The 1,012,865-nt window shown below is 40.1% G+C and overlaps 1 protein-coding gene and 1 long non-coding RNA gene across 11 annotated transcripts; both read right to left on the bottom strand.

Annotated features, from left to right (window-relative positions):
• Positions 1–94,795: 94,795 nt before the first annotated feature.
• On the bottom strand, positions 94,796–585,132 carry ADGRL3 (adhesion G protein-coupled receptor L3). 7 transcript variants are annotated; one of them, XM_085222629.1, is made up of 24 exons: positions 584,174–585,132; positions 492,759–492,824; positions 407,551–407,799; positions 358,485–358,698; positions 307,630–307,739; positions 270,383–271,183; positions 239,683–239,763; positions 200,283–200,588; positions 198,199–198,302; positions 191,244–191,429; positions 187,508–187,546; positions 173,719–173,902; positions 172,805–172,927; positions 170,522–170,730; positions 169,638–169,814; positions 158,764–158,973; positions 157,430–157,650; positions 149,605–149,671; positions 148,116–148,207; positions 131,471–131,639; positions 128,994–129,119; positions 126,361–126,457; positions 110,830–110,958; positions 99,246–105,284 (listed from the first exon to the last, which is right to left on the bottom strand). In XM_085222629.1, exons 3-24 carry the CDS (start codon positions 407,603–407,605, stop codon positions 104,485–104,487), a joined length of 4,500 nt encoding a protein of 1,499 aa, XP_085078755.1. In that variant the 5' UTR covers positions 407,606–407,799; positions 492,759–492,824; positions 584,174–585,132; the 3' UTR covers positions 99,246–104,484. The 7 variants fall into 7 exon arrangements, with proteins under 7 accessions (XP_085078753.1, XP_085078755.1, XP_085078749.1 ...); XM_085222627.1 differs by lacking the exons at positions 99,246–105,284; positions 110,830–110,958 and adding an exon at positions 94,796–97,148; XM_085222623.1 differs by lacking the exon at positions 110,830–110,958 and having other exon boundaries at positions 584,174–585,131.
• A 231-nt stretch (positions 585,133–585,363) lies between these two features.
• On the bottom strand, positions 585,364–812,407 carry LOC146544454 (uncharacterized). 4 transcript variants are annotated; one of them, XR_014882964.1, is made up of 8 exons: positions 812,208–812,407; positions 728,145–728,264; positions 664,128–664,224; positions 625,777–625,989; positions 603,271–603,532; positions 601,642–601,674; positions 587,289–595,454; positions 585,371–586,947 (listed from the first exon to the last, which is right to left on the bottom strand). It is a non-coding gene; the product is annotated as an uncharacterized LOC146544454 (long non-coding RNA). The 4 variants fall into 4 exon arrangements; XR_014882963.1 differs by lacking the exons at positions 728,145–728,264; positions 812,208–812,407 and adding exons at positions 602,300–602,350; positions 689,981–690,124; XR_014882962.1 differs by lacking the exons at positions 728,145–728,264; positions 812,208–812,407 and adding exons at positions 602,300–602,350; positions 689,981–690,124 and having other exon boundaries at positions 585,364–586,947; positions 587,289–601,674.
• Positions 812,408–1,012,865: the final 200,458 nt, after the last annotated feature.

Here is a 1,012,865-nt window from a genome sequence, read left to right as displayed (position 1 = left end):
TGGCAATACAACTCCTTGTCATTTCAGTGTAACAAAGCAGTCACTAAAATATTATTATTTCAGGAGGAAAACAAACCTTTTTATGAATACAGTATTTTCTATAATGTTAATAGACATTAGTACATCATGGTTTTACCTCTTACACCTCTTACAATAATTAACACTATTTACTTTCTGGCCACCATAAGTTCAGTTACAAAATCTAATTTCATTAAACAAAAATTTGCACAAGAAGAAAAACGGAGCCATTTTACATTATAAGTGTCCCACAAAGGAAGATTGCTGTTGTGCTTTTAACAACAAACACTCCAAAAAGATATTTTTCAAGTGGTGGGGGGAGGGGGAACAAACCAGAAACACCACACTGAAAGACCAACCAACATTTCATTAGAAATAAGTACTGCTAGTCAAAACTCCTCAACTCCTCTGCTAGTCAAAGAATCCTCAAAGAAAAAAAAAAAACTCTGAAGGGAAAAATCAAAATAATTCTGCTTGCACTTTGTATAATCAATGAATATAAAGATGTTATAATTAAGAAATAAACAAGAGAGTTTGGCAAAGCAGATTATAACAACAACAACAATAAAAAACAATACATAGAATGCTTACCCACATCCTGGGCTCACTGCAAAACTCCAGAGGAGGAATCTCCAGAAGAGATCTTTTCCCACTGGTAGTCAGCACTTAAATGGGGTCTAGGAGAGGTGGAGCCAGGCTCCACCCCTTCTGGCAGCACAGGTGAATTGCCTTCACCTGTGCTCCCAGGGCTGACTCATTGCTCAGCTGAGGTGATCAATCAGAGGTTCAGGCCATGATTCAGCAGTTCCCATACACATATACATTTGTATAAGTGAGCTCTGACTCAAGGGAGAGGAAATAGTGGGATTTTCTGGGAGGTTTACCATAGATCTGAACAGAAAAAGAGTTTTAAGCCAGCACCCTCATATTACACACATCACCAGTAGTAATTGTAAAGTCTAGCAGTGCTAAAGTCAAAATAGCTCAATAAAGATCAAGAAAATAAGATTAAAATAAATTACCAGAAAAAAAATCAGCTGTTCATGGTGTCAGTTCTTCAAAGAGTCTACTAAACCTGAAGGGAAGCGTGCATTCTAAAGCCTCCTTAAAAAAAAAAAAGCTAGAGCAGCAGATTCTGGGAATTTCTCACATATGTTATCAAATGGTTAGCAGTATGTCTCAGAGTTGACTCATGACTACAAGGAAATGACAGCAAATCTCACACAGCAGGTTTCGCTCTTGCATCATCATCAAATCTCTTCTGGTTCAAGTGCAAAGTCTGGGTCCAGGAGCCTTCATCATTCAGATGAGGTCCTTCCTCCAAAAAGTAGATGCCTTGCCTATTTAACACAACCACATTCTGTGGAGTGGGAGGATGGCGCCCCTTGTACATAAGGGAAAAAGAAAAAGAAGGATGGCAAAAGTACTTCACTTTCTAATTAAATGTTCTTGGAAACACATTTGAAGGTGTAGAATGAGCTTTAGTACATACATCCTTCTCCTCATTAAGGATAAAGCAAAATAAAGGTTGATCTTATGAAACCAACATACGGAGAAAGATCATCTTGCATCAAGGGCAGTCCTGCAACTGCACGCCCAAGGGGAAAGGTGCTCAGGTCCAGCTCTTCAACTTCACCACACCCAATGGTGTGTTGCCACAATGCCCATTGCATCTATTCAAAATTGCTTTGTGAACTGCTCCAGCGTTTAAGTGCTTTTGTTCAGCCCACCAGCTTTCTCTTCTAACATGGCTTTTGACAAATCTCTCACCTGCATTTTAAATTGATAAAGCAGTTCCTTCTCTATGGCTCTTCACTGTGGCTCATGGGCATTCAAGATTAGTTTACAGTAAGTAGAAATTAAAAATTAGCTCTCAGTCAAAAATAGTGGTTCACAGTTCTACACACAGCTTGCAAACATACTCTGGAAATGTAAGACCCTAAATAACAGATGATATTGCAAAACGAGTGGATGCCACATGGCGAGATACAAAGCCGTCAAGGAAAGACAACATTTTGTAAAAAGTAAATAAAAATGTAGTACCAAAAAGTGACTATATTTATTTCATACCCCCGTAGGATTTGGTTTCATTCCCAAATATTGCTATACCAATAAATCCTCCTTCCCTTCAAAGTTACAGCAACACAAAGGATAGAGGAAATGACACATAAACAATCTGTGTGTTGACAAGAAGGCAATTTTGTAATATGTTGTTATTTATGGGCAACACTTAAGCAGATGGAAGATGCGTCAAAATGAGTTTCATTTAGAACATGCAGATCATGAAGTCTGCAGGAGTGGTGCATCATGGGAAAATACAAGGAACTTCACGACTAGAACTGCATGACTACATCTAAAAGAAAAAAAAAGATACAGCACAGAAAGGATCTCTGAATTAAAAGGAGTATGGAGTGAGGCCTCTCCCAGAGGTGCACCTAACTGTGAAAAGCCTTCTCACTTTCTGAAGAAGCAACTGGCAGATAGGGCAATCAGTAATGCTGGAACACTCACCAGTATCAAGCCCACAGCCTAGCTTCTAGAGATGGACAGCCTTCCCTCTTCCTTCCCCCTGTACAGGTAACAACCTTCACCTTTCCAACTGCAGGCCCTGAATCACAGTCACAATAGCGAATGTGACCTTTACTACATGCACTAGCAGACTGAAATTATATTCATTACTCTGCTTTGTGAGATTCCAGAGCCTATAGGAGGGGGAAAGAACAGACTGACCTAACAAGCCAATGAGCAATTTCCACCCAAACTCTGAGCAAAACAGCACAAAGCTCCTCGTGAATACACTCACTTTAGCTGCATTGCTCTCCACCGCATTAGCTCATGCATGAAAAGGGGAAATAAATTAGCAAGGGAAAAAATATTTATGCCTCCTCCTCTCCCTCCCTTCTATTTCATTTGATTCTAAATCAATTTGGAAGCCTTGCTGGCATCAGAGCCCTGAAGTGCTGACAGCCACAGGGAACTTATAATAACTGAGAGTCCAGCTCTCTATTTTCCTCTCTATTGGTATGGCCCCTTAGTCATATCATGGGACACAAGAGGGAGCAAAGCAGTTTCAGAATCACAGTCTTCTTCTAATAACCAATTTCGTTTCCTGATCAAAGCTGAATTTTAAGAGTTTCCCACACATTAATGAGGCATCTACACACAGCGCTTGGATAATAATCATCTCACCCCCCCTCCTCCCACACCCTCAGGCGATCTACCTCCCTACCTCATATGATCACGTTTACCAACGGCTTGGTTTGTAGCTCAATATTCCAGTTATATGTTGTGAATGTGCTTTTCTGTCTCCTTTTACTAGTTATGGGCTCATTAGACTATCTTGACTGCATTTGGCGAGATGGAGGAGGCCTCAAAAAGTCTATGCTTTTTGCAGTAATCAGTTGCAAAGAGAGTTTAGGACGCTGACTTCGGAAAAGGCTGTACCATGTGTGCTCCACCTGACTAGGCCTCAGAGAACCCACATGGGTATCTATCAAGAAACAAACCCATAAGAAACATGTTCATTAGCTCTGCCTCTAAGCCATTCCTCCTTTTTCTAGTCTTCCTTCAGTTTCATTCAAGTTCTATGGTACTAAGCACAAACTTAGCCTGCAATATTTTGCAATATTCTCCACCTGGCAAAGCACTTCATGCACTGTTAGTAGGGTGTGGAAAGCAATGGCAGGAAGCCAAGAACATCGTGCCTGCAACATGCAGCATCACAGAAAGAGTCAAGCTCCTTTCCACCTCATGCAACAAACATCAGAACGTGTAATAAAGCAGTACCAATAAAGCAAAGAAGCCTGTGGCACTCTCCTGCCCCAGCAACTCACTCTTGTTCCTGAAGCATGCTGCTATAAGCACCCACTTTCCTGCAAGGCTGCTTGTAACAGGAAACAATAGGGCAAAAGAACAGGCCTGCCCATTGTGTCCGAAACATTCACAATTAAAAGGTTGGGGAATAAGCCACGATGAGGATCCCTCCTTGCAGCAATGCAGATGGCTCAAATGCAGAGCAAGTTTCAGTTTCAGAACATATTTCTGGAGGTGCTGTGAGCTCTGTCACACTGGTAACTGCCAGACAACACTATCCATGTGGCCACAAAATCAATTACCAAGAAATACAGGCTTAAAATACAGTGTTTGTCTGTTCTTAAAAGTTCAAGTTAAATTCAGCCGATAGGTACAGCTGGGGGTTAAAAGTCAGTAGAAATGAAAATAGTCAAATGAAGTAATTTAAAACATACTATTTTGACCCTTCTTCTTAAAGTGTTTTTCTCTCTTCCGAAGTCTCTTTATTTTGCAAAAACCGTTATTTTCTTTCACCTTCCACCCACTGAAACATTGTTTCACCTATTCTATAAGTTTCGATGAGGGGGGTGCCTACAATTTCAGCTTCACAAAAACTCAGCAATGTGCACGCACACAGTGCAAGAAGAAGAGTTCTCCCTTTCAGATCAATAGGAGAAAGGGTAAGTTTCTGGAAAAAAAGAAATCTGAAACTCCCCGAGAGTTTCTTTTCTACGGCTCTTCACAGCTTTGCATAGTTAAACTGCAGATCAGGCTTGAAAGTTATGACCTACGCTTCATAAAAATGCAAGTTGTAGACTTTTGGGTCTGAAGCCTGTGAAAGCTTTCTATGGCTTAACAGAGCCAGCTGAGCACAGTACTGAGACTACAGATATATACGTACCTATACATTAATTCCGGTTGTTCTAACCCGTGTGTCTAAGATTAAATAAAAAAATTAAAAAAAAAAAAAAAAAAAAAAAGCAATGCTAACTTACTTCTTCCATAGTTTTGCTCGTCCAAAGAATGAAGAACAGAGCTACATCTCCATGGTGAGAACACCGTAAAATACGCCGTTTGCATTAGAAAAGGCGGATTCGTGCCCCCTCCCCCAGCTTCTGGGAGCACGCGCAACGAACGTTAGGGGCACGCGAGGCACCGACCTTCCCTTCACAAAGGGCCGGCAGCTGCCGCGGGCTGGGAGGGGCCGGGAAGCTTCGAGAAACGAGTTGCGTTTCTCTTCCCCACTGCGAATGCCGACGCAAACCATTCAGATGCAAAAATTGAAGGGAGGAGAGGAGCTCTTTGCTCTTCCCATCCACTCGACCGCAAGCCTGGCTGTTTCCTTCCCTTGTTTCAGATGCCATTAAGTACCTTTCTGGCTAGTTACACTAGGGCAGCTGCCTTAGCTTCCAAAATACATACGCAGCTGTAACACAATGGAAAGTGCAGCACTGCCAGCAGAGTAACAAGGTCCCAGGCTGCAGAAAGCGAGGACTTGCTCAAATGCAGCAGACACAGAAACAAAGGAAAGAATCTGCTTACCTTAAGAAAGACTCGGTACATAGAAATCCTTGCTTCCACGGCCAAGCCTTAAATGAGGTCTGGGAAAGGGTGGATCCTGGCTCAATCCCTTCTGGTCACTCAGCTGCACTGCATGCACCTGAGCTCCTTTGGGTTGGCCCTGCCTTCCCACCAGGTGCTCAATCACTTCTTCAAGCCATGACTCAGCATTTCTGCTACAACAGCTCACTGGAAGCATTTGTGCCCTTGCTATACGTTAAGTCCTTGTTGGTCCACCTCTAGTGCCTTCCTTATCCATGCCAACGTGGGTAACAGAACATTACACATTTGCTGGGTCCTGCTATGAACGTGCTCATTTTAGTAGCAAGCACTAAAGCAAAATGCCAAAAGGGTCCACACCAAGTGGTTTGCTGCACAGTTTCAACCATTGTCACCATTGATGATAACGGAGAATTCAGTAGGTTCACTGACCCTCAGCTGATTGCCTTGAGATCTAAGATCATAGGGACAGAAGAGGCATTTGCAGCTCTAGAGGATCATCCTAGGTCTTTCACAGTTCCTCAATCATCCTCTAAACCTTTTTCTTCTTACACTGACCTAGCCTGTGCTTCCTGACCCAATCGTACCCACAACAGCACACATAAATGTAATGAAAGAAGTCTCACTAGAAGAGCTCCGGAAGCAGCAGAGAAGAGAAAGATTTAAAGAACTAGAAATTCAAGGACATAAAGAGAAAAAAAAAAAAAAAAGATTGGTAAGAAATGGTGCAAGGAAAGCAAAGTTGGGAAGGTCATGTACGGTTTTATAATGAAACAGAAGAAGGAAATGAAAGGTGGATTGCCAAAAGCTCTGAACTGGTCTGCCTCTGCTGTTTATCTTAGTGATAACACTCTAACTGTTATCAACACTTAGGTCAGCGTTAAATAGATTAGGAACTCCCCACAGGGAATGTACAACACAGATGCATACAGAAATTGAGGAAAAGGGGCTCAAGATGAGAACAAAAAAGAGGAAGAATAGGATCCCAGTGTGTTAGCAGTCATGGGTTCCTTTGTGACTATACATGCTCGGTAAAGTGCTGTTAACTTTCTTTTCGGCTTTGGAGAGTGGGAAAGTCCATACCTACGCAACCATGACAACAGCACACAAATAAAGACTGTCTGCACAGTAAAATAAGTCTGCACCTTAGTAACCAACAAAAGGCCAAAAAATAAAAGATAAAATAATCCTGTAAGTTTACAGCATGCAACTCTTCAGCCACTGGACCACCAGTATGAAGCTGGCCACCACTATCGATTTGGGAAAACCTCAGAGGTTAGTACACATTTTTAGGAACATCTTGCCAATTTTGGTGCATCTAAAGAAAGTAAACAACAACACAGTAAGACTAAGCAGTAATTTCTCTCTGAGCTTTAGAACTATTGATGTCTTTTTGTATTATGATTGTAGCTTCAGACTGACGTAACCCTTAGCATCTGAAAGAACTGCATTTATCCATTCACCACCATCTGCTGCCAGAAGAAGAGTGACAAATAACCACTAATGCCACTCAGCTTCATTTGAATGCTGTTGGAAAAGTAAGAGCCACCTTTCCCAGGGTAGTGACACCACACTGACTGCATCCCCTCAGGCTACTAAAGAGCATCTGTGAAGCCTCGGACTCATAGTCCCAGTACTAATGTCTGCTCAAATCCAGCAGAACCCAGTGCATCAGGCTGTGAAAACAGCTTGGCACTAGGGAGAGGTCTATAAACCTGGTCAAATACGTATCAGAAGTAGTTTCATGTACAGTTCTGTTGGAACAACTTTGCTGTTCTGTCTGTAATGACTAATTATTACAAATATTTCTACTGTGTTAGCATCTAGAAGCTCCAGGCAAAATTAGGTCCACAGTAAAATTTTATCACACTGAGACAGAATCCCTCCTACAAACCTCTCTAGTTGAAAGCCTGGCCTATTTCAGCAGAGCCAGGATACAATCCTGAGCCAAACAGGTGGCAGAAAGCCACACAACACAGTAAGTCTCCAGGGGAATTCAGTGCTGGACTACAGATTCGCACTTTGATACACCCCCTGGCAGACCACCTTCCTCTACAAGTCATAGTTGTTATGTCAATAGGCTGATCTTCAGCTTTACAGAAGGGCAGCACTGTGGCAATACAGGTAATTCTCACGAGCATGTGCAGAGAGGTAGCTAATTCCATATACCTGAACAATCTTTCACATCACAAGAGCTTCTCAGCAGGGCAGCTCCAGTGTCACTGTACATATCCTCCATTCTCTTGGTTTGTCTGAAAGCTGATGGTACTAACCTTCAGAGCCCTGTGTGAGGACCCTTACAGCTTGGAAGTGAGGAAAAGAAACAATCTTCAGGCCATCAGTCATGGATCAGCTGCGAGAGAGCCTACCATTTCCACTCTTCTCAGAGAGCTGCAATCTGTGGCCACTTTAGATGTGTAACCTTCTGATCCTGTTCTAAGTGGGGCTTGCCTTTACTGGGCCACATGCAAAGGCTGATGCTTTGGCTTGTGTACAGAACAGTTATTTCAGCTGAAGATGTAACTTTTACAGATCAATCCCTGTTGTCAGCAATCCACCACAAGATGCTTTAGTTTATAGCATCCCTGAACAGTAAGGGTTACCATGGCTTCCAGTCTTCTATATTATTACTATTAAAAATCAGTGCCCACTAAAGATCTACCATCAGTTTCTGTGCTTCTCAAGGGATTGGAAGTTCATGCTTTATGGCAGCAATTATGTATTTTTTTTCCTACCATTGGTATAATATGCAAACCAGAAAAGGTACCATGCACAAAACTGCACTTACAGTTTTTCAAGTCACCATGATTCATTCTCATGCTTTGTAATCCTTCCAGATAAAAAAAATGTGACATCCTTTTCTATAAAGTAAAGCTAAGCACATAGTGATCATTACTGACTACATGAAGGGCAGATTGTTGTTACTATGACAATACAGTGAAAAAATCAAAGGGTGACTCCTCGATCTGTTCATCACCACTTCACATTTGAGGCACAAGCTTACTCAAAAGGATCACATCTTTTAAAGAAAGAGAAGGGTTGAAGGGCTATACAAGGCATTACTTGCAAGACCAGGAGATTAAAGTTTGGGAGCTCAAGGAGGGATTTTCAAAACAGCTTAGCTTTGGCACAACTATGCTTTTAACACATCAGTGATAAAACTTCCATTGTCTACAAAGTATGAAACGCTGCCATTTTCCTTGGCGAAAGAGAATAGGAGCACTGGATTTAAAAAATGCCAAGCAGTTTTGAGGTTGTTTGGCACAAAATAAAACCCCATGTTTTAGCACTTCTTACACATTTTAATCACAAAAGCTCGGAGTCTATCACCTGTCTTAAGACAGGACACTGACTGCTATATATGTATGATAGTCTTCAACTGAGACCTCAAAACCCTGAGAGCCAGTGACCCTAAGTGAGGACTGTAGCAGTTCTCAGCAGCTTATCTTCTTCTTTTCCCCTCAGTTTCTCAAGACTAGTGCCTGTTCCCACACTTCAGAAGAAATCTCTGAATGGGAACAGAAGTGACGCTACCATGTAGATGGCAAAGGACAAAACAGAGACAGATTAAGTGAACAACTTGGAAACAAATTTCTTTATCCTCTGTGTCCCTGTAAAGTGCTCCCTCTTGCTTTCCAATTCCAGGGCTGAACAAACTGTACCCAGTGCTGAGTTTGTTTTTTTTTTTTGAAAAAAAATGCAGATCTCCAAGATGCAAAAAATACCACCAAAAAACACTAAACCGAACCAAACAAACAAACCAAAAATACCCACACAACTAGGAAAAAAACAGCAAAGCACTGTCAATGGCAAGTAGCCAATTGAATGGTTGGTAAAAGTCTTTTAATGGCAATGTGGTAGAGAGAAGATCAAATACAAATTGATTGGAACAAGGCTCCTCTGTTCCCAGTTCTACGTTCTACTACACCAAGATGGGAAACGTCAACCAGCATAAAAAGATATAGCAACTGGGAATTTTCTGCTCCTGGAATACCAAGACATTTTTGCCAGTTGCAAATAAATTTATGCTCAAGCAGCTCTAACAACTGCAGCAAGGCTTCTTTACTTGCACTCAGGTTCACACATACAGGTAGATTTCAAAAAGCACAGCCTAAGTGAATGGCTCTGGTGCTCTGCAGCCTCAAAAACAGAGGCCACTACTGAGGATGATCCATAAGCTTGGGTCAAGCAATACCTGTGATCTGTTGCTGCCTAAAAGGTTACTTTTGCACAGTGCAAAATTCTTAAGCAAAGGCCTCTTTTTCTTCCTCTCTGCAGTTTTTCCTCATGCAATTTCCAGCTTCCTGATCAGCCCTTACTGTTTTTTATTTGTTTGTTTAAAATGAAATGAGCCTAAGGCTGTGCTCGGTTTCTGCATATTTCATTTGATCATGCTGCACTTCAAGTATTACATCCCTTCAGTGATGTCAGGTCTCGGCAGCTCTGCTGGAGCTCTAACACACAGAGAGTATAGATTCATCACTTCATGTATTTTCAAAGGAATTTTTCTCTTCTTTCATCGAGAATTATGCAGGAAGCTCAAGCAGAACCTTCATATATTCTGTGGAGACCTTTAATTATAAGTTTCTAGGATGTATCCGGCTACTATATTGTACCATCCAAAGTCAAAGTAGGAGAACTTGGTGCTCCCTTGGTTCTGCCACTTATACAGTAAATTTGCATTGGATGCCTACTCTAAAGGAATGCACCATCTTTAACCATGTGGTATGCATTTTTCCAGACTCATCCACGCAGGTCTCTTGTTCTCCTTAACCACAGCCTTAGGTTTTCCAGTGAAATTAATTAGACCTCATCTACATGTGATATGAGATTGTTTTAGCTTGCCCCTAGTGGGAAGAAAGAAGTTTACCTCACACTGCACAAACTCAGAGGACAAATTTGGCTTTGATACTTCCCTGTACAAAATCAAGAGCCATTCCTGACATCAGTCATTGTGAATTTACTGCTCAGGCTAAATCCTCTTCCTGCCTCGCAATTCATATGGATAGAAAGAACACAGCAAACATAGCTGCCCTTGCTTTGGTGGTCCTCAGCTCCAGGTCTGGCTGGCAATGCCACATCCACTTTGCACATAAACTCCAACAGCAAGCTGAAAATTCATCTACTTTAGAGAAGGGGAACTGAAGAAGGGTTTTAACCTTCAGGCCCAAGGGGATCAAGCAAGGTCTCACTTGTTTATTGCTACCTGAACACACTTCTCCACCAAAAACAGTCCTCATATGGGTGCACTGTTATAAAATTTCAGACCATTAGATTTGTGCTTCCCTGATATACTACAGAACGTAGAATACAGGTATAGATAAATTGACTATGCTGGTTTAGGCAATATCCAACATATTGCTGAAAATATCCTATGACAAAGCCAATTGCAAGAAACACAAGATGAAAGAAAGGCAAAATGATGTGTTCAAGTAGTTCAGCACCAAAAGTAAAACAAGACTTGAATTCTCAAATCTCATAATGGTATCTTCCTATTGCATATTGTCATCTCCCCATTTAAGCTCTGCTCCAGAAGTGAAAAGAATTTTGCCTCTTCTCTGGTGTTCAGGTCTTTCCTTTGAGGTGAGATTCTCACATAAGCAGAGGTCAGAAATACCTTCTTTCCATTCAGATAGTATTGGTAAGTTCAGGTAGTGCTTACAAACAAAACTGTCACAATAACAGATCAGGAAAAAAGCACATTTGGAATGAAGTTAATCTCAGGCTGCAGGCACATTTATCTCCTTTTAAACTCAATAGCCTTTACCTTTCACTCTGTAAAACACACAGAGCTAAAGCCTATGGCTGTTACCTTCACTTAATCACTAGATCATACAGCTTGTGAAGAGGAATGAGTCAACAAATCACAAACACAGCCAGCACCAAGAAACAAAAGTAGTTTTAACTGCCAAGGCAAACTTCTGTTAAGTTTCGGGTAGTTGGGATGAAGAAAGCTGCAATTCTGGGAGAAGGGATGCAGCACCTGCAGTTTTCTAGCAAAACAACAGGACATTCAAAATACAGTGAAGACTGAGCAAAGACATGAAGAATAATTTTTTTCTGGGGGGGGGGCGAGAGGGGGAGGAGGGGCGGTGAGGATCTAGGAACAAAGCAAAATAAAGAGAATAGCTGTTCTCCACCTTTAAAGTTTCAGCTCCAGTGAGAAGCTGCTTCAACTTTGGAGGCAGCAGCAGTCATTTCAACAGCAAGCTGCAGAGAGGCTAATATTAAAGCAACACAAGTTAAGCCAAACTTCCAGGAGTTCTATCATTCAAACACACCTACATTTGTATCAAAAACAAATCTATATATGTATTTCAGTTACCTAGTGGCATCAGTCGAAAAGAAGAAAGCTTTGTTCATTCTGATCATCTGAAACTACACGGGAGGCACAGAGATACTTAGGAAGCTGAATCTCATATTTTAGAGACTGAAGAGCTTTTTCCTTTTGAAAACTTTGGCCTCAGCTTTAGAACGCATTGTATGCTTTGCGTGAGGTGTGAGGTGTGAGGTGGTGGACATTCAGTATTTTCTCCTGCTATTGGGATAACCACAAACACCTTATTTGTGTGCTTTCAAACTAGCATTGCTTCTGAAACCACCCAATCCATCTCACCCAGTACTACTGCTGAATTTCTAAAAGGATAAAGGGAGTGACAACATGAGGTAAGCCCAGCATTCCTAGATTTCACTAGAAATAGCTATATGGTGCTCTCTCTGAAGAGAGGAACATTCAGCTGTTTTGCATCATGCTTGACATTAGCTGACCACCAGCAAGATGAGGTGAAGTAATTAGTACAGTCAATTCTCTAGCTACATCATAGACTTTGCCATTTCTAGCATCACTTGGCAGTAAAAAGTCTGGAAGGAAACTTAACTTGTTTATATTGCAGGACAGCCTGAGAAGAGGTTAAAAAAAAAAAAAAAAAAAACACAAAAAACAGCATAGGAAATAGAGTTTCATCACTTCTGCTACTTACAAAACTGTTTATTCCAAGTTGCACATCCACAAATAAGATTTCAGTGAAAAGTTTGATGAGCTGTTTTATTTGGATAATTCTAAGCAAATAGTGTACTGCTAGAAATACCCAATTCCTTACAGGCTCAATTCATTTGGTTGTGAGTTGAAATGACCTAAAATTAATTTCCTTTTTACATTATTGAAAAAATTCATTCTGTATTTTAAGAGGAAGTACTGTCGATATGGGAATGAGATTCTGCATCTTACAAGCATAACAAAAAGATGAGCTGTAGCCTTTGGGAACTGAGCACATCTGCAAAAGTAGAATTCACAGCGTTCCCCCATCCACTCACCCACACTTTGCTCATAGCTCCACTGAGAAGCTTCCTACATCCTCACAACCACCTCAAATAAAAGTTTTTCTTCCACCTTACTCTGAATTCATTAATTTGTCTTATTTTGCTTCATGTGGTTTCTTCATTTCAATCCTGCCTCTACTTGTTGGGTGAATTTCTTCCAAAAGTTTAGCATTAGCAGTGTTTCCTTAGGAATGGGAAATTTCATCTGCTTTTGCATAGGTTCCCAGACCTTACTGCTCAAAAGCTAGAAGCAGTATTTTTATTAAGAAAAACAAAACTCAGTTGGAAAGTCAGCTGTTTCATTAATAGAAATAAAAATACCATGGGTTTTGGCAGCATTAGAAATGAACTGGGTCTAGAAAGCTTATCTATATAAAGAGTGGGAATGTTATGGAATTACATTGTTGCCATTACTGAGTCAAATTTCACACAATGTTGGCTGCTGCATCCAGAGATTAACTGTTTTCTCATTTTATGTATTTTATGGAGACTCAAGCTGCACCTCTTAGGGGTTTTACTATGAAATACAAGAAACCTTTATTTCCAGTTTATTAGAAAACGTGAATAAATCTAGTTGCAACAATAAACACAGGGAGAAATAATACTGGTTGCTGAGAGCTAGACATGGCTAAATTTCTGGATAAGAAGTAAAATATTACTTATTCTTGATATCTGAGATAAAACTAAATTTCAGCATGATATGCTGTAGGTTAATCTGCAAGAACTGCCAGACTAAGCTTTCCCTGATTCAGTTACTGATGCTTATATGTGAAGTGGCATCTCATCACATCTAGCTGTGGGTTGTTCCACTAGTGGATGAAAAATATAAAATCCTGAGCTGGATCTGAACTTAGCCTCATAGTCTTGAAATTCCTTTGGGAGTCCAAAACTACCTGATAAAGTCTCTAACTTTCCCTCAGCTTCAGTTGTAGCCAGCTGAATATACAGAGATTCAATGCCAATGCAAGTCTACGTTACCTGAAGGCAGTGAAAGCAACTTTTTTTGTTTGGTTGATCGTAGCTTTTAGCACTCTAGAGATTTTGTGCTTGCCTGCATCTGCAAGGTACACTTTAGCATACCTATTTCAGAGATGATAAGTAGGGAAATAATTATTTTACTACTTACAAATTAAGATTGAATGATTTTGACTTCAGGGAGAAAAATATGACCATAAGAGAAAACATGGTTACAAATGCTGTGATGTAACAACAATCTCAGAGGGCACAATGTCCTTTCCCAGAATAATTACCTCCCATTCTCGTCTGGAGGAAAAAATAATTGATTTATGGTGCTTGATTAATAGGCTTCTACCATACATGCTATTTCATATTATGAATACTTAGCAAAACTTTATGACAAGTCTGTGCTCATTGGTAAACCTCTCTTCACCCATCCATGAAAAAACAGCCCCATTAGCTACCAGGTAAAGCATGGGAGATGCTATTAGTTTTTATGATAGAAAAACCCTTTCTCTCCACCAGTACATTTGATTTTTCTATTAAGATTTGAAATTTCTCATTGGAAACCATTTCTGCCAGTACTGTTTTAATTAAGCAATATCCAGAATCCCATAATTTCTGTGTTCTGCACATTAAATCAACTGTGCACTTATGTATTTTGTTTATTTCATATTTTCACTTTACGGGCAGGCGCTTCAGAAGAATTAAAATGTGCAGAGCACCACCATAAGAAAAGACAGATGATGCTTTAAGGTTGGTCCTCTAAACCAGAATATGGAATTAATTTGACATCAACTGTGTCAAAAGAGGTCTGCATTTTATCTGTATTATGAGATGGATGTATGCTATTTTATTACTAGATGAGACTACTGATTTTATGAGGATCATTTTGCAGGTTTTCAGAGAGGATTGCTCTTTTTCCAGTATTATTGTTCAGTGCCTTCTGGAAGCTGGTAGGGGGAGCTATAATCACAAAATGACAAATGTCAATAATGCAGAGACATATTTTTCAGACACATACGCTGCAGGACAGAGGTAGATTCAACAAATTTGGTGCCCAGTCAGTACTGGGACATTCTGACATTCATTGCAGAGAAGGCAGTAGTGAGACTGCAATGATGAGAGGGAAGTTTTTCAGTGAAGTGGAGCAGGCTGAATTGATGTTCAGAAACCCTGACAAGTATTTCATCTAATTAGTGTGGCTGTGCAAATGATGTAATGAGGCATTTGAGAATGAAACTAATAGCAGCTGGATAAAAGATTATTAATCAGCATGTCTGCCATCTATCAGAGTCCCAAAAGAGGGCTGCACAAGACACTTCTCTTGTTGTACGTATCAGAAATATCCAGATATAGAAACACACACTGAGATAAGATGGTACAAATAGATGTCAGAATAACCAGTTAAAGGGAGTAGATGAGCAGCTGCAGAGTGGAAAGCTGAAAACAGAAAAGTCCTTATATCTCTGCTTCACTTTGGACCATGCTGCTTGTGGCTAGGAAAGCCAGCTGCCACTTTGGCATCAGCCTGCCTGGTGTCCATTGGCTTGAGTATAATCTCTTATTTGCCTAAATAAGTATTACCATAGGAGGCAATAAGGAAAACGCCTTGTCCTCTCTTTTTCCTTCTCCAACATATCACCATTGTCTTTTTGAAATGCTATTAAAAACACAGAGGGAGATTTTCACTTTCAGAGTTATGGTTTCAGGTTGTCTGCAATTTTGGGAAGAAATCTTAGACATAGCACATATTGATTTTTTTTGTTGTTGTTTTTAGGCTTCCATCACAGACTTGGGAGCTGTACCACCTCATGGTGGTACAGAAACAGTAGTGTAATCCCGTAACTCCAGAAGCTGGAATCAAACTTGAGCCTGACCATTGGGATGTAAGCATGTCTAAGGATTCAATTTTTCACATATTATTTTACAGCAATTATTTTCACAATTAAAGAAAGTAGAGGATAAAGGATGAACTTTGCACATAAGTCAGTTCAGTGAGGAAAGTGTAATCTGCTGTTTTGTCAGAAATTTCAAAGCAGCAACAGTGTCAGTATTTACTCACTCGTCACAGGAGATGGCCAAAAGCTTCAACAACATCTCATTGCTCCATGAGTCTAAACAGATCCTAAGTTATTTGGTGAGGGAGGAAATATCTTGTGAATATTAAAGAAATTAGACTAACTTCTATTAAAATTGGCTCAGTGGGCAATGACTAGACCTAGCAACAGTCATTTAAGGACCTCGTTCATATCTAATGATCACAGAGAATAACCATCTCATTGTAAGAGGCAATCAGACACTTGTCTTATCTTTTCTGCACATTTGTAGTTACCAAGGAAGGACCTGCCTTTGATCATTTTTCCTGTGCTGCCCTTTAAGTCATTTCATTAAAAGACCAGAGAGTTTCCTGGATTAATGGCCATTTGTCATTTCCCCAAATCAATTTTGCCTCCAGTCTGTTGAGACTTCACAAACAATTCCATAAATGCTTTTCAGAATTACAGTAGTTAGGAAGGCTTGCTTAGAAGAGGTTTTGTCTTAAAACAACAACAATAAAACACCAGAACAGCTGCTGCTGCTATTTTTTTTTTTAAAGTTGTATCTTAATTGAATTTTTCATTTTAAAAATGAAAGAAAAATATTGATTGACTTTAGTTCTGTCTGCATCTCTGAGAAGTCTTCATTAGTTTAATTTTTCTACTTGAATATTTCTGTTGAATTGTCTCCAGAGCCTGGACTCAGCCCATGTGGTACTGTTGAGCTCTTTACTAGTTCTGTTTCATTTATCTGTCTCCAACAACTGCTTTTCAGGTTAAATCCTGACCTGTGGACTTTTTTGGAAAGCGCACTGTATTTCAATAAAATCAGTGCCACACTAAAAACTCCTTCTTCATAGGGAAGACTTTGCCACCTGCAATGGTCTCAAAGAAGCACAGCTATTCTAGGTGTACGTGAACTAAATTCTTTCCTTCATATTACCAAAGGGCTGAAGTTTAGCAGCCATGCCTTTGTTCAGCATTAGCAGTTATCTAGCAATGGTATTAAAGCCACATTAGGAATTAGCATGAACTTCAGTATTCAGCAGGGATATATATATATATTTTTTTTCCAAACGGAAGAAACATTTTAGTTCTTCAGGTGAGGGAACTCCATTCCCATTCTATGCCAAGGCTGCTTCTTGCAATTCTAGAACAATTACTAAGAGGTACAACAAATTTAACACAAACCTTTACACAGAGATTTCATACCATTTTAAACCAAGCAATACATCCTCATCCAGTGGTGTAATTTACTTCACTTTTACACTGCTGGTACAGAGATAGAGACACTAAACTTTCACTAATGGTCATTACAGTAACTAGGGTAACACAAGAGACCTCTCTGAGACTTCCGTATGTTAATGCTACTTCTAACAAGTTGTAGTGGGACATCACAAGTTGCCCCACTAGTAGCCCTTTTTAGTGAGTCCATGCTAGAACTGAACCTACACACTCATTACATTCTATATGAATTGACCCTGTTGAATAATGAGGCTGTCAGGGGTTTGCACAGGGTCAGTCACAGCAGTTTGTAAGCCACAATACTGCATTCTGGTCATCTCATTAGATTCCTCCATCCAGTACAACCCAATTTGTAAATGTTGTTGTATTGCTTTGATTTTTAATCTTTTTTAATAGTAATTCACCTAAGTGTCTCCTATCCAATTGACAGGCGTACGCAGGTCTCGCTTCATTCAACTCGGGCACTTCCGTTCAATCAGCATTCCATTCTTTTTAATGAAACCTTCCAGAAGTGGGCTGCCTAAGACCTTTGTGATGAAACTGTGATAATAAATGCCAGTCTTTTTGAAAGAGATCTGAAATGCTTGAATGGCAAGACAGAAGACAGCAAAGAGCTGCCTTCATAAGAGCCCTCCTCAGACCCAAAGTTGTCTAGCTACCAAACTTCTCAATGAAACAATAAATACTACTTTACACACATCCAAAAAAATAGGCGATTCAATGAAATGTTCCTCTCAGCTGAATGGGCATTTCCCAGGACTTGTTGATTTTATGACCTCATCTGTGCCCTTAGCTCTCAGCAAAAGAGTGCTGAAAGCTCCTCATTTAAAGCAGGCCATAGCAAACAGAGATTTACCATCTATCCAAAGCTTGTATAAATTTACTGCGGGCAAAAGCTCAACAAAAGCTTATAAAAGTGGGACCTGTGGCTTCCAAATTAAGCCCATTTTCTCTAATTAGCCTCCTTTTTCACAGCTTTCCTTTTTCCTCCTCTTAAAAAAAAAAAAAAAAAAAAAAAAAAAAGCAATAGCAATACTATGGAGGCCATAAAAGCCATCTGCTTTTACTGAGCAGGGACCTGACAAATTAAAATCTTGCTGGAAGAGAAGTAGAAACTTCTAGCTCAACTACAAAGCAGACAAGGGAAAGCAAGAATTCTGGTTGACTTGGATGTAGTTATCAGAAACCTTATAAATTTGCCTAGCATTAATTTCCATCTGGTTATATTCCGATAGAATCTATCCTCTCCTTGGACATTAATTCCCAGCATAATTTTTCATTGTTTACAAACCAGTTTCTCTGTTCTTCCAACTTACAGAGTAAAACTTAATTTCTTCAGATAGAAGTGAATGGTTCTAGTCATTAGCAACAGACTAACAGACTAAAGAGCGAGGTGTTCAAGCATTCTGTACCAGACTCAGCTTGAAATCTTGGCTCTGCAAAAGCTCAGTTCATCTAACGTAGTTTTAACTTCTGCCTGAGGCACTGAAAGAGGCATATACAGAGAACACAAAGTGAAAACCCACTGTTAATTTTGGCACTCCAGTTGAGTGCATCTGGTTCCAAGAGCACCTTATCTCACCCAACTTTACTGTCCATCACACAAGGCAAGTGATACCTGCAGCAGCTTTCCATAGCAGCATGAAGCATGGCCAGAAAGCCATAGCCTGTGCCCAGCAGCAGAGCTAGCCCTTCCTCATTTTCAGCAACTTCACATTTCAACCAGTTCTGCCTTGCACTGTTTTTTTTTACCTTAATAGATAGATAAACATTACTCAGAGCAGCAGAGTTTGATTGCATGTCTCTTCCCAGCAGCAGTTCTACTATCTGAAGAGATTCTGACCCTCACCTACCCTCTGGCTCTCCATCAGAGTGGCCACTTCTGCTCCCTGCTGTGGACTACCCACCTCCAGATCTTCCCACTCACATAAGTACTTCACGTCATTTTTCAGCCAGAGTCAAAAGTGTAGTTAAGCCGTTTGAATAACTGCTCTTTGCTAACCATGTTTCTCTTGGCTGAAGCAGATCTGAGGAAACAGGGACATCTAGATGGGAGAAAGCAGTGAACAGGGTGGACAGTGGTCTCTGCAGCATTTGCAGCCCGAGGATGCTATCTAAACATGCCCTCATTTAACTTACATTTATCTGTCTCCACAAAGCAGTGAAAAATGACTGTGCTTCCAAGCAGTTCTTTACCCTGACTTAATTGCAAGAAGAGAAAAATAAGTTGAACCACCAGGACTGGTAGCTGAATCACTCACAACTTAGCCTGCAGGAATGAGGCTGGATAAGCAGAGAGGCTCTTTCTGCTCCTAATACACATTGATCTATTCACTGCCTGCTGAAAACCTTCAGGCTTTCATTCTGTACCAACAAACAGTGCAGTCATTTAGTTGTACCAGATATTTACCCCCTCCCTGTCTCTCCTCACAGACATGAATACTGTTATGAACACAAAGAAAGTACATGTGAAAAATAAAGAGTCTCACAATCAGTGAAACCCAAAGTGAGTTTAATAGAGCAGGCCTGGAAAATCTTCAATAACAAGTTATTCGTAAATGTATCATGTGGAGGCAATGTGCATGTAATATAAAACGATGAGTTGGCTTGCTTGTTTGTTTTAGCAAAGCAAGTTGTTATCAAACTACTTAAAATGTTTACACTGAAGATCGAATTTTCTCTGTTCATTGACTACAAAAAATAGTTATCTTTTCACACAGAGAATTGGGTTTGTACTTGTATCCAAACCTAGTGATGATGACCCAAAAATAATTCATTGAAGCTGATTAACAGGACAGTAACAATCATTTCCTTTAGAAAAGGTGGAGAAATTAAGGACTAATAAACTGAAGAAATGATAGATCAGAGAGGGCTTGAACAATCGACTAGTAGTTGCTAAGCCTAATTTAAATACTGGAAGAATATCACATTTCATCATCTTCGATCTTCAGATTTAAGAGCTTCTCAAGTCCCTCACTTACACTTGAAGTGTCACCAGCATATACATTAATGCTGACAAAATCAATTTACTACAGGCAAGGTGTTCATCTCCCTGTTTTCCCCAATTACATTAATTTCCCTCAGTGTTCTTTGTTTTTAGTAAAGAAATAAACAAGCACTTTGTGTTCATTAGTCTGAAGTTCTTCCACAGTCATTTATGTGCATTTCGGAACTGTACTTATGAGCATCGCTTGCACATCATCTAAATGTGTTTTGAAATCCCTAGTATGTTTCTGCCTTTGTATGTTGCTCCTTCATATCTCCCTACAGTAAAATATAAAACAACCTGGCCTACATAAACACATTGCCTAAGAGGGTGCTCAAATCTTCCAAAATATGAAGCCATTCAAATTTTAAATAGTAGTTAAAATAAAAAATAATTGAAAACTTTGTTAGAGGCTCCCAGGTATTAACGTTCAAGGAATGCCATGCATCCTTTCCCACGCTCCCTCAGCCATGAAGAGAAACTGTGGGAAAGATGACTCACCACTTTTCCAGCATTCTAATTTGTATCATGACCTTCTTCCACTTGTGTCTGGTGAGGAGAAACAGGAGGAATTTACTTTATAATATGATTCTTTAGTATTTGATAGGGCACGTGCTGCAAAGAAAGCTCTGCCTGGGCCACAAGTCTCATGGAACCAAGATCGTAAGGCATCTGGCACCTCACTCACCTGTATCTGAAATTGGCTTATTTGGTCAGATATTCTTGAAGAAGGACAGGAAGGAGTTAATAATTTCACAGCAGCCTCATATCCTTAATGAACAGGCTTAAATAATAATAATAAAAAAGTATTTTTACAGATTGCTTCTCTTTAAGGAAAGATTACTTCCTCCCCCTACATAGGCATAGCCTCTTATATGCAGCCATTTACTCTTCAGAGAACCTGTTAGATGAGTCACACAAGTGACTTTCTTACAAAAGATGTTGTAAGAAAAGCAAAGAAACATAAAATAGTGTCAATTCATCACCAAGTTTCAAGCTCTCTGACTAGAACAACCGTAGCACCTTGGAACAGCTGACAAACTGAACTAAGTCCTTCACTGATGTTAATTAGTTGCTCTCAGTTGCTATATACTTGCTGTCATCTGCCCCATTCTAGCTGTATTTTCAGTGCTGCTAAGAACATACATACCACTAGTGACAATTCCTCCTCTGTTCAGCTAGCGTATCTGCAGATATAAACTCCAGTGTTTCTGCACCAGCACTCATCCCTGGCAGGCCAGTACTTCAGTCTCATTCTAGGAGGTAGAGAGAGGCTGCTCACTTCCTACTGGTTCCTGCTCCCTTGTACATCACAACTTTTGCCCAAACTGACTTTACCTCAGCAGATGTTTCAAAACCTACAGGGGACTTCAAGAATGGGCATTCTTCCACCCATGCCTCACACCAAGCATGACTTTGATTACAGCCCTGGTAGTAAAGCCTTAAGTTAGATGCCCTGACCTGTTAGTTATGCCCATAAGTTGCTTTGGTTCAAAGCCTTGGTGCATTCTCATCTTCTCTAAGACCTCTTCACTGCTCCTCCTTTTCCATTGTAGACCACAGTTCTCTAAAACATCAATTCCTTGCTCAAGGCAGAGCTCAACTTGCTCCTTCCCTTCATTGAGCAAGAGTTGTTAGGACCTTCCTCGATCACATATGTAGTCAGATGACAGCATACCTGCACAGCTCCATGCAGATGGCCTGCCTATGAATTCTGGACAAGTCCCAAAGAAGTGAGAGAATGCAGAGAACACAGCTTGTTTGCAATTTTTTAGTGACAGTAGAGGCCGATACATTCAATTAAACTGGGAAAAAAAAATACTAAGATATTTTCACTCTTAGTGGTTCTGGGTTTTGTTGTGGTTTATTATTATTATTATTATTATTATTTGTTTGTTTTTTCAAACTGTCATATTCCTGCTTTCTTCTCCATTTTTATCTGTTTAGCCTTTATTCAGAGCTGTTTTCCTCCTGCTGTTACAGGAACTGAAGCAAATTGTCTTCAGTGGATCTATCTACATGTCTGAAGATAGGCACAAACAGAACTGCTCATAAAATCAGCACTCTAAAGAGATGAGATCATTTCACACATGCTGTTTGTTTCCTGTTATACTGGAGAATTTATAGTGGCTGCTGGCCACTATAAATACTGAACTGGTATGAGGTGTTTCTCGTATATTTTATCGCAATGTTCACTGCTGCATTTTTGTTCTAAGAGTCATTTGCTTTGTTGTAATTTATTTGGGTGGCTTTTCATTTCTAATTAACTGTTGTTATGATGGAATGATGCAATCTTTGTTCACAAACCAGAGCTCAGAAATGAAATTTGGAACAGAATAATAGCAGGAGGTTGGAGAAGAGCCCTACCTACAAAGAAGGCCTAACAATGGACTGGGAATCCAGTTAGCCATGGCGTTGATTGATGCTGTTCTCATTAGCGGTGCGAGTGGACACATTCAGTTTTCCCACGCTTGTGTTCAGAACCCTGCAAAAAAATTTCTTCTTAAGACTTGCTAAAAAGGACATACCTCACGAAGAGCTCCTGAGTAATATGGTAGAACTTGCATTTTTGCTAGTGGTTGCCCATCCCTGGCTCTGCTACATGAAGGGTGAGGCCATGGATCTCTGCAGAAGCATGCTCTGCCATGGTCCCTCCATCTGCACACAGGCACAAGCACAACAGAAAGAAAGATCAGATCAGGCTTGTAGAGAGAAAGAACATCCTGGCTGCACCCTCAACAGTCTTGATTAACTTTTGGTTGCTGAAGTCCAGGAACATATGCAAAAACACAGGCTAGAAGTGAAATCATTTTTCACCATTTATATGTCAGGCCAATGCATTTAGTTTTGCTTAACTGGAATGCCTGCTGATATTTCTATGCTTGCTTATTTTCACCAGACAGTTGAGAATACTAATAATTTATGACAAACACTGATGATACCACATCCTTATCTCCAAATTGGAGGCATGTGGATTTGATGGGTGGACCACTCGATGGATAAGAAACTGGTTGAAAGGCTGCAGACAGAGGGTGGTCATCAATGGTTCTACGTCCAGGTAGAGGCCAGTAATGAGCGGCGTCCCCCAGGGGTCTGTCTTGGGACCGGTGCTCTTTAACATCTTTATCAATGACATTGATGACAGAATCGAGTGCACCCTCAGCAAGTTTGCTGACGACACCGAGCTGAGCAGTGTAGTTGACACGGTTAAAGGAAGGGATGCCGTTCAGAGGGACCTCGAGATGCTGGAAAGGTGGGCCTGAGTGAACCTGATGAGGTTCAACACGGCAAAGTGCAGAGTTTTGCACTTGGGCCGGAGGAATCCCAGGCATCCATACAGACTGAAAGGAGCGGTCCTTGAGAGCAGCCCTGTGGAGAAGGATCTGGGGGTCTTGATAGATGAAAAACTTAACATGAGCCAGCCGTTTGACCTTGCAGCTCGGAAGGCAAATGGTATCCTGGGCTCCATCAAAAGAGGGGTGGCCAGCAGGGACAGGGAGGTGATTGTCCCCCTCTACTCTGCTCTTGTGAGGCCCCATCTGGAATACTGCATCCAAGTGTGGAGCCCCCAGTACAAAAAAGATAGGGAGCTGTTGGAGAGGGTCCAGAGGAGGGCCACAAAGATGATCAGGGGACTGGAGCACCTCCCCCATGAAGACAGGCTGAGGGAGCTGAGCTTGTTCAGCCTGGAGAAAAGAAGGCTGCGGGGTGACCTCATTGCAGCCTTTCAGTACCTAAAGGGAGCCTGCAAACAGGAGGGGAATCAACTCTTTGAAAGGGTTGATAACTGCAGGACAAGGGGAAACGGCTTTAAGTTGAGGGAGGGGAGATTTAGGTTGGATGTCAGGGGGAAATTCTTTACAGAGAGAGTGGTGAGGTGCTGGAACAGGCTGCCCAGAGAGGTTGTGGATGCCTCGTCCCTGGAGATGTTCATGGCCTGATTGGATGGGGCCCTGGGCAGCCTGGTCTAGTGTTAAATGGGGAGATTGGTGGCCCTGCATGTGGCAGGGGTTTGGAGATTCATGATCCTTCAGGTCCCTTCCAACCCTGGACGTTCTGTGATTCTGTGCTTCTGTGATTTCTAAGATGGAATTCTTTTCAGTTAACTTCGATTCTGGGGGGGATTGAAAGCAGAACTTACAGAAATTATTCAAGAAAATTTGAATCTTGAGTCTTATTTTGCAGATATCTTTTGAGAAATTGTCATACAAGTCAGAAGATCTCTGTCAGCACAGGCTCAAGATGAAAACACTATTGTCTCAACACTAAAACTCTCCCCTGCTTTTGCAATACTGCTGTAGCTGCTACAGCACTGATACAAGGCATGTTCTGTTTCTTGCCTTGGTATTTCCACCTCGATCGGATAATATGAGATGTAAAAGCACCTATGTGTATCACTTGAAGAACTAAAGTGAACATTATCACTCACAAATAATAGCTAGTTCTGCCCAAATTTTTCATTTTCTTCATAGAGATGCCAAGCAGTGAAAACTATTTTTTTTTTTAATGAAACCATAAAACATCTGTATTTGACAACGATTTTGGTATGCTTTTTGGCACTCCAGGGCACAGAAACTACAGGGTATTATTCTCTTCTCTAGAAAAAAATTTAGTCTAGGTTTCACGAAATACCAAGGTCAGAATTCACATTGTGTCCCTGTCCTTCCAGGAGTCATTAAGGACAGTCTATGAAGATCAAGACAGGTTACTTGGGTACCTGATTTTTCTAACAAGGACATGATTACAACATCCATTAGCCAAAACAGAAGCATTTCTAAACTAAAGCCTTTCTGGATATAGGCAAAAAAAAAAAAAAAAAAAAAAAAAAAAGGTTTTCCAATAGAATATTCTAATACTTAAATTTCCACAGGGGAGAAAATATTCTCTGATGCGAAAACAAAATTTACTTTTTCAATCTTGAATGAAAGACATTACCAAAGTTCATATTCATTTAGTTTTAAAGTTGTTATCAAAGATAAGATAAAGGCAAACCTTCCTCAAATCACACCTTCTATATCATTATTCAATTTTTCCTTCTATAGAATTGTCCAAGTGGAAGACAAAAAAGACTTGGTTGTCTTTATCTGAAACGATAATGGAGTTACAAGGAAGAAGTAACATTAACAAACTGTTATAGCAATGTTTAGTAAGCTGTATAAATGATATTTCTTCTAGTCTTGGGTTTGAAGAAGCAGCATACTTGTGCAGGAGGCACATCATAAATGCAGATACACGTTTTGTTTCGGACCTGAAAAAACGTTGCTTAATTAAATAACATAACACAATTTTATCTTCTCCAAGAAGTTGATCCTCATTCTGTTTTGCTCTTTCCCATTTACTTTTGCCCTTTCAGTTCCTCAATAACAGATGGATGCACTGGTGTTAACAATATGCCCAGCAGGCCCAACGGCAACGCTGAAGAGATCTATATGCTGCTATTAACATTAATAGACAACATTGCTCATGATGGACAAGCTATTATCTTCCTAAGCTTTAGTTGTCCCAGTCTGAATACTTATCTTTATCCAACTGGTAAAGTCGAGGTCCCACTCTATTGTTTTTTCCCACAGAGGGTGATTTATTTGATAATACGGTTTCAAACACAATTTCTTCCTAAATTATACTATCCATTCCATTATTTCTTTTCTATTATCTTGAAACTCCAAAAGACTAGATAAAAAAATTAGGTACCAAATTCACTGGAAGTTTAGAAACTCAGAATGACATCTCTAAATTCCTTTGATGAGATTCTGTGATGGCCTTCTGTCTTTCCAATTAGCTTGGAGTGGTGCAGTAGTGATAAAAAAGATCTGGTCAGTATTTGTCTTCCAGATATGTAAATAAAACTATCTGTATTTCATCTACACTTAATCGTTGTTACAGTAGCAATGTACGTTTTTTATTTTATAAAGGTCATACATACTTCCTTTCCATGCCACAGACACATCCTGCTTGTGCACAGTGTCATGATTAAACAAAAATTAAAATAGATGAGAACGGGTACTGTTCAAAGATGTTCTTGGGGAAAGCGGCGACGTTTATCTTATTAGGACAGCTGAGTCTTTAATGCTGTGATACTGTCATAGCAATTCAAGGCTAAACCACTTTATAAAAGTTAAATTTCTCAGAAAATGGAAATTCACGGTGTACTAGTTTCAGAATGATACTTCCGCCTGTCACTTAGATCCTGAATGTGTAGTCCCTGTACAGCAAAGGATATTTCCAATATGAAGATGTAGGTGTCAAGATTTTTCTTGTAGATGTTCTTTAGATTTGTATGAAAAGCTCAATTTTTCTTGCTCTGTGTTTTTATTTTTATTTTTTCCTGAAAATTATGTAAACTACTTTCTTCACAGTATTGCCTTCAGTTCACTAGCAGAGATTTGGGCTCCAGTGCTGTTAATGCATAGCTTAATTAACACCTAGACCCAAGCGGTGCTAGACAAAAAGAAACAAGAAACATCTCCCTGTTACCCAAGGGAATAGCTATTTGAGGCCAACACTGTCTGTTGACCAAAACTCATCATCTTACAACAAGACCAAATGGCATATTAGTTTTGTCAGGCTGACACAGTAGCAAACAGGCTGAAGCACGGGTCCAGACACTCAGCTTCCTTAGCCCCATTCACTCAACTTTGCTCAAGACAAGCAATTAGAGAACAGGCATAAAAACTAGTAAATTGGCTGCTCAAGACCTCTGCAAAAATACCTAAGGCACTATCTCAGAAACAGGAAAAAAGAGTAGTTCTATAGAAAATTCCATTTAGCCTTCATATGCATAGTTTCTCATAAGTGATCTCTGACTTTCTGACCTGTGCAAAAGCACCTGCCCAAAAGGCAGATCTTAAAAGACTTACAGCAGACACGTTTTTCACTAACAACCCCTGTGTGTAGCTAGTTTGCTCATATTCACCCTGAAGCACCACGTCTATTTAGCTAGGTAGGGCTGAGCGGAACTCAGTTTCTTTGTTACCATCTTAAAAACTCTGTAATAGTGCCTCACCATTTCTTCTACCACAGGGTGGGAGCCCTTCTCAACTTTCAGGGAACATCTTGCAGATAGTCAAGAAGAAATCCACGAGTTCTGCTTCTTGTAATAACTTGAAATCTTTGCTTTGCTTCAAACTCACAGCTTTCTCAAGAGCAGGGTCATTGTACTGAAACAGAAGAGAGCAAAGCTCCAAGCTATCAAGCAGAGTACAAGCAGATTATGAAGAAATGAAATTCATCAATACAGTGCCCTCTTGGTCAAAAGTTCACTAAGAGAGAAGGGAGCTGTGTGATGCACGCATATCCTTTTAATTGGCTTGGAGCTGTTTCTGGCCATGCTCAAGCAGACATGGTGTCAGTAGAAGTCATGCAAAAGCAGAAACTTTTAATTATTTTAAAATAACCTGCTTTATCTTGGGGAACTGTGCTTAAGACCTGTATAGGAGAGAGGAAAAAAAAATGAAAAAAAGAGAATGAACTAATATTTGCTGGACTAAATGTCAGAATTTACTTCAAAACATTTGTGCCCACAGTTTATTAAAGCAAGAGTTGAACTGTTCAGCAACACAAAAGAAAAAATAAAAATGCTTTAAGCATTTTTGCAAACATGAGTATTCGTGGCAGAAGCATTGTGCAAATATGTGGGATTTATTTAAATCCTTTTCTTAACTCAAAAAATTACATCAGCCTGGGGAGGGAAGAAAAGCATCACATGCAACCTACTGCAAAGCACAAAACAGCTAGCTGTGTATTACATTTCTGAAACTTCATGTAGAAGAAGAAAATTAGATAGAAATACCTTAACCACAGTACAGGAAAAACCATGTTTGAAATACAGCCACAATGAAACTGACCACAACTTCATGATAAGGCTGTATAGCAAGTATGAAACCTTGTGTATGATGAGTTCATGTAAAGATGATCTTCTGGGGAGGAATATCCCCAAGCACCAGTAGAGGTTAGGGGCTGACCTACTGGGAAGCAGCCCTGCAGAGAAGGACCTCGATGTCCCAGTGGACAACCAGTTGGCCATGAGTCAGCAGTGCGCCCTCATTGCCAAGAAAGCCAATGGGATCCTAAGGTACATTAAGAAGAGTGTGGCAGCAAATTGAAGTCAAAGGAGGAGATCTTCCCCCTCTACTCTGCCCTGGTGAGGGCACATCTGGAGTACCATATCCAGTTCTGAGCTCCCCAATTCAAGAAAGACAGGGATCCCTTGGAAAGAATTCAGCGAAGGGTCACAAAGAAGAAAAAAAGCCTGGAGCATCTCCTGTATGAGTAAAAGCTGAGTGACCTGTGTCTGTTCAGTCTGCAGAAAAGAAAGCTGAATAGAGTTCTTACCAACGTAGGGAGAGTAGCAACTGGAGGGGCCCAGGCTCTTTTCTGTGGTGCCTGACAACAGGACAAGGAGCAATAGGTACAAACAGAAACATAGGAAATTCCATCTGCACATGAGAGCAAACTTCATTGTGAGGGTGACTGAGCACTGGAATAGGTTGCTTGGAGAGAAGGGAGTTGCAGAGACTCCTCCTCTGAAGATATTCAGAACCTGCCTGGATGTGATCCTGGACAATGTGCTAGGTCACCCTGCTAGGAGCAGGTGAGTTGGATAAAGTGATCCCAAGTGGTCCCTTCCAACCTCAACCTGTAATTTCTAGGTCTTTTCATGGACAAAAATGCACCGCAAATACATAATGAAATGTTATAAAAAGCAGAAAGTAACTTCAACTCTACTAAACTATTAGAAGTTCTTTCTAATGCTGGTTTAGCACTTCTCACAAATATTTTACCAATCCATCTTTCTTGGAATTGGGAAATAAAGCAACAACTGAAAACTTCCAGCAAAATCTAGCTACTGAGTTCCAACTCCTCCAACGTCCTAGTACCTTCTAACCAGTGGAAGTTTAAAATGTGCTTACTGTTGACATAACTTATTTCCCACTGGTGTTACACGGCACTTTACTACCAAGTTCAAAAAGAGATTAATGATACTATGGCATGCTTTGAAAAATCCCAACCTACCTTTGTTTTCTGTCTTATGAACCAAAAGGAAGTTCAGAAGTAATATTTGTTGCTGATCTAATGTTAATTTATTACAACAAAAACTCTGACCACTTATGATTATCTGCCTGCCGTGTTTTTGCAGGGCTGCTTTTGGTACCTGTGTCCCCTGGGACTCAGTTTAGCACATCAAAGTGTCTGTCAGCATCAGTATTTCTTCGTGGCACTAACAGGATGAGTTCAACAGTAATTTGAACATGAATATATAGAGCTGCTGAAAGTCATCCTAGCAAAAAAAAAAAAAAAAAAAAAAGACAAATTTATGCAGAAGGGGACAATAACACAAGAATAGGAAAAAAAAATTCTATGCTGGTGGTTATAATCTAACTAACATGGAAGAATCAATGAGCACTTGCTATGAAATCCTTATATTTTTTCTCATGACAAATATCCCCTTTTAAAAATCAGAAGTCACCTGTAACATTTTGCTTTTTGACAGCACAACATAGCCACACTGAGGTCTCATTTCTGCTAGTGTTCCTGCATGGAGACTTTCTGGCAACATGGGCAGTCCTGTAGTCCACAGGCAGCCTTATCTTCCCAGAACATATAGGTGGTGCTCTCCTCTCCTTATGGATTCTCCAGCTTGGCAGTGTATGGGGTTGTGATTTGTGGTGAGGCACCCAGATGTGTCTGGAGGTAAGCTCAGCAATGCACAAGCCCACGCTTACAGCTCACATATCTGTTCCGAGTACAAGCGTGCTTTTAAAGATGACCTTGATGCCATGCACCCCTCACCTAATGTGTCAAGTGCAGGGTACTTATGTGCTTGTAGAATTAGAGCCCTACTTGATTCAAAACATAACCATCCTGAAAGCTTAACTGCTTCATACTATAAATAATTGCTTTTCTTTTTTCCCAGTGACTGTTTTTTATTTTTTTTTTTTTGCATTTTCTTACGCTTCTCATTTTAGAATAAACACAGACAGAAACAATGCGTTAGAAGATGCCAAACTGTACATAAGGGAAAGGCATGTGGAAGAGTGCAAGCTATTTTTGAAAGGCTGACAGACTCATGCGATGTTTTTCTTCATTTAATAATAAATAATCATAACATTCAAAGCACATATATAGAATTAACAAGCACACGATGACACGAAGAAATGCTCAGGTTTTTGGCTGGTGGAACTCACTTGCACAAACTGTTTGGCAGAACTGACAGTTAGAAAGGAGATGGGGATGAATATCCTTGGATCATATGAGCCTTTCATCTAACTCCTAATTACTGTAGGTGCCTCTCATGATTCCCTTCTCTTGTTTTGATCCATTTCACTCGATACTACTTCTGGAGTTTTGCAATAAGGATCATCGTCAGCAAGTCATCGTGAAAAAAGGCCACTGACTGCAGCTAAATGAGGACTTCCTAACCCAAGGGGGAACCCAGTACCTTCATCAAGGTGCATCTGAGGCCAGGAGTCTGAGCAAGAAGGACAACCCAAAGATAGTCCAGTGGTCAGTCACACCCAACATCCATCAGAAGACGGACGAGACACTCAGAGGCAAGTCTAGATGAAAAGAAATCATGGAGACCATAAGCAGATGGGTTCTGGTCATTATCTGTAGCAGCAAAAGAACCTAGCCAGCAAGGCCAGACTCTGCTGCTCTGGTTGAATTTTGACCCACAGAATTACGTTGCTGTTCCTCACAGTTTTGACTGCAGGCAAACATGCCACAACATACTCTTATTCTGGTCTCACATCTTCTCACAGCCTTTCCCATCTGGAAGAGCTTGACAGCAGCCAGCAGCTGTTGCTCCCAGCTTACCTTCCTTCTTTTCTTCCCTTGGCTTTTTTCTTCCAACTCTGGAAATCAGCGAGGCCACTTGCTTCACTCCACACATACAGCCTTGCATTTTGCTGGGCAGCAAAACATGCTGGCATTCAAGTTGTGTTTGTTTTATTCAGCTGTTTCCCAGCCACACATGTATAAAAGCTGTTTTAAGCTCTCACCTCTCATTCAGATGTCATACACGCCTCCACGTTTCTGGGTCCTACTTGCTTTATAACCTGCTGCTCAGTCAGAAAGCTGGCAGGTGTTTGCTGCATACACATGGGAAATATTTCTCTTATCTTCAGCAAAATCATCTTGGAGATTTTTGTCTAGGTCACATCTTTTGTATGTTTTTAGATGTTGTTTGGGCCTAGCCAAGAAACCCAGATTATTAGCATGTAGCTCACATTATGTAGCAGTATTGTCAAAAAAGCGTGGGATACCTGTGGATGTGTCTCATTTTCCTGAATGCAAGAAGTATCATCCTGCCTTCTGAGTCGGGTTTTTTCACTGAGTTGGAGGAGCTGACAGATAATGATAGCTCTTTGATAACTCAAACAACAAAGCCCATTGGGTGTGGAAGGATAAGCTTTGGAGAGGCAGCAACATTTTATCTCCAGAAATAAACGCTCAGAGTGATGTCATACTCTGACAGTCTGGTGGCTGGAGCTGGAAAGCACTGTGCTGCTTTTTAAATGTGAATGTCATTGTATAGTTATATTTCATAATCATGCACACCTTACATCTTTAACATTGCCGGGAAGACTGTTTAAATATCTCAGTGCGAAGGGAGTGTTTGCAATAATCCTGTCTCCTGAAGAGGCACAGCCCATAGAACTAAGGATGGTCTTTGCTGCCAATTCTCCTTTTAGCAAATGAATTCCCATCTGTGGGGGGTGGAGGCTGCACTGCAGAAATTTCAGAGAGGGATAATAAGATATTTCTCCACTAGAATTACGATTAAATACAATTTGGCATAAACTCAGTCTAGTCTAACCTAACAAATACCAGCTCCTCAGATTTGTTAACTAGTTTGTCATAGTTATACACACACACCTCTATATATGCACATGGTGCTTAGTAGTACTTTTTTTTTTTTTTTTAAACATTTAAAATTACTGAGAACAGAAATAGTACACTGAAGTCCAGATTGTGCAATCAGGACCCTTTCCAGTAATGTTTTCCTCCTTGATTACCCATACTGATTTCATACTGTTAGCACTCAGTGGTGTCTTCCATCAGTTTATGAAAAAATGTACGTGCTTGATTTTACACTAGATTTAGATAACACATTGAATATAAAGCTGATCAGACAGCAAACCCATTTCTGTTCCATGGTAGCTCTGAAAGTTCTGAACCACAGTGCATAGAGAAACCAAACCCTACTTAGATGCTTTTTGTAAAACTGAATCTCATTTTATCCCGCTCTGGCCCCATTCTGCTGACCATGGATTAGAAGCTAAAGCTTTCCTGCCATAACCTTAAAGGCTACAGCATTCATCTAAGCTGCACAAAGTGCTCTTTCTATTCCTCAGTCTGAATGAAGGCATGATTTTTCACCCTGTTTGACTGCAGCACATAGAGTGCAAGAGTCTGAACTTAGCTTCTGAAAAATAAAAATAAAAAATAAAAAATAAATTAAAAAAAGAAAAAATTGAGACTAGCATGCTAAACTCCAGGAGTTTACGAAAACAGAAAGATGTAGGAATATCACCGAAAGCAATACTCAGCCCAGAAGTGCTATGGTGTGACATGACATCACACACTGATTGAGACTGGGTTTATGAGAAGTGTTCCTTCTGGTCCCTTTATGGTTTAGCTGAAGGCACCTCCTGTAAGTATCAAAGACGGTTATTGAATTGCAGACCATATTTTGCCTTGCTACTAGTGAAATGAAATCATTTCTAGGATAGAGTGCAGACGCCAGCTTTTCAGCTGCTGTAACTCAGCATAAACTCCATGCATTTAGACCAATCAAGTGTCCTACCTATGTTGTCCACGTGTTTTCCCTGTTTATTAACCCAAAAGAAGAAAGGCATTTTGAAGATAAGGGTATACATCCTATACCAAATGTCAACACTCCACATACTGCTTGTGTCCCTTACGCGTTCATTTGGTGGTAGATGTGCAGTGTATATATGGGACCAGACCCAAATTTGCCTGGACTCTTTGGTTCAGCATTTCAGTCAAAAGCAACTACACACCAAAACTTTCTGAAATTTGTTGAAGGAAAAGATTCTACCTACTACAGATGGAAAATCACAGCTTGAGGTTTTCAGAGTTTGTTCACCTTCTATGGATGAGAGTCCTTAGCACTGGACTCTGGAACAGTCCAGTTGGAACAGGGAAAAGAGCTTGTAGGGACATGGTTTTACAAAGTCAGAGTAAATTATAAAGAAAATAGATCAAATCCCCTCACAGTTCACTATTAAAGAAGAACCATACAGCATCTGCGTTCATGTTGGTAGCTGCATTACAATGAAGGACACAGTCTTTCAAACATATTGCTGGCGTGGCTTATCATCTCCTACCTCTCACCCTGATCCTTCTGCGTCAGTTAAGTATTTTTCCATTGACTTTTTCTGTTAATCTTCAATGCTGTATGAGCTTTTGATGACATTGGCTGTTATGAGACTTCTAAAACTCAGATCTTCTTTAATATGAGGACAATTTGATTTTTTTGTATCTTTTCTTTTGCACCTACCCTGAAATTGTGCAGCCTGCTTGAAAGGACTCAGACCCTTAACATGGAGAAGGATTTCTTTAGAGTTCTTTTTTCCTGTAGAACTCAGACAGCATGGGCAGGAGGGAAGAGGAATGCATTCCTCAATATGCACTGCTTCTGAAATTCATCTTCTCATTTACTTACACTGAGATGAGGATTTACTGCTAAAATCTTTTTAAAAATCTCACTGATTGAAAAGTTTACACTTTAATCTCATTTTAATGGACTCTTCTACCTGTGAAGAAACAGTAACCTTTCCTCCTAATGTAACCTTTTTTTTTTTTTACCTCATTTATTTATCTTCTTTCTTTCTTTCTTTTTTCCCCCTTTACATTTAGCTAGTAACTGGTTTCTTTTAAATGTCACCCGTTATGAGGAAGGTTGTTAACCTGTTACAGATCTCAGCTGGATCATTACATGCCCCCACCTGCTCTTGGTAATACTGCAACTCTGGAATTGGTAGTAAGTCATTACAGACTTCCCTTCCCTGATACTTGCTTCTTTCATGGTGCTGTTACAAAGCTGCTTTGAAGCTTTCAAACAGTCCTGGTTTATATAGATGTGTTGAGCCACAAAAACAAAAGACAGTTTCCATAGGAATGTCCTGCAGCTCCTAAATGTGACCAAGCCTACACCGAGTGGTGAAGAAAATCATCTCTCTCTAGCATTTGTGCAAAGCTGATTTAGTCAGAGAGAACAGACTGACTACTCCATGAACATGCATACAGATGTATGTATAGACCTACATATAAATCTATCAAGAGCTACCCCATTCCTTCTCTTTAGGTTCATGCTAGTAAAAAAGAGAAAAAAAGAAAAAGAAAAGAAAAACAACAACAACAAAAACGAAGGGATTCTGCAAGGCAGTTGTTTATGAGTGCAGAAGCTTGTACAGAGGTGACATTAGCAGTGAGGGTTAGCTGGTGCCCAGAGAGGGCAAGCACAGATCAGAGCTTGCATACTTGCTGCTCTGAAGCGCCACACCATTAAATCCCCCAAGTCATGGCATTTGCTGCCTTGTGAGATGCTTTCCCCTACAGTGCTTTAAGGTCACTGTCAGCAGACAGCAGGAATCACAGCTCCTTTAGCCTCAGGAATTATTCCCTTCCAATACATGATCTTGATGCATAACTGTGATTTAAGGCCACTGCCTGCTTCTTTGCTGATTGCAGCATTTGACAAAAGTCTTAAATTTTGTGTAATATCACCAGGATAAGTTTGGATGGTATTGCAGAGCAAATAAATACCATGGCAGAAAGCGCTGTGAATAAATCTTACACGGTTTTTGTATCTGCCATCACTAAAATATTTAAAGTGTTGACAAGGAGAAATCAAAAGGCTTTGATTCAGAGATGTGAAGCAGCCATTAAGAACATGCTTAAATGGAAACACAGTCGCAGAGAATCATAGAGGTTGGAAGAATCTCTGGAGATCTCCCAACCCAACCTCCTACTAAAGCAGTTCCCTACGGCAGGTCTCACAGAAAAGTGTTCGGGACTGTCCTGCATATCTCCAGAGATGGAGACTCCACAGCTTCTGGGCAGCCCGTGCTAGCAGCGCTCAGTTACCCTCACAGTAAAGAAGTTTCTCCTCGTGTTCTTATGGAACTTGCTATACTCCAGCTTGTGCCCCTTGCCACTCATCCTGTCACTGCACACCACCAAAAAGAGCCTGGCCTTATTCACTTGACTCTCACCCACTAGATATTGATAAGCACTGATCAGATCCTCTTTCAGTCTTCTTTTCCCCAGGATGAACAGCCCCAGCTCTCTCAGACTTTCTTCATACAGGAGATGCTCCAGGCTCCGATCATCTTTGTCCCCCTCTGTTGGACTCTCCCCAGCAATTCCCTCGTCTTCTTGAACCTGGGAGCAGAGAACTGGATGCAGTGCTCCAGATGCAGCCTAACCAGCCAGGGCAGAGTAGAGGGTGAGAATCACCTCACTCGACCTGCTGGCTATGCTCATTTCAATGCACCCCAGGACACCATTAGCTTTCTTGGCCACAAGGGCACACTGCTGCCTCACAGCCAACCTGTTGCTCACCAGGATCTCCAGATCCTTCTCCCCAGGGCTGCTCCCTAGTAGGTCTGCCCCTAATCTATATTGATTCATGCATGCTTAAATATCCTCCTGAATTTGGGCCTAAGTTTTTGCAGATTGAATCTGAACTGATTAGTATTGATAACTATGCTAAATTTTCACTGTGACAATAATAGTGTGGTAAGGGAGTAGTGTACACTCAACCTTATTCAAACACTTCTGAAATTATTTTGATTCCAGAACTAATTAACTGGACCGTATCTTAATCATTCCTACTAGTATCTTACAGAGTGTAAGCAAGCTATCATATGGTTCCCTACCAGCCTAATATATTTCAATTTAAATGTAACTTAATAATTGAAGTACCAATTAGTTAAAATGTAAGTACAAAAAAAAAAAAAAAAATTGGATGGAGACATCTTAATTTAAATATAATCCATTAAGTAAAAACTGCTATTCTAATTAGTGATAATGTTGCACAATTAGGAAATAAAATTTGATTGGTACACTGGAATTTAAACTCAATTACTAACTGCTATTCTAATTAGTAAATGCAATACGTTTCTTGCAGGGGTTTGTCAGGGGGAAGTGCACATACAGTAGAGATGACAGCAGGGGGAAAACATACAAAGACAGTTGAGGCAAGCAGTGCAGAGCAGAGGAGTTCAGCCAAACTCAAGCTCAATGCCCAGTTTCTGAATCAGCACTGACCTTGCAGGAGGAGTTCAGTTTCATCCAAAAAACTCAATGCGGAGGAGAATTCGCCACCACTTTCAGCTGGCCTGCTCCCGTGGTTTAACATTTTCAGCATCTTGATTGTTTCCCTTTGGCTTCTACAGTTTTCTGTTTCCAGATACGGATTGGCAGGGCAAATTTCGATAAACCAGGGAAAAATAACTGTAGAAGTCAGCTGCATCGGAGACTTCCGGTTTGAATTAGGAAGTGTTTAGGACAGTTTTACATTGGAAACACTGTAACTAAGACAGGTCTGCTCTTTTAGGAAGGGGAAACAATTGGAGAAAGGAGTTTGAAACCTAGCTAGATCAATAGCCTTCTCAAGAAAGATATTTCAAACTTTTTTTTTCAACATGGAGGGGATGGGGGGGGGAAGGAAGAAAGGCATTGCCCGTTTCTTTCTCATGGACTAACCACAATAGTTGCAGCATCTCTTTTCTGGAAAGCAGTTCATTTAAACCCCTCATTAGGCATGCATATTTAGCACTGTTCTTTATTGTATTACTTTGCATTAGTGATGCTGAATTTTGCCTGCTATTTTTCCAGCCAGTCACTTACTGGCTTCAACACTTTGTTGGCAATTTTAGATTTCTGTTTCTGAGACAGCACACTACTGCTGGGAAAATCCGTTGCTTTGTAATTACTCTTCTTCAAATCACCTGTGACTACAGAACAAACCAAATCCTGATACTGATCACTAAAGGATATCCCTTTATCCGCTATCCTTCCTTTCATTGCTTACCTTTTAACAGAGGAAAAACACTGCATAGGAATAAATTCATTACAAATAATTAATGTATAGGAATGGTACACATAAATTAATGAACCTTTTCCCTTATTACTGATAGCTTTAGGAGACAGTGGTGAAATAGTCTTTGTCAAATGACTTTCAATATCCAGTGTTTCGTATGGACAGGATTCTCCTTCTTAATGTATTTGATGCTACAGAGAACTTTAAGAATTTGTATGGCAATAACTTCCCTTCCTAAAATCTACATAGACATTTTTTTCCCACTGTATCAGATTTATCCAAATGTCTACTCCTTCCATTCTTAATTACAGTTTATACCAGATGCTCTCAGACTTCACTTCAAAAACATATGTTATATTTCCCATCTTCCACTCTCCTGGTACCACAGGCTATTTAAAGAGCACATGAAAGACACAGCTGGTAGGTCAGCACTTTCATACTCTAATTCCTTTACATCTCTTGTGAGAATTAGTTAGCCTTCACAACTGGTTAGTGCTCATCTTTTTAATTTACTTGGAAACCTTTCCTATCAGTAATTTAATTTCAGATAGTTCATCACAAAAGCACCCCAGAAAGAGATGTTGCAATGTGGAAAAACTCCCTTGGTTCCATCAGAATTAATTTTTTTATGACTTTTTATTTCATGGTCTGATCTTTCTTAGTGTCCCCAGTTGTGCCTCCATCATTTATTATCCCCACGAACTAGATGGCAATATCCCTACTTCCGATATGTTTGTGAAGTGAAAAATATTATCTTGCATTTAGCAAGCAGCATCTTTTGGGGCTCTTATTAGAGTTTAATATTTAACTTTATTATTTATTATACTATTTATTATTATTATATATATTTACTATTTATTTCTTCCTGATGGATAACACGTTTACTCTGAGTTTCTACTGTGCCATTCTCAAACTATTTATGCTGTAATCCAAGAATTTCACCCTTTCAGCTGCTCCTTTTATGTATTTACTCCTCTTTGTTTTAGCTAGATGGCTGGAAAGTAAGCTTTCTCATTCAATTCCCCCCCCCCCCCCCCCCCCCCTTTGGAAGTTAAAAATCAGGAAACGCATTTTTTATTCCTAGACATAGAAGTGGAGAAGCAAAACACCAGCATGCATCCCCCATGTGCGGGGTAGGGTTTCCACTGTCTTCATGAATGGAATAAGTACAGTGGAATATACATGGATGGAGTATACAAACACCAATCAGGAGCTCTATGGAAATGTCTATGTTGGCTTTGAGGCAAGGACAGAGACTAGATAATTGTAATTGCTCCTTGCAATGCTTTTTTACTCAGCAATTTTATAGAACATAAGAGTGTTACAAACAACAGTAAGAAAAAAAGGCCATCTCCTAAACTGAGGGATAAAGCTATTAGAAGACAAATGTATTTAAATAATTTGCAAATAAATTAAGGCTGACATTTAGAAAATGGTTCACAGCTATCAACAACAGATTTCCAGCCCAAATACTAGGTTAGAAAAACATTAATTGTTTTCAATATGAGGATTCCTGCACCTGTAGGAAAGATTACAACACTTGCTTTCAGTCATGGCAAGTCTCAATGTGCTGAGTAGATCTTCCCCAGGTCCTTCAGGATGCTTGTGCTCTTTTCTGTTGGATTAGAGAATTCTCCCTATGAATAACCTTCTGTGCTTGCTCCCTACCTTGAAAAGTGATTCAAGATGCTATTCTCCCTAAGATTGCCCAGCAAGGAGCTTAAGTTCCTCATCTAACACTTGCTTGTCCAATTTACCACTATATGTTTTAAATAGAAGAATACATGAGTCCTTCAGTGGCGATGTTTCACATCTCACTTAGGAAGCCTACCTGCATTTTGGCAAGGCAGTGTCAGATGGCTATACTGTCAGAGGTAGTCTATTAAATCCAATGCTGTATGAATTCAAGTAAACAAAGAACACAGTCTTTGGATGTATATAGATCTACTTCCCTGGCATAAGGGATTGCTTGAGTCAGAGGAGGTACAATCACATGAAACTATCCTCGATGGGGTTTTGCCCCCAAGAACTTGCCTAACCTCTTTTTGAAGTCAGATATCTTTCTAGGTGAGGCCACAGTTTTGCCAATGGCTTTGGCAGCATAATTCTCCACTGCGAGGGGAAAAAAGGGCTGCCTTTGTTTGTACCCAATCTGTTGCTTGATAATCCAAACTTATGTTCCTAGCTCCCAAACTATAAACACGATCAGCTTTCCCCTCTTCACCACACTCACATTTCTTTACGTTTCCCTTATTCATACCCCAGGCACCTCTTTTCTAAACCAAAGAGCCTTAGGCCACTTAGTCACCCTTTATATAAAGCCACTCCATACATCTGATAATCCTTATTGCCTTACTTTGGGCTTTGCCCAGCTCTACTAGATCATTTTTGAGCTAGACAAACTGAAATTGCACAGAGTGTAGCTCAGTCAAGATGTAAAAACACCATGCATTTAAACAGTAGCCTGAGGGTATTTTCTGTTCTCTTAATAATTTTTAGCATAGCTACTAACAAGGACTGAGCAGATGTTGGAGCTCCAAGACCTCTTTGCTTACTGGCAGCACTCACTTCAGAGCCCGTAACTACATGAGGAAAGATTAGAAGGTTTTTTACCCCGTGCAGGGCTGTTGTTCCTAATGCTTTTTTCACATCTTGCAGAAGAAAAAGGCTTTGAGTCACTCCAGTTGGCAAAATGTGACCTCCAGCACGTAATTTCTGGACTGATATGTACCAGAAGCCATTCACAAATAAACAGCTACATCCATGCAGTGCTCCAGACATTACGCAAACCTGAATTCTGGATGTCTCTCTCTTGCAATACCCTCTCAGGTCTCCATTAAGAAACTCACTTAAACATCTGCTTAATACTACCATGGTTTAAGCACATAGTTACCATTATACACCTACCAAATCCTTTCATCTTCAAGAACATTTCAGTATTCGCTTAAATTTAAGTACATACTTTGGTACTTTCTGAATTGAGATGCTACCTTGAACAACAAATCTTTTTCAACAAATTAACTAAACAAATCTACGCTTCCTAAATCCTTTCACTTTACTGGAAATGCACTGTGTGTGCACAGCTTAAGAAAGGAATTCATTGCTGAAATTACCCATCAGAATTATTTTAGACTAGCAAGTGTAAATGCTACCTGATTTGTCCTACACCATCTTAAGAAACGCAAGTCACATGCAAGCCAGATTTTGAGAAACAAGAGGGGGAACTTCTGAAGATAAAGGCAACAGAGACTGACCACCAGACACATACGCTGCCATTGCCAGATTTGAGTCAAGATAAACCAATTTGAAAAACTTCTCCGACCTTGGTTTAATGCCACAGAAGCCCCTTGATGAGCATGCACATCAGATCAACAGCACTTACTATTTAAAAAAAAAAAAAAAAAAAAAAGTTGAGCTTTAGATTGTCTCTGATAAGATAGTAATAGTAAGTAAAGGGATGCTGCCCTGCTTTTCTACCTGCCTTTTGTTCAGAGAAGCAAGAGACATCCAATTTGACCTTCTGTGCTCACTGGAGAAATATTTCTTTCCAGTTCTCTTCTACTGCCTAAGACTTAGAAAGCCATACTAACCAGGGTGCAGATCTGGCAGTTGGCACAGAGAGAATAAAAATCTTATGGAGGTAAAAGATCTTGCTATGACTGCCAGCCCACGTGGAGTTACAGGACTGTATGTATACCTGCTTTACAAATTTTGCAAAATGCCTTCATTTCCAAGGCTTCAAAAGCCTTCTCCAGCTTTTTAGAACAGCCTCTACCATTTTACTGCATGTTTCTACAGACTCTAACAAAACAAGCTCTGGGTCCATGACCTGAGCTCTTGGGTAAAAGCATGATTCCATGATCTGATCAGTAATCAACAGGTCCTTGCCAAGCTAGTGAAGGTTCTTCTGCAAAGAGCTATGGAAAATAAGGATGTAAAGGAATTAGTGTTTGAGAGAAGAACATTATCTTCCTGTTCTGTACAAATTATATTTAACCACCATCCACATGAGCTGAAATTACAGTTTACCTCACACAACAGACACAAAATAAGCACTGTGTTCAAATTGAAGGGCTTGTACCATTAGGCCTCAGTGCAGAAGCAATGTTTGTTCCTAGAAAACGATGGCAATATCCTGTAAGTCCCCTCTTACAGTGACGCACAAGGGCTGCTCTGAATGCAGTACTTTCTATTTTATGATGCGGGCCCACAACATCAGAGGCAGACGGTGGTACAGCAGTACACGTTGAACTTTCCCACCAGTATTCCATTATATGGTGTTGCCATGTGACAGATGACAGCAGAGGGATAGTCTAACAGAATGGCATCTGATGTGGCAGCACAGACAAAGTAATGGCATGTCACTGAATTCCTCCACGTGGAAAAAACTGCATCCACTGATATTCACTGATGTTTGCCGGTTGTTGATGGGGACCAAGCAGTGAATGTGAGCACTGTGAGGAGGTGGGTGGTGTGTTTCAGCAGTGGTGACAGTGACATGAAAGATGAGCCATATAGGTGGCCATGTAGGTATGTACAAGCACAGTATTTGTTCATCACTGGTGAAAATGCATAGCCACTGGCTGTGACAGTTGAAAAATAGTGTTTTGAAGCAGAGAATTTGCTTTATCAATGGCATTATTGCGCTCTTCATTTTTTCCATGGAAATAAATAGGAGGCATTACTTTCAGAGCAACATACATATTTTGATTAAGCATCCTAACAAGCCCCAGTGAAGAGTCAGTCGATGTGTCCTCACACCATGCAGAAAGAACTACAAGAACATCTCAGCTAGTTTCAGCTGTCTAAAGTCTAACAGCTTTGTCACAGCAGTCGCCTGGACACGTTGCATCTAGAAGAGGCTCCTGGTTCCAGAAAGCCCCACTGTCTCCAGAGCCACCTGCTGCTCTGTGGGAGAAGCCAATTCATCCTGCACTAGCATAGGCAGATAAGCCAGGGACTTACATCACCTTTTGCTCATGCTTCTCTCAGCCCTTGATGACTCTTAAGGGTGCCCAGATACACAGGACCAAGCCCAGGGCTAGGTGGCTAAAATAATTTAAGATTAAACTCTCACAGGAAGCCTCTTTTGGCCCCGAGCAGCAAGATGCCTAAATTGGGCAGATCCTCAGCAGTAAGCTGAGGCTGTCAAGCTTGCTCCTCTGTGCAAGACAAATGCCATTCTTGCTTAAAGATAGAGCTGGCACATAACTGCATTTCAGAGATTTTCTATCCTCATCCCCGCCGAGCCACACAGGGATGTTCTCATTTCAACATACGACTGAGCTTGGCTTTGGCGTGTTCCGTGCAGAATATATTTGACATTTTAATTGATGCCATTTGTTAATTAAGAAGGATAAATGATGACAGAGAGAAGGGAGGAGATCTTATAAAGAATGAATAATAACCTCATTCAAAAGCAGGTAATGAGGTACCGAGTTAAAAATATGTAAGAGCTTGCAAAACTGTCTAAATGTTTTTCAGAAATCCAGCGCTGCCTGTCTTGTCTTTTCCTTATCGCAGAAATGTCAGGGAGACAGATTCATCAGCCACTCGTGACGCATGCTCTTTGCTCAAGGATTTGCTATTAGGGAAGGCACACAGCCCTTAGTGGATCTCTCCAGCCTTTCTGTGGTTTACTGCTTGCCCTGGCCTCTCTCTCTCCTGGCTACTACTGCAATGGCCACCATACAGAGGAACTGGCCACAGCACCGGGGCTACATGAGAAGGAGGAGGGAAGTGGAGTCAGTGGCACGATGCTGAACACTGATCCCTTTTCAGATGCACCAGCAGCTGTGTTTGGGGCCCCTTAACAGTGACAAACAGAGCAGCTTCTGTTAACTAGGATGGCAGCTCTGCAGAAAAACAGCCAGAAATGCCTCACGTCTCAATGCTGTGCAAACTCACAAGAAATGGGAGGAAAGGCTAGGCAGAGGCTGGAGACGAGAGAAAGGCAATTTGTGCCAGCTGCCATGGGAAGAAAGATTGTCACATCCAAACTCCCCATAAAACCCCCAAACACTGCCTTAGCAACCATCAAGAGTCTGACTGCCCTTCCTCTCTAGCTTTACCTACTCTTTCCCACCCAGTTAAAACTGGCACTTCTGCCTCTCCCCCTTTCCCTCACATGGCCAGGCTTGGCCCAGGGATGCTCCCCAACCCATGAAGCATCAACCCCAGCTTCCTATCTTGCCCTCTTTCCTTTCTGCTCCTTGCATGCATCTGGAAAACCACCGATACCTATTTCTATCTCTGCACTGGTATAGCACTATGAGTTCTTGAATCTATCGTGGGTTAGAAAGGCTACACTTGTGTGGGATCTATTACCACAATCCATAACGAACATACAACTCATGCCTCTGAGGATAAAGGGTGAGTCTACAGGGCATCTCCACTCCAGGTGCACAGCAGCGATGGTGTATTTTTGGATGAAAAAGGAATGCACCCAGAAGATTCCAAACCTTTGCTCTAGCTCTTTTCAGCAGCCTGGATGACAAGCCTCCTGCTTTCATCAAGCCTACATTTCCTAAAGTAGAAGAAGGAAAAGCAAGGGTGAGCATTGCGGTGACCCTGCCTGGAGCTGGGTAGACAGTCCCAGTGCTGAGAAAGTAGCAGAGGTTTCCACACACAGGTATGCTGCAAAATTGCCAGAACAACTCATGTGAACTCCCATTTTAAATGAAAAAAAAAAAAAAAAAAGGAAAAGAAAAGTTTGAGGAGGGGATTAATCTCATTTCCAGATTAGTGCAGGCTGACTTTTTTTTTTGTTTGTTTGTTTAAGTATTCATTTTAGGTTGTTTGCTCAAAGTACTCATTTGTTTACCTTGTTGTTTTTCCACTCCCTGCATCTGTTCATTTGTTTAAGTATGAGTCTCCTCATTTTCCACTTCTGCTTCCTCTCATTACAGTGGAGCATCTGCTTAGCACTTAAAAAAATCAATCAAAAATAATCTTATACCATGGAGCAGAAAGTTTTCACGAAGTACAACTGAAGAATGATTATTGTCTGCATAATCCCTTTGATTATTACTATTTGTTTAGACTCCAGCTTGACAGCAACTCTAGATAACTTTGACAAACATTTTGTGAAGGGAAAAAAAAAAAACATGGGGAGAGGACAGTCTAAAAGAATATCAATGAAGAATATCAAAGAAACAAAACTATCACTTTTCTCTTCCTCCCATAAGTAATTTCAACATCCAGCTTAAAAGTGGGATATCTCGTAAATGTCTAGGTTCTTCTCCACTAGCTGGAAATCCTAAGTAAGGATGAGACTGGCTGTGACCTGACTGCAGAACCTCACCTGACCAGGTGACATTAAAAGAAACACATAGGATCTCAGGGAAAAAATGCTGGAAGTGCATAACATAACTTGAGGCCAAGTGTCCCCTTGCTGATTGCAGGTGAGTGTGATTCATTAATGTGATCAGGTCACATTAAATTCATGTGAATACTGGGGAGTTTGGGATTAGCGAGTGACAGGTAGATGAACCTCTGTCAATAAGGACTTGTGCTTTTCTAGTAAGAGTCCAGCCTGCCTCCAGGTCCAGCTTACATCTCGGAGCTGATACCATTGCCAGCACTCAGTCACAGTAACTCACCCCATCCATGGCTCAGCTCAACCCCCCAGCTTATACACTTTATTCTGCAGGCACTGCTTTCAAGGGGTTTAGAGCAGTGACTCATTAGATATATCCCCAGGCAAGTTAGTTATTGTTATTCTACAGTAATAAAAACAGAATACTGTATTTGCTCCCTAAGATGCAGTTAGAGACTGCACTAAGACCTTATTTCCAGATGGCACGGACAGGTCGTCTTCATCAATCATCCACATTTTTTGTACTTCAGTGCTCCATTTTGGGCATTAGATGGCTCTGAGTAGGGCAGCATCTCCAGCAGGACTGCTTTCCTCCAGTGCAAGCCAAAGCAGGACAAACAACAAAGAGCTTTAGGGCTGGGTTCAGGCACGTGAGTGTTGGTGTCCCTTCTGCCACAGAGGGAAAAGTTTGCTGTGGACATGGGCATGAATCCTCACATTGCCAATGTGGAGATGGCATCACCAGCTCCAATAGTGATTCACAGAAGGCTGTAAGGAGATTTAGAAGAATTTGCTCTGAATTTATGATTGTCTCTCAAAAGATGTCTGCCCTAAAATGTGCCCAGTGGGCTTACAACAGCAGGGCCTCAGCAGGGTATACAACTGCACTGCTATGACCTCGCAGCCCTTTGGATCATCACAAGCACATCTCTGGGCCTATCAGCTTCTGAGAGTTGCAACATACTCATCTGGGCTTCAGCAAGGCCTCAACAAACTTTAACATCAGCACAAGGTATCATCAGGCAACACTGGTCCTTGCCTTATTTCTGCATCTGCATGCTTTTTGTACCAAAGGGGACAGAAAAAACAAAACTCCTTCAGTTTTTGCATCCAGCCCTACACTACTTGGACACTGTGTCATTGGGAATCCCCAGTACCTACAGAAATTGACTATCCTTGTGGAGAGAAAGGATAGATCTACTCCATGGGAATAGAGAGAAACTGCAGCAGATCTTTCTTACTCCTTCTTGGGTGTTTACTCAGACACTTTTTCTTCTCTCACCAGACAAGACAGGGAAAGAGTTTCTACAATACAAGATAATACCTACTACATAAAAGTACTGTTCCTCTAATTAGCAGAGATATTCAAGGGAGTGAGTAGAGGAAAGCTTTTTTTTTCCTGCCTTATTCTACTGTAAAGATATGCTATCATTTAGAACAGCACTTAATTAAATACTAGAAATGAGGACACTTTGGAATTGAATAATTCTTTTCTCTAGCAATTCTTCCTAGTTTTCAAATACTGGTCAGGAAAAAAAAAAGAAATCTAGCCTTGTCATAGTCATCTGGTACTTAATTGTTTTTTTTTATTTTGCTCTATATTAAAGCACGAACTTTGAGGAAAAAATTAATTCATTGCTCTCCAGCATGAACAGCTCACAATGAGTAATTGTGCAGAAAGAAAGAAAACAACTCAAAGTCTTTATACAGCCCAACATCTGATCTCAGCATCATCTATCATCCTTTACAAAACTCCAACCGACACAGGATGTACATCTTTCCTATGATAGCATTATAAGGCAAACAGAAGACAGAATTTTCAAAGGCACTTGCTTCCTGCTGTTCTCTTTCTTGATTCCCATTGAAGCCACCGCTAAAGTCTTTACTTCCTTCCCAGAGACCAGGGCAAGCCAAACACATCCACATACATGAAAATCAATAAATATTTGTTCATATCATCCTGACTGTATTAGGCTCATGGTCTGGAGACCTAAAGGTCATTTGGACCAACCCAATTCACTGGGCTTACTCCTCCCTTCAAGTTGTCTCTTTAGCCCACAGCAAACCATTTCTCATGGTGCTGTTTGCTGCCTTTCTCTCCTTTTGGATTTGTCTCAGTGTAGACGACTATGGAAAAGGCAGCTAGGGCCACCAACAGCAGGAGAAAGAAGCAATGGGACTGCCTTGGGCTGCATAGAGTACTGCCAGCTTCTTACAGTGAGGGTTTGGCAACCCATGGGGCAATTCCTGCACTTTCTTCAACATCATGAACCAAATTTGTCAAAAAGCTATAACAGAACTTGTAACAGAACCAGTGGGAGCTACAGCAGGGCTTAATACATTCCTGGTACATCAGGAAAATGTGCAATAGGGGATGAAGAACAAGGAAAGGAGAGGGGAGAACAGGGCTCAGAAGGAAACTACAGAATCGGTGGAGACGTAACACACAAGGAGACTGCAGTCTTTTCATTAGCACTGAATAAGAGCAGTTTCAAACACATGAAATCCTTACAGAGCCTTTTGCTGCACCATCTGTTTTGTCCAGCTAAATTCTCATATTAATCATCTTTACTCCTTGTAATTCCCTTAGGAAAAATCTACAATGTTTAAATTTATTAAAACTATCACAGTTTATTAAGAGTCCATACCCAGCATCTTCTGCCTTATACACCAGATAGTGCAAACAGAAAAATGGTGCTAAGTCGCAGAACAGTTTCCTCTCATCTCTATAAATCCCACCACTGTTAGCAGCAGACATTGGCATTGCATTTGCTGTAACATCACAGCATGTCCACTGCAATGTATCAAACTTGTCACATCTCTCCAGAGACCTTACGTCAGAAGATTAAGGAAAAGAGCAGACAGTTACAGCCAGTCTAAGGAGAATAAGTATGTAAATGAACAGACGGTGTCCATGAAAGTGCTCAGCTGCTCTCCCATTAGCTACAGCAACATGTATGGGCCCGTACACTAAGAAAGATTACCAGTCAGCCTAGAGAAGCATCAGCCAGTTGATGATCCAGAGCTGACATCTCTTGAGAAGAGATGTCAGCCAAAGCCTATCTAATCTGCACACGTTGTCAGAAGAGCAGCTGCACTAGCCCATTAACCACTTCATTTACACAAATATACCTTACTGGGATGCTGGCTACTGCATCAGACCCTGGAGCAAGGACAACACAGGAATGTTGTCCATTGTACCCACTGTCCCCCAAGAGTGGTAACTTCTGGGGGCTGCTACGTCCCAAAGCCACCAGGTCTTGCCCACTATGTAACAAAGGCAAGAAGAACTGTCTCAATTCACACATGCCTTATCAGAGCTATGCCAGGCCTGGTTTACATGGGACAGAGCCATATGAAAGTTAAGCACAGCTGAATTTTCTATCTGACACCAAAACAGATAATTACCACTGCAAAACTACTTTTTACAAGCTTAACACACTCCATCCAGGCAACTGCTTTAATCTGTATTGACCAGTGACTCCTCAGTGAATTAGCTTACTTCTTGAGACGGATGCCAGCCTAACTTGACTCATGCCTACACTGGCAACCCAATGAAGCATAAATAGGCCATCTAGGCTTTTTCAGAAACTCATGCCTGTGTAATTGGTTTCCATAATGACTCACACACAGTCACCAAATATGGCAAAGCTTCCCGGTTGGATCTGCTCTGAGTACATACAGTTTTTCATCTGTAATGAATAACAACAACAAAAAGCTTACCCTCCCCCCCCTCCCCCCCCCCCAGGGTTTTCCTTCTGTTTTTTTTTTTTTTTTTTTTTTCCTGAATTAACCATGTGGGGAAAAAGGGGAATCTGGCTGAGTGCCATGGCTGAAGGATAGAAATCACACGTGGAAAGAGCAGGGACATGCCAAAATGCCATATGGAGAGTAAATAAGCTGTAGTGACCTTCTCAGGATCTATCAAATATTCATGGGAAGAAAGCTCATGGGAATACAACACTACTAATAATGAACCCACTATCATCTTGGCAAGCTCCAGTACTGCCTGCCTCTCACGCACCAGATGCCTGCCAGCTCACCAGTTTGGGCCAGACCTAAACTTAGCTGCCTGGTGGGCTGCAGCCCCTTGCTAATGCTTGGGACTAAAGGCAAAAAGAGAGGGGGCAATGCTGTGGGAAATTTCTTTACCTCTAGGACTTTTATATAGAAGAAAGTGGCTTCAAGAGCAATTCCAAAGGTGGAGGAAGAGAGTGGAGACATTTAGGGACACCTGGCAACCTGTGGACTACACTAAATTACAAGATTGAAGTGAATGTCTTGCAACAGCAGTGGAAAATCTTTTACACTGTACTTTAAAAAAAAAAAAAAAAAGACCTTGTTTTTTCTTTTTAAGCCTGCAAAACATGTTCAATGAGTACTTTCTAGGGATCAAGGAAGGCATGTGTTACCAAATTAGTGACCTTGAACATGAAAGAAGTCATCTTATTAGAAGCCAGCCATTCAGTCGTAGCAAGTTCCACTTCTTGAAGGATGACAGCCTTGAGTTTTCACTGTGCAATACATTTCAAAAGAAAAAAATAGGATCTCCACACAAAACACATAACTGAAAGACTAAACTACAGAAGATGAGATGGTTCTTCCAAAGGACAATGATCTATTTATAAGTAACAAGGATATAGTGAATGGAAATGAATCAAATTAGATTGACGTGAATACTTAGGAAAGTTAAACACGCGTAAGCCTTAGCATCCATGTCTTCAGCTTTAATCTCTTAAGAAGAAAGGCAAAAATGACAATGTTGTCATTGTTTGAAAGACAGTAACAATATCTTGATTTCAGTATTCTCTGCTTCTCTTTGAACTGTTTTCCTCTCTCCTACACACTTCAAAATTTAACAGGTATTTTAAATGTAGATGTTACTGCCTGGAGGTGAGATGGAAAAGAAGACTTGTATAAAGACAGAGGGTAAAAATAACTGGACAACATATATAAAAACCACCCGGTCCTCAATAAAAACAGATTTAGAAGCTCTGAAAAAAAGAGAAACGAGCTTAAATGTTACAGAAAGCAGCTTAGATTGTTTACAGTAAGTATCTGAAGATGAACGTTAAAGCTATTTGAAATACATCCCTTTATTTATCTTTACTTAGTAGAGCTGTAATTTTAACCACCTGCCTCATGCTTAACGCATTCATTCAGCATACATGGACCTACTTCTAATATCCCAGACCTTCAAACAAAATCCAGCTGCTAAAAAAATAAACAAAAATAAACAATGGAAAAACTCCACCACTCATGCACACAGGAAAAACAAACAAACAAACAAAAAAAACCACACAACAAAAAGCATAAAAGCAGAAAAGATATTTTCATTACTCTCCTGAAAATTTGATCCAAAAAATTGTTTTTACGTGTGGAGAAACTGGCACTAAAGTGTGGGGAAACAACAATGAAGGCTAAAGAGAATTCAAAGAAAAATCTGTTCTGAACTACCAGGGAAGGAAGGCTTGAGGTGGGAGAGAAAAGTAGTCAAGAAGATAATAGGAATGGATTGGGATGCATGATGTACCAGGAACGAACAGAAAGATGAGAGCAAGCAATAAACTGTACAAAAAGGCAGTGTGATAACACAATATTGTTGACCATGATGCTATTTTAACCCTCACTCATAATCCAGGCAGTTTTCCTCCTCGCAAGCAAGCACATGCACTGAGCCCTGCAAGCACGCATCCATCCCACACATCTTAGCTGACAAGCAACATCCACATCAGCAGTGGTCTTTGTCTTTGGGGCAGGACATCTGCAATTCTACAGGGAGTGTCTTTCTACAGTTCCTTATTTTGTCCTGTTCTCACAATACCAATGGATCCTGAGTGCAGCGGTGTACACCATCTGGCCTCTGGGAACAAGGCTCACTTTCGTTTCAAGTACAATCCATCCTTCCATTCACTTTGGTATTCTTTGCTCAATGTCACAGCAAGAACAGCTTCCTGATTACCTTGCTACATGTTTATAATTAATTTCTCTCAGGAGGATTACAGCCAATATTATTACCAAATGCATTTCCTGAGTATTGAATCAGCATTGGTTCCAAAAAATACATACAATTTATTTTCTCCCCAGGGAGTAGGTATTTGTAAGCAGCAGATTACTGACATGCTGCAACCAGAAAGCAAAACATATTAGCAATTAATACAACACAGTGAATGAAAGCCTGCTCACTGCAGAAATCTCTCAATGGCAGCAACTCTGTAGTGCCCTTGTCATGAAACCTGCCTCAGGACCCAAAATACCAAACACAATTAAGATTAAGAATGGGGGATTTAAACTCTCTGTGACAAAGACTATCTTTTTGTTTCTGAATGGCTCTTAGCAGACAAGGGTTCTGCCCTGCAACACAGCCGTTCTATGAAAGGAGTAGAGGAGTATTAAATACTCAGTGGCCCACAAGCCCACTTCACTGATGCTTGCTAAAAGCACCTTTGCCAGCACAGGGCAAGCCTTAATGTCACAGCAAAACTTTCTCTCCCCTTATGTCTCAAAAATGAGCTCTACTTTGCCTGTAGGCTCACACAAGCAAGACCAAACCCCTATTCACAGATGATTTGAAGATCAATTTCTAATTGCCAGTGTAGGTGTGACCTCAGTTGCTACTCTCACAAAAAAACTTGATATGTTGTACAAGAAAAACTCCTTCCACTGAGAAACCATCAGTGAGGGCTTTCAGCCCTTTCCAATTACACCTGGTCAGTAGGGCTGAAAAGGTTCATCCTTCTCCCTTATTTACTCACCTGTAAAACCAGCACCAAAATAATTTGCAAGTGTTGGTAAAACATTTTGCAAATCACAGGAGAGAGAGAGAAGGAAGGAGAGTTTGAAAAATGTGATTTTCTTTCTCCTGCTGTAGCTTTTACAGTTGTTCTAAAGGGCAGGGCCAGTGGTAATTGGTGCATAGGGGGAGCCTGAGCATTGCTGAGATCTCCCTCCCGGATATCCTGATTGATACAGCATCCCAGCTTTCATTTAAGGAAAGCATTTCTACCTACAAAGATCACTCAAATAACGTAAACTGCTGACCCAGAGTCCACAGGGGGCTGAAATAACCATGCCAAGTGAGATAGGAACATTCTATCTCCCTCCAACATAATGACAAGTTCTTAAAATATAATTAATAACTTTGAAGTGTCACAGACTTAACATTTTCACTACCATTTGCTTAAGCAAAACATCCAACTCCCATGCCCGCAATCTACGCTTGCCCCATTACTCCTCAATGCACCATGCATTTGAAAGGATGACATGTTACAATTAAATTTACAAGTCCAGGCCACAAAAAAAAAAGTGCTTAGATGACATGGGTAAGTGAGCTATTCTCCTCCAAACTAGACCAGCAGGGCTGATGACAGTAATGCCAATTTAAAAAAGCAACACTGAAATCCTTCCCTGACCCCAAAGCCTACATTGCTTCATGCTCTCTTTCTCTTGATAGCTATGAACTTGGAATCTGGCACTCAGCAAAATCTAAGTCCCTCGACAAAAAAAAAAATTAAAAAAATGCAGTAATGGAAGCTCCATGAAATACCATGCGTACAACAATCCAGCTTTTGTTACGTGGTGTTGACTACCATCAAATTACGGCTATTAAACCATGAGATCTTGACAAAACTTCTGGCTTTTGGTCTTAATTGTGAGTGTACTTGCAGGAACACATCACTGCGTGCAAGACTTCAACTTCCTTGCTCATCTCCTTCAAGTCATTGGCCAGATGGACCTGTGGTCTGTCTTAAAAGGGCTACTCTTACACTATTCCAGATATGCGTGACAAAAATCACTAGGCTGCTGATATAATGAAGTATTGTGCCAAAATGCTTCAAAGAAGTTTTGTTTTTGTTTTTCCCCTTGCTTTATTGAGCAGAACAGATTTTCCAATTCATGATGTCTTGGGTTACAGCACACGCATTCACTTTGTTATAACTGGTAATGCCTGCAGCTTAGCAGAAATGTACAAATGTAAATGTTTTTCACAGTATAACCTCCAAAGCAAAAGGAACCCGGAAGTCTGAAGAACAATTTAAACAGAAACAGATTTGTTAATAAACGATTTGGCTGCTTGCTTGAAAGTCTTAGCAGGATGGAATACTGGGTTGTTTGTTAAGGCAGAGCAAGAAGGTTTTGTTTGTTTTTCCCCCATAACAGTAGCTCTGAATACGTCCCTACAGCACAGCACATTCAGAACTTGGATGTGATGCTGTAAACTGCTGATGTTTGAAATGGTGAGCTAGTCCTCAGGGAATTGAGAGAACAGGACAAGAATGACACAATTACAGAAATAATGTTTTGGGTTCTGTGCATCTTTAGTCTTTGATGTTAACAGTTTGGAGTGATGTATTTTACTTTCCTTTCTGTGCTGTAAAAGCAAATTCCTGGCTGGGAGTACCCCAAATCCTGATTCTTCCTAGCTTCTGATTATGCTTGTTGCATACCTAGTTGAATGTAGAAATATGGAGGAGAATCCCTATGGGGAATGCAGGTTTCCAAAGGTTAACTCTGGTCTCTGCTTCCCAAGTGATATGCTTTTTCTGCATTAGGTTCCTCTGACTTGGATGGATCATAATTTTTTGTTTGTTTGTTTCTCTCCCCTGTAGCAAGCAGTTATGAGGCCAGGAGAATTAGTTATTTTTTAGGTATCTCAGGGAGGAGGAACACGTTCATTCTTGTTGTGACAAAGTCCGACCTCATCAACATTCAGGTTGTAACACTCAGTTAATTCACACTCTCGTGAGATCACATTTCTCCATGCATTCACTGGGAGTGGCATTGTATTGTATGAATTTGTAGATTATTCCATATACCAGCATCTAAAACTTGTTCTAATTAGTCTCAGCTTTAATAAGCAAATGAGTAAAAATTCAGCATACTTCAGATAGAGATACCTGGATCAGTTACAACCCATGTAACGAGCATGTAAATTACCCCACATAGCCCTGTCCTATAGTCATAACTGCATAATCTGATTGCTGGAGTCCAATTATTTTAGATACTTCCAGCAATCAATAGAGATTCATCCCCATAAACCTGTATGACCCCTTTTCTCATTGAGGCATGATTACACACGAAATAGTCCTCCATTAACCTTTGACTTCGATAGAAATTTGTGATGGGATCAGACATGCAGATGGAAAGTTGCCAAGCAGCCTCAAAAATCCATTGGTGGAATGAACCCAGTATTGCGGCCCTTTTAAGGAACAGAAATTCACCTGACAAGCTGGATATTAAAAGATAAAAGAGGCTTTATTGATCTTTCATTTCTTACTACCATACTATTGTTAATTGCAAATGTCACGAGGAAAAGTATTCAGAGTAAGCAAAGTTTTTCGATATTAACCTCAATAAGTGAATTAAGCAGCAATACTTTGCATAAAATTGGAGATCACTAATGGGTCAAAAAATGCCATTCATTATTGCTCTGGGCAATCAAGACTCTCGAATCATAGACCTCTGCAACTTACTGCAAGCCTGCTAATTGCTACCCATTACTGCGATAATCAAACTGACCCTAGGGATAAGCAAAACCAAAATCCTATTGGATTTCAATGGCACTGGGGCAGCAGCCTCCACCAACGGGCCCATGCTTTGAAAAGCCCAGCCAGCAACTCATCCTACATGCTTGAACAGTGCAATGCAATTTAAACTACTTCCAGAAGAGCAAGGGGTTAAAGCCATCCTGAGGCTATCCTACTGGAATCATGATAAATCTGGAGCAGTGTTAATTAACAACCACAAGAGAGTCTTTTCCTATTAGCAGTAAAAAACATCCGTGACCATTCACAGGCTGCATTTCACAAGTAAACGATTAACTGATACTGAGAGTTTCCAAGTTAACCTCTGAATAATTCCTTAGCATTGCAATGCTCAGACAAAACTCTGAATAATTCTCTTCCTACAGAGACAGGCATCAAGAGCAGCTGCACAGGAGACAGTGAAATAAAACTGAGAAGATGGGGATGATATGAAGTCTGGAATAGCACATACAATCTTTGCTCCTACTTTAGTAGGGCTTGCTTTCACGTCATGCAGAATTTGTCGTGCCTGGTTCAAAGATCCAACAACACCAGGACGCAGTCTCAACAAAAACCAGCCACAAAAGCTTTGAAAGAAGGTAGAAACACACAGAATCCAGTAAAGCATAAATAAATAGCTGTAATTCCCCAAATAAAGAGGAAAGTCAAATCTGCTACAATATATTGCAATACAAGAAGTTACCAATGCATCATCCTGCTACATCCTAGGTTAACAGTGCTAAGCACCAACTTGCTTGTACTCTCTGAGGAGTACTGTAGAGCCTAGGGCTATCTGCAGCACAAGTGTGGTACTCACCTTAGCAGAAGATAAACTCTGATCAATAGTTTCTGAAAGCAACTGATACTGCTACTGCAGTGCTTGTAATGGTTGAAGTTCCCTCCCAGTGCTTTTGTCTCTATAGCCGTGAAGGAGGTGATGGAAAAACAAGTGGATTTTATAATTAGCTTAGTGGTGACATCTGGAGAAGAACTTATGTGGCACACCTGGGATGAGTCTGGATTGATTTTGTGCTTGGCTTGTCTATCAGAGACAGATGAAAACTGGCAATGTATGTTCCAGTGAGTTTCAAATTTTGAAGATACCTATAAACAGTGACGCATTATGACACAAAATTAATAACGTCAGTTGTATGAAGGTAAACCATATGAAAAATGCTAACCTCTAAATTAAAAATATATATATACAACAGCAGGCACCTCATATCTGAGTACATATCTTAAATTTTGGTTTGAGCTACAAACAAAATTACTTTCTTCATTCTGAACATGGACAGAATCCTTAAACTTCTGCCCCAAAATCAGCTTGACAGCTCACAGATATGCCATGAGCTTGCTTTGTCCTTTCCTCAGCACCCTGCCTGAGCATCACCGCTCGTGCTGTGAAGCAGTGGAGATCTATCATTCCCTCATTGCACAGATGGACATGAACTTGTCAGCTGCTATCAGGCAGCAATTCCTTCTACTGTACTTCACTTTCTGAGAGTCAAAAGCCTACCCGCCTCCTTACTACACCTTTTCATCTTAGCAGCTTGTGAGCTTGGAGTCAGTTTGCACCTTGTGTCCTAAGAGCCAACACCTGACTACTTCCATCTGTTACTTGCAGCAGTGAGCCTACAAAGAGCACATTCCTATGTTCTAACCAATGATTCCAAGCTCTTGAAACAATCGAGACTACTGGAGGTCTGGGACATCCTGGAGTAGTTCATACCATCTCCAGTGGTCAGGAAAGAGGAAGATAATAAATCTCTGCCAGATCAGGAACACACTAAGCTTTTCCTCTGTGTTCTTTTAATTCAGCAGATATATTGCTTCCTTGAAGCTCTTGGTTAAAGCATGCAAATCTATGCTTAAAACACACATCCCCATGTTGTACTTGCAGCCTTTCTTAATAAAATTAGTGATGCTACTGTCATCAAAAATCACATCTAAAATTTCCTATCTTGCAGAATTTTCAAAAGAGAGTGGGATAATAATACTGGAATTCTGCTGTGAAACGTCTTATATCCTTTATCTTACTCTGGCACTGATCTTGCGGCTTCAATATATCGAAGTTCTCTGCAATTTGATGACATGAATGGATAAGCACCATTTCTATCCAGCTGCAGCCAGCTTGATCCTTCAGCTTGTGAGCCAACGGCAACCTACATTTGTGACAGCCATTGGTGAGCTTTGGTTATGGAGATATTCTTGCCGATGTTCAGAAAAGGTTTTGTTCCTTACAGGCATTTCAGTGAGCCATCTGGGAAATCAAAGAGCTGCTTTACATCTCTCAGTGCTGTTTCGGGTATGTGACTAACTCCCCTATTAATTTCTTATCTCCAGTGTCCCAGTTTCATCTCCCACTATTAAGTTGTTTCCCTGTCAGTCACTTGTGATTTAAAGGAAAAAAAAAAAAAAACACTTTCAAAGTAGTATTTGCTCTTTTGAGATCAACCCTTTTATGATGGATCAAGTGGGGAATGCAAGCACACAATGGCAGGAAGTATCAAGGAAAGAAGAGCTAAAAGAGCATGTTAAAAAGAGGTTGCTTATGTCATTCATTCATTTCATATCTAACTTCTTTTTTTCCAACAGGCAATCACACTGTGCTAGAGATCTGCAAAATTCTCATTAGGTAGCATAGCTCCTCAAAACAAACCCTGTGCAGGGTGGACATGACTCATAGAGGACTGCAAGGCAGCGCGAAACGTGTTGGCGCAACAGGATGCTTTGTAATACGTGTAGAAGCGCATGTAGAAATTATGACAAAAGCACATACTGAAACCCTTACCAAGTTATCAATTCCTTCCCTTCTGTGATAAATTCCTTCTGTGAAATCTGTGTTCCTGCCTCCCCACCTGCAGTGTCTGTAACGGTCTCTCTCCTATACTCCCAATTCCTTGCTGCTTCTCTTGGAAAGGATAGCAGTTCATCCCATACAGGCAAGAACAAAGATACCTTAGAAATCTGTTCTTTCACACATACTTGTGATATTTTATTTCTCCCAGTTCTGCATGTTTGTTTGCATTTTGCAGCTTTCAACAATTTCAGAGGGCTGCATTCATAGTTTATTTTTATCTTGTTTCCATGGCTCATAAAGAAAGGCACAGTATCTCATCCTCCCAGGTAACACAGAAACAATTTTTAATGCATTTTGCTTTAAAAAAAATGCTTTGTTCTTTCCTTGCCCTTCATCCCACAGCCCAGCAGCAGTGGATAGGCAATCAGACACAAGGATGGGGCAGCAGTGCCCACGATTTACACTTCTCATTCTGAACTCTCTGCAGCCTCTGATGCTGCGCAAAGGTGATGCACAGACCCAACTTAGCTATGTTATGTCACCCACAATTTGGCTCCATACCCATCTTTATTGACTTGCCTCCTTCCAGTCTCCATCAGCGTGGCTATACATGGGCACTGACTGAAGGGGTCATTCCCAATTTGCATCACTGCAAGGGAAAAGAGAATCAGACTCAAAATCCAAAAGGTGCCATGCTCTCTTGCAGAACACATTAAGTGCAAAGCAATTTTATTAGCATGTCAGTCACAAGAGTCTAACTGGTTTCCCTTTAAGTAGTTGTTTTAGTATGTTTTGGTCCATCTAAGTATGTCACATAATTAGGAGAGTTGATCAACTGAAGTGCAGGCACAGGTGTTTCTGCTTGTTATTATCTGTGCTGCATGACATTTAGATCAGAAACAGCAAATACCTGTGCAGTGCAGCTTGCAACAGATCCAGCCTCACGATGGAGGAAAACATTTGGCTCAAAAACAATGCGCAAGAGCTGTGTCACCCTCTGCAGCATCTGCTGCTGCCACAGGGACTCAATACCTCAAGGAAGACCCTTCGATCTCTCTCAGTACATGGACAAAACCAGATGCAACTATTTATTTCTGTATGTTAGAAATTTGTTTCTTGGGTCTTTTCCCTGTAAATCTTCAGGGGAGTCAATCAATCCCTTGCTGTGATTACCTCCTGGTCCACCTCATTTGGGAATAACTGGCTGCACTTGTGCTCATGAGGTTGCAGAAATGCCACTGCTGTGCCTTCCCGCAACTTCCAGAAGGTTGCATCCCGGACAACTTGGCCCCACCAGTTTCCTTCTGCTTTCTTCTCAGCCTCTTGTGCTACGAAAAAACAGGGCTTCCCTTGAGAACAGAGACAGAATTGCCCTTTATACTACATTGTAAAAGTGATCCCGAAATTAAAAAGCAGAATCTATTTACATTCTAATCCCAACAGAGTGGAATGTCATGCAAACTTGGTGTTTCTTAAATCCTGAAAGAAATTCCATTTAATCTTATGAAGTAATACTAAGTCACAGCTCATGACCTCTGACTCAAAGATGTAAACTAAGGTCCCTTAAACCTGCTAATAGGGAAAAGCAGGTGCAAGACGTAGACCGCTGTTGAAAATATTTTCCAATAATTTAATTTACTTGTTTACTCAATGACTCCCGTTCATGCCCATGAGTTAATTCCCATTTGCTGATGCCCTTTTCTGGAGTGGAAAAACTCAGGCTCCAAAATTTTGTTTTATTTGTATAAATGCAGAGAATATTCCAAGTAGCACTTGAGGTCTCCATAACTGCATGTAACCCTTTTAGTGGGATTTGCATTAGTTCCATGGAGGTTACATTACACTATAGTACTCAATAGTTCAAATCACATTTGTGAAAAAGATCACAATCAGAAAAAAGAAGCTGTTAAGTGGATTGCAGGAGAACACTTGCTCAGGAAAGAATAGACTAAACCTTCGAAAACCGGGCCCTGATATTTTCTACTGGCATTGCAAATGTGACTGTAATTGGAAGCTGTCAGCTCTTGGATAGCAGTAGCAAATTAAGGTGATGAGCCAAGGTAAGCGAGGGAGATGATAAAATAGAGACACACTTCTCTGTCTGCTGATATACACAGTCAGTCATATGTAAAAGCTGTAACACAGAGCGCTATTTACAACAACACTAATTTAGAAAAAGCTCCTAATACTATTCTAGGTAGCTATAGGTTTGAAAAAAGTAAAATAAATATATAATAATAAAAACGGTGGAAGTAGTGCAGAGTTTCAGAGTTGAAGAAAACAAGTTCCTTTCTCCCCAGCTTTAACAGTGCTGGATTTTCCCTGTGGCTCTGCACAGAGGGTACCAAACCTGTTTGTTCAATGCATTGTGCAGGCCCTACATTTTCTCTTTGCAAAGTCAACAAGAACTGCAACTGAAATTACTACTTATTTTCCTCCATAGCCTGTTTAAACTACAATCTCACATGTGTATAGAGGCATGTGGCTCTACACTAGTGTATATCACACAAAGATCCTGGTCATCTGGAGCATGTTTTGATGAGCCAAAATTCTCTAGAAATAAAAAAAATCATGCTGCTTCAAACATTTTCTCTCAGTACTTGGCCCAAAGGAAGTGTGTCCATTGCAATGTTAACTGCTATGGATAGATAATCTCCAATTTCTGCTGGAAGGGCAACATGAGTTAGTGACCTGAGTGGGCCAGTCACATTAGGACAGATGGTTCCAGCTGTTTTGGCCAGGTCCAAGTGCTCCTCAAGCCAAATGCTCTGCTGGCAGTTTGGGCTCAAACATGAGTGCAATAATGTTAGTTCAGCACCTGTTTTGCATTGTGGCAAGTGTTTATGGGAGGAATGAAACAAGAAATCAGGCTTTAACAGGGGAATTTGACAGCCTAGGCATAAATACTCTCCTCCTTGTATGATGGGACCTAATGTCTCACACAATGTGCTTTTTTATGTCTGGAAAAGCCTCCAAACATGGTAAGGCTATAATACCTATGTAGAAAAGCTAGTCACAAATTTTATAACACAATAGAGCACAATTACAGGGTATATTTTACTAGTGACAGTAATTACTAATCACCTCATTTGCTGTTTCAAAGTACAAGACCTGTATTCGCCAGCTTCTGTCAGCTCCTCCCTAAGATTGGCACAGGCCAAGGATGCAACTCTCACTTTACATACTGATACTCTGATACATTTCTCCTACTTAAGTGGATTATGGCTAATTAAAAACTTATGTTATAGGAAGACCAGATAAAAAGCACTTTAAGGCTATTCTAGAGCTCGTATCAGCAATAAAATAAATACCTTTCTTCCAGGACATAATTTAAATTCAGAGTGAAGATCATTTCCTGCTCTATGTTTTACTACACTGCATGTATTTTCAGGCTTTCTTGTTTTAAAGAAATTTATGAAGTTCAGGAAGATGTCCAGCACCAAGTCAGCTTTGGCAGGGTGGTTATACACAGCTAATGATGCAAAGTTGTTTGCAGAAGCACATGTCAGTGAAGTGGCTGTGCTTGCTTTCTCGCTGTGTTGTGATGCGTCAGCCAAAGATTTCTACCAACCACGGTTTGGAGTGCCCCACTGTGCTACATGCTCTTAATTTGAGAAAACAAATCTCCACTTTCCTCATTTGGAGGCTTCTTATCTCCTGCCCTTTAGACCAGATGTACCGCAGGAAGGTTTCCACAAGATGTTTTGCTTGTGTGATGTACGTATATAAAGCCATGGGCTGAAGGCATCTCAAACACCTGCTGTTACTGCTTTTTATCACTATATGCCGATTTTCTGTTTAATATAAAATGTATCTTCCTTACCATGTTTAACTTTGAAGATGACAGTCTTCCCATTATAGCGTGTGCTGACAGTGAATTAAATCAATAATTAAAATAAAGGAAAAACATCCCCTCAAGTGCATAAAACTGCAATAACTTCCACCAAAACATACTCTTAAAACTTACAGTTTTAGACATCAAAAGTTACACCTATTTCTGACAGCTTTCCTTGATTTACTGACAGTATTTAAGAAGTCTGCATTTCAAAGCATTGTATGGGATATTCCTGCTACCCATCTACAGAGACTCTAAAACTCTCAAGTTTTACATAAAATGGGACTGGGATGTCCATCCTGTTGGCTGTTGATCTGAAGATCACTGGGAAGTTTCATGGCATTCTCAGCAACGGCTCTTACAAACTACCATGCAGGAGAGGAACTTACTAAGTAAAACAACAACAAAAAGACCAATTCAAGCTACATAATCCCTACAGCTTCCATACCCTTATGATTCTATGATCCCACACCCAGGAGATCTGCCATGTGGATTCTGTGGATAGGAATAACCAGTGATGTTTTTTCTTGTTGTGATTTTTGTTTATTTAAACAAGAAGGATCTTTGTATTCCCCCTGTGCTTCAGTAGTTTGGTGGAGCAAGGCTCATATGCATCAATTCTCTAAAGCCATGCACTACTGCTACAACAGAGGCTATCAGGTTAGTGGGAGCGACATAAAGTGGTGGAAAGGTGCCTCTATTTATAGTGAAGAGAGAGTAGCTAGAATCAGCTTCTGAAGTGCCTTAAATCCATTTTTCTTGGTGTAATTGCAACACTTCCCAGAGTCTGCCCACCCTGGTATGAGAGATGGTAGCTGCAATAGCAGCTAGGAGCATGCCATCTCTCAGTGTTTCTGACAGCAAAGAGCAGTTGCTCTATCCCTCCTTTGTGACCTCCTGCAGAGCATTCTGCAGGGAAATATCATTAATGGAGCAGCTCTGCTGAGAGGGAAGCCAGCCCGTTTGCCTCCCTGGAACCCCAGGGTCGGACACTTTTGTCACTGCCTGCAACCACCCCCACCCTGCCCTGTTTTCCCACCCAAACATCTTTACTTAAAGACAACAGACAGATCTCTTGCAGGCATTTAGATCCTATGCATGTTTGATGAAGTTGGGCTGTATGCTGGGAAAAATTCCTCTCTCTCCTTAGCCTCTAGGGAAATATCTAATCAGGTATATTAAGCATTAACATATCTGCAAAGGAAAGAGGCAGTGGAAACCAGGCATCACCCCTTCACTGTCTCAAAGAAGCCTGGTTTAAAACACTGCAATATCTAGCTGAGCCAGCATCAACTGTGCACTAGGGGCCCACGAGGAATCATGAGAATGCTCTCCCTCGATGCACTGGAGATCCCTGATTTTTTTATGCCTTCATTTTCTTCATTCAAAACCAAGTGTCTGGGATTTACAGTCTAATGACAATGAAGAAATCCCTAATGCAACACACAACTTGTGTTTGTTTGTCCTGAGCCAGCAAAGGGCTTTACCTAGATAAGACTGATTGGGACAGATAGACCATCTGTGTAGTCTATCTAAATACAAATATGAATCCATGGTGGTTGTTCTGTACACAGGAAATGTCTGAGCACACTGAAACCCCCATGCTGCCTGCATTGGTACCATGCCTATGACTCCAGAAGATTAGACTGCTCGTCATACACAGGATATCCAAACACTGGGACATGACAATGGCTGGAGTGCAAGGCTGGGTTTATTAGAAGCCTATCATGGGCAGATGCTCAGCAGACTTCAACAAATACTTTGCATTTCAGTTCTTTTCAAATGGAGCTCTGTAAACAGTGAATAGTCCCACTGTTAATGACTGGTTTGCTGTATTTATAGAAAGCCAGATGTTATTTAGCTATAGTGGGATTTAACAAGCAGCCTAAGAACTGAGGACTTCTTTCCCCTTTTTTTCTTCTCTCTTTTTGGTCTTACTATTTATATTTTGTTTTTAATTTTCAGCAAGTGAACCATTAAAGTTTTGTTGCACCAGCAGCCCCTAATAAAAGGGCATCTACTCAAGGCTTAGCAGCACCAGCACAAGGCAGGACAAGGGTGTGATATTTTTTTCTAGAAAAAGTTACATAATTTGGAAAAGAGACCTGAGTCCAAATAGAAAGAAACACTCCAGCACTGCAGCAACTCTTTGTATGTAGTCTCTTGCCTCCTTTGAGCAAAAACTGAATAGAGGGAGAGTTCCCACAACTCATAACTAAAAACACTGAGCATATTGGAGCTCTCTTGCTGGGAAGGGCATTTTTTGACATTGCTAAGATACTGATAATAATCAAAGAACTCTTCTCATCAATTTTAAGTCTATTTTTTTGGTAAAAAATGTTGGTCTCCATCAGTTCTAGGTGCCTACTGCCCATGTCAGACTGTTTTTTTCCAAGTAGCTAAGGCCCAAATTGGAAGCAGAAGTCAGGAATGGACAAAGGAGTAGGGAAAAAGTGTATGGAAGAAGAATTGCTAAACAACTTGAAGGTCTGATGCACTAGATGTTTCTTTGTCCCTAATATACAGACCTGAAAAACAGGTATTGCTTCTTTTTATGTCAGCGTCTAGCTGAGTGCATGCAGAAATAAAGACTCCTTTCACAAACCCAGTCTGATTTCTTTATTCCACCTGAGGAACGCTCTAGAAGATACCAGCATGAGGCTGACAAGGAAACCTTTCTTTTGGGGTTTGCTGAGTAAGGCAATAACCCATACCTCAGCTCTGTGATACACGTGGCTTGCACTATCAGCCCGTCAGCCTGGATTTAAAGAAAATTAAATCACATGATCTCTGAGGGGATCTGGGGGCACAAACTAGAAATCATGGGCCATCTGTCCCCAGATAAGGGAAAAGGTTAACAACAGGAGCAGAGTTTGCCCTGCTTCCTTCAGTGCTCAGTCTTCCTATTATCTTTCAGGTTGTGGCATTGGGCCTTTGTTTTTTAGTAGGTAGAGACCATTGGGATCTCCTCACACACCCCACAGAAGAAGAGGATGTCAGGCAGTGGCAGACTCTTTAGGTCCAAAAAGTGCCACGGCACTAAATGACATGCTTGGTCTGCAGGTGAAGATGCTGGAAAACAGCTCAGAAATCAAAAGAAGCCAAAGTAGTGCAATGCTATAAACTGGGAGTTGAGAAGCCTCCTGCCCAATTCAGCAGAACAGCATTTTCCTTGTCAGGCAGCAAGTCATCATCTGACAGACTTATGTAGCAGCGATTAGCTGGTGCGTGCTCCTCATTTGTGCTCGGCTGACTTCACTGTGCAGTGCAGAGGAGCCACAAGCAAATGAACCTGTTGTTGTTAAGAGCCTGGTTTCCAATCTCAAAACCCTCTGTGCAAGCACCTACAGCTGCACTTAGACCTAAAATTGGCACTTGACACCCACTGATAAAGGTAGAGCACCGACAGGCTTTCTGAATCGCTAATCAATGCGCAGGTGTTTAATTACTGAATTAAGAACTTGATTTTGAAAACTGAACTCTAAGTGTCTGCATTTCTGTACCAGTTTTAATACCACCTTTGCAGTTATTCTAGAGGAAAAGAAGTGCATCTGCTTACATAGGACAGCTCCCACACTTTTTTTTTTTTTTTTTTTTACACACCATTTCCTTTGCTGTGCCTCTGCCTCTCATCAGCTTCCCACCCCATTTTCCCCAGGCAAAGAACACAGCAAAGAGCAAATTAAGCCTGTCGTAGCTTCAGTTCCTGAATATCTCCCCACAGGTTCCTGGGCTTCCCAGCCTTCGTGAAAGTTGGGGGAGATGTGAGAAGGCTTACTGTGGCTTATTATTTCAACGTGGCTCTGAGCAGCTCATTTTTGTTGAGATACTGAACAATTTTATTTTATTTTTTAATAATTCAAAGACAGGATATTGGAAATGCTCATGGTTGAAATAAAAGCTAGAAGAAAAACAAGGCGCAAGATCACTAACAGCAAGAACCAGTAAGATCCAACACGTCAGAAAATACTGCAACTTCTTTGAAATTCTTATAATCAAATCTCCAGCTTTTTGTGAAGATCAGGCTATAGGTAAAGAAGGTTCCCTATAAGAGTAACTAGATAAAATATTCTGCTCTTCTTCCTGTTTTGAAAGAGGGTCAGTGGAGAATACTAACTCCATTCTGGCTTTCAGATTCAACAGTTCAGCAGTCCCTTATGAAGGACAAAGGAGCATTGCCCAGACACGGTTAACAAGGAGCAAAGCCTATTTCACTAGCAAATAGCACAAAACTTCTGACAATGCTCTGGAACAAAATTTGATGATGCATCTATGAATATAAGTTTGCCCAGAAATAAACTGAAGACATACTGTTAATAGGAAGCTTTGAGAGGCACCTTCATTCAATTCACGAAACCCCATATCGAATATATATGAAGCAGGAGAAGGCAAAGAAGTTTTAGAGAAGAAGATGGTGATGTAGATGTGAGATAGCATGCTACATAAACTATACCGCTGAATGTTTTCTTGGGCAACATAAAGATTTTCATAAATATATATTCTTCTATTTCCTGTAAAATGAACCAGAACAGCTCTGCTGGCATAGAATAATCACATTCTAGGGGAAAACTAAAAGACTGAATGCTAGACGTAAGAGTTCAAAAATCCCCGAGCATCTTCTCTGCACGCTCCCACACCAGCAGTTTTATGCTTTGGATTTCGATCAGTATCCTAACTGTTCGAATTTTTGTTGTGTTTTGCATTCTAAGTACTGATATTGACTATTACTGTCCCATAATACCAACATCGACTGCTGAAAAACAGTACTATTCTATCTAATCTAAGGCTAATTTGTCTTTCCTCCCATGCACATAAGCCCAGTTTTGAAGTAAAGAGACAGACTTCAAAGGTTGTAGATTTGTTACTTCCACAGGCAGCTCAGTCCAGTGCACTTCAGGCCAGCAGTTAGAAACATTCTCTTTGTGACTAACCTGAATTTTGCTTGTGGCAGTATAAAACTATCATTCTATGTCTACCATACAGCAGATCTCCAGGCTCTAATCTCCCTCAGTTCCTTAGGCAAGGTAGCTCATACCTTCAAAGAACTACAGGTTAATTGTGAGTAGTAACAGCTGGTCTGTGCTCTGAATTCACATGTATGGTGCTGCCAATAGCAGAGTCTTTTCCCACCAACCCACTGCTCTCAGAGACCACTTCTGGTTCTGTATTTTTCTATACTGTGATTTTTATTTGCCCTCTTAAAAAAACATTTTAAGAGTATCTTTCCAATGCTATTCTATTATGCTTTACTGTTGTGTACAATTGCTTTCTTAAGGAACTGTCAATAAATCAACACCCTTCTTACAGGTAATTCTTTCCTCCATCAATAGATCTTCCACTGAACCCCAAAGGAGACGCTTGCCCCTACAGTTCAGCTTATCCTTTCAGCACACCACTGCTCTCCCTTTTTTTTAATTTTGAGACTGTATCCATTTTTTCTGGAATGACTTCCTGAGATCTCATGAATGGAACAGTTCTTCCCCCCGCCCCCCTCCCCACACACACTTCTTCATTCCCTTTTTCCTCAAAAGTATTGGCTGCATTGGCTGCATAGTTTCTACACTGCTGCATGCTCTTGGCAGTAGCTCAGCTCCCCAAGACAGACTTAAGAAAATGTTTGCCCCTTTGCTTTAAAGGTAACCAAAGATGATAATAACAATGACAGTAGAGCGTAGTCTTTACCTCATGGCTCCTTCCTTCTTTAGCATTGTTGTTTACAAATAGAAAGCATATTGCATTTAGTAACATATTTCCATTTGTTAGAATAATTTCACTATATATTTCAAGTTATTCTAGATCTTTATTGCTACTTATTTTCCAGCATTTTTTTCTATAAACTATAGAACTTCTCACTATTGCATCTAACTCACTTTCTGCGCAGTATTTCTTGTTCAAATTTAGCTCAGTCTTACCACTTAACTTTTCTGAAAGTTTCAGAGCAGAGATATCATCTATTCTCTTTATTTCTTACACAGATGCATCTCTTGCAGAGCAGCTTGGTGAAGACTCAGATAGTGGCTAATTCAGCCTTTTGGGCCTTCTGGAGCTTTGATGTGCCATCAGAGTAACAAGAAAACCATGGATAATCTGAATTTGGTAGGGGATTTAATATAAAACTCAGATGGAATAAATGAAATCAAAAAAAGACGGCATCAAACAGACAAGTTGGAGAGATCATGGGGGGTTAATTGGCAACCTTTCCCTTTGATCGTGGTCCAAGCAACTCTAAGCCTAAAAGCCTGACATTTGGTTTGCTACCTTGTAAAGGCAAAGGGTATACATGTTCATTAAAAAATAAATAAGGCACTATTTTTTAAAACACTACTTGTATGCATGAACTTCTAAAACTTTCTTTGTAGAAGTCTACTCAAAGACCTTTGAATTCAGACAGGTTGGCCACAGATAAGGCCCATTTAACAGATTATTTGGGTTGAATGTGACTTTTTTACATCAAAGTTCTTTAGATAATAATACATTAGCCAGTTTCGTTTTCTTTGGTTCTTATTTTTAAACTTAACTGCTATAACACCACCGACAATAGGAATTTCTAAGCACGGTTGTGGCAGCAAACACCTACACTCTGAGGACAGAATTAAAAAAAAAAATCTGTATTCTAGCCCATCAGCAGCATTTCTGTGCTGCACTCTATGCAGTATGATGGACTCTCTTTTAAATAACTCCTGCACTACTCAGTTCTCTTTTGCTGCTTTTTACACTTGACAAACTACTCAATCAGTAGCACAGTCACTTGCTATAGGAAAAATAGAATGTTTATGACAGTAGGACAGAATCTGACACACTGCTGCACATATCATCAGATCTAGACAGTGAATGAGATGTAAAGGAGCAGTGCAGAAGTATATTAGACATCCTACTATAGCTGCTCCAATTTGGAGATGCTTGGAAAAACCAAACACACCTGTCAGGCTAAATAAAGGCAGATGCACACAATTTAATCCTCTAGTTTTAGAAATATGATGTTAGCCTGTGGCAGATCACATATTACAGGTTCCAGCAGTTCCCTAAGCTCTGCAGCTGGAGATAGCAAACTGGCAATCAGTGCATCTTGTTCCAGCAGTGTCTCCAACGTTTTACTCTGAGAACATTTTACTCTGTTACTCCTTAACAGAAGATGGGGTGAAGCCAGGCCAGACTCTCAATCAAAGCATCATTTTAATTATTATTGTATTTTTAAATAGACAAGAAAAAAACACAAAAATAAATGATATGTGCTTGTTTTTCCTGGATGTTTTAGTTAAGAATGTTTATCTGAACCATCGGAAAAAATGAAATTATATACCGAACAATAGTTACAAGAAATATATGTGCTAATTCTGTCCTCAGAGTACAAAATAGAGGAACTGAAGCACTGGCTTAGATGGTAAATTCAACTCACCCCTTCTTTTGTATTACTGCCAACCTCCTCCCCTTTCTTTTGCCTGTTCCAGAGATCACTTTGAAAAAAAATTCAATCACTACCTAGAAAATTCAGAGCAAGCTTTCAACTTTGATAACCAATTGTAAATAAACTTGTGCAGTGCATTTCCAAAATTGAACAATTCTAAATCTTTTCATCAAATATTTACAAAACAGCTCATATTAGGCTGAAGACAAATGCTCATTTTTTCCGTGAAAGCCTCTCCCAGCACTTCCTAGGGGCCTGAGCACATCTAACTCAGAGCAGAAGCCTTCTCATGATTTGCAGCACCCAAAGGCTAGCTGTACGGTACAGCCAGACAGCTAGATGAGCTTGGGGAACAGACTGAGCTTCTGCTGCTCATTTGAACTGAAGCACCCAAACCCTTTGACATTTTCTCATCATTAATTATTTTAGCATCAGTGTTAATTGCCTACACAATGCATGGAATTGACAGTACATCGAGGACTCAGCCTGTCTGCTCTGTAGCCAACTAGCTGGGGACACAACTCTTTGCTGTTCTCATTACTATTCTCATCAGGCCAGACATGAAATGAAAGCAGTGACTATTTTTCTCCCAACACAGTCTGTTGAGGGTGCGAGTCAGATCAGATAGCTACCGACGAGAGAGAAAATGGGCTAAACTGGCGTCATGATAGAAGTCCACAGACAGCATTTTTCTCCTTTTAATTATTAGCTTCAAAAGATATATGCGGAGAAATAAAGGGTGGCTTAGAAGAGGCGGCATAATACCTTCATACATGCTCTTACCACAGGGACCAATTTGCAAAAATTAATACAAACTGGAGACAAAATATTCAACAGATGTAAAGCAAAACCATACTGAAACAAAAAAAAACAAACAAACAAAAAAAAGGACAATAGGATTCTTCCGTTTCTGCTGCAAAAGTGCATCATTAACATCATGAATCATACCAAAGTTAGTTCAGGCTCAAACAGCTGGGGCTGCTCAGCAGTAACCCAGTGTGCCCCATTCCTGTAATTACAGCCCAAGCTGCTCCCCCCTTTTCAGATGTGCATAACACACATGCTCAGAGAGATTATGGCATTTCAACTCCCAGCATGCAAAGGTAATCTCACGGTTTATGTCCCTCATGTGTCTTCCCTCTGATCCCAGTTCACCTGTTTTTGTTTTGTTAAACTGGACAGGGTACAATTACATTTTGGTTATGTTGGCTGTATGAAAATAATGATGGCCAGGAGCAAGAGGTAGACAGAGGCATGGGGGAGAGTGGCTTCCTCCATGATGCAGCTGGAGCAAGATGCACAAGCACAGCCTGCAAACCCCGTCCCAAGCCCTTCCCAACACAGTGCAGCAGATTAAGAAAGCTTAAAGTGCTCCCCTCAGCTAGGATTGCAGGAGGCAGTTCAGTTCTGTTCAAACAACCAGGTCAATATTTTGCAGAGGAAAGCAAGATTTCACCAAACTCCCTGGGACTTAGGAGGCCAAAATCCCATTAACGCGCATGTATCCCAGAGGCAGGGGAATAGAGTCCACAGGGGTAACCTTTACATGTCCCTTGGACTCACAGGAGGAATGTAGAGAAGACCTATAGCGTCACCACTCCCTGCCGCTAGGACCGGACATGCTGATCCACGACATCTAGAAGTCATCAGAAGGACAAGCTTCAGCAGCCAGAGAAGTCAGCAAGCAGCCCTTCTGGATTCTGCTTAAACATAGTCCAACAAGCTACAGCAGAAAGCGCAGGAGCCTCTCAAAGGCTCATTTTCCTGCAGAAAGGAAATGATTTGTTTAAACAGCTAGCAAGCCATCAGCACGGATCCCATGCTCCACAGCACTTGAAGGAAATGTTTGTTTGTACCCGCAGCACACATCAAATACCGACACAACCACCTCTGCACCAGCCCTCTCCCAGTTTGAGTTTGAGTTTATTTTTGAGTCTTCATGATAGGATCATCCTGTTTCAGCCCTCACATCCTCCTTAACACAGATGAGAAAAAGCAAATGCAGATGCCACAAGGGCTGTCTTCCACCACACAGTGCTTTCATGAGCCAGATTCAGACTGTTGCAAGCTGGCAAAGCAAATGCCACATGGCTGCTACTCATAGCACGACAATGTAACTGAGGGACCACAAGGATCTAGCACGCATATGTGGTCTGAGCACACTGACACAAACATCCTGTAGCTATATAAATAAAGTTTTGGGATGGCTTTGTGTCACTTGACCTATGTAACTAAATCAGGTTTCCTCAAAGTTTCCAGGTCATTGTGGCAGCTTCTATTTAGATGGCCACCATTTATCCACAGTTCATCTTACTTGCTGCAGTTTAAGAGCAAGCTGGCAGCAAAGTTTAGAGCCCCAAGGCTTGAATTTCTTTGAGTATCCTACCTATGATGATTCAACAAGAGGAAGCCATCTCCCTTCTAGCCAGACTGGGATAGCTCTCCGTTCCAGCTCCCTATGTATTATTAGCAGAGGTTTTAGGCATACCTCTTGTCTTACCTTGGTTCTGAGTGTTTAGCACCACAATGTCACTTAGTTCTTCTGCCAACTACTTGTGTCTTTTTGACAGCAAATAAGGAAGGTGATAATTTGAGATGTTTGCACCTAATTCGGCGCCTGTAACAGTGTTTATGTCACCGGGAGCCTGTGTCAGTGTGGTTCCTGTTTCTTCCCCTACAGTTGACAAAGGCTCCTTTGTTACATGCACACCTTTCCTAACAGCTCGCTCTTGGCAAATCTAAGCAACACTTTCACTGGAAAGAATGTTTATGAGTTTTAGCAGAAAATGGTATCAGTGCTTCGCTCAGTCTAAATCTTGCAGCATCTTCCAATCTAACACACACCAAGGGCAAACAAGAAGACTTTGCCCAAGCAGCATGACAGTCTGCCCCAGTCTTAGGTCAAAGTATAAAACATGCAATTTTTTGTATCTTACATAGAAGCCTCCTTTTCTCCCCCAGAAAAAGCAGGAAAACAACCCACAAACTCATACATGGATAGATCTGAACTAAACAACTATTTTCTGCATGAGAATCATAGAATCATTAAGTTTGGAAGAGTACTCTAAGATCATCAAGTTTAACTATCAACCCATCGCCACCATGCCCACTGACCATGTCCTTCAGCACCACATCTCCCTATTTCTTGAACATCTTCAGGGACAGCAACTGCACTACCTCCTCAAACAGCATGTGCCAATACCTTGCCAGCTGTCCTCATAAAAATAGCATTAACATGGCATCATGTTCCCCAGCTGATTTAAAGAAAATGTGTGTGCCAAGTAGTACACAGAATTTAGTTAGTGGGAATGATAGAATCACCACCATACTTATGAAGGCTCATAGTAGTCAAAAAGTGGTGGATGTCTTGGATCACCAGGAGGATGAATCTATGTCCTTGCTTGGTGGCAACATCATACCAAACACTACATATCAAAAGCCTGCATGCTGTGATTTGTCCCCTTTTGGGAAATGCTGTTCCTGACAAGTAGCTCTCACTGTCTGAAAAAAGATACAGGTAGGTGGAGAAGGTGGAACAGAAAGGTAAAATGCCCTCTGAGGCATCCAAGAAACTGGTCATTGTGCCAAGTGATTTGCCGGTCTTCTGTACTCCCTCATGCTGCTTTTCAGCAGGAACAAGCCATCTGGCTTTCCCTTTGCTCATGCTTTGCAATGCCAGGAAAGCTATATTTAGAGGGTAGGGACTTCAGCCACGACCAGCCAAACAGGTGGTGGAAGGGCTTCTGGAGGCATCCCTGCCACATCAGGGGATGGAGGAGGAAAAGCAGAGCAGATACCCTGCATCTGTGACCTGCAGCCATGCCAGTGCTGCACCTGTGCCATCATGGAAGGGAAAGCAATGTGTCACCTGATGCAAAAGCAAACCACACTGTGAAGCATGGGGGAAAAAAAAGAAAGTGGCAAAATAGGGCATCTGCTGTTGTATGCTCTGTTCTCCTGCATCTTCTACATACTAATGGGTAATGGGGTTGCAGCATTACTTCAGGAGCAGGTTTGGGGAAGGATAATGAAGCAGGCTCCTGCCAAGCCAAACACGATGCGAACAAAAGGAGGCATGTATATGGCAGAGTGCATCCGCAAGCCTCAGAGACTTGACAGTGAAATGCCTTTTCTTCTTCCGTGTTGTCTTCTCGTTACAGGGAAATAGCAACTGGAGAGGATTCTCCTGCAAGTTTTGTGCTGTCTTCCCTGACAGCTAGATATTACGCTGATTTTGAAACCCATAGCCTACATTAAAAACAAACAAACAAACAAACACGAAAGTCTTTTTCTCCCTCTATATGCAGCAATCTCTTTCAAAAAGATATGCAATCAGAAAGGAGTTGTCAGCAGGCACCAGTTCAAATGCTGAATTAGGGTCAGTGCCCCGTACCAGCTGTGTCCACGAATGGAGGGAACACAAGCAACATGACCATGGCTCACCCTCACTACCTCATAGAGCCCAAAGCCAAGGTCTCACTTGTGTCTTCGCAGAGTAAATTGCTAGGTTTGCAGGCACTAGAGCTGAAACAAGAGGAAAGTGGATGCCCAATCCCCAGAAGTGTTGGCCAGGTTGGACGGGGCCCTTGGCAGCCTAGTCTGGTGGGTGGTGATCAGCCCTCAGCAGGGAGGTGGAACTGAGTTGGCTTTAAAGTCCCTTCCAACCCAAGCTGTTCTGTGACTCCATGACTCCTCAGTATTAAAGGCGAGACAAGGAGCAGCACTGCTTGCAATTCAACTTCCCCATTTGGACCTAGAATTACCACAAACTGTTCCCCATACTATGCCTCTATCTCCCTGTTCTTCCTGCGGTAGTTTATCTATTTGGTCTGTAACAGCTATGGGACAGGCTAATAACCTTTCCTTGCTCAAGGATACTGACAGAAGACCGTCACACTGGGCAAGCAGTATCCAGTCCACCACACCCTGGGAGCAAGAGAGGCCATGTCTCAACAAAAGGAGCAATAAAATAAAACAATCTCCCTGACTCTCATTATTTTTCATGCAAGCTCTGGCCATCAAAACCTATTAATGTAAAGCGCATTATCTTCAGAAGTCACAGCAGCCCAAACAACGCAGATGGCCAGCGGTCTCCCCACACTAATTCAGCTTTGTCTAATGCTTGCCAAAGAATTGTCATGAAAAAAAAAAAAAAGAAAAGAAAAGCAAAATGCAAACACATACCAAAAATAATGAGTGCAAAGGGTTATTTATCTTTTTTAAGCACGTGAACCATCTTTTTCTCTCCCCTTTTAATCTCTCAAACTCATCTGACTGCAAAATTCTAAAGGCTACATTAGCCTCAACTGAGTAACTTTTATTATCTCTTCCCCTCCTCCCTTCAATCAGCAGACGTAACTTTCCTCTGGAGCAGCGAAGCTTTACAAAAATAATTCCAAATAAGGACAAATGAACAGGCTGCCTTTGCATTTTCCTCTAGAGCCTCCCAAGGCAGCTCCTGAGAGCACCCAAAGTGTGACTGCAGAGTATACCGAGCACCGCAGTGTCCATATCTCATCTCTAACCCACAAGGGCTCACCCCAAGTTCTTGCTGTCCACAGACTGCCTAATGAGAGTTGCTGGCTTCCTAAAGCACTTATTAATTTAAGTACTAATTACATTAAGGCAGTTTATAGGATTTATCTACTGAAAAATAAGGCTTTTTTTTTTTTTTAAAAAAAAGGATATTTAGATGATGAATGAATTTATTTTTTTAACAACGTACCCATTATCACAAAACACGATTACAAGTCTTAAGGTCAAAGGGCATTTGAAATCTAACTAACAAACCTGCACCTTCTCACTGGGCTGCAAGCTAGCAGTTACATTGTTCGTTGCACACTTGGATTGTGCCTTTCTTTCAGAAAAGAGAAGCGAGTGCAAAGAGGTCTCTGCCGATTTTTCTCCCCAAGCTATTTTCCTCCCCAAAAGTGCATTGCATCCAAAAAGTCCCACACAAAAGAGAAGTAAAATACTACTTTTGCTGACACGTATTAAAAAAAAACTCTGGAAAGATTCAAATTGTGATTATAGAGCTGAAATATTGCTAGCCCACAAGAAGTTGGGAAAAATACATATAAATTGCAGTTCAGTGTTTTACAACAATTATATTTTAGCTTTTAAACCGACTTGAAATCCTGACAGATTTACTGCGAATTCAAATTAACATACCATGGCTGAATCTTACTGTTGCCTTAAGTTTTATTCTAAGTCATATTTCCAGCAGCAGCAACTAGACTTTTACTGTTGAATAATTATCACTAAGTAAAATGAACACCCTCTGAGGGTCAGGCTTTAGCCTGAGGACATTGCCATTCTGCGCCCATGGCTCTTACTAAAGAGTAAAGGCAAAATGCATCACGTTGCATACAAGCTCTAAAAGTACAAGGTTCAATCAGGTTGATGGCCGTGGCACACCATACACTGCTGTTCATTTATTGTGTTCAAACGTTTGTCCATTCCTTTTTGTTTTCCTCTAAGCACCTTAGGATCTCACCCAGCTGCAATAAGTGCTGCTTGTTTTCTTTTCCTTCATGTCCCTGTTTCTGACAAAAAGTTTGGTTTAGGGATTTAGATGCTCCTTTAGAAGACAGACTAATACTTGGAGTTTGAGATAATCCCCCTGATAAAGACTTGCTGTAAGTGGTATTGAGATGTGATTCTATGACAACACCTACTTACTTTCAAAAGGAAAAACAAACTAAAAACATCACAACTTTCTTGCTAGAATTTGAAAGTCTGAGCTTATTCAGCACCAAGAGCAATTGGAAAGATCTGAATTTGTGTTAATTTGAATAAACTTTTCTTCTCGATAGGGATTGAGACAAGTAGCAGATCTGTACAGTCAGAAGCTCAGCAGTACTCTGTGCTTGTGAAGTTTGGTAGACAGTGCCCCTGGCTGTGCTGCTCCTTGCAGGCAGGGGTTGACCATGCTTGGTGCCACAGCAACTAACTCACCTGCTGCAGTAACACCACAGGATGGCATCTTTCCCAAGGGAAAAAATATTCTCTGTGTAATTGATCACACAAGACTTAATGCAAGATGAAAGGCACACTCATGGCTGCAGTTAGTGTCACCAATAGGTGCCCTCACCCAGCATAGTCACAGTGTAGGATAGCAAAATGCATTACACAAAGGCTGGCAGTCAGACATAAGATGCACTGAAGTCCTGGTTTGCATGGCAACTCCACTCTTCTCTTGGCAAATCAGCTCATTTACTCCTCACAATATTTACACTCCCACAAACCCAAACTGAAATTGGCCATTTTCAGGTCTCACTGCACACTCAAACCAAAATTCTCAGAAATCATCTGTTATTCACTGTGATTGATATGTTATGAATGAAGACTGTTGGCTTTGATTTTGGGAGGACAGGTTCAAATGCATTCAATTTCTTAATACAATATTGCTACTGAAATTTGACAGACAGTAGTTCAAGCCTGCAATTAAAACAGGCCTTTTTTCAGCTGTGAAGTCTTCCTCTGCCTTCACTGTTAAGATGCTTTACATCATTATCTTGGGCCACTGCTGACAAAGAGAAATTTTTGATTTAATTCAAGATGATTTCACTATAACCTTCTTGGGCTGTTGGTAGTTTATATGAAAGTTACCATACACATACATCAGCCAATTGTTACCATTTGTCAATTGGTACGTCCCATATATCAGTATAGATGGGAGAAAAAAGTTATTATGTCCAATGTCCCTTGCTTACACAAGAAGTTCATGCTGAATTTGATGTTTCAAATCACACACTTGACAATTTTATTGTTGTCAGTGATAAGAGAAAAAGCTCAAATGAAACCAACGTCCTTTGCTGTCAAAGACAAGGGTATCTCATGTCTTGAATGCCATCACAGGCAGGAAATTGCCTGCACTGGTTTCAAAGAGATTTCTGGAAAAAGAAGGGAACAACTTCTTGACAAACCACACTCTTTTTGAAAATTGCCTGTCAATCAAGGAAACCAAATCTGTGATTAGATGTTAACTCTTTCAAGGGGCTCATTGACCTAACATTGTCTGTAGGGCATCCTCAGGTACATACTTCAGGACAGCATTATTTGGAGGAGCACAGCTTACTCTGATTATCCAAGTTGTTGGATCAATGCTACTGATTTGCCAAAAAAAAAATATAATCTGTTTTAGTCACCATCTATTTATCACTCCTCAATCTGTATGTGGGTATTGCCTCGAGTAGTGGCTCTGCAAGTGCTCAAACAACACTTGTTTGATTCATAAGCCTGGACAGAGGCTACCATGTTGTTCAGAGCCTGCAAGAGATGTGTGGAAATAGGGGATGCAGAAGTAGAAAAGGGAAAACTTAATAGCACAAGTCTGGACAACAGGAGTTCTTATCTGGGAGGCTGAGTACTGGTATCTTTTAATAAGAAAAAAGCAGAGAAAACAAAGACAACGAAAAGGATCCCAGCATGGGAGAATCAGAGGATGTGTCTTTGTGCTTTGGAAGAGTACACATCAGACACCAACACCATCAGCACAGCCTTTCTGAAGATCTGACTCTCCTCTTTAGGAACCCCACAAATCTTATCCTCACAGACACTGGTTTTGCTACTTTGTGCCTTTGCTACTTTGTGCCTATGCAGTTCCTGCAGCAATGACGCCAAGACTTTGATAGGGGATGTATCTGGCTACAACTGCAAAATGAACATAAGCACTAAAGCTGAAAGTTCTGGAATTACAAAAAAGAATTAAAAATGGGCGTTCACAACAGCCCGTCCCTTCCACACATTGGCAAACAATTAAGACTAATGAAACTTTGCACAAGGGAAGTATCGAGCAAGATTTTTTCCAAAATTGCACAGAATTAGATAAAAAAAATGCTACAATTAAAAACAGTGCAAGAAAACACCACATTGTACAAAGCAAAATGCAAAGATACTGGTGATGGTAGGATGTTAACAAAGTCAAATCAAAATCAGTGAGTCCTAGGATCAGACACTCCAGAGATGCAACAGTAAATACTGCAGGGTTATATAATCCCTTGCTACAGGATTTAAAATAATCTCTAACTATGAAATAAAATTAATATGAAGATCAGATTATTCACTTTCTTCCCACTCTTCTTTCTCCCAAGACAGCTGGGTAAACTGTTCAGGAGACTTCAAATTGCTGGGAGGAAGCCCACTAAATCTTTCCCCAGCACGCTCTGGGTCTGATTGGAAATGAGATTTCAGCCCATGCATCATTTAGCTGCTTTTGCAATTTTTATCTCAGTTGCTCTCCACTCCGAGACCACATCTGGCAATATCTACAACCGTTCTCTACACATGAAAATGTGATGAATACCAGGGATTGCCCAGGAGATCCATATTAAATCTAACAGCTTTATAATAGTCAATAACTTACCTGTCAGGTCAAGGTGTTTTATTAAAGATCATACTAAATGCTTTTCACTGTTATTACATTATTGAATATATAGGTGGCCCACACAACAGAAGAAGAAAATATGTCACCTCTTCTAGCTTATTAGCTAAATAAATACACATATTTATGGGGAAAATCTGCATTAGTTAGCTGCTCATTTTCAAAACACCAAGCCCTTTCTGACATCCACATAAGCATATTTCCTCCCTTTCCCTTAGGGCAGGATTACTCTTGGCTAACTGTTGGCTGTGTGCTCCTCTGCAGCACCTCAGGCTGGTTGCAGTGGGTGAGGTGGGGATATGATCCAGTCCCGGTAGAGCAACATTAGGAGTTACAAGGGGGCTCACATAACCAAGCTTCACTACCAGGGGCTTTAATTTCTCTTCGCAGTAGTCATGTCAGCCCTCACCCTCAGGCATAAGCAAATCATGAGCCCCTCTTCTCCATTACTGTGGGAACCACCGGAGATGTTTCTCTCCACATGGCTTTTGAAACAGAAGTGCTCTGTTGCATGGGAGAGCAAACCTGAGCCCTGTGGGGCTCAAGTTTCCTCTGACAAGCACACCCAAGCACTGGACAAACACCTGCAAACAATTCACGGGTCACATAAACACCGTGATATGTCACATTGTGTTCAAAAACAAAAGAACTGCTCACCACAAACACAGAATGAAGAAGAAGTATCTTAAATCTCTGCTCATTTTGCAATCAGAGATCTCAGGCACCAGTCAGCTAGCACTGACGTACATGCTCTAGCTTCACCACAGGCAGGAGCAAATACTGCAGCTTTTTAAGCCCATTTAGCAACATTTAGGCTTACTTGCCTGTATAATATTCAGGGGAAATGAGAACCATCACACAGTTCTCTTTGCTATTAGTGCTCTTAACAGCATAAGCTGCTCCCCAGCACTCGCCAAAGAAAGACGAAACTTTACTTAGGGCTGGGGCTAAATGGCTGCTGTGGGCAGAGGCCTATTAGGGGAGCTCTCCTGTGCACTTTGCAGAAATTTTTATGGCTAGGACTAGGAGAAAGATGGGATGGCTTTATTGCAAGCTGCAGCTGGGTTCTGTTAAATAATGCAAGCAATGGCACCAAATCATCTCCCTGCCTGTGACCCTAAAGTGCTAGCTCTTCCGGTCCATGTAATACTGAGCATGAAGTGGCATGGGTCTCATTTGGAAATGCAGGTGTTGAAACCAGGCAGGAATGCAAAAGGCAGTGGTACCTGAGCCAATAAAGAGAAGAGAAAGTGCCCCTGACAGAGCTCCTCAGGATGCTACCACCTGCACGCCCCATTGCATGGTGAATGCATTCCTTATCCTCTCTCACTCCCCTGGCAATAGACCATGTGAAATTTCTTACTAATCAGCAAAAAGCCACTGGGAACTGCTAATGAACAGGGACCAGACACTTGGCACTAGCAGAAGAAAGCCTGCAAGTCTTCTGTAGGCATACATACATAGATTACTCCAAAAGTAACGCTTCCTACTTTTTTCCATGGAAGCCACAGCAGATACAAAGAGCACAATAATACTATTTTATAGAGCAAAATACTTTTTTTTCCAACACAGTCACCATTATTATCTCTGCATTTTTGCCAGTGATGAACAAGACCCTGCATGCAGTGCTCACAAAAATCTCTACCAGCGAAGGCAACCCACTGTCAGTGTCGCCTCTGTTGAAAAGTGCCACCCAGAGCCTCACTGTGCTCACATCGACTGTTTGGTCTCCATTAGCCTTCATCACAGTCAACAAATGTCAGTGGGTGCAATTATTCCCACGTAGAACAATTCAGTGACACACCTTTGCTCCACACACACTTCTGCATCAGATGCCATTTTGTCAGACTGCTCCTCTGTCAGCTGCCGTCTGTTGCATGGCAACAAAATGGCGGGAAGGTTCAACGTCTACTGCTGTACCAACACCTGCCTTTGATGTTGTGGGCCAACAACATAACACATCACTTTTAGAGAAGCTCTCATACATTGTCACAGAAGGTCATTTAGAGGACGTGGCCATCATTTTTAGGCACAAACACTACTTCTCCTCCGAGGCTTACCTCACACAACCAGAGCAGTGCTGTGCAGTAGTGCTTCTCCTGAGGACTGCTGGGTGCTACACTGCATAGGTGCGTGCCACAGAGAATAGAATCAGCGCTAAGGAGATAGCCAGGGCTGGGGAGGTGCAGGGGTCTGTAGGTAATTGCTATACTTACCTTACTGCCTCAGAGGGTGTAGGACAGAGCCAACCTCTGGGCAGCAGTCCTAGCTGCTGCTGGGCCTGCCCTGCACCTGGGGAGCAGTATGCTGGATCCTGCAGCAGGCCCAGAGAGGGAGAAATGGTAGGATTTGATTTCCTCATTTGTATTCCTGCTCAGAAGCAAGAAGCAAATCTGTTCTTCTGCATTCACATCATGTCTCTAGCCAAGCCGCCGCATGCCCTTTGGATGGATTAATCTACCTGCTTGCAGCTTCGCTCTCCAATTCCCTCTGCCTCAGCTGCTACACAGTATTTGTCATAATGCCACAGGAGCTCTTGTCCAAACTCTTTCCTAGCGCTGCTGGACACGAGACACAAGTGCGAGGGGCTGTATGGCAGCTCTCCCCTTTTTGCCACCCAGACGTGCTCCCCACACGCCCTAGGACAACCAGCACAGTCTGCTCATTCCTTCTCCAGCCTCAAGCCAGCAATGCCAGATGAGCCACGGGAGCTTATGAGAAAATTACTATTTCAGTTCACCAGCAACTTCGTTTTTCCTTGTTACAACAGTGTAGATGGAGAGTAATTATTTCTGGAAAGCCTTTTCATACTCCATGGAGTATTAAATAGGCAATGCTGGATTCCCTTCGTTTAAATAGCTTCCACTGTCAAGGTAAATCCTGTGCTTGGCCTCCCTCTGTCTCTTGCTCACTTTGCTGGCTTTAGCAGCTCAAGTCCCCTAATTGACCAATTATGACCACTGTAACTAAATCAACCATCCTTCTAGAGGCAGTTGCCTGCATTTATTTGTCTGGATCAGGAATAGTGTAGATAACGCGTCATTGAAAACTACACTTTCCATACCACAGATATCATCAGACCTACAGGCAAAGAATGAGCTTTCAGATAAGTAGGAATGCTTAAAAGGGTCAACTAGGTTACAGTTGACTTGGATCACTGCCCTCTCATACACCAGCTTTATTAAAACCCTATAGCTGGAAACAATATCTTGTCTTTTCCTCATCACAATTATTTTTAAAGTGGGGCTGCACAATTTGTGGGTTGCAGCACCTGATATCCATTACTGACAAGTCTAAGATTATCAAATGCTTGGGGTGATCAGACTGTGAAGTCAAAGGTCATGCTGGGAAAAAGATGGAGAGGACGAAAGTGCTCTTCTTCTGAAGCCTTTGCAAAGCACAATTGACATCTGAAATAGATAACTACTGATCTGAGAGGAGTCAGCCTGTCCCAAGTCACAGAGCCCCACAGCTGAGGCATTCTTCTTGGTGTTCAGATGGGGTTTCCATAGCCTGGAAATATCTCCAGGAATAGCACAAAGCAATCCCCCATTATGAGCATTCACTACAGGAAAGGAGAGAGAAACCTCTTGGATGTCTTTCTCGAGCCTAATTTTTGCTTACAACTCAGCTGGGAAATGGTGAGGGCATTTCACAGCTCTCCTAACGGCAGTGGATTCTGTGTGGGGTCAGCCCTTAGGCATTTCAGATAATGGGAAACCAGATTGCTGAGAAGGAAGCATCCGGAATAACACCAGAATGAGCAAACAGCACCTGGTGATCATCATCAGGGTTTTTTAGTGTTGCGCTGCTGCTCTCACACCTCATCTTTGTATGACAGGACTCCGTGTGAAAGGCATGAGAACCGAGAGCTCTGGAATCCCAGCCTCATTTCTGCTCCTCGCTTGCCATTTGGCTCGGAGCAAGATATTCATAACCTTACATATCCACTTTGGAAGGTATCATGAGGACTAATCAGGCCCAGATTTATAAATAATGGCTTCTGCATGCAGTATTATGAGGCTTACAGTCAGCACAATGCTGGGCCTGGAGAGCAAAGGCAAAACAGGTGTCCTGAGGACTGTTACAGCACGGGCTTCTGAGACGACTGACAACTACCATACCTTCCAAATTAATCTTCCACTTAGAAATAAACTCTAAGGATGGACCCGGAGAGTTCTCCGTGTTGCTTTACCCATGAAATTCCTTCGTATCCCCCATTTTTTTCTGGCTGGACTCCCCTTCAAATACTAGGGAAAGGAAGGAGAAAAAGGTTGCAAATGCTTATAACTTATTAATCCCCAGAAAGTGCAAAAATACATTTAGATCTTGTCCCAGTTTCATTCACCCTGAACACCTACACTTGTCTTAATAATCAGAGTGGTGACAAAAGAATTTCCTCCTTTATAGGGCAAGCAGCATATTTTGATTAAGCATGCATTCATAGAATAAAATTTCTGTAATAAGCGTCTGCCTTTTTGACCATATATTATAAAAACTGTCACTTATAGCTTTCATGCATGTGCAACAGCTACATATTTAAAAAGAGAGAAAATGCATTCATTTTTTACCCACATTTAGCCTGAAGAGGCTTCATAATTTATGACCTCAGTTTGTTGCTGCTGTGACTGAGTGCTGGAGAACGGGAAGCCTCCTAGCAGGGATCATGGGAATATAAAGGGAATTGGCACTTGCAAGGAGATGAGAAAGTCTTGGGCTTGTGGCCTCATTTTGACTTCTATCAATGCCAAGTGTAAAATAATAGTCTGATTCAGAGCTAAATACCATCTAGATTTCCCGCTGAGTCCATTAATTCTCTTCTTTTATTGTGCTGGGAAATATTAAATACCTCACACTAGAATCAGGGTTTCATGCAGGATCTGTATTCTAATTAAGCAGCATCCTTTCCCAATTCAAGACATTGTATTGATTTCTTTGGGGGGGATAGGGTGGAATTCTTCAGCCCTCCTAAAAAGAGCAATTTATCCATTCTTTATCCAGTAGTTCAAATCACAGATTCTTGGTCAAGCTGCTTCCCATCAGAGCCAGTGCATTAGTGAGGAGAATTGCCGCTCACAAAGAAATATATGAATATTGGACTTCCTTTGTATGGTCAGATCTCCTCTCTGCAATCTTCAGGGATTATCATCAACTATGAATTCCAAAGTGACACCTGCTAGAGACAGTCCAGTTAATTATTTGCAAGCTTCTCTGCTTCTGCTGAAGTTTTGGCAACTGGCCCATAAAGAATGACTCTGAGCTGTGTTTCTACAATAAAGCGCCTCTAGGAATGGCACAAACTGTTTTTCCCAGCCAATGCAAAAGACATTTGCCTCCCTATCACCACAAAAACAATTTTAAGCAGCTGCTCAGCAATCTTTCTGAAGGCACTTCTGTCACTGATCAGAAGAATTTAATAATGTCTAGATTTAATCCCACAGAACGAAGCTGGGCTCCCAGCAGAGACAGGGTGTACAGAGGCTGGGTATGAAGTTCAAGTTTTTTCAGTGGCAAGGGAGCAGCTGGAGATATTCTGCCTTGAAGCGTTTAGCAAGGGCCAAATGAACAGACTAGACAGGGCTCTGGCAAATTATACTTTAGAGTTCATTTTTCATTTATTGCTGGAATCACTCTCCCAAGGAACCTGGTAAGAGTTCTCTATGCACCCTTTCATTCTTCTTTTTTTTTTTTTAAATTTGGAAAATACTCTTTTGAGAAATGCAATGAAAAGGATTAATTAGGCTGGAATTACAAGCAGCCTACCTGATACCGAGGAAGTTAAGTAAAAGCATCTTTGTGGTACATACTATGAGATCCTATAATGTTGGGCAGTGGAACATGGGTCTGGAGTGTCAATGGACTTCCCAGTAGACAGACTCTGGGCTGCAAAAGAGAGCAGCCTCACCACTCCAGGCTTTGTGGTCCTTACACAGAGGCAACGACCCTCTGAAGGTCAGTGCACCTAGTGTTGTCCCCTACTTCTAAGTTGGATGCTTCCAGTCACTGCGATTTAGATAGCAATAACCCTTCATTTCTCTGCTCTTCTACCTCATCCTTCTCTGTTCATCTACAAAAAGGTCATCTTTCTACTAAGTTGGCAATCTTGACTCTACTCTTCAGAAAGTGTTTTTTGGCTAGTGGTGAAGGGTGCCTGGCAAGGTTCGCAGAAGCAAGTTGTCACAGTGAATGAAGCATTTGTAGAGGTTTGCACAAAGCCCAATCTCAGTAATGCCAGATGTTTATCCTGTGAAACATATATTCTCCCTGTTCCTATTTTATTATTTTGCCCTGTAACTCTAGAGGAAAGATCAAGTTAAAGATCACAAAGCCTGCATAGAAAAGAGGTTAAAAAAAAAGTCCAGAATGTCCAATTGGAGGGAGCAGGCTGTAGAGGAACACTGAGTATTTAGATAAAGAAATAGTCAAAATTGCTTGATCAAGATTCTTTTCACCACATCCCATACCCAGAGCACCCCCCTCTCCAGACTCTGTCTCAGGTTGAGGCTATCTAAGCCCTTCAGTAGTTGAAGTACTTCTCAGCCCGTACCTGTTGGCAAATAACAAAGCTCCTGCTAATCACTCCCAGCATTTGCCATCACCTCCCAGTTAGCTCTCCTCACTCAAATCATTTTCCACCTCTCCAGCTTTTCCAGCAACCGTGTTGTAGTCTTCTACCTATAGTCACCTTCCAGCAAGATGCAGCTTACCTCCTGCAGGGAAAAGAAGCACCTACCAAGTTTGGTGGGACATCACTGTACGCTGTGAATGTAATACTGGAAAAACAGCTCTTTACTTAAATGAATACATGAATACACATTCCAGTGAGCTTCTATCTCTGAGTTTATTTTACTAACAAAACAGTTGGCAAAATTGTCATTTTCAGCCAAAAAAATATTTGCTTCCTTCCACCCCTTATGCTGTAATAAATCCCCAGCTGGAAGCAACCCCAAACCTCATCCAGTCTACTACAGCATTTCATACCCTTCTTCCCTGCAGCTGAAGCTTGTTGGCCAGACTGAACTTTCCTTTTGGCTCAGAAAAAGGCACACCGCAGAGGTTGCCCACACCTCCCACAGGCTACTTTAATGGGAAGGAGATGTGGTGCTGGGAAAGAACAAGGCACAAAATCCCTAGGGTGGTACCACCAGAGGAAGATGCATTATAATCCTCCCCAAAACTGCAGATCAATCCTAACAGCCACTATTTTATACCTTTTTCCTTGTTTTGAGGCTCTTAAAGCCTATTCCTGGTACCTTGCCTTGACAGCAGTGGCCTGGCAAAGCTGTGTCAGAATCCAATCCAGAGGTGCTGAGATCCAGCCTCAGCTGTCCTTAACATTCCTAATTAAGGAAATCACTTATTCTTGGAAGATCGAGGTAAGCTCCCCATCACCAAGAAATAAGCAAGATTGTGGGTGTGACTGGTAAAACTTTTTTTTCCTTTGTCTCTAAAATGAAAAAGTAATTTTCCAAACTTTCTGTCTGGACAGTTCTGGCCAGAAGTTCAGCTCACAGAAGCCAACATAACTTTTCAGTATTCACTGTAGCTAGGACATCCCATCAGCTATTAAATGAATTGCTATAAACGAGGAGTGATCAGGATAACACTTATTTTCAGTAATGTGGGATTACAAATGAGGAATCTATACTTGTATTTTTTCCTTCTGGCCTCAGCCATGTAAATGCAGGGAGATTTATTAGAGATCACTGAGCTTTTGCAACAGTTCCTCCCCTCCCCCCAACCCTCACCCTATATAAGCCTGTGTTCAAGCCCATCCACAGATGATGGGCTCTAAAAATTCCCCTGCTCACCCTAAGAAATAATAAATTCACTTTTCAAAGTTATCTGAGCAGTAGGTGGCAGTGCTAGGACTGAAACCTGAAAGAGAGAAGCTAGATGCAAATTTCATTCTCAGAAAGGACTGTTGGGATTATAATTGCTATAAAATATCCCATACGTGTAGGTTGCCTTAATAACCACATATTGATTATAAATTGTTTCCATAATTGCATTTTTAATGCATGGAGCTTCTAAAAGGGATGTTGTGTGGCCACAAACAAACTGGCAGGCTGATAGCAATTACATTTTGGTTTGTGTATCACAACATACATCTTACAGTTAAGTTTTTTTTGGAGTGATTGTTTATCTGGTTTACAGGGTAGTGAAGAAGGTTTCTATTCTGGGAAGCATTTGATATATAGCCTGAAAGATATCCTTGCTGTTATTTAACAGGATTATGCAGAGTCTTTTCTAGGTCTAATGTTTATTAGATATTGTTATAAAATGTGGTCACACATCATTTAAGTCATGAACGTGCATAGTACTCAGATGGACTGAAGACGTTAAGTGAATGTATTTCATTTCTTAGAGAAAATCTGTGGGAATGTACAAGTCCCATGATCACTGCCAGCAGAAAATGAAATGACCGACTGGACTCCTTCCCAACTCTATCTCTCATTCAGGTGATTCACCATCCCTCATGACTTAGATCTAGAATCATTAAGGCTGGAAAAGATAACCAAGATCACCGAGTCCAACCAAGTTCACCAGTTCATCCCCACCATGCCCACTAACCATTCCCTTCAGTGCTACATCTTCATGCTTCCTGAACACCTCCAGGGATGGTGACTCCACTGCCTCCCTGGGCAGCCTGTCCCACTGCATCACCACTCTTTCTCAAGCAATTCTTCTTAATACCCAACTTGACCCTCCCCAGTGCAGCTTAAGGCTATTACCTCTTCTTAGTGGCTCAGCTCTAAGCCTACAGGGAGGCATTTTCATCAATACAGGTAATTTTGGGGCAATCCCATCCATATCCATGTCCTTGCTGATAGGCTCTGCATCCCACAAGAACATCTCCTGCCTCAGCACAACCTGAAGCAGAGAGCAAAGAACTGGATTCAGAGATTTCACACCACAGATGTCCAGACCTAAGGACCCCAAGGGTGAACTTCTACACTTCTATGGCTGAGGAAGTTTGGAAACCACAGCTGTTGTTAAGGAAATCACTCTGGCATGTCTCACTTTAAGAATGCTCTTCCATTCTTTTGATTTCTGTGGGACGGTCAACCAAGACCTCTATTTGCACATAAAAATCTCAAGCCCACAGAGGAACATGCATCTGCTTTGACAAAACCTGCGTCAAAGCAGGAGACAGTACGACTGGCTTTTCCTGTGGCAGTTTTTTATATGAATATCAGGTTGTGCAAGATCTTGGTAAACAACCATTTGCTTGAAAGGATGGTTGAAATTAAAAAAAAAAAAAATGAAAAAGCTGAGAGAATATTTCCTTACATAAAAAAAAAAATAGTGCAGAAACATCTCTTCCACAGCACAGTTCTGCCTGCATTCACAGCTGCAACTGACATGTGAAAGCAAGAAGTACCATTCAGGGCAAGCATTTCCAAAATAAGATATGCTCTTATAAATCTCATAAATTTTACACTGAACAAAGGGAATTAAAAGCAGGCACTCAGAGAAGCAACACATTCCAGCAGCTCTTCAGATGCTACATGCAGAGATCACTGGACAAGAAACCAAGAAGTGCTGTGACAGGGATTCATCCTGAGTGGATCAAGGTTTTAGATGGATATCCTATACTCACATCTTCACTGCAAGTACAGCTCTCAGTTTTGGGGCTGCAGGTCTCATACCTGCACCAATATTGTGACACCACTTCTGCTGCTCAAGGAAGCTAGGCATCCAAAACACTTAATTTTTCCAGTCTGTGACCTTCAGAATTAGAAAATAGGCTTTTTTTTTTTGTTGTTCCCAGACCTGCTCAGAATAATAAGATATCATTTTAAGTACCTGCTTCTGTTGCCATGCCAGTGCATTATTAAAAATACCCACAGAAATGACTTTTAAATTAACTTACCATTTCCCCCTTTTTTTCCCCCCTCAATCTCTTTTCACTTTGTTTTGGTTGAAAAGCAACAGTAGGAAGCCAGAAGTGGGAGGAAAGACATTTTTGTGACAAGACTGCAGAATATGCAGCAGCTCAGAGAAAAACACTTCTTGCCACTCATTTCTACTCAATATATTTTTTAAAATAAATGCATTAAAGATAAACAAACATACAGATACTGCCAGAATAATTCACCTTTGCTGTCACTGTTGTTTTTAAGTAATAAAAATTGTCCGAGAGTTTCATTTGAGAATCAGTTTGTGCTCTGACAGTACCTCATTTCCTGTGATCTTAAAAACCAAGATCTAAGTGCTCTGCTCTCCAATGGCATTTTTTGGGTTCTGAATTCCTCCCGCTTAAAGTAATAAAGAAACCAACACATTGAGGGGCTGAGTATCACAGAAGGGGCAGCTGTTTTTTGTAAATAACAAAGCCTTACTTACAAAAGACTTCAGTGAAGACTAATCACTTCATTCAGCCTTTCATTCTCCTACTCCTCTGGCAGTCCCAACATTTCAGTGGTATTTTAGGCAGAAAGTGTCACTAAATGGTGCTTATTTAGTTCAGAGTGGATAAACTAAAACTACTTCTGGATCAACATTTGGAGTTGTTACGTGTGGAAATTGAACCGCATCTTCTGTGGCCATTTATCAGACTAAAACCAAACTCAGGACCAGTTTGGTTCAAACTGAGATTCTCTTGACAAATGACTCCAGGTTGCTCTCCGTGCTTCAGAAGGCCATTTGGAAACATAACCCTACCTTAATGCCTGGCTCCAGAGCCCCCAGGCACGAAAGGGACCACTTTCACCAATTTCAGTGGGGTTTGGATTAGCAATCTGAGGAAAGTTGAGTTTTTTAAACAAAATTTTCAGCACTTGGTAGCTCCTACTGCAACTTGATAGAGGCCTCTGGAGACCCCAGCTGGCTCAGTCATTTGTAAATCATGACATTGAACTGGCTTCTAAAACATGAATTTGGGAGACTTTGTGTGTGTGTATATCTCTATGTAAACATACACTAAATACTAGACACAGCTTTAAGGTTAGCAGCATTTTAAATTCAAGGTGTCCATTTCATGGTGCTTTGGACACAAGAGAATGAGACTTGGCCACTTTTTTCCCCTCACAGTTTTACACTGTTGTGCCTCTCATAGTTACCACAGAGCAATTTCTGGTTTTCGGGAGGGAAGCAAAATGCTGATTTGTCACCTCGGCTGTTATTTTCCTTACTGTCCCTAGCATGATCTTGCAGAGCAATGGGAAGAAGAGAGTGAACTACTGAACATTTGGGGAAACAAATGTAGCTATGGACTTCCAGTGCGATGCTACGTATTGTGATCTCATCTCTACTTCTGATGATCCCTTCAGGCACCCCCCTTCTCACCAGTTATTGTGACACAGTGACTTCAACACACCTGCAGCATGGCTGGGGATCCCAGAAATGAGGAACCAGATGTTTCTATAGGTATGAGACTAATGGCTGTGAAATCTCTCAGTCTACCTGTCTAATCAGACAGGAACAACAGAAAAGCTTACATATTGCATTCTTGGCATGAGCACTAGGAAACTCAGACCAAAAGAGACATTATTCAACATTGCTCTGTCCCTAAGGCTCATCTTTTACCCCCTCCACCCTCGCAATGTTAACTATTCAAAAGGAGCCAAGACAGATGAACAGGATCTAACTCCTCGAAACAGATGTGCAAACACCTTCTAGCAGTGCTAAGTACTTCTTAGAGAGGCTCTTTTAGGTCCCACTTGAACAGTTACAACAGTGGAGGGGGGCAAGGTTAAGGACCAGCAGAGAGCAGCCAGGCCACAACCTGCTACTGGAAAATCAAGTTCTGAGACCGGCACACTCAAAGGTGCAGACCTTACTCGCACTGATCTCAGGCACAAACTCTTTCTGTCTTACTTGTACAAGCACCGAGAAGTGCTCATTTGAGCACTTTATCTATTTATTTATTTATTTTTACACATAATAGCAATTTAAGAGCCTCACCACCACGTTCACATAAGACTGAAGATGCAGTTTGGCAAAAGATGAATAAGAAAACATGGAGCCCTTGGCTTATCAGTCTGCGTTGTTTCCTCCAATCCCTGCATCCCATAACCCATAAGGCAACAACACACCTCCCTGCATCCATCACCTGCCTGCTCTGACAGCTCCTGCCCAGCCCATCTCATGATCCTGGCACCAGCTTCCCCTTCACTACAGTGTCCTCTTTTGTCACTTGTCAACTAATTAGACCTTGCAGGCACATTACCAGCACACACAGGCTGAAAACAATTATAGTTCTAAAACAAAAGAGGTACCAGATGTTGACTGCATCTTATCCAAAGGAATTTTATGGCAGCTTCGGTGCAATCCCAACAGAAGAGCATCTGCGAGTCTCCAAACTAAGAGATTTCATTAACTCCTCAATATTTCCACTGAGGCCTGGATTTTTCTCATTTTTCCCCCTAAGTGTGCAGCAGATCTCAGTGGAGCAGAATCACTGCCTGTGCCACATGCAGCATTTCCTGGCAAACAGGACAATATGAAAACTGGTGTGCCCCCAGTCCTCAGTATCAGCACATAAGCAAAGGAGACCGATGAATTTTAGGACTGGCAAAGCATCGCATTTCTATGAATTGCACCTACATGCCCTAATTTCTCTTGGATCTTACCTATGCAGTTTCCAGTATTTCATAGGCCACAGGAGACCACAAATACTATTTGTTCAAAGTCGTCGTAGACACAGTCTTCGCTAGTAAAGGAGAGACAACATAGCTGCTGGGGTTTGGCATGGTACATTTGCTGCTTTGCATGCTGGGCTCTATTTCCAAAGAGGAAAAAAAACAGATGATCCTATGGAGGTAGGTTCCTGAAGTACACCGTACTACCTGCTTCAGTTGGAATCTACACTGTGAAAAAGCCAGGGCCACACCACACATGGAGAACAACCAGCACCCAAAGGCAACTTTTTCCTCAGCAAATGCGCACTGTGGCAGATTCAAGCAGTACCCAGCTGTCTCCTGGAAAAGCTTAGGTGTGGTTTGGGGGTTGGCTTTCAGCACCTCATTTCACTTAAAAGATTCTTAAATGCTGCAGGCTCACCTCCTTTCCTTCTGAAGAGGGGGACAGCAGAGGAGCATCTTCCAGAACCCAAATTGCCTAGCAAAGGAGACAAAGCAATACTTCCTTTCTTGGTTCCTGGCTCTATACATTCTCTTCTGATTTCTTTTTCCTTTAAGTGAAACAGCACCAGACTCATTTGCTACATCTTAAAAGATCACAGTTCTTACAACCATTTCTCTTCAGCTCCCAACATAATCTCTTCAGCTGGTAGAATCAGGGTGAACAGAATTTCAGTCCTACTAAATGCACACCTGCTCCCTTGGAGACACTGAGATGTTTAAGGAGCCCTCATATCTTCTTTTACTGAAAATAGAGAGAATTGAACTTGTGGGACAGGAGAGCAGTGGGCAGGGGTCCAGTAGATTACTCCAGTAGCTACTGCTCATCAGGTGAGCTTCAGTATGAGAAATTCATGGAGGGAAAGCAAAAACTGAAACTAAAGCTAAATCCCACTCTCAGCTCAACCGTTGAGATACCGGTTTTCCTGCTCTTCTCTCATCACCAGTCTGCCTGGGAGGTTATCTGATGTCCTCAGCTGAGCTCAGGTCCTACTGCATGGACTCCAGCATGGGGGGGCCACCATGCTGCAATCCCACTCACACTGTCAGATATATTTTTTAAGTCCATAAAAAGCCTAAGGACCATCCATTCCATTCACACATCTCCTCATGTGGAGTTGAGCTGTTTAAGAGGACAGGGATGGGCAGTCAGTGCTTCTGTCAGGGGCACCTTCAGAAGGCACTTGACTGGGGACAAGTAGCTCACAGCTGTGATGGGACTGCGGGGTGCTGTAAGATCTTACTCTCACTCACCTGCAGAAGCAGCCAAGCTGAAAGCTTCAGTCTTCATGGTAAAGCAAGAAAACGCACAGTAAAATTGACAGCAATAGTAATTTTAGTGGAATTGTGTATTACCAGCAGTGTTATTGCATCCACCGCCTTTATTAGGGTGTGTGCACAGTATGCAATAATGTAATTAGATTTCACAATGTGTAATAATTACTTTCATGCAGCACAACAACTGCACATTAGGGAAGGAAATTGGTTCCCATTATGGAGCCAGAACAAACTATGTGCTATCAGGTGTGTAGAATCTGCCCATCTGTCAGCCACAGGCCTAGGCTGTGATGAGGACAGCCTGGAGGAGGGATTTCACCCTCTGCAGCTCCAGTGGTGCCTGACTACACCTCCTGCCCCACAGCACTGCCACAGCCGTCACCAGACTCCAAGGGATGATGGTGCACAGCACCAACAGAGAGCAAATGGTGACTACAAACGCATCATGATTCCAGGATAAATCATTTCAGTGCCCCTCCAACAGGGCTTCTTTCAAAGTCCACTTGCCCTGTCACCACTGTTAATGAGCACGAGCTGGCCCATTTATTTGCTACTGGACTTTCTGCAGCAAACATAGCCTTGCTGCAAAGGTACAGAATATGAGAGCCACAATTTCATGAGCAAGATTTTTGCTTGTGAACCCATTAGTATTTTCCCTGAACAGCTCCTCCCCCCACTCCCCGTCCCTCAATCTTGCTAGGATGGAGAATTGCTCTTTCACAGGTCTGATCTTGTTGTTATTCCCTTGGCTTCAGTGAAATATATATGAGATGACTCAGAGTTTGAACTCCCACTCCATGTTCCTAATACAAAGCTTCCACGTGTCTGGGGACCTCAGACAAGTATTTAATTTTAGATGAGATGTACCAGTGACATCACACTTTTGATTCCTGCGCTGGGTGCATGCAGCAAGCACATGGGGCAGTGGCTTGGCCTCACCTCATAGAAAAAGCCATTTGGTATTCAGTGCAGGCAGAACCATGAGCAGCACTGGTGCAAACCAACAGGAGCACAGCACAGCCCTTAACCCCGTGCAGCCACAGTGACATACTCTAGAGGATAAAAGACTCAGAAGGAAAAGGAATTTTTCCAGGTCCATTCAACACAGCTGCTGCAGCCCCTGGACACAAAGCTCTAATCAGGGCACATCAGCGGGTAGTTCACCTACCCCTACCCCACACTTCACAATGCAAGTGAGGATTTACACCCCTCACATGCTGAGGATGTTGCATTGAGCCTCATCATTGGTGACTTCAGCACTCCACAGCAGCAGACATCAGCAAATGCACCCAGTCTGAAGGGAGCACATCACAGATTCATTTTTAGCTTTTCAGCTAAAGAAAGAGACATGCCTCCTTTTGATTTTGAAACATGACTAACTAAAAGCTCAGATGCATGGAGAGAAGCTTGCAAAAAATACAGGCTCCTGCAGCACCACTTTTTAGATAAGACCATTTTAGAAACATTACATTGACAAATTTGCAGCCTTTCCTACAATTATATATCCCTCAGCACAGCAGGCATTATCCAGAAAGAACTGGAAGATATATTAGTATAGATAAACAGAGCATAAGGCAAGAAGTAAAACTGAGTTGCTCAAACAAGAGGCAAACTGCAGAACTTACACGTCAGCAGAGGGATGACTTACCAATGGGTCCAGCAGGCTCCTCCTCCCTTAAAAGTTGCAGTCACCCGAAGCATCATCTTACAGGATAGTCTGTGGCTCAGCTAAGATTAGCACATGGTACCAGCACCATCAGCTTAATTCCTTGGATCTGCACAGAGCATCAACACACCCTGAGCTTGTCCCCATCCTGCTGCTGCTACAGGGTAAGGACAGAGCTACCAACAAGAAAGAGCTGATGAAAACAGCCTTCAGCAAAAACACTTCTACCAGGTGGCAAAAGCCATCTTTATACAGACGAATCCTAGGGTATGCTGGGATTTTTTTCTTTTTTTCTTTTTTTTTTAAAGCCACTGCCAGATGCATCTCCTAATTGCCTTCAATTGATGACTAACAAACCAGCTGCAAAGCCTCTCACAGCTGCAGTGCTATTAGTACATCCCACAGCCCCAGGGACAAATCAAGCCCCGTGCAAATGAAGATACCAGTGGGTTTCATATTCATTCTAGACCACAAAAGTCACAAAATCAGTTAATTTCCCACTCCTAATGCTAAAAGGCCAAGAACTGCCTTCCATACAAAAAACTCATGAAGTAGCCCTAATGTTTCAGTTTGTACTGGTGGGTTTTGATCAGTTTTGCATCACTCATGCTTACAGGTTGTCCAAGAATAGCAATTCAAAACTTAGTTTTATGCTCCTAAAAGTTGTCCACTAGTCCTTGGTGAAATGAGTTTCCTGGAGTTCCTGCTGCATTTGCCCATTGCTGTATTTTCCAGGCACTTAGAGCCCCTCTGGTTTGCAGACTGCAGAGCATGGGGAGGCACAGGGATCCCATCATTGCGGGAGTATAAACTGTGTTGTTTATGGGCAGCATTTGCCGAGTTGAATGCTGACAAATAAAACATATTGAAGCTCCTTGTCCATCACCTTTCCGGTATAACGGGTTAGGGAGTCCATGGGCTAACGTGCTGGGTAATGAAGCAGAGCCTTTAAACACACCTGAGCCTCCCCCTCTTCATTTTCCTACACATTGCCACCTGCTGCATTACCTGAAGTTGACTTGGATTCTCAGTTCTGGAATTAGGGTCTTCTCTCAGGAGAAGTGTTCAGTGAATGCCTCATGCCCTAAGGGCAGCCAAGCTGGCAGTGGGGCACCACAGCAATCATAGAATCATGAAGGTTGGAAAAGACCATTAAGACCATCCAGTCCAACCCTAGCCCATCTCCACCACTCCCACTGACCACATCCTTCAGTGCCACATCTCCACGGTTCTTGAGCACCTCCCTGGGCAGCCTGTGCCAGTGCCTTATTGCTTTGAGAATTTCTTCCTAATATCCAACCTGAATCTCCTCTGGCACAACTTAAGGCCATTCCCTCTTGTCCAATCAATGTCTCTAAGCTGTGGTGCATGATGATGACTTAGGTACACTGCCACTCAGATCTCCTGTATGAGGGTCAAATGGGTTTTATGCAAAGTATTGCAGTTGCTAATTGCAATTACCAGAAAGCAAATACAAGAGAGCGTGTTGATTGCCGTTAAACAAAGGCACTTTGGAAATCTTGGATTTTCACTATAGATGGAAATCTATACATTTAAAAATAGACACCATGTTATCGTTTACAATTTCCATTTGCTAACAAATTCTGCTAAACAAAATCAGTGGCTAAGTAAACATTTATACATAAATAAAACAGTGAAGATCTCTTCAGTTACTGAGATGCGCCGGCTCAGTCTCTTGATAATAAATCAGCAATGAATTCTGTTCTTGCAGTGCATGTCAATCCTACCTTGCCTCCAAGTCTTTGCCACTCATCCATGAACCCATCAATGCATTTTGGTCACAGTGGCAATACAGAAATGTAAAATCAGCGCCTGATAGTGTTCCCGGATTGACCCCTCTTGGTGCTCTCCATCCAACAGGGATGCAAAGCTGTGGCACAAGCAGCTTGGATGAGGCATTTTAATAGTAAACACAAGGGCAGGCCTGTAATGAGCCAGTGTAGATGGTAAAACCGGGTGCACTACTCATTTTAGACGGTACCCAATTCTTTTTCATAATGTACATTTTATTAATGTTCTCCGTGATAGTTTTTCATACTGTTTCATCAACAGGAGTACAGTAATTACAATGTATTAAGATTCATTCCATGCCTGAGGAGTAAGGAAGTCCACTGAAGATACGCAAAGCGAGTGAAACGTAAATCACCATTGACTTGGGGCTGGCTTGAACGAAACCTCTGCCTGGGGAGCAGCATGACTTGGGGGTGCTAGTGGGATGTACTGGCTTTGTCAATTAAATCTTGGATCCCTCCAGCTGTGGCTGGTTGCATTATCCCATGTCATGGTGGTTCAAGTCTGTAGCCGCCAATCTGCGTGCCATCAGGGTGGAGGGGCTGGATGGGATTTGTCATTTTTGTTAGAACTTGGGCTGGGCTCTGAGCTGTCACCATCAGTGACAAAGTATCAAAGTGCGCCCATTGGCACTGCTGGCTATAACTCCTCTAGACACCGCGCTGAAAGCTTTGGGTGCAGGAGAACAAAGTTATCTGGGGAGAAAAACTCATAGGGAGGACTCCAATGAGAAAAAAAGCAACCCAGCTGCTTTCCAGTGATCTACTGGAAAAAACAAACAAATAAACAAACAAAAAAAAACCTGAAAAAAACCCCACGGGATTTCTGCTTTCAATCACAGCCAGCTTTCACCCTATGCAGCACCCCACATTTCCCCAGGCCAGGATTCAATTCTAAACTTCTGGGCTGTAGAATGCATAGGGTCATCTTCTTGGACTGAAATCTTTCATAACTCTTGGGAGGCTTTTTCTTTTCTTCTTAATTTATGGCTAGTTTCCAGAACCTTTCTGGCACAAAGCAGGGGGGTGTTTTTCCCGATTTTCATAGAATCGTAGAATCATTAAGGTTGGAAAAGACCTCTAGGATCATCAAGTACAACCACAAGTCCATCCCCATCATGCCCACTGACCATGTCCCTCAGTGCTCATCTCCACCACATCTCCTGAACACCTCCAGGGATGGTGATTCCACCACCAGCCTGAGCAACCTGTGTCAACATCTCATCACTCTTTCTGAGAAGAAATCTTTCCTATTTTTCTCCCTGGAGGAAAAAAAAAAAAAGAAGAAGAAGAAAAAAAAACAAAAACAGATGACAGCCTTTTATGTCTAGAGGAAGTTATTCTGGCTCATTTTTTCAGAATTTTTTTTTTTTTTCAGTCTGGTATTCATCTTCCATCTGCTGCATGAATCCATGCAGTCGGACTCAGAGTAAATAAGGAAGAAGAAGCCTTTGAGTTGTGCAGGGTGAAGTTGAAACCTCATGGCTTCTCCACTTTTGCCATACTCTTCAGAAACCTGTGCTGAAGCACAGCCCCGCTTGCTGCGTGGCATTGCAGCACTGAGCTGAAGAATTGGCCCATTGCCATTTAGGACCTGGTGTATTTTTTTCTTTTTTTTTTTTTTTCTCCTTAATTAATGTTAAAAGACTCATGGGAAACACACCAACACGGCTTGTATCCCTCATGATGATGCTGCCCATCCCACCCACACCTGCACCAAGGTACCCAAGCCTTCAGTGGGTGTAGCTCCATGGGGAGAACAAAGGCCAGAAAGTCCTCCCTGTTGGTAGGAGTGAAGGAGAAACTCCTACTGAGTCATCTGCCCTCATCCTCTGGCTGCTTCCCACGCTGCTGCAGTATGGCTGGGCTGCAGGACCCTTGCCAGGCTCCGTGTCCATCTATCCCCAGCTGAGCTGAGGGAGAATCGTGATCTGCGAGAAACTAAGGCTTATTTTTACAAAAAAATATCTCTATTTACACATGACAATAAAATCCAAGCGACATTCCCCAGAAGCCTTTGCTAGGTACGTGTGCTGGTCAATCCCTATTTACAAGTGATGGCAATTCACCTTCTTCTGGCACCAAGGTCATTTTTTTGTATATTTTTTCCTTCCCTCCTTGACTCCCTGTATTTACAGCAGGGATCTGATTGCAGCAGAGCAAGGTCCAGGAAGTGAGGCAAGCACGCTCATGTCTGTGTTTTCCAGTCAAGAAGCTAACATTAGGAGCAGACAGAACTGCAAAATATATATTTTTTTTTGCCAGTTCTGCTCATCTTAAAAAAAGCAACAAACCAGCCAAGGAAGAAGGTATGGTCCTCAGTGCAGCAGAAAGCCTGGCCAGGCTGGTTTCTCCGTGAGGATGAGAGGGTTTGCTGAGGATTCTCTCGAGGCTGGTGGCTGGGCCTCTCCTGTTGGGCCATCCCGTGGCAGGATGGGCAAACCGAGGCAGTGAGGAGCCAGGGTGGTGTGGTGCAGATGCTAGATGACGCTGTCTTCCATGGTGACCCTCCTGAAGACTGGCTCCTGCTTGGGCATCCGGCCACTCTCTGTGGAGAACAAGGGGAGAGAGGTAAACCCCAGAGCAACACCTCACAGCCAGCCAGGGGGCAAGCCAAGTGATAACCTCTGTGATCACAGAATCATAGAATAGTTTGGGTTGGAAGGGACTACAAAGATCATCTGGTTCCAGGCTCCCTGCCGTCGGCTGGTTGCATCACCACCAGATCAGGCTGCCCAGGACCCCATCCAACGTGGCCTTGAGTGCCTCCAAGGATGGGGCATCCATAGCCTCTCTGAGCAGCTGTGCCAGTGCCTCACTGCCCTCTCAGTGAAAAATGCACGCTCCTTTTAGGAGCATCTGAAACCAACTAAAGGGTCTGGAGGATCAGCTGTGCCCAGGTGCTCACTGTTCCCATGGTGAGCACAGCTCCAGAGACACAGCCCTGAGCTTGTACTAAGCTGTGGGGCTTGCTGGATCAAATGCCAATTTCTGTGGGTTCCCCACTTTTCAATCAGTAGGAATCACTGCAGAGTAAACAGATTTGTTTTGATATCAGACATTATCTGAAGGGTACTTCACAGGCTGTCTCTGAGAGCTCTACTGTACAGCTGTCTCTGCAATAATTGCAGCTCCAGGAGGAAAACTCCCGCTTGCAGGGGCACGGGTCAGGAGAGGCAGCCACATGCTGCTTGAGATGAAGCGGACACATGCAAGAACACTTGGAATGATTCAGGTAACAGACTCCCTTAATGCCCAGGGAGAGGCTAAGGTAGGCCAGACATACTCTGGAAGAGAATTACAGCCTTTATTTTAGGATAAATCACTTCACTCCATATCCTGTCCATCCAATGGCCAGCAAATCCCCGCTGCAGCAAATCTCATACAGAAAGTGCTACCAGGAAAGTGCTGGGGGTAGAACCAGAAGCTATTCACATTAATCCTTCAGCTTGTCTATTTTTGCTGCTCTTTGAAAAGGATGAAATTTCTTCCTTTCCTTGTAGCTCGTCACTTTGTTCCAGGCCGAGGGATGCACTTTCTCCTTTCATTTCTACGTTGCTCTGTATCGTAACAGCTAAAAATGCTTGGGTGTATACTGTACACTGGGGGAAAGAATCCAAAATCCCACCTATTGGACATGAAGCACTCTTTAAAACCACACTATCCTTTCACCTGCATGTATGAATGGCAGCAATCAGGAACCTGCTGAGATAGAGGCTGTGGGAAGGCAGAGCCCAGGTGTGTGCAGGGCTGGGAAGGCACAGCATCAATGTACTACGTCATTTATCTATCAGGGAGAGCCTTGCTAACAGGGCTGCCAAGCTTGAAAAATATACAGCCCTTGCTTTCCAGAGAGAAAACTAAGGGGAAAGCTCCTTTTAACCTCCATAAACTTGGCCCAGCTAATGAAGTTGTTGACCCCTCATCCCCCAAAACCCATTTATCAGTGGAGGTTAACAGAGACTTGTGTCTGCTGAAAGGCAAAGCCTTTGCTGCAACTAGGGCACAAAACCTCCAAAGCACAGGCTTTTTGCATTGAGCTTTCCTGCCATAGGGACCTAAATTCTGCATGAGGTGCCTTGGGGGGAGGTGGGACAAGTCAGTATGAAAACAGCTTTATTATAACCATAATGTACCCATGGAGCATCAAGCTGCTGGAAATAAGCTTTCTGAACTCGTAACAGTATATAAACTTGACTGTAAGCAGCAATGGAAGATACCGGGTCATCTGTATGTGTTCAGAGCAACGCAGCATTGCTTTTCTGCACCAGAACTCTATATTTAGTGTCCTATCCTGCCAGTGTGAGTGAGGTACGTATGGCATCGAGGGAAGCCATAAATATTCAATGCTTTAAGACCAAAAAGAAAGAAGAAAAAAGGAAAAGACAGCTGTAGGCTCTCAATATATTCATTCTTGTCACCAGGACACAACAATTTGCCCATTAAACAAAAGTGGATGCTTCTTCTCTTTGGGCATAAGATTACTTTTATGGGACATGGGATTCAGGCCTCATCCATAAAATGGCCATGCACACCAGCTGAGAGGCCATGCAGCTCTGCTCCTGCATTTCAGTTGCTGCTTTGGGTTTAAGCAGCACTGTCAAAAAGCAAGCGTTTGCTTCCAGCACATAATAACTGCTCTGGGTTTACCAATATATATATATTTTATTATTGAGGTTTTAGTTTGGGTTTTTACATGTGTACAGAATATTTAAGGAGTAGAAACATAAGAAAAAAAGTGAGGGAGAGGGGAAATCAAAAAGACAGCAAATAGTTAGGAAGCTGAGTTGTTTTGTTGGCATTGTGCTGGAGGAGACTATCACCATCTGGAGTACCAAATACAACAAACAGTAACCACCTGTTAAGAGCTATTCTAGTGTGGAAGGGGAAGATTTCCAAGTTCTGGCTATGCTGAATAGTCTCAATATTTCAGCGTTAATCAGACCATCTCCCCTGAACTAGGAAAACATGCCACCAGCTGTATGACCCCAAACATCCCCAAGACATGCTGACCCACTGAGTGCTCATACAGCCCCAGCTCAATGCCCAGCAGCAAAAACCAACTGCAAAAACCCCATCCTGGGCCCACAGCTCCACTTGCTTTTGCTTTTATCCCTGCCCAGGATGCCCACTGACAATGTGGCTGGTGCCTTCTCTGGCAGTATTAATCACTGATTTTATCTGCTTTCAGCTTTGTGCTGCAGGATGTTCTTAGCTTTGTTACCAGAGAACCTGTGCCGACACGATGCTTAGAGAATGTTCATGAGCTCAGACTATTTAAACCCTAAAATACTCATTGAACAAAATTTGCATAGAGTCTAGCTGAATGCTAGCAGGTAGCTAAAAATAAAGATCTTTTCAAATGGAAGGAGGAAATCAGAGTGAGACAGATGACCAAGACACTGCTCTTAGGCTCTCCTGAGACAGCTTTTAATAAGACGAGCTATCCTTTCAATCCTATTGTGCAGGCAAGTCTGCGGGGTATTATATTCTTTATGAACTGTCAGATCAAGAGTGTGTGAGGGCAACAGGGACACAGGCAGGGACATAAGGACCCTCATCACTCAGATTTCAGGGAATTAAATGCAATCACTACAAGGAAAAGAGTAGCACCATAGTAAGCAATATTGCCTATGTGGTGTTTACGAAGCTGTAACAAACACCCTAAACTTTCAGCCTACATAGTCTTGTAGTCTTTCTTGTCATGTCTTGTCTCTCTTTCAGAAGCTTTGGGGAGATCTTTACAGTCTCGTGCAGCTTCTCCCTTACGGCTCTTGCAGAAAATGAGCAGCACTGCCCTTCAGAGCCTAAGTGTCCTTAAGCAGTAGGAAATTTAGTGGTAGCCCAGCAAACTGGTGTATCATCCCAGTAGCTATGAGGCAATCTGGCATCTGGTATGAGATTACACAAAGAAAGTAACCTTGCCTATGTGTAGCTTAGAAGGAGCATGGGAAAAAGAGATTTGCTACTTGCAAAATGTCTCAGGATGATGGGACATTGCATGCAGTGCTCAGTCTTGTACTACTCCATTCCCCCTACCAACTTGCAAGCAAGACTTTCAAAAGAAAGGATGACTCAAGCTATGCACTGTCATTGGAAATTTTCACTCTGTACATGCCCAGCAACCAACATCTCCTTAAAGTAGTCCCATGTTTCCAACAGGGAAGGTCTGTAAATAAGATCAATCGTTCTGCAGGACCAAGCATTGCTTTTTTTCTCTACTCTGTTTTCCATGGAAAGTTGGATGCTTACTGCGGTCAAATGATGAAGCTTTAATATTCTATCTCTAAAGATAAATTATTATTATTTTTTCTTCTCCCTTTCTTTCTTTTAACAAATCTCTAAAAAAAAAAGATCCCTCTGATACAGGGATGTTTATCCACTTCAAACCATCTGGCAAAATTGTGTGCCCCAATCATACGTATGGGTTTAATACCATAATTGTTACTGTCTCTTCATCAAGCCATCATTTGAACCACACGCTGTTCTCTTGCATCTCCTTGCCTTTGCTCAGCATTAACAAATGCCTCAGTGGCTCTGCAGTTCTACCTCTCACTCTGACAGCATTTTAGGCTTCAAGGGCTTTAGCCGAGTTTCATGTGCTGCAGTCTGCACAAAAGACACCGCTGTGTTGTCAGTCACATAACACATCTACTGAGTTACTTATCAACAAGCAGAAATCTTCACCATGCCAATAATCAATTATCTGACATGATAAACTGTTTCAAAGAGGAAAAAATGAAAAAAAAATCACCTCCATCTTGTTCCCTTCTTCCCCAAACCAAATGACAGTCTTAAAACATATTTGGCTTGATGTAATTAATGATTTCTATTTCCTCTCTGTTTTGTGATTCAGCTGTTTCCAAATCTGTAAGAAGCACCAACAGTGAATCCTGTGGTGCCAGCTCAGTCTGGGGACGGAAATAATCAGCTTGAAAATAAACAGTGGTTTTTTTGCAATCAAAGTGCTAATAGGCATGGTAACTGGAGGACAGTAGCTCTTGCGGGAAGGGATGGAGAAGGGAAAAAAAGCCTGTTTCTTGCTGAATCAGAAATACACGGGAAGGGGCTAGGTGAGAATGACCATTTGGATTGAAGAAAGCCAAAAATATTTAATATGACACAGTCATCTCATAGCAAATCCACTACTGGTTTGTTCTTGCAGTTTCAGGCACATTGCACCAAATCACGTGCCTCTCTTTTTCTCATAGCAATATTTGCTACAGTGGATCTCAGGATCCACTCTGCAGGAGTTAATCCCACCAAATCCTTGGAAAATCACTTTTTGGAGACTAGTATGGTAGAACAGCTTTAACTTTCTCCAAAACAGAGATACTTCAAGGCCTCACAGCCTCAATTGGACTGAGCAAAGATTGGTTTGGCAATGGGATCTGAACAGTTGTGTGTATGAATTTACCACTTGCCTCCCAGCTCAGTCCCTGCTGGCACAGAAAATAAAACCACACAAGAAGGCAGCGAGTTAGAAGCCAGTGTGGCAGCAGTATCAAGAGCAAGGACACAGCCTATGGCTGTTTCGCTGTGATTCCCAAACTCCTGGTGGGAAAGACCAAGATCTAGATCTGGCAGGAGGCACAGGATGGTCAGAAATGAGATTTCCTTCTCAATGCATTTTGACCTGAGCCGTTGGCTGTATGAACACCTCAGGTGGCTCAGGATAGCCATTGCAGAGACTCAGTTGCTCTGGAGGGACCTGAAGAGGGGCCTGGGCCACTGGGAAGTACAGTGGGGTTTCTAGCACAATGTTGCCCGGGCTGGCAATAGAACTTTTGGCGAAGGATACCTCTGCATACATCTGGAGCAAGAATATAAAAAGACAGCAAACAACTGAGGCCTAACGGGAACTTGTTTTACTCTTTGACATGCTACCAGCGGTATTTATCTCAAAAGAATCAAACTTAAAAAATAAAAAATAATTAAAAAATCATTACAATGATTAAAAAGACACATGAAATACTATGCTCAAATCATCTGCATGTCATTGTCTGGTTTATACAGTAGGCACAAAACAGACCTAGGATAATCTGCAAGAAATGTGGGCCAGCTTTGTTCTCACCCAGATACAAGTGCTGCTAGCCTGATACTTCTACTTAGCTGTAGCTGGGTAATGTTTGTGCTTAAATTGCTCAGCCAGGCTTCCTCTCTTTGGCATTGCTCACCCATGCCCTAAAGGAGTTGGAAACTTGTACTGAAGACAGCAATGGAGAAAGGAACAACAGAGAAGAGCGATTAATTGTACAGTACATACATACAGTGTCTTCTAAATTGTGATCAGTTGTTTATTGGTTGGCAAACAAGCTTCACTTTTACAACAAATATTAGTAATGAGGTCATTCAACTGCTGAGACCATACAAAATGATCATAAATTAAAAATAAAAAGAAAAATAAAGAAAAAAGAAAAAAAAGAAGAAATTATACTCCGTGCTGCTAATTTACCTCAGGAAAGCCTATGTTACTTGAAATCATGTCAAATAAATAAATTTCCTGTTAGGCAAAAGAATGAACAGAAGACTTTTTTTTTTTTTCTTTAAAAATCACTGCAAAAGTACTTTTTAGATCACTACGCATCAATCAATTTTCTTCTTAACCACTGCATTACAAGTGCCTAAATGGGGACCGGACAGGGCCGTGAAGGCCCTTAGCTCCTATGGGGAAATCACCGTCTCATGCAGAAGCCCCGCTACGACTACAAAAACCGCTTGGCTTCTAGATGCGAACCTACGGCCTGGGTGAGGGGCTGCTTGCCAAAGATGCTTCACAGGATTCTTGTTACGATCGGTTGTGCACTGTAAACATAAAGTTTGCCCTGCTCTATTCTGCAAAAAGTCTGCCGGCCATGTGGCGGCTTGAGAAAGATACACGATGAGGAAAGAAAAGACTCGCTTGGTTGGAAAGAAACTGCCATCGCATTCCTAAAAATGGTCCTTAGAAAGTGGTGTTCGCTTTTCTGCCCAGTGAGACTTTTTACCAGGACGGGAGGGACGGAGGGGAGAGGCAAAAGGAAAGAAAAGAAAAACAGGAGTTATGAAAAACCTTGCTCCTACTGGTAGACAAACTTACAAGACCAGCACAACAGAAAAAGTTCTTATTTTTTTTCCACTACATTAACAGGGACGCAAGTTCTGGAGGAACAGAAAGCAGACTATATGTGCAATGCTAGTATCTGTACATTACATAGAAATTGTTTGATTCTCTTTTTCTGCCATTAGTTTTGATCGTCAGTTAATACAGCAAAACATAAAATATGCCTTTAGCATATAATTCTAGGATTCCCTTCTGTATCATTAATTTTTGTTTCGGTTGCTTCCACAGCGAAGGGCGCTGCGATCAAACCGAGTTGTGAGTGACCAAACCCCGCTGCATGATCCGGATTTGTAACAGACAGTTTGCTAGCTTGTTTGTTTTGTGCAGCACTCCCACCTAGATGCGTCATCGCTACTAGTTTCAAATACACATTTTTGGCCTTTTTTTTTTTTCTTTGCATTTTTTTTTCTTTCTTAAATCAGGTCCTCAGTATTAAGAGTAACACAGCATCAAGGATCGTTTAAACAAATACAGCATAACTTGAGAAGGCCACGAAGTGTGCCGTTATCTGTCCTATCTCTTTCATTAACATAATGAAGTCTGTCTGAAGGGAGGGAGGACAGGGTGGAAATGGGGGGAGGGAGGGGGCAGCAGTTCCTGTTCTCTCCGGGCTGGCCTAAAAATTCCAGTAAAAAAAGTCTGAGAGTTTCATTTCGCTTAGAACAGCATGAAGATTTAGGAGTACACACAATATTACCACTGCTTGTATTAACTCAGAACAGTAAACCGAGCGTTACGGAGGGGCTGTGGGTGTCCGTTTGCTTCATTTTTGCTTAACCTTCTATAGACTAGTGACCAAATGAGCGGGTCCTTTCGCACTGCCATCTGGGGAGGTTCCCTCTTTGTTCGGCGGGACTATAAAGCCGTCGCTGCTGCCTCGGCCTAGCTGGTAGTATGTGTGTAGCTGATGGACGTGGTTCCTGGAGCCGAGGTTGGGCATGCTCTTGTAATAAACATCATCGGCATCGCCACTTTTTGCTGGCGGGGGGTCGGTCTGGGTGCTGGCGGCAACGCTTTCCGCCACGGGCATGCCGGCCAGCGTGGGCATACTGGTGTACAGAGAATCCCTGTTGGGCGACTGGAGGTCGTCCGTGTGCTCGTTGGTCAGCAAGGGGAAAAAGCTCTCGCTGTTGTCCTGTGGGATGCGCCGCCGGCTGTAGAGGTGGGGCTGGGGGCCATCAGCCGAGTACACACGGGGGGGCAGCAGCGGAGCGTCTGACTCCTCGTGGATGAGCTCCAGGCCCAGGCTCTCCTCGTGGGTGAAGGAGGTGGCGTCGTCCAGCACGATGGCGTCGTCCTCGCTCCCGCCGCCCACGCTGTTGACGAGTTTGTTCATCAGGTTTCGGCTCTGCTCGCTGGAGCGCTCGTGGTTGTTCAGGTAGGAGGGGATGTAGTTGGAGGTGAGTTCCTTCAGGATCTTTTTCTCGAGGGCGTTCTCAGTGTGGTTGTACCCGCGGTCGAGGATTTGCACACAGTTGCTGAGGTACTCGCCGCTGGCGATGCTGTAGCTGTTGCCGTGATTACCATTCAGTGGTAGAGTATCCGTGACACTTGTATCCCTGGCATTGTTCAGAAGCCCCTCTGAAAAACATTACACAAGAGAGGGTGACTTGTACAAACAGGACACTCACGCGGGACGTGCACACTCACACCCTTCCTAGGCTGCCACAGGGCCGGGGGAAAGCGAGCGGCATGCCGTCTCAGCACTAGGGAGACTGCTTCGTCCCAGGTGTGAGGGTGCGGCTCCGCTTCGCTGGCTTAAGGCCTCGCCGCTGGTTTAAGGTCTTGCTGCTGGAAAATGGAGGACAATAGCTAGCAGGAGGGAATAACCTCTCCTTGCCAATATTTCCTCTTGCTGTTGTGCACTGCTGCTTCCAGAGGGTCTGGGATTTGCTCTGCATGTTCCCGGGAGCTGAGCGATACATGAGCCTTAGCTGGGCCGAAGTACCCTTGCTGCAGGGCTTTGGCAATTCACCCCAGCTGAGGAGAAGTATTTGCTGTGTAGGTTAATCATCAGCCAAACTTCACTTGGGAGTGTATCCTTACTAGCTTCAGAGGAGTGAAATAAATCTGCATTCCCTATCAGAGGAAAGGCACGAGTGTTCTGCTAAAGGCAAGATTCGTGATTAGCTCATGCAGCCAGCACAGGGCCACAAAGCACTTCCAGTCCAAAGCATTTTTGGAAAACTAAGTATCCTACCCCTCCTGGCCCAAGGGCATGGCCAAAATGATTTACTTGATCTTGGTCAGGTGGGAGTTTCCTAATGCCATTGGTACAAGGGACAGCTGTAACAGGGTCTTGCACAGCCTTTAAAAATACTTTCCATCTCCCTTTCCAAGTGAAAGCAGAGATCTCAGTGGACTGTAGAGCAAGTACTGTCACTGCCATAGTATGGCAGACATGGTGGGACACACACTCGGGTTGTTGGGACACTCCTGAGCCTTTCCTGCCAACCTTCTTCGCTGCCTGCTGTATTTGAACAGGCAGCCCAGGGAAACGCATATGCCTGGCTTGCACAAAGAATGTATATACGCACAGACAGCTGCATAAATGAGACCTCTGAATTTCAGCAATGAACTGTCCTGCTTGCTACTGTACCACTGACTGGTGTCTCATTTTTGCTGGCCTGTCAACACAGCCAGCACAAGGCTGGGGCTTGATGCCATCCTTACTCACTCTATGGGGTATGGTGGAGCAGGTAGGCAAGGGAGAAGTAACCCAGGCCACAGGCAGGTTAAGCTGCCACACACTGTTGGTTTTTTGTTGTTTTTTTTTTTTTTTGGATTATGGCCTCCCCAGAGCAAAGACAGATATGGGAAAGCACAAAATCCCATATCGACCTTTCAGCTAAGGGCTATGGGTGTTGCCGAAAAATCATAAGCAACTCCCAGCAAGCAGCAGTGGATTAGAGGAGCCATTAGCTGACAATTTAACAGTTGCTCTTACCATGCTTGGTACATGGCATGTGTACCTTCTGAAAATACAGGATTCGGTCTATATCTGTGATGTTGTAGTTGTGCATGACAACGGCTGGAAAGTGCTAGTGCAGGCTTTTATTCTTTCTTTTGAGTAAAATGCCCAAATATATCTGTTGTCTTTTAGGTTTCTGAAGCTTGGAAGGTGATGCCGTATCCCAGGTTTCCAAACAAGGGGTGCTATGCAAAAAGTCAACTAGCTATCACAGACATAGAGCAAAGCCGCTTATTTTCATGTTGGAAGCTCTCCAAATGAGCCATGATGCTTGGGAATAAATGGGAAGTGAGCATTTCAGGGGGAGGATCGTTTGCAATGGGTGACGGACACGACAGCATCTGTCTGATAGCTGAGTGCCGTATGCATTGAGGCACCAAGCAAAGCTTCCGCTGCCAATGCATAGAGCCAGAGGCTGTGAGGGTTCAGAGGGAATTAAATGAAGGCATCACATGTGAAAACAGAGTGGGGTCTGCAATGAAACGAGCCATATAAAAATGCCATGACCTTGCAAATCAAAAGATGAAGTTTAAAAGAATTGCACGCACAGCTAAATGAGAAACTAGTTTGGGTAAATGATATCACAAAAACGGGAAATAAAAAAGGAAAGCATCATCTAATCTTAACTATATATATATATGTACACACACATATATATATACACACACACATACACACGCATACACAGATATATACATATGTATATTCATATGCTTTAGATTCTTTTGATTTCAAAACTGTGAGATGAATTTCCTTTATTAACTACATCATCTATATGTGATGCAATAAAAGTGAACTAAAAAAAATTACATTTGATATGCAATGTTTAGCTTTACTCCCATACTTGTCTCTCTGTAGGGCTCTAAACGACAGCATGAAGAAAAGGAAAGAAAAAACAACAAGTAAGCTTACAGCGACAGTAGGAGAAACATGAGTAAAAAGCAAATTGATGATGTGCAGAAAAGAGAGTTAACGGAAATAATTTTCACTGCCCAGAGTACATGAATTTGTTACATGGTTTATTTCAGGTTAAAAATATTGACATTTTAGACAGAAAAGTATTTTACCCGCAATATCAATGCACTACAGTTTTATTGAAAATATAATCACATTTAAAACTTTATCCAATGCCATTATAAATGTTCAGCGTGCAATACATCAAGAAATAATCCCTGGAAATGTTAAGAGAAGTCTAAAGCTGGCAATGGTCATGCTTGAAAAGACAGGCACTGTCAATGTCATTTCCAGAGTCTTAAAATGAATGGCTTTACTTACTGTTAGTTCTAATAACCCCTGGCAGTTGAAACTGAAATCCATTTCCTTGCTAAACTGTTTTGCTGTCCATCCTTTGCAACAGCGCTTTGCAAGAGTATGACTTAGCTCATCATGGGGCTGTTGGCACTTAAAAAACTTTTGCAAGGAAGTGTTTCCTTTCTGTTCTTTTTATAACCAAACACATGGAAAATTACATGGACTTTGCAAGCAAATGTGAGAGAAATAGTAGTCTGAATAATGGCATCTCTAAATGAAGCTGTTGAGAAGGAAGGGTTAAAAAAAAAGCAGAGCCAGAGATGAAGATGAAGAGCCATTGTTAAGTGTCAGCTTCTCACTTTGCATTGGTCTGTGGGACACTGTTATTTAAGCAGAGCTTGTTACGTGATTTCCTTCTTCTCTTAAACTTATCAATCACAAAAGCAGTTAGGCCATTTTGAGACGCTTATGCATCCAAGAGACCGAGTGAGTACATATCCATCAGATGCAAAGGGTAGTGAGTGCTTCACACGTGCCGCGAGGTGCCAGGTTCCTCACCTACCATCTCCTCCTCCTTTTACACTCTGTCCTGTGAAGGAATTGGTTTTGTCACTAGTACATGTCCTCTGGCCTGTTGGGTTCTCATTCCCAGCTTCTTTGCAATGCTTTTTAGGGCTCCCAGCCCCTGCTGAGACAGGGCAGTTTCAGCTTGAATAGAGAAGGTATTTTAAAGCACGGAACTGGAGAGGAGAAAGGGGAGACCACCCCAGACTCCACATTTATCCTCTTTATAGAGTCCTGTCTCTGTCAATGGCCAACAACAGATGTGGCAGATGAAGGTGCAAGAAAATCATGTGGAATGAGTTAGTAGGGCAATGTTAGCTAGCATGCCTTCCCTGCACTCCAATCCTGGCCAAAGCACACTCGTAGATGGTGACAGCATCTACTTTTACAATGTGTTATCACTGCTGTAGCCAGGTTGCTGGTGCAGCGCCCTTAAAGCACAAAGAATCCAAATGGGTTTTGCTAAGTTTTCTTTCCACTGCTGGTTCTCCTAATATGCACACTTTGTAATGGAATGCTTTGTCCTAAGATAACAGCCAGTTTGAAAAGCAAAAGCTATCCCACTTTCTTTGGTCACTAATTAACTTGCAGCCTCCTGAATATAATGGGTTGCATTCTGCTGCCTCTGAAGTCAACGGCAAAGCTCCAGTGGCTCAAGTGGGATCAGTAATGGTCACACTTTCTTTAATCTCCTAGGGATGTAGACTGGGCAACTTTCTCTGTCATCCATCTGGCTGTGTTGCACTAAATAGCATGTTCAAATCAATAACACTATTTGTGGAATAATGTACTGTTAACTCAGGTAATTGTATCAGAATCCAGTCTCAGAAACTAGAAGAACATAAGATTATTAAAATGCATGTAAAGCCTTTTGTCACATTTCTGCTCACACTTTTGTCCATTTGAGGCACCCAGACCTGAACCTCAGGACTTGCCTTAAGTTAGATACTGACCCAGCATTACCTGCTGCCACTTGATTTAAAAGTCCCTCAAATCTCAATATTATCATGCAAGAAGACATACAGAATATCAAAGCTTGTTTTGACATTTGTGATACACTAAAGATCTTAAAATTCAGAGCATTTCATGCTTAACAGTAGCCCCTTTTTAGAAGACATTAGTGGAAGCAAATTTATTGCACAGTGTTAGCATAGCTTAAGAAATTTATGAACAACAAAAATGTCAAACACACGTGCTTCCTTGTGGACTGAACGAAAATACCCTAGTGATATAGTTCAATATCTATGTCTGTTATAAACAATACACTGCTATTTAGCACAATGGGAGTTTTACTACTTGCATTATAACCATCATTATTCTCCCTTCCTTAGGAATCCTTTATGGGAAATGGCTCCTTCATTGGAGGGAAGAGGTGAAAGAGTGCTAACCCCCAAAAGAAATGGTAGAGCAGGATGGAGCTGGAAAGCTCCACACCTCAGTTGCTCTTCTGTTCCAGTCAAACACCTCTGCCTGGCCTGGGCAGCAGAACCAAGACAGCAGCCTACAAATACCACCTGCCCCCACAGCTGGAGCAGAGACACATACACTGGCGACAAGAGAATGACCTCAGAGTGGGAGCCTCAGCTGAATACGACTGACTCTACCTGCGCACTTCTCATTGCCACAACAATGTGCCAAGAGCTCTGAGCTTCCCTCCACCTTTTTCCATTCTTTCTTTCTTTTTACTTTGTAATAGAATATACAAAATGTATTAATGCAAACGGCAAAACGTTTCCTCCAACATCTAAACTCTGCTCTTTGGAGCTGACCTATGCTCCTTCCTTCCGCTGTCATTTTTTCTTACAGATCAAGGGCATTTTTGCTTTGTTTGGCATTTTTTTTTCTTGTGTAAGCTCCAGCAGACATGCTGATGTGCTGCTGACCACATTTCTCTCTGCCATTTCAAACAAGAGCAGCTTTGGTGTCAAAGGCCATTTTAGCTTCACTTACCTTCAGAGGTGTTCCTGCTTCGAAATGAATGGTTTAACAAGGAAATGTGCTGACAACAGAGACATCTGACAAAACATACATAAGACCAAAACAATACAAAAGCAAGGGGATTAAAAAAAAAATCAAAATCAAAACCACTGTGAATGCTTTGAGTAGAACTGATGAGTGTCTCTCAAAGTGAACTTGATTGCTCATGGAAAAAAGCCTACACAAAATGGAAAAATGCACTGAAATGAAAGGAAAGGGAGGATCGTTTCTGTGTCCAGTTCCAAAAAACAAAGTGTGTGTGAGGGGGAAGGGGAAAGAAGAAAAAAAGAAAGAAATGGGCAAAAAATAAGCCACAGAAAATGGAATTCTCACTAGAAAAATTAGAGAGAAACTCCAGCACACCTTGTGCGTTGTACATGCTGACAGAAGGGTTGTTATAGACCGCCGATTCCCCGAGCAATGTATTATAAGGGTTGTTAGTGCCATGAGGACGAAGCAGAGCATTGGTTATAAGATGATTAGCCATGGCTCCTGGAGCAGCCCGATAGGAAGACAGAGAAAAAACAAAAAAGGTCAATCAGGCAAATGTGGCATAAAAAAAAGGGAAAAAGAACATTCAGAATGACAACAGTTGAATTAGTCCTGATTACAAGCAGCCAGCTAATTAGACTTGAGAACTGTATGCCACTAAAGCAGCACAGATGTTACTGACAATGCACAAATCCAAACTGATGCAAAAGAAAATGGATCAGAAAGCAGATAAGCTACATTTATGGTGGTTCCCCAGTTGCTCGGAGTGTAAGCAAGGCTATGCCCACATGCTTGCTACAAATAAACAAAGAAAGATGGCAGCCTACACAGTGGCGGGGAGGTGGGGGGAACTCTCCAAAAAGTGCCAAATGAAGAAGAAGAAACAAAAAGACTAACATAAAACAGCACATCCAGTTCCCACTATGGCCTAGGATCTGTCTTACTGGTCACTTGAAATGTATTTGAAACCAAAATAGTATAATTAAAAAGAAACGATGGAAAATGCAACCTCTTCAAAGGCTCTCAGCACTTATTGGAGAGCTCTGCTCTGGCCACCAGTTTCTTGTATCTAAGAGGATGAGTTTACTGCAGCTCCTGCTCTCAGAGGCTGTCCAGTGCCTCCTGGCAGGCCGGTCATGGGTGCACCTCAGCCTGGCAGGTGTTGCACTTGGGACTGAAAGCAGACCATGGGGACATATGTTTGGAGAGCCCCTGTTTTCCAAGCAAACATCTTTTAGCCTTCCTTCCTGACACTTCTGAGTATGCAGCCAGCAGTCAGCCTTCCCCTTAGATTCTCCCCTTGGAGCTGCAGGTTCTGGACTTCTGCTTTTCAGGATCATCACAGCTTAGTAGGTGGCTGCCAAGATCCACCTTGTTTCCCACCACAGGCATCAATTCCTGAAGCAAAGCCTCCCCCCTCCTCCTGATGACCTGCAGGACCAAAAAGCCATTAAACCCTTGTCCTGTTAAATCTCCCCTGGGATCCAGAGAGGCAGCTGACTCAAAAACTCACCCAAGACAATTTCCACTCTCATTGCAGGAATACTCAAGAGCATAAAGTAATTTTCACTTACTTCCTGGGCTAAAACATTAGAACAAATCCTTCCTACTAGAAAAACAAGTTTTAGATGGGGCAATTCCAAGGCTATGAGCAGGGAAAGAGAAAGGGAAGGAGCACAGAAAACAGACCACCACCTTTTCCCCAGCCCAATCCTCTTCCAGGGCACCAGAACTTCCAACCCAGACCCTCCCATCCCAGCTTGGCCCCTAGCTGGAGCGGGAAGGTTAACTGGCTTCACCAACATCTGCTGCCCAAACCCAAACAAGCGATTGGAAAGCAAATTGCTCAACACCAGCCACTCTTGCAGGGTCATCTTTGTCACCTATGGGGCGCAGAGTCCATCATCTGCCTCTCTTGGGGGTGAAGGTGGCCCTGTGGCGTGGTGGAGGCGGGCTTTGCAAGACGCTGGTGTTCTGGGTGCAAACTCTTCTCTGCAACTAATTACCTTCTAGTTTCTTTCCTCCTTTTTTTTTTTTTTTTTTTTTTGATGCCATTGCTGATAATATACAAACTCCAGGTCAGTTTCTCAGACGCAAGCTCTGTGAAAGCTCACACCAACAGAGCATTTCAAGAAAGCAAAATCTGTCCTGCCTCTCCTTTATGCTTCCCCAGCCCTTCCTGTCCTGAGGCGAATGGCATTAGCGGGTCACTTGGCCTTTTGAGCGCAGAACAAGGTAGAAGGTGGCGCTGTATGAGGGCTGCATGCCAGGGAGGTTCCTGCATGGATACATGCAGCTGCAAAAAACACTGGTTTCTCTCACCTGATGTTTTGGCTATACTGATGTAAAGCAAGATGAACTGTTGTGTTTGGAAATAAGGAAACAATGCTGTCTCCTGTAAAAAAACATTATATGAACACTTAACTAAGCAACCTTGAATATAACTCGTCAAATGAGTCAATCCTTTTGTTCTGGTGATGCATTTATCCATTACTATCACATGTTGGACTGAGGAAAAAGACTGTAGGAACAATTTCTCTTCTTGCACTTGTTTTATACCAGTGTGATTACTAAGGTCATTAAAGTAATCTCCGCTTTTATACCACTTCCAAACAAGCTGGGCCGGAAAAGATTCAAAGAGGGACTCATGTTTATACAAGTAACAGGAAAGTCCAGAGTTAATGGCAATCACAAATTCTGAAGTGATGTAATCCTTCCATTTGAGATTTAACCCAATCTCCAAGTTGGTTGCCATGAGATTTGATATGGAGAAGAAGGCTGTACCTGCCCCATGGCTTTGAACACTTTTGCTCAAGGTATCTTTTGATGGCAACTGCAGAAAGAAGCATCTCACACGATGTGTTGCTGGTCTGATCTTGTCTAACACTTCAGGTTCCCACAACAAAGGCAGTGATGCTTTTCCCATGTTTGTACCCCACCTGTTGCTACGCGTGAGCTGATCCCACTGCAGCTTGAGCTTGGAGCAGTGCACGGCAAGAGACAAAAAGGGACAGATCTGTGTCAGTACACAGTGCCTGGCTTGCCTACATGCACCGCAGGGGCACTCTGCTGCCTGGTGGGCTCTGAAACAAGCTAAATTCACATCAACCTGGTCCTTCTGGTCTGTATGAACTAGATAGTTCCTGGAAACTTTTAAAGCAGATCAGTGATTCTGACTACAAACACTACAAAAAGTGGAAAACTCAGAATAAATCAGTCATTTTCAATTTCGAATTCGTGTACAAGAGGAGGCTTTGTGTAATAAAACAGCCACCCATTCCTATATGCAGACACTAAACAAAAATACCACATCTTCTGCTTTTCTCTCCCTTTATTTGTGAGGGCGTTAAGATTTTTTAATTTACTGATCTAAATGTCACTTTTGAGTCAGTTTCTCCTGGTGCAAAGCCAAAGTAAATCCACTGATATCTCTTTCCGATACTTTTCAATATTTTGGGCACTGAGCAGCAAGTTCCCATCAGGGTGGGCTGCCCATAGTGAACTTCACTCTTTGTGTGTGTCATGGAAAATACAATCTCTGGCATCTTAAAAACAAAATTATATATGCCTTGTATTCATTAATCTGGGGTCTTGTTTCTCCTTAGCTGCTTTAAAGCTGCAACATTCCCTGCCTCAGAGGATTGAGGGAGGGAGGGATTGAAGTTAAAGCTTAAGATAAAACAATAATACAATAGCTGAATCCCCATTATTGAGTTTCTCCTTCCCAGGAGGGAGAAAGAAAAAGGTATCGCAAGCCATACATTTAAGTATCATCCTGCCATTTTCATAATACTTTATCATTGCTATAGCAACCATCACGGCTACTGGGAGAAGCAGATTAAATCTGCAGATGAGGTATGAGCAGAAGAAGCAGGTGGGCTACCCATGAAAATGGCCATGGTAATAAAGAGCTAGTGAAGTCCAACAAGGAAAGCCTGGGATCAAAACGCATGCCTTCTGAAAATGCTAAGAGAAGAAGCAAATAGGCCTATTTGGCACAACATGTCATAGCCTTCCATGTCATGACACCAATTACTCCCAGCAAATCACGCAGCCCAGCATCATCCTTGCTCTGCAGCAGTTCATTGGTAACATCCCCTATACAAATTCCTCCTCTGCCATCTCCTGAAGTACCTAAGCCCAGCACACAATCACCAAGCATGCTTTTCACTTCTTTATTTGCTTAGTTATGCTGGTTGGCTTCAGTTCAGCTGCACTGCAATACTACAGTTCTGCTAGCCAAAGGTACTCTACTGAAAGCAAACTCACCTCATTCCCAAACCCACCTTGTATTGTGTGCATATGGGCACATCTGCTCTTGGGAGTGGGAAAAAGATGAAGTTTTAAAGCCAAAGGCTCACATGGGCATTTCCTTTTTCACAGGGATGAGAAGTTCACAAACAGAGCCCGCATTTAAAAGCAGGAATTTGGTGCATGAGCATAACAGAAAGCTGTACCTTGTTAAACAGTTACCATTTAAACACTCAACTAAAAGCAAAGGGCAAAAAGAAATATGAGAAGCGAATGCCACCAGACTCTAGGTTGTATCGTTCAGGAACAAAATTCAACTAATTTCTTGTGGGCAGCTGGCTGACAAAGCCATATAAAGGCATCTAAGCTAACTTGAATCATCTGCGTGGTCTGCTCAACAGAAGGGAAAACATATCCAAGTATTCATCCAGCCTTTCTGAAAATTAATGTCATGCAGCGCGGCCTAAGCAGGCTGCCAATGGCTTGGGCAGCACTTTATTCAGGGTCATCTGCCCACGTAGGTAAGAACACCCTCACATATCTCTTTTGGCTTTGTATCTTTTCAGTGACTTGCCAAAACCAGCTCTCGCCTTGCTACCTGCATTTTAGCAGGCCGGAAACACACTGGGGAAGGGAACATTTCCTCACTGCCCAGAAGGCATGCCAAGAGTGCAGTTTTGCAGAGAAAGGAGACTAAAGCATTTAATAAATGTAAGCTGGTGAACTAGTGAATCAATCAATTGAACGTTTCAAAAACGCCCAGAGAAGCCCAGTATTTTCCAAATGAAATGCTTTTCTTTTTTGTTTCTCAAGACTGGTTTGTATGAAAGCTGACTTTGATTCTCTTATGATGTCATCTTTTCATTAGAGTAGAAACTAAAATAAATAGTTCAGAAAAGGCACATCTGAGTTGTAACAAAATATTTCATTGCCTCTGACCCAGGAGTCCAAAAATGTAATTGTTCCTGTTATTTTTTTTTGGTTGTTTCCTGAAAGAATGTACTGATGTGCTTCCGGTCAACCTTAATCTTTATGTTTTTTTCCCCATTTGCTGTTCACACAACTCTCACTGTTCCCATCCCATAAGACAGGGTAGGGAGCAGTGCCCCTGCCCACTCTGCCTCCTGAAAGCAGCCAACTTATCCTTCTGTCCAGAGACCCCATAAATCAAGACCGCTAGCTTCTCACACTTCATATATTGGACTTCAGACCACCCTGCAGAGAGTGCATGGCCCAGTCCCCAGAGTGACTGCAGCGCCTTGGCTACCAGCGAGACTGGTTTATCTCTATGTGGTTAGAGATGAATCTTTTCCTAAGTGTCCATTTAAAAACAAAGAAACAAACAAAAACATACTCCCTTACTCTAACCATAGTAACTCATCTCCTTAACTTGAACATTACTGAAATAACCTTGCTGCATTACTGTTTGTAAATTCCTGCTAGCTCTGTAGATCACTGAACATTAACTTATTCCATTTTACTCCCAGGCAAAGAAAATATATTCAAAGCAGGTTTGCATGAGTCAAAGCTCCAGTCATCTCCGTGACTTTTCTTATCAGCATTCAGTACTGCTCTTTATTGTGTTGTGGACAGATATTTGAAGTATTTTAAAAAATTCTGGTCTTTTGCATGTTCTCTTGTAAGTTATTCAAACAATTAATACAACTATGAAAAGTGAAATCACACACATTTGCTGAAGGACAACAGGTATCTTCAGCATTCTTCCTCGTTCCCTTCAACAAACGCACTGACGTTCAGATTTATTGACCTGTGTTCTTATAATAGCCAACAGGATTTAGTTAATAAACTTCAATAAACCTCCCTATTAAATTTCTCTCAAATAGGTTTGTTGTCACTTGCAGCATCTAATCTATTCATTGAGAAGCTATTAATACTGACTGCAGTGAAATGGAATTTCAGCAAATGAGATTGTTAAGCTCTGGGCCATCTTCTGTGAAATGAAACATTCCATGCTTTTATGCAGAGACAGGGCAGGGAAAGTAGCTCTTTTTCCCTTTTTCCTTCCTTTCTCATGGAATGGTTTCAGATGATAAGATTATAATCTGCTGGCCATGTTCAAAACACACCGCTAGTCCACATCAACTTATAAATGTTTGCCATGGGACAGAGGCCATCGTTTCACTGATTTCTTCTCAGCTGCATGGAGCAGAAGCACATTCCCTGGATGGGACATTTCTTTTTACCACTGCTGCTCCTTCAAAGAGTTTATGGTTCTCTACACCTTGAGTACACAAAGGTGCATTATGGCTCTTTGTTCCCCTTTATACTTACTGCTTGCCAGATGCAACTTCTTAATCAAGACACGTGTAAAGCCATGCCTATGGTGGAAACTGGTCTGTACTTGCAAGAGTCTGTATAAGCAGCCATGCTTTCTTCCTTCCTCCGCAGTCATCGTGCTAAGACTGCTCTGCAGCAATACTCTGCTGGATCTAATAGTCCCCAAAGCCTGCTCTGATTTCAGAAATTGCTTTGCCCTTACTTTTCCTCTTTAAATCTGATCCACCTAATGACTGAACTTCCAATTATATGGCTGTCAATCCTAAAATCAAAGCCAGTTCATAATATCTCCCAAAGGAAGAATGCCACGTCACTCACTGAAATCACTGCAACAAATCTCAGCTAACTCTGTCCCAGCCAGCAGAGAGGCAAAATAAACCAGAAGACAATCAGCAGAGGGATTCATTTCACACGTAGGCAGAAATATGAGTTAAATTTTCTAAGTTTTGATCCCTGATGCAGAAAATCATATTTTTCCTGGCATATGTATGGCTGATTGAAAAAAAAAAAAGCAACCACAAACCATGATTAGAAAAAAAGAAGTCAAGGCACTCGCTAGTCCAAAAGGATACTGCATTTTCCTTAAAATAGAAAATATTTATTTGCTTACAGCTACCTGGAATTCATCTCTATTTCATATATGATTATCAGAATGGTTCATTTTGAGGCCAGATGCTGACATTTAGTTAAACCAACAGCCACGTAGTAGGGCTGCAGAGGTTTATGTCTTGCAAACAGTAATCTCTCCGGGCTGACTCATGTGGACAACTCCATCCAAATTTGTGATCTATCTGGGTGTGGGACCCAGGCAGTGGTACTCATGGGGTCAGGGAGAATTAGGGGTTGATATATATGCTCTGTAATGGTTACAAAAAGGAAACATAGAAGCAGAGGACAAAACCAAAGACTTAAAACTTAGGCAGTTTCATCAGAAAAATGCCAGTGGCAGTGAGGAGGTAAAGAAACAGCCATGAACGCTGGGCAAAATGGAAATTTTAGAGTCCTGACATAAATTAACCTTCTGAAATTCCTGTGCTATTCCCCTTGTTGTGAGCACTGGCACACACACAGTATTTTGCAGTACTGGAACGGTAAGTGCTCTTGAGCATCGCCTTCCCCAGAGAGGGAGCAGAAGCCACAACACTTGAGAAACTGTGGCTAGATGAAATGCTAGAACAGAGCCTGCAGGCTTGCTCTGGATTAGTGGAGAGATGCCTCAGGGGACTCTCAACCTGCTTCTTGCCCTTTGACTTCCACCAAACATCCAAGGGACACATAAGCACCTCAGAAAAACACTACTCTGCTCTCAAGAGGCAGCCTCAACTGAAAAGAAACAGAAATGGAACTGCTAATCATACTCCCGAGGCCGGAGGAGAGCAGGTTCACATTGTTGTTGCTGTTTGCGGATAAATCAGCTTCCTCCAGGATTGCTGGCTGAACCCCCTGCAACAAAGCCTAACTTTCCCAAGGCTGGGAGCTTTGCTAGATGCTGTGAAGGAAAATGCTCAAAAACAGAGTCTGCTGAGTCCCTTGGGCTGGTGCAGCAGAACACACCTGCTGGCTCAGCAATGGTGAGCAAGGCCAGTATCAAGCACAGACACTGCAGAAATGCTAGGTGCTAGAGGAAAAGTGCCATGCCTTTGGTTTAAAGCAGTGATGATGATAAAGTGAGATTTGCACATTGGCAGATGATGGTCTCCAAATGGTCAATGAGACTGCAGCTTCTACCAGAGTCATCGTAGGCTCAGCTTTGAAAAGTCCTCCATGCTTCCCTCCAGAAGATCCTGACCGATAAATATGTAGTGCAGAAAAAGAAAACAAATGGAAAGAAAGCAATATTTATTCTCTAATACCTTTAAGCCTGAACAAGAGTCATTGGTGTTGCTCAGAGCAAGTAAGAGCTGTTTAGCCAGACTGTGACATATCAGTGGATGGCGCCCTCTGAATATCTGATTGAGATGAGTAGAGACATTCCTATCTCTCCCAGAGTTCAAGTGCTTGCTATTTGTTTTATACGCCATATAAATTCAGCAGAAATCTGTCTGTCATGCCAGTCACATAAATCCATCAAGGAGAGAACAAGCATCTTAAGATAGACTGACACATGACAACAAGAACGATCCTGCAATCCAAATTTCTACCCACCCTCTGCTTTCCCTAGGCACTGACAGCAAAGGGTCAGCTTTGCAAATGGGCTCAGATGAGCAAGTCATTCTTTAAAGTATATGGAGAAATTTCTCTTTATTTAAGCTCCTGAACAGGGGCTGACAGCTCAGAAAGAGCACAGCTCTGAAGCCAGAACTAGAAAAATGCTGAACTGGGTTAAGCCATTCCCGAGCAGTTTGTGTTGATTTTCCATTTTGCTCTTTCTTCCCCTCTGCTTGTCTCTCCTTTTAACCACACCAAAAGTCAGACTGTTTTCACTGCTGTATTTCCAAATTATGTCCTACCTACTACATGCCAATCCTATGCAGACAGCTAAACAGAAGCATCTTCATCTCACTATACAGAAGGGGAAAATCTGGGGACAGGAACCCAAACTAGTTTCACTTCAGTGCCACAGTGCAAACCTGCAGCTACCATCTTTTGGAGTGACAGACTTTGGCCAAGGCAGAATATCACCTTCTAATGTGTTTTATAAGGAAAAGCTTCCTAAAAATGCAGGCTGATATGGCCACCTGAAGATAATTTAAAACTTCCCCCTCTCCTCCCCTCCCCCCCAAAACACACACAGTCATCCCTGCTGAGTTAACAGTGCAGATACGGTTTCAGCATGGAAATCACAGCTTAATTATATTTTTGAGTGGGTGGTAGGAATTTGATGGGAGATTTCATTTAGGAAACAATCACGTCTTGGGTTAGAAATCAGGATATTAATGTTCTTCATTTTAATTTTCCTCTCTGACTCAGATTCCCACTGTTTGAATTTGAGCTCAATTTGTTCTGTTCATTATGAAGAAATCCACATGAATTTGACATTAAACTGATTATCTCTGAAAACAGTAGCAATAATTTCCCTTTTTCCTGTGTATGTTTCAGATTATGTCTTTGTGGTTGATATAAAAACGCAGGGGAGAAATAATAAAGCAAAGAGAAATCAAGTACTTATGCTGGAGCACTACTTACAATCTGAAACACGCAATGACACTTAGGCATTTGGGAGGAAAAGGCAAGGGACAAGGACAAAAGAATAACCTAATTTCCATTTCCCATTTCAGAGCATTTGCGTGGGAAAAAGAGGAGTGAATATGGCTTTCCTAGCCGGGAAAAATAACAAGTGCACTAATATTGGGGATCCTGGAGCTTCACAATGACTTTTTGATGTTTGTTTTTCTTTTTTTTTCTGGCCTTCATACACCCATCCAGCACCTAAGGTTTGGTAGTGGCTGCAAGTGTGCATCCACCCTAATAAACAGACTCCTAAGGCCAAAAGGAACAAATAAATATTTAGGACTTGCCACCTTGCAGCAGGTGTTGCTGTTGCCAGAGGTCCTGGATTCCAATCTGCACCAGCTTATAGGATCTCGATGGCACTGACTCAATTTAGTGGGCCCCATAAGTCTCACCTGTGTCCCATATCCCCTGCTCAACACTGGACTACCAGTCCTTTCCTTCTGTCTATCTCCTACAACCTTGGACTGTAGTTGTAGCCCAATTTCCAGCATTGTCTTTACCCCCATCCCCTGCCGTTCTGTGCTAGCCCCTGGACCTGGTTCATCCTCCCACCTTGTCCAGGGCTGTGGACAAACCCTGTTATCAGCATCCATTTCTGTCTGATGGGTTCAGGTTCTAGTGGACAATGCCCTATGCCTTTTATTTGGGTTCCTCTTGTCTCCCAGCTCTTCTCCCTCATGCAGCAGCTCTGTTCCATCTGCTTGCAGAGCTGCATTTGCCTGATGTTGCTGCAATCAAGGAAAAATGGAGCAACGTAGGCCACCAATAAAACTCTCCAGGAGACCTCTGTGGATAGGGTTAGCAGGGGCTGCGAGCACTGCCTTTGGGATGAGAGAGCATAGAGCCAAAAGACAAGGGATGCACATACTCATGTTTCTACAGGAAAATTGGGATTGGAGTATTAAGCTTTATTTTAAACTATTAAACCTGCTCCTTAGGTGCAACTTGCTGTCTAGCTTGGAAGCCAAGATTCAGGGCATTACAGTGAATGCAGGGCATTACAGTGGGGCCCAGCACAACAGACTGGCAATAGTTTCTATTTACAAAGAAATGTGGTGGCTCTGTCCCTAGTCCATTTATTTTTCCAGAGGGAAAAGCCATCTAGATATTCTAAGTGCTTGCCACCAGTGAAGATACAGTTCCTCTTATCTGCTAACTTCAATGGATATAAGCAGCTCCAACAGTATGTTTTCCTGTATGAAAACACTACCTCATACCATTGACAAAGCTTTCCTTTTTCTCTGCTTTTCTCAAGCATCACCTACACAAGAAACACTCCTTCCTTTAACAGATAACTCATTTTTCCTCTAGAAGAAAATATCAAATCTCCAACTTGAAAACCTGAAGGGTAACAAAGTACCATAGGGTTCATGATGTTTTTTTCCTCTCTCAGCTGCCTCATATCCAGAGAGAGACAGTAATTATTGTTTTACCTCTCACCTAAGACATAGATAAAAACAGGCTGGAGTTGCATTGCTGTTTTGCACTACAACTGCTTGTTTGCAAGGCTATCTGAGCTACTTGAGTGCTTTTTGACAGTAATGCTCCCCAGGTGCAAACAGACCTGTTCCTCATGCTTAGAAGGAGGCCACTTAGATGTCCTCAGAGCTTGGGTCCATGCCATACCAGCAGTGTTCCAACAGTGTTCACATTTGCAGTGGTCCCTCACAATCTGTTCCTCTTGCCATTAGCACAGTGCTGAGTGACATTCTCTTTACACCTGTGTGGACTGCACAGGTATATGACTAGATTTCAAAAGTACGAGTGTAACAGAATTGAAACAACAGTAATGACATTAATTGCTTTTAATCTCTGCTCTTTTTAACAACTGTCTTTATCCCAACCACCAAAGAATCTCCTGTTACAACCAAGTAGTTATCTACTGTCTTCTCCTGATGAACTTGTTGCTTTCTCTACCTTCTACTTTTCAGCCTTCAAGGAAACAAGTTCTAGCAAACATTCCACCCTACAGGCATCTCAACATAGCCTGTTGGTCCAGTTTTTCAGCATTTTGTCTGAGTGTCTACATCAAGACCTCCAAAACCTCCCAAATAACGTTTAGGCAAAGGAAGACTTCTTTTCTTTCCATTCACAAAGTCATCAGCTTGGTTCAGGTTTTACCCCGCTCACCTTTTGTAGCTCATTCTGAAACAGCTTGCAGTTATAAGTTCAACAATACTAGTTTACTCAACCCTTGCACTGTCTCTGGCTTGGGCAGGCTGTCCCCCAGATGCTCAACAACCACATCTGGGCTGCTAATTCAACACTTCTCTACAGCTCCAGCATTACTTTGCCATGTGGAACTTGTCTGAGCTGAGTACAGCTCTACAGACTTGGCTCAGGTGTTGCAAAGTTTAAATAACTCTGCATCAGACTTAGACTTGGGAGACCAAAGTCAGCTGGAAGCCATGGCATTCATACCACAGCTGCATCAATTCCTAGTCAGGCAAAGAGAGTAACAAAACACAGACTTGGGGACTTTGCAAACACACTGTTCCACAGTGAATTACAGTCTAGTCATGCCTAATGTAAATAAAATCCATGCTGTGTCACACATGAGATATAGCAGAAGAGAAATGCAGAAAAAAACAGACAACACTGAAAGGATCACAAGCACAGGGAGATGAAGAAATTCCCAAAGTAATGTCTGCATTTTTTATCCTGCAGAGATTGGAGTCACAGACAAGCTGGAGAACCACTGAGATGAAGACATCGAAGCAGTAGGTCCAGCTCAAATTTTCAGTGCTGAGAGAAGCACAAGATGGATGTAAAATAGATGGAAGGAGTACTCAGCCAGACCCATGATGGGAAAAATGGCAAAGTTGCAGAGTTGGAGTGTGAGGACCAGGAAGCCCCCTAAATCTTGAAACAGACTAGCATGTTCTTCCTCTGACAGTAGAAGTGGTAGAGTGATATAACCCCAAACACACTAAGCTATGATGAGCAGCAAGGGGGAATGGAGCCTAAAACAGTTTGAACTAGTCCGTAACTGGAAGTTGCGTTCAGTAGATACCTGAAATGATCATGTATGTCTTGGCAGACAAGAGTAAGTATTGGTTTCATTACAGAATGTGTTACATCAGGTGAGTTTGGGAATATGCTGGAAATTCCCAGTAGGATGAATGAGAATAACATCATGCAAAACAATATCATGGCACATGGCATTTGCAGGGGAAGAAGGTAGCAGACGAAAGAGGCGCTGGAGCTGAAAAAAAGCTGCAAGGAATGTGACATCTGCTAAATCAGATAAAGATACAGCTATGTGTCTAAAGGAAGGATAGTATTCCGGACTGACACCCATGATATTCATGGAAGAAGGAGAAAAGCATATGAAGTGGGACAGCAAATGCTAATCATAATACAGGAAAAAGGACAGCAAGGACAGACTTGCCTGGGACATCAGCTAGCAGTAGGGGGTTGTTAGTACTGTGAGTGTGACGAGGGAAAAAAGGCTTAGATGAGAAAGTACTCCAGTTAGAGGATGTGTCACTGCTGTCTGCTTTCACAACAGGAGCATGAAAAGTCACCAGCCTAGGAAATGGAGGAGTGGAGTCAGGCCAGGAGTTGGAGGACAGGATGATTCTCGGGAGAAAGGATCATTTTCTCTCTGCTTTAGAAACTGGACTGTTGACTGAAAGTTCTGGAAAAAATACCTGTGCATAAAGAATGTATAATTTGGGATAATACAGTTTCATGTAGAAGGTATTTAGGCTGGGGGGGCTGGAGAAGACTTCTGAAAGGGTATACAAGCCTGCTGTATCAACTTCAGGCCAAGAAAGATACCAACCATATAATTCAAAACTTGTACTTGATTCCTCTGAGCTTTAATTGCACACTTGTAAATAAAACATTAATGAAATGTCTCCTTTAAAGCTTGATATATATTAAAATATTAAGAGGAAGACAAGAACTGTGAAAACCACATTGCCCTACTGGTCTGTTCAGGCTTCAGCTCTCCTGAGGGAGAGACTGAAGAAACAACTTATACTTTATGCAAAGCCCTAGCACCACGAACATTTCTTTCCAGGCAGAATAAAAAGGATAAAGTGTGAAATATCTGGGGCACTCTGCAGCAGGATTTCTGTTGATGTCAGGTGTATTTTCCTAGCAGAACTGACCACCTGCTGCTTCAGAGACACTGACTCCCAAATAAATGTTTTAACCTCCATTTTGCAGAACTATCTACCTCCCCCCCCCCCAAAAAAAAAAAAAAACAACAAACCAACCCAACAAACAGAAACAATAAATTGCATGCCTGCTTGTGTGAAAAAGAGGAAGGGTGCCCCAGTATAATTGCACAACTTATTCAGGATGCTTAAGCATCCCACCACAAAGCATCCCTTTGAAGACAGTTACCAGGCTATTTCTGCAGACTGTGGAGATATGCAGGCCCTTTGGGTGATTCATCTCATGTGACAGCACACAACAGAAATAGCTGGATGAAATCCACTTTGAAAATGCCTCTCCCAGCAGTTCATTTCCCAACTGACCTTTAAATAACAGGTACATCTAACAGTGGGCTCTTGCCACACTGGAATGGAGACTACGCACTTAAAACCTCTTCACAGCTTTACAGCCATACTCCCATCTTTGCACAAAAAGAGCCAAAACTGAGAAAGGAGACACCTTCTGCCAACAAGCCCAAGATGCTGTTTGCTAATGCATTTCCCTCTGTAGCCTCAGCTGCACTGGAGAACAAGGAAAATTCTGCGCTAACTAAAGGAGTGAACAGTTCATGTATAACACATTCTGGTTTGCTGCTGAGACGGGTGGCAGAGGGAAATGGTGGTTCCCTCTGTAACCTTTGTACAACTGATCCCCCACTAAATTAGCCCCAGAGAAGCCTATTTGTAGCAAAGATGGAAAGAGATCCAAGGGCAATGCACACAGTTAAATCAATATGAACAGAGGCATTTGCAGTAATGGCATCTTATGGCCATCTTTATCAACAAATCTCCAGTGAAGAATGAAACTACACTAGCACAAACACCTTCGGAGTGGGTTGAGGTATGAAAGTACACCTCCATGTTAACTAGGTTGCCTTCCCCTTTGCACTGATTTGGGAATACATATATAGTGTTAAGAAAAATTAATCATATACACTTAGCTCCCCTGCACTCTGCAGTCAATGCTACTTACAGCACAGTCAAAATTCTCAAAGCCTATCCTTACACTATCACACAGGCAAAACTCATCCTAAAATCAGTGGGAAAAATGGGTGAATAAAAACTGGGGAAGAACCAAAATCCAATTCAACTCCCAGCTGATCTGTTCAGTGTGACCATCAGCAGTGGAAACACTTTCCATTTTCATCATCATGATTACAGTTGGGCTCAGTAATCCAAATTTTGCCTCCTCTTAATTCCAGCATAAACTGAGTAAAGACGCAAAACAGAATTTAGCATCTAATTTCTCAAGGTTAAGCCGTAAGGTAATGGTACTAAACTGGAAACAAATCAGTCTCTGAAGTTTTTTTTCCTCCTCTTACTGTCATTTTCCCATAACTGACTGAAAGGACTTTTTTTTTAAAAAAAGTTCATATTTCCTCTAGTGCCAGGCACCACATTGTGTTTGGCATGCCTCTATTTCTGTACATCTCTGATAGCCTTTCCTCCACAGATGTCTATATAAAGTTCACATTAGTCAGTTCCTCAAACTAGGTATGAACATCAATGCAGACGATTTTGTTCCAAGCACACAGCTTTTCTTACGTATGTGCTCCGCTGTTCATTTTTGCTTCCACAAAGACCACAGAATTGCTATGTACCCAGAGCAATCACAATGTCTGTGATGCTTAACGCAGGCAGTATGCTCTCATAACAGCCCATTTTCACCGTCAGCAATGAGGCCTGACACCACAGCAGCTTATGGCAGTTTGCTGGGGAAACATGGAGTTTTTTTTTTGACTACGGGGTTGTTGTTGTTTTTTTACCCCTTTTCCGAATTCCCTTCCAGAAATGACATTCCTTGAAAATGCATGTGTAAAAATAAATGAAGAAAAGAAAACAGGAAACAATCAGCACAAAACCTCCTCCCAGTTAATACTGTAACATTTCTTGTGTAAATGATTAGGGTCTGGCACCATCTGAAGTGAAGAGAAAAAGGGGCAATATATTTGACTCATTACAGCTATCACAAGAGTTAGAGATAAAAAAAAAAAAAAAAAAAGTTTATAATTACCTCTGTTGAGTGAAGCTGAACTGTTTATATCTCCAGTAATAAAGGAAGACTCGGACTGCTTTCGAACTGTGTCGTTCCACATCCTACGAATCCGGCTCTGAAGAGGGATTGAACCACAGCAGGTAATGAATTTTTAGCAGCTGCAGATAGGTTTCTTTCTGCCTCACTAAAGATGGGCTATTGGGGTGCTTAGCTCAGGATGAGACTTGTTTCTATCCAGCTGTAAGCAATCAGTTGCCGTTTGGTTATAACCATCTTGTGCATATCAGACACTGCCTGCCTAACTTCATAACACAAACGCCTCTCTCAAATAAGAAGTGCATAATAGGATTGCTCACTTTGCTTACATCTTAATTAAAAAAAAAACAAAAACAATAGAAATCACTTGTGAGAGGAACCCAAACCCATGTAAGCTCAAGATTTACCAGTATTGCACCAAATAACTGAAAAATAACTTACACACAGAAGCAGGCACATTTCCCATATTACCTAGGATAGTCTGTATCAATTTTCTGCAAAGCATAACAGAACAGTTGATTTGTTTCTTGGTGTCCCTGAATGCATGGAATTTTTTGTAGCTACTATCCATCTCGGGGAATGTAGGTTAAAAAAAAAACCCACAACAAATGAGTAATTTCTATTCCCCTACTGAAAAATCTGTAATGATTTTGCTATCAGTGTTATGGCTTCTGCTCCTGGGGAAGCAATGTCCCAAACATGTTGGCCTTCTGTTTTGTTTCTCAGACACAAAGTAGAGCATTTACTTCTGTGGCTTTTACACCATCGCCTTGCTCTTCCTCCACTAGGCCTTTCAAAAAAATCAAAAAGTCAGCTGTGCACATCTTGCGAACGTCCTGCTGCAGACCCACGCCTCAACTCATAGAGTCTGTTGGATGTGTCCTACAGCTACATGAAGAGGGTGCTAGGCCATCTTGGAGATTCAGAATGCTGTTTGCCACTGTGACAGACTATGTTTCTCCTAGTCACTGAAAAGCCAGTGCTCCCCATAGTGGGGTCTTAGCCATGTGAGATCTTCCAGGGCTCCCTTGGTCACAGCTTCTTCTCCAGCTATTAACCATGTACTAATGGCATCTCCTAAGCATGCATTAGCCCTCTACAAATTGAACCAGAATGTAACATGCGGCCCATGGACTTTTATAGTAGTTCTTTTTCACCTGGACATTTAATCTAATGCATTCCTCTGACATGATCCACATGGATTAACTATTCTTTTCCCTAAGTGCTTTTCAGAGGAAAAAACAAAAGAGATCTAATGAGTTGTGCTCCTCTTGGACTTTTCATAAGTCAGGAGTCAGATATATTCTACAGCGCAGATCTCCATCTACTCTCTTTCTCCCACAAGACGTTTCTCCTGCCTGTGATAGGGCTCAAACACTTCAATTCTTTCCAAGAACAAGTTTGTAACAGAAAATAACCAACCACAGTACTTCAAGCACTCCCTGTGAGGAGGGGACTGCCCTCAGGAGTCAGCACAGGCTGAGGTTGCCAAGGAGGAGGCCCACATCAATGTTACTGGATACAGTATCTTTGTATGTTATTGATTACTGTGGGATTTGATGGCCTACTGAGAAGAAGCTCCATATTCTATTGCTGTTATTTGCCCTGTATTACATCCACACCTAAGTAAATGCCAAAGTGGAGTTCTTGGATGACATTTTGGAAGCCATTGAAAATAAATAACAATTTGCTCCAAGACATAAATCACAAAATGTGTTTTCCTGGGAGGTTATAAACTGGTATTCACTGCATGTGTTTCATAGTTTAATGGCTGAACTGTCACATATAATTACTTCCATTAGTAATACTGAATAAATTTGTATTTAGTTTCTATTGATTAAGAAGTAAGCTTCTTCATTTTATATGAACCGTCCTTCCATAAATCTGTATCTGTACATACAAGTCAGCTTGAAAATGACTAAATGTACAAGCTACACAAAATATGAAACTTAGGTGACCAAAACATAACAAATCCTGTGATTAAATGAGATAATCTGGTCCCAGAGGATTACTTTAAGAGAGAAGCTGAGGAAAATCAAGTGAGGTAATGGAACTGATCAAACCACTGAATGTCAAAAAGTAAGCCTTTTTAGTACGAAGGCTATTGCAGCACTCTTGTAGCCTTTCTTTCTTTCTTTCTTTCTTTTTTTCTTTCTTTCTTTCTTAAGCAAGAAAAACAGTTGTTATTTTATGATTTCTGTATGTGGTGATCACAGTGACAACAACCTTGAGATGGCAATTAAAGGACATGCTGGGTTGCAGTACAGCCAACAAAATGCTCCTGATCTCCACGGACAGCAGGCAGAATAGCTCAGGCTATGAGCACTCACCTGCCTCTGAATGGCAAATGTGGATTTTTTGTGCTCATTGCAATTATTCAGAAGGTTCTTGGAGAGGCACTAATTGCAAACACATCCCAAGAGAAGCAACCATGTCAAATTCAGGTCTGGGAAAGGGGAAATCTCTGCAGCTGCAAAGGAGGTAGCTCTATGGCAGGTTCTTGGGCTCCTACCAAACTTGCTGGAGGGTGAGGCACGGAGGAGAGCTTCTCACCCAACATGGAAATTGATGCAGAAATGCCGAGCCTTGGGGCAAGGACAAGAAGCATGGGTTACCTGTGAGCCTGTGGAATATCTTCCAGGTGTCCGTGACCCCGAGGTTTTTCCTGAGCCAATAGAGCTCTCTGTACTTTTCCCACTACAGCAATGTGTGCGCAGGCATTTTCCATACTCTTTACGTACCTGGCCAAGAAAACAGTAATGGTGGTTAGTGGGTAGCTCCTCCTCCAACCCACAGCCTTAAAATTGTCAACATGGCTGCTGATTTTTCCTTGGTGGTTCATTAAAACGATAGCTATTGTGGGAAATGAGCCTATTACACCTTGCAGCTGACTGCTCCTGCAGTGTTAGCTCACCATTTATGAGGGCGTAAGGGACTGCTTTTATCTGGCAAAGCTGCTCATTGACACCAGTCAGTTGTAGCTACCTCTGAGGCACATCAAAGGAACACTGCAGAAACTACAGATACACTATTTATGACTGAAAATTAATATCCTCATAGATTTGATGTAAACTGGCATATTGGCTCATCAAGGTACTAAAAGTTATTGCTTCTGGCAGGGGACTAAAAAGAAAGATTCCAAAAGAAACATATAAGAGCTATTGATTTTTTTTCAAAAAAAAAAAAAATATATATATATATATATATATATATATATATATATATATATATTTCTTGCAGTTAAACTGAAATTTGAGGAAACCGTACAGCCAGTAGTCCTAGAGACTGTATTCTCAGTCTGTAGGGGCAGCTAGAGCCTGCTTCTCCACAGCACTGTGCCAGGCATGTTTTAAACATGCACCGCAGGCAAACCTGGCCACCTCTTCACCTGCAGGAAAGCAATGTCACCTTCATGGGAACTATGCTGAGCTGTGCCAGGGCAGGAACTGGGCTTTGACTGAGCTTCACGTCTGCGTAGGTGTGATTTTAATAGGCAACAACACCCAGAAAGTAAATGGGGCTAGGCTGAAAATGAACACGTTGCACTGAAAAACCAAAAGCAGGTCATGTTGCCCATTGATGAAAAAAAATAATAATGCACACATGACTAAAATACCAGTTGTGATTACTTGGAGCACACAGTTAGCTGCAAAATTTCTCTAGACCATATATGAGCATTTGAAAACTCTGCAGAACAACTGTTTAAACAGCAAATTACAGCTTTTTCATTAGGCTTTTCCTTAAGAGCCTGAGACAAACACAATACCACGAGTGCCCAATACGCTCGAGTGCCTAATCAATCCTTTGCTGAGGGAAAATAATTCAATTGCTTTAATTAGCCACCCACTGCTTGCCTCTCTGCAGCTTTCTGCTGATTTTCTAGTCCATGATAGATAGGATTTTTTTTTTCCCCTCTCAAACCATTCCTCTTTCAGCTCTCGGATTGGAGAGATGTATCCCCCCACAGCTAGGTACTGGCTATACTCTCCTCTCCTCTATGAAGTTGTAAATCAGGAGCAACCCCAATGGCATCAGTGGTGGTTTAAGAGCATAGACTGGCTTGAGGCAGAATGGCACAAGGGATTTGAATGCCTAGTGAGCACCCTGACAGCCAAGGAGGGTACAGTGCCATGATGGGATGCTGTGCTGGAGACTGAGGCAGCTTAGTTACATTGACAGATTGGGACTCAGATGTATCCACATGTAAACTCTTCTATATGCTTATCTTGGATATAGAGTTTGGCCTGTGAAACCAAGATGTACATCAACAATTATCAGTAGGTTTGCACAGACTGAGAGAGATATGCACTACTGAGTTCCAGTGGAGAATAAAATGGTTCTTAAAAATATTTATTACTGACTGTCAAAGTTTGTAAATTTGATCTACATATGCATGAAGAGATTTTTATTTCTCTTTTTCCAACTGGGGTTTACCTAAGTTATTCCACTGTTACCTCGCAATATTAATTGGGGCATATTTCAAGTTCCCCCAAGAAGTACTTACTGTGCATGGAAGATTTTCAAAAACCCACATTATGACCAAGCTATGCAAAAGCTAGCAAACTGTTGCAGAGCATGGGTCCTTCTGCTCTTAAAAAAGTGGGACAAGCAGCCCGCTACATACTTTCTCCAATACATACTGCTACAGAAAGGGGCTGTTTCCTGCAAGCACTGCAAATGAAGATGTATAGCCCCATTTTGCTGTGACACACAAGGACCCTCTGGATGCTCGTGGTGCCACTTATGCCTCACACTGGTGTAAGGAAAAGGAGAATCTGGCCAACAGCAGGCAGAGCCCTTTTGCAGGTTTGCTATCGCAAAGCCCTGCAAAGCACAAGTTGCCTGGTGTGCTGCCTCCAATGTGCTCACTGCTAGCACTCTGGCTGCTGAAATGCCATTGCCACATATCTTCGTTATCGCCTCATTCCCCTGCACCTGCCAGTTTCCACTCTAAATACCACCCCTATTAGGCACACAGGGACAAATCTGCTCAATCTGAATTCAGGGCACATGCACAACGCTATGCTGTGGTTGTTAGGCAACAAAACACACTGTTACCACTGCTTGTGCTGCTGAGAACTGTCTGTCTTACCTTTTTCTGGAGGACACAATGGAAAATGAATATAAACATTCCCTGCAGAGAATTGAATATGGTGAAGAGATAGGCCATGATGACTGTGCTTTCATTAATATACATGAGTCCAAATGCCCAGGTCAGTCCTAATAGGCAGAGCAGGGCTATCGCACCTATCACCCAGGACCTGTTAGAAGAAACAAAAAAAAGAAAAAGAAAGGGATTGGTCTTTCATCTATAAAACGTGGCACATGTCTGCAAACAGGGAGAGCTTTGGCCATGGTTTTGGCAAAAAGAAAACAGCACATCAAAATGAGCTGTAGGGATTTTTGTCTTCAGTTGGATGCAGATTACAAGTCTTCGAGCTTGAGTAAATATACGGAAATGGAAATGTTATGAAAATGGAAATTCATCATAACCAAAGCGTCTGCAGTGTTTCTGGCTTTTTTTCCCCATTTGTTTAATGTAAAAGCAATGTTTATGTATATGACACAATGTAGATGCCGTTTCTGTAAATGGCAGGAAAAAAGGAAAATAAACCAACCAAAACAACTCTGAATGTCACTTTTTTAACGGCCACTGGTTTGCCTGGGGCAGGAGCGCTAGCTAGATTAGCTTCTTTACACTACCACCAAGACACATTTACTGCTGCCCTTTAGCTGGTCTCCCATAAGAGAGCCAGCCAAACTACAACAAGCAGGTACTTGCCAGATTAGCTCCTTGCAAGGACGCTCTCTGACACTGCTTCACACTGCTCCACGGTGAAGGAAAATACAGACATGCGCATATGTGCCCACACACCATGTCTGCTCCAACAGCAAACTCTGTCCCAGCAAGCTTCTGCAAGGACAGACAGCATCCAACCCTCTTTCTGCTCAGGGTAATGGTGCCTCTCTACTCCTTGGAGAGGCCAAGGACAACCAGAGCACCTGGCCCATGAGATTGCTGTTGCATATCTTTTTTCAGTTGGATTTTAGGCAGGCTGGGAGGGCAGGGGAAACATTTCACATTTCCCCGCTAAATAACAGTTAATCATGTGCTAAATTGACTTCTCAGAGGCTGATCTTCCTATACCAGAAAAAGAGGTAGTGTGGAAAGCAGCACGGGGGCAGAGGGAGGACCGGCTCCTGCTCCTAACCACCAACCTCAGTTTGCAAGTGCTTAGTTATCTTCACTTCATGAGAATGGCTGCCGCATAGGGGAGAGAACCAGCTACCAGCTGGGAGACACAGCTGCACAGCAAGCAGCTCTGTGAGCATCTCTTTGACCTTTCCCTCATGATCTTGATTCTTTCCTCTTCCCTAGAAACAAGCAGGTAGTACTACATCATAAAAATGAACGTAATGATACCAATCAGTGATGCCCACTTCTGCACCCCTTCCTCACCATTAACCCTTTGGTTCTCCAAAGCAGATAAGCCTGCAGCCAGCCAATCTCTCTGCTTCTTTGACTGCCTGAAGCAGCTCCAGCTGCTACCAAAAGGCTCATGGAACAATCTGCCTATGTTTTGGTTAACTGGGATGCTCCAGCCCTGTAGAAACATGAATGGGGTCTGGGAATATCTGGGTTGCTCTCTCCTAGGCAGGGCATGGGGTAGGGGAGAGAAAGATGAAGCAGCAATAGCTCAGAGGAAAAAGAAGCTCAGTGCAGGGCAGACTGACAGTCTCCCCTGTTGAGACTCCACAGCAACTGCAGCTCTGAATCCCCTTGCTTTTAGCAGGGCTTGTTGCAAGCAGAAGCACACTGCTGTTCTATTAATGTTTACTGTTGTTTTTCTTTAGGTATTAGAATGAAAATAAAGCAATATTCCTTTCACTGGAGTTTATAAAATATGTATTTTCTGAGCACATGGCCAGAAGAGCTCCCCAAGGTAACTGCTTACTTAGGCAGTTCTTTAAAAATCACTATTATGTATCTATCAGACCAGAACAGTTCCTTTGAAGCATTTCCAGCCAATCCTGCTAATAAATATTTAGCATGATGCAAATTGAAAATGCATTCTCAAAATCCTTTGGAAAGGTAAACACTAGATAACGTTTACAGCATTCACCATTTGGTATATTTTTCTCCCTGTGATTCCACCATCAGTGAGAGCACATTATAATCTTAATAACATGCCAATTTTAAAAATACAAATCTTTTTATGTTCTTAATTAAAAAAAAAAAACACAAAACAAAAAACACCAAAAACAAATGAAGTGAAAAATACGTTATTTTTTTTCCTGTCCCTTCTCTTTCTCATCACAATTAAAAGGTTCCTCCATTTACAAAGACTTTTAAAAACGATCCACAGAATATCAGGAAACTATTCTGCCCTGCACTGCAGCCAACTCTTGAACCCAATTAAAGAGCCTTAGGCTGCAGATGTGTGAAACAATTATTGAGCAATGAGAGTGGAAATATGCTACCTTCAGTGATGGAAAGGAATCTTTGGGTTAGAAGACCCCCAACAGTGCAAACTGTACGAGATACAGGATTGTGCTTCAGAAAACAGACCTGGAGATAAAGAGGGCATGGAGATTACTTTGAATGGCTCCATCCCGTGCTTGCAGAAAAATAAGAATCAAGAAATGAAAAAGAATATGGGAATGGTGCTGCAGGAATGAACACAAAGGACTCTTCACCAGAAGAACAAACTGAAAGTCTACTGCAAGGTTGGTCAGCTTTTATTCTGTGTTACTGTGCTTTGCTTTTTGGTTGCAAGAGAGAAAGCACGGATGCCCTAAGGCATGTAATTTCTGAGAATTTTTGGCTTGCTTTGCAGGATTTTTTTCTGGTGTGGCTTGTTTGCGGTTTTTGTTTTTCTTTGTACAGACTTGCTGTTGGTTTTCCACAATTTCTCTTTTCCATAGTGCAATTTTGTAACAATAAAGAAACAAACATATAATGTTTTGGTATAATTGAAAATTAGAGATAATTGGGTACTCCACTGTGGAAGGAGATTATCCACTGAATACAGAGTAGTTTGCATTGCACCCATCAGCCAGAATGGGAATCACGTGGGTTATCGCTCATGCACTTTTCTGAAAATTTTCTTCTGTATTTACATTACCACAAAGCACTCTCAGTGCTGGAGCACAGTGGACCGGTAGGTTGCTATTGGTATAACAAGTCTGTATTAAACACCATTACTTCAGAATGTTCTCTTGAATTCAAGTAACGCCCAATCAAAGAATATACAGCCAATATAGTAGCAATTGGTTGGCAATACATATGCAGAATATTTACTCTGCACGTTAGCTGTATGCATGCCTGGCCATTTTTCTGCACAGTTTGCTCTTCTGCCTCAAATGTGAATGACAGAAGCTTTAATGATTTTTCAATATTGATCTGACAGCTGGTTCATGGGACCACACTGATAAATGAAATTTATCAGCCATTCAGGTCATTCTTACTTGATGAAGGGTCTGTTATCCTCATAGCTAAAGAATGCGTAGACATAAAGACAAGAACACCAAACTTAGAAATATAATGACATATAGAGAATATAGCTTGCTGCTCATCCCCCCTCCCTTCTCCCATCAGCCACCACCAAAACAAAAGCAAAGAGCATCACGTATCATCAGATATGCTTGGTACATGCGAGCCAGTCTGGCTCACTGCCCTGTGACCGAGTATGGCTTTGCACATGGAAGCGAGCATGACCAGCTGCGAGCTGCAGCCAGCCCTCCTTGACTTGGCTCTGACACTGGTCATGCAACTGTCAATTGACTTTGAAATCTCTGTTAAAAAGCCTGGTTCTCACTGAAGAAGACTATCTTTGGAATTCCAGTATAGCTACACAGAAAGCTTGCACACATCCAGAAGATAAAATCTCACTGGACTTCCAGTACTCTCCACCTGATACATTGCAGTGTGTTACTGGAACCTCCTGACTGCTCTTTTTCATAAGCGTAACTCCCAACACACTAGTCAAACTACAGCATTTCTTCCTTTTGAGAGAATGGCTTCAAGATCTGCCAGTCCCAGCCTCAACCTGGCATGGTCACCCACAGTCTTTGGGACAGGAAGGAAAATATCATTTTATGGGCTGATCCAGTCACTCTTTTATCACTTGCCCTAAACCCACGCTGAGCAGTGAGATACAAGTCGATGAGCAGTAGTCTTGTAGACTAAAAAAAAGCATTATGTAGGTTGTAAGGAGATCATAAGCAGCTTTCAGAGCTTTATGCATTAGCATGTGAGCAGACAGTTCTGCTGAAGTTGGCACATAAACCTATGTCTGGCCTCAACAGTGCCCATCTGCACCAGGAGGCCACACCATGGAGATAGGTGGTTGTCCCAGTGTCAATGACAGCACTACTCCAGCTTGAGCTGTAGCATCCTGGGCCTGAACTTGCCTCCATCCTTGTCAGTCACTGATGGAACCCCCAGCTCTGCTCCAGCATCTAGCCAGCTCCTTCAGCTTTCTGGGCTGCTGTCCCTGCAGGGTTTCCCCCTTGTTATCAGCTGTCACACTGAAAGCTGATTGCCTTACATCTTGTGTCACATCAGCTAGCTCTGAAAGAATATCCAAGCTGCCTCATGGCAATACATGCCATTTCAATATGTGGCCACCAAGATTATGGTCCTGCAGAGGATGACAAGGCACAACCAGCAGCATGGGGTAGCAGTTCCCTATTAGTTGCAACAATGCAACTAATCATCCCATCCCAGCTTGTTGTATGATGCTGTTCAAACCCCTCTGGTTTTTATGGTAAAGATTTTACTGTTGAAATGTTGCTGGTGATAGCTTTTAAGAAGAGAGAATTAGATAATGTTTTTTTGCCCTATTTTTGCTGTCCAGAGCCTCACCAAGTCTTCCCAGTGAACTGCAATAGCTTTTCTTCAAGACAACTCAGTAAACTCAGGTTGCTTTTTAGCTTGAGGTTAATGCTGGGGAGAACTGTCAAAAACACCCAAGCAGTTTGTGCCCCATTTCCAACCCATTTGGATGTGGTTGTGCCTAGGAAAATGCCTAAAGCAAGTGGGTGCTTGAAGAAGTGAGATATTCAAACACCCAACTCCTAAGCACTTCAAATCCCTACATGCATGGCCTGAAAGACTTAGTCTCTTACATCTCTCATGAAATACATATCTTTCCTTTTCACTTTACCAACTGAAGTGTTGTAAGAAGCTTAATTCTTGTGTTAGCAACAATTCCAGTCTCACAAAAATTACTCCAGAGTGTTTTTTTCCAGGTAAAGTCTGTGAAATCTATCAGTGCTGCATTAATACTGTGTCATTATCTGCAGTACATAAAAACCATCTCTTAGACAAGAAAAAGCCTTGGAACAGTCTTAGCTCAGGGGAAAATGTAGCTGCTTATTGAAAAACTGAGATTATATTTACAAACAGTGCACGCAAATAATAGCTGAAGCATAAATCCTTGGAAAACCTAAGCTAATGCAGCCAGAGAGGCTGGAGCTACAATGGGTTCTCCAGAACTGATTTGGATAAATTCTTCCCAATTCCTGGAAGTAACCAAGGGATTCAACCCATTTACTAGCAGCTCTGATTCCTGGAAACTGGGACCCACAAAAAGCAATTTGTCTCATATAAGAACAGGTACTTATAGCAGGTGAGTCTTTGTCACTCCCTGAAGAAACACATTTCTCTAATAATTATGGAAGAAATCCGAAGGATTGCTTAGGCGAGGACTTTACTTTCAAATGCCTGAAATTAAAAAGCTGATCTTTAGTGACTGTATTATTTCTGTAACCCTGAAAATCCTACTTTACCCCCTTGTGTTTCTTTGCAATCTAGATGATGGATAGTGGATGGTCTACCAAACCATATAAATACGGAATCCATTTTCTAATCTTAAAAAAGCCCTGACTTTACCTTGGGGAAAAGACTTCTTAGGGTTAATTACACATCATGTGAAATTCTTTCAAAATCTTATTTAAGTTAGATGTCTTTCAATTTCCCAAAGTACTTTCTGCTTTAATTATGAGAAAGGATTGTTTGTATTATCTTCTATTTTCTTTTTCTTTTTTTTCTTTTTTTTAAGTTGCTTAGATTATCTACTTATACGCTTGTTTAGATGCTTAAGGAATTTCAAAGATAATGCATCCTAAGCTGCTTTCTAAACTGCAAACTAAAAAGACAGAAGCTTGGAAATCTGTTTCACTGCCTATCTTTAAAAACACAACATGTACCTTATTGACACAAGGTGATCAAATTGCCAGAATATGTATAGGGGCAGAGAAAATCTGTGAATTATATATTACAGTGCAAGCCACTTCCATGTATGTAAATTAGCATCATCCTGGTTTATCAAGGCCTTCATTTTTTATTTTTATTTATTTATTTATTTATATTTATTTATTTTTTGCAGCAGGAACAGTAAGGCAAGAATTTATACACGTCTTAAAATGCTTCTGAATCAATGATGACTATTATCAGAAAGCAGCTATCCAACTCTCATTTAAAAAGAACATATGTTAATAAGAACAATACTTTCTTATTTTCAAAAGAGCTTTTTTAAATTTAACAAAGAATAGTATTTGAGCCAGATTTAGAGTAAAACAATGCATTTAATAAAGACCTATGTAACAATTCACACTTTCACACGCTATCATTTTACTCAACCCTTTATGGTTAAACTAACTCTAATTTATCACTCTTTTGAGAAGTTGAAGTATTTTCACATATCTCTGTTATCAGGAAAAGGACAGAATGGAGTAAGCATGTGGACTCAGAGCTCAGGCCACAAAATACATGCTTTGGCTAGTGAGTGAAAAATGCCAAAGTGATGGCATGGCGAACAGAACCTTTAGTAGCTGTTATGAGTGATGAAACACAAATAAAAATAGATGGATGATGCGCACCATCTAATGCATTCAGAAATGCCCACAGAATTCATTTAAGTATGGCATAAATAAAGTACAGAGACAGATGTTTCCTGAAGGCAAGCACCAGCGTGACACAAAATAAAGCATACTATTGTCTCCCCTCTGTCTACCAATATGAGGCAATAGGGATGTTTGTTTTCTTTGCCTTTTTTTTTTTTTTTTTAAGTTTCAAGGATTAGAAAAAATTGATTTATTGAACTGAAAATCTACAGGAAGTAGCTGGAAAGTCCAGAACTCCCCTCATAAAGCAGACGGGTTCACTGCTAATTAGTGAAGGAGCGTCTTCATGTGGAGAAAAATCAATAGCAAGCAGTAGAAGAGTGCTTAAAGGATTTGTCTTCACATTTTGTGACAAAGTTACCACATAAGTGGCACAAAGCCAAATCTTTTTCTAATCACCCTCCTCAGGCCACTGATGCTTGGCACAACAACATTCAAGCAATAATTCCCGGGTCTTGTCTTCTAGCTGCTTTGCTTTGATGATAGGCCTCCATTTCTCCCCAGCCCATTGGTGCTCATTTGTGGGGTCTTGTTTTGAAGGCAGACTGGCTTGCCCATATGCAAGGGGCTGTGTGCCTTTCAGTTTCCTTTGCAGAAGAAATCCCTAGCTTCACACCCTCTCTCAGCCCTGCGTGATGCCCCAGCCCATCAGGTGGGGTGGCCTACGTCTGTCTTCACTCATCAAAGGCAGGAGTACCATTCTTATCCCTCTAAACTTGCCCAGAGAAGTAATGGCTCGCTTTCTGAGATTTGCTCTTCATTATTGCAATTGGAAAGAGCAATTCTGTTGAGCTCGTCTAATTTTCTCTAAGTAATTAATTACCCTCTGAATTACTTAGCCTGCTTATTTCCTTTCTCCTAACTTTGCAAAGGTACGCCATGATTATTCAAAACACGCTAATGTGTAACCACATATCTGATTGTTTCCACACCATACAGATTCTGCAAAGCCTTTAGACACGTTTATATTTCACAATCAGCACAGGCAGGGCTTGCTGACAAAATACTTAAAATGTACGGCCTTTTAAAACAATAATCATGATTTATGGGTTCACAGAAAGACCTGAGGTATTTAATATCTTCCAGAACACTCTCTCAAATCAATAACCACTGATGGATTTTTTTCTCAACTTCTTAAAGGATGACACCTGTCAGTGGAAAGATTAGTGCTTTACAATCACCATCCGACATTAATACAGCCATCACAAAAGCCATAGACAAAGAGGCAAAACCCAAAGCCAAAACAGTCAGATATTAACCAAACAGTGCTGCAAAAAAACTCATGGAGCACTGGAAAGCAACAAACAGAATCTGATGCTGCAATCAACATCAGTGGGCAAGAAAGGCACGCAGATAGAAGTGCAATCTCTGATGTTTTTACAGCATAGCAGGATTTCTGTCTCTGGGGTGCACACAAACCCCACACCCTGACTAAATACAAATGTGCTATATCTTCTCTTGGCAGGAAGCTTGTAAGTACTTCATTCTGTGCAATGTGCAGCAACTTCAAGTGGTTCTGCTGGGTTTGCTTTAGGCTGCCTGCTAAAAGTTTGCTCATGCAGAGAGGTAGATGAAGGTTACATAGAAGCAGCACTGTGCTAACCACCAGGACTATGAAGCACAGCACTTTCTGGACAAGGTCCAGGAAGTTGTGAAGCCAACCACTGGGCTGATGAATGCATCATACTAATGGACTGCAGCTCTTGCAGCTCTCAAAGCCATATGGGACACAAAGATCATAGCCTGAGCTCCTAAACTTTGTGTGGTGGGAGATTTCCCAAGGGAGAGAAAAAGCTATGCCTCATTTTCAGAAGTATCCAGATCACTTGGCCATACTTACAAAAAAAAGAAAAAAAATCAAATCAAAAAACTGCTGAAGTCTTGCAGTGACAGAGAATGCTGTGCTAGTATTTACTAGGCCCAAGCAGTGGCTCAGGAGCTCTGGTTATTTCCTACTATCAGGTTTTCCTTTCCTGAACTGGGAATAAAAGGATGGTTCCTTTCTGAAAGGCATCTCTGGTGTTGATGTGTTCTCAGTCTGCTGTCCAGAAGTTAAAGGAGTCCAAAACTGCAGCATGCAGCACAGCTGGCTGGGAAGGAAAAGTTTCAATGTGCCATTCTTAGTTGCCCATTCAAGTTGTCTTGCTACTCTGTTAGCAGGGCCATAATGAAAATTTTAGCAGAAAGTCTGCTCTTTACAGCACTGCAATTTTATTTAACACTGAGCTGTAGGTAATGCACCAGTCAGGATTTCAGGTCATGTTTAACCGAGGCTCACTGTGGATCCTGTAACCTCCTTTGTACTCACTAACTTATGTTTCAAACTCCATGTACCTTTCTACCACTCAAGCCAACATACATACCCCATCTCACCTGCACAGAGTTCAGCATGGGTGCACATCAGCGCCTCTCCCTCCTTATTGCCCAATCTGCTGTTTTGCAGAAGGAAGGGATGCCATCCCACGAGGTAACACAGACCTTCAGCTCTTACTTCAGTGGCAATTGAGGATGCTGAAGGTACAGGATTGGGCCTTCTGCATCCACTGTCATACCCAGACGCTGGGCTGGGCAGGCTTCTAAGAGCTGGACCCCTACACTGTGCTGCATACTCTGTGTGCTCCTAGGCAGCTACAAAGCCAGAAGTAAAGAAGGATTAAAGTGCTTCTGCTCTGCAAGTCCAGTCCCCCATGTGAATCTAATGCGATTAGATTCCAAACCCTTCAGCGTCACAAACTATTTCCAAGTTGCAGTGTCTGAAAATCAAAGATCCAGAAGCCAGCAGATGAGTTGACCAAATCTCAGTACAAAAATATGAAGTAATCCTTGCTGTCCCTCTACATTCACTTATTTATTTATTTTTAACATCTAAAAGCACAAAAGAACCTCCTTTTAGCAAAAGGATACCCACTGTAAATTATTTGCCTGTATCAGTAAAGCAAGCACTTCCTGCTGCAGGAGAAGGCATCTTGCATTTTCAAAACCTAACTCGTTCCTCACTGCACCAAACCCAGGATGTTTACTTTTTCTGCATTTCAATCAGCTGAGTAAATAAAATGAGATTGGTAACCCTCTGTTCCTGCCAGCACAATACTGCTGTGTTAAATCAAGGATTTCATTTAAACAGTTCAGCAGATGATTTTTGGAAGTTCTATTTAACCTTTATTTTAAATTTCATACCTAACTCCTCATGAGGAGTTTTTTATGACTTAAGAAAGCCCACAGGACTTAAGAAACAAGCTAATCTGGAGGATGGAATTAGTCATGTCTCTTTAAATAAAATACATATGTTGAGAAGCAAGAAAATGAGCAGATAATCACTTACACCCATACAACATATGGGGAGAGAAGGATATGGAAATGTTTGTGAAGCTGAAAAGGAGGCACATCATGAAACAGGGGCTTCTCATCTTTGTGCCTGATGCTGTAGTACGCCTGACCCTAGTTCCCAGCATGACAAACTTTGTGTACAGCATGTAACTTCCCTTGTCTCTCCCTGCCTAGGCCAGACTCCCTGAAAAAGCCCAGATTCGGCTCTGTAAAGTTTTATACAGCAGTAATGAACATTGAGTTTTTTCATTTGGCTCCTGCTTTTTGCTTTTAGATCACACATTCTCAGATTTGTTTCTGTAAGCCCATGACCAAGAGACTCTTATGGAAAAAGAAAAAGAAAGAGGAGTATGGTGAGTCATGTTTAATTTGGGAGCTAAGGCTCCAAGAAACAAAAAAAAGAAAGGTTTACCAATGCAAGGCTTACTGTAAACTCCAAGTGGCATTGAGAGTGAAGTTCTTCATTGCCATTAGCTCTCCTTAGAACTCCATGATCTGAAAATCAGGCCTGAATTTGATGCAAAGGGGTGCCCTTTGGGAAGCTAAATGCCTGCTTAAGACACACTGCACAATGCCTGCAAGATACATTGGTGTCTTGCTATCAGAACAAGCATCCTCAACTAGGGTAGCGTTGCAGGTTAACCTGCTTCCTGGTGCTTGAGGACACGACAAATGGTATTTCCCCTCTCCCAGCACCTCTTCTTGAGCTTGGGTTTCAGTGGTGGAGTCTATGACAGCCCCCAGGACTACTGACTGTATTTCTTGGAGGGAAAATTATCAGATGAGAAATGCAGCTATTCACTGTGGAATAAATCCAAGTGAGAGAAAATAATTACTGAAGTCAGCTGAGACAAATCGGCTTTCTTCAATTCAAAAACTGAAGAGAACATATACTTTTTTAGTTATCCATTAAATCAGTACTGTGTGCCTTGAGCCTCAGCCCACATGAAGCTCCCGTGGCTGCCAGTGAACCCAGGGGGGCTCATTTTGGTCATCCAGGGACTAGGGAGTGGAATTGATTTCTGAAGTGTAGGACATTTCTGCATCATCCACGTTAATGGGATTTCAGCATGTGTTTCTGTGAATCCAGCTACAGTACCAAAAAAGATTCCTTCCTGCGTGTTTGGAATAAAAATGTTTTGAAGGGAATCTTACATTTTTGCTGGAGTACATATCCTTTTATTGAAGAAGAAGGGATGGGAGCATGTTTACACAAGAATGAAGAAAGCTGCAATAAAACCACAATGATCAGTGCCAGGATTAAACCATTGCAAGGTGCCCCTAATTAATACTGCCTCTTTAGAAACAAAAGGAGCTCCCCGCTAAGAGACTGCTTATCCCCGTCTGCAAGAAAGAAAACTGAATTTCTTGGATGACTTTTGGGCAGGTTTCAACTGCTCTGGATGAGGCTTTCCAGCAAACCCAGGACTACGGCCTGACACACTTCTTTTTGCAAGTGTCCCCACAAGCTGTGCTTTCCAAAGAGCACCCAGGTGGCCTTGGCATAAGCCAAGCTATGCCCTGGCTAAAGCAATAATGCACCTACATGGGACAAAAGAGGAGTGAAAAAGCCCTCCAACAGTGGACAAAGCCACTTTTTAGTGGGTATGTAGCTTAGCAGCTAAAGCTTCCATGTCACTCTTCCAAAGCAAATAAAATCAAATCTCCCTGCCACATAACTACAGTGCAGAAGAATGTCAGGAAGGCTGGTGCAGCTGCGGGAAACATAACAAATCTCAGCACTGCAAGATGCACCACACAGCAATGAGAGGACAGCAGATTTCAGTAGATCTGGTGAAGACCATGGCTGGATTACCATCAGTACAGCCCCTTCTTTCTTGTTCCTTTATTAATGCCCTGAGGTCTCTAATGAGGAACACTTAAATAGCTGCAGACTGAGGCTGTCACCTAAGTGCTGTGCACTGTCACACAACACAAAGGTGTTTTAGGAGGGGGCTCATCTGAAATCCTGCTTTTTGCACAGAGAATGAGGGTTAAGCACTAGGCAACACCTGGGTAATTTGTCATGCTGGAGCATCTGACAGAGGTCGGATGAAAGCCTGATGTGTGGTGACTCTGTCCAGCAAGCAGCCAGTCTACATGCCTGACCACCCAGGAAGGGTTTGATGGATGGAAAACTTCAGAACCACGCTGGACTAACTCACATATAGATGTATTTTCCTTTGTCACATAAGACTTCTTACAGGAATGTGAATATAAAAAAGATGCAGTGTACTCCTGTCTCCGACAGTGTGAGACATTTCACACATCTAACATCCACCCGGCACGATAGAAAAGCATGAATCAGAGGCTCAGAGCTGCTCAATTCCAGAAATCCTTCTACACAGCAGCAATCTCGGTAAAACAACCTCACAGCTGCTCTAAAGTATTCCAGCTGGTGTCATGTCTTCCTAAGGAGCCATCTGCTAGCAAGAGTGCATCAATACCATACTGATATGCTGACAGTCTCCACCTTCTAGGCTAGAGATGCAAGTGGCATAGCGCTTGTCATCCAGAAGCTGGCATTGTCCCTGGTGTAGAAGAACCACTTTCCTTCAGCAGCATGCTTTCCCAGTAGTTTCAGAAGAACTGCAGCAATTAATCCTTCAATACAAAGCTCTGCTGGGTCCATTTGTTGACAGTTGATCAGTTTGTGCTCATGAGCAACCTCCTGCACCATTCCAGCAATACCCCATTTACGCTCTCAGATAGGCAGCAAGTGAGATACAAAAGATACTGGCAAGGCTACCATAGACAATATGATCTTTCCTGCCACGCATCTCAGCTCACTTGTCCCTGCTGACAAGCCATGAAGAGATGAGAGCCACACTGGATTGCCCTGACATCACTGTGTGGGCTGAAGGAAGAATATTCCAGCCTACAAATGGCCACTGGAAAAGGCAGGAATGAAAAATCCCCTCTCACCCAGAATTTGGGGAGGCAGGGTCAAATACTAGACATATCACCCATGCACACAGAATTCTGGCATCCTTCTCTGCACTGCTTCATACTGAAGTGATCTTTAAAAGGCAGTAAAGATCCTCACCCAGGGCAAGCTCTTAACATTTCTGTTTAAATGTATTGAAGAGAGAAATCAAACTCATCTTTTTCAAAAGATCCTGTTGACAGTACCTGTCATTAAATGGCAGCTATTCTGCCCTCCTGTTGTCAGCAGCTGGCACAGAAACTCTTGCAGCTCTGAACAGCATATACCCACGTACACAAGCTCACATCTTTTCCTCACCATGCAGAAATGTTTGATATGGAAATAAAAGCCAAAGAAAGCTTCTCTCTCAGAAAGTGCAACCCCATCGTGAGAAACCACGCACCTCAACAGCAGGACTAGGGCACAAACCTCACTCTTTCAGTGGGTGCAGCCTACTGAACTGGCTCAGTACCAACCAGCCACACAGGGAGGATGCTCTCAGCATGGCAAAGGACCCATATAGTGGCTGCAGGTACTCAATGGATTTGCCCTTCTCCAAAGTGCTGGGTTAAGTTGGAAAAGATAATGTGGGTAAAAAGTAAACCAGCTATTTACTCTTTGAATCTCTCGCTGTGTAACTCTTGGGTACCCGGTGCTCCACTGAAGGAATGTCAGATTCTCCCATGCTGGCACAATAATACAGAGATTGTTTCTGAAGGTTAGGGAAGTTTATTTTTACAACTTTGCTCAATGCCTACAAATCTTTCAGCCACACAGCATCTGGTTCAGGCACTGCCCTTTGAATGGTTTTTCTGTTGATGCAGTAATTAAAGGTATCCCAGGTGACACCTGATCCCTTATCAAGTTCATTAATTTAAGTGGAGTTATTTGGCTCTCTATTTTCTATACTTCATAATGTATTTCTAACCTTTAAAGTGACACAGGCAAGCACCAGATTGCAGGAGCGCTTATTAACAGCCTATTAAAATATTTTATGGCCTTTATTTTTACGTTGCCATAGGGAATCAACTATTTTGCTGTTGTTGAACTGGTTCGGGATTTATGTTGCAACAGCTTCACCACAGCCTAACGTAGAACAGCGCTAGGAAATGAACTGGGAGAACAAACTCCCATTCAGCTCCTCATGTGCCATAAAGCTGTCAAATGCAGATCACAGCAAGGGGCCCACCAATCCACGTCTTCGGTTTTGTTTGTTTTTTAAATATAAGTTGACAAGACAAGATCCAGTGCTCTGGAACCATGCTGAGAGCCACCAAAGGCAATATTCTTGTAGAGAAACATACCTGGGTGTCTTTTTTTTTTACCAACCCTGTAAACCCAGAGAGGTAAACTCAGAAAGGATCTCTGTGGTCACCTCTAAACCAACATTACTTGTTCTTTATTCTAGAGCTGCTGTACCACACCCACATTTTGCAACAGCATTAGCACAGAATTAGGAAGACTATGATTCTTACCTAAAGTCCATGATCCCACCTAAAGGACTTCTGGAGATGATGAGTCCCTTGCAACCCTAGAAAAGCTTTCATAAAGTGAATTTTCCCCTCTGTTAAAACTCAAGTATATCTGATATTGAGAAAACAGGTACCTTTGATTTAGAAACTTAACTCTTTTCTGCTTAGGTTCTTACACATTGCAAATCAAAACACTTCTGAAAATCTTGTTTTGATAAGCTTAGTGGAGTGAGCCTCAGGATCCTCCTGAGTTTACATAATGTTTTCTCTCTCTATTTTAAAAAACACAAAAAGTTACTTGTAATGAAGAAACATATTTGGAAGGGTATCAGCAACATACTTAGAGTACTTTAATTGCTTGCGTTTTCCAAATGTTTTAATGAAGTCAAATCACGAATAGACACTCCTCTGCCAAAGAGCCCATAAAATATTTTACAATGACATGATAATTGATATAACTGGTTGTATAAATTCCTGGCATTTTAAACAAAGATACTACAGATTAGCACAAGCAACAATACTCAGTAGGCAATTATTATCTCTGCTTTAACTATAAAAGCTTTGGAGGCTTTTTTGTTGTTGTTTTCTTTTTTCCCAATTTTTAATTTAAATGTCATTCTGAAATGTTTTCTAGACAGATTTTGTGTGGGTAACCTTAGAAAGACTGTCTCAGCAAGCAATTCCATATCACTAACACATGACGAGTAGTCAGTCATATTGCAAGTCTCTAGTGCTATTAAATGTACCATTCCTTTAACGCCTCGACCAAGACCGTATGAAATGAATGAAAGACTACCACGCTGAGATTGGACCCGGACATCCAGGAGGGACTGCTCCTCCAATTTCATCTTACAGCTAAATGACGGCAGGAGAAACAATGAAACACCACATAGCAGTCTGTCCCCAACCCAGGCAAGGACAAACACAGCAGATGAATACCCTGCAGGTCCCTGAGCTCACAAAATCACGGCCTTACTCAGCTTTGCCTGCATGCACAAGGTTGAGCCTAAGAAATAAAAACTTCACCCCGTAGATTGATGCCATGGCATGCCAGTGGCACTGCAAGTTTTGCTTTTTGGGGAAGTTTTCAAAGAGGGACTGACCTACTTTAAATCGAAAGTACATCCGCAATTGCAGCTCAACATTATCAACAATAACCTTGCTGAGAACCATCTTGCAATGCAACCATTCAGCCATTCCTAACAAGCTCCCCTCTCGCCTCTTCTCCAGCTCCTGCCACAGAAGAGAATGGATACCAGCCTTGCAGTGGTGTCACACAACACTGTGCTTTCTTAGGTGTGCAGTAAAGCGCTGACACCAACAATTTCCTTCTGAAGTTCATTAGATTGTTTTATTAATTAGCAGGTTCCCCATCTTATCACATGCTGCACCTGAAATCCCACTTGTATTTCTGAACCAAGTAATTAAAGGCAGAGGTACTTGAATAAACAAGCAGTGACGGAGAATAATATTCCATCAATGTAATGAGGCAGCTTGCTAGACAGTGAGATGCCCTGGCTCAGGCATTATTATCTAAGTCCAAGGGTAAGCACAACTTGGATGGCGATTGTGTCCTCTGCTATAGGCACCCCCAGGTAAACCCCAGTAACTTGGATGAAACTAATCAGATTCCAGGGACAATTTGGGTCATTAAATCTGTCAGCGGCCAAAATAAACAGAAAAGAAGAAAGACTGCTGCACTCAGTGCATGGAGAAATAATAATGATCAACACTTTCAACACCTTCCCTGTAGAGAAGGCAGTAATTACGTGGTAATTATCGGGTGCAATTTCCTCTTATGTAAGAGGACTAGGTTACCTTCTTCAAGGATAGCAAACGTAACTTTGCTTCCTTCGTGCAAAATTGAATGGAAAATGCACTGACTGAACACTAACACAAGTTGAATCATTTAAAGATATTCTTTCAACAATAGCCACTTGTTGGTATCCATTAGAAACCGTTCTGCAGTGCTGTAATCCAGTGCCTTATTATCACCGCTGTCAGCAGAGTTGGTTCCCTTGCATGCCATCATAGAGGAACAGGGGCATGAACAGCAAAGGAAGAAAGAAGCAGAGAGAAAGAAAAAAACCACAACCACTTACTTGATATTGTCAAGACATCCAGATTCAGGTTTCAGTATGGCAGTATGATGAAACATTTTATAGAGAGCAATCCCAAGGAAGATTACATTAAGCTGCAAAAAGAGGGAGGAAAAAAAAAGGCAACATGACATGGCAGAACATGATAGGGAGAAATCAGCAACAGTTTCAGTTTCTGTAACAGATGAGTTGCTTTAGAAAATTAGCTCTCACTACAGTTTTATACAGACTGAGTAACAGAAAATTTCCAAGTATTTTATAAGGTGAGCGAGCCTGCAGGCTGTGGAGCAGGGATGCCACAGCATTACAAAGCTATGGAGCAGTGTATGTTACTGATATAGGACAGGTTCCAACATCAACTGTAGTGCTTCAAATGATGTCACAGAAAATTAAAAACACTTCTCTAATGGCTCATCTGTGTCTGAGAGGTATACGCTTGTGAAAAGTCTTTCAAAGCTTCTTGCTTAGCCAGTCTCATTGAAAGCAAATCAAAAAGCAACTTCTGCGAATTTACCTTTTAAATATGGTGCATTGGTGGAGATGGGCAGGGAAATTATTCTTGTTGAAGATGCTTAGCACAGTGCAAAGCAAACAAAAAGAGTCTGATGTATTCAGTAAGAGACATGATGGTGTTTCAACACTTCAGTGTTAGCAGGGTCACAAGTTCCTGGAAATCAGTTCCCAAAAGCCCAAGCCAGGGTTTCAGACATAATGAAAAGGGGAAGATATCTTTTCGTGAATGAATTGTTTGAGAGGAAAAACAAACACAACAGATCTGGCTGGTGATGCAGCTCCCTCCCTGGTGTGGAAGGCTGCTGAAATACTCCCCAGCAGCAGGAGAACCAGAGACAATGTCTGTATTGACGTGAGTGCCCGGTTTGCTGCATTAGCCAAACTCCAGTCTATTCAAAACAAAGGATGGTTTATTGAAGCCATATCGTAGTGATTAAAGTATCAGAAAACTCCAGCTGTCTCTAAAGTTGTGTTCTTTACCTTGTTGCTGTGGTAGCTGGCAACATGCTAACTGTAAAGTCACAGGAATTTCAACTTCTGCAGGTGAAGAGACCCTCCCCATAAAACCTCTCTTCCAGTTTTGACTTTATTACATCCCCTTCACCTCAGATCTCCCTTTCTGCATGATCCACGCAAAGGTTTGCTCGAGTTCCAAAGCAGGGACAGTAGGTGGTATCTATATGTATCCAATAGGTTGGTACTTCTGAGCATCTGACAGCACAACCAAGCTGTCTGCGCACCTGCTCCGAGGCAGTGCCCATAATATGTACTACATGCCCTCCCCTCCCTGATTTGATCGAGTATTTCACCACATAAAGAGCCTCCTGTAACGAGCCTCTAATTGCTTGTGCCAGGTGGGGTCACAGAAGAACATGCCTTTCTCAAACTAATCTGTGTAAATTAAAGATACAGAGTAAAGGGACAGCAAAAGTTTTATTTCTTGACCTGAGAGATGGAGTAGTTAATTAGGAGTTCTTACCATAATTATCAAGGTCGCTGGTCCTATAAAGCTCCAAATGAAGTAGGTGTCAAGTCGGAGCCAACATCTGTAATGAAACACAGGGGAGAGAAGGCATTCAAGGACTGCACCCAGGACATACATCAAGAGTGAGTAAGTGACAGAGAAGAATGTGAGCTGCAAAACACGCCGGTGGGAGACAGGAAATATTACATTGCTTGTTCATTTAAATGCTGAATTATGTGCCCAATTTCTGACAGTGCTATTGATGGAATAAGATAATTACCTCTGGAGGAAGCAGGGGGAAAATGGCACAAGGCCTATCTGCTAGGGCTTTCTGTGTCCATCGAAAAATACCTTAAAACATTTTATTTTAAGGAAGGGCTCTGATGAGTAGCTATGGAGTCTTTTTCGCTTTAACCCCAGCTTTCCTCTCCAGCTCTGATGCAACACATGCTGTCTGTCAACTGTCAAGTGAGATGACATTTTTCCATCAAGCTGATCAGAGCAAATTTGTTGCAAACAGGAAGCATGATTTTGATAACAGAAGGCTGAGGTTTAATTAGGTTCAGCAACTTCCCCTTTGGAGCGTTTTATTTCCCTGATCCTCCAGAGTGTTTTGTTTCTACTAATGTTTCGAGCATTGCATATGGTCTGTGTGATCCCATGAAGTTGATTCATGGCCTAAAACTAAATTATTAATTGCTTAATTTCAACTGCGTTTAATACTCCCCCCATTTTTTTCAGGCCCCCGGGAAATTATATTTCCTTTCCTAGTTCATTCCAGCGACAGGAAGATAAAATGGAAGTGACTGGTTACAAGACAGATGAATATAAATTCTAAGAAAGTTTCACATGATGTTTAAAATAATAATATCTTGTCGTGTTTGCAACGCTGCAAATCACAGCTCCATTTATACACAGAGGACTAAGAAAGCGTAAAAACACTCTTATAGTAAATGTCCGATGAAATTTCATAATTAGATAAGTGACAGGAACTGTATATATGAATTTATCATGGCGGAAAAGATGGCAATTCTCTCAAGTGACAGCTCTATGCACTCACTGAATTTTTCCCCTTCCAATGGAATTTAATAGGCAGAAAGGTCTGTGCCAGAAGCCCCACAGCAGAGATCAGCACAGTCTTCTGCTGAGAGAATAAAACATGCCCTGAACCTCAGCGACCGAGAAAAGTCAAGATATGAATAAATTCAAGGCTGTAGATAAAGCTTCCCACTTCCCTCCCTGACTGTATAAATTTCAGGTCTCCACAGTCTCAAAGATGTACCGATATTTATGGTCATGCCAGTATTTATCACAAATTAAAATACAGGCACTTCTGTGACTGTCAGTCTTGAATAAGCTCTGCAGCTTTTCACCAAAAATCTCAATGAGACTGCATCAATCATAAACATGCAAGGCAAATTGAGACATCTTCAGAGAGACTGCATGGAATTCTTGTTTCTTCTACATCAGCGGAAGTTCAAGGTGATTTAGACACAGCTCATGATGGAGCAACATGAGTGACTTCAAACTATTGAAGCCTGATTTCCTATAGGAAAGATTTTATGTGATCATGACATCTGTGTATCACTCATAATAACACCTGAAATGTCAGCCAATTGCAGGTAGATTTGACAGAGGAATAGAAGTTTCAGAATAATGAAGTACCTGTAAAGAGTCCCGTGACATCAAAAAGGGTATCTGCATAGCAGCAGTTCCCACATTTCAGGGCATTTAAGTATTAATACTTACCCCATCCTACTTGGGAAAAAAAAAGAAAAAAAAAAGTAACTGGTGCTTATGCCTCGGCTGCCTAATACAGATCAGGAGATAAGCAGCCTCACAGTTTTTTCTCACTGATACGCATGCTGAGTAGACTGTGTATGGCAGATGACTCTGAGGTGGTATGTTTTTCTTTTTAAATTACAATATTTTGAACTTTTTTGCATGTTCATCATCCAAAACATCTCCCAGCCCCTGCTGCACAGGCGTTGGGAACGTGGTGAACTGCAACCAAGCAACTTGGTTTTCCTTCAGCATGAAGTGCAAGCTGGTTTTCAGAAAGCCAAGGCAAGAAGAAAGACATAAAGGGCCTCTCTTCATTCCTTAGAATCGCAGAATTGTAAAGGTTGGAAGAGATCACTAAGATCATCTACTCCGGCTGTCAGACATCACCACCATGCCCACTAATCATGATCCTAAAACATCATATCTTTAAGTCACTCTCGCCAGCCATGTGGTCGTATTTGGTATAGCTGGTTCTTATCACACATAGACACGGGTAAAATCTGCATCCATTTGCTTAAATCTGAGTACTTTGGGAGAGACCCCACAACCCTGGGTTTCCCCACGGCTCCCAGGCTTGTTAGCTCCTGGCAACAACAAGGAGCTCAAAGATGATCCACTGAACTTTTGGGAGGTTGCTTTTGCACCCTTTCTTCCCTGCTATGTGAGTAATGACAGCTTCCTTATGTAGAGGTCTCCCACACCTCCAAGATTATTTTGTTCATTTGTCCCCATCATCCTGTTCATTAAGATATTGTCATAGCTTGGTGAAAGCTGAAATACAGCAAGACGAGGGAAAAGTTGGGCCAGCCTGAGCAAAGCAGTACAAAGCAACTAGTTTTTCTTCAGTGAGCCAAACGAAGTTTCTTGGTTTCCCCTAAAAATTGGTCCCTTTGGTTGTAGTGCACAATGTGGTGACGATGAAGGTGTCCTGTGGATGGGGAGCAGCACAGAAGCCAAGTCATTGATTTGTTCTGCAGGCAGGCAGAGGTCCTGCCCTCCAGCTATGCGGTGCAGATGCTAAGCACAGCAGTCCCCTTCCCGTGAGAGATGGCCTCATCTGAGCAAGAGCAAGACATGGCTTGCAAAAGCCAGAAAAGGCTTTCTTGCCTCTCCGCATGCTTCAAATGAGGTGGGGTGATTTTTTATTTTAATATAAAAAATTGCCTTTCAATGAAACTTCACATGACGCTCAGGCAGCTAAACTGAAAGCTGTAGGGTTACAGCTAACCTACATGTGAATTCTAAAAAGCCAGTCTTTTTGTGGTCATCGGCAAGTGATGTGGCTTCAAGCCCATTTAAGTCATACCTCATTAAAAATGCAAATTAAGAATGAAACATCCAAACACAGGCATCCCGCCAATTCTGTTGCAGAGATGTAAATTGCTAATCAAACAAGTACCACACTGAGCTTTTCTTCCCTTAAAGACAAAACCACGCACACAATGAGCTGCATAAATGAGCTCCTTGAAACAAGGAAGCAATCAGCCAACTCACTTCCAAAAGTTGCTAATCTTGGGCTGCCGGGTTACTTCTGACCCCCCATGCACAGCTGCACTGTGAACACGGACTTGCTTATTACAAGTTTATACTCTGCTGTCATTAAGCAAACAAGCTGCTTCAGGGCTCAGCAGAATGCAGAGCAGATTATCCACACATCCATGGATGTGGGAAATGCTCAAAACCCCATTACTGTCTCGAAGAGTCACACCAGCATGTTCAGTGCTGTGCTTGTAATGAGCTCCGTGCCATCGCTTTTCTTTACTTTTTAATTTCCTTCCTTTCCACAATGACAAGTCACTATATTCACCTAAAGCTTTTCCCAAGTAATAAAGACTACAAAGAGTTTACTCTGTTTTCTGCATGAAGAGAAATCAAATACTAAACTATCCCTGGTGTGTATTAAATATAACCAATAAACAATCATTAGCTGCCATTGGACCATAAAATTTGAAGAGCCCTAACATATCATGTTGTTCATGGGAGTTCAGTAGTTCGTTTCACATGGCCATGCAGCCTCCCTGTCTGTGTGCGGTAATGGGATATGTATGCGCAGGACGTGCCTTCCAAGGGTGCAATATATGTTCTGCTTAACACAGTCCAGCATTCACATTGCTCACGCTTCCTCCACCAAATACCCAGAGCAAACATTGAAAATAAAACAAGTTCACAGAGCCATCCAAGACGTACTGTATTGTTAGAAGCTATTTTCCAGCAACATTAGCATGTAAATAATGTTGGTGGCTGGCTGATGGAATTGGAGGCTGTGTACATACACCAGCCTTTCATTTCGCTTTATGACAGCTGGATTGCTTACCATGTATATCCTGCTTTATAGCATACCAAACTGTGTGGGGGGAGAGAAACTATAGAGAGATTCCTGGCACAATGAATTTGATCACCAGTGGATGAATATACCTACAAGTACGTTTTACAGAATATATTGAGCCATTCAAAGCATAGCTGCTCTCCTCTGAGATTCGTAATAGGCATTGATATAAAACCCAGGATAGTATGGGAATATGGAATAGCTTCTGACTATCAATTCAGGATGGCCTGCTACTTGAGCAAGTCTTCTCAAAGGGATGTTGCTGAAGTCCATTACTGAATTTTTAACACAAGTAATTTTTGCACACTAACAACTGCAAATGCCATTTTTCCTCTGCATTTTGCAGCACAGCCCAGTTCTTGACATCAGATCCAGGCAGGAGATGGATGGATTTGGTTAGCACACAGGACAAGGCAAATGGTGTAGCTTTATAGAACTGTAATCTCAGTATCTTATTTTCTGTAGCAAAACTGGAGACACGGACATTTAAGACTCAGCAGCTGATTTGTTACAGCCATTAGATTGTGATGTTTGCTTTCAGTTATTTTTAAGACCTCGGATTTTCTTGTGCTACCGAAAATAACTGGCCAGTGTAAGAAATGTCCACTTAGAAGTTAACATAAGCACTGCTGGAATTGCTTGTGGTCCCTCGACCACATTGCTTGCAGTGGAGTTTCCTTCTTTGCACCTTTGCTTTAGTCAGACAGTCAGACATGAGATGTAACACTGCTGAGTAATTTGGGCAAAAGGGACCACATAAACAGTCCCAACTGGCCCGAATGGGATGGTCTTTTAATGCAATCACTGTGCTACTGCCTAGCTATAGCATCAAACTAATTAGCCCTAAATCCCTAATATGGGTCATTTGAACTGCTCTTAAACAAACAAAAACAAACAAATAAAAAAAAGAACAAAGAAAAAAGGAAATAAAAGAAAAGGAAAGGAAAAGAGACAATGCCAATTCTTGGCATAATTAAGTGTGAGACTATATATTCAGAGGGCAGCTACTCCAAAGCATCAATACAAACACCAGGGCAGAAAATCACAAGAACCAACTGATGAAGAAAGAAACAGAGAGAGGAATAATTGCCTGCTTCTGGCTACATAATCTGGGCACAATGGCTGGGTTTAGAAAGGAAAATCAAATCAAGAAATCCTACACAGAGTGTCTAAGCAAATCTTTCCAAGATGTATGAAGGGTGGCACCAAATGCCAGGTGAAAAACAAATAACACTAACAGCTCCATAAGTCCTGCTTAAACAAATGCAATAAATAATGGAGAAAGGCAAGTAATATATTCCAGAGGATGTTTTACAAAAGCCGGCTAAACCAAGCAACTTCTTGCAATCAAATTATGTATGCCTGGCATATAGTTCACTACAAATTCTAATCAGTTCTACCCTTCTAATAACATTACACAGAAAAATACATCATCATCCATCAACCAGATGGAGCATGATAGTTATACAAAACATATTGTATATTTTTTATTTTCCACTATGAGAATGTGATAAAATTGTGCACACTAGAATTAGAGATTATAAATAAATATTTTAGGCTCTATAAATCTCTGTAAATATTTATTTGCAAAATATTGTATACATGTTTAATCATTAAAAATGCTACTTCTTGCTGTGGGGAGGGAAAGAGATTTTACTGGCACAGGCTTTTGACTGCTGCCTTGTCAACACAAAGAAAGTAAAGCTCTGTAGCTCATCTCCAGCAAATTTCAGCTTAACTTTCTGCTTGTACTACCTATGTATAGAAATATTTGGGCTAGAGAAAGACAGCATGTTCTATGGAGGCTGTTTATTCTGCTGTGCTACAAAAAGGAAAATTTGCACATGTAATGGGATTGGAAATGTTTCAGCAATGCAAAGCTGCTCTGGTGCTTTATAGGAGCTGTGGTTAGGTGCCATGTGTTCCCTCTCTACAGACAGGCCGCTGTATGCAGGTAACTGCCACTCATTTGTATGTGGTTTGTTCCTGCAGAGCATCAAGAGAGACTCTGCATAGATGGGAGAGATGCAAATCAATCAAATGCCACTGCAGAGCTACTGCCTCATGTCCTGGGGCATAGCCTGGATTTGGGCAAATTCTTTTACTATAAGAAATTTTCAACACCCATCAGCTACAGAGCATTGTAAAACAATGCGTTTGGTGTTAGTTTTCATCTCAAACCAGCAGGAGAATTGCTCTGCTGCTACAAGTCCTGCAACAGTACTGCTGCAGAAGACACAGGCAAACAGTGTTTCAAGGCAGCTGGGCAAGCAAACCTGTACTTCATCATCCCAGTCACAACCTGAAGGTGAACAACTAGGCTGCAAACCAGACTGGTGGAGAAAGCACATGCAAGGGAGCATTTCAGCTGACCTTGTAGGGATCTGGACTCACAGCCTAAAGTGAGCCCATAGGGGCCACTGTGAAGAGATGGGTCTTGGTAAAAAAACTACAGCAAAAATAAATTTGCCTTCTGCCTCAGCAGAATGTTTCAACACCTGATTTAGTGGGGGATTATATATCATTCAAGACAGGATGTGAATAGCAGAGTTGATTGGGGCAAAAAGCAGGAGGTGACTGATGGAAATACATCTACAACAGGAATTCCAGAAACTGTAATTGGATCTTCTGCTACCTTTTCTTTAACCCCTAGGCCTGTTAAGGTAGGTCACACTGCTGGGATAAATTGATAAAGTTCCCTGAAAATTTACTCCCCCTTCCCCTTATCTTCATGGGCTATTTCCTTTCCACAAAGTATGATGCATATAAATTCAGGTTGCTATTTTCCCACTTGTGGAAAGAGCATGATGCAAATATGCACCTGAGACGAAGCCTACCGGTTGGCACAGTAATGGATCATGAGCAGTTCCACTGCACTACAGACTTGTTTCTGCAAAGACTCAGGTTAGCGTACGCCAATAAGATTTTCAGGAGAAAATTTTGCAGTTGGTTTTAACGAAGTATCAACTACTCTGACCCAAGCTATGCTAAAATAGAGCTTTAGAAATGCCACTGGCTTTTTGCTATGTGTGCCTTCAGACTGAACATTTTAAAATGATAATGGAAGGGCAGCCTGACAAGAGAAATTAAAAAAAAAAAAAAAATCAATAAAAATGCACTGTGCTATTGTAACAAAGCTGGCAAAGAAAATCAAAGGCTGAATTTTCCCTCTGTTTTCTATTAGATGGTGTTGTACAAACATCTAAATTACGCTTTGATTCCAGTTTCAGCAACATTGAAAACATTTAAGAATATTCATAATGGTAAATGATGTAGCTGCTCTGATTCGCCAAGAGCATAATGCACTCGACAGTCACCATCTAGCTGTGCTTCCAAGCAAAATAATTTGATAGAACGCTTAATAAAGAAGAAAAAAAGCAATATTTCATTCGCGTAAATGAGAAACACCCTTTGGTTAGAGAAGAATGGTGGGTGACCTTGTTGATACAAAGATGAGACTTGGAAGAACTACCTCTGCTGATGTTATAAATGGTGCAATGAAATTTTCCGCAACAGAATTTTCCAGGAAAATACCTTTGCAAATCTCTACATGGTGGGGAATTTCTGCTGTATGATCATGCACTGCACTGGGAGAGAGAGCTGTGCCTTTCAGCTGACAACTGCCTGCACAGCATCCTTCACCTGCTGTGTCCCAGCCTCCTCACTTCCCTCTTTCCTCCTCTCTCCCATCCTCCTGCCCAGGCCCAAGTAGAGCCAAGCCCCACTCACACTTTGTCTGTGCCATAGCTCCGGTAGTCCACTGCTGCTGACACAGCCACGATCAGTGCAGGCATGCCGTAGCCAACCAAATAGAAGTACTTCCTCCGGGAGTGCTCACTCTCAAAAACCTCCACCAGCATGATGTAGAGCTGCACACCTTCCAAGAACATCCAGGTGAAAGCCGCCAGGAAGAAGAAGTGCAGGAGGGCAGCAAAAACAGCACAAGCAATCTGCAGACAGATTTAAAAAGAGCCAGAGAGGTATTTGTACCACACAAACTTAATGTAACACTCAAGTTTACACACAAACTTGTTCTCACTGGGAGGTTTAATAAGAATGAAGGAGTTCTTGTTTTACCATCTCCAGTGTAACAACATTTTTTTCACTTTGGAAACATATATATGAACTATTTTTAAACAGACACAACTGTACGTACAAATTATATTCAAAGATACAAAAGCAGGTATGTACATACTTTGGTAAATCAACACATAAAGATGTATATAGTATAAGCAGCATAATCACATTTGTACTACCTGCTGATTAAACATATGCATGCATACTATTTACAAACAAAACCCCTGCAGCTACTAAAATGAGAGCAGGTCTCTTCCATGGCTCCCATGATTTTCAAGTTAGACCCTCGATTTCAGTGTGACTCTCTGGCTGTTAACTCCAGGGTATGTGTGTTTGCGTAGACACAGATTTCTGTTTCTCACTGGTGTGTGTGTTGACAGACAGAGTTATGCAGGCATACATGCACACAAGTGTGCGGGATGGATGACTTAAGTGCTCCAGTGCACTGGGGTTTGTCTGTAGAGTCACAAAGGCCGTGTTTCTACTCCCAAAGTCTCTCCACAAACATTTTTGCCTAGGCGACTTTCCAAATGTCAACATGCCCTGTGAATATCCTTGGGTGCTGTGGACAGTCTGACACGCATCAGGGGCTTTCCAACACAGAAGTTATAGGCAGGGTATTATGGGAAGGGATATGAAAAACAGGAAATATCATGAAAATGCAGAATCCATTCCAGTGCTATGAAGAAGGCTTTTTCTTTTTTAAAACAGAATACCAACATACAATCTAGAATTAAATAAATGTGGAAAAGCATCGCTTAAGGAGTAGCTTTATTCATCTGTCTAGTGATCTCAAGGCAGCTAATACAAGCAAGTATCTTGACCTCCTTTCAGTAACCAGAATCTGACTTCCAGTTGATAACTTCGCCTTGCAAGGGCTCAACAGGGCTTAAAATAGCACTAGAATATATCCCACCCCATGGTAACATCCTATATGCAGTGAGGTGAGAGCCTCCAGTGGGAACAGAAAGCGTTTTGTGTCTTACCGGCTGGTCAGTCCGGTTGATGCCAATGAGGAAGAGAAGTTCTGCTACAAAAAGGCTGATGCACAAGTTCTTGTGAATTGTGTTGCGGTCACTCTGTAGCCCACGGAAGAAGCAGAAGGTGAAGATGCAGATCAGGAGGCAGACAAGTGACAGCAGGATGCCCACCCAGGTAATAAAGTCCAGAAGCAGGTCGTGCACTGCATCGCTGTGCTGGAGATAAAACAATAAAAAGATCATCAGCCACATACTGCATAATTTCTAATCTATCCCAGGCAAACAGTAAGGTTATCTGAGACTCTCAGACTCACCAAGTCCTGGCACGATGAACTAGTAACTAATGAAGGATATTAAGACTAAATGGACCTAGACTTGAATCCAGCAGCCTGAAACTCATACTGCAAAGTATCTGGCAAATTATGAGTGCTGAGACAGACTCAGACTTCAGAATATCCTAGAAATAATGATGTTGTTGCTGAAAACATTGAGACATCACAGCTAGTCTTGAGTGCAGCTCCACTTTTCATAAACATGGCAAAGAAGAGGATGTACTGTATAAAGAAGCATCAAACATTGTGATTCAGGTGTAAAAATGTTTCATACATTACATTGTGGAGTTGACAACCACAAGTCTGTTAAAACCATTTAGCAGTGAAAAAAGACTCTTTACTCATCCACAGACATATATGAGCTTGAAGGTTTTGGACAGAAAGAGAACACTTAAATGTCTTGTCTTTCTTTTCAACAGGGAACAAGAAAGAACATTTTTCTTTTTCAAGACCTGGAGCCATATTTTAAAACTCCTGGGAAGTCAAACTGAGCCCTGGAACACTCCTCAGGAAAAGAAAAAAAAAAAAGAAAGAAAGAAAAAGAAAAAAAGACATCTCTTTTCACATGACTTTTATTTTAAACTCTAACAAAACAATGGTGTTAAGAAAGCTGGGCAAGTGAGTGTTTCCCTCCCTTGTAACACACTTACCACAAACCATGCAAGCATGGCCATTGCAGTTAATCCAGCAACAATGTTTTGCAAAGCACAGCACAGGTGTGCTTTGGCTTGGCTGATCAACATCTCTGCACTGCTCCTGAACTTGCATTGCATTTGCTTAGCAGAAAAAAGAGGAGAGAGTTCTGAAACTCTAAGACTCTAATAGTGAGAGCATTCCACCACCTTACCAAGGCTGTAAAACTCACCAGTAATTCCACAGGTTTCCACCAGATGTGGTGAAATTAGAGATATTACTACTTAGTAAAATGTAAATAAGAAATGAGAAATACATGGCAAGTCACAAAGTGGCTGCTCAGGACTAAGTGGTTAGAGTCAAAGAGCCGAGGGAAAGACTGCCTGGAAGTCTCCAGGGCCTTTTCAAAAAGACCTGAGAGTCTTGAAATTCAGCTTTGTGGTCCACCAGGCTGTGTTATAAATGGTGTTCACATTTCCCTCCACTTCTGGCATTTTCATGACTTAGGCATTATTTAGACTGGCAAATACAATAGTGTCACACTTCAAAAAGCCAGGACAAACTGGAAACATTTTCCTCCCTGTGGGATAAAAACCTATGACAGATGGAGGGAAAAAGGTGATTAATTTATCCATTTTCTTTGCCTGCCTGCCAATGATAAAGCCACATCAAATGACAGGCCTTTCCTGATATACACTCTGCTATGTCAGCACCCGTGAGAAACAACTCAAATCTTTCAGCTCTTTGGCTTTATCAGCATGAGTGATAGGCATCAAATGATAATGAAAGATGGGGAGCGGATTTCCCCTCCATCTCTTCCATGCTGGAGGTTTTCTTTCGAAGGAGACTCTCTGAAGGAGGCAGAGAGATCAAGTCTCCTTTCCTCAAATGCTCTTTCAGAACTGTTTGAGCATTTCTGATATCACAGGAGCTAGGTGTATCAAGTACAGGAATGAGGCATGAAATCCTTGTGCGCTTAGTGCTGATCATGATAGAAATGCCTGTTCCATGCAGCTCCTCTAGCATCCAGCAAACCAAGAAGACTAAGTGCACATTGTTTTCCTGGTGGCCACACATTCTTCTATCTGTGTCATTTCAGCTCATCCATTCCTCTAAATTCAGTACAAAATCTGCTAATGCAAACCTTGAGCCTTTCAAATCATTCTCTTTTTCATCTGAATCTGCAGAGGAGCAGCAGATGAGGTCTCTCTGAACAGCCCTGCCAGCTCACCTAATCAAAGGGACATGCCAGACAAAAGTGACTGGGACTGGAAGAGCAGGACAATGCTGTTAACGCAGGTATATGTAAGGAGACAACAACCATGAGGGCTTTGGAAGAGTGGGTGACTTGAGGCCAGTGGCACAGACTTAAAAATTCAACAAGGCACAGTTAGTCTAGCAAAAGGAACACTCAGGGCTTCTTCCCATATATGAGACAAAGTTCAGAGAAAGGCTGCTTTTCAGCTTCTTGTCCTCCGGTTTGTACACATAACTAGACTTGCCCCCTCCCTGCTGCAGAATCCAGCACTAACTCTTGTTCATGTGGCTCAGCCCTCTAGTTTGTCAGGATCTCTCTGCAAGGCCTCTCTATCCTCCAGGGAGTCAAAAGTTCCTCACAGCTAAGTGTCATCTACAAGTATACCCAGTATACCCTCAAGTCCAGTATCCCGGTCAATGAGGAAAACATTAAAGAGAACTGGCCCTAAAATTACTACTTTGCTTTCTAAGAAGAGACCAAACCCTGCCACTAGCCATAGAGAGTGTGCTAGTCACAGGAATAATGTAGAAAAAGGAGGAATTGAGGTAATCACTCCTCAATACTCTGAGATTATCCTTGCTATCACTTGTGACGTTGCATAACAAATATGGCAGCAATGTTTGGTTCACCCAATTGGCACAAGACTTTGCAGGGGTAAGTATAATAAATAGTACACTAACATTTCGTGCCTGGGTTGCAATATCTAAGCTCATTCACTCAACCACTGAAACACACAAAATAAGCACATCTTCTCTTTACCCTGCTCCTCCCCAGCACAGTTCAAGCACTCCCTGACCAAGGACAAAATAGCTTTGACATATACACTAATGATATTCTTGTAGAACTCTGCAAGCCCTAAGGTCCCTAAAGCATGTGAAATACATCCAAAGCCATCAGAGTGCTGATAACAGTCAACTTGTTCTTTTCAATAATCTCCCGAAGATGCTGGCAACCAGAAGAACCCATGGGAGATCCCAGATGTCATGACAAGTATCAATTTCCTGACAGTATCAAACACCAACTTGCCCAAATGCATCATGACTGCCAAGACCTCTATATCAAGACTTTCATGGCCCCTTATGCATGCCACTGAGTTTTGTTACAGCTAAAGCCATGCTAGCTTTAAAGGTAAGTTGAGATATGGATTATTTTCAGCATAGGAGTAATTATTAAGTGAACTACACAATAACTTCCAGGTGGGTGTATTCCTTTGGATTCCAAAACTGCATTGCAGGCTTAAAAGCAGAAAAGTTTGCACTAACATTGTAAAAATATAGATGTAAAAATATTCTTTGTCAAGTAAGTTTTACATCTGCAACTTGGGGAAGAACCTGACCCCAAATTCAGTGAAGGAAATGCTCCCTGGCTTTGGAATAAAGCCTTTCTTTTGCTCAAGTGTGGCCAAGAGCTGGTGGAAAAGAGTGCTGACAGAAAACTGTGCAGAAGGAGCTGCAGGAACCCCGATAGCCACCACAGTGGATGAACAGTCAACCAAGCCATTATCCAGGCTGTGAAATCAATGAGCAGCTTTGGCAGAGCCGGCACAGCAGAGCTGAGCTAATAAAAACAAATCCCAGGGAATGTCAGCGTATGACAGAATGGCTCTCCCCAAGATGAACAGCCATTTCCTCCCTTATTAAAAACATCAGTAGAAGAAAACAGCAGCCAAACCAAGCTGCCAGCAGCAAAGGACACATTCCTTTACCTAATCTGTCCCTTCAGGAAAGGAAAGAGTAATATATTTGGAGGTGGAGGAATAAGCAAGCAGTAAATAACACAGTGTCATCGACTCTCTCAGATATGACCACTCGGTGCCCAGTGGGAGCTGGCAGTGCTGGGCTGGGCAGAGACCCAAGTGGGACAGATCTGAACTCCTGCGCACTGCTCCTTCTGCAGCTTCTCAGATTTGCAGCTCTCCAGAGCTGTTTAGGCTCTCTCTGCCCTCTTTCCCCATCACTGTGTCAAGAGAGGATTACTGCTATAGCCTAGCTGTAATGCTTCATGGCAAAGCACAAAGGACTTAACTTTACAAGCAAATGGTTTTGTAGATATGCCAGAAGTGTCAGCTGGGCTTCCTGAACTGAGAGGAAACCCCAAGGGCTCCTGGACTTCTTAACAACATTGCTTGCTGTGGCTATGCAGGCACGTTCCAATGGGGCTTTCCTTCCTCTGTGGCCAAACGGGACATGTGCTGGGGAGGGGAGCCCACTACTCTAGAAACCATCCTGTTCCTCCTTTCCAAAGATGCACCAAGAGAGGCAGCCAGTCCTATTCCACTGGAAAACAGTAGCCACGTAGGTGTGCATGCTCTTTGTGCTGTGCAAAGGCAGCATCTCTGCCCTGCTTTCATGGGCACTGTCAGAACCTAATCCAGGAATAGAGCCTGATGCCCTCCCCAAAGCCTCTGTGCAATGTCACTGGCTCCTCACTACCATCCTTTAAATAAGGCTCCAAATTCTGAGCACTCATGCAAAGTGGTTTAGCTGCCAGAACAATGTGACACAGGGGCATACACAAAGGGAAATGGGTACAGATCTCATCTCACCATGCACTATAAACCATGCTGTGGATACGGTGTGTGGCAAGAGCCCAGGATTTCCATCTAACTGCTGACAGTGCTGCAGCTTTCCTGTGGCCAAGTCACACTCTGTTATGCAGGTGAGAAGTGGTTTGGATCCGTAATAGCAACATCCTGGCCCTCTCCTATGCTGGCTGGAGTTGGTAAAGTGGCACAGGTCTACTTACTTATAAGGCATCTCTAACTCCAGAAACAAGTCATAGCGGTGATGCCAAGATCAAAGTGTAGATGTCTACACAGCCAAGCTGCTGGCTTATTAACTTGATTTCCCAGAAAAACCTGGTCACAGCATCATTAGCTCCTTCTGGCACACTGGATGGCCTTACCCAGCTCAGTTCCAGGAGAGCAGGGATAGGGCTACACCATACCACAGCCTTCCCTTCAGTCCTCATACATACAGCTACACCTTCCAAGATAAGGAACAGCACAAGCTATGAGGCATCTCATTCCCCTGTGCCCCTGCTTATTCTTTAAAGAGCCAAACCATAACCTTTTCCTCTCTTTCTTCATTCCATTCATCTCTTTCAAAAATGAGGTTTAAACTGGATGTCAAAGAGGCAATCCAAATGGTTGAGATACACAGCAACTCTGAAAAAATATGATCAAGGCACAACAGTCTCCCCAGTTTAAGGACTTTATTTAGGGGAGGGTAGGATGAAATGGACTCAGAGACATAAGGACCAAATAGATGTCCACGTAGTCAGAGATGAATAATGTGTTTAAAAGTCTAAAATCCAATCAAGGAGAAGCTTGCTTTAAACATTACTCTTAGTGAGAAAGGAAGGGGATGGCAATGAACAGGACAAGGCACATTGTTTGCGAATGAGAACTATTTCTATCCTAAATATTAGGATAGAGGATCAAGAAATCCTGTGGGGTGATGCTGTTCCCAATCTGTGGCAGAGTTTCTTACCATGGATCTAGACACAGCTCATGGACCAGAGAACCAAGAAGAATGATAGTAAGTAAATAAATACCTACTGAACTGGGAGGAGAAAAGAAGCTATGGCTAATGAGTTGCTGTGCTCTCAAATTTATGGCACTTGTAAGCAGAGAACTAAGAAACAAAGTTAAATATGCTGCAGCTTCCAGTATTCAGTCTCAATCTTTTTGAAGGCAGGCTCTAATTTTTTTTTTTCAGGCTGAACACCCTGAAGTTGTTAACTGAGCACATCTGGGCCAGCAGTTCAGGGAATGCACAGATGCAGGCCAGCAAGAAGTGGTGGCAAAACAAGGAATATTAAGACTGAGCTACAACTCACTTCAAAATGGTAAGTGTCAAACCAAGAGTTGGGAACACAAGGAACTTGCTGCAGTGATTTACTGTCCACCTAGACAAAAAGCTCAAGGATTACTACCAGATATACTGCTCTGAATTGACCCTGTAGGCACAGATTACTTGACCTAATAGGCTTCCTATAGGTAATTTCTGTGATTCATGATAGGTCAGTCAGAGAGTATGATAGATTTTCTTGCCAATAGGGCTTGTGTAGTTTTCTAGGGGAGGCTACACAAATGCTAACAGCATTTTGCAGGTAAGACATTCATAACAGCAGAAGCATGCAATATATAACCAGATGTGCATTTTACATCCCCTTATTCTTGGAGTTTGTTGGTGTCACAGATTCCATTTCATAACACAAGCTCAAATACAGCTGTATTTTGAATTTTAAAATCCCACTGAAGCCAAGTAGATTCAATAACTTTTCTGTTTAATTAAAACAGTTCTTATTTAATAACATTACAATAAGTTACTTTTTGCAATGTGTAATACACTTCTTTTTGAGAACTCTTTTAATGGTGCAAAATGATTTGTCTTGCAAAATTCATCACACATTAGTTCCAGTAATTTAATTCTGTATTTAAGTGTTTTTGCGATCCTGCACCCGCTTGTGCTTTCATTCATTGCTGCTTAATCCCACAAGTGCTAATATACAGTTAAGCCAGCACTGCAATAACTTCAGCTTGCTCTTTATATCTGAAATGGCTGTATTGCTTTAGGCAATAGACCACTGTATTCTATTTAGACTTCATATATTTTTATTCCTTTCTCTCCTTGTCTTGCTTTACAGTTCCATTCCCCAAATAATTAGCATGATGTAATGTGTCGTATAGAATAACATCTGAAAGCTTCAGACTAATTGCTACTGTTAAAACACCTTTATTTTTTGCCCTTTTTCTTCCTCTTTATTTATTTATATACTTAAAGAAGAGTAAGCTCTGGCACTCACTGCACACTGATAAGCAACATTTATCTACCCTAAGGTATCCTTGCTTATTCTGTTCTGGGTGTTTTTTTTTTAATTGCATTTTCCCACCAGCACTTAACTTGTTTTCTGGCTGCGTATTTTCCCATGGTACATTTAAGATGCAAGTGCTATAATTATTATGATGCAAAACACAAGCTTGATATGAAAAACATTTTGAAGAAAAACCATGCAGCAATTACATAGGAAGAATGACTTATTTAACTACTGGCTTTCCTCTCTTGGCATGGGAACTACAATGTTTTTATAGAATTTAAGGGCCATAATGATCATTTCACTGATGCAAACAATAGATAAGACATTTAACACAGACCTCATCTACATTTCATGATTTAACAAAATATCCACAAGGCTGCAATAATACAGGCCAAATGTACTTTCCAGCTGATGAAAAGAGTGATTTGCTTCCAAGTCTTAAATTTTCTATTCAAAGAGAGGTTCTCATTTTCCCTGAAAAATTGTCCGGAAGGGTAATTTGGACCACTGTAGGTACTGAAGGTCAACCCTCACTGGGAGGATGCACCGACAGGTACAGGCACATGGCTTTTCCTAGCAGCTCTAAGTCCTTCCTGCATGCATAGCAAGCTCTTGGGTTTGGGCACTCCTGTTTACCATACTTAAATACATTTGTCCCAGCCCTGGAAAAGAATATCTAGGGCAAGATTTTTCTAGACACGCCTTTTTCCACAGCCACCACACATTGTAGCCCAAAGTCACTTCCAGGGAAGCTTCCAAGTATGCCCAAATCCCTATGTAAATAAAGGGAGGCCTTCAGTTTAGGCACATAAACAAATCTGGGTCCAACTAATTTTAACAGTCAGAAGGTATCTTCAAAATAAAGTCTCCTCCTCTTAATTGGGAGTTCTATTAAGACTGGAACCGATCCCAGCAACTTCTCTTGAAGCACACCAATAAATCCCTGACGCCTGTGGTCAGCCAATGACATTCTCTGCTCCTTCGGACAAAGACATATTGCTGTTTCTAGTTGAGAGCCACATGGCCATCAATCATTTGCTCAGCGGTGCTACCTCCCAGCTCCGCCTTGCCATATACGCTCTGCTAATAATTAAATCCCAGTCCATAACTCCCAGAGCAGCCACCAAGGTCTCCTCTGCAGAACACGCTCTTTTGCCATGCAACCAGGGAGGGAGATCATTCATGAGCAAAACTGACATTTGTCAGATTGGTGCTGGCTTTTGATTAAGGAGCAGGACTCAGATGTCCACTTCCCATGATGCGCAGTGTTCAGTCTCATTAGGTAGGGTGTTGAGGATACTCATTACAGTAGAGGAAGCTCCTTTATGCTTCCAAAAATCCACCACCCTTAACTCAGTAAATCACAGATATTAATCACAGGAGAAAATTATTAATGTGGCAAAAATTTCAGAATATCATTAATAGTGCTTAGGACAGTTCCATTTAAGGATACTAGCCCATTGTCCCCAACACCACTGTGAGAGGTCCTGCATAAGCACAGAGCATCCTTTCCCCAGGGATTGTCCTATCTGAAAGACAACTGGAAGATTTCAGATGTACAAACTGCATTTTGTACAAGATGCAAGACAACAAAGAGACAATAAAGCATATCTGCAAGAGATGAGTGTAAGCGTATGGATGAAAACAATTCCCATTTATTTTTAAACCACTACCTCTCCAAACCAGCAGGTTTTAAGCTAGAAAATTTTTAAAACTCATTGCAGCAGGATAAGAAATGTGACACGTCACTTCCTAGATTTGCACTGAGATAGCCAGATGGCCAGTTTCACCAGCAGACTAGAGAAATATGGTAGGACAAGGAAGAGCAAGGTGACGAGCAGATAGAGAGAAGAGTTACAGATGTTTGCAGGATACCCACCTGCCCTCACCCTCAGACTGGCATGATCACTAAAACAAACATGCCAGGAAGCTGTCTGGTTGCATCAGAATCAGCAAAGTGAAGCCAATTTGGCTGTTAGAGCACTGATACTTTGGCTGCAGCCAAGCTATAAAACATGACCCAAAAGTCTTGAGAGCAAACATCCGGAAGCATCCACAGGCAGATAGCACACTGGCTTGGCACTCAGGAAGCTTCCAGCTGCAAGTCTTTCCAACCTGTTGGTTGAGCATGGGCAAGCAAGGGTCTTGCCTTCTCTTTCTGCAAGATGTGATAACACCGGTGCTAACAGCCTAATGAGGTTCATGTGAAATGCCATGCAGACAAGGCTGACCTAGCTGCAGTTTGAGAAGAGGCTTGTTCAGTGCCAACCTGTATCTGCACCATGCAGATCATGCTCGTTCACATCAGTGGAGTGGAAAGCTATCTGCATTTCCCAGGTGCAACCTCTGACTTCAGTGACTCAGGTATATCTGTTAACTCCAGGCAGGTGATAAGCAGCCAAACGTACATTTCTTGTGAATATTCAAGCAATTATGAGAAACTGGCAAAAACACTCTTAGACTGCAGAATACTGTTAACCTGTAAACACATGCTCTGAATTGACCGTTTATTTGAGCAACTCCTAGGATAATGCCATAGCTATTTAATGGCACAGCTCCTCGACTGGTAGTGACTCCCGCAGAATACAAAAGATACATAATCCTGCAGCAGCATATCTATCCTGTTCCTCTCAGCTGGACCCAGCTGTTGTGGCAAATGAGCTGCCAGGTTCTCATTTCTTTTTTGTTGAGCATTGGTCATGCATGACAGTGCTTTAATATATATTTTATTTTAGCTCTTCAAATTCCTCTTCAGATTACTAAGTGAAACAAATGTATACAAAGGAATGATAGCTGAAGACTATTTAAGAAAAGGTATTTTATAACCATAACAGCTTTTGTGGTAATGCAGTCATAGAAGTGACTGAAATGGTCTGCCCAAACAGAAGCCCCTAGGATCTAGCCCAGAATGGTCAATTTAGCTGCAGTGCAAGACACACAAAATGGAGACAGTGCAACAAGGAAAATCACGAGGCCAAAGTCCTTCAGGAATCAGGGCCTCCTTTCTACAGCAAGTGAAACTGTTTTCAACTAAAGACAGAAAAGACAGCTCAGGAAAGATAACTCAAACACTGTCTCATTATTGAAAAATATCCCAAATGTGCACTCCTCTCCCCACTACCACCATGAGGAATGTTTACTTTCAGGAACAAATTCATTAGCTACAATGGGGCTACTCATATGAGAAACCAGTATTACACCAAGAAGGAGGTGCAGGCAAAGGAACCAACGGGTACGTACCAACCTCAGGAGATGCAAAATCAAGACAGGATGATATAACGAGCTTTTTTTTTCTGTGTAGCTTGCTGTCACATTGTGAGACACAAAGAATATATCTTTCTCCCATAGCTGGTGGCTGGAAAATAGTTCTGACTCCACACATACACCTCACAAATATGTGCAGAGTGTATTTCCAGCTGCTGTAAGCAAGGCACTCAACTCACACCCAACAAGGCAGTCTTTGCTTGCTCCTGCTCCACCATGCAGGTGCTTGCTGCTCCCTGCTGGCACAGCTAGGTCCCTGAGAGCAAGGATCAAGCCAGAATACGTTATGGGCCAGTTATGCAAAGGATGTGTGGAATCAATGGCTAGTTTTGTTCACCAGTAATCTGGTGTTCTGAACTGCCCATGCCGGGAGATCAGTGCAGTCTTTGCACAGGTGTGGCTATCTACTTTTTCACTACATAGCAGAAAGAAGGTTTACATGAGATAGTTTCTTCCATTAGAGTTACCATGACATAGCAATTTCCCTGTTCAGCTGCCCTTTGCAGTAACAACATGGTGTTATATTGGCAACTGTTCAGTGCATTGGCAGCCTGTGAATTTGCAAAGCTTACCTTAACTTCCACATGTGCCATCAGGACTGCAAAGTTGGTTAGGTGATTGCAGGAGCATGTGGTGTGCGTCTTGTTAGTTGTCAGGAGGCGACATCCTTGGGTGGACCAATACCCTGTCATGGTACGTTTAGTATAGCTCCAGAATGAACAGTTTGGATTGAAATTTTCTTCTGACTGCTGCAGGAAAGCAATGAGTAAATGCAGTAAAATGATAGGGTTTCAGAGATTTCTAAACACATTATTATTATTTTTTTTTTCCCCCAGAGATACTTTGTAACTCTTACTCTTTAATTTTAGATAAACAATCAACAATGACTTCGAAGTCGAGTATTACTTGTCAGCACCAGAGAAAGTTAGGTTGTTGCTGCTCTCATTGCTAATACAAACCTAGTTCTTTATTCTTGATTAATTTCAGACATAGACTAAATTCAGCTCTTCAAAACCAGATTGCTTCATTTGCATTGCAGAGCAGAGAAATTAATTGCTTTAAGCAATCAACTTTAGCAGTGACTGTGCTTGGCTAACAGGAGTGCTAGCTGTCCTTTTTCACTGTAATTCCACTTTCCTCTAATATCCCCTGCCACCATGATAAAATAACATTATGGCCCATTCTAATATATTGTTGGTTTTTAATTACAGAATGACGTATGTCAGCAACTGAGCAATGGGCATCAGCTCAAAGGAGACTTTCTTTACTTTTATTAATGCAATACAAAAGAGATATTCTCCATAAACAACTCAAAGCACAGAGGAACAAATGTGTAATTCAAAATCTAATCAAGGACTGCTGGGGGCCTCAGATCAGCAAACTTTTGTGGCACTTAGTAATAGAAACAGAATTTAAAAAAAAAAAAAAAAAAAAAGTGGTTTTCAAACTTGCTCACCTTAATATGCTTGACTGTAAAGACCACAGGATCAGCTAGGTAAACCTTATTGCTGAACTCTTTGTTTATTGCTGCCGTGATGACAGGGGAGTTGACGATGACGGAGTGATTAGTAGACATTGCTTCAGTTCCTAATTTCATGCTAGCATTCTCCGTGGAGAGATAGGTGCCCAAGTTGTTGTACAGCACAAAGGCTACCCTGATTTCACCTAGGAGAGCAGTGTGAAGTTAGATATCCAGCTCAGTGTACTGGCTTTCATTTTTGATGACAAATTTCTTCTCTGAATGAACTTAAATTTTTTTGGGGGGGAAAGCATGAAAGAATCAAGATGTGGTGTATGAAAATTCACCTTCTCCTGCCTATTACCCGTGAGCACCATGAAATACACCGACTGGTCCAAGGATGAAAAGGCAAGAGCTGCCACTGCAAAACAAACTCTTATAAGCAAACACATTGGAGTAGACGGACAGCAAAGGTGAGCTTATTTTTGGAATCAGTAGAAAAACTGACTCCAGAGAAAAGAGGCCAGGTGACGCATTTCCCACCTGACTTAACACTATTCTCCAGGCAACGCTTGGGAAACATATTTCATTCTGGCCTGCCATAGAGTTGCAGTGTAAAACTATAATTTAGTCCAACACAACCCCCATTAATAAATCAGGACTACCTCAGAGAATGTGAGGTCAATTCTGGGAGAGGAAATCCAAAACTTTCCAATACAATTCCAACCTCACATAAAGAGCAAAACAAAAACAGTAGAAATTTGTCAATCAGATAACCCTTTTTCCATAAATACCCACCACTGGGGAACCTGCAGAAAAACACCACGCTACCAGTCAACTGCTTGTTTTGGTGGTTTTTTTTTAAGCTGAGATCATCCTGTTTGCTTCCTGTTTTAATTCACAGACTTCAAGTAAGAACCAAATGTGATTAGTTTGCCTTATAAATTAGTTGTGGAGAATATTTTTTGTTTCAATCCAGCTTCTGCAGAAGATGAAGCACTGATGACTCCAAAGGTCCTTCCCAAGCTTAATTTTTCTACAATAATTTCTTTCATAGCTGTTTGGAAACCTCTAGGTGAATGCCAAGCTGATAAAAATTGATGGGGTTCTCTCAATTTGACGAGAACTCCACTGATATGCTTAGAAATAAAGACTTTCCTTCCTTCTGCCAACACAATTCTCTTTCCCTACAAATCTTCTCCAAAGCTCCTGGTGAAATGCCTATCCCACTGGAATTCTGCTGCTCATTTTGGGTTTTACACCAACTCTAAAAGAAACACTGTTCTTTAAACCCTCCATTTCAAAGTATCAGAACCCACCAAGGAAGCCAATAGCAAAGCTCTCTTTCTGAGCCACTGAATCAAATTTTTCTCTCAGCAATTGTCTGAAATTTTGGCAGTTTTAATGCATCTAGTTCGGCTGTAATGCTGTCCTATTACTCCGTGTAGTGATCAAACTCTGCAACAGAGTGCTTTTCCCCTACATACAGCTTAATCTTGAAAAAACAGCCATCGCAAAATGCACACTCCTTGCAGAGCAGTAAAGTGACCGAATGAAGTATAAACTTTAAAGGAACTCATAAATAGGACCATGTTAGTCCCATCAGTAGAAAGCCTGGCAGTTTAAAGTTGGCCTACAATGAGGCTGGAGAGATCAACAAATGTATCTGCTCAAATTTCTGATCTGGAAATAAATAACTAGACAGCTTGAAGACTATTCATACACAGTATCATCTTAAATTTATGGTATATTAGTAGGTTCAAAACCTTCAGAGAGAAAGGCACTAAAGATGCAAACTCTTAACAGTTAATCAAGATTTTCTGCCACGTTGGCCCATTATTAAGATTTGCTGCCATTGTTTCTTCCCTTTCCTTTCAGAAACTTGCATAGTGCCCCACTGTAAAGCAGGTTATTCATACAAGGCTCTTATTCCATGTGAAGGCTCTCACAGCAGATAACAGTAGTTAAAAGTACTTCTCTGGACGCAGCACTGTGCCCCAACAAATACATTGTGTAAGGATCTGGTGTATTTCTACCACTATATGATGCTTTTGAAGGCTGTCAGTCACTTGGCAACATAATACATTCCTTGTGAACCAATGTAGCCTTCAGTCAAGGGCTTGGGCAACTGACATTAACATTAACGTAAATATTAACAGAGTGATTAATACTAAACCTATAACTGGTTAAAAACAAAACAATAATTGCAAGCCATTCACAAACAATGCCTGAAGCACAACTGATTTAGAAGGCCAGCATGGCCAGAGGTGCTGTACTTACCATTTCGACCATTTTGTTTCAAGGTATTTGCCGAAAGTTGAATGGCACTCCCATGGCCCGTGTTCTGGGGAAACTTCAGATCTTCTAGATTGCCATCTGTGCTTAGTCTTGCAACTTCCAGCTCTGTTTGCAAGAGAGACCAACAGTAAGAAAAATCACTACTGAAAATAATCACCTACACAATACTTGAAATTTAAAAAATGGTGTTCCATGGTGACCATCTAAAAGTAGAAGAATCAAGTTACAAGGTTTCACACTAGACTCTTTCTTTCTAAATCTTTGCCCTGAAGAAATTTCAGATTTAATTAAAAAATAAAAAATCAAATAAATTCAGTAATCTGTGGAAGACAAAACACAACTAGTTCTTGTAAACAAGAACCTCAGGATATTAAGGACAGTGGTTAAAATGAAAATCTGAAAATGCTAGTTCTTTGCCATTGGCAATTGGTACTTTCTGTAAATGTTATCAGTTCTTGGGATCTGTATTCATAGAAGAAGAAAGAAGAGTTGTTCTCATTTTACATATGCACAGTGGGAGTTCTGGTGCTTTCCATCATGCTTGTTTTTTAATTAAAATCAACAATCAGCCAAATAAAGACACGAATTTGTATGAAATGAAACACAATTGCATTTTGATGAACCATCTCCCTGTGAAGCAATACTCTCTGTGGTAGCACACATTTTGCACTTGAAGCCAGGAGTAATAAAGCCAGTTTAGGTTCTCTTTTCCCATGGGATTTCAAGGACAGGGAGCTATCTTATTCCCTTAGACTCTTTTGGAAACATTTCTAAGTTTTTCACACCAATGGCCAAGACACATCCAACGCTGATCTCCAGCTGAAGACTGAAGTCAGGTTTCACAACCCTTATTCTCCCCTTTGGTGCTCCCAGTATGTTTGGGCTCTGTCTCTTACGGATATTGTCGGTGTTTTCACGGACAATGTCAGTCTTCAGCAGGTTATCAGCCAGAACGAAGGCACTGTCCTCCACGGTGTCAAGCAATTTGGTGGCTGCACGTTGCTGTTCACTTGCATTCAGGTCCCTCCAGGCATTCAGAGCCTGTGGCTGCAGGAGGTTGTTCACCGTTTCCACCATGGCCTGCAAAGGAGAGGAACTGAGTAAGAAAGGGCGTGAGCAAACCTAGAGCACTTCTGAAACCTCTGACATATGCCCAGTTCTCTTCTCAACACACATAGTGACAGGACAGCACGTCTTTCCCCACCCACTGGGGCAGCCTACAATAAAGCTAGTCATCATTTACTGCATTAGATAAGAGTGGGAGGAAATCTTGATTTTACTTGATTTTCAGCTTCCACGACCATCAGTTCAGATTAAGAAGGAATTAAGAGTCAGGGATGGTGGAAGGGGGATGTGGAAATCCCTAAAGGAACATGCAGGAAAATATACTTCAAAAGCTATCTGTGAAGTAAGTTGCTGCTATCTGCTGCATTAAGATTCAGAAGCTGGGCTGGGACACTCATGGAAGTTCTCTAGTATCTATCCGCAAGGGCTAGGCTCCTTCCAGAGCACTTCCCACCACATAATCTCTAACAGGCACAGAGACATAGAAACAGTTAAGTTACATCCCTTCATCCAGAGAACAAGCAGGTGCCCATACAGATCTAGGTAAGATGTTCCATTTCAAATGTCTCAATCTGGGAAGGAGTCAGCCATCCAACAGGCCTGCCCCACAAAGAAACACTTCCATTGCCAGCTATCACTGACTGCATAAACCAACCATCCCTTTAAGATGAAGCTGTCACTTTCTGCATGCTGAAAGCATGGGCATCAAACCCATAGTTCTGTTCTTCAATACAGACAGTCCTGTGGGCTTTCTACATGCTGCAAGCCTAAAGGATACTCCGTGGCTCACCTTCATGGAAACACTTCAGTTTTTACTCCTGACTATCTCTAAACCCACCCTCAAGATGATGTATGAAAATAGATGTAGCATGGCCTGCTCTCTAGCAGAATCCTAAGGAAGAGCGTTACAATGGCAACACAAGGCACAATGAATTTAGGGCATCCTGACTCCCCCTCACCAGTCATGGTCAGATACAAACGTGCAAAGGAAGAATAAAATAGCACTGAATCAGAATAAAATTTTATTGTTGTATGCAGGTGACCTTCAGGAAGATTCAGCTACCACAATGTTCACAGAAAAGTGAAGGCAGCTGAGCATGCCACTCCTGGTGCTTTTGATTCCAAAAAAGACGATTAACGGAGACAACGTCATGAGCATCCTCATCCTAAATGTCCTTCAAGTTTAAAAGTTTCTCACACCACTGCAGCTCTTATTGGAAGACTGAACCAGAATTGCTTTGACAGTAAAAAGCCCATACTTTCCAACTTAACTCATGACAAAATAATTCATTTGTTCTTATGCCAAATCTCTCCTTTACCTTTAGTAGATCTTCCCCTACCTGGAGCTGCTGCCTTGGTTAAGAGGCATTTTTCCTGAGCGTCATAGCTTGGTTTCCAAAGGATAGAGCAGCCTGTGCTTCCACCACTGAAGCAAACTTAAATGGCTGAAAAGCTCTTCCTCTATTGCTACTGCAAAAAACTTTTTGTTGTGAAGCCTTTACAGTGCAAGACTGGAATCCCTTTCCCATTTGCTATTAAGCAGCACTCATTAGCCATAAATCAATTTCTTAAGTTGATTATTAAACACATATTCTTGAATAGTCTAAAAATCATCTTAACAAATGCGGTATGTACACAGGAAAAAATGGTTAACTTTAATTTAAATAAATACTAAAAATCCATAGCATTTCAGCATGCTTTTCTGGTGTTTTAAAATCTTGAAGTGTGATTGCTGCAGATCTTCATAAAATTCTGTGGTTTACTAAAGTAGCTTATCTCTTTGCATGCAGAAAGAAGGTGTTACTCTTTCACAGTGAGCAAAAACCTTGACTATTTTGCTGCGCAGGTTCTACACAACATGGTCTTTTCTTGCAAAGATCTTATAGTCCTGGAAAGCAGAATATGAGGATTTTTCTCCCCTTTCAATTTTACCATGCAGGCTACAATTTGCCTTACATCCATTCAGCTCAGCTACTAATGTTGTTTTAAAATCTCTATTAAAACAACATGCTAGATACTTTTATCAATGTCTGAACAGTGGAAATTGTCACTGCAGCAGATCTAGCTTCTGGCTCTGGATGGAAAGGTAATGTCTATTTGTCTAAACATGAAACAGATGCCAAGATATTTCTGCTATAGCGAAACACATGCTGCAAAGATTTTTCCTCAGAAAAGTAGTATATATACAATTTTTATTTTTTTTTAACAAAGTATGTGTGCATACGAAGCCTGATAGAGAACTTCACTTAGACCTTATGTGCCACCTTCTGCACAGTGTGTTGTGTTCTCCATCTAAGAAGCATCTTCAAGTGACAAGCCTGAAAACAGTCACTTCTTGTCACCCTGGATCCAGGGCCTAACTCTAAACCTCCTGAAGGATTTCCAAGGACTTCAGTTCAGGTCCCTAACACATATCTGAGCAAGTTGGTAGACTGTCATCATTGGCAATACATCCGAGATGAATTTAGTCCATTGCTTTTCCCAGAGGGTCAATCCCCTCACCTGCCTCAGTGCATTAATCAAGTGTTCCCCACATTATATTTCTGAGTGCAGCACTTCATTATGGCTGAGTGCTGTGAGCTGAAGCCAAGGAGATGAGGTGCTAATGAAATGTTTGCATTTTGGACAGGAGCTGAGGTAGGTGTTTAAATGAAACAAAACAGCTGTTAAAGCAACAGTGTCTCTTGAGAAACAGATGCCAACTGGGAAAAGTTGGATAGGAGAAAGGGAACTGTGGGAAAGCAGGCACATGGGACACAGACTGGCCTATGTCTTTGCATTTTGCTGAGATTTAGGTTGGTTTGCCACCAGCTTCAACGACTTTGTGGACTGATGAAGCTCTAGCAAAGAAGCAACAGTGCCAGTCTCTCAGTAAAGCCTCTCAGATACAAGCAGGATTAGCCCTGACAAAGGATCTTTGAAATGAGGAAGACATGAGATAGGTGCTCCTGGGAGCTAATGACTTGATGAGTGTCACCTGAGACCCTGGGTGACCTTGATGGAGCTGGGGGTTTTCAAAGGGAGCAAAGAAAGTTCTGATCTAGTTCTGCACATCTACCTCACTGAAGACCTTGTCTCTTTCCCATTCTAAAGCTTTTCTGCTGCTGTGGTTTTCTTCTCTTCCAAACACAGCTCAACAGGGTGAACAACTTTCAAGGGAACCATGGCATACTTGTGAGCCTCAGACAAAACAAAAGTATGGGCTCCAGCATATCTCAACGTCCCCTACAATACAGAAAAAAGGAAAAAAAACCTGCAAAACCCAATGCCACGGTTGCTGGGGTTTAAATAATGAAAAGCATAAGTAGTATGTATATACCCAGGGAGAACTATAAAAGTAACAGAAATTACAAGGAGGGAGATCTTGAGAAGTGTGAACAAATGAAGGAAGAAGAGCACTGCACAATGGAGACAGGAAAGAAGACTTTCCATCTGTCTTTTTATCCTGCGATGTGTAGGTGTGGCTCTATGCTAAGATATTAGGCTACCTATATATTAAATACTAAACTCCCTAAACACAAGCTCGTGAAGAACAAGCATCCTGGGTCAGATGAAAGGTCGAATGTGTCTAATACACTATCTCCAACAGTGACTACAATTGGACAAATCAAGTATAGAAGACAAAATCCATGGTGGAGAACTCTTTTACTATTAGATATATAGCACCAAAGAGTGTAATTTCAACATAAATAAATGTTATAAACTGCAGAGGGATTTTTTTTCCCCCAAAATAAGCACATATGGCTCATGATTTTTTGATTTTGTCCTGAGGTGACAAAACAGAAACAAAATGTAAAGCTACCTTCTCAGATACTTATAAAACGTTATTAAAAGATGTGTTGTTGAAAGGTAACTTAAAGTCTTCAGTAACTATGCATTCCTAAAGGGGATCACGTATATCCCACTGATTTCTTTTCTGACAGCTGCTTCATCCTGTAAAACTGAAGTTTGCTTTTCTACCTATTTTTATGTTCTGCCCCTCTAGAAATACTTGGTCAAAACACATGACTGTGTGACACACAATTTAAACCTAAGAGGGAGGATATATCCAGTGATTCCACACCCATTGGCTTATCTCTCATCATACAAAAACCCAAAGCATTACCCTTTGACAAAAATAGATTCTGTAATGTAAAATCTGTCTTTACATGGGAATTGAACCCGGAAATCACCTAAAGATGTTAGTCCTACTAATCTCATTGTCAAATTTGGGACTGGAGCTCATTGTGCCCTGTTGTTTAAGCACAGCAACCCTAACCTTAGAAGAACAGCAGCTCTCCTCCAGTCAAGTCCTAAGGGTGCTATATTCTAAATCTTTATAGTTTACTTTGTCCTCTTGCTGAGCAGTTGACAGAGGGGAAAAAAAAAAAAAACACAAAAAATACCCACCAATGAACTGAGTGTTAGAGCACGTTTTCAAGGGTATGTGAGAAAATACCTCTTTATGCCAAATGAATACCAGCAGGCCCCTCAGGGAATACTGGTTGAGTCCCTCTGCAGAGTAATTTTCAAATTCACAGTTCATCCTTCTTTGCAACACAGCACCTCCTTAAGAAAAGACTGAAAACGAACTATAAATTATTTTGCAAGTAACTTAGATCAAGGCCTCAGCTCCTATAGCAGCTCCGGCATTAAAGCACCACTTTTGCAATGACATCTCTAATTAAAAGAAATGCATTTTATAACTTTTAAAGTCCAATCTCACACTGCTAACACTAGTCTTCCTTGACCTGAAGGGAATATTTGATGCAATGCACTTTCAAAAATTAGTACAGAAGGAGCTACGTCAATAAAGCTGTGCTTTGCACTGGTATACTAAAGTCAAAACTGATGTGTGAAACAAGCAGTGCTTGTAAAATTACCCCTGTACAAAAACTGTTTGTTGGCATAGTTTGCTGAGAAAAGCCTTCTCACCCTTTCTTAGAACAGTGGTGCTAAGGCCACAGAGAGCAACCACAAAGTTACAGCCTTAGATTGTGCTTTGTCTGAAGTTCTGGTCCTGACTGATGCCTCTGGGTGCTACTCCAAAACAAGTGCATCATCATCTTTATTCAAAGCATGCACAAAACATTATTATCTCACCTTTTAATAGCAGCCTGAGGTTTTATGGTAAACTGGTGGAGGAAAAAAAGTATGAAAACCCTTTAAGGTCTAAAGTGCACAGTGAATATGAAAAATACTTCAGACAGTAGATGTTCTGAAATGTAGGTATGGTTCAGTGATCACAATATTATGCTCCTCTTTTTCCCTTTCCCTACTAGAAACAGGGAGTGCTTTAAAAGAGCTTACCTGCCTTCAAGAACAGCTAATTTTTCTCTGTATTCAAATGAAACACACAGTGCCAAAACAACCCCCTTTTTAAGCTATCAATATTTGCAAACCTCCAAAGTAATTGAGTTAAAGGCACAATCGATGCCGCTGATGACAAATTCTGCTGGAAGTTTGCAATTGTTGCCTCTGGCCAGAAAAAGCTCCAGTAAAAGAGGAGCTCCCATTAACTCTAAATATACCTGGTGCAGCCTAAATGGACACCCAGGTAAGAAGACCTGGATGAAAGCAGGTATTTGGGCACATAAGGAAAGCCAGCCTTGGCAAGGTTATTACACTGAGATGTTTGGTCTTAAAGTGACAAATGAATGACACCCTGATCCCTCTGCAGCAAGAAATGCACATGCTGAAGCAGTTATCTGTTATGTGGGGAAAAATAAGCGCACGTGTTACTTCTTCAGATCCCAAAACAAGGAAAATGTTGTCTTGGCTAAATAATGATATTACATCCTCTTTCTTAGCTGAGATGTGTATTCAAATCTGTCTGACAAGGCTCTCTGCTCTCCAATGGTTCTTCTTCCTGTCATTTGTTCTTCTATTTCCAAATTAAAATGTCTCCAGTCAAAGCACAAGAACACAGCTTACAGGGAAGCCCAGCCAGTCTAAGGCTTTTTCCAAAACAATTTGGTCATCGTAAAACATCTGTTATTCACTGAAATGGACAGGCACATATTTAAATTGAATCTAGCTTAACCACAACAAGAAGTTAAAAAAGAAACTAGATTATTAGCGTACATACTGCTAATCTCCACTTCTGCCTTCGGAACTAACCCAGAGGCACCAGTCTACACCTACTGCCAAAGTAGGTGACTGACAACCAATAGCATCAGTTTCAGTGAACTGAACCAAAACCTACAGTTACTACTCATGGTGAAAGCAAATGGAGATCTTCCTCTGACACTGCAGAGAAATTTCTAAAGTGATTCCATAGATTCAGGGGAAAAACTGTTTCTGCTGTCAGTGCAAGAACTATAGGAAATAGCCTGAATTTCAGTGGCACTGGGAACTCAATGCACTGAGAATAAAGGTACTGACCTTTATTAAAATCAGGTCATCTACAAAACGCTTAAGTATGGAATTAATGGTCTTGCACTAGGCATGCAAGGTTTGCAATCTTGGCCCTGAACTACTAATAATCTCCTAATGAGAGCACAGAAGAAAAAAAAAAAGAAAAAAAAAAAGGACATCAGAGAAATAAAAGAAGGTTACAAATTACAGGTTATGGCTTTGCTTTGCTTAGTATACGAGGAAGAATATTTTAAGGTCAGAAGGCTTTAGGTAGGACTGAAATAAAAGGAATTGATTGCCAAGAAGGAAATAACATACGATCTATTTCATCTAATGAGATCTTCCTTACAGAATAAGCTGAGAACTGCATTTATGAATCACCTGTTTTTGCTGCCCTACTGTTTGGGATGAGGGACCATACAAGCAACTGCTAGAATAATCACACAGGAGGAGTGAGCAAAGATGTAGAAAGAAAGGAAAATGCAAACGATAAACGCTTGTTTGATGAAATATCCATAGCCTTCAAGGGAACTCCTAGGGCATCTGCGAAATTCATCTTTTCTCCCTGTGGTCCAAATCAAAGGGACATCTCCCACTGGTCTCTACAGCAATTCACACTGAGACTTTCTGCTGTGCCTCCAGGCTTAAGGGCTGACTCAGCCTTAAGCAGAAAGCGAGTACACAGTAACACAGAAAATATTAGATTTTTTTTCAGTTTTGCTGTTACATGTGAGAGTATTACTGCACATGAAGCTTAGTTGTAGGTGGAGGAATCTGTGGTCACATTCCAATATCCACATGAAAAATTTTGGACTCCAGTGACAAACCAAAGGTTGCTGCTTTGAACCTCCTCTCCCCTAACAGGCTCAATGCAGCAGAAACACACAGGGTGGGGATTTATATTTTTGCTCTTACTGACATAAATCAAGTGCGGGTCTATCAAGCTGTGAAGTATATTAAGTTCACAGAGTTTTTACAAAGGGCTGCCCAAGCACTGAACCCTGCTGTGTGTCACACTTCTTTCAGATGTCCTTTTAATTACATTAAATGAAAGTCCGGAGCACTTTGATGCTTATAGCCAAACATCTAGATACCTTGAAAAAGCTGCTAAAAGTACTCCCCATAGCTACAGTTAATATACTACATTGTATGCACACTGCTAGCCAATTTATTCCAGCCACTTCAACAACGATACCTTTCCTGACAGGCTGTGCAGAATAGCATCAGGAGTCGAGCGAGGCACAAATCATTAGAGGACTCTGAAAGTTGTTTGACACGCACCGCAGAGCTCTTTGTCATACAGCCAATTAAGTGACCAAACAAGGAACTTGAAAATCCTCATTAATTTGCCCCTTTCTTTATAAATGGAGGTTAGAGTCTTTCTTGTTGCAGGCACAACAAGAACACAACTAAATGTGGCATAATTCAATTTATTCTCTGTCTCAAGAGCTTCTTTCGTTTAGTCTTCACAGAAGTTGAGGCCAGCTGGGCAAACAAGCAAGCAAGAAGTAGGAAAAACAGAATTAATCCACTTTAAATACTACTGGCAAAGTCCCAGACACACCTTTTATCTGCTAAGAGCTACTAAGTTTGCAAAGAAAAAAAAAAATCTCCTCTTTTCCTCAGCTCTAAACTTAATGCCTTTGAACTTTTTGGGGGAAAGCCTTTCATTTTTGCTTAGTACAGCAATTCAAACAGCCTATGATAGAAGTATGAAGCATACAGAAAACTTCCAAGAGAACAAGCACGATTCTGATGGCAGTCACCTGCCATCTGCCACCTTGACCCTGCCAGAGGCTCAGTGCTGGCCTGGTTGGTGGCTCTGATGATATCTGTACCCAGAAGTTTGTGGTCTTTCTGGATCAGGTGGCACCTCCACCAAAAAGAAGAATGGGAACCTCCTGGGAAGTTTCTGACTTCTGCAATGTCTCTCAAATGCAGCACACAGTTATGTACAGGAAGGGGTTGCTGGTTGGCACTGCAGTGAAAGACATCAGTTTCATGATGTCCCCAAGCTCCAGCCCAAAAATCCAAGAAAAGCAAGTAGGTGAGCTCAGACTGTAATCAAGTGCACATCTGTGCTTGAGAGAACTCCGCATGACTCTGCATGCTTGGTCTCCATGGTATGAGCCTTTATTAAGCTCTTGTTTCCACCTACTAAATCTTACAGCAAACTTCTATATTTTTTCCCATGTTAATAGGGCCTCATTTACTGTACTGAGTGTTCATATTTCTCTTTTCTTTACTGTCCTTCCTGTGTATCCAGAAGCCAAGGGAATTGGTTTGATTTGGGAAACTACAGGCCAGGCAGCCTCACATCTGTCTCTGGAAAGGTGATGGAACAGCTTGTTCTAGATGCCTTCTCCAAGCAATTGGAAGAGAAAAAGGTTACCAGGAATAGTCAGCATGGATTCACCAAGGGAAAATTGCACTCGATCAACCTCACAGCCTTCTACGATGGCATCACCAGATAAGTAGATGGGGGGAGAGCAATGGAAGTCATCTACCTTGACTTCAGCAAGGCTTTTGATACTGTCTCTCATGACATCCTGATAATGAAGCTGAGAAAGCGTGGGATAGATGATTGGATGGTGAGGTCTGCTGAGAACTGGCTGACTGGCTGAGCTCAGAGGGTTGTGATCAGTGGGGCAGAGTCTGGTTGGAGATCTTTAACTAGTGGTGCTCCCCAGGGGTTTGTGCTGGGTCCAGTCTTGTTCAACATCTTCATCAATGACCTTGATGAGGGGATAGTGGCCACCCTCAGTAAGTATGCTGATGATACAAAGCTGGGAGGAGTGGCTGACACACCTGAAGGCTGTGCTGCCATTCAGTGAGACCTGGACAGATTGGAGAGCTGAGCAGCAATAAATCAGATGAAGTTTAACAAGAGCAAGTGTAGAGTCTTGCTCCTGGGAAGGAATAACCATGAGTATAGGTTGGAGTATGACCTGCTGGAGAGGAGCTCTGTGGAGAAGGACTCAGGGGATCTTGGTGGATGATAGGTTGGCCATGAGCCAGCAGTGTTTCCTGGTAGCCAAGAAGGCCAATGGGATCCTGGGGTACATTAAAAGGAGCATGGCCTTCGGAGGCGATCCTCCCCCTCTACTCTGCCCTGGTCAGGCCTCACCTGGAGTACTGTATCCAGTTCTGGGCTCCCCAGTACAAAAATCACAGAATCACAGAATCACAGAATTGTAGGGGTTGGAAGGGACCTCTAGAGATCATCGAGACCAACCCCCCTGCCAAAGCAGCTTCCCTACATCAGGTCGCACAGGTAGGCGTCCAGGCGAGACTTGAATATCTCCAGAGAAGGAGACTCCACAACCTCCCTGGGCAGCCTGTTCCAGTGCTCCGTCACCCTCACCGTGAAGAAGTTCTTACGCACATTTGTGCGAAACTTCCTATGCTGCAGCTTATGTCCGTTTCCCCTCGTCCTGTCTCCACGTACCACTGAAAAGAGACTGGCCTCACCACTATGGCCGCCACATCTCAGATATTTATAAACCTGGATCAGGTCCCCTCTCAGTCTTCTTCAAAAAATGATAGGAGAGAGTCCAGCACAGGGCCACAAAGATGATAAAGGGCCTGGAATATATCCCCTACGAGGAAAGGCTGAGTGAACTGTTCAGCCTTGAGAAAAGAAGACTGAGAGGGGATCTTATTAATGTTTATAAATATGTTAAGCATGGGAGTCAATGGGACATGGCTAACCTCTTTTCAGTGGTTTGTAGGGACAGGTCAAAGGGAAACAGCCATTAACTTGAGCACAGGAAGTTCTGCACCAATATGTGAAGGAACTTCTTCATGGTAAGGGTAACAAAGCACTAGAAAAGGCTGCCCAGGGAAGTTGATTCACCCCATGGAGGGTGGATTCTCCTTCTCTGGAGATATTCAAGACGCGCCTGGATGCCTACCTGCGCAACCTGCTGTAGGGAGCCTGCTTTGCAGGGGAACTGAACTTGATGACCTCTGGAGGTCCTTTCCAGCCCTTACAATTCTGCGATTCTGCGAATGTGCCCAAAGCTTTCTAAGATGAGAAACTGAGAAACAGCACATTTGTGTCACTTGCTGATGAGCATGGAAGAAATCTCTGACACCAATTTCAATTTCACAGTCCTCAAAAGACAAATGCTGAGTGTTTTCTACTACTCCAAAGCCTCAATGTAAGGAGAAAGATCTTTGGAAAAATGAACAAACATCAACTCTAAAAGAAATTCAGAAAATTCTTATTGGTTTATGTCACATACCAGTCATCAAATGAGGCTACAGCCATCAAATGTGTCATCTGTTGTGACTCACTCTCTTGCACAATTATTTTGTCATTCCTTTCCCAAAATAGAGTGCCAAGAACAGTGTGTTGCATAAAGGTGGGCTTGATCATACAGGGAGACAGTTTCAAGAGGAATCTGTGCGCAGATCATTCTCAGCCACCGAAAAGTCAGACACCTGGCCTAAAACACTCCTTAGCCAATGGAACACCTTTCCAAGCTTGCTCCAACCATACCGGACATCCACCTCAGCAATATCACCTTCTCTAGTGTCTCTTAATATTCCAAGTTAAAGCTCCTGTGGAAGTTTTTTAAATGTCACTGAGATGGGCAAATCCCCAAGTGGCTGTCCTGTTATTCTATTAACATGCATTATTACATCACCCATTAGATTGGTTATTATTTTTTTGAGAGGAAAAACCATCATTTATCACATTTTCCACTAAAGGAGGGGGTTCTGTAAGCTCTGTCTTCAGTAAAAAAAAATTCCTGAGCTTATAACTCAAGAAATATTGTAGCACTGTTCAGACAAATCTAACTGATTATTTGTTTAAAATATGGTATTACCAAGAAAGATAAGGTGACAATCTGATACTGCATTCTCACAATCTAATCTTTGACTAACTCACAAGATTACCAGTTTATTTAAATTATTAATTTACTATGGGCTGAAGAGGGCTTTACAACTCAACCGCCACAAGTTTGTCAGCCCCAATAAACCATTAAGACAGATACTAGTAATTATTATCTTCTCAAGTTACTCTCTCTTTTCTCAAATCCACCTGTTTTTCAGTTGTACTTTTGATTTTACAGTTAGTGGGCATCTCTCATATAAACTTTGCACTGTGTTTTTCTTTGTCTAATGAGGACTGAACTACACATCAATACATACAACAGCCCTGTGTGTTGTATTCAGTCATCAACACTCTTCATGACAAAGGGATTAGCACAAGGAGATCATGTCAGAAAGGCTGAAAACTCAAGCTTAATCTCACTGGTGACATATTTCCAGGGACTTTCCACCTTCTATTAACTTCAAAAAGTCCAGGACTTCCCCATTTAAATTATTTTGAAAAAGCTCTGCAAAGCTGCCTTTGACAGTTGAGACATTTCACTGCCTGTGAAACATAAGTGGCATGTAACAGGAATATGTGCAGTCACATTCAGTTGTTATTACAGATAAACTCCCCCTCACAAGATTTTTTTGTGACTTTAGCTACATGGTTTGCAAATGGAAACATACTATAAGAAAATATGTCTAGATACATTATTTTACCCCCATATAATACAAAGTAGAGTCGAAAGGTTCAATTAGGTCATCCAATTCATTCTTCAAGTCTTCCATTACCAGACTGTCCTTTTCAATACATTTACCAGCTTTCTCCATATTTATACTAAACAGCTCAGGCAATGAGCTTTCATCAGCTTTGGTCTGCTAAAGTGGTAGGCAAATGATTAATGTTTAAACACACCAGTAGCCTTTCCAAGTGAAAGGCAAGGAGTCCTTGAAATTAAGGATAAGTTTAAGTTTGTGCAGAATTCAGATTGTATTCTATCAGTGCCAAGCTTTTGTAGAGTATATTATGTCCACTATTCACTACTGTTTGAAAGAAGACAAAAAGACCAGGAGCATGCATTGAGTCTGCAGAATGTTCCTGTGCAGCTAGGGCAGCACCCAAGATCCCTGACAGGGTTGCATGAACCATGGTCAAGCCAGCCTAACCACATTTACACTCTTACCAATAGACAAGACAGCTAGCTGGAGAGCAAGTAATGCAGTGCAAACGTTCCTTAAAATACTAGTTACCTTCTCAGGGATCTTAAGAAAGGCCAGACCAGCCACAATATGTATAATTTCACAATTCGTCTTTATCCATTAATGTATAAGGAAGGAAATAGATGAGAGATGGCTTTCTGGCACAACCATATCCAAAGGAAATACAGACAGGCTACCAGCACAGAGGTGTACTGTTATATTTAATGCCCTAGAAATCTAAACCACCTAATCCCACACACTAAATGAAGCATGTACTCATAAAATAAAGTCAATATGGGCTGTAGGAAGCTTGACTTTGCAGAAATAGAGCAGGTATAGGCAGTCCCTTCCAGAAATGTGGGTTTCACTTTCACACTTGTTTTGCATACACATATGAATAATGACCAACCATCCATAAGTACAACACTGAAGTCCATAAGCATAAGACAGAAATTAGGGGGTAAAACATTCACATTTCTTAAAGCAGTATTAACTCACCCATAGTATACAAACAGCTTTATATAAAAGTCACTGGAGCAAATGCTATAAAAGCCTAGGTGACAGGATAAATAATGTCATAAGCCAAGACCTCACTCTTGTAAAGACTACAAGTAGTCTTTCCAAGACACTGGGTCTTGACTTTATTCACGTTAAACACAATGCAAGCCTGCAAAATTCAGGCTGCAGCTGGGTGAACTTTATGGGACGTTATGTTCCTAATCCTATATTTAGTTTTCAGCACTCTCCTCCTTCTTACATCCCTCTGTGAGGGCACTGCATTTCATTATGATTCTACCTCCTCCCTTATGCCAAGTGCTGCAATTTTGAATTGTTTCTAAATTTGCAAGTGCAAGAGGAGAAGGAGGAAAACCAAGAATATGCATACAGCCATTATTTGAGTAACATGTTGCAAGTGAAATCCAACTGGTTTGGAAACATCTTTGTGAGCAGGACTTCAGCATTCTTTATGCACCCATATAGTTCTGCTTACTGCAATGGCTGAACGGGTCTCGGCAGAACTCTTTTTATTTTCTCCCACATTTTTCTTTTTTCCCCCCCAAGAGCTTTTTTCCCAAATTTAAGTCTGTGGAACTGGGCAAGTGTGGAGGGAAAATGAATAATTGACAGGTCATATTATCCTGTAACCTTAACCTTAAAGCTTGCTGCCACAAAGACAGTAAAAATCAGATTGACAGACAAGAACCACTTCACAGTCATTCAGTCAAACAACTGGACGTGTATTAAAAACACAAGAAATACCTGGACATAGGCCCTGCAAGAGCGCTCCCTTTTCTGAAGCTGAGTCCAAAAAGACAGCAGATTAAAGACGGAATAGAAAAAACAAGTTAGTGACAGAACAAGGGGAAAAAATTGAAGAAAATGCCTAAGCAAAACACCTCATTTCTCTTTTAAACAGCTCCTAAAACCAAACCAAACCAAAGGAAATGTGTGAGTTAGGCAGCGGTGGAAGGCAGGAAGGATGGGATCCAGAAATACAGGTTAGTCCTTTTTCAGTAAAGCCCACACATGCAACTTTGCAAGAGCAGCTGTTAGACAGTGGGAGAAGTAAGGTGGAGGTACTTGAGAGACCACCTTTCCTTGGAAAGCACGTGATATTCCCATGTCAAACAAGGCTAGAAAAGATGAGCTAACTAATGAGAGAGGTGTGGGTTCTGTGCAGTTGGAGAGTGCTGATGGCATGTTGAGATGTAGCAGAGCTTTGGACAAGCAGGGAGCAAGCTGTATGCAGGATGGTGGTGGGGACTCATCCTGACATGCCTGCTTTATTGTCTGGTTCCAGGCAGAGCCTCTCATGGCCTAGCTTTATGGTCATGCCTAGAACTGCAGGAGAGTGTATTGCCCAGAGATTCTGAATGCATAAAGGGCCACCTAAGAGGTTACAAAAGAATGAAATGCGGATCAGATTTAATGTTTCCAGTTGAGACCATTTTCTCCTCTTTAGATTAAACTGCTTCTTAAGGGCTAACCTTTCCAGTTTTCTTTCACATTGAGTTGTCCTTTCCTTTGTAATTACTGGGCCTAAACACTTCATATGCTGAATAGCTTTTCCATAAAGAATCCCACCTTTATAATAAGAGCCACATTTAAGACTGTACGTTGATATGTACCTGCATGCCTCCTACCAGATAACTGCACTTCAGCGTGCCGTGAAATTTAAACAGGCACTTATTTACCTCAATGGGACTTAGCAGGCTGTCTGCAACAATGAGCAAACATGAGACTGCTCTGCAACAGTGCAACTAAAGTCTGGCTGCTCAGAGCCACTGTCTTTGCTGGGTTGTGTTTTGCAGATCTACCTGGGTTGAAAATGGAAATGGAGAATCTCCAGGGAGATTAGGGGGTGACATGTGCTCTCAACTCATGGCACTGCCATCCCATTAGTACAACTGAGAGCCAGATTTGTCCCTGAGAGTTCTGAGGCTCCAAAACAAACAAAATACACTGAGGTATTGTGCAATGCCTAATTTCAATTTCTAATTCATCAATTTGTAACAGTGGAAATCTTCCCCTGGGTAAATGTGGCCCTATGAAGACTTTACAGACAAATGGAGATCAAAGAAAGCCATGCTGGAAATTACAGAGCTATCCACTTGGGGGTCTCACCAGTCTGCTATACAACAATTATTACCTTAATTAAGCCTGATCCAGTGAAAAGCATAAAGCTTTTAGTGACAAGAAAGTGGCTCCTGAAAGATGATGGCTTTTAAAAACTCTGATTATGCCAGTTTATTTCAATTCATTGTACATCAGCTTGTACAAAAAAAAAAAAAAAAAAAAGACAAAAGCAAAAGAGCACAGGTGACTACTTTCAGATGGAGCATGAAGGCAAATCCCCAGCACATTTCCTTTAATGATTGAAAGAATATTTAATGGCTAGTGCTCACTTTATTTCTCCTTTCTGACCAAACAACACTAACTAAAACTCCTTGCAAATGACTTTTTCCTTTTTTTTTTCTCTTTTTTTTTTTTTTTTTTGGAAATACTCTTGATCAGTGAAGGGGAAAATGGAGCAGTAACTCTGCTGCCTTTTGTTTGCCCAATACTACTTCCAAGTCCAATTCATGCATTCTTAAATGAACACAGAACAGTTGCTCTTCTAAAGAATTAAGTGGGGAATGAGAGCAAGTAAATTACCGAACTTGTCATTTGGATCACTGATTCGCGTCGCTGTTTTGCAGGACTCCACACGGTCCAGAATTTTAATGTGGAGTGCAATTGATTTGTATAAGCTGCTTGTGCAAAGCTGATGGTGAATGAAAAACCTGCAAAGGGAACCACAGGAGTGACAGCAGAGCTGAGTGGCTCTGCCTCACCGAACCTCTCAGTCCCCCTGGTAACTCCCACCCATCACCAAGACACAGCCATTTTGTGTAATCAGAATGAACAGTAGGAGGTGGGATTTAAAAGATGAAAAATATGTGCTTGCAAAGCTGAAGTGACAAAATGTTGGGTGTGGCTAGGGCATATTCAGAAGAGCAAGCAGACTACAATCATGAAACCTGTTAGTAGGTGACATTAATTGCTGGGTTTACCTGATATTGTCAGATATCACCATAATTTCAAACAAAACCATGGTTTGATTATAACTGAAATGTTATGCTGATGTAACAGTTAATACAATTATTTCTGACACAGTTATAAAATAGCTGGAAGCAGCACTAATTACAAGCATCAGAATAACCCAATTCACAGCACATGCAAAGCACATGATATGCAGGACGACTTCAGTTCCCACGCAGCTGTAATCTTAAACAATCCTGAAGCCCTTCACATTTAAAAGAGAATATGTCAACAGTAATATCTTACAACAAAAAGACAATGTTACTTCTCTGAAAAATATGTCTCTTCTGAAGACACGGAAGAAATTCCAAGCTTAGCTGGGATCGTTTTTTCCCTGTATAACCTCACAATAAAATTCTCTTTATACTTACAGGATGCCAGGACTGTCAGAGCCAGCTACATTGCTAACAGCAAAATTCAGGGTCTTTTTTTTAAGTAGGTGGCCAATAGAGCCGTATGCTGGTAGCCACAAGGTTCAGTTGGTCATTGTTCAGATGATCTGATGACAGGCCTGCACAGCACACTGCCTGAATTCCAAGTAAGTATTATCCCATGTGCTTACATGAGATTCTGCAATGAAGAGGGCCCTGGACCAAGGAAACCCTACATTTAAATATATTCCTGCAGACTCCACAGCCTGTATTTTCTCCCATGACTGGCAACTTTTAGCACCTTTAATATGTAGCGAGTACACTTAACTCTGGCAGAGGGCAAAGAAACCACAGAGTCATCATGTAGAAAACTGCATCTGGGTTACATGATAGGCAATCATTTCAAAGGCCCTCTAATACAGAGTCGTCTTCAGCACCTCAGATGTAAATATGCTGACATCTTATGTTTCTTTGATAAATGTATCTCAAGTGTAAATAAATTTTTGCTTGCTTTTATTTGTTTATATTTATGCATAGTAGTGCCCACTTGAACTTCACATTCAGCATTTTTTGATGTTACACAATGAAAAATCAAAAATCAAACTCTGCATTTTTGGGTTTTAAAAATTCAGATTTTCTGGTTTATATTACTCAGACAGATTCAGTACTGGAAATGCTACACAAAATTCTGGTCTCAGTCACACTGGCACAAATCCACAATAATTGCCATGGTATCACTTGACTTATTCTCATACTGAGCTATGAGAGCTGAGACCATGACGAAGTACCTGGAATTTATCTATCTACACATCTAAGGGTATACATTTCCCAGCACCAACAGTACACTCGGCATTTACAACTGTTTCATTTTTCAAAAGAATAAAATACACTGTAAACAAAAACTGCCAGGTACTCTTGTCTACTAAGAACAAAATCACTGCCTTCACATGGCACCCGTTCAGAAAGAGATTTCTAATAGCTTTCCAGGATCAGCCAAATCTTTCTCCAGCCTCTCGTCTCTTCCCCAGGACTTTTGTTCTTACCTTATTCAAGCTGCGTGCAGCACTGTCCTTCCCACCTGGCGTCAGGTTTCGGAGCTGCACATCAAGCAAGTTCACCAGTTGAACCATGGCAGACACAGAGTATGTGATGTCACCAGCATACAAGTGGTTTCTGGTGTGCTCTGCAAGCTCTCGGGCAATATTGGCAGCCATCTCTCCTGACTTCATCTGCAATGGAGAAAGCAGGATAAAAGGTTGACCCTTAGCACTTAGTCTGACATTAATCCAGTCCTCTCAGCCTCACAGGTTTAAGTGAGTCAGTTCCTTGCAAAGCAATGCTCTCAGGAAGGAAACACGTATATAGACTCTCCTGTCAAGAAAGAGCTGATTCTGATTCCAGAAGATTATTTGATAGTGAATAGGTGATTTCTGTTACAACTCCCGCACAAAAAAAGTTCCTTGCAAAAGGAACAAAAATAGATGACACAGCCCAGATGAACAAGAGAAAAAATACTGTCAATTCCCATTACATGGATTTATTAATTAGGCACTAGTTTAACACTTAGCACTTGCACACAGGAGATGTACTCCTCACCACAATGGCTGCTACTTCTGTAATAAGCCTAGTGATTCTTAGCTTAAAAGCAGACTAATTCAGGAACAAAAAGCTTAAGGCTTCAAACAAAGGCCTGGAGGAAGGGAAAATCAAGTATGCTGTTTGGCTGTATTTCCTACTAAAAGATTTTTATTGCCTAATTGAGTCATAAAATTAATGAATCACCTGTAGTGGAATTCATTGCATAATTATTTGGGAAGTTCTTTTTTTTTTTTTTTAATTCAAGGCTTTTCACTTTTTTATTGGCCCTGTATTGCTCTCCTATCCTTCTGCCCCGTTCCCTTCTTGTGACACAAGGACTCGGGGTAGGGCAGCTGGTCCGATGGCCTTTCTATAAGCAATTCACCACAGAAGTACTACCGCAACTTTCTGATCCTTCTTCATTATATACTATTCTGATCTGGAAACCATATCCATGGGGAATATGTCAGGTATAAAGAGAAGTTACACAGGATGACATTTAAATGAAACTCCCACTTCTTTGTCAGGCTCAATGACCAACTCTACTGCATTCTTCACATGAAATTTCCAACTGTTTCATCTTCCAACAGTTAGAAATCAGATATCTATCTTCCTCTCTCAATTTCTGGTGCTTATTATAAAAACAGAATTCAAGGGAAATAGTGCAGGCAGAGCTTCTACCTCTCAGTAAATCAATTAGCTCAGTTATAAATGAATGACTTACTTCCATCAATTTGACAGCAACAGCCCATCTGATTTAATGAGATCTAACTGAAGATGTTCATATGCTCATCTTCGGAGAATCAAACCATATGATGACATAGATAAGACAAATAAAGGAGATAATGTGGTTTTCTTCCCAATAGAGCAATGATAACATGTATTCAAAAACTGAATTATTTCTTTCTCATTACACTCAAAGCTAATGCCATAGAAACCAGATTGTATCCTTATAGCTACCTGTTTTCCTAAGCAGCTGAAGAAAGCCACGTGTCAGCATAGAGGCTAATTTTTTACCTCCTCTGTTGGTACCCAGGACATTAAAGAATGACTCTATCAAATTCCTTTATGTAAAGAAATCAACTTCAAGATTTTCCTGCAATCTGTCCCTGAAGCTTAACGTGTATCATGACAAACAATGTTTTTGTAAACCTTACAGTAAACTGCAGAAGTGCAAGTGTTTTTACTCAGAAAAAAAACCTGCTACTCACATTTGATGTTTACATTTTCTCTTGGATACATCTTTGCAGACTGGCCTATTCAAAAATAATTGCTCAGCTGCTACAAAGGCAAACCAAAGAGTATTCTTTTCTTGGAACAAGGCTCTTCTACTGAACTGCAAGTTATCATTGCTCCTACCTGCCTGCAAAAACAACGTGGGCTGATCATTAATAAATTCCTTTCCTTTTATCTTACACTGACCACCAGTTCTAAAAACAACTTTGAAGAATTCTTGTTTGACCAAATAAAAACCCCAAAACTGAAGAAAAGCCTGAGAAAAGGCACATTACTACTCAAGTCTTGGGTCACAAACTCATTTCAAGCACCCAAATTTCCTGATGCATCTTTTCTGAGGCATCACAGTGTGTCTGGTTGAGGGACTAATGACCTATATGCTAGCACCACCACTTATTTCCAGACTTCTTTCTTCAGTGTCACCCAGAAGCAGCAGCTACAACCCCCCACAACAGAGCTGAGACACTTTTTCCATCCTGCTTGTGAGCATATTGCAAAGAGTACCCAGTATGATGGCCATATGACATGGTAATGCCAGCTTCCCTCATTCTTTAGAGAGCCTCACGTGAAAGCTCTCTGTGCAGTGTTCTCCATGCAGTTTTGACACAGTCACCACGAACCACAGGAAGTGGAAACGATCTACAAGGTTGTCAGCGGGTCAAGTTGCCACTGCAAGGCAGGCAAGAAGTAGAGAAAAATGCACAAGTAACTGAGTTTTCTGCCGGAAGACAGAAGAAAAATAAATGAAGTAAAAATACTACATCTCCTTCTGACTTGAATCTTTTTTTTTTTTTCCTGCATAGACTGTTAAAAAATTAAAATTTGAAAAAAAAATAAAAATAAAAAACAAACAGCAAAAAGTAGATTGTGGGATAAAAGAAAGCATTCTGTTCAAACCAAATTTAATTTCTGGTTGTTCTGGGTGATTTTTAGCTTTTTTGCAAACTGCTTAAATCTCATCTTGGAATGCTAATTTGAAGGAAAGAGAATGCTTTTCCTGTCAAAATCCAAACAACAAAACAGATTCTTCTGTCTCTTTCGGAAACTGCTCCCCCTCTATTTGAGCATGCTGGCAAGCTTCCACCCAGACTTATAAATGAGCATTGACACACCTGAAACTGCGCTGTGCAACACTTCCTAACATTTCCTAGTCTGCATTACTATCTCTCTCATTCTTACAACTGAAATGACTGTGAAGTAATAGTTGATAGATAGGGCATAAATTCTTGCCCGCTTCACATACTCAAAGAAGAGAATTAGTAATAGTAGCAGCCATAAAGCAGTGGAACAGGCTGCCCAGAGATGTGGTGGAGACACTCAAAGTCAGGCTGGATGGGGCTCTGAGCACCCTGATGTAACTGTAGGTGTCCCTGTTTCCCAGACGCCCAGGCCTTTTAAGAGTCCCTTTCAACTGAAATAATTCTATGAATTATGGAGTTTTGTTTGAAAAGGCTAACAACTCTCCTGTAGCATGTTTGCTGCTTCATTCCTACCTTTCTCAGAGGCAATCAACTGCAGAAGAGGTCAATAGAATAAAAATGGGGGAAACTGCAAAGAACAATTTATGAAAGAAAATTTAGAGGAAATAAAAATGCTGGGGAAGAGAGCAAGTGTGCTGAAACATCAGTGGCAAAAATATTTTCCTGCAGCCTGGGGCTAACAGTGATATAAAAGGAGGATATGAAAGTCTGAATGAGGATTTTTAAACCAGTGGCTCACAGATGGATCAGTCAGCTCCAAAGACCACAGAGCTGATGTCATTTTCTGAAGGGACAAACATCTGACAGGTTTCATCGGGCACCACCAGCTGCCAGCATGGGACTATGGGACAGCTTTCAATACTGCAAAGACTTCATGGCCATTTTGTTTCCCTAGCAGAGGCTTCATCATGCACATGCTCATTCATGCAATACAGTCAGAGCACATCTACCATCCTTTTTCTGAAAAAGAAAATGCCGTTCCACTCAACTTTGCTTTTTTCCTTTTCTTGGATGATACCTAAGGATATAACTGACATGTTACAAATGCTGGCTGTTCAAGAAAGAGGTGTATGGCTGTTCTCTACAGAGCACAACAGACCTAGAGAACAGTGAAAAAGTGTATTTGAAACTATATTCAAACAACTTTGAGGAATCTGGATTTAACATCCCATTACTAGTCTGCCAGCTGCAGCATCTGCTGCTTCAAGTACACTATAACGCACTGAACACAAACTGGCAGAAGCTACCAGGATGTAGTATTGCACTGTGGTATCGTTAGGACTCTGCCTTCACCCTTAGGCCTGGATACTCCTGGAGGAGGTAACACTTTTTATTCTACTAGAGAGATTATTCTCTCTTTCAGAGCCTCAAAATTGAGCCTAGTGGGGCCTTTTCCCCCAGGAATCACCCTCAACTGAGAGCCGCAGCAAGGAAAAGACATTTTCAGGCATATCACATACTGTGCAAAGGCCAGTACTGATGAAAGCAAGAGGTAAAACAAACAGGCTAAGGCTGAACGTATGACCTCATGATTAGAACGATGCAATGTATCCAAAGCTGACCTTTTTGCTTCCTTTTACTGCTTCAGTCTAGAAATAACCCACACAGCAGTGCATAATTCAATAGCGCTGGCAAGTTTATTCTCCTGCTATGTTACGAGGGCATGGTAGGCACCAACAATAAAGTTAAAGTAAATGTCAAGGGGGCAATGAATTGCTGAAGCGGACATTTGTTCTGATCTTCCATCAAGCACAATAACTCTAATGGAAGCTAACAGAGAGTTGTAAAACCTAATACTATGATGCAAGCAGGCAAAAACCCAATGTACAGTCTGAACACAGCAGGAAAAAGAAAAGAAGCAAGTAACAATCCTTACTTCACTATAGATACATGAAAGCAAGTATGGCATTCCCCTGCCATTCCTTCTGGTTTGGCTGAAAGGGAATCCCATCATCCTTCTTCCTGAGCAGTTTGGACCCAGCAGGTTGCAGTAAGAATTTCTGAGGCATACAGCAGATGAGAATGAAGACACAGTGGGTAGGTATAAATCTTGACTGCCTAAGTGTTTCTCCTCATTTTGTATGCAGTGCTATGATTACAGAGGCAGTGGGATGGGTGACCAGGGAGGATCTGAGAGCTGGGGACAAAGGAGAGCTCAGCTGCAGGTGACAGAAATATCCTACCTCCATTGCATGGCTAGCTTACTGCTTCCTCCGGTTGGCCTCACAGCATCCAGAAGGGGAGCTGGCTTTGCCCTGGAGGAAGAAGGCTCTTTTATCAGCTTTAGAGAACTAAGGGAGCAGGATCAGAGCAGTGGTGTCCTGTCCACAATGGAGAAGTGTGAAACCAGTGACCAGTGTACGTATATACCGGTCCCTGACTCTAAGCATAGTGGTGATTTAAAGCTCCTCACTCAGGCAGGGATACTGTGTGTCTATTGGCTATTTCACAAGTAATTTGAAATCCAGCTTTCCATAGTGGTTAAGCCACACGGTCTCAAGATGCCAGACATTCAGGAACAAAAAGGTTAGACCTAGAGCTGTCTGTCAGACACCCCTTGTCTTCCCACCAACTTGTGAAAGGTTCCCAAAGTTGAACATAGCTAAATTCCTCCAGAAAAACAACACCTTCTTCCTCCTCCACTCCACTCCCCGCCTCCCCCCCCCCCCAAAAAAAAAAAACAACAAAAAACAGTCCCAGTTGTGGCCTGCTGGGCATCTCTGAAAACCTGGCCCTGGCTCTTCAATTTTAGCCTGCTTTGAAAGCGCATAACAAATTAAATGGGGCTCATTTGTTACGCAAATGATAGCTGTGGTTTCAAATAAAGTAAGCCTAACCTTGATGGAAATTTCATCAGTGCAGGCTATTATTTCCCTCTGCTAATGGCTAATGGCCTAGCCATCTTCACTGAGCAGCAAGAGGTCTCCCAGCCGCCTGGGTGAATTATGACTGGAGTAAGCAATATTAACCCCTCCAGGATAAGTACATGGGTCATAAAACAAGAACTGCACAGCTGCTAATGGCAACAAAGGCAGTCTTTATTAATCAGCTAGCCTGAGCATGTGGCAGGAAAGCTGCCCACTCTCCTGTGCGGGACAAAAGCACCAGGAAGGACCAGAGGCTTCCTAACAGCTGTTCCGTGTCACTGTAGCTTTGCCTTAATTTATGTCTCTCCCTAGTTTTGGGGAGCCATGGGTATAAACACAAACGAAGTGGGATAGGATTGACTGGGGGTGTAAATGCTAGTTATTCACAGGTTGTTGAGCATCAGCTAAGATGGGAGATGGGGAGGAGAAAGACAAACGGGCTCATCTGTAAGGTCACCTGTTCACCAGTGAGTTCACGAGTGCTCCTGAAGTGCAGTGTTGCTACCGTGCTGCAGCGCAGATAGCCTGCAACACTGGGACTTTCTTGCTCCTGCTAAAGAAGCAAATAAATCCACACAAATTGCTATAATAAGGATTCAGCCCACAGACTCTGTGGCGTAAACACACATCTGGTCTCTGTTTGTAATGAAATCAGCCGAAAGCACCACTGTGCATTAATAACAAAAATGTTCAACATATTGCTACCAAATAAGCTCTGCTTGTCTTGAACTTCCATTGTCACATGTTAATGCACTTTTAACAGTGATAAATGATGAAGTGCTACAAAACATTCATCAAGGGACTTAGGAGTAAAAAGTAACACATTACTGCAGTGTTATTTTCTATTCTACTAGTCCTTTTACAATTCGGGAAGAAGTTAAGAACAAAAAGTCAGTAGCACAATGCAAACATTTCATACTGAGCTTGCCTTTCTTCAGTACAGATTTCTCAGCTACAGGATTTATCCTGCACTGCACGGAAGGAGAAAATCCTTGGGGATGCATGCAAAGGAAAGTTTCCTTTTGCAATAAGTTGGCACTTTCATATGTCCACCCACCACCTCCTCCTCCCTCTTCCTCCTTTTCTTGCCACAAACAAGAACTGTCATTCATTCTACATTAATTCCACTCTCCAGCTCCTTTTCTTTGCCTTTCTCTCACCCTCTTTCCCTTAATTTCCATCAGGTTTTCACAGTCCTGCTTTCTCTTTGCAATTCTTAGCCACTACAGATTGCTCATGCTTTAGAGTGATTGTTGATCGCTTTGGGTTCTCTGCTGTGAAACAACAAAGGAGCTGAAGAAGGCCAACACACAGACTCGGTGTGGGGAAGGTTTTACCTTCTGAGTGATGTGGTTGATCCAGGGAGAAGAGCAGTTGCTGAGATCTGGTCCCTGGGGCTCCCAGATTCCATCTGGTGCAAGACACCGGAAAGTTGCAACACCTGGAAAAGGAAAGCCACTGTGTTCAGTGTTACCGGTCACATACTCCACTTCACCAGATAAAGACTATGGACAGAGGGCTTTGCCTTAGGTCAGGCAGGAAAAGTTCCCAGGCAGTAAGAAAGTGAAGCTGGATCTCAACCACTGAACCAGCACCCCAAGTGCTGGCCTAGCCATTTTGCCTGCTCTGCCCCACCACTAGTGTCTCAGATCAGATTACGAGCTTCTACTTTCTTGTCCCCTGATGTTTTATGAATATTTTCCTGCTCTGGATCTTCATTAAACCATTTGAGTGGAAAAAATAAAGAAGTTTAAATGCTATAAATGCTAAGATTAATGCTGAGTTTTATCATCCAACCCTGACCATCAAGACAGATGTTAGAAGAGACTTTTGTCTGGCATGAGCCTCCCAGATCCCAGCTGCAAAAGACAGTAAAGAGTCTCGGGACAAAGAGAAACACATCCAAAATGGTGCAGTTAAAGACTTCTAAAAAGCAAGAAAGCAGAAAGCCAGTACACAGATGAAAGACTCTGCATCCTGTAAAGCGCTCTGCCCTGCAGAGCCAAACTTTTCAACAGGGGAGTGAATTACATACTAGGTCTGATGGCAGTGCCGATTAAAACCAGTGAGGGTTTGCTGATGCCTTCAAAGGGAGTGGGAAGAGGCCCACTGCTAACGTACCACAGCTTTTAACAAATGACATGAATCACTGAAAACAGACATCAGAAAGCTCATTGCCTACTCCAGACCATCAACAAGCTGGGTCTGTTCTTTTTTATTTTCTTAGCTATTTTCATGCAGTTCTTTGCTCTTCTGCTCAGAAAATAGCTCTCTGCATTCAACCTTCATTTTCCCTTTCTATCATTTTCCCTTCTTGAAGTTTCACTTCAGACTACCTCTTCCTCTCTCTGGGAACCACACGATACCTTTTGCACACCTAGCGGGACTGAGTAAAAACATTCTTTACCTACTCTTACCACTGACGTCTTTCCATGCCTCTTATACTTGAGGTACATTTTATCACTCTGATCTCACTGAATTCAAGGGAGAGTCAGAATCTGAATACACAGGTGTGAATGGCTCTCTAGGGCAGCAGAGTGGAGAATTAATAGTCTCCTCCGCAAGCCAGATGCCTCCAGCCCTTATTTTTAGGCAATTTCCTCCATCTTCCAACTTCTTCCTGGCAAGTAGGTTTTCAGGGCATGACACCAAGACTAGCTTGAAAAATAAGTTCTTTTTGAAAACAGCATTTGTTAAAATAGGGTAAACTAAACCATATGCCAAAGCCCATTATTCAGTCAACTGTGTTCTGATTTGGACAGAAAATTTCCAAAAGCAAACTTTTGGGAGAAAACAACTGAGAGAAGAGAAGAAAAGAAGCAAGATGCAACAAGCTGCAAACCGTTTTGAAAGATTTGGCTTTGTTGCCACTCTGCTTTCCCTGCTGATGGCACCAGATACTGGCTGTTTGGAAAAATCATTCACACTGGTTGAGGAATCCAGTCAGGGAATACCGCTGCTCAGAAACGTTAGCCATAACCTTTGGAATGCAAACAGCGAGGTACAGAGTTTTGGTAAAATATGTGTTTTGTTGTTTTTTTTCTTCTCCAAACAAGTGAAGTGTCAGCCATCAGCATATCAGTCAGTGAGTCCAGAGGCTACAAATACAGGCAGAGCAGGGATAACAGGTACACTTCATACAGCTAATGGATACAAGATTTCCTAGAGTGCATCAAGCTCAACTTCACAAGTTGTTAGCTTCACCTCTCCTTCAGTGAAAGCCCGGAATGACAAGGATCCTGTGCAATGTGTTTAGCATATGAAGGCTTTGGTCAGGCCATAATCCACCAAAGTAACACAGAACTGACAAAAGGCAGCAACATAACTGCCACAGGAGCCCAGAGCCAACTTGATCACACACTTGCAGTATCCTACAGACAAATGCAGATGGCTCGCTGTGTCCCCTCAACCCTTCACTCACCAATCGAGCCCATAGGACACGGTTGCTTTGCCATCTGTCCCTGCCGGGTCCGAGACCACATAATATCACGGGCTTCCATAGGGTCGCAGCTCTCGGCACCAGCTGGGGGCAGCTGGGAGGAGGCGGGCAGGAGGTGTGTGGTCATCTCATCAGGGACATCAGCCATAGGCGAGGGCATGCTGGTGCTCCTGTTCCTCCTACCCAAAGCCGAGGTGGTGGTGGGGCGGCCAGTGCTGCTGGTGGCCATTCGTGGTGTGGTGCTGGCAGTGGTACTCACCGGGCCCAGTGCCCCTGATGTTGATACCCCTGAAACAGAGTCAGAGTGAATTAAAGGCAGGGAGAAGAAAAGGGAGATGGTGTGCACCCAAGCCTCGACCCAAGGACCCCATCTGCCTGCCACCCAGAGTGGCCTGCTGGCTATAGCAGGAGCTACAATTAGAGTGCTTGCTGCCTTTAAGAGGGACACAGCTAGGGAAGTACATAGGGGAGTAATGACCCCCAGTGCAAGAATGATTTTTCAAAAGCACTAGCACCTGATAAAAATAAAGCAGAATTTCATGCCCTCTCCATTTTTCTTTCTGGCATTTTAATGTAAAAATCTTATTTTCCATCTTTTAGGGAGCATCTAGCACAGAAGTGCTTTTAATTTTCTATTTTTGTTGCTGAAAGCCCAGCTGGTTTGATCAGGAAAATACAATAAAAAAGCTCTGCACTAAAAATCCATCTCCCAAAATACAAAGAATGGCAGCAGAGGGAAGGATAAATACAGGACGCTCTCTGGAGCAAGTTGCTCATTTTCTCCCTCATGCCTTGCTGCCTAGTTCTGACACCGTGCTCAGCCCCTCAAGCAGCAGGCTGTGTGGCAGCACAAAGGCACACAGCAACCCTGCCACATCCTCAGGGGTGTAATTCTCAGAGGCTATTTCATTTAAAATGGGCTGGGCATCCAGCAGCAAGAGGTGGAAAACTTGCTTTCGAAATGCATTAACCTGTCCTGCACCCTGCCACAGCTGTGCTAAGCTGAAGATTTTGTCTCCTAATTAGACCAAGGTCTTGGCACTGGTTGCAGATTTGGAAATCTTCATCTCTTGCTCTGAAATTTCAGGTGGGAAAACCAAGCCAGGCTCCCTCCAATTGTCCTACCATGTCCCCCCATACCCAGCTCGTACAGAATGCTGCTTCTCCCATCTCCCAGAGGCAAGTGTCCTCCCAGTTCTCTTAACATAATGCTTCTACTCCCACCATATGCTACGCTTTCACAACTGTCCCACCAATCTCCCCAGCAGTATAGGCACAGCAAGCCAAAGGAGGACCTATGGATAGCCGTCCTCTGTGTCTGATACCAGTCTCCCTCAAATTCCCATCTCACAACAGCTCATTAACATCCCATCTCTCCCAAAAAATCTTTCAGTGACACAAGTCGTTTCACATCCAGCAAAGGAATCTGAGTTTTTATATTAAAGACAGCCATGTGTGAATGCCAGCCTAGCCAGAAATTAAAATTAAATGTGAGAATCACCCTGTTGCCCTGAGCACCAACACCCCAGCTACTCAGCTGTGTGAGCAGGCTCCCGAGAGCCGAGACCTTTTATTTTAGCTCCATAGTGAAGCAGACCATGCTCACTATTAATGCTATATTAGTTATTAATGTATAATGATATTGCTGTCACTGGAGTTCAGGTAAACGTTCGTTCAAGTCAACCTATTTAAAGCACAGAGATGCCTGCCTCTAGAGTAGAACAGGAATTTTTTCATGCTGAAAGTATTTCTTTTTCTGTATGATTTAAGTAATTCGTCTGTACAAAGACCAGTTCTTCTACCCCAGGAGAATCAATAATGTGGCAGCTGAAGCACACGCTTCCTCTAGTTGTAGTTTCAGTCCAACTCCAAGAAATTCTCTACACAGTCTCTAAAACAAAGTCAGAAGCATAATAAAAGTAATTTTCTGATGGATCAGTATTTTTGCTCAAGAAAGCGTTCAATTTAAAAATTCCAGCTCTGTGATCGTTTTGGAAAATAAGATTAACTTCTTGCCCAGTTTCCAAAAAGGCAACCGGTAGCGCGATAGGCACTAAGTCAGCTGAAGATGAGGACACATGAGCCTGATCCAATTCCTAGATTCCCAAGCCTTGGGCTTTAGTGATGCTCTTTTTGTGCTGCCATAGCAGCATATCAGATGCCTGCGCACCAATTCCTTGTTCTTCACTTTCATGTTAGCAGTGCTCTTGGGGGATTGGCCTGGCTTGGGTTACGGGTCCTGGCAGTAGACTTGTGTCTGTCAGCACGGGAGACTGTGGTTTGTGCACATGCGTGCATATACGTGCACATGGCTTGCTCAAGGTTTTGGGAAATGTTGACATTTCAGCAGTCACAAAGCTCATTGATCAAAATTTCCAGCTTTCTCCTACCACCTCCTTTCTACCGGGTTTGAATGAATTCCAAAAAACACAAAGTAAAACCCTGCAGACATTGACAGATTTCTTCTAGTTTCTGCTCAAAGCTGTGCAGGATCACAAGCAGCACACAATTTCCATCTGACATTACAGGGAGGATCAAAATTTGTAGAGAACTTCAGCAAAAACGTATCTGTTTTTTTTTTTTTTTTTTTTACAGCAGGCCTTGCCCCGAGTATATATTTTATTTCTTCATAACAATGATTAGTTTGATAAATCACAACGTGCTGCAATTCACCCATTTAGTCACGTAATAACAAGGTATTTTCCATTTGCAAAATGAGCTACATCATGTGCTACAGGTGTAGAAGTACCAAATAGAAACAGCAGATGCAGTTTCAAGGGTAGAGCTGGTAAATCAGCCTTAAAATCATTTCTACAGCCATTTGCAAGCCGATGGAAACCTGATATGGAAGCATATAGGCATACGGCAGCCCATGGATCTTGAGTGGGCAATGCAGAAGAGAGATTAGTTGAAGCTTAAGAAACAACAGAAGTCCTAAAAATGAATTGTACAGAGTTCAGTTCAGGCCACAAAGAGGCAGCACAGGGCAAGAGGTAATGGCCTTAATCTGTGCAAGGGAAGACTCAGATTGGATATTAAGAAACATTTCTTCTCAGAAGGAGTGGTGATACACTGGAACAGACTGCCCAGGAAGGTGGTGCACTCACCATCCCTGACGGTATTCAAGAAACGTGGAGATGTAGCACTGAGGGACACAGTTTACTGGTATTGTGGCGATGAATTCATAGTTGGACTAGATGATCTTAGAGGCCTTTCCATCCTTAATGATCCTACGAGCACAGTGAGTGAACACCCAGGAGCTCCCCTCAACCTGCTTGCAGAGGTACTGCATTTTTGAATTTCCACTGACAATCACAGAACATGTTGCAGCAGGTTGGCTTTGGAATAGCTCTGCCGAGCTTCCTGTATCAGTTACACGCAAAGGACTTATTAGTGTTTTCTTTTCAATAAATAAGTAAGTATAATATTTTGTCCTTCAAAACCCCTTGGTGTTGCTGCCAAAACTTCTTGGAGGGCTTGTACTTCTGTCTTTTTTCTTATAATACTGGGCTTTTTCTCTGGTCTTAAAAATCACAGCTCTGCCATTTATGTAGCATAAATTATAGGAAGGTATAAAAGAGCTGACCTGACATGGCCTAAATACAGTGAGATACAAGGACGGCACTGAGTTCAGCTCAAAGTTCTGATCATTCAGTAGCTCGATTTGGAAATGAGCCCTAGTGAATATGACCACCATCACCACCAAGCTGCAGAAGCCCTGCCAGTTGCTCATTTTGCTCACACAACTGTGTGCTTTAAAACCAAGTTAATTGGTTAGAAGGGGCAGAACAAGAGATCAGCATCATTTACATATAAATGATTCTCAGATCCAAGCAAAACTGCAAATAGACTGCAACCTGTGCACAATTACCTAAGTTCTACAGCACAGAACAGAGATCAAAACTCCAAATTACCTAAGGCTGCCAATATACTGCAAATCTTTAACTCTGAGAAAAGCAGCTTTGCTTTAGAATACATTAATAGAAGTATTCTTCAGATAATATTTCATGATACAATTCTTGTTCACAGACAAGCAGTGTCCTTTAAAAATCAACAGCACTATTACAACCTGGAGCATATAATCTTGAATAATTTACTTTATTTAAAGCTTCCTTTAACCATGTTGTACCACATGAAGACTTTAAAAAGAAGTTTTAGGTAAGAAATCAGTTTTTACTCCTTAGCTTCCAATCCCAAATATTCACAAGATTTTACCAACTTCAGTTCCATGAAGCATGGCCACAGCATGGCGCTGGGATGAATATTTCCAGTGTTCCTAAGGTAGCAAGCTGCAGCCATGGAAACATCCCTTTCCTAGAAGAAACCCAAAGCAATACTTCATCTTTTTTCTCTGCTGCACTATTTATAGAGAAGGCAATACTGGCAGAAAACTAAGTTTTGCCATCAGTCAGACCAGAGCTGCATTTCCAATGTCCACGGGGGAGTAATTGCAACTCCCAGAGGAATCTCTCTCTGTTCCCAGAGCATTTACTAGCAAGAAAAAGAAACGGCCAATTTTTCCCTTCTTTCTTTTATTTCTCAGCCCTTACACAAAGGCTCATTCCCCTGGAGGGGGAATTATGCATGACCAATGGAAAATCATGGAAGGAATTTATACACTGATAAAAATATATATATATAAGCGAGAGGATCTTTCTTTTCCTTCCCTGTTTCCTTCTCTTCCTCTTTTTTGGTCTAAAATGACAATGCAGAATTGACCAGCACTCTCTATCAGCCACTGGGACAATCCAGCACAGATGTCCTCTTCCCTTCTGCTTTCTCCGCATCTTCTTGGTGCTCCCAGATACAGGAGACTGCTTTTTTCAGATGACTTAAAAGTGTTTTCCTATCACAAAAGTTTGTGCAAATCAGACCATATCAGGCAAGAGTATTTGAGATCATTTCCTATCTCCTTTTTCCCTGATGTTTTTTTTTTCTTTCTGCACCTAAGTATTCAGCCTATAACCCACCTCACTAAATAATGAACATGCTTTTTAAGAGAGACAGTGATTTTTCTGTCCCATGCATGCAGATAGATAGATGAGTAGCTTTCTCAAAGCAAGCCTGCCCTTGGAGCAGAATTCAAGGTACAACTAATCCAAAGGGTTCAGCTTCTGAAGGACTATACCATTCCATTTTTTATTTTTTTTTTCCATTTTTTCTTCTACTGAACAATAGTGGAAGTTGTATTTATATGGCAATGAGAAGGAATAGGCAATTCATGAAAGAAGCAGCAAAAACTCCTAAACTCTTCTTCCCTGTCACATAAATGCATCTTCTGGGAATTACTGTTCTACTGGCCTTTTCAAATGCACTTCAGAATATCTTCTGAAACTCACTGGAAAAAAATAATATTATTTGAAAAAATATATATTCCTGTTTTCTTTTGCCTATTTTTGTTTGGGGGGGGGGCAGCTTTCTTCCAAACTCTCTTTGAAGTCAGAGCAAAGGATGACTAAAGTCAAGGAGCACCAAGGTTGAACCTTGCATACACACTGCCATCCTTAAGAGCTCCAGAAGCAGGCATCATTAAGTCAGCTCAGAACACTGGTGCTCCACAACGTTACATCACGTAGAAAATACTCCCCTGTAAAACCACCTCATACTGGAAATGCACTGGAAGACCAAAGGCCCCACTCCAGTGCCACCCAGGAGTTGCAGCACAGAGAATCAACAAGGAGAGATTAAGTCCTAAATTACGTGCAGCTCCTTTCGTGTGTTTGAGAGAAACCACGATTTATTTTTATTGCAGGAGAAGGCCAAGAAGGCTTCACATCAAACATCTCAACAGCTCTTGCCTGTACTCACACATGCAATTATTTGTGGAAGCTGAGCCAGAATCCTATGTGAACATAACAGTTCACACGCTGTTTTTGTAGGGATTTGGTTTTGGGTTCTTTTGGTCATTGGGAGCTTTGTTGAAGAAGACTGACAAAATGCTCAGAAAAAGCATCCATAGGAAGAAAGAATAGATACGTGATAGCCCCAAAGTGTTCAGCACTGCATACCGTCTTGAGAAATGTGACTGTGTGCAGACCTGGGCTCCAGAAGAGTCATGTAAAGTATTAATGCATACTTACAGATAGGCAGCTTCCCTAATGTCTGAGACAGCAGAGGAGGAGAACACTGCATCTGAGAGACAAAAGGTCCATTCTCTTGTGGACTGCTGCCAAGTGGAAACACACTTTCAGGATTTTTTTTTTTTTCCTCTCTTCTAGCATGAGATTGTGAATCGTGCCCAAGGCTACTCTACCCACACATAACTATTCTACAGAGCCTGGATGGATGCTGCAATGCATATGGGGCAGATGTTGACTAAGTTCCCAGTATTAAGGACAAACTTTCAGCTGTGGTCCAAGATCTGGTGCAAACTCAGCTGTTTCACTGCACTTCAAGCTGGGTTCATTTAACACTCTTCCCCCCCCCCCCCCGAATCTTAGTTTAAGCATTTAAAATTAACTCAAAAGACAAAGAGTGAGAGTAAAATCATCTCAACAGGTTCAAATCTGGTCAACGTGCCCAAATTCATCCTTTCACACTGCACTACAAATCTCAGCAAGACAATTAATGCATTCAAAGCAACAATGACATTGGGCCAATTTCCAACAGGCAGAAACTATGTCTACTAAAGCCCATTTAAAATAAAAATTTCTGGTTATGACCATACATTCCTGATGATGACCAATTGTTCGTTATGCATGCGGAATTGATACGGAATAGTCAAGTGCTGTGAAAAGTATTCTAGCTATTATTGCAAACTTCCACACTGCCTGAAAAAACTAAGAACACAAAATCCAATTTATTTTTTTAATATTTGTTTTGGTGGGGATAAGGTATCAACTGTAATGCTTTCGTAGGGTTTTTTGTGCGTGAGTGAGTGCTTAACATCTTTCTGGCTCCCAGCAGCTCTTGGTGTCAGGCCCACAACTTACTCGTCATTTTTTTTTTTTTTTTTTTTTTTTTAATTTTCTCTCTCTTACTCAAGAAATTATGGGATCCTGCTTAAAACGTGTTGCTTCAGAGACATTAGACAACATTTTACCTATTATTTGTATGGGGCTAAAGCACACCAGCATACCTAGTAATGTCAGAAATTAAATTCTACAGCATATAGGCATCAGCTATTGTTTTTACCGTGGTCTTCTTAGTACCAAACTGCAGTGCCAAAGACTGCAGGTAGTTTTTGCTCTGTTTTTCTATCCACAATCTCCATCAAATCCAATACTGTGTACCTCTAAAATCCTTCAGTGTTCATCCAATGAAGGTATTAATGCCATACTGCTGCTTCTAGACTTTGCAACTCATCCTGAACATTCAGGACGAAATATAACTGGACAATCATATGTAAGACAACAAATTAGCATATTTTGTTTTAACATGATGCTGTAATGCTGTTAGAAATGCAGATAAACTATGCCCATAGAATGCCTGGTAAACAGGAAAAGATTACAGAAGAGCTGATCTAATAGACAGTACATCAGGATTTATTATAAATGGACTAATCTAATAGGTTTGAGAGTTCAGTTCAAGAGCTATTTTTAGGTAATCTAGCTTTAAATCGCTCTGGTTTTCATAAACACTGTCAGATGTGGTTGCATTTACTTTGAATTTATAGAGTTTAACGTATAAAATCTGACGAATATTTTTTTAATCCAAGTATTATTTCACACAAGGGGAGAAAAAAGGTATTCAATTCGCTTTAAGAGCATACCAGCTGCATATTATTACTGAACGTATGGAGTGAACTTCTAACCTCCTAAACAATCTCTGTCCCCTGGCATGATTCACAACCATCAGAGCCAATGGTGCAGATCTTATGCACTGTCTTCCAACCTGAATCCTTCAAACTCTATTAAAAAGAAATCCAGTAGGAATTCCTCACTATCCCATTGTTAGAGAAATCACTTTTGATTTCAATAACAGGTGCTGTCAGATTTTCATTCAGACCATGCTAGAGTAGACAGATGAGCACTATGCTTACAGATGCTAAAGATTTACTGGAGGCTAAGCTTTCCGGGTTTGTTTTTTTTTCCTTTTAATTAAACTACGTGTACATTTTATCCATGCAAGCTGAAACCTTTAGTTTCTATGCAAAATAAACATGTATGTAGTGACTAAGAGGGGAAAAACAGTTTTTCCCATCCATTTAGCAAAAGATGTAGCTTCATCTAATGTGTATTTCCTGCCTTTTACCTACACTCCTGCATCTTGAATCAAACAACTTTCATGTACTCTGCAGAGGCAGTGCCAGATGGAGCTGGTCCTTCTCCAGCAGTTCTCCACCTCTGCACTTGTGTTAGAAAAAAATAGAAAAAGGAGAAGTCACAAAGCGACTGTTTATGTCCCAGCATTTTCTGACCTACCCAATCAACGTGATGAGTGCTTCCAGGTGCCAAAGGCACTCTGCTTATAAGGCTAGCTAAGATGTTTCTGTAGTGCAAGCTACAAACATAACTTTAATATGAGAAAACTATCATCTTCAAGTAGTTTCTGTTCATCTGTGTGTGTAATAACTCCAATCTAGATGTTAGTCAGCGAGATGGCCAAATGCATTCAGATAAATGCCTTGGACTCTTTTAAACATATCAATCTGCCTGTGAAACGGCTGGATAGTTACTTTCCAATTTGTGAGATAGTTCAAAGGCTGTAAATAAAAAAGAAATTGGACAGCTTTCAAAAGTTCAGATTAGTTTTCAATTCTCAATGATTTGGAGCTTCCAAGCTACACTGCTGTGATCTGCATATGAATATTTAAAAACTGATTGTGCAGTGCTCTTATCTTGAAGAAGAAAGCAGAGTACGACCAAACCTGAGCAGACAACGTGCCATAGCTACAAGATGGTGAGTCCCCAGCCCCGCAGCACACGTGGGTGCAGAGATGAGTGAGCAGCTTCTGGCCCTGCTGCCTTCCATTTGATCTGGCAGATTACAGCGACAAAGGCTGCTTTGTGCATTTGCTCTGCATCTCATCTTACACCATGTCCTTCAATCCCAGCTGCACCAAGGCTCAGGATTTGAGATCTCTCTCAGTTCTGCATATCACTGGTAGGCTTACAAGTCAGCCCCAAAATCCAGCATTTTAAATGCAAACACGGTCCACAGGCTCACTGGTCAACTGAAATGAAAAAGAGGAAATGGAAGGAGCCCCAGAATGTAAAAGGTGGAACTGGGGGATTCTTACACCCATCCTTTCCTAGCCCCTTTCAGGACTGACTTCTTTAACATGCATGTCATGCTGCATTTCCAGACATGCACTGGAGATCTAGAAGCTAGACCTACTAGTTATATAGAAGATGTTAAACCCATACTTTTGAGCATCCTTTGGAGCAGCAAAGACAATAAGCCTGACAGCAAAAGATCACCTTTTGTCTTCCACCATAACTGTCTATTTTATCCTCTTGCTATACAACCCACTGGTTATTTCAAACCTCATTCAGAAAACCAAATCCTTCTCCAAAGCTGCCAAGTGATTTTTTTTTTTCCCCCCCTTTACAGGGCATTTGCTCTGCAGAGTCTTTGACAGCACTGGCCTCTATATTATTTATTTATTCAATGTACCCTTGCAAGAAAAAACAGCCTGAACTATGAGAAGAGCTGATAATTCAAACCAGTAAAAATCGGGAAATGCTGATAAAGGCTGCTTTGTCTTGTCCTGCAAAGATGCTCTCTTACACCTTGGTGTGGATACCGTGTTAAGATCTCTCCTGTAAATGAGTGCTTCTGAAGAGAGGGCTGCTACGGACTCATTCTCTTAGCCAGGTGTCATCTTGCATCCTGTCATTCGCATTCAGCTAATGCTCTCATCCAACTTGCCAGCGGTTGCCTGTGGCATAATGGATGGAAGGAAGAGAGGGAACAAGCTTGTGCTAAACAGAAAAAGTCTGTCATGAAAGCAAATTCTAAGAAGCTGACAAAACTCCATTGTGAGAATATCAATATTCAGCTACATTAAGAAATAAAGCAGTTTCCCTGACAAAACATAAAACACTGTTTAGCTTCCTTCCAAAACTCTTTAGTACTTGTGTAGAAATGTCAATATTTTGTAAAGCTCAATTCTAATAGCTGTATTCATGTTGGCTCAGGAATCTGCCTAAACAATGCTTAACTGGGGAACTAGCGTCTAAATTTGCTTTATAGCTATCTGATGTTCTGCAGAGGGCTTTAACAACAAGAGAGACATTAATATTGTGAAAAACACATCTGCTTTAGCAAAGCAGATTTATAACAAACAAACTGTATAATCTGCAAGTAATTTTAAGTTGAAGCAAAATGGGTAATGATTTCAATCAAGAATTTGATACTTATGGACACAGGCAACTTGGTACACTATGAAATCCACACTGATGCCCTAGTAAGCCTGCTACACAAGCACTGCTCACCTGCAGCCTGGGGGAAGAGAGGACCTGGGGGTGCGAGCGGTGATGCTGAATGTGCATTCATGTGTCCCATTATCTCAGGGAGATGCAAAATTTCCAGCCTGAAGGTTTCAGCACTGGAGTCACTGCCTGGGCTTGTTGTCTCTATTGGAAAGTCACAGCATAAGGCTGAGAGGAGCAAGGAACAACAACTAGAACCAGAGATAGAGGTTTAGCCCAACTTGTTTGACTTGGCACTGCTAAGAGCTACCAGCACTCAAGTAGTCAGATCTGGCCAAAGTTCAATCTGAAACTCTAACTCATATCAAGATGACAACGCATGAGAACTAAGTGGAAAAGCCTTCAATGAGGATTCCGAGCTTTACATCTGTCAGCTCTCAAAGCATTCCTGTTAGTGGCTAGTTCAGACCAGCACACTGAAATGTAAGTTTAACATTCTTGCAAAGAGGAGAAATACACCCATTGACCTTCCTGCACCTTGAACCAGTCCCAAAGAAGACAGACATAAAAAATCTACAAGTGAATGGTGGTGCTGAAATGCAGTTTATTTTAGGATGAAGCCACATGACTGTCTCCTTGGATTTGGCCTCTGGTTTTGCACACAGACAAGTGCTAAAGTTTAGGCAGTCAGAGGAATTACTGATTGAAACTGGAGCATCAAAAACACAGAGGAACATTCTAATGCTGCTGTGCCAGAAAAGGCATTTTCCATAACGTCCAGAATTCTGGCCTGGAAGCCTAAAATGCACCTGATCCACTTGGACTACCAAAAAAGAAGACGCTGTGGATCCCTCCAAGCCACAGTAGAAAGAGAAGAAGTTAGAACTGGCAAAGAAAAGCAGATAAGATGATACAAATGAAAAAAAAAAAAGTGATATCCTTTAGAGACTTTTGAAACATGTAAACTCCTTGCCATTGTGTAATATATATGCTAGTAGAATTAAGTACCTGGCATCACTACAGAGCAGAAATGTGATAGTTTGTGCAAAAGAATCAAAGGGAAGAAATCGAGGTGTATATATTCAACATGTGAAAAAAGAGAAGAGAAAGAAAAAGAAATCTGATCTGGTCCAGCGCATCTTAAAAATACATCTAGCACCTAGCTCAATGTGACTTCATTTTTATCTGACTAGAAGACTCAAAAGCATAACAGAAAGCCAGGGAAAAAAAAAAAAAGTAGTCCAGCAACTTGTATCAGATTCTGAAATACAGCAGAGATGCTTTGTTCAGATATTACTGTAAGCATAGGATAAAACTAATGGTACAGTAAAGGGAGAGCTGCTGTATGCTTCTAGCACAAAGCCTCAACCTCATTTATAGGTCTCACAGGTAATATGAAATAAATGCACCAATCTAAAGCATGATTATTATTTCCCTCCTTCTTCAGTGTCATATATATTGAAATGTTTTTGTTTAGTAAATATTTTACATCAAACTATTTAGTGCATGTATTGGTACCCGTAATGCTATTAGCCCTAAGCCTTTTGCATTCCATGCATGCACTGATAAAGTCCTGTCAATTTGCAGGGAAGTATATTAGTTTTTCTAGTCACTGTAGTGTTTCACAGGTACTAAAACCTCAAAATCCCTAATATTTCACATTATCCAGGCAGAACTCTCATTTTATAACAATGCTAACCCAAAATCTACCTCACTTATGTCATCAAAAGCAACTCTTCTTCCATTATCTTAAATGTAAATGAGAAAAAGCAGGCAGCTGAAGCAGACAGAATAATTCATAACAAAGAGGAAAACTGTCAGGCTAGGAATGCTAAAAACAGAGCATAAAACTGAACTTCTTTGGAAATGAATGAAATAACTGAATTCATGGCAATCAGACATACATGAGGTGCTCTTTGGAGGTGCCTCACTGCAGTGATGGTAACAGGAGCCTACAACATATGGTTCCTTCAATACCATCACTTTCATTGTATATTAAAATCTCCATACCTGAGCCAAGGATGGAAAGCAGTGCCACACAACACAATAGCAAGCAACTTACGACTCCATCACCTAAAAAGCATTGTGTCTTCTACAGCAAATCTCTGGGTCACAAAAGAAATGGCAAATGTCTCAACTATTTTCTCAGGTTGGCACTGGTTTAGTAAACCAAGGGTGATTACAAAATCCAGAATTGCAGTGTGGATGATGAGAACAGACTTATGGTGGGGAGAAGCAGGGCAAAACTCGTCCCAGACCAGACAATCCAATGGCTTCATTTCTTTCTCCTGCAGAGAACGTCATTCACCATAGTCCACAACTTGCTCCTGGCACAACTTGCTACTGAGATGTGCCAAGGATTATACGAAAGTAAGGAGGACAAGGAATGCTTTTGTTCCCCTGTGTTATGGCATGAGCAAATTACTAGCTAATACAATATAGGAACCCCCTTTATCGATTCAGGTTATTGCCCGAGCAATTTCCCTGTAAAAAGTCCAAAGCTCATACAAAATATTAGACTGAAGGGACCACTCTTCCCATTTGCACCAAGCTCAGCATGCCCACAGTACATTTCTGAGTCCAGCATACAACTATGTAACTCTCTTGGCAGCAGTCATTTGTTCAAGGTCAGACACTCTGGTCTACAAGATGCCTTTCCAAATTAAGCTGTTATTTTCCCTTATTAAACTTCATATTTGAGATAAAACAGTGACGCTGATTCAGTTAAACCAGCGCTGTCTCCAGCTCCTGTCAAGAGCAGAGGGCGCAGAAATCTCATAGACTCTGAGATGCTTGGTCAAACAGGCTCCAGTGAACAGTGGGCTGTCACTAAGGGAGATGCAACTTTATTCCAGCAACATGCATCACTTCCAGCTCCAGGGGCAGCAATGTGAAATTACGCTTCCCAGCTGATATTTTGTCTTCTGTAATAGCAGTGTATATCCCATACTGAAGAGATTCAAGAGCATGCCTAAGAGCAGCTTGCTAAGCGTGCCACAAGCTACCTGTACTTCACAAGGGAATGCTGATCCAATGTTAATTTGTCACACACGGCCTTCAGCCCTTCAGCACTGCTGCTCTTGATGGAGACAGCAATGTTTGTCCCTGCAAGGAGCTGGCATTCCCTGCTGGTCACCACCACAGAGGAAAAGGGGTGGATGTAAGGAGAAAAATTAGCCAGCTTTCAGACACAAGTGAATATTCGGTGAACAACAAATCTGACCAAGCAACTTTGGTTGAAGATGCTCTAATATAAAGGAAATCTTAAGCGTGTGCGAATAAACGCAAGTGAAACACACAAGGAAGGAGCTGAATCTAAAAGCATACATTAGATTTCTTTCCTCTGTTGCTCTCTGAGCAAATATTGTCCAAGAATATTTGACAATCTGTTTGCCAGCTGAAGTGTGCAGGACTCCGATAACAATATAACAGAAAATTACACATCCATTTTTGTCAAGTTGAGGCAAATCCAAGCTGTATTGTTTGGCTAAATGAAAAACAAAACCATGAAGAATTGACGTGGGACAGCACGAGATTGCAGTAGATGAATGCTGGAAAGCGGGAGCAAAGGGTGTAAAATGAGAATGAAGTGCAAGGACCCACTCAGCTTAACAATTCCTTCCTCCTGCAATTAATATCAAGTTGATCCTTTTGAGGTTGCTTATTTTCCTTTTTTCTAAACCCTAATACTCAGCCTGGCTGGATGAAAGCAGTGTGAGCTAGCCAGTATCACTGAACTTTTTTTTTTTTTTTTTGGTAACGATTTCCTTGCAGGGATCCTCCAAGTGTTAGATTGCCTTCATCAGCCAAAAGAAACATGGGATCAGCAAGGCTCAGCCCTCACAGATGATAGGATTCCTGCTGAAAGTTTAGTCTGAAGTTCAGAAATTCCCCAGTCTCCCTCTTACCCAGATTTCTCTTTCTGCATGTTGAATAAAATTTCATTCATGAAGAACCTGAATTACAGCTCTCTGGGCACACTGTTGGCTCACTTCCACTACAAGAGATCTTAAATCACTTTTTTTTTTTTAGATCTTTTCCTCATCCCAGGTCAGTTCCAAAACTTACCACTGCATGTCTCACCTGCCACTGCCTCCAAACCACTTCTCCATCTGCCTCTAGAGTAAAGAGTTGTGCCTTCCAATTTTATTTCTCCATTGCTTTCCAACTGCTTTTCTGTCTGAGAAGAGCCCCTACTGACAGACGTCCTGACCTGGTCCAGTCCTCAATTCCCCATTTCCTTAACTTCGAGACCAAAGGTGCTGCTAATGCCAACAAGTTTGGCTTTGATGCCAAATCTTCATGTCTGATCTCTCAAAAAAGTTCAGAAAACACAGTTTATGGTTCTGTGTCCAGGTGGAGGCTGGCAATGAGCAGTGTCCCACAGAGTTCTGCCTTGGGACCGGCGCTTTTTAACATCTTTATCAGTGATATCAATGACGAAATTGAGTGCATCCTCAGCAAGTTTGCTGATGACACCAAGTCACAGTTGACACAATGGAAGGAAGGGATGCCATTCAGAGGGACCTCAACAGACTTGAAAGGTGGGCCCTTTCAATCTAATGACATTCAACACAGCAAAGTGCCTGTGGCGGGGGGGTTGGAGATTCATGATCCTTGAGGCCCCTTCTAACCCAGGCCATTCTGTGACTCTGTGACTCTGCAAATTTATAGCCCAGAACAGGGCAGTGCCTTCAGTTCTCATTTATGCATTATTGTAAGGATTATCTTGGGTATTCTAAAGAAACAAGATGTCACCATTTACAGTTATCTTATTATCAGATAGAAGAAAAACAAGACCTGAGAAGAGTAGGAGATGACTCCTCAGTGACCCCACAGCGACTGTGTCCAGAGGACATGACAGTGATGGAGTACTGTTTTTCCCCATCATGGCAGGAGCTCACTGCCACTTGCCCACCAACTCAGCCCAGCACTGCAGCCCTAGAAACTGTGGCATCCATCATCTTCTGCTCAGTAAAGCCCTGGCTTTACTTTGGTAGTATTTGTGTCCTAATTGCTAGCCAGATCTCCTCCTTGCCTCTTTGCAGACCCCTAGGGAATGCTGAAGCTCAGCTGCTCCGATAGAGCCACAGAGTTTAAAAAATTGCTTTGCTTTTCCCTAAGTGCTCCTGCACAGAACAGAAATGCACAGGGCCCTCCTACCCAGGGCTTCAGATCCCCAGTGCATGCCTCAAATTCTCCTGACAAACCTTTTCATATTACAGGTAGGAGGCTAATGGACCAAAGGAAGCACACCCGAGAACTGAGGGCAAATTAAACTTCCCAGGCATTTGCTAACATTTATCAACATCTTTCCTTCAGCAAAACCCAGCACAGCAGGATACTGGAAAGGGAAAGAAAAAGCGTTCTTTCTGGCTGATGTTCTATGTCCCAGTGGTAATAGTTGCTGAATTACCACTTTCTCCACCTTTGGTGAGCCATAACCAGCAGGGTAGAGCTAAAGTCTGATTCCAAGGTGGAAACACCATTAATTCCCCCACCCCTGGAACTAGATGAACAGCGAGACGAACTATCGATGTTTGCTTGCATGTTCATATATTTCTATATACTCTGACCACAAAACAATTAGAGTTAACTGCGCCTGATGAAATGGCACATAAAAAAGGATGCGGCAGAAGATTTGCACTCACAACACCTGTCTAATTGGTATCCTTCAAAAGTGTTTTTTGTTTGATTGGTTGGTTTCTTGTTTGTTTGTTTTTAAAAGAGACAAGCTAGACAACAAATGATACCCATAAGAACTTCTGTGATTTGAGCTTCCTCAGGGTAGGCGTGCTCTATCGGAACTGTAGACAAAAGCCAATTTTGGCCAACATACCTGAGCCTATTGACAAAAAGTAAATGAAAAGTAAATTATAAGATACTTGATCCTCTAACAACTAAGTGTGAAGCCAAAGGTATCTTTCAAAGACCAGAATATATTTTGCAGAACCAAACTTTCCAATGTAACAGATGTGTCAGCAAAGTCTCCCACACTGTATGTCTCTGCCTGCCATACTGCCATGGGAGCACATTGAAGCCCTGTTTATACCTTCCTTCTTACAAGGCATCCCCATTTTTGCCTTTGGAATACTCCCATCACACTGTCCTTGGTGGGCAGGGTGAGGTGAAAGGCTTCCCTTAACCTTAATTTATGCTCACACTGTTGTTTCCGTATGAAAAGAAAACACAGACAATGAGTAAGACATTTAGGTCAAGGCTTTCATAAACAGTATCCTAATGGTAGTCTCTGAGCAAGTGGCCTGATTTTAAAAGTACTAAGAGAACAGTATCTCACACTGACTTCAGAAAGTATTGCTCTGTGCCCAGCTTTTTCATGTATCAGGTTGTTTAGAGCTCTCAGTCTTACTTGCCCTTTGAATTTCGTCTACGCATATCACAGGTTCAGTACTGGATCTTGTGTTCAAACTGACGAACTTGCACACATGAGGCTAGAGCTAAGAAAGCCCTAAAAAAGAAAAAAGGCAGGCATTTCACTCAGCCAAACAAGGAAACTGTGGCTACACCTTGAATGCTTTAATTATCCCTGAAATTCCTGTAAATTACTGGGAGGAAACCACAACTTCGGTTTCCTCCCAGTAATTTACGTGCTCTCCCAAATCTGAATCTAGAGGTATCCCTCTCCCTCAGTGAAGAGGGAAACCCAGTGAGTAGTCCAGTCCAGCTCAAGGTGGTTGAATACCTTCTATGGTTTGCTACCACTGCACGTCATATCTTTGCTTTCATAAGGCCAAAGTTCATTATGGGCAGATAAGATTAGTTCTGGTAGCTAGAGCAGTGTCTCAGGCTGAAAAGCTCAGATCCACTTTGCAGAGCCTGAAGAGAGGCTGTTTCTCTCCACTTGCTGGCAAAGAGCCCTTTGACAGCCTACATGTACCTTCTGCCTCCCACATCACTGGTAGAGCACCACATCAATTGCCTTTGGCAGCTGAAAAAAATCTCTTTTCTTACCAGCTTTTTAAGAAGTTTCACTGCTGGAAATAGCATTTCTATCCATGTATTCTGGAATTACGTTGCACAATGTACTCTACAGATCTTCAGAAAGTACAATGAAAAATGGAGCACGTTGCATCAGAAGTGAAAGAGATCGATAGCTTTGAAAAGCATTTAGATTTTTTAAAAACAAAAACTGAAATTATTAATAATAATGAGACATAGCTTAAATAAAAACTATGGTATGCTAACTCTGTTAAGATGGTAGTGCAGACAACATACAGTCCCCAGTTCAGCCTAGGCTGAAGGTTATTTAAGTCTACACTTCAGAGTTATAGCACAAGCTGAACTCCTTTCCTCCCATTCACTCCCACTCTCTCTGGAAGATGAAAACAAAAGGCAGATGAGCACCAAAGGACAGGACAGAATTAACCCGGAAACCAGAATCCCATCCAAGCAGCATCTACCTGGCAACTGAGATCTGCTGAGCCCAGGGCAGATTATAGAGAAGAAGAGCATACAAAATGCATTTTGCTAAAGACTAGAGAACAAATGAAATCATATATAAGGGATCAAATGCTTCAACAGCACAAGGCAGGCACCGTTCTATCTGCTCTGCCCATCAGCCCAGTCCCAACAACAGGTGAATCAGACTTAATCTTTCTCACAAACTCCACCAAACGCTGTTTCAATTGAAAAAGGCTTAAGGTGAGATTTACTTTTTTCCTCACAAACTCCTGCCACGAGCACTGTCAAGATACTTGCATGCATTAAAAGATGACAGACACGAAATCACAGAGTGTGTTATATTTAAACACAACCAGCCATTTCTTAGAAAAAGACCTGCACTGTTCCAAATTTTAATTCAGCTCCCGTTTATCTAAACCAAGTCTCCTTATTCTCTGCAGCCTCCCCGTGCTTCTGGGCTGCAGTCAGTTAGGCTGCCACATCACACTACATACCCACAGAGAAAGTGCCTTGTCATTACTCCGGATATACTTATTAAAAACAAACGGATGAAGGCTTCTCCAGCCTTGTTTGCTGCTTGTGTTTGTCCTCTCCTTGCACCAGGAGCACACACTGGTATCAAAGAGCAAGGCAGTGCTGAAGTTACAGTGTCATAGGCAGAGCTTGAGAAAAAAGGAACATGTAACAGAAATAAATTAGTCTCTTACTGAACAAGGACTTTGTTTCTGAATAAATATGTCCTCCTCAAGAGGATGGAAAATCTACGATGAAAACTTAAGATTTATAAAACATAGCTAATTTGCTAAATTGCCTCAGAACAGAACGTTGGCTTTTTTTTTGTTTTTTTTTTTGTTTTTTTTTTTATTTTTATTTTATTTTAAAGATTTCCAGGGAGATACCACTGCTCCTTATACAGAGCACTCTAAAAGCCAATAAAACAGTATCTGCTGCTTTGACACTTCACAGAGACACTCAAATGCTCAGTGCTCTGTTGACCTGTGCTGGTGCTCCAGGTGCTGGAGGTGACGATCCAACATTCTGGCTGCTTGATTAGAAGCGATCTCTGTCCAGCCATCGCTAGTTCCAGGTTTTCAATTTTCCTTTCAGCTGCCAACAAATTTTCAAACACATTATATGCCGCAGATCTTGTGGTTTGGATTGCCTCCAGCACTCCACTAACATCTGCCAAATTCCTGTTAAATCCAACACTAGTTGATGAGCACTTTCCGATGGTGTGAAACCTAATGCAAGAAACTAGTGGAAGCTTGGGAGCAATTAAATTTTAATCAGAGATAAGTTTAGTTTTCAGCATTGTGAGTTATCTCTAGTGTCTAAATACCTAATATATATAATAATCCTCTTCTCCCCTTGTAATCAGCAGTGTCGAGCCACAAAAAGAGAGAAAAGTAACAGCTTAAGACGTTCCACTCCCAAGAAAGTCACCCACCATATTAATAACTGACACAGCCTTCCTCTCTCTGACATGCCATCTGCAGCCCAAACACTCAGCTGTGTTTTCCAGGCAGATTCGAGCATCTGCCTCTCTCCTTGCTCTTCTGCCTGAGATTGCCCCTTGTCCCCCCGCCTGCTCTGCTGGCAGAGCTACTCATCTTGCTGCTCTCCAGTGCATATTAGGCAAAGGAAGCAAGACTAACACTTCTTTTTGAAATAACACAGTTTCATAGAATGACACAACGGCTTAGGTTGGAAGGCACCTTAAGGCCCACCCAGCCCCAACCTGCTGACATGGGTTTGTTGCCCCCCACCAGCTTAAGCTGCCCAGGATACCCATCCTGCTGGCATTGAGCACCTCCAGGGACAGCCTGTCTGGGCAGCAGTGCCAGGGCCTCACAGCCCTCTGAATAAAGAATTTATTCCTCCTTTCTTCCAGCACGCAGCAGGTCTCTGGGCATGAGTTTGCTTTTACTTAAGGTCCTGGCTTTTTTCTCTAGCTGTGCTTGGTGTGGAAGGACATCCCAGACCTCCTCCAAATTCCTTCTTCCCATGGGCTACAAATTTATGTTTGCCCCCTCTATATCTCTTGCCAATCCTCTGCCAAACCCCCTTCTTTACAGACATACATAACAAGAGTGATAGCTTATAAATAATAAAATAAATCAAACTTTTCTACCTCTCAGTGAGTGACAGATGGAAGTCACAATCCCTTTACTACACTACCATGGCAGGCTCAAAGCTTTCCCACTGCACTTCCATGTTCAAAAATCTCCTGTTGTCAACCTAGAGACTATTTTTACGTGTGCTCCAGCAAGGCTAATGCAGCAAGTGGAGCTCAGCAACTCCCAGGCTGTTTTTAATGGAAAATGTACCCCTACATAAAATAGTTGGCGGCTGAGGGCTGTGAACCATTTGGAGAGGAAGTGGAAAGATGCCTGCAAAAGCCGCTCTTTGGAATGAAATCTTTGTTAGAAGGAGGCCCCACAATCAGAGCCGAGCTTTGGGGAAGCTCAGAACACAGCAGTGTTCTCTTGCCTCAGCAGAGTACATAGGAAGTGAAAAGAGATAACAGAAACTGGATATTTTTTTACTTCTTTGCAAGGGAAAATATCCTAAACACCCACAGCATGTGCAGCTTGGGGAAGTTAGACTAACAGCTGCCTGGATCGCAGTACTAATTCATCCATTTTGCTTTCTGTTAATGAATACAGACAATGGAAAATCAGTAGATGCAGAAAACCCATGATCTTTATGGATTTACAGGCTGATTTCCTGTACCTCATCTAGTCATTTTATGCCTGTGCAAAGTGACAGCACAGTTGGTGTAAAATACTACCAAATCATCACAGAGATATTTTTACCTTCCGTTTCCACTGGTGCAGCTACAGGTGTCAAAAGCAAAGAAAATGTCTTCTAACATGAAGAAGGAGTATTCAGCAAAGCTAGAAGTGAAATGATTTTTGTTATCCCCACTACCACCTCCTGTTCAGATAATGTTCAAGGACATGTAAGATTCTGTCTCCAGTAAACCATGTTTCCCACATTTTTGCCACAGAGAGTGGTTTGCGACCACCAGGATCTCTTCAAGAAAGGCATGAAGAGCATCAGTCCCAGCTGCAGATCTATGCTAGAACAGCCTATTTCTCTCACATTTTTCGCCTGGTAAGAATCGTACTCCACTATACATTTCTCTTGGTATATTACAGCTTTCAGCTCAAATCCAGCTGGATTAGTGACAGACAGTGCTGGGCTCAAGGGGAGATGGAATGTGGAGTGAACAAACTCTACTGTGACTTGTACAGCCTCTCCTGGATCATAGCTGTAAGTTTTTTGTGCTTATTTTTTTCCCAAAACACAGGGTAGGGTGAGAGAAACGTTTTCATAAGATGCGTGTACAGCTATGAGACGATCTTTTTTTAGTTAATGGCAAATTTTAAGGTCACATTCATTATGACAAGACAGCTATTCCCATGCGCAAATGCAAAATCCCTTTGATGTTGAATATATCAAGAGTTTAAAAATGCACCACTGAGCAGAGAAAAGGGGAAATTTCATTTCCAACCAAACAGCAAGGATGGTACAGCCTAGCACAAGGCAATTACAGGATGCACATTTTAATAAACCACTGCTCTTCCAAAATACAAATTGATACTCTACTTCTCGCACTTCTCTGCAGACTTTAAGCAAGAAATCACTACAGCATCAGCCTGGGTACCTCTGTCCCAAATTCAGGCTCTGGCATTTGTATCACTATCAGAGTAGTCTTGCTGTGCAGTGTTGGATCTGCTGGATCTGCCTGCTGAGATAGTAATGGCTGTTAGCCAAAACTCTGTTGCCAGCCTTTATTTGTGATAAGGCATTAATGGCAAAGAGTTACTACAAAGCTAAACCCTCGCATCAGCAAGCAGAGCCCAAACAACTCACTATTGGTCTCAATGTTATTTTTGTGCGCACACACACAGACACACACACAAAAATATGTATTAAAAAGAAAAGCAAACCCCCCTGAAACAAACATATCCACTATAAACAACGGAGAAAATCCCATCACATTTTTCCAAATGAAATTAGCTATGTCTGTATTTGGTATCTAAAATGCAGTGAATACCACAATCCCCAAAAAACAGGCAGTCAGAAAATTTGAGCAATGCAATTATTTTTTCCAATAGTTCTTTTGAGACTCCTGCTTTGGTTTTTCAGATAAACCTGCAGTGGCTGGGAGCCTCCAACCTGCAGTGTGTCTGCTGGACATGCTGTGCAGTATTTCTGGGCTTTGCAAGATTGTGACCCTTGTTTCTGCAGCTTTTTGCAGAATCATAGAACGGTTTGGGTTGGAAGGGACCTTTAAGATCATCCAGTTCCAACCCCCTGCTATAGGCAGCGACGCCTCCTTCTTTTCATTCAATCACATTCAAGCAAAGACTTGAGCTCTCTCTCAACTCTCTGTCTGTGTACATCCACCTTAGGAAGGAGATTTTCTATCCAAGAAGTGGTTATATTCAAAAGGTACCACAACAAGGTATTTTTACAGAGACTCTTTCTTTCTTCACAATGCTATATGATGTCCTTTTCCCTTTAATTTTTTCCTTTTGTCCCTTAAAAAAAAAGTGAAATGCTATCAAGCAAAAGCAGAGCAACAACTCGTGTTAAGGCTTCCTCCCAGCCAAGAGAATAACAATTTACAGCTCTCTGCCTGCAGCAAGGGTAGAGATTACTGCCATTTAAACCCACTTCCACCTTGCAATTTCCACCATTTCCTGCTACTTTGCAGCCTGGCCTATTAAAACCAAGATACCAGAGCCAGATCTGAGTTGAAGAGAAGCCCTTCTGCTCAGGAATTACATCATATTTCAAGGCAAAACACATCTTTCTGTGGACAAAATTAAGTCCAATAAAACCAATTTCCGCTCTGACATTATTCAAACATGCCCACAATCAAATAGGGTAGAAAGCCAAATGAAAAACCCAAGCGCTAAAGTGATTTCATATATATGCAGGCTGAAAAGCTCCACAGCTTTGAGCCCTTCCTCCCAAAGAAGGATGTCCTGCACTATATTACGATCCTTGCACTGCAAAATTCTGAAGTCTTTTAGCTAGACTTATCATTTTAAATGGATCATGCACTATGCTTTCTTCTTCAACAGCTTAAATCCCACGATGTGATTATCTTTTCCTGCAATACATCCCTTTTCAGAATACCAGCTCATCAGTGCCAGGAACAATGCCTCGTAAAAGAAATACAAGGACAAAACAAGACCACGAGGGATACAGACCATGATCAATATCAGTAACTATGTTGTGGATGGCTGCAGTCACCTTGCGTGTGGTTGAAACGATGAGCAGTACCTTTGTCTTTTGAAAGCTGCTGGTCAGAAAGCTCTCAACTTTCCAGTCACAATATTAGTTTCTTCAAAAATTTACAATAGGTGCAACTATCTTTAAGTAGTGTGAGAGAGAAAATCTTCCTCTCTCCAGATACAATGAGTTCCCTGTGTTGTTTTTTTTTTTTTTAACTTTAGCTCATCATTTCTTCACCTGTGCAGCTTTATGCCAGCTGCCCACAGAAGTCCTACTCTACTTCCTGAGGCTGCAAAAATGGCAGAAGAGATTTTCTCTACATCCGTGTTGATATGACAGTGCCTGCAGTCCTCAGCTCAAACGCTCTCATGTAGCACGTTATCACAAAAATGCCTGTTAGCAACTCGCCCCAGCACCCCTGACACAGCTTCAGGAAACAAAGCACAGGAGCATATGTATCTGTGTCATTTAAATACAGGAATGCAGGTTAAAAGAAACCTCTAAGCAGCTAATTCAATGTACAACGTGCCTTCCCCTCTGCGCCAGCTGGCAAGGCAGGGAGAAGCAATAGCTGCACTACCACCCTGAGGACGCAAAGAGCAGAGCCAAGGCTGCATCACAGCCCTGCCTGCACATTGCAGCCCTTGTTTCCAATCTTCTTCCATTTTCTTTTTTCCTCTTCTATTTCCTTTTTTCGTGTGTGTATGTCTTTTTTGTTTTGTTTCTGTTTTTGTAAGCAAATAACTCTGAGATAACCAGAGAACAAAAGGAAGAACAAAGATTGCAGGTAGCTAGATCATTATGTATCCCAGCTGGGACAAGAGCATAAGCCTCCAGAACTTACTTGCCAAGTTATTTTTCAGTTATGCCAAGAGAACTGTGCCCTCTGAAGCTTTCTGGCATCAGAACTGTTGTGAGGTAAAGCAATGAGGTTTCCAGTGCTGCAGGAGTGCTGTCAGGCTGTAGGAGCCACCAACCACCCAGGCATCTAGTTAATTCAAGTGCAATTACAGTCAATAAAAGCTGCTTGTTACTTACATCTCTTCAGTACAGGACTTGGAGAGATGCTGGTTTATGTACTGGAGTTCTCCCTCAGAGTGGAGATTTGAGAGCAGAGGCAGGTGTGCTACACATCCAAGCCCCCAGTGGGACTGGCTCAGATGCAAAACTCAGGCCTGTACCCATAGCTCTGGTTCTATGCTCACAGCCCCTTAGGTTCTGCAGTTTCCAGCAAGCTGTAGATGGATGCTTGGTCTTATCCCATGTTGTTATCCTTGAACAGCTCAGAAATGCTCAAAGATATGCCTTGTCAGGACAGAAGAATGAGAACCCACATTGCTCAGCACTCACCTCTGTTCCTCCAACCCTATCATCTCAGCACCTCTTGCACAGCTGAATGCAATCTATACTAATTAGCTGTTTTATACAGCTCTTTGTTTTCTTCTGTTTTGCCTTTCCTCCCACATTTTTCTTCTTTTCCATTTCTATTGAATTTTTGCAAGACTTGTAGCCAGCAGTACAGGCTATGAATGGGGCTAAAACACTTTGTACTAATACATTTACCCCTATCCATGCCAATGTTCTCTTACAAAACACAAACATACCTCTGGGAGCATATTTTCTTGATCTAATTTGTAATTGCCTGTGCAAACAAAACAGAAAGAATATGCTAATTTCACTAGCTACTGATTGCAAAAGTCAGTGCTCCATGGGCTGCTTTTGCCATTTCTCTTGTGCCAAAACTTCCAAATAATAAATTGTCAGAAAGTGCAAAATATTTTACCCATGTGTGCAGGTCACAACCAACATTGATCAGAGAACACAAAAAAGAGAAATGTGTTCAAAACTTGTTTCTTTTTTTTTTCTTTTTCAAGCGTATTGAAGAGAACATGCAATTCTGTCATTATCTGCTCATTTAGGAAATATTAACAACTTAATTGTGCTATGTCAGCACTAACTGGCCAGCTCTATAATTGCCTTTTCCTTTTCTCCCAAACCAAAAAAGATCATAGGACATGAAATAAGTATTCACAGGGCAATAAAGTGCCACAGTGAAAAACCCCTCCATACAGCAACTAGATTTATTTGTGGAAGCATGAAATGACTAATTCCACAATGAGACCAATGAAGCAGAATAAAATCTGGTCTAGTATAACAAGCAGTGGCTTCTTGTTTATGCCCAGCCTTTCCTGTTGTTGGGATGGAGTGGTCGAGAGCAAAAATTCAACACCACTACCACAGTTCCCAGTGCCAGTTCAGGGTCTGTATGAGAATGAAGGGCTCCAACCACATTTGGTGAGCAGACAGTGTAGCAGTGATGCAGCACTAAAGAATCATAGAATGCTCTGAGTTGGAAGTAACCCACAAGGATCATCATGTCCAACTGCTGTTTCCTCACAGGACCATCGAAAAATCAAGCCATATTTCAAGCTTACTGCTGTGACTGCTGCCCTGGAGAGCCTGTTCCATGTTCATCATCCTCTGGTGAAGAGCCATTCCCCAACCCCTTCAACCCTCCCCTGACACAGCTACGTGCCATTCCCTCGGGCCCTGTCACTGTCAGAGACAGCAGAGCTCAGCGCTGCCCCTCTGCTCCCTATCAGCAGCTGTAGCCACCATGAGGCTTCCCCTCAGCCTCTTCTGCTCTGGGCTGAGCAAACCCAGGGACCTCAGCTGTTCCTCATACATCTTGCCCTCCTTCATCATCTGCATAGTCCTCCTTTGGACACTCTTTAATAGTTTTTTGTCTTTCTTATATTGTGGTGCACAAGCCTAAACACAATGCTTAAGGAGAGCACAGAGCAGACTGGGACAATCCCTTCCCTTGTCTGAGTAGAATATAAACTCCTTAAGAGAAGCCATGTCAATTGCGAGAATACAAGAAAAACTGTTCAGAGTAGCAGCTGTGGAGCAAGATAAACAGCATGAGAACCAAGGACTCCTCTAGAAGAAGAAAGAACATCTCACGGCTATGATTGGATAAGCGCCTGTGTGAACGGTTGAAGAGTGTTTCACAGAATGCTCTGTAACATGTAAACGTGGATGGGAAAGTTGAAGGGGTGGATGGGAAAGCTAGAAAAAGAAAACATGTGAAGGTATATAAGTGATGTGAAAACTTGTAATAAACAATTTGGATCGTTCACATCTGAGTCTGTGCATCAGACCCTGCAGTCAATGAAACCAGAAAGCCTTCAGAAAGGTAAGGAGCTGTCTGTGTGACCGTGCAGTGGCCCTACATCTAAAAACCAAGGCTTGGAGGTTGCGCTGTGAGCAGAAAGCCCCTACTGTTAACGGAGACTCAGCTCCTGCCATTCTCCACTCTCAGGCCTTCATTTGCTCCAGTAATAAACACCTCTGCAAAAATATCTGTAGATTAAAAAAGGAATTAACCTCCAAGCAAAGGAGAAGCTTAATTAAGCATTGCTCTAACAGAAAACTGAAGGGAAGTACAGGTTAAAAAAAAAAAAAAAAAAGACAAGAAAAGACAAGAGAAGACAAGACAGCTGCATAGACTTGATTCCAATTTCCCCTCTTGTAGGTCATTTTACCCAATGTAATTTCCTTTCTATATTTGGGCAGGTTTGTTTCTGAAGAACTGCCCATTAACAGAAGGGGTTTTGTTGCTTTCCATTCACTCATACATTTTTTTTAATGCTCTGCATTATGAGTCCTCCATCAAAAAAGCAAAACAGATTTAAATTAGACTTTGGGAGTATGCCATTTCATAAACTTCTCCCCAAAGAGCTTCAGCTAATTAAACAAATGATTGCAAAATACTCACAGTGTCAACCCTGTCAGCTTATATGCAAAATATCTACTCCAAGCTGCAGTTATTTAACCAAACACAATGTGGAGGAGTAATGTGCTTTAAAGATAAGCACAAGCCACTGGCCATAAGGGGGCACACACTTTGTAAAACCATGGGTGGATGATGGGGCCAAGGACTTTGGACATCCCAGTCCACGGCCTTGGGAGTCAGCATGCACATCTGCCTCAATCTGTCTAAAAGGTACAGGAGCAGAAGATACAGGGGGTCAGCTTGACAAGGAGACTTTGACAGACTGAAAAACGTTAGTGATCTGTTCCTCTCTCAACATTTGGGCTGAGTTCTGTATCACTGCCAAGAAAGCAGGCAAGGAGCAGTTAAGGATTCTCAAGGAGAATTCTAGATTTTTGCTGTTAAATTGAAGCGACTTGGTGTGAAAGCTGGGAAGAAGAGAATCAGTAGGAATGGCTGCTGAGGGTGGGAAAGCAGGAGGGTAGGTGTTGCGTTATTATCATGCACGTAGTTGATGGAGGTAGCAGTTCGGCAGCTGAAATTCCAAACTGTCCTAAGCTAAAGGGTTGGAGGAAGGCTATTTTAAACCTCTATATGTGTTACGTATAACGCAACGCAGGCATTTAATCCTTCCCCTTCCAGCTTATCTAGCTTTCCCACTCCCAGCTGCGTGGCTTGCTCAGGCAAGCCCTCTGCTCTCACCCTCTCCCAAACCCTGCAGTCTGCTGTTATCCTCTCATACCTCTCTCACTGGCTCCATCTCCAGTCCACGCCCTGGTAGCACGTAACCCCAGACAGGTCAGCTTTCCCTACATCTCTGTGTCTCAGTGTTCCTGCTATTTTCAGCACATGCTGCCTTTCCCTGAGAGCTTCTGCAGGGTCTTTTTCTCTTATCCAAATCTTTCCTCCTCACCTGCAGTGATGTTCCAGCTTCTGCTTCCCCTCCCAAATACTCTCTGAATGCAGAGTAATCTCTTTATCCATTCCATTTCCTACTTTACAACACGCTTCTAGCATGAAGTACCTACTGCCTCCCAGTACTGACTTCTACTTGCCTTCCCACTTCTCTATCTACTCTCCTCTCCTGTATTTATTTTCCAAGCGAGTGAAATTTTCCAAGCCAGGCACCTTACTTTCTATGCTCGGGTGTGCACAATGAGGTATAACGTGAATTATAACAGCTTTACTAGCAATATGCAATATTAACTTTACTGAAGCCCTGTTATGGGTCATAGAATCCACTGTGCAAGATTGGAGCAAAAAGCACTGTGTCCGTGGTCACCCAAGATGCTTCCAAGGACGCTGTTCTTGTTGCATCAGCTATGTGCTGTGCTCACGCTGCAGGGTATGTGAGCTCTCGGACAAGCTCCTACCCATTCAGCCCTCTGTCTGGCTCTTTCATGCCTTGGCAGCATTATTAATGAGAAAACAGTTTGGAAAGCAGAAACTTGGTTCAGAACGTTCCCTTAGGAAGAATGCCAAGATCCTTCCTTGTTTATTTTACTTGTTTTGTAAACATTCTTATAATACTCATCAATACAGTCTGTATAGCATATTTTTTTAAATCCCCAGCATGGACATTATTATCTTCCTTGTGACTCTGGCCTTTTCTTTGATACCACACACTGAAGTGAACGCATTATGTTGCCATTTTACTTTACGTATTGTGCTGTGTACTGCTTGATTGTAGGCTCTTAGTGAATCAACCTAACATTAAATGAATCAGAAGGTACTTAAATCACATAATAGACACCAGCACTGGAAATGGTCAGGAAACAGGGATTAAGGATGAATGTTTTGTTTACATGATCAGAACACATTAAGGCATGAAAAATGCTGAGAAATTCTTCACTGAACATGTCTGGTAAAAGCATTTAGTTTGGTTCTGCCAAGTTTTCTCTTAGCCGGGCTGGTTTCAGATCCCTACTGCTAAGCAAATTAGAAGTTCAGTAAATAAATTCTGTCAATTGTTTGATTTTCTCTTGAATTCTCAAATTCAAGCTTAATTTATGTCTTTAAATGTGGCCTACAATATATAGAGTCTCTAATCAAAATGGTGCATTAACCTCATTTTATTTTTTTTCTCCTTAACTTTATCAACCTACGGAACCTAGCTTGCATAGTTATTATCACAAGATATTAACATAATGTACCTTTTCCTTAGCAACAACTATAGTATCTGGGGAATGCAGCCCATAATAATGCAGCTTGATCCAGAAGCACAATAAAATATAAATAAGCTTGTTACACTTCAGTGGCACACAGGATTCCATTGCAAAGGGCCTTCATGAATTTAGAAACCTCATCTTCTTTCTACTCCCAAACACAGATTTTGTAAAGGAAGATTTATGAATACACATTTCCTTTTATTCCAGAAAATGAAATGTAATTGTTTACTCAGTATTATTTTGCTGCATGTCTACCGCTAAATTTGTGGTCATAATAGAAGCACATGCACATGCACACGTATCTGTGCAAAGCAGCACTCTTAATGAAATAAAGATGAAACCAGGATGTAGAGAAAAACAGCAAATCTAAAGGAGGGACTACCAGGATAGCATCCATAATTGTGGTCATTTTTTTAAGAAGAAAGCACTACCAATTTTCTCCAGGAAAAATAAAGCTGCAATGAAGCAAAGGATAAACTTGCTACAGATTAGCATATTTAATCTGGAGCTGTCCATTCATAAGACTCCCAGTGTACCACAGCTACAAAAGGAAAAAGGTGAGAGCCTGTTCGTCCCTCAGACCACACCCATATGAGAGGAGAATTTCATGTAAATTCATATCCTTACCTGGAGTCTGATACGTTTGGCTGCACTAAGAGTGTAGCCTAAACACAGAGCTAACATGTACAGGTGTCCTCATCTGAGTATGGGCAAAGTCTTCTCCTTGCCCCATGTCCATTTAGTTCTCCCCATCTCTGGCACCTCCCTGGCCAACAGCCCTATGGTCTGGATTGTGCCGTCACGTCCCTTGTACCTCTAACTCTTATAACTAATTTTACCAACCCAAATCTCTCTTTCTCAAAGACAGTTGAGATATTTTAAATACTGCTTCCTGAATGTTTTCAGGGAGAATGAACTCCATTGAGCCAATTTGAAGGCAGTAACAAACCATTAGGATCTAGAAGATAGCAGTTCTTGTCTTCTGAGCAAATATCATAGTTATCATGTCAAAATGAAAAGCTTAAATAACAAAACCTCTTAAGAGAGAGCCAAGACACAATCTTAACAACAAGGGTTCGTAATGCTTATCTGTTAATCAGAATTTAGCATGCATTTACTAAGACTAAGATTTCCAAAAGACCTTTTCAGGAGCTGGGTACCTAATTCATTGGAATAAATCTCTTTCTGAACAGATTGTAACACATCACTAGAATTCTCCTGTACAGAACAGTATAAAAAAGGAAGAATAAAAATTCAACAATTCATTTTCAGGAAATTCAAGGGCTGAACTGGACTCTAAAACCAAGCACATTAGAAGGAACTGGAAAACTACGTGCTGGAAGTATCTTTTTTCCAACAGTTTCTGATTCAACTCCAAACAATTCCAAGTGCCAAATGCTGTAGAAAACCACTACTGTTTAGCAATAGAAAATCCCACTGCATAGCTCCCCGAAGAGCCACCATATGAACACAAAAACTCATCTTTTGAGTCAGCGCTGTCAACAGCATGTGTGAATCTAACATGATTTGCTTGTATGGGAAATTGGTCGACTTTCTAGAAAAGCCCAGCATGAGTCTGATGAACTTCAGTGAGATTACATCAAACTTGATAATGACTATTAAGATACTTCAATGTTTTATTGGAAGGCAGCCAGACTCCACTAGAATAGCCCAAGTCTTAACCAGCTGACTTTCCTAGCTTATCTCATATTTACATCTAGGTGGCACAGCAACAGGGTAGCTTTGGATCATTTTTGTCAACTAATTTGCCACCAATGAATGCAGTGGGATATAATTTAGTAGAAGGATTGAGCATGCTTTTTCCTGACCTAATTCCATACCACAGATTTTATTGAAACTAACTCCAAACTTACATTTCTTACATTACTTTTGCAAAGGGAAAAAGATCTTCCAAGAGACACTGAATTTTCTAGAAGCTCTTGTTGGTGACTAAAAGCTCTAATATAACAGCAACATTAAAGAAAAAGTAGGAAAAAAAAAAAAAAACAAAAACATTTGCCAGTAGAAAATGCTATAGATGTAACACAATATTCCACCACTTCAAATATTTTAACATACGTGCCATTCAGAAATCCAAGTTACAAGTCCAGGAAGCATTAATATTTTGTTAGGTAAACATAGCATTTATTATCTACTCTAAAAATAATTTCGTTCTGGCAATGGAAAACTCTACCAGACACTAAGAAGTCATCTGCTACTATAAATAGTGTTAACTGGGTAATTTTTCATCCAGATTTATACTCAGTGAAGAATAAAACAAACACTACCTCTTGTAGCTGCAATGGAATAAAATCTCTTTTCTAATTCAGTAACTGCACCAAACTACTCCCACATTAGGAGTGGCTTCCTAACTGTACTGCTAACAAACTGTCTTCCAGATTCAGAGTATCAATTTGTTAACTCCTGGAATTCTCTACCACTCAAACAAGGCCGTATATTAAAAAAAAAGTCCTATAAATGTATAAAAGACCTTTTGTAATGAGATTCACATCTCTCTGATCCTCAGAATTTTAATTTCTTGTTAATATCCACAGGTCTTGTCCAGAACAATCCCATCATCCCCCTATATCCCTCTTTAGTTTTTCAGGTGATGATGACATACTTCATCATGTACATCATGGAGCGCTTCTACAAGTAGGCATCACATGATGTAAGAAGCAGAACCTGGCAAATGACGCAAACAGCATGGCAGATATAACCTTTCCTGGGCTACGCTCTTCAATGGTGGCAGCAAGTTCCTGTAGGAAATGTTACCTCAGATTGTGCACCTTTTAGCATCTCTGAATGGGCAAAATGAAAACCAGTTATGCCTTCCAGTCAAACTGCTACAGACTGACACCATTCTCCTCTAAATAGACAAGTGGTTTTGGAATTTGGTGGACCTGAAATTTGATCTCTTGTATGATTTATTTGCTATCTTCTCCCATTACACAAATATAAATATAACAGGCATGTTTTTCTGCAGCTCTGAAGTGATTCAGAATTAATACCAGATGACAAAATGGACTGTGTACCAGGAGGGGAAAAGTTACAGTAAAAGCTCCTTCCCATTAACGGGGCCATTCATTCATAAGGCCACTATTCCACAGGGAAGCTGGACATAAATTATGGATTTGACATCTAGTTATAGACGATTATATCTGACATAATGAAGTTATAATGGAAGGAGTTTGCACATTGTTTGGTTATTAAGTGCCCATTTCTTGTCCCTGCACCAGGTGCAACGGTGATAGGCCATACAAATCATCCAGAAGAAATGCCAAAATGGGCTCCCTTACTGATAAAGCACCACACATGTTTATTAATTTAACAGCTTGTCTTATGTCTCCCCCATCTGCTCATTTAAAACAGTTATTTGCCCTATAAATATTTCAGAAAAAGAAGTGTAGCCAAAAATTAGTCTGGCAGAACATGAAAAAAAAAAAAGTTTGAGAAGAGTCTCATGCTGTATGCAGTGTTGCATTCATTTTCCACATTGAATTAGTTCAACAGCTTTTTCTCAAGCTGGTAATAGGACATTCACTTTCGATTAGTGATGCTTGAGGGTGTACTGCCATGGCTGGCTCTGCTTTCCAGCTGTTACCACTGCTGGGCAGGTGAGAACCTCCCCCACTGATAGTGAGTGGCACGACTCAGTACACCGGAAAATGAAACCCATTGTCAAAACAATCTCCTGGGTAGGCATCTCTGTCCACTTTGTGCATATCAGATCATAATGTATCTTAAAAATAAAAACAAGGCATCTTTAAATCACATTTCATGCTAATCTCCGTAGAAAAGCTCCTATGCAAGGAGGCAGCTAGTTGGTTAAAAAAAAAAAAAAAAAGAAAAACAAGATAAAATGCATTTTTTTTTTAAGACTTGTAGGAATAACGTAAAAGGTGTTAAACATCACTCAGACTCCTTCTTCCCTTCAATTCTTTAAATATTTTCAAGTGTAAATACTTTGAACAGTTCCCACCAGCATACGCGATTTAGCACTCCTCCTTGAGAGACTTTGTTAGCTCCGGCTTTCTGCTGGAGAGAACGCTGTTATCTTATAAATAAACAGCAATGCCCTGAGGTCCTCCTCTGCTATGAAAACACACATTCCAAAGAAATAAGAGCAACAGTTCAACACCAGAGTAAAAAGAAATCGGTGAACAGCATGCAATTAACTTTCTCTGACTATGGATTAGCTATAGGACATAAAGAGGGCCTTGCTGATTGTAACAAGCCAACAGGAGGACTCTTGGCTTGCTGCAAGATTTCCAGGAGCTCTGACCACTCTGAATATGATGCCAGTTATCATCACTCAAGATACTTAGATGAGGAATTTATAAATACTAAGCACGGCCTATGTTCAAAGCACCTGCCTGCTTCAGGGAAATCAGAATACCCGGGAAGATGGACGTTTCAGAACAAATCTGAACTGTGACAATAGATTTTTGAAGAGCTGTGGATGAGACTGGAAAAAGCATCATATACTTTTATCAGAGCTCACTCTCCATTATTTTCACAACTCTCTGTCGGTACACTGAGCTGTTTAAAGACTCATCTCCAGTGCAGAAAGTGAAGCCTTTGAATGAGCTGCCCATCATGACAAAAAGTTAAGTTCAAGTGAAAAAAAAATAATCCAGCAAATGATTCTATACAGATGTCTTCAAAGTAAGGCAGCTCAAAATTCATTGCACATGTGATGCTCACAGTCACGGCCAAACCTTTCCAGTGACAGTGGCTTTATAGTGAGCTTACTGTGAATGGTCACCTTCAAATAACTGGTCAAACACCAGTTCTGAGATGAGAAAATTCTGCATATGTTTCTCTTGCCTGCTGCAATCAATGATATTTATTCCCCAGCTCAGGAGGAATGAGATCCTGTGGTGGCGTGTACATAGTGGTTGTAAAGGAAAAGCCCCAAGAGCAGTCATTGTTGGAGAAAAGGCTGAGCAAAAGCAAAGAAAACAGCAGGAGAGAGACAGTTGAAGAGTGGGACATTATATAGACACCCAGCATTGGATGGGGACAAGGGAATAAGCTCCCAAGATAGAAGACCCTGACCACCATCCACTGCATGGTGCCATCATGGCTCTAAAGTGGTGAAATAGCCTCTCGCTTGGACACTTCCTCCTGAAAGTAATTTTGCCTTAAGAATCTGAAAAATGTGTTGCTATAACTAACCCTAAAGGGAAGGAACAAGGTTAAGTACAATTGGAACCTGGAAGAAAAGCAGAGGGGCACCATAAAGAACTCAAAAGCTGAGTTAATTAAGGAGGTTTGAGAGAAACCAGAAAAATCCTGGAAGGAATTAGGAGGTATCTGGCCACCATCAGCTCTAAGTAGAAACATCCAAACAGCACATCTCTCTCGTAGCCTCGAAAATGGGAGAGGAAGGCAAGACAGTGGGTGTCTCAGGGCCTGGCAAGCATGAGACACGTGGCTCTGTGCGTCAGCTTCAATTATCACAGGAAGCGCCACAGGGCCACACTGCGCTGTGTCCCCCTTTCTGGGTTTGGGAAGGAGTGCTGGGCTGTGCAATCTGCTCTGCTGGTAACCGGCTGTCACATCCTCCCACATCATCTGCAAAACCAGCGACCTTCTCTGGGAACTTTGGGAGGAGGAAAAAAAAGGCCCAGAATGTGTGCAGCCCAAAACCCGATCTATTTTTGGTAATAAGATTTTGCAGTGCTTCTGATGCTCAGGAGTGGTTGACTATTCCTCAGACTTGCAAATGTAAAGAGGAAGAAAAATGATAAAGTGGGCCCAGCTTTTGAGGGAAGGATGCATAAAAGGGCACACTGCTGAGCTGGAGAGGAAAGAAGGAAAACAGCAAAACCTCTGCTTGTCTCCCTGATAGCAAATCCAACAGGGTATCCTATAGAAAGAGATTCTGTGCCTACGGAGGCTGAAATACGTAACTGAGATTTACAGGAAAACAGTCCCGATACTTGAACTGGGACCCGAACAACCTCCTTGCTTGAAAAATACACATGAAAGGGTGAGAATCTCCCATCTCTCCTTTATTTGCTATATATTAGTAGAGCTGGGGAGCAATAAATGGTGTTGCTAATAATTTCATGTTTTGGAAACACACTGACTTTAAGTGTATCAATCTCCAAGACAACTACTCCCCTTGAGTTTTGACTTTGAAGGAAATCTTTGCAAAATGCTAGCTCAATGGGGGAGGAGAGCTTCTTGGACTGCCTAGTTGTAAAAGCCAGACATATATTTTATGTTTAATATGACTCCATACATACACCCAAATCTGCTTCAATAAAGCTTTATAAATAGTTTTAGTGTGTGGACTCAGTAAGTTTAATTCACTCTATCTACTGTATTTTAGTACCTGGTGGAAACTCCGTCCAAATGCTAAATTTAATTTATTGCTATATATGATAATTCCATCAAATTCCTTTCTAAGGCAGTGTATCAGAATCATCCTTATCTGTGAAATTCCTTGCTATTATCAGTAACCAATGATCCATTTTTAAACATAGGTTTAATTCTCAGCCTATGAGGTCACAAGTATGACTACAAGAAAGAGTTTGGTGCCGTAGTACAATGATTGACAGCTACAGCTCAGTAAGCAGGACTGCCCAAGTGAAAGAAAGGTTCTTGGAACACTACTGACTACCCACGGAAGGCAGGGAAGACAGCTCACCAAGGTTAACAGATTCTCTTTATGTGCTAGCCTCAAGAGGTTGGAGAACAGCCCTCTGGAAAAGAGATCTGAGCATTCTTGTTGATGATAAGTTGGATCTGAGACAGCAGTGCACCCTGTAGCCAAATGACTAACCATACCCTGGGGTGCTCCAGACCCAGCACTGCCACTGAGCAAGGGGAGGGGTTGTTTCACTCTGCTCTGCACTGTGTAGCCTCACCTCCAGCACTGGGTACAGTTTTGGGCGCCACAGTATAAGGACAAAAAAACTATTAGGGATCATCCAAAGGAGGCCTACAAAGATGATCCTATGATTTCAAAATCCAGCCACCAGTCCTAGCTTGCATCATCATTGGGACCACGCATGATGAAGACACAACTGCCACTTTGGAAATCTCATGGCATTTTACTTATATTCGGTGGTCCAAGACCTTATCTACCCCTGGAATCATTCTGCATATGGACAGTGTAAACAGGTGAGTAAAAATAATGCATCTGAGTCACCAGACTGAGAGGAAGTATAAAAATAATAGTTAACATTGCTTCATATATGGAACTAATTTGAAAATATTCTCAAATTAAAAAGGGGGTGGATAAAAATCAGCGTCTTGTTTCAAATGCTGATACAGCACCTTATTTCTATTAAGTGATTTACGGTGTCATTACTGCATTACTATACAGAGCACTGGCTCAGAGTAATTACCCTGTAATGTATGATGACACTAATGTACTAGTAAACTACTGGAGTTTATACTCTATTCAGCACGAGCATCAGGACTCTGAAAGGCAGGTAAAAATGCACTGCATGCATAAACAATGTGGGTAAATGTCACCAGCGATAAAATTTTTAAAAAGGAGAAGGAAGAAGCAGTTACCAATAAATCTGCCAGCTGAGGATTGCAACTGCACAGACCCACAGCAGTACTCAATCTGTAGTTTTTAATACAGGAAGGAAAGATGTTTTTATATCCCTAACCTAGCCCAATTTCCATTTATTATAATTAAAACTGTAAGGTGGGTATCAGCTATGTTCTTTTTGTCACTTTAAGTGCAACACTAACCACTAACTGGTGTCCAGCTCAGTGCTAGGGAGAACATGCAAGGGAAATGAAGGGCATCAAAGCAACTAAAGCATTTAGTGGTTTATGTTCACTGTTGTAAACTGGTACTCTAAATTTAAAGTCCCAGCTATTGAAATAGTGGAGAATCTTTTTTTTTTAAATACACCTTGTGGCAATGGGATAAAGCTTGAAGCATAATCTGAGTGTGTCCCATAGTCTCAGAAAATGTAGCCCAAAAAAGCCACCTCATAACTGCTACGTACTTAGAAAAAAAAAAAAAAGAAAGAAAAAAAAAACAGAAAAAAAACCCACATGATTTTTAGAACGTCCTAATGGATTTTGGGCACTGAGGCTGGAAATGAGACAGCATATGCATAGCTAGATGTACATGTCCCAGGGCTAAAGGAAAGCCTTGCTCTTCCTCAGGAGATAGTACCAATTACCATATTTTTAACACCCCCCCAGATACCAGCTAATGGATTGGCTGCCTCCCTGGTTCTCTCCCATTAAATTACAAAAGGGATTCAAGTCCTTACCAGCATGTGGCACCAGCAATATAATTCCTTCCACCCTAAGCAGTCCTTTCTTTAAAATGTCTCAGCTGGGGGGTGGATGGCCCAGTGGAAGCAGTTAATGCAGCAGTTTATGTTTGAACAAACTCTATTTTACCTTCTCTGCAAGTGTTGCAACTGTTCTGCGTGATAGACATTGCCCTGCTCCTGTTGGCAGTGGCATTCATCTTGCAGAAGTAGCTATGCCCTCCCAAATAGCAGATTACTGAAGACTTTTGATAAACCTTAGCTCTTTTACCTTGGAGAAAGTAAGGCACAGCATCATCTTTGCTGTTGTTTCATTCTCCTTGCTGTTTCATTCCATATAGACTGCTTCAGACCCCATGACAAAGATGTACACTGACCTATTCTAATTAAGTTCTGAATCATTACGTTCAACATCAAAGTAAGATTTGAGTGAGAAGGTGCTGAAATTCCTATCTGTTTCTGCTTTATTGGAATGCTTTGCTAAAAAATCTGCTTCTGGCTGGCAAGTTTTATTATAAACCTTGAGGTTTTCACGTAGCTTAGAATAAGTTGACGATCTCATATGTGTCAAATCTCATCTTTGGGTGCACCTCACCCAAAAATGAATGGAAGCTGTAGACTGCCAGGAGACTGTACATGATTGATCTGACTCACAACAAGCCTAACTTTGGAGACAGCACTGTGAATCCAGCATCATCCGCCCTCCAGAACACAGTTCTACCTCATAGAGATGCAAGAGGAACTACCAATGAATAATTGTGCTGAGGCTGCTTTTATACAGCAAGAGTCAATTCCTTCATTTTCATTACTTCATCAGCTGAGAAAACACACATTCACACTTTCAAAGGCAAACAAACGTTTACTTGATCGAATTACAGATCAAGACACACGGATGGTGATGGAAAAGCTCACTCAAACTTAAGACAGCCTTTCATACTAAGTGCATTAATGGTATGCTTTCATTTAGTCTACAAAGTCCTTCGACTATTGGAGGTGTAGGGATATGTTTGCAGTTGCAGCTACAATTCACTGAGACAAAGGTTGTTCTGTCTCTGAGAATATTAGAAATGCACAAAGAATTGAAATTTAGAGGACAGATTTTTTCATATTATGTAATGACAGTGAGCTTATCCAGACTAATCTTTCATTAACGTATTTTTCAAGGACATACTTTTAGAGAAACATACCCACACAAACACGCTCTCAGCCTTACAGTACTGGGGCAGAACGGCATAATCACTACAAAGGACAAGCCCGTACCCTTCCTGCCACTGCAACACATTTTGAAGGGCAGGAGAAGGAAACAAAACAAAACAAACAAACAAAAAACCCTAATCTATAGTGTTATCTGCCTGCTAGCACGCTTTGGCTGCATTATTTTCCTCCCATTCCTTTCTTCCATAACACTCCTTGTGTTTGTTGTTCCTACACATTCCTGAAGCTGATCAAGAAATCTCTTTGTATGCTGCTTGATTTGTAGCAGTGAATGCATACTCTGGGTCTGAGCCCATTTCCCCAGGCCACGGGGAAAACAGTGAGGGTTCATCACAATGCAGCTAGGTGAAGATCCTCTAAATCAGGCTAAGAAATCAAAGGCTCACTTTCATATCACCTTATTTTCCCAATTCAACAGAGGCACATATCTTAGCAGAGCTACTCTGGGTTCAGTCCACATATATTAGCTACTAGTCAGGTAACCTAAAACTGGAGTCATCCTCTGGAGTTACCATGTCTCCCTACCAATTTTGAAAAAATTCTTGATAATAGTAACATGGATGGAATCCAGGACCAAACTGCTGCAAAATACCTATGTACCTTCACTCACCTGAAGGCAGCCGAAATATGCTTTTATGCATACTGCTACAAACCCCCCTTGCCTGTGCACTATAATTAGAAAGGAAATGTGGAATGCAGAGGGCAAGAGCTGAGGTGCACATATCCCAAAAGTGAACTAGTGGAGAAAGCAATATGACTTGTGAACAAAATGGTATACTCAAAGCTACGTAATGTGGCACATGGGACACAGTTCTCTCTCATACAATACTTCCAGAGGAAATTATTTGCTCCTGAGCACTTGGATGAAGAATGCTAACTGCAGCTACTCAATGAACAAATGAATGATATATACTCATGTACTTGGCCCTTTCACAACGCACATGCATGGAGACTGCACCTCTGACTCACCCTTAGATGGTGGTCGCTCCAGATCTGAATCGAGGTGGATCGGTGGGGCAATATAGGAAACCTGCCCATGGTGAGCCTGCCCTGTGGACAAATAAGTGTTTTAGTTGTGCTGTTTTCTACAGAAATCTATTAGGGTATAATTAAACATACAACATTTTTGTGGCCCAGGACTCAGAACAAGTTTGTATTTTTTCTAAAGCACATTTTTCACATACACCAATGTTCAAAAGGAAGATGAACTTCCATTTGGTAAAGGCATCTACTCAGAACTTATACCTGTTTTACCATGTACATTTTGCACAATGTTCTCTTAAGAGGCCATATGCCACAGAAGTCAACCAGTTTCACAAAAACCCATTCAATGTGTTAATTTCACTCAAAGAGGCAAACTAGTAGTTCTGCGTCACAAAAATTTCTGAAGGAAGTATGGTATGAAGTACAACTGCATCTGTTTGTCCCATCTGCAGAAGATACAGATTCTGCTTTGTGGAGCTTAGCATTGCTTTCACCTGAATGGAAGCTTTTCTGTTCTCAACACTGCCATGCAGTTTCCAGTAGGTAGAGACTCAATTCTTCTCCTGTAATTCGGAAGTAACTATATCAAGAAACTTTTATTTATAATAAAAAACATGTTGTTATAATTCATCTATTTACTGTAACAATTTACAGGGTTGTTAATCTCTTTTTCTAAACACGGAAAGTTAATGACACATAGATTACGATAACAGCTAGAGTAACCTTCCTGTTTCAAGTAATATTCGTGCTGCAATAAAAGCAGTTGATTCCTCTTATGAGGCACATTCCAAATAATTAATATGGCTCCCTGTTGACACTTGCTGTTGTTGCTCCAAGCAATTTCCAAGCTAGCATCACAAGCAGCAGAGCAGTGGTACACTCTTCAGGCTTCTTTGTAATGAAATCCAGGAATACCATGAGAACAGTATGCTAGTGCACATAATATGTTGAGAACGTCTCTTCAGGGGTATAAAATATTAATGGAAAAGGGGGAGGGGGGGAAAGCATGTTTGAGTGGACAGTATATATTTACTGCTTTACACTGAAGCTGACTTAGATAATTTGCATTATTAGCCATACAACAACTGGACATTATTTAGGTTTAAAATCTAATGACACACCATAAATTCTATATTTGCTTTTAAGTGTTTTAACATGGGAAATCTGCTTCAGGCAACCCCATAGCTAATAATGAGTTACCCTGCTTTCCTCTTCTCGTTTCCATGTTAAAAATCCATTTAATGTCATTAATGAATACAAAGTCATCATCTAATAGCTGATTGGTTCTGCAGTGGAAATAGGCAGCCTGCTCTACTTTATGCTGCTCAAAGTGCAGATCAGTGTCCTTATAACTATGCAACAGGCTCCTTACTTGCTGCATCCCAGACACTACCAAAATGCAAAATAACTGAGGTTGGAAGAGACTTGTGGAAATTGCTACTCCAGTCCAAGGACAGCAAAAGTTAATTGCTCAGAACTGCATCCATTTGGAGTTTGAAGATTTCCAAAAGGAGGGACTCCGCAGTCTCTCTGAGCAACCTGTACCAGTGCTCAGTTACTAGCACGGGGAAAAAAAAAAGAAAAAAAGAAAAAAAAAAGCAGCTTATTCTTATAGAATCACAAAGTTTGGAAAAGACTTCCAAGATCATCTAGTCCAAACGTCAATCGTGTTCAAATGGAATTTCTTGTTTTTCAGTCTGTGCCCACTGCCTCTTGTCCTATCACCGGATGCATATGAAAAGAGTTTGGTTTTGTATTCTTTATTCTCCACCTCTGCACTCCAATCAGGAACCTGGACACATCAATAAGATGCCCCTGGACCACACCTGCTCCAAGCATAACAGTCCCAACTCTCTCACAGTGAGATGCTTCAATCCCTTTATCTCACTGGACTGATGCCAGTAAGTCCTTGTCTCTCTTGTACTGAGAAACTCAGAGCCAGGCCCAGAATCCAGGTGCATCCCCACCAGTGCTGAGCAGAGGGGCAGGATCATTTCCCTCAATCTGCTGGCAATGCTCTGCCTAATGCAGTCCAGCATTCTGGTGGCCTTTTCTGTCCCATGGGCACATTGCTAGCACACCTTTTTCTTTCCCCTCATCAAGTCTTCTTGGGACCAAGTAATCCCTAATACAAAGAACGAATAATTCTACTGTTTTGAAGGGTTAGGTTGGAGTAAAGAAGACACGTGCACAATACAAAAGGCTGCTAAATATCTGTGAGTTTGCTTAGACATTCATTATGATTCAGTAGTAACTATAGAATTTATGAACATTTATGAATGTTTTATAAAAGCTTTTTTACCTAATACGGAGGAAGTAGTAGCATCAAATGCTCACTTGTGACAAATGAAACAAGTCGCTAAAAGCTTTTATCTACTTGCTGCTGATACAAAACATACCTCTTCCAAAAAATATCAAACTTGACTCCTGTCAGATAGTATGCTTTTCAAAATGTTAAAAAAATCAAATTTTGAGTGTTAATACTCTATATAAAAGCAGTGCATACAACACCTGTGCTACATTTTGTGGGCATGAATACCAACTTAGTTTTGAGACTCATCAGTCTTTCCATATGAGAAACAAAATCTCTCCAGCTCTCCACTGCTATCTGTGGCCCTCGTTATGCATTCATGATCAAGATCCCATGCAAACTTTCTTGTTAATCAAAAGAATAACATTTTTTCATTGATTTTACTATTACTGGCAATGGTGATATCTGAGGGCATGGAGGGAAGAGAGCCAAGGGGTGGTGACTGAAGAAGGCCTCAGAAGTAGGAATGTTGCACAGTACACAGAGGCAGCCCTTATGTCAGGGGACAAAACTTGATTATCAAAGTAATGAGTCCTTCCAGATTTAACAGTATTAAAAATTTTCCCAATGACTCATAGTGTCATAGGACTACAGAATATCCCAAGTTGGAAGGGAACCATTAGGATCACAGAGTCCAACTTTTGGCTCCACACAGGACCACCCAAAATTAAATAACATATTAAATAACACAACTCCATTGAATAACATAATTTTACCTAATGAAACGATGTAAGATCTTGAGGATGATGTCACTGGCACAGCTCAAGTCAGTCACAAAGACTGACAGAACAAGTTTTTTTCCAAATTATACCAATTCCTGTCCATTTTATATGAGTTTAGCAGTTTTGGATGCTTACCTCAAGCCTCAGCTCTAGGACTGAGCATCCCCAGGCAATCCCCCCTCTCCAGGTCCAGTTATCGCAAGGAAACACTTGGAAAGGAGTAGGCATAAATCTTATAAAAAGAAGGTAGAAACACTCAACCTCACCCTCTTCAAATCCCCTGGTCCTTTAGCTGTCTTCTATACATGCTGGGTTTGCACAGCAGACCTTGTACCACCGTAACGTGGGACACGGGCCTCCCGTGCTCACATGACTGTCTCTCAATCTATTAAGCTTTGATGTACACCTGCACATCTATTAGTTCAGAAGTTTATCTGATCTCACTCAAAAGCCTGAAGAGCTGCCCACTCAGGCTAGCCACTTCTGAGCTGTTGCTCGGGTATCTGTGCCTATGGGAAAGGAAATAGATGTTTTCAGGCCCTTCCCAAATTTTATGGAACACTCCAAAAATAATAGCACCTCTTCAAATTAGTGGCCCAATTTTAATAATTAAAAAATAAGAAGAAGAAGAAGAAAAAAAGTCTATTTCTAAAAAAATATGAAAGGTCAAGATGCCTCTCTTGCTGACGGAAAGCTGGGCTCGCCTTGTATTACAACAGCTTGCATGGCCCTCTCCAAATCCCACTCTGACTATAACCATCTGGTGTTTCAGCAGCCGGCTCTCAGGTAAAAAAGTAAACAGCAATCAAATGTAATCATCAAAGTAACACGTGATGAAGTTGCCAATTTTGTATCTAATTGCTTCAGTCAGGCTCCGTTTCCTTTACTCTTCTTGCCTGTGAGGAGCAGCCGCCATCATGGCCTGTTCAGTAGGGCAGAAAGGAATTGCTGACAGCACGGTGCCTCTCCTGTAAGCAGCAGGAGAGGGACAGAGAGACCCTTGTGCCATGTGATCGGCTGAAAAAAAAGAAGGGTTAATGCCAGAATGCCACCGTGGTTTGCTTCCTCTCTGCTGCTTTTTTCCATAGTGTGTTGCAAGGATTCAGGCCTGGCCAACACTGCATAAACATCAAAAATGCTGTTTTTGCTAGCGGATTTCATGCTCTCACCGGCATGTCCAGTCAGCCAGCACAGCTCGGCTCTACTCCTTCCTGCTGCAGCACAAACTCTCAGGTGAGGCAGAGCGAGCACCGAGCTCGGCATGGGCACCCTAAAGGCGCTGCCTTCTGAATGCGAGGTCTCTCTCTACACTCCGTAGCCGCCATTTTGCCAGTGAAGTACAGAGGCGGCTGGGTAAATCCATCTGGTGACATGGCCTCCCTCAGGAGGAGGAAACAGAAGAGATGTCTGCAGACTGAAGGAGCGCCTGGCTCGCCATTACGTTCAGGTCTGACATGTGAGAGATGCAGCATCTTGGAAAGCTGCTAAGTTACAAGAACAAAGATAGTGTTTTGTGAGGAATGCAGGAAATGTAATGGCATGGCCCGAGGGATAACTTTGTTAAGGGATCTGGATGCTTACAGATACAAAATAAACATTCACAGTCTTCAGAAATCTGCCCTTAAGTTATTTTAGTCATCTACAGATTCCATGATAATGAAACCACAGGAAAAAAAATACACGCACTAACAAAAAAATAGCAATACAGCAGTCTTACCTGTTTACACATAAAAATGCTTCCCCTGTTTCTTTTCGGAAACACACCTAGCACCTGTGCATATGACAGTGCAGACCTCCCTCCTGACCCTGTTCCAAGCATCCAGTGCCTGGTTTTCTCTGGGGGTGAAAGTTCCCTTTCTTGACTGTCCCCATCCATGGGAGATCACTACAACATGTTTTTTTTCTGTCATGTCAGATTGCATCACTTGCTCTGTTTTCTACCCATTTTCCAGCCTCCTTCGGTATGTTTTCACCTTCCACTGGCTCCCTTCTATTTTTGAGATCTTTCTAAGACTGCCTAGCTAGCATTTCACACAGAATATTTCATTTAATTTTGTGCCTGCAGCTCTCACGACCCGGAGTTCCCTTACACTGCCTCTGTCTCCTATATGCTTTCAGCACCTTTGAATACAGCCACCTCTATGGACTGAGTTCCTCATTCTGTTTATCCGTTCGCTTGGATTACTAATGAGTAAGTTAATAACCGTGAAACCGCACATTAATTCCTGAGATTTTGATTTCAGTTCTTCACCTCGTTTTTTTGTTTTTTAATAACAATGGACTGGACACACACCAGTTAATTTGAATACGCACGTTTTAAGAGAAAGTCTCAGAAAACGTATAAATAGTTTTACCAAAATAACTACATACAAAATTTCATTTCTACACTGCAGCTCTCCCCTCCCAGCTGAACAACTCAATTTTTAAAAGCAATCTAGTTTGTCTGGTATGAGCTGATCTGTAAAAGACAACATTACTTTTTGACCAAATTTCTGTAATCCTTCATTAACGGAATTTTTTAAAAAAATCTGATTTATTATTTAGCTGAAGACTGCACCCACTTTGTTGGATTGCAATTTCCAAGATAATCACTCTTACCCTTTTTAAATTCAAAAATTAGTACATTTTTCTTGCCCTTTTTTCTTCCACTTATGGGTCTTTTTGAACAACATAGCATGTAGGCATATATAAAAACATATGGAAAGAAAAATTAAAAAGCTGCAGGCTTGCTAACAAACTCTACTTACATGCCATTAAACAAATTTCATTTAGACCTATTACTCTGCATATATTCAAACTTCTCCCAGCAGCCTTTTTACTGCCTTTTATCGATGATTATCTTTGCTAAACATCATTTCCTCACTGCCCACCCTTTTCCATTTTGCATTAAAAGCTCTTTTTAAATAAAGCTTTTATAAAGCCATTCCCTACCTCAGACATGTTAGAGTTAGCACTGATTCTGTCCACTGCTTCATTTACTCACAGACTTCATTAGAGTTTCTTTCTTTTGTCTGTACATCACTCTTTCATCCTTTTAACTCCTTAGGGTTACTGTAGCTCATCACTCTCTCTTCTCTCCCCCTCAGGCTTAATTCCTTGTCCTTCACTCGAAGCCTCACACACTTCTGAATACAAGAAAACCCTCTTTTCCAAATGATGCTCTCTGAGTACATTAGCTCTGCACTTTTGCCATTTTGCCTCTCATACCTGAAATGATTGTGAGCTTAAAACAACTGCGGAGGGAAAAGTATGGTACCTGTGAGCAAAGCTGCACAATGTCTGTGGGCAGGGCAGGAATGCTAGGAGCAGCTCTAAAACAAGGAGGATGGGGTCCCTGGCACCATGACCATAGTGTGGGCAGGTGGTGGCTGCACGCAGACAGCTTCTTGATCACAGCTACTTTATGCAGTTAGAGGCTACCAAAACCAGAATTTTCTGGATAACCTACAAACTGTGCTGAAGAGAGTGCTCCTGCACAGTTAGCACAATAAGCAAATGTTTCTTCTCCCATTCCTTGCTTGACAGAAGTGAAGTTACAGCACTGCAACTTCATTCATTGCTTCTGAAGCTGTTTCCAAACTTATATAATTGCAGCTCTCTAAAATGTCTATATTGTGTAGATATATCTTAAGATACACATGTATTATGTATCTTAATTTCTACATATAATACAAAGCCTGAGTGTGGGAGATTCAGGACTGCACTTTTTACTTTTCTTTTGTTGCTTTTTGTTTTTGCCTGTTATTTTTATTTATTTATTTATTTTTAAATGAGAAATTTACTTTCATGTGTGAATTACACTACTATGCCTTCCAAAGATTTTCATGAGGAATCAATTTGCAGGAAAGAAGAAGGTGGGTTCTCACTTCCCTGTAGCAAGATGCAGCTGATTTTCCCAGTACCTACCAATGCAACACAGGGCTGTCAAATGCAAACCCTGGAGCTGAGGAAGAAACGTCTCTAAAGGAAGCAGGGAGAAAGGTGAATTGGGTGGATGTTTAGCTAAGACCCTGTCATGCATGCATCTCATGTTTTGAAGTAAATGCAAATCCACAAACAACGCCTGGCAGCATATGTGTGAGCAGAAAGCATGATAAAATAGGCTAATCTTTTCTGAGGATGTACTATTCTTGCTTTGAATCTGTCACAACAAACAGCAGCCTTAACCACGAGGGAAAGGAAATCAAAATGGCCTTTTTGGCCAATTTGACAGTCATTACTTGGGTGGCTCTAGGCTAGCTGAGTTTTTAGGTGTATTCTGCAACTGAGATTGGAACTATATACAAAAATGTTGGCAAGAACAATGCCAGAAGAATGGGTTAAAGACTGATTATTACAGCAGCTGAAGCAATTGGAGGCTTTTCACTACTGGCAGCTGCATACTTTCAAGAGAGCTTTTAGGAATCAGAAACTCAAGACACAGTTGAAGTCGGGGCAAGGAAGCTTCTTCAAACCACAATGAGATTCTTCCCTGTGCTGTGCAAATGTTGTAGTTTGAGTTCTGTGTTTATATGAACCTTACCCCTCTGTTAAAGACTTAAAACATTTGTTTTAGGAGGGCTTTAGCTCTGCAGACTCCAGTACGTGTCCTAGAATTTATCCTGCCTGGTATACAAGGTGGGAAAGAAGAAGAAAAAGAGTGAGGAAATACTCCACACATGCTGTTATAATTAAAAAATATTAAATATCTCCTATCTTCCCCACAGACAGCAGCAGGTGAGGGAAGGCCCCCTCCAGATCTAACTTTCTCCAGAGCCTGAGGCAGGGAGCTGACCTGCATTTTCTAAGATCTGCTCCCCAAAAGCTTGCCAGCAGGCTAAAAGAAAGACACACATCATATTACTCTTCTCTTGCCAGATGTGTTCATCATGTTATGAAATATGATTTATCTATCATCCGCACTGGAAACTGGGGAGGGGAGAGTGATTTTGGTGCAGTTGAAACCAAGGGGTTTGGAGCAAATATAATACTTAGAGCCCTGGTGGAGATGATAAATATCCATAAGCAAGAACTGCCCAGAGCGGGTTTAGCAATGACAAATACAGCTGCGCCTCAGAGGGTTTTCTTGGCCACCTCTCAAAGATTTAATCTGATACGAGGAGTGCTGTGCCAGCTCTTATTGTCCTTACTCTGTTCTTTTCCCAAAAGTCAACCAGGAAGTTTTCATCTGCCTTAATGGGCTGTGGATCAACTCCAGCAAACTCTGCCTCGTATGGGGCTGAAAAGACTTGATACAGAAAAATTTGGAAGGGCCAAAATTTTGGTTTTTAGGGAGAAACCTAGCCAAAGCCATCCAGTCCATCTCCGGCAGAGGCAAAATAGTTCCTTATGTTGTTTTGAAAGGTATCTCCTCAAGGCTGCCCACTGCTTCCTCCAAGGTACTAATCAACAGATCTTGCTGTCAAGATTTCATCTTTGTTTTTCCTTTCTTGGAGGAGGGATCCTAATGCCTTCCTGCCTGAGATGTTTCTGCCTTATTTTTTTTCCTCTTGCTTGTTCTTTTTCAACACTTCACTTTTTAGGGCCCTGCTCTTCTTTCCCATGCTCTCAATAGTGCTTGTATTTACTCTCCCCACTCCTACTATCAGCATTTATTAAAAAGGACGCAACTTCACATTATAGATAACTAATTTAACAGTGGTCTTCACAAGGCCACGGATTTCTATACCTTCCCTTGCAGCAGATCTGGGAATTAATGCAAGTACAGATCAAGCTAGAGCTGATCTGATGAAAAATGACCCACCAAAAACAGTAGTAATTAGTTTTCTGCTGGCTCAAAGAGCACATCCAATTCATCCTGCCATAGGAGTAGTGCCAGAGCTGATACAAAGGCAAGGGTAAGAACGAAAGAGCCAGAGTGAGGGTGGAATGGGGACAGCTAACAGTCTCAGTGTAACATAAAACCACACCTGTGAACAGTAGGAGCACTGTATCTAGATGCTCCCTCTGTTCTTACACAAGACTCCTTGCCCCAGAGATTCCCACCAGTTTCTTCCTTTCTTTGCCACCTTTCAGACAGCTTTTAAGCTACCTGCCAGTATAATTTAGAGCACTATATCTCACTGCTCCAGGTCAAAGGTTTTATTGAAAGCCATACATGTGACAGCATGCTTACTCCTCGCATATGAAGTCTACAACACAACCCTATCTTTCTGTTAATTCGGCTGCTGTTGTTAACACAGGAAGAGGAGCAGTGGGAAAGAGGAGAAATCAGGCAGTAGTTCTTGCAACACTGAGCTTAAAGTTCAGCAGCAAAGCATCCGGGCGGGTTGTCAGAGAAATCAGTGGAGATGCTGGACTATATGGCAGGAGACACGTTTGAAGCAGACAGGTAGATGTGTGACTCACCAGCACAGAGAGGGTAATTGAAGTGTCTTGTAGTTTCAAATATTGTGAGATGTGGTCCAAGAATTTGTCACTCTCACTTTCTTCCATTTGTGACAGCCTATAGCAGATGTCCACTTCAATATGCTTTTACTTTCCAGTCTACGTTTTTGCATGCTTAGCATGGTGTCCGTCCCCATATCACACCTCTCTAGTACTACCTATATCTCCACTGTGATCTTTTTTCCTGCACCATTCCCTGAGTAGGTAAGATCTCACCATCACTCACTTTCTGTGTCAGACACATCTTTCCCCAGGAATCCATGATAGCAAGCCTCCGAGAAACAGCTTCAGCATGCAGGGCTGCTTCTCCAGCCCCTCACATGCATCCACTCATCCTGCTTAATGACCTTCATCACTACACAACCACATACCACACTAACTTTAACTCTGCACTTGCTGTGACTCAAGAGTGACCGCAGCCCAAATGGGACTGCCAGACAATAAAGAATCTTCTTCATTACAGGTATTTTTATCCACTGTTGTCATTAATAAAGCGCAAGAAGTTGAGTAATTTGTTTTCAAAGAGGGTCAGCACACCCTAACTTCATTAATCACTTCTTTTGATCTATCACAGAAGCTCTGAGACAAGCAGTACAGCCTGCCTGGCTCTGCTTCCAACTTATTACCAAGCTTGAGCTAAACTGAGGTGCAGAGATGTTGCAAGAGGGATATACTTAATCCTACAGCAAGCGATCGAGCAAGAAAAGAGATTAACACTAAAGAAATTAAGTGACAGTGGGTATTTCTTCCATTAACTTAAAACAAAACAAAACAAAAGAACAACAACAAAAACAAACAACAATAATCTAAGACACCTCATTTTTTTTCCTTTATCTTTTTTTTATTTTTGAGATAATATAAGTTATGTCTCAGTGTGAAGGACATGGCTGCCTGTAGAGAGATTTTGACAACTCCCCTCTGAGTGCTAAAATGCTGTCAGCTGAAAAACCGAGCTGTTTGGGCAAATTGATCCAACTCTGACAGACTTCCTCTTTGTTTTTATGTTTTCTCTCTCAATCAAAAACCTTCTAAAGAAGTCAAGTTTGCAGATCCATTTGGAGAAGGGGAAAGGAGGGGAGATCACCTACCTTTGCAGCACAGCTCTTTAACCTAGATGTCAGGACAGACTTGCCACATGGAGGGGAAGGTCTCAAAAATCTCACTCAGCCTCCCAATTGATGTGCTATACACAAAAAGATGATTTCTCTAACTTGTGTATAGCAACCATATACGGCCTTTCTGAATACAGGGCAGAATCTATACATTTTGCAGTTAGACATTAACAGCATAGGGAGCTGAGATTTTAGGCCAGGGTGTATCTCTAATGCCAGTAACAGGCAAGCAGCTAGAGCAGGTGCCTAAGACAGCTTGAGGTTTCTTCAATAATCATTAGGAATCATCTCCCCCTTCCTCAGTCCTAAGAAAACGAAATCTGAGCATTTTTAAGCCTTGTCCCTAGCTGTGAATATATCTGTAGACTTTCCGCATCAGTGACAATTTTGAATACAATTTTTGATGGTCAAATCCTGGGAGTACTCTTACAACTTTATAGCAAAGATTAAGCACGCTGCTGTCACAGTCAGTAAAAGAACATCTTTTCATATTGCCTCAATTGGGTACTCCAGAAATCCCTAGTCCAGCACAGTGAAGCAGTGCCAAGTAACTTAAAAATGTTTTACAAAGTCAACTTGGGGCATTGTTTTTGCTTTCTTTTCACCTTTGGAATAACACAGCTTTACAACTTGACTGCTGTCCTGTTCACTGGGTGCTTCTCCACAGTTTTTCTAGCAAAGTCTCACAGAAAAGTGATTTTTATTTCTCTTTCCACTTCACCCATTTGTTGTCAGCTAGGGGAACCCAGGCTCAGTGTGACCAACTTTCAAAGACTACTTTTGAAGACTTGTGCTTATTTGTAAATTCAAAGAAATCTAAAATCTATAGTGTTAACAGTGACATTTTCAGTGAAGCTCACTACTGACTTCATAAACATAATTATGTCCCCTTCTATTGCCTCACAAAGCCAGAAACAACATGAGAGGTTTCAACATCTGTCTCTCTCATTCTGCCATCCTGCACTTGCTTCCTTACAAGGACAGGGACTGAGAAGTTTGCAGTGGATCAAAAACTGCACAAGCCCACTAACTTCTATGCACAGAGCATAGGTCCATATATCAAACATCGTTCTGCAGAGATGATGTTTGTTTCACACAAGGTCAAATAGCTTTTTTTATTATTATTATCAGATTTTTTATATTTGGAATTTAAGCTTCTTCAACCATGTGTCTAGATTATTCTTATCTTAGTTCCCACGATGTTATTGTAAGGCCTTTGGATGACAGTTTTGATTACAAGTCTGCACACTTCCTAGAAAAACACAATCCTGATTGGTACTTGTTGAATAATGCATACTAATTCCAGCCTGAGACTCCTTCGCACTGAATGAGTCATGGTGAATGTCTATCCTCGCAGAAGGCAGCAGCAGGCTCTACAAGGGCACTGCTCTGTGGTTTCAGCACTGGGACAAGGCACTTCAGGTTCCCAAATTTCCTGATACATCAGTTTGTCTGCATACATGCAAGGGGAAGAGCCATGCTACACTACAGTTTGTTGCATCTGTCTAGCTCAAAGAAGGATTACAGGAGGCATACAGCATAACTGGAAATCAAGTAATAGAGTCTGAAAAGTACATAAAAAAATGGCATTTCAACCCAACCAGAAACCTTTTCAGCTCCTTCTGCATTAGGTTCGTCATCTTTGAAAGAGTGAAAGAGAATGCTACAAAATTAATAGAAAGCTTCAGTTCTGAATATTTACCTTTGCAACAGACGATATTTGATTTGTACTCAGAGGTATATTCCACCACTTCCAAAACAGAATGACTGAACAGCTCAGTGCAAGAAAAAAGGATTTTGTTTTTCATTTAGAGGCTAAACTCTTCAGTTGCTTTAATGAATGTACACTTTTATATGCTCACATGCTTGTCATCGTAGTCCTGACCACTATCTCAAGCTAAGCTTCCTCATACATGCTAACCTTTAGCCTCGCATTTGAGTCTTTTAAGTAGTCTTTTGATCAAAGAACTGACAAATGCAAGCTTCAGTTCTCTGGCTGAACTGGCAGCTGTCAGTGATGAGATGCTCTTCATTCACCTCTCATGATCTGTGCAAAGAAGAAACACCAGTATTTCTGAATATTTGTGCAAACGATGTGGGATTCAAAACTTGCAATAAATTAGTTTCGCACTGCGCAATGATTATGACTTCTTCATTGCTGAGTATGGATACGTGCTTGTCTTCCCTGGATCAGGGAAAGAACAAAGCAACGTATTTAGTCGTTGTTTTGTATCTCATACCATTTGAGGTTATTCCAAATAACATTTAGATGGTTTGATGCTACTCAAAGGAAGGAATAATTTCTGGGTTTGCTCACTGGGACTGAATTCCCACTCTCAGTAATAATGGCCATTACAACTCTGATTGCCATAATAGTTTCAACTGAAGTAGCAGTGACTACTGAAGCAATGGTCCCTGCAGGTGCAGGGAAATGTCACTTAGGAAGGTGGCTTTGCAACTCCCTGTGTCTGTCTATCATTTCAAAGTGAGTTTAAGCTCATTCTCACAGGCGACCTTTTTGTGTAGGAGCTCAATCTTTCACTGTCCTTCCCAGCAGAGACAACTTAATTAGATATAGGGTTTCCTTCTCAAGTTACTGGATTTGAGGATTCACACTGTTGTTACTTCCAGGCAGTTCAAACAGAGGCAAAAATGGACAACAAATGGGGGGGGGGGAGGAAATCCTTAAAAAAACAAACAACAAAAAAACAAAGATAAAACCTGACACATCTCTGAGCAACACAAGACTTGCCTTCACAGTAGGATGAAGCCCTGGCATTCAGTCCCATAGTGATACATTGAGGGAGCAAGTCCTCTGAAAGTATTTTCCTATTCAAGAAGCCAGTCAAAAATTTCCAGTTACTTTCACGTGGATGAGAAGCCAGATTGCAAACTGCCCTTTACTTGAGACAAAGGTGGCTTTTTGCAAAGTTTAAACTATTGGGATATTTTATTAAGGAGTGAGACCAGGAGAAGGGATCAATTACAGGAAAAAGTGGAATGCAACAAAATATCTTTACTACTGATTGAGGGTAGATTCTACACTTTTTGCTTAACGAGCTGGATGAGCAGGGAAGCAGATTTTCCCCAGGTCCCTCAATCACACTGATTGTAAAGGTTACAAATGACCGGAACAAGCTTAGAGAGCTCCCAGAACAAACAGGGAAAAAAACAAACAAACAAAAACCAACCAACCAACCAACCAAACAAAAACTATGAAAAAGCCTTGGTTTGAAATGATATTGCTCCAAAGTTGGTGCTGGAAAGATACTTCACAATCAATCTCAAGACACACCCCAAATTCTGAGATTACATCCTAGTTCTTTTAATCCAAAAGCAAATAAAACCCACCAAAATAATTACTATTATGGATTTAGGCATTCCTTTATTGTGTCCCAGATCTTCACAAATTATATTTTAAAGCTTTTCTTTCCCTTTAGAAATGCAAGAATACCTTTGTACTTTTAAACAAAACTGAATATGCAATAATCATACAGACAAGCTCAACAATGCTGTCAGTAGAATTGACAGCCCTGAAATTTAACTTCAGAACAAAAATACAGAGCTCGTTCTCACAAAAATATGTGCACTTCTGCGGGGCACTGAGGAAATGAAGGGAGTACAGTGCCAGATGCCCAGCATCTTGGTGCGCTGATAGCAAAGTCAAGCTGCTGAGCTCTGCACAGGAACTCACATGCCTTTTTCGGCCAGATCCAGTGGGACAAACCATCACAGGGGGATAAGTTGGGAACTGGAATATCTCTAAACAGCCAAAATGTCTGGGCAGCCCCAGTCTGTTCAGATCCATGATAACATGAATTAGGGGATACGTTTTAGCTACTCAGTGTGTACACCAGAAACATGCATAGAAATACTGAGACAGCTAGAATTGTTAATGGGAGAATGGGAGGTGCTGGAGCAGGTCCAAAGAAAGGCAACAAGGCTTGTGAAGGGCTTGGAGAATATGCCCTATGAGGAGCGACTGAAGGAACTGGGGCTGTTTAGTCTGGGGAAAAGGAGGCGGAGGGGAGACCTTATTGCTCTCTTCCAATACCTGAAAAGAGAGAGTGGGATTGGTCTCTTCTGTCTCATCTGGTGATAGATGACATGACGACGGGAAACAGCCTCAAGTTGTGCCAGGGGAGGTTTAGGTTGGATATCAGGAAAATGTTCTTTACAGAAAGCGTTGTTAAGCAATCGAATAGGCTGCCCAGGGAGGTGGTTGAATCACCATTCCTGAATGTGTTTAGAAACTGTTTGTGATACTCAGGACATGATTTAGCAGAGGGTTGTTAGGGTAGTATGGCTAGGTTGTGGTTGGTCTCGATGATCTTGAAGATCTCTTCCAACCTGAGCAGTTCTATGATTCTCAATCATCTTTGAAATAGCAAGTCAGGTTTTGATTAAACTGGCAACTAGACAAGCAAGGAGCTGCATGCCCTGAGATTACAGAGACAGTAAGCCTCTTTCAAGACAAATGCCCTCATCTTCAGGTGGTGCAAACAGCTGCACTGTGATAAGCAGGGTTGCATCCTCCCACAGAAGCTGCAGATCCAGCCACTCTAGCTGAAAGATCTGTGGACCTTCAGAACCAGTGATACAAACAGCAACCAACTGCATTCAGCTGGGAAGAAGCTACCATTAAGGAAAGCAAAAATGGACACTTTTACAGTGATTTCTAATACAACACAGGAGCTTGTGATATAGAGACTGGCTGCCAACAAGAACCTTCATCTGTGTTGACCTCCTCTCTCAGTAGTCAGTAGGTTTCTTTACAAGGGGCAGGTGGGAAAAATAAAGTGATGGAGTGAGAAGCAGATATCTGGCTTTACCCTCTGACCATCAGAAGCTGGTATGGATCTTCAATCCCATTTATAAAGGTCGGCACCATTCAACAAACTGAGGCATCTTACATTTTCAATTGACAGAAGACAAAGGAAAACAGTCATTCTATCATAATCACCACAAGTTAATGATAATCTACTAAAATTTCACCAGTCTCATCTACAATGATCTCCTATTGAGTAGAAGGTTTCCCACATGAAGAAGTTAGGACCATCTGAGGTCAGCAGTCCTACCTCTCGTATTTAAGCTAAGACAATTGTTGTAGGCAAATGAAGGCATAGGAAACTTCAGAACTGATCAGTATATATAACAAGAGGACAGGCTGCTGTCAGGTAGAGATTGTGTAGATACACTTTGATGTCAGCAAACACTTTTTGATCTGGTTTGTGTCTCCCAATTTTAGACCAAAGGTCCAGGATTCAATTTTAACTACCATCAATACAGCTCTAACATGGACAGAAAAGATTACAAGATAAGTGCAGTATGGGGTGCAATGAAATGAGAAAATACAACAACCATCTGAGGATGCAAAATATGACTCAGCTAGAATTACAATGAACCTCAAAGTATTCAGGAGATGCGGTTGATTAAGGAGAGCCCTACAACATCAAGAGGAAGACTATGCCTACACTATTAGTCTTTTCGTATCAGTGCACTTTTCATATCAGTGAAACTTTCGTTCAGAAACCCTGGAAAGGCATAGAGCCTAATTTTTAACCGAAGTCATCTGTGCTTAGCTCTGCAACAACTGATGGCCTCATAAAAAAGACCATATTCACAGCTAGCTCTGCTGGCCAATTCTTACTCGCATCTCTACTTCTGGCATTTTCCACATTTTCAGCCACATTACGCACATCTCAGTTCCCCTTGCTGGTTTGTTGTTAGCACGAGGTACCCAACCATCACAAACTCTGGCACATGCTGTAGCCCCTGCTAAATGCCAATCCCTCTATATGAGCCTGAAGCTGAATCTCAGCCTTTGCATCTAGCAATAGAGATGCAATATGCAGATTTGTCTTAGTATGTAATTAAACACAGCACAATCCTGGTTAACTTGAAATTCCAAATGCATGGTAAAACACGAAGGTTTGCTCTCTGTACAGAGTTAAGGCGCTGATTTTTATATAGACAAACGTCGCCATTGGATGTAGTTAGAGTATCTTCCTAACATGAAATTTATGAAAATAAAAGATTCCACCCCAGAATTTCAAATGAATAAATCATCCAGTAATTCACTTGGTGTGCTTGCTCCTTTTGCTTCAAAATCAAAATACAGGGTACATGATTGATCTTACCCAGTGATCAACAAAATTCAAGCAAATGAAATTCTCTTGTCAGTCTAGCAAGGAGTGCTGGAATTTTCCAACATTTGCCACCAGCACAGGAAAGTTACGAGCTACAGAAGAAGGCCGAGTAAGAAAGAGTCACAAAATAGCCATAGGGTCAGACAGAAAGGTCAGGAAATATTCCTTGGTAGATCCTCTCTAGGCAGCTACAGTACACAGGTTCTCTCCTTGGACTAAAAATGAAATGAGTCCAGGGTATAAGACTCAAGTCAACAACAAGCACTTTAATCACTCCAGCAGGGCTGAAGGGCCAGCTGTCCAAACTAGTGCTGAGCAGAGAAACTTGCCCTCTGAAAAAAATTCTGACATGCAACATCCTTATTTTGTTATTACCTTGAATATAAAGCTAAAATTTCTAGAAGAGTGTGATTTTCAGAGAATGCTGACTCAAAGATAACCAAACCTCTTTTGTTTCCCAAGACTGACTTTTTTTTTTTTCCCTTGGATAATATTAAAACATTCCATGCTAAATGTAACATTAAAATTTAATAGTAACAATATTTTAACATTACTGATGGCAATAGTAGCATCCAAATTACTTGTTTTGATACTTTCTGCCAAAAAAAGTGCAAGTTCCTGCAAAAATCTTTTGATTTTATACCAGTGGGACATTTTCCAACATTAAAAACAAACAAACAAAAAAATCATTCTGATGACGATGCATTAGTGTGCTGAGGTCTAAATGTATAATTTCCTACATCTAAGTCCTAGGGCAACATAAAAAACCTTTAACCTTACTAGAGGAAGAAGCTGCAAGCAGTGGTGTCCCAGCCGTCTCTGTTTGCCAACTGGATGACTCCTTTCCTGTCTGAAAAATTTTGCTTCTGAACTTCCACCAAAGCTTGGTAACCTGTGTTGTCCTGCATAATGCGAGATAGCATTATGGTGTCAGAGCTTGGACTGCATCTTCACTTCATTAACTGCAGGGTGGTTCAGGAAATCTATCCATCCCTTCACAACTGCAGTACCAAGCCTTGCTTTACCACTGACTAGGCCTTTTCCCAGAGTATTTAATCTTGGTTCACCATCTGATATTATCCAACAGAGCCCACGACTGCTTCTACTTTTTCCCAGGTCTACTTCACACTACTCTCGCCTAAAGGACTCTACAGGCTCGAATAAAAGTAAAGTGATAGAAATGTATCAATTCTTCACATTGCATTTGGAGTGATGTGGGGAATCAAACAATTTGTTCTGCATAGCAACTTCATGTCTGACTAAAGTCAGGGAATCCTACCAAATGCTTGCATCTAGCAGAGCACATTCATTGCTTAGAAAAGATTCCACCAAGAAGAAAAAAAAACAACACACAAAATATAAAAATCTTCTGTCTGTAAAGCAGCAAGTACGTCCCTGCGTTCTGTGAGAACAAAAGTATATTTAGTTAAATCACCTTGGCAACTGAGCCAGCTTGCAAACTCTACTTTTTCAAATATATCTCATCAACATGTAAATCTCTCTCTCTACACAGACACACACATGCATATATATTTATATAAAATGTGTACAACTTACTGTTGATAGTACTTCCTCCAGCATTAGCTGCAGAGCAGTCCATGTCTGATTTCAGCTGCCAAAAGATGAAGTCTCAATACCAAACAGACCTAAATCAAAATCTCAAAGATGCAGGTACGGCTTTTTCCAAACAAGTCAAAGGGCCCTGCAGATGGCCCTCCAAGAGAACCACCCTACAGATGCAGGATGACATCTTTCTGGAGAAGAGCTGCTTCCATGACACAGCCATGGACTTCAAGGCAGGTACTATTTAGAAATGAAGATAACTCTGACCTTGAAACACTGTCCATAAAGAAAAAAGCACAATGTATATCAGTAGATAATGAATCAAGCTGTATAGAAATCTTGAAAGATGTATTTCTTTTCCCTAATGCTTTGAAATTGCCTGAAAAATTTCTTCTTTAATAATTGGATCTATTTTTCAGGCATTCAGTAGAATGATCTTTACGTTGTTAATAAACACGTTTGTCTAATGAATATCTTTTAGTAATCTTGCCTCTAATTCAGGAAACCCAAGTGCAGCTGAGACAAAAATATGCACATACTAAAAGCTCAAATTGAAGAAAAAAAATCAATTCCAAGTTAAATTACCCATCTTAAATTTCAGTATAAAGCCTACTAGAAATACTGAGTTCTTGAACTTCAATTAATCTTTAGCTCTTAAGCCAGAAGGGAAAAGGATTCTTCAGAGTATCAGAAGAGAAGCTGAAAGAGCTCAGGCCAGCTTGCCAATGGACGTCACTATCGCTTAAACTTTCATCCGTGGCTCTGCTGGGCTGTTTAACTCGTGCTCATCTCAGACTCCTTTGGGTTTCTTTTTCCAGGGTTTCTGTGTGTGACTGCCTGCATGTGTGTGGCATATATTTTCCAGTTCCACTTCTCAGGGATTAATTGGCAGAAGTGCTTGTCATGGTTAAATAATTTTATTTAATTTGCACCGTGTGAAGATATTTGGGCAAAAGGGAAAAATAATTAAAATTTAATTACTTTTTTTTCCCCCTTTATAATGAGAAACAGTTGCATCCCTTGGAGACTCAGCTAGGAATAGAACATCATTCATTTTTATTGTTAAATATGCAATTCAAGGGAAAAAAAAACTTAAAAAAAAAAACACCAAAGATCAATCTCTTGTAGTAGAAGAGTGACATGCAGCCAAGCCTAGAATAGGTAAACACATATCTCTAGAATCAATGACATTTGAACTTTACTAGGATGCTAAGAGAACAAGATAACGCCAGCATCCCCAACAGAAATATCCAGGGGACCTTCTCACAGGTTTCTACATAAATAGATACATGCACACAAGTACACTTTTACTGAAAGGCTCAGAGATGTCTCCTCCACAAGTCCTGCCAGCTCTGGGAAGCATCATCCTCAGAGGCTTCACCACACGCATTAAAGAATTACATAAAACTGAAAACCTCCCATCTCCATTTTTTTTTTTAGTTTTGGGCCCATCTCAAGTTGAAATATCAGCTTGCTTTCTGTAATTTCCAAGCAGGAAAAAAGACTGCCTAAACTCTCCTCTCCTTTTGATGTTCTCTCCTTTTATTTGACATCAGAAAAGGATTTCCCTTCATGTAAAACACCTAGAGATGGGCAGAGGAGGCAAATGGAGGACAAAGATTTATTATTGTTACAGATGGTCTTATGATACACAGAAAGAAGCGTTCCCCATAACTTCCTCCCATGTTCTCCCAGTCTAGAAGTAACCAGGAAGGCAAATTTATGGACATGCACAAGCCCATGAGCAAGATGATGGAGCATACGCTTTCTGCCTTCCACGTACAGATTTGTATGGAGATCAGCAGCACAAAACTCCCACTGTCATTACCTTGTACACCAGTTAGCCCCCACACCATTTCAGCATCATTTGGGCTTCTCACTGGCTACAGTTGATGCCTCTACTGCCAAATACATTAGGGTGATGATGTCCAAATGCGCTATGGTAACAAATTTCACTGACAAAGGAAGACAGGACTTCCACATTATAATAATTTGAATTAAGACTTTTTTTAGTGCCCCCAATTCATATTTGCGTATTAAGAAAATGGTAACCTCTTTCCACAAGAATATATGGATATATTTTGCTGTGAGAAACCTATTATGTCCATGTCCTTGATACAATTTAATGACTGTTTCCCAAAGTGCTTCTTCTATTCTCTATAGTTCACTTCCTTGCATCGCCATCTTTTACTCAGTGTAAATACAAACTCTTTAAAATAAATAAATAAATAAATAAAAATCATGAAAAACAAAAGGCAATAAAATCAAACCAACAATAAGAAAAAAACCATTTGGAAGTAAATCTTCCATTACCTTATGGAAAAACTGCTGGAACAAGCTTTTGCCCTTTCCAATGGACAGATGTTCTCATCAACGAGAAAATTAGAACTCGATGACAAATTCCAAGGTTTAAATGTCATTCCCTACCAACTCCGGTTCAAATGAAAATGGAAGTGGCATTAAGAGAGCAGTATGCGAGCGCTGCAGACTGGTAATTTCCTCTAATTAAAAAACAGAGTTTACAGAAGTACTTAGCAATGCTCGCGATAAAGTACAAATTTGAAAGGAAGGAGGCTCCTTCTCTGTTTTCAGTGCCCAGCAAGCTACTTTTCTGCCGCTAGTGAATTGTTTGTTTCCTCAGACTGCTCAGGAATTTTTCACTCTACATAACAATTTTCTAATGTCCTTAAAAAAAATATTCCGGACCTACCAATAACTCCTGTAGAAAGCACCCTCCTGAGCACTGGGTGAGTAAGGTATAAGCGTAATTCAAGCAGATGTGTGATTTTTTTTTTTACATACAATGTAAAGAGGCACAATAGAACTCAAAGGCTGGGCATACAACCTAGCATTTCTAATGCAAATATTATTTTACCTCAGTAGCACTGGGAGAGAATACCTATACAAGAAATGCATCATGAGAAGTGACACACTGATTGTCTCCTGGAGCCTGGGTGCCCTTCTGGAAGACACACTTTAGTTAAAGTCAAGTCATTAGGCTCACTACAAGAGGAAGCGGATGAAATCCAATCGAATGCATTACAGAGGTCAGACTAAATGAGCTAATGGTCCCTTCTGGTCTTAAAAAATCTATTAATCTAATTTAATTCTCTGTTCTACTCTTCATACCAGAGTCAATTTAAACTCATTTATATGAAAAGAACACATTACAGCAGCCTTGCACAACACACCACATTCTGACTATCCAGTTTTAGGCTATCCGAAAGCTTCATTTAGGAGCTCAGGAGGAGGTTTTTGTCATTTATCTGCAAAGAAAGTTTTTTGTTTACAAGCAAGGCACCAAGTAGAGGCACCTCTTCCAACTCAATATTGGATGAATCTGCATCTTAAACAGTGTGAATACATCAGGAACTTTCCCGAGCACTTTCCACCTTGGCTTGTATTTCAGTTGCTGGCATTCCTCACTTGTCCAGATCCCTGCTGTGCTGAGGACAACAGCACTTTTACCAATAAAGCCTTTCCAGGTGCTCCAAGGATATTCTTTGTGAATAGCTAGTAAAATAATACTGCAGTAATAAAATACTTGGCAGTCACTGTCCAGTGAGAAAATCATATGCTTAGATGGAGAGAGTCAAAAATATTCACTGCTGTTAGCAAGGGTCCCTGTACTGTGTACATATGCTACAGTTAAGCAAATACTATTTTACTACTTTTTTACTATTTAAAAAAAAATCCCCCCCATTTTCTTTTTTCATGCTGCCCTCCCTGCTGTAGCCTCAGCGCTCACAACACCATTACTGGTCCTTTGCTTAATTCAGCAGTATAAGAGCTCCAAACACCATGTGAGTTCAAGCTGACCCATCCTGGATATCCTCAGCATCCTTCATGCATGCTTGAGAGAGATGAAATAAGTTAATGCAGTCAGGGGGACAAATGAATGTGAGGCCAATACTTGGAAGCTCACAAAAGTTCTTCACACGGAATGTTGAGAAGGTGCTACAAACTCACAAAGAAGTTCCTCGTCCCTTCTGGCACATTTATACTTGTTGCCTTCTTTATATTTTCTCTTTCTCAGCACAACTAAACACTCCCTTGACCCTTTCCCTATGTCCATCTTAAACACCAACAGATGCAAAGCATTGCAGAGCTGCCCGATGCTTGGTATCTCCAGGGGCTGTGCTAATTCATTCCAGCTATTTGAAGCAAGCATGAATGGCACCCCATTAAGCGTGCTCGGACTGGGATAAAGGCAGCTGATTTTCCCATCTCCTGTCACGGCCAGTGTATAATTTCTGTAGTTTTCAGTTCTGATGTTTCTTTTCTTCCTTTCCCCCAACCTTTTCTCAGTCAGAAGCAGCCAGTACTGTGTGAGAATACAGAAACTAGCAGGTTTGTAACATGAAACACTCAGTTTGCTTATTCAGTGTCAGTCCTTTTAAACTGAATCCTATCTTTCAGTGAAATTTGCCTTAAGACCTGCTTCCTCTCAGCGCATTTTAATCAAGCAAAAATCCTGTTACAGTGAAGAAATCCTGTTATGGAGAACAATCGCTATGTTGTTTTAAACACGTCTCTTTCAGCTAAGCCTTCATCATCTGCTTTGCCCCCCAATCATGAGCATACTCTTGAAAAAAACCTTTTCAATGTAAAAATGTAGGACAGATACTGTGACTTCAATGTATATGGACAGCCACTGTTTGTTCCAGCTTACAATTTATATTATCCTCTTCTGGTGCTTTCAACACAAATCAGGAGGCTAAAAAGCCTTTCACTGACAAAGTGCAATTCCTTCTCGCTCCTGAAGCCCAAGCCCAGACTCACACCAGCTTCAGAGGATTTAACTGAATAGTGGCACTGCAAGAGCTTAGGGATTTTGTTCCAGAAACTTTTTTTTTTTTTTTTGTATTAACCTTTGCCCACACTCGCCTGGCAGATTGCTCACCCAAAACAAACGGACACTGTTTTACTCTTCCTTTCTTCATTATGAAGTCTCTTGACTTAATGTAGTCACTATGCCAAAATGCACTTCAAGAAGGTGTGTTTCAAAATGTATGTTATCTCTTTTTTCTAGGCTTTGCCAATCTTCCCATGTCAGGCTGTTGACAGCATCGCTGACTAGCATTTCACAGCCCTTCATTGCTGGTCCCATTTCTCCAAAAATGCAGAGATCTACAAACTACCTAACAAAACTTTTCCTGCGCGTTCAACCTAAATTCACTAATTTTTCTACAATCAAGCCAGCAATCCAACTCTACCATGAGAGTTCAGCCAGATTTCTGAGGGTAAGGCTGACTCCTTTCCACTCCTAACATACACTTTGGGTACTTCTTGTACCTACAATTATACTTTAAGTGTTTGGAAAATTAGTTGCTGTCACATCAGAAGGATGAGGAGTTGCACAGCTTCTTGGAGTCAAGGGACTCTGTAAAGCTGCTCGTAAAAGTTCAGTAATTTTGTGGTTTGCTCCTCTTTGAGTGCCAAGACAAGCAGTCTGAAGAACATCCAGTGCATTCTCTATTTGCTTTGACTCCAAACAGAAAAGATCAAGGTATCTATGAATAATGGGCACGTGGTGATGGGTTGATGGCTAAACTAGATGATCTTAGTGGTCTTTTCCAACTTAATGATTCTACGATCCCTTCCTCAGTCTGATTAGTGAAGAAGAGGAAAGAAAAGCTGGCATGGCAGCACTGCAGAACACTGGCAGCATCGAAGAAGTTAATTAGAAATGTTGAACGAACAAGGCTTCAAGAGATGAGTCTTAATAAGTGGCGCTAAAAATATTACAGTATTCATTTTCAGAACAAACACAATCAGTGCCAGACATGCAAGGAGAGCCATGGTGGAGGTATTTTCAGTGGGGAGCAGGAAAAAGGCTGATCATGGAAAAAAAAAAATAGTAACAAAACCCCAAGGTGCCACATAGAATCACAGAATCATTAAGGTTGGAAAAGTCCACTAAAATAATCTAGTCCAACCATGAAATAAGGGGCCACGTCCCCATGCCCTGAGCCAGGTTAGTGGCTCTATAGCCACACCAGAGCAGAGCTGCAGGGAGCACAGAATGTTTGCATGCCATGGTGCAAGCCATGAGGAATTAGATGCAAAAATATCATGTAGGTTGAGAGGGTATTACCTTGAGAAGAAGCCTGGAAGATTATAATCCTCTTTCAGAGAGGAGAGGAGATGGCAAATGTGGCAGCTCAAGAATGGATATCCTGGAATTTGAATCCTCCAACCATGCACAGATCTCCTTCCTCGCAGACAAACCAGAGAAACCTGCTGGCCAACGGCTACATCATACATTTGTTGCTAAAAACCCGATGTAAATCTCTAACTCTCCCAAAGTTTCTCTGGTACATGATGCAGTCCCTCACTTGTTTGCTCTATGTCACTTCTCGCACACAGCCCCAACCAACACTTGCCTCTGACATAACTGGGTTTGGTGCAGAGGATTTTCATCAGACAGAGAAGCTGTGGTGGATGGCAATGCGATAACCCGGTGGTCTCAAACTTAATGAAAGGACAATTAATTTCAGCTCCAGACTGAGTCCTGAAGCAGAACAGCTCACTACAGAAGAGGAAAGCTGCTATCCTTCATCCACAGTTAATGTCTCTTTCTCTCTGCTATCACCCCACTATCTGCCACAGTACATCCTATGCTTCCTGCCACAACAGCTGCTTCAGCTTCTCAGACATGTTCTTGGCAACATGCTTTTCCCCTCCTGGTGTTTGACAGGATTATGAAGTGCAAAAATCACCAGCCTCCTTTTGTTTTGAAGCTTGAAAGTGAAGTTTCGCTTCATCATTTGTCTCTCGCTGCCCTTCCCCTACATCAAGCCATCAGCCCAGCCACAAAGCCCCAGCTTGCATTCCTGTTTCCTGGCCTGTGGGGACTAAGAGGTGTGACTTGCCTGCAGATTTCATGAAAAATTCGCATTTGGTTTGCAACAGGGACGGCTGATCTCCAAAGAGGCACATCAGCAGCCCAGAACTGCTCCCTGATGGATTAAGCCTGCTGTACCATCTTTCCAGGCTGGTTTATATAGGAATACAAGGGCTGTTCTGGATGGCCACGCTCTCTCCGGTTCCACACCCACTGAGAGGAGTATAGCTTTTATTTAGGAGGAGAGAGCAACCACATATCTGTCTCTACTGGAGAGGCATTGAAGATACTCTCATTGTGCTAAACAAATAGCATTAATATTTATGAAAATTTTCCAGAAAGAGAAGGCTTTGAAGCTGAGAAATCTTGCCTTTTAGGGTGGTTTATTTTATTTTATTTTATTTTTTGTGAGAAGGTAAAGAATTCAGATTTTCTGGCCACGGGCAAACATCGCTTTTGGAAAAGCATCCAGTGGTATGATACTTTACTATTTTTTAATCAAGTGATGCTTTACAAAGGGGAAAAAATTAAACAGGACAAAAATGAACAGATAGCTCAGTCCTCAAACTGGTGAACAAATGTCATTCATGCCCTTCTGGATCCCCGTGTACCCCGGTTAGGTGAAACACCCTCCTCTCCTTCTAAGCCTAGGGTACTGGCTGGACAACTAACATAGGATGAGATGCCAGCTTTGTTAGAAAAGATGTAGTGTCCTCATGCTGCTTTCTTCTCTTCCATACTTAGCCACATCTTTTTATCATGAATAGCAAAAAGGAGACTGAAATATTTGTAGAAAAAATGTGACAGGCATATATGGGCAAATATTGGAAGATAAAAGCCAGGACTCCAGTTCACAATATGAGTTTGCAAAGGCTGCTGAAAGCAAGGGTTGATCTCTGCAAACTTCCAGCAACACTGTGCAGCCAGCAGCTGTCACTGTAAGCAACAAAGAGGAACAGGAGTGAGAGAGCTGGGGGATGCTCCTAGGTGGGAAGAAAGCAATTGGAAAATAAAAACACAGGAGAAGTTGCAATTAAACACTCAGCAGCTCCCCAAAACCGTCCCCTGTCTGCCAGGAGAAACTGCTCATCAAAAAGGCTCAGCTGGCCTTTTAAAATGCAGCCCGAATCTTCCGAGATGCTAAGCATGTCTTATCGCAACGGGATCACTGAGCAATAGCAATTCATATCCTGTACACAAGTGGGATTTAAGATTGGGCAGCCCTTATGATGCATTTCCCAGGCAGGCCTGAGCGGCATTAAAGGCAAGCAGCGCAGGAAGCCTCTTCCAGCTACCTATTAGCACGTGACAGCTTTGAAACGTTCAAGATCCTCTGCCCACTATCCACATTACTCAGCTGTCAAAGTAAAGGCCTCAGATTTATGATGTGAAAATTACATTTTAACGAGGTGTCATATGTGTTTAAAGTTCTTATTCATCACCATCCCGCCACATCTTTTACCCAAGACACAAATGCACTTAATTAGCATATTATAAGGACAGAGGGTTCACCTTATCTGCATTGTAAAACTGCTTTAGGAGAAGAAACCACCACCCTTACTGAATAAAATGGATGCAGTCACATGTCAAGAGAGCATCCTGAGAAGGCAAATGTAAAGGATGAAAGTTTGATGGGCATTCTCTGAGGTTTTTAAGTATCGCAGGTACGGATGGAAGCTTCGTATCACATTTCATCACCAGGCTGGCAGTTTGCAGGGTTAATATACAGTATACGAAAGCCATTTAAGTACAAAGAAGCTGCATTACAAGTCGTATATCAAGTCACTATCTTCCTTACAGATAGGACACATTTATTTATTAACATCATACATCCATTAGCAGCCAATAATGCATTTCCAGAGTCTCCTGAACAGAACTTACATGGGAAAAACAGAACAGATCTCTTCAAAAGCAGGATGTCTGTATTTTCCATCCTGCCACAGGGAACAGCCAGTAGCCTGGGCAGAGCTTAACCAGCAGCAAACAGCCATGGCCTTGCAGCACTTTTCTCCCCAAGGTTCCACCTCTGCTAGCTGCGTGCCTGCAAAGAGCTCTGTGTCATTGCATGTTGCTGCCAGAATGTGCAAGTGGTGTCCTCATCCTGGTGCCAATTTATGAAGAGACCTTACTGCAGCTGTCCAGGGAATGGAATGTGTGTGCCCTGCTGAGGGGGCTGATACCAAAGCTAAGCACAGAAACTCCAGATTTTGACACTCATTTACAGTGAGATGTAAAAGCCCATTTTTTGCAAACAATGGCCTGGGAAAGCTCTGTGACAGTGAAGATCTCAAGTGTGTACCAAACCTACCTGCACAAATAGGCCTTCAATTAAAACACACAGAAAATGTTTAATCACTGTGAAGAGTGAGAGGATACGATTCCTGCCTTTCCTATAAGGAAGAAGACTCCTGCCTCCTGTTTTCCCTGGATGGTCTTGGAAAAGACTGAAAATGTTTGAGTCTAACTGATCTGGAGCCTCTAGCACCTGTTTTTTATTTCCCATATCCTTGAAATGTATGATACCAGAGATTTCAAATATGTTTCAAATACGTTAACTGGCTATTTAGGTTGCTAAATATATTACTTTGCCTGTAACAATCAATTTTGGTTTTAAGAGCTCTGTTTTTAAAACTTCATCCGTAACTGCTATTTAACAACCAATTTCCTTGACCCATCAATTTTACAATCTTTTATTTTCTAATTAAGCAAATATTGTTTACATATTTTGCTACTCAAGCTGTAATGCTATAGAAAAGAGCTGCAAAATGCATTCTCTCTTTGAACGTCACCTTTCTACAGGAACTGAGAAGGTATTGCAATTTTAAAAGAGAAGGGAAAAATGTATCAACAATCTGCTCTTTGTGAAAATAAGTTAAAAAAGGAATCTAAAAATATTCCCTAGGTTTTCACTGCTTTCCCAATATTACACAGGCTCGTGTTCTGCTCTTTGTTGGAGGAGTCATGACGGGTTTAATCCAGCCACATACTTACATGTATATTGCTTATATGTAAAGAAATTCAGCATGAAATTTCACATTAGCCAAAAAATGTGTTTCATTGGATCCTCAAGGGGACGTTCAGACTGGATATTAGGAAAAAAATCTTCTCAGAAAGAATGTTGATGCATTGACAGAGGCTGCCCAGGGAGGTGGTGAAGTCACCAACCCTGGAGGTGTTGAGGAAACGTGGAGATGTGGGCATGGTGGGGATGGATTGGTGGTTCTTGTCCAACCTTAATGATTCTACGAGAAAGAGTCACACAGATCTTGTCTACTAGCTTCTCTCTTTTGAAAAGAATTAAATGTTGAGCAAGTGTTTGCTCCCCTATCCAACTCAAAACCATCCGACTAAGTAGTAAAATAATGTTCCCTCTAATCAGGCTGTGCAGGTAGGTAATGGAGCACTGAACTCCCTCTGCAAATGCATTCTCCTTTGCTTTGAAGTGCCTCAACCCCATTCGAGCTGTCAAATCAAGAATTTCACTTTCTGTCAGAGCAGCCTTCTTACAAAAGTCCTGCAAATCTATATAGCAGTGAGGTAAAGGGACACCAATGCAGTTCTACCAAACAGACAATTTCAGCAATTTTCAGAGAAAAGAAATGCATGTAAAATTCAGCTTCGCGTCCACGTTGCAAAGCTATAAAAAGTGTACAAAAGGAACATCAGAGACATCAACTTAACCCTCTTTTTCCAACATCCAAAGCCAAAACCTACTTCAGCTTTTCATTTTAGAGGATGGTGGGTTTTAAATTCCCACCCGAACACTGGTGAAATCAAAGGGACTTGAAATCCCAGCCAATCAGCATGACACGGGAATAACTCAAAGTCTTATGCTGACATTCCCAGCCCTCTACAAGATTTTCATCTGCTCTTCCATCTCATTAGCTTAGACTCTGCTAGGAAAATGGGATGGGAAGATACTTAATTTTTTTTACAAAAAAAAAAAAAAAAAAAGTGCAAAATTTGAGTTTTTTGTTAAAAATGGCTTTTTTTTTTTGTTAAAGATGGTATTACTGAAAACAGTCACTACATGAAAAAGAGGCAGTAGAGAGTCCACTGTAATGCCTACAAATGAATCATTGAAAAAGAGAAATCCTGTGAAATAGGAGGGATGGAATTGATTTTCACTCCTTGGGGATAACCAATAACTAACAAATTGCTCTGCTTCACTCCACTACTCAGAAAGTACATGCTCATCATTAAGTTGGGAGAATGAAAAGTGTTACTTCATTTCTTGCTCATTTTAGATCTTGCAGAGGTCAAAACCATTGAAAGGATCCCTGCTCTTCTCTTAACAGTCACTCAGGCTCATTCATTTGGTTCTTCAAGAAATCCTTCTTGTCCTCCTTACATTTTTGTATCAAAATTGGAAATTCGTTGCTCGATTACTACTTCTATTCCACCTATCCCCAGATTTTCATATCCTCAGTTTCTTTCAGCATCTTTTTAAAATGTGGATGATAGGATGTACATAGGAAAAGAAAAGCTCATCAACAATAACATCTCTGCTCCTCTTCTGGGAATCTGAATCCACTCTTAATCTTTGTCATCATCAAAAAAGAATAGTTTGGAAATAACAATGCTACTAATCATCTAGATTACTATCTGAATTATATTACTTCCATCTCTCTCATCCCTTTTTCAGCATCTCTAAAGACACGGTCCTTCACAGAAAATACCTAGTAGCTCTGACTAAAATAAGTTTATGTGCAGCAGTAACTGTTTGTAAAAGGTTTAGTGCAGTTTGGAAATTTTTGCACCATCAAACAAGTATGACTAAGTCTAAGTCATGTTACTAGCCAAGTGGCAATTGTGAATGCAATACTTGCAAAAAGATGAAGATGGTAATCTTAAGTGACTGCAACCCAGATGAGTAATTAACAGTGTAATTTCTGATACTAAAAAACATAGAAAAGCTGGACATCCTCTGAGGATGGATAGGGTGGATGTTCCTCTATTAGAGAAAGTATTCTATAATGTGGACCTGAATTAAATGCTTCGAAAAAAGAGCAACTTAAAAGAAACAAAAAAACCCCACAGTTTGGAAGATTTTGTTATCAGTTTCTCTCCTGATTCTAGACACACACTTGTGGGTGCTCACATTCACAATAATCACAAAATAATAAAATTCACAATGGCTTCTGTAAAAGGCCCACGCACCCTCATCTTAAAGGAACTAGCTCATCTAACCTGCAATTTGTCCCATGCTGTTTGCAGTGACAGCATCTTCCATGCTTTGTTTTGCCAAAATTCCTATAGAAGGGGTGATGATCTTATGTATGGAGCAAAATTCAATTAAGAAGAAAATAGCATTGCTAATCCTGTGATGTAAAGAAGAACACAGACATTTGGAGACTGTATCAGGTTAATTACAGGTAGCATACCTGTTTCTCTATTTCATTTTGGACTAAGATATTAAAAAAAAATATTCTGCATGTATTAATGTCTGAACATCCATCATAGGTATTGCAGTAGGGCTTAATTTACAAACACAGGCAGATCATTACCACAGGACCATATTTCAATTTCACACCCAATTTGTGAGAAAAATAGAAATCCCAGTTCAGATTTTGTCTCAGTATTAAAACCCTTACCTGTTCTGCTGTCCAGCGGGCCAAAATCCAAGGAATACTTCACTACGTGATAGTTGTTCCATACGTAGAGAAGGTTGTCCCGGGGATTATAATCCACAGCAGCAATGTACTGATAGGAGTTTGGAAAGGGCACATCCACCATGCTATCCTTGCTTTGGTCAGTGTTATATATGTAGTCTATTTTATTCCCTGTGGCTTCATTGTCATCATCTTCATAAACAGACTTTACCACATATAAAATCCCACAGATCATAAAAGCGTTAGAAGCTGACCTCTTGTCATAGGCAGTATCCCACGTCCCTTCAATCCTTAATGTATAAGGGTTTAACTGGCTAATGACTATTTTGCCATTATTTTGTTCTGTTGCATAGATTACCCATAGCCCATTCTCATCCACGGCCAGGTCTATATCAGACTTGCCTCCCCAGCGGTAGGGAGAGGTGTCATGGTAATTTGCATTAGCTATGATAGCCTCCCCGCTTTTTATCCTTGTCCGCAAGTCAAACTTGACTATATTTCGGGTTCGCTCCTTGTTGAAGAACAAAGCCCCGTCGTACACGACAAACCCTGTGCCATCCACTCGGTGTGGGAGTTTGTAGGTCGTGGTTGGCCTCCCAGCGATGAAGTCATCCTTGGAGGAGTACTCCGTCAGTGTGTCTGTCCGATAAGGCGTCCAAGGCATGTAGTAGATCTTGTCAGACGCCTGCAGCGGGTCTTTGCACCAGGCACCAGACTGGTGGTCGGATTCAAACAGGTGTTCGCTCTGGTATACTCCTTTTAGCAGTCCAGGGCAAAGGAAAACTGTTGGAGGGGGAAAGAATTTAAAACAAAAACCAAAGTTAATGAGACTCTGGAGGTGGTTGGACCAAACTTCAAAATAGTCTGCAGTTCTGCAGCAGAGGACACTCGAGGTCAAAGCAATGCCCTGTAACTGGAGACCAGCCATCCTGCTGGCCAAGCCTCTAGAACAAGACTTGCTCCACCAAATTTATTGTTTTTCTGCTTTTTCTATCAACTTTGGCTCATTTTCTTATTACTTTTCAAATCTATTTTTACAGGTGTACTTACTTGGACCGCTCGCCTTTGTAAACTCTGAAATGAGTATGTGCCCCCAAAGGATTTCTGGGTTTGTATTTCCAGATTACATTGCAGTGAATCTGTACCTACTAGGTGAAGGGGTAAACTCCGGGGGAATTGTTCCACATAGTTATTTTGAACAGCCCACTGCAGAGTGGCCTAGAAATGGAAATAAGAGAAAGAAATTCCCATCCTTACGGCCCAAGTGATATTAAATATTTAAAGGGTACCAATAGCAAAGCAGAGGAGAATCCCTTAGCAACTCAGAAGAGCATTTAAAGCAAAGGGAGCAGGAGAGGGAATACCCAGCTACAGACCAGTAGTGGAACTAGAAATGAGACTTCTGAAGCTGCTACAGGACACACGAAACATGCAGTCCACACAATTAAAAATGAATGATGTATGAAGGCTGAAAGGAAAAGGAAGGAAGGAAGGAAGGAAGAAAGAAAGGAGAGAAGGAAGGAAAAGAACTGGAGAGTTCCACTGAAAAGGAACCCGAGGTCTAGATTTTAATCAGTTAAAAAATGTCCTGTTAAATATAGTAGTAACTCGTAACTTAAAAACATATACCTTCTATTGTTACATGAGAGGAGCACAGAGGAGCGGTTTGACTAACTGGGGTGCTTTGCTGCTCAGACTTCTGGGGGGAAGAGCGGGGCCGGCTCGTGGCTGGGGCATGCCCAGGGCTCGGGAAGAGGTCAGTACTGCCCGGCTGATGCTGGCATCCCAGGAATGCCAACACCGAGAGTCTGGCCGGCTGCATGGGGAGACAAAAGGGGCACGGGAGGGATGCGCAGAGAGAATAAGGGTTGTCGGCCCTCGTTGTGCACCTCAGCATTCTCTGACCCGGAGGGCTGCACAGGCTTCAGGAGAAGAATATTTGCCGGTTATTTGCAATGCCGATCTTCAGGTACTCAAATAACCACCAGGATGAGAGATGCAGTGGGGAGCTGCAAAGAGGCATCCCACCCAAGTTTCTGGTAGCACAGAGCTGGCAGATGGGATCCTGCATTTGTGCTCCCCGCTTGGAGTGTAACCAATTATTTTCTAAAATTCAGAAATTGGTAATATCCTCTGGAGAGGGAAACAGGAGGAAAATCAGATTTAGCAGCTGGTGTGAAAGCATATTGCCTTACTGGAGTCTCAGAAACCACCGCAAGTAGCTGACAAAGGGGTGCCATTTCTAAAAAGCTTTTGTGGCATAATTAGATATACTTATGCACATACATACGTGCGTGTGCTTTCCAAATTCTTTGGGGCAGGAGAAAAGTGAATTATCTAAACCGTTGAATAGAAATTTGATGAAAGAAAGTGGTACCGGTAAAACTTTTCAGCAAAAATGAGTTATCTCATGAAGTTGAGCAGCAGAGAGACTAAATAAACTTTAACAAAAAAGTAGTGAGAATTAATGACAAAGTATTTCAACTAAAACGTTAAACTGTTAAATAACTTAGCCTACACATAAGTAATATATATATAATTTGAAAGGTATTTAATTACCTTTTTGCTCCACTTCTATTGTAGAGAGAGAAGTAAAGAGAGAAAGGAGAAAAGAGAATAGATTAATGGTACTGTATTGGCCAGGTACTTTTCTTTACCTCTTTCATACGAAAAGGAAGATTTTATAATTTACTTTAGATACTGCTACAGTATGTGAACATTTTTTATATATAGATATATTTAAAGCCTTCCCTCTCATATACACTGGATAACATGCAGACAAGCTGAAAAAAATACAGACATAATTTCACTTTATAAAAGCCTTTAAAAGGAAGAAAACCAACACTTGAGACATACCAAGCTCCCTAAGCACTCTGAGATACCTCAGTAGCAGCAGCTTTGGACTAAGTTCATGGAACACAATGAAATACCCGTACTCTGAAATATGACTGATCCAGATTTATGTAATAGAACGAACTCTTCCAGGGAAAAATTCTATGAAATATACATCATCATATATTTTGCCAAAATCCTGTAAGTTAGAGATGCCTACTTTATTGAGCAGGAGAACATTTCCTTATGAGACTTATAGAGAGCTTAGGTAGTCAAATGGAACACATTCATAGACATTTGCAGAATCTTGTCTTACGTCTCAGAAAAACAAGCTTCAGTACGAGACTCAGAGAAAAAAAAAATCACATTTTAAATATTGTAATACTTACATGACTGTCAATGAGAGTCCAAAAACTTATAAGGCTAATGAGTTAAAAATATCTAAGCATTCTTTAAAATGTCCAACCCACAACCTGCAGGATGTTTTTATGTGAATTATTAACCACTTATAAGAAGGCTGCTGACAAGGCTGTGTCCCTCCGGAGAAATCCCCTTGCAGACAGAATAAATAAATACAATGCATGTATTAATCACTAAATGCTCAGTTACAGCTTCTATAGCTGGGGGCCCTTATCCACAGGCCTCCTGTGGTTGTGGCACCAATTCCTTCTTTTCAAAGCCCACTGTGGCTGCAGCAGCAGCTGAGCACAGCTATTCAAGAAGGATCAGGGTTCTGTCTGCCTCTGCTCAGTGTCTGGCTGAGCCAATCAGGGCAGGATGCTGCTGTAGGGTCAGCAAGGAGCTGGTGCACTAGTTGGATCCCTGTAGCACAAGACTGTCCTATGCTAGCTCATGAACCATGCTGCCAATATGAACCATGCAGCCCTCTTTTCTGAGTGCCTGCCTCTCTTTCAAGGGACACACAGAAAACCACGTGCCAACATACTGAAACATCCAGATAGAGCTCCAATGTTTGCTGATTGTGATGTGTTTTGTGCAGAGAAGCTCAGGGCTTCTCTGAAAAGTCAGAATATGGCAGTAGGAAAGGAGGCCTCAAACACCTCCTGCACTTCCCACCCTCCGGTTTGCTGGTTCTGCAGGGCCTCTTCCCAGAAGGAATAGGAGAAGACAAGGCCCATGAAATATCACCAAGGGAGAAGTGAGAACTTGCCAGTAAAACAGTATGGTTTTGACAGCTGAGAGATCTCTGTTCAGAGAAGCGAGACAGGAATGCAAAGGTATGCACACGTGCTTTGCTTTTGCTTGCCCAGAGCTCACTCCATCCCTTTCCAGACTGAGACACTTGCCAAATGACTGTCCTCCGGTGCTGTGACTGCAAATCCCTCGTGTTCAAAAGTCTCATTCATTTGGATGGGAAACTGCAGTCTAAATGGAAGATCAACAGGCTGAATGATTCCAGGGTGAGACTGCAAATGCACTGGCTAGACATACGGGTCTGTACTTCTCCACGTGCAGAGATGCATGTCCAGAGCCAGCTATGTAACAGCAGCTCCCAGAACGAACATTTCCAAGCATAGACAGCCTTTTCACCTGGGCTTTGATTCAGGCTCTTTTCTATCTTACAGCAGGTTGAGGTTAAAGGTAAATGTTTTCACCATGTGGCTGCCAGGGCTCTAGCAAGCAGAGACAACACTTCACTGTAAGCACCTGATTTTGCAAGGGATAAAGCCAGCAAGACTAAAAGGCACCAGACCAAGCAACTGGAGAAACTCACACAGAAATTGCTCTCCATGTCCCAAGCTGTGGCTATAAGGTATTAATAAAAACATTAAATTTCCCTTGCAAAAGCAAGAAAGTATCAAGACAGCACTTCCAATATATGACTTCACACAAGAACACTGATTCTTCTGGTCTGATGTCCTACTGTACCTCTGGCAGCACAGAAGGCAGTAATTCAGGTTTCAAGATGAGCAAAAACTTTTGTAATGCACTCCAACAACTATGCAATGTTGTAAAGCAGGAAGAAGGAAGCTTTTGTAGGAGATAATGTATTCATGACCAGCTGAGCTGAGTGACCCAAAGCACTGATTACCTTTATCCTAAATAGCTTGCACATGTTATTAGTGACCAGTGCCATACCCAATTCTGTTATAAATCCAGACATTGTACATGTTCTAGTGAGTTCCTGCATGGTGCTCTTGATGCTTTCCATTGTATGCATTCCAAATACATACTTTCCTCCTGCTGACTGAAGACTTAATGCTTTTGAATTTCACTAATTCCACTACTTATACTAGGGACAACACTGTATTATTCAAACAGGTTGCAAGAGAAGCTTGAAGGGTTTAACATGTTGAATTGAATCAAAAAAGGGGTTGAACTGGGTCCAATTATCACATCAGTTATGCAAAACATCGCCGCAAATCTGTCTTCACACAGTAGTGACTGAATTTTGCTAGATTCCAGTTCATTTTACATCTCTACAGTGACAAAATACCTTAGAAGTGCCAGTTTGCAGCACTTAAAAGCTCCTTATAGCACAGGAGGCCACTTACCTTCCAAAGGGGTCTAAGATAAAAACATCTACATACAGTTCTTTCTTTAACAATGAGATCTTCTGCTCCTACTACTGATACAATATTCATTTGAACAGAACAAGGATATTTCACCTGATTTCCTATGTTGCTTGCAGACTGATGCCATTGGCTTCCAAAGCATGAAAGGCTGGAAGGAAATCAAGAGCCCCTCGGTGAGTTTGCAGGAAGTTACAAGACCTTCCATGCACCCTGACCATTTCCCATTTCTTCTGATGGAAGAAAACAGAGGTCCAGCATGTGACTATTGGCCACTAGAGCCTGCTGTGCCCAGAGCTGTGTGATCTGACAGGTTCCCTGCCACTCGTTTGGAGAAATCACACAAACAAATTAATTAAATGCTCTCAGCATCACTGGGTAGAGGCTCTGAAAACATACTCCTAATTTCCGGCACAATTAACACTTGAACAACATTAACTGCTCATTTTCTTATCACCACGTTGAGCTGCACTCAACTATTTAAAGCACAAGGATGCCATGGCAGTGGCAGAGTCCTGTAGAGAGCCCTCTCCCTGGCACCACTTCAAAACCACAATATGAGCAGAAAACTCCTGGATAAAAATGATCTGAGTAGGGGGGAAGTTCAAATACAATTGCAAAAGTAAATAAAAAGTTGTGCCCTGTGTTTTACCAGCTGTTGTTTTTCAGGACAGATGTTTAATGGCAGAGTAAGTGAAATCCAATCCCTGTTGTTGTCCTTCCCCAATCAAGCTTAATGTACAGAGACTCAGCATTAAATTCATAGTTAACAATGAAATTGAAGGACTTTGAAAGCAGGTTTTTGAGGTTGACGTTAGTATAAGATGCAGCGTTTCAGTCATGCTTAAAGTGCTTCTTGCCAGATGTGACTAACTGCTGCATCCTGCGTCCACCAACCATCTTGACCAGGTGCAGGTGGAGGTCAAATCAAAAAGTGTAATAGTAGGGAATAAACTGTGGAAAACCATCTCCAGAAGGCACAGTGCCTTGTCCCAAAGCACTACTACTACCATAGTAACTTTCCCATCATTTGTACCTGAGCCCTACTGAACCAGGCTCAAGTAGTGAGCTCATTCTAATGTGAAAAAGTGAAGTCTGGAAGCTCCCTCATGCCAGTGCTCCTCAGGACAATGGTCTTGGGTTTCTCTTCTCAGTCTCTAGAATTAATAAGAGTAGTTGAGGGAATGCAGCAGTAAACAGGCCAGATCAACATGTGAGGGACACGCAGACTACAACAGGGCCATCAGCTTCTTGTTTGTTCCTCTGGTCCCTCACCTCCGCACCCAGCCAGTGAAGCTGAAGAGAAGGGTACCAGTAGGTGTTTCTAGCAAAGGTTTCAGTGGGAAATGCTGTTACGTAGATTCTAACTGGGTATCAGAGTTATAGTAAAGTTGAACTTTGCAGCAGCTGCTCTAGAATAAATACATCTAAATCCAGAGAATGAAAACAAGTAATTTGTACTTAAGAACACACAACTCCCCACTCATTTTGTTTGCCAGAATAGTCAGACAGCTAGCTCAGATTGTACATGACACAAGCCATTTTGGCAACCTGAAGTTCAAAATGCTGTAGAAGAACAAGTCTCTGCTTCATTTTCTTCTCCCAACACATAATTAAAAGGGCAAAAGGAACCACACAGCCAAGCTCAGGACTCTGTGCAGCACAGATACACACAAAAGCAGGCAGGACCATTTATCTCACCCAGTCACTCCTTTCAAAAAAAGCCTAGCTGGGTGGCCCCTAGACCTTGATCTCCCTAATAACGGGCAGCATTAAAGCAACAAGTTAGAACGAGCAGAGGGTTGGATGACATTCTGACTTTCGGTAAAGGGAAAGCAATACAGTGCATGACAGGTTGGTCTTTGGTCTCTGTCCCTTTAGAGGATACGTTCCACAGCTACAGAAGACACAAGCCTTCATTCTCATCAAGTTGTCCTCAATACTATACTTAGCTCCTATTCTGTTTGCCCCAGTGCAGTACTTATTATACGAGCTTTTAATGTGAAAAGTTTTAATGTGCAACAGGAGAAACTCTCATGTGTCTTGGCTCAGGAGCAATCAGAGAGAATGGAAGAAGTAGGTTTTCTATTTTGCAAATACAATTGCTGTTATTACCTTCCCATTTTTGCCACTCTATTCTATTTTATCACTTTTTTTCTTCTTTTACTTTGCCCTCAACATGACAAATTTACTAGAAATCATTTCCCTTACTTTTCAGAGTAAGAACAATGTGAGTTTCCATTGGCAAGGTACAAAAATTTAATACAAAACAGATTGTGCTTTGTGCCCTGCCACTGTGTTACCTGGGGGATCTTCCCTTGGGGAGTAAGCCCTATTAATGTTACCTGGCTTAGCAGTCCAAGAGCAACTTGACACTTGAATATAAAGCACACAGACTTCCATTCTCTAGCCAGGGCAATGAATAGATTATTCTTATCAATTACTGCTGTTAATTAACTTTCTCACAGCTGCCAATTTCTGTTAAGAAAGAACCGCACACGACTTCCATCCTTCCTACTGTAGCTCTCCAGACCAAAACTGTTTTGCAAGCTAAGTTTTAAACTTTGTTTAGGTTTAGATAAAGGTAATGGTTGGTCTCACTTAGCCTATAACATTATCTATATTTCCAAGAAAATTTAAGGCTTCAGTAAACAGGCAACTTCCCTTTTCTTCAGTGTATGCAGCTGTGTGTGCACATTACACAATCACAGAGTCATTTGGTTTGGAAAAGACCCTTAAGACCACCAAGTCCAACCATTCACCTAGCCATTACAAAGTTTGCCACCAAACCACGTTCCCAAGCACAACATCAACACAGCTTTTAAACAGCTCCAGGGATGGTGACTCCACCAGTGCCCTGGACAGCCTGTTCCAATGTCTCACCAGCTTTTCTATGAAGAAATTCTCCCAGATATCCAATCTGACCCCCCTGCCCCCCCTGGAACAACTTGAGGCTGTTTCCTTTTGTCCTATTATTCGTCATCTGAGAAAAGAAACTGATATCCACCTCCCTGCAGACTCTCTTCAGGCTGTTATAGTGTGATGAAGTTTTTCTTCTGCCTCTTCTCCACTCTAAGCAAGCTCAGTTCCCTTAGTTGCTATTCATCTATCTTGTTCTCTCAACCCTTCTCTGGATACACTCCAGCACCTTGTTGCCTTTCTCGTTGTGAAGGGCCCAAAACTGAAAACAATATTCAAGGAGCAGCCTCACCAGAGCCAAGAAGGAAAAGCTTTACTAGAGTCTAGGCATACAACATGCACAGCTTTTCCCTCATCCAATAAACAAATCCCCTCATCACAGAAAGAGATCAGGTTAGTCAGGTAGGACTTACCTTTCATAAACCCATGCTGGCTGGGCCTGATCACCTGATTGTCCTATATATACGTGATTTCCAATAAGGCTGTGAAAAAATCATTATTCGTTGCACACCAGAAATTCTTGCAGTTTACAGCAAATGAAGTGCTAATTCTTTGTTTAATAAAAGGAGGAAATGCTTGCTTCACTTCCAAATTACGTTTTTGATATAATACCCAGGCATCGATGAAGAAAAGTGCTCTGTGGGCACCTTGTGTTACAAAGGCTTCACGTAACATGTTCCCAAAAATATCACATCCTAATTATTTTCGTTGTGAAGTACAGAGATTGGAAATGTCAATAATCCATAAACGCTTTCACATAACCACAACCTAAATTAGATCCTTAAATATGGTATCTATAGATTTACAGAAATCAAAGCTGTCGTTTTCCATAAATGGATATATGTATTTTTTCTTAGACTTTCATCCGATAAATTTGTGAAACCTTTCAAACCATTAATATGGGCTTCCTTAAAATGTCAGTGCTTTCAGTCTGCTTTTTAATACATAATAACTAAATTTAATGAATTTTCACTGAAATAATACTAAAGATTATTAATGTTAAAACACACGTCAGCATAACTAACAGTCTTTAGGACCCAGGAAACAACTAATGTACATTAACTCTTGTCCACCAGAGGTTTCCTTGAGATGAAAGAAACTATGGTTTCCTACAAAACTGCTTTGTGTATTATAGATCAAATTATGAACTTCTTGGGTAGAAGCCACCTTTTTGTTGGACGTCTGTATAATGAATGACAGGCATTGGAGGCCCTACTGCTCATATGGACTCTCCCCAAAACCCAAGAAATAACAAATGCTTTTTCATGGCACTAGCCCCTCAAGGACAATCTTTTAGAAATTCAAATATTATGACTTCCTCATTTTAGGTACCAAAACACACAAAAGGTTACACCTTTAAATATTTTTTAAGCCAAAAAAGAAAAAAAGAAAAAAGGAAAAAAAGAAAAAAAAAAAAAAGAATCAGTCTTGCAGAAAGCCAATGAAGCCTCTGGATTCTGAGCTTTAGGGTTAAACAGTAAAGCCACTGCTATGCATCCAGCCCTGCAGGTGCCTATGCTCTTTGGTAGAGCAGAGATCAGTAAGGTTCTCAATGGTATTGCAACACTCAGATTTTGTGAAGTTCTTTGAGTAATTTCTGCTCTTTCCTTGACTCTCTCCTCTCGTTATTATTCTAGGTGGAAGTCACAGTGACTGGCTCCCCTGAAGAAGCGGGCACTTCATCAGCTTCAGCAGATACTGAATGTGATTGCGCTGCACTTCTAAATGTATTATCCAAGAGGTAAATATTTTTTGCTCAAGGAAAGATAATTCACTTAAGGTATAATGAGTCCTGAAATATACTGCACTGAAGAAAAAAAATGCACCAAGTATTGCTGTATTCATGGTTCATCTTCGGAAGAAATATCTGATTTTTTAATGTGCATAAATCACTTCTGTGAATGAGATTTTATGGCTAGAGTGCCATTCTAGAGATAAAGCAATCTCAAAAACCAATTCATCCTTGCTAAGGCATTCAGGAAACAAAAAGGTTGCTTATGTTAGTCAATGTCTTCATCAGAGGTGAATCATTTAATTTTATCTGTGCTGTCTGAAGAGAAGACATAACAAGAGCAGGCTGCCTAGGGCAATGGTGCAGTCACTGTCCCTGGAGACATTCAAGAACCATGGAAAAGTGGCACTGAGGGACACAGTTAGTGGGCATGGTGGGGGTAGGCTGATGGATGGACTAGATGATCCTAGTGGTCGTTTCCAATCTTACTCATTCTGTAACCGCAAAATGGGTCAGGGCTCCACCATAAGCAATGGCCACTGCACATCACCAGAGGCAGAAAAGCCAGACTCATGATGTGACCCTCTGGCTGACTGTACAACTCACCATTGCCACCGGCTTACACAACAATGGGAAGTAACTTCTTAATTTACTGCAACTCTCTCAACTTGTTTTACATAAGGATTTTACTTTTAAATTCAGTAATTAAAAAGAAACAGCAAGATGAGATTAGTACAAGAGAAAGAAAGGACTGTACAAATCCTATGTGAAATTCAATTTTAGCTATGTGTCTTTCAGCCAAACTTCCATTGGCAGTTGGCCTCTTATTGTTTCCAGCATGACAGCAGATGAGTGAGTGGCCATTAAATTGCAGCAGAATCAGCCTCCTGGACATCGTTCTCCCGTAATCATAGTATCATACAATCATAGAATCATTAAGGTTGGAAAAGACCTCTAGAATCATCTAGCTCAACTGTCCACCTACCACCAATATATACATTAAAAAAAAAAAATGAAAAGGGAAAGGAAAAGTGATGAAAGCCCCGATCAAGAAAGGGATGTAAGTACTGCAAGGTGGACCCTCTGCAGCACTTTGCAGCAGCTGGCTGCTGCTATTGATTAAGAGCCTGATGCTAAGCACCCATCAGCCCCCTGCAATAACAGAAAAGGAAGAGGTGGAGAGATCAGGCCTCCGCAAGAGAGGCATGAGTTAAACCGCATTCAGGCTGTGAGCCTGTTTGTAAAAGGCATTACTGTGCATTACTTCCAGCTCCATGTTAAAAAATAAAAATAAAAAAATAAAAATAGTTTTCCAAGAGTGTTTTGTGTTCCTCCAGAAAAAGGTCAGAGCACAAAATGAGTAACAAAATCTTGCTCCCTTCCATCAACACAGGCTTCTGCACAAGGTGGAGAAAGAGCTGCTGGTAGCCCAGTTTTATAGCCCAGTTTTATCCTCCAAGGTTGCTGAATGCAACTTTTCAGGACAAGACCATACATTGCACCTCATTCTTGGTGCTGCCAGCTCAGCCCAGTGGAACTAAGAAATGGGGCACAGAGAGAATGACTGACAAAATGGTTAAAAACGCCACAGCAAAACAGTTTTCTCAAAAAATAATCTTGCGTGGTAAAATCTAACCCCTGGGAGCTCTTGTAAGGAATTTGGAGCCCAGGCCCCTTGGTCATCCAGTCCACCTGCAATTGAGTTGGATGAACAGAGCCAGATAATCATCCCATTTCTTCCTCCTCTTGCGATGTCAAAAGCACTGAAACATCACTTGGCAACCGGGCAAATGTAGCTAATTCAGAATAATTATTATTTGCATAGCTATTTATATCTTCTCTTTGCCAGATTAATTGTAAACCCTCCTCGTCTGACTTTAAAAGGAACAAAAGTCTGAAGTTCATTAAAGATTTGTTCTCATCCAGGAACGAGATAAATTTGGGATGTCAAGAGCTTGACAGAACCATCAAGGCAAACATTAGGTATCTTGCCTTAAGCAATGAGCGGGAAGGGAAAATGTCTTAGGTAGGGGAATGCTGAATTAAAGCTCTGTGTCTTTTGGTCAGATTTCTCTCCAAAGACGAATAAACTGTTTGTCATACTGCCAGCTCCGAGACTAGCTATAAAATAATGGATTCCACAGGCCCAAATGAGGCTAATCATGATTGCCAAGGCATGTCTGTACTGTGAGAAGTGAGTGAAATCTGATGCTCTTCAGAGAAAACATTTTTTGAAAAGCTCTTTGCTCTGCAATAAGCCTTGGCAGTTATCTCATGTCTTTGAGTATCTACCATATTTCTTGTTTGATTGTGAAGCATATTGCTGACTGGCTGCTATGGTTGAGTTTCCTTTAATAATGCTTGGTAGGTAAAACACCACTTCTTTCTAGCTATCGAGAAACCTGTAAGGATGGATTTTGCATCAACTGCCTCTCTCAATACTACTTATTCTTAAGTGTCTCCAACTGGATGCTGTAATAAAATGTCCATCAAAATCAAAACAGGATATCCACCAAGTGAAGCAATAAACCAACACATTTGTTTTCTCCTGTCTGAAGTGGGGAACACCTATGAAGTAGCTGGAGAGGTGGGATTTGCCACAGTTGCTTTGGAGAGTGAGTGAAGAGCTGAGAAAGGAGACACAGGACTTCCATGGGAATTGGTGCCATAGAAGAACAAGGATTTACCATCTGCCCAGCAAATTTTAACAACTTGTACCGTTAAAGAAAGAACCATCAGAAAAAGGAGCAAGGCATAACTTCTAGCATTTTCAAGTGGAGGTAATTAATCCAGGTTACACACATGCACACTTCAGCTCGTATGTGACTTCCAACATTTTAAAATTTAAATAATTAGCCAAAGCATGCCACATGCACATATACTCACTAAGGTGCTGGCATGGATTACACTACAAGGCATGCTCACAGAACACTGAAGAAACAATCCTGAGAGCTGTGATTAGTCTGATACCCACATCCCAGCACAAATTGCTAAGGCAAGTACTGCCGCTTAGGAGTCTTCATTTCATTTTCTTTTTTGCTGCAGCTCTTGGTACACAGAGTCAACAAAACTGAAGCCAGGATGTAGATGTTTTAGAGAAGATCATGTCCTAGTGAAGGCCAGGCTCCCATGGCTTTTCCCCAGCTCCCGCTCCAGATGTTCTGGCAAGATGGGGGAAGGCGTGTGTGTGCCTACATACGTGTGACACAGACAGCCGTAACTGTGTCATCCAGAGATGCTGGCTAGAAGGTAACACTACATGCGCTACTTCAGAGCAACTCTTCCACTGAATTTCAGGGTGTCCTCAAACCCCAGCTGAGCAAAACTCATTCCTTCTGTTGTGCACAAGCATCTTCCCCTCCTCTGCTTCGCTCATCTCCCTGCCACGCCAAGGACTCATAAATCACTACCTACCGACCCGTGCAGAAAGCCCTCGCATACTTGCAGAGCTGACGAAGGAGAAGAAATGAAGCCAAAGGCCAGTGGGGTCTCCGTAGTGCTCTCTGGAAGGCTGCAGCAGACAGACCTCCCCTGGCGAGGCTGCCACACAAGCAGACCTTTGACAGGCTGGTGTTTCAGTGTGTTGACTTAACGAAGCACACAGGTAAATGCATTAATGGAGAAGAGTTTGTAACAAACACGCGTTCTGAGCCCTAGCATGAAGTGAAAGCACTTTATGTGTTTCAGGATTTGGCTCCCTACTCTATGAACCTAGGACTAAGAAGGATGACATTATATTTTATACTTATTTTTTAATGAATAAGTACCGATATAAAGCAGGGACCTAGCTGGAATGAACTGTCACTTTAAAGGAATACATCTGAGACCTTTAACTTGCACTGCTATATTCAGTGAAGTAAAAATATTATTCTGCATGGGAGAACCACAAATTACAGCAATAAAATATATGCAGTGAATACATAGAAATTTGGTACTATTTGCAATGAACTGAATATTAGGCACCACTAAGACCTACCATTTTCCCCATTAATGAAAAAAGACTATTTTATTCCTAATTTAAAGCATACAAATTTATGAAGGTTCAGAAAAGTCTTTTGTGTGCTTTTGCAACAGCTTAACTTCTAATATATTATACATTCGAAAATTAGGATCCTTGAGTTCTTGCACAATATTTACTGGTGTACATTATTAGAGTGGTCAGTGTGTGGTGCCCTCTCTCTATTTCATATCCAATGCAGTATTTTCACCGTGGCAACAATAGATTAAAAAAATGTCTCGCTAGGGTAAAAAAAAATTATGTGACAATGAAACACGCTCATTTTGCTATGAGGTAATTCAATAAATCTGTCCGCTTTGCAAAGGCTTAGTTTTTATGTAAAACAACACTTACTTATCTTGCTAACTTCAAACTGGAAAAAGAATTAAGGGCGAGGTTCAATTTTCAGCCCAGCTTTTAGTAATCTGAAAATAGGAAACAGGGCTAAGAGAGACCCTGAGAGGTCAAGGGGACGCTGCCAGACGCCAAGGCTATGCATGTTTTAGGTAAATGCTCCCTCTCTTGAAATCTTTCTTTGGATAATTTAGATGAGGCAAAACCCAAAAATCAAATTGTCACAGTGCCAGACTTTCCCAAAGGAACACTGACGGGGCCATGCTGATACAATAGCAATGAGGACGTAGCCCTTTCATCTTACTGTAATCTCTCTCTTCTTTGTTGGTAGGTGGCCTCATCTAATAGATCTGATAGAAGAACGTTGTAGCCCAAGCCCATGAACAGCATAAGCTGGTCTCCTGGGTGAAGCTTTTGAAGATGCACCTTCCTATCAAAACACGAATTACACATGGAGGTGGGAGGGAAGGGGGCCAGGTTTTGGTCCAGCTCAAATGGTTCTGGCAACACTGTCCATTGCAGCGATGTGGAACAAGGTGATCTTTAAGGTCTCTTCCAACTTAAGCCATTCTATAATTCCATGAAAACTGAGTGCAATAAAGTGACCCATGGCTGGTGAAAAGATGCTGCACCAGGCTACAATTGTAAGGGAAACAGTTTAAGACGCATCATTGCTAAGACTGGTAAGAAACACAACTCAGAGACCATGCAACAACATGAATCTCAATCAGGAGCCACCACAGTTTGTTGCAAACCCAGCCTGTTTTTTCCATCCCTCAGAAAGACACAGCAGCTTCTGATGACCAGAAAAACAACAAAATGATAATGACACTTAGGGCTAAAAAAAGTGTATACTTCAGCAATTACTGTGCATTGTGAAATTCAAATCATACGTAGGCAAAACACAAAACAGGTGTAGTCAACTGCTTGGCGTCAACAAGCTTATGAAAGCCTAAGATACTGTGCATCTCCATTACAACCTGAAGGAAAGAGAAATACCTTGAGGTAGGGGTTGTGGGTAGCCTACCCTACTAGTAGAAGAAGCTCACATGGCTTGGTATTTCACAAATGCCTACTTTTATAAAAATGTCAAGAACTTTCAGCACGTTATCACGTTCTCTTTGAGATTAATGCACTGGATGGAAGAAACAAAGAAGTCTTTGGCCAACAAAGTCCAGGATGTCAGCTCTGGGGAGTCAAAAGGCCAGCACAGAAAATAAGTGTTGGCTCGGCACGTCTCCTTCAGTATCTGACCTTGGTAATTTTTACCTTATGCGCTGGATGCTCAAAGACTCTTCATAATACCAGACGGTGTGACCTGAGACATAGAGAAAGGATGAAGGCATGTGCGTAACTTAGAAAGGTTGAGAGACTGTCCCTCTCCAAAACCAAAATGAGTGAGTGATGGGAAGCAGGGAGGGGGCTCTTGGCAGCTGGTGCTGCCTGTTCTGGTGTCAAACTCCAAAACGGGAAGGAAAACAGGAAGATGAATGCTAGCTGCATTCAGCAAGCAGCTGGGAGACACAGCTGATACAGGAGGAGGAGAAAGACACAGTAGAGCCATCCTGACCTTCTGCACACAGGTCAGCAATGCAAAGCACTAAGTTTTCAATGACCCTGGGCCAGGCTCCCAGCAAAGGAGTCCATCATTGATGCAGCATTCAGGCCAGCTCATAGTCTAGGATCTTTCTCAGATTTATGAACTTACAATTTATTTTCTCATGCTTTCTTTAGGCCTTCTCAGACTCTTCACACAGCATTTCAGGGTGCAGTAGAACAAAGAAAAGACATCCTTACTCCAGCAGAAGTCCCCAGATCCCCCTTGCAAGAAGGCACACCCAGAAGAGCCTGAACCAACAGAAGTTTCTTGTCCCCTGCTCAGGTAACCAGACATCCATCCCTTCTAGCCAACGTATCTGCCGCTCTCACCCCCACAGCTGTGCAGAAACACAGAGTTTCCCACAACAGCTGCAAGATGTATAGGTAAAGACAGAACTGATCAACTTACAGGAATCCCCGCTGCTAAGCAGTTCATAACCCCAGCAGATGCCTCTGCTTTTAAGCCCTGGAGAAACTTCTGGGCAAGGCAGTGGCACCTCTCTCATCATGGCCTGCAGGCAAGAAAGGCAAACTGGAAACAGCTCACTTCTCTGGCTTGCAGCTCTTCCAGAAGACTTCTCTGGCAGTTTGCAAAATACATACCTTCAAACTGATGGCTTCTGGACTGGACTAGAATGCCACATACAATGCAAAGAGTAGATATTTTACAATTACTCCTTCCAAACTGAACCTGAATAAGTACTATTCACAAGCAAACACAAATGCCAGCACCCCAAAATCATGACAGAGCAAGGATCGATGACATGGCACAACTGGGCATTTGTCAGGTATCTAATCCACTGCTTACAGCAATTCGTTGTTCACAGATACTCTACTGCAGTTTTCTGCACAGCGAAAGAGAAAACAAATAAATGAACAAAAAAAAACAAACCATGACAATTTCAGTTTGCTCCAAATCATGCAACAAAGTCAGAGGAAAACTGGACCAGGTGCTTGCGGCACAATCTGTAGTGAATTAAATGAAGTAAAACTGTGTTTGACATATCAGAGCTGCGCATGAATGCAAGGACAGGAGAAGTATGTTCAGTGAAAAACTGAGATGACAGGTCCAGTAGATCAGAGGACTTCAGAGATCGAGATTTTCCACAGAAAACCTTCATTTACTAAACATGCATCGCTCCTTCCTGAATCCCAAGTGGAGCCAGAAGGCATTCACAGGATAAACAGCAGAAGCATGTTACAATCTCACCTTATCCTTTCTCTTTATGGAGGGAATGGGGGCTGTGGGAAAATTGCATGTAAGTTAAAAAGACACACATCTAAATATCTATGTTAAAATAACATGTAATTTACTTCCAAAGCCACGTGTCACTTTTTCTGGGGCTGCAATTTTAACACCTTCTCAGCAAACTTATTTCACTACTTACAATTCTGGTCGTCTCTGACTGCACCACAACCAAATACAGAGAGAAAGCACCAGACAAGAAGAACAAGGCTTATTTTCTTAAAGAAAAGGAATGAAACAATAGCTTCATACTTACATGTATGGGAAAAAAAATGCTGGTCTTAGAACTACATACATATTCTCAGCTTGTCATGCTGATTCCCTTACGCAAAGGCTTTCAGAGATAAAAGGTATTTTATTTTCACTTGGTAAATTTAGGAAAATAATACAAAAAGTAAAAATCCCTGAAACATTGGGTTATGCTGTGAAGAAAGATGGCTATTTCATGGATGTAGTTTGTTTTGTTCTTCTTAATCCTATTCTAAATGCAAGCCTCACAGATGTTGCAAAACTGCTTCTCTGAACATTCCTGTTATGTATACTGGGATTAAAAAATTCAGGACTGTCAATCAACAAGCCAGCAACCGTGGGTGTGACAACCACAACTGCAAAGGTAACAGGCAAGGAAATGTACTGTTAATTGTGATAGTACTTATACTATAGCAATACCCCAGGGCCAGAGAAGAAATAGGCAGTGGTCCACTTCTAATGCGAGAAAAGACTGCTCTCCCAACAGCTTGCAAGCTAAACAAACAAAATAGGCAGGGTTAATTAAAGACTGATTAAGATACCCATCTGGGAACAGCAGCAGGAAAACATTTCCTGCTTTGCCCAAAGAAGCCATGGCACAGACAGAAAATAGTGTCATATTTGGATTCCAAGGCTTTAATCACAGTCATAAATTGAGTAAAAAATACTGCAAGAGTAAGGAGTGACCATGGATGCGTTCCTCAAGAGATGACAACTATAAATGCAACTATTGGCAACCTTCCAGTGTGCTGTACACAAACTAGCAAGGACACCTTGCCAAGGGTCCTTTTAAGGCTGGTTACGGGATCACAGCAAGGTAAATTTCTTTTAAGAGATACTAAACACGTGTAACAGATAATTCTTCTGTTCCTCTATTCTTGCAGGTTGCAAATTCTCATGGATCATTTTTCCTCAGGGGGAGCATGGACTGGTCAGCTCTGGATGCAGTCATTCAGGCCTTTGATGCCTTTTCCCTGAATTGAACTAACTTCTCTCGTGACCTGCCTGGATGCCTTCTGGTTGCTATCAGCAAAGCCTAGGTAAGACAAGAGAATGACTGTGCATGGGAGAATCTGCTTTAGAACTAAACTGAAAACATTTGTTACCTTATAGCATTTTCAGCTATTGGCTTGCCAAATGCCCATGCACTTACAGTAACAGCCTTGTAGCACATTCAGCTGTGAAGGCTATATTCTTTGAGCAGCAGGAGAAAGAATAGCTTGCAAGGAATGTTCCTCTGTCTTCTTCAGCTTGTTGAAAGCCTGTTTCTCTCCTACTGAGAGCTGGGCCTGGGCTCAGTCATTACAAGGTTAAACTCCCAGAGTAGGCTGCGTTTTGGAAAATCACCAGGAGATTAGAGCTGGTGCTCAACACAGCTGCTCCCCTTTTCCACAAGCCAGATCCCAAGAGGAAGGCCATGGCCTGTGCTCTGGACAAAGTGCCAATTGCCTTCTGGATACACTTCAAGCCACCACAATGCTTGGCAAGATCATAGAAGCAGCTCCCCCTGGCACCCTGTTGTTGGGGCAGCTGTACACGCACAAATCTGCTGGCGGTACCATCCCAGCAGCAGGGATGGCCAAGGAGATGACAGCCTTCATCTCCAGCAAGAACAGCATGGTGACTGGTAGTGATGAATTGTGAAGACCGCCTAAGACAGCTGGGGCTGGGAAAGGGGATGTTGTTCAGTGGAGTTGGAGCCATGACCCAACTGAAAACCGGTCCAATTATGCCACTGTCCTTTCCATCTCTAGCATCAGAACATGTGTTTGTACTAGTTTTACGCTGGTACTCCTTCTCCCTCATTCCTGATGTCTACAGTGACAAACCCATTTCACTCTGGAAAAAGATATGTGCTTAATATTCGCCTCCAATTTGACACAAACAGGGCTGCATCAGTTTGCAGTAGTTTCCTGGTGATGGTAGGGGACGTGAAGGGTCACCAAGATGCTACCAATAAGATTACACCAAAAGTCTTTCAGAGTATGCATGCTGTGAGAACAGAGTAAAGGAAATACTAACCTCCACCCAAAAAAACCAGTATGACATACAGTTCTTTCCATGAAAGGGTTAAGTGGCTCTACAAAGCACATATTGCTCACACCAAAGATAAATGAAGAACACTAAGTGTTCAGAGGACCTCAAATCTGGGCAGTGAAGTCCTTAAGAAGGAACCCTGGGAGTGGCTCAGCATGCTTTTTGTTATTTCTTTGTTAATAAATCTAAAGGGGACTTTGGGCTTTGTCCACGTAACATGGACTTTATTTATAGAGCAGATCAGGGAAGACTCCAGCTCACCAAGTTGACAGAGGAAAATGGCATGCTGTACACAGTATCATCACACCAGGGACTGGAGAGTGCAGAATGTTGAGCTTGTAATCAGAGTTTCTGCTTTGTCTTTCAACCTTTAGTCACATAATGACTAAGTTTCACAAGTGGAAAATTGGAACGGAAAATAGTAACCAACAGGTTAGGGCATAACTGGGTTTCCTTCTGGACCATCAGAATTCATCCAAGTCACATCCAGTCAACACACCATTTACAATCATGACCTTCTTTGGCAATTACAGCTTCACTTTCCTTTTACATTTTTTTATCCGGCAATGATTTTGCAGCTCCACAAAGCATTCCTGATTAGATTTTCAACACTGTTACACATCAGGTCTCTTGTACAGAACAGTTTTCAGACAGAGAATGTAAGAATCACCGTTCAGCAGTTTTCAGTGCATTTTGGAAGGAAAATATAAAGAAAAAAAACCCACATTTTATGTTTCTTTTTTTACAAAACAATTTTAAAATGTTTGAAAATTCTTTAAAAACAACACTTTTTTTTTTCCCCACAGGTGCATTTATACAAGCACCTATACATAAATGAAGGTGTATTCAGAGCAAAAATTTAACAACTGATAGGATCACACACATTCAGAAATTGCCAAAATTAAAACCATCAATAGCATCCTCATAGACTGCACTGCAGTTTTGGGGCAAACAAAGGAAGAACAGAGAGCTTACAGCTTTTCCAAGATTAGTTCTATATACTGTGATTTGGGGATGGGAAGTACAGACAACTTTCCTTTCCCCAGCATGCTACGTGGCAAGCCAGAGCATCCCTTGAAGCACGCACTTCAAACAGCTTGCATTTTGCAGCCTCATTCTGCCACTAGAAGCCAGGAGAACAGAATGAACAAGCTGTAATTTTGGCTCTGCAGGGACATTCATGTGTTGGAATAATAGTTTCACTTCAGGAAAAGAGGTATCAACGAGAGATGGAGGAACAGTATTTTGTTCGCGTCAATATTGGCAACTTCAATGTTTTGCAAGGAGCCCAAAAGGAAGCAGAAAAAATGATGGGATGCAGACAAACAGCAATCAGATAGCATTTGGTTACTCTATTTCTATGTATCTCAGCTAGTATAATTCCAGCTCTCTACACTTATGTCAAGGATGCACAGATCTTGGGGATAGACTTCTTATACTTTATTTTGTCAATTTGCTTAAGCACTGCTGAAATCTTTACATCAATACATCTAGTAAGGTTCCACTAGTAACTAGTGACTAAACACAAGAGTTTCAAATGCTGCTCCATCAGCAGTGAAAGAGTCAAGAATTTGTTCCTCTGGACAAAAACATAAAGAGTGCCCAAAATTTCTAAATAATGATGAGTTCACACTAAATGGAAGAAGATTATATTTTCTATTATTTCACTTTAAGCGTTCACCTGCCAAGCTTGCTATTGTTCTCACTCATCCTTTTAAAATTACTCATTCACTTGAGCAGCCAGGAATAGCTCAGGCAATATGGAATGCCCACTGCAAAGCACCTTTAGCAGGACAACCATCAAACAAGGCAGCATTCATGACCTCCTGCCGACTAAACTTTACAGAGACACGATCAGTTTCTAAAAACACTTTCTTTCTGTGTGCCTATTACAAAACATTCAGAGCTCTTAGTTAAAATGTATGCTGTAGAGACACTCAGTGGCGTATTTACATTTTGGGAAGCCTCTTCCACTCAATTCTAGACTAGTAAAGAAGCTTTGCCTTGGCACAAGCATGACTGATCAAGTATCTCCCTGAGAAACTAGGACAATTTGTGTTTGGATTTAGAGTAAGAAGATGGCTTGAAGGTTTAAGCAGCAAAGCTGAAATTCTCTTCCCTGTTTAAACCCATCCCATGTTAGGCTAAAGCCTGCCCAGAAGGCCCTGTCCCTTCCAACTACAAAGATAAGTAAAGCTCGAGTTTTCCTCGCTTGCTACCCAGAGCATCACCAGCTTTGCTGTGAGTGTTTACAGAGCTGCCATGTACCACCACAAAAATATCTCTGATGCAGGACTAAGTGAAAAGAGACACTGGGGCACTGCTAGGTTTTAATTAACATGTAAAAGGAATTCTGGCTTTTCAAATAAAATGTGTTTTAGAGCAAGAGATATTTGCATATTTATTTTTTTAATAGAACTAACAAGCTACATAATAAAACCTAAAATCAAAGGGAAAAAAACACTATAACATTAATTTTCTCTTAGGTCTCTCCAGTTCACTACTTTCTGTAGCACACCTTTCTTTGGAGCTTTAAAGATCTATGCCTTTATAGACCTAAAACAATTCTTACTATTTTGTTTAAAAGAAAAGCTGCAGGCCGTGAAAAGGAGGCTCTAATTGACTTGTTTTATGAACAACTGTTGCCCCAATTCTTTACACAGTAAATTAAATTTTCAAACTTCTGTTTATCATATGCACAATTGTTTCCAGAAATGAATTTTTAAAACAGTGAGACTGGACAGGCCAGAGGGGTAAAGAGTTTGCCTGACGTTTTTGAAACTAATGGTTGCAGTGAAAACACCAGTCTGAAGAGGAAGTAACAATTTTGGCATCTACTGCTAATTTTGTAGGTTTCAAAATGGTATTAGGACATTCATTTATTGCCATTGTTAATCAGGAGACATACAGCTATAGGTCAGCACAGCTACATGCACTTATAAGCAAGCCCACCATTTTAGCATACAATTTTTCTTTGTAGGTTAAGAATAGTTTTACGATGAGTATATTCCACTAGTCTTCAATAAAGCATATTCCTCCTTATTTTTAGATCCGTTACACATACACAGTTCATTCTGGGAACTTCTGAAATTCAGAACGACGGGCTGTATTTAGAACAGAAGTTGTTCTCAGTTTGAGGTTTTCTTTCTGATCGTTAACTACCATGCAGCTTGGCAATGAAATCAACCTCACAATTGTCTTTTGAATGCGATAAACACGTAACTGGGTCATATTATTGCCATGAATCATCTGCAGCCACTTCTACATCGTGTAATTTAATATCCATTTGCAGAAGAGCTGACACTATCACTCTATTCTTGTTCAATATTGGAAAATTTAATTGGCTACCTATTTGACTTCGAGCAAATAGTGATATAAACCAGACAAACTCTCACCTCTTGACCCTATTGATTGACCAAAGTAAAACACACTACTGATACCACAAAATCCACATGAGCATGAAGTTAGGCTAATTCTGCATTCCTATGATTGAATTGACTTTTAGGACTCTGCCTGCACAGTAAGTTATTAAAAAAAGTTTGAGTTGAGTGATTAGTAGTAAATCCAACGCACTACAAGCTGACATCTTTCCGCAGTCCAGTCTTCCAAAAGACCCTCTGCTCCTGAAAGGCAAGGTCAACTGAGAAGAACGCTGGATTTAAAAGGCTGAATCTTGTAAAGCCACAGTCACAGCCATGCTGGTATATTTATGGTAGAGTAAGAATCTGAGAAATGAATTGGAAAGAGCACAGAAGGGGGAGAGGAAGGGTAAATTTTCAATAAAGCCTCCCTGAATTCAGGCAGAGAGAAAGAAAAGTGATAAATAATCTCTCTTCAGATAGATTGCATCTCCACACTGTTTAATGGTATTCATACACTCAATTTCCATGGACTCTGATATCGTAAGAAAAACAGCAAATCTTGGCTACCTGGGGCTCCTTCTGACACATCCTGCTTTGCGATGAGCCTGGCAGCCTGCTCAAATTTACTGTGCCTGCAGTCTGCACAACGCAGCTAACTGGCTTCAGATTAAACAGAGGAACTCATTGTTGGAATGAAAGCACCACAGGGAGGATGATCGCGAGAGAGGGAAGAAGAAGGAAGCGTGCATGTTTTATGCAGTTTCTTGCAGCTAGATTCGGCTGGTGGCAGGAGATGCAGGCTGATCTACTCTGGCCGAGATGGGAACCCACATCTAAGTCTGCCTCTTCTCACTCTCAAGATCAGGGAACACAAACCATTTGGGCCTCACACAGTTCCCACCATGCTCCTGCAGAGGATGAGGAAGACTCATAGAGCATCAAATCCCATCACAAAAAGACTAAATAGGCTTTTTCACTGGAAACCCTCCATATGCGGATCTGACAGAAAGCACGATACAAGTTTGTCCCATGGTTAGCAAAAAGCACTGCAGAATTCCTCCAATTTTCTCTGATAAAAGTGAAATAAAATGGATTTTTTTGCAATTAAAATAAATACCAAATACAGTACTTAAGAAACTTCTTGGTTACCTTCCGAGCTTTATTTTATTTTCTTTGCCTGAAGAGAGAGCTGCATAAATGCTGCACTGTTAAGGGAAAGAAGTTCGAACTTTATGTAAGGGCTTTTTGCCCAGTGTCTCTTGGCGTGCTTCCTTGGGTTTTAGATTGCTTTGTATGGTGAAGCATTACAGAATAAGATAACACTGTGTTATCTAGGCACTAAGGAAGGGCTTTGCGCTAAAGAAATTGAGCCAGAATTTCTTTTCAAGGAGAGCAGAGAGTGCATTTGAATAAGCACTAAATTCAGCAGGGGAATAACTAATATGATTGGTTTTAAAGATGCAGAAATGAATATTTTGCTGTATTATAAATATTGTGTGAATTTTAAAAAGCCAGGGGTAGAACATACACGCTTTCTACTCCCATTTTCAGTCAACACGCTGTAGCAATTTTATAAATCAGAAAGTAAGCAAATGCTTGTGATTTTATTTTTGAAAGGCTGCTATCACAAAATACCTTTGGCTCATTTGTTCTGGCAATATGTGCCTTAATGATCTATTTCGTATCATAGCAGCAAAGGTTTTTGCAACGTATTTTGCAGAAGCGATGAAGATTTTTAACAGCCTGTTCTCCACCAAATTAAGCACCGATCCTGTAAATGCTTACACAGTTTAATTCAGTTACACAGTTTCCAGATAAGGCATGTGCATAGATATTTGTGTCAGTAGTAAAAATAGGCACATACTTAGAAAATGTAGTCCCCAAGATGTTAGTCCAGCTTCTGAGGATTGCTGAGCTGCAATCATCTGAATGCAAATGAGTTCCAGCATTGCCATCAGCTAGATTGCTTTTTGAGAGCCATGCTTTTATCTTGTAACAATCTTTCATGTACTGTATTTAGAGAAATCATTTTATTTTTAAAACAAAGCTGTGCAACAGATATAGAATGAAAGTGAAATTGGCTTAATGAAGGAAAATGCAGAATTTTCTGCAAAACCACACACCTGACACAGTACTCATCAATGTCATGCATTGGTCTTTGATTATCAGATGACCCCCTGCTGTGGCACTGCACCAACTTCTTGAAACTTCAGGTAAGAAGTTGTGCAGGACACTCATTAACCGAGGCCCCCTGGGAAAGGCTGAGTGATACTTGCGCTGCAAACACAGATTTCACCCTTGCCAAGACAGGTGCAGCTCCCAGCAAACTGAGAAAGAGCAGGATCCTCTTACACCGGAATTGATGTTTGCTCACAGTTTTTTCATCATGCACTATTTCATGGTCTCCATTTTCGGGTTATTAAAATAGGATATTATCCAACAAGTGGAGGCGAAGAAGGGGTCAGGGAGTTGGTTCCTGTCTCAGGAGTGGCAGCTAAAGCTGCTGAGCAACATGTGTTTCTCATTTGAAATGTATCACTCATTCTTAAAAACAATAATACGTGCCATCTGTTGCAGCCATTCATAATTGATAAGATTTGGGCTGATTTTGACTGTGAAAACCCATTTTAACATGAGTATCAACGTGCATATGAAGAAGCGTTGCAAAGCAATTTGTTGTTCCTTTCCATACATTATAGGCAACGATGACCAACTGTCCCTGGGCACACACGCGGTTGTCTGAAAGCCCAATTTCTCGAGAAATTGCAAGTTGCAAGGAATCAGCATCTGCCCCCAGCAAAAACAGGCTAATAATTTGGCACCTTTGCTTCCAACAGTTAATAAGCAAATTGCTAAACGTTTGTATGACTGGATAGAGGGGTTGATTCTGAGTCAACAGAGCTATTGAAATGCAGGAGTACACTAAGGAAAGCATTATTTTTCTCAGATAAAGTGAAAAACTGAATTGTTGCCTTGTACACATTAGGCCTGGTTTGAGACTTTGATAGTCATTTAATTTTGTCTCTGCAAGGAGAAGGGAGGACGGAGTAGTCCCTTTTGAGAAAGAAAAATCTTTCCTTTGCACTGGAAATGTCTCTCCCTGTTAGCATCACTGCAGCTCAAATTTCTCAGCTCACAAATCTGAAGCCCCAGACTCATCCAGTTTATTAACCAAGACTATGTGGATCCTAATACTGCCCGATTTCACTCCACACATCTAAATTACCTTCCAAGTCAACAAGAAAACTCCCAGGTGTTTCTGTGGGCTCTCATCAAAAGCACGTGCTCAAGGACAGCTACAACTTAATATATCTTAAGTCCACTCTTCGATTATTTTTAAACTTAAGAAATTGATTTAAATTAAGCATTACAATTGAACCAGGATGTATTTTTAATAGGTTGAGTTTGAAACACTGACTTTTTGTTTTCAAAGCACCAGAACGCAGATTTGTCACTTTATGAAAATCACTGTCCCCCCCCACACCACAGTCATCTGGAACATATTTAATTATTGACTTCATTTAAAATGTACACAGCATGTGCTCACTCTTCTGAGTGAGTCTTTAAATGGACAAAGGCCAATTTGTTCATTCTTCAAAAAGCCAGTCTTAAATGTAAAATCACCTCTAAATACTTTTGTGTTATTTGTATATAGCATACATAAAACGTAAACATGCAGACTAACACTGGTCAAGCATTTGGTCCAAAGAAAAAGCCCTATTGAAACCAGCGCTACCACCATGGCTAGCACACACATTTGCCTGGCAAATTGATTCTCGCATTACCACTTGTGCCTCTGCATCCCACCTCCCAGCCCATATCCAAGCCAGCCCAGATGTGCCCATACAACCTACAGACTTCCCCTACATAACTCATCCCATGCAGCACAAACACACCATGCGAAACCTGCTGGCAGTGCTCAGATACCACAGCATTTTCACTGCTACATTTTAATATGGGGTGCTTCTATATTAGCTCCATACTGAATATCAACTAATAGTCTTTCCTTTTCCAGGTGCTGCCAACCTAAGTATAATACCTGGAGCAGCAACAGGATACAAATGGAATTATACTTGAAACAGGACTAATTTCAGTGTATGATAAGAGAAAGACCACCAGTAGTGATATAGTGTAATTTTACACCAGTGAGAGCCACAAACCACTCTTTTCTGCTCCCCTAAGCAAGACTAGAGTATCAGCCATTTGTCTCACAATTTCAGTGCTTTCTGCCAAACCTTACCAATAATGAAAAAAAACCTCCAACATAACTTACGTATCATTTCCTGAATTTTCATCTCCTAGGGGTCAAGTTTTCAAGTCTGAGTCTGCATTTACACACATACACAGCCCCTTTCTCATTCTGTTGCAGAAATATGGGACTGTCTGTTAAGGCTGCATGGAGAGTGGCACTTAAATGCACCTTTGGTTGCTTCAAATAGTAACAAGGGTGGAGTAACTCTGAGCGTTTTATATACAGACATTCAAGGCAGATTTCAAGGTAAACATAGCTTTCATTAGGGCACTGAAATGCAACAGTCTCATTTTCAAAATCCCACGGAGTGCAATATCTGCCATTCTCTACAGCAGAACCATTATTTTGCAGAACTGAACATCCGAGGCTTCTGAAGTTTTCAGGTGTGTGCGTGTCTGTGTGGTCCCACAAGCCTTAGCAAGGAGCTTAAATTGAAGAATGTGCAATTATTAAATTTTAAAGTAAAAGGACAAAAGCCTGACACTGCTTGTGCTGTGATAAAAGAGAAGAGATGGGTGGATTACACAGGGACGTATGAGCTCCAGCCTCTGCAGAACTAGCCTGTGCTCTAAGGGAAGGAAAAGACAATAGTTTCACTATGACAGACCATTCACCATGTGAGAGAGAAAAAGCAGAGAGTTAATGAGGCACTGCTGAATAATACCTTCAGAGAAGCAGAGAGAGAAACCAGGTAGATGTCATCTGCTGCAAGGTAAATTAAAATTATACATCTCTGAGGATTATCAGTGAAATTTGAGGTCTGGAAGGGAATTTGCTTTTGATATTGGAAGGGATAAATACTCCATGTAAATCCTTTTATGTGGGCCTGTAGAGCGGAACAGAGAAATTAAAGATAAATGAGATTAAGGCGTTTTTTAAAACTACATTAGACATATTTAAGTTACCCATGGAGGGAAAAAGACTTTGGGGGAGGAGATTAGTTTAGACCCTCAGCAGTACATTCATCTGGGAAATTAATTGGAATAAATCTCTTCTAATCTGAATTGCTTGTCATCGTCCCTCCACCCCCACCCCAAAAGCCAGACACACCTCAAAAAAAATCCTTCATGAGCAACCTGTAACAATCTTTCTAAAGCTAAGCAGTGTCTGGCTCTAGAGTTGAGGTCTTCGTCCCGGTCCTGAGAACAGGCCAGGAAGCTGGCATGAGCCCATCTGTAAGTCAACATTTCTGTATTGCCCAGCCATCAGCTCATGTCTATGACAAGCCATGTGGTTTGGGTGCCTTTTTTTTTTTTTTTTTTTTTTTTTTTGGTTACTTTGAGAAAAGAAAACTCATAGGGATAAGTTGCTTTGTTTCTTTTTTTCAAAAGGATGCCTTGGGGAGAGCATCTTTTCCTTAGACTCCAACAAATCCCAGCATTTAATTCCTCCTGAAAACAGAGAGAGAAGCTAACCAAAATCAAACGCTGTGCAGTCCATGTTTCTGTTTCCTTTGCCAGATTTTGAGGTATATGCGAGTACTACAGTTTTATGCAGACCTATATTGTTATTAAAAGTTGACTGGAAATGTTGTTAGCAAGGAAAGCAGAGGAAATGAGTAAAAAAAGTAATACATTCAGCTCCATTTGGCTCTCTTCCTGGGAGCCCTTTTAATATAAAGAAACTCAACAAAGTTGTATTTTTAGATCTGGAAAGATGCATTTCAGTATTTCGCACACTAAAGGGATTTACCTTAATACACTCAACATTCTCGCCCTCTCCTCCCTCATGTGTTAGAAGAAATGAACTTCAATCCTAAACCTAACCACTGGATACAGATATTCTGCTCTCCCCATTGGCCAGAATAAAAACCAATAAAAGTATTTCATTTCTTTTGTGGATTTATAATAGCACCTGGCAAGGATGGTCTTAATCTCCTTACACTACTTGCATCAATGAAAGAAGTCTTTGCAGTATTTATTGAGAGGGAGATGAAAGGATAATAGGAATAAAATCTGGAAATATAAGTATTATCTCCATGAAGATCTGTTATAAAATGTATGAAATCTATATCAGCGTCTCTGGAGGGTGCTTGGCATAATAGCGCAATTTAGACAATAGGTTATTAAAGATGGAAAGAAATATATTCCTCTTAAGGACAACAGAATTCTTCAGAGAAAATTGGGAGGTACTGGGTCATGTTTAGACAGCAAATTGGTGGCAAATAGCTAGTGGTATACTTGTCAGAAATAGAAGAGAAGCACTGGGTGGTACAAATGACCTAAAGCCAGTGGTTTTTTCCACAGATAAGCATGATTGCATGGGTCAAACTGCTATGTTTTCTCAACAGCTTTGCTAACCAAATACAAATATATTTCAAAAATTAGAAAGATGTTCCACTATTTGGATATGAAATTGTACATCACTTAGGTGGGGGAGAGAATGGATTATTAGTATATTTAGGAATTCAACCGGAATTTCATTCTTCTTTCTGCTCAGCATGGTTACAATTTCCATTATTAGCTGAGATAGTATCAGGTATTCACTATGCTGGAAATGGGTGCGACAAAGATGAATTTCATGAAAAAAATAATGATTTCAGAAAGCCTCAGGTTACTAGAAACCTGACCCAAAGATTGCTGATGTTGAAAGAAAGTTTCCCAGTGATTTAATGACCTTTGATTCAGGCCCAAAGGCAAAAGGCACTCAGACAATAGATTTAAAGATTTAAAGCAAATTTTAGTTTAAATGGCTAAACCCAGAGCAACAGTATACGCTTTCTCACCAAAAATTCAGCTGCTATGGGACAAGATTGGAAGGAATAAATAGTGCACTGAAGTCACATTAGGAATTAAGTTACTCCCTTAGATTCATAATCTTCATAAAATTAGATAAATCACACTATTCATCACAGTCTTCCATCTCCAGCTTCCATAATGGAAATCAATCACAGAGGCCTTAGGGAGAACTGACAACATTCTGCATCAAGAACCAACACTCAACGTGAGAAACACATGACATATCCATGGCAAAGTCTTCAACTTGTTTCAAGTCTCGGCCACTGCAATGCAAACTTTGTGAGCATTAAATGATGGCGGGGATATGGACATGAATGCACTCCCTCTTCCTCTACCACAGAAATCTTTTCACATTCTCCAAAGAAAGTAAGAAACCTTCTCCCAGGTGCACTTGCTAAAAACTGTAATCAATATTAAACTAGTGTCATGCTTTCCATGCTCCCCCATATTCCCTTCAATCTGTTCACAAATTTCTTTCTTGCAAACTTGTCACTGGTATCCATTTCACTTTACACCTACTTAGGTATTAATTGGAAAGGAAAAACCTAATTTCTTTTTAATTAAATCTGTCACTAGGATACTCAAACCTTCACAGCACAAGAAAGAAAAGATCCTCTGTATTTTCCAAACAAATGGAAAAAGCAGATCTGAATTTCTCTCAAAAAATAACTAAGCAGAAAGCCACTTTTCTTGCTTGAAGTCTGCTTTCATACCGTGGGTGTGGAATGTGTATGGCACGTAGCCCCACACGTAGCAGAGCCTGCTGCAGGCTGCTCCTCTCATAGCTCATCATGGAACAGGCTAGTTCAGCCTTGAGTTAGAAAAGCCATTTCATAATGCTGCAGCAAACAAGTATTTTTTCTTTGGATTGAAAAATGAAAAGCCTGGAAGTAACAAAATTCTTATACTAAGACTGACAAAAGGAATATACAGAGGTCTGTGGCATCCTTCTATTTATTTGTGGTTCAATTAAACTCTTCCCTCCTATCTTTTCTAATATTTTAGGTCTTCGGTGGGCTTGCGTGCAAAATCTTCAACAGCTACACAGCTTGTAGGTGTTCAGCTCCAGTATCAGACCTCATTTCAAGGCTTACCTCATTTCCATGATTAATTCGGAGTGCAATTTCAAAATAGGATGGCCAGAGAAGTGAGTCTGAAATATTCATGTGACTGAACGTGCACTTACTCACTGCAGTGACTCTTCCCTAACAATCTGTTCATCTGGTAAGCTCCAGAGCTATTTTTCTAAGTGGCATTAATACATGTCCATCAAATGGTGGCCCTACCAACTTTCACAGCAAATGTGCAATACAACACCAGCAATCAGCTGACAAGCTCATGGGTGCCCAAGCTATAACAGAGTCCAACTTTTTTTCTCCTGCAGCAATATAGATCTAATCCAGATAAGAGTGGCAGAAGCACCACGGTGACTTTTCAAATAAATAAGCATGAACGACTCAAAGATAGATGGGAACACACCCTGTTGGGCATGTGAAAATACAGAACTAACATGTGCTGTAAAGACAAAACACTTCAGGGAATGGAGGCTCTTTCAACACACTCAGCCTAGTGGGTGAGAGAAAGATGACTTTTCACAAAAGTACAAACTTTCTGGCACAAGTGGGGGACATGAAGAAGCCTCCAGTTTCTTCAATCTCTCAACCCAGAGAAAAGGACAGAGATGACCGGAGCAGGAGTGGCCTTTCACAGAAGCATGGGGAGCCATAAGAAAGAAGGGGTCAGTCTCTTAAGGAGGCTCTGTTGTGGCAGGACAAGGTGAAACGGTTTCAAACTAAAAGAGAGAAGATTTAGATTGGATGCAAGGAAAAAAAAAAATATACGATTAGGGTGGTGAGGCACTGGAAAACTTTGCATTCACCTATGCAGATAGCTCAGCCTCCAGGCTAACAGAGCCCAGGTTCCCAGAGCCCCATAATATCAGGTTATTTTAATTAAGGGCGCTTTCCAAGCAGTCATTGTTTGTGTGCAGTCTCCCCATAAGCAAGCAGTGAAAGGAGGCTGATAGGGGAAGCAGCAGGTCCTTTGTTTCTGCTTCCTCTGACAAAGAAGAGACAAGCAGAGCTGAGAATTTTAGCAAATACAAAAAAGGAGTTTTGGCTGCAATGCCTGTGAAATTGTATGCCTTGGAAGAAAGGCAATTTGTCAGCGGGATATAAAGTAAAGATTTTTTGCCCTGAAATATTCATAATGGGTGCTTAGTTATTTTTTTATTATTGTTATTGTTACTAGCCCACGCATGCAAATCAATTATTTAACTCACTAAAACAAAGGACGCCTGGCTTTAGAGGGGGGAATTCACTCTTCACTGACCAAAGTGCCAGGGGCTGTTCTTAACCTCCCAGTATTTTCTCCCGCAGGCTCTGGGAGAAGTTCTTTTGGGAAAAGCAAAAACAAAAATACAGCAAAATAAAACCGGAGAAGCCACAAGCCTGTTTGTTTAACAAAATAAGGCAATGTAGGCAAACACTGCTTCTCAACAACAGGAAAAGTGTCAATAAAATGCAAAAGGGAAAGCCTAGAGGCTGCCTAAGGGTCTTACAGCACCCCAGAAATAATTAAGAACAGTGTTCTTTGAAAAAAGTGGTCTCATTACATTGATTTCAGACTGTAATTTCCCCCCCCCCCCCTTTCCTTTTTCACCAGCAATCTTGCAGCAATGAAAATATCAGTTGCTTTCTACTGTTTGTATTCTCTTAAAAATGTCATTATTCAATTATCTGTCTATTCACTGGCCCTAAGGTCCAGCAGAGCAGATATTGTGAGCCTTCATTTAATGTTTTTAAATGCACTTCAGTCCACAATAAAACTTTATTGAATTCTGTTCCCACATCACACCATCCCTCACTTTTATTGATATGTGAGTCCATCTACTCCTCCGTCAGCAATAAAAGGAATATTTCTAGCAAAGAAATGACCTTTCCTTCTATCAATACAGCAACTGGGAAACGTGATTTCAGCTTCCATGTTTAAAACAAAGTCTTAAGAAAAAAAGGGGTGAACAACGCTCCAGAATTGTGTTCCTTCTCCTTGTTAGCACCAAGAAACTAGGAAACTGTCTGTAAGCCCCTAAGAAACTCGATCCCTCCCTAACATTTATTAGCCTGTTTACCCAGAGGAATGGAAAGGAAGGACAATTTATCCTTTCTCAGATGCCACAAACATTTTTCCCTTGCAGGAAATAGTCCTTGGAATAGATCTCTCCAATATTAAAACCCATTGGTAGACTTGCTGCCTGGAAGAGAGGTAAGTTATCAGTGTGATATGGTAGGTGAGTCCCTGCCATGCCCGGGGCATGACTCACGCTCCCTCCTTTCCATCACTGCAGCAAACAGGCTTGTCCCTGTGGAGCTCCCACCTTTTTTCCACTTTGTCCTGTTCTGTGCATCAAAATCTCTAATCTCCTGCATGCTTTCCTACTCCTTAGTAAAACAGCTCAGTTTTAAAGGACAATAGTGCACAAATTTCTCTGTTTAACTCCAGAACCTACAATCTAGGAGACTTAGGAACACAGGAAAAACTGAAGTGTCACCTAGCAAACAAAACTGCCTTTTCAACAACACATTGGGAGTCTGTGTGGTTGTCCATAGGTAAAAATGAACAGATAAAATACATCAACACTCCCAACTAGTACCATATTCCAAGCATAAATAGAATCCAAGTGCTGACAATCCCCGGTTTCAGTCAAAGCCAGTGGGAAACAACCATTCACAGATCAGAAAATCTCCCCAGTCTGACTTTAGGTTTGACCAACCCAGAACAGTTCTTTGGCCATGCCCCAGACTCTTTTAAATAATGTCACCATAGTAAGTAGCATCGGTACTCCAGAGAATGAAGGAAGGAGCTCAGTGAGCTTGAGGTGTGCTTCTTCCATCTCAGAGATTCAAACAGGACTACTGAGATACAGATGGCTTGAGCTGACAAGTATACAATACAAAAGCTATATTTGCATAGGCAAAGCCAGAACACTGTTTGGATTTATCAGATTATAAATCAAAAATGTAGCTACTTGCAATGACAACTGGCTCAGCAGCTCTCCCTATCAGCACTGATCATGCAAGACTTGCGTCTCTTGCTTGTCACCAGTCCCATGCATAGCAGTGGATAAACTGCTCATCTGTTTCCTGCACTGGCTCACAAGTAAAATGGGAAGTCCCTTAGAATATTACAAAGATGAAATAAGGAAAATTATACTCCTAGATGTACTATAGTGATGACAACAGGGCCATAAAAGCACCAGAAGAAGATACACACAAAGTATTCCTAGTGAGAGTAAGACCCAGCTTCACAAAGTCACCTCCGTCACGTTTCACATTTAACAGTTGTAAGAAAAGGGGAGAGGGATACGCTGAGAAATAACAGCAGAATACTGGGTCACAGGAACCCTTACAAAGTGGGCTTCTCAAACACACACACATTGTAATGTGCAGTTTCAGACATCCCTCTGCAGCATGTCATGTCTCCGCAACTGGCAATGGTGTCTACAATAGCACATATTTAATGGAAGACCATCGAGAAGCTGCCCTGGTCGATAACCATTACAATAAAATTCAATTGGAAGAAAACTGGATTTAGGATTTCGGTATTTCAGAAGAAAAGGAGTGGTACTTAAAAAAAAATTTGGTAACCGTTCCTGATACCAGAAAAATACGGTAACTCATGCCACTCAAGTCTATCAACATAAATCTGACTGGTGGTTCTTGCTGTGACATCCATTTTTGTAGGCAGCATCTGTCATCACATAAACTTACTGCAGGACCAGGAAAATGAGGAGAGGATGGAACTGTCTTTGTAGTCATCTCTATCTTCCCCACGTGCTGAGAGTAACTGCAGCCTCACAAAACTCTCCTTGTCAGGGGCATCTGTAGTGAGCACACAGGGATGCGATAGGGAGGGTAAAAAGGGCATTTTAAAATAGCTACTGAAGGTAAGAAAGGTCTTTCTCTCCTGAGAGGAAAAAGGATGTTTGATTCTTGAAAATGATCCACATTAGTGGAATAATAAAGAAAATTAAAAATAAATACATAAAACCACAAGAGAAATGAGTGACCCAAGCCAGAGTTTAAAGTTCCATCATTTTCTCCAAGGCAGTGTATACACTAGCACTTCATTGAGCTAAGCGTCTATGGTCAGTGCTAACATCTGCTAAAGATGACTCTTAAACGCTGCTCTGTCGAGAAGTATGCGAACTCCCCTCTGCTACTAAGCCAGCACTTGGCTAAACTACATCTCACCGTTTACTAAAACCTTAAGGAGTAAAGCATTCAACCTGATGGAGCAAGCTGAAATTGCACACAAATTTAAGTACCTGCTGAAATATTAATTCCTTTCATTAGGAGATGGCCATATGGTTGGTGCTGTTGCTCACCGAGGGCTTGGTGCATAGAGCTGTGGAGTCAACGCCAGTGGCTGAGGAAGGGAGACAACAGAGTCTGCTCCTCTCCCACAGCCGTGCACCCAAAGTTTGGCTTGGTGCAGGCAGCAGTGCCAAGGTAACTGCAAGGACTTCGGTTGTGACCAAAACTGGGCTACAGGAGGCTGAAGCGCCTGGGCTCAGTGATAAGAACCCAATAGGTTTCCAGTGCCCAGCTGAACCATGGTAAATGGGAGAGGCCTCACCAAGGCGGAAATAGATTTCATTCACCAGGAATAGCTTTGGTCCAGATATAGCCTTGCCGACCCCCTGTGCCAGGCCTTACCCTTCCCCATAAGAAGTGGAAGGCAGTAACAAAGTCAGGAAGAGTCTGGGCTATGAGAACATTTCACATTTCTCACTACATTGCTGCAGGTGAAAATGCATAGCTGCCACAAATGCAGTCCCACCAGCCAACTTCCATGGTGCTACACCGAGTAACAATTCATTAAGATTTGACTCAAAGTTTCCTAGGCAATGAAAGGTACAGAACAACAAACTCAATAGATAAGATCCCTATTTACAGCATGTTTGTCCCTTATTTTTCACCATAACTCTACTCTGATAGGCAGTACCTTGGACTCATAAACAAAGCAAGTGGTCATCAAAGCCACTAACTTAACTGCAGAGGTAGTTCAGCTTGTTGGTCTTGTTTTCCTCATTTCGTCCAGATCATTAAAACACATTCAGTCCCTGCTGTATGTTTTGTACTGAGCAACCTCTCACAAGAGTTACTTTACATCTTGTACACAAGGCCGATTAACACCTCAGGGCACAATATTCACATATTACCTTTCTCACAAGGCACCACTATTCCTCTTTGTTTATATGTAACAAAGGCTACAGAGGGGTACTACATAATGGCTATTACTTTACCAGCCCAGACTCAGGAGGGAACAGCATGCCTCATGCAGATCACAAATCATAAGAAAATACAACCTGCTACGATAAGCAGAAACCTATCCCCCTCCCCATCCTCCCCATACACAGTGCTGTTTGTACAATGAAAGGCCTCATTTAGAGCGGAATACCTCCAAATGGTCTGCCTGAGCTAGCTCACTTGGTATGAGCTTGCTGAGGCAGACCTTAAGCCCTTGATGTCACACTTTCCATGAGTTTAATAGCTCACCCCGTAAAAAAAAATCCCTTGCCACATTTAGAAGCTTCACATTTTTGTGTAGAAAAACACAATACAGACAAGTTGTGCCCCCATCCCTCAAAGGATGTGGACCCCTCTGCTTGGAGATGAGGGTTCAACTCTCTATGACCATAACTGGATCTAATAATTCAGTTCCCCCAGAAAGCAAGTTCTGAGATACACCTCAATTTTTCCAACTCTGACATTTCCCACTCAGCACATATTGCTGTAAACTTACATATCTGTCTTTTTACACTCCAAAATTCAGGCTAAATGGCAAGTACGCAATTTGCCTTCATATCTTTGGAAGCTTATAAATTAGCTGTTTCTACCATCAAACACCAAATTTCCCAAAACATTATCTTTCTGTCTCCTTAGTGACACAATACTGTATTTAAGGCACTTATCAAATGTCATCAGTTAAAAAGACACAGGTCAGTCCAAAGTGCATTGTCATTCAAGTACAAGCATAAAAGTCTGGAAAGCGAAGTTATAAGCTAGCAATAATACTTCATTTTTACAGTATGCTTTCACTAATGGGGCTTTTCCAGAAGGTGACTTGTAACTCTAACACTGCGCAGCTAGGCAAACGTGGGGTATTATTAGGATGTTTTTCAACGTAAGCACAAACCTTGCACAGAAGACAATTTTTCATATCTTATCAGCTCTGTCTCATATGATGCACACAGTTTGTCATCGAGTGTTCATTTGCCCTCAGGCAACAAGAGACAAGCTCAAGGCTGGATCATTCTCAACATTAAATCAATTCTCTGTTAAAGAAACAAATGCAAATATATCAAGATACATACTGTAAGGGACACATTCATACTGAACCTCCAGGTATTTGTACGTCCCAGGGCAAGGGTCTGGAAACACATCAGGGCCGGCCACAACAGCGCATTGGGTCCGATTACTGCATCTGAAAAGAAGAAAAAAAAAAAAAGGAAAAAAAAAAAAAAAAGGAGTCAGAAGACAGTCTGGCACAACTTCTGGCACAGCATCAACAGGAGAGAAGATACAGGAACTGCGTCTTCACCATCAGCTCTGGAAGCTCCCCAGGGGAGAGCGCACAGGCTGATGGAAACACTGACGCATCACATCAGCTTATTGCCACTGCTTTTTAGGCTGCCATTTTCTTGCATGCTAACTAAATTTCAGCTAATCCATACCCCTAGGATAACTCTTTGCCTGTGCACAAAATGTGCTCTGATTTCGGAAGTGACAATAAAGAGGCAGCTCTTTCGAAAGGGAAGAGATATGGTGGCACAACTCCTTCCCCTCCAAGCAGTTCTTACAGCACCAGGAGGCATTTCTGTAAAAGCAAACCAAAGAAGATTTACACAAAAATGAGTGTGTGGTCCTTTACTTCTTGAAAGTCAAACCCAATCACACTAACCCCAGCTAACCTCAAATATCAGCATCTCAATCAAATGAAATGCAAAAACTAAAGCAACAACATTTGTGGCAAAAGTAATCATAGTATGTTTTATGGCATGCATAAACAGCTTTTACAAAATATTTATGAAACGTTCCCACAAAAACAGTCATCTTGAATAACACTGTTTAGGGCTAAGCAGAGGCTGGAAACAGTAACACTGAGAGGAAAAGGAACAGTTCACCAAATATGCTGTCTAGAAAACAAAATAGTAGTTTTTCATACATTGTCAACATACTTGCATTAGTTATAAATGACTCAATGGAAAAAAAAATCTTCACTTTTTTTTTTTTTAAACAATCAAGAGAGAGAAAGAAATATAATTAGTCTTTGATATTTATCCTTCCTCATGCCAGAAGCAGATCTCCTAGGGGTTGGACCACTGCATTTACTTTCTCCAAGCTGCTGCCTCCTGCGACAAGACAAGGGACCTCTGACCCCTCTGCTCTGCTGGCAGAAGCCACAACATCCAGCACAGAGCTCATTTAGCTCTACAGTGGAAATACTTCGTGTTTACCTGAGGCTATAGTTTGTCAGGCTTAATGAGGATTTTATTTGAGCCCATAAATTAAAATTGATTCATTAGTCACTGCCTTAAGCTCCATAATTTCTTTAATTTCATGGAAAGATTAATAAGAGCTGATACGTTTGCTCATCAGACTCGTTTGCTGGATAACAGATAATCCAGAGGGCTGAGACATTTTCATGTTTTCTTGTTGAAAGAAGACAGTTATCACAGCAAGCGACTAGTTTTATCAGATACACAGAAAAATAATTTTATTAACAGAAAGGCTGGCTTTGTTGTCCTCAGCCTCACTGCTGGCAGGCAGGTGGCTTGGCGGGGACATCACAGGTAGCTAGGGCTGTGCGATCAGGCAGCCTTCCAGGAGAGGCACTGAACAGCATCCAGCACCTCACTTTCAACAAAAAGCCTTTACCGGGCTCAATGTGCCTTTCAACAAGCAGTCACACTGGCCTAATCAATAGTTTCTCTGGGTTTGGGGACAATCCTGGCCATGCTACATAGAGTGAGAGCAATGGAACAAAGAGGCATTTCAAAATTCTGAGTCAGGATCCAAAACGATCAGGATGTTTGAAACCAATGTTTGAAAATTTGGGTTAGAAGCCCAACTGCTTCAGGCTGCTAACAGCAGCTTCATTTTAGTGTAGTGCATTCTGGGATATCATCAAAGATACAAGCACCATGAGATAACAGGTGAGTGGGGAACGCAGCAGAAAACATACATTAGCACCCTAACTCCCAGCAAGTGCCACAGCCTCCTTAAACATTTGCAGTGCCCTGGATAGGGGATGGCAAAACACACATGATTACCCAGCACAGAAACTTCAAAAGAAGGTGAGAACAAATTGACAGTGCCACCTGGGAAAGGCAAGAAAAAACAAAATGAGAAACTCTACCCAAAATCTGAAATACAAAGTGGTGGCAGCACCCCATGTAATTTGCCAAGAAAAAAAAAAAAAAAGGGCTCAAAAAAAAAAAATCTTTCCCACATATATTTCAGCATATTTCATAGTGATAGCAAAACCATACCCTGTACTTGGCATTTTGAGTTTCTTTTTAAGGTCTCGAGATGAAATATGCCAGTTCTCATTCCAGTACACTTTAAAGGAAGAAGGCAATTTGGACTAAAAAGGTTAGAAACACTAACACCCATTCAACCATCTATTACTGTCAGACATCAGCCTACAAAAATTTTCAGGGGAGGAAAGGGTAAGAAACACTCATCAATACAACCCTGATTGCCATGGTTTTGTTCATAGTTTTTTCCACTTTTGTAACAGGTTCTCAGTCTCTTTGGCTTTATCATATTTCATTCCAGAAAGATTAAAGGCCCAGTTGACACTAAGTGACAAACAAGAAGTGACAGAGGAGATTCATAAAAGAAGATGCATCCAAAGCCTTGGAAAGGGAGAGAAAAACATGTAATCATGCCTTACTCCTTTCCCAGCAAACCAGCCCGTGAGCAGCATTGCTCTTCTTTCCAAATCAAGGGATTTTACACTGAATCTTGTGATTTCTTGGCACCAATGGCAAAGCAGGTTCTTCTAATATGTTGAGACAAATGAGGGCAACCGCAGGCCAGGACAAGACAACTGAGGGATATGGCAATTTTCACCCCTACCTCCAAATCCTGCCCAACACTCTAATTCCATAAAGTCATTACCACGGGAAGGGTGCTTGGCATTCTGTGCCTGCCATGTGCCTGATGAGCTGGGCTCCATCCAGTTCCTAGCAGGCATATGTCTATAACTCTTCTCATTTGCAAAATTACTACTTCTTTGGGGCACAGAAGGTCACCAAGAGGTCAGAAAATGAAGCATAATTGGAGATCTCCCTTTTATGTCCAAATTGAGAGACAGAAGGCTGTATGCTCAAGGAAGGAGAACACCCTAAATCCTCTCAAAAATCAGTGGGAGGTACTCAGCAGCCTTTAAGCACCCAGCATCCTAGAAACAGATCATTCACGTACATGCTTTAGAGAAAAAACCCTATCTCCTAGAAAGCATGTAAATTGTCCCACTCACTAGAAAAAAAAAAAAAAGGTGGTTATGTTGTCTTTCTAACTCCATTTAATCCCACTTAGCAAGGTGCCTGTTTTATCTCTCAAATATGAAAAAATGTTTATCTTAGAAGGTGTCAATGCAGTGTAACACATAGAGTGTAATAGAAAACAAGCATTATTTTTGCACAGTTTCTCCCTGCTCCAGTGAAAAGTGAATTTCAAGAGTTTAATGTGAGACAATAATAAGTCAGCAGTATTTGTTTTCCACTTGCAGCAGTGGCACTGAAGGAAACATTTGAGTTCAGTACCAGCTGCAGGGCTCAACTCTGTTTGCAACTCTAAACTCAAATTTAAAACAACAAGAGCAGAAAAAAAACAAAAAAGCAAAAACAAACTTCATTTCCCTTTAGTGCACTTCCATTCCTTCTCCCCAGCAATATTTTTATGATTTTTAAGTGACAAGGTCATCTTGTGCTAGCGAGGGAGAAGCACTTTCAGATATAAACAGCTGCTTATTCCTCCTCTGACATCTTTGATTTTTTCCAATGCTGACATTGTTGATATGTTTACCCAAAAGAGAAAGAAAGGAAGAAATAATAGTTTGGCAGGTGATGTTTATTTTAGGCCTTTCCAGAAACTTTAATAGCACAGACATGTCAGCAGCATCAGACTAGACATGTCTGGGGTGTTGTGTTTGCCAGAACAAAAACGCCAAGGCAGCAGAAAATAAAAGATTGATCCCAAACAAAAGCCCTTCAGCATGAATCACTGCAGGCACGAGCCCAGGTCCCCCCACCCAGGTGGAGACCATCTGCCCCAGACAAGGCGAACGGGTGCCAAAAATCACTACAGCAATGATCATGCTGGGGAGAGCAACCAGAAAACACTGAATGGGGCTGCAGAAAGCCTAGAGATCCAAATATCCATCTCACATCCCTCCCTGCTGCTACTTAGCCCTGATCACAACTTGTGCTAACTCACACAAGGGGGTTCTTCATGCTCACTGGATAAAAGAGATGCTCAACTGAGACAACTATTTTGCATGGGCTGTATTATTTTTGTAAAGGCAAGGCAATCATCACATGAATGGACACGATAATATAGCCAAGACATCAATATCCAAGACTGTTTCTCAAGGTCTATTATACTTTTCTAATGGTTTTACAGTAAGAGACAGATTTAATTCATTATCCTTCATGGCAACGCTGCAAGACATTCTTTTTCTTTTCTAAAACACAGAAATCTCCTCTCTGGATGATTGCTTTAAGAAAAAGCTTGTTGTGGTGAATAAGTCAGCCAGAAGTGTCTTCTTTCCTGTCAATATGCGGTATTTCCAAGTCAATTCTTTAGGAAGGGCCAAGATGAAAAAAATAATAATACCCTGGAGAAAACAGACAGGAAGTAAAGCGAAATTTTACTTTTAAGAGGAGTCTTCTGATGGATTGCAAATAAGGGGAAACAGTAATGAGATAAGAGGGAAAAGGAAGAAGGGAAAGGAAGAGGGAAGGGAAGTAGCAAGTAGAAGAGGGTGGAGGGAGAGAACAGAACCACAAGCTCTGGGTAAAACCTCTGGTTTACCACATTTGCTTTCAATAAAACACTGCACAAAAGCAAAGCTAAATCCTCAGCATGCTTGCCATTCAAAACCAAAGAATTCCTCAACAGAATCTTTTTTCTGCCTTTGCAAAACATTAAAAGCGAAGGATCTAATGACAGGGAGATGAAAATCCAGTTCCTGGACTATTTTCTTCATTACGAATTGGTCTGTTTTATTGATCTTTTGGAGCAGGTAGAAGCTGCCTTTCCAACCTCTGCTGCGATATAATTATCTGCGGTGTTTAATGCTATTGCAGGCGAGTCCCTCTGCACGCTGCATTTTGTTGTTTTATTGACGGATTTTAATTATCTATCCAGGTGCCAGAGCTGTCAGTGAGGCTGCTTCTTCCCTGGTCAAACTAAGAGAGAAAGAGGCACAGAGCACTCTAATTGTAGTCTCACTGAGCAGTTTGGTGGCAATGTGCCAACAAGATGCATTTAAACCGCTACGACTATTGTAAAAGCTTATGATGTTTTATTTGAAAAAGATTCCTCTTTCTATCGCTTCAAGCCGTTTCATTCCTCTGATTATTATTTTTATATTAAGTGAGGCACAACTGAAGAAAAGCAAACCACCAAAAGCCACACCAAAATCCAAACCAGCCAAAGAGCAGAAAAATCCGACCGAGCCCAATTGGAGCTGCAAAGGTCACCGAGGGGACTGCCTGCATGTGTCATGGAGAGCCTGTGAGAAGATGGAAAACAGGTCCTGGAAAGAATTTAAATACCAGTTTTACATAGGGAAAAAGTTTAAGAAGGGAATTAAGCTCTTGCAACTCATTGATAAGGCCCTTAAATTTTAACAAGAAGCATTTAACAGCGAATTGGCAAGATGTAACAGATTTAAGGGCAATTCGGGGCACCCTTCTGCACTGTGCCAGGGGCCTCAGCTTGGGGAGCTGATTACTGAGCAGGACCGGCAGTGGGACCGGTTTTTGTTATTCTCCAAGGACAGATAGGAGGATGAGCTGCCCAAGCCACTGGCTGTCTTTGGTCAAAAGGTTCAGGCTGCTCCAGCTTCAAGGAGCTGAGGGCATGCGCAAGGACACATTTGCAATGTGAGCCCTCACTTTCTGTTGGATGCCAATCTGTATGGCTGAAAACAAAACCAGGCAAGCCTTCAGGCTGTAAAAGCTCATCTTTTAAAGGACTGCATCTCCCCTTTTACAGGTACTTTACTTCTTCCAACTCCATAAACTTCTGTAGCACCCTAATAAAAATCCACTTTACGAAACACTGGCAGGATATCTGGAGAGGAGAGTAAACACCTAAAGCAAACGAAGCAATAAAAGGCTTGGTGGTTTAGGCAGAGTTAACACTAGTTAAAATAACTGTGAACAGAAAACAGTCTGGCTTTTAATTTGGGTTAGGAGGTCAAATTAAAGGCTCAAGGAGGTCTGGGCTGAATTTCAGCTGGCATTCCACCTTACTTTGTTTTCCTTGCTCTTTCAGCACAAGTCAGTGCAAGCTGAAGCCCATTCTTTTGGCTTCTTCAGTGCTGCCACTGGGAGCTGCAGTAGGCAGAGGAAACAGCTACCATTTTCTGATGGCTCTGAGGTGTGCTAAGAGGGCTGGAGGGTTGCCACAGCAAGACCCATCAGAGATCACACATTTCAGAGCGGACAGAAGTGGCAGCTCACATGAGGTGGGGACTTCTCTCTCCCAGGCACCAATGAAGAGATCTCATCTTCCCCTCCTATCATTCTCAAAAGCTGCTGCTACATTCCACCTTCTCTCCTCAGAGTCACTTATCCTTAAAGCAAACCTGAACGCAAACATTCAGACATCTTCTAAATATAATATTAATAAAAGTAAATACAAAAGATACTCTGGTCCTGCTGTTAAAAGAGAAAAGAGAATCTTGTATTGCTTTCACTGCATCCCCACTCAATAACTGTCATGCTTCCTTGGAGTACAAGGAATTGCACAGCTCATAACAACAGCAGTGCTGCTGCTTACTGTCTCTCCCAGCCAGAAATAGGTTCCTGTGAAAGGAAAAAGTGAGATTAGAGAATGTTGTCTCTAAATGAGTTCAAATAATCTGTATTCATGGGCTGGTGGGTTTAATGTAGTAGCCTTTCACCTCTGCCAATGGGGTTAAAGAAAGGTTTGGGGTCCAATCATTTGTACTGCCCTTCATCTCAAATTTGACATAATAATTGAATGTCTGAATGAAACAAAAATGAACATGTCCAAAAAGCAGGAGAGGTCAGCGCCGGGCACTTCCCCAATGAACTCAGGAGTGAACTGAACGCATTGAGGCAGTACTGCTTCCAAAGCCCAGAGCAACCCTCTCCTCACTGCTCCTGCCGATGGCCCAATGCCGAGGGGATCTTTAAGTGAAGGTCCATAGCATTCAGTTATGGAAGTAATGCCCCTCAGCCTTAGGCCAGCCAAATGAGCTGTAGGATCAACACGTGGCAGGTTATGCCTTTAGCGTCACGGCTAAATCTGTTCAGACAAAATAATAGTACTAATAATAGTATTAATGAACGAAGCAAATGGCCTGCCAGGGGCATGTGCCATTAACGCAGCATTGTTAACAGAGCTTGAGTTTGCGCAGCACCTTGGGCAAGGGAGTCTTGGCCCGCCTGTGGCAGTCTGGAGGTAAAAATAATAATGAGAAACAAACCAAACTTTCTCACAAGAGTCCTGAAATGAACCAAATATGTTTTTGATATTCAAAAGGGATTTTTTTTTTATTCAAATGTAGCCAACTCTGTCTCTTTGATCTTCAGCCCGAAGCTTGAAGAAAGGCAGCCTGCACTTTGATTCTAAGCTCAAGAGAAAGCACAACGTCACAAAACCTTCACGCTCTTTCCAACCCAGCACTGCCTCGCCAAAGTATATACGAAAGGAAATGTTTAAAGAAAAAAAATAGCCTAATCTTAGACGTATTACTCGAGACTGCCATCGTCAAGTTCCTCACATTGTCAAAAGATAGCGCCAAGCCTTCTGTGGGTGCATACACCACGTGGCATGTGGATGGGATGGAGGGATGATGTTCTGAGCACATCTGTCTAGCAGATCCACTGAGGCTTTCTCACACTGCGCTCAACAAAAAACCATGGCAAGTCGAGAATCACACATCCCTATCCTTCCCATCCAGTCCCACCACTCCCTCCTACTTCTCCGTCCTTCGTGGGGAAGTTTTTAGCACTCCAGCTCCTCACCCTGCCCAACTCTCACTGGTCATCCTCTGCTGTTTGCACATTACATACCTTATTTGCCCTTAATTAGAAAGCATACAGTTAAACTACTAGGAAGAGAATAACAGGGCTCCTGTAATTCTTTGTAAAGATGAGGGGAATGCTGTATTAGTGGGGTGCTGTCTATTTCACTGTACAGAGACTGTAACACTACTCTCATGGGATTAAGCTTGCTGTATTTAAGAAATCTTCTTTGGAGGAAGCTAAACACAAAGGCCAAGACTTCCAAAAAAGCTCTGCCTCCCACCACCAATGAATTTTTCCAAAGAGATTCATTCTTGGAGCAGCTACAAAAGGGCCTAGCTGTTTGAAAATGGCCCGAGACTCCTCGGTTCTCATGGAGAACGCAAAGCTGCTGGCTATTATACTCTACTCAGACAATGGGTATGTCATGGAGCACATAACCACTGGGTAATCCAACCCAGATAGCTCTGTGGAAACAAAAAAGCCCTGCCTGAGATTGCAGGGCAGCATTAGGTGGGGCAGAAACTGGGAAAACCACATTCCAGAGTACAGAGCATGTCTCCTGCAAGTCAACTTTAGAAAAATGTGACTGATGCAGCTCAGATATACTAGCTGAAGTTCAGGGAGACGGATGAAAGGGTAAAGATGCAGGATAAATTCATCAGATGTCTCCATAAATCATTCTTATAGTTCACATTTGTTCTCTGCCTGTCATTACTTACATTTCTAAAGCCACTGGGTGCCTTGGTACACTGGATCTAATAAAAAGGAAGATAAATTTTAACATCCCTTTTTGAAACATCTTAAAATGATCTAGCTTTCTTCTGAATGCTAATGGCAAGTGTTACGAGAAATGTGCTGTCTCAAACCAATTCACCAGAGCTAAATGGAGCCCAGCAGTAACCCAAAGTTTCACAGTTCTGGTTCATCTTCCTGATGCTTCCCTCGACTGGTATAAAAAATTTTATTCCTGGCCCTTATGTTCTGGCAGCCTTAACTTTGTCATCGAATCCCACCGCTGCTTCTCCCAAACCCTCTGACTCAGGGGCGAAATTCCATACTTGAGAGAAGGAGGAAATAGTTTGGCCATTGGTAGTTTGGAAAAGAATCTGAGCTGCCTGACAGCTGCTCAGAGACACAAGATGCCAGAGGGGTCCCAGTGGAGCACACACTACTATACAAGCACACACAAAATCATTCAAGTTTCTCTCTCTGAAGTTTCACATTTAATAAAAGAGAGCAAGCAGGATATGCAGAGAATTCTTGGGTTGTATCAGCAGCTAATGGCTCTCACTCTGCCCTGAGAACTCAGCAGCAATAGGGAACAGCATACGCAGGGACAGCCACCCCCCTCCTCCTGCAGCAGGTGAGGAGCATGCTGCTATATCGCTAGAGCTGCTCCACCACAGAAGCAAAGGCCCCCGTCAGAGAGCTTAATCCATCGCAGGTTATACAAAACAAATGACTGCACAAGTGAGCAATTAAGAGAGCATTCCACAGCCGGCCCTGGGACAGCCCGGCCTTGCTTTGATTAATTAGGTTCAAAGGGGCAAGGCTAACCTTCCAGTCCCCTGAGAAGGAGACCACTTAGCCCCTTTAAAAAATAAATAAATAAAAATCCAGCTTTCTAATTTAACACTTGAGCATCAGTTAAACAGCTGCTAAAACACTGAAACAATTACTTGAGACTGACCTACATTCAATTGTATCATTTTATTACATTCAGAAAAAAAACTTAATTAAGCTTCTGTTACTTAATAAAAGCAAATAAAATCCTCCATTTTATGACAAGGAGCTGCACTGTTGCAGCCACGTGAAGCTTTTGGATCTTGCAATGGGATTTCCCAAAAGAACGCACCTACCTCTACCACACCTCTCCCTACTGCACTCAAGGGCTAAGAAGATACAGGATATTTTGATGCTTTCTCCCTTCTCGTCTGATCCGTGTCCCAGTGGGAGAACACCATTTACAGGCCCTATGGAACATCAGCAGCATACAAGCTGGGAAGCAGGAGTGTACAACCAAGCATATGCCTCTATTAAAAAATGCACACAAGAAGAGTTTCATTAGTCCCCAAACCGTCTGCCTAAGACCTCTCTTGAATTGAGACATTTTTGCCTCTCTCTAATAAAAGGACCAGCCCCTGCACGCAAGCCATAAGGTTATGCATCTTGGAGCTCCTCTCCCCTCTACAGGCTGATCAGAAACACCTGGCTGCCAACGCACCCATTTGCCTGGCACTGTTGTTCTCCTTAGCTAACATGATTCATCTCAACAGTTCACCCAAATTAACCATGCTGCAACACCCTGCAGGCTTACAAATCACAGAAAGCTCTGAAGCCCCATAAGGACCATAAAGCTGAGCGTGCTGCTCTGACCTCACCTTGTCCCTCACACCTACTTTGTTCCTACTCTTTAGCAGTTTCACAGATGCATATTTCATTGAGGATCTGAAAGTAGGATTTAATTCTATATGTGGCCATCAGCCCTTTGTTTTATCTTCATAAGAACACCGTTATGGGGTAGGGGCTGATTTCTTCCCTTTGCAACGGGTTCCACTTTTTCTTGGTAATGGAGAAAGCACTTTGACAGGGGCTGAAAATGGCATCCTATCTTCCTGGTGAATGCTAGACTGCTAGAGTTAAGTACCAGGCAGACTCCGTTGTTATCTGGCTTGGAGATTTGACCCCATTTACGTGTAGGTGAGAGCAGCAATGGAAAAAAATGAGACATTCAGTTCCATGTAATGCCATTAAAATTGTGATGACTTCAAATCCTGAAGCACTTCAGTAGTCCATTTTGTAGCCTGGCTCTTTGAACTATTTTGACAGTAAAATAGAAGAATGGTGGTGAATGGTATCTCAGGTGCTGCAGTAAGCAGTCAAGGTGAGGATGTGTCAGCTTCAGGGTTAAAGAAACAATCCTTATACTCACTACTGCTAACCCTGACAAACTAAATATAATAGATGACAGTCAACATTTTATTTTCTTCAACTGACCAATTAAGAAATCTCCTTTGTCCCTACCAAGCCTCCTATCTGTCAGTTCCTGGAAGCACACAGCCCAGGAAGGAGATGCTTCAGCTCTGCAGCTAACAACTACCTCCCCTGCAAGTGCCAGGGACTCGGGCATCAACACTGCAGCCTCTGCCTTTACAAATATACTGAAACCTCACTCAAAAATCCAGGCTCATTTCACTTATTCCAACGTGATTGAGTAAATAAATAATGCTATGAATGCACTGCACACCATTTGTCAAACCATTTGTCATTTCTGATCTTTCACTGCTCATGCAGTAAAACTACGCAGGATTTTATTCCAACCTCCCTTGCAGGTATGATGAATGCTTTATTTATCCAGCAGCATTTCATCATGCAGAACTGTTACCATGCAAATATAGGCCTTTAGGTCTCCACGTGGCGTAAGCAGAAGGTGTAAAGAGAGGTGAAAATTAAGAGGCAGTGCCATAATTAAAGTCAATGGGGGAATACAGTTCAGCTAAAATTGGGAAAAGTATGCCAGAGAGAACATACTTCTCCAGAAAATGGGTCCACTCCCTGTCATAATGCAAGTTAGAAAACATGGGCCTGATCTCTAACACCATTTCAGAGCTCAATGTGACACTGTCGGGCCATGCTTAGCTTATCAATGCACTCATCACATTGGTACTCAATGTTTCTAGCAAGTGCATTATTCCCAGGCAGATCATCTCCTATTGACTCTCCCCAGTCAAAATTTTGGCTCAGAAATGAAAAACTCGGAAACAGGTGCTGCTCAAAATCACCACAGCTGAATGAGTGAGGTAGAAATTCCCTCAGGCAGCCTCTTCTAGTGGCTGGAAGACTGGGTGGGGAGCAGCAATGGGGCTCTCCTATGAGTTCTGCTATGAGGCAGTGAGCATCACTCTTATTTCTCCATCTGGAAAATAGGAAGCATTATGCTGTCCTCCCACAAAACCTTTTGTGATCCTTAGATGAAAAAACACTGTTACTTACTGAAGTAAATCTACCACCTAATGCTGCTGAGAGACCTGCAAGGACTCCTCTGGAAACCAAGCACTACTGAGATTAAGGGCATCAGAATATGCCCTCAGTTTCTACTTTGCATCACAGTTACCGCAGCGAGGCTCGGAGTGCACAGAATGTATGGAGTACACCAAATGCATCCCTGTATTACAGGAGCTTCACATTCGTTTGAAACAAGCCAGTATGTAGTAAAGGCACAAAAGAACAGCCCTGCACAAACTGCTCTGAAAATCACGGAAGCAAAATCTCATTGACATAATTTTCCTGGCAACTTCTGCTTGCCTTAGATGACCTGCAGCAAAGGCTCCCACCAGGTTTCATATCTTTGACCTAGTGGGAGAAAAAAAAGGTGAGTGAGTGAGAAACAGCTATAGGTTGATTTTGGATACCTCCATATCAAGTCACTGATTCCACCATTTCTTTTAATTTCAAGGGGGGGATGTTCAGAAAGAACTGTGTAAAGACATCAGAATCATGTTTATTGCTTAAGCAATAAAAGATTAGAATTGACAAATGGAGAGGTTTTTGGAGACACAGATGCTACAATCATTTTAATATAATTTGGATTTCCAAATCAGTAATTACTCTATCACATATTTATAATTTTGTAGATGCTACTAGAAATGCTGATGTCTTTTTCTATGCATAGTAATGAGCAACAACAAGGGCTGTTAATATAAAGCCTGTGATGTTTGTATTCATATGTAAATAGGTTATGTAAACGTTTTAGACATTTCTCACTAAAACGCTGAGTTCTACTCAAAGTGGCTCTATTCCTAAGCTAGAAAATTGCACTCTGTACAGAAACTGTTTGCTGGTCTGTCAGCAGAACTACCAAAGCAGCGCGCTGAACTTGTAGGAGGATTTACACCTCTCCATTAGTAATCTTATCAAAGCAATTGGCAACCTATGAGTACCCAGATAGGTATAAGTCAGGCTGATACATAGAAATTTGCTTGCATGTTGTTGCACACACATTCAGCATGCACACGTCTGAGTACACATGCACGAGCACAGGCATCTATTCTGGGAGTCTACTTGAAGAATGCAGTAGTTTTAACTTGTTTAATTAAGCCAATACAAACCCCTGGTTAAGAATAAAACAGTGTTTATTTTCTACTTGTTCCCACCTGACTTACGACAAAACTGAATAAAGCATATTAGAACAGCAACATTTCTCCTAGGAAGACTAAACTATGGGAACTCAAAACCAGAACTTTTTGCAACTCCAAACAGTGCTTTAGACTGGAAAAAAAAAAAAAGGAAAAAAAAAAAAGGAAAAAAAAAAAAAAGATGGGGTAGAATGCCCTAGGGCACCCTTTTACCATGGGATCTCTCAGCTTTTAATATCACATACGAGTAACTCCCATGAACTTTGGTGAGATTGGTTCTTACCTATGAAATACTGAGTACTGTATCAGCAGACTTTTTCTTTGGTTTAACAAATCAAATCCAACTTCATCACTTTCTCTTCATCTGGAAGGTATTAGCAAAGACTTTGGAAAAAAAAAACCTTGGAGAGCTCTCGGCTCTGCTAGAGCACACAAGTAACTCCCATTTGTACAAAAGAATAGCTGGCTTCTCTTCATCAGCAAAAACAAAATGGAGATGACAAGGAAGCAAATATCCTGCAGTTGCTCCAGCACCTTTCAGCATCTTCAACCATCTAGGAATATCTAAAGAGTACTTTCAAGATCTATTCAGTCCTTCACTTTTGAAGAGGTTGCAAAAAGCTGCTGGAGAAGTTTCCAGCATTTTGACCTTGCTCTCCCTACTCCTCCTTCCTCCTCAGTTTCTTCCTCTTCCACTTGGACGATCTCCTGCTCAGCTCCTAGAACTGCATTAATACATGAAGGTGCAGCACTGCACATTCTGCCCTCCTACCTGCTGCCTTGCACAGCACAGAAGCATAGTGCCATAAGAGAACAAGTAGATCACTTACTGCCATTTCACTGGTGGGATGCACTGATTGGGATGACCTATGACATACACAAGGCAATTTCTACTGGAAACAGAAGGAGGAATCAAGAAAGAAAAAAAAAACAAAATGACACAAGCAAACTAGGAAGATAGTTCTGCAGGAAAAGTATAATGAATGTATCCATTCAAGAATGTGGACTCTATTGTGTCCCCTCTAAGAACTCATATGAGTACAATTAAGAGGACTACTGACTAGGCGAGTAAATCCATGCCTGCTTTTTTTTTTTTTTGGAAGGAAAGAAGCTCACCCTGGAAAGACTCTAGTTGTACTGTGGTGTAGCAAACGGAGATTTCAGCAGTTATTGCAGGCCCTCAGCACAGAAGCTCTGAAGTGAATCAAACCCACGATGGTTTTGTACCTACAATTAAGTTTGGAGCACCATCATGCCAACTGCTAGATTTTGTCCCTTTTGAAGGGACACTTGTTGGATGTGATAAATGACCAGCAGTTTCTCATGATGATATAGGTGTTATAACTTGGTTGCATTTAGGAAAAAACAACAACAGAGCCATGAAAGTCATTTCCCCTGTTCACCTGGAACTTGTTACATCAAGTGAAATAATGGACAAGCATTCACAGCAAAATGAAAGCTTTTTGCTCCAGTTTCGTGAATCTTCACCTATAATTTTAAGAGGAAAAGGTAAATAATGGGACATAAGTCACATCTGTGCACCAGCTCTGGTGATCTGACATCACTATGCTACTTCATTACAGCTGTACACTTAACAAATCTGATCAGATTTATCATTGCTTGTTTCCAACGCGAACAATTATTTTTACTGCAACAGTCTGATGAGAGATTCCCATTAGGGGACCGAAGATCCATCTGATTTTGTAACCTGATGAGCTTGTACTATAGCCTGCAGGTGTAACCATATTAAAACTAAACCAACTCAACACCACCATGCATAAATGAGAGTGATAAAAGAGGGCTTTATCAGGTGGAGCTTTCCTCATCCTCTCTGCAACACTGCCTATCCTGGCAGAATAAATTATTTGCTAATAGAGCTGTCCTCAATTTATGAGCCCTAGAGGTGTGGCAGAACTTCCCCCTATGCTAAAGACCAGCATAACTGCAATGGCAGAACTGCCTAACGCAGGCCACAGATAGATGTCCTGTGATTGCTAAACGCTTCCCCAGATGTCAGGAAAACCCCACTCAGCTTGTGGCTCCTCTGGTGACAATGTACAGTTAAATATCCACTCTTAAGACAATCCCTCCGCATTACTTTGGAGCATAATTACAAGGGCAGAGAGCTGGAATCACCCTCTCCACCCACACCAAATCCTCTCCTACACTGCCTGCCCTTCCCGTAATGCCCTCCACTTCAGGCAGATGCAAACCTATTCCTATCTCACCAATAAAAAAATTACAATAGTCTGTGGAAAAGCTAAGAAATTACTTTCTCCCTTTCTTTCAGTTATAGCTGCTATATTTTCTTGAAAAAGAGATAACGTAAGAAAAGATATTTAAGTCTCAATTGATTCATCCTAAATCCACTTGGCTGGGGTGACATAGAAAGCAGGAAGGAAAGCTAAAGCAGGAGAAAGCTCATCATTTTGTACCACACTTCAGAGGGCTGCAAGGAACATCCGTCTTGTCAATTCATCTGTTTAATCAAAGAAGTTTAATCAAAGTGCAGTTCTAGAAACCAAAGGCTAACGTGAATAAATGATAATAATAATTAAACCGCTCAAATAATCTGTAGCTTGTCTGTCATCTGCTCCTAAATATGCTGGGGGTTTGAGATAGTTTTATCCATTTTTTCTTGCATATTTAGCCAGCTGGATCCTTAGAGATCCTTTGCAGCTACCACTGATCCTCAGTGCAGAGCTGTTCCCTACCACTGCACTGCTCCAGCCTCCACTCCTCTTCAGGCACCCATGTGCATGCACACCAACTGATGGCTGTGCTGTTCCTTATCAAAACAGGTGAATCAAAATTGTTGGCACAGTCCAAGATTTTTGATGGACTATTTTCCCATGGAACTACTGAACCAAAGTGGCGCATAGGAACCTAACAGTTGCATACTGTCATTTATGAAAACATTTTTCAGTTTAAAATGTATCTTATGTCGTCTTATTAAAATTAGTAATGTAGCTTTGAAAAGCAAAACATTCTGATTCAACAGACATATTTCTTTCAGTGAGAAATTAGTTTTATGGAAAATTTATAAGTGTTTGATCTTGAGCCAATTCAAATTTGTTGGACATTGTCATGCAATGGCAGAAACTCCTGCAGCACAGAACACTCAGTCTCCAGGCTACTCCAAGGATTGCTTCACTTTCTTCACATCTTTTAACTCAATATACAGTTGCGCTCCAGCAGCTGAGTGTTTTTGCAGCAAATGTCAAATGCAGCAGCTCTCTTTCATAGTACGTGGATATCTAAAACTGACCTGAGACCACCACAGGTTCTCTAAATATATATATAGTATATATTTTTGAGAGTAATAGTAGAGTCACTCATCCCTAGTACTTTGCTGACCAGTCATAAATCCTTCCTTGATTCCCAATTTTTTTTTAATCAGATTTCAAACACTTGGCTGAATAGGTCTGCAGGCATTAAAATGCAAAGGGAAGCACAGTTGTGATCATGAGAGCATCTCAGTCTTGGAGGAACAAGGCACAGTGACAGTGTCAGTCTTCTGCAGGAAGCAGGCTCAGAAAGGGGAAAATAAACTTTGAGTTGGTCCAACTACATCATAGCACCTTTTAACATGTATACCTCTGAGCATTCAGCTTTCATAACAGCACCCTCATTTTGAAACAAGGACTTGTATGGCTTTAAGTTGTATCAGGGCAGGTTTAGGTTTGATACTTGAAAAAATTTCTTCTCAGGAAGAGTGGTGATGCAGTGACACAGGATGCCCAGGGAGGCGGTGCAGTCACCGTCCCTGGAGGTGTTCAGGAGACATAGAGATGTGGAACTGAGGGACACGGTCAGTGAGTATGGTGGGGATGGGCTGGGGGTTGGACTGGATGATCTCAGTCGTCTTTTCCAACCTTAATGATTTTACGATACATATAATTTCTCCTCCCCTCAAAACTCTGCACTCCTCAGCTGCAGAAACACAAGGGCACACCCTACCACCACCACACAGTTGGCACTGCTGCTATGATTACCACCTCTGAGGATAACCCTGCTCCTGCCACAGCCTTTGAGTGTGGCTGACATTTGCTGGGCTTGTTTTGGAGGAAGGCCTCATCAACAGGATATAACTCTGGAGCTCTGTGGGGCTAAGGGGAGCTGAACACTGGTCAGAGAGCAGAGCAAGAAAACTGGGCACAGAAGGGATTCCTTTGGTGCCTCCAAATACCAACACTGAGAATCAGATGGGAAACCAAAGCACAGCCATAAGCCAGCCATGATCTTTTTAAGAGCATGCTCATACTATTTTGATGAAACCTGTTTTTTTCACGTTTTCTTCCAGATCCATACGTTTTTTATTTTAAACATTGCAACCTTGGTCACACTGGTAGACATTTTTGCATTTTTTTGCCTCCTGTTTATCCTTCAGTCATCCTTGTGAACTGGAAACGTGCTGGCAAGAACATATAATCTAGCATGTTGCAATGACAACTGCTAGTTATTATGAGCTGCTACAGCACCACTTACTCAAACATCCAAGAACAATTTCACTTCCCACCTTACATTGCTTCTTAGGGTACACACTGATAATCAATGCTATGCAATATCCAGTTAAAATCACACATTAGAAATATAAACTTCTACCTGCTTGACCCCTGGTTTTATCACTGACGAGCAGATAAATGAAAGTAATGATTTATTTATTATTATTATTTTTTTTAATATCTGCTTCTAAGCACATCCTACTGAATGTTGTTTTCACTTGGGTCGGGAGATGGCTATAAAATACATCAGACATTTGCTTTTGCAGACTTGGAAAGGGATTTAATCAGTACATGAATGAGGCTTAAAGAAACAGAAAGCTTCCTAATGCAAATGCAGCTGTGACTGATAAGAAGGACAATGGACAGAAATCCTTGACTTGATTAACTTATTGACCTAGAAAGAGGGATGTGTCTCATTCCAGCAGCGCAGAACAGAGAAACACTCATTAACTGTTCCATTCAGCTGAAAGGAGCCCCGCGCTCACTTCCGCACCCAAAGGAGCCATTCACCAGAAACTTGGACACACTAGGGAAGCCTTTCTTTCAGTTTCTGGCTGCACAATATCAAACAGGGGGACAGACCTCACATAAATAAGTGTCTTTCTCTCCCCCCCATCACTGCTTTGGCTTTTCAGAGGATTCAGCTGGTCCGAAACTCCATACAGTAAGAAAGATTATTTCAAAAGGGCTTAATTCACTTTGATGTGTTGTTTTGTTTTAATGGGATGGTTTTTCTGAAGGCACATGAGGCCTGTTAACTATTTCCACTCTGCATACATGTTGTGTATGTATGTATTGTCATTATTGTACAAGAAAAAGAAGAATTCAGCAAGCTAATCTTAGCAATGCTTTTAAAAATATTTCATACATACCTTGCACCTTCAAAGCCATGTGGACAGCTAATTAAATCTCTCAACTCTCTTCTGATACAGGTAGGTTAAGTGCAGTTATCTCCATTTTGCAGGTGGAAGGCGAAAAACAACACGGCACGTGCCAGAATTTGTAGAGGCTGCAGGCATTTGGTTCACCAGCTCCTGGCTCAGAGCACCCACCCCAATACCACGCAAAGCTGAGTGGGCAGAGGGGTCACAGCTTGTAACAGGGGGTCAGGCACTGTGAACGAACAATGACTGAGAGCCAGAAAACTGACCTCAAGGACACCCCCACAGAGTAATGCTGTAGGACTGCATGGTTTTATGCAGAAAGAAAAGCATGGTGGTTCATCAATTAGATAGCACAAGAGAATGCAAAAATAAAGGGGGGAGAAGGGGACAGACAATCGCATGGAGAGACCTAACATGGGAGTATTTTCTCCAGAGTGCCCAAGGGCTGGCTCACATCCCTGCCCTAGCTACTGTGGGGCTGATTGGCATGCAGGAGGCTGGGAAGCCAGAAGTGTAACAGATCTGGAAGAGAAGCCTGATCTTCCTTATCTCGTCACTGTGGTCCCATTCCTCCAAATAACAGGGGTTTTGAAAATTAATTAACATTCTGAAAGGAGAACCTGACTGTAAGAGCACGTTTCTAATTAGCTACAGCTTGTGCTGGCAGCCTGCTTAAGAGTCAAGGCTGATCCTGCTGACCGCACAGGGTGTGGGCCCTGGCCGAGCCTAAAGCAAACAAACCTGAGACTGCTTGCTTGTGATTCCTGGATAGCAGGACAAAAAGAGCACTCTAACATTGGCTGCTTCAGTTGTAGTGCATCTCCACGGATACAAGCAGTGCTTCCTACAAAATGACATGAACACTTCTGAATACCTATATGAGCCTCTTTGTCTCATCTCATAACAGAAGCATAAAAAAAAAAGCATAAACAGTCATAAGGCTTTACCTGAGCTTCAACTCTGTTTGGAGAACATCACTAAGCACAACTCATGCTGTGCCAAAGAAGCAGGAGGGATGGGATAAAGGTGTGGAAAGACAGTGGCAATGCCAGGACTCTTCAATGGATGGAGCTCTTCTGCAACCCTAGGCTGTACAGTACGAGTTCAGTATCTTTGATGGTCAAAGGAGCAACAGAGATTTTCAGGGGCACGTACAGTGGTGACAACATCTTTTGGAGGGCTCCAAATGTAGCCTTACCTGAGTCAGAATTACATTCAGAAAAAGCTGGAGCACAAGAGAGAGCTTATAGAGAACTAGAGCTGGTACTAGGAGCTAGGCAACACATAGGGAAAGGCACTGAGAAACAGGGAAGCTGAAGAGCACCTCAGTGTAGCTCAAGAATGCATGACTAGCTGCAGAGCATGACAGGACCACGAAGGCAGAATGAGGTGTGTGGGGAGCGGGCCAGCTTGAGAGCATGCAGCATTCAGAGGGCAGCAGCCAAGCTTCTGGCACAAGGAAAGCAGCAGGATAGGTGGGAACATTGGAGGTGTAGAGAGAAAAGGAACTATGGCTTGGGCTAGGTGGGAAGACGCTGGGCAAAAAGACTGTGGAAATGGAGATGGCAAGGAGAAACACACCATCTAGCTAAAATAAACCCAAAAAACTGAAAAAAGGTATAAGAAGAAAGGAGGTAGTCAAGGCAATTTGACCTAGAAACGGAATGGAGGACCTGACACAGATCTAAAAGGATAAGCTAGTTGGGGGCAAAGGAAAGGAGGAGGAGAGATTTAAAAGTTTGGAACAAGTCACTTAATTACAGATGGAACAAATAAAGCTTTCACCTAAACCCTACTTCTTACCACAGCTGCAGATAGTTTGGTGTGATAATGAGTCCATGGAGCTCACCCAGCAAATGTGACTGCAGCCAGCAAACCCAAACCACAGACTGTTAGCAGCCAGGAGAGGCAGGTTGGAACCCCAGGAGCACCAGGGCTCAGTGAAACAGTCACCATATGGGTACCTGGAGGCAAACATCCAAATAAACTGGACCTAAATGAGGGGCACAGATATAGTGAGAGAAGGAGTCTGTAACTACAGTCTAAAAAGGAGGAGGAAAAAAAAATAAATCATTATCACCCCCTAAAGAAAGCTCAAATGTTGTTTAATTCAAAGCAAAATGATTGAAACATTGCAGGAACCTCTCTAATCCCATCACTGACACCTTATTTTCCAGCCACCTTATCTAATCTTTTTTCAGCAGAGAGAGAAAAAAAGGTTTTATTAATTGAATTAATAAAATCCCTTGTTGACTCCAGTCCATCCTTGGTGATAATAAATCCTTTCCAGATGGATTGTAATTTCCATTTAATCTTTTATTCCTCTGCCAATCAGCAACCCACCCGGCATGAGAACTCCTTTCTGGCTATCACTGGCATGGTGTTAGATGCTCTTCAAAGGGCCTAAGAGCCCTTAAGGGGGCACTTGGGGAAGATAACACTAATTTAATAAAGGTGGGAATTTAAAGGTGATGAGTTAATACTGCATTAAGACAACACACGGATTCTCCCAGTCAGAATTAAAAAGGCCTTAATTGGGTTTAGAACGTTTTGGAAAAGAAGTGCTTGACATAAATTCTCCTCTTTACTGAGAAAATGAAACCAGCCACAAAGATTCAGAGGCGTTTCTTCATACTGATGGAGTCAGCCATAACAGCCCTTTAAGTTACTTTAATTAATCCACTTAAGAGCACATTAAAATCAGTTGCATTTAGCATCCGCACATAGATTATGCAGTGAATTGGGCCCCACCCCTCAACAGTATCTGAAAACTTCTCTTCCTAAAATTTATCCAAAGATAGCACAGTCTGCTAACATAAGCTCGATTCAAAGACTGAAGGCTTAAATTTCAAAACGTGTTCCGTGTTCACATTCAATCCCCAGCTCTTTACTATTACAAATCATGCTTATTGGGGTTGCTCAGTATTGTCACAAGCATGTGTCTGCGTTGCTAAATTACTTACTAAGGCTGCTTTCGCACATTCTTTAGAAAGCTGCATTAATAGCACGATCGAAGTTTTCAGGAAGCAAGTAAGAAATGCCATTCTTCTTATAATTTAACAAGAAGAGAGAGACTGTGGACAATAAAAAACAGAAAATCCTATTTCAGAGCTGCAGCTCTGGGTACGCAGATCATTAATGAAGCCCGTGTATGACACAGTTCAGTCCTCCAGTTGTGCCAGTTGCTGAGCACCACAAAGGATAGGATGCCAGCAGCTCCCTGCCCTCTTACTCCCCCCTACCTCACAGAGCAGCCCCCAGAAGATCCACACATTCAGGGAGAGAGTGAAAATAATTTTTTATCATTTTGTCATCACTAACGCTTCCCTGTGCCAACTCAAAAGAACAAGCTCCTTCCCTGTTCAAGGACAGTTAAGGGATTAACAAAAGGATTACCTCGCTGTGACTGTACTGCACAGTACCAACTCCTGAACCCAAAACACACCCAGAGCAAACATTTCTTTAAAAACAAAGGAGGGATAGAGAGAGGGGGAGATGACAAAAAATCCCTGTTAAAAAAAAAATAAGTAATAAAAAAAAATCTCAAAGCCACTTGCTTGCTGGGAAAAACATAAATAAATGCCGTAACTTATCATTTTCAAGAGGGAGCACACTGTTAGATTTTGACTCTTGTTGTCCCTCAGATGGGCTACTTTAGAAAAATAGCAGCAATGGGGTCTTTAGGGTTGATGCAAGCTGGCTCTGTAGCTGCACATTTTTCACAACAAACTCTCTATGGCAGAGGGGGCTGCAAAACTCAAAGGAACAGCTGGAACCAGGAATCAGCAGTAAGTTGGGCTTGGTTATAGACCAAAGCTTTAGATTTCCATCCTGAAGAGAAAAAAAACAATTCATGCAATTTGGGATAGAAACCATCTCTTTCTTCCTGGCTTAACAGTTTCAAAGCAACTCCAGTTCCATTAATTTACCTATATTTAACTGTCGGAGTCATATAAAAGCAAAAAAAGCAGCACTGAAAGCCATAATGAACTAGCGTGCTAAATGAGATCTGACTCCTCTCTTTAGTGGTCACTTAACTCTGCATTGAGCCAATGAAAATAATGTTTATTTAAAGGACTAATAAAGAACAGCCTTAATAAAATAAATCATGTTTATTTTGCCTAATTATTTTTCCCGTTTCCTTGAATGATTTGCCTCTGCTTATTGAAATGCCATTACTGAGTACCTGTAGGTAGACAGCTAATGATTTTAATAGGGACAGTATTTTAAGCATTGTGTTCAGATGTTAATCAGATCTGTACAAAATCACATTCCTAATAATAGAATTTAATTCTGTACATATTTGTATAAAGCAGTTACATACAGGGCTGTACTAATACCGGCTACCTAGTTTAAAACAGTTTTATTTATCCTGTAGGTGTATGCATACAAACACACACATTTCTGTTTCTGAAAGCACATATATAAAATGCATACACATGTAATACAAAGGTATGACATTTTCAAGAAGATGCCATTCAACAAACTAAAGAAGTGAGGATTCAGAGTGTGACTGGCTATAATACAATAGCACGTGTAAGACTGCTGCCTATACAGATTTCCTAGAAATTCTGTCTGGATGACTCTGAGGGCTGCGTGTGCATCCACAATCTGAATGTGGGGATGTCTGGACAGCTGGTGGTCCAGCTGGAGCTACCGCGTGTCCAGTAATCTCAGCTGTGCACACTGTATAGGCACCAATGAAACCACATAGCAACAGACAACAGGTCTGCTTGTTTAGAGAAATAGTGGGCTTAAGGCACATGCATGAGGAAATTCATATACATCCAAATGCACACTTACAGGTAGCATTCAGCTGACTTTCCGAGAAGGAGAGATCAAGCAGAAAGCCATGGACACAAAGCTGAGAGCTTCCTGTACTGCATCACCAAATCAGAACTTCACAGACACCTGGGGCAGAGTTACAGTACCTCTAAGAGTCAGGGCAAGGAAATCCTCAATGCTACGGACACTAACATTTTTCTTCATTTTCATTCAATTAAGACAATACATATCTGGTTAAATGCAAACCCCCAATTCTAACACACAATTTCCATTTAAAAAATTTGAAATAAAAACCAATGATTTATTAAGCTAAACTAGAATCAAACATGGTACACTAGGATGCTTCTGATTTAAAGCATCTGAGGGGAAAGTATGACGACAAAAATCTATCACACATTTCTCAAGTGCAGAAAAAGACAGCTGAGAAAATCTGACACACTTGCCATATTGGGAGTTCTGTGCAAAATAGTTCTCATTTCCCTCTCCTCCTCTAGCTGTCAGAATGAAAAACTGGGAAGCATTTACCCAAAGACTGGCAGAGTCTGTCAAAGATTTAGCAGTATAATTGATGGGAAATCTAGTGTGTTTAGACAGCACTGCCTGAAATTAGCCTCTACACCACAGCATGCCAAAATTCTTATGCCATTACAAAACATGTCCAAGGAAAGTGGTCCAAGTTCTGGCAGCTTGCAACGGCAGCTTGTTTGGATATGACCAAAGCAACTTCATCCAAATACAGAACACAGATTCACTCCACAAATGATTAAAACTGGATGTGTGGCCAGTGACATGTAAATGATATGCCATTAAACAAGAGGCATAAGGCAGGTGATATCATTCAATAATAAATTTGTGTATATTATGATGGTATTCATGTGAAAGGAAACCAACAAGGACTTTGAATAAACAACATAGCTACCTAAGAAGCCTTCCAACTGCTACTGATATTAAGACCAGTAATATTCTTGACTTCATATTTGATGGCAGGGAGAAGTCCTGGAAGCTGAGTGCAGTGCCATGAGCAGTAGAAGGGGATCAGCCTCAACCTGCAAGGTGAGCTTAAGTGTCATTTTACCCCAGTGAAAGTTTGGCCAAGTAATACCAAATGCATCTGAAATCTTTAGCAAATAGCTTGTAGTCATCACAAAGCCACCTGCATGCTGCTCTTCTGCATTGTATTAATAACTTGAGCTACTCAAAATGCTGTTACTTACTCCATCAACAAGTCCATGCAGACATTGCTCAATCCTCAGTGGATCTACCAAAATACAGCAGTTTAATAACAAGCACGGATTACCACTACCACAAACTAGTAAGAAGGTTTCGGAATAAAGACACTATTCATTAAGACAAGAGTTTCCTGCCATGGAAGATCTCAATATATCAAACATGCTCTCAACAAATGCTCGTGATTTAAGTGTCTGAAAATTTTTACATTACATTTCTTGCAAGGCACATTTTGTGTGATACATGCAGGTTTATTTAACGTGACCGTTCAATTTATGTATACTAAACTATATTACATCTTTGTGGGGTGTTTTTTAACTTTATTTCTTTTGAAGACATCTGTAGGCAGACAGAAGATACACAACTCTTAGAATACCTATTGGGAGAAAAGCTTTCAAAGATCAAAGAAATGTCTTTGCCTGAAATACAGAAATGATCATGGTCATGGTCACCTGAACAATATCTTTTTTTTTTTTGTCGTCCTTAAAAAACACAATTGCAACCAAATTCCTCTGTCTGTCTGTCAGCTTGTCAACCAGAACCAAAGCTGTGTCATGTCAATGCAAGCTTCTTGTGCAATGATACCCTAAGACTTAATGGTTTATGGATACAAAGCAAGGCAAGGTTTCTTACTACATATCCTGAGCTATATTAGGCTAGCTTCTCAAACATATTTTTATATATATAAAGAGAGGATGTGTGCTTAAAAGTTAACAGAGTCTAAAAAGTACAAAAGGAAACTGCAAAGGCATTTGAAATGTTGGTCTCAAAGACATGAAAGTACACACTTACTAAAATTAGTACTGTGATGTGATAAACAACCTCAGATTAACATGTGAGAATTTTTTTTTTCCAGTGTCTCCCATGCCTTAAAGAAGGCTCTGATATGAAAACAAACTCTGCATTAGCATCCAAGCTTCATAGTATTCGTATTTAAGAAGCATTTCCTGCTATTCAATTTTGCATTATTTTCATGGTAACAAATGATAGAAACCAACCAAAAATAGGGAATTCTAAAGTGGGAAATGGGGCATGCCCTTATTCCTAGCTAACACTAAGGTGGCAATGTTTTCTTTATATACAATTTTTGCTGGGCTATTTATTCATTGTAATAATAATTGTTTCTTCATTATGTAACACAGCAAAGAAACACAGGGGGAAGATAGGAAGTATTTTAAATACTTCCTATTTAAGGATAAAGAGTACAGGCAGTAGCTCTCTATATCAGCACTCTGACAGAAATTCTTTTTATGAAATGGCTGAAATGGAAACAAGATTCACCTGAATCATGTTTTCATTAGGAAGAACCTATGCCAATTGCTAACTGAGCAGTACTGCCAGACACAAGTGCTCAAACATCATGAGTTAATCCCCTTAAAATTACAGAATTGGTTTAAGAAACAAACTCTGAACAAGCAGAGACATTTGCCTTGTATCTTGGAGCACAAACCCTTCTCTGAAAGAACATACTTCTGAATAGCTGAAGTGTAAAAATATTGTTTTAAAAATCAAAATGCTCAAATACTACACGCCTTCATCAGACTGAGGAGTAAAAACATTCAGTTTGCCAAAGGTGAGGACAAAATCACTAGCACTGATATTTCAGAAGGCTGTTCTTTAGTTTCTTCCCTCCTTGCAAAGCTGAGATATTATTAAAGTTGGCCAGTTTCTCTTACAGAAGCAACGAAGGTCCTGAACGTGCAAAGAGATTGCATGTGTTTCCAGGACCAGAGTGAATGAACTGAAATCAATGCCTTTTTACCTCTTGCAAGAGCAGAATCATCTGTATTCTCCACAGAATAGAACCCATTGCAGGCAGACGAGCAAATTAAATATTCTTTGGGTTTGCAAGCTGAGCCTGTTATTCATCATTAACAACTGCAGTAATTATGCTGCAAATAGCCACCTGTTTAAATTACTCAGGTATTTGTACTGCAGTCAGACCGCTGGCAAATCTGGGCACTTGGGGTTTCAAGGAAGGAAATCCATAGCTCAGTAATTGAGACAAATCTTACTGAAAACAGAGGGATCCTCAGAGAAACTGTAAACACGTGCAGATTGGGGAGCAACTGTGCACACACTGCTCCACACACACAGCTTTGTAGAAGATGGATGTGGCCTACCTTCTTGATTGAGTGACTTTATTCCTGATTTTCCTTCTGCCTTGAGTTCCCAAGCCCAGTGCAACCGCTTTAATGCAGAGCTGCTCCTTGACATGCTCTGGCTTCCCAGCCTAAATTTAAACGTTTCCATTTTGCTCCACGTTTCCTTGTCGCAACGCATTTGGTGTTTTCCCATCCCAACCACTGTTCCCGAAAAGACACTGTCAGATTTTGTGCAGAAGAAATCTGCACACAAGTTACTTAGACCACGCATCATCTCTGCCCAGAGAGCACAGCTCTGGAAGGGGATTACATGGCCCTTGCAGAAGGCTGATAGAAAGCAACTCAAAGGGTTTAATTGCACTCTTTTTAAATGGCTATTTTGGAAACTTCAGCTTTGTTTGGATGAATGTATCTTGTAGCTTATACTTTGTGTGTTGTGATCAAAATACTGCAATGATTTCAAAGCCTTCATGTGCATGTGACAGTGTCAGTACTCAACAGGAGTTTGGTCATTAAATGAGCTACATTACATTCACTATGCAACTCAGGGAAAGAAACTAGGAAGCCAAACTGACTTGCAAAAAGAGAGGCAAGGATAGCTGTTGGCACCAAATGCATCCTGATAGACTACTAATAGGAAATGCCTTTAACAAATATTTATGGGTTCCAAATAAGATGTGAAGAGCTTCTTGGCATCATAGTAACAACTTCCATTTTCTTAGGATAACGCCGTGCTATACCCAAACAAGTTCTTGGATACGGAACAGAAATGCTAAGACTTAGCTCCAGCTACCACTAGCCAGTTTTCCTAGACAAAAGCTTTCGGGCTCCTTCCCACTGCTGGAAAATACCCCTGTTTTACTCAAAGGGTTAGTGATTTTATGGCATGTATTTGTTGTCAACTCTCCATCAATTTATCTTCCAACTAATTTAACACATCTTGACTCTGACGTGTTTTTTATTTTCTCCCCTGCTGATATCACAATGTCAGAGATCAAAGGCTGCTTCCTATCTTCCAGCTCGTGCTACATTGAAGCAAATTACCAGATACGTTTCAGAAAATTCACAGCACTCACCTAAACATGGTCACGAACAACCCAGCAAAGCCTTGAAGACGTGGCAAAGGCAGGGGCACTGAGAGGCTGGAGCTGGCCAAGCAGGCCAATGAACTACAAAAACGTGTCTCCTGTACCAAAGAGGCACTTACACATGTCAGGGCTGGAAAGAAAAACTTAAAATCCTATTGAGGAAAAGATAAAAGAAGAGAAAAAGATACAGCAGGTTTCTTTTAGCTTGTTTTAATATAGCTAGTAAAGAGATTTGTAAAGCTTTGGCAGGTCTACACATGTTGTTTTGTGGGTTTTTTTGTTTTTTGTTTTTAACCTGTTCTTGCCCATATGTGTAAAGACAGACTTGCAGAATGGTCTAAGGAAAATAATGAGTAAACGTCTATTAAAGACCAGGTCAAGCATTTCAAGCTCACCTCTCCCCCTTTCAGCACGAGCTAATCCTCCTTTGGCACTGAAATAAAGAAATACAAACAGAAATCCCTTCTGCGTTGGCTGCCTGCCTGAACTATAGTGTCTGTAAACTTTCATTGAAAGTCACGTTGGAGTGAAAATGAATTCAATGAAGACAATTCATCGCTACAATAAGTGGCCCTTTCATAACAAAACATACCTGACAGTTTGGTTTTATGACCTACATCGGAGGAAAAGACATATGTATACACAACACATGGCAAGCAGGCACAGAAAAATCATGAATAGATGGCTTCTGGCTAAGTTTGGAAGAACACTTCAAAGTAAAAGACCTCTCTCTGATAGCAGCGATATTGCACATGGAAAAGGAAAGTGGGGAGAATCTTTCTCATTCTATTTTAAGCACTCTCTTGCTCACAGCAACCCCTCCCACCCTGCCAGAGAAGTAATTATCTCTGATACTCCCAAAACAGTAACTAAAAGACAAATTAACTGAGCAAAGGGATTAAATCAAGCCAACACCACTGGCTGCATCAGAACCATCTGCATCCCAGCTTCTTCTGCAGAGAAGCAACCTAACACTTTGCAACATGTATCTAAAAAACCCCACCACCACCAAAAAAAAAAAAAAACAAAAAAACAACTTAGCAGAAAAAGCATATGCTACCAGTTACAAGTATCAAAAAACAGTGAACCTACTGACTGAAAAAGCTTCAACATCAGTTTATTCGAATTTAAAACAATACAGAAGTGAAAATGTTGCTAGATTGAGATTTGTGTCATATTAAGTGCATATGGAAAGCCATTCAGGACCTTTCATGACTTTTTTTTCCCGTTAGTGCCTCAAAACAATTTCAGTAACGCTTTTGCATAAGCTCAAACTGGCTAATAAACAAGAAGGAAAGAAGCACTCCAAAATTACCTACGCAAACCTAAGTGGATTACACCCCTCCCCCACCCACAAAAAAAAAAAAAAAAAAAAAAAAAAAGGCTGGCAAACCTTTAATGACATTTTTGACCATGCCCTAGTGGGTTTTATGTCACAGACCTTCAAGCTATTCAGCTACATTACAGATCAAGTGAAATGCCTGGGATGGATGAGGGATCATGAGAGTCAGAAATTCCTGGTTAGATGCTGAAACTCCCATGCAAGAAAGAGGAAAAAGAAGCAGGACTGAAATAGCATGAATTATAAAGGGTGATTGATAATTCATTACAAAAGGACTTCTCCTGCTTCGTTGGGATGGGGCAGTTACAAGACCAGCAACAAGAGAAACGAGACAATCTCAACAGATTCTAGGGCTACAAAGGCAACAGCTTCCACAGGGAAAAAGCTGGCAAGTACAGCAGCCAAGCACGGAAGAGATGAAAATATTTAAATTAGATAGTTATGCAGTGATTTTTTTTTCCTTCTTTCTCAACCAACCAACCAACCTTCCAGAGTTGTAATCTTTTTCCTACTTGTCCCCAGTGAAAAAGCTGAAATTGACTGAAATTTCCCAAGCAACTGTGAGATATGCAGTTTTAACACCCAGTTACTTCCCTGATACAGTGGATATCAAAACCACAAACCCTCAAGCTCACAGCTCCCTGTGTGTTGACACAGCACTGACAGCATACCCCAAATGAACCCTACCCAAACTGCTCTTGAGCGTGTTGTCTGCAGCAAGCTCTCAGAAATCGACTGTCAGGCCAAAATTTAAGGCCTCTGGACTTTCTACTGAAGATTTTACATTATATGACATCCAGTGCAAGGTACAATGTTGTTCCAGTTTTAAATGAAATGTGCAGTGCCAAAGAAGCCTGAATGTAAGATGCCAAGTGAAGTGCCCTGATTCACATGTATCAGTGAAGTGGTAACCAGCATGCCCATCCAACAAACATGGAACAGCTTTCAAAACAGGTCATTTACAGAGTTTTCCTCTATAAAACATCCCACGCTTATTTTTCCACTTTTACTAGTATAACTCTTCTAACATCACTAACTATCCAACCCTCCAGTTACCATGCAGCAGACAGACCTACCATTTACGTGGAAATAGAAATGGTGACCAGAGGACATACGTTTCCAATTATTTATATGACTTTTTTTTTCAGTCCTCTTTTCCAGTAAATGGTAATTGCATGCATCTTGCCCCTGTAAACATGAAATATCCAGCAGCAGGTTATATAAATGACCACCACATTTACTCAAGCAGATTCTCCAAAGGGCTCAGCTCCTGTTTAGGCTTTTAAATGAACCAGCCCATATTTAAAGGGGTTGGCAGTCAGCGAAATAATCAGTCTCACTGCTATTCCTCAACAAAACAACTTTGCAAAAGTAAAGCCTTACCCCATTCAGCTGCCAAAACAGAGCATACAGCCATATCACCATGCTTTGTCTGGAGCAGAGATTGTACAGACAGTAAAAGCCAAATCCTTCCAAACACGAGATCCTCACACACATCCTCACTAGAAGCACATAGTTCACAAGGTTGTTTTCAGTTGGATTATTCATATACTCAGTGTCAATTAAAAACCAAACAAGCCTGTCTTCCAGCCGCGTTATTGAGCATGCATTTAATTTTAAGTGTAGATCCATTCTACAGCTAAATGCAATTCTAATTGCTTCTGGATTTTCCTAAGTCAGGTCATTCTGACACTGGGTCTACACAAGCAGGAATTAGCACTACTTTTGTTAAAAGAAGAGTCAGAATTAACCTCAGGAGCATGAAGGAAATACAAATACAGTTCTTAATGGTGAAGGGAGCTTGCTCACAGGGCAGGATGACTCAGGCTACAAACCCATCCGCAATTCTGCCCTCTGTGAAGCAGGGGGTTATTTTAACTCAGGTTGATGCTGCCTGTCCAGTTGTAATTGCCTTTTTTCTTTCATCTATTTACTGCCTTGATATTCCTCATTCTTTTAAATCCACACACAATCCTTCCACAGCTTCTAACTCAAGGCACTTCAAAGCCTCCTCCCTGAGCAGTTTACCACATGCCCTGGCTGGCTCCATGCATTTCAGCACAGAACGCTGATGCAATGAGAAAGGTTGTTTTACCCACAGCTCCTTGAGCACGCGAGGGAGCATTCCTGCACTGTGAACACTCTGTTGTCACCTCAGCTGTAATCCTCCATTAAAGGCACTTGGAGATGGTGCCAGGCCACAGCCCCTGCGCTGCAACTGCTTTTCTCCAGAGAATCGGGAGCTCGCCGTCTCGATAAAATGACATGGAATATCTTCCTCAAGAATGAAAGTGATTTTCTAGCCTTTGATTGCTGAAAGCACACTTGATAAATTGAATGGGAAGGCATAAAAAAAAAGGGGGTGACTGAGAACAAGAGATGATAACAATGAAGCTCTTACGTGAGGAGGATTCAGGTCATCAATTTTCCTTCAGTATGAATCAAATGCTGTTAGCAACATGGAAGCGGCTCCACGATAAGACACACAGAAGCGCTCAAGAAATTGAATGCTTTGCCCCTCACCACAGAATTTACAGCATTTAATCGACCAAATGGAAAGGCAGAGGCTCTCATCAACTGGAAAGTGGAAGGTATGACAAGAGAGCGAGCTGGGATAACGAATGCTCAGTGAAGTCATAGGACTGCTTGTAAAGCCACTCGGTGTCTCAGCCACGCTGAGGTTCTCACAGATAATTAAATTACATCTCCCCCATGGGCACAATCTAATTTGGGATGTGATGGAAGTAAGGGACAGCCTCTGTTCTCTTCCATGCCCCAGAGAACACAGAAAATTGCTGAGTTAGAGGCCTGATGATCCACATCAGGGTTTGCATCCCCATCAGCTAGCTCTTCTGCCTTCACCCACGAGATTCCCCCATTTTTCCTCTCAGCTCCTCTCTCCAGGTTCCCTTCCAGAACACTTCCCTTGAAAACTCTCTCAATCATTATGCAGACTTTCACCATGCTATCATCTCACTTAAATTTAGTAGTGACTACATTTGTCTGCCTCTCAGTTGTGCCCATTGCACGCCTTGCTCTCTTGCCATTCTCTAGATTCAGCTCCCTAGTACACAGCACATCACACAAAACAGCAGCAAAAAAAAAAAACAACAAAAAAAACCCACAACAACAAAGCCAGCACAACCTAAATACAGCAACAAAGCCAAAACCATCCAGAACTGTACAAGATCATGCAGTCCTTCATCAGACCTTCATGCACATCTCTTTTCCCCCAGAGGTGTTTACAGTAGCTTGGAGGCTTGTTTTGACCTAATATCCTCTAAGAGGCAGAAACACCTGTCAAGTGAAAGAACTGCTTGATACGGAGGCAAATCTTCGTATGCAGAGCAATCTTTATTAAACAGTGTAAAGGATGCAATGTTCCATTAGAATTAAAAATCTGTTAGTAAAGACATTGTTGTCCTTCCTTGCCTGTTACGCTTTTAATGGTAACTGAAAGAACACCATGCGAGCTTTACAGATCATCCAATATATTTTTGGCATCTATTGATGTAACCACGTATTTTAACGTAAAAGAATGTCACAGACACCAAGTTTTCTAACATCTCTTGGAAAAAGAATTTTAATTACTGTTTACAGGTTACCTGTTCCATATAAATTAATGTTAAAATTAATATGTAGCACTCATTTCCGTATCAAACAACCCAAAGGCAGAAAATTGAATAGAAACGGAAGGTTATTGGCAGCAATAGTTGCAAATGGCTATCCAGGAGAGTTCTCCTTGCTCACAACACTCATCTAAACAGTGATTCAGTACACAAAAGTCATCTTCAACAATTTGAATGGGATCTGCTAGTGTATTTATTTGTTTTATTTATTTATTTATTTTGTTAGTTGAATGAAATGGTCTTTTGGCTTCTGAAAAGCCAGGAGACAAATATATTCCTCCAGTAACTAAGGCATTGGTCTCCCCAGCACATTCTTCCCAGAATTTCTGTGTTAACAAGTGTTTTGTTCTTTCTATTGATTCAAAGCATGCTTTAAGATTGCTTGCAAAGGAGAATTGCTCTTTTCTTACTTTGTTCAATAATTGTCATTCCATAGTGTCCAAAACCTAGTGCCATTAAATTAAAAAGAGTATACAAGTTTCCATTCCATGTAAGCTGTGGCAAATCCCTGTTACAACCAGCTTTCCCATCCAGTCTGGTTTCAGTGCAGCAGGGCTCAGTAACCTTTTGTTCCATGAAGATATCAAACCTCCCATACTACCTTGATGCAGGACCTGCCATATGTCTGGGAGAAGCTCCACATGAGCTGTGCCATTTGTGAGCAGTGGCAGTCAACACTGCTGGTGCACCTCTCCTTGTAAACACCCAGTGCTGAGCCATCATCTCTGTATGGGAAAGACCCATGCTTCTCCTGGATGCACAAATTCACTTACAGATAAAGGACAACAGTGAACAAAATCTCAGCAAGTGCTTTTTAACCTTCATAGGTGTCACAGCAGTCATGGCAAAAGAAATACAGCTTTCTCATGGGAAATGTCCACAGGGCTGCAAACTCAACAAAGCCTTTGTCTCTTGATAAGCAACACGGAGGCTGAAAAAGCATTTTCCATGTAACAGTAACAGTCACGCAAAGCATGATTATTAAAGAATTATCATGCTGCATTCCCATTTCAATCCATTTTCTATATCTAAGCATAGTTGTGGACACACAATCATTTCAGCATGGGAAAGACTATCTGTATAGCACTGGTGCTTCTTTCAGAAAACAGAAACTACTGCAAACTTCAACTGAGAAGTCTGTTTTCTTTAAGTTGTTTCCAAGAAAGTACATAAGAGAGAAAATTATATGAACCTCTAGAAATGCCAGAAGCTTTGACCATGCAACTCAGCACCCACTGCCCTGCTGAAATTCTCACTTGTCTGTCACTAACACAGGCAACACAGGTGCACACAGCAATGAAATGCTGCTACTGCACCTCAGTTTTTGATGTGAGCAGGTATATGCCTTCCTTTTTAGAACAAAAGGGAACAGGCTGTATCACAGTGATCCATGTACTGCATGTTTCTGGGTAGAATCGGGATGAGAAGTGGAGAGTTTGGGAATGAGACCTTTTTCCTCTGTGTTGAACATATTAGTGGCATGTCTGCTCTGAAAAAGTGACCAGAGTTTCTCACATTAGCATTATATTGGATTATATGTCTAGCAAACCATGCACGTGCTCCATTTTACTGTGCAAGAGCAGTTTAGGAAAACAGAAAAAGAGGAAAATAGAAAATGAAGATTCTCAGTTTTGAATTCTCTGCAAGCGTGACACAACATATCTGCAAGTAAACCATGTTTTATGATTTTCATGACTGAAGTGACAAATTTCTGACCATATTATTGTGGATGTCATAGAGACAATTAAGTGATCACCCAGAGATGCAGACTATCACACAGTTTCCCTGTCAACAGCAATCAGGCATCAAGCACATCTGCAACAAAATGGATTGGCAGAAGCAGAAGGATCAGCAGCATCAATTCACTCTAAGCAACTTACAGAAAACTAAATGCCACAGATGGGCATAAAAACAGAGATCTCTCTACATTAAACCAGCGTATAATCATTAAAAGACCTAGAAGGTATTTGCACCAAGAAAAACAAAACATTTGCACCGTGCAAGACAACAGAAGCCTCTGCTACTTGCCCCAAAGGGTACTAAAGAGATGTAACACAATATTAGGAGGCCAGAAAAAAAGAGAACAGAGAATAACATGACATGTAATATTATATCTGGCGAAACCCAATAACTCAGTGAGAGCAGGGATCAGACAGGAGAGGAAGGAAGAATTTGCCCCGAAGGCAAATTACACCACAACTGCCTGCTTTAGGACTATTCCCATCTTAAGCACTGCTCTATTTAACTCCCCATGAAATCAGTAGAGGATGCTGAATATTCTGGGTTTCCAAAATCATGATAAGGATTAAAATTTATAGTGATAGCATGTATTTGCAAATACTGTAAGTGGAAAAGTCATTAGCAAATAGTACATGAGTTCTGACAAGACAGAAGAAATGACTCCTTCCTTCACTGCATAAATACTTGGTCCACAGCATGCTAGACACTGACAAAGCACTAACTATATGGTTTTAACCAGAGGATCTGTCATAGCCCAGCCAACTTGAAGACCTTTTCTGGAAACGGCTCACTTCCCCAACTCATTCCCCCACCACTGTAAATTAATACTTTTTTGCAGAGATTTTGACTTCATAGCAATGTTCCTGTGGCTTTAAATAGAAAGCTTTGCCATGCCTACAGCTTCGGCCTCCTTGAAGGTCTGAGTAATGAAAGATAGTCTCTGAGATACAGCCATTCAGGGTAAATTCATCCTCTCAGCAGAACCAAGTTAGAGAAGCCAGGAGTGTTTGCTTCCTTATATTGTTAACTCAATTAAGCATGCAGTAAAGATTGCTGGGTAAAACACAGCGTGTCTGTGTGCATGTAGAATGCAGACTGAAGAGTCTTAACGTGCCTTTATAAATAAAGCAAAAAATAGACCAATAAAATATTTTGTAATGACTATTTATGTGTATATAACAACTCATTATTTCAATTCTCTGCATCGGGGATTTCTTGCTTCTTTCCTCTATCCCTTAAATAAATCTAAATAAATTATACATTTAAAAACAGTCTATGCATCTGTAACAACAGAAACAAATTTCATTTAACATCCAGCTGTCAAAGCCAACCCTTCTGTCACTCTTTATTCAAGTCTGCTTTACATAATTCATGTCGTCTTAATTATTTCCTTCTCTTTCTGGTTAGGATGGCACTTAAGGACGAGTCACTTACAGCGCAGTCATTTTCTTTAGAGATGACATGACTGGGTGACATGGGTGGGGGAATTATGTATACACAGGGACCATCAAGATGGGACATCAGTAGATCTGCATACTACAGTAATAAAAACAGTAGTGCATACGCATAATACTGGGTTTTAATGCAGACTGAGCCATTAATAGGACCCCTTTCTCCTCCTTTATTTCCCTTACGAACAGAAGTTGATAAGAGTTTATGGGAAACAAAGGAACAAGATACTAGTTCAAATCAGATGGATTTTTTTTTCCCCAGGAAATCTCCCAGATTAAAAATTCTTACATCAGAGCCGAGGTCCTTTCTCAAACCTCCACCACTTCATGCCACTAGTCAGCTGGTAGAAATTACAAACAGAGCCTTAATCACATGTATACTAAACAATATCTACAGCAATACACACAACACTCCACAAATATCCTATTTCTACAGGATAATTAATTAAATTATTTTAAGTGATCTAATCTATTAATGCTTGGAGAGGCCTTCATTTCTGCTACTACATTTCAAGAAGCTATGTTCATCAGCTCAATACAGTTAACGATCATAAATCAACTTTGCTGTATATGATGAATGAATTTACTATATGATGAAAGAGCCAATTTCTCAAATGAAGGTTTTACTCTGAGATGTTCCTCATTTCTCTCTCCATTTCCATCCTCTCTTCTCTCCATGGGCTCCCAAAAATCTGCAGAAAGAGATCTTCAAAAGCAATAGGCTGGATCCTGCAAGTATTTTCTTACAACACTAACCATTGCCACTCAGGCAATAGTCTTGGTTAAACTGAACCACCGATGAGAAAAAGTTCTTTAAAATATCCCAGACCTGTCAGAATTGGAATCGGGCTCTTGATGCTCTAAAAGCATGGTTAGAAATTTTAGTGACCGCTGCAAACACTTCCCAGGCTATATGCTTAAGTGCTTTTCCTCCCTGTACATACACTCCAGTGCTTTCCATCCTGCTCTGCTGCCCTGATTACTTTTCACGTCATCTCAAATTATTCAGAGCCTCAATGAAGCATGACCACTTACTCAAAGCTGAACTGAAATGGCAGCAATGGCCCCCACCTCAAGCCTTTCAGTGCTTCATAGCACAGCCCAAGGCCAGGACTACAAAGGTGGATTTATCTACTGCTGCTGGCCATATAGGGCCACATGCATGACCCAGCAAAACTCAATGCTCCTGCTTCCCTAGGTGCTGGAAAGATCAAAGGGAGCAAATGCTGTCACAGAACAAAAGCCTTGTAAAATATTCATATGATTGCGTACCAGCTGGCCATGCAACTAATACCCCTCTTCTCCAGCTGTGTGTCATACCCACCAAGATAGAGATTGCCTGTATCATGCCAAATCTGGATTCAAAGATAGCCTACCTGTCCAATTTTCATTATAAGATTGGTAACAGGAAATTGCTGAAAATGGAAACTGACCTCCCTGGCACGTACAGAGCTAAACCTGCAGAATGCATTTGCTGTTGCAGCAGTACAAGGACTGTATTGAACAGTGTAGCTCCTCAGTGTTAGCAAATCAAAGTGCTCTAACTACAGCTGGCAAAGTGCAGCTCACCTGAAGCAGTTCAGGAGAAGCTTTCACACTGTCTAATGAAACTCCCTGAAACCACATAAAAAATATATAAGGATTAATCAGAAATTTGCAACACTTTCAAAGGAAACATGATCATCACCCGGGAGCAAAAGGACTCTCAGAAGCTCCTAGCAAGAAAGAAGGAATCTAGCAGACGTAAAGCCTGGAGAACATAGAAAACATTAAAGAAAGAGTTACAGCTTTCTCCAAGCCTGATAATAAGATAATAACAAAAAGCTTGTATAAGTTTAAAAACTTTAAGCTCTTTAAAGTCAAAGGCTAAATTCTTGAGTAAGTTATGAAGCCAATTTCCTTGAACCCCACTTGCAAACCACAGCCTTGAACAACGTAGGCAAAACAAGGATAGATGGTCACTGTGTCAATTTGTAGATTATTAGTCAGAAAAGTTTGGAGGTGGTGAGCTGAAAATCATGACACCTCTGTGTGATGTTTCGACAGCAGTTTTTCGCATTGCGTGTGATGAAGCAGCACAAGTCTCACAGACTTCCAGGGCACCTTTCTTGTTTCACGGTTTGGACAAAAAACAGATGACCAGCAAATCACTGAAAGATATCCAATATAGAACAATCTGGATTTGCCAGCATGTTGCAGCACCCTGAGGGTCTTCTGAATGTTGACACCAGTTTTAATTCTCCTCTAAAAAGACGTGCTGCTTCTGCTTTCCTTCCGGACTTCTAAACAGTTCTACTCTTTGTAGAAGGGAAAGGCTGTCATTTGCTATTTTTCTGTGCATACACTGCTGTACTTTTTTTTATACGTACATTCCTCTATACATATATGCAGTCATACTGGAAGTCTTTATATAAATATATTTAAAACATCATACTGTATACAGTCTATTTTGGCAACAGCCATCTGGAAAAGAAAAAAGCAGAGAAGAAATAATTAAATGCAACCAAACTAGATTTTGTATACTTTCGTCAGCCTAGAGAAAGAAAAATTACTCCCTACGCCGTAAGCAAATTTACCACTTCTGCACCAACAGTTCTATCCATATTGAGACACCCAGGCAAAACTGTATGGCAGGAAACTTCAGCAGAAGACCAGCTTGCATATAGGTACGCTTTTAACTGCCGCTGAGGAGAGGACTAGACTTTCATCACTGTGATAAAGGACATAATTCTGCTCCTTCTTATAACTTTGACAGGGATTTCAGTCACTCAAAATCTTCTATTTTGCTATGTGGTCAAAGCACCTCAGCATCATTTTGCTTCACTTAATTCCTCTCCTGAACCAGTTCAGGGTAACCAACAGCAGATAATGGCTGCTGCCACATGCAGGTATCTCAAAGATTACTCAACATTTACCTGAGGACCTTATGCTCAGGACTAAACACTCCAGACATTTTTGTTGCCAGTGTTAAGCATGCCTTTAAATTAGCACTGCAGCTATTGCTGCTTTGTTCCACTTCTAGCTGGGCAACACAGCTGTGAGCAAAGCCCTACCTCAGATCCTATAGATTGCCTCCTTCCTATAACACCCCTAATAAAATTTGTGATATTCTAAAAGTGACTGGCTCTTGATTTCACATTCCTCTTACACAGTTGCCTTATTCCTGCTGAAACAGTCAAATGAAATTATGCATGGAAACTCTGCTGAGAATTTCCTTCTTCATGAAAGAATAAAAAAACGACCGGCATGCTCAGAATTCAAATCAGGACCAAAAGGGCCCTAATTCCATGTAGGTGTTATCAATATGGTACACATTTGACAGACACGCAGCACTTGCCAAACTTGAGGGTATCCCTCTGAGAGAAGGGGATTAAGATGCAACCTTGGATCAAAATGGGTTACGCAATCAGGTCTTCCCATACCAACACTGAGGAAATGAAATTCATGGTGGAAAGGTTCAGTTCCTAAAATTCAAAGAAACACTGGAAGAAACTAACGTGATTAAGAAACACGAATTAATTCTTTTACACAGAAGAGCCCCAAACCCCAGACTTGGCAGGAATGCTCCACAGAATCACTTATTTATTCATTCACTTTAGTGGCTATGCTCTACTTTGTGAATTATTCCTGATAATTCAAGCGGACACATAAAAATGAACTCATTTTGCACATATTTTAATACATATTCTAGAGTCTCAAAAGTAAAGCCTTTGCACTACATAATGGTTTCTAAGTGTGCATATCTGTGTACATCTCTGAAGATGACAGATGAAAAAGGGTATATTTGTTTTTAATCACTTAATTATACTTTTTCCCCTCAGTGCATTAATTTGGCAATTAAAGGATTCTGCTCTCACCGAAGGGTGAGAAGACGGAGCCTCTCGGAGCCCTGATTTTTGGCACCACCTCACTCCCGCTTTATGCTTGAGGCTGCTTCTCCTCTGACTGATTCTTAATTTGAATGAGATTTCACCGAAGACTGTATCAGAATTGCAGCAGGCTAATCTTATTAAACCATACGAGTTTAACAACTCAGAGCTTGACGTCAGGCAGGCTGTTTCCAAATTGGTGTACTTAAGATCCAAATTAGATCATGAGTGAAATATTAAAAGGCAGTAGAGCCACTTAAGAGTGAACTTCCATTTCCAAAAGAAATTTCTGGACAGCGAGAAGCCGGGACTCATGCCAGTTCAGTGGGAGTCAGGCTCCTGGCTGCAATGGGTGCTTTAATGTGGTTTAACTCCTAAAACATAAGCTACTGAGAAAGACTGTTAAGACAAAAAAGAGTTCACTTCCTATTCCTAACACCAGCTCAAACACATGCATCCTCCCAAAGGTTCTCCTACTACAAGGCTCCTGAGAAAATACATCTTAGAGGCACACATGGGCTTCAGTTTCACTTCAGCCATTGCTGGGTATAGAAGGCTGCAGAGACTGAAAAAGAGGAAAAAGCTAACAGCAGGATGCAGTCCACCCAGGGCCTGCAAAGCTGCTCACAAAATTCGTGAAGAAATTAGTGGCTGCCTGATCACTCCTAGGTCTCCTCAGCCTTCAGGTACCATTGCTGCTTGGATGTCACTAGACAATGAAAATTAAGTTTGCAGAGCTTGCAGGGAACTCTTCTACCTCTGTACTGACTTCAGACAGCTCCTCGTACACACGGCTTTACACAAGCACCCAGCTGTTTGCTGGATTCCAATCCGACACAACCAGCATTAGTTTTCAATGTTAGGTGCCTGTCTTTAACTCTTTGCATCTGGCTACAACTACAGCTAATCAACTGAAATCGATTTTCCAGAGCTCAGTCTAATCTACTGCGTTGAAGGTGACCTATATTCTTTGTGTATACATAGTTGGGGTTTCTGGGTATTTCTGTTGAGGTGTCTTGAATATTAGATGCCTGTGTTCAGCTGTCTGCAATCTTGTCAGTAATTGAGAAGGGTGACAAGGAGAACTTGTGACACAGATGTTTTTCATAGCGATCTCAGAATATTTCTCCCCTGCTCCTGCAAATACCAGCAGAGAGAAGTCCAGCACTTGCTTTTGTACAACCAACCACGGGAAGATTGCTCCTTGGATTAGCTTGAGTGGGCTTCCCAGTCCACCAACATCCCTGCCAGCAGCACAGTGCTTTTATCTGCATAGCTCAGACTCCAAACACCTGCAGCAAGCACTGGTTTCCCTATACTAACCAATCTAATGGTTGCTTTTATATTTTACTCCAGTATTTGAACTGAGGTCTAGAGGTGTTTGTTTTGTTTCGGTTGGTTGGTTCCCCTTCTCACTTATCAGTGCTAGCTTGGCACCACTGTCACGGCTTAATTGAAACAATCTGTTCCAAGCGACCAAAAAGCTAACCATTTGTTAGGGCCAGAACAAGCATTTTGGGGAGAGATGTAATTTTATTTCTGGGATTTGTAATACGGAGTCAAATGGGACATTCTGTGTAATTCAAAGCCACCTGGGGAAAGGGAGAGAGGAAGCAGACCTTCCAAAGAGGCCCCTCCCTCTGTCCTTTAAGTTGCAATTAAAATAAAGAAAACCATCATCATTTGAGTATGCATCACAGGGGAAAATAAGTAAAAAGAGCACAGATAATAAAAATAACATTTTGCCTTTACATAGGTGGATGATGCAGCCTGAACTGGAACACTGTGTACGGTACAGCTCATCTTGTCTCACACTTGGCATTGAAGACTTAAAGGGCATTCAGAGATAAACAACGGCAACCTTCACATACTCTAACAAAACTCTGAACAGCTCCTATAAGAAGAAGGATGTGAGAGATCACAACTTTCTCCTTTGGAGAACTGATACATTAGAAGCAGTGTGACAAATACATAAGCTAATGAATGGAAAATAAAAAGTTGGCTTGGATCCCTCTGCCTTCACAGGCACGAGGACATGACATGAGGGGGACGATGATGATATTAAAATCTGACAAAAAGCAATCTTTTTTTCACACAATCAGTTGTTAGCCTGCTGGACTTTGAGCTTCGGGAAGTTAAGACCAAAGATTTAATGAGATTCAGAAAAGGTCTGGACATTTATATAGACATCAAGAATATCCAGCAATTAGAGTTAATGCTAACAAAGAAAACCTAGACAGAAGATGAAAAGGTCTTGGGCATTGGGGTTAGAGCTCCTGTCTAGTGACAAGGGATCGGGATTAAAGGAGGCTTGTGGGTGGCAAACACCTGCCTTGCCCACAAAGCAATACAGCATCCTGCCCCAAGAAAGCAGAACTTGGCTTTGCAGGATAGGGCAGCAGGACAGAGCAGCAACCGCAGGGGAAAACTTTCCATTCTGGCATACTTGCTTCCAGCCAGCTCCAAATCCCCCCCCCTTCTACCCTCGCATTAGTTTTATAGCTCTGTACATTTCTCTAGCCCATAACTCCATCTTCCATTCCTCACTGTGTCTCCGCAATAAAGTTCTTCCTTCTTTGTCACCAGTCCTACTCTGAGTAAAAGCACGTAATATACTGCCTACTACCAACTGCAACACTTGGTAACAGACTGAATGCTGTGGCCGTAATTCAGTCCAGAGGCTCTACTACTGCCCATAAACTACGTGCTGTCTCCTAGTTTACGATGTCAGCAGGACTCCAGCTGAATTAAGGCTTCTACTGTATATAACTGACACCAATGCATTATCTTATGCATAATGCATCGAAGATGGCTCCAATCATAAATCCCACAGCCTGCCCTTCTTTTCCATCACAGATGTGGCGTGGCACCTCATACGCTCTGCTTACTGATACATAAAAATCCTTCTCCTGAATCATAAAGGCAGCAAAACCTTTTCTTGGGTCACTGCTTCCAATAAAAGCCTTTCATTCCCTCTTTTCCCCAAAGAGATTGAAATAAACTTCAGTTCATCCCACTAGCAAAACTCACACTTAAATTTCAGAGCCACGCTGAACTGGTGATTCAGGGACCAGACCATATTTCTGACACCAGCAAGCGAGGGATCTCTTCTTAACACCCATCTTTTGCCTGTGTGGTTTCTCATCATCATGCAGCACCTGGAAGCCCAGGCAAACACGCTGAAGCTGCACAAGCATTTGGGATCAGCAGAGTGATCATACAAGATGTAAAGCCACATGGTGGCTGCCAAACTGCTGGTGTGTGAAGATGAGAATGAGGTCTGCAGAAAGCATCTGTAGTCCTGCAGAAGTCAAGAAATCCCAGGCATATACATATAGGGGGTGAGGTATTACTGGTTTCACACATTTGAGAATGGGATAGAGAGTTAAAGCTACGAACAGTCAATACATGATGCAGTCAAGACATCTACCGAATAAAAGCTGAATCCTGACTGAACTGCAATCCGTTCTGTATAAACTCAATTTTGACCTCCAGAATAAACTCACTGAGCTCTTTTGTACCAAAATAATAATAATAATAATAAAACACAACCCCTTCATCCCCCAACGCACACAGCCCCCCTACCCCACCAAAAAAAGAAACCACCAAAACCAAAACAACAACCATATCACCAAGCAAATCAAAATCTGACATTGATGTAGGTGCATTACTTGAAAGTCATCTTACCTCACAGCCATTTAGCCATTATTTCTAGCCAGAAGACTAAATGGAAAAGGAACACTCATACATTTTTCTACTCAAAATCATTTCTTTGTTATTTTAAGAAAGTGTAAGTTCATTTTGCCTGAATAAACCTTACACAATGTTGCGCAATGCTCTAAATCTATTTAATCTTTCTGATAAAAAGATCAAGCATTTGAAGACCAAGCCCTGTGACAGCCTCAGAAGGCCATCACACTGAGGAAGGCTGAACAGAACGCTGAGCAGAACATCTCAATGCTCATCATCTCAGTGACTTAGGGAACGTGCAGCAGGTGCCACAGTCAGGATGCAAACACCCGAATTCAGATTTTGCACTCTGGGCATCTCAGAGAACGGTACAAAATCTATTTCATGGAATACAAAATTTGTTTTAGCAATAGCAAAGAATATGTGAGGGCCTAAAGCAGCAGCATATTGCATCGCCCTCCTTGCAATGACGAGAAGGTTTTCTGTGTGCTCGTACCCACCTCCTGCAACATGGTAATGAATGCAATACACGTTTCAACTGGCAGACTCCACTGTCAGCAACATCTCCATCTCTGCTCAACAGTTCCTCCTTGGGTGCAAATTAGTAGCTGTTCTGAACAAGCCTCAAATGTTTAGAAAAAACAGATGACAGGAGTACATTTCATATAGGTCTTCTCCCACTGGTAAAAGGTACCCGCAGATGCCAGGAGATAACCAGTCCCTCCTCTCTGACAGGCTGGAGCTGGCCATTCTCAAACCAGCAAGGTAATGGATGGAATAACTACCACAGATTTCCTTGCATGGCTTCCAGCACCTCATGCATGTAGCAGTTCTGCGGCCACTTCACAACATGACTTATCCAAGAGATCATCCCATGCCTGCTATTTGTTGCTAAGACCAGCGGAAGGTGGGGGGAACAATCAGAAAATAAAAAAGCTGGCAAACTGAAACAGTCTTACAAGACAGCAATAACAAATTCTTCCAGCTTCCAGAAGGAAGCAACTGATAAGTTTCCGCAGAGAAAAGTGGCTTCTGGCCAGCGCTGCCAGAAATAGGTACACACAAAACCTTTTTAGAAGAGACTGCAGAGGGAGAACACCTACAGCCCACCACCCACTCCACACACATGCCCAGGGCTTGGGGATGTCTGGGTCAGGGGAGAGCCAGCAAGCTGAGTTCTATGTAGAATAAACCACAGAACGACAACAGAAGGAGGAAGCAAAACCAATCCAGAGCTTTCCTTCCAACTTGCACACCTCAAAGAGGCCTTTTTTTGGCCACAGAGACTGCCAGCCACCTGCTGTTTTCTCAGCCTGAGCCTGGATTTCCCCAAATGGGAGCATATTTGGTCTTAACAGTGACCAAAACCCAGCAGCTGCTGCAGAACACAACCATCTACTTTTTTTTTTTTATTTTTTAAGTAGGGTGTTTTATAGCTGGCCATGGCTACCAATTGGTATCTGGGGAAGCCAAGAGCATTAACTTTTGATCTACAGAGCCTTCCACAGTTTGGAACCTTATTACCTTCAGAAACTACTACCTTCTCCTCATCTGTTTCCATGGCAGCTGTAATCAGCCAAGATGCTGGGGCTGACAAACCCTGATTTAAAGGGGTACCAGGGCAATTCCAGGGGGCTGTCGTTTTCAGAATTTACTCCTGCTTGGTCTGACAGCATTTTCAGGAAAGGAAGAGGTAGGATAAATTAAGACTGTACAGACTGGGAAGTAGCGATCTTTTTTAGAGTGATTCAACAGTTCAGTGCACACTGTTCCACTAGCACTTGATTTTTTTTTTTTTTTCCCTCTTAGTAATGGTGTACGTGCCCTTGTCGCAGGGTCATGGTGCAGATGAGATTAGTAGACTTTGCTTCGTTTTAATCTATCTTTCTGCACAGCAAGAAAATAGATTGCTTAACCAAGGTTTGTTTTCTAGGATTTAAAGCAGAATCATCCGGGGAATGTGAGCTTCAGTATTCCCTGCTCATTTCTGCTGGTTACAGGAGCCACTGTTTAGCCGAAACATTAATATTTCTCCATATTAGTGCTTTTCATATCGTGATCTCAAAGCGCCAGACTTGTGTTTCCCAGAAAGAAAAGCCTAGCTTCCCACTGCAGCATCTCAGTTCTTCAGAAATGCACTTCCCAAGCCATCTGCGTGATACCAAATTTAGAAAAATGAGTAGTATCTTGGCAGTCTTCACAAAATGTACTCAGGATGCAGGGGAAAGCGGAGGGGTTCCCATCAAATGGGGCGCTTGGTATCTGATTCAGAGGTGACGACAATGTCTAAGCAGGGTGTTGTTTTCTGAGAAATATGCCCTTAATTTTTCAGGGCATGACACAAGTGTGCTACAATTCAAATGAAGGCTGTTTGCTCAGTCCTGCCTATGGCCTTGTAATTACAGCAGAAGGCAGAACCTCCAGGTCTGCAGCTCTTCTCTTTCACATATCTTCTCCGCATTCAACAGAACAAGCTACTTTACATAAAAGATTCCAGGAGAACAACCCCAAATTGGTATGATCAAAACCAGCAGACACTTTAAGAATGATTAACGTGAATTACCCTATCTGTAAAATACAGATAACCCAGCCTCTTTATTTCCTGACACAAGAACAGATCTCACTAGCATTTGAGATGTCTTGGAAATCACAGGTGCTGACAGCGTCAATAACAGCATGCTATGAGATGCAATATTATTACAATAATAATGACACTCGTTTCAGACTCCTGCATTTTTCAGGTCATCAACCAAAAACATTAACAAAACACAGCCCTTCAGGAGAAGAAAAATCTTTGCAACACGATGCAAGCTGTTTCATAGTTTCCTTCCTCTGCTCCACCCTGTACAAAGTGCCTGCCAGCATTCTTCCAGCTATCAGGGAAATTATTAATGTCCCTCCTTACATTCAAAATTACATACAAGAACCAGGCCATTGGACGGAGTCTAACAACACTCTTATGTTCTTAATATAACTTATATATATATTTTTTTAATTTTATTCTTTTTTTTTAAGGTCTTGACTTACAGGCTTCTTCATTGATGCCAACACCAAAACCCCAGGGACCAACCACGCAGAGCAGACCTGAACCTAAAAGAAACTAGTCTGAGTACCCAACTGCAGCCCAGCTACAAGAAATTCTCTCTTCTGCTCAGCCACCAGAGGAGATGAGCAAAATGCTATCCCAAGATACTGCTCCACATCAGAGTACATTGGTGGAAGGCAAAATGAGTCCAGTGCTTCCTTCAGGAGAGAAGAGGGAAGAGGAGCCAAGCAGTTTTCAGTCAGCATCTCTAAGCATGAAGTGCCAGCATTGGCATAGAAGAGTTCTGCAGCACTCTGCTTGGACAAAAGGCAGGACCTGTGCAAATTGGGCAAAGACTTGGGCAAGCGATCCCCATTGCATACAGAACTGAGTTTCCAAGAGATATGAGAGAGCTTCCCAGCAAGAGCTTTCCATATTTTCTACCTTCACATTTTTGAAAAGTCAGAAGGAATTTTGCTTTGATTTTGAGAGCAGATGTTAAGACCTGTGAACATTTCTCCCAACTGTTCCGTTACGCCTGCTGATTTTGTCTCATTATTCCCTCTTTCCTCTCCTTCCTCCAACTTAAGACCAACAGATAATTGCTGGGGTAGAGAAGGATTCTTTTACTCCCAGTATCTGGAAAGCAAAAGAAAGCCTTTATCTAGTCTTTAAGGCAAAAACTGCCGTTGTTTTGTGTGCGCATATGTCTGCATGTATATTCAGACTGTCTTCCTCATTCCAACATTCAAGGCTAAAACCTACAGGAAAGGATAATAAGCTCAGTAAAATGGTCTGTTTCAAATGATAAAGTTAAAAACAAAGGTGGTACCAACAGTGTGTGCTTCTGCAAACATACATGCAAGCCTGATCCATCCATCATCTTTGTTCCATCGGCTTTAACCCAGAAAGTACACAGGCAGATCTCTGTTCAACAAAATACTCTAGCATGTGCCTAAAAAGGAGCACATGCTGGCATGCATGTCTGAATGAAGGAGGCAAATGAATGCTTAAATCCCTTGCCTGAGTAGACACCTTCTACTTGTGTGCTAGCAGGTGATCACTTCCACCAACCACATGAAACCACCAGCGTGCACAAAGAGATACACAGCATTCGTATGGGTTTTTTTTGGGTTTTTGTTGTTGTTGTTGTTTAAACAGAGCAGACGGCAGTGTTAACATTTATAAACACAAAGACAATTCTCATGGGAATAGGAGTTTGCTTTTCCCTATTGTATGAGGAGGACTCAGGGTGCTTAAATGGATGATATGTTAACTTTGTGGCATGGTTGCTCAAGGGCAGGCATGGTGAAGTCTCCCACAGGACAGTACACTCAGCTTACAGTGGGTAGGGTTAAAATTTAATTGTTTGTTGCACCCCTCAAAAAGACATTTCTCCAAAGTAAACATGCTATGAAGTACATTTTTCCCTAATTATATTAGAAAAATCTTCAATCCATAAAGCACTCTTTCTGAGCTCTTATGGGCAGCTGCTGCTCTAATGCTGGAAGGAAGAGCCAGCAAGTTTGAAAACAAAATAGGCTACAAAGATTTAATTTCCTATAAAACAAGCTATTTAAACTTTCTTTACTTACAGCAATGTTCTGAAAATTTTAGAGATTTTTCAGGGCAACACTTGCAGTGAAAACTCCTTGTGTCCTAACCATTCAGGGGGCTCCACAAACACACCATCAGATTTATACTTTCCCCTTTCAAAATAACCCCGTGTATTCGTCTGCAAAATTAATTTAAATAAACATACAGAAGAAAGGAGCATGCCAGCTCAATTTTGGGAGGAGGGGGTGGTCCTTGGGGGAGCAGTCACTAATATCTGCCATAAATCTGCCCACTCACAGCCTTGGCTCACATACTAACATCTCTGTCTCTCTGACATGCTTCTCTCCCCACCTTTCAGTCTCCCCCTCACCGCAGCCATGCCATAATGCATATAAGTTGGCTGTACAGTGTTGCTGATCAAAAACTGCTAGCAGTTAGACAACTTATTATAAAGACTACAAGGAGACTGTATTTATGAATGTGAAAATTAATCAATGCATAATAAGCAAGCATTGTGCATACAGTCTTTCTTTCTGTACGCAGACAGCTCCGATTACTATGCAGGTTACACTGCCACGAGTAGCTGCTTCCACCACTCCACGGCATAAGCAAAGACAAGCTTATTGTAATAAAACCTGCATTCATCTGCAAAACCGCCCAAATAGTGCTGAACTGATTAATTGTGCAGGTAGAGGCTTTCAGAAGAAAATGCCATCGTTAGTGCCGCAATGCCTAGGTTGTCAGGATTTTCCTTTTACGCTGCTGTTTTCAGATGCTCAGCTATAAGGCAGCATCTGAGCTGTGAACCGGCAGGCTGGTTTGCATCTTAAGAATGCATTTCATTTTAATAGTTTTATTTTTAATTTTTATTCAACTCTTTGAATTGAGGGAGATTAAAAGAGAAAGGAGAATGACATAAAAATGCAAAGTGGAGTATTTTCCCCCTTTTTAACCTGCCTTTTAACTAGAATCAGGTCATATTTACTTTCAAGAAACTCAGAAGTACCCAATTAATAACACGATTGCACACTTCATGAAAACTGATCATCAAATAGCTTAAGCAAAAGGAGCTATCACCCTTTCCTGAGGCTCCTCACTGACACACAGAATCAAATATGGATTTTAATATTCAGTCAGCAGGGATTCCCATTTCCCTGACAAGAAACGTCCCCTCTCAGTGACCATCCTCCATAGTAATCCCTCTCTGCTCAGATGGGAAAAGAGATGCTTTGCCCTAGAGAAGTACTTCCCTGCTAACTCTCTGCAAAGCAGTTCAAGCCTGCAGTGACAGCATGAGAAGCTGAGTAACCAAAGTGAATTTTCATCACACAACATGATTACGTGCCCTCTCTGACCAAGAGGCTAATGCTTATTGTAGTCTTGCTACACCTGGGAACTGACCAGGAGATTGCAGAGCTCTTCACATGGCTAGGAAGGTAGCATCTGGAGAATGCTACCACATATATAAAAAAATATTAATACATTGTAATGGCTCACAAAGGGGATGACATGGTTTTATTCTGCCGATGCGAAGAGGATTAAGGGTTTCTGCTTGAAGCCACTAACAACTCGAACAGGAGAATTAAAGTAATTCCACTAAAACCATGCTGAATCCAAGGGACTCGATGATGTTACGTTGTTACCCTCACACTTATTTTGAAAAAGCAACCAGCATAACCCCACAAAAAAGACTTCAAGCAGCTAAGCAGGGAGGTCCGAGTTATAGAAGTGCCAAGCAGAGCTTGCTTATAGGAGCCTTTTGCAGCAACTCAGAATCCAAATCTTTGACATGGAACAACTCTGAAGGGACTTCACAAATATCCATTAGTATGTCAAATACAAATGAAATCTACACTTTCTTTTCTGCTGCTTACACAACTCCATTTTTAGGGCAAAGAGTCTTACAGCAAACAATAGCAAGAGACTCCATTAAAATCCTGTACAGCTTTAGCCATTAGGTCACCATACAAACACCACTGCCATGCCTTCAATTAGCAACACTTTGCCTATGTCGATACTATTATTAATATCCTAAAACACTCATTTATATTACTATTTAATTAATAGTAAAATGTACCAAGTAATTATTCATGTGTAGTTATATTAAGAGAAACACACTGAATGTGATTAAATGTCAAGAGCTGTGACTTACAAATCCTTCCCACGCCAATTCTTATGCCAAAAAAATATCTGGAAAAATTCAGCAACACTTAAAGTCGTTCCAGAACGAGGATACCTATAGGTTGAAATAATCTGTTTGGCCCTGGCTCTGCAGTACAAGAACCTGCCCACGTGCAATGCACCTCAGCTGCCATTTCCAGATGCAATGTTAGCACTTAACAGCAGTGGTGATTGTACAGGAAGTTAGCAAGTCATCTGCAAAAGCAACAATCCTGGAGGAGTTCCTGACTATGAATTCAGATCCTGTCCGACACTAAGCCTGGCAACTTGGAGAATGATAGGAACTTTTCTTTGTACTTTGAAAAATAAAAATGTTATTGAGAAAACACAGTGTTTATCGCCAAACGGAGATTACTGGTTATCTGTATAAGCAGAGCATCAAAGAAAGAGGGTGCATTTCAGAAAGGCTTCATTTATATATTCACATAAAGAACATTGATATTTAGGTATTGCAGAGGTAAAACTGAGACTCAGAGGGTATCAAGATAGCTGATTAGCAGTACTTATTGCAAATGTTATTTATATTGTGTGATCCTAGCTCACTCTGCTAAATCACAGTTTATCAACGACAGCTGTAATTCTGTGCACATTCATAGAGACTAAGTACCTGCATTTTCTCACGCAAACATACAAACAAACTGATGTGTACATACCGGATTAAAAAAAAAAAAAAAACAACAAAAAAACAGCTAGCAAACAAAGAATATTAAATACTATACCTTTGAGTCATAATCTTATAGGCATCTGGCAGATAACAGCGGATATTCTCCATCTGAGCAGGATCAGAGTCACAGATTTTATCATCAGTCCTCCCGTAGTTGGCACTTTCAATCATGATAACATCTGTTCCCGGGCAGCGAAGCTCTATGGGGTAACTCTCACAGGACAGTTCCCTTCGGACCACAGCCATGGGGACCGGGGCACGGCTGAAAGCTGCAAGGATTAACACAGAAACATAGTAAACATTTACTATTCCACAGTGAGACAAGGATTAAAAGCAGAATGATTTTAGCAGCAGTTTTTATCCATATGCCACATACTGAAATCTACTTTGGTATCCTTCAGATATGGCCTGCTGAAACAAAACCTGGAGAAACTGCTTCTCTGCTCAGCTACTTGATTTTCTCATCACTAAAACAGCAAATGATCCCTTTTGTAAAGGGCTGTAGAAATCCCCTATCGATGGAGGTAAATAGCAACTACAGTGTTGTTATTACTTCTGTTCTCCACGTGAAAAGCTAGGTGACTTTGATCCATAAAATTACAGCCCTGCATTGTAGCTGATCAGGCGGGAGAAACTTTCCACCAATGAGGCATCCAAGCACCAGGATCCCACCTGCTCAGTGTGACTGCATGTAATGACATCTGCATTGTCCCTAGTCCTTAGAAAGCACATGCCTAATGTCTTTCACCACAGTCTGCAGTGTGCCAGGGGCGGGCCTGTGGGTTCTGGCAACCATCCTGAAGTTTGAGCCCTGCAGTGATATTTTTCATGGAAATGCCAGTGCGTGTGAAACTCGGTGATTAAAGTTTCAGTCTTGGCTTTTCTTTGGATCTGTCTGAATGTTTGAGACTGCCACACACTTGTGAAGTTCATTCAAACAGCCTTCAGAAATCTTACTTGTTTTAAAAGAAATGTTGGCTACAGGTTGCTAATTAGAGAAGAAATATGCTTTGAGATACCTTGAAAACAAAGCCCAAAGAATTAGCAAGCAAACTCGCATGACAAGAAGAAATAATACTTCCCATCTCCACAGTCTCTTTGATCTAAAGATCACCAACATCCTAACATGAATACAAGAACCTGCCAAATACCTATTGTGAAGTAGCTACGTGTGGTTGCTCTTGTTTGGGCCATAGAAGGGTTACATGGCTTCAGAAGATCTCACAGGAAACCCACAGTGACATTAGGAGCCAACTATTTGTTTTCCAGCCGAGTGTATTCGCCACGAACTGAAACAAAAGCCAACTATGCTTCCTAATTCCTTGAGAATGAAAAACTTACAAAGGTTTCCAGCTGTAGGGACTATATGCTATTTTGGCTTGATACCGTACTACACTTGTTCCAATCACAAAACTCTGCATCACATATAAACCTGTATTCATGTAAAGGCCACAGAACAATCAAGGGGAAGGCATAACCCTGACTGTAACAGACCCAGGTGCCATCCAACACTAAACATCCTCAAACAACTCAATTGCACCTCAACCCTATTACAAAAACACCACAACACACTCCCAAAAGAAAAAATCCTTCCCAGGCGCAGCTGTCTTTTTCCATAAAGCTTCCACATGGTGCACACACTCCATATTTCCTCACGGAAAAAGAGCACACTGATGTTCCTCTGTATACCCCTCAGCAGTATCAAGGCTGCCTCTGTCTGTCTGTCTGCAGGCAGCAATCCAATACATTACATTAACTTCTGTACAGCATTCTATTATTGTCAATTGTCTCATTTAGATATGCATTACAGGACAGAGAAACATTTCCATTTCTGTAAATTTGCAGGGATAAACCAGTGATGTGCTAGGGTTGTGGACTAACTGCCAAACTCCTGAGACAGACATACATTTATTCTTCAATAATAGCTTCTCCAATTACCATAGCTTTAGGGTTTGTATCATGTAAGATGTGCTTCTTCCCTGCGATTAGACTAATAGTTTTGCCCTAGTCTCCTATTGCACCATACATCTGTTCAATGCAGTAAACTCTTCATGCAACCAGATTCTCTTGTTTCAGAAAGAGGGCAAGAGAATAAGCACAAGCCCCCAGGATGAAATACCTCATCTTTGCCCTTATGTTCCCAAATAGCTATGAGATGCACGGAAGAAGAATAGGACACGGAGGTATAGACAAGACTTGAACAAAGAAAAAAGCCCAATAAAGTCAAAGTTAGCAAAGCCCAGAGATTTTAGCCAGACATTCAAATAACACAATGAAGTTTCAAGTCTGCTGGAAAGGATCTGTTTGTAGAAATCCTTAGCAGCCCCCTGCTATGTGAAACATCAGGCTTGATGGCAACAGCGAAAAGTTTTATTTTCCTCTATTAGCTTCAGTGTTCACAGGTCCATCGCAGGCCAGAAAATTTCAGATGTGATGTTGGTTTTGGAAAGGGCTGCAGAGAGCTCTTTTTTCAAGAGTCTTCTGTACTAAACCTGGCAGATTGGCAGTATAGGAGACAGGTGGTTTCTAGCAGTTTTTGGCAGAATGCTGGAGCCAAGTGCACTCCCTCCTACTGCCATGTGCTTAGATGACTCTCATTAATTGCCAAAAAAATGGCAAAATGAGGTCTATGCAGTCAAAATTAGCTGTCTGGGGCTATACTCTGGTCAGTTTCTTGGGTAATTTGGATACTTTTCTCCAGTAGGACAACTGTCATTTATACTTTATGCAAAAGAAAAGGTTGGAAAACAGCCGCTTGCTTCAATGTTTGGATTGTGGATGTGTCTACAGACTACAGTAACTGCAAAGATAGATGCTAAAAATGTTTTACTTTTGCAGTTGTTGCTATATGAAACAAAACTCAAACCTCTGACCCATATGCTTCAGAAAATAAATTTTTGCTGCGAATTCCTATGCATTTTTTGCTATAACTGTTCTATATTGTCAAGGCAGGTAAGCACTAAACATGATGCCTGAGGAAAACCCTATTTAAAAGTCACAGAAATTAACTGACTGGGAATTAGCTTGTCGAAACCTGATGTATTTGTCAACAGAAATCCTGTAAATACGCAGCTAATCTTAATTCTCATGTTTTGTGGAAATAGGACATTAGAAGCTGCAACTAGAAATATGGTTTTATTAAAACAGAAGTTTTTCTGAGAATGAAGACAGCATCCTAATCACACAGCAAATCTATCAATAAGAAAGATGTAGTACTTCAGGCTCCAAGTGGAGGATTTTAGAGTTTATATGAAAGTACAGAGGTTAATAAATGCTGTTAGGCATGTTTCTCCGCCAGATGTGAGAGGACATTTCTTGCATATTCTATATATACATGAGACTTTATGGCATTGATCTACTGAAAAAGCATGAATAACAATCCCCAATGAACTATCTCATAGAATCACAGAATGGCCAGGGTTGGAAGGGACCTCATGGATAATGAATCTCCAACTCCCTTGCCACAGGCAGGGCCACCAACTTCCACATTTAATACTAGACCAGGCTGCCCAGGGCCCCACCCAATCTGGCCTTGTGACAAAAAAAAAACAAAAAAACAAAAAAACAAACAACTTCTTGCATTCTATTTTCCATTAAAGAATGCCTGAACTGATAAAAACACTTCTGGATTAATTCACTCTGTACTAGAATTCACCCTTTTGGTTCTTACTTTTGGTTCTTACAGTCACCTAGTCACTTGCCATCAGAAGGACAGCTTTCACTTACAGACACTTCACTGTGATACCATGGAGTCAACAGTTATTTCTTGGGCCTATGGCATAAAATAAATGCGACACCCTGGACAAACTGTTTGGATCAGGAATTAGGAATAACTGAAGAGCACAAAACATTATGATAGGAGAAAGCAATGGTGTGTGTTTTCCATCCTGCCACCCTCCATCAGTTGAGCTGCTCTACATGGCTTTTTTCTATCCTAATACCTGCAATAAACACTCCCAAAAGACATTAGAGATTGGCTGTTTATCTCCTTCATGAACACATTTGTCAACACTGTACCCCTATACAATAATCTTACTTTATCATTTTTACTGGTTTTCCTGAGAGGAGTAAATTATTATTATTTTTTGCTACTTGCTAAGAAATAAGATAGAGAAAAGCCCATCTGTGAAATACACAGCACAATTATATTAGTTCATTAATACACTTCTCTCTCCTTTGAGCAGCTCCCTATCTTTGCAGTCTCTCACTGAGCTCCTTATTTAATCTCCTAAATAAGTGACCTAATTGTTGGCTGGAAGTCAAGAAGAGCTGATGGCTGCCCACTACTTTGGAAACCAGGTGCCCTTCTGCAGTATCCTATGTGCAGATATATATCTAAATAAGGACAGCTGAACTTAAAAATTTTGAAAAACACTGTTTTTAACATTTAAACATGTGCCAACTCGATCTTTGCAAGTATGGTCATTCACTGGAAAACTCCACTCCAGAGCTTATAAAAGGTAAAATCAGATCAGAAGAAGAAACAGCCACAGAGAGCCACAGGATTTTATCTGGGCAATTTAGAACTTCTTTGTCTTTGCTAATTTCATGAGCTTGAGAATTAAGTCATCAAAATCTTGTGCTTCTTTCCCTCTTGCTTTTGACCTCAGAACATAATTGCCTCTTGTCATGCCTGCAGGGCATGGGCTTGCAGTTATCACTGTATGTTTAATCAAAATGCTGAAATAGCCTTTAAATTACGAGTCCCCTTGGCTGTCAAAGACTTGTTGAGCTATGTTGCATTTGGAAGCACGATGGTAGTAGGTCACTTTTAAAAGAAAACGGTGGGATGATGTTTTTAATTAGGTATTATATGCATTTTTCCCAAATAAATGTTTTTCTGGCTCAGAATTTTCAGAGTGAAATTTAAGTGTGTATTTAAGTTCTGCAAAACAAAAAGCTGAAAATGTAGAGATAATTATTTTTACAAGCACTGTGCAGGATTTGGTCTGCCTAGCAAAACACCTGACTTACTGCTCCCAAAGGCAAACGCAGCATGCCAAGGGAAAAGGTTTCCTACTGGTTTGGAGAAATGCCTCTGTGTCTGTAATTTCACAGTACTTAATATTCCCACCATTCATCTTGATTCTGCAGAAATAAATATATATAAACCTACCTCTGGAATGGGTACAGACTGAACCCATTCAAGTCAATAGGCCTTATATGACTGTTGCTCCCTAAAGAGAAGCACACTCTTAAATGTTCTTCTAAATCAGGGTGCCACTTTTTCTATTAAGACATAAAGCAGCATTACTGCATTCACTTGCAGCATGCAAACACAGCTCACTATTTCTTCTCTTCCTTAATCCAAATTACATCTGGCCTCTGATCTCAAGAACAACATTAGTAGCAAACAAAAACTCAGGTTGAGATAGTGACAACAAACATTTCTCCCATTAATACTGTGTTCATTCCTCTAATCTTTTCATGCTCACAAATATTAGTTTAGTTCTGACAAGCTTAAAAATACTGGTTGGTCCAAAGTTCTTGGAAAACTTGTGCTTGGAATACAAATACAGAAATACTCTTCTCTTTCTCTCACTTTTTCTGTGTCCAGCGACAACAAATTAAACAGCAAAGAGTTCTGCATCTTTTCTACAGGGATAGGGTAAGGACAGCCTTTCTTCCACTCCCAGCCTGCAGAGGGGTTAAAGGTGCATCCTACAGACAAAGCCTGGTGCCAACTCATCACAGCAAATGCTTCCAACATCCATTTCCAGCTTCTCCAGGGAGGAAAGGAAGACTGAGTACAGACAGCATGGCCAAATGGTTGGAGACACTGACTGTATAAGGCTGGAGCCTGACAGTCCCCCACTCTTTGTTGATTGCTGTCCAGTTTCTAAAAATGGGAAAACTACCTGAAATCCTCCATTAAGCACTTGAATACCTACTAGAAAAAGGAAGGGGAGAACTGGATATAATCCCCAGAAGGTGAAGAATGTAGCTTCAGTCTGTGTTTCCATCTACATATCAAATATCCCCAGGCTACTTGGGGCTTTCTTATTTCACAGAAGATATCAAGAACAGTTTACAACTTTCCTTTGTGCTTCTTTATCAGAAGTAGTGCCAACACACCACTCTGCAAACAATCAACTAGGAACAGCCCTTGCAAACTGCAAAAGCAAACCCTCAGCAGTGGAATGCAGCACACAAAACGAATGAAAGAGAAACGCAGTAGTGTAGAACAATCCAGCAGAGACAAATAAAAAAAACAAGAAAAAAAAAAAAACACATGCAAAAAACAACTCCCGTATATTCTATGTGGCATTTCAGGTCAAATATCTCATGGTTCCATAATTTACTTAATCTACCTTTACTGTAACATTCACGTGGCATCACTAGAGATTTGCTCCCAGGTTATATGAGTGAAATTACAGCAAGTGTTTGGCAGCAAGCTTACATTCGGCATACTCCCCCATGATGCAGAGGGGACACAGGAGAAAGGTGTAGTAAACATTTCTGCATGGGCTGCCAAAAACACAGAGTCCAACTTCCAGAGCGATGCAGCCATGGATATTGACAGGAGCACAATGAAAATTTGGCTAAGCCCAAACAGCCTTTGTCCCCAGGCAGGTATCCTTCATTTTCATGGGAACTCTGCCTGTATTTCTAGGTGCCCCAAGAGTCAGAATAGCCAGGACAGGCAGAATTTCTACTACCCATGGGATGCCCACAGACAGCAGCCTGAGAGTTAAGCACCAGACAAGATACATCCTGGGTTACTTCTGCTCATACTTCATATCACTGACTGTCCTTATCTCCTCTCTTTACTGGGCTCAACTGGTAAATACTCTGCTTCTCCCCTTTACTTTCCCACACCTCAGTTTGGGCAGAAGCTTTTCTCAAAAATGGAAAATTTGCACATCTTGGACAAAGAGGAATGGTGGAAGATCAGCAGAAAGAGGAAAGAACTGTGGATGAACTTGCAAGCGGGTGACATCTCAATAGCAGGCTAGGAATGAGAAGACCACAAAGGATGGATGTTCAAAAAGGAAAATTGCTGGCAATGCTGTGCATCATTATGAAGCATGATGAGGAAATGAGGTTAGGTGATGGAAAGCAAGATCACAGTCACCACATGGCAACTACACTGTGCTTCAGCTGCTGATACTTTGCCCAAACTGATGTTCACCGGGCCTTTTCATGAGGCAGGTCAGCTCAGTTTCATCAAGATACTAAACCAGCGTTTAAATTAATAAAAATAAAAATAAATTCCTGTCAGGCTATAGAATGTATCAGCTCACCAAAGGTTAGCTAAGGTCATAGAAAAGAATCAAAACATTTTAGGAGGAAGGAAACAAGGTTGAATTTAACGTGCTGTTCAAAAAAAGTGACAACCTACCTTCAAATCAGAGGTCAGAAGCACAGACCCAGCCTGAGTTAAAGGCCACTTAACTGAATTTAATTAAAGTAGAAACAACAAGTTGAGAACAACAGACAAAAGACATCCTGCCTTCAAGAGGATAGCCCAATGCAAGTATATTAATATTCAGGCCTCATAAATGGGAAAAATCTGTACCCAAGTACCTCCTCCCTTGCAGTGGATCGTCTCATTTGTATTAAAAGACACATACAAGAAGGCACTCCAATAAAATTGCTCTTTAAATGCACAGTCTTCCTTAGAGTTAATTAACTTTCAAATTTAAGAAAACTGTGAAATGGTAGGGTAAGAATCTGTGCCTAAAGTTCTGCACTGAAGTACAGAAGATGTATAAACAACTCTCATGCTACTTTCACCCTCCAGCCTAACAGGGACATCAGTTAAATATCAGGTTTTCACATCCTGCTAAACATTCAGACACTAGAGAACTCAATAACTTAAATAAAAGAAATTTTCAGTTCTGTGCAGCAGTAACCAGCCCCTTTTTTTGAAAGAAAAAAAAAATACCAAATCCACATGTCATAACCCACATTAGGGCCATCTACTACTTACTCAATTCAAAATTACTGCTGTTACAATAGACACTTAGCTGTCTCCAAAAAAGAGGGAAGCTTTGACTTTGACATTGCCAAACAACCTTGAAGTCTCTAAATTTAATGCAGCACAAATTAATGTGGTGAAGCCAGTAGAATTTGAGTAATAACAAAATTCACCTCATTTTAAATTACTCCACTGTAGCTTTTTATTATAGCCATTAGTAAGGTTAATTTTTTAATCTGAGATAAAAACTTTTATAAACCACCATGGAAAGTATCTCAAGGCAGTGAGATAAATGAGTACCAAGGGCTTACCCTCTCAAGAAAAATGAGTATGTTTATCATTTTCAGGCTTCCTATTAAATCCAAAGTTCATCTGACACCTTATTTTATTATTGTTTCTATTTAAAATACCAGCTGAAATTCTTACCCCTACTAAAATAATCTAAATCTGGAATAACTTCCATGAGCAAATAACTTTCAGTGATCAGGATAGAGATAAGGAGAAGGAGGCTCTCAAAACTGTCCTGGAGGTTGGCTGCGTGCAAAAGAGCTTACTTCTCATTTATATCCCATTGCAACGACAGAAAAAAAACAAGTCCCATATTCAGGAACAGATCCAGTGAAGTCATCAGGCAGAAATCCTTTTCAGGCAGAGGCAAATCAGATGGATTGGATGTATTTGGGGTTTTGCTGAAACAGTCTGACCTGCAAATAATATACTCCTACCAAGTAACATCTCAAAGTTAAAGTTTAATTTTGATTTACAGTTCCCTGAATAGTCTCTGAAGGGGAACGTTAAAGCTCTTGTAGAAATATCTGCATTATTAAAGAAACGATGAACAGCAGAGTGAGGACTACTTTGTGGTGTTTATGGACTTACTTACCAGTGCAGTAAATCTATTTTTAAGTTCGTATTGCCCAGAAAGGAGAGCTTTGTGAAATCTGAAGAGCTGTCTGGAAAGAAGGGATGGTATCTAAAGGGAAGAATTTCTCTGTGAGGATGGTATCTAAAGGGAAGAATTTCTCTGTGAGTAGAGAGACTGTCATTCAAATACCCATAAATTTGGGGTTTCAAACATTGAACAGTTAAACAATTACTTCACATCACAGAAGGTCATGAATGACTCCTGGAGAGTTAATTTTACAAGAAATTACCAAGAACTTGAAGGCTAGCCATCTCCAGCAAGTAATATTGATAAACTGTAGATTGTTAAATAAATGACATTTTTCTTCATGCTTTAGACTTCACAGCTCCTTAGAGCCTCTTCCATAAATAGCAACAGAGAATTCTTTTCCACTAGCCGTAACTCTGTAAAAGTTTTATAAAGTCTAAGACTGTTTTGAGATCTTGCCTTCTTCCAGAATCATAGTTCATCATAGGTTTCATATATGTATGTATATAAAATATGCACATACATGTAGAAATACATAAGCACACTTCTATAAATATGTGATTTATATATAACAGGCAAACTATAAAGCATAAATGGCAAGATGCAATTTGGGGTCCCCTATTCAGCACACCAAAAGGTCACTGGCTTTTAGAAACTATTGGGTACTTGTCAGCAAGTGCTGTGACTAATCTACAAAGGCAACCTGTCCTCAGCTGCTGGATAGGGATTTCCAAAGTATGACATCTATTAGCTCTGTCTCAGAAGGTAAGAGAGGCAGGAGATCCAAGATCCTTTTTACTGGTACACTAACGAGAATTAACAAGCAGGCTTTTTCAAGCCATTCTCCATGGCCCTCTCAATCTCGAAGTCTCACTTAATCAAGTCTGCAGCCTAACTCCCTTCTGACTTTCAAAGACCAAGGGTTTCACCCAAATATTTTAGCATCAAAAAAAAAAACTTTGAAGAAATGTACATATTTGTCTGAGTAGTGGCCATCTTTATCTGCTTCCATCAATCTTACAAATACAAAACAGAATTAAATCTGGGGAAACAGCTGAAACATACATGCTTGCTCCAGGTGGAAATATATTCCAAGTAAAAACAGATTTTCAGGGAAATCACATATTTTTACCCACAGATACACATTTTCCTCAATGGAAGATAGCAAAACATTAAAACTAATGAGTTATCTACACGAAATAGTTCACTTGCTAGGAAGCAAAACCAAAACCCTAAGTTAATAGGGTTTCCTACTGCACCCACCTGCTCACAGCAAATACTGTGGTTAAACACTTTTTCCCTAATGTATCCTGTGTGGATATTGGTCTGTAAGCACTGCATAAATACATATGTGTATGTACAGTACCTGTACACACAGTGTGCTCACCTCAGGATGAGCCAGAGAAAACTGAAATAATGCTTACCTGTAGACTCCCAAACTGCTCTGAACAGATCAACCGCTCCCAAAAGAGCGAGATGAACAGCTCTACAAAAAATCCAAGAGCCCCTAGGCAAGGAGGTGATGTCTGTCCTGCAGTACTGCCATGACTGCCAAGCATGAGTCAAGTCAGAGGCACTGTGCTCAGTAAGAAGCAATGCAGCACCAGTTAGAACTTGTGGAGTTTATGAGGCCCTGTTTTATGAAAGCCCCCACAGCTCTGGATATAATGATTTATGTCTCATCCTGTGGGAAAGCACGGGGCTCTGCCACAAGCCAAGACACTCGCACACAACTGAACCATAGCAGGACTGCACTACAAAAGGCATTTAATCTAAAATAAGAGAGGAGGATATACATGCAGATTAGAGACAGGAGCTACAGTAGCACAGAAAGGGATGACCATGCAGCACAGATAATGAACAGATGCAGATATTACACTTGAAGGCACAATGCTTACAAGTTCAATGAAAATATGGTTGAAGAAAATCTAACTTGGTTTAGGAAAAACACAGTGCAACCGGCTATGATGGATAGAAGACTTTTTCTCTAAACATATTCACTAATTGTGCTTCAAATTCTCATCCTCCAAGAGCTCTACCTTAAATTGTTCGCTGATCTCTCTGTCAATGAAAGAGGAAAGTAACTACCCAACAAAACAAGACAGATATCAGAGCTAGTGGCAAAGGATAGTTTTCAACAAGATAGCCAATGAATGATTCCATCCCTACAAATGAATCCATGCCCCTGCAAATACTGTGTCAGAAAAAAACAGGCTTTTTCAACCCCCTGATAAGATGAAGTCTCTGGGACAGAAAAGGGGATGCAAATGAGACTGGGATGTGGCCATCTATAGGGTGAGAGTTCCCAGGACTCGAGCCCAGGGTCAGAGGACGCTCCAGGAAAGTGAGGTGCAGGCACAACAATCAACTCGAAGCTAAGCTACCAAATATTTCTGCATTGTACATGTCAAGATTCCCTGAAGGATTCCTCTGAGCTGAAAAAGCACCATGGAAAAGTTTTCATCAAATTGTTTCTAGGAGATTATTAGTTAATTTACAATGTAATTATGTTACAGTACATTTAAGAGTACTTTCTAAATAGAAGAGGATTTTTATCTAACAAAGGATCCATTTCAAGCACTTTTTCCTGTACCTTTAATATCCATTTCCTTCTGTGCCTATTTCAAGCATTGTTCTTCTGGAGTTATTTATACTTAACATCCAGAAATTTCTTCGTCTTCTCTGAATAAAATTGTCGCATATTTCCATCAACTTGTTGTGTCAATCTTACTCAAGAAAAGCATTCTGCTATCACTGTCCTCCAAGTATACTGCTGGAGTACGAGGAAAATGAAACCAGACTTTTTTAGTTTTGGTTCTTCTGTGCCCCCTATTATTCCATAATAAAGCAACTTAAAAATGCTCCTGCAGCAACGCTCTGCAGAGGTATGGTTACAAAAATGTTTTGCAAGGGATGCAGGAAACTACCTGGGCAAAATACCACAGGGTCACAGAGGAAGTCTGCTGCTGAGCTCATTCTTTCTGAAGAACAGTTTTCAAAGCAGGGGAACATGGGCTCTATCTGCTTTTGGGTGAAGGTGTTAGCACAGAGGATGTTGTGCTGCGCATAACCCCCAGCTCAAATGAGGAATGGAGAAAAGCACCTCCTAAACCTGTCTCTAATTTTTTCATTGCATTACTATCAGATAAGTATATGCTGGAAGTTTCATATCATGACTGATAAAGCTAATAACGTATTGATGCCTATTTTTGCACTAAGAATGATAAGAAAATTTTACAGCAAGATTGTCTCAGGCTAATTTCGTACAGGATCCTGTTCCTATATTTAATGTTAGTTGAACATGAATAAAAGCAAACAAGAACTAAAAATAATAATAATAATAAATTATTATTATTATTTTTTTTAATCAAGATGCCTATGACCAAATAACCAAGAACCAATTTAACCAGGAAAGCAAAATTATCACAGTTCTGACTGGTAACATCTATATTTGGGGGATTTATCCAGAACAGCATCCCATAGATGAAAATATTTCAAGCAAAAATGAAGAAAAATTAAAATTTAACCATTCAAACTGTGGGCAGTAAATTGAGAAGTCCATTTCCTGGTGACACTCTACAATTATGAGAAAAAAACAACAACAACAAAAAAAAAAAAACAACTCTCCCCAAATCTATGGACAATCAGATTAGAAGAACTGTGCTTTTTAAACATTTTAAACAGCAGCAATATTTTTAAAACAATAAGGTGTATGTATCAAACACAGTCAGTTATCAAGAATGAAATCAACCCCCTAGAATTGTCCCATAACTCACTCAAATCTGTGTTTGGAAGGAAGCAAATAGATGTATTCATAACTCAAGAGCGATAAAGAAGTGCTTTTGGTGCTGATATTAGGAAAGATATAACAGCAAGTACTAAGACCAATATTTTTTTCATTTTACAGAATTAGATACCTTATATCGAAAAGTTTGTAGAAAAAAATAACACACGGACCTTTAGGAACCCCATGCTGGCTTTTCAACTTGATCTGGGATACTGGCACATTGCTGCTGGCAACCCTTAAAGAAATCAAGGTTATGAAAACAGAACATAGCTCCCAGCACACATAGAAAAAAATGCATTAGCTCTTGCTTCTCAAAAGGTAATGTGAACATAGAATTGTCATCCCAACTAAAGCTTTTCTGGAAGTTCAATAAGAACCTCATCACTCCAATATCATTCAACACGCTTCTTGATGATCTGAAAGAAAATAAACTCCAAGCTTGCCAAATTTGCAGTCAGCGCAAAAATTGATGAAATGCTAAGTAATGACATGGACCTTGTCGGTGGTGCAGACTGATCTGTATACTGTTTGAGCACATCGTGCTTTAACACAGACAAATACAAGCCCGTGTAGGAATACAAAAAGTGCTCATTATGTCAGACCACAGCCTAGCAAGCAGCCACTCTGAAACAAGACTGTTCTCGTGATTGATAAGCATTTGAACACCACAGAGCGGCTCCAAAGGGCAAACATGATCTCCGCAAGTATTAGGAGATGAATAACAAGGAGAAGTGGGAAGATGAAATTGCCATGCATGCAGTTGTAAGGAGACCAGTACTGGAACATGTACCTTGTGGTGTCTGTACTTCAAAAAGATTGTCAGAAAGTTTGACAGGGCATGTAAAAGAATTTAAAATACATATATATATATTTAAAAGTAGTGTCTAAAAAACAAGCTTTACAGTGAGACACCAAAGGAGCTCAGTCTGTTTGACTAGTCCGCAAAAGAATCCTTATAGCAGTGAGCCCTTCAGCAGAAAAAGGCAAGCAAGATGCAATAGATGGAAGCTGATGCTAGATAAATTCTGGTTAGAATTAATATTTTTAATAGTGTGAATAATTTAGCATGGAAGAGTTTACTTTGGTATTCAATGTATTTCTTATCAGCTAAAGCCGCTATAAACTGACTGGGCATTTTTCTGAAAGATACGTTACAGCTCAAGCAGAAGATGGGGGAGCCTGATTCACAAATCACTGGGTGAGATCTCTACTGTGCCAACAGCCTGGCTTGTTGATCATAATAGTCTCTTTGTATTTCAAAGATTTATGAAGATTTAGAAGAAAGAAAACAGGAAGAGAAAAGGACATGTGGCAGCATGGAACTCACTGAATTTATTATCTCAGTTTAAAAAAAATTAAAAATATCTCAGTCAGCTTTTATGCAGATACCTGCTGCGCTTATCCACGCAAAGAAGGTTTGTATCTTGCCTTTTTCTAAGGGTGGTGAATGGACAAAAACGTTCCAGGACAGCTTCTTTGAATTCCTAGGAATGAGAGACGCCAAGGAGGAGGAAGGGAATTGCTTAATGCAAACCAACAGATGGGATTTCAGTTAGAGGCTCCCTTTGTTTTCATAATGAACCATAATCTGTGTAATCTAAAACAGTTTTGATTTGTTGCAGTGAGACATAAAGACTAGCTATGGCACATGAATCCTTCTCTCAAGCATTCGTTTCCAAAGGTAGCTCTTTTCTGCTGAAGGCATACTGGACCCCAGACCAGGCAGCCAGAGTAAGTTCAAGATAGATGAAAGCATAGGTGAGGCACTAGTGCTTTCAGTAAGTCTGCCTGTGTTTGTTTTATTGGATGACCATATGGGAAGGCTAATTTAAATGTTATAGTATTGCAAAGCTCTCGGAGCTGGTCTCTAGGTTCTATAAGATAGATTAAATCTTAGAGATGAACATCATACAATATCAAATCAATGGCAGAGGACTCTATGGTCTTGGTACGGTGTTACTGGGATGGGCATTATTTCCAAAGTCCTACTGCCCAGGCCCCTTAAGTTCTCTCCGATGCAAAGGAAAGCAATTTAATGCTAAGGTAACAAAGCCAAAAAAAACTTCAGCTACCTGGAACCTGGAGATGCAGTGAGTGCTACATACATTGCTTACTATGTTGCCGTGGAGCAATATTTAGGTCTCAGCGATGTCAGACATCTACTTATATCCCCATAATGCTTTGCAATTTAAAACATTGACTCCTATTCATACATATTTCCCCATGTTATTTAAGTTTATCTTCATATTAAAAATAAATGGATTTAAAATGTAGGCAGCAATGCATATAAGCACTCTGCTTGAAAGACATACTTCACCTTTAAATAGCAGCAATCAATACACACAGTATATAACCTAAACAAATTTCTATTATGAATGCTTAATGGATATATGCTTTGGTCATTTTTATTACTAATATAGTATTGATTTACAGAATACATTACCACCTTAGGCACCGGGATCTGCTGGAGTCCTTGGACCCTGTGTACCATTTTAGTCAAAACAGGAGCTGAAAGTCAATAACCCATTTACCACCAGTGCAGACCCTCTATGGCGTTAGATATTTTAATGACAGCCTGACTCTCACAGAGCAATCATTTGTCTTACAGCGGCATTTATAAGTCATCATTATTAATGTAAAGTTATCCATGAGGTCTGTCTGCTTATCTTCCACACTTCTTCACTGCCAAAATGCTTTAGGAGTTGCAACAAGGAGGAGCACTTGCAGCCTAACCTTGTGGAACCCTCACTGGGCAGGGATGCTGTGAAATCAAAGCATCCACTTGGACTCTTTCACTCTGAATCAATGAGCAGTTTCTCTGCCTTTGTTGCCATTCACATCAGGGAGTGGTGACTGACTCCTGAAGCTGCCCAGGGGAAAGGGAACCAAGAAGCTTTCTTTGATACGAATGCTAATGACACCGGGCAGGGGAAAGATGATGTGCCACCACAAACAGACTGCAGAGAACTCACTGTTGCTACTTGGTTCATCTTCAGGGGTCTGCAGTAAGATAGGGACATAGTAAAATTGCCACACAAAATCCAACGTCTGTTTACTGCGTCAGGCAGAAAGAGCGGCAAGGAGGTAGTTACAGTTACCGTGGAGAAGCAATCCTATATTGTCAACTCACTGATGTATGTAACAAAAGCTGCAACAGCATCTCTGCATTCTTGGGATATTGTGCCCAGGGCAAATCAAGCTTGGTGCCAAAAGCCCAGCACTGAAATGGCAGAGATGCGGCATCACGAACATCGTGTGTCCTGCTGCTGTTCAGTGAGATTATTTCACAATCTAAAAATCAGCTGCTTCCAGAATAAATCGTAAGTAGTATATTGCTTTTCTGCTTTTAATATGTATTACGAGAGAGCTGAGAAACCTGCTGTTTGCAGAGAAAGGTCTGTGAGTGGAGACCCCACCCTGCCTCTCCCTATTTCTTCTTCTTTTTTTTTTTTTTTTTAATGGATAAGAGAACAAATCAATTAAATATATACAGAACAGGAATGCTTTGTCCCCCTTTTGGAGAAGAACAAACAACTGCCACAGAGACAAAGTAATCAGAAACACGCCTGAGAAAATAACAGCCGCAAAAGCAAAAGTCATATCAATTGCTTAGGCCTCTCTGCACACAGAAGTTAAGTGAGGTGAAGCGAAAAAGTTTAATTCACCGAACTGACTAAAATTAAACAAGCCATCAAAAAAGTGGGGATGAGCTCCTAAAAACCCAGTCGTAAAGCACAGTGAATACAGATTTCTCTCATCCTCTCTCCCTTTCCCTGCTCATTGCAAGGTTTTCACTCCACTCCTTGCTAAGCAGGGATGGTTCCCAAAAGGTGCCCTGCAGCAGCAGCCTCATCTGGAAGCTGGCACTTGCTGGCCCTTGCTCTAACAATGAGGCGACAACAGATCTCCAGTAGCCCACTGGGGGTCCCTGAGCACAACAGGAGCTTGAAGGCAAAACGCCGTGTTAGCAGCCATTTCTGCTTTTACCTTTTACCTTTATTTGTCAGTGACAAGAAAAAAAAAAAAAAAAGAAAAAAAAAGGCCAAATACAAAATTGTTTTGACAGACACCCATTAATGGATCTGCCACATGAAGTGGCAGCCTCCCCATGGCATGGTTTGAGTCCAGAACACTTATGATGGACAGTCACTCCCATTTTTGTGAACATGTTTACCAAACCACCATCTTTTCTCAGCGCAAGCAGAGCACAGCAAATCTGGTAAACTCAGAGTTTATTTCCATCTACCTTGTGTTGGGCAAGGATATGACAAAAAAACACGTTTCCAAAATTATAATCTCTCTATTAGTAGAATTATAAAAAAAAGTAGAATTATACAAAAAGCTGCCACAACTCCAGTAAACTTCAAAGCCGGAGGAAGAAGGCGCAGCGGTTGCTTTTATCAAATGTGTGATTCACCCAGATTCACACTGAACAAAGCAATCTGCAAGGCACACCAGAGCTGGAAAGTAATATTCAAGCCATATCTCCCTCTCTCATTTTTAAGTGCACAGACAAATCTGCTCCACTGTAGCATCTCCCAAACAAAACAAATACCTTGCAAAGATATTTCTGTATTTCTCCAAACGCTCTTAAAAACAACTAAACAAAATAAACAAACAAACAGAACCTTCAGGAGACATTTTCTTTTGGCCCAAGTGAAAAGCTTAGTTGGATCCCACACAGCAGAGGGCTTTTGTTTTTTGTTTCCTTCTCCTCAGTTGCTTTGGCAGAGAGATGCGGGGTAGAAATGAAAAGGGTGTAAGCTGTCAGTAGTCGGGCAAGCTCACCAAAGAGAATCAAGCCTAAGATTTGCATCATCCTTCCCTTTACGCGCACACAGACCTCTGCATTGCAATTCCTAGCGACTATCATCTGTGGCATCCTTGGGCTCCTGCCATGCAAATGCCTTCAACAAGAATCTCCTTCCTTGCCTGGAAGCCATTCCACCACAGACAAGTTCAGAAACACTGCAGTAACTTCCCAAGGTCAGAAAGCTGAGCAACTCACCCAGGTCAGCTTGCCATAGCCCAGAGCAATCGCTGGTTTTATCACCATTAAGGGAGCAGTGAATCTTTTCCCCTTGGCAACAACTTCTTTTCTGCATCCTCATTAGTCTTAGACTGGACCAACTCTTCAGTTTGCCAAAGGACTTTTGATGCTCTCTGGCACCCACCAAGGATGAGGTGGTTTCAAGAGATGCAATGCTCTTCACCAGCACTGGCATCACAAAAGTCACAGGAGCATAGCAAAGATGGAGAGAATAGGAGACAAGGCTGAGAGAAGGGGCTTATTTTTATCTTTATCATCTTCACCTTACCCTGCAGACATTCATTTCCTTCAGCTGCATCCTCATGTTACATTCAAATGCTGGACTGGGCCCAGATATCTGCTCTGCCTCCTTGCTCCAGGGTATCCTCCAGCATTGTCCTACAATTCCATCCATGCCCCGCCACAAATGGTATAGCTGTATGTCAGCTGCATGAACCTTCAGGCAAAAACCTCTCCTCTTGCATGGGCTTGTTATCACAACATGCTTGCATTGCCTGCTAACCACAGAGTGACTGCACTCTATCTCACCAACGCTAGGTCAGATTTCCCTGGGCTTATATTTTCCACTTAAATGTGTGGCTGGGATTACATAGCAGCTGGCTTGGCCACCCAGAACAAACTGAATGGGTTGCTGATTCACAACATAGCTGCAAATATGGCAGTCAGATGTTTGGCAATTTCTTCTAGCTCTGCGCATACACAGGGTAGATCTGTATCTCCTATGCTCTGAATTCCTGTAGTCTGTGTTTGCTCGTACCTTAGTCCTTCACTGGATCTTTTCTGTTCATCCATACTCTTCCCATTAACATACATGTAACATGTAGATTCCCTGCTAAAGGGTCTGCACCATCTCTAGAAATCCTGTGCCAGAGCTAGAGGGCTGACAGCTCTAACAGAATCAGCTCTGCCTTCTCTCTTAGTTCTGGAGTAAAAGAACTGCATGGCTCTGACTGGCATGAGGACACTTGTAAACCCCATTCAGCCTGGGGCAGCATCCCCAACAATAGCTTCCCTGTCATACACGAGAACAGAGGCCCTAGGGCAGGTTGGGAAGCAAATTTTATGGTTGCATCTTATCTTTACTTTCCAGAGAGTTCTGTGTACAGACTCGCATCTTCCTTTCCCTACTATTCCTTCCCTTGCAAGGGACTTTAGTTCAATGAGAAAGCTTTGCTGTGTGTTTGAAACTGTGCATAGAACTCTTTCATTTATTGTGATGGTGATAGTAGTTTTCTTTTCCTTTTAATTACACTCCCATGTCAATGCATGGTTGGCAAGCATCCTACTTTGAGCGGGAAATTGGGCTACAGATCTCCAGAAGTCCCTTCCAACCAGCACTGCTGTAATTCTTGCCTGCTGTAAGTCTCATTTGGCACCACCATATTTTACACTTCATAATCCTGAAAGTACCATATTCCTGAACTGTCGCTTTAAGAACAGAATTAACAAAGGTAGTTACAATACAGCGCATCCCTAGCCATGTTCACAGGCTGTCTCTCTCTTGCTTCTCCAGCGTGGTTTCCTTCCTCTCCACACCAAGGAGTTGCTATGGAGATTTCTTCAGAAACAATCAGAAAAACAGATACAAGAAATACAAAGCACTAAGGAGGGTATGGAAGAAACAGCTGTAAGGGCATAACATACCTTGCATCAAAAACGTATTTTCCCTAAATCTTCACCTAGTAATCTGCTGATAGAGAGCAGGTCCTTCAAACTTTCCTGCCCTGCAAGACCTGCCTTTGCTGTGAGATGGCAGCAGGGACCGATCTGCACTTCCCCATGCTGCTAAAAGCCAAACAGAACACCATCCTGTCTGCTCAAGCTGGGCAGAGCAGCCAGGCAGTGTATCCATGCACAGCTCCATGTTGTATAACGGAGATTGCTCCATTTACTATAGTCACACCAAGCTGGGGAAGCAGCCAGTGGCTAGGCGAACGTGTGGGTGGCACTACGCATGCCAGGCTGTTCTTTGTTAGGGCTTCTTCTGCATGGTAGCAAGTGTGTGATCACGTTCTAATGGTGAAAGCACTCCTATGTACTTACAGGAGCTGCCGTATGAATATGGCAAGTACAAAATGCTGGCACTCCTGTCAGAAGAGGCTGAAACACATCTTCCACAAATGTATGTGCTAGCTGGTTAATAGCTCTGGGTAGGCGTTCTTGTCATTTCGGTTTTAGATCTGTTTTGCTTCCAGCAAAGAGCTCCTGAAACCAACTGGTCACAACAATTAGACAGAAAAGGTCATAAGACCTTTTTTCCCCTTAGAGCAGTTGCAAATGCCTTTAGTCATCACTACTGGCTTTCAACACTTTCTCTGAGATGTCTATATAGTTCTCAATTGAAAAGAAACCTATGGGCAAGAGGGAAAGAATACAGCAAGAAAATAAAAGGAATAATGCAGAAAAAAACAACTTGGAACAAAATTTAGTGACAAATTACAACAGCAGACTCTGTTCTCAGCAGTACTGAGGGCTGCTAAATGATCCTGCAGTCATCTATCTCCAATACACTAAAAGGATGGAGAGAAACAAGGTCTAAAAAGAGATTAGAAAAAAATAAATGTACTTGTAACTACACAGACTGCTCCAGTTTTCCAGGTTATGCCTTATTTTAGCTCCTTAAAACAAATGACAGCACCTGATGGCTGTTCAGTGTTTTCAATTTCTCTCGATATTGACCTTGTTATCCTCACTTATTTCCAGTATATTTGTTTATAGAGCAACATAAGGACCTTAACCAGATTCTGAAGATGAATGCAGTCCCCGGTCAAGGCTATTTTACACACTTGTGTAGGCACAGTTTCCACACCGTTTGAGTGCATTTCTCAATTCCTTGCCTGTCATGTGATGGGAGGCAGAGTAGTGCTCTTGTCCTCACTTTATACATTAGGGCTGGAAGGGTGTATGGGCCAGACCATAAAGGAACAGTTGGAAGGACCAATACAAGCTAATGTATGACCAGTACAATGCTCACTCCCATCCTGCGCTTTCCTTCCAAGCCTTAGCTTTATGGTTCTATCAGCATCTCTGGTGGCTTCACCAGAGCAGCATGCAAGCTGCTACTCATTCCTACTCATCAACTACCCCATCAAGCTTCTCAACACATGGTAACAAGTCCTTGTAAAGAAAACCTGTGCAAGAGCAAGATTCTCAGCTAAATTGGTTTCACTAGCCAGTTTGGGCAAGAAAAGATAAAGCTGTACCTTCCCCTTGCCTCAAGACTGGTCAGAGCAAGGTTGCACTCTGCAGCAAGGTATGCTGACAAGGAGCCAACGTACATATGCTCCCAAGTGCAAACTCTTTTACTAAGCACTATCTCTCCCAAGCTTTCTCACACCAAGGAATTTCCTTGTTTTATGAAGCTTTATGGCTTTAACCCAGATCAGCTATTGACGTGCAGAAAGAGATGAGGCAATGCACCTCTGCAGAGGACACACAAGGCACAAAGAAACCTTCCTTGTTGCAGGAACAGCTGTATCCTGAGCTGAAGGTATAACAGCACACTTCATGTTTTCCTCAGTTGCAACAGGCCCATCCAAAAGTTCTCTTTTAGACTTCACTCGAAGGCTGCCTACTACAGAACACTCATTGGTGATAAGGATCAATGGAGAAGCTAAAGCCCTCCTTGTAATACACTGTGAAACGCTGAAGCAGCTTCTATCAGCTTGAAAATGAGACAGATATGTTTGAAATGTAAAACATCAGCAATGGTACAAAGAAGGCAGATAGGAAATGGTTGTTCAGTACTTCTCATACTACCATGCATAAGAGGCTCAAAATAAGGCTCAAATAAGCACAATGATGGTTTTCTGCATATAATAACCTTGTCAACTCACTGCCACAAGGCAATACAGAAGTCAAAGATGCTTAAGAAGAACCAGACAAACTCATGTAGCATAAGGTATGTCAGTGGCTTTAACACTGCAATCCATATGTTATCTCTGGATTAAGAAGTTTTTAAATCAGAAACAAGGACTGTATGCCACCACAGATGTGCTTTTATTCTGCTTTTCCTCTCACCTCCACCTACTGCTAACAACTGATGGAGCCAGTATCCATCTGAGCCACTGGGTTGAGAGGGCTTCAGCCTGACCCAGTATGGCTTTCTTTTGGTTCTCACTGCAGGAAAAAAAAAAGGAAGAGTAAGGCAGGAGGATACTAGAAATCACGCTAACATTTGTAAACAAAACCAAGTATGATTGTGAGAAAGAGGGGAAAATTAGAACTAATTAATGTAAGTCAAATTCCAGCCAGCTACTCAGCAGAGAAAAACCTTAAGTACATGTGTTCCCTTCCTCTTCTCTGCACCCCATTGCTCTATTAAACAAAGTATCATTATACCGATGTAAAAAGTTATTTTATACAGAAAAGATTTTCCAAGCTTCTGCTGGGTTAACACTGCTTTCCCTGAACTCTGTGTTAAAACTCCCATTGAGTTCAGTGATAGCACTGAAGGGAGGTAGCAACGGCAGCAGGGAAGAACACATCTTACATGCTAATGCCCCAACTAAATCTAAAAAACACTAAGGGAAACATTCATCAGGAGCCCAACACACATTTTCTGTCTATATCACCTAAAATTTAAGGATTGAAAGAAGACACAAAGTTCTCAGATACCAATGCAGCAAAGCCAAGTGCGATCACAGGAGCATGGCTTGGCTCATCACTTGCAGAACAGCAGTAGAAACAGGGACAGACTGAAGACCTCAACTCTTAACCTTTTACTCTGTGTAGTAACCTTTTAGTAACTTGAGTGTAACTTTATAGTCTGCTTGGGCTAACTGCTAATCCTATTTCAGAGGGGAACAAAAATCAGGGAATTCTGCTATGTACAGATCTGTATTTTTGCATCCCACCAAGCCACTGACATCACAGTCAACGAAAAGAGATTTCGCTCACGATCGACTTGTTATCTGTTTGATAGGACTGAGAAGCTAAGCAGATGAGATGAACCCTACCACCACAGGAAAAGCTGTAGTTTGAGCTCAGGTCATGCAACAAGAGAAAATCCAGTATACTCTGTACTGCCTTAACTGTCACTTATCACTCCCCAGGTAGAAGCATACAGTAGTGAGCAGTGCCCCGCTGACCTGAAGTCCACATTCAGGTCTCAGGGAATCCCACGCCAACTGAGGAGCTTTTCCACATAAGAGTTAGGTCTTGCTTTGCCTCTCAGGTATCAAAACACCTTTCCCAGTTCAGCCTCCTGCTTCCAATTGTGGACATTGATCTCCAAATCTATTTCTCTGGGGGAGAGCAACCTAGGAGTTAACTGTAAAATAAATATTGATCAAATTCAGTCTGCCCCACACCCAACCAGATGGTGCAGCTGTCAAACTGCTCTGTCAGTGTGTAAGAAGAATTAACTGTGCCCTACCAGTCCTACCTTAAGCTCCCAGCACAGTTATGTTTTAACAGTCAAATTAATTTCAAGATTTCACTTTGTTCTTATCTTTTAAAATCACCATAAAAAAGATACAATATTTCTGGAACATAATAAAACACTTTCCCGTGATCTCCAACATGGTTCTATTAATATACATCACTCAGCTTTTACAGTTTCTCCCAGCAAGCCTCACGTGACAGCCATGCAATAATTCAGGAGAGGTTCGCATTTGGCCTCATACATACCTGAGACACTTCTCCGCTGCATTTTAATCAAATCTATAGGCTGCATAAAACTAACAAGGTATTACTTTACACAGTACGCTGCTGCTCAAAATTCACCTACTGAAAAATTAAAAAAAAAAACAAAAACAAAAACTTACCAAGCAGTGTGTTTATAGTGCCATTCTATGTGTTTAAAATATTCATATAAAAATATGTAATACATTGAAAGTAAAGAGCTACTGTAAAATACAGTAAGAGCTTGGACAGGCAAAATCTCCAGGCCGCTTCAGAAAACTGCTGTCAATGTCCTCAAATAACAAAACCAATGGAGAACCATCACAGGAAGGAAGCTGCTGAAACAGTAAATTGTTGGACTACAAAGACACCACGGCAGTAAGGAAATAAAGTCAAGGAAACCTCAGAACACTCACTTTACTCAGCAGAACTCATGTGACACATGACAGCATCCAGTTGAAAAATCCTATCTAGACCTGAGCAACCGGCTACCATATTATTCTCTGTCACTCTTTTCTGTCATAAAGAACCATGGAGACTGCAGCTTTCAGGCTGCCTGAAGCATCTGTACCACTGTACGTTAGAGCTTTGAAAGATAGACACTTTGTGAACAATAACAGAGATGCTTTCTCTGAAAGTTAGTAGCATGGGTGAATGAGAAATAAAAATAGAAAAAAAAGTTTGAAAATGAAAAGCAAGAGAACCACTGCCTTCTAGCCTGGGTCAGGACAGTGTTCAGAGCCTGTGCACCAAGCAGGCCCCTCACGTTAGGTAGGACGGTTCAGTGAACAACTCCCCACCCTCTTGTTATCCGTAGGGCATGCGTGCAGGAGCCTTGTTTGCTGTATGGAGCAAAGGCAAAATTAACATCTGGGCTAAAACCCAATCTACAAGAAGTCAACCGAAGCTTTAGCAGCTAACCCACAGCTGTTCCAAGCCAGTAAATTGCTGATCTGCAGCCCAACAAGACTTGCAGGGTACACAAGGGCTGCGTAACAAAACAGCACAGATTGTCAGGGCAGGGTTATGGCCTGATCAGATAAAATAGAAGCAACACGTGTCTGAAGAAATAAATGTTTCTTCTTTCTTCTGTTTTCTACTCATAAAACTCAGTTATATCAGTGCACCAGAGACCTATGGGTTGCTGCGCATGGCTGGATGTCTGCTATCACCATCTGTACACAGTCATTCCCTTTGTGAAGCCTTTTCACTTTACTTAAAAGAATCATAAAAGAGTATTTACTAGGAAACATTTATATATCTATTTATGCAGGGAAAAAAAAAAAAAAAAGAAAAAGAAAAAAATAAAAACCAGACTATAAAGCCAGATTTTTAAATACTCTTCTCAAATCAGAGACAGTTCATTTTCACCCTAATGTAAGAACTGACTTCAAAAACAAGTAGGAAACATTCAGACTGTATCACTGATATTTCAGTTTCAAGGACATTGGCTTTTCTGCAAGCAATGTAAGCGTGCATCCTACAAGGCCTGCCATGCGTGCCAACGCCATCCCCACATTTTACTCATTTGCAAGGTACCCAATATAGTCTGCATATGTTCTGTGACAGAACAGTACAACTCACAAGTCTGCTACTACTTCAGTTTGCTACTGCATCACCTGATTTCATAGTTCTTTTTACCTCGCTACACAGAAGTACTTATAGAGTTTCTATAGAAAGTTTTATAAGCCACCACTGGGTAATTTCTAACTTACAATGATACTTGGTAATGCCAACATGTTTGAAGAAACAACAGAATCTGAATTGTCATTCTGGCATAATGTCCACCTGTTGTTATGCTTTGCTTGACGCACACGTGGATTAAGAAAGCACACTTGTCAGGCTGATGTTGTTCAGTACGTGTAGCACTCAGAAGAGCTAGCTGAATATTTCCTGACAAAGTTTCTTCTTCCATCACAGAATGATGATCTGTCAAAACTAAATCTGTCCACGGGAACAGGGGAAATTCTAACAAGTCTTATTTTGGGGGAAAAAAAAAGAAATATAAAAAGAAAACTTCACAGTTGTCAAAGTGTCCAACAATCATCTAAATAAAACGACTAATCTTGAATGCTTACGTATTTCCAAATTCATATTTCTTTTTACTCAAGTCTTTAAAAGTTGAAATTAAAACACAGTGCTTCCAAATACTATAAGCGCAATGTTTTCACTAATGAATTCTCACGCCCTCTACCCTGCTCCCAAGTGAACCACTGATTGATTGCATTTGATAGACTGCATTCCAGTTAGGATGAGAAAATGTTCCTTTCTTTCCCCTCAAAGTCTGGGCCATTTCGGCATGATCAAAAAAAGCCTTTTCTTCCACTGGCTCTCCTCAGCAGATAGGGGGCTTTGTACGTCACAGTCATGCATACAGCCACACTCCACTGAGTCCTTTCAGTATGAGAATTTTAGGGTACATATTGTATCTGATGAATGTTAAGTATGAGAAATAGAAGACACTGTGAGAAAACAACCATGTTTATCATAAAACTCCATTTCCTAGCAGAGAAGTCTCCCTTAACAACAACAAAATCTTGCTCGAGATCATGCACTTTAGGACAGAGCTGTGTAGGAAGAGGTCTATGATTCCTCCTCTACTTTCTGGTACAAGTAACCTGCCTGACAACAACTGCAACACAAATCCAGACTCAGGTGAAGTAGTTATGGCAGCAAATCCATCAAAACCTTTTTTCCTCGGAGCTAAAATTACCATTGCCATTTTCACTCCACACTTCTGACATCCAAGATGTCTGAAAAACCTTTCCTTTTCTAGCTCCTGTCAAAGTCTGACTCCGTTGGGAAGATCGGAAACAGGAACATCTACTTTGTGGCTTTTCATCAGGTCCATGGGGAGAAAAGACTGTGTTCACAGAGGTCCTTGCAGAATTTTGTTCTCTGATGTGAAACATGGGTTTGGTTTGGTTTTGGCTGATGCCAGAGAACCATAGCGCAGGATCAGTTCCCCACCCTGCTAGCAGCTCCAGAAGGGCACAGCTGCTTTGGGACCTGAAAACCTGTGGCCTCGGTTATTCTGAGGATGAGAAGTAACAACCTTACGTTACCAGGGGAGGCTTAGGTTGGACATTAGGAAAAATTTATTATGTAAAAGAGCAGTGATGCAGTGGCACAGGCTGCCCAGGGAGGTGGTGGAGTCACTGTCCCTTGAGATGTTAAAAAAAAAAAATGTTGAGATATAGCACTGAGGGACATGGTCACTGGGCACAGTGGGGATGGTTAGACTGGATGATCTGAGTGGTCTCTTCCAATCCTAATGATTCTGTGAGTCATGTTACTGCTGATCAGCTCACCTCTGTGCTTCCTGCACAACTGTCACCAGTTCTGTCATGTTCCCAAAGGTATGCTCAGCGCTATTCACCTGAGTGCTCTTAAAGGTACCTGGCTCAATATTCTTATATTCTGGCTCAATATTCTCCCTTAGGGCTCAGCCATGTCCCTTCAACTCTGGTCCCACTGCGAGCCTACAGTGCCAGCTGTACCACAAGCTAGCTTTTGGTTGGACCTATCTTCTCTATGGAAGCTATTCCCCTGCCTTCTATGAGGAAAGAAGATCAAACCTCAATTTCACCAGGGAAATGACATCACCATTACTTCAAGCTCCACCTCGTACATCTGCAGTGCCCACGCTGGCTTGCACAAAGCCTATGTCCAAGTCAAGATGCTTTCTGCTAGACCCACACAGAGCAGAACAACCAAAAACTTCTGTATTTATTGATAGTGACCTTTTAACTAAATAGTCACCATAAAATAAACAGATTTTAAACTCAATTCAAGGCCTCTTCAGCATGTAAAATCATCCAAAGCACAAATGTTAATTAAAATGAAAATATCCTGCCTGTCACTTGTGGCAAATTAGATAGGCCATAAGTGTCATTCACCTCCAAAAACTTTTATGTCCCCAGGAATTGCCCATTGGCATTTCAGCTCTTTTCCAATTCCACTCCCTGGCTGCAAGCAAAAAAAGCTGCAAGCATGATTCAGTTGTGATAAGCAGTGTGCTTAGCAAATAAATAAACAGCGGCACAGTGGCATGGCTCTGATTTTGTTGTTTCTCTGATTTCCATATTAAATGCGAGCAACGTACACTTGACTGCAGGTTTTCTGGGGTCTTTCAAACATGAAAACAGCACAGTGATGCCTCGCTGCCAGCGCCAACACAAACTGAGCTTGGAATGTGAAAAACAGTCTAAGATACGTTTTTTTTTTCTTCCCTCCGCACATTATCATAAGTAATAAAAGTTCTTCAGGCAAATTAAACCACAGTTGTCGCTGTGCAATTTGATGGAATTTACTGGAGCTGCACAAGTGTAACTAATTATCCATGAAGAAGAAATTTAGTAAGCCATGCTTTCTCCAGCAAGGCAGAGGAAGAATAACTAAGTTCCTTTACTCTAGTTTGCTAGGAGTCTTTAAAATACATATATGCAGCAATATCGTTGGCTACTGTGGCAAGCAGCAATGTTGAAGCAGAAAGGTAACATTATAGCACAGGAACTTAGACAAAGTGGGTTATCTCTCTACTATTAAAAAGTGTATTTCCATTCAACAACTGCCTGAGCAAACAAATGCTGCAGCCTGTAAGAATCAGGCAGCTGATGCAACGCGTGCAGTTTTGTCCTCTCTTCACTTTAGTATCGTGATTTCTTTAAGTTTGTGCTCTGGTGAGCACTGAATGCAACTTAAGTGCTTAACTACTTTTCTGAATCCAACCGTAGCTCCCTTAAACCTCCCAAACCTCCCAGCCTGAGCAGAAGCTGATCAGCAGGCAGTTCATACTGCCTGAGCACAGTTCCCCTCGTGTTAAGGGACTGCAGCTGAAAAAAACCAATAGAGCAGAGAGCCCATCTCCTTCCAAGCTATGTGCGTAGCATCTCAACTCCCTCTCCAGTAATGCAAGCTGTACAGAAAGAGCAATGCTTGTGATATAAGCATACTTAGCAATGAATATCAGAGCGCAGTAACTTTTCGTCACTTTTTCCCCCCTTTTCCCCCAAGTACACCTATAAAAACATTAAACTCTATTTGAGCCCAAATGTCTACCCAGCAAATGTAGGTGTCATTTATCTTGGCAATGTTGACATAAATCTTGCATTCCAGCATCCTGCTGGTGATATCATGCCAACAGAATCAGATCGTTAGGTAGGAATGTTTTCTGATTTTTTTTTTTTTTTAAATGACCTTCAGTTTTCCCTCCCAGCCCAGACTGTTTCACCTGAAGTATATAGGAAAAAAAAAAAAAAAGTTTCAGCAAGGGGAAGTCTAGGCACTCCTGTTCTTCCCCCGTTACCATCACAACAACTGCAGTGCCGTATATGTCCGTGGCACCTTCCCAAGCAAATAAAGATGACACAAATGACACACTGCGTGCCCCAGAGAACTTAATTTCTGACACATCTTGAGACAAAGCGCAGCAGTTCAAGCATGAGAGGGCAAGAGGTCACTCCGCAGACAAGGGAAGAGACTGACAGCAGAGCAAAGAGGTAGAGAGAAAAAAGTCATTCTTTTCTTTTTTTCGCACAAAAGGCAGCTGGAAAGAGGAGGGGAGTAGGTAAGGGAAAAGAAAGATTCAGTGAGTATAAAGCAGAAGGAAATACGAATCTCTACCAAGAGGCAGGAAGAAAAGCACAGAGAAGATTGATGGGAAGAAGCAAGTGTTGTGGACAGAGAGAGCATCCTCGTGCATCTCACTCAAAATGTCAAGGCAGTCTCAGAGCATCCATGGCACATTTAACTCCTGGCACAAAGGGTTTGCAGTGACCTTGAGAGCGGAGATCTGCTGAAAGGACCACGAGCTTCAAACATTTACGAAAAAGGTCTTTTGGCAAAACAATGCAGTGGAAGTCCACCGTGCTCCCTTCTGGTTGCCACCTCCCTGCCTCATTCCCGCAGCTCTTTCTTTACCAAATTATTTACTAAGTGCATTAACATAAATGGAACCAGAAGATTTATTTTTAATTAAAAGAAGAGAGAAAGAGACCTAAGTACACTGTTAATATTGCCAATGCCTTTCACGACTTCATTAAAAAATAAATTTTAAGATTCACCTTTAGTAGCTATTGTAATAGAGCTATTTTTCTTCAACTCAGTGAAATTCCTTCCGCGTTCCTTTTATTATGAGAATGAAATGTAAAAACAGATCCCGTTTTTTCTAAAGCAGATACTTCCTCCAATAAGGAAGCAAAACAACTAAATGATTTAACTGCCACGTATGGGAACAGTGAAAGGAAAATTAAATCATTAGCTTTCTTCAAAACAGGAAAAGAAAGCAATCTCTCATCAGGTACTTGCTTCTTCAGCTATGAATGTTGCACTAATTATATTCAGAAATGCACAGCAAGATTATTAGGAGACGAGGAGGCATTTTCTAGCACTTTCAAAATTGAACTTGTTTGATGTTTTCCTGTGCTTCCAACAGCTAGCAATCCTCCCGGCCCTTGAAGGATAGCCAACTGCTCCCATCCCTACCCACGGCCAAGAGAAGGAGGCACTACCATGGACACATGGGATGCCCAGCCAACATAACACCAGCTCTACCATGAAGCCAGAATCAACTGCAAATTTCAGAAAGTTGTTTCCCAGAAATCCAGGCTTTCCACTTTTCACTTTCCACTTTTCCACTTGCTGTGCATATAAACTGCTGTTTACAACTATTTAAAGCGTGTCCCAGTGTCCCAAAGTGCTCAGAGCCGAGACCTCTGAGCTAATCCAACATTTGCTGTACAAAGGATGGCTAAACTGTAAGCAACTGCAAAAATCCAAGCACAATTAATACTTTCCCTCTCCACAAAGAGCGAGTAGAAGAAACAAAGGGCTCATACACTTCAGATAAACGTGTGTGGGATTACGATTTCCTTCTAGATATCAAACAGAACAAAAACAATTTGTTTAAAGGACAAAAATTCAAATAAGCAAAATTAGAGATTCTGTTTCCTTTGATGTTTCTGTCTACATTTCACTGCAATCCATTAAGAGTGGAGTGGTAAAACCTTCTATTTTTCAAGGAAATGAAGTGTGAAAACACACAGTTATATCTCTATACAAACATTCCCTTGTTAGTACTTTTATTCCTCTTATCCTATCACCTACTCCATACTCCCCCGCAGCCGCACCACGGAACAACACCAGCTATTTAAACAGCAACCTGAGATTTTCACAGAAGCCCTCAGCAAATTCATCTGCGCACCGAGGTGTGCCGATGTGGAAGGCAGCAGGAGCTATGCTGCACAAACAGTTTTGCTGCTCACCCCAAATGGGATAGAGCCTTGCCAGAGGGTGACCCTTGGAAGAAGGGATGCCATAGCATTTGTAGCTCTGTAGGAGACACAACCTGGGAGACCAGCTGCTCTCCGGATCGCATTTCCTTATCTCCTTCAGGGGTTTTGGTTCAGTGCCACAAGATGCAGTCATCTGTCCCCAAGGCCCTAGAGCAGCTGCAGGGCACAGCTTCTGGATAGTGCTGCTCAAATGGCAAGTGGGTACTGCTCTGTAGGGTGTAACAAGCTATGAAATTCACCTGCACCCAGGCCCTCTAGTCACCACAGTGCATTTGGTAGGGAGCAAGAAAAGCACACTGGGCCCCTGTAACATAACTAAGTGTTGGGATGCTGCCTTTGCCAGGGTAGCCTGCCTGAGTCACACAGAATGGCTCCACTCTTGGTTGCCTTAGAGAAGGCTGCTTGAGTAGTAAGCTATTCCAGCAAGTAAAGAATCTGTGAGACACTGGTCTGGCTGAACACACTTTCCACTCAAAAATAGTAAAGCAACCTCAAGATCATAGCAGCATTTATATGCTGTTTACACATGAGAACCATTTTCAGCAGATCCCATTATTTAAAATCCTACAAACACCCCCACATATAAAGCAGATAGAATGGTTAAGGTTTCATTCCCGCTGGTGAACTCTCCACATAATCTGATGTGGGTAAAGCACTAGTTTTGTTGACCTGGTTCAGTACTGCTCGCAGCATATCACTGGAGGTGCTGGGTGCACCAGGCTCTCCACCAGCCCACTGCACACACCCTGGTATGAGCTGGCTTAGTGCATGCATATTTCTTATTGGAGATGATTTGCAAAAGCTTTTATGAAATGCTAACAGAGTTAATGTTTGTCTCTGTATCCTAAAGTACAAACTATACCCACATCCCCCATCACAAGTAAGTAATGTGACCCAGAACAATGCCTCAAAAATTTGGAATAATGGCTGTAATCCTCACATCCTGATCTTGTGAGACTTCTGCTGCCCAGAGCTCCCATCCCATATAAGCCATGCAGCAATGAGATTACTCTGCTTCTGGCAAAGGATGCTTTATAGCACCTCACAGGCCTGAGCTCTGCCTGGACTCTTGAATCCAGAAGCCACGTGATACAGCTTGTCTAAATCACTAACCAAAATCAAATCAGATCAAATCACACACTGTAAGAGTGACAACCAAACAGAGCCCTTAATCTCACATAATATGACAGCAGCACATGAAAGGCGGGAGTGCTAGTGCAGCTTTCAAATACATTTTTTCACTGTACAACAGCCCCAGGTTGGGAACCTATCACCGAGAGTTGAATCCTAAGACTTCTGCAGTATGCCATGCTTCCAGTAAGGAGGAAAGCGCACAACCCAGCTTGCCTGTTTTCCGACAACCTACACATGCATCTCCACAGATGCTGTGCATAGGGAGAGCTCCCTGCGCAGCCCTGAAAGCGATGTAACGCAGAAGAAAGGTCAGCATGTGGGCATTTCCCTTCATCCCGAGGTTTCAGCTTCTTTTGCCAAACCTTTGCTCTTAAATTGTCTGGAAAAACAAAGGCAGAGAGACAACAGCAACACTGAATTTTCAAAAGGCAACAGCAAACAGTCTGTGTCTGTAAAATGACAGGTGCAACAGAAACACTGCTTGGAACATACCATGCCTCAAACAGCATGTAAGGACAGCTTCAATCCAGCCAGCAGAGATTCAGGCTAGCGGCCATAAGCCTGAAGAAGCACGAGGCCTGGTCACCAGATCCCTAAGATACTACACCAGACATCTACCACTGCAGTTCCTTCCTTTCTGTCACTAATGTGACTCAGGAAGACGGGAACCAGAGCTCTGTGCTGTGTGCAAAATGCTTGGCAGGAATACGGACAGGTCTGACCAGTTCCTGTCTTTACTTGATATCAGAGATACTTATCTGTTACTTGGTATCAGAGATTCAAGGCCTAATGATGTGCCTTTCTGAACATCCACTCATATGTGATTCCAGTAACTGTGTAATCTTTCACAGTGAAGCAATATCCACAATCAGTGGTGGTGTTGATGTTAATTACTCATGTTTAAATACAAAACATAATGAGATGCTGTGATTCCATTTTCAGACAGTTTTAGCCTGAACGTTAAACAGAATTCCGTTTATAAAAAAATTCACTTTAGCATAGTCATCTTAAGGGACTTGCATGTTTTAATCATCACTTTTAATTAGGCTAAAAGTAGAGTAAAAATCAAGGCCTTTTTTGAGGCACTCTCAAAAGACACAAAAAAAGTTCCATTCTTTATTTGACTGAAGTGTGCATTATGCTAAAGTGTTAATGAGAGCAAATGAGTGTAACTGAAATCAGTCTCCTGTTAATTTTCATAATTTGTAGTGGAACACTTTTTCTAATTAATAGTAGACTTCTAGAGACATCTATGTTGACAAACATGCACACACACACATCACTTTTCTACCTTTCTAGCATCTCCCCTCAGAGGTGATGTACATATGAAGGTGATTTTCTTCCTACAAGTGAGTTAATATTGAGAACTTGCATTTCATAGAATGGCTTGGGTTGGAAGGGATCCCAAGGATCATGAAGTCCCAACTCCCCCGCTGCAGGCAGGGCTGCCATCCAACCCTACCTTAAACACCTGCAGGGACGAGCCCTTTGATAGCAATACCTTGCCCCACTCTTTGGGAGTCTATTTTCAAGCATAATGATGTTTTCCATGACTGAGAAACCTAGTCACAGCAACACAACTCTGCATTCTAAAAAAAAAGCACTAAAAAAAAGTGCTTTACAGCCTCATCATCCAACAGAATTTATAGGAAATTTTTTAAAAAATCTAAAAAAGATATTATTACTTAGGTTTGGATTTCTCTATCTTTTAAGTCTACAGCTAAATTACATTGCCTATATACCAGCAGCTGGCAGGTGACACACACTAGTCCAAGTTATCCCTACCTATTAAGTGCACCGTGGAACAATGCAGTCGCATGCCACTGGTACTCACAGATACTGGAGATTGTTACTTGGACACCACAGGCCATGAAAGTCTTTGAGGCTTCTTACTGCTTCCCATTCATTCTCCTGGCTAGGTTATTCTAAGCAGTTTTGTCCTTTAAGAGCGCTACGAAAATAACAGCAAATTGCTTTCGAAAATACAAACTCCTCAAAGATGAGATGCTACCTATACATCTTATACATCTCTGCGTGCCTTTGCTCTGGCTTCCTAGAAACTTCTGGACAATGAGAACAATAAATGGTGTCAAGCACTAGAGAAGGCAGTTCTTGCTTCCCAGCAGTACACATCGGCTGATTGCTTTCCTCAAGCGTTGCCCTCATTAACACTGCATTCAAGACCAAATTTGAAAGCATTTGCCTTGCTCACTTAAGACAGGCAATTTCATTTCAATCTCATTTGGTTTAAAACACTATAATCTTTCACCAAGTTCATCACTTGCCCAGTCCCTGCCTCCATGTGTACCAGCAGCACTTCTGAATGGCAAAGCAGAAAGCAGCTCAGAACTTGGGTTAGGGATGGTGCAAGCACCCACCTCCTTTGAACAGAGCACAAAGCCCAGCTTAGCACACAACCCTAACTTTTACCACGTTAAAGAGTAGGATAAGCACAGGCTTCACACAAAGCAAGCAAGAAAACGTAACCAAGATTCATGCAAGACACAGCTTCGTATACATACTTTACTGTTTGCAGTCAAACTCTTCTAGACAGCAACTATACATAATGTTTTTAAAAGGATCACACCACTGCACTGAAGGTGATCACAGAAACATACAATGGCTTGGGAGGGACCTTAAGGCTCAGAAGACAAGCTTTCTCTGCCTAACAAGTGATGAAAGATTTTCATTTAAATAGTCTGGTCACCACAAAGCATTTCTAAAGTTATTAAGTACCTCCTACCAGTTTATTTTGAAATAACATAAGAGAACATTATTTAAAAAAAAAAAAAATCTAAAAAGGATAAGTACAACATTTTGTTTGCAGTCATGATGGTGGTTTTGGTCAGTAGGTTTCCTCTTGGTTAGAAGTATCACCTTAGGAAATTGATCCCCCACCCCGAAGGATATATAAGAAAACTATTTTTCTTACTCTACTGCTCCAATTTCTGGCCCAGTCTTTAAAAAAAAAAAAAAAAAAAAAGTCATTTTTCATGTTTGCTTTTCTCCATCCAATGAAACGTAAGAGGTTTCCAAGAGGTTCACAATGATACAGAGTTTTCTTAACAAGCACATACTGAATATGCTTCACCAAAACTCAGCCAACAGCTGGCTCTGGTGGAAAAAAATCATGCTGCAATAGGAAAAATGTCAAACCTCAAAATAGGATTTTTTTTTTTTCTTTATAATCGTGAGTTGAGTAAATTATTCCCCCTTTGTGAAAGTTTCCATTTTTATAGAGTGCCTTTAATGTCAAGAGTTTCAGAAATTGTTTGTATCTTTGCAGGGATCTATGTGCATACACTGTTTCTTATGACAACCCTGCTTGTTATTAAAATAACTGGTCCTAAATTAGGAAAATATAGTTAATAAGAGCGATTAAGGATAGAATTCACATAAAGCAAATATTTTTCCTGGATGTTTTTCCTGGACTTACCCAACGCTCATTCTCCACAGAAGTGGGAGAGAAGCAGCTGTTAGCTTTGACTTCAGCAAGCACTGGGGTGCAGTGAACAACAAGGTGAGGTTTGGTGGTTTTACCTTGACTCCCGGGGGGAAGCATAGCCCCAGTGCTACATGGCTCTCCCATCTCTACTGAGGTACACAAAGACCAACTGGTGCTCTTCTTTACATAGCACTCCATAACTCTGTTGTTGGCATAGCAGAGCATCTATTGGTGGGTGGTGCTGCTGATCAGCATCTCCAAAGGCAAGAGTTAAATTATCACTGCAGCAATTCCTCAGTTCCTTCCCACAGCAGTCTAAGCTAAGTGACCTTTGGGAGAGATTGCAGTTGAAGGCACAGTTGTGAAAATTACCCAGTGCTATGAGTGTTAAGACACACAGATGCCTGTATGTTCCTCAGATTCTTTACTCTGACTGCTGCTTTTTTCTTACGGAAATACTACTTGCATCTACAAGACTCACCTCAGAGATTTCAGTACACTCCATGTAAGAATACTACACTGTTTCCAAAAAAGAAGAGCTGCCCACATTTCAAATGCTATCACACAGAAGCCTCACGTGAAGCCATCAAGTGGGAACCACAGCATCCAGAAAAATCTAACAAAGCAATGTTTGCAGGGAAGACAAAATAGTGATCACACCACCAGCAAGAAGCAGATGGAAATAGTAACAAATGACAGATAGGAATAGATGTTGGCATAAGGAGATGAAACAAAATGAAAAATGATACCTACTAAGACACTCCCTGGCTTGCAAAGACATTATGCTAGATGGTCTACAATTATAGAGCCAACGGACTATGGCTCCTAAGACTTCACACTTGTAGCAGCTCAGCAACACCCTACACCAAGGACACTTGGATTTTACCATTTCCAAATTTTTCATTGTTATCTTTATGAATATAAACTTGCATTAGTAGCAGAAATAAAGCCAAAGCAGTAGGATAAAAGCACATAATATGAATACAAGCAGCACCAAGTATATCTGTAAGGTACAGAGAGTACACAGAGCATCTTCACTGGAAATCAACAGCAATATGTTCTACATGCTGAAATTTGAGGGACTGAAATTATGTTCCATAAAGTACACAAAGCATTCTCAAAAAACATTATTCTGTTTCTAGGTTATGAGATTTTATTGAATTTTGTCAATTAGTCTGTGCAAGTTTCCATGTGATTTCTTTACAAGAAAATAGGATTTCGCTCAGGAAAAAATGCTTTGTATAAACACATTATGGTATTTAAAAGAAAAATAAATTCAAAGCCTGAGAGGAATTAATTTTTGCAAAACACAAGAAATAAAGTATCCATTTATCGCTAATTTGCTGTGCCACAAACGTCCACCCAAATGCAAATAAACTCTGTGTCCTTTAGGTCAGGTAAATGAAAATAGTCTTTACAACCTACAACCAGCAAAAGGCATCTGTCAAATTTGCAATACAGAGATGAAAAGCATTTGAAAGTTAAATTTGAAACCCTAGACTGAAACAACACTGAGCTTTAATTTAAACACATTACACTGCATGGTTATTATTAAGCTCTTCACTCAGAGTGTAATTTAAGTGCCATTTTGATATTCTGTTTGAACAAAGAGGTGTCAAATTAAGGAAACTGGTGTCAAGTCCAGAAGCTTTGGGAAAATGAAGCCCTATCTGTAATAGCATCCTATAGGGTTTCATTTCAACAGCACGGTCACGTAATTCCACCAGTGCCGTAGCATTTACCTCCTGTAGATCCCCACCTTTAAAAAGAGGCTTCCACAGCATCCTCATTCTGCTCAGCTTTGAGTGCTGCTGACAGATTATACACAAGCAGCAAGCACCTCACTCTGTACAACGAAGACTGTTATTTTCATGCAAAGCATGTGACTGCATACAGTGTCTGTACTGCTTGAATGAGAGCGCACAGCTACACCAACAGCCCATGTTGCCCTCCAGGCTTACTTCTGACATTCAGAGTTACAGAGGACTGTGACCCCCTACAGGGCTCCTCAGACGTGCAGTGCAGACAGGATGAAGATGCAGGGCTAGCAGATCCTGTCCACACAAGGAAGGTAGTGACCAACTGAAGGAATGAGGGTTCAACTTTGTCGTTGTAGTTTAAACTTGTTTTGGCTCATTCTACAAGGATAGCTAATGTGAGCCTGCAGATTGCATCTGTCAGTCAGTGTACCCCTAATATTTTTAGTTTGCTGTCCATTTGAAATCCAATCTGGCAAAAAGGACAGGGGGCATACATAATTTGATTTCTGCAAGTTTCGTGGACATGAGCAAACAGTGCAGACAGACCCTCTTAGGTTATCCAGCAAAGGAAAGAATTCAAAGTAAGAAACCAAGCTCTATTAATTCCTCTGCCCAAGAATCAGAATGCTTTCAGAATGACACAGCTTGTTGAAATTGCACCTCCTCTAAGGGCCACCATAGAAAACTTTCCAGGTGTCCTCCGAGAAATATAGGGACAGAAAAGTTACCTGACATTTTAGGTATTTCTGCACTGGACGCAGTTACGTGAAGGAAAGATTTTCCCAATACCGACGTATGGCCTACATTAAAGTTGCAAGAATAGAAAACAATGCTTTCTTACTTCCCTTTCTTCTTGCTAAAGGAATGCATTGCTATGCCAATAATTTCAGCCAGGGCTGCTGGTGTAATAAATTATTTACTGCAGCTCTGAATTTGAAAAGGAGTCAATTAGTTAACTGGTCATCAATACTGAGCAAGAAACAACGTGAAGAGCGAGAACATTTTGAAGAGCAGAGTTCTTGAAACAAAGAGCGCGCATTTAAACCAGATACTTCTGCATTCAAGCCAATAGCTCGCTTCACTGAACGTCTCTCTATTTTAACAGATAAGCGGTCACATTTACTAGACATCCCGTTGACACCTATTCAATCCTGCCCCACTTTGGCACGACAGTTTCCTGCATTCTGCAGGGTTCAAGTGAGTACTCAAATATATCCAAAGCATTATAATGCAATGTATTTGAGGGCAAAAAGGCAAAAGCTTTGTTTCTCAGAACAAAGCCTGAAGGGCAGCATCCCTCTGGGACCTCACAAACAAAGTTACCCTGGAGACAGTCTCTGAGGAACAGTCACAGTTCCCAGCAGACCAAATGATCTTCTGGGTTTAGTATTTTAAGGGAGTGGCTTCTCGCTCCTTGTCTCAGAAGCAGGAAGGGAATGAAAGTGAGGGAGAGAAAAGAAAAGTTGATTATAATTTCTATAAGTTGTTTAAGCATCTTTATAATGAGAAAAGTTCTTCACTCCCTCTAACTACACAAAAGAACCATTTTACTGGCGTGAAGCACATAGCATTCATAGTTGATTCACTTTCTTCACATGTTTTTGTCCTAAACATTCCTTTGAACTCTATCATCTCCTCTATTAAAAGCAGAACTTGATCAAAATCTCTGAGGAATGGAGGAATGCACACTGCCTGCATACACAACCTTCATATCCACAGCTTATTGAAAGGATCAAGTCCAAAAGATTAGCCACAGACATGGAGATCGTGTTTAAGCTTTCAGCAAAACATTTGATTTGCACAACACCTCGTACTTAATTTTGAGGTTTCACATAGCACAGTGCTGTAACTGCTATAATATCTTCCAAATCAATCTACTCCACGCATTGGCTGCATCCCACTCCACACCTCCTCTCTGGACCTGCAGAGAGAAGGCAGTTACCTCGGGAAACACATTTCAAACAAGGACCCCGACCAGGAGAAGGAAACACCCACAGAAAGCTACGGGATCTGTGACTCACCACAGACATCATAGCAAACTCTGCATCTAAATACATTCTGTATGTTGTCAAAGCCACCTATTCAGCTTTCTAAACAAATATTCCCTCCCCCACGCTTCCCCAGAAAGAATACATTTGCCATAACATTTCTGCACAGCTCTAGATAGCATTAACAACCTTCCCCACTGATGTATCTGGCTACTATTCATCTTTGTGCACTTTGCCTCACATATAGTGCTGGATTAGCATTATTACTGTATGACCGCCAATGAATATATTTAGAAAAACTAAGGAACATTTGACAGCTCTGCAGTTACCACCTTGGTGAGATTTTTCAAATTGCCATATCCCAGTGCAAACCATCAAAATCACAAGCTGTGGTGAAGTGTACTAAAACGGGCTTAGCATCTAACCTAGCTACAAGTCTTGCTTTTACAGAGGTCTGTGCCTCACTGCTCTCACCACCTCAAAGTTTACGATTTTTAATGTACAGCATTTTTATGAGTGCTAGCTAGACTGATCCCATCTCCTTGTATCAACTTTCTTGTGCCCTAAGCTTGTTCCTCTTTAAGCTTTTCATGCAATAGTATTCCAGAGTGATATTGGATACACCAGCTCTCCTCAAAAGTTATTCTTGATTGCACTTTGCCAGCTGGACAATGAGGGATAATGAAGTTCACCATCTCAGCACTCCCACAAGAGCTGGAGAATTTCACATCTGTCACATATTTACTACCCCAAAAGAAAGTGTCTGTATTTCTACAAGGGATAGGGCCCCAAGAAACAAGGCTGTCACCAGATGTTCCAGGGCTGAAAGTCTGCATAGCCTCAAGATGCAAGGCTAATCGGCACAGACCCCAAATAATTAAGTTATTGTGCTTTGTGAGATCTGCTGGCTGGCTAGAGGAGAAAGACCACAATTAAACACCATACTCAGAGATGGGTAGGAAGAGCTCAGATGTTATGTATGTGAATGGGGACACCCAGCACTATTGGGGCGGACAGAGCACAGAATATCAATCCACATCCAGCCAGGCATCAGAATAGACTAGCCCTGCCTCCAGAAGTCTGCTAGGAAGCTTTTGGCACTGCTACAAATCACGGCATATAGCAAGACAGCCTAAATCACTCGGGTTTCTTCTAAATGAGATCCCTGCCTCCATTTTTGATTCCATTCCCAAGGACGTCAAACAACAAATGAGTTCATCCATTTTGCTCCTCGTCGCCTCCATCTTACTCCTCTCCTCCCCTTTAATCCAACACTCCTGTGAATTCAAGCATTCTCTGACACAAGGACTGCAGCTATCGGAAAGTACAGACATGCTTCCAGGTCCTCATGATGACTGCTGTTTTCAGAGGCAGAAGTTAGGCAAGAGCATTATTTTTTGATGGCTGTCTAATACTGTAATGCATGGCTTCCAAGCACTCTCATCAGCAGGGCTTGCAGACTCACAGGTGTCTGCTGACGATACAAAGTCATTATGTATTTGGCTTCTGATCAACAGGCCCATTTATTTATTTATTTATTTCCCAATCAAATTAAGCAAAACAACCGAACATTATTAGATTTGTTAGATGTTCCTCTAGGGGAATTCTGAGGACTAATAGTAAGGTTTTTAAGTACACATGACTACAAGATTATAAACTTCAGTGTTAGTTAAGGACCAGATTTCAAGTCACGTAAGCAAAATGAAGGTTTGTTAAGAGCGCCTTGCTTTAATCCAAGTTTAGATGGATCACACCTTTATAGGTTTATTAGTACACGCAGTATGAAAAAAATATATAAACACAAAAATACATACAGTACACAAAAGTAAGTTCTATGACCTGAATTTTCTTGCAGCTACTCCAAGTAGGCATTTTTCCCTAATGCATGCTACAGATTATATATGCACAGAAGATACAGTTTTAAGTAATAAGTAAGACTTGGCCATGGATCTGTCTTGCAAAGAAGAGCCATGCTCTCACCAGAAGAGTAAAGAGTGTCCTTGATATCTTCCATGGGATTTGAATCAAGTCTTAAAACCTCTACATTAATACGTCACTTATTTTCAGCTTCGTGTTCTGGAAATTTCAGAACAAGGGATAATTTGACAGCGCTTCTGCAGTTCTTCAGGCACTCCAATTTCTACAGATTAGGGCATGTGAGGGAGTGACAGTACTCAAATTATGTACATCTATCCCATCCTTCTTATTCTGCCCAACCACTCTAATGCACAGACTGACCTGAGAGGATTTTTAGCATCATTTGAGCATCAATCTTAAAATCTGAATCTCACAGCTCAAGATCCATAACAAGGCACCCAATATTTAACCACTTCAGAATGCAGCACAACACGGCAAAGCTCAAGGAAGTAAAAAAAAAATGAAGGATATTGCACTATGACTACAAATCCTTGAGTTTAAGGTCTGCATTTGATATTGCGCTGTGACTACAAGCTCCTCAATCCAGTCCTACACACTTCATGATAGGCAGACTACAACAGCTGTGTGGTGCTGGCTGAAAACCCACCGAGCCTCCCTCAGCTTGGAGTAGATCCATGAAGGAAAGAGATGGTTCTGCCAGCACCAACAGTTTCCTGGAAACTGGGGAAATTCCAATTGGGGAAAAGCTTCTGAACTCTGACATGCTTTTCATTTCTTCCCAGAGTGTCTCTCCCAAATGAGTTGCTCATTGAGCAGCAGGAAATCTCTTCCAAATTCAAATGAAACCACATAACCAACCAACATAACCAATTCAAAAAATCATGATTACTAAAGGAACCAACTGAACACCAGTGAGTGTGCCCTAGGGTAATAAGCATCAGATGGCTCTAGAATTCACTTCACATGACTGCAGAGCTGATAAAATGGATGTTAAAGATTTCTTCTAGGGAATCGGCAGTTTCAGTTGCAATAAAGAGCTTCTGCTTGCTATTCGTGCTGGGCCAAAGGTGTTCTTTCTAGAAGAGGAAAACAGCAGATTGCTCCAGATCTCGTGGGAGCAGGTTAGCAGCAACTGAAGAAGTGTGAGAATGAAGGTGCCCATAACTCATTCTCCGTTCTCACTCTTTTCTCATTTCAGCTTCAAGTACTTCACCATGCCCAGCCTATATGGATGAGGGAACTAAGGGCACATCACCCTGAAAAGTAATATTTTTTCCCCTCTCAAGCTCTAGCAGTTTAAGCTTAGCTGTAGTTATTAGAGAAAGAAACATGAGTAACATCTCAATTGTGGTAGTTTTCACATCCAGAAAAAGATGTGGCACGGCTGCAAGCTTCTGTTCATTCAAATCCTATGCAATGCAAGTTTTAGCACTGTTGGAAAGAACGGCTCTGCTCCAGCGCTGCATAGCTACAATGACTGTGAAACTGTGATCAGGTCCTGCATTTCTCCAAGCACCAAGGCTAGGATCCTTTTGGCACAGCCTCATCCATCAAAAACCCCGCACACAGCCCAAAATAGCAAGCTCTCTTTATCCCCTGGTAGCTTCTTGTCATCCTTGCCACAGAAAAGCTTTATCAGGAAGTTTAGTAGTAGTGAAGTATTAGCTAGAACTAGCAATTAGCCAGATAGACTTCCATATTCCAGTTTAGGTAAAAATGCAATAGAGGGAAGCAAACAAGGAAAGGGTCAGTAACCACCTCCACTATTCATGCTGCACATGCTATAAGGAAAGAGAAGCTGCCCATTCCTACTTCTTTTTCTCCACCACTCCACTGTCCTGCAGGCAGCCCATCTTCCATTTGCTCAGTGCTTGCTGGGATCAAAACAAAGTGTGCCAGCAGGAACAGGAGCTTCTGACATGCACATTAGCACAGCCCAAACTGGAAAGGGATTAAATGGCTTAAGAGACTGATTGTGAGTTGAAGTTTCCAGATCAAATCAAGACCGAGTCAGAAACGAATAAACGTAGCCATTGCATAGCAACTGCTTGGCAGCTAATACAAAATGAATGGTCAGCATTAGGTCAGTTTTTAAGTCAGCAGACCTCTGCAGCACAACACCCATTTATTACCTAGGCCTAATAACTGCATAAATATGTCTAAACACCTACAGGTGCCGGGATTCAACAAAATTCCTTCCCACATCACTCAAAGCTCCTCATTGTGCTTGGTGACAAGAACTGTGCTGAACTTTTCAATATCGTGTTTTGAAAGATAACTTTTCTTAACGAAGCTCACTAACAAAAACAGCTTTCATAATCCCAGTAAAATATAATGGGAATTAAATTATGGTACAATAATTCACAGTTAGCTGCACAGAGGCCATTTGGCCTTCATCTTAGTGCCTGAATGTGCTGGGCGTGAATTACTGCGCTGTATTTCACATGCTGTCACATCTTATGGCTTAATTAACGTGACAAAAATCAGAGTGCAGAGTTATCACTAGCAATCAGAAGGCAGCCTTGTCAGGAAACAGTTAAAGCACCAGAGGTGACAGGTTTGCAGAACAATACCAAGCCCCACTTTTGCAGGAGCAAAAGCATTTCCTACTGCTGCCCACAAAGAAACGCACAGGTACTGCTCCATACTATGCATATTCAGAAGGTTACAGGAGAGGGTAACTTCTAAGCATTAAGTTGGAACTCTAGAGAAGGGCTAGGTGCTAGGACCCAATCCTGTAGCTCCAGCTTCATGTAGCCAGATTGATTTGGTGTGTGTGTGTGTATCAAGCACCGCAAACGGCAGCTGAGAGCAGGAAAAGATCTTGTTTCCTTCCCTAGAGCAGGAAGATGCTACAAGCAGTCACATCTGTCAAATATTGAAAAAAAAAATGGAGAGGAAAAAAAAAACATTATCAGAAAATCCCCTTAAAATCTCTTTCCTTATTTAGTGTGAAATTTAGACACAGGTGAAGTGGGTCTGCACACAGACCTCTGCACCGCTTAATGGCTTAAGTGGGAAATAAGTGGTGTACAGAGTCTTTACAAGGTTGAATTTCAGCCTCTATCAGCTTATAGATTGGTCAGTCATCAGATGGAGAACTTAAGTCCTGATTTTAGTACTTTGCTGCTAATGAAAGCATGCCATTACACACACAGAAAAGCCACCTCCTTTTATCAGGAAAAGCCTTCCAATACAGAAAAAGTGGCACTGCTGCAGGTAATGCAAATTGCCAGGAATAGCAAATATTATAAATATTTCAAGGATGATTAATCTTTTAAAACAATGAAGTTAGGCAGAAGCTTGGAAGTCAGCTTGGCTATTTCACAACTAATAAAACATGTCTCTTGTATTTCATTTTGACTAAATAGAGAGTATTGTAGTAAAAGGCAATTACCCACCATTCACTAGCTAGCATAACACTTGTACAAGTATAAAAGATACACAGTATGTATTTTAAGTAGTGACAGTATTTTCACTGTATTAAAATAGTAGTGAAGCAAATGTTCAGCTCACATTAAACAGCACTCTGTCACCAAGGACCAGCTTGCTAGCATCATATATTCCCGCAAGAAAGATAATGCTGCTCGCTTTAACAGAATCATTGTCACCAAGCAACAACAAGTGCTGCTCAGTAATAAATATTTTCACTGTTCCCACAGAAACCAGCTTGGCATCTCAACCTGCTAGTGCCTAGAGAGATCAGTTTGACCTTCCAGAGCCATTTCCTTGCAAAGACACAGCCATCCCTCACCATGAGCATCTCCAAGAAATATTAGGACAGTGCTGCACAAACACCCAGGGTCACAAAAGTACAGCAGACAAGGCCCTTTTCCTTTCAGCTACAATGGCTTGAGAAGATTCAAAAATTCATTTTTTTTTACTTTGCAAACAAATTATTTCAGTCCCATGTGAAATAGTTCTCCTACGAAGAGACAAGATGGCATCTATCCTAGATGCAGGAAGGTCACTTCATAGCTATGCTACAACTTCGCATAAAGAAAGTCTCAGAGGCAACTTGTTTTTGGAAATTCAGAGTTGGGCCAGCAGCAACTGTAGGCAAGCCAGTTGGGTGCTGTCAAGTGTTAACAGTAGGCCTGAGGCTTCCTAATGATACCAGGCTCTGAGACTTACCACACATTGTCCAAATTGAAAATACTTAAGCTTGAATTTAACTCCTTCTCCACAGTCACCTAAAAAACCTCAGCTACACCTGCATCTTGTTCCACAATCAGGAGACCGCTGCAGTGGCTATCCAGGTTGTAACAGCAAAAACACACCAGTGTCAGAGATATATTGATTGTTCTGCAAAGACATACTTGCATTTGGTTAGATTATCACCCAACTTTTCTCATTTCAGTCTCGTCTAGCTTTGGACAAGTGTATGGTTCTGTTCCTTCCCCCAAACCCAAGTTTTATATGGAGAAAGAGATTAATAACTAATTCTCTTTGGAGAGAAAAGCATGTAACTTGTTAACACAGTGTTAAAACAAAAAAGCTGAAGTCCCCACGGCTGACACTGAGTTTTGCCTATGCAGGAAACTGGAGGCTGATGGCTCTCTCTCATAAAGCACTGGCAGGAAAAGAGCTTAGGAGCAGAGGAAGTGGGCAGATAGTTGTGCCCATTGATTTTACTCCATTTGTAAGGACCCTCAAGAGAAGCCAAGTAATTTGAGTTATTCCTTCAATTGGAGTAATAAGTGGTAGTTCTATTTCAGATTAGACAGCTAAAGCATTTAGAGTGATCCCAAAAGTCATCCTTTGATCCTTACATACAGCATCTTGCACCTGTTCATCAAGAAACTACACACAATATAATCCCTAAAACTAACCAAAAAAATAAAACAATCCGATGGGAAGAAACCTTTGGACATAACAGGCCTTCAGTACTCTTTTAAATCCTAAAATAAGTTACTTGCTAGAAAACAAAACATTTCACCTCAAAGCCATCACTATAGTAACTTTTTTTGTCCAGCAGCCTGGAAGTTCTAAATCCCAGCTCTCAGTCACACGAGCATGAAAGCAATGTGACAGAGCAGGTGTACATCTCCCAAAGCTCTCAAGCTGAGCTGCTGCCTGTCATGTCTATTTCATTTTGGGTGAACTTTGACAACTCACATTTGTGGGTTAGAGAGAAACCTGCCCTGTTTGGGGTCAAAGTGAGGAAGGCTAAAGGAGATGAGAACAGCTGCTCATTCCAGAAAATGCCTGTGGGAAATCTACACATTGCAAGCAAAGAGGATGAGTGTGCTCAGGTGCGCATGAGAGGGATGCAAGCCAAGCAGAACTTTTGTGAGAGCCCAGGCTTTTGGATGCTTTAGAAACAGCCTTCAATTGGGCAGAAGGGAATTAGGGAGTGCAAAAGTTCAGCATTCTGCAGAGCCTTTTCTACTTGTTGGTTGTTTTTTTTTGTTGTTGTTGCTTCTGGTGCCAGTGGGCTGATTTTTATTTTTATTCCCTGGCTTTGTTGTTTTTAATCTTAGCTAATTATCTAGTTGTTTTGTTTTGTTTTTTTAATAACAGGTTTAATTTTATCCAACAGATGAGTTGACAGGCTTTGCTGGAGCTTAAAAGATGAATTCCTGGGGCCTTTGCACTGGCCCATCTACAAAAAGCTATTTTCAGTCAAAATGGGCAGTATGTAAAGGAAGCATGTGCTACTCCGCTACTGATCTTAAGTACACATGGACTCAGCTGTTTATTAACTACGATTCAGAGTAATCTGGGCACATCACAGCACCCACGCTTTTCAGATACAGCAGATTAACACCATCACCAAGAAACCACAAAAATTCAAGGCTTGTTCCTCTTTCATTGCCTCTGCAGAACAAGACAACAGTGAAGCAGGGCAGTATGCTTAAAAACTGCTTTTCCTCCAGATCACTTAAGTCTTCAATTCCATACTTTTCACTATAACCCAAGTCACAGTCCCAAAAAACTGTTGGCTAAAAAAGATACACAAACTCCCAAACAAAACAAAGCCCTAAATCAACAAATGTATGGGATCATCAGACTAAGAGATTGAGCGCATAACTACCATTACAGATGAACAGGCTGCACTGAGAAACTCAAACAGTGAAAGAGATGTAGTGAGCCATGAGCTACAAAAGCAGTTTGTATCTACTCTGGTAATCACTTCAGGAGAAGAACTGTTACAGTTCCTTTTAGAGTCCTGCTAAACAAAATACAAAACTTTCTATGTATAATGAGAGTGGATTATTAGAAGGGAAAAATTAAGCAATTAAAATTAATTAATATTAAGCAATTTTTGTGTGCAAGGTAAGTTGTGGCATGTGTTTAAACCCATGCATGCTGTCTGTGTCTAATTTCAAAGCCTTGGAAGTGCTGTCAGCCTATGTTTTCCAACCTTTAGTACCACTCTCATTGTAACACGCACATTCTTCATTCCTCATGAGAGACTGAATGGGTTTGACTGTTCAGTGAAGCTGATACCAAACATAATCTTACTACATGACACAGCTATACTGCAGTTTTCTCCCTTTGTTTAGCATCAGAAATGAACCATACCTAAATAATCAGATATTCTACACACTTCCTCCAAGAAAAGCAGCACGAAAAAGTTTAGAGATGGTAACCACATCTTGGTCAATAAAAGGAGAGACAGATTCAATTCTGAGAGCAAAGGTCTTCACTCTCAACTGCTCAAGAATTGCTGGAAGCCTCTACTACACTCTTACTAGCGATTTACAGGGATGAGATAACATAAGGGTCAGATTTACCATCACTGACTAAGAACACACATAGCAGCCACCCCAGGCACCTACTTTGTAAAAAAGCATAAAGGGTACCGCTGCCGACATTTTTTCAGGCACCTAGTTTCTACATCTGTAGTGTTTGCTTGCCTCTAGCACCATGTGACTCTTAAGATACTTGTGACATTTTTATTTACAGAGACTATCATGCAGGATTTTCCAGCTGCAGTGGCACCGTGAATTAAAAAGAGAACTGCCAGAGGCATATTCAAATTGTCAACTGTTCAACTGTTAATATTGTTTCATTATAAAGATTCACAAAATATTCACCAGTGAACTTTCCTAGAGAAGAATGGAGAGCACCTTTTCCTAACAGCTCTTTCCATTCCACCCCAATTGGTTTGCTCAGTTTAATTATTCATTCTAATTTTCAAGTTAGCGAGGAGTTTTGCTTAAGGAACGATAGTAGAGATAACCTTTGTGCACAAAAGTGTTATAAGTGATATGAGCAGACAGGTCATGCTCCAGAAATAGATACATTCATACATGCAATTTTTTCTTTTTTTCTTTGCTGTAAAATTTCACTTGAGTCTTAGCACACGTGCACTGTATGCTAAGCACAAAAAGACTGGAGTATTTTCAAAGCAGGGGTGCACAAGATCCATGAAGGGAGTCGTCTCATTTACAAACACGTTCCCACAGATCTGCAATTAAAACAGGATTCTCAAAGCTCATGTTTCATTGGGGCATCAGGGAGCAGCCAAATCTTTCAGAGCTCAGCCCTCATAATTTAACAGCCATTACTGAGAACAGGAGCTCCTGAACCCTTCCGCTCTTCAGAAATCTAGCAATTTACTTCTTGAAGTCTTATCCCTAAGAATTAAATGTGTCAGATTTCAATTTTCATGGCTAATAAAAAGACCAAATTTTTCCATTTAAGAAAACATAATGGACACTGTAGGCAATAGTGCGCTGCGCACAGCCTCTGAAGCTAATACATCCCCACAGCACAGCAGTGATGTCTGATAACATTAGCTCATCTCTCATGTACTGCCTACTTGCATCAGCATGGTGCTACAGCTGATGACCTCTTGTTGCCAGGTGGGTTACGCAGTGTGCCAAGCTAAAGACAAATATACTGGTTTGGGTACTTCTAGACTCAGGGTCACATTGGGTATAGGAGTGCATGAAAATGTGCACTGTGGTGCTTGAAATCATGATATATCATGACAGTGAATAAGATCCTATGTTCTATGGAGCTGTGGCTGAAGGAGGATACACAAAATTCTACTGAATAGCATTCACAAAACAAGTCATTTTCACATAAAGGCCAGGAGAGACAATCCCAGTGATATACAGCCAACAGAGTAGGCTTGGGCATTAGGATGAAAATCAGCCTTCACACGGTAACTAAATTTTGTAAGAGAAATATTTATGGGACCAAAGTTCTTTGTTTCATGACCTAATTAGTCACACACTAGCACAAGAACTCAAAGACCTGGGTGGGAAGCAGGGAAAGAAATCAAGACCCTGGAAAAAAAAAAACACAGACATTAGGTAGAAGAGACAACATCTTGACAATTTTCCATTCTCCTTCCCTTCCCACAGTCACGTTCCCCCATCCCTCACTCACCATGGGCTAACGGCGTTAAGAGCATTGTGAAGAACAGCAGCTGTGATGACCACATGACTGTGAAGGAGGGCTTGAAAGTATCCCAGCAAACAAGGGTTCAAACAAAACAAGGTGAGTGTCCTTCTGCACTGGTTTTCAACACTTCAGCTGTTGGCCTTCAACTCACATCCAAGAAGGGAGAAAAAGCCAATCAAAAATAATAAAAATAGTAATAAAAAAATCCCACAGCCAGTATCCAGAATCTGTGACCTAGAAACAAGAATGGAAAAAAAATGTAGTTAGTAAAACACTAAGATAGGTGTTTTCAATCAAGTCTTGCTGCATTTCTCTGCTGCCAACAGCTGCAAAGGCAAACATATCTGCCCCCCGGCCCTTCAGATGTTTTTTATGTACAACAGGAATTAAAACTTGTCTCCATGCAGAGTCAGTTTGTGCATCGCTAATGCTCCACTTCCTCTTTCAAAACAGGGATTAAGATAGAAGTCTTGAACACAATGCCCATGGGCCCAGGGAGTCCACAGACTTGAAAGGTGACTGGAAAAAGCAAGTCCATATGCTTTACACTAAAATCTACATACACAGGAGTTCTAAAACAGCCTGTAACTCCCTTGGAAACATTTGGGTATTTATACATCAGATGACAGAAATTCCATTGCTGAAATGGATTTAACCAGTGCCGAGGTTCTGTGCTGACCTTTTAAACAGAAATAAGTTTCTATTCCAGATACCTCTTTATCACTCCAAACCCTCAGGCTCAGGGCCTGTTAGTAGAAGTTAGCTCCTGAAAAAGCATATGGGCCAGTGTGATGACAAATCAACAAACTGCAGGTGCAAGTTCACTGTTTGGTCTCTGCCATATCTGCAAGAAAGCGTGAAAAGTGCAGTGCTTCCAATCATGCAACCACAGAATCACCTAGGTTGAAACAGACTATCAAGGTCATCAATTCCAACCACCAAGATGACCACCAAGTCCCATCACTAAACCATGTCCCCAGATGTCACATCCATGGGTATCTTAAATACCTCCAGGGACGGTGAATCTATCACTTCCCCAGCCAGTACTTTTCAGTACTTGATAACGTTCTTAGCATCAAATCTGGACCAGGCTTTGAACCCAAGCTGAAACTAAAGTCCCCCTTACCATGTAGCTCCCACCTGTGGTGACTGCCAGAGACTCAGTCACTTATGCCTACTCAAGCTCCACAGCTATTCATTGTAGAATTCAAAATAATGGTCTATCCATCCCACACTCTAATAGGGAAACGCGGGGAAATTGAAGTCCATGCTCAAACAGAAACATTCACTCCTATAATTGCAGAAATGATTCCATCTTTCCGTCATTTTAATCTCTCATGAAAGGGCTAGGTGGCCACAGTGACTCAAGCTTGGCAGGAATAAAACAACAACTATACAGAGTTAAGCCATAGCATCAGTTTGAGACTTAGCTCCCTGCTGACTTTGAAATGATGATAAAATATGAGGAACTGTAAAGTACTTTGCATATCTGTTTTGAACTCCCTTGGCTCTGCAGCCTTCACAGCACTGGTCTAATTAAAAATCTCTCCAAAAAATCTCTGATCAACAGAAGTTATTCTTCTCTGAGCAAAGAAGCTGTTTTTGCCAACTTGTGTTCCTACCCAAAACCCAGTTTGAGCCAAAAAAACATATGAAAAACTGCACTGCGTGCCATTGTGATGTGGATATATTTCTGAAATTCAGGCATGACAAAGTGGCCTTTGTTTGGCCTCCTCTCTTTGCTGATCAACTAAATCAAACCTCACATTGTTCAGAACCAAAGTCTATAAGGAAGCTGCATTTTTTTCTGATAAGTATATCTGCTTGCTCTGCCAAGATTTTGTTCTCTCACTCTTCTCTCTCACCAGTCTACCCCTGCAATTTGTTCGCTTAAATATAGCATTTAGGGTCTGAAGCTTTTTCTCGGCTCTAACTGTGGTGATTAAAAAGCCCAAGGGCAAGAGGAAGGCAAATGGCTTCTTTACATGCGAGTAAGAAATTAAATCATGGCTCAAGCTAGGATGCTAGCCACTAATAACATTTAAAGCCCGTTTTCCAAAAGGCTCACAAACATTTTAAATTCTATTTTTGAAATACTGATCAAGTTTCCCATTTGAATTTTAGAAAGCTACCAGGACACATCAAACTACCCTGCTGGCCTTCACGTGTGTCTTCTCTACAGCATCATAAAGATTTTATAAAAGGAAGAAGCTTTTTGTGCTACAAAAATTGAAAAGGTATACACAAAAATGGAGGAAGCAACCAGATATACTGCCATGAAAGAAAAAGCTCAGTCAGGGAGTGAAGGAATGGGGTTTGTTTTCTAATTTTTATTTGTTTAAACTGATTCAAATTCTGGAGAATCTAAACCTGTCAGAAAGAGATAACATTATAGTGCCCTAAAAACTTTTGGGGTATAAACTTAAAAAGTCGCAAATGATTTATGACACCTATCCCAGAGAAAGGATAATTGTTAATAAATATTTACACAGTAGCCTTTCAAATACTTTTTATCTGTCTGTCTGTATTCCCCTACATGATAGGATTTTTTTTTTCCTGTGGTCTCATGGGCTGAGGCTCAAGAAGCAAAATGATTCACGCATCATTGGTGGGCACAGCCTTGCCCTTAAGTCTGCTCCTGCAGAGACTTCTTCAAACTCTTCAGATTCTTGCATGATGTGGAGCCTAATGAACCCTCAGTGTGCATGGAGAAGTGCTGAAGTTGTTTAATAACACAGAATACTGCTACACAAACCAAACGCATAGCGCTACACAGCTCTGGCTGGTTTTGTACTTCGTTTGTATGATCAAATAATCATACTGTATCTGTGAGCTGGATGCCTGCAGAACAGCGAGATAAATGAGTGGAGCAATCCTTTTCTTAATGGTCACACAACCCTCTCAAGCAGCATCTATGAGATGCAGGAAGAGGCCTGCAAAACAAAATTCACTTCATCTTTGGATTACCTCCAGGTAAAAGTACAGCCAAAGAGAGAAACTAGAGCACACAGCTATGAACTTTTGAGTGCTGTTACATTTATTGATGCAAAAAGGGGATATACTATCACAGTGAGAAAGTTAAGGGTTACACTTGGCCTAAAGGATTTGGATTTGAATGATGAAGATGACATGGCATGCATTCATTTACAAGGAAGTTCCTCTGCTCAGTGACCTTCCTGCCCATAGGGCTGCCCCTGATAGCCTCATGGCCTGGGCTGCTGCCAAGCATCACCCAAGCCTTATCTGCTGGCAGTTCTTAAAATCCAACTCAAAGTGGTACTGACAAGACAGAAGAGAGCCAAAGGAAACTGCAGCCTTGTGGTGTAGATGTGCAATGAGGTATTTATGAAGGCATGCCTTCCTTAAAGGATATCATGTATACGCTAACTCAACATCTACTCAAAAGTCTCTGCTTTAACAGCTGATGTGAAGCAGCACACAGAACATTTTCTGAGCCCATCTCCTGATGGTGTGCAGACTGGTGAAAAAAGATACGGAAACCAGTTCATCTCCTGTGTGATGAAACAGCATGAAGTAGAATTTAGAGTGGCACAAGCCAAACCTGTCACAAGTCCACCTCATTATTGCCTTCAACCCAAACATGATCATTTGCGCCCATACCAAGCAGGATGCTCCCCTTCTCACCAGGCAAAGCCTGCCTGCCCTCCTCTGACACCTAGCATTTTCTCAACCACCATGGTGTGAATACTGTACAGGCACAAGTGTTTCCAATGACATTCAGTAGAAATGCCAGGCAGAAACATCCTGCTTTTCTTGCCTGGTTATGTTTCTCCACTATTTTCTCCCCTCCCCTGAAATTGCGTATAGTAAAACTAACTTGCAATTACAAGTCAGCAATACAAGGATTGCTTTATATTCCTTAATAGAAAAGATTCCTACACTTATCTCCTTCTTTAGCATAAGTTGCTTACTATGTAAAAAATAAGTATGATGTTCCAAACAAATATTGATTAAAACCACAAGAACAAAAGCTTGGAAGTAATAAACTCTTTGAAGCCAATGGGCCAAATTGGAACCAAAGATGCAATTCTCCCATTTCAGCATCAACTACTTGCACAGCAATTTGTATGAGAAATTATTTTCAGAATGAAAATATGCAATCTCTTCAAAAGTGAATACATTAAATGGAATTTAATGGTAAAAAAAAAATAATAAAAAAAAACAAGTGAAAGAATGTCCTGCGTTGCTGTTCCCATCGTGAATGACTGAACTAAAGAATTGCTGCAACACATTTAGCCATGAGTTATCAGAAAGCACCTCTCGAATTTTTTTATTTTTTTTTATTTTTTTATTTTTTGCATCACTACAAAAAAGAGAAGTTTTGCCCTGTCCATCTCTTTCCATTTTCATCCTATTTTCAACCCTTCTCTCAACTCAGCACATGGCTCCATGGTCACTCTGCAGTGACAGCAACACAGCCTATGAGGTAATGGTCATACAAGCACGGGTAAGGTACAAAGCCTTGGAAGCAGGGCAGCGGAAGGCTGCGTTGTGGCATTTCAATGGAACCACGAGCACTTGTGCTCCTCCTCCTTCTCTGGGAAGCCTGATCTAGTGGTTGGTGACCCTGCGCATAGCTGGGGGGTTGAAACTAGATAATCATTGTGGTCCTTTTCAACCCAGGTCATTCTAAGATTCTTTGATTCCTAGCCACTCCAAATTGTCTGAAAACCTCCATGAGTTTGTATTTGGCCAAAGAAGGAAAAACAAAACAAAACAAAACAAACAAACAAAAAAAAACAGGAGAAAGAAAACCTAAAGGCATTCTGCCCTTTACACCTCTGTTATACCTTATGTAGCACTTTGAAAAGTTACTTTAAAAACCTTAAAAGCAAGAATAGCACCAACATGTACTAACAGTTCCTATTCATTCTATATTCTGAAATATCACTGCAGCACTACTCACACACCCCAAGAAGAACTGCCCCCAACTCATATCCAGCTTCATCGACCACCTGTTGAGGCTATAATTCAAAGTCACAAAGAACTCTTTAGAAGTACTATGGGATGCACTGCAAAATAACTGAAGCATTGAATTAACAAATTTCAGATTAATCTAGCCTTTGGTAAGAGCACATCTAAATACAGACCAGCTAAATCTAGTAGTGGTGTGTTGTTGCTTTATTCTCCTCACATGTGGATGAAATGGAGGCTTTTGTTTCTCTTCCAAAGGTCAAAGGGGGATTTTCAGCTATCAGCTGCTTGTCAGTTTTCCCACTCAATTCAACACCAAAGCAGTTTCAGAAGAAAATGGTAATCAAACTATAAGCGAAGCTTCTCATCTGCCCTGTGACACAATACACTAAAAAGATATGGGGGAAGGAACAGAGAGAAAAATAAGTGTCTTGGAAACATGAAGCTTATAAAATTGTACTGAATTGTACATCCAAATGGCACAACTGCCGAGTACTTTCCCTATGTGCCTGCTGGTTATCCTCTGCAACATTCTTCATTGAAGACTTAGGAGAGGAAGGTACAATACTCACAGCATCCCCGCATGTTTGCAAATACACAACATCACTTACAAAATTTTAGAAGGTATAGAGCATCATTTGAGCAGGTGGTAAAACATGCAAGTATTTGTATTGCTTTACTGCCCCCAGACCAGCAGGTATTCCAAAAACGGATAAGAAAAAAGTTTTATAACTCTCCCTGGTTAAGCACTGCCTACAACAGCAGCTCATGGCTCGCAAGAAGCACATCAGCCCATCTACAACTCCATCAGCAAGGAACAAAAAAACATATCAGCTTTGAGAACAACCATGCAGTTTTTAACACAGGCTGCCCAGTATCATCAGCTTATGACTACCTGAAAAACTCAACTACGTTATTATACACCATTGTTATTACCAGTAGGACCCAAAAATGTCATTTTGGGGGGGAATTAAGATCCTTCCCAAAAATGTATCGTACCTATGTAATTTGCCATCTTAAACCTACAAGGCTGTAGTACATCTCCTTTTGAGAAAGGAAGCAATGCACAGCCAAACACTCCTTAAAGAGTTCCAAAAGTTACCAAATGGAAAGACTAACACAGTAGAAGGGCAATACAGGAGTGTAACAGCAAAGGGACTAGCACAAATGAAACTGTATTACAAAGGAAAAGGAAAAGGAAAGGTGCTCACCTGCCTCCAAAGATCTAAGCTCGCAGGAATGACTCCACAAGTGAGGGATCTCCAACCAGAAATCTTTCCCCTTTAAGGGCAGTCAGCCCTTAAATGAGGTCTAAGAGAGGTAGGCTGCACCCCTTCCAGTCACACAGCTGAATTCCCTTCACCTGTGCTCCCAGGATCCTTTCCCCAGGTGCTCAATCAGTGGTTCAAGCCATGACTCAACAATTACCATACACACTACACGACTGTATGTGAAAACTCCTTGGAACAATCAAAGTTTCAGCTCTTTTCAAGTAAGTTCCTCCTTATAGAGAAAAGCTGAAAAAGAGGACTCAAATGTAGCTAAGAGGTTCAGTAAACCAGACGTAAAAGAACACAGCTCAACATAATTGTTGGATTTAAAATTCATACAACTTTTAATCAAATATCTTTTTTTTTTTTTTTCCTATGAATGATTCATGACGTTGAAAGCTCTGATAAGACAACACTCTCCGTGTTTATTTGTACATCACAGAACTTCTGGCAATTCTTTCGTGACAAATAAAATATGCGTTGGGCATGCAATGCAAACAGACAAGCTTGCCTCCTGGGTCAGTGCAACTTTATCTTCCATTTGTTACCATCATCAGAGCTCTTTTTTTGAGGCAACACCCCTCTCATACATACTGGCCCGCTTTATTCAAGCATCTTATCAACACTAGAATTCTGATGGCACAGATTTTGCATAAAGTCTTGCTGTCTTGCTTTAAGCTGAGAAATTGATAGCCTCCCAGGAATAGATTAGCCAAAAGGAATTAGAGACTACATAAGAGTTTAAATAATGCATCTTTAAGTGAAGTGCTATACTGAGGCCAGAGAAAGTATACATCCCAATGCCTCTGGATGTAACCTTTAAAATAATTTTCAATATCCTTTTCTCCGTTCCACTGCGTATACTCCTTCTCTACCTCCATCATCTTATCTCTAACTTTCTCTTGTCCTCTTACTGAGGACAAGGGATCTCCCTAACTTGCACTGATCAAACCACCCAGCAGTTGCAACTATAATGAAAGAAGAAAGGGTTTAGTGCCACTCGCCACCACAGCTCTGAAGCTCCAAGATGACAGGGATTTTGGAGTAGGTTTTCATATCATGAGAAGGATGGGCAAGTGGGGGCCATTTCTCATTTTCCAGAATTCATAAGGAACCAACACAAAGGCAAGGGGCGTGGGTGGGTACTTACATCAGCTAGGATCCACAGGACGGTGCACACATATCATAGAATGGTCTGGACTGAAAAAGGCTAAAACGATCATTTAGTTTCAACCCCCCTGCTATATGTGGGGTCACCAACCACTAGACCAGGCTGCCCAGAGCCACATCCAGCCTGGTCTTGAATGCCTCCAGGGATGGGGCAAAGAAAGTGGCAAATACTAAAAACAGCTTCTTGCTCGAAATGACAGCAGCTGAACTTTTTTGTGGGATGTACAGTCTGGAAAAGGGGGAAAGAGCCTTGTGTCTACCTCTTGGCAGTTTCCTTCACAGTCCAGCTGGTCCCCTAACTCTTGTCTGGGGCATGAAGGTTAAACAGCAAAGTAAAGGCACTAACAACTACAGAGAACTGAGCAAAGCAGAGCTGCAACAGGCAGCCAGGCCCTGCAATGGCTAAGTGCATAGGGTCCACAGCAGCAAGGGCCAGCCAAGCCAGAAGGACATGAACCAAAATATCAGGCTTAAAACTGCATTTGTCACAGGAAGCAGAACTTCTGGCAGTGCTGCATTTACTGCGACTGACCCCAGCTCTGGCTACTACTTGCATTGTACAATTCCATTCAGTAACCAAATGGGAAGAGTAGCACTTGCCTGAGCAGCTGCTCCGAAAACAGCACCAAAGCTGTGATCCATCTCCTACACGTAATGCACATTTACTGTGCCTTCATGTTCTGCTCTGGCTTACTATTCCTTTCTCAAATGTATGGCAACAGATATTTCCTGTTTTGCACAAAGAAGATGTAATTTTCTTCACTTTTGTGCTGATTAGGAAATGAACAGGTGGTATAACCAAGGTTAATTGCTTTTCCCATTTAAAATGATACTGTTGTTGAAAGAATCAGAGCAACAATGAGATCACCTATACGTACAATTGTGTGCATGTGCACCTTATCAAATTAAAGGAAAAAATCACTGACGAATTAACGGCAAAAGCCAGATGAATAACACATTTTTTTAGGAGAAAGTTATCTAGGAAAAAGTTAAGTTTAATTGTCTTTCAGATCTGTTATGATGTAATAAATGTCTATTAATGTTTAGCAGCAAATTGGGTTTTAATGATCATTGCTATTTTTGGCTGGTGGGTGACACGTAGTTTAAATGTAAAACAGATTTATGTTTTACACCGGGATGACTTTCTCGGACGACTCTCCTTGACTTAACCTCTTCACACCCCACAAGACATTTAATATAATTTTATTTCTAATAGACTGTAAGCCAATAGGATCATATTTGCCACTACTGATGTTTTCAATGAGAAATAAAATCAATGAGCTTTATGTTGAAGGTAAGTGATTACTTAAATGTAAGTGGCTTGGAAAATATTAGGAGGGTTGTATTATTCAAGTAAATGATGCAAATTAAGGAAGAGCCTGGATAGGAGTAAGATCTACAAAATCTCCTGACCTTATCATATAGAAGAAGCCTCAGTTAGATTTTACTTCTTTACTCGTTTTTGGGGGGCACTCTCAAAAACAAGTATTAGTAAGGGAGAAACAATACTCGAAACAGGTGATCAACCGTAACCATTCATACCTTGTGGTGGAAAAAATAATAAAACAAAACTCTCTTCTTAGACCCCAAGACAATAGAACAGTCTGGTTGCTAGGAGAAAAATAAACAACACTCACTGCAGTAGAGAAGGACAGACACGCAAGGCAAAGGCAGCCCTTAGACTGATGGGGAGCAAGGCGGTAAGGCAGAAGAGCTCTGTGTCAGAAATAGTAAGGGAAAGAGATGTGTGCAGCAGAACAAATGTTGCACCTACATTTCTAGATGTGATATTTTCCAGTGAGCTACATACACAGGAATAATAGAAGGACAAATAGGCCAAATATCAGGACTAAAGGCATCTACAGCTCCCTAAACAAAAATTTATGTAGTAAAAACAAAGACGTTTTACCATGTTAATGACTTCTGTTACACATTAATCAACAGTCTAGCCCCTTTGATCTTTGAAAGAAAGAAAGAAAAGAAAAAGGTTCAATCATTGTACTCATTTGCCGCGCAGACATTTTTAAATTATTATTTGTATTTTGCTAACAGAGGTCACTATCTAAGCCAAAATCTAGTTTTGAAAGGTCCTGGGCATACTCACAGCAAAACACAGCTTTTGTCTTCCTTCCCCTTTCCTCCCTCGCATTACCCAATCAACAAAGGGTGGGAGAAACATATTACACTACCAATTTAGCAGAAAACAGAGGCATAGAGGTAAAGGCTGTGGTTGCCACGTGTACTGTTCTATAACTCTGAAGTCAAGCTAAGCAGACTATTTCAAGCAGACCTGGATAACACATGGTAAATATTTAGCATTTTTTTAGCTCCCGAAGAAATAGCTCTTCCCAATGACAGCTATCAAACCCAAACTTATCTCCAATTCAAAAATGTATTGCCAATGCTATACCAAATGTTGCTAACCTCAGCTGATGAAAGAGCAAGGGCTTGGCTGTGTGCAAAGGTCCTCCAGTGACACCCCAAGCCAGCAGTCCAGTCCCCACCCCAAACTCAGACTGCACCTTCTATGGCCCTTTTGTAATGGGAAGCATCACCTACCATCCTATGATGATGGTGATGTATAGTCACAAGGGGCCACTGTCCTACAGCTGAAAGCCCAAGTTTCTCTTGGTACTACAAAGGAAACATTTTATACCAGGAACTCTCAATGGATGAAGTATTTATATAATATGGATCACATACACTTCTCCTTCCCCTTTTGAAGTAAAACAAAGGCCAGATATTTCCAGCTGAAATTACAAGAGGGATCTTAACTAAACAGAATTTTTAAACATGGTTGGAACTTCACCAGAAACTTTCAGCTGAAGTCTCAGCTCTCGCATCGTGCCTTGCAGTTATGAGGAAGCATGTGGCGGCCAGTCCTGCTGCCGAAGGGGCGGCCCTCTCATTCCCACAAAAGGTATTTTTAGAGGCAACGCAGTTTCTTTTCTTTTGCAAGAAAGTACCTCTGGCATGCAGACATCCTTTTTAAAGGCTACTATAAAGTGTCCAAACAATTAAACGTTTGGGTGGGTGAAAGGCTAAAATTAATTAATTCCTTGAGTGCTTTCTTGCAGAAATTAACTGCTAGGACGATCAGGACGAACGTGCTTTTTTAGAGGAGAACTGTCCTGGGCAACAGTATACGGAATGTGAGACATTTGCCCTATTTTCATGCCTCACAGCTGAAGATCTGTAGGAACTGACCAAAAAGAGAAAATACACCTATTGGGAAATTGGTCGATCTGAAAATCTGCCTGCCTCAATAAACCTCAAATGAAACATATTTCTTAATGGCCTACTACAAAGTATCAGCCTCTAAGAGATTCAAGGGAGAACCTGAAGGTGGTTCTGACCACAGATGGTTGGGTTCCAGTCTCACCTTTTGTTGTTGTTTTTGCTTTGTGGTGGTGGTGGTTTTTTTTTGTTTTTTTGTTTGTTTGTTTGTTTTGGTTTTTTTATTTTGTTTTTTAATTGGTTTTTGTTTTTCAGAAAATGATATAAGAAAAAAAAAGAACAACAAGAAACTCACTAGTATACTTAGTATACTTTTGTTCTACAATACTTAGATTTACAGCACTACGTATATGAACAGAGCTGTAAAACCTACCATGTGATCCACAAAGTACATTTCCTTAACCTTTTATCATTTGTGTTCTTAGTTCTTAGAGGAAGATTTTTAACTGCAACTCTCTCCTTGCCTTTTTCCCCAGCAAATTCCAACTGCCCCTGAAATCCAAGTACTGAAATTAATCTTTTAGATGAATCATTGCAGAACTGGAGCGATTATATTCAACAACATTGGTCTCATTTGCAGGTCACCAAACTGAGGCAAGGATCTTCTACACCACTCCCTGCGTTTAAATATATTGAACTTAAAATAATCAAGAAAATGTAAGTAGGTAACTCCAAGGCATTTAGCAAAGTCAAACACCATCAGATACAATCAGACTGAAATGAAATGGCAGCACCACTGGGACTCTGCAATGAAGTTAATTACAAATTTCTATTATTTCCAAGAAAACTGTAAACAGTAACATTTCCAGATACTCTAAATATAACAGTTGTACAATTTACACTAACGCCTTTATTTATTGAATAGAACTAAGAAAGTCCAATTCTGATTTTACTCTTAATGTAGTGTTTCTACCCAGAAAAAAAAAAGTAACATGTCCCAGTCATCCAGGAGAAACATTTAATTGTAGATGTCACATTTGATTCCAACGACAAAATTAAATATCTATGGCAACTATAAGGGAAGGTAATTTACCTCATGTATGGGTCTGTCTCTTGTGATATTTTGTAAGGGACTCTATAAAGAACAAAACATGGTTATATAGCTATATTTGGTATGCAAGATGGGTTGGTGGCTGGGGAGCATAATTCTGGTGCTTCCTGAAATGCTCCCCATGCAAAGAAGCCCACATTTCTGATTCCTTGCAGGAGATGGTTTCAAAAGCGCTGCTCTGATACTAGAGCATCTGGGGTCACCAGGAAAATCATACTGATTTCTGCAGGAAGCATCACAACCAAGAGAGGGCCTTTGAAAATGCCACCCTAAGCAGAGCAGGCAGCAAGTAAAATCTTTGTTATTTAAGGTCATGGCTGGAAGAGGAACTGCAATGAAGTATTTCATTCAATTATCTAAAAAGCAATTCACAATTCACTACTTCTTTTTAATACATCCTTACTTTGACTTATTTTACTGTAAGAGGAGTAAGTACTCTAGTTTATAAAAACAAAGCAAAAACCGACAAAAAAATAATAAAATCAGCTCTAAACATTTTGCTAAAGCAATCGCTCCTTTGTTCATTTTGTTCTCCCTATAAGGGAGATTCACAAGGGCAAAGCAGGAACACCAGGCTTCAAAAGTAACCAAAATTGGCAAATTGTGCAGAAAGATATATAGTGTCATTGTTTAGCACTTGGCACCAGTGTAGATCTGAGCAAGTAAGAACACAGATCGCCTGTGATGAGAAATCTATCAGATGTAACAGAGCCAACTCATGGCAAAAAATCTAACATTAAGATCCTTTCATCCACTGCTTACCTTATATTTACATAAGCTTAACTTCCAAAGGAAAAAGACCCCAAAGATAAGTCTAAACTGAAAGAAAAGATCTTCTGTGATCCTAATTGACCATTAACAAACAAACAAAGAAACAAAAAAAAAAAAAAAAAAAGAGAATACCTAAAAGAAAACAATGTCTGACAAAGAGAGCTCCACTCTCCACTGAAGGCAGAGGTTGAATCTTCATCCATGACAAACCTATGCTGAAGTGTCAGTCCCACGTCAGCAGAAGGCAACAAAATATCTTTTACAGCAATCATGTGAGGAAACCTCTACGAATTTCTTTCCCTGTTCAACTACAGATTGCAATGACATGCAGGCTTCTTGTTCATTGCTGGTAAAAATGCACAGCTAATGGTCAACACAGTCACACATTGAAAAAGAGTGTTTTGTAGCTGAGAGTTTGCTCTATTAAATAGTATTACTGTGCTCTCTGTACCTGTTGTAGTTCCCACAGAAATAATTAGGAAGCGTTACTCCTGGAACAACCTCTGTAGATGCAGCCACAGACAACTCCTTTTCACTCAGCACAATTGAGGGAAGCCAAAAAGTTGGACATCCATGCACTAATACTTAACTTTCAAAGAAATACAATGTGAAACTTGTGTATTCTTACACTGATCTCTCTCTGATCTAATTTGGTTCTGGCTATTTTCATCTACAAAAGATTGGTATTGGAGAGAGACAGTGTTAGATTATTCCTCTATCGTGCACAGCAGCATCATCCAAGTGAACTGTGAAGATCTGTGCATGAAGTGCACGTTAGAAATAACTGAAATTAAAGCCTGTATCTCAGTGTTGTTTGTCAGAGGAAAAAAAAAAAAAAAAAAAAAGGAGAAGAGAAAGAAGGGTGAATCCTGAATTAGTTGGCATGGCACTTTTGATCCATAAAACTTCCTTGTGCCTTGTTCCCCACAGCACTACTTACCTCTGCTTGCAAAAACAGCCAGCACTTTGGATTTGTTTCCAAATACTAATCTTTCAGTCAGCAGTAGGATTTTATTCAGTTTAAGTGAGAATGTGAAACAGGCTGATTCACCTTACCTAATGAAGCCCTTGTCACATACATATTTTCAGGAAATACCTGCAGTCCATGCTCCAAGACTGTACAAGGACTAAGCCTTCCCTACAGCTCTTCAACATCTGTATATCTCACTGCTGTAAATTAAATTGGAGACATTCCCGTGAAACGCAGCAAGCTCCAACTGTTAAAACATGTCCCTCTGTCTTAACCAAATAACACCTGAAATAGGAATACCAGAAACACTGCAGTGTGCTTATCAGAGGCAGAAGTGAAATGATTGCAAGGATAACCAACAAAGTGAGAGCTCATCTTCACAAAACCAATAATTCCATCCATGAGACTGACAATTCCAAGGGGAGTCTGTATGAAAATCACTGCAAACTGGAACATGCAACTTTTATCTCTGTGATACAAAGCAAAGCTATTTTGTAGTGATAGTGTAAAAAACAAATCGATATTGTTCAGGGCCAATTCTGGTAAGCCGCTAACCAAAGAACAGTGATATGAACCTATTGATTCTGTAGAGGTATATTTGTACATTATTTTCTTCGCAGTCTGAAATATCTCCACCACTTTACAAAATGGAAACCTCTAATTAATACTTCCTAAAAAACTGAAGTTACACTTAGATAATTACAAAATCCTTGCCAGTATGTTCTACTTTATACATCTGTCAGAATGCCTTACACTGAGAGCAAAAATGTTAGGGGGGTTTTAACATTTATTTTTTAACGATTCAGCTACAGATTTATCAGGCTGAACACTTAGTTATGACAATCTCAGGCAGCTGACAATAGCTGCTTGGACTGGTTCATGACACACTACAGCTGACTGACAAATGCTGAGACTGTAAGAGTGTGGACAAGCAAATGCACAATACAGCTTAATATTTAAATTAGGGCATCAGTAGATCTTCAAACAGTTGTAATTAGGGTGCAGCCTGCTGAATTATGGTTAACTACTGTACTAGTTGCTAATAGATATTTACATATCTCTGCAAAAATTTATTCCCAGATCTCTCCAGAACATGTTTTTACTGTTAAATAGAGAAAAAAGTTAGGTCAAAAATTGATACGCCTTAACTCAATGTCACCATAAGACCCATTCAGGAAAGACAGATGACCAAAACTGTACACATCACTTTGTGGGGACAAAAACAGGTAAAAGTAACGCGTGGACTTGTTTAATATACATCTCGGAGAGAAAAGCACATCAACCACCAGAGAGACTTGGCTGGGAGCTTGCACATCCAGATCTTTCTTCCCACCCAGGTGAAAGACATGGAGATGCCCTTACCTTCCTGTCCCTCACCTCCTCTGTGCTGCTCCCCCCTGTTCCAGGGTGAAAATCAGGGCACGATTAGAAAAGAGCTCGGGGATAAACACATCTCTAAAACAATAAATACTAGTTAGACAGCTACGAAGGTCAAGAGATGTTTACGGAGATTACAAGTTCAAAGACCACAGTCACAGCATGTACTGACAGATAAAGCATACTTCTGCTTCTAAAAAAATACATGCAAGTTGCATACAGCTAAGATTTTTATTATTGTTGTTTGAATTAAAATAACAGTAACAAAAATTAAATGTAAGGCTGGTACATGAGGGGCTACTTCACTTACCACTGCTTTCCTACAGCCGTTCATATCTCCAAAGAGGGCTGTGCGAGGAGGAAAGCCTTCAACAAGGTATCAACAGCCTCCAAAGGGATTTCTTCAACAAGTCAGAGGTTGGGGTGTGTTTTGAAGTCAGCAGTGGAGACACAAAGCAGCTGCACGGGTCCGTGCACCTCCTGATCAACTTTCTCAGGGAAGGTGCTGCCCAGCCACCATGGCTGTCACTGCCAGCACTGCTCCCTCCCCTTATCAGGGACAGGGTTATGGCAGCACCATCTTGGAGTACTCAGCCTCACTCTGTACAGCCCTTCTAGCACCAGGTGGTATGCCTGCTCTACAGCCTCCTACCTGGGGCTGACCACCACAAGGTCTATGCCCCACAGGTCCCCTAGGCATCCTTGACAGAGTTCCTAGGGCTGAAAGCAAACCTCAGGCCTCACTTTGGTGGTCCCTGAACAACTCCCCTGCTTCTCATATCTCATAGCAATCCATTGGCCCCAGAGCACACTATGCCACTCACAGAGCTGCCTCTAGAGCCTGCTGTGAGCCCTGGTGACCACAGCCTCAAAATGGCCCCATGGTAGCCACTGAGGTGGTCTGGTGTGGGGACAGTCTTCTGTGCTGCAGGAGGCTCTGAGACCCCAGCACCCTTCTCCTCTTCCCCAGTCCATGCTTGCGCTGCTAACACTCATTTCCACTGATGTCCCTCAGTAGAAATAAGGGCTGAAGCTGCTGGGGGGCCCCAGCCATGCAGGAAAAGAGACTCAGTCGCTGCAATGTTTCTTTCAGATCTCGCTTCAGGAGTTATTTGATATAACAAGAGGCTGTTAAATTGACAACATGGCTCTTAGGCTAGTCAGGTCTGTGCGCATAAGCAAAGAGGAACAATGGTTTGCAAAAGACTCATCATCTACAGTTGAGTATCTTGAAGCCATTGGGGGACCATAAAGTGGCCCAGCAAGCCAAAAAACGTGGCAAGAACTTGGTCGCCACCATTCACCAAATAAAGAAAACATAAGTAATGAGCTAACAGCAACAAAAGTCCTCTAAAAACAATTAATCATTTGCAAAAGGTAGCCTAAAATCTATAACATTTCCCTGCCCCTCTCTCCTCCACAATAATCAAATTTTAAACATATCCTTTACAGAAATGGTTCGGCCATTAATAGTAACTGTTTCTTATGTGCATCAGTAAAAGATGTAGTGCTACAAAGACTAAATGAGACTTACAGAAAAGAAGCCATAAATCTTTGTCAGCCTCTCAGAAATGAACACTTAATACAACTAGCTTGGAGTACTTCACTTCTCCCTCAGCCGAGGTACCAATTATAGTACCACTATGATAAATTTTAATCATTGTTGTTAATGGCTCCCCCAATTTATTTTATCCCCTCTCTGCACTAATGAGCTGTACTTGAAGTCTCATGATTCAAATACTATTCCCTCCCCACATGTAAGTAGAATAAAGCAATCTTTTGGATTCTGAACTGTAATAATGCTGACCTATTCACTGACATATGAAAGGACTTCCAACATTTGGGAACACAAAGTTTGGTCATAAAGTATAGTTACAACACAGCCAGAAGCCATTCATTTCCACTTTCTCTCCCCTGTTTCTACTCCCATGCTTCCCTGCTTCCCCCTATTCTCTCTAGTGCTTTAATTTCCTCACCAGCAGGTAAATACTTTCTTTTCAAACTGTAAAAGTAAGTATATAACCAACACATTGTTTAGGGCCACAAACAGAGTTGCCTACTAAATCTCCACCACCCCTTTAGTTACTAGTTGGCACTAATTTAACAAGCAGTTTTACAGCCTCAAAAGGGGATGTGTGCTATAAGCTAGGGAGAAAGAAGCCTTACTGCTTCTATGAAAAGCAGTACAACTCCAATATTTTGTACAATTCCCAATGGCGCAAAGGAAACCAGTAATTCAGGCATGACAAAGCAGTGCCAACCAGATACTCCGTGTGCATATATTCTGTGTATGATGGAAGCACATCGCTTAAGGCACATCACTTTCAAAGCAATGTTGAAGAAACATTGTTACAACAGAGTGATTCAAGCAGCCCCGGCTCTGCTGCTCACCTTGCTAAAATATAACGGGATCAAGAGTCATGCAGTAACATTAAAAAGCAGCACATCAAAATGGCCCGAAGAAATTCCCCTCATCCCACCTAAGCCAGGGAATTCATTGCCACAAGAGGGTGATGAAGCCAACCCACAAAGCAGCAGATGTTTAAATCCCAGCCCTAATCCCCAAGAGCTCACAAAATCCTTGTGACCAGGTTATCCTGGAACCATTTATCAGACATTATTTCTACAAAGTGGAAAGTTCAATGTTGTTAACTACATTGTTAACAGAGGGGATGAGAGGGAGCTGGCACTTTCTGTGCTGCTCATGATCTAAGGAAATGAAAGAGAAAAATCAGTCATAAAAACTTTCAGATTTGTTGCAATAGCAAGCGGGTAAATTGGATGTTCTGACTAGTTTCTGACATCACCTCCAAAGAACTCATAACAAAAGTCATCCAAGCATGAGCACATCAAAAACAAGATCTCTTCTATATTAATGGTTAAAAATAAATAAATAAGCAAGCAAACTTTTTAAAAATACATATTTCTCTCTTCCCCTCACTCCAACCTATCCACTATGGTCTTTTCCAGCTACTTGTAAATTTTTAAACATCCTTACTGCTGTGTACCAAGAAAATGTGAATTTCAAGTAAAAGCCATTTAAGAATTGCTTTTCTTTTTTTTTTTTTCTTTCTTTTTCTTTTCTTTTCTTTTTTTTTTTCCCCCCATTTCTTTCCTGAAAATGTAGTGGGTTCAAGGCACAGACTATCACTTACAGTCCTTGAACTACCTGGCTGTCTAAGCTCAGAACTACAAGGAAAATACATTGCTAAATAACCCCAAGGCCCTTCTGCATGACAACGGCTCTCTCTGCACCCAGATGATCCTAGCACTCCCCCAGAACACACTGTCCCCTTCTCCATGGGTGGTAAAATCCTCTTTACAATAAGATTTAGCTCACGAGCTGTTTTATCTTCTGCAGAGCTGTGGATGCTGTAGATGCCTTCTGGGCACAGATGACCCTCAGTACTTCTATCCCCTCCTGCTGTATGTAAGGGGCCAAAATCAGGGTTTGATCATGGTGGTGGCTGGGTAGGGAATGATCCCACAAAACACAGCAACACATTTCATGGGGGACTTCCTCTTTGCTCTCAGCCTACAAACTACATGCCATATGGAGAGCTGGCAAAAGGGAGAGGACAGATGTCTGGAGACATTATAGTTACTATGTTAACTGCCTGCGAGTTTATTCATCAAAAGGTGATCACCCTTTGTTCTGGTAAGAATTTATTTTAACTTCCTCTGCAGCTTTGAAAGGTTGACAGCAAATCACTATTATACAGTTCTCAAAAAGTACCAATGATTTGCAGCCTGATTAAAAGGCACATTTCTTGGCCTGCAACACCAAACACATTAAGCGAAGCCTACAAATGCAGAAAACAATGAAGAGCTGACAGCAGCAAAAAGGAGGCAAATGGAAACCCTCACTATAGCTGGGCAGGCTGTCTAAAGGTTCACATGCCCATGTACAACACTTGGCTAGGCTGGATTCATAGGGATGCACAGCTATACCAGCATAAAAGCATTGCTACACCAAAGAGAAGCTTCCCTCTCGAAGGCAGAGAAGAGAAAGTTTGGAGCACTGGAACAAACAAACAAACAAAAAAACCTCTCTTCTTGAAAAAGGGACTTGCATGTGTATGCTTATAACAAGATTACAAAACCCACCACAAAAGCTGTTTACTTTCCAGCAGTGTCTCATAGACATCTCTCATGAGACATCCCTTTGATTCAACCTGGATTTAATTTCCTGTGGACTAGGGAGAGCATTAAATGCCCATGTGGTACTTGGACATAAAAAGCAAAATTGGAAGACTTGCTCATTTTGAAACCCTCTTTCAACAGTACATCTGCTTTTGGAATTTGCATCCCTTAAGCAATGTTTCCTGCAGAGCAGTAGCCGTTGGCCATACAAGTCTGCAGTCTCATGTGATGAAGGAAGTTTGAGAGAGAACTCAGCTCACAGATGAGCAGAAAGTGCCAAACTTCCCAAGCTGTCTGAAGGAGCAGAGATGTGCAATAAATTAGTTTCATCCAATTCCAACTGGTGAGAAGCTAAGAAGAGGCCACCTGGGCATCACCTTCACCTGAGAACTGAATGGACTGCAATGGTGAAATCACAGGTGTTCAGTCAGAGACAAGGCAGCAGGTAACTATTACTTCCTCCCAAGAAGTTGCATTTTGGAAAGAAACTCACAACATTGCTTGCAACAGAAATCTCAGTAAACAGGTGATGAAGTAATAAAGAAAAATGTGTGGGAGTTGGTGGCGTTTTCCTCATGTTTGCTACCATGATGCTGCTCCTCAGCATGACTATCTCAATCTTCGCCCAGTTTCAGGTAAAAGGTTATTAAATTTTACCCTGTCCAAGCATGTCTGTAGAAGAGCATGCAATAAAAAGGATGCCTCTATACAAAGCAGTCTTCATTAAGCCAGGGGAAAAATTAAAAAAAAAAAAAAAAAAAAAAAAAAAAGAAAAAAAAAAAAGAAAAAAGAAAAAGAAAAAGAAAAAGAAAAAGAAAAAGAAAAAGAAAAAGAAAAAGAAAAAGAAAAAGAAAAAGAAAAAGAAAAAGAAAAAGAAAAAGAAAAAGAAAAAGAAAAAGAAAAAGAAAAAGAAAAAGAAAAAGAAAAAGAAAAAGAAAAAGAAAAAGAAAAAGAAAAAGAAAAAGAAAAAGAAAAAGAAAGAAAATAGAATGAAGTATCCACTCTTTCTTTAAGTACCATTGTATCCTGGCACTTTCCTCAACACAAAAAATGGTTATGCTCCTCCTTGAAAGAGTTTACCTTTTACAATTGGAAGGGGGAAATGGCTGGAAACCACGCTAGCAGTTCAGAGATGAAGAGCTGTGCAGTTCTCTTGATATAACATTATTTGCCAGTCCATCATCTATTTCTTCTGGCACTTGATGAGACTGCCTGCCTGTTTTTTCCACCAAAATTCAGGTCAGTCACTGTCCCTCATTCACAGCAGCTCTGAGAATATACATCAGAGCATTAGCAGAAATTGAACTACCAAGCACCACTGCAATGCAGGTCGAACACATGAATATTTTTTCCTTCTTGAGCAAAAGGCCATGCTTTTTCCTCCCAGAACTCAAACCCCAGCCACCAGCAAGGCTGGTAATGGCTAAACCAACACTGCCATCCCTTTGCCTCACACTGTGATGCTTGTGGTTTAGCACTGCAGTGCTAGCAAGTAGGAAATAAGACATCACCTCCTGGAGACCTCACCTCAATGAGTGAAGTGCTGGGCAACCACATGCACTGGCAAATGCTGCCCACTCCTCTGACTGCCAGCCCACGCAGCCCAGAAACAAGCAAGGATCTTCCTAACGTCCTTGACACCAGAGGGTTTTTTAATAGGTGCTTCTCCAAAGGAAAGAACTAAAGAGCAAAACAGAAGCTTTGATAATTATCTGTTCACAAGGGCTTAATCTCTGCAGGGGACAGATTTGTTGGCTTTAAATTCTCAGCCAGCAGATGATGAAATTCTTCTCCCCGGAGTTTACTGACCGACAGTAAGCAGTATGCATGTATGCACATGATTTTTTAAAGCTCCTATTTCCTGTAGCATAAGTTCAAAAGAACCATATAGCATCTAGGCAGCGACAATTGCATAGCAAGCACAAGACCCAATTTTACGAGTTGCCTCTTGTTTTTTCACCTGCTGCAAAGCCTCCATTGACTGGCTGAGAGCAAATCAGCACGGAGAAATCAGCACAAGCACAGGACAGGAACAGAAAGCATTTGCAGTATCAAAGGAGTAGATGAGGTTCAGGAAACTGGAAACTGGGCCAAAAAAAAAAAAAACAAAAAACAAAAAACCAATCAGATAAAGAAAATTAAAAGATAGGACACAAAAGCAACCACTGAATTGTTCTCAGACATTGCTTTGTCTTGAAAATTGTAAATTAATTTTTAAAGGGGGAAAAAATACACATACATACAAGTATCTTAAGGACTGATTAGATTATTTTACCTTTTAGGTTCTTCAGTCGTGGTGGAAGAGAAAATCTCACTCTGCCTTACCAGAGAGCTACCTGATCTTTTTGGGTTCCTTCCACAGTTCAGAGATCAAACCTGAAGCTAACAAATCTGCTGCAATAACAGGACTGAAGGAGCCGAAGCTTCACGACGTACACCAAATACAGAAAGTTTCCCAACGAAACTGCTGGAAGAGACAGTTCTGAACAGTCATTCTCACCAGGTCGTGCTGCCAGAAGACAAAGGCACACCTGCCTTTTCCCAGCCAAGGTCCTCTCCTCTTAGAGCATGACAAAGGGAGCCCCTGTGCTTCCATAACGAAGGTAGAGGAACCCCATGCTCATAAGAAACAGCTCATTAAACCATACTCAAGGCCAAAACATCCCATAGAATGAAGTAGCACAAAACTGCATAGACAGGTGAGGATTTAGCCTGAGCAGACATTCTTTCATCATTTCTGAATGCTGTGTTATGGCCTCATCCAAACTGTACCCTGGAACAATATAGAAGTACTGATGGATATGAACAAGCTGGGAACTGATGCCTAGCTGAAAATACGGAACATTAACTTATCTTAGCCATCATTGTTTTTTCAATTAAAATAATAAATTTTAACAATAAAAAATCCTATTTCACAGAGAACCAATTGCTTCTACCATAATTAAAGGAAGATTGTGGGAATTGGGCCAAAGTAACACTATAAATGTCTTGCAAGCAAAGGGACAATTCTGCCAGTGAGAGCAACACACCCAGCTTTAGCAACGCACTATCCTAAGTATTATGTTCTGAAACAAGTTATCATAGATCACATTCCATAGTAAAATGGCACACACACTTATATTCCACAGTAAGTGTGAGGCAGCTCCCACAGAAGAGGAAGCTATCTCAAATTTTTTCATATTTACTGCAGGACAGCAGCAGATGTGTGCCCATGGACCATGAAATGCCAGCACAGAGTTTCTCACAGTCATCTGCTCATGAATGAGGTATTTAGCTATGGGTACAACCTTCATGAGGAAGCACATCTTATATCAAGAACTGCACTTGACACGAGTGGTGCCAAATCCTAAATCAGTCTGTTCTCTGCTCTGCAACACTACTACCTCCTCCACCTTGTGCTTATTTTGTTCCATGGATGAGAAGCAGACGGCATTTACATATCTGGCAATCAGTCAGCTGTCGCCTAAGCGTATATTAGTAACACTAAAAAAAACTTACAAAAATACTGTAGATTCACAACACAAAAATAAGCAGAGTTCTAAGTAGAAGCACCTTACCCCTTCTTTGCTTTATTCTAAAATCAGAATATTATCATATTTACAAGTCATCTGGAGAGAAAATATATACTCAAAGTGGGCAGGTACCACTGCCCTACATCCCACACACCCAAAATTCTGCACTTTCTTTAAGCACCTATAACCAGAAGTATCCTGGAGCAACTCTAGGACAAAGCACCTCAAATAAAGCACTGCTGTAGTGACACCAAAGATGAAGAGCAAAGGGAAAACAGTGATAAAAACCAATAAAATACCTCTGTATTGAGCTTACTTGTGAGAAAGTTCAAGTCTGATGGCCAGAGAAGCGAGAGCCTGACACTGTCTATACTGACATAGGGCTTCCAAAAGTCCCTGCTAGGAGGTAAGCAGGAAAGGAAGCCAGACACAGCTTTGCCCAGAGATCTCTAGAAGCTATAACAACATATTCTTGAGTACAAGCAAGGGTATGAATAACAACAGTACTTAACACCAACTAAAATTCTGGCTACAGGGACATAGAGAGGAGTACCTTGAAAAAAAAAAAATCTCACTTATGACACATCAGAGGTTAGAAATGGATGGCCTAATGGTCTATCCCAGTAGTAAAAACCTGTAATAGCTAAATCCAAAATGTCAAGCAAATACCTATCCATCAATTATGTATTATGAAACACTCCAGCAAGGCGCACAATGGTTCTGTAGATGAAAACATGGGAAAAGTTCAGGGACTTGTTGCAGGCAACAGAGGAAATTGCTGACCTCCAAGTAACCCAGAAGATTACAGATCCTCATGTTCTACAAGCATCCTTCATTTGCTTCACTCTTTGTTCAGGTTGCCTGACAGTATTTCTACCTTGTTTTTAAGCCACTCACCATATGTATTGCCAAGATCTTATCAATTAAAAAAAAAGAAAAACAAACAAACAAACAAACAAACAAAAAACAGCCAGTGAAGCAAGAAAGGCAGGTGGGTGCTGCTGGACCCCTGGCTTTGGGAACCTTCCATGGCGAAGCACAGCTACACAGATTTCTTCCTACTTGCATTGGTAGCGCTGCTAAAGGAATTGGCTGTGTTTGTGCCATGTTCTAAGGTCCCTCTGAGAGGGGGAAAGACAGGTCAACGGTATCGTTTAATTTGGACTCAATAGGTATGAAAGAGAGCGACCCTAGTTGGAACTGATTCATTCTTGGGGGCTGAGTTACGGTCACCATTATTTCAGCCCCCTGGAGAGCTCAGCAAGCCAGAATACAAATTAAAAGAATATAAATAGCACTGAGTGAGGTTTTGTTACCATCTCTGTGGCAGCACTACACTGACCTGCATTCAGGTTTTGCCACAAATCTGAAACTCAGCCCAAGCCTCCAGCAAAGTTCATGGCAGTGTCAGCACAACCTCAGCAAAGGCTGTGAGTCAGGATAACCCCTCGCTTTCTCTCACGGTGCCAGAGAAGTATTTACGACTTCAACTCAAAGCCAGACGTAAATGGGTGATTTTGCTCAGCCTTAGCCTAAGGCCTGACGCCCTCTCCAAGTATTCAGAGCAGCAATTCAGCATGCCCCAGGAGAAGAGAGACAGTGTGCAGACCCGGACCAGCAAGCAAACGCAAATTTCAAGCTTTCTCTTCAAGTCTTCTTCAATGAAAACAAAACACTCCTCTTCTTTTGCCCTGCTTAGTGATAAGCAGGATCATGGTCCACCAGGCAAGAATTTTCTTTTCTTTTTTTTTTTTTTTTGTTTGGGCTTCCAGTTGCAAATCAAAATGTTATTGTGGAGTAATTTCAGCAGAATGAAGATGTCAGTCCTGGCTCACAGCCCCACTGCCCCGAGTGGTATAAATTCAAGTAGGCAGAATGACACTACCTCACAAAATCTCACAATTTCCATATAAAACAAGTGACATCTGACAGAAAGATACCAAATAAGCTATAATGACCAGGTCCACCCATTGCATAAAAATCATTTTTCAGGACAGGGTTCTTCACATTCCCATCTCATTTCAATCATGGCAGTACAGCAGCCACAAATACATTGTAATGAATCCACCATTTTCTAGCAAAGAAGAGAGAAAAAGCAATGCTTGGATCACTTCAAACTCTCTAAGGCAACAGCCAAACCTACATATCTTTGAAGAAAGACAAATGCCAAATCAACCTCTCAATGTGATGTTTTCCATACAGAGAGAAGATTTCTTGCTCTCAACCCTCCCCTTCAAAGTTTTTCAGAAGTGCTGTGAAAAGTGACTGGTCCGAACAAAGGAATCCTTCATAACTATCAGGAAGCCTTTAGAACAGGCTGATGTTAAATGTCATGTCATATGCTGCTATCTCATGGGTCACAAGGAAGAATGGAGCTCGTGTCAGAATCAGTATTTCTTTTTCCTTCTGTGGAGATACACACTTCAGCATGAAGGCTTCTCTCAAAAAGACACATTAATTAAGAATGATAGCAATATGAAGAATACTTTGAGAATCCCTCTTCCCCCCTTTAATTACAGAGTTTTAATATAAGGCTTGTGGTAATAAGAACAGATTATTCTACCAGTGTTTGCCTTGAGCAGGGCTTAGCACACAAAAGCTCTCCCCAAAACACAGGGGGTTCATAAAACAAACCTGCTGTGAGCAAGCAGAATTGGCAAGATCTGGCTCCGAGAGAGAATTTGCAGGAATAACAGCCTCTCATCCCTACAGAGGTCCTTTAGTCACAACACAACCACCATGCAGCTGCAAGATGACCCATCTCTGCTCAGTACCATGCGTGCTGCGGGAGGCATCAGAATCCCCCAATTCCCTGACACTAGTTGTCTTGATCCCCGATCCCCCCAGCACCTAAGAGCCCTGTGTCTCTGCCTTTCCCCCAGGCTGCTGCTCTCCCACCTTGCAGGAAGGCCTGGTGACGAACAGCTGTTTGCAAACAGAACCAGACTCGCGGCTCTGCCCGCAGGCATTCACCAGCACGTTTTAGGAGACGGTTCGCACAGATGGCAGCAGGTTGCTGGAAAACTGTTTAATCCTCCTCCATGTGCTTTGAAGGCAGCATTATGCTCAGAGCAGGCAGCACTGCCTTGATCCACTGTACCAAACCACGGGTTTAACGGCATTGGTCTGATCAGACACCAGCAGCTTGTCCTGAAAAATCAGTGCCAAAGCACTTTTCCTACACATTGGTCAGTGCTAAACACTAAAAACAAACAAAAAAAACCTCACAGATTTCTTCCATACAGATCCTCCAGTTGCCTCACCTGGCCACAAACACCTGCAAACAGTCTGCCATAAAAAGATGAGAGTACTGGAAAGCAGCAGCACAAGGAAGCAGTTAGGACAGAACAAAGTATTGTGACATGAACCCTGGACATCTCTTAATGGCCATCTGGAAACAGCTCAGCTCAATTCATTTTTTTTATTTAACAAAACATCCTCCCTGCCGTAAAAGTCAATGGGCGCAGCTTATACACTAGGCACGCAGATGACTCAGACCAGATAAGCTAGCTTAAGGACACACGTATAGGAGTGCATCTGGCTGAGCTTCCCTCTAGAGACTGCACCCAAAAACCCTTTGTACAGCTCAGCACAATTACTGAACAAAAATGACAAAGGAGAAAACAGAGCAAAGGCTAAACTAAAAGCACTTCTTTAGAAGAAAGCCATTTTCTGTCTAGAGTCAGACTCGATCCTGCCACCAGCTGTTCTTAGTGAAGCATCCACATAGAATTTAGAATTGGGCACACACATTGAAATATTTTTGTCAATTTGTAAAGGGGAAAAAGATGCACACAACTTGTTTCAATTTCTAGGTTTAAAATAAATTGCAAACCTCCAAAGGCAGAAGACTCAGGGCACATTCGTATTTCTGCCAAAAGTGTGATCAACCTATGTCAACACACCTGACTCAAGGGCCAGGAGGAGTGACAAGAAAGCCTGTCCCATCATGGCTTTGCTACTGCTGGTATCACAGCAAGCCTGGTCAAAACTAGGTCTTATGCTGCCACTATAATCACAGTTTACAGTACTAGCATTTTGTACTTCATGGGCTTCCAGAACAATTTTAGCCGCCAAATGGACAAGTTTTTTTCAACTAATTCTACCTTTAAAGGTGCTCACATGATTGAAAAGCCTAAATTTCAAACATTTTTAGTGCAGCTACTGGTCCTGACCAGCATGGGGCTGCAAACTGAAGGTCTGAAGGGCTTCACTAGCACCAAAGGTCTCCCCTGAATCATCAGCAGGCACTGTAGCTTACTGCTCTGGGCTCCTAGATCACCTAGACAGTATGTAAGAAGCTAGCTCAATTACCCTGGAGATGCATCTTTGATGGCTAAGTACCTTCTCCAATTTATTGTCTCTTTAGTTAAAAGTGCTTTGGTTTGGGCTAACAATGTGCCGTTGATATTTATACTGAGATCTTCCTGTCTTGTAGCCAGCAGTGACAAATTTTAACACTACCACCCAGTACCTCTGCTCACATGTAGCACCTGCGGCTCATCTCTTTTGCTACCACATCCATTCTTTATTGGAAGCTTCTAGTATTTTTCTGTTGACGGTCTGGGACATAGCCAGACCACAGAGATTAATTCAATCATTCGATTTTCATGATTAATTATTTTCTGATAAACAGCTTCCCCCCCCACACACACCTTTTGCAAGAGTAGTTATTGCCCAGCCCTGCAATTCATCACATCAAATCTTATTTCTCATATCACGCTCTGATGAGCTGAGGACAAAGTCACGAATGAGCATTGCCTGGCTGTGAATTACCTAAGCTTGTTGACAGCCATTGAGATGGAGAACTGACAACCTGGCCTGAAATTAGCTCCAGAATCAGCCTATTGCCCCAGAAAGGCATCTCATGCCACAAGGAGACATTCACATACAACTCACTGTCACATGAGCTGGTTGTCCTGGTCCCCTTGTCTGTTAGTCACTTGTGAAAGGGCAATAAAAAGAAAAACAACATTCTTCTGTTCTCTAAATGAAGTCCTTTCCTTTCTCTTTCCATCACTGCACTTCAGGGCCGATTCACAGGGACCCCCATGCTACTTCACCCATCTCACAGTGCTGTGCCTTCAGACTGCCATGGAACCCTTGCTCTGGTGACAAAAGATGAAATTACCAGCAGGGATTATAAAGCAGGCAGTGGTGGCCACAAACAACCTAATTTTCCCCAGAGGCGGGCCGTGTATGCTTTTTGTTGTTCAGAGCCATCTGCAAGGAACTGGATATTTGCAAATAAAAGGAGATTAGGACAAGGCATTAATCCAGCGTCTGCTGCTCATTCATGCTGTCCCCTGAAAGAGAGCCCAGATAGAACATTTAAGTCGTAACATTCAGTTCTGAGCTGCTGGTAAATTAAAAGAAGAAGATAATTAAGAGACACCAAGTTGGGCTGTTACTTTTAATACCAACTAAGCCCCAGCAGGGCAGTAAGAGGTGGAGCTGCAAGGAAAGTAATGAGACAGCCTTTGGGGACCGGCAGCTCCCGTTGGCTGTGCCCATGTGCGGACCCAGCAGAGAAGCAACACGGCCAGGAGGAGGGTGGGAGCAGAAACGGAAAGAGCTTGTGGAGATACTTCACTCCAGAAAGGTCCAGCTTCTTGAAGCCTATCGAAATTACAGACCAGGGCTATCATTCCTGGAGCTCTTACCCTCGGCAATCATGCCTGCAGTTATCTCACTGTGTTGTGGGTCTGGAAGGATGACGCAGAAAACGGCATTCCTGCCTTTTACAAAGAGCTATGATCTGTAAACCACAATCTGAGACAGCAAAGGCATTAAAGTTCACTTTTACATTTTATTTGTGCTTCCTTCAGATCCACAGTAAATGTCAGTATCGTCAGAGCTGCTTTCCCCAAATCAATTAATGATAAACTAAGCTTGGGGAAAGCATCCAGTTCAGAAACACAAATGAAGAGCATCCATCTCTGCACCTTGCCTGTTTTTCCACCAGCAGCCATTTTCACAAAGAATTATGCCTGACAGAGCTGATGGGGGATCCTCATTGCTGAGGTTTGGAGTTTTCTACCTTTCAAATGGAGCCAGCATGCCCAGCATTCAGAGGCTTCGCATGCATGGTACCCCGTGTCCCTCACCTCAGGAATAGGGAGCACATTTTGCATTACAAACCTTGACTGTTTGCCACTGGTGTCTGATGCTTTCTGCTCCTGCTGTTTTTCCAGCTTCATTGTTTACTTTAAGATGAAAAAGGGCACTTCATTAAAGACTCTTCTTGCACCCTGCTAATAGCATAGATAAGCCAACATACATTTTCATCTGCCCCTGTCTCACTGCTGTACCTTGAGTAGCATGTCTTTAGCAGATACTAATAAATCAGCCCAGTAAGCACTACCTTACAATGTCTTCTGGATCATTCTTCACTCTAACCTGTGATAATTCTACCTTAGTAATGCAGAAATATCCAGAGCACAGCAAAACAAACTTTCCTCCACATCACAGAAAAACAGCAATAGTGATAGGACAAAAAGAAATGGCATAAAATGAAAGGAGGGGAGATTCAGATTAAATACTAGAAGAAAATTCTTTACTCAAAAGGTGGTGAAACCCCAGCACAGGTTGCCCACAGCAGCTGTGAAAACCCCATCCCTAGAAGCACTCAAGACCAGGTTGGATGGGGCCCTGGGCAGCCTGAGCTGGTGGGGACAACCCACCCATGGCAAGGGATTGGGGCTGGGTGGGCTTGAAGGACCATTCCAACCCAAACCAACCTGTGATTTTACGAAGTGAACGTTTGGGACCAACGAATGAGAACAGCCTATTTTATGAGCTGAAATGGGGTGCTATGTATCAACAGTAAAAGAAAAAAATAAATATTTATAGCAGAGCACATAATCTCTGTGAGATGCAAAAGCTGTATGGAGGTGAACTTACTACAGCCCAACATGGCCACATTCTCCAAGGTAGACACTGGATGGACCATCTGCAGCTCCTGACGAAGTAGTACACAAAAACATAGTGCATTTCTCACCTTCCTCCTCCCCAATTGTTTCTGAAACCAGTCCAGGCATCACTCAACAGAAGCAGTGTTTTGGTATCCATATGGTATTCAACCCCTGCACTGTCATGCCATTAGTTTAAAACCCTTTTACAGTCAGTTCCCCGATCAATAAAATGCAGAAACATGACTGGAGAAAGGAATTAGCATCTGTAATCCCATGATTACATAAATCCCTCTGGTCAATCAGTTATTAATGGTTGTTATATTTATTGGGGTTTATAGCAGGCCTACAAACCTGAGCCTTCAGAAGTAGACGCCGAAGGAGACACTGTAAAAAAGCTATTTGATTACTGACTCCTCGCAGCATGTGCTGACAGAATACAAATTTGGCTCACTCTCCCTCCTCTTAGCAAGCCTGCTAATGAGCTTGCCAATTAAGAGCCAATCTGAAGACCTTGGAGGGAAGTTGTTAAGAACATGAACTCCCAAGCCTTCAAGGAGCAGCTGTGGGACCAGTGATGAGGGCCACCTCCACCCCTCATCTCACACAGCTCATCCTCTCACCCAGGAAACACAAACTCCTTTCACATATGCATCATATGGCTTATAAGGCACAGCCCTTGAAAATAAACACATGCCAAGGCACAGCAAAACCTCCCCTGAGTCTTGACATTGCAGAGTGCTTACTAGGTCAAATGCTGGAAATACTGGAAAAGTGAACAAGCTTTAAAATGATAATAAAATCATCACTAATTACACATCATCACATCTATCTAATTATTTTGGGATAAGTTTTGCATTTTTGGATATGTGTGTTTCTATTTAAGGAAACGAGGACAGTTTGGGCAAGGGAATTTGTGCTCCTAACTCCCTTCGGGTACTTCTGTGCACGTAGCCCCCCTCACATCAGCAATTAACTTCATGCAGTTTATGAAATGAAAGACAAAAGTATAAATATTGTGCCAGTTCCAAGGACTGCAACCAGCACACTTTGCCCTTGACGTTCCCCCAGCAACTGCACATAGAGGCTGAATGCTCTTGGGATACTCACGTTGTCCAATAGATGTCAGGAACAGAATGGGAGCATAACTCCTGCTCTAGGTTCTCTTCCAGATTTATCAGTCCCCCATTTATTTCATCACACCACACAACATGTAACCCTCTGGAAATAACCTTTAGCAGAAAGCTCTGTTACCAAAATAAAGAAATGCCATAGTTTTTGTGAAACCGTATCCTTCTGCTGAAACTAATTATGAGAAAGCTGTTGCTTAATGAAAGTTTGCTTTAATATGACTTATACTATTCATACGTTTGCTTTGGACAGCATCCAGGTTTTTAAAATTAAATACTAGCAGTCTGTTAGCCTATCAAACAAACCTAAGCACATCAGGTTAGTATTTTAACGGTGTTTTTTTCTTTTCTTCTCTTCCCAGTCCCGGTTTGGCTTTCTAATTGACTTGCTGCTTTAAAGTCAGTAAACTCACAAGTCTGAGGAGAAGATGTCACACCTTAATGGTTTAGGAGTGCACACTTTGTCTGGGTGATTGATGGATCAAACGTGTGCCGTGGAATGCCGCAATGTTTCTTTCATCATTTCAGCTTCTCGTGGGGATGAGAGCTGGACTATCTCTAAACCTCTTTGCTGCTAGCAACAATAATCAAATTATCTCATTCATTATAAATGTAAAACGCATCTTACTGTCCTGAAGCGATGTTATTGAACTGACATTACTGCATGGCACTGACAAAGGTATACATGTGAATTTATCACCTATGATGCTGCTGAATCTATGTGCTGGGTCTAGTGCTCAGGCATGCTGGGCTCTCTCTGGCTCATTACACTCCTCTCTGGTTATTGCCAGCCCCAACCTGTTTGGCAAATGAGATGTGGAAGAGCTGCTCTGACACCGTGGTGACAGGTCTTTCAGAAACGCATGCAGTAAGTGGGGTAACATTCATAGCTGAATGGTAAGGGGAAGCTGACACGTTAATCAAGGGCTGCACATCTGACAAGAGACACAAATGTAGACAGAGAGCACTTATTAAAGCAATATTTAAAATTTTCAGAGTTCTTTTCTACTATAATTAATTATGTTCAGTGCTGCCCAACAGAGTGAAGGACTGCAGCATTTCTGATCTGGAGATGAGGGCTGAAAGGCAGAAAAGGTTTTAAAATAATATGTATGCTCTCCAAAGTGACTACTATAGGCTACATACAGATTTGCCTGCTTGTATCAGATTTGCTGGGCTTCTGACTGCAAGCTTTGCCAGTGGGATGTGAAAGTCAGGCAAGTTCCTCAAAGCGCTGACATCCCATTTATTAAAGGTTTTACATATAAAGCTTAGTTAACAAATCCGCTGACAGTGCACAAGCTGGAATAAAAGCCTGCTCTTTCTCAGGAGCAGGGATGTGCTCCCAAATTAAATATGAACGAAAATGGCATTGCAGCTCACTGGAGTCAGGTAAGGAGGCTGGCACAAACATAAGCATAATTAGGGTAAATTTGCTGAATGAGTCCTAGGAAGAGAGGACTGCAAGAAATCCCCTGGGACATGGAGTCCAATCCACCCAAGCGTAAGCAATCAGAGGAAGAATGAGGCACGAGGGATCAAGAGTACTGCCAATACCCTTGGGCCCTGAAATAGTAGAGGATTTGTTAAATCCTGGGGAGCGGCCCTGGCTCTGTTCAGCAAAGGAGGATAAAGCAAAGCCCCCGTGGTGATGGCAAGTGTGGAGGGGTCGGAACAGCCCTTCTGATCCCAGACCTGGGGAGTGCACCTCAAGCCGGTGAGCAGGACTCAACAGCCAGGCACCCGAAACATAGCCAAGCAGCTGCCAGTGCCTGCCATGCACCATGGCACACAGTTTTCAGCAGGACACGTTTCAGTCCCAGCACAAAGTGGCCTTTATTGAAGTTGGTCTGGCATTTGGCTTCACTTCTCAGCCTTACAGCTCTTTCTGAGGCTCAATTCATATGCCTGTGAGCCAAAAGGACGATGCCAGGTGCTTTACCCTACCAAATTCTCCCCATCTTCCCTCATATAGTTCCATCACAATGCTTAGCTATGACTCCAGCCTGCCTAGGTTCTCCATATCTTGTTCTAACCGTCCTGGTGCTTCCTTCTTCCTCCTCATGCTCTGGCAGGGATGCTGAATGCTGATAAGACAATACTTGATCCATCTTCAAGCACTTATTTTCGGGCAATTAACTTGGCATCATAGAAGCACTTAAGAAACCTGGCTTTCCGGAGTGGGAGACAACTGACTAAAAAGCTAAGCAAGATAGTAAATTACTGTCAAATGGCTAAAAAAGAACAGGAAAGGGAAAAAAAAATAAAAAGAAGCTAACACTTTGATTGAAGACAGTTGCGGATCAAGTCTGAGATGTGACAAAAAATCTGATCTAACCCTTTGAGCAGCCACTTGCAGGAGTCAAATACCAACCACTATCAATTGTGCCTATAATAATTACGCTTTGCCATTCAGGGGTGGATGCTTCTTTTCTGACATCTCCCGATTGTGTGTCATCAATTCATTCTTGCAATAGCTAGCTAAGGGAAATAATCTATCTAGATAACTCCCATTATTCTAATGTTCTTAGGCCTACCAATCACTAGTGGACTTCATCATTAACCATCTCTGCCACTAAACCTCTTGCCTTCTTCCAGTGGTGATAATTCACACATTATCAACAATGCACTTACTGACCGAGTCTTAATTTCAATTTAGGAAAGCAGAACCAGAAGCAAATAATTCCATAAAGCAAAATCCCAAACGTTTCCCATGATGTTATTTTCCTTTCCATAAAATGACTATTTCAAGATGCATTTGCTTTTCACACCCTGGATGCCAACCTCAGGGCTGGCTGTGGCACCTGGGAGCAGCACACGAGCAAAGCCAATCTGGGAGCTACCGAGCAGCCTGTCCCCACTGTACACCAGGCTGTTCCCTCCTATCCCATTGATAAAAATGTTGAAGAGCACTTTTATCAATGACATAGAGGGATCCAGTTCTTCAGCAAGTTTACTGATGACACCAAGCTGAGTGGTGCACTTGACACAATAGAAGGAAGGGATGCTGTTCAAAGGGACCTGGACAGGCTAGAAAAGCGGGCACATGAGAACCTAATGAGGTTCAACAAGGCCAAGTGCAAAGTGTTATACTTAGGTCGAGGCAACCTCAAGTATGTGTAAAGACAGAGAAAACTCATTGAGAGCAGCCCTACAGAGAAAGACCTGGGGGCCATGGTAGATTGAAAAATTTAACGTGAGCCAGCAGTGTGCACCTGCAGCCCAGAAGGCCAACAGTATCCTGGGCTGCATCAAAACAGGGGTGTCTAGCAGGGAGAGGAAGGTGATTGTCCCCGTCTACTCTGCTCCCATAAGGCCCCACCTGGAGTATTGTGTCCAGGTCTGGAGCTCCCAGTACAAAAGAGATGCAGAGCTCCTGGAGTGGGTCTAGAGGAGGGCCATGAAGATGATCAGAGAGCTGGAACAACTCTCCTATGAAGACAGGCTGAAGGAGCTGGGCTTGTTCCGTCTGCAGAAGAGAATGCTCCAGGGAGATCTACTTCCTGACTTCTGATATTTAAAAGGAGATTATATACAGGAGAGAAATCAACTTTTTATATAGTTAATGATAGGATAAGAAGGAATGGTTTTAAATTAAAGGAAGGGAAATTCAGTTTAGATGTCAAGAGAAAGTTCTCTAATGAAAGGGTGGTGAGACACTGGCACAGGCTGCCCAGAGAGGTTGTGGATGCCCCATCCCTGGAAGTGTTCAAGGCCAGGTTGGATGCGGCTCTGGGCAGATGGATCCATGGCATGATCTAGCAGTCAGCAATCCTGCCTGTGCATGTGGTTGGAACTAGATGATCTTTGAGGTCCCTTCCAATCCAAGTCATTTGGAAATGAAAATCCCCTGATCCCCTCCATGGCTTTGGCAGCAGTGGCAATGATCTGGAGATCAGAAGCATGCTCATTTTGCAGGTAGAGCATCAAAACTGAACTGAACGAATTCCAGCTACCTTTCACTATCTTATATGAGTCTCTTTGCAGACACCTACAGCCACAAGAAGCCCACACTTATCTTCATTACGAAGTGTCTTTTAAGAAAAACAAAAGTTCTTCAGCTTAAGAGGTACTTCGCTCTGTGCTGCACATTGCTTGCATGCAATTTCTCTTGTCAGCCTTTCCAGCTCCCTCCTCATCCTATCAGTGAATGATATCAGAGACGTAACCCCAGTGCAGCACTGTGCAGACAGGCATCAGGGCTGCCTTCAGAAACAAAGAGGTAGGAACAGGCAGACAGACATGGAAAGAAATTCCCATTCTCTTCCTGGTTAGCAAAACTGACAAACTTGAAACGTTTCCTTTTGTCTGACTGAATTGACATAATGATGTAAAACCAATGTATGAAAATCCACCAAGCGCACAAGAAATATAAGCTTGCCATCCTCCTATGCACCTATTTACACAGAGAAACAGGGATTTCAAACATCCAGTAAGCCTTATGCTACAATTTATGATTTATTCCCATTAACTATTCAGTGCTATAAATCAAGCCCTCTATGTTCTGATAATTTATTTAAATAAATCACAGCTCTTGCACAATAGCATCCTACTTGTATACATTTGCATTGTTCCTTCAAAATAAATGTATATAGAAAAAACTGTTTATTTCATGCAATACTATCCACGCAGTCATCTTCTAAGAGAGTTTAAAGAGAACAAAATCTAAAAACGAAGTCAGGCAGTACCTTTAAGAGGAAAAATCTTCAGGATAGAATGACCAAGTAGGGTGTACAGCCATTTCAGAGCACAGTGGATAACTCAAAATCACAGCAGTTCAGGTACTTGCACTCAGGTTGTGCAAGAGAGGGAGTAAAAAAAACCCTCCTTTCCCTGTCTGGTCCTCTTCACTCTACAGATACCCTACTGTTAACTGGGAGGAGCTTATAATGCTACAGAGATACAACAGGAATGACCTGAGAAAGAGAATTTGGCTTACTGTTTCCACAAAAAATAAAAAATAAAAAAAAAAACAGGGTAACTACAGACACTCCCATTATGGTGGAATTGTCAGCTGCACACTAAGCAGCTGAACTGCATTCAGGAAGGTTTGTTGCATCCCATGTCCCTCCGTCCCACCTCAAGCTCCACCACACAGACCTGCATACACTGGGCTTCAGGGCAGCAAAGCATGACATGACATGAAGGATTGGACGCTGCCCCAGTCCTGCTTCCCAGGACCAGTAGTTCTGCTGCCGTCAGCCCTTTCATGATCATGGAAACACGGTCAGTGTTGATCCTTCAGTTCTTGTGTTCTCACCGTCTTGGACACATTCTCATCCTTTCAGCTAGCTGAGAATGCTGCACACTCCAACCACAAGAGAAACAAAATCTGCTTCCAATCAAATAACTTCTCCTTAGTCAAACAGCCATCCTGGTCTAGACCAAAGGCCTAGATGTGCTGTTATCTTCAAACATCACTCACAGAAGATGACAAACCCAGAGCACTGAGACAGAGAAACTATTTAGCCACAGCCTTCAGTGTATTCTCCCAGACTTGAGCAATTCAGGACCGAAATGAGGCAACGCTCAGTGCTGCACACAGGTCCTTCCCAACCAACGGTTTTCATTAGCGTTAAACCAGCTGCAAAAATATTTGTCAGTGCTTCATTAATGCCAAATGAGCCCTGCAAGTATGCACGTTTTGTTAAGAGATCATGAAGTACTTGAAATGTAGGAGTTTTTGTTGTTGTTAGCTTGCTTTCTTTCCTTCCCTATTTTAGGTTTTTTTGTTGTTTTTTTTTGTTTGTTTGTTTTGTTTTGTTTTTGGTCTTATTTCCCCTCCTATGAAGTTCAAAAGCTGGTAGCAATTTACAAAATTTACAATTTAAAAGGTATGCGCATACATATGTGCCTGTGCACGCAAACAAGTCAGAAAAGTCGGCAAGTCTCTTTTAGGGAATGAAATTCCATTGCAGGATTCTGGACTCGGTCCTCAAAAGTCAAAAAGGGTTATTTACTGGCTAATCCTAATGACAGCCCCAGGCTAAATATATCATGCAGGCAATGTTTTTTCCGAAAGATCACAGCAATCATTATATCCCACCATTACCTAAACCAAGTTTGGAAATGCAGAAGCCTGCCTGCCCCAGGGTCTCAGATAGCACATGCCTATGGACTAGAGGTCCTCATTCACCAACTCTACCTTACTGCTACCCCAGATGGTCTTCATGATTCTGAACAGGATGGAAATCACAACACAAACTCTAAGAGAATATCAAAAGAAAGAGCATGCCACACATGGTTCTATGATCTTCTGGTTTACCAAACTCTTTCACATCAGATCCATGGAGATTATAATGGACATCCCCACTCAGTTTGGGATTTGCAAGTCTCTGGACCTGAAAAAACAGACTCATGGACTGTATGAGTACTGTCGATTGGCCTGCCTAGCTTTTAAATTTCATGAGCCCTGAAATGAACAACTAACTCATAGAGATTGTAAAATGTATCATTTTGCTACAGCACTTTGTCGGCTCGATAAAACCTGAAACAAAGGGCTCATGGAGTATTGTAATTTCCACTAGAGGTGTCATTTACAGACAACAAACTTGGACTCCAGCACATTGTACAGTCTGTGAATTGGCATGCACTGGGAAGAGCCCACCATAACCAGCGAAGAGTTTATAGTCTGTAAACACTTGCAACATCAGCAAAAAAAAAAAATAAAATAAAATAACCATCATTATGTTTGTGTATTTCTTGCATAATGCTAAGCAACCTTGCAAGCTCACCTAAGTGCATGCTGAGATGACACAGAGCCAGATGATAAGGCTTTTGTCTTCTACTGAAATGCTAATGTTAACAGGAAAAAAACCACAGCCCAGCACCTCGGGAAGTCCAGCACCCAAGCCCTATGAGTGGTTTCACTTATTCTTGCTCGGTGAGTAAAATGGTGATATTTAAGTGATGTACACTCAAGGCCTTTGTGAATTTTAAAACACCTTTTACATATCGATGAATCCTTTCTGAAAAGACTTCAAATCCTCTACTATAGTTCTCCTTTTTCCAAGCTATTTCCTCAATCAAGAGAGAAACAGGTCAAAACTCCAAAGGAAAAATAACCTGTCCTTCCTCCAGGAACTACTCTGGGAAATTGAAAATAATAATTTATTTCATGGTCTTCTTAATAGCTTCTTCCAGGTTCTCTACTCAGTGCATAATATTCAGAGCTGCACACATGAAATTCCCAAGAGTTCAGCAAGACTTCTAATTGCATCACTTAAACCAGCTCCCTACCAAAGACCCATGCCAAAAGCAGATTTGGGGCTTTCAGAGCAAGGATATTTTGATGGGTAGTGGAAAAGCCATAAGAAAAGGCAAGACAAGAAAGTACACAATGTTTCTATATAATATGACAAGCTAGTGTCTAAATGAGCACCCAAGTACAATATAGAGCTTTGTTTTTAATATCCTCGCTTTCATGCTTCCTGGAAGTTTTCAAAATATTGCTTATTTTACATCTTTGCAGAACAGGCAGACTGGGGTTGTTCACATCTCTGTAAACACACACATTTTAACAGATCACGAGTCTACATAGCTCAGAGGTGTCAAACAAAGAAAAAAATAGACTGCATCACAATGATGCTCAAGTAAGGAAAGAATTTAATTATGCAGTCCCTTGGACACTGCTTTTAAAGGAGACAGAGTGTCATAACTCAGAGGTATTTAATCTAATGAAAAACTACAATTGTTCATGCTGTTTCCAATATATTCCAATAAAAGAAGATGGTTTGAGGTTTTTCCCTTCAAGAAGAAAGCTCAGGAAATTACATCCCATACAATCCTCTCCACATCTTTTTGTCAGCAAATCCTATAAACCCACAAAATGCCAGGAATTAAACGCTAAGGTTGGCAATATGTCATTGACATATGTTCTTACCATTTTTTTCCCCCACTGAGTCCTGAGACAGGGTTGCAGTTGCAGCCTTAGCATAGAATTTCTTAGTATCAGTTAGTCTCTGCTGATTTTCATCCTCCTTCCTTTTTCCCTTTCCCTTCTCTAATCAATGTGATTTACTTTGCTGTTCCACAAGCCAATTTTTCAGGAGTTCTTCAGAAATATAAAACACCGAAACTTGCAGGCACTCAGGACTCTCAGTGCCCATAGCAGCATTCTCCGAAGAGGGATCATCAGCTTCCAGCACGACATGGGATGGCCCTGTAATACACTGCCATGACAAAATAATTTCTTCCCTTTGGGAAACCTTCACCACAAGCTGTCCAAACATTATTTATGGTTTTGAGTGTTGCTTTATTTATTGCTGAAATTCTCCTGTTCAGAAGAGAGTGAACTTGAGTAACTTACTAGGAATGTTCCTGGGGAATGGGAGAAAGGGGGAAATGAGATCATTCAATAACTCCAGAAACATTTACAACTTTTATGCAAAATTTAGACTTGAAGTACTATCAACAAAAAAAATAATAATAATAACCACAACCTCAAATTGGTTGTCTGCCAAGCTACAGGTGGGATTTCTAAGAGGGAGAGGATTCCAGATTTCTTGTTTGGAGAAAAGAAGAAAGCATTACTTCTGGGACGATGCAATACTTGAAGTAGATATAAGTAGATATATTTACACAATATGTGGGAAGTGTGAACAGATGCTACCTAGGAGGCCTCCCTCACGACAGCATCTCCAGAACATGAGGCTTGTTTTTTAAGAAACAAAAATAATTAAAGGAAAAGCGTTTTGCTATTGGAAACATTGGTTTCTATGGACTTTCAGAAGCCTCTATTAATAGCTTTTCCAGTAATTAATAGAAATTGTCATCATTGCAGCCTTCTTAACTGTGTCAGCACTTCTGTGGCATAGAGGTGATGTTGCCAACACAAATGGACTTCCTTTGAGTGCTGAATGCCACTAAATGCAGTTTCTACAGCAGTAGGTACTGCCGCTTCCATTGAAATCTCTACCTGTTCTAGATGCTCCCTATGACTTCAAACTCAGCCCAAGTACTTCACTTCCCAAATCAGTGATCAGAAGTTTTCTGCTTCAACGTAGACGTTCAAACTTGTGGTAGGGAGGCCTTTTCTTTTCAAGAGAGCCCAGGATAGGAGAGGCATGATGAGGCTCACCTAACAGCACACAGGCAGAGACAGCAATGGGAGGGTTAGGAAAAACAAGCAACAAGCCACCACCAGAACTTCTGTTTAGTTCATTATAAAGCAAGGCCCGCACTGCTAATGATAAAGAAACGGTATCATGATTTGTTTGGTTACAGCTACAGACATCATCATTTTGCAGAGAACTGGCAGCTCCCAAATACTTGTCTTCCAGAGAGTTCAGTTAAATATAACCCTCTCTGCCTGAGCCAGGAATAAAATCTATTCCATTTAATGTGATATCAGCTAAATCTGATGAGTTAACAGTCAAAGAGCTACATATTGATTACGCCACTTGCATTCCAATGAAAATGACTTAGAAATAGCACCCAGATCCCAATATTTTCCCTGATGCCATTATGCTCTCCTATCAAGTTTTCTAATTCCTTGTTTATTTTATTTGTAACATGGAATACTCACAGGCATACTTCCAGACCCCACTCAGGCATTTATCAACCAATACAACAAATACATGCATACAATTGTATTCTCACATGTACACATGGTCATTCTTACACATTTATTTCCCTTTGGTAATCTTGGTAGAGAAAACAAGGAGACTGAATTTGTCTCAGTGGTTCAAACCAGCAATGAAATTGAGTATGCAATGTTGTTTTCAGGCTGTCAGCTAGACAAGAGCTACTCAATGCTGCTGATGGGAATACAGTCACTCAAGCTGTTTTGCACAAAAATAAATAAATAAAGAAGTGTGATCTGCACATACACAAATACCATATACCACTAAAATGGCTGGTTAGACAACCTGCCAAGTCTTTTCTACTTCTATTGCTTCACAGTGATTTAGCTTCCTACCCCGAGGGCTTGGAGGTAGATAGACAGGCAGTCTGAAGACTTTCCCCTAGCTCATTAAAAATATCAATCAGGGGAGCTCTCTTCTAAAGCTGAGTGAGCAGCAGACACGTTAAAGGAATCAAAAGGACTTCACATCAGCGTCCACGTGGCATCTGCCCTTGTGCGATGCCAATGCAAATGCTTCTTCCTCATAACTAACTTCATATTGGAAAGATATTTTCCTCCATCTTATGTTACCATGGAAAAACTATGGGGAAAAAAAAATAGTATGCCAGGATGGTCACAAATCAGGCTTTTACTTGCTACAGACACTTCTTTAACTGAGTTTTATCCAAAAAATAACCTAAAGTAACATGCTGTTCTTCCAGATACTTTTAAGATTACTGTAGATACAATGTATGTTGGGCTGGACTATGAAGAAGGGGAAAAGGAGAAGAAAGAAAAACACAATTAAGGTCTATGGTTTAATTTCTCAACTGCAAAGGAGCAGTTCTTGATAGCTGAAGTTTTCTTGTACTTGGTACAACTCCTTGGACTAATGAACAGTAAAGGTAAAAAACAAAACAAACAAACAAAAAACAAACAAAAAACACAGAAAAACCCAACCAAAAACCTCGAAGAAACCTTTTAATAGGTACATGAAAACATACCCTGGGATAAGGGATGGTAAATACTCCTGCCCATCTCTTTCACCAGACTGTCAATCTTGAGATGCCCTGAGCTTTTGATCACTGCTCATTCCGCAAGTGGCTCTACCAAATTTAGACCAAGAATCATGCTTGTAACAAAGTAATAGAACCATAAAAAATAAAAAAAAAAAACAACCTCAAAACCAATCTAGAAATCCCTGTTAGGACCATCAGAGCACCTACATGGCTGCAGACGAGGAATCCAGTGATTTCAGCTCTGTACAAAGATAAACAACCCTTTCCCTGAACAGGGTTTCAGCTCAGAAGGCGGATAAACCTCCTTTAGTTCTGATCCTATTTCTCTGCAGTGCCTGGTCATCTTCCAAGCAACAAAAAAAGGAAGCTCTGCTAACATTTGCTACCTTTTTAATCTTGTTTCAGTATCAAAAGAAATTCAAGTGCAACATAACTCCTCACAATCACTTTGTCAGGCACAATACCGGAGCATTATTTCACCTCCTGCAAGTAGGTTCAGAAGTTCTAATGCAAACCTTAGTAGCATATTCTAAATTTTCCCCTACAGAAAGCCATTTAGTCCATTATCAGGATGAAGTGGATCTGCATTTCCTGCTTGCTTGGCTACATCTTCCCATTTCCCTGTCCATTTTTAGAAAAGAAAACTAGAGGGAGGGGAGAAACCAGTGAATTTCATAATTTTTGACCAGTTAGGCAGCCTGATTTTAAGATGCACAAGTAGGGCAGCTCAAATTCGTGGCATTTAGTTAAAAAAAAAAAAAAAAAGAAAAAGTCAGTGCTTTCTAGAATTGGCGTCAATTAGACTGCAAACAGATCAGTATGACTAAGGCTGGTCTCAAGCGTAATTCTTCTGTCTTCACTAGTCCCAAAAGCAGCCTTTACCCTTCTATACTGAAAACTGTCAGGTGAGAGACCATCAACACAAAGTGTGTCAATCCTGTGCAGATATATTACAGGGAAAAAATGAGCTGCAAAAAAAACCAGTGTATAAGAACATCATATGTTAACTATTCAAAAGAGGTATTAAACTCCAGTAACTATGTGTTTGCTGAAAAGGCTGATTTCAAGATGTACCTAATGACCAGCAAGAGCTTTACTGGGGTCAGATGTCCCATGATTACAGCAACATAAGCCTGCCCCCATGGTCTGCTCTCTTTCTTCGCAAAAAAAAAAAAGAGAATTAAAGTCTTATCTTTGGAGAATAAAAAAGCGTGGCATTCTTCCACATTCAGCTTCCTCCCCTGCTCTGCACAGAAATCTTCCCCTCCCATGGCCTACCACATCACTGGTCAGAAATCAAGCAAGCTCAGTGCAGTTTTTAATTTATCTCTTACTTTCTCTCTGTACAATGTTATGGATATGGAACAGCATTATGTTCTTAATGGAACATTCTAACTTATTTCAGCCAGAGCTCCAAGAAAAACTGTGAAAAAGCCAGAGGAGAAACTGATACAAGAAATTTTTTCCTCCCTTTTTTTACCCTGAGCCAAAGTATGGTAACATAAAATGTTCCAGAAACACTCTAATTCTGCATTTCAAGACATCAAAATTGTACAATTCTTTGTTGAGCACACTCTGCTCATACAATGTTAGAACTCACAGGCACTGCACAAGTCAAAGCAGAATGCACCAACAGCACAGTAAAAGCACTAAGTTTTCAACCATTGAATTCAGTTTACTCCTAAATGCTATTAAAAACAAACAAACAAACAATGTTTAGAGACCCACGTGGATTTTGACTTCGGTTTGGCACAAGGATAGCAGCCTAATTTCTGGTTGTTTGAGCAATACGTTCCCAAGATTCAGGCTCATTCCAAACATCACGTTGCCTCAGTTTTTCAGCTTATACAACTTTGATTCAGTACACAGCTCCAGCTCTCAGCAAACAGATGCTGGGGGCTGGGGATTGATCTCAGCTTGCAACCAGCCCCACAGCCCCTTTGGGAAACACCATGAGGAAAGCTGAGTGGGTGTTAGGGAACAGCACACCTGAGTGACTGCAGCTGACATCTGGCTCGTAACGCCATGCAAAAGCTCCTTGGCTGCTTTGATTTAAAAAGCTCCTTTTTAGGGATCCTTAAAAGAATTAAAAGAACGGGGAGAGGAATGAAACATTATTTGTAAGGTTTTAAGAACTAATGTGTTTCCTCCATAATCATTTTCAGCTCTCTCTTGACTTCAATGGGACCTGAGTTTAAAGACAAACAAGTTATTCATAATTCACTGGGAAAGCCCCAGAGAAGAGTGATTTTAAATACATGCATTAACTATGAAATAAAACATTAATTTGCTCTTCTTGGGAAGCCCAGTGGACATGAACTGCAGGAGAGGATCGATGGAGAAGACACCATGAAAGCTACTGCTCTGTAAAGACAGGATGAGGAGAAACTCAGTCTTTTGAGAGTAATCGAGTGTTTAAAACAACTGCTTGTTCACTTTGAGTATAATCTTGTCATTCATGATGGCTATCAACCAGATTTTGTCCCACCTTGGAAACTGAGCACAGCTTAGTCTGGTCACTGCTTGAATGGTAGAATAAAATATGGACCCCGAGCACTAAAGGGAAGGACTAGTGAATCACTGTTGGACAACTGATGCTTTTTCAACCATGGAAATGTTGAGCATGGTTTCATAGTGAGGTTTCCACAGCAGCCAGAGATTGGAAGAGAAATGCTCAATAGCAAGTACATGCTGAGTCCCCAAGTCAGTCTCCTGCTCGCTAAATCACACAAAGACTCATACTGAGGGAACTGCTCATTTCAGAACATAAAACAAGATACTGACTTGTTTAAAGTTCAAAAATTAAGCCACTCCAAAATTAATTACAAACATTCACCTCACTTAGCTAAAATCTATTTGGCACAACAGTCAAGAGTCAGATTAAACTTCCAGTCCATCCAGCTCATTTCTCCAATTTGGTAAGTTAATTCCTTTTCATATTACAGGTGATGTGCTCTCCTCATTGTACTTCGCATAACATTAACTGCTGATTTTCTTCAGTGCCTTGGCTGGGAGCAAACTGATCTACATACGTGTTTGCTAGTGTACAGTACAACACAGAAATTAAAGCCAAGTCTCCTCACATAGAATAAGCATGCAAAGTTGGGATAAGACTTTGCTTTTTAATGTCTCCTTTTTCTCTTCTCCCTCTACCCCTGTTAAACAAGGATAACCTTTGGTCCATCTCGTATATTTAAGAGATGTACATTTTTCAAAATGAGAATGCTGTTTAACTGTATGCCTAAAACAATGATGCTCTCACCTTCATCCTCACAAAGAAATAAATACTAGCTATTCCACTTGGATATTACTTTCATTAAAGAAAGATATGTAATACACCATTAAAACCAGTACATCATACGTTGAAGTCAAATAAGGGAAAGGGAAATTGCAAAAGATGGCTTGCCTACATTGAGAAATAACATTGTGTTAGTTCATGATAACATTTCAGATGAGCTTTTCAGACCTGGCACTACTACCCAAACCTTTTTCATGAGATTTACACAAATTTACATCAGACATAGACCTCCTTCTCAGTGTTTAAGGGCTGAAATAACAATCACCTTCTGAGGGTACAGTATATTGGGACATCTGGGAGAGTTCAAACAGAACTGACCTACTTACCCCTCCTCCCCCCAGAAAAACGTATTAAATAATTTTACATACTTTTCAAGACATAAACTTTATCTGAAATATATAAACCAACACAACAAAAAGAGGAACTCCTATGATGCTGATGAGAGCGTTGTGTCTCCAAAGAAGAAAACACTATGGAAAAACTTCTTTTGGTGCTACAGGAGAATGATCGAGCTGGTACAGGTTTTATGGTCACTGACCAACATATACAGCGTGTAGGGTGGCTGCTGCTGGCAGGCACCATCTAGAAAGCATCCTCTTCTAATAGACCCAACAAAACCTCATTTGGTGGAATCAAATGCTGACTTTAGGTATACTATTTGCATCTCTTTGCCATTCATAAGCATGCATACCCTTTCCTATTTCCTTCCAAACATGAGGAGTGCAACATGTTGGGGGAGAGAGGAGTAGGGAGAGGAGAGGAGGAAATGTCATAGTCACCATCTTTGTGATTCCTGTTAAATTAGAGAAAACACATCTGACTCTCCCCTATGAGAAAGAAACTGTTGTAGATAACAGAATTTTTCCTCAAATAAATGAGTAGGAGTCCTATTGGAGAAATTTTGCAGAAAAAAAAAAAAATGTTGTCAATATCCCCTACTTTCAAAAATATGTTTATGCACTCCTTGCAAGCAGAGCAGAGACTTCAGCCTGAGGGTCAAAATAAAGGTCAGGGAAGGTCTGACATGCACTGTTCTGAGGCAGAGAGCTACAGGATTTCCCTCCTCCATTTCAGGGCAGCTTGGTTGGCAACACCATCCATGATAGGGTGGTTGGGTCCCCTCCAACCGATGCCATTCTATGATTCTATGATTTCCCCACAGTTTCCAAGTCATAAAGGCTTTCCACAGGCAGTGAGAGAACACTCCCCAAAGTCAGGAAAGGCCTGCCATGTGTGGAACAACAATCATTGGCGTGGATGTTCATGTTACTTAACATAGCCACATTTTCTTTTCCCTTTGGTAAAATTGCTTAAATGCTTGTGGAACCGTACACTTCGAATCATGCTAGATTGATAGTCACAGGAAAAAAATATGATGCCTTTTTCTTTCCTTGTGCTAACTTACAAGTCATAAAAAATAATAAATTCAGACTTACATCCTGATAAACAAAACCGCAGCAGAGCACAGCATAATTCCTCCTTTTTTGCTGCCGTCTCCCTCAGCTTTCTTAATTCATGCCATATTTAATCTACGTGTAGGAAGTCCACATTTGTTTCTAATAACTGAAGGAAAGTAATGAGTTGTCAAGGAACAGTTTCCTTAGGCCAGAGACTTCAAAGGTGAGTCTGGCAGCTTGTCCCACATTTATTGTTTGCATCAACCTTCAGATTTTCTAAAGAGCAACCGCCCATTTAAAATAATTATAAGCCACAACTTAACCCTGATCAGTGCATGAATATATGATAAAACACACCAGCATCCAAGTCTCAGTGTCAGTCCTGTATCAGAGAACACGTAGCTCCAGATGCTAGATTAAAACAATAAGTACAAGTTGAAAATGAGCAAATAATTCTTTCGGCTAATGCAGAATGGCCGTGCTACTTAATGCAATAGTGACGTTAAATGAAAGTATGGACTACATTATCTCAACGCATGAACTGCAACAACAGCTACTTCTGCTGTGCCTATCGGCTGTATCTATCCTGGAGAAAGAGACAGAGACTCCAATAAAAAGGTAATTCCACCAAGGAATTATTTCTCTCCAACTATTCTTTTAGTCAAACTTCTGAATTGCAGCAGAAGTGGGAAGAACTGGGACTATATAGGAGAGGAAAAAAGAAAAAGGGAAAAAACGCCACGCTGCTTATCTTCCAGCAAGCTGTTCCTGCAGGGCCCTTCAGCACCAAGTCTTGCTGCTTCTGAAGCCAGCACAAGGGCTTGTGTGGGGTGCTGCAGAAAGTCAGCACTGCCCTGTCCCTTGTATGGCAATGCTGCACAATGCTGGGCAATGCCATTCCTTCACTTAAATGGCACCTCTGCTGCACAGTCCCTGCTGGATTCGGAAAAGCATTCCCGTTTGCATGTTTCTGGTCCTACCAAGAACAAGGGGTTGGCAATTAGCAGAACGAGGACAAGAACTAGTATTTTCGTAGGGCTCTTCAACCCTAAGCATCTATCTTGCATACAAGAACACACACAAACACACAACTATTCCAACAATAGTAGCAAACTAACTCCAAACACAAGCAAACTGCTACTTCTCCACAGAAAAAACACCTTTGCCTACCACTGCCAGTACTGTTGGTGCCAGTTGATACCCAAAAGGAAGGAGAAGCCCTTAAAAAAGGACCAGGAGAGCAGATAATAAACATCAGCATTCAGGTTCAATACTAAAATCAAAGCACAAAGAAGGTAATACCTCAGGATGAACAAGCACAATATAAAACCTGCAAGCTCCAAATTGTGCAAATGGTAAGACAGTTCTAGTTGTTAACCAGGCAGACCATTTGTATACCAACGGTACCATTACTAAGCAAGTAATGTACCTCCTAATTAATACCATCCTTTATGCGTGCGTGTGTGTGTGCATGTATTTATAAACACATACACACTTTACAGTTTATCATCTTTTAGCACACACTCTGAGTCAGCAGATAGAGGAAAATATGTTTAAGCAGTGTTTAAAATGACACCCTTTACAAATGAAACCATCTAAATCCGATGTTGGAGAATTAATGAGCTTCTCATGTAAATCACGCATAATTTACAGTGGAATTTGTCCTTGTGCCAGCAGCCACTTGCGCTGCATAGTAATGAAGGCAGGGCTTTGGAGACATGGAGCTACCCGCAGCCTACTTGTGCCTTGCCTCTGCTTTTCCCTGAGTAACCAAAACACTGTGAACCCTTTCAAAGAGCAATAATACGAGGCAGCAAGTAACACAGTCTTCATCTCTCGTTTCTCATTTCCACCCCTGGCTGAGGAACATTACAAACAACCTTAGCTCTCATTCACTTTAAAAACCTATCTGTTCCAGCACTGGGTTGCATAGCTGAAAGTTAGGACTCACCATCCTGCGTTGAGAGCCCCCAACAAGCTGCTGCACACCACTCAGCCTCCTGGCAGGATGGAAAAGGGCTGGGTGTCTCTTCCTGCACAGCTGGGCCACAGCTGAGAGCCGTAACACCCCAACACCTCCCTCCCAGGGCACGGTGCAGGGCTGGTGCTGGACCCAGCACTTGCTTCTGGTCACTGAGCTTTCCCTTCTCTCCAGGGAGCTGCAGCCCACGCATGCTGCACGGCTGCTGGGATGGACGCACTGGGGCAGCAGCGTGGGGCATGCACAGAGACAAGCTAGCTACCTTTCCCTCCCGAAGCCATGGATATAAACCTCTCTATCACCTCCACAGCCTCTTCTAAACATATTTACAAGGGCTCCCCTGTCTGTCCCTTTCTGTTATTACAAAGCATTAGTATTTGATGCCCGGGTGATACAAAAAGGCATTCACCTATCATTTCCTACTGCTCTCCTTAGTAACCTCATTAATAAACTCCCTGAAAGCCCAGGCAAAGGAAGCCCACACTATAAAACCTGGGGGATCACACTGTCGCATTGTGTGAGGCAGCGAGACTGTGCAGGAGGAAGCAATAAAAACCAGAGTTTGAGTTTTTCAAACAAAGGGCACATTCTGTACAAGCATGCTCCCTGCTCCCAGCAGCAGTGACTGTAGGGCAGGGGAGCAGCAGGTGGAGGTGTACACCATTAGCAAAAGGACAAAACTCAACACAGTGTGATACATGTCTGCAGGGACATTAACGTACCCAGAGGTTCAAGTGGTAGTGAACTCTGCTCCCATGGGAGTGAAGGGGGAATGATCTGCATCTCATTCTCACAGCAAACTTGGCACTAACTGATGTACACTTGAGAGATATCCAATCTATCATTATCATCAATCAGGTGTCATTAAAACCCTAAGGACCCTGCTCAGGCAGGTAAGAGAGCTGGGGTCCCAGGCTCAGCATCCCCAAAGAGCTCCCTCGTGAACCCTTTTCTGAGATCACCAACAAGAGCATAGCAAGGAGCAGAAACCTGAAAGTCCTGTGATGAGCACTGCTGAAGGCAACAAGGTCAAGGCCAGAACTAATTCATCCTGTATCACAAGTCTATTCCAACCACCATCAAAACCAAGGATTTCCTTAGTTATATTATTTTTCAAAAGGTATCTTGCAGACTGGAAGCAAGATGTTCAGGCAATCCCCCTGGATACGGAGTCCCGTGCTTGTCTGAAATATTCATTAAATAAAACAAGTATAGAAATAACAGCTTCTTTGTCTGTAGATGGTCAGGAAATAAAGAGTTAAAGTTCTAAGCAGCCTTGACTTCTCATTACCTTATCTCGGTGGTCATTAAATGGTCATTACTGGTGGAGACAGAGGCCCCTAATGCTTCCTCATAATGCAGCATTGCCTGCACATCTCCACACTGTCCCACTGCTGTGAGGGATTCACAACAGATAACAGCAACGTTATCATGTGCCATCTATACGCAGGCATTCCCCCATAAAACAAAGCCAAAAGGCAACAGATTCTGGTGAGACAGCATAGCACCTGCCTCCCTCCTCCACTTCGCAGCCTTTCCTCTGGACCTGGCAGCTCATCTCTACACATAAGCAAAATTAATTCCCACTCTTGTATTCCTCCTAATGAAGCTTCTCAGAGCAGCCCAGAATTACAAACATTTACATAATGACTTAATTTTTAGAATTAATTAGGACTTTCTAAGAAGTCTTTCCACCACTGAAGCTCTGCACCAAGCCAAGTGCTTTGCGCTTCTTCCTAACAATGGCGAGGGAGCTTCCTCCTCCTTTCACAAAGCAGAAAACACTCCACTGGCATGAAACACCATCAAATTACAAGCACTGCAAACTGCAAGAGAAAATTAATTACCTTGAAGTTAAGGTTTGGCAGAAGTTCCACCACATTTAAATCAAATAAAAAGAAATAAATATAAGTCCCCACCACTTAGCAACAATTACATTTGTTTAAGACAAAAACCAATCCTTCTCCAGCACCTCCTCCTAGTCTAGGAGTCTGCTCATTTCCTAAGGTAACGAGAGCAATATAACCATCCTTTTTTGGCCTCTCTAATTGTCTTCCCGCCCTGTACCTCTGAACCCACTGGTTACTTTCAATCATGTTTGAAGGAAGGACAGAAAGACAAATCAATTTTTCATGATTTGTAAGTGTAGGCAGCTGGAGAGAGGCAGCGATGCCAATCAGTCCACTGCCTCGGGAGAGGCAGGTAACATTCAGCTGTTGGATGCAACTTAGAAGTAGATGGGTGACTAATTAGTAGACACAAGCTAAAAATTAAAAGCAAACATTTAGTTCAAAATTGAAAACAGAGTTTAACAAATCAGGAGTTACGCGACGCTGCACGTGAAATCTCAGGATGAAACCATCTTTGGTGACATCATGCAACCCAGAAACCAAACTCAGAGACAGAAAACAACGCCCACAGCTCCCTAAAAATCAGAGCTCTTCCCCTCTACACGCTCACAGTTTGTTCCTCTTTCTGGGGCCTCAGTGAGGGCCATCCTGCTGCATTTGCTTTCTTCCAGCGTGTTGCCCTGAAGATATCCTTTCTGCACCTTGTTGTTCTGACCACATCCCACTTCCATGTTTTCCTTTCGCGGTCACTTCTACTTCACACATCCAGAATAAACGCTGTGCTTTTTTTCATGGCTTCTCTCCAACTTGAGCATCGCCTCTCACACACTATGAAGACGTATTTCTATTCTGCCACTAATAACAACTTTTTCTTCTAAATTACCTTATTTGAAAAACAAACACGCTTTCTCCCTGGCTGGCATGCACTGAAGAGCCAAACACTGCTGAAAACCTCTGTGGCCCTTCCCTAAAGACCTGCCTTGCTGCAATGCAGACCACAGATCCCACATCTAACTTTCAGGTTCCACAGATGTATCCATGTGCTGAGAAGGGCATAAAAAACCACCCCTGGCATTATACATGCCACTCCGACCATCACATACCAGGACTGCCCTACCTGCAGCTAGAGTCTGTACACAGCTGTGCAGCACTCAGCATATCCAGCCCCACAGCACAGCTGGGGCTTCACAATGTTATGGAACTGGATGACATTGGGATAACGATAGCAACACACTCTGCTGTTTGCATGGCAGCACCTTACATCAGCAAGCTTTACATCCTCCTTCAGCTTGTCCTTTGCAATCTCTATGCAGCAACTTTGGAGGAGCCTCAGAAAGCTTAATTTCCCTAAAAATCACTGAGGATGCAGAAGCAGAAAGGGAACTCCAGGGGAAAGGCATATGGAGATGGCTGGTGTCCCTTACGCTTCTTAGCCCTCACCCTCCTCTCCAACAAACTTGTACATACTTGCTCTGTTCCAGCTGGGCTATCTCCTGCCACTTTCAGCTGAAGGCAGGAGGAGCACAAAGCAACCCAACTTCATTACAGCTTTCTTCATTATGTCTTCTGCCATATCTTCTATATATGTTTAAGGGTGGGGATGAAACACATTGAGAAGTTCTGACAAATTCTGCGTCAATTTTGAAAGAATTACAAGAAGCGTAAAAAGAAACATTGAGTACAATGTACTTCTAAGTTCCTTAGGCTCCTTTGAAAGCAATGCAAGAAGTAGATTTAAAAGAAATAAATAAATAACCGGGCAGTTAGACATTAACATTATTTTCTCTGTGCACACTTGACTGGCTGTTTGGCATTCCAAACCTCATGTCTGCACAGAGAATAAAGCAAGACAAAAGGTTCTGCAAATGCAAATATACAACTCTACATTAAGCTTAGTATCTCCTGATATCTCTATACAAAATGAAAGCGGTGCTTAAATTCTAGTTCTGAAGTACCTGAACTCCACAGAGGAAAAGCAGTTCTTAAAAAGATCTATTATTGAAGAGTCTGCAGGATGACACATCTGCTTCTTAATATATAGTAGGCTGGGAAGGCTGTGGCTGTGAGTGATGGATCCTGAAGCATTGCTTATGTACATCAAACCAGACCGCTTTTTGTCAAAAGAATAACAGAGGCTTCGGAAATGGAGAGTAAGAGAGAGAAGTTTTAACAACAACAAAAAAAAACGGCAATAATTATTAGCTCCCATTGTATCCGCAGACAAAGGGGCAATCACTTTAATTCTTCTACTTCATGTCAAGCCTCTTATTTCTAAACTCCAACAATTAGCATGCCAAATGAATATGAACCAGGATACAATTGCTGAAGTGCCATGAAAGGGAGGGGAAGGCAAAGGGAGAACGACTTTATGCTCAAATTATTCTCCTTTAAGGAATGTCTCAGTGAAAACTGCTCAGGCACACTATTAGCGGAGGTAAAATGAGATGAAAAATGTGGAAGAGCAGATGAGAAATCAGAGCCCTGCATCTCCATCCTACAGGGGCTGTGTGTAGGAGGGAACCATTCCTACGTCCTGAGCAAAGACCTCCGATCTGTCACTGCTGCACGCACATCTCCTCAATGCAGTTTGGATGTGAATTGATAAAAACAAAGTGTTTTTTATTCTTTCCTCTCAGATGAGGTTTATTTAAGGCAGATGAATACCTTATGTTACCGGTATCCTCAAATCTCAGCAATCCATTTCAACAGCTTTTCTGTTTTAAATCCAAAATTATGTACCTGCAAACTCTGTATTATCTCACAGCTGCATAAACCTCGCCCCTCAAGGCAAGTAAGTATTTCACACAAATCAAGAAGGAGTTCTGTTAGCTGGTTAATATTGATACCTTTTTTAAAAGCGTTAATGGAAAAAAAAAGAATCTATTCTCAGAAACCAAAATGAAATACATAAATACAGTGGTTTTACTGTATTTTCAATGACCTTTTCTCAGTATTGACATTTCCCATGTGAACTCTTCCCATTGGGCCTCACTGGCATTTGAAGGTAAGGGACAGCAGCAGGACATTCATGCCAGCACGTGGCTTTATGAGCTGGAGGAAAACCAAGAGGAAGAAGCCAGAGAGCTGCAGGATGAATAGAGGTACAGGTTCAGGTGCTGTATGCCTGCAGCTCTCCCTTTGCATACAGCTTAGCTTTTGCAGTGTGCAGCGCATTCGCACAGTTTCTCCACACCCCAGTGAATTTTAACCTTTTTCAGCCAGAGGACAGCCCAGACCTCCAGCTCAGAGTGAGAGGGGATTTTTGCACCGACTTCCCTCTCCTGGCATAACACATACATATACATTACCCACATACACATGTGCATGGTTATATAAACCTTCCAAACCAAAACACTCGACTCCACAGCCTTCTTTCCCTGGGGAGCAGATGAAAGAGCACGTACAGATGTGCACTGCTGGAAGCCATTTGGTAACTGCAGCGATAAGAACCATATCAAGAAACGACAGAGCAGAGAAAACAGAAACACACGAAATCAAGGTGAAGTGGCATGCCCACCTGACCCAGTCAGCCTGATCAAACAGATTGGCTTTCAGTTAAAAATGACAGTAGATGGAGTGTTGGCAGGCCATATATGTGAATACATAATGCGTATTTTGTGGTAAAAACGCGTAAGAAAGAAAAAACCTGACAGAACCTTCAGGAAGCCCATGAACTTCCTGACAGAGCTGCAGCTAAGTCTCTGCCTTAATAATGCATGTGTTTTGCATTATTTTTTATTGACTTCTCAAACTCATAAAAGGAGAAATTAAAACAAAATCTCAATGACTAGTCGCACAACAGATCTATCCGGGCTCATAATCCCGCAAACCTTTACAACCCAGTCTTATTTTAAACAGCAGGGTAATCCTATTGAAGTCAGTGAGATTACTCCTGTCCCCGAGGCCCAAGACGTGAAGCTCAGTGTGTCCCTGCTGGCAGGAAAGACACGGCTCCCACAGAGACCCTCAGAAACGCAGAGCGAACACCAGCCACAGCAGTGAGTGCCTGGAATTCTTTTCAGATGTTTCAAGGGGAAAGCTAAAATAAGAAGTGATGTAAGCATGAGACATGTCGGTCTCTCGTCTCAAGTCTCTGGAAAATCAGAAATAACTGAACTCAGGAGCTGAGAGTGAGATGAAATGTTAATGCAACCCCTGCTTGACCCACAGTTGCAACATAACTGCTAAAGCCACAGCGGATTCTAGCAAGAATGAATACAACCTGCAGTGTCTTTACAGAGACCTGGCAAAACACAGGAAGGTCACCAACTAAGCACGCATCAAACGAGAGATTAGCTTTCTTTATAAGGAACCCACTGCAGGAGGAAAGCAGACCAAGCAACTTCCTTCTCCAGCAGAATCACATATTCTACCTACTTGAGCTGATGGCAATCTACTCCATCAGCAAAAACTCCATATCTAGAAAGAAATATATTCTACAGATAAATTTTTTTCCTCCTGTTTATCCATCACTTCCAGCCCTGATTCTCATTTAAAGTCACACAAATCCAGGTACAATATATCAAGTATCCGGGTTTGGGTTGTCTAATTGCAACTTTCTTTGACATCATGATTTATTAATCGTGGGATGCATTCAAAAGTCTAGTGTATCACTGTGATCCCTGCACAGCGTACTGTTAGCTTTAAAATTTCATAAACCACCACGTACTTGACAAGTTGAAAAGTTAACAAGGGTGATAAGACAGCAAAAACAAAACAAAAAAACAAAACAACCACACTGAGCTCTGATCAGCTCAGCCTGCAGAATTCCAAGCTTTTCAGAAGTGCAGCACACGGCTTACTGTTAAAAGGGGAGACTCTATTACAATATTGGCTTTATTGCCCATATTTCCCCATTCCTCAGTCAAGATAAAATACGTCTCCTTTTTAATGAAAGCCATACCCGCTTCATGCATACTGGCTGTAAACTATCAAATAGGATCTCTGTCTACTGAATAAATGAGGTCTCACCAGCCACCTTTTCTAAAGAACCTTTGAAAAGAACATACTCTGTGAGGCTGCCTGCTCCTGCACATGCACATGAAGAGTCAGGAGCAATACAAACCTGCTCCAAGCCCCAGGCACAGAAATGCCTGTCTCCACACTGAACGCTACACACTCTGGAGCAGCCCTGCATGTGCCCACCATCACCCTCCACAAACAGGACTCTCCTATTACATCGGAAACAAAGTTCGGTACTTCAACAATAACTACATACTGAGCCTTGAAATGAAGGTTGACCTGCATCTGTTTTATTCCTCCACCAGATTGCTCAGCCTGATCCAAAGGAAACAGCGGAGGAGTTCCAACCTGCCTAACCACCAATTTAGTTAGCTGAGGTTCTATTGGCCCCAGGCAACAAAGAGAGGAGAAAACTTGTAAATTTGGAAATGAAGGATGAAGCCTCCCATTTCCCAAGCCTTCGGCTCTGAGCCATTAACAGGCTTAGATGCAGTTATATTCTCTCCAGAACTCTTAATGGCAAATCTTGGCTTGTACTGAAATCCATGGAAACCTCATTAAAGACTTCGTAAGCATCAGGACTTCAAATCTCTCCTCTCTCACCTCTTGCTGTGTTGTCACACTGTGTTGTATCCATCCAGATGCAACAGTGTGAGGATGCTGTCCCCCATCCCTTAGTCAAAACGGCTACTCATAACATTGGAGTAAGAAGTCCCTTTATAGGAAATAATTACCCAGAAGTTCTGCCCAGGAAGGCTTTGGCCATAAACAGAGAGAAATGCCCAAAGCACCTGCTGCATCCCAGTACTCCTCCAGCCACACTTCTTAGGTCTTAAAGAAATGGCCAAAAATATTTTGTCTCAAGGCAGACCATTTGGCAGGTGTGATGCAAAGCATAAAAACAAGGCCCTAAAAAACTACAAGACTCTTGCAGGACCCAGCAATGCTGGAGCTGGGATGTGGAGCGAGAGACAGGCAACTTGCTGCACCCTGAGCACACCAGATCAGCAAAGGAAGTATCAGAACATGACAAAAGTGCCTTTCAGCTGCTCTTCCAATCAATAAGCAGCGCTTTCAGAGCAGCTAGCTATTCTGGTGGTCCTGTGAATGGACTTCTTCAATGTGCAAACAACAACAATAAGTACCTTTCACACCAAGAAGCTAAACAAAAACAGCAGAGCTCAACCAGAAACAGTAACTGAGTATTTGATTACCACTTCTGACAATAACAACGTGGCATGGAAATCCCCCAGTAGACCACAATGCACCATGTTTTTATTTTCCAAATCCAAATCGAATTTGAGTGGCATTTCAAAACCTGCTTTGTTAACAAAATTAGTGAGCGATGCCCTGCCTTGCTTTTGTCTATATTAGCAAGGATGGCATCAAATTTGCGGGGCAGGGCAAGAGACACATGGGCATGCATCAATTTGCATTCTGCATTAGGCTCAGAAATCAGCCAGGCCACTGAGAAATTTCAAGCTCACCTGGAAACATTGAGCTTGTGAGAAAATACAGGTTAATAAACACTGGGCTGCGGTGGCTCTCCTTGAAGTAGTAAAACTGCAAACTCAGAGACATAATTTAATAAAATGCAAGGGGATTCAGGCTAATCATAAAGCTTGCCATGATGAGAAGACTGAACAAAATTGCTTCATCTCAACAACTATGCCTTTATTTTTTATTATCGAAACAAAAGCTGGGAATCAAAATGCCAGGCTTTTTCATCCCCGATGGGTTCCTATGGATACTGGAAAGGAAAAAAGTGCTGTATTTCTTGTAGAGATAATTAACAGACTTTCAGAGTGAAAAAAGGGTAGAGGAGAGCCATTAGTGGTGGTCAGGCAGCTCCTGCTTGGATGCCGAGGATCTGTATGTTCAGTCTCCAAACACAAGTACTACCACCAGCAGCTCCAGCCCCAGTCCAAGTGCTTTCCCAGGCCTGCCTTCATTAACAGCCAAAAGCTGCCTCTGCTGCAGGAGCTCTCCTCCTTGCAGGTATTTCCTCGTGATCAGGGCACCCTTTTGCAAATCCAAAAAGCAAGTTGGGATATCTGCACTTTACTATATCTGAGCGAGATGGGATAGCTTAATACTTGAGACTCAAGTAGTGCCTGAATAGAGGCCTAAAAAGCACTAATAGATCTTAATGTTAATACTACAGTAGTATCACATATACACATTCAACATATTTTCTGCTAAATCCATCTGCTTTAGCATACCAGTTATGCAAAAGTAGTTCTGGAAAGGCTCTTTAATAAAAAGCCAAATCTTATCACTACATTGATTTCTAAAATGAATACATAAAAATACATTTATTTCATGCACTTGCCATGACATTTCATTACTTTCCAGAATACGATATGCACTGGCTCTTGTTTCTTACACATTAAAACGTACAACGCACTGCAGTTTGAAGCATGAAGTAAAAAACTCCTCAGGCAGAGAGTAAATGAAATGGATGACTCAGTACAAAGCTTAATAAAGCTAACTGGTATCAGATGCAAAATCATCCCCATGCTACTCTCCCCAAACTCTTATCCTCTCTTTTGTGGCTATTCAAGTTGTTAAGTTGGGTTTCTTTTAATTTCTATCCCCATGGTTCCCAAGCAAGGAACAAAAGACTGACTAAAAATCTATGATCCTTCCCAAAATGATACGCACTCGCATCTGCCCTAACATTTCAGCAGCAAGCCTGCTGCCACCAATACCATAAATCTGTCATCACTGGTTTATTCCCTCCAAGCACTATTTGCAAGCAGAAATAAAATAGCATCACTTGATTATTTTTTTCATTAGCCTTACTGATGAATGTCAGTGACATCAAGACATCCAGTAGGTCAAAAACCTACTTTGTTCCTGAAAGAGAGATTTCAATGGTCATCCATGCGCCAGATTTGCGAGAGCACCACAGCCTGACTTCCAAGTCGAACTATGAACTGCACTGGTGTTGGTGTTGTCTAAGGACAAACCACGCAGCGAGATCACTCTCTGTCAGCACAACTGTCTTTCACTACCACAGCCTATACGGTTAAGATGATTAACCACTGCAACTCTACCAGTCATTATTTCTAATTAAAAACTATCTCATAAATACGTATTTTATTGCCGGGTCTGTGTGGTAAATAAATTCAAGCGGTCAGTAAAACACTCACAAAGGAAATTACCTTTAAAAAATGACTTTTCATTTCCAAGCGTATCTTCCTAATTAAAATGGCTGTTTCCCATACATCCCAGCAGTACATTCTGCAATAATTTAAGAGTCTTTGAAAGCACAATTCTCAACAAAACCATTAAAATAACTTCTTGCCATCATCTGTTCAATGGAAACTATAGAATTTTAATATTATACTACACTCCTCAATGTTGACAACTTTACAGCTTCTCCATCTCCCAGCCAGGCAGCAAAGAATTTGAGCACAAGCAAAAAGAAAACATGCAAAATGTGCAGCTTACTAAACAGGCAATTTTATGCATGTAGATTAAATTCCCCCACCAAGTTCTGATGATAGACACAGGGCTCTATATATAATTTTATCAGCCTTCCTTTCCAGGCAAATTGCTAAACTAAGAGCTATGTGGGGTACCCTGAGACTTGACTTGTGGAAAAGAATTCCTTTTCACTACAGTGCAGAGGAGAAAAACTGCTTTGAAGCAAACCCCAAGATGGGAACACCGTGCCAATACACCGTGTGTATTTGGCATGAAAACGTAAACGTTGTCACTCTTCTGATTATCACTTTGCATCTAGAATAGTAGTAACTTACGTTCTATATGCAAGGAGCCCTTAAACAAACTGCTCTGACTTAGGAGTCCCAAAGGGCACACGTCACAGGGAGCAAAGCAAACTCCTCTGCTCCTCTACTGCTGGAGTACATGGCGAAGAAATAGAGCCCTGCTCCTTGGCATGGCTTCAGTGACTGCAGCACAAAGTGTGAACCCAGGACCTGAGCTGTGCTTCGCTGTTGAAGCGCCAAGAGGAGGAAGCAGAAGGATGGTGCTGGGCATAAGCAATGCTTTCAGTGCAAAGAAAGGAAGGAAGAATGGCTCAACTGAGACTTTAAAAAAAAAAAAAAAAAAAAAAAAAGACAAACGCTGCAAGCAAAGCAGCAGCTGAATTACCAACTATAAATATTTGAATTATTCTATGCAACATTTCAGAACATAGCAAACAGACAGCACTGGGATTTATATTAAAATTATCTCTCTGTGTTGGTTCCTGTATGTGCATATGAATCATACATATTCTTCTTCAGATGCACTGCATATAAAATTATAGATCATATAAAAGCTAAGGACCAGAATTTCAAAAGCGCTCAGCACCCGTTTAGATGCTAACTAGCAGCAGAGAATGCTAGAAAAAATCAGCTGATTTTTTTTTTGAGGACATAAAGAATGGCTGATACTACCACCACTGTCTTGAATTTTGCTGAAGCACAGCATGGTCATTAAGACTCCTAAAAACAGACCTCATTACTTCCACACTAAACCTTGTGCTAAATGCACTTTAAAAAAAAAACAACAACAATAAAACAACAGATTCTAAATGGCCGATATTACCTGTGTCGACTCTGTTCAAAACCACAACAAAGCTATAGCTTAACATCTAGCACAACCACAGTGCACTTGAAACATTTAAAATCTGCCATATGCATTACTGGTTATTTATTCTTTAGTCTAAACACTTAAAAAATTAATTACACGCTCTGTCAGAGCTGTCTAATATATAGGCAATCTCAACTATAAAACACTGCTGTGCTCTTATCTCTAACCTCCCCCACCCTTTGAAATTACCTTCAGATGTTTGTTAAGGGACATTAATGCCTCTGAAATCTATCGACAGCAAGAGGTAAAGCGTTGCAACTCAGTTCAGTGCCATGTATTTTAATTCCTGCATCATTAACTAGTGGCTACTAATTCTATCCTTAAATGACGATACAATTTTATGGGACTTTTCCAGAGATCAATTGTTGTAACTCTTACCACTTTGGGAGAACCAAAAAAAAAAAAAAAAAAAAAAAAGAAAATCAAAACAAGTCTATCCTGAATTGCAATCCTCCAGCTCAAGTAGTTTTATACGGCTGTAAATGGTGGGTTGAGATGCTACTACAGAATTTTACAGCATGATTCTCCACTTGCCTAGATGGACACACAGAAAGAGCACTTCCAGCAGAATTGGCTACAGCGTCACTTCCATTTGAGCTGCAAAGATTCCTCAGAGGTGACCAGCAGTAAAACTCTGGGGCATACGCACAAGCCCACATTGGGCAACAGGACATCAGAAAACATGCTTGGAGATACATTTTTGAACTGAAAAAGGAAACAGAAACATGACTGTTTCCATGAGCATGAGTAAAATTCAACAGATGACCTTTCTATCATGAGCATTGGAGGAAACGATCTCTATATACCTTGGAAATCACGCAGGAGAAAATGAAGACAATGCATTTAGCAAGAGGTGTTTTCCTTATTTCATTAACTGCAGGGTGATTACCAATCAGTTGTGAAAGTTATTAAAGCAATTTGTAACTTTAGGCATCTAATGGCGTTTATGCAGGAGGGAACTGGCAATCAGCACCACATAATGCAGCTTGCAGTGTTTCTGTTTTTTAATATATCATAAGTGAATTACAGCTGTGCCTCTAACTATACACTACGTCTGACTCCTGCTCTTTGTTGGTGCTATTAATTTGCACCTTTTTAAGCTGACTGGAGCTCAAAATCAAAACAAACCAAGCACATTCCCACAGTTCTGAACCCAATAACCAAGCAAAATATCCAGAAAGCACTACCTGAGGATGGCATCAGACTCACTTTCACTACTCCCTTTTTTGACATATACCTGGAGAAAAGAAACAGCTATCTTTAAAATCCTATTTTGCTCTGAAATAAATGAAAATCTTCATGAACATAAAGAATTCATTTTAATAAAGTAGAGAGCAATTTACAAAAATATCTTACTCCTACCCAAATATGTGGGACTCCTTTCTTCTCTCACTTGGAATGAGGTACAGTAGACACAAGACTCACACTGAAGCCAGATGAAGGGTTGCTATGATAAACACACCTGCTTGAATCCACAGCCATGTTAGTGAGTCCATATCACATTCCCCTAAATACTCCTTAGCCCCTTCAGGCAGATGTTTCATCTTCTTTTTCCTGACCTGAACACCACTGAAAATATGGGCACAACCTGCTGACAGACTTGCCTTCAATTCCGAACACTTCTATCAAACCTCTTAATAATTTCAGTAGAAAATTTTAACAACTCCAAATCCTGCTATGCACAACGCTTTACAGCATCACATCAGTTTCTCAGGTCAAAATGTTTGCAGTGGCTTCAAACTTACAATGCAGGGAAACAAAAAGCAAAGTCACAGCAAACATGGTCAGAACCAGTAAGCACACTTCAACATACAGCATCTCACAAGATCACAACTCATCAACAGTGCAAACACAGAATGCTTATAGAAATCAATTACTCATTAAGAGCTTTTTATTTTTTTTAGCGTTGAATAATTCTGAATAAACAAAGATATACTGAAGAGCAGAGAAGCAAAATAAATTTATCGACTCCTGCTGCTCTTATTGATATACCGCTCTGCTCCCCAGGCATTGCAGCCCTTGGGCAACAGCAGCTTCTATCGGCAGAATTGTGACTTTGTTGGTATGCTTCCTTCTAACCTCTCCAAATGAAAGAAAGCACTCACAATTTAAACTCATCATGGCAGTATGAATTATAACTGCCCTGGTGCTGCTATACTAATCACAAGTCACAGCTCATCACTTCTTAATGCAGATAAAACAGCAAAAAGTCAGCACGTAACCCTGTCCTAAATTACCTACTACAGTCTATTCCACATATGAGACTACAGGCCAGTGTGTCCTCAGTTGGAGCCCATTGCTGAGAAGTAACTGAAATCTCAATTGCCTGACATTTAAATATAATATTGACTTTTGAATTGCTATTTTAATGGCAAGGTTAAGATGTGTGAATACGAATGAGTTATCCAGAAATAAACTGATATACTTCCGTCACTGAAATAAAAAATTTAAAAAGCCTCATGGCATTATTTTGACTGCAGTAAGCCTACTATTGCTTCCCCTGCTTTCCAAGAACGTTTCTTTCCTTTCAGGTGTGATAGTAAATCTATTTTCATCTCTTCATTTTACAGACTCCAGCCCAGGGGCATTTGCTAAGGTACGTGCCTTAATTTCTGACACCAAGCACTGCTGCATTCTGAAGAATTTATTGGTAAAGTATCAATTGGTTCTGTAAGCCTTTGCATCCTCCCAGATGTGCTTTAAGTCCTCAAATGAACTGAAGCAGCCATAAAAATGGCCAGGCTTTTTAAGCAGCTCTCCATCAAGCAGATCTTGCAATGAACAAGGCGATCTGCTGACTTCAGATTCCTTCGTAAAATACCTCCCTGCCATCTCCCTGCAATCCTCCTTGTACCACCAAGCAAAAGCCTGTTATTTTGGGGAAAGAATGAGCAAAAAGAGATCAAGCACCTAGGGCAGAAACTGGAGAGAAAATAAGCACCCTCATTTCTGAATCTGTTCAAGTCCAGATGCACCGCTTCCCACATTAAAAAACTCCAACTGCCTGAAATTCAGCTTTGCGGCCTGCTCCAGGAATGTTTCAGTAGTTCAGCTGCTGATGCTTAATCCATGAAGTGCTTGAAAAAGGGACTAATACTTCTGTTTCCCCATCCAAAAAAGCTGCTGTAGAGATGCTTGAGAGTTGCATTATATCTGTTCCTCCAGCTATACAATAGGGATACAATAATTTCTTTACACTTGGCAAAACAGTGCCCATTGGAAAAATTAAAAGGAGTAATATTTACTTTCTTACTATTGCTTTTGGGAAGGATGGGAAAATGACCAGATTAATGTCAACAGAGTGTTAACAGCTGCAAATAATACAGAGGAAAATATTCTTAGATAATACTTTGATGGTTGACAGCCACGCTCCGAAGTCTAGACTAAATCTTACGTCTGAATTTCCTCTGGGTAATCTTACAACTTGCCATTTGGAGAGTAGTTTCTGTGATTTAAGTCCCAAAACCTTCAACTTTCCCTTCTCTATATCCAGAAGTTTTAGTTGCCTAATCTAAAAGCAAAGTGTAATTAGAATCTGCAGAATGCTGGTTGAGATCAGGGTGGACAGGAGCAATTCTGCATGTTGAAGACTCAGATAAATCCTCCGTGTGTCCTGGCACTTTCTATACTTAGTTGTCTCTCCATACTCAGGAAGGATGAGCAAGATTTTTCTTTTGAAGGGTATTCATTCCACATTCAGCAAAGAACAGTTCTACTTCAGAAGGGGGAGAGGAGGGTATGGTGAAGCAAAGCAAGTTCATTTGAAGATGACTGCGAGACGCTTTTTTTTTTTTTTCTTTAAACTTATAACTCAAGACTTAGTGAAGTTTAAAATTTGAAACGTTCAGGTTGGTTAAACCCCTCCAGGGCTTTGCATTCCTGGTAAAAGTTATGACAGCAAAAAGACCTGGATTAGAAGTTGTTACAAACTCCATTTTGTCTGTAGGATAAAATTGATGGGAAATCACCAAGGGGAAAGAAATTTCTGAAAAAGTTCAGTTATTACATAGCTAAAGCTCCAAATCCACTCCACTTTGGTCTCTTTTTTTGTAGTTTAAATATGCACTTTAATGTGTACCTGAAACAGTGCATGAGTATAAACACATAGGTAAAAAATAGCCAGAGAGTAGAAAGAGGAGTCATGTTAGAAAACATGTCTGAGACATTGGTGGGTTTGTTTGCACATACATCACAGCACAGCCACACACAAAAAGCATGTGGACAGGTTGCAGTTCTCTACAAACAGTTCTGGTTCCCCCGATGTCCATCGAGCCTCGGAACTGGCTCAGGGTCCCACCAGCTAACAAACATACAATTTTTATACAGCCTTTTGTCTTTGAATCACACATATAAATGTAGTCTGCTAAATAATTTCTTATACACATAGACACCAAACTGCCTTTTTCGGATCCACATGCAGATGCTGTGGATGTTAAAGAATCTGAAGTATAAGTGGTCAGGCCCGTGCAGGCAGAGGGATTGCTGCACCGCAGGAGAAAGAACATGGCAAGCAGCCTCCCTGCTGTATTAACACCAATGAACCAGGACACGACTGAACGAAAAGAAAAAAAAAGTTCAATGAGGATTTTTTTTTTTAGTTGTTGTGGCACATCACAAGCCTGGTCTATAACCCACCAATGCATACTGCCTCTCTCCCCCTGTCTGAGTTTTCTTCCCATCATGAAAATCACTGAACCACGCTCACAGGCTAACACGTACATTTCCAGTTATCTAGCAAGTCTTTCCTCTGGAAAGGGAGAGGGAAAAAAAAAAAAAAAAAAAGGGAGACAGGCAAAAAAAAAGTTGCAAAAAACAAGGATTAATTAGCTTTTACAGAACTATACATATAGGATTTATACAAGTATTCTGGGAAAAAAATGATACACAAATCATAACATTCACTTCGGTGTATTTTCTAAAGTGCCTCTCACTGTGTTATATAGCAGTGTTTCTGTTTATACATTGTGTTGATTTACAACCTGCCCTTCTACAAATGAAGCAAACTGACTATTCTCTACAAAAAGGGTTAAATGTTTATACTTGTCACTTTTTCAGAAAAATTACAGAGCAGGCTATGAAGCCAGCAAAAAATGAAAAGAGAAAAAAAGTCTTAAATGGATAAGCAATTCTAGCAAGCTCTGACTGCTGTATTGAAAGTACTATCTCTTTTTTACATTACATAAAAAAATCTAATTAAGTGCCTCAAAGCGGAAAAGCAAAGTAGTTCTCAGGCAGAATATATTTGACCTTTCTTCCTTCAAGGTGACAAACAAACAAACAAGATGCTAATTATTGTCTCAGCTTGAATTTGCACTGAAAAAAAAAAAAAAAAATCAAGGTTCACTTAGGTAAGATTGAAGGGAAAGCCATAAACTCTCAGAATGATATAGCTTGGCTTTACTTTTGTCAAAGAAGCACTCACTCAGAACTCTTTCACCAAGCATATGGTTTGAGCTGAGCTGTGAGCATGGACCTCAAACTTGAGTGAGCTCCATTCTGACCTGTCAAGCTAGAAAGCACTTGGTACTAAATCCAACTCCATGAAAAATAAGGATATATGGAGAACAGCCTGATCAAAGATCCCTTGGATCACATGGCATAAGACAGGGCTTCTGTCATCGCAAAAGGAAATCACATCCTCTGGTTAGAAGCCTCCTGCAAACTCCAACCCATTGTACCTACTGCACCTCTGCAAAGGGCTGTGTGGGGACACGGGCAGTGAAGAATCATGACCTCCATGAGGCCCCACGCATGGTTGAGGTGTACAAGCCACAACACGGACTTCATCTCCCACTCTGGCTCATAAGCCTCTACCAGCCCCACGCTGCACTCTTGGTAGCAACTTGTTAAAGCATCTCAATACAGAGCCTTTGACTTTTTCACCCAGAATGCCAGGCATCTCCTCAGCCCTTACTTCTGCTTCTATTTTTTACGTATCTTTTCACCACACTCTTTCAGGAGACTGTGCCATCAGGAGAGTTGACCTTGCACCATAAAGGAGTCTTGGGCCTGTATGTTTGAGATTATTTTTGTGTCAAGCTAGACCCTTTCTTTCACGCTTTGACCTTGGAACTTATCAGGATGCACAGTTCCCTTCATTCTTTTCAAGGAAATCCTCAGCCTACTAACAGTGATGGCAAAACTCTCATTACCACCTTGCAAAGGAGCCAAGATTTTATCTGTGAGTCTGGCAAAATGAAAACCAGAGGAAGCTCTCTGAAAACTAGTAAAAATTACAAGTGCATGCTCCTAGGCTCAAAATTTCATGTAACCAATCACATGTTACTCCAAAAGTAATGTCTCCTTTTTATTTCCATGGAAATTACAACAGATACAAAAGACACAATAACATTATTTGATAGACCAAAATCTCAGCTATGAAACCCTGTTTGTTAACATAATCGCCGCCATTAGCTATGCATTTTCACCTGTGATGAACAAGAGTTTGCATGCTGCAATTGTAAAAATCTGCGCCAGCTCATCAAGCATTGGTGAGTGTCAATGGGTGCCATTTATTCTGCACAGACACATCTTTGCTTCATCCATGTCAGACACCATTCCGTCAGACCACATCTCTGCTGCCATCTGTCCCACAGCAACAAAATGTAACTGAATATTGGCAGGAAGGTTCAACCTCTGCTGCCGTACCACTACATCCGCCTCTGATGTTGTGGGCCAACATCATAGAATAGAAGGAATTTTATTTAATCAATGATACGGAACTAAAAAGTTATGAGAGTTGCTAAATGTACCACTTACATAGAAAAATAAAGCTAGACTGCTTTCTTATTCAAATGTCTATCTTCAGACTTCTGGTTTTATAAAGCCTAAGCTTTGAGGAGATACCACATGACTTAAACTTTTTATTTCTTGTATTACTATTGTTAAATTGTCAACATTGAGAATGTGAAAAAGGTACCTAATAACTGTTTTGGTCCAAAGAGAAAAAACATCACTGTGGGTTAGTCTCTGCTGCCCAGAGCAGTGCTGCGTTGAGAGGCATGCTGGCATGAAGCCAGAGGGCCTGGAGAGAAACAGGATAAATCTGTGCCAACATTGAGCCCTTGGGACACTGCTATCCTGGTTCCTAGGCAGGAGCTGGCTCCTCGTGGTGCAAGTAGCATGAAAATTTGCTGAGGCAGGAAACTTGAAGCAAAGAAAGAAAAGTGTTCCCTTAATAGCTATTGATGTCTATATGGCATAAGTCATTGGTCACTGTCATGAAGCATTTCTCATATTAGCTGCACTATCAGAAAGAGAAAAGGCAGGCGACAATTCTTCATCCTATTTAATGCCAACAGTATGGACACATCCACCTGTTTGCCTTCCAGCTGCAAACAATACTTACCTTTTACAAGCCACATTACAGGCTCTGAAGAAGGACCACTAGAAAGAGCTCAGAAAAATCAGCCCAATCCTGTGCTACTTGAGTAATGACACAAAAGTGACTTATGGACAAAAAGTCAATGCACAGTGAGAAACACGTGGGAGAAAATGCAAACAAAAAGCTATTAAAAAACTAAAAATCAATGCCACAAACGCTAATGAAATTACCAATGCTTCTCAGCAGTGACACCAGTGGTTTGCTCACACTATAAAAGTTCACTATCCATTCTGCATGATAAGCCAGGGTTCAGAAGAGTTAAAAAAAAAAAAAAAAAAAGAAAAAAGAAAAAAGAAAAAAAGTCAAGGCCAGGGTCAGGAAATAGCTCCTCAGAATAAAATCCATTATATGCAGTCAAGAAAATGCTTTTAAAAGAACAAAAAAAGACTTACGTTACAGGCTCCTTATGACACATTGGGAAAGAGCTTTTGTTCAGTGAGACTGATTAAAGTATTTTTTTCTCCTCCTTGATCTATGTGCCAGTGCTTAAGCTACAATGAAAAACAATCTCATGCACCTTTAAATATTTTATTGTTTGAATCAAAATGGCTCTTCTATGCCTAAAATGGACAGCAGTTTATTTTTATAAGGAAGTACTGCAACAAATCTTTTAGAAATCTTTTATCAATGTTCCACTTTGCAACATCCTTGCTGTAAATTTCACAGTGAGGAATTCATTACATAATTGGATGAGTCTCTACCCAATTTATTTCAGCTTCCTGAGAAACTAAACGTAATTCATGATTCATGTATAAATTATACACAGGAGCAAGTGATCTGGGAGCAAACCACATATCGCAGTAAAGAATATTGTGTTGTTGAGCTTTGGCGTGTAACAATTCCATTTTAAAATGGGGAATAAGTATGTAAAAGATTCCTGAGCTATCCTCAAAATGTAAGAAACTGCCAAACACAGCAAGTCCAGAGGGTAAAGTCTCTGTCAATCCAAAACAATGCCAAAGAAAAATGCACATTGGTAGTCATGTAATTTAAACGCAAACTTCAGTTATAGCAATCCAGTAATTAAGCTAATCAAGACAACCAGCCAACAGGAGCTGGGAAACAAGAGAGTTACATATCAAGGCAAAAAGTAAGCTTTTTTCTAATTTATTCTTTTTTAACTCTCTCTCAGCAGGTTAGTGTAGGATCCAAGAAATAAGTTCAGACTTCTAAAATAGGTAGAATAATTCAGGGATAAGTTTTAAAAGTTCTAAGCCTCTTCAGTCGAGGCCAATTTTTTTACTTTCTTATTTTATTTTTTTCAAATGTGCCCTATATAGCAGCTCCCAGTCAGAATAACAGGAGCTTCTGAGTGCTAAGCTTCTCTGGAAAAGTTTTACCCTTAATCTTCTAGGCAGAAAAGATTCCCCCAGCTAGCAGAAAGGAAGAAGAGCTGTGACTGCCTTTAATTTGGCACAGGTATTTCAAGAAGGGCAAAAACTGAGCAGGCTGGAGAAGTTTCAGAAATGCTGACATTTCATCAACAGCCAAGAAGAAAAAGCATTGAGAAAGAAAATAATTCCCACCAGGAAAACCAAATGGATTATTTCAAAGATACTCAATTTAGTTGAAAAAAGAAGTATTTTGGAAGATGGTTTCCTACCAGTCTGCCCACTAAGGCGCCTCCTGCAGCATAACATTCCATGGCTCCTCTAGTCCATGCTTCCCCTGCAGTAGTTGGTGAACAGTGTTCCGACAGGGATTTTAAGCACCTATGCCCACCCAAGCATTTGGAAAAAGCTCACGTATGTGCCATAAGTATTATTCTTGCACAGTTATTTCGCTTATTTTCAGAAGAGCAAAGTTTATCTTACTGGTCTGACTGGGGACTTCCTGATGTAGTATTTCATAAAATCAGAGAATAGTTTGGGGTGAAAAGGACCTTAAAGCCCATCCATTTCCAATCCCCCTGACACAGCCAGGGGCACCTCCCACTGCTTCAGGCTGCCCAGGGCCCCATCCAGCCTGCCCTTGAACACCTCTAGGTATGGGCCAACCACAGCCTCTCTGGGTAGCCTGTACCAGAACCTCACCACCCCAAGTAAAGAATTTCCACCCAATATCTAACCTAAATCTCCCCTGTTTTAGTTTGAAGCCATTTCCCCTTGTCCTATCACTATCTACCAATGTAAGAAGTTGGTCCCCCTTCTGATTATAAGCTCCCTTTAAGTACTGGAAGGCTGCAATGAGGTCTCCTCACAGCCTTCTTTTCTGAAGGTTGAACAAGCCCAGCTCCTTCATGCCTCACATGAGAGGTACTCCTTCAGACCTGCTCTTTCCAGAAGAAGGAAAGATGTTTTGTACAGTCTCAATCTTTTTACCTTTCAAGACCCAGCATTAAAATCCACCAAGGTTCTGACAGTGGGAAAAGAACCCCAAACCCGCATGGATGTGTGAGATTTTCATCACGCGGTTCTTAGACTAGCAGGATTGAATTTGCAGAGTCATTAAAATGCCAATGATCTGCCTCAAAATGCTAATAGCATCAGTACAACTAAAAAGAGCACAGTATTGTTATTGTTCAAGTAAAATATAGGAATGTTTTGAGGGAGAAGTCAGGGACTACTGAATACTGAAGATTGGTCAAGGGAAAAAAAAACATTCATGACGTTATGGCCATGAGCTGACTGCAAGGTCCTCTGCTCGCTGCAAAGCAAAACAGAACCGTGCTGTGATAAAGGAGGAAATAGAAATCTCCTCTCATCTTCGCAAGATTTTTCAAAAAACAATAACTGTTGATAAGAGCCACTCCTTCACACTTCATGAATGGAAAATTATCTGGTTTAATATACACACACACTTCTAATTTCTTATTTACAAGCACTGGGCATAATTTCTAATATAAATTAGGTCTTTATAAATAAATGCAGAATCACAGAGGCCTGCTAGGAACATCAGCAAACAGCTTGACTTACAGCATTTCAAATGAACCAAATCATGGCCCTCGAACCATATTAAAGTAATTTTTCTACAGAAAATTGGGTTTGCAATTCTCAGGCTCTGCTATAATAAAATACCCTATTAGTGTATCTGTATGGCAGTTGATCCCATGGAATGACTTGTGCTATATGTTTGCAATTATTAAGGATATACCAATGGCATAACTCTATGACTACACAAGCTACACTCACCTCTCAGAGAACAGTGCTCAAAACGTTTTTGTATTAATCCTCCATGCACTCTAAGTAATTTACGGTTACCCGAAGTTTTAAAACCCTAGAAAGTCATTGTAGACTGAACCAAATGCTAATCTTCATTTTTTAAAAATGTTCTTCAGCCTAAAAGAGAGATAGTTTCGTTGATTAATAACCAAATTTTCCATCATGTCATCTTTGAAGGATAGTTAAGGAAAACTCCCCTGTGAAATGTACTTTTGAAACATTACTGATGTTTGAATTTCTTTGATTTTTCTTGCTCTTTCAGTGATTCTACCCCATAAAAAGATTTCTTGTAACCTTCAGAAATTATCAGAAAGTTCACCACTACAAGAAGAAATGCTTATTAAAAAACTATATAATATATTTCATCAAGCCACCAAGCAAGTCTGGTCTTTTGACTAGAATTACCATTAACAGGTTACGGAACTGAAATCAATCCCCTTGATCCCAGTGAAATAAAATGGAATAGCTACCTCATCTGGAGCAGTATTTAGCCCACTGCAATTTTTACAGGAACTATTTACTGGACACCTACCCAGCAATCAAGCACAGTATTTGAGGTTTACTCTAGTCATATCTTTAGCACTGGCTTTACCTTGATAATACGAGAACCAACATTAGCCCCTTATTATACTGAATTCATATGGCCTTGATAGCATCACCTTATGCAAAGCAAAATGTATGATGGCCAACTATTACCAATGGAACATTAATTATTTAGACAGGCTTGCAAAATAATCCGGAATTAGCACATTGGAGTACTGCATCCCAATATGATACTCTAAATTCCCCTATACGTAGCACTTACTCTACAGCTGGCATGCAGGCGAGTCTTGCATTTGGTTTGGTGAGAGATTTCCCAAAGCTTACAATGAGGAGTCTGGGCCACTGACACACGAATTTACGTTCTGGAACTGACACTCACTCTTGAATTACTCAAGTGTTTATCCTTCTCTTTGTCGTCTTTCCTAAATCTTGGTAGACACGGAGCATCTGCCGTGGGGTTATGCTGAAACCAGCAGGCAGGTCCTATGGAGGAGCTAGCTCTGCTCTGCAACTGCTCCAGCAATAAAATGTAATCAGCGCCTTCCCAAGATTGCTCGCTACGCAGCAGCCAACTGAGAAAATACTGGCTGATTAGAGGCTGCATTCTAATCAAGTGCAAAAATAAAACTTTTTCCTTCCAGAGGGACACAGATTATTAGTGATAATTTCTCTTGAAAAATCTCTGTTCCAGTAAATCATCTTCTCTCTCTTCACTTCAGAAAGTTTACACATAGCTTTCTAGGATGTCACTAAAGTGCAAGCAAACTATTTACATTCCTGCCATATGTCTACGGATATCCTGCAGCTGTCTGTCTAATTTACAATTACATATCAAACTTCTGCTTGTGTTACGATTTGCATACTTCCCTAATTGTGTGTTTTTAACATCAGTTAAGTAGATTAATTTTTATATATGTATATGTGTGTGTATATATACATACATACACACGCACATATATATATTCATTAGATTTTTCTTTTATTTTTATTTTTTTAACCCCCACAACTGATTCAGGTCATTTCTTTTAGCATTCAGTGCCCTGGCACAGGACATCAGAGAGATGCTAACGTTTCCACCAGTGGAGTTTTTTGAAGTATAGCCAGACAAAGCCAGCTGAGCTGATCTCACACTGATAGTCTTGCCCCAACTATTAGGCTGCATTGGTGAGCACGGCTCCCATTCAAAGAGCTCCTGTACACAACTCCAGTGCTGCTCCCATCCCAGCACAGGAAGCATCATTCCGTATAAAGCCAGACATCAAGAAACAGCTCTCATCCATAAGAGACAAGACAACTGTACTGTCAGAGGTATACATTGTTAAGACACGAATTCTGCAGGCATCCATATGCACATTTCTTACATTTAAGCATATGTAATGATCTGCTTCACAGTCTGATCAACTGAATGCAGCATCTCTCCTGAAAGACAGCTCAGTACAACCTAACATACCTTGCTGCATCAGGACCTGCAGCACCTCCTCCATCTCCATGGTACTTTTCAGGTGTAGACTGAACACAGAGCTTCCACATGCCCCTCACAAAAACCTTAGGTAGTTCAAGATGCAACCGAGCCAAGATGTAAACTCCAGGGCTGTGATTATTCAAGGACACCTCATGCAAATTTCTTACTCACTGCATGATTTTTCAGTGACCAGGTGCAGAATTTCCATCTTTCACCAGCTCCACATTTGACTGCCAAATAAGCCATCAACAAAACCCAACCCTTTTGATTTGTGAGAGGCTGCGATAAAGGATAAGTAACTTTTTATTTCATGTGGTACCCTCTCAACATAGCCTTGTGATTGGCATGCAAAGAGGATGGGATCTCTGCATGGCCGGGGAGAAACCTCAGCATGTTTGTCTCTGAGGTGAACCAATAGCTAACAGGTATTTTTACTGGACTCCAAGAGGCAGAGCGGAAAGACTAATTTTCTAATCCAAAGAAAAGATCCTCAGATTCTCTTTTTTTTTTTTTTTTTTCCCTAAACCAAAATTAAAAATATAGAGAGATATCAAAAAAAGCTAATCAAGTTTTCCCTTTTGGTGAAACAACATTCTAGAAAGAAAGTCATTTTAAGCTAATTAAAATAAGCTGCATTAGATGAAAAGAAAAAGCCTCATATTTCTCTTTTCCCATTAAAACAGAGTAAGTCAAAACTCTAAAGAAAGTAATTCCATACTAAAATTATTATCAATTCTGCAAGACGATATTCGGACATTTTTTAAATTATTTTTGTCTTATTTCCACTTAGAAGAAACTGCCATTAAAGCTGATGAGCTTTAACAACCAATTTTGTTTTGAAGAGACAGCCTTTTTTGGGAGAAAATTGTTTCAATGGAATTTCTTCTGTTTTGATCACTAGCTAATTATTTGAAGACACTGGAGTTCTCTGATCCAGGACATATGACATGGATTATAGCGAAACCAGCTGGAGATTAAATTTCTCACTCACATATGGAGCTCATGACCCTCTTTATGAATCATCACACCGTTTGTTTAATATTTAATGCAACTCTTAGTTACTCTGAAGAAAATGTTGAACAACAGGGGCCCATAAAATTAAAATCACACAGCTACTTGCAAATCCTCTCTCTTCTCTGGGACTTCATCACAAATCTGTCTGATCTAGGTTCATTAAGTTTATTTTTTCACTCTCGAGATGGCAAAATAAGGTGGAATGCAAAAATTTCATATAAATCTATCTGCATACAGCTTGCAAGCCTTAAGAGATCCAGCCTGGCCTTTCTTGCAAACCTAGTCATGATAGTATCTCAAGGTTCAGAAGAAAATATTTCTGAGTGCACTCACAGAAAGTGTAAGAAGTCAAAACTGTATAACACGACTATGCTACCACTTCTCTACATATAATTTCCCTATCTTAAATGTATAGACAATGCAAGCAGGCAATGTTACTGCCTCAGTCACACTCTCACTTACCTCTGCTTCTGAAATAACCAACTTGATACATAAATTCAGAAAACTATCAGTAGGCAACTCTATATCATACTGAAAGCACAGCTGCTTATAATCTAGAATATTTTATCTACCTATTTCCCCAAAGCTGAAAGAAACGTGTATTTTTCTAAACACATTTGCACAGCTTCTAAGCATTGCCATCACATTATTAAATTAGCTGTTCAAGAAGTTTAAAGCTTCCCCAGCCCTCACCATCCAAGCAAGGTCAGTGAAGTCAAGTCAAAACCCAGTTCCCATTATGTCAACCTGAATCTGCCTTTTGTTCAAAGACCTGTTTCCACTCAATATTAAGATGGGTCTAGCCTCCAGCTTTTAGACCAAAGTACAGATTTGCATTCAGTCTGCAGCAGACATCCAACAATCAAGATTTCTTTACAGCTATGCTACTTTCTAACATCACATTTCCCTCTGCCTTCCCTTTTGGTACCATCAGAGCTTGCAGACTTACCACTTTAATAACAACTAATTGCAGGCCAGGAAGGAAGGAAATACGGGGGCAATTCCAAAAAAATTCATGCACATCTCTTTTTCCCTTTGTGGTTGAATACTCCACAGGCCAACCCTTGGCAGTTTCATTGCGAGGCCTTACAAGTGCTTTTCAGGATAGCATCTCTTTCAAATAATTCCTGGCAGCTGGAAACCTGTGAGCAAGGGGCTATCTTTGCATCACAACTGTGTCATGATCCCTTACTCCCAAAGGCTGTGAGTTAACCACACAACTCAGCAAGGAAAAACACTCAAAAAGACCTTCTCCAAAAAAATAAGCGGCTCTCAGGAAGGGGTAGAAACACGCTTGCTGCTGGTCATGAATCAATACGTCCCAGCTGGGCAGCAGATCTGCCTGCATGAGTCTATACAGGTCTCCCACAGCTTCTTGCCCTTTTTGCCCCCTTTTTGCCAACAAATTTCCTCGTGTCAGGAGCTGGGGTATGGCCAAGACTCAGAGAGCTCCAAGTGCAGCTTGCTGATGCATTGCCCACCTCCCTCTCCTCACCCCTGCCCTCAGGCTGTCTCTGAAACACCAGCTCAGTCCTCTCTCAAGCAAACCCTATCAGCTCTCCCATGGCCCTTGAAAGATTTGAAAAGGAAAAAAAAAAAAAACAACTTATGAAAAAACACGCCCATTTTGACCTGGAACTGAACTACAAAGCATAAGTCAGATGAAATAATCTTTCTGTGGTTCACTGTTAGCTACCTGACATCAGTACTTGTCATTATTAAAAAGCCCCTTTTAAGGATATAATGACTGCTTGAGAAGATTTCAGTGTTACACCCCAATAAAAATACTGAATAGTGCTCTGGGCACTATATGGACAGCATGAATTGACCCATGCTATATGTAGTGTGGGCTGGTGCTGCTCTACCTGTGCAGAACTGGTGGCCAAGGATGCTAAGGCGTTCCTCATCTTCTCCCATCAGGTTTGCACGCCCCATACAAAAGGCTGTTTACACAGCTATGATAAACAGCAAATTACAGGTTTTAGCATGGTCCTTTTTGTCAGCCACGGCTTGAAAGAAGTGACTTTATGCAATAACATCGCCAACTGACCCTGCTTCTTCTTCACTCTTACCAAAGCCAGTGTCTGTACAGGCAAAATTATTTTTTGCATATGCAAAAAGCCTAGCATCTGTGAAAATCCAAAATCTGCATGTGCTGCAAGCAATTAATATATTCATGAGATTTTTTTCCCTGTGAAAAGCATGCAACAGCACCCCTGGCTTCTACACAGTCTTTGTCTCAGCACCTAGCATCTGCACAGCACTCATCTGGCCCTTGAGGTGCCTGTCTGCAGCCTGAACCCACCTAATTTCCAGAGAAACCCCAGGGAAGGGCTATAGTTGCAGGGATATCAATCTTTCTTTTGGAGTATTGAGCACCCACTTAAAAACAGCATCTAGAGGAGGCTTTGCTGCCATTAAACCATTTGTTGTGGAGCCCTTAGTAGAATTATGCAAGTATACGTATATATGTGTATATACATACACACAAACGTGAAGCCCAAAAAAACTGTCTGTCTCATCTCTCCCTGCTTCACAGCCTGCATAGCTATTCCAACATCGCTTTCTTGCAAGCACCCCAGCAGAATTAATAATGTTTGCACAGTTCTTCGAAGATGAAAGTACCAAGTGAGTGCTAAACATCAGGCCAGATTCTCAGCTGGTTTAAAAACTGGCATTTAGCGCATGACATTGCGGCCCACCATCATCCAGCCTCATTAGAGAGGTTCTGTGAAGAAAAAAGAAAAGGACAAAAAGAAAGGAAAAATACATATAAAATATATATATAATAAAAATACAAAAATAAGAGAAGAACAGCATGGTAGCAATAACCTTCACGTCTTTTCAGAATCATTCTTTCTGCAGGTAAAAACTACAAATCTGCAGAGTCACAACAACGCTCTCCTTCATATCTCCTTAAAACTCACCTCTGCTGTGATACCTACAAATCATTCAAAAATGATTAGCCAGCTGGCATTCTGTGACTTCTATACATTACACTCACCAGAAACATCCTGCTCTAATGCTGGCCCATCCCAGCTGTTTACTCCATGCGCTGCTTCCTGCCCAGCCTCTACTTGTATATGGTTGGGCTTGTGCAGGGATAGGGCACATGGGCACCAGGTCCAGCCCCCAGACACATACATGCTGCCAGAATGTCTTTCCAGGCTCCACATAGTACTATGAACATGCAAATGGAAAAAATTCCATAGGCATAGATCCACTTACTGAGATGTGTGTACTCCTCTATACAGTCACTGACACAGTGATGAAGCCAGGAGGTTCAACTCACACAGTTTTATGCAGAAAGCAGCTATGTGCTGTTACAAAAAGCATCACACTGTTGCATTTAAAGGGCTAAACTTATTGCTTATACCTGAGAGAAAGTTTCATCAGCAAATCAGCCTGTCACTTGAATAAAACACAACAGTTAAAAGGAGAGACAAAGCAAGTCTCTAAACATTATGGAGCCTGGCACGGCTGCCTTCCTCTGGGGGTCTGAAATCCCACAACTGCTACTGAGCAGGGAGGAGGCACCAGCAGCCTGCACACACTCATCTTGTATCACACCCACATAATTTAGGAGGCAAATTCAGATCCTGGAGGACACTTCAAAGTATCACAGTCGCATTTATTTCAGAAAGAAGCCATGCGTACAGAGAACGCTGACCCTCTTCCCATAGCCTTCACTAGACCTCACGTTCCCAAATCCTTGGCTAATCCAGCTATGTGTGCTACTCAGAGACAACAGAAAATCCTTCAAGTCTTTTTCCATGTTCAATGGGAAGACTTTGCTCACGCATATAGCTAAGATAGTAATGCGCTTTAAGAAATAACATGAAAAAAACCTGCACTGGAAAGGAGTTCCCATAAGATATTCCACTGCGTGTTACAAATCCCAAGGGCACATATTTTGCAACAACCCTCCTTCTGCCAGATGACAAAACCAAAGAGATAAACCTGCAGCTGGCAGCCCAAAGCCTCTGATCTGTACTCCCTTCCCTGTACAGCTGCACACATCACAGGCAAAGACAATGCCTTACCCACCCAAAACTAGGAACTCTGCCCATATACACACCACAGGTAGCACCAAATTATAGATGCAAACAAATAGCTTAACTTTCAAGCCCCAGCAACTCATGCCTGAGGCAAAGCTGGCTATTTTCCTATTTGACTGTAGCTCTTTCCTACCCCTCTGATAGCTCTTTCCTACCGAAGCCTCTCTCCACTAAGAAACATCCCTTCTGCCTCTTCAGCATGACTTAGGCTGATGTTCTGCACTTGTAGCCTTAATCTCTAGAGAGCCTGGATGAGATTTTCAAAAGCACTTAGTGTTGACCTACCTCTGCTCCAAATCAGTCTGATCATATTAGGTTAAATATATTTAAGTTTGGCCATGTATATTTTGTCATAATAAACTTACCCCAAAGGAATGCAGCTGCTTTAAAACAAGATTACTAAATCCATGACTATTTATGCATCTCAATAAGGAATTTGATTTTCCACTTCCAGTTCTGCGGATTTTTTGGAGCATGTTGAATATTTAGTACTGGAGAAACAGAGGTCAACGCAATTATATCCTACATCTTAAAAGGAAACAGTACCCTTTAAATTCAGTGCTAAAGAAGGGCTGCACTAGAGACCTGAAGGCTCAAAACTCCTAAAACTGTTGATTAAAATTAACACCCATCTCAACTCAGCCAGAATGCTTATGCTTCAGTATCTGTGAAAAGTTCCCCAAAGCCATGGTCCAAATACCAACTTAAGACCTAATCTTTCACCTCCTCCCAATTCATATTTCCAAACCATCAGTCAATGACTGGTTCTAAATGGTAGACCAAGTGACTGTCAGTTGTCACCAGCTCTCTTCTAACACAAAAACACTGAAGAACCAATTCTGGTTTCCACGATCACCAGAGTAATAGTTGGAAAGTATGGGCCATGAATCTCTAAGTGTGGCACTAAATATGCCCTTTGCAGACCTAATTTTTCTTGTTGTTGTTGTTTTGGTTTTGGGGCTTTTTTTTTTTTTAATTTAGTATGTTGAACCTTTTTTGGCTGCATTTTCCCTTTTGATATATATATTTTTAACTGAATCCATAATTGGTCTATCTAAATGATTGACAGCAAAGGTGAAGGAACAGTCTGTTAGTCTTGACTGCTGGGGTAATGAATAGAGAAGCTGACACGTTAAATTTCTTCATCTCCACTTGGAATTATAAATTATAGACTTCTTTTGCATTATCATAATACTAAGTTCATCTTATAAATAGAATGATTCCTTGGGGGTGTATTTCTAGTGAAAAAATACATATCTAATGCTTCTGTACTTTGCATACATTCATATTCTAATATAATTGGATTGATTCTTCCTTGTTCTTATTTTTGGAAATTAAGAATTATAATCAGATCCCTTTAAAAATGCTCCATTTTGCTTCAGCAGGACATTCTGAAATTTTCAAATCCATCAGTGATTTAACATATCTTCCAACAGCTACTTAAACAAGCATCCTCACACATGGGCCAAGGGCCACTTTATCTGAGTTTCTACAAACTTTGCAAGATGCAGAACCAAGATCTGAAGAAGTCTATAGGAACTGAAGTTTCCACCCCATAAAAAGCCTTAATTTGGCCTTCATCCCTGTGCAAACTACTTCTGTGAAACAAATCATCAAGTTCAAATTAATCAGTTTGTGTGAGAGCAAACATGGCCCATCAATAAAAGCAAAGTAATAAACCACAGGGAAATGCCTCCAAGCCAGACACAGTGCATTTAAACCCTCCAATTTATTTTGCACAGGAAGGAGGGGGGAGACAGCTCTTAAAACTTTAGTCTAAATTAGACTTAATTCAAATCACACTATTAAGAAAACCTCAAGGCCAAGCTCTTAATAGCAGTGCAACTGCCTGTGGAAGCACAGAAGAGATGAAGATTATGTGCAACATGGGATGCCAGAAGGGGTGGGAAGACACCTCCCTTCCTAGTGCCAGGGGAGGAAGAAGTGGGAAGGAAGAGGGGCATGAGAGAGGGGAGATGACAGGACAGGGAAGCACAGTATACTTCAAACTGAATTTGCCACCATTCAGGATTTCTATTACTTCAGCAAAAATCCACCTATGACACAAATATATATACCTTATTAAAGTAGCAGGATCTTCTCCTAACAGTTAGCTTTCATAGGAGACAGACCCATACAGTGTCTTGAGAATAGACTTTCGGGCATATGTATGTGCATAATACTGGGAACACTTCTCACAAATTAAAGACAGCATTTGTCAGCTCCAGTATTTATACTGAAAAAGCGGTGTTTTAATGCTGCATTAGCATCAGATCCCAGGGGACACCCGAGTAGCCTCTAGCAAGAAGCACTCACCCAAGCAAAGACTGTGCAACGTGGTAGGCCTGGCTGTGCCTTCTTGGGTTAACGTTACCAGCAGAAGTTGAAAATCTGGTGCCAGTGCAGCAAATACCTGCACACAGTTCTGACTGCTGCAGGCAACCATCTTGCAAAATGTCTCTGCCTTGCTCCAGCCTGGCTTCCCTGCTCTGCTTCTGGGAGAGGAGGAGACACTACTGCAACAGGACCAGTGGGATCCACGTTAACTACACAGAGACGGTCCTCTTTGGTTTAACAGCAAAGGATTTTTAGGGCTCGGTGTCCTCCCAAGACCCACACACCACGATCACCTTCCAGACATGCCTCTAAACACCCGTGTGTCGCCTGCTGCTCTGCAGATTAGGCAAAAGCAGCTTTGTTTTATTTCAATTACTCTGGGGTTGGTAAATTGTCACCCTTATCCATCAATAGGATGGTCTTCATTAGTCTGTTCCCCATCATTTAACATGCCTATAAGCCATCGCCAAACAGATTACACCGACTATTCCATTAATATCCTGTATTCAGCAAATGGGAAGGAAATTGTATTATTCTGGTAACTGTTTAATGTTTGCCACCAGACACATGAGGCAAATGTGTCCAGGAAATGCTTACTTGCCCAATGTCACCTGATGAACAAGTCCAGACACCCTATTTATCAGAAAGGAAGCCACAAGAAATAACTGCAAAGAAAGTGGAATGACATAGCATGAAGTAAATGAGCTAATAAATATTGCAGCGTTTTATCCTAGCGTGCAAAGTTATGCTTTATTACATCCTTTAAAATTAATACGTGCTATTTTGTTGGTATCAACACATGCTCGGAACATCTGATCCTTTACACGCCACAAACCCCGTGCAGCAACAAATCAAACCCACCAGTGGTACTTCATCACCTGAGCACAGGCACAGAATGAACAGCCTGAGCACTCGCTCTCCCTTCCCTTCATGCATAACCAATATTAAAAGCGGCGTGAGCCATTTTATTCTTGTCAGGATCAGTTTTCTCATCTGACTCCCACAAGCCATGTTTACATTTCCCTATAATAGTTTTTCCCGAGTCTCTTCCTTCACCAAAATACAACCTTTTAACTATGTTATCAGCCTGAATTTAGCATACAAATAAATAATAATCATCATCATTAATAATAATAAAAGCAACTCTCTTGTTCCTTCTGTAACCAGAGGAGAAGTTGCATTTCCAACTCAGTACAGCAGATGAGCTAATTCTAAGGCTGCCCAAGATTCTCAGCCAACAAGAGAGAAGGTGGCAAAGCTCTTCACGCCAGTATCTTCAGAAAGACACATCCCAACCCAGCTGGAGTTTATCTGTTATTTCCCTGGTTTAGGGTTCACATGGGGAATGGGGGCAGACTGACAACAATACTCAGTGCTGCACAATTTCCAGCTTTTTTTCAGTCTACCCATTTAATAACTAGAACATCTCACAGCTATTATACTACTGACTGCAACAAATAATTGCAAAATACACTGGGGGAATGTACAAATAAATTCTGGTACACCAGCAGCTCCATAACAAGTTGTACAAGAGACTGGCAACTGATACGCTAGGATGTCCATCACCACAGAAATAGAAGCGGGGAATGAAGCCAAGGACTCTTGAGAAGGGGCTTCCCAGGCCTCTTGTAGGTGTCTGGGAGAGGTATCTCACTGAACCAATTGCCCACACAGCTGATGCTCTTCAGCTTTGTCCACATTTAGCCGATCCAACATATATGTGCTACAGCCAAGCTTTGCAAAAACTGCAAGCTCTGGCAACAAACACAACCCAAGAAATGGAAGTGACAATCTGAGCAGATACTCCCCAGGAATTAGATTTTGTAAACAAACATTTCAGCTAATTGCATTCTTGTTCTCAGTGCAGTGAAGGCCCCATTTAGCCAGAGCGTTTGTCTGCGGAGTTTAGTTTCTTCCATTTAATGAATGCTGATCCTGTCTTAGCCTCAGCTGGTATATCATCAGGATCAACATGAAATGCTAATGGAGAAAGATGCTTAATATCATTTCAAGTGTTTAAGTTACAACCACAGCTATTAAAGCAAATCCATTTTACCTGTTCCTCCTCAGGCTCCCCAGTGAGACAGATTTAAAAGTTTCCGTGGGGAAAAGTGATTCATAAATGGCTGCACAGATCAGAGAATAAAGCCTTTCACTGTTAATTACAGCCAGCGCTTTCCAAACTGAAGCCGGTCATTTCACCGTCACAACACATAATTAGCAAGGCTCATTTTCTATCGTCGCTTTCACAAATCAGTTCACTTTCTAGAAAGCAAGGTGGATGCCTCGAGCAGCAGGCACATGCAGGCCAGCCAGCAAAACAAGGCTTTGTGCTTGCTCTGCCTGGAGCCCAAGGCAGAAAGTTCAATGGAGCCCCCAGTCCTTATCTTCCAATCACTAAGTTAAAGCCCTGAATGCAAAACAGCCATGACAGTGAGGAAGAGGAGGTGGAGGAAGGAGCACCTTTCGCTAGGAGGCTTCTTTGCTTTCTGACATTTGTACACACAGTGCAAGTACACTGGGTCCATCCAGCCCAAGAGTACCTGGGACATTTTGCTTGGGGATTTCACAGAAATAGCAGGAAAGAAGGATATGTTAGAGATGTTGCTCTTCCCTGGCTCAAAGAGAGGGCTCTCAGCCACGATCTGCATTTTAAAGCAAGCCTGTTTCTTTCTTCCCATGGCTCAGGCTGCCCCTCACCTTTCTGAGGAACAACTCTGCCCCAAAGGCTTCCGGCAGATGCACTGCCAAGATCTCTGTTCTCAACAAGGCACCCAAAATACCGGACGGGGCCCTGAGCGCTCGCCAGACAGAGCATATTTTCCTTGCTGCGCTGGCAGCCATCGTTCAAAAGGCTGAAGTTATCCTCACACAGATTTTAAAAGGCCACTGTTTATGCATGTAAATTCTGAAGGGCATTAGCGGCATAGCTGACACACACTGACAGCCAGCACAGCTCCGGGAAGGGAATAAGCAGCAGTGACTGCCTGAATAATTGATGTGCTTTTACTCTGCCCCATGGCCCAGTTATTACATTGCTCACTCTCTTCAACTGCCTGTGGTTTTTAAATTAATTAGAAATCTTAATGTCACGGCCAGCCATTTAAAAAAGAGAAAAAGGCACCAAGTACAAAAGAAAAAGAGTGCTACGGATGCCCTTGAGCCTTGGGATCTCTTACTTTGGCCTGGGTATGCAGAGAATGAAAATAAAATCTCAATTTCTAAAAGTTCAGGCCAATGCTAACAGCTGAGACAAGGTGATGGCAGACCCTCACATGGTGCGAAATCCATCCTTGCCAGCAAAAAGCCCCCAATTCCTATTCCATGAGGATGCATACTCACATAGATACACTCCCAGACTATGGGGCAACACACAGAGAAGCTGGTATCTATTCAATATAATGAAAACAGCACAAGCATCTGACAAGTATCTGCCTGGCCACTGCAACACACTGCACCAGATGGAAGGACACTGCTGAACCATGTCTGGAAGAATCACAGAGCTCACAGCTGCCCTGCTCATACAGATGACAGAGCTAAATGGCTCTGTGGGATCCCTTTCGCAGGCTGAAAGAAACTGTGTGTGGCCACCTCACCACAGAGAACACGAGTGGTTGATAAAAATAACACCTTGATCAAACATAACAATATAAGCGGCCGTTACTTTGCAACGTACGTAGCCTTATCTACTTATGATATTGCTTATGCTTAGATGTTAAAACAACGTCTATAGCTCTTAAGAAACCCTCTGGGAATAATTCCTGTGTTCGAGCCACGCTGAATTAAAGCACAGGGAGTTTCATTCCAAGTCCTTGGGAAGCACTTAGCCATGATGAATCTGGGAGTATATTTAGTTTCTTACTTGCTTGAGAAATACAGATTTCTCAGAAATCTCCTTAAAATTGTACCAAAAGCACAAATAAACACTAAGGAATGGATTTGTTGAGATTTAAAATTGCTCAAATAACTTAGAGTCTAATCTTACACTTTTTTTGTGGAAGAAAACCAAGCAATCAAAATAGCAGTGAACTGCACAGGGCTGCACAGTCCTTCTCTTTGGCAACACACAGCATTTTACTGTGATCTGCAGGATACCTAGGCAGAAAAATGTAAGAAGTTCTTATTATTTCCTTTTTGAAATTCATGATTTTAAAGAAATTGGATTTTTGAATTTCTTTTTGACATGGATAAAATAACCTTTAGGCAGAGCAAGGAACTGTTTGCGCCCCCATTACATTTATCCTACAGTTTCCACACATTAATGTCAACATATAACAGTCCCAAGGCAGAGAAGCAAGCTGGCAATGGTAACACAACATATTACAGAGCTTCACATTACACTGTAAATCCCAATGGAAGTATCCAACAAAAAGAGTCCCATTTATCATCACGTGGAAGGGAATTCAAAACACTATGATGGCAATACAACAGGGGAGCATAGTTTATAAACTCTCAGTGTATTTTAATCAAAAGTTTATTTAATCCTAGAGCTTTTCCTTCAGTCTCCTGTTTTTTTCTCTCCTGTTATAATTTTCTATTAAACTGATGTACAGAGAGATCACGACAGAAGACAGGCAAGAATGAGAGTAAGATGAAGTGGGTATTAATTGACAACATTTACCCTCATTTACCCTTTTCTTAAAATGGTACATATGGCACTTAGTGATGTGGTTTACTGGGCATGGTGGTGATGGGCTGACGGTTGGAGTAGATGATCTTAGTGATCTTTTCCAACTTAATGATTCTATGATTGTATGTAGGCCCTTTAACTATGTTTCTATACACTTCCTGAGAACTGACAGCACTTCCATTTGTTGGGAAGGAAGACAGGCTTCCAAAGCCTGATACACAAAGAAGGTGGCATCTGTCAACGTCTGTGATTTGTGTTTTCCCTCTTTGTTTACTGCTGCCTCTAAAATGATCATTCTAATTACTGGCAGCACAGTATTGCAGACAAAGTGAACACAAAATGTGCATTTTTCAACCCAAAACAATGTTGTGTCTTCTAAGAACATGGTAGCAGTTCATACATAAACTTTTCTGATCCCCCAACGTTCCTTGCTTGTGCTCTCTGTGTCACTTCACCCTTGCGTCGTTGCATCTCCACATGCTAGCTTTTTAATACTCAGAATTTTAGACCTTCATGCTACATACTTCCTTTCTTCTCCATGCTGTGGCATCTATGTGTACACATCTCACAACGAAATTACTACAGCTGTACAGCTGGAAGGATGTACCAGCTGTAACATGACTACAATTCTTCAACACGGCCATGCCCTCCTTGTTCAACTTGTATGTCATTTGTCTCCGGAAAGGAGCAAAGTGCAAAAGCACGCAAGGTCCTGCAGAGGTGCTTGTTTCTCAGCCTTGGAAAAAAAGTGAAACAAAATACATGAGATGGTAGCAACACAAAGCAGCATCGTTTTCCTTGCTGCTTTCCAGAGCCTCATCTTTCAAGATGCAGCCCCTGGTAAAGTGGCTCATGAAAGTTTGATGAATAGCATTTTGTTTAACACCGGCAACAGAGCAACAGCCCCGTTGAGCTTCAGTGCTCAAGCAAAATGTCATGATCCAAGAGGATCAGGGCCCTTGGCTGCAGGAGGTGGACTCACAGGTAGCAGCAGGTCTACAACCTTCAGTACAGGATACCTCACCCCACTGGTCACCAGAACATCACATTGCCGCAGTGATGAATGCCGTGCATCCTGCCATGCATGCCTGCTGTGCTATAAGGCTGCCTGAGACAAGCTTGCAAATACAGACAGTTCCTAAGCATTTTCCATTAGCACACCTAAACCTTCATTCTCTTCCCTCTTAGAATTGCTTAGCATGTACACACAGTGAAAAATGTCAGTGTACCATTCTTTATCATTTTACTTCAGTATTTTATATGTTTTCCTGCTTTTGTTTCCCTGCTCCCTTCCTATAAAAGAATATTCTCAAGAAACTGTGAATGTGTAACTGAAAATATACACAATCCACATAGAGACAGTACTGCAGACTCACATGACATGACTGAGTGGTTTAATATTTTAGCATAGCTAACAAATAGTACTAGAGCATAAGATGCAGTAATTACCTTTTCTTGTTCTTCAGGTGCTGAAAATCCATACGCTATTTTTGCGGAGTACTGAATTCAGCATTTCTGGAAACAAAGAGAAAAAATAATTAAAAAAACATTTATACTTGCCCCTGAGGACTTATTAGGCACTCACAAACTTTCTGCTGTACAGAAATTTATAAACTTCTCTGCAGTAGAGGATGAACAAATGTTTTTGGACATTAGATTTGCTTTTTAAAAGCTGTGTACATTTTTTTAATCTCTATGCAGCATATCTCTGAATATGAAAACAATAATAGCATGCAACTACCAAAGGCTACCCCCTTGCCAATCAACTAAAAAAAAAAAAGAGATATACAGGTAGCAAGGAAATACACATGCACGTACATGAGTATTTCTTTGCTATAACAGACTCCAGTGTGATTTTGATAAACTACTGTTATGCTTGAGGATTTACCATATATTTTAGATGGTTTAGATAGCTGTTGCACTTGAAATATCTGGTTCGAAAAGAACATAAATCGTAACTGTAAGGATCATTGTTCTTTAGAAGTTACACGATAAACTTCATCCCTTTATGTTTTCAGTATTTTCTTCTAAATGTAGTGCTTCACACTAAATGTAACATTCATCGATAAAAGCATTAAATGTGTGGATCTAGGTCAGCCTCCTTTAAGCGCTTGGTTTAATGCAACTATTTACACATTAAACACTGCTCCTTCATAGCTGGGGTTGCCACATGTGAAACTTCGGTTGTTATCAGTTTTGCCAGAGTCAAGCTGGATGGCACAGGACCCTGGGACATTCCGTTTAAGTAATTAAAACATAAAAAAATCCATTGAAGTGAAACAGCAATGACTTCTCCTGTGCTGTTTGTTTCCAAGAAAAGTTATATAATTTGGAAGAAGTATATTAAAATGGCAAGAAGGCCAACAATTGCAGAGCCCATATACAAAAGGATCTAGTATTGAGTCCAGTTGTTCCCAAGGACTCATGAATAGCAGCTAGTGCCTGAGACTTTCCTTACTGAGACAGCTCCTTCCCTGCTCCTTCTCTTGCTATTGTCCCTACACCACAGCCAGGCCAGCCCATAGCCTAAGAACTTCGTAGACCAAAAAAACAGCCCAAGGGCTCTGGTTTTAACACAGTTGATCCAGAATGGTCCTGCTTTAATCTTCAATGCCCCAAAGAGAATTTCTTTTCACCCCAGTACTACATATTCTTCGAGAGATAGTCCTGCAGGAGTAGGAAAGCGAAGAAGCTCACACTGCTGAGGCACCGTCCCCAGTGCATAATTAATCTCATTTACGTACTAAAGGAGCAATCACTTGCATTCAGTAACCTTGGAATTCAGACAAGTAAATTAAAACTTAAAACAAGGCCTGAGAGTCCAGCACACATGCCACTTTCTGAGTGATTTCTCTATAATAGGCACAAATGGATAGAAAGAAAGAGACCTTTTTCCAGGTCCATCTGTCAGCAAAACTGCCTCTGTAAGCAATAAGCAGGTTTTGTGCCATCTAAGAAATTTACAGACAAACTCAGGGTAGGACTGGCTATTATTTCTCATTGTACAAATGAAAAACTCCCCAGATGTTAGCTGTTTGCAGCCTTGAATTTTGATCAAATATATACAGTTACAGTAAAAAAAAAAAACACAACAGTTTCACAAGTGTAGAGCAACACTGGCAACACTGTGTGAGGGTGTTCATATGCTTTACTTCTAGGAAAAATGCCATTTGTTTGGACTATTCTGCTTATATTTTATATCAAGAACTCCACCTGACTCCAAGAAGCTTTTGGAAAATAACTGAATTGATGGCAGCAGTATGGAGCAGAAATGGTGGTTTCCCTAGGCTGACAAAGTTAATGTTTGTTACCCATTACCTTGCAACAGCTTTTTAAATGAAATTAAGATGAGATCTTTGTTTCATTTATGAGACCCTGGATTTAAATTCTGCTTGAAGCATAAAGGGCTAGAGATAGCACAACTTACAGTGGTTTATAGCTCTACTGTGCCATTTTAAGGATGCAGTACATGCTCTCCTCCCAGCTTACCATTATTTTATCATAATGTGAGCGTACTGGCTGGTAAATCTTTCTTGGTTTCCCTCCCCAAATGCCAAATGTATAACCTTGAGTTGGCCTCTGCCATATGCTATTTTTATGCAGATTTCAAATGTAATTTGGGGAATTCTTGCTCTTATTTTAATCACAGAAGGGAACAATATATGGATTCCAGCACAGCAAAGATTTTGCAAAATACTTGCTAGAGAGACAGCACTGACTAGCAGTAGGTGCACAGTAGGAACTGTAGGAATTTAGAGTTAGCTGACGCCCTAAAACATAGCATAAACGTATTAAGGGAGATGTTGTTTTATACATGACTCCTGTTAAAGCTCACAATCTCACAGCACCTGCCCCCTACACAACAGAAGATCGCTTTAGTTTTCTTCCACTGCTCTTCACACCATTTTGCTAACCCGATTCACCCTGAAACCACCAGCACCGAGTGACGCATCCGCCTGCACAGGCCATGGGCGTGCTGCTCTGCCTCACTAGATGCCAAAAGAAGGGCAATTAATCTGCAAGCCAGCGCGCTGCTCAACCTCCGTGCCAAAACAGAAGCTTCTATTAGGGAGAGCAACGATAAACACTGTCTGTTCAGCTACAGCAACGGCTGGGAAAAGAATCCATCGAGATGGGATGGCTCACCCTTGAGCTGCCGTATTGCTGCAAAGCCAAATGCTCAGGCAGCCATTAACTCTAATGGCACAGGAACCTGCAGAAAGCCACACCAAGGCTTAGACATCTGCCAGGAGACTGGGGAAGTAGTACCAAGCACCTCATTTCTGCCTCATTTCAAGTGCAAGAGCAAGCAACCAGCATGGTGCTTTGGGAGATAGAAATCCCATGCGGAGCAGCACTGCATCAGTCCCAGGCACCAACATCTTGCATCAGTCCTATGAAACGAAATCAGCAACTTTCACCTATAGTGGCTTAATTAACATGCAACCTACAGATCCTTCTAAATCCTGCACACTGCCATCCTCCATTACCAGCCTTTTTAGATGAAAGTGATTAAAACTAACAATTATAATTTGTGTTAGAGAAGCCCCTAGAGGCAGTAGGTAGGCTCAGACTCCATTGTTCGTAGAACACAGCGCAAAGAAACCTCCCTCCTGAAGAGCTCATCCTCTGAGAAGACAAGGCAATCAAGGAACAGTAGAAAGAAAAAGCAGTTGTTCAAGGTCAAACGGCCACTGGAGGAGCTGGAACAAAACCATCCCCCCAGCTGTTCAGCCACAGCCCTGTTCATGCTGACTCTCCAGTACTAAGTCAACCAACTAATACACTTTATTTGTCAAGCGTCAAGAGCAGACCAAGTGATTCATAGCGTTCTGTGTTGGAAAAGCTAACCATGACAGCAAAAAAAAAAAAAAGAAAGAAAAAAAAGAAAAAAAAAAGAAATCTAAGTGGATTTCACAAATGTAAGATAGTCAAAAGAGCTCCTTGCTTAGCTAAAATGCTAAGTCTATACAAAAGAACACCTTCTGTCTCCCAGGCTCTTTTCCCCCTGCAATATCCTCCTGGGCCTAAGCAGAGATCAGCTGCAAAAAAACAGCCCATACAGACTACCCCATGCCTTTTTCTTTGTATATGCTGTATCTGAAAACATGCTTTTTAGAACAAGAGAGAGGTGTATCCAGCCCTTGGATGACAATGCACCTACACATTGAATCATGAAAAGAGGAATTGTCTATACATCCCTAGAACATGACAATCCTACAACGCAACCAGATAAAAATTCACCATGTGACAGAGGTGGACAAGTGCTTGCTTTGTGACAAACCAAAGCTGTCACCTACTAATATGAGTATGGGTACCATCTGATAGAGGACATCTCTGTGGTTTTCAACACACGGTTTTGACAGGCACACTTCAGAGATGTACAAAATATAGTCCCACTGGATGCTACAGGCTTAGATCATCCTGACCTATCAGAGCAAGGGAGATGGAGCACCAACTTTTGTCCATCTCCCAGTATGCACTCCCTTCCACTTTCCAAATAAATGCTTCCCATACTTTTTGTGCACGTTACTGACAAATCGATCCTTCTTTATTCTTCCATCAATGCTTTCAACATATGATTGCTCAAGCAACCTTCCCCATCTTGCAATTTTTTAAGGAATGGTCAATCTCGATATGCATAATTATAATTGCAAATGGATCATTTTATCTTGTACTCTTCTGTTTTAATGGGATTATGCGCAGTCAAATCTCTAAGGTAACATTTAAAGTCAAAACCTACTATGTCATTCATATGTGTTTTAGATACTTAAAAATATTAATATGCAACCAGTGATATTATCAAAGGTTAAGATTTCTAACTACCTGAGCCAGTTATGACATCATAAATCTGAAATAGTTTCCACTGATCACTAGAAAAATCTTTCAAAGACAGTAAAACTGGAAGTCATCAGAACTTCTTGCCATACAATCACTCCGAAAGAGAGTGCTCTCGTTATGCTCTGTACTGTGAAAGTACAAAGTACTAGTGTGTAAAGTGAGAGAAGCTTTTAGTCTTTGCAAACAACTTCAGTGCATAAAATATTAAAAGCAATGCTAAACTAATCTTTGGCAAGAATTACAAGCAATTCAGTGCAACCCGTATTATGAATTCCTTTGGTTTATCATTTAAAAAACATTAGAGTCTACCATTATAGTTGTGTATCACAGTGCTGTACATTACATTAACCTCTATAATTTTCTAGCATGGTATATTGCAGTAACACAAATTAGACTATCTGGCAAAAAGGCTTAAAAAGATGCAATATTTAAAATGAGCAGACAGGAAAGCTCTTCGCTCCTTCCTGCCAAAGACAGCAAGAGAGAGTCCAGTCCTCCTTTCCTCAAAGCAAATGGTAAAATCCCATTAATTTCCACTGGAACTGACAGATCCAAGGCATCTGGGAAAGGATTCAGCCTAAATACATCACAGACATAACAGATGAATGATTTGGGGTAGAGAGGTTGCCTACTCTCATTTTAACACTTCTGTGTAACAGGAACAAAGCAGGTCATTTCTACATGCTTGAAAATGCTTTGTGGGCTTTCAGTAGGATTTTCCCTTCTGCAATTTTTGCTTCCTATCCCCATCTTCTTATTGTTCACATGCCTAATAGCTTTCAAATCTGAGTGCAGAAGGTAAAGCCCTACCCTTAATACCGTTGCAGAGCCCATATAGATGAAATTTTGTCCTGCGATAACTAATAGGAAAATATTTACATTTCACATGCTCTGGAACAATCACATCCCTTCCGCTAAGAAAACAAACTGCAGCTAAATTATGCATTTTCTGTAAGTCTTCATAGCAAGACAACTATTTCAGGTAAGACAAACAATCACAATAAAACACTCATTGTGTTCATAAATTACTGTAACTTCCAAGATTAAATTTGTTCACTCACAAATATATCTAGCAACTGAAAGATGAATTTGATTTTGTAACAGTTTCCTGAAGATTTCTTTTTCTCTGTGGGACAAGAAAGAGATAAAAAAAAAAAAAAAAAAAAGAGATTAAAAAAAAAAGAAGAGAAACAGGACATTGCCTACTGTTGGGACAACAGCTCTCACCCATGGCATGCTGGATTTGTGCTTCTGCTCTGCATTGTGCAAAACACATACTTCAGCTTCATGTTCTCCCCCCTACGAGGCCACTGGGACATTGCTCTCCTTCCAGTATAACTACCTGGCCACCTTCCCCCATTTTCCACTTCTAACCTATCAAACAGAACCAGAGAAAACTCCATCCAAACCCATATGCTTCTGTAAAATATATTGAGCTTGTGGATAAAAAGGTCAGCTTCATTTTGTCTCAACTGGCTCCAGCTCCCAGTTGTGGGGGCTGCAGGGACGGATGGCTGCTGGGTTAAGCAAGAGTTTTGTGTGTGCCTTTAGAGCAGAAAGCAGTCATTCTTTCATGCTGGCTTCCCAGGGATTTTTCCAAGCAATATACTGGTCTCAAATGATTTTAGAAGCAAGCAACCAGGCTATTAGAAGATCCAGTAGGTTCTCTGCAACAGTAATTCATTTAATCTGAGAGGAGGAGGGAGCCTGGGATCCTGTCAACAATAAGCCTGGGTATACATGCCACAGCTGGATTTCTTCAAGTTTGGGCTATTACACTGGCACACCATTGGCCAAAGTCTTCCGTTTCTTGTAAATTCCAAGCAAAAACCTTAGGAGATAAACCCGATTAATCCTAATTAAAATGAGAATCAAGGAAATGACACAGTCTGTTGAATCTACTTGATGAATCAAAAGCCTTCCTCATTTCTATGTTAATTGTCTTTTTACAAATGTGCAATACTTTCATGTGCACAGAATAATGTTTTCATATTTTTCTTCACTTGGAGCATCACTGGCCAGACGTTAGAAAGCACTCATAGAGCCCTTCTGCTCAGGCAATACAGAAGTACCTAAATCGATGTTGAATGGTTCTCAGACTTCTCTTGGGACAGCCCAGACCCTGCACCCAGGGCAGAACAGAACCATCACACTCCCAGCCCCAGAAACAAAGCAGAGATCTGCTAGAAAGAAGACAAGCAGTAACCAGCGGTTTATTGAGGTCAATCTGTCAATGCAATATATGAGTGTGAGTCTGGAAAGATGATGTGCAGCCAGCCTATACCCAGAACATCTCATGTGCAAGGTGTCCCATCATCACCTGGGAGGAAATATGGAATGAATTCAATTGAACCAAGATAAACCAACTACAGCTCTCCTTTCTCTTTGCACAAGACTTGTAACACTAAGGTGAAATATTATTGCTTGATTTTTTATAAAAAGGCTACTTTCACATAACACACACATTTGGAAAAACAATCAACATGCAAAGACATTCTTGAAATGAAGAAATACAGAACAAATCTCTTCGAAGACAGCTCACCTTAGGATATGAATGATTTACAGAGGAATGGAAGCTACGTAATGCTAACATCAGCAAATTAAGGGGTGGGATGCATTTGCCACATCCAATTTGTATTCAGTCGAAACTGAACACTGTCTTAAGTTGGGGGAAGGCAAAACTAACCTAAGAAAAGTGGTAAGGGAAACTGGATGAAATCCAGAATCTGGTGCCTTACTTGCTTAGACAACATTTATTATGGTTAAGTTTTATTATACAGTAGTAAAAAATTACAAGGCAACATCCTGTGCTATTTCCCACTGGGATAAATGATACAGATGTACTATTAAATCTCAAAACCAGCACCGGTCTGCCAGGCTACATTCCATTTGTGTCTTTATAATGTGTCAATAGGCTGACATTTATGCCTTCTGATGGTAAAGCTATTTATATTATAGACATTTAAATGTGCCATAAAATGCTTAGCACTACACAAGCCTAGAACCCTTCCAATCCTTACCAAAACAACACATACAAAGCAAAAATCCTACCAGACACCAGTATCCAAACTTAGGAGATATTAGCTCTATCTTTTCCATGCCAAGTCAAAATTCTGAGGGTTTCTTTAAACAACCATATAAAAGAGAGTTAAAACAATCTTTCTGCTGTGCAAACGTTCAAGTCATATTTAGATTTAATTTTGTTTTATAGATTTTTGTCCTTTTCTAAAGCAGCATTCTTCAAAATCCAAATCATAGGCTTTGTGATCTGTGAGGGTGACAGGAGATGCTGAACACCTAAGCAAAACCGCAGACCAGCAGGCAACCCTATCCTAACCCTTGTAACCTACAAAAGAAGCTGCAAGTCACCTATCCAAGCTCTATACTGCTGTTATCCACAGCAGGGGAGTCCCCCACTAAAGTCCATCAATGCCTGCAGCCCAAAGACATCCTGAGCTTTGCAATATACTGATAAATGGATGGTCCTACAGGGATCCCATTGAACCTCATAGAGAGCAGACAGTTACTACTGGCCACAGGCTAGACATAAACTAAGACACAATGTCAGCATCAACACTGGCACCAAAGATTTGGAGGGAATCAAGTCTCACAATGCCTGGTTAAAGTGAGATTTCTCTTGGTATCCACCAGTGCCTTTGATAAAGCCAACCTTGTGAGAAATCTCGACAAAACACCCACAGTTTCTGTTAGAAAACGGCCCGCTTATGAGAAATGCCAAGATAAAAACATGCTGACTAGCATACTATAATCTCTTCAGCTCCATCAATGGTCTCTCCATAACACTAACACTAAATTTCATTAACTGGAAACAAAGTGAACGGCTCTTAGAAATACAGGTCAGAAAACCAGACTCAGCAACAGAGAAATTCATTTTCAGAGCTAGGTGGTAGAATTAAGAAGTCCACCCACGGCCAGTAGACTCGGATCACTGGAAGTAAGGCATGGGGGTGTATAAACACCAACGTATAAAGGTTTGGGTCAGAAAACAAAGCAGCCGACCTCTCCATGCCCCAAAGCTGCTGTTGAGACATTTCTTGCACGTATCAAGTTCCTTAAGACTGTGAAAGATAAGCAGACAAAAACAGAGGAGGAATTGGGAAATATGCAGTCCGGGAGAACATGCTGGAAGGAGGGCTGCACGCTCTAGTTGGTATCCCCCAAGAAACTGGTATGCAAGGATAAGGAGAAGTTACAAACATGCCAGCTCAATAGCTAACTGCAGGGATCACGTCTTGAAATGATTAGGGTTGAAGTAATGGCCACTGATACTTCAGGGGCTAATTAAAAAAAAAAAAAAAACCTTCATAAGAAAATTACCATAAAAAACAAGTTCTGCATATTTTTCTTCTCCACAAACAGCTTCAAAGCCGAATGCATTAGAAATGCAACTGCATCAGGCATAGCACCAGGCATAGCCCATGCTCAAGCTCCAAGCAGGAAAAAGCCAGGCAGAGCCACTTCATTACAGTGCTTACAATCAAAATGAGACAGAAAGTGGCTGCTTCTCCACTCTGACAAGTTTTTAATTGCACCTAGAAATTACCTTCTACTTTAAATTTCATTCTGAAATAGTGCCTAATAGAGGCTGCTCAAGATGAGTTTTCCACACTTCTAAATAATTATTATTAATATGACACTAACATACCTCACCAGAATTTTAAGCCACCTAAAGCATCTTTTAAAGATCTATTTATCATTAAACTTCACATCCAATGTGAATAAATGCAAAATTATCTTGACCTTTTAATTCCAAGTGGTTCACCCATCACAGTTCCTTCTTCATAAGAAGACCCATCACCTTTTCTATTTTGGTGACATTGGTAAACATCTTCTGAAGTGCAAAGGAAGACCTTCCCACAGCAGTGTGATTAACTCACACACACGCAGGACCTTAGATGATATTAATATCCAACACAAGATTAAAGGTTATTAACTGACTGCATTGTCTAAAGGCAATGTGGTCTAATCTACAAGTCCCAGGGTGACCAGATTTCCAAGAGCATCTTCCATGACCTTTAAATGAGCTTTTACAAGTGTATTTTATGAGCTTTGCAACCTGTCAAGGAAAATACTGAATGCAGCCCTGCCACCCAAAGTAGTACCACTTTGGTGGCAACAGCAAATCACAGGCTTTGGGAATCCTGTGCTGTGATGGAAGTGAGAGCTTATAAAGTAGAGAAGCTATTAAAAGATGCACTCTGGCTTTTCTGTCATCACTGTTTATACTGACAATAGGAGAGGAGATGTGAATAATATCCATCCACATGAGTCACATGGGCTGTAACTCTTCATCCCAAAGAGTGACAATCTTCATCTTAACTAATGGAGACTTTTCTGCAAATACTCTCTAAATTCAATCATCCAAACATCCACCACTCCAATCAAGAGAGAAGTCTTCTAGCTAACAATGAAGATTTAAAAAAAAAAAAAAAAGTTTCCTTCTTCCCCTGAAGTAGAAGGTAACCTAAAAGGAGAGGCTCCAAGGAAACTGCACAGTCATGCCCTGACTTTCTCAAATTTTCTTTCCATTTTCTAAGGCACAAGGCATCCCAGAAGTCTTAAAGCTCTGTAAATGTAGCTAATTTGGACACTAATGGGATTCAACAAGAGACACAGCATGAAGAAACCCTTTTAGGAAAATTCCAGAAGCAGCTCCCCAGCTAGCGTGCAATAGGGATGTTCAATACCTGTTTTTCTGTAAAGTGAAATACATGCTATATATGAATAAGAGACATATAAAGAGATCTCTGGCTACAGCTATTTTGGAACTGATTTCAACTGTTTTTGGTTTATTATATCAGACAACATGATGTCATCAGAAGCCTTTCAATGTCTTTTAAGACCTTTTCCAGTTATTCTTAAATTATTAGGTGAGAATATGTGTGTGCGTGTGGTATTCCTTCATTTCTGCAACCAAGTGATAAACTGCAGTGCCACAAGATAAATTGCATTCAGTTTACAAATTTGACCTCCTCACTTGAACTCTGCTTGCTAATCCATTTCAGCTGGGACTATTCCTAATATGCCATACTTCCCAACAGCTTTCAAACAGCTGTAGGGGCTTTTTTGTGTATGTGTGTTATGTTTTAAAATGGATTTTGCATTAAAAATACTTTTTCTTTGCACCAGAAAGTGGAACAGATTAAAAACAGAAAGACAATCCACCTAGCTCTGGTGGTCTAACATCGCTCCAGCTTCCAGCCACACAGGACACCAGCCCACTTCACCAACGCCATCGGGGTCTCCACTTTCCATGGTTTTCATTAAGCACTTCTCTAGCATGCAGAGCCTGTGGTTCACAAGATGTCACACCTTCCATCTGTAAACAGGGTGATTTATAGTGGAGCTATTTGAACAGCTGCCCTGGCTCCTAGGAGCACTGGGATCGAGTATCAGACACATCTCGAGCCAAAAGGGAGCAAGTACTGCTGGAGGTGCTCCATGTTTCCGATGGGGGCACTCACACCTTGAAGAGGGTTCCTAACAATATCTGCCACACAGCTGCAATCCCATTCAAGTCCTGCTCGGCAACCAACAATCTCTCTGCAAGCGTTTTCAGGAAGGTTTGGAGCCCCACACTCAGTTTTCACATGCATCACCCTTACCACCTGGGTGAGGCATCAATGGCTCTGTCACACAAAGAGTGCTGTTGTTACCTGTGCTACTTCTGGCACACCATTTCTATCACCCTCCCTTCTCAAGAAAATCACTGCAATTTCTGAAATTAAGAACAAACACGCAGGCTCTTGCATTGTGATATTAAAAGGGTAACCAAGAACCAAATCAATTTACTTTTCCACTTCAAAGCAGATAACCTGCATTTTAATTGTCATTGGTACCCACGAGGTAGCACATAACCAGCTCTCACTAACAGATTTTCTCTGTGTATTTGAGAAGGTCACTGATCTTCAACAACTTTTTTTTTTTTTTTAAACTAAATTTTCTCGCTTGGTTTTACACTACATTTTTTTAAAAGGTAAACTATAAAGTTTTGTTTGCAGTTAGCCAGCATAAGCAAATCATCTCTCAAATACTCACTACAATTTTTCACTGAAAGGACAAGAATAAGTGTTATAATAACTTGCTTAAATATCCGTGACAGAAGAGTCCTTCTGCTGCAAAGCTACTGCTTGCAGTTGACACACCTGAGCAAATAGCAAAAATGTCCCTTTCTCAGCTGCTTCTTGCATCTCAGGCAAGATGGATGCTTCTTTTCTTTCATTTAGTTTATGAGTACATTTACTGTCCATCAGTCCTGACAGCATCCGACTGCACAATTTAAGCATGAGCTTAACTCTTTGTATGCTCTAAAATGCCAGCATTCACCAGCATATGCTGCCATAACATCCTTTATTAACAACATAAAACTTAAAATTGTGTTACTGCTGCAACAAGTGAAATGAGCTGGCCCCTTCTCAGCTTCCAACAACTGAGGAGTATCATCAGCAACTACAAAAATAGCATAGATTTAAATTAAGGATATACTGAATGGCTCTGCTTTACTGGAGCTTGACTGCATTTTTCCAAAAGCAGCTCAAGTGCATCAGATATATAAACATAACTGGCTTGAATAATTAGATCTACATTTGTTATGAACTGCAATCAAATATTCATTTCTTTTTGCAATGTCATCAGTAGTCCGATACAAGCAAAAGCAAATTAAGATGCAAGGAAGTATTTCAGGTAAGCATACACATTTTTAAAGGAGCTAAATTACTTGGTCATTTATATTAGAGAGACATACTGCATGAGGTGGTGGTGAGAAAAACCTATTCTAGCAACTTGCAAAGACACTGGTTTCAGGGAAAACAGCTTTTGTGTGGTGGTCCATGATAATGAATGCATCAACACACAAGGTGACATTTCTGTACCCACAGTAAACCCACATTACAGATGCTTTCGACTTCTAGAAAACTGCACTCATTTGGAGTCGATAGTTAGGTTTGGCTGTCTTCTAGGCATGTTGGTTTTGGCAGACGTGTTTTTTTTTTTTCCTCAAGTCACATAAATGAATAATCCCTGCTGATTTTTATTTTTATTTTTTTCTTTAAAAAGGACTTTAAAAAGCACATTTTTCTTAGGTGCTTTTTTGAGGAGGCTTTGCACAAACACGTCTCAATGGATACCACAATTTCACTCATAGCTGGCTTCTTTTTGAACATTAGAGTGAGACCATGGTCTCAAAATGACAAGCTCAGCTCAGGCTTCAGTTAATCTGGAAGCAGCAGCGCCCAGCTCAATTTTTCAAAGTGTTACTACTGACAGAGGCTAACCAAAGGGGGAGCAGAAGATTTTACTAATGGTTTGACCTGAGAAAAAGGAGGCAGATCTCCAGTAATGAGAACAAAAAAAGCTTTGAATCTCTCCTCTTTTTGCATGAACCAATACAGAGGTCATTTGGCCAAAAAGCATCAGCTGCTGAACATCACAGAGAAAGTTCTGACTATCCCAAACCCTGCTAGTGCTTCCTCATTAATATGAAGTAGTATAAGCATTGTTCTAAACATCTTATGATTGTAAGAATATTAGTCAAAAAAACATCAAATGAATGACAAAGGGGAACACACTCATTTAAGCAGCATGAAAAAAGCAGTGGTAGCCATTTAGCAGAATACTGAGAGGCAATATGTTTTCATACAGTATTGGATTTACCAGTAAAAACCCCACTTTGAAGAAATCTTTTCTATCTGATTATGGTCGGTTTGTTGTGGGTTCTTCCCCCCCTTCCCCCAACCATCTGTACACAGACAAAGGAAAATAATCAAAAGAAAAAGAAGTCACTGTGTCTCAGTAGTGCATGCTGCCATGGCTGGTGCTGCTGAGTGTGGCTCACATACACTGAAACAAAAGTCAGGCCCTTCATACAGGCAGAATCATTAGTTTTTTTACAATGAGGGTGGTGAGGCACTGGTACAGGTTGCCCAGAGAGGTGGTAGATGTCGCACCGCTGGAGACACACAAGGTCAGGCAAAACGCAGTTCTGAGCAACCTGATGTAGTTGTAGGTGACCCTGTTCATCACAGTGGAGTTAGACTAGACAGCCGTTAAGGGTTCCTTCCAACTCAAACAACTCTTTGATCACAATCAGTGAAAATTATGGTAAAACACTATTGACCCAAAAAGGATTAGCAAACTCAGTACTGCTTTCGATGCCAACCACTGATCCATGCAGGACAGCTCAGGGGGCCATGCCAGCTGAAGCACAACTCTCCTTAAAAGGCAGCCCACAGACAAACCTGAGCAGCATCCAGCATCATGAGTAATGTCCACCATCCTCAAATTGCAATTCATGAGATACTTGCCAGCTGGGATCTCCCAGAATGCTTATCAGAGACGCTCACTTCTATTTCCATGTCAAGTAAGCACTGCATTAAATTCAAATCTGATAGGCATTGGTCTTAACCAGAATATCAGCAATCCCTCATGCCCAAACTGTATTTATCATCTTCAATTTCAACCTCTGTCAGGAGTTCTGCTGCCCTTGGTGCTACGCAAACCCTGAGCTCTAGGTGGTCCCAGATCAGAAATATGAGATACTGTTTGCAGAAGTCAAACCCTTGCTCAACACAACACAAGGACTTCTTTGTAACTCCTATCTTCACAACCTCTTCTCCTTCCACTTCAGACCATATTTCTATTATTCACATGGCATCAGCTGAGCAGGCAAAAAAAAACACAAAAAAGTTGGATCTGAAGTAGTAAATAAAATGTAGCATATAAGTGAAGTTGCCAGGAAGGTGTGTTTTTGCTGAGCAGTATCAAAGAAATAAATTATAAAGAAATGTAACTGCTGCCTATTAAGAGACAGATTTATACGATAGCTAAAGCTTTCATAGTTTATGAAACAATGTCTAATAAAATGGCACAGCTATGATTTAGTAAGGTGTTTAAATTCATCGTTACATATATTCTGTATTTCAGACTGGTCTTCACTCCCAAGTCATATATTGGCTTTGCCGGATATACACATTCTTTTTTGCATATGTAATGAGCTTATCAGCTTCCAGTAGAAAAGGCAATTGCAACACTATCTCCTCCTAAGGTTTGCACTTAAATATGCCAGATGACTCATTCACCGAACTAATATACACATTGAATTAAACAAGGTGAAAAATGTTATAGGCAGTGACTGTGCAGCACAGTAGGAGGATGAAGAGCATAAAGAAATTGTACTGAGAGGAACTGTCTTACCCAGCAAGACATACTGAGGGTGGAGGAGAAAAAAAAAAAAAAAAGGAAAAAAAACTCTCCTGCCACATTTTTATCCTTTGCTAGGAACATCATTTGCTAGAGTTCTTTGAAAGTCAAACCTTCAGTGGGCAGTCTCTCCACTGCTGCAAACACAGGCCTGAGGGATGGCACTGCCCAGGAGATGAGACTCTTACAGAATCAGAGGCTGAATCTCTAGTATCAGTCCCTAAACCAACACTTTCAGCCACTTGGATGAAGTAATTTTACCCACCGGTGCGCTGAAGCTCTCAAATCAGCTTCCAACATCAGCAGGAGGAGCTGAGAGCTCTGCATGTCTGAGGTTTGTGAGGCTGTATTGCAAAGCCTGACTTTGGGCAGTGTTCTCCTGGATTCTGGCCCAGATTCACAGATCTCCAGGCTGGAATGGACTGATGGATCAGCTGCCTCCTGGGGAACGCCAGCCAGAGGATTTCAGGCTGGCTGGTTTCTGTACCAAGTTCAGGAACTGTGCCCTACTCCAGAAAGCAGGACAACAGAGGTTACTTTCATCAGAAACAATATTTTTAAGGTTCAGGGAAGAACTGCATCTAACTTTCATTACTCTGCCTGGTCTCAAGATACACACATTTATTTCAACTACAAAAATAAAACAATCTGTAGCACATGGTGCTGCGGTCACAACACAGAACCTGCAAGGGATATTAAGCCAGACATTTGAATACAGCAAGACTACTTTCTTAATGGAATCTTTTCCTCACGTTTTCCATAGATAAATTAACAAAACCAGAGAGCCACAATAAAAATTGGTTGTTCAGATACAACGTTTTGAAAATAAAATAAATATTCTATTGGATTTAACAAGTCTTAAGTTCAAATGAACATTTAGCATTTACTGTCTTCAGAACACTTTGTGAATGGAACAGTGAATAATTTGTTGTCTTGCTCACAATGCCTGTGATCTCATATTTCTTGAATATCTACGTGCTTCAGTCAGAGTTGTGTCCTGCATCCCTGTGAATCTGAGGGCCACCCAACACTGTCGTACTGATAAGGTGCAAGAAATTTAGATCAACAACAGCTCTGGGCACTATAGTGAGATCCCCCATTTGGCTCATCTCTGTGTTTCATAGCAGTCAGAGTCAATTTTGCAGCTGAGATTTAGTTAATACTGCTCATAAAATACTATTACATGCAGCTAAGTAGGGGAAAAAAAAACTCTCAGCAAATAAATCTAAGTGTTTTACTGATAAGATTTCAGGGACCATTTTTGCAGCTCCAGTTCTTTTGCTGTTTATTTTTGGTTTGTTTTTGTTTTTCTTAAATAACAAAGAACTTCCTATTTATTACGAAGATTACAATTCAGTCCTCTTTCAGTCACAGCACTTAGGACTGGAAGTAATCTTAATCATTTTGCACACCGTTGATTACAGCAACAGGGATACTGAACAGAAAGGAGTTGGTATGTCTCACCAGTAGCTAATGTACAAGTAAAGAGTCGGTAAACCATCCTACAATTTACAGCAGACTCTGTATCCCTTTGAAGAAATCAGGGTAATGCCAGGAGCAGGTATGGTTCATTCAGTACAGTGTACGTTTGCTGTATATTTGCACGTTGCCAGTTTACACACCATAGCTGAACATCCATTCCCATAGCTCATGGAAACCTGACTGATAGGCCAATGTGCAAGGATGGCTCCTCACATCTAGGCAAATATTTATTTTTTCTATCTAGCTTGTTTAGAAACCCACGTCGAAACGGGTATCCAGCCTCAGATGGGAGACTGGATCAATCAACCCTACAAAAGATGGATATATTTGCATAAGCCTTGTCACACCAAAGCACACACCTGCCTTTCTGAAAGCAGAGATGCTACTGGTTTTTACTGCAAGATTTGAATTAGAACCTGCAGTAGAGTACAGGAAAAGCACAGGCTTGTATTTCTGGAGAAACAGCAAAAGTAAAACTAAGAAACAGGTACAGGTGCTGTTTGAGAGCTTTGTAATAAAACTGGAATCATAATGATCTATAGTTGTTTTGTGTGTATTAGAATACTTTAATAGCATAAAATCTGAAAGTGATGCAAAGCCTTTTTGAGAGCAATCAAGAGGTTTGATATTTTTGACAGCACACAAGAAATCTTCTGAGCAGCACCCTGCACTTATTCAAGTCATCAGGGCAGGATTTCACATGCCTTCTGCAAACATCAACATGTGGCTGAAGTATGAGGAACTCAATTTCAAACAGGCAATTGTGAAGTGTGAGGGACGACACTGCTGGGTGCACCTCATGCTCTTTCTGATGCTATTTTCCCCCCTCTGCCCAATGCAATGATTTCCCCTTCTCCCTGATGCTCCTGTTAGAGTATTAAAAAAAAATAAATAAAAAAATCAAGGTAAGGTCTGCCTACCCGAGGGATAAATAGCATTGTACAATTAAGCTGTACTCACAGATTAAATGGCTACTTTCTACTGAGCAACAGTAGAGAACAGGAGGTTGCTGTTCCAAAAACTTTCATCTCACATGCATAATTTATGACACTTAGCTTTGGGTGACCCATTTATCTGCCTCAGGGAGAACGAAGCATAGACTGAATTATCACATATCCTCACTAGCCCTGCAGATCTTCCTTGGATCATTTATACAATTGCACCAAACCAAATAAATGCCTAGATTTCAAAATAATTTTCTCAGAAACACTAGTTGAAGGCAGGCTACTCATCTGAACTCTTATTAAAAAAAAAAAAAAAATTCTCAAAATTGCTGTGTGATATCTGCAAATCAGTGTCCCTGTTTCTTCTTTCTCCTGTCCTGACCTGCATAATACATGGTGCATTAACGCTTGCCAAGGTTGCCCAGGATCTCTCTGAAGTAAACAGCAGAGATTCTAACTCATTTCCACTGGGGTAAAGTCAAACATGGGGGGTCTGTGTCAGTCAGCAATTATCTGCCTATCAAGACTGAAGAAAACCCAGACAATGCATACATACAACCCTCAGAAGGAAAAATGCTATCTTGCTCTTCTACAAGAACAGAAAAATAACATTCTGCTCCATAAGGACATAACAGCAGAATGCCTGAAAGGCAGGCAGGTGAGGCATAAGCATAGACAATCAACAAATTGATGCAAAAGAGATTTCCAAATCAGCAAAAGTCTTCCTTTACTAAAGCTTTACAACAGAGGGCTTACATGCAAACAAAGCAGATAAACATCTTAAAAGAGAAGACTGATGTTTTCTTGCATGGTTTGTCTCCTCTTTGCCAGAGGGAGGCTAACAGGGAAGGGACACTTGGCAAGGGACCATCAGTCCCTCCAGGGATGTCAAGAATTTCTCGCCTCCTGGACTGCAGGAGAGAGGAGAATTTACTTTCAAAGGGTTTGCTCCTATATGATGTTTGCTGGGTAGGGCACCTACTTGCTTGCTTCAGGTTCTGAGCTACTCCTGGCTTGGTTTTCCCTCTTTGCTTCTCACAGCCAGGCTGGAGAGGCAGGCCTAAGAGCACATCAACCATTCCCTCAACTCCACAACTTCCTAAGGCATTGTGATGCCTTGAAAAGAGGCAGCTGGCAACCAGCTCAGATTAATGGGAAGAAAGGCATCTGTACCAAACACATACCCACAGCAGCAGGGACTCTTTGCTCCACTCTGGCGGTTTCAAGACAAGGACAGTTAGCTTCAGCTTATCATCTGTTTCTGTTGCTTAAGGGCAAAAATATGCTACGCTGCATGACAAAGCCAAGGGGAGACTTTGATAGCTACATTATGCCTAAGCTTGGAAATGAGAAAACACGGAGAATGCTTACTTAAGAGGAAGAGTTGAACATTTCACAAGTGTTCCTCTTCTTTCTGCTTTATCCACGTTAAAAACTCTCTCTCCGTAAATACCAATAACACAGAAAAAAGAGAAAGCTACAGGACCCCAACAACAGGCTTGCTTCCAAGTCTGTTTCAATTTTTTATACCTGTAAGCAATGTTGTTTGTTAGAGAATAACTTACTGGTACTAAGAGAACAATAGCATTGCTCTTCTCTGCATAGACATCAGGCCCACTCATCTTGCTTTCTCAGCTGGATTTGAAGAAGGCTTTGAGGAAACCAAAAACCTAGAGCACCAGTTAAATTTTTGATGTAGGTAAATAATGGAGTATGGAGGAAAGCACCTAGGGATGCCAGAGGCACTGCTCAGGCCTGCTCCGCTCACTCCAACAAAAGGGAGTGCATCCCAGAGGCTGGAAACTCTCTGAATCGTGCAGACAGCATCTTCTAAAGGCTGACCACTCAGTTCCTGAGGCAGGGAACCTCACAGGGAACCTGACTGCAGGAAAAAACAGTCAGCCATACAAGGAATGAGCACATTCAGCAGCACACAGCCTGACACACAGGACTGGCAAGACCCAGCAAGATGGTGACAAACAAACACAGGGAGGCACCAGGCACCCAGCAACACTGGAGACCTACTCCAGGGAAAGGGAATTCCTTTGTGTCTCCAGCTTTTCCTCAGTAGGCACTACCAGGACGCTGGCTATTTCTCCTGCTGTCAGATACCTTTTCCTCTCACTTCCAATCCTGTACATGTGTTGCTTCCTTCTGCTCCGTGCACATAGTTCCAAGAGCTTCTTGTGAGGACCCAAATTGCCCCAAGGCAGAAGACATCAGCATCACTGATTCCTTTCCAGTCATTAACAGCACCTCTTTCGATTTTGGGTCCCACTGAATGGAAATGAACCTGAAAAGCTGGAGATGATCTTCCAGAGAGAAAAACTATCAGAAATCTGAAGTGAGAGCCACCGCACTGGATATTTCGGGCATTTCCAGATCATCTTTTCCATACCTGGAGAAGATGAAGCTCTTCAGAAATAAAATAAGCAGCTTTCTCAGGGTCCAAGTCCCCAGCTCTGCTCAGTGCAGGTTCCTTCTCACCAGGCAGCCTGAGAGAAGACACAAGTATTTCAGCTGTACAGCCTGAGAACAGGGAGCTGTGTGTTACCTTGGGGAATCAGACTCCATTCCTGCTGCCCACAGAGCACTCACTGTGGAAGGAAGTTCACAGCATGCATGCTTTTCAAAAGTGGCCAGTAATTATATATTCCTATTTTATAGACTTCAGGATCCAGAATCCCTGTTTCAAAACTCTTGTGCACGTAAAACTACAACTCCAGACAGTCAATGGTTTGAATATAATGAGCATGGCATGCTTGCTACACGGGCAAGTCTGATTCCATGCGCTGCATGGATGCAAGAAGCTCAGAGCTAGCAATATATGCATACAAGGCTCCCATCCCCTAGGGGAGACAGGTTAAGAAATGGAGCTACCAATGAAAGGAAAAGCACTCAGTCTTTTTGGGCACACCCTTCACATAGACAACTGCTTGCTGGACAAAAAAAAAAAAAAAAAAAGTTTGGAATGAGATGCTTTAAAGCCAAATATTCTCGGAATTCCTAGAGGCTTCTGCAAGCATCCAAAACAGTGAGGTAAGCAAGTTCCTTGGATAGGTAGAGAGTCATGCTTTCAGAAAACATTTGCCCTCAACTACCAAGCTGGTTAGCCTCTCAAGGGAAGGTTTTGGGGAGGGGAGGCCCAGCACTCTTTTGTTTCCAGCCTCAAATTTCCTCCCACCACCACCACCCCACAGTTAGCTAACAGCCCCCAGCAGCGTGACCTCCAGCCAGGCAGCTCAGTGGCTATTTCCACTTTTCAGAGAAAAGACAGGATTGTTTTTAAGAAAAACACAGCCTTCAAATGCTACAGCAGATACTTCAACCCTTAATTTCTGTGGAGACAAAACAGCGCTCTATACTAGACAGAAAGGAACAAACTGTGTAAAACATGTCCTTCCCCTCTTAAAATATAACAGATGAACACCATCATTTTGATTTTGCCAGTCTCACAGCCATACTTCAAGTTATTTCTAGGTAGGGACAGTCTATGCTTCAACAAAAATTCTAAGGAATGACTTTCTGTCCTCCTTACTACAGACAGGTGTTTGCTATAGCTGGGATCCTCTTCAATCCTTTACTTGCAAATTAGAAACAGAGGGTGGCATTTAACTCCATGTGGAAATGTTTTAAAAAGAAGTTAGAGCATGGTAACTGATGCATGACCTGCACGATGCGTATCTTCCAAGCAACACCTAACCTAAAAGACAAAAGAAGTTACAGGTGTTTTACTGTGGATGTGGTCAAATACTGGAACAGGCTTCCTTGGGAGGTCGGTGATGCATCATGCTCGTCTGTGTTCAAGAGGCACTTGGGCAACTGCTCTCAGAACATGCTTTATCTTTTGGTTAGTCATGAACAAGTCAGACAGTTGGACTTGATTTCTGAAGGCCCCTTCCAAACTGAACAATTCTATTTCTTAGAATCACAATTCTATTACTCAGGGAATACATATGCATACATACACGTATCCATATAGCAGAACATCTGGCATGCAGTGTGCCTAGGACTAGAGTACACTTAAAGAAAAAGAGTACCTGACTTGATAGGTAACATCCTAAACAATGAAACTAGATGTTCTAAACATTCCTCTGACAAGTTTACTACTTGACCCAAAGTTTTTCATAACCTTAACAAAACAGCCTCGTTTGAAGCTTTTGTTCACTTGCATGAAGGAAAAAAAAAAAGGAAAAAGCAAAAGCAAAACCAGAAACATCGAATCTTTGCATTTCCCCTCTGTAGTTAAAAGTTCACAATGTAAAAACAGATACACTTTAAACCCTCCAAGTCTGTTTGTAGCTGCTATTTATAAAAACAGCTGGCATAAAGAGAAAAAAATTAGGTAATCAGGTCATTTTTAGGATAAAGGGTATCTCTTTGACAACACACAGATCCTCCTACCTATCATTTCATCTGCCTTTGAAAGCTGCAGAGAGCCCACTAAAGCAAAACACAGCATTTCATCAATATTCATGCCAAATTTTGCTTGTTTGCTTTTATTGGCAAATTATTTTCAGGGGCAGCAATAGACTGTCTGAAGGTTTACACGGGATTCCTTTGCCACCTTGATGCATTTAAGGCCAGAACAAAATGATTTTTTTTTCATTCTCCCTCCCTCAACCCTCCCTCCCCCCCCTCCTTTGGTGCAACTATACCCTGACAATCTGACAGCATATTGTATTGCCTAAGGCAAGGATATTCTGTAGTATGTTAGAAAAAATCTGCACAGTAACATCTTACAACTACACAGCCACCTCCTAAGATCCATTTTCTTATTCACATCTTACGAAAAGGAACTGAGATTAGCAAAGTCCCTCTCACACAAGTGTAGCAGAAAAACCCAGACAGCTTTCCACCAAGGGCTCCCTACAGCCTTCCCTACAGGATTTCAAAAAGGCTTGGAAGAGGCCCAGCTAACTCATCTCCTTGGCCAAGGAAACACAATGGAAACGTGCAGCACCTTACCGTGGCTTGCTAAAAGAACCGTTTTTGATGCAGCTGGTGGGGGTGCATGGCCATGAGACTGACTTTGGATGGCACAAAGCATTCAAAGCAGTGACGGCATCTCTGAACACAGCAAGCAGCATGTTACACAACACTTGACAGAAATGTCGATCTTCACGCTCCAGGAATAACAAGCCAGCCATGATGAACATGGCACCAAGACTCCTGGCTTTGCAGCCTGGGACTCTAGTCAGTAATTTTGCACGTCTCAGTACATGGGTGGAAAAATGAATGGACACACACACAGAACTCACATACAGGGAACTTTGGCAGTGACAAGGGAACAACATAGAGGACTTTGGGGGGAAGGTCACTGAGTTTTTTAATTTAGTTATTTTTACACTTAAAAGTTTTCTCTGCATAAGTTAGAAATGTCCTATTAATCAGACAGTTGCAAAAAAAATTCTCAGTCCCCTGAAGAGCTATTGTGCTAAATTTGTAAGCTAGATCCAGGCATTAAAATTGAAAATAGAAGGATGTTGGTGCACAGTCCTGTTCAGCATCACAGCTGTTTGTCCTGCACTTACAAACCATCTCTGCTTCTGTCCCTCAAAGGTTATAATTGCACCCTGCAGTCAGAAAAGGAACTGACATTCAGGATCAGAAAAGTTAAGCCTTCAAAATTCTGACATATGGATATCAGAGTATGGTTCAAAACATAAAACTCACTGCCGAAGGATTATTTGACCTGAATAGCCATACATCTTTCTGTATATTTATAACCCTTCTGAACAAGAGGTGAGGGGAAAGAAAAAAAGAAACAGTGGAACAACTGTAAAAATTCATGTTATTTTTTCATTTCTGGAATTATCCAAAACAGTACTGACAAAGACTTTAAATCTCATCGAGTACTTGCTCTAGCAGCTGACAATCCTGCCCGTGGCAGGTGGGTTGGAACTTGATGATCCTTGAGGTCTCTTCCAATCCAAACCACTCTGATTCTGTGATAATTCAGAAGAATAGGTGAAGGTGGAATACTTACTTAAAAATGGAACATAAATGGCTAAAGCACAATTCTGAATAAAACCCATAAAAACCTTAACTAAGCAATCTCAAAGGAATTTACAGTTATGTTTATCCTTTATAGGCATTCAAAAAGCATTTTCTAACTATTTCAAGTAGGTTAAAAAGAAATCAGTTGTGATGCAAAACAGATTGTAGAGAAGAAGACAGATTTGCTTGATGTTAGAGAACATCATGTGTTTACAGCCCTGCCCTCCACCCCCAACAAATGCATATTTGAGCTATGAACAGGTGGACAAGGAGAAGTTGCCAGTTGAAATCACACACAGAATATGCAGAAGGCAACTTTTTTTTTTTTTTCCCTCCTTTTTACCCTATGTTAATTTGGGAAATAAAAGCTTCATCTTTTAGACTCTAAAATTAAACAAACTGATCCAAGCTCCTCATTACTAGAAAAACTGTTGCCCAAGAAAACCATGGAAGACCATAGTCAAAGTTTATCCTTGTCTCTTGGAAGGTGACCACAATCTTTACTTTGTCCCTGACACCTCAAGTTGATATCCAACCATGCTGTGCTCCTAACTTGCTACTAAAGTTACGGAGGAAAGAGTTGGAGAAGTCATGAAAACGTCAATGGGGCAGCATGCTGGCTCTGCGTGCCTTTCGGTGACCAAGAGCATATGTATTTTTCTTACTGCTGATTTACAATAAAGCAAATGTATATTTCAACTATTTTATCAGATGAAGAAGATCTGTTTAATTAATCTCTGATCACTTTCAAAACTATACATTTGTGTGATTCACATGAGCTCTGCTGGACATGACAATTGGCACAAATACAAAAAGGAATTCTGAGAACCAGATCAATTTGCCTTAAAAATAATTTAAAAGCCACTTCATCTAATACACTCTATTAGTGTATTAGACCCAACAAGCCTATTAACAGATTTTCAAACACATATTTAAAGTTTTGTTCTAGTATGTTCAAGCCAGGATGCATTTAAATTTGTGAAAGCTTCAGCAAGAAGTCAAGATGGCAATGATGATAAAGTGGGAGAAAAGCAGAGTGCAAAATATCATTCATTATTTTACCACTGTAGTACCCAAAAGTCCCAATGAAGTCCTAAGCTCCCGCCTGCTACTACACACACATATAGTAAAACCCCTTCTCCCCTGAACAATATATATTCAATACGCCTGAGGACAAAAAGACTATGAAAGAGGCAGCAGTGTTGTCCCTGCGGTGTTGGTGGCCAACCAGGGCAGGAGGAGGTGACAGGCCTTGTGCAAGGTCACACGAAAAATCAATGGCAACACCAGGAAGCAAGCACAGGTCACCTGAATTGCTGTTTGGAGCCTACCACAAGGCCAACCCCCTCTCTGAAGCCCAGGCCAGCGCTGCTAATTGCTGTGGTAAGGTACTTCGTGCATCCCTCTGGAACACTGCTCTCTGCAATCACGGGTTGGTTATTCGGCAAGAAAAAGGAAAGCAGCCCTGCAAAAAATTAGTGTTGTAGAGCTGTTTTCTGTGTCTCTCAGGATTTCAGGACCTAACTGATACATGAGGTAATCAAATGCCCCAGATACTGAGCATGCAGAACATATGTCCCTTAAGGGATGCGAAACCTTCTGATAACCTCCCTTGTCAACACACTTAGAAAAGTCCAAGCAGCACTCAAGACTTCTTAATTTTTAGCAACATTGCATAAAAGCAGGAAGGGCTTTTTGCAGAGAAGATTTGGCACAAGTAATTAAACCCAGCAATCCACAACATAAGGAGAAAGAAATCCAGTATCACTGTGCTCTCTGAAGAAGTCATCTTGGCTCAGCAACATGGCTCACTATAAGAGAAAAAGAATTCAGCCCAGCCGTATTTCCCCAGCTCTTAAATGTATGACCCATCTATGTTCTCTATTCCCATCAATTTCACAACTCTGTCCCCCTCTAAAATAACGGAAGACAGCAAGCCCTTATCATGTATGGATTTGAAAATCAACACAAACTCAGTTCAAGTCTTACCTGCTGCAAGCATGTTTTGCTCTAAATGGTAAGATTTAAGCAACACCTCAGTAGCAGTTCCCTGCAATAACTAGATTAATTTGCTGTTTTATTTACTTTGGTAAAAGAATTTTTCAGACCTAAATCTCTCATCTCCTTGGATCATCATAGCGAAGAGAATAAATACCATAATTTTGCTTTTCCATCAATCAAAGCTCTTTATCAGAGGCTAAGAGTTCATCCATTAATGGGGTAAGGATTCATAATCTATCAAGAATATATGCCAACATCTAATCATTAGTTTCTCCATAAGCCTATACATTATTTACTTTTGACATAACAGATTAGACAGCTTTTTTTTTTTTTTTTTTTTTTTTTTTTTTTTTAAATCAGACTATTGAAATCTCTTCTATACTCACATTGCTCTTGAACATAAGAAACTGGGAAGAGAGGAGAAAGAACAGTGTTTAATACAAGGAAACCAGAGCACCTATATCAACCCCTCAACTGAGATACATCAACACAGCTACTGACCCATTTTCAGTGGCACTAAGCTAATTTACATCAGCTGAACACTGAGCCCATCATCAATAGATTTGGAAAAGACCAAGCAGATGCAAAAACTCATTTGGACTCAAAAGAATAATAGCAAGAGAGTATTAGGAGTGTTTCTTACAGAGGGTTTGATCTTTATGGCCCTTTTGATGAGTATCTAGTTTCTCCATAGAGCGTACGGATCAAGTCTTTGTGGATATTATAGCACAGGGCTTTTTCAAAGCATGATTCCCAGGACAGAATAAAGGGCTTCACAGCTAGGTGATTTCCATATGCATCCCCAATGACTACATTGGGTGGAGAGTTCTTCAGTCAGGAACGGGTTAAAGACATGATGCGCTCTTCTCCCTTCATTCAGCTTACCCATCCACAAGTGGAACACCCATCTTGCAGAGTTTTAGCCCAGAAAGGAGTTGAAACTTGGGCCTTTGAAGTTCAATCTAAGCAGACCTGTACAGATCACACTTGAAACCCATCAAATATGGTGAGTTGGGGATGAATAGGGGATGGATGGACATGTACAATACGTAAGTGGCAACTGCACTAGAAACGTTTGAATTGTACTACAGAACCTTCACATCCTACAGCCTATGACCTTGCATGGACTGGAACATTCTTCTGGGTGCTCAGAGGTGCTTGGTTCATTACACTGTCCTGTGCTGGCTGTGCAGCCACTGATACAGAGCAGACCTGTTTGTTTTTGTACTTCTGGAAAAAGAGAAGATAATCCAGACTCAAGTAAAAAGATAACTTACATATTTAAACAGCTACACATATTTCCAGCCTATTTCAGGAGCACAGGGAAGATAATAAGGAGCTCCACTTTCCAGGCTTACCATGCTAAGAGGATAAAAAGAGAACTCTTTTTAATGCTTGTGCCTAGATAGTAGAGCATTACGGCTTGGATTCACAAAGGGATTTAGGACTCTAAGTCCCAATGAAATCAGGAAATGAATGGGACTTAGGCTCCTAAGGGCCTTTGTGAGTCCTGGTCTAAGTGCCTTCTCCTTTTGAAGCCAATGGGAACAATGCCACAGCATTAAGCAAGGGCAGAGCCTGCCCACAAAGCTTTAACTCTATTAAAAGACAGGAGGTTATCTTGTGACAAACAGGCACAACACACTTGGTGAAGAGTCTCCAGCTTGAATACCTTTAAAGCTCTCGCTACACTACATCAAACTGAGCTGAAGCATAGTCCATACCTGTCAATGGGACATTTGCAGTGAATTAAGATCTCAGTCCAGTCCCTGGAGTCAGGCAAAGGAGTTGCCATCAGGAAGAGAAACAGGGCCGTTAACAAGCCACGTATCATTACTGTATAATGCTGTCACAGTAGGCAAAGCACAAAGTATGGTTTCATCTGTGAGCCTTACTTTGTTTTAACCACACAAGAGCTTTACATCCCACAGCCCACACTAACTTTTAAAATGTTCTGTGAAGTAAATACAGTTTTGATACTTGCACTTTTTTCATTATTTCTATTTAAAATACATATTAATAAAGATTGGTGGTTTGTAGTCCTGTAGGAAAATAACTAGGTCTTCGGAGTATCAGCAGAGTTGAAATTTCCACATTGGTTAAGTGAGAAAAAAAAAATATGCCAGACTTTATGTAATCCTGTACAAAGGTTAGAAGAAAAAAGCATCTAACAAAGGATCAAGTACTTAAATATTAACCACTATTAAGTCCTTCATTATGCTTGCATTAAACATCCCCTTTCCTTATACAGATCCCAAAAGCTTCTTCATGATGCAAGACTAGTGTATCCACATATTGAATGAAAACCACATTTCATGGCAAAACTGCTCTAATCAAGCACTTGAAGGATTCATTTTGCCTGTCCCAAGGCAATGCTGATGGGCTCACACAATATATATATATATACACACATCCATGTAGCCTCGATTTTTAGACCAAGTAGTCAAACAATTAAGTTTTTATTTAACAAGTTCCAACATGATCTACATAGCTTGTGACCTCAGATCAGTATCCAAAGGCCCAAATACACAAGGCTGATACACAGAATCCAAAGCACTCTGTTATCTGTAGCACTTTCCTGTTCTGCCTTGACCCACACACAGGCAAGAGGACCACGAAGATGTTTCTCATGACATAACATTTTTGACAAATTGTCTTTCCTTAAAATCAGCCCTGAAATTTTTCAGTGCATGCTGCAGACAATTTGACACAGAGTCAGAACAGATTCATGTATCACTGCAGCAATGCCATTCAAACTCCCTGTGAATGCAGCTGAAGCTGCATCTGCTTCTCCTCTACCTAGTCAGGAGAAGTAAAGAAAAAAAAAAAAAAAGAAGAAAAAGGAATCAATGAACACCAGCGCTTCATCTCTGCTCAATTTAGCCCTTTCTGGGAGCATGGATAATTCGTGATGGCAATTGTCCAAAGTGTCCAAATTCAGACAGTCTGATAGCCCTTTCAGTCAGGTCGGTCCTAGTGGAGACAATAATCAGGCCTCCCACGATGAATTTCATTCACAGAGAGGTGCTGATTACGGAGTGGGTCGAATCATTGCACAGTATTGACCAGAGATCAATTTTTACCTTGAGGTATTGTGGAGAACATACAGCACACAGCTAAACTAAAGCAAGGAGTAGGAATTCAATAAGTCTACCCAACCATGTCAAATAAAAGCTTGCACAGATAGATGCCACAATTTTTATCCCCTGAAGCCTGTGTTTTTAAAGGTACACGCTATGATGAAACAGCCCCTGAGAACCATATTTCGTCATTAGGTTTTGCTGCATCATTAAAACTACCATTTGATTCCTCCACCCCAAAGTTCCTTCAGGTGATGCATTTTGCATTAAATAGACAACTTGCCTGAATGGTTGTTCCTTTGATCCCATCTGTCCCAAATTAGAATTCTCCTAACAAGGTAGCGACTGCTGCCCTGCTCCAGATGAGTTGTTTCCTAGCACTTCCCCCAGAGCTGAGCCCCAGCACCTAAAGACAACAAACACTAAAAGTGCTGCTCGATGGCAGGAAAATGAAGAGAGTAAATATCATGAAAGTGTTGCCATCAGACCCACACAGCAACCCAAAACACCACCTTCACAACTGAAAGCCTACAGTGATGTGTGCAAAGATGACTTTGCATGAAGCCATTTTTCAGGAATACAATAATAAAGGTCCTAATCTCCCAGAGAACAAGAGGCCTTGATGGTCTTTTAACAAGGATTTTTTAAAGCATCAATTTACAGAAACTGTTTTACAGTTTCCACAGAGTTTGAAGAATGTTAATGCAACATATCTTTTAAAAACAAACTTGAAAATAGCAAGTATAAATATCAAATACAATAACATGAAATGCAAATTCAGCAAAAACAACTGCTTGCAATGTCACTGAATAATACTGCCTAATGGATGTAGCATAACAAGGAGGCACAGATCTCCAGACATCTGCCTCCCCATCAGAAGATCCAGTCTATACATACAAACCAAGAGAAACTCAGCTCTGGCAAGTGCAATTCAGATCCTTCACAAATCAACAGCTGTACTGACTTTACCTCCCACATCTACATACAGAAAACAAGAGCTTAATGCACGTGCTAACGTTTCAGTGTCTTCCATAAGATCCTGCTGTTTCTCTTTATTCTCTAATTTTCTGTTTGCTTCTAGTATTCTTTAAGCTTACAGAGCTATTTAAGTCCTCTTACTTATACACATAATTTTTTCCAACCGGAACCATTCTCTCCAATCTTCCTTTACCTTTCGTAAGTTAAACACCAAATCAAACATTATTTGGTCATCAATGATCAGTGGGTAAAGAAATAAAACTTCACAGTTTTGCCTATTTTTCAACTGGCCACAAAATACAGTAAGACAAGGACCAAAGTAAAAACACCATGACAGAAGGCTAAAACTGTACTCAACATCTGAAGCAAAACAGTGAATTCAGCCCTCAGAGACTCAGCTCAGATTCTTCATCTACATAACTCCCCAGATAATAATGCAACGTTAATGAATGATGCAACACTAACAGAGTGAAGTATTATAGGGCTTCTGAGTAGCAAACAAGGGATTGGTATCCTGCAGTGATAGAAAATTACTGCTGGATGACACGGCCTGCAAACTTAAGTTGCACTGCATTCCTTTTTCATCTCCTTTAAAGCATACTGCTATACAGTAGACTATAACATGTACACACTAACATCAGAGGTCTCTTTCTTATTATTACACTATTGTATTGGTAAAGCGTATCAAATGAATTAAGGAACTTCACAGTGGCTTAGAAGTAGAAATAATTCCAATTTAATAAAAATACATAGAAAAAGACATGGCCTGGAGCTTTGTAAATCACTGAATTCCTATTAATACAAACATATTAAATGAGAATTTTTGCTGCTAGATTTACAAGATACCTTCCCTCTTCCTGAGGAAAGAAGGGATAAGGTGTTCATTCTTCTCTAGTGTTAACCAACTACAACAGACTTTTACAAAGATTTTTCTGTGCCTTAGTTTCCAGCTTTTCCATCTACAGTGCTTTATACTAAAGAACAGCACTCTCAAATGGCCTAATATTCCCCTAATATTGTAATGAACCACACATCTTATGATTTTTACAATTCTCTCCACTGTAACAAGTCAGACTCTCACAGTAAATAAAGAATAGCCATTCAGTTGCTTGATTCAAAAGTAACTACTGCTTTCAGTGTGCAAAGCAATTTGCTACTAGAAAATGTTTTTGGATTTTTTGGGGCCAAATGGAGCATATTTGCCCTCTAAAAATGAGCCCTTTAAAAAGGCCCAGCTTGCGCTTCTAATAAGTGTGACACCCAAGATCTCTAGCCTGTTTGAAACTTATAGCTATGTCTGCTCACTTTAATCCACTGCCTCTTATCTTTTGAAAAACTTTATTCTAAGCTGGCCAGTTCGGCTACTCAGCAATAAAATTAGAAAATACAAATTTCCATTTCTGTAACATGAAAGCCTCTTTAATTGAACAAATCCAATCAGCAATTCTACAGACTGGACACAGCTCATATTAAATTGAGAAGGGGTAAGATAAGAGGAACCATTCAACACGACCCCTGGTTCCACACAGAAAATTTGGTGCCAGTCAAAATGCCCGCACTCAGGGACAGGCAGAGCTTTACCTTTCTGCTTCAAAAAAGCTGAGAGCTCCAGAAGCACAACCCCCAGCAGATCCTCCACACTGATTTTACCGCTGCAGCTTCATTGCAACACGATTTACAGGCAGCTCGACAAAGCTCAGACAGCTACAGTTAAGATACTGAAATAATTTGGTCCATCACCGTAAAGCCCCGAGTGCCTGGGAAAGCTGGTCTGCATTACCTCTGCACCTAGCGATGGATTTCAGCGCCCCAGGCTGCCAGCAATCGAGGTCTGTCAATACTTCCCTGCAAACACTCTCCTGTCCTGCAGCACACAGGCTCATTTTAAAGAACTTGTTTTGATTACTACCATGTGTCCTCACTTACAATATTTTATTTCATGCTGAAATTCAGATGCTGTTGTGATTTCAAGTTTTAAAGCACCACAGCAGTGGATTTGAGTGGATAAACAGACTAAGCATAGTTAAGAGTCTCACCGGGAAGTCTTATAAAGACTGATCTATGAATATGCAAACACTTTCCATGTCACTCAGTTCTGATAAACTCCAGTTGCATGAGCCCACAAGAAAAAGCCAGTAAGATGAAGGAAATGTGATACTAAACAAAGTCACAAACTACAAGAAAAGCAGCTTACAACAAAACAGTTGCACGGAGGGACTTCATTCTTTGCAGGTTTCCTTTCAGACATTGCTGATTGAGTTCTGCTGCTTTCCCGAAGACCTCAGATATTGCTCCTTTGTGACTGGCTTTATCCTTATGCAAGCACAGTGTTAACATGAGCGTATAACATCTGCATTAAACTATCCAATGCAGTTCTGCTGTTTCCATAGCAAATTGTTTAAGGAAAAGAAGTGCGACTTTTTTCTCTGACATTCAAAGTTACAGAAGTAAAACTCCTCCTATAACAGGAAGCTTGCGTGTAGAAAGCTTATTACACATAAAAATACACCTTCTCTAGTAACACTAGAAAAGTGTCAGTGGTAATGCATGGGGTTTGCAAAATTATCTCACTCCAGCTTAATGCTGCCTTTGCTGGAATCAGCAGTAGAAGTGCCATCATTAGCTCCAAGGTGCAATTTCGGCGGCTACCTTTATTAGGAGCGCAGGCCAAGAGGGAGCAACCACCCCCTTTAGAGCAATCAATCATTACACATTGGGACGCAAAGCAATTTTAGTTATTGAGAGGCATCGCGCGCATCCCCTGTGCTATTGTGCACAGTTAGGACTGCATCCTGACCCAGCCACCCACTCCGTTTCAGCTCCAAGTGAAAATATAGCTCTTTTATCGCTGTCCTTGCTGTAATATTATTCAAGGTACTGCGGATGATGGTCACCTAGGGGCTGATGAAGCTCTGATGTTAACAGCTGACTGAGCCCTCCGCTTGTTCCACTTTGGGGACAGGAGAAAAATCACGCCTACGCTATCAGACTGCTTGGCAGGAGCTGAGACAAGACATACACAGAAAAGCACTGCAGCTCTTTAAACACCAAAAAGCCCTCAGCCTTATGCAGCCACTGGGAGAGCAGATGAGCCAGTGTCCCGGCAGGGCAAGGGACAGGGCTAATTGCAGAGCTAAGATCACAAGGCCCCTGCCGTTACATCCGTCCCTGGATGCCAGCGAATTAGATGTGGACAGTCAGGTCTGCAGGTTAAATAGAAGCATGTTAAGTACCCCAGACAGCAAGCACTGGGTAGATTTCCTCCTTTGAAATCTATATGCTTAATTCCTGTTTCCTCTCTTGTTAGCATTGTTTGAGACCACCACCACAGGGATATTTTCTCATTTGGCTAAATGCACACAGATCTATCCTGGGACTGAGAGCAGCAATCTCAGCAGCCAACATACACAGAGTGGGATAAACATGACTTTCAGAAATGGTTTTTGTCCTACCAAAAGGACATACAGAATCCTTCCACCCTACCCTGAAATTAGCAGAGTTCACACACAAAGCAACAAGAAGAATGTGTTAAAAACAACAGCACTGCCAAGATTAAAACCTCTTATTATCACATACTTCTGAAGAATACTTAGAGGGAGGTGAACCAAAATGCCTTCCATGTGATTTAGGAACAAAGCTGCACCACTTTGGTCTGAAAAAAAAAAAACAAAAAAACAAAAAAAAAAAAAAACAAAAAAAAAAACACTTAACAAGATAGTGGGTCAGTTTTGTCCTCTGCTTAAAACAAAAAACTACTTCAACTCAAATAGCCAACAGTGAAAGAAGACGACGAATAGAATGGAATCACACTATGGCTTGGGTTGGAAGGGACCTTAAAGATCACCTAGTTCACTGCCATGGGCAGGCTCACAGAGTTTCTAGTGTTTTTGAAAGTTGATGGATTCTCAAATATAAGGTACCTACTATCACTAGATGCAAATGCTGTGGGATGCAAAAAGACAAACCTGTTTCTTTTCAGTACATAATGACTCATTTTCTCCTTGCTTACTGACAGATGATTATTAACGTTTAAGTGTTTAATAAAGCTGCATCAGTAAAAGATTAGAGGATGATATTTTGAAGAATGTGAAACTATTATCTATTCCAAAAACCTCTAATTTTTAAAAAATAAGAACTTCTGCTACCTGTAAATATACCTTTATGATCAAGAGGAGGATGTGTGAAAGGTAGTGGAGGAGGAATCCATAACAACAGCAAAAATGGGTAAGTTCCACAACTTGAATGTGAATGTACTGATGCTGCAGACCCCAGGAAAGCAAGGTTTCAGCACATGAAAACATATCCCTTGCCAGGCTGACTCTAGCCCTTGCCCACTGCAGGAGCTGTTACTCTGCACAGAGTCCACAGCAGGGCTTTTGAGCCAAAACTGAACCATTACCAAGATGCTTGACTAACAAACACACAGAGAGGATCAGCCTGTACGACTAAGGTGCAAAAGTCAAGAAACAAAATTGGTACCTTTTAAGTCAGTGCATATCTTGATCCAAGGGAGGTAAGACAGAGGAATATCGATTTTGCTAAGTGAAGAGAAAAATATAAGATCAAGAAGAATTTTTTCCCTACTAACAAACAAAAGCACAAATCCCAAAAATTATCAAAATGCATCAGAAGTAGAGAGAGAACTTAAAAGTTTGTGTTGTTGTGGGGGCCACCCAGTACACTGAAGACAAATTGAACTTGATATTAACAGAGCAGAAACGCTCTCACAGGCAAGAGTGGGACATTCAGCTCTCACCTCTTCAACAGAGAAGAAAACAGAAATGCCTCCCCAACAAACAAGAAGCACAGATAGAAAGTTGAGTCTACACAAGGAGGTAGGGGACGAGCCAGGGGAAATAGAAAAGGAAAATAAAATGAGCATGCATAGGACTAAATCAGAGTAGCTCGGCTAGGACAGAAGCATTATATTCTCTTTGTTCTCCCTAAGCATAGCTTGTGCTTTGGGTGGGGCATCAGGCCCTGCAGAAGCCAGAGCTGCCAGCAGGGATGCTCCACAACACAGAAAAGGCCTTCCCAGGGGGCTGGCATGGCTGCTTCATTAGAACTACACAAATAGATAAAGCCACAGGCTGCACGCAGGCAGACGTGTGTGCCTGGGAGGAGCAGCCAGCTCAGCGTGGCAAGAAGCAGCCCCATACCACCAGGGACCCCTCCAAGCAAAACAGGAGGGATGGGTACAAATCTTCTGCAATTATCAGCAGCTGCTCCTCAGACAACACAGCAGCTCTCCTCTACCTGGGGTATTTGGCTGCATCTGCTGCCTTTGTTAGGGAAAAGGGGTGATGGGGACATGTACTGCGACGCACTCCTCCCCACACTTCTCTTGCAGCTTGTAGGCACTGACATGCAACAATAGCTCCAGGGCCATCCTGCGACCAGACAGGTATGGGTTTTTATGCAGTTGCCTTTGTACATCTTTAAAGACCAATATTTCAGGCATGTTTGTTCTAATAATGAGGCTGGCAGATATGCTATTTGCTCCTGCATCCATAACAAGTTTGATTCACAGGAAAGCTGCTACAGTTCAATACTTGGCCACTCTGGTATTCCGCATGATACACCAGACCCTCTTAGCAAGTAGTTGCCCCAAATCCTGGGACAGGGACTCTAGAGGGTACACGGACAGAAAAGCCTTCCTATATGTCCTGGAGACATGTTTCTGGCTGACAGGTTTGCCCAGGGAAAACCAAATTTTGGGTCAAGACTTACAGAATTTGGGGTTACAACAGGCAAGTGAAATCCTGAAGGAGGGAGCTTGGCTCCACATAATGTCAACAGGAGACATCCAGAGGGCTGCAGACCCACCACCTACCTGCCTCTCAGTTTTTGGGGAGGATCTATTGAACTGTGGCAGGGCTGGCAGCTAGAACAGAGCTGGCACTAGGTTCCTTTTTATAGTGGCCAGCTACTGAGTCAGTATAGTCAGGGGAATCCAAAGTGCGATTCATTTGACCAAGATGGGGGCATCTATCCACATGTACAAGAAGCAAGCTGCTTGCCAAGAGGACAGAAAATATGCTTGTCTTCATAGCTGTGACATAACTCATGTAGCTATTGCACAAAGATGTAATTATGCTCCTTCTCAGACTTGTGTTCAATTTCGCAAACAGGGCCACCGCTGTCAAACTGAGTAATGCCTACAAAGCGAATCAGGCCTTCCTCTGCAGGTCCAGTCAGTATTCCCTGCCTCCAACATGTGAACTGAACACAAATCAGTATGTGAGCATCCTTCTTCCCCTGTAGAAGAGATCAAGAGCTATCCTGCTCTCCTCCGGGGCAAAAAAGAGGCTTTTCCCACCTCACCCACAAGCACAGTCAAGGTAAAAACACACAAAGTGGAAAAACACTTATGAAGTAAGGAGTGGGCAGACAAATTAGTTATAGGTGAAGAAGCAGGAAGTGACTAAGAGTTACTTTACCAGTAACCAGAACGGAGATGCTAGACACAGAGGCTGGGAGCCAGGCCACTTGGAAGTGAGCAGACCTGTAACCCTCTTGAGGATGTTTCTGCTATGCAGAGGCGTAGGCTGGGAGCCTCCTCCACAGAAGCTTAAAAAGGGAGGTGTGGAAATAGGAGAAACAAGGCTGGAAGCCAAACAGGGGTGTAAGGAGGGTGTGGAGGGAGGGAGGGAGGGAGAAGGGCTCTTTGCTACGTGACAATTTAGGAATGCAGCTCACAAGACTAGGACAAGCCTGTCCTCTGGGTTCAGAGTTGCACAAGTGCTTACCAATGTCAGATCAATTCGAAGAAACAAAGCATGCACGTAAGTATCCAGTAGCTGTGTTGCCTGAGGATGCGCAAAGTGGGGTCTGCCTTAGGCTAATAGCTCATTGAAAGGTAAACACAGTCAGTCCTCCAGAGTTACAACAGTTGAGGACATTTCTTGTGGCTAAGAAAAAATAATAAGGAAGAGTAAAGAAAATAAGTGGGCTGAGAGTGTGAAGACAACAACGAAGCAGTTGCAGCATGAACAGTGCAGGAAAAAAAAGCATGGATTTAGGTTTGAGTGGCAGTGCCCAGTCTGGGGTACAGAGGAAGGTTAGAAGGGGCTCCTGTTGCTGGTGAAATACTTTAAAAAAATTACACAGTTTTCAAATACAGTCTCTATGCGATTCAGCAATAAGAACAGACACAAAACGCAGTTGAAATGCTTTTCTCCCTTTCTTTTTTCATTATACAGGGCAATTATGAAAACATCTGAGGACAGCTGGGTGGGACAAGAGAGAAGACGACAATCTTTGTACAGACCTCATAATTGAGCTCAGAGAGAAAATCCTCCCAGAACCTTTTCAGATGCAGTCTTACATTTAAAACAGAATTAAGGAGGTAAAGAACTTAAAGTAAAAAGAGGTTTCTCAATTTTCCCAGCAGCTTCCCCATCAAAAATAACCCACAATGCTCCCCTGCTACGGTGTAAAACTGAGATTTGGAGACCTTCCGAACTTCTCTCCACTGCTTTCACAGTTCTTCTTATACAAGCAGCATTCCCAACAATCAGCTAATGTCAGCCTTTTGGGAACATCTGTCTGCTTCCGTACAGTCCTCCCGCTCACTTTAGAAACAAAATAAACCAGCAAATTTTCTTCCGTGCATCTCCCATAAACATCTAAATGACTTCCCCTAACGGAGCAAGCTGCTTCCATGCAATCAATAGCAGTTTTCAGTTGCATGTGTACTCTTTGTGCTGGCTGGAAGAGTTCAGCAAAAGGTGGCAACATCACTCCCAGTCTGGATGAGGCATCGGAAACCAGACCTTGCCTGAAAAGCAATAGGCTTTCCTTTGCTCGTCTCAATCAGCACTTACATTTTGCTCTTATTTAGATAAGCACAGCAACAGTGAAAGCAGAATGTATCATTTCAGATTTTGGGACAGGATAACATCTGGATAAAGCCAGCTTGGATTAGTCAGCTACCAGGGAGACTGCAGGACTGATATCTTGAACTCATACTGGACGTTTATATTTGCATACATCTGCACAGGAAGCTTGTACAAACTGTTTGCAAAGGACATGGAAGGAATAGTGCTGCTTTACTTTGTAAATTACATTCCTTATCCTAATGAAAAAGGAAGAACAAAGCATCACACTAACATTATTATTAGCTCCTTAAATGCATTCATTTGGAAAAATACAAGAGTAACACCAAAAGAAGTGCTTGCCACTCATTTGCAATCCAGCTTTCATATCAAGAATAACCATGGTGCTTGCTAGACTGTGTTTTCTCCGTATCTCTACACATACATGCTAATATACCTGCAAAGATATTGAAGGTAAGCACAGTAAAATCTCCTTTCAAATGACTGGAACACAAAAATAATGTCTGAGAAGTAGGACAACATATTGAGAACGTGCTCAAAAATTGGGCAGAACTTAAGCTCTAACTCCCACTGAAACATCAGGGAAATTACGGAATGATTCACTGGGAAAAGTAAAGCTTCCTGTGACTTCAGACATTTCGAAGCATCCTTTAGAAAAACATTCCTTCCTAAATGCTAAGGTTTATTTCAACACAAATAGTGAGAAAAAAATAAATAAATAAAAATCAACCAAACAAAAACCAACCCTTCTCCTGACTGATCGCTGCCTTCTAGGCAGGAATGTGTCAAGAAGCAGAAGACAGCCACGTTGTTTTCTGCATGCAAGGACCTTTATTTGTTATTTTATTATTATTTTAATGCAGAAGCGGTTGTCCCAGGGCTTATTATTTGGCTGAATGAGCTGAAGTGAGACTCCCCGGGCAGCTGCTGACATAATGAATGATTGTGTGGTGAAGCTGAGAATGTGAATGATGAAGAATTTTGAAAGGCTCTGGAATTTGTGAATAACAAAAGTAGCTACAGTCCCCAAAATCTCACCATTTGTTCTCCACAACAAAAGAAGACTCAAAGGCCTTTGTTTAACAAAATGATTCAAAAACAGGATACGAAAGGAATTAAGGGTTATCTCTACTGGCATAATACAGCAAGCAAATTGTGTCTCTAAGTAGAAAGTCATGAATGTATTCTGTTGAACATATTGTTAACCGCATTACTATGGTTCTGTTTCTTTTATCCCTTTTCCAGTACCGTTACCATGTTTCCTGTGTTAGTAATTCTCAAGGCTTTTCAGTCCAGACTCTGCCAAAGTCTCTTAGCACCTTCCATGGGAGGTTTTGCTCCTCCGACACGCAAGGGGAAAGCAGCTGACCAAGCAAGCCTCTTCCTCCTGGCATCGCCATTAGGTAAGGGCTCTTGGCTTAGCCAACTTCTTCAATAGCATTAAAAAATAACTACAGTCATATTTCTCTTAGATATTCAATTTTCTTGGTGTCTATGCACTGGATAGGCACAAAGTGAATGATAGGTATGCCCCAAAGTACACCGATTTCCCTTAAAGGGGAAATAAGCCTTTCGGTGTGGGATTACATATGAACTCGGCAAAAGATGAGTGAGTCTGATGAAGATTCATACCACACTGACAAGTGCTATCAAAACAAGTATAAATTCAATTAAAAGACTCTGTTGTATGAGCAATAGACCAAGGAGTGTGCTGTATCAAGGGATGGAAAGCCAGCTCACCCATGAAGGTTGCCAAGCATGAGAAATCAGACACAAGCAGTGCTGATGCTAAACCCAGACAAGGCACCATATATTGGAAGGACAGCATTCCAAGATGGGGAGGAAGAAGGACGGATATACACCATGGGACAGCTCCTCCTGATTGGGATCCTGACCGAGGTGCTGGCTGGGCTTTGCACCACTGCCCGTAGGACAAGCTAGGCCCATAGCCTTGCTCCAGGTATGGAGGCTCAGCCCTTCTGGTCCAGCACGATTCCCATCTGTAGAGATACGTTCAAAGGCCTCCCACACAGGGTGATAAAACCTGTTATTCTCTTCTCACTCACAGAATCCTGTCTGCTCAAAAGCCCACAAGGGTCAAGCTGAAGCCAGAGGGCTCTGAAATCATGTTTTAAACATTTCCAAGCACTTAGGCATTCACTATATTAAGCTACACACATCCTACTGCAGCAGACAAAGTCAGTTCTGCCTGTGGTGTCCGTACAAATCGCTGTAATACTCCAGCTGCAAGCAGGGCAGTAATATATCTTGTGCTATCCTGACTGCCTCAAGTCAATGCAAATTTGGCTTTCTTCTTTCAAAGAAACTAGGGTTTCATATTGGGATGCAATTCAGGCATGGAGGAAGTCGTCTTTCCATTAATTTCTACAGGTGCCCCATCAGCTCATCCTGCCTCTCAGAAGCAACACTATTTAGACTACAGTAAAAACACAGCAGCAACCAGTGACCAAAGAGCACCTCCAGTTCCTGGCTTCCTCCAGTTCCCAGTGCACCGTGCAAGCCCTGGCAGTAATATCTCTTAAAGAACATGAGTTTTGTCAGCAGATCTTTACAAAGACTTTTGTGCACCTCTGCTGAATTTCAATGCTAGGTTTTCTTGTACAAAGTATATTTTTAATGAAAGCAGAAATTATCACTGAATATTTAAATTTTAGGAACTGTGCCAGAATTAAAAAGTAAAATAAAATCAAGAGAAGCGTGATAAAAATCCCAAGATATGACAGCAACATTGAGAAGTTGCCTAGACAAGATAAGATGAAGAAATCTAATATCAAATTGTCGTGTCCAACATGAAATAAAGCCTCTAAAAAACAATGCAGACTTAGAGAGTTTGAAAAAGTCTGCTTTCCAGCAGGGATACCTCTGAAATATGGTTTAACACCTGTTATCAATTCTGCTGTGTGGCACATTTGCACCATTACTTCTTCCGTCTCAGCTACAAATTCAAAAGACTGTGTCTGAGCCTGACATTAAACTATGGAAACACCACAGCCAGAGTTCAGCTGTCCTATACATTCAAAGGAAAGCCTTCTGTTATCTACATTTGCTGGACATATTGTATTTTGACATGCAGTAGTCTTAGCTTACCATTTAAAAGAAAACTCTTAATTCCAGTCCAAGACCTATTATCCCTCCCTGTCAACCTCATTTTAGCCTTTTGCCTTCAGCAATGGTAATTTATGGATAAAGATATATGGCATGGCAGTAACTGTATTTTAGCTGCTGATTTGCATTGCTCTTATGTACTGAGCCTCCAAAACCACAAGTAGGCTCTCCAGCAGATCCCTGTTACATTTGCAAGACATTTTGGGAGGAAAGCCTTCGCCTTTTTTTTTTCCCTTCTCCCGACCTTGCCCCCAGCCTGAATGACTTGTTTTTCAGAAAGAGTCCTGTTGTCTCCATCTCATTTCCTGATTCATTCCTGAACACAGCCTTGAGTATTTAAGAGAACTTTTTCTTTTTTTAATGCTACTTGCTTCTAATATGGCCACAAAAAAAACGTATAACTGCCTTATAAATACCAGCAATTCAAGAACTTAGCACTAAGGAGGTGACAAGTAAAACATTGGAACAGATATCCCCACACAGGACTGCTCCTCCTAGCTCTGGGTAAATCACTGTACCCTTTAAAATTCCCAGAGCCTGCATTTATTAGATATTTCTGCACTGGCACAGCTTGGCAATGGGAATTACTTGGACTACACCACTGTTTTCAGCTGTTACAGCACACCTGCTCCAAAATGCTCTGCAGATTCTTCTTACCTCAGTTCTGCAATGTCTGAAACAAAGGCTCTAATAACTCATCCAACAAGGGCTACTAACAACAAGTTGCGGCTGTTTTAAAAGACCTCTGACATCCTCCACAGGAATACTCAAGAGGAATAAAACATTGGGGTTATGCACTACTGGAAAGCAGGTCTGCCCCATCACCACAGAAATTTCTGAGAGGAGGAATCCCATTTGTGCAAGATAAGAACAGGAAAATGGAGTTCCTGCTCCAAAGAGTTCCTATCCCTGAGGCACAGGGAAGAGAACAGAGTCAGCAGAAGCTTAAGATAATTTTTTTGTTTCTGCTACTTGCATCTAACATGGCCACAACAACGAATAGCTGCACTAGAAGGCAAGATGAGAGGGGGACACCAGTGCCCAATGCACTTAGGCAGGAACAAACCTGCCACGGCTCCTAACGCTTTCCCGACATCGCCTGCCCTCTCCCTGCTGGCATACAAGAATTGAGTTTGGCCCCCGAATTTTTCAGCTGCCTCTGATCTCAGTGGTTATTAATGTGCAGACAATAGGCTTAGTCCCTGTGTCCCTGCTGCCGTGCCCCGCAAATGACCTTTAATTGGTGCGGGACACAATGGGACACAATGGCTGATTCAGAGTCGCTCCTGCCGACCATGTCGCTTCTTATTTACACTCACCAAAGCACAATTGCCGCTTCTTCTGGGCAAAAAGGTTATGGATTTACTTTGTCGGGCTCCGTAGGAGGATGCAGATGGTTTTGGAGGCAAATTGAAGCTCCAGTTAATCTGCATACTACAGTGCACAAACACAGTGCCTAGGGGGCAGGGGGAAAGAGATGCTTGTCAGGAAGGAACACGCTGGCAACATGATTTTATTTCTCAAGACATCTGAATATGGTACTTTACCTTATCCACTAGCAGTATACTCAATTTTGTGTTACAAGTTAGAACTCTCTCTGTAGTCTTCTGGAGCACTATAAAAAGGAAATCTCACCAACCCCCTCTCTACTTTCTCAAATTTTACAACGAAATAAAAATCAGCCACAGAACTCCTCACACCCCTACTACAAGCCCTGCTCTGTGCTGAAAGCAGTGGACTCTGCTGTGCTTCCTCATATTGGGTCCTATCTCTTAAGCCCCCAGAAACACTATCAGCACCTTATCTGTGGGTCATCAAGTACCAGAAATGTTTGCCAACCAGTTGGGACCACTTTGACTAGGTTTTCCAAGTGACTGACTTCAGAAGAATCATAGAATCACAGAACGACTTGCATCAGAAAGAGCCTTAAAGATCATCTGGTTCCAATACCCTGCCATGTGCAAGGAAGCCTTTGCCAAGATAAGTTTGCCAAATGTCTCCATTGTTGTACATGTACTAGGAAAACAGCAGACATTTCCTCAAGAAAAGCTCAGCCAGCTTCACTCGAAGGGGCAAAAACAGCATCAGAAGCTGAAACAACCCCTTCCCTTCTAGTTCCTCACTACTGAAAGAAGAGAACACAATATAGTGCTGCGGTGGCATCAGGCAAGAGGCTGGCATTCTCCAGTCCCAATATATCTCCTGCCAGAACACCCCCTGCAACAGCAATGGCTGAATGACAGTATGAATATTTTCAGTTCTACCACCTTTAGCATCTTAAATAGCATCCCACTGCTCAAAACAGTGTGATGCTTAACACTGCCAGATTGCCCTTCAAGTTTGGTATTTTATCTCCAAACTAATTTAACAAAGACTAAAAATCAGCTCCTAAGAGGTGGCATCATCTAATCTCAGCACCTCTTTTAAAATGAATAGGGTACCCTACCTAAATGAATAGGGAGCAACATTTCCCCTGGGAGAAGCAGCATCTTTTCCATGGGCCAATCATCATTTTACTGTGTTGACTACAAAACACATTTTGAGGTTTGTACATGCCTTGAAAAACTGCAACATTCGTTTAAGCATAAAACTGTCCTGGAAGTAATACTAAGGTAAATTAGCTAGTGTTTCTTCAAGTGGGCTGTTTTTCTTTTCTGACCATGATTCGTATGCTCGTGGTATCCATTCAAGGTAGCTTCACCAGACAGGTATACAGTGCAATAGAATGGAAATGTCAATATGATTAAACAGGATGTGCCACGCTAAACAAAATCATTATGTGCATTTATACTGAAGGAGGCAATGACCACGAGATGCAATAGCAACTTCATCTGCACGTTATTAAAAACTTCTATAGCATGTCAGGTATCACAGCCACATGCTGCATAACACCTACTACTGGCAAAAGGAACAGGCATTTATAAAAATGTTACACTGATAAACATGGTAAATTTACCAGGAAGACAAAAATTCTGGAAAGGTTTTGCTGTAAAACCTAGGCAACTTTAAACCTCTACCTCATACTTTTACAGGCTTCTTAAACTTTGACGATTCTTAGCGTAACAACGCCACGGCTATGTACACAGGGAATTTAAATAGCTGAAACTTTAAAATAATCAAATAAATACTCCTCTGCTTATTTCACTGCTCCTACCAAGATTACGATAATGCAGCTAAGGGCAATATGCTCCCTAGTTCCGCTTGCCAGCCTGACTTGCTTGCTAGCTTTATCCTTCTGTCCCATGGGCTGGTACCCTCCTGCATGACATCTCAAGGACCTACCTACAAGGCCACCCCACAGCGGCATTGGTCCTGCAGCTCACAGGTATAAAGCATTTGGATACCAGCATGTGTTTGTCCAACACAAGACCATCAGTATTTTGCTAATTTCTGATCAACAAACATGCTTTTCTAGACTACTTTCTCCCCGGATACAATTTACTTTTACTTAAGACAGACATGAAAAAGCAGACTTGTATAAATCTGCTTTAGGCATTTCAGCTTAGAATTTGGGGAATTACAATTTTGTTCAACAGGCATGCATCACACATCCTTTTCAAATACCATTTAAGAAATCCAAGTCCCAATGAGGTCCACACGAATATGCCTTTCAACCTCAATATAGCCAGGATTTCAAGGTTGACAATGTAATTAAAATCTTTAGATTGCTGTCTTGCTGCTTCCTGAAGATAGAGCTGTTCAGGGGCTTCTTTGTCTACAGCCCAGCAGAGCAACTTGCTACCATACTCCAAAACAGGCTTGCAGCCATTTCACATAGCTGCTTTTCCCACTGCACTTCTTACACATAAATGCACAGAGTTTAAATGCACCAACCAGATGCTTGAATGACTGAGTTCCGAAGATAAATATCAAACGCATTTGAAACCCCCAAAGAATAGAAGGGTTTACTAGCCTTCCACCAGTACCCAACACCTCTGCCACCAGCAGGAAGAGGGGAAAAAAAATAAATAAGGCACATTTCCCGGGCAACCCTGTAGCCCTTGCTTGCTGTTGAGGTTTTGCCTGCAGTGGGTAAAGCAGCATCAAAATCTTTTTTCTTTGATCTTCCCCTGCCATGAAGATCCACACATAATTGTGTGAACAAGCAGACGTTGCCCTCTCTCCCCCTTGCCTCCTCCATGGCTCATGGTACAGTTGGGTGCATACCCTAAGTACCCCACAAATACTGTTTTCCTGGCAGAGGAAGGGAAGTTACCAAAACGCTTCACAGGGACATCATCTCAGCATGTTTCAGAATGCAGCATTTGCGTGCTGCTTTCCTAATTCTCCTCTTTCCTTAAGGACTATGAGTTCTGCTGAAATATCAATGACTTATGCATCTTTTCCATGTTGGAAGAAAAATATCTGAAGGAAGACAGAAAACAGTTCTATTGCAAGGATGCATAGAGAGATCTGAATGAGACTTCTAGAACACGTGGAGACTTGAGGACAGCTTGAGCAGCTTTTCACTCATGAGTGAGACAAAACAATCCATGTTACTAGGAAATTAGTCTCGCAACAGCATTTTCTTTTGCTATTAGTCATTCTAGGGGAAAAAATGAAATAAAAAATATTATGTGGTCCAGCAGGTACAGTGCTTAGCTGGGAAATACAATTCTCAGAAAACCTCTTCACAGAGAGAGAACTATGATTAGACTGCTTAACAGGGAGTGTTTGAGGGTCACAACTAGCACTTGCTAACCTACACACCAGCAAAAAGCATCCTAGAAAGCTAAGGGCATGAAGAAGGTGGCAGAAGATTAGCCCTTAGTGATGCACAAACTAAAAGTCTGCTTCTCCTTTTTTTTTTTTTCCCCCCCTCTCACTGTAGCCACATTCCACAACCAGCGCTACGCAGAATCATAGAATCACCGAGGTTGGAAAAGACCTACAAGATCATCCAGTCCAACTGCCCACCTATCACCACATGTTCTCAGTGAACCAAGTCCCTCAACACAATGTCTAAACGTTCCTTGAACACCTCATTAATTAACACTGCATTAACGGTACAACTACAACCACCAGTTGTGTGTCACAAGGGGATGCACCCTAGAGTAGGAAGGGAGCTGGATACTCTGGCTCACTGACAGCATCTGCAGAACTTCATGTTCACTACCTGTAAAACAACATTACAACACTGCCAAGCAAGAAGCAGGAAGATTTTCATGTAAAGTTGGTGAGGTGCTCTGCTGTAAATATGAAGATGGTAGAAATAAGCAAGTAGAAGAGAGCTCTCCTATAGCTAGGGTTATGCAAAACCATTCAGAAACATGAACAGAACACTGGACTAAAATTAAGCAAACAATAATAATAAAAAACAAATAAAATCAAACACTCTAACTAGGCTCAGAGAACTGCTAACAAATAAGAACAAACCCATCTGATGATTGGCTAAGACTTCCACAAGCAATGAGTATTGTTTCTATCTTGGGAATAAACAAGTTTTAATGGAGTTTGTCCGACAGAATCATCACATTTACAATCCAAAAGTAAAGCAGCTCCAAACCCAAGACATGCAAAAATTCAGGTGTCTGCCTCTTTTCAAAGGACAAAGACAGTAAAAAAAATATATAGTGTTAATTTCAATTACTCATAAAAGAGAACTGTATTTTAACCAAAGAGTTGTTACTTCTTAGTAGATAAAATTACAAGACCATTTGAATTATTTATCCACCAAGTTTAGCTTCAATGCAAAATATATGGAAATACTGCACTTTATGGTTGAGACAAAAAAAGAAATGCTTACCTGCACAGAAAGCATCCTTCTACAGATTGCTCTAACACCATCTTGATGATGCATCATACACATCTAGAGAAAACTACAGGCCTAAGCAAATACTTACAGTATTAGCACATGGCAGAGGTAAAGTGAGTAGAATGCCACACAAGTTTAACAGCAAAAAAAAAAAAATAATAATAATAATAATGAAAAGATACCTTGATGTAAGAATCTTTGTATTCAAATGGAACAGAAAGCACAACTGGTGATCTTCCAAGGCTGCTAACTCCTCAATTCACCGAGATGTGCTAATGACACATGAAGAATCATTGGAAGGGTCAACAGCAACCTCACTTGATAGCACTCATGTCATCACAGGCAAGGTACCAGTAGATCAAAATTCAGATTGACTCAAAATTCTTCTCACTGCAGAAAAGCTGGAGCAATGATAGTCTCATTCAGCACAAGCCTTACCCATCCTTACTCAAGAAAGATCTTGAGTTTGTGCTTGGCTCCAGAGCTTTATGGCCACAGAGGAAGAGCCGAAGTGAGCCCCAGAGGAACATGCTGTCTTTGGAGCCCAGGGAAAGACAAATCATGTGAATTCATCACTCAACTCTGCTCTTGTGAGGCCCCATCTGGAGTACTGAATCCAGGTCTGGAGCTCCCAGGACAAGAAATACAGAGCTGTTGGAGAGGGTCCAGAGGACCACCACAAAGATGATCAGGGGACTGGAGCACCACCCCTACGACAGGCTGAGGGAGCTGGGCTTGTTCAGCCTGAAGAAAAGAAGGCTGCGGGGTGACCTCATTGCAGCCTTTCAGTACCTAAAGGGAGCCTACAAACAGGAGGGGAATCAACTCTTTGAAAGGGTTGATAATTGCAGGACAAAGGGAAAAGGTTTTAAGTTGAGGGAGGGAAGATTTAGGTTGGATATTGGGGGGAAGTTCTTTACAGAGAGAGTGATCAGGTGCTGGAACAGGTTGCCCAGAGAGGTTGTGGATGCCCCGTCCCTGGAGGTGTTCAGGGCCAGATTGGATGGGGCCCTGGGCAGCCTGGTCTAGTATTAAATGTGGAGATTGGTGGCCCTGCATGTAGCAGGGGAGGTTGGAGATTCATGATCCTTCAGGCCCCTTCCAACCCTGGACATTCTGTGATTCATCACCCACCTCAGCAATAAGTACCAGCTCACAATTGATTCAGGCCAGAGGAGACATCTGCTCTGTTTTCTAAAGCCAGCACATCGTTTAGCTTTTGCAAATGCAGCTTTTTATTAATATTAAAGTCAACGGCATTTTGCTACTCTCAGTATGCTTATACTATCATTCAAGATTTCATAGCAATCAAAATGATGACACCAGACAGCTTGGAAGATAAAACGTAAATACTCTAAGAACTGCTCACTGAACATTTACTTGCAACTTAAGAAGAGCATAGAGAGAACGATGGCAGCCACACTACCAGTCAAGCACGAGGAGAGCAGGTCCAACGCCTCCAGAGATACCAGTAGCACTACACTGCAACCAGGGAACATTGAGCCAGCAAACCTTTCCCAAACCCATCCCAGCTGCTTCCCTGTTGGTGCTTCAGAGCTCCTTCTTCAGAGCTGGCAGGACTCCTTCTCCAGCTTCAAAGCCGCAGGACCTCTGAGATGCTCTTGCGTTTACACTGGCCAGAAGACCTAATATATTGGGTTTACACTGGCGAGCAGCCCACAGACTCTCACACCTGGCTGACAGACTCCTGCAAAAGCTGGGCTTTGCTCCAGAAGCTGCTATCTTTACAACTGTTTCAAAGAAAGTATTTATTCACGCGCCTTAAAGTTTTCCTTTGAAGAAACCTTGTGGAAGGGCTGAAGAGGCCTGGAGGATCTCTGTAAATAGTGGTGGTGAGAGGGGGGATAAGTATTTGTGTGTTTTGGGAGGGTTATGTTAGCTCTTCTACACCACCCTGTATTTTATGGCAGGAAAAACTGCCCAGAAACATTTTGAGCCAGAAGTAAAACAGAAGTCTTGAGCAATAGAGAAGAGCTAAATTTAGCAGGTAAATCCCTAAGCTTTCCTACAGCATCGCCAAGCATGCTAGCTGGCAGCACTATTCAGAAAACAAACCCTTAATTCCTAAATGAAAGGTGTAACAATTGTTCAAATTACCCTAGGAGCCAAAGTACGCTCCTAGGCTGAGTTACATGCTTTCACTTTCTCTTTTCATAGCTTGTTCCAGCATTTATTATATAAAGCTCTTTTAATTGCAAAACATTAGGAAATTTCGGACCCCCTCTGGAAACGCCACATGAAGTCTATAGCAGGATCTCATCAGTATGCCTCAATCCCAGGAAAGCAATGGTTTAAAAATATTTTACAGGCACTCAGAGCCTTCCAGCAAGTTTAAACTTGCTGTCACATCAAGACCATGATTCAAGAAGGCAGTGCAACCCAGAGCTGGAACTGGCTAGCTTTCACCCTGGCTTGGGGTATCGTGATTAACCCCTACACAAAATTAATGGGGATGAAAAATGATAGTCATGCTTTACAGCACCCCTTACAGTTCTTACAGCTTCTCAGACATATTTTTGAATGCTCTAACATTAAGAACAGATTTCCAAAAGACCTACCTACCATCCAGTCTTCCTTTTGCGATTTCTCTGGCTGAATCCCATCATCAGAAAGCAGGCAGGAAAGGATAAATGAGGACTGGTTTAGGAGGGAACAGTTTTCACCCAAAATAAACTCTCAGCAGAAAACATTCCTTATACAAGGCTCCCATTTTTCTGAAAGGTTATTCTGCACTTCTTCATGGGACACCCTGTTCCCTCCTGAACACATTGCTATGAGATTTACCACTATTCTGCCTTAGTTGTATGAGTTCATGCAAAACTTAAAAAAAAAAAAAAAAAAAAAAAAAAAAAAAAAAAAAAAAGGAAAAAAAAAGCATGTTAAATTTGCAACCTGAAATTGAAATCAGAGATCTTCTGCACGTAACAATTTACAGACACATACCTTTCAGGCACTACAGGCTCCAGATCTCCTAAATTTAGGCAGTGGAGCCAGCGTTAGGGGGTAAGCATTTTGCTGAAAGCCAGCAGCAACCACCCCATTGAAGTGTTGCAGACGCAATATCCTAAACTTGATTTTGGACTCTGGAGAACTTCTGATGAGCATTTCCCCACATGCAGCTCAAACTCAGATCAATCTGAGTGCAAATTTGTTTTGAAAGTCAGATAGAAATTGATCTGCCCACTTGCCTGAGGAATGATAATACATGTTATATTAACAGCAAAATGCTTTTCTTCTCTTCTGTCTTCGTAATTAAGATTTCTGTATCACTTTAGGGAAAAGCAGCTTCTGGTATCTTGCTTACAAAGTCCTCTTTAGTTTCTACTTTTCACATGCAATGAAATAGAAAAGGTACTGAAAAATGATCCTTGGCCAAAGGAAAAGGACTTTAATTTGTTTTAAATAGGAAACCCACAATCATTTCAGGTTATCAGTAGTGCCTAAGCAACTTAGTAAAACAAATCCCAATAGCTTTCACCGGTGTGTCTGCTTCCAAAGCTGTTAAATGTGATTTTCAAAAGTGCTTCCACGACATAAGCACACAAATCCCACTGACTTGTAAAGTGCCTTAAGTGCTAACAGAAAGATTTTTAAAAGGTGTTTAGGCTTCTATTACCCACTGAAATCAACAAGAATTAGGCACAAACCTTTAAAAATATTCCCCAAAGGCAATGGGAATTAAACTTTCAAGCTATTTAAAGGAAGCTTTTTCAATGTTCATAAATTACCAGTACTTTCAGCTCCTATCATTTAATGCATGAGGGGGAAAAAATACAAGAACTAAAAAAAAAAAAAAAAAAGAAAAAATCCTCTCTTTTTTCTAGAAATGTCTTTTTTGTAAAACTGGTTCTTCAGAACAGTACTGAATATAACATGAAAGCAGAAAATAATGACTAATTGGTAGAGAGATTAAGAAGGTCACTAAGATACTTAGAAAAATATCTAAATTTATAAATTTTGCTAACATCTTCACAAACATATTCCATTGCTTCCTCATTCAACCTCATCAAGACAAATTTGCCATACAAGGCTCCCAGTGAAACATTCTCTTTCATCGTCATTAATGAAGGAAACAATTTCATAAGAGATTGTTTTCAATCTTTGGGACAACATTCTAGGAAAAAAAAGATCTATCTAAGATTTCAGCACGCCATAACGTGCAGTGTTTAAAGGAGGCATAGTGTCTGTGGCTTAGAGGACTTCAACATGACTGCCCAGCACAATCTACGTGGTCAGTTTTGCATTTACGCAGAGGATTATTAAGTTTTTCCAACCTTCGGGCTGTCTGTAAATCCTGCCTAACAACACTTTGCAGCAATAAATTAACATCTGAACAACGAGTAAGATAAAGTAAACCAAGATGGCTTAGTGATTGTGTGATACTGATTCCAAACAACCTTATACTCTCAAAATTGTAGCAGTACATGCAGGGGCTTTGTCTGTCTGTAGAACTCTGGTGCAAGATGCATTCCTGGATAAATGCTTGCCCTGTGGATATGCAGGGAGATGAATAAGGTCAACAGTCCAACAAAACTCGGCTGGCTCAAACCAGTGCTGGTGAGATCCTTAAGTCAATTCGGAAATGGCATGGCCAGGCTTGCACTTGGCCTCTGCACATTCCCAAGTTAGAATAACTTTTTTCTTTTTCCCCCACTTTGTAGCTGCAGCTACAGAATCATAGCATCAGTAAGGTCAGAAAAGATCACCAAAGTCATCGAAGTCCGGGCATCAACCCAACCCCATCATGCCCACTACTCATGTTCCTCAGTGACCCATCAGTGCTTTTCTTGAACCCCTCCAGGCACGGACTATTTGGCTCTAACAGACTGAGATCAAAACACTCCAAGCAGGTCAATGGGCAGAACAGCTGATTTATCCTGCTGTTTATGAACCTCAGAGCATGAAATGCATGGGAGAAAGTGTTACTTCCTCATTACTTTGAATATACTGTTCAAATGCAATATAACCTGAAGAGCATCTTGTCCACATGACACTTCATTCCTGTTTGTCAGCAGGCATTTCCAATGAGAAGACAGGTGAACAACCATGCACCTGGTAATCTGATGCAACAAAAACCTGCCTCATGTAGGCAATGACTACATTTCTCAGATTCTTAAGAGAAACTGCTTTAACACTTTAAAAATGTAGTGGTGAATTTAGTGAAAGCACAGAACAGTTTATGGAACTGGTTATAAAATCCATCTGCACAGAACACAAAACAATAAGGTTTTCCATAAATACTCTTGAAAAAGAAAAAATATAAAACTATTTTGTGAAAACGAGAAAAAGTTATAATACCAACATTTCTGATTAAACAAATTACTCAAAAAGACTATTTTATAACAGAGCAAAACTTAAAAAATTGAAAAACAGTTAAGTTATCAAATAGTAGGTAGTAACCTGCACTCTATTTCATTCCTTTTATGGTTAAACAACTTTCTTCTTCTTACACTAAACTGAAACTCTAAGTGCAAAATTACTGCTTTTAAGTTGCAAGAATACAACAATTTCAGATCAGAGCCCCACCATCAATTTGTCCAGAATATATATTTTTAACTCTAATAACTCTGTTTTCAAATCTACTGATACAGAATATTTGCATTTTAGAAGGGGTTCCACAGATGAAAAAGGAGGACCAATTTTACAAGAAATATAATGGGAGCATGTTTTGTTCCATTAAAATGAAAAAGAGGTAGAAAATTTAACTTGGTCAGCAACACACAGCTTTATGGGTTTTCTTCTGTGTTAAAGGTAGTCACTTCCTCCCTAAATGTCTCTTGCTTTAAGCCATTTTTTGAAGGAAACAGTAAGCTTGAAACAGCTGCTCAAAATTTGCAGGGCAGTTCCTTTCTCTACTTCCTCCCTCTGCTGTTATTCCACTTACACAGCTGCATCCTATTCTCCTAATTTTGTTTTCTTCACCTCCTGATTTAACCATTGTCTCTTAACACTGCAAGCAAAGTACCTCCTGCATTATCACCCAGATGAACAGCTTGCAAATACTGCAAGGCTGGTTTGGGATTAGTTACAGCATGGCAAGTCATTCATTCATAGTTACAAGCAACACACCTAACCATGAGCTGGACAAAAGCTGGAAGAAAGGGGTTGATATGGCAACACATCATCTTCTCTCCTGGTCCACACTAAGAACTGCTGTGTGTATGAAAAGCAATGGTTTTCCATCATGTAACTCATGAGCCTGTGGGTTAGTACATATGGCCAGCCTCACTGACTTAAATGTTCGTGAGATACATTTACCCATGTGCTTATAAAGGCAAGAAGAAGCTTTGAGACAGGTCCATGTTCCCCAGTCAGATGATGAGAGGTTTACAGAGACAATTTCTGGCCTTGATCACAACCATGAGTCTTTGCAATCAGCTGCAAGAGCACATCTGCAACTGTAGGAAGAATGTATCATTGAGATTTAAGGTATTGAAGAAAATAAGGCTGAAAGCATACTGCAAGTTCATCCAGTCCTCCCCTCAATCCTTCCTGCAATTCTTCAGTCTTCCTCCCACCCCTTCCTATGAGTCACCTCCAGCTAAATGAACCCTAAAAGACAGTTGCCTAAATTTTGTTGTTGTTGTTTTTAAGCCAACAGTGCTAAATATTTCAGAACCTCTAGAAGATATCTATTCCAAAACATTATCACACTTATTCTCCTCTCTTTCATATCTTACAGAAATCCCTCGCAACACAGGTCTGCATGGAGGACACTGAGACAGGCATTCCTTCCTGACGACTTCAACTCCTGTGCAAAGTCTGCAAAGTCTCAACACAAGTACTGGGAAGCCAATCCCAGAGAGGGGAAAGCAGGCAATTCAGCAACATTCACTTCTCACAAACAAAGAAATCTGATCAGCCCCAGTAATTTCCTTAGGATAGATCACAGGAGAAGCCTAGAGCAAAATTAACTGAAGGTTCTGTCAAAGCCATTAGGCCTGGACTGAACTCAAAGAAAATTATGTTCACTGATGTCTTCATATTTACTTTAAAACGCAGTCATTTTGACAGGCTCATGAGGTAGAAGATCTCATTTTATGAAGGTCTTAAGGGACAAGAGGAACAGAAATATAACATGCTGTTGTCTCAGTCAGTGAAATGATCACAAAATTACTTTACAACTGACTTTCAAAACCAAAAATCCAGTTATTTGGGGAAATTTCACTCTCTTAAAGAGACACAACGGCGCTTCAGGTTGACCAAAAAAGCAGCAAACTTGATAAGCCTGACTGGGACAATTTTCCTTACTCATAAAATACTGTTGGTGCACATAAGCACCTTCATCTCCTTCGAGTGCAACTCCAGGAGCACAGTCTGCCCACCAGACAACTAAGCACAGGCTTCATTTACAGCCTGAGCTTTTCTCTAGCACAAGACAGTGCAGTACTTGTTATTTGCAAAAGGTCCAGAAGGAGAAAGAGATCTAGATTTCTCCAGCTTCCTATCCTCTGCTTGTAATTCATTGTCTATTTTGCATCCACGTCTGCATGCAGCAGACATTTCTGGGATGACATGGTAAAAAGGTAGAACAAGGAGAGGCAAGCTTTATGCTAACAGGAGAAGGAAACACTTCTCAGAGCTGGCTGTTACTGCCCAAAAAAGCATTTATCCAGCAATGCCAGGATGGGGCTTCAGAAAGGCTCATCTTCCCCACAAAGCCAGCACTCTGACAAAAGGTGTTTCTCCTACCGAAGATGAGAAAAATACAAGTTACTGACAAACATGGGCTTACAGAAAGCTCCTAGGAGTAACTCACTTGAAAACTATCTTATTCTGCAGACAATACAGTACAAACTGGAAAATAACTTGACGCAATAACAATTCCTGGCTGTAATCACTGTATTTCCCACTCTTGAAATTACGTCACTGGTGAAAAGCTTTGCTCGCAGGTGGCTGCTGCACCAAGGGATGAGGAAACACGGGCTCTGGGGAGCGACTTCTAACACTGAATCTTGCCAAGAGAAGAGCTGCGGGACCCATAGCCAGCTAGAGGCCATGGAAAGCCCAGAAACAGCATTGCTTTTTTTCTGTACTAAGATGATTTTTATCTATTCCCACTTTCAACATTCAAAATCTTGCCTTAAAAATAATCCACTTTACTCCCCTGCGTACACTGATTCATTTTAGCTTCTACTTCCATCACATTTTAATTTCATTTCCTACTTGCTACTTATTTCTGTTGGTATTTCTAAATAAATCCTTTGCTCTGCATAGTCTCAAATGAATAACAGAAGAAATCCCCCAAAACAAGCAATTCAAGACTTCTACCGTGCTTCATGGCATCAAACAAGAACAACCCAGCTAACACAGTCAAAGCAGTACAACACTCCTGCCAATTGCCACTAAAAATCCCTGTGAAGGGCCATTTTTTTCCAGTCTGTTTACAATATTTCTCCACTCTTAACCCTCGGCATCTTTTAAAGGATATCCTCCAGCTGAGGGCAAGAACGCAGAGATGGGCAGAAGTGATAGAGAGTATTGCCTTGTCTGGCAGGCAGAGGCAGGACCACCATCACAATGAAGCCGGGAATACCCCAGAGGAAGCAGGAGCCAAGCCGTGGGCAGTAGAGACACTGCTGGGTTATCTTTGAGGCAAGACAGAGCTATTTCTGCCAGCCCGGCACGAGCCCCAGCAAGCCCAGGAATGCATCACTGCTTTAAATCCTTTCCTGGGAATCCATAGCACATGCTCCCAGAGCTGCCCTGACATCACAGAGAGCCCTAACTAATTAGGCACTGAATAATTAGGCAAAACACATCCTGTAAAATTATCAAAGGCATCTAATATCCGAAGCGCGCACAATGTTACAATAACTGCAATAACTGTAAAACCTGTCAGAGGCGATATGAATAAATGAACATTTCTGTTATTAATGGTGAAGTAGTCTTTAAACCCATTAAAATCACCGTAGCCTGAGACCCAGGGAGGAGAAAGGTGGTGTATGACATATGTGCTGATTACAAGGAAGAAGAATCCGGTCAAGCTGGTAGATACGTTACTTCGTGGAGGCAGAGTGCTCTGAAAAAGCTATTATTTCTTGAGGAAAGGGAGCAGATGATTGGACAGCACCAAGAAACTAGAAACAACTGAAAAAAAAAAAAAAAAAAAAAAAAATGAAGCCTCCCTCCTAGCACGCTCACCTTCCTCCCCCAAAGTGGAATGTATTTATTGGAAGTCAGATTTAAAAAAATAAAAAATAAAAATGCAAGTTTTAGCATGGTTCACTATACAGAAATAAATTAGCAGTAAATAAATTAGTTCATAACCAGAAACCCAACATAAAACTTGTGGTCAGAACAGACAATGTTTGTCTTTGTTGTAATTAAGAGAGTCTTTAACAGATAAATGTTGATTTTGGCAGCCTGTTGCTCACCCACAAGGAGTCACTTACAATTTCTGATCATTATTAGCATTTAGAATTGACCACAAAGTGAAACTGTCTTAAGTTATCATCAGCAATAAGAACTGAGTACCAAACCTAACCATCAAAATTAAATGCTGATTTTCAACAAACACAAGACTCCATCAAGCGTTCCCTGCAAGGAGACAGATAAAGAGCAGGGACAGACAAATTTGGGGTTATTATCTGGGACAGAGAATGGCATGCTGGTTTTAGTTGCACCCAGATTTTGCAAACACGCACATGCAATGCACGTTCCTGGAACAGGACACAGTATGTAAACTAAGAGGGCTAGACCCAGGGCTCACATTACAGATGTAGGTCAGGGATAAGAATCACTGTGAGCTGAAGCCAAGAGTATGTCTAAGCTTTCTGCATCAAGTACAGGCACTAAGGTGTCCATCGCCACTCACCAGCCCTATCAGTTCCCTAAGCACTGCAGCGTGATGAATGCTGAAGAACAGCAAATGCATTGAGCCTGGACTTCAGGGTAGAGCCAGTGGCATGATACAGATGTTTTCTCCCACCTGTCTCAAAGCCAAGCACCAGTTGCAGTGCCTCACACTAGGATCTGAGCTGACTCTTCATGCTGGCAGGGCTGCAAACACCAAGGGCTGCTGGATCATGAAATCTTCTAGCCTTCAGAGGAGTCAAACACAGGTAACTCCTCTCCAAATCACAGTGCCTGTAAATGTTTTAGGAACAGCTGTAGCCCCATGAGACTGCTGGAGCTGCACCTATCTGCAAATCAGACATGCAGATGACAGAGCTCAATATAGGATATACCTAAAGCTGAGGCTTTGTATGGACATTTATAAAACTGCATGGGAAATCAAAACAACACCAAAACAAGTGTGAATCAAGAAGCGTGTCTTCATTACGGTGGCTTTTCTCTCTTCCAGAGAGGGGATCTTTTGTCATCCATAATAAAATGGGGGTGAAGGGAGGCAGAGAGTGAAAGCTGCTTTGTGGTGCCAAATGTAACCCAAGTAACCCAGCTCTGACATGAAAAAATGTGATTTTTCAGAGTTCAGCTCTTTGCAGTGATTCACAGCACTACTTTCTTCACAGCCAGCAGCAGGCAGCTCGCTCACCAGCTCTCACAAGCAAATTGGTTTGCTCCTTGGGGCAAAAGTAACTGCAGATTCTCTTTATAGAAATCCCCAGGACTCAGCTTTTAAGAATGATTTTCTGTACAGGAACTCTTTATTATCTAAATAAACTTCAGGTGTCTACACATCCATTCTCACTCCAGCTACCTAACTCTATTTCCACCCACAGCCAGGATGGCACAACCAGCTGCGTGTGTGGCAAGCAAGCTTGGCAAACATGAGTCGTCACCTAGCACTTGACAGTTAGCGCTCCTGATTGTAGTTTGTTTCATTGCCAAGCTCTTTGTTTTAATAATGTATTTACCTGTTCATGCTGCAAAGATCCTCTCACATGTAATTAAGGCTGGGGAGGTATCACTACCAGCAGTAGGATGAAAGTGATACTGTGCTATGTGAAGTCTAACGTGTAGGTTATACAGTTGATGGATATATATAAATACATGTATCTGCATGTAACATCTTCATTCCTTTGTACACCCATGCCTTCTGAACATATTAACAGCAGTAGATCTCTGAGCACAGCATACGTAGGAATGCTGTTGACGTAACATTTCACATGTTTATTCTCAACAGATATTTGTCACTAACACTGTGGGACATTTCTTTTGTTTCTCTGTCAAGAAAATATTATTAAATGGAAATATCCCCTTTCTTGCAAGTGGCCTGCAGAGTTTGTGTTCTGTTCAAATATTAGTTACAACTTCATTTGGAAAAGACTGTAGGAAGGACAAGCTTCAGTCATTTAATTAGAGCTCTGATATAGTACAGTCCTTTGCTTGGAGTTTTCCTCTGTTCTAAGGAGCTTTCTTACAGAGGAAGACGGGAATGGGCAGAGACTGCAAAATCGCACTGACTTCTGTACTTCACATAAAGTCTGGTCAGCAGAATGATTAATTTCTCTCAATTGTGAAGATGATCCTGAAGACAAACAAGTGGTTCTGCCTATCCTCTTTTCTTAAGAGTTTTCTAAAGAGAACTTCAAAAGTTAACTGCCTAAAAGTTAACTCCCATATATGCATTGCTATTAATCACACTGAAAAGAATAAAAATCACAATCCTTATTATCACTTATAGAGACCATGGAAGTTGACTCACTAGGGCTGAAAGTTGAGCACTGGTTCCTGATTAATATAATACAAATTTAACTGAAATGTCAGTCATCATCTCAGATCTACAGCAAACACCCCAATTTCAAAATGGAACACAGATATACCTGCCTGCACACAGCATGGATGTGAAAGGTGTTCCGGTACCAAATCACTGTTCCCAGCTTTTCCTCATAAATTCTCTTTTTCGTTTTATTGGAAAAATAAAAGCTCTACATTATGCTCAGGTTATGACAAAACAGCCCATAGCACTCCCACATATCCTTTCACCTCTCTGTAAGCAGTTATGTCCTTTTTCATAGAATCAACCAGAACAGATCAAACTCCTACCTCATACCAACGGCAGAGCACCACAGGGCCTGTAGTGCTGTTTTTGAGATTTCTGCCTTGATCCCAGCCCTTCCACCCGGGCTTAGATGGTGGGTGAGAAACACATGGAACCCCACATAACAAGGCAGTCCTCCTCTTCTTACCAAAGCTCTGCCGAGATCTGGTGGCTTTGCAGAGTGGCTCTAAGAGCTGGGCCTTGGCCACAAGCTCAGCGCCGCCCCACAGGGTGCTGTGAGCCACACCAACACACCCACACTCACTGCCAGGTTTCGGGCATTGTGCTGTTTGCCTCCCATCCTTGTTCTATATTGCTTATTCTCAATAGTAGGGCAAGATCCACCCTGTTTTGGGACCTGTCCTTCCCTAAATCACTAGGTGAGCCTGCGCTATTAAGCCTGCAGTGACACCCACAACCCACCCACAACAGGCAGCAATCAACAAGGCCAGCAATGCTGCAGACCAGCCCAAGGACAGCACAGATGTCACGCTGGAATGCAAACCCAAAACACGTAGGCAAAAGCTGCCTGGGAACAACACCCAAGCACGCATGAAAGACCACATTTAGGATCTAGGGTTCCACTTGAACCATTAGGTTATCCTCAAACTAGTGCTCCCATATGTCTGCACTGAAGAGAAATCAAGCTACAAGCAGAAATAGAACCCCAGCTCTGCCACAGACACATGCAAAGCAGAGGCACTGTTATCATTGTACATGATGTTCAGCGTAGGGTTTGTCCACGTCCACTTCTGTCACTCTTACACTGCTAACCAAAACATCCCATGTGGTAGTCCAGCTGATCCACATGGAAATGTAATAGAAGTACATACATATAAAATAAGCTGGTCTCAGATTTGAAAAAGAGCCTGTAATGAAAGTTAGAAGTCTTCAACTGAAAGCTGCTTCTTGTTATTTTTTTGTTATTAGTGATTTTCACCATTTACTGGAAGTTCAATACTGGGCTGCCTTTGCTTCACCTTCAAAAGCCAATGGCAGCACATTTAATATCATTGGAGACAGACATGGCTCACAAACTATAGCTGAAAATTTATCCCCCATCTCACCTAAGAGACAAAACAAAGTTCAAAAGAAACTCTTTAGAACAAGGCTAGCTTCAGTAGCTTACTTGTCTCTATATTTTCCTAAACTTGGTTACCAAGAGAGGACTAAAATGACAGCAAGGGAGAGGTGGTGAGGGGGTTGTAAATAAAACCCTGCTACCTTTCTGTTCATTTAAATTGATATAAAACCAGTCCCAGCTCCCTGCCACTCTGATGTCTTCTCAGGAATTCAATGCTTAAACATCACAAATCAATCTTCAGAAGACCAAAAGGTAAACAATGCACAAAATACAGAACACATCAACAATTTGGGGAGTCTTTCCAAGCTTCTCTACTCGTGTTTGGGTGTAATCATTTTTAAGATCTGCCACTCCAAAATTTTCCATGTAGTTACGAGGCAAAGCAACAAAATGCTGACGATTTTGCATTATCACAAGCATCCGAGGGATAGGGAAACTGCCTCAGAACAGCACAAACTCCAAGTATAGAGCTAGGTAGGAAAACAGGCATCCCCAGTATCTCAGAGAGCTCCCATCTTACCGTAGATCTGTAAAACATTGTGGTCCTTATTGTGATACAGATTCTGAGAACTATAATGCTACATATACATAATAAAAGCTAGTGCAAGAAAAATGAGGAATTTATGGCCTGTCATACTGCATGCAAGGAAGCAAAATAATAATAATAAAATATAATGAATAATACTGGCAGTGCTGTCTTTAAGGATAAAAGCATTATTACTGATAGAGCTGAGCTCTGCCAGCTGTCAGACAAAGATGTGGAAGTTGTGCCTTGATTTGTGTCACTGCTACTCACGCACTTAGAGCATTGGGCAGGGTTTTGGTAAGCACTGTAATAAACCCTAAATGAACCTAGATTGTAAAATACCTTTATCTAAAACATTTTGTTAGCAGAACTGGGACTCAATAGGTATTTCTCAGCTATATGGCACTAAACATAGGCAAACATCAGCTGCTCACAATGACCACTTTCCACTCCTGTAAAGAGCCACCTGGAATACAGGCTAATAAATAAATACTGCCATGTAGACCAAAGACACTGCTTTAAAACACAAACAAAAATACATGGCTTGCTTGGGGGGGGGGGGGGGGGGGGGGGGGGGGGGCACACAGAGCAAAACTTCCAAAATAATATTAATTGGGAACAATGCAAGCCTCTTGGAAATCTCAGGGGAACTTTTCTTCTCATCTTAGTAGATTTGAATTCAAGTCCCTCAAAGCTATCTATAAAGAAGGTATCTTCCCTTTCTAAATAGCAGTGTATCCTCAGTTGTGCCTTGGAATATAGTATAACCACATACTGAATGCGTGCATCACCACGTGAGAACCACGTATAGTACCAGGTCAAAGATGAAGATGGGGGTACGTGAGATGAGAAGCATGAACAGCCAACCCTGTCTTTGACCATGCAAGAAATCACTGCTCCCGTCTGCCTTGCTTGCCCTTGCATTTGGCTAGCCTTTTCTACAGCACAAAATTGCATCAAACATCATTTTAGCAGCCACCAGGGACACCAGTTAACTCACTGCCTTTCCCGGCAAAGCATTCCTGTGCTTCTTTCTCACTGGTGGGGTTCCGGTGAGTAAAAAGGAATAGCTCAAAACTGTCTTAAACCAAGTTGGATCTTCACTAAGCAAATATGAGTCAGAGCTCAGCATCTCCAGAGACAAACTGAGATACCTCCTATGAAACTGCTGCTTTCAGTGTATTATTTTTAGATTTCTAATTATACTGTTACCAAACATACCAGTAAGGCTGAACAGGTCCCTCCTTAAGGAAAAAAAAAAAATAAAAGGAGTGGCAGCAAGTGAACAAACTGAGATGGATTCCATATGCCAAAAAAGTGACTACCAACACTGGAGACCATAATGCACTGAAATCCACAAGTGTGACAGATCACAAACACAGGAACAAGAAAACACTGAGAAACACCAGTTTGATGCAACACTACAGCAGCCACCTCCCCTCTCCTCCACACCCACAGAAAGCTCCCAGAGCACAGAAGACCTGAAAATTATTCCTTAACCTCTCCTTATATCCTGGGGCAGTAGCTGACATTTCCAAGCACCTAGTCAGCTGTCAGTAGGCAGACAGAATTGTTATAATAGACTGTCTATCAGCAGCTAAGTTACATCATAAGCTGGTAATAATATCCTAGGATGGAGCCTTTTAATTTATTTTTAGTACTGTAACACCCAACAGTATGGAAAGAATACATCTGCAAATGGGTTTCCCAGCTCACTGTGTCTGCCCTTTCCTTCTCTAAAGGGTTTGGCTTCTGCCACGAGGGTAAGGAGAACAAGTGAGTATCTAGAACATGGCAACTGCCTGGGAGAAATCAAACCTCTCATCATTATGAGGATGGATCCTCCCTTTGTTATCACAATACAAAGTTCAGTCTCTCTTGTGAAGTTGCGCCTACAGATCATGGTGGTCTAGATCTCTAACTACATGGTTATCTTTACATTGACCAAAATCAAGGAAAAACATTAAGTGCCCCTCCGTCACATGAATAAGTAAAAAAATTCACAAAAATCACCACAGCTCTCCCTCTCTCAGGATGGTCCTTTCATACCCACGCTATTTTTAAACAAATAATAATTAAAAAAAAAGCTCATTCCTCACATGCTTTTGGGAAGTGGCAAAGCAAGGAAGATTTCAGTCCTTCACATTCATAGCTGAAATTCGCTCCCTCCAAGGATGCAGCATAGCACCTGAGATGACCCATCATATGGGCGCCTAAGTAACAAACAAGGAACCACCATCCCAACCCACAGAATGGCTGATGCTGCTTTTACTCTGCCCAAAGGCAAAGCGGGATAGGTCCAACTCTTCAAAACGAGGGAGACTTGTTATCCTCCAGCCACAAGCACAGTGATATTCCTTGACTGTGGCAATAACAGGTTCTCTTTCCCAAAATACTGTGAGATTGAAGCACTGGGTGTAAGCCAAGCAGATCTCAGCATCATTGATAACAGTTATTCACCAAACAGAGTAAGTCACTAGGAAAAACAGATTCAAATTTAGCAACCATCCACCAGTGGCAGAAAGCTCCAGCTCCAGTATGGTCTGAGTATGTTTGCATTGCTCCTACCTTTCCCCATCAGAATCCCTTTGCAGTTTACCTTCCATTCTCTAATCTTGTCTTAGAAATACGCTGGCTGCAATGCAGCCAGTTGGTACAAAATTTTTTTTTTTTTTTTTTTTTTTTCCCCTCCTACTAAAATACACATGTCAGCACTGTGCAACAGGGGCTCAGCTATTTACTAGTAATTGCCATTCTTTGCATTTACAGGACATTCCCACACCACAGGGCACTGATGCACTTTCCACAGATTAAAGCCTTGTCTATTCATAGTGCTCTGGGATGAGGAGGAAGGAAATCAGGTCACGTTTACAGTGGTTCTTTCTGATATCCTAAGAGCATGTTTCAAGCCTTCCGCTGCTCCAAAAGACCAAGTCCCAGTCCTGCAAAACTCAGTATTTCTTTTGGAATCCTGCCTACACAAAGGGCATGGCACAACACAGTAAGCACAGGCAGGGAGCACTGGTGTCCCAGCCACCAAGGCCATTCCCCCAGGGAGGGATCTTCTCACTGTGCTGATCTCAGATATCACCACACCGTTGGCAGTACTAAGCTGCAAGTAGTGCCCCTAAATGCTATCTCACTCCAGAATGAGTTACAGACCTCCTTCTGGAAGTGTAGAGTATAAAAGCAGTTCCCACTTGAAGAGACCTTCTTTGGGTCACCACCACTTATCTCTATATGCTTCCCTTTAAGCAGAAATGCATTTCCATCCTGTATGATGATACTTGTTTATTCTTGCTTTACGTTAACCATAGTATAAAAATACATATGCAGACAAAAGTCACACACTAAGGGTTTGTTCTCCTAGCAGTAGGAGTTTGATATCACAGTACTGTCAAGAAGTTGCAAAGATGCAAGCAAGCAGTTACAGTTAACCAGCAACTGCCATCCTGTGCTGATGATCAGAAAGACCAAGACAGGCTTGCAATAGCTCCTCCAAACAGATATGCTTTTGTAAGCAGCTTCCAGAACCTCAGAAACACTAGCACAAGGACTTATTTCTCACCTAGATCCGAAGCTAAGTCAACTCCTTCTATTACAGACCTGCACATCAATACAAGCTCCTCACAGAATTTCTCAACAGAGAAGAAACAGCTTGCAGAAAGGCTTGTGTTGGGAGGAGGAGGGAAAAAGTCTCAGAGACTCACAGAATCCAGACAACAGAGCAGCTCCCCCACCCATACTCTCATCCTGCTGAAGCTCTGATTCCTTCCCACCACCTCCACCACATGGTTGCTACTGCTGCAGACCACTGATCTCCAATTGGAAATGAGGACATCACAACACCAGAAGAGATACCAGAGCAGGAAAAAAGTAACACTGCTGCGAGTCTGCAAACTTGCTTGATCCAGTGAGACCTTCTGTCTGCAGGAGGTGATTTTACCCTTCCAGATAGCACTTCACTTTAAAATAAAATGCTGCAGGTATCACACACAATCATCAACTGTCAGAAATTCCCACTCATTCATCCTTTGTAAAGGCTCCGAGGAACAACCTCTAGCTTAAACACAGATTCTGCTTCCAAATCTAAACAGATTTGGCATTAGTTAGGTGGAAACAAGATGAAGAAGGCATGGTTGCTATTCCTAAAACTAATAAAACAGCAGGACTGGAGCCATTGGAAAAGCTGGTGGGTTTCCATCCTTCCACTTGTTTTGCACCTATTTCTCCAGACCAAGTTTGTATGTGCTTAATGCGCACTCACGACAAAAATCTTGTGTTTCAGCTCTGCTCTAAAACGTTGCCAGATCTTAACATGTAATTCAGCAAACAGGCGGGACTGAGTGGCTTAGCAAAGTGCACTCTCCCCTGCAGGTGGGGAGAAATAGAAGATCCCAGTATTTTTTTAAATGAGCAAACATATGAAAGGACTGTATCCTCCTCATCTGCTGCTCTTCATGTACAAGACAGATGGGCAGATGACATTCAACCCATTTTACTTGAGCTCTGAAGCATGCATGCACTACATCCTTCTTGTCTGGGGAAAAAGGCATAAAATACTATTCCACCTCAGGTTTGAAGTTGACTGCTGCCAGGGAAAATACCTAGGGAAAATGGAAACCCTGAATAATGTTGGTTTGGTTTTTGTTGTGCTTTTTTTTTTTTTTCTTCTTCAGTGTTTGTACCAAATTTATGCAAAACTTCAGGTCCAGCCATGCCAGCTGCAGGCATGCAACCCAGCTGCAGATCAAGACTGTCTCTCCATCCTGTCTTTAGAAATATCCTCAGCTGTCATCAAATATGGGCATGACAACCAGACTGCCACAAAAAGCACATTTCTGGCAAAAAGTCAGAGGGGCGAGTCAGCTGGGTATTAGATCTGCAATGGGAATCAAAAAACTGCCAGCCCACATCTCCATCCACATCCACTGTCCTCTCTCAAGGAGTCTGTGCTCAGCTGAAGATGCCATCAGTTCATGCCTGGCTCCCATCCCAACTATCTGGGCAATGGAGGCTGAAATACCATTAATGGATCAACTGAGATGAGCAAAATTGGGAAACTGGTTCTCTGCACGGAATGGCAGGCGCTGTAAGGAAAAACAGAAACACTGAATGTGCTTTAGCGGCAACAGGAAGCATCTCAAGAGGACTGGCACAGGAAATCTGCCAAGCTTTTCTGTTAAGAGATTTCATCTTATTTCTTGAGGGGTCTATTTTAAGACAATTTCAGTGACCTTACTTAACAGAGATTATGCTCTGTTTCAATTAATTTTTACAGCATTCTAATTAATATTTTGGTGTCTGCTGAAAAGCATGCTGAGCTGTGTAAAATCCCCCCACGCAGCAAGATGACAAGTGCTATTACCAAGGGGGAAGGAAGAGGACGAGAGTCCTCGAGGCTTGCTGCCAGGGCAAGCAGCACCCCATCCAATGACAGCTCCTGGCCAGCACACAGGAAAGGTCAGCATTCTTCCCCACACAGCTGAGCCACGATTATCAGGGCAGGAATGTCTTCTCCCACTGACAAATTTGTCCATGCATTCCCAGTATAAGCAAAGAACGTTCCCAGCACCTGCTCCAGTAGCTGAACCCCAGGAGGTGGATCGGTCCAACCATAGTAGTTTATACACAGGCAATTTGTATTAGAGCTACTTTTGGTTTTTCGTTTGTTTTTTCCCCCCTTCGGAGGTCTGAACTTAGCTCATCTCAACCAAAAAATTAATTCATTTGCACATTGATCACCTCCTGAGTAAATAATTGTCAAACATCTACACAGGCTTCTTTGTCAAAAACCTGGGGTCAAGAGAAATGCTCTAGTCACTAGCACTTTTTAAGAATTTAAACTCATAAAACAAAAAAAATCTTCATAAGGACTCTGAACAACGTGAGAGCAAGTAACTTACAGCCTGGGAATTTCAGACAATCCTGCAACTGCTGAGCACTGCCACAAATGCAACTTTTAATCATCTAAACCTTTGCAGGAGATTATGGCTCTGTCAGTGGGATGCTGCACAAGTAAGTACCACCAGCAGCCTTGCTAGAGGCTGCCTCAAACATTTCTTTCCGAGTTTGTAACAAATTCTAAATCAGAAGGAAGCAAGGGGAGGTCACAAAGTGAAGAAGAGCAAAGTAACCTTCTTCATTTTTTATTTCTTCTCCTACCTGAGAAAGACTGACTTCGACGATCAAGGAGGCAGGAAGCAGCAGCTCATGAAGGACTGCTTGCTGCAACATTTTCAACTCTCTTCTTGAGAGAACAAAGCAAGCATGCTGATGTTACAGCACAGAGCACAATCTTCCCAATGAAACGAATGGTGGGTCAGCTCAATACTGTGCAAGGGTTGCTTTTTTGATAGTTCCATAGTTTAAAAAATAAAAATAAAAAACCCTGATAGCACATACGAAATTGCAAATTCTCTTCCAAAACAGCCTTATCAAGGATACCATTAACAACAAATGATATACGCCAAACTACAAATAACTCACATCTGTGGCAAGCTTAATGATGTTGACACCAGGCTGGAACCATTCCAGCTGAGGTATCTCCTTCCCTAAGCCATTCACTGCTACATGATGTACGCAGAAAAAGTTAAGTACTTCCAGCGCTATTTCTCCAAAGCGGCTCAAAAGCCTTCTCTTCTTTCTCAAGCCAGCACAGCTAACAACTTCAAGGTCTCTCCACACAAAGGTGTAGCCACTGAACACTTCTTGAGTTTCAGGGTACAGCCTTCCTTATAACTGAGACGGAATGAAAATTCAAGCATTCGTAACATTTCAAGGAGAATTTATGTTCACTACAAGCTCCAGATTTATTTCCTTCCTTGCTCTGAAACCAATTAGATATGCTTTTGATAGACAAAAAATGGTTTGCATCTCTATGAATAAAGCAAACAGGAAAAAAAAAAAAAAAAGAAATTCAGTTGAATGCAAAGAACCTACTTTCAGATGTAAAGCTTTTGCCATATGCTTACAGCTATCAATTGGTTCCTTGTCATCAGTTTCATCAGCAATATGGGATACGTCTTAAAGCTTAAGCTCAGACTGAGGAAGTAACCTCAGCAGATGAAGCAAAGATCTCTGGTCAGCTCAACCCATTGCATATGGCTCACTTGTTCCTATTGCAAAAGGTTTTATAACACACTTGGCAGAACCAGAAAGCAGAAGAACGTACAAATACATAGAACAAGTATGCTAGTATGAGCAAGTATGCACAAATGGTGAGCACAGGGAAAAAAAAAAAATTGTAAAAGCTATGTACAAAATGGAAAGAGCCAGCACAGAGCACAGCTTCCCTACCTGGAGAGGCTGCAGGATCCCTGCAAAGAGCTAGCAGCAGCTATAAACTGGCCTCCCTTCCTAAAATGGGCTTCACAACTTGTTTCCAGAACGTCTTAATCCTCAGTGAACTCTTAGAAGACAGAAAAAGGGAAAGAAGAGAGCACACTGGATCCACTACTCCTGGATGATGGACTTTCTCTAAGCCTCCCACTTTTTCTCTTAAAAGAGAGCTAGTGTTCAGTCAGCTACTAGCTATTCTGACAACCGAAGCCAAAAGAGAACTAACAAGGTAGAAAACTTATGGCAAAACCTAAATCCTTGGAGTATTAATGGTCATGCCGCCTGCTTAAAAATGGATTTAAGAGAAGGATGAGAAAAGGAACACAAAAAGAAAAAGGGGAAGAGAAAGAAGGGCAATGCTGGCCCTAGGACTGCGGTTATTGATCCTGCCACACAGAAGAAACAAATGCCAAATCTATGTATTTTCATTGCTCCTCAGTGAAACAATCTGCTATGCAGTCGCTTTCCCATGTTTCAATGGCCTTTTAGAGCACACCAGGAAGGAACAGCCTTGAAAGCCAGTGTATGCACAAGGCTCTTCTACCATACTGCAGCTTCCACTTAAAAAGGCCGACATTGCCTTACATTTCACTAAACATATTTACTTGCACACTGTCTACATATGTTGTACTTAGATGTCACAGCAGATTACTTGCTAATTACACTAGGAAAAACCCAAGTAATTACCACAGACTCTTTCTTCTGGTTCAGAAGAGGTTGGAGTCAGTCATTTACATGACAAATAATCCCGCCTCCAACTCGCTGTGGCAGCTTCAAGCAGAAAGAATTCCTTGCCTTTGGACACATGTCATTAAGTAATTCATTTATTTTATTTTTCAAACACAGTAAAAACTGGAGTTGCACCAGAATGCAAACACTGAAGAAAAAAAAAAAAAAAAGCGTTCTCACTCTTAAAGATTCAGTCTGTTCATGCCAACAGAGCAAAATCAAATTCCTTCCTAACGTTTTATCTGATATTTTAGGCTGATAAAAACTTCTTTTCTGCTACTGAATGAAGGAAATCGTATTACCAGAGCTGATATTCATCAGAAATATTTTGAACTGAATATGTGAATTGCTTTTAACTGAATTTAAATCGATAACTGCACTACTGTGGTTAGTTTTATTGAATTGTACATTGGAATAATATCATTTCAATTATGTTATGATGATAATATTACACTCCACTACATGCTGTATTTATTCAGCTGGAAGGTGAGATGTACTACTTCTTCATTTGACAAATCAGACTCACCGTAGTTTTTAATGCAATTTTATTGAATGATCACTCAGGGTTTATACTACTGTATATGTAACACACATTTTCCTTTAAAGGTCAACACCTTGAATAGTCTCAGCCTTTGATACTGCTGCTTCTTCCTCTCAGAAATAAAGTACTGGATAGGGGAGTGTTCAAAATGAGATTTTAAAAAGAAGAGAAGAACTGGTAGCTCTTGATAGAGAAATTAAACCAAATTATCTTGAGCAAAGAGAATAATTTGCTCTTGCCGACATGTTTGCGTCTCACCTCTACTTTTGTCATGGAAGCCCACAGCAGAGCTGGGATGGCAAGCCACACCTCCCTGTCTCTGCATAAACAGCATCATGTTTTGAACTTATAAAAGAATCACACTCAAAATTAACTTAAATCCCAATTGCCTCCCCTTGCAAGCATACAATACGTACACCCAAACAGTGCATATTAAGCTCATGTTGTCACTGTGCCTAAAATCACTGGTGGTTGCTTCCGCAGATGGGATTTTGGATGCAAGGGTGGGTGTGTTTTAGGGTTTGGGGGTGTTGGTTACGCACACAAGCATTAATTACACATGCAAAAAGATGTCCAAATCTTTATCACTTCTCTCTAGTGGAAATACAAGAGGGGAGCAGACTGTCATCTACTATAAACATCTGAAAATTTTATTGCTTCCTAAAATCCAGCTTTAAAATGAGAAGGAAAAAACATATGGATTGAGACTTGAAGTCTCAGTTTTCTCTGAAAATATTTTTATTTTTAAAACATCAGCTTCACATGACAAGCTTCGCCTTTTTCCTGTTTGCCTCTCTACAGCATTCACAAGACCAAAAACACTAAAACAGTGTAGGAACCCTTAGTAAATCATCATCCTGATACAGCACTCGTCAGCAATTAATTTCAGAATACTGGGCAAAGGGAGTCAGAAGTGCTAGCCCTATTTCTATTGGTACCATGAGAAAATCAAAACCTGAAGAATAACCTGTGCACTGGGAACAGGATGCTGCCCTCCTTTCCAGCCCTGAAAAGCACTACAAGCTCGTTTCATTATTATTAACATTATGATCATTACCACAGATGTGCTTACTGAAAAACTCTTATTTTTTTTTCTTCTTCCTGTAAGCACCAGAACCACAAATCCTAAATCTCTGTTCCTGAACTGTCAGTAGTCAAGTAGCTTTTTTTTCTTTAGTCCACCAAAAGCCAAGCTGCTGAGTTTGACTAATAGTCACCAAAATCACCATTGGCTTCAATTACCTAACAGCATCATAAAGGACTATTTTTCCTTAACATGGATAAAAAGTTACTAAATAGATTTCTCCCCACAACAACCAGTCATTGGCTTTTAGATACAACATTAGTTAATTATGTTTTCTCTCCAATTACTTGAATAATGCAGATTTTTCATCAGTAGAAGAGGCAAAGTCTCCCTCCAAAAGACATTCTTATTTTATTACATTTCTGTCCATCTGCAAATCCCTGACCTGTGATAAATGTACTGCCCTGTTCCTCACCTCTTGCTTCTTAATACTCCCTTTTCCATGACCGCTACTTAGAATTTAATTAATTTATGTTGAGACTCAGTAGAGAAAGGAGACTGCATAGAACAGCTGCTTTGAAAAAGCAGCAAGTCCAAAGTGCAACAGGCATCACCCCCCAACAAGCAGCCAAACACTAATTTAACTTCACTTTCATACCAAAAACAGCTTCATTGGAAATCTGCAGCGAACTCTGTCCATCTGCAGAGAAAAAATAATTAATTCAAGATATTTCTGCATGTTACCAACAGCAAGAAATTTCTAACTTATATATATCTAACTTTAACATGCCTGAAAAGGCTTATTAACTGTTCACAGGGAAGGAAACCAAACGAAGCCAAACTGACACGCAGTGTTGTCCAGGTGGATAGAGCTATCAAGGAGACCCAGAGAACCACACAAGCCCAGCCTAGATGAATCCTGACTTCCGCAAACAAGGGCATCAAGTCATTGCTCTTAGGTTGTTTAATTTTGTCTGAAGTGGGTCTGTAAGCTTCCCAGATATACCATGCTCCAGCTGGGTCTCCTCAACTCACAACTCCGTTCCCAGAAACATCCACGCTCGCTCGTGTGTGCTGCTGCAACCTAGCCAAGAAACTATTACCATTTCAATTTAAGAGCATCAGTGTGTGACAATTAGATATATTAAATTCTGTTAGGCCAACAAAACTTATGATTTAACTAGTAGAACACATACCAATAATTTATATGTAATTTGTCTATCAGTAATTAATCCACTAGACTTCATGCATTGATCATAATACTTGTGGGTTTTGCTTTTCCATAAAAACATTACAGATATGCAGTAAAGCGCCAAGTTACAACACTACCTATAATTTCATTCTCCTTGCTGCCAAGTTGAGCTTGGGTCTTTTGCTATGCGTACAAATGCTAATTACAACTCAACACTAATGCTAATCCTGACATCTGTTAATTAAAAGATCACATCTTTTGCAGAGTCAGCAGTACTATTCAAATGAAAACATTAATCAGTTTAAAATTAAAGAAAAAAATCAATCAACAAAGGAGGAATTTTAGTCCTTGGTTCAATTAATATCAAAATGCAAACTGGGAGTACTCAGGAGCAAGTGTCAGTACATTGTCCAAGCATATCTGATCCTCAGTAAAAAGGGAATTTTTAAAGACTACGTGGTTTCTCTGTTCTCAGTAATTGTCTGCTTTCACTCTTACTCCTTCTTTAATCCTAGTTTTCTATAATCATAGCGCCCCTGACATCCAAGCCGAACTCAACCCTAACCAACAGCTCAGACTACACTCAACTACACAACATGCTTCTAAACAGCTAGAATGTCCCACTTAAACTCAATGGGATTGCTCTCCTCTACAGATAACACATGTACTTATGGGATGAGGACCCTCCTGGGCAATTACAACCTCACCATTCTTTTCCATCAGTCACCTCTTGTAGAAGATAGTCCAGATTTGCTTCCAACTTTAACACATACAATAGACAGGGAAGCAAAACAGGATGCAAAAGCCACTTTTAGCTTTGTAAAAGAGAAGAATCCTTTCTTTTGACAGTGCAAACAGACTAGGAAAGTTAAATATTCATACTATAAACAAAACCATCAAATGGCCTAATGGGTAACCCAGAGCCATTTCAGCCAAGAAACCAGTTTCTTCCTCTAATAGTTTCTCCAGCACTGGGAAATCATGGTACGGATGCTTACAAAAGTAGCTCTTGATACACAAAAACCCTTTTGGGCCTTAAAGTTACCAATTTCTGGAAAGACTTCTTCAGTTCCAAAGGAAATGAGGAAATATTAATCACTGGAAATTCTGAGAAGCTACAGCTTGTTTTAGTGGAGTAACAGCCCCACAACCTCCAAAACTAAAATTCAAAAAATTATCATCCCAGCAAAATGAAAAAGACCATCAGCAACAGCAGCTTCAAACCCAGCACTGGGCCAGCAGCAAAATAGAGCTCTTTGCTTGTTTAGTATTCTATTGCTTAAAATTTGTTTTTAAAATAGTCTATGTTTACTGTTTTGCTATAGCATAATGTGGGGGGAAAAAAGAGCTCTCTGCATCTGTTATTCCAGGTATTTATAAGGAAACTGCAAAATGCATTTACTGCCTTTTAAACAATATTGAAATGCTCTTTTTACATACCGTGACAAGGTTTCTCTCCTTCACCTTCTCAGCCATATCCCCTGCAATTGCCATATTGCACTTCAAAATTTCCTCTCTGGAGAAGTCTTACACTCTGATATATCGATGGCTAATAATACAGTGTGGCAGTTATTTATTAGTCACGTTGATAAAAGATGCAACCAAATTACCAGTATTGTTCTGTACCACACGGGCAGTATTACCCAGTCTGATTTAAACAGAATAGGCAATTCAATCAAGGAAAAAAAACAAACAAAAAAAAACAAAAAACAAACAAAAAAAAATGTGACAAAGCCTTCCAACTGCAAAAGAATCTTAAATCATTAATGAAACTAAGAATTTAATGTACGTAAATTAAATTATATATGCATATTTCAACGGGCTAAAAGTTTATGTGCATACTTTACTCAGGAATCTGTCTTGCGATATTAGAAAGAAATGGTGACAATTCAGATTTTTTATTACTTTGGACCGTAAAGCATTCATATAATTTACGTTCACTTAAAAAGGTACAAAAATCCATCAATTAAAGCCAGACCTCAGATGGTATAAATAGACTGTAGCCTCATTGAAGGTGCTAGAAGCGCTGTCACAATACATCATTGAGGATCAGGTCTTGCAAGTCTACGCTTGTTAAAAAGGAAAAAAACAACAACAACAACAACAACAAAACAACCCAAGAAAAAGCTTGAGGTTACACAAAGTCCCATTTGTAATGTTATCAGTAATATCACCCTCTCCAAGAACAATTCACTCCACCAAGCACGAACAGAGATACCTAATTTACGTGCGATTTGCAACAGAAGATGTGGATGCTTTGAAACATCCCTCAAGATGGATCTCATGATGAGCCCCTTACACTGAATGGTGGGCTTTACCTGGGTACTAGCTTCCACAGACTTTGCAGAAATTAATCCGAGACCTTCTTGCTCTCTGACCACCAGGAATGAAATTCAGCAACAGGTTCAAAAGCTACCAAAGGTTTGACACAGAATTTATCAACCTATACAGCTATTAAATAAAAAGTCTTCTGTGAAGCAGTAGGTTTAAGGTGGGAAAGTGAATGATTTGTGATAAAATACTTATCCCACTGGCTGCGTTGTAACAAGAAGTACCAATCCAATTACAGAGCATGACATTTTGCAGTTAGTATGCTTCTTTTACAAATGAGTATGTTGAAACCTTCCCCCGTTCCTAGCAAAGCAAGACAGAGAAACATCCCTGCCTCAAAATGTCAGTTTGCTGTTTCTTCAGGGGGGGAGGAGGGGGGTTGTTGTTGTTGTTTTTTTTTGTTTGTTTGTTTGTTTGTTTGTTGAGTTCTGCAATCTGACCAACTGCAAACCATTTACTGAGAAGACAAAAATCTGGGCAGCCAATGGGCCCTTTCAGAAGCTTCCCCGCTTCAGACAGAAAGAATTGCTCTACTATAGTGATAAAAATACACGTTTCTGTTACAACAGTGAAAGCATCCATTGGAACTCGGTGCAGTTAAGTGAAAAACAAGATGTCATTTTCCATTTTTACACAAAAGTTACTACTTTTTTTTCTTTTTAAAGCAATGAGTAGCATTGCCAATGCAGAAATATAGCAAAGCAAAATACCACAGCAGACTTTCCCAATGTGCAGCACCACTTCCAGCTAACTCAAATGTTGCCCGGGAACCCAAAATAACCAAGTGCACCAGCTCCTCTGCATGAGCCACACCTGCCAAAGCACTGAGACCTCCCTGAAAAAATCCATTTGGGTCTCAAATGCAAAGGAGGATTTCAACCTTATCAGCATATCTGCATAAGTGCTTTTTTTGAATTAAGACCCTGCCTGTGTACACCTCTTCCTGTTATCATTGCTTTCGGGCAATCACCCAATGACACAGGATCTAATGACCCAATTAAAACATTTCTTTAAGCTCACAGCATTTGCAACGCCAGTTTTCAATACAACTAATAGCAAGCGAAGGTTAATAGCTTGTAGTTAACATTCTTGAAGTTTTTTTTTTTCTTTAAACAAAAGAATGAAAAGTAAGAAATAAAAACTGCTGTAAGCAGAAAACAGACAGACACCATTCCTGAAAAGCGTTAAACAAGCTGATGCTATTAAACACTGGTATATGATAAGCTATAGATGCCAAATAGTTAAAGAAAAATCAATGCAATCCAATACTATGTATGCTAGAGACTACATATATCCAGGATTTCAGCTTTTTCTACAGGTAACTTTTTTAAGATATCAAAATGCCACCTTACTGTAGATCACTGCCAATCCTCAGCAAAGCAGACCAGAGGATCTCAACTGGAATTCTCTCCAAGGTTTTAGGTTTCAACCCAAGCCGTAGGCAAATACCTGCAGGGTCACTCCCTTGAGGCGGGGCATTGTGAATTATCTTCAGAATTGGAAGGGGAACAGACAAGGGCTTGTAACATTAAGCCTTCTCCTGCCTGACATCACATTAATATGGATTAACAAAGTCTTGACACTTGACACCTCATTAAAAGCCTGGAAAGGTAAGCTAGCAAAAATCTGAAGAACAACAACAACAACAACAACAACACAAAACCAACAATACAAAAAAACTGAAGGGCAATTCCATGCCAGTGCTAATGCTAAATCCAATCTATGGATTGGATCTAATTCAAATGAGGCTGATACTTGCTAAGATACCATATTGAAGTGCATCCCCTAACTTCTCATTGCTCCAAGATCTGTAAACAAGCTCATTCTTTGTCACAGCTGTCCTTTCACATATGCATGCTGTCTAGTCCCCACGTCCCAATTTTTCTAATGGAACTCCAAATTCACACACTTTCTAAAAGCAGAAATAGGAAAACAACTCGGAAAATAAAAATCAACACTATAGAAGTCTGCGCCATTCTACGAACAGTTTGTGTTAACAGCTGCTCTAAAACCAGAGGGAACACAAGCCTACATCAAAATAACATTTTAAGATGCTCACAGCAAGAGAGTAGATTTGAAAAAAAAAAAAAACAGAATAATATTCGGAAGTAAGAAAGCACTTGGACTCGGCTGTACAACTGTGTCCTTCGTTAGGAAAGCTGGTCTTGACGCAACGTCTCAGTGCCATTCAGGCTCAATCAGTGCTTTCTTATAGAGGCAGATGCTAAGCTGTATTGACAGGAGCCCCAAGTGTATCGTAAGCTCTAATCACAAATCTAGTTTATTTCCAATAAGAGAAGGATTCGTTCGGATTTCAAATTGGCAAATATTAGGAAAATAAAAAATAAGATGCAACTAAGATATCATTAAAATATCATGCTTAATTCCCCTGGGCCCTGGCTCTGTTTTTAAGTGCTGCCCTGGAGAGGAACAGACAGATTTTAAACACACACAACTGATTTTCTTCAAATAAATTTTATTCAAGCAGAATGCGCACATCTTTGTGACCCAAAGACATCATTAAGAACACATCTGTGCAAGGGCACATCACATGGTCACAGCAGTCTGGGGATAATACCAAGCTAAATGTATGCAAAGGTGTTTGACGCACAGATAAATCCCCAGTACTTGGTGCAGGTTAACACAGCCATGCTGCAAATTGCAGAAATGCCCTAAATCATTGCCATGACACACACACATCATTTCAAAAAATTAGGGAGGGCAGGAATACCCTTTCTAGTAAAAAACACTTAAAACAGAACTACCAAATCCAATGGCTAACAAGTCACCCAGAAGAGAATACTCCAAATCATCTCTATCAGAACATGACATTTTCAGCCAGGGCAGTGAAAATGTGAGCGTCTCCAATCCCGCCCTCCACCCCCTTTTTCTTTTTTGAGGCAGTAAGTCACTTGGTTTTGTCCTTGATGGGATCCAATCCCATGTAGCTTGCCTTTGATTTTTTAATTTGATCTGACAACTATGACTGCAAAGCACGAATTGAATTTTTAAATTACACTGAAGTAAAGATTCAGCAACATCTGCTTTATTTTCAGCATTCACTTAAAACTTATTCAAAACAGTAGAAATCTTTCCTTATCATTAGCTGGCATGCTGTATTTACATACTGGTATCAGCTCTCCTACTTAGTGAAAGTAACATATTCTACCTTATATTATGGCTGAAGAACAAAGGAATATTGCCTTAGCCCTAAAATGAGGGCAAAACTGTCCAAATATTGCATTGCACAAGTTATACCAGCTGTTTGTGTACAGTTAAGCATTTTTTTTCCTTTCACTAAGGCTAAAATGCAGTTGCTTCATTGCAGGACTTGGTTTATCAGTTTATCTACCTCACACACTGAAACTAGAAGTACAGAGATCACTAGCTTGTAACTTAAAACAGCTGCTACCATGGAGGACGCAAGCAATGGCATCCCTCACAAGTTTGCAGAGACCAAATTAAAGTAGACACTGCACCAGCTTGCACATACTCTGCCACAGCCACCAGCCATCACTGCTGTAGTACAGGCCTTAACATCCACATCTCTATCCTATTCAAAAATCAAGGGCTACTCAGGGATCCAGTTACCTACCTAAAAAATTAAAGCCAACAATGCAGAGAAGAAACCCTGTTCCTAATTATTTGGCACTGGTAAGTGAATTTAACACTACATATCTACAATACTGATAGATTTGGGCACATGCTGTGCATATCTATAGCACTGCTTTTAAGATGCAGGAAATGCACTGCACTCCCACATCTCTCAAAAGTTCTGTGCAAGTGGTAAAATGTGATTGTAAGGATCTGAGCTTAAATTCTGACATATTTTCCTTGAGCAAATCAAAAACAGTAGGAAGATAAGAATACACATTACATGCTAAGTTTTAACACAGAGATACACACACACAATTATGTATATGTATATATCCTATATGTGTTTATATAAAAGAGCTGCTCCAAAAGTAATGCCTCCTATTCTATTCTGCTCTCCCACGATGTCATAGGTGGGTTTTGGTGATAAGGCAGCAGAGGTTGAACCTTCCCACCAATACCCTGTTACATGTTGTTGCTGTGTGATAGATGGCAGCAGAGGGGCAGTCTGACACAATGGCTTCTGACATGGAAGTACCTATGGAGCAAAGGCATGTCACTGAATTTCTCCATGAGGAAAAAAAAAAAAAAAAAAAATGCAGCCATTCACATCTGTTGATGTTTGATGATGAACATTGATGGAAACCAAACATCACCTCTCCATCATCACAAAGGGGTTCAAGTGAGGACCACTTTCAGCTTTCTACTATTTTTAGAGAAATTCTAAAGAGGAGAAAAAAACAACAGTGCGATGCGTAACACATATGCATAGTAGATCAACAAGCATTTCCATGCAGAGTGATGCCATTTTAAGCAGATCTGCACCCCTTGTGCTGTCCCATAGCTTGTACTGGTACCACACAGCTACAGAAAATCAGCTGTGAGCCAGCCAGGAAATAAATCCCAATTGAAAACAGCCCAGCCAGAGCTACAAACCAAATGGAGGTTCTAAAATTAGAGATGCATTTCCCAGGCTGGTTCCTCCCCATACAGCAACAGAAACAGATGTCAAAACCAAGAGTTGGGTTTGGGGCCCAAGAGGAGCAGCCAAAACCTGCACTGAAACATCTGTCTAGACTGCAGCTCTCTGTGACTTAAGAAAGGAGGGAAGAAAATATTTTTTTTCCAAATGTTATGAAGAAAGACTGCAGGAAGAACTATCAACTCCATATTCAGAGGACATGCTTCATTAGCTCAATCCTTAATTTGCCCAAGCTGCATAAATTACCTACTCCAGGATGCCTTCCCAAATGAGTTGAGGCACATGTGTCTCCCAGCATCCACTTTATTAATATTTTTGGGAAAAAAAAAAAAACACACACACAAAAAAAAAAACAACGAAAGGCAAAGGTGGAGTTAGGCTCACAGACCACCATACTGCACAGGAAACAGTAGAGATACAAAAGCACGAAATGAAAGTCCGACTTCTCAATGCAGAGCACAAAAACTTCATATCCCATTGTAACAAACAGTAGGGATCACTCACATTCTACCAGCCCTGCATTTATTTTTGTGAGATTTAAGGTACGTGTCTTAATGCCTTTATGATTCTTGAGAATTCCCCCAGAGTGCAAGGTGTGGGGGGATCTGGGGCCAGCTTAATTTCTCTATACCATCACCAGCCATCCTGCTGGATTGGCACTGCTGCTGCACTGGGCACCTGCTTATCACGCAGTCAGATTTAAATTGGAAATACATCGTGAGCCAAAGCCAGCAATTTCCAGTGGTGGGATTCACCTCCTCTGACATAAGGTATCTGCAACGTAAACATCTCCTAGTTTTCACCATAGGCTTCCTTTACAGTCAGCAGAGAGAAATTTTAGGGTGGAATTCATCTAATCTATTTGAAATGTCTACATGAACAGAAAGAGAAAGAAATCATGCCACAGACACGCCTGTCTCTTCCCCCTTCCTAGGAGACCAGCTTAAATGATGGACACAGATACCTCTGTACAGAGGACAGCAGGTAGGCTGCAGGCTGGAAGCTTTTCTGGAGACCCCACAGGCTCCAGTAATCTTGTTCAGTAATATCAGGGAGAAGAGAAAAATGTTAACTTGCAAGGGTGCTGTACTTTGTCAAAAAGCAGCCAAGCAATTTAGAGTCATGATTAGACTTAAGAGAAACCTTAGTATTTGTTAGCAAGAAGATATACAGAAGTAGCACCCAATCATCATTCACTGTTTCTGCATAAAATAACAGAAAAGGTTTTTTTTATCTTCCTTTTACTCCTTTCATATCCAGCTTACAACCTGTTATTTCCAGATCAGCAACAACCGCTAAGGCATCTCCAAAATTCACAGGCTTTGGCACATCACAATTTTGGTGAAGTCATTATACATATGCCTCTTTCGCTGAAGCACTGAAACGTTATTTTTAATTAGAGGCGCACACAGAGCTGTCTAAAAATAAAAGACAAGAGACCATAAAGGTCAGCAGGAACTGAAGCAAGTTCAGCAGATCGATCACGTGCACAAGGGGATTATGCCAGAAGAGACAGTACCACACTTGTACAATGGGCTAAAGCTGAAACATCACTGCTTATCCCTCAGAACATCCCAAAGACATCTCCCTCACGGCAATCAGCAGAGGCCTGTACAGGATGACACATGAGTAGAGAGCCACAGGTATGCGCACCCTATACATAAGGTCAGGTGAAAACTGCACTTTTTAAAGAAAATTCAATTCCTCACGTATTTGAGTGATCTCATGAGTCAGTACTAGGATACTGCACCTGAAAGCAATATCTGGCAGATAGGGGAAAGGAAGTTTGGATCATCTGCTCTGACAGTATTACATAAATTACGCAGACAGTGGCCTTGCTCAGGAATTCCTACACCAAATTCAGTAACAAAAGCATACACTCTATAGGAGTTCAGTTAGGAGTCCCAATGAAGAGATCCAACCTTGCCTCTCCACCAGCTATCCCAGCTGTACTGCATAATGCCTGCTTACAGCAAATACAAATTTATTTCTGAAAGACACAAAAGTGACAAGATGCTGTACTTTTTAAAGGAAGTCCAATTTTCCACGTATTTTACCAATGTTACGAGTCAACACTAACCTAGTTTTCAAATGCATCTTTATCCATCTACAAATTGAAGGAAGCATCTTGAAGCAGATTCTCTCTTGCTTTTCCAGAAAAACACTCATCCAAGATGAAGAGTAGGAAAATTCAAGCTCACAACATTCTGCTCTCAATTAGTGGTTATTTTTAATTAGCTACAAACACTATACCCAAAGACTATCAGCAGCAACTGGCCTGAATCAGCACACAATTTTTGACCAAAACAAACAAAGCAAGCCCACACAAGAAAACCTCTGCTGGCCACCATCCAAGCAGACAAATCAAGGGACATTTTCTGATCATCCTAAAGAGTTATCAGTACTAAAGCCAAAGACAGTCTTGAAAGGGAAAACTGCCGCTTCTCCATCCAGAAGAGAAGACTGCCTCCTTGCTTTATGCTAATCTGACCAAAGCAATATAGAAACAAGAACAAGAAAATCCTACCAACAGTGTTTCAGTTTCAGCTAGGAAGGAATTGTTTTCTTCAGAGTGTCTGTTATGATGCTATGTTTGGTTCTAGGAGAAAAAAGATGCTGATAACACACTGATGTTAATAGTTGCAGCTAAGCAGTGCTGTATAGGCACAAGGCCATTCACAGCAAAGAGCCCCAGGAGGGAGCAGAATTAAGACAGCTGACTTAGACTGGTCAAAGGGATATTCCATACCATTGACATCATGCAGAAGGAGAGTTTTGAAAAGGGCGGGACACTGGTCAGTGTGTGGTAAGCAGCTGCTTCTGCATTGCTTGTTATATATATTCATATATACATATAGTCATAACTATTACCCTTTCCCCTTACTCTCAGTAAAGTTTTATTTCAACCCATGAGTTCTACTTTTTTTTTTTTTTTCCTCCAGTTCTTTCCTCCAACTCACTGGAAAGGAGCCAACAACTGTGCAGTACTGAGTGACCTGACAGGTTAAACCACAACACATGGAAAACAAAGGAATACATTTTGCATAGGCCTGATATCCTAAAATGTAAATAGAACAAAAACTGATAGGCAAGGTGGGGAAAAAAAAAAAAAAAAAAAAAAGGAAAAAAATTCTCTTCGCAGCTCATTGCAGCCACAAAACAGGAACTATAGTGAGACACTGCTCATTCTCCCCTATCAGCACATGCTGGCTTTCCTTTCTCTCCCCCCCCCCTTCCTCCCCCCCCGCACTGTGATGCAACATCAGCACCTATTGCTGAATGCTGCAATGCAAACACTGCAAGGAAATGTCAAGATATCACAACGTGATTAATCTGTGGCTCTCATCAGGTCTTCCCAGATGATCGAGCATCTTGCCAGCTGTTGAAGCCTCAGCACCAAAGCCACAGACCTGCATTAAACAAATCAGCGTTCCTACTGTATTATTTTATCCTGCCCTATTGATGAAAGACATCCTCTTTCTTAATTTAAATAACTAATCTATGTTACAATAGTACCAGTCAATGCACATTTTATCTTTGTTATATATCCTGGATATCTAACACAATTAATCTGAAAATCAAGGAGTAGAATCTCAGAAAATTGCGTAAGTGTACAACCAGGAAAATAGAGTAGGCTGGGGTAGTTGGACACCACCATCTGCCTTGCTGAAAGGGAAGACACTCCTTAGGGCATAAAGGGATCGTCATTTCTCCCCTCAATCAGCAGAAAATTAGCAAGGAGGCTAGAAATTTAACATAATTACCCTGAAACCTTTGAACCTTATTACTGCAAACACACACAAGTTGAACTGAGCGGCTGTGATTAGTCCCTTGCTCCCCAACATGCCAAAAATTAGTCACATGAGACTTGCACGGTTTAAAACATAACACAATACACATGTCAGAGAAACAGTAAGCTGAAGAGAGGTTAGACATCCTTTCCTGTTAGGCACAGACACAAACCCAAATCCAGTAGAAGATGTAGCTGCTAAATGACAAGAGATGAATAATTTAATTTCCACTTGAGATAACCCTAATTGTAATAAGAAAAAAAAATCAACAGGGAAAGAAAGTAAGCAGTGTTACAAAGTAAAACAATTAGGATACGCTGCAGCAGCTTTGTTCCCCCTCCAGCATAAGCAGTTGCCCCTTTTTGCATGTTTTGGTAACACCTGGCACAGAGTCAGGAGCCCACCAGTCCTACAGCAATATTTTAAGGAGAAATCTTCCCTTCCTCATGGGATTAACACAGTGCTAATTTTTGCCACCAAGAGGAAAAACAGCATCAGCAGATATGGGGGCCTCAGCAGGAACAAGATCCCTAAAGTCTCTCCCTAGACAAAGTCTCCAAGTCCGCCATCATAAAAACCATAGCATCATAAGGGATGGAAAAGATCAATGAGACAATCTAATTCAACCGTCAACCCATCCCCACATGCTCACTAACCACAACCTATGTTTCCTGAACACACCCAGGGATGGTGACTGCACTACCTCCCTGGGCAGCCTGTGCCAATGCATCACTGCTCTTTCAGAGAAGACATTTTTCCTGATATCCAACCTGAAATGTTAGAGAATAAGCACTGCTCCTGTACATCCTTACCCTTCTTTTTTTGGAGGAATATAAGCATTAGCAGTGTGTTCACAGCATGCATGCATCCAGCCCCCCAGCCTGTGCAGTATTTTTTAATTTAAAAAACACTGGATTATCCTTAGGTGACTACTTATAGACAGTCACCCTAGACATTTGGGATGATTTTTCTTCTCATCTTATAGTCCCATTAAGATACTACTCTGCAGTATTTGCATAAAGACAAAAAAATAAATAGATCAAGATTACCCTCCCAGTTCAGAAACACATTACCATGAGTTCAGTTCTGAAACTTTCCCTGCTGCCCACTACATATGAAGTTGCTTAGACCAAATTACTTCTGCAGAAGAGTAGGTGGCAAATAGACTTCAGCCTAGAGAAGTTTCCATCTTGAGCAGGACCATTACTTTTCTCTAGCAAGCTGCCCTTTAACAAGCAGGTTTCCCCTGCAGAAATACTGAATCTTAAAATATGTATGTTAATACATAACATTAACACCACCAACCTGGCCTGACAGCTAAGCAGCCTTTCCGAAAAATAACAACATCACACAGAGAGGAGGACAGATGAGCAGCTGGATCGTCAAATGCTAGAGGACTCCTAAGCTCACACCTCAGCATATCGCTAAGGCATCGAGCTCACATCTTTTAACCAGCTCTTGCAACTAAAAGCTTTGGTTTTACCTCTAGAAGGAGAAACTGCCTAATCACCATCTAACCTGATGTAAAGACAGCTGCTGCACAAGGCAGGGGAGCACCAGGGCAGATGGGAATTGATCAAAACGTACTTCCACAGCACAGGCACTCCAGGACTCCTCTCATTCAAAGCAAACTTGCTATATAAAAGAGGCCCTTCTGCAGAGGGAGGCAGAGCTGCTCAGAAAATGCACATCTCCTGCCCTAAGAGATCACCACGGTATATTCTTATAATTCCACGACTGAACAAAAAAGTACATTTTCATGTATCTGTGTTACCTCTCAGCTTCACCTTGGGAAAAGCAAGGCATGCAATCACTTGTTAATAACTTGGAATCCTGTGCATTCCACATGCTCAACAAAACTTTATCCTTGTGAGCTGTATAACAAACAATAACGAAGTTGACTGTTTGGATGGGAAAAGATAACGCTAACTCCAGGAGGCAACAAACCAACGCTTTGGTTCACAGTTTGGGGTTTTATTTTTTAGTTACGGTGGGTTTTTTGTTTTTATTGCTGTTGTTGTTTTTTTTACTTCCACAAGAAGCATCTTCACAACTTTAACTAAAGGATAATGTTATTGATACAGAATTAGAGATGCATGTACATGGCTTGATATACCAAATGACACATAAACATGTAGCCCCTAAACTGTGTAAAGCTTGGCAAAATTGAGGCCTGATTCTGCCCTAGACAACATCAAACGTAAGATTTCAAATCTCTACTGAGAGAGCAAGATAATTTCTCTATACATACTCTACACATACACTCTATTCTCACTTCTGTGCACTTGCGTTGTCTTCTCCTCTGTTTGCAACACTGCAACTCCCTACACATTTTTAGAAAAGCCCAAACCCAAAAACACGTTGCACAGCTATCTCACTGTCATCTATTATTCAAGAAAGGTCTCATTGAACAAATGTCTGTTCAAAGGCTCTAAACAAATTTCATTTCTGAACACCACTGTCTGCAGCCCAGCGGGCCATTTCACCAAGATAAGATCACACATTTAATCAAACGCTTCAAAAAAAGAAATACACACCGAGTTTGCTTAATAACGTCAAATAATAAAAGTGCAACGCTAGCAGCATACTAATTTTTAGTACTCTTTCTTCTTTGAGGGTTGTCTCAATAGTCAAGGTCAACCGTACATGGGATTTCTTCTAATTAGGGTTTCTGGTAAAGGCTAGACCTGCTTATTCTCACCGCTTAACCACAGTTTTTCCTAAAATGAAGACATCTCTCTTTCATTTTAAATTAAATCATTGCAGTATCCCATCCAAGTGTGACAGACAAAACTGCACAACTCTGTTAATTCAATAGAGAATGTATGTGAAAGACAACAAAACCCACATCTTTTGTGGTCAATGAGGAACCACCCACACAAACGTCTATGGTACAAAAGAAAAACTGATTTACAGAAGAAAAAAAAAAGATTATCTGCTCAGTGTTTGACTACAGCTTCTATTGCAGAGCAGCACAGACACACTTGAGTTGTGAATGAAGAGTGGACCTGGCACCCCTATGTCAATGCATACTTTGTCATTTATTTTAATGCAGTAGGAAGACGTAGAGCCAGTTCAAAAAGCAGGATTATGTCACTGCAACTAGAAAATACACCTGTATTACTACCAATCACATTTCCATTATATTCATCACTAATTCTCCTAGTACTTTGTCACTGACTTCTATCATTTCATGTATGTATTGAGTTGTCAGTTTATCACAATGATTATTGCTTAGACCCACATTACATGAACTTCGGAAGAACCCCAGACCCTAGCTGTGATCAAGCCTCCTGCTTGAAAGGGGTCAGACAAAAGCCTATATCCTCACCCTTGCATGGGCCCATGGGTTATGCTGGTCTGCCCTCTGCTCACAGGACAAGCAAGTGATCAAGCGTGAAGACATCAGGGCAGACAAGCCCCCATCTGCTACTCCCAAAGCTGGAGGAGGCAAACAGAAAAGCAGCTTCTAGCTGCTTCTAGCCCACCAGAGATTTTCTCCCTGCTGCAAACATCCCCATAAACACCTTTCCATAGACACCACACCTCTGCTGTTCACAGCAGAGATTCAGATATTTTTCATTGAAAAGAAAAATTACAGCTTCTCAGTCTAAGCTGGCATAAACAATTACTGAGGTCTACACACAGCATCCTTCCACTGGTACTCACCAGCAATCCAGGATCTCATCCCTACTGCACGCATGGAGCTGCTCATACGATCAAACGTTTTGTAGTCAAACATCTGATCCTAAAGGATCGGTGATGCACAACCATATTTCTTGTGAAATCAAGAATATTTACACAGGTACAATTCTCTTGTTGCATTGCAGACTTTCTTCCCAAATCAGCAGTGTTACACAGAGAAGCACTCCCTGTCCCACAATCAAAACACATCACACAGACTTTAGAAAGTCATTGCCAATTGGTGACCTACTTAAAGAGATCTATAAAGTGCATTACAATTGTAATTGTGGATCACTTGTCAAAAGGTCACAAGTTATCACTCTGTACAGTGTAATCGCTATATTTCAAACATCTTTCAGGATAAATTTCACACAAAGAGACACGCATAATTTTGGAGTTAACTCAACTAAGCAGAACTTGTAATAGTACAGGCCTTCTTTTAAAATACAAAAAATAAAAACAAAAAAAAAGGAGAGATAAGACAGAAGAGAGAGAAAAAAAAGACGTACATAAGGATTAGCAGCAGCTGATTAGTTGCCTTTAATCGGTTTTAGATTATCCAAGAAAGGTAATGGTCACAATCCAGTAATAAAAAAGAAATAGCTTACTCTTTCCAATGATAAGAACTTGCCGAAAACTTCAAAAAGAAGCCACCTCCAAATAGAGACCCTTCCCCTTTAGCTGGCCAGGGCTCAAATGAGGTTATGGAGGAGTGGACTCTGGTTCCACCACCTCTGGCTGCACAGGTGGATTGCTCACACCTGTGCTCTCAGGGCTGGCCATGCCCCTTCACCAGGTGTTCAATCACTGGTTCGAGCTGTGACCTAACGGTTTCCATACAACCACTCCACACACCTGCATCCATTAAAGATAATCCAAACTGACATTCTCTTCAAGTCTGTGCTCTGGGAGTTTAAAGTGCAGTAGTCACATCATAATTTCCCTTGGAAATGGGATATATATGCACTGCATTTCCAAATGATTAAAGGCCATGATTGCAACATCCTAAATATGAAGGAATAACAGTTTAGATCGCACACAAAGTCAAGCAAAGACATAGCATCTAGCTGAGCAATTTGTTGTGTGCTGGAGATTTAAAAAATATAAATGTTTCTCATAATAAACCATTGACTATATGATTGTAGACCAGTTCTGTCTACAGTACCTCCAGACAGCCTTAACAGAAAGAGCCTTTCAGGACAGAATCCAAAAGGCTTTTGTTTACTGTGGGGGTAATATTATCCAGAAGACGGTGGGGAAATTGGGGGAAGAACATTAAAAAAAAAAAATGAATAGCTAAAGTATACCCCTTACCTAAAAAACTAAATACATAAACAAAAAAAAACCTGTCTCCTTTGAAGTGAATAACAGGAATTTCAAAGTGATCAGTCAGTAGCGCACACACACACGCACACACACACGGTTGCTAAAGAGGTTGAAAGAAAAGGAGTTAACGTGATCTCCTAAACCCTCCTCAGCTCTATCCAACAGTGAAACCTATTCAAAGAGATGGCTTCGATGGGCGATTTTTTTTTCTCCTCCTTTCCCTCAGCAGTCTTTGGAATGGCTTTGAGGGAAAGAAGAGGGAAAAAAGGAAGGAAAAAAAGCAAGCTATTGAAAATCTCCTTACAGGGTCAGCTGTCACTGAAATGCAGTTTAGTATTCAGGGTACCCACCCATGCAGAACATCAAAAACTGGGCTGAGGTCCCTCTCTATTCTCGCAGGCTCAGGCCAGCACAGGGTGTGTGATGTGGTGTGGAACAGCAAGGCACACTGCCTCTGCAGGGCTCTCAAACAGCAGCACCAGCCCATGGAACGCAGCGGGGGGTCACCGTGCTTTGCACAAGCAAAGAGGCTGTATGGGTTGAAGCCGACTTCTGCTGGCACTGCTGGAAATTGAAACATCTCCTCAACTGGAGATTTGTGGTCTTACATCATCGTACAAAGTTCAGGCTTATTGATGTGCCATCTCCTAAACAAACTCCCCATTATCTCCCTTCTTTTTCCTCCTCTTTCCAGGCTGCTTATGGGAACACAAGTCTTAGCATTCACTCATCATTTTGTGGAAATAATTGGAAAGAAAATACAAAACAGCAAAAAGTCAGGCAATTGCATTAATTATCTTTCCAGAACTTTTTCTTCTGCTGTGTGAAGCTAAACCTGAGCTTCACAGGCTGTTGAGCATCTTGGCCAGGCTTTGCAGCTTAAACTAAATTCTCCATCTCAGCTAGATAGGCTCTCGGTTGTCTATCATGCCCATCTCTGACACGTCCCTGCCCCCTACATTAACATTTTCAAGAAAGCTGCAAACTGCACTTCCATGCAGCTATGATTCTTCTCTTCTGCTCGCTCTATTTGTGGAAAAACTACTCATTAAGACAGCCTTGGGATCAGCAACGTCAAATCAGAAACAGGCTGCTACAGAAAATAGCAATGATCAGCCTCAACCCTGATAAAATTAGTGGTTGCTCAGAAAACCCCCCCCAAAAATCTGTTTTGTTTTCATGAATACACATACCTGTATATATATGTCTGTGCTTATGTTTGCAGTATAGGTGCAATTCTTAAGTACCTATTTTCCATTTATTCAAGTTTGAACAACAACAACAAAAAAGCAGACCTCTGTCTGCTCCTCCCAAGAAATAACAATGCTTGGTTGTGTGTCCCCATAGGAGAAGCGAATGCACTAGGACTGAAATAGTCAGAATATTTCTACCTATCTCTTTGGAAACTGTGTCCATTCACTGAGGTTCCTTATGTCAGTAACCAGACACTTTATTTCTGTGGAATGGGAAAGGTTAAAAGTGTTAATAGAGAAGGGACTTGTATCTGATGAGCATTACAAGCAGACTACTCATCCTTGGTTTATACCACTTAGAGCATTTCCGAAGTGTTAGCTGAAGGTGTTAGGTTCAAACCAGAAGAGAGCCAGCAAACACGGGCACCTTTGCATAGGACGTCACAGTAGGGCCATGCATTGATTGCATTTTAAGGACTACTTCTGCAAAAGCACACACATTCATCTTCACCTCATTTTAGCTTTGCACTGTAGTAAGAAAACATTCATGCTGATCTTTTGTATTTATGATGTTTCATCATAAGTTTAAGAAATGCATAGCTTCACTGAGAAGTGCAATCAATGACTTGAATTGATTTATGCCAGGTAAGGATCCAACTGCAATCAACTCAGTAAGCTTTTCCAATTAATAGTAGCAGAGCTATGAACCAATCTATTCAAAACAGTAAAAAAAATTCCAAAGATGGTCCACAGTACCACTGAAATGAAATTTTTATTGCTTGAAGAGGCTGTTTTCCTTGATATAGCCACAGATGCATAGTGCAGTGACTGATAAACACAATGGAGAAGCTGTGGATGCTCTCTTCCTGGTGGTGCTCGAGGTCAAGATTAGACGGCAGATCCCTTTGAGCAGGGATTGGAACTGGTTGGGCTCTAAGTTTCCTTTCAACCCAAGTCATTCCATGAGTCTATAACTAAACACATAAACACTAAACACATTTGACTCGCAGCCAAAACCAGAAGTATCTCTAAAAAGGCCACTGAAAGAAAACTTACAGCCTACACACCATACCCACTGTTTTTACCAACCAGTTTGTCTCAGCCATTTCCATCCCAAAGGTATCTTCTGCAGATACACAGTCTCCATCCTACTTCACTCCTCCATAGAAGAGCACCTATTCGCAAGGAACAGTGCACTGTAGATATTTATCTAGTGGGCAGCATAAAGAAAGCATTACACTGCATCCCAGTGGGTGGAAGAAAGAGGAGCTGTCAGAGAAGAGCTGGCAATCCTCATGAACCATGGTGAGACCTCTTCAGAACTTCCATGCTCACTAGGTATATCCCACCCGACAAGCAGCCTCCCATCAGAAGTGGCCAAACAACACGAGTTTGCTCTGCAGGGCCATCCCGTTGTCTCAGCATTCCCCACTCTCAGCACAGTATCAGTACCACCTCCAATGTGAGAATTTGGGCGCTGCATTTCCAGTGCGCGCTTGTGATGAGCAGGAATGTTCCAAAGAATACAAAGTTCTGTCAAAATCACTCCCATCAGAGCACTGAACTGTTTCTACAACCAACTAATAAGACAATGAAATAAGTTCTCTTCCCTTATTTACTTTTATGCCTTGTGCCCAGCCTTCATATCAGAGCTTTTCCCTGATCCATTCTTCTTTGCCAAATTCCACATCTTTCATCAGCCTCTAGCCCATCCTTTATTCCATGCCACACAAGAAACAGTTTCCCAGCCAATCTACACCAGTCCCAGCACTATTAGTATCAAAATTTGCAACAATAAATCAGCAGCTCCCAGGACTGCTCCATTTACAAAGCCTTCCCTCTCCCGTGCGCATCTCATTTACTGGCATTGATGATGCATGCGCTCATGCTCTGAATGTGAAAGCCCTCCCGGCGGCACTGCACTCCCCAGCTGACGTGCTGACCGAGGCGAAAGGTCGGGCACGCTGCTCTCCAGTAATCCAGTCCACACCATTTTACACCTTCCATTGGGCGGCACAGACACCAAGCCAGCACCCTGCGAGTACCTCCTCCTCCGAGCCCGCCTGCCTTCCCCACATGGCCAGCGAAGGGCACTGGGTTCATGTTGTGCTGTGGGAGCAGCCACGTCGGAATGAGCTCCTCCAGCCCTGCAGCCAGCACAGGACGGGAGTGATGCAGCCACCAATGGGGACAAATAATGGAATCACACAGAACTCATATGCTAGCTCGAGCTTTATGAACTCCAGTCATTCTGGCACACGGAGATCCATGCCAGCCTCATTGCTGCCAGCAGGTAACAACACAACGGCTACTTTGTAGTAAACCATGCTCAGCATGGAAAAAGCTCTGCTAAGGAGCCCCAACCACAACAAGGGGATTGTGTCCCTCCTGCAACCAGAGCACAGCCGTTTCACCTTCAGAAAAGCTCCCAGCCCCACTCTAAACTTTGTCACCCAGTGGCGGCATAGGCAGGCGGCTCTGCGCTTTTCCTGCTCTGCTCTCCCGAAGCGACGGCTGCAGGCTTGCCGACACCAGCCTCTTTAACCTGCAGCACCTGGCCTGCCCCGTAAAACTCGGTGGAAGGATTTTTCCTAATGAATACACAGTAGAAGCCTGTTCATATCGCAAGCCCCTGGAAATTATGATAAATGAGCTCGATGAGGCACATGCTGCTACTCAATACCAGCAGCACTGACTGCACTCTGAGACAGCATTCCATAACAAAAAGAAATGCATTCATTTCAACTCCAGAGAAGATTTTTTTTTTTTTTTTTTTTTTGGTTGGCTTTGAGATTCTCCATCCAGCACCCTAGAATAATCAATGCCACAGTATCGAAAAGGAACAGTGACTTGCAGGCTCTCTTTCTGCCCCATAGAAAAGCACAGAGGGCATTCTCATCCATTTATGTTTGTACCTCAGCCTCCTTCTAAGCAGCTAGGGTTGGAAGAGGGGAAACGCTAATACCTCCTTATGAGTAATCCAAACAGGAGCGTAAATACAACACTCAGTTGTTGTGGCCAAAGCTGGGAATGCTACAGTGACGAGCTTGCAATAACATATTTCTTTTGGCCATGTATGAGTTGTTTTAACTACAGCAGAGAAGAACCGCATGCCGATAAGGATAGGGAAAGAGGCTCCCTTCCTACCTCACAATCTATCCTGAAAAAAAACAAAAAACAAAAAACAAACAAAAAAAAACAAGCAGCTGCACATTGACAGGGTAAAAAACCAAAGGAATGCTCCTATGGACAGCTCTGGGCACTGATGAGACACAGATCCCAAAGCAGAGGTGCCCAGGGAGCATTTCATTGAATCATTAAGGTCAGAAAAGACCGCTAAGATCATGTAGTCCAACCAACAACTCATTTCTGGGCACCACAGCTACCCACCAGCTATAAGGCACTGGCTAAAACTGGGCTTCCTACACTGAGAAGGCAAAGGAGTGCTCCCTTATTCAAGACAGGCAGCTACCACCACTCTCACAAGCGTATTTCCAAGTTAAATAGTCAAAACACGGTTGCAAGGGGAAAGCAAATATTCTAGCAAGCAAATAAAAGAGCTAAAAAAAAAAAAAAAAAAAGAAAAAAAAAAAAGAGAGAAAGAAAGAAAAGAAGGGAGAGGAAGAATTAAGGGGAATGCAATTTTTACCATTTTCTTCCTCCACCCATACATACTGGCCCCTCTCGTTCAAAAAATGTCCCTGCTGAACACAGCCCTGCAGACAGCCAGCAAACACCGAACAGCCAGGCACCTACCTGGGCTGCACGTTTCCCTTTGCCTGTAGGGACAGGGCTGCACACCCCTGCCCGCCCCACGGCCAGGCACACGCAGCCCCTGACGCACCCCAGTCCAGAAGCATCCCAACCACAGCCCCGTCCTCCTGCTGCCATCCAGGAACGCGGCGGCTTCTCCAGGCACCCCTCCAGCAATGCAATAGGAACATCCATCCTCTGAGGGGTATAGGCATGGAGCAGAGAGGGAAACTCGGGGATTTCTATGGTTAACAGCAGCAAAGCCACATATTCCTTCCATAGGGAAGGAAGAGCAGACACAAAACCTACCGGAGCTCTTCCATCTCCTCGCAGCCATCCATCCCCTCCATCCCCAGCACGCAACCCCCGTTACCTGCAGGACGCAGCCCCCCTCCCTCGAGGACCACCACCCTGCATAGGAACCAATGGGATCAGATGGCAGCGGGCAGCCCTCAGCCCGGCGCGGGTTGGATGCGGGGCCGGCACCGAGCCGTGAGGCACCCGGCGGATGGAGGGCGCTCGGATGGAGGGTGCTCTGTTACCTTTAGTCACCTCCGGCTGCCGAGATGCCAATCCCCATCGGTTCCTCAACAACCTGCAGCGGGGAGCTGCTGCTGCTGCTACCACAATCCAGTCATGAAAAGCAGAGCTGGCCACGGTACCAGGAGGCACACGAGGAGCAGGGATCGTCGCCCAAGGAAAGACAAATGTTAAAAAAAAAAATAATAAAAAAATTACAAGGGGGTGGGGGGGTGGGGAGAAATGAAGAAGAAAAAGTCTCTCCTCCGCTGCTTTCTCCTCCCGCAGCTCACGCTGGATCCCGGAGGGTGCGTGGGGATGGGGAGGCGGTCTTTCCCCCTCTCCCCGCCGCCAGCCCCCGGCCGCAGCCCCGCGGCTCTACCTCCTCCAGGTGGGCAGCCTCAGGGCCGGGGGGTGGCCGCGGAGCCCGCACCTCCGCCCGGGCGATCCGGATGCGGCACGGTCATCGCCTGCCTTGCTGCTGCTGCTGCTGCTGCTGCCGCCGCCGGGGACGAGGAGCCGCTGCCGAAGAGACCACCAAAAAAAAGAAGGGGGGAAAAAAAAAAAAAAAAAAAAAAAAAAAGGAGAGCAATCTTCCACCATCCCCCTTTTCTCTTCCTCCTCCAGCAGCACCAGCCGCTCTCCGCATCCGCTCCCTGCCCCCGGCCCCCCACTCCGCCGGGGCTGGGGGACACAAAGGCTCCCGCGCGCAGGGGGGCGGCCGGCCCTCAGCTGCCCGGAGCCCCCCGGAGCCTTCCTCCTCCTCTTCCTCCTCCCGTTGCGGACACCGACAGCCCCGGCTCGGGTGGGCTGGGCGGGCGCGGGGGGGACCCACGGCCGCCGGCAGAACGGAACGGCACGGCACGGCTCACACACAGGGAGGGGGCGGCCCAGCAGCGGCAGGCGGCGCGGCGCTGCTGCCCTGCCCGGCGGCCGCACGGAGCCGGGCGGGCGGCGAGCCGAGGGGCGGGGGAGCGCCGAGGGCCCGGATCTGGGTTGCGTGGACGCGGGCTCCACCTAGCAGCCGGCGCCGCGCCGCGCCGACCCCGGCCCCTTCCTTTTTCCTTTCCCCTTTTTCCGGTGCCCACCTGCACCCCTCACGATCGCGGCTCCCCGACCCCCGCCGAGAGGATTCCCCCGCTTCCCATTGGCCCGCTGCTCCTAGCCCAGCGGCCAATGGCAGGCAGCCCACCGAACAAGGAATCCCCTGCTGGATTCCCCACCTCCCCATAGGATGCTCTGCCCATTGTAGCCAGCAAAGCGACCAATCATAACCAAGCAATCCAGCACAGAACCTACTGGATTTCTCACCTCCCCATTGAAGGATCAGGAGCAGAGCATTTCTAGCTGGATTCCCCATCTCTAGATTGGCTGGTCTGCTGGTGATCCCGAGCTCAGCAGCCAATTGCAGCCAGACTGCTGGGCTCAGATCTCCTCCCCACAGCCCACTCAAGATCAGGTTCTTCAACAATCTCGTTAGAATCTCTAATGGCAGATCCTACAATCTTGCAGGATCCTCTTCACTGGGATGAAGGCACCAACCTCATTTGTAAACACAGACCATGGATCAGGAGGATGCCTTCACACATTTCTAGCTGCATCTCTAGGTCAGGTTGATGGTTGGACTTGATCTTGAAGATCTTTTCCAACTTAAATTACTCTTTAGGCATGGAAATGTGCATTTTAGTTTAAGAACTGCTATTTTGGAGGTACTGGTGTGTTGAATAAAATCACAGGATCATTTGAGTCACAAGGGATTCTTAAAGGTCATCTGGTCTAACTCCACTTAAACGAATAACAACATCTACAGCTACACCAGGGTGCCCGGAGCCCCATCCAACCCGGCCTTGAATGTCTCCAAGGACAGGGCATCCTCTACCTCTCTGGGCAACCACATTGTAAAAAAACTTCTTCCTTATATCCAATCTAAATCTCCCCTTTTAGTCTGAAACCATTTCCCCTTGTCCTAACAAAATGGACTCTGCTAAATAGTCTGTTTCTTTCTTCTTAGAGCTCCCCTGCAGATGCTGGAACGCCACTATCAGGTCTCCCCAAGGCTGCCTTTTCTCCAAGCTAAACAGCCCCAGTTCTCACAGCCTGTCCCCACAGTGAAGGTGTTTCATCCCTCGGATCCTCTTCTGGATGTGCTCCAACAGGTCTATGTTTCTCCTGTACTGAGGGCTCCACATGTAGATGCAGTACTCCAGGTGAGGCTTGGGCAGGATCACCTCCCTCTCCATGCTGACCACACTTCTTTGGATGCAACCTAGGATACAGTTGGCTTTCTGGGCTGCAAGGGCACACTACTGGCTCATGTCCAGCTTGCCATCCACCAGTACCCCAGGTTCTTCTTACCAGGGCTCTACTCCTTTCATCCCCCAGCTTGTACTGTTCACAAGGGTTGCCGTTGGATTTGTCAATCTTCATGAAATTTTCCTTGGTTCCACTGCTCGAGCCTGTCCAGGTTTCTCTGGATAGTATCCTGTCCCTCAGGCATATCAATTGCACCACACAGCTTGGTGTCATGCACAAACTTGCTGAGGATATACTCACTGTTGATGTCTTTGATGAAGATGTTGAAGTATTTTAAGTCCCAGTACTGACCCTTGAGGGATACCATTTGTCACTGGTCTCCATCCAGACATTCAGCCACTGACCACCCGTGTCTGGGTACGATCTCACAACCAGTTCCTTGTCCATTTAACAGTCCACCCACCAAATCCACATCTTTCCAATTTGGAGAGAACATCAATGGTCTGTTTTGCCAGTGGTAACATTGGGACTCATCTCGCTGACACTGGAAAAAAAAAAAAAAAAAAAAAAAAAAAAAAAGAAGGAAAGAAAGAAAAAATGTCAGCTGTGGTGAAACTAGGGGAAAAAAAAAACGCAAAACACACACACAAAAAAAGAAAACAAAACATCTATATGTTATAACAGATCTGTCCCAAGAGTTTCTGCTTCCAGCAGACCTCTGTGAAGTCACGCTACAGAACACCTGGCCTCTCCCACCAGGCTGCAGAATTATCCCCAAAAGTCCAAGCAAACAGCACGCAGCCTTCTGCAAATGTTTACCTTATGTAAAAGTGGGTTTTAAACCAATTAAAAAGCCATTGTGTTTTGGCCTTGCATTTGGCTTACCAAAATTGTTCTCTCCTTGAGTGGGAGCCTCAGGGCATCCATCTCTCCATCCTCAGCAAACTCCTCCTCCAACAGTGCTTCTTCCAGGGACCACATGGGAAAAAAGAAAAAGTAAAAAAAAAAGAACCTCAAAATCCTTTTTCCTGACTCTACCAGGATTCTCTGAGATGTGAGACTCTCTGAGATGTGATTATTTCTCCAATGACATTCGCCACATCTGCTCCAGGAGTGAAACAAAGCCATACAAGCTGCAATGAGATTTGCTACGTATCTTTAAGCTCTGTTTTAATGCAGAGGTGAGAATGAAATCAATGTTTAGTCTGCAAGTGGAAAAAGATGAAGTACCACTAGCCTTACAGTGGGATTTTATTTTTCTCTCTTGTAGAACCACATAAATGCTTGGGCTGGAAGGGACCTCAAAGCCCACCCTTCCCAACCCCCTGCTGTGATCTGGTTGCCCCCCACCAGATCAGGTTGCACAGGGCCCCATCCTGCTGGTCTTGAGTGCCTCAGGTATGGGGCATCCACACTTGCTCTGGGCAGCAGTGCCAGGTCTCAGTCCCTTCTGAGTAAAAAGTTACCTGTAGTATTATGTATAATGAAGCAAAAAATAAAATAGACTAAAATAAAATAAAATAAAATAAAAAATAAAAAGAAAAAACTTTGGGGAAAAAATATTGTGGGGAAAGACAGTGCTACTGTTCCTCATTAAAATCATGATTTGGGCTTAATCTTGCACTCAAGCCAGTAAATTTCAGAGACAGAGAAGTTCTGTTGGGTTGTGCAGTTGTAGTCTCTAGTGGCAGCTGCAAGTTGATGAAGGACATTTTCCCAGCACTTTGTCCAGTGAAAACTGAAAGGTGTTCAGGGATGAGGTTTCTCTATGTTCCCCTGAGTGATTTCTCTCCACTCTCATATATCTCATCATTTGGAAGATTTTCCTGCTGTTCAGCCTACATTTTCCGTTTCTTAATTTCATCCCATTACTTGTGGTTATGGCCCCAATTAATCAAACTACTTCAATGCGTGCTTAAATTGAGGTATGTGCTTAAGCTCCATTGAAATTACACATGTCAGTGTTTTGCAGCCCTGATGGATATGCGCATGTGTTTAAGTACTGTGCTGAATTGGGACCATGCATCATCCCAAATGCTTACCCTTCTCTCACAAGTTTTTAAACAATTATCCCTTCTCTGCTTGACTATTGATTAGATAAGCTATCTATTTAAGCTACGCAATTTCTCTTTGTGTATCATTCGCTCCAAGCAGTTGATACCTTTTCTTCTTTGAGTAAGAATTCCCTCAATTTATATTTTGTAAGGACAAGCAATAAGGTATCAGAGTTCAGTGCCATCTCTCGGGTGTGATGACATGAAGTTACTCTTTGCTACTGAAAGACACAACATACTTGCACTGGCAACCCCAACCTGCACTGATTTATTTCACTGCTCTATCAATTGGTAAGACTCTCTGTAACATACTCTGTTCCTTTTCCATATCCATCACCCTGGCATATTGGGCATTTTGTTTGCATGGAAAGATGGACTTTCAGTCTTCAAAATCAGGAAACTTGTGACAGATCCAAATCACAGCCTTCGAGGTTTCCAGAATTCTTTCTCTCATGAAAAAGAAGTCCTCATCTCAAGCTATGCTTTCCAGATGCATTACTTGAATGAGCTCCTCCAATGTTTTGGATCCCTAATCTGTTTTCTTCTTCCAAAAGATTTGTGAAGTACTAGTGTAATATTCTTGACAAATACAATAAATGATCCTTTTATCTTTCCCCATGAAAGATCACGAATAAAGACACAGAATAGAGCATTTATCACTGTAGTGCATCACCAGAGACAATCTTGGTGTGAGAACGCCGATAGTGAACAAAAATCCATTGCCAGACAGCATAAATATCCAAAGCAATTTGAATTAAATGCAAAAGCCAGCTCTCATTTCATAAGACAGGCTTTGCACCTATCCTGGGGTTGCTGGGGTGGCACATTCTCCCAGCCACAATGTTCACTGTCATGCAGAAGCAGCAAAGACCATGCGGGGTGCCCCAGCTCAGCTGCTTACTGCTCGTTATTCCTTTAAGCCCCACGTAGTTGCAGAACCTTAATAATGGTTTCATTATTTTACTGTGGATTAAAGCTAGGTTCAGTGGATTGTAATTGCCTGCAATTCTTTTTTTTTTTTTTTTTTTTTTTCTCTCTCTGAAAATCTGTGTCCCATTTACTCTCTGGCTTTCTCTCAGATTTTCATGAACTTCCATAAACAACTGTCACTGAGCCATTACATTCTGTAATGAATTACCTTACTCTCAGAGGTGCATGTCATCTGGACAAGTTCATTGGTACACATTCATGCTTTTCAGGCTTTTTTTTTTTTTTTTTTTTTTTTTTTTAAGACAATTTTCCACTGCTAGATATATTTACCGGTGTTTTCTTTACTTCACAATCAAGTATTCTGTGGCTTGTTTTTCACTTACATTTCCAATGTGATGTATTGTTATGACAAAAATATAAGAACTGTACAAAACAAATGCTATGGAGTGATACAAATAAACAACACAGGCTTCCTACCAGATCCTGCAAAACACAGCTTGGCTTCTGAGCAAGATTCCCACTTTTTATCCATGTTTCCCTCATAAAATCACAACAAATCAGATCTTACCAATCACACAGGGTCACAGAATCACAGGAGTTGGAAGGGACCTCTGGATATCTGCCAGCCCACCCCCCTGCTAAAGCAGTTCCCTGCAGTAGGTCACACAGGACAGTGTCCAGGTGGGTCCTGAATATCTCCAGGGAAGGAGACCCCGCATTCACACTGGGCAGCTGTTTCAGTCTCTGTCAGTCTTGCAGGAGTGTTGTTACGGAACCTTCTCTGTTCCAGTTTTTGTCCATTGCCTCTTGTTCTGTCTCTGCATGCCACCAAAAAGAGCCTGGCCCCATCCACTTGACTCCCATTCATTAGATATTTATAAACATTGGTCAGATCCCCTCTCAGCCTTCTCTTCTCCAGGCTGAACAGTCCCATCTCTCTCAGCACTTCCTCATGCAAGAGATGTTACAGGCCCTGATCATCTTTGTCACCCTCTGCTGGACTCTGTCTCCAGCAGTTCCATGTCATTCTTGATCTGGGAAGTCCAGAAGAGGGCACAGCACTCCAGATGTGGGCTTGCCAGAACAGAGTAGAGAGAGAGGAGAAATTCTCTCGACCAGCTGTCAGTGCTCTGCTTAACGTAGCCCAGAAACCCGTTGGCCTTGTTGGCCACAAGGGCACACTGCTGTCTTACGGCCAACTCATTGTCTGCCAAGACACCCAGGTCCTTCTCTGCAGAGATCCAACCCAGCAGATCAGACCCCAAGCTGTACTGATGTGAGCATTATTCTTCCTCAGGTGCAGGACCCTGCACTTGCCCTTGTTAAACCTCATCAGGTTCCTTTCCACCCAACTCTCAGCCTGTCCAGGTCTCACTGAAGGGCAGCACAGCCTTCAGATGAGTCAATCTCTGTAGCAATTGATGACGTACAATAGCAAGGAGTGAGAACCCAACAGACCCTGCTTGCTATTTCTTCTGTTCAGGACAGTACTCTGAGATCACTCCCTAACTAGAATTATTCTGCTGTCGTATATGAAGCCATGAAGGCCAAGGCAAGTGGAATTTAAAACTGAGTGCGCAGTGGCTTTTCATGTCCAAAACACTCATGGTAATCTTGATTTTTTGTTGTTGTGTAGAGATGTCACACCATACCTACACCACTTGATTAAAGCATTTTAGCCTTTGCAGATTCAGTTTGAGTTGAACTGTTTTTAAAATACATCTTCCATTTTTGTCAGGAAATTTTTGCTTTCATAGGGATCAAATGCAAGTCAAGGGTAAGACTCTTTCAGCACTTTAATGGAGCATTTCTTGCATTAGCGTTCAGTCTATAACAAATGAAATTCTGTGGATGTGTACTGATTTGTAGACAATTAGTACAATTTTTTCTTCTTTACTCTCTTCCTCTTGATGCATACCTTCACCTTATTTGAATGCCATTTTTCTAACTGCGAACATGCTCAAAAAAAACAAAACAACAAAACCACACATTAAAAGAATTCAATAAATAAATAGCTTATATGATTTTGAAAACTTATAATGCCAAAAAATACCTTTTTACTTACCAGTGAAACCATGTTTCTAATATCTTGGCAGAGTAGCACAAAAGATACAAAGTGCCATGGACCACCCAGCCCCGAAGTTGCTGCTGATATATTTCCTCACATTCTGTATGAGTCAGCCCAATGCTTCGCACTAAGCCATTAAGAGTGGAAGGGTTGTGCAAGCATTTCAGAAGCCAGTGGGATCACAGAATAGCCATGTGTAAGGATGATTTGAGCTGCTGACCCAAATCTGGCTGTAGTGGGGGTAATAATGCAATTAGACACACAAAAACACACACATACACACACACAAAGTCACTGATAATTTAGTTTAATTGAAACCTAACAACACAGCCTTCCTATAAGGCTTCAACTGTTTGGAAAGTACAACGTATGTTGTACCAGTATTTAAATACTGTGGAAGAAAATAGAAACTGACAGTAGAACCAGTATTTAAAGAATTCCCGTTTCTCTTTAATGAATGTGGACTCCAAAATTAACAGTTTGACTCGTGAATTCACAGAGCTGGCTCAGTATTTTTGAAGCTCCTTGTGTTTTTTGCAAGAAGAAGGGAAAAGCCTCTCCTTGTGGGTGGATAAGCGAGTTTGGAGAATGTAACCAACTGCTGTAAGAGATGGACTTTGATCCAGAAGGCACATTAAAGGGCATGAGTGTGCTAAGTACACTTCATCCAGTCTAAATGGAAAGAGCAATTAAATGTTCCTCCATATAGCTGTTACTGAAACAGCAGGAAGCAGAAATAACAGTGAAAACAAGCCATGCAGTCAGAGAGGATTCCCTGGGACAGGCAGCAGGTCTGAAGACAAGGCAAGGGGGTGGCTGGTTGAAGCTGCTGGTACAAGGTAGGAAACTTCAGAGAAATCAGGAGGAAGTCAACCAGCAGCTAAAGCAGCAGCTAGGATTAAGGAGAAGAGGCAGAGTGACTTTAGGAGCTTTAAGGGAGATGCACAACAATTTCTAGGCTGCTTGTCCATTTATTCTTATGGTGTTAGAAAAAATAGGACACAATGTAAATGAGCAGTGTGACACTACGTAGTACCTGGCACCCATATTCCTTAGGAAGCCAATGTACCAGCCTTAAATTATAGGGCACTTGGAGCCGTGTGCTGTGCCTCAGTGGGACTCCATCAGTAGAACCACAGAACCTTTCCACACAACAAGTAACCAAAGTCTCTTGTAAAGAGGACGAAATCCACGCCTGGCATCCATCGCACCATAAGCATGCGGGATGAATTATGCTGATGTCCGGAAGAATAAGGATCCCACTCACGTTGCTTGCTGGGCTCAAGAGAAATCTGAGCTACTGGCAGGAATATTGCATTGCCCCTCTGGGATGGCTGGGCACATGTGCTTCTGCAGTGCTCTCAGCCATGGATCCTACAATACTCCTATCATCTGTAACCACTTATCTCACCTAGCTCCTGGAGAGCAGGATTGAGGGAAGGCACCAAGAGAAAACACTGCTCTTCTTGCAACACCGTGAAAGTACTTAAAGCCATTTGTGTAACACAAGTAGGAAATGATCCCAACTAAGAAGGCAGTGCTTTAACAGGACTCTCCAAGGACTTCAACCACAGTGATATGAGTTTAGCATGCGTGGTATTAATGGTGAAACTCTAAACTGAATAGGAAATTAACTTTCTCATTTGAGGTTAGACTGCAGGGGTAAAATGATCCTAATTTTTAAGAAGGATAAATCAGGCTACAAAAAGAAAGAAATCAATAATGCAAAGAAAAAAAATTGAAGACTTCAAATAATGAAACCATGAGACTGGTTTGTACCCAACAGTACAGAAATCTCCTTCAGTGAGATGCGCATAAGGTGAAGTTTCAGGCAGACACCTGGTGCATACAATTTAATGAGGAGAAAAAAAAAAAATATAGACAACATTGGGTCAAAACAAAGCCAAAGTGATTATAACAAAAATCATAGCTTTAAGATATTGGTTGCTTTGCAAAGATGCAGTTGATCTTTTTGGCCCCCTCCATTATCTTCCTGCCTTCTGGTCTCCATTTCAGAAATGAGTGGAATGATTTTTTATTAAGTACAGTTTTCTTTCAACTTGTACCAGCAGTCACTGAAATTATGTTTTTACCCCCTTCTGTACAGTTGATTGGCACATCCTTTTTACACATTCATTTTATAAATCTTCTAATGCTTCCGCTGATACGGTCAGAAGAAACCAACCTGAGACAAATGAGAGATCTAACCTTCAGATAGGCAGTGCAGTGTGTTGGTGGCCAAAGACAAAGCAAACAAAACACTGACACGTCAGCAGAACAAATCAGGAGAGATTACTGAAACATAGCAAGGGCCATTAGACCCTGATCAGAAGACTGTACAAAAAGAAAAAAACCAAATGCATATCTCAGAGTTTGAAGAATCATAGAATGATTATTGTTGGAAAAGACCTCTAAGATCATCTCGTCCAACCCATTCCCACCATGCCCATTAACCATTTCTGTCAGCACAACTACTACATATCCTGTCAAATGGAAATCTGACATTATTTGATATCAGGAGCAGGTTTTGAAAGAGATTACAGACGTTATTTCACCACAAGTCAGCAGGACTTGGGCTCCTAAATCCCTCACATGATAACCTCTACTACACAGTTACACAGCTACACAGCTACTGAATAAAATAACAAACAGGTAGCAAGTCTGTGGGTAACCTAATAGAGCATATGGAACACAGTGGTAGCACGTCCTTCAGCTTGAACTCATCATTCCTATCCTTTGCCTGAGCTTGAGTTTCCTATTTGTAACTCCAGAAGCCATCTCATTTCATTTTCTAGTGAACACTGTACTTGTTTTCCTGTGTAATTTTCCAGTAATTGCATTTATGCTTTCCACATCACTATGGATCATACGCATTCATCTTTTCCCATGTTTTCAGTTTGACATTCACATGTAGAAGAAGAGCAGTACCCACAAATCTGTAGTCTCCCTCCTTACTTTTCAAGACTGTCATGCTAGGTCTGTCAGCATTTACCTTATGTCTATTAAGACAGCAAAAAGCAAATGAACAAAAGAAACCTCACTCCCATTATTTTCAAGCTATTGTATTCTGTGGTTATTGCAGATTGCATAGTGCACAACCTTGCAGCCTTCTAGGCTGCACCTTTCAGTGATCTCTAGCCACACCAATATGACACCAACAGAACAGCTTATAATCTCAAAAACTTGACTGAAATTCCTATGCACTGCCCTCCTTTCCCTCCATCTTTCTTTTATTATCACCTGTACAAAAAGCCCATTCCTTTGCAGTCATAATTAAGCTCTCAGTTTCTTTTTCCAGTCCTTTTCTGACAGTGATTATCATGTCTATTTCTTTTTTCCAGTTGCTGAAACTGTCAATCCAAAATACTTCCCAAGAGCCATGTTCACGTTTACAAAAGCATGAAGCAAGCACAGAAGGAAGTCCCAAAATTTGATCATCATTTGAAATGTAAGATCCTATCAGAAAGAAAAGGCTGCTCAGTTTCTGAAGTTGTAAAAGTAGCAGATGGTTCATGTTCTGGATGAAAACAACTTACACACACACCACATGTTCCTTCCTAGATGTGAGCTTAGGAGTACAGCTGGAGTGCAAGAACAGCATGAGCACACATGGTACTTTCTTCCAAGTCCTTTCCCTCCCATTTTCTCCTCAGGGACTTCCTCAGTTAGATGTGGTTTCTTCATGCTTAATAATGCTCTCTGGATTTCTCCCACAAACTCACGCATCTTCTCCCTTGAAGCCACTCAAATGTGTAACAACCATAAGAGCAGCCCACAGCAAAGCCTCAGAGAGGCTGCAACCCACCATCTCCATGTGTTTCTTCTGTGTCCACTCCTCCTGGTACTGCAGCCCACAGAGTCCAAGTCTCCTCTTGGTCAAGTGTTTCTCAGAGCAAGAAGTCATAGCAAGCTTGGCGGTCCACACCCTGTCTCATTCTCCTCTGGATGTTTCCAGCCTCACCACATTCTGTTCACAGGTAAGAGGGCCAAGGAAGCACACTGTGTGAAAAAATGGGGATCAGCTACGAACTAGTGTAGGGGGTGAACAGAGCTTTTTATTTATTCTCTATCCCTTCCATCCTAACATATTATTCACTGTTTTTGAGCCCTGAGCTGGTGTTTCCATGGGCTCACTCTGTGTTAGTTAGTGACATTGATTTGTCATTCCCATGTGTCCTTAAACTACTTTTAGGTTAGGGTAACAGTAGGTATCTTCCCCTCCTTGCTTTCCCTTTTTAGAGGAACTTCTTGAGCACCAGACAACAAAAACACCAACAAACACCAAGAAACAACAAAAACGCTAAAGCCAACCACTGTATTCCAAAGAAATGTGACACCACTGCACTGCCACGTAAACGACTGCTCTGCTACCAAGATATATTTCCCTCTTCTCTAAGAGCAATTAAATACACAAAGTTCACAATACTGGAAAGCAGTTGCTTACTGACAATGGAGAACAATTTGCAGATGAGGCTGATTACACTGGCAGGGTTTAACTGAAAAAATAAAACAAATACATACACTGATTGAAGCCACCTAAATAACACATGAATGGCTTGTAATGAGAACAGCAGGCAAAATGGTACTTTTAGGTCTAGGCAGGAACGTTTTTCTCAGTATGGAGTCAGGGAGACAAGGAGAGTAGTGTTCTCTAAGTCATTTACTAATTTACAACCTTTAGGTGCATCATTTCAAGTCTACAGATGTATGAAAACATCTTTAGTATTATTCATCCCTGCAACAAACTTGGAAAACAGAGATTTCAGAGGTTTTTGAAAGTATTCATAGCATAAACAATAGATGTACAGCTGCCTTACAGAAAATGGAAACTTACTTTTGGTGGTATCCAAACACAAACACCACCACACAGCACCAAAAGCATTTTCTTGGACTTTGCCACAGTCCTGGTTTTCCCCTCATCCTTTATTAAGAGACTACCATCAGCTTCCAGACACCCATTCTTAGAATCATTAAGGCTGAAAAAAACCACTTAGATCATCTAGTCCAACCACCAACCCACATTCACCATACCCACATCTACCCTCTTCTTGACCACCTCCCTAGGCAGCTCCTTCCTTCATTCATTCCTGCTAGCTCCATTGACTCTTACGGAATTACTCTGATTAATACCAGCTGAGAACTGGACAATCAGTGAATGGCAATTGAGTAATTTGAGACCTGTGGTTCCCCTCCTAAGTATGCATGGGAGATTTTTCTTCATTTGACTTTAAGCAAGAAGTGTTACTTTATTTGATGCTCACACACACAGTTTCTCTTGTATTATTCCCCTTTCCTTTGACAGCAGCACGGGCAATTCCTGCTGGCCGGATGCAGGTTTCATTAGGCTTCTGTTTGCTCCCACTTACAGATCATTAATGAGGATGTTGACTAAGTCAGGACCTGTCACTAATCTCTCTGTTAAATGCACCTGAACACACCTCTCCATTTTATGTGCTGTTATTCAGCAGTACCTTTTTCATGGACTTTTTGCTAGCTCTGAGGGCAGAGATGGGGAATAATTTATTAATGGCTTTGCTCCTTGTTTTCATTCATGAAGTACATACAAACAATCTGATTGTTACTGATTTGTTTGTTACTTGAAAATTTTTGAGAAACACTTAATGCAAACGTGCTTTAATAGGTGGGTTGCTGGAAAATTACCTTAATACTTCTTAGACTGATTCTTTTTGTGGTGTGATCAGTTACTTTAATGGTACAGCAATGTTTCACCTCCCTTGTGAGCTAAGTGAATATTTTAAGAACTCCAATTAAGAAACTATAAAATGACAAAATCATACACAGGGCATTTAGGAGACTGTTATTCAGCTTTACCAGAAGAAGTATCTCGCAGCAAAATTTACAGAGAGCAAATAGAAGAGACTGACAGAGCTTCAGAGCTGATTTTCTTCTGGTAAGTGATCACAAATACCTGGCTTCTGTATTATGCATAAATCTATTTCAGTCTGCGAATCGGTTTATATTCCTAAAATATGGCTCCAGGAAAAAAATTCTTATGAAGGTATAAAATCAATGATATCACTTTTATCAAATCCCTTTTATTCCCCGATTCAGTATTCTATTTTTTATTAACAAAACATATATAAATACTAATAATATTATTGTTATATATATTAAAATATAAAGCAGTAAGCGCCAAATAAATAAAATATATGTGTTATATATTTATATTTTACAAGTATTTCAACAGGAAATATAAAAAATATGTACGTATCTCCATGGAGATTTATTTTTTATGAGATGTGCTGGGAATGATACATGTTTTCTACCTCTGTGTGTTCAGTGATAACTCCGCTGATATTGGCTCTTTCATTTTTTTTAAGGATTTATTTTGCTATAAAGAACTTCCACCTCTTACTTTTGTTTTCCTTTGGAAAATCAATACCATATTCACCTTTCACTAATATATTAATGGGTCTCTGGTTGTTTATGAGTTTCCAGTAGTAATTGTTGTGCTATAGTAGAAAATCGGGCTGATTTTTTTTTTTCTTTGTAATACTGCCTATTAAGAAATTGATATTTACCACATTTGGGGAGAGAGAAAATATCTATTCTGTCATTAATGGCTTCGCCCTTGTCAGAAAGCTGATTTCAGTTGATCAAATGAAATGTGTATTTGAAGGATTCATGTTACTGAATTACAATGCTGAATTTTCCCCCCTTCTTTTATAAGCAGGGTGGGGAGAAGAAAGAGAAATCAATTTACTACCTTGGGATTACCCTATGATCTGTACACGCCTGCACTTTCCTAATATCAACATACTCGTTTCTATGACCTCATCTATGTGTGCATACATACACAAATACATACACACATACTTTCATATAGATGTGTGTACATCTCACCAGTGCAGAGCTTTTCCACATCACTCAGCAGAAGAGGAGCAAGCAGAAACAGGAAGGGAATTGTGGGAAAATGCCTCTAAGAGCCAAGGCACAAAGTCTTTCCCATATGCAACAGCTGGGAGGTTCCATACTTCATGGAGTGTGGTTTTGCTGGCAGACAGATGTGCATGTTGGGTTGGTTTCATTTTTTCATAGCAAAAATGGGTAAGCAGTACCGACTGGTTGTGCTGTGCCCTGAACAGAGCTGCCTCTCACCTTGCAGGTGTAACAATTGCTATACATTGTCTGGTAGTAAAACCTCCTAAAAAGATGATATCTTACCTTGAGTGCCTAAGAACATAGGTGCAAAAGATTGCTATACAGTGAGATCTGTTTGTCACCAGATCTCTGAAAGAGGATGAAAATAGAGGAGGGAGAAAAACAAACCCTCAAACCCAGACTGGAAGCTCAACACAACACTACTTCAGCGTATGTTCTATTTCCAGAAAAAGCTACAGAAGCTGAAACACAATGGGCAATGATTTCTTATATTGTTCACGACAAAAAGTACTTGTATAGTAATCCTAATGGATGGCGGAGGCCTACAGAGCTGTAGTTGGAGGGAAATGTGTGCAGGGACAGTGGATGGATTCCCTGTGGCCCTGCAGTAGGTCCCGCTGGGGTGCAGGTGGTCCACGGGCCAAGCATGGATCATCATTTCCACATTTGGATCCATGGGGGCACGCCAGCTGCCCACTGCAGGACCTTGCTGTGAGGGTGCAGATACCTGTATAAGGTGGGCTTGTTTTCAACACGTTGTCAAACACCAGAGTTCCCAGAGTTGTTTGAACACTGATCTCGCCATTGCTACTCCATAGAACACAGAAAAAAAAAAAAAAAAAAAAAAAGCTGGATGGTGGTGGTTCTTTGATAGCAACTCTTGCCTCATCTCCCACTCTCATTGCTGGAGGTGTTATTTTCCTTGAGTTTACTACAAGTGAAATCAAAGCTGCTTTTCCTGGTGTCTGGCAGAGGTCTGGTATAGGGATGCTCCCTCACTATGACTTTAAGGTTCTTGAAGGCTTAGCAAATACTCAGTGATTAGTGTTAGAAAAATGTGAGTTTATCAGCCACCCTATTTGGGACTGGATCCTTGGCTTGTGCAAACTGTCAGAGCTGGGTTGAAACCAATGGTACAATATGGGATTTTGCTTCAGTGTCCTGCTAGAAGCCATTAAATCCCAAATAGCCTCAGCAAATTGTATCAAACTCTTCCCACTGCCTGCTCAGCTGGAAATGCAGCAAAGTCCTAGGTTGGCCTGTTAACACAGGGACCCAGGAAGGGAAACCAAAACCTGACAGAGGTGCAAAACACACGGTACATATCAAAAACAAGCTTTAAAAAAACACCCGGTGCTCGTAACTGGGGCCAGATTTTCAAAGTGTTCTCCAGGCTGTAGTGTCCATTGCCACACCAAAGGGCTACTAGACACAGGCAGCTAACAACAAGAAAAGGAAAAAGCTAGGTTTCTGTGGCATTGACTTCTGGATTTAGCCATCTTTGGTGCTCTTATGAATATAATGCTGGAAAATTAAAATCCTGAAGAAGAGACTTGGGTACCTTTATGTGGTATCAGAGTGAATTTAATATCTATATATATATAAATAATTCAGAGATATACATGTTCAAGACCCTAAAATGACTAGGAAGCATGGAAAATGGAATAGGGCACCATCTCTTTTAGTCTGAGAACCAATGAAATGAAACCAGGCAGAGCCAGGATCAATACTTGCCCTATGCATATTTCACTGTGGAGTGCACTGGAAGAATGACCAGATCTGCTTCTTACATTCTGATTCTTTTAACTTCCTACCATTCTGCAATGTGTTTCCTGTATTCTTGTTTATTGGGTATATATTTTACATGGTGCTCAACCAAAACATCAGATTCTCTGAAAAATGGGCTACAAGGATATCTTTAATACCTTCCTCTATTTTTCCAGTTTGCACTAAAGATATTCCACTTTGCATTCAACTTTCTCTGTTCACTGAATTTACACAGATTCACAAGTAGCCTTACGTTGATGAAAGCTGCAATTTTCTGTGAATAAATTATTTATGGACAAAAAAAAAACCCAAAAAACAAAAAACCCTTCAGACTGTTCTAATTTGGGGACTTTCTAAAAATAAAGAAAAATATGTCAAGAATTAACCTAACAGAAAAAGATTAATTCATCAAAATAAAGGCACCTAAAGTCCTGAGCCACTGTAAATGCATCCATTAGGATATGTATATTAATAATTGACACTATTTATGCGGAAGACTAATTTAAAGAAACATTTCCCTTGTGAAAAACATATGATAATACCTGCCTATTTTACCGTTTTACAATCAATCACTTTCTACAACATATCATTCCTTATCTATAAGGTTTGTTCAGGTTGGGCTTTATATCTAGTCTTTATGTGTGCACCATTCCCGTGGCAGTGAAAAAAAATGGAACCAATGTCACATTTATGCCCAAAGTCGGGAATTCCTATTTCAACACGCTTTGCTGCTGGAAAAATTGCCTTTTTTCAAATCTTTTTTGTTTTTTTGTTTGGTTGGTTGGTTTTTTCCCCAAATCTTTTTCCCTCTTGGAGGACTATGCTTGTTGCCACATACTTGCAGTAGAAGTGATTCATTCTGGATGAGAGAAATCATCTCTCTTATGATGGCAAGGGAAAGAGCAGTTGTGAGTTAGTATAGGAATTATATCTAGAAGAAATTATACATTTTTAAAAATATTTTTACCCATAAAAGTATTATATATGTTCATTATAGGGCAGTCTGGCTTGTTTTATGCAACGCCATTTTTGCTTATCAGAATTACATCTTTCTTTCAGTAGTGTAAGTAACTCTTGCTGGTAATCCAGCAAACTTTACCACTTCTCTGCACTTATCCAAGACTGGTACAGCACCTAGAAGGAGCCACAGTTTCTCAGATGTATAACAAAGCAAAAAAAAAAAAAAGCTGGCTTTCATAGGAGAAAGCTGATGATTAGCCCTATGCAAGTAAGGCTGCTTTCCGAAATATCAATACCTGCCCTTTAAGAATCAAAGGGATACCAAGTTATGTGACACAGCCCACCAACGATAGTGACTTTTGGTTATTGCAGATAAAATACACACTACACATAATCATTTCCAGCCCTGAGTGTACAAGGCTATTTCCTTGTGTTGCTATGAACTAGCCTATGAACTGAGGTTGGAGAGCTGCAAAGCAGAGTAGCAAAAAACCATGAGTAAGACAGGGTTGTGTGGTATTCTCTTTTTTCTCTTCAAAATGAAGCAAGCACTTGCCTGGTATGGGGAAACAGACCAACAGGTAGCAGGCTGTAAAAAGATAAATAGAAAAATTAATGAGAGATGATCGCTATATCCCCAGACTTGTAAGAATTATAAGCAGGGCAGATATGTCACAGTAGTCTTTAACTTAACTCTTTGCTTTTGTAATGTCAGAGTTAAGCTGGGCTGCCCTCAGTGAGAACTGAGAAAACCCAAGACTAATCATTTTGCAAGAATCCGAAAAGCAGTGCACAAAAGCAGAATTTTATAGAGTAACTAGAAGGATGCATTTCATCAAACTAAGCACCACTTTTTAGGTAGCCTAGAGAAGGTGGCTGTACCCAGAAGATTAAAATCTGCAGGAGATACAGGACCAGATTTATCGGCACTTTGTGACATAACTGGAGCCAGATTTCTTCCTTGCTCATTTCTTTCTTGGGTCATTTCTTTCTATAAGCAGCAAAGGATTTTGGACATCCTTTCTCTGGGATTCAGAGCCTTACTTGTCCCATGCTTTGCATTAGCTCTTTCAAAGGATATAATAATCCTTGAACGTAATCCTACACAACAATATTTTCTTCGAGCGAGTTTTAAGAATACCTCTCCACACAACCTGGCCAGCAAGCTTCTTATATTTTATTTAGGGTAAAATTTTGCCTGTTCCCATTCTTACCTTTAAATGATAATTGAACACCACCATCTGTTAGCTGTGACAACAGTGAGCCTGCATTATGGTCCACATTTTTTTCAAGAAGTTGACAAGGAACATTTGTCCAAGCAGGAATAAGCAATTGGAAAAAAGTGATGAGGATTAAGTTTTATTCATTTTACATTATAATGACTCTACCAGTCACTTGAGAGCCACATGATTGCCTTTCATAACTCCTGGGAATCTTGACTCAGTGATTGAGAGATGTAGTCTGAAGTAATGGCACAGTTCTAGATTTTCTCCTTAAAAATCTACTGGATGCTGATGAATTGTCTTATTTGCACAATCTCAATCATTGTGCAAGTCTGCCCTCTGATACTGTCTGCATGCAAATACCTCATTTGCTGCACTTAGCAAATCAAAGCCTTCTGGTGAAAAGGCTGCAGATAGTCACCATTTTCAGTAGCCCTACTGACCTATGAGATCACTGTCATTTGGTTACTTCCGTGTTTTTATTTTATTTGCTGTTCTTTTTCTTTGTTTTGTTTCGTTTATCTTTCTGATATCAAGTCCTTTGTACTTGGACAAAAACTGTATTATCATAGAATCACAGAATAGTTTGGATTAGAAGGGACAACAACACAAAACCTGCTGAAGTTTAAGAAGTTTCTACAACATTCTCAGGCATAGGGTTTGAATTTTTGGTGTTCCTGTATGAAATCTGAAGTTGGATTCAATGATCCCCATGGATCCCTTCCAATTCAGTTTATTCTATGACTCTATGGACATTAAACCCATTCAATTCCAACTCTCTGCCATGGTCTGGTTCCCCCCCACCAGCCCCATCCAACCTGGTTCTGAGCACCGCTCCAAAGATGGGGCATCCATCATCTCTCTGGGCAGCAGTGCCAGGGTCTCACCACTCTCCAAGTGAAAAAATTCTTCCTTATATTTAATCTAAATTGTCTTAAAACTAAAAGGTTTAAAGACATTACCCCTTGTCTTATCACTCCACGTCCACGTAAAGTTGCTCTCCATCTTTCTTGTAAGCTCTCTTTAAGCACTGAAAGGCCACAATGAGGTATCCTCACAGACTTCTCTTCTCCAAGCTGAACAAGCCCAGCTTCCTCAGCCTCTCTTCAAAGGAGAGGTGTTTAAGCTTTCTGAGCATACTCATGGCCTCCTCTACACCCCCTCCAGCAGGACCACTTCTTTCTTGTGCCAGGGGCCCCATCCTGGGAGAAATGACTCCTGAAACTGCAGAGAGAAGAAACGTGAAATGATCATTCAAACAAAGCCTTTATGTCATACTTTAAAAATACTAATCTGCGTTAATATGGACATTTCCACAGGCAGGTCTGAGATATGCCTTTTAGTTGAAAAGCTCTCTTACTGTTTGTAGGACTCTGTAGCCAAGGCACAAAGGGAACCAGATTTGTAAGAGCATCTGGAACAAGAAAGCTCCTCCCTTCTCCCCTTACCACTGTGGAACCAGCCAGGGATAAGCTACTTTTAAAATGAGTTTATTTTTTGATGCTGAAATAGGAAATCTTTTTTTTTTTTTTTTTTTTTTTTTTAAATCTAACCCACTATTGCATCCTGCTGGTACTAGAGGGGAGCTAAAAGCTAACATCAAATTAGCATTTAAACCATCTCTGAAACCACAGAAACACAAGGTACAGTCTTTGAAGTTTAATGATGAGAAACATCCAATTCCTACTTTTATTTCCTGAATTTTAGATGGAAGGCTTACAGTTAATGAAAGGTTGTTGTTCTGTTTTGTGTTATTGCTGCTGCACATCTGCCATCTCCTCATGCAGGGCTGGTAGCTTCGTACTTCTGAACCCACTAGGCTACCAAGAGCACTTCTCTGGGATTTAGAATCTACTTTAATTCTTTTTACAAACAATTGTACTTAAGAAGCACATGCATTTATTATGAATTATTATGTTTTCTGTTATCCATGCATAATGAATTTATTGCAGTTGGGTAATTTAGCACACCCTTGTTTTCAGTTTTAATTGGATTCTTTATAATGCTCATACTTAACTCTCAAGCTGAAGGGTTTGATATTCCTTCAAGAGTTGTATTTTCCTTCTTCCATTTTACACATTTACTTCTCTCCTTTTTGGGAGAAATTTAGATGCTCCAGGAGGTTATGAAGTTCAAAGACAGCTAATCTTTACAAGTGACAAGGTAACTTACTATAAGAGCTTGTTGAAAACATAGAATATAATCAATGTTTTTTTAAACTTCTTGAAAGGGATTTTCACATGAAAAAGGATTTTTTTTTTTTTTTAATTTTAGCTAAATGCAAAGCCTGTTTTAAAAACAAAGTACATTTTCAAAATGCAAGTTCTACTACTTTTTTTTCTATAAAGAAAGAATAATTGATATCTACAGTCTAAAGCTTAGACTGGAGCAGTTTGAGATAAAGCCACAAATGCTTAGATCAACATTTTAAGGAGAAGTAGAAGCACTTTTAACATGTAGAACGAAGCATTTTTTAAAAAAGGATTTACAGCCAGCTAGCATTTTTTGCCTGCATATTATTAGAGAATGCCTATTTTTTCCTCTAATAAATATTTTCAAATCTCTTCAGACATTTCTGAAGTCTGTAAATGCCAGATTTTCAAACTGATTACAACACAAGCTACATATAATAATAAATTATTCCACTGTTTCAATATCTCCAGACAGGTCAGCCTATGTGTCCATACTAATGTGATGGGAACTTATCCCCATATCCTTAAGTAAATTTGTATGTTTCTGGGAAGTCACTGGGAGTTGGTTACCAACATCTCAGAGAAAGCGGCCTCCTCCAACAAAGTGCTGGTGTCAAGCAGCACCAGGAAGATAACCTTGTGGCTTGCTGGAGACAAGGCATCCTTGATTTCTTCTGCAATTACTGGAAGGATCCCTCTCCAAAGAGCAATCTAGAGCACACTCAGGAGTCATCTAGTTCAATGCAGGCTCTGCATCATGCCCAGAATATGACCATCTCCCCACACCAAGAGCCCAGTTTCTACAGCCTGGCATGGATGCTCCCCTGAGGTTATTTAGGAGAGTAAATACGGGGGTGTCACAAGCCTTGAGTGCCCCTAATTAGCTTTCTCCTTGCATATAGCAAAGCTTGAAGCAAGAAAAACTTGCACTTCGCAGCAAGAGAAAGGGGATGAGAGTCTGCCACTCAAAGTCTGGGGTACTTTCAGCTGTGCTGTTTTGTCAGAGCAAAGCTGTTTTGAGTGGTTCTGACATCTTTCAGATGCCTGCATCGTTTCATTAATTCCTTTATTTTTTAAACATTTAAAGAATCTGGGATGAATATTCTGTCATCTCTTTGGTGATTCTGTCATGCAGCCTTCTGTAGTAATGTCTCCACCTGAATTTTAAATCATTTGTTTTTATTTAATTTTTATTAGACTCCAGCTGCAAGGAGCATAACATATGAAGAAAATGGTCATAAAACAATGTCACAAGATTCGTAAGATCTTGACGCTGTGTTTCATCCCTTTTCATTTAGCCTGCAGCATTTCAGGCAGGAAACCTATCAGCTGTTATTCATCTCTTTAGCAAGAGGTTTTGATAGAGCCAAAACTTTTAAGAGTTTAGGAGGTGGCAGGCCTATTCAGCTGAGCTGTGTCATTAAATGCAAATGACTACATTAGTACAGTATTAAGGTTCAGAACTCAAACACACATAATTCATGAACAGGTTCTCGCACCGATGTTAAATCAATCCAACTGCTCAGACTGTGCTCATTAAAGTGTGTGTTTAATTGCAGAAACCAAGCAGTTGAAATAACATCTGCACGCTGGTGCCAACTTCACTTCAGCACAGCATGCTGAGAGCAGAATGAGCTGTCCCCTTCTCTTTGATGACAGAGCCTGGACCAAAGCAAGAGACTTGATGGAAGAGGACACATAGATGCATGGGGTAGGGGGTCATGTCTCAGTTCTGGTTTCTACCCTGCCTGAAAACACCAGAAACATTCCCAAGCCATTTCTCCACACCTCTGCTGAAAGGTTATGTCCTCCCTCACATTTAGACAGCAGCAACTCAGGCAAACAAACAAACAAGCCTGTTGTTGTAATGAGATGTCCGAGATGCATTTACAGACAGGAGTTTTATTCCTTTGGTCGTGGGCCCATACCTTAAGTCTGTCCAAGCATTTCAATATGTGACCTCTGCTAGTGCTGGAGGGCACCAGCCACGTTGCCTGAATACAAACAGCAGGCTGTTTGTCACATCAGAGAGCAAGTGAAGAGTTAAGGCTCCGACAGTACCCAGAGGTAATGCTATTCTGAGTACCCCCATTTAATGGTGAATTTTCATGTCTGCTTAGTCCTACTATTTCCTCCGATCTCTGAGTTCTGAAGGAACAAGAAAGGCAATAATTTGTTTTCTTTCCAGAGACTGGCATTTGTGGTAGGAGGATTAACACAGCTTCAGCCAACTTCCACTGCTGGCCTGGGGACTCTCGTTTTTTGCCTAAGTGTTTTGCAAAAGTCTATGCTTTTGGTTTGCACTTAGAATTTATTAGTGGGTCTACTTAAACTCTTTATACTGGTATAATCCCATTCTATCGTAAGTAAGGAAATATTTGCCTTGTGAAAGCACTACTTCTGGTGACAAGGCATAGGAAACTTGACCTGGCTTTGTCAGTGTCCCATGAAAAGCAGTGTGGCAACATGTGACATGCAGTGAAAACCCCACTGTTACAGTCATCTTTTCCCAAGGTATATTTGGCATTTTTGCCTTTCCCTATGCTCGGCATCCTGGAAGGGTAACACAGGCAGCTGCTTACAGCCCCCAGCCCTGCAAATACTTAATTGTCACAGAAATAAGAGTATGTATGTGGCATGTGGGATTTGCAGGACTCGAGCTGTTTAGGATGAGGAAAAAAAAAAACAAACCCAGACATACTCATAGTGTAATACTACCCAGCAGATGGTGACGCCAGCCTGTTAAGCTTTTTGCACAATTTCATAAGTGGACGTTTTTGTCCTTTTAAAACTGGGTGGAATGTTTTCTAGGTTGCATATTCCCTACTGTTTTTAATAAAGCCAGCATTCATTTTCTGTGGCTGAATCGTGACTTTTGGGACTTTAAGCTGCATCATTTCAAGAACTGTTTCTTTCTTTCTTTCTTTTTTTTTTTTTGACAAATTCATGTTTCATTTCAACCTCAGTGGAGCAGAGCCTTCCCTGGAAATCTTTTTACATAAGATACATTAATACAAATGTAAGAATTGATACAAACATTCCAGGTGCCACCAAAACAAAGTCTCATACAATACTTGATCTCAAATTAAGTAGCTCTAAAGTTTGTATTGCAAATAATTTCTTATTGTTTGGTTCCCCCCAAAAAATGAGAGCAAATGTCAAAATGCCATAAATTCCTACAGAAAGGAGTTTATTATCTAACTCCATGGATTTCAAATGATTTATAATAGATAAAAGCAGCAAATCAGCTGTGGATAACACCACTAGTTGATAATTTGAATTTAGCATATTCAGCTTGCAATTTTCTGCTTACATTTAGAAATTTTCTATTTGGTTACCCGAGGAAATTTAAATATACAACCCTTCTGCTATCAGAGCAATGGCCAATGTTCATATTTCCAGTGTCAAATAAGGCTCCCTGTAGGCTATAGTTTTCTCCTCTTAAAAACTCTCTTAAATTTTAAAGGAAATTTATTTTGCTTTTTGCCTATTTAGAATTTACTTTTCACTACCTTTCAGAAAACAGATTCATTTTTATAAGCTCTGGAAAAGCACATAAATTTGCATGGGCATCAATACATTTTTTCATTTACATGAGTGTTTTCCAAAATCAATGTTTGCAATTTAGTCTGCTCATGGGAGATGATACGCCCTATGTTTTGGTTGCTCTGCAATGACAGACATTCCAGGCAGCCTTTTTGGTCCTGGTGTCCAAGGAGGAGCTGGAAGGATTGCACCAGCGGTGGTGTGCCTTGGTGTTTATAGTACCACAGAATCGTTTGAGTTGGAAGGGATTCTTAAAGGCCATCTGGTCCAATTCCTCTGCAATGAATAGGGACACCTACAGCTAGATGAGGTTGCTTAGAGCCCCATCCAGCCTGACCCTGAGTGTCTTCAGGGGTGGGGCATCCACTACCTCTCTGGACAACGGGTTCCAGTGCCTCACTACACTTCTACACTTACCATAAAACACATTTTCCTCATATGTAAGTGTTGCTGGAGGCTGGTGCAGGCAGTCACAGCCACAGCTCCATCGCAAAGTATGGGAGCATTCACTAACACTATATGATCTAATTGCAAGAACGGGGAAAGAGTAATTATTATGCCTGATGCAATTTGCATTGAATGACGCGCAATGTCTCATTACTGTCTTTGTCCCTGCCTACTTCAAAACATAGAGGAAGATGCACTGGGAACTCAAAGTGACTAATTTTATGGAAGGGTACTCCTGTCTACTCCTTCCCACTTCATTTCAAGCTCCAAAGCTATTCAAACAGTCAGAAAAACAGCAAAATCAAAGCTCTTAAAAAAAAAAAAAGCTTGCTGAGTGATCAGCCTACACAGCCTGTTACCATGTGATATCCCAGCAAGAAGAGGGTGAGATAGTTATATACGTCACCAAACCAAAAAAAGTAACCCAAAATCATCCCAAAGTTCAGGATTCAGAAAATGCTTGCAACCTTTCTGCCTGATGGCATAAGGCCATGTCTAATGAATGAGACCAGAGAACAAAATTTCCCCAGCTACAAATTATCCTCTGACACTTTTGCTGGAAGTTTTCTTCTATAATCCTTGTATGTGTCCTTTTCTGATCACCTTTAGAGACAGGAATATGGGACAGGTAAAAGTTAGCCTGATCCAGTCTAGTAATTTATTACATTAATCCAGCTGAAATGCCTTCCTTTTTTAAAAATCTGTATGATCAACTGTGCTTTGGTGTATCCAAGAAGGTAGTTTTCATATGCACATTTGTGTATGACTGTTTTCAGAGCTCACAGAGGTGACACAGCAACAGTGTTCTTGGGATCAGATAAAAACAGCAGTCACAGAGGAGTGGGATGCACATATCAGGAAGTCACTTTTTGAAGACAGAAAACAGATGTTGAATGGGCAATAAACAAATATTTGAGCAAACCAGGACTCTGTGGGCTTCACAACAACCTGGACAGTGAAACCCATTAATCTCCTCTAGAAGTTATTTATATACAACTTAAGCAAGGATGTTTTTCTATTTTGGATTCAAGTTCAACAGCATAGTTCCATAAATAGGCCATACACACAAAAGAAAAGCATAGCTAAAGCCTAAAGATAGAAAGATGTTCTTTCAGACTTGCAGATTTATCATTAGCTCAGTTACTATAAAGCTTATTTGGGGAACTCGCAGTGGCAGAGAGGTGACAAAGGAAAACTGGCTGATGTTCAGTGCCCCCAGAGCAACCATCCATAATATTATACTTTTTGCCGTGTTTGTTGAAGTTCAAAGATGAATGCTACTAAAATGAAGAAATACTAGGGTTTTTTTTTTTGCTAGTAAAGTTTGGAAAAATGAGCTATACATTAAGAAAAAACTCAGAGCTGTGCATTAAAACAAAAGGCAAAGCAGCAAATACCCTGACTCTAATCCACAACTGCCTTCCACCCCAACATTCCCCCATTCACTGGAGTCTTGATCTAATTAAACTGTCATCACACTGTTAAAGTAATACTTCCCAGCCTTTTTACAGAGCTCAGATGAAGTGAGAAGGGGGAAAACGAAGGATTCATGATGTCCATGACACATGGCATCACACACCTCATTTTGGTATCTAATCCCCCCCCATAAAAGTGAAGCAGATTTAGAACTAGATGAGGAGGAGTAAAAGGAGTGTGTTTCAGGATGAGGTAGTTGCTTGACCTTTTTTTACAGTATCTCTGCCACGTTTGACATCATGGCTTCCAATCCATCTGTTCTAAACAAGGAGATGTACCAGCTCTGAGAGATCAGCCCCAAGCTTTGGCCCTGGTGCATCCCAGAAGGGGGGGCACTTCCCCTGCAGTAGGAACAACTCAGCATTGGCATGACAGAGAACAGAGCCTGCGACTGTAATTTCACAAGGCTTTTTTCACAACCCTAAGGGTTTTCTAATTCTACAAAGAGCAAATATCTACCATTACACTCACAAGAGCCATGTTTATTTCAGTAAAAGGCCCAGCTCCTCCTGCAGAGAGTGGGGAGCCTGGTGACACTTTAGTAGTTCTCTACTTCATGTTTTGCACGTAGCAAATCTCCCTGTTCCAAAACTGCAAGGTTTCAACCTGCTGCACCTGTGGAACCAGGCGCTGCCCAAAACTCTGGGCAGCAAATCTCCTGCAGCATGAAAAAGCTGCCAGCTCTTGTGATGCTGACTTCATGTGCCCTGCAAAATCCCTCACACCTATGCCACAGAGAAAGAAACATGGAGATTTAAATGTGTAAAACACCGCAACAAAAGAAATCAAGGCTGCCTACACACATGTTCCACAGAAAAAAGTGGTTGCATTGTAAAAGCAAGGAAGGAAAAAAATAGTAACACAGATAGTAAGCTGGAAGATTTCCATCAAAGCCTTCCCTTTGTCAGAAGATAAAGCTTAAGTAAAATCAGAACACACTTTGTGTCAGTCTCCAAAACATTTTTTTTCAGAGGTTGGTTAACTCTTCAGTAATTCTTGGAGTTGAATTAGTGTGGATTTTTTCCATACTCTGTTCCTATTGATTTCTAAAGCTGATTCAGCCTGTGCAACTGCTTTATGAGCATGCCTCTGGTATGAAAAGCTCCCAAATTGTTGTTGTTGAACATGAACAGAAACACAGACCATCTTGCCAATATGCACTTCCACTAACTATTCTGGTACAGTGTTCTGCAACCTGTATAGTTATTAATGCTGAAATAGAACAAATTAGTAAAGAAACCCCACATTTAATTCACTGACTAATTAGCTTGTTTACTAAAGTGTATAGAGGACAAGGAGCTCCTGCTCAAATCACTCTGGAATTAAAGAGGAGCAAGTCAGAACATAGCTTGTCCCCCCAGGATTAATCCAAACATACTTGAGCCTAATGGGAGGCATTCAAACTTTTGTTACATATCTGTTGTGGGTGGGATTTTTAATTGTTGCTTTTCAGTTTTTTTTTTGTTTTGTTTTGTTTGTTGTTGTTGTTGTTTTATATCCTTCAGAGAAAAGGGGAGTGTTCAAATGACATTTCTGTAGTTCCCTTCTTACTGCTTCAAATAAGCAGAACCCTGAACACTTGGGGTGGATTTTCATTTCAGTGAAAATTATTTCATTAAATCAATGAGGTTAAAATGAGGTAAAGGGGCAAAAATAGTTTGCCTTATTCAATATCTCTGCATAAAATATACAATGGGTTTTCAGCTCAACATGGCATACACTTTTTGTACATGACTATTGTCTTCGTTTAGCTAATTGTTTCAAAATCCAGAAAAGAAAAAAAAAATAAATAAGAGTATCACACTGAATTTGGAGATTTACCTAAATGCAGTAACACTAACGATTTTGACATTAATGCAACAGGAAGAGATTTATGTCAGCCTGGCCAGGCTGCTTTACAGGAAAACATGACGCTATGTTCAGTTTTCCTATTTAGTAAATGCATGAAGTAACATTCTGAATATGTATCTAATGGCTCTTATAACCTTTTGCAAACTAATTAGAAACAACCTCTAGATGGGCTTACACAGTCATAATTAAGCTGATCAAAGGCAGGTGTGCACTAACTGTAACCAGAAAAAGATGTGTTATCTTCTGACACTGAGTTTTGCTTTTTTTTTGCACCACTTGAGCTTACATTTTCTATTGTGGCATGAACAGCATTGGGCTGTTGGTGCCCATTCCCCCTTGAGTGAGCAAACCCAGTCTCCAAGCAGAAAAGCCTTTAAGTTATCATCCCCATTGATGGCCACCTTGGTACTGCAAACCTCTTGGCCAATGCATAGAACTAAACACATCTCAGTGAAAACTGTCCTTAAGATCAGAATCAAGATCAGATCTCACTGTTCAGCATAGAGGAGAGGAGGTTGAGGGGAGGCACCATGGTGGCCTGCAGCTCCTTACAGGGAGCGGAGGGGCAGCACTGATCTGTCACTGCCACCAGAGAGCAGAGGACATGAGAAAACAGCATGGGGATGTGTCAGGGGAGGGTATTAGGAAAAGGTTCTTCACCAGAGGGTAGAACAGGATCCTCAGGGAAGCAGTCACAGTACTGAGCTGCTGCAGCACAAGGAGCATTTGGACAGTGCTCTCAGACACAAGGTTTGGATTTTGGGTGGTCCCTGTGGAGCAAGGAGTTGGACTCCATGATCCTATGGGTCTCTTCCAACTTGGGTTATTCTGTCATTCGATTCTGTGTCTGAGGAAGCCTTTCCGGTTCTACTGCACAGGCAGCGGGCAGACCGTGCTCCCCCTGCTCCCTCTGCTGGGCAATGCATTCCCGCGTCTAGGAGTAACCAAACTAGTGAGTCCAAACTTGGCCTCATTGCAAAGGAGTCATTAAAAGCACTCCTTAAAACTGCCCCATAGTCACTGTATTTCCCTTTATTTTCAAAGGGAAACTTTCTGAAACGTTGCTGGTGATGAGAGAGAAACCTGTCTGGTGAGACGTTGCCTTGAAGCGCAGCTGCAGCTCAGTTCCTGTGCGCACATCTCTGGGGGAACACAAAGTTTTTCTTTTCGTGTTAGCAGGAGGTTACAAAATGTGGCACATTCTGCATGCATAGTGTATGTAACAGAGTTTAAGCAGAAAACCTGCCTGCTGGAAGGAGCTCCTTCCTTCTGCTGTGGCCAGCAGCAAGAGCCAAAAAGCTGCTTTTGAAAACCAGTTGTAAACTACCTGGTAAACATTAGGGACAGGGGTGAACGTGAGTTTAAGATGGTGATGAAGCCACTTAAACACTTCCTAGGGGAATTAAGGTCATAGAACAGCAGTACTTAGAACAAAATTAACACTTCAAATTGTCTCATAATCTGGAAAGCATCTAATTTATCTTCACAGCATCCCTGAGAAGCAGGAAGCTTTTACCAATCTGAAGCTAGCGGATGAAAAACTGAGGCAGGGATTTTAAGTGGCTGTGATTTCAACCAACCCCATCTGCTGCAAACTTTCCTAGAATTGTGCAATAACTCATTGGATCTTTATTTCTCAGTGCTTTTTTAAGTGCTAAGAAAAAATTACAAAGTGCCAGGTAGCAATGGGAGCCCCCTGCCTGCTCTTCAGGATGTGGCGGTGTTACAAAGACTCAATGCCTTTTAAAACCACAGGTAAGGGGTAGCATTAAACCAGTGCCAATGGTGTTAAGTCAAAGTCAAGCCTTGCAGGCAGACTGTGATCTGCCTCCCTGCTCAAGCACTGTAGCCCATCTATTCCCACATCAGTGGGAGACTTATACGAGCCTGGGACAAACTGGATACATTGAGGGCAAAGTTATTTCTCTAATTCAGAATTTTTCTTTGAGCTTCAGGACATGTTTTGGTACTCTGACAACCATTAATTTAGATAGGGACTGTCACAAATTCACTCTTTCCACCCTCTCCCCTCCAAGCAAGCCACAAATATTTAAGAAATCCATTTGGGGATTACAAGATATGGAATATACAAAGCTTACTCTGAGTGATTTTGAGTCAAACTTAGCTTCTCTAGCAGATCCTGTGGGACCAGGAGACATGCAGCAATCTGTGTGCTCTAGCTTCAGCCAGAAGGGCAGGAGTACAGCAGGACTCAGTGGAGTCCTCTGGGACTTCCATAGCCATGAGACCTGGGTTCAGCCTGCAGCTGCATCCCTTTGCCACCATCCTGCTCTATTTCTAGTCAGTCTCAAATCTAACTTTAATAATTACAGTGTAGAAGATACACAAAGGTTATTATTGTCTCCACTACAACAACAATGAAGCCTTGTTAAAACCAAATGATGCAATTAAAACTATCCTCTGAAGACAAATGAACACACTGAAGATTAACACAGGGGAAGGAGAGTGGTAGAAATGGAAGAAGCAAAGAAAATGGTGTGAATCTCAGCAGCAAAGTTGTAGCATCACATACATACGAGGAACTGAGGGGCAAGATGGGTACAAGAGGGGCAGTATAATTTTGTGATTGGCAACTCTGCTCACAGCAGCAGGTTGGAACTGGGTGGACTTTGAGGTCCCTTCCAAGCCAAACCATTCTCTGATTCTATGATGAGAATGAAACCTTCAGAGCCTCCTGGCTGGGGCTTGATTCTCCATCCCACAGTGGGGTTCCCATCAAACCACCTCTTGCCACCGCCACCTCCTGGTTATGTTACATCTGTCCTTTGTGTTTGACAATCCCACTGCACGGTTTTTTTCAGGGCAAGGTCTGCTTCAAAAGCAGAACCCCATGCTAGGCTTTCCAGGAAGAGGGTGGGAGATGAATGCCCACCATCATTATGCCTTGGAAATGCTGCTTCTCTAGACCTCAGGGGCACAGGAAGGGCTCCTTTAAAGGCCTCCTCCTGAGGCTGATCATTATATATAACATCACTCCTTCATCATCCTTCTTCCATTTAACTGAACTCCACTAATCTCGCCACATAAAAGAAAAAAAAGTAATCCCTTTAATCATTGTGATGGTTGTGGCACAGTGTGATTATAAGGCAGGATATGGATGTCACAGATATTGTAGGAGACCTGCATATATCTCGCGAACAAGATGACACCAATAAAATTTATAAGCATGAAAATGCTGTCTTCAAAAACCTCTCTCTCCCATTCCAATAATTCAGTGAAACTCTGGGCTGCATGCACAGTGGTGATCACAGAGAAAAGGCTTTGTAGCATGGAGAAGACGAAGACAGAAGCCGTTCAGACAATTAAAGTGCCTGGACAATCTCACTGAGAGATTTGGCTGAAGATTTGTCTGATTTACAAGAAATTGGAGGCCCACAGTGGTGATCTACAAGGTTCTTTTAGCAGATAAATAAAGCTGCAGCATTCTGAGCTGTTGAACACAGCAGCAGTGTTTATCCCAGGCAGAGGATTACAAGCAGCTTCTAATGAGCTGTTTAAGCATCTCAGTATTTTCATTAATTTTTTCATGCTCATAATGCATTAAGAAAAAAAATAGACAAATATGAAATAATCTTAAAAAGAAGGAAACAGTATGAAAGGGAAAATCAATGAGGGAAAAATAAATTAGATAGCAAAAATAGCAGCTAGAACAAAGCATATCCTGTACAACAGATAAACTATCTGATGTATTTCATCTCTTTGTATTCACAGACTATCGATAAGTAGATCATGACTTCTTTAGACTTAACACTTACAGTTCCCTTTAATGAATTTCTAATCACTTTCTAAGCTACACAACTTGGTCTCATTTTAATCTGTGCTTGGAAGATATTGGCTTTTCTAACTGGAGACTACGGGAGCCCAAAAACCCAGTGCCACACATTTTCCTATGGACTGCATACAGCAGAATTTCACTGTGGTCTGTGAGTACTGCAATTACCCAAGCCTGGTCTCCTCTGCATTGAAGAACAGACTGGCTTTGATACCCAAGAAAACACAAGCTGCCACTGGAGCTTTTCTGGTAGCCTGATTACTTGCAATGGCTCCCTGCTGGTGACTGAGGAAGCATGGACTCCTCCCCAAGTCACGTTTATTGAGGCATTTCCAGTCAAACCAGTTGCCTCCTTCTACAGACTGTAGAAAATTAAAAGCTTGAAAAACTGCCCTGTGTCAGTTCTGCTTCAGAGAGGTCAAAAAGGTCCAGAGTTTTGGGAACACAGATGAACAGCATGATTGCCTCACCTTTCTTTCCACCTAAAAATACAATAATAATAAAAAATAACCACATTATCATTATCACTAACTACTTGTGAATGAATACTGAAAAGGGAGTGGCTAAAACACTTATATGAAAGTGTAATCCTATGTCTAGCACAGCTACCAAATAAAAATTCCCATTGCTTCAATGGAAGTTAGTTGGCAGGGCAAGCTGAATGCATCCCATGGTACAGCACAAGATGCAATTACAGCATAGAATAAAACTGGTGCAGATGAAAAACAAGTATTTTTCTCACCTCAGCATCAACTTGAGTACAAAAAGCAGTGGTGTATTTCTATCCTCTAGATATATTTATGAAAGCACCACAAAACATAATCAAAAAGTTTTTTTCCCCCTAGATCCACTAACATTCATTATAACTACTATTTGGTGCTTTTCTACAGAACCATGTAGATCTTTTCCAGTGATTCATCTCCGTTACCTAAAAAGACAGTGCTTTAGCTCCCAATATCATAACACTCTTGAGCTGTCTTTTTGCCTAATTGGCTACTGATCTTATAATCATTCTTGCTGTCAAATGTGCTCTGCTCCACTGATTTCCACTTTGCTGGGGTGCAAAAACATGGGTTACTAGCCTCAGCTGCAGGACTAGAGTTTATAGGAGTCTTGTATGTAGGCAGCTAAAAACTACCAATTATTTTTCATGGGATTTTTTCATCCTAAAAAATGGTAGAGGAAACAGTTTGTGTTGTTACGAACAAAAAATGAAACTGAAACAGAAGTGACTGACCAAAGGAATAAAAAAGTGCATTTTCTTCCTTTTTTTTTTTTTTTTTTAAAGGAAACAAGAATTACACCTGGCCCATGAAAGTCCATTTTGCATACAAAGTCTTTTTTCGGGTGGAGAGATACCAGTCAGCTTTTCCAAATTAGGCCACAAATGGTCAGGATCACTGCAACAGGCAGCAGAGGAAAGGGTAATCCCCTTAGCCCTGCAGCTACTGAACTACACTGCAGTGCTGCTACTGTGGAAATTCCCTGAGGAAAGTAATAGCTCCTAAAACATCAGCACCTATCACACATAATGTGAGTGTTTTCGGTGGTATCTCAATAAGACTTGCCAGGACCCTTTCGTGCTTGGGTTGAAGGTTTCGGACAGACACATCACAGTTGATGCTTGGTGCAATTTGATAGGCAGACTGTCAAGCTTGAAGTAATTCTTTCAGTGATACTCTCAAACCTTTGAGATCAAAGGTGCTGACTGATGTTGGTTTTCACATAGAGATTACAACATTATTTGATTTCATAGTAGTGTAGTCCCCAGAGAAGACATGAGTTGATTATGCAGTAATTCCAGGAGTGCCTCAAATCTCCTGGGGAGAGATGAATTCCATGAAACCAATTTTCAAGAAAGGACAATTGACCCCAGTGGCAATATTTTTTGCTGTTGTTTTTAGGAAAACTACAAGCTCTATTAAGATGTATTGCAAATAATTGAGTCTGACAGCCTGTGGCTTCAATAAGCTCTCTGCTGTGGATGGGGGAAAGTCTAGAAACCAGATGAGGGCTACATCGTGGATCATTGCCCTCACTCTCTCCTTTGAAAGGCACACTATTAAAACAGAGGTAACAAGCAGCCTATGAGACTCTAGGGAGAATCATACAGCATTTTGCTGCCAGTCCGCAGGGAAGTTCATGCTACTGCATGCAGCATGGAATACATATGCAAGTTTACAAATGGAGACAACTCAAATTGAGACCATGAGTTGTTTATGATTTAGGTCACATCCTAGAAGGCCACAAATTTTTGCAGATGGTGTTAAATACCAGCCAACAATACAGATTTTAAATAGGCTAGCAATGAAGATTTTCGTATCAAGAACTGACCTACTGAGTGGCAAAAATTACTGACATGTGCTTCACATTGTCAGTTTTTCCTCCCCAGAGGAATGGAAATAACCTTTCCCCAGCCTGTTGCTGTGCAAGGGTGTAAATGTAGCTTTCTCTCCAGCTGCAGAGAGTTTTCCTTCCCAAAAAGGATCCAGATTAAAGACATACATACAGATTACCAAGGGAAAGTCTTATGGACTCTCAGGGGCCTCCACATGGACATGCTTTAAGATGCTCCCAACAACACCCACCACAGGTGCTGAGTTGTGGTGGGAAAGTTCCAAGGACAGCATGAGTAAGTTCACAAGAGCATCAAGCCCACAAACAGACCTTGTTTGTGGGCCTATAGATCTCTTGTGCAAGAAGTAATAGAGCAATACCTCCCACTAGCAATGGCATTGCTATTTATAAATATGAATGTTGTATTCTATTTCTAAATGTTATTTAGAAATCAATATTTAAAAGCCATTATTTCATCAATTTCAGCATCATTTCTGATGTAGATTTCATCATAAATTGGTTTTAGAACATGAAGTCATATGCGTGTGACCTGGGGGTGGAAAATAATGGAAATATCTTTACAAAGGAATAAAAGCACCAAAAAGAAATTACCAACATTCTTATTCCAATTAGTGAACTGGAAAGAGTTCTTTTTTTTTCAAACCACAGTCTGAGGCTTCACAAACACCTCTTTCCCCAAGCAACATACAATGTGAGCAACCTATCAACAAAAAATCAGAGAAGCAGCTAGTTGACCACTACCCAGCTTGCCCACATATCTGCTATCTCAGGCTTTTTCAGAAATAATTGGAAAATGCAAATGTCTATGTATCACATCAACTACATATTATTCAAGCTTTTATTTCCTTTTGAGAAATAAACACTATACTTTGAAAAAAGGCAAGTGATGCCTCAAGGAGAATGAATGTAAGAACATCAAGTGTTTTGCACTTTAACATGCTGCTTCCAAAATCAGCACTTCTCAACCCTATTTGCCAAAAAGCAAGATCACCTTAAGATTACAGCCAGTGAGCTACCAAAACTGAGAAGCCCAGTGACTGAGGTATTAGCACTCTTATTAAATACATATGACCAATAACCAGAACATGAACCTAGTTTCTGATGATATTCAACTGGAGTCTGACATATTCACCATACCATCCAATTTTGCACAGTTAAGTGAGAACATAAATGCAGGAAAAAATCCTTAATTTTCAAGTTTCTCTGTAGAGACAAAAAGCCACTAAAAAAGATGTGAATGTTTTTTTGGTAGCAGTGTCTCACAAAGTGCTCCCAGCAGGTTGATCCTCTGTGCAATACCCAACATATGAGAAGACAGCAGATAGTTTCTCTAGGAAAGAAGCCAGTGATTGAGAAGCAGAAGAAACAGAAGCTAATTTCTACACTACATTTTTGAGACGTCTGTCATCCACACATAGCTTTGGAACTCTAATGATGAGGGAATTTTCTGTGAGCAAGAAAGCCTAACATTAAAGACAAAATTATTGGGAAAGACAGACAAACCCCTAGAGAAATATTACTGAATAGCAATGGCTCTTGGAGTATTAGAGAAAGACAAGACAGGAGCAAGTACTAGAACAAAATGACACCACAGTAAGATACATTAAGAGCAAAAAGCATCACAAATGAACATCAGAGGTGAAAGTATCAGGACAAAGCAGCCGGGTAGTAAAGGCAGCAGGTTGTGATGAAAAGCTCAACAACTCAAGGCTTTAAGTTGTTCCAGGACACTTTTTGAAGAGATAAGTTATACCGATAATACATTGTGCTGCTTAGCAGGACACAGACAGCTGCCCTAAAAACTCAGAAGAAAAGAATGTGCTCATACAGATACTGACAATCTGAAAGGCATGTGATATTCAACAGGTTGGAAATACTAGAAACTGTGGTCATGTCCTTCAGCAAAGTAAAACCTAAGGACAAGGGAAAAAGATAGCACATAGGTGCTGCCACCATAGCATAAAAAGATTCAGAGGTCAACTAGCAGCTTTGGCCAAAGCAGCACTAGCTGCCTAAAATATGCTTGAAGAAAGCACTACATAATGACATAGAAATGCAATTGTATTTACAGCAGTGTCATACAATGCTCTTTGCATAGCCAATCAGGATTTGTTTCACTTATTTGATTTGTGTTCGAAAATGACTGCGACCTCTCCTATTATTACCCAGCATGTGGCATGTGAAACAAACATTAAACAGCATGTTTAAAAAATACATATTTTGGAAAAGTGCATGCACTTTTTTATACCAAAAAAATGGGTCTCTGTTAATTTTAACCCCGTGATCCAGGAGCATCAAAACACCCAAGACATGTCTTTGGAAGCTATCTGTTTCCATTTGTCGTTTTACTTCTCTCCCAAACAGCCTGCCAACATTTACTATGTTCAGACTTCACATCACACACTCATAGAACATTCTGAGTTGGAAGGAATCCACAAGGATCAGAGTCCAATTCTGAGCCACACAGGACCACCCAAAAACCAAACTATATGTCCAGAGTGCTGTTCAAATGGTTCTTGAACTGTGACAGCTTGGAGCCATGTCCACTCCTCCGGGGAACCTGTGTCATGCCCACCACTCTCTGGTGAAAAACTTTTGCCTAACACACAGACTGAGCCTCCAGTCATGTCTTTTGAGTTATTGGCAAAGAATCCTTTCTTATCTCCTGGAAAGAACGTAGCATTGTGCCTTCACATTAGTGTATGTTCCCTTGAGCCCTGGAAAACCAATCTAATGTAAACACATTTTACTGTAATTCTTTGAGCCTGAACCATCAGCCAATGTTCACCCTAATATTATGTACTCGTCTAGTTGAATTCTGGACAATTTGTCCAGGTACGAGATGGATACTTTAAGAAACAGAATCAAAAGCTTTGCTTTTGGAAGCAAAAGCAAAAGCAGGAAGATTACATCTACTGAATTCATTTGGTCATCTCAATAAATATACCGCTTCCTAGCTGGACAACAAGGCCTGCCTTTGTCACCAGAACAATTCAGGACTACAGACATTCTCTTACAGGTTATGTTCTTGCAGTCCTGATGAAACCTATTGGTGTTAACATCTGCTTAGAAAAAAGGTAGAGTTTGACCTTGTCTGCCTTACTAAATTGAGCTTTGTTATCTCAGTTCTTTTTTGTGCTCTCCTTCCTTACTTTATTTGTCCCTGGCTGCCTAACCTCAAGTGTTATTTTTTTTTTTTTCCCTTGGAGATGCTATATTGAAACTAAAGTAATGGATAATTACTTTTCCTCAGAAATTTCTGTAGCAAAGTTTCAAGAAAGGCTCGTTTGGTGACATGTACAGTGGAATAAAAATCGCATATTGCTGATGGGGAATTTTTTTTACCTGGTAACACCAAGAGATGTTTGCAGAGACTGACAGTGTCTGAATACTTATCTTCTACTGCAGGTATTGCCTTGAAAAGTCTTGATTTTGTGTCAGCTTTGATTAAGCATGACCTGTCTCACTTACATGAGAGTTTGTGGCAGGTTTTCTATCTTTCCACCATGCCAGTTGTAGGTGGCTCTGATTAACTCTTCCTTTTTCTCATCGGTAACCTAGATGAAAACACCCTACTTATATTTTGCAAGACATTAAGAAAGACTCATACTTGGCTTGATGATTACTGATGGAAATACATCCATTTTCTTCAGTACAGTGCTCAAGACAAGAATTCCTCTGGGCCTGGAAGCAAGACTTACAGGGACACTGTATAATAGGAGGCTTGTGACCTTGCTACAGAGCAAATGCTTTGTGCGTTACAGAGGTTTCTATCCATTTGTGCTGTGCAGAAGTGCAGCTTGGTGTGTAGTGCGCTGCGGAAGCATTTTAGCAAGCCGCATCAAGGATGATACATGGGGGTGAGTGGCTGACTGAGTGAGAGCTGTCCTCCTGGCTGCACAGGATGAGATGTGCTTGCAGTAGCTCATGGTTGTCCAACCTTTTGACTTGCCTAGGCTGCACTGAATGAAGAGGAATTGCCTTGGGCTGCATATACGTAGGTGACTCCAAAAATAATGTCTCCTATTTACTTTCATGGAAACCACAACAGATACAAAGAACACAGCAACGCTATTTGATAGAGCAAATTCTCAGCTACAAAACACTCTTTTTCAACAGTCACAACTATTAGTTATGCATTTTCACCAGCAACGAACAGGAGCCTGCATGCTGTGCTTGTAACAATCTGCATCAGCAGAGGTGATCCACTGTTGCCACTGCTGAAATGCACTGCCCACCGCTTCACTGTGCTCACGTCTACTGGTTGGTCTCCATAAAGATTCATCAAGCATTGATGATTGTCAGTGCAGGTGCACTGGTGCAGGTTTTTTTTTCCATATTATGGAATTTGGTGCTCCATCCACACTTCCATGTCGGATGCCATTCTGTCAGACTGCCCCTCCGCTGCCATCTGCCACATGGCAGCAACATGTAAGGGAATACTGGTGGAAAGGTTCAGTCTCTAATGTGATAATACCAACATCCACCTCTGATGTCATGGGCTGACAGAATAAAATAGGAAGCATTACTTTTGGAACAGTCTTCATAAAATATATGCTACAGTTAATGTACATAAAGTAACCACATTTATTTTAGTATTCAATGTTTTTGTATTGAAACATATTTTAAAAAGAGAGTAATAAAAACATAAAACTAGTGGGATATGTGACCTTGTTTTTGTGAAACTAATGCATCAGGCTGGTTTGATGGCTGTGGCTGCAATTCTTGGTATTTTAAGGTATTCATCAGATTTTTGATGAAATTCTACTCTTTCTCTACTTCATCTTTCAAAATAGTTGTTCAGAAATGTTCTTACTGCCAAAAAGCAATGATGTGAATAAGGTGTGACTGTGAAGAGAAGGATATATCTCTTTGGTAAGAGACGGCTTATAAAGGTGTAAAGAAACATGGTCAGATTTTTGCAACTCCATATATTCCATCTGGAAAGTTACAAATTTTCAAATATATTTGTACTGACTGAAAACAAAGTCACAAACAAACAAAAAAAAGTATGATTTTTTTGTCAATCTTGAAACCTATTCTCAAATTCCTGTATTAAAATGGAAAGCACAGCTGCATATTTTTTGCTGTTCACAGGACATGTTCAGCCAACATATCAAAATGCATAAACTTATTTGCCATAACTTGAGTTAGCACCACATCATGCTCCGTGCCCTGCTTTCATCCCAGACAGCATGAATATCACCTCGATGTTTGATTGTTGCTGTGTCACAGGCGTGTGCCTGGGACTTGGCCACTCGACAGGGCAGAGCTGCAACTATGATGGCACAGAGCAGGGGTAGCCACAGTCTGAGCTGTGCCAGGCCGCATGAGGCCTGTGTACCTCAGGTTGGACATGCCTGCCATAGCTCCTACCATGTGGCTCAGAGCTGTAAGAGCTTCTGACTTTTCTGTGGGCATTTTTCCTAGCTTCAGTCGTTGAAGTAATTTTCCAGAAAAGTGCTAACAAAACAGACAATGCCCTACATATGAAACCATGATAAAAAGAATCACCATCAAATCATTTACTGTACATTAACTTTTTCTAATTTGCTCTTCCTTTCAATAAGAGCTTTAGGAAAGAGCATGAGCAGAGGAAGCAATAAAAGTTTAGCTGGGCTAGTGTGAAAGAAAGCTGTATAACTCCATTGAGCTTTTGTGATCACGTCAGCACGAAGCTGGAGCCCTAAAGGGTGCACCTGGTGTGTCCTACAGTGTGAAGTCCTCCTTTACACAGTTTAAAGGATATGGGCCCATCACCTCCCTAAAAGCAGTATTTTACTGATTGCATTGATGATCTGGCACATACCAAGGGTCTGACCTGGTGTTTCCTATTATGATTTTAACTGATTCAAATTATTGACTCCAATAGCTAAAGAACTGATCTCTACATGCCTGTCTGAACACTGCAGATGAAAAAGCATACCCTTTATGCACCCCACAAAGAACAACCTTGTTCTGCTGAAGACAATTCACAGAAAATTCTGCATCGTATATATTAGGCTAGGAGATAGGGTGGTCTGCTACATTTCGTACAGCTGTTTGATTTATATTCTTGTACTGTTGATCTAGCAAACTGCCTGATTTTGACTGCAAGCATGGATTTCAACTGATAAATGACTTTTTCCTTTGGGCTTACAACTTAATATTTACTACCTTTAAAAAACTGAACAGAATTAATAAATACTGCAATAGGGGCAATACAGATTCTGATGCTTTTCTCTGAAAGAGATGTAGACGTACAATAAAACACAAATATAGACACAAGCTAAAACAAGGAGAGCTGAGGCCAACCTCCTGACTGCTCCTGATGACTGAGATGTAGGAAGAAACCATTTCCCAACACAAATCATAGGTTTTTTTGAGTGTTCAGCATGGATATTGGTTGCTTGCTGGACACAGACTGCAAGCATTTCACATTACTCCTTAGCTGCTATGGACTGATGACTTTCAAGACATGCTGCAAAACACACTTGTTCTTTCCTCAAGCTACTGGAAATCAGAGAAGATAGAGCGATGACAACTGTGGAATGCAATTTATCTTTCACTGCTTATCTTTCTGGCTACTTTTTTCAGGTTATAGAGATAGCAGCTAGATTAAATATCTGTTGAGATCAGGTAGAAGCAAAAGTTTTCCCACTGGTATGACAACACAAATAAAGAAATAATAAATTTCCAGCTTGGTCTTGTAGAATTATAATATAAAACACACAAAAATCACGTGATGTGCTGCAGGCTGATTTGTCTATTTATGGCACTGTTTCAGAAGTATAAAGGGTGAGAGGGCTGATAACTGAATTTACCTCTCTGTCTCTGTGAACTGCCTTGGCTATCCCACTGGCCAAATTGCCTGTAAGCTCCTGTGGTTGTGAGAGCTGTCCCTGCAGACTGCAAAACTTTGATTTAATCTTGGGCCTGACCAGATAACTAATAGAAAGTGATCAGCCAGTTAAGGGTGCTTAAGTTAAAGATTCCAGGAAGTTATTTACAGCTTCAAGACACTTCCTGCCCTGGCATTTAACTCTTCAGGTATGTCCAGTTTCCAATTAACTGACCACACCAGCTGAGCAAAACTGCCTCAGTGGAGCTGTGCCCCTTCATGACTCTGAGAATCAGCATAGAAAACCTTGTTCCCCTGAGCATTTTGGCTAGGACTGTCACTTCAATAATCCTCTTGCTACTTCACTCAATTTCAATAATATGATATGCAGAATATATATGTGGTAGCACTTACTCCAACAAAAGTAAGTAATTCTGCTGCAAACCCCAACACAACTCCAGGGGTGCAAGCTCCACCAGCTACATGCCAAACAAACCCATACACATGCAGTGAAGGAGCTGCACTGTGAGCATCCACAGCAGCTTGCTGCTCCCTGCTTTCCTTGCCTCAGTAGGTATTTGGCTGCTGACCATTGTCTTGAGTCTAAACATATACCTGACAAAAGCCTAAGTGACCAAAGAGCCAAGCAATCCTTGGTTCCTCTGTATACCCTGAATTTAAAGAGACTGTATCCAGATTTCTGGGTAGCTTCCCAGCCAGCTTTGCTTTTGAAATAGAAACACGTTCCCCCAACTATCACCGTTCTTGTCACCATCCAACGTGGAACCGCAAGAATATATCTATATCTCTATAGCAATCCCTCCCTACTTTCCCTACCTCTGTCCCCCCAAAAAGGTGGATAGAAGATTTTTCATTTAGAGAAAAAATACTGATAGCTTTTGGTATCACACAGCACCAGCCCTACAGAAGGCACACACCAAATCGGCACCACCACTGCATGGTGAAAGACATCATTTTAACTCACCTTCCTGTTTTCTTGTATGCCACCAGCTAGGCATTCAGCAGCACAGAGGTTTGCACCAGGCTCTTACGTGTTCACCCTCACTAGTGTAGTTGTGGCAAATCATCTGTGATGGCTCAGGGCAGCTTCTTCTGCTTTCTTCTCCAAATGAATTCTTCTGGATCCACAGAGATGACTCAATGCTAACATGCAGACCACATCCTGAGACTGTTTGACCTGAAAGATAATTAGCAAGCATTTCTGTAAGGAATAATTGAAACACTCATATCCTAGCACAAGGGATAATCCTTCTCACTAGTTAGTGAACAAAAGGAAGTTAGCAGATAGGAGGCTTTGAGAAAAAATGTGAAGTTGTACTCTTCTTCTGGAGGGCTGAGCTAGGAGCAAGTTTGCAGTTTTAAGAAAAAGCAGTAGAGGGAAAAGAGATAGTAATCTAAAGGAAAGACTGATTTCAGTTTTAATATTTTACATATCTTTCATACACAAAGAAAGGTTGGGATACAAAAATTAACAGAATGGGAGAAAAGGAACAACCAATGAAGAGCAAAGACAAATACATAAGAAATTAGCTGAGTAAATGCTTTTGTTGTTGTTATTTAATAAATAAATAAATAAATAAATAAAAGAAAAAAACTACCTGCCCAAATGAGCTCTTCCTGAAGTTTGAAGTACATGAATAGAGAAAATATTTCCTTGCCTCTCAGGAGATCTTATCTCAGTGTTCAAACACACTCACTCCCCATCCTCAAACCGCAAAGCATACATTGGGAGTTTGAGGTAAACATTTTCTAGATGTGCAGTACAACTTATCCCAAGTCCCACAGACGACTTCTAAAAGTGATGTATTGCAGTTGAATGCAGTATCTGCGTTTTCATTAAACTCTGAACCATGGGCTCCCATTCCCCATGGGGAATTTTCTTTAATATATGGTTTCAATTTCAAAACAACATCACTTTGGGACCTATTCTGCTTTTATTTATGTAGACTGGCAGACGATGCATCTGCCTACTGATAGCAACTTTAATCAAAAAAGAATCTTTTCAATACAAAACTAAACAATTAATTGGATACCTTAGCAAACATGTACGTTACACTCCCATCATGGGTCTTGGGAGCAGCTAGACTTTAAAACTGATAAATAAGGTGTCCTTGTATTCTTTAACCATATCCCAGGGAAAGTGGTTTGTAAAATAGTAAAATTGCTACGGCACAAATATTTATCACAGATCCAATAAGATTTTATGTGGCTTGTAACTACAGTATTATATGTTTTATGCTCCTTCAATTTTTAGTTTCTAGTACATCCAGTTTTTTCACTATAGACAATTTCACAACCAGTGGAGATCTGTAAACAATATCTTGTTACAGACCCATGAATACCAGGTGTAATTATTTCCCCTGCGTTTTCAGTGAAGCTTTATTCTTCCTGAACACACATTGTTCATGATCTAAAAATGCCTGGAACGCAAGGCACAATTACCTTTATTTTATTGGATTTGTCAGGTTTACAAAGTTTTCAGTCCATTGGAAGTTAGCCTTCATTATGCAACATCCACAGTTAGTTTTAAGTAGTGGACTATTTTGTATCATTCAGAACAGCTTGTTCTTTAAAAACAGATCATACCATCATAAAGCCAAGGCATCCACTGAGGTGTGCTACATCCTGCCCCTTTGATAAAAAGGCAGTTAATGGAGGTATTAAATATTGCATCTTTAGATGTACAGCTGCCCAGAAGGCAGACTACTCCACACGAATCAGTGCAAATCATTCATGTCTGGCTGGAAAGTGTAGCTGGAGCATTAGCATAGCTATTAAAGGGAGGATTCATAGATTCCAGCCCCAGACTTGTCTGGGGCACAGAGGTTGTACAACCAGCAGGCTGAAGCTGTATTTCTGCTCAGAGCAACCCCACCCGGTCAATCTACTGCAGGTTTGCGTAGCATTTCAGTTCTTTCTGCAGGCTGTAGAGAGCCAAAAAGAGTACCATGACATTAAGCAGCCACTGCCAGACTCGTTTCTGTCTGCTGTGTCAGCACGAGCACAGAACTAGTGAAAGGAACTGATTTGACTGCAAAACACTCCCAGTGCAGGAAGATCAGCAGGTAGGGGATAGAGCAGTTGCTGAAGCAGCAATGTTGATAGCTGCCCAGCATAGGGGAGGCAGCCCTGACAGAAAGAGGGTGCCCCAGGCTCATTAAAAATGAATAAGAAGGTCTTAATCTCACAGATATGCCGCCCTCCCTCCAGGCTGGTGTGGGAGCTGTGCACAAACTCCACAAGCTGGATACTTAGGGCATATCAATTATTTACTGACTAATAGGTGCAGTAGTAACAGAGTAACAAACCAGGAGACTGGGAATTAACACATTCACCATCCCAGCAGGGCAACTGATGCGTCCCTCCAGGTGCAGATGAGAAATGGGCTGCCTCCACTGCTGCAAAATAAAAGGCTGATCCAAGATGTTGCCAAATTGTCATCAGAACAATGTCTTTTCCCTTAGGACTTTATGACTTTCTCAAGGCTGCATTACTCCTCTAGGATCCTTGGCCTGCTGGCTATCCCTGTCTCAGCAATCACACCTGGGTGGTTTTAACTTCTCTCATCTTGCACTTCTAATTTTGATAGGTACATGCAGCCCAAATGACCTTTGTTTTATAGCAAGAGAATAATAGCGGTTTCCTTGGGTGAAGGTTTCTTAACCTCCTCTGACAGTACGCTGAGCAGGTCATAAATAGGAATGCCATGGCCTGTAGGCAAAGGCACCATCTACATTTGACAGAGAAACAGGACACAAAAGAAGACAAGGCTGAGACAGGCAACGTATTGCCCTACTGTTGGTAGAAGCAAAGCACTGCAAGGCCTCCACCAATGTGCACCCCTCACTACATAGCTGAAGAATCCCTCTGTTTCAGTAGTGCATACATCCTAAGACTCCCACTACAGTCCCAATGGCGAGAGGTATCACGCTCAGAGCATATTTTTCTTTCTGAGAAACAAGGATGGCTTTTGAACAGTGGCAAGTGTGCTTGATGCTGTGACACAGTGATTTGCAGCTTACTTAAACATTCTACAGAGATGTTCTGCAGCATGACTGAAAGAGAATGCATATTCAGAGTATTTCTAAAATAATTTCATTATTAATTTTCTTGTATAGCATCCATTAACTTTATTAATACATATTGGGACCATTATAATAAGTAAATGGCACAATTATCATGCTAATTGTCCAATAAGCTAAAACAGTCATTGTAATGAATGTTTCTGCTGCTGTCTCAGCTCTCTGTCTGGAAGCTCACCATGGCTCCTTGGAAGTGAATACCTTGCAGTTCTTTTTCCTTTGGTCCTCTTTTCCACACCCACCATCCCATGCTCTTCCTCCCACCTGCCCTTGTATGATCTTTGTCTTTATCTTCTTCACTCATGGGAAGAAACAGCTATTTCAAGCTGAGGAAAACTCATGACATGGCTGCCCTGTTGTCTGTGGTGGGTAGGAAGAACAAGTTTTCTTACTCTGTTTTTTATTACCCTAATCACTAGGCAGCTAGCTTGGAGAGGATAGTGGAAAAACAAGTATTGCATGACTTAGGAGATGTTTTTTATTGCAGAGCACTCCAACATAAATACCAACAAAGCACCGCTTCCTAGCTTGCATGCAGGATTACATCCATAGTGCTTTGTTATCCTCCACTTTCAGGTGTGCCCAATGATCTTGGGTGCAGTAAAAAATAAAAATAAAAAAATTGGGCTCTTCATAAGGCCAAAAGTGAAAAATACTAATTCAAACAGAGTCTGAATTAGTCTGTCAGAGACAGACAGAAGTTTAGTCTTTCAAAAAGATCTTACCTCAAGAACTAGCACTATAACAAGCAATTTATTCACTAACAAAAAGTTGGACAACTCAGTGGAGGGAAAAAAAGATAAAAACATGGAAGGGGCCAGCTGAAAGACTTAAAAATCTACCATAGTTCCAATTAACTAGAGAGAAAGTTCCAATTAAGTAGAAAGAATGACTAAAAGGAAAAGAAATTAAACTGGAGTGATCACATCACTGCAGATGTCCTGAATTTTTCATCAGATACTGTCAGTTGGTAAAGAAGATTGATGTTTGTAAGATTCTTGCACAAATATTGTTTAATGAGAGACTGAGTGAGAGATTAGACTGGATAATCTCACGATGTCATTCCCACTCAGCAGCTCTATGATTTAAAGAGTTGGAGCACTGAGAACCTTAGTCATAGACATGAGTGAGGGATTGGGGCATGAGTAGAGAACAGTGAATAGTTCTTCTGAGTAAAGAAGTGAAGTAGTAAAAGGAGTGGCTGAGAAAACATTTTGAAAAGAAAAAAATTTAGAGGCTTGTCTAGAAGTCACTTTTTATGTGATCTATTTAAAGATATCAAAATAGTCTTGAATTCAAAAGATGAGCATGGATGTACTCATCTTGTCTGATGTCAGCTAGCAAGGATTGCTCACCTTCCCCCTCCCTGCTAAAATTAGTCAGTAACCTCCCAGTGACTTCAGAGAAAACAAGCCCATGCCCTCCAACACTTGAAAACCCCTACCTTTCAACATGCTGATACAACATGCTGATAAACTTTAGGTGTCAGGAGGCCAAAAATGAGAGAAAGGAAAAGTTATATAAATGCAATTAGTGAAATACATTAAAACAAAAATAAACAAAGTAAACAAACAAAAGTCCTTTCATTACTGTATAATCAGAAAAAAATCTTGAAACTTATCTCTCCACTTCTTTTTCTTGTCTTAAAAAGTCCTCTACTGTCTACACACACACACACACACACCAAACACTTCATGACATTGTTGGTGCTGGAACATGAAACCCACTTGGAAAAAAAAAATCTTCCATTGGGGAGTTTCTGTGTGGAATGAAGATGTTTCCCAAACCCTCTGTTCAGACAGGAGCTAAGTACAAAAGGACTGCCCCACCAGCCTGTATCTACACTGTCAATTCTGAAAAGTTGTCCCCTGTTAGCTCCTAGGGCGGCCACTCTACTACAGTGAAAAAGTAGATGTGATTGCTTATCCATCAAATTCAGCACCCTGAACGTTCAAGGAACTGAATCTTGATAGCTCCTAAGTTTGAGGCCTTCTTCAGACCTGCTGTTCAACAAAGGCTGTAGACATCGTCTTTACTCACCAAACAGCACAGAGATCATGTTACAGTAGTGTTTTCAAAGGGAGGGAGAACATGTAGAAAAATGGGAATCAGCCTAACATTTAGAACATCTCCAATATTTCAAGAACATATACACTCATATAGCCAAGTCCTCTAGTGTATCATTGGGCAGAGAATCAAGGCTGAGAGGTTTTGCAAAGCCTGTTTTCACCATTATGTTTCTTCCCCAGTGCAGACATGTAGACGGCCAAATTGAAACTGAACACTTCAGAGGAACTCCCAGGTTAAAAGAGTCAAGTCTACATATTGAAATGAAACCCCATAGATGTTAGCAACAAATGCATTATTCAAAGTAAAAAGACATTTTTTAAAATGGAGGTTACTATCATGCAGCCTAATTAAAGCTTGCCTCTTGGTTGAGCCATAAGTGAAAATACTCTACACTCCTCTGTTTCAGGGCAATTTCTCTTCAAGTTGAAGGGTTTTGTCAACATCAACTGTGTATGTATACATATATAAAAATAAATATAAAAAACCTGCCAGCTAGGATGATCTTAGAAAGTTAAGATCAAAAAAGCCCTCGGGATATTAATCTCATGCTCAAATTCACTTGTTTCCCTTATTCAGGAAGAGGAATTATCTTCATTCTTTTCCTACTGCAACAGAACATATTAAGGTAAAGTGTAAGGCTTTGGGAACATGACTGTCATTACTGTTGCTGTCTATATGTTGTTCTGGAAATCTTCACTCCAAATATCTTTGCTCTCTCATCTAAACTTTCTCAATAATTTCCCAAAGTAATACCTGAGCTTCATTTAGAACTCAGGCTCATTTAGGGGCTTGACATTTGTTTTCATTTTACAAAATATATTCAGTTTGATCAGGAGTTTATGTAGTGATTCAACAGGGGCATTTAGGTAATGGCCAAGTGCACAGCCCACTCTGCTTAAATCTTTAATGGGTTACTTTTAATTTGACAGCATACAATGTAGTTGTTCCCAGCCCCCTAGTTGATTGCTGGACTTGGTTTCTAACCTTTACAATTTTCTTTTGTCTCTCCCTGACTCAACAAGGACAGTGTGCTCTGCACTACTTACTGTGAGACATTTTATCAGATGTGTGCATTACAATCAGATTATAATATTTAGTAGAGTTTTAACTAGAAACTTCTTGCATGTATTTCTAGATGATCACTCCCAAAACGGTTTACCTGACAACGTTATGAATACCACACTCATAATTTGTGTGCCAATTGGGAAGAACTATCACCAGTCACTCCTGTTATAGGCTTGTGATGCTGTTGGATAGCACTAGTGATACATTAAGCAGTATTTGGCTGTGTTTGCCAACTACTTATTGAAGCATCCACCCTTTCCATGGGGAAGAGGCAGACAGATCGACCTACCTCCTGGACATTGTGTGAGCACCCGTGACAACACAGATTGTATGTAAGACAGAGTGTTCCTAAACCATCCTATTTTTTTTCCAATGACAGGAGAATTGGACAGTGAACTCCAGTCTTCCTGCACTTTTTCCTCTTTTCCCTCTCCCATTTCACTGCAAGTCAGCATTTGCTGGGGATTCATGCTGAAGCCTGGACAAGCCAGGAGGACAAATAGCAGTGAGCCAGGGGAGATGAGAGGACTAACTGGCAGGGCAGGCAGTTGCTGTAGCTTTCACAGATAAGGCTAATGGAAACAGCATCAAAACTGTTAATCTGCACATTATTCATTTTTATGTGCTGCTAGTAGTTACACTGAGCCCTTCTCATCACACTTTATATTTTTTAATACCCTCTAGCAATGTGATAACTCTTGATCGCTCCCTCAACCTTCGTAGACTGGAAAACCAATATTCAGAATATGAAAACACTATACAGTTTTCAACAGGCATTGATAAAAAAATAATGTCTTTGTTTGTAAGTACCTTAAGATGATTCTGACACTTTCTCCATAGAAAGCAGTTCTCTTTCAACAGAAGAGGAATTTCTATTCAACAGAATGCAAAAACTTCACTATAGCATCTCATACTGTAAACTCAGATCTCTCAGCCTAATTGAATAAATGGAAATAGTGAATAGACACTGCAATGAATGCCTGCTCTCAGAAAAAAAGTGTCTCAGATAATAAAATCACAGAAAGTAAAGACTAAAAATAGATGAGGACAAGCTGCACCTTTGCTTTTCCCCTTTCTTGCTATCCCAGCAAAAACATAAGGAAGTTGTTCTGAAAAACTAATTTAATGCAGCAAAGGCACCCACAGTTCATTCAGCAGCGTGCTTCATGAAGCATTGCATAGGAGGATGCTACAAACCCTGAGTTTCTGCTGAGATGATTCACTGAAGCATTACTCCAGTTTTATCCTTTGTATCTCAATTCATTTCAGTATAAAACTGGAATGCTGCAAGGATGACTCAGACCTACTACTTTTGTTTCAGAGGAAATGGCATGGAGACATCTAGAAGTCTATCATTCTCTTATTTAAACTCCCCCAAGTCCTTGGAGGATGAACACTGATTAAAAAATAAGAATCCTTCTGAAGAGCTCTGATGAGAGCACAGCTTAATGAATGAAAGAACATACCTTCCATAACTAGATTAAGCACAGCCTTTAAAAGAAAGTGTGATCTCCTCTTGGACAAGATGGCACAGAACAGTCACAGCAAGATGATGGCAAGAAACTGACATTTTAAGTGCCAAAATAGTGGTGATTTTGAAGCTGAAATTAGCATTAAGAGACTCCAGAGCTTCAATATCTTATGCTCTCCAAGAAGTTGCTGAAAGAGGATTTGAGGACATGTATTTCACTACTCTGCAATCCTTCACTGCATTGATTCAGAACTTCCACTGGTCATTTCCAGAAGTACCAGAAAATAAATATTTTCTATTTTGTACTTTAAAAAAAAATAGTCAGAAGTTTACCATTACTCAGAGGCTACTAAGTTCATCTCTTGTGCTGACCACATCTCAGAATTGCCAAACAACTTCATTTAAGTTCCTGTCATCAGCTAGAACCAATGATCTCTCTACTCTCATCCTGCAAGATGGTATTCTGAACCAAATTCAGCCAGAGAAACTAAAAGTCTTATGTTTCTTAGAGGGTTTTGGCCCTACGTGGAGTGAGCTAACTAGCTATCGTAGACTGCCTGAAGCCAGCTTTAATGTATAAACCCTACAAACACAGGCATCAAACTGCATGAAAGCACAGACAGTCATTTTGAAGCTCCAGCAGCTTGACAACAGGAAAAAAAAAAACATTTTTGAAGACATCCTTGTTGTCTGGTATGACCTGCAGAGGTGAGGCATTGAAGAGTTCTCAACTGTGGCATCACTCAAATCTCACTGCACTGATGAGGAGCTTCATGCTGACTTGGAAAAGAACGAACCAGAAGAAGGATACACCCAGCAGGAGTAGGCGACTTGTTGATGACGGGAATGATTGAATGGTGGGTTAGCAAAGAGTCCACAGCCTGTTTGCCTCTTATCATTTTCCTTTGTCATCCCTTACTTCCTTCTTACTTCATCTGGACTTTTTTTTTTTTTTGATAGCTCTATTCCATCCGGCAGTAGAACCAGAAACACATTAAACCAGTACTGATTAACCTCTTCCAAGACCGCAGGAAATTAAGGTATACCACATTAAGACTAAAAGAGAACAGTCCTCTTTATGAAGCCTGTTGAGGCTATGCCTGAAAAAGACCTGAGAGAATCTGATCCAGAGTTTGCATGACTATTCCAGGGCACCATGCAAAGGCAAAGCTACAAAACAAAAAACACACATACATAATCATAGCTGATAATAGATGTAATAGAATTACTTCACTTAGCTTGCAAAAAAAAAAAAAAAAAAGAGAATTAAGTGAAGTTGTGTAATCTTGCTTTTGGCAGGGTCCATGGGCATTGCACAGACAACTGCTGCACCATTTATTATCTTGATAAGTTTTTTCATCCGGGTTGTGAGATTAAGCCCTGAGACATCAAACGCACATTATCTTCCAGAAAGACACATACCCTCTGTGAGTGTGCAGGATGGGTATTCCCACATAGCCACATGAGATGTGTTGCTTATTCTCTGGTGACTGTTCCCTAGCCAGCTTCTCCCTGTGGATAAGCACTTGAAGGAACCCATTTTCTGCATCAGAACTGCTACGAAGTTATAAGAGATACAGAAGATCTTTCATATAGCTTGTAGATAACTTGCCAAGAAGCTGAATCACAGAGCCAAACATTATTTCTCAAGGTAAGGCAAACCAGCCTTTTATTACCTAAATTATCAAAGTCATGTGATCAAAGCCCTACAGCTGAAGTCAACTATTAATTTGTCAGTGACCTAAGTGAACAGATATTACAAACAACTGAAATCCCACTAGTAATTGATTCTGTAACAGCAAGCAACAAGTGATGAGAAATCAGTAATAAATACACATTTTCTGTTCCACTTCAAAAATGCCTCAACAGAGAAAGGCCGCTGTTACCTACACAAGTGCAACTTATGCTCTGACTACAGGAGAAAAACAGAGGTGGAAGATAACTGGAAAGGGAATAAAAGGCATAGCAGATTCTCTATGCTGCTGTATCTTCTTATCAAACCAGCTGCCATAACTTAAGTCAGTTAGAAGACTGGTTGAGGATAAACATATGGTTTTATTGATAACAGTTTATCAGATCCATTAATTTTATTAATTTCTAACTCTCATGCCATAAGGTCCAGGCCCGGAGAATGAGAAATAACTTGATGGAGCTAAGTGAAGTTTTCTGGTCTTCTGCTGTCTGTGGTTTTCTCCATACCAGACATGTTTCCCCCCCCCCCCCCAAAGGCAATATATCCCATTATTAGGATTCAAACACAACTTGTATTCAACCCTAGAATGGCCTGATCAGCAACAGAAAACACAGGACACTGCCCGAGCGCTCTCTAGAGCATCTGATGGGTTTATGTCCTAACTTATGTGAGTGACTGTATCGTTCTCTGATAGTGATGCAGCTTGAAGTTGCGTTATAGGTCTTGTAGTTCCAAGCCATAGTCCAAAACAAGTCCAGGTTCAGCCAACTCTGAATACAACAAATTTAAGACAGAGGTTGCTTTAGGGCAACAAAATTTAAGACTTTTTCTTTAATTGGGCACCAACACCATTCCTTTGTCTCTTAATCTGCAATTCTGGAACAAATACTATCCAACTTCATCAGTATTGTGATGATGAACTTTTTTTTTTTTTTTAACTAGCTAGATCCTTTTCAAAGAAAGAAGGAAAGAGGTTTAAGACCTCATTCTTACCAGATGCTTTGTGAGCTTTTGTCCTTACTGCAATTGAAAAGTTTTAAAGACAGCAATTCTCATCTCACCTTTTTTAAAACAATAATCTACAAAAGCCCACTGCTTTGAAGACATAATTAAGTATGCAGTAACAGAACTATATGTAGTTTGCAGCTCCAAAGTGTCTACCACTTGGATTTTGACCTTTTAAAACTCCATTAGGCTATGTAAATACAGTACAAATGAATGTGTACTGTTCACAGTTTGCTAGCACCAGCTGGAGGAGGACCTGCTCTCTTCCCTCCATACAGTACTGCGGGTGATCAGACACTGATGAGGCTTCAACACTGATCTGTACAGAACTGATCCACAGAAGAATGGGGTGTTATGGCCCCTTTCCCTTCCATTTTTAGGCCTCTTTGACTTATTCCTGATTTTGAGGCAGCTATACAACAATGCCAACCCCCCTCCCAAACTGCTAACTTAAGAACTGAAGTAACCCATTTGCTATTAAGACCAGAGTCATTTCCATAACAGAGAGGACAAAGGAACAAAAGAATGCCTCTGTACATCTCTCATGACATTGAGGCATTTCCATGTTTAAATTATTTGCCTTCTGCTCTACTGCAGAAGTTCTTTATTTCGTTTCTTCAAATACACATTTTTCTGTTGCATTAGAAAAAAAGTGAATAGCTTGGCAATCAAAGGGCCAGGCCCAGAAGTGGTTTTAAGAAGCAGCTGAATTATTCCATGCAAATAAATCACCTTGAACATGATCTTTCCCACCTCCATTCACCCATCTAACCTCTATTGAAGGTGTTCTCTGTTCCCAAATATTGTCACATAATTGATGGTAAGAAAGTAAGCCAACACTGCTCCTGCATTACAGGCCTATCCCTCATATGAAACAACAGTCTCAGAGGGATAGATTAATGCACATGGATTTCAAGCCTTGAAAAACAAAAAACTTCCTTTCAAAGTTAGCTATATAGAAACACTATCGAGAAGCTAAGGATCCCAGGGTACATGAATTTCTACACAACCTTTCACATTTCACTACTAAATGCTACAACTAGTTTCTTCCTCCAACTTTCAATAGCATTTTAAGTTTGCAGAATCCTTTCTGGGATAATAAACATACAAGTAATTTCAGCATCACATGAAACAGATGTATTTCCAGACCAATAGTTCCGTGTTAAAATTGGATCTCCAGGAAAAAAAAAATCATTAATAAAAACAGCAATACAAAAACTCATTGGAAGTCTTCTCACAAGTATAGTGACCTTACCACATTTGTTTGACAGACATCTCTGAGCATCTTTTTAAGCTCTAGGCAACCTGCTTTGAAGATGCCTGGGGGGACATAAATCGCATTTACGCAGATCCTTGCAGATATGCATTTAGGATGCATGGGGTAGAAAACCAGATAAAAAAGTCCCAACAGGAATCTACTTGCACAGCCAAGAATGAACTCAGCTTTTCTTCAGCTCATACTTGAGAAACTAGGACTGCTAACTGTGAAAGCTGAGCTACTTCCTCTAGAATTCTATCCAACTCAGTTAATGGCACAGGTGAAGCATAAATGTTGTTGCTTAGATGGATACAAGTTGCAGTAGATCAGTTCCAGAGTGCTCAGGAAGAGACCTGGTACTTTACCTTTGTTACCAGACTCCATATAGACAGGAAGGAATTTCATAAGGAAGTAATACACACTCATTTACGCATATGTATTGTGTGATTTTGGCTGATTTCTTTAGCATGCTCAATACAGCATGCAGACTTTCTTTATAGCCAAGCCAAATATCCACCAACAGAGCACACACATGTGCACACACATGCCCTTACTCCCTCTCACAGTTAGAAAATTGTTGGCAGTATGATCCTAGGGGGAATCTCAATTGGAGCAGTATACACATATAAGGGAATTGAAGAAATATAATCCAAATACATGTATAAATCAGTGGCCAAAACAAGGTGACATAAAAAGCCATACATATCAGGAATAGCATAAACTGTCTGCAGCGTGCACAGCTGGTAGCACACGCAAGTGGAAGAAGGTGGAAGCAATTCCAGTTTGGATGTGCTCCTCAGATTTTGAGTCATGATATACACAGCTAGCCAGAAGTACTCAGAGCACAGCTCCTAGGAAGGCTAAAGAAGGGGGAGGTGAGTCACATTAAGCATTTTCTCACGTTATTGAGTCTCACATCTGAATTTGTTTTGGTTCTTACCCCTGAAATGTAGAAGATACGCCACAAAAATGTTGGTGCTCTAGCTATAGAGAGTGCAGAGTTCACATGTGCACCATCTGCATCCAGCTCAGTCACGTGGGGGCATTTATATAAGGCTTGCTTTCCAACACAGCCAAAACATACCCTAGCTGCACTGGAGAGGCAAGAGCTAAGAAATGATCGATGCAGCCCTCTCTTACACCAACACCATTCAATTCTACTGAAGCACTTCCACAGAGTATCACATCCCCTCTGTGGTTTTGCAGAGCTCTTTACAGACTAGAAAAGCCATTGTAGTCACCTTAGGCTCATCTGTAACACATTACCCAGCAAAGCTTAGCCAACTGAACCACTCTGTCCATTTCATACAGCCCTTAGCAAAGACCTCCTAGCTCTTCCCCCCCTCCCCCCAATCCCACTGGGATTCAGACACAGCACACTGCTTTGGTAATGTACAGCAGATAGTACCTAGCTTTCCTGGGCATCCCTTTTCTAGGTTGCCTATTCCTGAAGAGTCCACACCACAAGCTGGCTTTGATTTAGGGTCTATACTTCTCCATCATAAAATTACTTCTCTACCCATAGCAGTTCTCTGCTTCAATTCCCTAACCAGCTTTCTAGACTAGATTCTTTCTCGATAAAAACCAGTGGAGCCATGCATGGTGACTTCAGCAAGCTGTGTCAGCTGAAGACTATTTCCTCTGGCTCTGCATTGCTCAGTGGCTTTCCTTTTTTATACTGGCAAGTTACAAAACACTGTTTGCAATTACACATTTCTATCATAATGCACAGATAGGAAATTAGTCTTTTGAGGCTCTCCTTTTGTTCCCCCCCCACTCCCTACTCAGTCCTTGAAAAGGCCATTTGAGCATACAATATTAATCATCTGCTGTGCAATAATCTTGGAAAAATGTAATATATTCTGGCAAATTGCAGGGCCTCCAGAGGAACCTCCTGCCTCTAACTAACAGCTCTCATCCATTATCAGGCAACCACAAATGCAGCTCCCCACTTGCTTGCCCCATCAGCATGCAAACAGCGACTCAATTCAGTGGTGAGAAATGGGAGGAAATGATCTGTATTAATAAACGGTGAGAGATTGAGATTGCCTGATTTCAGAAAATAAGATCAAAACTACTGAACTCCATTGTCTCATTTGATACCTTCACTTCACTGTAAATGCAGCGCTGGGAGTAATTAAGCTTCTGAAGGAAGTTTTACCGTGAAGCCACATCACCCAAAACAATTAAGACAAACATTTTGTGCACATTGTCATCTGCCTTCATTAGTGTTTAAAGGTCAAGGAAACATTTCATTAGGAAAAAAAAAAAAAAAGAGAAAAAAGAAAAGGTAAACTGCAGCACATTCCCTGGGTATGTCTGAGAAAAATGCATGCAAGGAATTAGTGTTCAAGCAAATGAACATGCAGAATGCCATCCATCTGGATTGCAAATGCTATGTAAATTGCTTGCTGTACTCTTGATAGAGTCTGGAAACCTCAGTGAGAAGGTGAAGTCTTCATATGCCAGAGGCTGTAAGGTAACAAAGAGGCTGCTGCCCTGGTCCTACGATGCTCACAACCTGATCACACCAGTGGATGTAAGAGGTAGACCAGAGATTTTGATGGTTGCTTTACATTTGCAAGCAATGAATACAGATATTCTCTGCCAAGAGTGCTGCAGAAATGTTACTAAAATGAAAAGGCTTCTTTAACTGGAAGAAAAAAAAAAGAAAAAAGAAACTTTGCACAAAAAATATCTGAAATTCTCCCTACTTCTAGCCTGCTCCTTCCTGTTGTTGCATTTCCTGCTGGGAAGAGCAGTAAAAACACTTGTGTGAGATCTGCTTTCACTAGACTTTGTTGTTGGCTGGTTTCAGTGTGGATAAAAGAGCCAGTGGTGGAATCAAGTTTTAGAACAGTTCTTCGGGTGCTCTTATTGGCATGCTTTGAAGACTGTAATTAGACTTCAGCTATAATACCCGCTTAATTATAGCTACAAGCCCCCTTAGAGGAATAGGAAAACACATTCATCTTTCCCCTCCCTAAAGTGTGCCAAGTAATGTGAAATAAACTAATTTATGGAGCTCATACAAAAAGCTGTCAGATGCATTCCGATTTATTTTTATTTCATCGAGTTTACTTCGCTGGATTAATCTAGGTATCCATCCCAACTGGTTCAGATGAAACATCCTCACAAGTTCACTGTTAACACCTTGGTCTGAATCTGCCAGTTGGAGTACAGAGGCACTGAAAGAGTCATAACATCAAGAGTCATCTCCATTTTAGATATCATCGCATGTATCTGGCAATGAGAGCAAGCAGACATTACTTTGCAGAACATTTTTTCCCAGCATCAAAAATCAAAACATTTCATGGTAGTATGTCAATTTCAGATTATTTTTTGACAGAAAAATGTTTAAATGAACCATTTCTATTTTCTTATTTTGTTTTGATAGGGCATGAATGTTTCATTTCAATAATGTGAATGTGTTTTTTTTTTTCTGCTTTCCCAGTTCTGTTCATTTCAGCTTGCATGGTACAATAAAATCTGTATGGTAATATTGAACTTACACACCCCCTTTATTACTTGTATCTAGCATATAATTTTGATAATAAATGACATAATTCAGCTATTATCAAAACGATCATTTTATCTTACTGAATGAGATGTATCCATACTACATGATCGAACAGATTAGAAGCCATCTAGATTAACAATTTCTGAAAGTTCAGAATTCAGTTTTACGATTTTTTCCATCTGTGACCTTCCTTTCATTGACAGTCTCCAAAAACCACCAGTTCTTTCTCTTTCCCATTGCTCAGCTCATAGCCACCACCAAGTCTTGAACTTGTGGGTGCCATTTATATTATTAGTAGCCACTGTAATAAATCAACAGGATGTATTACACTCTTACAAGAAATCATATGATCATATTCTTGCCCCAGAAAGGCAAGGTTGGATGGGGGTCTAGGAGCCTTATCTAGTGGCTGATAACTCTGCCCATAGCGGGGGGTTGATGACAGGAGTTTGATGATTTTCAAGGTCCCTTCCAATAGAATCATAGAATGGCTTATACGATTCAATACAGTGGGTAGGCAGGTAGGCATCTATTTCAAACCATTAGGGAGCTGGAACAAGCCACTGCTAGCTATAGGCTTTTGTACAATTAATGAAGATATTGATGTTATGGTATAGCAGTGTACAATTAACAAGTATACAGATGTTAAGGTATAACAGAGAGCTTGGCTATGATATTATTACACCAAAGCAGGAAACAGAAATGATAAGTACACTCACCCATAACCTGGGCTTGCACAGGAAACTCCAGTGGAGTGGATCTCCAGAAGAGATCCTTCTCCACTGGCGGTCAGCTCTTAAATGGGTCCACCCTTTCCGGTGAATTGCCTTCACCTGTGCTCCCATGGCTGACTCACTGCTCACCTCAGGTGATCAGTTAGAGGTTCAAGCTGTGATTCAGCAGTCCCCACACAGCTTTGCTCGGGCAGTGTTTCTCCATTTGCTTTCCCAGTAGTGAGTCAACTCCTGGGATCCCTCTGGCAGACAGAACAGACCTTCTCCTCCTTATTGACTAAATATTACCTATGAGATACCAGCTCAGGTTTTAAGTACACAAGCACTGGATGGGGTTGCACAAGGATTCACTGTAGAAGCTCCTATACCCATTGTGTGACCCACAAATCAGAGCTGCCTTTTTCACTGAGGAATTTATTAGACAGATTTGTAACCTGGGAAGTCTTCCAGATTTAGGGTGTTAGTTACTCAAAATTAATAAAACAAAGCCAAATACATTTAGCACGTGACCGCTCAGTACAAGATGTGAGGGAGTAGAATTTAACACCTCTCTACTAAAATGAAATCAGAAAAATATTTAAGATAGTAGCAAGAAATCAACAGCTACATCAACAGACATAGGAAGAAGGAAGAGACATACACCTCCCAGTGGATTGATTAAATTCTCTTTATTTTGCTAAATTAAAATGAAGGGAAAGCAGTAACACAAATTTGGGAAAAGATGCTTGGTTTTACTCTTTCTTGTCTTTTTTGTTAACTACAGCAAAGAGAAAAGATCACTCCTCTGTAATATCTGGACTCTTTTCTCTATGACTGCATTTTGATTATACATAACATTGTCACACAAAATTACATTTCTAATCAATAAGAACCACTAAAATAATTTTGAAGCACCATTTTAATCTGACTGTAATATGATTTCACCCAGCATTTGCTTCAGCATGCCACTTAGCATGCGATTCAGTACCAAAAATTGCTTCTGTCAAATATAGTTCTGGAATGCTATGTTTATTGTATCATTCTAATCCTGCATAAAATGTGCTCCACTTCCAAGCAAAAGAGTTCCTTTTCTTTAGCTGCTTTGCCTTGCTAACAGTCTGTTCCCACTGAATCATTTGTCTGTTCCTCTTTACACACCATCACGAGTAATGAAATTCCAGCAGATCTTGCTGACAGCATTTAATTGCCTTGTAAATATGATTGGTGGCATGTTTTAGGACAGCTTTCCTCCACTTAAGCTCAGGGACACCCCCTACATTCCTAGACAACCACACTTTTTATCTTTCTTGCCCTGAAATTCAGAGCTAGGAAGGGAGGCTGTTGCTGCCCACATCTCTCCAGAGATGGGAGCTGCTGGTCCTATGGTTTAGCTCTGAGGCAAACTAATGTCACCATCAGTGAATTTTTGCTGATATAACAGCCAAGAGTTTAGCAATTCTGCCAGTGATGTGCAATAGCCGGTATCTTGGTTGATGCTAGTAGCCTCCACAGTCAGAAGCCTAAGTGGATAATTTATTTCACGTTGTTCTTAGCAGAAAAATAGCCAGTGCATATGTTCCACTCTCCCACTGCTTTGCTGATGCTCAGGAGCTAATGGGAGCCGTAAAACTTATTTCCTGTTCTGAAATAAGCATCTGATTTTAGCTGATTATGCACCAAGGACAGAGTCACCAAGCAAGGAGAAGCTGGCTCAGCTTTTCAGGGGGACTAATGATTCTTGACACCTCAGTTTTTGGGCATCAGACTTTATGCACTCTGGGATGTGGTTACCAGGAAGAGTAGAGTGCATGTCTTCAAACACAAGATCTCTTCAAGGCATTTTGTGATGCTTCTCCACCACCACTTCTCACTTTTAAATGCTTCAGCTAGCTTTTTGACAAAGTCATTTTTCAGAGTAGCACTGCATTAAAAGAGCAGAAGAAAAATATGAACATCCAGGATCTTCAGAAATCTTTTATCATGTCTTATAATAAACCAAGGATTAGTTTTCTTGTCATTCAGCTAAATACTTTGAATTGCAAAAGCTTCTAGCTGCAGTTCTTTCATTTCTTTTTCATGTAGCTTTAGCACAACTCAGACACTTCTTTAGGATGCACAGGTGAGCAACTGACATTTTTCAACTTGATTGCAATTATTTTGGCACACATTTCATACCACAGTTATTTATAGAATGGGTCAAAACCAGAGGAATCCTATTCACTGAATTCTCCAACGTGCAAATGTCTTTTTTTTTTCCTTTTCCAAGTGTTTCGGGGGTGTTTTCTTTGTTGGATGTTTTAGTTTCGGTTACTCTAATATTCTCTTTAGCAACTTGGACGAATGGATGAGTGCAACAAAAACTTTTACAGGAGATACATTCATCCCAGCTGTACAGTATACCTGGTGAGAAGCAGCGTTGGGCATGTAGCCACATTCTCACTCAAGAGGACTGGGGGTTAGAACACCCTCACTTACTCTCCCATGCAGTGCAGTGAACACCAGTGTGGGCACTCCTCATTTGTCAACATGCAAAGTAAAACAACTCAGTTTTTTTTAGCTTTTCTGCTGCAAGGGCCTCTTCCTAAGGTGTCTCATTCACATGACAGATTCTTACATGACCTGGTATTCCATGCTCTGATTCCTGACTGCTTGCAACCCCCTGCTGCCTCACTTTTCTCCAGAGCTTTAATGGCACCAGCATTTATCAGACATCCCATCACAGCTTTGTGGATGAGTTATTGCTGCCAGTCTTTGACAGAAGGGAAAAAATCTCATCTCTTCTAAGAATTTCGCACTACTCTGAGGCTGTGTTCCAAAACTTATCATGACATAAAATTGGAAACAATGCAGTGTACATCTCAGTCACCAGCACAGCCATTTCCATTGGAAGTCTACATTGTAGTCAGTCATATCCTCAGCCATTTGGGAGAAATGGCTGCATGCTGTCCTTACAAGAAGACCTAACTACCTTCTGCATGAGATCTCCTCTGCCAGGTCTTTTTTATTTTTCCCTTAAAATAAACCTGCAGAAAGCTGAATACAATTCTGTCCCTTATTTGTCTGTCCTATTTGATCCATGTGGTCCCTTGGAGTGTTACCAAAATGGTTGTTGTCATGCTGGAAACATGGTGAATTCTTTACCCCTTGTTGCTTTCTACCCTGGCCAGAAGTCTTTTTAAAACATCTTCATTTGAACAGCCAGAAGATGTGAGGTGCAGACAGGATTGTCTAGTCTGACCTATTAGATTAAAGGTGGGCCTAGAGTTAGAGTAGCGCCTTGCTTCATAGAAAAATTTATTTCTTATGAGAATCAAAGTATTCTGCAGATAAGCTCACATTTCACAAATGACCTCTGACAGAAAAAAAAGTACCCATAATCCTTCATTCCTTGCACTGATGTTTTCAAAGCCACATGTCAGCATTTCTTCCTGAAGAAATTATTAATTTCCACTATATTATAATTTTATTTCTTCTTCATCTATTCCTTTGAGTTCAGACCAACTTTTTCAGCATTTTCTCTTACAGAGAATTTTCATGTAGTCAGATTTAGGTCTTAACTGGAAAAGCTGAATGTCAAAAAACTCAAAATCCTGCCCTCCTCACGGCTTTAATGCAGGACATCACATTAGATGATTATATGGTCCCTTATGGCTTTAAAAGGTATTAGTCTATTAATTATAGATCAGTGTCAGCACTTCTGCCTTATACTTGGCTTCAGCTTAATTTACCTTCTTTTTTTTTTTTTTAATTTTTATTTAGGTCATCCCTTATTTTGGTTCTAAAACGAACTGAAGTTCCATCTTCTTACTTTCCTCTTCCTTCCATTGCAAATAACTTTCTTCTTAATTATTTGCATGGCAACACTCCATCCACTTTGAGTGCTAGCTTCCTGTCAGAAGAAATCAGTGTCTATCTCATCTTTTTCTGGTCAGACTTGTATTTCAGGTTGATTTCAGGCTAGTCGTTCACTATCACCACCTTCATTCTCTGTTACCACCCTTGCCTTGAAACATTATCAATGTTGTCTTGGCTGTTAACAGTTCCTTGTTTTTACTGCCTACGTAGGGGCCTTGAAAGTAAGGAGAAGTCTCCCAAAACAGCCTTCCTAGATACCTCTCCCAAGGAAGTCCTCCGAAGTTTTCCAGAGTAACATGTAAGCCGTTTTGTGTTCAGTGAAATGCAAAGCCCTGATTCCTGTGCTGTCTAATCAGAAAACTGAGTTCAAATTGCTGTCCTCAGCAGAGGGCTCTGAGGGGGTTGCTCTTTTGTCCGCTTGCCTGAAAAAAAAACCCAGATATTTTCGCATGCCTTTTGCACTTTCTCCATGCTTGGGTGAAAACAGCACACATGTTCAAATGTTACTGCTGCAAGAATGGAGATGGCAGACAAAGAATGCCAGGATAAATGTGAGTAGGATGCAAGTCAAAAGCAAGCAGGTTATCACAAATAGGCTATTTTTGTTTTAAAAGCATTTGAACTTCAGTACTTTTGACTTAATTCTCTCTGAGCAAAGTATTTAAATGTCTTCATTGCCCAGAGGAGCCCATTGCATCAAGAGGAGGCCTTTGAGCTGCCCAGTGTCAGTCTGGTAAGCCTGGTCAGACTTTAAGTCATGAGCAGCCTCCATTTGTAATCCAAAAACAGGTTGCAGTCCAATAACAAAGTTACTCGCAAGAGAGGCATGTCATAACTAGTGTAATAAGTACAGTGTCACTGTTGGTAGTTCCTTATTATTGTGGAGTGCTCTCAATAAGCTGAGGGCAAAAACTATGTCCATTCAAAATTGGAAACCACTTCACTACACTTACTGGTTCCACATGCCAGATACCACAAGCTTGTCACAGCAGAGCATGGTCATGAGCGCTTTAAAATAACAGTGCTACCAAACTAACTATGTATGAAAAGTTACAATGGTATTTAGCAACACTGTGATTTTACAGTGCCTGAGAAGACAGCAGCGAGCTTAAACATTTCTGGTTGTATTGGTAGAATTTCAGATCATTTTACTACTGATATACTCTTTGTAAAAGCTTAAGTAATCCGTAACAAAAAAATTATGCCTTGTCTTCCTGCTCAGATTATTTTGCATCCCTTAGTAAAATGTCATTCCCCATTCACATAGATTCTCTGGAGTCTGCAGCTGAGAGCTCTAATTAGGTGTGTCTACAGCTCTGGAAAATAGGTCTTCCATCTTATTTTCATGTTTGGATTCAATTTACTATATTGAAACAATTGCTTTGCTCTGGGATCTGTCAATGTTTTCTCTTTCAGAGCAGGAATTGAACTTGGATCAGTCACAAAAATGAAATGACTGTGAGCATCTTGCATGAAACTTGCAGTTTTCTTAGTGATTTTCACATTTGTCAAATGCACATGAACTCACATAGAGTAGTGCCATCACATATTTTGTATGGGTCTATTTTTAAACATGATTTTGTTCAGGATGTCGAGTATTTTACACAGGAATTTAAAAGCTCCCATCAGCACACACTCTGTAATTTCAAGGCCACATGGGATTTCTTTTCTGTTTCTCTTCTTGGCATAATATAGACTTACGTTATCACTCTTACTGAGCTTATTTCTGTACTAAGTTATAATATAAGTTTTCGCAGAAAGGCAATATAATGCTGTTTACAAGCAGAGTAAGTGTCTTTGTTTTTGCTTTTACTTTGGTTGTCCTGTCTTGACCATGGCTGAACAGGTGAAGGCAAGAGGGTTTCTCAATGTTCAGAACTCAAAAGCTGATAGGCAGCATCCTCAGCTGAATTCTGTGGTGAGGAGGGGACAGAACAATATAGAAGGCTGATGTTGTTCTTCTACTTCCCGGTACTCCAAAACAGATTTCAACACAGCAGCCAGGTTCATTTTTTTGGCTGCACACTCTGTGGTCAGTCTCAGGGAGAGTTGTTTGTTACGGATGTGTCCATATGAAGGATGACTCCTGCCAGGCCTTTGACAGAGGGAAAAAAGTCTAATTTCCTGCTAACCAGAAAAGACAGAAGACTTTTCTGAATACGTTTGCTGTTCAAACACGTTGTTTCTTGGGTTATGAGCTCATTTATGCATAAACTGTCATTTAGCTTTGCATCTGCACAGTGGATAGGGAACTGAACCAGGAGCAGGTCTCTAGTGATGATGATACATTATGAAAACAAATAGTAATAATAACCACTAATGCTTTAGATTGCCCACTTAGTCTCCAAGTGCCCCTGAGCCACATTCTCAGTCAAAAGGAGTTAATACTTACCCACCTATAGAAAGTTCTTGGAAAGATAAGGTCGTAAAGCACAGAAAACTCACTTTCTTTTAGCATATGATTTACATTGCAGCTTTCTTGGTAAGAATGTGATTGAAAGCCTCATGTAAACTAGGAAAAAGGCTTCCAAGTAGATTTTCCATATGCTCTGGACGCCAAACCCTCTTTTGAGTCTTAGCACTGCCAGGTCCCTTTTCCTTTGTCATGTTTTGGAAGGAAGACAGGATAAATTCATATATCTTTCTGGACTTCTCACCAACAAGAAAAGGATGAAGTACTAACAAAATTAAAATATATCTACTCATGAATATGGGTGCTCAAGGAGCCATTAGGAACTTCAAAATCCCATCAGCACTAGGTGGTGGTATGCAGAAGAGAGCAGCCAGTCCAGCCTCAATAGGGCTCCCTCCTGTTGCCCCATGGAGATGTCCTCTGAAGCCTAGGCACTGCAAACTGGCCACCCCAAACTGGATAAGAAAGCAGGAAGTTTTTTTTTTTTTTTGTCATCTTCACTAAATCAGTGTGTGTCAGGAATTGGGCTGCTGAATTCTTCAATGTGAGAAGCTGTACTGAGTGCTTGCTTTTTCGCAAGTACTACATCTTGTTGAATTACGTAGTCAAGAGCGCAGCAATTCAGAAGTAATCTCACACAGATTAAGTCAGATTCTAGTATAACCAGAATAGAACAAGAAAAAAAAAATATCAGCACAAATGCTAATTTATTACAGCCCATCAAACTTGACAATCTCAGCACTGCATGAGCAGAATCAAAAGGGTTGCTTTGTTCGTGCCCAATCCTGCAATCCAAGATCTCGAGGCCAGGTTTTGGTCACTCCTGGTATTTGCTGCTTTTCAAGAGTAGGAGGATTCTCACTTCCTGCTGCCTTGGTATGGGGTGAGTGCAGGTTTGCATTTGGCAGATCTACAGAGAAAGCAGCAGGGCCTTCTGAGAATTCCTGGGCTGTGACAAGCTCTAAATCATCACAGTACTCCCCTCATGCTTGCTTAACCTCATTTTTGAATCACTGTCCAAGTGGAGCATTATGGCTCTTTATGTGCTTTTTATTAAGCAGTGAATATAGGAAGAATATGTCTCATTCAACACATACCTAAGAAGATGCGAACATTCAGTGTGCCTGTCAGCAGCTCATGCGTGCAGAGAACAGCTTATATTCACTCCAAATGCTTTCATTATTAAAAGCAAAACAAAACAAACAAACAAAACAAACAAACAAAACAACAAAAAAAAACAACCCACAACTGAAAAAACCTGCCGCATGTATGCAAAATGCTATTTTCAAAGACTCATCACTTGGCCAAATCTAAGCTCATTTTCGTCAGGTCACTCAAAAGGATTTTTCAATGAGGCCTGCTTCCTTTGCCAAGAGGGATCTGCCCATAACCAGCACTCGTGGACTGCTTGTAAAGCAGGAAACAGTAAAACCACTTAAAAATTAAAATTATTTTAAGGATTGGGAGAAATGCATTCTTTCATATTTACAATAACACCTGCACTCTGTTTGCTCTGGCTTACAAAGAAGTGCACCACTGGGGGAAATAGCGAAAGTGCTAATGCAGGAAATACTAGTTCAAATGCCCTCGCGACATTCTCTCTTGGTGCTGGTAACGTATCAGCTGCAATAAATACAGTTGCATCTTTCTCTATCCATTGTATAAAATCGCTAAGGCAGAACACCCAGCTGAGCTGTAGCAATTAATATGAATTTCCAGCACTCAGCCCTATCCCAAATCACAAGGGAAGTACTTAAGGGCAAACTCAGCACCATCAATAGATGTCTCACCCTACTGACTTCACATTAAAACTGACACATAGTCAGGTAGGCACTCAAGTGCTTCCTTTGTTCAGGTTTTAGATTAGTTGTTTCCATGGAAATAAGTTGTTTCTGTTTATTCAAGCCTGTATTCTGCTTAAAATCCTAATTTTACAGTCATTTCTATCTGAGAATGCCTGAAGTAGACATCTTGAACTTTCCTGGTCCCTTATCTTTTAATTTAGTTTTCCCTTTAATTTTATTGACAAAATTTTATATAGTTTACACTGCCATGCATGTAAAGAATTAATGAAAAATATCAAGCAGTGATACAAACACATACTGACTTTAATAAAGTGGGTAGCAAAGGAAGTTAATCTTTGCTTGCTTTAAGTATATATATATTTTAAAAACCATTAAAATCTTTTCTAAGAGAAAACTTACAAATTCACAGGAAAAAAAAAAAAAGTACTTTTTCATAAACATTTCAGGAATCTAAAATGTTACCCCAAAGCTAACCTTTTCTATTTTCAAAAATTAAAACTGAATGATGTCGGCTTTCTGCTTTCCCTTTTTCATTATTTCACTCAGCAGAAAGAAAAAAAAAAAAAAAAAAAAAAAACCTCTCTGGAAAGCTGCTAAGCTGCTATCAGAAAGAAAAAAAAAATTGCATTGGAAAATACACTGAGAAACATGATATTTTCTACTCAGTCTCCTCTCCAGTGATATAACATATCACAGGACAGTAGTGGCAGGCACACTGCTATGTGTCTAGCAGAGATATAACTAGATATAGAACATATGTCACAGGAAAAAAAAAAGATACTGCCTCTCCCTTGCGTCTTCAGTCTGTGTCTTATCACTGTAGGAAATTCCTCAGTGGTGGTGAAATAGTAATAGTAAATTTCTGCATTTCTTCTTTAATCTGCAGAACTTTTTAGAAGAAATTGGTGAACTGGGTCTAATGATGCCTATCGGAAGAAGACAAGCATTGTCTTCATTTTATACAGGATGAAAATGATAGATGAAGCGTTTAAATGATGAAAGGGAATATACAGCTTCCCCCTTCACTCGAGGACATTTGGCATCAGGCATCTCAGCTAAGGTAGTTCTGTTGTACGTAAAGGAGATCTATTTGGCAGAGAAATATTGTGCTTCCTTGCAGGACTTCCCCTCGTGAACTAAGAGCAAATTCCTACTCTAGGAGCACAGATGTGAAATTGAACCAAAATCTAACATAGTGACACAGGTACAGCTATCCACACATATAGCTCCCTGACACAATGACAGGAGATGGCATGTAGGCTCAGGTGTGAAAGAAAGGGATTTGAGAATCTGCATGCTTCAACCCAAATGAACGTATTTGTTCCAGAGAAACAGAGGTGGTGTAATGATACATCGTGGCAAAAAAAGTACATTGCAATTACGTTGTGATGCTCCCACCATAGTCATTATGTACTCAGATTATCTTCTCTGTCTCTCAATTGCATCAATTAGAGGGATAATTTAAAAAGCACCAAAAAAGGGTGCTTTTACCCTCCTTATGCTGCACAGGTCTTTACATTTTTCTTAGCCTATTTTGAAGCCATTCTGAGCAATATCATGCTAATTCACTCACTTGTGTTTGTATTCCTTATACTTTACCATTATTATTATTACTATTATTTATCATTATTAGGCATACTTATTCCATGTTACAGCCAAACTCATTTTGTCAGTGAACTGGACACTCTTTCCACAATACAACGAGCAGACCTTTGGTATTTGATGCAGTGAACTATCATGCATTAGACATCTAAGTTTCTTTAATGCAGACTTCATGGCCCTGTCTCCATTTCCACCTGCTGGAGATTTTTTCAGCCGCATTTGAGTATCCTGAGAGTAAAAGTGGAAATGTTTTGCTGAGAGCAGGGTTGATGTGAATTTATCAGGTCTTATGTGTCAAAGTTCTTGAGGTAAAACTGGTCCTGCACGTGCAGGATAAACAGTCCTCATTGACATGGGAAGTAAGCAAGCCTGCTGAATTATCACACGTTACAGAGGATGGAGTCATTATCTTCTTAGCACTGCAGGTGGAGATCTGGTGTAGATGTTTGGCATCATAACATCAGTCTTCACAAAAACACCACTAGCCTGCAGATATTCCATTTTCACACAAAGATACCTAGTCACCTCCCTGTTTGGGAAACAAAGGTAGTAAGGCTTTGAAAACTTCTGTAACATGTGAACAAACTGCAGTTTTTGGAGCATCTGCTTGACTGCTTTAGCCATCACTATAACAAATGATCATCCAATCAATACTAAAGAGCAGGAATTGTTGGCTCAGCTGCAGAACCTTTCTATGCCACAGATTAAAATGACTTGCTTTTCAGTGGCTCCTTTGCACTAAAGATTTTGCTCAAGAAGATGATTAGGGGTGTGGAGAAGCAGTGGAATGGATGTGGAGATGTAGGGTCTCAGTTCTGCTTCGATTACATGGGAATGGGCCTCAGAGACTGCACATCTCCTCCTGCCTCAATATGGATCCTCCTTGCTGTGAGGAGGATCCATATTCGCCTGCTGTTGAAGCAAAGCCTTGCATGGGAAGAAATGCGGCATCTCTACAAAGAATGTTTTGGGCAAAAACATGATCTCCCATTATGTTTCAACAAGATTTGGCTGGGACTGGAATGTTAAAACACCAGCCTACAGCTTCACTTGAACAACTAGGCAATAACAATATCTCCAAGGAGTCTTCAACATACTCTAGCATGTCCTAGCAGCCTAAATTTTCTGACAAATTCAGTTAGCTCTCATGGGGAAAAAAATGGTAAGTTACTGAATGCTAGTTAGTTAAATGTTTTGCCTCTTGCCCAAGTCATTAATAAGTTGTTAGCTTTTTAGTTGTTTCTTGTAGTTTTGGATGTTGTGTTTTTTTGTTTGTTTTGGTTTGGTTTCATTTTTTTTTCTGAATACTGTGCACTGGCTTGAGAAAATGGGGTTAGCAGATGTCAAGCTACAAGTGGCACTGGAATTTTAACAACATAAAGGGTTTTTTTCACCATTTCTCAGAAGGGAAGAAAGCAACGTCAAAGAAAAAAAGAATCTGGATTACATGTCAGTTGCTTAAATCATTCAGAGCTTCACCTGCAGAAATGTAAAACCTGAAAGGAGTAGTTTGGACACATAATGCCCTCCCAGATGCCTGAAAGACCACTTCCTTGTGTTTTCATGCTGGCCACACTCTGCAGAACCTGGCTGTATGCTGTTTTCATTCTGACCTGGAGAAGGCACAAACATCCTTGGCCACATCTTGGTTTCCAAAGGATCATGGTCTGCTGGCTCACCAGGGAGGGTGGCTGAAGCAGAGGATGGCAGTAGATCAAACTGTGAACCAGCAATCACAAACCATTAGTTTTGAGACACAGGGTTCTGAGAGCTGTAGGTCAAATCCAGGCCAGGTGCAAAAATGCAGTACAGAAGCATTTTTTTCTTAGACCACTTGGCCATTGGATCCAAGAGGATACAGGACACATGCAACACACAGCCTTTCAATGTGACAATTTGCAGGGCTTTGCTTGCCCTTGCTATATTTTCTGTTTGTGCTCTGATGAACTTCTTCCTATTCAAGCATGCTGAAGACAGAAACATACGTAGCAAACTGGCTTTGTTATATATAGCACTGATTTCCCTGTGGGAAGCTGTCTGCAGATCATTACTTGCAGTTTATTTTATGCACCTGAACTGTAACTTGCACTTCCAAATCCTACTGAAAATGCACTGCCTTCTATCTATACTATGTTTCTAATTTATTCATTCATTAACATTAGCCACAACTTTTACTTAGACTATGACAGCAAAGAGGAACAGATGATATTTTTATTTCAAGATCATTATTATTTTCACTGTGATATTAAGATTTGGTCAGCAATGAAAGAGAAAAGACATGAACGTATGAAATGACAAGTTTGTGAAGATGTCTGGTAGGATTCAGAAAGTAAAAGCTCTTTTTTCCCCCTTTCTCTGCTCTCTTATTTAGCTCCAGCACTGAACAAAGCAGACGCTGCCCAAGACACCTCATTTTGTAGGAAAGACAAAGAGAAAGACACATTTAATTCTGCCATCAGGTAAAAACAAAGTCTTATTGAAGTTAGAGACCATTTTGCCTTTGCCTTCATTGAAGCCATGATGTCAGTTCAGATTCTCCTTCTCCTTGGGTTCTGTAATTAGGAGAGCAGGAGACCAGCCCTGTCCCCATACCTCCATCCTGAACCTGCCCAGTATCTTTTCTTGCTTTGCATGCTAGACCAGGACAAAGTAGGATTTAGGCACGATGTTTACCATGCTTTGTAACCCTACCACAGGCTTGTGAACAATCCCAGAAAACTAAAAATGGACCATTCAAAATGTTGCTCTCAGCAGTTATTATTTACAGTTGTTCTGACAAGATGAATCCAAAGTATAAATCAAACTTTGGAGCACAAATCTTGTTAGTTGCCATGTTAGTAAATCAGTTCACCTAAATAATCTTGAGCTTTTGACAATGATACAGCCTTCTGGATTGAAAATTCAGCTCCTGCGTGTGCAGTGAACTTGATCTGCTGACATTTCAAAGGATTGAGATCCTATTTCTGATGGTTCAGTTTATACTCAGCTATAAACTATTTTGAGCAGTACTGAGCTGAATACAAACAGCTGATGTTCAGGTCTGGAGTCAAACAGTCTGTCTCCTCTGGCTAAGTAGAGTAGGTTAGGGAAAGAGTGTAATTTGTGCACATTTTCCAACAGAAAATAACAAGCAAACATGGGAATACAGGGAGACAAATAATGCTGCATATAGAAAGAATGCTCCTGAGAATTGCTTTTTGTTTAACTTTTCAATTTGGAAGGAAAATTTGATGTTTTTAGTCCATACCTCCAAACTTACTCTCAGAATAAAAGCCTTATGTTAAAGATACGTGATTTCTGATTTTCACTGAAGGTCTCTCATTGTTTTGCAATAAATTGTGTTCTATACATCTTCACTTACGAGTCTGCTCACATCTGACAGCCCTTAATCATTCAAGACATGATCTAGTAGAATCTACATCTGGAAATGATGTCACTTTGCTTTTGGCAGTGGAAAATCTAACTTAATGTTAAACACATACTCTTAAATGCAAAGCTTTGAAGGAAATTAGTACAGCTGAATAGTTCTCTTACAAATTAAATTTTAAAATAAAATGCACATGCCTTTTATTTAACAGCTATAGTCTTTCACCATATTTCAGTATGTTGTGTTCTCTCTATACATCTACTGCTTGTGTCTGCATCTCGCACAGATCCGAGGCTTGCTCTGGTGCGATTTTCCTGCACAGCTGGCAGAGACAGAACTCTCCAGGATGCACAGCCTGGCTGCTTTGACACTGCTGGATGAGCAGACAAGATTTTCTGATAGATGAGCACAAACATTCCTGCACCTCCTCCAAACCCTGTCAAGATGCTTACTCTTCAAGTCATCACAAGGAAAAGAAAGCAAGGATTTTCTGTTACTGTTCACATGGAGCCAGGGGTGTTTTGAAACAAATATATTTTTGCATCAGTGAATAAAGATTTCAATTCAGCAAATCTGAGCTACTGGCTGAGCCAACAGTTGATAGATTTGGAGGCTACTAGGAAATTTTTTGAAAGAAAAAACAACTCATTTTTAAATAGACTCTGAGGAAAGCCAGACATCAGCCCCAGCTCCGTCATGTTCGTAGCTTATAGAATAAAGTTTCCCAAAGCATTTGCATTCCGGGTAATCTTTTTATTAAAATGATGGAATGTTGGACTACATTCCTGGCATACTCACCAGTGGCATGGTTAGCAGAACTGGCAACCAGAGAAAATGCCTTCAGAATAAGTTTGTTGTTTTTTGTGTTTTTTTTTTTTTTTCCACCCATACTTAGACTGGTAAACAAGTCTAATAAGTTTAGCAAATATCTTTCTGCCTCAGCTTAATTAGACTGGCATTTTATAACAGCTTGTTATTGTAAATCATCCCCTGCTTTGATTAGAATCCTTATATATGGTACAAGGTGGAGTCAGTTCAAAAAATATTTTGTTATGGACACACTAGGGTATGCTTGGAGATCACACTGCCACCTGCCATCCTGATTACACTGGTATGAAAAGCTTTGAACCTTACTGGCCAATAGTATCTGGCAGCACAGTGGCATCAGAACTGCTGGCATGGAAGAGGAGAACAGCAACAAAACAATCAAAGCCTGGCAGTGATATGACCAGCCTGTTGAAATCCAGTGGGTTTTACTGCCGAAGTCCTTGGAACCCTGGTTAGAATAGTACTGCAGAAAGAGAGGAAGGACGGGGCTCTGTATGATGTAGTTGCAGTAGATAATTTTTGTCTTGCTCACCATATATTTACTGAAACTCCTAAAAAGTTTTAAATGTTTAAATAGGAGCATCAGTACTTAGAACACAGAAACTGTTTTTCTCAGTAAGCTACTTTTTGGCAACACATAGTGTTTCTGAAGCTTTACCTCACATTTGTACAGTCTTCAATCATTATGGAGGAGGGGAAGGGTTTGTTGGGACAGACAGGAACATTTGTGATATTGAGGGACATGGATTAGTGTGCATGGTGGTCATGGGTTAATAGTTGGACTAGATGATCTCAGTGGTCTTTTCCAACCTTAATTATTCTATCATTAAACCCCCAAAAGTGGATATTTGGAGGGTGTTTCTAGCTTCATGACAACTCCATCATGAAATAACGGTTCTTTCCATTCCGAGACATCCTAAAGCTTTCCAGAGAGAGCACCACAACCTGCCCTATGTTCTGGGTAGAAATGTTGATAAGATGGGATGTAACCTAGTTTCTGACCACAGTAAGTTCCATCAGAACAAGCACTGCAGAAGAGAGATAATACCTTCTTGCAGTGCTGCAGAGATTTTGCATCATACTACATCTTACAGAGCAACCCAAGGAAGCTATTATCCATCAGAAATAGCTGTAGGGCTATACAAATTGCACTGGCTTTTCTCAACTTCCCTGTCATTCCCCAAAACTTCGAAGGTGTAAACAGCTTTCAAATGGCATCACTCCCACCCATAGGTAAGCTCTGCAACATATTTTTTGTCTATGTTCTGCAGCAGGCCCGTGTAGATGCTTTTAAAATATTGAGATTCCAAGTCATTGCTTATTACTCACTGGTCTGTGTTTTGCTTTTTTTTGTTTTTCATCTTTTTTCATCTATTTTTACTTATATCATCTGTGAACCCACCAAGAGAAAACAGTCACACAATGGCACAGAACCATGTAACAAAGTTGTGCGCAGCTATTAGAGCAATTATACTGAAAAGTGTCAGCTTCCACCCTTGGCAACTGAAAGTAAGCAGAGCAAGTATGTTATTTGTAATGTGCAAGTTCTATTTTGTATGAATTCATACAGGCAAGTTTGCTAACAGCAAGTACAAGAAAAGGTCAAAGGCCAGCCCTGGGGAAAATAAGAGAAAAAAATGTAATGTTTGGGTCTCTACTTATTTTCCTTCTGGGCATGCTTGGCTCATATTTTCAAATTTGTCCTCATGGATGTATTTTAAGCAAAAACTATGATCTTAATATAAAACCATGTGTTGCCAGGAACTGGATTGTAAAGTAAAATCTCACAAGTTGTAATGTAAGCACAAAAAAACTGGCATCAATGTGTCAGAGGCAATATCTGATCTTGGTTCTGATGTGCAAAACACATTCTCCTTGTAGCACTCAAGCACAAGCTTGAATGTATTCATGTTCCCCAGGAGAGACAAACGAGAGCTCTGTCACGATTCATAGGCAGTTATTGTATTTGAGTGAGGGCACCAAGCTTAAAAATACCTAAGTGTCTCCAACTAACAGTGACAGTGTTATCTTTCTACTATTGTTTCATCTACTTGTTTACAAATGACATGATTTTAAGTAAGATTTGGCATTTCCATAGCCTTTCTTTCCTTCTTTCTCTCTTCTGCATCTTGGCAAAATGCTGAATTGAATCTGTTACAGGGACATTGCTTTCATAACAACAATTTGATGTTACATTCATGGATTTGTGACTTCAATGACGAGTCTACCAGAGAGCAGGGGTGAGCCTGAAAACATTTATTACTGGGGGAAGAAGAAAAGAAAAGGAAATTAATGACCTAAAACTTCTGTTCTTTTCCACGTTTGTTGTGGTGCAAATTTTTTCAGGAACAAAAGTAAGGAGTTCAATCCGCATTTCATTAATCAAGCACTCTGCCAGTTTCCCACCCAGCAGACAGCAAAATCAGCTAATAATTTCACTGGAAAACATTTGTTAACCTTTTTGAAAAAAGATGCATTTTCATGGCTAATTTCTCATTCCTGTCTTAAATACAGGGTGTCAGATTAGTTTCTCTGTAGTTCTTAGACATTTTAGCTAGCATCAATGAAAATATCACAACTGTCTACAAGTGGTTTGCTTCTAATTCCATTTGAGTTCCTCTTCTCTCAAGTTCTGGAGCTACCTGAATTTTTATTTATTTATTTATTTATTTATTTTCCTGATTCTTCCAGTACCTTTCTCACTTGCTTGCTGTTCTTCTCCTTCCTTGTCTGCATGCAATGAAATTATTCTTGCTTCCTCCATTCTCCCTGGTGAGTATAGATGCAAGGAAGTCATTGAGATTCCTGATTTTGCATACTTGTCCTGTCTTTCAAAGCCTACAGAGTTCTCCCAGCAAGATTACTACTTTACATGGCGGCAAAAACTTTTGCTCATTTTCACAGCTTAACAAACCCAGTTTCATCCTCACTAGTGGTTTTCTAAGGTCATTTATTTTATTCCTTAATCAACACAAGGTTAGCATTTCACCTACAAGGTTAGTGTCTTCACATACCTCTCTTCTTTCCTTTGTGAATCTCTGTGTTTTCCTGATCGATATGTTTGTTGTTTACTACTCCTAGTAAAATACTATTTCTCAATGTGATTTTTTTTTTTTTTTTTTTTGCAGTGGGTGCTCATCCATACTCATCCCTGTAGCTTTGTACATGCTACAAAATAGTGTGAAGCTACATAGTTTATCTCTCTGAGGGTCTAGAGAGAGATGATCTTGGAGGAGTACAGAACACAAAAATAGTTTCAATTTTTCATTACTCAACACCTGGAGTTTAACAGCCTGTTTCCTAATACTAATCCTTAACAGCAAAGGCACAGCTGGTGAGATCCCCAGATTTTCATGGAGTGGAGGGAGAAAGCTGGCAGAAAACAAGTTCACCTGTTTACTGGATTTCACAGTCAGTGCTGACAGGTAAAGGAAGCTATTGTATGGCAACAGTGAAAAACATTGTTTAATACTTGTAGTCAGGTTAGGGGTTAAACAGCTCTTAATTGCACATTGTCCTTTTCACAGCCCATTAAAGAAAAGCAATATTCCTAATGTCTTCTTTTTAGCTGAAAAAAAGGAAACTGACAACAACAAAATCAGATATAATAAATTATAACCCAAGAGGTCCTCTGAACCTAAATCCCCTAATTAAAGGCTTGTTAATTGTAAACCACGTCCCATTAGTGGCTCACTGTTAAGTTTAAGCTCTTTGGCTCTGTAGCAATAGGGAAATTTCTGTTGTGTGGGTCACAGTAAGTGTGTAAGCTTCAGCAGGCCATTTTATTTCAACATTTCAACATAGACTCACTCAAGCCCAACAATCCCTTGCCTGTTCCCATGACCAGAAGGCAAATCTAGTTCCCTCCCTACCTTGGGAGCAAAACACCCCAACTGTATGGAAACTTCTGAAGAGAAAGCTGCAGTGGGCACACTACAAATAGAGTAGAATGTACAGGAAACATAAATGCTGAACTCACTGCATACAGCTTATTTCTGCAATCATGCCAAGCACCCACTTTGGAAAGAGTGTTTAAAAACGGTGACTTCAGTCTATAGCTGTAGGCATAAGCAAGCTGTACACGTTGTGTGAATAATCTGACCTAGCAACTGGAATATTTTTTCAATTAGATGGTCTCAAAGTTTAGCTTCTGGGCAGTTCATTTTTGATTTACTCTGAACCACAGACAAATTGATCTGTGAACAGCCATTGCTTTCACAGAGGGATTTGATTTGAGGAATTATGGCCTAGATTCATCATACCGATGACAGATAGATTTTCATACTTTGGATTTTATTAATGGCATGTTCTTTGCTTGTTAACATTCAAAGGAGATCAATCACAGGGAGTTCTGCTGCTATTCAGTTTCTCTGGAAAAAGGACATCACATGTGGAGACAAGAGTACAGGTCAGCCTGGACCAGTCTCAGAATATATAAAGAAACACAAAGTCTTTATGAGCCAGAAATAGTTGGAAATGGGCCCAAATTTCAGCCATTACCAGAGTATAGCTGATCTCTTGCAAGACTTTGCAAAATGTGTGATGTGTTATCATCAGTGTGGTTTTGTTAGCAATGCTTTGATTATCCCTCACCCTCAATTAAGGGAAGAAAATGTAATACTTTGAGCCAAGCTGTTGAGGTAACACACATTATCAAGTACTCCTGATGCTGTGTTTAGGTTACTAACTCCTGGTGCTTTTCAACATTTATAGACTTGCCCCAAAGAACTCTTCAATCTTAAAAGCCTTGGATGCTACTTATTCTCTAGAAAAATCAGCTACCAATTCTTCACGCATGCATCATTTAACTCCTTGAACCTCTAACGCAGTAACAGTACTATATGGGAAAATCATATTAAATTTAAGGAACACTTTTATACAGCCCATGCTGTGCAGTTTCTTTTCAATACTTTTGGCATTCAAAACTGTAGTTTAAAAGTTTCATTCACTGTTAAATTAGCTGGGTGAATAAGCTCTATATAGTTCTGTCCAGTTACAGAGGATAGTTGAACATGTGTTCTGCAGGACTGTTTTTTGCAAGATCACTGAAATAACTACCTTGTATTTTTCAATTCTGTTCACTCTAGGTGAAACTCCCTATTATAGGAAGTCAAAGCATTACTTCAGTGATCCAGTCAGTCCTGATCTTGAGAGAATGAATGAGCTGAAATTGATGGGTTTTTTTGTTTGCCAGGCACTTGAGAGCATGGATCCAGCTTATTAACTTCAGTTTTCAGACAATTCCCAAGAGCGCAGAAGGCATGGGACACTGGGAGAATGGCATAAGAAAGCAGAAGGCTGACAATACATTGTCCTGGCTTTAGTGTCAGTAAGTTTCTTAGCAACACAAATGCTTCAGATGATCACATTAATTGTTTGAGAAGGCTGAAGTATTTAAGTGCCCAAGGGATACATAAAATAGACTACTATTTTATTTCATTTAGAATCATAGAATCACCAAGCTTGGAAAAGATATCTAAGATCAATCAGTCCATCTGTCCACCTACCAATGATATTTTCCAGTAAACCATGTCCCTCAGTACAATGTCTAAACATTTCTTGAACACCTGTAGGGATGGTGGCTCCATTTACTTCATTTAATTTCATTTCTTTATTTTTGGTGGAAGATGACTAAGAGGAGAATGTTTCAAAGATGGGTAGTTCATCTGCACAGTGTTCTCTTAACTGTGCCTTTGATTTCCCTTTGGAATTTTTAAGAAACAAAGCCAGTACTTCTTCCCATTAAACTACTTATTCCTATTAAGGCTGACATTTTTTCCTTGCTGTTGATTCCTTCTGAGCCAACAGTTTTCTCTTGCCTTATTTCAGAATTGCATGTATATTTGGGGGGGGGGGGGGGCAAAATTGGAACCAAACAGTAGCCTGGCACATGCAGAAAGTGGACATTCAAAACAGATATTCTGTCCTTGATCAGAAGCAAAGGAGTGGCTTACATCCCTTAGGAGTTCTACTGTATCTCAAAATCTACTTGGAAGTAGTAAATGTTATTGCATACTACATACTTTACAGGGTGAATAGAAGTTCCTCAGTGACTGCTGCAAAAATAAAAAAATGCTAGATTCATTTTCCCAAAGACATCGGCCTGTCAATTTGAGAACATTCCTTATGGAAAATACAAATGCATTGGGCTCCATCAGAAAGTTGCCTTTGCTGAAAGTAAGAGACAGATTCAGACCCCTTGGCAAGGATCTGAAAAGCTGGCTTGACATGATTTAGTTGTGGAAGGTCATGTGCAAATGAGCATTTGACTTGGTGAGCTTGACCAGTTATCAGTTCCCAACACAACTCTGCTTGCTTCCATAAATCAGGGATAAGACTTCTATTGACTTCAGCAGGATTGGACTTAGACACAACCTGCTTGTTTTCGAAATCTCAGCCTGCAAGTCTCTGTTTGCTTTTTTTTCCATGGGAAAGAAATTTAAAAGTTGCAACAAGAAGCCAGTCACACTACAGAAAGCAGAAGGTTTTCATAGAAGGTACAAAGAATGTACCTTCCAAAGGTCAGGTTTTAAACTTAAATTGCTGTTTAAATTTCAGGCTCAATGAACTCTTCTGTACTATCATTTAGGTGACATCTGTAAATATTAAAACTGATTCTTCTTACCTTCATGTAGCCCTTAACAAGTGTCTATTTCTATTTCTCTTTGGAGATGTATGTATTTACACCCATGTGCAGCTGGTTCAATGGCTGGTTTCAGAAGGAGTTGGGGATAAGCATATAACTTCTCATTATTCTAATCTACATTGGCAAAAAAATTTCCCTAGCAAAAATTTTCTTTGACTAGAGTCATGTTCCTAAAGATTTGGGAGTGCAAAGTAAGGCAGTGAAGATGCAAATCATAACTGTTTGATTAGAGTCTGTCTCCCAAGCTCATGTTAGCCTTGCAATACATTGTTTGTGTAGGTGTAAAGAAGAATTTAGGATGTGCTGAACATGATGTGTATATAACTTCGGAAGTTCACACCTGGCTTTTGGCCAAATTATACCTTAATTCAACTGTAAGTGGAAAACACTCAATTAGATTAATACAGATCTTAATAAACTGCTTCACAGCAGCAGCACTTAGAAAAACTTACACTAAAAATTTGTTAAAAAATGCGATTTCACATGTGAGAACTGTAAAGATGGTCTATTTGCCTTGTAGAGAGGAACAGCTGGGTTATTTGGGGAACCTGCTACAATTGTAAAGGACACACATTAACAAGCCAAGGATGTGATGACCCTCTGAAGATTCACAGACCAACCCTTGCCCTCTCTGTCAGCGCAAATCAGGAATAGAACATACCAGGCCACAGCAGACTTGTTCTTTGCCATCAAGCCTAAGATGTACAGCTGAGGGACCAAGTCCCATACTGTTCTAAATACTGAGCCTTTGCTAAAATCTTCAGGGGTGGAGAGCATCACTCACCTCTCTCTAAATAGCAATGCCTCTGTCAGACCAGCATAGTCTGCAAGCACTGTGGGCTAAGCAAATGCTATATCCTTTTATCAATTGTCTTCTGTGTTTGAATTATATCAGCACTTGAATCACTGAAGAGTAGAGGAGAGGGAAATCCTGTAATAGAAATATTCCCCTCCTTCTCCACTAAGGAAAAACAAACTTTACAAACCTAGTTTCTTACTGCCCTTATTACATGGGAGAAATTAGGTACTGAAACGTCTTTTCACATCTTACTTTGAAAGACAAAATTCTTCCCAGAGGAAGTGAAGACTAACTATATGCAGCAACCTCATTTATTACAGATTAGATATTACAGGTCAGCTCTCTTCTCTTCCCCAGATAACAGGATTGACTTAAAAAATATCAATATTATTGTTTTTCTCTCTGCATTTTTATTTGTCCCTTCCACTTCAGAAGATTTATTCTTTGAGTCCTGTCTCAAACTGTCTATTTAAAGCCTCCCAGCAATGTAAGGAGATACTTTATCTGCTCCTCATTTCTACAGTCTATATCTAGAGGAAAGGGCTGCATCACCTATAGGTGAAAGGAGAAAAGGCACTGAAATGCTCCAGATGCAAGGGCCAAAAGCTCCTCCAGTGTTTTGGCACTGCCCGCCTCTACCAGTGTCAAGAAGGGCCTATGCCACAGCATAGCAACCACAGCCAGATACAACATACAGGTCTGCCATCCACATTAGCTGCTTTGCAGGCTCCCAGATAACATACAGCATGTCACCCCTTTGTAATATCCAAAAATCTCCTCATCTCTATGTGCTATTGTCCCATTCATGTTTAAAAAAAAAAAAAAGATTTACGGGCTTTTGGGTTTCTTAGCTGTCTAAGAGTGAATGATTTGCATGATTACTAGGTTAATCAGTTTAGGTTATTATAGATAACACCACTGAACATATAGTGACTTTTTTAGGAGCTTCTTTAAATGCTTTAGCTGGCTGCTTTCACAGGCATTTTAATTCTGAGTTCTATCTCTGGGGCGAAATACTACCTCTCGAAATCTGAATAAGACAGGTTTGTTGTTAGGAGACACAACAAAGTTACACAATCCCTTTATTTTCAACACTAAAAATAGCAATTCAGGTTTCACCTACCTTTCAACTTCACATGGCCTCAGCTTCTCCTTTGTGATTGCCTGCCTTGACTGGACTGCCCACTTCCACAGTCTTCATGCCAATCCAGGGGACAATCCTGGGAACAGAAGCCACAGCAATGAAAAGTTAACAGTGCCTTTATCTCATACTGTTATATCTGATGTCAGGGCTTCTTTGTAGCTTTGCCAAACTTCTGTAGACGCAAGCAGAAAATGCAGGCCCACATGGGAATACGTAGGTAAAATATTAAGTGTCTGAACTGCAGATTATTCAAATAATTAACTCAACCAGCTACTTGGTGATCTACCTTCAATGATTAAATCTCTGGAGATGCATGCTGAATCAGATTTAAAATGACAGATATGCCTAATTACAATAATTGCAAGCAGAGCACATATGAAGCATTTTATCACAGACTTTTGTGGACTATTAAACGTCTGGTTTAAGTGATAATCTAGTTAATCAGAAGAGAAGGGCTTTGGTGAAGTTGCGTAAATGACACTAGGCTGGAAGAGTTTTGTGTTTTGCAGCCTGCGGCTTTGCCATTGCGGCTCTCTCAGGGTACTGATGATATTTACTCTATAAAGTATCTAAAGAGAACTAATGCAAGAAGGCAGAAGGATTTTCCCTGTACATTCATGTTCTCAAACTCACGTTGGCTGTAATGCTATTACCATCTTTTGACACGTGATTTCTTTGAATATCTGCAGAAACAACCTTTTGCTTATAAAGCTGTCTGCCAGAACGATGTGCATGACAGGAGAAACCTGGTCAAGAGAAGCTGTAGCCAATTTCAGGGCTGGCAGTTTTCAGAATTATTTACAATTACAGGAAGATCTCTTCAGTAGTGGATGTCCTGCTCCAACAGATCCTCCTGGAAATCCTAACTATGCTTGGTAGTTAAAGAGAGGAAAATACCACCATATGCCAGTAGATAAGTTGCACAACATAAATATGAATTCATTAGAGTAAAAAAAGTACAAACAATCCAAGAGCAGCATTTGCAACAGAGACATAAGCACTATCCATGGCATGCTTTCCATATGGAATCCTGATGATGCTTATTTTGTGGCTTTAAAACATAAATTAGGACAGTCAGCTAAAAGACCAGGGAAGATACATTAATATTTTCAGAAAAACTGAGTACAAGATTTTTATAACATCATCCAATATATATCTCCTTTATCTATATGCAGTTTACTTAGCAAGAACTAACATGCTTTGAATATTGAAGCCATCAAATTAAAAAAATAGACTAGAAATGAATATTATCTGTAATTCATTCTCTTAACCTTGTGATTCTTGATTTTATAATGTGGTTGATAAATTGACTAATTATGTTACAATACGAACAGCCAACATCTGCAAAATTAATCAGGTTGAAATTAGAATATTCCACCTCATGTATTCCCCAGTGAATTTTTTTTTTGGCAGTCTTAAAATGTATATATTTAAAGATTACTTTAATGTATTACATTAAGCTATCAAAAGAAAACCCATCTGACTTTTTCTCTTTTTGGAAGGAGTAAGAAAGGACGTTTTCTACTTTGGACCTACAAGGATGGGTCGTATTACATTCTCCTACACAGAAAAATAAATAGCATGCAGAACTAGCCTGAAATGAGATAAATAATCTGGAGCTCAAAGGTCAAGAACATGCCTGTGGGAGAGAAAAACGTACATGAGAAATACCTTCCAAGGTATTTCCGTGTATGCATTTTTCTGGAAGATCCATTTACAGATGGTATTCCTTGGTGAATTCTTAGAACAACGATGAGTTGTGCTTCTCTAGATGCTTATAATGAATAATGGAATTGCAACTACAGAAGCAACAGCAAAAGGTATGCAGGGAGTGATAGACACAGAGCTATGAGAATGCAGGTACTGCAGCCAGCTGTGATTTGAGCTGGGAGGAAGGAAGGGGGTAAGGAACAGAGAGGAAATCAGTGCAAGGAATGCCTCTAGCCTGTGAGACCAAACTGCCTCTACAAAAGAGCTGGTTGTGAATAAGCTTGACTGTGGGGATTGATCAGCCTTAGTCAAAAGAATTGCTGCATCTTAATCCTGACTGCAAACATCTTAAAATGATTAGCATTAGTATTAGGATATTTGATTTCCATTTGTGACTTGATAGGCTTTGAAACTCTGTTATATCCTGTTTGCAACATGAGGATAGGGGAAATGAATGGACAGAAAAGAATACGGAGTATTAAAAAAAAGGCAGATGGAGAATAAAAAACAAAGTGCTGGTTTAGACAGATAGAAACCAAACTTTTAAAAACAAAAAATCCAACGGATAATCAGTAGTGTATATTGGTAACATACTAGCCAGCAAATAAGATTGTTGCTTTTTTCTTTTTCCCCATCTTGAATTAAGAACAGCACTTCCAACTAAAAAGCTGAAACCCCTCTTTTATAAAATACTGAAATGCTTCGATATTACAGCCTACAATTTTTTCTCAAAACAATTTGTCAACTTCAGCCCAAAAATTCATGAAACTACATTTTTGAGCTATCTTCTGAAAAGAATTTGCCCAGCTGTATTTTCAGACATCAGTGATAAAGCACACATCCTTCAAGTCTCAATGCATGTTTGCTGAACTGATATCTTGAATATTACCACAGCATGGCACTGGCAGCAATTTTCAGACATCTTTAACGCTGTTTTAATCCAGAAAGCATTTTCTTTGTTGTTGCTGTTCTTGTTCTAATGATGGTTTCTTAAAGACAGAAATTCTAGAGGAAGACCACAATGAAACTAAACACATACTATTCATCCATCTCTGATCTAAATACTTCTAGATGTTCCGATTGAGATTTGGACTACTATTGATTGAATTCAGTTTACTGGAAAATTGCTTAAACTGCCATTTGCAAGGCTTAGAAATACTCCACATACTTCCCAAAGACTCAGTATAGAGGACTGCTGAACTAGGTGAAACAAGATGTCTGTACTCTGACTGCCTGGGCTTTCATTTATATTTAAGTATATCACGAAGAAACTATTGGAGTGGATCCCTACTGTCGTTTACAATGTATATCATACCACATTTACCATAAAAGAGGGAAGATCAGTATTTGCTTTTACAGTTTTACTATGCGCAGTGAGAGCAATCAGGCTCTTGCAAGTTATCTAGAGTGTAGAGGTAGCAGTAAACACAGGGCTAGAATACCTCAATGCACTAGACTGTGGAAGAGTGATGCCTCTCCTGGAATTGGCTGGGGTAGGGTTAGATACTTCAACACAAAACATTAGAGAGAATCTCACCAATGATATAAGAGCTGAGTGTCTCCCTGTTGCAGAACTTCAGTCTTAGGAATTAGAAAAATGTGGGTGCTGATGCATTCTGCTTCTGCTGTGCTTTTAGAAAATGTAATTGCTTCTTACTGTGGTTCCACCTCTGTGTTCAAAGGTAACGTCACAATCTGCTAATTGTTTCAGAACCTGTTTTTATTCTTTCATTACCCCAGAAGAATGTCTTTATTTTTAAATTGTTAGGATGGATGAAATTATATGCTCTTAATTTCTGCTAATACTCTGTACCTGCACTTTATCTGTTAATTACAGCAAATACAAAATCTAGACAAGCATGAATACAGTAAGAAAATGTCTTTTAACAGTAACTAATTAAGCCACAAAACAATGTGTGTTATTTAAAGGATAATGTTCATGCCACTTGAACACATCAAGTGATAAGCTGTGTTTGTAGTTGATTAAATGTCAGAGTGGATGTGAAGCATTTGATAATTGTGAAAGTCATTTCCTGCAAGTATATTAGTAATATGAATAGGTGGAGTTTTTCAGTGTGTGGAGAGTGGATGGAAACACTGTACTTACAAGGTAAAAGAAATGTTTAATCCCAAGACAGCACTTCTCTGTCCTGTACTGTACCAGTGCTTTTGCATGGTGAGAGACAAGCTGATATCAGTGTTCTTAAGACAGTTTTGTTTTTTGAGAAATACAAACAAACATTAAACAAATGAGTAAAGGAAGGTCATGGAAAACATTGTGGGAGACTGTGGATAGGTCAGAGCTCCATGCTATCTCAATTTCTTCTCATGCTTTTGATCCAGTATGCTAATCTTTAAGTCTTTTCCTACCTCACTTTCTAGTGCTACTAAGAAAGTCCACTGCAAAAAAAATATATATATATATATAAAGAAATAAAAAATAAAAAAATCCATTGCAAGTTAAAAAGAAAAAAAAACAGCACCACAACTTTGCTGCGTGTAGTATTAGTTTACAAAGCCCTGTATAACATGTATCCTTACGTAGAATAATTTTTGTAAAAGATCATGTATGAGAAGATATTTCATTTCCTTTTCTTCTGTGGATATGTAAATAGCTCCACAAGACTAGATGACCTCAGTGGTCTTTTCCAACTTAACAATTCTATGCAACAGTAATTCTCACTGACTATTAATACAGTCACTGTCCCTCCCTGGATCTCACGTTTCAGTGCATAACTATTAATGGAAACATTCTGTTCGGTGAAATGTGTAAGCTGTTTGATCAATAGACACACACTTTCTGGACCAAATCTTATTTGCTCACAGTTGAAATTCTGCACCCTGTTGCATTGCGGGTAAGATTCAGACTCATTTTAGAGTACAAGTTTTGCAGTTTCTGGCCCACGATTGGCATTAATCCCTCTCCTGTCATCACGTTACTCTATAAAGTGTCTCAAAACAGGAGAGATCTGGCTAACAGCATTTCAGTGCCATATAATTATCAGACAGTATCTACCCACGCTGATTACCAGTCAAATTAGACAGGGAGTTTAAAGATGGATTTGTGTATGTGTGCGTAGGTGGTGGTGGTGGTGGCTCATCTGCGCCCAGAGCCTTTGGCAGTAGGAAACACAGGTACTGTGTTTCCTCTAGCAAGAACCTTAACTGAGAATTCCCACCTAGAAGAAAAGGAGCCTCAATCCAAACTGTTTTAAGAGGAAGGAAAAAAAAAAATATTTCCTAGCTTGGCTTTGTTTTTTATTTAACATCAAGGGGAGCTATTGCTGCTGGAGGCTCTACTGAAAGTTATTGCACTTGTGCAGCTTGCTCTGTCTTCCTTCTGTTACCTCTTGACCAAGTGATGGTTCATTTCTGGGCTTATAATAGGTCAATACACTTTGCTGGAGAGAAAGTGAGGTCACAGAGCTCAGACTGCTGGTTTTTGCTCACAGAGCAGGCAGATGCTCTAACTGTGGGCTGGTTGAGAGTAATGGGACATACGGTCACTAAGTCAGAGAGTAAGAACAGCAGCTGGCTCACTGTTTAGCCACTCAATGCACTGCATTCTAGAAAGAATCATATAAAAGAGCCTTGATCTTCTTTGTAGCTCACAACTATAGATGTCTATATACTTAAGTTATTCCTCTGATGCACACTACAGATTTCTGCCTGAGACTTCTGCTAATGTTTGACCAGGCTGCTGCATTAAGTTAAATAACATTGCTTACAACATCATTCATTTTTCACTTGGATTGTTAACTAGACGAACCTAAATACAAGCTTGATTATTTCAATGATTTGATTTACGGCAGGGGGATCTGCAAACAGATGTGGAAGACAGAGCCATTGAGAGCCATTGTGCATCAGTCCATGTGTAAGGGAATTATTTTACGACTTCTGTTATTACTGAAAACATCAAGGCTTTTCTGAGAGGATAACTAGCTTCACTCCAAAGCACATCTGTAGTAGACATATCCATTTCCAGGCTTTTGATAGATGAGAATAAAAGTGTGCGGCACCTTAAAAAGCAGCAGTTGGAGTACAGTAATCCCTACCTGTTAATACTGCAATTTTCTGTCAGTGCTTTCCCACAGTAGTCTCTAAATCCTACTTTACAGACCAGTGATTACTTAAGAGACAGCATCAGGCAAACCTGGATGCTTTCTCAAGTACACAGAGATCACTCTGTTACTACAGTATCAAAGGTAATTTTGGTCAGGAAGATGACATAGGCATTTAACAGATCTGATTTGTCAGAGTGCAACAGGAACACAAATACAGCACACATTACTGTTCTATTGACTGCTGGACAAATATTAAAGAAATTAATCAGCTACAGTGCAGTTAAATACCATATCAGCAAAGCTGAAACAGGACCATTTTATTCCCATTACATTTGAGTGTCTGCATGTTAAAACATTTAAAGTCACCAGATCTCATTACAAGATGCACAATGGTCATCTTTCCAAACCACAAAGGAAACTTTTGCCTTTGGCTACTTCTGTAGAAAAAGCAACAAATTGCAGAGGACATTTCTTTGACCTACTTTGGCATACTGTTTCTCATAGAAGGGTTGCTGCTGAATAGGTACCTCAGGTTTGCACTCTTGAGATGTGTAGTATTAGATAAAGGCATCACAGCTCAAGAGAAAACTGTAATTCAAGAGTTGCAATTGAACTCAGTGTTACAGCAGTGGTGTCATCAGTAATCAGTGGGTCAGGACTCAATTTGGGTCAGGTTTTTCAGCTTACAAGAAAATAATTCCAATCTCTGCTAATTACGAAAATTTGTACAATTCCCCCTTATCAAAGCAGAAAAAAAAGCTGAGTGTAACAATTCAAGTTATGAATTTAGGATTTTTATTTTTTAAACCTTCTGCTAGCCTAAGTTTGTTTATAGCCCCATTAGTTTGGGTTGCTAAAGTGTTACACAAAATAGCAGTAGCATTCTGACAGATTTTGGAGGTGCAGAGCCATAAATTTTGGCGGTATTTTATTTGATGAAAGTAAATAGTGTCATTTTCCACTTTATGAACTCCATTTGACATACACTCTGATCTTATAAAATTTATTGCATTTGGAGAATGGAGGAGATGGGCTGTTCAAATTCTCCATGACCAATAATTTATCAAATCTGTCTACCATTTTTTCTTCTCATACAAAAGACTGTTCCACTAATGTCCTCCAGTACTTAAAGCTAATGGGCTCTATTTGGGGTATGCTATTATCTAAAATATGTGACAAATATTAAGCATTAAAGACGTCTGCTAAAAGGGCAACATGATTTATTATTAATCGAAAGAATAAATCAGGTTTTCTTCCTCTTTGGCAAGTCTTGTCTATTTAAATGGGTTGCTAATATTCAATTTCTCACGTCTCATTGCTAGTGAAGCTTCTGTTTCCTGAGGGGCTTTAGAGTTTTCACCAATTCAACATCTAGAACTCTACAAAAGGGGCATATTTTTTTTCTTTCTTTCTTTTTTCCCTGTTTTTGGACTGAAAAGTGCGAGATAATAACCGAATAGTTGGCTTCAATATCAACGTTGCATTTTTCCGAGAACATACTTGTGTTCCAAAATAAATTAAAAAAAAATCATTATTACTACCAAAAATCCTTCAGGCTGGGTAAACCATGTCTTTTGCTTGGTTATGAGACATCTAGAAGTGCAAAGACATAGCTAAGTGTAGGTCAGAGAAAGAACTTCAAAAAACTATTAATTCCAATGTTAAAGATCTCTCCTCAGCAGCATTCTGTAACAAAAAGCAATGGCTGGCCCCATCACGTCTAGCTTAATGGTGAGAACACTGTCCTGCAGCATATCCAAGGGAAACACAGCTTCAAATAAGCTTATGTTTCCTGAGCCTTTCAAAAGTGGAAAAAAAGAGGTACTGGGTTATCATGACAAGAATAACCTAGAACAAAGCTGTTTCCACTAATTCCCACTTCACAATTCCCAGGTGGGCATGACAAGTAGCTGCAAGTGGCTGGATAATTATAGGGTGGGTTTTTATTGCAGTTGCTGTGAAAGAAAGTCAAACCACATCGAAAATCCTTCAGGAATAAGAATGATGTGGTGCATAGAACATAATGCTAGGAAACATTACAAGAGGCAGCCAAAGATTTCTAGTTGGAGAGACCTAGAGAGCCTCTTATTCCTGGAAAGTAAGCTGAAGTTGTCTTGATTCTTTGCTCCTTCATCAGGATCCAGTTAGAAGATAAAAGACTTGATGTACCTTTCACAGACATCAACATGACAACATGTGAAGAAACACTTGTTTGTGTTGATGATAATTTCACAAATCAGCTGACAGTGTTAGATAAGGGAGAGGCTTGTGGGAATTAAGAGTTCTCATCCATTACATTTTTTAATAAATACAACCGTGCTTGGTGCTTCTAATTAGCTTTTCTCCCTCAAGGAGAAGGATAAATTACTCCAAATAGAAGTATAATTTTTTACAGTTTGGGAGGAGGTACAGGAGAAGAAGGCAAGAAAGAAGTCTCTGACAAACTTCTCACTGTTTCCTTTGATCCTTAGTGTTGAGCTCCTTAAAAGGAATTGCAGTTTGATTAAAGATACCATGGCTGTCCTAAATCAACAAAAAGTAGATATGGACAAAAAAAAAAGGATAAAGAGACGCTGGACACCCTCTCTCAGTCCATAGCACATCTACCATATCAGAAGGGCTAATAGTGCTTTTACCCAAGCAGAAAGACAAGCCCTACACTCCTCATAAGCCATATGCAAGCTTCTTCAGTGAAAGTTTTCTGGAAGTAGAGAGTTTGTCTGATCTTCTCTCCTTCTTCTCCTCCCCACTTCCCAATTTCGGTTTACATTCAAACTACAACTTATTTCTCAAAGAAGAGAAAAACAAATATATCTTCTACCTACTTTGCAAGTGATCTTGAACTATGGTCAGCCTGCAGCTCAGCATTCAAAGGTGTATTGCCCCATAAGCCACCCTCAACAACTAATTCCCAGATTACTCTCAGGAGATTCCTACTTCATTGCTTCTTTGATCAGCTGATATTTTTACATGACTAGGTATTCTGATATAGCTGAAACCACATGGGGATTTTCATCCTCATTTTTGCCCGTGGTTTGATGTGCATTTCCTTCTCTATCTATAAATTGAAATAGCATGAGCAAAGGGCAGAAAATGATGGGAAGAAAGCATTATGAGGATCTTCTTAAATATAGCCTCAAGACTCACGCAAAGACCTCACTATGGAGATAAAACACTTTTGTTATTTTACTGTATATTTTAGGAGAGAATAATGTCTTAATTCTGGGGCTGTTATCATTTGTCTTTGAGATGTTTAGAAGCCTTGCTCCCTGCCACAACATAATTATGCAGCACAGAATAATTATTTTACAGTCAATTAAGTACACTAAGTGTGCATATTTAAAAAACCCAATTTAAACGTCATCTCTACTATGTGGCATAGAATACTTGCAATTCTCCCATCTAAACCAGAGACCAATTACATTGTTAATGAAGCTCAATGGATCAGCCACTTTCTTGAAGCAGTGTTTGAAAGTTCCTTTTCAAAAACTTGCCTCAAAGTCTGTTCTACAGAGCGTATTGCTAAAATCAAACCTACAGAGAATTGCCATAAAATTTCCTGCTTCAACTGAAAGAATATGTTTTCTTACAGCAAAGCATTACATTTTAAAACCACATATCCCGTAAGTCAATGAAAGCTTACATTTTGAAGCAGACCAGATTCATGGGGTGCACAGATACTCAGTTTTTGTTAATGGCTGAACAATAGTTCATGAAAAGTTGTTACTAAGAAAGATAACATAGTCATGTAGAAGTAATCCACTGTTATGGGAGTTTCTCCAAATGTTATTATAATATTAGAAGGATGAATAACATTACAGCATACATACATTTCTTTCATCTTTTTCTGAGGCACAGGTTCTTTTCAGTCCATAGAATAAATAATACAAATGTGAGAAGGAGAATGATAACAGTTCAAGAAGGGAAGTGTTTTCAGCCGCTCTTCTGTTCAACATTCCATTACACAAGTTAGATAGAAGACTTCAGGCGTGGCTACTGGAATGAGTAAGGGATCAGTCCCAGTAAATCTGAAAATCTCTGTCACTTTAGACATTTGTAAAAATATGGATATCACTCTGACAGGGTTGTCAATGCTAAATGACAGGGCTATCTCTCTTGATTTAACTGTGCTGCTCCCAGTGAAAAAAGCCTGGTGAATTTCAGGATACCTGAAATGATTGCCAACTTTTTAACTCCTCAAACAAAACTTTTCTTCATTCCTTTAAAAAAACAGATTTAAGACATATTCCTAAAGCAACCTGAATTGTTCCTATTCTTTATCAGGAACTAGCATCCCAGTGGAGAGAGAGTGATAAATTGGGTGTAGAGTGAAGGAAAAGGATGATTGAGCACAGACACTGACAAGGTTTTCTGGTAGAAAACAGTAATGATGTACTTAAAGTTTTCTGATAACTCTGTCAGATGGTACATTACTGGAAAAAATCTTCCTATCCAACATCATGCCAATGTGGTTGCAGAGTCAGAATTTAGAAGTAAGGGGCACTTAGAAAATACAGAGTGAGGGTAGTTTTCTTCTCTGGGCCCCAAATAAACCACTGAAACAAAAGTTTTGCTCCTTTGACCGTCATAAATACAGTCACAGTACTTAAGTGGGAAAAAAGTACATGAAGTTTGTGCAGAAATTCAGTTGGGTTTGTAGGGGTACAAAATCACTCAAGTTATCTTCCTGGCTATACAAACAGAGAGGGAAATGAAATGTGCAGCCAACTCACTGGACTTTAAACATTTTAATTACTCAGATTTTTAAATATAATTTAATTTTAATATTAAGATAGGGCATAAATCCAGCTGCTGAGAGGAAACATCTCCCAAAACAGTAAAAAAGGGAAAAGGAGACAACCCTATTTCTTGACTGAGATGTCAAATAATTTTGACGTTCTTTTAAATTTAGGCAAAAAAATTAGCATAATCTCTCATGGGTTGCTGAGGGCTCTCCATTAACTCCAGAGGCCAAGGCATTTTTGCTTCAAGTGGATATGCTATTTCTGCTTTATAACATTAATTCTCAACTCAAACGGAATGAAATTCCTTTAGCTAACCTTGAAATAAAACCAGATTGATTAATTCTGACATGTGATACTGAAATCAAAACCCCGCTGTAGGTGGGAGAGGGGGCAGAGGAGGGGTTGTTGAAGAAAGGCCTTTATCTTAAAAATGAAATATTGTTTCCCTTGTGTTAGGAAGAGATTAAAAACATGCAAAGATGCAAAAATGCAAACTCTGGCAAATTGATCATCAAGTTAAAGAGATAGCGAGGGCTTGACCTTTCAGCCATGCACAATAATTTATCTAATGTCCCTGTTTGTTGAATGTTCCAGTCACTGAAGACTACTTGCTGCTTTCATTTAGCAGCCTTCCTATCATTCAGCAGCAGCAGCAGCAGGGAGTTGAAGATGGATGATTGCTATAACCCCCTCTCTATGCTAAAAGATGTTTCTTGTAGCGTGGAACAACTCTTGCACATTTGCCCAAGCAGAGGGCAGCTCCAGTTCTGAGGCAGGAAACAAGCAGCACTGAAACAGCATTAAGAAAATTGACCATGTCCACATAGCACTCCCATTTTCAGCTTAATAAGAAGCAATAACAGAAAGAAAAAAATCCCATGTAAGCAAAGGAGCAGCTCTAGATGTCTTTAAACTCCAGAGGATACAATAATTACCTTTCTCAAAGCTGGACTGGGAGCATACGAGTATCCGTGCAACTGTGTCTCTGTAATGCTCCCTATAAAAGGCTTAGTCATGGAAGAGGAGTCAGAATAGTCTACTTTAGCTGTTTAAGAGTAATTCTTAAATCATAAGTCTTGATGTCAGCATACAGTTCGCGTAGCTACTGCATCTTTTCCAGCTAGAACCTGATCCAAACTGCATTAATGATTTTTTTTTTTTTTTTAATGAGACTGAAAGAAACTCCAAGGAAATTTTTTGTATGTAAACACTGCTATTCCAAATTTGAGTAAGTGATATTCACCTAGAAACTCGCTGGATATAAAGGAAAACAAAATAACAAGGCACATGGCTTGAATTTGTTTTCAAAAATGCAAGTGCTCCAATAGAAAAACAAAAAGCAAAACTTAGAAAGTCTTTGGCAGAAAAATAAAAAGGTATTAAAAGGAAGTTTGCAGAATTGTGAAATGGGGGCTGATAAACAAAATAAGTATGAGCACCTATGTAACTTATTTTGCTCCCCTATAAGTATGCTTTCTTATGAAACAATTACAAACTGTTTATTTCCCATAGGACACCTGCATCATCCACAGCATAAGAGGAATGGTGTCTGCAGATGAATCAGGCTTGTGGAGTGAAGGAGAATGTTGTTTGTGGGCTTGCCTCCTGCCATTTGATCAAATCCCTGCCAAGAAAATTCTGGCATATCTGTACTTTTTTTAAATCGCTCCACCAGATGGTTATTATTCAGCTTACGGGGGAGGAACTGGGGGAGTTGTTTAGGAATCCAGAACTTTTGTGTGTGCATGTGATTAATACGGACTGTTTCTCTCAAAAGAGAGTTTGGTTTCATCTGGTACAGTGTAGGAGCCTCTATACAGGACTGAAAATATTAGTGTAATTCCAGTATCTATCTTCTCTTTCCCCATGTTGCAGTACCTTGCACAGGCTGGATTCCATCACTAAGGTGGGATGTTCTACAGAAACACCCGGTAAGAAGCCAGAACGTCGGACATACAAAAGCTGGACTAAGGGGTCACAGCAGTGACCCACCTAGCCAAAGACCCCGCCCTTAGCATCTCACTAGTAACTCCAGTGGAGAGACTAGAGCACCTGCTGGTAGGGAGTGTCCATCAGCTCTCTACTTCTAAACTTGTTTTGACAGAAAAGTCAAGCACATTTCTGGAGTCAGACCAGAATTAAAGTGATTCCACCTGAGCCCAATGGGGAATGAGAAAATGCAAGTATGCTATCCTTTAGGTGGGGAAAATTGCCAGGAACTGGTGTCTGTGTGTCTTGTATTTTCATAGCAAAGCTCTGTGTTGAGAAATTCCCCAGTGCCAGTTTGCAGGGTTTTTTTTTAGTTCACATTCTGATTTTTATTTTAGTATCTTCCTATACTCAGATTTTTTTTTCATTGTTTAAATAGAAGGTTGGGGGAAAATTGGTGAGAGTCTACCTAGCTGTGCTTGAAAATCCTGAACACCTATACAGGGGAGAATCTGCAGTTGTTTGTCTGCTACGTTGTCCAGATGCTTTTATCAGTCAGTCTATTATCATTTATAGGTGGCATGTCCTGTATGCAGTATTTGATGAAGCAAATTTGATGTTTTAAGACTGAAATAAAAATATTAAATAAGACATGAAATAATTCTCGTAAAAGCAGGAAATGATATCCTGAGAATATCTAGCATTTCTAATGGATTGTGTTGGATACTGAATCTTACTGCTACATCCACACAAAGGCATGCAATACTTCTGCATCTCTGCACACAAAAACAGTGACTGAGGATTCATACAAATACACTACCATGTGCTTACATCTTTATTCAGTTACACTGGTAGTTACATCAGAGCCCTGTTTTTAACTCTGTTTGGCTCAGTGAACAGAAGCCACCAGGTGTTGGAAGTCTTTGCAAGTTTGACAGATTTGTTTTCATCCAGGCTTTGCCTGTCTTGTTTAGATAAGCTTTTTGAATCAGGGTCTCTCTTTCTCTGGACCTAATTCAGAGCCACTGAAATTAGGAGATTTATATGGTCTTTAGCAAGACTTGGTGTCGGTATGTTCTCCAATAGTATTAATGATTATTAAAGACAATTTATTTCTGCAGGCAAGAAGTAACTATTTTCTAAAGAAGTTGCTCCCAGTTGTAAGTGCTGAGTACTTTTGTTACGTAGCAGCCTTAACTGAACCTTGCAGAATAAATTTAAATAAAGGCACTATTCTAGCTCTGCTAGCACTGGTATCAATAGAATACTCCCTCTGGAGTTCAGATACCTGAAACAGGCCAATTGTTAAGTGTCTCTGAAAATCCCAATTTTACCATCCATTTATTTGAATGGATTAATTCCCTCTGAAAATAGGATACTGAGGAAGAAAGTTAATGGCAAAATGCTACCATCACTACAAATATTTTACGTTTACTTAGCAACTTCTGAGAAAATGCTCAGGCTATCCATGGTGTGTCTTGATCTTCCAATGAACAGTGAATTCATCAGTGCATTGTTCCGCATGGTAGAAAATGAGTAGGCAACTCTGGCACACATCAGCTGCTGTTTTGCTGAGCAGTTGCTACCACTGAGCCTTTGAGCAAGAACATTAAGATGAACCCCTTTTCTCAGCTATTATCTCATAGAAGTTTAAAATCCATGCAAAGAGGCTAGGAAGTCACTTTTTCAACTCCAGTCTGGCTGACGCCCAACCACTGCTCACCTACTTTTGCAAAATAAAGGCATGAATCGACCCTGCCAGCACGCACATCCATGGATTATAGACTTTGATAGGCATTCACCCTCTGACCTAGAAGGTCATGAAGCTTCCTCTCTGAACAGCTGAAGAAAAATCACAATTTTGTCTGCATGGAAATAAGGAGAATTGCTATCAATCTGCCCTCATAACCTCATATTCTGTAGCAGAAGAGTACAGCCAACAGATATGATAATAGATGAGAAAAGTAGGCCTGAATGAAACTACACACTACGGATGTAACTACTGTAGCATTAATTGCGCAAAAACGTGATGCTTCATGCTTCCATTTATTATGCCACAAGCATTGCCTTGTATTTGCTTTAGAGTGTACTCCATATGCTCTTGAATTCAAGTAACACTTGGGGGGGCTAAAAAAGCTGCCAAAGCAACGGTTATCTGCAGAAGAAAGGCAGAGAAGGTTGACGGTGGATAGCTGCAGGTGGTCATCTAAAATTGGAGGAGATGCAGGAGGCAAAAATCAGGAAAATGGAGACATTCACATAATAAGACCTACCACAGTAGAGGGGCAAGTGAAAACTGAATTAAAACATGGAAAAGAGAAATATGTTTGTTGGGGAGAAAATAGCTGCCAGCTGGAGAATTTCAGAGTGAGTTTCAAATATTGCTGAGACTACATTGCTCAGAAGTCAACCAAATCTTCTGGGCATAAAATTTCATTTAGCACATTGCATTGAAGTGCTGCAGCTGTCTGCAAGGGTGGTGAGGTTTCTCCTGCTTGTACATTAGACCCATCACTGCGATATCTGGAGGTTTGTGCATAAAAGCAATCCGACACTCTCTCATGTTATTCCTCCTTCCAGAGGGCCAATTGTGTGTGCAGTATTAATGGGTAAATTTTATATTCTGCTGGCTTTTAGTTCTTCTATATTTTTCTTATTAGATCAGGAGCAAACTTAGAACTAGCTAGGAAGAAATGTTTTTTTCCTCTACATAAGCCCTAAATTGCATTTGAAACGTGAGGTTTTTACCATAAACCTGTTGTATTTTGATTAAAAATGTAATCAATGCAAGTTTCTACTTAACAGAAAAGCTACTTTTTCCCAGAGGAAAAATAAGTTCTTGACACATTTTTTTTTAACCAAATTGAATAATAATGAGTTTCTCATATAACACACAGCACTTGTCACCCTGGAAGACCTTAGACTTAGAAAGTAGGCATTACTAGGAACAGCTCAGGAAATATTTTAGCAGCACATTAAAAGGCAGTGGATGAGTTTATGTTGGTTGTATAATGTTTCAAGTGAGTAAAACAGGATATTTAAATAGAGGAATATTACTTATGTTGGAACCCTAACCTTGGCACAGGCTCGTATCTTGACTGAAAGTACATTCTAACTTTGCACTGCTTAGGATACCAAAAATCCTTCTCCTTTATATGAGTAGCTAGGTGTGAAGATAACATTAATGCGATTGTTCCCTGATATTTACAGATGTCCCAGATCTTGGTAATTGTGCCTCTAGGAGTGTATCAAAAAGGTAAAGTAGCAATAAAATGCCCTTGAAAAAGACAAGATGATTGGAAAAAAAAAAAGAAACAACCCATTTTGATCTGCGTGATAAATGAACGCTATAGTATTACTATTACTAATGTTAATAATGTTAGTACTTTTAAGACTTTTTTTTTTGTAAATGAGAAGGTTTGTCAAGAATTATAGAGTTAGGAAGTTTTAAGAGGCCTGTTAATTCAGTGCTCTACTTATCTGTGGCTTCTGTATGCAGCTGCAGAATATTATTGTGTCAAATGTATTAAAATGAGGCATTGATATACTTAAAGGGACTCTGTAGGAACTGATGACAGCAATCTCTCAAAGAGGGAAATATGCTTCTCCAGAGCACTTAAAAGGGATATTTTGACAATGCACCAAGTAAATAACAAACTCAAATGAAAACAGAAACTCAGTATCAGCTAGTTACTGTTCTGTGATGTCATAATGCAAAACTCTCATCTCATTCAAAATACATTACCATGTCTTTAACCTCAAGTCTGAGTTTAGGTCTTCCTGATTTCTTTGGGAGATAAATCTACACCTAAGCTTAAAGCACATATGGGAAATACAAAAATCACTGAGATGCAACAAGTATAGAGTTTTTGTGTTTTTTTTTTTTTTTTTTTTTTTTTTTTTTCCGGTGTATATGCAATAGGTATAACTCTTAATCTTGAAAATATCCTTGTGCTAAAGGATTAAAACCTGAACTTTCACAGGTAAGTGAGCACCTTGGTACTAGTGATGTCACTGGGAATTAGACATTTAAATAACTCCAGAGAACCAGAAAACACAGTGCAAAGGTATTTAGGCAGCTAATGGTGTATGCCAGATTGCTTAGTAGGATTCTAAACTTTGCACTACATGTAGTTTCAGCTGCTTTTTAAAGATAGATCATTTAAATGTCCCACATTCCTAATAGCAGCAATAATGTTGTTGCTTTATAAATGCTTTCCTCTTGCATTCAATGTATCATTTGACTTACATAATAACACACTGTGTATCTGCTCACTGTAGCTTCAGTGGGATTAATGGGATGCAAGGCAGCATACAATACTTTGCTTTTCTTTCTTTCATAACTGCTGATTTGCAAAAGCTAAACAATATAACCCTGAATAAAGCCACATTAAAACAGGCTACATATGGGGTGCAATATAAATAATGTGACAAGATGAGACAATACTTAGCCAGCAATTTGAGAACAGTTTCAATAGAAGAGTAGCACTTTGCCACCCACACTATTTATTTTTCCTTCTTTTATTTTTCAAACTCATGTACAGGCTTATGATTAGAGATACTGTTGTGTTTCCACAAAGGAAAGCCGCACAGACAACTGAGCTTGTATTGATTCACTGAGTTTATCACCTCAGTGATCTGAAACTGATTAGCATTCACCTTGCAAACGTGTTTTAAGATCTGTGCAAACATATTACATTTAACTTCTGGAAACTTGATAGACAAGTTGGAATATTAAATGGAACGGACCTTGCAAAAATAAACTGAGTTACAAAAGCCAAGAAGCGGTTTGCCAAGGAAGTCATATAACATTTTTGACCTAACTTCTTCATGCAGTCACTTAAAATGAATGCAACTTCTGTAACTCCACCCTTTAAAAATCCTTTTAAACTTTTCTTCCTCAAATATTTCCTGCAGCATTGAGTTCCATAGGCTTTCCTTTCCACTCATTTCATATTTTCTGTCTGCCAATTTCATCAGCTTGTCCCTCATCTTTGTGTCACAGGCCTGGGACTGGCTGTGGAAGAAGAATACCGAATCTCTTTTCCCATAAACATTCATTATTTTTGGTGAACTTTCCTACAGCCTTACTTTTTAAACTGAATTGCCTTGGTCATTTTGATCTCTGTCAATATTTAATCTCTCTTCTATTCTTTTCCCCATCTAAGTAAAGCTTTACTGCTTGTGGTACACTTTAACTGAGACAGACCACAGTGAATACAGTGAGGGAAAGAGCGTACTACTAAATTATAAAATCCTCGTTCTGCTACAGTATTTTCTTTAGCAATCCATGCCATTTTTGATTATTTTCATAAAATCATTTCCTTATTCTAAATTCCAATCAGTATGTCAGCCAACTAACAATGAATGCTAGATCCCATTCCTGAAATACTCTAGGTAATTTAGATCTCAGCAGCACGTGAAGAATACTTAAGCTCTTCTTTCCACTTCATATCACTTTACATTTATCTAAACCTAACTGCATTGCTGACAGGTTTGTTCGGTCCGGTTTGAGCTCAACTGTAAGCTAGCCACATCATTCTCATTGTTAGCTCTGAATTAACATTACTTTTCCTCACTGCCTAGAGACAGAATGAAGCTAAAGTGATAATGGGGTTGGTTTCAGGGCCTAGACAGTAGGGTGCTAGGATAGTTTGGCCTGTAATTCACCTCATGCAGAATATACAAAACATGCATTCGTAAAATGCAAGATATTTGTTGCCAGAGTATCTAGGGAACAACACAAGGGTGGTTTTGTTTTTTTTTTTTTGCTATTTTGTTTTTGCTAAGACAGTGACAGGACAGTTCTTAGATCTCTGTTGACAAGGCAACTCAGACTCAGTTAAACTTGGATTTATGTTTTCCTTCAAATTTGGTTATCAGTGTTTTTCACAGTAATTCTCTGAACCTGTACAAATTTTTGTTCAGATTAGAGGTCCAAAGAATGAGACCTAAAGCATAGCTTTGCAGCATATGATGTATTTTTGTATTAACTTGGTGAAATTCAGTACTTCTAACTGAATGTATTTCAGATTTTGAATTCAATGAGGCATGAATTTTAAGTGTACAAATCAAAACTGCATGTAATGACCAAAAGAAAAGTGATGTAAAACTATCTATCCCAGTGTTTTCTGCAGTGTGTTACCATGGTATCTAAACAATTATGGCATATTGACACCTGCAGCTGGTGCCAGCTTTGAGAATACTTCTAGATTCTTTAATAAAAGAAAAAAAGAATGGAAAAAAGAATGTTTAGATTTTTGATTAATCAACATTCAAGATGTTCTTATTAACACCCACCCACCATTTTCTTCTAATGTTTAGAAGGTTTTTCCATGAACCCGACAAAATATTGTAGCCAACAAAATAAGCAGCAGCAAAAAAATATAACTAGTTTTCATTCCGGGGTCAATGTACTCACACACAACCTGCATCAAACACATGCTTACCGGGTTGTTCAAAGTGCTGACTGCAAGTAAGTTAATACAATACAGCACTTGTTTTAATTGCCTGCCATGCTCATTAGTATCATATTCACTGCTAATGAACTGAAGTGTCATATTAGCAGCTTGATCACTGATAATGAGTGAAACTGGCAAAATCTGTTTGTGTTTGGCAGCTTGATTACCTTTCATTTTCACCATCATATACATCTTTGTTCGATTGACAAGGATACCACAGCAGTCAACAATAATAGCTCGTCACCTACCACCATGTTATCTTTTCAATTAACTGCAAGCATATAAAAGTGATGCACTGCTTTTCTAAATGTTTGATTTAACCCCGGCAGGCAGCTAAGCATCACCCAGCCACTCACTCACTCTACCCAGAAGGGATGAGAAAGAATCAGAAAGGTGAAAGCACAAGAACTCATGGGTTGAGATGACTGTTTACTTCATAAAGTAAAAACTGTACATGGAAGCAAAGCAAAACAAGGCTTTACATCAGCAGGCAGATGTTCAACAACTCTTAGGCAAGCAGGGCTCACCATATGTAGCAAGCTCTTGAGAAGACAAATTACCTCATTGCAAATATCCTGGCCCTTCCTGCTTCTTTAACTCAGCTTCTATTGCTCAGCAGGAGCATACGCATGGGATATCCCTTTGGCCAATCCAGGTCAGCTGTCCTGGTTCTGTTCCCACACAGATCTTAGTATCACTTGAGGGGGAACCTTACCAGAGCAGTTCCCTTCTGAAGGATGGATCCAATGATATGGATACATACTGAGCAGCTTGAGCAGCTGGATTTTGGGAGAATCCCACCTTGGATCAGTTTGGGAAGGATTGGATCCTGTGGAAGGGACCTGACCCTGAAGCAGGGTAAGACAGTGAGAAAGATGGAGCAGCAGCAGATGAAGGTTCACTACAACCACAGCTCCCCATTCACTCGGGTTGCTTGAATAGGAGGTAGAACAGGGTGGACAGGAAAAGGTGTTTTTGTGATTTTATTTTCTCACTCCTCTAGTCTGTAGTAATTAGTAATAGGGAATGAAGTACGTGTCTTCCTATGCTGTCTGTTCTATCCATGACAGTAATTAGTGAGCAACCTCCTTGTCCTTGTTTCAAGCCATTAGTCCTTTTTCCATCATATTTTCTCCCTTCGTTCCTTTGAGGAGTGGGAGTGAGAGAGAGTGATGAGCTGTGATGGAGGTTAGTTGCCTACCAGTTAGAAATGACCACAGATGTGGAACTGTACAATACAGTTTTTCTGCTTTGGAAATTATTGATATCTAGTAATACAGAAGAGACTAATAGAGGAAGTTGACATTTTGCTGTCAGACTATCTCAGGTTTTTAAAGTAATTGTGATTGTTGATTATAAACTCACAAAAAGAGATAGCAACATGAAGAGATGGATTAAGGCTGACTATAGGGCCCTGAGAAGGTCAGACAAAAGGTCTTAGAAAAGACATGTAGTTTAGCATATCAAATACTGTCTGAATCTACAAAATACCTGAACCATTGGCCAGAAAAGGCCACTGAATGATGTTTCTGTCAGTCAAACTGTACAAACAAGGTAACAGGGCAAAAATAGATGATAGCATACACTGTAGTATAGACATTGAATTGCTGTCATCTGACACTGGAGAACAGGATGGTGACTGAGCTATTTGTGCTTAGATACCTGTTCCTTTCCACCCTCATTACAAATGAATTTCATTCAGCCTAGAGAGACGATCAGAAGATGATCTCAGCTGGAAAAAGGCTTCAAGAAGGAAAAAAAAAAAAAGAACAATTGACCAAAGATTTCAAGATCAGTGATTAATAGCTTGGAGGTAAGAGTAAATAGGAAGCTTATGTTGCCCTAGCTCAAATCTTAGCTGCTGCAAGTTAAAACTCAGTCATGCTCCAGTGGATGAAGCAAGACCATCTGGATAGAGACTGACTACCAAACACCAGTGTTATTTCATACCTCTTAAATAAATATTTGTGGTTAGTCTTGACCAACACAGCAAGAAGCTCTACTGGAAGTGTTTACTCTCCCAGATCCAGAAGAACAGCTGCACCTACAATATTTACTCTTGGAATTTGAGAGTAAGTTCTTCTTAAGTGTTCTTTCTTGTGGAAGATTGTTAGGATTTTTTTTTTTTTAAATCTATGGAGGAATTGCCCTCCCTTGTGAAACATTGACCACTTTGATTTTGGAGGAGTACAGTCACAAAAAACAAAGGTCTCTCTCTTAATAGAGCCATTCATTCTTGTCTATGGGACCTGAGATTCCTGATGGGTTGCCTTGATGGTAAAGATTGAGACAAAGAAGCATTAAGCACTTCAGTGTTTTTACTTCCTGGATAACCAGGTCTGCTGATTCCTTCAGGAGAGGGCTCACATTTTCCCTTGTCTTCCCTTTGTCACTGAGATACTTGTGACAATCTTTCTTTTTGACCTTGACACCCTTGGTCAAACTCAATTCTATCTGGGCTTTACCTTTCTTAACTCAGTCCCTAACTGCTTAGACATCTCTGTATTTCCTCCAGGTTACTTGTCCTTGCTTACACATCCCATATGATGTACTTCAGCAAGTATATTAAATGACCTCAAGGAAATTACACGGGTGAAACCAATGCAGCCACTAAACATCAGACTGAGTGAATAACTGATGAAAAACAGATATACTCCAAGATCTGATAGAGAATATTTCTCACAAAACAGTAACTTCATTTTTACCTTTTCAGTCCTTTTTCTCAAGGGAAACTTGAGAAACTCAAACATTCAAAGTAAGTCTCTGGGAACTGAAATTCATAACACTACCGGAAAGCAGAAATCACAGACTGAGTAGAGAGATAGTAGTCCTATGGTAAATTATGCCTTTTTTTGCCCACACCCAGTAATTCCCACAAGTTCAGTTGATGATAAATTGCCAGTCTCTTTCCCACAAGAGATAGCTATCAAATAATCTCATGTTGCAAGTGTCATTCCTCTGTTCCAGAGGTACCTGCTGCCTTTTCTCTCAAATGATATAACTGATTAACAAATTCAAAGCAACTGCTCTCAGTTTAGATTTAACTCCAAAGATCTCTCCCTCTCTTTCAAGTCTGAAGGACTTGCATGCTTGAAAGCTTGTCTGTTTTGCTTCTGTCTGTAACCAAAAACAAACAAGAACAAACCAATGCAAAAAAAAACAGAAAAGGAAATTCTCTTCTTCAAGTTGCCAAATTTAGGAAACATACCTGTGTTTTTAGATAATCAATCAATTATATAATTAAATCTCACATGGAAAAGACTGAATAATTTTATTCTACTTGGATATGCTGAAAAAGAAAAATCATTTGTTTCATCCTTTGAAGTAAGGACATCCAAAATCATATCTTACCACAGGAATTAAAACAGTGCAAAGATAAATAGAAAACTGATTTTAGAATTACTGTTCAGCGAAAGGCTGAAAGAGATAAACTTCTCTGAAAATTGCCTCCTGCTGTCTTCCACATTCTATAAGCCATGCTGGGGCATATTTGAATGAAGTAATTTGCCATACACAGATCTTTTAACTGCTCAAATGCATGCAAAAAGCATCGTGAAGAAGTCACACATTAACCAGTTTAAACATTCATATCTCAAAAACATTAACAGTTCCCATTAGTCAGGAAAAATAGTTTCTTTCCTTTATGAATATCTCTGAATTGTACAATGGCTTAGGCTTTAAGGTCCCCTCCAACCTATCTGACTCCAATCTTGTACCATGGTAAGGTTGCTATCTACCAGCTCAGGTTGCCCAGGGCCCCATCCAACCCGGCTTTGAGTGCCTGCAGGTATGGGGAACCTACAGCATCACTGGGCAAAGGTTTGTTTGTGAAAGCAATTTGTTAAATGGGATAAAGCATCACGACCTATGCTTTTAAATAGAATTAAATCTTTTTTGTCATAGTCATACTTATGTATTTGGTTCCCATCCATTTTATTGTTAGTTGTGTTTTTTGTTTGTTTGTTTTTTTAACTCATTGTTTAAAACTCTGGTATGGTCAGCTTGATGCTGTTGTAATGAGTTAGATAGCCTATATTTTGATTTTCAAAGAATATGGTGGTAGACAGATGCATGCACAAAATTTGTCTGAAACAGGCTTACCTACATATATGCAACTATCTACCCAGGGGATAACGGTGCTAGTCTTGGTAGTAAGCACTTGTTCTGGGCTTGGCAAGGAAGTGTTGTCTTGCCTCTAGGGAGTTGTGCCTTTGTTTAAAAAGCAAACAAAAATCCCCACTATCTGCAGAGGCTAGCAGATGCCATCTTTACCACTGTTCCTGTGCTGTTCAGCTCTGCAAGAGACTCTTGCAAAGAATGCAGGCACTCTTCCTGCCAACATCTTTCCCTGTAGATCTATTTATGTTATTTATGTGAACCACTGGCTGGTTCTTACAGAGCAGGACGGCATACAATGCTGTCTAATATCATCCATCTTCTACCTTTCAAAACGCATTTGGATAAACTTAGTGGGGAGTGACTATAACACTAAACACCAGCAATGCAGTTTAAATCACTTGTACACACCACAGACTATTTTTCCTTTATGTAGCTGCACTTACTGCAAAGGAATTAGGTTAAATTTGCAACAGCGAGTGTATACTACATTACATTTATAGGTATCACAGCCTTGGGCATAGGAGAATTGGAATACTTCTGTAAAAGCAACCTAAGCCTAAGTGCTTGCCCATTTTCCCCTTCCCACCTCTTGCACAAACTGCTTTTCTAAGAGAAAAAATAGGATTGGTTTAGCTAGAAATGAGCTGTGTTAGTTGGCACATCCAAGTCCACAACATCAGAAAAGATGAGCAACATAAAAAGCCTCCTGCCCCTAAATATGGTGAAATTTAAAACATCCCTGAACTGTGCACTGCACCAGCTGATGGCTGGGATGAATCAGAGCAACCATATGGCAGGGAAATAGCTGAAATGATGAAGCAAGAGGCTTATTTCCTTAGCAAAAAGCAGGGATGCAGAATAGCCACTAAGATACATAGGTAGGTAGATAAATAATGGAAAACTGCCTGAGTTAAGAGGAATAATGTTTTGAGTTGGATACATACACAGGCATATAATACAAACACACCTAGTATTTTTCTAATGCTTCGCTCGTCTGTACTCTTGAACAGCTGGTTGAATATAGTGGATATATAAATATCCTGCTCTGTAAAGCATTCTGCATCTTGAGCTTATGATTACAGCAACAACAGCATGTGCTGGTTTGTTGTGGTACGGTCAGCTCACGCACAGTGGTAAATCAAGTGGGTTTTGTGGCCCGCTTGGGATTTTTTATGCGCAGGGAAGAACTGCTGAACTTATTTCATCAAGACACTAGAGTACATTATTACCAAGACTCCTAATTTAGATACAACCTTCATTGTTTTAAGATATCAGTGTTCTTTTCAGAGTGCCTTACTCCTGCAGCAGTATCTGGACATCCAGGCAATAATAACGCTACAGAAAGCCTTTGACTTTTTTTTCCCCCACAAAGAAATGATGGACATCTCCAGCTTGCAAGAGTAAACAAGAAACTGATATAAATCTTTAGATTATTTAAGGCTACTTGATTTGAACTTTAAAGAGTCCAATCTATTTAAAGAGATAGCACTGAAGTTATCTATAACTCTCCGAGGAACCACAGTCCTCCCGATTAACTGTCACTATACAGAAACAACTGAGATGCACCGCTTTGCAATTTCACCTAGTCCTTTGGCTATACCTTGTATACAACATTGTCTCACGTTGCTGAAAGACTCTGCCTATTTCCACAGCCCAGAGAACATACTTCCTGAGCAACAGGGCATCTCTAGAACTCTTCTCCTTCCTAGTCACTCACATCATGACAAGGAACAAGGTTCCCATTTTCTTCCTGAAGTTAAGAACATTTTGTTGTGCAAGCATTCAAAAAACACTATCACACATCCAAAACTATATCTCAAGCCATGACTTCTTTTCACAAAAGAAAAGCAAATTTCTAGTGATTTTTTTTAAAGCTGGTATATATGCCAAGACTTCTAGTAGAAGAAATAGATAAAAGAAACAAGATTTCTGAAACATTTTCATTACGAAAATGTTCTCTGCTGAATGCAAGACCAGAGATAATACAGAACTCTTCAACCGCAGGAAGCAATATGCTAGATCGTATTTGGAGTACTGGCAGCAACTCTAGAAACTCCCACGGCTCAAAGCCTCACCTATTCATTTCTGCACAGCAGTGTGTGTGGCATTTGCTTCCATAAATGGATTCAACTAGTTTCAGATCAGTATCGCACCCATCCTGTACATAACACTGAAGATCTAATACAATGGCTGTTCCAGTATTACGCCATTCACATATTCCCTGCACTGAAGGAAGACAAAACCACTGGTTGAAAGCAGAGGTGTTTCTAAAGAGATTTTATGCCAAGTACTTCCTCTAAGTATATCCCCTGCTTCCTTATTCACTACACAAGTTGAATATTAAAAGAAACGGAAGATCTCAGTGAAACTATGAGAACCAAGGATCAAGGAGATACTTGCTAACCCACTAGCAATACTGGTACATAATTTCTTTCTTTTTAAAAAGTTGAATGCCATTATCATAGATGGAAGTTTGTTTTATTTGTAAGACAGAAAGAGGAACATATTTACTGATATAAAATAGCTGTAAGACACCAGTTAAACAGTATTTGAGTGGGTAAGTTATACATGATTATTTACTGCATAGAAGATAAAGTTAAACGCTCACCCACAAGACTCTCCTATGTAGTTACAAGGTTCAGAGTAAATCCTCACTGCTCCTTCTCAAGGGAGCACAAATACAGCTGAATCCATTCCTAGCCCAAGATTTAGTCAACAATTTGTGCTTAAGAGATTACGTGCCCAATCAAATATAAAGTTTTAGCAAAGCTAACAAAGCTTAGAACGAATCAGTAGTTACTTACCAAGGATCTACACCAGTAAGGTATCTCCTAACATCAAGGTGTAAGGGATACCTGTGCTGACAAAGCCTCAAGAGATGACTCTACTACCACACAAAAAAGCTCCAGAAGCAATTTGGCTGCTCACAGGGTAAGATGATTACTCACAGCCATAGCATTTAGCACTGCCCACTTGGCCCTTGTTGAACCAGGTGCCTTATATCACTTCCTTAAGCAGCCAGTTTGAGACATTGTGTTTGTTAACTGTCTTAGACCTTGGTTGTTTCAATCCTGTGCTGTTGTCTGCCTAAGCAAGGCCTTGGCTGTAACAGGTAGGTCAAAGTAGGAAGTTGGGAGTAGGCTCCATCCCTTCCCCTCACCCAACAAATCTATACAAAGGAGCAATAGAATGGTTTGTGCTTCTCTCGGAGACCCGTTGAACACTGAATGAACTCCTAGCACCACGCAAAAGTCAGAGCCAGCACAACTTTTATCAGGGGATAATGGTCTTTTTATAGTCAGCAATTTATTCAGCACTGTATTTGCTGACTGTGAGCCCCACATAATAAGCCATGGTCAGCTTATTGCACTACCCACCGCTTACAAACAGAAGAATGAACCTGTGACCCTCCTTCTCTTCATTGCTACCCAAAAGCTGCCTTTCTCATGCAAACATACCTCTTTTGTTTTCTGGTGTTAGCAACAATGATGTCATATACTCAGCGATCTCATCGTTGCCAAAGGATGTAAAGCAGTCGTGAGTGAAAGCCCCGCAGTGGATCCGAAAAGGAAGGCACAATTGTTGATCAGAATTAGAGCCCAGAATTGTTAAAACACCGTGTCCTCCGCTCTTGGCAAAAAAAAAAAAAAAAATGGGGAATGCCTCTCTTTAGGTTATTATTAGAATGCTAAGCCAGAAAAAGTCACTTCCCCCAAACTTTGGAAGCTGTAAAATATATAGATATTTTCCTTTTTGAAAAATACTCTCATTTATTTTTCATTTTGGTATGATTTAATAACAACTAAATTTTCTCACCTAAGATGTAATGTACTGCTTGTCAATAAGAGGTCAAATCACATGGCTGCACAGGAGAGCTGCTTTGGAAGTGTTTTCTTTTGGCACTCTGCTGTACATTTTGATTTATTGTAGCAGGATTGCTTGCCAGTTACCACAGTAAGATTATATCCAAAATACTGTCAAGGATCTGGAAAGCAAAATCTATAGTGTTTAATTAAATACCACCACAACCACCACCCCACCAACTTTCAAAGGAAAAAAAACCTCCTTGTTGAATTTCTTTTTTTTTTTTTTTAAATGGGGGGGAAGGAAGGAGGAGGATCAATTCTGCTTTAAATTGAAGCTGAATAGTTAATTAATCATTGATTAAAATTTTTCTATGGTATGTTGGGTTTATTGCATTGTACTTTAAGAGGGAAAAAGAATCTGAAATTCAAGTGAGAAGTAAATATCAGTAACATTTCTATAATCCAACATGGTATTTTACAAAGCATTCTTTAGTTCTGTATGCCAGTATCAGCCAGAATTAGCATGTTCTAAAAATAATAAGAAAATCTCTTAATAATTCATATCTGCTTACTTGATTATTCATTAGAAGCGTGTTGGTTGTCACATTAAAGATCAAACTCAAAAATTTACTGCCACCAAACCTATTACGGTATTTGTTGCCATAGCAAAAATGGACAAAGTATGCACAAATATCTTTTTCTGCATGAAGACGATAGTATAGAAGAATAAAAGAAGAAAAAAGCAGAGATGCAATAAACAGCATTTATAAACCAACAACTGTACATCAGTTGTATCTGTCAAGGTTCTGAGCCTACAAGGGGTTAGTTGGAGCCTTTTAGTATCACAGCCCAAGACATCCCTGTATGTTGAATTCACATGTTTTGGTGTCAGTAGTAAAAATGAAAGCAAGCATCAGCATACAGGTAGGTAGCAAACCCTTATTTTTCCTGAAAACAGTGCACCTTCAAGATACCTACCATCATCTTATAATTCTTACAGGTAGGTCAGGTCCTTGGCCAGCGCAAAGCAATACAGTTCTACTGAAGTAAACAACTCTTTTCCAAAGCATATGGAGTGAACATTTCACTCTGAAAGCTTATTCAGGACAGCAGAAAATACAGCAATTGAATTTCTCCTACCAGAAGAGATCAATCACCATGGAAAGAAAGAAAAAAGCCCAAGACTCAGGAGAGCTGATTTAAGACTCTATCAAAAGAAGACTAGTAAAGGGAAGGTAAAGATGGATTTGTTTGAGTAGAGCACTGTCTTTTAATTAACCTTCATCCAGAAATCAGGTGCTTCTCTGTGTATGTACCACAGGCATCTATATGAAGATGTCTACTAAGTAGCCCCTTAACAGGACCAGTTGTCTGCCAGTTGTCAGTGTACTCTCCCCAATGTTTCTGCTCAAGCTACTGCTGGAAGAACTTCCTTTTTACATGGAAGCACTCATTTACAGTGTGCTGAAGAGGCAATGCTACTTTAACGTTCAGGGGTTCAACTCCACATCTTTTATTGCCCAACAGAGCAGCATAGCTATCAGGCTGCCTGCTTTTCAGAGAAGGTGTCTGTGTAAAAGGATATTTTCTGCTCATCATGTTTGCTTTATGCAGAGGGCACTATAGGATTCATTTGACCAGAAAAAGAGAGTGAAAATAGATGTGGCCTCTCCTAATGGTTTGGGCAGTCATCCTGAATAGTTAATGTTAAGTGATAGTCAGCAGCTGGGGAACAAACAAAGGTTTTCTGGGTAAGCTTTTCTCTTTTTTTTTTTAAAACATGAAACAGTCACTGGACAAAGCTGTGAAACTTCAAAGTGTAAGAACTTGTGAAAAACACTCACCATGCATGATTTTATCTAATTACTCATTCAGGTAGAAAAGCAATTTGTAAAACGTAATGTTTAATCTGTTAGTTACTAGAAATAATTCAGATACGTTCTGGACAATGCTAATGAATTAATGCTCTTTTAAGTTTTACTTAATATTTACTCTGCAGGCAGTGGTACTTAGCTTTGAGCATATACTTCATATGGGGCTGAATTCCAACCTTTGGACTGTGGTACTGAATAAACTGCAATTATTCTATTGGACCCACTTGGGGAATAGGATCTTACTCAGAGCAAGCAAGTTTGAGCTCCAGACCTATTGAAATTCACCCAGTGCATGAGAATAAAGATTCTTATGAAATAAATCACCTATTGTAATATGAATTTAATCTTAGTCATCCCTCCAATCTGATCAGCTATTCTTGGTGACAAAAATCAATGGTGGTAAATTCATGGTGGAAAACAACCAGAAGAGAGCCTTGTAAACACTGAGTATTCACCTGAAATACTCTGTAACATTTAACCACACCTGATTGTTAAGAAGGAAATAAAATGGTGTATTCTTAGAACTTAGTTTCTGATAAGATTATTCTGCTGCTAATGATGCATCACAGTATTTGCTACTATAAGGTGTGAATTTAGACATGGCAGGTTTGCTGATCAAGTAGATTATGCTTGTGACTTAATGTGATTGTGATGTGCTGATGTCTGAAATACCCTAGTAATGTACTCACAGTAGAATGAAAGGCTAGTGATGATGGCAGTCCAGAAACTAGAGACTGAAAATCACAGGCTTAAGAGGATTTTGGAGCAGAGGGCAAAGGCTATCAACAACTTATATAAAAACCTAAACTTTAATGACTGGATGTTCAACCAGATGTGGATTTTCCTTCGTATTTTTAAGGAAACTGCTATAGAAAGAAGTGACAGTTGATATAAATAGTTGCTCATAGTTTCTCGTTCTACATCACTCCTAGACTCAGAAGGAGGTGTGCAAAGCTGCAACAACTGCCACAGGTGTTCATTATCAGTGTACTTGCATACAACAAAGTGGGATCTCACCAGGGTTCACTATGAAAATAAATTAACTGCATTCACTTTTTTTTTTTTTGCTCTATTGCTCACTAGGGTCTATTTTTGTAGTAATTTTGTTTGTATTGCATTTAATTATTTTAAAACTATCTGTATTTTTATATATGTTCTGTTAACCAAGTAACCAAGACAACAACATAAGGGAAAACAAGGTGATAGAGCATTAAAGCAATAAATAACATCTAATAACTCCCAGAGAGAACAGACAGTGTTTTTAAAAGAATGAAAGCAGAGATAAAGACGTAAAGAAAACAGAGGAAAGATTTTTATGATGGGATTTAAAACAAGGATCATAAAAGTGGTGATGGGAGCAAAGAAGTCAAAGAATTTGAACCTGAAAGAGAAAGAAATATTTAGGAACAGCAATGGACAAGAAAACATGAGAAAATATGCTGAGGCTCTGAAAAGAATGAGCCAAGAAAGACAAGAAGGCAGGGAAAGTTTGTTTGAGTCCAGTAGTTACTGGTATGTTGAGGGCTTTAAAACAGCAATGATCAAAATGAAGCCACTAAAATGAACAAAAAGAAAAGACATGTGAAAGCATACAATCAATGAATATACAGATGATATAGTATATCCAGGAGTTTAGCTGAAGTAATTATTACATTAAAGTAGGAAAAAAAAAGACACTCACCCTATCCTGGACCTATCCTAGGCTTGCATGATAGACACCAGTGAAGCAGATCTCCAGAAGAGATCCTTCCCTACTGGCAGTCAGCTCTTAAATGGGTCTAGGAGAGGTGGAGCCAGGCTCCACCCCTTCCTGCAGCACAGGTGAATTGCCTTCACCTATGCTCCTGTGTCTGACTCATTGCTCACCTCAGGTGATTAATTAGAGGTTCAGGCCGAGATTCAGCAGCCCCATACAGAAACAAAAGATACAGCAAAATTTAACCATGTAGTCCAGTCATGGCTGGCATAAAGTGGACAAAGAAAGAGGTCAAAAAGGCCAAGAAATGAACTGCCCTCAGTCTGGCTAGGTTTTGTACTTGCCTGTCTTGAAATAGATGACTGGAACTTCGCAATACTTTGGATAGGGTAGCCCCAGGAATTACCACTGAAAGGCAGCGCTGAAGAAGAAAGTTGTCTCCAAAAAAAGGAAATACATAAAGTTTCATTGTAGTGGCTTCTTACAAGCTAGAACTAGAGACAAGTAAAAAAAGAAGAGCAGATATACAAAGTAAACAGATGGAAGAATAAAACGAATAAATGCAGTAATTAGGAAAGCACAGAAGCACATTGAGAAACATACATGTGCACTGTTGTTTTGTTTTTACTGAAACTGTAAGCAGTGTGAAAGATTTTGAAATGAATTTATATAAAAAACACAGCTTTTTTGAACAACCTGCCTGACAGTTCATCTGACTTGCAGATAGTTTAGAAAGGTTGGTAACAACTCATGAATATGTTTCTGGCCAATCTTGATCTCTGGCAAGAATGTCTGGCCGCTGTTTTTGTTAGAAAATTTTGTCTAGTTGAATCCTCATACAGTAATAATATTCTCTACATGAGTACAAAGGACTGAAAATCCTGAAATACAAATGGAAATGTACTGCTGTTTATCAGTTGTCCCAGCAAAAGAGAATAAACAAATATTAAATATAGCACTGTATGTTATACTCAGCACAAGCAAGGTTGCTCGAGATGTCTACATATCTCCATTATGTACTGAAGATGACCAAGAAGCAAATTTCCAAAATCACATAAATGCACTGCCATAGTTTTGGAACTTACGATCACAGTATAAGAACATCATTTCCAGACTATTCCTTACATTGTGACACAAAGAACAAGCTTTTCCCTTTTCTTTGAGAGCACAGTTTGTGTCCAAAGCCCAAGTAACTTTGGACAATTGCCTTTGAATACTCCCTAGTGTATTGCCTAGCATGATGCTGATTTTACATCTGTTGGAATAATAACACAAAGAACTCATAATAGGCTTTCTAAGTGAAATGATAGCTCCAGCCATCTGGAAATAGTTATAAGGTTTATATATGCACTTCTGATTTTCCTAGAGTGTTCCTATCAAGCATCCAGTGGCAAAACTTGAGAGTACAAGAATAATCTTTGTACGCTTGCTTTTCTGTAAGTGTGACACACACAGGAACTTTTACATACCTCATCTTTTTTCAAATGGAAAACTGTTGAGTGCTTTAGAGGTCAATGATATCCTAAGTAGTTTGTCTGTGCTACTGAACAGAGTGTCTCTTTGGTACTTCACAGAAAAAGTTTCATCCAGACTGTGGGTAATGACTCATATCCTGCAGCATCAACCAGCTCCCAATGCTTCCACCTGACCAATTTTTGCATCGAAGACTTTACCTTCACTGAGATCCCAATTAAACAATGCATGATGATTACTTTTGTTTTGGCAAGATCATTTCACTAGAACTTTCTCATCTCTATGGGTCCTAAGTTTATTTGCACTCCAGAGCTGTTGGCGAGATGCTTGTCTGCTCATGAACAGCCCACACTCCAGCACTCTCTGACAAAGCAGGACACAAGTCAGAGGGGAGCTGATTCAGAGCCTTAGACTGCAGATTTGGCCATCCCAGACAAGAGAAGGGGACTCCAAGGAACTTGCTTCCCAGCTAGATAAAACCCTCTTACTCTCTGCATTATGCTTGGTTTTATCCTAACAGATCAAATAAGGCAATCTGTAGCTGAGAATTTTCAAAAGATAGAAAAAGTCACTTCATTCTTGGACTTCTTGCTGCTCAGCTTAGTGGCAAACTTTATGCTGATACCTTTTACTGACTAGTTCTCTCTTGACAGCGTTTTTGGAGCACTGAACTTGTAACTGTGTCTGCTTAAGTCCTCATCCGAGCTTCTCATTAAATCACCTGCACCTACTTTAAGCTGGAGTTAATTTGTAAGGGATGGGTATGTGACAACAACCAAGCCATGCAATCCACAGACTCCTGTCCTCAGCACAACTGCTTGCTCCCCTCAGAATGTTAGAATTGGATTGCATTTGCCAAGATTCACTGTACAGTATTGAATTTGAATTTCCTGTATCCACTTCCATTTGAATCAGTGATCCTAACAATTAGGTTACCCAGAGCACTCAAGGGGATGTGCCAGGGTGAGATACAAAGCCTCACTGAGAAGGAGTTATCAATTAGCAAAGGCACATTTGCTATTCAAGCTGCATTAGAAAGTAATTAAATTCAAGCAGTCCTTCAATCAAAGCTGCAGGGGCAAGTAAATAAACTTAACAGAAGCCACAGCCACTAAATGAAGACATATGGCTCAGGCAGGGCAGTTAACAGCAGTAAAAGGCTTCTGAGAAAAGAAACTCAGATTATGCTTAAGAAGGGGGCATAATAGTGGACTTTGGTCATGGAAGCCTTGCTTCAGACTTTGGAAATGCTTGCTCACAGCATCATAAAGTTGAATTTTGTTCTCAACAAAGGCCTGGGGTTATAAAACCACAGTGAATCCTCTGCAAGCTGACAAGACTTATTTGTCTGTGTGCAGTATGATTTGGCCAAGGCGTTACAAGTAAACTATTAGTTTCCAAGTTCCAATGATTTAAACTGAACACAGGTGAAATGGTAAGGTGTGAGTATGCCTGGTGTGAGCAGACACACAAGATAATTTCTCTTTTCTGATGCCAGTGGAAGGCAAGAAAAGAAATCATGGTTCCTTTAAACAAATCCATTTCATTTCATGTGGATCAAACGTATTCAAGTGCTTTTGTTGAAATCAATTGGTATTACATATTCCAATGGGAGAAGTTAAAATTTCATTAGTGCCAGAAGTATGCACTTCTCAGTCTTAACATATTTGAGCTTTTTCACGTTTAACACAGAATTTGCTGGATTTGACAATGTTCATCGTTCACAGTAACAAAGCACGATTATGTGTTTTCTTTCCTAGTCTAGAGCTGGTAAGATGAGTTGGATCTCTAACAGCTGCTGACTCGCATCAAAATCTTTCATGCTCTTGATGGGGCAATCATTTTACACTTACCACTTGCAGTGAAAACAATAGAATAGGCAGTATAGTTCATGCACTGAGAACTTTTGGGTGCATCTCTGTGGATTTTTTCCATCTGATAGATAACTGAAGCTTCTTTGCGGGATTTAGTTCTGCACTGCCCTGCTTGGCATCATTTTCAGATGCCATTTGATCCTCTGGTTCCTCTATAGTCCATGCTTGTTTGTATCAAGAAAAATCTCAGTGTAATCTGTCCCAGCTATTTTTACCTATCTTCACATTAGGCACACAGTCTGAGTTGTCTCCCAGGCACAGGCTCCCTTTACTGTCAAGGTTTGTTAGGTGTCTCTTTTGGGAGATTAATCCTATCGTTTGAGCTGACTGTAGACAAATCCTCTGTATTTCAGGCTATGTACCTATACCTGAGCTGGCTAAGACTAGGCTAAATGAAACCCTGCCTTTCCAGCCATTTCCCTTTCTGTACTGTAGCAGAAGTAGCTGAAGGTGTTCATCATTCATGGAAGCAAGGCAGAAGAACAGGCAGGAGAGATGCCTGTATTTCACATTTATGCTTCATTCCAGTTGCTGGCACAATGGCAGTCTCACACATTGAGCTGATCAAAAAGCATTTTCAACTTGATTGTTCTGCTTTGTGTTTATAAAGCTTTATCACAGTCTTCATGGTCACATGAATGATCACAATACCTGGCAGCTGAGATTTCAACAGTCTATCAACAATTCAGGAAGGGACAAGATGCATCTCTAGGGTGATTTGATAGGATTAACTAGAGGGATAACTGGACTGAAACTTTGTTTTCCAGCCTTTTAGGAAAAGCATCGTCTAGCAATTCAGACATCGTTTTCCAAACGGATGATTGCTTTGCAGCTATCTTTCACTTGATATATTGTATTTAAATCATAATCTTTGCAAAACACTTAGATTCAGAACAGGCAGATTGTAACCCTTTAGCTGGCATTAATATAATTGGCATGCATTATCTAGCAAATACCAATGTTATGCATCAGAACCCTGACACCCTGGTTTCTAAATAGCATTGCAGGAGCCTTATGCAACCTTTCAAGTCGCACATACAAATCCCTGGCAATGCTGGGTCATGGAACATAAGTTCTCTTGAGAGTAATTGCATGTACAAAATCATACTGTCTTCTCTATTATACATTTTCTCTGCTATCAAACTTTTTAAAATTACACTGAAAACATTTGTTTTAGGATCTTTCCCCATGGAATTTTTATATGTACTGGAAAACTGCCTTTTCTTTATTATTTCCAGATTTATTTTAGTGTTTCTCTATCTAAATTTTTGAATGTGGACTCCTATCCTGTACAGTTTTTTCTCTATAAAACTGGTTTTGGATATATTTTCAGTGTCCATCCGTTCTCTGCAAAAACAACAAGGTTTGTTTTTTTCAAGATTTATTTTTAGCTCTTCCTCAAGGTTGGATGCTACTTACATTTGTGCTCAAAATGAGAAGCAAGCAGTTTCTCATGCTCCTTATTCTGGCCCATTCTTGATGGAAATTTTAAACCTCCTTATGCTCTCTTAGTTTCAATTTGACTCCATGTGATCTGTGATTTGAATTTAGTTCGCTGAGCACTGAGCATTCTCTTTAACATGTTGAGACCAGTTCTACAGACTGATACCATTTCACAGTTTTTTCTAAGTCTCGGTCATGATCTTCTAATTGTCTTCTTCATACCACTCCTCAGAAATCCCCCAGAAACTCACCCTTTTCTTTCTTGTCGCAACTTGTCTATTAAACAAATCTAATGGCATTTTCTTGATAGTATTAAATAAAAAATCCTCTTTGTTCACATTTTTTTTCTCTCACACTCCAGTTAATTTTGCTTAAACAGCTCTTGGATTTCTGTGGCTGTCCTGAGGCCCTCCTCACTATTTCTTCCCAATGGTTCTATTTCTTATCTTTACATAGTGGTCTTTTGTCATGAGCTTGTTTCAGCACATAATAAAAGGCATTATTCATCAGAGTAAATATATGAATATAAGAAAAGGGATAAGAATGTGGATTTGTCTCCTATGGTACTGTTGTTGTTAGTGCCTTCTGGCAATACATTTTCCGGCAAAAATAAAGATGTTGTGGGAGGTTACTTGTAAATTAATGGCATATCACATGGTCTTCAACCTTCATCCATCCGCATTTATTTAGGTTGAAATCTCTAGATAGCTCACTGTAGCTTTCCAGAGCCCATCTGCAGACAAGCCTTCAGCACTGAGTGTATCCAGCTGCCACATAGCATTGCAAAACACAAAATCAGAGAAGTCTTGAAGCTAAAGCAGTGTGAAAACCAAAGAAAACCCTGGTTGTCTCTCACCTGAAGGAGAATCAATTTCCAGAAAATACTGGATCTTTTGGCCCAGTTCTGCTGCTATCATCAATGTTCACAGGAAAAAAAAAAGAGTGAAAAATCCCCACAGCACACAACATTTAGCTTAGCCTTTCAAGACAACCTTAAAAAGCTGGTGAGAGTTACAGTCTCAGCATTACATCCATAACTGTGCACATGCCTCCACATTAAACAGAAATCAGAGGCATCATTAAAACTCAGGTACAAATACCTACCTCCTGGTGGATTTTTTAATGTTCTTTTCTGGGATTAAACAATTGTTTCTTTCACCTCAAATATTGCAGATCTGTAATGCCTAAAAATGTTTACTATATCTGACATGATGTGTTACTCTGTGTCACTCTGTTATGCAGGCTGCTTCCTTAGCTGGTGTGACACAGTGTCACAGGAGGACAGACATCAAGAGGAAGTATTAAAAAAATAGATTTGAATTTCACTAGAGTAGCTGGGATGGAAGGCAGGGAAAGGTGCATTGTGTGTCAGATAGTATTTAGAGTAACACAGTAGACAGAAAAAGGGAGTAATTTGGGGGTGGTTACTGAGAAATCTGCTTTTCTACTGAAAAGGATCAGAATCTCTAAAAGGATTGTTCTTCACTGTCAGGATTCAGTATTTTTGGGGTGCTTAATGAAGTCTATTGGAAGTCTGCAGGAGCCAAACTCACCATGAAAAAGGAGCCACTCTAGATAGGAGAGACAGAAACACTTGCTGAATGCCTTTGAAAATTTAACCCTTTTTTTTTTTTTTTCATGCATACAGGAACAAAGCAAGTAGATCAGTGCCTTGTAATGAAGTATAAATCAGGTGCCCAGTACATCTGAATAGGCTGTGACATCTATTTCATGAAATCACTGGCAACAGGGTGGCAGATAAGGAGCATGAAACAGGAACTCATCATCAGGTTTTGTCCTGTGAGTTGCTCAAGCGATACTGAGACAATATTGGCTGTATTCCCACAGGGCACAAATAATTCAGTGGTTCAGGAAGCCTGACATCAGCTTACAAAATCTGATGATATTCACCAAATTTCCTTAACACTTCAGCTGTAGCTTCAGCCAGCCACTCAATTTACTTCTTGTAAATCCCTTTCAAAGTACAGGGGAAAAAAAACACACAGTGAGTGCCGTCCAAATCTGCCAGGTCTTTTCCATCTTTCACAATTCTTCGCATCCAAAAGGGCTTTGGAGGTGAGACACAAGAAGATAAGTCAGGTATGCCCCAAACATTTGTTGGAGCTAGAGCAATGCTGCCCCTGCTAGACAGAGCATTTGGATATATCATTGCCTATGCATTGCCAGAGTTGTGGGGGGATGTTTGAAGAAACCAGCTAGGTATTTACTGCCTTAATGCTTCTAGCTGCACAAATTGAGCACGGGCATTCACAGGCACTTTGATCATGCAACCATACACTGTAACTAAATAGGTTAAGCTTGCAATCTATGTGTGATGGAAATGAAAGGTAATATTGTTACAAGAATCGAAATAGAATTGCTTCATCTTTGTGATCACAGGGTAAGCTTTCTCTCTTCCCCTTCCTCTTCCTCTTCCTTTTTCTTTTCTCTTTCCTTTTCCTTTTTCATTTTTTTCCTTTTCTTTTTTTTTTTCCCACACAATTACGTGTTTGTTTTTTTTTCCCCCTTCACCTTAGTGTATATAACTAAATCTCTTTCTTTCACAAATACAGTACATTTCACAACTTAAGCTGAAGCTTTTATGAATGATGGTGACCTAGAAAAAGATCTACTGAATAGTACAAACCCATAAGTTGTCTACACAATGAGTTTAGATTTCTCTAGATTGCATCTCTCTTTCTCTCTCTCTCTTTTTTTTCTTTTTCTTCCCAGCCCCCCTTCCCCGCTCCCCCGAGCTGTTTTTTTTCTAACACAGTTGGAAGAAGGAGAGTAGACACATGCCCAGGATTTCTGGCATCAACATGTCAGTCTTGGTTTGACTCTGGACATTCAGAAGTGCCAGTCAAATGTTAACTACAGGCCTGTTATTCATACTCAGTAAATCTGACCTCTTGGACTTTCCTGTGAAGGCCATGCCCACACACAGCAAATCGCACTTCACACAGCATTAGACTTGCAAGCATAAGGCACATACACATCTTTCTAGCTAAGGAATGTTGGAAGGAACTATGTGGCTGCTTCACTACTGGACCATACTCTAGAACCACCATGAATGTGCAGTGCAAATGCAGAACTGTGTTATTTTTGCCAATGCACACAAACATCCTAGTAAAGTTATTGATGGAGATAGGTTCTGAATCAGTAGTACATTTTATCAGGTAATTTGATGACTGGTGTTTTGATTTTTGATTTCCCAAATGACTTTTATTGATCGCTAAAGGTGGTGGGACACCTTCACTCAATGAACAACTGCAGAAGTGCATGGCTCTATCCTTCACATCCAGTTCCAGGGTGTTTTAATCACTGTTTAGAAAACTGTCTCATTCAACTGAAGAGTAGCTCGTTGTCTGAGACTCCATCTTTTAAACCCAACAAATTATTCCTTTTAGTAAGCAAGTCCAGCAGTCCTCATGGGGCCTTCAAAAAACCTAGTGCTTTTTGAACTCAGATTTCCCCAAGATCTGATTTTATTTTTTTATGTGTGAATGTCTCTACCGGCAAACATGGCCAGTTGAACAGCTCTAGCTCTGCTTGATCTGGCTCTTCCCCAGCATTCCCATTTGCTGTTTGCAAATGGCAGGAGCACTCTGTAAAGTGGACTGTTATCTACTGTACATTTGAAAGGAGCTCTAATTCCCTTAACTGGACTTAGATTATTTACTTATTTTGCCCTAAAAGTTTCTCATTTCTCTCTATGAGTAGCATATACTTGATACATGCAATTTTGTTACCTTCTCACTGATATAAAAGCATAGAATCATTAAGTTTGGTAGAGATCTCTGAGATACCTAGCTAACCATCAATCCATCACTACCTTGCCCACTAAATCATGTCATTCAAGTTGTATCAAGCTTTGTAAAAATAAAGATTTGCAAAATGTAACCAATGTAAATTCTTCTTTAATGTAAACCTGTTACAATAATAATTTTATTTCATCGAGTTGGGACTTGAAACTTTGCTATAAAATGTCATTTTTGTTTGAAATTAGGCATGAAAAATTCTCAAGCAAAATAAAAACAATTAAAAAAAGAAATGTTTTTGAATGATACAGTTTAGGCTGGAACAAATGAGCCAGGTTCAGACATCACTGTGAAAAATAGAAAATACAACTTGGCAAAGGAGTGGCTCATCATGTTACTTATTAGGCTTTTTCATCAGCTTTCCAAATAATTTGATAACAACATTGAAAAATTTTCTACTGAGAGGGCACAGTAGCGCCACACAGATCATTTTATAGGTCTGTTGTCACTCAAATACATAGCTACTTCACACTGCAGGTGCAAACATTGCTTGCAAAACTGTCTCCATCTGTTAAATGAAAACATCTCTGAATGAAATAGATACCAATGCAAATTGTTTTACATACCCAGACAAATAAATGCTTGTATACTCTTGTAACTGCACCAATTATCTGGAGGAAAATTCCTTGCCTTGCACATTTTTTTTTTTATCCTTAATATCTCATGGCTCTCAGGTGAGATGTTTTGAGAAGGGTTGTGAATTCATATACTAAATTATAGAATGGAGAGATAAGCAGACAGCATATTTTAGATTACCTGTTCAGACCAAGACCAGACTGGACTTTAAATCTAATTAATTATGTGACAATAGTGTACTCTGACTCCTGATAAAAATAACAGACATCATTCAGATTTTCCCTCTAAAATAATGGAATCTTAGAATCATTAAGGCTGGAAAAGTTCACTAAGATCATCAACCCATCACCACCATGCCCACTAACCATGTCTCTCAGTGCCATGAATCACTGGCCAACTCCCCCAAAATAATAAAATTCAACCCCTTAATTAACTCACATGTAAACTATATTCTGAATATAGCTATATCATCCAAAGCAGATAGTACCGAAATCTGTAAAAGGTAAATCATACATACGTGAATTATGTACAGAAAACCATGGATTGAAATTTAGGTAAAGCTTATGATAATAATATCTGAATAATCCTAAATATACCACTTCAAACCTTGCAGAAATGCACTCTTTCACTTTCAATATGATCGGGGTAAATTTCAATAGAAATAAAAAGAAATGATTGAATAAAGTTAAAATAGGATTTAATTACCATGAAAGAAGTCTACAGCTGCAATGTAGAAAAACAATTTACTATTTCTTTAAAGCACACACCAACCTATCTGTCTGCCAACTGTCTTAACACAGAGTATATATAAAATTGTGTATTAAGGAGAAATACCTGAGGGTTTGCTTCTGACAGGTGCTGAGTGCCTGAGAGAAGAAGCTCAGAAGCTGTCAGGATCCTGCTCAAAATATATGATTTTCACAGAGCAGAATGACTGTGAAAGATCATTTCTAATCTCAAATAAATACTAGTTTTCCAACTGTACTTTCTAATTTGAAACAAAACTAAATAACAGAATTTATGCTTAAAAGATGACTTCCTTTATTTTAATTTGAATTTAAACACAGAAATATACTTAAGGTTAAGGTACATTTATTTGTGTTTGCTTTTGTTTCCAGATTCCCATCACTAAAACTGAAGAAACTGAAAAATTCTCATGAAATGCTAATTCATCTGCACTTCGGCCCAGACTCATGATTCAAATGAGATGCAATGGGAATATTTCCTTTAACATCAGGCTGGCTCAGGCTAAGTCTCTGCCTAACTGTGCACGATGTCTCTCCAACTTTGGCTATAGCCCTGGTTAAAATGCTCTCAAATGCCAGTGAATACTGCTGAAAGATTCTTCCAGCCATGAAATTCAAGTTATTACTCCTTACTTAATGCTTATGAAAATCCGTGAATTAATGACGTCTCTAACTTTGTGCTTTAGGATTTTTAGTTTATTTGGGCTTCTACTTTGCAATGACTGAAGCATAATTATTTTTAAATTGCCTTTGCAGCCATTCTACATGTTAGCAAGTCAGTTCTCGAATCCAAAATATTTGTGTGTATGCATGCATGTTTGTTTGCTGGACTACTTTTTGCAGACTGTAGAAAATAAACCTTGGATTGCTCTGACAGATTATATCATACAATTTATGCAGAGGCAAGTATTTAAGAAGACTTTTTTCCCTCAGATTAGATTTTGTGTTTGTTAGGCAATCTTGAACTTGTGATGTGTGAGACGAGGTAAAAAATTCACACAGTTTAACACATTTCGTTTAAATTCTGTGCTTAATTTTATGCATGTAAACACAGCTAAGTGTAATAAGACAGAGAGCTGCTGAAGACTAACTAAGGTTTTGCGTACAAGAGAAAATTAATTGGCACTTGAATAACTGTGGGGGAGCCATACTCAAGTAACTCCCTCTATATACGATTCTGAAATGAAAGCGATTTTATTCTGGAGTGATTATTCCCCCTTGGAAGTAGAGTAATTATTCTGGAATAAAATTGCTTTTATTCTGGAACTGAATGTCTGCACTAGGGAGTTATTCCAGAACAGTTAAATTATACCAAAACAACTATAACGGAAGTTATTACGGAATGGCTGTACTGGTTAATTTCCCCCGTGTAGCACAGGCCAAAGGTTGAATTGCACCAGGATGTATTATATGTAATTATGTGATCGATTGCTGTAGAGTAAGAGGAATTTTAAAAGAGAATGACTACTATTTAAGGCCATTTCTCATACTCCTCCTCCAAAATATAAAATCCTATATAATTAAATCCTGCAGCGTAGTAAGCTTTGATAAAAATTCTGAATGTGTTCCAGAGCAGGACGTTAAATTACTATAGCAAGTCCTGCCCAAATTAGAAATAACATCTGCAATTGGCATTACCTTGTTTACTGTCTCGTACATGTGTCATCCATATCATGTTTTTCTCCTCTATATTCACAGTGACAGCTGTCATAGTATTGAGGAAACAAAAACCTCTTGCATCTGTTCTTGTTAAGCTGTGGCTGTTTCAATAGGTTTCTCTGTATATCCGTTAATGTGTGAAAAAAAAGGAAATATTATGTGAATTTGCCTTTCTGGTACAAGCCTTTCATTCTGTGCCTCACCTAGCTAATGAGAAAAAAGGGTGGAAGAAAGATGAAACTTACATCACTTAAAAACAGGCACTTAGCAAAAATAGTAAAATGGAACACACTGAGAACCTGTAGATAACACGGGTCATATTTTGTTAGGTAGAAAACACAGCAGGGATAAGATGGTGGGATTTTGTCAAACCTCCACCTAAGGCTTTTGTCATTGTTTCAATTGTAGGAGCTGAATACCAAGGTGAGGTCCAGAATATGGACTTCATAAAAACTAAGGGTGCTCCATACTTCTAGGGCTACATTCAGTGTATTAAAACAAGAAGTATTCATCTGCTGTGGTGTACATCTGCACCAGTTCAAAAGCCTAGATATTCTGATCCTTGCTGGCTATCTGGTGTTAAGCCTTCGCTTTATCTGCTGGAACTCCCTTGCAGTGTGTTATTGTTTTATTGAAAACAAATTTTTGGCTGTTATTTTTAGTGAGAATTAGCAGTATGAATGAATGAATCTCACTTGCGAGGGACAATGCACATCCATAAATTTGATGAATGTTTTACTCTGGAAATCAGATTCTCATCTGCTCACAGGTGTTTTTCAAGTAATTGGATTAATTAAGACAAAGAACCTGGGACTTTCATGCTGGCTTCTTTAAAATTAAACTAACAAAACCAAATGTAGTTATCATCAAGAGGATGTATCATTTAGTTTCTGAGTTGGCCTCTGCTTTTGCCCAATCAAGGGAAGACCTTCAGGGCTCTAGGAACAAATCTGCAATACAGTGGTACTCAGGTTGGGCTGCCTGTTAGTCTGTTGTACCATTAGAAATAGGATGCAAAGTTTGCCTTGTGGTCATCAAGAAACTTTTGAAAAGTTTAGGTCAAAGGCAAGTAAGAATCTAATTGTGTTAGGCATTGAAGTAAAGTGGTTCAATTATTCTGAGTGGGAATATGTTAGTGTTGAGCCCCACGGAAATTGTGCTCATCAAGAAGCTGTACAAGTCTGATCCATAGCACATGTCAAATTTCACTTTAGGTTTTGTCCTCCTTATATTTGTCCCATCAACTATGCGTGCAGAATATTGGGAGTCCATAGTCCTTTCAGAAAGTCATATAGGTTTTCCCAGCATTGTTGTAGCATAACACTTATAAAAAATGAATGATGATGTACACTACAAATTGGTCTATTATTCCTCAAGTATTTCTTTGGGATGTTGGTAGAAGATGGCATTACCCACTAGATGACTGGGATGCGTGAGTAAGTGAAAAGACTGAGTAAAAAATACAGATGTGAGAGAAAAAAAATATTTTTAGCTTATGTTTCCCCTTCTAATTTAATATCTGTTTGGCTTTTCCAGTAATCTAAGCTAAGGAATTTTTCGCAGTAAGGAATTTTTAACAATATATATATGCTCTGAACAGGAAATGAAATGGTATTTCATCATGTTTTTTTCCATTTTCAAGACATCAGTACAATTGTAATATAGTTTACAGTTTTAGTCTCATGTTAAGACACTGGAAATTTAGTGTGGTTACACTAACTACAGCTTATTAATTGTCCTTACTACATATATCTACTACATCCAGGTTGTCAGGCAGTGACAAGAAGCCAAACCACTGTAGTCATATATTAACTAATCACCAGATTAAAAAAGAATACAGTAAGAGGCAATACAAAGTGTCTGAAGTAAGTCACTTCCAGCTCATGATCTTTGCTGGCTGACCTTTCCATTACTGGAGAAAGGAGACTCCTGTCATCTCTGCTGTGTCTCTTCAGCCTTTGGTCCTCATTTCTTTTCCATTGCAATTTTTGCTTTTAAATTACAATATTGTTAACACTGAACAAATACAACTTTATGAAATATTTAAATATTGAACTTATTTTAATTAAACAGTAGCTATGCTGCTACTCTTGAATGACCTTGTCATGAAGAAACTCAAGTGAATGTATTTTCTGTTTCATTTTTAATATCCCTTCTGAGATACTTCAAGTTTGGGACACCTTGCCCCTTTTTTTGCCACACGGTCATTCCTGTGTCATTGAGAAGAGACACAGCAGATTTCATAAATTCAAAGACTTCAAGGTTACAGAGTATCTGCTATGATCTTTGGTACAACCTTCAGCAGTAAACAGGCCATACCTTTTATACTTCTTGGACTACACTTCTGCAGTGACCAAGCAACAGCCATGAAAGCAAAAAACAAAATGCTACATACTGGGTATTTTTCTCCAACTGACTTGATTACCTCTTTACCCATAAGCCACAAGTCTGAGGGTATTTTCTTTCTGCCCTTTAATAGCTTCTCCGTTAGCAAAAAAAGATTTAAGGACAGCACTCTTTTCAGGACAGATTTTGATGGATACTAGCACATTAAATGTCAAACAGAAGAGAAATTTTCTTGTTGGGGTCATTTTCTATTGTATTGTAGTGTGCAATGTGACTGCTTATCTCAGGTTGCAGAGGTTATTTGCTGCAGGGAAGGCTGAGAATGTCATTAGTGCACTGTGCCCTGAGATAACCTGCAGCGTATCATTAAACCATCTAATGACTGTATGGCCCATTGACCTCCATCACTCATTTGCTAACAATGTTTATTATTTACAGGCACTAGGGAAATTACTGTTGAGTTATTACTCACCCTTTTCCTGCTGCTACCACCACAATATTTGGTGACACCCAAAAGGATAATTTAAAAAGCCAGTTAATTGACTTTAATAATACGATCCAGTGTGCACACAAATTAAGTCTGTGGGTGTGTTTACCCAGTCCCCCTGAAATCTGCCCCTCTTCTCCCAAATAATCTGGCAAATGATTCTTGTCATTGAAATAATATTTTCACTTAGCAATGTCTTACCATCCAGCTCTGGGTTTCACTGGATGCACATTTCTTTTAAAAGCATGCTACAGTCTCTAATGGAAATGAATCCAGAGATGGAAGAAGAAGTTGAATACAAAAATAATTGACATTTGCGATGAATATGTCAGCTTACAAAAAAAAAAAAAAAAAAAAAGAGCAAGTGAAATTCTTAAATTACCATCTTTTATCTGCTGCTGTGAAATATCTGATAGCACTTTTACTAAAATATTGTTGCCAGTAAACTGGTAATTTTCAAAGGCACTTAAGGCTATCAGGCAGTTAAACCTCACTATAACTGAAAGGTATGTAGCTTTGAATTTTGTTTGTTTATTTGTGGGTTTTTGGTGCAGGGAGGTGAAGAGAGTAAAGATAAAATAGTCAATTTTTTAAAAAAACTGCCTTGTAGTTAAGATGTATCAGACAAAATTCATGGAGTTTTCAGTAAGTAAATAGTAAGCTTTCCATGTGGTTACAGGTTTATTCAGCTGACTAAATTCATCTGCTATTTATCCTAAATATGAGGAATTGAACTTTTCTTGGAGGTAAACTGGGGCTAAAGAAGAACGTGAAATACATATGAAGTAGCATTCCAATCACGTGCCTGCACAAAACTTCGCAGAAAGGGGTATAAGCTTTCACTGCCTTCAGTGAATTATGACAGTACAGAACAAGGCGTTGTGTACTGCTAGAATTAATTAGCATCGCTGGCTCCATTCAAGGGTGACCAGATGTCCACAGCCAAAGCAGGATGCGTATCACTGTCTGCCAGAATTTCAAAAGTGATAGGACAACAATGTACAAATAAAGCTAAATTATGCTGGTACTGCAAAAAGTGCTTCAGGTTTTGGGTTTTCCCATGCAAAAGGAGAAAATGACATAAGTGAGGGCACTATTACGGCTTTTGTAGTGTTTGTCTTTGAAAGAGTTTAATTCAATTACTAGAGCTATGGCTGTTTTCCTTTTTGAAGCAACGATAAGTATGCTGGATTCTTGAAAGTCCCACGCATTATCACTTCATCACTTCAATATATTATCTGTAAACCGAGGTTAATAAATAATAATTTTGTAAAGGTAACAGTGTGAAATACACTGGATTGTGTGTCTGGGATACAGATTCAGCAGCACTACATAATTGGGTCAGCTAAGGACATTCTGGGCATCAGTTCAAATCAGTCTATAGAGCCCCACAGTTTAAGGATGGCATTAACAAGACATGGTATTAAGAATCCAAATAGATTTTTACAAAGCTAAATAAAGTTACAACCAAACAGAAGGTCTGGTGTTGCAGTTTAATAATATGAAGTTGATCATAATCTAGAATATACCAACAGCCAGGAAAAGTTTAGCACGGAGATGCCTAGATGAATTACCACAGCTTAATGACATATCGTGCATCAGCTGACCTACAGGAACTGGCTACAGCAGCATCCTTCGCCACCAGCAAATGCTATCTAAAATGCATTAATCTAAACAACAGTGAAATTGCTAAGCTGCAGTAACTTATCTCTATGCTGTGATCCAGCCCTTAAAATTTTCAATGGGTTTCATTTAAGTCAATGTGGATTTAGTCACTGACTTCAAAACTTCTGACCCCCAGTTCAGTGGGGACACTTCCACATATCTTCATTACATTTCAGAGTGAAGACTTACACATCTAGATCTCCAAACTCCTGAGAAAGTGATGAAAACCCAACAATCCAAGTTCTTTGTTTTCTTTCAAGCTAGGCAGTCACTTAACAAAAAAGTTTTCCACAGTTCTCTATATTTTACTGTTGATCTTCAAGGTTGTAAGATGAGGTACTAGTATTAAGTTCCTCTGAATTAAGTTTGCAGTGAAACTGTCACCCTATCAGGAAAGTAAAACTACTATTCTTTAGGTCAGCAAATATTCCGATAATCAGTCCAGCTCATTTCTGACCACAAATCTGAGAAGAGTACATACACACTCCATCAGCTTCTCTAAATAATATCAGATCTTTCAGCACCTGTGAGATTAGTATGAAGATACCAAATGGCACAGATACCATAACCCTGACAAGTCATTTCAATAGTTAACTGTCCTTTTAGCATGAATAAAATGTTCCTTTCAATCTGAGATAGTCTTGATAGGAGTTTACTATAACTCCTGCAGGGGAGTGGGTCTACAGCACCAGAATTTTCCTGCTGTTGTTGAAGCATCTTAAAAATAAATTGGAAAAGAAGGTGTAAGGGGCACTGGTCTTCTGGGAAGAAGGGAGAGACACACTTTTGTTGCAAGTGGATCTGACTCAGCTAGTTTACAAGGTAGGAGGTGAGCCTTGAGAAAGAGAGCTTGTATGACACAAAGAAGAAACCATATCGAAACAAATAATTCTAGATACCTCCAGAAGTCCCTAACTATCTTCAAAGGCTGGCCAGGCATGGTGAAGAACATGAGCTGGCAAAATGCAACCAGACTGTTCATATCTTATACCATCACATTTTAGAGCAATCATGTATAGAATCAGAGGTGTGGGCTCTGTGTCTGTTTGCTATTAATTACCAGATACACTCAGCTTAGGTCAATTCCTAAATCTGAAGAGCCTGCATGATTTGGGAGATGAGAAAACATTACTAGATAATCTGCAAGCAATTTGCCCTAGAGCTGTGGGACAGTGTCATGATATCTTGTGTCTGCTAGCAAATTATGAGGTGGAGAGATCATAAAGAATGTGGAAGGGAAAGATGGAGTGGTACCATTCTCAGATATAAGGAATGCGTGGAACTGGCTTTTTGGATTCAAATACATGAGCCTGGAAAGACTTCAGGTAGGGAAAGCCCTCTCAAACTCAAAGCTATGTGATAGATACTTCTTGTTTAATAATTACTTGTTCTTGTTTTGTAATAACTTGTATGCTGTGACAAAGCTACCTCTTGCCCTTCTCTCTTAACCAGGGAAGCTAAGAAGTGTACTATTGACCAGTCAAGAGCCCAGCAGGGGAAGCAAAACTTAGACAAAACAATATGAGAACAACTGAGCCTTTTAAACTGGGATTCTTTCTCTTTTGGATGCTAGCTCCTTTGGGTTCTATCACTGAAGGCACAGAAGTTTGCTTTTTAATGGTGCTAACATGTAATACATCTTGCAGTGCCAATGTTAACTATGCTGATTACTACACTTCTCTTTTTGGTATCTGTTAGTACTTTAGTGCTTCCTTGGCAGTCTGCAGAGGTGATAATTGTGTGTGGAGTGGGTTTTCTGAAGCTTTTCTTTTTAAAAAACTTAGTAGCTATTGTGTATTACTGTCACAGCTTTTATTATGTTCCAGTGATGGTTTGACAATTTTTATTTTCAAATTGACAGTTCCGATAATGATGTACCACTCAGGAAATCTGTAAATCTTCTGGTGGATAAATCCTCTGTATATTTTTGTTTAATGTATTTGGTAGCATTATAATGGATTTAAAATTACATTTATTGTGCGTGTTACTGTGTGACAAGGGATGGATTTCAATCATTCATTTCCCAGGAAACACAATATTATTACTTGATGCAGAAATACTGCTTTTACATATAGGCTACTTATCACAATTTATGCTTGCCCTCTGACAGTGATTCACATAAACCTCACGTGCTCTATGGCCAAACGGGAAAGCTTAGCAAGCACTGAGCATTATCAGGCTCTTATGCTGCAAAGGAAAATGTACGGATTATGAGTACATTAAAACTACTGGTCCTCTTTTGTGCCTCACCACTTTAACATTGCCAGGCCTGATGTTATAGTGACCCCAGCTCTGCCTCACATGGACCCTTGCTCTCTGACCATGTGTGCTGCTTATATGCACCTGATGCAGCAGGGGAGTAGGGAATGCAGAGTGGCACGGCGGGACACCCATCTTCTCTCCGCTCTTGTAAATGTTGATGAAAGATATTTACGAGTCCTGATAATTCAGATTTGTTATTCAAAACTGGTTTTACATGGGAAAGCACATTTTGACAAGCAAGCCAAATTCATAGGCTTATACCATGGGAAGGGCAATGGTATCATAGCCAGCACCAGAATTATTCAAGAACCCTTTCCACCAAATGTCCATTCAGAGCACTTACAAATTGTTTTCCATCTTAATGTAACACTTTTCATTGTACTGAAAGACTTCTATGAGATACGTTCTATGTGAGGACTTTGAATACAAGGTGGGTCCAGGGACCCTAGCCCAGAGGGCTTCTGATTGGCATACATATGTTCAGTATGAATCACCAATAAGTTCCAGTTTTGTGTCATTACAGCAGATCTACTTCAACCCACACTTACCTATATCTGGCTGAGCTCCTCCTAACAACAGCTTAATGCTCTTCTAGGCTCCCATCATACTGCAGTGTCTCAGGGAGATTTACATCCTTAAACAGACTTTCTTATCAAAGGATAACTTTGCTTTAACTTTGTTACTACAATGTATGCATTTGCTTCACACAGCTTGCACCTAAGTTATGGCTATCAAACTGCTAGCTTACCAGTTGATTAGCCACCATAGGCTAGTCAACAGGCATCGGATGGACTTTCACACTCTTCCCCATCTTTCCCACCTCATTCACTGCACTTCAGATTGCTTATAACCACAGATCCTATTAATATGTAGTGACACATGCTAAGCTGAGGGCATAGCTTTGTCTCTCCTTTCTACCTGTGAGTCCCCCATGGCTCTTGTCAGCCTGCAGCCACCATATTTACCCCAGATCACTACAGTTTTTGTTCCCTAGAAAAATAAGAAAAGTGAATGAAATATTCTAATTCCCAAGTGTTTCAGAAAGGGAATGGGAAATAGCAACACTTCAACTCAATCAGAAGATTTTATTCTAGCTTTGATGTTTTTCCCCTGTGATTTAGGCCTGTCTTTCCTCAGTACTCCTTTATTTGGTATGTGGGTGAGAGGGTAAGAACACAGAGGAAAATTGATTTTCCCCTTCTTTCTTCTTTTATTCCCTCTGGTGAAACTTGCAGAAGAGATTTTGTTTAGCTTCTCTTTTTTTTTTTTCTTTTTTTTTCTTTCCCTTTCCCCCCTCCTCATAAAATGAGCAAACTGCAAGAAAATCCCTTCCTTTCACTTTCTAGCTTAAGGAAGTCAGACACTGGTCTCTCTTCACTTTTGTGAGATAAATTGTTGTTACTGCAGAACAGAGTGACTTCTGTAGAACCATGTTCTCCGATGCAGGTTTTACACCACCATAACTATAATGGAATCATCTTCTGTCTTACCTGCAGTAGTTATAACTGCAAATTTTCTGTACAAACAAGCCATCCTAATGTTATAGGTGAATTGTAGTTTTACAGAATCCCTTGAGATAGCTGCCCTTGTTCATTAATTAAAAAGCATTTCTGGGTTGCCTAACTAAACATACACAAGGTGTTTAATGCAATCTAATCTGGCTATAGCATCCTCTCCATCATTTTTGAGAGTTCTTGGATAATAGGGGAGGTCCCTGAAGACTGGAGGATAGCCAATGTCACTCCAGTCTTCAAAAAGGGCAAGAAGGAAGATCTGGGTAATTATAGGCCTGTCAGCCTCACCTCCGTCCCTGGAAAGGTGACGGAACAGCTCGTGCTGGATACCATCTCCAGACAACTGGGAGAAAAGGAGGTTATCAGGAGTAGTCAGCATGGGTTCACCAAGGGGAGGTCGTGCTCGACCAACCTGGTGGCCTTCTATGATGCTGTCACATGCTGGGTGGATGGGGGAAGAGCAGTAGATGTAGTCTACCTTGATTTTAGAAAGGCATTTGATACTGTCTCCCACGACATCCTTATAACAAAGCTGAGGAAGTGTGGGATAGACGAGTGGATAGTGAGGTGGGTTGAGAACTGGCTGACTGGCAGAGTGCATTTGGTCGTCGTTGGTGGTGCAGAGTCTGGCTGGAGACCTGTGACCAGTGGTGTCCCCCAGGGGTCTGTGCTGGGTCCAGTCTTGTTCAACATCTTCATCAATGACCTTGATGAGGGGATAGTGGCCACCCTCAGCAAGTTTGCTGATGATACGAAGTTGGGAGGATTGGCTGACACGCCTGAAGGCTGTGCTGCCATTCAGCGAGACCTGGACTGGCTGGAGAGCTGGGCATAAGAAACCGGATGAGGTTCAACAAAAGCAAGTGTAGTCTTACACCTAGGGAGGAATAATTGCATGCACCAATACAGGCTGGGGGATGAGCTGCTGGAGAGGAGCTCTGCAGAGAGGGACCTGGGCGTCCTGGTGGACGACAGGTTGGCCATGAGCCAGCAGTGTGCCCTCGTGGCCAAAAAGGCCAATGGTATTCTGGGGTGCATTAAGAAGAGCGTGTCCAGCAGGTCGAGGGAGGTGATCCTCCCCCTCTACTCTGTCCTGGTAAGGCCTCATCTGGAGTACTGTGTCCAGTTCTGGGCTCCCCAGTACAAAAAAGACAGGGATCTCTTGGAAAGAGTCCAGCGGAGGGCCACAAAGATGGTGAAGGGCCTGGAGCATCTCCCCTATGAAGAAAGGCTAAGTGAACTGGGTCTGTTTAGCCTTGAGAAAAGAAGACTGAGAGGGGACCTGATCCAGGTTTATAAATATCTGAGGTGTGGCGGCCATAGTGGTGAGGCCAGTCTCTTTTCAATGGTTCATGGAGACAGGACGAGGGGAAACGGACATAAGCTGCAGCACAGGAAGTTTCGCACGAATGTGCGTAAGAACTTCTTCACGGTGAGGGTGACGGAGCACTGGAACAGGCTGCCAAGGGAGGTTGTGGAGTCTCCTTCTCTGGAGATATTCAAGTCTCACCTGGACGCCTACCTGTGTGACCTGGTGTAGGGAACCTGCTTTGGCAGGGGGGTTGGTTTAGATGATCTCTGGAGGTCCCTTCCAATCCCTACAATTCTGTGATTCTGTGATCCCATCACCAGTGAGGTCAGGAAGCTATGCAGTCTGAAAGGTCCTTACAAGTACACCGAATCATGGACCCTACTAAATGCAAATTCATGTGATTAATTTGACTGCAACAGTGAAATCTCAGTTTATGATGCTGTGAAAGCTGCTGCCTTTCTGGGATGGTGATAGATTGCCTTGGTGTTCCCAGTTTCCTATGTTTTGGGGTTTTTTTGTTTGTTTGTTTGTTTTGTTTTTTTCCCCAGGATTTTCTTTACTGTGTTTCCTTACTCTGGTGATGATTACTTATTAGAGAACTGCCCATGTGAAGGAGGGGATTATACAATTCCTTATCCTCCTTTTTCCAGGGACTAGGGTTCATTATGAACACTTGTTACAACATGTTTCATCTATTTTTCTGTCTAAAACTCATTTGCTCTTTTTCCAAATAAAAATGTTTGTATTTCACTGCAGAATTCATACTATCAATGAAAATTTCCCAGATAGAAGTTAGCAGAACGTATGTTATAAACTACATCAAAATTCAAACAGAAGTATTGTACAGGGTAAGATTTTCTAATACAATTTGCTACATTACAACCATCATTAAATAATTCATGAAGCTATGGAAACTTTTAAATAATGTTAACTTTGATGTTATTCATTGGGACTTTAAAGCGAGTAATTAGCATTTTTCTCTCCTTTGACATGATGACTGCTACTCCTTCATCTTGCTGGAGAATCTTCCCTCAGAAACTCAACTAAATATTATGAAAAATTAATAAGAAAATAAATGTGGGTAGGTAATATCAACTACATCAAGTGTTGTGACATAACTCCTCTTTCTCATCAGCAACTGCTCGCATAAACTGGCAAGTCACATTTAGGAAAATTATAATCATATCATCTGTTTTAATGAACAGAATGCTTTGATTTTCTACTGCATACTACCCATGAAATCTCTTCACTCTCCACTATGCTAGGGCTATGAGCACTTGTTCTCTTCAAGAGCATGAGATGAGGGTTGAAGAGGTTAGTATGTCTTGCTAGCAGCCACCCATTTCATTTCCAGATGTTACTGTCTTTCCTGATTTCCTAAGGGAATAATCTATGTGAATGCCCCCTCATCCACTTCAAGCAAAATTGATAGGATTTATTCATCACTCACACTGAAATCATTGAAGAAACACTTAGCTAGGGATGTTCCCACTCTGTCATCAGAATGGCAAATCTGGACTTCCAGAGGGAAACAGAGATAAACAGCTGGGGAATTTAAATCTTTCCACTGGCACGAATGGAGATGTTTATCCCTACCAGAACTCTACATGTGTTAAAATCCATCTTACTTCCCAAGAAAAGCTTTTGTATTTGTATCCCCAAATAGCAGTAGTCTCAAAATTGAAGATGATTATCTAATGAGATCAGAAGAAATCAATTTTACCCAAGCGTATAACCTTCAATTCAATCTCCCACCAGTGATTTTGTAAGGTGTGTTTCTTATGACTCAAGCCAATCTCTAAATTATACATTATAAAAGACTAGAAATTACTACAGAAAACAGACTTTCCTGTTACAGGTAAAGACTGAAAAGTTGTTTCCTATAACTTTTTTAAGTTTCAGAGTTATTCTTTGATTATTCCCTTTTCACTCAGGTATCCAACCTGTGGCCTGCAAACAGCTTGGCCCAGCTCACAATGCTACCCATGATGGCAGCACTTCTGACCAGCCCAGCCCAAAGCGCATACCATCAGTTTGTAATCAGCACTCTCTGGGCTAAAACTGGGATATGAGGAGGGCACAGTCGAGTGTTAACTCATGTGATGGTAAATAATTATATGTATATTGATACATCGGCTAAACACAGTCCTGTGAACAACAAAGAATATTCAGCTGTGCCCAAAAAATCATCAATTTTTTAGTTGTGACATAAATATTTTACTTGCAGATTTTCAAATTGAATGCATAGAGTTGCAATGAGATATCTGATCATGTCTCTTTTCCAGATCTTTATAAACCCTCTGTTGCCAGAGAGAAATATCCCTCACTTCACAGTCACACTGTATGCATGTAACAGCCTTTGGCAGTATGGATACTTTTGAATAATTATTTAAAGGATGGAGTACAGGAAGAGTAAAATTTTGCCAAAAATCTCTGATGAACACTTTGAGAACTCACTAAGAATTGCAGCAACTACCATCAAACCAGCCTGATTCATTCGTTTCACAAAAACAGTGTCAAATATCCCACTAGTTTTATGTTTTTGTTGCTTTGTTTTTATGTTTTAATAAAAAATATTAAAAAATAAGTGTTGTTACTTTATATACATTAATCACATCATATATTTTATGAAAAATTCTCTGAAAGTGATGCCTCCTATTTTAAGATGTTAGTCTGCAATATCAAAGGTGGATGTTGGTGGTACGGCAGTAGAGGCTGAACCTGTTTACAAATGTTCTGTTTCATGTTGTTGCCGTGTAAGAGACGGCAGCAGAGGGGCAGTCTGACAGAATGGCATCTGATAAGAAAGTACAAATGAAGCAAAGATGTATCACTAAACTCTTCCATGTGGAAAAAATGGCACCCACTGACATTCATCAGTGCCTGCTGAATGTTTAAACCAGTGAATGTGAGCCCAGCGAGGAGTGAGTGGTGTGTTTCAGCAATGGTGACAGTGACATGGGGTCACCTTCACTGGTACAAACTGTTACGAACGCATCACGCAGGCTCTCATTCATTGCTGTGAAAATGCATAGGTAATGGTGGTGACTGTCAAAAAAGAATGTTTTGTAGCTGAGAATTTGCTCTCTAAAAAGTGTTATTGTGCTCATTGTATTGGTTGTAGTTTCCACGGAAATAATTAGGAAGCATTACTTACAGAGCAACCTTCACAGATGTGGCCCTAGACAATTCCTCTACATTCAATGCGGCCAAAGCAAGCCAAAAGGTGGACACCTGTGCTCCACAATATGAAAGCTGTATGACAGCCCTACAGTTGTAACTATTTGGTGCCTTACAGAGACTTTTCTTATCTGTGGGGAGACCTACACCTTCTTGCTTACGACTATTAGTATAAAATGCTAGATATCTTATCCAAACTATCTTTTGTTGATTCTCTTTGTGGTCTGTTGACAAAAAAAATAAAAACAAAAACAAAAACTAAAACCAACCAACCAAACAAAAAAATCATTGTGCATCAGTACTTTGATTTGTCTCTATGATTTTCAGAATTCCTTCACCAAGTGTCCAGAGAGTGCTTAGCTGAGACAAAACACTTGTTTTCAGACGATGAAACTTAGATGAGATGAACCCTATTCTAAAGTAACGTAAATAGCTTTAAGAATCTTCCAAAGTACTTTTTCAGCTGTTATTTTTAAATGGTATTATCTACTTTCGTGAAGTAAACAGAGCAATTACTTGACAGTGTCTTATAAAAATCTGGATTTATAAGAAAAGAGCCTTCAGTCATATTATGTATTATTCTAAACCTAGTGAGGTCTATGAAAAAGCTTTTGGTTGTCTTTAAAACTCTCTTATTCACTCTTATTTAAAATAGTTGTGAAAAGCATGCTCACTGTAATCTGGACAAAGACAGTCCAGGCCAATTCTATGCTCTATTTCCAAGCAGCTCAATCCATTGAGGTCATTGATTTTTATTTCTGATTTTTGGCCTTCAATAAAAGCAGCAGTTCATTTTGTAGCTTCAGGCCATTATTTGGTACTGGGCATAAGTGTTATTTACCCATTCCATGGATAGAAATGCAGCTAAAAGAAGCAGCCAAGTATTTTGGTCCAATTTTTCATGGTCTTCATGGAAATGAAAGACAGGAACAAAATCCGCTTATTAAAATTGGCCCATCTCCATTCATTTCAAATGGGTCGCAGTTCATTTCCTAAGTTCCTAAAAAGATATACTTCTGCTAGCAATGATTCCAGAACTTATTTAAATGAGCAGGGATAAGACTTATCCACAGTGACGAATTGTGGATGGACACCTGTTTATAATGTACTTTTAGAATATTTCTCTTTAAAAATATTCATAAATATGTTAAAATTGAAGTCTTACAGATTCATCCTCTTGTTGGACTTCAACAGCATTTTCAACATGACAAATCCATTTTAATTAAGTTCTGCATTACTTAGCGAAAGACATCCAATGAGTACATTCAACGACAAAACATAAAATAAGGTAAAAATAAAAACTCACTCTCCTCTAAAATCAGCCATATGAGAAATGGATTAATTAATTAAAAAAAAAAAAAAGAAAAAAACACAAAAAAACACAACAATCTGTGACACAGTAAAACATTCAAAATAAAATTCCTAAATATATCCAAGCTGAATCTTGCTCCAGAGGAGTAGAAATACTTCTCTGGGATGGGTTTCAAAATGCTATTATAAATGTCAACCAGGGAGTCTGTACATTTTAATATCTTAACATTTAACTATCTCTCTCCCTTCCTTTCTCTCTTTTTTTTTTAATTATCCTAAAAATCATTTTAATTATTACTATTCTTTAACCTCCAAAGCTAAATAAGTAAGTTCTTTACATGTCACTCTAATAATTATGTTGAAAAACTAATGACTTATGCTTGCTATCCAACAGACCCCTTGCAACCACTAGCAGCTGCGTGTTCAGGAAGGAACTCCTCTTCCTTACGCTGTTTCTATAGATCCTCCACAGCTGAATTTCTTGTATAACTTTAGCCTTTCCATAAAACTTGCATTTCCCATATCAGTGTAATCTATTTGGTCTTTTTCTTCCATAGACAAAATAAATATTCAGAGGATCAATTCAAAGCTCCTATGATTGAAAACCATGTCCTTACAAGTAAATGTTCAATTGTTCTTAGAAATGCAAATTTAAATCCACGAATGCTATCAGTACTTTTGGGAAAAATTCTGTTCTTTCTTGGATCGTAAGTTAAGCTTTTTGGTTTATTTTGCAATTAGAGCTGACCAGAGAATAAGATTTATTTATTTATTTATTTATTTTGTGAAAACTTTTGAAAATATTCTTGTTCATCACCAGAAGAAACAGGCAATGAGGCAACCCGAAGGTGCAAGGATATTAGAAACTTCAGGAAAACTTGTCTACACTCAAAGGGTTAAAAAAGTTGTAAACAGGAATTCCACATTGCTAAGGAATTGAAGATAATTTCATACATTCATTCCATATCAGAATTAAAGTAAGACTTTTCAATTTATATTTATTTTGTTGGGGTTTTTTTTGTTGCTGTTGTTTTGTTTTTTGTTTTTTGTTTTTTTGGTCAAAAAATCCCAGTAAATTAGACATGCTCACTTCCTTCTCCACAAGGATTGCATTATTAGATCAGCTCTTCAGTGTTTCTTTTGGTGTCTGTTTTTGCTTCTCAGTGCTATCCTCCAGGTAAAATACTTTTAGGGACATTTTTTTGATAGAAGAAATTTTTGCTAGTGACTGTTGTTGTTTTTGTTACTTTTTATATATGACTAATACTAGTTTTGACACACAATGGAGGTAGGCAGCCTTCTCCTACTTAAGATGCCAACACACATTGCCTCCTTTTCTTGTGTTTTCATATCCAATTATAAACAAAACTAAACCATTATATAAAAGAGTGTAATAGCAAGTGCCTTGAATATCCACTGAAGAGGGAAAATTTACTGCTGAATAAATGTGTTGTCTGCCTGCACCTAGTTTCAATTTTCAGCTGTTCTTCAGGCTATTAAATTATCAACAGGTGTTCGCTAATGAGAAGAGTCATGGTGTTGATGCTACACAGTGCAATTCATTCTAACCCCGGGTCACCAACACACATTCAGAGGAAGGTACTGTGTCAACAAGGCTATGGAAAGCAACCTCCAATGTCACTTTCCCTCAAGACACTGCACAATTATGTTTCCTGTCTTGTCTTCTCCCAGGACTCCCATGTTAATGGCAGCTCAGTGGCTTTGTGCAGCTATTAGCATCCAGCAAATACTCTGGTAGAAAACCATCAGAGAAGGGCTGGGGATGTATCTTGGAGTTTGTCTTAAAATATTAGAATACGTGCTTGTAGGCAGACTTTTTTGGAACATTCAGTAAATATATTAACTTTAAGCTCAAACTAAGAAATACTAACTCAATTAAAGCAGGAAACTGAAGGTAGGTTTCCGTGTCTACGGACAAGTTCCCATGCCATGTAAATTCTAACAGGCATTTACATTCCTTTCACATTTACCACTGAAAACTCTTCTAAATTTCTCACAACAATCTCCAAATGTGGGCACATTTTGTGTAGTCAAAATAGCCTTGGTAGACAAACATTAAAGAAAAAGGAACTGTCTGTCCAAATATGCTTGTTACCAACACAATATCCAAAGATAACAATCTCTTGTGTGAGGATGTAAAAGAATTCTCTCAACCAGTGAAATGTAAAAAGACAACTAAATTACAAAACAGGCTCCTCCTCATGCTACATACGTGTGCTAGAATTTAGGTAATACTGTGGCATCTAATAGTCTTTTCCTGCCTTATGAAATAAAATGATTTTTGAATAGAACACACTCAAAGGAAAAGATAGCATCATCCCATTACAATCATGGCTTAGATGAAAAGTAATTAGAGAAGACTGGTTTCCTTCATGACTAAAATCCAACAAATGAACATGAGAAACTAGTAAGGCGTGTTTGGATATGCATGTAGAGAGAAGTTTACAATGCTTCAAAAAAAAGATCTTAAAGAAAAGCAACTGGGGGTTATGCCAATGCACACACTGTAGAAGCAGTCATTGTATGAGCGGGACTGGCACAACTAGTGATGCTGAATTAGATAATTGATCCATACAACTGTGTATTTTCCCTTGTGGATATTCAGAGGGAAACAAAACTAATGACTAGGTAATTAGCTCTATGAGAGCTGCTCTGAAAGTAATGTTTCCTATTTTATTATGTTGAGCCACAACATCAGAAGCAGATGTTGGTGGTATGGTAGTAGAGGCTAAACCTTACTGACTATATTCCATTACATGTTGCTATGTGACAGACAACAGCAAAGAGGCATTCACTTTTTGAAAATTTATGGAAACCAACCACTGAATGTGAGCACAGTGAGATGGTGAGTTGTGCATTTCAGCCACATTCTCGACAGTCATGCAGATTCTTACGATCACGATATGCCTTCTCTTGGTCATCAGTGATAAAAATGCACAGCTAATGGTGGTGAATATGTTAGAAAGGAGTTTTGCTGTAGCTGAGAATTTACTGTATCAGGTAGTGTTACTGTGTTTGTTTCTGTTGTAGTTTCCTTGGAAATAAACGGGAGGCATTACTTTCAGAGTGACCTACATATATTTCTTCTGAAACACTTCATTGTTGATTAAGTATAAAACTCTGAACAGTTTTATCATCTATATATTAACTGTAATACTTATAAGTTCCTTTTTATAACACTCTGTGGCAATGAATTTCACAATGGAATGATGCATGGTGGAAACATTTTCCCTGAAATCCGCTTTCAATTTGCCACCCGTTTATTTCTATTTCTGCTTGCGAAGAAGAGTCACTTCCTTCTACAGCATTTTTGGTACTGTGGGTACCTTTTTCATGGCATATCTCACATTTTTATTTTCTAAAATTAACAGCACAATTTTTTTTGTCCGTCCTAAAGGAGACATATCTTTACACTTATTTAACTCTCTGGGTCAGTTTCTGACAACTTCTGTCTTTGGTATGGACTGTATTGTGGTATCTTTGATGAAGAATCACAACTGATGTAAAATTTTCAGAACAGTCTTCCTTTGTATCTTAAATTCGTTTTGCAGCTGTGATTCTCCTGAGTAGGAGAAATAGTCAAGCCTTTTTTTTTTTTTGTGGAGGGATAAAGGAGGATGGAGGGGGAGGTGTTGAAATAACAGATTCAAAACTTAGCAAACTTACAAGAAATATAAATTATTCCTAGTGCATAGGTTACTTTGTCAACATTAAATTTCACCTGCCATTGTATTTCCCACTCTCACAGTTTACTTATGTCTCAGAAAGAGTGAAACTGCTGCTAAGGTCTGATTTAGACAGAAGAAGGTGAACTCCTCTCTTTTCACGTGACTGTACAATCCCTTTTTCAAATTTTACAAAAGTCCTGATCCTTCATTAAAGTGAGATGAGTTTTGCATGTTAAACAGTGATTTGGCTTCTTCACTACGTATGAAGACCTTTTCTTGCTTCTTTAGAATTATAGAATTCACTCATTGCCAAGTCAGTGCTATGTGAAATTCTAAATAAATATATTAAAATATTTACGAGATGAAACTACTTCTAATTGGATTTGCTTATAGTATGTTTTCCAGCCAGGAAAAAATATCATTAGGCATCTTGTTCCAATGTTCTATGCATTCAAACTCATTGAAAGCTCTAGTGTCAAAGTGGGTAAAAATGTTATGTATATATAACTTATATTATACATACATATATACATACATATTTTATATATATATATATATAATGATATATATATAATATCATTTTAAAGCAATTATATATCTTAAGTTATGATGTCTATTATACATTAATCATCATTACATTGCATAGCTTTGTTAAAAGTATTCAGTTTTTATGTTGTTCTTGTAGGGCTTTTCCACGTCTAAGCTTACTTATCCCAAACTTTATTTCTGAATCTTCTGGTTTTACAACATATAAGTTGCTGATAATTACAATATCTCTGTGATGTTCATTTAGTCTTTTCCTTAAATTACTTCACTTCTAACCTTGCTATCACTTTAGAGTTTTTGCTAAGTGCTGGCAGAGGTCTGGTGCAAAACAGGTGATGTACCATGGTTGTCACCAGCACTGCTGTCAGCTGCCTCAGAGCAGCTGCCATACTGCGCATTGCTTCTGATTAGCTAAGGTAGGAACTCCTGAATTAATTTTTATCCATGAAAGATACATTTTCTGGCATCAGATCTTTACTCCAGTGGGAATGCCCATGTTTGCAGATTGCTAAATTGCTCATCTAAGCAGCATTGTCATTCTCTGTATGCTTCTAATTAGGCTTTCATTTAATAATTTTTATATTTTGCTACATGGGAGTTAGACAACTCGGGATCAGAATTGCTGCAGATATCAATGTGGTCATCACAGAGCTCTTACTAAAATGTGGCCTACCTGTGAGACATCCAGCTATGAAAGGACTGCTGTGGGTGACAGTACGAAGTAGACAGTTATTTAAAATGCAATTAATGCACAGCATTTCACAATACATGACCCAACAGGTACACCAGAGGGTCAGTTTATCTAACAGTTTCACCTCTAGCACACTATATTCAGCTACATTCCACTTTGCCAAATCTCAATACTTTCACTCAACACTTCCTACAACATTTTGTCTCAGCCTGACGTTCCTCTCCAAGTGACCCAGAAAAGGCACCTCAATATTGCAAGGCTGAACAAAGCTTTCATGGACAGTCAGCAGTATTGGATGTGGAAACCATTAAGATTTTATTCCAGCATTTCTGATTTGATTGCAGGGAGAAATAAATGGGAGACACGCAAATGACTTCAATGGCTGAGCACAAAGAGGACAGTAAAAAGATTTAGTGACCTATTAACCTCTTGCGAAGCAATGTATTGCCAAAAGGATATATTTTAAACTTGTTTTTTAAATTTCAGAGCTTCTAATCTAGGCATATGAGCCAGAAGGTCGTTTTAGCAGAGCTGTTCCCATGTTCTAATTGCTGGACTGTACTGCCTGTTGGTAAAATGAATCCTGGGGATTTCTGACATTTCTAAACTAATGCTCTGCATTGCAATCTTTATTGTGTTAGCATTTCTAACACACTTTTAAAAGTCAGAATAATGCTCATTACGCTGAATTTTAAGAATGATGTGATAATACAATTTTACGTTTGTAGTTTAGAGTGTGTTTGTGTCTCTGAGCATACTGCCCAGTGACGAGCTGCAAGGCCAGGCTCAGTATCGCAGTTCACATTTCTCTCATTGGCCTCCTCATTAAATTCTATCCAGACAATCCCCTACTCAGTAACTCTTGCTGTAGCTCCTTTCTAATTGGTGCAATTTCTCTTTCTCTCCCACAGAAATGCCTGAGGCCCAGGATAAGCAAAATCTGTTCCTTGCCTGGTGACAGAGCAAAAGGCTAAAATCCTAGACGCAGGAATTTCTGATTGGTGATGGAAATGTATACCACATACCAGCCCACTGCCTATGATTTAGGTCCTGTCAGTATCAAAGATGGCACTTTTTGGTAGGCTCAGACCATTACCTATTAGCAAGACAAAACACTGGAAATGTCAAAAACATATTTGGTGCATATTTTTCTCTGCCTGCAGTAAAAGTATCTGAATTCATTGTATTGGAAGGTATTTGCTGATGAGGTAGAAGAGCACATAATAACCATTATTTCTTGAAATTCTCTAAAACATACAAAATGTAGGCAGTCAGCATATAAACATATCACAATCAGGCACGTGAGGAATAAGGAATTTGTGCACATGTGTTTGGAATGTTACTGGCACTTTGCTCATATCTGCCTCTTAAGAATAGCAAACGAATTTCAGTTTTTGAATCATACTCCTTAATTGCATATTTTCTCAGTGTGTTTATATATATGTATGTATTTATGCATCTGTATGTCTCCCTACATAGGTAACTTCATAAATAACTAGAAAAACGTTACAGTGGCTTTATACAGTATTCATTAACTTGCATAGCAGTAACATCATGGTTATTTGAAAAAAATGAAGTAACTGCAAGCAATAAAAAGCCTCATTTTCTTAAAGTGATTATGCAACAAGTGTTGGAGGAGTCATCTAGTTTTCAAGTGAGTGTTGAATGGTCCAGTTGGTATAGGTCAGTCTGCTGTGTGGTAGAAAAAGAAAGCAGTCCTTTCTGGTTCTGGTAGTGGGGTTTTATTTACTGCTGGAGAGAAAAATCAGCTGTTGAAAAGGATGGTTTGATTTTATTTGATCTATATTTTTATTTGTTTTTTATCTTTTCTGATAAGTTACCACTGTGAAAAGTACTTATCCTGGGTGATGTTTTCTAGCTGTCTGCACTTAACAGAGCTACCCTAATAAATATGCAATGACAAGATCACTACTGTTTTCCTTTCGTGTGCTAGACTAGAACAACTGTTGCTTGGTCAAGAAAGGCAGCAAGTTTGTGAAAATAATATATTTACATAAAACTACATGATTACCATTTCCACTTACTATAAAAGTATGTGTGCAGTAGACACTTTCCACTCATTTCTACCCTTCCATTTCATCGTTCATTCACTCTTTCACCTGGTCATCATTATCACTCTTTGTTTTTCACCTCTTCAGTGAAAACTATGATCTGTTCTGTTTTACCAGAATTTTCTGGTCAGTTACTCATGGACTTTCCTTTGAAACAGGAGTATGGAAATGGAAAGATACCTAACACCACGCTTAAGTGTTGAGCTTTGCTGGGTTGGTGCAGAGCTTTCCCTGGACACAAAGCAAAGGTCAAACAACAGCATTAACACATTCTGTCTGTCAGGTTTTGAGAGAAGTAAGAGAGCTATTGTAGGTTTAAACTGCATGCATTCAAACTCATTTCCTCTTAAACCTCATACTACATCAATCCAACATCAAGAACTCCTGCATTCTTTCACTGCCAATCACATTCACCGAATACTGCATGTGTACTGAAACTATTGTTTCCAAAGCTGATGGTAAGATATACATTTTTAACAAAGGGAAAGGTCAAACACTTCTCCATTTTACTAATATTTTAAAGTACAATGAAGTATCAGTAGAATCACAGAATCATTAAGATTGGAAAAGACCGTTATGATCATCTAGTCCAACCACCAACCCCTCTTCACCATGCCCACTAACCATGTCCCTCAGTGCCACATCTACACCTCCAGCGATGGTGACTACACCGTCTCCTTGGGCAATCTCCATACCTTGCCACTCTTTCTCAGAATAATTTTTTTTCTAGTATGCAATCTGAACCTCCCCTGGTGCAACTTAAAGTCATTATCCCTCGTCCTATTAATATTAGCTGGGAAAAGACATCAACTTCCCTCTCAATATAATCTCCTTCCAGGAGCTGTAGAATCCTAGCAGTCTTTAGTACTGTATTGCTAAATTAACACATTCTTCAGAAAGTAGAAGATATTTGAGAAAGACTTACCATAACATTTTCTTTTTGCACCTAAGTTAACTGATAGTTCTTGACCATATTTCAGTTTTCAGGGATCTTTTTTGTTTTGTTTTGTTTTAGTAATGCCCTGGAAATGTAACTTTACCAGACCTAGAAAAGAAAAATGAGAGAAGAGTTTCAGTTTAGGCATTCACCTTTCTGGTTAGATATACTTCTTTTAAATCTTTCATGTGAAATAAGAAGAACATATCAAAATAAATTCCAAATTTTTGCAATGCTCAGCCTACAGGCAAATTACAAAAATCCCCACAGTATGTAGCTCCTGAGATGAATAATATTGTTTAAAAAGTCAGATAAAAATTAGATTTTAGACAGATCTGCAAAGTAGAATAATTCAAAAAGGCAACGTTAGGAGGTATGCTTATTGCTATTGCAGGAATTGTAAAAAAGTGCAGTAAGCCCAATGTGACAGTTCCCTACTGACGGCACTAGGGAAAGCTGCATTCATTCCTAACTTGAGAGCAACAGAGTTGATGTGTATCTGAAAAATTTGCTTATATTTTCAGAAAAAAATGTGCTTAGAGGAGCCTAAAAGAAGTTAAAGGATTTAGGTATCTATGTAGCTGGGAGTCCTCTTCAATATGATTATTTGAGCATATACTGGCTATTGGTATTCAAGGCCTGGCTCTCTGCACAGTGGATAGAGAGATGTAGTTTTAATTTCTAAGTTTAGATCCTGTAATGGGACTGACTGTATCCTGTAGGCTATTCTGGAAGACCAGGTCAGCATGTCTCTGTACCTCCTGATGCTCTAATATCTTCTGGTTTTCTGAATCAATCGGTAACAGATGTAGCATAACATCCTCAAAACTGCTGAATGTTTCTTTTTTAACTGAATATATCTGTACTCTTTTGGTTACTGATAGGAGAAGGCAGTTGTTCTTGGTACTAAGGACACAGTACTACAAGTGTGGCCTCACCAGTGTTGAAGGCAAAAATCATGCAGTAGAGGAGAAGGTAAGCATACAATCTTGGCTTTTTAATGTCAATTTCAACCTGCCCCAAATAAACAAATTTTTCAAAAAAGATCCTTGCGTTTGTCCTTGGTTAGTAACACAATCTTGAGTAATGCCATCTAGATGCCAATCCTAAAGAGTTGAAGAGTTTCTTTCTTTATGCTTCTATTCCCTCATTCTGACTCCTGTGTTTTGTTACTTCTATGGAATCTGGTTTCCCACAGCTTTTTTCTCACTTTCTTCAGTATTATGGATGACTGTGTATATTGGTTTATTTTTCCCTTCAAAATAGACACCATTCTATTATTCCCAGTTTATTCTAACCTGTCTTATGCTTAACTGTGTTTCTTACTATAGTTCTGGTTGTATTGCCTCTGGAATTTGTAGAATATAATCCAGGACTCCTGTCTGAGCTTCCCAGAGAGCATCAGTGGGCAGTCAGCTAAAAAAAGATCCAATCTTTCTTTAGATTTCCATTTGGCTTTTTAAAGAATTCAACTACACCATACAGTTCCACCACCAACCTCTTCGCTGATTGATTCCATGTCCTCCTGATGAATAGCTAGGCCTTTGCAGGGTGAAACAACTCCTGCCTGAAAGTACCAGAGATTAATTTTACAAGGGAAAAAAAAAAACATCTTTTATACTATTTCTTCTTTCTCTCATTCCCACTAAAGGTTCTTCTTCCACTGTATCTGCAACTGCTGCTTCTGCTCAGCCAAAGATAGCAGCTTATCCTGTTCTCTGTAGAGTCTCTCTCATTTAGTTGGTATTTGTGGAGCAGACTCACAAAGGCAACAAACCCATTACTCACCTTCTATTTCTGTTATTTAGATAGAGTATTGTTAGATGGTAAGAGCCAGATCCATGGCACACAGCCTTCTAATTATTCTTCCGCATATTTTTGTTTTCATTTACTTCCTACTTTGCCTATTTCATCTACCTGTTGCTTGTTACTATCCTAAGGTGTCTGATGTACTTTGACTGCACTGTTTAGGGCCCTAAGTAGAGGACCTTTAATATTCTTTGGACCCAGTGAATTCTGCTGTCATATTCAATAAGTACTTAAATGTTTCATTATTTTGCATAGTTCTGAGTAAATATTTCAATATTCAATATCACATTCTAAATGACATGTACGTCAATAAAACTGTTTTCCTTTTATTTTCTGTCTTATTAAACTATCTTTATCTCAGCCCATGAGTTCTACTGTCTCTCCCCAGTCCCACTGTGCAAGTTGTGAGCAAATGGCCCTGTCGTGCTTTGCTGCCTGCTGGGCTAAACCACAACACCATAGCAATCCAAGCAAAGCCAAATGATGTTGGGAAAAAATGTGCATCTAATCAGGACTGAATACTTACACATACCTTATTGAAAAGAAGCATTTCTGAGTGAAAAACAGTCCTCCACTGTTAATACAGAAAGTGGATGAAGGGAAAATGAGAAGAAATAAGAACTTCCTTTTATTTTATCCTGTTCTTTTGTTGGTGGTGGTTGGTTAGTTTTGCATGCATTTTTTTTTTCCTTTCTTTTTCTTCCTAAAGTTTATAACATTTCATTTAATTCTTCTCATTTTCATTTTTTCAAACATTTTCATTCTTTCTTCTCACATTTATTCCTCTCAGATTGAGATTCTTAGTATTTCGAGTTTCTTTTCAGTGGGTACTAGATGGAATAAAGTATTATTCAAAATTATCAGGATGGACAGAATTTGCACTGGCACTTTTCAAAGGACTCTTTCTCAGGGTTATAGAAAGAGAAATATTTTGGCTAATTGTTTTCCATAATTTCTGCTTACTTTGCAATCTTTGATATTCAGGAATTATCCCAAGTACTGTCCATTACTCTAAGGCGTTGTACGAAAATAGTAGATATAGTAATTGAGATTTTTTTTTCCACTTCTCTTTTGCCTTAGCCCTTTAGGTAGTGGTACTGTGACAGATTTGTTGTTGTTCCAGTTCGTGTACATACTAATGCTGCTAACTATGCTGACCTCTTTGACATGTAATGAACATGTTTCTTATCACGAGTGTCAAGAGTGAATTTCATTTCCACATTTTTATTCTTTCCTTTTCACTTTGAAATTCCCTCTTCCTTTTGTCAGATCTTAAAACCAGGGCTAAAATAGTCAAACCCACATGCATAACACTGGGTAAGTTTCATCGAAACCTTATGAATTTCTCACATTTCTGAACACTTTGTTCCAAAAATACTGATTAAAATTAGTCTCAGATCTTACTAGCAATCATTGTCTCTGTGGCAAAGGAGATATTTCTGAGATTAAATATTAGCTTTTAATGTACAAATTAATTCTTCCAAACAATTAGCTGTTAGAAACCTCTTTTTGTTCATATATGTTCAGATCATAGCCTACAATATCATCAGACCTTCAGCTGTGCCTTTTGTCTTTGTTTCAATTCTCTCCCTGCACTTATGAAATTGGTCATCTTTTCTTCACCTAAACTGAAGTGGGTAGGAACTGTAGGTGAACACAACCTCCAAAAATCAAGACTCACCACTGGCTTTCCAAAGGACTCACGGCTGAACATTTCTGAAGTATTAGAAGAAGTGGACATTCAACAGGCTTTTTTTCAGATTCATTTCAGATTCATAAAGTAAGCTACCATTCCAGTTGCTGTGACTTCTAAGTATTTTTGAAAATCTACTTTTCACATGGGTTTTTTGGATGCATTACATTAAAATTTTTCTCCCATAGGCAGTTACACACTTGTTTCACTGTTGCTCACAAGCTAGGAAAACTGTACTGTGGACCCTTTCCAAATAACATTACTACTTCTGACATTCGTAATTTGACTTCCAATCTGGTTTAGTGGTTCTATTTTCCTGTAAGGCAGAAAGAATACCTTTATTCTCTTGGGAGACTCTTTAACTGAGATATGTTAGAAAATTAATCATATAATAATAATAACTATTTACAGAATATAAAGTACCACAAGCATTAACCAAACCTAGTACCGTCTCAATAGCAAAAACATGAAAGATTTTTAACTTGGGGACATACACTAGGCCATCTTATTTTTTTAAAAAAGGTTGGGATGTTTTGTTTCTTTCTTTGAGGAATTGTTGCTTTCTCTCTACTTCATAAAACATTCTCAAATAGGTGGAATTGCACATAGATTGTTAATTCAGGCAATGATTACCTCATACAGGCTGTGTAGGCACGTGTTTTCTTGCTTGAACTTTTCAACAAGTAAACAGCAACTATTTTTGCATGACAAGAAGTAGTAGAGAGAGGAAATAATAATTTTAATGGCAATGACAGCAGCAAGCCTCTTGGGATTTTTAGTATCATGACCAAGGGCTAGAAAGAGCTGCTTTTAAGAGAAAATTTGTGGACAGAATCCCTAAACCAGATGAACACTGACTCAAAACAAGTCAAGATTTTATTCCAAGTAGGTAGATTTCACTTCTGATGTACAAAGTATTTTGGATTGTCAATAACGGAATACTTACAAGTCATTTTAGACCCCTTCCCAAGGGCAAAGCTGCCTTCTCATTTAGATAACTCACGGCAGTCTTCCTCAGCCAAATGCACCATGCATGAAAAACTGAACATTTGGCTTTACAACAGAGCTTTGAACCACAGGCATTTAAATATCCCACCTGCAGGGTAATTCAGTCAGTTTTTGAGCTTTTTTTTTTTTTTTCCCCACAGCATCTGCATCTTTCTGAATTTTGCTTTTCATAGGAAATAGGAAACCAGCCTAAAGGATTCTGTTGGTCAATACAGAATAGAAGAGACCATCTGAACAATGGATAGTTGAGTGGTAGATAGAGAAATAGGAAAAGGCCTTGAAATAGAAACAAGAACAGTTTTTCATAGTGCTTCCTGCCACTTAAGTTTTCCCATCTTTGCTCTCTGGTATCTCAAGTGGATGCGTGGGCAGCTGGGACAGAGCAGACGGTGGGGTCAATGGATGGTTATGGTGCAGATCTTGTTGCATTCTGTTCCCACCCTGTGCGATAGCTGAATGCCAAGTGTGTGTGTTAACATTACTGAGTTAATTATCTCTTGGCAGTATGATAGCAAGAGTTTCCAACCTCACACTGGACTGGGTGGGTTTGCCACAATCACATAATTCGTATCAGACAAAAGAAAATTCAAGGATAATGGAAAATCAAGTGTGTATACAAAAACAAATCTCAGCAGTGTTAAGAATAGGACTGGGCTTTTCTAGAACCAGCCATGGCTGTGGAAATGTGTACATCACTGTGCTTTGTTCATGTCAAACATGAACCAACAGAAATACATTAGTTACACCTAAGGAATTCTTTTCCCTTGACAAAGATAGGAAATTGAATGTTCACACTGTCCCTTTTCCTCCCTCCCACTTCTAATTCATGAATGAATTAGAGAGCATTGTCCAAATGGTCCTCAAACTCCAGCAGCTTGAGGCTGTGCCTACCACCTTTTCCTACCACCCAATCTGATCTGCCCCCAATGCAGAGAACAGAGATCAGCATTGCACCTCCGCTCCCCTCATCAGGGATTGTAGGCCACCATGAGGCCTCCACTCAACCTCCTCTGCTCTGAACTGAACAAACCAAGGGACCTCAGCTACTACTCATACATCTTCTCCAGACCATTCACCACAGTTGTCACTTTCCTTTAGAGAAGGCCATTCTGTTGATATGCAAGCACAGCACAGTCATATATTTTGAGTTCTTGGCAAAGAAGACTTCCTCATCTTCTGAAAAGAATGCAGTATTGAGCCTATACTTCTGTGAATGCTTTCTGGAGAGAGAGAAAGCTATGCTTAAATTTTTAAAATTACCTGACCTTAGCACAGCCTTATCCTGAAAGAGAAAGGAATCCAAGGATTGAAATTCTCCCTTTACAGCAGCCTGTTAGTTCGGCAACTATTTTGGAAGCCTGCTTTAAGCATGGAGAACCTTCTAGTTGCAAGAACTTCCCACCAGATTTTATGGATTTCAATCCAAAACTAACAGCTTTTGAAGAGCCTCCTCCTACACTCCCTTCTCCTTTGGCAGTCTCTAAAACTGTCATATGGAGCAAGGGATGGTATTTCAAAATGTTGTGGCTGGCTTGTACAACCCTATTGACCACGTTTTGAATGAATGTTGCTACAGTATTTCATATGCCTGTTGTCTGGGGGACTTTTAAGAATTTAGAATCATAAAGATTTTGCCTTAGGCTAGCAGCTGAAGTTAGAAGAATAAGATCCTTAAACGATTTAACAGAAGATTCCTTTGGCAGATTAATACAGACTTTTGCTTGATCTACAGATCTGGTAAGAGAAGACAACAAAACAGGACAATGCCTGAGGATAAAGAATAATATGGAAACAATTATAAATGTCATTCTTTACATTACAAGTTCACTCTTACTTCAAAAGCTATGTTCAGTTGTGCGTACTTGATCTCAAAAAGGATAATGAAGAATTAATTGAGGTTCAACAACAATGAATAGGGGCATGGAAAAATGCTTGTAAAAAGGGAGGCTGAATTAATTGAGGCTTAGAGATTAGGTGTGTGACTGCTTCAGTTCAAAGTAATGCTGGAACTGCTATTGATCTTAATAGAATAACATCAGTGAGTAAACCAATTGAAGGTGACACAATAAAAAGGTGCAAACTTAAGATAGTGAAACTGCAATGCTGTACAAGCAAGAACTAGGAACACTAAGTAGCAGCAAGTAAGTTTAAGCCATCTGATGAAATCATTGAATCATAGATTACAGCACCTACAAGACTCATTAAGTCCAACTCCTGGCTCCACACAGGACCATCCAAAAAATCAAACCACATGTCTGAGCACATTGTCCAAATGCTCCTTAACTATGGCAGCTTGGGGCTGTGCCCACTGCCTTGAGCAGCTCATTCCATAGCCACACCCCCCGGTGAAGAGCCTTTTTCTAAAACCCAATCTGGCCCTCCCCTGCCAGAGCTCCATGCCATCCCTTTGGGTCCTGTCACCAGAAAACAGAGATGATCGCTGCTCATCTGTATCCTGTGAGGAGCTGTAGGCTGCCATGAAGTCTCCCTTCAGTATGCTCTTCTCTAGTCTGAACAAAACAGGGGACCTCAGTCACTCCTCATATGTCTTGCCCTCAAGAACACTTCACTATTTTCACAGCCCTCCTTTGGATGCTAGCAACTTTGCATCCATCTTATACTGTGGCACCCAAAACTGCACACATAGTGCTTGAGATAAGGCTGTGCACAGCAGAGTGGGAAAATAATTTCCTTCACCCAATTGTCAGTGCTGGACCTGATGCACCCCAGAGTACTGTTGATCTTTTTGGCTGCCAGGACACGCTGCCAATTCATATTCAACTTACTGTCAGGCAGCCAGAACCCTCAGATCCCTTTCTACGGAGCCTCTCTCCAGCCTCTTGTTCACCAGTCTGCACATATATTGCCCCATCCCAGGTACAGAATCCAGCACTTGCTGTTGTTAAAATTCATGTGGTTGGTGATTGCCCAGACCTCTAATTTGTCAAGATTTCTGCAAGACCTCTCTATCCACAAGGGAGTCCACAGCTCCTTCCAAACTTTTCTGCTCAGTAGGCACAATTAGGTTACGCTTCTCACTATCATCAGAAGCTTGAAGGCCAGCAGCATTATCAGCAAGTGGAAAAAGATTGGCTGCTTTAAGACAGTGAAGACATAGTGTTGCAATAGCAATTCTAAAGAAGCATCAAATGATAAAGGCTTTGGGACTCTCCCAGTCAGACCTTGATGAATTTAGCACCTACGTAACACCCATTTGTAAGTTTCGAATTGTAACTGCTGCTGTGTTTTCATACACATGAAGCTTTGTTGATTCAATAAGCAAAATCCTAAAGACAGTCCTTCTCAGAATAGAGGAACAAATAGGAGAGAAGACAATCTTTTAGAAAGACATTATCCGGAGGAAAAGGAGCTGTAAGGAAGAATAAGTAAGACTCTTGATCTGTAGAATGTTGTGACCTAGGGTTTCTTTCCAGGGCCTTCCACTCAGATATTGCCTAACACAGTGCAAATGCATGATTTAACTTGGAAATTTTCTGCTTTGATTAGTGTGTCAGATAAAGTAATCTCTCAAAGTACCTTAAAAAAAAAAAACAAACTTTTTTTGGTAAGTCTGTGTTTAAGTACATCATGTAGCTATTGCATAGGAATTAAGGCAATATAGTTGCTACCTGGCCAGGAGGTCAATAATTATTTATTTATTTTTAAATAGTATATTGTCTTTACATTTCTCCCTGTTTAACACATTTTTTTTTTTAATCTTCAATTTAACTTTATAATGAATTTTGTGAGAATTGACAGGAATTACAGGAACATGATACTACTACTACAGTTGTGAAGGAACTGCAGTTTAACACAGATTTTCCCTTATCTCCTCTTCAGCATTTCAGAAAAATAAATTCTATCAATATGTTTAATGAACCCAGGATCAGTATCAAATTTGCAAAGTTATAAGCACTCAGCATACTTCACTGAGAAGTATATAGAAAATTCAGCAGCACTGAAAACTTGATGAAAATTCAACGAAAATTCATTACTACTCCTGTACTGCTGCAAAAGATCAATTGACCTAACAGAGAGAAAAGAAAGATACCTGAGTCATTTAAGCTTTTTTCACTAAAAAAATTTTCTTCTGTCCCCACGATAGTGTGATGTCTTCGATTTATTGTAGCAAGGCCTTATGCTTGTGACAGCTACTTATGTTTTGTGCACAGTATTCTGTTAAAAAAGAAAAAAGAAAAAAGGAAAATACTGTTTTGTGCTAGGATCAGGTGACTGATTTGATTCCAGTTTTGTTTTACTTGTCAGATTGCATGATGTAACCACAGGCTGAATGCAGGAGATGTATGACTAGCTTTGGCTGACTCAGAAGCTGAACATGCATGGGGAATTTTATAATTTACTCCTAGAAGGAAGTGAATTTTTAGAAACATTTTTACTCAGGCCCAAATTTTTACTCAGGTCTTAAGCAAACAGTTGTTTATAGAATCCATCCCTTATCTGCATATCATTTCTGTGAACACATCCATTTCATTATCCATCTGCTCTAATTTTGACCGAGGCATCCACAAAGATGCCCACTCTGCTTTATTGTTAGATACTGTTAAAAACGCCACATCTCCTAACACTGAATTCAAATGTTAGTAAAGAACTGTGCTTAAAACGAACAAAAACACCTATCTCCCTTTATGTATGTAAAACATGCTTGATGATTCTATTGCATTTCTTCCAGTTTGGGGCATACAAGCAATAATGCCTCATGATTTTACCATTTATAGCTCTAGCTCTGCCTACCTTAAGCAGCTGCAGTCTTTTCCCTGGCAATATCTATTGAACATCTCTCACACTGTTGATGGTTTTCTGGTTGTTTTTGAACCCCTATGGCAGGATGTGCCCTGTTATTTTTCACCTGTTGTTGTCTGCTTTAGTTGCAGTTAATGCAGTGAAGTGTAGGGCTTTTCTGCCACCATTAGGGTGGGAGGTGTACTGCAGCAGCTCAGAAGCAATGTTGGAGGGGCCCTTGAAAAAGAGTAAAATAAAGACTAAAATGGCACTTTCTAATTCGGAAAGGGGTTTCAGGTCTATGTAACCAAAACAAAAGAGGCTAGAGCCCATTATTCTTGCAGTTCATAATAAGGGCATCATTCTGGGTGAAACAGCAGTACGTACTGTGTGTGATAATGTACATCCAAGTCACTCCAAGAATAATGCTTCCTATTTACTTTTCATATAAGCTACAATGGAAGCAAAAAGCGCAGGAATACTGTTTGATAGAGCAAATTCTCAGCTACAAAACACTGTTTTTTGACTGTTATACATTTCACCAGCAATAAACAAGAACCTGCATGTCGCACTCTCAACAATCTGCACCAGCAAAGGTGACCCACTGTCATTAGCACTGCTGAAATACATCACCCACTGCCTCACTGTGCCCACATCCACTGGTCAGTTTCCAGAAATTCTCAGTTAACGTCACTGAATGTCAACGAGTGTCATTTTTTCTATACATCAGATACCACTCTGTCAGACTGCCTTTCTGCTGCCATCTGTTGCAAGGCAACAACGTGTAATGGAATACTGGTGGGTAGGTTCAACCTCTACTACCGTACTACCAACATCTGCCTCTGACATTGTGAGCCAGCATCATAAAATAGGTCTACATTGCTCTCAGCCTGCTGAGCTTGTGGTTCATCCTCACACATTAACAAATCTTCCTGCAAATTGTGCAACTGTCTGAATGGAGTCCAAGACATCAAAGACCCCTTGGCTTGCTAACCAAAAACTATGAGCTAGCAAAACCAGGAAACATATTTTCAGGGTCTTGTCTTCATCAAAAACCTAATCGTCCAGCATCCCACTTTCTCAACAGAAACAAACAACGTTACTTTTATACCTGTGTCAAATTGAAGTCTGACATGCTTACTCAGTTTCATAATATAAAATGCAATCAAAAGAGAAAATAAAATGTTTTCAGTGATATACCTTTAGTAAATGTGGAAGGGCATGAGAAAATGATCAGTATAAAAAGACTTGTTATATTTTACAGAGTTACGGAAAATGGTTATATGGAAGAACATTTTCTTGTTCTCTCACAGACCTGTACTTCACATTTCTTTTGGAAGGAGTCCACAGATATAATTACAGACAGAAAGAAGCATCTAGCTTTGTAGGCTAAGAGCTGGGGAGTTGAGAGGACCTGTTCTTACACGAACCTGTAAAAAGATGTTGCACGACCTATATCAAAACCTATGGTATACTACTGATAAGATTTCAGTTACAGAAGATTGATGTATTTTCTTGAAAGGAGACATTGCTGTACACCTGTTCACAATAATTAAAGACTTGAACTAGCTCCTCAGAACTACTTCAAGTCTCCAGGAAAAAGTGATCCCTTCAGAAGAGCTCAGCAGTTTCCAGTAGCACACAGTTTTCATGGAGATAACAGATTTTAAGATTAGTACAGCAGCATGAACACTCCATGCCCCCTTCCCTGCCCTCACTGTTCTGTAAGTGTGAAACTGTCTTTGAAAAAGATGATCTAAAGTTCCACCAAGGAGAGCGTTCCATATCCTTTGTTGATCTTCGGATGAGGACAGAGAGATTACCAAGTTGTTTGAAATCCTGATAATAAGCAACATCTGCTGCCCCAGAAAGTGGGAATGCAGGCTGGCAAGGCTGATAGGAGAATAATACACTTTGACACTTCGCTAGATTGAATACTTTTCACATTAAGTCTTTTCTGTGGGAGAGGAGGAAAGGGGAGATATTTAAAAAAAGATTATTTGCCTTTTCTTTTTTACAGGATCTTATCAACCACAGCTAGAAATGCCACATTACTGGAACTGACTTTTGTTCATTTGTGCTCTATGTGCTTTCGTTGCAATGAAGAGGTTTTTTTTTGTTGTTGTTTTTTTTTTTTTTTTTTTTTTTTTTTTTCCCCTCAGGTTCACTACAAGCATTTTCACAAAAAATCAGCATAGATTATCTCAAGACTCTGGAATGTGCAGTCAATAAAACATGAAGCAATCAAGCATTGTCTTCTTAAAACTTTAAGGAAAACAAGGGCTAGGAGAAATCCTTTCTATTTCTGATAGTATCAGGAAAACACATCTTTTACCTTAGTATCTAACATCCACTCTGCCCTGTATCTTGTATTTTCTGGGAATGGCAAGAAACGTTCCAGGAAAAAGAATTGAGATATGGGATGAAGTGATAGGGTGAAGTCTTATGTCACACATATCCTTCCCACTGCTAGTCCCAAGAAGGACTTGCAGATCTCCTTTCCTGCATGGAAGAAATATGATCAGGCTGGACACCTAGATTTCACTTCTAACACTTATCAGTTCTTGGCAAGTCACTCCACATGGCTCTGTTTTGGCTTACCCATCTGTTCAATGGCAATGATGCCTATTAAAATACATTCTAGGAGCTTTCAGCAAAATGAAAAAGACTAACTGTCCTTATGAGTATGAGCGGGGAGCGAAGATCAAACTGAAGCACTGTGATGGGGGTTACTGAAGGCACATGTTATAGTCATGAGGACCTGGCAATTAACTGACCAGTTGTGTTCTCACTTTCTATTTTCTCTGGTGTTTAAATAGGGTTTGGTTGAAGTTGTGAGTATTTTTGATGTGTATAACATTTTTGGAAGGGAAACTAGGAGAGTTTAAAGTCTTCATTTCATTAAAAAAACTGTTTTCCTCTGGAAACACTTCTTTAATAGATGTTTTGCTCTTGCTTTACCTGCTGGATAGGTAGCTTTTAAACAGAAAGCTGTACTTTACAGGAAATATTAAGAGAAAGACGAAGCATATAGAGACCTTAGCATAATTACTTCCTCAGAAAATAATGATAAACTAAAGCATATAGTTTCTGTTTTAAGTTTTCTTTCTTTCAGATACAAATATGTTGCTGCGAAAGTTATATAGTTATGGAAGTTGCTATAGAGTGCTTTCAGAAGAGGGGAGAGTGCAGGGCACTGGAGAGTGAGGTATAACTTCTCTTGTAAGAAATTTATCCCAGTGCCTTCCTGTGTTGCAGCTATTTTTAAAAATGTTCAGTGTGTGTATGAATGCCAGGACTGGAAAAATGCTACCAAAATATTTCTCTCCAGAACTAAATTAAAATTTTTTAAAAGTTGCTTATAATTGAAGGAGAAACTCCTCCACTCCTAACTCGAGTCAAAAAAGATAGAGATAGATACTTCAGAATAGAAAATCAGTACAGTTTGTGATTCACAGGAAACCATCCAATCAAAAATTCATTTACTTTACCTCAAGTGAGCTAGATGACTCTCTTTATAGATTCCTATCCATTTGCACTAGCCATCTAGCAGCATATTTGAATCAACTCTAAGGTCAGCCTGCCACAGATTCAAGTTTTACAAAACAGTCCAGAGTGAAGAAGCAAATGGAAAAAACTTCCATAAACTTCTAAACTTGGGGAAGCTGGGATACAATCAGAGACAAAAAGAAAAAGGAAAGGTTTTTGCATTTTATGTCCTCCTGAGTTTCTACAGTTGAGAGGAAATATTCTGAAATGAGCAGAGGAAAAGCAAGTAGCACTGCTTTCTCTCTGCAGTAACTGCAGAGTCTGTCCTCAAGCACACACGCTCAGTTTAGGTTGAATGTAATGAATAATGTAACTTTATGCTATTTTGACACTGTAATTACTCACTGTTTGTAGTGACTTGTCTAGGTTTCCATTCTTTTAGGCCTAATGGGAGATTGCCTGGTAAACTATATAGATCATTCTCACTAGACCACAGTAATGGTGTCATTCATAAACTGCAGTAACCTACCCAAACCGTATTCCTTAACACGTGCTTATCTCCAAGGTACTACTGGCTCAACTAAGTACATTGAAGAACAGCACGATGGCATTGCTTAGCCAGCCTGAATAATAAATTTCTAGAGGCCAGATTCAATATTACTGAAACTCCAGGTAGGCAGTGGCATTGCACCAGGGTAAAATTCTCAACTAAATGTGTCTCATAATCTACATTATAGATGCAGGCAGTTGGAGTTTTTGTTGACTAACAAAGAGAAGGGCATTAGGGCTGTGTTATCATTTGTATTTGAGGTATTCAGAAAATGAAAATTGCTTCCGGGGAAAACTGTATCATAAAATGCAATCCAAACCTGCATAAGAAACACACACACACATTTTCACTAGGAAAAAAACTTGGAAGAATCAAGGTATCAGTTTTCAAATTACTGCTCTTTCACTCCTTAACAACTAATAAAAATCCAAGGGCAAATTACGGGAGGCTAAATCTTGGTTTTCTGAGTCCTACATGCTCCTCGTTCCCTCTTCTGATGAAAACTACAAACCAGGAAGATAGAGCATGCATGCATCAACTTTCCATCAGTCTGTCTACAGAAAAGCAAATCAAGCTTCAGGCTAGCAACCTTCTAGTTTCCATTTTTCCTCTGAAACCAACTTTGTCCATGACAGCCATGCTTTTACATTGAAAAAATTTAGGCTTGTTAGAAGTGAATTTTAATTTGGAACTGAATAGGCACATAAATACCAGAGGAAATGCAATCCTCATCCTCAACAACTAGGGAGATTAAATTAATAATAATGAGAAATTTGCTTTCGTGAGCATTCTTCTCATATTCCTGCAGACACATAAGAACGGCATCACATCTTATTGCAAGTAGAAAACATCTCGAGTAGAGACATTCGAGCAGAGGTACAGGCAAAGCAAAGAAACAGTCTTCTAGTTCTCTCATATACCTACAAACTCTTGAGCTGTTTATGGCTACATATATGATCACCTAACTCAACCCTCTTTCAGGTGATGAGACTTTATGAGGAATTGCTTTTTCAGTATGTAATTAGCTTTGGAATAGATATCATTTTTTTTCCTAACAATTACATGTCAGGATATCTCACACAACAGCAAATATATCAAAACTTTTAATAAATGTCTTTTTTAAAAAATCACTATAAAAAGGAATGCATTCTTTATGGAACCAGATTCAGACCTGATAAATCTATTTTGTACAAAACATTAACTAATGATAATGGAGTAGAAGATCTGTCTTTTGTGACAAAATTAGAAAGGGAACTAAAAGGTGAAATAGCAGGAAAGTTACTAAGATACGATGCTTCATTTTCTTGCTAGTCTTTTTTTGTTCCAATAGGTGCTGTTAAGTGGAAGAACAAGTTAAAAGGGAAGATGACACAATAAATGTCATCCATTTTGAGGAACTGCATCCTAAACCGCAAAAGAAAAGTGGAAACAACTAGAACCCAGTAATTTAGTATGTTCACAATAGAAAGTTGATTCTTTTATATAGAGTGAGTGATAAAAATCAGCAAGGCTTTAAACCACAAGCAAAGAATCATGTTCTGTTCAGTATTACTAGTTTGCCTATCATAAATTCAGATAAAGTAACACTTGATTGAATAAATATGGAAAATACTGAGACGGGAAGAATTCAGTAAAGGAGAAACTTAACAGAAATTGGAAAAACATTTTACACGGTTGCTGCCTAGGATAAAAAAAAAAAAAAAAAAAAAGTACATTGCTCTTCTAAGACTCACATCTTTATAACTTCTACCGACCAATACGTGACTTGCTAAGGTTGAGTTGTTTAGCTTTCCACAAGAAATGTTTTATTGAATTCCCATTTAATCTCTGTATTTGGAAGGAGTAGAAAAGGAGGATGGAGTCTAGAAAGAGACAGAGTCGTATGGCATTCTTTTGCCATACTAATGCAGCACTTTTCATGATTTCCAATTTAGATGATCTCTTAAATCAGTGAGTGATCCTACACCAGAAGTTTTAACATGGGATTAAGTCATCATGATGCCTCCAAAGAATTTCTATGTCTTATCTTCTACTGGTCAGAGTAATTTTTGCAGAATAAAGAGAAGTGCTCGATAACACCATGCTTGCTAGTGCTCAAGAGGCACTAGGACAATGTTCCCAACAACATGCTTTAACTATTGGTTAGCCTTGAAGTAGCCTGGAAGTTGAACTTGATGATCTTTGACAGTGCTTTTCAACTGAACCGTTCTATTCTTTTTAAATTATTCTCTAAAATTCTCTATAATCAATGTAGAGCACAAGAGCACAGTACAACCAAACATTGATTCATTCCCTCCCAAGAGAGATGGGTTGATGGGTTGATCTCTGCCTGTAAAGGAAGTCTAAAGTTCAAGTTCAAGAAGGTAAATCCAAGGCTGTTTTTTTGTTTTTGTTTTAATTTATGCATTAATTTTCTTACATTTCTCCCTAAAACTATTGAAAAGACCTTACAAGATACAATACAAGGTTACCACGAACTTTTTCATAAGCACTCATAACTACCACAGGCTGTGCAGGAGCCCTTTCCTAGAATAAGTGCATACACTGCTTCAACAGAAGTTGCACCTATTAAGCTTTGGTTCTAGATATTGGTTGTCCTTACCAGCTGCTGATTATTCAGAGTCCATTTTGTTGATAATTGCCCAAACACAGATTATCAGAGCATGGAGGCACATCTACACTTTTTTACTTCCATGTAACATACGATGAGATGTGCTAGAATACATAGTCACACAACACAGAAGCCACTTAGAGCCCACTTTCTTTTCTTTACTGTAAAATTGATAGTATCGTTTGGTGATAGCAGTTGGTGTTACTGTATGGGATTACAGATTGTAAGTGAATTCCTGCAACATATGAAAGACTTCCTTTAAAAGCTCCTATCAAATACTTTTAACCAGGATGTCCCAAAATAACAGTCGAACTCCTGTCCGCAGAATATTTATACTATCATCTTGTTAGCAGTGCTAATACTCTTTGTGCTCCAGGTGTTCACCTCTATATCATTTGATTTAGTAATTAACTGTCCATTTCTTAAGGCAAATGTGTTTCCCCATGTTCTGCACAGGCTTGCTTAAAGATAAATATAGAAAATGACTTACTTCTGTCACCAGAAAAGTTAAGCAGGTTCCCAGTGTCTAGATTAGTGGGGTAAATTCCTTGAGACCTGGGGTCTCACAACATTATATATGTTTTACTGCTCTATTTTTTTGGCACCAGTCCTTCAATTGATCTTGATCTTATATCTTAGGCTGTCCATCCTGCTCTCACAAGATATTCTGTTGATCAAAGGCCAATGATTCAGCCCCTAGCTTATTTCTACTGATACTAAAAGGATTTTAGCCAACTAAAGTGAAGAATTTGAGCTATAAAAGAAGTAAAAAGTATTTGACACAATAATACTTCTAAGCAATACATCCCAGAACATACAAAGCACTTTGTCTCGTTTCCTAGATAACAGTAGTAACTGAAGTCATGCATAAAGTAACACTTAACTCTCAATTTCCAAAATGATTAGGAAGAATTCTTTAATAAGAGTTTTTCTGGAAAAGGCATCCAAAAAAAGACAGTTCAGTTCAGTAAATCTTGGGCCATGTAGTCTACAAAGATGAAGCACAATTTGTTGACAGCCTTCCCCCCTCACCCCCCCCCCTTTTTTTTTTCTCATTCCCTTAATCATTTCTAAAGAATAGCAGAGACCAGGTCCTAAAATGCCCTAAAGATAGGATCATAGGATCAGTACTTTAAATTCTGCTATGTGTTGTTAAGCAGCAGTTGTTATTGGCTGACTTGCCATTTTAGAAACTCACTTCCTTGGAACAAACTGTTTAGCAGCTTTCCGCATTTTGCTGGTTTACTGGAGGGGAGATTTATTATTTGAATGACTGCTCTAAACATTCCAAGGGAAGAGTAGCATTAGAATCATTTGCATAGGTGTTTTCTTAAAAAGTTTGGGCTTTCTTATGTTGATGCCTAAAAAAAAATCTGCACTCTTCCCAGCCTCCTACTCACTTTCACCTGGCAGATCTTGAGTCCTGTAGCAGACAAATGACACAGGTATTTCTGCAACCAGTACATAGATCTACTGTACTTCTGTGTGCAAAAGTGGTTACCAGGTAGATGAATAAAGTGGCAGAATTTTTTGTTTGCTTTCCCACTGAAAATTTTAAAAAGACAATACTATTCCTTTCAGAAATTTTCTGGTTTGTAGATTAGAAGAAAAAGCCGCCATCTGTCAAGACTGAAACCATTTCTTCTTTCATTGTTTACATCAAGCCCTTTCAATGAAACAACATTAATTTTCAGCCCCCACATTTATTTAGCATTACTGATTAAGAAGTAAGGATCAAAAAAAATCAGAACATGGATATTTTTCCACAAACTATTTTTCTTCCCCCATTATTTTTATCATTTCACATTTAACCCAGAAATTTTTTTAAAAAGCTTCCCATAACACAACAATCTTACCAAGAAGGAAAAGCATGTATCCACATACACTGTCAGATGGACAGCAGTCCCCTTGCAAGGGTTCAACTGTGCTTTTTATGGCTACAAATGAGGAAGTAAAATGGGCACTTAATTACACTGTAGTATTTGTTTATCCAACTCCATGTTACAACAGCTCACGCATTCAGTAGACTACTCCTAGTACAGATAGGTTTCTACAATAATAATCTGAAAACTCCTCCTGCTGGAAATATCCAGTTTACAACCAATATTTTTCAGTGAACCTGAAACTGGTAACAACATTTAGAGGAAGGGAAAACCTCAGCGGCAAGACCTACACACACGCTTTTGGGATTCTGCCTCCAAGAAGTTCACACCCAAATTTTCTCTTTAACAGGAGCACTTCAGATACCATTGCGTAAGCCAGATAGGCATGTCTTTAAAAGATTCTAGCTGTTCATGTCCTAATACTTTACCTTATTAGTTTATATTTTAGTTCATATTTTAGTTCATTTATTTCTACCACATTAAGTAATACCAAACAAGTCCTAGAGGAATTATCTGTCTACACAGATGTTCCATGTCAGGCTGTGCAGTAAGGTTAGGGAGGGAACATCAGAGCAAGGTGAAATTACCCAGGGCAGACACCTCCCTGCGAGTCTGAACTGTTGGGCCACTCAGTACTCTGGGATGATTTTGTTATGTTTCCTTGTTGCAGCTGTGTCCTACTTTTATAAGTAATTAATAATTATTCAGGCAACAAGAGAGATTCTAGTGCCCGGTATATCTACGTGGAGTGAAGGACACAGTGGCAACCTTTTCCTCAGCCTGATTCATTACAGGTTCTGAAAGGGATTTCGTGCATTCCTGGTTTCTATGCTCTTTGTACTCAATAGCCTTGATCAAGTAACTTAGCTGTTTTATTAACCCAGAGAGTGTAATAACTGTTAAAGATTTAGCACTGTAACGTAGACAATGGACAGGGAGTGGAGTGTGTCTAATTGTCCACCTCTGTTGGTGCTGTGATGATATTATGTTGACACTGGGATGGGGAATTCACTTTTGTTGATGTAAGTGGAGGTTGTGAAGACTGTGTGACCAACGTGCATGTCAATGAGAACTGTCATTATTTCTATAAAATCTAGAAGACTTAGATGACAACATATTCATGTTCACCAAATATCTGAACAAAGCGATGTTAAAAATCGCTACTGGAAATCCAATATACAATGCATACAAAAATACAGGCTTTCTTCTACAGTGCCTGAACTTAAAGTTTTAAAGAGGATTTTTATCTTCTTCTCACACATAGCTCAAAAGGCAAACATCATAAATAAAAAATTGTTGTTTCAAATGAAACCAGACAGTCAAACTTAAGACAAGGACACTTTCTCAAGAAGTTCTAAGCTAGCAGAAAGCAGTATACAAAATAGATGATCGCAAATAAGAGTGAACCAAAGCCTCCAAATTAAAACAGGCATATATAAATGTTTTGCGCAAAGCCCTAGGGTCATATGTTGCCAAGATAGCGCATTCCTAGAAATAATTTAGTGGTGCTTGTTAAAGAGATTACAGAGTAGGAATCTGAGCATTTCCCCCAAAAACCTGCTGCAGAGGAAGACATTTTTATCTATATTATATGAGTGAAGACAGTGGTAATACTTTAGTTATGTTTATGAACATTTTATTAATATTTTATTTAAAGTTAATGGATATTCTACCAAACTTTCTTTACATGTTAATAAGCATTTGCTAAATTTTTAATTCCAGTGGCTGCAAACTGATAAATTGTTCCTAATAAAACCTTTCAAAAATTGCCTTTTTTATCTTTCATACAGCTTCAAATACGTTTTAACATACATTACAGGAAAGTGACTGCAGAATTCCTGCATTTTTCCAGTAAAACATTTTCAAGTTACTTTTCTTCTTATTTCACTGTACTTTTAGGTATTAAGTACCAACTTTTCACCAACGGAATTCCTTTAAAAAAAAAAAATCATTCCACTGGCCTAGGCAAACAGACCTATAGCCCAGTGGGAAGTGAGATATTATTTAAAAAGAACATAAACTTGGCTACTATAGTGTGTTCATGAATATGTTCACTCTCACAGGCAAGGTCTTTGATTTCTGAAGACATTTCAGCCTTCAGATGCATTACTGTGTACTCTCCTAGCCTGCTTCTCACTGCTGTATCAGATACTCCACTGGTGGTTGTACAGCACCATATATATTTGCAGAAATTATACTGTAAACACTGGAAGTCAAAAGAAAAGGAAGAAGATTCACACTGGCTAAGTTTTAGTTAGTCAATTTAGCTGCTTAGAAGACATTTTCTGAAAGTACTTCTATAGTATAGGGAATATCTATCCAGAAATTCAGATGTGGGAAGTGTCTCATCATAGATTCCAATATATTCTAAAATACCTAGTAAGCATTCTGCTGACCCAAGGGAATTCACTTTGGAAGCAGAAACCTTTGTAAGAACAAATATAAGAGAAGGTGTGCATAGCGTGCTATTCATGACTAAGAAAGGGAGTGGGAGTGAATAGAGGACTTTCCTAATTCATTCAATTAATTTGTTATGATGTGGCATTGAGATATCAGGAAAGCAAAGCTCAGAATAGAGTTGGCTTTAAATATTTTCACTTAAACTAGCCTATAAGGAATTTGAGTATTTTTCTAATAAAAGTACATGTGATCAAAGGGTACCACTGCCAAAAGATACCACTGTTTTTCCCGGTAGAATGTGTTTCAAAACAATTACATTTTAATGTGGAGTTGTTTGTAGATTTGCTATCATTTGAAAAAGCTAGGTTTTGCCCATGGCAGACAAACTAGATTGCATTTTTACCTTCATACCGGATTTAAATATCTCTACAGAAGAATCATAATAACACACACAGGTTCACACCAGAAAGTCTATATTCACAAATGGTATTAACCATGGCTTTGTACCACTAGTAGAGTTCTATGATTGACACAAAACTCTATCTGAGAATGGAGCTGTATCCCCAGATATCATTGAGATTATTTGCACCTGTTCACATTTCTACTTCTCTATTTCCAGCACTAATTGTTCCAAACATATCTGAACTTAAGACAGACCAAGACAAAAATCTGATAATTTATCTATTTTTGCAGCTTACTGTAGGCTAACACGCAATGGCAAAGTCCCCTTACGGGCTCTTGTACAGAATCAGGTGATCCTGATGATATTTACAAATACTTACTATGCTTTTTGAGAGTAGGCAAGATTGTCAGCACACAGCAGAGTACCAGCATCTTGCATGTTGATTTCCGAAGTAGAGACAGAACCACTGCTTTTCCTAGTTGTACTCTAAAGTACATTTCAAGTCACACTAATAATTCAGGAAGGACAATGGCATGCAGGATAATCTTTTTTCTCCAGGAATTTTAGCTCTGGGCCAATAACTGCTTCTCACGAAGAATTCAACGTTTAGTATTAAGTAATTAGAGCTCCAAGAAAAAAAAAAAAAGAAGAAGAAAAAAACCACTGATAGAGTTATCCTTCCTTTCCATAAGTTTTGCCTGCATTTGAAAATGCTTGCAGTGTAACAAATCTGTTGATGTATAAAAATACGACACCACACTAGGAATACGAATCAATAGATGTTTTTTACAATATTTTCATCTGAAAACTCCTGCATCAAAATCACACCCAAAAATCTCCCATTCAAATAAGTGCACCTATTTATACACAGTGAAAACTAGCTGGCCTAGAAAATCCATATGTTCAAAGCATATTAGACAACAGAACCTTAGATTTATGTGCATATGCAGAAACCTGCATACATACAGTTAACGTGTTTTCTTTTCTTTCTTAGAACAAAGCATTCCCAGAAGACTGAGTTCCTTGAGTCAAAGTGAATTTTCAAGTACTCTTGGCTTAGGTAGTACTGACCTTATCAAATACAGTTCTTTGATCCCATCCATTCTGAAATCTTAAACAACTACCACCAAAGTCAGCTTTACTTCTTCCCTTGTGCAACCTCCACCCCTTTCTACCATTGTTATGTACTTCTTTTGAAATCACTTAAATTTCCTTCATTGCTTATGAAATAAATCTGAGCTACAGCACATTCAATTCACCACTTAATTTCCTATGCAAATACCCTTCTCTATTGAGTTTACACGGCAAGGTTTTAATAGCAGGGGGACAACAGGCTTTGCCTCTGTGAGGAGAGTGCAGAAGAGACTATACAAATATGATGTTGGATAAAATAGAAATAGACAACACAATAGAATCTGGGCAAAGGAGACAGCAACAGACAAAGATACTTTTTTGGACTTCCTAAGAAAGTTAATGTAAACTGGAACCTGAAGAAAGGAAATAAGGTTATGGAGTAAAGCCTATCTATGAAAGTCTCCAAAGCCACTGTATTTGTTTGCAATGCAGGGAGAGAAAAATATATCCAATCTTGGGAGACTATCAGGAGTAGAAAAATGGAAAGGTTACATCAGCTTACTCTCATGTTCTCTATGTTTCTCAGATTACAGGCAGAACAGAAGAAACATAACAATAGAATTATAACTTCAGTTAGAAGGGACTTATGATGATCAGTGAGTCTAAGTATGAAACGAATCCAATCCCAACCAAAAATTTAAATGTATCTTTAAGACTATTATCTCAATGCCTCTTAAACATTGACAGACATAAGGCATCAACCACATCTCCAGAAAGCCTGATCCAGCATAGAACTATTCTCTTAGTGAGGTATTTTCTCTTAAAGTCTATCATAAACATCCCCTAATTCAGCTTTAAGCCATACACACATTTAGCCTTCAGTAACAGCGAGAGGCTCCCAGGCCTTTGGTGCTCCTTGAACCAGCATAAATACTCCTAGTAACATTCCCATCACTTGCCTTACCTGTAGCCTTCAATCCTAGCTTAATGTCCTATCAATCAGTCTTAATAACTTACAGGTGAAGAAAAACTTTCCCCTTTCAGACAGGTGGATCCCATAAGACCTCAGAAGATTACTGTGGTTAGAAAGAAAAATAATAAAATTCTAGTGGAGTCACCAGTACTGGAGCCTGATGCTGATGCCCTGGGCTCGTTTGTTTCTTCCAGTGTCTCTCCCTACTATGCAGAGATTAAATAAAAATACAAACCATTTACCTTAATTCTTTCACAGTCTTCCTAGGTGCTCCTTAGTCTGCTCACTTTCTCCTGACACTCAGCCATCAGGCAGAGTATTATTTGGAGACATCTCTCACAGAAGTACTTACTGCTACCCTCCATCTCTAAGAGTCACCTAAGACAAACCTGCAGCCCAGAATGTGAGTGGGTTCTCAGACTAGCTGGAGCTCTGAGGGGCTGTATTTTGACCTGATGGCTGCTAGAAGCTTGGAGAAAGCAGATGTAGTGTTCTGAGAGGTTGATCACCGTTCTGTGTCACTTTGCACTAGTTCCCTGCTCTACAGGTCCGCTCACTGCTTCCTGTGGTTTGAGACGGCAGCATAGCTCTCAGGGCCTGTCATCTGTTGGGTAGGCTCTCTACACCTGAAGGCACTGAGGATCAGAAACCTGCCAACACTTCACAGGGACTCATTAAGATTCACACCTCGTAGGGAACAAACCTTACACTCTTCTCAGTAAGCAGCGACTTCCACTGCTGTCACCTAAGAAAGTTGCAGCTTAATTTCTCTCCTGCAGCAATCATTAATTATATGTTTGTTTCTAATAAGGCTCCTAGGATTTGGACAGCTGGATTGAAGATACTTTTGGGTAGACAGCAAGTTTGCGGCAGAGATTGTTAGAAGTCGTGTTGATGGAACTATTACAGAACATGATTAGAAGGGTTCAGCTTCTACAGGAAAACCACTATTCCATTTGGTTGGAATAATTTCATCAGATCCTCCTGATTCAAGGCATTTTTCTCCAGAAAATGTAGTGGGTGGTTTCTATTACTGCTATTGATGATCACATACACAACACAGTACTGAAAGATGTAAGATTTGCTTTTACAGGATACGCATCACTTACATGTGGAGGAGAAATAAGCTATGTTCAATACTTCTAGTTACTGTAGCAACACTATCATGGATATGCATGCCACTGCTGGAGGCTGAAAGATTCAAGTATATATCCTCAGTTACAGGCAAGGATAGTCACTGGTCAATGGCAGAGAGAAAATGCATGTGATCAATAATCATATTTCAAGTTACAACTGTTTTGTTCATGGGATAATGACACACAGAGCATGCTATGGTAGTTACCATGACCCTATAGGCATGAAGAGTACAAGAAAAATGACTCAAAATCTAACAGGACAAATAACTCAGAGTAACTTCTGGCAGATTCTGGCTTCTTCTTTCCCCTATTTTTAGCTGTGTGGTCTGATGATATTTCAACGACATAGCCAAGCTTGGAAGAAAAATGGATTCCTCCCCCTATGAAGACATACTTCTTTAAATATCCTACTAGTTTCCACTAGCTTCTTTTCCATGCACTGGAACTGTTCATTCATTTATGTTTCTTCTGAGATTCTTCTCATGATGACCCTATTTCTTTCTTACTTTTCGAAAAGCACTCCGTACTCCTGGCTACTTTTTTTGTCATTTTTGTAATATTAATGTTTGCTTTACTGGGAAAAAGTCAACATTTCTCTCGTCCTTCTTTCACTGCAGGAAATAAAAAGCCTTATTTCTTCTTTTGTCCCTTATATCTCTTTTCAGGGCCTATTTCAATATCATATTTTTCATACTAGAAATAGAGCTGTTTGAAACTCAACTGTAAATTTTGTCATAGACTAACACGGTGATTCTGATATCACTTTAAAACCTAAGAATGTAAGGATGTAAAATTCAAGGTCCTATCATAGTAATCTGGTCTTATTTCTTAAATATTCTGTGAAACATTAATGGCTTAGACTATACTTGCCAAGTAACTGTTAGAATTTATTTTATTGAGTTCTTAACTTCATATTACACACATATATATATTCTTTTACATTTATATAAAATATTTTATATGGTTGAAAATCTGTCCCAAAAGATTAATTTGATCTGCGGACTGCACTTTGCTTTTCAGAAACTGAGCTGGCAGAATATGATAAATAGCATTTAATATTCAAGCGAGATTTTACACATGAAATAATAAATGTTCATGTTAAAACATATGGGCAAACAGGATATTTTTGAGCATGTAGAAGCAACAACTTGGATTTATAATACTTTAATATCTTTACTGGAATCCAAATTTTGTGGTTTGGCCTATCTCTGTTTTGGCTTTTTTTCCTTGAATTTGAGCCTGGGAATGGTAAAAATGAAAAGAATACTGGAAGAAAGACCTTACTTAAAGAAAAAGTAATATTTTGTATGATGGGATTCTTTACTGTAGTTCTGGAATTCCTTTGCCAAAAGGGTTGATAAAATGCAAGCATGCATGTCTTGTAGGCAAACACAACCCAAATACTCAAAAATACTTTAATTATCATAGACAGAAGGTAAATTAGGACAGGATTTGACTTAGTATAAAAATTGCATTGCCAACTTCAGCTTGTACAGAGCAAGATCTGAATTATTGTACGACTCCTCAATGTCCTTTATCTTAAGGAGAATATGGAATAAATATGACCAGTGTGATGATGCTTTCATTCCTCCCAGATGTTGCATGATCTGCTGAGGATGCTGCTTACCAACCCCATGAAAATTAGTCTAAGAATCACTGCTGTTCTCTGAAAGTGCAAAACAGTCCTTAGATCCAAGGAAAACTAAAACCATCTTCTCCACACCCTCTGACACACACAGGCTATGAGAGGACAGTTGACAATTTAGCTTTACCATAGCTAATTGCTTCTCTCTGAGGGGAAAGCCAGGCAACTTTCTGTAGCTGTAAGTCAGAGTTGACACCTGCCATCTGGCTCCTCAGCTCTTTTTCATTCAGTGGCACACACATTTCATTAATTGTTCCAGGGCCTTTTGTATTTTTCATTAGGCCCTGCTCTGAAACAGATGGTTTCAAACAAATCTACTCAATTATAGATACATATTCAAGCAAGCAAGGGCAGTGAGAATAACTGACACTACTGGACAAAATGGTGGACTTCACTCTGATACGGGCACTAATATTTCTATTCCCTTGGGCTGGACATTTTTCCTGTCTCTTTGGGTACCATGTGGCTCTGGTACATACCACTGCCAGAAGGCCTCTAGCTGTGTGCTAAGCTGAATACTGTCTACCTTCTGGATGTGTTTGGAATTAATTCTTTCCTTACTCAATACCTCAACACACTTCATTTTGACAGAAAGCTTCTCAATCACTGCTTTAAACTCTGACTCCTCTTTCTAAACAATCACATACATGAGTAGAGGTGATGGGAACTGTTCATCTTTAAAGTAGCATTGTTATTTCAGAATGAATGACACTGAAGTTTTTCCACTTGATTTTCTCCTTTCCTAGTACAATCCTTGCCGTTTTCATTGGCTTTATAAACCACTAGTGCTTTTCTCCACAATGTTCCATCATAAACCATAAACCAATGTGAAGATCAACTGTGAACAGCAGAACCATTAGGACATGGTTAAATGGAAGTGACCTCGTGACTCCAGGAATGAATTTTATGCTACCACTATGTTGTATGGCTGTGTACCAGCCTTGAAAGAAAAATATGAAGGAGCGTACCCCTCTGTCTACCTTCTGACTGTAAGCACAAGGTAGATATTTGCAAGGACAGGTTCTACGTTGAACCTGCAATTCAGCACTCCGACAGGAAGATTTAAATGCAAATTTAGCCAGTATAGCTGTGGTTTTGTCTTGTTCACGTTGTTTGCTCAGGTATTTTTACAAAAGATCGCTCAGATATTTTTACAAAAGTTGGGCTGATTAGTATTTATATTGAGGGAAGAAGGTAGGAGGAAGATGTGAACACAGCTGATCTCATGCTCATCAAGCTCATGCTGCCTCTGCAAGCAGAGTAGTGTATAGCTATGGCTCTGCACCCAAATGGAAACACATGCTTACTAGCATACAGTTGCAGCTTATTGCAGGCCTATCTAGCCAGTAACCTCTTTTTCATCCTGGGTAGTGCTTATCAGCAGCAGGCATTTTATGTAAGAATATTAAAAAGGAAAGGAGAGATTCTTATTAGTATCTGGTGAAATGCTATGCTACTGTCAGTGTTTAATCCACTCTGGATGTATAGTTCTGCATTGTGTTGTATTGCATGGAAATGGTTGTTGTTAGTTATTTTGATTGCTACTTATTTATAATTTCTTTATCTTCCAGATTTTGCTTGTACTGTATTTAGCACAACATACTAGACATATTTGCCATCAGGATCTGTTAAAAATATAATTGTCTTTTGGAACAGCCCTGTATTCCACTTCTTCAACTTGGTGTGCTGTTGCCTGCCTCTACTCTGTTGATATTCCAGATGAGATCCAGTAAAGCACACTGAATTCTTTCTCACAGAGAAGAGATAAATTAATTCTCCGCTGTAGGAATCAAAATTATTGGAGCAGAAAAGTCATTTAAATACTCTTCCCATCTTCACGGTGGAGAAAGATGGTTGGTACAAACACAAATGTATCTATCACTTTTATTCTTCTCATTAAGAATCCTGTACTGGAGATTATAGCTGGAAGAAGCAGAATATAGTTTTCCAGAAGGTGAAAAATTAAAACTTGAGCTTGATCAAATCTATGCATCAGGTCTGTGAGTCAATCTGTGCATCATCCACACAACCAGGGTGAAAAGGAAAAAACAGTCTTATTTGGAAAACCAGTGTTTTATTCTGCCACTCACCAAAGTGTCCTTCCTTGCCTATAATATGTAAATGCAGAGCATTCTCCCCATATCACAAAAAAAAATAATGTATGAACTTCCATATGCTAATATAAGGACACAATCATGATGGTGTTGAAAAAACCTAAGGAAGCAAAATTGTGGGCTGAGATGAGCAAGGTGAAACTATTTTCAACTGGATACAGAAAATATTGCCACATTGCCAGAATGCTCCTCTGAACAGCATTAGTATCTGAGCTTGAAGAATGGTCTATGATGTTATATAATCAATAATGTATTGCTGCTGTTCTGCAGCACTGTATTGGCTAACTGGTTACATGATAATGGATCTTTTGGACTCCTGAATATCACAGGTTCTTGTGAGACATTGCTTAATACCACTTCTGCTCTAATACAATAGGCTATTAAGTTTGTAGTACACCATCTTCAAGACAGTGACTAAGTTGGACTATAGACCACTAAATAAAGCAAAAACTACTTAGAATCAAAACTTTGAGAGCAGCTGCCCAAACAAGTAAGCTCCCATTCCTGCTCTGATATATTTTAACCACTGATTTCACTGTCTGAACCCACAATTATTTTTCTACTTACTTGGAGCCTTATAGTCTCTATGACAACAGAAATAAACTGGGGCATGATTCGTGTTGCTCGGCACTCTGACGCAGATTTATCTACCCAATCTAGATGGTTATAATGAGTGTATTTCTTCCTTTAGGAAGGTTGAAGATGTCCATGATGGTGATCTGTATTTATCAATTGAGATGCGTCTCATTATCATCTTCTGAGGGATGACTCACTTTAAAAAGAAGTGACTCATGCTGCCTTAGAAGCAACTTCTCCTCAAGTCCTCATGTACTTTGACAAAACTGACATTCTCCTCATCTCATAGATATATGGAGGTATGGATGCATACTGATATTGTAGCTACTTCATGAGCCAGTGCAGAAGATTATTCATTCTATTTGAGGGCTCTCATCTTTGTTCTTCTATTGGCAGGAGGCATCTGATACTTCCAGGAAGAGGTGTCATACGGAAAACATAATCAGAAAATCTTCCATTCTTCTTGGTATCAGCACAGTCCTAGCTTAAATGCTATTCTAGTTTCGGGCACTGATCTTCAAAAATAGCACAGTTCTCTTGGGATAAGTACAGAAAATGACAAGAGATCTTCTAAAACATTCTAGTAACCTCAAAGACTTGTAAGTGATGTTTAAATTCTGTGCAGATGGGAGTCACGATTATTGTCTTTGAAATACATAAAAAGCTACAGAAAGAAGCAAGAAAATAAAAATACAACTCTAAGTTCACTGTGGATGAAATAATACTGTATTGTAAGCTGTAGTTACAGTAAGGGAATGTTAATGAAAAAAAAATAGTTTCAGAAATGGTGACACATGGACTAGATGACAGAAAGTAGGTGAAGGATTTTAAATTGATATTAAATATATCTTTTGGGAGGAATGGGATTGGAGATACATTTGTGCAAAGAGTTCTTCATGGTTCAGCTTTATTTTTCTGGACTGCTTTGTCCAATTTTTGATAAAGTTATTAAGATGATACTTATCTCTAAAGCATGCTCTAAAGGACTTCATATTTTCATGTATTAGATTTTTGTGGTCATCCAAGGATAATAGATGATTATATTTACCCTGGTGATTTTTCAAACCTTTTGTACTCAGAAATTCCTCTGTTGCTGTAATTGCGATACAATCTTTTGAGGCCCTGGAATATTTGATGTGAAGTGGGTGATTTAATTGCAGGAGCAAATATTTTGAGTTTGTTAAATCAGAAACTGTAAAAAGGCTGTAGATGCTGGCCATATTCTAAGCTCTCTCACTTTGTCAGTAATAATGATTGAAAGTGATGAATGAATGACAAATGCATCTGATTGTGAGGAAGAAGCGCTCAGTGCTTCTGAGAAATAATGATATTTCCCTTTTCCATGGATCAGTGTGCACTGTTCTACTGCTCAGCAGGCACAAGTATCAGCCTCCACAGAATGAAATATAATTCCAAATTGACTGCTTGTGATAATTATTCTCTAGCTGACAGCCTTTAGAACAGAGAGTAACATCAATACCTGAAAGAGGTATAACATCTTTCATTTTCAGGTAGTGGAATCAACTAGAGGTGAACTAGCCCAAAATGGCATACCTGTTTATCAGAGATGATTTCCAGTGGGATGTCAGCATCAGCTTGTGCTACAGGAACAATCTGGAAATTGTATTTTGCTGGTGTAAGTGATCAAATTGAGGGGCTACCACACAACTCGAAAGCCAGCACATTTGCTGCTGAGTGTATGATCAAGATGGCAATTAGTTAATCCCAGAATGGAACTACAACACATGGGGTTGTTTGTTCTCTGAATAACCAGATTTCCTACCCCACTACTTTGCACTGTTTAAGGAATTGACTGGTCACAGCATTATTTCACAAGTGCTGTGCATGCTGCCTTTTATCTGACACTGACTTCTACTGTGCAAAGGTTTATAAACTAAGGTCATTGAACCACTTGATTTGCATGACATTGCCTACTACTAAAGAAGAATCTACAGCCCATGAAACACGAGTACATGTTCAAATTGTTTTTCCAGGTGTAGGAAGTATTTAACGTATCTTCCTTGAGTTGCATTCCTATGGGTTTTCCTATTTGAAATGCCTTGTGCTTGTATTTTTGTTATAAATTATATATAAGCCTTTTAAAAACTGTGCTAGCTCACAGTTTCCCCATCAGAGAACTTAATCTATAACATCATATTATAGAAAATGAGATTACTTTGTTCTATATGTTAAGTTGCGATCAAAAGCCCATTGCGACAAACTGAAAGATTTCTATTGATTTTAGTACATTTTGGATCACACCCCTTGAACTGTAGCACACAATTCTAAACACAATGGGCATACTCTAACATTTATCTTGAGAAGTTAAAGAAAACAATCCATCCAGATTTACTGTAAATCGAACCTAAAATTAGAAAGTCGTTTATTGCTGATCTTCAAAGAACTGGTCTGCATTTGCTTGAGATTTGGTATATAGAAGATAAAATACACTCTCATTACTATGGAAAGAAGTTGCTAATCTGAAAATTGCTATCAGTAAATGACTTTCCTAAAAATGTTATGAAGATTGTATGTATTCTACCAAGTAAACAGCCACCTTGAAGTGATTTTTGGAGGGTCTAACTGGATAAAAAGAAGCAGAGTATTCCAAGTTCTTGGTAAATACACACTACTTCTCACTGCTGCAAAATTAATTTACTTAGAATGTTGTCCTCTCTTGCACCATAAACCACTATACAGATGCATGTTTTCTATATCAAACTCCCCACAACCCCAAAAGCGTAAGCCAAGATATAAATTGGACACACACCTTAGAGCACTACAAGTATAGATGGATGGGCTAACATTTTCTTCGATAGGAAAGATTTCTATCTCTAGCAGTACCTGAGAGAAGACCTTCCATGACCATTTCCACCCGCCTGTGTTCAGAGAACCAGTACTGGAAAGGAAATCTTTGATTTTCCTGCCGCAGTCCGGTCTGTCATCACATTTCCAGCACTGATTCTGTTTCATGGTGAGAGATCAGTAGAGCTCAGTCTCCTGCACATTACGTTAGTGAGAGAGAAATGTGCAACAGTCAGCTGTGACTGTCCTGTCTCTACAATAGTATTGCAACTCTAAAGGCATATGGAGAACCTTATTTTACTATATGTGAGGCAAAAAGGAAGTAAGATAGAATGTAACCAGCCCATGATATGAGGACTGGTCTGAAAACAACACCTCCTAATTTATGATGTTGGCCTACAATGTCACAGGCAGACGGTGGTGGTATGACAGTACAGGCTGAATCTTCCTGACAAAATTCCATTACAGGTTGTTGCTGTGTGACAGATGGCAGTAGAGAGACAGACTGACAGAAACAGACTGACAGAGTGGCGTCTGACATAGAGGAGTGGATGAGGCAAAGGGGTGGAACTGAATTCCTCCATGCAGAAAATCTGGCACCACTGACATTTGTTGATGCTTGCTAAACGTATAGGCTCTTGTTCATCACTGGCAAAAATGCATAGCTAATGGTAGTGACTATGTTGAAAAATAATGTTTTGTAGCTGAGAATTTCCTCTATCAAACAGTGTTACTGTGCTTTTTATAGCTGCTGTACTTTCCATAGAAATAAATAGGAGGCATTACTTTTGGATCAGTTTACATCGAATCTTCTAAATACTTCAGCATATGCTATATGTGTAACCTGCACATAATCTTGGAAAGAGAGAACTAAGAGAAGGAGAGCTAAAGCTAGACACATTGCAAAGGTCTCAATGACAGGTGGACTTGCTGTGAAAAGAAAGAGCCACAAGTTGGAGTTTTGTTGCTGAACATGATATTTGGCACTCAGTAAACTCACTAACACAAATATAGTCTGGAGAAGACAAAATCTGTTTACAAATCAAAGAAAAATCTTTGGGAAATGTAGGCAAAAGGCATGCCAAAGTATCATATTGAAAACCTAATGTATTTCAATCCTTTCAAAATATTTTTTTCATTTCCTAAGTATTCCAATTTTACACTCCTGAAATGAAAATTCACAGTTTTTAATTGTAAAATATTATTCTTCATTAAAATGAACAAAAACAAGTAAATTATGTAAACGATATGTGTAAAAAAATACCACTTCGGAAGGGGTCAAAGTAAGCATGTTATCCCAAAGAAGGTGGTGCTTTTTTTTTTATATTTTTCAATTTTGTCAAAAAAGCTGTGTTTTCATTTGTAGGTTTCTCTTTTTGCAGGACATATAAAATTAAATGCAGCTTTGGGTTAGCCACTATCTGACCTGAAATAACCAGACATACATAGAAATTCTTTAAGGAAGACCTCCTAAGCCTGCCAACAATTTCATTCTCACTTTCCTTACTATACTAGATATTATCAATTACTAAAGCCTTGCAAAAAAAATTACCCAGGGCCTAATGTAAAATCCTTTGAAGTTAGTGGGAGTCTTTTCTTTGACTTCAAAGAGCTTTAGATCAGGCCCTATTACAACATTTTAAATAACGCAGTATGTGCACAGTGAACTGGGGTTTGCCACACGGATGTTACAAAATCTGAAGTACTGAGAAGCTCTACATAAGATCAGCCATAATAACAATGGTCTGGAAGAACAAACCCCGCATCCAATTAATTTAAATAATCAAATTATTAAATTTGTTAACCTTAGAGTTAATAACCTTGATTGGGCTGTTAACTTTGATGGTAGGAGTTTAATAGGCAAAGAAAAGATTTCATTTTTGAATAGCTATAGTGTCCATACTGCAGCTAACATGCTAAGAGTTCAAAAAGGTTTAGGAAAAAACTTGATTAGTTTACACCAGATTGTTTTATTGTTTTATTCATTCTACTTGCAATTTATTTTAGCACCCACTCATTTTAGTCAGTAGTTTCACAGGACGTTCTTGGAAGAAGCTGATCCTCAATACAAATATGAAAAGATATGTCACAGCATAGAAATGAGCACTTTTGTCTTATGCTGTTGCACTGATCGTGTTGGTAAAGACATCCAAACGTCTGTGTTTAGTTTTAAATCATCTCTTCATATTTCTCTTCTGTACTTCTCTTATTTTTAATATTAAGTAACTTTATTTTTAGCTTTGTTTTCACTATCACGTTTCAGAAAATGCTGTGCTATTTTCCCGTTGTATCAAGCCAACACAAATTCCATCAACTCATAAAGGAGCTGTGATTAAATAATAACTGAGAGTCTCATGAAGTATTCATTAGTTCTTTGTATGTCAGAGCTGCAGTACGGTACTCCCACAGATTGTAACTGAGAAGCACAGGAGGGAAGTATCCTGCATACCACTACCAAATTTGTTAAGAGCAGAACCACAGTTTCTTGACAAATAGCCTGTGCCCAGTTTCAGCAAAGCATTTGAACCTGTGTTTAACCTTGCTTGTATACTTTGCTTCTACTGATTACATGTGTAACACACCTAAGTTTTTTGATGAATAAGGAGTAAATTACACATACGCTTTAATGCAAATGTGCATTAAGTTCAATTATTGAATGAATTTTCCATAATAAACTATTTCTTAGGTAAGGCTTTTTCAACTTTTCTATGTGGAAGATATTTTTTTTTCCTTTTACAGCCTTCTTACTTTTAGTATCATAACAGCAACGATAACAGATACAAATGCCTGCCTAGTTGTTTTGCACGTGTTTCAAGAGAATACTTGACTTTTATTCTAAGTTCTGTAGAGAAATTATCTCAGCTTAGATTGTAATAAGATTTTCAGTGCCTTATGACTCTTCCTATTAGTTTTCATGCTCTTTTGGGAGTCAAGCCCATATACCTCACAAATCCTACTGCACTCTAAATGCCTCACTGGAAATCACACATTCTGAATCTCCCCTGAAAGTGCTTAGGATGCTGGTTCCCCAGTATATCTCAACTCAGATATATTAACATTGATTTCCCCTGGGGAAGCATGCCCTCACTCTCTGAGATCTGTTCATTTCTGTGGCCTCTGAACTGAGGAAGCTGGTGAGACCCACCAGCCACACTCAGCAGTGGCACTGCACCTCATGAGCCAGTGTTCATGTTGCCAGAGAAAGGACAAAAACGGTATCAAAAGATGGCACAAATTAATAGAAGTGGTTCACTTCATATTGTAACTGAATTAAGTTATAGAGACACACAAGCTATTTTTCATTTCCTGCTCCAATACGCAAAGTGGACTGCTGTGCTTCTGCATTTTATCCCTATTCTGTTCAAATTCCATCACACAGATCTCCTCTTTTGTCTTCTTTGTTCCCAATAAGAAGATCATATAGTGTAAGCCACCATAGCTATATTAAATGATCAAAATGTACATTTTTTATTTCAGAATTTATTATCATGATGCTGCTTTGTCAAATGGGTAACTGAACTCACATTTATCAATGTGTAATTGAGTTCCATTTTGCATGGTACAACCTAAAACATCAGAGTTGTGCTGCTGAATGATAGAAATAGCTGGGAGGATATAGCCTTGATTTAAAGTCCTACAACATGCTCACAAGTGGGTCTGTCTTGGAATTGACTTAAGCTTTTGTAATTCACAAAAGTTGATATAACTTTACCTTTTTGCCTGGTGAAAAACAGGGATTTCTGGGTTAGATAGTTGTTTTGATGTAACTTATGTACTCTAATTTTAGAAAATTCTCCCATGTCTTCTATTACTTCCGCAGGGGAAAAAAAGAAACCACCTCCACCCAGAAAAAGAAGGAAACAAAGAAAAACCTGAAATCTGAGATATAAGAAGCTTTTATATTGGACCACGGCTTTAATCTAGGTATTTTCCAGTACTCTCCTTTTGCATGTGCATTTAGCTTTTACATGAAGTAAGTGTCTTCCCCATACCATCAAAGCCCCCAATTTCCCATAGTAAATAACCAATGATTTCAGTCAACTCTGATTGTAAACGAAAGAACAATACTTGCCTCATGTAAATTCCTCTTCTATCTTTTTATTTTCTCCTTATCCCTTCTGCTTTTTTCTTTTTTTTTTCTTTTTTTTTTTTTTTTTTAGGAAGGGTTAAGATAATGTCTGTCCTTCCTTCTCTTCCCCCAGTTATTCCTCTGTTTTTAACTTTCCTGATTTCACTACTTTTCCTTCTACCTCATCTCCTCCAAATCCACCATTTCATTTCAGTAATGGCTACCATGCTGCTTTCACTCTCTGCTCATGTATCAAAGTGGAATCAATTCATCATGTTTCCTGACCAAAGACTATTCCATCTCTACAAAAACTTTGGCTTGAAAATGAAGGTATGATGCATAAGCTTTTGTTGTCAGATCCTGGCACTGTAACAACTGGTGGCACATTGTTCTCATTTAGAATTCATGTCCGAGGAGAATTATCCTCATTGCAAAATACCATGCTTAGATATCAGAAATTGATTCTGTAATAGTTTCTGTAAAGTACTAAAGTGCAAATTTATCTACATCAATTGTTCAGAAGACAATGGAGTGAGTCCTTCAAATTGTAATTACATACAAATCTGTGGGAGATTTTACAAAATTTGACTGCTGTGCTTCCTTTCATCTTTGTGAATAGTAGTGCTCAGGGCCTCTACCTTCTTTGCATTCCATTTTTCAAAAAAGGGGGAAGGGACTGTGGTAGTGAGGTAGTTGTTTTTCTGTCCTGTCACCAAAATGCAAAACAAACTCTACTGGTAAAACATAAGGTATTTAATTAACTGCCTAAATCTAGGAGCCAAGGTAGGAAGACAAGGTTAAATATCTTGACAAAATCATATGTCATCATTGTTGTTAACTGTCCCCTATAATCAGTTCTGAGAGTGTGAGATAGCTAGATACAAATAACAGAACAGCATATTAAAAGATTCCACACTATTTGATAGCATTAACATTTGTGTCAGCACAGATCTGTTTCATACAAGTGTTTAATCACATCTGTGACAACGAAAACCTCATACCTCTCCTGTGCTCTGTGTGTGATTTCTTTGCCACACATATGGTTTCACCATTGTCCACAAACTGTGAGTCAGAACTGATCTGCCAGTGATGCTCAGGCTCTTGCTCCAACACAGTGATGATTGTGACTTTCAATTATGACATGTTCATGAAACTATCTTATGCACTCTGTCAAGGTGAACAACAAGAAGAGTAGCAATGCATTCTCTTGTACAAGTTGAGGCAGACTTTGAGGAGCAGAAAATTCTTGGCAAGCTTTTTAATCCATGGTGGCTATTCTGCTCTCAGGCAAGTATCCTGAGACAATCCAGACTGTCTGGAATACTTTGTTTCCATCTCTAACAGCATTTACAGCATTTGAAGAGCCCCTTGTACGACCTGCTAAGGTTTAGGTATACCAGATAGGATGAGATTTCCTGTAGAAATTTTATTTTTAGATAGTATGAGTCCTCTCAACAAACTTTCAGATCTTTTCTGATGTACACTTTTTATTTCTTCTTTTTCTTTATCTTTCCCTTTTTTATTTTTTATTTTTTTCCCACCTGGTGGTGTCTCAGAGCTCTTTCTGTCTGTGTTTCTTTTCCTGTTGGTCTTCTCTGACCTCACCCACTCAGTATTGAGCACAGAAACTATCTCTGTCAGTACTGGCACAGGTACCGTTTTGAACTCTTTATTCTTCATAATGCCTAGAGTTAAATTAGCCTTTAGCACAGATCAAACCTGGATATGCTATCATAGAATCATCAAGGTTGGAAAAGACCTCCGAGATCACCAAGTTCAACCATCCACCTACCACCAATATAACACCACTAAATCATGTCTCTTAGTAACACATCTAAACATATCTTGGACACCACCAGGGACCGTGACTCAACCACCAACCTGGGCAGTCCATTCCAGTGCCTGACCTAATCACTTGTTTGGAGAAGAAATTTTATCAGTGTCATGATCAAAAGGCACACAAAGAAATTTATCACCAAAACCCCATTGAATGTCATAGGTCTGAGGACAATATTCCATGACAACATATCTTACACATCTGGTTGCCCACTTGATACTGTGTTTAGACCCCAGGTTAAGTATCGTATATCTGATTAGGAACTGAAACCAGGACATGTTCTGAAAGAACACTGAAATTTAGGAGCTAATGATATCCATCTACTGAGTTTCCCCTCAGTTTACACTAACAGATACTCTCTTAGTATTCTTGCAACAAGCCAAGCTTCTAGATCTGGTAAAGCCACATTACAAAAAGGTCTACTGTGTTTTGTTATACTTGCAAAATGCATTAGAAGTGGGGCTCTGAAAAGTGTTTGTGAAAAATTCTGAGCTCATTTGCTTAAAGTAATATTAGCTTTCTTCATCTATGCATTTCAGAAAGTCCTATCTAGTTCTCTAGTAAGAAAAAAGACTTCATTGCCTTATATCCCCTCAAAGAGTCTTTTCCCCTCTTTTCCGCAAAGGAAGGGAATAGTTGTCCAAGAACAAAGTGGCTAAGGGTTCAACATCGTAATGACTAATCACATATTTATTCTTTAGAGAAAACAAGGGATTTGAGTTACTCAGGTCTCCGAACATAAGAACCTCATTGTTGTAACATTGTTTCTGAGAGACATAGGCAAGAGCATAGGCAAAACAGCTTAATTGGAAATCTGGGAAACATTATTGCCTACAGCTGAATCACTTGCAGATCAGGATCTTTCATCTAGTCTTTCATCCTGACTTTTCTTGAATCCACATAAACCTCTTTCATCCACAAGTCATTTGGATAAATGCTGAACACACATTTCTACATCTTGTTGCATGAAGAACTACCTCTAGTTTGTGCTGCAGTTGGATTTTCAATCCTTATTTGATGACTCCTGAGTCTTATACTGGAAAATAATTCCCCTCTATCCTCTGTCTGTCATTCATGGTTTTGTAATAGCTAACATGTTCATCTTCAGTTGCCTCAGTCAGTCAATCTTCTCGGGAGCTGTGTCAGAATTTCAACATCTTTTCCTGCCATTCTCAGACTTCATTCCATTTCTAGTAAATACTTCACTTGATGAGGAACCCAAGTTGCACGCAATATTCAAAGGGGAGTGAGAGACATGGATCAGTGTGTTGGCATAATATTCTTTTCTGTTCTGTCATTTTCCTAGAAAATTTCTAACTGTTGCTTTTTTGACTGCTTCTGCTCATGAAAGAGGGAAATATCAGACTGATATTTTTAAGGAATTATCTATCTTACAAAGTCAAGGTCTTGTTTCTGCCTGGTGTCAGATCAGAGCCATTGTTTTCTGTGTGAGGCTAAGATTGTTCACATCAATCTACAGCAAAAACTATTTGCTTTTCTATTGTTTTCATTTCCCTGATACCATCTGTAGACCACCAAGGTGGTTTACGTGGAATTTGCAGTGGTTTGTTTTATTGTAGTCATTCTTTTCATTTTCATGTTGAAAGAGTCATTTTTACAGTAATAAGACTAAAATTGAATTATGATTAAAAGATAAATTACTAATCAATTGTAGATCTCAAAGGTTTTTGTTCTCAGTTTAATTCAGCTACACATACAGAAGTGCATCCAATGAATTGTAAACACACACACAAAAAAAATACTGTACAGTTTAGCATTATGTTCCTCTTACCACGACTTCTAAAATACTAGAAGTACTGACATGATATTGGATCTAAGTGAAAATAATGCATTACAAATGTATTATTTTCCATTTAAGTAATTCTTGAACGTGCAGTGTGTAGACTCATATACTCAAAAATACAGGAAAGTGATTAACTATAAATGATAAATGTTTTAGGCATTTTTTGTTGAGAAATGTAGAAACAAACCAAGTGTCTGAAAAAGGGGATAACTAATTTTAATGTGATTACCACAGAGAACTCCATAGCGTACCTGCTGAATGCATGTTGTGCTCACATTTGGAAATATTCCTTCTGGCAGAAAAACAAAGTCAAGGAGTATTATCATGGCCTATGGAAAATTATGCAAGAGAAGTATTTAAGAAGAGAAACAAAAGTATCTTTTGATGGCGTTTAAATCAATAACCACTAGATCATCAAGGGAATTCTCATAACTTAAGTAACTCTGAAAATAAGTATAATTTTCACTTCATTTGCTTGGCAAACACACTCATTTGCTAAGTAAACAACATCAGATGTCTGGCACCATGTCTACTGTTACTCAGATAGATAGCTGTTACAATTGAAACTTTATCCTCAGAAGAAGTTTCAGATGCATATTCTAGGTGATAAAAAATGTAATTATAAATACAACTGGACAAAAGAGGGAGGTTTTTGTGATGCTGCATAACAAAGCACAATTTTCAAGCTGTTTTTTCCCTCCTGTTCTGCAGTCCTTCAATAGACAATTGCAAATATCCAGCTCTCATCTGAAAGTGATAATGATATAGTCCATCAAATGAAACTGGTTTGATAGACTTAGAACAGTAAGCATTTTTTATTTCAGATTTGGGCCTATTTGGAGCAGTCTGGAAATCTCTAGCTGATATCCAATTGCAACCCTCAGATTTTTTCTCAAGATTTCCAAAGCAGGTGATGTAAATAAATGATCTCTAGGAACTCAACCTGACACTGAAAAGTCCATGAATGATAGCAGCTTGCTATCTTTCAGGAGCAGTTGACCCTGAACTGGTACCAAGTTCCTAACAGTAAAGGGTTTTGTACTCTTTTATTATTGTCCTTTCTCCAATTATCTTTTTAGCTAGCCTTTCTCTAGAGCATAAATTCTTCCTAGGTCACTGATACTTCTCTGCAGATCAAAGTATTGAAAAGAGTTTGTACTTTGTTGGTAATTGGTTACTACAATAATTTACATTGTTTTTTTGCCATAATTATTCTAATTTACGCCTCTTACCAGCTTGCAAAACCTAAAGTCATATTATTCACTCATTTTAAATTACTTTTATTTCAGCCCGTAAACACAAAGTTCTCATGTCTGTAATAGAGATTCCAGATCTTTAATAAAAACACTTTTTGACATAAAGACAATGTGTGCTTCTGGATTTAAAAAAAAAAACAAAAAACAAAAAAAAAACAAAACAAAACAAAACAAAAAACAACAAACAACAAAAACAACAACAACAACAACAAAAAAAAGCATATGAAACATTAGAAATGTTTGGGTAGATTCAGATATGTACGGGGAATATATATGCATATTGTCCTTTCTCCTTGCTTAGAATTTAATCAGATAACTTAGGTGCTAACTCGCTTGAAGATGAAGCAGCCTTAGACTTTGATCTGTGCCTGGCTGAAAGATGCACTCACAATTTGTTGCCATGAAGAGACTTATTATGTGGTAGAAGAAATTTAAAAACTAAAGCTCCAAAACTAAAATGTGGATAAGGAAGTGTAGTTTGTTTCCTCTTATTGTTAGTAAGTAGAAATGGTGTTTTTACAGCAAGGTGTTAATAGAAACAAAAGTGCACGCAGAATCAAGTATAATTGCTAATATGGAGCTAATTCCTTCCTTTTACAACTCCTTAGGGTTTTTGGGGAGAAAGGGGATGACAGAATTTTCTTTAGGTTTGGAGTCCTGCTAGGAATATTTATTAATCTATATATTATTAGATATGGCTCAGCCAAGTACAATGTGCTTATTAGTCAGTGGTAGAGATAAACAATATTTCTGCATTTAGCAGAGAGAACTCGACATAAATGCAAAATTTGACCTGAGAAAGTAAAATTTAAATGGACAAGAAGCAAGAGTATGGGATGGGAAGAGTGAGTGTGGGCTTGTGAAGGCAAATAATAAATCAATAAATGCTGATCAGCTACTTCTAGTCTCACAGCATGTTATAATATTTCAGAAAAACAAGGACTTCTTTATGTGTGTTATTACACAGACTTATATGTGTTATTACCTTTTGTCACATTGGTACATTGTGATTACTTGAAATGCAATAGTCTCCCACATACAGAGCACTGACACTGAATAAAACAATTAAATTGCGACTTGTGAATGCAGTTGTGCTGATAATTGCTGGCATATCTACTCAAATTTGTCTAATTACACTATGACTTACCAGAAATTCCTTACTAATGTAATTAAATTGTGTCATTTCGAACAAGGTGAGCTTTATAACATGAGGATCTCCACTTGCAGAAAATTATTTTGCTGCTGTTTCTCTTGTCTCAAGCTGTTTCTTCCCAACATGGATGATATTATCAGGTTGAGTCTGACACGCACCATATATCTGACTTTGATCTTTTTAGAATTAATTTGTCTGCAGCTTACTTAGCAGAAATGACAGGTCCTTCCTTGTATATTAAACAAGCTCTCATTCAAGAACAGGGTTTGTCTAGCAGTTACCAATGTTTCAGATTACACGATTCTCAAGTTAGCTGGTCAACGTGACTATTTAGCTGAAGCTTTGGAAATGAATACAGCCTGGCCTTGAAGGTGTCATGGTCAACCTTAAATTAAGACTCAAACAGTAGATGTTAAATAAGTGGATTTTTAACTGCTTTGGTGGTTGTGGTCGGTTTTTGTTGTTGTTTGTTTGTTTGTTTGTTCGTTTGTTTTTTGTGGGGCATATCATTTGTACATTTGTTTTTCCAAAGTGGCAATATTTTCTAGATGATCTTCTAATGCCCTGAGGGATTACAGTCTGTAAAATGCTGTTCAGGGTGTACTTAACTTATTCTCTCATTCAATACAGAGAAGTTGCAAACCTTTGATAATCCAGCCTACAATGGCTGGCTCTGTAGGTCAAGCTGCAGAGTTCTGCTGGAGATGCACCTCTTCAAACCTTTGTAGGAAAGAAGTACTTGGTCAGAAAGGACTGCATGGCTTTGCTGAATAAAGGTGATTCCAGAGTCTGTGCCACAAAGGTTTGAAAACACTCTAAAGCAGTTCTTTTGATCACTCTCAGCAAGAGTCACGTTTTTTTGTCCAGAGAAGGAGAAGCAACAACCATGACTCCAAATTTTACACTGGATAAGACTGTGTATGACACATTGCTGAAAGAAGACTAGCAGGGAATGGAGCCAGTATTGGCATCGATACCTATAAACAGTCTATATCCATCACTGCATTCAGGTTATAGGAGAGGTAACAGCCCTCCTAGGAGAGTGACACAGGTTCAGGTACACAAACTTTTCCAAAGCTGCCTGTGTTTGGAGTTGGTTTTGAAGATAAATCAATGAGAACTGTAAAACTGACACTTCATGCTGACACAAGATGAATAGCAGTCTTCTTTTATTAGATAAATGTAGTCCTCCAAAAGCTAGTGTGACCTTAAAAACTACTCACTGCATTTAGCACTGCTTTGGAGAAACTTAAATTTTATTCTAACAGATGAGCTTTTGTCCTATTGTTTTCTCTGAGAATCATAAATCTATTGGGAAAAATGAGCTGCTACAGAATATTTTATTTTCTTCTCCTTTCTTCTCCCTTACTCTTTCCTTTTTTCCTTTCCCTTTTCCCTTTACTTTCCTCTTCCCCTTTTACTGCCCTTTTCCTTTTTTTCTTTCCAGAGAACACTCCTTACATGTGCTTGCAAAACTGCACAGAACAACTGATCTCTGCAGTTATCCTCAGCCTTTGCTGAACAGTGCACTGAGGTGTCTGAAATCAGAGCAGAGTCCACATAATCGATAAATACAGTGATAAACAGGAGAAAGGATAAACGATAAAAATGCTTCTCTCCTCTTCCCTCTGCATCTAATCCATTACCTACAACCTCTGGTTTCTCCTGTTTTCTTTCATACATGTGATTCTCTCCGTTGTGCATTTGACTGCTTCACTCTCTCGCTGAGGTAGTGGTTCACAACAGCTTACGCTGCAGTTTCGTTCTTTTATGCACTCTATCTGTCCCTTGTTCTGCTTTTCTGAATGCCTTTGGAAGACTTCTGCTAACATCACAAAATACTTTAAAAAAAAAAAAACAAAAAAAACTTCCATTGTCAGAGAAATATCTGCTCTGTCATACTGTCATCCAAAATCCGAAAATTCTTTCTCTTTGTCTCTGACTGATCATCTCTTGCATTTTGCTTTCTGAGATAGGCAGTAAACAGAGTTTAATTCATAGCTAACTCATAGTGAAACAAAATACAGAATACTCTGGATGAACAGACGCAGATTTAACACTTGTTAAATCTGTCAGATAGCAATAGATTATGTAGGTTGGCTGTGAAAGGGTTAAAGATAAGTTCTAGTCAGAAGTACATTTGCTGAATTACACAGGCAGCCCAAAGACTGTATTAAGTTTTGAGCACGTTATTTCTTCAAGACAATCACAGAAGAAAGTTACAGGAAACACTTTTTTTTTTCTTTTGATTGGAGCTAATTGTGACTGGGTCAATTAGGCTGGAAATGCAGAAGTAAAATAGACTCTCATCAAAATTATTTGAAGAGAGCATTCCTTTTATATTTGGCTCTCATCCCAGCAAACTTTTCCCAAAAAACTGTATGGTCATGGCAGAAAAGATGGAAGGCCAGAACCAACATGATATTTAATACAGAGTTCAAGAAATTCTGGCCCCTTTTAACATGCTCTCAACCATTGCTCTATAGCAAACTCTAAGGGACTTCTGAAAAAGACTGTCACACACATGGTCTGTCATGCTGGAATCAAGAAATGAATTAAGGCATTTGCTATCTGTGCTGTTTAAGTCAAACAGATAAGAGACTATGAGCTTTTGACATTTTAAGTAAGAAAGACAAATATACAAATATTTCCCTTGGTTTACACTCAAAAGAAAGAAAAAAGGTCTTGTTGTTAAATTTATTTGGATATTTATGAGTGTTCATTGCTTAGTTCTTTGTTTGTTTTTGCTTTTTTTTCTTTCCAGAGGGATGTAACTTTTCAGGAAATTCAGTCATAAAAGACCAAAATGAACTCACAGAAGAGCTATGGCTGGAATTTATAAAATACAAAGGGAAAGGTAATTAGCTACCCAAATCCTACCGAAAGTCAATAGCCATAAGCCATTTTGAAAATTCCAGTGCATAAACTCAATAAATGGAAATTCTGCAGTAAAGGTAAATGAGGTACAGGAGCCAGGAAAAGGTGTGGACATATGAAGCATATACTGTAGATAAGATGGAAGATGTACACACACACAGGTTATCTCATAATGTATGCATTGCTCTCATTACAATTAATTCATCATGCTTTCTTATTGAAAAATTAATTATCACCTTCTCTGCTTTCTTCTGAGTTGTCTGTGATACTGCTTCAGTCACTAGGAGTTGGTGCCTACGGGAATATTAGTGGAGATGCAAAGCATAAAGTTGCTTCTGTAAGTGGCTGGGGGTAGCAATCAGAAATGCCTTTAATCTAGCTGTCCTGAAATTTAGTGGCTGTTTCCCCAGCTGATGCGTCATCCAATGTCTCAGCTGTTAAAAAAAAAGAGATCTGTCCATCTCTACTGTGCTTTAAGAGGTAGAAGTGTCTCCATTACTACTTCCCCTTCTCAGGCAAAGCATGGAGAAATCCCCTGCACCTTCTGCTGAACACCATGGAATTGAGTGGGAGTGATGGCAGCTAATGAGTGTTTTGAAAAAATCACGTTTTGACAGAAGGGATGTAAGACATATACTAGAGTTGGGAGCAAAGGTTTTATTTCTGAATGATCATACAATCATGGAATGGTTTAGGTTGGAGGGGACCTTAAATCCCATCCAGAAGCAACCCCCTGCCATAGGCTGATTGCCACCCGTGGGATCAGGCTGCCCAGAGTCCCATCCAACCTGGACTTGGGCACCTCCAGGGATGGAGCACTCACAGCTTCTCTGGGCAGCAGGTGCCAGGGCCTCACCATTCTCATTGTGAAGAATTTTTTTCCTAATGTCTTATCTAAGTCTACATTCTTTTAGTTTAAATCTTTTGCCCATTGTCCTATCACTACCTGTTATTGTAAAAAATCCCTCACCACCTTTCTTGTAGGCCCCTTTTGGTACTGAAAGGCAGCCTCATCTGCTTGGTCTTCCTGATTGGGTGGTCTGTAGAATACCTTCCCTATAATGTCACCTATCTCTGTCCTCCCTTCAATCCTGACCCATAAGCTCTCAGTCAGCTCCTAATCAATCCCCAAGTCTGCCAGCTCCATGCACTGCAGCTTGTCATTGACATAGAGAGCAACCCTGAGTTTCCCTTCCCCTGGCAACATTAGTTTGAAACTCTCTTCAGCAGCTTGATAGGCTTGTGGCTGAAGATGCTCCTCCCGTTCTCTGCCAGGTGGAACCCTAGCAGCATCCAGTAGATCATGTTTCTCAAAGTGAGTCCCTTGTACTAAGTAGCTGAATCCCTGGATGTGAAGGATGAATGATATGCAGCCCTGTATTAATTAAACGAGAAATATTGCCCACTTGCCAGTGAATCATATTATTGCAATGGGTGTACAGTGTCATTTTCATGCAGCCCAACTGGAAATGTGAGTTGCTGCTTCAGCAGTTGTCAAAACCTTTTCTCCTGAATTTTAATTTCACTAATTAGTGTTACAGAGTAATTTCAAAAAAAGTTTTGTATGATTTGTCTGCTGTTGCCTTACAAATAGGACTTAATCATTTCCTAATAGGATGCCTTTTCACTAAATAAATAGCATTCCAACCATAATTCAAAAGAACAGCCATGCAGAAATTGCTTAGGTTAAGATACAGTCATAAAAGCAAGTGATCATTCTAAACTTTTAAATGGTACTGAACTGTGCATTCACACAGAATTTGAGGAAGGGCATTTTTAATATGGAACAGAGGAGGAAGTGAGAACCTAGGTGATCTATCTACCAGCCTCTTGCTTTGGCTATGACATGTCTGTTCATTGAAGACACTTTGTATTTCAACTAATTTGCTTTTCATAATGCTGGGTAGATACGATTTTGCAATTAAGCAGAATGTAATGAAATCTGGCTTATCATTTATCATGATTAGTTAAATATTCTATTTAATGAGTTTTAAAATGCTGCCAGAAAGCAGAATGTACATCCCATGGCAGTAGGGATGTCTGTGAATCCCAATTGCTAATAGCTGGAATACTAATTCTGCCCTGCATTGATGTACCATTTTGTGTTTTATTATACTTCACATTATGTCCAGGAATCACTTCAGCACCTTTAGCACTTGTACTTTATTTATGCATACTGTTTCAGCACTAGAGCAATGGCCATCTTCTTTCTCGACCTTAATGGAAGACCTAATCCAAGACCTGCTAAGAACAGTGCAGACTTTCCAGAGATTTCCAGGCTTTGAATGAAGCACACAACTTACTGCCAGAATGATAAGAAGTATTCCTAAATTGCTGAACTGACATATAGGCAATTACAATAACATATTTTTATTTTCAAAGCAAGTGATTTTCACTAATTATGATGGTGATTACAGTATTCATCTTCTATCTGGGAAATTGTTCTTGCAAGGGAAAAATGCTAGAACACATCTGATAAGGAACAAATGAGCATCCCAATATGCAACTAGTTTAGATCTCATAGCTCTGTCTCTTGTCTGAGCAAATTTCAAAACTGCATACAGAAAATATATGTTTAGTTCGGATTCTTTTTGAATGAGACAAATCTTATTTGAAAAAATATTTGTGGAGACTGGCTACTTCAGCTTGACTGAACTTCAAGAATACTCCTCTGTGTTTCTATATACATTATCTCAGGGTCGGAACCTCTGAGACTTTGGTGTCTATTGCTACAAAGTCAACTTTCAGAGGCTGTGAGCAATGTGAGCATTCAGATGCAGGTCACTCAAGTTTATCCTTACAATGTGCACAAGGAGATCCCTGGCTTCTTTACTCAAAGCAAGTACTGAAGAATCTGTATTGCCTGCCAGCAGAATGTATCTGGCTTTTAAATGCTGCTCTTCCCCAGGCCTACTCCTCAGGCTCATTCTGTGTTGACACAGAGAAGGGGCAGGCATGTCTAATCTCAAGAAAAGATCATCTGACGTCACCTCTTGTTCATAGAAAGTTGCTTTTCTTCCTCATGTAGAATTAACTTGGGTTTAGGTGTATTTAAAGATATAGTGATAATACTCAGCAGTGGTAAACAGTTCCAGGGCAATTCTTAGGTGACCAGAAAAGCATGCACTGAGCAGTGCAGTCTTTTGTTCTGACTTCCAATAGAACTCACGGAAATAGCTCCCTTGCTTTGCAAGCAAAGCATGACTGCCATGTTTGTCTTGATAATACCATGTTTAGCCCAGATTTCAAATTGAAGATTTTACAATGGATACATTGTACTTCCTGATTACTCTCTTTTGCCCTTTGTCACTGGAAGTAATTTTCTAAAACTACAAAAATATAATTCATCATATGTTGTAATAGAAAAATACAGAAATATGAGTCTGTGTGTCCCAATAGAAAAAAATCCTTCAGTTTGCCACACAATAATCCATTCTTAATTCATTTTACCATTCTATGTCATTCATTAAAATTAGCAGCTCTTTCCTCAAGTTTGGGATCTCCTAGATTAGTTAAAAATAATTCCTTACGAAGGTATTGGAAGAAGGCGTGGAAGATGGCTTCAAAACTGAAGTGGTTTTGAAACTCTGGGCATGGGTAGAGACAAAAAATTTAGTTCTGAAAATGTTCTGAAGCTTTCTAAGTCATCAGGAAGTAACATTTTGTAGCATTCACTAGTCTCCATAGGACCTCCATTTTATTCATTTTTGACAGCTAAGACAAATTTGTATCATACATGTAATAGTAATATTAGTAACAACTATTATCAGTACAAATTGATTCATAGATTTGTATTGTAGTAATACTTGGGAACGTGCTGCACTAACTACTAGACTACTACCATTAAGAAGACTGATTATTGCCCTGAGGCCTCCACACTCCAAATAATATAGCTAATGTCAGAACTCAGTAAGTCTGAGAAGTCTACTTAAGTAAGGATACTAAGCTTTGTTTGTTTCTCTAAATCATATCTTAACAGATTTTTTGATTTTGTAAAGTATGTCAGTACTTCATTCAAAATATTAACATGACAAGAATTACTGTTCCACAAGGATTTAGCAATATGTTCTTCTGGTCTTCTTCAGAGCCAGTAGATCTGAGATATGAACCCTATAATACGTTGTAAACATGAAAGTGACAAGAACTTTGCTACGTTTGTTCTGCAACTCAATCAGTACAACCAGACCATGCAATATCACAGATCTCCAGTGACTTCAGCACGAATTAATCAGAGTAAGACTAAAGTGGATTGCTTTTATAAAACTAATGTTATGTATATTTCCACTCACCACTTTTCTCTCTGGATTTCCTCACCAATTATGCAGAACGATGCACAAGTTTGACAGAAGTCAAGGCAAAGCTGACGCAGTGGCCATGTGAATCGTAAGACATAGCATAACAATAGGAGTTGAGCATATCTCCAAATACAATCTGCAGCCCAGATTGACCCATTTCAGAAGTTCTGTAGTTTCCCTTGTTTTGAAAACCTTTACAACAGCCAAGTTTGATCAAATATTTCTACTGTCTGACTACATGAAGTTATGCACCTGACAGTGTACTAAACATGACACTGGTTGTTCAGAACTACAAAATAAATAAATAAATAAATAAATAATTTAAAAAAAAAAAAAGCATTTGTGATGGACCAAACAGTGATGGCTTTTTTCTTGGGAGATTGCTCTATTAGCATCTTGTCTGTCAAAGTAAAACACCTTGGATCAAGCTTCACAGGATGAAAGAGAATTATGGCCTCACCTCTCTCAACTGGCAAATGTTAAACTGAGTAGCCTTGACATGTTACATATGGGGAAGATTGAACCATGATAAAGGGGGAGGAGAGTTTCCAGCTTGGCAACCCTGGAGGCATGCATCTGTTCTTATCCTCAGCCATCCAGGAACATCTTAAGCTCTCAATCCTTCTTTTCCCCTGGCACCACATGAGAAGCTCATTACACAGCTCCATTCCTTTCTCCAACATCTCCCCCAAAGGTATGGATTAAAAGGGCCAAGTTACTTTCATAGCAGAGATAATTGTCTGCATATCATCTAGAAATGAGTCCACAGCAGAATTAAAAATGGAGTGAATTTGGCCAATTGAGCAGAACAGAGAAAGGGATGAAATCTACCAGTTCACTTCTATGCGGTACCCTGCTGCTGTTTCTCATTCTCAGTTCATTTCAAAGCCCAGTATCCCACCATAAATGTGGCTTTTTTTCAATGAAATAAGCCCTTACTGGTGCAGCTGCTAGCCTAGAGCTAAAGAACACAAGGCTTTTCTTCCCTTACCCCTCTCTAAAGTCATTAGCAGGTAACATAAGATCCAAGAATATGGAAGCAAATCCTCCAAGACACTGCTGTCCTACCAGCTGACCTGAGTCAAATACAATGCAGTGTTACTGTAAACCCTAACAGCTGAGGTAGAGCTAGGGCTCATCACACAATTTCACAAGTGCTCACCCTTGTTAATACAAACCCATAGCACTTAAGATCACAACAAACACATAACTTTAATACTACACATTTTAGACTCAGGTTCATGATCCCCACGACCATGTTTTCCTGTTCAATATAAGAACATACAATCATAGAATCACAGAATCATTAAGGTTGGAAAATACTTCTAAGATAGGCCAACCATCTGTCCATCACTACCATACCACTAAAACATATCCCTCACTGCCCTACTTGAGGTGCTGCCCAAAAGAAGTATTAAGACAGAGGTGTTGAGCAAAGCAAATAGCAGTGGTTCTGCATAGAACAATGAGAGAGGAGAAAAATAAATATAGCAGACCAGATCTATACAAGATAGTTAATATACTGCCTTTTGTGCTTTGCTTTCTTTGTGCATCACCATCTAGTAGGAAAGGCTTTCAGTTGCATAAACTTCTGATATTCAAGCACAACAACACTACAAGCAGAGGATAATTTTAATCTACAGAGATCAAATTATTCTTTGTGCAAACTGTGATCCTAAGGCTGAAGATGGAAGGTGCCCCTGGAAACATATTTTGCCTTTGGTAACTCATTTGGGAATTAGTCATGCCCAGAGGGGCTGCCATGTGCAGGCTGGGAGCATACCAAGCGGACTGAGCTTCCCATACCCATCACTCACACTACAGATGCACACTACAGACAGAGTCTCTATAGCAACAACTATGTGCCAAAAAGATGCCCACAAAGCTCTCTTCCCTGGACTTTATGCTAATTCATTTTTGCTGTCCTCTCAACGTTAAATAGGGCCTGTTTTTTATTTTAGCCTACTTTCTTGTCAACATATGTTGAAAAATATCAGCCTTCTATGGAGTAATAAATAATTATTTTGAGAGCATTTTGGAAGTCATATTTGTCAAGGTTGGAATAAGTGCCTACTTGCAACTATCATTTTATTTTTTAAGTATATTTATTCAGTGACTTTTATTTTGGCTCTGATGGGTGCCAAAAAATACAGAGGAATATGACTTCCCTTTGGACTACTGTTCTGCACTAGGTGAAGTGAGGGTGAGAGAAAAACAATGCAGGAGTCTTTTTGGATCTAAATCAGAGAGAGGTCTGACAACAATTGGTGTAATAGAATAGTCGTTTCAATAAGATAGAATAAAAAGATGCATGCAAGTAGCAAGTAAATCTTATGACCCTTCAGGTGCAGAGATCTCTGCTTTCCTCCAGCAATGAATGGGTTGTGTATGGATTTTCCCTCAAAATGCTTCATAGAGCAGATTCTGCTTATGGACAGAGAGACACTCTTTTTCTTTGCTCTTTTAAGATACTGCATGTAATTTCTTATAAGAAAACAGCTCTATTTCTAAAGGCTATTCATGAGAGCTCCTTGCTACACAGTTAGATAGGGGCCAGGCCACACAGATGGTGTAATGGATGTTACCAGCAGGAGTTCCCCTCAAGCACCTCTGTTATGAGGAGTTGTTGATGTCATCCTGTGGCCACAGGATCTGCACAGGATGGCACAGCCTGAAGGCCATGCTGGACACGCACACAGAGAAGAACAGCAGTAACTCTTGGCACCACCTTTACCTGGCTGCTTTCCAGCGGAGATTAACATTTGATTGAACAGAGAAAGTCACTGCATCTAAACCCCATAAATCCTAATCCAACAGGGTATCCTAGCTTTAGACATGCACGTAACTACATGCTTAAACTTCAGCACTCACTTAAAAGATGATCTGTACTGATATGGGTGCACACATTGCCATGAATCAAATTAAAAAGATCAAATCCAACCCTCAGTGGTGACAATTTCAACTAACCACAGTGGGCACTGTTGCTAAGAGGTGTTAGCAAACCCGTGGAGTAAGCAATAAGATCATAGAAAAGTTGGAAACAATTTATTCTCTTTGTAGTCCTTATTTCTGCTCCTTTTTCCTGTATATTATTTTCATACACTTTATCCCTATATATTTATTATTTCTTATCTATTATTTCACAAGCTATAAAGCCCAGCCAAGCAAGCAAAGAAAACCAAACAACCAACAAATGAACAAAAACCCAGGCTGACTGTCTTTCAAACTGAGTATCTTTCTTCTTCCTTTGGGGGAGAAAGAGGCAAAGGTAGTTCAGATAGTTTGAGAACAGTTTCCAGAGTGCAATCTTTTTTCAGAGAAAAAGAATCACACGCAAAGAAAAATGGGAGAAAAAGAGTATTGATCATTTCTCTTCACAGGCAAATCCCACCTGAAGGATTGTTCTGAACACCATGACAAACACAAAACTACAAAATTTGGAGGTAAGAGTGTTCATTAAACAATAAACAAATGGCTTTACCTGGATACATCTTATAATACATCTTTCTGAAAATCTACTTCCATTACTTATAATCACAGCTGTGAAAATAGAAAATCCTTTAGTGCTAAAGAAAACGTGCATTTCAACTTTGCATGCTACAGAGCATGCTGTGATAATGTTAAATCATAGAACACAGCTTAGGATAAAGTATGTCAAGGAATAGGTATATGTAACAGCTTTGTCTACTTAGTATCCTGTCTGAGAAATTAGTGGTCATTCAGCAAACTGGTTCCGTGCCAGCAGTGGCAGTTTTCAATTATTAGAGCTAGAACGGATCCAGGCATAATTTAGTATCAGCACATTTCTGATTGAAGGCTTTCTCCCACAAAGCATCTGATGAGGCTAAGAGGTTCTTTTCTAATTCTGTTTCCTCACAGTTGATTTTCCTCCTTGCTTTGCATTTTCCCATAATTAATACTATGTATTTTCTAATTTAATGCCATTCTTTCTTCTTCTTATACGTAATTTCTTTCCTCCTAGAGAAAGAAATATACAAAAAGGTTGATACTAAATTGAAAAGGAGAATGGCAGGAAGAGAAAAATTTCTCTTGGAATTCCTGATTTTTCTCAAACCATTTGTATCCCAGTAGCATCGGTTCCCAGCACTACTAATCTTCCTAATCCTGCGTCTGCAGTTAAGGCCCTCCTATGGCCAGGAGTTCAAAGACATGCACCAATTATCTCAGGCAGCAAAGGAAAGGGTTCACAGTTAGCACCAGATAATGCTTTCACTGATCTGTTAAGGCACGGAGCTGCAATTACAGAACCTTGTTAGCAGTGCAAACTGACTAACAGTGAAATGCTCCTTCACAAGAGTTTTCTTGGAACTGAGCTTTAACAGCCATATCAAGCAGGTCATTCCCTGCTAGTTGCTCAAAGGAATGCGACTCTTTTAAAAGGCTTGTGGAATTGCTCACAGTCTGATAGCAAGAAAACATCCTGCCTAAAGCTTCTGACTGCATTTACTCAAGGCACTACAGACACAGGCAAAGACATCTACAGGAGAAAGAAAAGAACAAACCGACCATCAGCCCAACCTTGGTAGCTGCCTATTATTGTACTGCAGGATGCAAGGAGCATTTAGCTAAAGGCCTGTACATACAAATGACAGCTGGGAAAGAAATACACTTTCCTTTCACTCTTACTTGCTCCCCAACACCCTACAGAACTAAATGTGAGGGTCTACCAGTGGATATAGCTCTGTCACATAGAGGTACTGGATGTTAGTGTACCTCACAGTTATTTTTGAATATAAATGTGTATGTACATATACACACACATATGTCTTTTTATATATATTCTCTTACAATTTTCTCTCCACTGTTTGTTTTTTTGTTTGTTTGTTTTTTCTTTTCTTTATACCTTTTCCTCCCAGAAGCTAATATGAAGAACAGGAGGTAGGGGTTAGCCCTGTGAATGCCTGCAAGGATGGAGGCAAATGCTCAAGGGAAAGGTGTAACTGGGAATTTACAGAGAGAACAACAACAACAAAAAATTAGGCAAATAAATGACTGAATCAGTGGCTGGAACAACCCGATCTCTGCTGGATATTAGCATGAATGAGATGTTATGCTTTGTTGACTGAGTTTACCTAATTTCTTTAAACATCACTATTGTTTTTATGCTGCAGTTGCCTAACTTAGTTCCAACTTGTTATTCAGTCTTAAAGCCATTACTAGCTGAACAGCGATTGGTAAAGCAGAAGGAAGATGCTTTGATTATGCCTTAATTATTGCCCTGCAACTGATCTTTGCAGAGAGGATCTATAGTCTTAGCCTTCCCTGTTGCTCTCAGCAACTCACATCTGAGCCATAAATAACACTATTACACCTGTTTAAGATCAGAACCAAATGTGTTTTCACTGATTTCCAGAATAAGCTGTAAGTCTACAAAGCTTTGTTTGCCTTCCCCCCTCCTTCCTGGTCCCACGCATCAAAAGGAGATATTTGGTTAGCAGCTAATTAAACACTTGCAATGAGCAAGCCAGAGCTCTGTAAATCCACATCTTCCTAGCTACACATTGTTTAGAGTCAGCTGAAAGTTCTGAGTTAGCATTTTGCCAAGTTGAAGGCTGCATTCACACAAATGGAAATTGTGAAGCAAGCAGAGATAAAGCAAGACAGCATGCTCTTAAATAGAGGGATACGAAGTGGAAAAAAAAACATGACTCTCTCTTTAGATAAAGACCTGAAGATATCTCCTTAATAATGAGGTGCCATGCTGGCTTATTAGATCCCTGATCATTTAAAATGTAAATCCTAACAAAGGCACAAAGAGGTACAGCAAATAGAAGGAGTGGGTTGGCTTTTAATAAAAGAACATACCATCTGCTTCTTTTATCTCCCAATGAATCAAACATTGCCATCTTTGCAATTAGCACTGACAAACAGCAGACTCCCAGGAAACAGGACAGTGAGATACAGTGGATTGGTTTTGCATCCTCAGCTGAGCAAGCAGGGGACCAAAACTTGTTTCACGTTATGAGATGATTGCAGTTCCTGCCCAGAAAAGCACAGAGGTACAGATAGCAGTGACTTAGGTATGCACATCACCATATCCTGTGGTTGCACCACTCTGGAGCTGGCATTTTAAATCCAGTACTAGGATTTAAACTAGGATTTAACTAGGTGGAAGTGGGACTTCTATCTCCTTTCATTCCTACTCACATAGCAAGGAACACAGATAGATGAAGAATTAATCCCACAGGAGAGTCATGATACCCTCATAAAAATTCATCAGTAGAAAATGTTTTGACCTGAAAATTGGAAGAGGAAGACAGTTGTCTTCTGAAAGGCAATCTTGTCTACTTTATTGAAAGTCCTTATCAACTCTCTCTTCACAAAGCAAATTGCTGGGAAGACACTGAATTGGCTGTTTCAGCTCCTTCTACAGGCAGCCAAAGGGGCACTGATATATTAAAAGTGAACATTTTCAGTGTTTACAGATTGTTACAGAGGGAACTACCATTTCGCCTCTCCCTCTTAGGAAAGAGAGGAAATGGCAAGCTACTCACTTCATTGCAGTTTTGCTGGTCTGCACAGGAGGGAGACACAATTTACCTCTTAAGGCAGTCACAGAAGCTCTGCTTATTTACACCCACAGGAGACACCACTTACTTGCAAACATACATTTAGGGATTTGATGGTGGAGGAAAAAACACACAGGGCACCCACGAAACATGCAGAAAGCATTCACATAAAGAGAGAGATATACAATAAATAAGTAAGAAAGTGAATAAATAAATTTGAGGTGTTTTTTAAGGTGTTTTTTTTTTTTTTTTTAGGGAATACATAGTACATGAGTATCCCAGTTAGACCTGTTAGTCTTGTCAATGTAAGCTTATCCATTTTCCTAGTTGAACCTGTTGGAAGGCATTTGCTGAGAAACGTGATTGATGCAGGATCACAGGACGTGCAAAATTGCCCAACTGAGTTAAAAGCTGTCTAGTTGTGCCACTGGTTCCAGAAACTGGGGTTTCAGGTGGGATTAGACATTGTTCACTAGCAGTAATTTACAGTGACATTAGGAAAAATTCTCTCCTGAAATTCTTTCTATTTCTTAGATAGTACATGAAGTTAAAGGCAACATTTACTAATTAAATGCTTCATTTAGCAACTCTAGGCCTGCAATCCCAGAAAAATTTCATACTGTGACAATGTGCATTGAAATCTGTAGAACAGTATGACTTAAGATCTATTTCTAAGTCAGGCAAACACAGAGATCATAAATTTATCTTATTTAGAGATACTTGTGCATGCTCACTGACTGCAGAAAAGGCTAGTCAAAAAGGACAATTAAATTTTATAGAGAAAATTAACAGTTCAAAGATGATTTCCAATGCTGGAATCTTTTCAAAGACTGCTTTAATTTATAAAGAGTTCTTTTAAATATGGTTCAGTCTGTTTTGATGGGTACGACCTACTTCTTGTTTTTTAACTGCCTCTCTCCAGAAAAAAAACAAAAAAACAAAAAAACAGCATGAGAATAAAGGGCTGAGATAAAATGAGCAATTCCCATTTATTTGGAAGCAATAACATTCAGAAACTGCAAAAAAGATGGTTGGTGAAATGATTTTATTATGAATGTTGTTGCAAACAAATAGCATTCAAATAAACTGTAGTTCTTTTGCAAAACGTAGCTGAAAGAAGCAACATTGCTAATGGCCTATTTTTGATCAAAATTCTCATACAAATAAGCAATACAGACTTCTACCTGCTCTACTATTACGGTTTTCAATTTTATTTCAGGATCAGTGGCTTGCCCAAGCTGTAGAGTAAGATGGATACACTCTACACGAGCTTGATTTTTAATGTGACCTAAATGAACAGTGTACATGATTCCCTGGCAACAGCCACACCAGACTGCAAAATATTTAATGTCATTATTAGGAACCTCAGACTTCTCACTGGCTACATCGAATTTTGTTACGACTCCATGCAGGAATCAAGCATCATTCCTAACAATTTAGTTAAGTCACGTTAGTGATTTAACTTTTAAATTTAGTTTAGTTAAGCCACTCAGAAAGAGCACAGATTAGCAAAGAAGGACTGGGTAAGTAAAACAAATCTGTAAGTCTTGCAAAGACCCAGATTCACTGTCTGTGAGAGCATGGAAGGAAAGTTCCCCAAGTCCAGGGAAACTTGGAAAGAGCCATGCAGAAAGCATGAACATGATTGAGGAGTAAGATTAAAGGATGTTACAGATTTGGAGCGTCCTGTCCTGGGGATCTCCTAGTCCCGTTTCCTGTGGTGTCATCCACTTTTTTTTTTTACTTGTTGTGCTGCACAAAGTTAGATACGGCTCAAAACAACCAGATAATTAAGTCAGCAAGGGAAGCAACACAATAGAGCCCTGTGCTGAGCGAAAAGGACAGGCAGAGTTTTTTGCAAAAGAGCATTCTCTGTTCTTAGTTAAAGCAAGAAGCCAGAACGTTTTTGCCTTGTAAACAAGAGATTCTTAGAGCCAGAAGAGCAACCATAATTTTTCACTCTGAATGATAAAGGTGGTGTACAAGCACAGCTCCCTTCTCTCTCAAAAATACAGCCAGCATAGTCGTCCTTCTCCCATTTAACAGATCACTCAGGTGTGGGACAAATGCCTTAAAAAGTTCAGGGGAAAGAACAACAATGCTAAAGACAACAACGCTGATATAATCCTAAACTCATCATTCTGATGCTTAAAGACAGCATAACGTTCAAAAGTATTCCTCATGCATTGCAAAACTTCTGGGCACTTCAGAAGGACAGTTTCAATTTCAGGAACAGTTTAAGAGCAGATAAATGGTGAAACAGGAGCAAGTGAGAGATGGCATTGCCTCCTCCCTCCCACTGGATCTAGCTTGCCTAAGGTGGATGTCTGAAGCAGGTCAAATGACAGAATCCACAAAAAATCCATCACTCCAAATCTACCCTTCAATAGCAGGCATCTGGCATCATCTATCTCTTAAGTATTCCTTCAGCTTCCCCTTCCAGTTCTTTGAGGCAGGTATTAGGGTCCAGAGGCACATAACTGTGCACTAAGTGGAGTACATAACTTGTATAGTGTATAAGTCACCTGCTCTAGTATAAAATGTGACCAAAAGATCAGAGAGCATGGACATACTGAGTAGCATGAAACTGAGTGAGAGAGGATTAACAAGGAGCAAAGAGCAAAACCACGTGGAACAGATGAAGTAGTTTTACATCTTCAGCTGTATTTAAGTTTGTTTGACATCTACAGAGGTTATGGTTTATGCAAAAGTGGTAGAGTCAGTGGGTTCTTGTGACTCTTGCCCTGTTATTTTGAACAGCATGAGATCTGCTGACTATCTCCAACCTCACTGTGGCTAGTAGGGACAGAGGGGAATGACTTGAAAGCTAGAACACATCAAAACATGTGGGCCTTCCAATTGGACATTTATTCCGACTTGCAAATTAATTTATCTACAGGATTCATTGTTTCAGAGTAGTGAATACAGCAGAATACTTACCAAAGATGAAGCTGGAATTTTGCAAAGGAATATCTTACTTAAAATTCAAAATATCTCATGAATTTTGTGGGGACACATAAATATACTCTATGATAAGTGTCCAGTCTAAGTTGTTCTCCTTTCTGACATTTACGATTAGCAAGAAATGTTCATAAATAAGCTAAAGACTAAGGATTATTTACAGAACTATTCAGTCAGTAATTTTGAGTACCTTTGAGAAAACTGTCATGTTTTGAACACTTTGCTAATGGAAAACAGCCAAAATTTATCAAAGAAATTAAATATAAATTATTTAGTGAGCTTAGTCACAGCCTTCTTCTGGAGGGGCAGGAAAAGCTTGTGTGCAGTGCTGTTTGATCTCTCCTCCTTTGCAATATTTGTACTTTACTACTGAGGTGGTTGTATAATTAAGGCAGGGGACTGTTGAGATTGCTTACTTTTAAGGATTCTTTTGGTAAGCCTCTGGGCAAATCAATTAGGGCTAGACCCACGTAAGAATCTACACCAAACTACTGGCTGGCTCTGCAGTCTCCCTTCTTCTCCTAGCATTGGCTCTGGGCCTTTGAATTCATGTCCCAACATCTATGCTCCATCCACTCTATTTAGGCTATTTAGATTGAACACAGGGCAGCGCTGCTACAGCTAATAACCAGACACAGATCTCAGGTGGCATATTTGTGGCCACCATAAAGATAAAAAATAACTCCCTGACAAACAGTTGACCTCTGCTCTAACTCCACCACTATCCATCTGAAAATGACATTCCAGCTGTGTTATATACTATTGTTCAACTCAAGGAAAAAGTTCTGTCTTTAATTAAAGCCCTTGTGCAAAATGGGCTGGGCTGGTTGGTCGGTTTCCTGCAGGCTTTAGAAGGGCATTTTGCTGCAGAGCCCTCATCTGTTTTGAGAAGTTTAGTTTTTTTCACACCTAAATCTTAGAAGAGACAAATGAAATTACTGAGTACTGAGGAATAATGTCAAGTAAAAAACATTTTGTTGCATGGTCTAACCTTTGAGCTGTGCTTGTCTCAGGACTAGATGTCCAGGAGCGCCCCTACTGATTTCCATTGTCTACGTGGCATTGTGAAGTTGCTTAAGCATATCCACTTAGTCACCTGTTTGACTCAGCTACCATTGCTGGGACCTCCCAGGCAACTGTAAATAAGACATTTTAATCATATCACAGTGTGCTTCAGAAAGGAAGGATGGAATTTCCTACCTGCTAGAAACAATGCGTTTTTAGCCAGATTTTCGTACAAAAATGCCTGAGACCTATCCATATTCAGTCTAAAATGTTACATCAGAAGCATTAACAGCTGACAGTCACGGCAAAAAAATCCTTAAACACCTGCATACTTCCACAGCAAACAAATGTGAAGTGGAAACTAAATCCAACAATACAGATATCATCTGAAAAACTGAAATAGCTTTTAATAAATATTCTATAGACGCAACACAAAAAATATAATAGTGTTTTAAGATTTAATATCCAAGGATATTTACATGAAATTCTGGCAGCCTGGATGCAGTGTTGGGAACTAGTTTGTACAAGATTTCTCAAAAGTTTTAAAATCACTTTTTTTAGCCATGCAAAGCTCATATACCTTTAGCCTGTAAAGACCTTCTCAGCAACAACTCAGCATCTTGAAGATGATGTTTTAAGGGAAGAATATCTAGTGTTAGAAGCATCTATTTCATTAGCAGACAGAATCCTCACCTCCCCCTCCAGTGGTTTTTAGAAGCTGTTCGGGGACAACAATGGCTGAAACAATGTCATTCTGTCATACTGCTCTGTCCCCTTCACTCTACAAAGAAAAGGAATCAGGGTAGCTTATAGCTTATTGCTCTGCTACTGTTGCCAGGGATGGGGCATGTGTCACAAAGCACATTCATTTATTTGTCTTGCAAGCAGAAAATCCTAGCCTGGGTTGTACAGCCTTGTTGCAAATCACCTGTTGTGTTGTCACCTGCCCCACTGTGGCACAAAGCACAGGTCACTTGCTGAAGCAGCACTCACATTTATGGCTCTGGAAGGCACTATTAGATTACATAACAAGAATGCACTCACAACAGAATAAAGGATAAAGTTTTGAGTATTTTACAGCCTAGTCATAGGAAAGATGCTTGTAATAAATAAAATTAGGAGAAAAATGAAGGATTTCATGGAGGGATGCTTCATTGTTAAAACAGACACACACACACAAAACCATCAACAGTAAAACTAATTGGCCTATTTTGTGGTAGGATAGGAATATTCATATTTATGCAAGGAACATAGCAGTGTATGTATCCTACCTACTCATTAGAGGATACATCCCTCATTGACAGAAAGATTCTAATTACAGTATACCCACCTTTGGTCTAGAAATAAATTTCTGGTAGTGAATGTTAACTAAAGCACAAGAGTGACTACTGAGCAGAACAGGCCAAGTGTATGATGACTGTGCAGTATGCACTCCCTGCCTCAGCTGGTAGCAGAGGGACATTATGAGGGGTAGAAGGAGCAGGAAGATAAAAGTAGGATGGAGATTGTACAGAAGAAATATTTAAAACATTTCATAACGGTGGTCAACACTGTCTTACTAAGAAAGGAGTAATTTGAGACAAACTGGTCTCAGTAGCATAAAAAGTTAGAAATGGGCTCACACCCAATAGCAAGAGGCAACCATAGCAGAGATGGCCAGGATCCTCACACCCCTGCACCTTTAAGTGGAAACTAGAGGAACAAACTCTCACTCACTGTAAGGGCGGAGCAAGTCTAAGACCAGCTTGTGAGACTGAATGTGTACAGGTCCATGGGGCTGGACAACACAGAATCATAATTGCTCGATTGGAAAAGACCTTAAAGATCAAGTCCATCCACAGCCAAACCATACTACCCTAACTCTAACACCCCACCACTAAATCATGTCCCTGAACACCACATCCAAATAGATTTAAACTCAGCCACCTCCCAGAGGAGCCTTATTCCAGTGCTTACCAACCCTTTCTATAAAGAAGCTTTTCCTGGTATCCAATCTGAACCTCCCCTGGCACATCTTCAGGCCATTTCCCCTCATCACTTGTCACCAGTGAGAAGAGACCAACTCCGCTCTCACTGCAATCACCTTTCAGGTTGAGAGAAGAGAGCAATAAGGTCTCCCCTCAGTCTCCTTTCCCCCAGACTGAACAGCCCCAGTTCCTTCAGTCTCTCCTCATAGGGCATTTTCTCCAAGCCTTTCACAAGCCTTGCTGCCCTTCTTTGGACCTGCTCCAGCATCTCAACGTCCTTTCTGTATTGAGGTGTCCAAAACTGAACACAGTATTTGAGGTGGGGCCTCACCAATGCCAAGTACAGGAGTAGGATTACTTCCCTAGTCCTGCTCACTACACCGTTTCTGATATAAGCCAGGATGCCATTGGCCTTCTTGGGCACACTGCTGGTTCATATTCAGCCGACTGTCCATCAGTACACCAAGGTTCCTTTCCATCAAACAACTTTCCAGTCACTCCTCCCCAAGCCTGTAGGGATGCCTAGGTTTATTGTGACCAAAATGCAGGACCCAACACCTGGTCCTATTGAAACTCATACAGTTTACCTTGGCCCATTGATCCAGACTATCCTGGTCCCCCTGTAGTGCCTTTCTACCCTCTGGCAGATCAACAGTCCCTCCCAGCATACATCCCAGGATCTTAAGCAAGCTGGTTGATGCAGCTGCCAAGCCACCCTCCATCATATTTGAAAAGTCATGACTGTCAGACAAAGTCTCTTGGGATTGGAAAAAGGGAAATAACATTCCCATTTAAAATAAAGAGAGGAAGGAGGACTGAAGAAACTACAGACCAGTGAATTTCTCCTCTGTGCTTGGGAACATCATGGAACAGATCCTCCTGGAAGACATGTTAAGGCACACGATGGATGAGGGAGTGTTTTGAGACAGTCAGCATGGCTTCACCAAGGGAAAGTTGTGCCTGACTACTCTGGTGGCCTTCTGTGATGGAGTGATGGCATCAGAGGACAAAGAGAAGGCAACTGATGTCACCTACCTGGACTTCTGCCAGGCCTTTGACATAGTCCCCCACCATATCCTTATTTCTTAATTAGAGAGATATGGATTTGACATACAGACTATTCAGTGGATAAGGAATCAGTTGGAAGGTCACAGTCAGATGGTTGTGGTCAATGGCTCCATGTCCAAGTGGAGGCTAGTAATGAGCAGTGTCACTCAGGGGTCTATCATGGGTCTGGTACTTTTCAACATCTCTATCAGTGACATAGACCGTGGAATTGAGTGCACCCTCAGCAAGTTTGCTGATGACAAAGCTGAGAAGTGAGGCTGTTACAGCAGAAGGAAGGGATGCCATCCAGAGGGACCTTGATAAACTCAGAAGGTGGACCCTTGTGAAACAAATGAGGTTCAACAAAGCAAAGTACAAGGTTTTGTGCTTGGGTCGAGATAATTCCAGATATGTATACAAAATGGGAGAAGAATTCCTTGAAAGTAGCCCTACTGAGAAAGACTTAGGAGTCCTGGTTGGTTAAAAACTTAACCTGATCCAGCAGTCTGTACTTGCAGATTGGAAATATAATGGTAATGGTACATCAGAAAAGAGATAGCCAGCAGGGCAAGGGAGTTGATTGTCCCCCTCTACTCTGCCCTCGTGAGGCCCCAGCTGAAGTACTGCATCCAAATCAGTCTGGGGCCCCCAATACAGGAAAGATGTGGAGCTATGGGAAAGGATCCAAAGGAGGGTCATGAAGATGATCCAAGGCCTGGAGCATCTCTCCTATGAAGACAGAATGAAAGAAGAGAGCTAGTTCAGACTGGAAAAGAAAAGTCTGTGGGGAGACCTCATTGCAGCCTTCCAATATTTAAAGGGGGTTAATAAACATGAGGGAAATCAACTTTTTACAAGGGTAGATAGTGATAGGACAAAGGGGAAGTTTTTAAATTAAAGGGGAGGGGACATTTAGATTGGATGGCAGGGGGAAGTTTTTTACTGAGAGAGTAGTGAGATGCTGGAACAGGCTGCCTAGAGAGGTTGTGGATGCCTCGTCCCTGGAGGTGTTCAAAGCCAGATTGGATGGGGCCCTGGGCAATCTGATCTAGCACTTGATCTAGCGGTTGGCAACTCTGCCTGTCGCAGAGAGGTTGGAACTTGGTGATCCCTGGGATCCCTTCCAACCCAAGCCATTCAGAATAGATGAGAGCTGTAAGAAACAGCTCTCTTTCAGATGAGATTTCCTTCCAAAAGAGCATTTCTTACTCAGAGGAATTCTCTGAGCAATCTACTTTAACATTCTGCTAAGAATGTCATTTCAAACATTTTTTTCAAAAGGGGAAGGCAGCTGTGGACAGATCCAGGTGTCCTGAATTGGTTTGGTGATACCTGGTAATAAATGAGTGCCCCAAAGAGCACAGAAGTGGATGAGTTTCTAGGGGGGCTTTCCCATCTGTTGAAGGCAAATTTTTCACTATGACTTTCTGCTCTATAGTGCATCCTGTCTAATATCTTTCAAGCTGTGTGCCAACTCTCTGGCCTTTTGATTCAGTGTCAGTCCCAAGAGGTGGGAAGTGATTTTCTAAAGCACCTTTCAACTCACAGGATGCTGAGAGCCTGATGTAAGCTTTAGAATAAGTCTGGAGGCCTTGTCCTACACACTTATCTCTGTATAATCCAAGGAGCTGGGCACCAGGTTGTGGAGGCAGCTTATTTGTTTCTCATCTTGAAATAGATGCTTGTTTAGAACAAAACCACTGAAACAAAATGACTGCTTTTTAGTAGTGTGAGCAATGTGGCAATACCACTTGCCTGAATGCCACTAATAGAGATTGAAACACAATGGGAATAAAAGTCTGAGCTCCAGTAAATCTGGATGTGATGTCTGGAAACCTTAGGGGGGAATCAAAGTTTTTCAGCTCTTATTCTTAAACCTTAAATAAAAATAAAATTGTTTCAAGCTTTATTTTTTCCCCTGAAATATATTCATATCTTTATATATGTTTACATGTTACTTTATAGTACAACCTTCTCTGGCAGTAATTTCCTCTATGATACTGCTAAACACAGGAGATCTCAGCATTCCATATATATATATATATATATATATATGTAACATATATATAAACACATATACAAGTATTACAGAACCCAAAGATTTAGAATCCCACTCACCATTTTTCTTTAACTTAAGTTGCAACAGAAGACTGTTTCTCCTTTTGAGTACTACTGAAAAACAAAACTCAAAATGGTATAATGATCACCGACCTATATAGTAAGAAAGCCTCATAGAGAATTCATTTGTAATACATTATCAGCATATCGGCTTATGCTGTTGCTATCCAGTGTAGTATATAGGTGAATATTTAATGCATCTACATGTTTGATACATTATCTCCTGAAAACCATAATTATGAGGAACTAAGGACAGTTGAAGGGGCTAGTAGGAAGGTGGTCTCAGCAGAAGGTAGCAGGTATTTGGGCTTCCCTGAAGGAGCCCAGGGGTGCTACTTTAAAATAAGGGTTTATTTATTTGCTATATTTTGTATCAATTTTAATGAAGTTCGTATTGCTTGCTAGCTTTGGGACATGGGGTACCATTTCATAGGTATCAGTAACTCACTTCTTTGTTTTTTACACTTCATAAAACATTCTGGTGTAGTTACAACATCCTGTTACCATGCAACTCGATGGACAGTGACAAGTGTTTAAAGAAATCAAACTAAATAAGAAGAATATTATTAAGCAAATACAAAAAGTTAAGTTTTCAGATTCACAAAACTCTTAGTATTTTTACTTCCAAGTGCAAGAAACTTACTATTGACCTCGTCCTCACTAGCATACATGCAAGTGTACAGTTCAGAGATGCCCACCAGAGGATGACAGAGGGAAAACTGAGAGAACTGGAGGACACTGCCAGTGTTAACCAGGTAGCTCAGCTCTAGAAAGTGGTTGAGCCCAAACACAGAATGACATCCAAATAACTATTCTCCTTCAATCATAAGTTCACTGTGGTGACGAAGCATTAAACAAAGCTGTTCAAGTGTCCTCCACATCAGCTGAAAAAGAAAGCTCATGCCAACAAGGAAACTGGCCCTATCTCCTGCAAGTAATAAGATAATGCTGGAGCTTGCCACAGAAGTACTGGTTTCAGTTGGAGAGATGGAATACACTAGGGAAAATCTGTACTTTAGACAGTGATATGCTGTTAGGATATAGCAAGTTCTTCCTGGTGGGAGTTTATCAGCTGGGGAAAACTTTCCTCAATGCACAATTTGCATGAAATGCTGTGGACCATGATAATTCTCATTAAACTTTCACACATGATTTTAACTTACAGCTAAGAATGACTATAAGAACATGGTTATCCTTGCCTCCCATGTATATCATTAAGCTGCATTAACTTTGTATCACCAACTTTACCTAATGACAGAGGAAGTAAATCCAACACAGTTCTTATGAACCTGCACGTGCTCTCGTCTTTCAGTGTCTCTTATTCTTAGCCCTCAAAGAAAGAGACTGCATACTCATATGAACTGTTCTGCTGTATCTTATCCACTGCATCATGTGCTACAATAATACAGCATCAGCCACAAGACGTATATTCCTTATGCTACAGTTGGCAACAGTCAGAAAAAGCCCTCTTCCCTCTTATTCCTACTTTTACAGGAAGAATTGTCTTAAAAATAGGAAACCAGGGGATATTTCACAGTTTTTTCTCCAACCCAGGGGTAGAGAGGACTTTCAAGTAGAGTTGCAGAGCTGTGTCTCTGATGGAAGCCGATGTCATCTTCTCTTCCCATGTACTTGCTCTGGCTGTCAAGCACGAGCATAGCTGGAAACTTTGTGCAGAAAGGCTGTGCATGGGAAGCTATTTGCAGAACAGTTTAAACAAGTTTATTGTACCTACAAAGTCCAAAAGCAAAGCTGTTGTTTATAAACTACTGTTTCTATACAAAATGGAGACTTAACAAAAGCCAACAACACTCCCATAATCAGTGACTTATCGTACTCTTGGGATAACCTCTGGTAATTTTAAGCATAAAACAAATACTTGGAGGGAGGCCCACAATGTTTTATGACATACTGTTACAGTACCTCTGACTCTTTTTATCTCAGCTGCACATCCCTAAAACTGCTTGGTTTGTGTTCTTTCTCTTTTTTCAACTTGCTTTTATTATTTTTGTACCCTCTCCTTTAGCTGGGCTTAAAGGACACAATATATTTCATCACTATTGCATTTAAGCTTAAAAAGTTAATAAATGTCTGCAGAAACAAAACTGGCCAAGAACCATGGGAGTTGCTATGGGAACATACATTACAATTGAATCTGCTGTGACATCTAAAGGACCTCTAAGAGATGTAAGAAGACATTTCTTTGTGTCAAAATTGCTCTTCTTCTGTTTGGAGTCAGATTCTGCCTCAATATCTCCTTCTGCTTTCACATAGAGCATTCAAAGAGCAGAGCATAGTTAGAATCTGGCTCTAGGGGTCTGGTTTGGTGGTGGTGGGTGTTCTCCTTGAACCACAGGAGATCAGACCTCATCTCTTTTTGCAGTTCAAAGCCCTTATACCATCTTTAGACAGTGGAAGAACTAAATGGAAAGGAAGAGTGAAAAGAAAGGAATTGTTTTGCACAAGGACAGGCTATTAACCACATCTAAGCTAAGATAGTTATATTAAAAACCCATTGATACTTTTCATCTGAATAGTTGTCTACTATTACAAGTAGAGCTGCTAGTATATCTTTTAAGGGATATTTTTTCAGAAAATGGCAAAAAAAAAAAAAACCTCACACATTTTACACTGATGAAGTGTTTAAACCTTCAGAAGAGAAAAAATAAAGAACTAAAACAACACTTTTCAGATCTCTTCACAGGAAAAATAGAATTTTCACCCTAATTTGAGAGGAAATTTAGAGATGAATTCTGAGAAGACATCATTATATATAAAAGATTCACAAATTGTCTCATTAGAATTCTTGAAGTTCCTAAATTTTCATCACCACATTATAGGAACAAGGATGGTGCTATTACGGAGAAGAACATTTTCTTCTTCATGTTTTTCAATGTCAGTTTTGTATCCATTTAAGAATAAGAGAAATTAAAAAGAAAAAATTAAAGCCTTACCCTGTTGTTAAGACAATTGGAAGAAATGTTGGATCTCCTCGTTTATTAGAGGAGAATTATTCTTATGGCTTTGAAAGTGACTCAGTTACTGAAACATACATTTCTACTTTTTCTTACAGCCTTGGTTTTCTCAGATAAACGCTGCCATAGTTTTACTACCTGTTGTGCTGTTGGATCCAGCGATAACAATAATTCATAAAGAGAAAATGACAATAAACATTTTTCTTTATTCCATAAAGCCCTTTTATGGTATGCTGTTCTATGTATACATGGTCTTTTCCTGTGCATAGGAAATCTTTAAAATGCAAACTGTCAGCAAAAGTTAAACGTGAGCAAGTGCCACAGCAGTATAGAAGAAAACTACTCAAAAGCCCTCCTCTAGGCTGTATCCCATCTGATCTTTCAGTTTCTTTAGAGTTTAGTTCTATTTAAGTGCAATTTCTCTATGTGCTTAGAAAAACACTGTATTACTGATGCTGCATATAATACTATTTGCACTGTATCAGACAATTAGATTCTGCAGATTTTCAATGGGCTCTGAAGTTGCCTGTGAGAAAATGCTTCAAAGGATTAGAGCTTTAAAAAGTTTAATCAGGTTTAAACACATGTTCAATAATGACTTTTTATTTATTTTTAGTCACTCTACCTTGTATACGGTATCATACAATTCAAAAACAGGAATTTGTTCACTTACATTATTGAGAATTTTTACTCCTGAGGAAAGAGGGATTGAGCAGGACAAGCATCAGTTTGTCAGCTCACAATAATTCTTCCCTAGGAGCACTGGGAAAAGAAAGTACAACCAAAAGCAACTTAGACCCCAAAACTGCAGAAAGAAAGGCAGGATGTGTGGGCTTCATCCCTTAAATAGTCTGTCTCTGTTCCTGGGCTGGGTCTGTCTGCTCCAGCAGTGCAAACTACCTCTTTAACCTTCTATAGTCTCATGTCATTGATTTAATTGTCACCCTCTAATTTTTTCTCAAAGCGTAGGCTTTCCACTGCCTGAAGGTTTCACAAGAAGCTTGTTTTCAGAGAGCAAGAAAGTAGAGGTTTCTCTCTCCCACGTGTTCAGACTGATAGAAGAGAGAAAGCAGCCCCTGGTTCCTTCTGTTTTGTAAGGTAATATTAAATAACAGCTCTACTGTTTTGGCCACATCCCTAAGTACCAACCCAGGATCCCATCAGTGTTTACACATGCAGTTTGCATTTATTCTCTTACACTATCAGGGTTAGAAACAAGTATACATACATACCGCAGGCATGAAAGCTAGCAATAAGTATGACAATGGCTATTTTTATCTGCAGGATGCTGAAAGCATTCCCAATCTGCCCAAGCAAAAAAGCTGGCCAAGTGTTCTCCTCTGATCATGAGAATAAAGAACATGAAGAAAAGGTCCTGAACAAAATTCCTATTTTGTCATGGAAGCCACCAATAAGTGATGGAAATTGTCTATATAACTGCTGTTCCTGACTGCAGCAACAAAGCACAGGTTTCAGGCAAAAGATCATGAAATTACAGTACAATTAAGGATTTTATCCATCTTTTTTCATTATTTCATCTCTCCACTGATAATATATTAGCCTGAAAAACCAATGTTCGTTGACCTAAAGAACAATACATATGTTGTAACATCGTCTGGACCAAATCACACATCTCCTCCTACTCCAGACCTGCAGCTTCTCCATCATCACCAGTAGTTCTCTGGCCCCGTAGTTGACTTGCTAATATGATGACTTTCTAATAACAGCACTTTGTATCTGCTCCATCTCCTGCATCCTCCTCCCTGTACCAAAAAGAGGGACTCTATGCTCAGAGCTCCCCACCTTTGGGTGTCTTAAGGTATGGCAAGTCAGTACTTGCTCATGCCACTTGTACTGTGGGACACAAGACCAGTTGTCATCAATACAACAGTAGCATCAGCATCTAAATAAATTAGTTATCAGTGAATTGAGAGTCAGGCTTAGGTCAGAACAGGGAAGGCTGAGGGAGGACAAAGTGAAGGCATCCAAGTCAACCAGTTATGAGTGGCCTTGGGTCTGGAAGCAATTTAGCTGCCTTCTCAAATGCAGTTCTAATGAGCAGTACCATCAGTGAAGCAGTAGACCACCTGCAGCAATGAAACTCATACAACTACACTGCTGCTTCCAAAGCTCTGATATATTGCCTGCAGGTTAGGTCAGCATCCTCACTGGAGGATGTTGCTGCGCGTGATCACTGAATAGATACCTATCTCTCTGCTCGCTTAAAAATAAGGCAGATGTTCTGCACGTGGTTATTCAGCTGGGCAGCCAGATGGATGCAGCAGACATACAAGCCCTGGATGTAAAGTGACGTCAGCATAAATGTGCTTTCCTATTGCTGCTCCTGTAGGAGCTGCAGTTGAAGATGCTAACTGATATTAAATCAGTGGGAATTTGAACTAGGAAATGTTGGAACCTAAGGGGACAATACTGCTCTCTAAACTGTTATTTTCTGCAAAATTTATTCATTGTCTCATTGAAGTGTTCTGCACCAATGCAATGTGTTGAATTGTCTCCCCTGCTAGTGTGGTATTTAAGGCTTTTTACAATCCATTGACGTTATTTCAGTCTTAGCAGATCCTTATGAGTTATTTCAGTTTTCTAATGCTCTATCAGCATAACTGAACGCATTCCCCTTAGATCCCAGTTAAAGCAATCCTGTATTCAATATATCATTAAGAAATGTTGCATATGTTAAAAAGCATCCCTCCCCACCCTCAAATCTACAGTAATTTTGCTCTGTTACACTTTTTAGAAGTTTGTAGAACATTTATGGTTACCAACAATATACGAGCTGATGGCTGTTTGTGTTTGAAGAAGTATTTTCTGGGCACAAGACAAGCTATCTTCAATTTCTATAAAAGCAGTGAAAATAACTACAGTCACAATTGCCTGATTGTAGCCTATTATAATGGAATTAACATAAAACATCTAAAGAAGCATTTCAAAGAAGTACATTTTTATACAGTAATCTGATTTGAAGCTATCACCATCTGAGGAAAAACTATTTGAAGATTAACATGACACCCCGTGTTAATACGGAAATAAACATGCTCATGCTCTGATTGGAAGCAGTCAGCTGAATACATTTGTCTCAATGCACGCCTACAGATCTGAGAGAAGCAAGAAAATAGTGAGGACTGAGACGAGGGGAGCACACTGTCCCATGACTGACGTCAACAAAACTTAATCAGATATTACAAATCTGATCCACTTACAGCGTATAATTTCTTTCGAAATAATACAGAATTTGTTTAAAATTGAAGTCATAAGGATTTCATGTTTTGCAAGCTTTCAGTCACTGTGGTAGCTCTCATGCTCATTTCAGATTTCACAGCCCACTGCAATATAACATATCACTTTCCAGTACCATATCATAGGCAATCTGATAAAGAGCTTACAAACCTCAGGCTCAGCAGTAAAACTAATCACATCAGAGCATGTAAGACGTCAGCCTATAACACAGCCTAACTGCCTGAAACAACAAAGAGCAAACTTTCCAGAGTTTAACAAAAAATGCCTAAGAATCAAGAGTCGTATCAATGTTAAAAAAATAAAAATGGAACACTGTGCAATAGTAGACACCACATCTTCACATAGCTATCGCCTGATCCCCTTGGTTCCTGAATCGTTGTGGGTTTGGCCCATAGGCAGGCATGAAGCTTTCCACATGGCAATGGTGCTCCAGACCTAATGATTTGGACAGGCCCCAGAGCCACATCCAAAGTCTAGAGGCTTTTAGTCATCAAACTAAAGGCTTCTGTTCCTGCTCTTGCATTTGATCCAGAGACTTTCACTCAAAGTGTAAACACTGTTTCTGGAGCAAGGGCTCAAACTACGCCTCATCCTTTCCTTGCGTGTTCTTACTTGTTTGATCTCTGCCTTTCTAGTTTCCAAAGATATCAGACAAATATTCCTCACAGATTAAAACTGCAACGCAAACATCACAGACAATATGTGTTTTGAGGGCAATGTGCATCATTGCAAAAAATGTTTTATGACCTGCAGGAAGCTGCCATATGCTATAAATGAGCAGAACTTGAATTCCTTCTTTGAAGAACCACAGTGCAACATCTCCTGCATTACCGCATGCCAAAACAATCATTTTTCAAAGAGACATTCAAGTAGGGAACACCAAGAGCCAGAGCCACATGAAGTGACAGACTTTAACTCCAGCATGCTCTGATTTAATGCAAACACATTCCTTGTTTCCGGCTGTCATTGATTCTTGTGGGAACAGGCTGGTATTATAGACACAGCATACAAAATCACATGCCTTGCCACAGCGGCTAGGAAGATAACACATCATCAGCATAACGGAGAAATTCATCAACACATAGGAATGCAGACACATTGCTTATGTTCAGAGTATTCAGCACTTGTTCACTGAGAGCATGGTGAATGCAGGTGGTAATGAACAGCACCAGGGATAGATGGATTTGCTGCAGCAGGCAAAGAATCAGTTGTGCAGTGTGGGTAGAGAAAGGACATCATAAGCAGAGATGCAATTTAAATTAAAAACAAATTATTTGTCAAACCTGAGAAGTCATGGTATGCTCTGTCACTCACTGCTTAAAATTACCAAATGGTTAATTTAGCGTTGTTTGTTGTGTGGGTAGCTCTGTTACTGGCTGAGTGGTTCTTTCTTTTAGGACTAAAAAAAAGATTTTCAAAATAATGCATTTCCACGTACTTCAGAAAATGGCCAGAAATTATTTTTTTTTTCCCATATGTGCTTAGAAGGAACTGCTTTTGGGGAAAAAAAAAAAAATCATAAATTTTGAGCACACTGCTCAGATACTGAAGCACTGAAGTAAGATACGTTCATATATTTATGATACATATTGCTGCAGAAAAAAAAAATTCTAAAAATGTCTTCTCGAGGCAGTATCAAAGTCAGTCATGCTAGCCTCCTTCTTTCTCTGGAGTACATCTACCTCCTGGTACTTTCCATTAGGTTTTTTTCTCTTCATCATAAATAGATGTTTAAGATACAGAAATAAACACATTACCCATAAAAATGCCAAAATACACAACATTTTTAAAACTGTTTCTGCTTTATTTTTTACATAATTTCCCAAACTTTGGACATATTTTGTTAACTTTTCAGTACCGTCAATTAGGCACTTCTCAGATGAAAATAAGCTTCAATTGAAAAACCATGACCAGATTTTGTGTTTACTTGCTCTGCTAGATTGGAGAGAAAAAGCTCTAAACTAAAAGAATCTCTAAATCAAAAGAGGAGAAATTTAGGTTAGATATTAGGAAGGAACTCTTTATCCATAGAAGGGTGAGGCCCTGGCAGAGGCTGCCACAGCAGCTGTGAATGTCCCATCCCTGGAGGCACTCAAGGCCAGGCTGTATGGGGCACTGGGCTGCCTGAGCTTGTGGGGGTCAAGTAGCCCATGGCAGGGGATTGGAGTTGCGTAGGCTTTAAGGTCCCTTCCAACCTAAGCCATTCTATGACTCCATGAAGGCCAAGTGGTTTCCTGAAGGTCACACAGAAAAGATACTGGAGCACAGCATGGAACCAGACACATCCTGATCATTGTAATGCACGACTTCCCTAAAACCCTCCCTTTTGACAAGTGCCTTTGCAAAGAGTCAGGCTGGGGATGGCTGTACCAAAAGACTCAAAATGGTAGTCATCAAGACTGGGAAGAAGGCAGCAGTGTTCCTTGCAGCAAGGCAATGGAGACAAAAAGCAGTACCCATACTCCTCTGTCAGCTTTTACCACAAGCTCCTCTCATAAATTCCTAATTCTGCTCCTAACTGTTGTTAAAGTAGTTGGATTAGGGATATATGATAGGACTAGTATTTTGAACAGAATTAGAAGAACAATTTATTGTTTTTATTAGCTGTTCTTCAGCAACCTATCAAGGCAACATTATTTATGCAGTTCTAACCTAAATCAAGACTTTACTGCCTTTAGAGTATCCAACTTCCCTATAATGCCACTGTATATCATCTTCTGAAGGACTCATAGATTTAAAGCAGAATCACATCCTGCTATAGAAACTGCTCAACAATTGAAGTCAAAGGCATGTGTACCACAAAGCAGAAATAAAACAGTAATTAAGGCACAGCTCATGCTATTTCATGTGTAGTCAAATTAGATACTTGAATTCAGGTAGCAAAGCTCTTATTCTATTTACCTTAAAAAACAGCACTACAAATAACTGACCATCATACTGAAATCAATGGAACAGATTTTGTTCTGCACTCAGAAACCTACACTGTTTCAAGAGAAAATAATACAGGTGCTGCACTAGATTGAGAAAATCTGTTTGATTTTAAAAGACATCAGACAGCTGATCTTATTAGAACAGCAGTTACACACTGTCTAGATGTGGAAGTCAAAACTCACCTGAGGTCAAGGCTGCATTCCCTAAGGCACTGAAAAAACACATAAGGAAAGAAAATCCCTGCCCTCTGTAGGTCGTGTTCAAAGCTGAGAGGTGAAATGAGCTGTCTAAGATTTGACAGCTGCCAAAATCACAGGCTTCACAAATGTCCAAACTTAAGGTCTTATGTACCTGTCCACACTGCAAGGGATGAAACGTAAAACTGAAGAACAAGTTGTCTTTGGAAGAGTTCATGCCAGCTGATGCTTCGTTACAATAACTTGATATGAGATGAAATATAAAAGGCCTGTTTCCATGTAACTATCTCTTCTTACATAATTTTACTACACTACACTTGCACATGTATTCAGAGACAATAAAAATAAATGCTTTTTGGACTAGGAAAGCTTTCTGATCTGGAGCCTAAAGTAGAGAAGACAAAAGGTAGCGCTAGGGAAAACTGGACTTTTATTGTAGCCCTCCAGAAGTAGATGAATATTTTCGCCAGTACTGGCTTACTGCTTGCAGCAGTGATAAGAACAGAGGACAATGCACTACTTCTCTAGAGCCTCCTCCACACAGAGGACTGTCATTCCAGTTCCTCAGGAGCTGACACATCCAGAAAACTTGGTAGGATCTAGTAATTTTTGCTGGCAAATCTGAAAAAGAGTTGTTGGCTGGCAAGGCAAGTATTCCTTGTGTTTATGTTGTACTTGTATGCATTCCAAGCTCAGTCCAGGCTCAGCATGCCCTTGCAGCAGGTATTGCTAGGGTTCTTCTAGGGCTTTAAGCTATTTTATCACCAAAGTGTTGCCAGCCTAAGCAAGATCTCCAATACAAACAAACAAACAAACAAACAAACAAAAGAGGGGACAAGGGTCTTCCTGACTACTCATGTGGCTTCCCCTCCAGTTATAGCAATTCCATTTTAAGGAAGGATGTTGGAATTGGAGCCTGAACTGCCTCCCTAACTGACTAAGAGCTCCAGAAGAGTCTTGGCTCTAAGCCTGACTTTAAGTAGCTCCAGTACTCTCTGCTACCTGTCCACTCAAATGAGCAGATTATCAGGCTCAGTAGTGTATATGCATGGCTGAGATCATGACTACAGCTTCTAGATAAACAGGCTTGGTAAAGAACCTGGCTCTTCTCAAAGTCAGTAAGATTTCTACAGACTTCAATATGATCTTTCTCAACACTGCTGTGTTAAGGTCAGGGAAAATCAGAAAAAGTAGTTAGAGGGAAGGACTGTAATGAGAAAAAGGAAAAAAGGAAGAAAGATGATCACAGATAAATAAGTCCAAGGGGGTGTCTGGAATTTAAATTTTTGGTTTCCTTACCAGCTAATACTACCATTCTCTCCTGGAACACACTTATTTTTGTTGTCAAACAACCCTTAGCAAGTGTTATCTTGGAGTTGGTAAATTCCATTAGGAGTTGTGCACCTGTTCTTTCATTTTAATCTCCAAAATCTACTGACAGTTTCTTCTAGGTGCCAGAATACATCAAACCCCATCTACAGGATATGTCAGTTCACACTGGCAGGGAGTGACATTGGCATAAGGCATGATTCGGAATTACATTAAGGCTTTTGGCATGCTATTCCTTTACATTCCACTTGTAATTAATTATGTCCAAGACTACCAGATGTGATGTAGAATATGCTTTAAAAGAGTAATACTGGCTTTTCAGTTGGCTTATTTTCATTAAAATTAAGAGCTTTCCTTTTTTAAACAAAAAAGAAGAACATTGTTTGTCCCACAAATGTTATAAAGAGTCTTTTTCAAATATGATATTCCCAAATGTGTAGTCAGTGAGAGCAGTTACCACAGTAACGTAGTTCAGTTTTTGTTTCCCCAACTGGATGATGAAATAATGATTAATTATCCTCATGTTGGGACAGTTACCAAGCCAAACACATTTATTCAAAACTCATGGACTTTTCATGGCTTTTCATGGACAACTGTATAGATTTTATCTACAACTGAGAAGTAGATCAGAAGTCATGTGAGTGAGGTCAAAGAAAAATTGTATTTCTCTAGATTTGAATATATACCTAATTATTTTCTGCTTTCATCCACCAGTAATAGTTGGTCCCAAAATACAATTTTTTGAATGGGATCCCTTAAATAATTTCCTACCATTGCATGAGAACTTACATGAGTTCAATCAGATTTTGGCCATTTTTTAAAGAATTTCAGAATCATCCTATGAAAGTACTCTGAGAGCTCTACAGTCAGATATTTGCTCTGGACTCATCCTGAAGACCACTTCTAGTTGTGTGTAATCAGAATTCATCTTAAAGAACTGAAGTCAGCAAACTGTGAAGTAAAATTTGCTTCTATAGTGTAAGTTACAGTTGTGAATTATAAAGTTATATACTGCTTTAGCAGTACAGTAGCCTGACAGTAAATGAGGCTCCAGCCTAGAGAACTTAAGGTATCCACATTATTTGATTGTCTGGATCTACATTCTAAATATCATAATACACGAGATAACAACTAGAACAAGACTTTCTGAAAAATCTTAAATTCTGTAAAGCCTCAAATCCTTCACAGAGGGCAGAACTGGTGCTCAAATGGCAGAATTTTCCAAAGGTCTCAGTTTACAACATAGGTCCAAAAGATTTTGCCCCTCAGATGAAAAAAGTTGGCCTTTGAGTAATGGGAAGGAAGATAACAAATGATACAGAAGGAGATATAGTTGCAAGCTCAGATTTTCCACAGACGTATTTTTTAGGGAATGATGTGTTAAAAAAATAAAAATAAGAATAATTTAAAAAAAAAAAAAAAAAAAAAAAAGAAGAAGAAAAAGGAAGAGGAGAAAGGAAAAAAAAGATATTTAGGAAAAAAAAATCATCCAACCTAATATAACTATCTTAAAGTAGCAAATGATAGGATAAGTATTTCCACAAGAAATATTTTTTGCTGGAAAATTGTACTGAAAAGCCAAGATGATTGGGAAGACTGTTGCCTGCATGAATAATGAGTCTCAAACATATTCAAATACATTCAAGAGTGCTCCATATGCAGAGGGACTTTTTCGTCCAAATTCTAGAAATACTTAAAAACCTCAGAGAACCCCATCTGGCTCATACTGCACAACTTCATGAGCCCAAAATCTTCTAAAGTTCATTCTAATAATTTCAGAGAACTTACAATGAACTTGAACAATGAAGTCTGTGCCCATTAGTGCAACATCTTCTCAGGAACCCATTCACTGCCACAATGTTTTTGCTGCATCAATTCATATTCCTGCAATTAATTCTTCTGAATTTACTTGCCTGATTTTATTATCACCATCATAGAATAACTGGTGCCCTGAGTTCGAACACTTGCACCAAGCAGGGCTCCATCAGATGAATTTGCTCTAGGTCCTGTCCAGCCAAGTTTTGAAACTCTCCAAGGATGAAAATTCCACAGCCTGCTCCAGTGCTCAGCTGCCGTTACTGTGAGGATATTTTTGTTAAATCTAGTCATAATATCCCCATGCTGCATCATATAAGCATCAGTTCTAGTCCTTCCACTGTGAACCTCCAAGAGGAGTTTGGGCTACATCTTTTCTGTAGCAACCCACACTAGGCTGTTACAAACAGTAATTATCCTCTATTCCCCACAGTACATCTCCTGAAACAGCCAGGCCTGTTGATATACGCACTGCAGGTTAGTTCCACAGTCACCAACAGTTCACAAACCAATGCTAGCAACTGCTGTAGTTTTCTTATTTAAAGGAGAAGGGTGAATTTTAAAGCTACGCTGAAACTACCAGGGCATGTAGAGAAAAAAAAGAGAGAACAAACAAACAAGCAACAACAACAAAAAAACCAGCATCTGGCTCAGATGCCAGATAACTACTTTGAATGCTTATCAACTGTACAACTGTAGCGGTTAATTCAAATGTGTGATCAGAAAACTGAGTCTTCATCTGATCAGAATAGCTACCCCTTCCCGCCCATATCATCACTCTGACACTTTCACAGACATTTTGAAAATTAAGATGGCACATATTATTTTTAACATTCAGTATATCAGTGAATGTCTTTCTTCAGAAAAGTGTTTCTTCCTAGAGCAGCAAATCTAAACACACACTTTTTTTCTTTTTTTTCTTTTTAACTACAGTAATCACAAGGAGAGCTTTTCTTTCTTAATGGGATCATAATTCACCCAGAACTGTTTGGAGGTTTACTTTTCACAGCAAACATGTGATTAAACATAACCATACGCATAAAAATAAACATCCATCATGACTAAGGTGGGTTTTTATCCTAACCAAGAGAGACCTTCTACATTTCAATTTTTTTTCTGAGAATTTGAAAGGCTACTTGTAATTCTGCTCAAAACTGGTAATCTTTAAGAAGTGATCTGATTTTGCTAAGGGTAGAATATCCAGCACCATCCACAGTGCTGCTGTGTTTCTGAAAAATACAGTTTGTGCCATGAATGAATATGAACAAGAAAGCACAACTAAGGCTCACAGCCTTATGTTTCATACCTTTTTTTTTTTTTCTCATGCTCGAAACCATGTAGCCCTCAGTATGATCTTAACATTAGTAAGCGAGGAATAGTTGTATGAGTCTGATAACGAAGTCTGCATCAAACGCCCTCAGTGTTTGAAATCAGTAAACTTCACAGTACAGTTCAGCATATTAATTTTTTAGAATATAAGCCAATACCTGAAACAAAATCATATTTCGTATTTTTTTATGATAAGTTGGACACAAAAAGGAACAATATTTGAAACATAAGTAGAAGGTGAGAATATGGCCAGTTCACGAGGTAATGTGAAACATTAAAGAGAAACAATCTTTTGACGGGCACAGTAGGAACTTTAAGCCATTACTGGGACTTGTTGTATTGAAAGAGTCCCTGATAATGAGCTGTTGATTCATCTATCTGGACAAAAAAAAATTAAATGGAATAAGAAATTTTAATTGAAGGGAAAGGGGAATCACACAACCAGCATGAAGAAAATAAAGGAGAATAAGATTACATTCCTTTCATGTTTTGATATGGATATTAAATGCAGCTCATGTCAATACCACTTTTGGGGCTTTCATTTTGTATGTGTGTATTGTTGAACACTTCATTTTAATCCACAGTTCTGAACAGCACGAAGCCTGGGGACAGTGTAATGTTAAAACAGCTGACTCGGTTGCTATCTAACATAGTAAATAGAAAATTTGTTCACAAACACTACCTCACTTTCTGCTTTCCAAAATGAAAACAGATAGACTGACCTCCAAGCTTGCTGCTGGTCATAAATAAAACCATCACTAGACCTGATCTTCACCTGGAATGAACTGAGTGAACAGACAACACATGAAACTCTATTTGCAGACAACCAACAGTCTGTTCTTTTCTAGTTAGAAAGAGATACATGTCCTCTTCCCAAAAGGGAAACCCAGCAAATTAAAATGTTACCATTAGTTTGACTAAAATACTATTTCTCGAAAAGCTTTAAGAACTTCAGAGTCCCCAGTTACATGTAAGTTCTCTTTTTATTTTAAACAAAGCTGGGTGCTACCCAAAATTTTAAGTTAAACCATTTTTAAAATGAAGATCTAAAGTCACCCACTTTCCTTTGGCAAGCACTTGTCCTTTATTTAAAAGTCCATATCCAATTCTGGAGATAAAAAACAAGGGATGTAGCCACTACTTCTTAACCAATCCTCATTGACTCTCAGTTTTTATGAGCGACAATTCCACCTCTAATGAAACAAGGCACATTCCATATTAAAAGTGGGTGTTACACTACCCTGCACACACACTTTCATTTTCCTCCAGTGTATTTTCAGTTGAACTGAGCAACTTGATACTGACATTAGTTTAATGCATGATCTCTATGCAAGGAATGCACCAAGTACTCCTCTGCCTGAAGTCATCTGAAAGTGTCAGGGAGAAAAATCTTGTTCTTGAAACATGTGTACACTTGTGTACAGAATCCACTTTTAAAAATATTAGCATTTTACACCAGTTTCTTAGTGCCTTCTCTGAAGTCCAGTGATCAATGCATGAATTCATAAAATCATTCACAACATACAATGCCATTACTTTGTCCTTCAAAGATGCATACTCTCCTAAGAATCCCCTCCTTTGTGTTGTTAATTATTGTTAATTATTCTTTTGAATGCAAGTGGAAATGTAACTCTCATTAAAATCTTTTTTCTTGTGAACCTCTTTTTTGGAAGCCCCCAGAAGCATTTGATTTGGAATTGATACATGCTCCAATATTGATCAAATAAGGCTTTGATTCCCCTTTGTTTCTCCCCTCTTCTCTCTATCACCAGTTTACATTTCACAAACCAGAAATGATAAAAGCTGCAGGCTAGGAGCTAATATTCCAAACGCAGCTTAGAAGAAGTACAATTTGTACCAATGTTGTTTGTCTTTCAAGCAACTAAAATAATCACTACTATTTCATGAATGAAAGAGGAAAATTGAAATGTAACCATTGTGATTGGGTGGGATTATCGACAACGATAACTAGGTAGGATCCTGAGAGCAATTAAAAAGACATGTCACTGGGAAGAACAGAGATGCATTATCCTATATGCCCTAATGATAGCATGTGAAAAATATTTCCGTATGTCATTAGATTACTTTTAAAAATACAGCAGACATACAGAGGGCAGTACTTTGGAAAGCCATGAATCTGAGCTGATCACCAAGTGATCAGAGCTTGAAGACCATGCCCTGCTTATGTCATCACACTGCAGCATGCTACAAACTGATCTGCCTCCTTCCTTTTACAGATACTTTTCCAAGACATCTCTATCTTTACTGGCAAAGTTTTGGGAGACTCTTCTGTTTCTCTGTAAATTGGTAAAGCTGTTGTTTCAAGACATTTTAGCCTAAGCCTCATGGCTACCCTTGCCTCTTTACTTTCCATCCTGCTGCCTCCCAACTTGTCCTCAGTGTTTCTTCTGAACTCTCCTTGCCTTCCTCTTTACTCCTGCCTCTTGTTCCAGTCATGCCCGCAGGGACCCCAGCCTAACAGGCCAAGCAAAATTTATTAATTTGAGACCTGCTGTACAGGTTTCTTCCTTCAATGCTTCAAATGGTGAGTCAATATTTAAGCTAAAATCCAACACCACCAGGAAACTGTGTTCCTATGGATTCCAGCTTTTATGATGTATCATTATTGATTTCTTTGTTGTTTCACGTTGATTCATCTCTACTGAAATGTGTATTTTTGATATAAAGTAATTCTCTGTTGCCTCCATTTTAGACCTTTAATTTGAGAAAATGATCTGTAGTAATAAAAGGAACTTTTGAAAACTGAAGCCACTCACAGCCAAAGAAGATTTCAAAAAGAGTTTTGTCACATAGCAGTCACCATCAGTTTATCAGATGGAAAATTTTCTTTTTCTGGATAGTATCACAGCTACAGCAAAGTCCTGCAGAGTAAACATCTGCCCTCCATGTCATACCCAACAGAGATGTTCAAAGCCTACTGACAAGTATGGTCAATTTGGTGCCTCAGCCCCCATTTTAGCCTGCTAACCTGCACTTGCCAGATCAGATGCTTCTGGGTTCTGGCTGAGAATAGCCGAGAGATATTCTGTGGAGGAATGTAAGAGCAAGTCAAACATACAATAATGTTTTCCTCTTATATTCTCCAACCTCTGATTTCCTCAGCTAGACGCTGTTTTTATGCCTTAGAAACCTTCACGGTATACTTCTCTTCAATAGCTTCTCCTGTCTTAACCTGAATCTGCTAAACTTCTTGCATCCAATGCAGCTTTGTCTGGTGCAGGTCTCTGAAGAATTGCCTGTATTTGTTTGCTATCATTCTACTTCCTGCCAGTTTCATCTGACAGCTCTTATTCCTTTTTTAATCAACACAGTGAGCAGTCATTTTCCTCTCCATTCACATCATCTCTTCCAAGAGAACGAAGACAAATATTTTCAAGACACAAACTAAGGAAACTAGGAATCATTCAGAACTTAATTGCTGAACTATTCAAACTATTCAAACTATTTCACTTGCAAAAAGTTCTTGGGTTTGAGGGATTTTTTGCAGGTCACATAAAAAACAAAAGCAAGGAATTCCTGGCAATTGCCAGCAAAAGTCTGACATTTAAGCTGCAAGGTCATCTTTCTCCCCCGTCAACATAGTGCTCTATAAGCTTGTGAATGTTGGGATGCACTCTCACATACAACATATCAGTTCAGTATTTTCTCCCATAATAAACAGTACTTATTTTCTTTGAAATGGCAACAAGGGGTTCACGCAGTTTCTCACAGAATTTCAATGAACAAGTGTGATGATGAAAGAAAAGTCTCTTGAGATAGAGAGAAGATGTAATCCCATACATCTAGGAGCTGCTTATACTTAACTTTAAACAAGACTCTCAGGAAGGGTCCTATGGATGGAGAACAGTACTGAAGCCCCAGCATACTGTTTTTGAGTTTTCATTTACATTAAATAGAGATAAGTTGGCCGCCTACTGTTAGTATTTGCATATCAGATGGTTTTGTCTCACATCAAGAGAAACTAAATGGTTTTAGTTTTAAACAGATGGCAAACTGTTGGCAGGAGCTTTCAGAGGCATTAAACAATTGTACAGTAAAGTAGGACTCATAGGATAGATGAGAAATGAAATACCCAATGATAGAAAGTGACCTGAAATGAAATTTAAGGTATAGGCCATCACACAGCAAGATACTGAAAACCTTCCTACAGATCTGATTCTGCATCTAGCTGCTCCCATCTCTTTCAAGGACAAAGCAATAGTACCAGGTTGAAAGTAGATTTGCTTTTTGGAACAATGAAAATCCACATCCATGTTTGGATCAGAGTGTTTTCATGTTTCTCATAGACTGTTTCACACAGAGTTCCCATCTCTCCTGAGCCAGGTGAAAATACCTCTAGGTGAGGCAGAACAGCTGAAACAAAACACTGCAAAAACAATTTGCAGTAATAAAAGCCAGTCTATCAGCCTATCAAACAAGATAGTACAAAAGACATTCCTAAAAAACACACATACAAATGCCTTCTATCTAGGCTGTCACTTTCAGTTCACCTGTCTAAAATCCTTATTTAGACACCATAATACAGCTGAAATACAGCTGTTGGGATGCACGTGCAGCTTAGTAAGCTTGAGCATACTAAGGATATCCCACAGCTGGCAAGGTTGGAAAGACTCACATTTTGCCTGGCCTCAATGCAGTCTTAAGAATGGGGAGCCCATGGGATCATAGCTGATTCTTTGTCTGATGCAGGAGCTATGGATGGGATGGAAAGAACTGCCTGAGAACCGAGACTGCACTGAGACTGTCCCTATCGCAAGAGATAAATCTGAAATTTAACACGTATGTTTTCTTGCTACTTAGAAAGAGAAGCACAAGACAGGCTGTTTAATTTAGTCTGAAGGAAACAAGTCAGCTAGACATACAGAGTGACAGCTGCTATGTGGCACTTGGTTGAAGCTAGCCCTACAAGCTTTCACACAAGTGAAGAGCCCATGTCAGTTAAACCTTCCCCTGTCATCGTCATAGCCAATCAACCACTGTTCCTAACCCTCCTTCTAGCATCCCTTCACAATGCCTTCAGCTTTTGATGTCATGATACACCAGCAAACACTCCTGAAACGTATTGGAGGTAAGAACCTTTTTGGATCCTGCCGCGAGCTTTGAGTAACTACAAGAAGGTAGTCATTTTGAGGAAACTCAAATTTAAGTTGTAGGTTTTCTCCTTCTGAAGGTACTGACAAGTTAAAGAATACTTTAGATTCCATGGAAGAGGATCCAAATGCATTTTATAAATGCATTAAATTCCTTTTTCCAAAGCTTCAAGGCTTCTCTAATTCAGAGAAGATGGAAATGTTCTTATGCATAGATGTTTTTTATCTACCAAACAGCAAACCAAAATGAACTGAGTAGGGAAGGAGAAAGATAGTTCTTTGTGAAAATGGTAGGTTCACAATTTCTCCTATATTATGCCTAGGATCACACAGTCCTTTTCCTTTACACTTGATTATATCTGTAGCAAGTCAAAAATGCTTTGCAAATGCTTTCAAAACATGGCATAGTTTTGCCCCATGGTATAGTCCTTCACTCACATCTCTTTCTGGAGCTTATTCTTCCTGGGCTCGCTTCCCAAATTCACAAAAGAAGAGTTGTGGTTAAGGAAAATCAGTGCTTAGGTTTCCATTTTCATGTGACAGATTATGTACCACTAGTTTAATTGATTTGGCTATTGTTCTTACAGAATCATCAGAATGAAACTCCACTACAAATCAAAAAAGTTGCACTTAAAACACAGTCGACTTAAAATATTTTCACTTTTTGGATCCTTTTGTATCCAAGACAAGCTGGCAGGATTGCTGGATACACATACCCAACACTGCAGAATCTCTGGATTTTAATAGAAAAAAATTTCAGTCCAAAAATTTTGCTCCTCACTGTTCTTGCCCCCTCTTTCTCTCATGCAATCATTTTCAGCACACATTACTGCTTATCTCTGCATCTCCAGTACCCTACTGCTGGAATTCATTTCATGCAGTAAAAAAATCTTTTTTTTCTTTGTACAGAAGTGCTGACATCGGTGAAAAACATATACATTCTCTTATAGGCAATTAGAAAACCAGCACGCAACCATAAAATCTTCGAATATAATTTAAAAAAAAAAAAAGAGAGAGAAGAAAGCAAACATTTCCCTAGAGAATACATGCAGTTCCCAAGATTGTCTTCTATTTTTTCATCTGTCTTTCCTCTTTGCTCCAAAATTGACTCCAACACATACCAGTCAGCCCAACTCATCCAGAATATGTGTTTTACCAGATCCAGAAAGAACACTTTCTGTTCTATGATTTGTACGCTTGGAGCTCTTCCAAGGGCTATATACTTCTACTTACACTTCTACAATATACTTATACTTCGAAGTATAGTACAGAAGCACTTACCTCCCAAAAGTCACAATCTTATCTCCCCATCCTGATCCAAGACAGCAGGACTCCCAAAGCTAGTGCTCAGTGTTGATACCAGATCTTCTTTTTGAGTAACTGAGAGCAGCAGTAAGACAAGCACTCCTTGCCAGACAGTCACATCCATGAAGAACTGAAGGCAATCTACCATTACTTTAAACTGTTAACAGTATTGAGCCAAGACCTAAAGAGAAAACACAGATGATTTTACAAGTAATATATATGTATACATATATTCTTCTTTACAATCTGTAGGAAAATCTAACCTTCCCAGCACACACACAGTAAAGATTCACAATCTGGCCTGTGCTGCAAACATGCTTCAGTTCCCAAATCCTCTTGGGACAGCAAAATTAGAGGAATCTCTGTAACCTTACTATAGGCAGAGACTTCAGATGGGTACATATCCTGCAGTTTACAAACAAACCTCACTACACACTAGGCTAAACTCTTAAATGCTTGGAATTTCATTGATTTTGACCTGATTATCCAAGATACACAAGAAACATTTGTTTTGTTTTATTTTGTTCCTTGGCTTTCCTGACTCAGGAAGGAAGGATGGATCAGGATAAATTGTAGTGAAGTAGAACAGAGGCATTTTGGACAGAGGAATACCAGAAGGATTAGCACAGGTATACTCCCTTGCTATAAAAACTAGTCATCTTTCTGCAGAACACACAGCCACCCTGTCCTGGCATCAGCATATCCTTCAGAACAGTCATTGCCTCTCTCTTTGCAAAATATGGCTGTTATGAGCACCAGTATAAGCACAAATTGAGTCCATATCTGTAGATATCTGACTCAGAAGACACTGAAAACATATCTAAATACTCATAGGAAGTCAGGAAAGGGTTAATATTCTTTCTAAAGATTTCCAGTACTCACATCACAACACCTTGAAGCATATTAGATGTATGTAGCAAAGGATGCCTTCTTTAATTCTCATTAAGTGGTTCCTTTTACTTTTCATTCAGTATCTGTGGGATTCTGGTTTATGAATTGCCTCTACCAATGGAGGCTATGAAGTGGGATGGGATTTAGCTAAGTGCAAGTTTTTATCCTCAAATACCTGGAGGCAACCTGGTATGGACATGCTGTGGCATAAATTAACATCTATTATCTCTATCATTCTATTTGATTCAGCCAGCAGAGCATCCAAGCAAAGGTTTCTTTGGAGTTCTGAGCCTGTCTAAATGCCTCAGGTGCATTCAGTAATTTTTTCTCCATGAAAAACACATCCCTAAATAATACAGCATCACAAAAACAACAAACAGATCCTGCTTGGTTCATTAGCAAACAGCACAGACTGGAAACACAAGACCAGCCAGGGTGCATCCTTCTAGCTCAGTCACTTCTCTTTGGGCACCAATACCAGGTGCTGCAGATAGGAGTAGAAAAAAACAATTCAGACAGACATGGATAAACTCGCCTCCATGATGGCCACTTCGATTACTACCAACCCTTACAGATCCACTATGTTGCCTTACACTGCAAAAGCTGATTACCTTATCCTGTCCTACTACAGAGTGGAAGCAATAAGGTAAGAAATGTAGCATGGAGGTAAGTACTCTCAAAACAGAGGACAAGGCGTGCCCAGAGGAAAGAGGAAGCACGTGGTCATTTAATTTCAATAATACAACCAGAACTTCCACTGCTGCCAGATGATCCAGAGAATCTGGGGCTGAAGCAAAATCATTTCTCTCCTAAAACAGGGAGTGCTGAGTATGTGCTCACAACCTCTGTTTCAGGAGCCTACCTAGAAGCTGCTCCAAGTTTTGCTCCAAATGAAAACACCTGGGGGCTAGAATTTTGACAGACAGAATGAATTGGGGAGAAAAAAAAAAAAAAAAAAAGAAAAAAAGACAATCTTAATGCATTTAACTGTATTTCAAACAATTTTTATGTCTTCTCCCATAAATTACAGTCTTTCTGCTTCAGCAAGAGAGAATGAAAAACTGGCTGCACGGGTTCATTGCTCAGATACAGAATAGAAATGATCTGTAAAGAAACTGTTCAGAGCTCAGAGATTAGTACTGAAGACTGCACGTTCATCATATATTAGAGTAGTTCCACAGAAGAATAACTATGGCATGAAGAAAACGGCTAAATGGAGGGGAAAAGAATCAAAAATTAGGCTATCACAAGTCCTGAGATTGCTGAAAATTCAGGCTACCTATAATGAAAAAAAGAAAAAATAGGGTCTTGCGTTTTTTTTCTTTGCTTTAGATGTTCAGGTTGCCAAGTTCTTTCTCATCACAGTTAAATGTCACAACTTCCAAAAGAGTGGAATTTCCTTTTTATCCAGAAATTCAAGCATGGGCATAAGACAAGGATGATGTGAACATCACATTTCTGAAACAGTGGAGAGGAAAGAATATTCTCTTGTTCTTTCTGGAGAGAAAAAAAAACATTTTGAAAAAATGTTGATCGTAACATTGATTTTTCAGTCTGAAGCAGTTTCTCAATTCAATTTCTTTTTGTTAGAAATGAAGTTGCTATAAAATCAAAATTGAAATGACACCACCAGCAAAACACTTTCAGACAAGCCCAAATGATTAATTTTTCCACCAAAAAAAATGTATATATATATATATATCTATATTCTGTGGAAAATTATCAGCCTACATTCCCAGCTTTGCGATTAGGCCAAACTTCAGCACACAGTGCAAAATACAGTCTCCTTCCTCTGCCCATATCCTGGTCATCATAAAGCTCAGATGTCAGGACCATGCTCACTTTTACAGCAGCACAGACCTGGACTAAAAACAATTGCACATTTGTAAGAATGATTGTTCTATAAATCAAACTAACACATAAGTGGAATAAACAACAACAACAACAAAATTACACTTAAAGTCTATTGGATTTTGTGGCAAAACAAAACAAAACAAAACAAAAAAATAAAAAACAAAAAACCACAATAATATTAAACATGTTCTCCCTGTGAGGAATACAACTAAGTTTAAAATATTGTATAGATACTGCAGATATAGGTACTGTATTCTGTAGATGCGATAACAAGCAACATCAGAAAAATCTTACTGTGTGTGAGTAACACTTTGCTAGAACATAGGCACATCTTCTGTCAGGGAAGGGTATGCATGCAGATCCAGCAGAATATAAGAGGCATGGAAATGAAGGTAGTGTATAGAAACAGTTAGAATCTAATGCCCTGTAGGACCTGACAGCATTTATTACCTGTAAAGAAGATGTGATAATATAAGAGGCTGCATTGTGCACAGAACCTCTATTTCTGATTATAGACCCTGTTAAAATACCTGACTAGCATATAGGGCAATAGAAATTGGGGCAGGGTGCTGAAAAGACACAGTCAGTTTAAACGTCTTATACTTTGCTTAAAGAAAATTTAGAGGAAAATGATAAGAATCAGAAGGCTATAATTTATCTTGTGCTCATCAACTCCAACTGAATAGCAATTGTTTAAGAAGCACATTACATATACTCTCATAAATGAGAGTATAATGCTAGCATGTGAACTTTCCCTTACTGCAAAATTTACTCACCTATGCGAGGCACCAAACAGACCATCACCCTGAGTGAGTGCTTAAGACTGCAGCTTTCACTTGACCACAGAGTTATAGAAAATACACGCAAGACCCTTGTGGTGAAAAAAGCTTATTAATGGGAAATTGTTAGCAACAGTTTTCTTACCCGGAAATTGGCCTTGTCTATTTCTATTGTATGCAAGAGGTCATCTTTTCCATTTAGCTGCTCAGATAGCAATGCTCTTAAGAACCTAAAACCTGGTAATGATACGGAGGTAACAACGGGTAGCTGAACTAAAACAAAAGTTTTGTAGCTGGACAAAATTGCTTCCGACTGGCTTTAGAAAAAACAGAATGGGATAAATCTGAGCAGAAACATTCTCCAGCTGACCACAAAGAAGTAGGTTTTGAAAACAAACAAACAAGATGAATAGCAAGAACAAGAAAAAGCACAAAAAGATGGAGTATGGTGATTTCTGAGCATACTTTACATTGAAAAAAATAAAAATATCTGAACCATGCAACAAACAGTGGATTTATAATCACAGCATTATCCCTGTTACCAGCCTCAAGATAGGATTGTGCTGCGTCACGTCACCGCACCACGCGTCTCCTCATGTCTGAGGGGACCTGGTCTGACATTACACATGTAGTAGTGAGGCAAACTATTGGAACAAATGCACCCATTCTCCACTCCCTTGCTGGAACCTCCATTCAGATATGAGCAGCTCAAGGAATTACCCTGCTCACATGGTGCAGCTGAAGCTGAAAGATTGTTTGCCCACAGCCTTACAATTTGGCGAAACATGAACATAAGGAACCACATCGTCAGCTACTGTGGACAAGCTGTTGAGGATCTCCTCCCGTATCCACAGACTGCTGGAGCCAGGCAGTCTCTTGTGGCCATTTCAGCTGCTTTACACACAGTACTGCTGCATCAGTTCAGTTTCCTATTGCTGGTGCTAAAATCACAAGTGTTGCATAAAGCTTCTAAGTAGCAACATAGTTACGATATTACAATGGTGATGGTGGGGAGGTGAAGTAGAGTTTTTTTCCTCCTTTCACAATCTAGTACCTGCTTTTAGGGTCACTTTTTGGACATTATCCCATATAGTTAAGAACTACAGTCTTCCCTTTTACTTTTGTGGGACATATCCAACTGCAGAGTCAGTTCAATTTCAAAAATCAGGTTTGAGAAAAAAATCTTCCACCGACAGAGGTGAACAGGAAATACTACGCTGAGCATGAAGAATACAGACATTTGATGTTGCTCACAGCTCTGCAGAAAAAGAGGTTCTTTAGGACTACGGGGTCACTTTTGCTTTCTAGGACACAACCAGTCTCATTTGTAAAAAAGGGTTCTTCATTCTCTTTGCAGTGCATCTTGAAAGACACAAATAGAACCTGCAAAAGCCTTGGCAGAGCAAACATTATAGGATATAATAATCTGAAAGCATTTCTGATCTACAGTAATCATATATCTGTGCCTAATGGTACATGAGCTGAGTGCATTCAAAGAAAAGCTGACTTCTCCTTCAAGTGGTTTGAAAGAAACAGCAGAAAAAGTATTTTGCAGAGCTGGATGTGTGAATACAGTGACACAACAGTGCTGGGACCTACCCAGGAACCACATACCTTCTTTTAATGGAAACAAGTTAATAGGCTATATTTCAAAGCTGGAATCTGTTGGATTATAAAGGGTTTGTTCATTTGTTTTTGGCAAATATATTTCTACAGGGAACATAACTGGCCTGTGTGACAGTATGGAACTGAAAAGAAGTCTACTCTACTATGAAACTGCTCAGAAATTTTTGAACGCAATACTGGTAATGCTTGGAAACATTTAAACAACCTTTAAATCTAACTGTGGGCTGTTTGAAAACAGCAATCATTCCATCTAGAAGAAAGATGGGTGAAGCATTGTGGAGATAAAAAACACTGCAAGTCTTCAAGATTGCTATCAAGTAATTTAGGTAACAATGGCCACTAGCAGAAATCTTATTTTCTGACACTATCCTCATACAATAAAGGTTACAGCCTAGGATCCTGATTCCCAGTGAAGTAGAGGTGTGAATTTTGCTTTATCCACCTCAGTAACGCTGAGTGCCCCACAAAACCATTTCCAGGTAGATACACTCCGGTCAGACCCTGCTTCTGTGAGTGTGTATCAGCTGATTGGCCTTTCAAAACTGAAAATAAAAGATAAGAAATAAGCGAAAAGATGCCAAGGAGGAGTAACCTACAAATCTGAGAGCAGAAAATACTGAGAAAAAACTGACATCTCAGCAAAAATTATTTTTCCTTCACTTTCATGAGGGAAGATTGGACACAGGAGAATTTCAGTGAGAGAATGTGGTCAGAAACCCTGGTCCATAGAAGAAAATAGAGCAGAAGAGTCAGCATTACAGATCTCATGAAATATTGGAGCAAAATTGTCCTAGTTTAACATCAACCAACATGAAACCCAGCACTGTCATTTCCAAAACATTTCTTTTTTTAAGTATTTATAACAGCATTTTCAATATTTCAACATTTCTGCCATGTACTTTCCCTAGTGATTAGGATGAAAACAAGCACTGAGGCACTAGATTGCAGAACACAAATCCTGTTTTCTCAGCCAGCCCCTGCCTTTTCTGAAGGTTTCGTTGTAAGGATGTGTATTTTCTGGTTCATCATTTATTAGCAAAAACCCTTTCAAATTTTCTTGTGTTTCTTCACCTTCAGTAACTCACACATAGGAAAGGTATGGCATATCTCAGTGATTTAGCTGCACTTTTTCAATCATGTAGGAAAATGGCAGGAAGGTTTAATCATAACAAATGCTTAGATTAAAGTAGAGACTGGGAACAACATTTCCACTAACAATGTTGGTTCATTCCTTCTGGTTTTGAGGAAGAATTGACATTTGTTGCCCAACATTCACATTCTTGTTTTTTTCTCGTAATAAATGCATGAAAGAGAAAAACTTAAGAAAAGGAAGGATTTCATTAGATACCTTTTTTTTCCAAGCATAGAACCGTGCATTCTACACAGATGCATACAAAAGTAATCAACAATTAATATTTTCTTGAAACAGACCTGTTTCAAGACCCCTTGAAATCTGTCCTTATTAATTCACCTGAGTAATAGAGCTAGATTTTTCAGATAAACTCAACACACAACAGCCAAGGTCCAAAAGCCAAAAAGCACTTAAGCAAACAGAATTGGTGTCAGTCACGTGAATACACTCATTAATACACTTCTCTTTTTCGCTACAGTGTTATTTCTCTCTTATGGCACTGTGTTACAGCTACCAGAATCTTTTTCGTTCAGTGCTCTATTCAACAAGAAATAAGGTTGTTGATTCTGCGATTTGTTCACTAATTCAGGCAGAGAAAAGGAGTAATTGAACCAAATCACACATAGAAAACTCCTTCTAATTTATTTAGGCTGACAAATAGACCACACAGTTGTGAACTGCTTATACAGTAACAACTGAAGCAGGAAGAAAAAGCTTACTGGACTAATGCGAAGCAATTATTGGAAATGGTGATTCTTTCAGAATTAAGAATTCTAAACTGGTAGAAATTAAACTGGTTAGGAAAAGTTCAACGAGACACCTTCAAGAAAAAATAGAAAAAAATGTAGAAGCAGTGGTTTATAAAATCTGTGGGAAAGTAATTAAGATAAGTGTTGATAGCATCAACGCCTAGATGTCTGTAAATAATCTAAATTAGCGGTCTACTTTAAAGAAATCATACTAGAAGAGACTTGCTTGTATCATTTTATGTTTATCTTGCTTTCTTCCTCTGTCATAAGCAATCTTATCTAATTTTTTAGAACTCACAGTAAAATACAAATACTTTTAAAAGCTAGGAAATATAACTTCAGAGCACAATTACATCAATATAGATGCTGTTTTTCAATTGTTTCTTTTTCATTTGTCTTTTTTTAATTCCTGTCCAGTAACATTTCATCTTAATAAAAGTTCACCCAGTACTATTTTTCTGGAAGAACAGCAAAATCTAGAAAGGAAGCCATTAGCAATACAGCAATACTAATCTTCTAGTATAAAATACTTATCACATCAAGTTTCCACTAAGTTGACCTGCATTCATAGTTTGATAACAGCAAGAAAAATATTAAATCTATAGATACTTAGAATTTAATTCCTCAGACTACTCAACTTTTTCACCAGCTGCCAAAACAGAAATACTCTTACAAATCTTCTGACCAATCACAGCTACAGTCAGCCAAACCCAGAGAGGAAGAAAATACATCAGTCTTGACTAAAACCTTGTTAGATATAATAGCATGTAAAATCTGTAACCCTACCCAGGTAAAGAAAGGAATCATACAATCATTTAGGTTGGAAAGACCCTAAAGATCAACACGTCCAAACAAGAACCTAGCATCACCAAGTCTATCACTAAACTATATCCTAAGTGGCATATCCACATTTCTTAAACACCTCCAGGGATGGGGACACTCCCACTTCCCTGGACAGTCCATTCCAATGCCTAATCACTTTTTCTGTGAATTAATTCTTTCTGATATCCAACCTAAACCTCCCCTGATGCAACTTGAAAGCATTTCCTCACATTCTGTCCCTTGTCACTGTGAAGGTTCACACTGATGGACAAATGAACTCCATCACACCATTTCCCCAGCCCCAAAGAAAGAGGCTCAAGCATTGAAATTAAAGACAGAGAGATTGCTGAAATATTGAAGATGTATCGAACTGTTTCTTACCTAACATGGGGCTACTTCTGGACTTTTCTCAGAGACCACCCCTGAAGCTTCCCTGCTACCCAAACCTTGCCCTATAAACCCAATACAGTCACCCGAGAGAAGACTAACATCCACCTCATTAGAATCTTTTGTCAGGTTATGTAGAGACCAATGAGGTCTTCCCTCAGCCTGCTTTTTTCCAGACTAAACAGCCCCTGCTTCCTTTTCTAGTCTCTTCACCAGCTTTGTTGCTCTTCTGTGAATGACTCCAGTAACTCAATGCATTGATTTTTTTTTTTTTTTTTTTTGCATTCTATCCTCAGTCATTGAAAGGACAGCCACATATAACTTGATGTTTACTGTCTCAATTGTAGTGTTGCACATGGTAACTAGATCTACGTATTGAAGTGGAAGAGTAGTTCTATTGGAAGTCCTAAAGCTTTCTGCAGAATAGACTTTGATGAAGCTCCACGCTCAACTGATAAAGTTCATTTAATATTTTACTTGGGTTTCTTTTTTTAAGTCATCTGACTTGATAAACATTTGTAGTTATCAGCAAAAATTACAAAATTAACACAATATGAAGAAGTTAATAAAAATCCTGCTAAGCACTTAGCATGTAATCATAAATAGCAAGGCATTGTCACATCAATATTTTTCTAGTTATGATCTGCACAGCCTGATCATGAATTGCTAGTGTGCCAGAAGAATTATTACTTATGGAATTACTACTGATAAAATTTGGCAGGTGGTAAACACATAGAATTCAATGTTGGGAAATATTACATAGAAGGACACATAAGTACAGGAAGAATGGTGTGCTGAGTACAAATGTGTGGAGCCAGGAGTTGGACTCAATGATCTTTGCGGATCCTTTCCAATTCAGGACGCTCTATGATTCTATGATTCAATTCTCCTGCTGCTTTTGACATCACAGGTGAGAGGCGTATGTATTCCTTTTTCTCTGTGTCTTAATTCATGTAATCACCTCTTTCCCTTGCTATTATTTCCTGCTCAGGAATAAAGTCAGAGGGCCAAGTTATTTCTTAGGACAATGCTTGATGCTTTGTCAGCTGTGGTTTTCCTTATATTTTTTTTTTCCCCCAGGTTGCTTTTTATTTATTTATTTATTTATTATTTGCTATTACTGCTTCAAATTAGCATCAGAACTGCAAAGGGATGAATGGAAAAGCCAGCTGTTTACCTCAGTGTCTTGTAGTGTCCTACTGTTAATCCATGACTAACAAATTGTTCTGTAATTCCTCTCATGTCATTTACATGCTTTTATTTATCTGGTCTTGTATTTTTGCAAGCACAATTCAGGTCCATTCTGCATGTTTTATTGGTCTATCGAATTAACATTAACTGGGAACAAAAGGCGAGGAGTTCTTGTGCCTCCCTTCAATATTATTGCTCTCTTTTGGACAAATATCTATACTTGTATGTTTCCAACTGCAAAATGATGATAGTAATTCCCTGAAGTGGGAGGAGGTGCTGAGAATATATTAGCTATGATCTGTGTAAGTTCTTTGAGAAAGTTGTCCCAAATTGTACTGTTTGGAGACTCTGTTCAAGTTTACTTACCCAGCACTTGTACTTGGAGCCTTGAATTGAATGTCATCAAAAAGTAGTAACACTTCTACTGGCAGTGTTTATCAGTTAAACCCAAACCTTCTCACGACTTAGAGAAGAAGTTGCTTTATTTCAAGTATCCAATTTTATTCCCTTCACTACAACCTTAATAGCTTAGATTTATCCTTTTTCATGACCATAACCCAGTTTTTATAGCAGTGAGACCACCTGGCAGTGAACCAAACCACCAGGACCAAATTTTTCATAATGCTTACACTGAGTCAAACGTGTAACTGTTTTTAGAAAGCTTTTCCTCTCAACATACTGAAGTTTTTCAGCCAGCTACAGAACTTGATACATAGGCTCACCTGTCAGAAAACTTCAGCTGTAGCCAACAAAATGAGGTGAGGTTTTATTGGTTAATTGTTTATGGGGAAAACTAAGTCTTCATCCACTTCTGTTCCTGTGACTGGATGCAGCAGCTATTTGTTTGAGTTTCCTAAGAAACTTTTAAGCAATCTTCTGGCTCCTCTACTCAAAGAAATGGTGTTCTCAAACAAGAAGCAGATTAAGGTCAGCTATATACATCTCCAGACTACTTAAAGACATCAAATTGATCATCAACCACTATTAGCTCTGATATCAATTGACACTTTTCCTGCTGCTATACAATGTACAGTGGCTTGGAGCGCATATTCCCTTGTTACCATGCGGCTGTATATTTGTGTTCTAGCACATATACAGAGAAAGCTTATAAAGACTCTTTGCTGCTGCTTGATAGAGAAAATTTAGTTCTGATTTTGAGACAATCAGACTGATTTAATCCAGTTCAGGAAATGGCCTGGTGTACATCAAGAATCCTATACACAACTAAGAAAGGTACTGACTATGTTTTTATTTAGAACATCCTTTGTTGGTTAGAATGCAAAGAAAATAGGAAAAAACAGCTGTTTCTAACATCAAAATTTACTTTTATCCTCTTTTAATTATTATTATTATTTTTTCCCTACTAAGAGGGGGGAACGCTTACAGCTTTCTGCCTTTTGCCAGTTTTATTCAGGTTTTGCTGTGTAAAACCAAAACATGCTTGTTCAGCTTCGGATCAAACTATGATGTTTCAGGGAAAGTCAAATGAGAATTCAGCTGTACTGACAACCTTGGGGACAACCCCTTTTTACTTGTTGCTTTGTTCTTCTAAAACTATACTATATTGTTTTCATCATCTTCCTGATGTAGATTTAGACAACGATATATAGCACTAAACTCTGCTTCAATCTGGTTCACACCCAAGAATAATCATGCTGGGTCTTCAAATCTTTGGCTTTTCACAGCAAAACAATTGTGTATCGGATGGAATAGATATTAAGGACATCAGACACAAGAAAAACACAAAAAGGTGAAAAAGCTAAAAGAATATGACCAACCATGACAGTTTTACTGTAAGCCTAGAAATATATACGTTATATAATAAATATATATATATAGGTTATATAATAGGTTTTCTGAATACCTATTAAGTCCTTCAGATAGCCTATCAGTTTTCTTTCATTGATAAGTTTACTTACTTTTTTTCTAGCCTTACTGAAAATAAGAATCCTAAGTACTAAACATAAAAGACACATAAGAACATGATGCAACACCCAAAGATCTTTCACAGCCTAAATGTGATGCTTTTCAGCCAATATAATAATTTCAATATTGTCACTGTTGTAGGATCAACAGAATAGCTTAAAATTATCTGGTTGTGGAGTAACAGTCTGACATAATTCTTTATGTGATTCCTTAGAAACTCATTTCACTCATTGAAAGAAACTTCAGATTCTGGGGAAATACAAGTAACAATGAACACTTACAGATAGACCGTTGTGACAACTATTCGCTAAAGCAGAAGCGCTAATTTTAAAATGCATTTTATAGATTATGCTACTCTTACTTATTTTTTTAGTGTTCTCCATTGCATAGTCTTAAACAGGATTATTTTGCATCTTCAAAATAAATTGGATCTCTAGGAACTTTCTTAGCACTGTATATGAACAAAAAAAATTGACAGTAAACTTATGTTCTTAAACCATCAATTACAGTCTTATTCAAATACGGTAACAACATGTGTGGAATAGGAATCTAGATGATAGATTTGATGCAACTTTTCATTCTGAATTCAGTCTCAAATAAATTTCCCCACTAATCTGTTACTAATCTATATATCTCATGTCTGCATGCCAGTGATGAGCTCCCTAGATTCTGCTGCTTTTCATCCATAGATAGATTATTTTTCTTTACACAATCCCATTGAAAGTTGTAAGTCACAGCACATCTCAGTCTCTCGGAGAATCAGAATTCTCCTAGTCATTGTCACTGCAATGACAGTGTCAGCAACAAGCAGATGCACAGAAGTACACAGAAGAAACCAAGGGAACATGTGCTTTCTTCAGCCCTTTAGAGTTGGAAGCATTAGTAATAAAAGAGTAGTACATGGAGAAAATCTGAGAATCCTCTGGATTTATTAGAAACTTGATGCTTTCTGTATATGCTGACTATTTCCAATCATATAGATCATATACAATCATAGAATCATAGAATTGCTTGGTTGGAAAAAACCTTAAAGATCAAGTCCATCCACAACCAAACCATACTACCCTAACTCTAACACCCCACCACTAAATCATGTCCCTGAGCACCACACCCAAATAGATTTAAACACGTTCAGGGATGGTGACTCAGCCACTTCCCTGAGGAGCCTTATTCCAGTGCTTACCAACCCTTTTCTGTAAAGAAGCTTTTCCCTGGTATCCAACCTGAACCTCCCCTGGCACATCTGCAGGCCATTTCTCCTCATCCTGTCTCCTGTCACCAGTGAGAAGAGACCAACCCCATTCTCTCTGCAATCACCTTTGTCTTATTGGAAGAGAGAAATAAGGTTTCCCCTCAGTCTCCTTTTCCCCAGACTGAACAGCCCCAGTTCCTTCAGTCTCTCCTCATAGGGCATTTTCTCCAAGCCTTTCACAAGCCTTGCTGCCCTTCTTTGGACCTGCTCCAGCATCTCAATGTCCTTTCTGTATTGAGTGTCCAAAACTGAACACAGTATTTGAGGTGGGGCCTCACCAATGCCAAGTACAGGAGTAGGATTACTTCCCTAGTTCTGCTCACTACACCATTCCTGATACAAGCCAAGGATGCCATTGGCCCTCTTGGCCAGCTGGGCACACTGCTGGCCACGATGGTCATGTCTGCTCAAAATTAAAACAAAACAAAACAAAAAACAAACAGTCAATTGAGACTAAGTACGACATCAAAGAACAGTAGCAGTGGAAAGATATTAAAGCAGAAATCCAACCTCAGCTATTTAAACTGCATAGCTAAGTTTCAGGAATAGTTTGATACAAGCAGATGGCAAATACTCTCAGAGTGCCAGAACCCTCTTCTGTTAACTTTACCGACAGAAGAATATCTACAAAAGATAATGTAATACATTCATTCTATTCTTTCTTGATTACATTTATTGGCAACAGGACACTCATGGTGCTCTTTCTCACCTTTTGTACCTGAAAATCCCTGAATTCTCCCTGCCTTGTATCTCTGCTAATCTGTAATTCTATACATTTAGCCATGCGAAGAACTAATTACATTGATTTAGGCGCACAGTCTGTAACAGTTTCTTATATGATATTCATTGTTATCCTGTTCTGTCCCTACGGCTATCATAAACAATTAGCTTGCATTAAATAATGTAACTAGCTTCACTGTCATAGTAAGGATTAAATTATAGGTCTGCTTAGATTAAATTCTAGCAATTACAATGATTTTCCCCTTGAAATTATTCTTTTCAGCATTAGTTCCAAAATGATTTCTTCAGGGAAAGCAGTCATGAAGAGATGTGTGTATGCTAATACTTTCTGTGGCATTAAGTGAATGCAGCATGGTTTGATACTGTCTACAGTCTAACAAGTTAAACAAGAGCATTTTTTTAGGAAGACTGTAAGTTGCATCTTTTTTATCGGTCATTCATATTTTGATGTACAATCCTTCATAATAACTTGAAAAAGTCACGTTGCAAAAAATACATATATAGTTGTTGCCTTTATGTTACTACAAAGTTTCTACGCACTCAGGATCATGCTTACAGACCTAACAAAATGTAGCTCTTAGTTAGCAATGTGGGAGGCCAGAAATTTAGTGGCCTGATGTTTCATGATTCAAGGGAATTTCTACAACATTGTAAGCAAAATAGGAAATTAAAAAATGTCCAATTCTCAGTGTTTGTGTCTATTTTGAAACAGTAGTGAGTAGTTGTCTACATTTTGTGCTCATGTTTCAGCCTAAAGATTTTAACAAAACTTTCATGACACCATTCCTCTATTTTAAAAGACAGTAACCAAGGTACAGAAAAATAATAGGGAAGTCCACATTACGTAATACACATAATAGTAGCCATAATACTTCAGATAAAAGACCCTTCCAACCCAGTAAAGGATCTTTAAGGCAAACAGCACAATTCTTTCTTGCCACTGAAATCCCAGCTTCTGAAAATCAACTTCTGTTATTGTCCTGAAACAGAACTTCAGATCATCATGTTCATGCGTACTGGATGTATCCGCCATTGCTCTGAACTGATTTATTCTTGAGCTGCCCCTTCAACGGGTTCCACGTGTTAACTAACTGTAGTGCAGTAAAAGCTGCATCCTTTCATTTATCTGTAAGTTACCATACCTTGCAGTTTCTTTAGTACTAGGTGTTTTAGTTCCTTCTTCACTAAAATGAGCAACTTCTCATTCTCATTCTCCATGTCAGCCAACATTTTATATGTTAGCATTAAATCACTTCTTCCAACAGGATAATTAACACCAAGACTCTCCAAAGGTCTGTTTAGAAAGGATGTTGCTAATCACGCTCATTTCATATCACAGAAACGGATGGGATCAGTATGTTCAAACTGCCAGGAAAAGTTGTGATAAATTTTAGACACACCTGCAAAATTAGGTTCATGTGGGATGAACTGGTGGGATAGTTCAATGAAGGAATGCACACAGTGAGGATATACTGCTCAAAAGAGCCTAGATAGTCTTACACACTGTTTTAAGGCTGTGAGGAAAAAGAAAAAAGGAAAACAAAGAACTGAAAATTGCACTGAAATCATTTAAATGCAGGAAGATAGTATCAATGTTGTATCCTCTGAGGGAATCTTGTTCAATTCTGGTTATCTGTTGGAAAGAAACTAAAAAGAGAGAGATGGAAGAGATTCTGAGCAGGGGAACTGAAAGAGCCAGAGGCCCATCAAGACACGAGCTGCCTCATAGGAGAAGTAAACCAATAAACAAAGATGTTGGAAAGTGTAGAAATTAGTGACTGACCAAGAATGTTTTTGAAAAGGTGAATTGTCTCCTTAGTGTAAAAACATGGAGATATTTGATATTCAGTGAACCAGAAATGTAGTAAGTATGTAACAAATGCAATGCAATTAAGAAGTGGATTAAACATAGAAATAAAAAATCATTAAACGAATAACATTCTGAGTAGTGTGTGGTGTAATTCTCAAAACCTAATGCTCAAACCCACACTGATCTGAAAGGGCTACTGTAAAAGGGGCTATAACAAGATGGTGGTGGGTCACTGGCAAAGTTCCTCAGATCTCCATTTTAGGGCCAGTTTTTATCCATGTTTTCATAAATGAACTTGATTCAGAAATGCATATTAAGTAAATTTGCAGATGATTAGGAGGACCTGATGACAACTTTAGGAACAGAGAGGCTTTGTAAAGAGACCTTGACAAACAAGAGGTCTGGGAAATGAACCACACAATGTTTAACAACAATTCCTTCCAGGGAAAATTCTCCATCTATGTACACACTGGGGAATGAGAGGCTGGACAGCAGCTCTGCAGAAAGAGATTGGGGGTTCTGGTTGATGGCAAGTCAAATATGAGTGGAGGAGTGTGTCATGGCAGCTAAAGGGCCAACAACAACCTGGGGTGCACCAGACCCAGCACTGTCAGGGGGAGATGGAAAGGAGGAACTGTCCTGCTCTGCTCTACACTGCTTCATCTCGAGCACTGTATGCTAATTTGGGCACCTCAGAATAAGATGGACATAAAACTATCAGAGAGTATCCAAAGATGATGAAGGGCCTGAAGGGAAAAATGTGAGAAGTGATTGAGATCCTTGGGTTTGTTCAGCCCAAAGCAGAGGAGGCTATAGCCTCAGTTCCCTCAAGGGAACACTGAGCTGTGCTCTCAAGTGACAATGACAGGACCCAAGGCAACAGCATGGAGCTGCACTGGAGGAGGGGGTCAGGTTGACTGTTAGGAAAAAGTTCTTCATGAGAAGGTGGTGGGCATGGAACAGGCTGCCCAGAGCAGAAGTCACAGCCCTGAGCTGCCGGAGTTCAATGAGCATTTGGACAATGCTCTCAAACATAAGGTTTGGGTTCTAGGTGCTCCCGTGTTTAGCAAGAAATCAGGCTTAACGATCCTGTGGATCTCTTCTAGCTCAGGATATGCTAAAATTATATGATTCTATGATTAACTTTCTCCTTAGAAACTACTTAAATTATTTACCTCATGATACATGAAATTCTTCATGTGTAGACATGTCCGATTTAAAATCTGGTTTCTAAAAGAAAGCCTGACATATGATACGTACCTCTTGGTACATATTATGTTATAAAGGAACACCAATGTAACATGAATGGCCTGAACAACTACCAGGAAAATAGACTTAAAATCTCCATCTCTACAGGAATGAGTGCCATAACAAACAGCTCTTGCATAAACTAACCACTCCAAAAAGGCATTCCATCTGTGTAAGGTTGGTACTGACCTCTTGTGCAAGCATTTTTAGGTCACTGATTCCTAATCATTTTGTTCAATAAATGATAGTTCAGTCAACTATAATTAAAGCTAAGTTCTCAGTCCTGCACAGCATGTCCAAAATTGCAAGTGGAACTTAATTCTTCCTTTGTTAAATAGATGCACAGGAAGAGAGGAAGAGAGAGAGAGGTCACTGTTGCAATTTTACATGCACTACATTAGGCTAGGAACCCTAAGTTGTCTGTAAAAAGAATAATTTTGTTAGTATTTTATCTGGATTGACTTCTGACTATAAATTTATTCAGTCTTTCTGCTGCTTTTCATCAAGGAGACTTTCAGAACTCATAATATTGTAACTGTCTGCAGAAACACAAACAAGTTGTGACCACTTGAATTGAATTCAAAATGTTTCTTTGGATCAAATTATACAAAACAAAGTGTTTTGACAACACCTCATCAGTATGCTGATTTGCTTGTGGTTGAAGCTTGTTTATATATCTACAGGCAAAAAATGTACACAAGGGATAACCTGGAAAATAGTCTTTTTTTTTTTTTTTTTTTCTAACCTGAAATCCTAATAGCAAAAGCTACTAGGATTTCTTTCCAATTGTGTGAGAATTTCTTTCCAATTGTTGTGCCCTGTGCCCCATTTTATTACAGAGTACATTTTAAGCTCTTCCTTATTTATATCAGTTTCACAATGAGAACAACTTCTTGCATATAAAATGGAATTATTTTATTTTTCAGAAGGGACAGATCTTTTTTATTTGGGTAGTACTTCAGCAAGCTTCTTAAAAATTTTAGGCTGAAATGGCAGTAAGAAACACATCTTTGTTTATAAAATGTGTATTGGATGTCATAGAGCATATGTTCAAGATCACAGAATCATAGAATTGTTTGGGTTGGAGGAGACCTAGATGACAGTCTAATTGCCCCTCATGACAGAGACCCTTGGATGCATGTCATTGGGTCCAATGTACCCAAGACTGGTACATGTTTAGTTCCATCAGGTGGTCTTGAACCTGCTCTTCACTTACAGTGGGACAGATTTTCTACAAGAGTTCACGGACTCCAGCCAGTGAACACTGAGGAAAAGAACTAAGTACCTCAACCTTCTCCATGTCTGAAGAAATCAGTTCTACCTTCTCATTTATGAAAGGAGACACACAATCCTTGGCCTTCCAATTCTGACCAACGTACCTGTTGAATCCTTTTTTGTTATTAGCATTCCTTGCCAAGTTTAGTTCCATCTGTGCCTTGGCCTCCCTGATTCCATCTCTACACTTCCAGACAACATCCCTGTATTCTTCCCAGGACATACAACATGCTTCCACTGACTGTTCATTTTCTTATTGTCCCTCAGTTTGACCAACAGGCCCTTGCTCAGCCATGCCAGTTTTTAGCCTCCTCTACTTGATTTCTTCCATTTGGTTACAGAGAGCTCTTGTGCTCTAAGAAAGATGTCCTTAGAGAACAGTCAGTTCTACTCTATTCCTTTGTCCCTAGGGACAGTTGCAAGATCACAGAATCACAGGATTGTAGGGGCTGGAAGGGACTTCTAGAGATCATCAAGTCCAACCTCCCTGCAAAGCAGGCTCCCTACAGCAGGCTGCACAGGTAGGCATCCAAATGGGTCATGAACATCTCCAGAGAGGGAGGTTCCATAACCTCTCTGGGCAGCCTGTTCCAGTGCTCCATCATCCTTACCATGAAGAAGTTCTTACGCACATTTGATGCATAAGAAAACATCTAAAGAAAAAGAAGTTAAATATTTCATATGAGCTGTGAACTGAACATCTAGAATACAGATTATGATGGACATCAGGTGGGAAGATGATAGAAGAACAGAAAACAACACATATCTGTAATAAGTTATTCTAAAGCTTTGTTGGACAGACTGTAGAAATGATCTCAGCTTCAGTTTTGTAACTGAATTACTGTATGTTCAGGAGTAGGAGGAGAGAGTTTAGTCCATCACTAATTAGATTTTCAGAGTACTGGTATTTCATAACCCACTGTTAGTGGGTGGAAAACACTTCGTCCTAAATAACATCTAGAGTTTATAAGGAATTCTAAAATATTTTTTAGATATTCTGTGATTTTTTTTTTCAAGTATCATATATATCAGAAAATCAAACTGAAATCATTCTGGTGGTTTTTTTTTGTTTTTTTTTTTTTGGTTTTTTTTTTTAATCAATCTAAATTCTGCATGAGGTTCTGTATCCAGATACTGGATGTTTGCATTGAAATGTGACATTTACTCTGGCTTTTGTAAGTGTTGCTTTAATTAGTTCTGTTTCCATGGGACCCTACGTATCATGAGATGTGGCTAATGGGCAAGGACAATATTCATAAAACAAGTGAGGTCACTTCTGTAAATGTTTGCACAGCTTTTCCAATAGTTGTCAGACAGCTTACACCGCAGAGGTCTTTTTCCTCAGGTCTTACAAGAAATAAAGTATATAGCCCTGTCATATTCACCTCAAAATGTTAGTTCATTGGGACTGAAGAGAAAAACACTATGAACTATACAGGTGTTTTCATATCCATCTTCATTATCCCATGCACCAGAAGGAAAAGCAGTTTTGTCAGCTTGTAACACAGTAAACACCTGAGAACCACAAAAAAATAAGGGCAAGGGGCCCCTAATCCTGATGAGATACAAGGACCAGCACAGTGTACAATAGCTACTTCCCAGACATGCTAAAAGAAAAGTTACAAGATATCAAGCGACAGAGGTGAAACTAAAACTTTTAGGATACAGTCCCCTCCCACCCACAGCAGCAATCCCCATTATCCAGCAGAGGAACGCAATACCTTGCAGACAGCAATGTCTTCCTTGGGGAGGTATGTACGAAAAGCAAAATACACCATGGACCACACATACACAAACACGCCATATGTGGCATGGAGGAACAAAAATACAAGTGGAAGTCATCAGTCACCTGATTCTAGATAACCAAACTGTATTAATAGAGGCATCTCAAAAATTATAATGTCTCAGTACATTTTTGTTTATTGACACCATCTGATACCCTATGACGTTGCTATGGTAACTGGGAAAAATCACCTTGGTAAAGGCATTTCATGTTAAATGACTGCTTTTAATGATGAGCCTGTGTTAGAGGTTACATTCTCAGCAGAAAAGTAGCTTTTGAAAAATACTTGCTGACTCTTTCCCTTGGAGACAAGTCTGGCCCAGCCAGACTGCCACAGAATCTTCTGGAGATCTTCTGAAAAGAAGAAATTGGAGAAAAATTTGAAATTGGAGGGGAAGAAGGGAGAGAGAGAGAGAGAGAGAGAGAGAGAGAGAGAGAGAGAGAGAGAGAGAGAGAGAGAGAGAAAAGAAGAAAATTAAAGATCCTATAAGAGATAGAAGACTTCAAAATTTAGAGTCATGATAGCCAAAATGACTTGCACAGTATCCTTACCACTAAAACTACTTAGAAAATAGTAAGCAGCACTTCTTTATGTTCAGGACAGAGATTTCCTTGTTTGAAAACTGAAACAGTCACCTCAGAGAAGTGCCACACCAGGTAGTAAACAGTACCTTCGCCTCCCTAGAATCCCCCCCCCCACTTCCTTCATCCAGCCCTGGCTTCGTATTTAGAAAGCACATCACCAAGCAATGCAGACTTACTCAAAGCCAAACACAAGAATAAAGCCTATCTTTCCAGTCTCCCAGAGTGCTTTGTATATCTTCATAGGGCAGATGTTAAATGTCTTTAACCATCCTCAATTGCTCCATGCTTCCAGCAGCAATCAATTAAGGTCCCTGAAAAGGAAATCCATTTCTGATTTGCTTTGTACCCAGGCACCCTGTTATTTTATCACTGTGCACTTAAAAATTAAATATCTGGCTCTGGGACCCTGATGTCCAGCTTCAATCAAATGTTAGGTGCATTGCCAAAGTTTTCAGGCACATAAACTGTAATTTATCCCTTTCTCTAAATCAGAGTCCTATGGAATTATATTATTGATTAACAGCACTAAGAAAATATCACTTTGTAGACATGTTTTCTTAAAGTTTTGTCACAAATATAAACTATGTTATGCTAGAAAAAAAGGAAAAAAAAAAAAAAAGGAAAAAAAAAGCTTTGATTTTGTTGTGCCAGGTTACTGGCATTAGATGGAGAGGCATGAGTCTTAGTGCATGAGACCTTTAATTACCAATTTAAAAGCATAAGGATTGTTTTCTTAACAAAAAAGAATAACAGAAGCTGTTTTCTTTAGTAATTCTGAATAAAGTCTTTCTGCATTATCAATCCAATACATAAATTTTGTGCTGTGCTTGGAAGAATCACCATCAAATTAATCTATCTGCTGGAACTTTATGATGTTGGTAGGACATTTCAGTCAGAAGTACTGGATCTGAACCATAAGCAAAGCAATGATTTCATTAACAGCTGTAAAATACACTGTGAAGAGAGTTCGGTACAAAAGGTTTGTCAGTAACAATATCCAGTTGACTAGTAGTCATTTGTTCCAGATGATATCATCTTCTTTACACAAAAGAGGTTTATTTCAAACTATTTTAATTCAAGGGGTCTCCTCATAACAAAAATGAATAGCCTGAGGTGAGAACTATGGAGTTTATGACTTAATTCTTCAGCTTTCATGGTTACACTGCCATTTCAGCATCACGACTGTGTTAGTACTTTATGTTTCATCGAAGACACTGTGGAGGATCCTTCTAGGCTGGAACTAGCTTCCTCCTACAGACTCTTTGCATTCACAGAAATGAAAATGCCACTTCAACCCTCCAGAAAATAACCAGAGCTTTGACGTACAAACTTTGGTTTTAACTAAACAGATAGATGTTAAAGAGCATGCTCAAAAAGCACTGAAGATGACCTGACAGTATGCATGAAAATCAAGCAGCTACTCACTAAAACTACAACTTAAAAAGTTACTTGCTAATGAGTTGGTTATACTGAAGAACACAATACATGGAACAACTTCGTACATCCCACACGCCAAAAGATAGTTAATTTGCCATCAGCATAAAATAATGTGGGCAGAATATCTTTGAGTCCCCTGAATTCTTACAGTTTTATTATTTCATTTTCTTTAATTTAGAAGCATTAGTCAGACTTCAAGGAACTGACTTCAGACCCCAGCAGATAGACTCCATTTTGGCTGTACACATAACAGCCTCATGTTTTTACCGTCTTATTCAAAAGTGAGCTAAAAGAGGTTATCTTTGAACAATGCAAAAAGTGTGATAAGCTTACATAGCATTATCTTTAATAATCAGAAACATACATACACAATTCTACTCCTTATTTGCTTTGCATGATCTGAAAATGTTTGCTTGTCACTGAGCAGTTCTTGTCATGTTGGAACCCAAGTTTTGTATACAAACAGTAAAGCAAATTAAAGTGTAGCTAACAACACACACAGGCAAACTGTATAAATGTAGGAAGGAGTACCAAAGCTGGAAAGTTTTAGATTTATCAGTTCTTAAGTGTTGTCCAACCAGCTACAAGTTGTGTCTTTCCCCTGTTTAGTTCACCTTCACTGAACACTTACTTTGAAAGCACAGTACTTCTCAGATAGAAATGGTTTTCTAGATAAGCAGAGAGGGGCATTGCCGCGCTTATTTCAGAAAGCTTAGTCTTCGGAAGAAAAGGTATTCAGTCTAAAATGAAAGTGGAAAATGTGGAAAAATCTCCATCACAGAGGAGAAAAGTATGGATGGCAGCTCTTGACTAAGAACAAGTTTGTGTCATGTGAGATCCTGTCTCTCCTGCTAACTATAGTTGTTCAACCCTGGAAAACGGAAGTTAGGACCCTTTTCAAAAATATCTTGAACTTGCCTCCCTCCCCCTTTTTTTTTTAACCCATATTTTTTATATACCCACAATCTCTTATTTGGAGATTCTTAATAGAGAACTGTGTTTCTCTGATATACCTTAACTCATTCCTTTAATGAGATAGAAGACAAACAAGATTGCTTCATTTAACAGAATCCTTTTTAATCCTAAGAAAACAGCAAACATCACCAGAAATAACCAATGGCACTGAAGGAGAGAGTTAACTTGCACTTGAGCTAATTTTGTGTTTGTTTAAAAAGATGATATGTAGACAACTTATTTAATTTAAAATCATTTGAAAATTCCAAGACACATTTGCATCACTTGACAGCTAAAAAGAAAATAAAAACAATTCTTGCTCATTTTCCATAACTCTCAATGTTAACCTTTCTGAATGTATGAACGTTCAGGGCTTATTTCAAATATAGTCTTTGTGACATATTTTCTTAGTGGAAACATTGGTTCAGCTGAGCAAACTGATTCAAACAAACAACATTTTTGGTAGACTCTGTGAGGCTGCTGCAAAGTGCAATGGGCTGGAATAGAAGCACCTGCTACATACACATCTGTAACCCCAGGTATCTATAAAATCCTAGTGAGTTTTGCTGAATCATTAAGCTGTGATACCATTTCAAAAACTATTATCTACTACAGAAGACCATAATTATGGGAGTGCCATAATAGTGCCAGTCAATTAGTAATCTGAAAGCTGCAATACGACTTTTGGAGACTGTGCAACAGAGGGGCAAAGCAATAACAAAGTTGCTAACAGCAGCAAAGCTGTGATAGAAATGCAGCTATTCTGCTCTGGGCCACATTGTGTCTTTATAGTAAGACTGCACCATGAGAAATATTGTCTTGTACATGTCATAGACATGCCAGCTTTTGGGCCAAAAGAGTCATGACTGAAGAGAATATGAATCTGAAAGAGACTTTCCTTCAAAGGGCAACACCCTTCCACTGGTAGCTCTGCTTGAAAGGATTCCTTTCAAAAGCCTTCAAAAGCTCCCCCTAGAATTAGCTAGTTTCTTTGCCGCAGGCACTGGGTTCTTGAAACTTGCCACTGAGATGGCAGGAACCTCTGCTTCAAAAACAAGATGAAACATTCCTGTTTATTTATTTATTTTTGTAACAGATTGGCCCTTTGGCTTCAATGGTTTTTCTCATGCTCTGGTGCTGCTCTAAGATGTCTACATAGATGATACTTAGTTTTTGTTTTGCCAGACCAAACTAGCACTTCCCACAAATGACAGCAATATTCATCTGTCTGCTATTAATACTCTGACAGGCATGCTGTAAAATCCAAGCTCTCATTTTTACAATTGTGCTGTTGACAGCCAAAAGCCATCCTAGAAATTACCAGAGTCTCCTCAAAGTCCACTCTGTGGTCTTTCTATGAACGCTCTGCAAGGCTAGAATATTGCTTTTACAAAAAGATCCCAGTTAATATTAATGATTTGGTGTAAAAGAGCCCTCCCTTCACAACAAAATCCCTCCAATGACAAGTTTCTCCCAGCACTTGAGAACACATACTAGTGCCTGTTCTAACTGCCTTTAAGGATCTTCATTAAGCTGTGAAGATGAAAGAAGTCAAAAATAATATCAAATGGTCCAACTGGAACAGAACATCGTTTCTTTCCAAAACTTAGCTCTGATTTTGCATGGTGCAGGAAACAAGAAGGGGTTTGGTAATGTCAGACCTGCACTTTTTATGTAGGACATGCTGATGTCCTCTGCTTCTAAAACTTCCACCATAAAGAATTATTTTAGAATATGGATAACAAAAATAAGCAACTCATGTGATACAGGAAAAAAAGGAGTACTCCTTTTTTTGCAGGTAGCTGGTATAGAGGGATAAAAAAAAAATTACATTTGGAGTCTGTGCAATGTCAGGAACAGAACATTTTCCGTTTTTTTTTCCCTCTACAGACTCTTCCAGCCAGAGAGTGAACCTCAAATGAAAATCTGGTGGTTAAATGAATTCAAAGAAATCAACTAAAATCTTGAAGGGCTTTTAGAAATTCAGCTCAAAGTGTTCTTCATATATTAGAGGTAGTAGGTTAGTTCTGAATTATTTAAAAATTCAGTTAGCTTCCTTTGCTTTATCAACAAATGCTATTAAATTTTAATGAGTAAAAATGCTGCAATAAAACTAAGAAAGTTGGTTTTACTAGGAAAATGCAATAAAGAACAGTAACTTTTATTTTAAAGGAAATATGTGTTTAGTTCAGTTTGTTTTACAATTATAATAAAAGGAAGGTTATTGGTTTTCATAGTTTTGGCATAACCATTCAGTTTGCAGTGAGGTCTACAAGTACAATAATATCCTTAGGCAGCCATCATGTAAACACTTGCTCACATAAGCACACTTTCCATGCACAATCTCAAGGGAAAAGTCATCACAAGAAAACTTAAAGCACCATCTCGCAAGTGTTTATGAGTTTAGTGCACTTGCCCAGTGCCATCCTTTAGGAAAAAAAATAAAAATCTGATGACAAAATAACTCACTGAACATTAAGCCATCTGTGTTTTAGATATTAACCAAATCTTAATATCCCTCTCTCGATTAAAGCAGCCTTGGAACCAGAGAGTGTGATAATATGTAGCACAAAGTTATAACTATGGGACATGACATCAAATGGCATCATTGCTTTTCTGGTATCCCATTGCTTACTTCTGCACAAAGCAAGCAGAAATTTTAGTTTTCTGGTGGCTTCTAGACTGGTCTTTTCTTCCTTAAAAGGATCACATAGCATAATAACAATAAACATCTTGGAAACGTTTGTCTGCAGGTATGTTTATACCTCCCTAGATCACACAGAATTCTTCCAAAGCTGTTTGCATGGCTATTTTGGGCCATCAGATAGCATGCTGTGAGTATAGTGCTGCCAGCTATCATATTCTGTGCTGGCTTTCTCATGCAGTCTTTAGCTTGCCTTGGCAAGTCTCAGAGATTGAGCTCATGTTCAGGTTTGACTTCATCTTTGCTAGGAATGCCAGTGAATGCTTTGACAACTGCTACAGAACAGCTGACAAGAGCTGTCATTTAGAAGACAGCAGATAGCAAAGGGATATTGCAGTTCATGACAGTGTCCATTACCTCATCCAAAAACATGATAGCCTTGAATAGATGGATGTGCTTACAACACAATCTTATGTGTTAGCTTCTTGAGGACAGTCACACTAGTAGAACGGGAACTGTGCTGAGGGTCCTGCCAAGGCCAACAGGGGCAACTTTTCTATGTGAGGGCATAAAATGCTGCATAGTCCACATCTGGAGCATCTACCAAAATTCTAGGAGAAACAGTGTGCTGTTCATTTGGCATGAGACAATACCTGATCACACAGCCTACTGTTTCTTGGGACGCTCCCATTAAGGAAGCCAAGGCAACTTATGAGGCAAGAACAAGAACATTTACTGGGATCACCAAAATCAGTCACGGAAGTCAAACACCTCAAAACTTCACCAAAATTTCTAAGGGATGCTCTTGGCCCATTTTGGAAGCCCTTGCACCTTAAGATCTTCTAGAAATCCAGAACAAAACTTTAACTGCAAAATGTTAACCACTACATCCAGCATTCTCTGCTAGTGACAGACCATGTATGTTTTCCATATAACAAGGTTAAGTCCAAATCTTTATAACCATGCTTTGAAAGCATGCAAGAATCATGCTGCACCGAGATCAAATCAAATAACATAATTGTTTAGTGCAAATCAGTATTTCTGGATTTATTAAAATAACATAGGCTGTGCTCGGGCTAAGCAGTTGGTGTTAAATAGTAGCTGCCATTTAGAGCTATGACTGTGATATGAAATGTCGAAAGTCATGATATAATTATTTCCTCTTTGCACAGTCTTTGCCAGCTAAGATTGTTGCATTGTCGAAACTATATACTTAAAGGAATAAACAGCTTGAAGGTTTTAGTCCACACTTTCATGGTATACTGCACATACGGCAAGAACCAGTAAGATTCTGCATCACTTGTTTTCTTTTCCCCTATTGGAGGGTTGTACTTTGCACCTGAAGATTAAGGTGCTTAACCCACGTGTTCCAGCAGAAGAAGTTGAGCTTGTCCTTGCTAGTTTTCCGGCAGTGCTTCTTCAGCTTGGTCAACAAGTGAGATTATCCGAATCTGCTCACAAAGGAACGAGCTATCTATGTGTATCTAGGAATGTGTATTTATCTTGGGATAAGTACACATAAGATGTTCATCTTATGAAATCAAAAGTTTTTTTTTTTTTAAAAAAAACTCAGTTTTTTAAGCTAGCAACATTTTAGAGAAGTAGACAAGTTGTGCTGCAGAACTACAGACGCCATCCCAGTAAAACTGGAAGGATAAAGGACATACAGCACAGACCACAGTTTGACTCTGTGAACAAATATCTAATACAAAGTCTAGTCTGTTATTTTCCTTGGGCAGTTCTCAAGATTTAGCTATTTTCTTAAACGCACAGTGTTTCCACATTACAAAAGAAAAAGTAATTCACTCAGTATGAATAAGCAAAATCACGTGGAAAATCTGAAGGTAAATAGTTGGTTTTCCTTCATTAGAAGGGCCTGCTTGAACATTCTAGAGATAACTGTTAAAAGTCAAAGACATCAATGCTTTTTGATAGGAAGGTACACACTGATTTGGAAGTACTACTATTTAGTATCGCAGTTACAATTAACAGATAAAGCTTCAGAGACAAATCTTATTTGCAAGTAAATGTTGTGTTGAGCTAGGTCACAAACTATTCTCAGTGAATATTGTAGTGACTCTGAACACTGGTAACACTGCTCACCATGGGTCAAGAAAAGGGCAGGAAGATAGCCTGCCAACAACAATCACGGGTGAAGCAGGGAATCTTAGGGAAGATTAATTTAATTTATTGCCAATTGATAACAGAGTAAGGCAGCAAGAAATATCCCACTACCAAAACCTTGGCACCATCTGCCTGATGATAGCACATAGTGAATAAATTCCTAATTTTATTTTGCCTGTACGTGCAGTTTTTTTTCTCCCTGTTAAACTGCCCCTATATTGATCCACAAGTCCTCTTTCTTTCCTTCTATTTTCTCTCTATCCCATGGGAGAGGGGAGCGAAAGAAGGGTTCTGAGGATACTGGACAACTGGGCAGTCAACCCAAAAATCCTCCCATAAATTTTAAGGATTCCATGAAAAAGAAGTTTAGGGGAAAATAATATTCTCACCCTCAGCCTTCCTCCAACCTTTTTTTTTTTTTTTAGTAATAAAACACACTTTCATGCATTCAATAGTAATCACTGCTGTCTTCTTATTTCCTACACAAATTTATAGTACCAATTAGCTGTATGGAAACTACCTTCATCTTCCTACAAATGCCTGCTAGCACCCTACAGATTTTCCTCCGTTTTATGGCTGGAGCTTGGCAGCTGTGGTCACATTAATACGAAGTGACTGTCAACACACAGAGATAACACACATACAGACATACATAAACACAGCCACCCATCTGAAGAGGGAAATTTCACAGAAGCATACAGATTAAACTCTTATCATATACACCATTACAGAAAGATAGAGCAGCAATTCCATTTGTTTAGTACAAATTTAAGTTTAATTACAGGATCTTTATTATCTATTAGCCACACAATAGCTATTTCTACAGATTAGCTGAAGCCCTCCTATCCTCCACCAATGCTTTCCCCCAGCAATCTCTTTTCAGGTTTTCCTTCTCTTTCACTTCCCAATCCCATACACCCAACATTCCTAGTCTTAGACTATGGATATCTTACAATAAATGGTCTCCTGAGGCCTTCCATAGTTTGTCCATTTTGCCACGTTTTACCTGACATCACTGACCCTCTTTCATTTGGAGATTTGCATTACCATCATAATCTAGTGTGCACACGTGTGAAAACTGAAAATGAACAACTGGTCTTAAAGCAACTCAGGCTGCCACATACTTGAACAGCTCTACAGCCTCAGAGCTGTGTGCACCACTGCTCTTCTAGTTCCCTTTCAAAAAGCATCAGTGATTTAATTTAATATGTAAGTGATGTGTTAACTTATTCAGTATCAGTGGTGAACTTTGCTGTGGTTTGATTTTATTGTTAGCTGAAGTCCACCATGCAATTGGACAAAGGCACAAGTATGATCCAGGAATTCTCATGGCTGTAAAAGTCATTTTGCTGCATTTTTCATTTCCCCAGACGTAGACTGGCTGCTTTTACAGAACAGGATGAGTTTACACAGAGTACCTCAAAGAACCACAGCAAATGGAATGGGAAGGATCCAATGGTACACAGCACTGCAACTTTGAACTGTACATGACACTTACACTGAGATGCAACACTGCTCCCAACATATAGAATAAATGCCTCTCTTCTGTATCTTCTCACCTTACTTGTTCCCATTTCTTTGCTGCCAACACACCAACCACTGACACAGTTGTCTCTTTCTTCCCCTCTTCAGGGTGCATTCAAATGCCACCTTGTGCTCCCATTCATCTCATCACATCAAGTGAAGGGAAAATGGAAGAATGCTCATCTGAGCTGACCAGATTTCAGACAAGACGCTGTTTTATTACTGATGATGCCAATTGCAGGTGACATGAGAAGTTTAAAATCAAGGCAAGCTACAGCAATGCTTCCACAGGACACTCCCTCCTAGAAATTTGCAGATGGGAGATTTCCTAACCTATGCCTCTCACCCTTATCTCAAGATCATTCAGACCTCATTTCTCTCATGCCACAGGCTCTCTACACCTTCTGGAAGACTCAGTTGCTCTGTAGACTTCCCATAGCCTCATAAAATATAACTCTCTTCTTGCAATTTGGATTCCAGTCCCCACCACACCTTTTCACAGTGTCACATGCTGTTCCTTTTACTGTTGCTAGCTGTTCTTTTCCCTTTCATCCCTTCCCTGTTCTCATGTTCTCTAAGACAGAAGTGTAAAAGCCTAGACTGTGTTTTGTGGGTAGAGAATGCATAGACTTATGAGCTAGCATTCCTGAAGAGAGCTCCAAACAACTGCTTAGTCAGGACATTTAGACCAAAGGGACAGGAGAAATCCAAAGTAAATCCCACAAGGTGCATATAATGAATATGTGAAAATCTTCAGGGTTTACTGATTCACTTCACCAATATATCAAGCCCAAGGCAAACATGACCATGAATCTGAGAGGTCACCAATGGCTTGTGTCAGAAATAGTGCAGGAGCAGGGAGGTTACCATCCCTCTGTACTCGGCACTCATGAGGCCACATCTAGAGTATTGCATTCAGTTTTGAATCCTTCACTGCGAGAAAGACATCAAGGCCTGGAGTATGTCCACAGAAGGGCAACAAAGCTGTGAAAAGTTTGGAGCACATAAGGGTCTTACAGGGAATAGCTGAGGGAACTGGGATTGTTCAGTCTGAAGCAGAGGAGGCTCAGAGGAGACCTTATCGCTCTCCACAACTTCGTGAAAGAAGGCTGTAGCAAGGTGGGTGTTGGCCTCATCTCCCAAGCAACAGCATTAGAATGAGAGAGCAAATGGCCTCAAGTTGCACCAGGAGGAGTTCAGGTTGGATACAGTCTCTTCTCATAAACAGTAGTGATGCACTGGAAAGCCTGCCCAAGGAAGTAATGGAGTCACCATCCCTGGACGTGTTCAAGAAACATATAGATATGGTACTGAGCGACATAGTTTAGTGGGTAATATTAGTGATAAGTGGAGGGTCAGACTGGATGATCTTTGAGGTCTTTTCCAATCTTAGTGATTTTGTAATAGTTAGGGCCATTCCCAGGCTCAGATATTGGGAGTATTAAACTCCAAGTCACTGGCAAATCAGGTACGTAAGCTTTAAAGAAGCAACTGTAGCAGGTCGTATTCAAAGCCCTGACTCTGGGTCTACTTTCATGCGGGACAAGACACATCTTACTGATTGCATGAAGACAGGAATTATGTTTATCTCATACTGTAGAAGTTGTTTGCCAATCCAGCAAGACATTCATAGCCAAAGGATTCCTGTTCATATATTTGCCTTTTTGATTTAACCAGAAATAAAATACAAGATCAGAATAGCTCTGGTAATGCTATTTCCTTGTAGGAAAACTGACAATATTCAACAGATACGAATACATTTAGTGCTTTCACTCTCCCATAAAAAGCCACTGTGGCATTAAGCAGAGCATATCTGTTGCACAGCAATTAAAATTTAACTGAGTCACAGGAAACATGTTTCAATTAATTTGAATAACAAAAGTCAAAGCCTACTCTATTTTTAAAATTAGTATCATATATGATTAACTCAAGTCAGTGTTTCATATGTTACTGCATATAATTTCTTTCTGAGAAAAAGTAATCTAATTTGAAATCATTCCTAATGACACTTGCTTGGAAGGACTTGATATAAACCATGAATACTTCCTCTTCCATTGGGACATAACAAATTTCTCTCATCCTTTAAATTTCCCTCAATTGTGATTTTTAATGGCATGGCAAATACTGGAGTACAATAAAGAAATAAAGAAAATATAAAACAAAACCTCAGTGAATGGCAAAGAAAGTCTGAAAATAGAATTTTCATAAAAGGAAAACAGCAATCAGTTGTTATCTTGAGCAAGATCTGAACATTTGTAAGTATGAAAAAAAAATAAGGATTCATGCATTGCCCTTCATCATTATGAGGAACTGGCCCTGAAATCATGCTTGTGGAAGATCAATCCAAGAAGATGCTCTGGACAGACTCTCTGTTTCCTGATACAGAGCAATTATTTGCCTTGGTATAAATGGAGCAAAGATAAGGACAACAGATTAAATTCAACCACAGCATGAAAAGTGAGAGGCATGCATGCATGGTGTCACGAGAGAAGTTGATAAAATTCTAAAGGTCTAAGTGAAAGACATCTTTAGAATCCTTTTTGGTAACCCGAATAGTACTAGTTGAAAAGTCTCCCATGCAGCAAGGCTATGTTAGGAATATTCTGTTGTATTTTAATTTTTCCCTTCTAGGTCAAAAATATTAGAGAAGGAATTTTTTTTTTTTTTTTTTTTCCCCCCCTGGTCCAAAGTCTACCTCTTGCTATTAGGGTCTAGCAAGCAGTTTTAAAAACAAGATCATTATTCAGGAGTATAACTACAAGCCACCATGTGTGAGATGTAGCTTAGTCTTTTCTTCACTTCTATGAATAGAATAAGACAAGCAACTCCAAATGGTGATATTATTCAGTCATTTACTAATGCAGATCGCCTCTCAGTGCTATGTTGGTAGCACTGTTATCACAGTCCTCTTTCAGCAGACTGTGTCTCAGTTGGAAATGTCTGGAAAAGAGATAGGTGGAGGGTAAAGGCAGAAAACCTATGAAATTCTCATGCTGTGTTTATATTATCTCGGTTTTCCTTCACTATAAATGACAGTATGAGATACTTAAATTTTTGTGCAGCAAACAAATCATCTTAATTGAACTCAGTTTTCATTTGAAAACAAGCCGGGGAGCTTAAGGCTGAAGTCCTCCAGAGAAAAAGACCCTATGATTTATATGAGTACTGTTAGAAGTAGAAGCAATTTGCAAGGTTGTGCATGAATAATGCAGGGTAGGAACAGTACAGGATGAAACTACTGAAAGAAAGTAAATGAAGTCGCCTTAAAACTAGTTATGCATAGAAGAAAGGATTATGTACAGAAGAAAGTAATTTTAATTATTTACCAGCACTGGTGATACTGCAGAACCACCTCAGATCAGTAATTATTTCATTTCCTGGGACAGCATTGTTACCATCAATTCCATAAAAATCCCTGCCTCCCCCAAAAGCATAAATGCCTATGAATATGCAAGGAAACACACTAATGCAAGAAATGATTCATAAGCTATGTAAAGTGCAACATGCAGCTTATGGACTTGAAACTAGGATGCAAAACCTAATGCTGTTCAAGGGGCAATAGAAGGAATTGCTTTACTTGACCCTACTAAAAAACTATCTATATGGCAACACAAACTGGAACAACTGCAGCACAACAGAAGAATTCCCAATTCTAGCATACTTTTGGTGTTATTACACTGGACTGTACAATGCATTTTTTTCATTTCAATTAAATTTTCTTTGAAAAAATATTTTGTCAGGCAGCAAAGTGAAATTAAATGTGTGGATGAGGTAAGTCAGTGAATTTTAATAGACCATGGATCCTTTCATCTCTCGGTTCCTGGTTGAAATTTGGTTAGGGTTATTAGGAAGGGAAGTCATTATCAACCAATTGATTTTTGGGAACTATGCTAGGAGAGGAGGGTGCTGGTAACTCTATTCACACTCCCAGTAGGTAGTTGTCTATTCAATCACAATCTGTCCTAATTACCTTACTGTCAAAGCAACATAGGAGATGGAAGATATCCATATTGTTTAAACAGGAATTTAATATTAGTTTGTGTCAGCTTAAGATCTAGTTAAAAAGTGACACTGAATTAAACCTTGTTTTACCCCACCATGCATGTGTGCACGAAGGGAACTTTGTGGAGCAAAGACAAGGAGCCTAAAGCTGGCTGAACCAGACACTCAGCCCTAGGCCAGGCTCATCCCGAAGAACCTACAAATCAAGGTACTGTATTTTTAAAACTGATTGTCTTAAGAGCCACTGTCCTCTGCTGTGCTACAGACAATAAGGACAGTCCTTTTGAGGGTTTTGACACTCCTGCTACTGTAGGATTCTCTTTGAAAACATTTCCTCCAGAACTAAAAGTCACAAGCTGATGCTCAGAACTGAGTTCAGACCACCCACGCTGACCTTTTCAGCGACACCTCTTTCTAACCTAATATCTTAGTTGTCTTAGCAGGAGTATGCACTTACTCGTGACCATTTACTCTCTTCAAAAAGATCACAAAGGACAGGCTGGTGTAATGTCTTTTGTTTGTTCCCTGAATAAACGGAAGAGCTCATTTCTCGAGTTTCGTAAAAAAAAAAAAAAGAAAAGCTCTAAATTCAACATAAAGCCCAAATTTATTAGCTATAATAATAATAGCTCTAATTCATTATTAATTCCCATTTTACATCTGTGTAGCAGTTATTAAATTAGCAGCGCTGTGTCATCAGCCAAGGCGACTGAAATGGCAATGCAGATAACAAACAGAAACATTATTAGGACTCCCAGTGATCTACTGCATCTTTTTGCTTCTTCTGTCACTTTGTGGTTTGATGCACAGCAATGTGACTGTGTACATCCACAGGTCTAACAAATCAAGCTGATTTTGTACAACTACCCACCCCACAAAAAAATCCTTTAAAAAAAGTCATTTTAAATTTAAAAATCTACAAAAAATACATAGTGCTGTCTATGTATTTATTTATTTTAATTAACTACCACAGTCTGGTTATTTCAAGCATATAAATCTAATTACACTGCATCTTTAGCACACAATCCAAATTGTCCTTTCCTCTTAGGAAAAGATTAGGTTTGAATGAAACTATACTTATATTTCAAAATAGACCTATTCTATGCTGAATAATCTCTAAATAAGGCTTCTGTCAATCACTCTGAAGGAGCACCTAGGCATTCTGAACACCTACATACCTTCTGTACAGTTTCTGGGTTGCAACTGTTCACCTTTTCAAGTGCTGCCAGGAGTGCAGACTTTCCAGTTTGCTTATACATCTGCTCCAGTTGTGCTGGAAACTATTTAGCAAAGCTGTTGACATAAGCGAAACACTTCCTGTCTCTGAGGACAAGGGAGGGTCTTTACTGCAACGCTAAAGGTTCTCTTATGAATCTAAACAAATGACAACAAAAATCAAGCAACCATTTTCAAATAATTTGTCTTTTATGGAAGCAAACAAGCAAGATACCTTAAGAATCCTGTGGACTGGCATCACTTGATATTGCACTCGCAGTCTGATGGAAATGTAAAGCAGGAGAGCAGAGAGATCTATAGCAATACATGGATAATGCTCTTACATAAAAGAGCAGCATGCAAAAAGGAAAAAAGAGAGAGACATTTGGGCCATTCTTTACTCCCAGAAAGCACTATTGGTAAATAGGCTGTGCAGAACTAGATTCTTCTCTCCATCATCACATAAGGTTACAAACATTTAAAGAGCTTTTGTCAGAATCAAGAACTCTGCACTCATCCTAGTGAAAGAGAAGCCACTCTGCTTCTGAGCATAGAATCATTTCTATTTTCTGCACTGGAAACATTGTGAAGGTTTTGTTGTGTTTGAATCCTTAGAACCAAAACAGAAAAAGAAATGTCACACCCCTTCTGCAATGTTTTTTATGCCCACACAACAAAAGAGCAGTTGTCTATCAAAATCTGCTTAGGGAAATAGAAGGTTATAGTCTGTGCAGCCACCTGTAAAGATGAGTCAAGCTTAGAGAGGAGTAGCTTACAGCAAGAGCAACAATAGAGAATCCCAAAGCAACTTTAACTTTTTTTGCTGTATGTGTGTTTTTGATATCTCACAGAAGCTCAACAAGGCAGGCCACTCAATCCCATACCACACCGATCATCTGCGGATTACATATTTAATAGGAGGCAGCCACTGCGTCTGGAACTAGTCAAGTAGTCTGAGAACTTGAATCTGTCATATAACAGTAAAAGCTAAGTCAACACGTGTTTGTGTGCTGTCCTCCTCAGGGAGACTGCAGGAGCACAGGCAGAGTACATATCAAAGGGAAGAGGAAAAGGCAGTCTCCAGTAGCATTAGTTAATGTCTGCTGGCAAGCAGAAGAGAATGGCAAATGTTGTGAGTTTCTCTCTGTGAAAAGGGGGAATCACTTTCAGCTGATTCCCCCTGTGACAGGAAGCATTACAAAACGTGTACTAGAGAGGCAAAGGAAAACAACAGCTTTTTCCTATTTTTCCCCTTGTGCAAGACTGAGCTCAGATTCTCCCAAGTCCCAAAATACTTAAAGTATTGAATCTCAGAGCAAGCCTGCAGCCACAGAGGAAGTCTGAATCAAGGGTAGAAAGTTAAGCTACATTCTCAGACTTCTCCATCAGTACTGAAGTCACTAAGTCCAGTTTGCAAGAGCTGACTGAAGGAAGTAAAGTGGAAACACGACCATTGCAACCGCAGAGCAGCTACGCATGGGAGGCACAGCCACAAGTCTTAGCATGTTTGGCATCTCATACTCATCAGTTATACCTGCAGTACAGATTCACCAGGCTCCCACATGAGGATAGTGATGTGCTTAGTTCTCTCAAGGATTCTTCTGCACTGCTGTGGGAGAGTTTGGCCTCTTCTTCACATCTCAGATTTGCAGAGCTATTTAAGCTAATGGACTCTTACTAGCAGACAGCCTCAGCTGAAGGGATGGAGGCACTTTAACATGAAAAGTATGTGTAACAATGAAAAGGACGGAGACAGCTCAGCGCACATTTTGTGTCCACCTTATAAGGCACAGCTGATGAAACACATTGCTTTTTCCTTCCCGCATCAGCCAGAAGCTATTTTAGTGCACTTGGTTGCCTTTCAGCTCACCTATCTTCTTATGGCTAGCTTCCCACTATTGCTTCTTTGTCAAAAAAAGTGCTTTGAATAATACAGGTGGTGATGGCTAGCTGTTCCATAAAGAATAAAAGTACATCAAAACCTAATGAATTCATTTAAACTACAGTTAGCTTTTGGGAAAAAAATCCCACAAACTAATAATGCAAAAGGTCCTGTTTTGATGACAGATTTATGGTCATTTTCTGTGTGCCAGTTGAGCATCAAAGACTCCACAATATTTTCACATCAATGAGTCTTCTGCTGCTTTAAAACAACATGCTGTGAAGTAGGCAGGCAGCATAAAGAGACAGCATCAAAGTAAGCATTTAACAGTATTACAGCCAGATAACTGCAACTGATTGTTGAATGTGTAATTGCTACACTTCCAAAGAACACATATCCAGATGTGATCTTCCAAAACAGGCAGCATTTCACATACACTAAGTGGGCTTACTTCTGGCAAGATATACTTCAGTGCAAGTCCACTTCTAAAACTGTTATTCACAAGCCAATTAATAGGATAGGAAGTGGGCAGGAGGGCAGTAAAATCCTCATTAACTGGCATGATGCAGCTTCTCTAGCAGTTGTACATTCTGAGACTTTTTTTCTGGTTTTCTTTAAAGTTCTATGTGAGCTTGTCCATGGGAGTGCTAATTATTGAGGAAGACAAATTTGGAAACAATAGAAACCCATTTTACCTCATACTCAGATCTCTTACATGCTAGCTTAGGAACAACCTATATATGTCAAACAATATCAAAAAGCGTACATATCTAAAGGACAGAGTCAAGACCCCATCCCTGGAGGTGCTCAAGACCAGGTAGGATAGGGCCCTGGACAGCCTGATCTGGTGGGGGACAACCAGACTATGGCAGTGGGTTGGAACTCAGGCTTTAAGCTTCCTTCCAAACCAAGCCATTCTATGATAGGATTTTTTCTATTATAAATTAAACCCTATGCTTAATTGATTCCTTAAAGCAGCTATGAATGAAGAAAGCATGGGATTTAAACCCAAAGGTTTCCCAGACTACATGGCTCTTTCAACAATACAGACAAGCGCTGCTGAGAAGATTGCCCTTAAAAATAGGGAGAAATCAGAGATAAAGCTATAAACCTGAAGTAGAGGTTTCTAAAAAAGGAACAGTAACTAGTAAAGCAGATTTTAATGCCTGTCTGATTTGACAAATAATCTAACTTCCTTACCTAATTTCTCCAATGAACAGTGTGAGATTATATTATCTAGCCTACTGGGCAAATTTTCGCAAGTTCATTTTGATTCAGATATGCCTTGAATTATTTTGTTCAAGTTGCTATTTGAGAAGCCAAACCCAATGGTCTGATCCCGAGGACTCATTCAGGCACAGCAGAGTAACAAAGCAATAAACAGAGTAAAACTACAATCTATTGCATGTTTTCACTCTCACTTCAAGCCATTCGAACAAGACAGCATTAGATGGTATCAATCTAAAGTTATAAGACAGACAATTCAGTAGGAATGAGTTCTAAAAACAACCCGAAGACAAAGCAAATCCTTCTGGACTATGCTTGCATACAACAATGAAAAATATTTCTCTTCTGATATCCGGACTGTTCAGAAACAAAATAAGTGAAGACTGTAAAACACAGTAGAGAGATATTAAGCTTCTAAATCTGTATATAGTAGAACTGGATCAAAAGATTTTCATCAAAACTAACTTCTCAGGTCACACGAACATTTTCATGGGAAGTTCACAAAGTCATCTTCCAGCAATCCTTCCTCTTTAAAGTAATTTTCTTAAAATTCGTGTCCGTGGGAAAAAAAAAAGTTTTCCCAAACAGCTCTAGAATATCATTCCGGTTTTATTTTCTGTACAGATTTTAAGGCAATGATACAACAATTTTATTCTAACAAAATTGCAATTCTTTACTCAATATTGAGTCTCAAATAATTGAAATCATTTCTAAACCCCTTCAGCTAATATATTCTGCTGTAGTTAACTAGCTCTGAGAGAACAAAATAATTTTGCACAAAAAAATCAGTCCAGCATCACTTAAAACTGCAAGCTGTTAAAGGACTTAACCCTAACCTCATTAAATTAATAATGATCACAGATGTGAGCTCTGACTGTGATGCAACAACAAGCCATATCGTTTCTCCCTTAGAAAAGAGAAAACTCCAGAAGGATTTCTACAAACATCACTTTCCAATTACATAAAATGCACATACACTGAGAAACTCCTGGTTTAAATATATATATATATATAATATATATATATATTACATATATATATATATATATATATATGTATGTATGTTAAAGCCAGTTAATGCCAGAATCACAGGCAAAAATCTACTGAGAAGCACCATCTGCTTAACACCTGCAGAGCAAGTAAGTCTAATGGAGATTTGACACCTAGCTATTTCACATACCACTATTAGCATTATTATTTATCTGAAAACAGTGCTCTGGAGACCAACTCTCTCCACCCCCTACTACACCACAGCAATTAGCAGTTGCTGATGCATTAAAGTTAACAGTCCTCCAGCTTATAGGAGCAAGGGCTGACTAATGAGTACTTCCTCTGAGGTAGACCCCCACTTTGGGATATCACTTTTCTCCTAAATGAAAAATCCTACAAAATCTGACCTAAGTGTAGGTCTACAAGTTAGACTTCTGAATAAATACGTCATTAAAAAGGTAAATAGGCTTAGAAATGGGCTGAATGATGCTAAGTTCATCATGCCTCTCTGCAGTCTGTAGTGTAACATCAGATCTAAATTCATTAAGTAGGGCACTGTTCTGTCATGATTACAAAGGTATCTCCCCTTACTTTGAGTAATTTAATGATAACACAAAGGGCCTACCTACCCCTAGACATTGCTTCTAAATAGCATGTGTTGCTTTCCATTAGAGTGACCCACAGGAAGTAGATATGCTTCTATAGTTGTAAGTCAGCTCATGTTTTAACATCTAGAATCCAGAGGGTAACATGTGCTAGGCATCCCTTCCAACCAATGTAACATGACTGAATGGTGATTAAATCCACTGACTGTAATAAGGTCTTATTTAAGCAATAGGAATATGCATCTTTAATGATCGGGACAACTTCCAGCATTTATTTCAGTGCATGTGTTGCTATACAAATACCAAATGCATTTAAATTGTATTCATATTAATAGTTCAGCTTTCTGAATGCTCACCTTCATAATAAAATACAAACACATGTAGGGCCACTAAAATGATCCAAATGATGGAACTTATCCCCTGTGAGGACAGGCTGAGAGAACTGGGGCTGTTAAGCCTGAAAAAGAGAAGGCTCCAGGGAGACCTGATAGCAGCTTTTCAGTATCTAAATGGGGGCTGTAAGTAAGAAGGGAACAGACTCTTTACTGTGGTCTGTTGTGGTAGGACAAGGGAAAACAAGGGAGGTACAGATTAAATGTAAGGATTTTTATTTATTTATTTATTATTTTTAACAGTAAGGGGGGGGTGAGGCACTGGCACAGGTTGCCCAGAGAAGTGAAGGATGCCCATCCCTGGAGACAGCCAAGGTCAGGCTGGCTGGGGCTCTGAACATCCTGACGTATCTGTAAGTGTCCCTGTTCTTTACAAGGATTTGGACTAGGTGGCTTTTAAGGGTCCCTTCCAACTCAAACTATTTCCAAAAATCATAAAGAAAGTACACTGACATCACTGAAGAAAAAAAAAAAATCACTTTAAAATCACCATGTAAAACATAATGAAAGCTTTACTCACACATCAAGATAAATGAAGTAGTGATGATTATAGCTTTATGTAACATCATTCACAAGCTGCCCTTACCTACAGGGACTGGAGCACAGTCTGTTCTTCCTTCTCTGCTCCATACAGTTATTACATTTCAGCCTCCCCAGCTATTCAGTATCATCATCATATACAGCTTCCCACCCACCCATACAGCTCTTCCTTTCTCTCTCAAAGGTCATACAGATTCATTCAAGCATTTATTTCACAAGGTAAATGAATCTTATTTTTCCAGCCTGCTCAATACTTCCATCTGTCTTTAACTTCCAGTGTCCTTTTCACAGCTATCTTCCAGCTTCTCCCAGTAAAACTAATTCATTCAATTTGCCTAGACAAGAGCTCCATAAGCTGGGTTTAAGTTTCTTACAGTTGACGAGGAAAACAGCTTCACCATAGTAGGTAGCAAGCAAAAATTTAATTTTGCATCACTACACAGACCCATAAATCCTGAAAGTCCTGGTTCTTCCCAGCCATTCCTAACTTAATATTGTTATACATTTCAGATTGATCAAATTTAGCTTGGAGACATGCTTGTAAGCACAGAAGGGGAAAGACTGATGTTAGGGTAAAAAATAGTTGTCAATGGTTCATGAAATGAAGCAGGTTCAGAAGAACTACTGCTCTACTGTCCAGCATGTATTAAAGTAGACTTGCAGCAAGACAGGTGATGGAATGACCCAATAGAAACCCTAGAACACCTTCCTTACAGGAATACTTTCAGACGATATTGTTTAACACACAGGTCCAGCAGCAGCACATGGTGAACACACCAGCAGCGAGAGGATGAGCAGTTCTTGTAGCCCACTTTAGTAGGCAGAGAAAATGCTTGGAAGCTTCAAGTTCAAACGTATGGCAAAAACTACACAAACAAGAAAGAATCAAGTCAACAGGGAGTATGTGTGGCAGGCAGCATTTGGAGAACCCTGGTACAAAACTGTGTTGTCTTCTCACTTTAAAACAACTCATAATAAAAGGGGGAATTGTCATTCATCCACACTTAAAATTTGGAGGAGGAGAAGGTTACAATCTATATTGTTTTATTATAGATGAATGACTGATAAGCTGGAGTTGCCTGTGGTAAAGCAGACTTTACACGAGTAGGCTTTCATACATGCAAAGAAATATTTCTAGAAGATTAAACCAAAATGTAACTCCAGCCTTTTTTCTTTTTCTCCTTTGTGGCTGTCAAAACAATAGCAATTATTGCTTTCAGCAGGCCCAAGGGAGCAGCCTTGTGATTTAGGTGAAGTTAAAATGATGCTGCTGGGAGAAAATCCACCTTCATAACGCGGACCCTGCTGAAGTACCTTTTAACATAGTTATCCAAGTTATCTAGAACAAAACTTTTGTTTTAGTTAGTGATGGCACATGAAACTGTAGGAAAAAGAAGTATGCAATACTCATATACTTCTTGACAAATATATTTAAATAAAATAATTCTAATCTCTTTCTGAAGCTAATACTTAGCAAGGGAACACAGGCCACAGATTCAGTTTTCCTTTGTCTATTATAGTATTATATATACTGTTCCCAATGCATTTATTCACTGTGATTTGAAGAGAGGGCAGAAGATGGAATGGATTTTAATAGACCAAAAGACAAATTTATTCCAAGGATATACACAGGTACAATTTCTACTGAACTCTACAAAACCGCTGCACACTTTAATGAAGTCAGCTAAGGCTTCAAATGGCAGCATCTTCTGGCAACTAATCCATAAGGCTCGGTAAGCAGACCAGCATTGAGAACCTACTCAAACATACATTTTCATTTCTCACTTAATCAACCACTGTGATACAAAAATTATATTCTGCATGTAAGGTACTGCAGATTTTGGAAACACAATCCCTAATGCCATGCATACATAAAATGTCCATAGCAGAAAAAAAAATCACTGAGAGAAATGGGGTTGTTTAGTCTAGGGAAAAGGAGCCTAAGGGAAGACCTCATCAATCTCTTCAACTGCCAAAAGGAGGTTGCAGTAATAAGGTTATTGGTCTCTTTTCTCTGCTTGTAAGTGATATGTGCAAAGAAATAGCCTAAAGTTCTATCAAGGGAGGTTTAGACTAGATATTAGGCAGTGGTGGGGCCCCTACTTCTCAAGCTGTTTAAGAGACTTGTGGATGTGACACTAAGGGACATGGTTTATTGATGGGATATGATAGGTCAGTTATATGGCTTGAAGATCCTTTTCCCAAATCCCAAATCCAACAAATTTTGGATTTTAGAATTTTCAGGTTTTTTTATTAGCTCAAATCTGTCCTTTTGTGGTCCAGGTGGGGGGAAAAAAAAAAATAAAATAAATAGCTAACTGGAGCTGGTTGACATATCAGGAAGCTGCTACTGCTGCCACAGATCTCCTACAAACACACCATCATCAGTAATTCTATAAGCCTGGAGTGCAGCACATGCTTACTGAAAAAGTCATCAAACGAGGTCTAGTTCGATCAGTACCTGGAGTGTGCTGCAGGATAGAAGAGTGTACCTTCCATAAAGAAAGACACACCACTGTCCAAAAATCTGTCACTGTGAAGGCACCAATGATTCATGTTAACAGAGCTATTTGAAAGCTTACTGAATTCTGGCTCATACAGGGATGTACTAGAAACTCAATGGGGAATGTCTGTGAAGTTTATATCAGAGTTAAGAGCTTTCTTGCTTTTTTTTTTTTTTTTTTTAAAGCAGAGGAAACTCATTTACCGCTAGTATTTACACATGGAGAAAGTCTCATGTATTTTCTAAGTGGAATGTGGGAGTTAGAATAATCTGTATTTTCATGGTACATACAATAGCTATACTGTGGTTCATCCCAAGCACAGTGTTATTCAATACATTCTTTGTAATACTATTTCCTGCAAGGAAAAGAGAAAATAGTTACACTGGGGACTTGCTTTGTATTGTGGAAGACCAAGATGTATCCTTTTCTATGTATTCTTTGAGCAAAGCTAATATTGCCCTTCTCTGCACTTCAAAAATTGCACACTTTTCATCAAGAGTTATTAGAATTTAAAAACAGTGACTACAAGAAGGTATATATGATTACCACTGTTAATACTGATCTGTTTTCCCAAAGAAATTTTAATCTTCAAAAGAGTATCAACAACACAATGCAGGTGATGTCAAATACTAAAACCAGCTTATATGGAAGGACAATGAAACTATCAGCTGAGCAGGGACAGAAGTAATCACCCAACATCTGCATTCAGACTACCACAATCTAATAAGAAAGGATTTCTGCAAGTTAGGTACAAGAAGTAAAACTGCTGTAGCAAGCTTATGCCTGAAATGAAGAGGCATTGGCATATAAGGGTCAAAAAACAACAGCAACAACAACAACATAAAAAGCCAACCTACTATTGTCCCTTTGCGACCATGTAAACAGAAACAATCACTACAAAGTGCAGGGGAAAACAGAAGGAATGTTTAGAAAATCCTTCTGGGTTAAAAATTATTTTGCCCTCAGATCTTGTCCTTTTTCCTTTCTCTGTTCTCTGTTCTCCTTTTCCCCCTTTCATCACTTCTTAACTGACCATGCAAACACTACGCATTCAGTTCTCAGGATAAAAAACAGATGCAAATCTGTTGGATAAAGCCTCAAATCTGACTCCTAATTACACCTAACATCTGCATTGTTGAAATATTTGCAACATTTTGCAATTTGAGACAATTTCCAGGAAACAAACAGGCAGGTCCATCAATCTGGCTTCCTCTAGATTAAGCATGACACAGTGTGCTGCAGAAAGAGGTTGCCTCACCTCTAAATCAAGATTAGAATTTAGGAGTTGCTCAACTTTAAGTACATTCCTGGCTTAAGCTTTTCCATGTATAATTTCCTACTGGAATCAGAATCAGATTCCTCTATGAAAGAACTTAAGAGTCCCATTCAACTTGGGTGATTTCTAATAATCAGAGACCCACTTAAGCTTCAGGGTTGGAAGTTCTTCCAGATCACTTTGTTAACACTGACAACTCATGACATGTAGGAAGACCCAGGTTCTTTTCCAACTTCCAGCCATCTCTTGGCCTCAGAACTCCCATGATAGACTTCTTTAGAAGGGAAAGTTAAAAACCACATTCCAAAGTCAGTTTACGGAGCACCTGTCTCCAGAAGAGTAATCCTGTCTGCCAGGGATTGACATGCTTGGCTCTGCTCCAGTAACAGCTTCAAGTAAGCAGAACTGGTTTGAAAAGACAGTTAAGGAAAAGTTTGCTCCATGGGGGAATAATTAGTTACTGTGAATGGTATGAAATGGGTAAAGCATCAGGCAATACGTTTGATCCATAGTTCCAACAGATTACTGTTACGATTATTCCCTTATGAGTGGTGCATCAAGATATGTGTGACTGCTGAAAACTTATTGCTAGGAGCTGGATGTAGAATGGTCATTAGTTATATGAATTACATCAGGGGTATATGAAGGTCCTTCAGCCTCTGCATGTTTCTCCACAGGTAACTTGCCTGAGCTACTCTTTGCAGCGAAGATTTCAATAATACAGACAAAGAATAAAATTTAAAATAACACAAGAAAATACTCAAATAGAATATCCTTGTTTGTAGCTCTCATCTATTTCTTCTTTTTGCTTCTCTCCTCCAAGATTTCCCATCTATTTTTAGGTTTGAGGCAGAAAATGTTATTGCTTGCTTTAACACCATATACATTTGATTCCTTCAAATTGTGCAGTTTTTATCCTAGAGAAAGATTATCTAAAATATGAACTCCTGCTACTGTCAAAAAGTATCAGTGTCCTAGCCATCCATTATCTTTTTTTCTAACACGAGTTTCTCTCGCTGAAATCCTTTATTATAAGTGTTTTCAAGAGAAAATTTCTCTTTCACCACACAGAATTGTACCATAGATTGTTTACATTGTCTGCATCCTATCCATTTTGTTGATTTAGGCTCAACTGCCAATCCAGCCTGGATTACAAAAACTACCTAGCTCTAGTTTACTATCTCTAGCTAAATAGTCTTTGAATCCTTCCAGAAAGCCTTTTGCTTTTGGACTTCTGAAGTCACGTTCTTATTCCTTTAGTTGGGCAAGCAGGTATTTTGAAGTCATATGTTTTCTCTCAAGTGATTTGATAACAGTCTTCAGTATAGACTCACTGCCTCACATGTTTGAAGATGTGCCTTGAATTCTATAACCTATCTGCAATAAACATGTCGTTTACCCCCACTTTGTACCAGAAACTACTTTTGTCAAAAGGAATAGTATTTCAAAAGTATTTCAGGCAGCCTGACAATCAAACAAATTCCACCACATAACTGTATGAAATCTTTGACCTAACTGATAAACAGTGGCTGAGCTGAAGGCACTGGCAAATATTTTATACCCAAACCAGTTTGAAAAGAAAATTCAGTATGTTCACTTACAAAAGGCCTGAGCGTATTCCTTTATAAAAAGTCACAATCATTGCCCTGTGCAATTATTTTGAGATGTAAATGAAGATTTCAAACAAGATTCCTTTATTCTCAATGAAGTTTCTGTCAGGCCTATCACTATAATACTTAATTATACTAAAAACGTAGGGACCCTCATGAAAATTGAGGCACCCCGTAAGACAGGAAGAGACTCAAATGCAGACCACTGGCATATTTGGCTGATGTCACTCATAAGGTTCTCATGTGCCCACTTCTCAAGCCTCTCCAGATCTCTCTGAATGGCATTCCTTTCTTATATATCAATTGCACCACCCACCTTAATGACATTTATCATAAGTTTTGCTGAGATTGCACTCTTTCCCACTGTCTAAGTCGCATAATTATACAATGGTTTACGTTGGAAGAGACCTTTAAGACTATCCAATACCCTGCTGTAGGCAGGGACACCTCCCTCTAGACCAGGTTGCTCAAAGCCCCATCCAGCCTGGTCTTGAATACTTCCAGGGAGGGGGCATACACAACCTCCCTGTGCAACCCGTTCCAGTATCTCACCACCTTCACAGTAAAGAATTTCTTCCTAATATCTAGTCTAAATCTATCCTCTTCCAGTTTAAAATCATTTCTCCTCATCCTGTCGCTACCTCCCCTTATAAACAGTACCTCCCTAGCTTTCCTGTAGGTCCACTTCAGGTACTGGAAGGCTGCTGTAAGATCTCCTCAGAGCCTCTTCTTCTTCAGGCTGAAGAGCCCCAGCTCTTTCAGACTGTCCTCATAGGGGAGGTGCTCCAGTCCTCTGATAAAGTAACTGATAAAGATGATATCATTATGATGCTATCATTATGCTATGCCCACAAAAATTGAGCACTACTAAAACATTCTAAGTTACCTCCTCAATTCTTACATATCTCTCCCCCACCAGGAGGACCAGTTGTTTGTTGTTGTTGTTTTTTTTTGTTTTGTTTTTTTTTAGAAGTTCTCCTTTTTCCCCTCACCATAGCTGCTTGGCCACAGTATATAGAATGGTCTCTTCATTTAGGAAGTAAATTTATAGAAACAATCATTAAAGTTGGAAAAGACTTCTAAGATCATCTTAGATCAACCATCCACCTGCCACCAATGTTGGCCATTAAACCATATTCCTTAGTAGCACATCTACACATTTCTTGAACACCTCCATTGATGATGACTTCACCACTTCCCTGGGCAGTCCATTCCAATGCCCAACTATTCTTTCTGAGAATTGTTTCCTAATATTCAACCTGAACCTCCTGTGGTCAACTTGAAGACATTTCCTCTTGTTCTATTGGAAGCTGGTGTGGTATAGAAGAGTTATGTTTTATTCCTGTGATATGCCAAGTACCTTTAACCAGCAGAGTCATGTGATTATTAGCAGACTGTCAAATCATATTTAGGATATTTCATCAAAGCTGTTTGGCAACTATTTCCCATCACTGTGTTTCTTCTCTCTGGAGCTTTTACTATAAATTGTTGTATTCTTGAGATTTTTCTTTAGGTAGATATATTTTTTGAAAGAAGAGATTAGCAGACAATTTTGCAGGAAGCACAAGGTGAATTTTCAAGTTTGGTTAGGCTGCATTAAAAAATGACAAAGAACACCAAACAAACCAAAGAACAACACTCCAAATCGGACTTCTGCAATAGATGTTAGCATGGTGATGTATGAGCAAAGACAACACTGACAATGTCAGACAACATAAATGCTCAAGGACATCCCAGCAAGGGAAACTCACCAAACACAACTCAAGAATTTATTCAAAATAAATTTATGCTAATAAAACTGCTGCCTCCATGCAGAAGTCCATTCAAAATTTCTGACACTTGTTTAAAACATACCAATAAACAGTATTACTCCAGAAAGTGTAGCTCTATTCCATATAACTGTACTACAACCAAAGGCTGTCTGTTGATGTGTTATTGATCGCTGTGCACACTATTTTATCATTAAACTTGCCTAAGCTGTGTATATATGCTTATTATCCAGGCCATTAGTGAAAAATAAAGAGAGACTGAATAATTCCCAAGTAGCTAAAATGCTTTTTCATGCTGCATAAACTTAACAACTAGAGACATAGGTATTGAAAATTTTCTGATATAAAGAAGATTCTACAGTAGGTGAGGAAATAAATAGGACAAAGCAGAGAATCCATGAAGAAGACAGACAAGTACAACTGAGCTAAGATGTAACAGAAAACTATTCAGAAGATATAAACTACTAAAAGAGAGCTGTGTGACAAATAGGCATAAAAGCCCTCAATACTTCCTGTCTGTGGTCTGTTGGAGATCTCTGTCATGAGCATTCTCATTCATGAACATTCATGCATGTATAATTCAGGGAAGATTAAAGAAAGATCCCAAAGTGGCATAAAATATTTGTTGACCAGATGAGTTTACAACAGCTTAAGCTCCTCAGTGTGCTAGTCAGTACTACAGTTCTCTAAATTAGGGAAGCAAAAAGGAGGGCTGGGGAAATTTGTGACTGAATGATAGAAGCTGATCCCACTGATTGACACTGTGCAGTCAATAAGCAAGACTAGCACCAGGCTGAAAACCCCCACCAAGAAAAAGATTACAGAGCTAAAAACTACTAATGAATTCCAAGATGAGAAAGAAAAACTGGAGAGAGTACCTTTGGCATCCTCGTAACTATAGGTTCCACAAAAGCACAGTTTGGTGGGGATGAGTTTCTATGTAGCATGGTTGCTGTTGCGCAACTTGCCATTCTGACCTGTGACGATGTAGCTCTGCTCTTCCTCAGCACAGGAAGCAGTAGATCTCTGTACTCCAAATCCAATCAAACGGCCTAACTTGTAAGAATTGACCTGGTATTCAAAACTCAGTTTATGTATTGAAGTTCCCAGTAATGCAGAATTGTGCACAGGCTGTTCTATAAATGCGTATTAGAACAATGAATTATTTTGTATTGACACTCATTTAAATGTGGACCTCATGCCAGACCACCATATTAGTCACTGGCATGGTGTGGTTGAAAAACGCACATAAGCACAATATTAGATTTCCATGTGTATTTACTGCCAAGTCAGTGTAAGACAAACTGTTTGAGAAGTCACATAAAGCTATTTTACTTTGCAGTGAATACCAAGTTATAAAGGTGAAAACAAGGCTATTTTTTCTTAAGTACTGTTGAAGAGCAATAACTGGCTAAGAGTTGTTGTCACAGATAACTTGCTTATTTATTTACTAACCTGTTTAGAAGTTTAGAGTTCCATATTGGAAGATTCTGTCCCCTCATTTGCTGTGGCAACACAAAGTTGATTTGAAATTCAGTACAAATGTGGGAATGTAAACCCTCAGTGGAAAAACTAAAGGATTTAATACCTTTGGTTTTGGCAATTTAGTTACAATGTGCACTTATGAAGCACAATTAACAGCCCTAGATATGATAAACTGTATCAATGGGAAATATAAATACAGACAGGCAGTTCAGCTCTCAAGTCCATCTCTCTTTGAAGCGCAGATACTGGATCTTTAAGTGTCCTTCCTGGAAAGCTTTGCAGCTGGTAATGCATGGAGAAAAAGCAGTTTTCCTAAAGCCATTTAAATGGCTTCTAGGTTTCTTTCATGGTATGCTTCAACTGCAGATTTCATTCAGTCCTTTCATGATGAGCTGAATGCTTAGAGGATGAAATGTTTAATAGTGAAAAAGCAGAATTATTTTCCATAAGGATGAATGAAGCCATAAAGAAATCAAACGTCACTTATTGGAAAGGTTACAGTGTTGCAGATACATCAATATCCCCACCAGTAATTGTTCTTGGTGTTACTGAGAGTGCCTTGCAGATCACCTATAGGCCAGGACCTGCCTGCATACCATTATCTAGTACATGCAGGGAGAAGAAGCGCTTTACAGAACAGCAATAGAATTCATCTCTTAGGTCTTACTGCTTGGCCATGTCTCAGTGTGCTCACTCAGTGCAGATTCTGGGAATCTGGAAGTGGTATAAATGTTGCTAGCAGCAGGATGAAGGCGAAAGTCCCTAAATACGTTTTTTTGTACTGTGGAACCCAGCATATTTAAGAGACATAAAAAGTGACCGCACACTGCAGTAGCAGTGTAGCACCTCTGCAAAAGTACTCAGAGATCAATCTAAGGAAGACCTCACCAGACTAGAAAGCACACGTAGGTAAACAGGCAATGAGTGGCACTGCCTGGAGATATTGTAACCAGGTGCATGAGGCACTTCTCTACATTCCTGTACAATGGTTAAGGCAGAAACATGAATGCTTTCAGACTTCAGAGAGAAGCAGTTTCTATGCTTATTGCTACCAAAGAAAACCTGACAGATTTTGCACTTATGCACACCAGGACCCTGCTCTTCTTTTTTGTTGTTTTTTGTTTGTTTGTTTGTTTCTTTTTTCTTTTTTTCTTTTTTCTAGGGTTAGGCTCTTTCTTTTGCTCAGGACTATTTTTAAAATAGCTATGTTTAGTTGTTGATCATTAAAAGTTCATTTTTATCCTAGCAAAGAAGAAAAATATTGCTATATGTAAGAAATCTACACAGCTGAATTTTATTTTTTCAACTTTTTCAAAGTTCCTTCTGCTTCCCATTGCACTGGCAGCCAAGCACACATTGCCTAAGGTGCTGTCTCTAGTACTCAGCATATATCAAAACAGAGGAACAATAAAGTAAGCTTTTAACTCTGACATCCAGAGAAACGGACAAGGAGCAGTACAGTGAAAAACATTATCTGTGCACCATCTCCATAAGGGCACACCTTTCCAAGGATGAAAAATGTCCTCCATTGTGGAGATGAGTTCTGTTTACTCTTTCCCCCTGTTGTGCACTCAGCCTTCAATGTTCTGCTATCAGTTGTTCTTTTAATTTAAAGCATATACATGAGTAAAGAAGGCTCCTCCCTCCAGGTTCATTGAAATCCCAGGGTATTTGGCAAGCCCTGAAGCAAGGATTAAATGACAAATATGCTTTTGTATCTGAGTTCTCTTGATTCATAAATAAATCAAACTGAACTGGCCCCCAAAATTCTCTCTCCCCCCTCAGGTCAAAGCTGAGCTCTTAACAGTAGTGAAAAAGTTAAAGAGTCTTATTTTAGTGCTGATGGTATCTCCAGGTTGCCTAGATTGCCTTCGAATCATCCCTTTCTTTACATAAACGCTGTTCAAGTTACTATTGCTTGATAATTAGAAGGACTGAAGGAAGTTCAAAGAACTGCCAATACACTAGCAGTATGTAACTTCTATTGAGAGTGCATCACCTTCCTATTTCTTATTGTTATTAAACTTGATTACTCATTTGTGTAAAACTAATAATACTCCTTAATACTTAAGAGGTTAATTTCACAGAATTGCAGGGGTTGGAAGGGATCTCAAGAGATCGAGTCCAACATCCCTCTAAAGTATGTTCCCTACTGTAGGTCATACAGGTAGATATCCAGATGGGTCTTCAATATCTCCATAGAAGGAGACTTCTCAACCTCTCTGGAAAATACGTTCCAGGCTCCATCACCCTTACTATAAAGAAATTTTTCCACATGTTTGTATGTAATTTCCTATGTTCAAGTTTTAGGCTGTTGCTCCTCATCCTATCACTACACATCCTTGAGAAGAGCCTGGCCTCAGCCATTTGCCTCCCACCTCCCGTTAGATATTTATAAACACTTATCAGATACCCCTCTCCGTCTTCTTTTCCCCAGGCTGAACAGACCCAAGTTATTCAGCCTTTCCTCATACAGGATATGCTCCAGGCCCTTTATCATCTGTCATCCTCTGCTGAACTCCTTCTAAGAGATTCCTGGCTTTTTTGAAATGGGGAACCCAGAACAGACACTGTATCCAAAATATGTCCTCGCCAGAGCAGAGTACAGGGTAGAATCACCTCCCTCGACCTGCTAGCCACATTCTTTTTAGCCACAGCCCAGGATATCACTGCCCTTCTTGGCCACGAGGACACACTGTTGGCTCATAGCCAATCTGCTGTCCAGCAGGACACCCAGGTCCTTCTCTGCAGAGCTCAATTAATCAGTGTTTGTAGCTGAAAAAATGCATGCAATCTTCAGCTTATAGCTGGTCAAAACACATTAAGCACTCCCTAGTTTCTTATTCTCTCAGCTGATAAAGCTCTGGTTTACACATTTTGTAAGAGTTCTGCTTAAATCACTCAAAGCAGACTATGTACAAAAACAACAAAAAACCACTATAATCCACCCACATGCTTTGCTCACTCCTCTGCAGTTGAATCTACTCCACAGGTCTCACTTTTCACACAGGTGCACAGTCATGCCAGTATAATTGAGAAATGCAGGATGAAGTGTTAAATCACATGGATGCTAGGGAAGAGCAAGATCTCCTGGTTTGTTCCAATGCAACATGCAATAGGTGTGCACAGGTAACTGTCAACATTTATATTCTGATTTCCTTCACAAACTTGCAGGTCAGCATGTTCCAGGAGCTTACTGCTCTGAAAAAATTATGAAACAAAACTGATTCATCCACCCTCAGGCACTCTCCCTTGACAGAACGGGAATAATTCAAGGACTTTAAAAGTGTGTGTTTAGTCACTCCTCTAGCACCTGGTCTGAACCCATCATCAGACATTTTCGAATCATTTCATCACCAGTTTATTTGATTCAAAAAATGACTGATATTGCCAATGGTTTTAGTCTTTTCACTCCCAGGCTTTTTGTAACTGTTAATATTCAGGAGGCGCCCTGCCAGATACGTATTTGATTTAGATCTGACATAATCAACATGCGTGTGACAGTGCTTTATCTAAAGCATTATTCAAAATATATACTAAGCTTAAACTAGCTGAAAGATAGAATTTGGTTGAGCATAAATAAGGAATGTGGAAAATCAATAGTGCATCTGTTCAAATGTAATAACACCAAATTAACCTTTTCCCATTTTCAGAGCAGTAAGTTTATCAGAGGTCAGCAATGGATGTTTTTTCACTGAATTCTGGGAGATTTAGCTCAGATTCAATATGATCCCAATTTTATTCAGCGTAGTAATCTCATGAAGAACCTTTTCTCCCATCTCAATCTTTAACACTGATAAGGAAATAAAGAACAGACAGAAAAGCAAACACAGTATCTTACTAACTCTTATTCCAAGTATAATGTCTCGATACAAGAAAAACACTCTTTCAGAAGTTTCTGAATTTTTTTTTTTTAATCCGTTTTTAGGATATCATAGAAGGCAAACACATCCATACATCTTAAGATTTTAATCTGCATTGCCAGGAAAACAAGATTTCTTGAAGCTTGTTATCATAGAAACATTAAGGTTGGGAAAGAGCACTAAGATCACGAAGTCCAACCCCGACCCATCCACACCATGCCCACCTAGCCATGTCCCTCAGTGTCACATTCATCCTTTTCCTGAAAATTCCTAGGGACAGTGACTCTATCACTTCCCTGGACAGTCTGTGCCATTGCCTCATCACTCCTTCTGAGAAGAAATTCTTCCTAATATCCAACGTGAAAGTCTCCAGCTCAACTTGAGGCTACTACCTCTCATCCTATTGATGTTACCTGGGAGAAAAGGCTAGCCCTCACCTCACCACAACCTCCTTTCAGGCAGTTGTAGAGAGCAACGTCTCCCAAGACTCCTCTTCTCCAGGCTGAAAATTCCAATTCCCACAGCTGCCCATCAGAGGACTTGTGTTCCAAACTCTTCACAGCCCTTCATTATACCTTAGAAGACCCCCAAACAGTCAGCTTTTCACAAGTTTAATATCTGAAATGCCACACAGACTCTCAGATTACCTTCCTTGATGTGTAAGGAGATGTGTGCCTGCAAGGTTGTGTCTATAATAAGTTGTGGGAAAGAGTAATCTCAGACTCTTCCCTTTTAAGGAAGTAGTGCCTTTCTCAGGATATTTTCTGATAGCAAGAAGAACCCCTGTGACAGACATTAAGCACTACATACCAAGGGAGTAGCGCTAAGTGCCAAAAAAGGATCATTTACAATATAAATTGCTTATTTGTAAGCAAACAAGGCACATTCACAGTTTAAGCAACTGCCTTGGAATACAAACTAAAGTGAACTCATAAAGTTGTCGGCACCCTGTAAAATAGAGCTCTGTAATGCTATTGAGCTGTGAGTATAAACTATGTAGGAACTTCGGCCCTGGAATGCATTACATATGCATATGAGTATCTGCCTTAAGGTACAACAGGAATTTAATGGCAAAGGTGAGTAGACAGCTGTATATTTTTTGAGAAAAAACACTGAAGGTCAAAATGAAACACAACTGGAATGAAAGTTGGAAGAAAACAAGGAGATCGCAGTAGCAGAAAACAGTAGGTTAGAAAACAGCCTTAGAACATCAGGAACACAATATCTGAATGCAAATGAACCCATGGTTTATGAACTCCAAATTACACATCAAAGAATGAGGTTTGCAGTGATTTCAATCTCTAAAAGACTGTAATTCTTCACCTACAGGAAGGATACACCTTGAATAGCAAGGTTGGTAAAAGATTGCGCACAGAATTTGAAACAAAACAGCCAGTTTGTATTATAATCTCCTGACTTCTTATTTCTGGCAGAGAAATAAGGAAGTTCATTGGCTTTGCATTATCAGGGTCATGAATGACATCCCATTTACCAAAAGGGAAAAAGGGAGAAAACACAAATCCAAGATAGACATTCCCATACCAAGTGCTGACTCCTTACTCAGGTCTGACATTCAGAACTAGCGAAGGTTTATGTTCATTCCAAAACATTAGTGGCACTTAAAGGGGGAATCCTTTCTTTTAGGATACCAAGATACTTTTGATCTACCATGGTGAGGGGCAAGCTTAAGCACAAGAACTGAAGACTGTAAATTATTTTTGCAAGTAGAGAACATCTCTTCAGACTGAGCAGATGTTTTCCATATTGTGCTTATAGTAGCAGAAATACCTCCACGTGGTTTTCTACACCATTTTATAAAAAGTGCTTCAGTTTGAAGACAAATTTTATTTGGTCCATTCATATTGCCAGGATGCTCAGGAGAAGAGTGCCATACAACACTCAACAATTTAAACTTGGAACAAGGCATTAGCTCTAGGGGTATATGTGCTCGAGGACAGTGTTAAGGAAAATTCTGAGTAAACACCATCAAAATTAGACTCACAGGAGGGGAACTTGAGCTTTTCTATGTGTGGAATTAGTAACAGAGGACCAAAGAATGACTTGGAGCATTAAATCTTGTCTCCTAACATTCAGTACAAGTAACACCACTTACCTCCTTTCCAAAACTGTTCTACTTTCATATCAGATCTGTTCCAGGCTCTGGCAGATCCTGCTTCCACTTCTTTCTAAATGGATTCACAATGGCTCTGAGACCCAAGATTCCTTCTTAACATCAAGTGGAAAGCCTAGTTTTGAAGCTATACCTTAGAAAATGCCAGCATACTAAAACTCTACACAACTGCAACAGAAGATGGTCAGTATGCCATCTTTTACAAAACCACTTTATTTAAATTGGTCATAAGACTTAATTCATGCTGCTGAAATAAAAAGAAATTGTAAAGAAGCTACTCAGGACAACTGAAGAAAAGTTTGAAACAATCTTTTCTTCAAAGCAAGCCACTGGATCTTCAGTTCAGTGGGTGCTGAAAACAACCACTGCTCTCCTTCTGCACCTGCTCATCCAACTGTCTCTCAATAACGTAAAAATCTCCTGACTGTGATGTTCTTGTTCCTAATGCATTTAAGAAAGTTTAATATAATTTGGTGACTTGTTCCTCATATTTCTCTTTGCCCTTTCTGCTTCCATTCTGAAGGATTATTGCATTAGGAAAAAAAAAAAAAAAAAGAAAAACCACACACAAAAAGCTGTGAGATCTTCACCACAGGATGAAAAAAGAACAGGAAGATAAAATATTGCTCATTAAAGACAATATCAGATGTTTCTGCAGAGAACCTAGCTGATGTACTTTTTCCTTCTCACATATTTTTTCCCTGTTCTTTTTTTTTTTTTTCTTTTTAAAGCTCCACTACTCATGCCATAGGTTTTTTTTCTTCTCTTAAGATCACCTTTTTCTCATTTCTGCTTCCTACACCAAACACAACTAAAGCAGTCTGAACACTAACCTAACTGCTGAGGAGCAAGGGGATCAGCAAGGTGAGATTTATCTTGCCTTCAAAGATTTTTTCTTCCGAATGTTGCAGTCCAGGGGCATGGCATGTTTCACAGGCACCCTGTGGACTGTGCTGTGCTCAAAGTAACACTCCTCTGCATGGTATTTTGAGAAGCTCACCTTTTCAGATACAAGAAACCCTTATTTCACGTCTTGTTGTCTCAACTAAGGCATTTCCTAACAAAATCTTAATTCTACTGCCTGAAAAATATCTTCATCCACTTCAACAAAATGGGAGTGTTCATGAAGCCTTTGAGAACTCCAGAGATGCTCTAACTACAATGTAATCTCCTTCTTCCATTACTAAAGAGCTTTTTAATAAAGAAAACTATTCCCATCTCTGACTGGCATTTAAAATCTTACCCAGGAAATTCCAGTTAGTAGGCTGTCTACATTCCTGTGACTGCATGGAAACCTTTCAACACTAATGTCCACAAATAGTGGAGCATCAGCCATGCAACATCCCATCAACATCCAGTAAGCCCTGCCATATTTTTTGTGGATAGCTGAAAGTTTTTTTATGAAATTATTTCTCTAGCAATCCCACAAGACATTAGTATCTAATTTCAAGAGCAAATTCTACACATCTGACATTTTGTTCCAAGATTTAAATTTTTAAAGGTTTTTTTTTTTCCCCTTTTTATACTTTTCAAGAGGGAATGATATTCACTTAAGTTTAATCAGTTATTCTGCTAGTTCTTAATTGTATGCAGCTTCAGTAGTTTTTCCAAGATCACATTCTCCAAGAGGCTTGTGATGGTCTTGTAGAACAGATATGACAAAACTAAAAGCAAAGCAACAGCCATATATGAACCAAAACATCTTACTGTTAACTGGGCCTGCACCAGGAGATGATAGATGCACAGAGGTCACCAGTGACTGAATGGCCTTTCTTGGTATGTGATTAGCTTTACTTCGTTGCATAGGACTAAAGGAACATTTCACTCCTCAGGTACATTGGGAAAGCAGAGGTCAAGTAAAGTGAGTGAGGTGGAGTGAGGAATGCTTTACATATTTTTTGTAATAAAAATGTGGAAAATCCATGCAGGATACTAGCCTACCTATTTCTACTGCAATTTCAGATTCCAGAAAAGTTTTCATCTTCATAAATATTTATTTTAGATTGTACAAAATTCACTTTGGTACAGAAGACAATCACTGACTGTGTGATTCATAAATCCTATGCATCCAACCCTTGAAACACCTATTCTGCAGGGTATACAAGAACAAACTCCCTGCACAGGAAGAAGCTGCACAGACCGCTGCTAAGTGAAAGGATGGCATATTCTATTCATTCTCTTCAATCTCTTCAGTAGATCAGGCAAACAAACAAAAAGTGAATGTTTCAGAGAACTTTTTAATTATTCAGATTGTTCAGATCTCCTTGGGTGATGACAAAGACAACATAAGAAGGATATTCATATTCTTGGTAATGTTTTTAGAGTCCAATCCTGCTGAGGATCTTGCAGCAAATACAGTCCCCCAGCAAAGGCAGTAAGTGATTGGAAACCTATTCTGTGACTTTGCATCAAGTACCCTCAGTTGCGTTTTTACATGTACAGCTCAGCAGGTCTCTTTACAGCCAGGTGTGCATAGCCTCTCAATTAGTGTCATGTAAAAATGCCCTCATATATATCTGTACTCCAAAAAGGAAGGAAGTGACGGCCTACATTCAGTCTATATTTGTCACAAAAAGCAGTGATGTCGCTAACAATATTTTAGTTTACAATTATGGCAAAGACAGAATAATCACACAGTTGGTTACCAAGGCCCAGCCAGCAAGCAGACACTTTCTAAGTGACCATAACTATATTATGTTCTATTGAGAAGCCATACCCATATTTTCAGGAAAGTAGTTGTAAAGGAGATGAAAAAGAATATTTGTAATGAACAAGCCAGCCTTTCCAGCTAGAGATCAAAGCTAACAGTGAATCAGCATTCATTTCATCAAGTCCCTGGAGCAGATTTCCCCCTACTCTTTTCACAGCATACCAAAACCTTCTATGTGAGCTGAAGCCATTTTGCCTTTCACCAACATGATTAGCAATCCAGGGTAGAAGCAAAATGAGTTGGATTTTACTTAATGGAGAGGGAATCTCTAAGATTGTCAGAATACAGGAAATACCTATTTCAACATCCTAGCATCAACGGTTACCTGAGGTATCTGAAAAACCTTTCAATTAGGGGAGTCTCATTAGCATGACAACTTAATTCTAATTCAGGTAGAAGCTTTCACAGCTGAATTAGAAAACCTACAACATTCTTACCTCAACACTGTATCTGAGGGCACTCACTCTTTCAATGACAAGAGCAGCTATTCTACCCACTAAAAAATAGCTACTTAGTCCATATCTGAACCTTCCACTAACATAAGTAACTTGTAGACATATACATATTAATGCACATGTATGCGTATAGACCTCTTAGCTTTAACTGTTGTTCAAACTACATATTACAGGTGTGCACTGTTTTGATCGTGAGGTGGTTAAACCTATAATAGGCAGCCACTTGGGAAGTGTGGACATACATTCCTTTGCCATCTCTAAATGGGATTACAAGTTCCCTTTTTCTTTAAATAATGAAGACTCGATAGTCAGGTAATAAAATGAGAAGGCAGTCAATGAGAATTTTCCAGTGTAAGTCTCATAATATTGATCTTAACTGTGCTTATTTCAACAGAAAAAAAGACACTATCAAGTAGACAGCATAACAATATATGCAGAGAAGTTTAAACAAATGTGCTTCCTTTCCACATAAAAATAAAAATGGGAGGGGAAGGAACAAGAGGGAAAAAAACAAAGTTTACAGGAGACCTGAAATGTTAAGGTACCAATGTTCTGTTAATGCTATGGTTTTAGACACTAGTTCATCCTGTGTCTACGGACACTGCAACTTACAGGCCATATATATCCAGTCTTCTTACACTTTATGTTCTCTCTTTGCAGATGCTTCTAAAAAGAAAGACCATAGTGAGAGAAGTAGGATGATCTCAGAGCTGAGAGTGCTCAGGAGAAATGGTGCAAAGCATCTTAACCAAGAACATTCCCAGAACTCTGCACAGCAAAGCTTCCCAGAATTCAGATGTTCTATAAGAAATTAATGAAAACTGAACCTTTGTCCCATCCAGGGCAGAGGAAAGGGAACAAAAGGTCCTCTTAAACTTTATTTTGTGGTATAGACACATAGGCAAGCACAAGGAAGGGCAAGGCTGGTGCAAATCTGTCATTCTGCCTCCGGCAGAGGCACAAGAGGTATCAAACAGTGGCATGAATACTGATCACCTAAACTGAGGTAAAAGAGAGGACAAAGGAATGAACAACCTGGAGTAAAGACAGGGATAACAAACTGTGAGGCAGATGGGCACATAGCACTCTGTAAAGAAGCAGAGTAACACTCACTCACTGAGCCCAATTCTTCCTGCATTTTTTGCCTGAACCCCAATGCAGCAGCACAGACTTATGCCAAGAGCATCCCTTACTTAAAGCTCTTAACAACAAATCAAATAAAAACTATCAGATATCAGAAACTTGTAACCCTGTTGGCTGATGCTTCATTGTTGTTTTCTTTTCCTCAAGATTTTAATTATTTGCTAATTCCTCCCGGGAAATCTGTGTCCTAGTTTTCTAAAGAAACATAGGACTTCATAATTACATAAAACTGACTACTTCACAGTTAAAGAAACAAACCTTGCAAAAAAAAAAGTCTGTGAGCTGAAAATGGTAAACAAGTAGAAGCTAACGGCATAAAGATTAAAAAGACGGATTTATTATTCAGAGCATTAATAAAAATGAATGCAAAATAAAATGTAAAATCCATTTACATCATGTTAGGTTCACTGTAATTTTACTTTGATTTTGAAATGTGCTGTACTCCTTGGATCAGGCGACAGCACATTTCTCCATGATGTGGATTTCCATTTAAGTTGGCCCTTCTCTACAGACTTTAAAAAAAATTGATGAAAAGTTTGTGAACTACAATGTTTGAAACTGCTTTAAAATGCAAGAATCTGCCATCTGTTACACAAAGGTCCCTTTCCATTGCCCACTTTATGGTTGAAGTAACAGAAGGACATAGTGCAAGCTCAAGAACTTAGCACCCTCTTTCACTTGCTGGCCAAGCACCCTAAGGAACAGCAAAGCACTGGTTAAACTGATCTGCCAAGGAAAGTCCCCAATATTTTATCTTGGCCTTTAGTACCACTTTGTTACTTCACCAAGAGCAGGTGGAGGGAGAAGTCTGTTCCTGACTGTTTTACTCCTTTTATTTTGTGGGCATTCTTCGGCCAACATTTGTTTCAGGTTTACTCCAGATTCCCTACTATTGCCTAATACCTGTAATTTTAGTATGGGAAAGATGACTTTGGATGTCACTCATTTTTAATGTATTTTCTTGTCATCTCACAAGACTCAAAGACAGGCTATAAAGAGGCATCATTCACTCTTCAAGCAAGAAGTACTAATTACTCAAAGTCTAAAGAAGCATTTTTTTTGGCAATACAAATTTACTTTCTGACACTGTAAAGTTAACAGCTCAGAAGAGAGAGGGCAGGCTACAGATTGGGTCATAGCTGTACTTTCAAGCAGAAAACCAGAGAAAGCCCTGTTAGATATCGATCCAAATTAGTTAAATTAAACCATAAAACAAAACCATTACCTAATAGATGTCTTTCAGACAGGCTGCACCTGAGCTTTCAGAATTGTAACCATTCTCAGAATTAGATAAGAGGCACCAAAATGACTCTTCCTACTCTTGGATAAGAACCATTTCATCAAGGTAGGAGAAGACATATGGAGGTGGACGGGACTGAAGACAAGTGACATTAAGAGTGCTGTGATCATACTTTAAAGAAAACCACCCCACAGCCCCCAGATGCACGTGCACAACCCTGAGAGTCACCTGGATCACACTGCAGGTAGCTCCAGTTGTATGTTTTAAAATGCACAGCATGGGTAGGAGACAAGTCTGACCTTAGGACTTCTCAAATACAGCAGAGTAAGAAGCAGGATCATTATGCTTGCACTAGGATATACATTTCCCTTCATTTTGGCATGGTCAGATTTAAGCCAATCCAAGCACAAGATGACTACAGATTCATAGAATATTAAAGTGGGCCATAGAATATACAAAAGCAGTCCACATCAACACTGTAGTCAGATTTGTCTCAGGGGTTTAGTATCCTACATGCGAGCAGCCTTATAGCAAAACTGCCAGAACAACAAGAAAATACTATCATTCTAAAGAAAAAACGTGCAATTTTCTGCTCAGTTTACATGGAAAGAGATAAGACAACATCAGGGATGCCTTAGCCCATTTCTTTTTGCTTAACCAATTATATAGGCAGGATAGCATCAGTACCTGTAGTAGATGTGAGAAAAGTACAAAAAAAAAAAAAAGCCCCACGTTTGCTGATTCATAATAGCAAAACCTGTCTTAGCTCTGCATTAATGGATAAAAGCCTCTCCCCTGTTTACTTCTGACCTTCAGATTTCTATTACAGAATGACATCTAAAAGACCCAAATTCTGCCTAGGAGTAGTAAAAGGTGGACAAAGAGAAGAGAATGCAGTGTAATACTTCAAAAAGAAAAAGGCAAAAACACAAACCGTGACATTTATAATTCAATATGTTGGTAACATTCATTTTTGCGAGAAATGACAATATTCCATTCTTTGTTCCTCTGTTCTTGAGCCAGGAGAGTGCACAGGAGACCAAAGGCAATAAACATCAGAAATTTTGATTTCTGAATATTTTCCATCTTCTAAGAAGAAACACTACATTTCAAGGTTTAGACTAAGCATTCTCCAGACCCACAAAGTTACTAAAAAAATCTCTACTTTTAGAGCACAAGATATCCATATCTGGTATAGTCATGTGTCTACAGAGGATGCAGGGTGTCTGGATTTTCAGGCTTTGGGGATAGGAGCACAAAATTCAAAGTGTGTTACTGACCATTCACCAAAAGCCTAGGTCTACCCAGTCTATATGAACAAAATCCTTTTCCTCTTATTCCCCACATCTCGATTCCTCACCCCTCCTCTGGAGCTGGTCCTGACATCTCTGCAGAGCAGACAGCTTGTGAGTTTGCACGTACACAACAACCTCTAGTGATCAAACAGGTAACTACAGATTATATAGGCAATAGTGACTTAGTAGCCAGACTGTGGGATCTCTTTCTCATTATGAAAAAACACTGGGAAAACATCTGTGAGAAAAATCCAAAGCATTCATAACATCTAGGATGGGTAACAAGTACTGACAACACTCACAGTAAAACTCTTGTAAACTGAGCACTTAAAAAAACATTTATTGAATAAGAGTACCAAAAGCAGATATATTTTAAGCATAGGTAGACAATTAAATCCAGGACATCCTGTTTCTCATGAAGGAACAAGAGCCTAAAAACTCACTGTCCCCCCCACCTAGAGAGATTTTGCTTTTCCCCAAGCAGGACAATAGCAGAAGAGTTGAAAAGCAGTAAGGCCAGGAAGCACTTTATTACTTCTTAGGAGACAAATAACACGAGCAGATTTCTAAATAAATCCTTACTGGATGCAGGGAACAAACAAGAACCCCAGCTCACTTCATTTAAGTGCCTAGTGACAAAATACACTGTGCAGGGAGCATGGCTCCAAAGTTCTATCAAAGGTGATGCTAAGAACTTGTGACAGAACTTTTATTAACTGTTCATTAACAGCTTAATCTCCAGATTAATAGACAAATCTTACTGTCTATAACTCAGCTTTTGTACCAATTATTCCAATCTGTTTACACAGACTGTAAGAAAAACAGTAAATAATATTAATACATTTTCGTAAAGTATTTTTAGCTTTATGAATAAGGACTTTTCAAATAAAATTAAATATATATATATATATTAATGCTTTTAAATAGAAAGCACTACTTCTGAACCTATTTTTCAAACAGACTCTCCCACTTCACAAGAACAATTCCCAATTAGTGGCACAAGGCTCCTGTCACTGAACGTTCCTGCGCTCCCTTGAAAAGCATGCTTTTTGACACACTCAGGAGGAATTGCACTCTGAAAGAAACTTTTACTAATTTATCAACTACAGAGGCAGCCTCAGATGCATAGAATTTCAGTCAGCTAAGTTTTGGGCATGGTTTATCTCAGCCAACTTCAAAAGACAGTCCCAACTCTGACTCAAGTTTCAGCTATGCTCTGCTTAGCAGCTCTAACCCCTTCTAGCAGTGGGTTTATGCAGTCCTTATTAAAGTGAGATAGTCAACAGCACACTATGTTTATAGCCAGACATTCAAGAAGGCCCCTAACAAACCCTGAACACAGGCATCACCAGATCATTTTTGGCTTATGATTTTCTCAGTTGTAATACTACTTATTTCACTAAACCCACATTTCCATTCATCCATACAAAATAAACCAAAGGTAGAAAAATACTGAATAAGTTAAAAAAGCAAAAAATGACACAGGTTTGTAGAGATCACTAGTTCAATGTACTGAATAACTGAAATACTTGAGAAAGACAAACTCCTACATTCCTCTAAAGCATGCTATTCTAAGCACAGAGAATAGAATGTTTATATCCCTGTAGGAGCACTAACACAGACCCAAAATAAACCACAAATCCCTACAAGTATTGTTGAAATACGTGTGTGATGACTGATGGAAAGACTGCGCATCTGTCCTAAGAAGCTTTTGGAAGGTTCCACAGCCATCCTAAGGCTCAGCTGACCAAGTTCTCATAACAAGGATTAAGCAAAATGAGCCCCTCTTGTTGCCTAAATAAGAGAGGGTAGATGTGGCCCCCTACCCCCAAAAAGAGAGAGCTTCCAGCTATGATTTTTCCACACGCCAGTGCAAAGCCACATGCCAGTGCATAATCCTTACTGCCCACCAAAACAAACCCCACCCTTAAAATATTACACAACTTAAAAAGCTGTCATGAGTTTCTCTCTGAAACACCAAAGAGGTAAAGTACAAGTCCCAGGAAGAAATCGTTTTTGATTTTGACACAGCTTACATCTAAGAAATTTCTGGGGAATAAGACCTTTCCCTACTTTCTGCCCATGGGTGCCCACAACACTACACTCCCTAGACAGTTCTCCTACTCCTTCATTGACATCTGAAAGAAACTTCTTCAAGTTTTGTTAACACTGCTTTTTGGGGAGGACTTCTTTCATGTCAGAAAACTGTTCCTTACTGTACAAGCTGCTCACTTCATGTCATAGTTACATGGAAGAATATTACTACTATTATAATCATTTCCTACTTAAGGGCTATAAATCAGATGCATCCCCATTGCAAAGATCATCTTTTTTTCCTATCTCTTTTCATTCATGCTTGTATATCATTAGACAGTAAGGAAAGTTTGTGTGTGGCTTTTAGGAAGCAAGTAGATTTGCAGCAAGTATATATTAATAAAGTGTGCCTTAATATGTATACTTGTCAAGGTGCTGTGATAGTAAAGTGATTTATAAAATGAAAAATCAATATAAACAAACTCTAGTGAATACACATGATAGATTTATTTGTAGAAATGGATAATGAAAGACGGTCTTTTTGCTGTTTCCAATATCTACAGAGTACATTTCTTTTAACATGAAAACTCAATTTTGATTATTGCCAATCTAGTACCATTGAAATTTGAGTTTTAGTATCCATCAGCTAAAAACCAAAAAAAATGCCCTTCTTTGCAAATCCAACATCCCTGTGACTTCACAAGGAACAGAACTACTACAGAATGAGCATCATGCTGACAAATTACATCAAGTCATTTAACATCCAAAGGTAATCCTCTGATGAACAGATTTCAGCCAGCGGGCATATTTATGTCCTTTCACTCAAAAGACCTTTGGAGGTCAGTGTATTCAATACATTGAAAAACAAAACGTCCATTTACAGGAATATTCAAATACTAAAAATCCACAGATCTGGAGTTTAACTGTAGATAGACCTCTGCTTAGAAAACCATTACTCTGATAGAGAAGAAAAATTACTGGCCTCCATGAAAACAAGCAGTCTTGAAAAACACATTTAAAAGAGCACAAAGGCATAAATTATCAACATAAAACAGGCAAAAAGAAAAAAAAGTTTCAAATGCCGAGGTCAGAACAGTCTTAGAAAAGCTGAATTTTTTTAAAATGAGTTTCCTCTCTTTTCTATCTCTGCAGGTTACCATCCTTGTTACATCGAAAAGCAAACATTGAAAATTCCCAGAAAAGAAAATAAACCACCATGCCTACTCTTAATTACAGCTTCTGTCAAGGTAAACTACAATCTGTGCTATGGATGAATTCAAATCAAGGGAGGAGCCTTAGGATTATTAGTAAAGAAAATCAGCTGAAACTCATCTCTTTTTAACAGGAACACACCTAATGATACTCTGCCAGCATTTGAGCTATAGGTCAGTTGAGTTAATTGTTCAGTGACAAAATATTTCTTCAACCTGACTGTTACAGGTTTCTAGTCTTCATTTCAAGCCATGTAGCTTTTAATTATGTCAGTTCACTAGACCAAGAATGGTGCTATATGTGGGGAGAAACAGTGCAGGAGGAGAAGAGGGAAAAATAAGATTGTCATACTCTTTAAGGTGATCAATTTAAAGTAAAAATTAAGCATATGACCACCTCACCTTGCACAGTATATGTCACAACTTTCCAGGTGCATTAAGCAAATTAAGAATGCAAACATGTTGCAACAGCAAGGACAATGGAACTCTCTAACTCACAACCCTTAAGCAGACTATATAGCCAATGCCTCTTCATCTACCAGGAAAAAAAAAAAAAAAAGAAAAAAAAAGTCTTGAGCGCAACCTTGAAGTTAAAAGGCCTGAAAGACATTGAAATTGGTTTCAGAGTTCTCCAGGGAGAATAGTGCATACGCTTTGGTCTCTCAGAGCGTTAATGGCTTGTTTCCCAGTTGGTGTCAGTAGTGGCAGAAGAACATGGCCATAGAGATGGTGGCCTGGTTTTTCTCCTGGCTGTATTTTTTGCCTGCCTTAAAATTTGTTCTCTCTGTAGCACTGAGAGGCTCTACTGTCAAGCAAGATTTCTGGGTGTTATTTTAAGATAATTTAAGATAAACAAACAACAGCACATATGAGAAATACCAAAGGCAGCTAGAAATCCAAAATATAATCCCTAACTTAATAGTTTGTGTATTTCTGCAAAGCATCCATTTTGCATTCTGGAAGCTGGGACTGTCCTTATGTTTATGTGTAGATCTCTACAATAGATCTCCTCTTACATGTCATATTGAAAATGACAGTTATGTTGTAATTACGTTGACTACCTGCCTTTAGTGTGGCTTCCACACAGTTTAAGCAGAGAGCAGAGGTACTGCATCTCCTTTTCTCACTCTTTCTGTAAAGGAACCATCTCTGCCTCCTTGCTCTTGCCTCTAAAATGAAATACCTTCCTCCATCTAATACACAGGGGGAAACAAGTAGGCTGCATCCAACCATCATCAGTACATGGATCACATTGTCAGCTCTTTTGGCTACAGAACATCACATTAGTTTCCCCAGATGCTGTAAATGAACAAGTGGTTCCTGATTGTTTAAAACTCTTATGTGATTTGCATAGCAATGCTTTTCCCTGCTTCCTTAACAAGTACTGCTCTGTAAACAAGTGTGAAAATGTCACACTGATACATTAACATCTGTATTAGCAATTAAATTGAAAGATTTCCCTATTTAAATACATTACAGAGACATTATCATCTCAATGAATGGTGACTCTTTCTGTAGCACTTTGGTTTACAAAATAATCTTCTTGTTTACAAAAACATTTTGAGGTATGTAACTCAAGGTCGAGATTAGATGGTACCATACCAAATCATCCAGGCTGTCTAGATCAGAAGAAGTCACAGAAGTTCACACCCTGCATAACTACAGGCTGTTTCTGGCAGATACAGGTAAAAAGTAGAAACTTTTAGAAAGTTTATTCTCCATGCAGTGCTTGGAAAAATAAACAGTTTTGTTCCTATTGAACAAAACACAAAGGAGAGGAAAATAAACCCAACAGCAACATCAAAGTGAAAATAGCTTTTTACTGAAAATAGGAAAATCAGCAAGCTATGGTTTTGTGACACTCTTAAACTGTGTAAGAGAGACTTTTAAAGATAGAAACTCTCAAGATTACAAAGTTTATTCCTCATGCTGTATCTGCTGGAAGAAGATGCAGTAAATTTAAAAAACACTATACATTTTTACAGCAAGAACATTTCTACTGACAAAAATTTTTTTCTAAAATCATTTTCCCACTCCTTTAAGCTTTCCATCTTAGCCATGAGCACTAGGTAAAATACCTATACCTAACCATGCCAATTATTCTCAAAGAACATCCATCAGTTGCACCTGTCCAAATGAGAGCAGCAGGGTACGTCTGACAACCTAAACCCATGTCTCTTTCTGGAATTAATGAGCCAGCAGAACTATGAAGAGATAACCAAAGTGTTTTATGTGGCAGCTAGGAATACAAAGGTCAGTTGAAGGAATTTTCTACATCCTGGATCTCCCACTTCTATTACTGGAATCCATACTGACTGATTTGGCTTCTCTGAGGAGTGAGTGGAAGGATTATAATTTCTCTAAGTTGCATATAAGCAGCAGCGAAGACAGAAACCACACATACACTTACAGTGCAAGAACTCCTATGGAGGATGTGGTGTTCACAACAGAAGAGTAATACTTCAGAAGCAAGAACTGACAGCTGAGAAGATCTATAGCTGCCTGACAGGTACAATGAGATTTGCTTTTTGAAATCCCAGCAGAAAATGTTGTTCTGAGAGTCTAATAGTTGGGATGATATAGAGCAAGACATTACTGTAGTCAGACAAAACAGCAAAAGGCAAATTATGCTCTCCAGTGTGCTGGAGAACGCCAGAACTCCAAACTCCAAAGTCAATAGTGATTTTCTGGATTTAAAACAAAAACGTTCAGAGAAGAAATTGCCACAGCTTCATGAACTTCAGTGCATTACTCCCTAAACACACTGAAATACACAAGAAATGCACTGAAATTCTGGTAAGAATAAGAGTGAAAGAGAAAGATAATTAAGATAATAAGATTACTTCAAGGTGAAATTGCATCAGTCTAGGAAGGAGATATTTGATTTCCAAATCTTCATCTATATATAGATGTTAGGGAGGCAAAATTAAGACTAACAAGACTAACTTTCTTACATGTTTTGATATATAGTATATAGCATAGGAACTGATAACAAGGGACAAGTTATATGAATGCAGTCGCCTCCCCTGCCTGTAATACATGCAGTGATCACTTCAAACTTCATCTGTTGAAGTAACTTACCATCTCTTGTGACATCACTATAGTTGTCATGACGATTATTTTACATGCACTGTAACTACCAAGAAGGCGCTAACTAAGATCCTCAATGTCCATCAAAATGCAAAAGTTCAAGAACCGTTACCCCTAAGGTGACAGAGAAAAGCTCAAACCATGACTGCAGATCATTAAGAAAACACCAGTAAACCCAAGAACAGATTAAAAAATATCCCTACAGCAGTGAAAATACTTTAACACTTTAGTAGGGTTGTTTTAAATTAATCTAATTATTTTGGGTAGGGAAAGCTCATCCTTTCTAAGAATACCTGTTATTGAGGTTACTATGCCCAACACAACTTTATGCACATCTCCTTGTTCTAGTCCAGGCATGCTTCCACCAATCATGAGAAGAAAGTATACTTGTTTTTCAAGAGAGTGGATAGTCTGAGATTATTAGTTTTACAGTAGCTGGTCCTCCTTTATAAAGTACTGCTGTGAATGAATTAATGTAGTTATGAACAAATGAGTCATTTTCTGACACATTAAATTAAAACAAGGTCCAGATTTATGAGCTGTGCAGTGGCAGTCAGGATGACATGCACCTTCTAAAACAATTCCTGTTTCTTTTTAATGGAAAATTACAGACCTGGCATAAGCCTCCAAACGCTGAGAATTTAATATCTATACACGGCATACTCTGGATCCTAAAAGGACTCATCGGCTAGTTTGAAAATTTTGGAGGAGAAACATTTTTCTGAAAGGAACATGGGAGCAGAATGAAGGCAAATACAAATGCATTTGCTACATTTCTATTCTGACTCCAGAGCAGCTCAATTCATAGACTCTATTTAAATTCCACAGACAGAGAAAAAAGAAAAAATTGCAATACAAACAATTTTGCATAAATTTCTTTTTTTTTTTCCCTCTATTAATTGCTGAAAGACTAAATGAATTTTCTCACCGTAACAGATGCAAGCCTATCTGAATATTTTTGGATTTGGGACGGCCAACCAGCTTTTGCAAACAATCAGTTATTTACTTGGTTACTCACTTCTGCTAGTTGTTTCATATGCAATTCTTTTAATGTGTGGCTGATTGCCATGCAATCAGCATGACACAAGTGGAAATGTAACAAACTCAACTTCAAAGCAAACTCTTTTTGGAGAATATTTAAGCATAGCAACCTTAATATTTGTTATTTACCAATACTGTAATTATGACAGCATAATTCCACTTGTACATTTACAGAACATGATCATCAAAAAGACTTCACTTTAGATTTTAATTAAACATCTGTGAGCAAATGTACCTGCTAGTAAATGACATCTCCTGCTTCTCAGTCAGAAGAACACTGCAGAAGTGGCTGAAAATTAAATGTTGTCACATCTATGCTTCCTCCCCCAAAAAAGATGATGAAAGATGAATAGCATGCATCTGTAAGAAGAGAAGAACCAGTGAGTCACTTTTTTTTTTTTTTTTGTCTTGCATAGGAAGTTCCTTAGTTCTATATAGAAAGAATTTTCTTTTTTGTCATGATGTCATTTCATAGGCACTGTAACTATCAAGAAGATGTGACATAAGATTCTCATCTTCCATCAAAACTCAGAAGTTCAATAACTGCTACACCAAAGGGTGACAGAGAAAAACTTGAACCATGATCACAGGTCATTAAAACTGTAACTCCAGATCAGCTTAGCATCCTATTTCAAAACACTCAATTCAGTTCAGGATAGAACACACACATAAATATGTTTAAGATGCTGAAAGACATAATACATGGTGACCAGAGACGTTCTAAGGAAAATAATTTGAAATGTAAAATATTTTTATTTTAAAGTTAGAAACAGTTATCATGGTATCTTTTTTTTACCCTGAAATTAGAAGGAAGAGAAAATGCAACAGGATGACCTTATTTATTCTCTCTACCATTCAATCCAAAGAAAAGGAAGTGCAATAAACGCATATTAGAGATGTAACATCCAAGTTTCTTGGGATTGCATGACACGTACAAAGATGACACGTACAAAGATGACTAGCTGGATGACTAGCAGCCCCTGTGCTTTGTCTCTATGCTTAACTTGAGCAATTCTTTAACGTCTAGTTGTGAAGAATGCGTTACAGATGGCAAGGATAACTGGACAGTTGAACTCCGCTTTGATGCTCATTCCCTAAAAGATAAGGTTGTCCTCTACAATATCATCAGAAAAAAATTAGTATAGAAGCTACAGAACAGACACAGAGAAGTTTCTGTTTTGGCAAAAGGGCATACATGAATTCACAGACAGTGTGAATTCATTCCTGCTATGTCTTCTGAATTCTGTAACTGAGATTCCACAAAAAAAAAAAAAAAAAACCAAAAAAAAAATACCCTACGAGAAGCAAATGATTTTGACATTTCAGAACAGCAAAACTTGGCTTATAATCAAAGTTTCCTACAGTATCACTGAGTTTCTCATTTTCTTATACTTTCTGAACTCTGCGAATGTTGATGAACTCAGAAATCAAAGCACCCTCATCTAAAGGGTAAGATATAACATATGCTACTTTGCTGCTCTCTCTTGACAAGTAAGAACTAAACAACACAGTTGACACTGTAGAGACAAAGAAGAAAAGAGAATAAAATGCACTTAATTATAAAAACAATTTTAGAAGATCTTCAGAGTAATAGAAATAAATTTGTATCAGCTGGCACGACTCCTCTGAATGGTGTTTTACTTCTCTAAAAATCTAATCCTGCAATTTAGGGGAGAGTAGCCTGAAGTATAATGCTAGCCTGAACTCCACCTCATAGGAAACAACTGGATGATAGCCAAACATGTTGCAACTGTGCTGAATTAAATTGTTTAAAACACTGATTTTTTTTTGCAAGCTTTCAAATTTCTTCAGAAAACCTTAGGGAAAACCGTGCTGCATTTGCTCATTTGCAAGGAAAGAAAATCTAAACATAATCTTCTTTTTATATCTGATATTAAAAACATCTGTGTACTGTGTTGATGTCATGTTTTCCTAAATTTCAGATAACCTGTAACAACACGAGGAGTTCTGACTTGCTCCATTGCTGTGGTTTAACCCCAGCAGGCAACTCAGCAACAGCCAGTTGCTCATTCATTCTCCCCAGTGAGACGGGGAGAGAGAGAATCAGAAAAGTGAAAGAACAAAAAAATCATGAATTGATGTAAAGACACTTTACTTGGTAAAGCAAAAGTTGCACAAGTAAGCAAAGCAAAACAAAGAATTCATTTGCTGCTTTACACGAGCAGGCAGATGTTCAGCCCCTTCCAGGAACGCAACATGCTCATCACATATAGTGGTTTATTGGGAAGATGAATGTATTGCTCCTGTTTTCCTCCTTCTTTACCCTGTTTTTATTGCTCAGCACGGTGCCATATGATACAGAACATCTCTTTAGCCAGTCTAGGTCACCTGTCCTGGTTCTGTCCCCTCCCATCTTTTAGCATCTCTCCCCCCACAGGTACTTGCTGGCAGGGTAGCATGAGAATCTGAAAAATCCTTGGCTCTGTGCAGCACTGATCAGCAACAAAACCCACCAAAATACACATCATCCTCCAGAGTGCCATAAACTTTAGAGATTTTCTCTATATATTCCACAGCAACGTTACACTTTCTGGATATACATCTGCACACCCTACGTACTGAAAAACAAAAAGCTGCAGTCCTTAATAAAAATATTATTAAATTACATTTAACGTAGCATATTGAATAAGACTGCTCTTACTATTAGTCTAGTTAAAAATTCTCCTTTCTAGTTATTTGAGGATACTGAATAGTTTCCAGTTTACATGGGACACTCAAGGCAAGTCTGAAAATAGACTGAGTCAGATATCTGATAGTCATCACCTTTCTGGCACTTGAATGACTTAGATTTCTGAAGGTGCTCATCTGGCATATAAGTGGCTCAACAAAAAGCCTAGAGACAATATGCATGACTTGATCTCAACACCTAAAAAACTTTGTTTAAGTAGATCTAGGCTTTTGAAGTACCTACGCAGTGCATAGCTTTCATGTTTAAAGCCTAGCTATCTTATGAAATTGCCTGCTGTATATATCTCAGAGTTTCACAGCTGAGGTTTTTTTTTTCATATGCTTTCACAACTGCTCATATCTCCCTAGATCCAGTTGCTTCCCTCACAGGTTGTTTGTGGTCCAGCAGGCTTCTCTCTTTAAAAGTCTTCCCAGCAGAGACTGTGAAATGAGGCACCCAAGCAGGGTTATAAATCACTACCTCTCCTCCCAACTCTGAAAAGAATGTATCTGATACTTTCAGGACTGGGCTTTAGATCTTTTGCACACACTCTGACACTTTAATATCTAGGCCAACCCCCCCAACTTTAAAACAAGGCTCTGTACATTTACATTTTGCCTGCCCTTTGTAAATAAAGGAGTTATGTCACTGGCAGCAAGAGACTATCAGTTGTTTCTCACAAAAACTTCCAGACAGATAAAACTAATACAGAAATATCAAATATTTTCAACTAACCAATAGATTCACTCATGATTATGTTTTCATGACTGAAACCCACCTAGCAACATCAATATGATAATTTATGACTGAAAATGTCACTTCAACTTCATACAGCTCCCTAATAAAAATACTGTGAACACTGGAATCCCATCTTGCTACCTGGCTAAATTCACACCCTTTTCACGGAACTCTGAAATATGGCCCTTTAGTACGATGATTCTTTTTGCAAATAACAAAATAATGACAAATTATCAAATCATCTCACATTTGTCGCATGTTCTTTTCATGATACTGAAACTGCAAGTGACATAGATGAGCCACCTAATTCAATGAAATTAGTTATGCTTGGCAAATGAATGATTCATGAGACTATGCATCTTCATTTCACCTAGCAAAATAGCTCTGTAAGGTAACAGTGTTTTTCCCATGCTGGACACATGCACATTTATCTCCAAATATTGTGATGCAGGGCTGACATTTCATTTAATCATGCTACCTTGTTGCACCCTGTAATGTGCCGTTACAGAAGGATGCACTGGAGTGACAAGCTGTCACCTCTAATAAAAGTATACAGAAATAGATGTGCCTTCATTTGAGGAGGGAAACTGTTAGTTCATCCAGAGGTGTGCAAGCAGAAGGCAGTACTGCCAACATACCCTACATCATAGATGGGGAATTTGAGACCATGAGATACAATGATTTGAAAAAGTTCGTTTACCTGCTCAGTACATAGCTTAGGTCCCAAGCCAGATCTTCCTACCTCTCCCCAGACTGAACCATTTAATAGGTTCTATATCTAGTAAGGACAAAAAAAAAAAAAAAAAAAAAAAAAAAAAAAAAAAAAAAAAAAAAAAACAAACACAGAATTAAGCTTTGCTTGTGTATTAACTGCAGTTTGCCCAACTGTTTTCTTGCTAAAATTAATCCAATTGTTCCCTTTACAATCTTCCTATAACACTGCAATCAGATTGAGAAGGGTCTCAAAAAGGGAGAGTTATGCTAGCAAGGATTGAAAGAGGGGTCAATTTATCTGAAAGAATCACAGTGAATAGTGTCTTCCAAATGATTTTCATGGACTTTCTTCCTTATTCTTACAAAATGAAACAAATCTATTCTAACAGCCAGGGAAATACAGTAATCTCATGCTAGGAATCTCATGCCATGTCTAAAAGTAAAACATGCTTCTTACTTGAAGAAATCATTTCCTGCTTATAATTATGAGAGGTACTGGTGTGATGGTGCAGCAAGGTCATGGCACAGCAGAATTCCAGGACCCGTGCAGTGAAATCAGTAGCACTGTAGCTACAAGAGCGTGATCATGGTGTGGTATGGTGTGGTATACTGCATACAGTTTGTTTCCATGTTCCTTGTATGACAAGAAATCAAGACAAATGCTTGGACACTGCAGTAGGGTCTCCTCTAAAAGCACAAGGTATGTCAGACTTATTGCAACAGCATGAGAAAAAAAAAAGGATATCAAGAGGCCTTTTATTCTTCCCTTAATCTTTACTGCTACTTTCCACCTTCTGTAACCAAGCCTACATCTCTCTCCATCCATGTGTTTGCTGAGATACATAATTTCACTTTCACACATTTATCTTCTTAGACTTCATTGTCAGTTACTGGTTCTTTTGACCTTTAACTGTGAAGGCCTTGAGAAAATTCTATTTCTTTATTTCATTACTCGCATGTAGTCAGATGTTTTTTCCTGTGCTGCATTTTCTATCAAAAAATGACAGTTCATCAAAAGGAAGGTGTTTTGTGAAAATTATTTTTGAAACAAAAATTGAGAAAAATGTTTAAATAGGTGAAAACATTTCATTCTGATCTTTGTGGAACAAAACAATTTAATCCTCTATTTTGAAATTACTTTTCATTTCAGGATTTTCTCTACTTGATATTTATAAATTCATTTAAAGAAAAGCTTCCCCAAATGAAGTGCAATATATTAGTTTTTCAACCTTAATGTAGTACTTGATGGACAGCTGAGTTAATAGAGAACTTAAAGAAGAAAAGGCATTTCCAAATTATGAAACAGCTAAAGACATAGCCTCCTATGCAGTGTTTAGGAAAAGGAAAAAGACCTAGCAGTAATATTTCGTGAAGTGTGCTATTGTTCTCTTAGCTAAAAACTTAAGGGTATTTAATATTAAATTTGCTAAGGCTACCACACAGCAAGATAATTGTACATTCTTTCAATCTAATAAAATTCTAGCAAATGCTTACATGCTGAAGCATACGGTTAGTATTTTATGAAATGTTCATCTTTCTCTAAGTTTTGAAGAACAATTGTTCATCAAGTAAAACACAAACTATGGAAAGGACCTGAGAGAAGTTTACTCATTTTCACCATGAATCAAATACCATCTATGCAAAAATCTGACACACAGCTTGACAGACTTAAAAAAAATTACACATCAAGGCATAGAGAACATCAGCTTACTAGTTAAGTTAGATATCTAGAAAAAAACAAACAAAAAAAAAACACCCTAGGGAAACCAAGCACCCTGTTTTTGAGAAGAAATTACTGATTAGCCAGATAGATACAAAAACTTATATAAAACACTAACATAGTATTTGTAAAACTCTTCATCTTGATACTACATACTAGATGTTTGAGTCCAAGCCATATTTGGGAAGCAGTGAACTATACTGTGAAGATGACAAAACTGGAGAAAAAGAGTTATGAAGAAAGATTAAAAATGTGGGGCATGAAAACATGTCTTATATTTGAATGTGTTGAAAACAAGTATTGAGAAAGTGCAACCTCCTCTTTGAGGTTGAGAATTCAGAATTTGGTTAATGCAGAATTACTACTGTTTTCAAAACTGGAAACATTCATATTTCATATTTCAAAGAGTAACACAAATTAATTTTTAAAGAAGAATAATTCTGAAGAAATCAACAAGTGCAGAAAGAAAAGTCCAGACTTCAGAATACAGAATGCAAGCAACTGATACTTCTGTTTAAGATGAGATGTTGCCATGTGCCAACTTGATACAAATATTGGAAGGGTAGGAATTCTCTGAATTTCTGAGCAATGAGGGAAATGCACAGGGATTTATGCTTCTTGTATCCCTGTAACTGGGCTTTCACGATTTCACTGCAATTCAATGCTTTCTTTTTTTTTAAATCAAGTTGAAACCATCAGTAAACTAGGAAAAAAACTGGGAGAAGAGCGGCTCCTACTTTCAAGGAAATCTGCTCATTTTCCCCCTTCCTACTCTCAGTTTTCTGCTTCATTCTTTCTTTTCTTTCATTCTTCACCTTTCTTCTTTCTTTAATTTTTCCCTTTCTCACTTAGTGCTTCTCACTACTTTGCCTTTCAAACCCCTACCCTCTCATTCTTTTCTCTTTAATCTTTTAGGGAATTCAATAATTACATAAGGTTGTGAAAAAGAAACTTTTTTGAGACTTAATTACCTGAGCCAGCATTAAATAGACCCTACTAATACTTCTCCAGCAAAGAAGTGGTAGTCTTTGGCACAAGCCTCCCAGAAGTAAATACGCTGATGGGACAAAGGCAAAGCAGCTGATCTGTCGAAAATATTGATGTATTTTGTCGTAGGACATCTTGTGATGTGCTGAGACCTAATTCAATTCCATTGTGTTTGAGAGTTCATCTTACTCTAAATGAGAAATTCATAGGCAGAATAACGCCAAATATCTCAAATTAAACAGGAATTCTGATAAAAATTTAGCACTGCCTAATTATCTGATGAAGAATTACAGCTGTGACTGATGCCCCACAGCAGGCAGCAGAGAGCCCATATTATCACAGAAGTCAGAAGCAGAGGCCTGGACAACAGTGTTCATAATTCATAACCACAGCCTATTATTTAGGATAAAGCTTTCCCCTCTAAAGAAAAGATAATGACAAGTGCATTTAGCCATGAAGAGGGCAGACAGACTGCATAAGGAGTCCTCTTGGTCCAATTTATTTTTAAGAAAGAATAAGAGCTGCATTTTTAAAATCAATTATTAAAATGAAATTACCATGAGGGAAAGAAACAGAATGAAATTCTGGTCCAACTGAAGCCAACGGCTGTTGCGATAAATGGGACCAAGATTGATCTCCATAACCTCAATTTCTATTTACTGTGGAGAAAGCCAGCTCTCACCAAGCTAGGAACATCTAGCTATTCCAACCCTGCTGTTTATTATCATTGTATCACTCTATCAGCAGATCAGCTTTTTTTCACCTTGATGGGCCTCTGCCTGTAGAGAGATCATTTTGTTTCCTCCTGCAAGCTAATTTCCAGTTAGCTATTTGTGTAGGATTGACAGACCTGTAAAACAGCATTCTACCAATCAGAAGTAGATCATGCTGTCATAAAACATCTTAGTGCATGCACTGTCCATCTACAAGAAAACTCTCAGATGCACTTCTTCAAAGACAACAGTGCTGAGTTTTGTTGTGTGAAAGAAAAGAGGAAAGAGAACTAAGGGAACATCTAATTTAGCCAGCTCTGTGCTCTCAATATGCTGGTTAAGGAGACAAGTGATCACTTTCTCTCCAACTGCTCATTAGAAATAAGGTGAGATTGCAAGGGCTGGTCTCAAAACCCTGATCTTAACTCTGGGATTGAGCCAACTGACTGCTGGACAAACAGCCTAGAAACACAACAGAAGAGAAAGAACTTAACATTTTCTGTATCCCACTTACTGCTCTTGCAGTGAAAACTGCTGTGCACTGGGCTAAAAAGCAGGATTTTTTGTTTGGTTGGTTGTGGTTTTTTGTTTGTTTGTTTTGTTTTACATTTTCTTTCACCCTGTTGAACTTCCCCAAGAGTCTCATATTTCAAGAGCTGTCACCCATGGTAGCCTTGCCCAGCTTTCCCAGTATTTCCCTTGCCTTTTTTTTTTTCCTTTATTCTGTTGGAAAGTGACTGACACAAAAAACAAATGGAATCCATCACTGCTAAAGGATGAAGTATCAGTGTGCCAATGAAATTCTACGGAAAATTAGTTACAGTCCCAGAATTTGAAGGACTTTGTATAATTCTTCTTTGTGCATACAGTTCATCAGTGTTTTTGTTGTACACTGATTTCCTATTTGTCTTTGAATAGATAAAGAGGTTATGGCAGTGCAGCCAAATCTTCATGCAGTCTGCAGTTCAGGGACCACGTACCTCTCTCTCAAATCTCATCTCTTTAGGTAGAAAGAGGATGTCCCTTCTGCCCTCGCTAGTCTACATCATGATTATGTTCTGAAAGGGAAAAATTAAGAGCATCTTTTACTAGGTCCCTCTAGTAAAAATTAAGGCACATAAATGCTCCTCAGAACTTTTTCTTTTTTAACCCACTAACCCTCACCAGGCAGCAATGACAATAAATACAATTCACTAAAATTAACACTGAGATCTTAATGTTTTGTACCCTTTAGAGCAGGAAAAACTGGCCATCAAGCATTTCAAAGAAACCTCTCTGCTTGCATCTACTTAGTGATTTTCAAAGTGTTGGTATTTATTTTTTGCTTGAAGCTTACATTAATCTTCCTCGTCTTCACTTCATTTATAGAAAAATCAATAGCACAGCATATTACAATCAACATTGTAGCAATTTCCCTTTAAGCTTGCAATATATACTTTCTATTAATAATCCTTGTCTATATACAGTTATTCAATATTTAAAACTTCAAATGGAAGTGCAATATAGTGACTAACTTCTGTTTACAACCTGTACAGAAACGAAGCCTTTAAAAAAAATATCAAATCAGCTCCTTCAAAGTCTATTTTAAAAGTATCTTCATTTTATTTTAAATTTTATTTTAAAAAGAATCTTCATTTTATGCCTCAGTGGGGCAATACCATTTTTCTTTATCTTGAACTGCGGAAGGACAAACCTGTAAAATACAGCTCCTCTTTTTTCCTTACTGTTTTTCACGATTAATGACATCTTGTGAGTATAGTTTGGTCTACACTGAAAATGCTTTCTACTACGACTGGACTGCAAGCCCTCATTCTGTTGGTGCCATTTACAATTTCAGAACAGGTCTTATGCATGGGCAGAAATGTCAGCTTCAGAGTAAAATAAGGAAAAAAAAAAAAAAAAAAGAGTAAAATGGTAATTAAAAAAATGCTTCTCTGAGCTGAGACCTTTCAGGACTTTTAGTGGAATGTGATTATTAAACAAATAGAAGCATCACCACATGGCCAGCACTCTTTAGCCTATGAAACTTCCTGCTCTAGATTCATGATAATTTACTGAGGTATGTTTGGATTTTTGCTGCAATATTACTGCTGCCCCTAGAATCACATTTCCCCTTATGAATATTAATGGCTAGGCCTAAAGACTCAATGCTACCAATCAGACTGGTCTGCAGAGCACAGTGTTTTCCCAGCACGCAATGGGTCTAGCAGTTTCCTTTAGGGCTTCAGGTGAAATGGAACACAGAAGGAAATAAGTCTCCAAAGGCCCCCAGGATCTGTGTGCTTCAGTATGGATGCTCAATGCTACTTTTTGAGTGTACCATTTCTGTCCTAATTGGTTGCTTTGTGTCCTTTGTGCCCCTTTACCTTAGGAGCTTGGAGAAAATCAGTGCTGAAGAACTGCAAAGAAGTTGAACAATCTCATGGGCAGGTGAATAGGCTCTAGCAGATACTTTGTCAGAAGTCTTCCTCTGCTAAAGGGTACAACAAATCAAATTCCTGGGCAGGGAAGGGAAACAAAGAAGCCATCAAACCTCGGTTTGTGACTTCTTCAGCTTCACCACCTGCCTAAGGCCTCTGTGGATTATTCTAGACTCTGGTCTTTGAAGCTTTTGAAACAAATCAATATACAGTGTGCAAGATGCAAGCTTTCCGAGATCTCCTTAGCTTCTCCAGCTGGATGCTTTTACTCTCTTTCCACTTATTCTACTAGTGACAATTTGCATATCCCCATCCCCAACACTGAGTTATAGCTGAAGCAGTAGGTGGGGAGGCACTAAGCATTTTCATTACAATATATATCATGCTGCTTTTGCTGTGCCTATTACTTTGAAAAATAAAGATGACTAACTGTCTCTCAAAGAAGTGCAGAAAGTTATTTTTACTTCACATATTTGAACAAGTACATTCAAATTTAATCTAATTCTCATTTGGATATCACATAGGTAAGAAATTATTTTTTCATGCTCTGCTACAATTATAAAGGAAAAAAAATCATCTTTCAGCATCTTATTTTACAGCTTTGCATTTCTTCTGCAACATTTGAATAATATATTGTTGTATTATTATACTCTGCTCCAGCCACTACTGAATCTAGTCTGCCTAAACCCAGAACTAGCTAAAATCTTAGGATCATTTAAACTGGAGAAGACCTACGAGATCATCCACTGCAAACGTTAACCTTGCATTACCAAGCCTACCACTAAGCTTCATCCTAAGCACCACATCTACACATCTTTTAAATACTCCAGTGATGAAAACTCAACTGGTTCCCTGGGTGGTCTGATGCAATGTTTCACAAGAAACTTTCAACAAAGAAATTCTACCTGCTATCCAATCTAAACCTTCATTGGTGCAACCTTAGATCATTTCCTCTTATCTTACTGTTTGTTCCTTAGGAAATGAGATTGACTCCTGCTTTGCTGCAACCACCTCTGAGATAACTGTAAAGAGTGATATAGTACCCCTGATAGCACTCTTCTTTAAGCCAAATAACACCAGCTTCCTCAACTGCTTCTCATAAGGTTTGTTCTCTAGACCATTCCCCAACTTCACTGGGCACTCTTCAGCACCTAAATGACTTTCTCGTATTAAAGGAACAAAACTCATCACAGTAGTCAACGTGCAGCCTTATCAGAGCTAAGTTCAAGGAGACAATCGCTTCCCAAGTGTTGCTGGCCATGATATTTCTGATACAAGCCAAGATACTGTTGGCCTTTTGTACACTGCTGGCCCACATTAAACCAGCTGAAGACCAATACCTTCAGCTTCTTTTCCTCCAGGCAGCTTTCCTGCAACTCTTCCGCTAGTCTGTAGGTATGGGGTTGTCATGACTGAAGTGCACTTGGCCTTTTTGAACCCCACACAGCTGGATTCAGTCCCTCAGCGGAGCCTATCCAGATTCCCCTGCAGAACCTTCCTTCCCTCACACAGATCAACACTCCCACCTAAATTGGTGCCGCCTGCAAAATGACTGAAGATGCACTCCATCCCCTCATTCTGATCACTGATGAAGATGTTAGAGAACTGGCCCCAGTACGGAGCCCTGAGTGACACTACTTGTGACCAAACTCCAAACAGATTTGATTCCATTCACCATCACTCTTCGGGTCAAGCTACCCAGCCATTTTCATAAAGGAAAGCGCTTAAGAGCAGAAGACTTCTTGTTTGCTTTTAGCAATTGGAGGACAGCTGCTGCTCTTTCCAACGAAAATCAGAACATTTTATTCAAACAGCCCCCCCACACTCCATGTTGAAAGATAAAGCCACTATTCATTAAAAATAACTTTGAGTCATTGAAACACAGCTTGTTTCCAAGATATTTGCTTAATGCACCAAAAACACCTGCAAGCCAGCTACTATGCTCATGTAAATCTACACTGCTGCTGGCTTCACCGGAATGAAGCTGGATGATGCCAGTTGAGAAACTGGGGGGGACTTATTTGCTGGCATCTACAATATTGTTGTCCAATTCAGTGGCAAAAAAACAAAGGAGAACAGCAGAAAGCGAGTACATTTAGCTCAGCCTAATATACCCTCGCCAACAGATTCAGTCATCAAAACAGCATAACTTGCGGTAACGTGGGGAAATGCACTTCCATCATGTCATTACAGAAGTTAACAGTAATAATAGTCTCAAACCCATTGGCATTTCACAACTACCATTTCTAACTCAACAGACAATTGATGGAAACAAGACTTGCTCGCTTTTTGTATTGACAATTTTTCAAATCCAGGACACAACAATTTAGTCCCAGCATTTCTGCTCAGCAATGAAGTTTGTGACACTTCCTCTCTATCAGTAACAGTGCTTCAAAATATGCTCTTTACATACATACATATGCACACCTCAGTCACAATTTTCTTCTCTAACCCAAGTCATTCTAGCAAGTTTTCACATGTTTTGTTCTAACCCCAAATCTGCACTTTAATCAGTGGATTGTACAACATCTGAAATTATGCTTTATTTCTCCAATAACATAGTGAAGGCAGAAGCCTAAGTAAAATCCTTGCTTCTCTGTCTAACTCCACCCATGGCCATAGACTGCAGAAACAGGCACTTCTACAAGGGTTGCCCTTGTTTTGCAGTTGCACAATAAACTAAATCATTCCACAGGATACCATGTGCTTGTGACCATCAGCATGTTATCCTGTTTTCCCACTTTTTCCTGAACTAATGCTGTTTGATGAAAATGGATTTGTTCTCTGACATGCTCAATGAAAAAAAAAAAAGAAAATATTTTCAAGCAAAGAAATCTTTTTTCAGGCTTAGCTTATCTAGGAGTTTGAATTAGGTCTCAGCCCTAGTGTTCACAGTGAAGTGATGACAGTTGTAGTCTGACTTTACTAACGATCACTTTATAGTGGTTTGCATGAATTAAATTTGTATCTGAAATAGCGGTTAGTGAAGATCATTAAAACGGGTCTAGAAAAAAGATCGAAAGAGCAATTCTGAAATGCTCCCATCTATTTCTTCATTCTCATTGAAGAAAAAAAAAACCCACCATCAGCTCTTAGTCTCCACCTCCTGACTTCCCATCATCAGTATGTCCTCCAAAAATCAAAATTTAGACATCGCCCATTTGACCCTGCAAATTGGTTTTAAATAAGGCTTTTCTTTATCACTGCTTTCAGGATTTTGTGCCTTGAGGAAGCACTTAGATTAAGCTTTAAAAGCTTTCTCTCCAGAATAAAATTAAAATATTGCTTAATTTAAAAATCAAATAAAAAAATAAATGCCATTTGCAAGAAATCATCTGACCCTGTTTCTGGACTTCATGTCTGTGTGGTAGGGAGAAATAACTTTTCAGCATAACATACATGCAAATTATGAAAACTTCCCAGGCATCCCCAGGCCAGAAGAAAAAGTTTTTTTGTGGTATGCAAGAGCCTATTCACAACCACAGAAAATATAACCTTAGAGTTCACAAAACGCCTCCAGCTTGTGATTGTTGGGATGGATGCTGTGCATTAACCTGTCCCTGGGTTCTCTGAAGCAATCTGGTACAGAAGACCCTTGGCCATCATGTGCAGGGCAGGACTAGTCTGAAGGCACTTGTGCAAAGGTTTCTATCAACACCCAGGAGTTAATTCAGGAGCTAATGCAAAATGTTTTATTTTGGCATTAAGCTCTATTTTTGCAATTTGTTTCAAAAAGCATGCATTTTTCAAATGTAGATCATTTTATTTATTTTGTTGAGGTACTGAAAATCTTTTTGTTCAGATCAAATAAAACTTTCCAGACCTATACACAATTTTGTCATCATTGTTTTTTCACTTTGTTCCAAGTTCCCCAAGAATGGCTGTTTCAGTTCCGGTATAACTCCTCCCTCCTAGTTTTTCCATTTTTCTTGTTAGCTTGTTTGTTTTTAATAGTTATTATTATTCCGACATTGAACAACAACAACAAAAAGGTCACTCCTCACTGAGCTTGTCTGCATTTTCGCACTTCCACTTTCCCTTCATACCCTCAAATTCATTTGCCATGTCATCCTGTCTCCCGCATGCTCTCTACATCAGCTGTAGCATGTGAATGGTCTGAGCGTTCATCTTTTCCCCCAAGGTTAAGAGTAAGAGGTGGTTTGAAAGGCAGGTTTACAATGTTGTTGTGTTTTGTGAAAAACATAGCCATTTAATCTCCCTAATAGCTGCTCTAATTAAGGATGGAAATATTCAATTAATCTGGAATACACAGTAGGTTTCACAATTGAGTGAAATAATGTGAATGAAGTAATTGGCCTGGGACTACAATTTATCTTTATATTCTCTCCACAAAAGCATTGCTTTGCTAAGAGTTATGTTTTATTCATACGCTTGGGTGCCAAAGCCCTGGGGATCTGGGATATTTAATTATACCATATCCAAACCCCACTAGCACACAAAATGTTGACAGTTCATAGGATATTTTTTTTGGTATTCCCAGCACTGCTAGCATACTATCTGCCCATTGCTGTCTTGGGGAAGAGGTGCATGGAAGGACATGGTTTTAAGAATGTCTATTTACAAAGTGCTTATAAGCTTGTATCTCAATGTCATTCTTTTGCATGGGCAAGACTGACAACTTGTCATTACTGTAACTACCCTTTGTATTAAAGAATTTCAAGTGTGCTTATAAAGAAGCAAATCAAGGAGCAACCTTGTGACAGTGAGAAGACTTTTAGGACCATGCAACAGTCTCAGACCTATTGGCTCAGGTGGTGTGAATTTATGCTCCATTTCTGCCCCAGATCTTGCGTGATCTCTTGGATGAATCTTCTACGCATCCTGAGACACTGCAGCCATTTAGTGATGGGTACAGCATTTCCTTTTCCCACTCTAGCTCCTTTATGATAATAATAGGCTTTCTGAGATAAATACTGCTCATTATACGGAGGTTTCCCAGGGGCCAAGGTGAAGACATTATTCCAGGTGTAATCATAAAAAACCAGCCTGTTAACCAGAATAATTCATTCAACTCAACTCTATCCTGGACACTGTCATAGAGAAAGGCCTCACCAAGTAAGTCACTCTAGCAGGAAGGGATGCAGGGATGAATCTACTATCTTAGAAGCCCTTTGCTCAAACATAACAGGGAGGCAACTTAACTGGGATACCAGGCTGAGCCCCTCGCTGCTTAGTGTTATGAGTTAAAGGGATGTCTTATTTCACAGCAGCTGCTCAGATGAGGCAGTCTTTTTCCAAACAAAGGAAGGAAACATCTGAGGCATTCTCAGCCAGAGGAACATTCTGCTTGGCTGGAGAACAAAACCAAAAACCTGTCTATAAAGCTCAGAAACAAGCACATTAAAATGAATGGTAATTGCTAAATATCAAGTTCCAGGGCGTCTATCTGCTACTTCATGCCTTTCCATCTCCAGCGAACTGCAAAACCTTCATATTTATAAACGATAATGCTGCATGCAAGCAGCCAGGTGATGTGTGCCCTCATTTTCTCTTGACAAGACACATACAGCATGTCAAGTTCTGCATCAGAAATCAAATTCCGCCGTTCTCATCAACTGTATGCCAGAGAGTGTGCTGAAGTACGAGCAAGCATGTAAACAGAGTAAAAACCATAGAGAAATGCAGTACATGTTGGATCCAAACAAGACTACAATCTTACGGAGTAAAATTCACTTGTGGAGAGGAACAGCACAAAGCCCACAAAACAAGAATATCGGTTAGTGTGAGAATTCAAAACCACTATGGATCTGCATTTTATTTGAATAAACAAATTATTCCTGTTCACTTCTCAAATAAGACAACAGCGTAATATCATATTCTTAGCTAACAAAATCACAGATAGAAGGCTTTTTTCTTCCAAGCCATTCCCTGAAGGCACCTCTTTAAACTTACAGGGTAACATCAGATGATGAGGAGAGAAGTCCTTTCCAGCAGAACTTCATACTTAAAAGAACAGACAATGCACAGTTTCCTTTCTGAGCTTCACCAAATCAATGTAATCTTATCGACATGCAGCACTGTAGGATGTGGCCCATTTGTTTAGATAAAGATCATGAATGGATGTGAACCCACCGCTGCAGTCATGAATTTCAGATTCATAGGACATCTGAACTTAGGTGTTCCATGCTGTCCCTTGACTATGCTGTGAACTCCAAACCCTCATTACAAATTTTAAAGTTTTAAAAATCAATCTTATAAGAAATTCTCATTATTTCAACAATATCAATTTCATAGTTCTGATCAGATGACTGAAAAACATATGCCTTATTCTTCTTGAAGATGTATCTTTTAAATTAATTACCTTCTTCCTAACATTATGCTTAGAGTTGTTTTTTTTTTCCTGAAAATACTGTTCACCCTAAATACCAGGAGGAAGGTAGGAAATGCATATTCTTTTCCAGACAAACAAATACGAGGGATCTATATGACACTGAGTAGATCAGAAATAAATGAAAATGACAGTACTGTAAACACAGAAAAATGTCCTATAGGAAAGATATAATAAAAGAAGGTAGAGTCTTCCTGACTGGACAAACAATACTCTTTCATGAAGCTCATTTTAAAAATATTTTGGATAAAAATGGAACTTTTTTGCCTACATATATTTTCTTCCTTTTTTTTCCTAAAACAAATTAATAACAAAACCAAAATCCATTTCAAAACTACCTTAACTGCAGAACTAAGTTCAACTTTTATAAAACGCATCATAGGATTAGTATTCAAATATGTAACCTTGTTAAAGAAGGGTCCACGCCTTCTTACTTAAGTTCTCCAAGCTGGCCTATTGCTTGCAAATATTTATGCTATAGTTCCTTACATCACCCCAAACACACTAATAGTAAATTCTTTTTCTGCCATTAAAAACAGAAACAAAATATCAAAATCAAAAACAAACAAAAACAAAATAAAGCCAGTGGCTTGGCACTTTTATACAATAATAACAATCGAGTGCACACACAGAAAACTGAAGAGAAAATCCATTTCAATAATAAAACATACTTCATTCCCAAGTTCCTGAGGTACTATTAGAAAGGACAAATAGGCAAGGAAACACAAAAGATATCCTGGCAGAGCTCTAGTAAACATTCAGCACAAAATTTAAAGTTAAGACTATGCTGTTATGGCTATTGTAATGGCATCCATCAAGGATGCCCAAGACAGGTTTTCATTATGTTTAAAAAGCTTAATATTATAATAATCTTCATTTAGCATGTGCTCTCTCTGGTTGTAATACTTAGAATGTGAAATCTTATACAGTTACTGTTCTCTTAGCACCATATCAAACAATTTAACAAACAATACAAAAAGACTCGAAAGAACATCAAACTTACAAAATCAAGCAGCTGCAAGGCAAAACTGCCATAACTTACAACCACCATCCTCCAATTCTCTTATGTATGAGGCTATAGAAAAAACAGACCATTTGATCTCCAGAGCTTGCTTTCTGCTTTAACCATTCTATAGCTCAGATTCTCCATCTAAAAGAAAAATTTTCACACCAAACTAATGGGTGATGTTCTCAGTAAGGCACAGTCAACCTCTGTCATAGAATGGTTTGGGTCAGAACAGACCTTAAAGATCATTTAGTTCCCACCCACCTCCCTCACCCCTATGTCATGGGGTGCGTGCCACCCACCAGCTCACGCTGTCCGGTACCCATCCAACCTGGCCCTTAACACCTCCTGGGATGGGGCATAGCACAACTTCTCTGGGCAGCCTGTGCCAGGGCCTCACCACCCTCTGAGAATTTCTTCCTCCGATCAAGTCTACCTTTGTCCTATCAGTAAACTGCCTGATAAAGTCCCTCTCCACCTTTCTCACAGCTCCCCCTCCCTTTATATACTTAGAGGATGGTATAAGGCCTCTTCTTGCATCAAACCAGTATGTCAACTAGCTTGCTCAGCAGCAGCATTAAGGAAGCATTAGGAAATGGCAGCGAGGAAAACTGTGGAACTCACGAACACTCCTAGCTGCACAGTAGATACACAGTCACTATACCATAATTCATCACTGCCTTAGCCGAGTTTTGTAGCTGCCCTGATTTCCTAGTGCGTACTTGTATCTCAGCCTTGATAGTGCACTTAAATCTATCTCACTTAACCCATGGACTTAAGAGATCAAGACGTTCTCTTCACTCATGGTGAGTGTACAGCTATGAAAGACGTGAAGGCTCTGACTAACTGTAGCTCACTACATTCTGTACTGCAGAAGAGTTAAGTGAACACAGGCTTTTTATTTCAAGTAGTCTGAAGAGGGCTGTAGAGGCAACTCTTTGGCTATTTAATTATATTTGATTCTGAACATGTTTTTTCCCCCCTCTGTAATTGCTTGTCTACTTTTAGTATCAATAATTCTATAGCAGTATGGAGTCTGTACTTTCTATATAAATCAGGAATACTTAAAAATGCAAACATCAGCATTTTAACAAGCCAAATAAGGGACAGCAAGCTATTTCTGTATAGGATTTCTAGGTGAGCTATCCTCAATGGACTATGTAATCATTAAAACAAATAGGTTTGAAAATTGAAATTAATAATGCACTTCATCTTGTCAAAGAAAAGTCTTTCTTAGCATTATATATTTCTCTTAGCTCAGATGCTCTTATTTTCCTATGATTGTAATCACTTGGCTGTTATTTATTATTTGTGTAGATGTCAGGTGGAAGAGGGCAATGAATCACTCATGCCTTGGTAATCACTTAAGGATTTTGCTCTTCTGTTTTAGAGTAGTAGGAACTCTCAGGTAAAGTGTAATAAAGGTCAGAAAACTCAAAGAAAAAAAAAAAGACAGAAACAGTCATACTGGGAAGTGTCTAAATATAATCTATAATGCCAGGAACTCCACCTTCTGTAACTGAAAGATTAGATGATTTTGCAACTTCATTTACCATGAGTAAGAGATGTATTTGGGTGGAACAGTGAAAGATACCTAAGGGAATTAGATACTGAAATCCCATTAAAAAGTTAGGTGCTCCTTAAAATGCTGTCGTTCAAGCATAAAAGAAGTGTTCCTACCTGGTTTTCTCCCTACAAAGGAAAAAAAAAAAAAGAACAGATAATTACTTATATCTTCTGGAAAGGGCAAAGAGGCCAGTCATATCCTGGCATAAAACCATTACAGAACATCCAAAGGCTACAAAAATGGTGAAGGATCTGAAGGGAAAAAAAAACAGTCATGGCTGAGGTCCCTTGGTTTTTCAGCCCAGAGCAGAGGAGGGGGGGCTTCATGGTATCCCACTGCTCCTCACAAGGAGCAGAGGGCAAGTCCTGAGTTCTCTGGTGACAGCAAAAGGACCCAAAGGAACAGTATGGAGCTGCATTAGGGGAGAGCTGAGGGGTGAGATTAAGAAAAGGTTTTTCACCAGAGGGTGGTGGGCATGGCACAGGATCCCCACAACAGTACTGAACTGCCAGAGTTCGAGAAGCATTTGGACAATGCACTCAGTCACAGGCTTTGATTTTGGGGCAGAGCTGTGTGGCGCCAGAGGTTGGACTCAGTGGTCCTGTGGGTTCCCTATAAATTGGAACATTCTGTGATTCTAAGAGAGGAGTGTCACTTGCATGGAACTCTCAGCTTTCTCTGCTCAGTACAACTGCAGACTGTCCTTTTACAGGTGAGATGAATTTGCTTTTCACACAAAATACAAAAGCCAAACAATGAGGTGAACAAGCTGAGGTTTGACGACACTTGTTTCTGAGACTTGGCTTAGAAAAGGTTAAGCAAAATTCTTTAATTTCAAAATTAAACAAGAACAACGTTCATCACAATCACAAGCTGTTTACTGAAGGAAAGAGAATTAGATTCAAATGCACTACATCTTTCATTGATGTAGGTGGCAATCCTGCCCACAGCAGGAGCATTGGAACTCTATGATCTTCAAGGTCCCTTTCTGGCCTAGCCCTGCAATTTTTCACCCAGCTAGCTCTCATGTAGAGATTGGTATCCATTGAGCATCCCCAAAAGGTAGTCATACTTTAAAACATTTAATGTACTATGTCCCAGTTTACTGCCAGTGGTGGAGATGGGGCTATTTCTCGTTAAATCTTGTAACATTTATTACCAGCTCTCAACAGTTATGGATGACACCAGCTTGACTGAAAAAAGGATTTTTACTCTCCCAGTCTTCCCTTCTTACATACACCTATGTTTTTTTTTTTCATTACATGACAAGATAAAGAACAAGTAAGATTTCATTGCATACTCAAGTTTTGACAATTTCAGTCTGGCTACATTTTGCTTTGCCTTTTAAGCATGTTATTTGCTGAAACTTTTTAACATCCTTACTGCTGTCTTTCCTCCAACTATATTCATTCTTTTCCTGACATTTTTCTGCAATATGAGCCACGTGTTTCTTAATAGGAATAGACTAAAACTAGATGCAGCAGTCCCATTCTGTCACAAATTCATGCTTTCAAAAAGCCTTTGTAAAACACCACCCATTCACAGCAGTGAGGACTTGACTCATTTCACATTTCTTAAGAGAGATGGAAAAGGCTCTCTTTAGTATGATGTGCGGTGACAGAACAAGGGGTAACATTTTAAACTAAAAGAGAATAATTCAGTTTGGAAGTTAGGAGAAAATTCTTCACTCAGAGAGTGGTGAGGTCCTGGCACAGACTGCCCAGAGATGCAGCTGAGTAAGGATAGGTGAATGAGGCCTTACATGGGAATACAGGGGCTTCCACATCTTTTGTCTCAGATTTAAGAGGTTGAAAGTGTTCACTAGCTGAGCAGGTTGATAACCAAAGCCTAGAGAATATGTAGAGACACTAGTTTCTAGAGCAGACTGCAAGCTTCCCAAGTATAGACAAGCATGGACCAAAGGGGATTCTGAAGCAAGTTTGCATCATTCTCAAACTCCATTAACTTCTCTAAATTCATGTAGGTTTCTCTTTCAGTAATTAATAAGCTCTCCAAGTTGCTATGCAACACTTTCTCTGCTAGCAGTATCTACGATTAATCTGCTTTTTTTTTTTTTTTTGCAGATCACTCTTAAGAAACCTGTGTGGTTTTTGTTTTTGTTTTTTTTTTTCCCCTGGTCTGCTAATGATCTGGGAAGTCCTTATTTATTAGATCATAAATATTTATTGTGCTTATTTGCTGACTAGTGTCTACTTGTCTGTTTTTCCAAGCAAATTTGAGGGGTCAAAAAACCCCATTCTGCTGTCCCCTCCAGCCTCAGAGAACAAATTCTACTGATACTTTTCTTGTCTTTGATTTCCAGACTTAGGTAGCACTGTTGCAAAGTTGAGTTTCTCTGAAATACCTGCAGAACTACAGGAGTCCCTACATTGCAGGATGAACCTGACAGCCTGTTTGTGCCATCTCCACAGGCAGGAAAAGGAAGAGGGATGAGCTCCTTGCTGCTCCTGTTCTCAATGGTTTGGCAGGCATTAGCCTCTGGCATCAGGCAGGCAGTAAGAGCACACTTGCAACTGGCCTTGCTCACTCTTCTGATACACCGGGTGCTGGGGCTGGGATGCCAAATGATGGCTGGCTGCTTGCTACTCTTATCTTCTGCCATCTGCACTGTGTGGTGAGGCTGCCTTGGAATAAGCAGCATCTACTCACATTGGGTGGTACACAATTGATGAGTACAGCATGCTGCCTATGTGCCAGCTTTTAGACCTAGGCAATCCCTTGAATTATTTGGGCTCATAGAAGCAACTGAAGCAACATTATGTTTCATACAATAAATTCTGAAGGCTCATCAGGTCTACTGACCATACAGAATATAATTTAGCCTTCTTACACTGGGCAAGGCTTTCCTTTATAAAAGGTTGGTTCTCTTGTATGAAATAAAGCTTTTTTTTTTTTGGAAGCTACGTAAATGCAACTGTTGTAACGTCTCATCCATTTGGATGTTCTTCAGGTTCACTGCCATCTTGCCTTTTCTGTGTTCACTTGCCTTTCATTATGTTCTTAATCACTTCCTTCATACTGATAACTTATGAACACATCCTTTCCAAGTTCACTGCCACTGCACTTTCCCTGAGGGAGTCACCTACAGTTATGATAGTGAATCTAAATGGGCATTCATCACAACTGCCCTGTGGTGATTCTAGACTCTCCAACTTCTATTAAATCTTGCCTTCTACACATGAGTTAAGAATAACCTTCTGGCTTACAGACATAAAAAAAAATAAAGCTTTCAAAGAGAATTCAAGGAAATTTATTTACATTGTTTTTCTTTTTTTTTTTTTTTTTTTTTTTTAATTCCCCTCCCTCCTCCATGTCACTTGGTTTGACCAAAGCCTACCTAGCTCTAATTAGCTCTTAATAACTTTGAAATATTCTGTCATGATCAGTTTGCAGGTGGAGTGAATGTCCTTATTTTTGCTAGCTCTAAAATATAATCAACTTTGAATACAAGGGTAAAAGGGGGGGAAAATAAAATGCTGGATAAATCTGAGCACAATTACTGAGATTTCAACATGCACAGAGATGTTATTTAAGGATTTGGAGTAGCAAAAAAGGAATACCCTTTGGAGAAAGAAAGAAAGGAGGAAGTATTGCTACCAAAGAAAATGAATACTATCTCTGGCAAACACCTTCCTAGATGCTAAGATGCTCTGCTAACTAACCAGTAGGGAAGGAGAGGCAGCCAAGAGTCTGACTGACCAAGTTCTCAGCCATACTGAGGAGAGCGATCAACCAGCTCAGAGAAGTTCATCAGCTGCAAAAAATGCTCCTGGTGGCTTTTTGTAATCTGTTAAGCAGGGTACCACCACACAAAGCACAGTGTCAATAGCACCAAGAGACAAAGACTTGAGATTGAGATTGCCTATTTCCCAAACTTAACCTATTGGGTCTTGCTCAGGAAAGCTTTCATGGCTGCTTGTAGCTTAAAGTAATGCCCACAAACTGAATCTGATCCAGATGTTTTCCAAGGCAAAACCAACATGATGCCAGAAGGGTGAAGATCACTATTTGCTGTAATGATTTTTCCACTGCTATTCTTCTAGTTTCTTATTATGACCACTGTGTAAAGAAACACTCATCCAATAAGAGTACAAAAGGGAATCTTGATAAAAGAATCATCCATCACAACAGAAATAATCTAACAGGCCTCAGACTTTCTAAGACTTTCTTTCAGAGGTTTAAATGATAAGATGGGGGCACCTAAGTCCCACTAACAAACTCCATCCCCATTAAGTGGCTGCAGCTGTATCATATTATTACTGATTTATAAATTCATTTGTCTACGGTTTCACAATAAATGCATTTACTTATTCTCCTGTAAATATTTTACCTCTAAGAGTCAGTCATTAATAGCAAAGAGAAAGCAAAAGTAAGCCACAAATATGGTAAAATAAACTCACAACTTGCAAAATCCACTTAGCACTGCTGTCAAGGTTGTTTGAAGGATGTATATAAGATTGTCTTTGCAAATAAGATTCAGCATAACAGAATCCCAGGCTGAGGTGATTTAAAATCACATTCAACATTAACATAGATGAATATGTATATAAAATTCTTCCTTATAGAGGAAGTATACAGCACTTCCAGAACATTAACAAACTGGATGAAATACCAAGGACCTCATTTTACCAGGTGCATTCACATCACAAATGAAACGTGAAAGCAGCTCTATAAAATGGGGTGCTAGATGGAAGGAAAAAGCAGAGCAATAAAGAGAAAAATATCAAATAAAACTTCACATGCTTCACCACTGTATTCTCCTTTTATATAATATATATACACACAGAAATATGTATCTACAAATATTTTTGAAGAATTATAACCAAATGAAAACATTTCTAAAAAGAGCTAACAGTCAAATCAAGATAAAAATTCTCTGAAGAATGAGTCCTTGTTATCCATTTCATATCTGCAAGACCACATCCCTCAGATTATGAGGTTTCGCTCAGGTTGACATAAAAATGGCAAAAATCAAGTCCTGAGGCTTTCTGTGCACTAACCCTTTTACAATATCTGTAGGATTCAATGCAGCCACGCAGGATTATTTGTCTAGGTTTCTCACAGCCTCAGCTCATTAATGTTTAACATGGTCTCCTTGAGCCTACTTAAAGTTGCAGTGTATCCATACATACCCTACACAGTAAAAAGTGTGGAGCAAATATTAAAGCCAGATCCTTTATGAGACAGTGCTAGAAAGTTGATTTTTACCAGCAGAGCATATCACTTCTTCACTATTTTTCTTTACTGTTGGCTCAAAATGTAACAGAAAACATTTGTGATAGTTAAGGTATGCTAAGTTGCTATTGAACTCTTACATAATGTTCATAGAGATCAGAATCCACAAGTCTTCCAATCCTAGGGTTGCTTTGTTAGGCAGCACTCAATTGTCCAGGTTAGGTCTGCTCCCTGAAGCATGGGTCTTGAATTTACTTGTGGATGGTGTTTGCACATAACTGAAGGTCTCAGTTATGAAAGAGGATGTGTTCAGATAGATAATTCCTCTGTGTTTAGAAAAGCAGGACAGGCGAAAAAGTGCCCAGACTCAAACAAGGAAGACAACTGCAGATGAATCTTAACTGGCTTTTTGCATAAATACGAAGGATTGTAATGACAGCAATAAATAAGTCTATTCACTCTTCATCTTCTAAGGATGTCTGTGGTACAGAGGAAAATAATTGTGTTAATTGTATCCAAACACTGTTGCTCAAAGCAGCTAGAGATAGTCCCTGCAAGGTATGAGAATGTCATGCAAAAAACTTCCATCATTGTTCATCAGGAAAGAAAAGGGATAAGGTGGTTGACTTCTTCACAACATGACAACTAAAAGACAGACAAAAACAATATAGAACAGTAAGTGTGACTAGAGGACATGGCACTAGAAAAAGCTCTGGATTGTTCATTGCACTGGGGCTGTCCAGACACAGAACACATGAAGCACACTCAAAACTATCCTCAAGATAGATATGCCCCAATATAGGAAGGATTAACAACAAGGAGAGAAACACGCTTTAAAGTATTTTTCTATATGAGTAAGCATACATATTATCAAATCAGTGATAATATATAATTATCATAAACTCAGATTTTTGAAGTAACTGTGAAAACATGCATCCATAAATGTCACCAAAGCATATCAAGTCTGGGGTAAAACTAAGACAGATAGTATGTGTTTGCCCTGAAACAGCCTCAGGATATTCCTGCACAAGAAGTGCAGGCATACTTTATGTCTGCAATTTTAATCTTTTGGCTTGCTTGCTACAGATCTCAGGCACAAAGTGACAGCAGTGGTTATGCACTACTGTATTCATGAACTACTGTATTTAGCTCAGCTGAAAAAACATTCCAGTGATAGGTGTTTTTAAGGCAAGAAACATGAGAGGGTAAAGCAGAAAGAAACAAGAGGTGGGATCAATTTTCCAGTGTTGGAAAATCGACAGTGTTATTCCTTGTTACAGCAATGTTTTCAGCTTAATGTTTTTTTCTGTCAAAGTCCTATAGGAGAAAAAAAGAGATAGATCCTCACCTTCACTACTGCGGCTCTGAGCAGTGAGTGATGCTTTGACTTAGACCAGACAGCACCTCAAAGCAGGAAACTGCTGGGAAATCTGTCCAGAACGTCTGAACAGCCAGACAGGAGGTAGTGGGGTGAGCAGAGAAGGAATGCCTCACAGTATGGCCCCATGTCTGGGCTACCACATGCTGGATCAACAAGCAACAACTGATTAACATTTTGCTCTATAACTTTCTTCTACAACTTGGAATATATGTAACTAAATACATGTTTTAATAGTTAATCTGAAAATGCAATTTGGCAAGGGAAGCAAATTGGCATAAAAAAAAAATGTGATGTTGTATTTTACTGAAACTTTTAATTACAACAAAAAAAAAATCACTTCCTGATCAGCTTGAGAATGAGAATGTATCTGTTAGTCAGAGCACCTTCCCATGTATTTGTGCAATCCTGAATACATCCCCTAGGAGGCAAAACTGATTTCTCATTTAGTTACTTTCTTCTTATACACTATTAATTCTGAAGAGATAGTGCTCCCACCTTTCCACGTGAAATAAGCCCCGAACTAAAGAAGTTTGAGACTCTTTTATACACCCAAGCCTCTCTTCCTACTCTGATAGTACAGGTATACCTTATTGTGGGCTAGAAATGTTTGTCACACTCTAAGGAACCCCAACAATGCTGAAGAAGCGTAAAATTGCTCAATGTAAGTAAGGATCAGACCTCCATGTGTTCAATATCAGTTCTCTTCTACTCTCCTCATTAAAGACAAAGTCCATTAAAGACCCATTAGAAAGTCTATTTTTTAATCAAGGCTCAAATTATAGTGCATGCTGCAATCAGAAGAACCATTGTGTGGTAGCACAAACTGCAAAAGCTGTACATAAAGCAGCAAAACACTGAAATAAAAATACATTATTATTCTAGGCACAGTGTTAGGAGATAAATTTGCATAATATTTGGGTACCAAGCAGAGCTACAGGCACATAAACAAACTTTATGCTGTTGATTATTCACCAGCTTACATAACGCATTTGTTTAATCTTCTACAATTTTGTCTAGCTGCTCTTTTCCTGATATAATGAATCAGACTCCTCGTATGCATTATAGCATCAAACATTTGTTTTAAATTTGTAGGCGTGTAGTCTCTTGATATAAATTTGTATTTCCCATTGCAATTAATAGGAGATGCACATGCACACATCATCTTCTGAAATGCTGTCTGTCAAACCGCTTTTCCTCACCTCATGCAAATCCCCTGCCCACTCACACGTACGTACGGCACTACTGCTCACTTCTGGCATTTAAAAGAACTGTAAACATATTTTTAATCCTATTGATTGCAGGCAAGAAAATCACACAAAAGAAGCCCTCAAAATGCTAACCTCGGGTGACAAAGTAAAAAACCACCTCTTCCTTGTACTCAGCGTACAATATTTTTAAATCAATCCTGACTTGTCAGTTTTTCATTCTGTTTCCCACTCAGTTCCCATGGGGCTGACTTCTTCTCCAACTGATCTCACCATCCTGCTGCTTCCTTCACAAACTTCAGTGCCCTGCCTCCTTTGGTCTCAGCCTCAGGAGCTCCTTCGTGTCTCCAGTTCAGTTGGAACATTTCTTTTCTCCTGCAGCTGGCCTGTGTTACAGCCCAACTTTAGCACTGAGATGACATACTGTGATATGCTTAGTATAGGAAACAAAGAAAAAATAAAACTAGACCAAAGATTTAATATGTAGAACTGAACAACCATTAAAATGTATTAATAAATCAGGAATATACCCACACAAATATATTGTGATGCTCTTTTCTGATCTAACAGAAGTCAAAGCTACCAAGATTTCATTGCCTTTGACATTTCCTCAAAATCAAGAAATGCAATAATCTCTCAGTGCTTCATTGAGAAGCAGAGCAACTATTCATTTGTTCCTTCAAAGCAAAAAAGCTGGCTTACAGATGCTCAACACCCTACACACCTTCTCCCAGAATCACTTCTTGAACTCCAAACTAAAAAGCCCAATTATATTTTCTTATCGGCAGCTCTGATCTTATCCCTACCTTGTGCAGTGCAACGAGCTCACATTCACTGCACATCTGCTGAGATGGTGCTGTGCCCACTCACAAGCCTGTCCTAGGCCTTAGGTGTCAAGGCACCGTAGACAGGCAACTGGCACAAAGCAACAGCTTCATCACTTCTCCAAAAGCAAAGAAACACTTCCACAACACTTTTTGATATTCAGTTCCAAAGGGCTAGTTCATTGTTAACATTAATTTCATTTCTCATTTTTCATACTCTTGCTAATGAGATATTTGCTTGCATATAACACAACTGTTATCCTTTTAATGCCATTAACCACATCTGCACCTTCACACTAATTCAAACCATCTCTTTTCAAGATGTGTTGCAGCCAAGTAGACTGCATGGCAAGCACAGACACTTTCACTGGCTCATCACCAAGCAACATAAAAATACCCAAAAACAAAATCCCCAGACATATTCAAGTTCATAAACACTTTTTTCCCCTCAGCAGCATCCTGTCAGCAATGTTTTGCATTGCTGTCACTGAGGTACACCCTCTGATTTATTTATATGATATGGTGAGGCTATCGAAACAGCAAGGACCACCTTACATCATCGTTTCACACATTTTCCTCAGTGATTAGCATCTCAGCCTGTTGTCTCCCCTCAGTTCCTCTGTTATAAAGTCTGTAACAAGAACTGAACAAGAAGGTTGCCCATAGTTCTCCAGCTGCTATTGTTACTTAATAGAGAATTCTATGTGTCACTAGTGCCAGGGCAAACAGGAGCCAGCAGCTGGAAGGGTCCTATGGAAGAAGGCTATTCTTGAGTCAGGGAGTAAGTTGCAGAAAGAAGTCGCTCACCAAAAGAACTTGATCCAGCTCTGCCTGCACCTCTTCCTTAACTGCTTGCAGGCAAAAGGAAATGGCTGGAGGCTAATGCAAGAGATAAGAAAGCTTAAGAGCAAACCCAAATCAGGAATGAAAATCATCCGACTACCTCCTGCTGCATACAAAATAGTCCTTCACGAGCTTAGGTGAGGATTTTGGGAATTACATCTCTTAGGTGGTTTGCACATCAGGAGAATAGGCGACACACGAGGGTGATGCATGTCTATTTCTTAGAGGGTGTTAGGCGCCCAGCTGAGTGTTACTGGCTGGGCTGTATGCCCCAGCAAGTTGACGAGGGCCTCTAGAGGGAAGTGTGGCTCCTTGCTCTTCATGCAGCCAAGGAGAGTGTTTGAGGAAAGCCATAGCATTTGAAGATGCCAAAATACATCCACTGAAGAAGAAAAGCACAGAGAATAGATCAAAAAGCAAGTACCCCAGGAGCTCTGCTTTTTGCAAGAATCAACCCTGCATGTTGCTTTTTCAGTGCCTTCCTTCAATTTTCTAGAAACTTTGGGTGTATTATTTTCCACGTAGCAGTTAACAGTTATTTTGCTCTCTCAGTAAGGTTAACCACAGTTTTTCTTGGGCCCGTTATGATTTAAAAGGGATTAGTGACACCAGCAAGTCCTCTTATCACCAGTGCAACTTACGCCAGTAAAGTTTGCCTGTATAACATGTGCTTCTATAAACCAAGGAAGCTTCATTGCCAGAACATGTTCTCATAAGGCAGTAATTACAGCATTTTTATTTGAGCTGTAGTGAGTACGTAAGTCTTATTTAAAATATCCTCATCCCCAACAGACATTTACAGCGCTACATGTACCTAAAACAGACCTCATCTACTTCACAGTGAGTCCCTTCCTCTGTCACCAAGAGATGGTACAGAGAAGTCTTCTCCCTTTCCACATCAGCTGGCATAAAATGAGCCCCTCTAGGGAGCAACATTTACACCTTTGAGGCTTGCCTTAATGTAACACTAATATTTTTACAGGAAAAGAAAGCAAAATGTTATGCAAATCCCTTTACTACAGGCCTTAAATAAAAGCATAAATCATTCCTGTGCACATCAATGCCAAACAAATAGCTATCAGGATGATACGGTGATCTTTGAACTCAATGAACCAAATCAATCTGTAACAGATCTGGGCCAAACTAGCAAAAATGCACTGCAGACAATTTGTGCAAGTTCCAAGTTGGTATTTTGAGAATACAAGAAGCAGAAGACACATGACATGACAGAAAGAGCTGGGAATTGGCGAGTTTATGGCAAACCATTAAGAATCATGAGATTTAAAAATTAAATTCCCCTCCAGAGCTCAAATCCTTAGCAAGCTGTATTCAAGCACAAGGCCCAGGTGGGGAGGCTACATCATCTATTCTGCCTTCACTAAACTTAGCCCATATTCCCCACAAACACAATGCTCAGAAATGATCTTGTATTGCAGAAGGAGAGCGAGAAAAATTGAAGGTACTACAATACAACAACAAATCGACCCACAAGCTAACAAAAAAAAAAAAAAACAAAACACAATCCACACACAGGTCTCTACCTCAGTGCAGGTCTGAAACTACCCAGATGTTCCTAAATAGTCAATCATATGCAATACTGATGAGAAGGAAACAGTTCAGCTGCACTTGTCAACTTGACCCAGAGAAAAACTCAACTCTACCTACAGGTGCACAGCTTTTATCTAAAGAGGGCAGGCTGCAATCAACATCCATTTCTGTGGGAGGCTGATTAGTACAGCCAATTACCTGCAAATCTAATTACGTATTGAGAAATGAATGAATGGGGGAAGTACACCAATAGCTGGGCAATAAAATTGCAGATAACATTCCTTATAACTTGAAACAAGAAAAAACAGTCCCATTGTAAGTGTACAAAATCAGCTTCTGAACTGACTGTTATTGCTTAGGAAAGAGCTGCAGGATAGCAACACCCAATTGCACAGAAATCTGTTTGTTACTCAGGAGCGGTCAAATAAAAAAAAAAACAAAGCAAAAGTTCAGAATTATTAGGAAAGTAATAAACAGTTCATTATGGAATTAAGTCAATGCAGCATCTGCATTTTCAGTGCTGTATAGAGCTCTGATATTTTCATCATAGAACTGCAAGGAGGGGCAGAAGATGGTGTCAAGATGACCAAAAGCCTCAGCAAAAGTTTGAGTGAGCTTCTTCAGCCTGGAAAAAAATATATATAACGTCCCCCACATGCCACCTGTTTAGAAGCCTATCAGTTCTGTACCATCAGAGAGAAGTATACATGAAAGAAGAACAGAGATAGTTGTTTAAACCTTTGCAAATCTGAGAATAGTAAAAGCTTGACTCAGAGGTAAAATGTAGAAATCTTGGATCTTGAGGCTCTTTGAAGACAGAACACTCTTCGGGGCTTAAACTCTATATTCTGGATCAGATCACAAGCAGTCTAAGTATAATGACATTTTTAAATAGAATACTCACACTAGTAAGATGAATGTGCAAATTAGATTTCAAACTTTTCTTCTGAAGTCTTTTGAAGAAACAACCGTATGCATGTTTAAGCATCACGGCTGTTTACTCTGCTATATATCCAATAATAATGCTTACAGTAAATGAGTTACATTTACTTCAGTACACACACAATGCTTTCAAAATCCTCAATTTAACTACATATGACTGTCTTGATAGGATATAGGATTTTTAAAAATGCTTTCAAAGAGCAGTGACAGCAAGTCCAAACATGCCTTGTAAGCAACAGTTTGCTCAAAACAGTTACAGACTAGATATTCAGAAGACTGCCAAGTCCCTAATATCTTTTCTGTCTCACAGAGCCTCTCATTCACAGTACCATTACAGCATCTGGCATGAAATGCTGTGATTAACAGCAACATGAGACATCCTAGAAAAGGGTATGAGAGTGCAAGATGGGATAGTAAGAGCGCTGACACGCAGTGTATTGTTTTCACCGGACTTGAGTTTCCTCAGACCACACTCTGCTGTGCCTACATCTAAAGCAAGGAGGCTTAGGAGAGAAAAGCAGGAGGGGAAGTTCAGCTACTGAGGCTGCAAGTACAGAAAACTTTGTAAAGCAGCAGCAACATTTTCATGCTGTAAATCAACTCTTTGCTCAGGTTACTTACTGATAACAAATACAAAGTTTGCCCCATCTCTTTTTTACCCCATAAAACAAATTATTCACAAGTGTTAGCTGAATACTTATTTTGTTCAAATTAAAGAAAATTATCAAATTACAACTGTAGAATAAATAAAGCAAAAATCTGTCAGCATTTTTTTCTTTTTTTTAACCAGGCAGAATGCATATGAAAGATGTTCACCAATTAGTTTACTATGAAGCAAATCTATTCATTGCATATTTATTCTCATTTCTTGGAAACAATAGATGTACTTCAAATCTCAGACTTTGAAAGAAACCGTCAGTTTTTCATTTGGTGTAAACTGTACGAAACTGTTCTAGAGTTCCCTTTCTTCACACTATATGATCGAATACATGACTTCAGGTATGGTCATCAGTGTCTTCAGATAGAACTCATTGGCTATTGGAAGCTAGTTTTTCAGCCTGGTTAGTACAGATGAAATAGGTAAAATATTTCACTGAATTTAATTGGAAAAAATTACACTTGTTTACTTTGGAAAAAACAATATGCTTTTTAGCAATGCAATATCCAGCACAACTACCCAGGATTTTTTTCAGTACCGAAATGCCTTCTGCTATGATATCAGTATTTACCTGGTTTGGAGATCTGTACAAGTATTTACTGTATTTTTAGGTTTTATATTAAATTCTTGAAAGTTTTTGCTAAGAAAAGCGCTGTTACATTTTAATTCTGCTTCAGCAAACACTGAGATAATGAAGTATTTTTATCCTAACATATTGCCACATATTCATGTAACTTAGCATAAGGAAGCCAGTATCCTTTAGTGACAGAAGTCAAACAAAGAGTGAAATTGTTCTCTTAGTTTATTGAAGAACTGTCCAATTCCTCCTCACCAGTGTACAGCCACAAAGCTTATTTGTAACTGGTTTCTTTTGGGCTGTAACAGTATCACGGTCTATCCTTCATTATTTTGCTATCAGTAAATTTCAATGCATCATGAAAGATGGAACTACACTATAACCCAATTCTGTTATTCAGTATCATGTATGATAATCTAACACTTATGTAGGTAAATGTATGTTTTTACAATGTCTAGTGATGCAAAGTACATTAACAAATTAAATTGCATATTTTCTTAATTAAGAACAAACAATTCTACATATAAGTGCTTAAATTTTGAGAGTGAAACAAGCATGTGTATCTGCTATGAATTTAAAAGAATTTCCTCCGCCTGTGGAATAGCAGAACATGTACACTATTACTTGTCAGCATACTGGAGAGAAAACCTGAAGGATTATGTATCTAGGGCAAGTTGTTCTACAGTTGGTTCCAGTTTCTGTAGCTTCTCACCCATTAGCTAAACTTCATAAATGCATTTAAATAATGCTTAACTGCATACAGCCTTTTGCCCTACCCAGACCACAGGGAGCATTTTTTCTGAAGATCTCAATGCTTGGACTGAGAGTTATAAAACAGAAAAAGTCTCCTGAAGTTTGTTTTTTTTTTTTTTTTTTTTTGTTTTTGTTTTTAAATAAAATAGCAACATCCTTGAAAGTGCCACCATTAATAAACGGCCTAAATGACTTCATGTCTAGATAGGCCTGAAGTTGAAGAAATTAAAAGGCTGAGCAAACGACACCCATAAATCATTAGCCCGTCTTTAACTTTTCATTCAGGGAGTGAAGTCAGCTTTCATTAATTTGCATAGCTAGTGATGTGGTAATTCAGCTTCCTGCTTCCATCGAGCTTGGAAGAAACTTATCAGAACTCTTTACACATGATTCAACAAGTTGCTAAGAAATTGATGTGAATGTCAAAGACTGCATAAAGAGGGTATGTGGAGCTTCATTAAATCTCCACAGAACCACCAGGAAGTATGGATGACCCTTCCTATTCCTCCAACTCTACCCATTTAATAGAGTGATACTATGCTGACTAGCCTTCTCAAAGCCTATCATAAAGTTGAATTCCTTTAATAGCTGCATACCTAGTTTGTGCCAGACTTCTCTCAGAAATTGTGTTGTTGTTGGGTTTTTTTTTTGTGCAGAACTGTATTACTGGTCAATACTCCCTCTATACATGTGTTTTGAAGAGATTTATATGAGTTGTCACTTTTTTTTTTCCCCTTTGACTCTTCAGTGTTTGTTTACATTGAAATACCTGCTTTTACACATACACATCATCCTTCCTTGCTTTGGCAAAACTTGACTAGAGAAGAAACTACTACTATTGAACAGCAATAGGCCTGGCTGGGATCACCTTCAATGCAGCTGCTGCTCCACAGAGCATTCTCTAGACAGGTAGTTGAAACTAACAGTCAGACTTACCAAAATGCCATTAAAATTATTTGGAAAACTTATCTAGTCCAAGGACATCAAAATTGTCAAATCGTGACATGTAGCCTACTAGCTTCAGCCCATTCTGTTCCAAGTAAGGAATATACAGGTAAACAGACAACGCCATTTCTGCACAGACAAGACTCCGGCTCTATGACACAAACTCAGGACAAATCATGATCTGTCCTCAGTGGTCAGTTCAGTTAGAAGAGCAGCAGATATTGCTCTGTCAACTTGTCAAGGCAAATGGCACTTCAACTAACAATTCTGACCCTGAGAGATAGAAATGAACTTATTAAACCTAGAATTCAGCAGGCAGAGGCAGATGAGTTCAATATCCAAAGCATATACCTCCTTACGAAAGGCCGTTCTTGCCTGAAGGGAGTTTCTTCTCAGTACATCATTGCAGGCTTTTGATTAGTTCAGCAGTATACATATGTAAGGAGACATGCAATTCAATACCTAAAATTTCATACTTTGAAGATAGCGTCCAGCTCTTCTTATCCCTCAAAAAAATAAAAATACAGAAGAAATAAAGCCACGTTGCTGGTTCTATTCCTTCTTTCCCAGAAGGATATACTGAGGCAACTTCCTCCTTATCAATCAACAATCCCAACCTCTTTTATATCTAACAGGCATAATTATATTCATCCTGCTACATTTGAATGTCTCTTTTGCTCGCTTCTCTGCAGTACAGCACCAACCAAATACAACAACATAATGTGGCTTGATGAAAGCCCTGGCTTTCTTGTGTGGCTGAGGAGGATTTGTTCAGCCAAGCTTAACAGGTACGGTGTATCCTCACCTCTAACACAGCATCCTCATAAAGTATGTAGCGACTTCAGGCTTTTAGAATAACTTAAATATTTGTATAAGTGATTATCTTTACGTAGTTGGTTTGACGACATCAAATTTGTTTAAGTTTCTGTTTATGAATTTCTAATAACGTATTGCCATTTTGGTAAACTGGAAGCTGTGAAGCTGATTCATAGGAGAGGCTTTGCATGCCCTTCACTTGAATCAACAGAAACTTTCATATTCATTTTCCTGGGGTTAGATTAAAGATGTCAGTTCGCTTAATGGCACCATCTGAAGAGGCTCCTTGAGTTCTTTGAGACAGCCCAAATACATCAGAGCAGTTTTTTCTTCATAACTCCAAATTATCTTGGCCAAGATTCTAGGTTGTGACCAAATTTAATTGATGTCTTTGAGTTAATGCCTTTGCTTTGTAACTCTGAGACAAAAGTATTTAATGAAATTAATTCTGTCAAACAACATGCATGGTAATGTCAGAGTATTTAAGTGCAGCCCCAGCCTGCCCTCCATTGTTAAGGTGTTTTTTTTTTTCCTCCAACTAATGAGGACTCCTCCTATTCTCAAAATAGATATAGGGTCTTAGATAAAACATCCAGAAGAGCCTTCTATAAAACTATGCATTTATTAAAGGATTGTAAGCTTGGGGTAAGTGCATTTAAAGACAAGGAAGATTTAAAAATAAAAAATAATTAAAAAAAAAAAGAGATAAAATAGATCTCAAACAAAACTGTTGTACCATCCATACCAGCAGCTAGCTCCCATTGTATGCAGAAAGGATTTTACTTTTCTTTTAGGTTCCATAGTCACTTACACTGCAAGCATAATTTCCTTTCTAGCTCTAAGGAGCTTACAAACAACACAGGTTATGTAGTGACACTAAACAAATCCCAAGGCCCATCAGCAAAATTTAAAGAAGCCTCTGAATATGGGCTGGCAAATTACAGTCCTGTTATTACAGTCACATCTATGTCTCTTTGATAAATCCTTCTGAAACAGAGACTGAATTTGGAAGGGTACTTTCAATCCACATGCACAGCCTCTCACGTATATGAAACAACATACAACAAAGGATACTGCTTGGGGCTGAGACATGGAAGACTAGCAGAGATGTGTGCACGAGAGAAACTGATGTTGACACCACCAAGTGAAAAGGAGCCCCTGATTTGCAGAGGGGAGTCCGGACAGAAGGGAATAAAAATACCTGTCCTGCATCAGTACTGAAATAATTGTGTAAAATAATAAAATGTCTAAGATAATAAACTTAGAGGGCTAGGCAATCACTGACCACATGAAGATTAATAAGATCAAGCACTGAATTCCATATTTTGGCAGGGGAAATCCTGGATTTTTGTACAGACTGGGATACAGGAGAGCAGCCCTGTGAAAAGGAGGTTCTGGTTGACGGCAAGTTGAACACAGCAGCACAAAGAACCAACATTACCCTGGGTTGCAATCGGTCCAGTACAGTTTCACTTCGCTGTGAGCTGGCATAGCCTCACTTAGAGCACCGTGTGCAGTTCTGGGCACCTCAATGCAAGGACATAAAATGTTAGAGAGCGTCCAAAGGAAAGGCTATGGAGATGGTAACAGGTCGGGAGGGCAAGACGTATTTTTAATACAACCTCCATTGTACATTTGGAGTTGTGCAGTTTCCATAGAAGAATTTGCAAAGGTGATGCTGATGTAAAGAAAGAGAAAGTCTCTTCCTTTTACGATTGTAAGGCCTTATGGAAAATTCAAAAATCAAGAAGATCAAGATGCCTACCAACCACTGCAAATCTAAGACTAATTTTGATGTGGCTGTTAGGAAGAAAGGCACAATTAAGCTAGCTCTTCATGATTCACATACTTAATGACACTATTGCTATTTATATATTTGCAGCAGTTATAATTAGTAATGCTATTAGTGATACCTCATCACAGCATTAAATATAGTGCTTTTACTCCACAGAAATTATAGCATTAAGGTTGGTAATAAATCAGTTTTCTTGTCATCTTGTAAACTTAATTGGGAATGATTCTCACTAAGAAAAATAGGTTGATTAAAAAGGTGCCCCACTTAGATGAAGAACCGGCACAGTCAGGTTCAGTGGAAGTGCCGACATTCCAGTTTCCATAAAGGTTGGAAGATGCAGATCACCTTGACATGTTTCACTATTCCTAAAGCCAGCAGTCTCAAGCTACTGTGCAAAGCCTGAGAAGGGAACAGATGCTGGGCACCCAAACCCAGCAACAGCAGTACCTGTGTGATTTCTTATAGTTCCAGTTCTTCTAAAGACATCAGCCAACCATGCCAAACTGTAAAAGCCTTCTCCACTTAATTTTTAGGACCTTTTCTTTGATTCTATAACAGAACTGTCTGGGCCTCAGCTAAGGACAGGATAATCCACTGGCAAGAGGGCTCCATTAATTTCAAAGCTTATCAGAGGAATTCACACTTGAAGCAAAAATAGGAAAAGAAGGGTCTGGTCACTTTTACATGTGCATCAAACCTGAGTCTTCAGCAGAACTCTTGACTACAGTGCTTACAGGGCAGAGCAATATTGAGCCTAGCAGACCTTAAACAACAGTTGCATTCATCTCTCATGCTCAATCTGATCAGATTTTTGCTTAAATTTATTGCTAGTTGAAGGAGGTAATGTTTCCAAACAACAAAAATTCACAGAGATAGACGCAGAAGATTCTTTTCGTAAGGCAATTGCTCATTACAGGAAGAGGGACATGTCACACTGAGTGCTGTGGCCACGTCCCATGCCACTGTACCATTCCAAAACCCATGCAGGATGGGATCTGGTCTGACCTCCTTCAACTCAAAGCTTCACAATCTGTGTCTCACTGAAGTGAACCGAGAAGCCTGCAGGTTATGGCAGTATCATGTTTTTATTTTTGCTCTCAAGTATTTTCTCTTCCATCAGAGTAAATCTAACAAATGCAATGAGACTTCATAACGTTTCCAGTTGCTATATTGTGTCAATCAAGAATTCTATATCTGCTCTCAAAGAAATAAGAGGCTTTGGAGGTACCAGATTACCACTGAAATCTGCATTTTACTACAATTACTTCATCTTAGTTGCACAGGAATGTGAAGAGTTGCAACAAGGACAAACTAGATGAGCTTCCTCCCCCACAGCATTGAATATTGTCAAATGCATTCTTCAAGAGAAAACCAAGAACTGACACAAATGAAGCCCAACACTTATTTCTCATAAATTCAGAATGCAATTCACAACACTATAATTGCGACTACCTGTTCACCTTTTCTAGAGGAAAAAAATAATAACAATAAAGTTTCAAACTACCCGTAAAGTCTGCAAAATCCTCATGCGTTTTAATTCCTGTGAAGAGCATATACGGCTGCCAACAAGTGAGGTTCTGGAATGCAAGTTGAGCCTCTATCTTTCTTAATGTTCCATGAAGAACAGAAAACTGTACTTTTCCATAATGCTTTCTGTTGGCACCATAACAATGTCTGGATAAATAATTTATCTGTCAGTTTAAGGAAGGAAGCATACATGGAGAAGCAACATTTCTGAAAGTCTACAACCTGAAGTTAACTTATCTTCACATTCAGGAGATCTCCTTGCTTAGGGCACACTTGGATTGTAAAAGATAAATGCCTAGATCTCCTGTCTGAATACACACAATGACTATTACTGTGTATAGAATTTAATAATTTCTTCTTTCTTCTAAAAAATTCTATGGTGAAAAATATCTAACTCTCCTGTGCAGACTAAGCAAACTACACTCATGAGATGGAGTAACATGCAGTCTTTCCATAACCATTGCTCCTGCAATTCTGGTCCTTCCACTCCCAGCTACCACAAGTTGTGCTCCCTCACTGTTCCCCAACACAAAGAGCTGTCTTGACATCAACTTTTGGCATTCAGATATTTTCACAAGCCAGAGTAGTACACTGTTCTGCTTGACAACAGCAACAGTTGCCAAGAGGACCTGACATGTCCTGCAAAGAGGCATCTCCAGCACCCTGGCTACTTTACAGCCCAGGTTGATCTGAACAGAGAACAACTTCAGTAAATAACTGAATCAAATATAAGAAGTTGCTGTAGCAGCAAACATTGTCAAGTACTCTTTAATTACTTAGAGGTGCAGTGAAAAATACTATGACCAATCCTATCCCATAAAATAACATGAGGCAACAAACATTCAGAGCCAAGCTGAAAAGAAATAAGGTTTCAGTAAAGAGTCCTAAAACACAAAACTTATCTAAATTCATACTACTTGTACAAATGAAGCATGACAAAGAAGCCAGCAATTAGTCTGCACAAATTATTGCACCAAAACTCAGTTACCTTCCTCTCTAATGAAAGGAGTCAGATTCATTCAGAGTAAGACGCTTCACACAGGCATATGGACACTTCAGCTACGATCAACACCGGTTCGCAAAATAAAATCTAAACCCTGTATTCTTTCCCTTTGCAGTGAATAGGCTTTGTAGTGAGCAGCATGCATGCAACTACTTAAAGCAGAACAGAAAGTGGTTTACTTAGCTATATTTGTTAACTGACAGTACTCACAGAGAAGCTCATGAACCTCACTGTTGCAAACAATCAACACAGACTGTCATCAGGGTCCCGTGATGTCAGCTAGCTTTATTAGTGTCAACTAGACATTGATCCAAATTAAAAGCTGTGAACAGTTTAGCTGTACTTATAGCTTACTTTTTACGTGATACAGAGCATAAGCATTTCTCAGGAAAAAGGTCAGATCATTCTCTGAAGGACAGTGCTTGTAATGACTTGCATATTACATCTTTCTTATTAGACATTTTATACCATGCCAGGGGCCAACATTTTATTTCATCTGTGTTTTAATACCATGTGTCCTCGATTTACGCCAGCAAGTGCATGTTATTTTTCAAGTTGCCTTTAGAAAAGTGGAGTTGAGACCGTCCAGAAGAAAACGCTTGTATATCTTGCACAACTCACAACAAGACATCCATAAGAAAAAAAAATAAACTCCTTGCTTTGCAACAGATCTGGATGACATAGCAACCCAGGCTCAGGAAAGCTCCAGTGTTTGTGCTGCATTCAGTGCTTAATATTACTCTTATGCCATGTGACAGCCAACAAAAATCTCAGATGCGAGTAGTAAATTGAAATTGCACTGCAATCCTATCCAAAGCCTGAACTCCAACCTGAGACTCTGACATTTACTATAATTGATAGGTAATGTCACAATTTCTAATAAAAACAAATTTTAATCCTCTGAGGAGCTGTCATAAGGGGAAGAAACACAGTCAGTAATTATGTGAGGATCAGGCAAGCAAATACTTCATCTTTTAATAATTTTATTACATATTTAACAATTGAGCAAAGGACTCTGGCATCCATGCCTTCAGATGTTGTGTCAAAGTTTTTATCTTTGAAAAAGGATGATGCTTTAAAACCTTACTCTTGGAGAAGTAGTAAAAACAAAGCAAGGAACCTAAATATTGAACAACAAACTACTGAACAATTTAGACACTCAGAATTTGCAGAGTTCAGAGAACGCTGAGAAGCATTATTTGCTAACTTTGGAGCTAGTGTTTTTCTAGTAGAATAGGAATTGCAAATTTCTGATGAAATTGATGCAGCTTCTTCTGAAATACTTTATATTACTTTGCTATGACTTTTTTCTACATTATTCCCTGACTTTCAGAAGTACAACAAATTCAAAAACACAAAATTCTACTTCAAAAGTTTGATCAGTTTATCTTTTAAATGAAAAGGGAGAAAGAGCAAACCTTGTCTCTAAACTACAGTTCTATCACTCATGCAAATTTCAGGACAAGCTCATGAACAAGGTCATTACATACACTACACACAGTGTTACCACAATACATGTTATTACATAGCTGCAATACAACTGATTCAGCACTCACAGCCTGAGTCCTAGTATGTCTTCAAAGCCTGCAATGAAGGTTCCTGTAGAAGAAGTGAATCCGAACACAATCTGGTATGCAATTATAAACAGAAAAGGCTACTGATTAAATAAAAACATGCTCAAATAATAAAAGCTCAACTGCAATTTAGATTACTCCATACTTAGAGCATGACCAGAGTGAACTCTCAGCCAATTAACCTGCAATGCCGCCTTCTAGCTCTTCAGTTATATATAAGTGACATCACTGACAACAGGGATACAGAGCTGCCATCAGAAACAACACTGTACACACATGAAATAATCATTTCAGTGCAGAAGGTCGGATGAAAATAAGTTAACACTGACCATGGAGGTCAGAGTAGTTGTTCTAATTGCTTTCCCACCTCAAGAATCACTTTGTATGTCTAGCCTGTCACTTTAAGTCCTGTCTATTAGTACTGTATTTATGTACTCATATTAATTTAAATTTAAAGTTTAATTAGAACACCACTGAAGCTTCTTCAGTTATGTCTGAAATGACACGTCACAGGTTACATACCCTTTTACCAGTGTGAAGTAAAGCCATAGCCTCTCGTTTAACCCTTACAACAAGTATTTTTCAGACCTGATTAAAAAAAGATAGTCCCATTCAAATCTGTCAGACCATCTGTCAGAAGAGGTGAACTGTAGGATGAAAAGAAACAAAGATATTCATATAGTCTGTATCCATTTGGGAAGCAACAGAAGGATACAAAGGGGACTCCACCATGTTGTCATCTTTCTTACTACTGCAGAGGCAAGGTCTAAGGAAACAAGCATTCCCAGAGAGTTCTACAGAAGATTGTAACCAGCTCCTTACACCTCACATGGAGACCCAGGCACGGTCAGTTCTGCCATTGAACCTATGGACTTATGAACACACTCCTTCCTTATCAGGAAACACACGCTGTTATTCACTTTGGCTCCATAATGCAGTCCCAGGTAGAGCTCCTTGTCACCAGCTAATCTAAGCAATAATAAGCACAAGCAACAGAAGAAAATGCAGTTTGCTTGTTTTTAGGCATTCTAAATCCTTGCCAACTTCCCGAAATACAATTGAAAGTATCAGATACTACACTCCACATATAGCAGCCTGAACTGACCAGAATGATTTGCAACATTAGCTTGGAAAGTATTCCAAGATTTTACACAATAATTCTATTCCATGGCTGCTGACGTTGTCATGCTTGAGATGCACTGAACTCCGTGGGACAATAGTTTGAAAGAAAGATGAGTTTAACAATCCATTGCTGAGTTTTGCTTTACACTTTAGATTTGATTAAGTATGTATACTGAAAAAGCCAATCTTGGATGGCATTGTTAGGAAGTTAATTGGATCATGCATGGCTGTTACTTTCCAAGTTGTAGAAACACACAATGAGGTCAAATTAAATAAGGGATGAGATACCATTTGCTCCAGAACATTTGATGACACCACTTCACCACAAAAATAAAGGAAAGATCTAAAAGGGAATTTACCCTGCATCACATAGGACTAGCAGAGCACAATTATACTGTGCTTATAAGCACTTGCAAACAACGTTATACACTCTAACAAGGTATGACAAAGATCATTCTTTCCAGATTCAGAGAAAAGAATAGGATATAGATATCTCTATAGCGCACAGACTGTTCAGCAGGATCTGCTGCAATAGCACAAGAGGAAATGGTTTCAAACAAAAAGTGGAAAGATCTAAATTGCTGATAAGGAAGGAAGGTTGTTGGTTTCTGTTTTGTTTTTGTTTTTTTAAATATAATAAAGGTGGTGAGGCACTGGCACTGCTGCCCAAAGAGGTGGTGTATGCCCCATCCCTGGAGGCACTCAAGGTCAGGCTGGACAGGGCCCTGAGCAACATGATCAAGCTGCCCGTGTCCCTTTTCATGGAAGGGCAGTTGGATTAGATGACCTATTAAAATCCCTTCACACTCAAATGATTCTATTTTCAACCTAGATGATTCTAGGAACTTATGCTGTTTCTCTGACTGTTAGACCCAGATTCATCAGGACCCTGTCATTTGAAAGGACAAGCTGACAAACTGCTACCACAAAAATTCAGGATCTGGCACAACTCAATGCAGTACATAAAGTACTTCTTTCTGCGAAATTAAACAAATTGTATAATACTTGATAAAGCTCAACTGTTTAACCTTTTAGAGTGTACTTTTTATTATACATCCTCTCTCCCTCATGTAGTCTTTAACATTGTGAAGACTTTAACAAGCAGAATTTAAATCCTGATTGCTGATGCTAAGTCTTTAGTAAATACAGTTAGAAGAAATTCCCCCCAAAACTTGTCGATTCACTAGGAGAGTCATTATAGGACAGGACTATCAATGGATCCAAAAGAAGAGGAAACAAGGTTGCTTTTTATTCCTCAAAAAAATAAAGAGTTGGGGGAAAAAAAAAAAAAAAAAAAAACAGGGAAAAGAGTTTCAAAGCTATCTCTGGTCTTTCTCCTCTTGAAAAGTTCATCAGAATTAATGAGAAATTAGCTTTTTAGTGGAAAAAAAAAAATGCATACCATTGAAAAGCAACCATAAAGTTCTACCACTGCAATAAATCTTCAGGTTGAAATGAATCCTCAACTCAAAAATGGAGCCTGAGGTAAAAATAAATAAACAAAGGTCAATATGAGCTGCAGGATAGCCAGGGATAGAGAAATGCATTGCGAAACATAGGGTTCAGAAGCACCTGATTTGTCCGAGCAGCCAAAGATTTGACATACAACCTTCAATAAGGCAGGCAGGGAACCACACTAATCTCCGGGTTTCTGGCACTCCAGAGAGACGTGTCTGCTTTTTGGCAGCGGCTGGTTCCCTTCTCCAGACACATACACACAAGAGGGGAAAAAAAGTCCCAACAATTATCTCACCTTAACTCCAGGTTTAATTAAGTCTTCTTTCTCACATTATTCTACACTAAAAGACCATCCCCACAGCAGTCCAGCATAATATATACTTCAGAACCTTAAGTAATACGCCATAATGTTACTGCTTATTAGGCTGTGTAAATTTAACATAAGAAGCTTGCAACAACTTGTAAGCTATTTTTGCCAATATCACAGCATAAATTTCTTATTTGTCTAGACATACCACTCCACCATTTCTAAGGCAGATTTAACTCATGCTTGATAGCATTTCTTTTAGGAGACACTGATATTTCTGTGGGTAGGAATTGAGTTTCACTTCTACTTTACCAATTCAGGAAGAGCTCTTACACCACTACTGTCTGTAATGAGTTAGCTGAATTCCAAAACAATACTTTAGAATACTTAGAGCACGAAGTCACTACAATTAAAACATATGCTGTTTAAATTCTTCAAAGGAGTCCATTTACCTTTTGCTGCCATTGTGTACCTGCCTGTTCCTTGTAAAACAGTGGATTAGCTTTAACCACAGAATATTTGCTGACAACTCTGACTACCACAGAACCTGTAGGTTAACAGGTTCCTAATTGCCTTCAAGTAAAATAAATCATCTGTTTCTGGCTCCAACCCCACAAACATACCTCCCACCAGACCATCTATTTTCTTGTTAGCTGGCACTCTAATTTGTTACTATCACCATGTGTACCCAAAAATCTCCCCATCCCTGTGAGGAGGCAGCAATCAATACTAGCTCTCTTTTCACTCCATGAAGGATTCAGACTAGCAATTCATAAACTGTAGCCCGAATACATTCATAATTTCTCAGAGACAGTGATAAAACTTTTCCTTGAAAACTATTCTCAGAACTTCTCTACTGTTGAGAAGAGCGGTGTTCTGAGGAGGCAAAAAAGATAATAAATCAGAAAGTCTGTAGAACTTTCAATTTGAGCATTCACTCCTCAGTGACTGATTTCCTGTACATGAGAAGCACTGTGAGCCACCTCCCATAGGAAAGTCTGCCAAAGCATTCAGAGTCTCTTAGCCTCAATAAAAGCCAGAGAAATCAACACAAAACAACAGTCTCTATTGTGGCAACTTATTTGCTGGATATTAGGATGGTAACTGATCATCCTAAAGGGAAAAAAATAAAACCACAAAACACCACATTTGTAATCAGGATGCCAGGAAGTTTTCTTGAATAACAAAACTGCTTGTAGCTGTACTTGAACGTGACATTTCATTAAACAATTGAATTTCAGAAATGCTCCAGTTGGGCCTCTTTTTCTTTATGCATAAAACTTGCCAGTACATTCTGGTGCTTCTTGTAGTGTTTTAGCCTCTAGCTCCTGATTATAGAGCATCACATTACAACACAGGTTATTAACATCTTGTGCTATTTGCTATGTGTCTTGCCCAAATGAGAATTGCATGCAACAGCTCAAAACTCAACTTGTAACCACAGCCAAAAGTCCATCCTCCGCAGACAGTGACAGGAAGTACACTATAATTGACATTCTAAGGTAAGTTTTAATTAGGTAAGCCTTAGGATACATTTGCCTTTATGGCTGGTGGCAATCACTATCTATGCTAGATTACAATAACCAATAATGAATTAAATCACTGTAGAAAAAGGCAATTCAAATATTTTTCATTTCAATGTTATGTGCTCCATTTGTACAGTTTTGTGATATTTACATTCCTTGTAAAAAGCAATTGTACTGCTGTGTGACAAAACACGTGGAATGGAAATATTGTTTATTGGAACAATCTTTAATACACAGAATTTTAACTTTAATGCTCTGGGGGTTCGATACCCACCTGGTAACAAAAATGAGTCTCTAACGTTGAGCTGATTCAGAGAAATCCCTGAGTTTTTCTAAACTCTAAACTCTGCAGACATATTGCACTTCTATAGCTCAGCCAAATCTCTCCCAAGAACTCTCCAGCAAATGTGTGCTCTCCACACACACAGTTTAGCACTCACAATTTGCTGTTATCCACCCTTAATTGAGACAGTTCTGGAGTCTAAACGCATACTTCAACACCCCTGTTGCTTTGCCTTTTAAGGTATTTCCTGGTCACCTTGCAAAGCTGCTGACAACAAACACTGCTTACCTCTAGCACTGTTTAAGATCTCCTTTCTCCCAACAGACAGTTTTACCCAGCGTACGATCTCTGAGCACTGTCTCAGCACCCTTGCTGCTTGTCCCTACGTAAGAAGTTCTTGTACGTCTTTCACATTGTACGCACCTCACTCCACTGATGTAACAGACAGCAACTCCTCTTTTTAAGTCATTGGGTATCAATGATAAATGGTTGCCAACTTCATTTGTCATCTCAGAAGCTCAAACACCGTCCAACTTGACAATGCTATATTAGTTTTCTTAAATAAAAGATATTTAGAAATCTTTTTTTTTTTTTTTCTGTATTTCATTTAAAATAGGGGTCTTCCAAGGCTTTAGGCAGCAGAGCAGTTCTCTACAATTTCAGCAAATGTTTTTTTCTCTTTAAGAGCAGTTGTTGGGTTACACAGCAGGTTACACATTTTTGCCACAGCCTCCTGCTCTATTACATTTAATTACAACAGCAGCCTTTCTCACCACTTAACGATTAACAGCATTTGAAGCCTCACTGCATAGGTTACTTACAGAGGATGGACCCACAAGCAAGCCCATCTGCCACCAAGTATTCAGACATTTAATCCTGTTGTTTTTTTTTTTACTGAAATAAGCAATTGCCTTGCAGCCCCAGTATCTACAGGCAGCAGTTCCCTGTTCATAAAATCACCCTATCTTTTTTTCAGCTCCCATTGTTTTGTTAAACACTATAAAAGACTCAAACACAAGTGTTAACTAAATGTATAAAGATGTTCTCTCAATATTTAATACGATACAGTAAATAGCACTACCAGACTTAAGCTATAAGAATATTACCTTACTTCTACACACTGCAACCCACAAAATATTTAACCTACAAAACTGGTGTTGTAAGCAAGAGAAACTACATACAGAGCACAAAATGCATGAAAACTGTGCAGTTCTCATGTAGTAGATGAACAACTGAAGAGATGCACAAGAACAAAGCTAGCAAACAGTATGAGGAACGGGAGTTGGCTGAAACTGTTCACATAACTTAAGCCATTGCATATCACGTATACATTTGCCAGATGAGCAGACTGATGCATCAAAATCAAAATATGAGTGACATTTAACTGGAAGAGATGCAAATACTGCAGATGTTGTATTTATTCTCACAGTCCAGCAACATGAAAGTATGTTATGATAGAAGCAGAGGATCCAGACCTGGAAAGAGTTACTATATTTTATTTCATTCATTTCTTGTGGTCCCAGGGATATCTGAGGTCAATTCCATTTGCAGGTGATCCTTTCCAGGATCAAAGATTTCCTTCATTAACTTCCCATCAATATTGAAAAAACACAGAGTTCATCATCTTTTTATTGCATTACAGAGTTGATCTATGTTTCTTTATACAGTTATAAAGAACTTCAACAGAAATCCAAATCAATTACACACATGCTATCAAAATGCTCACAGTTTTAATTCAGCACATGTTTAATATTTGATCCTATATGTGCAATAAACGTCTTTATCGCATGCAGTAATTAATTTCTATTCACAGATATTTATGTGTGAAATTAAATATTTCATACATTCATTAATTTTATAATTTTAGAAGCTAGTCACTCTGAGGTGCACTAATCAACTTCTCCATTTTATGTGAAAGCTAATTCTTTAATGGGTAGTAATAATTTTCTCTGCATAATAAGTCACAAAACGTGTTCCGAATCCTGATCTCTTTAAATATAGACCCATCTTTATCAACTTCAGCAATATTGTCTTGCATTTTTATTCACTGAAATTGATTAATCCCTTCACCATCCTCCCCTTACTTCAATCTTTCTAGATTAATCAGGTCCTAAAATCGTTTTGTGCTAATAAGTTTCTTGTTTTTTTTATGCATCCATCCCAAAGTGCACCTGTCCATCCACACTGCAATGACATTTTTAAACACTAGCAGAAGGTATCCCTCTATCAGGACAAGAGCAAAACCCAGCCAGGAGGTCTTCAGTAAAAGGGTACTTCCTCTCCTCCTCCTGTTTGACCTTCACCAAAAAGCCTTCGGTTTTGCTCAGCTCCTCTCAGTTTATTCAACAACAAATTCATGTAGCTCACACAGCTTACTTTACTCTCCTAGATGTAAAACACTGAATAGAGTAACATGTCTTTCCTTTGAAGCCCTATTTCTTTGGCCAAGCTTTCTTGGGTGGAATTGTTTCAAACTAGTTATTTTCTACCCCATAAGACAAGAGACTGTCATACCACAAAAATACCTACCTGCACTGGCCTGAATTGGCTGGCCCTCCAGGCTACCCGCTTATTACCACTCCTCAGTAAAAGGAGAGGAGAAAATAAAATGAAAAAAATCTCACAGGTTGATAGAATGACAGGGAGATAATTTGCCACTTACCACCACGGACAAAACAGACTCAGTTTGGAGATAATTTTATTTATTGCCAATTAATAATGGAGTAAAGCAGTGAGTACTTCAAGCAAACTTAAGGCCCATTATCCTCATGCCAATTCTCCCCAGCTTCTAATTCATTCTCAATTCTTCCATCTCTTGTCCATACCAAGTAGCACAGAGGGATGAGGAATTGGGCTTGCAGTCAGTTTATAACTCTTGATCTCTGCTGCTCCTTCATCCTCACATAGCAGTAACTTTACTGGCACTAAACATTCTGTGTTGTGCTATTAGCAACCAATTCAAATCCAGGTTTGTTTTTGTTCACTTTTTTGTAGACAGAACTAATCCATATGTGACCCAGAACTAAGATAAAGCAAAGTTTCTATACTTCAGCTGCAGAAGTTTGGGATGAACTGAGCATTGAAGTCAGTGAACATTATTAATCATGTACCCATCAGCTTTCCCTTTGTAGTTTTTACTCTGAGTTTCTTTTACTGAATCATCAATAAAAAATACACCAAATCCCATTTTCTCTACAATTCACTTCTCTACAATACATCAATGTAAAGCTCCTTAAAACCTCTAGCCTTCAACACTTCTGAGGTTTCTCCTCCAATTAGAATCTGAAGACTTCTCATAACCTGAAAAATATGCAAAAGCCTGATCCAGTTTGCCATGTTACAAGGTTCTTAAAAACTGAATTCTCCAATCAATTTTTCTTCTGTGACAATGAAACTGAATAAAACATATTTCTCAATAATTAATAAAATGTTAGAACTCGAGACAGAGGAGAATATGTAGAAAATCAGTTGCAAGTAGTACTTAAACTAAAAATACAGAGGCAAGTTTTGCCTAGATGGAAGATTTCTGAAACAATTACCCTATTAACAGTGAGCCTAGATAGTAAACATCATCTTCTGGAAAAAGAGGTAACTTTACCTACAAGATTAGGTCCAGAGACAGCTGTTCCCATTCAGCACCATGACTTCTTTTTATCTCTTTAGCAACACAAGAAAAATAATCCAAATGACAGGTGCCAATTGCAATTCTTCATTCCTCAGTTTCACTGAAACACCCGTCCAGTTCTGCTGGAAGCCCAGTTCTGTGTACTAAGTATAACCAAGCACTCCACCAGGGTGTGTTTAGGTGGTGTGCTATATTGGTAAGCACATAAAATGTTGTGATTTAACAGAAACTGTACAGCTCTGGAAACTAATGGTGATTTTTTTTAAATACATCTTGAGTTGTTCTCACTAAACACCACTTAAGAACAGCATAAGCAAGTTGTTCCAGGGGAAATCGTTGGCCTGAGTTCCCCTTTCAGCAGGCTCCCCAGCAGCATGTTCACTCATGATGAGTTACTAGATCTGTAAGAAACATCAACACATTGGACATATGTTTTTCTTTGGCTTCTGACAGCCATTCTTTCTGAGAGCAGGCTACCAGGGAGTTCTCTGGAGCTCTAATGTACATCAACACTGAAGTAAATATCCTGGTTTTCAGCTTTAACTGGCCCCTAATTCCACAGAAGTCTGACTTCAGCCAGGTTGCCAGTTGGATACCAGTTGCAAAAAGAGTGCCAAAGAGCAAACAGCACAGCCTTTATACTGACTTTGAATCAGTGGATCCCACACAGCAGCTCAGTGGCCAGATTCAACCAATAAAGGTCATGTAACATCATGAACCTTCCTTCTGTGAACTGAAGATATTCTAAATACACACTGTGGAAAGAGGAGGTCCTTCCCCACTCTTCAACTGCAAAAGCTCATAAACCAATGCGCAAAGAAAGGCCAGCACTGCCCTGTTCTGCTCCTGGTAGGGAATGAATGACTCCAGAGCACACAAGAACCACTTATACCTGCCCTTAACTGCAGTTTCACAGTGTTTCACAGTGTTTTGTAAGATTCCACTTGAAAGAAACGCTCACTGTAAAAGGTGTTGATAACATGAGATGCATCTTTAATTGATAGACCCATACTCTGTTTCCCTCCAACGTACCTCCACAAAAACTGCTCAGTAGAGTCAGCTGTGCCTATTGCAGGCAGTGCAGGTATCATCACTTACTGCAATTGCCTGATGTTTTAAAACCTAAACCCTACTATCTACTTTATGCTTGCTAACTTGACTCTTATCCTGCTATGCACCGACCACACATTCACTTCTAAAGAAAAACAAAAAAAAAAAGCAGCTTAGTTTACAACACAATGCAGTCACAGATAGGTGAAATCACAAGCTACAGAGGTCCAGCTTTTCCATGACACAGGCATCCAAACACGCAATAGTCTCTGTTATGATAACATCCTCTAAAAATCACAGAACAAACAAGAAAGTTGCTTGATTTCTGACCACATTTTTGGGTATGTACACTTCCTACTAATGTACTTCAGGTTTATTTTGTAATTTTTCTCAAACCATTTTTAATATTTTTGTCATTTAAACCTATAGAAGATCAAAGAAAATTCACATTAAAAATTCAGAAAACTGGGTGTTGTGTCTGAACAGACTATAAGAGAACAAAGACAAGAGAAAGACTGGCAGTGTTAATCCTAAAATCACTTTAGCACCCTGTCCCACTGTTCTAAGTAAAGAGGGTAACTTAAAATTACAGCTTCTATATTCAATCATCTTTCATTTAATTTAACACTCTGCCATTTATTCTCCTCCAGTGCACTAAAATACACAGCACAAGATATTTCCTGTAGATTCTTTTCAGTACCAAATGTCAGGGTTTCACTCTGAACATCTCACAAGATTAATGTCTGGGAACACGCAGATCAAACATTCTTTATCATTTCAATTTCTCAAATGAGACGCTTTTGAGACAGCATCTCTCTTTAGATGTCTGGAAACCCAAACCAGCAAGAGCATGCTGAAGAGATTAGAACTCTCTCCAATGCTAAAGCTAAGCACAATATAGTTGGAATATCTGAAGCACACAAGGCAGCAGAGAGCAGCTCCATATACCGCTACTTTCCCAGCTACCTGCTGGATTTTCCAAGTAACTCCAACTACCTGTTTTAGAAAGGTAAGAAAATCCAGAAGACACTTCTCCTGAAAAGAACACAAGTACCATCCTTAACAGTGTATAGACTGTGCATCTGTTCTTAGCCACTCCTGCTCTCTACAAATCTTGAAAAAGGATGCAATCCAATAGAAATCACACTTATCTAGGGAACTGGGGAAATGAAGAGGAGAAAAGAAAATGTTTTCACCACATACATGGCCATTTACTGCAGTCCTAGCCACAAAAATCTTCATTTCTCAGATTAAGAGTGGCTAAAAAAGGGTTAACATTAATCAGTTACGTGACTATAGGACTTCGGGTAGTTATTTGTTTGTAGTTATTTGTTCCAGTAGCAATACCAGAGTTAAACTGGGTCAAGTTTCACAGTGCTTACATGCTAGGCAGAACCAAAAATCCTTGGTCTGTTTCAGTACCACTGGTATAAATCATAACAGACTGATAAGCACATCAGCCACAAGAAGATACTTGCCATAATTATATTGCCATGCCTAAAGGACTGCAACAGGAAAAAATCATCTAAATTAGTGGCGTCACAATGTTTCCAGTCATTGACGTGTATAAATTAATTGCTGTATGTCCTGCCTGAATGGTGTCACTTATCCATTTAAACAAAAAGAGTTTAAATTGCTAGTGTCAAAGTTATACACTAAATGAATTAGTTGCTGAGTTTACTAGAGTCAGACCGCTAATAAATAGATTCTCTGGACAACATTTGTTAATTAAATGTGCCTAACAGTGTCAGTGATTAAGTTTGAGAGTTGCTTTATGACTGAAAACACGAGGAGAAAAATACAACATAGAAATAACGAAATAGCGTAAGAAAAACCCTACAGAGCTTCCTTCACCTATGGGTGAAGATTTTCCATCCACCCCTATTTAGATGCCTACTGCCAGAAGCACCTCATTTGCTGATATGAACATCTTCCTTCAGGACATCCTATGTCAGGTTTTCAACAATTCTCAGCTCTGCATTAAACCTGGTCTCACCTGACACTTCTGGTATGCACAGCTGGACCACTACTTCATTGTGATACAATATGGACGAAAGCAGAAAAAACACAGGAGTGGAAAAAAAAATAGGAAATAAACTAATCTGTTAGCTCTGCAGCCTTCACAAGTCCCAGTTTGTCACCTGTCACACACCGGCTATTCAAAGAATAAATGTTTTAAGTTCACATTTCTACAGCTTTGAATAATTTTCATTTTTTTCCCCAACAGCACTACTTTATCTCTTGCTTATTAAAAGATCTTTAAGTACTGCATCAACTAGCAGCAGGACACAGGGAAAACCAGAGAGCATCTGGCAATCCTACGCAAACACAAGCCAGCATGAAGTTTAGAAGCAAGTCAGTCAGGAATTTGATTCCCACTGGGCAAGCATAAACAACACTTCTTGTCCGTGCACCATCCCCACAAGACCATCCTTTTCAGAGAGGTAATTATTAGTCCAAGGGAAAAAGACCTCACCTCTTGACTCACCAGAGGCACATAAGTACGTTGTCTTTCTTGTAGTGAGGGGCCCAAAACTAAACACAATACTCAAGGTGCAACTTCACCAGAGCTGAGTACAGAGGGATGATCACCTCCCCTGCTCCTGCTGGCTGCACTATTTCTGATACAAGTCAGGATGATGCTGGCCTTCTGGAAGGGCCCTCTGCAGGTCCTTCTTATCCCCGGGCAGACCAACACTTCCTTCCAATTTGGTGCCAATAGCAAACTTACTGAGGATGCACTCGATCCCCTCATCCAAGTCATCAGTGAAGATATTAAACACAATAGGCCTCGGTACCCACCCCTAGAGAACACCACTCATGACCGGTCACCAGCTGGATATAACTCCATTCACCACCACTCCCTGGGCCTGGCCCTCCAGCCAGTTTTTTACCCAGCAAAGGGTCTACCTGTCAGCCATTTAGCTGACTGGAAGCAAGAACAGTATCCAGTCACTGTAGCATCTTAACACCTGTCCTTTACACCAAAGCGCGACCCATTACAGCAACAGAAACAAATTCTAAGAAATACAATGTTGAAACTGTGTATCAACAAAGGAGATGAACAGCTCGACTGATTCATCTGAATCTACAGCAAAACCGTTCACTCAACTTCTGTTAAACACTAATAAATTAAAGCCCATTCTTCCTTCCTTGTTGCATATTTGCATTTTTAATATGGAGTACTGAGACACAATCAGGATGATATCAAATGACTTTGATCTACCTTTAAAATTATTCAGTGCTTACGATTAGACTATTATATCCTGTATCTAAATGAATAATACCAAAAGAATTCACTATGATTAATGTTTGTACAATCAATGAAGTGCAAGTAATTTGCTACTTGTTGCATAGTGTTGCCAAATTATCCCTCTATAATGTTTTGATCATATGTATTTCCATTACATTCTGCATCATCAGTATAAATGGAGCGATAAAATCCAACAGGCAAGAACGAACAAAGACAACTTTTTACTTTTTTTTTTAATTCTGTTCTTTAAAAAACTCGTTCCTTAAGCTATTTTCTTTAAATTTCTTTTTAAAGTGATGCCTTGTATTCAGCCTTTGTACTTACTCACTGATGGCGCAGCTGGGCAGGGATTTACAGGTGGTCATAGTCAGGACTCACTCCCAGGACAGGCTGTTAAACACTAATTCCACAGAGGCACCTGAGGAACCATCCAGCAAACAATTCTGCCTACAGCCTGGAGGTACACCACACAAGCATCACGAAGGCCAAAGGTCATTAGTTTCTCACTCAAAAAATGACAGCCTTTTCTCCCTACTCCCTGCTGTCGAAAGAAGGAAAAATTTGCACACAAATATATCCAGGACACCAGTGGAAGACATTTATCACCCCTAAATTGCTGTCCCATTCACGACACGACTAATCCTGCTGCTAGCATAACCCTCCTGAAAGGCAAAATCTCTTTAAGTGGTGAAGGGGGGATGGGGAGCACATCACAATCTGTAGTGTGAGAAATGTGGCTTTGCAGTGAAATAAAAAACTTGAGATGCATCTTTCACTTAATTTAGATGCCTTTTAGAGATGGACAAGTGCACATGCAGCCAAAAGGCTTCAAAGCTAACACAAGACACAAGTGGCCAAAGTAAGGAAAGAAAGCTAACTCAACTAAAAGAGATTAGGGAAAGAGCATGAAAACAGGTCAAAACAAAATCTATTGGGAGAATATGCCAGCAAAGGAACCAGTTTCATGCAAGCAGAGAGTTGTTGAGCCAAGCTCACATCCAAGACCATTGTGTAATGATCACCTGTGAACTGAATTCTTATTGCACTTCATGAATACTCTTTATCCTCTTTTCAATGCTCCCTCACCCTCACCTCTTTTCTATCCCTTCTTTCCTGATGTCCAATGACACCTTAACTGGTTTCATCACATACGTATCTTTTATAGCACTAGTAAGAATCCATGAACTTATCTGGAGGCATGCCCTAACAGCTACCTGGAGCTCAGATCACAGGGTGAACAGGAAGACCTCCTGCAAAGCTTTCCACCTACAGCAACTCTGCAAGGAAAACAAAAACCCTACCATGCAACATATTTGATGAGTTTGCTGTGTTTATTTGTCCTCCATCTTCTATTCTGCCACTAATGACAGGCATTGGAACACTTCCAGGCCATCGTTTCTTCCTTTCTTTCATAAAAAGTCCCTACATCTAAAGGGAAAGGGATTAAGTCAAAATAAAAAAAAAATAATAATAATCAAAACAAAAAATATATTTGGTATTCCTAGTGTTTTAATACTCTTACAGTCATATCTTTAAGACAAGATTAAAAAGGTCTTAATGGAAGCTGTTAACTGCCAGCAAAACAACAATCCGTCTGTGCTGCTTTGTGCCCTTCCTTGCCTTATTACATAGACTAGTCTTTTCTTATTCCTACCTTTCAACGCAGCAGGGACCAGATTTCCAAAGGGCATAACTCCCATGCAGCAAATGAAAATGAAGCAGCCAAATGGCAGCATCAGATGTGCCACTTACTCTTAATAGGAGACGTTGGATGCTGAGACTTTCCAAGTCTCTAACAGGAGTAATTTTCATTTCAGTAAGTTTCCATAAGCCTTTGCCTGAGGGTTGCCAGAGGCAATCTGCCCTCTTGTTCAGGCTGCAGCAAGCAGCTTGACCATGCTGCTGAGCACTGACGAGCCAAAGTAGAAAACCCAGAAAGAGAGAAAACTAAGAAATTCAAGCATGTTATAATATATATGCATTTCAGAGTTTCAGGAAGAGAAAAAGGTCACAGTCTTGAGATATTTCCATAGTATTAATATGAGATTTTAACCATCTGAATGCACTTCAAAACTATCAGCACCACGGATTATGTTAAATATCTACTGCAGACAGAACTTCACTTGAGCATTGCTGCCAGAAAAGCAAATCAAGTGAGGAACCAGCTATGAACCTCACTATTCAGAGATAGACAATATATTGAAAATACATGTTTATCACATTCTTCACATGTTCTTATAAAAAATGACAGTGAAGACAGGTGCATGTGACTAATAACTTTGTGGCTCTGAAGAGGAATTTTTTCCAAAGTCCTTGACCGTTCAAAACAAGTCTCAAGGGTATTCCATTAACCACCTGATACCACACAGCTTTCTATGGGAAGGTTTTGTGCATTTTAGTCTGAATAATGTGCTACTGAATGCTGCCAGGCAGAGGATCAGAGCAACACCTGCACCTTTTGTGCTTCCAGTGATCATGTGGGTATGTGAAATGAAGATCTTTAAGGTCAGTGGAACAATCCTGTCTGTCAGTGGGAGCTCTACAGCAAGCACATCAATCAGGTTCCAGATGCTCCATTAGGACATGTCCCAGGAGATCTAAAACCAGCACAATATAGTTCTGAAAATCAAAATGCTAGATATCCCAGTGTTGCATTAATGCTCTTCAACTGCAGCTCAGCATCCATTTTGACACACAAGAGTTCAGAAAAGGGGTCCACATCCCCAAGTAAAATTCTTTCAAGCATGCTAGGATTCAAGTTGAAACAGGTTCACATTCATAAGCAGGCCCAGAAACCTGCTTCCTATAGAAGTTTTGTAGAATCAGGGGAGGAGGAAATCAGCATCCTTTGCCTAATGTCAGAACTGTTAAAGGAAATCAGACAAAGAAAATCCCAAGCAGTTAATATGATATCTGCCACAATACTTCCACTTTGATAGGCAGTTCTGCTCAGCTTTGTAAGCAGTGCTTAATGAGATCTAGTCCTGCCATAGATAAAAAAAAAAAAAAACCATAGTAAGGACACCTCTACTACCTCCAACACATGAAAAACACAAGTTTTACAAGTTTTAATTCCAGGAAATGACTCACTCACCTAAATCTCCTCAGGAGTTTTTGTTCTTTTCATCAAGTCAGTGGAGACTCACAGACAGCACAAAGGACAGAATTCTGACAGTCCTGGAACACTTGGCTTTAACATCAGCCATATCCCATAAGTAGGAGACATCAAGTCAAGTCATAACCCTCTCAAATAGCTGGTGAAATTTCATCTTAGTATTTCCTGGGTGTCATAGAATCATAGAATCGTTTGGGTTGGAAGGGACTGTTAAGATCATTCCAACTCCCTGTATAGGCAGGGGACACCTCCCTCTAGACCAGATTGCTAAAAGCCGCATCCAAGCTGCTCTTGGTTGCTTTCAGGGAGGGGCATCCACAGCCTCACTGAGCAACCTGTTTCAGTGCCTCACCACCCTCACAGTAAAGAATTCCTTCCTGCTACCTAGTCTAAATTCTCCCTCTTCGAGTTCAAAATCATTTCCCCTTATCCTCTCTCCAGTTGAAGATTTTTTTTTTTTTTATGACTGCCTGTTGTTCAGCGACAATCTTTGATCAATATACATTATATCTGCACAGATAAACTTATGGCAGTTCTTGTCCCTTCCTTTAAAATTTCTCTTCACCCTTTTCCAGGTACTGTCTCACTCTCCATCTCTCATACTAAGAAGATAACCCAGAACACCTCTATTGTTGATATCTGTGCCAGAGTTTGGGCCCTAACTCTTTACTTCCCCATTTCTAAATTGATAATAAAATGTGATCCTGATAGCCCAGCTCTATACCCAGGTTTTCTGGTCTGGAACATCACCTGTTCTTCACACCCTCATCACATGAGCAAGGTAGCAAGTCAACCAAGTAACAATAAGATGGTAGTGTGAACTCTCACAACTGCACTGTAAAAAGAGAAGTTCTAAAGTTTAATAGTCCCAAAAATACAGGCACTGAGATTTGCTGAGGAAGATGACTCCAGGAAGATATACTAAGCCCTAACACCAGAAAATAATTTAATCATCTGAAGTCTCAAGTAAATGAACTATTCTTGATAGCATATGTAATGGCAGAGGGAACAAGTAGCACGCTTGCAATCAATCTCTCACATCTGCTAAGTTTGCCTTATGGTTATCAGCTTAAAACTTACATGCATTTGTGAGACTTCCTTTGCCTGTGTTCAACTGCAGTTGTTCTGCCATCACTACCTGGGCCTGTTCTGGGACGAGGGTCTGCTCTCAAACATCCTTAGCAAAAGCCACCTGCACCAGCAGAGAGTCATGGGAGCAGGCTGCAACTCTGCTGTAATTTAAATGCAATTTCATATAGACTTCCATCTGCCGGCAAACGCTGAACTAGAACAGATTTATTTACTAACATGCAATAGTTGTTAATATATAGTGCACATGCAGGCTTTGCAAAACAACTTGTAGACACAGTAAGCAGTTGTTTTACAAAGCACCATCTGAATGGCTAATACAGCTCACTCAGTGGCAGAAACGCACCATTTCCAGTCTTTCAGTGTGCTTTGCAGCATTCTACCTGTCTCCATCTGGCCCACAGTTTTGCTCATGTTGCAGGAGCCTTCCTTTCATATAGCTATTCCTGGAAGGAAATTGCTGGAGGCTCCAATCTTATCAGTGTTTATAAATATCTGAAGCATGGAAGCAGCCAGACTCTCTTCAGTGGCATGCAGCAACAGAACAAGGGGCAAGGGGCACAAACCAGAGCACAGAAATTCCACACAAATATAGAAAGAACTTTCCTGGGTGACAGAGCACTGGAACATCTGCCCAGAGAGGTAGCAAAGCCTCCTTCTCTGGACACATTAAGACACATGTGTATGCTTTCCTTGGTGACCTGCTGCAGGGAACTGCTTTAGCAAAGAGATGGGCTGGGAATCTCCAGATATATCTGTGTTCAGTGGAATTTGTTCTTCCCAGGAAGCTGCTGTATTGGACTGTGAAGGAAAGCCCTTCTCCCATCAAGAATGTGGGCAAGGGACAAGTTTATCTCACACTGCACATCTGAATTTTTTCTATTTCTTATTCCAATAAAACATCTATAGGAAGTTCTTTGTGCACGCTAACTAAAAGGTGCACAGTCTGGCCAGCTTTGGGCTCCAAAAAAAAGCAGTGTCTGTTCTTTTACATGTTCCAGGCCATGGCCCCTGCCATTTAATCCCTTATAATTTCTAAATTCTTTTATCTCATTTCACCATTTTCCTGGTCTGTATCATCTAAGACTTACTTTTACCTGTATCTAAGCAGTGTCCTTGATACCTCATTTTAGGAAGAGCAAAATCAGTAAGATGAACATGTCTGCCCTCCTGCAACATAGGCCCTTGTTTTCAAGTCATAGATTCTTCTTCCTACAACAATTGTATAATCAGGTGCAGCCAACTACAGATGTTGGTTGAACCAAGGGCCCAGTACCCACTCTTTATCAAGAAGAAGAGCAATAACAGTATCTGGAAAGAGATGACAACAAATTTCAGAGGAAGGGACAAGAACTGCTACAAATTTACCTGTGCAGATATAGGATACATTGGTCAAAGATTGTCTCTGAACAACAGGCATTTTTCTAATTTGACAACTCTGCCAGGCCCAGCTGCGGAACAAGTGTCATTAGGAAATATTATGCAAGGCTTTCAGCAAAGAAGCTGCACAGCGTGCAACGCGCAGCAGTAGTGATACAGAAAGGATAGAAGAGAACTTTCACCCGGACCTCTGTGGCTTCTGGCTATGTCATTATCCTCCTTTCCTTCAGCAAAATAATAAACCTGCTTTCCTTTCATTGTATCCTTCATCTTGCATCTTTGTTCTCCTCAGGCTACAGCTGTGGCTCAGAATCCTAATGAGTGACAGGAAGACCCTTCCCAAGGCAGACAGATTAAGTAATTAGAATGGCTGCTCCACATGTCCCTTTTACTTGCTGAGTATTGAGCATATCATATAATGTGCAGGCATTTCCTAGTTTCTGGGAGTTATTAAGTCTTGAAATCAACGATCTAGGCCCAATTATTTCTACATTCACTTAGGTGAGGTGGAGGGAGATTTTTTTTTTCCAATAATTCCTATTATTACTTGAGACTGAGAAAGACTACAACGTGGTAATTATTTTGATTACTGGTTACAATCATTTTATTACACAATTCTATTACAAATCTTTGAATCTCAATCCTGAAATGTCAGCTGGATTTCTTCTTGTACTCTTTCAAAAGAGAGATCATCTCCCTCAGCACACCCAAACCCTCCTGTCGTCAATTTACTACAGAACCCGTTGTCATACTGATTGTGGAACTAGCTTGAATTAGAAGATATACTTTGCTCCCTCGACTGGCATTTCCCGTACCTTTTCCATATCCAAACATATTACAAGAAGGAAAAAGAAATGCAGGCCAATTTACTATGTCTAACGTAGCACAGCACACTGACAATTGCACTGAAGTTTCAAGCCATGCACTTCCTTATTCTGTGGTGAACACATTTCTCTGAGCTGACAAGAAGCAGTACTGCATTGAGCTACAGGATCCAAAGCCTTTGCAGATCTTTTTCTGTTCTGATGTTTCTATGCCACTGAGAAAGATGCAAGTATTTGGCACCAAAGCACCTAACTTTGAGGCCTCAGACACAACCTTTGCAAAGGACACAGTATGATGTTTCAAATAACCAATATATTAGCAGGTTCTGGGTAACTCTCCACTTGAGCAGAAGACAGTGAGAATGGAGGTCAAACTCATTCCTCATACGCCCTCACTTCTTTTTAGAAATCTTTCCAGAAGGCAGGCAGTTCTACTCTGTCCTCAGCAGAGCAGGAGGGAAAAAAAAACAAACAAAAAAAACTGAACTACTACAGAAAGAGTATGCATCTTCTGGAAAATTAATGATCAGAAAACTCATTTGGGAAACACAAAGATTAATTTCTCCTCTCATCTCCCAGAAGAAGGTCACCATACTGCTACTTAGTTTGGATCTTTCTGCAGAAAAAGACAATTCCCATGGTCAAGGAAACAATACTAGGCACCTCCTTCAGCAAATATTTCACCCATCTAAGAGGTGAATCCTGAAACTCTGGTTAGTTTTCCTTTAACTTTTGTACAAAGCAGTCTTTTTAGAAAACCAACCAACCTAGGACAAGAGCCACTGATTTCATCCCTCTCACACACGAGATGTATTACCGTGGTTAGGGGCAGACTAGGAAAGAAGCAGACATTTCAAGTTGCATTGTTCCAACATCCTTGCTTCATCTAGAAGATTTATCATTGTCAGACCTGTCAAGGTAAGCTGTGACACCGCACAGAAACCCATCCTTAGGCTCCTTGCCTCACAGCACACGTAAGGTCTCCTATATTTAAAAAAAATCAACGTACTAAAACAATTATTGAGAACTTTCATAAGCTGAAGGACCACATACGCACCTAAACTGCAGAGAGCAGAATGGTCTGTGTTTTGCTTAAGAAGGTCATAACACCACCCACATGATGCTGTGCTCCAACCTAAACATCCACAGTTACTAACCATAGATATTAGAAAGCACATCCAAACCACCAGGTCAAAAACTCCACTAACTAAAGAAGAAGGTTGCACTGTAATTGCTATGGAGTGCCTTAGCAGAGTCTTGGCACATTCTGTAGGGGAAAAAGATTACTTTGGTGTCACCCACTAGAAGTTACTGAAATCTGCATACAGTGAGATTAACACAGACTATCAGCTTCACACAATCCTTGTAGCAAGATATCCAGAGTGAGCATTTCATATCATATTGCACCAGTTTTTTTTTTTCCCTCAGTTGCTATTTTAAATCCAATTTGGTATTTAAATAGTTTAAGATCTCAAGCGCATAAAATATTATGGAAACTTCTGATACAGCTTCCCAGCAGCTTTTTGGAGCTTTTTGCTATGAAACTTGGATTCAGAGAATTCATATCAGAGAACTCTGCAAGACACTTCAGAAGAAAGGAGCTGTGACTGTAGAGCAGACCACCCAAGTCTCAAGAAATGTGTCCGCAAGCACTTGCTTCACAGAAAGATACCTCAAAGAGTTGGTTCTAGCTGGAACTTGGATCCCTGACCCCTTGACTACAATTCCCTGGAACAATGCAGCCTGAACATTGTTCCAAAGGGCTTGCAGGCTCAGAGCACTTGAGCAGCCTGAAGACTGACAAGAAAGTAGATGCCTTGGGAAATAAGTAACATTTCTGAGCATCATACTTGGTGTCCAAATGCCATTTTCTTCTAGAATCCTTATTTTATAACTTTCCTCTAACTATAGTTTTGTCTTGTTTTCTTGTTTCTTTTGTTGTTGTTTTTTAAATTAAGACTCATTTTCACAGCAAAACATTATGATTCCTTTAGCCTTTTCCTGTGATTCATTACAAAGGAAAACTTTCCTCTTACGACCAGTGCTAGGGCCTGACAACATAGCAGTTTTAATAGAAACAGGATCTCTTTTATAGAAGGATCTCTTTCTCAGCAATAGCTTGAGAATACTGAGTAATTCCAGAAAAAAAAGGCCTCTTTGTTTTGTGAATTTCTAAGAATCCAGCTCATGATTTGGCAACCTCAAATGTGTTTCTGATAAAATGGCCATCAGGCAGTCACAAACAAAATGCAAAATACAGTTTGTGCACAACAACAAGAAAGGCTAAAAGGAATTGAATATATTGGTATTGACAGAACAGCTCACCCATCTTTGTTCTGAGAATGGAAGAACATTTTGTCTATTTTTGACTCACTTATTTTCTAAAGCTGTTAAGCTTTTATTCCATGTGCCTGTGGAATGCAAGTATCTGGCTCAAACCAAACATTCCTTTGCTTCAGCTACCTTCTTCAGCCTGAGCCTTTTAACACAGAAATAATTGCAAGGTATGCAAATACATTTTCACAGCACTGCAAAAACAATGACTTGCTTGGTTTTTCTTTGTTCAGCATGCACCAAACAATATTCCTTGCTAACACCTGAGCAACATTCCACAGCTGGGCTTTAAGAAGCCTAACAAAGTCTCAAAATTGTCTCCCCAAGGTAAAACTTGCATGGCCTCAGGTGGAATCTGAGTCCTGCCTTTCGCTTACCAGTTACAATTAGTTTGTATTAACTGCTGCTAACACCTCTTGCACCTCAGTACCATGGAGACTGACACAAAGAAGCTCTGCTCAACTTCTCCTCCTGCCCCACTCCTTTCTAGAAGGCTCAATCTGTCATCTGGGAAAGAAATCCCATTGCTATTAACTCAGTCTATTAATATCAACTGCATGGCATACCATACCCTGATCTTCCAGTTTCTGCCAAGATGATCACATTTATAGTCCTGACCAACTCTAACTAACATTGGAATATAAAGTTAAGACTGATCTCATCATTTTTCAAAGAGCCCCAAAAGGTCTCTATGTATCAGTGTTGCAGATTGCATTATATCCAAACTTTTTGAGAATACCTGTTAAAGCTGTCCAACTATCCCATAGCTCTGTTCAGTCAGGCTTGCTTGTCTGCTTGGCCACAGGAGGCCAAAGAAAAAGGCAAGAGGTATGCTTCAAATATCTGTATAAACACCAAAATAACTGATTTCATTAAAAAAAAAAAAACACCCGTTGATCCTTCAGAAGCTCTAGGGGTAAGTGTTGGCTTTGTTTGAGTCCTATAGGACCCTCACTTAGCCTGTGGATAGCTCAGTTTCTTTTAGAACAATAATGTATTCTCTCCAATAAAGAACATGAAGTGCAGGATTCTCCCAGGAAATCTTTGTTAGGTTTTTCACCCCTTCAGTGTGACTCACTAGATATATAATAGTAGCCAAAACACAGCTGATTGGCAGTTCTTTGTTTAAGCTCAAAGTTGCTCATTCTTTTCTTTACTGCACAATTCAAATGGTATCAGAAACTAGTGGAGCTATTGAGTGAATCAGGCCATTTAATTAGAAAGAATACTGCTATTCATTAAATAAGTACTGTCTCCATTGTGGGCTTAGTATTTCCAGCTCAGTCAAGCTGGATGAAGTTTCCCCCTCAGTCTTTGGAGTCTATTTCCTTTGCTTTCCAATTGAAAAAATAGTGGTTACAAGCAACATGCATTATCTTCCCCCCCTTTTTCAAAAGGGGAAACGTAAATAATAGCTCAAACACTAGATCAAATTCACCAATTAAGAGGTATATTTAACATTCAAGGCAGTCGTAGACTACATCCACACATATTAATCCCTATGATTTAGCACTTGCATGTCTTTAAACAAGCAGAGAATGCTACATAACTAAACAAAGCACAAGCCAACTGTTAAGTGAGGTTAATCTTCATGAGTTTGCAAAGTTCTGCTCTTCTACTTCCTTCCAGTTCAGTGTCCACTGGTTCACAATCTCATCAGATGTAAGGATCATGTTTCTTCAAAGCAGTACCATAGCTTGTGCCCTACAATGTTTGTTCTCAGTGATTGTCTCCCACTTTAAGAGACTCTCCCATCAGATAATCCCACTGGAAACAATATTCCCACATTCTCTAATTAGCATGACTGACCAGATTCTGTGCCCATCCATTGCCTCTCTTTCTTGTCTTGGAAAAGGGCCCTAGACCAAGTACCCCAAAGGAGCAGACACTCCTTAAACACACCCTTTCACTAAGCGCCCCGAATACATTTTTTTTTGCCCTACATCCAATCCTAGCAAGAGATCATTTGTAGATCAGGCTTTAGTAGTAGCTTTGTAAGTAGATTATAGAAAGCTACTGAATGAATAATGAACATTCAGTACAATCTCAAATACATCTCAACACAAACATATGTTCTTGTACAGAAGTGTACCTCAGCTGATCCTAAAATGCTGCCAGAATCCTTCCGGTTCCTACCAACAACTGTAACCCCTCAAGCTAGTTCCTCATTTCTCATAAGGCTCTAACCCCACCTGGCTGATAGGATATATCAAGGCTGCCTCACTTACGGAGAAAGCCTCACTTATAGAGAAAGAGCAGTCTTACAAGCAGCAGCAGCAGTACAATGCATAACATAGGTTCAGTTATGTTAACACTCCTTGGTGAGGGGATTCCCAGGTGTGTTATGTACTTTCCTCCAAGACTGTTTCTCATCTGTGTGATACAAAAGACTAAATTAATGAGGGGAGTAAGAATAGTATTTGAATTCCACCCATCTCTAATCAACTAAGTATGCTTCTGAAGCCTTTCAAATTTCTTTTCAATTTGAGAGCTGTTTTTATTGAAAAAAATCAGACATGTCTCCTAGGCAACACCAGCAAACAAAGGAGGAAATAGTAGCAATCAATACAAGTAATAAGAAATACAGTCAATAGGCAGTTCCCATACAAAAGTAGACATGGTGCATATGCTGAAGACATTTAATTTGCCTTCAAACGCTACTTGAATAGGATTTTAGCACAACTCTCATTTAAGACAGTAGAAAAAGCATGATTAAAACCTCAATGTGTGATATTTCTCTAGTAATTTTTCAATAAAACACCATTCCGGTATCTTCAGAATCCTAAACTATTTAAGGCAATGAATGATTTATTTTCTTGTCCATATCTAGAGAAGCAGAGCCTTGATGCTTCTACTCACAATTATTTCTAATTGTTACTCCTAGTAACAAGAAATAGCCAGGAAAAAAAGCAAATGTATACCAGCTAAATAAAGTGAGTATTAGAAGTACATTTTTATTGCTCAGTTATCAACATTGTTTGTGACAGTTATATCAAAATTAGCAAAAAATAAAATACTCTGTGATGTTAAAAAGCTAATCTACAGTTAGTAATCCTCTTTTGAGAACAATGCAAACCTAACAGTAAGCTGTTACTGAACACAACCACTGTGGCATTTTTCCCTCAGTCACTGTGTAATTAAATCATCCATTTACAAAGTGCTTCCAGAGTCCATCACGTGCATGGCAATACAAAACAAAATTTTATTCAATACTATTAGAGTACTGAAGAGTACTTCAACTGGCTATGTGGGAAGCACACAATTTATATGCACATATTTGAAATCGCTTCTGACAGCCTTATACATTTCCTATACCTTCTGTGTGCACAAAATGTCCCGATACACTGACGTGTATCAGCTTCAAGTCTGGCTGGGTTTCTGAAGTTTCACTTGAGAGCAAGAACTCTGCTGTATAACACAGACATTGAGCAGCCAGGTTGTGTCTGAACAGTGACTCAAGAGCACAACCGGGAAGTGGAAATTGTAAAAGTTGGGCAGATGGTCTTTTTCCATAGGGAAGACAAAAACAAACCAGAAAACCCCAACAACTTATGCTCATAAAGAGGTCATGTACATTCCCCTTTAACTATCCAGTGGTTCCTGAAGAAATTTGAGGAGTCAATCTGATTATCATTATTTTCTGCCTCCCTACTCCACATTCTGCATATCTTTCTTGAAACATTTGTGTTTTGACAATGGAGGCATTTGCATGCAAGCAGTATGTTTGCAACTTACTAATTTGTCTGCTCCTGCTGTTCGTTCCTCACCTGAAGATATAATGTGCTCTCCTTAACATTATAATCACCTACACAGCAACCCATGTTGATGTCACAAACAAAGGCTTATGACTTCAGCTGAGAGATCAGTGGGAACAGAAGGGCTCACATAAAGTGAGATACTGTCTGCATGCAAATGCATCCATTTAAGAGGGAAAAAAAACGAGTCATTAATTACCAAGAGATATTTTAGCTGAATTACGTACTCATGGAATATTTTTCAGACTCTACAAAGCATTCAGTGGATCTTAAAAATAATTAAAAAAATACAAAGTGGTTCCAAATTACCCGTTATCAATTGGTACGGATCACTGGATTTTAGCCCACCTGCAATCTGCAACAAATTGAGGTTTGTCTTTTACTTACTGTATGAGGAGGCTGTTGATTCATTACATCTGTTTTTATCAGCCAATCTCAGTTTCAGTTCTGTTCCTTATCTGAAATCCCTCATGCTCAAAGGCTGCTATATGCCAGGGAGTTGCACTAGAGCTTGGCATCAACTGTTATTAAATAAAATAGTTGAACAGCAGATGGGCACCAGAGACCCTGCTTACACAGAAGGTGCCAGTTGAACTTCAGTGCCACTAAGAAAGCAAACAATCTGTAGAGAAGTTAGTGGTCAGGCTTCTACCCTCACTGGTTTCATTCAAAGGCAAGGAGCACAAAGGAGTGCCTATCCACTGAGGGACACAACTCTCCCTCCTCAGCCATTTTTCTGCATTTCTGCATACCCTGGTACCAGGGTACCTTTGGGCTATCTGGATAATCTTTGAACAATGGAAGTCACAATTTAATGTCAGTCCTGAGATAAAAACGGATTACTTTATACTCTTCTCAAGACTCTCCAGTCTAGCAACTAGATGGGGGTCTACCGGGAAGCTGTTAATTAAAACCACTCTTAACTTAAAGCTGAAATAGGGCATTATTTCACTCATTGTTTTTTGAAACCCTGCCCAAGCAAAAAACAAACAAAAAACCGATGTTGAGAACATACGTGAGCAACAGGAACTAGATACTTGTGTCAGGGGTCTCTTAAAAAACCCAATCAAAGATCAAGAAGGTACTTAAGGTGCAGACTTCCCTCAAGTAGCCTTCTGCAGCTCATTAAACAAGCTTGTTCTCAACTCCCTATAAATTCACTTAAGAGAATCTAGCATAGGCAAAGAACAAACAGAAACAAAAATATCATGGTCTGCTTGTGTTTATCTCATTCCACTGAATGAAGTATCTCTGAATGACTTGTCTTCTGGCTTCAGTATCTCAGTTTAGTGCATAAGGTCAGGGGATAAATTCAGACCTAGGACTAATTGCCACTTCTTGCATAGATACATAGTTGTTTGTTTTTTTTTAAACACATCATAGAAAAATGATGTGTTTTTTATTCTCCATTAAACAACTCTAAAGCATAAAACCCCAGTTTATGTAAACATAACAAAATATTGTTCTGAAGTGTGATACTTTTCTATATAAGCATTTCCATTATTACCTTTATTTCATTCCATATAAACGCCTGTTACCCAGACATTTTTCTTCTGATACAGAACTGAAATGTCTAGTTTTTTTAACAACTGAAAAACACCAGTAAAAAGTTATACTTAATATCCTACTTAAGGAATCATCATTAATAACTACAAAATTTATTTTTTTTAATATGAACATTTTGCTGAAATTCACCATGAGGAAAAAAAAAAATCAGGTGGAATATTTTAAGATTTAAGTCAGCATGAAAGTGTTTCTCTTAGTACCAGATGCACCCAGATTGATCACTGAATTGTCTTCCTCACTGCATAAGTTCACTGACCAATTACTGTGTACATTACAGATTAAGCTGTGAACTCCAAGTCAGAGATTATTTTGAAAAGTTTGCTGATAAACTACTCAAAGTATAATAATCCCAAACCTAAGACTGCTGAGAATGCCAACATTTTTACAGCTTCCCACCTGGGAGAAAACTCAATCTCTTTTCAAGTGATACCTAAAGAAATAATGGCTGGTAGGCAGTAGAGCCGATCATAATGTTTTCAAATGGAAAACTTACCCTTGACAAAAATCACCTTGCTACAATAATGGAAATTTTCTAAAACTTCATTCTTACTGTGGAACTAAAGGGAAGCACTCAGGTCTTGATGTCTCTCCTCTATATACAGGATTAAATGACAATGTAAGTTAGACTACTAAAAGCTTCACCACTGGACCAGTAGTGTTTAGAAAGCCCTGGGAGGTGCCATGACATCAACACCTTCTTGTGCTTCCATTAGCATAAATATTACAGGAATTACATATCATTCCAATTTCCTTTTCTCTTTTGGATTCCTCTCAGTCTTAGATTACAGTAACCACTACTTCCTCCTAAATCCACCCAACCTTTGTTGCCCTTTGTGAGGCAGTGAGAGGGGTGAAGAAACAAATTATCCAAAAATTCCAACTTGATATACAAGTTGGGAACACTTTGTTCAAGTGTGATAATTTTAAACTTAACTGCAGAAAAAAGATATGAAAATACATTCTTGTTGGACCAAGCCTACACGCTGTCTTTAGTGAGAGTAATGCTTGAGGGAGGATGTCTTTTTTCCTCAAGTCACCATTCAAATACATTCTTGCTTAGATGGGATGGCAGAGGTATATTTGTGCGTTTGACTTCATCGCCTTAAGGTTCTTCCGTAATACACAGTCAGTCCTACACTTCATAGTCTTTCAAACAAAGGAAAAACTGAACAACTGGTGGATATCTGATGTTTATCCCCTGGATAAACAGAAGCAGCAGCCCCTCATCTTTCCCTATACCTGTGCTACTAGGAAATAAGTGCAGCACACGTTTCAGCAATGGATTCAGAACATTGAAGTGTTAAACACACATTGAAGTGTTTCTTACGTATTCCATGCCCAGTCCTTATAAAAGCATTTTGACTACAGCCAGGTAGTTGTTTTTCCTTTTATTGACACAACAGTGTCCACACCAGTAACTGGGATAAAACTTACCACAAAACTCTAGTTCTTTATATTCCCGTATGAAGTGTTTTTAACTTTTGAATTCCACACTTAGTACTAAAATACAGCAGTATGTACCAGTAGCTTCAGCAAAGATTGATGGTTCAATGAAAGCAATTGCTGACAGCTTCACTCATAGCAATTCAAATTATTATAGGCAGTGCTGAAGATGCACAGCAGTAGAACAAGGTTTAGCTAAGTGATAAGATCTTTAAGCCTGTTGAAATGTGCTAGTAGTAAAGGGGTCAGAAGATCTTTCATGGCAAGCAATTAACCACAAGCTTGAATTTACTTAGAGGCAGAATCTGTAATACCTTGTAAACTGTTAAAGTCATAATTGAACTTCAGGTTGGATATTAGGAAGAATTTCTTCTCCTAAAGAGCGGTGAGGCACTGGAGCAGGCTGCCTAGGGAGGTGGTGCAGTCATCATCTCTGGAGGTGTTTAAGGGTAGATATAGTACCTCAGAACATGTTTTAGCAGGCAATATTGGTGGTAGGTAGATGGTTGGACATGGTGATTTATAAGTCTTTTCCAACCTCAGTGATGCCATGAAATACCGTTTCTACTCTCCTGCATCTTTCTGATGCTTGCAATTAGCCTGAACTATAAGGAAGTGTGAATTTAAAGCACAGCACCTGTTGCTGAAGTAATCTATTGAAAGCAAATTGCTTAAACCTCACTGAAGAGGAGGAGTACTGGTATTTCAGAGTTACATACAGATACTTATTCAGAAAGACTCAATGCCCATAAAGCACAGAGGGTGACTGCTTCTATACTGCTTTCTCTAGCACGTGCTGTTCTTTTTTCTTTAGGAAAATTCAATATGGACAAAGCAGTACAAGCTGTGAAATCATTTAGGTTATACATCCAGTCCTGGCCACAAAGCATAACTACTATCCTTTAATATTTAATGTACTTTTTTCTTCAAGTACATTAAATATGCAAATGCTTAGCGTCTTCAGTTCTTCACACACACCTAATTTTTTATTTACTATTTGAGAAAATCCATGAAATCCAAACTGCCTTTCCTTGTTAACTGAAGAAATTGATATGACTTTGGGCTCTGGCTCCGGCCAAGGTTCACCATCAGAGAACTGTATCTTCAGCACCCCGAGCCAAACTACTCTCAAGATAGCAATTCAGGTCCTAAACACATAGAACCAAATGTGCAGTGTAGCCTAACTTTAAAGGCTCAGAAAATACTGCACAAGCTATTCAGACATCCTTCTCCAAGGTGCAACATATTACAGTCCCCCTTGCAGGTGGTCTTGTGATAGAGTCCTAACAGCAGTGAAGTAACTCAGCTCCTTTCTCATGTCACAAGCAACAACCAGATATAAATGACTAATTTCCCTAGTTCAGTGTCACCATTCTGCTTGTCAGCTAACCAAATATATATGCTACTAAAACACAGATAGCAGGACTGGTGACAGGGAACTCAGTCTAAGCACAGAAATGTGCTGCAATTCACATTTTCAGTTCTCATACATTCGGGTTGCAAGTACTTCTGATCTCAACATCCCACAAAATATTTCTAGTGTAGTACAACAGTACTGCTATTTCATTGCATCATCCCAACTTCCATTGTTATATTCTCACTTATCCTTTCAGCTAACTCTCACAAGAACTGACTTAGAGTAAGAAAAACACGCTGAAAAAGAATACATCACTGAAAGTAGAAAAAACACAGACCAAATAGCAGCACTAAATAGTACAACAGTGAAGAGAAATAAGATGCACTATCCAGCAGTGTGCACTTGCAGTTTGAAAGGCCAATGGTATCCTGGTCTCTATCAGAAGAGAGGTGGCCAGCAAAGACAGGGAGGTGATCATATCTCTCTACTCTGTCCTCATGAGGACCCAGCTGGACTACCGCACCCGGATCTACACCCCACCCACCCCCCAATACAGGAAAGATGTGGAGCTGCTGGAGAGGGTCCAGAGGAGGGCCATGAAGATTAACAGAGAGCTGGAGCACCTCCCATACAAAGACAGGTTGGGCTTATTCAGTCTGGAGAAGAGAAGGTTGCAAGGAAACCTCATCGCAGCCTTCCAGCATTTAGAAGGGGATTATAAACAGGAGGATAATCAACTTTTTACAGTACTGAGTGATAAGACAAAGGGGAATCGTTTTAAACTCAAGGAGGAAAGGTTTAGATTGGATGTCAGTGAGAAGTTCTTCACAGAGAGAGTGGTGAGGTGCTGGAACAGGCTTCCTGGAGAGGTTGTGGATGCCCCATCCCTGGAGGTGCTCAAGGCCAGATTGGATGGGGCCCTGGGCTACATAATCTAATTTCAAATGTGGAGGTTGGCGGCCCTGCTTGTGGAAAGGAGGTTGGAACTTAATGACCCTTGGGTCCCTTCCAACCCAAGTCATTCTATGATTCTATGACCTATAAAGTTGTATGCTAAATGAAAAACATTGAGTTAGTAAACATTAATCTATATAATGGACACACAGAGGCGGTGCCCACAAAAGTAAGCAATAAGGAAACTGTATGTGCACAGAAAAAATGTTAGATATAAGGCATATGGTTAGAAAAGTACATGCATCTCAGGACTGATATGCAGCATGCAAAGAAAATGCCTCAAAGGGCATAAAAAGTTTCCCTTGAGATACATTATCTGGAAACTATTTTTAAACTAAGAGGTGCATTATTCAAACCACCTCATGAGTACTATGTTTTAAGGCTATGTATTTTTGTACTTTCTAAAAGCAATAAAGATGTCCCTTTGGATTATTTTCAGATTCATTTAGAAGACACTGCTTAGAGAAAAGGGAGGTCTTGTCATGGCATACAGTAAGTAAACAATCCTGGAGAGCTGGCATGCTACTGTCATCACATCCTCAGGAGAGAGACAGACAGTGGAAGACAACTGGACTCCACTGCTAGCTGCCTCCATTCAGAGCAGTCACACAATCTTTAGGCTTTGGGTCTGCAGTTCACACTCCAAAAATCCTGCATTTGAACCAAGTACAAAAAGAAATAGAATTTTCTAAGAAAATAGAACATTTCCAAAGTCCAAATTGGCTTATGTCTGGTATCTACCTTCCCACGTTTCATCAGTAAAGAAAACTATGTGAAGACATTCTATTGTCTTGTCTGTACAATCAATGAATATACAGATGATATAGTATATTCGAGAGCTTGGCTGATGTAATTATTATACTAGAGAAGGGAAAAAAAGGACACTCACCATATTCTGGGCTCACGCGATAGACACCAACGAAGCAGATCTCCAGAAGAGATCCTTCCCTACTGGCAGTCAGCTCTTAAATGGTCAAGGAGAGGTGGAGCCAGGCTCCACCCCTTCCTGCAGCACAGGTGAATTGCCTTCACCTGTGCTCCTATGGCTGACTCATTGCTCCCCTCAGGTGATTAATTAGAGGTTCAGGCCATAATTCAGCAGTCCCCATACACTTGTCATACTTATGCTTTCCAGTTTGTCATTCCAGATCATCATTACAAACTCAAAAACCCTCAGAAAATGGTGGGAGCTGAAACTCAGATGCATTATCAAGAAAGCCAGTTATATTTCAACATTAAAAAAAAACCAACAATATTAATGGGGCATTGAAGGAACAAAACAATGGAGTTTGCCAATAAGTAAAAGATGAAATCAAAGTAAAACCAAAGAATGACCCTAAGAACAAATACGGTACATATATGGTAAAAGCCATCTAAATGCACAAATTTAAGCACAGACAGAGCTAAATCAAGTGTTGCAATTTGGATCAACTCACAACAATATGCAAGTAAGCTGAAAGCTACATTAGGGATTTATAAGGACACACTTCATAACACTGGGGGATGGACTTGCCAGTCTTCTCCCTTACTGTGTCATTTGCCACCTGTGGAATCCTATGCAGGACCTCGTTCTCAGTCAATCTCCAACACAATGTAGGGAATGACGTTAACATCAGCTGACACTGCATTTCTTCAAGTTGTATTTGTATCACTACAGTAACTGTCCTGGTAGATTCATTATAGTAAATTACATCCAACGGAAAACATTACAGAAAATTAATTAATCAACTTTCATGGAGTAAATCTTTAAGTGCTTCCATTCAATTTTACTGGAAGACCTGACAACATTTTCAAAAAAAAATAATAGACTGGCTCCAGCATATGCAAATGGCCTCCAAAAGGTCTTTAGAGGTCTGTATCTGAGTAGTTAAAAGCCTAAATTTACCAGGAGATTTCTGAGTGCAGAAATGCTCAAGTTTGGTTTCATGGTCATTCATGTCTCTGGTAGATGCTGTGAGAAAACGTACGGCTGTCTTTCTCTCATGGAGTTTTTACAAGGTTCTTTCTTGGCTACTTAGGCTTTTTAATGAAAGCAGTCAAACACATTTTTGATTCCTCCATTCTGTCAAATTTGATTGAAGTAGGTTGTTTTAAAAGCTAATTTTCAAAACAAAGATATACATTCATGCACCAATGCTCACTTCATGATTGTTTTGACCATGTTTCTTATTTCAGACAAAAATCTGTCCTACAGGACACAGCTTGAGATTTTTAAGTCACTTGGGCCACACTCTTAGCACCTGCAAATGATTTAAATAATTGCATCCAAACAAATGAATTCTGACTGAAATTAACAGCAGTATTTTTAATATCCAACTTCTACTGCTTTTAAGAGGAATTACCACTTCATCCACATGGAGTATCGGTGCAGTAGAAACCCAGATAACAGAGAGAAAACAGAACTCAAACTTAATCTCACTTGCCTTTAAAAACCCATTGTTAAGAGCCATAATCTCACTACCTTTTAGTGAAGTCTAGTCTGCAATTTTAGAAGTACCTGGTTCAGAGCAGGTTACAATTTACCTTTAATTTTCTTGATCAGTCACCTCAAACACACAAGCATTATATCTGTTGCCTTATTTTAGGAAAGAGAATTAGACATTTCCTTTTTGCTTTCACAGTATCATTTGTCTATGTTCATCATGAGCTTAAGGAGATGACAGAACAAGGTGCTTTTGCATGATTTGCACATGACATTTTCCAGAGATTTGCAGAAGAGAGGCAGAAAGAACAACTCAGTGTCAGTTTTTCATCTGCTGTAAGCTAAAAGAACTGTGCTGATATCAGTGAGCCTTGAGAATCTACCCAAGCCTCCAGGCTTTACAGTAATGAAGTGGTATTTCAGCAGTTACATGCACTCGCACCTGCACAAACACTGCATATGATGGCAGGAAAGCTCATTTGTAAAAACTGGAGTGGATGGCAAATGAAGCTAAGAGAAGACTATGATCATCAGACATGCAGAAGAATGACAGCACATCCCAAATGCAAAGATAACCGATTTAATGGGAGGAAATATATTTAATTTAGAGTGACACTGACACAGGAAACAAAGCCAGAGGGAGGAATATAGACAGGCATGGAAAAAATCATGGAGGAGACTAAAGTATTCTGGGCTGCTCACATTATCTGAAGGATGAATATGTTTAGGCACTTGCATCTTTCCAAAGACAGGTTGCCAGTGACTTGAGAACTCAGATGGTTTCAGCATATTGCTTTGCGTTGAGACTGAGACATTATGGAGTAACTTGGGATGTAGAAGTGAACAGGTAGTCCTAGGTGTGTTTTCAGCAATGAAACAGCAGATAGAAAGACAGCAATAGTTTGTATGGGATTTTCCAATGCTTGTTTTTCATCCTCGAATAGTTTTATGTCCTTCTACTCCTGTAATTTATCAGAAAGACAGAGATTCTTTCACATTAGTTGTAACAAGGCAGAGCCAAGTTCAGTCTCAGTATGAAATGCAACCCATTGCTCCAAAAAAAAAAAAAAACAAAAAAAAAACAAACCCAAACCACTAGACAGAATGACGTGTCTCAGATGCAAAGAGAGGTGAAAAAACATGCCTAAGGTTCTTTTAGCAGTTTGTTTAGAGCCCAATGCAAGCATACGACTGGACAGACTAATTTCAGATCCATCCCCACACACAAACAATCCAGAATATTGTTCAAGAACATGGAGTATGATACAATATGGTCTCAAGTTAAATGTCAACATACAGATGAGTGAGGATGTGATGTTTTTAAGAGAAGTAGCCTTAGCAGTTTGTATCATGAGTTTTTTAGGGTTTTTTTTGTTACTGGGACATTAGTGCAGAAGTAAGACACAAGATCCAGAGTCACCCCTGCTTTCCATTTTATTCTGGCCCAAACAATTCTGTTAGAAAATAGGAGAGAACGCACATGCATAGAATGAGGAAGTATTTTCCAAGGAAGAAACAGCATTTTATAAACTTTTTTCTAATTCAGTACACAAGCCAATCCTCATGGGTAAAAGGAGATAGAAATTAAATGATTTGAATCTACTGACAGCACAGTAAGTTCAGCTCTTGAACTTCCGTCACTGCCACCACATAAATACAAATAACATTTTCTGTAAAAACATTGTTGTAACTTGTGTTACAACAAGGGCTGTTTTGTTTGTGTTTTGCTGTTATTTTTATTTCTAGTTGTTGTTGTTTTGGTGGTTATTTTTTTGCATAAACTATGACAAGTATATTGTTACTCTAAGTCCTCCTCTCAATAATGACAGTAAAAATATAGTAGCAAGAAAATAGAAAACCTTATTTTAGCAAACTCATCATTTTTCAAGCATTTGAAATCTAAATTAGCTCCACTTCATTGATTAAAAATATTGCTTGCAACGATTTGCCAAAAAAAAGTGTTCTGAAATTTAAATTAGTTGAAGTATTCTGTAGCAGACTGCCATAATAATTTTCTAAAGTAATAAAATCAGTTATCAGAATTAATGATTCATAAAATTCATTTTATGATTTTACTTACATTACCTTACGTCCCTCCCTCATCTGTTTTCAAACCAAGTTGCATAGCTTCATAAAGCACTTTTACACCATACAGTGACCCTTCTTGCAGCCAAAAGGAAAACACCATTCAGTACAACCCTATTAAGATTGCCTTGGTTGTCCAGAGCAAAAACGACAAGAAGATAGGAAAAAATAAAAATAAAAAAAAATACAGTCTTATAGAACAGTCTTACCTTCACAACAATTGAAAAATCAAAAAGGTGGCAGAAGTGTAATCAACCTATGTCCTTTAATGTCATAAAAATAGTAAAGGGCATAAGTCCTGGATTTCCCAGTTTTTAAGCAGATTGAATTAAGTAGATGTTACTACCACGATCCACTCGATACATAGCAACTCAGCCTCCCAAGATACAGCTGAAGTTTTTCCTTCATCAAGACACAACTACTTCTTTCCTAACTCTGAAGAAAGCTTCCCTTCTTGACAGCCCATACAGTGAAACAGTCTGCTTCTTTACTACTTGTCAGTCTTGCTCTTGTGTTTTACTTGTAAGACAGAAGCAATGAAACAGAACTATGGAAGTTATATTGCGTGTACAAGGTGAGAAATGAGGGCATAGTGACTCATGAGTAAAGCTACCACTGACAAAAAAATCTAAGTAGTGCTTTCTATGCACACTTGGAATAGCAAAAGAGATGAGATGATTCACAGGCAGATGCAGTGAATTGTCATACTTCCTACAAGCTGCAATAAGAAGCTGTACTTTTGCTAGCCATATTTTTAGTCTATCATCTCTGTGTGATGAGACAGACCTTGTAGAGCTGGGAAGTATAAAAGCTATTTTCCACCACAAAACATAAATAAAAAGCAGCTCTATTTATGAGCCCTGGGTAACCACTTGCTCAAAACAGCAGAAAGCTCTACCCAAAGCCCAGTTACTGAGATATGAGATGCATGACTTTGCGAAATAAGTCCGAGAGAAGAAGCAACAATGAGATCAAATACGAACATAGTTAAAGAGTGGATGCCAAATAAGAGGCAGCTGCAAACAATGAAGTAAACTTCCTGGTATTCTGCTTCTTGCATCTTCAAGGAAACAGAAATATATATATATGAAAAATACTACTTTTAAAACATACCTATTGCTTTCTATATTTTTTTAGATCTGGTTTTAGCTGTTTTAAATGATCTAAATTATCAGCAGGTTCTGAGTGCACACTGTCTAGAAAATAGGATTCCTACAGAACTCTTAAAACCAGACACCCAGCATCACTAACAATGATTTCCTATATTTCCAGTCCTACTAAGCTGAGAATAACGAAATCCCAAGAGCTCTGAGTTGTTCATTAGATGCATTGCTTCCCACTGGAAAAGTTTAAATAGTAAACATGTAAGTAGGACTTCTCACGGGAAAGCAACATGCATGGGGCAGGAGTAGAGAAAGCCTGTAGAATATTTTTATAGCAGAAGCATCCAAAAAGGTCAGCTCAACAGTTTACGTTGAAAGTCAACTTAATTCCAAGTTCAGATTTCAAACATACCTTGAAAAAATCCACCACCATGTATTTAATAATTAGGAAATCTTACCTTGAGCACTGCTAATAACTTGCATATCTTGATTTGTAAGATCACATGGCATACTAGTATAGGTAGTTCAAGCCTTTAGCTGTGAAAAGGCCACAGCAAATCACATTTCTATGGACCTGGCAGTATATTTTAGAGGATAACCTGCACATTTCTTACTTTCAGCAGATGTTGAGGATGATTGTCTCTAAACAATTTCTTGCAAGTAGGTGGTAGATTGCCTCCTGTGTGTTCACATTCAAATATGTGAAATAAAACCACTATGGTAAATTGCTTCTTAGTCATTCCAGAACAGTGGGACTGTGAACATTTGATCAGAGCAACGAACACAAATATAACAGCAAATAACAGGTGGGATTCATATCCACCTGAACTCCCTACACCTTCCCACCACTATAAATACTTCAAAAAGGCTTTGCAACAGGAGAGCTGACCTAAATTTTTTGCCAGGTTTGACAGGTTTTTGTTTTGTTTTTTAAGTTAAAAGCAAGATGAGACTGATGTCATCCTGCTAGATAATCTACACTACTGATATGTCAATACAACAACTTCTGCAAAGTAACTATGGTATGACAACAAGGCTACAGCCTTAATAAATCATACTGTGAAGATCATGAAATAAGAAAAATAATATTTTTCTGTGAAAGAGAACCAAAGGATTGGTCTGGATGAAATAAGCAGATAGGGAATCTGCAGTTCTGGCTATTTGGGACTGCCTCAGGCAAGCAAGGATTTACACATGCATTTTATATGATCTCACAAAGGGCTCATTGAGTTTGGTTGGAGTCAAGGTACAGTAGATCAAAGCCTACTCATCTTTCTGATCTAGTTCTGTTTCCAATCAGAATATTTTGAGCCCTTCCATTTCTTTCAGCCCCTAATGCAGTCACATTCTGAACTAATGCAGAGCAGAAAAATACCATACATCATGCAGGAAAAACACATCCTTTGTATTTTTGTATTCATTTCTCAAACTCCCTCTATTTCTTTTCACAATGTGAAGGCTTAATGGCTTCACCATGAATGCTTGTCCATTCACATGCAGATTTGGTATGTAGATAAAATGTGACAGAAATTTCCACAAAGAAGGGATTATATTTTATGCAATGACATTTCTATTCTTTTCCTCCCGGGATGTTAGAAGCTTTTTAAAAGATAGAATAGATAAATTTAATACGGAAACTCTTGTTTCAGAGGGGAAATGTGATTGCCTTTTTAAAAGTGAAGGGAAAATGCTATGATAACAAAGAAAACAATTAATAATACTGTTTGTAAACTGGCTTTCATCCAGGTGTCTCAAAAGCACATTACAAACACCAGCTAGGACTCACAACAACCCCTGGTGATCAGAAAGCTCTCTTTCTACATCAGGTAATATCTACCTAAGGAAAGGGAAACATACTTCCTACAGCAGAGGGAAGGCCAATACTCAGAAGGGGCAAATACCCATTCTGGGGCAAACATAAGAGGTGGACAAAATAGAAAAACTCAAAAGGTATTGGCTCAAAAACTTGGAAGCCAGGAAGTGCCAGGGGATGGACATGTGAAATAAGACTTGAATGGCTGATGCTGCCTTAACTGTAAAACAGTCAGATAAAACGTGGTCAAGAACACATTTTTGGCTGAATCCCGCTACCCCTTTCTTGTTGGGTTCTGTGGCATTCACACAAATATTGTCTTCCAATAAACAAACTGTTTACCACACTAGCTTGTAAAAAAGCAAACTTTTCTACAAACAGATCAGGGAATAGCAAGATGTAAGCTGTTGATACTAATTTTTTCCTTCTCAAACCCGAAGGTCTTTGAGCTGGCAGATATTTGAATAATTTCCTAAAGAAGTCATATCTGACTGAATATCTTGAGAATGAGAGGATTAGAAGAAAAATGCCTGTCATGCTTCTGGTCTTTTTTTTCCCCCCCCCCCAACATTCTGGGATATTAATGCAAACCCACTTTTGCTGCCCTTTAAAGCAAGAATGCTGGACTGTTGCTCCCCAGTACAAAAAAGACAGGGATCTCTTGGAAAGAGTCCAGCGGAGGGCCACAAAGATGGTGAAGGGCCTGGAGCATCTCCCCTATGAAGAAAGGCTGAGTGAACTGGGTCTGTTTAGCCTTGAGAAAAGACGACTGAGAGGAACCTGATCCAGGATTATAAATATCTGAGGTGTGGCGGCCATAGCGGTGAGGCCAGTCTCTTTTCAGTGGTACGTGGAGACAGGACGAGGGGAAACGGACATAAGCTGCAGCACAGGAAGTTTCGCACGAATGTGCGTAAGAACTTCTTCACGGTGAGGGTGACGGAGCACTGGAACAGGCTGCCCAGGGAGGTTGTGGAGTCTCCTTCTCTGGAGATATTCAAGTCTCGCCTGGACGCCTACCTGTGCGACCTGGTGTAGGGAACCTGCTTTGGCAGGGGGGTTGGTCTCGATGATCTCTGGAGGTCCCTTCCAACCCCTACAATTCTGTGATTCTGTGATTCTGTGAAAAGGAATGCTAATTCTGCAATTGTCACTACAGAGAAAGAAACATCCAGTAAATGGAGAGGACTGCAAAGTTTTAGTTGCTATTGCTGGTGGGCCCAGTAGAGGCTTTCTGTGAAGCACCAGAGAAAATATCAGAAGTTTTTAAAAAGGAATTACTGGATTTGTAATTCATTTCATTCTCTGACACTGGACTGTGCTATCTTTTGTACATTCTGTTACTGGAGATGCTTTGCACTCCAGTAGTTCAAAGACTTAAAAGGCCTTAATATCCTTGTGCACTTGACCTATCTGTCAAATTTGTCTGAGGCTAACAGATGCATACAGAGATTATTAACAATAGCTTGAGGAGAGGAACAACAAACACAACATGGACAGCAGACTAGAAGTGAAGCTGCCTGATGTCCTCTGTGAGGATCTGCAGTCCTGAAGTAACCACAAAAGAGACCAGAAAGGCACAGCAATGCCCTGAGTACATGCTAATACATACTAAATGGCTTTCTGTTCTTTGTGCACATCATTGAAAATATGTGGCTAATTAGACTTGGCTGGAAAACAAACACTGGTGTATTTCCCAGCCTGCTTGTAATTACATGTCGTTATTATGAATAGATACACAATTATAATGTGTCTAATTATGGTTCTGCTACAGAGACAAAATGTATTTTCTCCTCTTGCCTTTCTGAACTTTCAATATTTTACAGGTTACCAACTAGTTTGTTCCCACTAAGCAAAGGGTCTAATTAACAGGTCATTGCAAATAGAGTTAATGGATGACAGTACAACCCTACCTATTATAAGGATGAAGAGTGGGTTCCATGCTAGAGCACAGAGCTTCAGTTCAACTGATCGCATTTATTAGAGCAACAGTTCTCTGCAGCTTTGATGAGATTAAGTTCCATTAGAGGCTTTAGTTTTAAATGATGAATCTCAAATCCTTCGCTCAGATGGTTTGTTGCTAGCAATAAGGTAGAGGCAATTACTAACATCCTATTCTGATTCTCATAGAATGTGCGTAATGGTGCAGAAGAAACTGTGGCCACCTAGGAATCCCGGAGTACATCAGAAGTTGTTTATATGCATCATCTTAGATGGCCAGAAATTAAGAATACTGGTGGAATGAGGCCAGTGAATGGCTAACATCTATGGCTACTGATGTCACGGGGTTATTAAAAGCATATAATGTTTAGATCTAGTCAATAGGTATGTATACACAGCAAAGTCATCATTAAATTTAGTAATTGCACTGAAAACCTACTTCAAGAGCACTCCCCAATTGCTCGGGAGTACATGCATTTGGCTTTGTTGCTTATGTTTTCAATAAAGCCAGAAAGCTGAAAAATCGTATCCTCAACCAAATAGCATTCATATTTCAACTGCCAAATGCAGACAGAAACAATACTGAACTATTATGCAAATTTTTCTCTGTTTATGAAAGGACATAGACAAAAGAAGATTGCAGAAAAGCATTGTACTCAAGCATCAAAAAGGTTGGTAGTTCTAAGATGCTCTGAAAGAGAAGCATCCTTTTACGTGATAAATGACCTTCCATAGTTAGGGAAGGTTCTCCTCTGCCTTTTTAGTAAATGTTGACATCATAGATCTTTGATAAACCAAAGCACATACAAGGAACATATTAACATGAACTGTTCCCTTTGGTAGAGAATACCTGCAAAGTCCTAAGTGATGCAGATGTGTTCACATCAGAAATGGTAGTGTTACACGTTATTATTTTGGTTAAAAATTTCTACTACATTTCTATGATTTTAAGAAAGCTTGTTCCTACTCTCCAGACACACTCTTGCTTAATACCAAACATCAACAATCAAGTACATAAAAATTAGTTCCATGTTTTGCTTCACTGAATCAGGAAGTTTCCATTTTGGAGTCCATCTTTTATTGCAAGCAAAAAGCAGAAACTGCAATCTAAGTTATTATAGAGATGTTAACTAAACTCTGACATTAACATATAAATGTGTTATCTTAGCTCCTTCCACACTGGGATGAAAGTACTCTGTGCTCAGAGACAAAATAAAGCTGCTGTATGCGCATTTCTCAGCTGCCGCACAGCTTTTCTATTGCTCTGTGACACCTCCCATGAAATGTAGCTGGCTAGGAGGTCACAGATCAGCTCACAGAATTAAGCTACATCTAAGAAAGGTTCAGCAAGGCCAACATCCAAAACTTCTGGAATAACTGCAGACTCAACTCTCTCACAAGCAGAACGGCAACTGCTGGAATCATCGCAGACCCATGCGCCTCTCCCTATTCCACAGTCATGTAGAATTCCCTATTTAAATGCCATTGTTTGCATATCTAGTCAGGCCACTGAAGGCTAATTCTAAACAAACCAATCTATCACCATATTAGATATCACAAGAACAAATCCTTAGTCTCCCTAACCAGCAATTTCCCAGAGCCAACAGGCCTTGAAGGACAAATCAATCAAGATACTTTGGGGACATTGTCAATTTGGCCAAAAAAATAAAATTCATTGACCTTTCATGAAAATTGCTAACCAATCATCATGAGGAGAAAGAATGGAAAAATCACTAACTTCCCTATATAAATACAGTGCAGCTAGTTTCAAGCATGTGTGCTTGATCTGTGGAAAGCACTGAGCACCCAGGCCTGCACATTCTTGAAATAAATAAGCAATCTCTCTCCAAAGTGTGTAATGATTGACTAACTGCACCTCAGTCAATCTTCTTCCCAGCCAACGAGACATACTCTTATGCTCAAGTCCCTCTTATTCTCAAGTCCAAGATAGAAACAAAAACATGCTTAATTCACTACCTACTCATGCCCATTAGAGCTCAACAGGGCTAGAGAAGTTGTTTATGCCCAACATTATGTTCACTGTCCTGAACAGGAATAGGCTCTCTCTAACTGCACTCATGCTTGTGAATCATTCCAGCTGTTAAAGATCAGGCAAAATAACACATACAAAACTGTCTCGATGGGGGGAAAAAAGTAACTTTCTTCCAGATATGCTAAACCAGGGCATGTTGGAGGCAAACTTCCAATTCAAAAAGCCTTCAAAAGAGATGCTTCTTGAATAGAGCAGGGTATAACACAGGAAATATCATCCAAAGGACTTCTATTACTCAGAAATTCACATTAAAGTAACTGTTTCCAAGAAAACAAGTCTCTAATTAGTATAATAAACCTGGAACCAGGTCTCAAATGGCACTGCACAGCACAATCAAGTAATAAAAATCTGAATACGAAAACCAAAATACTGACAGATGATTGCTGAATAAATTTCTTAGTAAATTATCAAATGAGAAAAAGAGCAAGTGCGTTGAATTTTCTGGATTCAGAACCCAGTTCAGTGGGAGGTAGGCTGTGAGGGACACCATACAGTGAGCTCAACAAGCAGGACTCAAGCTTAGCTCCATCAACATTTCATTACAGAAGCCCTTCTCCCTGATGAAAGCCACAGGCTTAAACATACCCCCTTGAGTTCAAGGAGAGCTGAACTACTGAAAGGATCACACTAAAGTCCATGCAAAGCTGAGACCTCCTTCACATAGGATACTAGTACTCCAAGCATACACTGGTGTGATGAAGTGCAATATAACCACAGCTTTAAGATACATACATAGGTATCACACCTAAGCTTACAAAGAATGTAAGAGAAATATTTCAGTAAGACAGCAGCAAGACTCCTATAGCTTCTCTCATTCCTTTCTCATTCCGAGAAAAGATCATGATGCATAAATGCTAGCTATGCTGCATCCATTTTTTTGGTTCATTTGCCTACCAACTCATGTTTACACAAAGTGCATGTTCAATGCCCAGGGGAATTTTCTGACCTACTTACTGAAAGCAGCACTAAATGTCTGATTTTCTTAAATGAAACTAGACAACGTCTCAGGTTAAATGCTCCTTGTTTGGTCTTACAAATAAAAAGATGAGGCAGAATGTAGACCATGACAGCGTTTCTTATTCTTTTAAGGCATGACAGTTCAGAAATGATCAGCAACACAAAGTATTGCTTCCACAGATATGCAAGCAGCACATCTCCCTTGGGCAACGATATTTGTACAAGATGTTTGCGTTCTTCTCCCTCATCGTGATCTTTGTGTCAAGACATATTCATACAGTGCTAGAGCACCATGACAGGAGTAGCCAATCAACACTGCCCAAATGGCTTAGATGCCATCATGAAACTAACCAGTCAAGGAGCAGGAATCGCCTTCCTTTCCCTCCTTCAAAAGAGCTATCTGTTCTTTTCTGGAAAGTAATTTAAGTCACACCATGTTTTTTAATTTGTACTACCAGTAAGTCAAAGGACAGGGCAGAAAGGTGTAGCACTCCACTCTTACAATATTATCTAGGAACTCTAGCTCCATTGCACTTTTCTAAGTGAGAACTGCATACATGCCTTACTCCCATTTGCTTGTTATAAGTAATCATATATTCAAAAAGCCCTGTGCTGCATTGGTTGCTGGACAAAAGGTGCGGGACTGTGAAGACCAGGCTAAAGATAGCTGGGTTCTCATCTTTACAGCTCAGTAAAATCATAGCAATAATGCTGAGGACCTGGTTCAAAATCCTAACAGATTTCTCTTTTCCTCCCCACAGGACACATTAAATATTGAATTCATTATGTTTTTGAAAAGTAAGCCAAGTGCAAGTCCCAAGCTCCCTCCTTTACATGTAGTAGCACAAAATCTATTACAGCCCATCAGACGGCAAAAAAATAAAAACACTAAACAACAATACAGGGCCATGCAAAGACATTTCCCCCCAAAAATTATGGTTCTGAAACATGGAATCAAAACACTTCAGAACTTACTTCAGTCATAGCAATCAAGAAACCATGGCAGCTACTGGTCAATCATACCAAGACCTGTCCAGGCTTGATTTAGTTATCCATGATAAGTAGTAGTTAGCCAAGTAGTATATTCATATCCAAAGTTACTGAGTCATCTGTTATTTAAGCACTAACATTTTTAAAGTGAATAAAGAGGTTTGAAAGGATTATTTAAACATCTTTTAAAATGCACTATAAATCAGTGTCAATTCAAAGAATGGTGTGGATTTTTGTCCAGTTTCCTTCAAATGGGGAAGGAAAAACACCACGACCAGAAGTCGCTTCCCTCTAGGCATTATTCCACCAGCATTTGTGCATCAACAGCATTTCCTAATCACAAAATACTCAATTTATTTCATTATTATAACATTCTACACAACATATTTTAAGAGCACTCTTTGTTTCTTCTGGATATTAGTCCCTTCGAGCTGTTTTTAAGCAGCTGGTCGGCTTCCTTCTCTCAGAACTTTATTCATAACAATGAGTACTAGAATATTACTTTGATGGTCTGAATGAAACAGAAACAATGACAAAACACATGAGTCCAAGATCAGGTCTTGGCAAGAGACAAGCACTCATCAAAATGGTGTAAACACCACAAACTCTACGGTAAAGTAACAGCCAAAGAAATTCTGAAAAATTTACAAAAAGCAAAATCTGATAGAGTCTATAATTACAATAATCTAAAACGCACCCCTGCAGAACACTGGTTTTAATAATTGCTTGTAAAATATTCCTTTATGGTCATGCTGTGAACTGCTAGTTCAATGGTGATGATGAAAATCAATAAAAAAATTACTTACACAGTTGACTATTAAAGGAAATAGAAAGCTTTTTTTTTTTTTTTTTTTTTTTTTTTTTTTTTTTTTTTTTTTTTTTGCTATGTTTGCTACAGAGACTAGCTTCAGAGCAGGTAAGAGTGCACTGAGCAAAAGATCTGGAAGATGTTGCAGCATAGGCAACAAAAACCTTTTTTTTAAAGGCTTTTTTGAAGCCAGCAACAGTGCTGTGCTTGTGCTAGGGAGCTAGCAACTTAAGGATGGGCTCCTGAGTCAGCAGGGGTAGAGCTGGCACATTAGCCAACACAGTTTAAACACCTGCCCTTAATGGTCGCACCTGATAATAAGATTTAAATAGCTAGCTTCTGCTAGCTAGAAACCATTATTGCTGTCTACTGAGAACAGAGAAGCTCAGTGAGTGAGCACAGCCTACACTGTCCATAGGGTGCTGCAGCTGTAGGAGATGGGTCAAGTGGTGAGGACTGTAAGTATTGTTCCTCCTTGCTCACGAGACTGGCTTTCTTCCTAGCAGTAGCAGCCTCTGAGACTATAGGCCTAAACATGGTCTTTATTGGATAGTGAGCTTATTCCAAGAAGATCATGGTGACTCAGAAGATCTGCACAGAAATGTAGCTGTTCATGTCTCCAGCTGCAGGGAGTGCCTGAGCCTGCTGCTGCCTGGGGAAGGTAGCAGGAATTCCACCTGTGTGAGGTGTGAGCAGGAAAACTAGCTGCTCAGCCTGATGGTGGAGCTCAAGGAGAAGGTGCAGAGACTAAGGACCATCAGGGAGTGTGAGTGGGAGATCAACTGGTGGAGTAACTCACTGGAGTGCTAGAGGGAAGGGTGACAGAGAGATACCCCCAAAAAATTGTGGACCCCGTCACAATTGGACAAACCTGACAGATGAGGAAGGTTGGAAGAGAGTCCAGGGTTGGTGTCACAGATGCCTGCCTGCCCCAGCTCCCTCTAAGCAACAGGTTTCAGATTTTGGAAATTGAAAGGGAAGCGAGCGGTGAGGCAATGGAGAATCTGCCTAAGAGGGAGCCTAAAGTAAGGCGGTCACCCCCATGCCTTGAGACTTCCTCTGTCATGAAAGAAAGAAGGGTGGTTGTGGTGGGTGGCTTTTTCAGGAACAGAGGGCCCTATATGCAGACAGGACCCAAGCCATTGTGAAGTGTACTGCTGCCTTCCTGGGGCCCAGGTGAAGGACAAAACCAGGAAACTCTGAAAGCTGGTTAGGTCCACTGACTATTTTCCATTATTCATAGTTCAGGTGGGCACTGACAAAATTGCTTAGAGAAGCCTACTAACAATGAAAAGAGATTTCAGGGAATTAGGGCATTTAGTTCAAGGAGTGGGAGATCAAGTGATTTTTTTTTTTTTTTTTTTTTTTTTTTTTTTTTTTTTTTTTGTTCTATACCTTTGGGGCAGTGAGGAACATGGAGTGGGCTTGGAAAATACAAGCAATGAATAAATGGCTCAGAGGCTGGTGTCAAAGCAGAAACTTTGGGTTCTTTGATCATGGGGCATACTTGGCCCCTGGTCTGTTGTCTGTCCATGGAACCAACCTATCTCAAAAGGGGTGACGAATCCTAGTGTAGGAGATAGCAGGGCTTATTGAAAGAGCTTTAAACTAGTATGACAGGGGAGGGGGACAAAACAGAGCTCACAAGATATGAGCCCAGAGAAATGATGCTTGAGCTGGGGGTGAGGCAGATGACTCAGCTGAAGTCCATCTGTACCAATGCATGCAGCATAGGCAACAAGCAGGAGCTGTTAAAAGCGATTGTGCATCAGTCTAACTATGACCTAGTTGCTATTACTGAAACATGGTGGGACCACTCCCATGACTGGAGTGCTGTGATGGATGGCTACAAGATCTTCAGAAGGGATAGACAAGGAGAGAAGGGTGGTGGTGTGGCACTTTATATTAAAGACTGTTTTGATGTTGGAGAACTTGGGGTTGGGAATTACAAAGTCTGTGGGTAAGGATCAGGGGGAAGGCCTGTAGGGGCAACATCTTGGTGGGGGTCTGTTATAGACTGCCTGATCAGGATGAAGAGATGGACGGGGCATTCCATGAGCAGCTTGTGGAAGTCATGTGAGCACCAGCACTTGTTCTTTTGGGAGACTTCAACTTCCCTGATACATGTTGAAAATATAATACAGTGCAGAGGAAGCAGTCCAAGAGGTTTCTAGAGCATGTGGAAGATAGCTTCCTTATGCAGCTGATAGGAGAGCCTACCAGGGGTGGTTCCCTGCTAGATCTGCTCTTCACTAACAGTGGAGGACTGGTGGGAGATATGAAGGCTGGGGACTGTCTTGGGCAGAGCAACCATGAAATTATAGAATTCTCTATTCTTGGAGATGTCAGAAGGGTGACTAACAAAACTGCTATCGTGAACTTCAAGAGGGTGAAATTTGACCTGTTCAGGACTCTTGTAGCATGGGTCCCTCGGGAGTCGCTCCTTAAGGGTAAAGGGGTCCAGGAAGTCTGGATGCTCCTCCAGATGGAAATCTTAAAGGCACAAGAACAGGCTGTCCCTGAATGCCGTAAAGCGAGTTGTAGGGGAATAAGACAGGTGTGGATGAGCTTGGAACTATTTTTGAGACTCTGGAAGAAAAAGAGAGTCTACGTCCTCTGGAAGAAGGGACAGGCTACTTGGGGAGATTAGAAGGAAGTTCGTAAGGTACACAGGGAGGAAGTTAGAAAGGCAAAAGCCCAACTTGAACTCAGATTGCCCACTGCAGTAAAAGAGAATAAGAAATTCTTTTACAAATGTATCAATGGTAACACAAGAACCAAGGAAAATGTTCATCCTTTACTTGATGCAATGGGGCATGTGACTACTGAGGATAAGGAAGAGGTTGAGATACTCAATGCTTTCTTTACATCTGCCTTTAATAGGCAGATCAGTTATCCTCAGGACACTTTACGCTCTGATCTGGAAGTCTGGGATGCTATGCAGAATATACCCCTGGTAATTCAGGTGGAGACAGAGAGCTCCTCCTCTATCTGAACTGTTACAAGTCCATGGGACCGGACTGGCTCAATCCTAGGGTGCTGAGGAAGTTGGTGAGGGTAATTGCCACGCTGCTCTCAGCCATCTACCAGCTTTCCTGGTTATCTGGAGAGGTCCCAGAGGATTGTCGATGTGACTCCCACCAACAAGAAAGGCTGTAAGAAGGATCCTGGGAACTATGGGCCTGTCAGCCTGACCTCAGTACTAGGGAAAGTTGTGGAGCAAATCCTATGGAGCAAATATGGGTGAGATCACACAGAATGTGTGTGGTGTCCAGGGGATCAGGCCCAGCCAGCATGGGTTCATGAAAGGCAGGTCACGCTTAACCAACCTCATCTCCTTCTATGACTGGATGACCAGCTAGGTAGACTAGGGAAATGCTGTTGATGTAGCCCACCTAGACTTCAGCAAAGCCTTTGACACGGTCACTCACAGGCTTCTTCTAGGGAAACTGGCTGCCCATGGCCTGGACAGGTATACTCTTCTTTGGGTAAGGAATTGGATAGAGGCCATGCCCAACAAGTAGTGGTTAATGAAGCTAAGTCCAGCTGGCAACCTGTTACAAGTGGCATCCCCAAGGGGTCAGTACTGGGGCTCATCTTGTTTAGTATCTTTATTGATGACCTAGATGAAGGGACTGAGTGTACCCTCCATAAGTTTGCAGATGACACCAAGTTGTGAGGTAGTGTTGATCTGCCTGAGGGTACGGAGGCGCTTCAGAGAGATCTAGATAACCTGGGTTGCTGGGCTGAGGTGAATGGGACGAGATTCAACAAGGCCAAGTGCCAGGTCCTGCACTTTGACCACAGTAACTCCATGCAGCACTATAGGCTTGGGGCTGAGTGGTTGGATGACTATGAAGAGGAAAGGGACCTGGGAGTGTTGGAACATGAGCTGACAGTGTGCCCAGGTAGCCAAGAGGACCAATGGCATCCTGGCCTGCATTAGAAATAGCGTGGCCAGCAGGAGCAGGGAGGTAATTATCCCCCTGTACTCAGTACTGGTGAGGTCACACCTTGAGTACTGTGCTCAGTTTTGGGCCCCTCACTACAAAAGACATTGATGTCCTGGAACATGTCCAAAGAAGGGCAACAAAATTGGTGAGCGTTCTGGAGCACAACTCTTATGAGGAGCAGCTGAGGGAGCTGGGATTGTATAGTCTGGAGGAGGCTCAGGGCAGAAGTTATTGCACTCTACAACTTCATGAAGGGAGTTTATGATGAGAAGGGGTTTGACCTCTTCTCCCAGGCAACAAACACAACCCAAGGAAATACCTGCAAGTTGTACAAGAAGAAGTTTAGATTAGACATAAGGAAAAACTTTTTCTCTCAGAGAGTAGTCAGGCACTGGAATGGCCTGCCCAGGGAGGTGGTGGAGTTGCCATCCCTGGCAGTGTTCAAGAGGTGTTTGGATGAAGAGCTGCAAGATATTGTTTAGTGCTTGTGGTAGCAATGGCGATGGGAGGACAATTGGACTAAATAATCTTGTAGGTCATGTCTACAAGACCTTGTGATTCTATGAATTGCTTGTGAAATATTCCTTTATGGTCATGCTCTGACCTGCTAGCTCAATGATGTTGATGAAAATCAATTGAAAAAATGTATCTACACAGTTGACTATTACAGGGAATAGAAAGCAATATGCTTTGTCCATTTTCAAGCCTCTGCCTGGAAAGGATACACTCATTTCTGGGATGTCAGTGAGCTCCCTTGTTCCCTTTAAGACCTAATGGAACTCAGGGATGCTCTACACATCACACAACTCCAAACAGAATTGAGCTTTAGAGGAGTAAAATAAACTTTCAAACAGATCTTTGCAAAACAAAAAAAAGGTTCATTTCTTTGTTTTGCTTGCTCAAAATTGCTACAAGCAGGGCATCCATCAGGAAGCTTGCTGTTATGGCAAGTTATTTAATTTTTAGCTGATTCTTTCCAAGTCAGATCACCTCTAAAAAGGTCATAATGCCATTTCAAGAGATACTTTGCATTTATGTTTCAGAAATCAAATTATTCATTTGTACTATGTATGCGTGCTTTTCATGCATTTTTTTAATACTACAGCACAGCTTTCCCCTATCCACTTGGGAGAGACTTTTTGGAGGGCAGAATAGGGAAGATAATTACATGCACGTAAAACTGGGAAAAAAAACTGAACAGGTATTTGTTCAGTGTTTGAACAGATGAGTCTTAAAGAGCCTCATGAGCTTTCCCTCCCCAACATGGTGTAAGCAAAACCACTTCTGACAGGTTTATTTTTGGCAATACTATGCAAAGAATTCACAGGTAGACCAGTAATCATACACAGAAAGAAGAGTTGAACTCACCCAATTGGTCAAGAGGAATGGCTATTCAATACTCCATAGAAAGCAGCTTAAATCCAAAAGATATTCTCTCTTGAGTGGCTGGCTCTTATATGAGCCCAGGGTAGCTCTATCCTGGATCCACCCTTTCTAATAATTCAGAACACTGGTGCAAACGATTTTTATGTGTTCCAGAGGCCAGCCACACCTCTTCACCAGGTGCTCAGTCACTAATTCAAGCCACGACTTAATAATTCCTTTACACCAGCCCCCTAATCAGGCAAATATAGTTGTATTAGGAAAAAAATGCTAGATATCACTGGGAGGGGTGAACACTAGGTATCATGGGGGCACCTCAAAAGTCTGTTTCCTCTTGTATCTACCTCTTCTGAAAAGGCATACTGTAAACATCCCTACTCTGCCACAGAGCTGCTTGACCTTTAGGAAGCCACTAAGCTTGCCTGTGCTACCAGCATCTTGTCAGTCTAGTGGAGATTAGCTTTCCTGTTTCACAGGACTACATAGCAAACTCTAAGAGATGTGCAGACAACTGCAACAGCAGTAAAGAGTGTCCAAGTAAAACCAACTGATGACTGGATGATGATCTCCTAGGTACCAATATTCACAAGTATGTAAATAAGAATTGGTATGCAGTGAGGGTCAGAACAGCTTTGTGAGGTCACAAATAGCATCACAGTATTTTCTGCCTCCTCTTATGAAGAGGTACAGCAAATGCTCTGTTTTAAGGTGATTAGCAACATATAAAGGTGAATCATCTTCTTTCCACATCCAGATTTAGTGCATCAAGGAGGGGCTCTCCATAGAACTACTGCAGTGCAGAAGTTCTGTATTCAACACAGTCCAAACTGAACTCTTTTCTATACATTACTGTTACATTTATCTTTCCTCATCTCCAGTTTCCAATACTCTTATATCCCTCAAGTCACATGTCTCCAGACAGCATACTTTCAAAGAACAAAGTACTAATGTTTCAAGCTAGATTAGGTAGCTAGATTAGGATTTCCAGCTGGTGATTTCTTCTTCCTTGAACACAAGTATGAAACAAGTGCATCTTCTTAGCTTAACTGTTCTCTTGGCACAAGAGCTTGTGTTTGTCATGGTGCCAGGAGTGTAGCCAAGATGGTCTACTTTTAAATGCTTTTGTTCCTTCAAAATCATCCAACCATCTGTAGACTATTATTATTATTTTAATCACAACAGCAAAGTTCAGTTACATGGCAGAAACTTGTCAAAGAGTAAAACTCTGAGTAGCAAGGGATAAAGAGAAGTAAAAAAAAAGAAGTGAAAAGTAGTAGTAGAGGGAAGCAAAAAGCATAAGGAAGAAGTGCAGAGGGAAGGCAACCTGTATCGCACTAACAAGAAAACCTTACAGAGAGATGGGTGAGCACCAGACCCGCAGAATTGTGAGAATAGGATAAAAGGACATATTTGTGTGCTCCAAAAGCTTGTATCTAGGAAATGACGAAAAAAAGAATGAAGTAGAGGGAATACAGATGAGCTACAGACAAAAGCATTTACTAGCAAGATTAACCAACAAGAGAACTGTACTTTGTGTCACCAAACTTTAGAAGAAAAAAATTGCAAAAAGCACTAGGGGAAGGTGAGAACTGCTAAGTAGAGAAGCTTAAGCTGTGGGTTGAGGATTGGCAGACTGATAAAGGAAATGCCTGAGAACAGGCTCAGCTGTTAGCCGGGAAGTATTGGTCTAAAAGATCATGGTCTCTGAACAGAGAACTTTCAATAGCTGAGATAGCACCGAGGTGTGCAGATAGCAACCAGACTAAGTGCTTCTGGAAAAGTCAGATGCCTATTACCAGGACAGAAGACTGGAGTAAAACAGAGAAGCGTATGCAGGAGATGCAGCATCTGAGTGCCAGTACTCTACTCTCAGAATAAGGTGGAGGAAAGAGGATTTTTGCTGTTTTGTAGATAGAAATGCTCTAAAATAAATAGCCCTTAGTAACAGCAACTGAGCCTTTCAGCACGTGCTTGTGCCTCTCAATACATTACATATCTGTATGAAGAACTTTTTCCATCAGTTCTTGTGCTTTTAATACACAAGCAAAGCTTCAGCAAGCATGAAACATAACACTGCTGATCCCAGTATTATTCCAGCAGTATGTCCACAGTATTGCCCACTCACCAAGACGACATATGCTCTTATCACCTATTCTCTTCTACTCTCTCTGGTGTCCAGCAAGCTACTGATAGCTGACAGAAAATCAGGAATGGAAAATGACATGCACAAACTTAATACAGATGCCTGGAATAATATTATAAGGCTGCATTGATATTTTTTTTTCCCCTCCCTCTTTGTATGTTTCAGTGCTTTGTTCTCTGTTGAAAAGAGATAATGGGTTTTCAGGTTCATGTCAGAACTACATTCATATGCTTGGCCAAACGATAGTTGTGAGTCAATGAAGCAGAGAACCATTCTGAGGCAGTCTCCTAGATGCTCAGAAATCCTGTAAACTCCAGTGAGAACAGCTGCATTTCAGAGTGGCTATTATCAACAGAGCTATATCAATTTCTACCAACTACTGGGCTAAACTATTACACATTCTGAGTGCGTCTGAGAATTGGACTGAGTCTGGTCTGAGGAATAATCCACATCAGGACCCTTCACTCCTTAGCCTGGGATCTGAGACTCAGAGCTTATGTGTTTTGTACTTACTGAACTGCTGACCTTCTCTGAGGCTTAGATTGCCAAGGCTTCACAACAATGAAAGTGTTAATGAGCAAGAAAATATTTGTAACCTTTATTACCTCTAATTTTAAGCAATTAATATAAAACCAGAATGTCATATTAGCTTAATGTTTAATTCCAACACAAAGCTTAAAACTCAGTTAGATTCCATGTACGTTTCAGACAATCATTAAGAAAAAGAAATTTTAGTTGAGCTTCAGAACTTTTGTTGACTAATAGTCAATTCCATTTTCACTAGGACTAAACTTTAGCACCACGTAATGGAAGAACTTAACTTTCCTTACTGTTTCAGCATTGAGGTCTGTTAGGAATCAGCCACAATACTATACCAAAAAGATACATTTCATTGGGCTGTTCTTTACTGTTGGGAGCAACAAAGGAAAAACATCCAAGGAATTTTTCCTGCCTAACCACAATTCAGCAAACACGCTCTTGTACCAGAAAGGATTGTTGTTTTATGACCCTGTTTGTAACCCTAGGTAGCATGATATGCTTCAAGGAGAAAGAATCTGTGGTAAAGCATTAATTTCATACTTCCTCTGTAGAAAAAAATTGAGTCTGCATATGCATTTAGTCACACACACACACACCTCTCTGTTAATAGGAACTTAGGCTTTGAGCATATAGCATGAAAGTTTTGTCTGCCGTAGAACTGTCTCGTGCACTTGATACTTTTCTGCAGGGCTCCTTGTGGAGCACCACAAGAAGCTCTGCAGGCTCTAAAGATAACGTAAGTTGCAGTTTGCAGCAGGCCCAGATCTTCTCGCCTACCTACTTTTCCATAAAAGATCAGTAAAGCAGGAAACACTTCAGAAACAAGAACATCAGACCTACTTTGAACGACGAACTCACCCACTGGCCTTCACCTGGTGCTTCTGCAGGCAGACCCTCCTAATGCTGACCCGCTGCTCCTGCCCGGAAGCAGCCGCTCCTCCTGTTGGAGCTCGCGCGTCACGCAGCTGTTAGCACCTCACAATTACCTTTGTGTGACTGTGGTGCTGAGAAGGACGGCAGCTGCTGCTGTTTCTGGAACCGCGCCTCAGTTTGGGCTCGTTGGCGCTCCGCAGACAGCCCTGATGGAGCTCGCGCATCACGCGGCTGTTAGCGCCTCACAGTTACCTTTGTGTGACTCCGGTGCTGAGAAGGACGGCGGCTGCTGCTGTTTCTGAAACCATGCCTCAATCAGGGCTCGTTAGCCCCCCGCAGACAACGCACTTATTTAGGTGGATATATGGTCAGAGCCCTTGAAAGCTAGACTTTGGAGCTCAGTTGCACGTGGGCCTTGTTGAGGGGAGCGGAGCGGAGCTGAGGAGAAACTACTACTGAATTCTCTCAGGAGGTACGGAGCAAAATATCAGGGAAGTTTTGGATGCGTCCTTTGTGTAGTGCAGGGGTTCAGTTCCCTAGTAAGGTCCTCTGTCTGGCTTGCTGTCTGATCTAAAGCCTGCTAGACATGTGATCAGCTTCTGGTAGGGTAACTGTCTTCCTCAAGCTCCTACAGCAGACAATACCGAAGTGAGATGATTTTGCAGTGTTTGTATTTCGCTTCTACTGAGGCGTAAATTGACTTAAAAAACCTGAAAGCACTCTTGTCTTGTAGGCTGGTGCTGTGTAACACTTCTCTGTAGTGGCTTCCAGGAATCTGAAAGCGTCCCTCATCATCTTTGTGCCATTTTGTGTAACACAGAAATCTCTTATCTTGGGTTCAAAAACAAATGTGGTATATTCAGTTGAAAGCAGGGTGGACTTTAGTTAACGAATTAATAGTTGATAAGGTAGCCTGTTTTCTTATGTCTGCAGCTGAGATGTAGATGAGGCATACCGAATAAATGAGAGAAATTTGGAAATAAAAACACCCAGATCTTTCTTAATGCTCACTATTGTTACACTTTACTATTAAAGAAGATACTATTTTTCTTAGCTGTGAGCATACTAACACAGATTTAGGACAGGTTAAGGGTGAATACACAGCAGGTTTGCAGCAAACTTGCTTGAAATATAATTTGAGCGTTCTTTATTGGTTAAGATATTTAGGTTGGATGAGAGACCTTCTGGAGATCATTCAGACTATCCTCTGTTCAAAGCAGGGTTTTCATATTGGTTTAAATCAAATAACATTCAAATATTTGTTTTAAAATGTAGTGACAAACTGTAGTATCTCACTGACTACAGTTTTACCTGTTTTGATAACTTAATGCTCTCACTTTTCAGAACATTTTATTTGGAGTTCTTTTTGAATGATGACAATTGTAACATGAACATCGAGGAAGTCAATATTTCACTTTTTTGATTACAGGTTCAGTATTAACTCAATTGCGGAATAAAATGTAAGTTGTGAACTTGTTCTAGAATCAGAGATACACTGAATGTTCCTTACGTTTAGTTATGCTTATATCACTTGTTATTTTCCATACTTGTGAGATTTTAGATTTTGTATATATGTGAAGAAAATATACATACGTATTCTTTATCTAGGTATTTTGCTATATTCCTGAAAGGAGCCTATTCCCCAGTTAGCTAAGATGCAGTCAAAATAATAGAAAGCATTCTACTCTTAGCAGAGAAATTGATATTTTAAGAGAAACTTATGATATTAAAATTGAGCTCAAATCTATGTAAAGATCCCAGTTTTGGGCTTGATTTGCCTAAGAGTAAAAACATCAGAAAGATTAAAAAAAAGCTGTGGATAACAGCATCTTTCCTGCCTGTCTTCAATTTGCAATGTTTTGGCAAAATGCCTTCCTCTAGGAAGGAGTTTTGGTTATCGTACTGCTTCTTATTTTCTTGGTCTCAGTTAACGGAGTTAAAACATATCAAGTTACTGTGACAAAGTAAATTAAATGGCTTAGAAAAGTTGGACTTCTCTAGTTTTTTTTGGTATGTGGTGACTCTCACTGAGGTGATATTTGCTTTTCAAATGCCCAGGAGGACATGTCACATGTTCTTGCAAAAGCTTTCAATTTCAGAGTAGCTATCAACCAGAAAAGTCACTTACCTGCACAGCTTCTGTGTAAACAAAAAAAAATATCCTGAAACCTGAAGTTTAGTGTAGATGGCTGCTAATGATCGAGGATTGAAAATGGAAAGCTTTAGAGTAACCATGACTGGTGACGTTGTCACAATACTTCCTCTTTAATGTGCATTTTCTAATGAAGTTTTCTTGCAGAAATGCTTATTGCTGGGAAACGAGTTGTCATATTTCTGTCCAGGTGATGTCAGAAGACTTTGTGCTGATCTACTTGCATCCATTCCAAAAGAATGAGAGTCAGTGTGGCAATGACTCACTGAATTTACTATAGACACAAGATACTGGTGTACAGTTTCACTGACTTTGGCTGAGATAGAGCTTATTTTCTGCATAGTAGCTTACTAATACAAATCTGTTAGCTGCTTGGTATGCTGCATAATTGCCAGGGCTGTGGAGTGTTTTGTGTTGGGGATCAAACAAGTATTATACAATTATTTTGTTATGACTTTGTGTTAGAAATAGAATAGTTCAGTATTAAAAATAAATAAATAAATAAAATCCTTATGGTGTAGAAGACATGAAGACTACTGTTATTTGGCCAGAATCAGGTGTTAGCCTAGTAACTGCATGACTGGCTCGCAACAAGGGCCAAAGATGCACAGTGTCTGTGAACTGAGCTGCTTTTGAGTATCTGTTAAATACCTATATGAGGCATAGTTCTAGAAAAAAATGACTGAATATGAAAGTGCTAGTTAAGTATGCTTTCCCTGTACATTTCTGCGTAAGATAGTATGGAAATACTTTTTATGTCATGAAACTGATTCTTTCTACTGTGTGGAAGAGGGATGTGGGGTGAGATAGTGAGGCTGTCACCTAATAACTGTCATCATTTGCAGCCTGACTTATTCACCAAATTAAGGCTTTAAAAATATCTTTCTGTTGGATTCATGTGAAAGTGAGACTGTGATTTATTTGATCTTCCTGCATGCTCACCAAACCTTGAAGGTGAGCAATAGTAGGAAAGTTGTATCAACTGCAGCAGCAGGTGCTAAACCTTGCTTAGAAGTCTAATTTGCACATAAACCACTTATTTATAGCTTTTGATTTATTTATATGTGACCTTCTTATAACATACCAGCAAAAGCCAGGGTTTGTTAGGTTTGCTTTGTTATGCTCCTGATCTTACAAAGTGTAAAGGTAGCTTGCATAGAAGTCACGGGTCATGCTAAATTGCAGACATTTTGTTTTGTTACAAGATTTTTATTAATATTAATGTTAGTAATGTTAGTAAATAAATGAAGGGTAAAAAGAGGGAGAGAACAAACTTCCCTTCCTCTGCCTTATATGTAATTGCAGTGACATGTGAAGCTTCGAGTGAAATTTTCCTTTTGAATGGCATTGTAATTCTCTGGATTTAGAATACGTCTGAAAGAATGGCAACACAAAGTCTGTTTGTCTGAAAAACATAAATGGTGAAATTCCAATGCACCCTATTTCTTACTTCAGTGTTTGTGTCCCAGAAATTTTCTTCTGTTACCTTAAAAGATGCTGGCTTTTTTATATAATTAGCCCAAGTTTCCAGAACCTTCACTTTTATGGCTGAAATACATGCAGCTATTTACCTAGGCAAGAGTGTAGAGTTGTGCTTTTCTGCGATGTCCCTAAATGTTCAAACAGCTGAATTGTTTGGCTGCAGTGATCAGATTAGTGCCTAACACACATTTAGGTGTAACACAGCTTTGAGTCCAGCTATATGTTTAGATTTGCTTTTGTACAGTAGATAGCTGGAGAAAATATTAGTCTTCTCTAACCTCTAGTTTTGTTGTGTAAAACTTTCTCAGAAAGAGAAGATCATAGAATAAGTGTTCCTGGAACAGGGCCTACTGTTTCCAAGTGAATTTGGAAGATAAAAAGACATGTAAATCATAATCAGGGTGCAAAAGTGTGTGTTAGTAGCATTAAATTTATAGATTATGCAAATAACTGGTGGGGAAAAAACAAAAACACTGGTGCACATTTATCTGGTGGTTGAGTTTAGACTAAGAAAGTATATCTAATGGTATTGGAAGTGGAACTATTTTTCTTATTTTCCCAGAGCCAGAAGGAAGGCATAAGCATCCCACTTGAGAAAATATTATGCCGTTAAGCCCAGCCTCTCCTAGATGTTCACTCAGATCATTCCTGATGAGGTTCTCTTTAGACCTGCTGTAAGGATGGTTTCTACCTTCAGATATAGTGAATTCTTACTTGCAATCTCTTGCTTCTTTCAGCTGTAGGGCTTGTAAGTGAGAGCAAGCCAGGGATTAATCCAGGTTAATGATCCAAGGTTGCATTTAATTTTGATGTTGTCTTTCACGATGTCTGTACTTTAGTATCTTTTCTCCCAACAGGAGTAGGTTTACAGGGTTGTGGAATATTTTATTGAGGAAATCATGTATGTCTTTTGGCTTGTTTTCTATTTTGGTATAGTGTTCAATCTGCTTTATAACCCTTATAGAAAAGGTCAGCAGCAAAAAAAAAAAAAAAGTAAATTTGCATGAGTGCTGCTGAGACTTGAAAAATTTGTCCTAGGTGCCATAGTGCTGCTTTTCTGAACCAAATTCAGTCAGAGGGGAATGAGAGAAAGAAGAATTGCTTAGGTAATCATAAGCATTCTTTCTGCTTCCTCTATGCTACTGAATAGCTATGGATAAGCCTGCATTACTTCTAGTGTTTGGAAATAATAGTATTGCTGCAAAAAATAAAAAACCTGAGTGTCTGTGCTTATTCATAGTATCTCCTGAGAAGCACTACGTGCCTGCATGATGCTGTCAACACAGTCCTTGCTTCCCCTTTTATTTCCAAGCAGAACTCAAGTAGTGCAGGAGAGAGGGATTTGTTTTACCCTAGAGGCAACTCTATTTGAATGCTAGTTGGGAGTTTTTGGAAAAACGACTTAATTATCTACCTGCTGGAAATGTGATAGTGTCCTGAAGAACCTGAATAAGCATTGTGTGAGTGCCTGTGCTCTGGGTGCAGAATGAAAAACCTTTTTTTCTGATATCTTTTTCCTAAGTTAAATTCCAGCAGATGTCTGATTTTTTTTTTTTCAGTTCTATATCCTTTTATCAAAATTGCTTTGATCAAGTGTAACCTTACCTTTAAATCTGCTGCTCCCCTTCTGTGTTCACGTTTTCCCATCTCCCTGTTCAGTAGTCCCTCCCTGAATCAGATTTGTTTTGAATGTCATTGGGCTAGAAATACTCTTTTTTTTTCATTGGGTTATTGGGATTATGAATAAAGGCAGACCTTCTTCTGTAAGTGGGAGTTAACATCTTGTCCTAAGAGGTACTTGTATAGAAATGTTGCCATTTATGTGAAGGTTTTTAACCCTGCAGAATATAAAGCATTCCATCCTCTTTAAAATGTTATGTTTTGTGGGCTCCTTCAGCTTAAAGTAGCAATCCTGAAGAACTCATCATTGCCCAACCAAAAAGCTCAGTATCCAGACCTGGCGCAACTGTCCATTCTACCGCGTCAGTGAGTTGGCCCACCTAAACTATCATCCACAGAGATTTAAAGAAGGGCTAAGCCAATACCATGATGGTAACATGTAGTTTTCCTTGCTGGTATCTTCAGGAAAGGGTAAATATTGATTGGGCTCAGAACTATCTTGTGTTACAGATTTGAAGGCTTACCGCAGGGATGTTAAGAAGCTTGTTCCTCTTCAAATGTGTTTCATAAGAATAAGAGGAAAAATTGTTTTGTTTGAGGTCAAGAGTTGTAAGATTTTACTTGGCAGTAGGAGCTCAAGGCTTATGAAGATGTCTATGCTTCATTTCTTTGCCCTGAATCCATTTTTAAACACACTTTGTATTATCACAAGGAAACTACAACTTAATTTCTGGAAGCTCCATTGCCTTAAAGACTAGAATGAATAATATACTTGAGTTCACTCTGGACTTTTCTTAAGACATCTCTGATCTCCTTATAAGAAATGTCTCAAACTTTTTGTGCTGCCTAATATCAGAAAGTAGTAATTGGAAGTATTAAACAAAGTTTTGGAAAGTATAGCATAAGTATTGTTAAAAGAAATTGAAGTAAGGTGCTATGTAAGAGTTAACAGCATGAGTAGTGAGGCACAGATAATGATATCAGAGTGCTTGATGCAATGGAAAATACATAGAGCTATACATACTTGTGCCCCAGATTTGGATGGGGTGAAGATAGGGTGGCCAGTCAGAGGTAAATGTTTTATAAAGTCAGCATTTCATGCAGTGCTACATAACTTTTTTCTGACATTTACCTAATTAGTTTTAAGTCATTAGTTCCAGTGTGCACTTCATATAGTTTTCAGCAGAGGTGCTTTACTTTGTTGTGGGTGAGATATTCTCCAGCAGATAACTGTAAATGAATCAGAAATAGAAAACTGTAGTAAAAAAAATCTATATAACTTCATATGGGAGAATGTGACAGTAAGAGAACTTGGCTTTTTCTTTAGAAAAAATATATTGTAGAAAAATATATCTGGGATGCCAAGTACTGTTGAATAATAACTTTGCATCTTGCTGTAGCTGCTTCGCATTTCTACTATAGTTCCCTGCTCTTCACTTGTACATATCCCAGTGTGTCTGTTTGCCCATTCTTGTGCAACAGCACTGGTGATGAATTGAAATGATAGAAATTCTTGCTTTGTAAGCTTGCAAAATGCCAGTATACGTTCAATGACAAGCAGGAAACATCTACCAGCCCTGAAAGGATAATGATTTACTGTGTTTTCATCCTATTTATGTTAATTGACAGTTGTGCAGTGTTTTTGTTGTGGTGGTTTTTCTTGTAGATAAGACAGGAGGCTTGTTAAGGAGATAGAGCACTAGAAACGTGCATGTTAAATGACCTTTTATTGTGTAACTAGTTTATGTCAGAAAAATATGAGGCCTCTGACAGAATTCTGGGCAATTATGCAGTTCTTCAGTTGTGATGATCAGTAATGTTCTCCCAGACGCCTTTTTACTGTAACACTTCTTCTCTAACAGTGTTTCCTTTTAGGACTCCTTTGGAACAGATCATGTAAATCATCTTAGTTTTGCTTTTTTCATTATACTTGTACTTACATTGTATTTACAGCTTTCCCCTCTTCCCCCTCAAAATAACAAAAGCTTAAACAATTGTACCATCTATGTTTTTCTGCATTGGTCCCCACCTAATGGCTTTTAAAGTTGATAACCAAGTCTCATGGGATAACATCAGAACTCAGCTTAGGTTGTACCAGGATTTGAGGGGGATAAAAAATGGTTCCTCTAGCTACAATCTGGTGTCACCACTTACAGAACGATTTTGCCATGTGAAGTCCAATATTAGCTGTGCAGGAATCAGTAACTAAACCTTAGAACAGTCTTAAATAAAAGCAGATTTCAGTAGGTAGCTGTCTGTGGAACACAGTGGAAAAACAAAGTTTTGCTTTTAACTACAGCTTTAAGAGGACTGTTTGGCTACCATCACTGTGGATACTTGGGCACTGAACATCTACCAGTCTACATGAGTCTCTTAAGTAAAAAAAAAAAAAAAAAAAAAAAGCTATTAACTGACTGAGGAGGCCAAGCTAGGATGTATTTAGTCACCAGTTCAGAATGTTCTTGTGCTTATGTTTGAGCCTTGTAGAGGTAAATCATAGATCTAAATTTTAGCCTGTGCCAATTCCTTTGCTGTTGTAGTTTTCCCCTCATATAGCAAATGTCTTTAAATGTACTACTGGTTTGTATGTATACAGCAGATAATAGTGTTCATGTGTAGCCAGGAAGGCTAAGGCAGAGCCTAGCTGAAGCAGCCAGGAAGAAGCAGATCCTGGAAGCCTGTGGTTTGCATCTGTTCCTGAATTTTGGAGTCAGAAGTCACTGAATGTGTAAGTGACATTTCAGAATTCACATTTCCCTCTTTATCCTTTTTAAACCTTCCATTCCATCTCCTAGTTTTCCAGTAAGTCAGTAATCAGAGGTTCCCTTGTGGGTTTTCAACTTGTGCTCATTTTCTGACAGGTACAATCTTTTAATGCTGTGGAGCATTGTCAGATGGGCTTTTCTCAGTCACTCTAATTTGAATTCTCTTTCAAATATTAATTAGTGATTTCAGTAGGGATTGGGATGTAGATCTCCCTGGTGAGTGTTTTGTGCCCTAGACTTTGGGAGTCGATGGCTGATTAAACATGTTGTACAGTACAGAAAGTTCCTCAGAGACCACTTCAACAGTTTTGAAAGTGATAGCAGCCGTGTCATTCATTTGGAATTTAAGAACTTTGAAGTCAAATCCCACCAGGTTGAGAAACAATCTGAAATATGGACTGCCACCTTTCTGTCTGCTGGGAAATAGGTAGCAAGGTAGAAGCTGCCTTCACTTTTCCTGTGTTTTGTGTGCCCATGTATTAGGGGTGTTTAAAACTATATGTTGGATGAGGTTTGCTCCTCTGTCTGGGGATATCCTGGCCTATATGTTGCAGTGACAGTCACAGTGTTGCTTGGAAGTTTAAGAGCAGTCATGACTTAAGCACTTCTGGTCTTGCTTGGTAGGAGACACTCATAGTGCCTCAGGAGTACCACTGGCACAAATAGAGTAGTTGCTTCTGAATCTGCGCATGACTGATTTCCTCCAAGTCATGAAAAGAGACTTGGTGACAGAGGAAGGAATTACTTGAATAGTCTTTTGAGCACTTAAGTTGTCCATCTCTTTTGTTTATTGTGAGCATTTTCTTTGTACCACCATGAATATTTTTCCTCCTATACGTACTGCTACAGCTTTTAGTTCAAAAGAAGCAGTTTCTCTGCCACCTGAGTGCTTTTTGCCTGTGTATACTTAACAAATAGTGGCAAGTTAGGATGACATGTTGCAGGGGAACTGTTAGGTCAGAGCTTAAACTGGTGATGGAACGTGTGGTTGGCATAGGGAGCACAGGCAAATTGCATATGTGCTCTTCATGTGACCACAAGGAGAGGACTCAGAGTAGAACTACTCTGGGCTCATTTAAGGGCCAGCTACGAAAGGGAGGACATCTCTTGGACCTAGATTTCTTCCTGTGAAGGAGTGCAGTATGGTCAGAGATTCCCCTCCACCAGTTGGGCGGGTTCCATTCTTCTTTTTGTATGTTACTACTGGTCTTCCTGTGAATAATTTGCGTGGTATCATCAAGAACTTGAAGTGATTTTGCTTCTTTGCGAGCAGAACAGATATCAAGGGATATTATCTCACCAAATATGCGAATGATTAATTTTAATGTTTGCTTTAATCTGTACTAATTTGTAAATCAAGCCCCAAAATTCAGTTACTAGCAGTAACTGTCAGTATTTGAAGGGTCTTCTCTAGACCTAGAGCCTTTTGGGCGGGAATTGCCTGAGCAATTTATTTGGTGTGCTATCCCAGTTTGAACTGACTCAGCAAGGAAATATGAAGTAAGAATATGTATAGCAAAGCTACTGATACTTGTTCCCAATCTAATTGTCACCTTTCAGAAAGATGTATTGCTTTTCTCTGAAGAATTGCAAAACTGAGTTGTTGTTTGGAGAACATGCCTAGTATAAAAACTAAATAAATTGAGTTGCTTGTCTGTCCAAGAGAAAGATAAGAAGTAACTCAATTATTGGCCTAAATGAGGCAATATGATGGAGATTTCTGATAATAGAAAGCTCTGTAATCTGAAAGAAAAGGCATAATGTGATCATAGCTTTTGGTGTCCTGGTGCTAACTCTTCAAGGTCATAACTATGCTATGTGGCAGTCAAGATCTCTTTATAATAGAATGTGCTGCCCTTTTTAGCTATTTTTCTTGAGAAAGTGTCCTTGGCAGAGTCTGTGCAGTGCTTGGATGTCAGAGTAACTTCATCCTAGGTCATCTAGCTCTTAATGTTATTGCTTCTGTAAATATTTCACCCTTATGTATAAGTTATACTGTCGTCTTTTTAATTGGTATGGAATAAGAGCATGATCTTGAACCGCTCTGTCTTTTTAAGTGATATATAATGCTTCCTTTGGAAAGAAGAGGGAGTGAGACCCATTGGTTTAGCGTCAGTCTGAAAATAGTCCCTCAGGTTGTTGTTACTGTACAGCTGGAACAAAAGCATATATTGGAGAGATATCACTGTAGAAGTCCTACTTTGCCTTCTCCCTGAAGGCATTTACTGGTCACTTCAGAGAGAGGCTATGGAGCTACACCTACCTGAGTATACGTTGCTCTGAATTAGGCTGTACAGAGGCCTGGCACTACTGTGTAGAGAGTATGTCAAGACCAGGGTGGAGTAATTTCTGTTATTTATGCTGCTTTGATTGAACAACTGTCCCCCCAAAAGGCAAAGCAAACATGCTTTGCCTTGAGCTTGCGTTCAAAGTTGGTTTAAAATACAGAAGTTTCTAGAAGCAAGAAACAATTACTTATTGAATTCACTGTGATTTATTATTAATCTCTGGTACCCTTGTGACATTATTCTGCCTAGTCATGTGTGCAACTGAAATTTTAATTTCATTTGTTTAATTTTGCTCTGTACACAGAAAGTATTTAGTAAATTTATTAGGATTCTTTTACTCTTTGCCCTCTTTATACTAAAAAAAAGTGATAGATTAATTAGTCATTTTGAAGAAGCAATTTGTCAAGCCTCTAAGCCATTTAAGACTAGGTGCATAAATAATTTATCTACTGTAGTAGTAGAAATAATAGACATTTAGCAAATTGTAATTAAAAAAAATCAAGAGATGAATCATTTGATAAAGCTATTTATTAAATGGAATTAGTTCCCTTAAAGGTGTGTTTTAAATTTGGAGTACAAATGTATTTTTACGCAAGACTTGATGAATTAAAGCTTTTTCTTTTTTAATAAACAGCTTCATACAAGATTACGGCATATTAGTCAACATAAAAATGTATTTTTTTAAAATACTTTGTGATTCTTGGGAAAGATCATTTAAGAGAATATTTTTCAACAGAAATTACCAGCTCAATTTCTTGTACTGTGGCTAGGCTTCAAATTAAGACACATCTAATGAAACATTGTGTTTCTTAGTAACTAACTTCATACAAAAATAAGTGTAGCATAATTTTTGAGCCAAGCTACTCATTACAAAATAGGATTAATCATTTGCCATATGTACAAATATGCTAAGGAAATAATTTTATTTGTATTCTTATAGACACGTAATGTTAAACTCCAGAACATAATGAGCCAGATTCAGACCCAGCATGACTTATGCAATATTATGCATTGCTGAGAAAAGACAGCTCCCTGTAACAGTAATCTGAAGATGGATGATGAACTCAAATCTTGTAGTGCTGCATTTACATAAAGGTCTGTTGTGATCTTTGAAGGGCTGTAGAGCAATTTACCCACACCAAATATGTTACAGGATTATTTCTCTATTCTCTGTGCCTTGAACATATGGGTAACTGTACCTCTGTGACTGATCTTATTAATGGGGGAAGCATGGGAGGGAAGGGGAAAGCAGTTTTTGTACATACTGGCTGCTTGAAGGTAGGAAAACTAGTAGTAAAAAGGAAGCTCATTCAGTAGAAAGCTTTAGTACTTGAGAAAAGTACTTGCAAAGGGTGAAACATAACCACAGCCTGGTGTTTTGTTTGCTTTCAGGTAGCAATCACTTTTTATTACGTTGTGGCAGTATCTGAAAGGATTAAAATGCTACTAGAATGTTACTCTGCTCTGCTTATAAACCAGTACTCCATTCTGGTCACCACAGCATTTCCTATGTGATTGAAGCATCAGTTTATCTGCTCTGTAATGATACAGCCACCTGCTATTTGGATGTGGTTTTTTATTTATTGTTTTTGCTGCAGTCAGTCCAGCAGACATTTTCCTATGCAATCTGTCCAGACCTGTAAATGTCTCTTTGTTCTCTTTCCTTGCAGGGGTAGTTACATGGTTTTAGTTTAAAGAGGAGACTAAACTAGTAACTTCTGTGTTAGATAATTGGATTCATAACAGTACTTTCAGTTGTTTATGAATAGAAATAAGTATAGAATTGAGGTAGTGGGTACATAGAATAGGCAGCTTTTAGGCCATTTTGTGTTCTGTCCACTTTTAAGAAATATTAGCTGATACTTTTTGTCTGTGTGAGTGGGAACTGCATTTGTGACTGTTTCTGCAGTTTTTAGAGAATATTGGTATGGTAAAGGAAGGTAGGTGCTTGGGTTGAACTGCCTTCATAGTATGTATGTGTGTGTGTGTATATATATATATATATATATATACGTACACACACACATACAAGTTAAACTCTGGCAATGCTCTAACCCAAATGAAGAGAATGTAATGGATATAAACCACAGCAATCACTCTGGAATCTGAATAAGAAACTGAGGATGAGAATATTGCAAAACATGCGGCCACAATGATCTTTGAAGTTTCTCTGGCCTAGAACATCTTCATCCAGGCTGGGAAAGGTTCAAAAAAATACTCAAGTGGGTGAAGTTACCAATAAAGGAAATAGACAAAAGAAGCTAGAAAGAATATGTTTGGAGAACTTGGGTTGTGACCTGCTTCTGGTTATTGAAGCTGGATTGTGGATAAAGATCAGACAAATACACTGTTTTCATTAGAAAATGTTAAATCTTTTGAACTGCTTGGTTGAAAAGGTTTTTCTGGTTTTAAATGAACTTTGATGTATAAAAACCTCAGCTCTGAGATGGAAATTCAGGTTGAGAGAGGGGATTTACTTAGCTTATATTCAATAACTTGATTGTTAGAAGATAGGTCTACTACATGGAAACCCTTACCCTTAATCTTTGTTCTTCATTGATCCAAGCAGACAACTGTGCCTTTTTGAATATTACAAGTGTAATGTGAAACTATGAAGATTGTCATGGGGTTGGAAATTATTAACCCCCCCCCCCCCCACACACACACACAATAATACCTATAATTTTAAGTACACAGATTGAGAAAAAGCTTGGACATGAGGAAACAGAATCTGAATGCTGTGTTAACAGTAGTAGTTACTCAAATACTTGCACAGTGCATTGGAGGAAAACATGACTATTTCAAATTCCTTGTTAGATTTTTCCCATTAGGAAGTTTGTGAATGACATGGATGTAACATGCCAAGAGGTTTTGGTTTAAGGTTGTATTTTAAACTTGGAAGAGTCTGTCTTGAATAAAACTGAAAAGTTCTGATACCAGGAGAAGCTTATTATCCAAAGAACTGAACTCAAGTTAAATTGGCTGTTACAATCAGAAGGATTAACACAGTGGAAGGGCAATACAGGAGTGTAGCAACAAAGGGACAAGCACAAATAAGATGGTATTTCAAAGGAAAAGCAAAGGTGCTCACCTGTCTCCAAAGATCTGGTGATACATACTTCTGCTGACTTTTACTAGATTTTCATTTCTTCTAGTGATCTAAGTCAACATAAGTGGTAATCTGTATCTCATGCTTTGTGATCTGTCTGGAAGGTTTTGGATGCTAGTGGTCTTCCACAGCATATTTCTGCTGCCTGCTTATAAATATTAACATTAAAACCTGTTTCACTTTGGTATGGTAATTTTTTTCAGCTAGAAACCTGAAGCAATTTTGTAGGAATGATGAAATACCCTTAATATTTTTGTGTTGTATTCATGATTTTTTTTATCATTTGACTGCATCATATCGTTGGGGTTGAACTTGAATGGAAGATAATTGCACTTTATTGTTTCATGTTTTTTTCCTTAAAATCTTACACTGAAAGTATGTACACTTTAAAAAAAAAAAAAAAATTGGAAAATTGTTGTGGTCATAGAGGTGTTTAATCTTGTAGATGGCTCATTTCAAAGCTCCTAACAGTTAGGGGTGAAGAAATAAAGCCATGCAGGCTTAGGTGCAACAACAGGTATGTCAGTGACTGCTAAGGCGTAAGAGTTGGAATATTTGTTTTAATTTTAAGTTGTATGTTTCATAAACACAGCTTTTTCAAAGAAAGACAATTGCTAGAATTGCAATATCATTTTTTTATGAGGAGGATAAGTAATTCACGTTTGTCTTCTCTGGTGCTTTAACTACATTTCTGATAAGTTGGCAGCTACTCTTCGTGTGTGTGCTGCTCTCTGTGAGATGGCCAGTTGTCTTCATTCTGCATTAGAATTTTTCTTTCATTAAGCCTGAACTGACAGACAAGTGAATTGGATTAGTTGATAGTGATCATGATGTTTACAGCAACTAAGTACTTCAGAGCTGCTTCCTCATCAGGAACAAGATAGTAACAAGGTAGTATCTTCATTTCCTCAGTTTTGAGAGCCTAGGTTGAGATGTTTTGAATTCCAGCCTCAGTGATTTTGGTCTCTGAAAACTTAAGTCTACATTATTTTCAGTTAGGTCTGTGTGAAGCAAAGCAGTAAGAACGGGAGGAGTCTAAGACCTACCTGCTACAGTCAAAGATGAGTGCAGTGGAAAGGCGATACAGGATTGGAATGGCAAAAGAGACAAACAGGAAAGGAATGCTCATCTGTCTCCGAAGATCTGGGCTCACAGGAAAAATTGCACAAGGGAGGGATCTCCAACCAGAGATCCTTTCATAGTGGCAGTCAGCCCTTAAATGAGGTCTAAGAGAGGTGCAGACAGACTCCACCCCTTCTGTTCGCACAGCTGAATTGCCTTCACTTGTGCTGCCAGGGCTGTCTCTCTTTCCCCAGGTGATCAATCAGTGGTTCAGGCTGTGACTCGACAGTACCCATACACTAGAGCTATATTTTCAGATAGGTTTATGACTATATAAACTAGGCACTCACTGAAGTATGATAAAACTCATCATTATCACATATTATGTAAATACTGCATGCTTATGAATAGTCCTTTATCATTCTGTGCAGTGTTTTGTCCTTTGTCAGAATGAGGATAACAGTGCTTGCCTTAAAAAGGATACATTAATTTGTTCTCTCTCGCAGTTTTTTGGATGAAAATCACTGTTAGGTGTAATCTTCCCCAATCTAATAAAAGACTGGGGACACAGAGCCTTTACTTTCTATTCTTAGTGATCCTCTGGTGTTGAACACTGTTCATAGAATTGTAGAATGGCTTGTGCTGAAAGGGACCTTAACAATCACCTAGTTCCAGCCCCCCAGCTGTGCGTAACCTTGTGACTTACTTTGATCAGGTGTTACCAATAGTTCGTTTTGTTTCAGATCCATTGAAAAAAGCAAAGAAAAACAGGAGAGAAAAAAAAAATGAAACCACACAGAACAACTTTCCATTGTATTATAACTGTTCATTTTTTGTTAGGCTTTGAAGTTGAACTCTCCAGGTTTTGTTTATTATTTTTTATGCTCATTTTGTTTGACTTACCTGTCTTGGCAGTAATATTTTTGAAAATATGAAGGCAGTAGTGAAGTATGACCTTTTCCTCTTCAAACAGTCTTCTCTGTTGCTCAATCAACCATCTTTTTAGAAGTTCCACCTCCCAGTTTTTTTCTTCCTGTAGTCTCCAAAGTAAAAAGTATTGTTTCGCAAGTGAGTTGTTTAGGACTGTTACTCAGATATTTATTGTGTACAGGTTATTTTTGAATAAATATGCATATGCACCTATAGATCTCACAGACTGTATTAGGTTCTCCTCTAAGTATATTGTCAAGCTTTTGTCACTTGTTTGTATAAGCAGTGCTCTTTAGGCTAGGTTGATCTGTTGTAGCGTGGTGAAAGTCAGCTTTTCAGTTTTTTTGGCATGGGTGTCTTTTTGAATTGGCATGTTTAGCTCAAAATTGTTTGGGATAAAAGTGTTTCAGAATCAGGTTTATGTTTACAAGGCTTTATTTCTAATTTCTACTCATTTCACACAATTGGATCACTTTTCTAGTCTTTTCCATGAAGTTAGGGTTGTCCTAGGCTTACTTGGTGGGAGGATGCTGCTGCTTTCCTGGGGATTCATTGTTGTATGGGGCTCCTGAATCACGGCCTGAACCTTTGATTGATCACCTGAGGCGAGCAATGAGTCAGCCATGGGAGCACAGGTGAAGGCAATTCACCTGTGCTGGAGGAAGGGGTGGAGCCTGGCTCCACCTCTCCTAGACCCATTTAAGAGCTGACTGCCAGTGGGGAAGGATCTCTCTGGAGATCTGCTCTATCAGGAGTTCATCTCGTGAGCCCAGGACAGATAGGGTGAGTGACTTTCTTTCTTTTCCTCCAATATAAATTATATTAGCCAAGCTCCTGGGTATATATATATATGTCCATCTGTATATCTATTGACTATATACCATCTGTATATCCATTGATTAAACAATTGTTACTGTCAGACCCACTTTAAGGCTGTTTTTATCACACTTATGCATTGGGAGTTATCTAACATCAGTTTCTAAACTTCAGGCATCATGTCCAGCATTTATAAACTTGACTTATTGAACTTACTGCTGATTTTGGTAACAGCAGATACGGTGTATGTGTGTTAAGGTGTCTTCCTTAAGGTGCATTGTTTTTCTAAGAGCTAGAGAAAAAGATCAGGCTTCTTCTAAAGAAAAAACGGTGCTCTAAGGTATTTTAAAGCGATGCCTTATATGGTTAGTGAGACTTGCCTACCCTCGTGAGACAGCTGCTGCCCCAGCTGACAGCACTTAGGACTGCTATTAGTACTGCCAGATTGGAAGTTGCAATGTGTTCTTCTGTGACTATGAGACTGAGCTGCTTCTATGGCTTAAGAGCGAGTGAACTTTTGTGTTCTGCTTAAGTTTAGGGTATTGATGCAGTTCAGCATCAAATATTGCTATATGTGAAGCATTGACTTTGTGTTTTGCTATGGGTCCTTTTGAGTTCTCTATGTATTCCTTGTTAACTGCATGGGTTCTATGTGTGTATTTCCTAGAACACAGCTTTCCAGTCTCTTTTTAGCTGGCTGAAGAGTTTGCTTCTTTGTGTGTAGGCAGGTTGCACGAATCTCTTTGTAGTTTAGCACAAACTTTTTTTTTCCCCACATCTAGGACTTTCTCAGTATTTAGCTGACAAGAGTTTGTTTCCTTTGAATCATTGTTTTTTAAGGTTAATTACTCTTAATGAAAAGTGCTGTTTGCTCCTAATGTTTTCTTACTATTCATGGATCTTCTAGATAACTTGATTTCAGTTAGCTATCACAGATGAACATGCTGCATTCAAAAGAGCAGTGTAGCTGATATAAGCATTATAAATTAAGAAAGATTGAATCCGAGGAGTATGTGAGTGGCTTGACTGAAAGAACTGAAGTTAGAGCCTGTAGTAACAGTGTAATAAAAAGCTTTCCTCTGACATTTGATGAGACTGTAAAATGTATTTGACTATTTGTTGATTACTGTATGGTCTTTACCTATGCATTTAGAGGGCTTTGGTAACATGTTGCTGAAGCAGTTGTTCTCTGCAAGTAGATCCTCTCCTTCATTTTGTAATCTTTTGTTAAATTTAATATCTGAAAGTTTGACAGAAGGTCTTGATGACCATGACCATAAGGATGTAATAACTATTCTGCCTAGGAGTTACAAACTGTTTCGCTTCTGTGCAGAGCTTGTAAATACTGGCACTTTCACAGGATGTACTAGAAGCAACAAATTGATTGTATGACCAACTACAGAAAGTCCTGTTTTGAGAACCTCAGCTCTGGAGAAGAGCAAGGTGTTGGGTAGTCAGAGGACTGAAGTGGACACAGACTTGACCTGCTGGATTTCAGGAAGTGTTTGGAGAATGTTCTTAGGCTTAAGATTCAATTTTTGAGTGGTCCTGTGTAGAAACATGAGTTAGACATGAATCTTGCAGGGCCTTTGCAACTCAGGGTAATTTATGTTGTGCTCTTTGAAAGTGTAACTGTCTTGGATTTGATACGTGGGAGAAGACCAATGTTAATTGGTAGTGGAATCACTGGCAAGATATGTTACAAACTGTAGAAGAAATGTTGAGTCACAGCCTGAAGAAGTGATTGAGCACCTGGGGGGAAGGCAGGGCCAACCCAGGGGAGCTCAGGTGTGCGCAATGAACCTGAATGACCAGGGAGGGGTGGAGCCAGGATCCACCCCTTCCCAGACCTCATTTAAGGGTTGGCAGTGGAGGCAAGGGTGTCTTGCTGGAGATCTCTGCCCACCAGAGGCCTTCCAAGGGCAAGTAGATTCTTTGTTTCTGTGTTCACTGTTGCTGCATTTGAGCAAATCCTCACTTACTGCAGTCTAGGACTTTGCTACTATGCTTTTGCTGCTGCACTTTCCATCGTGTTAGAGCATTGCACAGACACACAGAACAGATCACCATGTGCTGTTCCACTGTGTCTTCTGCTCAAGACATTTTAACATTTTTTATTATCTCCAAAAGAAATTGTGTTAAATAATGATTTGAGTTATTTTTCTAAGGGAAAGACATCTTTTCAAAATAAGCTGAGTCATTAAAAAAATGTTCTGTATTTCTACAGAACATGAAAGAACCTCGAATTTGTGAAGTAAAGTCTTTTAAGGGAGATGGAGCAAGTAGTTTAAGAGAAAAATGAAATACTCTGTGGTTTGAATTTTACTGCGATAGTATGCGATAATGATAGTATGTCTCATTCTTAGAATTAGATACTTCATTTTCCAATGAAGACTGTAGTAGATGTTTTCTAGCCATTACTTGATCCCTTTGTCCACTGGAAATGCTACTTTTCACTTGAAAATGTTCATAAATGGTATGCATTATTTCTGAAATGGGAACAGAAGTATGTTCACTTGTGAAATAGCATAAGATCTTTGCTGTCTCTGAAGAAGCTTCTTGGCAGTATGTTTTATAGGTTTATGAAAACTTGTGAAAGCAATGATTGGTTGTTGCTCTTGGCTCCCCTTCTTCAGACTTGAAGCTAGTTAGAAATATACCAAGAAATAGGTACTTATTAGTATTAAAGGCTGAGACCGTTAGAGCACTTTAAATGATGTCTGACAGGTTCTGTGGAGTTCATGTTCTCGTCTTTTTGGGCTAGGATTTTCCAAGAGTTTGAGTTCTGCTTATTACTTTGAAGGTGTTATTTTGCTTAGAGGGTCGTCTTTGGTATAGCTTCAAGAAGAAAGTTATCATGACCAGAAATCAGGAGGCGATATTTGTAACTGTGCGTCTTTCTGACAAGGCCTTCCTGAGGTGCTAGTTCCTATTAAGAGCTTGTCAGAATACCTTGGATGTGAAGTGACTTTCAGCAGGTCTGTTTCAGCTGTTAAGACTTATTAAACATGCCTTCATGGAAAACAACATAAAACTGTACTGATTAAGCATAAAACATGAAGGTGGAAGCTGAAATAAATTCTCATAATGTCTGTTGCCCAGTAGATGGGTTTGCATGATGTAACATTGTTATGACTAAATGACAAAAATGCAATACAGGGGTAAAAATAACATTGAAGGGGTTCCTAGCCTATACTTGTGAGGAGGAAAAAGGGTTGCAGTGGTTAGGTGGTCTTAATAAAAGATTGCATTAGTTGTGGAAGGTGGCTGTGCTGCTGACATTGATGTATTTTTATGGTGAGGCCACATTACAGCCTCTGGTGGCTGTGACAAGATAAGATATCATATAGCAGTGGCTGCCCATTGAGTACTCTCCTGATGTTGTTGCATCTTCCTGAACTTTAGGATTTTAGTGTGACATCAGAATGTTTTGAAATACGTACTGTGTTTCTTTAAATAGAATTCAGGGAAACTGTAGTATGCAAGAAGGCTGCTTCCTGGTACTGTCTGACAGATGCTGTCTGTAGTAACCTTTGTCGTTGACGTTGGGCTCATACAGGCCTTCCATTGCTCTAAATAAGTGCTTAAGTTGAAACTTGAACTTTTCCACATGACAATTTGGTTGGTATTTGATGTAGGGGAAGAACATACTAATTATTGATGTGGCCACTGGATAAATACTGGAAAAACATATAAGGAAGCCTCCTGTATGAGTGTTCAAATAGGTAAATGGGTTTTCTGGATTTAAGAAGACTGTGTTTGAGTCCGTCCCCGATACAAAGGGAAGGTAAGACAGGAAGGATGTGTGCTGGGTTGTATACTCAAGATGTGAGCTAGGAAAGGAGAAAGTAGAGAAGATATTTTATGTGGAAATAGAAAATGAGTCCTCATTTGTTACAGCTGTGGCAGAATTCTACCTCAGAAAAGTTACTAGGAAAAAAGAACACTTCAGAATACTGCTGTAGTAGTGGCAATGATGGGTTTTTTCTTAACTCAAGTGGGAGCTTCTATCTGCCTCCAGCAGATTGCCAATAAAGGAACTGGTGTTAAAGTAGGATTTCTTTCTAGTAGTACACATCCATATACAGCATCTGAATGTTATCTCTCTGACAGTATACCTACTTCTCTTGTTGATACATACGGATTTCTGCAATATGAAAAAATACAGCACTGGGAGGAGTTCAGAACTGAGCCTTCTAAGGCAGTACTTTGTTTTTGCACTTGAAGAATCCATGCAGGTGTTTTCAAAGGATGTTCCTTGGGTTGGGAAACTTGCATTAAGTTGTCTACTGAAACCTCTTCCTATTGCATGTTGTGGTATACAAATAGTCTTTAGTGGTTTGTTTGCTCTTTGAGTGATTAAGTCTTAATCAGAAATCCTCCAGAACCTAGTCTTAAAAATTCTAACATGAAAAACCAACTCAGTTGGTATGCTAAATGCTGTAGAAAGTACTTAGAAGTACTTTGGAAGATAGCATATGAAGTATGCTTGTGCTTTCCTAATAATTTAGTTAATTAATCTCTTTGAAATTGAGATGTCTGTTTATTGGTTTCTTAAAGCAAGATGACTATAGATCATGTTTTACTATATTTTATCACACGTAGTTTTCATTATTCTACGATTCTTTCTGTAGTCATGTGTTTAAGCAAAACATCATATTCTAAATAAGAATTTATAATCGCTTCCATCATTAAAGAACAAGGAATTGATATGCTGCAAATCATTCTGTCATTTTATTGAACTTTTCCTTGGAGACACATACTTCAGCCCTGCAAATTAGTGATTTAGTGGTTTAGTAGCTTGTGGTAGCAGTGGTAATAAGACGGTTGGACTAAATGACTATACAGGTTGTTTCCAACCTTGTGATTCTATGATTCTACGATTACTGCGGAGCCGTAGTAGCACTGATCTTTCACCAGTGAGTGGTCAGGCATAGGCTCCCAAGGGCAGTGGCCACAGCATCAAGATGCTGGGGTTCAAGCAACACTTGGATTATGCTCTCAAACATAGGGATTGATTTTTTGGGTGGGCCTGTGTGGAGCCAGGGATTCAACTTGGTGATTTGTGTGGGTCTGTTTGAGATATTCTATGGTTTCGTGATTCTTTTTATCGCCAACCCTCTGGCTCTAATCCTGCATTCGTGATGTCTACCTTCACATATCTTGCTGTTTATTGGCACATAATAGGGCACTATTATATTCTGCCTAAAAAAAATCTCTTGCAGGTATTCTGAACTTCGGGGTATTGCAAGTGGGGCAATAAGGAGGAATAGGACAAGCACTGTTGATGCTAAGGAGTTTGGTCCACTGCTGTATTTATATTCTGGCTCTTTTTTTCCTACAAAAATGTTGGTGAAAAGATGAAAATACTTTCTCCTGTTGTTTCAAATGTATGAGCTCTGAAGCCAGTCATTAGGAAGGGTATTCTCAATCAACTTCAGAGTCAGCAATCAAGTCCCTAGCACAACAAATATCCACGTCAATTAAGTATGTTTTCTATCTCAATTACAACCTTCTATAAACAGACATAAAATCATCCATAATTGCTACCAATAAAGGAAAAAAATGCAAAGGAAAAGAGACAGCTTTCAATTGAAATGAAATGAAAATGCAATCCTGAAATGAATGACAGGGCCATTATATTCAGTATTTTTTCAAAGCTTTTCTACCTATGCACATTCAGTAATAAACAGTATATTCGATCTGTAGTTGATGAGCATTGGTTTGCTTCCATTACAAGTGTCAGTGATTTACAGTGACTGAGGTTACAACCCCACATTCTTTCCAGTAGCTGTATTATAAGAGACTTGGCATGTCAACAAGATACAATTTTTAATGAAATATCTTTGCAGAATTGTTAACGTTTGTAACATGAAAACTAAAATTTGGTGGTTGTCTCACATGGAGATTTGACTACAGGATAAATAGTTATCCTACTTATAAAATGATTAAAACTGGTAAAAAAAAAAAAAGTTGCTAAATGTCTTAATTTAGCTGATCTGTCTCTGCTTAGGGTTGTGGCTTTGCAAAGCAGTTCAGAATGGTTTGATTTAGTAGGGACATCTTGACTGCTTTGCATTTTTGAAACAAAATAGGGTACTGCTTAATGAGTTATATCAATTAGCATTTCATCTTAACGATGAAATCTAATATATTTGCGGTAGAGGAGATCAGCAGAAGCCTTTCCTTTCTTAGGTGTTGATTAAACCTTCTATGCTACTTTTAAGTAGGTTTTTCAGACCCCCTTAAAAAGACATTTGTGGTGTCAAATGATGTCCTACTTTTAATAAATATATCTGGAGCTGAAAAACTTTCCTGTTTCAGCAGGTGAATCTGCAGATACTTCATTTCCACATATAGCTCTAAACCGTTGCAAAATAGTATACCAGTAAGTCAAAGCTCACTGTCAGGGCAATGCACTGCTGTATGCTGCACTAGCTGTACTCGAGCAGGTCAGGACATAATGCCTTGTAATTTTCTGTGGGGAAAAAAAAAGAATGAAGTCATACACTGATTCATGTTTCAAGCTTTCTAGAGACCATTTGACTAATGTTCTAGTTTATCTTAACTAACATGCTCTTGTCTTCAGATGAGTTTCCTTTTCTGCAGCTTTTTGCTGGTTTAACTTTAAGCTTGAAATATTCTATAATTATTATCACTTGATATTTTTGGATAATACAAATTATGTTTTTTAGAGTACTCATTCAAAACTATTTCAAGGTGTGTGGATGCTGTTAAGGTCTTAAAGCAACTTAGAGGTATATTGATTCAAGCTTTCAGCACATCTATACTCATCTCACTCACTCCTCTATATTCACTCATCTATACAGAGAAAAGATAACCAGACCTCAAGGTGGTGTGTCTTGATTCTGTTTGCCTTTGATAATACTGTTAGAAATTTAGAAAAAAAAATTAAAATGTTAACTAATTTGAAGCTAAATGTCAACTCAATTTATCCTGTTTGACTTTTTTTTCCCTTCCCTTACTCAAGAGTGTTGTTTCAGCTGTATTAATATTAAGACTTCAGCTTGGCTGCAAGGAAATTAAAACTGAAATAACTTGAGCACTTTGTCCTTCCTCATGATATGGTTGTGCTGAAATGTAAATAAAATACATCTGAGCTGAATGGTGACTACAGCATCTCTGATGTGACTTGATGGTTTCTGGGTACTGGTCACAGTCATCTTGTTGCATGATGTTGCGTGTTGTTCTTTTGCATGTGTTTGTTGTTTTCTTTTTTTTTTTTAGAGCATCCTTGCTTAAGTGCTGTTGTGCAGCTAGTTCTAGTTAATTGTCATTGGATTTTGAGTATGTTTAGATTTTTTAGATTACCTAGAATTCATAGTGTTTTGGAGATTCAGTTCATCAAGTTTAGTAATTGTGTAAAAACGCACTCTAGTCTGCTACATCTGTTTCCTGACTGAATTCAATCCTTAAATTTTCAATCCTCCTCCTGAATATTACACATTATGCTGAAAGGGTTTGCTTCAAAGCTCGCAGTACAAATGAATAAATTGCCTGAGTGCCACTAAAAATTCCAAAGCTAAATAGCAGAAGATTGAAACATTAGTGGAAACACTGATTATTTTTTTCTTCAGCCATGGAGTTACTTAGATGACATTGCTGTACACATGGGTGTAGAACAGAATGGAGAAGAAAATGATCACCTGCCTAACACCTTTAAGCAAAACAAACAGATATCCAACATTTTTGTATTAGGTTGAAACTCTGAAAGAACACTTACTATTGTCTTGCTGGTTATGACCACAATTTAAGACCGTTTGTTTTGATAACTTGCAGATAGAGGATTTTTCAGATTAATAAAAACATGCAAGTGTTCATGAACTTGACATCTTGTAATTTTTCCTCTTCTACAGTGAAGTTTTGTGCAGTTCTGTCACAAGAACTTTAACACTGAATTAAGACCAGGTTAAGTGTGAAACTTGTTTTATAGATCTGCTTGCTATTCAAACATGGTAAACCACACTGCTCAGCATCTCAATCTCCCCATCTGCAAAATGAAGTATTGATATTTAGATGATAAGAAGAGATCTTTTGGATGTAGATGAATTTTAGTAAGTAGCATAAGAATACTGATCTTTAATCTCACGCTTCATTTATGTCAGCTTTATGTCAATGTGTAACTAGAGCATTCATTTCAAGATACAAAACTAAATTTAATAGTGCTAATGTTGCAAATATCTTGGTACCATAAAGCAATACATCTTTCTATATTTTTTTCTTCCAGAAGTGTTGCCGTCACTCCTTGCTGCTGCTCGGTGATCCAGTGAGTGACGAATACGTCCTAAAGGTAATAATAAGGACAATTTAATATAATGAATTAATAGTAATAGTAATAATGAGAATTTTTCTAAGCAGTAGCTCCTGAAATGCTCATGCCTATTTTCTTAGATTTGAACATAGCAAACATTGTGAGAATAAGAAAAGTAACCTTTCCTTGCTTTCATATGACTCGCTGCAAATCAGGAATGTCATTATTTTCTGTAGCATTTTTTTTTCCCGAAAAGTAACGCGGGATGTAATTCTTTTACACTGTCTCAGTCACTGAAAGGATGATATCAGCTCCCTCCTGTGCACTGCTGTTTTCCTGTCTGTCAGGTGGATTCTGGCTGATTTAACTGAAGCATTGGAATGAGGATAGATGCCTTGACAATATTTTCAGAGGCAGTTTTACAGGAGGGAATTTCCAACTTATTTACTATGTTACTACTTTTGTTTTATCTGAGCATGTATGAAACATATCTACTGCATTACTGTGTCTTCTGCTGACAGTGTAGAAATGGCAGCCCTCAAGGATAGTAATGCTGTCAGACTAAAAGGCTGACTTAAGTGGGTTAATTTCTTGTTTCCAGTGTACTTCCAATTAAGACATTATCCCAGTGTTTCCCATAGGATAAAAAAGTAAAAATAGCTTTAGGAATTCCACTGAAGTAATTTCTATGGAATGTTTCATTTTTATTTATAACTGGTGAGCTGCATAGAATATAGGATTTGTCCCAGAATAAACTTGTTTGCAGGTCACCTGGTGGCAATAAACATTTTTTTCTTAAATAAAGATATTTTTATACCGAACAAACTGCATATTACAGCCCTATTGGGAGTGCAAAGGATGTGTTGCGTGTGATTTAGATCTGCCATGAAAGGATTTGTTTGAGGATAAATAAACAAAAAGGCATAAACTGTACATCAATTATGCTGACAAGAAGCATTGGCGTATTGGATATCAAGAGCACAATAATATTTATGTACATATAGTTTTATTTTATTCTGTTGCGTAGGTTTTATTGTAATGGTATATTGTTGGCATTACAGCACAGTGTAGTGGTTTTGTGGTCTCTATTCCTTCTTCAGTGTGATCTGAATATACAAAAGTAGTAGAACTCTTGTATGCATCTTGATCTGTGCATTTCTCAATGGATATTCTGCATATAATAGGCAAGCTAAAAACTTTATACATTAAGACTTTATGAAAATAATGTTCATTTCTTCCTTCATGAACATTTACATCCACATTCCTTTTAAGTTAACAGGAAACTATTTGAGCATAATTTTTAATTAGGCTGAGCCAAAATTATACACATTATCACTCTCTTTTTAGATAGCAGGTAAGTGAGAAGTATGAATACGAGTGATGATGCAAAGAGAATTAAAAATAAAGAGAAAGCAAAGACTACGTTGAACTTCAACACAATGATTTGGAATCTTCGTGAACTGAAAACTCAGTTGGCCACAAATTCCAACTGTGCTGCATTGATTGTGTTTACAGAAGTGCTAGGGGATAGCACAATTAGTATATTAAGTGCAAGTATTTTTCTCTCGCACTGGCTGTGTGTTTGTCTTCTAGTTTTCTTTCCTCCAATATATAATCAAATTGCCTGCTACTAAGGAAAATGTTTCATGTTTTCGTTTTTTGATGATAATCTAGTAAGGGTAAGTCTTTTTGCTATATTCATGCTCTGCTGATGAGCTGACGAGTACAACTGTGAAATAGTATAGCTTAAGTTCTGTAAATTTTGGTCAATAATCAAATTTTTTCAATGACTGCACCCCTTGTCTCCTTTCATCTTCCATGAGCTGCTGCTCCTACTGGAGAATCCCCTTTCTTTCTCCTTGTGATGTGTATCCGTTACCTTAGAGGTTGTTGGTGGAAAATAATGCTCCTAATTATGGATGTGATATGTCTTTTTACAATACAGTCTTGTAAGGCTGGATTGCTGTAGACAGCCCTCATCCTTTTGTTGCTAATGTTACTTCCGCTATGAGTGTCTTTGAATGGGCTACAGAGTTCTGCCAATGTAGTTAAGCCAGTAAATTTGTTGATGCAAAAAACTAAGAATCTAGGCATCCATATGAACTATTTCAGAGGTTGCACTGCAATAGTTGAAAAGTAAATGTTCTTTGCTGTCTTATGCTTTTTTGTGGTGAATTGATTGCTGATGTCTTGTGGTTTCTTAATATTTTTTAATAACCTTTTCATATTCCTTTAGTAAGAGAGGACGGCCAATTTGAATTGCTGCCTGTACATTTTCTTGCTTTTTCACATTTAAGTATTCTGGGGTGACAGATCCTATGCTGTGCTTTAGGATATACCATGTATGGTAAATAAAGCCACTGTGAACATCTTAAACCAAGGAGTTTAAGAATTAATTTGACAATTCGTGGTCTAATTCAGCATGAGTCCCTTCTGATTTGAATCATAGACTGTGCTATCTTCTGTCTGCTTCTTGCCAACATCTAGAGAGCACTGCTGAACTCTACTATCTGCGCAGGAAGCAGATATACAGACAAATGCAAATAAATCACTGCATCTCAGGAAGTTAAAGTGTTAGTTGAAGTGGTAACAGAAGGATGTTTTTCCAGTTCAGGTTGGTTCCTGTTGAGGACTGGAGGATAAAGAGAAAAATGTTTGACAGTGCTTGTGATGCTTTGAAGCTCAATTTACTTGATTTCTGAATTGGAGCTTGTCAAAGCGGTCTGTTGGAAAAAGTTAATGCAGTGTAATGGGAAAGTTATGTTGGCTGGAAGCTTGACCAATGGGAAGAGGTTAACATGAGAGGAGAGCAGATCAGGACAGGAAGATAACCTGATAGTATAGTTTAGGAAGACAGTGTGACCCCAGAGCAGTGAGTGCGCCACAGTGTATGAGGGGGAAAAGACTTTCATTTCATTATTGCCTTTGTGTACTCATGTGAATGTGTATGCATATGTGCTAAGATGTAAAAGCGACTGCTTTTCTGACCATGATGCTTTCCTGTTTTCAGGACAGAATGTATCTACTTTGTTTATTCTGTTATTTTTTTTTACTACTTTTAAAATTGTTTTCACAAATACTTAAAAGGAAAAAGTAAAATGAATGTTGTTTCCTAGACAAATTTTTAACCAATTAAGCATCTATTTCAATTTCATGAGCAGAATAGACCTTATATTCAGAACAAGTATTTGTTTTTTTTTTAATTGGAAGAATATTTTTCTGTGGAGAATACATAGCAAGAGTAGGAATAACTCCCACCCTTCCCCCCTTGCTGCCTTAGCAAAAGATCTTTAAAGCATAATTTATAATTTTTCACATCTGTGAGTTGGACATGGCTGTGGAGTTTAGAAGTATGTAAGCCAGTCAGCCTTGATAGTAGGATGTGACCTTCACGGATATTTTAGGCACTCTTAGCATATTGCTTCAAGATGCTGATTCTTAATATGTTCCATTGTCATTCTAGACCATGTTTCAAATATTAGCTTGTTGCTTTACTAGACAAGTTTATAGTTCCTCTTATAATCCATGTGGAAGTGTCTAACTTGGAGTTAGACAAAAAGTGGAGAAGGTATTCAGATGTCACCCTGGGAATACAGTCTCTTACGATCCTTAAAGTATATTTGCTTTTGTTGCATGGTAATGTCTTAGGTGTGCGGGTGTCTGCCCTAGGTAATATGTTCCCATCATTAGAGTGGTTAGGTACAAACTTCCTTGCAAAGAATCTGGAAAAAAGCATTTAGACTTGAACAGTGTCATGTAAAAGCATCTGATGCTTCAATGTTAATTTACAAATGTATCAAACTGGGGTAGGAATGCATGGCAAGATTAATTTTTCTAATTCTTCTTTTAAGGGGAATTCCTTTCCAGTGTATAGCCCTCTTTACTGCTCTTGTGCAAAAAGAAAAAAAAAAAGAAAATCACACTTTGTTTTGTGAGTCCTTGCTTCTATGAAGCATAGGCTCAAAGTACCTTACAACCATTAGGGCACTTGTGTATCACTGTTCCATGATTTTAGCATATCAACCTGTTTTGGGAAGCCAGACTGAAGTTCATGGCCAGCTTTCTTAGAAACCTTACTCAGGTATAAGTTTGTTATAATTACTGAGACTAAATCATATTAAATGTTTTAGGGTTTTAATATCAGCAGTTGGCAAGAAGAGAGGGGAAAAAAAAGTGTAGCGCTGTTAATGCATATTGTCATTTGCAGTTATATTCATACTTAGCAAATATATGATTGGAAAAAAAGCTATGCTAATTTGTCATTCTTGATGGTTTGGGAAAGAAAAGATTAGGAATGCATGCAGTTGTGGTAATCCAGGAGTATAAGTAAGGGGAAGTTCTGTTGGACAAGCATTATCTGATATAATTGAAAAGAAAATAAGCAAACTTCTGAGCACACTAAAGCTATAGTTGGTTTTTAGCGTTTAGTTTCCAAGCCATCATTATAGAGAGCTGTATGTGAATTTGTAAATGAAAACTACTTTCTTTTTCACATTGTGGTGTTTTTTTCTTCAAGGGCAGAGTTACGGGCTGGGGAATGGCTTTTGTCCTAAAGTAGAAACCCTGCTTTCCCCTCACTTACTGCTGTGTTCTTGCTGTCAGTCTTGATCATTGCTGTTTTCATTTTACCAGCACACTGAATGTTTGCCTGTCAGTATAAAATACATGCATCTGCAACAGTCACCCAGTAAAGCATGGTGTTTTGTAAGGTGTTAAATTAGCTTCTCCATCTGACCTAAGACATTGACCTTATTTGTAAACTTTAAATTCTGATTTAATTTCATAGAATGATCACTGTGAAGAAAATTGTTTCCTGATCTTGTTTTAAAATGTATTTATATATATATATATATATATATATATATATATATATATATATATATATATATATATATATATATATATATATATATATATATATATATATATATATATTGCTTAAGATATTTTGGCATCTACACTGATTTGTATACTTGAAACAATATTCCCTGGGGGTTTGTTACTGTATTAACAGGAAGTTTTTAAGAAATGTTGAATTATGCTTTTGTTGTAGACCTCTGTCCTTTCTTGTCTTGAAGATGGATGCATTCAGCTGTGGGATAAGCATATGCAACAACCTTGGTTTGTACATGTTTAAGTCACTGAAGACTGGAAGGATTGATATCTTGAGAAAGGGACTCTGTATCTCTCGAACTGATAATTAAGAAAATAAATGAACTGAAGTAAAATCAAATTTTTGTACTTACCTCAGTAATGATTTTTACTTCCTTTTTCCTTCTGTTTTCAAATACCTGAGTAATGTTGCCAAAATATTATCTAAAAGATATCTATCTTCCAAGCATGATTTCCAAATTATAGAATTACTGAGTACACAAAGATAATTTTGAAGTTTAGTCTGGTAGTCTAAGGGATATATGAGTAGAACTTGCTGAGTGAGGTTATAAGAAACTTCGAAAAGGCAAACTTAGAGCATATATTCTTAACTAAGGTACTCAGAATTGTGGACTGGGTATATGTGGATAATGGTTTATTGCTCGTGGCAGTTGTCATGGCCTCTTCTGTCTTTTGCACAGGAATCAACAGCTCATCCTCTGTCAGATTAATTAATACATTCCTCTTTAGCAGTACAGTTGATTTTTTTTTTTCTTAGATTATACTAAAAGCTGTAATCCTTAACTTGTACTTAAACAGAGTTGATCTGCTTTTAGTATAAATTATGAAAGAACAATAATTTGTCTGGTTTTGGGTGCTATATCAGTTGCTTTAACACAAGAGAATTACATTTTGAATGTTGCCCCCACTAATTAAAAATCTATAGTGTTGTCTGAAGTATTTTCAGTAGTTTCTGTCCAGTTACCTTGGCAATAGAATTTTCTCAAATTGATGTGGTCTTTTAGAGAATGTGCTTAAATACTAAAATATAAACTCTATTTTTCCAAATGAAATAGTACCTTTTGAAGGTATCATCTGATATTTCCACTTCAGTGTACTTATGACACTGGGAAGTCTGCAAAATCCTTTCTTTAGCAAGAAAATCAAGTCCTTAAGACTGCAGTTCTCTCTTTGCTTTTCATCTAGAGACTGTAGATAAATTTCACTTAAAAACATTTGATTTAGATTCAGTTTTTCACTATGAAATGTTCCAACAGTGTTTGCTGTTATTATGCTAAGAAATGAATGAAAACCATTGTGTTTTAACAGTTACTCTATCATTTGCAGTATAAAGACTATTTCATAAGAACCTATGTTTCATTTTCTTATGTAGCAGATTTGATTTGAGCTTCACTGGAGGGTCAGCTCTTGTATAATTATGAAATAAATTGAAATTTTTTTTTAGCAAACTTGAGGTAGGCTGGAACTTTTCTTTTTAAGAACAATCCAGAAGTTTTAAAATGAATCAATTCTGATCCTGGGTGTATGTTCTTTCTCAATTTAATCCTTTTCATTGTTGAAAGAAGAGTAGAATATCCTCTTTAAGTCTGAAAAGAGATTATATCTGATGCTTTTGATTTAGAGCCACTGTCACTTCTTGTGTTGAAGTGAACTGAAGAAACTTAACTCGCTATTTGAAGAGTAGTAAATGCATGTCTTTAAGAAGATAGATTTTACTGGAAACTGAATAACAAGGAAGGCCTGCAGTATTGTAAAAACTGAGATAATTCAGTAAAGATATATGTATACATTTTCTTGCAAAAAGAAAGATTCCAGTGAACTGACAAGTCTCAGTATAATGGACTGAAATGTCCATTTTGTTTGCTTAGTTTTTCATGGTTCTATCTACTCATCTGGTTAGGCTGACAAGGACTCACACCTGATAGTTCCTTAAGGAATATGTTTGAGTGAAAATCACGTATGCTATTCCTTCATAAGGGACATTGCTGTGCATTGTATATCAGTTTGTCATTTGAGGATGTCATTCCATGTGAACATATTTTTGTTTTTGAACAAATAGCTGAAGTTAGTATGGAAATGTTGCTTTTTGTGAACTACCCTTGTAGAAGTGTACAGATATCAGCATGCTCAGAGTTAATAGAGCTTTTCCTGAAATTTGCACTGCTAAAGTAATTAAAGCTTTCACTTGTTACAACACAAATAGGACCTCTTACTTACTACTTTGAAATTTATGTGAGCAATTGAGTGGAATGGATTATGTTAGCAAAGCTCAGGAGGAGGAAAGAAGAGGTCAGCAACAATGAGATAAGTAACTAGGTGGTGAGAAAAATGTTTACTTCTGTTATGTTGATGATACAAAGTGCTATTTAGAGATGCTATAAAACTGCACATAATGGGAAAGTTGTGGCTATGTTTTCTATATGATTGTTTGCTGTTTCCTTTACGGGAAATAATTTTAAGCGAGTGTTGGTTGAAACCAGTCCGTTTCTGATCTTTCCCATCCATATCTTGAGGAATGTGCTGCAAGCTTAAAATCAAATAGAAATATTCAGAGTAGAGACTTGGTGTGGAAAAAAAGCAAGTTATTAATTCCACTAAATGCATGATTTCATTTAGTTCAATTTCCCCATGATCATTCAAGAAATTGCTTCATATTTCCACAAATATTGCAGTGTCATCAATTGAGATGAGTTCTATAGAGCAACCTTACGAAATCATGTATTATCTACTAATTTTTTAGTAGATAGAAAGTCTGAATGTTGTGGAAACAAAACATGAGAGTACTGACAAAGGAGATTATGGGGGAATATCTTCATAGTGTGAGTGTGGTAGTAAGTGACTCTAAGTTATCAAAACGGATGCACAAATGTAATTGCAAGGATTGCAAGCTGCCGTATCTATTGAAAATTAAAAATGTGGCTAATGAGAGAGTAATGGTTCCTCAAAAAACAGCAAGAAAACTAAATCAGACTTTTAAGTTCTTAGAAGTTGTCTTCTAATAGAACCCTGTCCTACTTCTCTCTCATGAGCAGCACTAGGGGAGTGGGGACTGTCTCACAAAATTTCCAGCCTATAAGTAGTTCATACTCAGTGTGCATGTTCATTTTTTTTCTATAAGGAGCTTCTCAGAACAACTGCTGGAAATTGTGATGTTTAAGCATTGCTGTAGTGCTAGAAAGCCCTACTGTGGGCCAACCCCTTTCTCTCTAAGTTGCAGAACAAGCATAGGAGGGGAGGAATCAGAATCCTTAGAGTTGGAAGGGAGACCTCTGAGGGCCATCTGGTCCAACTCCCCTGCAGTGAACAGGGACACTACAGCCAGATCAGGCTGACTGGGGCCTGATCCTTGCCTTGAAATTCTCCAGGGATGGGGTATCAACCACATCACTAGGCTACCTGTTCAAGTACTTTACCACTCTTACTGTAAAAGACCTTTTCCTTATACCTAATCTGCCCTCTTTGAGCTTTTTGAGCCATTTCCTCTTGTTCTGTCACCACAGACCCTGCTAAAAAAGTCTGTCCCCTTCTTTTCTGTAACTCACCTGTAGATACTGGAAGGCCACTATCAGGTTTCCCCAGAGCCTTCTCTTTTCTAGGCTGAAAAGCCCCAACTCCCTCAGCTTGTCCTTGTAGGAGAGGTGTTCCATTCCATGGATTGTTTTTGTGGCCCTTCTTTGGATGCACTCCAACAGATCTATGTCTCAAGAAGAAGAGAAGCATGCTGATTTATGAGGGCCAAACAATTTGCAGGTATATTGTTTAATGTTTTCAGTGGTAAGCCTGGAACTTACCTCAGTGTGCCAATGTATGAAAGCTTCACAATCTTGTGTATGTATATCTACATTTCTAATGCAACCCATCATAGCTGTTGGACACTCAAAGGCTGCAGATTAAAACATCTCTATTCATAGTGTAGTGTAACCCTCTGCTGTTTATCAATACATACAGCACCTTCTAAACATTGTAGAAAGCTATTCAAGTGGTTGTGTGCTAGAGAAACAACTGAAAAGAAATCTAGATACTCTACTTTGAAACAAGCAGAATGTTTGAGTGTTTTTTGAGATATGCAGAACAATTGTCAAATAAGGAAGCAGCAGTATTAATGAAAAATATCTTATTGCCTTACATAATGCTTCTTTTAGTTTGAAGCATTCTAATTTGATCTAAAATAGTAAAGCCAAAATGATATCTTCGTATAAACTGTGCTGCAGCAAAAGAAGAATCAGCAATCTGTATGTGGAGTTGAAGCTTGTGGCCTCATCCTCTGATAAGCTGGTGTATCCAACAGCAAAACAAAATCCTAGCTCAATGAAGATGAGGAAGATAGAAAGGGATGGATCAAATTATGAATGAAATGTAATAGGTTATTCAATTACAGCAGATTAAAATCACAGTAAGAGAAATGATGAATTTTTGTCTTTATCATCACTTAAACATTGGAAGCCCTGAATGTGTGTTTTTCATTGCACTGGGGCAAAAAGGTTGTGTCCAAACTAAGGCCATTGTCAGACATGTGTAATGGATTATTAAAAAAAAAAAAGGGGGGGGGAGAGTTGTCTGGTTTAAAGTTAGAAAACTGGGTAAAGAGCAAAAGAGCATTTGTATGGCATGCAGAAAATAAGATTAGACTGCTGGCTCTGGCCTCTCAACAAACATACCTTTGCAGCTACCACCTCATCATATGCCCCTTTAAAAAACAAAAACATCTATTTGCTTACAGTTGATGTGGATCCAACTCTGTGATTATTTTGAACTCACAATATGAGTGTAGATGTGACACCTGTTGTCAGATCTTGCAAGTCTAAGTTCCATTTGTGTTGGGGTTTCTTTCACTCCTGTTCCCCCTCTGTGCAACAAAGCCTTTAAGTTTTCAAATGTCTACTATATGCATTTTGATGCTAATTGATTGTGAAAGACTCTAGCACAAATGAAAGTGCAAACAGCTAATTTCAGCTGAGGTATTACTTGTGCTGTTACGGAAGTGTCCTCAGCTAACCTGCTACATGAACTGTTCTTTTTGTCTTACTTGTGGTTTACACTGAATGCAGTGGTAACCATCTACTTACTTTCATTTCATCTCAGATTCCTCTGGCCTCCTTTGGGAAACTATTCAGGCAGTTTATATTTCTAAGCCTATTTTTCTTTTACATTTGGGCAGAAAATGGGAAGGTCTGATGGGACTCCAGGACAAGGAATTGCAGGATTGCTGAAGCTAGGCTGTTTTCAGATTATACGATTCTCATAAGTGCAATGACAGGGAAGTAAACAGGACTGGGACAGCCTCAATCCTATAAAAGTCATAAGGCCACTTAAGACTGTGCTTCAGGAAGTGAGTTGAGGAGCCTTCTTGCAGGCCGATTATAACATGGATTAAAACCACAAAGAGTAATTGCTGGTCAGGAGATCATTAGCTAGTTTATCCTAAACTTTCACAAAACTTCCATGAATAGCAATGTGGTTAATGATGCAGGTTGTCTTTGAAAGAAAGCTTTTGTGGCAAAGATGTCCTTTAAGTATTTTCTGAAGTCTGAATTTCTAGGTCTTTCATGTTTTGAGATTCAATTAGAGCTAATGGAATATTTTTTTAACTCATCTTTTAAAATCTCATCAGCCTAATGTGATTTGTATATTTCTTACATGCATTTAATCTATGCTTTTGTTGTCTGCCAAAGCGTAAACTACATAATGAAACAGGATGTTGTGTTCTTATGCCCCAGATAAATCATGATCATTTCAGTCCCCATTATGGTAATATTACTAATAGGTCTGTGGGAAATTGTTTTGACTTTGGTACTAAAGACATTTGGGCCTTGGAAATCAGCAGAAGGTTCTTGGCCTTATTGTGGAGTGAAGAGAAAAGGGGCAATTGAATATTTTACTTTCTACTTTTTGTTAAATAGGTATTTTAGAAAATACCTTGCTAGTATTTCCAGGAGTATGAGCAAACAGGAGTTCTAGTTGAAGTTGTTCCCTGCCTTGAGCTACTCCTTGCAAGATCTTTGGGAGAAGCAGCAGGAGGTTTGCTAGGTAGCTCATAAAACAATGAAGAATGCACAAACAGTTGGAGTCTGGATTATCTGGACTTTAATCAATCAATCTCTATTTTATTACTTGTCAAGTAGGCAGATGCTTGTAGTAAACAGAATAAAGTGCTTGAAATGCATTAGATGTCTTCAGCTATTGAGAATGGTTAATGATGAAAGGGACCTCTGGGGGGCTATGTGGTCCAACACTTTCAATTTTTCAGATACTGAAATACCCCTGAGCCCTCTCTTTTCCTGTCCATTCAGGCCCAGGTCTCTCAGCCTCCCCTTGTGGGAGAGATGAACTTTAAAGAGGGTTTGATTTATACGTTTAAAACCATTATGTAATGTTGGAAAACTTCAAGGAAGATCCTATAGATAGTGATTGCCTTTAGAAATGAGGACACTGACCACCATTAGAAAACCCCCTGATGTAGCCATGTAACTTAACGGTCAGTAAAACTCTTGTAGCAGCTGTTTTAGGGTCATATGTCTGTTAATCATTCTTAACTGAGTCAGTAGAACAAGGACTCCACCACCACCCTGCCATCTGAAAAGAATAAAGGTATTTTTTGAGGATGCTGATATTCCCATCCACACTTGAATTTTGAGCATTGGAATGTTGAGAATGAAGACTCAAAATGCATGCTTTTCAGTACAAGGAAAAGCAGTATCTGTTGATTGAGTGAATAGACTTGAGCAACTGAAATCAGGGAAAAATACTTTGAGATACAGAAGAGATTGAGAGAGACTGCAAAACTTAATAATTGTATTTAACAGACAACTGCCAAGGTATTATTTTAGGTGTGTAGAATCGTGAAGAAATCCCTACTTGATGGCTCTGATTGTTTAGTGAGTTAGGAAGCCATTTCTCCTTCAGAAATAGGAAGAAGCATCAGTACAATTAGGAGTCTTTGAAAATGTTTTGTTATTTAACAATGTTATGATAAATGAATTGCCTTAGTCTTCTGGTCTTGTATGTTTTGATTTGCATGGATATTCATTGCTTTCTTGGATGTAAGTCAGCCTATCTACTTTAAAATCTGACAACACTTAAAATACAGGATTCTCTGTAGTGCCTTTACAGCACTTGTTTATCTATTGACTTAAACCAGCCAAGCTATTATATGTATTAAGATTGTTTGTGTTTTGGTTAAGTACCAGCACTAGTAATTCAGCCCAGGGTTACTAATTACAAAACAGGCTCCTTAATCTGCTAGAACAAGTGTTTAGCAATACTAACAGTGCTTCTATTTATAAACTTAACAACAGTGTATCTTTGTTAAATTCTGAGTTGTTTAGTGCATCCTGTCCTCAGACATATACTCTTGAAATGCTGTCAGCCATTGAGTTAACTGTAAATCAGAATACAATTGTATCTGTTTATTTGCTACTACTAATAATGTTTATATGGTAGTTTTGGCATTGCTCTTTCCTAATCAGGAGAATGTAAGTAAACAATTCTAGCACTGTTGCTTGAATATGCATTTATTCTGATTCCTAGTTTTTGTGTTTTCCTATTATGTTAAGAAATGGAAAGAAATTTCATTATGTTTATTAGACAGGCAAATACATTTTTATTCATTGTTTCAAACTAAATTTGTATGAAAACTAGAATTTAAAACAGAAAATAACATTGTTTCAGGAATCCTTTCTATCAAGTAGTAGAAACCTTAACTTGCCAGGTGTTAGATATCTCTAATGATAAATTAAGAAAGGAAAACCTAAAGACAGTTTTGTTTCAACTTAAAGCCTTTCATGTATTGTAATTATGGAAGCACTTTGATTGTGAGGGAGTGTTTTAAGTAGATATCACTTTGATTAAGCTTCAGGCCTCAGCTTCTTAAATATGGATGTCTTTTTCGATGTACACTGTCACTTTTGGTGATGGGATTTTGTCTGTGCCAGGCTGTGCACCAGCTGTGCATTTTGCAGTAATGCTCAGAGAATCTGTAAGTCAGGTGGGATGTTACTGCTTGGGAAGTTTCATTTCTTACATATGAAGTATTCTTTGGTTTGAATGTTTCTGATGGGCTCTTCCTTGGCAAGTATGAAGAGTATTGAATTGGTTGAGTTCCTCTATTTACAGCTAAATTTGCTACTTTAATTTAGATTCATATACATCTAGCTTTGAATATATTTATTTTTTGCAAAACTTGTAACAAAAAACAGTTATGCTTTGCTTATTTTGATGTTGTCTGCTCTCTTTATTTACCTCTTACTAGATAGAATCAAATAGTTCAGAGAGTAATTTGTGAGAATTCAACCCAAGCTAGGAATTAGCTATTTAAGTGACATGTCAATTTATACAATTACTAGAATTAAAATGTACCTTCCACTCGAATGTCGAACTCAAAATTTTTCCTTTGCAATAACAATTGATTGTTTTTGTTCAGACCCTTTTCCAAGGATAATTATTGAGTGATTGTGTTTTGCAAACTTTTTAAAACAGTATTTTATCTGCAATGCGTTTTGTGTCTGAGTGACTGAACTATAGTTCAAGGCTTACTGCACACACCTGACATGTTTTTTTTAAACCTGACATGTGGAGGAAGTAAATTGTATACGTGAATACTTAATGTCACCCTTCTCATACTTCATAGTTTGCAGTCAAGGTTCCTTGTTCAGTTTATGGCTTAAAAGCTAGTAGAGTCTGTACTTTCAGTATTGTACTTAATGCTTAATTTTATTTTTTTACGTATATTCATGATTTTGCATGTGCATCTGTTCTTTCTACAGCACTTTGCACTATTAGAGAAGCTGAGATAAATTAGCTTCAACTC

The sequence above is a fragment of the Meleagris gallopavo genome, chromosome 4, assembly GCF_905368555.1.
Source record: "Meleagris gallopavo chromosome 4, MGAL_WU_HG_1.1, whole genome shotgun sequence".
Taxonomy (NCBI): Eukaryota; Metazoa; Chordata; class Aves; order Galliformes; family Phasianidae; genus Meleagris; species Meleagris gallopavo.
The sequence above is the reverse complement of the archived record's forward strand: the minus strand, read 5'-3'. Positions and strand labels throughout refer to the sequence as shown.

Bases quoted from the DNA above. Each gene is read 5' to 3' on its own strand.
- ADGRL3 (XM_085222629.1), bottom strand. From the start codon at position 407,605: ATGTGGTCATCACAGCTGCTGTTCTTCACAATGCTCTTAACGCCGTTA. The intron at 198,303-200,282 runs GTGAGTGAAGGG...TTCCTTTTCCAG, and splicing joins GTGTCCTATGGGCTCGATTG to GTGTTGCAACTTTCCGGTGT. The intron at 126,458-128,993 runs GTAACCCATGCT...ATCCCTCTTCAG, and splicing joins GATATTCCACAGGCTCACAG to AGCCGGATTCGTAGGATGTG.